Source organism: Camarhynchus parvulus, chromosome 12 (assembly GCF_901933205.1).
Source record: "Camarhynchus parvulus chromosome 12, STF_HiC, whole genome shotgun sequence".
NCBI lineage: Eukaryota > Metazoa > Chordata > Aves > Passeriformes > Thraupidae > Camarhynchus > Camarhynchus parvulus.
The window spans coordinates 11,801,365-12,954,364 of NC_044582.1; the positions used below are offsets into that span (position 1 = coordinate 11,801,365).

Sequence of the window (1,153,000 nt, forward strand, 5' to 3'; positions counted from 1 at the left end):
AGAGAATGGTGCTTTTCAAGTATGTTGACATCAGGGAATGTCTGGGTTCTTGTCAATGTAGACTCTTTGCCTTTAAGTAAATGCATTTGAGAATAGATTAGTTTGCAAGCACTTGAATTGATTTAATATGTGTTTACTCTTCAGATATTCACTGTGGCTGTTTACCTCTGCAAGATAAATATTTAAAATTGCATTTGAACCTCACATTAACATTTATGTTAGTGTCATTATAGTTTCCTTTTGTGAATGAGATTTACCTATCAGTCTTAAAGCTGTAATAAGAATGAGTCTATTTTTGTAATTTTCAGCTTCTAACAATAATCTGCCATAGGGTTGAATTAATTTTGTGGTATGCTTACTGCTCATTCATCATCAGAGTCAAAGCAATGAAGCAGTCATCAGGGAGAAAAGCATTGTTGTTTTGTGAGCAGTGCAGGATGACAAGCCTTGCAGTGGAAATCCACCTGCAGCACAGTGCAGCCACCTACTCCTAGGCAGTGAACATGTATCAGGAGACTGAACAAAGGGTCTCCAGGGCCAAAGTCATGACAGCTGAACAAGAAACTGGTTACAGGCATTCATTTCTTTCTGGAGCTTGTCACTAGAAGGGAAAGGACTCAGGTTATGGCCATAGCTTTCAGTTTCCAGTAACTCATTTGCCAGGAGCAGAGTGCAGAATTTCTCTGTTTCACCCATGGCTGCCCAAGGAGTGGTTTTGTCGTGGCTCTCATGTCTACCAGGTTTGTGTCAGTGACTTAGGAGTGAAGGGGGTTCCTTTGCTGTCTCTGTGTTTGCCGATGTCTGAAAATAGTGCCACTACATAAATGGCTTCTTCCCAAGAAGGAATTATCCCCCAGTTGCTGTTTTTCCAACTTTGCATTATGTTCAGGAGTCCATCTGATGGGAGCTGGGGCACTGCAGAGTTTAGTTTTTCCAGGTTCTCACTTACTGAACAAATCTGATATTCCCTTGTGTCCAGACTAGATTTTTATTTTTCCATTCTCGGAGGACTGATATGAATTCATATTTGGTTGGACTTAGGAGTTGATGGTAAAATGCTGACGTATAATTCAGAATTTCTCTACTTTGTGCAGTTTTCACAAGTGTTTCAGAACTTTTCCACTGCATAGGCAGTTAATAACATCATTATGAAAATTTTAGATTTCTCAGTTCATCTAGTGCTAAATTCTATCACGGGAGCAGCATGGTTGTGTAATGGCATGTGTTTCATTAGTGGGAAGTTTGTGGTTACAGAAATATTGTACTGAAAGTCAAATACCAAGGTATGCAGTCAAGGCCCTTCTGGTTTTGTAAAGGATAAAGACTTTCATCTTTCTTCCTAATTTCCCATTTAATAATGGAAAATTATTTAATGGATAACTGCATATACATTTTCCCCTCCCCTAAGAATTAAGAATGTAATTATGTAGCTGAGAAAGTCTGAGCATACAAAGAAGCAGATTCCAGCTAGAACACATTACAGGGCAGGCAGAGTCCTGGTGTGGCTGGAATTCAGTGCAGGATGTGGTCAGCTTCCAAATACTCCTTATTTGGGTTTGTACACTTTGATACACAAACTAAACAATATTCTTTTCTTCCCCCAGCACAGAGTACTTCTCTGGTGTCTTGTAAAGGATAGCAAGCAGTGATGGCAGAGATTTCTGTGCAAAATACTTCTGGTGTTGAGCTTTGTATTGCTTGTGTGATACAATCTAAATGTGCTGTTGTGCCTCTGCAACATGGATCAAACACTGCATCTTGAGTAAGGACAGATAACTGGTGCTCCCTCTTGGGAGATAGGAGATGGTTTAAGGCTGGACTTTAGGCATCAGAGAGATTACTTATATAAGCAGGTTTTATTTTTTTATTGCTCTTTTTCTGAAAGGCTATGGAAATGATACACCTTAATCAAAAAGCTAATTGCACACAGGTCTTTTAGGTACGAGATTAGCCCTGATTTTGCTGTATGTTTCTTACTTCATAAAAGACATAAGGTATTCAGAACAGTAGAGAAAGATCCATTTACGAGAAGAGATGCTGTTTGGACCACATAATATGATCTTGTTTGATCTTTATTTTGGAGTGTGAGATGAAACTTTTGCATGTGGCTGTTCCAGCACTGACTGCAGGACCGAGCTGACATAATTCCCCTTGCTGCTGCTTCTGGGGGAAGGGCTGCCTGTATGAGCAGGAACTTGTCAGTCAGTGTAGGTGGAGTTGGTAGGATCTGGCTCTGTGGCTGTCAGAAGCCTGGGCATTGTCCTGCCCATAATGTGCAGATGTCTCAGGTGACCCTCGGTTGACATTGCTGAGAGGGGTCTGGAGTTGGTCCATTAAATCTGTGCAAATGAATCTTAACAACTGACATGAAGACATTGCTCTGGAAAGCATCTGCACCCAGGCAGTGAGCAAGTCCAGGATGAGAGCACTGACAGGATCCAAGTCAAGCATTTGCTTCTGATATCACTGTGAGCAAAGCCAGAGCTGAACACTGCTGCACTGCTTGCCTGGGTTTGAACTAGAGGAAACAAACAGCAGGTGAAGTGCCAGCCACATTCCACTTCTGGGTTTTTAGTGACCTAAATCCTACTTTTTTTAAAATCCTACTTGTTAGGATTATTAAATCCTAACTTAAATCCTACTTGTCCATGTTGTCCTGCTTTACACATACAATTGTACTGGTAGGATGGTAAGGAAAGGGAAAATGAAGAAGTGAAGAGAGTTGTTACCTCCTGTAGCTGGTTTGCCTACTAGCTCAGGATGATGCTTCAGGGTAGATTGTTTGATATTTTGGTGATATTTGGAGAATGATGGGTAAAGTTTTGCAACCACAGAACAGGCCAGGAGCACTCTTGTCCTCCCTAGATGAGAAATAATCCTGGTCAGATCAAAATCAATTGCAGTAGATAGAGGTGAAGCAAATGTTACTATATCCACAAAATTTGCACTAATGGGCATTGTGGTCACAAATTCTGAATTATTTTTAGTCCTCAATTTCTTGAAAAACTAAAGCAGAATTGGTAAGAAATTCCAATGTCTTGCAGCGAATAAGCACTGAATTTTAATCCTCTACTGAGAGTATTCATTAAAGGTTTCTGTAAGCCAAGTACTTTGTAAAACAATTTTTTTTTTCATTTTATTGATTTACTCCCCAGATAGATAACATTTTGACTGCATCCAAAACTTGTTCAGAAAGAGTTACTATGTCTGAACTTAACTGTCTATATTTTTTGCTCATCTGTCTCGCAGAAAAATGTACATAAAAGTTAATTTTACAATATTATAATAATATTCATGGGATTGCTGTAGGGACTTTGAATAATACAAACTCTGCACGCTCTAGTTGCAGAATAGAAATATGGAAACTTCATGCAGAATATAAAAGTAACTTTGATTATTGATTTTAGCTACAAAGACCTGTAATGAAATAATTCTGTGGGCTGTTGTGAAAATGAATATAAAATCTAGCCCAATTATTCAGATATACAGCACTGAAGAATGTGGCTAAAGGGCTAAGAGAACAAATGGTACCAATTGGAGTGTACCAATATAATGTTAAAGACGATATCTCTGTCACATGGAGAAATGCTCTGACAAATAAAGTATTTTCATGGCGGTGTGTATTGGAAAAGAGTGCCAAATTAGATTGTGTTCTGACTCCACTGGTAATATATTTTATACTTTCTAGACCTTTGATTCCCAGCTGATGTACTATGTTCAGTGAGATGCTTTTAGCACTGACCTTTCAACAAATACAATTCCACTCAAATTCACATTACATGCAACAAAAACATGCATTTATTGCTATTAATTCTTTAAAAAGTGTATAGAGACTATGAAAGAGATTACTCTGGGTGGAATGAGAGAAATCATACAGACAAGGCTGGAGTGGTTGCTACTTTATGTCGCAAGATTTATTGCACTGTTCTCAACAGTGTATGTTAAACAAAATTAGTATTAGTGAATCAGTGGTGGCAGGCAAATGTGGCATAATTATGAACTGCAAATGGTAGCACAGTCCTTTGTTACTTATGCAGTTAAGTCATTAATAATAAAAGTCATATACTGAGATGTGGGCGCTGAAAGTACTTTAGGAAATTATAGAACATAATTACATTTCTCTGCTTTTGGGCACTTTTTTTCCTGCCTGATATGAATGTTCCATTAGCTTTAGCTCTTTACAGACCCTAAATATTTGTAGTGTTTTGATCCATAGCCAGGCCTTGTAAACTACAGTGGTCTAGATCCCCCATTCATGACAACTAGAGCAACTTCATGGATTTTCAGCATCTTTCCTATAGGACAGTAGGATAGGACTCTGTTGCTTTGTATCTGCTGAGTAACTGCCAGAAGGTTTGCCATTGAGCTGGAAAAAAATATTGAACTTTGTGGGTTTTGTCATTTCTGTGGAGTCCGTGGTGACTGTATGGGAAATGTTAATGCTCTGGGGAAGACCCACAGGACCAGGGTTTGTCATTTTGCATTTTCTTTCCTGAGCTGGAGATGGCAGAAGGTGACCTGGAGGGCTGCCTGGGGGAAGGTGTCCCTTGATGTAAGTCAACATGACAGGCTGGGGTTGCTCAGGCATGCTCTGTTTCCTGCCCTGGGGGTTTTTTGTGGGATTGTGTCCTTGCAGGGCAGGTGAGAGCCTCCCATGGCGCAGGCAGCCCGGCATTTCTCAGCCAGGTGACCATCCAACACGAGAGGGGTTTGGACTGTGGAGTGGGGAAGGGACTCAGCTGTGTGTGAGGAAATTGAGGTGCAGAGAGGAGCCCGAGGGAATGGTGGATGTGCAAACCTGGTGAGTGCCAGCTGTGGGAGGGTGACCTGTGAGAGCAGTGCTGCTCTGCCCTCGGTGCACCACTGGGGAGGCAGAACTGATAAACAAAAACCTCCTGTTACTGTCTGTGACAGCTGAACCTAGAGGTAGGAAGGGAGTGAGGAGATGAATAAAACCCCCAGGTTGTACTAAACAGCGACAAAACATTTTACAAGGGCCAAAAGTGCTTGGATGAGATGGAGATTACATAAAGTAAGGACACCCCATAGATATGTTTGTTGCTGAGTTGATGTGTGTCCCTGCAGGGAAGTTACCAAAGGGCTGGGTCAGCATGAACAATGTATGAGGAGGGGGAAGTCGCTGATCTGCTTGAACAAAGGCTCTCTTTGGGGCTCACTGCAGGCTCAGAATGACTTCTGACTGAAGGGCAATATCCTCACCTTAGTGAAGCCAGTGGCAAAACTCCTGTTTTTCCAGATGTCTCTCTAGATATCTAAACAACCAGAAAAAACGAACTTCAAGCTTCAGTTCTCTGCTGCAACCACAAGTTATTTTGTGAAGATCATCTGGTAGTGGTATTTTCTTCCTCCACCTGATATGCCCTCAGAGTCTACAAGCCTGCTAGAGAGAAGCTGCTTCAGGTGCTGGGCAAACTTCAGCCAGTTTTGGGCTGGTGGTGTGGAGCATGAGGACACAAGATGCCTTGATTTTTGGCTGAGTATTCCTGGCACATCTCTTTCATCCTGGTCATGCACAGTTGCACAGCTGAAATGTGGCCTTAAGAGGAATGCAGTGAGGAGCAGTTGCCATGTGAGAAAAACAGTAAGATCCACATGCTTTTTATTTTATTTTAATATATTTAAATTGTCAATGAAGATTTATTAACAGCAATAACTTAAGACTCAATTTCATATAGCTTTTCTCCTTGGCTCCATGAACTTTTCAGTCTGAACAGCTTTGTCCAGTCTGCAAAGCTATTTTCTTTTCTTCTGAGATCTGCTTTAAGTAAGGCTTATTTTGAACTAATTTAAAATTTCCTTACTGATTAGTTGACACAGTTTTATTAACTTACATTGAATGGGTTTTAAATGCAAATTGAACGGTTTAGCAAAATTACTAAACAGTCAAATTATATCAGAATTAGACTAGATAAATAAGGACAGTAAATGGATGGGAAGATCATTGCTTGCAAAATAATAAATTAACAGAGCATCAAAACCCACTTTGACTGTTGTGTAACAATTAGATAATGACAGTTTATTCAGGTAAAACCATTAGCTTATTCCAAAGTGCTTCTATGTGTTCTCCAATACAGGATGTGATTTGCTAGCACAGGGAGCTGAGGACAGCACATTAATCTGTCAGGATACAAACATGTGATAAAAAGTTAATTTGTTCACACAGAGATTCTTTACTCTTTCCTGCTGTTGTTTTGAACCAGGTTAATTTTCCAGGAGCTCTTAATTAGAACGGTGCCAAGAGTCTCCAAATCTTTAAACTGACCTTGGGAAATAGTACAAAATCCTTCATGTCTAGGCCTTGATCCTGCTTTCATGTCTCTTTTTATTTGGATTACTCTCCAAGTATAGAGGTCACTTGAAACTACAGGTCCCTTGTGACTGTGAGGATTGGAACTAATATATCCCATCACAGGGCATAATTAGACATGAAAGGCTACTTTAACTATGTGGAGGTTAGTCTAGGTTAACAAATGTGATTTAGGGAATGCTCAGTATAATGGGCAGATGCTAATGTCAAATAACATTTTTCAGATAACCTTAACACTGAAAAGTAATAAAAAAGTTTAATTGGTAGGTAGTTTTAAGGAACACCACTATAGTAGTGAAAAATATATACTGTGTGATGTTGTCCCTCTGTGCAGAGAGATAAAACAACACAGGTATTGACTAGAGCCTGCACACAAATGGAAGTAGTGATGCAACAATTTTCATTTGAAAATAAGATATTGAATATGCACAAAAAGACATCAATCTGCACTGAAGAAAGGTCTCTTAGCTTCTAATCAGAGATAATAGAATGGAATGCTTCGAAGTACTATTGAAATGAATAATTAAAACCCAGATCCTAAAGCCCCAGCATAGCTGGCAGTTATTTCCACTGATTGGGATGCTCACTGGATGGACTGCTCAGGTTGAGGATTAGCACAGTTATGGTCCTCTTACAGTGATGGGACATACAGTGTGTGTATGTGTAAGTATGTATATATAATACATATTTATAAATATACGTGTATGCAGATATTTTCCATCTTATGCTAGAAGAACAGATCTTTAGAACTCTGCAAAGCCAAAGTGTGCAAGACCTTTGAAAGCATTTGATCTGAGAACTTGTTGATGCTAATACCTGAATTACCAGACTGGAAAAGAGAGTCCTCTCAGTAAGCTTTGGAGTTCAGAAAACTGGGGCAGTACTGATCCATTTTCAGATATAACAGGAGATACAGCAAGGACTGCTATAAGGAAGCATTATGATGAGATTAATATTTTGCCATCTTTTACTTCATTGTAAAATAGAGTATAATAAAAGCTGCTCCTGTGAAAGAAGAATGCAAATGAGTTTGGAGTGCATTAGCACACTGCTTTGCATACCAGGGGGCTATAATATATATATGGATTGAATTCACCCCAAGATTTTTTGAGTGTACATAGGAATTGAACTACAGGACAGCCCAATTAAGTTGAGACCTAGGAGCACAGTAACTCTGTTGGAAGATTACATTTCTCTTCGCTAAACCTCAAAGACCAAAACAAAGAAACCCTTCCAAAGATATGCTGGTCATAGGGATAAAGTGCTTAAGCAAGGCATCCAATGTGCAAGCTTGAGATTAGCAGGCCTTCATCTTTGTCTGAAATGATTTCGTAGAGGGAATCCCAGCCCAGGGCAGGAGCTAGAAGTGCCGTGTGCCAGACTGGGGACAGGATTGTCATTAGCCCTGGTCCTTATCTGTGCTCGGCTGGTGGTGGCCAAGTCCAGGGGTCAGCCTTTCCCTTGGAATGTAAAGATTCCATTTTAATTAGGTTTAATCTTTTGCTACTGTAGATCCAGCTATATAATTATTTAAAAGGCAGAAAGTTTTTTTCTCAGTAATTAATGACAGGTTTGTTAGCTACCGTAACAGCCTGAGGCTTCACTTTCCTTGCGTAGTTCTGTAACTGTCCCATGATTACCTAATATAACAACCAGCCTCTATGGCATTATAAAATTATAATTGATGGTTTGTACCAGCAACACTTGGAGGAGTGAGACAGCAGTAGCGCTGGATGTATTTACTGTCACAGAGAAAGCAGCCTGGGGAGGAGAGAGCAGCTGCCTGTTGAGATTTCACTGCTCAGGAAGTGTTGAGAGTTACTAAGATCATCAGGGCTAACCAATTTTATGTCCAGTATTAGTCAGTGTTTCACTACACCTGAGAGATCACAGAGATCGTTCGAGCAGACAGAACACCCAGGCAGTAGTGGTAATAATAGAATCCTACACAAAAGCTTTCACCTTCTTTCTTCCTTTGTCTGCTCGGTAAGGGAATAGTGTTCCATTAGGTGTCCTGTGGATGTTCCTGTGGAGGACTTGCTGTCCTCCTAAATCATCATAATACCAGAGGTCAGATCCTTAACTGAAGCCTTCTCCTCCATCAGGTGTTAGAGAGTCTCTTGCGGGGTCTAATCGAAGCATCTCAGGTTTCTGAAATGTTAGAGAAATGCAGTTCATCTGTCAGAGCTCAGCAGTGAAGGTTACACTGCTGCAGCCCGCATGTCTTTGAACATTGTACCAGGTATTTGATGTCTTTACACCTTAGTCTAAGTTAGCTTTTTGAGTGCAGCTAAACTGGAGCCTGCTCCCCAGAGCTTGAAGCCTCTTCCTTCCACACTTGCTGGCAATACTAAAATGATGCCCAGACTTCCAGGAGCCTGTAATTAGCAGCTTTTTGCCCATTTCAAAATAAATGATAATTAATTCTTACATTTTAATATCTTACTTTGAGTGGCAGAAAGATCAAAGTTCTTTTGTGCTTGTGTCCAAGGATACCATGATAGAAGCAGCAGAAGGGCAATTTGTGGCTATGTACTCTTGAGGTTTTTTGTAAACCTTTGCACTGAAGGGCTTAAAGACTAAGATTATGTCAGTGCTTTCTGGGAATCCTAAGGCAGGGTAGGAGCTGACATCTCTGGAGATCAGAGATGGAATATCAAGAAAGGAAAGGAAGGGGAATAGGGCTGTCATCTCTCAAAGTTAATATAAAAAGCTCAGCCTGATATGACATCAATGACTTTTGTGTGGGGTTTTTTTAGTGTTGCTCCTCATCCCATGTTGCACAGGAAGCGTTGGGAGGAAGCTGGGTAGGGCTTTGCCAAGACACTGCACTGTCTGATGACAGAATTACACTTTCTGCTGGTCTTGTGAAGCCCTTGGCAATGACTTTACATTTGAAAGGAAAGAAGAAGAAAAAAATTCTGCCAAGACACCTTCTATAAATAGATCCTTTAGGTCTGTTTTTTTTTCATCTTCTCACTGGCAATATCTGATCTTATGTATGTTTGTAGATGTTTCATAAATGTGAAAAGCAAGAAAAAGTTAAAAGTTAAAACCCAGTGTTAATACTGTAATTCTGCAGTATGCCATGAGCATGTTTAAAGTGTCTTTGCCTACACAGTTGTGAAATTTGGGTTTAAGGGTCTGGTTGTGTAGACTACCAAAACTATCATGTATTTTCTGCTCTGTGTGGAGATCTGAGGTATCAGGTCTATGTTGCAAATACATTGGAGAGTTAAAAATGTATGGAATCCATGAAATGCTGTGATCTGTTGGTTACAATGGCAGAAGTTACTCTTTTGGCAGCCTGCTCTGTGACCCCTGAGGCACCGAGGAACTGGTGTAGCTGCACATTGCCTCATGCCATTAAGAGAATTAGAGAGAAGGTTTGAAAAGATGAAAATCCTGGGCCTTGGGAGGCTTTGCCATCTGCATTTTCCTCCTGCCTCTGCTGTGAGCTGGGATGCAGGTATATAGGCACAGCCAGTGGCCTGACCTTCCTCTGCTCACGGGCGCTGGAAATGAATGTGAATGACTCAGTGTCTGTCTGAGAGAACAAATCCCACTCCCACGGTTTCAGCTGGAAGTTATGCTTTTAAAAACTTGATGGCCCTTAAAGAGCAACTCCTTTCACATTTAAATTTTGCTACCCCATGCATCTTACTTTCAGGATGATTCAGGCTGCTTTAGGAGTAAATGAGGGGTGCGTGAGAACAAGCCATAAGAATTATGTTATCCTGATCTTTTGCTCCTGACAACCTTGCTGATGTGCAGTGAAATATAAAGGCTTTAGAGCATAATTCACTGTTAGATGTTAAAGAGAAAAAGTTCAGCTATTCATAAATTAATATTAAATCTCTTTTCTGCAGCCAGTGTAAGGCTGGTGATGACTCACTTGCCTGTACTTAGTAAAGAGCAATGCTCTCTAAAGAATCACATCCCATCGTTTCTGCTGACAGCTATTAAGAAAAATATTTAAAATACCTCTTAAAATTGTATATGTAATTCTTGGGAAGTGACATTACATTCTTTTCATTCAGTCATCACCCTGTGCTAGGACTGGAGTTTGTGACACACTAATTAGCTCTGATTTAGCACAACCATTATTTTTGGAGTTAATGGTTAGCAAACGTTGTCTAATATTATTATATAACCATTAATATGACTAAGGTAAAAAATGAGTTAAGTAAAAATGGGAGGAAAGTTAACATGGCAGTTTGGAAATACAAATAGGATTTTGAGTTTCCCAGCAGTAAGTCAAATAAAACAGCTGCACCATCCATCTTTAGAAAATAAAACATGAAGATGGACCATTTCTGATGTATTGAAAGGTTCAATTCAGGGTGAAATTCATTCATTTACAGATGGACAGCTCCAACTCTGTGCATGATGCATGCTTTGCATGGCCCCAGTCCTGGGTGTTCTGTAGGATGTAGGAGGGAGTTTTTGAGAGTTTGAACCCTGAAAGTCAATGCCTTCAGGGAAGGGAGTGTCTGCTCTGCCTCTCCTGAGGGGTCTGTTGGGCACTCTTCTGGCTTAGGACAACTTAAACACTACTGCCTATCACCCGACCAGTTTCTCCAGCCTCCATGGAGAAGGGCTGCTGAGTCCTGCTGGGGCTCCTGGGTGAAACAAAAACCTGTTTGAAGTCATGACTTTGATTTTCTTTCTTTTTCCTTTTGCTGCCCTGTGTTCCTGAGAGCTTCTGTGACAATGTTGTGATTTCTGCCCTTTCCTTCCTGCCTGCCTCCCTCCTGGGACTGGAGCAAGAAGAGGCAGAGGAGATATTTTCGGGACCCTGGATCACTATGGGCAGAACTGCCCATGGAGGCCAGAAGAAAAGGTCCTTACAGGGAGCCAAAAGACTGGTGCTAGGCAGGGAGGGCATAGGGAAAATTAGTACATAAAAACTGAATTGAGATCCCCCAAAATGGCTTTCTCTTTTTTCTTTATATGCAGAGAATTGTCTCAGACCTGAAGCCAGGACATGGGAGGTTTCTCTTTCCTATGTCCTTCACCTATACTGCACTTAAAGAGCAGAAAAGATCAGCCAGCCTGAGCCAAATACCCCCTGCCCCTCTCAGATCACCACAGCAAAGTAGGACAGCATGGAATAAAGGGGGCATTCCCACCAGGAAGATCCAATAATCCTTTGGGGGAAAAAAGGATTTAAAATGTTCTTTTAATAATAAGTTTTGGTGCATGCTTTGTTCTCTATTTATGAAGGATATTTTGCCTGCAGGGAAACTCTTTGCTTGTCTGAGTTTATCTAAGAAGATTAAACTCCAAAAGTTCATGACTAAAAAGCTCATCTGTGTTCATCTGTATTCCTCACCTTGAACCTGTAATCTGATGAGTGGTTTGGATACAAATATAGAGATGGGCTTTGACTTGGCTGAGCTAAGCTCAAGACTTATCTCCAACCAGCAGGAGGTGGAAGCAGTGCTGGGATGGTGTGTGTGGCAGCAGGAGCTGTGAGCTGTGTGTGTGCAGCACAGTGACGTTCTGCAGGGTTTGTCTCCCTGGCCCATGCACAGGAGGAGAGCAATGCTGGTGTAGCAGGACCCACTCAGGAAACCTTTGGTGGATACACTGAGAGTTCAGTGCAAGAAGATGGCAAAGGGATTTCTGAGAGCCACTGTCTCACATGCCTGATGTCAGCTCCCTGCCCCACCACCATTCTTGGGCTCTCTGGGTGTGGAACAAACATGGAACAGGGAATAAGAGTTATTGGCAAGGAGACAGCTGCATTTCTGGATTGGCAGTGCTGGTCAGGATGTGCTCCAGGCAGGGCTGCAGGATTGTCCCTGTGGGTTTCAGCCCAGCTCTGGTCCCCAGTGCCTCACTCCTGGGGCAGGGGGTTAATCCAGGCTGGCACCCACCCCTGCCTGTTCAGGGGCTTTGTTTTCCCTGTGGAATCCCTTGCTCCTGGTCTCTGAGTGCTCAGCTCTTACCTTTCCCTGAACCTGCCTTTTTGAGGACTCAGATGAGCAGAGGGAAGGAGAGAGGAAGAACCTTTACTTCTAAAATCTCCCTTTCCCACCATGCAGGTTCTTCACTGTGCAATGGTACAGACCTGAAAACCTGTGAGGCACAATTAATTACGTTAAAAATGTTACCCAGCATCAATTCCTAAGGGCTCTATGATCTAAAAGGAATATGTGTGTTCTGGGTTCCAGCAGTGATCTGATTTTCTGTGTAAATATTCAAACAGGTTTGTTAGAAAAAATTTATCTCTAAAAATACTGGTTAAATTTTGATTACTATGAAGCTTTACAAGGGATTTTGAGTTAACCACCCAAACTAATTAAGTGAAATTTTCCTAATTTGTTTATTATGTTAATGATCTGAATTAATTTATAGTAATTTAGCATGTATTACTAAAGATTTATTATGTTTCCCACCAAATGACTTAAGAGCTATAAATCCCATGGTTAACTGTAATTACTAGAGACATATTTATCGAAAGGGATAATTACATCTGATAAAAGTTCTTCAGTTAGGCTTAATTAAAACAGATTATTCCCCCATAAATGAAAGTAAATATGGTAATTACTGGATGGATATTCATACCAAAAATGAATATCTCAGTTCGTAATTTTCTAAAGGGGTGGGTAACTCAACTAAATAACTGATTGTTTCTCAATAAAGTGTAATTAACAAGCCCTAGGAAATGGATATTTTTATCGGAGTAAACATTTTGCTAGCTAATGACTAAAGAGTAGACACTACTCAGAAAAATCAACAAAAAATTAACTTTGATTTTTTGAGTGGACTGTTGCTGCTTTGAACTAATGAAAAGCATGCTAGGAAAATTATATTTTCTTACAATAAGACTGGTCCCAGAGTATCTAAGTAGCAGGACTGAGGAGAAACCACAACTTTTGCTGTTGATAATATGGATTATAGTTTCTTAGGCATACACCAAATTTACTGTGGTTTCTGATGTTAACAATTTATTTAATACACATCACTGCACATGAGGAGATTAGATTGTAAATGTGTTTTTTCATAATTTATTAGTACACTGTGTTAAAAGCACTTTCTTCAGGGCTGTCACTTGTAAATGAGATGCAAAAGAGGGGTGAGGGCTGAGAGTAGAAAAGAAGTAAACATGCAAAACCAGATCCTTTTCTTGTCTGAAATTACTTCTTAAAAACTCTTGGAGACATGGGGGAATAAGTGGGCTCTAACCCCTTGATTCACAGTTGCCTGGGTATAAATGGGAGGAAACAGAGACATTTAAACTCAGGTCATTGTCACAGAATGTGGCTTTCTGCCGAAGAGTTAGGACAGTGTTTTGGCTGGAGGAAGGACTGGTTTTCCCCATAGTACTTAAATTTCCCAGCATTATTAATATGCAATGTGAATTGGCTGCAATTTGGTGTGTCAGTGAGAGCTGCTGCTGCCTCCTGGGATTTGTGATTGGGGTGGGGCACAGTGAAGGACGTAACATTTTGGGACTGTGTATATGAAGTACTTCCAATTCTTGCAGCTTGTGAAAGGTTTTGTGGATGGAAATGGGGGGGTAAGCTCAGGGAGCTGAGGGCTCTGGCTGCCCAAGTCCTCTGGGAGCACAGCCCCAGGTCCAGCAGGAAAGTGTCCTGGGAAAATGCCTCTCATGGGCAGAGTGGCTGGGGAGGAGTGGGGCTTCACTGGGATGCGAAACTATGGAGTGCAAACTTGTTTCAGGTGTGTCTTGTTCATGTATCCAGAAGGTTTGGAGGGAACTGATGCTATTTTGGTGAAGAGTGTGCATGCTGAGAAATGAAGATTTTGATGGTGTGATGTATGCCATTTACGAATTTAGATGGAGTTCTCTCAGCAACTCAAAATAAAACAGGGACAGAAACTTAGAATATGTCAAAGCTCTCTTTCACAGGTGGCTGAAATCCTCTCTCCTCCTGCAGGCACTGCCAAACCCATGAGGGGGGCTCAGAGCTGTAATGTGGCCTGAGCCTCACCCCAGTGCAACTTCCTCATGTACTCTTCCCCAAGCAATCAAATGAAACATTTCACTTTGGCATTGCACAGCCACACTGCATCAAGAGAAACTCTTCAACCTGTTGTTACAAAGAAGCATTTCTCATGAAATAGGGTGACCTGAATTTCAAGGTTAAAAAAAATATAAATTAAATAATCCATATAGTGAAGCTAGGATTATTTTCTTTTGGTCAAATGAAATGCTCTGGATCAATCCAAAATGAATTTTACAGAAATCCCCCAACAAGTATTTCAGGTTGAGCAAGACAAGTCCCTTCCATCTCCTTAACATGTTTTTCATTGATCACTTCCACACAAACAGCACAGGGTGAAAGTCAAGACTGGGGTCAAGAGGCATACCTTGAAGTCCTAGGAAAAAAGGAAACAAACAGGTTAAGCTCATTCACTGAAAGGAGCTGATTTATACAGCTGCTGTTTAAGAACATATTTTGCAAAAATATTCCCTGTACACAGGAGGCGGGTAGGAATATTTGAAATCTCAGAGCAATTAAAGGTTTTTTTCCATTTTGAAATGAAATTAACTGAGGCAAAATATTAAATGAGACTAATATGCTGTATTCTTGGGAAATATAAATGCAGAGACCTTATGTTTATCTGCTTTTTAGACAATTAATGATATACATACCTGTAACAATTTGACATAAAGCTGACAGTCTGTGATAAACACAATTAATGGTAAAAAATGAAGAGATGCTTAATCCAAACCAAGTCAAAGCTCCAGCATACATTCATTATTACTTGCCACTCGAATTAGGAGCATTTCAGCAAGTCTGTGTAATATAGCACACCTTGTACAGCTTGAAAACCCTGAAAATGCAAATGGAAAGGTTTGTGCTTCTGCTTTTGTGTCTAGAAAAGAGTAAAAGGAAAGGGTTTGCTGCACTCATCTTTCATAACTTGTGGGAAATCATTTAAGAGGATATTTTTCAGGTAATATATCTTGATTTTGCTGTGGATTGCAGACCGTTGCAAGGAACTCGGGACCTTTTGAAATGCTGGATTTGAAGTTCCCTTCAGTGAATTCAGCTAGGGCACTCAAAATAGGACTTAAACTCCAGTTCTGTTGCAAAGGCTGTGGTATGACTCTCAAGACTGAACTATGCTTGTGTACTCTGGGTTTGCTATGCAATTTCATCATTGTCCTTAGAGATCATCAAGATTAGCAGCTTTTCCAGCAGGAATGCACTGTACCCTGCTCCTCCACATCACTCCTGGTCCTTGGGAGCTCAGTAGGCTTTGTTCTATGGTATTTTACTCCTGCCCACGTAAGAGAGGATTACTCTGGAAGTGACTTGTACAAAGTGAAGGAAAAATCACAAGCTGAAGGCACCAAACATGGCTGTGTCTCTCAAACGAGCCTGGTGATGCATTACAAAACAGAGACTGAAAAAGGCTGAACAATGGAGGTTGTGATTTCTCCAGAGCAAAGACAGAGCTGGTGCTTGCTGCATGAAGCAGCTCAAGAACCTGATTGTCATAGCTCAGTGTTGGTGGATCCTTGGAGTTTAATTTCAAATAAACCATAGTAGGGTCTGGTTCACTTTAACTTCTAAGGAAGAGTTTATATCTTCATTTTGTCAGGCTGTTTTCCATGTTTTCTCTGCTGTGTGACCTGAATGATGAGCACACACAAATGAATTTTATTTTCAAAATTGGAGGGATTTTGTGTATCATTCTTTTGTTTTTCCTGTCCTGAATGGCAAAGACAAGATATTTCAGGATGGTGAGCTGGAGACAATCAATGTGTGTGTATAGATATGCTTGTGTTTGCTCTGTCTTGACATTGAGTTTCATCTGCCATTTCATCACCCCATTGTTTTATGTGTGACATACTCAGAACCTGAATTGTCTGTGAGGTATCTGGAGCAGTTTGGTGTGTTCATTAGTGTTGGTTGCTGGAGGATTCCCATCAGTTTTCCTGTCACTGTGAATGCAGTGAGCAGATCCCATGGGACAGATGGCTCCTTCCTATGCTGAGTTTGCTGCCTCGGGCCCTGTTACTGGGCTCAGAACATCACCATGTCTCATCCCAGGACACCTGGAGCTCTTGAAGAGCTTTTCATGAGGAATATGACCCATATTTGGGTCAGCTTTTCTGAAGTGGAGGTAAAATCCCCATGGTCATTCATCCGGTCTATTTGTGAGCCAAGATGTTTCTCAGCAGCCATGTTGGTGCATTCTCACAGCATTGCATTTATTTAACTGCCTGCTAATTCTTTTCTTTGTTGCAATTTTAGCCAACCAGTCAGATTTAATAGACCTAGCTCTTTCACTCTTCTGAAAAGCCTGTTAAAAATTGCTGTAATTTTTTTTTCATTTCTTCCTGTCTTTAATGCTGAAGTGAAGGCAAACGATGGGGTACATGCCACTGTAAGTGCTTTGGCAATTTCATATCCAGCTCTATGTTGGTGCTGGTAACTTGTTACTAGTAATTTTATTCATTTATTCTGAAATGTCTCTTACTGACATTTCAGTTTGACACAATTTCTCAGACATATTTCCTGTGCAGAAGAGGGAAAAAAAATCCCCTGACAAAACCCCATAAAAATCCACTCTGATATCAGAACATTCTAAATCTCTTCCATCAAGAAATCTGATGCAAAAAATGTAGTTATGGCTGGATTTTTCTCCCTCCTTTTTTTGTTTTTAATTTTTGCGATGGTTTTATCTTCTTTCAGTCTTTCTTTACAGCTCAATTTCTTATCAGCTCTGCAAATTCTTTGGTAGGATTCCTTTTTGACTTGTGGATTGAAAAATTTTTTGCTGTTTACTTTTTGTGTCTTTGGCATTTCGATTTGTCTTTGCTCATTTGATGCGTTTTTGCCTGCATTTTTAAACTTCCTATCTAATGTTTCTGAGTTGAACTTTTAAACAAGGATCTCTTATTAGCCTGTTTTCTTTATTTTTTATCCTGTTGGACCACATCACCAATTTATTTGATTTTTTGAAAGAATAAGTAGCAAATATTTCTTTTGAGCAACTCCTATGGTTTACTAAATGGCTCCCATACCTCCTGTGAATGCCTTGCCTTTTTTCTGCAATTTTTTAGTTTCCTAATAATACCAATTTCCAGGCAGCTCTTGTTTTCAGATTTTAAGCAATCCTGCAGCTCTAATCTTCCTAAGGGCATCACTCACTTATGCTGTAAAGAATATTGCTGCTGATCCTGCTTCACATGTTCACCATTTCAGCTCAGAGGAATTTTCTAGAATAAATGCTTTCATCTCAAATATTTTTCTCAACCACATTGTTGGCTGTTTGCTCTCTCTTGTCTTGCCTCTGGGACAAGCAGCTTTTCTGGGGTCTCCAGCATCCTTGTAGGTTTAGTTTTGCCTCCTGCCCCTCTTGGTCTTGCTGATACCCCAACTCACCACCACTACCAATTCTTCAAGAGTTGTCTGATGTTCCCATACCCAGCTGCAGGACATATTTATTGCTTTTTATTAATTTAGTATAGTGTGCTTGTATCATTCCCATTTTACCAAAGAGTTTGGAATGTTTGAAACATGTCTTGGAGGGGAGAGCCAAAGGTGCACTGGCTGCTTCTTGTGTGGAGAAATCTGGGAGGTGTTTTCTTTAGAATTTTATTTAAAAGCAGACAAAGCTTGGGCTTTTATCTAAGAAAAGGAAGGAAAGCTCCTCTTTTCCTGAGCAACTCCACTTGTAAGCGAAAAGAGCTTACCCTAATCCCTGCAGCAAGTGGTGATGAAAACCAAGAAATCCAACAAGAAAAGGCCTTTTTCTGCAGCAGCACAAGAATCCTTGGGCCACGTAATTATTCCTTTCTTCAGCAGCTTAATTTACAAAATCTCTTGAATATTCTTGACCTATAGTCAAGAATAGGCACCTACTCATCCTCAGTATTACATTTCCTTATGGAATGCCCCATCCTCTGACAACAAAAGGGTCATTGTAAGAGAATTAATAGTGCCTGAAGGTTTAATAACCTCCAAGGGGAAAAACAGCTTGAAGACAATGATTGTTAAAAGCCGGAGCATTTTCTTTGATATATTACACCAGGCAAGAGTGGACTATGACTGTTATTGAGTTCCTGCTATATAGGAAGCAGCAATGAATTGATCTTGTGAGTTTATTTTTATTTTTCAGAAAATGTTTTAATTTCAGTGAGTGTGTTCCTTCCTGTTTGGTACAAAGAAAAGCTTTCTGAAACTTTCTTGGAAGTGTAAGTTAGAAAATGAGGGGAAGTTAGAACTTTAATTTATTTTTTGCAGTGTGTTGGTAATAAATCATAATATGGCATGCATAATGTTATCTTACAAAATATCCTTCTCCTTTTAATTGGGACTGCTTAATTCTTTAATTTCTCTGTGAGATATCAGAACTGATTTTATTTTGGGGAGGCTGTCCAGACAGGCCTGATTGATGTGAATATTTCTCTCATTTCAAGGCAATGCTTTGTGTTTGTGAAGTTGTTCTTTGCACACTTCATAAACTCTGCTAGCATGAAGTTGAATAATGACTTTTGAACAGAGTGTTTTGGGTTGTAATGCCAACAATCAGAGCAACTAATTTTTTTTAAATTTTTTTTTTGTGTGTGTGATTGTGGAAGCCATGGGATTGCCTCAGATGTGTGTGGAACCTCATAAGTCACTTCTGGCAACCTTGATCTTACTCAAGTTACACTAATCTGGTAATCTGGCTTCAGGACAGAAATCAATCTAAATGCAAATCTGATTTCTTTAAGCAGCGTTTCCCTCATTAATTCCTTCCTTCCCTTGCTTTTTGCACGCACACCTGCTCCTTTGCACACATGCAGGCAACAGTCTAGTACATGCAGCTAAAGAATGAGCCAATCAATCTCTGTGCCTGCAGGAAAACAGAGAGATTGTTTATTTCCATATGTAATTACTCCTTATTAAAGGAGCAACAGAACTTTTGACAGGACAAATTATTTTCTTGTGTAAGTAATAAGGGGAAGTGACAGGCACACATAGGGAATGAATGGGAACACAGCACAAATTCTTCAGTGGAGAGGTAGTTTTTGTGTGTGTTTTTGGTTTTTATTTTTCTACAGAGATATAGGTGATATTGCCAATGTTCAAAGGATAGAAAAGGGATATAGCATAACCCCCTATAAGCAAGAAAACTCTTCCATGTCATGGTGATAATACCATGGGGAAATCCTGCATAGCAAAATGAACAGAACAATCAGTTAATACCCACTCCAGGCTGGTAAATCCTGGAAAGCAGAGGGACAATCAAGCCTCTGTTGGTAGCCCTGAGATGGTCCAAGCTGGACAGGATCAAAGACAAAGTGTATGCATTTCCAGGAGTAGAAAGTCTACTGTAAATAGGGAATGCTCTCCCTGCGAGGACAGGAGCTGAAATAGTGAGAGGCTGCGTACAGGGAAATGCCTTCACTGCTCAGCAGCTGTGAGCAGAGGGAGGAGGCTTGGTGTCCTTACCAAAAATCTGACCAACAGAGCCAGGAGCTGAGCAAGGCATTCTTGTGTGTTCAGGTCATGTTCACTGAGCCTTTCCTCACCTCTGACCCAGAGATCCAGGGGTGCCAACCTGGTTTCTGTGTAAGAAAATGACTAACCCAACTGTGCAGAAATTGCAGCCAGATGAATGAGGACTTGAAACAACGAACCACTTTCCCCCTTATTTTTCTAAGAACCAAGAGGAGTGAAAATGTCAGTTTTGCTGAGGTGATTTAGGAGAAATCTTGAATTCTTTGTCTGACAAATAAGAAGCAACCTGAGATAAAGTCAGAGAGCAGGTAGGGAATGTGTAACAGAAGGCATTACAGAAATGCAGGAACAAACAATGATTTACTGAGGGCTGTTACAACAAAGTGACTTACCAATTCATAAATTCACTGTAAGCTTGCTTTTGTATTATCTCTGCTATCACCAGTCCTTAGAACTGATAAGGCACAGCACAAGTAATCTCCAGTCCTTTCAGTCTTTGTCACCTGAGTCTCAGAGTTCCCTTCTTTATGCTCAGGCCTGACTGTTCCCCTCCTGCAGATCTTGTTGCCTTTCTGCCCATTCTTGCAGCCCTGAGCTGAGCGCAGGAGAAGCAGGAGATGCCTGAAGCTGCTCCAGCATCTCAGTGTAGCCCCCAACTCTTCTCTCCTCCCCTGATGGCTCTGGCTGAGGGCAGCACCATGCACACAGCTGGGGACAGGCACATTTGCTCTCCAGATCATGCTGAAAGAGAAGTACTGCCAAGACAATGTCTTCCCTCTGATTTTACCTCTTAGGCCTTGCAAGCACTTCTGAGCCACAAAGTGCAGTGTGAACTTCCTTTACTGTTTCACACAACATCAATTTTTTAAAGCAGACCAATTACAGGAATGTTTACAGCATTTCTCCACGGCAGCTAACATTAAACATTTAAGAGCTCTCCTCATGAGCCAGGCTGGAATCCACCCCTGTACATGCTGGGGGGGTCACTGACCCATGGTGAAGGGGTCCTTCAGGAATCAGTGTAGAGCAAGCAGTAGGAGTGCAACTGGCTGGAAGCCCTGCCAGGAGCTGCAGCCTGCTGAGCAGGGGAGCCTTGGAATCCCATGCCCAGGACCCCCTGAGGATGCACAAGAGAGAGCAAAAATTCATTAAGAACCCAAGCCATGTTCAGGCTTCCTCCATGCTCTGCCTGGAATGACCATGGGCAATTGCTCAGCACAGCAGAACAGCAAGCAGCCTGCCATTGTGGGAGCTGTCTTGGGTGGCTGGGAATGAATGTGTCATGTGCTGGGGACTTCTGTATCTTTTTTTTTATGTGTTGGTCATGACAGAGAGTGGCTGTAATACGAGGCTTGCTGCATTATCCTGTAGAAAGGGGAGCAGTGCTGCTCAGTGTCCCTGTCATGGCTGGAAATGGAGAGGAGCTGCACCCATCCAGCACCTATGACACCTTAGACCCTTCCTGGGGAAAGTTTAGCACCTGAAATGCTGAGTCACCAGAGAAGGGAATGAGTTAGGGCCAAAGGAATGAAAGTCACATCTGCTTTGCTGTCCCTGGTGTCACCATGAATCTGCAGGCTAATTTATCTTCAAGCTTGTTGACCCACTTGGAGAATGCTCCCAGTGCAGCTGCACTGACCCAGGGCCAAGGAGAAGAGGGGCTGGGTAGGGGCTGTGTGCAGGTAGCCCCTGCTCAGCTCTGGGCTGCTGGGACAAGGATCTGAGCCAGAGCTCTCCAAGGTATTTATCTGATTCCCCCTGAACAGCAGGAGTGAGGCTACATCTGGGGAGAATCATTACTGAGGCACAGTTTGGCTTTTTCTTTGTGCAACCCCAAATCTGAGGGATGAGCACAGGACAGTGTTCAGCTCCCACCTATGTTAAAAGTGTTACACTGCTCTGGTTTCACAGACACTGAAATTATAAATCAACCCTTTTATAGCACCAAGCTGATTTTTTACACCGTGCCAAGACAAGTCTTTCTCTTAAATTCTCATGCTGCTTTTGAATAAGATGAATCTTTCCTGCTGTTTGCATGAGATGGCAAAAGCAAAGACATCATCACCTTTAATTCAGAACAGACAGGTTAAGTCATAGCTGAATTTTACACCAGTGCAATTTTATAAATTTCCATCCAATTACTGGAGATTTGTACCTGCTGAAATGGAAAAATGCCTGCTTGATGTGTAGATTAAGGCTTGGGAGCAAGGAGCACAGAAATGTGAAGCAGAAGCTGTTCCATGGGAAAGGAATAGAAATGAGAAAGAAGAAGAATTATCCTGCTTTAACCTAATGTTGTTAATCTGTATTGCCCATTATAATCTCGAGTGTCCTGCTTAGTGAAGTGTGCAATCTGTAGTGCTGCTTCCTGCACAAGCAGTGTATCTAATATAAAGGACTGGCTCAACATCCATCATAATAATTACTGTGTCATAATTTTCTGCCCTTCCTACCTCTGTTGCAAAGAGATAGAAGAGGCCTTTCAAGTGTTTGAGAATTTTTGCTAAAAATTCCTCAGTTCTTTTCTTAATATGGAAAATCTGTATTTCTGCCCTATTTATTTTGCAGGTTTGACCTGAAATAATGAAATATACTTCACTGGGGGATGTAGAAACTTAATTTGAATAGCTGAAACCATGTCTCTTTAATTTAATATCTGAATTTGCTCTGCTGCACTGGATGGGAGCACTAGGCATATTAGAGGTTTCATTTGAAAAATGCTTCCCCCAAAAAATCCTTAATTCAGTGATCCACAAGTTCAGAGACTGCTTGACTCTAAAATTATATATGAAGAGGTTGCACATGATCATTGCAGTTCAGAATAGTTAAAATCTGATCTCTCTTTAAGTGTTTTGTGTCAGACGAGATGAAGCAATGAGCACTACCCCATCTGTCAGACAGCGCCACTCAAAGCTGGAGTTTTGGGCCCAAACTCGTGCATGTGTGATTGCACCACCTTCTTGGCTTGGTATTTCAGTTTACATGGTTAATTCTCGTGGCTGTGAAGCAGAGCTTGGAAGTGTGGTGTGCCTGACAGCAGCCTGATCAGCCTGCCCAGGACCAGCAGCAGCTCCTGCCCAGCACAGCCCCCCAGTGCATCCCACCAGGCAAGGTCTGGGAGTAGCACCACGGCTGGGCAGGGCTGTCCATGGCTCTGCCCAGGGCTCTCTGCACTGACCCCCAGTGCATTGGTGCTCTGCTGTTTGTCTGTGTTGTTCTACAACAGCCCCCAGGAGCATTTTTAGTGTCACTGATAAGTGACGTTACTGATAAGTGATATTTGCTCTGCTTTCTCTGTTGTTTAGGGGCATCATCCCAATTAATGGGTGTTGTCACAGGAAAGACATTTCAGCCTGCACAACAATGACTTGTGTCTGTCTTTGGGGTGCCTTGGTGAAGCCCAGAACCAGCCCTGAGGCAGGACACAGGACAGTACATTCAAAAACTGCAGCAAAATTGAGTGATACCTTTTGGAGATTAAAAAGCCTTGCACTTTTACTTAAGTGCTTCAGTAAGGGAAGTCCACATAAAGGCTTTTATTACAGAAAAATATAATTCCTTCACTGAAAAGCAATAAAGATTTCTTTGTAAATGTACTGTAGTAAGTGTTACCGAAGAAAATACAAAGTCTCAGTTCCACAAAGGGATCCACTTGACAGAAAATGTAATTGAGCTCAGGACCTGAACTGACCTGTTCTGTACTCTAGTTGTGTGGTTGGTTTTGTTTATACATTTTGGCTTTATTTTTAATTATAGAAACATTTTCTGCCTCTAGGTGTTTTTAAAATTGCAGTGTTTTGATGTGTGGGTGCAGAAAAAACAAAGAATTGGTTTGGACTGTGGTTAGGGAACACAGCTAACACACTCAGCTGTTGAAAGAAAAAAAATAGTGGAGAGTGGTGTAAGCACCAAATCTTTCCATTAAGTCTGTGCAGTTTACTGACAATTTCTTCAGTTTTAAGAATTGTCTTTATTTTTTTTTTCTTTCTCTGTGTGCTGTTGTATGCAAGAGCTCTGGAAACAATGCCTGTGTACCCACCTTTGCACAAGTTTCCTTACCAAGGGCTGAGTATCTCATTTTTCTCTTAACTCCTTAAATATTGGGTGGTTATGTGGGGACCCTGTGCCTGTCCAGGCAGAATTCTGTCACTTCACAAAATGTGGTTTCTGCAAAACACATAAAAATAGTATTATCTTTCATGTCTCTCAGCTACACTAAACTTAACAAGTCAAAATAAAAAAAAAAAGACAGGAATGTGATGTTGAAATTGATGACATCTCTCTTAAAGATATAAAAACTGATAAGCCTGGATATGAGCCCTGAAGATCTCACTGTGGGATGAGCTGCCATCCCCCAACACCCCTGGGAGAGGTTTTTCTATCACAGATGAAAATTCAGCAACCTCTGTATCAAATGTTGAGCTCAGCTGCAGCTGTCATTAAGACTAAATTTTTGTACATCTGAATATTGAAAACCTTTTAAACTCACCTAATATTATTCTATTACTGGAACACATCTAACAGTAAATTGGAAAAAAAAATTGGTACCTTCTAAAAAATATGCCTTCCCCATCCATTTTCAGCTTCAGCATTATGTAAAGATGACAGTTATCAGCTATGTAGAAGAGCAGCTATATTAAATGTTAAATAACCTTTAACAGCACCAAATATTTAATCATAAAAATTAAATTGACAGTGGTGTGGTTCACCTAGTATCCCCTCAAAAGCCTGACAGCATCATTTCTCATCTATATTGATAAGTACAAGACATCCATAAAATTGTAGGCTCAGTAGCTGCCTATTTATGAGAGGCTATCTAAAACTCATTCATTGCAGGTAATATCAGTAAGTCAATTCAGCTTAGGCTGATAGCTCATAACTTTTCAGACTGTTGTATTTACTGAGCCATGGACTATCCTTTCTTCAAGTGTACTTGAAAAAAATGACTTGTGCTATAAGACTATTTCTTCTCAAAGTATAATTAAGTGCTTTAAAATGAACTGCAAAACTGCAAATTCAAAAGAGTATTAGACTTAGGTAATAATATAAAAAATATTGCTTTAATAATGCTTTGAAAATTGCACTGAGTATTGGCAGTATTCTTCTATCTGTAGTAACCCACTCAGAAAATCACCAGTGGGAGCTTGGTGCCAGGCAGGTTTCTCAGGGTGGCAGGAGCCCCTGTAACAGAGCTAATAAAGCTCCAGGTTTAAATGGAAGATATTCCTCACAGGGTGATGTAAATGACTGTGGGTGCAGAATCAGCTTTACAGGGAGCAGCAGCAGGGACAGACCACTCCATTTGGTGGATGTGAAAATTCCTGACCAAATTCAGGCCTCCCAAGCAGTGAAAGCACTGCTTTCTGTTGATGGTGTTGGCTGCCTGTACCAGCTGCTGATTTTTGTTGAAATGGGCTTGGACAGATTTTTTTTTTTATTTGCAGTTAGGGAATAGAATTAAAAGCCCATAGAAAAACTCCTATTGACTTTAATAATCTTTTCACTTAGGATAAGAGCTATATATAGTTTACCAATAAATAAACAGAATCAACAGGAGACTTGTAAACATTAGCAATTATTGAAGTGAGTCAAAATCACATATGCCCAGGAGTGAAGCTTGAAACCAAGGCAGAATTTGGGCAATGATGTTCCTAGCTGGGCCTCTCCCCTTTGCTCTCCTGTATTGCTTTTTCCCCTTGTTCCCCTGAATTTTCTGATGCTGAGGGTAAAACTAGAGAGAGGCTTTATTTCCCTTTCTGGTAGCAGTGGTCAGATTTGCTCAGCAATCACTTCTGTCCATAATTCAAGCGGTGAATTGCTGTTTTGGAGGACTTCAGGGTGGAGAATTGCATTTCCAAGCTGTTTCATTATTTTTAAATTTCTGTTTCACTGCTTTCTGGCTTCTGATGTTTAGACAGAATTACGTTTTAGTTGTGAAAACATTTCCCCTGGAGCCTGAGCTGCAGAGGAGGAGCTGCTTGTCCCTGCTTCATGTGCAGAGGGAGGGGAAGCTCCAGCTGTGGGGGCCAGGCTCTGTTTTGGGCTCTGTGAGTGGCAGAATGTGTGTCACAGCTGTCCCTGACACTTGAAGGGCTGATGAATTCCCTGACCCCAAGGAACTGAGAGCTGGGGCTGGGGACAAAAGTTCTTTACAAATATGGGCAAAATAGCAGGAGGTAGGAGAATACCTGAAAGAATTCTTGTGGTTCTGTCCAGAGCAGGAGGGGTGTGCAGTCTGGAAGAAGGGCACTAGTCTGCCCAGGAAATCTTAAGTAATTCAGATGTGAGAGCAGCAATCAGAAGTTGGAGCAGAGCTTTTAGCCAGGAAACTACAATCCATGAGTCTCCTTCAGAGACCTGTTGGACTGCACAGGAATGACTCACTTTTGCAAGAAGGAGAGGATTTGGAGTGTGGATGGGTTTTTGGGGTTGTTTTATTGTTTGTCCCTGGCACAGAGGTACTGGTGGCAGCAAACTTGTTCACAGAATTTCACAGAAAGTGTCTGAGAGCAGAGGTCACAGAATTTCACAGAAAGTGTCTAAGAGCAGAGGTATTCACAGCAGCACATCAGCCTTGGCTGGCTCAGCGTGTCTGGAGCCACAGCCTTGCCCTGACAGAGAAGAACCAGCAGTGTCTGACCTGCCAGGGATCAGTGCTGGTGCTCAGCTGTAGGGCTCTGTCAGCCTGACAAGTACCAGGAATGAATGGTGCCATTATCTGCCACATGCCATAAAATTCTAGCAGGAGCATTTGCCACCCCAACAAGCAGGGGAAAAAAAATGTCCTGGACTTGAAGGTAGAGGAAGGCAGACAAATTCATGAAGTTTGGATGGTCAGATATGTACAGGGACTGTGACAGCCTGGGCCAGAGCAGATTAAAGGTATTCTGTACACTGATTCCTTACTGGAAGTGGTCAGAGGGGAATATGAGGTTTCTGCTGGGAAAGTTCAATGTGAATTGGCTTCAGGTCAGGCAAATTTGACAAAGACATTTGATTCTTTCTGGCCATTGCACCATGGGCTGTCACAGGGTCCCTCAGCTGGAGCTGGAGCCCCCATAGGTGTCCCTTTGTCCCAAGATGTTGCTGTTCCTGGAGGGAGCCAGAGGGACTTGCTCTGTGTGGTACAGGAATCCACAGCAGGCAGAACCTGGGGCTGTGGAGCCCAAGAGGGGGAAGGGATTCCTACATCTGATATACTGTTTTGTCTTGATTGAGTACAAAATTGTGATTTCTGAAATTTTTCATAGTGCTGCTGCCTTCATTTGGAGTTAGAGTTGTGGCATGATGTAACTGCCACTGTATAATAAATTTGACTTCTCATATACAGCTCATCATGATCCCAAAGTGCTTTGCTGAAGAGGAAGGCTACTGATTCTATCCCCATTTTCCAGATGTAGAAATGATGACAAAGAGAGATGAATCGATTTACCCTGCAGATAAATTGATTTAGTGAGACTGAGTGAAATATGGTCACAGTCCCAGCCTCTCTGCAAACCTGAAAGCACAATGCACCAGAGGAGCAAGAGCCAGCCCTTTGCCCAACTCATCCACCAGACATTGATGTTTCTCTTTCTGTGGGGCAGGATGTCACCTGCTGACCCTGCTGGGCACACACACAGGTGTCTGTGCTGGGTCTGTGGCAGCTTTTCCTGGCTATTGCTGTACAACAGCATCCCCTCCTCAGAGCCTGCTGGCTCCTGTGCTCTGAGTGTAGGTTTTATATTTCAAAGCAAGCTGCCTTTGCAGGTGCCCTGTGTGGTGAGTGGTCAGCCCTGACAGCAGCGTGGAGCTCAGCCAGGGCGTGCTGCTGGTGCAGCTGCCCGAGTGCAAAGTGCTCAGGGATCTCTCCTGGTCCCGGGGCTGAAATCTTGTTTATGTCCTCTGAAAAGCAGGAGCTGTGGCAGCACCAACATGCCTGGTCAGGGTGAGCTCAGGCAGACCTGTGTCATCCAAATTGTCACACTGAGATCTGTCTTCATCTCCACGTTCAGAACAACATTTTCTGTCAGCAGGTCAGTGGAAGTGAGAGACACTTGGATTCAAAATGACTGAGTTTAGGAAAAAATACTGCTGCTGACACCTGTAGATGTGTTGAATGATAATGGGGAGCAGGAATGGGCTCAGTTCAGGGAGGGCTCCTCCAGGGCGGGGATGTTGGAGCTCCTGATTGTACCTGATGGTCTGGCAGGTGACTGTAACCCAAATATGTCACATTTTGTGTAAACATCCAAGCTTTGGGACATCAAAATATTTGCAACAGTGCTGTGCATGAGGTGAAGTATTTCCACACCCTGGAACTAATTATTTTTATTTGAGTCCTTCTACAGAGTTAACCTTGGTGCTGCTACTACTTCTGCAGCATGCATGTTCCAAACAGTAATAGGATTAATTGTTTTCTAAGCTGGTAGCACATCTCTTAACATATGCAGGAGGCAGGCAATAAATAACTAAAAGAAGCCCATGGAGCAGTGGCTCCCACTGAGGATTTTACTGAGCACATAGAGAAATTGATTCTGTTAAACTTCGCTTGCTGAAGTGGAAAGTTAAAGAAGAGAGGAAAATGCTAAGAAATAGAGTAGTGCACAAGACTGTCATCTTCATTTTAGGATTCTCTCTATAAAATATGCACATCAGAGGCTTGGAAAGGCTTCCTAAGGAAAAGGAGTTTTGGTACAATGTCTCAGGGGCAGAGGGAACCACAGCACATGATGCGCTGTTTAAGAGGCTGAGGGAAATGCTTTTTAAAAAATTGCTGTCTGTTCCAGGTTCTGGTTTAGGGTCCATGTGCAGTCTTTTCTCAGTTAACACTTCTGATGAAATCAGCAGGATGCCAAACGGAAAATGAAATGTCTGCAGGCTGTGAAATTTGGCCCTTGCTAGCCTGAGGCACTGACCTGGGGGCTGGCAGTGCTTGGGCAGATGGTTGTCCACACAGACACCTCATCATCTCCAGCAGAGCCCTGGCAATCTCTGGGAAAATCCCCTGACTTTTCACACAGGAGAGTGAGTGAGAGGACCAAAATGGTCCCTAATGGCCTGAAAATCAATTAATCAAAGAACTAATCGTTCAGTTGCTTCTTTCCAAGGGTGCTCCCTTCTCCTTTTCTAATGAGAGCTGTTATAAACAGGTTTATATCCAATATGTAGTTCATGTTCTTTGTGTGCCTCTTGACTCTCCAGAGGGGAGACCTCCACGAGGCACAAGCTTTGATGCATGGAGTGTGTGCCAGAATCGTGGCTGGGCATTTGCAGGTGTATTTTAAGGATTTTTACCAAATTAATCTCAATCTGAGCCATCCTAAATAGAGAGAAATATGTTGTTGTTAATTTTTTTCCTAGTGTGTTTTTAAAGTGGGCAATAATAGCAGTCATTCCCAGCTATGATATGTTCCTGGAGCTGCCAGAAGGGCTTTTCTGCTGAAATGAAAAGCACTGAAATGGAAGATCCCCTGCTGCAAACATGTGCATAATTTGCTGTGCTCCAGTGGCTGATCCCCTTGATTTCCTGGGCCCTGTTCCCAGCTCTGGGATGGAAGGAGCACCCTCTAAAGGTTCTCTTAAGGTTCTCTCTCTCTTCTCTTCTCTGAGGTACTGCCTTGCAGTTAGTGTGCCTAATTTGTAGCTTATCAGATGAAGGACAGGAACAGTCACAGAATTACAGAATATGCTGAGTTGGAAGGGACCCATCAGGATCATGAACTTCAACTCCTGGCCCTGCACAGGACCATCCCCAGGGATCCCCCCACATCCCTGAGAGCATTGTCCAAATGCTGCTTGAACTCTGTCCCACTTGGAGCTGGGACCACTTCCCTGAGGAGCCTGTCCAGTGCCCAACCACGCTCTGGGTGAAGAACCCTTGTCTATGATCTAACCTAAACCTCCACTGACACAAATCCAGCCATTCCCTCAAGTCCTGATGATCCTGCGAGTTGGCTACTCAGGCTTCAGCCTTGTTCACCCCTCCACTGCTACTGGCTGGGTGCCCTTGCTCAGGGCACGCCCCTGATCAGGATCCATGTGCCAGGGCTGGCTGCAGACAGAGCTGTGCCCTCAGTCAGTGTCCCTGTCCCTGCACAGGTGTCCCCAGGACAGCCCTGTGCCCTCTGCCAGTGTCCCTGTCCCTGCACAGGTGTCCCCAGGATAGCCCTGTGCCCTCAGTCAGTGTCCCTGTCCCTGCACAGGTGTCCCCAGGACAGCCCTGTGCCCTCTGCCAGTGTCCCTGTCCCTGCACAGGTGTCCCCAGGACAGCCCTGTGCCCTCTGCCAGTGTCCCTGTCCCTGCACAGGTGTCCCCAGGACAGCCTTGTGCCCTCTGCTCCTGAGGCAGCTCCTCCTGCCTGGGAGCCTCTGGCACGATCTGAGCCAGGGAAAGGGGCTCAGATGAGCATGGCCCAAGCCCAGGAGCTGCTCGTGGCTGCCAGGCCCAAACAGAGCCCCATGCAGCCAGCACAGGCAGGGCAGTGTGTCTGTGTGTCTGCCTGCACCCACCCATGCAGGCTGGCCCCTTCATCTCCCTGTGCCTCAGGTCTGTCAAGGAGGTCTAATAGCCCACTGCATCATGGAGGTAGCATGGGATAAAAACCCATTAATCAGTGCTCAGTGCTCAGACAGATGGGTTTCATTCCCAGAAGTACATCTACAGACCAGGATCACATAAAGCTAACATTAACACATTGGTATTTGGGATTTACATCAACAGGCCCCTGAAAGCACAGTGGGATGGTGGTGTAGAAGGGTTTCTGGGCTATTAAGTGTTTAATTTGGCAGATACAATTCAGTCACTAAATGATCTGCTCTCCTGAAGAGGCAAAATGGGAGGGTTTGCATTGCTTGGTGTGTAGCGCAGGAACAGGAAGGGTTACTGCTGAAAATAAATGGGGGTGTGTGTGGAAGGTCTCCTAAATGCAGAAAGCTTTGCCTGCTTTAATCTAAGATCTGGCTAATTTCTAGGAAAATCCTCCCCTTACTACAGAACATACTGGAAAATTGTGTCTCACATTGTAAAGGAAGAGATTTATCTTAGGAAGGTATTAAAAGCTTCTGTTCCCCAGTTGTCATCTGGGAAGATACAGTATTGATTGACCCTGGAGTTGGGTTTGATAGGTTGCATTGGTGATTACAGTATTGATTTGTTTCACATGCTGTGTTTGCTGTGTGCACAGCTCTCTTGCAGCAAAAATTAGTCTGACTTGCCACTTGCTGCATGTTTTTCAGGAGGGGAATCAGGCAGGATTCATTTTTCACCAGGCAGTCTCACAGAGTAATTAAGTGAAAGGAGGCTGGTGAGAATTCCTGAATTACCCAGGAAACACAGCAGTCAGAGTTTTGGTTTTTTTTTTTTTCAGGCATGTGCAAATAAAGAAATTTGCATTCTCCAAATATTTAAATCAAATACGGTATTTAAAGCGAAATGTGTAATTTTAAAAAGCACAGAAATATAATAACAGCTGCAAGCAGTTTCAAAGACTGCCTACCAGAGCTAAGGCAGGAAATCTGCAGAGCAGCTGCTGAGCTGCCCCTTGGAGCACAGTGAGGGAGGAAGAGGAGGTTGGCTGTAACTTCCCATGTCAATTCACACCCTGGCCTGGGAGTTGCAAGTGGCTTGTCCTGCCTTGTGTTGATCTGCCTTTATCAGCACTAGTGCCTGGGGCATGAAGAGCTGGTGTTTGATGCGGGGATGTGCAAAGGAGTTGGTCTGAACCCAGAGTGTTCTTTTCAAGTTGTGCCATGAATTCAAGTTGCCCATGGAATGCAGAATCCAAGTGAAGGCTCCACTGCTGGAAGGTGAGGGCCATGGGGTGATCACAGGGCTGGAGCACCACCCCTGTGGAGACAGCTTGAGAGAGCTGGGAGTGTCCAGCATGGAGAAGAGAAGGCTTCAGGGAGACCTTGTAGCACCTTCCAGTGCATAAAAGGGCTGCAAGAGAGCCAGAGAGGGACTTCTAAAAATGATATGGAGTAATAGGAGAAGGGGTAATGGCTTTGGTGATTTAAATTAGATATTAGGAAGAAATCATTGTGAGGGTGATGAGGCTGGAAGAGTTGTGAAGTTACCCAGGAAGGTTCTGGGTGCCCATTCCTGGAGCTGTTCAAAGCCAGGCTGGATGGGAGATCCGTGAGCAACGCTGAATGGCACTTCTGCCCAGGGCAGGGGGTTGGAACTGGATGATCTTCAGAAATCCCTTCTAACCCAAACCTTTCTATGACTTTATGATGATTCTGTGAAGGTCCTGAACATTGCCTGGAGGTCACCAGAGTTGTTTCTGCAGTGACAATTTGTGTCCTGGAAGGGAGGACTGCTGTCCCATGGCTGGGGTGGGCCCTGTGTCACTAAGTGACATCACAGGCTTCTGCAGAAGAGAAGTTTTACACATGAATTTTAAACTCAGGCTCTTAGTCATCCCATCTGCTATGATGCTAATTAAAAAAGTGTGAATTTCTAGGCCTACATGTGGAATTTGGGAAGAAATAAACATACTCAGAATGTGAGGCAGTTGCGTGGTGTTGCTGTTGCACTGAACCAAATTTTCATTGGTAGAGGAGACCATAATTAATTGCTATGCTAATTGTTATACTCCAGAGCACGTCTGGAGTCCTTGGGTTTTCTCCCACTGCAGAACTAAAGGTGAAAATGACTTATTCTCACTTGCTTGACTTTTTCCTGCCTGGAAATAATTAAGAAGAAGAAATGAGAGCCTCAGAGGTGAAAATCTCACTTTGAACAATGTAATGTAGAAAGAGGTAAAGAAAGTAGTAAAAGCAAGTGCTGCTTTTCAGTGCTTCAATTGCATGGTGTGTACATGGGTATGTAGGCATAATCTGAGGAGCTGGAAGACATTAAAAATGCCTAAAGTTTAACAAAATGAAGGAAAAACCACTTCATTTTCAAAGAACTTTCTCCCCTTTGACAGCTGACAAGATGAATGGGGCAGGATAATAATTTAGTTGTTAACTTTCATCACAAACATTTTCTATCCCTAAATTAAAACAATTGTGCCTTTTGTGCAGGGATTAGTCTTAAATTTAAAAAAATAATTTATAATTATCAGTCCATTGCAATGTAATTTGTGGACTTCAGTGTTCGAAGTATAATGATTTCTGTGAATTTTTCAAGGGGTTATACTGTAAATTTAAAATGAAGATTGTTAGCATCAATAAGGGGCCACTTTCCTCTCTGTTTTGCTAATTCCAGTCAGAAGCAGAGTGGGATTAAGCAGTCCCCTAATGCTGAAGGTGTTGCTGAAGGGTCATGAGCAATGTGCTTCTGTGCTAGATGGATCTGTACATGCTGGGAAATAGAACTCATTAGTGGTGTCTAGTTTTTCCTATGGAAATGTCTGTTTTTTAATAACAAATATTCTGCACTTTGCTGAAACAGTAGAACTGCAAATAGACATCTGAAATCTGGAGGTGTGTATTTGTCTGCAAAGATTGAGTGTTCTCAGATCATCTGGGGAAAAAAAAAACCCTCCAAACCAAAAAAAAAAACAGACTTGTGATTGGATACCTGAAAAAAAGAAAGACAAATTCATTAAAGAGGGAGGAACCATCACTGGGAATTTTAATGTCAAAGCCTCTACTTCTTTCTGAAAGAAATTTTGCTGAATGTCCTGAAATGCAGCATGGCTGAGACAGCAGTGTTGTCTCCTTGCAGGGAGCTCAGCATCTGAGTGAGGGCTCCCCTGGTGTCCAGTGGGGATGTGGATTAGGTCATGCTCACTTTTCCAGAGAGATTCTGTACTTCCCAGTGTCCATAAAAGAATCCTGCTCCCAAGATACAGATGCTCCCAGTGCAGGAGGTGTCTGTCTGCCTATACAGATTGTTTTCCTGTAGAAAACTTGTATAGAAGAAGGGAAATGGCTCACAATTTTAATATAAACTATCTGCTACAGCGTGGCCTTTGGGTACCTCAGTGCATCTCTGCTCTCAATATATTGACCATGTACACAGTTAGGTGTTCAGCCACACAGCTACCAGGAAAAATGCCCAATTTATGGACAGACACAGGTATTGCACCTTGCTGTCCCTGACAATGTGCTCCATAGGAGAGAGCTTTTCTTGTCCTGACAAAGGAGCTGGATTTTAATGAAGGTCACCCTTATGCAAGGGGAAACTGCTGTTCAGCATCACTCCAACCCAGAAATCAATTCATACTGCTGCTTTCCTGGGCACTGGCAACTTTGGCTTGAAATTCACTCTCCAAATCTTTCAATCAGACTTTCCTGATCATTCTAATACCTGAATATCTGCTGTGTCATGGCTGTGTGATCATTAAATTGGGGGGAAAAACTGCTAGTGCACGTGTGTTGACAAGCAATTTATTCCTTGCAGAATAGTGAAGCACTGAGCATCCATTCCGTGTCAGTTGGAGGGCACTGTGCTGTATTTGTTGCCATCATCATTATAAAGGTTACAAATGACCTACCTGGAGCTCAGCATATATCTTCTAGGAGGAGGTGTCAACACAAAGGTAATGGGGGTGAATTTAGACTACAGCTTTAGGTAGGCTTGCTGCTTTTCTCTCTAAGTCAATAGGTGTTGGTTGGAAACTGCACAAAAGGAAAGTAGTGGGAGCAAAGTCTCTGTCAGTAATCTCTCCTTGAGCATTTTTTGTTTGGAGGCTGATTGTTTGCCCTGCCCGATGCTGACAGTAGCTAAGTACAGTAAAAGTGATTTTTTTTTTAATTCAAGAATTTTTTTTTGGTCCAAATCATCATTTTTGTTGTTGTCATGAAGAAGTACATGGAAGGAATAATCAGGAGACCAGATGGCATTTTCAATAGTAGGCCTATTCAGATGTTTTCAAATCTCTAATTGGTCATTGGTTTTAAATGTTAATATGCTTCACTAGTAAATCATTTATATTCTCTTTTTTTTTTAATGTTTGCAAAGAATTATGAAATAATTAGATATATTACAAAGAATGGTATAAAAAAATCATCATTCAAGCAATGGTTCTGAGTAGTGTCTGTGAGCTCCAGCAAATCTGAATAGAATGATTGTCATTCCAACTGGTTAAAAAGTGACAGGCTGAGAAGAAATGCAGGGATGTATTTGGTGTTGCTATAAAGTGGCAAAACTATGGGTGAAACGACTCTGATTATCACCAGCAGAGAATGCAGTTTGATATCTGCCATCATATCCTTGCTTTGTATGATATTGCTTGCTTGGAGGAGAATCCATCTGGGGCAGCACAGCTCAAGGGAACTTGGACAAAAGACTTTGGGTCAAAATGAATCCATCTGAACTTTCAAAAGACTTGTGTGGTATTAGATGGTAGATGAAATGCTGTGATGTTTTTCCTCACTGAACATGCTGAGCTCAGTAGGAAGGCACAGTGAGAAGGCCAGTCAGGATGTACCCCTAAGAGGTGCTCCCTCGGTGTGTTACCTGATTATGTGGTGGCAGAGACCTGGTTCATCCTCATCTGAAATGTTACAGGTGCTGGAGGAGGAGGTGATGCACAGAGCAGGGCCTTGCTGAGATCTTTTCCTGCTGGAGAGAAAGTGGCAGACATGAAGCTGTGCTCCACTGGAAAGACAAAAGTGAGGAAGAAAAATAAACCAGCCAAAGGATGACAAGGGAAATCAATCTGACATCACTGAGGAAAATAGCTCAAAGTTGATGGTTTTTTTCCAGTAATATATTGGGGAAATTTTTGGTTAAATGCTGTCTCAGTACCATGCTGTAGATTCTGTAAAGAAACATTTAGTAATGTTTCTGTCTGTGGACATTACAAGACACAAAAGAAGGAATTAAAGAAACAGAGAAAAAAGGCCTTGGAGAAGGAGCAAGGACAGGTGCTATACCAAGGTACAGAGTGCAGCAGGGTCTGCCCATAACACTTCATTCTATGGATTGGTTGGCATGATAGTGTTTGATCAAAGGTTGGACTTAATCATCTTGGAGCTCTTTTCCAACCTTAATGATTCTATGATTCTGAGTCAAGTAAAACACCAAATGTCAAATTGGTAACTGTATGTTTAAAGCAGACACCCACATCCACATATGAATGTGGTGAGAAATCCCTGCAGTACCTCTGAGAAGGATGGTGGGTGCTGACATCACCCTGAACACAGCAGGTTAATGGAAATGGCATTAACACAGCTCTGGGGAGATGCAGCAGATCCAGGCTTAAGTTACAGTTTTCAGCTGAGAAAAAGTGGAGGGGAAGACCAGACAGGAGTTTGTCAAAACTTTCCTTGCCTGGGCTCTGTCTTTGAGTTTGATATGTGTGTCCATTACTGAGACCTCTGCCTGCTGGCTATTGCAGACATGTTTGGACAGCAAGGTCCTCAGTGGACTTTAGCAAAGCTCTGGCACTTGGTAGGCGCACAAGAGGGCAGTGCTTGGGCTGCACTCTTGGAGGGTGTAAGTGGTGGATGTGCAGTAAAGGGGAGATGGACAGCCAGGAGGTGCTGCCTACACAGCAATGAAAACAAATCTTTGTGAGCACTTGCATTTTTCAGCTTCTTTTTGTCATCAAGAAACCCTTGTCTTGTGCTGGCCACTGCAACCTCCAGTCAGTCACTGCCAAGGTGTATGGAGCACTTTGGTGTCCAGGCTGAACATTTCTACACATTTAAATGTTACTGAGTATGTGAGCCAACAACATAGTTGCCCTAAAGAAGCAGAAATATGTTGTATGTTCTTGTTAAAGCAGCTTGTTCAGAGACATTTGGATCCACAGGGGTTCTTTGCACTTTTCATGATGCGGTTGACAAAATAAGATCGAGCTATACTAAGAAACAGCACCAACTCTGAAAAAAACATCATCACTATATGTGAAGCACAGATGGTGCTTTTGGTACTTGGTATTATAGCTGTTTTTAAGTTTATTGGAGAAAAATATGGATTTTTAAATCTTACACCTGCATGCTGAGAGGAAGCATATGTAGAGACTCACTGAATCCCTTGGTGTATTCTGAGTGGATCGTTACATATTTGGAGATGGAGTTTTCTGTTCTCCCTCACCATGAGCGGTATTTAATTCTGCTGAAGTCAGTTAGGCACAGTGGAGGATGAAAAAGGCATTTGGTTTCTGTCCTGTGTAAGTGATCTGGTTGCAAAGACAAAAGGCACACCCCGTTTTTTTTTCTTTCCCATGCCCTGTGCATATCCTTGTGCATGCCTGCACACACCTGCACCCAAGTGTGCACAGCTTTATTTGATGCATCTTTGTACAGAGGTGTCAGCAGGGTAAACAGAGCAGCTTACAGGGATTAGATCAGAAGGACTCCTAAGAACAGCTTCTTTGCAAGAGTAGCAGATCAAAGCTTGTTGGATGTTTAAATACAACTTCATGCAAATATCAGGGAGTTACTGTCCCATCAGTGCCTCTGAGCCTTCTGTCAGTATTTGCCATGCTGCTGAGCCAGACTGGTACTTCGCCTCATTTTCTGCAATCATGTATGTTTTCCTTTGATGTATACCTTTGATATATATTTCTAGGGAAGCTGTGCCCCTAGTTTGTTGCTGGTGCTCTCAGGCACTTTTGGAATGACAATGTTGCTCTTTTTCCCATCCATTTTGTTGCTTTTCTTTGCCTGTTTCCATGTTTCTTTCCAAACCTTGGTGTGTTCTGGAATGTCCTTATGTTTCACAGAAGGGAAGCTCAGAGTTGTACTCTGCACCCCAAAAGTTAGATCATCTTAGGCAGGGCTTCACTTTTTGCATGCAGAGAGGTGTGTGCTTTTACACTGTAATTTAGGTGTGAAATTACCCCTTGGTCCAAGAGGCTGGATGGGTGTGCACACATAACTTTGTCAGGGTACTCTCTTCTGTCTCTCTACTCTTACCAGACTTCCTCTAGGATGCTTGGATAGCCAAGCTCACTCAGACCTGGGGTCAGCTCTCTGATCCACCAAAATCTTCTTGGGACTCCTTCTGTCTTTGCTCCCAGCTGGAGAATAAGTCACTTCTCTAACTCCTCGGGGTGCTGCAAAAATAAACTCCCTGAATCTCATGCCCTCTGTTGGGGAGAGCCCTGTGACTAGAGACAGAGTCACACAGGCAGGCTGCTCCCTGGAGTCCTGTCTGCATGGAAACTTCTTTCCTGTTCCTTGATAGTCTTGCTGTGATCATGCCAGATCATGCCTGTGAAGAAAACCTGTGATTCTCTCTCACAGCTGGTCCTCCTCGTCTGCAATGTGAAAGATGCATTTTGGAAACATGATTTTATTTTATTTTTCCTACATTAGGGAAAAAATTCTTAATTTGAGGCATAACAAATACTCTACTACCAAGATAATGGAAGAGAATGGAAGATTCTCCTTTCACCATCAAGTACCTGCTCCTTGTGAGATGTGTAGTTTTCAGTTTCCCTTTTCAAGAATGTTGTGGGGGTCCAAAGCAGATTTTTCATTTCAGTTTTTTACCTGTTTTGTGAGCTTAGATGTCTTTTTGACACCATGAACTAGAGGGCAGAAATATCAAATAGTAGCTCTTCCCCCATCTAGAATGTCACATTCTTTCCTCCTTGGGCTGTGAGATCTGCAGGCAGGGTGTTTGCCTAGCAAGTGCCATGTCAAGTCAAGGTTAAAACAGGATTATTTATTCCTTTTCCCAACTCAGGATCAAAGTACAGTGCACATTGTATGGAAATCACATTTGAAACAGCTGAGTTCAATTACCTTCTCAAATCATTGTCAGAAACATGCAGCTGCTTTTGAGGTGGAGGGTATTACAGTAAAACCTGACCTTGGACATACCACGGCCCTCTGATTTCAATGCATGGCTCTTCAGGCAGAATGTAAATCCTGCTGAGGGTCAGATCCAAGCTGCTGAGTAGCAGCATCAGTCAGTCATGGGCCAGACACTGCCAGCTAAGCAGACAACACGCCACTGGGATCTCAGAAAAAAGGCTTGTGCCAAGCATGCCTGGGTGTATTTGCTGCTGTATTTTGGCTTGCATGTTCTGGCCAGGATATATGCTGGGTATGGCAGTCCAGATTTGCTGATTCCCAAGCTCCTTGTGAGGGCAGTGGATATTTTCAAGCTCTGGGTGGCCCTGGCTGTGGTGCTGACATGGAGGGGAGCAGGACTGTGGGAGCCCTGCTGGCACTGCTCAAGAGGCATTGCTGCAGCGTCTGGGTTTAGATCTCAGCTCCAGAACTGCACTTCTCTATTTGTTCCTGCCAGTGACAACTTTTAAACTCCCCTGATGCCAGTTCCAAGTGGGTGGAGAGGTGGCAGAAGAACCTGCTTTGATTTAAGTGAGTGAGGGGGCAGTGCTACACTGTCTGCCTGATTATTTATCTCCCTAGTTACACACAGCACTTGCTTTCTCTGGAGTGATTCAAGCATATCATAACCTTTTGCTTTAGCTCTTTTATCATGCTGGTTTGCTGCTACAGTGTAGTCAGAAATCTGTCTGGGCCTCTGCAGAGCAGAGGATGTCATCTCATTTTATTGCACTTTGATGTGCCTCCCCCATGTTTTTTTAAAGTTTCCCGTTTATCAAGCAGAAGGTTCTAAGAGCTGCTCTGGATGCTTTTGGGCTGGGCAGAATAGGCTCTGTCAGTAGGAAAAGCCTCCCACCAATGTCATGTGGAGATAAATGGGAATGGGAGGTGCTCAGCAAGGCTTGCTGTGTCCTGGGGAGTGCTGTCTGTGAATGTAAAGAGCATCTCTCTGTGCTCAGGGATCCTCAGAGAGGTTTTAACCAAAACACCCATGGATTTCAGCATGAAGAGTAGCAGACTCCTGCTTTTTCTCCAGTCTCCTGCTAGGCAATGGATGCATTCACACATACAAATGCTGGAAGTGATGCATGTGAAATTTGAGCTCAGATTCTGGGCCAGAGGGAGTCCTGGAGTCACTTGCAATCTGAATTTTACATTGTTACAATGCAGCCCATTTACTTCTCTCCTTCTCAGGCACAATTACATTTCCATACCTGGTATCTTTTTACTCTCCAACACAATTTGCCATGTGCAGGAGATTGCCTCACTACCTCCTCTGAGTCTATTTGGAATTGCTTGAAGGAATGGGGAATTGTATCTCCTGGAAGGTCCTTTTTGGAGATGATGCTTAATGGGAGGGTATGATGTACAAAGTAAAGGAAAGAACATGTGGGTTAGGCTGTGGTTGAATTTTTGGGAATAATCCAAGAAAATAAAGAGGGGAGGGTCCCCTAAGTGTTTAACCAACAGGAATTGAGGCAGCATTTGTGTGTGTGTGGAGAGGAGCAGCCAGCAGAGGTTGTAAGCGCTCACACGGTGGGGCAATTCCACCCAGGGACAAAGTACCCAGAGCTGGAGTTTCACTGTAGCTCCCAAGCTGAGAGTTGAGAAGAGTTGTTTGCTCTCTCTTTGTGCATCTCAAACTTTAAGGAGAAGAATTGATTTAATTTCACCTCATCTGATCTTGATTAATGAAAAGTCATTTCTGCTGGTTGTGGGCAGAAAAAAAAATCTTTGACTATTTTGTAACTTTGCAGATATATGTAGGTGTCTGGCTGGAAATTCTATAATTCTAGAAATTATGACAAGGCATCCATAAAGATGAGGCTGAAACCCTATGAAGCAGCATTGTAGCTTAAAGGAGTGTTATTTAATACCTATTAATGGAACTGCTGAAGCATAAATACTTTCAGCTCAAACAGATTCTGTTAACTCCTTTGCGCTGGCAGTTTTGGAGTGGGATGGCAGGTGATTCACCACTGTCTGGCAGGCTGGCTGTCCCTCCTTTCAGTACCACAATTGGTGTCATGGGGATGAGAGCCAGGCTGCCAGGAGGAGGAGGAGGAATTCTAGGAGTCCATGGGCAGCCAGGAACATTTTACAGGCTCAGTCCTGGTGTCCCTGGGGCTGCAGAGGAACTGCACCTGCAGCTGTGATTGCAGCTCAGATCTTCCCAGAGCAGTCTTTGTTCATCATATTCTAGGGAAGGACTTCAGCCTTCCTGTGAGGGCTGCTGGGGATGTGGGCACTGCAGTCCCTGTCCTGGCTCCCCTTTGGCAGAGGGAGCAGAGCAGGATCACTGCTGTGCATGCACAGAGGCTGAATTTGTCCTGCTTCATGGCCAAACTTCCACAGGGCACCCCTGGGCTTTGCAAGGAGACTCTGGAGAGAGAGGTACCACCAAGGGGTGTTCCATATGGTGGAAATCAGGACCACTTGGGGTTCCTGAATCTTCTCACAGGTGTTTTGAAGATTGTAGAGCTAACAGTTCAGTCAGCTGTCTCAGTTAAGTGCCTCTGAAGTACTTTTGTTCTAGTTTCATTCTGTTTACTCATGGGTTCAAAGATCTGGAGCACAGCTCCTGCACAGCATGGGACCAGCATATATATGTCAATAACTGCTATTTAAAAGGAAGAACAGTGCATATTGGATAATTTGCATGCATATTGTTAAGTAGTTTTGGGGCACAAGGTTATCTTTTCATGTCATCCTTTGAAACACAGGATTAGAAGAAATATGTAAGTTGAATTTCCTAGACAATAACAAGACTCCAGAAGTTAAGACTTGAAGAACAATTGTTAACATGAAATTGATAATATATGAGAGTGAGAAATTTTATAATCCATTTTCTTCTGGGTTATGCCTCCACGAGGAAAGTAGTGAAATTGTTCTGGAGAATGCTTTAATTAAAATTGGTACAAAATCCCTGGGTGGACTCTAAGATGGGTTAAGTTTGCATTTTGCTGTGAAATGTGATCCTTTAGTATGCATAGACAGGGCACAGATTGCTAATTATAATAAGTGGCGTAGCTGCAGCAGATCAGGTTTCTGCCATGCAGTGTTGATGCCCAAGCTCATAAGGCATGCACCAAAATCTGTGCTCTGTCCTCTGCTGCCAAACCAGCCACTTGAATGTAGGAGTCACACTTCAATGATCTTTAAGAATCACTGAAATAAAAACAGTGACAAAGAGCAGCTAAAATATGTTCACCATGGAATTAGGGCTCGCTGTAGGACCAGACCTTCAGCTTTGTCAGTGGCAGCTCAGCAGAGTTTTCACATCACACTGCAGCCAAATGGGAACTTTGTTTATCTCTCACGTCTGTTCATTCACGCTTTTAATTAGTTACCAGCTCTCCTCATGGTGAGGGGTTGGTGCCTGATGTTTCTGAGGTTCTTATTAGAGTGTTCATGTTTATGCACATGAGTTCTTTTTATATTGGATTTCAAGCAGTCACAAGTCCTAGTAAGGTATTAAATGTCAGGTAAAGAAGAAATGTGACCCATTGATCAAGAGGTGCTGTCCCACCAGGCTATCCTGGCTCTGGGTCTGACTCAGAGGCAGGTGAGGATGTGCCCTGTTATACTGAAAAATGAGTATTTAGCAAAGCCTCAATACACAGAAGCACTCAGCAACTTCCACCTGCTCCCTCACTGCAGCAGTGCTGCAGCTGGGTCTGCCATCCCTCCACACCCATGGCAGAGGACAGGGCAGGACCAAAGAATGACAAACAAATTTAGAATTCACCTTGATATAATCAAGGAATGTATTTTAACTGAAGACTTGAGACAAAGATAAGGAACAAGCAAGACACAATCTATTTCCCCTTTAAACTTGTCTCCCACACGAGGGAGCAGATCTTCCCAAGATGTAAATCAGCACAGCTCCACTGGCTGGAGAAAACAGTTGTAATTTATCCTGCCTGAAGGTCTGCACAGAAAGTGCCTGAAGTTTCTTGCAATTCATTGGAAACTTGTGGCATTGAGAGCAGGCGTTTGACTCCACTGTCCTCTGAAGCAAGTGGCAGCACAGGCGACTTATAATTACAATTACTTGATAAATCTCCTTCAGAGAAACTGAGGAGCTTGGTAAGATGTTTGAGTCAGTGGTGGTGGATTCCACTCCTTGTGAGAAAGCTGTATTGCTGTGATTTCAATCTCAGCACAAAGGCACCGTGCAGCAACACTGTGGAAGAGGTTCCAGGGGTTCAGCCATACTATTTAAGTATTTTCAAGGATCATCTCTACCTTGTGGAGATCAGTGGGTACCCTTCCAGAGAGCACAAAAGCCTGGGAGAAACAAAAGGAACTTATTTCAAGCTTTTCTTGTGAAAACAATGTCTCTCCACAACACCTGACACCTCATGCAGCTGGTAAATACCATTCCCTATCAACTACCTAATCTTTTTTTTATGGGTATTTGGCCACCTACACTTGACCACCAAATTTCCACTCTGTTTGCCTCTGCTGACATTTATATAACAAAGAGCTTCTAACTGTTCATTTGTCAGCACAAGAAAGTTGAGCACAGGAGGAGACAAATATGATGGGCACCATAGAGCAGCGCTCAGAGCTCTGCTGCTGCCTGTGTATCCAGAATCTGTAATAGTCATGTTCAGCCCTTGCTCGGAAAGAAATGCTGCCAGGTGCTTGCAATGATTTAACTCTCTTGTTCCTGGACAAAAGTGGATGCTAACTCCTTTCTCTGCTGGATGTCTCATCATTGTTAAAGATTTTATGTCATATAATGGAAATACAGAGCTTTGGGCATGGTCTTTTCTGTGAGGCATACCTAGGGATCATTTGCATTCTCCTGTAATTAGTAATCAGTGAGCACAGGAATGGAGCTGGCAGTGTCTTCTTTCTCATCTTTCTGCCTCCAGTCCATGGGTAGGGATTTTTGAGCAGGAGAAAGCAAGAGGAGAAGGTCCTGCCTGGAAAGCTCAGATGTGAGCAGAGCTTTCTGGTCTTCTCCCTGTTCATCCTTCTGCTCTCCAGAGTCTGTTTCCCAGGCAGTGCATCCTGCTGGTTGCTGTGCTCCACTGGGAATGGTGTGTGTGGTCTTCAGCTGCTCTGCTGACGGGTCTGGGTGAAGCCTTGCATTAAGACTCACACAGGCCTGGTCCTCCTCTGTACCTGAGAGTCACACTGAGGAAAAGTGCAGTGTTAATTTCTCTCTTGATGTCTCCTAGCACTGGAATGTGGCTTTTGGTTGGAGTTCCTGCCAGCCTCAGGTAGCTAAAGAATTTAAGGTATTTGACCAAAGACTGCTGTCCCTTGGGATCAGAGCCGCCTGAGAGGGAGCTGACACTGGCTCCGACACTGAAGGATTCAGTCTTGATTTCAATATCTGCAGAATGGTGGCTCCTTCTGAGTTTCTAAATCTGGAAAGTGGTCAACAGGATTACCTTACTTTTTTCACTTGTGATAGAGAGCAAACTTCTATAATGATGCATCCATGCCTAATTAGAACTGATGTTTATCAAAGATGAATATAATTTGGCTAAGAGGTTTTTAGTGCAAAATACATAAGAAAAAAAAATACTGTCAACAATAACAAGGCCCCTGAACTGTCTTGAACTGTACAATTGAGATTCTCAAATACTGTCAAATCATCTCTGCATAAAGCTGAACTGCTGACATTTGTTTAATTACAATGTATTTAGGAGATGGAGCAACATTCCTAATTGCTTGTGCATGCTTGCATTACATCTTTTGTACAATATCTTTACTCAATTTGAATAAATTTCATTGAAATGGTGAGCAAATTATTTATTTTGCAAGAATTGGACACAGAGATTGCATTGTGCTTATGCCTTACATAGGATTTTGGAGTATTTGCTGCTCACCTTTATGTAGTAAAAAAATGTTGCTGAGAAGCTATCCTTCTGGTAAGAGAAGACCTGCAGAAACACCCTGAAATTGTGGTTGAGCTAAGATAATGCATTTCAGTAACCTCAAGGCTTCCCTCACTGTAGCAAATCAACTTGTCCAGGCACTAATGTTTGAAGGTTGTGTTAGGATTTCCTGTATTGTTTTCAGGGTGTTTTTCTGGTTATCCATGATTAAAAATTTAGCAGACTTGCCTAGCTGTGGGTTAGTGAAGTATGAACTTCTCTCATACAGCTTTTTTAGAAGCTGAGGTGTACTAAAAATTCTGTCTAGTTTCCCTGTGCTTCTGAAGCACAGGGAGGAAAGCCAGTCTTGTTTTGGAGTTTTTGGAGAATTCCAGTTTCCTAAGGGTGTGGTGTAGTGTCTCAGGTATGACAGGCAAAGTGAGACAGGTGTAAGTGAAGTGATTTCAGCATTGATCACTCTGCAAACCCTCAGGAAAGATGGGGAACGGGCGTGGAATCTGCTGGTGAGTGAGTGGCAGAGTGTGGCTGTGCCTCTGGGGGAAACAAAGACCAGAACAAGCAGTGAAAGCTAATCCATAAGATGATTCATGTGATAAGAACTTATCAGGATGATGAAGTATGTGAGGTCTGTGTGGTCTGTTGCAATTAAGGCTCTCTGAATCAGCACAGCAGATTGCACTTGTCGGTGTTCACGCCGCGCTCTGTGGCACACGTGTGTCAGAGCTACTGGCAGCCTGGAGGTTTCAGCAATAATCAATAACTTCCAATTGGCTGGCCCTAAGCAGTAGCACTTGGTGAGCCAGAATGCCTTCTAAATAATGAAAAGGGTTTGAAAATAGGCATCATAGGACCACAAGGTTTGTTCTTCAGGATCATGGCATTGTTGCATGTCTGGACAGTTTATCAGACTGTGCACATTGGATTTTACATACTTGTACCACTCTTCACGTTCCCTACTGGGAAGTCTTGCACATTTTAAGACATTTGCCATCAGACTGGAGGGAACAAACCCAAGGCCATTTCAGGCAGACCTCTGAGATGCTATAATTTGAAATTGCGGCTCAGAGCTGGGAAAGAGCAAAGAGTTTTGCAGTAAAATATTGATTCTGCAGAGAATTCTAAAAGCAGGGTTTGGAAACTGCAGCAGCTAAGAGGTTTTTTTTCCCAAAGAGCAATAAAGTAGTTGGAGTATCTGTGTAACTTTTGTGAGGAAAATCTGTCCCTGGAAGCTGCTGCAGTTGTCTTTGGATGAGTTATTGTCTCTTAGCAAGCTTTAGGGTGTTGTTGAGATCCTTCCTTGCAAGGCTGGAGGGATGAAGACAACAGTTTTAAAGATTGCACTGCAATCATCCTTACAAGACCTGGCACTGGGGAACAGGAGGGCAGTGACAGCCAGTGTTTTTTGGGTCCAGAACTGTTGTCCTTGTTTCCTATAATTTCAAACATAATGAGCATCTTAGAGTCAGGTAAGTTTTAAAAAGAGATGCTCTATTAAAAACAAATAGTCACTGCCAGCAGGGATGCAAGCTGGGACCACTAAAAGATGATCTGATGAGGATAGTAAACTGCAAATGGGATGTGGATTTCAGTCTAATAGTTTATCAACAGGAGCCTTCTGAAAAGCTCTTAAGTGTGCTGCCAAATCCAGATTCCAAAGCAAAGAAAGTAATACAAGTCCAATGTTGTTAGTGTCAGTGGTTTCTAATTAATTGTATGTTACCTGAAAAAAATCACTAGATAGTACAAAGCATTATTTAAGCCTTGCTTTGTGTCTGTCTATTCAGATGTTCCTCTGTTATAAATATATTTTCCTCCTCAAAGCCCTCAAGCTCTTGTAATGGACTATATGGGTTGCATTATTCTCTTCATACATCTAGGAGATACTTCTGCTGTTAAAAGAAAAATACAATTCCAAAAATGTGTATGTGTGCCTGGGTTTGTACATCCTGAAAGAAGAGAAAAACCTATAAGGAAAACAATAATCTCTTATGGTGCTCAAGCAATTATTTTGTCTGCCGTCTATTTTATTTTGAACTCCCTTTTAAGCAACCCTATAAGTTTTCTAGCACTGATGTCTACTCTTTGCTCATAATGTTTCCCTGCTGCCTAGTTAAAGTAAGGGGAAAAGAAGCCTCCTGTTCCATATGTTTATTGAGGGAATTTTTTGTGTGTGCAGTTGACATAAAATTGCATCCATTTGGCTCAGGATCCACAGTGTAATTCCATTAACAAAGCAGCTCTCTACCTTTTGTGTATGCTGTTATCCTTAAAGCCCATTCCTGTCATTGTGTCTCCCATAAAAAGAGAAGTTTTGCAGGTGATTTAGTTCAGTTCATTTCCACTCTGTTCTATTTTCTTTCTTTGTAGACCAAATAACTTTTCAGAAAACATTTGATAGAATCATTTTCATTTTTCCATTCAAGATAAAACTTGGACTGAGTAAAATGTAAAGTAAAATGCATTTATTCGGTCAAAATTTTCCCTTATATAAAGAATGAAGTTGGTTTTTTTTCTGCTTTATTTCACTGTGTTCGTCCCTCTACCTCTGAGGGCTGAGATACTTTTTCTGTAAAATGTGAGGAGCACGTGTGGCATTGTGTGCCATTCAGCACTGAGGGGCTCCCTGTGCATCCAAGGTGTATAAAGCTCTCGATTCAGCCTGAAATTGTGTCTTCTTCCAAAAGAAGAACAAAATGTGACCTAGCTCAAAACTTCTGAGACAGGAGCACAGTTTGCCTCGGTGCCTCACAATCAGCAGTTCTAAAGCCAGTGGCTGCTGCTCCTGGCTGAGATTGTTGAGCTTAGTGTGGTGGCCCTGTGTTGTTTCTTCACAAGGACATCCCTTAGGAAGCCCTCCAGAGCGTGGGATATCCAGACATTACATGTTCACAGTAAGTCATTCCTCCTGAGCAGATGTACCCCAGCAATGCTCTTACAAGGGCACTCCATAGGACTGTTGAGGGTTAAAAAATGGGACTGAGTTCTCCAATTCAATGCCTTGACCACAAACCCCAGAGTAAGGCAAGCTTGTTTGCCCTCTGGTTTACAAAAAGACTGTCAGGAGCAAGGCTGTTTATTGCCTGATGTACTGGTAAAAATGGTCTTGTGGCTTTCACATACTCTCCAGCCATCTGCCCACAGCCCTCTGGCATCTCTCTGCTGGCACAGGCCATCCTTTCTTCTTGTGCTTTCTACAGCACCTCACACAGTGAGGTCCCAGGCCATGGAAAAGCAAGAGGCATATAAACAACAGCAATAAGTGACCTCACTGAGCCTGCTTGCTTGTGCCTTCCATCATAAAATTTCTGTTTTTTTAGGAGAAAGGAAAAAACTGGAGGGAAACAAGGGGAGATTAAAAAAAAAAAAATTACTGCCCTGAAGTGTGGGCTGAGAATCTGCCTGAAATATGAAAGTATCTGCATGGAAGCATATGTAGACCTCTGGATGAGGCTCTTTAGTGTGATGAAAGCAGCTCACCAGCCCTCGTGAATTGCACACACACTTGTTTTTTCGAGTGAAACGAAATGAGTGGCTGCTTTTCCCCTCCAAGTTAAACATACTGCTGGGCTTGTGCTTCACTGCTGGCCCAGGAAGGTCATGGGAGACTTTCCTTGCTCACCCTTCCCATGTGCTGCTGTATTACTCACTCTGGCATGGTGGAGAGAGTGCCCCTTTTAGAAACTGCATCACTGGACATTTGCTAAGGCACATTGCCAGATTTAATAATTGATGGGCGGGAGAAGATCCTGCGTCCCTGTCTCCTGACCTCATGGAACATTGAAATATGGCAAATAACAATGCACACATGACCCCATGGAGGTGACTGGCGCAATTTTCCATTCTCTCCCTCTCTCTTCCCCTTTTCCTAACCTTTCCATACCCATTTTTTCTGTTCGGGATGTTTGTGCATCTCTTCACCTGGCTTTTAGAGTATAATTTCAGTTTTAGGTTATATTCATATTTCCAGGTACAAAATTAAGATAATGCTAAGTGTCATCACAGATAATGATATAATAGTAGATCCCTTTGTCTGAAATGTGCTTTTAGGTATTACCTTGGTCAGTAATTTAATTGAATTGGATAGTGACAACACACTGACATTGTTAAGGTTAATGACCCAATGATTTACAAGACAAGGCACATTTACCGGCAAATGGATTTTAGTAATTGTTCTACTGAACAATGAGTATAACAATTTGTACATTGATCCACAAAGTCCTACAGCAAAGCCTCTGTTCCTACTTTGCCAGTGCCCCTGCCCATAAATTCAGTGTTGCTCAGACAATGTTTTCTTGGCCCTGCTGCATTTTAACTGCATTGATCTGGATATCAAATTGTTTCCTTTGATGTGATCCCCAGCTTTTGTTGTCTGTGTGGGGCAGCGCTGGGTGTGGAGAATGGGAGAATGTGACCTGTCCAGGCAGGGCAGTGTTTGTCTTGGCTGGGCTGGCCCAAGAGTTTCTCCAGTCAGTGGTTCCATCTCTTTGACACATGCTTAATGTCTGTTTCAGTAAATTTGGAATGTTCCGTTTTCTCTTCCAAAATGCTGTGGAAGCCAAATGGAGTAGGAGAAATCTGGTTTAGTCAGAGCTATGACCTGTATTAAATAACTCTGTAATCTTTTGCAACACAAAGCAAAAGTGTTTGTTCTTCTAGAACTTCTGCTTAGAGCTTGCTCAAAATACTTTCTATTAATTTTTTGTTAGCTAAATTGCAGATTTCCTCTTTTTTTTTTTCTTGGTATATTTTGGTTTCTTGCTTTGAAACTGACAATGAATTAATTAACTTTTCTTCAATATTTTAAATACTACGACAAGAGTAACTTTACTGGAGCCTGGAATTTTGTGAATGTTTAAGACCAACTAGAAAAGGTCATAAGAAGTCTTCAGCCAGAGGCTTTAAGCTCCTTGATATTAATTGTCTGTATTGCTAATTAAAGATGATGATTGTAAAAGAGGTGTTTAACATCTTTATTAATTGACTGCTGGAAAATGCAGTATTTAATCATCATTGATCTGTTGTATGGCTCCATCACTGGCATTAGCTGAAACACAGAACTGAACACAGAAGTGTTTATTGAACATGGTTCTTTCTTAGAGTATTATTGACAATGTTATCATTTCCATAGTGGTAATGGACCAGTAGCTGTTGGTTAGATACTCTTTGGTACAACACAGTTTATAAACTTCATTTTATTGTCCTTAGTTTTATTGACCATTGATTTCTTCAGTTGTCTTTTTTCTTCCTTATTAATTTTGTGTCATTCCTGGCTTCTAGTGCACTGCTGCCAACTTTCTCTCTTTTGCATTTGACATTTATTGGCATTTTCCTCATTTTTAACTACTTTCACTCCCCCATCACGTCACAATGAGATGGTTTGCTCGAGGTATTATTGCAATTATCAGCCCTGTATTCTTCAATGCACTGCCTGTGGTAGACCCAAATAAGATTGTAAGGCTTCTGACCTTCAGCACAATATTCAGTAGTGCTTAGGTCTCAGGCCCCTCTCCGTTTGGTCCTAGCAATGTTTTCAAATAAGTAAATACCTCTGGTTCTAGCATCAATAGTAGAAAGAGAAAATGAAGAAGAAAATGTCACTTTATCCCATGATAGTGTGAACTAAATGGAAATAACTGGATTCTTTTGGTTTAAGGAACAATGTGCCTCTTTCAGTTATCCAGCACAGTGACAGTGGGGCTATGGTGCTGAGTTCTTTTACAGGTCCATCGTTTATTTATTTCTCTCAGTGGGCCCCCAGTCTGCAGTTCAGGAGATGGGAGGGTTGTAAAGGTTGAATGGGGATTATTTCCTTGTTTGCTAAACTGCTGTCTGTAATTTCAAACAGATCATAGAGACCTTTAGAGACACCCAAAGGAGTGGGAAGAATGCCACAGTGGAAAATACATTCTGTCCCTTTCAAACTGATACTTTTAGGTTTAGTCCTTAGTAAAATAAAGAAACAAATAGTATGAAAGAACCACCTGTAGATACCTTAAGAAAGTAACAGAGTGATGAATAAGGACTTTGGCCTTTTAAAGAACCACAGGATGTCATAGGGAGGTCAACGAAGACTTTGAAAAAATTTAAGACATTTAAACTGTGTTTACAAACTAGAAAAGGAAATTACACAAAAATAAACTTAAGAAAAGAATGAGCAGTGAAAAGAGAAGGTGGAAGGATATATTAACATGTGTGTCAAGTGTTTGGCTTACTTTGCTATAAGAAGCTGCAGTGTATGAAAACTCCAGCAGATTTCCTCATTCTCTGTGGCACAGGCAGGTGAAATATTCAATGAAGCCATCTATAACTTCTCTGATTGCATTTTAAACATTTATGTTTCTAGCCTCTATATCTAATAAACCTGAGACTTTAAATGGACCATGGGTTATTAAATCATATCTTTTCCATCAGTCTTGTCAGTGGAGGGGTACTGATAATATTAACACTGAATGGGACCCAGCCAGCCCTGCATTCCCCTTTGTGCTGAACCCTAGTCCTTCTGCCTTGATGGATGGTTATTTGGGATCTCCTGTTTCCAGGTGTTTTCATACAGAAATTATATGCTCATTAGTTTCCACTCTTGTTTTTCCAACAGTCTTACTGAAAAGCATGGGTTAAAGGCCTTACCCAGAGGTGCAAACAATAAACTGCACATATGGTCATTGCTATAATTACCTGCCCAAACTGTTATAAAAAGATGTGTTACCCTCTGAACCTTAGATTGAAGGGTATGGTGAGTGTTTTACAAAGCCTGGTTGTCAATCTAAAACTAAAAAATTGGAAAAAAAAAATTAAAAATGCTATAAACTAAAGGAAAGAATGAAAGGTGTATAATTTAATATAAATTTTCATAATTGATGGGCATTGAAGGAACACAGGAATAAGTACACAGATTCTTTTCAATTCAAAGTCTTCATACTAATTATCAGATTGCTATAAGCAAATATTTATCTTCACAGAATGGCAGGGAAATGAAAACTGGGCTAAGTGTTATGGCAACCATGTAAAAGAGGAACTTAATCAATGACATTAATTTACTTGCAGCTGGGTTGTTTACATTTCTTGCTCTCAAGCTATTTTAATGCAAAATTAGGCATAGCATAGAAGGTAAAGCAAGTTCAACTTGGTCCTAGGTCTGGATTGTGAGCGATCCTGCTGGTTTGCAGTGGCTCACCCTGGAGAGTCAAAGAAACTCAGCCCTTTTCTTCTTCTGGAACTCTGCATGAAATTTTTAGCCAATATGGACTGTCTTGTGAAGATTTGATATAACAATACACACGGTATTTTGGTTTTGCTCAAAGTGTGTGCAGGTTCCTTTTTGGCTCAGTGACAGTGCTGCTTTTCTCCTCCCTGGAGCACTCAGAGAGCACCACACAAGCCCAGGGATTGTTTTCAGCAGTGGGATATGGCAGAGAGGAGGCACTTGGATCTACATTTCTTTAAGGACTTTTTACCAAGTGTCAGGAAGGATGAAGTGACAAGGTCTCAGCGCAGCCTGGCCAGGGATGTATCAGGGGCTAATGACTAAATAGAAAAGTAGAATATCTGTGCAGAATGCAAGTCAGGAAAATAGCATAGAGGAGCAGAATGCTTGAGAAAGCTGCAGATGGAGAATAAATCCCCAGGTTTGGTCAGCAGAGATTTCAGAGAGGGTGATTTCAGGGGAGTTTGTGTTTGGTTTGGACAAGGAGAGAAGGAAGATAAGGTCAAATCTGAGAGTGTTGATACTCTGAGGCAGTCCCTGAAGGAGAAAGCAGAAAGGTCAGAGAGCAGCATCACCATTGGCTCTGCTTAGCAGGAAATGATGTGCCCATGGGATAAACGAGGCAGAGGCACTGTGGGGAGGGGGAAAAGGGAGGGAAGAAATGGTTTTGACATCTTTTGCCTTTTTGCTTCATAGAAATTGGTCAGCAAGAACAGGTGACTGCATGCAGTGCATGGGCTGGAGCTCTGCTGCTGGTGGTCTGTTGCGCAAAATGATGTTGCTGTTAATGCAGCTGTGTGTGCTGGTAGGAAACAGGCTGGAGAAGGATGCAGAGCAGCAAAGCAGCTTTGTGGACACAAAACTGCACTCAGGAGTGCAGAGAAGCCCTGGATTTTGTGCAAGTCTTACAATACCTGAGTGCAATGGGAGGGGTTGCTCTTGGAGTGTGCTGAGTTCTTCCTTCACAGACACAAACCAGCTTCATTCTTTCTGCTTGATAATTTTCTCTCTTTGCCCCAATAAGCAGTTCACTGTTTCAATTGCTGCTTTCCTGATCTTGTCAGCAAGCAGTGCAAATCAAGGTCTGCACTAGGTCGATTTTGAATTAATGAGTTTGACAAATGTTTTCATTTGAGAAGACATGCTGCCTCATTGGGCTTGACTTAGCAGGAAAACATCAGAGTGACAATGCTGGATTTAACTTTAGTTATCAACACTTTCAGCCTACATAGGTCCAAGTAATTGTCCTGTTCATAGGCTGACAGTTTAAAATAATGTATTCTGGAATGAGACTGCTTCCACAGAAGATGAAAAGCAGCCTAAGAGGGTTATCAACTGTTACTATCTCTGACAAGCAGGGTGAGCTAGATGTATGGATAAATTGCTATTGCTCCAGAGGTAATTCCTATTACCAAGAGACATATAAGAACCCCTAACAAGGCATTAATACAGTACAGCTACTAAAAAAGCTCATCTGTCCTACTGAAGCTTTGAACTAATGGCACATTCCAGGGTTTTCTTGATGCTGCACTGACAGGTGGTGATAGACCTTTAAATAAAATAAAAACCCTACTAGGCTTTTGGAAAGTCAGGCAATTGTGAGGATTTAAAAGCTAATCTTTAAGAAAATAAATAAATAAGCATCTTTATCTGTGATCTAAATACTGTTAGGAATGATGCTTCTGGAATCCTCTTTATTAAGAAACAAATGTCGTGCAGATGGGATCTTGGCAAAATAGGCAAATGCTGATAAAATTTTCTGTCTAGAGAAAAGATGTTTGGTTTTTATTTTTTTCCAGTAAGTATTCCTGGAATCAAATAAAGCAATTATTTAAATATGAATTGTTAAATTTCTTTTCCATCTGGAAGGTGGTACTAAATTACTGAGAAATGGAACTTCAATAGAACTTAAAGGAATTGAGCAGCTGCAGTGGGCTTGGTGCAAGGGGACTTCCATAGGAAGCCTCTTCCTCTTTGGACCCTTCATGCCATTAATTGGGTTACTTGTGTCAATGCAGTTTGCCAGAAAATTTTTAGGAGGGGTTGGCTCACTCATAGTTTAGTTCATCTATAAAAGAAATAGAGTAGAAATGTCTTTAGCAGCAGAAACTCTGTGCTTCTCTGGAGTCATGCAGAGGAATTGTAATTATATGTGCAGAAATGATGGGAAATTTTTCTGTTATTTTCCAGGAGAAGTTATGTAGGACTTTATTTACCTCACTTGTGCTTGTTCCCCAACATCACAGGCATTGTTTTCAGCAGTGCTCAGTGGGAGCAAGCAAACAAGGGATGGGAGCGTGCATGCTCCACACCAGCTGCAGTGATGGAAGTTAAATATTGATGGGCTAATTTCAAGTTGGAGTTGTGTGTGATAATAAGAGGGCTAAAGCTGAAGGAAAGATTGCTGCAGGCTGCTTGGTTGTTCCAGAGGGAACTGGGATTGAGAACTGCAAAGCTCTGCCAGGTAGGAGAGGGCAGTGCCGTGTTAACAGCAGAAACACGAGCTGGGAACCCCATGAAGGCTCAGAACAGGCACAGGAGGCTTGGGAAGGAAAGGGGAAAGAGGAGATTGTATAAATACAACAACAACAACAGCTCAAACAAAAGGGAAACTGTTCTAAAATGGGGAATAATGCTGAATAGCCATATGAGTAGAAAGTATGGAACCGCAGCTTTTGGGAGCAGTACTGTAGCTTTATCCAGTTGCTGAACCAGTCCCTTAATGTAAGGAAAAAACCTCCACATCAACTCATACACTCATGTCCCAGAAAAGAAAGCCTATTTAATTTGATTAGTGCTGGAGTCCTACTTTGCAGCAATTAGAATACAAAACTCTTTCTCTGCTCTAAACTGTCTGCCTTTCTGACACCCTTTATAACAAACGGACCTTATATGTTAATTGTGTGGTTATTTTGACATCTTTGCAAATGGCCTCGCTGTAGGTGAAGTCCTAGGGAAGAGAGGGGCTTTGGACACAAGCAGAGCTGATGCACCTGGTCCCCAGTGCATGAGGTAGTCCCAAACTGCAGAAGAATAGAAAAGGTAAATGGTAAAAATAACATCAGTAGACATCATAATTTTGCTTTCTTCCTTTTTTCCTTCTTTTAAACTTGAAATAAAAATGTAGAAGAGAGTAAAATCTGTGCTTTGGGGAGGAAGGGTCACTGCTGGCCAGGGCTGCTCACCTGGGAGGCTGAGCAGTGAGAAAACAGCTGGAAAGCTGAGAATGCTGGAGGTTTGAACCCATGTTCACCAAGACACAGATGTGCTCAGGCCATGGTGGTTAGAGAGGTGCCTTCCCCTTCGAATTAGAGCCTCCACACCAAAGAAATCAACTGCAAAGACTGGGAGGAAAGAAGGATGCCACACCAGTGCTTGCTCACATGCTGAATTGGGAGCTGGCAGAGGTGGGATGCATTTACCAAGGCTTAAAGAAAATGTGTTTGTTTTATTTGTGCATTTTTAATGTGGGGCTTGGATTGTAACATTTTGCAATGCAAGGCTTGGCCTTGTTTGTTACACACTGCCCAGATGGGCCTACTCAAGTATGTTTTCTGGCAAACACAAAAAAATCTGGGTCAGGTGTCAGGATCAGTGTTGATTTTAAATGGCTGTCATGGGGAACCAGGTATTGGAGAGGGGAAGGAGTGTGAATAGGTCAGCTACACCCTGCATTCTTCTTGGAAGCTGCTCCTTGTTAGCCTAGTGTTTATTCATGAGGAGACCAGCATTTCTAGGAGGCACAGGTTATAAATATTTAGCACCGTCAGCGGAGAAGGAAAATATTGTTGAAACAATGTCTTCATTTGTCAGAGAAAAAACAGGAACTAATTTTTTTGAGAGAGATCATAGTTAACTGCTCTCTGTGAACTGTTTCTCTAAAGATTTTGGACAGATGGATGCTCATGCAGCCAGAGGACTGAATGCCAATTGAGAGGAACACGCTTCCTTTTATAAAGCCAGGGAAATCATTCTGTCAGGCAGGATATAGGTACACAAATTAGGCAGGTATCAAAATTATATCTTGTCTTCAATGGCAACTGACTCTCAAAAAGAGACTTTGGACAGGAATAGCTAAAGATCTCACAGGCTGTAATTTAACTCTGACAGGAAGCTACAGTAGTAGTCACCTGCTAATAACAATGGCAGGCAGATTTGCCCTACTGCCCTTCAAATTCCCTTCTGTGCTGTCACTGAGAAATTCCAGCCTGCAATTCCTCTGCACAGAAACCTCCCACAGAATCCCTGAACCATCCATGAGAAGATAAGGGAATGGCTGCAGGGCTCTGCCACGTGGAAGAGGCTTCTTGGCCCACAAAAAAATCACCTTATTTCAAAGTAAATGCCAGGGTGGACTCTTTGAAGTGAAGTCTGCAATTGCCAAAATAAATGTTCGTGCAGAGAAGAGCATATAACATAAATACTGCAGATAGATGAGGGCAGAGGATGGGAGGCAGTGGTGAACACATGCTCATAATTGCTTTGGAGCAAGTCCAGGAGGATGCTGCTCATTGTCCCCAGCCTGATGCCTGCCTTGGTGCCCACCCAGGGGTGTCACAGTGCAGCCCTGAGCTACTGAGCCTCCTGCTTTGCTCTGAAGATTCCTACACCCTCTATAATCAAAAACATTGTTTTATTTCCAAAGGAAATGGGACTGACTTAAAAGCATAATAAATGAAAAAAATTCCTCAAAATGTTTTGAAGCCAAAAGCTTGATATTGAGTAATATCAAAAATTGTGATTGTAAGCATTTGCTTTCTTTCAAAATTCTCAGTTTCTTACTGGAAGATGAAAAGTCTGCTCAAAAACCATTTTGTACTTAGTATTCCTGGCCCTGGTTTTTGGCTTTTGACATTTGGAAGTAAAGTTGAAAGTCACTGATGAAAATTTAAGTTATTGCCCTCTAACTTTTGACAGCATTTTCCAAAGACCCTGCTAAGCCCAAAGTATTTTCTACACAGACTATTCTTTGAAATTCAGTCACTTTTCCTTTTTCTCATAAACATGTATGAGTCTGTGTCTGGCCTTTGGTAAAATAAGAGTAAGACGTATTCCCAGCTTAAATCTTCCTAACATCCAAATTTTGAACTAAGCTTCTGCTGCTGCTGAATTTAATCTACAGTGAATTATCAGAGTTCAGCTTCTAGTATAAAGTAGGTTTGACCTCTGGCTGTGCAGTTTTCTTTATTATCATTTTCATGTGTTTGTTCATGGACATTTTATTGTCCCAAAATTCTTGATGGTTGGATCAGGATCTCTCACCTTATTAGCAATGGTTGCTGGCAATTGAAAGATCTGAACGGCTTATTACTTTTCAATTAAATAAGTTTCCTTTTAATCTTTCTATTTTCTATATGAAATTTTCATCTTTCTGGAAAATACTGGAGCTGTAGGGAGTTTTGGAAATTGGTTGGAAGTTTGTGTTCTTGCATTGTCCTTTCTCTAACCTCTGCTGAACTGCTGTTTTGTAACTTTTAACAAGTACAGTAAATGACAAATGATATCCCTCGAGGTTTATTCATTCCTATTCTCATATACCACCATTTAACTTGACTGATTTCAGTCTTCAGCTCCCGGAAATGCTCCCCCACCTGATTCCTCCAGGGAAAAAGCCACCCTGCAGGACTTGTTCAGTGCCACAGTTCACAAGACAGGTCCCATTAGCAGGGCTGCAGGCACAGGTTAAGCAGGCAGTTCCCAAGGTGGGGAAATAAAATAGGGAAATCAAATGGTGGCTGTGGATGGGCATCTTTATGCTCAGCTGGGTTCCTGTGTCTGTCCCTGCCCTCTCCCTGCTTGGGTGAGGGCAGATCCCCCCTCTTGCAGCCCCTTTCTCAGATGCCTTCTCACTCCATCCCCTCTGTAGTAGAACCATCCCTTTGAGGATGATTTCCTGTGGTGCAACTGTGGCAACACAGAAAACTGGGAATAATGGAGCAGGAATTGGATTTTCCATGAGAAGGTGTGGAGTGGGACTGTTCCTGTGGCAGTTTTCCATCCTGACCAGGTCTCACCAGGCTCCCACAGCCACCATGCCTGCTGCACTCCTGCAGGAAGTTCTCCCCTCTTGCACTCCCCCAGTTCCTGATAAGCAGCACAGCTCCCACTGCACCCCTGGAACCGCCTCTAGTTTAAGGCCATAGTGGTAAAATTGCCTGCAGGATGCACAAAAAAAGATTGAGTTTGAAAGGAACCCTTTTGTAGCTGCAATGTCCTGGACCATAATAGGAGAATGTTTTATGGCCACTGCTGATGTGGGTTATATGGCTGCAGGATGGGAATTGTGCTTTTTTAAGAGGAGTGAGCCTTGCACTTCCATCTTTTTATAGACTGCCATGCTGCTTTGAAAAAAGCCCTTGCATCTTCAGTGGGATACACAAAGCAAATGTGAATTTTTTATCTTAGAGTTATATTGTTCAGTAGACCCTCTGTGATTTCTTGTTCTGTCACTCTTCAACCCCAGTGTTTGCAGTATTTCTGCAGTCACCCTGAGCATGCTCAGGGATGATTTGAAGGGAGCTGCTGGAGGGGTAATGTTTGCTTTGGAAGAAACGTGTATTTTCCAAATAAGTTTCTCTCCCTGGTTTTAAGACTTCTAAATAATTATTTTCTTTCACACCTACCCACCCACACACCCTCCACTCCCTGTAGCATTCCTGCTTGAATTTATTTTCTGTGAAAGATAGAGAGACTTTCCAGGTCCAAGAATATTGCCTTGGAAATTGGTACATTTGCAGTTAGGACTAAAGAGATTGTTGTGGCTTTTCAATACCTCATTCTCAGGAAAATTCTGTCCTTTGCAGAGATGGAGCTGCAGTGGCTCATTGTGCCACTATTCCCCTCTGTAGGGAAGGCTTCAGCTTCTGGAACCCATCCAGCCTAACCTTTGAAGCCTGGATTTGAAGGGAAGGTCCCAGCATGAGGCTGATGCCTGTCTCCAGACAGATTTCAGCCCCTCCTGTCTTTGCAGTAATCTGAGTTTCCCTGGTGTTCTGTGGGTCTGAGCGCAGGAAATCTTCCAGCAGCAATGCCACAACCATCTCTCTGCTCCCTGCCTTTCCAAACATAAGTTGTTCTCTTTTCACACTAAGAGGGAAAGAATTTAAGAACACACAGAGGAAACCAGAAGACAGATTCCTAGCAGGTGCCTCATCAGATAACCAAGATGCAGTAAGGTCTCTTTAATGAAAGCAGGAAAATACATTGAAAATACTTTTATCACCCCAACTGTTTCCTCTGAATGCAGGGATTGGCATGGTGGGAATTTGCCAAGAAGTGACTTTTCTTCACCATGTCTCACCCTGTATTCCTGAGAGGCAGCAGGCTACTGGATAATCCAAGTGCTTGAAAGACTGCTGGGATGGTCCAAAGGCTTTGAAAAGCTGTGCAAATGAGCAATGGCCTTCCATGCCCTCCTAAGAACATGTGATATAAAATCTCATAATGTATAAAACTATATTGAATTAATGGAAACTGTGATCATTGCTCCAATGTTTGTTCTTTAAAAGATGTTCAGAGAGCAATTTAAAAAAAATAATTTGTGCCTTAAAAATTTCACTTACCCGGTTAGTAAACTGAATCTTCTCTCACAGCAGAGAATAGAAAAAGGCATCAAAGATTGCATTGGAAATAGGATTAATTTTTTTAACTATGACTTGAATTAATAATTGAAACACCTTGAAGGAAGACGTGGCAGATTTTCCACCAGTGGGTTGTTCAAATCAATAGGGGATGTCTCCTAAAGACTCACAAAGTGAAATTCCAGTCCTTCTTCTGTTAGAAAGAAAATCAGAGAAAAAAAAATTAAGTTTCTCTTTTGTCCTTGGTTCTCTATAGGGTCTATAAGCATCTGCTTCCCCAGTCTGCATAAATTTCTGCAAAACAAAATATTGTACAATATTATAGTTCTGTGTTAACCCAATGATTCCAGAGTTTCAAAAGCATTTTCTTTAGTTCTTTGCATCTTCCCTACTTATGTATATTTTCCCCTTACACAATTCTTTTTATAACTATGTCTTTTATATCGTTCTTTTGTGCCCTTTCTACACTGTAATCATTTCTTCATCATCATTCTTTTGTTGCTATGTGATGTTCCATTTCCCATGTGTTTTTCTTTGCTGTAGCTGTTAGCATCATTTTAACTCTTCACTTTCTGCACTTGCCAGTGCTTTTTCAGTAAATATATATCAGCAAAAATAGACTGGGCTTTCTGAAATAACAAGAAGGATTTATTGGTAAATAGCGACTGAATTGCAATTGCACTTAGAGCTGCAAAGAACAACTGAGGTTACAGGAACAATTTAATTTGGTTTAACTTAGTCATTCCTTCCTGAAACAGCTGCTTTCCTCTCAAATGGCTGCAGTGCTCTGCTCCATCAGAATTAGAGAGGGAATTACTTGGGTCAGCTTAGACAAGGCTGGTGATGGCCCACTGGCACCAGGGCTTTGACTTTGCATTTCAAAATTCACTCTGTGAAATGTATTCAGCAAAATATGATGATATCAGGAGCTTATTACTTGGAAAAGCCAATGAACTGGTAAATTTTCAGCTGCATGGCTTGATCTGTGAGTTGCAACTGGGTTAAACCCCTTACTCCTGAGAAAGTTTTGGAAAAACTCAATTTGAATTTTCTAATCATTGAAGGATTTGCAGGGGAAGCAGCTCTCCTAGCAGGCTCTGGGTGGCTGCAGCTGTGGGGTGCTCACAGCCAGGACCTTTCACTGCACAGTCCTCAGCACATCTGGGATCACTATTTCCCTGCAGGGAGTCAGGGACTTCCATCACATCCCTTGCCAGTCCCACTGCAGCTATCCAGCCAAAGCTGATGGAACAGCCACAATGTACATTAATATGCAGCTTGCACATATTCCATCCCTACTTGTCTCCCTGGAACGGCCTCATTGTTTTCTACACCAGCTGGGAGCATGGAGCAGGCCAGACTTGCTCTGAGCTCTGTGCTTGTCCCCTCCTTGTCTGGAAAAGGATGCCACCCTGGTGCCTCACCGTTTCAGCTCTCTGCTCTCCACTCCTGAGTGCTCGCAAGGGTGTTCAATTTGCACAGGCCAGGTAGAGCTCTGGAAGGAATATAATCAGCTTCACACTAACTGCTTTACTGATGCCCACTTGGGCTAATGAATGCAAATATTGCAAAGCAGTGCTGGTGCACTTGGAAGATTGGTTGGAAAAACTGTGCCTTGGAAATGGAGTGCGGCATCCACCTGCCTTGCCAGCAGGAGCAGAGCATCAGCTGTGCTCAGGGGGTATCTGAGGCTTCTTGTGTCCTGCCAAGACATTGCAGGGACTGGAGAATTTTAGAAACCCTAAAACAGTTCTGTCATTGCAGCTCATTGGAAACACAGCCTAGCAAAGGCAGGGCTGAGGACATGAAGGAAGTGGAGCACTTGGGACAATCCCAAAGGGACCTGCACTGACCAGCAGTTCTGTGACAACAAAGAATCACACGGTCTGTGATGCTGAGAGGCATTTTATTATCTAATTATCAGCTGCTTTTCTAATTTGTATTATCTAATTTATCAGCTGTGTTTGGGAAAGGGCAGATCACACCCCACTCACCTATGGCAGACATTTTATTGTGACAAACAGCCCTGTCTTCAGCTCCTGCTGGGTCAGGAGGGGCCCTATTCAGAGTATTATTCGTTTCATTTAGTTGTTTAAAAGGGAACCTAAGCTCTTCTAACAGCATGGGTCATCCCTATTCAAACAGCACCTCTTTGACTTGCTAGTCCTTTTTTAACTCTCCCCCTGCAGGGCTTCCTTTTTCTTGGAGTCTTTTCTCCTAGTTTGCTTTTTCCAGGGCTTGCTTTTTATATGTGGGAGAGCAGCCCAGCAGATGCTGTTTTATAACTGGCTGTGGTCTGTCTCTTCAGCTAGTGAGTACTGCTGAGCTTCGTTCTTACTGTCACAGGGAGTCAATGCAAGCTTTGAGCAGTTGCTTTTGCTTGGAAAACAGAGAATATACCATGTTACTTTTACAAGCATGAAAACACTTCAGTGTTCCTCTATAATCCCCTCATCTTGCAGCCTGTCTTCTGTGTACAAAGACTGCATGTTCCTCACCAGAGTGGGTGACCTCAGACCTGTGTGTCTGCTTCTGATAATGAACCTTCACTTTGCTTGCTTAGTGTGAATTACCAGGGAATAATTGCCTGGTGATTGCTTGGTGGTGAAAGTGTCTGCTGTTGCAGGACTCCTTTAGCAAACTCTGACAGCACCGGAGCTGCAGTGCAAATCACTCCACTGCCACTGAGTTTCTTCCTGCACGTAAAATTTGTGAGTGCTCTGTGTTCTGCATTGCTCTGGTCTGTTAAAATAGTTGCAGAAGTGTGCTCTGGCTTTGTCCATCTCTCTAAGTCCATTCTTTCCATTCATTCATTCACAGAGAGGCTTCTGAAAAGTGCTGGATGTCAGACTCTCAGGTCAGGCCATATGTCTCAGACAGCTGCTTCATGCTCACCTTACAAAGGTCACAGTAGTTCTGAGCACTTCTCAACAACTTAATCAGTGTACACATGAGCCAGTGTGGGAAGCATTTGCATTTCATTGATGAGCAGGTTCTGGGAGTCACATGTGGCTCCTACTGTTATTTCTTTGTAAGTCAATTTTCTTTGTTTAAAAAATTATTTTACATTTCAGGTTCCTGGAAATGTTTGTTTGCAATAATTTCCCTCAAATACATTTTGTCCCAGCCCCAATTGTATTTCTTTTGTTCAGAAACATTGCTCAAAGTGAGGATGTGAACGCTGAGATAGAGCAGAGCAGCACAGAGAGAGGCTGAAGCTAACAGAGGGTCCCAGTGTATGGTCACAGCTAATGTACCAGAACAGGTCAAATTAGGCCTCCTTCTCTGTGTTTAAATACAACTTGCAATATTTCCCCACCATTTCAGGGCATTATTAGCACTTGCTGTAGAAAGTATTAAACAAGCGTTCTCCATTTATCCACATTAATGATTCAGTGCAAACTCCTGCCTTCCCATTAATATCCACTAACCTCATTCAGTGATAAAACTTGATTTAGTCTCCAAATTACCTCAGCACAAAATTTCTTGGAGCAGCAATGCCTAATAGTCCAGGGCTACGTGAGCTGTTGTGACAGCCAAATAACAACAGTGGCAGCATCTTTGTTGAGACTCGGCAGAAAAAATGAATCAATCCAGAACATAAAGAGAGACACAAATAAATTGCTAAATGGTATAATCCAATGATACCATACATCTCAGAAATGAGTGCCTCAAAAATCAATAAAAACTGAAAAGGGAAGAATTGCAGTTGTCTAGGTGCAGGTATGTCAAAGAAGGTGAAGGTGCCAGCAAGGCAAGTGCCAGGCTCTGGGAATGGCGAGGGAGATTGGCTCTGGAAAAGAGGGGACACACTGCCAGGGCACAGTGCAGCAAGGAAAAGGTGATACTGTCTGCACTGGAGGGGGTTGTGGATAGAATAGGAGAGGGAATTAAGTTCTCTGGGATTTGGTGGGCACCACTGATTTTGTATTTTGATGGCCTTCCTTCTCTTGGATGCAGAGGTGGGAGCAGCACAGGCTGCTCAGCTGGGCTGTTGTTGGAGATTTGATTGGATGGGAAGGGTGAGGTTGCTTGGGTTTGGGGCATCTCCAACTACAAAAATTCACGTTGCTGTGCCTTGGCTCCGGCTGTAGTGCTGTGGATCCTTTCCCTCCAGAGATGCTCCTTGGGCACTGCTTTAATGTGCCTGTGCTGGAGCTGGCATGGGGCTGGTGCTCAGTGTGAGCTTTGCATGATGCAGATGATGCTGGAGGTTGCTGCTTTATGGGCTTGCTGTGAAAAGCCTGACTTTCCTGCCTGGCACAATGCACTGACCCAGCTACCCAAGGAAAAGTTAATATAATGTGGATTTTGTGGTTCTCCCTTGACTGTTCTTCCCTAGACTTTGTTGTGGGCTGGTGGGTGCAGGTTTTGGTGCTGAGACTGCTGAGTGGTGGGTGCCTGGGATCCACCAGGCTTTGACTTTGTTCTGGTTGTGCATTTTTTAAAAAGCACCTTTACATTCCCAGTCTTTCTACAGAGCAGGAGCAGGTCCAGGCTGCTCTGCTTGCTAGCTCAGATCTGCTTTCTACCCTGCATGCTCCTCTTATTGCTCCCTTTGGAGTCTGCTGGCAACAGATCAAGCATGGCCTGTCCTCTTGGTCTGCAGCAGCCTGCTGTCTCCAAAGGTTTGGGAACAATAGGGCCCTTGCCTCACTCTGGTAGCCATTACTCTGTGTGTCCTGTTAGAGCTGCATGTATTATAAAAGAATCATGAAAAAAATAAAAGGAGAAAAAGGCAGAAATAAGCAGAAAAAGAAAAGCAAGGTAGACACATGGCAGTCATTTTCAAGGGAAGGAAGAGCCAAATAATCCAGGGAGTGACTTCAACAGTCTGAGCCCGGTGATCCTGCTGAATTGAGTCTGCTGTCTCCCCAATGGCATAATTTAAAATCATTTGCTGCAGTTTTAGGCAAGAATTATTAAATGAATATTAATCAGTCATTAAATTCTGTGAAACTGCTTCTTCATTCTGGGCTGAATGAGGCCATTTAGCTGAGGAGTATTCAGCATGTTAATGTCTCTGTGAGCAGGTTCCTTCCCCCAGTGCCAGCACTGCTTTCAGCCCTGCTAACAGGGGCAGTTTCTTGCACCAGGTGGGTGCCTCTGGGGCTGGACTCTGGCTATTTTTTCAATTCCTACAGGCAATGAATGAATGAATGAAACATCAGCCCTGTCTCAACTCCAAGTCCATCCCTACCTGCACTGAAACCAGCACATTCCCTTCTAATTAGGAAGGTTTGATTGAAATATTTTCCTTCTTCCCTTTCTGTACACCCCAATCCATTGTATAACTCACCTTCCTCCTGGTGCATTGAGATCCCAGTCGTGATTCTTGTGGCAGGAAAAAAAAATCTTTCCCAGTTGAGATATTGAGGGGGAAACTGCAGATACCTTAGTGGTGGCTGTATTTTTGCTGCCAAGACCCCAAAGCCATTGATCATGAAGGAGCCAATGTTAACAGTTGTTTGGAAAATAAACCCTTTAGAAGAAGAATATTTCTCTGGCATGACCTATGCCCTCTGCATGGGATCCACCCAGCACCAGGTCTGCTCTGTCCTTTTGCAGGAGGCAGAAAGTCACGTGAGTGGCACAGGGGGGTAGGGCTGGCTGTGACCCCACATTAACAGAATGACCACTGAAGACCTCTGACTTTTCCCTTTGCAACTTCTGTTGAGTTCTTGGCCCTGGAGAAACATGAGAAGCCTCAGCTATTTAGAGGACAGCACTGATTGAATGGTGACAACCAAATTCATCACCTTTCCAGAGTTTCTGTGATCCTCTAATTCTTCTTTTTATGTGCATAACATCTCCTTTTCCCACACTTAACATCAAAGTTAGGGCAGAAAGGGAAACCTTGGGTGAATTCTTCCAACCTTCATTCTCTCTCCAGGCTCTGGCAATTGTGGGTAAGCAGCAAATAGTAGTTAAAATGCAGTGAGGTGTGCAGGTCTAGAACAAGCTGTGGAAGAGCCTGATTGGAGAGATCATCACAGAACTCACCCAGTGCTCTCTGGTTATCTCAGGTGTGTGTTGGTGGTATGGGGTGGCTTGGTTTTTTTTCTTGCTCTTTTATAATAAGCAGGAGAAGGAACAAGGCTCAAAACTTTCTAGCATATGTCAAATGCATATGTGTGCATGTGAATTTTATCTAAGTGTAGAGTGGTGAGTTTTCACTAGCCTAATATTCCTGGCTCTCCAGGAATCTCCAAGTATTTTGCATGGAGAACTGTTGCCCTTGTAATTGTCTGCAGGTTATAAAAGGTAGAATGTTTATAGTATTTTTTTAAACTAAAGAAGTCTCTTTTTGGTATGTGTCACTGAGGGTTTTTTCTTCTTATCAGCCCTTGTTTTTAATGATACATAAGTGAATAAATGAGAAGGAAATCACTGAGCCCGTGCAGGCAAAAAAAAATTAACACATTCTCTTGCTCTTGTGCCTGAAAAATAATGAATCGTTAAATCTTGAAGTCACATTGACATTACCAATTGGGTTTGAAATCAGCTTGGACCTAAGAAGCTACAGAAAACCTGCCAAGTGACAAACAGCTACTGATGGTAATGTAAGAAATTGGAAACATCTATTAAACAGGTGCAGATTTCCATTTCCTAAAAGTTATTGGTTGGGGCAGTGCAGTGCTTCCCCTGCCTGGCACCTGCTCCAGGGGCAGTGGCCACAGGCAAAACCTGCTTAACTGGAACCATGACAATCAGTGAAAGCACCGTGGTTTCCTTTGCTCCTGGCTTTTCACCTTTATCTTGTTGCAGCAGCAGAAGGAATTGGTTCAGTATCAATTCATCTTTCGGTGGGGAAAGGGATTCAGGCGCCAGCTCTGAATGTGTGCTGAAGTTTGTGACAATGCTCAGCTTACTCCAGCTTGCACCAAGTGCTCTGTGGTGCTGCACAGGGCACTGACCAACCCTGTGGTCACCCCCTGGGCAAAGCAGACATTGTTTTTCGATTGTGCTTTCCAGCCAGGAACATGGAAGGGCTTCTTTCCAATTCACTCCTTGCTCTTGCCAAATTGCTGAGTACCAGCATTTCTTAGGGGCTCTGTTGAAGCTCAGCCTCTGATAGAGGGGTGCCTCATTCATTGGAGGGGGTGCTCCAAGCCAAGGGAGGGCTGTCATGTCTGTGTCTCTCATGCAGATGAGGTGGAGTTTTCACATGGTTTGAGTGTCCCTGTGCTCTGGTGTGGTTTCTGCTTGGTGCTGCTCAGTGCCACTGTGTGCCCTTCCCTGGGGCTCTTCAGCTCTGGGAATGTCCCATGGGCAGGTTCAAGGACAGCTGGCCTCAGTGCCTGCCAGGCAGGTATCTCAGGCATAGTTTTAGGAAAAACAGCTGGAATCCTCCTGGGTGAGGTGTTTGCATGAGATTCTGTGCATCACTTAAGTCAGCAAAGCAGAACCACACTGGGGCTGGATCTGCTGGAGGATGACTTCACTGCTGCGCCTTACATGCTGCATCCCCTGGGATGTCCTGCCCAGGTGTGAGCTCCTCCAGGGAGCCTATGGAACATGCTGCTCTGCAGGCTGCAGCTGTTTTGGCCTCCTCATGGCAGCCAACAGCTCCTCATGTGAGATAGTCCAGCCTGACCTGCTCTTTCTGGAAGCCGATTGCCAGGTTAGTTGTCCTTTTCTGCCCATTTGAGAGGGTAATGTGAGAAATGAGAACTGACAGTGCATTTTAAGTGCAAGCCCTGACAGAAATTGGGTATCCACACATCTTTGTGGAACAGTTCCAGCTCGGAGCAGAAAGAGGAGCTGTGCTGTAATACTGACCTGGCTCTTGGGCTCTGCTTCTCAGATGGAAATATACTGCACCAGAAAGTTAAGTCAGCAAAGCTTCTTATGACCCAAATTCTAAAGGGAAAACCTGAGGCAAATGATTGCTGGGAAAAGAGGTTCATCAAAGGCAGAGAAATACAATATTCTCTGCAAGAAAGCCTATGTAAAATATAAAAGAGGAAACATTTTGCTGATTCTGATCCCTGGGCAGTGGAGCATTAGCTGCCAGGCTCCAGCTCATGTGCTCCTGCTGTGCTGGAAGAATATTCCCTTGAGTGAAGCAATAAATGATCCCTTTTCAGAGGAGAGTGCTGTCTGGCCATATCCTGCTGGATCCTGGAATCCAGGTGCTGAAGTGTGTTGAAAGGCATTAAAAATACATTAAGTACTCTCCTTTATGCTCTTTTTCTCCACATAACTCCAATGGCTGTTGCAGAGATGCTGTGTGATACTAAATGCAATAAGAAATAGGAGAGGATACATGTGTGTAACTTTATTTTTTCTTCTAGAATTTAAAATTTACTCAAATTTCAAAATGGATTGACTTAGAAAAAATATGAGCAATGCCCTCACAACTTATGAGCGCAGGGTATAATATGTGCTCATAAGGTTTTAGGAAACATCTCTTGCTGCAAGGTCTTTGCTGAAGGCTGCCAGAACTTTTTTTTCTTTTCACTGATCTAGATATGATTTCATTTGTTTTCTTCCCTGACCTCTTCTTGCTGCCAATCCAATAATTGATCACTATTTTCCTTTCATTTTCACCGAGCTGCTTTGGCCTGGAGGGGGATGAATTTTCTCCATAGTCGCTGGTATGGGTTTGTGTTTTGGATCAGTGCTGGAAGCAGCGCTGGTAACTCAGGGATGGTTTTATTCCTGGGCAGAGCCTACACTGAGCCAAGACCTCTTCTGCTCCTCACCCCACCTGTGAGGAGCTGAGGAGTGAGAGGCTGGGGTTAAACCATGACAGGCCCTGAGGCAGCATCAGACATGACATTGTCCTGCTGGTTGCATCCTATTGAAGCTGTTTAAGCAGATGTGTTTTTGTGCTCATCCCAATGGCGTTTTCCCATCTGGTCCAACCTCTGACTTCAGATTTTTCTTCTTGCCCTTTTGTTGTGCTGGAGGACAGAAACAGGTGAATTATGGACTATGAGCTGTAGATACACTCATTTTTGGGGAAATTGGAAGACATTAACATTCTTTTAATGAACATTCCCCTCCCCCGCTTTCTTTTTAAATTATAAATAAGTCATTTTTAAATGAAAGCCAGGTTTTTCCCTAAATATTTTTCTTTTTGGTGAAGTGATGTTGGTCAGAGTAATTGGACTTTTCTTATGTAAAACTTCTTTGTAAATGCCACCCATTGTGTTTGTGCAGTATTTATGACTGACCGCTGTGTTTTCTGAGGACATTCTCTTGAACTCCTTTATCACCTTTGCTTATGCTGCACTAAGACACACAGGAGGGTGAAGGGCAGGAGTATTTATCAGGTTTTTCTTTATAACTTTGCAAGATTTATTGATTTAATACAAAAATAGGTTTTGATCATTATCTTTCTAAAGCAATTGAACTTGCTTTATTCTAGCTCGGGAATATGGCTTAAATTTACTTGTCTTTCTCATATCATACACCGTGTGTCTTCTGGTGCATGCTTTCAAGTTTTAAATTTTGATTTATTGTAATTTATTACCTGGAAGGTGTTCTTAAATTACTGCTTCAATAATATAATGTACTAAAAACTCTGTGGTTTTATCACATCATACCTGTATTTGACAGCAAATTGATCTGACAGTATTATTACATGTTTTTGACAGGCTTATTTGAGATCCTTAATTCCCAGTTCCCTCCTTGTTTCATTGCTGTAACATCACTGGCATAGCCTTGTGATCAATTATCCACTTAGGAAGACCCAAACGTCTGCCAGCTTGGTTTCCAGAAAGGTATTCGCTTCAACATCTGTTAAATATGTTCATTTTTTCACAGTTTAACAGATGATTTCCTGCCCTGTTCTTGCTGGTGAGTGTCACAGGGATGCTCTGACAGCCTTTCCTGAGACTCACCCTTTGGGCAGACCTGGTGGCAGTGGGAACCCTGCAAGGGACACAGAGATCTCTCCTCATGCAAGAATATAACTTTTTAAAAATGGAAACTGCAGAAATGGTCACTGCTCTGGCTTCTGGAGAAAGCAGCACAGGCTTGCTTGTATTTAGTTCTGACTATACTGAGTTTGGGAGAAGGTCCTGGTCCTCCTTGCAAACTGGGCTCCATGGTGTGGCCAATGTCCCTGGGGGTGATGCCTGGAGAGGCTACCTAGAACAGAGGCCAGACAGAGTTAGAGAATAAAGTGGGAATTTATTAAAGGCCTTCAATAGATACACCTTGGGCAGTGCAAAGCCTCACAAAGGCTACACCCAAGATGGACAATGGTCATGAGTTTTTCAGATATAAGTTTGGTCTATTTGCATATCAGGGGTTAATTCTCCAATTACAGCTTCAGGTAAGGACTCATCTTCCCCCCAGTTTGCTCCCTCCTGATTAACTTTTTTATAGTGTTCAGGGCCTGAGGCAGAGGGTGTCCTTGGTTCTCAGGCCCAGAAGGATTGTTTTGTCTGGCCAAAATGTGAAGAGAGCTTACTAACACTGTATGGAATTCAGTTATACACTAGAGCAGTACAGCATCTGAAAAATATAAAACCTAAAAATTTAAGGCATCAGAGGAAGGAGTTGAATTTTGTGGCAGTGAGATCTCTCTGCCTTAGGAATGAAGAGCCCCTGCAGCCACTGCCAGGGTGCCCACACCGAGTTATCTGCCTGGCCAGGCTGGGCTTGGTCTCTCCCTGCCTCTTGAGATGCTACCCAGCCCTCACTGGGGTGGAAGCTTGGATTAAAACTGAAATATCCGGGATGCCTGTTCTGGTGAAGCACAGGTGTGGCTTCAGCTCCAAGCTCTGCCCCCTTGCAGTCAATGTTGCACCAGGCTGCAGCACCTTGTGGTGTTGTCTCTCCACATGGATTACACAGGCAGGACTTTGTTGGCAAGGATGTGCTCATTGTTATTAATAATTCATTTCTAGAGTATGAAAATGTAAATTTTTCACAAATAGCTATCCTACAAAAGGGATAATAAGCTATTTTATCACTGCTAGGTACTCTCAGGGGCTATATAGCTATTTTGATAGTTGAACTTTTCTCCTGGTGTTTTTGCCTATGTCATTAATTTGCACAGATATCTTGGGTACAGGGTTATGCTCTTGTTCATGATGCTCACATTGCTGGATCATTATTATACACTTTTAATGTAATAAGGAAAAATCTTTCAGCCATAAAAGAAGAAAATCTTATGAAGTGAGTTGCCTTCCAGTGAGAAACATGCTGTTGGCAACATATTTAATGCAGCACCTAGAGAGTTTGATAATCACTGTGTGTCTGTGATATTAGCATTCACATTGCTTATGGCATTTGGATCAACAACAGGGAGAAAACTATCTTTTCTCAAACTAAAAGTTTAAAAACTTAGAGTTTTACTTTAAACAGTCAAATTGGGACCCTCTTGTTATGTTGCAGCACTCTCTGAGGTTTTTGAGCTCCATGTTGGCCTTGTAGCTCCTGAATCAGCGTGTGTGACATGGATTTGGATTTATACCCCAGAGATAAGCATGGCAAATGGCCAGGTGGATTAACAAATGGGGGAGCAAAGCCTCCAGAGGAGGAGTGCACCGAGTGTGTTCTGTAAAGAGGAGAGTGCTGTTTTAACAAACATGGGTGCTTCTCTACTGATGCAATGTCAGCACAGCCCTTGGCTGCGAAGTCATCTAGAGATCAGCTGTATCCAGGGCAAGCTGCTTTAAATAAAATGAGGATTTGACCCAAGAAACATGGTATGTTTTTTACCAGCCCTGCTGTGCTGAATTGGGTTGGATCAGTCAGTATTCCTCCTGGTAGCTAGTATGGAGCTGGGTTTTAGATTTGTGCTGGGAGGAGTGTTGGTAATTTGGGGCTGTTTGCTGGGCAGTGCTTACACAGAGTCAAGGCCTCTGCTGCTCCTCTCCCTACCCCCCCAGTGAGAAGGCTGGGGGTGCACAAGGAGCTGGGAGGGGACATAGCTGGAGCAGCTGATCCCAACTGACCCAAGGGATGTCCCAGCCCACAGGGCATCATGCTCAGCAGGTAGAGCAGGGGGTGTCAGGTTCAGAGCAATGGTGTTTGTCCTCCCTAATCACCATTTCCCATTTCTGCTTTCCTGGGGATGGATGAACACCTGCCTGACCACAGGAAGTGGGTAATGAGTGCCTTGTTTTTCTTTGCTCTTGCGAAGCTTTTGTTTGACCCATGAAACTGTCTTCATTTCTACACAAGAATTTTCTTTCACCCTTCTGATTCTCTCCCTGTCCCACTGAGGAGGAGAGAGTGAGCAGCTGTGTGGGGCTGAGCTCCTGGCTGGTGTTAAATCATGATACCTGTAAATGTGGAAGATGAAACACACTTTATTTTAGTTTGAAGCTAAAATCCAGCTTCACATCCTTAAGGGTCCTTCCATCAGATTGCATTTGCCTGCAGAGCCTGACTTGAAGTTTAGTGTGAAGAGAGTGGTGAGCACCACACACCCTGGTATAATGACATGTGACTTCAGCTTGTGCTTCTCTTTAGGGAATGACTAATGAGCCTTTGTCTCATAGAAGACATTAAAATACAATCACATTATGTAAGATCAGCTCTCACGACTGCTAAATTACAGAGTGGTAGGCAGTGGATTTTCTGCAGTAGATTCCAGTCAAACTCCTCCTGACACAAATGTATGTGATAATTCACTGTGTGGACAGAAATGTATTCACTATTGTATTTTACAAGGCAGATTTTTCTTATGTTTTTACAGGTTTTTCTAGCTCTTGTAAAGTCTCTAATGAAATTCCAGACTGGTAGTTGACTCATTAAACTTTCCCTCAATCCATCACTGTAAAACTGATTATCAAGATGTTGTCTTTTGGTGTTATCCATCTTGAGTGACTTTTTTTGGAGATTGATGCACATCCGTTCTTATGACTGGCTCAGATGATATCTGCTATTTATCTTGATCTCCTTTTATTTAGTGTTTTAACTTAGAAGGTTATACTGTCTTTCTTGATTGAATTTTAATGATGAGGTCTTGACTACAAGACAGACCTTCCACAGCTTTCAGACACATTTTACAAAATAGTGTCCTCAGGCTTTCCTTGCTGACACATTTCCAGATTGTCTTTTTCATGCAGTCCCAAATGGGGTTTGCTCTACTCTGTGTGTGCTTCTACTCAGGTGGATGTGCTGCAGTGGTACAGCCAGCTTTAAAGAAAATTTGGGATGTAGGGAATTACTCCACAGCAAAAACAATTATTTGCCAGATTTTCTGTGGCTGTTAATGGGTCTGCAAGGGGAAAATTCAAGTTAAAAGGAAAGTATGGTTCTGTCAGCAATATAATTGTAAATAGACCAACATGTCAGTGAAATGCCAGGTCAGTTGTGGCCAGTAAAGTCATGCTCTGGTTAAGCACAGACAAAACCAAGCAAGGAAAAGTGAGGAGAAAGAGAATAAGGGAGGAAAAAAGCTTTGGAATGGTACAGGCAAGCAGCATCAGACTCCAGTGGTGGGACAGTTTAGGGCACAGCTGAAGCCAGACCAGCTGGGGAATGTTTTGGAGGATGGTCTCTCAAAACCTGTTGAGGGGCAGGACAGAAAAGCTTGGCACTAGGGAATGGAAGTGGCTTGTCCCTTAGTGTGTTCTTCACCATGTTTATCTGACCTGTTACACACCCCTTTCAGGTCCATTCATTTTAAGGACCAATACTTGTATTTGAAAGGACTGAAATACAGTGTCTGTGTTACATGACTTCTGGACAATTTTACAGTTTTGTAATTGGAATAAAAAACTTTAAATTTTCCTTTTTTTTTTCTTTTTTATTTTTTCCCAGCAGTACCTTGCACCTTGGGTACCTTTTGTTAAGGATGGTGCTGTGGACTCCAGCCCTGGAATAAAGCTGTCACTCTCTTTCAGGAGAAACACACTGATGCAATCCTGGTGGCTGCCTAGTTCCAGCTGTTATGGGGTCAGACATCTGCCTTCAGTGCAGGGGAGCTGTGTCTAGCACACAGCAATCTTGGGAGGTGATGTTTTTGTGTACAACATTTATTCTCTTGCTGGGGTTTCCTGTTCATCCCTAGGGAATCAAACTACTCCATGGAGGGCTTGGGAAGTGGTCACTGCTTGTTTGTGCTATAGGGCACCATGAGGGGTGTATCTCCATAAATGGACCCTTCTGCATTCATTCAGGCTCGTTGCAGAGCTGTCACAATGGGCAGAAAATGAGGTGTGTTTAGGTCAGTAATCCACAAGCACTCAAAGCCTGTGCCCATGTTTGCCCCCTGCCCCCACTGGACACAGCTACACGTGCACTCATTTGTAATTTGCTTTCTTGGTGCTGTATTCAGAGCTTCTGCCTGTTCCCAGCTGTACTTCAGCACCCAACAGGGACTGTAAATCAGATGGTGCATTTTAATGTAGTGTAATAGATTTCTGGTGAAGAAAGAGCTTTCTTCTCTGTGCCTCCTTGGTGGAATTATTTGCATTTTTTCACTGTGTCTGCATGTGTGCCAGTAGTTCTGGAGATTAACCTTAATCTCTGATTGAAAGCAAAGCAAAGTGACATTAGCTTGTAAAATGGATTCTGTGAGAGATACATTTAATGATTTTCTTTTTTTTCCCCTCAGTAGTCAAAGGTAAACTGCTGCTAGGAATGTTATTGGACCCGGATTTCCTTCCTTTTCCTTTTTTTCCCCTTCCCTCTTAAAGGCTTTACCATTCAAAGACATGAAGTTTTAGAGAGCTTTTGGCTCTAATTCACAGATGGTGTGTAGTTCCCAAGTGCATCCTTTATGATAAGGAATCAGTTGTTTGAAAGTATTTTCTCAATAAGCAGGTTCAATTGATTCTCTGTGGCTGCTGCCTGAGCTGAGAAACTACTTCTTGTTGGAGATGAGGATGAAGAAAACATGTAACAGAGAAGCTGAGTACTTTATGACATCTGTTTGTCCAGAGACAGTAAGTTTCTTGGAAAGCCTCCTATCTTGCCAGGTCACACAATTATGTGGCTCTTTTGGGTGACTCATAAGTTCTAAATGTGTCTTTAGCTCTCAAATAAAGAATCGTATGATTTCTCCTGTTTTTTCTTCTTTCAATTGCTATGTGGGAAGATGTACAGCATCTTGCCCCTGTTAGCCTCCCTCCTTGGGGATGACTCCATCAGACCTCTGGGACAAACTCCAATTGGGCTATGATTAATTCCAGAACATTAGAACCAGCCTCTGCGGCACACAAGCTGTGCTCTGTTCTCATGGTGGTCATCCCTGCAGGGCAGCTGAGCACCAGATCTCAGCTCCTGCTTTTGCAGTGCCATGAGAGCAGGAGACAGATCTGATGGGTCAGAGGGATCCCCTGCCAGATGCAGATGTGCTCCAGAGCAGAGCCTCAGGCAGCCACTCTGCAAGCTACCACTAAATGCTAATTCCAGTGGAAGTTAGTTTTTCATAACTCTGCTGAAGAAATAAAGCTCAAGGCAATGTTTAATCTGTCAAATACTTAGTGGAGGACTGGTAGTTCATGTTTCTGTTATACTCTGGCAGTGCCAGCTACTGGCAAAAGGCATCTACAGCAGCAGAGGTGGGGAGGGGATGTTGTCACCAGGGCCTGTCCACTTCTGCTGTGTGCCACCAAAGCACTAAAGGGGAGGTTTAGTTTACTAACTAAGTAAACAACTAAGTCATTTACTTTACTTTGTTTAGTTCCTTTACATTAAAACCTGTTTGCAGGTCTAAATTGTCTTGGCAAAGGATTATCACTGACTAGCCAGAAAATTCTTCTCCTTGGAGGATACTGGCAGTGCCTTGTCCCAAGATGCGGCTCAGCCATGAAACTACTGAAACAATTTGGAGTTTTAGTTGCCTGATGATACTGACCCTATCATTGGGTAAATGCTTTTGGTGGCTGGAGTTGGTAGGACTGTGCTGTGTTTTTGTTCCCAGTGCTGTTTTTTTTGGGATGGTCCAGTTCTATGGACATCTGCAGCTCAGACTGCAGTCCACACTGCTCCAGTGGAATTGTCCTCTTACACTTACTCTGCTTTCCATATCTTGCTTTTCCAGCTGTTTTTTCAGTGGGCAGCTGTTTCTCCTTGGCTTACAACAATGTTCAGAACATGCAGAAATTCCACTTTAAGTTTTGCAGCCAGTCTGGTATCTGTATTTTATAATTTCCTCTTTTTATTGTGGCCTACTTCTAAATGTCATTGGAAACAGCCTTTAGTGCCTCTTTCCATAGCCTGTCCTTATAAAGATCTCCCATTAAATTTTGTGTCAGCTCAAGAGGAGGAAGGAACGTGGCCTTACCTTAGCCATGTGCAATAAACATTTGTTATGTGCCTGCTGCAGTTCACCTCCTTGGCCAGCCTGTGCTTTCCTTGGCTTTCCAGTTACTTAAATGAGTGTGGTTTGGGGACCTTGTGCTGCCCCATGCCTGTTACTGTCATGGTGAATTACACTGGTGCTGGAACATGCCCAGTGACAGCCTCTGACAGCCATCCTGGAGGTACCATTTGTCAGAGCCTGTGCTGATGTGTCTCAGGAAAGGGCCTGGCACTTGACAGAGCACTTGCCTCTCTCTCTCTCTCCAGCACAAAGGCTTTGGAGCTGTCTGTGCAGACTGTGGCAGTGCTAGCTCCTGCCTGCTTTTGGGCATATCTTCACTGCTGGAGTAAACATTTATTCATAGCATTCCTTGTAAAGATCTTCAACTTTTTAGGGAAAAGTCCTATTTTCTAAAGTTCTTTGAATGGTGAATTCATTGCTTTGGTTGTATTACCCTCTGTTTCCTTCCATCCTTCCTTCCATCCTGCCTTCCATCCTCCCTTTTTCAACTTTTTTCTCCTTCCTACTCCTCCTCTCCCCATTTAACTTCACTCTATCTAAAGAAGTTCAGTGAAAATTTTGTATCAACTGTTTAATATTGCTTCCAAGCTGACAGCATTAGAAAGCCCCTTCTGCCCTGCTCATCCCAATACTTTCAGGAGCCCCTGCACCCATGGTCAGTGTTGCAGACTGTGCAACCCCCATGAGCACAATCTCAGCTCCTTTCTGCTCAGCATCTGGGTGCAGCAAGTCCTGTGGTTTATTAGACACAATTAGGTGCAGAGAAACTTCAAGTGCTCCAACTTTCCCTAAACTCACAGTGTTGAGAGCGCTCTTGAAACTTCCCATGTGGGTCAGTTTGATCTTGAAGGAGGGAGATGAATGCTGTTCATCTGGGTTTGGTTCCCCTAAGGAATGGTTCACTGATCCATGCTGCAAACAGTCAGCCTGGCTGACTTCAGGGAGCAGAGTACAGATGGGAGCTGTGTTTCCCTTTCTCTGTAAGCCAAATGCCATTGATTGCCTTAGAACCAGAACATTTTCATTAGGCTAATTTTATTTCTCAGATTTTTGTCATTCACAGTGTTTATGAAAGAAAGACATTAATGGCCCTTGTTAAATAGTGCAGAGAAGAACTGGGAAAGCTTCCCAGGGTTTTGGTCTGATCCTTACTTTCTTGCATTATATCCTTGGGCTTTTGCATGGGTTGCTGTGGTAGCAGAGGCTGGGTTCTGGTGTCACCCACAGAGCCTGGCTGCAGGGCTCTGGTGCCCCCTCTGGGTCACCTCCCCTGCTTCCTTGTGTGCTGCAGCTGGGGAAGGTCTTCAGGGGACAGGAACACATGGATTTCCCCTTACAGGCACAGTGCAGACTGGGATGTTTGGGCTGTTGACATCAGTGGTCCTAGAGGGGTTCCCAAGGCAGTGCTGCCCTTCCCTGCTCTGATGCTGCTCTCTGCAAAGCCTGAAGCTCCAAGGCTGAGATCAAAGGGTGCCTCTGCTCCCAGCAGGAGTGGAGAGGCTGCCTGGGTCCTGTCCTGTCCTGCATGGAGCTTTGCACTGTCTGAAGGGGCAGGAAACCCTCAAGTTGCAGAGAAAGCAGGGCCTGGCCAGGGTCTGTCTGTGGGGTGTTTAATATCAAAGCCTGCTGGTGTTCCGGAAGACCAGGGGCTGTGCATGTCCAAGCCGTGTCTGAGACCCTGACTCTGGTCAGGACTGAAAGCTGAGGAAAACAAAACAGACTCCAGAAGGCAAAGCCTGTGTCCATGGGCTGGGGGCAGGAGGCCTGCCTGGCTGCTGCAGAGCCCCTGGTCCTACACCATGGGAATCCCTGCTGGCCCCAGTTTCTTTCCTACAGCATTTCACTCACCATCTGCCAGCAACTGCTTTCCTCAGCAGCTCTTCTCCCTCCCACCTCTTGCACCCACCAGCCCCAGAGGGAAGGCAGCCCCTTGGATGGCACCAGGGCATGGGGCATGGGGCTGGCTGCCATGGCAGGGTGCAATGGCAGTGACCACTGCTTGGATCCATCCCCTCTGCCCTTGGGCTTTGCAGCCAAGCAGAGGCGTAAAACCACAAAACAAACTAAATCTGTCAGAAACCCTGGTATTTGTGTTGTTTCCCTGAAGGCAGGGTGCCATAGCAGGCAGCTGGGCAGCAGCAGTCACTTTGGATAGAGGCTGTTCCTCTTCTAGGGGTCTGGATTTTATCATGTGCTTCTTATTCTGCAGGTTTCCTAGTCTAGATGTATTTACTACATGGTCTCTTGGCTAATTATTTCTAGCATGGCACTGATTGAGCTGTTAATAAAGTGTGAAGGTGCCTCGCAGGCACTTTTTGAGTCTTAAAGAAATGATCTACATCTAAATTGCAAATAGTAAAATTTCCTTACCCACCAATATTAAGGTGATAGCATCTCCACTATTGTAAAATTAATCAAACTTCTCCTGGTGACAGAAATGTTAATTTAAATTTTTCGTCACAATTACAGAGAGAGTTATTGCAGCCTCTGACTTGTAATTAATTTCTCTTTCTTTTCATCACTGTGTTACAGCCCTTTGTAATAGTGATAAATGGAGTATCTACCTGACCTTTTTTTTCTTATATAATATAAATTGGTTTTTGGTTTAAATAAAAATACTTCTGGTTAATCAGTGCTTTTCCATAAATAGGAGGATAGGAGAGAATAACTAGGGGTTGTTTCAAATAAGTATCTCTGCAGTTAGTATGGCATGCAGCAAGAGATGAGCAGGGACCAAATACAATGGTAGACACTGTTAGACACTGTCCCCATGTTATGTGTTGTCCCAGTGGAACCACATGTGCAGGAAACAGACAATGAGGAGAGATTTGCTGCTGCTGCTGCTGAGAAGGATTGAAAATAGGATTGGCAGAGGATAATGGAGCATCAAACCACTGGCATGAGCAAGAACTGGGAGAGGTTGAGGGATAATTGTCACAAGAAGAAAATGAATGGGTCAATCAGTCACATGTCTTAAGTATGTCAGCACCAGGAATACTGAGGAGGAATTTCAGGTCTTGTGTGTAACCAGTGTTATAATTTAAAAGCTGTAGCAGAGGCTTGGTAGAAAATGCCAATGGGTAGAGTCCTGACAGAAGAGTTACAACTCATTCAGGGAGGACTTGGCCATGGGGAGAGGCTGAGACTCAGACTGAAGTTATGGTGTGTCTGCTGCAAGGCTCCTGGTTGGGAACAGGAATTCTGTCAGGACACTCAGCTCTGGACCACCAAAGAGGTGGGGCAAATGACATCTGCTGAGCATCTGGCAGGTCAGCTCCCTGCTGGGCCGTGTCAGAGAAAGAGAAATATTGCCAAGTACTGGTGTGGCTTGGGAAAGGGGGGTTGACTATTCAAATGGATTTGTTTGAGGCTTCTCCAGGGATCTGGTGAACTGTTTTAGTAAAATCACCTGGGTATCACATGTCACAAGTGGCTGTGAGTCCAGCAGTTGATAGCATTAATCCCTAATTACAGGCTATCTCATCTGAATTACTCTATGACATTCAGTGATCTGTGTCACAGGGGAGAATAGAATAAATTATGAGAATACTGCCTCAGGCTGTAAAACCTCATAGATCAGTAAATATCAAATTTTGTGTGTATCTTTGATGAGCATTCACTTTTTAAATGCAGGTTTGAAACATGCTTCCTTTATGGTTAACTTTCCCACCTGTAAAATTTGTGTGCCTGTGCTGTGGTCTCTGGGTTTCACCCAGGCAAGTCTCCAGTTAGAGGCATTTGGCCACCAACCAATTTGCCAGGCAAACTACATTTTTCACTCAAATGTAGTTAATGACCCAAACGCAATGAAATGCTTGTTAGGGGTTGATTTAAACAATGTGGTCTAATGACAATGTTCTCTCCTTTCTGCCCACTCTCAATTACAATTCCACTTTATTTCAACTAGGCAAAAAGAAAACGAGCTTTTTAAACAAGGCTCAGGAACGTGTCTGTTGGCTGAAGGGAAGCGAGGAGGGGGGGACCATTTAGCTAGAGATTTTTACTTTCAAATTTCCTGACAAAAATTAATTAGAAGAATCATGTAATTACAATAAATGTGTCTCATTGGTCCCCAGTGGCTTGTTTCTAAACACTGAAGGATTATTTAGGCATTTGTGACAGCAACAAAAAGTAACAAATAAATGTAATGGGTTCTTTTTATATACAATAAAAATGACATAGAGTAGCTGCATGTTTTACTAATTTTGCTACAGGATCTTAAAGAGGTGGGATGTTGTGCAATTGGTTTAATTTTTGCTGGGTGTGCAGAGGTTGGATTTTGGGATGAGATGCTGACTGGTGTTCCTGCTGGTGTCCCACAGGTGACTTGGGAAGATGGGTACCTGAGCACCCAGAAATGTGGATATCTCCACTTGATGTGGTGCCAAAATTGCATGTTGGTCCCATGAGATGAGAGGAGTAAATATTCCCTGCAACTGAAGCTGAGATCAGTGGCTGCTGTGGCTTGGTTTTCATCATGCCTGTGATGAACTCTCTGTTACTGGTGAAAATGGCTAAACCCTTCCTGGGACACTTCTACCCCAAAGCTCAGTGAGACAGGAGTGGTGCACCTGTAGAGTTGGAGAATACTGGGATAAATCCACCACCGCTGCTCTTCTCTGCTTGTCACGGGGCTTGCATCTGCAGAAACCTGAGAATTGTGATGTGATTTAGCTTTATGAATGCCTTAAGTTTGGATCTTTGCACTTGTTCTTGTTTCACTGTCTTTCCAGGATAAGTGAAACTTGAAGGAAGAATCTCACTAATATATCATGCAAGTTGGATTCAACCAGGTATAAACATACAGATAAGGTGGACATGTATCATCTTAATACACCCCCTCTCCTTTTAAATTATTCTGCTTACAGGGCAGAGGTCTCTCTAGTCTGTCCTGTCCTACCCTGCTGAACATCTACAGCTTTGTCAGATAAATATGTGACTTTATCCTGGCTTGGATTCATCAAGCAGATGGTTGAGCTATGTGGAAAGATTCATGATCTGGACATGTCTCTTCTTTTTTTGTTTTCTATAGAACAGCCCTTACAGCAAAACTGGCCTGGCTTTGGGATATTGGTTAGGTGAGATGAATCCCACCCTCTAACAGGGTTTGGATCTTAAAGGTTGTACAGAAGAGCCATTGGTGGAGGCATATGAACACTGTAAATCTTTTTACTGCATGTACCAACCATAAAGAGAAGTGATCTTCAAATGACATCATCAACACAAAGGGCACTAGGAGAAGTTCCAGTTTATGACACAGTAAATCATCAAGCAGTCTAGTAATGAACATTGAGCCTGGACAGTTTTGCAAAGTGAGTTCCCACAGAGAATGGTATTGTGCATTGAAATGTGGGCTCCAAACCTGCTTAGCTAGTAGCACTTAAGCTGCTTTAGTGGGACCATTTTAGATTTCCACAGTCGACCAATCTTCCCAAATTGCTCAGTGTCTAATGTAATCCCAGATGTATTTACCATACTTCATTGTATTTATAGAGGTGACTAGGCCATGAAGACATGGCTTATTTCCAGGGACAAGAAGTCCAGGTTCTTCAGTGTATTTTCCTCTGAAAGCAATGCTGTGGTGCTCTTGGAGTGTGTGGTGAACACATTTGTCTTTGCTCAGTGACGATGGTTGATCATTAGCAAAATGTATTTGAGTATTTATGGTTACAGGCATATTGACCTTAATGCTCCACACAGCAGTGATGGGATCACTGCCAGCCACCATGGGGGAGCTGCCACGAGCACAGCTCTCCCTGAGCAGAGAAAATGCCTCCAAGCCATGGCAGCTGGGAAGGGCAGTATATGAGAGGAGCAAGTCCTTGGTTCAAGTGTGATAAACTGGCTGCTACAGCCCTGTTCTTTTCCTCTCCACTGGTTCCTGCCCTCACTTAGCACACAGGCTGTTAAACCACATGTTCCTCTGGGGCTCTTCTGCAGAGCTGCCTTGCAGCAAAGGGATTACACTAATCAGTACCAGTGTGAGGATGTGGCCCATGGACATGGTGATGCTGCCAGAACTTGTGCTTGAGGGGTGTTCTGCTCCAGCAGAACAGGAGCTCTGTCATGTCACTACCAGTGGATGCACATCTGCATATTCCTTTATTCTTGGAAGTGTCTAAAGTCAAGTTATGTTTGCAAAACAAATATATAATGTCCTGAAGCATAATTTATATTTTGCTGTAGGTTAGGGTGATTCCTGGCCAGGCAAAAAACAGACTTTTCTGTTGAGCAACATGACAGTCCTGTGACATAATGGATTACACACAGCTGGTTTTTCTCTGGCTTAGGAATTTTGTTTCATTATTACTGTATCTGTGAAATTCCTTAATATTCTTGAATCTGGACTCTGCTTACAGGCATATCAAATGATTCATACACTAGAATGAAATATGATATGGAGAGGAGCATGAATATGCTTTATTTGTGTGTAACTGCATATGTAATGGTGTATAAAGACTCAGGAGCAGCTACTTAGATGCAGTGTCTCTTCTGCTTTCTCATTCATCACTATCATTTGTAAGCTTCCTCTCCTAGCACTGATTCTCTTCTTCACCTCACTTTCCTGAAGTTCCTTCTAAACTAACAGCCTTATAGGCAGTTGACAGTGGTAATTAAATAAAATAGACTTCAAGGGGATGGCTGACGTGCCTTGTGTTCAGCTGCAGTGTTAACAAGGCTGGGCCTTTGGCATTGGATCGACAACCTCCACAGTAGTTTGTGGGACATACTGAACTCTCACTGACTTTTTAAGAAATTGAGAAGGCATTTAGTACAGGAAAGGGCTTTGGGGAGTGCTTTTCCTGGCCTGCTCTGGGATGAAATGGAAGCTCTTGAAAGGGAAATCTCAGAGGACAGAACACCAGTATTTACTCCCCAAGCCAGCCAAAGACACAGGAGTTAGAGGCATACAGAGGACAGATTTAAGATCTCACCCTATGCCTCAAATATCACTGGTTTACTCCTAAGTAGAATGTTAGCCTTATGGAAAAAAAGGCTGAGCTGAAAGTCTCACTTGTTATGGCTAAGTAGGGATGGATGATATGAAACACCTTGTCAGAGAGTGTAAGTTGGTCAATCACATTCCCTAACTGTATGTCCAATGGTATGAAATGTCAGTTTCCAATTGCCAATGCCCTTGAATCTTCTAAGTGTTATTTTGTTGGTGCAGATGCATCTTGCTTTACCTTAATGTTTTAGTGCATCTTCAGCAGCAGTGATTAGAAACTCTTTTGTGTTTTGTTAGTGCTTCTGTCCATCTTCAGCGAAATGTATCTTAATAAAACACTGCACAGTTTACAACCAAATCCAGTGCTCCTACAGGTTGCCATTTAGGTAACAGGGAATGCCCAGCTTGGCTGTATACATGTGGACCACTTGACTCTCTGTTACAGGCTCAGTCTGTGTCAGGTTTCTCTGGAGAGCAGTGTTGTGATTTAGTAACTGGTTTGCAGCTCCATGAATTACATCCAGGGAATTGTTCAAGAGGGATGATAACACAAATGGGTTACTTGGGTTAACTCAAGCCACTCTCTTGAGCACATTGGATCAATTTCCTAATGGATCAAAGTGGGTTTGTTTTGGAAAACTGCTGGCACATGTCTATGTGCACCACATAGACAAAACCAATTCTGGATTCTGTTCTGTTTTAGTCTGTTCACATTTCATCTATTTGAGACTTTTGAAGTTGATTGAAGCACTGGAGATTGTGCTAAATGGAGTTACTTGGAGCTGGTGAGTGAGTGGTCCAAGTGTTCGCTTCCTATCTCTTCAGTGTTGTGAAGTTTAAATTGTGGGGAATACTGGTGAAACAGAGTCCATAGCTTGAATTGTAACTTTTGCTGCCCTCTAGCCTGGTGATAACACCAAGCAATGGAAATGTTGCATCTGCAGTTGGATGTCTGGATATTTATCCTAAGCCTTTCTTCTTTAGGATCCTTTTTGTCCACTTGATTCATCAAGCTGGAGAACAGCCATAGCATAAATCCATAGTTTGCTATCAAATTAAGTTAAAGCAAAACCTCTCTTTATTGCATAAAATTCAGCATTTTTTTCATCCCTTTACTGAGGGGATTCATTCAAACCCTTTACTAAGTGCATCTTGCTTGTGTAAGCTCAAACATGCAGCTGAGACCTGTGGACACCCTGACATGTAGAAATGGAGCAGGGATAAAACCTATGGAATGTCATTGGTTTTACATGTTGGTTCATTTAAGTGCACAAGAATGGTGGGTGTTTTGTGCCCCAAAGAGATCTAAAATGTTGATATTATGGCACCCCAGTTAAACATAAATTTTTTTTTCTTGGATTTTGGTGCTGCATTGTTTCCATTTTTGTAGGTTTTTTTTAATATGCATAACTTGCTGAATTACTGTGAAGATTTTTTTTGTTTCCACTACTGGGATTTTTTTTGCCAGGTGAAAGAGGGGCTTATTAATGAGTGTGATATAAAGTTAAAATTGTTTATGTTTGTGGCCAAAACTTGCAGTTTTATGTGTAAAGTGGTTTGTGAGAATAAGTGTGGGTCTTAGCCAACCATACTGCTCCTCTGTCTAGGTTTGGTTTGTTGTGCAGACCCCTCACTCACTACCTGACACCAAAGAGAGGAGAAGCCATTAAAGGCTGCCCAGTCTCTGGCTATTTTGGGAAGACAGCTCTCCAAGTCTATTCCTCTCAAGAGTCAGGTATCAAAGGAAGTTGATAAAGTTGCTGGTGAACACTTTCTAGTCTTTTACTGTAATCACTGAAATGGGGGATACAAAGGAGGTGACATATCAGGGGCACTTTCATTTCAAGTGAAGTCTGGGGATGGAGGAGTGTCCTGCATTGATTTCTGTGCAGCTTCAAGAGTGCTGAGTGAAACTGGCTTACACATTCGATACGGCAAGCTACTCTTTTTTCCTTGTTATTTTTTTTGCATAACTAGTTTAGTTGACAGCAGACTGGTTTTGCTCCTTTGATCTCTGCTCGGTTTGACTGTATTTTCAATGACTACTTAGTATAAAAATAAAATGTGCAGGCCGCATCAAATAAACTAATTAAAGATTAGAATGAAAAAGTGTCAAAATCCGAGCCCTTGCTGAGGCAGATTAGTCAGTGCACATGAGACACAATCGAGTAACTAATGGGTTGCTGTAGTAACGGGGGAATCGATACCCTTCGGCTGCTCGGGGAGCTGACAGTAATTTCTGCTGGGTCATAGATTCTGGAAAATGAAGTGCCACCTACTACAGCACAAGTAATCTCTGTGGACTTTTTGACAACAGAGCATCCTAAAAAGTTTATATGAAAGAAAATGTTAATCCCTCAAGTCTGCTTGTTTACCTCTGCAGGGCTTATCTGATATTGCTACAGCCACAGACAATTAAGTTTAGCCTCCTATGTGGGTTCTTGATGGGTTAGCTCTGCAAACAAGCTTTTGGTTTTGCTTCCTGAGTGATGGGTTTGTAGGACATGGCAGTACCAGGATGCTGGACTGTGGGAAAGGGAACTTGGAAGAGTCCAGTCTGCTGTGCCAAATCAGCTCCTCTTACTTGAGGAAAACTCATACTCAAGGCAAGAGAAGTTCAGCTCGAGGAGGAATTGCACTTGGCTACTATAGGGTGGTTTGTAAGCCAACTGTAAAGCCAGGTTTGCCGTAAACTCTGTGCATTTGTGCCCTGCAACCTGGAATTTCCAAGATCTTTCCTTGTTTTCTCTGAATTGATTTCAAACCCTCCGGGCTGGGATCACTCTTATGTGTCTGGGCAGCACCTAGAGCCGTGTCAGCTGTGTACCCTGACTGCTGATGGGTGACAAAGTGGGACTCTGCAGTGGGACAGAGCACAGCTCTCCATCCAGGAGTGGGAGCTGCAAGTTCCCAGTGCAAGGACTTGAGAAGGAAACCAGCAATCCTCCGGCAGGATTTCGCAGCTGCAGACAGGGAGAGAAAGAGTCCTGCAAAGCACAAGGAGTTAATGTTAGCCAGAGAGCTATGGGGGGATAAGAAGTCATTCCGAACGTTTGGGGGGATGGCGGCGCTGGAGGGAAAGTAGGCCACTCCCTAATGAGGGGAGTGGTGGTGTTAATTGCGTCTGGAAATGGCCTGAGCTCCTGAAATTCATCTTCAGCACAAAACGATCAGGAAAGTAGGATCAGGCAATTAGGAAGGGGGGGGGGTGGGAACAATGTAAAAATAGCCAGGATAATTAACAGCAGAGAAGGGACCATCTAAAGTGCTGGCAAGCAGCGCAGAGAGGGCTCCTGCCCCTGCTGAGGCCCGGAGCAGTCACTGCACAGGGTGAGCAGGAGGCTCCAGCGCTGCCCTGCCCATGGCTCAGCTGTGCCAGGGCGGCCGGGACACTCCCCATGGCTCCAGCCTCGCTGGTGGCAGTGCTGCTGCCACCCCTGTGCTCCCAAATCCCTGGGGAATTGCTGGGCTGCGTGGGGGAGCGGCGCTGCGATGGAGCTGCCCGGGGTGCTGGAGAGCAGAGGCAGCCCTGACCCGTGCAGGTGAGCTGTGCTGGGGAAGGCTGAGCTGTTTTTGCTCCCTGCAGCCTCCTGGTGTCCTACAGAAACCTGTCAGGGTGCCTGTGTCCTGCTCGGCACCATGGGGACTGCTCCCCCTAAACCCTCTCCCTACTTTATGTGCAGTGGGGAAAAGCCCAGGGTTACTCTGATACTCACCCCAGCTCTGCAGCTGCTGCTGGCATCCGTGCTGGTTAATACATAATGTTGGTGAATAATAATACCTGACCCAGTAGAACAAGAAGTCTTTTATCAAACACATTCAAAGAAAAATGACAGCCCGTGTAGCATGTAATAGAATGGATGATAAATCGCAAAATGGGGAAAAACAATTGTTACTCCTGCTGGTACGAGTTCCCGTTCAGAAGGTCCATAAGTTATGTTTTTGATGACATAAATTTAATGAAGTTCTCTGGAAATGTTGACCAGAAGTCAATATACAACTCAGTCCTAAGAAGTTTCCTAATAATATCTCTGTTTGTTTTAGGTAATAGATCTGTTCACGTGTACCTCTCCTTCTAAGTGCTGTGATATGATACCATGATGAAGTTACAATATGGAGCTTGACTAAAACGGCATTATCAGAAATGTCACACCCTAACAAATTAGCAGTTGTGATGTTTGCCCTCTGGTTACAAAACCTTGTTCCTTTTGTCTTTTGCTATAACTTTATAATAACAAAGCCTGTGATGTAAATGTCTTCAGGGTATGTTTCCAGTAGCAAAGTGTGAAACTTGTTTCAGTGGGGATGTAGGGGGAGAACAGACTTCTTTAAAATTCAAGACAAAGGATTTTTTGCCTTGGGCATTCCAGTTGCAGCTGCTGTTGATACCCATATGTCTGGTTATGTAATCCACAATCTTTAAAATTGACAAACAAAACAAAAGATCCCCCCAGAAATGTAGTTACTAATTTATCTGGAGATTGATTTATGGTGGAGAGGTTGCGGATTTTAAATGAGTGAGATGCTTTTTGTGTTTACAGCTGTAGAGCCTGGGATCAAACAATAAAATGGAATAAGGGTTTGGATTTTCTTTTTTTTAACTGAAAATAGAAATTCGCAGGTCTTACTCCAAAGCCAGCACAAAGACCTCCATTGGGTCCTATGTTTTTCCTTCAACAGGGCATAGGAAGAACTGCAAATTTTAGAAGAAATATAGAAAAAACTCCCCCAGGCCTCAAAGCTGTGGCTGGTCCCAGCTCTGCTTGTGCTGTAGCAGGGCAAGGGGGAGCACCTGTCTCTGGCTCATCAAGGGAGGCAGATTCCTGAGATGCTGTCCCCAAACCTGTGCCAGTGATGGCAGGACAGGCATTGTCTCACTCTAAAATCCACCTGGCTCCAGTTCTCCTGCCCTTGTTGGACTGCTCTGTGCAGGTGGGAGAAGATCTTGATGGGGAACTTCTCCTCCCTGTCCTGTGGCAGTGTTCCCAAAGGAGTCAGTAAAGGCTCAGGAGCCAGCCTGGCTGTAAGAGCTTTGGGCAGGGACCTGTGTGCTGGGAGGTGCAGGCAGGACAGGAGAGGGTGTGAGCCCTGGGTGGGTACGCAGGAGCAGATGGGAAAAAGAGATGGTGGGCTGGGTGGGCATGATGAGCCATGATCAGCACATGCATGACTTTGTGTGCAAGCCAAGTGTGTAGGAGGGTTTGGGGCTGGGCTTCTCTGCAATGAGGTTTTGTTTTACCAAGCCAGCACGTTCATGGTTAATAATTTTTGCCATCACCCTTCCTGGGAATCAAAGAATGAGCTAATGTGCTCCTTAGGAGCAGTACCTCCCTTCATTTCAACAAAGGAAGCAGAGACAGTCTTTGGTTAAATATGACTAAGTGTTGCTTTTTATTTTTAAGATGCCACAGAGAAAACTTAGAGTGTAGAAGCCTAATCCATAATGGTGACACTTCACTTATCCAGGCAACTGGGAAGTGCTTAAATAGTGAAGCCTGTGGCTTAATTATTTACCTGTGGCTTAATTGGGTGTAATTCTACTGAAGAGTCTGTTTATTTTCCTATGGAGAGGCTCTAAGATGCCTCTAAATGAAAATGTTACTGGTCTCTACCTGTGTGCCCCTTGACTTCAGTAGCACAGAGCTCATTTAAACATGCAGAAACCTATAAAAACATGTTTTCTCTGGTGCAATCAGCCTATGTTTTCCTGTGGTTCTACAGCTGAGAATGTGTTCTGGGAGGTGAGAAACCCCTCCCATATTTCTGCACACATTGCTCTGCTCAAACCTGGTACAAGAGCTATTGCTTGGCAAGAGGGACTCCCCAGAGGGGAGAGAAAACATTGCAACCCCCTGGAACTGTCTCTGGAGTGATCCTACACTGGCACCTTCATCTGAGCCCAAAGATCTTAGGAACAAGAGTCTAGGTGGGCTTAGGGAGGCTCATGCTCTTCTGTTGTTGTACTCCCCATGCTTTTCATCCTCTGCAAATTCCATGTTGGTAATTTTTTCTGTCCCAGAGCTGGGAAGGATCCTTTTTGCAGGATCAGATACTCAAAAGTTTCTCTCCTATTAGTGTGTCTGTGGAGATTTGCTGTTTATATTCCAGGCACAAACCCCTGGTGAACAGAGGCAGACCAGGGGCTCTACCCTGGCCACTCATCCTTATTTAATGACCCGTTTGACTTCAGTGTGCTACTCCTGCATGCCTAAGAATAGTTTTCCTTTGTGAGAGGTTAGAGGATTGAATACCAGGGCTTTCCATTTGCATATCCTGGTTAGAGTCTAAACTGTTCCTTGCATCCAAGTGTGTGTGGAAAATCTCTTCCTCCTGTTCTGCCAATGTAAAGTCCTAGGAAAAGATTTTTATCTTGAATATCCATTTAATCCAAACTAAATGTGCTCATATACATTCTGGCTAGGTTTTCAATTCAGAAGGCTGATTTTTCTTCTCCCCATTCCCCCTCCTTTACACAGAGACTCATACCAGGAACTTCTTTTTGAATATCTGTAGGCAATTTCCTTGTAGTACTTGGACCTCCAATCTTCCTTGGACTTGTACAACAACAGAAGCTTTATATCATTGGTTTTTCACCCCAAAATGCTCAGTTTCTATTAACAGCTTTACAAAAGGGCAGTGTATTACTACGTGGTGATCCCAATGATAAATGAAGCACATTATATGTGAAGTAAAGGCTCTATTTATCCTTGTGCTTTTTTTTTCCAATTCCAGCAGGTTTAATGTGAGTAGCTTTTGATGACCTTCGTAACAAATCAGGAGTAAACCTCAGTGCATTCTCACAAAGGTAGACAGCATTGCAGACATTTTTTAAATTGAAATAACAAAAACAGCAACAAGCTCTATTAGTAGTATTTCATAATGCAAAAAAAGTTAATGCTCACTGAAAGCCAGGTGCCAGCACTGTTTGATTGTTTACCAACACAGTCATAAAGAAACAGAGTTATTAAAGGATCTGAAATCACTCAGTAATTCAGCTGCTGACGTTGATGGATGGAACTTGGCTGTTCCTCTTTGCTAAAGCTGCTGACTGGATAAATGTTTTATTCATGGAGCCCAGGGCAGGAAGGGATGCCAAAGGTTTAAGAATATTTTAAGAAACTCTTTGAGATGTCAAGCAAGTTAGCAGGTGTTGTTAAGCAAAGGAGCTGAAGTACTACATTTAAACATAACTGAGCTCTCAACATATACAACAACAATACATCAAAAGCCAGGATGCAATTCTTGTCTTGAGCAGTATATGGAATGATGAGTTGGGAATACAAGTCCTTTTATTTCCTGCACCTTTGTACCTTCAGTCATCTCACAGCCTTGTCTCTGTGAGCATTGTTATACCAAAGGGAATTTCACACATCACGCTGTGAATTTAGGCTTGGGAGCAAATAAATATTTAGATACTAAACCCTACAAGGTCACATATTTATATGAAAGACAAAATATGGTGACAATGTTCATGGAAACTGCAGCCAGGAACAAACACTTGGAGTCAGAATAAGTGGACTCTACCTGACTGCTCAGTGGGAGAAGTTGTTCCAAATGGTAGTTATCAAAAGGTTATTATCAAAATACAGGGTAATGAGGAATTTCCCTTTATCCTCTTCACCCTGCCTTCTCTTTGTCCCAGGGCAATGTCTGCCAGCAGCAAGCCTAGAACTTCTCACCTTTTGGTGGAGTTTTGCAGCAGTGAAGGACTGGCTTGTGATTTAAGTGACTCTTTTAAATGCCTTGATTTTTTTTTACAGGAATTCAGATCTGGATCCATTGTTGAATTTTGTAAAAATTATTTTAATTCAAGGATGTGTTTTGAATAAAGAATTTTAATGAAGAGATCCTTACCCCCACAATCTCCTGCATGGGCAAGTGTTTGAATATTTCATAATCAATATTAATAACTTCTTTTAAGTTGCTGCAGTCTCATAAGAACAGGACAGATGAGCTCTTGATGGAAGTGAACTGTCAGTCTGAACACTGTGACATTAGGAAATAGCTCCATTTCCAAGTCTAGCTGTGTGAAATGTCCTTTCTTGCCAAGGGAGCAGCAAAGGATAGTTTAAATGTGCCTTATTATGACATCTCATGGGTATAAAAATTGGGAAGGGTATTAAAAATGAATAATTAAAAGTGGAGACCGATAGATAATGGCAAATAAAAAGCAGGTAACTACTGCACTCCCACTGCCCTTTTGATTTGCAGAGATTCAGTGCTAAAGACCAAAAGCATATTTCTCATGGGCCCCAGCTAAAATTCAAATCCAATAGACTGACAGTGAAAAATACTGTCCAAAAAAAAAGCTGTCAAGTTGTATCAAAATAAGTCATAATATTACCTCCCTTTATCTGTCAAAGACATTGATTATTTTCAATAGAGGAGTCCTCTGACAGTTGTTGAAACTGAAAAATCCTGTGTTGGAACGTTTTGGTTGACACATGTCACTATTTCTTAAACAGATAAGTCAAATATGTTATTTTTGACTCTCTGTAGGAAAAAGTGTATTTGTGTAGTAGTTTGTGAAGGATAAATAATGTAGAAGGAAAGGAATATGCATTAGCACTGTATTTTCTCAGCTATTTTTATCAGTGGGTATTTTGTTGCATCTTTCAAAAACGTTCTTTGCATAAAATAATGTGTTCCTTTGGTGGCTGTGATACATTGCAGGGATTTTGTAAGGTGCCCTGAAGTAATTCAGATAATCAGTGAACCATATTGGTGCTATTCTTGGTTGCAGCTGTCAGTTCACTGTTGACTGGGCTGAACTTGTGTTTCCCACCAGCCACACATCCCTAGCAGTGATTCAGACATGAATGTCCTGCCAAATGCCCGCTCGCATTGCACATGGACAAACTGAGAAGGGCAAAATAAGGACTGCATCTGGGACTTGCTGCCAGTTTTTGGAGTGAAAGTGGGGCTGAGCCTCTTCCCAAACTCTTTCTGTGCCTGTCAGTTTACAGGTGTTGACTTTGCAATCCTGCAGGGTGTGTTTAGCAGAAAGGAAAGTCTGTTTTCCAGCTCAGTTCTTATGTTTGGAAACAGGGGCCTCTTTCCAGCTGAAACCTTAGCAAATGGAGAATGTTTCCAGTATGGTCCCACTGTTGAGTGGCAGAGCCATTGTGACTTGCTAGCAGCATCAAGAAGGTGAGAACTGGCTGAGGCAGCAGCCAGAGACAGAATAATACCCTGGTAGACAGTCTTTATTATTCATTAGCACATATTGTACTTCCTCCTAAATATAATTCAGCCTACACTTGTATCACATTAAGGTAACACTAAATCTTTCTGTAATTTGAAGGAAATACTACTCCCAGCTGTTGTTGCAGAAGTGAACTAAACAAAATCCGAAGAGGTGCTAAAGGAACAACCATAAAACTCCAACTGCATTTGGCACACATCTCCTTTGGTGCTGTTTATCACAGAAGTGGTTGGAAGAAAAACTCTACGTCTCTGAGCATGATGATTTTGTGCTCCTGGCATCTCACACCTTGGGAATTACTCTGCCAAAATGAAGCAAGCTCTCAGACTCCTCAGGTACTTGAGCACTTTGCTGGTGTGGGGGAGTGGGGTGATGAAGTGAGCAGTGAAGTTCCTGGAGCAGGTTGTTGTGAGGGACACAACAACCTGTAACAATAATTTGACTGCTGGTGAAAATGAGATGCACAGGGACTGAACTTCAAAGATGTCTGGGTGCCTAATTCTGTCTCAGTGTAACAGAAGTGGAGCCCTAAACTCCAGGGAAGAGCTGGCCTGTGCAGCCTGGCTCTGCCTGCACCAACTCAGCCTGAATGAAGGCCAGCATTTAAACAGCTTCTCTGCTGCTTGCTTGTCCTAAGAGCTGTAAGCTCTTGTCATTTTGGTTTGCATTTTTACAGCATTTAGTGGGATAAGGTCCTTACCCATGTGGCTGCTCAGGAGCTGTCAAGATGAATTACTATTAATGGTAACAATAATAAAAATAAACAAGTGTAAATAGGGATAGCGACAGGCTCAGAGTTCTGACAGGCCTGGAAAGCTTTGATCTTGTGTTGGTAGAGATCAGGATGTGCTGCCTCCCCAGATGACAGGCTTGGATAGAGGAAAGAAAAAAGAGCTGTAAACATTGCCTGTAAATTGTGCCTCCACCATCCTCCTCAGACTCCCTCCCCCATTAGCTCTGATGATTTACTAAGAGTGTGTGTCTAAGTACCAGCAAAAAACCAACTCTGAAATTAACCCCAGGAAACTTACAGTCTCACACCTGACCCCAGAAATGTGCTATGCTGATCATCCAAGTGGTAATAGATGGCTCAGTGTAAAACAGAGAAGTGTGCCATTAAAAGGGAAGCAGGGACTGAGCTGCTGAGTGGTGACAGCCATGACAAGACACAAACCAGTGTGGGGTTCTGACAGTGTGGGGTGTTCACAAGATAGAGAGGCAGAGAGAGGAGAAAGAAAAAAAGGGGTGTCTGTGCATATGGCCAAAAGGAATTTTAGCATAAGCCAGAAATGACAGTGTGTGGATGGGATGCCTGTTGGGGAGGGAAGCACCAGCCTTTGGGGGCTGGCACTGGCCAAAAACCCCCTGGAAAAAGGGAAGGTGCTGAAGGAATCTGACTGGCAGCAGGTGCTACCCATTGTCCATGGAAATGAACTGAGGACAGGGAAGGAGCCTAATTTACAGGGAAGTGGCAGACTGTAATTTTTGTCTGTGTGCAGATTTGGTTTCTGAGCAAATCAGATTTATGCTTCTTTCAGACAATTTTGCTAATAAGCCAATGTCTCAGAGCCCACAGCAGATGGGATTCTTTAGCTGAGGTAAAAACTATTGCTTTTGTCCTAAAAAGAAAGTTGCTATTTTTCCTTTCTAGAAAACTGATCTCTGGAAAATGTGATGATGTTTCCTCCCCATCAGAAACACAGCTTTTTAAAATAACACCCATCTATGCTTATGGACTCTTATCTAATATGCAGAAATTCTCATTAGAAGAAAGTTACTTGTGACAACTTAGTATGTCATATGCTGGGGAAAATATTTTTTAAAATAAATTCCTGCAATTAATAATATCCCAGAAGCCACTGCCAACAGCCTCAGCACTAACTGGTGATTTGTGGTGAGCTCTCCAGGTGTCTGAACAGCAAGATGCCTTCCTGCAGGAGGCTGCTGCCAAGAACTTGGGAATATTTCTGTGGTGGGAAGAGGGCTGTCTATCTGCTTCCATGCCCTGGGTCACTGACTTGATATCCAGGTGGAGACCAGGGAGGAGTGGAATTCCTCGGAGGTTGGTGTTGAGACCGCTGCTGTGCAATATTCCTGTTGGCTGTACCTATCCTACAAAGGCAGGCTGAGAGAGCTGGGGTTGTTCAGCCTGGAGAAGGTTTTGGGTACCCAAAGGGTCTATCAGGGAGTGAGGAGGACTTGTTACAAGGATGTGTAGTGGTAGGACAAGAGGAAATGCATTTAAACTGGGAGTAGGTTTATATTAGACATTAGGAAGAAGATCTTACTGTGAGGGTGGTGAGGCATTGGCACAGGTTGCTCAGAGAAACTCTGGATGCTCCATCCCTGGAGGTGTTCAAGACCAGACTGGATTGGTGGAAGGTGTCCCTGCCCATGGCAGGGGGTTTGGAAGTGGGTGATCTTTAAGCTGCCTTCCAACCCAAACTATTCTATGATGAAATCCTTGGACAGGGACATCCATATAGATGAGAAACTGCTGAAGATTCCTGTCGCTTCTCTTCTTCCCCCTGTAAATGTTCAAAAACTTGATTCACTCTAAAGTAATTCAGCTTCTTTTTTTTTTTGACAGAAAAGCATCCACTCTATAGGAAGTTCCTGATGGATGGCAGCAAGCATGAATATATCATTATAAAAAGACATTCTGAATTCAAAACCCTTATGTAGTCTGAATTTCACTGAGGGGTATTTCTTTACACAGGCTACAGAAGTGTGTGGTACAAGGGGTGGTGAAACCTTTCCTGACATTGTTTTGTTTAAATCCCTTTGAAGACTGTCATGTTCACCTTTCCTTGAAAATTGTGTTACAGCAGCCAGAGGAGGAGGGTTTGTTTGGCTTGGTGATGTGCATGTGAATGCACCCTGGGAAGTGACAGAGGCTTTACTACTTCCCTCTTTGTAGACTTGTGGTGCGGGTACAGAAAGTCAAGGCTTGAGATTTTAAAATACTTTAAAAATAAATTAGGTTTTTATTTATGTTATGATACATGCATTCTTTCGAAAATCATGTCTCTGTGGAGAGCTTCAGTAATTACATATACAGACATTTGTATGGCAGGCACTCCTTGAGCTTGTACTCAGTATTTTATGATAATCTGAAAAAGTAAGGAGCAAATTGCTGGAATTGGATGCTCCAAAATTTAATCAAATCTAAGTGTGACTAAGAATTTCCTTTGAATTTACCAAAGCTGTATTAATCAAAATACTGATAATAGAATGCAATGTGAGTAAAAGGAAGTTACTATTAATTGGATGGAACAGTTGATTGTCTAATGGGGTGAGCCTCAGAACAAAAAAATATCTCAAAGAACTCAATGGAAAACATCTGCTGAGGTCTGAGCAGTGATCAGGGAAGCATAAATATAAAATGGCATGACATTAATTTGTTGAATAGAGGACAACACTGAAAATATGACAGTGTTGTTCTAGAGATGGTGATGTGGCCTCACCTTGAGAAGCATGCTTGGTTTGGTTACCCTAATTAAAAAATGATAGAGCAGGAAATAGAAGAAGTTCAGTGAAGGGCAGCAAACCTAATCAGAAGCATAGAAAATACTTTGGAGGGAAGATTTGCATGCAGCAGAGACTGCAAAGGTTAAGTCTGTTTATTTTAGGCAGAACAATACAAGGGAAGTGCCACGGAGAGACAGGCTGTGATGGATATAAATAAAACACCAATACCATGGCTTTTTCCTCTCTTGGAGAAGAAAGAGAGACATAAAATTAAATTAGAAGTCAATGCATTGAGCAGCTTTGATAGGAAGCACTCTTAACCTAAGTTTTAATTAGCCTATGGGACTCATGGCCACAAGGTAGGATATTGAGACTGACAGACTGGCTTTGTTTGTAGGATTGGCAACATCACCTCCAGTTGGGTGGGAATGCAGCTCCATCCCCTGCACTTTGGGCTGAATGCTGCACACAGCTTATCCCCCAGGCATGCTGGTGTACAATTCTCCTTTATGGGGTTTTACAGGGCCTTTTGAAGCAGCTGGCACATGCTGGTCTCTAGGCCATTGCTTGACTCCAGGACTTTGAATTCTGTGTTAGTGACAAGGACTGGATAATAATTCCTGCATAAAAAAAAACAACTGCAGAAATTTGGATTGTTGTGGTTCCCCCCACCTCACCTTTTGGACTTCCCTGTAAGCTGACTGAGTACATCAGCTTTGAGGAGAGGTTTTGGCTTCCCATGGAAGGTGTCCATTTGCCCATTCTGGATCAATTTATTTTGCTTTCTTTGTCCTCTTAATAGCTTGCATCCCTTACAGTCTTTAATTATTGCACATTTTGGACTTTTTCACTCCAAACCAGCTGCCATCAATAAACTGGTCCAGTAATTATTTCTCTGGCTTCAGAAAATGGCTATCCTGAAGTCAGAGGCAGTAGGAACAGGTGGGCTGCAGAATGCCTGTTTGATTTGGTAAACAGCATTAAAAAATTGGCAGTGTGACTTCCTCCTGTAACAGACCACTTCTACAGCTTTTGTTGATCACATGCTACCTATTTTCCAATGCCACAGCATATCTTCTTTGCCATTGCAAGACATTTATTGCTTTTTTGGTTTTCTTTTGAAGATGTAGAAAGTTAAAAACATATGAAATACCCACGGGATGGAAATCCTTCAAATGTGCATTGGTGTTTGGTTGGGGAGAGCCCATTGGGAAAAGGGGAGGGTACAGATGGATTACAAAGTCAGAGCAGGCTGAGCCTGGGGTACAGCACCAGCACAGATGCTCTGCTCTGTACAGCTCCAATTCTGTGCCCAAAAATTGTGCTCTGAGGCACTTTGTGCTTGTAGGAGAGTTTAGCCTAATGCAGAGCTGGTGACTTGGCACACAGGAGTCCTGCAGTCTGTTCCTGGCGCTGCTCAGGCCCCCTGGGTGAGCTCAGGGAAGTCACTGCAGAAACCTCAGTTCTCTCCAGAATGGGGATTGAGAACCTCCAGTCCTACAGAAGGGCTCTGTGAGCTGCTGGGGAACAGTGAGACTAAATTTGGGGTGAGCTGGTTCCTGCTCCTCCTGAGGATGGGGCTGTGCATGGGCCATGTTGGGGTGCAGTCACCCCAGCAGCCCCCAATGCTGTGAGCTGCCAGCTGTCCTGCCCCTGACAGCATCACAGGGCAGCTTCAAATAACACATCTGGGCTTCTCTGTCCATCTCTTCTTCCTGTAGTCTCAGATTTTATCCCATGTAGCCCCCAACAGTCACATTTGGAAGTGCTGTTTTCCACCGAGGCTCTCCGTAACAAGGTCCTGCAGGAAGGGCTTTGTGAGGGGTTCAGGGGGGGCCATGGCTAATGAGAGAAACAGTCCTGTCCCTAAAAAACATCTAGGGGACTTCAGTTCCCTTGCTATCCTCTCCACATTGTCTGGAGAGCAAACTTCATCCCTTTGGGAGAGGAGGCAGCAGCTGCTCCTCCTGAGAGCACTGAGCAAAATTAATTCTCCACTGCAGGTCACAAAGGAGCAAGTAAATAGATTCCTCTATTATTGCCCCCAGGAGTGACTGAAAAGTGGTGACAGTGGATTTGTTCCTCCTGACACTACTTAGCATTAGGGCACATATGTGGGAATCCTGTGCCATAAAGGATAAGGAAGGGCGAGAGAAGCTCTTGGGGGCTCCCCCTGCCCCACAGAGGAGAGATTTGCTTCTTCCTAGCACTGTCATGTGGTGATTCTTCATCTTAAGAGCAAGCTGGATGACAAAAGCGGGCCCATACCAGCTTTGTATGAAACCTGGTGGATTTTAAACAGGAGAGAGCTGTGTCCCTGCACACACAGACATCTAAAGGTCCTGTTGTTGTGCTTCCCATGCTAGCAGGGCAGCTGCTAAAGCTCTGCAACATTTTTGGACAAAGAGTACAATGTGCCTGTGAGACTTTAAAAATGGATTAATAGAACATTGATTTAACTTACTGGCTTTTTGCAATGCCTTTGTTTCCAGGCAGTAAAAGTCTACTTGCCAGTTGTCCAGCCAGAAGCCAGTATCCATAAAAACCTGCCCCAGGCAGTTCGTGGAGGGCCTTAGTTAATTAAGATATGCATTATCATCTCTGCTTTGGGCTGCTTGTGAGAGAATGTAAAAAGCACAACTAGACAACTGTCTTTTCCTCCTGTTTTGAGACTCATTCTTGATCCCACTGTGATTGCCAGCAGCAGACAAGGAACACAGCCAGAAGAGTGAAAATTAATAGTGGTGACATCTGAAATCTCCATCCGTGAGCTTAAAAGCAATGCCTGCTTTAGATTGGGCCTTTATTTGCAGGGGGCAGCAGCTCATTCTCCTAGTATGAGTGCTGGAAAATGTAAAAATAGAGTGTGAAGACCCCTGCTGCCATTCTGCACAAGGCTTCAGACAGCACGTGGACTTCTTTGTGATCAAAAGGGATCTGTCCTGTTGTCTGTGTAACTGTGTCTGTTCAGGCATATGCATTCTATAGAGTGGCTGTTCTTAATAGTCAAAGGTAAAATGGTATCCTGAGGAGCTTCTCCTCAAGTACTATAGGTGTTGGGTTCTTGACACACAGTTTTAGTGAATGAGAAAGCAGCAGTGCTTTGTTCTCAGGCTCCATCTTCCCCTTTGCCACCTTTCTTCTCTCACAGGGACTCTGCTTCCCTCCCTCTGACTGACTTGCACTAGGGCATAAACCATCCTTGTCCTCCCCAGGGGGACTTCCCCTGCCTGCACACCTTTTCTGCTGCCTGCCCAAAACCTCAGAGTGCCCAGGAGAGCCCTGCTGTGCACGTTTTACATTCTTCATGTGTGGTGGTGTTTGCAGGGGTCCCAGGACAGGGGAAGAGATGAAAATCTTGACTCCATGTTTCAGAAGGCCGGTTTATTATTTTATGATATATATTAAAGGAAAATGATATATTAAAACTATACTAAAAGAATTGAAAAAAGGATTTCATCAGAAGGCTAGCAAGGAAAGGAATGGAATGGAATGATCATAAAATCTTCTGACTGACCAGAGTCCCAACACAGCTGGACCTGTGATTGGTCATCAAGTAGAAACAACTCGAATGGACCAATCAAAGATGCACCTGTTGCATTCCACAGCAGCAGATAATTATTGTTTTTCTTTTCCTCTGAGGCTTCTCAGCTTCTCAGGAGAAAACAATCCTGGCAAAAGGATTTTTCAGAAAATATGTCTGTGACATCCATGATGCAAAAGTGGTTGGGAGGCAGCTGGCCGGGGAATGCAGCAGGCTCCAAGCTCCAGCATATCAGGTGCACTCTTTGCTTTGGAGATGAATGTATCAGGAAAGGTCTGCTAGGGTATGGGCATGTGGTGCCAGTGAGATGTTCACTACCTCTTTCCTAGGCCATCAAAACTTGTCTGGTTTCTTCAGCCTGCTATGGTTGAGTTGTGTTTGACCTAAAAAGGGGTTAGGGAGGGCTCTGAAGGCATTCAGCAGCTTCCTGAGCCAGCTATTCCCCAGGGAGGAAGGAAAGCTCCTAAGCCCTAGATAAAACACTCATCACTTAGACAAATGTGCAGAGATCCTCAAATCCTCCCTAGAAATAGGAGATTGCAGTATTAAACATAATTATGAAATGTCTATAGAGCTGCAGCCACAGATGGAGCTTTATGAGTGGTTTGAAGTAATGCTGCACCAGCATCAATTATCCCCAGCAACTGCACAAAGATATTTTTAGGGTGATATTTTCATTTTACAGCAGCACTCGGTCACTTGCAGCCACCAGCCAGGTGCCACCTCACCATTTGCACCCCAAGCATGCAGTGATCTCAGCAAAGCCTGGCCTGTCCCGTTCTCTTGTCTCAATAATCAACAGCTCAGATGAACATTTTCCACTGTCTTGGCACCTCTGCTGTCAAAATTGCTGTGAATGAGGGAGCCTGCCTCTCTTTTCCTGCAGCTGTGAATATTAGCTACAGAGTAGCACTAAATCTTGTTTAAGCTACAGTAATTCCACCCAGTGATGAATGTCACTACCTGAATAATTTGGGTAATTTCCTGCAGCTCTAGTGTACTAGCAGAGAAATGAATGTTAATTTACTGCTAATTTAGTATACTAACCCTTAATTAGCAATGAGCAAGCTCTGAAATATTTGATTCTGAAAGCTCATCAAACTTTTACCAGAAAAAAAGAAATTCTCCCCTCCCAGCTGAACTCTTCACTCTATTTGAAGTTATTAGCAAAATGCTATGGGTGTGCCATTCATTACCTCTCACTAGGATATATGTGGCTGGGAACACCCCCATTTTCCACTCTTGCTGCAGAAATCTATTAAGGAGATTCTTGCTCTAATGCAATATATTCAGCTGTTGTAGGGTATTGCTGTGTGCAGAGATGCTGCAGCTTTACTGACAGGCAAGATTAATCATGGAATCATTCAGGTTGGAAAAGACCTTTAAGATCATTGAGTCCAGCTGTAAGCCTTACACTAATTGCACAGATTATCAATGACTGGTGTCTAAAGAGGTGAGAGAAGGGCTGAGTGTGCCTAATGGGCTGGGCTGGTGCTGCAGGAGCAGCACATGGCTCTGTGCAAAAGCTGGATGTGACATGACAAGATCATCTCCCACTTTTCTCTCTGGGCTGTTTTGCTCTTTTTCAGTCAGGTCTGGTATATCCTACTCAGTAGTTCTATAGATTTTAATTTTATTCTTTTTGTGTGACAGTTTGCAGAATAAGGCACAGCACAGGCTGAGGAGGGGCCTGTGTGAGCAGAGCAGGGCATCACAAGCAGCCCTGCCTGTGAGTGGAGTGTGTGCATGGGGATTGAGTGGTGGTGGAAGGTGGTGGGGCAGGAGGAGAAGGGACTTGGGAAAGGAAATGAAAGAAAGATGTGCATGTCAGCTGAACTGCTGAAGCCAAGCCAAGCACTGAGCTGGGCAATGGGCCAGCACATGACTTATCTGTGTTGTACTGGAGGATTTTTTTGTACTCTGTGTTGGTGCTGGAGGATTTTTGCAGAGGAAAGACTGAACTGTAAGGTGAATTTTGCTATTGCTGGAGATGAAGTCAAGCAAAGCCCCATAATGCTGGGGTGCTCTGCTAATTGTCCAGCAGAAGTTTCCCCTCCTGTGCAGGATTATTGGTGTGTCATCCAGCCCAAAAGCTCAGTAACGAGAGGAAAAGATTTCAATGGGGAAGAAAGACACTGTGTGCCTTTCCTGTCCCCAGAAAAGGTGGAACTGCCTCAGAGGGGAGAGAGGGTGGGAACTGCCCATGGTGTGGTTTTGTGCCCTGACTTGGGAACAGGTTACCCAGCACCCATCACTGCAACTTGATTTCCTACAGAAAAAAAAATGAACTTTCCTGTTTCAATCTTTGCAGATTTATCCTTCCAAAGTGCACTCTTGGTGTGGGCTGCTTTGATGTTTCTGCCTGGGACCCCAGGATTTACCTGACGTTTGTCAGTCCCCCTTGTTCTGCCTTCCCTTCTGCCTCTTAGGCTGTTTTTCTGGCCTCCATTGGTCACCTGGTTGAGTGACAAGGACTGAATTTCTAGTGCTAGGGATTATCAAAAATGTCCTCTGTAATCAGGGTTCACTGAACAGCTTCAGTCAAATCTTTCAGGAAGTTAATGGGAAGGTCTTCTGGAAATGACCAGCACTGGATATTCAGAGAAGTGGCCAGGGCAGATAAGCTCCAGTTTATCTGCTGTGTGCAAATTGAAGCCTGTCCAGCTGGGCCAGGACTGCTGCAGCTCCAGGTGGGCCAAAGACACCAAACTGCAGAATTTCACACCCTTGCCCAGTGCCTGGCAGCCCCTGGCAGCACACAGCTCCTTGCCCTGCATCCATAATGCCATGTTCCACATCCTCCCCACTGCCATGAGACCTACTCCAGCTTCCTTGAGAGGAATTCACAGTCAGACAAGTGCAGAAGAGCTGTGCTGAGAAAGGAGCCCTTTCTAAGCTGAGGGAAGCTGTTGGATGACAAGCTGATTTAAAATGTTGGCCAGCCCTCTCCTGACCATGTCCCTCTTCCCTTCCTTTGTTTCCCCCTGTGTTTGTTGCCCCTCCTCAGGTCTCACCAAATTTCTCTGCAGCTGATGAATAACACAGCAGAAAATCCAACACTTTTCTTCCTTGTGTAAATGCCGCCATTCATGCCAGAGGATACATTTCACGCCAAAGCTGACACCAGCACATGGATGACTCTCTTAGTCTCAGTCCTTCCTAGAAATGCATGTTCAGGGGCTGAGATAAACAAAAATTTATGCAAATTCCACATCTTCCTCACAGCAGTTCTCACCACTTTCTGTGCAGCTCATGTAGCTGTTTGGCAGGATAAACACCAAATGCCTGGTGTAATCCATCAGCATGGCAGGCGCACCTCTTCCATGCCATTTTTCTGAGATGTTCTCTGTCTTTAGGAGATCAGCATTGCTCCATTAGCTGCTCCTCTGCCCCTGCCAGGAGGAGTGGGGAACTGTTTTATTTGCATATTAGGAAAAACAGATGAAAAATGGCTGTGTGTGCCTTCCATTCAGCTTTATCTTTAAAACTTTTTTTGATTTGTTGAGCCTTTCCTTCACAGACTATAGTTTTCCCAAGGAAAATTTTTTCATTGCTAAATGAGCCATTCCACAAAATAGAGAAATGTTGCTAGACTCTGATCTTCTCTTGCACCTGTAGGCAGAAAATGACTGTGCTGTTCTTACACAGATGAGAAGGATACATTCTGCACCCTCCTTGGTGCTGCTGACCCTGTTGGAGAACCAAAAACCATCTCTGTGTGCCTCTTCTTGGGAGGGGCAGGTTCTACCCAGCTGTTCTTTACCAAGTCTGAGCTGGGAGAACTCCTTACTTACTCTTGTCTAGTTAGAGGCATGTAAGAGCAGAATCTGACACCAAAACTAGCACTTAAAATACATTATTTAAAGAAGTTTGCACTTCCATATTTATGTGATGGGTGTTTTACTGCTGGAACACTTTAATAAGGGCATACATATGATGCTTTTCTTATCTGCACTGTTTTATTTAGACTCAAAGGCTGAGACTCACCTAACCTGATGTAGTTGTGTTCATCTTAGTTTGGACATGCAGTTTCTACTACAGTCAGTGAGAGGAACCTGGTACTTTAGAGATGTCATTTGTCATCCAAAAAACAGATGTGTAAGAGCAGAGAGATGAATCCTAAAAGCACCTTTTCCACTCTGTTCATCACAAAGGACATTTTGGGTTCTGAACCTTGATGGGTCAAGTCTGCAGTAAGGTGAATTCTATCCCACACCAGAGTCTTCTGCAGAACTCTAGGAAAGAAAGGGCCCTGGTGGACTCAGGAAGAGAAAACTTGAGTTTAACATCTGAAAATTCTCGTGTGTGTGTGCTTTCTTAGTTGCTGTTTCATGTAACAGATATCTTTAGGATCTGTTTTACCACAGCCAAAGAGGGACCAGTAGTCAAGTTTATAGAGTGACAATTGCTAACCCTGGAAAAAGTCATTAAAGCAAAATTTAGAGCACAAGTTAGATAACCTGTGGGATGAGAAAAAGTCTAATGTGATGTTGTGGTCAGAAGTTAGAGAGCAGATAATTGTGTCTGTTAACAGAACTCTCAGTGAATTGGTGCTGCCCAAATATCTGTCACTGGGTGCAACCACATCCTGAGCTTGGAAAGCATGATGAGATGGAACAGCCCCAGAGGACCATGAGGGAGCTCATGGCCTGTTTTCATTTCCATTTAATTGAGAGAGTCTGGAAGATCACAGCCCTGGTAATGAAAACTCACTCACCATCTGTAAGTTCTTGTACAGGGAGCAAGGCCTTGCCAAATTGCCCTTGATCCAGCAGAAGGGAAGGCCAGCACTGGGTGGAGCATGGAACTGAGCACATCAGTGGTGGAAAGGAGCAGGGCTCTCAGTGGGTACAGCACACCCTGATGACACTGGCTCCTAACTCACTGCCAGTTTTATAATCAGGATGGGCTGTTTTTCCAAAAGAGCTGCTGTAGTTCAAAGAGGAATTAATTCAGGGGAGTTTGTGCTGTGCAGTAGGTCAATATAGCTGATCACAACAGACTCTGTGGGAAAAAGGACTTTGTCTCCATAAATCATGGCTGTGGTTTTATCCAAATGGTTTGGAAGCAGGCTCTTGTTTACTAAGCTGTAAAGTCTTTAAGCAGAAATTTAAATTTTCTTTCTGGAAGCTCTTTAAAATTGATTCCCACAGTAAACCCAGCTTCAGGAAATCCAGGAAAATGCCAGTTAATTAATTAAGGCGATTAACAAGTAAACTGGTGCTTCCTTTGACTGTGGGCAAGCAGTTGGTATTTTAGCAAACTTTTCCTCATAATAATAGTAATTCTTCTTCGGGCTGTCACACTGTCCTCTCCCACCTCCACCCTTTCCCAATTATGATTCTCTTCTTTTGATCATGGAAATGTTTTTTTAATTTTTTTTTATTAATCTAAAATGTGCTGCTTGGAGATGACATTTTGTGAAATGTTCATTTTAATTATACAGGGATGGTTATCACTGCAGGGATGTTGGCACTGGCTTTCGATGCAAAATCCTTCTTTTTGCTGATTATATTGAGAAAGCTCTGCGAGCCTTAGGCACCTGAAAATTGTAATGCATCATTGTTCACTACTGAGAGCGGCAGGGAGCAGAAATTAAAGCTGAAGTGGGAGGGCAGTGTGGTGGCATCTAGATCAGCAGTCCATGAGGACGCTGGGGAGGCTGGCATGCAGGTGTGCTGCTCCTGGGGACTGCTCCCTGTGCACACACCAGGGAACCAGGGTGATGGTAGTGCCCACCTGTAGAGGCCAGAGCCACGTGTCCCTCCTGCTTTGTTGGCTGCTAAAAGCGAGGGAGGAGTGGAGCCATGAAGGTTTTCCAGCTGGAGGAGCATGAACACTTCCCAGTGCAGCAACTGCAGAGCTCATGGCTGGCCATGGTTGTTCGGGCAGGGGTGTAGCCAGGTGCTTGGTGCTGCCATCAGCCCCCCTGGCAGTCCCTGGCAGAGATTTGCCTTGCCAGCAGCAGGCTGGCACAGAGCTCATGCTGGGTAAGGAGTTGCCCTCTCAAGTGCAGCATAGAGGTTTCCTCTTCAAAAGACACTCTCGTGGCAGTGGTGTTTACTCTGGGCCAGCCTGCTCCTTCCTGCATATCTAATACTTCTTGAGGCTTTTATCCATCTCAGTGGGACTGCCTGAACAGCAAAGTGCCTCTTGACACAGGTAGGGGTGGTGTGATCTAAGCAAGCAGCAGCAACTCCCTTCAGCTTACACCTTTCATGAGGAGACATGAAAACAAATGAGGCTGGAGCAGTTTTTCATGTGAGAGCTGCCCTGGGACCCAGGCAGGCAGCTGTGGCTCTCCCCCATCCCACTGGATCTAAAACATGGCCTGTGTTCATCCTAGACATGGCTTAAAAACATTATTGCAGCTCTGGGAGATCCCCCCTGTGTTTAGATAAATTTCCTTGGTGTCATTGCCTGGGTTTAGGTTTGGCCCAGGTACCCACATTAGCATTCCTGCTTTAGTGCCCAGCCTGTCTGATGGACGCCACAGCCATGAGGGTTCTCCTTACACCCTGCAAAAGGCTCACAGGGAACTGAGACCTGAACTTACCTGAACAAACCTGTGACTAATGGCAGGCCCTTCCCTAAGGACTCTATCTTAAATAGATTCCTCTTCAGATTATTAAAACTTCTGGTTTGCTGCTCTTGGTGAAGATAGAGCTGAGTAAATCGTGGATGTTTTGGATCTGTAGTTAAAATGAAAAATTGGAGAGATGGAATAAGCAGCCATAGTTGAGTGGCCAAAAAGAAATACTCTGTACTCTGAAAAAGTACTTAGGTTAGTTTTAGTGCTTTAATTTTTAAAACTGTCCTGTCTTTTAAAAATCCAGCTCAATATTTAATTTTAAAATGGCATTTTAAAAATTAATGGTGCTGACAGTTTGTTTCAATTTTTGGGGCAAGACGAAAGGAAAGAGAGTGACAGAAACAACTCATTACAAGTCTTTTTTGTCCTTTCATTTCTGCTCTTCAAGAAATTTAATATTCAGAAAAATTAATAGATCTCCACTGGAATAATAACATGAAATGAGGCCTGTCTGTCTAATGCCACCCCACTGTTTTACTACCATGGAAAAGAAATAATGAATTTCATTCATAAATGTAACAAGTGCCTGTAACTCCTTGGTATAAGCTACAGCTGTTGCATCAGGCCACACAGGCAAAGTCAGCTATTAACTGAGATAAGGCTGCACTAAAGGAAGGGCTCATTAGAAGATCAGCTGAAACTCCTTCATTATTAATGAAAACTACTTCTACATGTTAAAAGACTCCAAACATCTTTTAAAGAATGAAGCATATATCACTCGGAGAAGAAAGCTCACAAGTGAAAAGGTAACTCTAAACCCTTTTTGTCTTAACACAAAACCCTGTGGATTTCTTGTGCAATAGGATGTTTTGCCTGACATATATTAGAGCAGGAGGGGGGTGGGCAGTGAGGGAGCTGCCATCACACAGCAGTTCCAGCTGGGCTTGCAGGAGAAACAGATTTGGAGAAAGGTCCAGGATGGCAGAGTGCAGCTCCACAGACTTGAGCAGGAAGGGTAGGGGGAGATTACAGGATCCCTTTATACTCTAGGGGAGTGGGGGAAGAAGGGCTGGTGCAGTTCAGGGCCTCACCTCAAAGCCCCCGGTGTCAGTGGGAGCTGCAGAAGAAGGGCAGAGCTGCCTGACGGCCCTTTCCTCGTGCAGTGCCCTTTCCTGCAGCTCCACAGCTCCTACAATGCTGGTTTGTTATAACATGGAAAAGAACTATTAGCTAACTACCTGGAAAAGTAATTAACCTATTGTAGCACAAATCCTGGCTTTACTGTTAATCTCATTCAAGGATTCCTTCTGTCCTGTTTGGCCTGGAGCTTAACACCAGGAGCAGCATGAGCTGGAAGTGTTCAGCACCTTTGAGAAAGAGACCACATGCAGGGAGCCTGCATTAAGGGATGCTGGAAAATAATCCTCTGGCACATTAGCTCATGGCTGTGTGTGTTGGCAGAGATCAAGCCAGCAGTTCATGCTGAGCATCTGAATTCACAACAAAACCCAAATTCTGTAAAATAATGCTGGCTTTTTTAAATCCATATTTATTTCCTGCTTTCAGGTGCTTACCTAGGTATTGATCTGATCAATGTGAGTACCCTTTTGGACAAACAGGCTTCTTAAAATGCCTTAAAAGCTTCATTATTAGGATAATGGAACCAAAGTTAAAAACAAATCAAACAATGCACGTGTAAAAGGTTTCCCCCAGACAGCTTGAAAATAAATTGAAAACAAATTCAATTAAAATAACAATCAACCTTTTTGTTCCTTCAGTGGTATGATTTCTCTGAGGCAGGTATACAATGATAAGAGATTTCTTTGAAATGCTGAAGATAGCAAACCCATAGGCAAGCTATGACAGATCAAAGCAGTATTTGTGCTAAAGAACAGCCTGCTACTATTAAGTTTCAGGGCTGAAATGTTTCTTTTTTTTTTTTCCTTCTAATTTTTTTTCCTTTTCAGTCCCAGATGCTTTTGCATCTGTTACTGTTCTTTCCTCATGGCTTTTACTTCACTAAGCCAGACCCTAGATCTTGACCCAAAGGAAATGTCTTGTCAAAATTTCCTTTTACATGTAGCATTGTACTTTCTGTGTTCTATATGACCGGAAGTTTCCTTTTTCTCTGCTTACTTTGTTACCCTTGACCTGGGATTTCTGTGTGCCATTAATCTTTTACACCCCAGCTGTAGTGGGAATGGGGCTGTGCTTGGAGCAGTGTTGGGAAGCAGCATGGCCAGAGGCTGGCCTGTGCAGCAGGGACTGGTCCTGCCTGGCCCAGGATGCTGTGCCAGCAGTGCCAGCAGCACTGGGGCACTCCAAACAGACTGCCAGTTCCTGTCATGGTCCCCTTGAGGAGGTTTTGCTGTTGCACACAGAATGACAAGCGGGCTGAGGTTTTTGCTTCTCTGTTATTTGGCATGGTGCTTGTGACCCCACATCTGCAGCACTGTGTGCAAAGGTGAAAGTAATAAAGGCAGCTACTGATGAGCTGTTTTTTTTGCAAATGATTGTGCTGTGTTTGCTCAGAGCAGTAAGGACATCCAGTTATTTACTGTTTTGTATGTGCCACAAAGCACCTTGGCCTTGCAGGCATTCTGGAAAAAAAACCATTTTCTGTTTTAACCAAGACCTGGCACTGCAAGAACCATCCTTGTATTATCCATTGATTAGGTGCCCCTTGGGGTTGCCTGTGTAGTGTGTTCCTGTAAAATAGGAGCCTCTCAGCCAGGCTAGTGATGCTTTGAGTAAATTACAGTGCTGTCTGCAGAGATCATGTGATGCTGTTTGCCGGAGAAACTTGCTGGTTTTGTTCACGCTTTTTGTTGCAAATTTGCTGGATGGCTACTCTTCTCTGCAAAGTACCTTTTAGTCTTGAAGAAGCTGATGGGCTTTCTGTTTTGAAGATCCACTAAAATGAGGTATGAAATAGTCCTCTATTATCTAGTGTGTGTTGGGACATCATGTTCCCAGTGCTGTAACCAGAATGGGTTTGGATTGGTGTTCTGCACAGGTGAGTGTTCAGTTCCCTGTATTGTCAGTGCACTGGTAGGCAAGAAAATACCCATTGCACTCTTTTAGCAGAAGCAGAGGATTAGAGGGTTGAGGGCCATGTCCTCATCTCCTTGTTGCTGCAGAAATACAGCCTGGTCCAAGAGCACCATTTTAGACACTGCAGGAAAGTGCTAATTGGGACAGTCTTGGATGTCAAGGCAGAGCTCTGTAGTTTCATGAAAGCCAGGCAAGGAGTTGGTTTTGCAACACTGATTTCAGCAAGTATTTTTAATTATTTTGGAAAGCTGTTTCACATGCTAGCTCCCTGTAGTGGCTGGGTTCAGAGCTACCTCTGGTTGGGCTTGAAGGAGGGTGTCACAGAAGTGTGGTTGGGGTCAAAGGAAGAGCCTGTCTTGTTCTGAATGCAAAGTGTATTCCTTGCTATTCCAGGCACAGTCACTTCCACAATCACAGATTGTCTTCAGAGTCTTCAGAATTGATTTTTATGCCCACTAATTGCTGCCATGTCTGTTCCTTGGAAACCATGGGCAGTGAAGGCGCAGTTCATGGGCACTGGGCTAAGTACAGTTTATATTGGATGAGTTAATATCTGGAAGAATATTTGATTTTAAATAGCTGAAGAGGTCTTGCAAGGTTGCTTGCTACTTTGAAAAATACTATGGTTGCAGTTACTGTTCTGCAACTTTGCTGTTTCTTTCCTCTTCACTACATGATCCAATCAAACTGCAAATCAGCTGGCACCAATTGCATATTACTCCAGCTCTATGTTTTACTAGTTTTGCAGATGACTCCCAATAAAATGGGATTTTAAAGATAATTTTGGATGATGTTTCCTTCCTGTTGACTCTTGTCAGCAGGCCTGTCAGAATAAAAATATGAATTTGGGCTGGTGATGGATTTAGAACTGTGCTTGGATATGTCAGAGTCAGAATATGGCACTAGTAGGGTGAAAAAGGTCACTGTGCTGCATTCTTCTGCAAAAGCAGCCAAATCTGCAGAATGATCTAGAGTACCAGAATAAGTTCTGGTAATAGGAAGATCTTGGTAATTAAACTGGTTGTACTGGGTGAGAATCCAATGGGGATATTATATGGGTAAGATACATGGTGGGGCTATCTGGTGGTGATATCTGTTTTATGACTGCAAGGCAAAGGGAAGCAAAACAGGTATCAGGTTTATTCTCCTTTCAAACAAATTTAGTTTTTCCTAAGACTCTATTTCCACACCTTCTGGAATATTATGCTCCTTTCTGTGATTATCAAGCCTTTCCTTTTGAACATGCAGAACACAGATTTATATGAAATTGATGGGAGCACTTGTGATTAAGAGATAAACCCAGGCAAGCCAGCTCTTAACAGAGTCTTCTCTTTGGTTAACTCAAATCTTTGGACAAGTTTGAGATCTGAATCTCAATCTAAATTTCACAAATAACCTTTCCTTTTCAAGTGGCTGAGCCAATGTTCCAGGTCCTGCAAGCACTGGCTCTGAATATCAAAGCTTGACCCCATCTACAATGATGGAAAAGAATCAGTTTATCCTTCTCTAGAGTGTAGCCATTCCTGGGTGAAATGGCAGGAGGCTCTTTTTTAACAGCATAAAGCACAATTTTATGTGGAGAGCAAATTATTTCACAGCCTACTCTGAAAGTAATTAACAGAAACAGGGTGTAAACACTGGCTTCTGTGCTCTCTGAAGTAAACAAAATAAGAATTTATGCTATTGACCTTGTTAAGTAACTAACATTTTTCCTCCTCTGCAATAGCTTTTGCTTTCTCCCACAGTTCAACCCCCCCGAGCCCGAGGCCGCTTGCTACACCAAAATGTTCAATCCCACATTTGAATAAACGGAATAAATCCAGCCATACTGCTAAACATATGGTAAGTAATAGCATCATTAACAATAGCATAGTGCACATTTGACAAGTGAAGGGATTTGGCTGCTTTGTGCCAGAGGAGTGACAGCAGAGGAGCAGTCCTGGCTGCTCCTGCCATCCTGTCCTGTCCCTCCCTCTGACCCTGCCTTGACCTGCTTGAAAATTTGAAAAGCCGCCCATCTTCTTACCAGGGCCTTGGCTCTTATCTTACACTGTCAGCTGTGAGGCTCCATTTCACCTTAAGTATTGCTGTTTATTCTGCACAGGTGGAGATGGGAGTGTGGAGAGGAACAAATAAAGCCCTAAGCATCTGGTCAGGGTGATTGCTCCAGGGGATGCCTTGGCCCTGGCTGTCCATCCATCCCTGAGCACTTCTTGTGGCATTCAGACCGACTGTGACACTCCAGGGAAACCAGAAATTCCAGCTACTGCAGCATGGTCAGGAGCAGAGGGAACTGGTGTGTTCTCAGCCCTGAACTAAGGGACTGGCAGCCTGGGCCATGGGGGGGGATTGTTGGAGTGTTAATTTTGAACCTGTTCAGGAAAAAGCACATCACTTCCTTGTACCCTCCCTGGCCTCTCCTGGAAGCACAGGGGCTGTTGTGGCAGTACACCCCAGAGGATGTGCACAAGATGCTGCCTCTCTTCTGCCAGCAGTGCTGCTGGTGGCACCCTGCTTCAGGATGCAGCCTTGCTCACGGTTTTGTGGGGTGCTTTGGCCCCCAGAACCTCAGCTGTCAGGATGGGTTGGCAGCCACTCTCTGTTGGCTTGCTCCTGTTCTTGCTGCAGTCACTGGTAGCGCCCCATGGCCCCTGCCTTCCCTGCTGCCCTTTCCTGCCCTGCTCCATCTTTGCTTCTCCTCCAAGATGCCCTTGACTTGCTGTCTCTCATTTTCCCTTCTCTCCTTATCAGATTTGAAGTCCATAAATGCATCAATGCCAATCCCTGCCCATCTCAGAGCTGTAGACCCAGGAAGTTACCTCAGTTCTTGCAGAAAGACCAGGCTGCTGCCTTCTGCCCCTCCAAGGGCAGCTGACATTGGCAGCTGTCCCTGCCCATCACCCTGGGCCTCAGCAGCAGATGCCTTGTGCATTTGTTTCAGAAATGGTTTTATTTTGTACCTCCATGCTGTTGCTAGTCTGGTGCCTCATGAAAACACCCACAGCCGTGTAAAACTTTTCTCTTTTTGATAGCCAGCTTTGCTAATTCTTTTAGACTCCTACCCCTGGAAACAGCAGATGGCTTCTGACCAAAAAGTCACTCCATCAATATAATGCTTAATGCTAGGGGATAAGACTGCTGCTTTACTATGCATCCTGGGTGCATAAACCCAGCTCACTTCATCATCTCTGAGCTCCCTTCACTTGCCACCTGTTATCCTGCTCCTGTGGATCAGTGTGCTCCCAGGGAATAATCTCATTTTCCCAGTGGTGAGGTGGGCAGGGCTCACTGCTCACCTGCAGCTGAGCTGGCTCAAGGTGCCCAGCAGAGGCTTCTGCAAATGCTTCCTGCTGCAAGAGGTTCTTCCCAAAACTTTGTCTGGCAATATTCATGTCCCAAACTTCTGAGTTTAAAACCATCCCTGAGTGTTACAGATCAGTCACCAGGTCACCCAGTCCCTCTGTTTTGGTACTGCTCTCAAACTCTGCTGGCTGCTGAGGTAATAAAACACCTCCAGAAATTACATTCTTTTGCTTCTTTATTTTCCGCAGAACATTTTTTTCTATAAATCAACATCACGTTGCAGCATTTGCAATCCAGATGTTGGTGCTTTTTGTTAATGAAAAAGGACCCTGAAATTAATTGACTGTAAGGTGATGATATGTTAAAATGTAAAAACAAAGCCAAGAAGTCAGTCCTGTATTTTGCATTGGCTGAGCTCTTAGAAATGCAGGAAGAGAATAAAGCACAGTAAAAAAGAGAAGTTAAATGCAAATGTCTATTTTTTTTACTTGAATCATGGAATATGCTCTGAATAATAATCAAGACCAAGACTTTTTTTTTGTTAAATAAGAGGTTTTAAACAGATTGTTTCAATGCAAAGCCATGCTATGTTGCAGGGGAAAGACACCATTTTCTTCATCTAACTTACACTTATTTCTGAAGGAGTATGGGTGTGTAGGGGCAGAGTAAGATACCACCCACGAGCACTGGAAGGGGCATTTGGATGTGCCTCAGGTCATTTTTGTCTATGCAATTTACTGTGTATATGTATGACAAACCAGAACAGAGAGCAGGTAGTGGAAGAGACTGCCTAGTAATAGTTGAGAACTATCGATGCTGTGGGCTGAAAGTAAAAACAAGATTTACGTGCCAGCAACAAACAATACTTTACCAAAGGGAGGTTTTTGCAGAGGGCTTGTGATTCTCAGCAAGGAAACTGTGGGAACCTGGAATGCACCTGGGCATCCTCAGCAAAGGTGTGTGAGCTCACACGGGAGGTGGTGCAGGAGTGTTTGGGAAGGATGAGGAGTGCAAGGAGAGTTTGTGTGCAGCCTCTGTGCATCCCAGCGCTGCCCAGGGCACCGCGCCCGTCCCGGGGGATGCGCCCCGATGGACGGAGTGCCCGATGCCGGGGTCACAGCCTCGGATTTGTGGCTGGCACTGAGTGTTCCCTCAGCCCCCACCCTGCCCTTGTCCTGGAGCGGGAGCCCAGCAGATGGAGCAGTGTTCCTGCGCTCAGGGATGCGGGGCTGGATGCGCCTCATTGCGGGGAGCGGGGCCGGAGCAGCGCTGTCAAAGTCAGTGAGGTTGAGCTGATCGGCTCCTGTGCATCTATAAAATACAGAATGAAAGCTTCGGGGTAAAAAAAATACATGTTAAATTCCCACTTTCGGCGAGGGGAGTGCTCTGTGATATATACATCGATTAACATAAGAGTTTGTATAGAAATACATTGTAATTTCCAAACTTTATATACTCTACTGTAGATTGTTTTTACCTGAGCTCTAATTTACAGTTGAAACTTAGACAAGGGCATAACAGAACAATCCTTTTGATCACATTGGTATTTTTTGATAACGATATACTTTATTATTTTTTATAAAACACTAGTAGCTGCTGTTAGCAGTATTCCCACAGCAGCAGCCATGAGTTCTGGCACAAACAAGAACAGAGAAGCCTTCTCCATCTCTTTTTTTCTTAATAAATAATTGAAGGAGAAAATGAGAAAAATATGGTGTAGGATCCAAACAATAAACAAAAACCAGGGTCAGAAAGCAGGGCACATGCTTTCTTCTCCTTTAAACCTAACTACCCATATTTTTTTTCTTACTGTGACAGAGAAATGTACTCAGCTCTTTTTGTAGTGAATTGTATCTTCAAAAAATATTTTTATATATGGCAGTGCTGAGCAGCGTAACAGGTCTAATGGCATATTTTCATCTGTGTTACTGAGACAGCTCTCCTGCCACGCAAAGCACAGCCCTGCTCCAATTATGAACTCATGGCTGTGCCTGCCCTGAACTACCTGCTGCTCATCAGAATGGTTGTTGCACCCAGGTAAGTTTGGAATAAAAGAGGTCAGCATTTGGCTCCTGCAAGCTAATGGGAATCTAGCCCTTTGTAGATTTTCTCATCTCTCTCTTAACGTCACTGTTGGGGCAGTAACACCATCAGTGCCTTGCTGTGTCTGTGCACCTCCTTCCTTCCCAGGCTTCCTTGCTCCAGTGCATGTCCTTTGGACATTTCCTAATTTTCCCCTCTGACACTGCACTGTTGAGATGTCCCTCTGCAGAGCCTTGCTGTCAGTTTGTCTCTGGGTACAAGATACCCAGGCTTCAGTGTTAATTCTGCTGCATTTCAAAAGCATTGGAAGTTTTCAGTTGCAAAGCAGACCTAACAGGAATGTAAAAGTTTCTTCTGAATGTAGGTATTTCACATTAGCAAGGCACATCTGTTTGGCAGGCTTCCCTCCATTTCAGGAGGGCTAAATTTGGCTTCTTTTCAACCATCCTACCTGGTTACACAAGGTAAGCAGTAGAACTGAGCTTTGGATTGTTGTGTTAACCATCCTGTATGCATTTCATTTGCCTGGTGTCTGTATCTCTAGTTTGTGCCTGTAGCAGGGAAAAAAACCAACAAACCAGTGGCCCTTATCATATAATTTCAACTCCCTTTAAAAACTAATGGGAACTGCTACAAAATCTTAGCTAACAAATAGATTTAAACTTCAGTTTGACCTCCTTAGCCAAGGAAAACAAAAGCTGAGAAGGGATTAGTTTTCTGTGAGCACATCAAGGGGCAAAAGCCCAAGCGGGTGGGGAAGAGCACTTTCAGCTGAGGATAATACTTGCAGGAGAACAAAGAGGGCTAGATTTGTCCTGAATTAATTTAGAATGCCAGAAGCTCCTTCATGTCTGGTCAGGGCAATTCCGGGACAATGGCTCAGTAGGAACATCAGGCAAAACCCAAAGCTGCCTTTTTAAAGGAGGATCCTCAGGGTGTGAAAGGGATTATGGGGGTGAGTCCTGCAGAAGCCCAGACTCACTGCCCAAGGAGTCCTTCACAGTCCACTCGTGTTTATTCCTGTGTTAAAACCATTTAATGCTCCATTTGGAATTACTCTGAGGTATAGAAAAAAGCATTTCTTGTGGCTGCATTGCTTGGGAAGAGTTACTGCTGAGCTGGGAGGAGTTACCAGCAGCTCCCAGGCTCTTGAGCTCATGTTTCTGCTGCCTCTGGTTCAGCCCACTGCCTGCTCTGAGCCCTTTCTTGCCTTTCCATTGAATAATTCCGACTTTGAGAGCCACTCTGTACTCTGTCCTTGCCTCCCTCTCTGGAAATCTTACCCTACAAACTCATGCACCCCCCAGCTGCCTGTGATCTTCCCAGGAGCCATGGTCTGTATCTTTCATCTTCAGGGGACTCATTTGGACCCACAGCTCTGTTCTTTAGCAGCTGCTCCTCCTCTGAGTCTCCCCCAGTGCAAGCAAATGCTGCACACCTGGAATGCCTCGATTTCCTTCTTCCCCTTGTGCTCTGCATCTCCTGTCCCTGTGTGAGAATATCTGACACCTGCTCTCAGCAGGGTTCTGTGGACATTGGAGCCATCTGAATGTACCTGGTGGAGCATTTTGACATGGTGCGTGCTTGGGTCAGTGTTGCTTTGCTGAATGCAGCCCTAGCACTCAGTTATTGAGTGCTCTGTTTGAAGTTGGGTACAGGGAAGGAACTTAAATTAGTGGAATTGTGGGTGTGATGGATGCATTTTCTGGGAGAGAAGGTCCAATTAGAGTATCAGATGTTTCTCTGAGTATCTGTCTTAGATATTTTATCAACTTTGCCAGCAGTTGGAAGCCATGAAAGCAGATGAGGCTTGGTTCAGAGCAGTTCTCTGTAGGATTTCTGTGAAAGTGATGCTTCTCCCATGGTTTTCCAGTGTAGCTGTTGTGTCTGAATCTGCCTGTGAGAGTCTGTGGGTCAGCAGTAGCCTGGGACAGACCCATGGGACACCAGCCCATGGAGCAGTGGTGCCATTCTGCAGGGTAAAGCGGGCTGTTGTGCAGTCAGGCACTGCAGCAATTCTGCATGCAGGGCAGCAATGTATTCCAGCTTTGTGCTGCTGAAATGGGGGGCCAATCTATCTGATCCATCTGCTGTCAAATTAATGTCCAAAGCTGCCTTTTGAATTCAGGTCTTTCACAAGGAGCAGCCTGAGTGACAGCTACGGGAAGAATACAGAGACATGAATTTCCTGCACTATAACTCTTGGAGACTAAAATAGTTGGTATTCATAGTTCAGCTTAGCTTTGGCAAGATGCTCTGAAATCATAAGTTACACAAAGGAGAAACCATGTGTGCTCACATACAGTAGATCTTTTTTTATTGTTATTGTACTAACTCTTCATTTCTAAGTAGCTGCATGCCAGGTGCATGCCATTTCCCACCCACTTTACAACAGAATTTTAAATTATGAAAACATTTTTCGTTTGAACTTTGGCTAAAGGACATCTAAAGCTCCATGAGTATTGCTGGTCTCCTAGAGACAGAGTCAATAAAGTTCTGGCACTTTGCAAGTACCACAAGGTAATATTTTACTTCATTATGAAGTTTGTGCACCTTGCATTAATAGTACTAATACCTCAGAGAAACAAAGGAACCTTTTTAGCATTTCATTTGCATAAGGGCTGAGTTTTTTACCTGTTGAATAGGTACCCTGGGGGTCCTTTGATTTGCTGTGGAGCTCTGTAGGGCATGGAAATAGCACAGGAATCAGTAGCATCAGTGGAGTTTGGGCACTTTCTGGCTTGTCAGAGTGGTGCCACTCAAACCCCATTAACTTGTCCCCTGCAGCTTAAGTGGCTTTGTGGGTTTTTTGTAGTGCTGCTGATTAGCCAACCATTAAGTGCAGAGAGAAACCCCTGATTTCAAGGCAGGCTGTGGACAAAAGTGCATTTGGGAGCAGGGTGCTGTGAGCCCTGGTGCCCTGAGCCCCCAGACTGGATGGGCATTCAGCAGGTGAAAAAAAAAAGTGTTTTGTGGGCCTGTCTTAGAGCAAATGAGGACCAGGGAGGGAGTTTCTCCATCATGCCAGGCAGCACAGCAAGTGAGTGAGCCCTGGAGCCAGGAGCCATTTAGCAGAGCAGCTCTCAGTGCAAGATCCCAGCCAGGATGATGTTGATGGCATGGGCAAGTTCCTCAGCTCTCATCGGGGCTGTCCAGTAGGAAATATGAATTTTTGTTGGAAATATGAATCTCAAAACACTATTCTATTGCGTGGTGCAATAAGCTAATCAGAAACCACTTGCATTAACAACTATTCCAGCATGGAAACGGTGGGCACAATTTGTTCATGTGCAAAAAAGATTTCCCATAAATTTGTTCAAGAATATTTGCTACATAAAGGAATGAAATATCTGAATAATTAATTTTTAGTATTACATGTATAATTTGACACTTGCAAATCTAAAAAAAAGAGGAATGTGTTGTGTGACATCAAGGGGAAGTAATGAAAATTAAGTAGATACATACATTTAAAGAGGGTTAGTTAAACTGCATTTAACCTGAGTGTGAACAATCATTCAGAATTAGCAAACTCTTCATTTGCTGTAATTTACTTTGAAAGTGGATGAAGGCAAATTGAATTAAGGCCTCTTTCATTTTAAATAGATGCATCTACATAGTGATGCAATTAAACTAATATGTTCTGAGTGTTGATTTGAATAGCAGATCCAGACCAATGAAAAGAGCTGTGGGGCACTTTGAAGAATTCTATTAAGATGGGCATTGGAAAGTATTCCTGCAGAGATGCAGGAAAATGTCCTTGGAACAGGTTCCCCCTGTTCTGAGCCATGTAAGGACTCTTGGACATCATCTGCAAAACCTTTCCAAGCAACTTGTGCCCCTCAAGCTGTGGATCCTCTGAGCTGTTTGAGCTGTCTGGCTCTGGGCTCCTTTCCTCAGTGAGGAGAACACAGCAGTGTCTGGTCACAGGGCTGTGACTTCAGGAACAAATGGAAACTCAGAGAAGGTGGTTGGTAAGAGTTATTTCAAACTTTCGCTGAATTTTGAATGACTGAATATGTAAAGTGTTTATTGTTGTCCTTCTCTGGTTCCAGAGCACAGAGTAAATGTTTGCTTCTTTTAGCCAAACTTTGTATTCCAGCCTGAGAAGGAGCACACAGGTGCAGTGTCTGTACTGCTCTAGACTGATAGATTCTTCTTTTCCCCCCCAAAGACTACACTTGTCTTAATTTCCTCTCAATTACACTCAGGCATTAACTAATGCTGACTAACTATGGCCCAAAATAATTATTGCTATCTGTTCTCTTTGTAAATATAACTCCAGCGTTGAGCTAGAAGAATAATGGCATATTTACAGAAGGCAGCTAATTAAATTGAGCTTCAATTGCTTTCAGTTTGCCAGAAGGAGCCATTTTCACAGCAAAAAATGTGTGCAAGCCTGCATGCTTACCAGGAACAACTTGGTATAACATAATTCAGAGTTCCCAAGACAAAAATTCAGTTCAAGACAAATTTACACTGGCAATAAAAATCTCATTAAGGAAGATATGAGGATCTCTCTACTATACCACGACAGTTAAAAGAGGTTATCCTTTTTTCAGTTTATTTAAGGAACAGTATATATTTCATTGTTCCAGAGCAGCTGTAATTGCAAGTGTCTTTCAAACACTGCTTGCAGTGATGCATTTGTCTTATGATTGTAACTTCAGAACCAGCCTGTTGATGCATCTTCATCAGGACAGGAGAAAATGCTGAAGTTTCCAAATTCTCCAATGCTCTGCTTCAATTTTTCCCTATTTTCCAACCCTAAGTCCTGAAAAGTCTCTCTCCCTGCTATTATTCAGCCACCTGGAAAAACTTCCAGTGGTCACGACTTGTCTCCAAGTGTTTGCACTCTTTTTTGTTCCTTTGAGATGTTTAGCAAAAACCATTCATGATAATTACAAAGCAGCAGTCCTTTTGCAAATCAGAGTTTGAAAGAACCATTCTTGCTGAAGCCTGTTGTTAACAGTCTCCAGGGCCTTTTCTGTTCTGCAGAAACAAGGGGATTGTTTCAGAGTAGTTTTTTCCTCTACAACAAAGATTGTGTTCCCCTTGTCTCAGTGTTCAGATGCAGAAGTCTGGCCCACTGATTGTTATTTACAGTTTTCCTTGCTATAGTTCACTGTATTGCTGGATGGAAAGCTAATTTTCTTCTTCTGTCTGCACATCATTCCTCAATTTGTTTTTATCTGTTGGAAATAACAATTTGGCAGACATCAGCACTTTTCCCATGTTTAATTAATTCATTTAATTTTGTGGCAAATGAGAATAATGGGGCTTAATTTTGCTATTTATGTATTGATTGATAAGTATGGAGTTCACAGGAGATTTGGATTTACAAACCAAAATTAAGTGACCTCTCCATGAGGATGATTTGGCACATGTCCTTCACTCAGTGCATGGAAGTGGAGATGGCACAGAAGCAAATGTGGCTCTGTTCAGGTTACAGGGAGATGAAATGTGAAAATTTGTCATGTAAAACTCTTCTCATATGAATAGAAATTAGTACCAAGTGGGAAACACAACTTGCTGGCCAAAGACTGCTCTGACCAGCTCCTGATACAGTAGTGCTTTCCTTTATTGAACAGGAGCTGGGCACTGATGTGCCTCAGAGGGCCAGGGAGCACAGGGAATTCAGATAAATGGATTGTAGGGAGTGTCTGAGCTGAGGATAACTGGTTTTAATTTTTTTTTCCTGTTTATGAACCATGGAAGACTTCTGTGCAATTTAGCAAGTTTCATGTTTTTTTTCCTGTCTGTAGTATTGCATTTGTAATATTTTTGGTCTACCTTGCCTAGTTTGAGAGTCAATTCTTTGTGGAGGGATTTGGAAAGGATTTGTCATTGGAAGGATGTAACAGAGGCAGTCCTGGCTTCCTTTGGATGGAAAACAACACCACAAGACTTGCAGCAGCATTTGGTGGCTGGAGTTTGTCCCTGGTGATCCAGGACCTGGTGGGATGGAGATGTGGTAATGAGCCCTCGCCATCCTGCCCCTGCTGGTGAGTTGGCTTGGAAGAAATGTGGAGTTTTGTTTGCACATTGAGCAAACATGGGCTGAGCTGCACCTTCCTCTCAGGTGAGTTTGCAGGGCTGGTTTGGCCTCCTTGGCTGCTGCTGGCCCCACACAGATGGGCATTTGGGCTCTGGGATGAGACACACTGGGCTCAGAACCCAGCAAGAGAGAGGAGCTTTTGTTACCCCCTGCCAGAAGCACTGCATATATTGAGGGATTGGGAAAAGCTACGCGAGTTTCTTTGAATTTAACCTCAAAATCTAATTTCAAAGGTAACCGCTTTCAAATTTCCAACTGTCTTTAAGTCTTAGTATTGAAAGCCCCTTGCATTCCCCCAGTGGCAATGCTCAGCAGCCCTTGAAATTATTTCCAGCATGTATTTTAAGTTTCCAAAGAAGAAAGCACAGGGAAAAAATAAAAAATCTAGATTCTCCTCAGTGATGTTGCATCAATACTTGGCTGATCTGTGTAATGTGAAGCACAGCAGAGCAGAGCTGAGCTACCAGGAGCTCGCTAACGAGAGGATTAGATGTGCCTGCAGATGGGCTGGCATAACTTAAGCAAGAGAGCAAACGTGGAGTAAAGTCAAACTTGGGCTCTGGGTGAAGGTGATACAGCTTTTCCTCTGAAGAGCATCTGCTGCAAAAGCAGCAGGCAGGAAAGCAAAGCAAAAGCAATTGTTTGGCCAGGGCTTAAAGAGCATTCTGCACTAAGTGCAGCTTTGCTCTATTTTTTTTTTTACTATTACTAATTGTATTTATGTTCCTGACCAGCCCTAGTGCTCTGATGTTTAGATGTGATAGTCAAATCCAATCAAAATATACTCACTCTCTCAAGTAGGATCAGTTTAACAAATAACATCCTCTGAGGTGGGCTGGGGAACAGGGAAACCAAACTGACAGCAAAGAGTTTTCAAAGCCAAGAAATAACATAGCAGTGCCTCTTTGGTCTGGGGAAGGGTAGGGATGAGACCCCAGCCTGGGGATGGAGGGGGGGTAAGTGCTGGGGTCGCCCTGCTGCTCAGTATGGGGGTGGTCCTGAATTTCTTGGAGTTTCTTTGAGACTTCCTCACTGAATGCAGATGATTAAAAAAAAATGTGGCTGCTCCGGAGGGATCTTTGTCAATTATTTTGATAGTCTGCAGAGCAAATTGTTCAATCTCATACTTAAATGTTTATATTTAATATCCAGTTAAAATCTGTTACTGTTGAGATAGAAATTGTTGCCATGTCTCTGTAAAAGATGAACAAATTTTCCACCATTTTAAATACAGGACAGAAATGTTTGTAGTTTATTTCTGTATTTCCTGCATCATGTCTGGCAATTTTTCCATCCTCATCTATTATGAAATTTGCAATCTGGCTAGGGTTTAATATCATGCTATTATATTAAATTTCCATATTTGTATTATTCTACAAGTTTTAGAATTTACATTGATACCTTTAGGTTCCTTTTTCTTATTGTCTGCTCTTCCTTGCTGCTGATGTGTGTTCCTTGAGATCACAGCCATGACTTTACCATTTGTAATTGCATTTAAAAGCATTTTTACAGCTTTCATTTTAATTGGGTATATTTCCCTTATAAAGAAACCTTCTTTCATGGTTGAAAGGATTGTTTGTTTGTTTGTTTGTTTCTCTTGTCTCCTGTTTATTATTCACTCAGTTTGTTTGCCTGAAAAGCATTTTCAGTTTCTATTTTGCCTTGCTGGTTTCCTAGAGTACCAGCAGCCAGCATTAATGGTCAAGCAGGTATCTGCAGAGCAGAATGAAATGTGGCCACGATTACTAGCAGAGAATCCATGATGAATATTTAGCTTGGTGATTCATTCTCTTCGTCTGTTTTTTTATCCAGGGAGATTGACTGCTGAACCACCTCAGTTAAACCACTGTATTTTTTTTTTTCTGTTAGAAAGTTATCCGTTTCCCAAGTGTTTCCTGAAGTTGAGCCCCTGTGGTAATGTTACTTTTTCCTCATATCATGGTGGATGTATTTCAGTAGGTCTGGAGGGATCTCAGAGGGACAGCTCTCAATGCACCATGGTAGCATCCTATACTAACTGGGTCTTAAATTTAAAGAAAAGCCTCTAATTCTGTTTTCTTTATGTTTAGGAAGCAAATACAGCTGTTTTAGTCAGGACAGAGTAGGAATTACAGCCATGGCTGATAAAGAGGTAAAAGGTGGAAATTCAGTAAAGGACCAATAAAAGCTGTTGACTCAGGAAGGGCCAGGGGCTGAAATTAGCTGGATTACCCAGCTAAATAAATGATCTGGAAAATCCATCTGAATTAGCTCAAGCTGAGCCACGGTCTGATAAGTGGGCACATCACTCTCACAGGCTGGCAGGTAGGAGATGGACATTGGAGAGACCATCAGCCCTCCTGGAGGAAGGAGCAGAGGCTGAGGCTTCAAGCATCCAATTTTGCTATTTATGTATTGATAAATATACAAATGTGTATATTTATCAATACATAAATATACAAAATATACAAATATCTCGTGCTGAGGCTGAGGAGGGGGATGTGGGGGATCAGGGTTTGGCTGTGGGAGCAGAGCTGGCAGCTCAGTGCTGCTGTCTCCCTGCTCTGGCATCCCAGGACCTGCTCTCTGGAGCTCTGCAGGCTGGATGGAGCAGGGGAGGGTCAGCTCTGAGAGCTGGTGGTGGTAGAAATGAGAGGGGAAATCATCATTGCAAATAGCAGGTGAAAGCAGCTGAAATTAATTAGCACTGCAGTGTGAGGTGAAGGTGCAGAAAGCTGCACACAGTGCTGTGTGTAACTACCTGCTGATTGTCACAATCTCTTTGTTTGTCCACATTCCCTCAAGGCAAATGGTAGCCCCTTCACCTGAGGAGTTGGAGGAACAATTGTATTTTGTCCTCAGAGAGGAATTCTTGTTAACTTGAGCAAGTAAAACATCCATGCTGCTTATTCTATGCTTTTCATGCACTTGCTGGCTGTTAGTTTGCCACTTTACAAGTAAAGCCATGAAGAGATGACATTATTTTTGCTTTTCACCATTTTTCCTATAAATTTATTCTTCATGTCTCTGCAGAAACCAAGTTTCCCCCCTATTGTTCTTGTTATTGACATTATACATAGATAAAGCAATTTCAGAAAGTATTTCTCCTAGTTAGGCAGAGCAGAGTTCCAATATACCATGGGCACATCTGTCAACATGATGCCCCTGCCTGTCTTTATTTTCTCAGTTTGCTTGTGGTCCATTTAAAACTAGATTACGACTGATTGGTTTCTGCATTCAAACTGCTTTGAACAATGCTCCATCCATGGGCATATAAAACAAAACTGAGGCGACTGGAAAGCCTGAGGGATCAATTCCAAATATCACTCTGTAATAAAAACTGTATTTCCTTAATTTTTTTATTGATTCAGCACTCATTCTCCTGTAATATTAAAACTCAGTGACTGACATTGGTATCCCATAGAAGTAATTTAAATAGCAGTACCAGGGAAGAAAGCAGGCTTTGCTTTTGCAATGATTTTGCTCAAACTGGCACAGAGGAACTCCCTTGGATGGAGGGAATAGACTGGGCACCTTTTTCCTTTGAAATATGTTATTGGTATTTCTTGCAGCCCTGTCTATGCCTGTGAAGCCAACAGGATTCGTCCTGTTGGCACAGCTGGGTGCAGCCTTTGAAAGCAGGTAGGAATTTTTGGGTTGTAGGTGGGAACAGGTTATTTGTGTAGGGCAAAGGGCTGCTGTCTGTTCAAACAAGCCCCAGCCTGTTCTTCATGTAATTCATGATACAAAGCCAATGAAAAGAGCATTCCTGTGAAACTGAAGACATTTGGCTAATTAATAGTCACAAAAGGTGTGCATCTTACAGGTGGGAATTTCAAAGGACCTCATGAGGTTTGGATTCACAGAGCCAGTCAGTGAAGTGGGAGCTAGACCCGAGTCCTTCAAAATGCCTGGGAGTCCTTGCTTGCCTATGAAAAACAAGTTGGAGATTTTGTTATATGCTGTGAACCTCCAAGATCTGTAACACTGCACTGGTGAGAGGCGTTTCTCAGTCTCCACTGCCCCCAAGGTGCTTGCTGGGGAAAACAAGGTATTCCCAACTCTCCAGCTTGGGCTTTTGCTTCCTGTGGACACACACAAGTAAAGGATGCTGCTAAAACTGAAATAAACCTTGAAAGCAGATGTATGAGAGCTCCAGACGCTGCTGGATGGTTTCTCTGTCAAGACAGGTTAGTTACCAATCTGCTTTCATAAGAGTCCCAGAACCATAAAAATGACATGTCTGGAGTCTGTTTCTGGACTGGAAAAATTTTAATGGAAATAGTCTCCTGCAGGAAGTCCCCAAGTTCAGGCAGAGACAATATTTCATGTTGGGTTAGCATAAATCTCCAAGATATTTGTAGTTCACAATTTGGAAACAAAAAACAGGGAAAAGTTTGATCAAAGCTGTCCACTTGAGGTGTGCTAACCAGAATGATTCCCAGAAGCAAAACTGATTAATGGGCATGTTTGAAATAACCCAAACCCATTTGGTGGCAATTCATGAAAGAGGACTGACAAATTCATGACAAAGTGTTTGCTGGACTGGGTGCTAGGAGCAAAGCCAAAGGCCTTCTGGGAGATGAGGTCTAGTCCAAAATCAGCATCTCTGCACCCAAGAGGGGAAGTAACACCTGTTTGACACTGTTCCAATGCTCTGCAAACTGTGCTTGTTGTTGCCATCAGATGCCAATTAAGAGTGGAAAAAGCATGGCTCAGACCTTGACTGGGTGGCATGAACATCCCCCTGAGCTGTGCAGGGCCTGGGCATCTTTGCCTTGCTGCAGGACAGGTGGCAGTGAGCAGTGCCACACGCTCAGCTGGCACAGGGGCACACAGCCCACTCCACCTTCTGCCACACCAGGGAGGTCTCCCACCCTGGGCCCAGCCAGGGGGAGTGCCCTGCCCCATCCCTGCTCCCCAGAGTGGAAGGCAGCTTCCTCTGGACTTGCTGACTGAAGTCAGGCAGTGGTTTTGTTCTGGTGAGATGCTGAACGAATATTGAGTGTGCCTCTAAGATAAAGTCATTATTTAGGAGCTCATTAAAGTACTGGCCTTGAAAAAATTTCCCACCGCTAATATCCTCTTCCATCACTGTGTCAGGCACTGGAGCTGTTTAGAGAAAGTGCTCTGTGGCTCTCTCCCATCTCTTACCTGGGGGCCACCAGGACCAGGGCTGGGATAAAACTTTTTAAGCCTAGAGCTAAGAAAGGTGTTAACATGAGCAGTAAATTGCTAAGTAACCCTGGCAAAACCCCTCAGCACCTTCATTTCCAGAAAAGATCCTGAGGCTGTTTTCTCTCTACTCCTTCCCTCAGTGAGCTGGGGCACTGCTCTGTGCTGTGAAAGCAGAGTCCTCCCTCCTGCTTTTCTCCCCACTTTTCCTCCTCATGCTTCTGAAGTTCACCTCTTGCTGTACCTGCAGGTTTTGCAATAGGAAAGGGAGAAATCAGCCCTGCCATTCCCACATTTCTGTCCTGTGTGCTGGGAGAGAGTTGGAGCCCAGGGGACACCTCTGCCCTTGGGGTCACATCTGAGCCTGCAGCTTGGGAAGCAGCTTGGGGCTGTGTCCAGAGCTTGAAGGTAACTTCAGAAAGGTCAAGAATGAGTTGCTGAACTTCACTGTCAAGAAATCCTCCCTCACAGCCCCATTGTGGTTTCCTAGGTGGGCACTGGCAGTGTTATTGCTGTGTTGGCAGCTCCCAACTCACTGCAGTGGGGTTCAGGAGAACATCAAGTGTCCCTGCTGGAGAGCCTGTCCACAGCCCACCTTTCCTCCAGGCAGTGTGCAAAGGCCTGCTGGAGCTTAAATAAATACTAATTTGCAGTAAATACTAGTTTGCAGTAATGATATTTAATCTTTTTCAAACCATAATTTACAGTATCAGATTATTATCACAATCTTATCTGCAGTTCCTAATGCTTTATTGTTATCCCATTACAGGGAGTTCTGCTGCCAGTGCATATTGTCTATTTCTCTTACAAATGTTCTACAGAAACCTTATTAATTATTAGTCTCATAAAACACCTGTTAATGTTACCATTTTAATAAATCTCCTCCTTAATTAAATTAGGTTGTTCTGATAGTAATCCTCTAATGTCCACTGCCTTTCTGTTCTCATCACAGTCTGATTGTAGAGTGGGAAGCAGCATTCAATTATAATTGATGTAGGTCATAATTCAGAACCAAATTATAACATATAAAGCCATATGATCATTGAGGAATATAATAGATATGATACTAAAGTGTCATTTGGATTGATTAGTGCTGTTTCTAGAGCCTTGTTAGAGGTGAGAAAAAGCTTAATTCAAAAGGATCTTTTGTTTTGCTTTTCTTTTTCTCTCTTCTTGACTTGAATTTGTGTACTCTAGTTCCTCCCTTGATTGGCAGCATCTAGCTCAGCTGCTCTGGGACAGTGCTCATGACTGCTTTCCCACTCTTTCCCACTGGTGGTTCCGTTCTAAAGCTGAGCTTTTCTTATTATTTTGTAAAGGCAGACCACGTGACAATTTTATTTAATGATTTAATAAAACCTTTTCTCCTGAGATTAAATGCAAGAAATCTTGATGCTGATCTATTACTGCTGCTACCCAAGCATGAAAGTACAGTTATATATGATGCAGCCATGCTAAAGATACAAGAAAATACTTAGAAGTCTAGCAGAATGAAGACCTTACCCTAGCTGTAAGGTTGGCACCAGGAAGGTTCCCCACACTGGCTCCAGGACAGTCCCTCTCTGCTGGGGAATGTCCCAGGGAACCTGTCCTGGACCTTGCTGGTCTCACACTGCTCCTGTTTGCATGGCCGATCTGGGCGCCTCGCAGCCCTGACTGCTTCTTTCCAGTTTTCTGAGCAGAGCTGTGACAAGTTCTGTGGCATTAGTGGTGATCTCTTATCTTTCAGAAAACCCTGGGACAAAAAGAAGAACTTTCCCAGCACCACAGTCAGAACCTGAATCAGCTTTCCACACCTTTTCTGCTGCTGGGAAAAAACCTTGGTTTAGTTGCTCCACTGTCTGCCTCTCCTCTCATCACCCTCATTTTCCTTCCTCATGACACCTACAGTTTATTGCCCAAGAAAGCAATGTAGCAAAATGTTATCTGTGGTTTTAATTGATTTTTATGTAATTTAGAAGCTCAGGCCCTTTTCAGGGTCTTCCCCTTGCCCTGTGCACATCTGCTCCCTCCCTATACCAGTCCACCTGCTCTCCTGTGGGCTTCAGTATCCAGTCCCTTTGGATTTCACTGGCTGCTGTCCTCAGTAGGATATTTCTCTTCTTCTGGCCCTATTTCATGAGGTGGGTCCCATCTCTCCCCAGTTATCCTCATTTTTTCAAAGGGGATACCCATGGCTGCAATTTCTGAATCATTTTTGGATTAACCAAAGGATGTTGTAGCTACTTTGTATGTGATGTGATCCTTAAAAAAACTCCCTTTCATTCTTCCTTTTAAAACTGAAATACACACCAAAAAAATTTGGAGAGAAAAAGCTACAAGCTTCATTTAGATGATGCTGAAATGAAATACTTTACTTTTTAAAATGAAACATGTTGGTTTGTTTGGATTATTTGCCTTGTGTTTTCCAACAATGGAAGTGTTTTATGAATTTTTATTCCTCCTTTGCTTGTAGATTGCTGTAATTGTGTTATTTTGATTCTTTCCCCAGTATTGGCTTTGGTTTCTCATTTGCTCAGTTCCACATCCATCAGTTTTGAGGTTTCCATTCCTGCCCCACAGTATTTAAGATACGGATGCAGAAGGTGAGTACTGCAATCCCAAGTCATTCAAAACAAAAAATAAGTGGAAAGCCATGGAAAGGAGCTGTGGAATTTGGACTGTTAAGGCATAGGTGTGACACAAGTAACTTGAAAAGCCCCAGGAGCGAACAAAGGAGTTGGTTTGGTACCTCTGACCAAATTGCAATCACCCTCTGGCATTTTTCTGCAGCCTGAACTGCAGCCATTGCCTGCTGCAGGCCTGCAGGGATTTTTCAGAAGCAGATTCTGCAGCAGAGGCTTGCAGTGAGGCATTGGCTCCTGGAATCCATGGTGGATCTTCCTGTGGGAAAGAGATGGTGCCTCCTGCTCTGTCCCCTGCAGAAGAGCCCTCATTCACTTGTGCACAATGTGATAATTGAGAGGGAGTTTCCTGGAGCTGAATGCTGCCTGCCCGGGGTCAGCAGCTGCTCTTCCATCTTGCCTTCCTTTGACATCCCTGATGAAGCCCCAGCATGGAGCTGGAGCTGAGCTGATGAGCCTTTGTTGCTAAGAGACATCTCCTGGAAGAGCAGCACTCCTCAGCTTGTTGGGAGTGGATAACAAACTGGGAATTAAGGTAGTTGGAAAATACTTCTATACATTAACTACAAACAGGAAAATTATCCTGAAATATGGGGTATTCTGGTTGCTCTTGAGCCATGGAGGTGTTTTAGCCATGCAGAGGGTGGCAAAGCCCAGCATCTGCTGATTCCTGTCTCTGCTCTCTCGCATCACACAGAGACATGCAGAGACCATTAACAGGTCACTGTGGTGCTGCTCAGAGCTGTGTGGGGCCCAGCCTCACTGAACTTTGGTAGATGAAGCGTGTCTGCTGAGTTATAGTCCTACTAGAGAGAGATTCATTGCTCCTGCTCGGAGATAATGCATTTCAGGGTATCTTTTGGAATGTCACACATCTCTGCTGGGAGAGTGGAGGCAGGGCATGGAGTCACTCATCCCAAGCACACTGCACTTTGTGCCTCACCCTCCCCAAATAATTCTTTGGTCCATTTAACATCAAAAAAATCATGCCTGTGAGCCCTTTGCAGGCATGTCCTGTGAGCCCTTTGCAGGAAACAGCATGGGATTTGTGCCTGGTGAGGCCTCATCCTGCCCCCGAGGTGTTTTAGGGGCTTGGGAGAGATGTCTCCAAATGTTGGCACTGTGCTTCTTCTGGCAAGGGGGCCCACAGCACAGGTGACAGCATTGGCTCAGGGCAAGCTGGGCACAGTGCTCCTTCACGGCACAGCACAGAAAAGAGCACAGGGCTATGCCCAGCACAAGGCACAGGAGCACACAGGCACAGCACAAGGCACAGCATGGTACAGGGCACGCACAGCACAGGGGCACCTAGCACACATAGCACAAGGGGGCACACAGCAAGGGCTTTGCAGTGAAGCACCTCTCCCGTGTCCTGCACACTCTCTTGCTGCACATTAGCAGGATGTGGTGGAAAATTTATGTACAATTCCTCTGCCTTCAGATGGAACAGAAATGCCATTGTGCCAGAGAAGTGGGCTGCCACAGAGCTGAATGGCTCAAAGAATGGTCCCTATCAAGGCTGATAATCTTCCCTGGCGATAACACAGTGGATTATACAGCGATTGGATGTTGAGAGTAGCTGACCTTAATCTCCCTTAACTTTGGTTTTCTTTCCCATCTGATAATAATGGAGAAAGTACAACAAGTGCCACAGAAGATTACACACATCCTGCCACACTTTGCAGATGGCTGATACAAAAATCAGAGACAATGCTGAAATAATTAAAAAGCTCACAAAAAATGAAACAGTGCACTCAGCTCCTTTTGTGAGGCTGTGGCTAAGGAAACAGCCAGCCAGCCTGAAATGGACAATATAAATGTAAGTAGATCTTATTAAGATTCTGTGTGGCTGTTAAATCATCCTCAGCCGTTGCTTCCAGCTTAGCATCACTGCTAATGGTGAAGAGAGGAAGAGATTAGTTTAGGCTACTTTGAGACATCACAGATATATGTGGGAGGCATCCTCTGTTTCTTGAACTTGTATTTCACTGCCCTGCTATGTGACGAGCAGAGTGCCAAAAATACAGAAGAGTTGGCACATAAAATCCACGTCTACTCTGGCTGCTCTGTCAAGGCTAAAAAAAAAAGTCCTGAATGAGCCTTGGAGAGTCAACAAATCACTAAAATAGCAGCTAAAAGAGGAAGTTCAGCATGAGTTCAAGTCATTAAAATTCTCTCTAATGTATGCTCTCGCAGAGTGGGCTGAGCGTGATCCTGGGGAGGGGAAGGATGTGTGTGAGCTTGTAAGCAAGGGGAAAATGGACAAGGCTGATGCTGCTGACCTTCAGTGTGCAAGCCTGATCATTCCTGTTGTTTGAGATGGCTGGGTGGGAAGAAAAGGTCAGTGGAGCAGCCCTGAGCTGGAAATGGGGAGAAATGATCTTTAGCATGGCTTTCTTGGGCAAATCCCCACCTGTGTGCAGAGTGTGGCACATTTATGTCTTGGACTTTTGCTGGTACTTGCACAAGGTCTCAAGGGAAAGGCAACTAGGTAAGGGAATGGCTGTGGTGGAGTGTAAACACAGATTCTTCATTTAGGAAACACTCTTTCCTAATGGTAATATTTGGCTTAGGAGCAGACAAGGCCTATTAACTGTGAGTATGTTCTTTTTATGTTCTTCCACACAGGCAATGTGGGGAAAAATGGAGACTTACACCTGGATTGTCCATGTTAGCTGAATTTCTCATTGCCTCCAGAGGGAGTTCTGTTCAGGAAGTGCAAAGCAGGCCTGGTAAATATATTTCCATTTATTCAGTAGTCCTGAGATTGAAAACAATGGAGACTGGGCAAAAGAAATATCAGGGGTATCTCATATCCAAGCGTTGCTTCATTAAACATCTGAAAATGGCAATGAAAAAGCAGAGATTGCAGAATGAGATTACAAGGGAGCAGGATGATAACATGAAAGCCTCAGTCCTCTGCTTGTACAATACACAAGTGGTCAGAAAAATAAAGGCAGCAAACTATCTTACTATAGAATAGACAAGGATTTTCATAGCTGTTATTTGAGATGCATGGAAAGTAGAAAATGGCTTTACACCAGAGAGTCACTTGTTAACTTTGGATATGTGATATATGAATGTATAGCTGAGATAAAAAAATCATCTGGTTTCATCCTTCTTGTCAGGCAATATTTGCATTCAGAAACTCCCAATGTAACATTGAGCAGCTAAGGAATATATGACAGAATATTGCAAAGCTAACTGACATTGTGCAAAAGAAAATTAGTTTCCTTTTATTGCTAAAAGATTTGATCAGTCTTGGCCCTCTCAATAGGCAAAAAAAGGTGACAAATGCCTGTGCAGCTGCCTGAAGTCATTGCAGCTGCTGGAGGAAGGGTCCCTGGGGGCAGAGTGTCTCTGCCACAGGAGAGCAATGTGTGACAGCAGCATCTTGGGACCATGCTGTAAGAGGTCGAGTTTAAACCAATTGCCCACTATCCTTGCCAGTCCAGTGCTGGCATCATCCCTGGAGCAGAAATCCCCTACCTATGGCACGCTCATCCCCCTGCCCCTCTCTGCAAACTCCTGTGAGCTCTGGAAGCTGCATCACCTCGGGAGCAGAGGCAGGAGCAAGAGCTGGACCTGCTGGGGACCCTGGGGTGCAGGGACCTGCCCAAACCCTGCCTGTGTGTGGGTGACTTGTCCTTCAGCTCAGCTCAACCTCCCAGACCCAGCACTGCCCTGATGGTTCCTAAACCAGCTCTGCTGTGGTGGAGATTCTCCAAAAGCCTTTTCCAGCAGGGGAAAATTTGTAATGTAAATTCCTACTTGCGCACCAGTTTTTGGGGTTTTTTTTAAGATTTATTTTTCTGTGGGAACAAAGCAATATTTGTTTTGGCTTGTACTTCTTTATGTCATTAGGTCCTGAGGCAGCAATGAAGGCTGGAATTCCAGCTGTGTGATCTGCTGCCATCCATCCACCTCACATCCCTGCTACCAAACCTCCTGAGACAAAGCACCTCCTTAACCAAATTCCAGCCCGGCTCACTCTCTGGGAAAGAGCTGCCCCTGACCTCCTGCCATCCTTTTGTGTCCCCTGAGGGGCAGAGCTGCCAAACCAAAGGGAGCAGATGGGGCAGGAGGAGTCCAGCCAGCACTGGCAGCTCAGGTGTTTGGTCACCCAAGCCTCACCTGCTGCCCAGGTGGGCTGCTGCTAGTGCTGGGGCTTGTCTGCATCAGCTCCCATGTGCTCTTTGCTGGTTGTCAGCAAGGGCTTTGCCTTTTCATTTTCACTGTTTAAAGGGCCTTTTAAAATTAGCTTATTGATGATTTGTGTCTCTACAGCATTTCACAAGTTCCAGTGGTTTCCTGAACCCCTTTGGCTTTTGTGGTAATTCTGTAGTTCCAGTGATGGGGTTCTCCAGGAGCTGCCAGCCTTGCCAGGTCTCCCTGCTGGTGGCACCAGACTGAGGGCTCTGGGCACACGGTGGCACAGGGGGTGAGAGCAGGAAGGTGAAGATGAATATCTTGATTCTTGCATTACCATCCAGCCTAAAATCAGGCTGGGCAGTAGCAGATATCCCAGTGGCAGGGAAGCCTGCAGCCTCTGGAGTCCAGGTGCATTAGAGCCTGAAGGGAGCTGAGCTCCCTAATGAACACATGCCGTGGTTTTGAGCATTCTGCATCCTCTGCTGATTGTCTGCTCTCAGCCCTGGCTTCCAGCAGTGCTGGGCTTCCCCCTGCACACCAGCAGCAGCTCTTCCAAACTTCCCTGATTGTGTCTGTGCCTGTTGCTCGGTGCTTGAGTGATGAAATGGAAGGCAGCAAGAGTGACAAAGATTAAATGAGCAGCAAGAGGAACCTGAGCTGAATTTTGGGAGAGTAATTAGTGGTGCCAGTGGCTCCAAGCAGAATAAAGGGGTTTGCTTTCTGCTATTATCTGTGTGGCACTGGAGAAACACCAGGCAACTCCCTCCTGATTCTTCTCTAATTAAAAGGTTTTTATGTGGAAGGTTTGTAATGTATGAGGATGTGATAAATTAAACGTCACGAGTTCCCCACGCTGGGCTCCTGCTGCTGCAGGAAATAGATTCTGCATCTCACAGCCAGGCCAGGGAACAAACTGCTCCTTTCCCACTGCAAACAGGAGCTTGTGGCACTGCCAGCCTGGAGGCATCCTGCCAGGTTTGCTGGGCCTGGGGACAGTGGCCAGCGTGAGCCAACTGGCCATGGGGTGTAGGAGCCATCCCTTGGGAAAAGGCAGCAGAAAGGCTCTGAGTGTGGTAGAGCTCTGCTGGAATGAGTCCAGGAGGGGAAAGCAAAGGAATTGCCTTCTTCCAGCAGGGAGAAAGCAACAGTAGAGCTGCTTCAAGCAGTTGCTGCAGCCCCTGGGCTGCACTGGCCTCTTTCCCAGGACACAAGGTGGGAAATGCAGCTTTTCTGCCCAACTGCAACAGCTCTGGCTTCTTCCTGATGGCTTCTCCACCATGTCCCTTGTGGTGGGCTGGGGAGCTGGGAGGAGACTGGCAGCCCAGAGGGATAGAGCAGGAAGGAATTGCATCCATTTGCCTCCCCAGGGTGGGATTTCCCTGCTGGGACAGCTCCAGGGGCTGTGGCCTGGAGACACCACCCTCTGCTCCCAGCTGCCCTCCTGAGCCCTGGGAAAACAACCAGTGCCATGTCCTGGGGGACTCCCAAATTTGTCTGAAACAGGAGGTGCACTAAAGCAAAATGCATACAGACAAAAAAGGAAATGCTTCAAGATGATCCTAGAGGATTTTTTGGAAATTTCTCTGACACATCAATGCTTTTATACATTTTTAAAGGCTTGGTTAGATTGAAAGGGAGAAGGGAGGTTGTTTTCCTGTGGCTTGGAGTCAGTGTTTAAAAAATATAGCTCTAGGTGAAAAATAATGGCAACATAAAATTAAAATCTGCTCCTCAATGACAAAAGAATGCCAAAATGTAACTTTTCAGGTTTTAATACCAGGTTTTAAGCCTGACCAAAACAAGCCAAGAGTTCAGTATCACTTTGAAATACTTGGGTGAATCTGAATCTGTGTGCTCTAGAGAAAAAGCTTTCTTTCCAAAAAAGTTCATTAAGCTCTCCATAAGCATCACCTCCTGGCCTGTCATTGCAGTAGAAGGAATGGTTTGTTATTATCCTTCTGAAGGATTCTTTTTATTTTAGTAGGTAAAACTCATGCACAGTGTAAACACACCAAAAAGCACACACCCTATTGAATTTTCAGAGACAGGTATTTTAAATCTGGCCTTTTTCAAAACTGTAGGCATGCATTATTTACACTGGAGAATTATAATGTAACAAAGCTGTATTAGATTAAAATTGTTCCATAAAATATTGTGATTATAATTTTTTGTAGCTTGACTTAAGGTGAACAATTTATACAAAAATATGAATTATTTTCTGTTACAAAAAAATTATTCAGTGTGGGCTCTGTGCATTACAGTTATTAATCTTTCTATTTAAATGCAAATTTTTCCTTTCAACTGAGAGCTAAAGATACTTTTTATACAACTAATAAAACACAGCTCTGATCTTCTGATCCCTCATAAGGGAGATGGCTTTTTCTGCTGCGTTTGGGATGTCTGTGCTGGAGCACCATGTTCCTTTACAGCAAGGATGCTCTCTTCATAAATACATTGAGAGTTACCTGCTCAAAATGGAATTCTCATTTGTATAGCAGGGTGTGACTTGGACAATCCTCAGCTGTGTGGTTTTTGTGAAAAGGGGAAAGAGCTGAGAAGAGCAGTGACCTTTTGTGGCCATGTGCTGTTCCTGCAATCTAGGAGGGTCATTTATCCTTGGAAAATCTTGGTTTGCATCTGAGTGGGTTTGCTGCTGTGAGAAACCTGAAACTGGGGTTTCTTTGAGAGGCTGGAGCCAGCTCAGGTGGGAGCTGGTGGGGTGGCTCTGGCAGGGGACTCAGGGGGGCTGCTCAGAGGTTTTTCATTCTCCTGTGAAACAGTTGTTGAAGATCTGCCAGGCTTTACAGTCACCACAGTGTTTGTGCTGTTCAGAAACTGCAGAGAGGCTCATTTCACCCCCAGAATGCCAGATACCCCCAATACCACCACAAACCACAGTTTGCTGTGCAGAAGTGTCAGAGACTGTCTGAACAGTTCCCATTTGCAGGAGGGAGTGGAAGTTGCCCTGTTGGACCAGGAGAAGACTTCCAGTGTCTGATCCCTGGGAACTGCAATCAGCTGAGGTTTCTGCTTGCCACACGTGCCTGAATGTGACAAGAAGAGAGGTAACTCCTATCTGGCAGCTTGTGTCCTGGAGCAGAAATCAAAGTTGTTTATGTGATTTCATTTCCGGTAACAATTTCAGGCTAATTTCTGCCAATTTTTCATCTGACAAAGTGCTTCTATTACCCTGAGCAACTCCAAGGACAGCTTCCTTAATAATGTTTATGTTGTTCAAATTTAGTTTAGTATTAGCAAAGGAAGTGGAAAACAACTCTGCATCCCTATCTTTCATCCTTGCACGATCACAAACCTCCCAAGCAATGCTGTTTCCTGCCCGTGGAAAGCTTTCTGATGGTTTTCCAGGTTCTGCATGATCTGACAGAGTGTGCTGTCCCCTGGCCACCCCTTGGTCTCCCTTGTTAGTGGTGCTCTGACTCACCCTGGATGGGAGCTTGGCTGCTCCAGCTGCTGGAAATGTGGGTAATTGAAAAGGCTGAAGTAGTGAGTGCTGTTATAATTAACTGTCTGTATTAGGCATTTTACAGTTCTGACACCCTGCAAGAGTGGAAGTTTAATGAGAATGGAGAGAGCCTCAAAAGCAATCCATTTTCCCAGTAAAGATTGTAATGAAGGTGTGAAATGATGCACAGCTAACTAAACCTGTCTGTAATAGCCTCTCTGTTATAATGTAGTGATCTGACACTTTGGAAAAACAATACTGTGCATATGTATAAATCTATATCTATATCTATATCTATATCTATATCTATATCTATATCTATATCTATATCTATATCTATATCTATCATCTATCTATTTCTATCTATATCTAATCTATATCTATATCTATCTATATCTATCTATATCTATATCATCTATATAATCCATATCTGTATCTATCTATCTATATCTATCTATCTGTATCTACATCTATATCTCTATCTTTCCTTGCAGTGTTTCTGTAATGTATCATGCAGCTTGACTGGGTGTGCCACATGTAAGTCAGGCGCCAAAATGTTTAAAGAACTGATTGTTGACAAAAAAATGCTCCTTTGCTGTGTAAAGATGAATGCAGCCCAAGGAAAGTCCCAGAAGATGTCCCAGAGAGGGCATTCATGTGGAGCACAAGGGGCTGTGAATGCCAGGGCCAGCTGTGACACAGCACAAAGGACTTCTGTGACCCATTTGCACCAGCACAGCCTCCTCACTACACTCCTGTCATGAATTCCTTGGGATTTGCCCTGGAGGGGCAGGAAGAGCAAATAGTTTTCTCACTATTTCTTCAGAAGAGGCTCAGTCTGACTATCAGTTTAAAATCCAACAGCAGCAGTAAGCAGAGTGCACTTTCCCCAGCAAACCCCTGTAGTCTCCACTGTCATTGCATCTCTGCATTAGCAAGGGATGCCTCAGATTCAGGAATGAGGATGGCACACACCACGTGGCTTCTGGTGGCACTTGGGAGTCAGTGGCTCTCTCAGGTTGTTTTTGGAAATGGATGCTTTCCTCTGGGATCTTGTCTCTCCAGATTTCATCTTCACAGGTTTTTGTGTCCCCCCCTGCAGGGTTTCAGTCTCAGCTGGTGAGGAGCCCTCTGCACACCCAGACTGTGGTGCATGGTCAGGAGGTCATTTCTGCCCACAGACTGGCCCAGAGCTGTCCCCAGCATGAGCACTGAGGGCTGCTGCAGATGTATTGCACTCACAGGCAGGTTTCTTTTTGGGTGGGTAAGTTTGTTTCTTTGTTTGCCTGGGAGCTGTTGTCACCATTGTCATCTTTGCTCTGAGGCACCTCAGCATCCTCACCTGGTGGGAGCAGGGGGCTGCTGCCACCTCTGTGTTCCCAGCCAGGCTGAGGGGGCTGGGGGCCAGGTCTCTGGGAGCTCACAGGTCAGATATTTGCCATGCTGGACCCTAAGTGCAGACAGGCATGAAGGGCTGCTTCCACTCTGTGCAGCTCTTGCTCCAGTTTGATCCCAAAAAGCTTTCCCCAGCTGACCTGAATTACCTTCTCCTTTTTAAAATATGTAATTTCTATGACTGATATAAATGTCAAGCACATAGATGAAGAACAAAAATAGAGATAAACACCTTGTAAATTGTAATCATTATGTAAATACCTGAACCCATAAATTTCAATAATTACTTTTACTTTCTTTTTTTTTCTCTCCTTGCATGAATGTGGCTGAGCTTTCTCATAGCTGATTGTAGGATAGAGCCTTGATTGCTGCACTACATGAGTTTTGTGTGTGGCATATGGTGAGGTCTCATGAAACATAATCGTGGAGCACTAATGTTCAGCTCTCCTGTGGGGAGTATCACATCCTGAAGGGTGACTCCTTTCAGTAACACCAAGATCCTATAGGAAAAGAGCTTCTTTTAAAGCTCTCAGCCATATGATTTATGGTAAATAACACTTGTATTCACATATTATGTGTTTCTGCTCTTGAGGTTTGCCCTTGTTGGTGCTCAAATTTGTTTTTGTTTAGCATGTCACAGGACTTGGAGCAATACAGTTTTGCCAAAATGCGTGGGAAGGCTATGTAAACACCATCCAAGCTTTCTATACTCTCTGCATCCTCTCCAGTATGTTTAAATGTTCCAGCTATGCAGCTGAAGTACACCCACTAATACAAGTTAATACAGAGACATGGTTATATAACGGAAGCACTTTAACGAGATTTTTATGAAGAGAACAAGAGGATCCCCTGAGATATTGTTGTACAAATAACAAAAGACAGAAGCTCAATTAGTGAAAGCATGGAAGTGAAAAGTTGAGACAAAAATAATGTAGAGTAAAATTCAGTAGGTATATTAGTTTGCAAAGTATACTTTCTTATACATTAAAGGGCTGCATTGAGGAGTGAATTACCTGCTTTCCCTGTGACAGGTTTCTAAACTGAGGTTGTCAGAATTTTTTTGCAGTGTTCTGACTCAAGATAAGAAAAGTCAATTCCTTAATTTTACTGGATGGAGGTGTCACTTTGAAACTTCCATTTACTTTTTTCATTACAGGAGAGCTGAAGTTGTCCAGAATAATTTTTTCCCCATTTTTTGTTCCCCAGAGACTCCAGCAATAACCAGTGATGGTTTTTATAAATTCCATATTATTTAAAATTAATATTTTCCAAACAGCAATATATAGAAGCACGAGCCTCAACAGTTGGCCAGCAAGTAAAGTAAGAAAGGATTTGGTTTACAGAAATAAATCCAATCCTTATTCTTTTTCCTTAGAAGCCGACAGTGTGTTTCCAGCAAGGTGAGACTACATAACAAAATGTTGCACTCTGGCCCATGCCTGCAGAGTTCTTTGGTAATGTGACTTCTGAAGCCCTTTATGCCTTTCCTAGAACAAAGCCCTGGTTTCCTGTCTGATCTCCTAAGAGAGCCCAGGAGCCAGCAGGGCTGCCTGCAGCATGTGCAATGTGCAGTTTGCACTGAGCTCAGACACTCCACAGCCTGATTTCATGCAGCTTCACATGCTTTAATCCTGCTCCTATTCTCTCTCTGGGACTGCCAAGTGTCCATACCAGCCACTGGTCTCATGGGGAAAGTCCATTTGTGCAGAATCCTGGGAATAACCCTTGTAAAATACAGCTGCTAAGAAAAAAAAAAAAAAGAAATTATCAGTCAAAAGTGTTTCCCAGTTAGTTGGTTCAAAATGATTGGTTTTGGCAACCTTCTTCTGTCAGTCACTGCTCCTGTGTATTTACATAGGGCTTAGTGATGAAACTACTTGGAAATGTGTGAAATTATGTATTTCGCAACTTAAATCACCCTTCACCAGCTAAAAAGGAAATCCAAGGAGAATACTGACACTGGGAAAAACAGGGTTTGTAAGGGAACTTTTCCAGGGTGAAGCTGGATCTGTCAGGACCAGCTCCTGGTCTGGGGGAATGTGTGGGGCAATGAGATTCAATCCAGTTTTGTCGCATTGGCTGCAGCCTCCACCTCTGTATGCTGCTACCCTGGAAAGAGAAAAGACATTTTCAGAGCAAAGGTTGTCTGTGTAAAGCACCTTGGAAGAATGTATGAATGTGTCTTTTTCTGAAATGGCAGTTTGTTTCCATATTGCTTTTTTTTTTGGTTGTTGTTTTTATGTGGAATTAGAAATTATACAATTCATTTGACTCCTTAAGTCAGTGTGTTATTAAATGTTTCAGAACTTGAGCCACGACTTTGCCTGTCACTAAAAATGGGCAGCTCACTGTCCCCACTACAAAGATGCTGTGAGCCAGGGCTTGTTTTGATTAGGGTCAATATCAAATTTTAGGGGTTTTATTTTGAGGATGTTAGGGTCAGATTTGCATGCATGAAAACACAGTCCTATTCTGCTTCTGAGCAATGAAAATGCTGCTTCCCTGTGCAGGAGACCCAGAAATTTTCTTCCCAAAGGTGATGCACTGCCTGGCTGATGGCAGAAGTGAAGCAATATGAGCAGCACTGCTTGATTTAATAGCATGAGATCCTCACAATGTGTTTCAGTTTATAATATTCTGGAGATAAGAATCTTTAAATACTGAAGGAGCATGCAGTGTACAAGCATTGTATTGACATTTTTCTATGCTATCATAACCACAGATTCATCTGCTTGTCCTTATGTTAGCAATTTAATTTTAATCCAGGGCAATAATGAAAAAGTGCATTACTGGGGAAAAACAAACTCTTCATAGCCTGTGTTCCTGATATTTTTAGGGAATTGAATTGCATTTTCTGTTGACAATGCTAGGCTATCTTTAGGTCTTCTGTGAACATCCATGAGAAACAAAAATGTGTCTGCTAATGTATTGTCAGCCAGAGGAAAACAGACTGTTTGTAGCTCTTGTATTGGGGGGCGGATCTGGAGCCCCATCTGTGCCCTGTTGCACTTTTACTCTGCAATTTCCTGTGAGGAATTGGAGCAGCTTTGGGGGTGTGGGGAGGCACTTCTGGATGTGCTGAGGCTGAGCTGGGAGCCTGCCCTGCTCTCAGGTGTGCCTGCCAGCTCTGGATGGGGATGGAGCAGGGCTGGGCTGAGCTGCCCCAGCCTGGGGGGCAGATGAGGGTCAGGGTTGAGGAGCTCAGGCAGGGGTGGCTGTTTCTGCTCAAATGAGTTAAAATTCCCCACACCTCTGAGAGTGATTTTAGCTGACAACAGCAAGAGTCCATTCTGATGCTGAAAACCAGATCCTTTTTCTTTTTCTTCTTTTTTTTTTTCTTTTTCTGTTTTTAGGAGCAGTTTGGTGGTACAGGTCTGTGACAAACACTGGCTGTTCAGGCACAGGTTTACCTTGCCACAATACAACCCTAGCCACAGGTTTGTTAAAAACTGGGAGCAATCAAGTGCTCAAAAGTGCTGTAGATAATTTGGATTCCATTTTTTAATAATTTAATGTATTTTTATATAGAGAGATAGAGGACTCAAAAATCCTACAAGAAGGAGCACAATATGAGATTTATTTCCCAAAGCTGTTTTTTTTTTTCCTAAACTCTTGCCGAGAATCTTCAACTACAATTTTGAGCTTTATTAAAAAAATCCTAGGAGAAATGTGTACTATTCTTCATCAAACTACTTAGGACATATTCCTAAATAGTCACTCACACTCCCACACACACCTTTCCACAAGTGAGATAAATTGAGAATGTCACTATCTTTAATGTTAGAAGTATTTCCATCTTCCACTGCAAATATGCAGTGATGCATCTAGAATAGCACTGTCAGGGGAAGAAATCTTCACACCAACAGAATTTAGCTATTTGTGCTCTCTTTCTAGATGCACTTAGTGGTTTTTCCTCAATGGGATCATGTTGGCTGCAGGGAAATGGAGAAAGAAAATTGTTTCTTTAGATGTGAGCCTGTTCTGAGTCCTGCCCCTTGGCCAGTCTGGCAGCCTGCACCCAGTCCTGATTCCAGCCAGGCTGTGGGAGATGCTGAGTGCAGGCATTGCTGACACCCAGTCCTGATTCCAGCCAGGCTGTGGGAGATGCTGACTGCAGGGCATTGCTGACACCCAGCCCTGATTCCAGCCAGGCTGTGGGAGATGCTGACTGCAGGGCACTGCTGACACCCAGTCCTGAGCCCTGCCAGGCTGTAGGAGATGCTGAGTGCAGGCATTGCTGACACCCAGCCCTGATTCCAGCCAGGCTGTGGGAGATGCTGGGTGCAGGGCATTGCTGACACCCAGCCCTGATTCCAGCCAGTGTGGGAGAGTGAGTGAGGATTGCTGACACCCAGCCCTGATTCCAGCCAGGCTGTGGGAGATGCTGGGTGCAGGGCATTGCTGACACCCAGCCCTGATTCCAGCCAGGCTGTGGGAGATGCTGAGTGCAGGGCACTGCTGACACCCAGCCCTGATTCCAGCCAGGCTGTAGGAGATGCTGGGTGCAGGGCACTGCTGACACCCAGCCCTGATTCCAGCCAGGCTGTGGGAGATGCTGAGTGCAGGGCATTGCTGACACCCAGCCCTGATTCCAGCCAGGCTGTGGGAGATGCTGAGTGCAGGGCATTGCTGACACCCAGCCCTGATTCCAGCCAGGCTGTGGGAGATGCTGAGTGCAGGGCATTGCTGACACCCAGCCCTGAGCCCTGCCAGGCTGTGGGACATGCTGACTGCAGGGCACTGCTGACACCCAGTCCTGAGCCCTGCCAGGCTGTGGGAGATGCTGACTGCAGGCATTGCTGACAGCAAGGTGGGTGCAGGGAAATTGCTTTGACACGTGCTGGTGGGGCTGAGCCTGGCCTTCACCTCCTGGGTCTGCACAAAACTGCTGGCTCCACTGGGGAAGCAGATGGGAATGAGGACTTGAGAACTAATCTGTCTGTGCTTCTGCCTCTGTGACTAATTGCTCTGAAATTTGCACATGTAATAGCTTTCGCTTTTCCTAATACCTCTTACTAGGTTAGCATTTTAAAAAGATGTATTTTCTTGTCATTAACAGCACTAGATGCAAATGGGGAAGCAGATAGATATACATTGCTTATTAATTAAAATAGGAGCACAGATTTTGGGCAATGCAGTCAGGCTCCAAGGAGTACCTGATCCCCTGTCCAAGGCAGGGGATGCAGCAAGAAATGCACCCCCTGCACCACTCCTCTGTGGGGACTCACAAATTAGAAATTTCAAGGGCTGTTGAACACTGTGAATTTTCACTGGGGATCAGCACAAAGTTATTTGGCATGGGAGGTTCTGTAACTGTGATACATTGGGAAAGTTCATACTGTGCAATGGCCCTAAAACTCACCCATCCTCCTCTAGTATGCAGAGACCCAGTGCTCAGATGTATTTAATATAAAGCAGGTAGGAGATGAGCTGACTGGAGCAGTTTTTCTGTCTCTTGTTGCCTTTACATTATTCATCTTAGGATCATCTCCTGTGCTATTTATATTCAGCATAAATAATAATTAAACCAGGGGACAGAGGTGTGGTGTGAATGTGAAGGAAAACTCCATGTCCCTGATGGTGCAAAGTTGGAAAGTTAGCCAGGGCTGGGGGAGGCCTTAGTCTGAGGAAAGGTGGTGTGTTGGAAATGCTTGCTTCCTACAGGAAAGCATTAACATGCAAGCACTACTCTTAAGTGGCCAGAATGTAGTGATTAAAGTGCTCTTGCTGTGCGATCTTGGGCCTCTTGCCCTTTCTGTTCCTTAATTAATTTCCTCTATCGTTTATGTATCAATAAAAACAAATTACCTGCTTCATGGGAGGTGAGAGGGTTTATTCATTTATGTTTGCAAACAGTGTCGAGATCCAAGGAAGGAAGGAAGGAAGAGGCTGCAGAAGTGAGAGTGCTGTATTTAGTGCATGAATGATATATGACAAGGTTTTATTCCTTGGCAGTCTGATAATTTGACATAGCAGTCAGTCTTTTTCCTTTCTACTGTTTAACTTTCTTTTTCTGACATTGTTCTATAAGGCACTACTTTTGCCTCTAGTGTGATATGTAAATGAGTGGATGTATGGACACTCTGACTTTGGGTTGGTCACTACCTTTTTTTCAGCCTTCTTTCTTTCATGATAATTTATGGAGAAGGGCACTGCCCAGTGACTGTGGAGTCATCTGCCAGCAGGTCATGTATTTGCAAATAATGCTGGGATTAAAAATTGCTTCCATGTCCCACTTTCATGGAATAAACACAGATTTCTCTCCTGGAAAATGCTCTGTTTTTTGCTATTACTAACAGGGTAGCAGCTCTGGGGGTTCTCCTGCATGGGACAGAGGTGCACAGACAGGACAGTTCCAGCCAGACATGGAGAGCTGGTTCTTGTCTACTGACACAAATTGCTCGACAACTCAGATTTTTAATTTCTTCCTCAGAAAATAAACTGAATCAAGCTCTTACAGTCTACATGCAACAAAGCTCTGGCCAGATGCTGCCTGTGACAGTTTTGCTGCTGGAGTTGAGCAGAGGCTGATACATGTCCATGACAGAGAGAGCTGTGCTATCAATGGGTGCTCCTGGCACCTTCACTCCTGGTGAGTAATGCAAACAAACACAATGTTTCTTCCTATCTGTGCAAACCAGTCTCAGGATGGAAGCAACATGAAAAGCCAGCATCTCTTCTCTTGTAATGTCTAATAGCAACATCTAATTCTGGATTTTCAAAGCTCTTGCCTTAAGGTGCTGCTGTGATATGGAGTGTGTTTGTGCCCAGGCAGAGCCGGGAGAGCAGCTCAGTGCAGTTCTGTACGCAGAGAGCTCTGGGCTGGGCTCCCCTTGGAGTTCCTCAGCAGGCACTAAGGATGTGTCATCCTTTGAGTTATCTCTTACTTTTAACTCAGATTTCCTCCATGAAAGCTGTTTTGGTCTTGATTCCAAAACATTACACAGAATACTGCATTTCACAGCGTGCTCTGCCAGGGGAGCAGTGAGGAGATGAGAGCTGCCTTGAGGCTGTGCCTGCCTTCACCCCTCAAGTGTGCCCTGCCTTTTTCATCAGCAGTTTTCTTTGTGCCCCTCCCAAGTTTGCTCCTCCCAGGGATTTTAAGGAATGGCCACTGCCCTCTTGGACTGAGCTGTGTGGGAGAGGAAGCTCGAGTTGCTCTTGGGTGTTTGCAGCTTGCGCCTTAAATCTCTCCTTGCAGGAAGCTGCTCACACCATGTCCAATCTTGCACTGACCTGAAGTGTCCTGTTACCTTTCCCTCCTGAATGTGTAGGGTTTGTGTTTCTTTTGTGCTTGTGACCGAGGTTCACCCAGGGGCAGAAACCTTTGTGGGGCAGGGAGAAATGTTTTGCAGTGTGAGAGTGCCCCCAGCCCTCCCACAGCAGCCTCCCCTCATTTTTGGGGAAGATTTCCCAAAAATCAGGGTGGTCTCTCAGCCTGTGGCATTGAAACCCCCCTGGACAGTCTGGCTGAGGTGCAGCCCAGCTCCCCAAAGGCAGCAGGAGCCCTGCACTCCTCTGCCAGCTCTCAGGGCCAGGACCCTGGGCTCCTGCCCCCTAGCCCTGCAGAGCTGAGTCCTGCTGGTAATGGGTGCAAAGACCTCAGGCTGCTGAGGCCACGGTGCTGCTCCAGAAATGCTGAGCTAATTGCAGGAAAGGTGAAGCTCCAGCACAGCAGTGACTGATTCAGCCTCAGGCCCTACAGCTCATGGAAACCAAAGACCAGGCATGTGATTGCAGACCCTTAATCCAGCTGAAATGCCTGACCTCATTAGAAAGAAGTCACAAAACACGAAACTCCCTGGATTGCTCCTTGCTGTGTCCAGTGAAACAGTGGGAGCTCAGCTAAGCAGCCAGGTATTCCTCCCTCTCCTGCAGAGTGCTGTGTGTTTCTCTCTGCCTGGGAAACACTGGGAGATCCAGACTGAGCTCCTATAGGCTCATGGGGAGGAAAATTTATAACTTACTAATTAATACAAAGAGGTAAAATGATTGCATCCACAATGCTAAAGCTGATGCTGAGTGTGTAGGGTGAGGGAGAGTAAGGCAAACAAGAAAGTCACATGCAGTGTCTTATCAGGGGCCAGGAGAATTTTTAAGGGTTAGGGTTAGACTCTAATATAATAGGGAAGTTAATGCACTGCCAGTGCACAGTTGCAGCCTTCCAGCTCACAGTCTGGGATAGCCCCTGGCACAATCGTCCCTCCCCAGCACACCTGGTGCACTTCAGAGCAGGAGTTTGTGTTGCACGTAGATGGGATGGACTTTGCAGGTGGCAATGCTGTGCCTTTGCTCTCAATGCCTCTCAGCTTCCCCAGCACAGAGAAGCCCCTGCTGCTACCAGCAGACAGCTCCTACTCCAGCCTGTTTGGATGCTGAGGTCTCTTTGGATGCTGAGGTATTTGAAATTCATGTATGGGAAAGGGGGAGGAATACTGGCATTTCCATGCATGTAGCTTAGTTCTTTACAGTGGTTTTCTGCAACCCCTGAATCATGGATGAACATTCCTACAAGGCAGCTTGGTCTCTACAGAGGTCCCTCTGCAGTGGGGCAGGGTGCTGAGCACCAGCACTGAGGCTTTTCTCTCTCAGCTCAGCACAGGGAGGAGGTCCTGGCAGCGCAGGGTAATCCTCCCTCTTCCAGCTGGGCTGCAGGCAGGGGATGGAGGGCTGAGGGGTTTGGCTGGCATTTGTGGGCTGGGCATGACTGATGCTGCCCTGTCACTGACACAGCACCGCTGGCACCCAGCAGGGCCCTGGGGCAGCTCGGTGATTTGTCCTGGCCATTACCCTGGCATGATGCCACATGCCACGGGCTCCTGCTGGGGTGTGGCACTGTGGGGTGCTGCCTGCAGGGCTGCTGAGCCCTCTGGGGCAGCCTGGGCAGCCGCAGCTCCCCTCTGCAGTGCCCGTCTGAGGGGCTGGGCAGCGTGGATGGCAGCGCAGCAGGCGGTGACAGAGCATCCGCTGGAGAGTGATTGATTTCCTTGCTTAGGGCTCTGCTCAGCAAAGCTTTGGATCCGTGGGGCTTGAGCTTAATAAGAGTTGGGGAGATGAGGCTGTTACAGCAGCAAGGAAGCCATCAGCGCTTCAGGCTTTGCACAGCATGGCACTGAGGCATTTATTTAACCTGCTGCATGGCAGGAGCCCTTTGTCCTGCCACAGGTTCAGCCACGGCCAGAGTTTCAGGTGCTGCATGGAGAGAGCTCTGGGAAGATCAGGTTTGGAGGCTCTGGTCTCAACCCAAGCCTTACAGCAGCACTGCTGGGCAGATACAGACCCTCATTGCAGCAGTTTCTCAGTTGTGCTTCAACCTTTGCTTTGCTGCAGTGCACTGAAGGAGGGAGAGTTGTGTCATGGGCTTTGTGGAGGAGGAGGACAATCCTGAGAGTAGGATCCTGGGGTATTGGGGACAGGCAGAGGTGATACAGAGACTCCATCATCACAAGGCATGAAAAGACACTTTATTATTAGAAATCTACAGTTCTTATAGAAACAATGGTGGGCCTAAGACCTGATTGGCCTTTAGGAATCTTCTCTCACACTGTTGGTGAACTATGAATAGCACACACTGGAGAACCGTATCTATAAACAACAGGTACAGAAAGAGAGATAATTGTTTGAATTCTTCTCTCTAAGCTTCCCACAGCTTCTAAAATCCTGGGAGGATTATGTCTCTCTCTGTTCAGAGGATATGTAATTACTACAGCCCTGGGGCCACCTTGCCAGTCACCCTAAGCAATTTAGTAATTTGGGAGACCCTGTGAAATGCCTGTTAGCATGCCTCAACACTAGCTTGGACAGAGAGACCCAAGCAGAGTCACCCTGCAAACCTCTGGTGGGATTTGGCCCAAACTCCATTCTAGGCTTTGCTATGGGCCCTCTGGATCCAGGGTTCTTGTCTGTCCTGGTAGGAATTGCCAGGCCTAATCAAGCCTGTGCCTCTTGGCCTCTGAGAGAGGGAGATGCCCTGCTGGGAGCTGTGGAAGGGCCTGGGCAAGCAGCCAGGTGAAATCCCTGGGCAGCTGTCACTTCCTGGCAGCAGTGTTTGGCCTGGAGCATCAGCTTTGTCTCAAGCAAAAATCCTGTAAAGCACAGTCATAAAGCACAGAAATTGTTAGAAAATCTCCTGTTTAAAGCACTACCTAAGGAGAGCAGCTGCTCTTCCTTTCAGCTGACTTTCCTGCATGAAAGTTGGAGCCATCTCCCTCCTCCTCCAGACAGCCTTTGCCTGGCAGCAGTGGCTTTGATGGGGCTGCCTGGCTCTCCTGCATGTCTCTAGTCTACCAGGACATCCTTTAGTTTAATTTCCTCCTCTGTGCCCATTTACCACCAAATTTTCTGAGACTGCTTCTTGGCTGCAGCTGCCAATCTGCATATTACCTGGAAAACCAAACCAAACCAAAGCAAACCAAACTTCACCTCTATTAGGAGTAGCCAAGTTGTTAATACACACAGATCAGCTGGGGAGTGCATCACCTGAGGGCTCAGTAAGAGGAAGAACTTTGCTACTTAAGAAAGGGATGTAGAATTGTGGGGGTGAGCTGGAAGGCAGCTGGAAAAGAGACCTTCATCTGTAGGATGAACTATCTACCTGTGAGAAGTGTCTGCAGTCTGCCTAATCTGCTAATATCCCACTCATTGGGTGGGTAGGAGAAGAGAAAAATGAGTGGGAATAAATCAGAAAAGCTGGAAATGTAGGGTGTTATCTGCAAAGTGCAGGTGGAAGAAATGTGTTCTCTCTTAAAGACTTCCCACAGATTTAATTCCCCTGTGTCTTTTCTTTTAATGTCAGTGCTTAAAAATAGGACTGAAGAAGGAATATAACATTTTTGCTAGTGTTCAGCTGGCAGCTAGTTAGTGCTGGCTACTTATTGTATAGGCCAAATTGCTCAGATGAGACCTGCTTTATGGAGGTGCAAAATGGCTGCTGCTCCCAGGAAGCAGGAAAATTGGGAATCTTTTATCTTTTTTACTTCTTAGGTGGCACAGTGACCTGCAATGCCTTAGCTTAGCGTAATGAGTCTCTTGTATCTATGCTTACCCACCAGATAACAGCAGGTCAGCTGGGCTCCTGGTGGAGTTGGGGAGGCTTAAATAAGGACAAGCAATTCCTCTAATGATCTCTGCTGCCCTCCTGGGGGAGGCTCACCTAGGATAATGCCATCCCCTGCTGAGTGACCACTATCATCCTTTATTTCCAGATCTGCTTCTTGCACTTCTGTGGTTAAGAAGGATTTAAGACCATTAGCAGAAGGCAGTGCGCTGTCTGGGAGAGGTTTGGCCCTGTGATGTGCTTCCTTCTCAGTGCTGGTTGGAGCTCTGTGCTCCTGAAATACCCAAACACAGGTTTAGAAGCTCTGTGGGGAAGGACTCTGCATTTGGCAGCTGTTTGGTTTAGGTGCCTGCTGGAGCAGAGTCTGCCCATCACTTCTGAGGTGCTGGGCTGTGCTGGCTGGAGCCTGAACCTGCTGCTGCTGCTTTTGCTGTGCATCTGATTTTAAGTTCAAAAGTTACTGGTTTGAGGGAGTGGTGTAACTGACTGGGTGGTTTTGTGATGGACAAAGGGAGCAGGAGAGGAGCTGGGGTCCAGCAGTGGATGTGCAGCAAGCTGAGCCTGGGCTCAGACTCACTGGCTGAGCTGAGTGAGTGAAAGACAGGGAATATGGTGATGTGAGGGCAGGTGGAGAAAATGGGGACACTGTGTCTCTCAGGGGCTCCCACCCCTTCCTCCACCAGTGGGTGTTTTGGGTAAAGAATAAACTAAACTGAATGAAACTAACTTAACTAAACTGATTCTTCCAACCTGGTACCCTCCTTGGTGTGATGAGGACTGAGCTGCTCCCCTGTGCAGGAGTGTTCTCTGCAGTGACTGACTGGAGCTTGGTGACCCAAGGAAAGAGGTAACAGAGGAATAAATCCTCCATGGGTGGGAAGTGCTTCCCTGCAAGGACAGCCCCCTCCTGTCAAAACCTTTAGAGAAATAATTTGATTTTAATTTAAAATGCACTTAAGAACCCTCAGTGTGGCAAGATGGGATTCCTCTTTTCAGTTCCCTGCAAACCAGCTCTTCCTATCACATCCTGCTCCTTTCCTATAGCCAGCATGCCAGCACAGATATGCTGCAGAGCACAGATCCCAGCGGCTGTGGGAGAGGCAGACAGAGCTTGTCTACACAGCCCCTGCTGTCTGCAGTCTCCTCAGCCCAGTTCTGGGCCAGCCAGGCAGCTCTTTTCACTGGTAGCATCAGGACATGGCTTTTTCTCCTGCAGGCCAGGCACTGGCACACCCCATTGGCACAAGCAGCTGCTGGCACTGCCAGTTCAGGGGTGCATAAAAAACATTTGTGATGCCTCAAGAAAATATATCCCTCTTTCTGAAAACTATATGAGATGGAGCAGCACCTTCTGTTTAAGCTGCCTCCTGCCAGGCTTTTTAGCATTATTTATTAGCACTGGAGAAGAGCTCAGGAGCCAGCAGCACCTTCTCTTGGAGCCCTGTCCATGCTGTCCCTCCCCGTGGCACGCTGCCCGCTTGCTGAGTGTGTTTGCTTTGCTGTTCAGCTGTTTTAAGGCCCTGCTCACTAGCTAGGATTTGGAGAGATTAATAATGTCTGTTTTCTGTACAATGTCCTTGACAAGCCAGAAATTCACCCATTTGCTGTTCTGAGCAATTAAATGATGACATGGACATCCACCCCCATGCAAGCGGTTGGCAAAAGCGCCCTGTGCTGGAGCTGCAGAGCTCGGGGAGTGAATCTGTGCAGCCTGGCACACAACAGCCCTGCTGACTTCCCCAGCCCTCACTGCTTTGCTACTCAAACACAAACATCTAAACCCAGCACTGGCACTGCCAAGGCCAGCTGCTGCTGCTGGGTAATAAACCAGCACGTTGGGTTTGCTGCTGTCACTGGGAGCCTCGATGGATGGCAGGGCTTCTATATTGATCAGAAACTGGATGGGACCACAGGGAGCTGGTAAGGGAGGAAAACCATTCTAAATACACTGTAAGTGCCCCTTTGCAGGATTGGTGAGCAGGAAATGGTAATGTGTGTTTACAGGATGCACAGAAAAGCAAAAGCTGGTAAACTTGCTTGGGTTCCCCTTCCACAGAAGAAATTCTGCTTCAACAGAGATGGGGAAATACTTGCTCTAATAAATGTTCCTTTATTGCTGGGGTCTTATAGCAGAAAAGAATCTATATTCTTACACAGAAGTTTTGGGAAAATTGGCAAGTGTTTGAAAATATGAGGGGAAACAATAAACAAAAGAGAAAGATGGGGAGTTGGGGTTGGCAGAAGTGGAAACCTTTCCTGTTGGCTACCTCTTCCCTGAGGGCTAGTTTGCAAAAGGCATGAAATGAATGCTCTGCTCTTATTTCCTGCATAGCTGGGAAGGATTCACCAAGCCCAATGGCTGAAAGTGTCCAGCAGGGACAGGTTCCCCTCTCTGTAGCAGCCACAGCACCATGAACCATCTCCCCGAGTCACCTCTCACTGTGCCACACATTCCCATCCTCAGCAGCTGGTCTGGTTGGTGTGAGAGAGCAGAGCAGGTTCTGATCCCGTTTATCACTTTGTGGAGTGTTTGGAACTTCACTCCAAGGTTTTGTGTGGCTCTGGTGTACGTTTGAAATGCCTGGGAGAGTGGCTGAGACACTGATGCACAGATGTGCAATGAAAATATAAAAGCCTGTGCCGTCGTTTTAGGAACGTGTGCTGTTCCCCAGGTTTGCCAAACTCCTACAATAATCCTAACACCTGCAGCCTTCCTGCAAAACAGCCCTGGATGCTTTTTTTCCTGCTTGCTCAGTTCATTTCTGGCTGCCTGTCACCTGGGAGATGCCCTCTCCAGCACTGTGGTTATCGTTCCTGTAGCAGCTCCTGGGAGCAGGGGGGAGCTGGGGTTATTCCCTGCTTCCCTGGGGCATTCCATGATCCTGGATGAAGGACACAAGTGGCAGGCACAGCCAGGGATTAGCATGTAGAAATGTTGAATTTTAGGAAAGCCTAATATCTTTGAGACCCAACCCCTTGTAGAATTGTGAGTGAAATATTTGGAATGTTAAGGAAACAAGAAAGATGCTGGAATTTCTCAGTGTGAGGGGCTAGTGCTGGAAGGGCAATGAACTCATCTGCAAAGCCTGGTCTGTTTTATGTGATATCACCATCTGCTTGCTTCCCCTTTGTGTTTGTCCACCCAACACATTCAGTCAGAAATACAAGCAGCTTGGACAGGGGATGGTTTCCTTTGTGTTTGCAAAGCCTGGAGATCTTGGGCTTTGACACTAAAAGAGCCTGGGAGATCTGGTGGAGATAGAGCTGCCCCTGAACTGAAAGATTCTCCCTGAGCTTCATGAGCCAAACTCTCAGACCTTAGCAGCCTCAGACCTTTGCCATGCTGGGACTTTTGAGACTGGGTTGAAATGTCCCAGCATTTTCTGGGAGATCTCTTGTCCCACCCACACGTGGGTCTCCTGGGCCATCCACCAGGAGGCAGCTGCCCCAGATCCACGCTGTGCTCTGAGGTGTGCTTTCAGGATGTCTTGGCAGGCCTGAATACACAGGGCTGGGCTGTCTCCACAGGGCTGGAATGCTCTGGTGAGGACATGACCACTTCAGTGTGAGAGCCACCAGTTCAGCCCTGCTTGAGGAACTGGCCTTGAGAGATCTCCCCTCAGGCTTGGACCACCAACCACTTTTGCAAATGAGAGGGCTCTTTTTTTGTTATCCAATCCTGCTTTGTGGAGTATGAGTGATTTCTTATGCATGCAGAGGTTTGTGATGCAAGTCTGCATTATCCACCCTACTTTGTTACAAATGAATCATAAAATAAACTTAATGTAACAAAGCACACAAAAGCAGAGGGATATTTGGATTGGCTTGGCTTGATGTTTTCTTTCGTTTTTTCTTTCTTTTATTTTTTCAGTTTGGCAAGTACTCTAAGGTTTTTATCCAGCTTTGTTCCCTTCATGTTATCCCTTTAGTTTTACATGGATCACTCCAAAGTACAGAAGAATCAGGTAAAACAAAGAGAAACAGACAACACAGAGGTGAAAACAGACCAGGTATATCAGGGTGCATTCTTCCAACCAATGTTTTTTGAACCCATGTGGGGGTCTTCTTGACAAGGAAGCTTTATTGCTACAGTTGTGGGTGTTATTTTCAGGGGTTTCTTCTCTGCAGAATGCTTTGCTTTGACTGAAGAATATTGCCATGCAACACTTGGGCCACCAGCTATGGAAGGCCCTGGCATGAGGGGCTCTCCTAGGGCACATCCAGAGCCTCTGATGCTTCTGGTGGGCCCAAACTTTTATTTTGCTTATTGAGAAGCCTCTTAGGGGGCCACAGGAGGGGACTGTCTCCCTGGGTGAAGAGAAGCACAAATTAAAGCCACAAGAAAAAGGAATGGAGGATTGTTTTCAGGTCAAGTTTGCACTAGGAAAAATACTTGTGTTCCCTTGAAAATCAGAAACGCACTCTGGCAGTAGAGAGCCTGCTTTGGTGAGGCTTTCTTTCTGGCTACCTCAGCAGAACAAATATACTCTGTGCATCTCTCACTCCATGCACCAGGTAACAAGGCAATGAAACCATTTCCAGGTGACTTTTGATGCCTTTTAGCAGCAGCCTGCCTGCCAGGAGCATCGCTTCTCCCTGCTGAGAGCTGAAGTGCTCAGTGCCTGGGGTAGGCGCAGCTCTGCAGTGCTGGGCTGTGTCTGTGCTGTGTCTGTCCTCTGGGCAGTGCAAAGCCTTGCAATCATGTAGAAATGCAGTTTGGCAAGGGTGCTGAGGGCTCTCAGCTTGCTTGAGGCTTCAGGAGGTCTCAGTCCCAATCCTAAGCACTTGGAAAGCTGTGTGCTGGGGGCCAAGCTCATTGCCCTCAAAATGGGTGCCAAAGGCAGCATTGGTTTCAGAGGATGAGTGTGGTTATGTTTGCTGCTGCCTTGGATGCACCTGGGATCAAGCCTGGATAGGCTGGATCCAAGCCAGCCTTGGATCACCTGGAGATAAAGCCTGGCTCCAGCGTGTCCTGGGCGGCCACTTTGCAGGCAGAGCCTTGTCTGGTGAAGCTGAACCTTGAGGGTCCAACCCTCAGCAGGCAAGAACAGATGCAGTTGTTAGTGCTTGTGGAAAAGCTGGGCCATCAATTATGGATGGAGCGTGTGTACCCCCTGTTCCAGGGGACACGGAGCAGAAGGGCCTCTGCCTCTGTGCAAGATGTGTGCAGGCCCACAGTGAAATACAGCCACAGCTACATGTTCATGCTCAGGATCTGATTTTTGGCTGTCTTCCTGCATTTCTGTTTGCAGATGTGAGGGGGTTTTTTTGTGTGTGTGTGTGTTTTTTTCTTTTTTTAATTAGAAAAGAATTCCCGAGGAACAAAAAGCCCGAGAGCTCTGAGTGTAAGATCTGAAAGCTCTCCTAATCAGAAAGGAGGGGGGAATCATTTAGAAGCCAGCCAAATAAAACTCAGGTGCCTATTACAGAGCAAACAACCTTCCAGTCCCATTTGGAGTGGTCTCTTGCTTGCTGCAGAGAGAGCAGCATCTGTGTGAACCTTCCAGCACAGACACTGGAGAGTCACTTTTGTCCACATTGACCTAATGAGCAGGCCATTGGATTTGTTTTAATTATAATGGGACTTTGATTAGTCCTTCTCCGTGCATCACAGTGAAGTCATGAGACTTCTGGACAGCCTGCAATGGTTCTTGGCTGCAATACTGTGATTAGTGGATGGCTAATTGCACCCAAATACCACCCATTTAGAGTTGCTTAAAGAAAATTAAAGCCTGGGTAATCAGTGAAATAAGCCTTTTATGTACTCAGAGCAACGTAATATTTGTTTTTCGTTATTACCTAACAAGAAATACACCAAAACACATGGAAATTGTAAATTGTTTTATTGCTCAGGCAGTTGTTTGACAACTTGTGAAGCAGCCCTGAGGTCACACAGTCCTGCTGTCTGCAGATAAGCAGTGGCAGAGAGCAAGAGCACATTCACCAGGTGCCTGTGGCCACAGGAGAGGGAGGCAGGGACAAGCCCAGCTGGTGGAGAGGCTGCTGGAGCCCAGGCAGGCTGGGGGTGCCTGTGCTGCCCTGCAGAGTCCCAGCTCAGAGTGGGGATCATCAGGGGCATCTGGAGCTCAGCTGGGCTCACGTGTTGCGGTGTGATGTCGTGGTTTGCCTCAGATACCCCAGGTTCCTCTCTGATATTTCCCTGCCAGGTGTGTCAGCCATCTCTCCTTTCCCCTGGCCCCTCCCAGCACTGTCTGTCAGTCCTGGCATTCCAGAAGGGATTGGGCAGATCCAAAGGATGCCCCCTACCCCTGGGGGACATTGGGCCATCCAGGTGTCCTTTGTCCCTTGAGACCTCCCCTCCTGTACCTGGTTAGTGGCTCCCTACCCCCTCCCTGCCCCTCTCCCCGGGGTTATAAGGAACAGCAACCACATGGGCTGAGAGTTCTGTTGGGGCTGTTGCTGGATTCAGAGGCCTGTGGGCCAGAATGAAGCTCTGGATCCAAACCCTCCATCAGAACCGACTCCTTTCCTTCACCATCACCTTAAAGCTTCTCCACCAAGGTAAACCTGAGCCCCTGCAAGCCTGGACTTGTCCCCAAGCGCCCAGCTGCAGCATCCAGCCAGCCAAAGGTGTCTGTTGGGGTGAAAACACCACAGTGTCACTATGTGGTTCAGCAGCAAGGGCCAGACAAGCTCAGGCACGTCCTGTCTGGCAATATTGGTAAATATTCCAATACTCCTGGGCCCTGGTGCATGCTCTGAGTGGACAGTCAGGGGGCCCTGGGATTTTCCAGCTGCTTTTGTGGAGAGGGGAATCTGCCAGGCAGCCTCATTAACTGGGGATTTAGCAGGAAGTTACTTTTCCAGAGCTTGGTGTTGGTGGTTCTTTTGCCCCTCGTTTGGATGAGTCTGTGTGTGATGGAGCTCTGAGGCACAGGGGGATGCTGTGTGCCTGTCCAGCCAGGTTTTAACCACCCCTGTCTGTTTATGTGATTGGTGTTTGTGTCTGTATGTGATTTGTGTTTGTATCTATATGTGATTTGCTCCTTTCTCTTTTGTTTGAGTTTTTAAATTATTTCACTTACTGAGTTGATGCATTTGTATAGTTTTATAATCAGAAGTGTCTAATTACTAGAAAACCACATGAGAAAATTGGGCTTTTGTCCCAACATTCTTATGCTAATGTAGCAAAAATAATAATATTTAAACATCACTAACTCTAAAACACATTTAAATTGGGACCATTGAACTTCACCTCCTATTTGTGTCAAGGGCTCCAAAACATGTCTTTTCTAAAATACAAGTAGTAACATAAAAGCCTAAGGCTTCTAAAAAGTCATGTCTTGAAAAATAATCTGGATTTCAGCTGGAGGTAGCTAAAGATGCAGTGAACCTTTTAGCAATGAGCTAAGCAACCCTGAAAATTAGGTTTATAGTACTTGTATCAACAGCTTTGCTATAGAAGTTCAACCTCATTATCATGGCAACATTTTATAAATAAGTGGTGGAGCTGTTAGAGAGAAGCTGAAGTTGTGCAGTCCCACAGATGAGCTGGAAGTGGCTGGTGGCTGTCATTGTACCCATTTCTGGATTAACCAAATCGCTGTCACATCCACAGGGCACAGAAAGGGTCTTTGGGAAACAGTGTCATAGCTCAAAGGAAAAGCAGGAAGCCCAATCTGTAGACCAATAAGGTAGGCAAAACCTCTTTCCTTGTTGGCCCAAATTCATCCCAGGCTTGCACAGGTAATGTTTGATTAGCCTAATGAAGTGGGGAAAGACAGAGCAAACCTATTCCTCTTTCTGATTGCATTTTGGCTGGGAAGAAGTGTGTGAAGAGGCAGCATCGAGCCCCAGGTTTCCAAGGGGCTGCTTGGGTGACTCTTGCTCAGGGCTTGAATTCAAGAGCTCTGTTATTGATGTAAAATGAGCCATGCACCTGTCCAGTGGAGCTGCTGCCTGTGCCCACACTAGAAAACGATACAAGCTGGAGAGCAGGCAGGATGTGGAAGCCAGCCCAGCCTGGCAGCTGTGCTTTGGGCAGCTCCCAGCCCCCAGTGGGGATGGCAGAGGGGACACAGAGGGGCCACGCTCACCCCAGCCATGAGCAGATGCTCTTGTGCTGCCCTGCTCCTTTAGAGCAGCAAAGGGGACAGAGCAGGACACAGCTCTGCACTTCAGGGCTCTGGGGACACATGGTGACGTGCAGGAGCCCCAAGAGCCCACACCAACAGTTTCTCCTGCAAGATTTCCCCTTGCCTCTCCAGCCTTCAAAACCCAGGTGGTCCTGAGCTGGGTTTGAGCCTGTCATGGCCACTGGGTTTTTCTGCCTCTCACTTGGCCTCTGCCCTGGCTCTGCCAGAGGAGAAGGGAAGTCCTAAGAGAGGCAGCTGTGCTGGGGAGCAGGGACAGGGGAGCCTGGCTGTGCTCAGAGTCTGCTCACACAGGAGTTCCCCAGCTCCAAGTGAGTGTAATTGCAGAGACAAAGTAGGAGCAGCCTGAAAATCACAGGGATGGCAGAACATCCTGCCGAGGAGAAAAGGCCTTTCCGAGGTCCTGCTCCAGTGTCTGTGTGTGCTGTGTGATGTGTGAGCACTCAGCCACTCTGCTGCCAGGTAGAAATGAGAAATTTCAAGGGCTATTGAGCACTCTGTGAATTTTCACAGTGGCTCAGCGCAAAGTTATTTAGCACAGGTGTTTTGGTAATTGTGATGCATTGGGAAAATTCACGGTGCTCAATGGCCCTCAAACTTCCACCTGCTTGGTGTGGTGGTTAAGTATTAGTGCAGTGGATTACAGGATAAAATATGCAGGAGATACTTGCTGGCTGCAGGAGTTTTTTTAGTACTGGTTGGACTTGTTCTACGGTGGGTTTGTTCATCTGGTGTGTACTAGAGGACAGAAAGTTGGCTTGAAAAGTTGGATGTTTTACACCTGATGGATCTGCACCTCCTCATAGCCCAGGTGAGAGCTGGGGAGAGGAAATTGGTCTCTGGACCTCATCCTTGGCTGTGCTCAGCAGCAGCTCTGGAGATCCATTCTGGGGCTGCAAACACACAACCATGAGGCCTGGGAAAGGGGAGAGGGAAGGAGAGGGGCCTCTGCGCACACTTTTCTAAATGTGTGTAACTCTACAGGGGCTGCAAGTCCTTGTTGTCATCTTATCACATGGGTTCCATGCTGTTGTCTCCTTATCACAAAAGTTCCACACCTTCTTGGTGTTTCTCATGGGCAGCTCCTCAGAGCACTGACTCTTTCTTCTTCACACAGCAGCCAACTGACTCCAGTTCCCTTTTCAACCAGCCACCCCACCCTTTTATAGCACTCTTCTCACTGGGTACAGCTGTGGCCTGTTAAAGTCAGGCCTGCTCCTAATCTTTGATAATTGGCCCAGCTGCAACTCCTTAGGGGTAAGATTACTCTCTACAATATCTTTATTTTTTTATATTCTATGCCCCTACCCATCAGCAGCAGTGGTTGGGATGCTTGTGCTGCCTTTTATCCCAGTTCCCTTGGCACTGGGCAGCTGGGACACTGCTGGGTGCAGCCCAGTGGCTGTGCAGGCTCCCTCCAGGTGCTGTAAAAGCCACCAGAGGATCTGCTCAGTTCTGCTGCTGGAATCGTGTTTGGACCTGTGTGTTGCATAGCAACCCTAAATTATTAGAAGAGCCCTCAATAGGCTATTAATGCTACTTATGCATAAATACACTTGGTCTTGCTCGTTTATGAATTGTTTTTATGCTGTTTCTCAGCCAAGTGAAGGCTTTCATCTTCCTGAGCAGTGAAACTCAATCTGTTTCCAGAAGGCTGCTGGCTCCTGCTCAGTGGCACAGCAGCTGTACCTGGTCTTTTCTAGGGCAAGTTCCCTGGGTTTCATTATAAGCAAGACTTTCACTTGTTGCTTATTCCTCACTGCTGACCAGCCTTATCTCCCACTTGTGAAATGGATTTCCTGGCAAGCATCAGCAGAGGTTGTGTTTCAGGTGTGGGAGTTTCCTGTGTGAATCCTCATTCCCAGATAGAAAGCACTTGCAGCTCATCTGTCTTCACTTCTTCCAGGAAAAATCATCCCTGAAAGCAAGAGATGTATTTTGCCTTTTTCTCCTACACTTTGAAAACTGTCAGTACTAATTTAATTAGTTGATGCATAATCACAGGTTGTAATTTCCAAGTCTAATGTATTATAATATTGTTTGTACTGATTTGATGATGAAAGGCCTTGTCAGAGACTTTGTTTCTTTTCAAAAAGAAAAGGTATTTATAAACCTTAAAAAAAAGCCCAAAACAAAGACTTTGTTGTTATGCAAATGAAACATTCCAGATTAGGGAGGTTTATTTTACCTGAACAGGTATTTGCTCTGCAGCATGACCCTGTTTTGCACAGGGTGTTTCCTAGGGCTGCTCCCCTTGCACTGCTCCAGCTGAGGGTCCCCAGAGTGCTCAGTGCACTCAGGGGGGCTGTGGGACACATCACCAGTGGCTCGGGGTGTAAATCAGCGTGTCCAGGGGCAAAAGGCCCAGTTTGGAGGCTGAGGGAGCCCCGTGATGATGCAGAAGTGCTGGTGGCTGTGACCCTGCCTGGCAGAGAGGGGCTGTCCTGCCTGAGCTGATGGATCCTCCCCAGCTGCCCCTCTCAGGGACCACAGAGCCACCAGCAGCATTTTACCAGAGCCCACTTTATTCCTCCAATCTCCTAGCAAGGAACATCTCCACTTTGCATCAGGGCTGGGCTGAAGATCCAGCCAGGTGGAATGGGAGTAAGCAGCACAGAACAGGAGGCCCCTCTGCTCTGAGCAGGATACTGTGCAAACCCTTCTGTTTTGGGGGAATCTGCTTAATTTTGCCTATGGTGTCCTCCAAGAGATGTCCATGGCTGCAGGCTTTGTGTCTGTTCCCTGAAAAAGCAATATATTTCTCCACCTTCCTGCTGGAGCCTTCACTGCCAGATTTCTGCCACTGGGTGAATGACCGTGTGTGTCTGTCACCAGTTGCACAGTCTGTTATTTAAATTACAAAGCTCATTCTTTGCATCAGCTTATGCACAGCAAGTTAGCAATCTATGCATAAAGTCCCAGCAGGCAATGATTGTCTCCTAAGGAAGGCAGAAGGAAAGGCAGCCCACTGGATTGACAGAAATATCACTGAATTCAGATTTGCTCCTGGAACAATTTGGTTTTCTTTCGAAGAAAGTTGGCATTAACACGGTTGTGACTGAGCAGAGGTGAGCACAGTGTTGAAAATTAGGCTGCCAACACAATTACAATGTGGTGTAAAAAACCCCCGGTGTTATCAGCTTGTTTATGACCTCAGTAAAAAACAAACCCCAGACCTGAAAAATTATGCTAATTCTGCTTTGATTTACAGCAATGATAACCAGCAGTGTGCTGCCAGAGCTGCCTGATGTGTGTGCCCAAGGAACCTGCATGGATCTCAGGGGCTTTCTGCGATGTTTTTCCTTAATGGTTCATTAAGATTTGGGTTCTGGCTATCATAACTCCCACTCTGGGTATCTCCTCCTGCTGTGGGTGGTGTGAGCTCACTGACTCATCATTACTAGCAGGGTGAATGTGGGTGTGACCCAGGTGAGCTGGCAAAAAATTGTTATTTTCTTTAATTGCAAGCCATAGCGGGGCTGTTCTCTCCTTAGCTCAGGCAGTGGCCAGGCAGGGAAGCAGAGGGGACTGTTGTCGCCCATTTCTCCTCTGTGGTGTGGTTTCTGCAGGACACTGCCAAATTTAAGCTGTGCTGGCCTTTCCTCAAAGCCTTGAGCTGCTCTCAGACCAGTCCCCTGCCCCACCAACATCCCTGGGAGTGTGGTGGAGTCACCAAGAGCACCTCCACTCCACCAGAGGGGCTGAGCCACCTGGATCTTGGAGCTTTCTGTGGATAAAAAGGCTCTTATCACAGCCATCCCTATTTACACTTTCAGTTGTTAAACAGGAGTTAAAATTCAAAACTGACTGAGCCCTCCCAGACCTTTCCTAGGTGTCCTCCCAAGAGAGTTCTGAGGTGTGGCTGGTCAAGCTGTCAGGGACTGAGGTGTGTGTGCATCTCTTCTATGTCTGTGCACACAGGGGTGCTGCATGGGCAGGGGGGTGCCCTGGGGGCCCTGAGCTGTCCCTGGGAGCTCCAGGGAGGGCAGCCCAGGGCTCTGGGCTGGGGTTCAGTGGATCAGTCACCCAGCAGTGTCACCTCCTCCCAGCAAGCCTCCCCTGCATTCTTGCCTTGTGCTGAATTTGCAGTGCTGCCCTAAGCACAGCTCATGGTCACTTTCCTCTCTGGGGTTCAGCTGTGTTTGCTCTTGCTCAAATAAACCAGAGGAAGCAGCTCCTGCCCTGGAGCTCCTGTCCTGGAGATCCCCCAGTGCCCCTGGATGGGGAGCAGTGTCCCCTGGCCAGGCTGGTGCAGTGGAACCCACTCACCCCCTCCACACCCTGGGCAGTTCTGAGCACGTGGACAAGACCCCCATAATATGCTCTGAGTCATTTCAACCCCAGGAACAATTTGTGGATCGTGGTAATGCTCTGTCTCCTTGCAGCAAAACGATTTGGGAAAGGCTGCCCTTCACTCTCAGGCTTTCAATGACCTTTTTTTCCCTCTGACAGAAGGATAAAATAACAGAAATTAGTGTGATAACTTTTGTTGTTTGGGGGTTTATGATGCAATATCTATTGGCTGGTGTGAAATTTCCCCCTGCTGGGTGGAGCCCCTGTGTACTTTGCCAAGCAGTCTCTGAGCCATGGCCTTACAATGGCACATCTTAATCTAAAGAGTTTAGGCACAAAACAGTTATTATTTCTAAAGGAATACATGCTATTAAGTGCTATTAAACGTCTGTAGATATTATTATAACATTGGATGAAAGGCACTGGAAAAGGCTGAACTCTCACCTGCAAAGAGGCACATAATGCAAATCAAGAGAGCTGCATTTCTTTACCTCTTTATTGGCTCACAAACATGCAGCTTGTAGGAGTCCTTCAGGATACCCCCCCTTCACAACTCTATTTATTTCCAAACACCACTAAAGGAACAGTTTTTCCCTCAAGGTAATTGCATAACTTCCTTCTGTTTCACACTAAAAAGCACCATGCACATCAATGGACTGCAGAGCATGGTTAGATATCTCTTACCCCTCACTAATGATGTTCAGTAGATCAATCAGGGGGAGAGTAATTTATTTTTTTTTCTTCCTTATAGAGGATCTTGATCTTTCTCTGAGGGGAATGACCTTGACTTGATAATGCAGCTAAACTGGGAAAGCTGTTTTGCTATTCAAACTGAATTTAGACTAGCTAAATAAATAGCAGGCAAAAGAACAAATCTTTTCCCCTAAATAAATGTAAGATATTAAGACCTGGCTTTGTAATGATTACAGTCTAATACACAGCTTGCTGAGAGGTGGTATTTTGCCTGTGTCTTAACCCTGAATTTTCGATTCATCTCTGTGGAAATGCTTCCTTTTCACTATACATTTTGTGCATACAAAGAACAATTTAAAACTTACATGGTATGGTCAATCAGAGATACCTAACTGGCTCTTTGGAATACATGAATTGTGCTTTTTTTTTTTTTTTTTTGTTAATACAAACACAAAACAAGTCAGTGGCACCACATTAATCATTCAAGCCAATTGGAAAGTCTCCAAGCACCAGCTGAGTTAAAAAAAACCCCAACAACTAAACAAAAACCCCACTCACTTTGATAAGAGCCAACTGGGAATGAGATTCTTTTTTTTCCTTTAAGTTTCAAAAAGAACAACAACAAAAAAACAATTCGAAGAATTGGCAAGCAAACAAATTGAACTATCATGGCCGGTTGTAAGGGCCATGCTTTGGCTCTGGAGAAACAATTCATAAATATTCATTAGCCTGGGGAAACATGAAAAACAGGATTAGACTTGTTCGTGGGAGTTCATCTTTGGGGTCAATGCTGGGGTGAAAGAGCCAAGACAGGCAAATTGCAGTTTTATAACGTATTTCCCGGGACAGACAAGATCTGCAGCCTTCTCTCTTAAAAACAAAAGAAAAAAACAACCTCAAAAGACAGCAAAAAAGCCTTTTCAGTTCCTCACACAGCAGAGATGCTGTCTCAGCTCAGGCACACCCGCTGTGCTCCCCAGGTGCAGTTGGACAGCGCTGGCTCTGTGTCCCCAGGGGCTCTGTGTGGCCTGTCCCCAGTGCTGGCCTGTCCCCACAGGCCATGGCACTGCTGCCATGCTGTGTTGGACATGAGAGGAATGGTGGATTTGTCTTTACAAGCAATCTGTGGGTCTGCTGGTAGATAAAACTGGCACTGGGAGATAAAAGAAACAATGGGAAGGACTCCACTGATTGATGAATGGAAAAAGATATTTTGCTTTTACAAATAAACTTTAGGTTTGCTGAGAAATGAAATTAGACATTGAAAGATGAAAGAAACAATGGGGAAGAAAAACACCCTAAATTCCATAAGAATTAAAAATTAAAAGGGAGGGTTATAAATTAGAGGGGAATCTTTGGTGTCAGGCATTCTGGGAAGTCTGAACCTTTCAAGTACCTCAGCCAAGGGGGAAAGAGAGAAGGGAAATGTGGCTGGGAAATTGGGATAAAAAGAGAGGCTACATCCTCCAAAAATTAGAGGGATGCCAGGGGAATGCCCCATGGCCTCTCCCTTTATTCAAATAAAGTAAAAGGACTCCTCTGTCTCCTTTTTGGACATAAACCTCTGGTGTTTGTGCATTAATTTTCCTAACAGACACTTGTGAGGTTGCCTTATCCCATATTCATTGCTGGCATGAGGGATGCTCCCTGGGCTCAGTGCCTGGGGTGTGCTGTACAGAAATTGGGGTTTCACTGAAGGGAAAGGTCCCACGGTTCTGGAGTCACTCACAAAGTCCGTGCACAGCAGAGAGCTGGTGAGCCCAAAAGGCAGAGAGGATGGGAAGAGCCCACAGTGCTTCCAGGAGCCACCCCCAGCCTGCTGGGGGACAGAAAGCTGTGACCTCTGGCAGGATGGGCAGGAGCAGGAACATGTCCATATGGCACCTGTCCCTGCCAGAGGAGGAGCAGTGAGTCAGGGAAATGCAGCCAGGCCCAGATGAGAGCCCAGTACTGCAGGACTTGGAGCCTCTGCCTGCCTCTGCTTCCAGGGAAAGGCAGCTCTTCTGTTTGCTCCTGCATGCCTTGGTTGCCTGTTTGGAAGGTGACATTGGTACTGCCTGTTGCCAAATGTGTGTGTAACTCCTTAGCAAGTGCTCTCCACTGCCAGGATGGATGGCTGCGTGCTGCCACGAGACACACACTGGTGTTAGAGGCACCCCTGTGGAATCTGAGTGAGCCCTTGTGCTCCCAGGAAAAGGAAAATACAGCATGACTAGAAACAATGAACAATCAGCCCCTCCACTTTTCCCTCCATTGCAGAACACCAGGTTAATTGTGTTTTAATGCCTCTAAATTGGGATTTTAGTGACTTTATCCCTCATCTGTTCAGGACAGATACACCATTTGTGATTTCTACACTTAGAATCTTACAGTCCTGCAATCCTATCAGGTCTGTGTGTCAAGGCTTTGGTGGGAGGGGGGCTACAGGGGTGGCCTCTGTGAGAAGCTTCCAGAAGCTTCCCCAGTGTCTGATAGAGCCGAGGCAGAGCTGCCACTGGCCAAGGCTGAGCCCATCAGGGGTGGTGGAGGCTGGCAGTGCCTCTGGGATAACAAGTTTAATAAGGGCAGAGAAAACCAAACCCCTGCACGATTGCAGCTGGAGTGAGGGGGGAGCATCTGAGGCAAACAGCTCTGCAGACAGCAGGGCTGGGGAAGGAGGAGGGGAGGAGGTGCTCCAGGCACCAGAGCAGAGATTCCCAAGCTCCAGATATCCAGCCTAACACCCACCCAAGCACAACTTGAGGAAATTTCATCTTGTCTTGTTGCTTTTTGCTTGGGAGAAAAAACGAACCCCTGCCTGGTAACAGCCTCCTTTCAGAGAGGGATAAAATCTCCCTTGAGCCTCTTCTTCTCCAGACTAAAACCCCCCTGTTCCCTCAGTCGCCCCTCATCAGATTTGTGCTCCAGACCCTTCTATTGCACAGGAGTAGGATCCTTAAAACCTGGTAGCTGGGACAAGGTGTTGGAGCCTCTCTGCCATTGGACAAGCAGCTGGAATTGCAAAACATCTCCCAAAGTGTGGGTGAGGAGGTACAGTCTAAGAGTCTTGCCAGAAATTGCACCAGTTGTGTTGACAAATAGGGCAAGGATGAAACTGAATTTAGGAAAACAGTAGCTATTAATATTTTCTGCTTTGCTAGAAGTAAAAAAAAGGTGAAAGCAAATTGGTTGGTCTGCAGGATCCAGCTGTTAAAGAGCAGCTTTCCCAGTTCCTGTGGGAAATGCTTTGCCTTGTGGTACTTGGGATACTGTAATATTGCCTTGCATTTTTGTTCTATGTCTGCAGAGTAATTCCCTCCATCTTTGCAGTTACTTCTGTCATCTCTTGTGCCTTTTAATATTCCACAGTAACTCTCAGCAGAAGCACCAGAGGCTGAGGGGAAATTGGGCTTTCTCCACCAGAGCCTCTTTGTGCGGGGGTTTCTGTTTGCTGATTACTATCTTGAACAAGCAGAATCCTGACAAATGAAGGGGGGAGGGAAGGGGCTGCTCCCGTTGAGCTTTTGTACCTTTTCCAGGTTGTTTTCCTCTGCTTGCTGGGTTACAGAGATACAATCACAAAGCTTTAATACTCTTGCTTTGGGGTGAGGGATTTCTAGCTCTGCAAGGTGGATTTCACTGAGCCTGATGGTGTGGGCAGGCAGAGCTGCAGGACAGGCTGAGCAGGGCTCCAGCTCTTGCCCAGGGTGATTAGAGCTGATCACCTGCCGGGTGAGGATAACGCTGTAGGGAGGGACCAGTGCAATGCCAAACAACCCACTGCGCTGTTATTAGAGAGGATTTAAACAGCTCCTCTGCAGTGGGTCATTCTGAGTCTGGTTTTATCCCAGTCCAGGTGTCTCACAGGAGTTTGGGTACAACAGTTGTGGGAACAGCACCCTGACTCAGCCTGATGGGAGCTGCTGGTTTTGGAGGGCATACAACTGCTGTTTTCCCTTCATGCATGGTCAGGCATTCCCAGTTACAAACAGGGAGTCTGAGCCTCATCCCTCCCTGCTCTGTGCTTGCTTTAGTCTCTTGCTGTTTTCTTTTTCTTGCCCTGCATTGATACTTCCTTCACACTTCTGCTGGTCCTCCATCACCGGCAGCCGGGGCATTGCAACTGTCTATATTTTAACTTAAAGTGAGTGGCATCTTTTCTCCTGGCAACAAGCTGCTTTGCTTTCTTTGCCTCTCCTTCAATAAAAAGTGACAAGTGCTCCTTCACAGAGCAGCGCAATCAAAGGAGCTGCTCACAGAGAGCTGTCAGGAAGTCGTGCACTCTCTGCAAACTGTTTCACTGTGGGACCGCTTAAATAGAGTTCACATCCTTCCCATCTCTCTCCCTCTTGTGACAGTGCCTTGCACCCTTTCTGATGATATCACAGCTTATCTCATCGTGGCTTATCTGAATAATCAGTGCTGGGTTTTTGAAACCATCTCAGAGGGATTTTTGTGGCTCTGCAAAGCTCCACGATGTGGTGGATGCAGCTGAGAGCTGCACAGAGGGCTCTGCTCCCTGTTCTGTCACCAGCAGCCTGCTAATTGCTGGGTCAATGTACAAGGACGTTTCAGGATGCACTGATGTGCATCTTCAGCAGTGGTTCAGGCAATCACAGCCACTCTTTGGATGGAGGGTCTCATCTTGCTGAGTGCCAGCTCTGCCTAGCAGCAAGGGAGCCTCTCAGCAACGCTGCAAATCAATAATGTCTCTAGTTCTCCTCCAAATTCCCTGGAGTTTACCTCTCCCATCCTCACCTCCAGCAGTGTTCCTCAGCCCTGATGGGCATCTGTTCCCCACTGTCCCAGTGCCAAGCTCTTGCCAGTGTGTGTTGGAGGCACCTGGGTTGAAAATGCTGCTGTTCCTGGCCACAGGCTGCTGAGGATCTGTGTCACCCAGGGCAGCCCCACTCCCAAAGGCAGAGTTTGCCAGGCTCCTTTTGGGCTGCAAGGGCAGCCTTGGCAGGGTGGCAGAGGATTCAGCAGAGACCTTGGATGGTGGATATGGCTGTGCCCCTTTGCTCACCACTGTGGATAAAGCAGGGCACAGGTGGGGCATAAGCTTGACATTAAAGGCATAAATAAATCCACTCAGGGTAAGGCTGCCTTTTGCTACCTGGTCTAGCAATCAGGAAGGGGAAGGACTGCCACAGCTATGTGTGCTGGCACAAACCAGTTCCTGGTGTAGAGATGTTGGCAGGAGAGTTTGGCACTACTGCTGACACAGCCATGCAAGGATGGAGAGTTCAGGGATGGCTTTTTGACTCATTCTTAGATCTGAGTCCAGCTAATTCCTACTAAATTTAATTTTATTTGGACCAAGTGCATTTGAAGATGAGATTAGAGTTCAAGTTAGTCACAAAGTCTGCCACCTTCACATGAGCAGCCATTTCATTTTGGTCTGTGTTCCTAGAGATGACCCAATAGGTGCATTGGAATCCAGCATTTCTAGGAAGGCATTGCTCTCAATATTCCTTTGTTTTGTCTTGTTTTCTAATTTGTATCTACAGTATTGACACAGTTTAATCCCAGCTGGCAACTGAGAACCACACAATCCCTGGTTCACTCCCTGCCCTCCCAAGTGCAATGGGAAGGAGACCTGGATAAAGGTGAAACTCATGTGTTGAGATAAGAACAGTTTAATAATGCAAATAACTTTAATAGCAATATTAACAAGAATAATAACAACAACATGATGTTGTTGTTGTTATGAAAAGAAAATAGAGAATGGAATAAAAACCAGGATGATTTTATTCCAAGTGATTCAAAGGACAATCTCTCACCACCCAGAGATGGATGCTCAGCCTGTCCCCAGGCACCAATCAGTGGCTCCCCCCAGTTAATGTCCTGAGCACGTGGAACATCCCCTTGGCCAGGTGAGGACAGTCCCAGCCAGGCCCCTCCCAGCTCCTCATGTCCTTGCTCGCTGCCAGGACATGGCACTCTGAAAATTCCCTGCCTCAGAGCAAGCACTGCCTGGCCCCAGTTAAACATTGGGGTGTTATTGGTGTTATTCTCCTCCAAAATCCAAGCACAGCCCTGCACCAGCTACTGAGAAGATAATTGACTCTATACCAGCTGAAACCAGGACAAGTATGTTTCAGTGAGTTATTACCTTCATTGTTAGGTAATTTTTTTTATGCTGCTAATTTAAATGAATATTGCTTTATCGAGCATAGATGTACATTGGTGTGAGAAGTAGGAAGCTTAGAAAACTACTTTGCAAGGATTCTCCTTCTGCTGCTGTGCTAATGAAACTGAAATACTCTTCCTTGCAGTGGTCTGTGCAAGATAGCTGGACTTTTTACATTTTGTAATTAGTTTCTAGATGATTATCTATTAATATTTCATGCTTGATTCTATGCCAATGTCTGCTTTTGGCCAAGGTCTCTTCTGACCATCTTATTTTGCATATTAGTACTAAGCTTCTGAAGAAAACACTGCTTTTGCTGAAATCTGGGAGACTGCAGTTGCTGAGCAGACTGGGGTAGCAATTTGGGAACTGCAATAATTACTCCTTCGTTCCCAAAAGTCTGCTTATACAGCACATAAATGTGACCTAACCTTTAGGAATCCTCTGCAGCTCTGACACCTAATATCAAACTTACATTTTGCAACAGGACATAGAATGTATAATTTATGAGCTAGTGAAGTATCTTTAATTAAAACAGTATTTTCTAAATTTTGACTGAATTTAATTCTAATCTAACAGAAAGAAGCAATCCAAGCCCAGCTGAGGTTTTCCTTAAATACCACCCTTGTTATCTGCGAGACTTTGAATCAAGATAGATGGTTTTAATTTCCATGTTCTCAGTGTAACACTTGGGGTCAATGTTTGCATACTTATCATAGGCAGTTTACCACTGACAACCACTGTAATTGTTCAACTTTTCCTTGGTGAAGACCTGATTGACTATTATGCACTGTATTTATTTTGTCTCACACTAAAATATAGATGATTGATTATTCCATTATTCTATTGACCAAGGCTGTAACAAGGTGTGACAAATATGTGCCATTGCAGTCCATAACCAGCTGTGCAAGGTGGTGCAGTCAGGTAGGAGAATTTTAATGCACACAAATCTCTGGAAAGCCTTCGTAAACTTTCAGGACACTGCATTTAGAAGATGTTACCTGAATGAATGGTCTTCATTTCTGCTAGGTACTTGCTAAGGATGAAAAAAGAAAATAACAGGTCCTGATCTGAAAAGCTTAAAATATGATTGAGAGTCCATGGTAGTCAAGGGAAATTCTTCCAATGAGTTGCTGGGCTTTGGCAGGGTCCTGAGGGTAATCCTTCTGTTTACTTCACTGAGAGTTGTGTCAGCCCTGAAAAAAATCTCCATTTGTTAACTGCATTAAAATGTGCAGAGAAAGAAATGTCTTCTGTCACTGATGTGGCACATTAATGTGAACTATATGCACATACCAAGGGGAAAGAGAAAAATCCTGTATTTTAAAGCTCTTCATATGCAACTTGGTATTTGAAATACATAATTTAATTATCTTTGAACTACTTTGTTTCTTCTTAAAATAAATAGTATTTAATTTTCCTTTTAAATATCATGCATTGATGGACACAGCACTGGGGATTGTGGCAACAAAATGGTGTTGAACCAGCCACTGGAAATTAGTACTAATAAACAATGCATTTGCTACCAGTCTGTCATATTAATTAGTCTTCAGAATGTGTCAGTGCTTTTCATTTGTATTTAACATTGTCTGAGCTTACTGCCAATTAAATACAGTGTTGTTATCAACTCACACATGATTACATTGGATTAATATGGTTCTTTTCTTTGATCCACTATAATTAAAAATCAGAGTTGTGATTTTAAACAAGTGTAAAAATGCAATTAGTTTGTATATGCAGCTGCCTTTTCCTTCTAATATTCTTTAATAACATTCACCTCCAGTTAACAGCTGTGGAAACCCTGGGCCCTGTTTAGCAGCTCAGAGGAGACTGAAGCATTTTGGAAGTGCTGGAAGAAGCCCCATGCGTGTCCCTATCCTTGCCCTCTGTCCAGATGTTTTGGATGATGTTTTGGAGCAAGACCTGTGACCCTTCGGCCCCCAAATCCTCCATGAGAACTCATCAGAGGCAAGCTGAAAGAAAATATTGCCTTAAAATTCCACACTGTGTCCCTTGAAGTCTGATGGCTGCTCCATGCCTAAAGCCCGGGGATGCTCTGATGGTTGGGAGCACCACAGGGGGATGTGCTGTGCATCCTCCTTGTCCTGTCCCCAGCAGCCACAGAGCCCAGGGGCACATGGAGACATGGGCTGCTGTAAAAGGGGCCACTGTGACTGTTGAGGGGACGTGAACACCTGTGTGACAGCCCCACAATAACCAGTCTAGCCCAGAATAACCAGTCTACCCAGTCTTGGCTTTGGAGGCTCCGGTGTTTCACTGAGCTCGAATTTGGGACCTGCCACCCAGCAGGGGTAAGGACCAGACAAAATGCCACCACTCAAAGCAGAAGGACACTGTTTCCCATCACTTCCCCCTCCTCTGCTGCTGACAGACAGGGCTCAGGCAGCAGAAAGGCTGGAGGAGGCTGCTCCTCTGCTGGAGCAGATAGAAGTAATTAGTCAAATCACTGCGGCGCAGAGAGGGAAGCTGGCCCATCTCCTGTGCACCACAAATGACTCATGGCATAACAACTTCAGTAAAGGGGGATTTTTTTCCCTCATCTACTTCAAGCAGGGAAACAGAGAGATGAGCTTTTCAAAAGGCTATCAAGGCTTTTGTTTGAGAGCTTTGCCTTCTAGGTCTCCTAGGACCACTGAGCAAGTCATGACCTGAATAAATGTCATCAGCAGTCTCTCTGGGAGGCACGGACACCGAGAGCATTTCTGCCTTCTGAAGGAGCATAACCATGACCTGGTGAGCAGCTGGCAGATAGCTGGTGACTTGTTATCCACCAGCCTGATTAACCATTTATACCACTAAACCCCAGTTTGCTGGGTCCTGTGGGAATAGCCACCCCCTTGTCCGTACAGCCACGTGGGGAGGGCACAGCAAGGGCACTGCAGAAGCACTGCTGGCTGGAAGAACATTTTCCCAGCAAGCAGAAACAAAGAGAGACTTACTCTCTTGCTTTTTGCCTCCCTTCCCAGGCAGTGAGGAGCAGTCAGTGCCCTGCCTGCTGAAACTTGCTCAGTTCAGCTGAGTCTTGCCCACTGCTGTGCTCCATTGGCTGCCACTGTGAAGGGCACAGTCCTGCAAGAGACACAGTTTGCCTGTCCACCATCCTCTAAGCTCTCCCCAGTGCCCTTCCTCACCCATCCCCAAAGCAGAGGAGCAGCAAAGAATTAAGGCTGAACGAGCAGAAGGTAGTGAAACATGAGCCACGCCTTGCTGGCCCCTCAGAAAGGGACAGAGTTATGCTGAGGTAGTGCTCTTTGTGCACATATTGTGTAGTGTTCCAGTGAGATGAAACCTGAGGCTCCTGAATCAGCTGATATTTCTGGCAAATTGTTGACCTATTGCAGTTTATTCAGGATTTTTGTTGTCCTGGTAGAGTGACTCTAACAGTGACAGATTTGTCATTCTGTTTCTAACAAATATGCAGCTTTTGTGACTCTGAAACTTGTACCTTGAAGCATCCTGGATAATAATTGCTTCTGAGCTCCACAGTAACACTCTGTGTTTATAGGCAAGGAGAATAATTAATTTAACATTAATTAATAAGATTTAATATAGCCAGTGCTAGCTTGTGTCATAGAATAACTCATAGGGACAATTTTAATTTCACCTGACGTTGATATTGATGGTTTCTCTCCTGGGCTGGAACCAGAGGATGGAATTGCTGCACTCTGGGCAGTGAGAAGGGCAGCTCTGCTAACAAGAAGTGGCTGTGGGGAAAGGGTTCAGGAGGGCCACTTGTCACCTGGAGAACATTTAAAGGAGAAAGTAGCAAAATGGCCCTTTTTTTGGTTCACCTTGGGAAGGAACAACTGCAGAAGCAGTCTCCTTGCCTGGGTGTGATGCAGTGGGTTTGATGGATTAAATGCTGCTCTTTTAGAATTTCCCTGCTTTACTGTAGCATGAGCAAAAGGACATTTCTTATGTCACTTCAAAGAGGAGATGTGTCAAATCATAGAGCACCAGGCTGGAAGTGACCTCAAGGATCACCTGGTCCAACATTTCTTGGCAAAGGCAGTGTCAGACAAGATGGTCCATCACCCTGTCCTGCTGAATCTTGCAAGTGTCCAATGTCAGGGGATCCCCCACTTCCCTGCGGAGATTATTCCACTGGCTGATTGCTCCAACTGTGAGAAATTTTCTTCTTGTGTCTAGTTGGAATCTTCCCAGAAGTAATTTGTAGCCATTACCCCTCCCTTTTCCCTGGGACTCCTGTGAAAAGGGACTCTCTGTTTTCTTTGTAGCCACCCTCTAAATATTGGAGCGTGGCTATAAATGCTTTCCCCAAGGCTTGTTTGCTCGAGGCTGAACAAACCCAGCTCTCTCAGCCTTTCTTCCCAATCCTTGGCTCACCTCTGCAGCCTTTCTCTGGGCTCTCTCTGCCTGTGTACAGAATTCCAGGTGTGGGCCAGCTAGGGCTGGGTAAAGTGGGGCCATGACTGCTCTATCTCTGCTACTGATGCCCTTGGTGATGGCACCAGCCTGCTGCAGTGTCCCTTTGCTGCAGCCACGCTCTGCTCACTCACCTGAGCTCATAATGCAGTGACCAACCAATGCTGCCTTCTGCTTTGCCACCTGTTAAACCCAGCAAGAGGCTCTGATCAAATCCCTTCTCTGAGAGCTGCTAAAAGGCTTTTATTAGCAGTGAGATGCAGCCTGCAGGGACCTGTCACAGCGATGTTTTCCTGACAGGGGTCAGAGATCAAACAAACTTCCTCAGTGATCTACGTCCAAGTTGTCTTTTATATCCTTTCAATATCCTTTGGCCTCACATTTCATACCACATTAAGGTTTTTCCAAAATACTCATGTTTAAGATGAAACTCAGGCTAGAGCTTTTACTAGCCCAGAGGTGTGCCCTGGCAGTTTTGCACTTTCTTGGGGTGTTTTCCCTGAAGTCGGGCAGTGCATCCTTGGCAGCCATGGGCTGGATCTCCAGTGCGGCTCAGCCTGCATGAGTGAGGATGCTGCAGACAGCTGAGGTCTTGGGAATTGCTGATGAAACCAACTGCTCTGCCAGCAAACTATCCTGGGTCCCCCACTGGCTGTGTAATTAAAATGGGGACTGGGTGGGTGTGAAGTTAATGCTGTATACATAATGTATCTGTCCCAAGGTAAGCCTTCACATCTGCTCTCTGTAACCGTGTAAGTGCAGGGTATAATTGAGTGAGAAATTGTTTGAGTGGAGAGCAGAGCTGTCCACCAGCAGCTCAACCAGACCTCTCTGCAGGAAGCAGTGAGTCCAACCAGCCAGAGTTAGAGCTGGCATAAAAACAGGCTGGAGGTGCTCCTGGTTAAAAACATTCATGGCTTAGTTTTTAAATTTTTCTACTTTATTTTGTCATTGAGGACAAAGAGGAACTTCAGCCTGTAAATGCCACCAGTTCTCCATTTCACACTGACATTCCCAGGGGCAGCAGAACTGCCCATAAAGTGTCCGCCACCAAATGAAACTTGGAAAAAAAAATCTTCCAGGTTTCTGCACACCCCTGTCACTCTCAAATAAATTGTTACTTTACCCTTGCCTGCCCATCTCCCACTGCTGCTGGAGCTGGAGATGGTGACAAACTTTCCTCAACCACCGCTCCTCTTCTGGGTGTGGGAGAGCTGCTAATGACGGCAAAAACAGGGGGAAATACCTGTCCTGGCATTTTAGGAATGGAAGTGTCTGCAAGTGCATTTGTGGAGTCAGAAAGGCCCACCCAAAAGATTTGCAGCTGTAGACAAAATCTGAACTACCCACCCAGGCTTTTCTTCCCACCTCACCTACTTTTATTTTCTTTTTTGTTAAATGTCAGTTTGCTTGTCAGCCTCTGGCTGGGGTTTTCATGTTGTTCCCTCACTTCTTTCAGTAGGATCCCTTTGCCAGAGAAGGAGAGAAATGTCACAGCATGACAGCTCCTCTGTCCCAGCAGCCCCTGGCAGCAGCCAGCACACAGCACCTGGACAGACAGACAGACAGCACAGCTCCTGATGGGGGCAGCAGAACACAGAGGGTTAAGGGCACCTGTCACACCCAAAGGCAGCAGCACACGGATTTAAAAGTAAGGTGTGCAGATGTGGTGGCTGCACTTGGGTGGTTTCTCCTGGCACAAGTGGGGTGATACCAGATCCATCCTGGCCTCTTTTTCTGCCCCTCCATCACACCCCAGCACTGACTCCTCAATACCTGAGATGCATGATAATATTAGGTAATTTAATGGTTTATAGTATATGTATATCTAATCATATTTATTGCTTATTGTAATTCAATGTAGTATATTTATATAAATAAGTAAAGCATATAAATATATATGTCCCCATAAAGGTCCTTTAAAAGACCTTTATATACTTCTTTTATATTATATATTTAATATATATGTATATATTCTATACTATAATTAATGTAATATAATATAATATAAATGTATAGAAATGTATTTAGGGAGATGTTATACATGCGCATGCATGTATTTATAAAGACCTTTTGAAAGGTCTTTGTGTATATATATATATATGTATATATATGTACACAACCACCATATATAATATATATATGCACACATTTTAAACATTAAAAAGCATTGTAGTTTAGAAACATAAATATCTTTGTATATAAAACCTGAAAACATTCTCTGTCTATATGTAGTGAATATCAGCATTTTGCAGAGGCTGTGGCTCTGGTGCTGGCTCAGCTGTGCTCAGCAGTGCCCATCTCACCTGCCCAGAAGGTCTGGGGGAATTCCCCATCTCTGCTGCTGCTGCCCCCCTGTTCAGGGACCTGTGACTAAGTGCCCCAAACACCCTTGGCTGAGCTTGTGCCTGAGCATTTGTATTTGTTTCTCTGTCCCCTGATGCCACTCTATAAACAATGAGATTTCAATTCCCCCTCTGCCACCCCTCTGAGCATTTCCTGGCATCTGTCTGTGTTTAGCCTGACAAACAGGGAGTGTGCTGCAGTCCGTCCTGTGGGAGATGCACAGGTGTGCACACACCAAGGCTTGCTGTCTTGCCACTGTTAATTTTCCCCCTTGTTTTCCTGACAGTCAGTGTCTCAGCCTGGTCCAAAAGTGGCTCTGGAGGGGGGCTGGGGACAGGGCAGAGCCAGGTCCCTGCTGCAGGGCCAGCAGAGGTGGCTGGGCCTTTGGAGAGGACACCCAGGGGTGGAAAGGGATGCTTTGCTTCTCAGCTGCTGGATTTGACTAGAAATCTTCTGTTTAGTGTCTGTACCACGGATACTGATGGGATTTTTATCATCTGCAGGCTGGTCTACATCAGGAGAGGCTTGGGATTCAGTGTTCCCTTCCCTTCTGGTTGGGGGACTCAGTGGGGCTTGCAAGTGCTGCTGGAGTAAATTCAGGATGGGGCAGTACCTGGAAACTGAGCTGGGGCACACACACCTGGGCAGCTCAAGGCAGTGCAAACATTCCTGCCTACATGCAGCCAGCCAAAGCTGTTATGCTGATTTTCTGCTCCCTGGAAAGACTTTTCTTTTGGCCATTTTTTTGTTTATCTCTGGCTCAAAATTTCTGAAGTGCTTGACCACCCAAGGAGCTTTGCAACTCCACCATCTGCATTGTCACTCAGCAGGCAGGTCCCACCTGCTCCAGATCAGTTTAAAAGGAAAAAAAAAAAACATCTATGAAGGAACTGGAAGCAGAATTGGATGAAAAATATGTTATTAAAAAGAACAAGAATTAGCAGAATCTAAGCGGCATAATGAAAGAAGCTTTGGCAATAAAGCAAGCTGTGTGAATAGGTCAGGAAGGGAAGGATGAAGGGACGCATGCTGAGATTTAGACCTTGGGAAGACTTTCCAAATGCACAACTTCTACAAACACAGGGCATCAGGAGGACCAGGGAGAGCAGGCTGGAGGGAGAGCAGCTGGCTCAAAGCACAGGGCAGGAGTATATGGACAGGTTATGTGACCTCCTCCTCAAAGAGGGAAAATTCCTGGCTTTTGGATGAGAAGGAAGATTTGGAGGAAAACTGGAGGTTAAGAAAGATGTGCAGAAATGAAATCCCAAACACACGAGCCCATGCTGAGCTGGGTTTTATAGATTCTGTTCAACCAGCAGGAGCTTACAACAGGACATTTTGGGAGTATTTTATGTAAATAAAGTGTTTGCTGGGTTTATTGGGCACCTAAGGAGCAGGCTTGGGTTCCCAACAGCAGAGTGGGCAGTCTCTCCTGCAATTTTCAAGATGGGTGTTTGACTATTTTATAAGCTCAGGGGTGGCATTTTGTACAAGGAGTGTGCCTGATGTTGTGCAGGTATTTAAGAAGGGCTTGCTGGGCCCAGTACTGAGAGCTTGGTCACATTTTTCTGAGAGAAAGACCATTTATAGAGACATGAAGGCAAATGGGATAAAATGCAACATGATTTATCAAGCAAGATTAACCTGAAATCCCTAACTGATCTTGTAGATAAAGGAAATCCAACAGTTCCCCTCCTCCAGGATTTCAGTGAATCCCCTGCTTTTGTGCTCTGAATATCTAACAGTGTAAGTCATGCTGGAGAAGATGGGGATTAATTAAATAACTCAGAAATAGGTGAGGAATTGGCTAATAGGGCCCAGTAATGGTAAGAGAGTTTTTTCAAGGACGGGGCTGCAGCTTACTTGATCATTCTGTATTAAAGGCCTCAGCAGAGGAACGGGTGTTTGCTGAGGGAATCTGGTGGGGACAATGGCAAACACACAAGGAGCTTTGGGATATTTTAGTGAAAAGACCTGGAGGACCATGAACACACAGGAGCTCAAAACCAACTGGTAGAGCATGGTAAGAGGCACTCTACTGTCCCCACAGCCCCATGGCAAGAGGGAGCACACTCAGTCTATCCCCTGTGGTGCACCAAGGCTCTGAATTTCCTCGTGCCCTGTTCCATGCCTGTGCCTGGAGGCTTCTGCAGCTGATGCTGGATGCTGTCAGATGCAAAAAGCTGTGACATAATCCAGCAATGCTGGTGGTACCACGGCTGGCTCAGCACCCCCTTGTTCACAGCTACCAGGGAAACCTGTCACAGCCACGCTCTGGCTTTCTTGCTGTACTTCTCCCTGCTGTCACCCATCTCTCTGCATGCCTGATTTCTGACTAATGTAAATACACACCCCCTTCTTTAGCATAATTGAATACTAATTCCTTAATGTGTGTTATTTTCCACTGTATCTCCATTTCCCTGCGATCCGTCTTAAGAGTGCCAACAATTGCTATCACTGTTTGACTGCTGTGTGTATATAATTAGAGCAGTTGGCTCAGGTAATTTCTTTTTTTCTTCTTTCAGTTCCTTCCTCTGCTTTCCTCTAGTCTGCCTTTTGGGCTTTTTCTTCATTTCAGGCTTTTTGGAGGAAGTTTTCAAAGCAGGGTGTGTGGCTTTTAACTCTTCCACCCATTGGATTGGAGACCAGCTGCTGAACCCTCTAAAACCTCTGAGTTTGTTAAACTCTACTGAGCAGCTGACTCCTCTCATTCTGCATTTCTTAATCCCTAGGCTCTAAGTGGAACTTTGTAAATGATGTTTCTGCAAGTGAATTGCCTGATTGAAGAAATTGCCTGGCTGGTTTTATTCCCCCACCATTGCCAAGCATCTGCTGGTGTCCAGCTCACCCCCAGTGTGCCCAGGGAAGGTACATGCCAGGACCTGGATCTGCCCATCACCTCCAAGCCATCCTTGCTTCAACAACAGGGAAAGGAAAACATCCAGTGGCTGAGGGATTCATGTGGAGACACAAAGCAAACCCACTCTGGAGAAATTCCCACTCTCTCCCCATGTCAGAATTTGTCTTGAAAGATTTTCTTTCACAGGGAAGTACCTGTTTAATTACAGCTATTGCAAAGACAGTTAATAGCTGATGAACACAGCAGTATATTTTAATTGAATATATTGAGCACTCTGAACAAAAAGCACAGCTCTTGACCTTTCTCATGAGTGAAATGTTAGAACAAGCTTCTCTACATTCTGAGCCCATGGAGAGCAAGGAGGGGACCACCTACTGCTGTTAATGGAGCCACCCATGTAAATCCCTTTATGACAGCTCAACAATGGGCAGCTGAATGTGCAATTAGTTTCATTTCATACAGTTATTGTTCATGTTGGAGGGTGAAAAAGTGGGAGGGATGCTCTGGTTAAAGCAGAAAGCTCCAGGTTGCTGTCTTGGGCACTCCAGCCTCAGCCATCCCACAATAACACTTTTGTTAATGTCTGGAAGACTTTGGGTGGTTTAATGTTGGTGGTTACAGTTTGTCATTGCAGTGGGACAAATCTGTGAACTAACCACCCTCTCCTGCCCTCCAGGATCAGGACAAGACAAATCCAGATTTATTAAGGATGCCAGGAGCTGTTGCCCCAGTGCCCACCTGGGTGCAGGAGCTGCAGAGATATGGGACCCACACCCCTCCCTGTCTGCTCGCCCCAGCCAGCTTCATTATTGATTTCTAAGCCTGTGATTAAAGTTTGCTCGTGCTGTACCTTCCTGAATTGGCACTTGGGTCCTTACTCCAGCAAAATCTCCCATTGATCCGTGCTGGAGCTCAGGCTGAGTGAGCCCTCAGGGACCAGCTGTATATTTGCAGTGTGCTGCTCTTCAGACACATGACAATTTCAGCACAATTTAGGAACATTAGAACAGCATTACGAGTGTGTCTTTAGCTGGCCATAAATAGAAACCTTGACTTGTCTACAGTGGTTTGATATTCCAAGCTAGACAAGAACATTTAGTCCTGGCTTGCAAGCCATTTTATCACCAAAAAGAAATTTTGTAGGTTAGGAAAGTCAAGAGTTTATTCTTGCAAAACTTCAGCCTGTGTCTGTGAGCTGCAGTGAAACTGCATCTAATATTCAAGTGCAGCAAAAAAAGGAAAGGCTCTTTTTAAGGCTCATTAGTGATGGCAAAAAGATACAAAAAGACCAATGCCATTTTACACTTGTAAAAATACCCCTAGCAGATTCATGTTTTTTAATCTTCAGTACAAAAGCTCTGTAACTAAGGCATAAGTTCCCAATGACTAGCTAACCTTTTTTTCTATAGCCTCTGGCATTAAAACTCTCGGTGAAAAGACACTTTACAGCTACTTCGGGCAGTTCATTTTCTGTCAATCAGCTCTTAGGCTGGAAGTATAAAGGCAGCAATATGACAAGATTTCTATTTTAATATCTTTACTCTTGATAAGATAATCCTAGAGAAACGGTGGTGATCAAATATTTACAGGCAGTGCTCACTGACACAGTCTATTGTAAAATTAAATATATAAAATTATGTGGGGATAATGTTAATGTTGTGATAGAAGGACAAAAGGCAGCGTGCTCAAAATGAAGGTTGACTCTTCTTAATATATCCTCTGAGGCAGGACCAGTGCTGCTGGCATGGGGAACAGGAGAGCTGCTTTCATTTCACATTTTGTGACCTTTCTCTGCTTTTCAGTAGCTTGTTTGCTATTTAAACACATTTGCTTACTTAATGATCTTGATTTTTAAGTATGTATTTGTGTGTGTGTGCTGGGTGTCTCTCTGAGATGCACTGCATGGCTAATGGGGCCTGGCAGAGAGCAGGATTTGGCACTGAGCCACCCCCTTGGGAGCCCAGGTTTGGTGCCAGCCCAGGCTGGGGCTGTGCAGAGCAGAGGGCACAGCCTGGGGGCACAGGGGGGTCTGTGCCCACTCACTACATCAGTGAGGGTGAGCAGTTCCCTCTGGGGAGCTCTTCCTATTGCCCTGCAGACAGGCACGTGCCCCAGGACAGGTGGAAGTGCCCAAATTCCTGCTTTTATTGACCTTGAGACTGAGCAAATGCACTCAGGGAGAAACCTTTGCAAATATTTTTTTTTTTTTGTCTTCCCCTTCTCTCTCTGCATTCCTGGTGGGACATGAGGTGACCTGAAGGCCCTGTCCCTGCCCTGGCTGTCCCCAAGGAGCACTGGCAGCACCACAACACACCAAGGCTCCTCTACCACTGCTCCTTAATGGTGCTCCAGTGATGCTCAGCCAGAGCACAGGGAAAATGAAGTGCTGATTCAGGCTGAAAAGCCAGCGCTAGCTAATATGGGAAATTACTCCAGCAATCATCACTCTTTTCCTGTCACTATGGTGACAAAAGAAATGACAAAAGCCTGAGCAGAAAGATACAGTGACACAAGTGGAGAGGGACGGAGCAATTGCTTGGCAGCTGCAGGTGGGCCAGGACAGATCCAGGAGGGCACAGGCAGAACAGGAAACCTGTGCTGGAGCCATTGCTGCTGATGGATGCAGTTGTGTCCCACACAGGGTTTGCAATGTGACACAAGTTCTAAACCCATGTTTCACCAAGTGCCACAGCCAATGCAGCTACCACAGACCTAAAAAATATAACAACCTCAGTCCTACAAGGCTTTCATGCCACAGCTTCAATCCTAACGCACTAACCACTGATTTTTGCACCACCTCCCTTTGCAGGACCTGTTTGCCACCGGCCCTAGGGGGGTCTGCAGCCTCCTCCCCACAGTGCCAGGGCCTGAGCATCCTTAGAGGACAGAGAGGGACTCTGCTCTTCCCAGCCACAGCCATGTTCACCTGGGGCTTGGAAACAGGTGTCTGCAATGAATGGAAAGCACAGGGGGCATGCCTGCAGCCAGCCCAGGCTGTGAGGAGCAGCTGAAGGGACTCTGGCTGCTCAGCCCCTTGTCCCTGCAGCACTGCTGCCCAGGTTTTCCTGGGGCCCTTCCAGCATCCCCCATCTCACCATGCACAGAGACAAGATCACCAGCTCCCAGATGGCCAAACAGCAGGCTGCTGTGCTGCTCAAGGAGAGAAATCTCAGCAATATCTGCTCAAGAAACTCCAAAGAAGAAACTGGGCAGTTGCAGCAAAGTGTGCAGGTCCAAGGACAACTTGCTCAGGAGTCTCTGGTGGAGAAGGTGCCAGTGCATTGGTGCCAGTCCAAGCGCTGGGGGCCAGGAGGGGTCACCAGCAGATCAAACAGCATCCAATGTCTGTGCCACTTCAAACTGAATTTTTATTTTCTTGGAGTCAAAGGAGGAAAAAAGATGAGGAGCAATGGGAGAGCAGAAGAGGGTTCTGGAGAGAGAAGTGGGAAAAATCTGCATCCTGAAACACACCCTCTGCCCCACCTTATCTTTTTTCTTTCTTTTTTTTTTTCAGGAGGGAACAGTGTATTTTCCAGCCAGCTCTACTCATGAGTGATTGTGCAGAGCTGTGCTAATGGGCTCTGCCAAGCTGTGGTCACCCTACGGAGCTATTGGCAGGAGAGGTGGCAAGTTGGAAAGGACTACAAGGGAACTCTGCATGATATTTTTTGATGAGCTGATTATTCAGAAATTTCACAAGAGCTGAAATATATCACTCTGCTCTGAAACTCACAGCCCTGCCAACACACAGGACAGCTTACATGAGCAGCAGCATTTTCTCCTTCACAGAGCTGCTGGCCTGCACGTCAGGATGCAGGAATTGGACAAGGCTTTTCAGCAGCCATCGACCACAGTGACAGTGAGAGCTGGGGAGTGGATAGGAGGACACAGAAAGCTGGCATAGAAATTATTTTGGTACTTTCATGGCCGTCACTATGTGTGTATTTGAGCTTGAGAGTTTTTCATTAGCTCTGTGGGTACTGGGCATTTAGAATTTTATTGCTTTATGGCTGGGTATGAGATCACCCTGGATTCCACACGGATTCAGGTATTTTTATTTCAGGAGTGCTCAGTCCCTGGCCACATTTCAGGGTACTGTCGCATGCCAGGAGCTGACCTTGACTCCCCCCACTGCATCCAGGACCTGCTGTCTTGGCATCAGCCTGAGCCTGCAGCCCAGTCAGGCTCCCACAGAGCCAGCAGAACATCTTCCCTCCTCTCCAACATTACCTAAAACCCAAACACTGGCTTATTCGAGCACAGCATCAAAATAGAGCCTGATACCCGGATGTGTGCTGGGGGGGTTAGAAGCAGCATAGGTTTCTGAATTAACACACAAAGTCCTCAAGGAGCTGACACAGCCCATTCCCAGCTCGTGGATCTGTCAGCTCACACCCATTTTGGGCAGCCTGGGGTGGCATCAGGTGTCCCATGGAGAACCTGGAGCTGGTACATCTGCATCTGGAGCAAGAACAACGCTGAACTGCTGAAAGACAAATAACAAACGTCCCCATGCTGCACTCATGGCCTTTGCTGAAGGCACTGGAGCTGCCTGGCATGGCAGTGGATGTGTGCTCCCAATAACCCATCTGCTCTCCTGTGTGTGTCCTCAGACATCTCTTCTGCAAGTTCCAGGGCACTCAGGGGACACGTGGAGCTCCCAGCCTGCTCCTACAAGTCAGTGAAGAGAGCTGTGGCTGAACCATATCTGGTTTACTCATGGAAAAAGAGGCACACAGGCCTTGCAGCCCTCCAGAGGAACTGCTGCTTCAGGAAAAACTCTTAGGAATTGAAAAAATCTGGGAAATTTCCTTCTGTGTAAGGACAGGGAATGAGGGTCTGAGCTCTGTCCTGTTATGAAGCCACCCCACTGGGACCACTCCTCTTGTGCCACGTCCATCTGAGCCCCTGCCCTGGTGATCTTTTCCATGTTGCCTGCTTTGGGTGAGGGAGCTCAGCGCTGCAGCATTCCCCAGCCCAGTCATGACCCCCATGAGGGTGAGAGATGAAGGCTGAAAAGGACAAAGATGGTTACAAAGTTCATCAGTGTCTTCAGCACAGCATCTCCTCACATTTCCATCAATGGCACCTCTACCTACAGCTCCTTGCCTGTGGAAAATTAACTCTTTAAGAATATATGAATGATCCAGACAGCATCTTCAAGGTCCATATCTTAAAAAAAAAAACCATGAGGGTTTACTCCACATACTGCTGCAGGATGTCATGTACCTCATGATCTGCCTTTTCTAATCTCTCCTTATCTCTCCCTCCAATCCTTTCTCATGTCCCTCATCTATTGCAAATTCCCTTTTTAAGCTGGAGCGAAGCACATAAATATTTTCATGCTGCATAAAGAGGTTGTTTTGTGCATAATGTCACAGGAGGCCTTTTTTAAAACCAGGACCTTTAGTGCTGTGATAACAGGCTCCTCATTTACACAAATGAAATCTTGCATGGAGCTCAGCCCCCATGCAGAATGGCTGGCACAGAGCCTGCTCATCACAGGCTACAGAATTAATACAGAATATTCCATAATAAATAGGAAGCCACTGAGCAGCACGTTTGAAAATACCTTGCAAATGTAACTGATGCTGAGGTTTTTCTTTAGTGTTCCCCAGAAGCACAACCACTGTCTTCCTTCTCTGTGAAATCACAGCAACTTGAAATGCTGAAGTGCAAAAGGACAACCATTTATGTTGGCTCATTTGCCAGCATCTTTGACCATTCTGTCTGCTCACCTTACCTCCTCTGTTGCTTCTTGCTCCCTGACCTTCACTTCCTGTTTATTCAGCCCTTGCTGAGGGTCTAAAAAGTGCAGACTCCATCAAAATGGACTTTTCATTTACTCTGCACAGAAAAAGAAATAGTGTTACAATCTGTACAGTTTTTAAAAGGGCTAATGGAAGATACTGGGGGCCACACTCGGTCATGGTAAAGTCTTTGAATCAAAGTGGTTTTCAGGGGCAATATTTAAATACCATGACACTAAAAACTGGAATCAAACATCAGTGATTTTGCTGTAGTATTTCTATTTAAATCTGACAAGCATAAAGACTTCAAGCCAATGGATTGCATGGCTCTGCAGTAGAGAGCAGAGAGGGACTTGGTGAAAATGATGAGAACTCATCCATTGTGCATTTTCATAGTGCTCAGGTCAGGCTGTAACCCTCCAGGACAGACTATCATGGAGCACCTGAATTTGTTCTGAACATGATCACACTGTGCTGCCAGGCAGGCAAAGCTCCACCAGGCTCTGGTTTGGACCTGCTTGACCTTCTCAAGCCCTCAGGCAGGCTCTGCACCCATGGCCTCCCTCAGCACGACTCTTACTGAAAGACTTGGAGGCATTTTGTTTTTCATCCTGACTTTGTGGGACACAGAAAGCTTTGGTTGTTTGCTTCCCTGCAGTTCCAGAGGAGGATTATGGGCACTCTTTTAATGCAGATCTTACAGACTCATTTCTTCTCTCTTCCATCTGTTGTTTGACTTCTTTTCCTGCATTATGTGTTAGCGATCAACAGCTAACCCACGGTGGGTTTCTTCCTGTGCAAGGTTCTGAGCACATCATTTCTTGCCCAGGGATTGCTCCATGTGGGAGGCTCCCACTCGTTGTTTGTGGCTGGGAGCAGCCATTCATGCCAGCCTAACCTTAATGTGATCACTATCCCATGAGCAACTTCCCATATTGTTTTACAGAAGTGTTTTGTATCCCTTAAAACTCCTGAAGCCTTTTCATAATGCATTAAAAGAACAGAAAAAAGAAAGATCTCAGGAAGCTTAATATTTCTTCTTATAGAACTCACTGGAAGAAAAAGCAGCTTTCCAAGTTTATCTTGGCCAGTCTGTAACAAAGTCTGGGTTTGTATGAATTGCCACACTGCTAAAAGATCTAGTTTTTCTATGATAAAATAGCCTACATACAGTAACTGAATCAAAGAGCACAACATGGAGTAAACACTTTATAATGTACCTAAACACAGTAGCTACCTGATTTTCCTGGCACTTTATTTCTATTTAGGCCAAGGGACAATTTAAAAAGATTCATTCCCAAGTACACAATTCAGAAAAATATGAGTTACAATTCAGAGCAATATTTTGAACCAGTGCTGTTTAGTTGTCTTAGCTGGAATTCAACCTTGATGATATCCAAAGGTCCAATAAAATTTTTCATGGAAGAATCCCATATTTGTAGAACATAATAAAATTGTCAAGCTGCAGATCCAGGGCCACTGAGGACTGGAGAATGAGGTTTTTCTTTCTGGGGACTTTCTGGTGTCGTGGGATGTGTTCCAAACACTTTGTTACCTGAGAAGTATCAAACATAACAGATCATTACATATAATAGCAGCTTTGATCTTTGTTAGTAAGACAAAATGTGAGGCTGTTTATTACTAACGACTTAGGTGCTCATTAGTGTGTTCTGACAGGAGTCACTGACAGCAATAGGCAAAAGGAAATGTTCAGTGTGAAACCCCCACACAGCACATTGCAGCTCCTATTACAGCCCCTGCAGCAGAGGAAGGAGAAAAGCCTTGCACATAACTATTTTAAAATTATTGACCAAAGCAAGAAAGAGATTTGTCCGATTTCTTATCTGCTTTTTCAATAAACTGCACTTGCAAATAATAGTAATGCCTGCCTTTCACATCGTGCTTTTCATTCCTAACTCACAAAGCACCCTTGGACAGAGGTCAGGATCATTTTACAAAAAACAAACATGAAGTGAGGCCACCTCTCTGATGTCCCTGAGTAAGACAGCACAGTCCCCAGCTCTGCTGACCGCTCCTCATAGGAGCAAAGGATTAGAAAGGGCATCTTGTGTCATCAAATCCAGCTTCTTACTCTTCAAATCTATTTTGCTGTAATAGCCTCATGCAAGACTCTTTGGGGCTCATGATCTCTTATATAAGCTCCTACAAATGATCTTTCAAGACTATCATCTCTTGTTTATCCTCCTCCATCCTGACCATGTGGTGGGACTCTGCCTAATGCCAAGGAATTACACACCAGTGATTTGGGACCATCACCCAGAAAATGCCCCCACGCTGGAGAATGAATGGGGCATTTCTTGTCATGTCTGCTCCAATTTTATGCATCTCTTGGTGGTCCATCCTAGTAAAAAACCTGTAATAGGTGCCATGACAGATGTGAAGGTGTTCCTGAAGCAGAGAAATAGAAATGCTGAAGCTGTGGAAGCTGTGTGTGAAATCCCTGCACAAGCTCACGGCACAGGTGCTACTGCAGTGGTAGCTGGAGCCTTGCAGCAGCCCCAGGTGCTGACACAAGTGGGGCATTTGAGTTTATCCCTACAATACCTCTGCTTTTGTGTAGAGACTGACATCCTGGCACACAACAGAGCCTCAAGTATGCTCAGTCCAACATATTTCCAACTTCCATCACCCCCTTCCTTTCTCAAATAACTACTTACTGCAGGAGTTATTAATGCCTTTCCACCTACACAGCCTAGATACTGACACTCACACAAAGGCAGTGCTGAAGCTCTGAGGTCATGTTGAGCTGCTGCTTCCAATGTCTCTCTGGGCAGTTCTATTATGCAGCAGCTACAGCAACAGGATACTACCATACAAACCTTTGCTAATAATTGAGCATGGAATAGGCTTTTGGCTTGGCATCTTCAGTTTTGTACCTTCACTTCAGAGCATGTTTAGAGCTGGCTTCAATACTGGGGAAATTATCTCAGCTTATTAAACACAGAGCTGTTACCCAAGTGTTAGATGAGGGCACGGCCCCGAACTCGCTCCCGGGGCTGCGCGCGGGGCTCGGCTCTTGCTGCTGTTGTGGCTGCAATTCCCCAGCCACCCACTCCTTTGTTTGATTGTCTCTCTCACTGAAACATATGTTTCCCATTCCCACGGCATTTTGAGCAACAGTTTCCATTGTGAGCCCCTCCTGAGTGACAGTTCGATGGCAGCCTGTGAATCACTTGGCACGGATTTTGTGAATCTGCTTCAAGGAGGGTCTGGCTGCTCGGGAAGAGCATCCTCTGGCAGCTTTGGGGGCAAGAGATTGGCACCATTTTAGCACAGGTTTGGGTGTAAAAATACCCAGTCGCAGTTGATATCATCCTTATTTGAAGCTCAGCTCTGTCCTGCACCCCATGTCCTCAGACAAACGTCCACCACTCATGCTCAGCTTCCCCCATTTTCCTCTCAGACAATGTGACACACCAAGCCAACGATGAATCAAGAACTGATCCCACTGACAATATTTGATTTTGACAGGCAGCCCAGGTGGGCATTCAGGCTGCTGGATGTGCAGGTTAAGAGAACATTTGGCTGTCAGCTTCCTTCACCAACAGTAACACATTTGCTGCTTTGCATTTCTGCTGTACAATCGTGTCTGTGTCCCTGGCCCTGATGTTTCTACTGTAGCCATGATTACAGGATCCAAGCAGTGCTCTGTGGAATTCATGTACTGGACAGCTGAATTAAATGGCCACCTATAGGGAAATGAAATACCTTTGTATAATAATGTATAACTTTCAGGACAGTTCTACTTCCAGCCTCAAAACAGAGCCCTGGAATGGGTGTGAGGGGGACATCATTGCCTCCCTCAAGAGGATGACATTTCATTTATAACTCCAGCTAGCACTCCTGTAGTTCTGTTTTCATAAGAAATAATCACATGCTTCAACCAGAAAAATAATCAGCCTCAACAGTGAGGCTGCTGTGCATTAGCACAGCACATTTATTTGGGGAAGCCTTTTGCCCTGAGCTTTCCAGTCTGGGTGTCACTGCTGAGCAGTCACTGCACCACTTCTGGCTGTTTACTCTTGAAGAAGTAATGTAATTCCTGTATAAACCTTCTCCCTGCTGCAGAGTTGGAGAGTCTGGATATTTTACACTTAAAAAAATACCAGCAAGGGCAGATTATGTTTGTTGGATTTGTGTTGATAATTAATTTTCCTTGCATCCCATTGGAATGACAAAAACATTACTTTATATGTACTTACTGCAGAAAAAAGAGAATTTTGGGTGGAAAAGCACAGACCCTATGATCTGATCCATCTTCTCTTTGCTATTTCCAACTACTTAAAGCATAATATCACACTGAAATGCACACTTGGAGTGCTGCATTCTCTTCTGACAGATTTTTATGATATTTTTCAAGGTGACCTTCATAAAATGTGTTTCTTTTGAAGCTTATACTTCATTCTCAGGTCATAATAGTTTCACACAGGCAAGCAAACTGCCAGCTCCTGCTTTCTAATTAATGCTTCTTGGAGGCTTCTGAGTGGGGGATATAATTAATAGCACTTAAGTCTGGAGTGCAGAGAAATCTATAGCAGATTACTGGCATGTGTATTTACTTCAGGATTACACACAAACAGCTCCTAGACCATGCCCTCTGGAATTGCCCAGCCCTGGCACCACCTGGCTCTAACTCCAGTGTAAGCACTCAAAAGGATGCCCAGCTTTACCAAGTGAGGCTCTGAAAACAGTGAGGGTTTCTGCTTGCTGCAGCCTTGTCCCCGCTCCCATTTGCCATGGCACAGCCTGCTGTGCTCCTCAAAGCTGCCCAGTGTCTCTGCTTTGCCAACAGGCAGCACCAAGTGCAGAAAATACCTCTGACCATGCCTGTGGTGACCACCCAGGGGACAACCTGCTCTGGAAGTGCAGGCACAGCATCTTCTGGGGCAGGCTGTCCTCACTGCATCCCAGGTTCACCCTGTGGATCACAGACACAGCCATTTCTTTGTGGGTTTATGCAGTTTAAAGTACCAGAAATGATAGGAGGGTTTTTCTTACAGTAAAACAAGCAAAGATGGGTGTTGCAAGTCATTTTGTGTACTTGCCTAAATTTAAGGAAAGTGATGGCATTGCTCTGGGTTTCACTCTCATGCATGCAGCATGGATTGTCACACTCCAGAGGTGCTGGAGCAAAATCAGATGCAAGTCAAATTGCCAGTTTCAATTCCCCCCTGGCCAGCTGCTGCTATCAGGGGTAATTTCCCTGCTGAAGGCAATAGAACAGCATTTTTTCACACATGCAGAATCTTGGTGCAGAACAGGCAGCTGTGAGGCAGGATGAGTGCTCTCAAAGAATGAGTAGGGGGAAAAAGGAATAAAATTTATACCTTTTAGAAAAGCTGGAAAGACTATATTATCCAGAAACATTGCCAGACTGGGGACAAGGGGGAGATTTGACATCAGAAATCCTGCAAGACTGTGCAGGACACATTATTTGAAGGGATTTCCACAAGAATTTGGCATGTTGCAGGACACAAAATATTCAGGTGGTTAAGCAATTAAAAGCTATTGAATATTTGTAACTCCAAGCACTTGGCAACAGAATATCACTGTCAACTTTATGCAAAGGGACATTTTGACATTGTACTTAAGACTGACTACTTTTCTAATGGCATAAAAGTATTATTTCAGTTATGCACAAAATAGGAAAACTACTGAAACTTGTGCAGCCTGGTTCTTTCTTCAAAAATAACAACACAGAGTGAAGCTGCCTTTGAAGAGAAACATTTTTCACATACTATCTGAAGGTTAAAGTCTTTTAATCTTTAGCCTTTTTGCTGGCATGTGCAATTTAAAATGCTCAAAACAGACTATCAAAACACCCAGCTATACATAGCCAGAAAATTCAAAAGGCACATCTGAAAATAGGCTTGGAAATTAGGTGCTGTGTCAAATCCTGCTCTTTGAGTAGAGACCTTTTCCCCGTGCAGCCACCTCAAAAAGCAGCCAAGTTACCAAACACAGCTGACCAGAGGACAGAATGAGAAACAGCTCCCAAAGAGGCTGAAAAGAGGTAAAATCTTGGTGCTACTAACAAGAGAGTGACTAACTGGGGAAATTCTATATTAAATATCCTCCTTCCCTAGAAAGTTTTTCTTTCCTTTTCTTTCTCTCTTCCAGAGTCACGTGAAGTTCTCCTGAGCTCCAGCTCTGCAGACACAGTTCTGTGAGCAGAAGGAACAAGTCCTTCTAATGAGGTGGGATACAGTGGCATGGGGACACCCGGGGGAAGAGCGGAAACACAGGCAAAGCACAAATTCACTCGCTGATATTGCACACACAGATAAAATATTTAAAGATAAGCATTTTCTCAAGGGTGGAAACTTAGCAAGGCTACATGTGTTCATTTCCTTAAGCGAGTGGGTGGATATTTTGGGTCATCTGGGGACTGATGTAGAAGCACTTAACTGCAGTTAGTCAGCCAAGAGGGATCAGCAGCAGCAAATGAAGTAGGGAGAGAACTAAGAGCTGCTTGCCTTACTCAAGTATTAGTAGGAAAAAGTTACCTGCAAGTCCTTCTTGATTAGATAGTCTCCAAATACATGTAAAAGGTGCAACTGGACCTTGTCCAGTCATACAGGAGTTGTGGCAGGTGGAGAAGGACTTGTGGTAAGTGTAAGGGTAGCTGGAAAAGCCCTAAACCACAGCTCAGCCTGCCCAGCCCTAGCTAAGCTGGGCTTCTTTAAACAAAACAATGAGGTACAAAAGTAATGCATGAGGCCTTACAAATTGCTATTTATTGGCTGCAGAACACCCACATTCAGCTCTTTCTGACTTTCCCTCTGCTGCATGAAAAAGCCTCAAGTCAAGTGTCATTCAGGTAAACCCACAAATGGCAAAATAAATCCTTTGTAGGTGAAATACAACAATAGCTTCAAAGAAGGATGCATATAATCTTGTTAATTTGCCAGAAGTTTTCAATCTTCATTGCTTTAGAAGCAAGGTTAAGAGAGAAGACAAAGGCTGAGAAATGCAGAATGCATAGATACACCTTTATCTCAAGTTCCGAGCCTTAAACCTCAGAAGCAAAATAATGTTGGGGAGAAGAGATTGACAGTGATGCCTAATGTTGGGAATCAAGGGTTGGAAGGACTAGGCACTCTCATGATAATGATGCCAGGAAGATTTAATTTACCAGTTTGTTCTAGGAAAGGTAATGACCTTAATATCACGGGAAACGTATCAAGAGGTCATCCATGCAGACACACACTGACTCATTTTCATAATAAATGCAAATGGATGTCCAGCCACACCAATTTGCTTGCAGGAAAGGATTTATATCATCTATCCAGCTTGTGTTTAGTATCAGAAGAGATAAAGAACATTTTATTGATATATGGGGATTTAATTCCAACCCCTTTGAGAATCTCTAGGAAGAAATGCATTTCCAATTTATTTGAGGAGATCAAAAAAAATTCCCCCCAAAACCTACCAAATCAATAAAGGGAAACAATATCACACTGGAATAGGGATGTGCCATTTTCCCCTAAGTACTATTCATTGGTTGCTGGGCCATAGATGAAGCACCACATAATGCCTCTGTTAGAGAAGAGTGCTTACACATGCATTACCAAGGCTATGCTCTTCCTGCCTGAGTAATTCACATTTCAGCAGCATATTTCTGAGAAGGTGAAAAGTGGGTGTCTAAATGCAACTCCAGCAGCCACTGCAGAAATGTGACTGTGTAGCCCAAACCCTGCTGCTCCGAATCCTGTAGGTCCCAGCTGCTGGGGAGGAATTTCCCTCCCAGATGGGAATAAATGTGTTCCATGGCTTTTTCTGTGCACCCACAGAAGGAATGACACAGCTGCTTTGGCTGGAGAAGACAGGAACATGGTCACGATGCAAGAAAAAAAATGGAAGGGAAAATCTGATGAACTCCAAAAGGAGTCATCCAAAATGCCATCCAAGTGGCATTTGAATTTGCCATTTGAATGGCACAGGAGATGAGAGCTGCCACCTAAGTGTGCCACCCATACAATGTGTGGTTAACTCAGGATTTCTCAAGCCAGGCTGCAAGCAGTGAGTCACAGAGAAAGGAGGGTTATTTCTGGGATTTTGGTTCTTCAGAGGAAAAACATGAAACAGCCAGAAATGACAGAGAAGTGAGAGTGCTGGATGATGGCAAACAGCATATGGGGAGCAGGGGAGAGGGAGATTTCGCCTCCTTGCTGCAGTATTATATCCCAGCCTAACTCACATTGATCTCCGGGGGCCAGTTCATTTCTGCTGGAAGAACCTGGCTCCTGGGACTCCAGGTACAAAATGAAAAACTCTCAATTTCTAGAGCACCAATTTTAGTGTTTGCCAAGTGTTTTCTCTTTACTATTCCTCCCTGCAAATCTTTCTTTTTCTTTTAAGGTCAGTGGAAAATTTAGCAGAACAGGCAGTTTTCCAGCAGCTTGGTTTTGGTAGTTGAACTGATCAAATCATTTAATACTTGACAGGTGAGGTTAGTATATTTATGCCCTCTATAGTCTGAATTCTCATGCAATTTTGTATGTATAGGTTCATATGCATATGTGGTTGTACACAGACACACCAGTTTTAGAGTTTTAGCTCTGTGTAGAGATACCAGGGCTGTTTTCTGTCCTAAAAACAGAGGGAGGATATGTTAGGTTAAAGACTCCTCTTAAGTAAATGCTGATAATTCTCATTTCTAAATACACCATTATTTTTGCTGTCTGGAAACAAAATGCTCTAGGATGGTGTTGATTTGTTCAAGAATGAGCATGTCATTTCAGCCCCTGTTGGAGTGCTGTGACCTTTTGGAAACAACACAAAACTAAGAGCTTTGTTTTCTCTCCTTTCATTCTAGATATTTGCCCTGTTGTCTTCAAGAAGCCTCTGGAGGCTTGAGCAAAGGCTTGGGTGCTGCAGGAGTAAGTCAATGGTCAGATCATTACCTCTAGTTTTCCTGGAAATACTTCTTCAGAATTTCTGCTTCAGCTGCCATTTCCTCTTCTGTCCTCCACTTGTCAGGGGAATCATCTTTGTCGTGGCGCTGCAGCTTTTTGAGGGAGAAAAGAAAAAAAAAGTCAGTTTATTATTTTTTCAGTTTTAATGTCAAATTTAGGGCAATCAGTCTAACTCTTCCATGTGCCCTCAGGATGGATGGACCAGGTGATGAAGAGGAAGGGTGAAGGTTGCTGCTGGTTTAGAATGGTGACAGTGGCTGCATTTACCAGGACAGCACCAGGTGCCAGGGTGAGTGACAGGCAGGGACAGGCTCAGCTTTGTGGGCTGATGCTCAGACACTTTGTTGGTAATTGATGCAAAGCTGGCAGATAAATCAACAGGAAAACACTCAGGTCCTTTAAAGCACCCACCCCACCAGTGGAGTGAGCTGACCACCTTGTCACTATTCCCTGTGAATTTTTCTGTCTTTTCCTCTGCCCACCTTTCCTATCAAAGACCTATTGTGATAACAAGGCCCTGTTGCAATTGTTTCCCACCATCAGTTTATATTAATATTTTTTTCATTCTTTCTCTGCATGCAAGTTATCAATCCTTCCCTGCCATTGCTGAAAGCAGACACATCCCTGGTCTAGAAACAAAACCTGTTATTTTAAGCATAATTATATTTCATTGATTTCTTGGGGGAAAAAAAGTATAAGAAACATATAATTTTTGTGTCCAACTTGCACACTATGCCCATAAAAATTTGCTCTATCCCATATGCAAGAACTGTTACATGGTATTGTCCCAGACATGATAATTTCTTCCTTTGCCACTCAAGAAGAAGGGAGCAGCTGACAGCTTTGCTGCTTTCCTGAAGAGGGGAGCTCCACATTAGGGTAAATACTGGCACTTGAGTGACTATTTGTGCACATGTCCCTTCAAAGAACGCCTGACACTTGTCAAGTGAAGGCAGCATTTACACCAGACAGCAGAAACATTTACTTAACAGATCAAGTGTTGAGATTCCAGTGGTTCTCTAGGCTTAGAGCACAGCACAGACTGCATTAACAGCACCAGTGCTTCTAAGGAGCTTCATAATACCAACTTCCTGTTAATGTCCCCAAAAAAATTTTGAAAACTAATGAATTTACACCTCTATTTCAGGAAAAATTACAGTATAGAAGATGAAGTGGTGAAAAAACAAAGATGAAGCCATCATGAACCTCCAAGCAAAGTGCATTACTGGATATGGAATGTTTAGCAATAAACTAGGATTGTTAGCATACCTCCAACTCACAAACACTTTTATTTATGCTATGTTTCTCCTACTCTGAATTTTGCTACCAGCTAGAGTCCCATGTAGCTTTACACTCTGCAGCACAGATCTCCCCCTGCTCAGCAGATGAAGCTGCATTAGAAAACCATTTCCTTTCATGCCAATACAATGCAGTAGCTGTAGGCAAATTGAAGTGTATTACTGTTCGACTCAGAGAAGGCTAATCTTCATTGTTACATTAGTGCTAAGTATGTTATAAATCCATCTTGTAATGATGCCACAGAATGAGAAAGATTTAAAAGGCAGGGACTGGTGCAATGTACACACTGTCAGCACATGCCCTGGGTCCACAGCTCTGCTGTCACCCTCTGCTCACACCCACAGGGTGTGGAGGTACCACAGCTGACCTGGCAAGGAGTTATTGGAAAGGGTATCCATCATCCTGTACTTTCTGTGCACTGGGAATGCTCACACCTCACAAGAGAATGCACCAGGACAAGGCAGGTGGTGGTAAATCTGACTGAGGTGTGAGCTGTTCTCTGAAAAAAAGCAGAGTTTTGCTCCTTCAACCTAATGCTGGTGGGAGGTGCAGCAGGCAAAAGCTGGAAGGCAAGAGAGAGCTGCCCCTGCTCCTCAAGGTCTCCTTGTTTAACCCAGAATTGCTTTTAGTGACATGATTTGGCTACTGCTCTTCCTTGCTGTCTCATTTCTGCACAATCCAGGTGAGGCTGGCTCCATGTGGAGAATGGTAAAGTGGGGGTGTGACTGGCAGGTGGTGATTTTTTTTTCCCTGTTCAAGAAAACTGAAGTGAGTGGTAATAAGGAGGGTTAAACTGCAATGGCTGTTGTTGTTGTCTAAATTAAAACTGTGCAGTTACAGACCACAGTGACTTCTCAAAGCTGGCAAAGGTGAGGGTTTCTTCTGCTACATAGCTGCTAACCTTTAAAAATAATCAATCTTTGAGGTTAAAACAGATGTATGGAGAGCAGCAATGAATCCTGAAACTTGTCTGGAAGCCCAGTAGCCCTGGCTGCCAGTGCACAGCCCCCAGGACACAGAGCAGCCCAGCCTGGATGGGAGCTCAGTGCAGGCATCTTGAGCCCCTCTCACTGAAAAGGTGCCTCCACATTTTGTGAGCACACTGAGAATGTCAAACAACAGCCTGAGGTGTTAAATCACTGCCACAGTCAAGGTATTCATTGTTAACTGACTAACAGATGAGTATTTTTCAGTATAAAATTGCTACATCTACCCCCAAACAGGATCCCAGGACTACTCTGTGCTCAGAGCTCTTGCTGTGCCAGTCATTTCTGAGGTGCAATCCACAATTATCACCCCAGAGCCACTTAGCTTGTGATATGATCAAACTAACCCTGGAGGTATTGGGAAAACCACCTCTGGTGGCTTCCTACCCTTCTCTGCCACCACCACCCTGCAGCTCCAGCACAAGCCAAACCACAGGCAGAGCCACCTTGATGCAAAATAGTTAAATTTGGATAACCGTGCTGGATGAGGAGTCTGGAGGAGGCCAAGAAGTTGATAAGAGGACAGGAGCACCTTCTCTGTGAACACAGGCTGAGAAAATTGGGGCTGTTCAGCCTGAAGAAGAGCAGGTTGGATGGAGACCTCACAGCTCCTTTCAGTATTTGAAGGAAGCTCACAGGGAAAGGAGAGGGACTCTGCATTGGGAACTGTAGTGATAGCTCAAGGAGTAATGGGTACCAATTGAAATAGGGGAAATTTAGGTTGGATATTAGGAAGATCATTTTTATTGTGAGGGTGGTGAGATGCTGGCAGAGGTTTCCCAGGGAAGTTGTGGATGCCCCAACCCTGGCAGTGCTCAAAGCCACACTGGATAAGGCCTTGAGCAGCCTGGTCCAGTGGGAGCTGTCCCTGCCCATGGCAGAAGCAGCTGGGACTAGGTGATCTTTACAGTCTCTTTCAACCCCAACGTTCCATGGTGTTCTGGATGTTCTTGGCAGGTTCAAGATCAACAGCACCAACAAACAGGTGACAAAATAAAGGTTGCTGATCAAGCTCTAGCTCAGGGATTGCACATACTACAAATCCATGGAAGCTGAAAAGCACAATGCAGCTCCACCTGTGCACCTTCCTGCTCCTTCAAATCTCCAGGATCTGCTTGGGATCCCTAATGGTGACAAAGGAATTTGATCATGGATGGGTTTGGTCTCACCTGGTTATTTAATGTGTTCTTACATTTCAGCCACATTCAGTTCTCTCCATGAGGGCCTCTGTTAGCTAAAGCTACTTTCTTTTTTTTTTTACTTTATGTAAAATTTTACTTTATGTAAATCTTACTTTATGCAAAATGTTTTTGTTTGTTTTAATTAAGAGAGATTAAGACAGTCTCTGTAGTATTTTGGCTAAGTTGTAAAGCTGCTTTCAGGAGAGGAGAGCATAGATATTGCAGTTATAAATTGTACTGATTTAGAATTCAGGTGGGGAACAAACATAACAGTTGATACTTGTTTCTTAGGGATTTCTGTGCCTCAGAGTGTGTTCATGTTGACACACACACATCCAAGTCCCAGCTGTGAATCTTTGCAAACATCTGACTTGTATTGAAAGTTTGGATTAAGCTGAGGAAGCAACACTCTCTTGCACCTCAAGAACACTCCAAGGTTCTGCTCAACCTAAAGGGCAAAAAGGTGCCTCTATTTGCCAGATATCCGTTCATAAAAAATAGTGATTTATCCATCTTTCCTACTCCTGTCAGAGTAAAAGCTGGATAAATTGAGCTGACATCCTTATTCAGATATATCCAAACACAGACTAGCTTGAAGTTTGTGATAATTTCTGTACAACAATTCTACTTCTGCAAACTCAGAGCACACCAAGGCAAGGTGAGCCTATAAAACCTTTTCTGTAGGGCTCCAAATTAGTTACCATTTCAAAGCAGCTGATACTTGGCCTGTTTTCATAAGAGAAAAGTGATGCAAAAGCATTGCACCAGGTGGACAAAATGTTTTACTGCAAAACTCTGAAAGCCTCAAATTCTCTGAAACCAAACCTGTTTGTAGAGACTCTACAGGAGCGTTCTGAATCCTGAGCATCAACAGAAAGGTGAGCAACACCCTCAGCAGAGCTTGGCTAACTCCAAAAGGAGGGAACAGGATGAGAGAGCATGAGCAGCTCTTTTAGACAATCTCTAATATGCTAAATTTTTCTTTTAATATTCTGAACCAGCACTGGGACACACATTATTCAGGTCTCTAATCGCAGCTGCCCAGCAAATTACACACTGGATCTGCTCAACATTCCTCAAGCACCAAGGCTCGTGTTTATAACTCCAAACATCTTCTTGCCTTGCAGTACAAATAAATGCACTATTTCTAAGATATGCCCTTCTTCAAGCAGATCATTACTGATGTCTGACTTCTTGGGCTTCCTGATAAATTATCCTCTTCTTTCACCTCAAGCAGAAAATGCTCTTCCACTGATAATCTATGACTGTCAGTCTTGATTACATGTAAACAGTGGAGCTCTTTGAATATTTCTGCTTGTGAAAAGTGTTCATTTTCTCACTCATGTCTCCCAGTGTGAGATGCTGGCAGACCTGACAGCTGTGCTTTATGTTATTTTATTAAAGTTGCTAGTGCTGCAGGAAGGGCTATGTTTTTATCACTGCAATTCTTAAGGGAAACACAATATTGTTTTATAGCACATTCACATTGGGGGACCTCTCCTTTTTGCCCTTTGTGGCAGAGCCCAGAATTCTCAGCAGAGCAGACTATAGGGGACCTGGGTCTATGACTGGCTGTTGCTTGAAGTGATGTGTATATTTTTTTTCTGCTTATGCCATAACACCATCAGCAAAGCAACCTGTGTAAATACAGAGCACTAGCCAAAATTATTGGGAAAAAGCTTTTATGGTAGTTAGAACTATTCTCACTCCCCATGAATATTTATAGTTGATAGTTAAGAGTTTATAACCTCCAATGCATTTAACTAAAAGAAAAATTATAGTGATGGAGAGTAATTACACAAAACTGGAGCAACATAACAAAACTCAGCTGCTTCAGCAATTATAAAATATAGTATTATCAAAACCAGCAGCTACCAAAAAATAAAAAGAATGAATTTTTGCCAGTGGCTTGAATCAGAGATCAGGCATTACCCAGCTGCTGGTGTTCATTATTACCAGCACACCTTAGGATATCCAGGCATCTTTTCTATAGTTAAATCACACTGTGTTGAAATATTCAGAGTGATAGCTCAACATCAGATTAACACGTGAACCATGAGGAGGCTGAAAATCTAATTTCTTCTCACCAGTGGCAACCATTTCCAGAGGCTGGAGACAAACTTTATCCCAGGGCTGCTGCTACACCTTGCTTCCCCCAGCTCCCTCATGGCAGCAGAGTTGTGTGACCAAAACACTGCAGAGCCCACCCCTGCTCCTGTTCTTGCACTGCAGCTGTGGGGGAGCTTCCACCCCATGGGGAAAATCTCCTTTGGTGATAGTGGGAGCCTCCTGGTCCTGGTGATGGCTTTCAGCCACCTCAGCCTCCTCTGCTACTGCTTTTACAACTTAACTCCTGAATTGTTTCCTTTGCCCTGGTCTTGACCTCTTTGCTCTTTTCCCCCAGTGCTTTCTTTCCTTTCACTTCTCTTTGTATTTCACTTATAACCTCAGAGTAAGGCTTCATTTCCACCCCACTGCACAATGTGATTAAATGCAGCATTTACTGCTATTATCTGTACCTCCTGCTATGCTCCAGCCTTTCCTCACTCTCTGCTGCCTTGCTGAAAGGAGTGTGAGCTTTTTGGTGGGTGCCCTCCTCCGCCAGTCTGAGCCTCCTGCCTCCATCCCATTTGCCTTCAGCTGTGCCTCAAGTCCTGACTTGACTTGCAATGTAAAATGAAAGAATAATGGATGAAACACAGCAGTTTCACAAAGCAGCTTCTCAGGGATGCTGGAATCACATGCCCTTACACATCCTGTTCCACCTACCTGGGAAAAACCATGGGGGAAATCACTGCAGCAGCTCCCAGCCCTGGGCTTGTCTCCCAGCTGAGATCACCCCAGTTCTCCTCAGGGCCCAGGAAAGGCAAGAACAAGGCAGAGAACAAGCCCAGCAGGCTCCCCCTTGAGCACACAAAACACCCACCAGACTTTGTGTCAATGCAACACTGGAGGCCCCTCTGCCCCAGCAGCTGCTGTGGCATCAGGACCCCTTTCCAAGCCCCCTTCCCACTGCTCCCCCTCCCAGCCTCAGCAGCTCAGGCAGTTCAGAGCTTTCTGCATCTCTGGGCCCATCTCCATATTTAATTACAGCTACAAAACTGCTGTAATTTAATTGCTCTAATTTACAGTGAACACTGCAGAAAAAACCCACATCCTATAATTTTCTCATCTGCTGACTTTGCTTATGATTCTATATCATACAGATATCTGTGTTTGCATGAATCAGAAATCCCTGATTTTGGGGTGGGTTTTCATGCTGCATTAAATCTGAATTATTTAAGGAGATGGGAAAAAAGCTTAAATTATCTGCATTTTTATATGAGACAATTTTTAAAGTATGTACTGGAAAATCCTTCTCCAATTGTTTTACTGCTCCTGCATGAAATATGCTGCTACCTCACAGCTGCTGATATTGCTGCAAAGCACACATTCCACTGGAAACCTCAGTTTATCAAAAGTGTGGTTTAGAGAGTGGTGGTTCTTTAGCCTCCTGTCGACTCTTTGTCATAGTGACTGCAAATATTTTTTCAGTTTTATTGTTGTGCTTTGAGGAAAGACTTGAACCCCACACTTCACTTATGAATAACTGCACCCTATTTAGCACTTAGATGAAGAGAATGTTGTGAAAACACATAAAGGTTAAGTAAAACCCTTAAGCATACATGTTTAAGTGCTTAGCTAAAATAAACTCTGCAAACCACTGTTTCTAACAATTCTGATAAGAAAAAAAAAAGACTAAATATAAAAGGAATCTTAAGAAATTTGCTTTTGAAAATATAAAAGACAAGCAAGCCCACAAGCAGAACGACAGTTGCAAGGAAAACACGTTTACCATTCAGTGAAATATGTAGATTGCACTCTGAAGAGCTCAGATCTTGACAGACTTCCAGTTTGGCTCCAACTGAGATAAAATTCTTGGAAAGTGAGCACATCATAAAGAAGATACTTGAAGGAATATCCACTGGGGTAAGAAGTCTTGCCAAAGACTTGGGGAACTGCTATTTACAACCTGATTTGAATCCAGGCAAGAATCTATAAAAGTGTTTAGATACATTTTCACCATGCCCATTATCCTCCTAATTAGCAGATAATGTTAGAAACACCTCTGTAGTCTTCCTCACCTGGGAAGAGAAGGTGGATTTTTGTGGGGAGCCTTCTAATGGCCTTGGCTACAGAGGACTGTCTACACATGAGAAATGTGTCACACAGAGAGCTGGCTAAGAAATGGCAATGTCATCAGTGTGATAATGTTGGAGGAAACCTTATCCTGCGTGCACAGCCTGTCATGCAACATTACTCATTTGGAAAAAGGCTATTTTTAATCAAGGAAAAGCACTTTAATCAAGGATAGAGTCAGTGATTCAAAAATTTCATGCAGGTGCATGCATTACTTGACTGAAAGCTTCTTCCCAAGAGGTCAGAGCTGCAGAGAGATGTGCATGTCCCACTCCAAGAGCAGAGATAACCTCGAGGTGCCTGAATCAGGGTGATGTATTCTGGCTCCTGCTGCAGTGAGTTTCAAAGTCACAACTTCCCTCAGTAATCTTCTTAACTTTAGACAAATATTTGCCATACTCTCAATAAGATTCATGACATGCCAAGGAAAACACATGTGTGTTAAGGAGGTTGGTTTGGTTTATTTGCTTTCTTTGTCTTTTTCTGACAGCACAAAGGATATCAGCTGCAGGGGCTGTGGCATTGGCACAGAGCCAGTTCACCACCAAGGGGAATGGGAGCATGCCCTCATCTCCAGGGAGGAGTTCCACCTCTCTCACCACATCTCTGGGGTGTGCCCATAGTGCTCAGAGTGTATTTCTTCTTCTCTGGGGAATTTGCTTATTGCTGTTTAAAAAAATTCCTCACCCTCTGCAACATTCTGTGAAATGAAGATGAAAACATTCCATCAATGTGTTCTGGAGTAACTCATACTCTGAGTCACTCCCTCCACTGGCTGTAGGAGGATTTCAAGGAGACTTCAGGGTCTGAAATGACACTGTGGTGAAGCCCAGGGGCTTCACAGCCTGATTTTCTGTGTGCTTCTCAGGGGACCCCTCACTCACCAACAGACCTTCCCAGGGTGATCCTGCCTGCTCTGCTTTCCCAGGGCTCAGGATCACAACACTCCTGGATAAAGCTACATCCCCAGGTCAGCCTTTTCCCCCAGGCACCCCTCAAATACTTCTCTGGCTTTCAGCCTTGCAAGGCTACTTCACCACCTAGATTGCCTCCCTGGGATTTAGGCAGCCAATACCCTCTAGTAAGTAGGTAGTAAAATAGGTTGAAGAGTAAATTGCTCTCATTTAACATTCACTCAAAAAAATATGGCTGCATTTATTATGCAGCATATTGTTTTATATACTGTTTTGTTATAATAAGTCATGTTTAAAATGTCATGACATTTAAATCAACAGCAGTAAGAGGGAAATGCTGAAAAAGAGCAGGATGATGAAAAAGAATCTGAAAAATCCTGGTGAGTCATTATGGGCCAAACACCCTCATTACAGTAAAAACAGTCACAAAAGGCTTAAAACTCACCTCTGAGAACCCCACTGTAGAGAAACCCTCCCTGCCCAGGTCTCTGTGTCCTTGTGGTGTCCCCAGGTCTGTCACAGCTGGGTGGGGGCAGCTGGCTGTGGCCAAGGGATTTGGGCACCTGCTGCCAAGTCCTCCTGGTGTTCTGCATCCCCTTGCAGGTTCATCCTTTCTCTGTGCTGCCCTTGGCCCCTGAGCCACTGCAGCACTCTGGAAATCTCTTGGATTTCCACACACCTTGGACCTTGTTAATGCAACTTGGCTCCGTGAGAGCTGGGCTTCAATGTCTGTGCTGTCATACAAATGAACTTTACAAATAATATAAAAGACTACTTTAATGTGGCTTCCTGGCCTTTGAGGAGGCACAGAGCCTACCACATCTACTACTGATGAGCCACATGCACAATGGCAGATTTTCCCCAGAAGGATTTTTAATGTTAAAAAAGAAGAGTGTGGATCAAAGGAGCTACTCTGCTCCTGCAGGTTCACTGCTCCTCTTTTCCATCAGGTCTGGGCTCATATGCCAGCATCCCTCCCTGCTGCCTCCAGGGTCCCTCACCCCCCTCCAAGGGAAAAAACAACAACAACTTCAACAACAAAACAGATGGCAATGAAACGAAACATTAAACCCAAGCCCAATACCTGAGCTGTACCATGAATATTTCACTGAGGCATGGGGTAGAAAAGACAACAAAAATGACCTTTTCTACCATCTTAAGGGATTTCTGACCTTGTAATTGCTATAGACACATTGAAGAAACAAGAGAGAGACAAAGACTATTTGAAAGAAGTTGTGTATATTTTTAAAAACTAGTGTCTCAATGTTCCCATTACAACCTGCCAATATGAATGACATTTACTTTTGCTCTGAGAAATGAAAGAAACTCTAAAAGACAGACTGCATTAAGAATCTATTGATATTCCACTGACCTAGTGGGATAAGAACCAAACAAATTTTATCAAGGGCAAATGCCCCAGAGTCTGTAAATTCATTTCTTAAAGTAGCAGCAGGAAAAGGGAAGAAAATCTTCAATACCTGGAACAGTTTTTAGACCCAGTGGAGGCTCCCATGTCTCAGTGATCCTGTGGCAGTGGATAGTACCAGACCCAGATATGGGAGCAGAATTGGAGATTTCAGATGGCCAAGCCTCTGTTCCAGTTTATCCAGCCCATTAATATTGCTGTAAAACTTATGCAGGAAGTTGTCTTATTAAGGGGCATCACAGGAGGTTTTGCCCATGTAATTTTTTCCCTATTGTACAAACATCACAAAGATGTATTTGTGTTGCAGTGTTGGCCTTCTGCTGAAATCCTTCTTCTGGGGAATAAGCTGTACCCACATAATGCCCACACAGAAAAATAAAGATGGCATAATAGCCGTGGAATGGAATATTCTGAAATTAATTTAAGGGAAGGGACTGTGAATTTGTGAAGAATTAATTTTAGCTGGATAGACTGGCAGTTAATTAAGGCTGGTAGCTTCTAATGTAGAAAGGTGTTTTTGATGAAAATATATTGAAAATAATATTAAACTGCCTAGGAAAAAAACAGTTGCTATTGCCCATGCTAAACCCTCCCAGACATCCTATGTTTCTATGTAGAAATCATAAACTGATAGCATTTGCATAACAATTATTATTTAATATGTAGACTTCAGTATCATTGCTTTTGGACTGAATTAATATTAAAACCTCTGAGCACAGATATTTAAAAAATACTCATCTGAAAAGTCACAGGAACTTTTTTAGTTTGCAATATTTTTGCAAGTTCTGTTCTGGTGATGATACCCTGGCAGCAGATCACCACCTTCTCTTTGCATAATCCACAGGATATGCTCCAGAGCTACAGAAAATCCCACACTGTTTGGAGGGGGAGCACATCACCATGCAGGATGGAGGGTAGGAAAGGTACAAAGACAACCTAAAGCAACCCAAACACTCCCAATTTTCAGAGACAAAAAAGTAATTTTGTATGCTTTCAGCTCAATCAGTTTGTTCATGCCTTAGGAAACAACGAGATCAACGGAAATGAAAGCAGATACGGATAAAACACGTGGCTCTGCTGAGAAGAACTCGCACGTTGTTCCAGAAGCACAGTCAAAAACTTGTGGATTAAATGCTGAGAGAATGGATCATGCATGGACTTGCTTCATCTGAATTTACCAGACTAGGGCTTTGCAGGTTTCTCACTCCTCCTTCAGGAGGGAGTTGATTGGGGAATCAGTTGTACAGTCACAGACTTTGCGGAGAACTTGCAAAATAATTTTATTTATTTAGACACATTTTGAAGTTGCAATCTGAACTTCTTTCACAGGTCTGTTTTTACATTTCTCTCCTTTCTTTAGGTCTTTTTTACCTAAACTATCTTCTTCTTCAAGCAAAACTTTCTTCTTCAAGCGAAAGTTAAAATAAAAAAAGAGATCATGTTTTCAGTGTGTTTCAGGGTTTTCCTGTGCACATTCTGTGTGGTACAAAGGCACACAGGCTCTCCCCATTCATCCTGACCCATAATCATTATTAAACTTAATTGCAGAAGACACTGTATTCACAGCTTTATTTCTCATATGACATCTTGTGAATTGCTTTTAAGAAAAGCCATTTACACAACTTCTATATATATGTAAACTAGTACTCTAATGTCACATTCTTGTTTGCACATTCCCTTGTACTCCTGTCAGCTAGCCTTAATGCAAAAGCAAGTGGCCCTTCGTGTATTTCAGTTAGGAAACAGTAGCATGGATTTTCATAAAACAAAAGTTTGACTGATACTATGCAAAATCTGTTCCACTGAAAAATTGGCATCTTGCCCATCATCTTCCACAAAGTTCAGTATCTTTGTCGGTGCTCATCTACTTGACTTCTTAATTGTCTGTGTTCACTGGCTGTATCAAATGGAGTTTTCTTTTTTGCTTTTGCTCGCTGCATATTACATCTTTTAATCGGGATATATAATTACTTACCACAATCTGCCATGCCAGATTTTCTAAGCATTAGTCTAATTAACTTAAGCTTGATAATTATGTTTCAGATATCATAACAGTATGCACAGAACTTGCAGATTATGCTGTTGGTTTAGCTGTTTCTGGTAACACTTTTCTCCTATTCTTACTTTTTCCTTTTGCTTTTTCTCTTTCTGTACAGGGTGGGAGCACAAGCAGAAAGAGGGACAGTTTTTCTCTTTAAATGATTCTGAGGTTCTCCAAAAACAAAAGCTGTCTGTTTTAAATAGGAAGCCATCAAAAGTAAGTCAACACAAATGAGAATAGATCCATAATGCAAGGATTTCCTCTTTTTATAAGAATAAAAAATAAATATCTCACTGAAGAAAGAACTTTGAGCTTCTGATAGCGGAAATTGTGGAGGATTCTAGCACAAACCTACAGCATTTATGGGCTAATTATGAAAGCACTCAGACTTTCCACAGGTCTCCAGCCTGAGCCACTCTAATTATCTGCCTGTTGGCGACAGCCTGCCGCCAGGGAGGCAATAAATAAGAGATAACATGCATGGGACCTGGCACAGGCACCTCTCCAGCACAGAGAGATCATCCTTCACAGAGTGATGCAGCCCATCTGGGCAAATGAAATATGCAAGCCTGAGACCCCAGGTAAGAGTAAATAGATGCAGAGGACACTTATGTCACAGTCATAAATAAAGGAAAGAAAAAAAGAAAATCTGTGACAGGCTATGGGTTTGTATTCGGGTTTCTGGTGTAAATCAGCATTTCTCTTCATTCCTGACAGCTCACCTCGGTGTTCTGTGGAGAATATATCCTGCGTTATTTGATTTATCTAACTCCTGGCCGAGGGCATGGACACTGTGTCACCACATGAATGGCCTCTGCCCAGGGGACAGAGCCAGGCAGACCAAACCTCCTCTCCCTGCTTCCTTCCAGAGACCCTGGATCTGCCCTGCTGGCTGGAGTGCAACAGGTCCTGGTGGGTCACAAAGGCACCCAGACCACATTTGGGTACTCAGGCTGCAAACCCACTCATGTCTATGCCAAGAATTGCCATTTGTGGGAATTTTGGTGCAATGGTATATAAATGCTGTCAGGCCCACACAGAAACCACACCAAAGGCATTGCATTTGCTCTGGAGGTGTTGGTGAGGATTCAATCAGCTATGAAACACTGGAAGACTGCTCAGCAGCTCCTGTGTTTTACCAGACTTCATGGATAGAGACAGGACAGGCAGCCCTTGCTGAAGGTTCCCTCATTCAAACCCTTATTTTCAGATGATTGAAGGGCTGTCACCCTTGACAGAAAATGTTATCAGCAGTCAAGGAAGTAATAAGGGTGGCAAGTACATAAATAAGCATAGCATAAATCTGAATATTGGTAATTAGCATTTCATTCAATCAGATTAAAAGTGTTAGACCACTGTAGCAGCGATTCCTTATAGAAAGCTATTTAACATTCCAATTATCTCTAATGAATTAACCTCAAAGTATGGCTGAGGTGCAACACCCTAAGAATCCCTTTGCTCATCTACAGTCCACTTGCAACTAATTTCACTTCACAAGCCTACCTCAATTACCATTTTTCTGTATTTCACACATCAGTAACTGCAGTGCTGAAATGCGCACTCCTTTCCCAAATTTAATAGCTGAGATACTTTCATTTTTTTGATTCTACAAATGAAGGAAAATCATTTCCTGCTACTATCTCAAACCAATTAAAATTCTTTTAATATTGGCTTTGCATCTTTTCAATACACATATGAACCAAAAAGTCCTACATTTTCCACATAATAATTACTTGGAATTGATCTGCTATGCAGCAAACCAAAGACAAAGGGATTTACAATTAGCAAATTTTAAAGTTTAGTTTACATTTTTCATCTCTAGAGCTTTTAAACAATGCTTTTTCGTTGAAGGTTTTATATTAGGAAAGAAAACTCAATCGGTACAACTAAATTATTTTCATTTAAAAAGAAAAAAAATGGAAAAATACAGATTTATGGATAGGTCTGGAAGGAGAACACAGTGCTTTTTAGGCCACTGTGGAACTACAATTACACAAAAAGCTATTGCAAAATAAAGAAAACTTTTACCAGTACACCCTGTTGATGGTGTGGCACTGGTAGAAGGACAGATCTCTAACAGAGATCTCACAGTTATCAAATGCCTCTGAGACAGGGAAGCCACTGAGCAGCCTCAATAGCAGGGCAGCTGCTGGGCCTCATGGCCCTTCCCTTCTCCTTTCCTTGTTTTTCCTGGTAAATTTTATAAAAAGACAGTGTCATTTAATCCCATTCCCACTTTAATGGGGAAGCATGGTGAGGAAGCTCTTGCTCTGCATCATGGTTGTGGTAAAAGGAGCAGCATTTGTGAACAGATTACAAATCTGACGTTATTTTCCCTTTCACTCCGTGTTTGCAGCATTATTTTAGAATTAAGAAAAATGAACACACATGTAAGATAACAGCATCCACACAGCAATATGGCATAGCTGCTATTCCTCTTACAGGCATCCAATTTAATTTTATCATCAAATACCACACAGCACCAATTCCTGTGTTCTATTCCATACTGATTTTAACCTCAGTGTAGAGCTAAGCATTTTGTGCTGTGCATATCACCTAGAGCTCCCTGTGAAGAGGAGCACTGCCAGCAGAGTGTGGCAGTGGGGATGCAGTACAGGGCTCCCCATATCAGGAATGCTGGATTTTCCTTCCCAGCTGAAGCACCCACATGATACCTCAGAGCTTCATTGCCATTCCTTCTCTGAGCTGCTGAGCACTGCTATAATTAAGTTATGCAGATAAGACACAGGCATAATATAGCTTGCCCATATAGATACATGGAGTTTGTTTTGTATATTAATTTTTATAATAAATAGGGGCATGCATGGCCTATTTGGTTACATGAGCAAATCCGTGCCCTGAAAGATGATGTTCTCATTAAGAGAAGCTGCAAGCCCAAATCTTATCTGAAGTGCTGTTTACTTTGCTGGCAGAACAGCCAGCTTGCTGCCGAGCCTGTATCTTCCACTGTGCCACTCAAAGTGAGAGCATTCCATAATAAATTCTGAAAGCTTAAAAAAAAAAAGCCAGTAAGAGGAACACAAATATTAAAAATCAATAACTACTTAATTTAGCTAACATTATAAACTAATATTTTTAGATGGAGTAATTTTTTTTCTTATCACATTACCACAATAACATTCTTCTCTGGTGTTTTATCTACTCTCAGAGAATACTGAATATTGTAACATTTTGCCCTTACCTGAATTTTTACCAGCCCATGGTTTTTATTACATACAACACTTTGGAAAGTCTAAATAGTAGTTAAAAATAAACTCTCTGCTAACATTCTATTTCCACTTCATCCATTTATAACCAACACCACACTGCATTTATGCATGAATCTGTTCTTATGTCAAAACCTGTTTCAAGCCTGATTTTACTCATACTCTTTGTCAAGCGTCTCTGGGCTCCTGGAGCGGCTCCGATCCCCTCAGCCAAAGGGGATCCTTCTCCCTCTGGGGGGAAGCTCTTTACATGAAATGGGCACTTTTATCCCTGAGCAGGTGTTCAGGACCAAAGCTCTGTGTGGTGCTCCCCCTGAGCAAATGGAGCCTCCAGACTCCTTCCCACACTTTTTCCTGGCTTTGGTGCCCAGCCAGAGCCATCCTGCCTCCAAAAAAGCACTGGCAGGATTCTCAGCTGTCTTGGAGCCAGAGAGAGCCCACAGGGTAGCAATTCACTGCCTCCTATCACAGCCTACTGGCACTATCTGAGCTGATAATTTCATATTTATTTCCTTAAGAGTTTGCTGCAGATGACAGTGCCCAGAAACTGGAGACATTTCAGGAGACAGCCTTGAGAACATTAGGAAGGCTGTAAATTCTCTCCTAGGGATTATTTCAGTGGCACAGGTTGAGTAAAGAGTTTTGATCCTTTCAACTCATCTCTGGGGTTTTGGAACATCCATAAAAATTTGGATAAATCTGCTATGGAAAAAAAAATCCCAGTTCATACCTAAAGAGGCCCCTGAAAATTAACATTGAGAAGCATATCATGTTCATTCTTTACTAAAGGGAGTGAGAAAGGCTGACAATAAACTAAAGAAGGCAAAATAGTGTGTCAATTTGCAGTTTGTGATGTGAAGACAGACTTGTGCTGATTTTGGCACCAGTAGGAAAAGGAAAATCTCCAACTCATGTATATAGGATCCTAGGTAGGAAGGACATTCTCTCTAGACAAATTTGCCAGTAAATCTGAAGCTGATTCATATCCCCATTCAGCAGGGCATTTAAGTTTTCTTTCAATGCTTAAGAGCTGTTTGAACTCACTTAAGCTGATCACTTCTTAAATGCTAAAATGGGATTGCACTGAATACCAGTAGGCACATCTATAATTATAAAAACCCTTCTGAGCCTAACAAGCAGAGCTGGCTGTGTTACTCATTGTCCACATGTGAGAGTAAAGACTCCTGCTTTAATTAAAGTGATCAAGTGAAGACATCTGAATGCTCACAGAGAAAGAAATTAAGTCATCATGTGAGTCAGAAGATTGCATGTAGGGCTGGATTAACACTAGGGAAAAAATATGAGACATTAGATGTAATTCTTCATGAAAATATTATTTGCTGGTTCAAACCCAAACATTCTGACAAATTTTAGGAAAACAACATTTCCTTCATTGTTAATGTTTCTTCTCTTGCATCTTCAGAAGTTTCTCTTATTATCACTCTTCACCACTGTCATGTTTCAGTTGTTGCTAATGAACATTTGATCTTTTTTATTTTATTAAAAAATATAGGAAATATGCACTGTGCTTAAGGGGTAAAAAGAGCCCCAGCAAGGAATGACCACATCCTGCAGTGTTTACTCATGAGCATTTCAATAGCATGCCCTTTGACCTGCAGTGATAATTGGGGTCTGCAGGTCTTCCATAATTGTTTCCCTCAGCACAGGGAAATGCAAGGTTTAACACAACAGTCTGGAAAACTGTAACAATCACTGCTAATAAAAGCAGCACAGAAAGGGAGGAGCCTCCATTCATCCAAACAAGACAGCTTTGTATATAAACTCAATATTGTGATTAACACGGGATAAATTAGTGGATCATAATTGGCACAATTTACATTAATTACACAATTACATTAATTTTGTGAAAATTAAGGTGAATAACACTGACTAGTATTTCCATGCCACTTTGGAGCTTCAAAAGGCAGTGTGAGAACAAAAGGGGTGAAGCAGACTCCAGAGGAAGAGTGCTCCTTTCTGCTCCAGGTATTCAGTATCAGCCACAACTGCACTGAGGCCAGCTTATTTGTCAGACTATAGCTGCAGCTCTTGAAGGGGAGTCACCATCATCCTGACCATCCTTCCCTTCCTTTGTCTCTTTTTCCATTCTCTATTATGATTTTCTTTTTCTCTGAGTTTTATCTGATGCCCCAGCAGATGCTGTGCAGCACCCAGCACAAGGTCCTAATCCAGCAATGATGAGAGAACCATGAGGCCATCTGGGTTTTTCAATGCAGGAAGCAAGAACTGAGAACCACCAATTCCCAATCAAGTTCTGGTGTCCACAGTATTGTTTCTCCTTGTTTCAAAAAGCATGTTCCAGTTAAACCCCATGCTTCCCTTACCACTGATGTCAGAATGACATGTGGAGCTAATTCTCTGCATCTGTCTGGGAGAAAAGGTGTATTGCTTCCATTTCTATCTGCCACTGTTAAGCTGCCCTGCAAACTGAGATGAAGAATTCCTGCTGTTTCTGCATGCCTACTAAGCCCAATCTGCACAGCTCCTTTCTTTAAGGACACATTTTTAGCAGGCTGAGGGAAAGAAATGACACATTTGCGTATTTCCCCCAGCAAGCATTAGATCAGCCTTTGGCTGCCTTGGCAAGGAGTGAAATCATCCTGGGGCTGAGGGAAAGCAAACACAGCCCGTCCTGCCAGCAGCTCCCCCTGCTCACGTCCAACAGGAGGCCAGGGCATGTCTTGCTGTTGGTTATTCTGCATTATCCAGGATCAGCCCTGGAGCCAGCACGGCAACTCTGGATTTGCAGAGCTGTAATGGGGCTCTGACCTCATGTCACAGGAGAGCCAGGCCCCACTGGCAGCAGAATTTGACCCAAGCAGGGTCTGGTGCATTCTGCAGCATCCATTGGCTTCCCTGGAAGCTCGTTCCGTGCTTCAGTGCCAGCAGGGAAACAAAGCTCAAAAGGTCACGCAGAGAAAACATAAAAGGGAAATTGTTTCAAGGCACAAGGAGCTGCTTCAATTTTTTTGTTCAAGCTGGTCTATCAGTTTGATTTTCAGCAGAGCACTGTGCTTTACCACGCAGGCTCCCCTAACTAACCAGGCAGAAGTATGATCAGCTTTAAAGAAAATCCATGGATTTGTCTGCAGACAACTCAATATTTCACTGCATCAGGCCCTGTTCTCAAACTATTTCTTATTGATCAGAATACCTCAGGCTATTACCTTTATTAATTAAATCATAATTTTTTTTTCCTGGTGAGTATACAAGGAGATAAATGTCTCACAAATAAACTCAGAGCTTGCAGGCTGACTCATGTGGTGATTTAGAAGTCATTTATCTTTTTCTCTCCCCCTCAGCAAAAAGTAATCATTGTCACAATACTCTGCAAGGCTAATGTGGCTGTGAAATGTGCAACATAAAGAGATATTTTTCATTTCCAGTACAATTATACCAAGCTTTTATGTTGTACTAATTTGTAATTGCAATGCTAACAAGAGGATATGGATGGCTGCTAATCCATTTAAGCACAAACTACCACCCTGGTGAAGCAGGGCTGGATCTGACCCCATTGGCTGCAGCCAACACCTGCAGAGGCTGAATTTAGATTCAAGTTTCTCTGTTCTTCAAAAAAAACCTTGTTTGTATATGCCTGAATTTTCACTGCATCTTGAGCCAGGCCTGAGGTTATCAGGTGATGCTCTAAAGTTGAGACACAGCAGCTCCCTGAAGAACCTTCCCCCAGTGTTTTTCCCTGGCTGAATCACTGCAGAGCACTTTGATGGGAAACAAGTGCCTTTTACCCCACCAGCAGCCCCATAGCAAGCAGAGAAGTTGATCAGGTGCCTGCTAAGCATGAAAATATCACATTTCTTGGATCAAAGCTCTAAGCAAACTGTGGCTGCCCATTGACACCAAATACAGGGGTCAAGTAAGAGCAGAAACTCAGAAAGCAATGAAAACCAATTATTTTTGCACTTTTTGTTCTAAAAATTGAAGCTGTCTATTCTAGAATGTGTCAGGATATTCTTAGAAAGTGATATGTACACAGAAAGGGACAGAGCAAAACAAAGAATTAGGGGGAAAATGGTAAACTCTTGAGCAAAAGTCGGACTCTAGACTGGATCTTTTTTCCCCAGGCCTTTTTTCTCTGATATGGTTTTGCCCAAGTAAAGACAAACTAATGAGTCTTCAAGATTTGGCACATACATTTGAAAACAACATACTAAAGATTAGTTTCTTTTCTTTAGGATTTACTAATCTCTTAAAAATCTCAGCATTACATCCCACTGATGGTACCCATGGTTTTGGGCAGGCTGAACTAGTTTGGTCTAAGATAGTTTTGAATGAGACATTGCAAGTCAGCCCAACACAAGAAGAGCCACATTCTCCTAAGTTTGCAGTGATGCTCTACCAATTTGGAAGGGTGCTTTGCAGAAAGAGATTAAAAAAGGCAGCAAAGGCAATGATAACAGAAACATACTTTAAAATAAATGGCACATCAGAAACAGGGAAGCCTCTGATTTTTCATTCTGCAAGCAAGCAGCTGCCCGAGCGCCAGCCCACAGGTGGTTAAGGTTTATCTGCAGCTCCCTGGGGAGGAAAGTGGCTGTTGCTCCAACAACAGTAAGCCTCAGAGACCCTACTGACATTTTCCAGCTGGAAAGCAGGGCACACTGTTGGCAGCATGCACATGTGCACCACACACAAGTCCTTTGGCCTGGAGCACAGAGACCACGCTCTCCACAAATCCGCAGCCATCACACAGCTCAGCCTGCTCCATGCACTCTGAACCAGGCTGCTTCCATGGAAGCACCTCAGGGGAACTTCTGCAACATCCCATCCTGCTCTCCAGAGCTGTTTACTTACTGTTCCAAGTCAACATCTGATACAGACTAAAAGAATCATAAAGTGTTTAAAGAAATCAAGATCATGCATGTCCTGTGACAGCTTCACTGAGAAGCACTGATGCTGCACTGAGTGCTAGTTTGTCAACCTTTGCTACTTACACAATTCACAGCCAATTTAATTAAAAATATAACAGATCTGAAAGCTGCTAAAATGCTTGCAATGACTATCAGTCATTTGATAATGGTATGAAAGAGCCATTAGAAGTGAACTGTAAGCAAACTTTTTCAAGATTGAATAACAAGGGCATTACAGTTCCAGCCATTAATGTCATGCTTTAAAAAAATTAGCTGTCCATCTTGCCTTAAAAACGAAGCATTTTTATCTCCCACACATTTACAATCACAATATGCTTATAAAAGGTACAGTAAATTTCATAGTTATGAGCTGCACATTTTGCATTCTGAACACTGAAACAACCTCCACTGACTCACTTCATCGTTTGGTTGATTTAATACAAAAGCTCTTTCCTCCCCTTTTCTGCTTGTTGCTAAGATGAATACTCTGTGTTCATTAGTAATCAAATACAATGGCAAATGTAATATTGTTGCACAGATGAACTCTTTTTATTACCAACACTCTCATGTTTAAATTATTTCCTTTAAATAGTTGTCTCCTGTTATTCTAGTTCAGCTTATGAAGTTCAGACAAACAGCAGCTTGGACAAAGGATGCAAAATTGAATAAGTGAAGAAAAAACCTCAGAGAATCAACATATATTGGTTACACCATTAAAACAGTAATGTTTAGCCATACCCACAAGCCTTTGGGATTTCAGGAGAGTCCTGCGATGACCAGGAACAGGATTCTCTGAGCACAAATCATGCTCAACTGCTTTTGTCTCCTGAACACTTAAATACTGTTTGCCTTTGCTTTGGAGCATGGATTGGTCCCAGCAATCCTGCTCAGCCCTGCAGGGCCCCCTGCCAGAGGAAGGGACTCACGAGATCAAAATCCAGCATCCACAAGCTATGCAATCCTGAGGGTGTTGGAAAACCTCAGAGCTTTCAAAGGTTTGAAGGGGTGGAAACTTTCAGCCCCAGGAATGCACTACTGGGAGGTTAGAACAGCATTAGTGCTGTTATTTGACTGATGAGATTTCTGAAAATCAAATTTTGAATTTAATTCTCACTTGGACAAACAAAGCCACAGGTATTTGTTTTATGAGGTACATTTCTCAAATCTGTCTTAGAACTTGAGGAATTCAGATTACCTGCAAAGAGAGACAAGCAGGTTCAGAGTAGCTCAGGTGTTGTGCCAACAGCAAACTCTAGCACAGAAGTGCAGATATAAAAGGCAGCCTGCACTCCTGGGAGCCAGGACAGTCAGATGCAGAGCTCCCCTGGTGAAAGCTTCAATTTTCAAAATTGTCAAAAAGATGAACCAAAGAGAAGAAAGCAATGGCTTCCTTTGATCCCAGAGCTCCAAGAACAGAGATTTTTAACAACATTGCACTATATAAAAATATATATATGTACACACAAACACATGTACAAATATACATTTAAATATATTATATAAAAATATATATTAGTACATATTATACATATGAAAAACAAAAGTTAACAGACCTTGTCCTTGACCCCTATTCTTAAAGGTCTCAAGTTCTGTTTTGAAAGTCATTGTATACATCTTATCACTTAAAAATTTTCCTGTTTAAAACTAGCCCAAATGATTTGCTTTGTTGAAGTATTGCAAAGTTAGAGTATTTATATGTATAGCAGCAGATGCTGCTGTCTCTCTCACAATATAATACAACTTTACAACTTCTACTGCCTTTCATACCAACTGCATTCCCAGATGGACAGCATTAAATAGAAGGAAGAAGTGAATTCAGGCAATGCACAGTAGATGTGTGTATTGTGATGCACTGATGTAAAGTGCTGTCAAGACACTGTTTGATGAATAAATTAGGGCGCTGAGCAACAAGGCCAATAAAAGAGTGAGGAAAAAATATGAAAACAGAGGCATACACAGATGAGAAAATCTACTTAAGATAAAAAGACAAAAGTTGAAAAGATGAGGAGTTGATGAGGCAGAAAGAGACACAGAGGCTGCTCCAGATGGTAGAAACAACAGCAAAGGTTCCTAAGCAAGTGTGGCAAGAATATGTACAAAGGAGCATGGCGTGGTTGCAGTGCCTGCAAAAAGACAAGCAAAGGCTGCATGCACTGCTGAGAAGCATCGCTGCTTTTGGAAATAAGGAGGGACCCTGCAAATGCTGCAGCTTTTGCTCTCAGCATGGTCAGATTGCTTAAAGGCTCCTGATACTGTGGCTGTGAAAGGGTCCTTGAGGAGTCTCTATTCCCCCAATCAGGAAAGGGAGCATGCAATTACACACTCTGCCAGCCCCTGATTAACAACTGGCACACACAGAAATCTCCATGAGCCACACAAGGAGTACACATGCACACCAGGAATCACTTATCTACCACACAAACTCTGTATCAAGCTTGCCCAAATGCAAAGCTGACCTGACCTCCCAGCAGTTCACGCTGCACACATATGTCAGATTTGCCTTATGAGCTCCCTGTATTTTACATACAGCGTAAAGAAGTCAATCCCTAAATATACCCTGCTACCTGAGGAGTTTTTAGCACAGACTGAAATGATGCATGAGCATCACCATATTGTTTTATATTTTGAAAAGTCAAACATAACTTGCTACGCTACACTGTTTTAAAAATATTAATAAACAAACACTAAACAATCTCAAATTTAGCTCTCGGGCCTGAAGCTATGATACATGAGTGGCAAAGTGGCATAGATGTGTTGGCCAGAAATTACTCAGTTCTAACTAAGTGGCAAGAGTGCTACTTGAAATCACCAAGCATACGCATCCATGGATCCCTTTCACTCTCAAGTTGTCAGTGTGAGAACAGTGCTGAAAATAAACATCTCTCCCTTGACCTCCACTAACAAGTCTCCACAACCTTTAGGCTTTCAGACTAGCAAGGTCTAGTGCTCACACATAGCTCCCACAGTGGCATTTTCAAGCAGAGAACGACAGCAGTGACACATTTAAGCCTTGTTCTTTTCCATATCCAGCTTTGTTTCCTTGCCCATCATCTGCAGCCTGTGCCAGCCCACTCCTAGGAAGATCTGGGTGTATCAAAACAGGATTTAGCAACAGTGCTTGTACACGTAGTCTTGCTCACCTCAGAACACCCAAATGTAAAAATGCTGTGCTTAACATTCATCAGACAGGTCCAATAAAGCTGTAAATGAAAGGAAATTGAAGCAACTTTGTGGCCAGGAATAAAGTTAAATTAAGTAGCAAGTGTTTAAAAGATCAAGACCTAAACCCCAAGTTCCTACAACATGGAATCAGTCACTCTGGCACATCTGGGCATTCAGTGGCCAGAAATGAGCTTGATTCTTATGCAGGAACCCAGTAAATAACCTACAGGTAATTTAAAAGCCCTCAAGAGGGCACTCAGGAAAAGCCCAAGTCACTTACTGAATTACTGGTGGGACTGTGTACAGTGGCTAAGCATCCATCTCTGGTGGCAGCTGTGGAAGGCAGGGATGTAATCTGTCCAGTGTACCCAAACAAAACAGCATGCAAAGAACTGGCAGCAATATAGATTCACTTTTCTGGCTACCTCTTATTTTATGCTCAGATTTGAGGATGATGGGTGATTACAAAGGACTTGCATTACAAAAATAATCTATGATGTGCTACTGGCTCAAACTCATATGAACATGACAGGCCAGAATATGAAATGCAATGTGGATGGATTCACTGAAAAGCAACAAATCAAACCCAAATCATCATTCTTCATGTTGAAGATAAGACAGTGCTGTTTTATAAGAAATAGCCCTTGGAAAAAAGTTACATTGTTCATCTATAACCTACCTAACACAGACTGTAAATTAGCTGTAGTTAATTATTAACTCAGACACCATTAATCTGTTTTGCTTTTACTTTTCAAATAAAATTCTAATTAGTGGACCACTGGATTAACTAATTAATGGCACAGTGGTTTAAAGAGCATGTAAATGTCTTGCGTGTCCAATGCCTATGCAAGAGAAACACAAATGTCCCCAGGACCAGAAGAATTGTATGTTTTCATAATGAATTTAGGACATTGTCAGTCATGATCCTCTGCTTGGTACGCCATGCTGAGATCCAGCTGAGATCCCCAGACTGAGCAGGGGCTTGGGCTGTCAGAGCAGACCAGACCTGAACTCTTTGAAAAGGATTAGGTCCTCCTCGGAGTCATGGGCAGGAGCTCAGTGCAATCCCTGAGGAAACCACAGCAATCTCTGTCCAAGACCACAGAAAAAACAATTCTGTCAAAAATAGAAGCAAGATGCAAACAACCATGGCTAAAGCTCATGCGCAATTTGGTAAAAAGAAATCAGCCACCACTGTAGGGACCTAGGTGCATTTATTCAATCTGATTGAGCAGAAAGAGCATTATTAAAAGAATTAACACATCCCATCCTGAGATTTATTTGTATGGAACCAGCTTGTGGGTGAGATCATGTAAGAATTGATTTTTCTGCCCGACTTAAAAAGTAAGGTTATGGAGAGATGAAAAATCATTATTTCAGGTGCCCAGAAAGTCCTAAGCAAAACTAAATCATACCTAAAATTCACCCAGTGCATGTATATGTGTTATCAAGGGGTGGTAAAAGTTGCTGTAATGGATAAATTATTAAATACTTTTTTTAAACTTTATTTTTTAAAGTATATCACATATTTTGAAGACACTGGGACTAACATTAATTCATTTACTAACTAGGTTAATAAAAATTGCTGTAGCCAAGAGCTCTATTAAAAGTCCATAATGTTATCTTAATGGAGGAAAACTAATAGAGTTCTTTGGAAGTTTTCCATAAAATTAATATTGTAGAATTTCAGTGGATGTCTTAAATACTTTAAATAGGCATTTTTATTAACAGACTTAATAATAGAATTAAAACAAATTAAAATCATTACTTTCTCTAAGAGGAATTATTTACATTCCAAGCATCTTAATGGAATTTATTCTTGAAAGAATGTAGAAACAATGCTCATTATTCAACATTGTGAAGTGGGAATTGGCTATTTGGCATCCACACATAGAAGATCTGCCAATTTGCAACTACTGTAGCACTTAGTGGGAGTCTCTCTGTCTAAACCACTTTGCATGGCAGCAATCCAGGACCTCGACCTGCAATACAATCCACCTCCTTGTCAGGAGCCTTTCTTGTTGGAAAGTGTTAAACTCAGCCAGCAACCAAGCAACAAAAACATAGTAATTAAAAAAAAAAATTAGAAACCTGAGTAATACACAAGGCAAATAAATGAGAAAGTTATTGTATCAATTATCTGCTCATACCCTGTTTTCCCTGAGCTTTTCCCCTCTTACAAGTATCCCTTTGGTTTATCTCAGGTTATCCCATGTTCCTTATTTCTGTGGTCACCTGCTTATTGAAGGTCCGTGTACATTTTCAACTGACTGAAATCTTCCCAGTTCAATTGCACTTCCTACCTGCTAATAGGGTTAAAACACCCACCAGGCAATGCAGGTGAGCTCTGTGAGCCTTAGAGGGCTGTTGAGGTTGAAGGGCAGCATCCACAGTGCTGGAAATGACACATCCCACAAATCCAAGCACTGCACTGGAGGCAAGGTTTTGGCAAAGGGAGGGTGAAGGGAGAGCTGTGCAGCTGGAGGAAGCTCAGGGTCAGGGGCAAAGCTGGTCTGGTCACCATCCTTAGCTCCTGGTGGTGAGCAGAAAGCATTAATTATGATACAGCTAATGTGGCCAAAAGCAGCCATGCAGCCTGTGCCTGGAACTAAACCCCACAGAACCACAGAAAAACACTGCTTTGAACTCATGCAGGCATTTCTCAGGGAGTTCATGGAGAAAAGAGAAGCCCTGACCTGACAGAAGGGTACTGCGGCAAGTTTACCTTCCTGCTGAACTCAGTAGATTTCCAATTCTATTCCTAAATGAACAAACTCATGAGTTTCTGATGAAATCACTGCATTTAACATCCAAGTACTGTACAAAGGCAATTGATACTAATGTTTCTGGAGCTCTATTCACCTATGAACATTGTCACTGCACTTGGGTTAGAAGAGTCCATTTTCCTGACATGCCAGATTTGATTATAAAAGGCATCACCAGCACCAGTTTTGTACAGCAGGGTAACACATGCACAGGCCTTCCAAAGTGATCAGAAATTCATGTCCCACGCACACCTTCCTCACCTTCCCATCAGTCAGGAGCAAGGGGGAGGTGACCGTGAGAGCACAGCAACCACAGCCTGCAGGAGAGCCAGCACAGCCCCCAGGCTGGGCACCTTCAGTGGGAATTTTGAACAAGAGCACATCTCCTTTGTGCAAGGGGTGTCATCTGAGCACTGGCTGACTGCCATGAAAACAGGGCATTGTGCAGAAGTTATTTGTCACTGTGTAATCAGCAGAGATAACCAGACTTTGCTTCTCGTTATGGATGTTAGGCTGGAACAGACAGGGGTAGGAGGTGTAATATTGCATTGTAATTGCTCCTAACACTGGAACATTCTCCCCCCACTCTGAAATGACTTCCCAGAGAGTTAAAGCCTTTCCACAAAAATTGGCAGCATTGTGACATTCAGAGAACAGGCCAGAACACTGAAGCTATTTCAACCATTACATTACCAGACACATTAAAGGACCAGATCCAAAGGCCATAAAAGTTCCAGGAAACTTTGTGTAGTCTATAATGAGGTTTGTATCAGGCTCCAGGTCCCAATCAGCCTTCCCTAGTTTTGGTATTCATGTTTGCTAAAATTACAAAATGTCCTTTCATTCCAGAGAATCTTATCAGAAAATTGATCTCTTTATATATAAAGTCTTCAGCCAAGGTAAAGTCCTTTCAGGAGTTTTATGGTTTCCTATCATTCTTTTCAAAACCCTCTGGAAACTGGAAAATATGCTGATACTGTTTCCATGTTAAAAAAAATGGTTAAATAAAATAGAAATATAGTTCTCAAGTGTTTGCAAATATCCAGCATTTTATACTCTCTTTGGCAAAAATGGCAAAGGTTAACAGAAAACAGGTAAAAAAAAATCAGAATTAATTCAGAATGACACAATTATTTACAGAAGTACCTATCTGAAGATTATCTCATTACCTTACTTATAAGATCTACAACTGTGCTCTATGTATTTAAATTAAATTATCTAATGCAAATGTTATATATGAACAGCTCAGCAAGACACTGTATTGTATCAACACACCTTATTCTGTGTAAAAGCAGATTGCCAGTCCTGGGATTGTAAATGTGTCAGATAATAATTTTATTGCTTTGCAGGTAGCAGAACCCCCAGTGTTCTTTTTCCCAAATGGTGATTGAGTGATAGCTTTTAATATTGTCTAATGATCACAAACATGTGGAGTCTTGTGTTAACATCTGGTTTATGGGTAAAGTCACACACAAAACTACTCACAAAACAAATAACCCCCTGCCCTCCAAAAGGTAGAATTAATAGAACAAGAACATGTTCTTTTATTACTGAAGAAGAAGTAGCAGGGCATGCTGCAAACATTTATAGGTATGGTTTATGTAGTGCAACTAACTGAACAAATCACTTTGTTCAAAAAATTCTTAGAAGTCACAAGCTCTAAGGAGGGGAAAACAGTTTGTCAGGAACATTGGAGGAAGAAATAACCCCAGAACCAAATCTCATAATTCTGAGCATGGCAAACCTTTCATTGCAGACAAGGAGAGCTTTGCCTAAGGGCAGCCTTAGCCAGGAACACGTGATGTCCAGGCAAGCTCAAGAACTTTTGAAGGTAAAAATAAAAACCCCATGTCAGTTGTCCCATCCTTATGGCTCATTTTTTATCAGTGAACATCACATAACAAAGCCTCAAGGAATATTAGAAATCACCCTACTTGGTCACAGCTACTACAATTTTAGTTATAGATCTTCTACAAAAGTGTATTAAACAGGCTCTACTATGGACTTCCCAGTCTTATCACATTTATTTCAATATCCCAGATACTGCACTACCATACATTTGTCACTTACATGGTTTACTTTGTTCTAGCCCAATTCTTTTGCCTGGGTGGACTTTTTTTCACCAAGTACCCTGCTCTTTCCAGATGTGAGTTCACAGCCCAGAGCCCCATCATGGTATATGGCTTCCACAGAAATCACTTTGCCTCCAAGGCCTCTGCCCAGGGCTAGGAGTGCATGTGAACAAGCCCCTCACAGCTCCTTTCACAAACCTTAGGCCAACTTGCACCTCTTGTGGGGCCCTACTGGAGGGGACAGGAAATATCTCAGCCCTGGGAGAGCAGAAACTGCTGCACTGCAGAGATGCAGAGGATGTAGAGGAGTTTGCTGTGATTGTTTAAGGACTTTGTGGCCATTTTGCAGGCATTCATAGGGAACCATCTTGTGTTCAGAAGGCTTGGGAAAACCAGCCTGCAAATCTACTCTTAGTACTGAGATGCAGAGAATGAAATCCCCTGAGCAGAGAGTGTACACAGAGTTCATCACACACCCTCCCATGCACCAGAGGTCTCACCTCAGTAACTCTCACACCTGGGCTGCAGGTGCATTGCAAGGATCCACCAAAGCCAGTTTAAGCATCAGTGCAGACTTGGCTACACTTGGCAGGAAGGTACAGCTTCTCCCAGTCCTTTCAGACAAGTTTCAGAAGGGAAAAAAAAAAAAAAAAAAACAAACCAGTGTGAAGAATGCTCTGGGTAACACAGAGTGCAATCTTCAGCATCACTGAAGCTGCCACCACCCAGCAGGGCACAGCTGCTCTCCCACCCCAGCAGCCAACACCCCTTACTGTGCACTGGGCTCTGTGGAGGGTGGCTTTTTCAAAATCCAAAAATTCCATTGCTGAGACTTGGATGAGACTCAGAATCTCTGTCCTCTAGACCCTAACATATGCATACATTCCCTTTCACGCTCTCACCCCTGCAATTAATTGAAGAGTCATATATTTTAACAAACCGGTTAATTGAACATAGCTAAGTTGCAAAATTTAAGAAATTTGCCACATTTACATACATAGTAATGAGATCAATTACTTTCAGCTCATGTAGACATATTGAGAACTAATGAGGTACTTAAAACGTGTATGGAGAAAGTCTACTTTCTATTTCCATGCTGTAACTTAGAGCTTGTTAGGGATTTAGCTCTTTATCAGTTTGAGCTATGGCACTTACACTGATAGAAGGCCTGTTAGCTGTGGCTCCCCACTGCATTAAAAAGTCCTTTAATGCAGTTTTGTAGTGGCATACATCTCATTACAGTGCAAAAATGGGCAAACACTGAAGACCACGTTGTCGGAAAATACTTTGTCTGAGAACACAGCGAGCAGAAAGCTTATCCTTTGAAGGATAACATCCACCTCACTCATAATTTAGGTAAGTAATTCAGAGACCTTTATAATAAGAAATCCTTTATCATCATTTAAATCTATTGAAAAAGATCCACGAAGGTAAAGTGCCAAATTCTGGAACGGTTATCTTTATGGGTCGCTTATAACAACAAAACACTCTTTCTCCCAACACAAAACACAGTGGTAATTTATTTCTTCAAAGAGATTGCACTGAGAGAACATCTACAGCACAGTACACCTCATACACTGAGCTCTGGGTTATTACATAGGAAGCCAATTTTCAGGCAGTGGTTTCAACATCTGAGCACAGCCCTGGATACAGCTCCAGGCACATCCCAGGTTTCTCATTAAGTTGGACATGCAATGAAAATGTTGGAAGTTGTTTAAGGGTGAGGAGAAAATGGACACCAATATTATAAAGGTACAAGAAAAAACAGAAACAAGCAGAGAAACCTCTGACTCTGGCACGGAGAGTTACAGGTGAAGTGAGTCCAGGGGAGTCTCAGGGTGTCCCTGTGGCTGCACAAGTGTGCTGGCCAACCTACAGCAAAGCTTTAAACCTTGCCACCCAGCAGATGGAACCAGCTGCTTTTTTACCATAGTTCTGACCATTTTTTTCTGCCTATCAAACCCTCTAGACATTTTATTTCCCTGGCCCAGATATAAGATGACACCCTATGTATGTAATCGCCCTCAGCCATTGGGCTGAGGTCAGTACAATGCCTCTTCCCAGGGGACAGGGGCTCCTTATCCACAGGGGGAATACTACTGACACATATCTCAGTATCTCAGCCTGACTCCTGGGGTCACTCAGGTTATTAGGGACACATCTGCAGCATGACTGTGAACTTCAGGTCTCCAGGAGATGCACAGAACAGCTTTATCAATCTGAAGTCTCCCTTTCCCTTTTTCAGTTAAACTGTCTCAACAACTTAATTTTTCTCCTGCATTTGTTCTCATTTGAAATGCCCATTTACAACGTGACAACTTCCACCAGGATAGTACTCTTCAAATGCCAGGTGAATCCTGGGTGTGAGGCTGAGGGCAGGAGCCACAGGAATCATCTGCACTTTGAGCAGAGATTTGCAGATCCAACTTTCAGCTGCTGAAGAAAGGAGAGAAACCACTTACCCAGCCATGGCTGAGTGAAACACCCCCTCTAGAGCAGGAGAGCAGCAGCAAAACCAAAAGCAGCCCAAGGAGGAGGTAATCAGCTGTCTCAGGATGCAGCTGTGATCCATGGGGGTCACCTGCCTCCAGCACAAACTCCATCACTCAGCCTGGGTGCAAATGTGACCCTCTGGCACTAGAGGATCACAACACTGTTGTTGTGAGGCAGAAAGCAGCTTATCCCTGGCTCACTCCAGCTCTGGATGTGTCTGGGGCTGGTGCTCCCCAGCTGTGCCACAGCTGCCCCTGGCTCTCAGCACTCACCTCTGCCCCTACCAGGCCAAATCAGCTCTGTGGGATTTTGTGGGCTGAGAGCTGGGCAAAAGGCCTGGCTCCCAGTTCACTGTGAGAACTGGGAGCAGGTATGGGGGTCCACCAACCCCTGCTCCCCACAGGAGATGAAAACCTGCAGAGTGGAGGAGGAGATAGCCACGGGCTGTCTGGATCGTGGTTGTGGATTTCCTTACACTCAGAATGCACGTGCTCATGTGCATTATGTTCAGCCTGAATATACTGCTTTCTGTGCCACTGATCATACATTTGCTTGTCATTACAGTGCCTATAAGTAAATACAGAGAAATAAATAAGAATACTTAGCACTTTAAGCCCATTAAAGCATTGGCAAAGTTTCACATGAGATGGTCTTTAAAGCTTGATGTATGGCAATAAAATTAGTTCAGAAAGAGACAGCTGCATAAAAACAATGTATGCCTCCACATAAAACTGTGAAAAATATTTTGACTGGCACAGATTTTAAGGTAGGCTTATTTATTGGAGCTGTGCTTCAGTAATTTAGAAAATACAGAATGGGAAGAAGAGGAGCATGGGATGCTCGCAGAGGGGCAGTTCCAATGAGCACTCATTGCAGCTGAGTCTGAAATCACACCAGGAGTCTGAAATCACACTTTGATTTTGAAATAGCAAAGATTTGTACCCAGTGTTGGGCAATGACCACACTTTACAGAAAACTAAGAGCTAATGAAGTAAAATTAAAAATAAGTAGAGCGGTGGGTTGAAAATATTATCAAAAAATATAATATGAAAGGAATATCTGATAACTAAAGAGCAATTATGCTTTAAAAAATCTGGGATCATCAAGTTTGAATTAAAACTAATACATATTTTTTAAATTGTGCTTCTGGACTACATGTGTCAGAAAAAGCCCCATCAAATCTGTGTCTTTGATCCAGTTGCCACTAATAGAAAACATTTTCCCAGAGAGATACAAAAGAAAAACAGATTCATGAGAGCCTCTACTTCTTATTTATAGCTTTATGCAATTTTTATCTCATATCCTTCTTCCTGTCCTTTAATTGAAAAGCAAAATTTATACCTAAGAGCAACAGTGCAATGAGAGATGGTGCCTGCAGATTGGATTTGAGTCTCTAAAGTGAACAGAGTCACATGAATGATGCAGTGTTCTAGTTTTGCTGTGCTCTTTGCTATCTGTTAATGATATCGTGAGACAAAGACACAGGACCAGCAGCAGTAGGCTTAGGTAGCTCTTTCTTAGCCTGTTTTAAAGTGAGGACTGTGGTGGACTCAATTCACACAGGCCAAGGAAAAATAGGACATCCTACTCTTTGGAAAATGTAAAATGAGACAGAAAATTCCTATTTTTAAACAAATATTAAAGGTTTATTTCTTTTGACAAGAACTTGGGCTTAAGAAAATAGATTGCTTTGCCTTTTCATATCAGACAAAAAGTTTCAAATAGCCAGTGACAATTTGTACTGGTTTCCCACTTACGCCTGGACTACCACCGAGCCTGTCTCGCATGAGCAAGGTCCTATTCATGTATTCTCTTAGTTGTCATACAATGAATTCTCATTACCAGCTGAAGCCTGTGCAGCCACATTAAAGTCCATTTATGTTCTGATATGTACATAGGCATTAATTCAGATTATATCCCTCTAATTGCACAAATTAATTGCTCTCTGATGAATTTTACAACACCTCATTTCTGAGGGTTTCTCCTAAAAGTGGAGTGAAAAGGTCAACAACACGATCAAACACTACCCTGTTCAACATGCTTTGAAGATTATAATTATATCCAATTAGAAGGTTTTGCAATTATCACATACTGTAAGCTTTACATTCTAAGAACTAATAAGATCCTTTTGTATTTATTTACCCTGCAAATATGTGTGCATACAGCACCCAAATATGGTTTTTGATGGATTGGTTCAGCTCAGTGGGGACAATGGGATGTCACAGTTATTTGCTATTTTTCTCAGCCAAAGATCTTTTTGTGCCTGGGAGGTTACCCCCAGTGTCTGCAGCCTGACCAGGACTCTTGGGACAGAAAAGAATACAAATGAGCTGATATTTAATGTCACAACTATTACTAGTACTTTATGGCTGTGTGCAATTTTTTCATGGAAGCATGTTAATGTAAGGAGAAACTCCCCAGTTATTGGGTTCTCCACGGTGACCACTGTACACAGCCTCTAAGCAAAGGAGAGGCACGAAACCAATGCATTTCCCAGTCTGCCAGAAGGCACATTTTTGTCATTCAGAAGGGTACAGATAACAGATTAGTATTCCAGGTACTAGTTGATTTTCAGCTCTTCTCGGAAAGCTATGTATGCACTTGTACCCCAGAGAGCAATATAAGAGCAAGACTGTCAAACTTCATCTTTGCTGCAGACTAATTACAAAACCTAGGAGCCTAGTTTGCAAAACTGGGCTTCCTTTGCTGCCTCTCCGTGCTATTTTATGTAACTTAACAGTATGGGGTTGTTTTATTACAGTAACAGATATGCTCAGTCTCTGGGTCTCTTCAAAACAGCAAAACACACCAGTGCCAGCAGCAGCATCAGGAGGAAAAGCTGGCAACATGCTCAGCTTTCCTCAAATTAATTACCTGCTGAAATCACAACAACAATTAGTTTGTTGATTTGAATTTTACCCACAATAAAAACACAGAAAGAAGAAAAGATTACAAAAGCAAAAAGCAGTAATGGTGAAAGGGAGGTTTGGTTGTCATCTCTTGAGACAGGATCTCCCTCTAACGCTCCAACACAAACACACATGGCTGTGATTGAAAGCCCATGGCTCTCAGGAAGATTTGATTACTTTCCAAACACAAGAAGGAAGCATCATTCCTCAAAAACCTGTCTTCCACAGTATACCTGGGGCTTTCACATCACCATTAATTTAGGGTAGCAACTCTCAACACGGCCTGTCCCACGGCAGCTTCATATCCAACTTCATTTAGAGAATGGCTCGTCTCTGCTGGCTGAGGCTGCCCCAAACCTCCCAGAGAGCTAATGACTAATTTAATGAACAGATTTTAATATTCCTGAGCTGCCACCACATCAGCCTTTTTGCTGGACCGGATTCACACATTTCCTACAGAGCCATTTCTATATCTATTTGTACATACTCTGGCATGCTCTGTGCCAATTTTGCTCACTGTCTTGGTTGTAATATCTCTTTGGAGCACAAAGACCTCATTATAAATATCAATAACAATAAAAAGCCTTTTATCTCTCTAGACAAATTTTCTTTGAACCTAGATACATTTAGCATGTATGTGGGTTCCATATTTCAGCTTGAAGAATTACAAATGTATTTACTGAATGTTGGCAAAACTCTTCACATTGGTTTATATTCCTAACATGCACACCCAACAGAATGAAATCTCCTTTTGTGGAATCTTTCTTCTTCACCAGCAAGGGAAAGAGGAGTCAGGTCTCTCATCAGAATTGTTTCATTAAATCCTTCCTAATTCTACCAGAAAATTCAGGAAAAATGAAATTTCATCCATTGCTCGGCTTCAACAAACTGTGACAAAACTTCTAATTGAACTTGATATTTGAGAACTTCCCAAGTTGCCAAATTACTAAGAGAACCTATAAGTCAGGCAGGTTAAGAGAAGTCAAATAGTGAATAGCAAGAAGAGCAACAGATCCAACAGTATGTAAATTAGGAATTGTATTTAAGCCAACATATTGCATTATGCATGAAAAGGTGAGTAATAGCAAATAGTTTAAGACATCTGTCTACAGTTAATGAATCCTAAATAGCTTTATTAATGTAGGTCAAATTCCTTCTTCTTGTGGGAATTTGACATTTACTAATATGCCTCTCTGAATTATTCAAAGATATATTTCATATATATACAAAATTATATTGAGTATGCTCTTCACAAAGGCTGCATTATATTTGTATTAAAAACCTATAGGGACTACTTAATTTCTAATCCAGTAATCATTAAATAAATAATATTTAAATCATACTCTAATATATCTAAATCCACATGTTATACAGAAGTCTGCAAAATATTGTTTTATTTGTAGCCTGTAGCAGAATGTCATCACCCATCACAGAGCAGGTATTCAAATTCTGCTTTTTGTTCTTGTAAAACATAAACCTAGTATCAATTCCCATTGTGAGGAAAAACTGTGATTAGTAATTAAATTACAGTGCACTAAATTTACTTAACTTAAGTTCACCACCTGGGAAAATTCTATGCCTCTGGGCTTAACAATAACTCCTAATCTTGCTGCTGCCTGTACCTAATTTTTTAACTTGTATTATAATTTTCTTTATTGGAATTTCATTAAAAATGGTAATGTTATTACTCCTGTTAATGCTCCAAACCAACACCATAATCCTGAATTTTAATTAGTAATTATAATTAATCATTATTCATTAATGAAATGTTTAGTTGCTAATTGTCTTTGAGCACCCCAATCCCTAGGCTTATATGCATTTCACAACACATTTAATTTCTCACAGTTTCTGTTTAAGTGGAAGCATCAACCTGGCTCACATTTAACACTTTTGTGTGGTGCAGTACTTCTGGTCTTTTATCCCCTCCTTACAGGGTTCAAATGTAGGTTTGAACTCAGGTTCAGAGTCCTGATTGGTGTTCCATTAGGGAGAATGGTCTGACCACAAATCCCTCCAGCCCAGGACCTGTCTCCACGAGAGAGTGGAATTGGGTCCCAAGAAAAGCATAAAAGAGCAGGCTGAGCATATGTCGGTATTTCCCCAAACTCTCCTCCTACACTGTATTTCCTGCATCAGGCTTTTCTAAGTTGCTCACAAAAGCCTAGAAATAGTTAATAGTTATTACATGTAGAGACATGAATATAATGCATGAGACATGGTCCTAAATACAACAAAAGGAAGCCTTAGAGATGATGGTGATAATTATTTTTTGAAGCTGTGGAGCTGTGTAACAACTGGCTCCCTGATGAACAGATATATCGCTGCTAACACTAATATATTAACCTTTAATTTATAAATGGAACTCTGCATGGAGTGTAGCCAGTTTGATCTGCAAAAGGAGCTGTGAATCTTACAGGGAATGACTGATATTCTGTGTCACCACTTCCTGAGTTAAGGTTCACAGATTACTGACAGCCCATGCAGCCCTTGCTGGAAACCTGATCTGGCCCACAGAGACATAACACCCTTTGGGTATTTTAAATTTAGTGCTCCTTGATGAGCCTGAATGCTATCCCTAAGAAATTATGGGCACTGACAAATGGATGCTGGCCCAAAAGGCTGGAAAGCCAGAGTTGTGGGTTTATGCTGGCATTGAAGATTATGCTAAGCCAGTATTCAACTCCTTGGAAAGGCAAAATCAGAATTAATCTGAAGTTTTGGTGAAAATCTGATACTTACCCTTCTGCACGGATCTTATTCTAGGAGAAGTTCAACAACAGAAATAAATACATTTTAAACACATGTATTTTACAACAATAAAATAATATTCTCTTAAATTAAACAAGTTAAATATTTATCTGCTTGTCTTCTGAATCCACACAGATACACGCAGAGCATTCTTGGTTGGGGGCATATTTCTGTAATTTATGTTTTGCTTATTTTACTCTGTTATTCATCATTTGCAGTCTGTTAAAATGAAGTACAAATGACATTTTCTCCTTTTCAGAACATGATTTTAGATGTTTGATGGCTACCCATGAGAGGGTCACCAAAAGTGTCTAGAAATACGGAGGGATTTATATATAAAGAAGTGCTGGATGTTGAGACACACTGTGCTCAGGGAGGCACCTCGCTCAGCTTCAATTCCACTGGCACAAGTTGGAGTTGGAATATTTGTCTTAGGGATGAAAGTTTAGAACAGAAATCTCAGCCCCAATGCACTCAGGGACAAGAACTTTATGAAGTACAGAAAACAAAAACTAGACTTCCTACTGGTTCACCATCTGGACATTATCTAATTATTAATTAGGAGGTAGAGGACACGAAGGAAGCTCACTGTCTGCAAGGTGTGGTTTCCCCCCATGCATATCTGACAGCACTTCCAAACACATGATGTTAGCAGACAAGGGCATCTACTTGAGATTTACACCATATTTTCTTGGCTGTACAGAAAATAAACCTGCAGAAAGCCAAGAGCTGTGTCTGTGCTCTGGTGGCTGAAGGGTGACAGAAGAACATCGCTACTTGCTGCACCTCTAACAGCAACTGGGAAGCTGTGCTCTGTATAATGTTATGTTACTAATGTAGTACTTGATTCAGTGAGAGAAATCCTTAAAAGATAATTTTGAGGCAGATGGGGGATCAATAGTTTCCTGTACAGTCTGTACTCTCTATAGACCAAATAGTATTCATGCATCTGAAGTTTAGCAGATGGTGTTTTTGCATTAATTTTCCAAACTACCAACTGTAGGATACTCTGTTTTCAGAAAACCAGTTGCCTTAAGGCTTGAATTTTTTAAAGTATTTCAAATGTTTTCATGTGTTGTAGGCACACCTCTTTCTCAGGTTCTTTCTCCCAAAGGTGCCGTTCTGATTCTGGATCTCAAAAAACTGAATTGGCAACAGGCTCAGCCATGCAAGTTCACACCATGTTTGTAACAAACCATGGAATATGACAGCAGCATCTCTCTGCAGGGCATTTGCTCCTCTCTGCTGGACACAGAGCCATCCCCTCTGCCATTGCAGCACTTGGCTACTTACAAGGAAGGAAACCACACTGGTGGGTAGAAAGTACAATAGAACCATTCAACATTCTCACAAGATGCCAAGGACCATTTGCTTCTGTTTCAAATCAGTCCCCAAAGCCCACTCCACACTTGGAGCACCTGTTTTCATCTATCTGCATTTCTTTCCTGATTTAAATTATTTATGTAAACAAACAACCAAAAAAAGTTGAGGAATTATGAGAAGGCGTAGTGCCTTTGAATATTTTAAGGAGACCAAATTCTTTTTTGGCCAGCTGTTGCAAGCAACACTGTTGAAAATTTGACTAGAGATGTACATATATCAGAGCAGAAAAAGTTGCATAGAAGTCACCATGTCATGGATTTTGAGTTCCCAAAGAACCCCCCAAAACTGAGATGCCTTTGATCTACTCCAAAGGGGGAGTAAAAGAAAACTTCAAAGAAGAATGAAAATCCTGCTACTTTGCACCTGCTTTAGCTGCAGCCAGTGTGTATTATTTATCATCCTCACCTCACTCCTGCATTGCTCTAAGCATGCAGAAGTCATTCAATTTAGCTTTGCAGTTTGGTCAGCCTGCCAGGAAGGAGTAATCTCGCCTTCACCTTCCCCAGCCCTCTTCTGAACGCAAATATAGAGTGACTGCTAATTTGTTGATTTATACAAGGTTTAATCCACTAGAGTCATAAAATATTAAAGGAATCTTTCTTCAGTAAATTTACAGCTAAATAAAACTGTAGCTTTCAAGTCCTGCTAGAAATAAGAGTGGCATTTTATTTGCTTGAAATCCATTTTCTGATTCAGTGAGGTGGACTGACATGGGCAGCCTGCTTATTTAAACCACAGCATGTGCAGGATGCTTGGGTGGAGTCTTTCTGAGAAAGGAAATGTTTTTTATTATTTCACAGAATAATGCAGCTAATGCATTCATCTCATCTTTTATTGTTACTCCTAAAGAAGTGTAATGAAAGACAAGCTACTTTCTGCTACGATTGATTCAAAATAATTAAAAGAAAACCCCGCATTAGTGCAAGATGGAAGCTTGCCTGACATTGGTTGAAAATACATCCCTGAGCAATCTGGAAAAAACTTGAAATAAGATCTCTCCCTTCTCCTCCCAATTAACAACTAATGGAGTCAGCATCCATCTCAAGTTAAAAGTGAAGACAATGAAGGAAATACCAAAAAGACCAGATAAAGGTGATGAAGTTTCCTAGAGTGTATCTTCAAACACTGTTTCTATCAGTGCATGATTTTGCAACCAGCAGCAATCTGGGCAGCACATCATCAAGCCAAAAAAAAAAAATTGCCCCCTGTATATTTCAGATTGGAGGGATGTCAAAAAAGGCATATGAAAAATAATTTTATTTTACAACCATCAATTTAATCTCAAGTGTTACCCTGCCCATTTGTATTTCCATGTTTTCAGGCTATTTTGCTTTCCTGAGTATGTTACAGGAGGTCAAACAGAGCATTTTCATCTGTTAGTACCTTACACTGGAATTCCATTACACAGGGTTATACACAGCCCTGTTTAAAGGGAAAGAAATCAATATGGGGTTACATTTTCTTTTTTGCCTGACAGAGAATGGGGAAATGCCCCCTGGATTTCTGGATTTTAACGTCCCAATAACAAGTTGGACCATAGGATGCCACTTGGGAACTTCAGAAAGTCCCCTATATAAGTGTTCCGCATATTTTTTGCAAATTTTCTCCTGGAAATCTGCTTAGGCACTTGTTGTAAGTTCCTTCAGGCAACAAAATTTCTGGGTAATAGGCATTTATGGAGATTCAGTCCCTTACTTAAATGCCTAAAAATAAGATTAAAGAACAAGTAAAGTACCTATATTAGATTTGTTGAAACAGATTATTCAAGAGTATCTAAAAAATATTAGAGAATGAGCATTTAAATATGCAGTTTACCAATGGGAAAACTAACAGCTTCCATTTTAAATTATATTTATTCAACAGTCCATTTGTAAAAGTGATTTTCAATAAAATCTGATATTCATATTAGAAAAAAGTATCTTTGTAGCAATTATGATTTAGCTAAAAATCAGAATTGTTCCTTAGCAATGTTTGGAGGCCCTTACTGACAAAGTCACAAAATAATTAAACATTTAAATCTTTATGTGTGGTAGTGTGGCTTTGCTGATTTTCAGCCTACAAGGTGGAACACCCAGGACACCAAATTAACAAGCAATCTCCAATTTTTTTTTTCTATGCAATTTTCAGAGTCTATCAGTTTCTGAATCCCCAAACTTTGCAGCAGTATTGGGGCAGATCTATTCAAAGTAAATCTGTTTTGCTCAAGATAATCTCTTTGATAAAACAATACCACAACAGAAAACAAAACAAAAAAAAAAAAAAGGTCTTCTTTCTCTGAAGTTTTTTTTTGGCAAAGGGATTAAAAAATTACCATCTTTAGCTGCTCTTCTAATAGCAAGCCCACATCAGAAGGGATAATCTCCCTTGCCTCTTCAGCACAGAAACAAGAGCGTCTCCTTAAGGATACAGTGTGGTGGGTATAATCTGATTTACAGGGGAGATCACTGTACTCTGAGCTTTCAGAGCTTGCTGCAGGGGCAGGTAAAGTGCCTTTCCACACTTCTGCAGGCACAGGAAGCCCCAGCCCTGTCCCTGCTCGGCTGCAGCATTCCCAGGGAGGGTCCCAGGGCCCTGCTGAGCACAGGATCCCACATCCCTTGTTGTCTTATCACAGGGGTTCCATACTGTTGTCTCCTTATCACAAAAGTTTCACACCTTCTTGGTGTTTCTTGTGGGCAGCTGCTCACAGCACCGACTCTTTCTTCTTCACAAAGCAGCCACCTGACTCCAGTTCCCCTCTCACCCAGCCACCCCACCCTTTTTTAGCACTCTTCTCCTCACTGGTTACAGCTGTGGCCTGTTAAAGTCAGGCCTGTTCCTAATCCTTGCTAATTGGTCCAGCTGCAACTCCTTAGGGGTAAGGTTACTCTCTACACTATCTTTATTTTCTTATATTCTAACCCCCTACATCCCTCCCAGATTTAAGTCTTGCACTAGCCCTAATCTCATCCTCAGTGCCCATAGTGCTGGCTCCCCCTGAGGCTCCAGCCCCAGCTCTGCGTGCAGGGGATGGTGCCTTGCTCCATCCCACACTGCAGCTCTCCACACAGCTCTGCCACACAGCACAGAATTGCCAATACATATTTTCAGCACTGCTCAGCTCCTGAGGATCCTGAAATTCCTTAAAAATTTCAGGAATTCATTTGTCAATTGACATGTCCTCCATGCACCACATCTGCTATCGGTGCTTTCATTGTGCTTTTCATTCAAACTGGGATTTCTTTTTTCTCTCAAAGCCTTCCTCTCTTACCTCTGGAGTCACAGCTTGGTCTGACACCATTTCCATCATGCTGCCCATCACCTATTCACAAACAATATTGCAGCAAAGATTGTTGGAAAATCCAGCATTTGGGTGTTCTTGCAACAGAATTTATCCACCAAGAGAAAAACTTGATTTATATGTTGCAGGCTTTACACCTTCCATTCTGTTTTGGCATTGGCTTCATACATTTAATATTCATTCCTTTCACTCTTATCCTGGCAGTTGTAGAGTTTATAAATCCTAATCTGTCTCTCTGAGATGGCAAGGTTGTATTGCACCTTGTGTGATTCTCTGTCTCTCTCAAGATTTGTACCTTTTCTTTACTATTTGCAAAAACATGAGATTGGAGAAAAGCTTTAATGCAGGGCCAGGGATTAATCATGGTTATCAAAGCTCCTTTTTAAAATGGATAGCAGCACAGCATATACACAGAGACTGCACTTAAAATTGAAACTGCATCACAAAATTCCTTTTTCCATTTATATATAAATTATGCATCTAAACAGAAGTGTTAATAATTTATTAAGTTGCTCAGCTAAATTCAGATCTTAATTAGTCTTTAGAATATCTGCAAAGTAAAAATACGTTGATTAGAACATGTAAATTTATTATTTGCCTTTTCAGCTCTTAGCATCAAGTGAAAATTTGGGGTTGCTTTTTTTTAGGCATCCAAAGGGGTCTGGGGACACCTGAGGGTGATGGAGCACCTCAGCAGTGTTGTGGGTGGGCACACCAAAAGGTCAGCAGGGAATGAATCCCCTAAGCTGTGACAATGGTGACATTGTCCCCAATGTAACAGCTCAGCCAGGGGAGGCACTGGAGCCTGATCCTGCATCCCAGCAGGCACAGTCTAGTCCTGGATTCATTTTGCATTTTCATTTGGCTCAGCTGGACCAGGCTCTTTCTGCTCCCCCTGCGAGAGGGATTGTGGCTCTGGGAGCCTCAAGTCCATTTTCTGTTTTCCTCTTTGCAGTCAGTGCTGCAAGTTTTCCCCCCTTGGAAGCAGCTTCTCCCACAGCATCCAGAAATACATGTGGGGTTTTGTTTTGGTTTTTTTTTAACTTTGTACATCTAAGACATTTCTGTGGGCTTGTGAGCTGTGTTCTTCAGTACAAAGAAAGTCCTTCTTGGTGAACTGTAAGAGCTTTTGTCTCCCAGCCCTGCTTCACCCACTACTGGTACTGCTGCACTTTCAGAGATTAATTTTTCATCCAAAAGTAGCTTCCACTACTTTTTTCCCAAAAGTTTCAAAAAGGCACAACTATGGAAAGTTTCTAGTTACTGCTCTGCCAGTCTAAAGGTATATTTCATCTCTTTAATGCCTTTTTTCCCAAAATGTAAAAATTATAGAAACACCCCCCACATCCCTCCATAACCAACTTTGCGCCTCTGTTGAAGAATATGTATGTGTACACACAGAAATACATCTGGAGGTGAGGAAATGAGCTGCACTCATAGCGTGTGAGGATGAAGTTTTCTAAACTAAATTCTCTTTGACAGAAGTAGTCCTGCTTCAGAGAAAAAAATGTAACAGTAACTGTTAACACAAAGCTGTCAGGATTTCCATGCAAATTATGAAAGAAGAAGAGCAACCATTAGCATCCAAATGAGAGAAAACTGCCAGTCTTCATCATCTAGAGACAAACTTCTAAATTTGAAAATTTTGTTAGGAAGTTTCCAAACAACAAATACATGCCTTTGCCATCCACCTTAGTTCATAACGTCTAGCTTCATGAATAAACATTCTGAAGTCATGAGATACCAGTCATCCAGTGAGCAGGGTCCTGTGACTTTGCTGAGGTCTCACATTACAGTAAAATTCAGATGCAGTCTAACACTAGAGGACCTCAGCCCTCAGGAAAAAAAAAAAAAGAACATATCTTCTTGCAAATTACAGAAAAGATAGGATATCTGCCTCATCAAACAGCACAGAGATCCTAGAGGCTGAGTTATTGCAGTTAATGAGGCAGTCTCAGAGCAAGTACCCTAACCTAAGAGGTCAGAAATTGAAAATGAGCCTGTAATTTGCAAAGTTTTTAATTTAATGTTCCAATTTAAACCCCTCCCTTGCACATCTCTTGCAGGTCAGGGCACTTTGATCCCCTCAGAGGACAAACACGAGGCACCTCTGTTGTACATGAGCAGGTCCCTGGTGTGGCAGTGGCTGTGCCAGCCTGGCAGGGGAATCCTGGACCTGGGGAAACTCCACTGCAGGCACGTTCATTCAACAACCAGCGCTGTCCTTGCCAGGGCTGACAAATGTGCGACTGAAAGGTTCCCTCAGGAGCCTGCTTTGCTTCTTCTCCCAGGCTTATCGGAGGTGATTAACAAAAAAAGTGGGTTTTTTGTGGCTTTTTCCGCCCAGATTTAACCCTTTGCTTCCCTGACAGCTCTTGTTATCCAAGGGCCAGGAACTTCCCCCTGAGTCCAGTCACAAAGTCAGTGCCACAGAACAATCTTATACGAGCAGACAGCAGTTTGGGAATCAGTCTGTAGTTTGGGGGGCTCCTTTTCTCACTCTCCAAGGCTAAAGGGGCCCATCATGGCCACCCCAGCACTCTGCTGCTCAGGGTGACAAATGTGAATCCTCACCCAGACGGGAGTCACAGCCACGTGCAGGGCCAGGAGATCCAGCACATCCCCAGAACTGCTCCCACCCTTCGCAGCTCAATAAGGCATCACCTAATGCTAGAATTTGTATCAAATATCCTGCTTCAGAATTCCACCACATGTCCTGTCCTGCCCTTTCTTAAGAGGAATAGTGGATAACCCTCTCCTACTCACCCTCTCCATGTTGTCCTGCGATTTTTAGAGATATATTTCTTTCTTTTTCTCTTTTCCAGCCAGAGGACCTTGACCTGTTCACTCTGCCTTCCCAGGGAAGTAATGCAGATTCTCCTGAAGCTGTCTGGTTTAATGAATTTCACTGAAATTTCCCTAAATTCAAAAAATTCAGTGCTGTACTTTGCCGAAATATAATAAATGCCATATGCCCAAGAGGAAGTTCTGTTCATAGAAAACTGAGTTCTGGGAAGAAAAGGGAAAGAAGATTACAATGGATGCTAAATTTCAATATAGCAAAAATGTCTCTGGTTTCTTCTACAGTTTCCCATCTTTGTTGTGTGTCCCAACCACAGTGCAGTAATTCTCAGTTCTTCTACAGTTCAAATTAATATCTCAACCAGCCTTTTTTAATTAGTAAGAATATTTTTTTCAAAAACTATTACATCTTACAAGGTTACAGTGAACTTACCACTTGTGCAACTATCATCTCACCAAAGTAAATGCTCTGGCCAGAAACTATGCTTTAGCTAAAGACAGAATCTCATTTGCAATCCTGGTTTGGGATACAGCAGTTATATTTTAAAACACTTCTGAATAAAAATTCTTGCTAGATTTAGAATACGAAAAAAAATCATACACTTTTAAAATTAGTTTGGAGGGATGGAACAGCTAAGATTAAAATTCACATTGGCACATACCTATGACTGATTATAATTTACATGTCCAAGTTGTTTTAATAAATATGTAATGCTAAAGGAGGGATACTGTTGCTGGTCATTTAATTTTTATATATATTGAATAAGTTATTTAAATTATTTACTAAAATTTTTAGCAGCTCAGCTATATCTTGCTCACAAATTCTTTCAAATCCTAATCTTTTATAAGGAAAACTGGGTCTAAACATTCTGGAGACATCCACATAAAAATCAGGAACAGGAGGAGGTTTGAGGACAACAAGTCTGATTTGAGGCATCTAATTCAAGTGACATGTCCAGCACCCCTTCCCCTGCCATCAGGACAAGCTGAGGTCTCTGTGCCTGAGCAGGGCACATGCCCTTGCATGGATCAGTACAAATATAACACATCACTGAGCCCCGTGAAACACTCAGAGACAAATGAGAAACAAGCCTAAGGATGAAACTGAGCCCCTTCCTTATTTGGTCACTTGTTTTGTTAATTAATCTTTTGATTTGCAGCCCACAGGAAGCTTGGAGTGAGCACATCCCATCCAGGAGCGAGCCAACCTTGGAGCCAGATCCTCCAGGCAGGACCCTGGCCCCCTGCCACAGGAGTTTCTGCACCTTCAGAACTATTTCAGAAGCGCATTCAGAGAGCTCATTTTACCTTGGAGCACCATTGGGAGGTTACAATGCTGTTGACTTTGTTTGCTGGGAGAGTGGATTAATTGCCTTTGTTACCACCACTGAGGAATAAAAATTACTCTCACTGCAAGTATTTCCCCCAGACACCACCAAGTTATCTCACAATCTCTTAACTTTTTCCTTTACTGGTGGAAACATCATAATTTTCCACTAATTTATATATACCCATAGGTATTTTATATATATAAATATATATTTCAGACCTGTGACAGGTATCTTGTCCAAAATCTTGCAGCCCATCAGGGTTAGTAACAGGAGCTTTAAGCCATGGAAAACTACAAATCTCATTTTCACAGTAAAATATGGCTTTATTTCTAGCCTTGAAAGGCCATGAAATGATAGGCTATAAATTGCATGTTTTAATATCTATTTATAGGCACTTCTATGGTGCACATCTATGTATAAAAAAACTTTCTGATTTCTGAAGTTCTAAAATATACTACTGTCCTCGACTTTCAAGGTCTTTTTTGAGGAAGTCACAGATTAAAGGAGTCATGGTTTGCAAATGGCAGGGATCCATATGCCATGGATAAATGAATGCCAAAGTACCAAACTACTGCCCCAGAACTACATTCTGTTACAGACATTATCCACACCAGCAACATTTTCAGAGTAATTATCCCATGAATATCCAAGGAAGCATTTCCTGGCAGGCTGTGCCTCTGCATCTCCAGCAAACGCTGTTTGCTCCAGCTTTGTACACACAGCAGTGACCCAGGGTAGGGAGGGCTCCAGACAGCAACCAAAACACTGAGCAAACTTTCTCCCTGAAATCAATATTTGTGCTGTGCCTCAGGAGTGTCCCTTGGCCTGGGGATCATGCAAGGCAGAGTGGAGCTGGAGAAGCAGAAATTGTGTGGGTATTGTCAGGGTTGTGAGGAGCAGGCAGTTCCTTCAAGCCCCTTCTTGCAGCCCTGCTGCCCACAAAGAGCTTTCCCTGAGTCCCAAGGCTGCAGTACCTGGGATGAGCAATGTGGAGCCCTCCAGAGATGGAGCAACAGCCCAGCTGAGCTGCAAATTCCCACCTCCACTGCTGGGGCAACACCACCAGAAGCAATCCTGGAACAGAATCCAGAGAGCATTCCCAGAGAGCATTCCCCAGCTTCAGGGAGCCATGTCAGCCTTTGCAGAAAGGCTAAAAGCCACCAGGAATGAGGCTGGCTCTAATGCCAGCTAATGAGAGCTGGAGACTGGGCTTTTATCCCTCTTTGCCTCTCCAGGGGAGCTGTTCCAGGCCTGTGGCTGTGACCAAAGCAAGGGGCAGTGGCTGTGCTTGGCAGAACCAGGCACACCAGACAACAGATGCAGAGTAGATATCAGAACTTCAGATGACAGCTTTTCCCCCATTTTTTTAATGTTGACACAGGCCTGAGCAGAATGCTTAATGCTGGTACACACAGCTACCACAGCAGAAGATTTATGATTATTTTCATAACATAGGCCTTGTCAGGGATTTTTGATTTGATTTTGGTTGGATTATCTATTGCAATGCCAATAACATTTCACAGTTTTTAAGGATGCAATGCAGTCAAGGCTGGTGGAAGGCAGGGACAGACCCACTTAAATGCAATTTGTTAGCATCCTCGATTCTAGGAGCTGCTCCCCAGGGGCAGCAAAGTTTGAAATGCTCTACAAAGGAATTTCTTAATATTTTTTTTTCATAGACAACTACTTCCATTAATTATTTGAATAAGATTTAAGTGAGATGAAAGGCTATGCTCTGCCTTTGATGTGAACACATAACTATCATTAACATTTCATTATTATGGGAGCTGGGCACACGCAGTGGGGAGAATAGACCCCCTCTTATTTTAAGCTAAAGCTTTGTCTCTTTTCTCCACCATTTCTTTCACCTCTAATAACTAACCCAAGGCTGGAACAGCTGGACAGGTGCCTTAGTTGTGGTGACAGTCACAACACACCCTTGCAGTGATGGAAGCATTTGCCAGCCCCAGCACAGAGGTGGCAGAGTGACTCCCAATGGTTTCAGCTCTTGAGCAGCATTCCCGTGGTGTGGGGAATCACATTTTGCCTGGCTGACCCCTGCCCCACTGTATACCCCTTGCTGGAATGTTTAGGTATTAATTTGGCTGTTATTTTTCATTCTAGAAACACAAAAACATCCCCAAACTCAGGCTTTTTCCCTGGACACCTCTTTGTTAAAGTCAGGTACAAGCTGCCCCATCTGAACCTTAAGAAGCACTTATCCCCTGTGAAGACCTTACCCACAGGAGGATGTGGGACTGTGAACATGATAGGGAAACTTTCTGTATGAGAAAACAACTTCAGGAAAAATCTTTAGTTTAGAAAAAGGTACATTGCAGTGGTATAACTATGGCAATGCAAGAATTTTAATGCACTACTGCTGACAGACCTACAGGTGTGGACAGGCTTTGGATCTGAGACATACAGAAGGCTTTAGGGAAAAATTAAAGGGTATAAGCACTGGAAAAATGATACTAACTGCATAAGTAAGGCTACCAACTCAGGAGTTTAGTCAAGCCTTAAGCAAGATCCAGTTTCCTCCTAACAAAAATACATTTTCTCATTCCATATCTATTATCCTGCTTCAGATAAGGAGATTGTGCTTCTTTCACTGAAATACCATGTGAGCAAATTAATGAAGCTACCAGAAACTTAACTTTTTCATTTCCAGACTATATCATTTTAACTGTCCTGATTTTATGGTGCATTAATGTTGTTGTTGGCATTTATATGGCATATTAATTACATTCACTCAGTTATTTTCTCTGCTAAACTTAAAAGGTCATATCCTTTGTGTATACTTTTCTATATGGAAATTTGATTTCTTTAGCACACCAAATAGAAACTAAATCAAGGAAATAATGTATTTTCTGTGAAACGAGTAAATAGTATTCTGTGAAAGGACAGTTAATCTACAGGCTTGTTGTGAATGTGGGAGCAATGGAATAAATGTTTTATTCTATTTCCTGCAGGAGAGGAGCTGTGCAGCTCCTGTACACCTCACACATTCTGCCAGTGCCAAGAATGCTTATTCCTGAAAGAGAAAAAATGAGGGAGTTTATACAGCATTCTATGTGCATAGTTTAATGCACAGAATAGAAATACTTTCCTCAAGAAGATGGCAGCATAGAAGACATCTGATATACTACAGGCTATTAAGTTGTCACTACGTCTACCCTGTATATCTTCCCTTGAGTACAATTCTTGGATGTTTACCTTTAAAAAAAAAAAAAGGTTATATTTTACCCCAAAAAATTTCCTGCAAAAATGAAGATCAATGGGGTGAATGGAGAAGTGTAAATATCATCTAGTGGAAAAAGCAGTCAATGCATAAAAGTTTTTGACAACAGCTTGGGCAATACAATGACTTTGCTCAGAGATGAGGCCATTTCATCATGAAAAGTTTTTATACCAGGAAAATATTCATTGTGCTAAGGGCCTGCTATCTAGCATTGCTCACAGATTTCCTTTGTCCCACGAGCTGACATGTAGGGCACTACAATGAATTGCAATGATAATGTGCTTTTTGATTCTTAAATTTCAGAAGATGCATGAACAACAGTGCTCTGCTCCTGAGCTTGGGTTTATGTAAGGAGCAGAGCAGAGGCCCTGGGGTCTGGGCACTGGATCCTGGGAGGAATGACTCCCTGAAATCCACAGAAATGGTGTCTGAGGGAAGCAGGGTGCTGGCAGCTCCTATAGGGTGTCAGAGCTGTGAGCACAAACTCTGCCCAGCTCAGGGGATGTATGTGAGCCCCCATTCCTCCAGTCCAAAAATTGCTCTCATCTACATAGGGAGGCATTCCATCTCAGCCATCAAATGGACAAGAACATGAGAGAAATGCACAGGACAGCAGCAGCATGGCCAGGGGACAGTGTGTAGAGCTGTGATGGGACAGTGCAGGGCCAGGCTGCCTCTGCCTCCCTGCCCTTCCATTGGGATAATCCTGACATTTCCAGCCCCTCCAGGTCCCCTCCAGCCCCACCACAAACAAACAATGCTGCACCATAAACTGGTGACATCACAGAGGAATAACAGTGCTGAGGCTGTAGTGGAAGCTGAGCCTAAGAGCTAAATTACTGAGAGACCTGATTCACCAACTGCAACAAGATTTTGTATTATTTACCTCTCTGACTTGAGACAACATCTAATAGACATTTCTTCTGTCTGAAAACTGGCTGAATTTCCACCAGCCATAAAATATGAAACCAGTGCCTGGTGCTTTGCAAAAGACACTGTGCAGCTGCCACTTACAGCTATTCCTGCTACTGCACTTGTGCACTGCTCAGGGCAGCTGCTGGGTCTCACTGGCACATGCTCAGTACAAAAGCCATGGAGAGCTGCCCCAGAGCTGTTGGTTGGGTGGCCTTCCCCATCACACACTATTTTTCAGGCAGTTTCAGCACTCAGCACTGTCAGGGGTAGGTACTCATGGAAGGTTGTCTAAGGTTGGTGAATTAAGGTCTTTTAAGTTTTGCCCATTTTTTAGCACCCATCCTGCAAGGCACCAAATTGCATCTTTTCACCACAAAGATGGGGAAGTCAGGAGGGAAAAATTATTACCACAAACTTAGGTTTCCTTGTATCTGTTTTCCTTCTTATGACAGGCTGAGTAATTATTTTTTCTATTTCTGCTAAATAAAGAGACACTTAAGGCTGCAATTAAACCCCAATTATGAATTAGAAAAGGAAACAGAAAATAATGACATTTATACTAAATATATATGATATTTACTAAAACCTTGGCAAGCACACTGAGCTACATAATTCCTTCATCACCTTGGGCTTTTTAAATATATATCCTTCAGAGGGGGTGGTTCCATACTATCACAACAAATATCTTGAAGGGCAGGGAACTGCCAGCAGTGGCAACAGCAATATATGAAATTGCTTCTCAATTCTTCATATCTCCAGTATGCCAGCAACTGTAAATCCAGCAATGTAAAAGCAGCCTGAACCTGCTGGGCTCCAGTTGTGTTTATTGTAGTGTGGAATGGCCAGAAACCAGAAGGGAATATATAACCCAGTGACCACGCTTGTGCCAGGCTCCTCCACTTACGTAACTGAGGCTCTCAGAAAAATTTGGGCAAAACATGATTGCCTTTAATGGATCCATTTGCTCCTTTTCATTCATTCTGCACTGGGAATTTATGTTTTATATGAGGCTAGCTGTTCCTCCATGATGCAGGGATAGGGTAGGAGAAGTCCAAAGCCTTCTGTTGCTTGGACTGGGGTGTGTGACAGGAATTTTCAGGAGGTAGAACTCCCTCTGGGGCAATGCACCTCGTGTTGCTGGGTTGGCCCTGGTTTTACCCCACATTTTGGCTGTGGGGCAGCAACATGAGGACTGTCACACCCATTGGCTGCACCAGAAGCATCTCCCATTCTTTTCCAATTCATCCAGTCCTCATGCATCCTCCAAGGATGCTCCAGAGGATTATTACACAATTCCTTCCAGCTGAGAAAGAGGAGAAGCAGATGGCAGGAGATGTCAGGGAGAGAACAGCTTTCTCCTGGCTGCTAAAGCAGGGCTGTGACTTTCAGGGGAGATGGAAGACAGGAAGGGGGTGAGCTCTCCCAGCCCACAGAGCTCTGTCCCTCCCCTGGGGATGCACACCCTGGCCTGCCTGCAGCAGGTGTAGCTGGCTCTAAATGCACAGGCACTAACTAGGTCTGCAGGGCACAGGCTCATGCTCACACACATCTAGGATTGGGCTGGAGCCCTGTTGGATGCAATGGGACTTAAACACAAGAGCTCAAAGCTGCATCAGCCAAGAACAGCAGGCTCAGAGTCTTGCCCAGGCACTGACTCTGTCCTCAGGCAGTTCTGTCCAGAGCCACCACAGACCAGCCCCTGCTCTGAGCACAGCCAGCCAACCCCACATTGCAGCCTCCCAGGATTTCAACTTCCTCAAAGAAATAAATAAGAGATGATGAAATTAGAAAGGGCATTTCTCTTCACACTTCTGGTGGCTTATCATCATGAGAAACTTAAAATAAATTAATAATACTAGATTAGTACTATAATGGAAAAATTAATTCAATCTTCATTTTTTAAAAAAAATTCTTTTATGCTGTTGGTGCCACTGTGATATGAACAGTGCTGAAGCATGAATCCTGCCCTCCATGAAGCATAATTGCATGCTGTGTGCTAGCTATTCTATCCACACTGGAAATGCATCCTTAAAACATTTCAGCTTAAGCCTTGTCAGTGCTAATCCTAATGCCTGATGCTGAGATGTGTATTTTATTACTGTGTGTAAATGAAAATGGAAAACCTTCATGGAGGATTACAGGGAGTAATAATGACCTCCACAGCATTACAGCATGAAGATGTTCCCAGACACCAAATGGGATTCTGGGATAAAAGTGACATGTGTCTATATAACCTTGGCACACTCTCCTGCTACACATGTACCTACCAGCTGTGGGATTGTAAACATATGTCCTTTCTAGTGAACTGAATTTTCATTTATAAGGAGGCTACAAGCAAGGAGTGAGCAGGGAAGGTGGATTTTGGCTGAGGCAGCTAATGGGCTCCAGCTTCCCCCCAGCTGGGGAAAAGGCTGTTGCTGTTCTGTGCTGTCAGTGTGGACTGAGGGAGGGCAGAGAGTACAAAAAGAAATGGCAGGAGAATGAAAAAAAACAGAGGAGAACAAAGCTGGAGTGGGGTGGGGAGAGGTGGGGCAAAGGAAATAAAAGACGGTGAAGGAGGAGGAGAGGAAGCAGGAAAATGCTGGGGGTGGGGAATGCACCTCCCTGCTTTCATGTCCCACCTCTCCAAGGGGACAGTCCCTCCTGTGCAGTTTAGGGATGCTTTGGAGAGGAGCTGTGGCTGATCCAGCCTGGGCTGGGTCACTCCAGCGCAGTGCCTGGGATTGCTCCAAAAGAAGAGGAGGAAGCACATGTGGGGAAATGGAGACAGGGAAGCATGGAAAGAGGCAAGGCCTCTGGCATCTGTGCTCCCTAAAAACAGCCCTCACTGCCTTTTCCAACTGCAGTGAAATGGAAGTGAGATGCTTTGAAACCTCATTTTATTTGGCCCAGTTTTACTCTAATCTACCCTGGGGCCAGAAACACAGCTTTTCAATCTGCCAGAAAGTTGTTCTGCTGACCCTGAAATGTCAAACTGTTATAGGGGGCTGAATCCAAAATTGATTACTTCAGAGATCAGACAATAGCCAATTTTAGAGTGATTTTTTTTAAAGTCTTTCCTATGAATTAAAAAAGAAAAAGAAAGTGAGAGAGAGAGAAACAGCCACTTTTGAAATAAGAGCAAGTAACCACCAGCTTTCTGAGACACCAGCAGTGGTTCTTTGCAGAGGAGGGGAGGAAGCACAGACCAACCCAACATTTGCAGGAATGAGATCCCAGGATACAGCACACAAGGCAGGTGTTTAACCCAGCACTGGTACAAAAGCACTGCTCAGGGGTGGATGCATGCCTTGGCTGACCTGCCAGCCTGTTTCCATCATGAGCTCAGCCCTTGCAGACTTGCTGAGAGATGTGTGCCTTTTCCCTCCAGCCCACAGCAATTCCAGGGCTTTGGGACCCATCCTGTGAGATCCATGGCTGCAGGAGCCACTGCTGAGCTCACGGGGAGAGCCCATCCCTCTGCCAACACCCCTTATTCCAGCTCCCCTTGAGCAAGGAGAAATGCCCTCAGGAATCATTTCTGTTCCTGTCTCAGCTATTAGCCCATCACAAACACCGTAATCTCTGTGTTTATACTGTAGTAAACAAGTGCTCTTGCTAAATCTCAGCAATTATAAGTGCTTCATCCTTTTCTTTAGCCAGCCAGCAATAGAAATACATTTAATTAGTTAACACCCCCTGCCAATTACAACATCTGAGGAAAGTATTGCTGAGATCATTGGTCCTAATTATTTTAATATTCAGGAGAACCACTTTAACATAACAAGATAATTACTCATGGATAAGAGTTTATGAGAGCTGCAATCCTTTTCTTTATTTTCTACAATGCAAGTCTGGGCCTAGTTAAATTTCTGGACACATTTTCAATTTAAGATTAAAAATTGCAATTTGTGAGAAATCATCAAAGCGCCACATGCTGGAAGAAAAATAACTATATACAATCTCAAAAATGTTAACACTATAGTAAAATACATTATAGATACACCGTGTATTACATGCAATTAATAGTGGAATCTAAGGGAATTGGTTTGTTTCTGTTTAAAAAGATCTTTTCACATGTACTGAATAGATCAGCCACTCAGTTAGGAGAAAACCCCTGACTGCTCCTCATTTTAGACAAAACGTCAGTTGCCCTTCACTAATGCAGCCTGCATCCTTTTGTAGCCATAAGAATCCTCCTTGCCTGCTCCCAGTCAAGGGGAAAGCTGAGCTTTGCTGCACATCTGAGAAACCCTTGGCTCACATTTCTGCTGTTTGCAGTGTCACCATCAATGGAGGAGTTTTTCAGTTGAGAAAACGTTGGACTTAGTACCTGTTATATTTTAACACTCTATCATACCCAAAGAGATATCCCACAAGGATTTTTCACATGCCAAATCCCAGAAATATATGCATGTATTCATCAAAAAAGAGTTTGGCAGGGGCTGTTGAACAATAAACTGTGTGCTGTTCCTTTCATGCACATTCAGAAAAAGAAACCTTTCTTCCACATCCCTAAAGACAGCTTCAATATATAGGCAGTGAAAGATTTCAGCATTTCTGGTTCTGTATTTGTACCCATGGAAGTACAGCCTGTTCATAGTGGAAGCCCATTTTCAAAGGAAATTTTCCTTTAAGAAAGTAATTTGCCCATAAGTCTCACATTATGTATTTGCTTGGTCCCTTTACAATGCACTGGTGGGGAAAATGGGAAGATGAGAGATGAGCACCACCATTAAATGTCTCCATTTGCTCTGTGCATAAAGAAAGCACCTGGTGGCACAGCTCCTGCTTATGAGGACAGGCTGTACTGGCTTTTAGGTGATGCCTACCCAACCATTTAAAAATATACTCCAGAGATGAATAGCCAGGCACCAACTCAAAATTCAAGCTAATCATGAGTTCTGCTCCTTTCACTAATGCCACCATCAAACTTTAGAGCTAATCTTAGGTAAAAGAAGTTGGCTGTTAATTAGCTGTTTAAATCTTGAGAAGTATTTTAGAATTTGACAAAAAGAAAACTAAATGCCAGCACTACCCATTAATTTTATTCTATGATCAAAATAATTTAAATTTATTTACTAGAATATTTGCTAATTTTACAGCCAGCTACCAGAGCACACACAGAAAAACCCCTGTCCAAGTAAATATGTAGTAACAGAGAGGGAAAAGAAATCCACGTGATTTACTGAAGCAAACTTCGCCTTTAGCCCAACAAGTGTGCTTTAATTCAGTTGTAAGGATTATAAAAACAATGCATATCTAAACAGAGGTGATAAATTAGTGGAATTAATCCAAATAATAGGCAAATGTTAGGAGCAACATATGTAGAATGACTGCAAAGTTAGATTAATTTAAAATAAAACCCTGGAGTTATGTAAGCAATTACAAAAATTGCATTTAGCAGTAAAAGAGCAATTAAAACAAACAAAAAAATGCCCTAGCCCCAGACATTATGTGCTGGGGACAGGACAGGGCTCGTAGAGAACTTGGAGATGAGCTGGAAAAGCAACTGAACAGAAAGTTTGTCTGATTTTACTCTGTTATGGAATCAATGTGCTCGGATATGGCCTCATAATACACAGATGAAAGGCTCATTTCTCCCCACATGGGGCTCAGTAATCAGATATAGAAACAGCTATTTTTAATGAAGACCTGCAAAATCATAAAGGCTTAGATGTTGCTGGCTGGAGTAAAGCAATGGGAGGCAGACAAGGCAATTCACTAATCTGCCTGGTGGCACAAAACCAAGCCTGATCAACACATTTTTCACAGCAAATCACATTCCTTCAGTAAGGCTGGCCCAGAAAGGCAGCCATGCCAAGCCAGAGGGGAGCCTGGTGCCAACTGGCACACGCGTCCCTCAGGTGGGAGAGCCCAACTGCATTACACAGCCTGGTACATTAAAAGACAGAAAATACCTGCTGGATTTTTCACTCCATCATCCTGACAAAATGCTCCCATCGGTTCAACTCTTTTTTGCTTTTCCCATGTATCCAGCCCAGTCTATTTAAAATCTTTCCAACTGGGGTTATTCATTGGGAATGCAGGCAGCCATCCCAGTAATTGCAGCAAAAGTGAACATCTCTGACTTAACCCCTTATTTTCTGTGTACACACTCCATATCCTTTAAATCCAAATGTCCTGATATGCAAAGCCCTCAATGCTTTTTAAAATTGAGTACTATCTCCTTGTGGCAGAGAAGATTGACTTCTCTTTGCAGCACACTAGAATGCCAACCAAGGGCCACCACACCAAAGAAGAAAGCACCAAATTCCTAATAAAAATCTTAGTGGAATAAACAGTCTCAAAAAAAAATCAAATAAATAATTTCAAATGTGAAAAATTTGTGTATTTCCACACTAAGAAAATCCCTGATTAAGCTAATGTCCAAACCAAGCTGAAGTTTTGCATGAAAGGTCCTCCAGGGTCTCTGTGGCACCTACAGACACAATTTGTGCCCTGGGCACCTGAGATCTACCAGTGTCTCCCACCTGCTGTTATAACACTCTGATAACAACTTTGCAATATAGAAGTGCTGTCAGATTTCTGGCAAAACAAAGTCAGGCTGGCCCTGCCAGGATAGAAATGAAAGCAGGAGATCCTGGCAGAGCAAAGATAGAAGCAGAACTCCTATTCTGTGAAAAAAACCCCACAAAATCTAGAAAAAAACCTGGAAAAGTACCCCCCAAAATTAAAGACAAACAAACAAAAAACCAAACCCCAATTTTACAATAATTTCTGGCAATGAAAGTATATTCTGTGGGTTTGGTTTCGTGACAAGACAATTTGGCACTTACAGACAGATAATACCACACAGACATGGGCAGCCACTCAGCCCATGCTACTGAGTTGCGAGCCCATCACGAAGCAAAAAACCAAACAGAAGCTCCACAGTAGTTCCACAAAGCCCTATGTGATTCTTTGTGAATCCTGCCTAAGTTATGCCTCTCATGCCCACAACAACCTAAATCCAGCTCTCCCAATGGAAGGTTTGCTCAGCAGTGGAAAACTGGAGGTGGAGGCAGGAATCCATTACATCCTCATTTCAGCAGGGCCGTGAGTGCAATATTCCCATAATAAAGAAATTAAGAAACACAAGTAAGTTTCATAGAAATGTTAAGCACTATTAGCAAGAAGTCAGGGTATGGACTTCTCAGCCCAAGTGACCTCAGATCCATTAAAAACTAAACTCATGGCTGTGAGAGATGCAGGGCATTACAACACATCCATTAGCAAGGCCCAGTGAGCTGTGCTAAGTGGCTGTCGAGCTTGCAGTGAGCAAAACTCAATATCTGTCTATAACCTCATTGGAGTTCAGAGTTCTCCTCACCCACTTGGGTGAAAGTTTGGCTTTTGGACACCCTGTTCAGGCTTTTTCGGCTTCAGATTAAAACCTCTCTACTGATACTGGATGCCAGAAATAAAAAAATACAAACCTGCATACAAAAACATTGTTTTGATGATGGCCTATCTTACTGTTGGCAAGATGTACTGTTTTAACATCTGCTGCTGCTTCCTTGTCAGGTATCTATGAATAAGGCTGAGGATGTGTGAAGGAGGAAAAATCACAGAAATCATGCTACTTACAGCTTTGTACTGAAATGATATTTACCTTTCAACACTTGGTAAAACAAATAAAATAAAAAGGAGGTAATTTTAGTCCTAGAATACTGGTGATTAAATGAAACTCTGAAATTTATTTCACAGCCTTTACTGTGACATAAATGTTGGAGTAGCAGAAGCAGGGAGGGAGTGCAGTCAGCCAGGGACCCCAGCAAACTGAGCTGAAGTCAAAGAAGTGTGTTGTGGCTGATCTCACTTTGCTGCCTGGAAATGCCAGCAGGGATTCCCTGCCAGGCCCCCCAGCTCCCTCTCCCTTTTATCCTGTACAGACCCTCAAGGTGCAAAGGCGAGGAGAAACTCCAGCACAGCAGACATGGAACTGAACTGAGAAACTGAGAGGCACTGGATTTATTATGAGAGCAGTGTTTAATCTAAAGAAAACCCCCTGCAAATGCAGAGATCCCAGTAAGGAGCCTCCTTACTGGTTCTCTTCAGTCTCTGCGATTTTGATCTCTGTTCCCCGAGGTGGGCTGTGGCTCAGCTTTATGCATATCAAAACTGCCAGGCAGTGCTACTGCAGTTTTGGGTCATCACAGGATGGAGCCCTCACTCTAAGTCTGTAGCCCGGTTTTCCAGGCACCAGCAAGCAGTTATCCACAGCCATCAAAGGCACAGATGTTTACTAAACACCTTCTTTCTTGCTGCATCAGTGGTGCTGGTTTATTTTGGTTTGGGTTTAGTTTTCACAATAGTGAAATGAAATGCAAGGGTAATGAAAGCCTTCCTTAATGCAAATTAGAGGACAAACATATTTGTTCTGTGTAAACCCAAATAAGTTGGGCTGACTGAAAAATTCTATTTTAGAAACAGGTAAAACCTAAATGACTGAACAAAACTCCTAAGAGAGTCACAAGTTGCAATTTGCCAGCTCATAAAACACAGTCTGAGAAAACACTCTTCTGCAAGATCCAGCAGACCCCATGACCTGACAAAATTCAGTCGTCAAGCCCAGGAAATTCTTCTGTGTCAATGACAGCAAAAGAGAGATGCCAACAGCCCAAGAGTAGGAGTTCTGCCACTTAAGTGAAGAGGAAAGAGAGGGTTCTGCTGTGTTACATGTACTCAATGGAGAATTTTTAATTCAAGAGCCCAGCCTAATGCTGAGCAAGCTTAATAGATCTTCACACTGGTTTAAATAGGAATGGGATTGGACTCCAAGCAGCCTGTGTGAGCACATTGCTCACAACCACAGAGCAGGAGCTGGTGCTCTGCATTCCCACTGTCAGGCACTGAACACCCCCATATGCTATCTCCACCAAGAGTGTTAAGCACCTTCAGAGTTCAACATTAACTCCTGATACAGCCATAAATGAGATCCCAGCAATAATCTGCTCTTCTTCTTCTTCTTTTTTTTAATCTTGCTCTAATTATTAAGGAGCAAAACACTGATGAACAACACTGATTGCATATTCTAGAAAAAAAATACCACCCTCCAGCTGCTCTGCTGGTGAATCCCTTTCTTGCTGCTTGTTGGGATTTACTTTCAGCCCTTTGCATCTGAAACTAATTACTGCAACACCATCCTCAACATTAATTCCCTTCTCCTCTCTGGAATTGGAAGCAATATGATACATTCAAAGATAATTTTTCATTTCTCTTCCTAAAGGAAGGATCTCAGCTGTTCAATGAAGATAATGGTAAATGAGTCACCAATTTCAGAAGGTGAAACTTTCTGACATCCCTTTATCAGAAACCATTGTCTGAAATTTCAGCTGGTGATTTAGGAAACTTTTTTATATGAATGTCACCAAGACCTAGCGAAATCTGTCAGCTTTCTGTGTGATCCTAAAGACAAATTGCAGCAATATCTTGTCAACCAGCTCTGTTAAACTTACTTTGCTGTGTATTCTCCTTGCACCTGTTTCACTGTTAGCTTTTCTCTCACAAAACATTTTGCCCAAGTTTCTTCAGGAATACTTGCTGGAATTTTCATATTTTTCTTCATTTTTAATGAAGACCTTTTATTTTCAGTGAGAAGAAGCACTTACTAAGTGACCAGAGTTTCCAGGAAGTTGCAATTATGGTGCTGAAGTGTTCAATAGAAAGATTGTGCCATCAGGTCCAATATATCTGTGAGATGCCCTGTCAGAGCTGGTTTCAGGAAGTAAAGCCAGCCCTTACCCCTCTCCAGAGCCTACTCCTGTCACCTCATCACCCATCCCTATTCCTGTATCTGCTGCCCTGGGCCAGGCACCTGGGGAGTGGCTTTGTAAGAGGCACAGTCCAAGAGATACTGCTACAGAAAATGGGTACTTGTACATTTTCTGCTATTCAGTGGGATGCTGAAAATAAAAGGAAATGAAAAATCAGTAACTCATTCAATTCAACAAGCAGATGCAACTTTGCCCTTCTACATAGACTTCCCTATGCTAAATATTAATCATAACAATTAGACTTTCTAGAAGATGACATTGTGCTTTCTCAAACGGATGCAGAACACTAAGACTCATTCCTCGAGTTCTCTGACGCCTGAACTATTGCATTGCTATGCATAACATCAGAAGAATTAAACAATTCCAAGCTATACTGCTATGACCAAAATGACACAACTGAAGCAGTGCTCAGCTTCTATGTGTGCTCTCTGAATACAATCTGAGCCTTTGTTCACAGCATTACAACCTGACAATACACTACAAAGAAGTTAGAAAAGCAGCAACAAGATAAAACCAAACCCAGCTGAGAATCAGACCTCCCAAATCATTTAGTGAAGATGAGAGTGAAAAGCTGTATCATTTCAATTAAATTCTCATCCAAGTACTCTCAAGATCTATCTACTCTATTTTTAAGCTATCTGGTTGAAATGAAGAACTGTTTGACCCCTGGTTTTTTCATTATGTTGACTGAGAGCTTACATTTGGCACTGGCCATTTGAAATAATGCAGCCAGATTTTCACTGGATAAAACTGAAAAAAACCAATGGAATGAAAGAAAATTTCATGCAAGTCCTGAAATAAAGGCTATTTGTGTAGGGTTTATTCTGGCTTGGTCCTGAACTGAAACTTGAGTCAAACATACATCCTCTCTACAGGTTTATTTAGATTGGAAATTAAGAAAAATTTCTCCACTGAAAGTTTTGTCAAACACTGAACAGGCTGCCCAGGGAAGTGGTTGAGTCACCATCCCTGAAGGTTTGTAAAAGACGTGCAGGGGTGGCACTCAGGGACATGGTTTAGTGGTGGCTTGGCAGTGCTGGGTTCATGGTTGGATTTGAGGATCTTAGAAATCTTTTCCAACCTAAATGATTCTTTGTTTCTGTGATTTTGTGTCAGTGCTGCCATGTTCATTCCCTTGCATAGACAAGCCCTTATTAACGCCATGCACAGAGATGGCAAACAACTCTAAATCTCCAAAGGCAACATCCCACTCTTCTTCTTATCCCCTTCCCCATGTTTGTGGGCTGTCAGGTGAGTCACTGGCTCTTTGAGGTGACTCTATTTCATTAGGGGCTGTAATTTTCCCCTGTGTAGCCACTTGTGTTGTGAGCACAGTTTTCATGCCCACGCTTTGGAACAGGAGAGCTGCAGAGCCGACAGCCCAGCTGAGAAAAAGCTTTGAGTGTGAGGATTAGAAGAAATTTGCAATGTTGTTTTTGTAGCATTTTGTACTCCATTGTTGCCAGAGATAATGCCTTCCCTTTTACTTGCAAGATCTTTGTGTTCCTCACTATAATCAAGGAGAGGAAATCTGACTGTAAACCTCTTTGTTCTACATTATCATTTCATGTTGGTTTGGTGTGTTAATCAATGTGTCAGTAATGGCTGCAAAGAGAACTCATTCAATCTTCAAATGAAGAGAAATCTGAGCTTTCTAACACTGGCACATTTTCTAGTGGATAAGCTTTTTCACAGAGTAATTATTTCATTTTCCAGAAAGATTACTGATTACATCACATTGGAAAAAACTAAGAGAGGGGCCCTTTATCTTCCCCATGTTTCTGCAATTCTTGTACAAACTTATACTTGTTACCAGGAAAAATGACAAATTTGCCATCTGATCAAAATGTTAACAAGGTAAGTGTCAGTGAGATGGATCACTGACTGTCACTGCAAGCCAGAACATGAGGATACATTGATATTTCTCAATATATTCACTGCTTCCCCAATGTTCGCTAACAACATTTCTACTGCGAGTGTAATAAATCACACAGAAATAACAAGCTGCACAGGATCTCTAGGATATGATAGATTTGTCGTAATAGCAGCATTTGCAAGGTAGAAAACAATTGGTAATGATCTATAGAAAGACCTAATCAACTGTCATTTGCTATAATGTGGCAGACAAAGCAAAGATATGAAATCCATAACACTTCTTTAGCCACTGCCCTCCCCATACACATACACACGTGTCAATTGGGGAATAGGAAAAAGAATTAATGAGCTTTGGGGTCACAGAAGTAGAAAAGAAAGTTAATAGCATGCCCTGGATGCAATCATTAAATTATACACTGCTGAACAAGGCAAGGGATAATCACAGAAGCTGCACAGTCCTGTGACAGCAGTAAAGGCTTTTAGCAAGGCTGTGCCTCCTCCTTTGCTTTATTTCTTTTACATCTATTTCATTATTTTAAAAAGTACTTTCTGTCAAAATGGGGCTGGATAAGCAAAGGAAAAGCACCCTCTAAGTTCACAGAGGACTGAAGTCTGTATGTGCCAAGGCTTCTGCAGCACAGGAGACCAAAATCAAATGTCAGTTTTGCACTGGGCTGTGCCAGGTCCCAAAGTGGCTGCTGAGGCTTTAGTGCTCCTTTGCCTGCTCCCATGGGGGAGGGAACACCCACCTTCCAGAACACGTGCAGGATGATCACCTTCAGTTTTCTGAAAGTCTAACAGAACTGCCTTCCTGGGAGCTTAAGTGCTGCCTAGGGTTAAAGACTAAAGTAATGAATTTTAGATACTGAAATATCCTCTCTGCATCACATCCTCCATTGCCACCTGCCTACAATAACTTTCAGGTGAAGAACCAACACTCACCTAGAAACCCAGAAGCTTCCAGAAGGTTACACAAGCTGTTCTGTGGAGACTTTTCTTGCTAGCCACACCAGAAAAGGCTCTCTGGAAAACAAGGCAGTATAGAGCATGCAAGGGGAATCCTGGGTCTAAAATTTCAAAAGTAAAATTGTAAAATTCACTCAATTTTTATGAGGTTCAAATCAATCTTTTCCCTTTTTATTTTTGGTCTTATTTTGTTGTGTTGGTTTTTTGTGTATTTTATTCCCCAGAAAGATTGGTAGAAGAATAATGGCTGCTTTGTGCTACTTTGCTTACAAACCACATTTTGCTAAGTGAATGCATTTCTGAGAACACAGGAATTGCTGTGCTGCCTCAGCACAGCAGTGCTCTGCCCCAGCATCCTGCCTGGCAGCTGCTGCAGGAGAATGTGCAGAAAACCTCCTAGTGGGCAATTATGGGAAAACCTGTTCAGATCCAAAATTTTCTTCCAGCCCCTCTATCAGTCAATAAAATTGGCACATCTTGAAACGTGGAGGTTTTTCCCTTTGCAAGCATTTGTTTCAAGTCCTTCCCAATGTTCGGAACTTAGTATTTTTCCACATCAGAGAGCTTGCTAAAATCTACATTTTCAAAAGTCCTTATCTTCCAGCCTGTCACCAAGCAAAGCTGGACAGATTTTGGAAAGGACACAGCTCCTTGGTGAAATGGAACTGCTGAGTTCTTTTGCAGATCTGTCCTTAAAGGGTCACAACAGGAGCTGCTCTGTTTAGAGCAGTTCGAAAATCTTTCCTCAGTGGGAGGTGCTAAGCCTTCAGAAAGCTGGTGCTCAACACTTTTGATAATCTGGCCCCAAGTTAAATATCAGGGGCCAAATTAAGTGATTTAGAGGCAGAAATACCCTACTGACTGCAGTGGAAATTTCCACTTGCCAATGAATGGCTCAATAGGATTCTGGAATAATAGAGCCATGAAAAGTGGATAATACAACAAACAAACATCAAAGGGTAAGACTTTCCTTTTCAATCATGTCTGCCTGTGCTCTGCATAAAAGGACTGAAATATTCTGACATGAAAGGAGGAGAAGGAATGGTTAACTGCACAGCCATGCCCTTCCTTCTGAGATGAACACACAGCATTTCTTAGGAGCAGTGATTTCTTAATATTCATATGACATAGCTGGTAACAAGGATACATGTCTTACATGATATATAAGACACTAGTGGTACATGAACTGATCTCCTGGAATAGTTTCCTCTTCCTATCACAGAATCATAGAATGGTTTGGGTTGGAAAGGACCCTAAAATCATCTAGTCCAACTCCTCTGTCATGGGCAGGAGCACCTTCCACTAGATGAGTTTGTTCCAAGCCTCATCCAGTGTGGCTCTCAACAATTCCAGGGATGGAGAAATGCACCAAAGAGAAAACAGCCTTACATTTCTCCAGTTCTTTCCCACTCTGGGAGTGAAGCTTTGCCAGCCAAGTTTTTTGCTTAGGAACAAATTACTTCCTTCTCTGTCCCTTAGATATTTTCAACATTCAGCCACTTCCATGGTTTTTCCTCCATGATTTTGATCAAAGCAAAGCTTGCACAAAAGTATTTTATAATGCTTGTGGCATTTTTGACAAAGAATTTCGGGGAAACTTACTGGTATCTTAAATTAACTTGGCCACCATTGGGCTTGAATCTCAGGCCATTTCCCCACATTCCCATGGCAATTTTGGTTGTCCTTACTAGCATGATTAAGACTTCTGTCCTTCAGGTCTGATGGAATACCCCATTAACGAAGGTTTCTGCATGCTTAGAGGAAAAGGCTTGAGCATGAAGCTAAGGAGGGTAATTATGTTGTGGGCTGGATGGAAGTACATCATGTTTCCTTCATGGCTTCAGGTCTCTTCCAAAGCCCTGGACAGAATATTGGTATTTACAGCTCCTTCTAACACACCTGCAGGGGTACACAGGATTTTTGGGGCCATAGGAACATCCTGTTCAGAGAAGCTGAAGACATCATGCTGGGAGGACAGCAGGAAGGTATCAGAGTAGCTCTGATCAAGGAAGAAAACTGGGCACCAGACTGATTATCAGAACAAGGTTCTTTAGCAAGTGTTAATATCAGCTTTCTGTTGCAGAAATTATTTGTCTTGACAAAGCCATGAGGCAACAAAGAAGAGAATGAGACATGAAAGATACTGAACACTCCTTCCCCCAAAGGGAGAGAGCAAGGCAGAGGATAAACATTTTCATTTCACCAGAGGAAATCTGACTATCAAGATGTAATATGTTATAATAAATACCGTTCCATATAATTAAAAAAAAAACAACAACAAAAAAAGTGCCACAAAATGACTTGTGGACCAGCAGGAAACAAGACACTCTCCATGGAGAGTGGCAATTCAGAGAACACCCACCATGTGGCCCACCTTCCCTATTTCCCTCTAGAAACAGACCCATTTTACACATGGTGATTAAGGCACTAAAGAAAAAGTATTAACATGATTCACATGTAGAAAACAAGGTTATTAGAAGTAGGGATCATTTCAGCATATTGTTCTCCCTAATAAGCATAGCAATGAGTAATTGAGTTTCAGGCAATCTCCAAGGTGGTGCTTTGTAGAGAAAACGGAACTTGGCATGATGTCTACTTTCCCTTTAATTACATTGCCCTAATGAGCAACTTTCTTTACTCTCAGCAAATTTATTTCTTGAGAAGAAGCAACAGTAATAAACACGTTAAAAGGATCACCAGGTAGCACCTGAGAAGAAACATCAGCAGCTTAAAATGACAAGAAGTTGCTAAAAGTGGTGGAAAAACACCAGATTGTTCTCAGCTTCATTATGCTTATCACCCTTAAAAGCAAAGTAAAGGATGTCAGTGGAGCACATTACCTAACCTGGGAAGCGCCCTTGTTCTGCTGTTATTTCCCTTTTGCACATGTTCCTGAGAACAACCCAGAAACACAAAGTGCTGATACATCAATCCACAACGCCTCTGCTCACGCAGCAGCAGAGGGCAATTCTGCCTCATGCCCTTGTCCAAGATGAAAAGAGAAAATCACATGCCAATAACATCCTGCTGAGTGTCAATATTGCCACTGCAACCTGATACAGAGGATAAAGGGCTTGCTTTTCCAAAGTCTTTAAGGCATTCAGACATCTGACTCTTGTTGAAAGTCAGTGGCTGTTTTGATTATCTTTTTTTAGAAAACCACCTGAGAATCCACTTATGGCAAAGGACTCCCCGAATCTGCCTTTCTGGAGACAAAAAGCTGGGACATTTCATACATATGTTCATTCTTCTCATTTTTTCCCTAAGCATTTCCCTCCTGGTGTCCCAGGAGACACCATACCAGTGAAGATAGACCCCCTTTTCTACAGCTGGGTGAACATGTCTCCTCTTGTTAAAATACCTGAGGTGTTCACCTTCAGAGAGCAGCAATTGCTGCTGCTCACAGGCCTTGGCTGAATGAAGCCAGTGCACTGCCAGGTGACAATCTGACTTTTCAAATGCCAGTAGTATTATTCTTCAGGGGAAAAAAATTAAAAAAACAAACTCAGAAATGGAAGCAAAGCTCTTGAGAGTCATTCCAGTTTTCAATGTTGCTCAACACTGGGGAGCACATCCTGGAATATCTACCAGCTCCCTTAGGACCACACTTTCATACAGGGAAGCAAGGGCTTCATATGTTGTTTTACTCCATGTAGCTGTAGATGGGTGATCAATCCACCTTTTGCTTGTTCAGGGATTCATGGATGTATCTGCACTCAGCTGTTTTGCCCTGACTCACTCCAGAACTTCACAAGGTCCCTTCACCTCTCTGCATCAAACCTACAAGTACTGTTACTTAATGTACTCACAGAGGCAGGAGGAAACTTCATTTATATACATTAAAAAAATACTTGGAGGTCTTCAAAAAAGCCTCTTCAGATGTAAAAGTGTGAAAGAAATCTTCAAATAGAAAATCTGGAAGTGCCAATGGCAGCAGACACTGAAGACCTCAAGTGTTTATGCAGCTTTATGTATTGTTATTTCTTCAGAAGCCTGCCATGGAAATGGCAGGGGTATGGGAAGAAAGTATGTTAGCACTTATAGTCTACTCATAAATGCATTAAATGCAACTATTTTACTGAGAAAAAAGCCAGGAAGAGAGCAGAGGCCCATCTCCTAGGGAGCTAATCTCAATTACTGCTCCAAATCAAGCCTCAGCTGAAGAGAACCCTGCATATAGCTCGTGCTGTACTTGGCCTGGCAGTTGTGTGCATTTGCCCCTTCAGAGACACTCATGTAATGAATGAGAATAGATTTTTCCTTACAAAAAAAGAAAGAAAAAGGTCATCATTCAAAGAAAAGAGAAATTCTCCACCAGGCCTTCCATTAAAGCTCTATTTATTGCAAGACCTTCCCACTTCCACAGAGATTACAACCCCTAGAAGCAAGATACCAGTACACTGAAGTAATTTATGTAGCAAAAGGGAGACACAAGTGTTTAGCTGGATTTGCTTGTATGTTTACCACAAACATATGATCAATTTCTGCAATTAAAGGCAGGAGGGGATTCTTTGGCAACCTCATACACAATGCTCCAGTTATCTGGCCAAAGTGGGACAAAGGCTGCCTTACTTCCCTGTTACCCTGTTTTTTTGGAATACCTGTGCTTGGATAGTTATAATTGGGTTGTAACTCAGCCAAGTGGGATTTTGAAGCTTTTTTTCCTTGGACCAGTAAATGCCACTGCTTGATGTGGGCACCAGTTGTCACTTTCTCCAATTTGCAGGACACAAAAGCTGAAATGGGAAAAATGCTGCACTGTGCTACTTGAAACCCTTCCAGGGGCTCCCTGCAGCACGGGGAGGCACAGGCAGCCAGAAGTTGTAAGCTCACTTTGCTAGCTGCATCTCTTAGTTGTCAGAAAGATAAAAGTTTCCTGCACATGCAAAATAGCAGCATGAGCTGTTTTTGAAAACAGATCATACCTTTCTGGTAATTAATTGAATTTTGGAGATGTTTCACTTCTGGCCCCCAAGGAAACGCTGTTAGCTCCTCTCTTCTGAGCATCCTGTGTGTTTTAAAACACACACTTAACTCCACAGAGACTATTCCATCGGGGATTTCATTATGTTAAAACTCTCTGAGGAGATATCACCCAGTGTGCAGTTACAGCTCTTTACTCCCCCAGCCCCCACAGGTCCCTGTGGTTCAAAGCTGGGCATTTGGTCACCGTGGCACTGCTGGTCCCCACCTGCTCCTATGGCACCACAGAAACACTGAGCAAGGCTACAAACACTGTCTAATAAATCTGAGGGCTGGAGAACAGTAGGACAGAGGGGAGCAGATTCTCACATCATCAGGAGGGAAATAGGCTTTTAAAAAGCTAGTTGTGTCTGTGCACAACAATGAAGCTTTATGTCTATATAAACTGACAAGTCAGATTGTCCTCCTGGGCCCAATTCTCAACATCAGTGCCATTTGAGGCGATGGCTGCCTCCTGCCTCTGCAGCCAAATGGCTCTGTCTGCCAGCAAGGGCAGGCAAGATGATTAAAATAAGCATTAACAGAATGGTTGGTGATTAGCTTCTCCCTCTCTCTTTTTTTCTTTCTTTGCTTTCTCTTTTTTTTTTAACATATACTTTAGGCCCACCAAAGATTGCTAAAGCCTGTTCTTCATTAGCAGTGTACTTAATAAGTGTGAATTTAAAGTATTCATTTTCTTAAGGCCAAGGATTAAAGCAATTAAGGAAAACTGCTGCAACCTAGCACCAAAGTCAATCCTTAACATGGAAAAGAAACAATGGTGCTTAATGTATTTAAATAAAACCAAATTGTGCACAATTATGCTAACACTCTGTTAAACTAAATTCTCACTCTGCTGCAATGTATTATTAAAATTTCCTTTCTCAAAATGAAATAACACTTTCTTTGCCCCCAGTATGGCAGCAGGTCTGTGGTTACTTTGCACTGCTTTCCTGGCAAAACTACTGCAACAAAAGATAAAATCCATTCTCATTCCATCCTCATTTTACCATCAGCCTCTCTTCTCTTCTGGCCTTAATCCCTTGCCAGGTCTGCACTGGATTTTGTGTGATTTGGTTTGTGCTTACCAACTACCTCCTCCAATATCCTGAACCTTAACAAAAACAGGGGAGCATTTCATTTGAAGCTTAAGGCAGCATTTTAATTTGGCAAAGAAAAATCTGTCTTCAGAAAATGGCAGCTCCCTGATGGGTTTCTTTGCTGTCCATATCATCAATTCCAAAAAGATGAGCACCTAGGACACCAGTGGGGCATGTTCTCCCCACCAGAATGAGTTCAACCTACACAGCCTCCAAGGATAACCAGAGATCTGAAGACAGTTTTACCTCAGGGCTGGGAATACACAGCAAGTCTAAGCAAGTGACAGCATGATCAGGCCTCAGAGACCATGTTCACTTTAATCTTCTTATCAGCAAGTTGTCCTTGGCTGGAGGTTTTTTGTCACAAAGTCACTTGCCAATGAAGCACCATCAAGGGCACAGCAGAGCAAATACTCCATGAGCTCAACACAACAAACATCCTACGCAAGGAGCCAAGAGTTCCTTTGCAATGGTCACAAAAATTTGCTATATTTTTTATTTTTTCATCTACTATATTACAGATGAAATGTAAGTGGATCCTGGCAGCCAATGTCTTTTAACCTGGGAGGACAATGATTGTAAAACGCCCGAGGCAGGAAAGGGTAAGAAGCATCAAGAGCAGTGATGGAATGCAGAGAGACAGCCAAAGTAGAGGGCAATGAGGCTGATCCATGGTATGTAAAATGCCAAATGCACATTGCCTTCCAGACAAAGCCTAGGTGTAAAGGGCACATGTGTGATCATGAGGGATGGCTGCCTCAATTGGAAACCTTCAACCACTTCTAATTCCTTTCTATAGCTGAGATGTTTCCGTTTTTTTAGATCCTACAGAAGATCTTTCATAGGATCTAGAGAAATGAATGAAATGGCTCTTAATTAGATCATATTATGATATCCTGCTATCTTAAAGACCCTAGGATGTCTTCCAGTATTGATACTGGGCCTTACTGATAAATTTGTCAATTTTGCCTCATGTAGCTTGAGGACATGCAATAAGCTTGCAGGGCATGCCATCATTATCCAGGGGATTTCCAATCCTAATCAGACAAAATATTATGGTCCAGAAAGTAAATTATTCTGTTTAAAACAAAAGGAAATTCATCTGATGGGAAAAAACATTGTTTCAGGTTAACTAAAAATGGTTTTTTGTCCATCCATCTACGAGATCAAAACCACAATTATTGGCACAGTTCTAGGTTCTATTGCAATACTCCCAGCTGGAAATATTCACACACAGTTCACATGCCCTGCCCTGCTGGAGTCACTAAAATATCACATGATTCAGGAATCAACTGGGAAGGGCTCATGCTCCTTGGCTAGGAGAACCTCCTCTGATGCTTGCAGTCAGAAAAAGCAGCATTGGCAAGACCAGGGTAAAATCTGAAGCCTACTGGGAAGAATTTATTTGCTGCTGCATCAGGAGATTAGGAAATAAACTTGTACCTGGGAAAACCAGAGCTTTAAAAAACACCCTATAAAACTACTGAGATTCTGTGCTGCTTCTGTCCTTTTGTATGGTTTAACCATGCAGGGTGCAGAGAGAGCAGGGTCTGGCCCCAAGGGAGTTCAGACACAGCAGACTGATCTCCCAGCAGGCTACAATATGTTCCCAGAAGGTACAATATCATTCTGAGGCCAAGGAACAGCCTATTAGCTCTGCATGCCGTTAATTTTCATGAATAGTTCAATCTGATGCTCACAGGAGCTGTTGGGCATCTTTCCATTTTGTCTCACAGACCTGGATGAGGGCTTATTTATCTTTTTACTTCATTCCTTACCTTTAAGCCCTTTAAGCAGCTCAGTGCAGCTGTGCAGGTGTCCAGCCCTGTGCCAGGCTCAGTGCCCAGCAGCAGGCAGGATGCTGTCTGCAGCTCGGAGTGATGGCATGTCACAGGCAAAGCCATTCAGGGAGAATTAAACTTCAGGCTTGTTTGACTAAACTTCTGAATCCACAGTTCCCCTGTTTTGCCAGCCTGAAGAAACAGCCCAGCAGGTTCTTGACTCATATGCCAAAGTGCCTCCTTCATCCTTCCTGGAACTGGAAATGATTACTAATAGGTATTCGTGCTGAAATGATTTAGCATAACATGCTGAATGAGATCACTGAGTCAAAGTATCTTTTGCTAAGTGACTCTCTCACTGCTTGCCTGAATGCCAGGGGGGAAGGAGGATAGCATGAAGCGAATTCTTTTGCTGGCTTTTTACAAAATTTCATAAATTACTGAAGAACTCACAGTAGGAAGTTTCACTCAGGTTCATCAGAAGAGATCCACGATGCAGGTCTGGCAGGCAGAGGAGGATGGAGACACAGGGGTTTGGGTTAACCTCTCTCTTTCACACTTTCCCCTTTTTCAGTGCTTTCCAGTCTAGGCTGGGAACTGCAGACAGGCAGTGAAACGAGGAGGGCAGGAGAGCAAAGCTGGGGAGGGGCTGGCCACTCTTGGCCCTGTGTGCACAGCCCTGGATGTGCATTGCTGTGGCAGCTGCATTTGTTAGAGGAGGCTGCAGGCACCAAGTGAAACACAGAATTTGGGGAGGAACAGGGGTGTACACCACAAAACCCACCTCAGTATGCCAGGGATGCTCAGGGTTCCACTGAGAGGCCAGGCTGCCCTTACCCATCTGAGTCTGTCAGCCGCAGAATTAACTTATTGAGGTCAGCACTCATAACAGGAGTGCCGAGCTTTGATTGAGTCTTCCTTTCTGAGAGAGCCCCATTGTCTCTGGCCCAGTACAGCTATTACCTGCCAGCCTAAAGGATGATGAATGTTATTTATATTGCAGTAATGGCTAACCACTCAGTGGAGACCAGGGACAGGCTGTGCTATGGACTTTTCAAACACCCACTGAATGAGGGCTGCCCACAGATGCCTGGAAGTGCCAAGGCTTTTCAGGATAATGTTCTTGAATGTCTTGGACACGATGACCTCCAACAACTGCAGTACTTGTGCTGACTGCAACACTGGGGGCTGTTCTACAGTAAAGATGTTCTTTCATACCAGATTGTTATCAGTCACTGTGACATGCCCTTATAATAGCAAAGAACTCATCTACTTCAAAGCAAGCAACTACTCCATAAGAGGCTTTTAAGTTCCTTGATTAATAAATGTGAAATATAATCTCTTTCAAACCAAACAGAATATACTGAGGTATAAAGAGTTATTCTAAGAGCAGGTTTTCCTAATATTTAGCTGCTATTGTTCTGCTGTCCAAGAAATAAAGAATCAATGAATAAGAACTACTCAAGATGAAGATGAGAAAAGTAATCTAGCAATAGCAAAAGATGAAGAGCCTGATCCCATAAAAAATCCTGTAAGACCAATTTAACTTTGGCATGTGCACACTTGGCTTCAAATAATTGCAGAGAAATGTAAGAACTGATAAACTATAGCTTTAGCTTTCCACTACAGTGAGCCCAGAGAGTGGATAACTAACACTTCCCAGGCAATACCCTTCCAAGAAATAGCCCTGCAAAGATGCAGAGGAAATACATCTAAAATATTAAATGAAGATTTTTTTTTTACTATTAGTGATTCTCTTTGTATCTTGGAAAAATCACACAGTGACTTCTTTCACATGCACTGAGGTAAAAAAATCTAAAATATTAAGTGACACATTCTACCAAGGAGTGCCTTAGAGAAGGTGCTGTGAAATAAGTGTCAGACCCTGTTTTATTCCTTCTACAATTAATTTTCTACTACCACAGATCTAAAAATATATCCAGAAATCAGCAGGCATTTGTGTCCACCAGGTACCTGATTAAAATACAAGTGCTAAGAAACACCTTACCCTTAATTATACTTTTTACACTTAAAAACTGCTTTAGACAGGGCAGTGTCAGAGCTTCAGAGCCAAAAGCCTGAAGATCTCAGAACCCAGCCAACAGAGCAGGAACAACCTGATGTGCTTTCTTCTGCCTTTTCCATCAGATGAGTGGTCATTCCAAAACTGAATGGGAGAAATTAAGCACACAGTGAGAGACTGCAAGCACTTTCTGGCTGTCTCAATTCTAGAAGGCTCCTAAGAGGAGTGATGTCTCAGCATCTGGGCATTCCTTTCACTGTCAGGCACTAAGAGCAGTAGGGATTTATCAGCAATCTGCTGAGCATATACAGATGACAACTGCAGAACTTGGAAAGCTCAAAGGCACTTACAGATAGAAAGGGGTTTGCAAAAGACATGTTGAGCCAGAGCTGAGACCTGGAGCCTGTGAAAATTGCTCCCAATTGCTGTTAAACCTTTAGCTGTGGCAGCTAACTCAGGCACTGCAATATGCACAATTCATCCCCAGTGTGCTTTACAATTGCACAGAGTGTTTGAGGGAGGCTGATCAGCCTCCATGTCACATTTTACAAGGAAAAGGCCAATGGGATGATTTTAGAAGGTGGTCTTTGCTGCCTAAACGTCAACTCCATCTATCACTCAAATACGTGGAAATGAAGTGTTCATGAACGGGGTTTGGATTTTTAAAGTACAAATTTAATGAAAAATAGCTTTAAAGCTCTCTTCAGCTTCCATATCTCACCTAATGGTACCTTATCCCTTGTCGATTTCCAGCCTGTTGCCCCACCATGATCTACATATCTTCCTAAATCTTTTAAAGTATCTTCTTGTCAAAAGGATATGACTTGCTGACATCACACAGAGATGCATTATATCAAAATGTTTTTGCTGTACTGACATAAGCTCCAAATTATTTCCAAAGTCAGCTGTATTTTCAATAATTTGTCCCTTTTTCATTTTTCAAAATAGCTTTATTCACCTGTGATAGCAAATTTCTTAAGTCACTCCATCCTCAATCCAGACAGTGATAGAACTCAGCACCACACTTTTTATAGCAGCAAATGTGTTTTTGTTTCCCTGGCATTCTAAAAAATTTAAAACTTTCTTCGGCTACAGTCTGTACAAAAGTGTGTTAGCTCTGTGGTGTCAAGAATAGCTAGTTAGACTCTGAGGCTATACATTCTTCTGCTAAAAGATGCATTATCACATCTATGTCTAAATATTTATGGTTCCTGTTTGCTAAAAGCAACACCTACAATTGCTGTAATTGGAAATGACAAAATAAAAAATAAATTCTTCCCCAATTTGTCACCCTTTTGCATTTAACAACACTAAATATATAGTCTAGTTCATCAGAGTTTTGCCTATTTCTGTTTAGCTATAACAAGGGAGAAATAATTGTGTTAAAAAAGAAGCAAATGGAATTGCAAATATGACAGAAATGGAAAGAGATTTGATGGGTTGATGCAGCATCTGAAACCCCTTAACACATGTGAAAAGGAAAAGATCACAGAACCATACAATCATTCAGGTGGAAAACACCTGTAAGGTCACTGAATCCAACCATCAAGCCAGCACTGCCCAGCCCATCAGTAACCCAGGCCCCTGAGAGCCCCATCTACACATCCTTTAAATACCTCCAGGGATGGTGACTCCACCACTCCCTTGAACAGCCTCTTCCAGTGCCTGACAACCCCTTAACCCTGCTAACTTTTGTCTCATTCAACTGCTTTTAACCACTACACCAGCAAAGATTGCCAAAATTTACTTCCATTGGATCTCCTTGCTCAGCAGCCTCATTAAGCTTTTACCCTTACTAGTGGAGTTTTCAGGCACTACACTTCATATAACTTGTCAGTAATATGCTTTCTTCTCCATTTTTGCATATTTAAGTAATTGAAAAAGTTTAAAACACTCCACCATTTTTTTTGTGAGTGGGAACTTGTCATCATGTAGATATCACAAAGGAAAAAACACCAAAGCAGAAAATGTCACGATGTCTCTTACAAGCAGATGGTATTACAGTAGCACTGAACAAGTTTATATTAATTACTTTCAGGAAGAGAAGGAGATGTCATATTTCAGAAAGAGGATCCTACCAAACCCACGAAGAACAAGCCATAAATTTAACAATAGTGAGATTTTTTCATAGAATCATTATGACAGCTGTCAAACTGGGGAAAACTTTTTGTTAATGCCAGTAAAATTGTTCATTTAAACAAAAGCCAGTGATTCAGTCACACTGGAACAGCTCATGAGCCGAGCTCTGCTGCACAATCTGCACACATGCAGATATTCCATCTATATGCAGAGTTGCTCTTTAGTTTCCATCTTTGGGGCTACAATGTGATTTGTCCAGAGCTGAGCAGAGCCCTAGAAAAATCAGGCCAGAAGGCAGTTTGTGATTGAGCTGTAACAAGCTGCCTGTGTTTTCTCTGGTTGGAAGGGGGAGGTTTGGCACCCCAGGCGAGCAGCTGGTGCAGGACACCCTCCCTGCATGCCAGGCTGACCATGTGGTCACCCTTTTTCCCTGTGCCCTCAAAATAAGAGACCACAATTATTTGTAGAGATGCACTCTGTGTGCAGTGACAGACTGAAGTCCCAAAGGTGTCAACTGTATCCTCCCTCAGAGAAGGAGCTCACAAGGAAATCCCAGTATAGATCTTGCTGCTGTCACAGGATCTTTGGAAGCAATAAAAATGCAGAGATCCCACCCCTCCACCCATGGGAGGGTCTGGGCCATTTAAGCAATTTACTAACAGCAAAACCAACTCTGAAGAAGAGATGGAGTGTAACTCTTACCTCCTCGTAGACATCATCATTCCTGCTGAAGTCTCCAGCCCTCCTTGGCAGCACATGGACATGAACATGCTGAAAACGTGAAACAAAATAATGGTGATTATCAAGTTCATGACTTTCTTTTCTGAACTGTCAGCATTATTCTCAACACACACAAGTAACCGTGCACAGGCTCCCAGCATTATATTCAGAGGAAAAATACATTAACCTGTTCCATAACTGTATCTCAACTCTTTGGAGAATATAAAAGATGAAAAACATGAGAGAGCAGCCCTGGTGTATTATATGAGCTTCAGAGTGAAATGCCTGGAAGTTTAGGGGCTCTGTGGAATTATTCATAGTTGTCAGTCAGAGACATATTTAGGCACAGCTTTGAAATAACAATGTCCCTTGGAGCTGAGTGTTGTGGCTTTGGAACAGAGGGGAATAAGAAGGTGCTGGAGATGGGATGTGGGGGAGAACTCATGTGGGCAACTCAGGGCCCCCTTCTGGGGACAGAGCAGCTGCCACACCATGGACAGCACGTGGGCAGAAGGGCTGGCAGAAGAGGACAGTGCCTCTCACAAGGCTAAAAATACTTTAATGCTTCCTTTCCTCCCTGGAGGCTGTAGCCCAAATACAACAAACTCAAACCTGTGGGGCACAAGACTCATGCTGGGGACACCTGCAGGGACAGAGAGCCAGGTGACCCAAAACCTGTGAGGCACAAGGGTTATGAGCCCAGTTTGGCAGAGCCTGAAGTGCGTCCCTCTCCTGGTACAGGGCCATTGCCCACGGGGTAGCAGGGCTGAGCACTGAGCTGCACAAAGGCAGCTTTGGGTTACCCAGTTTGGGAAGGAGGTGAATGGTGATGTGTTTTCATCAAAAATGCTGATGAGATCTGAGGAATACAAACAAAATTATGGGCAAGAACACAAATACATGACTTGGCACCTTAGTGTTGTGCCATTACTATTACCTTTTTTTTCTGACACTCTGTTCATACCATAAAGGAAGGGTAATAAAAGGTCCTCAAGACCCAAACTCTACTGGGAAAAATACTTTTCTGCAGTAAGTTCAGCTACTAACAATATTGCAATGCATTCTTTTTTCTTTTTCTCTTTGTCTTTCACTCTTGAGTAAAGAAAAACAATAACTGAAAATAATTCTTCAGGGAAAAATACCCCAACACCTCAGTGAGGAGAGGCAGCAAATAATCTGAGTGATATATCACATTTATGCATCTTCAGATCTTTTTAGATGGTGCCTAAATCCTTTTTTAAAAATGACTGAAAATCAGAAACAGCACCAAATGGTTTGCAAAGAATTTAGATAGCTTGCAACTGATTCAATTTGATGAGGTAGAAATCAGCTGAAACTCCTGCACCTCATGGAAACATTCTCAAAACAAGGCTTAAGTCTATAATGAAATATGAAATCAAAAAAGGTTTTCTTAGGCTATTTGTAAGAAAATTCAAACACACCTATATTGTGTTAGCTTCTATCCATAATAACATTTGCTCAGTGAATAAAATGAAAACACAAGGATGTTTCAGTTAATGAAATATTCCAAATACCACACTATTTTTTTTCTCAGCTTTACCCTAGAGAAACCGAATATGTGATTTCTTATTGTTATCATTATCCACAGCTTTCAGTGTATTCAGACTAGAGATGAGGTGAATCTTGAGGGTCAGAAACTGTGTTTTTGAGTAATATATCAGTGATAGTGTTCTGATAGTGTATTATACTAATATATCATAAGAGCAAAAGTGCTCCTGTGATGTATTAGTGCAATGTATCATCTGAACATCACTGCTGGTATGATGTATTGCTCAAAATCACAAAGCAACTTTAAAGACAGTCTTCAGTAGCCCTAGGCCTGAAATTTCGCTTTTGAACAGACCTTCAAGAAAAATAAAAGTGTAGATTAAAGTTTGCAGGGATACTGTAAAATTTCACTGCTGTCTCACACCTGTTGTTCTCATTAGATTTTAAATTTATTCATAAGAACAGAGCCAGTTCATCTGCCAGTCTGTTTCCTTCTCTTTTGCTACAAGAAATTATAGTTTTGCTACAAGTATCAATTTGCAGGAATTTCTCTTGATGATACATAGAAAACCTAACATCAGCTATCAACAACCATATTCCCCAGACGTTTGGCCACCTTTGAGCATAATTTTTATCTCTGGTGCAGAATGCTCCAGGACACACACAGGAGAAGATCTGTGTATACCCGTGACAGAGGATTTGGAATATCAGAAAACACGCAGGGATGAGTCCAAAGCTCAGAGCAGAGATGCTGCACTGCAGATGCACAGACCAGCACAGCAGGTAATGAATGAGCCTAATGTGATCTTCTACCCAAAATGGGCTCTTATGATCAGTGTGGGGAAAAAAAAAAAAAGAATAAAAAGTGTTTATGACAGCATATGGGCCACTTGGCATCGGTGGGGATGTTCTCAGGGATTAGTCACCTTTACTACAGGCATTAGGTTCTCACACACTGCCAGGCTGCACAGCAGAACCCATCAACTGTATCACAGAACAAATGAATGTTCCCAAGGTTTGAAGTAACAACAATCAATTTAAAAGAGAGTAATTTTTTCCAGTCATCCATTGGGTTTGTTTGTTTGTTTGTTTTTTGGTTTTTTTCTTAATTCTGTGTATGGGAAATAAATAAATATCTGGATTCTCCCCACTGTTTGTATAACAGAAACAAACAGGATCAGCAGCAGTTTCTCATATATTTCCTTTCTCTTCAGTTTTAGCAAGAAATACAAGCAGTGCAGAGCTGTGGCTACCATGCAGTCAGAAACACTGAACAGGAGATTTCACACCTTCTCCAATCTGCCTTTCAGCTTCTGCCCTTCTCTACTCAGAGTGGCTGATACTTTGATTCATTAGGAGATCTTTAATTGATCATTTTTACTCCTTAGTACTATTTGTTACTGCTAAAGCCTCAATCCACCAAGGCACTTAAGCACCAGCTCCATTTCCAACCTATGAATTGGTTCAGTGGGAATATTCACATCCCAAATGTTTTGCTTATGTCTCAGTGTTTTGCATCCACTGCTGGCTACAGAGAGGTCTCCCTAAATGGCAGTAGCAAAAATAATTTCAAGGTGCCCACAAATTAAAGTTGTTTCCTTTCATTTGTTTTTCCAAGGAAGACAAAAACCTGCACATCCAAAAAAAACCATTTGCAATTGACTGAAATATGTCAGATGCAAACAAAACACTGGAATGCTTTTTTTTTTTTTAACCAAACAAATAGATTTAGGCAAACCTTCCATCAAAACACTGCCTGAACAGAAAACATCTAAACATTGACCAAAATTGTCAAAATAAAGCATTTTAATTTTTTCCCCAGTTATTGTGGGGAGCCTCATGCCTGGTGGGTGGCAGACAGCCCCATCACATTCCAGCAGGCTGTAATCAGTCACTGTTGATTGTATTTCATTTTTTTCCTAAAAAAATTGCTTTCCCCTCATTTTGCATGATTTTGATTAATAAGCAAGGAAAGCAACACACAACAGCCAAGACATTTACATTAATGGACCAATCAATATCACCCACATCAGGGCAGAAAAAATGCAGGCACACACTTGCATTGCTTAGGTCCATCTCCTACTCCTCAGGCACTGAGGGAAGAAGCAGGACACTGCCACAGTGTGTATGACAACAGTGACAATGTGAGGATGCAGCAGAAATCCCCAGGTGGGGGGGCACTGTGTGAGTTAAAGGTGCCTGAGCCTGGCTAGCTGCTTCTGAAACTGGGGGCAAGATTTCCAGTCAGGGATATTTAGAACAGCAGTAGCTGGAAGGAGGCTGTGGGAGCTGGATTTTATAGGACCTTCAAAATGAAAATTATTAGACTGACATTTTTCTAGGGTAGGGACTGCAGCTCTCCCTGCTTTGCAATGTAAATAAAATCTCAGTTTGAGAAACTTCTAATGGTGAGTGTTTACAGGTGAAGAGAAGTTTCTACAAGACCTTTATATCCAGAATGACAAGAGCATTAGAAAATTTACTGTAAGGAACAGATCTGTAGCACCATGGGGAACTAATGAGCCAGAGCCAGGGTGTGATGCCTCTGGCCTCCCAGTGCAGCAAGAGGATGCTCTGATGAGCTCCATGGCATTCCAGTCAGGACTGTGGGAGCACAGGGCTGCTCATGGGCACTCTGGAGCACGCTCATCCCACCACTGCCAAAGTCTGACTGCATCACAGGCATTTGTGGGATTACACCACTAAAGCTGCTCTCCAGTGAACCAGGACTGCAAAATGCCCAGAAAGTCTCAGCCAAAAGACCTGAAGCTTGTGTTGTTGGAGAAACAAGCATTCAGGTCAGGTGAGTTTTACTTCAGCACTCAAGGCCATGCAGGAAGCAATGTTCCTGGTTACAGATGGTTTTATACACTGAATTATGGTCAAATAACCAACATGTCACCACTGCACTGGATTTAAAGTGAAAATATCAGACAAAAATAGACACTGAAAGAGATTTCCCAGGTAGACCAGAACAATGAAGAGCAGATGACCCTGCCACACACCACTGGGGAGGACATGGGCGTTGCCTACAATAATTCATGGACATTATGTTGTGTTCACTCAGCTGCTGTCCTGGTTAGCAGAGCACTAGAGCTCAGCTTCCAGTTGAAAGGAAGATAATAGTCTGTCCATGAGCTGCTCAGAACCCAGGGTCTATTAGCAATAAATGTTCTTACAGCATGAACACATAAAAGCTGGCAAAGGGTCATGCAACCCTGAGGATGGGGGGCTGCCAAAATGCTGGCAGAGGAAGGGCTGTTCCCCACACATCTGCAAAAGCAGACCATGGCTGATCTCTGCCTTCATGCAGCAAAACCAGATGCTTTCAGCAGCTTCATCCTTCCCCTTGTTACTTTTCATTTTTTCTGCAGTCAAAGCTTGGCAGCTGTGGGTTTCCACGGTCTCAGGGCGCAGCAGGACAGGAAAACCCACGACCTGCTGTGGTTGTGGCCAGGCAGGAGGAAGGGCTGGAAGGGAATCAGCAGCTCCAGGCAGCAAGACCAGCTGGCCAGGAGACACTGACCAGCCAGTTCCCTGGGAAAAGGGATGGTGGCTCTCAGGTAAGAGCTCACTTGCTGCAAAGTGCCCTGTCCATTACAGAGACAGGGGCTTCCTATGGGAGGCTGTGATAACGCTTCTTCTAAACTACCAGATTAACTGTAGGAAGTCCAAACTAATAACCATTCTCCAAGTGAGACTGTTAGTGGGTGATAAAGAAAATCAGCCATAATACAGAGATAGCCACATGAAAAATAGGGCAATTTTGTCCTCTCTGTAAACTGGGCTTCCATGGAGCCCTTGTTTGCTATTCTTGATTAACTGCTCAATTGTCCCTGTTACAAAGTTATTCCATGGAAAGCCCTGCCTGTATATCCACAGCTCATTAGCAGGAAGCTCTCCCTCTGCTGCCCCTGAAAATCCAGTGTCACCAGCCACAGGCACAGCTGATACCACTGCTCTTTCTAGGCACTGAAAGCCCACTTCTAGGGGCCTTGACCTGCAAGTCCTGGCAGAGACATCTTCGTGGGAAAACAGGCTCTGTTCAGTGAGTATTTATGAGTTCTTGATGTTTTTCCAAGTCCTGAATTGGTTTGAGATGGAGAAACAAATTTAAAAATTTTGAAAAAGTCCTATCCAACATTAGGGGATAAAGAGTTTTGGACAACTAAAACACTCAATTTTAACAGCCTTTAAAATTATTGCCTGCATTAGTAGTGTTTTTTTTCCTCATTTAAGGAGTTCTAAATTAGTCAAAGACAGACCACTTTAACGGAGCTACTTTTTATAAAATAATAAAACATGACAGGAAACTGCTTGAAACCATTCCTTTCCTACGAAACTACCCCATTTCTAGGAATCAGTGCTTTCTTTTCCAGCTTTGCTAAAGCCTTGAGCATGAGGCTGCACAGGTGCAGGCCCTGGGCTTCTCCTCCCCAGCTGGCAGCTCTGCCGTGCTGGGGGTGAGGATTGCTCCAAATCTAGGGGGGCTGCATGGCCTGACACACCCCTGTAGCACCCCTGGCTCTGGTTTATTTATACACAAACCTGAGGTTTGCTTTTCTGCTGTCATGAGGAGCATAAGGACGTGGTACAGATGGAAAGGAGTGGCACAGACTGCCAGGCTGGAGAGCAGGATGTGCAGGGGAGCAGATTGATGCTTGCAAGGGAAGGACAGGGAAATCCATGCCTGTCTCAAAGCCCAGGGCAGCAGCAGGGGAAACAGCAGGGACAGATGTGAGGATGAGCTAGAAAAGCCAGTAGAAAACAGGAAGGGTTGAAGCTGTTGGTAGAATGAAGGCAGTGGTCAAAATTTTGTGACTCAAAAATGTTGCTCAGAAAGAGACTGCAAAGAAGGAAAACAAGAAACTGGAACAAGTCTTGGGAGAGAAGGTCACACAGGCTGTCCATGTGCTGCCAAGCTGGAGTGTGAGGGCTCTTTGTGTAAATCTGCATCACACTGTGCAGTACATGCGTCCTTAGGAGGAAAAATAAAGCCTTACAATGATCCCTACCAACACTTACACCATGGATTTGCCTCTGGAAGAGTAATTATCCAGATACTTGCTCAGCACAGAAAACAGGTACTTTGGAAAGCAACAAAATTAAGAGAATTTGCAAATGTCTCAGAAGCCAAACCAAGTGGGGGACTTGCAGCAGCGTACATCTTTAAACATGTAGGTTCAGAAATGTGCAGATTCAGCGTTCTCAATAAATAATGCATATGTCAACTGCTATGAAGTTTAAAGAAATGAGCTGTGGGTGAGCTAGAAAAGGGATGTAGACCTCATAAAAACAAGCACAGAAAGATTTTTTTAAACCACTTGATATCTGTAGTTAGAACTTCCACGGCTGAAGGCAGCTTTAGCACTTGCAAGAGAAGTGCCAACCCCTCCCCTTCAGCCCCAAACCCAAGAAAACTGGCACAATGATGAGAGTAATAAGCCTGCTGGTTGGAAGCGGTGATCCAAATGTACATCTCCTCGAACATCTCTTAAGAGATCCTCTGAAAGGCAGCAAATGGATAAACCAATTGGAAATAAAGGTTGATTAATTCTTTGAACTTGTATTTCCTGACTTCTAAGCTGCTCTGCAAGTCAAGGAATGAGGGTCCATGCGTGGTGGTGGGAAGGTCAGGCCAAGGACCATCACCTGCCTTTACTGATGGTCCATCCCCTCTACAGCACTCCCCTGGGCAGACCTGCAGGAGCAGCAATCATTACTCTGCAAAGACAACCCAAACCCTGGCAGTCCCCAGCCTTTATTACACATGGGAATGACCAGAGAAGGTGTCTCTGAAGTTACTTTGGAAGGTGGCACATGCTCAGGGGTAGCTGGAGAGCACCTGCCTTGAGGCCCTGTGCCTTCCATCAGGGTCACTTTGCCCAGGTATTTCTGTGCAAATTTGGCATTGCTGAGATGCAAATGAAAGCACAACTGCATTTTCTCCACCTCTAATCTTTACTTAAGTCTTGATAAATGCATATTGTTTGAATACTTGTGATATGTATAATTAGGGTTCTTTAATTCATGTTTCAATAAAATGTTCTATAATAAACATTTACTGCTCTGTGAATAAACATTTAAATGAAGCTCCTAATGGGGGTTACATGTTTCGAAGCAGTTCATGGCTTTGCTGAAGTCTCTGCCTATATTTAATGAGAGTAATTTCCATAATCTGTGCATTATTGCTTAAGCCTCCCTTTAGGAATATTTTACAAAGTAAAATTGTGTGAAATATTATCAGCTAAAAGAGAAAATGCTAAGAGGATTATCAAATTGTCCTGTTAAAGGGACAGCAGAAACTTTCATTTCCCCCCTGAGATGCCAACACTGTAATTATATAAAATGTGCTTACTAATCACCACACCGGTGTGTTTTTACTGGGTTTTTCCCTCAGAGACCCAGGCTAAATTAAAAGGATAGGAGACCCCTGAAAGGTCTGATATGAAGGGCAACATAAAGCTAATTTACTTTCTGATATTAATAAGAGGAAGGACCAAATCCCCCAGGCAAATCTTGTAGAGGTAAAGGAACATCCAGCTTGGTCAGGGCAGGCTGAGTTCTGCACAAAGCTGAGCACAGCTGCTCCCACCACGGGGCCCTGCAGCCCCACAATTAACACCCAGGGTCTCATCCCCATTTTGCTGAAACTCCCACCCATTTTCTCTCTGACTCCAGTAATAGCAGGACTCAGTCTCCCACATGAGATATAAAGCACACTAGGTCAAGGGAAAGATTATTGTTGGAATACAGAGGGTTTTCAATTCTCTGGAGCCTCTGCAAGAATACAAACACCTGTAAGGTATTTCTTCCATATGTCTGAGTACATTTGAGGAGAGCATAAAACTGAAATATATCTTCTCTGCTCTAGCAGGGAATAAGAGCATTATAGCAGCAATGGCCCACTCCCCCTTTAATGCAGGGAGTGGGGGAGAAGAAGAGAAAATAAATCAGGAATGGATGTGACAGGGGGAAGACAAGCCTTACATACCAGTTATTCTGAGAGGGAAATCATTATCTCTAATTTTTGTGGCTGTTTTGTAGTCCTTTTAGACAACTGCTGCAATCTCTTCTAGGATGATGACAAGGTTCCTGCAGAATGGAAATACTGTCTCTGTCTCCTCTTTCATTATTTAAAGATGTGTATTGGGTTTGTGGGGCCAGGTTTTGGTAGCAGGGGGCCACAGGGATGGCTTCTGTGAGGAGCTGCCAGACGCTTCCCCCATGTCCAGTGGAGCCAATTCCTGCAGCTCCAGGGTGGATCCACCACTGGCCAAGGCTGAGCCCATCAACAACAGGGGTGGGGCCTCTGGGAAAACAGATTTAAGGAGTGGAGAAAAGCCCTGTGCAAAAGCAACTACAGCCAGAGAGAGAAGTGAGAGAAACAGCCCTGCAGACCCCAAGGTCAGAGCAGGAGGGGCAGGAGCTGCTGCAGCCCCTGGTGCAAAACATGGAGAGGGAGCTGCATCCCTGCAGCCCATGGAGGATCACAGTGGGACAGAGGATGCCCAAAGAAGGCTGAGATCTCATGGGGAGCCCATGGTGGTGCAGGTTTTCTGGTCTCCTGTGGGAGGGCATCCCACACTAGAGCAGGGGAGCAGCATGAAGAGTCCTGTCCCTGTGGGGGAAAGGAGCAGCAGAGACAAGTATGATGAATTTACCACAGCCCCCATTCCCCATCCTCCTGTGCCACTGGAAGGGAGGAGGGAGGGAAAATCAGGAGTGCAGTCAAGCCCAGGAGAAGGGAGGGGTAGAGGGAAGGTGGGTTTAAGATTTGGTTTTATTTTTCATTACTCTACTGTGATTTGATTGGTAATAAATTAATTTCCCCAAGTCAGGTCTGTTTTGCTGATGACAGTAAATGGTGATTGATCTCTCCCCATCCTTATCTCTACCTACAAGCCTTTTGATGTATTTTCTCCCCCCTGTCCAGTTGAGGAAGGGGATTGACAGAGTGACTTTGGTGGGTACCTGGTGTCCAGCCAGGGTCAGCCCACGACAAGATGGAAGAGAGCTGCTGCTGCCCTGAGAAAGAAATGGTTTCTGATGATGGCAACGTGACCAAGTTCATAAGTTTCTGTGGAGGATGGAATGCATTCCAGCCATGCTGCCTCTCATCACAGAATCCATCAGTACTAAAGGAGATTTCCAAGGCTCTGTGTCAGTACTATATACCCTTAAGAATACATTTCCCAGGAACTAGCAAATATCTCAGTGCATACCTGTAGCACTCACTAGACTGTATTTAGTTCTTTATAATATTAAAATTATATATAGCAGCTCTGGGTTCCAAAACATGGGCTATTTCCCTGTTTTATTGCCAAATGTGCACATTCATCACTAAGGTTTAGTTGCTTCAGTTAAACCTTTTAAATGTAAATTATTTTCTGTTATAAAAAGCTGATTGTGGGAGTTTTAGTATTTCAAAGATGGTAATTTATGTGACTGGAACAAAATAAAACATTCAACAGAAACAGAATTTTACTTGATCAGAAACACTTTTATGTTTCAGTATAGTTTTCTTTTCATATTTTTCTCCTGCAGCAGTGGCCTCTGTCTTTCAATTAGCTTGAAACATAAGATCTTACATAAAACCATAATTTAATGCTATTTGCATATGCCTAATTCCACAACTTCTTTGCCTCTCATTTAAAGTATTTTTAAGGTGTCATGAGAACCAATGCCTGAAATCCATTGTGCAACCACCCAGGTGTTCACCCCTCAACAGTCCACAGAAGCCTCTGGGGTCATGGGAAATGGACCAGTCTCCAAAAACCCCTCAGCATTAAGTCTCCTCCCTTGTCACCTCAAACCATTTCAATGACAGTTAAAAATGAAGAGAGCAGATTTTCAGCCTGTAGCATATCACTACAGGTCAATCACACTTTTCTATAACTTACTTCCTCCACTCAGTGTTGAATTTGGGATACAAAAAAGCCTCCTTGAAAATCATCAGACTTCATAGGGCACCTAAACCATCACCCAAAGGGGACTGAAATCCCTGGAACAACTCCTTGGTTCCTGTTGGATCAGGCTTTGCAGAACACTGTGCTAGCAGCAGTGACACCTTTGAAGATTCTGACAACAGCCTTTACAGACCACTATCTTCCCCCAGGCTACCAATGCAAAAGTACTGCCCTTGATTTCCCAAGTAACTAGTATTTTTCTCACAATTTTTCATAATATCCAGCCCTGCTTCAGTTCTCTTTCTGCTCAAGCCAGTGGCAACACACTCATTAACTTCAGCTGAAGTCCTTTCTGGTTTGACTAAATCTGGCAAACAGATGGGCTAATAATGGCAGAGGATATATAGTAGTATGTCCACAGACTTCATCAAACTTCACCAATGGAGTGCAAATAAAATGCACTCCATTGCCTTTATTCACTGTGTAATATTTTCAAGTTAGTTTAGCAAATGTACCAATATCCCTCTCTCAAACATTTTATTACCACCTTAGGGTACTTTTGCAAACCCTTGTGTGGCAGGCAACATTGCACAGCTCTCACCTAGGTGTGGTGAATGGCTGCAAGGCCAACACTGATAAACACCCAGAAATGCATCTTCCATTGAGCACCTGCTAAAACAAGAACTCGATCATTTTAACTTACCAGTTTAATTAGAGAAATGTATTATTGATTCAATCTTTCTTCATATTCATGAGCGGGCTGGAGAGAAGAGTGAACTGTTCTGCCCAGTACACTTTCACCTTGATAAACATGAATTATCCTAATTGGGAGAGAAGTTATTTCAAAATTGTTTAAATCCACATATTCCTTTCAACAGGGAATTTTGGTGGATTTGTAACACAGGCTGGTGTTTGCCAGGAGGCCAGCTGAAACCACCAGACTTGCTGTCCTGGAGACCTTTCAACAGACACTTTGTCCAAATGGACTTTGACTGTGACAAGCAGGGCCATATGGGCAGGGGGGAGCAGAGGTGAGCAGTCTGTGATTAGTCCCTAAGTCATTTAACCTTCAGAATTACCATTCCACACACTCTGCCACCCAACAGGAGGCTGTACAAGCAGGTAAAAAGATAGATGTCTATTCTTAATGACTGTTTAGGAGACTGCTGAGCTCTGGTCTGTGCCCATGTTGGTTCAGTTCATTAATGCAATTAACCAACAATCAATCTTTTTAAATTAGTTACACAAAAACAGCTACAGCCAGATCAGCTGGCATGAAAGGTAGGTCACGGTCCATTTCTGCACGATTTAACATCCACACTGGAACAGAAGACAGGGCATGGAAGCATCAGAAACTGGAGCCAAATTCCTTTGAAGCCCCACAACTTAATTAAAGCGTGTAAAACTTGTGCATCTGCCTTGGTCTTGTTTGCATGGCCTTCTGTGCTTGCAGCTCAACACCTTGATGACATAGAAACTGCACGGAAAACAAGAGGGAGGGAAAGAGGCAGGAAGGAAACGGAAGGAAATGGAAGGAAATATTTAGTAATGAAGGAATTTAAATAAATTTAAACAGTATAACTTTATGTAGAAGTTGAAACTGTACTTTAACAAGTCTCATGATTCACCAGTGGCTGTTCACCGAATAAAATGAAAACAGAAGGAGCTGCAGTCAGTGTTATTGTCTGTTCCCTTTCCACAGACTAGGAAAAGACTAGCAAAGCAACCTGGATTTTCACTGAGCACATAGGTGACCTGCGAGGGGTTACAGCACAGCTGCACCACCAGCCTTGAATGCTGATCTGCTGCCCTGGGATCAGAGCTGAGAGCAGCTTGGAGCTCGGGCTCACAACCTCACTCGTTTCCCAGTTCTCCGGGGGCTGGGAAGGGATTTGCTTGGCCCAAACCCGGTGCAGCTCTCCAGGAGCGATGGCCGGGGGTTGCTGAGGTGACCGAGCCCGGCCCCTCCGGCGCTCCCAGCCCGGCGCTGCGGGGCTCGGTGCAACAGCAGCACTGCAGGGTTTGCCTCGGGCTGCAGAGAGCTGCCATTGCACAGACATGCCCTGCCTGCACCAGTCTGAGGGCTGGGCTCGGGAGGTGCTGCCCAGGACCCTCGGGCTGTGGCCGCCAGGCCGAGGAGCGGCCCCAGGCCCCTCATAGTATCGGGGCTCGGCCCGGCGGCTCCGGAGCAGCTGCGAGCTCGGTGTGGGCGCGCTGTCAGCCCCGTTTGACACTAATCGACAATTTCTTTCCCAACCCTTTAAGCTGAACCTGAACTAAACTGCTTTCAATTTCCCCAAAAGGCCAACTTTGCAACTTCGCCGTATGTTTGTCCATTAAGAGAGCATCTGGCTTCTTTTAATCCCTTGCACTAACGGAGTTGATCCGATTGCTTCCTCCGGAGACACGGCAACGCAGGCGCTGCTGCTGAATGACTGCCATGAAACCGCGATCCTCCTCCGAAATCCACCGTGAAACGGGTGGGCAAGAGGCTCCCTGCGATGCAGGAGAGCACAGCACTGCCTGGGCTGGGAGCCTGCACACGGCTGAGTGTCGGAACCCAGGCAAATCCTCTGGATGCCCTGGAGGGCTCGAACTCCTGCCTGGGGGGCTCAGAGACCTTGGCACAGAACCCAAGACCCCCGTGCCTTTGATTTAGCCCTTGGAAAAAACAATTACCAACCTTTATATGAAGAATTACAAGTCAAGAGAGTTTAAGTAGAATAATAGTTTGTAACAGGGTGAAAAATAGATTTCTGAGGTTTTTAGAATGGGGGCTCAGGGTCCCAAGATGGAGGAATTTGGGTGTGCCCTGTCCTTTTTCCTTCTTCTTCCTAGCCTCCATCTTCTGGGTGATGTTGGCATTTTTAGATTGGTTTAGAGTAGAAACTCACTGTCTAACATAGGTGATAGGTATTGTAAAGTTATTGTAAACAGTGTACAAGTCGTTTTTAGTATAAAATACAACACCGCCCCAAGGATGGGCAGTGTGCCTCAACCTGACCTGCCAGACAGACCTCGGTGGGTCAGAGAAAGAATTTTATAGATAAGAAACAATAAACAACCTTGAGAACAAGAATAGAAGAGTTCTGACTCCTCCTTTGACTGCCGGGCTGGGAAAGGAGACTTTCTAATGCATCTCGGGGTCACTCTGACCAGCAGAGATTCTGAGAGCTGAGCATTTTGCTCAGCTCCTTCCCTGTGCTTTGCCAGAGCAGCATTTGAAGGCAGCAGGATCAGACCCACAGCCTCCCCTTGGGTGAAGTGTGAAACACTCACCCGCTTTCCACTTCTGTGAAATCAGGCAACTTGGCTGGTGCAGCAGAAAAGGACTGGGAATTGGGGCAGATGGGGAAGGATGCCTGCTCAAGTTTCATTATGAAAGCTGTGTGTAAATTAGCATGACTGGAGGGGAAAAAAAGGCAATTCTAGAAGACCAAGGAGGAATATGCAACCTGTCATTTAACACTCCCCACCCTCTGCAGTGTTTCTGCCAGAAAACCACCAGAGCAGGTGCCTCCGGAAATGAAACTGAAGGAGACGTAAGTGAATTTAAAACTAATAACAGCAAGAAACTTTAATGAAACTCTCTCTGACTAGCTAGAGCTGCTTTTCTCATATAGGATTTTCTGGAGCTTTCATAACTCTGCACTCAAAAACCATTCTCAGAAGTTGCAGGCAGCATATTATCACTTTGTGCCTCTGTGAACACAAATGCACCTTTTCTGCAGCACACGTATAACAGCAAAATGTCAGGAGCCCATCACGGCAAACTCTTGATTCATTACCACAGTGATCTCTATTTTCTTGGCATATATGCAATTCTGTGTCATTGCTCTAAGATATAAATGCTGCTAATTGTAGTTTGGCTGCTTCTGTAGCTGGAGGACCAGGTTGCAGGAGCTGGGGGAGTGGAGATCTTGCCCCAGTAAAGCTCCCAGTTTGGTCTGGATCTGCCTCATCCCACACGCTGAGCAGGCAGCCTGAGCTATCCATGGTTTTTAGTATCCAACATTGCTGCCAGAGTCAAAAGCAAGCTGCAATGCACAAGGAATACAAAATAGGGACCTAGAGGGCAGGCAAAACTTTCATAAATTCAGTTCATCTACCAACATCGAAAGAATTAGTAATCAGAGAAAGAAAGCTACAGAAGTGTTAACATTAATTCTACTCTGCTAAAAGCCACGTGGTTAACACCATGACACCTTACCATTTACTGAGGGAGAGCTATTTATTTATGTAACCTATAGCTCACATTTAAATAATTAGTCTGCCTGATAAATTTTAGAACTTGCAATCTGTGTGCCATGTTTGCATAAGCACAGCATATTTAATGCAGGTACGATTGTTTAACACCTCCAGCATCACATTAAAGAGTTTCATGTAATTAGCAGAGTTGGGCACTCCAACTTTCAGGCCAGTTGCACATTAAAAAAAAAGGTGCTAGTTGTACAGTGTGAAGCTGCTGCTCCAGAAATGTAGTCTGCACTCCTAACAAGGGATGTTCAGAGAGCAATATGTGCTGCCTGGGAATAAGCAAATCAGGTCAGCTAAGACTGGACTTGATCCAAAGCTCCCCTCAAACCTTCTGTTATCTCTGAGAGTCTGAAGCTCCCCAGATCAGTCTGCAGTCTTTGGTTTTCTCTCAGCTCACCAGGAGCAAAGGCCTGAATTTTAGAGGTGCCAACTACTTGTTCCTCTCTCCAGCATCAGCAGCTCAATGCTTTCCTACAGCCAGGTGCCAGAACAGTGCCTGCAGACAGGCGTTTTTACATGAGGGCACATTTCTAGAAGGTGAAGGGTAATGCTTCTGGGGTGCTGCTCTGCATGCAGCAGTTCTGACTCTCTAATAAGCAGCAGCAGCTACAAAAGAAAACTCCTAATGAGCTCTATTTACTCCTCAGCAGAACAGTCCCTGCTTCCAGGAGGTGCATCAGGGGTAGGCTTGGTCTTTATTGCTATTATTTTGTTATAGTCAAGTAAGCAAAACCCCAGTTGTGTGAATCATATCATGGCAGTCTCTTGGCATCTCAGCAGATTAAGAATGCAATAAATACAAAACCTCACAGTTCAGGTTGTAAACATAAAAATAAAACTGAATTTTAGCTTCAGATTTAAACGCTGGAGGAACCTGAAGTGAAAGCCATGCTCACAGAGAGTGGATGCCATTGGCATTCCTACTACATAGGAATTTGCTAAACAACAGGAACAGAACTAGCCTCCATGTAAGAAGTTAGAGTGTGCAAAGGGACAACTAGCAAGCAAAGTGATATTCTGAAACTCAAATCACAAATCAATAAATTAGAAATGATCACTTAAGAGCTTTCGCTTGGGCATGGAATGTGAAAAGAAAGTAAAAATAAATCGGTTTATTTGCTTCTTAGGTAGCCATTGCTCTTTAAGCCAGATGATCAAACATCCAAATTTAAAGCCAAATTTCTAAACTCACTCAGCAATGAGCAGCAACTGACATCAACACGTCTTGTCAGATTTTCAAAGCACTTCAACATTCAGCACACTTCAAAGAAATTAGCCACCTGCATTATTGCCAATCAGTTCTGAAAACCCTGTTTCATCTGTGTTAAGCTCTCATGAAAACTTCTACCTATATTTTTTTTGCAAACGGTGTTTAGGCACTTCAGAAGCTATTCTTTGAATATTTTAGGGACACGTCAAGGCCCTTTTCACAGGGAATTATTTTCTAGTTCAATCTATCCAAAATTGTAAAGAAACTGGGATCAATCCCACTGTGTCTATTTATCAAAAATCCTCTATCATCACAGGACCTTCATCTCAGATAAGTAAAATGAAGACAAGCTTCAAGTCAAAAATAGCACTACACAGACTCCTCTGTTGGTAAGTCAGCTGCTGGGAACATTTACCTCTGTATTGTTCCAAACTGAGTCGAGCAAGCAAACCTTCTCTTGCTACTGCTGGAGAGAGGGAGCAAGACTAGATATTAAGAGAATCTTGGTAACTCTGGGAAAAGAAGTTCTTCCTGGGTGATAAGAATGTATTTTCCAAGGAGAACTGCCACAATCAACTCTTAGCAGGCGTGGGAAAGCAGCACATGGTGTATCCAGGGACATAAAATACTCTTGCACTGGCAGAAGGAGAGCATAAGAAGATAAGACAGGGATGAAGTATTCCATATTCTTAGTCATGAGAGAAGAAGAGGTCCATATTTGCAAGTCCAAGGAAGGAAGGTGCCTTTGGGGAAGCACCACACAAAATATGGCCAGGGAAAAAGAAGGACCTTCTTTCTCCATAAAGAAAATAAAAACTGCAATGAATTAAGTTACACCAAAATCCTCATCTAGCAAGAATTTTAAGGGAATGCTTTTCCCCCAAATTTTATGGGAAAAAACAGTTTAACAACTTGAAAATAACTTAAAGAAATTCTCTCCCCCATTTCTATGAGGAAAGAAACTCTCAATTTTGTACTTTTCCAAGCATGGAACCAGATCCTTGCCCTCTCCACAAGAGGGAAAAGCTGGGGAGATGCAGGACAGGCAGGACAGACAAATCTCTTCTTTGCCTCGTTAGAGAGGTTTTACCCAGAGAAGCAGGGAGTGCCCTGCCAAGGAAGGAGGACATGGAGTTGTTGCCTGGGATGGCAGCAGGATAATGAGCAAGGCTGAGACCCTCCAAGCAGGGGCAGTGAAACTGTGAAGTCCAGCAAGGAGGAGCATCTCAATGTCAGAAATCCTTCTTATGGCAAATCAAAGCAAGAATAAATATAATGGAGCAGGCTGGGAAATCATCATTTGTAATCTGCAGCTCAAAACCCAACCACCCAAGGGGGTATTCCAAAGCAGCTCCTGAAGCTGTTTGACAAAACCCCTCAATTTCTGAAATGCTAATCAGGGCAGAATTAGCTGATCAGGGAAATGCCACCATGGATGGGGACAGGAGGCCAGCAGCAGATTACAGGTTTAAATAGACTTGTTAACATCTGCTTAGGGTAAACTATAATTAAGAAATCTCCTTTCTTGTTTGGGGGTTTGAGGGTTTTGTTTGTTTGGGGTTTTGTCTCTGCTATTTTCAGCCTTTCCAGTTCTGACAATGAATTTCCTATCAAGACTCTGGGGAAGCAGAGCAGACTTCCAGCATTCACAATCAGCAGAAGCAGAAGATCATGGCAATGGAAAGGCATTTGAGTCCCAGAGTTGTTGCATTCTTTCAGAAGCTTTTCATCTTATGAATACAAATTATTAAAAAATTCTTTTTACTTGTGGGTTTACTTCTTTGGGCAGTTGCATCACTACACACCTAAATTTGCACAAGCAAACTGTTGCCCAGTTGTCCATACTCCTTCTGCCACTTCATTCAGTTAAAATCCAGTTAAAGAAATCAATTCCTTCCATGTGTGTAGTTAGAAGCAGGTGTCCAAACTACACAGCCCTCGATCACTTTTCCCCTTCAAAACTATGGAGTAAGTCAAGACTTATGAGTAGGATACAAGTCTTCATAGTGCCCAAATACATTTCAAAGGGAAGATTTAGAAAGACAGGTGTTTTTTTTTTACTATCCTGACCAGAGGACATGCATTGTTGATAGCCAGAAAGCACATCTTGGAGGGATAGTGGCTGATGACAGAAAAAGAGGACACAGGTTCACCCAGACAATGTAAACTAGTATTTGTTTTTGGTAGGTTAATGCAGACCTTTCTAAGTAATTTTTAGGGGCCTACTTTGGCTTTAGACTGTTGACCCCAGTAGGTGATTTCAGCACAAGGAATGGGATGGAGCTTTTCACAGGGAGCAGCTTGCTGGGACAGGAAGACATTATAACATGAGTATCTAAACATAAATTCCAGCCTTTTCCCTCCACTGAAATGAAAGCAGAACTCCAAAGGGTAGAGAAAAAACATATAATCCAGAGTAATTCTATAGGACCCATTGATTAAACTGGGCTGGCCAAAGCAAGGTATTTGAGTCTAAATTTAACTCCCTAAATGAGCTGGTTTGATTTTCCAAGGTGATGAATGCCTCCAGCTCCTGTCGACTTCAGGTGCCCACATTTGAAATGTTTGGCCTTTAGTCTTCAACTTGAACTAATTGAAGGATTTAACATTTCAAAGCTAAGGGGTTTTATCCAATCCAAAGTGCCATAAAGCTGCAGTTCCCAGGCATGAGAGATATGACACACGAACAACTCAAAGGCAAAGCAGGAGAGGAAAGATGATTATTCCCCAAAGTGCATACACTTGAAAGACAGGCTAATGAGTTCTTAAATGACATCATTTAATCCCAGTGCTTCTCAAATACAATGCTGGAGTTTTCCCAACCTCAGTCATTACAGACTGCAGAAGGAAATTTTGACTGTGCTTCCCCTGCCTGTTGAAATACAGCAAAAATGTGTTGCTCAGTTAAGTTCCCCCTGAGCTGCATAATAGATGAAATTAGCCAAAACCAGCCCTGCATCACAGCTAGGCAGGAAAGCAAGCCAGAAGGATCCTGTCCTCCCAAAGAGCAGAGACACATTTTCACAGAGATCCAGGGCCCACCAGCACTGGAACAGAGACCTGTCAAGAGCATTTCCAGGGGCCACAACATGCTTAGAGACATCTCCAGAGAGGGAAGACTGGTGCACATGATCCTACAGAGGATTAGGTCCTCAAGGTGCTCACACCAGGGATGAGCAGAATTTCAAGAAAGCCTTGTGAGCCATTTAGAACCCAGTTCAACAGCTGCAGGGCAGAGGTCTTCACCAGGGGCTGTTCCAAGGAGACTCTGCCTACCAAGATTCACACTGGCTTTGAACCAGCTTCACGTTGGAGAATTAAATTTTCATCAGTCTAAATGATGATAGCAATGCAGTATAGATGCTTAATTATCAGTTAAAACATTTAATCAAAAGCAAGAACAATGAAAATACTGTTTCAAGAAAGGTGTGGTATCATGCAAGGTTCAAGAGAGAGTTCTAACAGCAGACTGAGGTTAAGTGAGGCTTTCTGTGATATAGTCCTTGCTCTATCTGGTAGAGGCATTTCAGAAAGCACAGCAAATTGTGCATGAGGCTGCTTTATTTAAGGATAAATCCATGGATAAGGTAATCAAACAGCACTTTATAGAAGTGAGCCTATCCTTTTCTCTGCCACAATTTTGCACCACTGGGAAAGTCACCTCAGTCAGAACATCTCACTGTTGGTCACCTTCTGGGCATCCACATGAAATACACTGGACTGGTCTGCAGAAACCCTGAGCAATGACAAGTTTAACTGTAGTCTCTAAAAGCCATAAGCTGAATATGTCATTTAGGTTGCTAAGTATGCAAAAGAAATCAAGCTCTAAAGCTAAGTTGTCACCCAAAGAGAATGAGCATTACTTAAAGTATAAAATATGTGTATTAATGTTTCAGAGACATTCAGATACTCTGCTGAGAGGCTCTGTGTGAAAGCTCAGAGGACATTAATAACCTTGTATTCAGGGCAGAGTTTGGATGGCATCTGGAACTTCACACTGAACGATGCAGATAAAAATAAACACTTGATCTTGTCCACCCTGAGCACAGAATAAAGCAGCAGCTTGTGATTGAGTCTTTAAGACCATATCACATTCATCTTCCAAATTAAAGCTACACAGACAGCCTTAATTCTGCCTTTTCCTAATCCTTCAGAGTTTAATTTTACAGTTCTAACTTTCTTTAAATGTAGTAGTTTTTGCACATCAGTAATAATTCACCCATCTCTGGCAAGAACGATTTACATCCAGTATACTAGCACAGTAAATCCTAATGGAATGATTCCATGAATCATAACATAGCATTACATTTAATTGCTATATTCATTAAATTAGAACATTGGATCATTTTAAAATTAGAAATTTTGAGGTGCTATCAAGTAAGATTAAACTAATGAGATAAGATTTAATAGAATATGTAAGTTGTGTAAATAAGATTTTATGCTGTGCTCGATTCTAGCTCAATTTTAATTCGATTTAGGACATCAACATCAAACTTTCAGCCTTCAGATTTGTTTCAGTTAATCTCATGCTAGCTTTAAGAAGTTGAGTCTAATAACGATTGCATTGATATATATTGATTTCTTTTCCTGTTACATATTTTCTGAGCAACACCACAGAAATGATGGACAGGATTTGTTTAGTTGCTTATGATGGAGGGCTTATATGTAGAGCACAGGATTAATTTTGCAGAGATGTTTCTGAGGCATGTAATTGCAATTCTCACCTGTGTGCAAAGCTACTCTAGATGGAGGCTTCTCTGGTGACAGCAAGAGTAGAGAGAGAAAAGGTGGCTGCTGGTGTACATTTGTACAGAATAAACTCTATGTTTCTTACCTCTCTAAAACAGTGCTAATAAACACGTGCAATTAGTGAGGGGAACTCCAACAAGCACCATTTCAACAGCTCTGACAAGCTTTTGCCTCTCTTTTCTGAAAGTTCAACAGCTGTCCACCTTTTGTGAAAAACTGTTTAAAATAAAATGACCAGAAAGGAGAACACAGAAGCAGGGTGTTTCCATTATTTAGGGAGTTCTAACAGGCATCTGCAGGCTGTTGAAATTAGACCTGAGTTACATGGACAAGCAGTGTAACTGAAGAACACAGGAGCACCTGAGCAGCATGAAAACAAACAGTGCACGTTGAGCGACCCATTTGGGCAAGACACAGGAAAAGAGGGGGTCTCTGCAAAAGGGACTTGAAATGGTGTCTGGAAAAGGGCCTTGCAATAAGCCAAGTGGGAGCAATCTTTGACTGAATCCCTTTTGTAGTTGCAGGCAGAGACACTTGACACAGAACTTCAGAGGCATTAAACAAATGTTATCTCCAAGTCTGATGCACCAAGAAGGCATCAAACAGCAGCAAGAATCACGACTGAAAACACTCTCCAGATCATCAGCAGCACAATGGGAGCAGAACAGCACCATAAAGAGAAATAAATAGACAGTTTTGTAACTGAAATCAAAGCTGTATAGTTTGTTTTATGCTGATTTAGATTTTTGTAATTCACGTCAGAGAAAGGATGTGGCTTTTAGTAATGCTGAGCAATTGAAAGCAAGCTCAAGGACATATTCCTACTAAACCTCACTTGTTTATACACTCCTTGCAGGCACAGACTGAACAGCAGCATCCACAGCCGGGCCTGCTATCTTTGTAATGCAAAATTTGCTTTAGCACTTCCTGAGCTTTTTCACAGTGTTGAAATTGCACACTCCGATACAGACATTTGTAATTTCAGTAGATCCATCTGCACTTCTTAAGGACTGTTACCCAGTGCTCTCCACTTTTGATCCAACTATGCCATCTGTAAAGAGAAACAATCAAACAAACCAACCAAACCCTAATATTTTTCAATTCTCTGCCCTATTTATATAGCTTCAAAACATGGATGTGAAATCTGGACAAATCCAAGGACTCTAATACTGTTTCTTCCCCTGCATTCCTGGCATAGTACTGACAGAGAGGTAGAGGGTATTGGAAGAAATCTGAATGCTGATTAAAGTCTCCTCTCTTGCCTAATATATGTAGAACCATAACACATACACTTTGTTACTATAGTTTATCAACCCACTTACAGAACATAAGCCTTAGAAAATGCTCCTAGATTAGAAAGGAGAAAATACCTCCTGTCAGTCAGGACTAGAAAACCCCTCATCCTCCAGCTTTAGGTCTCTCTACAGCTTTTTGAAGACAAACAGGGGCTCACTGTTTGCCTGTCCAGAGAGTGGGATGCAGGCCAGGGTCCATCCAAGCACCAGGACCACAATTCAGAGACAACCCAGTCCAGGTTTCCAGGTTCATTAACTGGGGTTCACCACAGGGCTAACACACCCTCAGGGCTTCTGGGCCAGTGCTGCCTTGCATCCCCCTGAGCTGCAGCTCAGGCAGAGTCCCAGGTATGTTTTTTTCATTGGAAGAAGCTCTTAATAAAATAAAAACTCTTTTTGCATTTATACATAATTCAGCTATTATGTGAAGCTCTTCTAGATAAGAGCATGTGGAGAACACAGACAATAAGATTATTTGGGAACCTCTCTGCCATACAGATTATCTTGACATGGAAGAGATGCACATGCTTCTGATAAGAGTACACAGAAGGTCATACTGATATTGAAGGTTTGATAAGTCCCACAGTGCAGAGGTGTCACTTGGTTGCAGCATAAAACAAACTCATTTTTGTCTGCTAAACAGAAATTTACTTCTGTGAGACATTTCTATAGAACTCATGGCCACAGGATTCCCTTATTGTCGGTTACACTGATTACTGCATGAGAAGCAGCTATTAGCTAATGAGAAGATCTTTCTTTTATCTTTGAGGAAAAAAATTAATCACATTCCAAGTATTTCAGCACCGCTCAGTTCATTATTTCTGGTTGAAGTTCTTGTGTGTTTTGCTGAGGTTTCTAAGAAAGCCCAGGGTACACACTTTAGTTGTACAAGAAATGAACCATTAAACAAAACCAAAAAAGTTTATCCTAACTTTTTCATGGAGTTAACATTTATCCTTCTTGTATGCATTCCAGATAAGAATGTTATCTTGTTTGCTCTCTATTGTCTTTCTTCTGTTTGTGCAGATCTTCAAGGGTTGTATTTGCATAATCTACACTGAAGTAGCAGGAATACTTGATCTGTTTTGTGCAATATGAAAACATTTACATTTACAAATTTTCCATGTATTTTTTTTTAATACTGCTGGGTATTTCACATTCTTTCATAGAAATCTCTATGGTGGTGAGTTCTGCCTCACTAACATTCAGTTTAGTCTACTCTCCCAGTTTATGTAGAGGATTAATTTAAACAGAAATTGTTATTTAAAAGAGACCAACCTGCTGTTCATCCAGGCCACTCTAAAACTGAATACTACCTAACTCTACAACAGGACAATTTGTGGAATAAAGCAGCACTCACTGGAACTGTGGTAGGGTGAAATCCAGACGTTTATACTGCAGGTTTAAAGTGTGACTATTTATGATCAATCCAAGCAAAATGAAAAATATAAGTGCTTCATTTTCTGCAAAGTAAAACCACCTTCACCACAATCACAACTCAAATAATTTGCCACTTGGTACTTTCCATTCAGGTGTAGGTAGAAAGAACAAAATTACTCAGTCAAAGGTGGCAAAATTCAGTGCAGATTAAGAACTCTGTAAAAGTAAAGGAGGAAGATAATTACAATCTTTCCAGCACAGAACTATTCCGTGTATAGAACAGCTTTACCTAGTTTCAATCCACATATATTTTCATTTAAATACAGTCCTTTGCTAATTCTACCACTCTCTAAAGTTTACTGCAGGGAGCATGAAAAAGATGGTCTTTATGAACAGATGGTCTTTTCAAGGAAATGTAGTTACACTTAAATACAGACAAATGCACTGCAGACTAATGGTCCTGTTAGAATGCAAGTTCTGAAAAGGGAAAATATGGGACCACATAATATGCTAGCCCTTAATTACAGTTGTTTCTTTCCCCTTCTGAAGACAAACTAATCACTAATGAAGCTTAATTAGCAGTAAACAGGTACCAGTGTACAGTCATTCATGTACCAACAGATGTCTATTGATTGTATTTGACTGAATACAAATGTGAGTAGCTGTTGTTTAGGTATTATTAGTATTGGTTGGGAAATTGTAACACAACAGCTCCCTCCTCTATGACAAGTGGACAAATTCAGTCTGTCAAGCACAGCTGCATTCCTACCTGAAAGCATCAGTTTATACCCCAACACCTGGAGCAACCTCTTGTGTCCAGCATGCTTTCCACTGAGCCTGGCTACACTTGACAGCAGATGTGGAGAGATTTTACCAAGCCACAGCCCAAAAGAGCAAAATGCTTTTTTTTATATACTTCTGAGCATATACCTCCTAATATTTGCTGTTTTCTGCATTTTGGCAGAGATCCTGCAATTTTGTGAATGCTGCCTGGGCCAGCTATGTGCAATGCAGGAACAACTGGGACAGAAAAGTCTTTTGGGGTTTTTCTTTTTTATTTGTTTGGGATTTTTTTTTTTTGGTTAAGAATCTTCTCTGTTTCATATTTAACAGGGTTCATTTCCAAAGTTCATCAGACCTAAATCTATGAAAGGCCCCCCAGCTTCAGGGGGGTGCATGACTTCAGGAGAAGAGTATTTGGGCAGTAAACACTGTTAGCTGGGAAACACAATCACACCAGGGCAAAGAAACAAAGAAACCTTTAAATTGAGAAGAAATCCTAACCTTTAAACTTTATTGCTTTTTGTGTGTGCATGAGTTTGTTTTTTTGGAAGGCTCATTGAGCTCCCTGTCTGAAGTTTAGGGCAATGCCTTTCAATTCTCAACAGCCAGAATTCACTTCCAAGTCTACAAAGACGATAAGATAGAGGTATGGAAGATGAAGGCACCCTGAATTCTTATTTCTACTGAAAGTTTCCTGTTAAATATAACTTTTTTTGAAAACCATTTGAGTCAAAATAGCACACTTTTCCTTTTTTCACTCTAATGAGCATGGTGAACCTTTCACCTTCCAGAGAGAAGCCCTAAGGCCTTCCCTATGGGTCTGTGGAAAAGAGCAATGTATTTCAGTTGAAATCCTAAGTGATTGACCCAAAATTTGATCTTGCCTCTTGGGTACTGAAAATCCAAAATAATTCCACAAAGGAACAGAATTAGTCAGGCCTTAGTCTGGTGTTTTTCAGCATACACTGGCACCAGTTGTTCCTTTCTCTTTTAGCTTCAGCATTTAGTTTTAAATAAGACAGAAAGGACTTCTCTCAGTAGAGCTCTATGCTCACACCACAGATGCTCCGAATGCCTCACAATTTTATTTCTCTCCCTCAAAGAAAGCAACTTGAATCAGACAAATTGGACCAAAACCATGCAGATACCACATCAGAGTTCCTGTCCTGAAATGAAGTGGTGAACCAGTGTCTCATCCACAGCCATTTGGGACTCTGGTGTTAATTTCACACTCAGCTCCTCTCAAGCCTGAGTCAGGTGTGTTTGGCAGACATGGGGGTATCCAGCCTCCATGTCTGATCCCCACCCTCGTTTATTTGTTTAATGCTCCTGATACATCAAAATACTTATTGAATAGGTAAATATAAATATAAATATATATATATATATGCATGTCTATCCATTTGATAGCTTTTGATTACTTGTGAAAGTAGAAAGAAACCTCTTTAAAATGGTCAAGTCCCTGCCTGTCTAGTACCCAGAATGGCTTCTGTCCATGCTTCAAGAAACATCCCCAAACAAATAACATTACTGCTTTGCTGAGAATGCCCTTGATGTCTCTCTGCCTTGTTTCAACTATAACATGAAAGATCCTTCATGCAATAATGATCTTTTTCTTTGTAACACAAATATGCTCAGTAAACACAAAATGAATTTTCCAAGGAAAGAATTAATCTGGAAAGTCTGTTTCAAGTATTTCATCCTGCTGTAGGGCTAAGTAACTCCCATGCTTCTGTAACTAAGAAAAGTTTTCTGAAAATACGTATTTGTCCTGGCTTTATTTGTGTAGATACAATACCCTGAGCGCATAATCCTTCACCTTTTACTTCTGTGGCTGATCAGATATGGAATTTCCACTTGGCTCATTAGCTTTAGTGTAGGATGAAAACAGTAAAATACTGACTTACTTGAAGTCATCAAATGGGTCTCTGGCAGTTATTTTTGTGGAGACAAGAATGAACTCTATGGCAGCTTTTAAGGAAATAATCAGCATCAGATTCAGCCTATGCTGTAAATGCTGGAATTTTAATTGCAGAAATCAGACAAGGGGAGATAGGATGATGATATACACTCAAAAAAATATCCTTTTACTAAAAAATATACAATAACATCAACACTTTGACAATTGTCATAAGAGGAACTTAGTTTTATCTCCTATTTAAGAAAGTTGACAATATCTTTAGAATTTTCTTATTTCTAGCTAAAGAAACAGAACAGGACAAATTAAAAGAGATTATTTAAGAATCTCTAGTAAGTTTGCATACACTTCCCCTTGGATTTGACTTTGATTCACAAATACCATTATTTGCACTGTTCCTGAAATAGGTGACACGTAGTAGTCCTGCACAATTTGAGGTTTACAGATTCGAGACACATTTGTAACTGGTCCTGTAGCAGAGCCTCAGATCAAAGTGATGATTAAAATCTGAGTTCTGGTGGGAGTTCAATCACTTCAAAGCCTATAGATAGCAACATTAGCATCCAGCCATGCATAGTTTTAGTGTGTGGCTGGGATCAGAAGTCCTAGAGGGAAATGAGGCAGCCTTTCTGTGGAAGCAGATAACACTCACAATACTCAAAGGTTTAAATCTCAGCTACTGTCAAGCCCTTCTTGATGGTGAGGAGTCCTTTTGTGTTTATCTCAAGAACACGAGCATTTTAATTTTTTTTCCATTCCTAAAATAGTAACAACAGAATTTCCATATATGAGATTAAAAGCACTGCTGTTACCACACGAGTACAGTGCAATCTTTGCATCATTTGCAAGCAGACATCTGCTCTGTAAATTCCCCCCCACTATTTAAAAATCATCATTTTCTTCTGCAATACTTAAGAATGTTCCTATTGTATTCCTTTGTTGTCTCATTCAATAATACCTCTGCACATAAATGGTACTAACACAATCAGTTTACCTCTGCTATTATTTATTATTCATGCTGTGGGAGCACATAGAAACCCCAGCCATGGTGCCTTGATCTTATTTGTACTTGCTGAACATATACATCCTAAGAGACAAGTTACTGTCCTGAAGAAACATTTTATTTTCAGCCTAAACAGACAAGACAGTCAAAGGGTGGGAGAGGAAATAATGAGGGATGGTTGCCCACAGTCACACCACCAACCACTGACTTACAGGGGACAAGGAGCAAGCCACTGTGGAGTCCAGGAAAAGAGCCCTGGTCCATGGGAATGCTCCGCGAGTGGCACTGCCCTGCCTGCAGCCAGAGCTTTTATTCCATCACCCTTTCACAGACAGAACCCTTTCCTGGCACTCACCCAACCCCAGAGGCTTTTGCATTGGAGCCTTGCAGAAAAGTTCAGGATTCAGGAGCTCCGTGAGCCTGTACTGGCACAGCTGTGGATCAGCAGCACAAGTTCACCCTGAGAGATGCTCAGTTCCTCCAGCTGTCCTGCGTGTCGCACAATAACCCTGGGGGATCCCTCTTGGGATCCCCCACAGAGTTACTGCTGAAAGTTTGTCTGAACAGTGCCAAAAGTGCATTTATTCATGCCTGTCTCAGTGGCATAAGGAGCAATTACTGCTTATGGGGATTGAATGAAGAAGTCTGCAGTGATTAAAGAGCAGAGCATGGAGAACAGCTCGATCACCTTCACCCCTCCTGAAACACTCAGGCTCATTAGGCTCATCTGTTCATGCAGAACAATGTTAATTCACCCAAAAAAGGATTTTAGGAAAGGTGAAAGGTTACTACATGTCCCCAGAGCTTACATATGGCACTGATAAGCTGTATATGACAAAACCCCCCAAACTGCAAATGAGTGGAAAAGGGCCTTGCATCACAGTGTGGCTGGAGGTGAAACATCTGTCACATCCAGCTATCTGCAGAAGCAGAAAGCTCATTTATTAACCAACTCTCCACCCAGAGATTTCTGTGCACAAAAATATCAACTAGGTAAATGCTGTGAAACTGAATAGTTGCAGGTAAAAAGGCAGAGAGACAAACCCTCAGCAAAGCTACAAGGCTGAATTTCTGTCTCCTGCTCTTCCCAGATTAGATCCCAGCCCTCTGTTCTGTATAAACACCAACATCCTGGGCAGGTTACAAGTGAAGGAGAAATACCTCTCCTAATTTACATCCCACTCGCCCACATTTTAACCAGCCATCAGATTTTTCTTATGACCTTTTCCTGAGCTGCTTTTAAATGATAGCAGTGTATTTTGCCAAAGATGGGGCTCTGTTTTCTGACAGATGGAATAATTTTAATATATCATTTTACCTGCCTCACCAGGGAGCTCTGCAGCATAATTAAAACACAGGACAGATGAAAAGGCTTATAGCACAGCTACATCACTGCAACATAATGTTCACTTGAGCATCACTTACACCCTGCTGCTTCCCAAGGATGCAGCAGAGAGTGCAGTGCTTGCTGTGTGCCAGGCTCCTTGGGCTGGGACTCACTGGAGGGGAAAACAAATGTGGTAATTCTGCCCCGAAGCTGCTGAGCACCAGCTCAGCACCTAAACCTCTGTTGGACACTGCCAACCCAAAATAACACCCACATCAGACAGAGCAGTTCTATGAAAGCTATGAAAAAACGCTGTAAAGTTCTATGAAAGATAAATCAGGTGACAGGACCTCACAGTGGAGACTTTGCCTCATCCCCACAGCACTGACAAAGCAGTTTTATGACATGGCAAAGACAAACATAGAATGGCAAACTTTTTTGCTGAGCAAACAAAACAATATAAATTTGTAGGATCTTATTTTTTTTAATTAGCTGAGGACAGAAATTAGGTATAAAAGCTTTGGTGAAGTCAGCAAATCACCAGAAACGAGATAAGTGGATAAAGCTCATATGAAATAAGTGATTCAGATGGGCATTAAGTAGATGACATTAAGGTAAAAATCCAAAAAGTAAAAAATAGTGGAACACACAAAGACTCATTTATAAACTAACTCTCCACCCAGAGATTTCTGTGCATGACAGTTGCGCTTTACGGCGACTTTTACGACAGTCGCGCTTTACGGCAGTTTCACGACAGTCGCGATTTACGGCACCTTTTACGACAGTCGCGCTTTACGGCACCTTTTACGACAGTCGCGCTTTACGGCGGTTTTACGACAGTCGCGCTTTACGGAACCTTTTACGACAGTCGCGCTTTACGACCCTTTTTACGACAGTCGCGCTTTACGGCGGTTTTACGACAGTCGCGATTTACTGCACCTTTTACGACAGTCGCGCTTTACGGTAGTTTTACGACAGTCGCGCTTTACGACACCTTTTACGACAGTCGCGCTTTACCGCAGTTTTACGACGGTCGCGCTTTACCGCAGTTTTACGACAGTCGCGCTTTACGGCGGTTTTACGACAGTCGCGCTTTACCGCAGTTTTACGACACCGTTTACGACAGTCGCGCTTTACGGCGGTTTTACGACAGTCGCGCTTTACGGCGGTGTTACGACAGTCGCGATTTACGACACCTTTTACGACAGTCGCGCTTTACTGCACCTTTTACGACAGTCGCGCTTTACGGTACCTTTTACGACAGTCACGCTTTACGTCACCTTTCACGACAGTCGCGCTTTACGGTACCTTTTACGACAGTCACGCTTTACGTCACCTTTCACGACAGTCGCGCTTTACGGCACCTTTTACGACAGTCGTGCTTTACGACACGTTTTACGACAGTCGCGCTTTAGGGCAGTTTTACGACAGTCACGTTTTACGGCGGTTTTACGACAGTCGCGATTTACGACACCTTTTACGACAGTCGCGCTTTACGGCGGTTTTCACGACAGTCGCGCTTTACGGTACCTTTTACGGCAGTCGCGCTTTATGGCAGTTTTACGACAGTCGCTTTTACGGCATCTTTTACGACAGTCGCGCTTTACGGCGGTTTTACAACAGTCGCGCTTTACGGTACTTTTTACGACAGCAATATCCAGAGGAAGCAGAGGGAAAGGCTGGATTATTACTGCATGTTAGCAAATGAGGTTAACCATGTTGTCAAATATGTTTTCTGCTATGATTTTATTTTTAAATAATTCATGCTCTTTTTTACTTCCTTTTGCTAACAGGCTTATGGTTCCTGGTTTTATGTTTAGCAAAACCAAAAAGTATATTTTCTCCTGTAAAACTAAAAACATTCTGGTGTGGTTGGTTTTCTGACATGCATCATGACAATTCCCCTACAAAAAGCCTTTGAGACACTAGGAGAGAAATGCAACATTCAGGGACAGATTCCTGTTCAGCTATCTGCAAAAATCAGATCTCAGCAAACCTACAGAGCAACAGGATTTGTAATAAGCCCTTCTGGCCATAAACATAGTTTATTGTAACATAAATATGATAATGTGAGGAGTTCTTGGCTGTTGTATTTCCAGCTGTCTTTTCTTAATGAACTGTCCTTTAAATCCTGCCCTTCTCTTGCCAGTAAAAGTCAGTCTTCTCTTGGGTCACTTTCTACTCTTCGATTTTCTCTAAGTATATCTTTAGAAAATCTTTCATTTTCCTTGTCATTCCCTCTCCATGCTCTGTTGGATCCTTGGCTCCCTCCCTTTCCTGGGTAATGTCCCCGTGCAGAGCCTGTCCCACTCCCCCAGGGACAGACTGCAGCTCCTCCCTGCCCAGCCCAGAGCCACTGCCTGCCTCTCTGGGCCAGGGCATTGCCTGAGATCACAGTAAATATCATCTCCACCTACCCCAAAATCCTGTAAATATCTTCCCTTTGCTGGTTATTTTTAACATCCTGCTTCTCTCTTTTCATCCCTGCGTGAGTTCACTGTCTCTTCTTGATTTCACCAAACACTAAAGTTTTTTCTCTTGTGAGAGTCATCTCTATCACTTCCCTATTGCATTCTCTTCTGCTGTCAAATATTTTATTTTAAGATATAGACAACATTTGTATAATTGCAAGCATGATTATAAGACTTCTGCTATGACAGAGGCAATGACTGGCAATAATTTTGTTTTGCTTTTTAAGTAAAGGAAATGGATGTACTTATGCTTTTTAGTAAAGAATTAATTTCTGCCAACATTTTCAAACAGACAAAATTACATGAGCCAGGCACATAGAGAGTTCTGATAGGCAGAAGCTGAAATATCATCCATCTTCATCCACTGAAATTGTATTATAGAATATATTTATTCTGTGCTTAGAGGGTAACTCTGCATTATTTCCTTTACAAATGACAGATGTTCATTCCTCATTCTTGTTTTAGAGTAGAAATTACTGAAAAATACCACTGAACAGCAGAATTCAACCCCAGATTTTGCCCTCTAAAACCATAGTGTGGCTTTTATCCTCATTTGTTCTAAAAATACAGTAATCCACTGCTCTCTAGCAGTTGAGGGATGTGGGAACAGGCAATCTGTTGCAGCCAGTTCTGTGTCAGACTTGCTGGGTGGTAACAGAGCTGTCACCTGGGAGCAGCTGCAAGGTAAGCAAAACCACCCATCTCTTTACACTCAGCTGCTGTGTAGGGGAAAAAAAATGTCAGCACTGATCTGGTACTGCCTGATACTTTCCAGATATTATTTTGGCATTTATCACTAAATTTGGTGGCATAAAACCTGATACTCTCCTGTCAAGCTCTCTCCCTACTACACTGCAGAGTTACCAACTCAGCAGATGGACCTGTGTAGTTGCATAAAAAACCTGAATGCATTAAAGTGTGGTGCAGTGACCCTGGCTGGATGGCAGGTGCCCACCAAAGCCACTTATCACTAACTTTCCACAGCTGGGAAGCCTTGTGGGTCAAGATAAGGATGGGGGAAAATCAATCACCAATTATTGTTACAGGCAAAACAGACCTGGCTTGGAGAAACTGATTTAATTTATTGCAAATCAAATCAGAATAGAATAATGTGGGTCTCTCAGCGACACTACCCCTGGTGCTGATGGCCTCAGCTTTGGAGGGTTCCTCTTGGAAATGCTGGCATTGGCTCCATCAGACAGGGGGAAGTTTCTGGAAGCTTCTCTTGGGAGCCACCCCTGTAGCACCCCCACCCTGCCACAAAATCCAGTCCTATTAACCAAGCCCTTATGTGATTTGCAAGAGATACAAGACAAACAGAACCAGCAGTGTGTCACGATAAGAATACTCCCTCTGATCAAACAGCTTCCCCTTTTTATCTGAGATGCAGCAAAGAGGCAGCTCTGACTTCTCTCATCTTGAACACTGCTGGGCCTACAGAAGAAAGCTGAGGAGCATCAGTTAAACACTGCACCCACAGCACGCCTCAGCTAAATCATTTTTACAGAGGTGAGCACATGTAAATTCAGCAGAGGCTTTGCCTTGCAGGGTGAGCTGGGCTCTGGACTGCAGAGAGCCCTAATTGAATTCTGCTGGGAGTGTGTGTGAGTGCTCTCTGCCTACCTCTCGCTTGGGGTGCTAAACTTAAGCATCATTAAATTGACATAAATGCAACAGACTTCAAATAGGAAGATAAGCATTAGGCCTAGAACAAAATTCTGCAGCTATCTTGTCTGGACCCCTACCCCTGCAGGACTGCTTCCTGTGGTATGCACTGAAATGCTGTTTTACCTGCTCCTGGTGTACCCTTTTTTTCACTCTTGTATAACATCACCTTGTTAACATTCAAATGAAACAATATCCAAGGCCAATACTGACTGCATTAGCAGCACCCTGTCCCAAGACACCATCCTGTTTGGAGACATTTGTAAACCTAAACCTTGATATTCCAATTTTAATTAACAAAGAAAGCTTAATATGCAATTTTTTTTTCATCCGTCTGGCACTAAAGTTGCTGAGTTGCAGGAAGAGTTTGGGACTATTAGAAGAAAATTACCATATATTTCTCTCTCTGTGGTTCACCTGTCTGTTTCAAAAGTAAAGTGTGTTTGGAATTGAGAAAATAAATGCTATGCACATACTTTTGTGCATTCTTTCTACTAGTAGCATTAAGGCCATTTTATTCCTTTCCAGGTGTTTTCTCTGTTCTGTATCAGGCCTCAGCATTTTCCCCTGGTCTTGGTTTGGAAAGACAGGAGTCTGCTAAGGAAGACAGGAGCCTCCACTGAAATGGAGGATGTAAACCCTCCCCACCCCTCCGAATTGCTATAATTTTAAATTAAGGGGCTCTCAGGCAAAAATATGGGAGCAGGAAATAACAGTTCTTTAATAGGGAAGAAAAAAAAGAATAAAATAAACAATGCAGTCCACTAGAACAACACTGACAGAGTCAGAACCCAACCTGACACCCTGTGGGCCAGGGTGTTGGTGGCAGTCCGATTGAAAATGTGGCTGCAGTCCTCTGAAGTATCAGGTGTGGTTCTGTTGGAGCAAGGAGGTTCTGTAGAGAAGGATGTATTCTTTCCTCGGAAGATCCAGTGGAAGAAGAGGCAGCTGCTGTTCCTCTGGGGAATCCCATGGAGAAAAGCCGTGCTGGTGTTCCAGAATCTCAGAGTATATCGGGGCAGCAATGCTTGGCTCCTCCCTCTGGGCGGAGCATCTCACGATGGGATGTTACAGTTCTTATCAGTCATGCACTGATATTCAATAGCCTGTTATCAGCAGAGGTGTGAATGTGGTCACTCAAAGAGAGAGATAAGCCAAATTGCCCACTTGACAAAAGATAATCTGCCATACAGATGGTAATGGAAAACATCTTGCATGCAATCTTCAACATCCCCCATCAGATCTTAATGCACAAGAGGACAATAACCAAAGCAAACCAAAAAACTGCCATTATTGCCTTGTCCATAGCTTGACACAGGCTCAACTTCTCTGCTCCAATTTAAAGACCCTTTTGTGGTGAGATAGCTTAAAAGTAGAATATTCTTATGTTGCAATCTAGCACTTGTTCTCCTCAGTGATTTCTTTATCCTCTTGGGGGTATCTTCAGGGATTGTATATTGAGTTTTTAAATTAAACTCTCTCTGACTCTTTTCCTTCTGTTGCTTTTAAACTTGTTGGTGAAGGAAATGTTTTTGAGCTTTGCAGAGACTTCTGTAGTATGTCTTGCTTGTTAAAGCTACATCAAGTATCACATTAAAAAGAAATTCAAATCAACTGGAAACAACTTTATTTCTAACTGAAAGCAGAGATGGAAGAACATATCAGGAGCATGTTAGGAACTGCTCTTTTTCTGACTTGGTTTCATTAGATATCCCGGTGGAAATATAATATGGAACATATGTTCATAAATAAAGTGAACATCTGATTAATTCTGTTTCTATGCTTTTAATTGATCCATTTCTCAATACATAATGCACAAATTACCATATCTATGTTGCACAAATGAAGGAAAGCCCACATGAAACTCTAGGATATGCAGTGGAAGAGACTTCTGGGATTTTCTGGCACAAGGTAAGTTTTAACTAAGTTCAGACCCTTTCCTTGCTCCTTTCTGAAAGGCCTCCAGCACGTCCCATTTTCACACCAGCCCCCTGAAAGGCACCACCCTGTGACACCCTTCACACCAAAAGTGCCACCACACCCCCAGCCAGCCAAGCAATCCATCAGGGCCAATCTCTTGCTGTGGGACTGGCAATTGCCAGATGCTGCAGCAGAAGCTGAATATCTCTTAACAGCACATCTAATTATCTATATTATCCAGGGGAGAAAGAAGAGCTCTTTATATCTCCACATGGCAATCAATAGCTGCTGAACTTGGAGATATAATCCTTGACTTAACTATAATTTGTAACTTGTGCCATCACAGATGTCATGCTTCAAACAGAAGCTGCCCAACATCAGATCCAAACTTCTGAGATCATTACTGCAGCCACTGACAACAGCGGCAGGGTTTTCCTTCCCTGGTGAGAAGGGTGTGTCTGCACAGCTACCAGAGGCTGAGTGCTAATTGCCTTCCCTCCACAGCCATTACTGCAGGACCAGATAGCTCCTTCTTTAAAAGAAATCAGAGAAAAAAGGAAAAGAGAATTTCAGCTCAAGGAGGTTTTGTTTTTCATGTTCTTTCATGAAAATTGCTGTGCAGGAGAGCAAACCCACAAAACTATGGACTCCAAAGCTGTCAATAAAAGTCCAAGATTTCTAAGATGTCCTTGAGTACCAGGGAAATTTTCCCAAAATCGATTTATCTTATGTGAATTTCCTTGTTTATGTTGGTCCCCAACACATTATGATTATTTAAGTAACCCAGGATTAATTATTTCAGTCATGGTTTACAAACCAAATCAGTATGTTGTGAAAGAATGTAAAAGCAGGAATCTTTGTCTAAAAAAGCTAAAAGAGAAAAGGCTGCATATCTATGCCCACTCCAGAGTTTGCTGTAACCTAATAAAAAAGGACACAAACTGATGCAGCTTATTCCCCTGGAAACAGGAATTTAAATTTACATTCATTTAATCCGAACACTTCAAAAGGAACATCTTAGAGCAGAATAATATTCTCCAGTTCATATGGCAATTACTACAGGGTCATATTGTCCATTACTGTGGCTCTCCTCCTGCACTGAGTTTCCATTGCTTACTAATTACAGGAGTGCAGAATCAATTAAGAGAAAATAATGAAAGGGAATATATAATTTCCATAAATAAAAAGAGCCACTTTCTTTAGAAACATTACATAAGCAAATGAAGGAAAGCAGCTTTAATTTAACAGATGGCAATCCATTTGAGGACACTGCTCACCACTAATCCACACTTCCTAATTAAAGAATTCTGTCACTGTGAACCTTTATGTATGACTGTGTTATGATCTCTCCTGCCTAATCTGCTTTGAAGGGCTAATTAATACTAACCCACACTAGCCAATACAGACAGACCAAAGTAAAAAGAGAATTAGATATACATTATCTGGAAATAATGCTCTCTCTCTGAAAAACAGCTAAAGAACTTTATTGACCTAACTTATTTAACAAATGACACTTAAGTAATTCATTGACAAGGCAGAACACTGGCAGGACTAAAAGCCTATTAAATAATTTTTTCTAACAGACATCACACTGCATTGGCTGTAAATTCCTGGTGTAATTAATTAATTAAGACTTAAATATTTCAGTGATTAATTTCTATTAAAAATTCATAAAACATAATGACACTTAGGGAAAGAGATTATGGTTACTAGCATTTATTGACTGGGCTATAAAAAAAAACCCAATTTATTTAGAAAAAGAACTCTCCTAGTTCAGCCTCAGAACACCGAAAGCATTTATTGCAAACACTCTGAAAACAAAGTGCTGATATTGCTCATACTTCTGGTGCATTTTCATTTTTCATTTGAGGACTGCTTTTAGCAGATGTTATTTAGGGACACTTATACAACTCAACAGAAGCACACAGAATTTCCAAGTGGTCTGATCCCAAACCTACAGGGATTTGGCTTAAATGGTGCTGCACCTTGCCCAAATATCTCAGTGTTCCCTGCTGAACTCTTGTCACATCCAACCCAACCTGCAGACAGGATCCTGCCACCCTGTCCCACCTAATCTGAGCTCTGTGTCCCCCTGGATTACTTTTGAGCATCCTCCCTTCCCAGCTTCATACTTCAGGTACTCCTCCCAGTATAAACTAAATTCTGTCTGCAACAAATGGTAGAGTCCTTTTTCTTTTAACTTTTTTTTTGGTTTTACCACCTTGGAGCAAACTACTCAGCTCAGCCTTGCCATAAAAACAAAGACAATTTGTTTTTATCCCTTTCCTCACTAAAGCCCCAGTCACACCCAGAGGGACCTGGATTCCAGTGCACAGAAGCAGCAAAGCCACAGAGGCACACAGTGCCTACACAGAAACATTTCCCTCCCATCTGCAGGAGATACTCACAGTTTTTACAACCAGCAGGGGACACCAGATTACCCACACTGACCTCTGTTTTACAGCACATTAGATTCCTCCCAATTACCATTCCACTGAGATCTGCAGGTTTAGCCCAACCAGCTGACTTTGCAAGAACAGGGCTAACCTGTTCCATCCCACAGGAAGTTATAACAAGAAAAAGAAACTTAGAGGAGAATCAAAAGAAAATAATTTCCTGGCATTCCAAGCTTAGCTGTTATCAATGCATATTGCATTTCACTTTGTCTTCTACATAACTCTTAGCATATTCAGCGCCTCTGATGGAAATCAGCATGGTAGAATGACAACAAACATACCCAGGACTCTTCAACCCTCTTGGCTGTATCATTTCTATTTATCTGTTGTCTGCCTAAGTCCCTTTATTATAAACTCTTTCTTGAGGCTAAACATTAATGAGAGATATTGCAAACTCAAAGCTCAAGTTTTCTGCAAGCTCAATAGAATTTATAATCATTGCAAATGTTTTTTTATATAAAAAGCTAATATTTTTAATCTTTTTTGTTTTTTGAATCAAAAGCCTCTTTTATATTTGATGTATAAACTGTATTAGCATTTGTTCTCTATGAATATCAAATATTGGTGATAATTATTTGCATGTTAATGCTTATTAGTACATCCAACTGGATGGGAACAATAAATAGAAAAAAGTTTAAAGTGCAAAGCACTTCACATTCTATATTTCTGGAAAAGGATAGGAAGCTGTAATTACCAATGATTGCAGCCAAGCCCGTAATAATCAGAGTTAAATCTAAGGTGAATCTAATGTGAAAACCGTAAAGCAATTTAACATAAGGTAGAGGGTTAAATTAGTTTATTAAAATTGGTTAGAAAACAGAATAAGTTTAGTTTCTTTACATTTCTTCAGGTACAGCAATTTGAGTAATGTAAGCAGTTAAATAACCTGTAGCCCTCCTTAATTCTTTCAATAAAATTCTCCTGGTTTTATGCTTGGATGGCTTTGCTTGTTTATTTTAAAAGGAAAAAGATTATTTGGGGTCAAATTAGAGACCTGGTAAATGCAGGAGAATCTTGCTCAGCTTGTTTTTTGGGGTCGCTGTCCCTCCCTGTCCTTTCCTCTCAGTTTTTCTCCTCAGGGATGTTCTCTCTCTGCTCTCACAGGTCCCTGCAGGGTTTCTCCTCCTCCTTCAAGCCCAGGACCTTCCCACCCTGTGCCCATTGCCTGGCCAAAGGAGGGAGAGATGCCAAAGGGGTTCCCAGCAGCAGGAGGGGTGGCATCCAGCAGAGCTCTCACCACCCTGTCCCCTTCCATTTACAGGGAATTATCAGTCCTTTGGGACAAGTCCTGTGCCTTGGTGCCCAGGCTTAGACAAGGAGCCTGGCTCTGGATCCCACTGAGCTCTGGGGAGCAGCTGGTGCAGGGATCACCCCACATCCACCCCACAGAGACACCCCTGGTGCTTGTTCTGCCTGGGAAAGGGGGATCTCTGCTCAGGAAAAAGGGGATTTATCCCCTGCTGGTTGCTTAAACAAAAGCTGCTATGAGACAGTGAACACTTGGGCTGCACCCAGTGGGGTTTGGGCGCCAGTTCTTGGGGACACTGAAGAGTCTCAGCACAGCCCCAGTCAAACCCAGCTCCTTGGGCTGAGGCAGGACCTGACCCCACAGTGGCCTTGGCCCCAAGGCAGGGACACCAGCACCTACACTGTGACAAGATAACCTCCTCTTTCTGTGTGAAAGCCGAGTTTAATTGCAGTTTCATTCAAGATAATGACCTACATAATTTTCAATAATTGGATACAATTTATCTTTTCTTAATTAAAAAAATGGAAATTAGCAAAGGAATAGATACTGGAAAATGCTTCATTTGAAACCTCTTCATTAATTATCACGATGTCTAAACACCATTTTGAGAACTGCACTTACAGAAACAGAATCCAAATAATAATTTTTTCACTAGTCTGTTGAGTTTTATGTAATTCTCCAATTAAAAAACAGCACCTACTTCTAGGAGAGATCTGTTTTATTTGGGTATTGTTGGCTTCACTGCTAAAACGAGCACCAAATCCACATATACATTCTTGAACAGGTAGCACAACCACCATTATAAATGTGAATGTACACTCTGAACTCATTAAGTGAAGATGCTTAGAACTCAACTGACAGTCTAATAAATTGCTTGGATCTTCCCAGAATTTTTAGTGGGCTTTGTATCAACCACAGAATTCTTTAAATCCTTATTTTAAAATTAATTATTATAATTCACATCATGTTTTTTATAACTAGATCTGGCATCAGCATTTGATGGATGAAACAAAACAAGCCAGCCTTGCAGACGTTGGGTATCCCTGTAATGTGGTTGCATATGACAAGGGTTTATAAACTCAGTGTAACACACTATATTTACCAAGTCTCATTTTACATTTGTGGAGTTACTAAATTACTTTGACATATCCACAGTTTATGTTCTATCACTGAAGAATAACTACACAACAGATGGCAGTGTGTTTGCATAACAATTTTTTTGGGCAGGTCAATCTACAAGGTAGTTATAGGGATTGATATATATTGGTGAACATGGGGATTATTTTTTGCACTATCAATCAGTCAGTCAGTCAACAGAGTAATTTCTATATTGCAAAGGAGAGGTTTAGCAAATATATATCATTATGGACAATTCTTTAAAGAGCAAAACCATAGTACCAAGAGTTGAACCAGTAATGGAACATGATGCTTCTAGATAGAATCCTTTTCCTAAAGGACTTCAAACTTCCAAATCTTAAAAATAATATTAACAAAGAATGACTATAAAATCATACTGGGATTCATTTGGTGTATGAATAAATATCTATAGCTGTATCTACTGCACTCTTCAGCATTAAACAACAGATAATTATGGACTATGCCATGTTAAGTGAAGATAATATCTTGCAAATAGGGTAATAATTATAAAGGAAAGTTATGCTGCTCTGAGAGCCTCATTGTTTATTTATTAAAAACAAAAAAAAGAGCAAATCCTAACTAAAACTCTGAGTCCTTGATTCCTTGATAATACAGCCAAAGATATTTGAATCAAAAGTTGCATTTTCTCCTTACTTTTTAGTCTAAAGAGAATGAATTTGGTTGTCTTATGTCAGCCACCACTCTGCAATGCTACATAACCTGATGGCACTGATTAATCCATTGGGACTGCATGATCCTGGGTTAAGATGGAATGACTGGAGAGAGAGGGTAGAAAATCAGTCAACCTGCACTTCAGGATGTCTGGCTTTAATTTCCAGTCCTATCCTGGTGCTGTGGCCTAGATTCAACTATTTGCATGTCAGCAATTAGGACAGTGATTCATTCTCTTTAAGAATATAATACATGATGTCAAAGTGAGGAAGGGTTGTCACTTATAGTTGATATACATTGTAAGTGGATATACATTGTAAGGGCTTCTTTCTATTTTCTATTCTATTTCTATTTCTTTCTATTATCAACTTCTGCCTGTAAGAACTGAGGAGTGACATTCCAACTAATGTTCATCCAAGGAGACAATGTTGAGCTAATATTGATGACTTCATGTCGAAGCAGTGAAACAAAATAATGAAAGAGTTAACAAAGCACTGCTAGTGTGTGTTCTTTCAGGGAACAATAGAAACTTCTCATTAATTAGTGCATATTTTAAAAAAGAACATTTCTTTTGGCATCCTACTGCAATGTCTGGCTGCCATTGGGGAGGGCAGGGAACAGCTGTTTTCCATGAGAAATCCTAGCTCGTCTCTGTGGGTGAGTATTTCTATTTGTATGTATCCTGCTTAGTGCCAGACCACTAACTTTTAGTAATGCATGCTCTGTCTTTGAGGCACAAAAAGGGTGAGGTGGTGTAATCATTTGGAGGCTGAAAATTCACTGCTTGATGCCTCCTGTAGTAAATTTGACCCTGGAATATTAAGGGGTGTTAAATAAATTGGACAAAGAGGTGTTTGGGGAGTAAAAGTGCCAGACACACTGCCATGAATGAGCAATTAGATGTTCAGGAACCAGCTTATCACAAATTACATGCCTACAATATCTATTACTGTAATGACCTTGAGAGTTGCCTCATATTCTCCCTTAACCTAATGAGCATGCTGTGTATCATCAATTACGTCTGCAATTAAAATTATAATTTGTCTAACAAACTCTTCTTCACTTTCTGACAATTTTTAACAAACTCTGTTACATACCGTTAAAAGATAAATATTAATTTGCTGTTGTGCTCTATTTTTTTCCTTACGCTGTGGCTAATTTATTAAATCATATCACTACTCTCCATTATTTTATAAGTTTTCAGCAAAATTTATTGAAGTTTCAGTCCTGAATGTCATGGGATAATTACAACATTTAACAGCAATTTATCATTTCCCAATAGGGTTTACAACCTGTCTTTGCCTGCTCACTGAAATTTGTTTGCATGTTTCACTCAAGGGTTACTGCAAATATTCTGCCTTTCACTCCTGCACAGATATTCCCTGTTTTACTGGAGTGACCAGAAGATATTCTGCTGAATAGAGCTGACATCTGCTTGCCAGCCCAGACCTCCTGAGGTCAAGTCAACCCAACACCAGCAAAACACAGCCCTGCCCATTAAGGAACAGGATGTCATTCATTGCAATCTGCTGCTAATTATAGAGTCACCCAGGCAGGCTACTACAGAACAACTTCTTTTTGCTCCTGTATCCAGGTGTTCAACAAATAGAAAGATTCATATAGAAATTGAATATGCTAATCATAAGAAAATGGAAACACAAGGAAGAGGGGTTTTAAAAATGGGTCCATGCTTTTTATGTACTGAAGAAGCAAAGCAAACCCTTCCAGCTCTCAGGGAAGGACAATGTTGGTGTTTCCTATGTACAGCTTGTTCAAAGGGCCCCAAATCCTCATGCTGAGCCCTGAGAGTTTTGAGTGAATCCCTGTATCCCTAAGCCAGCCCTCCTCTCTCCAGGACCATCAGTGTTGCCATCTTATCACAGGGGTTCCTGCTGTTGTCTCCTTATCACAAAAGTTTCACACCTTCTTGGTGTTTCTTGAGGGCAGCTCCTTACAGCACTGACTCTTTCTTCTTCACAAAGCAGCCAACTGACTCCAGTTCCCTTCTCACCCAGCCACCCCACCCTTTTATAGCACTCTTCTCCTCATTGCTTACAGCTATGGCCTGGTAAAGTCAGGCCCATTCCTAATCTTTGATAATTGGCCCAGCTGCAACTCCTTAGGGGTAAGGTTACTCTCTACACAATCTTTATTTTCTTATATTCTATCCCCTTACACATCACCATGGGCAGAGCCAGGGTCCTGCCCGTGCAGCAGCCTCAGGCCAGGATGGGACACAGCCAGCCAAAGTCTCCAGGGCATCACACAAATAAAGCCCAGCTGGAAGAGTGCTCTGCCCAAACCTTTGGGCTCTCCTAAGCCCTGCCCCAGCCCAGGAGAGCACATTCCCAGCACAGTGGTGATTAAATCACATCAGGGCCATGCAGATGTGCAGAGTCCTAGAGTAGAAAAAGATCTTGTCCCTCCACCCCAGGCAAGCCCAGCAAACCCAAGCAAAATTTTTTCTTTCCTTCAAAAGCAAGGGACTGAACAGTGGGTATGTATTGAAAGAAATTCCTGAGCAGCAGCACCTGATCCAGACACAGAATAATTTATTTTAAAAATCCTAATCCTGAACTGCCAAGTTATCTACCAGGAATTTCTCTCCAGAAAAAGGCAGGCAGCTGTGCTGAACTGCATCCATAGATGTTGATTTCTTTTATGTGATCCAAAGCTGAGAAGAGACCAAACATCTCAACCTCTCTAAAGCTGATCAATGAGATGCAGGGTCTGCCCTGAAATGTGCTGCAAATTCCAGAGGCAGCCAGGGAGGCACCCCCTGAGCCCCAGGCAGAGGAATCTCACCCCAGCATTTGCTCACCAGGACAGCTCTGCTTTGGCACCAAGCATCTTTTATACAGAAGGGAATTAGCTGAAAGACTCATTTCCTGCTCCCATGATCTGCTCTTAAAGCTCCCAATTAAGTGAAAGTGTGTCAAACTGGAGAGCTTTATTTGCTCACTCTCCTTCTCCAACGCAGCCTTTCCCTGGACTTACACACAGTTAATGCTGTGAAATATTGATGCCTCTCCAGAAATGAGAAGTGATGGAGCTGTTAGTTATACAAAATGAATTAAGGTTCCCACAGAAATGAGTTTTGAATCCTTTTGATTTTGTTCCTTTGGAATGTGCTGCACCTGGATGGGCTCTGAAGGATGAGTGACTGCTGTGCAAGACTGCTGAAAGCAGAGGAAATGGGGGGAAAAAAAAGCCCCCTGAGGTACAGAAATACCCATGAGCCACTTCTTTCAATATGCAACAGACAATGAATAAACTACCCTATATTTTGTATTTATTTTTGTCAACAAAATCTAATCAAAGTCCATTTTTTTTAGAAACTCAATAGTTACATTAAATTAGATTACATAGAAAATTAAATCATAAATCCATGTAACTAGACCCTGCCTCTGTGTTGGTTGCTCCAAAACACAACTTTGCTCTCTTGAGCACCTCATTTAATTCTGGGAGGCTGAGCTTCCAAACTAGTTATGGATTTGATCATTTAATAACATGAAACAAGTAATTGTGTGGGGGAAAATTTATGATTTAATTAGGCCTTACTGGTAATCAATAGCAATCTATTAATTCATTAATTTGCATATCCCTTGTTTTTATGTGTGGCCACAAATTCTGTCAGCATTTTTTTTTAATTTATGAACTTTTTACCTTCACTGTGCTAAAGGAGGTGCTCAAACCATATGTGTTGAGCAGAGGGAACAACTGAGCAGTGGGAATGCCTGTCTGCCCTATAGAACTGACTGCAGGACAAGATTTAGTACTGAAAACAAAGATGAGAAATAAAACAACAGGGCCTATTCTTCCCAGGATCCATGCACAATTCTCATAATTGTTAATAAAAGATACTAAATGGATATGCACTGAGGGGAGTTTATTAGAACATAATAAATACCGGTATTTTCCTTCTTTATTTGTATTTTCTTTTTACTTTATAGTTATTATAACTGAACTTCTCCAGGTGAAGTGAAACATATTTAAAGAAAAAATAAAAAATGTTACATTGAATTATGCTTCATAGGTTATTTTCTCAAAATGCTATTTTTCATTCAGAATTACTAGATTTACACACATCACTAATAACTGGAGGCTTAAATTATACACTATATGATCAAAATATTACTATTGTAGGATCAAAAATGTTTGTAAAGGAATGGAAAAGCCCCATTGATTTATTTCACATGTTTTCACAGGTGAGTTGAACCATTTATACCAGAGAAAAATCTTGCCCCAGACACCAAGGCTGTGCTACTTACATCAGGCTCAGACAATCGAAGACAGGTTATAAATTCATATTTTGCTGGATCATAATTCTGAATTTAACTCAGGGTGGCCTCACCAAAATGCACAATTGAAAGAATGGCTTTTGTTGAGCACAGACATGACTTATTTGCAGGAAAAAAAGGATTGATTAAATGCAGTGTGAAGTGCTGCACTCCTCAGTCTGGGCAGGCTGACCACTCCCAAAAGATAAATTCTCTCCACCTGAGGTGCTGGAAGGCCAAGTGAGGAAATTAGTGATATTACTTTTTCTATACCTTCTCAATGAGGAATTAATAAAGCTAATTCACAGATCCATTTAAAAAAAAGTGTTACCTCTGGGCATTATCTTTACTTCAAATACTAAAAATTATAATTGAAATCTGAGAAACTCAACATTCATGAAATCAGAGGAATTATTCATCATTAGAGATTTAACATCTTTACAAATAAGATCAAGACAATCATTCACATGAGCACTTTCCATCTGGTCTAGTTTATTTTCTTTCTAGTTTATTTTCTTTCAGCCTCTCACAGAGAGAATTCCAATCACTGATGCCAGGCAGATGACGTGAAATGAAGATTTCATGGTAGCAATGAAGGTGGTATCTCACAAAAAGTATAATTTTCCTCACATTTTCTGTCAGTAATCTCAGTTAAGGAGACAGTGTAATTGTTGACAGATTAATTTTGGTTTTTTCCCCAATTTATGTCAATTGTGGCATCATTACTAAAATACCCAGAGATGCTTTTAATTTACAGAACTATCTATGCAATGATAATGATAATTTTTCTTTCCTTCAAAAGCAAGAGACTGAACAGTGGGTATGTATTGAAAGAAAATACTGAGCACCAACACCTGATTCAGACACAGAATAATTTATTTAAAAAATCCTAATCCTGAACTGCCAAGTTATCTATCAGGAATTTCTCTCCAGAAAAAACCAGGCAGCTGTGCTGAACTGCATCCATGGATGTTGATTTCTTTTATGTGATCCAAAGCTGAGAAGACACAAAACATCTCAACCTGATTTTAGCAGGTAACTGCCTACAAGTATGGAAGAATCAGGCTATGTTTTGTGACTGTTCCTTTCACTTTTTAAAGGCACATCTCCTAACATTTGGTATGTGTGTGTGTGCACAATCCACCTGGAGAGAGATCTGTGCCAAGGAGAAGGTTTGGGTGTTTCTCCCTGCAGGGAGTGCTGCACCTCACCTGCCTGGAAAAGCAGCACAGTGCAAGCACCAGAGGATTTCTCAGCAGCTGTCCCTGAAACTGCAAACCAGGCAGGCAGAGGGGAGTCCAGAGCTCCAAAACCCACCCTGGCTGAGACTGTGCCCTGGGGAGATGCAGCTGAGCTGCACTGCACAAGGGCAGGGTTTTACCCCATCCCTGCACACAAGGGAAAGGTCAGTGCAAAATGTGAGCACAGGAGCTGAGGATAAAGCTCCCTGAGTCTGGATTCTAAGGGCATATTTCAAATTCTTTCAAAGGACAGCTTAGCTTTATGCAGTGAGCAGAAACCCAGAATATAAGCAGCCTAAGTAGCACCCAAGCAGCTTCAGGAGAGATGGGGCAAATGAGGCTTGAGAGAAGGGTTTTGCTGTTTTGCAGGAAGCTCTTGGCTTGTCCAATGTCAGCATGAACTGAAACACACTGCAGTATCCTGAATTACTGGTTTTGGTTTTTTTTTTACAGCAGTAAAAATATTACCTACTTTTCACCCTGTCATCCTGTCTGGAGCTTGCTGAGCAAGTTTTATTCTATTATTTTAACCTTAGTTTTCCATTTCTAAATCACTTCAAGCAGAGACTTTTCTCTAAGAAAGAAAGTCCTGCATGGGCTAACATGGTGCTGCCAGAATAGACTAAAATGGGCTAGGTCAGATATTCCTGTATTTCAGATGTGCTTTCCACAGATTACAGAGCAGTGCAACCACTTTTATGTGGCACAGGAACACAGGGCTAGGAAAGGCCTCCACTCCCTTGATATTACATGCAAAAATGTTACATACACTCTTGCTTGGTTGACATTTTTAAGCAAACTCCTCCAAGCTGTGCAGGCTCTTTGGAAATTTGCAGGGGCAGCTTTAAGTACACACTTCTTTCATTTTCAGAAGAGGAGGTGACTTTCAGGGGAAAAAATATGGAGCCAACTTTTTCTTTCTTGTTGCACTGATAAGGCACCCAGGGCTCTAGTGGGTGGTTGCCTTTGTCTGGCCAAAATTGGGTCAGCACCGTGCACAAAGAACCCTGACCCTGCCCTGTCCCAGCATCCAGCCAGACACTGGAACACCAAAGTTTAGCTCAGATCAGTCAACTGAAAATTCCCTTGGGCAAGAACACCCAATAAACCCAACCACGAACAGTTTAAATGTGGGTTAATGCCTGCTTGTGGAAGGCACACATTGGCATGAGGCAGAAAAGTCTTTTCACATCCCTTCTAATCTGCGGTCAGTTTAGGAATAATTTTCCGTGGATCTTGGGAAAAGCAGTACCTGGGAGGTAAGAATGTAAAGACAAATGTGCAAAATCACATGAGATCAGAGCACAGTCACATCATGTTTCATTTTAAAGCATTATAATGATTTTTAGAAAGAGTTAGTCAGAAATCTATTTAACTGAAATTTAGCTTTACAACACCTGCTTAATAAACAATTTTCACCTACTACAAAACACAGAAAAACATGAAGCTGCACATCTGAATTAAACTGGAATAATTTTGCGCATTTCTTGGTGAGATACATTTTAGTTGAAAACAATGTTTTGTAACAAAATTGAAAAAGAAAGAAACAAAACGAACCCAAACATTCCCTCTTTGATGAAGAGTTTTATAAGATATGAGACTGACAAAGAGAAGTATTATGGATGAGATGGAGCTTGAAAAGAATTTCATACACTAACCACACAAAAATTAATCAGACAGCCTTGACTGTGCTATTAATGATTTTAGACCTGATGCATGGGATTTCAAGAGGTTTTACATTTCAAGTACAATACAGTATTTGTAGGACCTGTACTCAAGAGTGGCATTTGATTGATTGTACATACTCTGAGACAGAGAATGCTTTAAATGCAAAACATATTGCTGTAACAGGGGAACAAAGAAGTGAAAGATACTTTCTAATTAAAACAGAGGATTTTTGATCCGAATCTCAGTCATTGTGGGGCAAATAAAGAGCAGCATGTCATGGATTTCTCAACACCCCTCCCTCTATCGTTATTTTTGGTCAAAACATGCCAATTCAATACAACAGCATTTCCAAAGGAGGTTTTGTTATCACAAAGAAAAAGTTTTTGTTGTCAAATACTCAGTTATAACATTTTCATAGGAAAAAATTCTACACCATTTTGCTAGAAATACTTTTTCATTTTGAAATGTAACTCTGTTTATTGAACAAAAAAAAAAAAGACTGATTTGTTGTTGAAGGTTGCAGGCAAGATGTTTTGCATTACCATCTATATGGCAGATTACCTTGTCAAGTGGGCAGTTTGCCTTATCTCTCTCTTTGAATGACCACATTCACACCTCCCTCGGAGGGGACCTCTGCTGATAACAGGCTATTGAATATCAGTGCATGACTGATAAGAACTGTAACTTCCCACTGTGAGATGCTCCGCCCAGAGGGAGGAGCCAAGCATTGCTACCCCGATATACTCTGAGATTCTGGAACACCAGCACGGCTTTTCTCCACGGGATTCCCCAGAGGAACAGCAGCTGCCTCTTCCACTGGATCTTCCGAGGAAAGAATACATCCTTCTCTACAGATCCTCCTTGCTCCACACCTCCTTGAACCACACCTGATACTTCAGAGGACTGCAGCCACATTTTCAATCGGACTGCCACCAACACCCTGGCCCACAGGGTGTCAGGTTGGGTTCTGACTCTGTCAGTGTTGTTCTAGTGGACTGCATTGTTTATTTTATTCTTTTTTTTCTTCCCTATTAAAGAACTGTTATTTCCTGCTCCCATATTTTTGCCTGAGAGCCCCTTAATTTAAAATTATAGCAATTCGGAGGGGTGGGGAGGGTTTACATTCTCCATTTCAGGGGAGGCTCCTGCCTTCCTTAGCAGACTCCTGTCTTTCCAAACCAAGATATTTGTTCAAGATTCTTCTGTCATGAAAATTGCAAATATCTGAACATATACCAGGGGAAAAAAATAAAATAAGGATATTTAAAAATCTTCTGTCAAAGCAGGAGCAGGCTGTCCTGGAGCTGCAGAGGGGCAGAATGCAGAGCCCTGGCAGTGTTTAACCCTTTTGTGTGGGAATTGGTCAGGTCTCCCAAGGTGACCACTGGGTTGCACTTGGAGCAGCTGCTGGCACAGCCCCCGGGCTCTGCTGAGCCACGATGGCGCTGCTGGGGCTGGGACAGGCTGGGACAGGCACATCACCCTCCCAAGGACACTCCTGGCAGTGCTCACTCCCCTCCTGTCTCACAGAGCTGCAGACCCCATGGTCCAGCTCCCACCCACCAGACTTTGGGAGAGGAAAACCCCAGCGGCAGCTCTGGGGCTGAAGGGGAACGTGCCCAGCCAGGAGGGAGCTGGATGTGGCCAGCAGAGCTGCAGGACTTTTAATATCTGCATGCCAAAGCAATTTAAACAAGCATTTGAACCCACTTACTTGCTTATTATAGTTTAATTTAGACAGTGTCAATATCTGTGACTAGCTCTGGGGATATTTTTGGAATTAAACTACCTAAAGAGAACATTCATCTAAGAAATCCATATGGCAGGAAAGAAGGGTTGAACTGCTAGCATGGAATAGTAAAATGTTCCTTTTCATCACCATTCTTCAACTTAAATCTCTGGAAATTTCATTTACTATCCTCATTTATACTGGCCTATTTTTAACAATGCTTTCCTGGGTGATTTTTTTTGTTTGTTTGTTTGGTTAGGTTTTTTATATTTATAGTCTGTACAGACTATTCTGTGTTTGTACGGAGACAGAGGATTATATTGCTTTACAAGTCAGAGGTACGGCATGCCATGACATTCACTACTGGAAATTCAAAATAATCTAGATTCAGAACTATCATAATTCACTGCTAAAGAGAATCTTTCAAAAATTTCAGTCCCCATCCCTTCAGGGAACTTTACAACCCAGTATTTCTAGATCAGACTTCATTATCCAGGTCATCATTTCAATTTATCAGTGCCTTGGGGCCTTTGGTATTCACAGCTAGGATGGTGTTATGTCCATCAATCACTAGGCTGTTTCCACATTCCCACTTTTCTTTCATCTTCTTCAGTCTTCAAAACAATCTCTTGAACTTTCCATGGGTATATACTGGACACAGACACCTCTTACTTCTGTCAAATGTTACATGCTTGAAGTACAGGAACTGATCTGTACAAGTTATGGGGGCCAAAATAACTGTTTTCATTCTAGGCCCTGTAAATTATTATTTGTTTTAGGGAAAGGTTTACAGATTTACCAGTGCCTCTTAAATATAAGCCTGGCAAACAAAATAGCAATATGTTTTTTCTGGAAAGCTTATTGTTCAGTCAAAAACTAAATGCTACATGTTATGAACAGAAGTAAGGACCTGACAAAGCAAAGACTTATTAGGACTTATTTTGCATTATAGAAAACACAGGTCTGGCCAAATGACTGAAAGGAGATTTAGACCAACACAAGGCAGATTTTGAAAAAAATCCCTGAAGGAAAGGGCAGGAATTATTATTTAGAGTGAGTAGAAGACATAGAGCTGGCAAAAGACTTCAAGGAAAGGGGGGAGAAACTATCTGGATGATCCTGCTGCTTCTCTGTCTCTGTAAGGGGCAGTATAATCCTAGCTTTGAAAATATACATCACTAACCCCAAACCACCCCAAACTAAATATAGTACTGAAATAGAAAGAAAATTTTGAGCTCAAACCAGACATAGCAGCCCTGAGACTACTGAATTTGCTGTACCAATTAACTGTCCACAATATTACATAGTCTCCAACCAAATATTATTAGTGTGGTTCTCAGAGTAATTCAAAGACACTGCTGCACTTCCTCAAATCATTTTTGGATGTCTCACAAGCTTCCAAGAGAATTATCATTCTTAAGGGTAAAGCACAGGAGACAATTTGTTCACATGTTTCAGTACAATCTGGTTTTCAAAAATTTGTTGCTTCCATGTCTTTTTGTATCTGAGTTTTTAGATTTGTTTAAAGGTAAGAAAAATCTTCACATTTCTCAAACACCAGCTTTTTTTTTGTTCTTCTAAGAGAGCAACAGAGGGTTTCTAGTACTTCACTAAACCAGGGCTCACTTCTGTTGGTCTGCAGGGAAACAAGGCTGAGGCATCAAAAGCGTTGCAGTTAGTGAATTTAATCCTTCCAATGCAATTAGTCTGCAATGAGATCTGATTAAATTTAAAGACTCAAACCTCAAGTCCAGTACTTTGGGTCAAGACATAAATAGACAAAGAGGATGAAAGAGAAGTCTGCTGTGGGCTTAAATGAGCCCTGGGCTCCACAGCTCAGGTTAAGATTTCTGACGAAGGCAAGCCAGGTGGATTGATTTAACACAACATTAAAAAACATCTGGAAAAGAAAAATATGTACATCAAAAATAATCATGAGACAGTCTTCCCAGTGTAAAATAACCAGTGGAATGTGTGACATATAAAATAAGTTTCTGCACACATACCCACACTGCCACCCTCAGCTTTGCTTTCTCATTTATTTAGGGGAACCTGTAATTGGCAAACAGGCCCCTTTCTCATGGATAACAGAAGAGGTGCTGAGCTGCTGGAGACTTCACCACTGCTGCAAAATAGAGGATGTGTTCATACCTGTTTGTGCAATGGACACTTGCTGTGCAATATTATCTTGTCTCTACAGATAAATTAGTTGCTTCATGCTCCTGCCAGCTTGATTTGTTTAGCCTTTACAGAGTACAGAATCCATGGAGTTTCTTGTGATTGAATCTCACGTAAAAGGTAAACCTGAGAGCTTATTCTACACTAAGCTATACATCCACCCAGGCAGCCAGAGCATTTGCTGACTTGATGATGAAAAGAAGGCTATAAAACATACCAGGGAAATCTTGAAACGTCGCTCACTTGACATAGCAATAAGAGCCCTGCATTAAGATGCAGAGCTGATTTCCCTGATCCATGAAATTGCCTGGATATTTAAGGCATTCTCAAACAGAACCAGCATGAAACTCACCCTCCATTCCGGGCACAAGGACACCATGGGTTTTGTGTTCTCCAATGAAAAGAGAGCTCAAAATTGCAGAGATTAATAGTCTTTAAGGGAGTACCTAAACACAATTTCCTCCCTTTCTCAAATAATAAGAAATAAGTATTCAAAATCTCTTGAATGCTAAAAGAAGGTTTTGCTTGATGACACACTGTTCAGGTGCCTGGGATACTCAAGTTCTCTGTTGTGAGTGGTTCAAGAACCTCTCACAACAAAACAGTGTGCAATTCTGTGACCATCTCTGGAGAAGGACAATTGTTTCTCTCATAAACAGGTGACAGGGCTGGAACAGGTACAATAGGTGGAAAGCTATGAAAAATGTTATGAAGGAATATATTGCATTATTTTGCTGTCTGAGACTGGGGACATGGTTCAGAATTCCTTTCCATGCGTACATTTCCAGCTGCTAAAGGGTGGGAAAAGACCCATCTATGCTCACAAATATTGGTGAACTGAGGGTCAGGTGCAATTACTTCCAAAGACCCATCCAGTGAAAGCACACAGTAAAGGGGAATTTGCAAGGGCCATTGGCTGCCCTAGAACATTGACTGCAGGCTCTGCTGCCTTATATGCAAAGGAGGAACAGAGTACAGCAATAGTGAAACTACAGTTAGATCATGAGCAGCTTCCCATCAGGGAACTAGAAAGGCTTTAACACAAAATGCACACAGCAGCAGCTTTCACACCACCAAAAGGGACATGTAACACTGGCAGACAATCTTATCACTGATTTCTAGCCAAAATCACATGAAAAGGGTCTTCTCCTTCCAACCTGCTGCATACATTGCACATATAATTTTCAGCATCTCCATTGCTAAGACAGACATGAGACTCATATTCAGGTTCAAGATTTTTCTTGTACCTGGATTAGCATTTCTTCTTGTGGACAAAGAAGGAGAATTCCTTAATCTTTTTCAGACTAAATTTCTCAGTTTTTGTCTTCAGCTAGGCTGATAGCTCTTCCCATATTGTAGTAAAATTTTGCACTGAGCAATTGAAAAGTCAGTACTGCTCTGCTTCCTGTATTTCTGTTCTTCCATAACACATAGGGTATTTACTTATGTATTTACACAGGTATACAGAATTACAAAAAAATACTACTGGAAAAGACTCTTGAAACCATCTGGTATGTAACCCCATTCAAAGCAAAATCAGCTACACCTAATTAGCTCCTGAGATACGCTTGCCTACCCTACTTAAACAGTCTTCACAAACTCCCTTGGATATTTGTGATGTTTTGCTATTTTTACTTTTAGAATGTTTTCCTAATGTTTGGTCTGTTCCAGAAATTTTAATTAAAAGCTCTCTCAGAGGAGACTGGATTATTGTGGATTCTCATACATGAAAAGAAAACCCCAAATAAATCCACATCCAGAAACACGACACATTGAATTTAAGGTTCATAAATTATTTGTAGGTCACATAGGTGTTGTTTCAAGCTTTGTGATTCAGAAAAGTTTAAATGAAACCAGCTATTTATGTATCCACCCTATTGTTCACTTAAAAGAAGATCTTGATCACAGTAATTTCTTTCCTGATTGAAGTTTTGAAAGCTCTAAATTCTCTGAAGAAAATAGTTGTTGGCATTTTTGGATGATAAACATCCCAAAGCGATGATGATAAATTACAGTGTTGCCCAATGATGCAGAAAAGTAGAGAAATTTAAACTGATAACCTCTGATTTATGAATACACACTCATAATTGCAAAGTCTAGGGGTTCACAGTTGTAAGCATGGGTCATTTTCATCTCAGTGTTTATTAAAAGTGTGAGAAGGAGGCATGAAGGGTGGCTGCCATTTTGTAATGAACACTTAAAGCTCTTTGTTTCCAGTACAAACCCAAAGCAATACAGAACTTCCTGCCTTTTTAAGGCCTACATAAACATTTGTTACTGCTCACAGTCACATCTTTTTACATCTTTGCTCACTCATATAAATAATTCTTCTCACATATAACCATTCCTATATACCTTTTCTTAATAGAAAGAAAAACACTTGTCCAAATTATTAAAATAAATCCTCAGTTTTTCTTCATAAATCATACTGGCGATAATAAAATTTACTTCAAAAGTATTTTAACTTATTATTTCACCTATCAACAGACACTGCCAGTGAAACCCACCCAATGCACTCAAAATCATGAGTCAAGGAATCTGTTTTGTCACAGTACAGAAATAAATCATGTTAGATTCCTTCATCACATCCCAAGCTTCGTGATATTCTAATTTCTTCTCCTCTCTCCCTATTACCTCTCTGTTAAATATTCAAAGCAGGCAGCAAAAGGCAGAAGGAAAAATAAGGTCAATTCAGCAAATTGAAAAAAAAGTAAAATGTTCCTATCCACTATCATTTGGTTGTTGCAGTTATCTTAATCAACTCAAACAGGTTCTCTGAGACATCTAATTTGATTTTACAAAGTGCTAACCCATAGCTATATTTGACTTTCCTCTGATTCCAAATGTAAAAAATAGTCTTTATCTAACGTTGAGGCATATCATCTAACTACACATGCAATTGCATTTGCATTATGAGGCAGTGAAACATGGCTGGAGAGACATCTTGGATGTTATCTGTGTTATTACTCAAGTGGAGAATATAATCATAAATCCTTCTCCTCCCTTCCACCCTCCCACCTTTTTTTTTTTTTTTGGAAGTACACTTAAAATCTGGTTTTTAGCTTCACTGGGCCCATTACATTTGAACTTCAGTAACAAGAATGTGATTTGAATAGACTGAGAGAAAACATAGAATAGACAAAAGGTATATTTTCATAATGTGGTTCAGTTTAACTGTTCCTACAATTAGCTACAACTCATTAGGCAATAAACAGAAAAACAAAGAGATCCTGAATGGAAGGGCAATATTTTCTCCATAAAACAAACAAAAAACAAAACCAGATGCCTTTTTCATGAGGCTTTCCTTGCATAAATACACCCAGCAGCTTAGTAAAGATATTTTCTTGATTGAAAATTTTTGTCCAGGAAACAAATGTGTAAACATTAGCTTGTGCAATTTCAATAAAAAGTATTTACTGCTATTGTACAATTGGGATTTTTTGATCTCAAGGATAAAGTAACACTACAGCAATGCACTGCAGATGACGAGCTTTGATCTTTTATTAGTTCCTATAATTGTGTCTTAATTTGTATTCTGCATAATAAGCACTCACCTTCACTGTTTGTCCAGCTTCAGGGCCATCCTGTAAGCAAAGGGAAAAGTCTCAGGTTAGAGGATCTAACAAGGATCACACAGGATTTCAGAAATCTTACTCAATAATCATTTACATCAATTACACTGTCTGTTAAATTAGCATATTTTTCCTGCAGACCATTCAACACTAAGTCTTTGGACAAAGCTCCTTTCCATATAAGACCCCAGCAAAGAGGGAAACTATCTCATATCACAAAAACACAGTTTCTAGTTTTCATTTTTTCAGATTATGTTTTTCAATAGCTAGCAATAGATTTCTGATCCTTGTGAACATAAAATCACACATGGAAGCAAGAATTTAATCAAACTGTGCTTGCTTAAATTCTGATTCTAATGAATGGGCTTAGTCTCCTGGTTTGCTTTAAACAGAGTTCATTTTTGGTATAAAAACACCCAGCACAAACAACTGAAAGGTCAGAATTTATCATGTATTTACATGGCTACAGCTCTCTGCTGCATATAAATATCTGTGAGGAGGGATCACCTATCTCAAGTATGTGCAGTGGGTTGTGTGTGGAACAGGGGCTGTGGCTGCCTTCTCTAGAGGTCAACCCTGCCAACACTTCTTTGAAAGAGGAATATTTCCTGAAATACTCACAAACAAGCACAGCATTTGATAGTGTTTGCTGGCTTTATCCAAGGCTTTGCAGTAATTAATTAACCACACTTTCCCACTGGTTTCCTCCTTAGATTTCTCAATGGCAAATCTGGAAGACTGCAATGCAGTTATTTGGCTTCTTGTCTGTTATTGCTGTTATTTTGCATTTATTGCCCCTTAAAGTTCCTTTTGTGATTGGACTGGGGAAAACGGCTGAAAGCTTGATAAAACAAACCATTAAACCTTTCTTAGCTGCCTGGTTTACCAACCTGGATGGAAAAGGTGAGTGAAGTGCCACAGAAGTGTTTCTCCACCACGTTGCCGACCCTTTGTGCCGTACGGAACAGATCAGCCACTTCCTCGGGACACAGGTCACGGAAACGCTCCACCGGCCGCAGGGGACAAACAAGGACATCTGAGGGTGCCAGTGTCAAGGCTCAAACACAAATCTGAGTGGACCAGAACTGTGGGAACCCAGGATGTTCCTCTGGCTGCCCTGGAGGACTCGAGACCCTGTCAGGGGGCTCAGAGACCTCGGCACAGAGCCCAAGACCCCTGTGCCTTTGATTTAGCCCTTGGAAAAAACAATTACCAACCTTGTACAAAGAATTACAAGCAACAGAAGTTTAAGTAGAAGGATAGTGAATTTATCACAGAGTGGAAAAATAGATTTTTGGGGTTTTTAGAATGGAGGTTCAGGGGGCAAGATGGAGCGATCTGAGTATGTCCAGCCTTTCTCTTTCTTCTTGGCCTCCATCTTCTGCTATGATGTTGGCACTTTTAGATTGGTTTAGAGTAGAAGCTCACTGTCTAACAGAGATGATAGGTATTGGAAAGTTATTGTAAATATTGTACACGTAGTTTTGAGTATAAAAAGATAACACTGCCCTGGGGCAGGCAGAGTGCCTCTGACTGTCTTGCTGAGTGGACCTCGGCAGGCCCAGAGAAAGAATTTTATGGATAAGATACAATAAACTACCTTGAGACTGAGAAATGAAGAGCTCTGACTCCTTCTTCGACCACCAGGCTGGGAAAAGAGACTTTCTAATGTTTCTCGGGGTCACTCTGACCAGCTAGAGACCCTGAGAGATAACAGTGTCAATCCCCAGCCTGCAACCTGGTTCTGATCACCCTTGAATCCCCTGAGCTCTTCCTCTCTGGTGACACAGCAAGAGCATCAGAAACACAGGGCTAATTACAGGGAATTATATGATGCTGTGTTCAGAGTTCTTTTCCTCAAACCTCTCAGATATGGGCAAAATTAATAATGCTCTTGTACTATACTGAGACCTTTAAGGGAAAGCAAATTTTTCACAGACTCAAATTTACCATCTCAATGGAGAAATGCTGGTATTTATCTCCTGTGAAAGACATTTTCTTTTGTGATTAAAAATGGAGGAAAGCCAAAGAAATTTAAGAGGGTTTTGGATGTGTTGTCTGAGACAGCAGTTTACAATGCTTTTCCCCATATGTGATACATATTTTTGAAAATCTTGATCTGACACCTCTAATTTTAGGCACCTAAATATGACAAGCTGGCACTATGCTGATCGCAGCAGATCACTTATTTCTACACATTATTTACAATTCACAAGGAATGCTCACCTGTTGTAACTATAACGTGTTTTTAAAAATACATTAAGATAATTAAGACTATTTCCTTTAAAGCACAGTGTTCACAATCCTGTAAATATACTTTGATTTAATTCTACCTTGGTGACTGTGATTTGAGAGTCAGTGAAATGAAGCTATAAAGTTAGTAATGGAAGTACACAGATGCTGCTCACACTCATCTGATCTGCTGTGTTCACAGTAATTAATAATTGCTATGATTCCTCACTTGAAAGTCAATTATGCAACATTATTAATATGGTCCAGAATTCTTAGCAGAGCCTCAGTTGTGTAGATCCAAGCAAGTACTTGATTCTCATTTCAAATCCCTGCAGACAGGATTCTTTGCTGACTTACAGAATAGAATTTGCAGATTGAAGACCTTAAAGTAACCTTTAACACCACTTGAACTTTCATGACCAAAGGCTATGAAAATTATTTTTTCCAGTATTAAAATAAGTATTCAAAGGACTATTTGAAGAAAATTAAGTTCCATGCCATTGTATTACAGTCATCTTTATTTTTACTGCATCTTGAAGCCTGCAGGTGTTCAGGAATATTCTCTATAATCCAGGCAAGGTAACTAGGAGCTGCTCTGCAGTTAACAGGTTCACAAAAAGGTTACATCAACCTGATTGTCAAGAACCATGTGAGACATTTGAAATAAGGAGAGATTAATACATGTGAAAGATCAATTATTTCCATAAGCACAGAGACAACATGTTTACATTCACCAAGGTTATATTATAAGAATCACACTTATCATTCTGATAGGACAGAAAACCAGACATTTTCTCAAAGTAAAGATGTAGTGGCAGGTTTTGATCATTTTTCTAAATCCAGATGAGAACAGACAAGTCTGTAATGGATATTTGCTATAGTGGGAGCAGAATTGAGCAAGCTCTACCTGTAGCAGCTCCCAAGAGAACAGGAGAAGAATGGTCCCAGCTGTGGGTGCTAATCTGCTTTGAAAATCTGTCTCTCAGGGGTTTTTAGTACAGAATCAGCTATGCCACCCCTATTCTCCTTTTTGCTTGTTACAGCTTATGTTATTAACATTTAAGAAAGGAGAAAAATATATTTAGAAAGCAGATACTTGGAAACAAAACAATCCTGGCTGGATACAAAACCCCTCATTTTGTGGGGTTTTAGTTCTGCAATACTGCATCCCTTAGTAAATTACCAGGTATAGTAAACCCCTTGTAATTCAGTTGTGCCTTCCCAGTGCATTGTACAGAGCACATCCATAAACAATGCTATTGGCTAAACTTGGGGCCCAAGGGAAGAGCTGCAAAGTTGATTGGCAGACCTGATTTCCATACCAGGAATAAAGGAATGGAAAAACTAATAAATTTTACTCATAAGAAGGAAATCCATGTCAACACTAAAACAGGAAAAAGGACATTTGTTTAATCTGAGTTCGTTTTTCCAAAGGAGAGAAGGGAAGCTTGTACCCTTAGGGCATCTGATACTTAAGTAGATAATTATCCTTCTTCTGCAGCACTGCTTTATTATCATGGCTCAATGAACCATTTATAAATGAAGAATTTCCTCTCACTTACCTCTAGCAAAACTGCTGCTTACATTAAGACAAGTTTCCTTTTCTCCTTTCGAGTTTTCCCCAGCAGCGTCTCACCCTCTCAGACTCACACACGCCTCACCAGCAATTGTTTCTTCTCTACCTAGCTCAGGGCCACAGCCACAAGTTTTGAATTAATGCTGGTTCCTACACTCTGATGTTAGCACTGTACTGTTTGCCACTGCAATGGGTTGTGGAAAACACGAGGCAAACAGTTCTTGGGAAATCTTTTGTTTCCATGGCACATTGCAGAGGGAGTGATGGCTGGTTCTGGCCACGACAGGACGGGTTTTCTCTTAATTCTATCACTAATCTGCGCTGTCATTTTGCACTTTCCCTGTATCTCTCTTTGTCTCTCCTCTTCCATACATCATCTGTCTTATCTGCTTAGACAGCACTTGCCAGCTGGTGCAGTGGAGGTTTCTTATTAACCAAGAACATCTCTGCTCATGTGGGGCCACCAGTGCTCCTGCAGCACCTAATGCTGTCTCAAAAAGGACTTGCACTTCCTCCTTACATTACCAAAACTCATTTACAACTCAAACTAGATTTTAGCTATATTCCTGTCTTTGAATTTGATAAATAATTCAAAGGCACAATCATAGAATGGAGCATCTTCTCTGAACTTTCCATCATTTCAAAATAATTCTACAAAGAATAATGATAGAAATTCTGAATCAGAGCTCCATTAACATGAGAATGTAATTAGGACAACATTCAAGTTATATTTAACTATGAATATATTAAAAGGAAAATGTTAGAATGAATTCATGAATTCGAGGTCATTAGGAAAACAACCATCCACTGCAACTTTAAATCATAGTTTTTAACTAAAGTTTTTGATGCTAGGATAGTTTTTTATTTTATTCCTGGTTTGATTTTAAGCTGTACACCTGTTTTATTCACCTCAGAATTCTTACTAAGTTTAAAATTGGATTAACTGTTCATTGCTTTCTACAATAACCCACTGCAAACCCTGCTATGAAACCACTTCAGGTGACTGTGTATTAAAATGTGAGAGAAAGTGAGTCTGTGCTTATGTGTATGTGCAATTACTCCTCAGACAGAAGCATCTACTGCCATCTGAGATGCCTCAGGGCATCCAGCTGCCACTCCAGAAGGGCAGGAGTCTCCCATATGCCCTACACCAAAGCATCATAACTCAGGCGGGACCCCTGAGTCCTCCTGGGCTATCTGAAATGGCCACAGGTGCCTGTGTGTGTCCAAGAGCCCCCTTTAGTAGTGGCTCAGCAGGACAAGGTGCTGCCACCCAGCACAGACATGCTGCAGCACTGCTGGCAGCATTCTGCCTTCAGAAAGTTTGAACTTTAGCTTTCCTTTCTCTAAGCACTGTAATTAATATTTTTTTTTTTTGATTTCTTCATTCATTCTGAACTGCTACTGACTGATGAAGTTTCTATTTTTAAGCTTTGATGTGCACAGCTGTTATTTCCTTCAAGTTCTCTGAGTCAGTCCACATCACCAGAGCACATACAATTTAATATGTCAGCTTCTCCATTTTAGGGAGTGAAAAACCTTTACACCTTATTATAATCTATAACAACTCTTTCTCTCTCTAAATCTTGCAGAAGTCTCTCAATGGCCTTACTTCTCTCCCTAACACCTAAATATGCATACACAAATCAATCTGTGTTGGGAAAATCCCCCTTGGATTTGTGGATTGAAGGATGTGCTCACCCTGGGGATTTTGGGGCATGACTGAAAAGTGAGCACGTGCTAACTGCACGCTGGCTTTGAGCTGATGAGAGAGACAAGAATCAGATTCTAGAAGAAAATCAAATTCCTGGCCAGCATCTGCATGGTGACCACTTCAAATGTAATTTTCCTTCCACTAATACACACAGAGTGAAGGCTGAAATTCAAAGGCTCAGCAGTAATTTTTATTTGCTTTATATGGATTTTGACTTAGAAGCTTAAATTATTGTAATTGTGTATTTAAGGCCTAGGCCAAGTTCTCTGTTCACTTCAATGGGACTCCACTCAACCCCACAAAGTGCCTATTATAAATTTTCACACATAACTATCAAGGTACACACGTTATGTAGTTCTGAAATGGTGGAAAAATGGCCTTTGGGGGGGTCAAAAAAGAAAGAAAGCCAAAAAAAAGAAATCCCAAAGAGGTTAAAATTCCTTTTATGTGACAAGCTTTAGAGCTGAACACAGCTTTTTCCTGGTTAAGTCCATTAATTTGCTATATAGAAACATACTTTCAGTTTTGACTCTTGTTTTATTCCTGAATTTGAACTTCAAACAGAACAATTCAAAGCTTTAAAAAGGAAAAAATTAAAGGCTCTCCAGGTACTGACACTCTAACAATAGGAATAAAGTTCTTTTTTTTCTCTTTATATTTTTGAGGAACCACTTAAAAACATTAAAATTGACAGGTTTTCTTAATATGTGAGGCTTTAAAAGAACAAAATACAAGGGAAAAAAGGCAAAATATCTAAAAGTGAAAGGGTAATTGCTACTTTATGAAGCTCCTGGGTTTCACCAATATTGTTAGCTTTCTATACCATTTGTTATAAAATTTTTTAACTTAGGAAAATTATTTATTTTCACATAGTCAGGAATTCATAGCTCTCATTAGAATAGAAATATTTCCCTCTCACAAGAGGGAGTGCAAGAGTCAGCATCTAAAAAAACAACAGCAAACCAAAACAACAGCCAACCACATAACCAAACAGCAAACAACAGCAACCAAAACACCCCAAAATCTCCAAAATAAAATCTCTGAAAGTTTAAAGTAAAATCTCCAAAAGTTTAAGCAGTCTTAAATATCTATTTTTAGCATTCTAAATTTTTTTTATCTAAAAAGTGCTTTAGTTAATACTCAAAATTTTCCTTAATGATTTAATTTTGGGAAACACCTTGAAAACTACTTTTTCATTAATATTTTGGTTTTGACTAATTGGTTTTCATTAAAAAACTATCCCAAACTATAGAGAGCTAATATTCCTGCATGCATTTCATAAACTCAGGTAAGTGACTTAAAGCACAGCAGCCTGTGCTCTCCCTCCAGGCTGAAAGCACCCCAGTCACTCACAGAGCAGCCCCCAACAGGGATTTCCTCCTGCCTTGGAAATGGGGGCTGTGCTCATTTTAGGATTGATGCAGATTAGATACTGCCACCATCTCTTGGTACCAGCAGGAAGAGCTTGATGGAGATGGGAGATGTCCCTCAGGAGCTGCTCAGGGGCCAGCCCAGCCCTCACTGAGCAGGGAGGGCACTGCCTTGGGGTGGGTGCTGGGAGCTCTGTGCTGGGGCACTGCCTTGGGGTGGGTTCTTCCAGGGGCTGGAAGAACCAGCGGCAGAAAACTGTAATAAATGATTATTTCCAACTTTCACGCATCTGTAGGAAAGAACCCTTCTGCACACCCCTAGGCTGATGGGAATGCAGAAATAATGCGCCGTGGGGGGGCAGAGGGAGGGATTGTTCTCTTCTTACACTGTTTTACATGAATTTGCATCAAGAGCCCCAAGCAGAGAGAATCACACAGACAAAGCTTCAGGTATTAAAACCCACCACAATGTCCCCAGATTCAGCTGAGGAGTGTGGGCAGGGGTATTAAATTCATCATTGCATCTAAGCAGAAGTTTTCTTTGTTCAAAAGCTCTAATTGCTCAGAGAAAGAAGTCCCAGAGCTCTGAAAAAACACAGGAGAATGCATGACTAATAAAATTAATATAACTGAAAAACAACTGCCAGTCATTTATCTTTTTTCTGCCCTTGAACGATTCTTCAAATTTTGAAGGCTATGGGAGCAATTTCTCTGTGTGAGGAAAACAATAACGGTTTCACAGATGCTGCCTGTAGGAGGAGTTAAGAAGGAAGAGAACACTGAAACAGCACATGCACGTACACACAGAGGGCATCAAAAAAGCCTTTAGAAATTAATCAAATGCATATTTTGCTTCATTACAACAATATGTCAAGGCACCCATTCAGTTCCCAGTAAACCCACAGAATCAGGACATCCATAAACCTGTAGCAATGCAAAACCTGACATTTCTCCCAGCCCAGAACAAGCCTTATTCAGCAAGATGGAGGGACTGACTTTAGGGAGGAATTCTGTAGAGGTGTTTGGATGAAGAGTAAGTATCTCATAATAGGAAAACGTGAAGGAGAACTCTTTAATCGATTTTACATGTAGAACTGTATTTAAATATATGTTAGAGGAGTGCCTTGGTACAATATGGGAAATAGTAGTACATCACAGAGTTTGCTAGTTTGGGAAAAAAACAACTCTGAACAATAAAGATGATTAAGAACCAATGCAAATGCAATAAAGTTACAATAAAAACTTAAAAATTGCTTCAGACTATTAAACCCACATACAACTTTTTTAATATATTGCTCTGCCACATATTAGCATTAATAAAAAAAGCCATAAAGATAAGACAAATTATCTAAATAATTTGATCTTGACAAGGCAGCTCAGTACATGTTTACACTAATGCAGAAGATCAGATTTATGCAATATATCAGAGAACTAGTGGTTCCACTAGAACAAAGAGCAATCATTGCAAATCTTTGACATGGATCTCTCCACGCTATGAGAAGTACACTCTTTGAAGACCACATTGCAGCTTTTATACAGAGGGGTTTTTATTCTACTTGATCTTCTCACCCCACTGAAAGGACTTAAAATACCTTTTCATGTCAGTGAAACATGCAATAGTTCCAAGAAAAGAACAATAAACATTACTTTTAAAATTCAATACATCTAATTTAAATATAGATATGGCTTATTAATTTAAATATAAATATGGGTTATAGTCTGAATCTTGCTAGATAGAACAGCAAAGTACAAAGTCCTGCTACACAAAGTACAGTGACTCCACAAGACACAGGGCCACAGTGGGGAAATGTGAGATTCAGAACTGCTCACTTTTCATTTAAACAAGTCTTTCATATATTTGATATTCCCTTTAAATGCCTTTAGGGTATGTCAAGTAGGTCAACTAAAAGCTCAGTTCCTCATAGCAAGTGGTATTTTAGTGCAGGATTTGTCCTTTTCTGCTGGTTCCTGGCCTTGGGGACAGCCTCGGGCAGGAGCAGGTACCAAAGTGGAACCACAGTGAGAGCAGCTCAGTGAGTTTGTGGCTCAGAAACCACCTCTGATCCAAGTCCCATTTGGTGGAAATTTACTCAAGATCTAAACTTACATTTGTTACAGGAATCATGACCACATTCTTAGAGTCACACCAAGCTTCTGATCTTGGAAGGCCCAAAAGCAATAAATAACCAGGGACCAACACAGAAATGCAGAAATTCCAATATAAAGGATGTCATCTCTAACTGCTGTGATGCTCTGGGATCCTGTAAAGAAATCCTGCTGTACAGCAATCCATTCCAGCTAAAACTACATCTTCATTGCTCCAATTGATATATCTTTTTTCTAAATGGATGACAAAACTGGTCACAATTACATGAAGCTATCAATGCCCCTATAGCAACTATAAATGTACAAGACCACTGAAATAAACAGCCACACCCAAAGCTGACAGCAGAGACCAAACAACATTTGGGGTGCAACTGTCAAAAAGCAGGGTTTTGGCCTAAATACTGGAGTGATGGCATTTGTCATAGTAACTGATTTATTCATGCAAAGCTACTCAGCAGCTACAAGTCTTGTCCAAATGACCTGCACCACCAGAAAAATTCAATTTATCAAAATAACCCTGCTGGAATTACAACATTTTAACATGCCATTGCAATGCCTCATTTCAAACAGAGAAAGCGAGTTTGTGATCCAACCCCTCCACCTGAGAATATTGTGAGAAAATGCTTCAGCATTTGGTCTTAATTAAGGCTGCAGCACCATCATATTCAAAAACTAATGTGATCATTATGAAGCTATATTCTAGGTCATGATTCAGGAGCTATAATGAGGGAATAACTAATTACTAAATATTAGTTATGACAAATTTACTTTCTTGAAATTTATTGGGTGCCATATACCAGACAATAAGTTTTCCTGGAAACAAGATTTTACATAGTAGAAAGCTACCACATAATGTGGGAATTAAAGTTCTGTACAAATCATAAGTGTTATTGATATTTTTGTCTATGGCACTTGAAAGTACAATATTTTTTCTGTTTTGGGCATCTATGGTGGGTGACAATAGTAAATTAATCAGATTAAAAATTGATGAATCTCCCTGGGATTTCTCTCACCTAATTTTGAAGGCAAATTGGTTTGACCAGAGTAAACCAGTGGATCTGGAACTGTGAAAAGCCAGATCTTTATTGGCAGTGTTGAAGTCCTTTGCTACTTAGGAAATTTCATTTCATCCTCTTCTGTTTTCTCCAGAGTTAAGTCAAGGAAGGTCCTGTTAGACCTGGAGAAGATGATAACAGCTCTACTTTCTCCAAATAACTATCAATGCAGACGATTAAGAGCTTTCCATGTACTCTTTGTAGCTCTGCACCAACTTTATGCTGAGCAGCACAGAGAAAGACAAACCTATAGTAGCACGTGGCAGACCAACAGTGCCTTCATTCTGTAACCACTGAAGCATCAGCTGGAGCAATGCAGTACAAGATCAATTACCAGGGTATCACAGGGGACAACAAATATGTCTGGATAACCAAGGTTTCAGGTAATGAAGGTAATTTTGAATGTAATTTATAGATAATGAGAAACATGAATAACAGGGAGTTTTGGAAAACTGAATTGGGATAATTCAGGCTATCTTACACTAAGTATTCCTCAAAGAATATTGTAATGTATGCTGGGATTTTCAAAGTTTTTAAATAGATTAAACCACCTGATTCCCATTAATTTCTAGGATTGGTTTTCCACCTGGTTCTGTTAGAGCATTTAGAAAATTCTCCAATTAAAATCAATGGAGAGCTGTGTTTGCCTTAAACTGGAAGTGTTTATGGCATATTTTACACAGTTAGTTACTGAAATTGCATCTAAAGCAACAGGATAGGCTATGCTGTTCCAGGGAGCAATTCCATGAGAGTAGGAGGAGCCTAAATTACTACACCCCTTGCAGGTATGGCTTAGCCCTTTGTTAAAGCATCAGCATCTTTAGGAACAGTCAAAAAATGACAGAATCTTCTGTCTCCCTTGTGAAAGAGCCATTCACAACATATGCATGACAGAGGACAAACTATAATATCTCTGCTCTGCAATATCACATCTTTGATGTGATAAATGTCCCAGTGTATTTTCATCAGTTCCTTTGAATTTTAAAATTGCAAAGTCCATGATAATGGATGTGCATCTCTACTGCATTGGCCAATGCACTGTTGAAGTGGATGTAGTACAGAAATTGCTGTCCAAGAAAGAGAGTTGACTACTGGCTTTGTAAATGTAAAGTTCTTTGCTGTTTAGCAGGACTACTGAGGGCAGCCCTGCTAACACCCAAAGGAGTTCTGCAGCATTCGCCAGAGAAGCCCAGGTGCACACACACCCCCCTGTGTATCAGGAGACCCTTGCAAACATTAATAGCTGCATGACAAGGACACTGAAAGGGTAAACAAGGGAAAGCAAGTGAGGGCTGACAGAGGTACTTCAGAAGGAAAAGGGATAGAGCAATAGTCTCTTCTGTAGTTTATATCTCTGGGGATTAAAACCACGAGCGCAGCTAAGCAGGGAATCAGCCCTTACTCAGCTGCAGCAGAGAGAAAGGTGGGGTGGAAATATCAAAGACCCTGTGTAGCATTTAAGCAGAGACTAAGAGGCAGCTCAACATGAAAAGAAATTATTTTAAGCCACTATTCTTTAGCTACTTAATTTTGACAACTTATTTCATACCTGCTTTAACACAAAAAGCTTGGTGTCGATGAGAAGGTTCAAAGAGAGGGTGTGTGTCAGGACATAATGCTCCCAAAGGTGCATTTTTCTTCACCTGCCAGGGGAGTCAGTTTTGAGAAAGTCATACTTAAGGGCTGAGAAAATGTAAAACAGATGTGGAGTACATCTTCAACATGAAACTATCTGTACAAAGCACTCCTTTTAATACAAAATAAAACTCAAGCAGAGATGCTAAAACACAGCTTACAAAGCGCCCGAGACAATGAAAGCTGTAAAGGAGGGGGGAATCAGAAAGTAGGTCTCCTTCCTGTTTTTCACTTGCATAATAAGCTCTCTTGGATAAGGACAACAGGGCTCTGTGTCATGATTGCCTCTGTAGATGCTGTTCTAATGCTATTATTGTCATTAATGCACATTGTTCCCAGCTCTGCTGAATGGCTCCGCCATGCACGGTACATAAATTCATACTCTCATCCAGAACTCCTGCAATATTCAAGAACACGGGAATGAAGAAGACAAACTAGCAGCTTAACTGAATAACCTTATTTTGTGTGAGTGTCATCTGAAACCATTACTTTAATGTGATTATCTGTTTTTATTATTTCCTTTCTGAGGACTTGGAATAAAGACACAACCGAGACTCTCTTAGACACGGTCATTGGCATCATTACAGTCTTTCTACTGTCAGCAGCAGAGATCTGATCTGTAAATCAAGTTAGACTGTAAGGGCTACTGAAAAGCAAGCACTCTTTATCATCCTATTACATACCCAAGCTACTGCTTCCTCTGGCTCACTGAGAAAAACAGACTGTTTTAGTTCCTTTACATAACCAGAGGAGTTCTTAATGCACAGATTATTGACTTAGTGGAGTTTTATCATGTCCCAGTGTACCAGGGGATTTTTAATCCAGGACTTCTTTACATGATCTATTTTCATGGCTCTTTTTATTGTCACAGTCTGTCATTATAATGATTTGCAAATCCAGAACAGCGTATGCTTAGCTCTTTAACAGGTGCTCATGGAGGAGATGGGGGGGAAGGCATCTCCCCCCTCTCCTCTGCCCTCTGTAAGGGCCAAGCCCCATCACATGCAGCACAAAATCCCTTCAGGGCTTGTGCAGCAGGAGCTGGCGTGGCTTTCTGCCCACAGGAGCATTTCCACTCCCATCACTTCCATGAGTCCATCACCTCCAGGAAAGCAGCTGGGTGCAGATCCTCCTGTGCTGGTGTCAGCCACAACCAGCCTTTGTGGAGAGGCACAGAAATGCACACATTCTTGAGGAGCCAAGTCTAAAAATGGTCTCCTGCATGATATCAGTTTCTTGTAAAAGCCACTGATGTTTTCTTCCTAAGTTGATACTACTGAAAGCAGCCAAGGATGTTCATGCCTAGCACAGGGTCACTTCTGGGAAAAACAAATGCTCCAACACACAAGTAGCAAGGGGAGACCCTGAATGTCTTGTAGGTGTGAGATCAACAAAAAAATCAACCATACAAGGGGTGTGAAAGGATGTTTGCAGAGGTAAATTCTTCTGTGTATACGACTGTGGTTTCTGCTCTGCAGAGACTCAAACCTTTCTCTCCTCCCTTCTCCACTTTATTGCCAAGTTCCAGCTGGAAACACCCATATGAACCTCAATAATTGCATGTAGCTCCCTATAAGTGCTGTAGAGTGTGAGGTTTCCATTACTTTAGGCTGATGTCCATTAAGGGAAGCATCTGATTTTATGGCCCTTCAAACCTTACATCCTACCTCACTCTCAATAGTGGATATTTCCCTTTCCACTGCTGGAGATAGTGGGACAACCTGCAAGATCCCTGTGCACTCCAAATTAATGCCAGTCCTAAAAGTCTCACTGGAGCAAGAGCTGAGTAGCTGTTAGAGCTCCACAGCATTTCTACATATCCCCAAAGATTTGGGCTGTGATCTTTGGTTTGGAACTCTCTGTGTTACCATAATACGAGCTGATAACAGCAATATGTCACTGCACTTATTTCCAGTAGACAGTTCCCTGGAGGGAAGGAAAAAAAACGGTTTAAATCTGACATGCTATCAGTGTTAAAAGAGAAAGTAAATATATGCCAAAACCAAACAATTGAAACAAAAATCCAACAAAGATGACAGTATTCCAACTGCATCCTGGATGTGAGGGAGAAAATTGATGTTGAATTAGGTATCTGCATATGAATTTCCAGATTTCTGTGTTTCTTCCTTAAATTACAAGCACACAGCATATCTTGGGGGTTTATGATCACCATCAAAGCCATCTTGCTGAGAAATGTGAATTTCTTTCTCTTTCTGAAGGTCACAAAGTAGATATCCCATATCTAGGGGCTGAGAGAGCAGGAACATTTGGTATTCCTCCAAATGAAAGCATCTCCAGTATCATTTGTTCAGCCTCCCCTTGCTAAGCTGCTGGATGTGAATCACTCAGCAACCTCCCAACATGTCAGTGATGGCTGTGTGCAGCTGGAGAGCTCAGTCTTGCAAAAGTGATGCTCAGACTTGATGCTCTGGAAATTAAACATGTTCTCTACAGAGTCCCCTTGAATGTGGTGTCTGCATTTCACATGCAGCCCCATGCTGATCCTTACCACTGGTGTGAAAATCACTTGAGAATCATTTTTCCCTGGGCTTTACATTACTATCTTAGGATTCTTATCAGGCCACTCAGAAACTAGTGGCACAGTCATTACTGGCTGCTTGTCACTGATAGAGAATGGGAGACACAAGAGATGCCCAAGCATAAGCAAGCAAACTGCAGTATAACTAAAAAAGGCAGAAAACACTGCTTTTTTTTGGTTATTTATAGGAACTTCAAAGTTCTCCTCAGTTATAAATCATTCTGAGCTACCAGTCTGACTAAGGATGGCTGTGCTTTTGAAGGTGAAAGCTGGAAGATCAGACCTTGGGTGATAAAAAGAATGTTGGTTCCACTACAGACAAATTTGATTGCAGAGGAGATAAAATGGTCTCCAAGAATACGATAGATTAGGCTGAGATGTTTTTGCCATGCAACCAGTCATCAAGAGATAAAAGTGCTTCTACAGGGTAGATTTTCAGTAGGAGAAAATTAACCTCTCTTAAACCTTATTTCCCATCAGAAAGAGTAAATAAAATTTCCATTTGACTGCCACTTTCTTAGGACAGTTGATTAGAATGGAAAGCTAATGAATAAAACCCCCACCCTTTTAAACCAAACTTGAAAAAAAAGTTAAACCCATAGTGAAAAATTTTAAAATTTGCAGCCATGATGCCAGATTCAATTGTATTTGTACTGCTAATTTATATGTGCAAGATAAGCAAAGTTATGAATGGAGATGAGAAGCCAAAGAATTGTAAGAGACAAGGGAAATTGTTCTATAGCCAAACATGCTTAGACTGTCCTCAAAAGAGGAACCAACAAGCAATTTAACGTTGTTTCAGTGTCTTCTGTTCCAGAAGCAGACAGCACATCAGGCTGTGTATGAAAAAAAAAAAAGAGGAGTGGCTCATAAAACTTTCAGACAAACTATGTTTAGAAAAAAATTAAAAAAACAATAGCAGCAACAAAAAAAATCAGCCTTTTCCTGGAAGAAAAGGATTTGTATGCAAATATACCCCAACAGTTGTCACCAAAACTAAAGGATTTTGAAGTTAGAGAAGGATTTTTTGAATATAGTTTATCACTACTTTGATGAAATGAGATGCCAGCTGCAAGGTTGCTGCTGTCTCCTTTAATGGCAATTAGGAGGCTGGGAGATGGAGCTGTGGCTTGTGCTCACAGGCAGAGCTGGCAGCACACATGCAGCACAATTCTGACACCTAAACCTCCAGTGGCAGCAGCCAAGACATCAAGAGGCCCAAGCTTGGCAGTAAAACACTGCACTTACTGCAACCTCTGTGACCTGAGGTGCTACAAAATGCATGAAACACTCGGTATCACTTATAATAATTTAATGTTTTCCAGTGGGAGGAGGAATGGGGAACCACTGTTTGAATAAAGCTAAGAGCAAACTCTGCTGCTGAGAAAGAATGGTCGGACTCGTTTTGCTTTACACGCTTTCATTTCCTTCCTGTTTGTTCAGAACAGTGCGTTTGCCCTCGAGCAGTTTCACCCAGGCCTTCCAACCAGCAAGGACTGAGCAGGAAAGAAGCACCAGGAATTACATTTGGTAGCCATGCCTCCCTCCTCAAGGCCCAGGGAAGGGATGAGCGCTCCAGCACACTTTAAAGGTCAACAGGAGCAGACAGAGGTCAAAGCCATGGGGGCCACTTAGAGAATGCCTTGAGAGCAACTCTGTCTTACAGATTTTGGATTTGGAAACATTTGGTGACAAATGACACCTCTGCATTTTCATCTGCACTTACAGAAATACTAAAATAATGAAATCCTGCAATTACTCAAGCTTCCTCCTTGAGTTATTTTGCCCTCAAAAAGTAGTGGAACATTCAAAACCTTGCTCAGACTTAGAAAACTATCCCCACTTCCAGATGCTATCACCACTGCTGTGCAATAGTCAATTGCTGATTGATTTCCTTTAAACTTGTGTAAGCTATAGATATATAGATGTGTACGTGCATTGAAACTCATAGCATGTTTCCTTGTTCAGAATTCCAATATCAAAACATCTCCAATCTCCCCAAGTGTGCTCTAGGACAACCTACAGGACAAAAGGAAATCAGTTTCAACAAAGCAGAAGAGATTCCTAATGAACATCTGAAAATACAATTTTAAAAATTATTTTCTTGCCTTAACTCACATAGGCACACATTTGTGTTTTGGAGGATGACATTTCTGAGACTGCCACTGATCTATCACAAAACTTCCAAAATTTACCAACAACTAAAACTCTCTCTTGGAGATTTAGCTTATGTGACTGCATGTTCACACCTGCTACCTCTGTTTGCATGCTATAAACATTTTTCAGAAATAAAAGCCCTAATAGGTGAAGGCCAAAGTCATTAAACATAATTTTGAATACATCAGAGCACAAAATGTTCCCACGCTGGCAAGTGCTATGCAATAGAATAGATCTGCACATAATGGCAAGAAAAACATTGTGGAAGCAGATGTCAGGAAAATTATTTACCTTGATTCAGATTCTTCAAGGAGAAGGATTTAAAAATATTTTTCTGCAACATGGCTTAGCACTGATGGAGAAGAGGCTGGGCTGAGCAGCTGGGGCATTTGCAGCCCCATTCTCCCATTACTCCTGTGTGGGTGGGAGAGCATTGGGATCCCTTCCCCTGCCTGGGCACAACAAGGGGAGCCCCAGGCAGGGCTGGATGTGCTGCTGGCCCACAGGAGACCAAGCCCAGGGAGCAGAGCCAAGGGCAGGAGGGTGCAGCACGGTGGGACACAGCTCTCACCTTGGGTGTCTCACCTTGGGTATCCTCACAGGGCTCAGCGAGCTCACAGCACAAATCCAGCCACAGAAAAACCCACCAGAAATATCTAACATTCCACATTACGTTGCTTTCACCACAAAAATAGCTACATGCACAGCACAGGCTCCTCCAGAGCTGTCAAACAAGATTTGAAACCCAGTTCCTCTGGCATGGGATGCACAAATCTTCTGCAACAGCTATAGGAGATCTTGACTGACAGCAGGAGCAGCAAGTTGATATTGTTTGTTGTGCACTCAACACCACACAAAGCAGAAACAGTTTGGGGACTTCAGCTTTACAAAATAGTTTTACTGTTCAGTAATGCTAACCCTTGAGATGCTAAAAAAAAGAAAAGTAAAAGAAAAGCAAAAAAGTTTTCCAAAGTAACAACTTTTTTAGCTACTAGAATGCTTTAAAGCCCCCAAAAAAGTAAAGAAAGGAGCCTGGGATCCATACATCCTGCTGCACATAATCCCCAAACAGACTATGTGCAATAAGAAAAATATTATTACTTAATATTTTTGCCTTACATAATTCAGTACAGCACTGGATGTTGCTAAACCTTTTAACCCCTCATTTTTTTCCACTCTCCACAAAAACTGGTGACTTTTCTCTAAGGAAGTAAGATATACAAGTTAATAAGTTGAGTAGCATTTCATCCTCACATGATAAAAATTCATTAAAAATTCTTTAAAAAACCAACCAGGATGAATCCCAAACAGAAGAAAATCAGTAGTGCTGGAGCTTCCATAGAGGGCAACAGAGATGGCCTCACTTGGAACAGAGCCCTTCACTCAAAGGAAAAATCAAGGCTATCTATTGCATCTTGTACAAATGCACCATGGAATCCACAAAAAAAAGTAATTGTAACACTATGTCAGGCAATGTAAATATGCAGGTAGGTGTCCAATTACTTCAGCTTTAAAGATCAGTGTAGTCTTTCTCTTTATAAGCAGAGAGGGTGCACAGAGGTTTTGATACACACTCTTGATGTATTACCTTTGAAATCTGGCACTGCTGGGGACTGTTGTTGTTCAACCAAAGTGTATGTATGCAAAAGCTGGATCATTTTCATCATGCTGTGTGGTGTATAGCTGTGCTTTTCAGAGTAAATATCTATACTGCTGAAGAAAATGCCCTTTTTCTTTTGAAGTAGCAGAGTACAAACCTCAAAGGTTGATTTCTTTGCAAAGACTAAGGCCCTAATGATCATAAGCAACACACAATTACTGCAGCTCCAGAGTTACAGAGAATATATCCCAGGCAGGTCCTTGTCAATAGAGCTCACAGCACATTGCAGAGAATAAAGTTGGTATAAACTATTCATTCATATGTTACTTCATATTGAAAGATATATTGGTGACCTTCTCCAGCTTGACTGTTATAATAGTAATAAAACTGAATCCTGGAAGATTGCACTTGTGGTCAAAGTAGTAAAATATGACCTTATGCTATTCAACATTGACATTTATTATATCAATTCAAACACAAAAACTGCATTAAAATGATGTTAAGTGTCTGGATTTCAAGCAAAACAGCCGAGAAATTTGATGTGCCAATAAGATTTCTTCACCAGCTCACCATTTCACTTTTCACCATTTCAATACATGAGACACATCATTTACCAAATCTGGTAGTTTAGGCTCTTTAAATAAAAATCTGCTTGTATCTCAGCCACAGGAATCATGGCAGAGGTGACACCATGTAGTGAATCTGCAGTGCTCTCAATATGAAAACAAAAGTTAAATAAATCCCCAGAATCAGGAGTTCATCTTTGCTCTTTGAGTGGAAACACAAAGGGCTAAATGCAAAATGCTGACCACCTGGTTGCAACAAGAATGAAAATTTTCACAGTCATTTTTAATATCACAGCAGCACATCCATTTCAATCACAGAAAGAAAACCTAGTCTCAGGCCAGCAAGAAGATCGAGGATTCTGCAGCCCCACATACTCTGAACTCCCACTGCTTTCCCTAAAAATACAGGACAGAGAGCAGCATATCAGAGCAAAGATGTGCACTGCAGATCACAGAGCAGAATGAGGTCTAGAGCTATTTTGGGATACAGTAAAAGTTGAAGAATAGAGCTATCTGGCATTCTTTTTTATTTTTCTGATGCAGTTAGTGATGGTTGACAAGTAAATGTTTTTCAGGGTTACGAAACAATTACTAGTTAAAAATAAAATAAAAGAAAAATTGAGATTCCAGACTCAAAGTGATCTCAGATCAGTCAAAAATATGGGCATTTGAGCATTTATTTGGAGCCTGGTAATTCTGCACAGAGACCTGTCTCCTGCTATGAGCATCCTGACTGTTCTGTGCTGTGTTACACACACGGTGATTTTTAATGAGAAACTCAACAGCCATTTCAGAACAACAGACAGAAGCACATCAACCATTTTTTCTCAGAACAGAATCCTTACTTTTAGCCAGCCTAAATTTGAAAATATGCTTAATTCTCAGAATTTAATGAGAACATTAATGCCTCCCACCATGCTGGCAAGTTGCGAATTTTCAGACAGAAAGAGAAAAACATTGGATTTTTATAATCCAAGTTGCATAATCTGTCAAGAACAATGATTTGCGTCTGGCAAATGCTGATACGCATTTTTAGTAGAGCTAAGCAACATCAGCTCAGAGAAGAGAGCAAAATCCCCCTGCCTTTGGGCCAGGCACTGCAAAATGAAGCTTAAAAAAAAAAAGAAAAAAGAAAGGAAAAGTGGGCTTGTCATCAGGGTGGCAGACAACGACAGCTATTTCATTTCAGCTCCCTGGAATACAGACTTTCTGTTTTCAGGCTATGACTGACAGAGCTGCAGCTCCCCTGTAGTAAGGGTGACATCTCATTTGAACAGCAGCTTCACCCCAAGACATCCTCTAGGGTAGGAACTCCAGGCACCCTCCCTTCCCAGAACCTCCAGCTTTGCTGGAGTGTCTCAATGGCACATTTGTGCAGGAGATCTCCTGTTCTGCCCTGGCAGAAGCTGCTCCTGTGGTGCTCAGTGCCTACACAGATCCTTTTATTTGGTTCCCTTCCTCTCTAAGGGGTGCAACTGGGTCAGGCTTTTCCTTTTTTTCAACCTCCTTTTGGACACATTTCAGCAGGTTTCTCCTCATCCACCCAATATCCCTGCCTCCTCTTCACACAGTGTGCTCTTTTAACAAAGTGTGAGGCACAGCAGGCCCTCACACCTGGATATAAAAGCCTTCTTTCTTTGCTCTCTACCTCTTCTCCTACATTATTTGCATCCAACCACGATTCATTTCCTCTTATTTAAGAGGACAGAAATGTGACTAGTAAGGCATGTTATGAAGCAGAGTATTTCACAAAAAAATCTGCCAAGCCCTCCATGGCCAAACTAATTATAATTGTACTCTCTGCAGCTTGATGAAGCTAAATGGAGATCTACAAACTGCTTCAGTAAATAGAAAAACATGCAAGTGAAAGACATTCATTTGGAGAAATATGCATCCAGCATTGAGGCTTCAGGAGCAGCAGTTTATAGACCCAGTTACCACTACATGCATTTTAAAATTGAATGCCTCCTCAGTATTCATGAAGTGTACCACAGTTCAATAGTTGTTTTCATGAGTTGTGCCTTCATTAGGTGAACAACATTAAACACCTGGGATACTGTTCAAACTAGTCCTAAGGGGCAAATTTTCATGACAAATGAGCTGAGATAAATTTTACAACTGAAAAAAAAAATCTCATTTTTGCAATGGTAAATTTACTACTTGTTTCAAAGAAATAAAATAAAGCAACAAAGACACAAAGTTAATATTAATATTACTTCTACAAAATGCCACAGAAAAGATTTCAGTTTGCTCTGCACATAAGAACACTTTCAAATACCAGAAGGAGAGTAAATATTTATTGACACATGCTTTTGTTTCCCCTTTCAAGTTAATGGGGTTAATTCCCCACTATCTTTGCAACCTTCTGTATGTTCATTATCAGGACGACTTCTTATGTGTTTATGGCATAAGCATCTTAGAGATTTTGTTCAAATCTGTTTCTTTCTGTATTTCCTAAGGCCTGTAGCATGCTTATTTCAATCCTTACTTGGACAATGTACCCCTGGAGATGTTAAATGTACATTTCTCTGTGCCCTCTCCCTCACTTGTTCAGAGCTGAGCAAGAAGTGCCTCAGTGCACACACAGCAGGCTGGCTCTTCCACCCACAAGATTTGGGAATGCTCAAATAGAGCTCATTGCAAGGAATTCCTCTTGCCCTGCAGGCTGCCATGACTTCCCACAGTTCTGGCCATCCCCCTGCATGTGTGCGAATGCTTCATTCCCTCTGGTGCTGCTCTCAGGAGTGAGGAACAGTTTGTATTTGGGGTTTGCTTCTCTCTACTCGCAGCTGTCCCTGTCCCTTGACAGCTGACTGGACTGGAAAGGACTTGAAGCGACTCAGACTGGGGGTCTGACACTTCAGGACTTGATATCAGTCTGATACCAGTGCCATGGAGCCTGGCTGAGCTGTGCTGGGGCCTCGGGCCAGGCTGCTTCAGGCACCCTCAGTCCCACACCCTGCAGGGAAACACTGACATTGTCACCTTGTCACCATTGTCACCTACGTCCCCAGCTGGCACTTGGGCCAGAGGCAATAAGGACACAGAGATGCATTTACAGCTCCATTTTGTCCAGACACCAGGGGCAGAGAGAAGACATGGTGAGAAGGAAGATAGGACAGGAGAACCATGCTTCCACTCCTACAGCAGCTGGAATCCTGCACAGGAAGGTTCAGCCTGTGGTCCTTGCATTTTGTGTCTTCTTGCAAGCACTACAACAGCCACAAATAGGGAAAACCAGCTGCATTTTCAGATAATTCTAACCACAGTTATTATTTTCATAATCCTTTATTCTTGCTTCTTAAGTCACAATTTCCTCCCACATCAATGACACCATCACAGGAAGGTAATATGGTCCAGTTGAGTAATTTGTATAGATGCACAAACATCCCTCGCACAATAGAAGCTCTCAGAACATTTTCTTCTCTGCCTCTTTTTACTGTCTTTCTGGTTTATTTTACCCTAAACAATCCCTCTCTCAGGAGACCTTCCAGCTATCTTACAAGCAGGCACTGAGCCTTTCATACTTTAATAAAACATAAAAATTAAAGCAATGAATATTAGAAATATCCATCTTACTCAATTAGATGCTCCATAGTGGACTGTAAACCTTTGAATGTGGTTGACTAATCCCATTAGTCAAGCAATTTTCTCTACTGCTTCCAGGAGCACAGAGCTCACTAGAAAATACATTTAGAACCATGCCCACCCTTTAGATTAGATTAAGCTGCCTATAGAAGTCCAAAGTGTTTCCCTAAGGTTTAAGACCTATATATTAATCCCTGTATTTTTCACAATTCACTGGGTATGCACTGTTCCTAAAAATTACTACAGGCTTGGTTTCACTTAATGTTGACCTTCCTCCAAAGTACTAGATACAGTGGAATCACAGGCCAAGGGAACAAAGACTTTCTTTAAAGATTACTAAAATTATATTTTTCCTCATAGTGAGAAAGAATTCCTCCAAATTTAGTTCATTAACAAATTCAAGGAAGGCTTAAAAAGGAGCAGTCTGGCTTTGGGTTGCGTTTCAAAGACTCGTGGCCCTTGTTGTGCAGGAGTTGCAAACTGTGACCCAGCTCCTCTCTGCTGGTTCCCATTTACAAGGGCCTGTGCTTTATTGCTGTCAGTTCACACTTCCAGCCCTCCCTGAGAGAAAAGGGAGATGAGAAAGGATACTCAGAGCTTGACTCCTGCACCCAAACATCTCCCATGGTCACCAGGGAGCCTCTGGACGCATTCCCCTTCCTATCCCACCACTGAAGACCACTTCCCTCTCAAAGCTGGGGCTCAAAGTTCCAGGGAATGCTTGGATCTGAATCCATTTTTTTCTCTTGGTTTGAAGGCAGACAAGGCAGATGGTTCATTATCAACATCAGTTTGTTGGATTTTTTTTAGTCTGCACTGTAAAATCCCTTCAGGCCCCAAAAGCTAAACCTGAGGCAAGGTGTGAGGTCCTGCACAGATGAAGTAGGAAACAGTCCCTGCTCAGAAACCATGCAGGGGAGACTGGGGACATGAACACAGAAGGACAAGAAATAAAGCACATGTTCAAAACAGAGGTATGCAGCACTAGAATATAAATGCCATTTCCTAGGGAAAGTGTGCTAAACACCTTCCATAATCCAAATCAGCACAACAGTGCTGCAGATCACTAAAGAATCCAGCAGTGTTTGCTATGTGAACCCTCCTATCTGTATGGACTCATTTTAAGACAACATAAAAACAAATCAGTACCAAAGTTTAGTTATTTCCATCAGATAAAAATGCCAAAAACATGTTATGTCACTTTGTATTTTATGTCTAAACAAAGGATGTTAGACAAGCAGAAGGAAGATATTTGAAATCAGGAACTAGAAAGGCAAATTATTTTAATTTTAAAATGGTGGCATCTTGAAGAGTGTTTGAATGAAGGTTCATAAATTGGCTGGAATTAAAGCAGAACTTAGCTCAGAATATTCTTCATAGTTGAATTATTCAAACAATATGAGGCTACTGAGAAAACATTGTCTGAGCTAAACCCTAATTACAACAGTGCAAAACAAACCACTTTAACTAATAGAGCACATCTTTCAGTGATGTCGGTTCTGAAAAATGCTACTTTTTGTAATATGTGTGAACTCTAAATTTTTCAGGAAGCAGTAGACTAACAGTAAATATGTGGTTGGCACAGCTTCAGCACACAGATCACATACCCGAGATTTGAGAGCTCTCAGACAAGAAAATGCTTCAGTGAATACTTAAGTTTGAATAGTTACATATCAGCTGCCTTTGGAGTAACACCACAGTTACTCCCCACAAGCCCCCTGCATGACAGCACAGTGTAGCAGTCTCTGCTCCAGCAAAATTAAAAGCAGAGAGTGTTGGAAATCATGAATTTGGAAATTATGCCCTTGTTTAGGGCAGACATTGATCCTGCAATGTCTGCCCTGAACAAGGAGTTAAAGCTCCCTATTTTCATAAATGAAACATTCTCATAACTGATTACACAAGTGAGGACTCGTGCAGAAAAAGGATGGACTGCAGAAAATATGCCACATCATAGGTGTACAGGAAAATCAGCTGCACCATTTGCCCGAGAAAGGAAACAAACATGCATGAGCTTTTAATAATCTCCATGTGGTTTTTTAGCAGGAAATGCACTTAGAAACATGTTGGACTCCTTTTAATCAGAAGGCACCACTGAGGGTCCGGATCATGATGGATCCTGGTTGGAATGAGGTGGATGGATGGAGTTGGTATGAGAAATTCTGGACACTGAGAGAACAGAGTCCATAAGCCAGGCAGAACATGGCAGCCTCACCTTTTATCTGCTTAGCAGAGTTTGACATGTTAAGGGAGCCAGCACACGTAGAAGAGAGAATGCATTTCAGTCGGTGACATTTTCACTACAATATTCAGAGTTAAAAATGCATTAGCAGTAACTTTCCATCTATCAAAACCATGAGGCAGGAAGCAACACTTGCCTGGCAAAGTCTAAGAATGCTATTAAATGTGCTGGAGGCCAGACTCTGTCCTTTTTTATGATCCATTTGCATAAGTAGGACATTTTCACATAAGTCTACATGGCTTTAGGGCAGCATAACTTGCCACCTCTCTACCTGACTGCTACTTGCCTGACTACCAAGCATCGAGAGCTGACTAAACATGGTTTTTACAAAATTTTTATATCATGACCCATAAAATGTTTGCTCATTACCTGAGTTTTTATAATTTGTAAATAACAATAATTGCAAAACTGCCAGGGACACAAAGCTACCACACCTCAGCCGAATCACAGTAGCCATACAGCACGTTCTAGCAACCCTCAATGAATAGAAGGGACTTAACTTGTGCTCAAGGAAAGAATATGTTCAGCTATGAGGTCTAGAAAGCCCTTACATGCTGCTGTGTGTCCACCTCACCACAGTCTTGTCTTTGTTTTGCAAACCCATGAAGAACCCTGTCTGCCCTGCTCTTTTCCTGTTACACAAAGTGCAGATCACTTGCTGTACTGCCAGAGCAGCTCACACTTGCAGCACTGGAGCAAGCAATGCTCATGTTAGACCAGCAGAGAGCTGTGGATGAAGGGAAGTAAAATACCACTCCATGTGCCATCGTGTGTGGACTCTGCCCTGTGCAGAGATGCTGTGAAGTTTGTCACAAAATGCTAACAGCCAAAAGTACCCTGAAGTTGAACGATTAAACATGGCCCAGTGCTGCCCATAAGAGTGGCCAGGGCTTTTCTGGCTTGGCTGCCAGTGCTCCACATCAATTAGCTGCTGCTTCTCAGGGGTTCTGTGTTTATAGAATAAACACCCAAGTCCAGTATCCTGTGGTACACAGTGCACTCAGTTAACTTCCACCTGCATATTTAGCTCTCTACAGAAGACTTAAGAGACTTTCAGAGAAACTTCTTTGAAGAGGTGTAAGGTAGAAGCCAGCCACAGGCACGTTTGCTCCTGCTCTCTGTGGGAGGAAAGGAGGAGGACAGGCAAATACCCTCAGTGTCACTCCTCTCTCTGCTGCTCTAATGAACGTTCCTCACAGGCACCTTTCTGACAGAAAGCCTGCAGTTTCTTTACATAATGACTTCAGAATAAATTGCATGGGGATCAGAACAGAGGGAAAATTATAACTTGCAAGTACAGTTCCCCATCAAAGGCTTCTTAGTTACTCCCTTATTTGGCTCGTTCTCACCGCGCTCCTATGATACACAAACGTGTGCAGCGCCTTTACCACACCTGGGGGTTACTCTGGAGTAAAGCCACGTTTGTGTGGGCAGCATTTCAAGTAGCCAGGTGCCTAACTGTGAATAGAATAAAAACAGGTGTCCCTGCCATTTCCTCAGGGTCCCAAGAGTTAATCCTAAAGCCTGTTACGTGACACTGAATTTTAGACACTACTTGAAAGCAACTCTCAACTTCGGGAGTAGCTAAACTATCTTTTATTTCTTCTTTAGGTGTCCCTGTTGAGTGATATTCTCTAGGAATTGTTATGGGCTCCTAAGGATCTGGGCAAAGTAGGTTCTTCCCAGATAATGTTCTTGCAGGCACTGAGACAGTCAGGAGCTGCTGCAAGTGCTGCCCAGTAGCACTTGAAATGGCAAAGCTATTTCTGTTACTGAGGGCAGGGGAAGGGCCTGAGAGCAGTGGTTTAGAAACATTTCTAGCCCAGGCAGCTTCCTGCTGGTTCTCATGATGCTTAGAAAGAAACATTTCTGTTCTTTAATCCATCAGATGCTGCGGTGTGAACCGAGGGAAAATTCTCCTTGGGTCCTAAATATGAAGATATAAGAGTCTTAAACTTTCCCACTCATTCCATGCTACACCTTCTGCTCACTTCACCTAACTTTAGCCATCTAAATATTAGGATAGTTTAAATGTGTGTAAATCTAGTTTATAGCTATCTCTCAGGGGGAAAAGCAAGATTTCTCTAGAATGCAATTTTCCTGTCCTGTGGCAGCTATCTCAGGCAACCAGGATAAATTGCCTGCTGGAATCTGATTCTTTCCAGCCTGGATAGCTGCCAAAGACCAGTGCTGACCCATGTGAAAGCAAGGGCTGGGTACTACCGGGTGTGAGTGTGTGAGGGGATATTGTGCCCAGCAAGCAAATGGAGATTTCAGCCTGCCCCAGGAGGAGCAAGGGTATGAGGGGACTCTGCCTGGCTCAGGGCTTCATCCCAGGACTGCTTTCTGATCAAGGAAGAAAAGGCTGCCCCTGGCTCCTAAAAATCAACAGCCCCAGACCTGACAAACTCCAGACAAACGAGAAAGTCATCAATTCCTGTCTTCCACAAACTCTAGTGGGGCAACAGCTGACAGAAAGCCACCATTCTGCAGAAAGCAGAAATGGTGGCAGTGTCATGAACTTGTGCTGAATTACAGTCAAGTGTATTAGGACAGAGCCAGGCAGGCAGTGAGTGCTACAAAAAAAATCTGGGAGTAGGTCCTGATTTCTAACTCTTAGACAAGGCAGAGTGCCCAGGTGTGCTCAGTGTTAGCAAGTCATTCTCTTTGTTATTTGTCTCACCCTGGTCTGTGTATTCTGCAAAACTGAACAGTGAGAGTGCACTGCCTTCATCCCCACTACTGACAGAAACACCAGAATGACAAGTGAAGCCAACTTGAAGGATACATGGAAATCTTACAGCAGTATTATCAGCTTTATCAGCTTGAAATCAAATTTAAGACTGCTCAGCCAGTCCCATAAGAACCATTTGCTCCAAATTTACAGTGATAATCATCATCCTCTTTTCATTTCATCAGCATTATTAATTAAAATGTACATCAATCTCTCTGTTATTTTGTCATAAAAGCCAAGCTTACAACTTTTAAATAGTACCACAACATTAGATTTGCTCTACTCTTCTGGAAATCAAAGCCTTCAGAGTCTTATTAACAGTCAACATTAATGGTCAACTCTTAAAAAGCTTAGGAATATAAGCTACATGTTAAATGTAACAAATAAAAACAAATGCCTGACTTTTCCCTGACTACCACATTATTCTGCAAAATTTCAAGTTCCTAAATGGTAATCCCTGTTCAATCATTATCATGTAGAAGTGGATGAATAACACTACCAGGAAAACCTGTCCTTATCCTTCCCACATCACATTTCTACCAGTCTGAGCTCTGATTTACAACAAAATACCAAGCATTTAAAGTCCCATGAAATTTTGAGATAGTTCTAATTTTTCCTAATTATTTTGTCACAGATTGTAATTTAAAGTTTAGAAATAATTAAATTTAAAGCTTCCCCCCATATTAAAGTTACAAAATTTCCATAGACACCTAGCTATGTTTTTAATCACTGGGATATAAAGCTTCAGGGAGGGGGAGCAAAAGCAAGGAAGCAGAATGGCAGATATATTTGCAGGAACCACATACATGTCTAAATTGATAAATATATCTGCCTGCATAGGCATTTATCTAACAAAAAGAGAGATAAAACGGGCAAAAAGAAACAGCAATTGTAAATAACAGTCTCTCTTGCTCTTATTTCTTCCTAAAATTAATCAATTTGATTTCTGAGGTCTTGATCTACATTTTCTATTGTGGGCAATTTATTCCAAGCACAAGAAGTCAAAGCATCTACAAAACTTCAGTCTATTAACCTTGGGACTGGCAGCTTATTAAAAGTCATAGGTTGAGTATTCCAATTATCAGCCAAGGAGATAGAAAGAAACAAATTAAACATTGTGGCAAACAACAAGGGTCTTGAGGCCCACTGCAAGCAGTAAGATCTTGTTTTGTCTAGTGCCTATTATTTTGGAACAGAGTTCTCAAAGGGCTGGAGATTGAGAATATTGCGCTCTTATTCAGAGATTCTTGTATGTTTGTCTCTGTTATGTAAATCCCAGTACACACCAGGGATGTAAGCTATTAATAGAGATCACAAGGACTGAGAAAATGGCATATTTCTCTGCCTGTACTACTTTAGACTTTGATTTTCTGAACACTAATGCACATTAAAAAAACCAAACACAAACTTGCAGTGCCTGAAATGTGCAGGTGTCCATGCCAAGACAGGCTGTATTTCCTACCTCACATCTCACCTGCTCACAAAGTTGGTTTTTTTCATTTCTAACTGCAGACTTTTATACCATAGCATGGAAATTCTTGTTCTGGAAACCTGTCAGTTCTGTCAGGGTCATGTGTCAGACCTGTCAGGGTCATGTGTCAGACCATTGACCCTGTTTCATTAGCTTGATCAATTGCAAATATTAGCTATTTAATACCACATAAAGATCACAGTTAGATCATATGATGTCTGTTATGGGACAAAAATAAGTGTGCTTGAATATGTAAAAGAAAACTTCCAGGAGCTCTGTATTTTGCAGCATCCTGACTGCCTTTTTTAATACTTCCTATTCAAATCATCTACACAATTTTGTACGCACAATCATGCATTTATGCATGATTTGCTTTGCTTGTATCCAAACAGCTTACTGGTGGGACCACAAATGAAGCTGCTTCTGCTGAAAAACCAAGTGGCATGAAGAAACTGGAGCTCTTGTGCCAGCTTTGGCCCTTCACAGTGAATTTGTTAAGCTGATGCACTGTGGAAAGAGTGGCATTTTCCTTTCCATGGAAGGAAATCATATCTAAGACTAAGTATTTTTTATTCACCAGAGCTACTTAGAATTGCAATGTGTTTTTCCTTTTTTCCTACGCAGCATTAAATAGCAAGTTTGTTGGAAATGGTGCTACTACAAACAGGGATAAGATGCACTAGAGAGAAAATTCTGAGGTATGTTTATGCCCCTTAAGACCTGAACAGAAAATCTAAATCAGTCACTCACCTATTATCTACATTTTGTACTGATTTGCAGTGCACTATATTTCAGAAGCATTTATCCAAATTTCTGCTCAGGTATACAGTGGGTAATCACAATGCCAGACTGCGAAGAAAGAAATAGCCTTAAAATGAAATTGAGAATAGAATTTTCTGCAGAAGAAAACCTATTCTTACTAATTGGAAGTCAGAAATTACATCATACAAGCGTAGAGAGGCAGTTCCTGTTCCCCACTTGGAACAGTAGCCCCACAAAGTTAGGGAGAATTATTACACTGCATACAAATGAGCAGCGGAAAACATTTGTATTACTCCTGAAGTGTCACAATTAAAATGCAGGAGGGTATAACAACATATGAAGAGTGTTATAAATGCATAGTTCATCAGCACTTTGAAGATTTTTTTTTCTTTATATATCTCTTATTGCTATTCCTGATCTTCAGTTCTGGTATTAATTTCTTATAGCCAATCACATTGCTTAGTGACTCAGTGAGAAATGATGAATAGTTCTTAAAATAGCCAAAAATCCAAGAAAGCACAAATTTTCTTGCCTTACCACACCCTTAAAATATGAAAAAAGCTGGAAAAGGATTGTTCTGCAAAACAAATGGAGGAGAAGCCCCCTAATGTGGAACAGCCACACAGTACAACAGTAACAAAAGGAGTAATAAGATCAGAATGTCATCTCATAATATGATTCTCTACAGAAACAAAATACTTTATGAATAATAGAACATTCTCATTCAGAATTACAGTATCATTCTTTTGTATTTTTAACCTCTCTTCTTATGTGATAAGGAAGGTACCCTTGACTGCTTTGTACTTCTATCCTCTTGAAGCTGAAATGCACTGGCACATCCTCTGTGAGGCACAGAAGAGACTTCATTAGCAATTCCAGATCCAGGATGCTATGAACTGACATCTCTAGTGTGCATCTCCTTGTCACTTTACCCTGCCTTAGCACAAAGAGAAAAAAATTCCTGTCAAACACTCTTCTAGACACATGAGTCTCTAGATGGAAGAGAGTATTTTAAAACAGAATCCTCTACCCAGAAAAGGCAATGAGAAATGTGGTGAGTGATGCACAGGTACAATACTCCACATTGATTATGAATCTTCAAGCCCAGTGGCATTGCTCTGAAGGTTTCCTCTCTTCCATACAAATACTTAAAGTAGCTGCTTAAGTATAAAGAAATCTATCTACAGAGTAACAAGAATATTTATGAACAAATAAAACTTTGTGCAAACACTCAAGAGCAGAATTACACATTGGAGATGTCCACAACACCCAGGAAATCCATCACAATGGCCATTGAATAAGCTTCCAGTTCCCTAATTCTTTGTGTACAAAAAGAAGCAGTTATTTGTTTATTGAATATCCTTCACTCTGGTACAAAGACAACTTATGTTGCCTAATCAATTCCTTTGGCTTTAAAATATATAAATGGCCAGAACATAAACAGGAACCTGCTTCCTGTACCTCTTGGGCTTCTTTCCACACTGAGCAATGTTGAGAGTGGCCCACCTTGCCTTGGAAAACAATCCCCATGGACCTGCTCTACCTACATGTACAGACAACTGTCAGTCACAGGAGACAGAACAGTTCTGGCATTAAAATTATTTAAATATTTTAAAGAACTGGAAAACAAAATTTTCTCTTAAGGGAAAATTCTGGGAGTTCACCATTTGTTTTCACCTTGAATAGACAGAAATGAAAGCTCCCCACAAAAAATATTGAGATTTTGACACTGAGTGGGATAGTTTTTGCATTTTAAAATAAAAATACAAACTTGATGGAAAGCCTGAAAAACGTAATCAAGCCAGATGTTACATGTTCAGAACCCCATTTTTAAACATAAATGATTTGCAGTATGACATGGTAGAAAGATCTGTGCTTCTTAAATACCTTGGTCTGAAGATAAATCTATATATAGTCAAGTTTTTTGAATTAAAATGTTTAGATAAGGGCTAATACTAAACTTGTAACAGAATCTTTGCACTTCAGGTTTATATATTGCTTCTAACAGTTTCATCTAGAAGATAGATGGCACTTTGCATTCACAAAATACCATGCAAAGCATTAATCACATAATCTTCACTGTCTGCTCTGTAATACATATCAGAAAAAAACATTTCACAGAGAGAGAAACTGAGCAGCCAGACAGCTTGACCACAAGAAAAGCTGCCATTTATGCTTAAGACTTTCTAATTCCACTCTTGACCCAGCTTTATGCCCCTTCTGCACTGCCTGTGCTGTGCACAGCCTTCTCAGTAACACATCTGCAATTTCTCAGTACTTTCAGGCTCATTTCCAGGTAGTTTTGCTTATTCCAGAATAAAATACTTGAGAACAGAAGCTCAGCTAAGCAGAGCTGCCAGAAGGATGCTCTGCCCAGGCCAGGAGCAGCACAGCACCCACCTGCACAGCCAGCTAAACTACCCAGGTATTGCTTTCTGCCCAAATTACAGCCCAGGGCCAGGTTTTTAATACCTGTAGCCCAAGGAACTAGTTTGGAGCAACATTGCTGGGTGACCTTGGTCAAGCTTTACTGAGAAAAATGTTGCTCCAACTGGAATAGAGAACATGAGCTAAAGCCATGCAAAATAAAAACAAAAAGATCAAAGTGTAATTGTTGAGTTGATAATTATTATCCATGCAAACAAAAGCATTGACTTGAAAATATATAAAACTGTAAGAAATAAGAATCAAAAAAGCAAAAGACTGACCTCAGCAAGACTGAGGATCAGCCTCTTTGAAGAGAAAACAGAGATCAACACTTCCCTCCTGCCCAGCCCCAGAAGCTCTTTGGCATCTCCTTGGCAGTGATGATCATACTGTTAGCATAAAGCTAAATACAGCATGTCCATATCAATACATCTGTACCTTCATGAAGAGTTGAAAGACGTTTAGCTTGAGGTGAGAGAGCAAAGAAAGGCATTTCAGTAATGGATTTGAGGAGGTACAAAGAATGCACAAAGAATTCTACTTGGTAAGGCAGTGAGACTGCCATAGCAATAGGGGTCTGCAGCATAACATCTAAAACCAGTGTGATCTCAATCTCTTCAAATTCAGATGTGATTTAAAATGAAATTTATTTCATTACTGTTCTTGGCATAATAGTGAATACCTTTTGTGCCAAGACTTCAGATAAAGAGCTATAGTAAACAGGTTGGTCTTCCAGTCAAGAACAAGTGACAAGACATTTTCTTTTACACTTAGATGGGGGTTTCTCAAGACAGCACACACATTATCTAAACATCTTTTTAATTCTCTTTTCAAAAGCCAGAATGCAAACTTATAACACAGATTTGAACTTAAAGCCTAAGATGATGAATTTCTAGAACCAATTTCCATGACATTTAATTTCACTCCATATTTTGGGACTCTCTTTCAGCAAAATTAATCCATAGCTTATTACACTTCTCTGGTAGAAATATTGGGTACCAAGGCTGATTTCAAAGAGCTAGGGAATGACTGCACAAAAATGGGAAGAAGGCCAAAAAGCAATTAATTTTTGTTCTACCATTTCATTATATTTACACATACATGGAAATACAGAGCCAAACATCCTTCCAAGGTTTCCTTTAATCAGACTAAACAAGCAATGCTCAGCAGATGCCTAGTGGGCAGCAGTCAATGAAAAGTCGTGTTTTGGACTGAGGCTTTTCTGACTGCCCCAGATAATTTGATTTCTTTTGCCACACTGGTATTCCCAAAGTGGAATCCCTGCACACCTACATAAGGTGTCTTAACTACTGCTGGATTCTGACAGCCCAGACTGAGCTTTCTATTTAGTGCTTGACAACTGGTTTGGGTTTGGTTTGTTGTGATTTAGTTGTTTCTTGGTTGTTTTTTTTTTTTTTTTCTTCAAAATAGGGTATTTCCACCATTCTTACCATTTTCTGAGAGTTTTCCAAAGTCACTAGAAAGGTTTTCAGTGAATTGCCTGAGTTTCAGGCCAGGTCCTACAGAGCTTTTTTGACTAAAGAGTAGCACAGCTCCAAGCAACAGATGAAGAACAAGCAGTGATAGATTTCCTCTAGGGAATTGTACCTACTGATTTTAGGGGCAGGGGAGAGAATATATTAAATAGTTCCTGAAATTGTGTTACTTTATATGATCAAGCAGATAATGTGTCACAAAATGGGAGTATAAATAATATGCATATAACAAACAACAACTCAGCTGTTCATAATATCTCCCTGAAGCGAGACAGTGAAATCTGAATAACAAAGTTGTGCATATCATGTAAAATATAAATGAGACAAACTATTTTTAAAAAGTGCACTTCATATTTCAAAGGTTTATCTAAGTAACCCATTTCCTACTATGTACCTAATACTTCACTAACTGTAATGGCAGCAGCATAAACTAGACTGATTACACTTACAGAAGAGATGTTTCCAAGAAAAATTCCACCCAGTTTGGGTGCCAGCAGCTGACCATTTCAGTCGACTAAATAAGCAAAATCCAACTTTTGTCTAAATATTACAGAGGTCAAAATTTAAATAGCTTCAAACTACTTTTCTGAAAGTAGGAACTTTGTATGAAATACAGTTATATAATATTTTTATATGTGTTTTGGGGTTTTTGGATTGCCACTTCTAAGGACCGAAAGGGAATGAGTAATTCATTCAACTGTACTCACCATTAACTTTTGGTAACTCCCTGTTTGGAATTAAAACTATTGACTTCAGCAAAATTGACTACAGAAGAATTGTGAGTCAAATTTATATCATGAAAGCCATTTTGAGAAACAATTATGTAACTTATGGGGCTCATTTCAAGACATGTCAGACTCCTACATTTTGTAAAGTGCTGTGCCTAAGTTTTCTGGAAGACAGTGTCCAACCTTTCCTCTTCCAGGTTCCTCCAAATTTAATCAGTTTTGGTTTAATCTGAGACAGTATTTTTTTCCATTATAAAACCCAGTTTGATTATTCCACCTCTTGGAGTCCTACACTTTGGTGGCTTTTAAGTGTTTAAATCTTAATTGCTTTCAGGCAGACTTTAGAAAGAACTTAGGATAATCTCTCACTGATGGAAAACCTCTGCTCTGTTAAAAGGCCACCAAAGAATGCACCTTTTTCCTTTTGCACACAACTAATCAGCACAGAGAAACTGTGTTTAAGGAATTCCCATTCTTAGGAATATCCTTTTTGAACTTAGCTTCCCACTGGCATCTCCTGAGTGATAATTCATAGCTGCAGATACACTTCACAATACTGTCCTAAATAGTGTTAAATTGGTATTCTCTGCTCCACTGGGCAATCTATCTAGATGCGTAAAGAAAAATCAAGACAGTCACAATTATTTATGGTTGACAGACACTGGCAACATGAAATTGCACAATAACCCGTGGAAAGCTCTATACCTTGTTTGAACAATAAAAAGATGAAGTTTCACAGCAAATGGGTTATTATGATTAGAAAGAAATAATAACCACCCCAAGCCAAACAAGTATCTCAGCAATCAAGTGTCACTTAAATTGCTTGAATCATTTGACATATCTTTAGTGTGTAATACATATTAATAAAACAAATGAGGAATACCACTGAGATTTCAGAGGACAGCACTACAGTGCAGCTGGAGAAAAATCAACTTAAAATGAATTTAGATCATGGAATCGATATCTAGGGATTTACTAAGGATCACTGAATCCTTCATTATTGATCCATGAAAATACCATCCTTTTACTATGCAGGGCACAATTACTAGTTATTTTTACAAATTCAGACAATGAGAATCAACAAACTGTGTACTGATTAAAATTCAGTGCTGAATATATTACATAAGGAATTAAAGTCATCTCAAAAATGAGAGCATGTTACAAAATTCATAGGCTTCATGCTCTTAAGTGGAGATATGAAATGCATGCTTGCTTCCTTGTCATTTCAGTCTTTCTGGGAGCTTGATGCTAATTGGACCTCTACATCTTCTAACATAGAAGGAGAATTTAAAATGAAAATTATTCAAATAAACTCTAAAAAACCCCAAACACTATATTTTTCTACTTTATAAAGACAACTGGCTTGACTGTTTTCTGCTAAAACCTTGTAAATAGACTACATTGTATTTGTGTAGTTCAATCTTATTTTATCAGTGACTCACTGCATTACATACAAAGAACACTGCCACTCAAATTGTATTGCTAATAAATTATATCATGCTAGAATATGTTTTTTCTCTCAGTTTTGCACCTCACCCTCAGAAAATATTAAAGGGGGTACAAGAGGTACATGAGAAGATTTTTTTTTTTTTTTTGAAAACAGCACTAAACAAATGTTGTCCCCCATCAATAATCTTCATCTCCACAGAGCAACTTTCCAGTGCCAAAGTAAGTTCTGGTCTTGCATTCAGGTCTCCAATGCCCTGGCTGAAAAACCCAGGGAACAGTTGAGATAAATTCACCTAAAACCTTTCAAATCATGGAGGCTGCATTAATTAGCCACACTTTGAGAAAAATAGAATAAAAGATAATAATCTAAAAATCTACCACACATACAGGAATAACAACTGCTTTATAAAGACATAACCAACAGGTTTTAAACAGCAATCTTTCAGAATATCTAAACTGTTTGCTATCTATATCTCAAATAATAATTATTGCTATTTTATTCATATCAGAATCCCATAGGGATGTTTTAGCTGCACATTTTTGTGTCAGTGGGACCAGTGGACTGTGCTACAAGTTATGGTTAGCACAATTGCCTCAACCAGAAATAGAGCACACTTTTTATGTCAATTTTATATTTGTTTTCAAAAAGACTAAAAGAAATCTGTTGATATGTAGCAAATTTCAGACAAAATTGCATTGAGACCCATTACTGTGAAGTTTGTACAAACAAAAATATTTGCACCAGAAGTAGGCAATGAAAACAAAACCCAAACAACACAGGAACATCTACCCCATAATATTCTCAGCACAGTCATATATATAGGTTTTTGGTTTATAAATAGATGCAATTCCAGAGCATGCAGTCAGTCAAACAACAGAATGTGGCAGACAAAAAAAGGAGAAAAAAGGGAAACCTAATAAAAACAATCAAAAAACAACAACAAAACTTAGGGAAAAAAAAAAGAGAGAAAGAAAACAAAGTCTAAGAAGTCAGAACAAGTTTTGAATAGTGAAATTTTCTCACATCCTATTTGTTAGAGTAAAAAGAATTAGGAACATTTCAAGTGTGCAGAGTAATGTCATCCCACAACGTGGAAATCACATAAAATGAAAGTGCTTTATAGCTAATTATAAAAAATGGTAAATTAAATTAGGCAGTTAGGAGAGGCAAATACTCCCACTATCCTGCTAAAATATCATGCCTTATATGCAGAAATCAGCCTCCAATGCTTCTCAAATCTCACCTTGCAAGGCTCAGTTCCCAAAGGATGCCTCTAATACAGCCCTGCTTTACAGCTTTCTACTCAAATAAAAGAGCTGTTGCATTGCAAGTAAATTTAATTTCTAAAATTTCATTCCCTAGCACAATCCCTCTCTTTTAAACTTTGAAAGAAAGACAAAGAAAAAATAAATCATTTTGTGGAGGCAGTAAAACAATATAGTTTATAATTTTCCTTTTCCTGACCTTTGAATGTGTGCAGTTCTCTCTGAACTTACTCCAGCGAGCTGTGCAGTGGTTGGCATTTTTCAATTTGAAGCAGTAATGAAGGAGTGTAACTATGACTAATGTGCTGCACTTGCTTTGCTCTGTTCTGTCATTTCCTTCCATCCTGAACAGGATCTGCCCTGCATCTGAGCACAGCACACGGAGCCCTTTCAGCACTGCCTGTTCCTGCTGTAAACAACCTGCCCTGATACCCACCAAGGAAAATGGGCTGTGCTGCACTGAGACACGAGCAAACACAGGCACACCACAGGGACAGGCCACAGGAGCTGTTAACTTCTCCCATTTTTCTTCTGTATTGCTTTTCCATAATGCATCTTTAATGCATCACAAAAGGTGCAACGTTTTCCAAGTCAATTTTCTGGGGAGGTGAAGGGCTGAATCCTTAACCGAGTGAAAATGCAGAAACTTGGAAACCTGTGCCAGTGTATTCCAACAGAAGGCCCTCTTCAATAGCTGAATTATCCCTGTAATCTATATTTCTTTACTACAGAAGGTGAGTGTAGCAAATCACAGCACATAAGTTATTTCTGTTGGGTTCCTTCTGGAGATTTCTCCATATTGGTGCCAGCAGGGTATACTGGGAAAAATTGATAAATTTAATCATACATTATCATGCCAAATGAGACCTCTTCATAAAGGGTGGGCTAAAGGAAGTGAAATTACAGAAATATTTGAGTTTCTCTAACCAGAGAAGAGCCCCTTAACTAAGAACATTTTTCCCCACACAGTTGGAAAGCAATCCCTAGTTCAAGACTACTTTGTATGTTAGCTCCATATTCTCACTGAAATCAACTGCAAATGTATCTTACTAAATAAATATTTCTTAAATTCAAGATTATTAAATACACTGTGTTTCAAGGCAGAGCAAAAGCACTTTCATAATGATCTTGCCATCGAAATGTTTACTTTCCAAGCATTGACCTTAAATGCTATTAAACTCCAAAACAACAAAATCCAAGATTTTTCTTTGTATGATTACAAAGAATTCCCTTTAAATTATTAATGAAGAAATATTATTAAATAGTTAATGCTCATAAAATACTGTGAAAATGTTTTAAGGAAGAATTGAATTCCAAAGGAGAAATCCTCACTGTCTCCTCCACCTTGGGTAGTGTGACATTTACCACTTCCAACAAAATAAACTGGGAAAACTCTAACAGATGTCTAGAAATCATGCACTGCTTACTAATAAGTGAAACTTTATTTTTCCTGAGAAGTTTTGTGGAAGAGTTGAACACTGTCTATTAGTGTTACAAACCTCTCAAGAGAAACATGAATGAAATCTTGCAACTCATTAGAATTGCATCCTTTTCCCAAAGTATTTGGTCCATTTCTTTTGCCTGATAGTAAAGAAAAAGAGCAAGGTCCTTCCCTTAGACTGCAAGTCTTATCTGAATTTTTTATGTGATCTAACTGCTAAGTGTGTGCTCTGGAGGAGCTGCAGTCTCCTGATCTGCTCAGAGGAAGAAGCCCAGGCAACAAACCTGCTCTGTGTCCCTTGCTCTGGGCACCAGCCTCTCTACCCCACATTTCCCATCCCCAAATGCCTTGACCTTCAGCAGTGGGGTTTGATACACCTCAGCAAGGAACACTCTCAACATAAAAATTCACAGATATTCCACAGCAATTGGCAGGAGGAGAAGGGAGTGTTGGAGATAACATCACACTGAGAGAAAGGCTGGGGACAGGAGCAGCCACAGCCTCTGAGAGCTGCTGGGGCTGCTTGGCACATTTGGAATGTCAGGGATGTAAGGACAGGGTGTGTGCTCCATGCATTATTCCATTTATGATCAGACAGCTGCTCTGAAGAGTTTGCAGTTTAGGTTTCAGACTGCAAACAGGAGTAGGGGGAGATGCAAAGTGTGGATTGGAGAAGGACCTTTCTAAACTCCCTCATCACAAGTTCTGGTTTTGGGAAAAGCCAACACAAGTGCCTTGAGGGCTATAGCTAACCTGGAGAGTCTGAAGATCTAAAGAGAGATATTCAACACCCCTGGAGAATGGGAACATTCAGGCTTTCTGAGAAAACAGGTGTGTGAGTAGGCAAAATGCTGCAATAGCCCTTTTCTGAGAAAGGGATGCATCATCCCCCAAGCACTCAAAGCAACAGTAGCTCTCTAATTAGGACCATTAGAAAAGGAACAGACCATTCTCATTCCCTCTATGATTTCCCTTGAAATGTCACATAACTGAAAGAAATTTCTAAAACTGAAACCATCACCCCCATTAGGCAGGGCCCACAGGGTGCAGCTAACTGCTGTTTGCTCATTGGTGCTGCTTGTTTGGAAGGTGCTTTACATAGGTGACAATATTTGCATGGCTCTTGAAACCTCATTTTATCACAACTGGATTTCACACAGCACTGCATCTCCCACCTTCCTGCACACTGCCAAAAGAGAGCACCCTGCATTTTGCAGCAATATTGAATAAATATTTCTGAGCAGAGCAGACATTCTCTGGCCTTTCTGGTCAGAGCAGCTCTCCCAGCCACGTCAGCTCTTCAACCCACAGCAGCTGGGAACAGGAAAACTGTTTTATTTCAGCAGGGAGGATATTACAGTCTCTAATACTATTACCCAAAAGAGGTTTACTAGTGGGAATCAACATCTTGTCATATTTGCAGAGGCTTTTCTCATCCCCTATCTCATTTCCCTCTGGGCTCCCATTAAATTAATATATTAACCCAATGTTGTGCCAGTGGTACTGGAAATAACCTGTGAGTACAACCTATTAATGTTGTGGTGCATTGCAGGGAACCTTGCTGAGAGTGATGACCATAACAGCTGCCCTTCATTTGGGATACTTGTGGGGGATCACTGAGCTCACTTACAGACTCAGCAGGAAAAAAACTGCAACAGGTTCCAGCCCTGGGACACAGCTGTGCCTCCACACAAGCAAAAAAAAGTTTTCTGATCATTTGACTTATGTGTGTCACACATTTGGAAGACAGAAAGGTCAGAAACAGATTAAACAAAAAGCACAACCCAACACAGCTTCAGTGATCCTGAGACAAAAACTTTGGGGTAGTGGTGCCATGAGCAGCAAATTTTTTTTGGCTGATTCCTTCAGGATTTGATTCTTTTTTTTTTCTTCTCTGAGTAATCTGCAATAGATCAAAGGATCCAGTGGGTCAAGCACCAAACTTAGCTTCTAACTGAGATGACCCCTGGAGATCCTAAATTTAGGAAAAAAAGTTTGTCTCAAGACCACAAAACTGATTTGCTTATACACTCCATTTATATAGCAACTCCAGAGCACTGCATTTATCAGCAGAATTGTTGTATTTTCAGAAGTAACTGGCAAAAAATCCTTTAAATTTTGCTTTGGATGATGCAGATTGTGGATTTGGAAGTTCCAGAGTCTCCAATAATATTTTTAATTGCTTTTACTCTATAGAAAGTCTAAATGCTTCCAGGCTATTACCTTTATATATATATATATATATATGTAAAACTTGTTAATAATTATCCAATCTTAGTGAAAGAGCAGCATGGGACAGGCAGAGGGAAAGGAGAAGGTGTCTTGGCTAAAGAGCTGAGCAGAGGCACTGGAGAGCACATCACACCATCTCCTCATCCTTCAGCCTCCCTTGGGCTCTATGGGCAATTCCCAGCTCCACAGGGATGGGGCAACAGGACCTTCAATAATAACTGGGGACTTTGGAGGTTCTGCTCTAGTTTAGACAAAGTTTCCTCTCCATTTCAGCCAGGGCTGTAGATCAAACCTGAGGGTCCACACAGCATCTTACTTATCCATAATTTTATGATACATCTTTGAGTGTCTGCCTAACAGGCAGAAGAAAATATTTTACCATACTTTTTGAGCAGCAAAGCATGCTGTTTGTTCTCAGACTAAAATCCTTTATTATAATTTTTCCAACATTCTAAGTAGCCTGCCAGGAGATATTTAGAAGAATAATAAATCTTACTGGTGCCAGCGATGTGGGAGAAGGGCTCAGGACTAATGCAAAGATCTGTTTTATGAGTGTCATCTGTTCCTGTTCTGCCAAAGGAAGGATGGCATATTGAAATTACTCTGCTGTAGGCAAAAACAGCAAGGACAGCACATTATCCTCTGTTGGCACCCAGGGAGAAAAAAAAAGAAAAGAAAAACATGAAAAACACATTGATGCCATTGATGCCAGTACTGGGAAATACAGCAGATAATGTGGTGCAAGTTAAAATATTAAGGTGCTCAGTCACTGAAGCAGCAAAAATTCCAGGGAGTGGCATACTGTCAGGAGTGTCCATTGTGAGCCTGCTGGTCCTGCCTTTTTTACTTTTCTTCTTGTGGTAGGAAAGATTTTCAGCAGCATTACAGCAAATGAGCACAATATTATGTGAGCAGGAGAGTGGCAGGCACATGCTAATAAAACCAAAATGCCTCTCAACTCAATGTCTGCTAATGCAGGCAAAGGATCCTGGCACAGCTGAAGCAACCAACACGTATCAGCTGTCCACAGGAGGACATAATGAGCTTGGAGAGAATTATTGCAAAATTAAGGAGATCTTGCACATCTTGGCAAAGAAATCACAACGAGGGCAGCTATTTCTTCCATGCTATATGTAAGAACATCTAGAAGATGTGAGAATTTAAACCTGTAATGGGAAGGACAGAATAAAGTTGAGAACAGAGGAATTTTACTACTTCTGTTTATCAGGTTTTGGTCAGCGCGTACAACACCTCTATTAGTGATGTTCATTTACAACGAGCAGTCACACATCAGTGACCACTGAGCTCTTGAAAATTTCTTCTGCCTAGAGGGAGGATGCTGAAGGCTTTAGATAAAAATCTTAAATGACATCACTGGTAATGGGCTAGAGGAACCTAAGGAAGGAAATTCGTGAACATAGCAATCTTGAGGTATATATAGATCTATTGCAAAGAGAAAACACTGTTCTTGGTGTGTCTGGCCAGAAAACATAATTGACTTAAACTGCAGCACAAAGGGACCACTACAGAAAAGAAAATGTTTCTTTTGAGGGCTACCAAGTAGGGCTCAAGGGCAGATGTTTCCAAAGAGACTGAGGGATCTTGCATTGGTGCTAAAAGCATGGGTGACAAGTACTGGGACAGAGAACAGATTAAACAATACCTGAAATGTCTTTGGAATGGTTTTTATATAATTCTGGCACATGTTGCATTCATCATGATGGGGAAGCTGTAAGATTTGGAAAAGCCCTAGCAAATGGTTCCCATAGCAAGGTGAAGAATGCATCAGTTCTAGACAACAGCAGATGTTATGGAGGAGAACTAAAAGATGTTCCATTTTCCACTGAACAATTAAAACAATTCAGAGTCACTGGCTATAAAACAGAATTTGATGCAATGAGGTCAGATTGGTCTCATCATTGGGCACGTTGTGCACGCAGAGCTGCCAAGAGAGCCAATGAAGTTTTGCCAAGTACAGAGGATAAACTACAGACTGGCACTCCTGAGACTTCTCCATGATTTTATCTAGGATTTTGGTCTTCTATTCCCCTTCCACCCACCCCCAGAGACCCAGAAAGGCAGAAAAGAACAAACTGTTTTCTTCCAACTGCAAGATTTAGTACACATATTGACATGTTTTCCCAACTTCAAAAAGGTGTCATTTCAGTCTGTAGAACAGGGTTGGCTGGTTCTTAGGACAACTACATCAAGTGACCCATCAACAGCAGAAACTCATTTTCAAAGACATAGCTTTCAGCATGGCTTTCATCTCCCAAGGAAGAGAAGAAAGAGTTGTCTTTATTTAAAGATCTTAAACAGTGTCAATTACTTCTAAGATACATCCAGAAAGAATCTCTTCAAGCAGAAGCATGGACACACAAGTAATATTTCAAGTGAAAATGCATCCTGTTTCGCTCAAGAAACCCTGAAAGTTGGACAGCTCCATATTTTAATATAGTCCAGGGTGTGAAACCCCCCAGATTCACAGGCCACTTTTCCCTGCTCCAATGCTCCATTTTCACCACCATCCAGCTGCTTTTTTGTGCACCACAGAAACAGCACTGCAAGCGCTCCTCATACAAGCTCATTCAGAAAACAAAACAAAACCAAAGGCTGAAATACCAAGGCTTACCTGTAACAAAATAAGAAAAGGAAACAGCAAAGCATAGACAGGTGTCAGAAAGTTGCACTCTTAAAACAAAAAACTCTATTTTTTAGCATGACAAGGAAGTGATGCTTTCACAAATCAAAATGGGATCAAATCCTCAGGCAATGCACTGTAGAAAAGCAGGCACCCTCACTGAAGCATTCTCATTAAAACACCCTCCCTCTGCCAATGTAACATTAGGGGTTTTTTTGAAAAGAAAAAGGAAAATCAGCTTTCATTTTCAAGTGACCTTTTTAAAAAATCCTTCCTAAAAATATTAAAAGCATTGGTGAATAAAACAACTCTAATTTCTGTGCTGATAGAACCACGGGTTGATTACAAACCTTTGTGTTTCCTCCTGTATTAAGGCAGCATTGTGCAATCATTGCTGACCTGGGATGAAAAGAAACAAAACAAAAACATACAAGCATAAACTCACAGCTGTCATTATCCATGCAGGCTCACCAGGCAGAGGCTGGGGTATTAGCTGGAATTGTGCAAGGATGAGAGAGGAAGGGACTGTGATAGATGAGAAGATAATATCACACAATGTCACCCAGCAAATGGTGAGCACTCTGCAGCCCAACAGCCATGCTGATCTCCAGCAGCAACATAATTATATTTCAAATTAGTTTTCTGCAATGCAAAAGGGGAAATAAGAAAGATCATCTGATGTGATCATGATACAGAAAGAGACCTGAGTAATATATGAGGGTTTCTGGCCCATTATTATACACAGAAAATGAGGCTGTACAATTCCAGTTCATTTCTGAAGGTTCAAGGTCATCTTATTAGGAACAACATATTTACTGTGAGTCTGAAGAACCAGTATTGATTTGAATGTAAGTGCCTATGCTTGGTTTTAGGATCCCTCTTTTCCTGTGCTGTCCAAATGAGCCATGAAAGGGACCTCAGCTAAATCAGAAATGCCCAAGCATGGCTGGAACAGACCTTCTATCTCTGCTATTCTTTTGACACCGCTAACATGGAAGGATCAAATTTCCAGCTCAATGGTTTTCAGGAAGTACTGGAAACCAGCAAGAAGATATGGGAACGCCAGGATTAATATGCTGTAGCAAAAAGCTCAGCAGAGGCACAATCCAGGCCTGACATATCCATGTAATTCCAGGACCAGCCAAGTTTTGTGCTTTGTCTCATCCTCCCAAACAGAAACCTTGGGGAAAGCTAGGAATCAGTCTATATGGACAGAAATGTTTTGCCAGATAACAATGTCAAGACATGTATGCATGTAGAAAGCAGAAAGAAGAGAAACAACTTAAAGCTTTTAAGTGCTAACATCCCAAAAATTATGCACCAAGAACAGAACTGGTAATTTGCCCTGTGAGACCACAAACAGAGCCTTTGACTAAAGCCCTAACCAAGAAAGACTTGGCTTCACAGAGAAGTAGCCTTGTTATCTGCTGTCTAATGTGTCTGGAGAAATGGGTCACAGGGAGCTTTCTTTGTGCATAAACTTGATGGCTGCAAAGAAATCCAGTCTGGCTCATCAGCTTCCCCTCCCTGAGGAAATAGTCTGCTAGACTCCAGGTGCTGCCTACCTTCTCAGCAATTCTACTGATTTATGCCTCTAGCTAGTTTTAACCCAGGCACTGTGCTTAAGTACCTTACTAATGACAACTGCATGAGGTAAAGGAGAAAATATATTTTTACAAATAATTGCTTGTGTTTTTGTAGCAAATTGTTATGGATGCTAGTGCAGAAATGCACACAAATGCAAGTTACAAGGTGATGGTGCCTTTTAAAATGTAGGGGTTTTATCTACCAGGACCAGGCAAGCACTGAGGGTTCTACTGAGCTCATTGGCAACTCTGCTGCTTCCTATATGCCCTGGTCAGACCTGTGCTTGTGAATCCCATCACACAAACAAGCTTTGCAAAATAACAACACAAAGCTGGCAGCTCAGGGGCACCATGAGGCCAATGGGGGCAGAAGGCTTTATTTCATTTCATTTCTGAGGACATCATCCTGTCTCCTTTCTGCTTACATTCTTTTTCTATCTGCCCAGAACCTTTCTGTCCATTTATTCTGCATTCCTCCCCATCTATTTCTCTGCTGTCATCTGTCTGTTTTTTGTCCCACCCTCTCATTTTTCTGTCTCTTCTTTTAAAGAAGCAGTAATCAAGGGTAAAAAAGACAATAAAGAAAAAAAGGAAAAGGCATGGAAAAAATCTGAAGATTGCACCCACTCCAGTTTATAACTCATTTCTATGGCTCCCCCTGAATCCTGCAACATTTTCTAGCCACCAAGGAGTGACAGTAAAATACAACCCCTGACTATGGGGTGAGAAAAGCAAGTGGCACAGAAAACTTGGTAATTCTCATCTAAGGGCTCCAACCACCTATTGGCAGCAGGACTGCAGTGACAGAGTCTGTGATTTAGGATCCTTACCAGAATCTACACTGGTGTTAAACCAACTAATAAAGAGTTGCAACAGAGATGTGCTAATTATATTTTTCCACTTGAGTGTGTACTGAACATTGTAAACTATCATTTAGTGTCATTATTTTAATGATATATTATGTTGATAATACAATCTGGGTTAATTCCCAAAAGCAAAATCTAGGGGAAAAAATGCTTCTCTGATATTTTTAAAATGCAATTTCTTTTTAACCTTAAACCAGAAACTACTATAGACCCAGCTCTAGGAAAAGCATTAAGTTTCCATCAAAAGTAGCAACTATAATTATTAGGGACACAGTTGCCACAATTGTAATCTCTCTTATTTTAGTGGAGAAAAAAAACCCAAAAGATAAAATCATTATTTATATGGTAAGGCCCATAATTAAGTGCCTTCTATTAAGGGATGTCTCATCTTTTGCTGAGAGAGAGCAAACAGCACTGGATAGAAGGAGGAATTAGATGTATGCCTGCCCCAAAGGAACGAGGATATCAAAGTGCAACAAAGCGCAAACAAAACACATCATTCTAATCATTCATGTTCCCAATCATTTTAAGCAGTATAAGTCACTCCATTCTTTAAACAGCATTTATCTCCCCTAGCCTATTAGCCTGCAATTAGCAATAATCATTATCTCTGAAATTCCACCTGAATCAAGAGACAGGTCTTTTTTTAGACATTTAGGCAATACTCCAGCCCAACCCTGGGTGTGAAGGACAGCTCACACAGGTACTTGTTTACTATTTTATACCTCATTTCCAGGTATCCCTGGATGACTGCAGAAGCAAGGAGCCATTGGGGGCCTCCCTGACCATCAAGTATTTCACCAATTGTCCAAGGACAAGATGAAATGTTTCTTAGCCTGACTATCAAAACCACATTTTCTTCAGGCAAGTAGTTTTACCTTGGTCTTATGTATTTCTGGTTAATATCCTCATATCTCTCTATAAGAATTTAAAGATTGTATGTAAGATTTAAGCTTTTAACATGCTTGAAAGTCACCACAAAAAAAAACAACCAAACAAATAAACGTGTTAAAATTATATGTGTTTGAATGTCCTCTAGATCTATGTATAGTGCCAAGAGCCTGATGCTTTCTTCCCTAACACTCATCACATCAGAAAAAACCACCCTGAGTAACAAAGGGATCTGCTAGAACAGGCTATGCCAATAACAGAAATGAATGAAGTCTGAGATCTTTGGTATCTTCCTCTCCTTCCTGCAGAGGCAGCTGTGGGAGCACTGATCTGCTGCAGATTGGCAGAATAATCTCTCTGCTGAACCCCACACACCTTTTGTGCCAACTACTTGTTAACAGAGCCCAAACAGACTCATTCAGTGTTTATCAAACCACGGAAAAACAATGGTTTTCCCCAGAGAGAGGCAGAAGATTTCAAAGGATCACAAAGCACTGACATTAACCACGGCAGAGCTGGCAGAGCTCTCAGGGACAGAGAATGAGTCTTTGCTGCTGAAGCCACTAATCACTGGGTGCAGGTTCTTGTCCCCAGCCCTGGAGGAGCAGCTGCTCCCAGCAGTTATAGGCAGCCAAAACAGTTTGAAAAACAATGGATTTTAGAAATTCAATACATTGGAGAGTGATTAAGGCATTTTGCCATCACATCAAAGGCAGGGTTTGATTCTCACTTTGGACTGTCACGAGCTGACCAAAGCAAAAATAGACCCTCATCAAGGAGAGAGGCAATCCAAATCCCAAATCCCTTTGATTTATCCTGTGCTGTCCTATTTTTACCCAAAATCTACCCCAGCACAAGGAAGATGTGAGAACTTGCAGGTTACACAAGCCTGTGTTTTCACAGTGCTGCTGGGTGCTGTGATGGCTATAATTGTGATACACTGAGAATGTTTGCAGCCTTCTGCAGATCTCACACTCACACTTCTGCCCAACTGGTGTGATGTGCTTGTGTTATAACAGTTCAACATGTTGTAACCAAAAGCTGTTGAGAATGCTGGTTCAAAGGATTTCTCTCCAAGCATTGTCCTTTGCTTAGGTCTTAACATCTAGCAGTGAGTAGGGGATGGACACTGTGCTATTCACAGCCTGATTCCCTATTGTGGCACTGGGAAATCCATCTCATCTGTGTCTCAGCATCCTTGGTTGTCAGTCTGATACACAATACTCAGCTCAACAAGGCTTTGGAAATGAAGGACCTGGTGGGTGCCACCTTTCTACAGATAAATTGACTATGTAAATCAGGTGGAGGTTTATGACAGATTAGGTATTCCAGGAAAATTAACAGTCTTGGTGATCCTGGTCATACTGCAGAGCAGTCAGCTGTATTTTCCACCTATTTACTCATACATGAATAAAAATAAAATGTTTCCCAGCAGCTGCACTCAGACAGAACAGCAAACATTCTTAGCAGAAGATCCTGACTGTAGTGTCCAAACCATGCTGAGTCTGGAGAGGAGCTAACAACAAATGAAATCTCTCAAAGTGAGCCATTCGTTTCCGGCTCAAAACACTGCTGGACTCACATATGTTGCCTGGGGGATGAAGCAGGGGGATTTGTTTGAAATTCTCTTGATTTGTCTGAATTTTTTCTCCCCTCAGACTCTTTGACCCCTTGGGAAGCTTCTGCTCTGTCAGGCATGTAATCAAGCCCAAAGGGAAATCAAGTTGGCTCGCTTACACAGTCATTAGTGGTCCCTAAAAAGCTCAAGGGGCTCATGCTTTCTGACACTTGTAAGATAAACTGGGAAAGGGTTATAAAATAAAGGAAATAAAGACAGGACAGAAGTTGGAAGACTTGATTGAAAAGCTTTCAAAGAGGCACCCCACTTTTTGCAGCAAACCCAGCAGTCTCTGGTGAGATTCGTTGTAAGACAAGAGCCATGGGATGTGACCCATTAGTCCTTTGCAAAGTTTTTCCAGTGTGCACCACATGCATCACCTCAATGCTCCAGCTGCAGACAAGTCAGTGTCATTTTCTCACAAAACTGCTTCTCTGCAAAGTGCCAGGAGAACAGGCATAACCTATTAGAAAGGGCTGACAATAAATCCCTTATCTTTATTAAGATTCAAATCTTGCTCCACCCCACACTTATCAAATCTATTGATTTCAAAGTAAACAAAACCCTCTGTATAGATTGGCTGTACGTGAATGTTGGATTTAATCTAAGAGTGTAGGTACCACAATTTAAGCAATAGAAAATTGAACCATCACAACAGGCTAGGAAATCATATAGAAGAATCTGCATTCAATCAAAATGTATGCTGTGTATGTTATTTGCTATATTGTGTCCTTATAATTTTAACCCCTTATGAATCACACAGCTAAAGAACTGTGATACATTTGTACATGAAAATCTAGGAAAAAAAATAATGATGAGTTGATTCACGATTTGTTTTGGGAAAGAATTGTTATCCACTTGAAGCCATCATTGGAGAAATTGCTTTTCAAATCTATTACATCTCAGGCATACTAAGTACACTCTAATGAGTTCAAAAATGTGTAATGACACTGCTAATTCTATGGCCAGCTTCGAATCAAGACTTTTTCTTTTCTTCAAAGGAAAATAGGATTATTAAGTGCACTAGGAGAATTTCCTTAACATGATTGATAGGAAGAAAGAGTAATCACCTTTGAAGTGCCACTATGTATAATACCTCTCCAGTGTTCTCTTTCTCCTCCTGACACCCGTGAGTAATTGAAAGCAAAGAAGCTGCTTAGTGTGATCAATGAAGCCCAGATGACAGCCTGTTCTACAGCACCTACCAGCACTGCAGGGTGACAACAGCCTCATCTTTGATACTTTGGGGTTGACACAGGGCAGCACATTTTGAAGTGCCAGGCTCCAGTTTGGCAGGAATTGCAGTGCCACGATCGCTAATGACTTGTATTAGGTGCTCCCCTGTCAGCACCAGGGGCCTCTCACTCTGCAGGAAATAATGCTGGAAGCCAGGCTGGAAACTGGGCCAGGCACTGTTGGGTCTGGACTCAGTCTCACAAAACAGGATTCTGCTGCAGAGAAGCCTCAGGAGCCCAGGTTTGGGGCCGTTGGTGCCCCTGTCTGCAGCACAGCACGGATATCACCTGGGACATCACAGGGAAGCAGCTCTGGCAGCGCCACAGGGCAGGGCAGAGCAGCAGTGGGGACTGCCACAGCCCCCAGAGTGTCACAAACACACCAAGAGGCATTTTTCTGTTAGTCACAGATTCTGGGAATTGGCGAATTAAACAAAATTGCTGCACCAAAGTAGACTGTGGTTGACTCACCGCAGGTTTCTGAGGGAATAAATTATCTTAAAAAATACCTGTATGGATTGCTTCACATTCATCCATGTAACTCTGTTTTGGTATTAACAGCTTAGATATTTATAATGCATAAATTTACAACTATATAAGGAACTAGCAAGCACCTGTGTCTATTTTCCTGAGTTCTTTGCAAAACATCAGGCTGGTCTGAGCTAACTTCTCTGAGAAAAATTCCCATAAAAGATAACCTAAAAATCACCAAAATGTGTACAAATTTGGCTTCTATCCTGAGCACCAGGATAAAAAAAATCTGCAACATACAGAGCATCTCTAAAAACATTAAATGCAATTTTATTGATGTTTCAACAGCTCAGATGAGTTCTATTGTTTCACAGTCCTAGGCATTGAAATTGGAGGTGGTACACCAAGGTTAAATCACAGTAGTGACAGTTTCTTGTGTCAGACACCTGTCAAAGTGTAATAAGAAATCCGTGAAAAGAAATAAGATGCCAAAAGCACATCACAACAGGGTTTTTCATTTTCATACTTCATGATTCATAAGTCACAGAAACTGTATACGTATGAAAAGAGGGTGGCAGCTACACAGCAACACTTCCTGTTTGGCAGAAAATTAGACTGGGTTGAATGTAAAGACAGGTTTTACCCAGCCATGCTTAAGAAAGGCTGTGTAATCCCACCCTGGAATAATTTACACAGGGCACTGGGAAGGGGACAATTTGTGCTTCACCTGGCAGAGGAGCAGAGATGGCTGAAGTGTAGCCAAATCCACACCCCAGCTCAGCACCCCATAAATCCCTCAATAATAAGGGATTAATGAATTGTGGGCAGGATTTTAGGTAGGATTTGTCAATAGGATTTTAGATATCAGCAGAATTGTCAGCAGGATTTTAAGTAACACAGGTGCAATTTGCATCTAGACACCCCACACCTGCAGTGCCTGCAGATTCTCCATGGGCTCTCCCTCCCACCTATTTTCCATGGGCACACATCAGAAACCTAAGCTCCCTTTTCTTTACAAAAACCCCAGTGAGTGTCAGACACACTGACACAAAACAATGAAATCACTTCAGAAAAATCAAAGCCATCAAAACTGAGCCACACCAACAGATCAAAGAAAAAAAATCCTTGGTTAATGCATTTTATAGGAGACCTGTCAAAGGGACTGAGGAAAATGGAGCAATCACAAAGATGGACAGTTTCAAATCTGCACATGGGCCCACGGCCACAGGAAGGAAATAGGTGCACGGGTGTAGCACTGGCTCCTTTTTCTAAAAAGGGATATTTAAATACCTGTTCCTTGAAATTAAAGGGAAGACTTTCACACAGAGGGGCTGTCTAAATGTTATCTGTGTTATCAAATGATGCAGTCACAGAATAACTTAGGTACCATGCACACCTCTGAGCCTGCAATCCTGCTTAAACAAGTCCTAGCTTTACAGCAATAAGTAAATCTCAGTAAATCCTCTCTTCCCTCTTACATTACCTTTACTTACATGAGAAAACTAGTGGAAACAGTGGCCAAAACCATGCATACATTAAGGAGAGGCAATATCCATCTCTATGTAAAGATGTCTTTACTTTCAGAGCCTGGGCAGCTTTTTCTGGTTTGTTTTTAAATAGCCCTACTCTGCAATATAGGCCAGTGCTGCATTTGCCTGAAAGTCTGCTTCTTGAAGCTGATTTCTTTAAAACTGTGAATGATGCAGTCTGTTCTGAACTACCTATGCAGAGCTTTGGCAGTAACACTCCTACTAGCAGGAAGGGGAGTTTATAGCTGCAGCTTTGCAAGAAACAAATAACATTTTCCTGTGACTATTGATTGCCATCTATTTTTATGACACATCTGCGACTTTCAGTGACTTACACAAGTGTCCTGCATTAATAATATATCTGCTCCAGTTATTTATATATTTACTTGATAAATTAAAAAATACATACTAATAAAACAAGTGTAAGGTTCTCCAGAGAGGAAAATATTAAATGACTGCTTTTATATGAAAGGCCACAGAGCAACATCCACCAAGAGACCCATTTATTTTCTGTACACACACATGCAGGCATGTCACATATATCAGTGTATATACATGTCCCCTGCCTTGTCCTCCCTCCCCTTTAGGGGTGGTTCAGTGACCTGCATCCCCTCCCTTGCCAGAAGGGCCAGCAGCTGGGCTCAGCACCACCTGTCCCTTCAGGGGACCCAGAAGATGAGATCTGGGCCTTAGGCCTGACCTTTACCACAAGCAATGTGAAAGGGACAAAGTTACCAACAGTGGTCATTTCCCTGAAGCTCTTCGTGCCTTTGATATTAGCAGGCCTAGAGAGACCTGCCACAGAATAAATATTGCTATTTACTTTTTATTTTCCTGGCAATTTCTAAACAGCTAAAAAAAAGTTTAAAAAAAAGTCTCACTCAGCTGGATGTGTACACACACAAAGTCTGTGACTCTCCAAAGCTGTATTGTGCTGCTTCTCTAATGGCAGCTGCAAAGACAGAAATATCCTTTAATCAGAGTTATCTTAAAATCATCTGCCCATGCTCTGCACTTTATAATTATAACATACTAGCCAGAAGGAAATGTTAGATTAAGTAGTGCCAACAACATCTTTGAGCAGAGATTTATAGAGAAAGAGTCATTTTAAAGTGAAAGATATTCCAATCCATTCTGAAGAATCCTGCAGAACATGAGCAGAAGTGTAAAGAGAATAGCCAGAGCTGGTCATACAGACTGCTAATGTCAAAGATGATGAAAATACAAAGTTGTGTATTCCATTTCTAGAGGAAGAAAGATTCTGCCTCAGCCTGCCAGATAACCCTGGAAAAAATTCCATCTGCACCTCCCATTGCAGAGAGATTCCTTATCTCCCCCTCTCTGCTCATGTGGATTTCCCTTTTTAAAAAGTACTGTAAAATCTCCTGGCTGTTTTGAGCCTGTCTTTGTGAGGCTGGGGATCCACATAATGGGTTGTAATCTGCCAGGAAAGTCCCTTGATCCAGGTCACCAGCTCTGCCACCACACACAATGGGTGGCTTGCAGTGGAGAGCAGGAACCAGGGCAACATCAAGGACAGAAACCATTAAGCTGTGACTGAATGTGAAACCACAGCCCAGCTGAAATAAATGGGGCATATTTCCTGTAAAACCATGAAGCAAAAGAGTTCAGCAGCCAAGCTGCCAAGAGGAAAGAGCAGGAGTCAAAGGCACTGTAGCATTATATGTGTATCTGAGTTGGTTTATAACGCTTGTAAAACTGCCCACTTTTTTTCACCTCTAAAATCAGGCTCTTAAGAGAAGCCTACTCATACTGGGTGACCTCAATGGTCTATTAGGAAATGCTTTCATCCTGTGGAAATGCCCTTGTGTGCCCACTGGCCATGGAAAAAGCATTCTGGACTGAGGTGCTTTAACTCCACACCTGCTGCCAAACCAGATGAACCCTGAGCCCAAACATCCTCTTCCATATTCAGAGAGATGTTTCTGGTGATGCTATGGAAACCAGTGCTGTCCTCTACAGAGACTCAAAGCTGCATTTAATATGTTCTTTTACCAACTTTCCTTCTTTCAGTGTTAGGACCATTAGGAAAATGGATGCTGGCGGGCTTTGCTCTTGACCTCAGTTCAAGCTCCCTGTGTTTTTCTATTAAACCCAAACAAAGAGGTAAATGCTAAGGGTGGCTTACAAAACACTAAGGTCTGGGGAAACAGTGAGGAAAAATGCTTATATTATCACACTGCACTCCAGTTAATAGATGCTGCACTCAGTATGTTATAAATCTAGAAGTTTCAGTTTTAAATTCCAAGGCAAATCCTGTTCAGCCAACCCTTCCCTTCCCAGCCTTTAACAACTGTACCTCATCCTTAGTCCTTGATAGCACACAGCTATGCAAAACCAGCAGCTGCTGAAACTCAGTCACTGAGTCCTGTCTCAAAAAACAGGTATTTAACTCAGGACACTTCAAAGATGAATAACAGCAAAAGGAGCAGGGGTCAGTACTCCTCAGGTCCTTCAGTTTTAGCTCCTTGTTTTGAATTATATCTGCCTTTCTGATTGGATAAGGGTCTGCTGTTATTTGCTTAATTGTTTTACATAAATCTATTCCCTACAAACAGATTAAGGTGAGAAAATGGATCACACACCTACAACTTCTGAACAGACAGCACCTACTCGAGTATTATTTGCATGCATGCCACGCTGCACTGAAATCAAATGCATGTTCCATGGCATGTAAACTAAATCACTACAACAGAAGAAAAAAAAGGAGCTAATTAAAACACAAAGGTGAAAGACAAAATAAACAGAACAAGCAATGAGCCAGATGACAGCATTCTTTAGGTCATTGCAAGGAGGCTGCTCCTCCATAGTGCTTGGTAGAAGCACCCATCTCTGATAGAGAGATTTCTGTTGTTCTCTGTAAAGGCTTTTGCTTTTATTGGCACTAATCTCACTTTCCAAATGGACAATACATGGGTGAAATCCATTTTGGACCACTCATATAGCTTGTCTCAGTGAAAGTTACAGGCAGAATAGTCTCATGCTTCATCTTCCAGGAGTGCTGCTCACTGTTGCAACAGTTGGATTTTCTCTTTTGTTGCTGGGATAAATTGCTTTAAAATATTTCTGTTTTTACTGCAAACACAAGTCTTATTTTTTATTCTTCCTGATTGATAAGAAAAGCCTGAAAATGTATCTCAATGCACCCAAAATGTTCAGAAACTAAAACACAAACAATAGTAAGTCCAAGGTTAGTCTCTTTGCTCTGAATCTCCTTATTAAGTCATCTTTTAGAATTCTCAAAGGCAAGCCCATGCTTCCTAGAATCTGAAGGTTGTCATTCCCACTATTAAGCCCATGTAATAATGGTTTAATGGAAGCTCCCCTTTTGCAAAGGAATTTTCATGTTTGAGCTAAGGATGTTCTGTGACCAAGACAAGATGTTTCCCTACTTTACTTGAGTCCCAAACAACTTCAATGTACTCCATGTTCTTTCCTATCTCTAGGGCTATGCTCAGGAATTACAAACTGATTGTACAGGTAGGTGCCTCTAGAGCTTGGTACTTGTCTGTTCTCTCCTTTCCACAGGGTCACTGCAGCAGCCCTTTCCCAGCCCACAGTTGTGCCTGGCTCTGAGCACACGGAGCCTAAATCCCAGTTGGGGTCTGGGCTCTGTAGGGTGGGCACTGAGCCCAGCCAGCCCCCAGCCCACTCCTTTGCACATCAGCTGGGGGCTGGCTCAGGCTTTTTGCCTGTGCAGATGACTCACAGCCATCAGTGCACAATAAAAGCTCAGAGTTAAAAACACAGGAGTTCATCTTCCCTTGTGTTACCCATACGCCTGCAGCCAAACAGACAGACTAAAGAGAGTTTGTCTCTTAGCTCTTAAATATTTAATCCACACCTTCTACATGATATTCTAGCTTCTAGATACAATTTTGTAAATCACTGAACATCTGTAAGAAGTTACACTATTCTAGATTTTTTATATTTCCTTCTGTGGCACATCCACATAGGATGTGAAGGCTGATTAAGTTATGCCTTTACATATTCTGACAAAGTCTTCTAGCAGTGCTCAGGAATATTTCAGGCAAGAGAAAAACAGTACTGAAACACAGAAACCTGCCAATTCTCACCTTTGCAGATAATCTACCTCAAGTCCATCCTAAATACTAAATCCTTCAGAAGAAAAGATGCAGGATGTAATTGTACAAGAGAGGTATAGATAAGAAAGAAAAAAAAGTGGGTTTTTATCCCCCCCAAAAATTTTTGCTTCACTACAAATACATAATTGAAATGAAGTGTCTTTTTCAAAAGAAAAACATACTGACAAATTAAGTAAAATGCTAAAGGACCTTACCCTGAGGAAGCTGAGTCATCACTGGTGATGGCTTCCACCAGGACATTGCTGTGTCATTTTGTAAACGACATTTTGTTGTCACTGCATTTCATCACAGCTGAATAATAAGGGATTTATGAATTGTGGGCAGGATTTTAAGTAGGATTTGTCAGCAGGATTTTAGGTGTCAGTAGGATTTTAAGTAACACAGGTGCAATTTGCATCTAGACACCCAGAGAATGAAGGACAAATGTCCAGTTTTCCTTTGATGTAGTTAAGGTTCTTTGATAATGCAAAAATAGGACTGTGTCCTGAACAGTGCTTTTGCCTATAAAAGATGTGAAGAGACAGGATGATGCTTTGCTCGAGAATAAGGTATGGCTGAGTGCTTGACTGCTCAGAAACTTACAGTCATTTCTAGAATAGTCCTTTCCAGAAAAGAGTTACCTACCATTTTCTATTGTGAAAAAAATAGCTGCATTTTCCACTGCTGTTCACTAGAAATGAAGTCCCCTTGTTCCGCAGAATGAAAGACTAGGCACATGTAGAATTTTAATTTTTGTTTCTACTCTTTTATCTTTCTGTTTAATAGTAAATGCCCTGACTGCTAAATGAAACTAGAACCAGATGATCTTTAAGGTCTCTTGCAGCCCAAGACCTTCTATGATTCTATGAATATGTAACTAAGCTCCATTGGCAGAGTTGAAGAAACTTTTGCTAATCTTAGTAGTCAGGGTTTTTTTCCCACATTTATAACATCCTGTAATAGGTTTTCAGGATACGTTTGTTTATTAATTGAATCTGTCATACCAGGAACACAAAGAGCATTCAGATTAGGCCAGGCTGGATGGAGCTCTCAGCATCCTGGTCTAGTGGACAGTGTGCCTGCCCATGGCAGAGAGTTGCAACAAGGTCTTTAAGGCCCCTTCCAACCCAAACCATTCTATGATTCTATGATTCCATTTTACAAAAAGACAGAAAAGTCAATCTCACCTGCTGGCTATGGAAGGGAGAACAGAGTAATTCCCATTTCCACATGCTCTGTATCCATTAGACCACTTCAGGTCCCCCAGGTTTGCTGTCACACATTAAAGGAACTGCTCAGAAGCATTAAGGTACTAGAGAGCCAGTGAGTAACAGGATGGGTTCTAAGATAGGATTAAAAATTCCAGGTATAGGTTACTTGCACTTATTTCAGTTCTCCTAGAGGGGATCTACTGTCTCCAAGTCCTAAAATTAAAAAGTCAGCAAAAGGATGTGCTGAATCCCAGATGTTAATTGCACAGACTCACTGGATTAGAACTGCAGATAATTAATTGCCGAATTTTAATACAAGCTGAACTAAATGGATGATAAGATTTCCAGCAGGTAGTTCTGAGGTCCAGAAGGGGAAGATTCTTTCCTAAAATGTGAGAGCCCTAGAGGACCAAGTCATCTAAAATGTCTGATTTCAGGAAGTTAGAGAAGCTTGGGAGACTAGAAGAAGGGCAAATTGAGGATCTGTAATGCTTGAGTGCAGCAGCTCAAGAGAGCTTATGTGCTGCTAAATTCCTTTTGGTGAGAAGCAAGCAACTTTTCAGCTTTTAGAAACTGTGAGTAATTGTTAGCTAGGTTTCCTATAAGGTCTGTTATACACAAATGCTCTGTTAGATTTTATATTAAAAAAAACCCAAAACAAAAAACATGGAATTTACTGTTATGATACTGTAACCTCATCATCCCAGTTCTCAGGAATTCAGTTTATCAGTTAAAATTTAGAGTAAAATGACAGTAGAATTAAGGTATAAACCTTTTAAAGGGAAAAATATCTACCTTTATTAGGACATTTTTATCTGGGAAGTACATGAGGTTAAAACAACAAGACCAACACAGAGAGGAATTATTTTATCACTTGTGCAATAGAATACATGAGGGACTTCAGCTCTGATAAAAGCTATGCTGTACTTCATGTTGCCTGCTCATTAAAATCCAAATTGAAAAGGAACAGCAAAAGTAAATTATGGGACAGACTTTAAGACACACATAGATCAGGGAACTGATCCTCAGCCTCAAGTCCCCTGTTTGGTTTGTTAACCTCACCACTCTTTTTTAACTCCATGCACGGGAGCACTACCCCATCCCAAGTGGCCTTCCTGGTGTCTTCTCTGACACAGACAGAATAAAACCTTTTAATTTTTTTTCCTCTCCAGAAATGTGCCCTGGAGACTCTCAGGCTGAAATTCACGGGTGCCTGCCATGTGTTCCTAGGGTTTTATTAGGAACTATGACTGAGAGGTATAATTTGAAGCTATTCTTATATTGCTAAGGCCAGGTTTATTTTCCTGCAACAGGTGACCCAAGGAAAGTAATTTCCTGTTTGAGGAGACACCTAAATGACATTTAGCTGTGGGTATCAGAATAACATGCCCTATAATTAGATTTTTAAAATTCTGAGCTTATTTTGGCTGGTGCCTGATACCTTTTGAATTTCACTTCATCCTTTGCAGCTCCTTTTCAAGGAAGTTTCAGAGTGTCTGGTTTGAAGGTTCCTGACCTGGAGGTCATCTTTGATATCAGCCCAGCTTTTGATTATCAGTTTAGCTACATAACAAAAACTTCCACATCTGCAGAGGATAGTAAGTACAGGCACAACCAAGGCTGTCTCAGGAGGGTGCTAGGCTGTCATTCAGGCTTTCATTACATCTCAGCTGGATTATCAAAACACATTGTTCACATGCCTTCCAGACCAGGCGCTTCACAAACTGCAACACAGCAAAAATATTGAAGTTGGAGGGATAAGGAGCTGTCAGTGAGCACAACCCACTGCACCCATGCTGAGAGCTAAACAAGAACCTCAGGCAAGGCAGCAAACTGCAGTTCTTGTCTCCCAACCCACCTCTAATAATAGTTCTCCATACCTGCACCAGCAGCGAGCCCAAGAAATAGATCTGGCCCCTCTGGGTGTTATTTGGTTATTAATGACATGGCAGAGAGAGGTTCAGGACTTGCTGAGCACTGTGTAGTGCTCTGCACATCAGAACTCTGATTTCCCCTACCCCGGGAAAAAGCAGATTTGCCTTCACACCCTCCCAGAGCCCAGGGATTCTCCTGTCAAATTCAGCCAACAGACCCACTCTTCATCTGCTCAAACCTATTTATTTCACTAAAAGGAAAATATTCAAGACTGGCCAGGCTTTCTCAATTCTCCTAGAAATCACCCAATTCACCCATGTAAATCCCAGCTCTCTAGTTTTGAATGAGAATCATTTAAAAAAATTAATGTTTCAAATTTCACCACTTTGATATTGAATAGAACATTTTTTTTTTTAATGTGAGAAACTTTTCTAAGAAGATGCTTAACATATTACTCAGTTGCGGGGTTAAAGATTATATATCTGTATTAGCAGAGGGCTGCGGTGATTCCTCCCTCCAGTCAGCCTGGAAATACAACAAAGGGGTACCAAAGACTCTTGGAGAACAAAAATTAAGACAAGCCAACTATGACTGCCACCAGGACTGGTGTGTTAACAGAGTCATGAGAGCTAATCATGCAGAATGTACTTTAACAGAGAGTTTACTCTGAAGTGAGGCGAGTCATAACTCACTGAGCACAACACAACAACCTTGGGATACTGTTAAACATGGACTAAATATATTATTCATCTGCATGTATGCACAATGGTATCTCAGCATCTCTTCCATTTAAGTACTACCTCAGCTTTCATTGTATAGTTTGTTAATTCTGTGATTCTCCTACATGTGAAGGGCATTCAGAAGTTTCCTGTATTTCGTAATGTATTGGTATAATTACAAAATCTCATTAAGAAGGACTTTATTATTGATTTACTGGTTTTCTATTCATTAAATTTCACTGTAAAAAGGATTATTACTTTTAAAGTCAGCATGCTTAAACAGAAATGGAATTATCATAAGAGAAACAACATAAAATGGGGCTATTAATATTAAAGCAGCTATACTTTGAAGATTATTCATTTAATAAATCTTTGTGATATTAGCAAGATTGATGAGCAGTAGTACAAATGAGGGGAACATGGGAGAGATGATCATTTATTATCATTACAGAGATATAAAGTATGATTCAGTGTTTCATAATGGATGTTAAATTTGATTTAACATATGGCTGACTCATTCTCTGAAAACTATTCTTAAAGACATAAACTCATTGAAAAGTCAAATCCATTGTCTTAATAATACTCATGAATTATCTTTTGATAAGAAAATAAGTACCATGTCCTCAGACAAATCAGGCAGGCTGTGGCAGAGCTCTATGCCAGCAGTACAGAAAACACACCTGGAGACTCAAACAACACCTTGAGCATGCCCAGGCAGGTGAGAACTGACAATGAGCAAAAATGTCTCCTCCTTTTGCACACCCACAGAGCATTTGTGCTTTACATGCTGCCAAATACTGCTTTTACCTCTGCAAGGCAACAGCATTTCTGACTGTCAACAGAGGCAAGGTCTCCAAGTGATGTCACAGGAGATGCCCTGAAAATATGTTTAAACCCCATTCAGGAGTTATCTTGAAGTACTTGGTATGTACAGAGCAGGGCCTCTGAGATAGGACTGTTTATTTCTAAGATAAAACATTTGCACAATACAGATATTACAAACCCCATGCCAGTGCTGAGCAACAGAATTTTGTTACCCTGTTGGCATTATTTATTAATATAAAATTGAATAAAGTGCACAATTAATTGCCCGATCATGTAAGAATACTACTGTTTCAAATACCCTATCAAATTAAAATATACATTTGAGAAACAAGACAGTTTAAATGAAGGACTGGTATTTCTGCTAAATCAAGCCCTGATACCTGCTCAGAAAATGTCTATCTGAAAGAACTACTATCCAAATTAAATGTGGAGTCACAGAAAGTTCTGTGTCATGGTGATCTTTCTGCTTAGCAATCCTGGCCACAAAAACTTCTAAAAATTCCTTCTGTAGATCCATCATTATTGTGCCAGTGAATCCAGAGCAATCTAAATATCTTCTCCCCTATGCTGCCCCCACATGCACAGGGCACAGATGGGACTGAATGAGCACCATGTCCCTGGCACATTTAACAACTCTATTGTGTGCATTTTCCACAGAGGGCATTTCTGCTACCTCTTTCTTTGCCTTTAGTTACCTGCAATATTTCTTGTTTAATTAGGAAAATAATTGAATCAATGCCTCACCACCTCACTGTTCCTCTCCCCTGAGATGCAGCACTAACAGGATATATTCCTATATTTATTCATTCATCATCCTATTGTGATAGTCTAATCCTTGCTGCAATAGCAGCAGCACAGGTCCCAGCAGTATGGATTACTGGGATGTTCAGTGTTCTGGACTACCAGGTTCCTGCTTAGAAACCATCCTTACAAACACTCTGATGCTTTAATTTCCCACCTCCTCAGACTTTTACTTGTTTCTACACTCTGTCTTGTGCTATAACTAATCCAGCCCTGTGCTTTATGGAAAAGGATTGCTGAGCTGCTCCACTATCCCTTTATATAAAACAATTTATATGTCCAAAGGAAAGGCTTTGCCCTGTTCTAACAGAACACAGCCCCACCGTGGAGCCTGCTGCAGGATCTGGCCTTTAACAACTGACTTATTTCCTGTGCATAAATCTGCCCAAGTACCATCTCATCTGAGTGAAATGTGACAGACTTCAATGTACAGAAGAGTAACAGAGCCATAGACTCTTTATTCTTTTAATATTATAATAATGTAATCATCTGCTAAAATGCCCTGTTCACTATCTCTCCTCAGCCATTTGTTTATTTAGCAGGAATTGACTCTGCATATCAGCTTTGCATACATCTCAGACCTGTCATACTTTGCCTGCCTCACCTTTTCTCCATCTCTCATGAGAATTTACTTTCACTTATGTAGCACTGGGTAGATGCTAAATGCACTAAAGTAGTGTGAGAAGAATATTGTAACAGGATGAAAAGGTTTCAGAACAGTTTGTAATGGATGGATATGCAGATATTCTACTGAGGCAGAGATGATTTTTAATAGGAAAATTCTAGTCTCTACATAGGTTTTAACTCATTCTTCTTTCTAATTTTACAGACTGACAATGGACTAAAAAGCTCCCAGGAGAAAGTGAGCATACTGAAATGCAGGAGGTCTGGTAGAAAAATGAGCAATGGTGGTTAAGTGAAATCTTTTGACTACATATTCTCTTTTTGTTTGCTGCAGCGACTTTCTCTACTGCTGTAATTGACTTCTGCCTGTTTACAATTAAAGGATAACATTCATGTTAGAATATACAAGTGAAAAAGTGCTTTCTGCAGGTGATTAAATGTCACAGAAAGATAAGGATGCACTTTAGCTGTGAAAGCTTTAATTGCAAATGTACAGCAGCATTAGCAGTGCTGTCCCTCTTTCACTGTCCTCAGCAAACAACAGCTGAGAAAGGATGTTTGCATGCCCTTCTCATGCCTGTTGCATATCCACATGGAGGCAGGGAGAGGTTTTGCTAATTCTTTACTGGACTACCCATTGATTCTCATCCAGTGTAGTTTCTCACAGGTGAATAAACTACGCAGAGGTAAGTCCCTGAATATTCAGTAAAGTGCTGAGGAGATAGAATTAAGAAAAAAAAGCTTTAATTTCTTTTGCTTAGTTTGGAATTAATCCAAAATATGTCTCTTCTTATAATAACTTAGAAGGTATTTGGAAAAATATTATATTTTTATCAGACACAGATCCACATTGGGTAAATTAACCAGTGGTGAAATAGCAGATCAGACGCATATAAAAAGCAGTATTTTCCTAAGTGCATAAAAGTAGTAAACATAACCACAAAATTTGCACTACATGGCAAGTTATTGCTTATATAAAGATCCAAAACACAGTAATTATGCAAACTGTGCTTCAAGCACACTTTGTCCCAGCATCATTCCTTCCAGTACTGGACCAATCCCAGGTTATTATATCTGCACCACCATCTCTTTGTTAAAGTAAGCATGTTCTGCAAGGCTTGCAGTGTTTCACTGCACAAATCTGCCCCATCAGATACAGGTTCACCTTCTGCTTATTTGACTTCATTTTCTTCAGTTGTATTTAGTATAGTTGATTTAATTTCTTCCTTTCTTTCTTTTCCTTCCTTCCTCCATATGAAGAGAGTATCTAATACCAGAATTTTATCCTTTCAACTTCAATCTTATTCCATCTCTTTGAGCATCTCTATATGGAACAGGTGTTATATGAATATTTGAAGTGAAAAAGACTGGTTCATTATTGTGTTTGGAAATTCAAATAATGCTAATCTATCTTTGATGCACATCTTCTTTGGCCAAGTCATCACAGACTTCTTAATTAGCATTCTGTTCTTTTACATCCATTGTCACTTTCTTCTACTTCTTGTTGTGTCATACATCTTTTTCTATATCTATTTAACATATATTTAGGTCTAGACAGATATTTACATGAATTTCAAAATAACAACATTCATAATTTACTTTAAATTATCTGATTGTTTTTACAAGTTTTTGAGAAAGAAAACAAACCAAACAAGTTAGTAGGTGGAACACATCAAATACCAAGGATACCAAGTCTATTATTTTGATAACTGCTTTCTCCTATTGTCCCTTCAGTGGGGCCACCTTAACCTCCTGGCACACCCAGCCCTCAGCAGACTCAGGCACTCTTGATTTGTAGGACCCATTGTTTCTAAGGATACTCAGAGCTATCATTTTGGGTGAAGAGTTGAGCACATTTGCACCACTGTAAAGTACTACCAGACTATGAAAATGATCCCAGCCCCAAGACCATGAAGTACTGAGGTTTGAAAACACTAGACATACATATTGTTCATTGTGTCTTTTCCTTCTCATAGCCCTAGCTTCTAAAAAGTCTCTCCAAATAGGAGGTGAGGATGTAAATGAGAGAAAGCCTTTTTCATGCAGCACCATGTTTTATCTGCATCTTTTTATTCTCTCCCAGCCAAGCTTCAATGCCATGTAGATGACTTTCACAATATATGGCTTGTCTGTTCTTTTTTCTTCTTGGGCTCTGAACATGATGCTATTGTTGAGCCCTCAAAGGCTCTTTGTAGCCCAAAATAGCTGAACCAAAGCCTTTGCCTTATTCAGTCCTTTTACCCAGAACCTGATTCTTATTCTGTGGAGTAGTGATGAGTCTTTTAAACCCTGTGTGCTTTTGCAGGCATTTAAGGTTCAAAAGTCCCTCATGTCTAGCTAATCAATACTTTAGGAAGATCTTGTGTAATGCTCATTAAAGTCTAATGCACAGTATCTCTTCAGCTCCTCTGTGCTCCATGCTCAAAATACCCTGCAGCTTCTCTCCACCTAAATGGCCTTTGAGTTCCTCACACAGCTTGCTGAGGTGTTTTCCTGTCCATTTTTCAGTGATAGAGCTTAATATCTCAGATAAATCTTTTGTCCTGAATCCTCTCTCTCCTATTAGCAATCCTTCAAGGAGCGGTGAGGAGAACCAACTTCTCAAGTGTTAATTCCTGGAGCTGCTGCTGTGCTTTTTGCTCTACAGTGAAAAACCTGCAGGCTGCTGAGCACACAGCAGGGCAGCCTCACATATTCCAGTCCACACAGATAAATGGTTGGATGTCTTTGAATGAGTTGTTTTCTCCATCTTGCTCTTTGAACTCTCCTGTGGGCAAAGCTGATGGTGGCTACATTGCCTTCCCTTCTGTCTGCTGCCTCCAACACCAGACAAAGATTCCAGGCAATGCTAGCCCTAAGGAGGCTAAGTGTCATTTAACCTCTAATCAAGCCTTATCTCTTTGGGAGGGCTAGAATAAAGCTTATACCTTGCTTATTTACTATTTCTGGCCCATTTAAAGTCTTAAAGTTGTCCACACATCCAGATTCCAGCCATCTGCTTGAGGAAATATGTGCTGGATACCTGCTCAGGACCACAGTTCAGCCCAGACTAACTCCTCCTACCCTGAACCAGGAGCCTGAGCTGCCCACAACTGACCAAGGCTACTTAGCCAACGTTTCCTTCAGCAGTAATGAACCAGACAGACCTACCAGCAATAGCCACACTGGGGAGGAGGGGGAGGCTGCCACAGAGAAGCACTGTAGCACACAGGGGCTGCTTGGGCATCATTTGGCAGCTCACTGGCTCCTGACTGGAGTTACACAGCAACCCTTCACATTACCTGAGAGAAATATGAAATAGGACAGCAAAGAAACTCCCTTTTGGCTGTAAAGTCAACCAATCTTTTGTTTCACCATGCTGAGGTGACATTCAAATGAACATGCTATTTACATTTTCTCCTTCCTTCCTTTCTCCATAACTACATCTCTATTGATCAAATGAGATCATCTAAGTGAAAGTAAATAACACCAGAGAGAAAACTAAGACTTTTTGAAAACAAATTTATACCCTGCTAATTGAGAAGAAGAGCTTATATAAAGATTAAAGCAGTGGCTAATAGTTATTTAGACAAGTTAAGCCAGGATCTCTTAGTTTTATACACCAATATAGGTGATGCTCTCCTAGCTAAAAAGCCAGGAGAGTGTTTAACCTCAGCCTGTGTGCTCGTTTTATAATAACCTGGGATGTACAAAGTAACCTAAACTACAAGCTGCTGTCACTCTCATTTGTTGCTATGATGTTTAAAATAGCAGTTCAGAAGAGAAATCTATCTTTTGCCACCATATCTGGAAAGCACTGTAAAATGACCACCTGCCAATCTCCAATCAGAGCTCATGACCAGTGAAAATCTTGTCTGTATTACCAGCATAATTTTACATGCAATTGATTTTTTCAGAGTAGATTTTATAGAAATCAAACTGGAATATAATCAGGCAGGTAAGAGCTTCACAATGTAAGCCTGGATGCTTCTTGGTGTGTAAAGACACTTAATTAAAAGAATAGATGAGAACCACAGTTCAGAACCAAATGGGTCTATTTTCAGACAGAGTTCACATGCCACCCCACGAGCCTGGCAGAACCTCCACCCAACAAGGCAGGCTTGGATTTGGGAACATGAAATACCTAAATGCAATCTCTACTCCCACACACATCCAAAGCATTTCCCCAAAGACAGCAGAATTACCTCCATTCTACCTAATATGTTTTTGCATTCTCTTCTTCTGAAAGATATTAATAAACTGATGTGACAAATTCTCAGAGGGGAGAGACACAAAACAAAACTTGCTTTGCTAAAGATGCCTTACTGCCTTGAAATGCTCTGATTAAAGGCCCAAACCAACGCTGAAAGGAGGCAACCCCACCAAAAGGTCAATTGGAACCACACAGCAACATTGCTGGCCTTGGAACAGGACAGCTTTCCAATGGCAACACTACTAAAAGGAGACCCTACCAGACAGACACAGGCTAGTCAGAACTGGCCATTTCACTAAATTAAAACACAGTTCTGCTCTGGTCTTGATGCCTGGAGATGCTACTTTGAATAGAGGCTAAAAGATAAAAGCAGGTATTTATTGAAAAGCCTTCAAAGGATACACCTTGGGCAGTGCAGGAGTCTCATAGAGGCTGCACCCAAGATGAACAATGGTCACAGGTTTTTTGGACAGGTATAAGTTTGGTCTATTTGTGTATCAGATGTTAACTGTCCAATTACAGCTTCAAGTAATGATCTCACATTCCCCCAGTTTGCCCTCCTACTTCACTGTTTACATTTTTTGGGGCCTGAGAAAGTGAGGTGTCCTTGAGTTTCAGGCCTAGAGAGAAATTGTTTTGTCTGAATAAAATGGGAGAACAATAGCTGATAGGCTATGGAGTTTAGAATTATACACTAAAGCAGTACTGACCTGAAAAATATAAAAGTGAAAACTTGAGGCATCGGTCTGACTGGCATTTCCAGAGCAAATTTGCTCATCTTTCTGCAAACTCAACCTTAGGCCTTTGAAAGTCAAGTTGTGCTCTCTGGCTCCCACCGCAGAGGTGGCAGCGGGAGCAGCAAGATTCTCCTGACCAAATCCTGCCCTCAGTTACACCTGGGCAATCCTGGCTCTGGGAGTTTGACTGGAATACAAAGCAAGTACAAATGTGGGAAAGGCAGCACACGTGGCTCAGCATGTACACAAGAGTGGTTTGTTGACCAAGACATTCTGAGGTGATTTTTCTAACTTTAAATCAATTCTGTAACCAGCTATTTGTAGTAAGCAGAGGAAAAAACTGCTGCAGTTTGAAAAGAGAGTCTAAGTGAGGACTTTTAGATGAAGTCCATTCCAAGCTCCCAGCAACTCCTCTGGGAACATGTTTGAACACTTTTACTCGTGCCTGTGAACACGGGTAAAAGGCTCCATCAGTTTTTCCAGTGCCTGGCACAGGGGAGCTGTGCACAGCACTGATTTCCCTGTTTGCTGACACAGGAACAAATGGGATACTTTAATTTCTCTTTAGGCTTTTTTTCCATTTCAGAACATCTTAGTCATAAGACTCCTAGTGTTCCTGGGAAGCAACAGATGCCAATTGTTCAATTTATTTCCTCCTAAATTAGGTCTATCCATCCTACTGCAACCCAGTGTCAGGTTCAATGGGTACACCAAATCTGTGGCATGTATAGCAAGTTCTCAACCATTTTTGGTTTCAGTTTGGGAGAATAATGATGATTTCCCAAGCTAATGCTGAGGAAGGAAATGCTTAGACATGATTTTGTTTTCTTCTAGGAAATGAAACACACTAAAACCTACTAATTTCTGAGTGCTTCGGAAATAATTGCTCTTTTATTTAGATGATGCTTCTTGCTCTCAGTCTCAGGGAGGTAAATCCAAAGCAACTACTTGAAATCAGTAGAATAACCTCTTCAATTTGACCCTCATTTTCAGAAGCTTATATAAAAAATGCTCAACTAGCAAAAGCTACAAATTATAAATAACAATCAACTGCAATTTTAGTTTGACTGAGAGGAAAAAGTTACTCTAATTTTACCTTAAAGAATAAAAAATTGATCTTTTCCAAATAATGCCAAAAGTCAATAGAACTGTGCAGCAACAATTGCAGTTGGAGCAGCAAAACAATCATGGCCTCAGTCCTGGGCACAGACATGACCCTTTTAGAAAAGCAGAATCACCAGCATCCCACACAGCTCTGCAGGATGCACACTGCCCCAAATAACAGAGAGCTTCCTAACACCTTTCAGAGCAAGGAATTCTATTTTCTGTGACAGAAATGCTATCCTGTTACCAGCCAGGTGAACTAATCCCAGGCTCTCCTTTCAGTAGGATCCTGCCCATATCCATTTGTTTATTACAATGCTGAGCTTTTCCCTCACCTATTTCCACGACCTTCACATTTCTATGAGACAAGACTAAGTACTATCATCCTATCCAATTTCAGTTTTATTACTTTGATATTTTGTTGCTCAAAGCTGTCAAATTCAGTGTGATTCCACTCTTGCTGAAAGTATTAAGAATGTGATTATCACTGGGAGAAAAGTTTTGAACCATCTGCAAAAAATAGCAATAATAATGAAATAAGCTTTCCCAAAGATGCCATACATCACCTTTGTTTAATATTTTTGTCAGTTCCACTTAAAAAAATTAATGCCTTGGGAAAAAATAATTGAAAGTGTCTTCCTGGAGCACTGTAAGCACACCCTTGGGGTGTTTATTATTCTAACAATTTCCCATTTTAAAATACACAGGTACTAACAACTAACAAATTATTACATTTCCTTTAAATGAACTGAAACAACAAAGATAATTAACTAAGAACATAAGCCTGCTTTCCATATGGTAATACACATCCCAAGGGCAAAGCACTTCTCTTTTAAGAGATTCCCCACAGAATTCTTATTCACCTTGTAAGGGTAATTAACAACCTCAAAACACAACTGAACTTGCTTAATGTCACAATATTCTGCAATGCATTACTTTTTCATGATCTGTAAAAAGAGCACAGGACCTTGGAAAAATAGGGCATTCTTTTCTGTCATGGACAATGCTGATGTAAGTGACAGTATGATTTAAACTCTGAAAAGGTGGTTAGAGCATCATTTATATTGAACAACAATTTTGTGGGGAAAAAAGAAAGGAACATATTGGCTAAGAGGTATCTAATGTGTTAAAAATCAGGTTAGATAAGGCAAACTATACTTTTATTATAATTTTATTAGTGGAAGCAAACAAGACAGAATACTAATGCTTTCTTAGCATGCACAGTGCATATTAAAATTCAAAAGTATCTTGTCTACACTACAATTTTAAGCTTCAAAGGTGTACTAGGCAACAAGCTTATTGTTACTAAGAACAATACAAGGAAGAATGAGGTAAATGGAATGAAATGAAAACTCAAAACCTAAACCCAGGATAAGCACAGGGGAGCAGGAAAGGTAAAGAAACATCTTTGGACTGTCCAGATCTGGGTCCCCAACACAAGAATGACATGGACCTGTTGGAATGAGAAGAACTAAGCTGCTTACAGGGCTGAAGAACTTCTGCTGCGCAGGGAGGCTGAGAGCGCTGGGGCTGTTCATTCTGGAGAAGAGAAGGCTTTAGGGAAACCTAGAGGTCCCTTCTAGTACCTAAAAGGGCTCCAGAAGACCTGGAGAGGGACTTTCTACAAAGACATGTAGTGATAGGAGTCCTACAAAAGTGATAGGAGAAGGGGATATTGCTTTGAACAGAAGGAAGGTAGATTTGGATGAGATGTTAGGAAGGAATCCTTTCCCGTGAGGATGGCGAGGCACTGGCACAGGCTGCAGGCAGGCCATGCAGTGATGAGTAACCTAACTCTGGTTAGTGGTCAGGTTTTCATATTTTATTATATGGCTTCAGTGAGAGATTTGACACCTTACTAATGCTGCAGTGTGGAGCTGTTTAAATACAAGAACGTTTTACATGGGAGAAATCACTGAGCTGGAAGGAAGTGAATGATTGGCACGGGGCAGAAGCACTTTTTGCTTCAAGGCTCTGGCCTGTCGTTTGCTGGAAAATCTGTTTTATTAAATGCCATTCACACTTCCCAGATAAGTCACTGAGGGATATGCCAGATTCTTTCCCAAATAATGCTTGATACTCAGTGCTGATCACTGATGCGAACACAACATCTCTTTTGATGTTTCTAAACACTGACGTGCACACATCTCCCAACACACCAAATCTTTATGAGGCTAAAAGAGAGAAAGATATCAACCCTTTGTACAGAGAAAGGGCAGAGGAAGTTATGTTTATTTAAATACACATATCAGATGCTTAGAGCTCAGGAAAACCCAAAGTAGGTGCCACTTGCCCTGTGATTGTTTTTACTGCTACAGCAAGTTTTACTTAAGTGTAATTTCGGTCAATCAAGTAAATATTACCAGAGGACAGGATGCAAGAGGGTAATAAGGAGTGCTGATTCCACACTACCAGTGGTGTCCCAAAGGCCCTCAGTGTGTCTCCACTCCTGTAACATACCCCTCTCTAACCTGGCCGTACTGAGCAGGGTCATGGCCAAAGTTTGCAGGTGACTTGGAAGGCCAGAGGAGCAAAGAGAAGCTGACTTGGACAGACATTTGGCTATAGAAGCACATAAATGCATTTAGCTGAACTAAGGGCCCTTGTTTGACTCAGCTACTGTTTGTCAGATGTGACAGCTAAACACTGATATTGTCCACATCAGAGGCTACTTTTCATCTCTGCTGTACATGTCAAATAAAATGAACATATTCCAGTGACACCCAGCAATCAGGCAGATTATCAGCATGAAAATTCTACTCTATTCAGGGACTATACAGAATGTTTTTCTGCTTAGTCCACTTCAATCATACAAAACATATTACATAATTTCTTCAAAAAGCTTATGGGCTCAGATCTCCCTTAAAGAACACCAAAGTGTTCTTACACTGAAGTCCCCTAACTGATCATTTAACATACATAGTACCTACAGCAATAAATAAAGTAGATTTACTATTAAAGCTGTGAAAATCAAGGCTGTTACTACTGCAAGTCTATCCATCACCAGCACTTATTGCAAATAGCTTTTTCTGCAGCTTAGGCTTGTATAAAAATTTCTCCAATCAGGCACCACACAGATTCCAGAATGATATGCAATAGCACAGCTCTAGCACTTATCATGCTTTACAGCCTGGTTTAAAAAAATAATGTGTAAACACCACCAACTAAGCTTTGTTGAGTATTTTTTGTCTGTGTCATCTGCATTACTGTTTTGGTCTCCCTTTTTTTCCCCCTTTGTATCAAAACCAATGACAAACTGCATGCCCACACATTATTGAGAGGATTCACTACTAATATATTATACTGTTCTCCACAAAGGAGTGCACCATATTTGATAATAACCAGCAGCAGATCATTATAAATTATGTTTACAAATAGTAGAGGCAAGAAATAAACGTTCACAACACAAGCAAAGATGGCTTTACCTGAAGCACAGCTCAGATGATGAGGTGAAAGACCACTGATGTTTTCAAGATCAGTAAATGCAGTACATGGTCACACAAAGTATTAACTACCAGTTAATATCCAAGTGAAAATAATGTAACACCTGTGCTCAGCTGAAGGTTCTGATTCCTGACAGCTGCTCCATGGGATCTGCTATGGGATTTTGCTCATCTCCGGGTGAGCCCCAGTCCCCACTCACAAGGTCCCCTCCCAGCCCTCCTGCAGTGAGGGGGATGTGTGGCAGATGCATCTCCTGGCCTGGAATTTCCCATCCTGCACAATGGTATCACCTGTTTTGGGTACCAGCAGGTGCTAGAGCCCCCTCAAAATCTCCATAAGAGCACAGGCCACAGGCAGAGACATTAAGTTATTAGAGGATATCCAAAGGAGACCCATGAGGATATGGCTTCTGTTCTTGGTGCCTTTCAATGTTCATCCCTCCTGCACCCACAAGAGCTCTGAGCAGGGCCAGCACCTCCCACAGCCACTCCTCGCCCCTGAGGCTGCTCCAGCCCCACCACACAGCTGGACTCTGGGGAAGCTGAGCCTCCAGGTACAGCTGCAGTGAGACAGTCAGGGCCAATGAGCCCAGCCAGGGCAGCCCTACAACACCAAGATCTTACAGTCCCTCCAAACAAAGCTTTGTACCCACCTCAAACAGGTGATTAAAGGTAAAAGAACTTGGTCTTGAGGCAAGCTTTACTACAAGAACTGACAAACTCCAGCAGGTTCAACATTTTAACTGAAGCCTCACCTGCTTGTCTCTATTGCTCTTTCACAAAGCCAGACCTTATAAATGTGTTAGCAGTGTGATACCTCAGAACATCATAAAATATGTAAGAGGGTAGAGGATAGCAAAACAAATGGCCCCAGAAGTAGCAAGACCCTTGGCATTTCCTGACTTTGGGGCACCTTTTATTCCTACTGTTGCATTAGTGTTATTTTCCCAGTGTTTGATGCAGTATTAACTAGCATCATGTTTTGAGGAATAGAGTTGTAGAACACTGCCCAAAGGAAAGGGAAAATGCCTTGAAATGAAGTGTGTGATCACTTACAATGCCGAAAGCTTTTTAGCTACAGGCATTATTTCACAGCCAAGGTAAGCACTCTCTCCTAGGGGTACAACTACACAGCTGCTGTTTAGAAAGGAAACTGGGCTTCTCTTTCCAGTCCTTTTTACATTCACATGGATGAGAACTGATCTTCCAGCCCTGGAGGTAACAGGGCTGCCCCCAAACCAGGCCAGGAGCAGCCACAGAGGGGTTTTTCTCCAGGCAGCCCCTCCAGCCTCCTGCAGCACATTCCCTGCACAGCTGTAGGGAAACCCACAGAGCTGATGGACACACCTCAGCCAGGAGGCAGAGAGGGATATGAAATTCAGAGCTGCCATGATGGTGCTTTAAGGCAGCAAGGTGCCACAGGCAAATCACTGGAGTGAGGCCACTAAAACCAGGGGAGAGAAGAAAGATTCCTTCAACCATCCCAGTAACAACAAACCAGAGACCAGAACCCACCCAGGGCTGCAGACAAGCAGGCACAAGCACAATTCAGGGTTAAGCTTAAACCTCGGGGCAGAAAGCTGAGAGGGTGTGGGAAGAGGTCCTGGGACAACTGAGCACAATCAGAGCCCTGGAGATGGGCTGCACACGGTGCAGGAGCCTGGGCAGGTTCCTTCCTCCTCTGAAGGAAGTAGGAGGTGGCAATTTTGAGATCCCTCTGTTCAAATACATTGTTAGGTGTTAGGGCAAGGGTTGGACTCAATGATCTTGAAGGTTTCTTCCAACCTAGTCATTCTATGAATTCTGTGTGAAATACATTGTGAATTGCAGAGCTCAAACAAAACTCTTCTGTAAGCTCTTCCTTTGGGCTCTCCAAACCCACCCCAGTTTGTGGAAGGCACAGCATAAGTGAATACATGCAACCCCCTTCACCAGCTGGAGCACACAGTGAAAAAAAATGGCGAACATTTAAATTAAAGTAATTAAATGCATGTAGCATTCTCAGACTGAAAGTTTATTTAATTTCCTGTGTTCCTTATCCCTGGAAAAGAAATTAAGTTTCATCTCATGAAGACTTGAAAGCTGGACAATCTCTGGGAAAATTCTGCCTTTCAAGAACACTAGAAATTGGAAAAATATATTCTATGCAGCATAAATAAACCTTAGCCAACAAAGAGGCTGCCTTCAGCTATACATATATGAATGTGCAAGCATATAATTGATGCATACATTTATTAATGCAAGCTCAGAAGCTTTACACCTTGTAGTCTAGTTGACATATGATCTTTTTATTTTATTTTCCAATAGAAGAAAAAAGTAGTGCAGAAGTGATAAAACTCTTTGAGATTAAATTGGATTTTCCACTACAGAAAGCTGTTTGGAGACAGGTATTCCAACAGCTAGAGACAGTACAAAAAAATCTCTCAGAGCCTTAATGAGAGTGACAAGGGAAAAAAACTGTTTCTGCTCTTCTAGAATGTTACTCCAAATGCTGTTTTTGTCATAAAATACTTCTGCTTCTTTGCAGAAACTAATTTCTTGTTGTTATTACTTTGCAGTATTTAGCTGAAAGGTTGAACAAGAAAGCTGCATTATGTCAAAATGTCTTATGTGCTATTCAGCAAAATGTGACACCAGTTTTGAGTACAACACATAATAAACTCATTATGCACTGATTCAAAGATCTACACTCACTGTAATGAATATGAAATATTAGGGTTCCCCTCACAGAACTGAGGGTTGGGATTTTTAGGGAAGGTACCATAAGAAATATGGGATAGCAGTGGGTCTGGCTTGATAGACTGAGTTCTCTGCAGAAGTCCAGAACTTCCATCCCTTGTTTCCGTCCCTTGCTCCACACTGATCTCCTGGCTGGTCAGGTCCTCCTTCCCCACACCATTGGGGCTGCCAGCAGCCCACAAACCCTTCTCCATGGCTGGGGAACAGCTTGTCCCTCCTCCTCTCCTTCCTAGACAGAGACAGCTCACCATGTCCCAAACAACCTCACATCCCTTCTGTCTTTTCACCTGTATTCCTCTTCTCCTTCATATCTTTCCTCTTCAACTTCATATTTCTCTCTGCCACCAGCAAGGGTTTCTTACTCTCTCCCCAAAGACAATTCCTCATGCACACTTCCCAGCCCATGCCAGGATCCCTCAGCCCTTCACTCCACCACATCTCTGCATACACATGCACTCCCTTCCTCTTCAGGATGCTTGTTATCTCCTGTTCCTCTGTGGTGTCACACATCTTTCACTCCATTTATCTTTCATGCTCACAGTTCTTGGATAAAGACAAAAGAAAAACCACAAATCCCCAAACCATGTCACAAACTTCAGGACAAATGAAAAACTTCCTTTCCTTCTATTCCCAGATCTCTGCAGTCTAGTAAGAGATTGAAGTTTAGACAAATTGAAGATCCCATTGAAGTTGTGAAGTCCCTTACAACCTGAATTATTCTGTGATTCTATGTGAATTTGATCAGCACTGGAGCTGGCAAAAAAGGTAGTTGTGGCTCACAGGCAGCTGTGGTTGAAAAATGATATTAACATTTTTTTCAGCCAGATCAGACAGTTCCAATATTATTGCATATGCAGAAAAGTTCCTTGAACCAGGGAGGTTTCAGCTGAAACACACTCAGCTGAATGAAGCAGCTTAAACTTTTGTCATTTCACAACATAACTCTTAAGTCACACAGATCAAGGAAAACTTCAGGTCAAAAAATTGTGTGCAGTTTATGAGACTTTCCTGAAGTACAGAAGGAGAGCAGGTTGTTGGTGGCACTGCTAATGGAGCAGATAAAGGGAATCTGTCTTTCCAGGGAAAAGCATTTGTGGGCTGAGCTATCAGTTAAATCCAAATACTTCAAGTTTAATACTGAGGACTCGGAGAGTAAATACAGACTGGCTGGCTATGCAAGCTGCTAAAGAGGTTTGTTGTGTAATTCACCACAGAACCACACAAGCAAGTGCTGATACACTCGAAGTTGCAAACCCAGAATATATACATATTTTATATACACACACACACCATTTTTATGCAATGATTAGTCCCATAACAGACCAGTTTCTCCCAGCAGCACATTAAGCACCAAGATCAAAACTGTTGTTTGCTGCCCAATGCTCTTTACAGTAAACCCTCCCTGGATTTTTGTGGCTCAATCCATTACAAACTCTGCAAAAGGGACCTGTTTGTGTGGGACATCTCTTCACAAGCAACATCCCACTAGGATGGGCCATGCAAGGTTTGCATCCCAATGGAATTGAAACCAGACACCCCACACTGTCCATTGGTTCTACTTTGTGATTGGATCCAAGTGGCAAAAGAAACTTTTCCCAGTCAATTGCACAGCCAATCTTAATTTCAGAATTTTCCAACTCCACTTCAGTATGTGTTTCTAAAATAGTTTTGTGCACTATATAAATTACATAATGTTTAAAAAAAATTAGTTCAGGCTTTTGATGTTTGATAAAGTTGAATAGTTCAACAATTCAGCTACATTCAGGCACAGGTGGTTACCAACAACCAAAGCAACGCATGCATATCATTATTTATAGAAATCCATTGCTTTTTTGAGATATTTATGTTATTTACCCAAATTACCTCAACCACTTTTTTAAAAGGAATTATCATGAAAATTCAGAGAAACAACTTCAATTACTTTTGACTTCTGAGAGAAAGACTGACTTTCTGAAAACAGAAGAAACAGTTGGCAATAATTTATGGCAAATTTTCCCTTGACTTCTTGTCAGCTTACATTCAATAACCACTTTGAATAGAACTAACACATTATTCAGACCTGTTTTAGGCTTGTTAATCTTCAGTATTTCCTGACTTCTGAGTTGTTGTTATTATTACCATAAGATGGATGATAGCAATAAACAACTCTTTTGGAGGGTGTACTTTGGGTATTTCATTTCCCACTTTCAAATATCATTTATTTGTAGGTTTAAAGAAAAATGCTGATATTGAAATTAAAACCCATCTTTAAACTCAATTGAATTATTCTATAGTATATAGATACTGATCAGGAATTGATCTGATACAAGCTGAAATCAGTGGAAAGCTGGTTATTGGCCTTTAGGTCATGATCTCCAGAGAGTGAAAGGGATCTTAACAAAATTATAGTTAATTACCTATAGTGAGTCAACATCTCTGTATAGGTCTATAGCACACATTTTGCATATTTTAAGTGTGTGAAGCCTTTGTTGGAGGAAACACAAAAGGATTCCTTGAAGCATTTTTCTGCCCAAACAAAGAATGTCCATTATCTGGGCAGAAAGGAAGGTGCAGCAGCTGGAAGCAGTGAGGTACCACACACACCAGAGCATCATCTAAAAGGTTTTGGGAAAATTGTACTTCAGAGTAAGAACAAGAAGCACTTCTTGGAGACTGACTCAAGACTCAGAGATTGTCCCAGCTCTCCAAATTAATTAAAGCAGCAGAGGAAAACAGTCACGAGTGTGACTCCAAGAGAAACTGGGATTTCTGTGCACCTAAAACCTGATAGAAAAACCTACTCAGAAAAGTCAGCTCCAAAATCATGGAACAAGTAAACTCCTCTATTTGCAGGAATGTCATTCTGGGAAAAAAAGAAGAGTAGGCAAGGAATGAACAATTTGTGATCACTGAGCAGAAAATATGAGTCAGCATTCAGGGCTATTATTTGGGTAGAGAAGAGGAACTGAGCCATGATGGTTTGGACACAAGCGGAATGAACTGTACCCAGTAAGGAAGAGAAATACTGAGAAGAAATTTGTCAGGTAAATGTGAAAATAAGGGGCCTAAGACCCTTTCTACAAGAGCCATCCTTTGATAAACTCAGAACACAGTCACACACTGTCAGCAAACACTGAAGTTTCACCTGCTCTGCCACACTCTAACAACTAAAACAGGCTGCTTTGCTGAAGTATTTTCTACATGGTGAAAATGCATAAGATAGTAATGTATACACAAAGAATAGAACAAAAAATTTTTTACTTTTCATTTGTCTAAGTGGGTGAAGCTCTAAACACAGTAAATCAACTTGAATTTAGCCTGTGCTGTTATTAAATCCACCATTTATCATTTACCTTTATAGTTCTAGCTGGTCAATGAGATGCCCTCAGAATGTGGAACAGATATAATTTTTCAGGGAATTAGAGTGTAAGATACAGTTCATAGTAAATGTTCACAACCTGACATTTGGCATCAGTTTATTTTAATTTGCCACCAAAGGGAGGCCACCTAAAAATCTCCTTTCTTTAACTGAAACTTGTACCTATTGTAATCCAGCACAGAGCATGAATGGTCACTGTTAGGAACATAAATTTCCCTCTCCCTAAGTATTGTGCCTTATTTGCTAAAAACTTGCTTTTCCCACTGTTAGTCTGCCTAGTGCATACATTTGTTCAAATAATCCCACAGACAGTAAACATGCAAACAGGTATTTCACTTGGCTACATATGGAAGAAGACAGCAGCAGAAATTTTGGAGCACAGTATAACAGCTACAAGGGCAGTACAGTTAGATCCACAATATTATCACAAAAATGATAAATTGGAAAAATGTTTACTGCATTCACATTAAATTCTGGTAATTTTACTATTTTTTGTCAGTAACAATTAGTAACAAAGTTTAACAAATTTGTACTATGAGGGATTGGTACAGATGTAGATTATTTTTTTAAGGTCAATTTCAGGATATGAACTAAATGTTTCTTGATCATGAGATATTGGTATCTCTTGCTGTCATCACACATACAAAAAGAACCCAATAATTCCTTTTTTATAGCAAGCATGTGCAGGCTTAATATATTCTATGTAATAAACAGAATTTATAAGCTGTAGAAATAGCATTTTTAATTGTTGCCTAGTAACAGTTACAGTTTTGTAACTGACCTTCAGCTAAAAAAAGAGAAAATATAAAGAAGAAAAAAGACAAGAAGACAGTATTGCACTATTAAAAATATAAAATTATTTTTAAATTATTTTGCTACTATTTCTAAAGGTTCATTTAAACTTCTTCCTATAAAATGCCTGGAAGAGTTAAATAATTCCCCTGTTAAGCCATTTCCCACTTCACCATCCAAGCTCAGATTTTATGAAGTGTTGCTAAAATACGACACAGAGGATGAGTCTGTCACCTTGACAGCAAAAGTGTCCTGGTTTCTGATGGGATAAAGTTAATTTTCTTCCCAGTAGCTGGTACAGTGCTGTGCTTTGGATTTAAGATGAGAATAACATTGATAACTCAGGGATGTTGTGGTTATTGCTGGGCAGTGCCCACAGAGTCAAGGCCTCTGCTGCTCCCCATCCCATCCCATCCCATCCCATCCCATCCCATCCCATCCCATCCCATCCCATCCCATCCCATCCCATCCCATCCCATCCCATCCCATCCCAGCAGTGAGGAAGCTGGGGTGGGTCAGGGAGGTGGGAGGGGACCCAGCTGGGACAGCTGATCCCAAGTGATCCAAGGGATATCCCAGGTCACACAGTTCAGCATGCAGAGCTGGGGGCTGCTGCTCGGGAACTGACCAAGCATCAGTCAGTGGGTGCTGGGCAACTGAACTGTGCATCCCTTGTTTTGTATAGTCTAATTATTTTATCATCATCATCATCAATTATTATTATCATTATTATCATAATCATCATCATTTCCCTTTCCTGTCCTATTAAACTCTCTTTATCTCAATCCACAGATTTTATCTTTTTTCTTCTAGCTGTCTCCCCCATCTCACTGTTGGGGATAGGGTGAGGGGGGTGCTTGTGTGGTGTTGAGCTGCCTACCAGGTTGAACCCCAGTAAAAAGCCAAATTGAACTTTTTATGTCTGAGAATCTCCATAGAATAACATAAAGATTTACCTATGTGTGCTGTGTTTGCTAAATGCATATTAAGTTTTGTTTTCACTGTAAATCAAATATGTATAAAATTTGCACTCACTAAAAAAAAAGGATCAAGTTCTGGGGAAGTTCTTGCTTGTCAGAATCATCTCTGACATGCAACTCTGGCTGGAAATCCTCTTTTGTGAGACCAAACAAAATGCAGTCACATTTTATAAGCATAAACAATTTTACATATGGCACAATCTGACAAATACAAAATCCCAGACTACAGCTCCTCTTAGCTCCTCGACTATTCAGTTGTAAATATTCTATGATGTTAAAACATATAGCTCTATATACACAGTTAACAATTCTTTCCATGACTGCTGAGTATTTCAGCACTGAAACAGATCCTTCAACATTCAGAGGTAGCAAATCTAGGGACCATTTGCAGCAAGCCTACATACTGAAGAACAGATTTCTCCAAAAAAGGTATTTCCGAGGATTCAAGGTTAACCAGATATAGACCTAAAGGGCATTCCTTAAAGGGTTGCCTGTTTTCAGGTCAGTTCCCTTGTTTAGAAGGTTCAGCTCTAATTGAAGCAGTAAGTTAGCTGATTTTACACATTTGGATGGAAGAGGAAAATGGCTTTTGTGATGAGCATCTGCTGTTTTGTTAAAAATGTGGTTAAAGACATTAACAAAAGTGACATTACCAGCTGTTCGAATGTCAAACAGCTTAGTAAAACTGTTTTTTGTCAAATGACAACATATGACACCAAAATCAATTCCAAACCAATAACACTCTCTTAGTTGCAAAACAGGCTGCAATCTAGAAAAAAAAATGTTAATTAAAGTACAAATTATACTTTTTTCCTCTGGAAGAACAGAACGCCAGATTTGATGACAAAACTCAACCACTTTTCTAAATTCATAAAAGGCAGAATATAATTTACAATAAGTCCTGTGATGTATAAATAACACCTTATTCCCATAATACACCTGCAATAGCAATGGAACATGACAGGCTGCACCTTGCAGGGTAATTAAACATGCCCCTGGTGTTTCAAGTACGGCCTTTGGATTGTAGCTTACAAATCCCCTCCCTTTTGTGCTGCAGTCATCAGGCCAGCACTGCCTGGTGTGTGCTGCTGCTCCTCCACCCCACGCTCCTGTTTGCATCATTTATAATTAGCAGATTATTAGAAGGTGACACATTAGCAGCCTTGTCAGCCAGCATTCCTCCAAGGGAAAGATTATAGTCTTTGTGTGTTTGGGCCAATGGCTTTAATGTTCTCTAAAATATGACCTGGGAGGAAAGTAGCCATAAAATAAATTACTAAAATACACATTTCTACCTTAAAGTCAGGCTTCAAGCAAAAGTGGACAAATTTACCTTCAGTGCCTTAAGCAACCTGTTAAGATCAGATAAAATCCTAAATGCTGGTTGGCTCACACCTTATTTAAGGCTATACCCTGGATTTTTTAATTAGGAGAAAGATGCTTGGGAAGTATTTGGGGAAATGCTTTCCCCAAACATACGGAGAATTACATGAGTGGAGAGACTCAAGGTAAACTCAGTCCTCTGAGACAGCTTTGCTGCAAAAGGGATTGGTGGGCAAAGGAGGGAAACAGCTGTGCTTTCTTGTTAACTAAATAAAGGACAAATGCTTTAAATTGTGATCGATGTTTGCAGGCTCACAGCCCTTGAAAAACATGGAAGCTGGAATAGTGGCTCCCAGATGGAATTGCCAGTGGTGCTTTAGTGACCAAGGTACAGAATTCTGGCGACATGCATTGGACTCCATGCTTTTGAGCAGCTTGTTCAGGACACATCATGGCAGTTTTCATTTCTATATTAAACACAGCCCACTGAAACTCTGGTTTCTATTAAAAAAAAATATATTAATGTTATTTTCTATTTTGAACACCCAAACATATTTCAATACACATTTTTAGCTAGCTGCAGCAAAGAAAGAGGATATGTAACATGTTTGTTGCTGTCCCCTCACACCACAGCATATGGTAGGTGAGTTACAGGCACTTGTGTTGCTGCTGCAGCTCTTGAAAACTAAATTGTTACATTAGAACCTTAGGCATATGCTATTTTCAAGCTGTAAAATACCTGCTTCCTTAAACACACAGATGCCAATAATCCCCATATGTCTTGAGAAGATTTTGAGGCACTTTTAATAATTGATTAACTCTGTGAAATGCAAATTTGAAAATGTAATGAGAAGAAGAGGAAAAAAATTTCTCACGTTTGTCAAAATTAACTGAAGTGTTGAATCCAGCTCCCTTTGCAGGCTGAATTCATGTCCAGCACGTTGGACCAGGTCCTTTCAACCTTTTCATATACTCAGAGTTGCACTTCCCCTGATAGAGGCACCATTGATCTTTTCTATGGCCGATTAAGTCATTAATTAGAAAATTATGCATGTTGTAGAGGATGGGATGGGCCTGGTGCCCAGGAGAGGAGACACCATCAGGCAAAATGATCCTGCCTGAGGAAACAAAGAGGAAACCCATAAGTGGCAAGAGTGGGGGAAAACAAGCCAGGGAATAACAAAGACTGTGCTTGAGGAAAGAAGGAGACAGACTAAAACAAGAAGTAAATATCCAGTGGCAGTGTGTTGCCATCTTATCACAGGGGTTCCATGCTGTTGTCTCCTTATCACAAAAGTTTCACACCTTCTTGGTGTTTCTCATGGGCAGCTCCTCAGAGCACTGACTCTTTCTTCCTCACAAAGCAGCCACCTGACTCCAGCTCCCCTCTCACCCAGCCACCCCACTCTTTTATAGCACTCTTCTCCTCATTGCTTACAGCTGTGGCCTGGTAAAGTCAGGCCTGTTCCTATCTTTGATAATTGGCCCAGCTGCAACTCCTTTGGGGTAAGATCACTCTCTACACTATCTTTATTTTCTTATATTCTATGCCCCTACAGCAGTGGATGCTGATGAGGGAAGGAAGGCAACTCTTGCACCAGCACAGGAAGCTGAGGACAGCTGCCTTGGGTTCCCCTTCAAACAGCCCCAGCTGATCTCTTGGAAATTTCAGTAAAGGGGAGAATTGCCTGGTAGAAACCACAATTATCTGAAAGCAGTGTCTCTACAGACCTGTTTGCAAGGCCTCACTTACTTATAAGCAAATCATTATGTACAGTAAATATAGGGGACTGAACTCACACAGTGCAGCCATTAATCTAATGCTCCCACTGCATCCACCTTAGCAATAAGATGCTTTTATTTCCAGCCATCTGCAGAGCTATGGATTCTCCTCCCCTAACTTCTTGCTTCAGTTTGCTCTAAAACATCACACACACACAGACAAATCAAGACATACATATTCCACAGCAATTCATTAGGATTTCCTAGCTGCTATTATTATTGATTACTAATTGTTTGTCCCTGCTGCAAGCAGAATTTATATTCTGCATGTTAAAATGAGGCATTGCCCAGGAAACTAAGAAAAATGATGCAAAAGGCTGACAATACAGATCAAACACTCAAAACCAAACACGCAAAGACAGCAGCAGACTGATTGCTAAAGTGTAGGATTAATCTGTAAACTTAAAGCTTAACCACTTTGCATGGTTTTATCAGGACACAATCTAATAATAAAATACAGCAGCAGGCTACAATGCTCCTGAGTCTGCCATTTCTCCCCAGCTGTGCAGCAGCATGTTACACTGGTGAAAATTAGAAAGCAATGTAACCTCAGCTGACAGGTTTATTAAGACACAGAAGACATTACACAAGCCCCTTTGACATTATAATCACCAACTCAGTCAGGAGCAGAAACCTACTTGCTACCATTATTGGAAGTAATTGGTAAAAAGAAAAAAGTAGGAAAAAAGAGGAAAAGAGTAAGCAAACAGCCTTGTAAATGTCATGTTAATTATTTAGAATACAGGTGCTTTCAGGCACATAGAATGCATCCATCTGTACTTGGGTGGTTTTCAGTGATCAAAAGGAAAGACCCAGTGAAGGAGTCTACTCTGACCTTGCTCTCTTAGTTCAACTGCTCTTAGCGATGTTAAAAAACCAGTTTGTGCTCAAGGCTGCACCATTGCTACCAGTGCAAGTCCCAGTTTGCAAGGGCTTATATTTAAATTACAAAATTGCTCCAAGCTGAGACTTGGTCCACACAGCCACCACACAAGTCCTTTCTCTTTTTCCTCAGCCAAGCTGATTTAATTGAGTTGTCTAATATTGTTGCTTGTGTTAGGGAAGGAGAAAGATTTCATGGTTTTATGGCTTTTAGACTTACCTATACAGATATCAATGCTTGGATTGTTGTTAGAAAATATCAATCCAAGAGAGTAAAAATTTCTAGAAAACACTAAAGTAATCGTCAGTCCTTCACCAGTGGGACACCAGCTAGTGCAGGCAAGTAAAACCTTTTGTATCCCACATTTAAATCCCTGCTCATTGCCATTCTTCCCATGCCACCCCACTGCTGAAACCACCATGGCAGGCACCAAATGACAGAAAAGCACAATTGCTGCTTTTAGAGTTTGCAGTCAACATACAAAGACCAGAAAAAAAACCCAGGTCAAAGGAAAGTGCAAACTAAACTAAAGAAATTGAACTAAATTAAAATGAGACCTGAACTGTCTGCTGAGGAAAAATCTTTCCATTTTTTATTGGTTGTGCAGTCCTCTTAGAGCTTGGGTTGTCTGAAGAGTGGGGTGGAAGACTGTCTAGCTTTTAACCTTTTCTTTCCATCCTCCATTGTTTAAGAGATTCAAACCTTCGTCCAACTATTCCCACAGCTCTTGAAAACACTTCAAAACAAGACTAAGAGCTGCATTTTCAGGAGTGCTCAGACAGTGCTTTTCTCACTGTGATCTCTGTGTGAGCACACATGGAAATGCTGCCCAGAATATCCTTTTCTGAGGAGAACCAGACAGTAATTTAAACATTTTCAGTCTCAACACATGTTTGAACTTCTTTTGCTAATTTTTGTCCTGCTCCTCTGGGCAGGACCTCTCTTTCTCCCTGTGTCCTCAGAGAGCCTGGAGCTTCAGGCATGTCCTGGGTAGACCTTTTGAAAGTGCCTCTGGCTCAAACGAGTGTTTCCTTCTGCCCTCAGGCACAACACAGGTACCTGGCAGGCACTGCAAAGGACAAAAGCTTTCTTGTTAAGGGGCACAAAGTGAAGGTGCTCATAGTTGCAGACTCCTCCATGGATTTCTCTATGACCCAAACTGAGCTCACTTACAGCCCTGATCCAGAGAATGTATCAGAGAAAGTCATATACCAGAGAAATCAGACCTTACTAAGGGCAAATAATAGCTTGTGAGTTCATGAGCCCAGAGTTCCTCTGTTAACTTCAAAACAGGGGCCCCTTCAGCATGGCTGAAAGGAGATTTGAAAGTTCAGAGCAATGCACTCATTTAATCTACAAACTTTTCTGAAAAACAATAAATGCAAAGCTAAAAAGCATTCACTACACTGGATTTCCCAATTTCTACTAGACTGTGCCTCAAGGGTCCATTTAATACAAAGGAATTTCAAAAATACTTGAATATACAGCCTTTTGATACCAAGCAACCTCTGTAAGCATTAAATGTTCCATATACCTACAAATATCTCTCAAAGATGACATAAACACATGTGATGACATGACTCAGCTAGATTTACTTTAAGAAGAAACCATTTGAAGGCCTTAGATGCTCCCATCTGATAGACATGATAATGTTCACCAACCCTTGTGCCCTGGGGGGCTTAGTGGATGATTTAATAGGTATAGAAATGCTTGTGTTAGGAGAATCCTTTAATATATTTATTTTGCCTTTAGAGCTTTCTTCTGAAGAATTCTCTGTGAAGACCTCAGGAAAGGTCATATTGCTAGGAATTTTACACCTTGTACTGAGAGTTCTCCAGAGAGCTCCCTGTGCCAGCAGTGAATAAACATTCCTTAGTGCTGTTTGCTCCCACCTTCCCTCAGCAGCCTGTGAGGCAAGAGCAGAGCTCTGCTGTCCCTTGCAGGATACATGCCTTTCATTTTAATGACTGTGAGCTGAGACAAGATCTGCTTTTGTTTCCTCTCATTTCCAGCTGCCTTTTTCTTTTGTCAGAACTGACAACTTAGAGGACAATCAAAACACTTTAAGAAACCCTTTTTGACCTTACTGCCAGGAGTCTCACAAAATTAATGTTTACAGCTATTTATATGCATTGGGAAACCACTATTTCCCCTTTGAGTTTGCACCTTTCAAAATGTTTTTTCTAGCTCTCTGGACATCACCACACTCTGAGAACTTTTCACAAGCCATGATCTTTAATTTAAAAAACGCACCAGGACTGATGAGAAATTGATGTTTCTCAAATACCCAGTGAGAGACTCTCCAGTCACCATTCAATTGGTTGATTAATTCTACACAATTCCAAGCATAAAATGTTTTCCAAGCACACAGCTTCCAAACCCATCTGTATTGAACTGTATTTTCTGCTCCAAATCTAGATCAATGCCAGTCATTAATCCAGCAGTAGTTTCTATCCAAAACACAGAGGCATCCTCTTGTTTGTCTTCTTAGGAGTTACAACCCCACTGTATTAACCCTATCATTTGGAATGTTTTGCAGGCCCAGCTTATTTTCCCAAGAAAAGATTCTTTTTTAGTAGTAGTTGTACCTACTGACTATTCAGTTTAAAAAATCAACAATAAAATAGAATAAAAAAGAATAAAGCAAAATGATTGCACACATTATTCTGTTGCCAACTAAAGAAGTATTTGTGTTCAACTTCTGTACATCTGTACTCTTTAGCTTATCAGTACAATTGGACAAAGTCATTTGAAATTTAAAAGTCAGAAGGTGCTTCTTTAACAACTGCTACTTTTCTCTAAGAAAAAACTTGAGTTTGATCAGTTATGTTCTCTCATTCCTTTAAAAAATAAAAACTGAATTATGTTTTAAAGCTCCTAAGGAAGAGCACCACAACCCTGAAGAAATCAAATTAGGAAGACCAGCTTGATATGCTGGGAATCATCAAACAAACTCCAGCCCTTGGGTACTGCTTGAAGCTGTGCCAGGACATTCTGTAACACCAGGTAAAAGCATTGATGTGACCTAAAGAGAGAAAAACAGCTTAATCCATTGACCAGACCAATGCTGGACATCACCTTTCGACAGAAAGGGAAAAGGAATGCACAGATTTAATAAGGAACAGATGTCATTTTCTCTCTAGTAGGAAACTGGCATCAGGGAAACATTTGAAAAATTGTTAAATCAACTGTTGTGGCAGCTGAACATCCTTGAGTTTAGCCAATGTGATCTAAGCCCTCACAATGTGATTTGAAAATCCCAGAAAGCAACCTGGACTGGAAATTGCAGTGAGGGTAAAAACATAGCTTCTAGGTCTTTAAGTACCAGGTAGAGATTGTTCTTTGTGGCTGCTTCCTGCAGAGAAGGACCTGGAAATGTGGGGATTGTGAAAGGAAGCCCTGTCAATCAAATTTTACAATTATTTTTTCAGTGCTTTATTTTCACCCCAAAGCAATGCAATTCACCTCAGCAGGAAAAGTGCCTGAAAACCTTCAGAAATGCCAAAGACTGCTTGGGTACAAGAAAGGTAGGTAAGATGTCATGTGTGTGCGATTAGGCTGGTAGCCAGGGCAGCATCAATACAAGGTGAATGATGGTATGGATGTTGCTTTTTTATCCTTTTTTTTTTTCCCAGCAGTAGAGCCCCAAAAGAGCCTTTAGTGAGAAACACAGGTGGAGTAAAGACAGCCAGAATGATACACTATCAATGGATTGAAAAATAAAACTGGATTGATTTTATAGACATGCTTAGATTTCTAAGTAGCAAATTGCATCTTTATAATGCCTTTAATTTCAAGTGCTCTTCTGACTGTACACAGAAGAATCAGGATACCCTGAGGTAAAGTGCAACCAGGTCACTGACAGTACCTCTCACAGAGCTTCCAGACCTCACTGGGCAGGGCTGCAGATCTTCAGTACAAGGACCAAAAAACCCACTGTGTATAATCTTCACTGGGTATATTCTTGTGTGGGAAGCTAAGAAAAATATGGTAATTATAGTGCAGGAGGAGGAATATAGATAAAATAGAATGTAATCCTGAAACTTACAATTTACCCAGGATATCTCATTTTATACATTATGTTCAGTAGGCTTAGGAAGAAGAGCAATGCAATTTTCAGGAATTAGTGGAACTCAGGACATCCTCATTTACTCTACAAGACTGAAAGTCCTGGTCAATCTTTGATTCCTCAGCATTCTGCAACAGTTGTCACATGCGAAATGCAATTTCTGAGAAAACAAATGGTGAGGAAACCTAGGGATGCATTGAGCTGAAGGTGAAACCCAAGGGACATTTATTCCCTTTCCATCCTGCTGTCTCTAATGATACCCATGCATCCCTCCCATGGACTGGGCTCCACTAGGCTGCTGCTGAAAAGGATTTACAACATTCATCTGAACAGCAATATCACAGGATAATTGTTCCATTGGATTTTGGTTAAATATTTACCTGTACTTTGAAACCACAGCCTGAGCAGGAGCTTTCACAGACCGCTGAGTTCTCAGCAATTCTTTTAACTAGCAAGAACAGTGTGTGACACAAGGATTAGGATTTCTCTTTCCAACCTCCCCTAATGGTTGGGAAAAATCTTCCTGGTTGTCTCCTCAGCTTTTCTGCTGCACTCTCTCCAAGCAGCATTTGCACTTGTCAGAAAGCTGTGCTATTACTGTGCTCTCAAATTTTATCTTGCACAGCCAAAATGCTATGTTAGGCCTATCTGCAAATTTCAGCCCAGTGCACTGCAGCATGTTCATAAAACAGAAGTTCATACACACAAAGCCAACATTAATATGCAGCAGTTGAAAATGGATAATCTCAGTACACTGAATGCCAATGCTGTAAAACTGTGAGATACACTAAACTTGGATATACTGTCCTATTAAATCCAAAACTAATGTTACTTCAGTGGTGAAACAGAGCACTGGAATTACCAGAGCTGTGTTCCCAGTGTTACAGTGGGAATAATTACAGGGTATTGAATACATTATATAGGGAATTTGACAACGTGAAGCAATGATGTAACAAGGGAAGTGTTTCCATACAGTTTCTGCTCTTAATTCCTTTGGGTAGCAGTGACAGAAAAAATAAAGAGGGTAAGAGACAGAGAAAGAACACTAAACTCTTTCTAATCACCTTAAGTGTACATTAGAGAATCTGACTGCAACATTAGTGAAATTACACAGCATAGCTCAGATCAGAGGGACTGGATTTAATATACAGAAACCCTTTCACAGGCTGCACTGAGAGTAATATGGTAAGGAACATTGGGCTGGAAATTTGCAGGTTGAAAAAACACACTGTACAGTTTCATTAAAAGTTTGAGAGCAGCTGATATGCTCAGGAACAAATCTTTCAAGAAGCTGCAGCAGCAACACACAAACTACCACAGCCTTAAGCTGGTAGCAATTACACAACAGTTTAAATACAAAGCATGACTGGCCATGAGAGGGGTTACTATTTTCATAGATATTCTGGGAAGCCTATCTCAGAGACACCAGGACTAGTTTGGGATTTAAATTATTGGAAAATTCAAAGATGACCTTTGACAAAACCAGCCTAGAAAGAACAAAGCACTAGAAATTGCTCAAAGCAGAATAAGTGAACATGAAACCATGCTGACTTACACTGTAGTCCCAAGACCCAGACAGACACTTGACATGCCAGAAAAGAAGAAGCATCTGGGAAGGCAGATACCATACAGGAAAATGTGTGGTTTTGGGTAAGAGATGGGGAAATATCCATGTCACAAGCAAGAGGCCAACATATCAAGTCTGGCAAGGAGGATTTCCAAACTTACCATCACTCCTCTCCATAACTTTCACCTCTTTCCACAATTATCAATAGGATGAGAAGCACTGGATTTTCCACTGCACAGATGAGAGAAGAGACACACAAAAGGGTACAGCACAAAGGTAAATATGTGGAGAGAGGTGCAGAATGATGGGCAACAGATAGGAGCAGAACATCAGTAGAAGGAGAGTTTTGTAGGGAAAAGGAGGAATTACAAAGGCAAGTGTTCAAAGGAGCTGGAGGCTGTCACACAAGTAGAAAGAGTAGAAACACACAAAGAGCTGAAGAGGCAGCATTCATCTGGAATAAAAGCAGGCAATGAGGCATATAGCAGAGACACAAAGAGAAAAGAGGGGCTGCAAGAGGAAGAAGTGTTAGCACACTTTTCCTGTAGGGTGAAGAGGGTTCATGAGCATACATGAAGGTCTGCAGCAGATGCCAGACTGCTGAAACCAACATCTCCTTCTAATCCTTTGGTCCACATGAATTGACTTCTAAGACATGCTCTAAGGCTGTGCTGCAGTTTCAGGTTAAGGCTGTGAAATGAGGAGAGCTTTTCACTAAGATGGAGCAGTGTTTTATACCCTGTGGGAGGGTGTTGGTCGGCTGTGATGCACTGTGAGGTGTTTGCATTTACAGGAGTGCCAACAGCATAGACAGATGCTTTGTTAAACAAACTGTGGACATCTTATATGTCAAAGGTACATGAATGTGCCAACACAAGGCAAATACTACTGGTGTTTTTTCTAAGAGCAGAAAAAGCCCATTCACACAGACCAAATGTGGTTAAGGAAAATAAAGCTAAACTAGGCCAAGATTAAGACTGATACACTGCCTATTTAAGCACTTGCAGAATAAATGCTGAGCTTCATTCTCAAAGGGCAGTGCTCACACCCTGGGCACTCATCAGAGCTGGAATCCTGTATTTAATCCCCAGCTGGAAGAAGCCATTGACACAATCCATCTCTGTAACTCAGCAGCTTGCCTGTGTCTCACCCTTGGCTGAGAGCACGGCCCATCCAGCACACAGGCAGGGGAGCTGATGTCTCCTTTTTCTGTCAGTGAAACCAGTGCCCAGCTTCACTCTGCCAGGGTACCCAGAGCTAACATGGACATCCTCAGTCCTCCAAAGCAGGCTATGGGTAACTGGCATGAGCAGAGGTAAAGCTGCCCAAAGAACAGCTGCTGAATTGTTAGGAGCACAAGGATATACAGGCTGATTATTTGAAATAGGACTGTCAATAAACCCTTCTCAGAAAGGGTTAAAGATCCAGGAAGAACCCAGAGGGATGTGCACATCCATCCCTCCTTGTGAGCACAGAGGGGTCTCTGCTGAGAGGATGAGGACTGCAGCCAGAGCTCTGTGTCTTTCCTCACCTGTCTCAAACTCCAGAGCAGTTAATACATAACAAAGGCTCTCAAATAGGCAGCACTGCTACCTGAGAAAGGAAATTACTTCTGCCTACCCTCCTCCAGACCCCCTTCCTACACAGCTTGGGGAAGGGTCATGGGCCTGCACAGTCATCCACTATCTTCCCCAGAACAAAAATGCCTTGAGCAGCTGAGGGCTGGTGAGAGCACACACAGGCAGGGAACATCACAGAGCGTGATCTCCAAAAGTAACCGCGAGGAAAGATAAAGCATCAACTTAAGCAGATGTTGTCAGATCAAATCAGAAACACTGCTGCTCCCCAGCTGTGAGTTAATGTAGGTCAAGACACTCCATTCCTCTTTATGTGCTCTCCCACACTTGCTATGTAGATAAATGCAAAACAAACTGCACTCTAAAAACAGGATGAAAAGCAAAAAATATCACTCAGATTATGCCACGAGTAGGTAAACCAACAGGAAAGCAACAGCTCTCAGATTTGAGAGATGAGGTATATTCATATTGTTTATTTTTTCTGTTGTCAGGGTACAATTTAATTGCTCTTAGTTGACAGGTTAGAGAGAAATGCCACAGTGTGTCATGTACTCACCATAAATATAGATATATATGACCAATGCAAAGCTTTTCAGTGGAATTTACAGAGGTGATAAAAAGGGTCATACCAGAAATGCAGTGACCACATCAAATTACAAGGCCTCTCTTGATAGACCATGCACTCAGGTACATATAAATTAACTCACTCTGTGACAAACCAAACCTTTTCTAAAAGAAGCACAAGCCAAAATCAGCAGGAGAAGCTTAGCTGCAGTTGTGTTACACTGTTATCAGTTAAAGGTTTAATTAAAACTATATTAATTCTAATTTTTACCTAAAGATAAAAACTATTGTGACACCAGTTCAGGCCCACTGAAGGAAAATGGTGCCTAAAAATAAGATACATGTGGAGCTGTTTCTAATAAATAAAATATAAAAAAAATACAACCTCCTGCCTCTCACCAGCAATGGACTCATCATGAAGTGACTTCAAAGCTTTTGGTTTGCCCAAGTTAAGGACACATTTGCTCCTTTCTCATTTCCTCACCATTGCATGACTTGAGGAAACATAGGAAGAAGAGCTACAAGAGCTACAGGTTAGAGCAGAGAGTGACCAGGGCTATAAGAACTTCTGCTGGTTTGTAAATCATCACTGAAGCATCAGGTTATTCTGCTTAAAACCACCCTAATACGGGAACGTTTAAAATACTGGTATTTGGTAAGTCACATCTCCAGCACTTCAGTGTTGCTGAGCCTTTCCTCTACAGGCTTCTCTTTCCCCTGAGCCACGGCAGCAGCCTCTCTCTTGGGGCAATAACCTTGTTCAGAGTTTGAGAAGCTGCAGCCCAGCCTTAAGCTATGTCCCTTCAGGTGAGACTCAGTGAGGCACCCAGTTCTAACTCAGAGCAAAGGAAAACACTTCTGCTTGAATCAGCTTCAACTATTTAGGCCACCTTGCTGTGATTTGCACTGGAAGAGCCCAGGCTCTTATGATTCCCTTTCTGAGGAGAGCAGCAGCTCCCAGCTGTGGCTGTGATCTGCCCCAATGGGTATTTTCACATGATTTCACTTTTTCAGAAAAGAATGTGAATCCTTCCTCAGCTGTAACACAAAGACTGGGACAACTGGCTTCTCTTCAGGCAAGCTCAAGGGCAGTGTCTCAGCTGAAATTATTCCACCTGGACCCTGTTGTGATGCCATTTGTTGTATGACACCAGGATCAGTGTGGCTAATGATGGAGTGCAGGGAGGTTCTAGCATCACTAAGTGTGCCAAAATCTGTCTGGTTTTATTCCTGGCCAATCATTTCACCAATCTCTCACAAAGTGCAGTGGGAAACAAACAGATTTTCCTGACAAATTAATTGATGGAAGGGAAAACAACCCAGTTGAGCTTAAAATTGTCAGACTGGAAGCAGAAGCATTTAAATGGTGAAGAATTCTAACACTGTATGTGTAAAGAAACTGTAAAAAGCCTTGAAGAGAAAAATAAGGAGCCTCACAGCTGTCTTTTGCAAAATACAAAAGATTAGTGTTCGCTTACAAAGCATAAAACAGAATTTAAATGATGCACGCAGCATAAAAAGAAAAAAAGAAGTTCAGAAACCAGAGTCAGGCAGGGGGTTTGAAGTACTCTGCAAACAGCAGGAATAACTGAAAGCGATTTAACTGAGCTATTACCACAAAAAACAACAACTTACATCTTAGCATATTATTTTCCAGTTATACCAATTACACACAAATCCATTTTTGATGGTTAACAGGAGATGGTAAAAATATTCTATTATGGAATACACAAGCTACATTCTGAAGTTAAAAAACCTCACACATAACATAATTTTGTAATTTATTTTCAAGTAAATATCCCATGAATTTGAAATGCATAGCCTGGGCTGGAAGTTGACAGGTACTGTCAAATGATGAGGTACTAAAATTTTTAGTTTTGAATTTTAATCAAATTTTCTACCCTAAACATCAAACAGATTTTATGTCTAAAACACCATGTAAAAATGACACTCTTCCCTGGGAGATTTATGGCCTCAGAGCACAAACACAAAATCTGATCCTGCAAATGCTCCCACGCTGGCACTACCCCAACTCACACCACTGTGGGTTGGAGTGTTTATCTCAATTTCTGCAGAATTGGAGCCACAAACATGGGTCCATAACACAGCTATTATTCACTGCTGGACAGTGACAGTGTTGAATCCCTGGTCACAGGGACAGCAGCAGACAGCCCTCAATCACAAGCAGAGCCCTACTGAAAAGCCTTTCCCACATGCAGAGCCTTTAATCCCATTTATGAGTATAGCAACTGTTTAGTATAAAATGTGGAGAAGGGAAGTAACTCCCCCCGTACAATATGATGGATGTGACTAAGGGAGATATATGAAACTACCTTGCAGCAGGAAATAAGAGGGAAGGACAAATCTTGCCCAACAGATTCACATTCTTTCAGTAAGCATGGTTTCAGAAAGGCTTACCAAAACAAGGCATCAGAAAACAGACTTCAACTGGAAACAAGCTGCCAGAAGGAGCAAAAATTGAATAACCCTTTCAAACAGCATCATGAGAACAGGTTCATTGGGGATATGGAGTGGGAAGCAGAGGACAAAACCAGCTTTGGTTTTACTGATACAGCAACTCATCCCAAAATGAAAATATCTGGAATGGGCACCTCCTCAGCACTGGCCACTGACAGCCTTGGTCAATGGCAATACTGGAAGGTGCTGGTTCAGTCTGTCTCCACTCCTATGTGTATAAACCTTTCAACATTTCAGTATTTCAGGGTGTATCAGCACTACAGGTACCTCAGTTAGAAGAAATGCAGGCTGTGCTAATAGCAGGAATTCTTTAAAATGCAGGACCAAGGTGCCTTGAACTCCTGATTCCTGTTGTGCATCACCCTGCTCAGGACACAGGGCCCTGCTCACCTGACCTCCCCATGCCCACTGTTCTCTCTTCTTGTATGTAGGAAAGACTTTTATAATGACTGTGCTCACAGAACCTCCAAAGCTGCTTCAGCTGTGAAACAGGTGCTTGTAAAGATTTGTTTCTTGAGTTTAGCAACAGGTCCACCTGATGGACCTCAGCAGGAGGAGACTCACAGCCTTTGCCTTGCTTCCTGTGGCACTGCAGAGCAGCAGATTTTAGTGCAATGTGTTTCTTTCAAGCCATTCTCAGCACCCACACTCCCAGGAAAGATGCTGAGAAGTTGCAAAGCAGCACTGGACAGTAACGTTGCAGATGACAATCCAATTCCAATTTCAAGCCTCACAGGGTGCTATTACAAACAGCAGGGGAAAATTACAGGAGGTACTTTGGCACCTTTAACTTTTAATAGTCATTTTAATCAGATGATCTTGACATCATTTTCCTGCCTGTTTGGTAATCTTATTTGGAAAACGGAATGAACACAAGATCATTTTGCAACATACAATAACATTTATTTTTTCCAGTACCTGTTTTTCTGAGCTTTCTTCCAGGGGAATCTTATCATAAATCAGTATACTCTGAGTTGCTGGAATTGACTGTGTTGGCAGCTGGTGCTGATAGCTACAAATGTGAGTCACAGAACTGTAAATTAGAATATAGAGCATCAATGGATTTCTTTAGGCAGAGACTTTTTAATAGCATTAAAGGAGTGACTGTATTTATGGCTCAAGTGGTACCTTGAGCTCTTTTCCAGCTTAACTTGTAAAGTCACTTTAGTGGCAATGAGACTTCAGCAATTTTTCCCCTAAAATTTATGTTTACAAAAACAAGAGAATGAAAAAAAGCAAAAGAAAAAAAAGCAGTCATTTCTTACTGCCTCTTTTCCTCTTTTTGGGGAAGTGAAAAAAACAGAATAATCAAACCAAAGCCCTCTTAAAAACCCAGATGAGGGGTATTGCCATACAGGCTAGGATTTTTATGAAGATTAACATGACATCTTTGAGTCTGTGTCCCTTAGCACTTCAGCATAAAGATGATGAAACTATAAATAAAACTTCAGTGTACAGCTTTACCAATAAAAATACTTAGAACAAGTAACAGAGCTTTAGATGAAGTTGCAGTGCAAAATCCCAAGGATGATTTGACATCCCACACATTTGTCTCTCTGCCTTCTGGAGATATTGATGGGCCAAATGGTATGTTTTATATTTACCAATATTTTTGCCATGACAGCAGGACCTCAGAACCAGGTTCCCATGGGGTTTGTGTTTTTAAAAGCCCTAGAGAAATTTTTTTCTAGATATAAAGCTATTGAGAAAAACTTAATTAGAATTAATATCCTTTCCATGTATACTAAAATATATTTTCACACATTAGAAGTCAGAGGGGAAAAATCAAGCCAGATATTTAGATGACAAAAAATTAGAAAAAAAAACCCAAAAAACCAAAAACCAAAAAATAACCCCAAAAACCAACCAAACCAAACAAACCCAATTATTAAAACTGGCAGATCAGAAATAGTGGAAAAAAGGTTTCTCTTTAACAAAATTTAAATGTTACATTTCAGTCTAAAACTTAAAAATAATTAAATAAAGAAGTGCTAACTTTTAAGCAGATGGTTTGAAAGAAACCCTATTCTGAAAATGGAAAATATTTTATTTTAGAAACTGACAAAAGTAAATGTTTAAAATTATTTTGGTTTACATGCCAAAATGGAAACATTCACTAATTGTTGTTTGTGCCAAATGAAGCTCTGCTCCACTACATCTGTTCCAGGTAACCCAATTGTTTCTTTATTCACATCAATCAAAATGTGTGTTAAGAGTCTGCATTACAGCAGAACTGCCTGCTATGAATGCACAGAGATTTAGCTGGGATGTGTCATTATACAGCACAGTAATTCCAACTAATCCTCCCCAAAAACCTTGAAAAAACAGCAAGAAAAAAGAGTCAATTTTATTTGCTTGCTGAAAAAAGTCCCATCATTACATTAACTGACCTTAATCTTTATTTTTTTTAAAGATTGGATATTTTGAAGCTCAAAATACAGCTGGAATACGAGAACAGTAGAGTAACTTACTCTAATACAGATAAGGATTTCTCTACTCCTATACTGAGAGAAGTCTGAGTCAAGATTTTGTATTTATCCTCAATGTCCATTTAATGTAACTCAGGTGCTGCTTTGGGAATTCAGGCTTCCTAGGCTATCCTATTCCTTTGGAATTCCTTTCTGGAATTGCCTCATGGAAAAGCACAAGTACAGCTCTGGGTCCAACCTGCCAACCAGGGCGGCTGGAGCTCCAGTCAAGCAGATCAGTATTTGTTAGATGCCTTTGTTCTGTGATTGGACTTGTTCATATTAGACCTCTGAATTCCAGAAAAAAAAAAAGTGTAAATTCTGAATATAGGAACCAGTAAAATTGTTTCCACAGACCAGAATGTAGCAATATTTGTATCCATGTTGTTTTTCAAGTCATTGCTCCATCTGGATGACGGATAGCAAACCTAGCAGTAAGAAATCTTTTTTAAATTAATATTTGGGAATTTGGATATAACAAAGACTAGAAATGCTATCTTATATTCAGAACACTAAAATTTAAGGAAAACCAATTTATCAGATATAAATAAGATGTCTTTAATTATGTTAGCAGGGTTTTTTAGTTTAAAGTGTGCCTGAGACTTAATGATTCAGAGGTGATATTTAAATTGTGATTTCAACTCATTTCTCAACTTCCAAAAGTAAATCTTTTCCCTTTATTTCAGTTATGTGATCATTTTGGTCTATCTGCCCCAGAGCTCTTGATGCTGCTATTATTATTATTATTATTATTATTATTATTATTATTATTATTATTATTTTGTTCATAATTGCAGTCTGCAGGAAGCAATTAGATCCAAGACAAGGTCAAAGAAATGCTTTGCTGTCCCAGGGGCACCACGAGAAATGAAATGGTAGGAATTCTTAACCACTTCCCTGTTCTCTCTGTGTCTGTTTACAGATGATAAAATAAAGATTTGTCAGTCACTCACATACAGAAATCACAGCAGCAAATCCATAAGGGACAAAGCCTTTAATTCTGTCACTCTGGACTCACATTATTGCACATTTAGCCCTTGTTTCTTATGATTTGTAAAAGAAAGAAAGAAAGAAAGATGGATCAAATTATAGATATCGTGCAAAAAGATAATCAAAAGATGCTGAAGTTGTGCTAAAAGGCTGTCCTTTGAGAACTGAAGTGTGTAACTTTGTAATTAGACTTTGGATGAGAGGACTATCATGTCTTAGTCTATTGTTGTTCTTATCAGTGGTCTCTGGAGACTGTGGACAACATCCAGTAATGATTGCAGAATTTGATCATGTTTCTAAATTAATTGTGCTGTGGCCTTTTGGGAGCATGCAGTCATATCCAGTGCAGAGGAAGGGAATAATATTGTATCGTGCCAAATAACCCCAAATAGTCACTGTCCTCAGCCTGGGCTGTGATCTAAATCAACTCAATTTACATTACCAAGCTGAACATATTAATTTACATAATCAGGTCTAAGTACAGAAAATGTATGGAACTGCAGCACTAAAATAGATTTCTCATTCAGGATTTGCAGTCTGTTAGTGGTATTCAAATGACCTGAAGTTTTTAAAATTTCTATACAGTGTTAGCAAGACAAAGAAAGGGATTTACTTGGCTGAATAAGGTGGGGCTGGGAGAAAGATTGAAGAAAAGCAAACATTACAATTTTTATATTTTTTAAATTCCTACATGCCTGACATGTCAGCACCTAATGAACAGGCATCTCAACATCTGTGACAACTCCAAACAGGATTCTTACTAAGACCCAAGCTGCTGTGGACAACCCAAACACAAAAGCCACAAACATATGCAGTTCTTTAAGTAAAAAAGTAGGAAAGGACTTTAGAGATGTTGCAGTATTGAGCCATCCAAATGCTTATACCCATCAAAGCTTCACAGATTTCTAACTAAAGAACCAACTGCTACTTTCAGAAAAGAACTGAGGAAAAACGCCATAGATTGGCATTTAGCAGAATGTGTCCTTGGACACAAGATACTGTAACCTCATCATCCAAAAAGCCACCCAAAAGTCACACCAATATCCAGGCCAGTACAGCTGTGTTCCCCTGGCTGCAGGTGGTGGCAGAGGGACAGCAGTGGCTCAGATTCAAGGGCTGCTCTGCCTGAGGAGATGAATGGAGTGAGCACAAACCTGGGGTCCTTATCAGCCCCCCTGAAACTCTGGCTTTGGGCATTGCCCCCAGCACTGATCCGTGCATTTCCCTTGCAATTCCTAGAAATCCTGGGTTAGGACACTTCCCTCTGAGCTCACTGACTCACCCTTGCACAAAGGCCAGCACAGAAGTGTCACAGCTCCCTCCATCCTGTGCACAGAGTGCAGTTCTTAACCCATTTTTGTGCTGCAGAAGCTTTACCTGGGCTCCCTAGCTCTCACCAAGCGCTCAACAAATAAACTCATTTATTCCAAGTAGTACTTCAGAGCAGCTCTGAAATTCTTCTCCAGCAGAGCCTCTCTTGCTGAGCATGAACCCAGGGTGCAGCAGCTGCTTGGGCATTTGTGCATCAGCTGTGTGGGCCACATGTCCAGCCCAGGGCATCTGAGCCCTCCCAGTCAGCTCCTTGTCACTGCATTTCTGGGCTCCTTCTCATCTTAACTGCAGGGCACCCCAGGAGATGGTAACAATTGATTGCACTTCAAGTAATTTCTGGAAAAAACATGGCTCTTTAAAATGTGAGTGCTCTCATTCTGCAGTTTTTTCATTAGAGACAAAACAAAACCAAACAAAAAAAAAAGCCTCAAAAAAACCCCCAAACAAATAAAAAAACCCACCAACCAACCAACAACAAAATGCAGCCCCCTCTCTCCCCTTAAGAAATCCAAAAGAAAAAAAAATTACCCAGAAACAAAGTGAAAAAGAAATTTCCAGCCTCACCAATAAAAACTGATTCACTTAGAGAGTTTCTAACATTTCCATTCTGGTACTGCCTTTGAAAGCCAGTTTGAAACAACCCCTGCCTACCAAATTGCTGAGGAATTATTCTCAATTACAGCCCTCCATCTGTTAAAAAGTATAGTCACTGATCACTGCTGACCTCTCCTGTGACAGGTCAAATGGATGAAACATTCTGACAGCCACTCAGGGTTGAAGTTCCAGGGAGAAGCAGACAGAGAAAGAAGGAGAGAAATAAGGTTTCTTTGCTCAATTTTATTTAAGTCTTTTTTTTTTTTTTTTTTTTGTGAAGGTAAAACCACATTTGCTTTCTCTCTAGTGAATAAATTGCACATGGCAATGCAATTTTCTTTAAAGTCATTAGCCTAATGTTTTAATTTTGGTATCATTTGCAGAAATCTTCACCCAATCAATCACTCCAGCTTTTGTTTCCTAGTTCTGGACAGTTCTGCTGAGCAGCACAACTTTGCTCCCCTCTCTGTTCCAGCACCTATATAACTGGGTTGCATATAAATCTGATAGGATTCAGCAAAGTCACACTGCTGGGAGAGACCTGTTGCTGGGGACACCTTGCCAAGCTACAGAGAAATTCCTGAAAATACTCTTTCAAAGCAGATTTGGGTTAATTAAACTTGAATGCATGAAGAAAGTCTCCTTTAAGAACTGTGTGACATTTACCTGTGACTGCTCCCTCCAAGAAAAGGGTTTCTGTGATGGAAGAGACACTGACCTAATGAAAGGTAAACACAAATCAGTCTCACTGAATTCTGACTTAGCAAAGTCTATATACAACCACATCCACAAGGTAGGGCTGTTAATTAGGCCTGGGAACTACTTATAGAGCTGGGCTGCCACTTCTAAGGATTTAAAAAAGATTAAAAGGACTGAAGAAAGAAGTGTCCCCTCAGGAGCACTTCCAGCCCACATTTAGGTCAGCTCATGACTGATCCTTCAGCTGTACCAGATGTGTTTTATTAGAGAATGCTGTCTTCTGCTCCCAAATGAAATGCAGTTATTGAAGCTCACTGGAAAGAGCAAAACCTGGCTGGTGCAGCCTGGACAGGCCAAAGAAGACAGGAAATTTCAATTACTGTGGAAGTCTTACAGAAAGTGCTGATATTCACATTCATCAGCTACTCTGCTAATCTTTTGTACAACTAAAAAAAAAAAAAAAAGGAAAAGGAGGTCTAGAGCTATTAAATAATTTTTTCTTGAGATCATTGTCTTAAAAGGAGAAGAATAAAAACAAACAGAGAAGCTATAATTTCACAATGTCAAAATATGTAAAATGTGGGGATTTTTTTTAATTAAAACAAAAGCCAAAAAAAAACCCAGCCAAACCATCAGATATGACACATTTTTTCCCAGGTTAACCAGAGCTGTCCCTTCAAGTCCTACTAAATGATTTCCAGGTTAGGATGCATGTGTGATGAAGGAACTTGCTCAATGAAATCAGACTGATCTCAAAAGAAAATGTCATTCTAAAACAAAAATTCAAATTATTTCTTTATAACATGTCAAATCTAAGGAATATTTCCCTACAGCTGTGCATGCTAACCATAGAAACATGTTTCTCATTGACCATTTTAAGCAGCAGATAAGCTCTTTGTGTGAAAAAAACCCAAAAATCATAAATTCAGTTGCCTCTGTATCTTTGCTTAAAGTGGCATGAAACTATTTGGTTGTTGTTTCTCTCTTAACTAATTGTGGGACAAATTTTGGCTTTTGTTACTCACAGCTTAAGACAGGAGCAGCCCCATCTGAAGCTGGTCCTTGAGGGCTCTTTCTGCCTTATTCTTATATGCACATTACTCTCTTACACTTGCAGGCATTTTCTACATTTCTTTATTGACTATTATTGTTCTTTTCTGCAATCTCACTGGTATTTAATGTCCTTTGAGCACCAGAGCTGAGCATGGTATCCTAGCACTGGCCTCTCTGATGTGATGAGTGAGAAAGTAAAAGGCTTTGGAAATCATTTCAGCAGCTCCACTGAGAGCAAGACTGCTTCAAATTCATCAAAACAAGAGGTGCTGTGGTCATACAATCTGCAGTTTGTCCCCTGAAGTTAACAGGTTAATATTTTCAAACCGAATTCTAGATATCAATTCCCCAGAAAAGTGATTTTAAAAACATAACAAGGCCATTTCACTTGAAGTGAAATGCACATGTAGGGACAGGAGAGATCCCATGGCAGGTCTCCAACCCAGCAGTACCAGGGGAAGCCCAGGGAAGCCCTGGTGATTGAGTAGGTGATTGTTCTTGCATCCCCCTGAAATATTACAGATGCAGATCTCACTGCAAGGACAGGTGGGGGCTGAGGAGTCAATCTGAAGACCAAGATTTGGCACCAAAACATTGCACCTGAAGCCTTGGTGTTCTTCATTCCTACAGTGATTTGTATGCTCTCAGGAATGGGCAACTTGCCACTGCAGGTGATTTTCAGCTACATTCTGACCACAACTCCTTACAGACTTTATTGTTGAAGCCTGAAAGATGGACTTTTTTCCAGGTCTTGCATATTACTCGGCACTGCTGAAAGATTTCCACATCTCTCCCTAGAAAGCATGAGCAAAGCAACTACAGCACAGCCTCTGGCATGCTTCACAGCCCACCTTCAGCTGTTGAGATGCTGTCCTGCCCAAAGCTAGCAGCATATGACCTGCATTTCACCCAGTCCTTGACAATAAAAGACAATAATTACCTTGATCATAATTGCAATTCTAATAATCTGACAAGAGACACAGCTCAGAAGATACTCAGGAGAGCTTCATCAATTAAAGTCACCTCCTCAGTCACTATTGCAACCCATGCAAGGTCTGCAGCACTTTTCAGCTTTGCTATCTTGGGTGGTGATAAATACACTTTTATGGCTTTCCAGATGTTAGTGTACAAAGTCTCTTTCATTATTCATGCTCCATAAACCCATACGAAGAGCTGGGCACAGATCAAGCACATGGGAAACCTAATTCCAACTATCTCACCATATTTTAGATGTAATTTAGCAACAACATGCTCAGTGCCCTTATTTATGAAGGTTATCTGCCTTAGAAATATATAAAGCCTCTGCTTGTCCTTTTACAGGAGTTTTTCACTACTGAAGCTTGAAACACATCATGATAGCTTAAGTCACACAAACAGCTAGGGACACAACAAAGCCTGATTTAACTGACAATCTCTGCTTTGAAGGTAAAACTTCCCAAGCAGCTTAGATCCAGAAGTTGACCTGAAGGCTCATCTAACAACAGTTTGTGCTGTTAAACATGAAGGAGTCAAAGATTTACAGAGTCCAGGAAGGATCATGCAACCATGATTTCAGTCCTCTTTTTTAAAGGGATTTTTAGAGGTTTATTTTGCATTTTAAGAGACTGAGGATCTTAGTTTAAACCAGTTCTTAGCCACATTTTACCACATTACACCATGAGCCTTCAAAATGAAAAACCTGGCCTTTGCTAGTCCACTTAGAAATGCTACCAAAACATCTATTTTATACTGATGTTCACAAAGATGAAAATATTTCACAAACTAAAAATCTGTATTTACATTTTACATGTTAGCAGCATGGTCTCCTTTCTGCAGATGACTTCCAGCCTGTGGGATCAGAAATCCCCAAACCAGTATTGAGCCATAAGCAAAACAGCAGAGGAAAATTGAGGTTCAGATGAGTCTCCCTCCCTGAAAAGGTGTCAGTGAAAAGCAATGCCCCAAATTTTCCTGATTCCTCCTCAGGAGGGGCACATGTGAAGGCAGAGGGACACAAATCACAGTCCCAAGTGACACAGGGCATGAGGACTGCCCACCAAGCAAGGGACATTCTGAGAGAGCCAGAGAGCTTGGAAGGCAGGGACTGCACAAACCTGCCAAGATCCACAGGTGAGGTTTTCCTGTTTGTTTTCTCACTCTGGAAGATTCTGCAAATCAAACCAAAGGGCACAAGACTTTGGAGAGACTCAGAGAGCTCTAGTGGCAGAATATTCTTTCTTGCTTGATGAAGGGTGGGGACAACAGGAATTTCTCCATCTTAATTCATAGTGTCCCTTTTTCTCTGTGCAGAAATAAAGAGTGCAGGGAGTGTTCTCACTAGAAAATGAACCAAAATCCTAAACTGCATGTATTTGTATGTAGGTGGCTGCTACCTTTTTAAATCATAGTGTTTCTTTGCCAAGAGATCATTTATAACATATGTATCAAATCAACACTTCCACAGAGCCAACTGTGAAGGAAAAAAAAAAAGTTTTTCTCATTCCTTTAAGGGACACAACCAGAAAAAAATAATTGCAGCCTCTTTTCAGCACTAAGCACCCTTCCCATCCTCTCCTCATCCACAGGTTGGGCAGTCCAGCTCAAAGGTGAGTGCCCCACTCAACTTTCTTGACCCAAAAACTCAGAGCAGCAAATCCCCAGTGACAGCCAGTGTGATATCTGGCTCTTCATCCTCAGCTCTGAGTGTATAGAGGTGAATTCATGGTTCTGTCCTCCCTCTACTGCTGACCAAGCCCCTCTCCCAGGCAAGGGAAATTGGGATCAGGGCTCTCTGGGACACACCACTGTGCTCTGCACGCTGGGAAAGCATAACAAGGTCACTCACACCCCACAGGGAGGGCTGGATTTGCACCAACAAAACAAAAATCCGGTGTTACATGAAATAGCTCACTTTTCTTTTAAACTAAACCAAGGTAAATTGGCTTTAATTTACCCCAGACATTCTCCAGCACTCACCTTCCCTTGCAATACTCAGCTGCAGTAACGCTGAACTATCTTCTGATCACCTCAATTCAAACAACAATTCCTTGTTGGAAGTGATAAGCTTTGAGCTAAAAGTGATGAAAAGTTTAGATGGTTTCAAGGTTTGTTATTCTGAAAAGCTCTGAGCTTATGACAAACAGGAATTTCACAACTGATTCACTGGAATTAGGACCAAAACAAAAGTAAAGTGTAAGAAACTCTTGAAGAAAGCATGAAATGACTGTACATCCACATTTGTCATTCTATAAAATCAGTTCTGCTTCTAGGAAATCCTGCCTGCCCTTCCTGATGATGGATATAACAAGTGTGTAATTTGCCTCAGAGGCAAAACAGAAATTAAAAATGCATTAATTCATGCAAAATGAGATCTGGGATATATCTGTTTTGTTTTGTGCTATTATTAAAATAAGAAAGTTTAAACAAGAGGAAAATTTTATATGAAACATAATCCTTAAAGTCCCAGGGTCCACTACAATGCTTGGACAAAATTCAAATACATTTTATCCAAAATATGGCACCAGCTTCCATCAAAAAATTATATGTTCAGTCACAAATGGTTATTGTAAAATCTTTATTAACCTAAGTGCATATAAAAATTGTGAATTCTTAATACAAAGCAGTATTTGACTTTTAAATTTCATTTTAAGCTTGCCCCGTTCACTTGGAATGTGATTACAGAGTAAATTAAAAAGTAATCACATGTGAATTACATTTCCTCATGAATGTAATGACTTCAGGAGACTGATTAATGTTAAGCAGAGCCTGTCCTACCTCATGCATACCTTCCCAGGTGAGATGTGCAAGATAGCTGCCGTGAGTTGATTTAATTTCCTTTCTCTGGTAGTCCAGTGAGAAATGTTGAACAGAAACCAATTCAGCACGTTCATTAGATCTGTATATGTTCACTTCTTTTGTCCACCCAAGCACCACCTGCAAAATGCTCTCAGTGTCAGCTTATGATTGTGAGCAAGACCCCAGAGACTTGGCTCATCCTGTACCCGGCATCCCAGCCAGCAAAACTCTTTACATTTAGATAGAACAACTCAGCTGCTGCACAGAGCAACAGATACATATGTGTCAGCAAATTAAAGCCTGATGAAAAAGAATACCTTGTCAATAAATTGGGAAATAGGCCTGTCTAGGAAAATAGACACAGTAATATATATACACCCCTCTAAAAAGCTGCACATAGCTCAAAACATGTCTAAAACGTTTTCTTTAAGAATTATTTTAAAATGAATGTAGGTAATCCATTAAAAACCATTAAATTTATAGGAAGAAATTTATGATCTGTGAATAAAACAAATGGCACCAAATTCTGTCTTTAACTCAATAGCCACACCATAGTTTAGTTCAAAATTTTTTTCCTCAAGAATTATTTTTAATTTAAATAAGAAACAGAAAGGATATTAGCCTTATTCTCAGTTTGTTTGGATCAGTTCATCATTACATTTCATCTTATCCAGGGAAAGACTCGTATCCCTCTTGTATTCTTGACTTTAATTATAAATAGGAATCCACTTAATATCACAGCTCAAGTGAGTCACAAGAAATAAAGCCAAATTTTTGCACAAGTTTTTATGTTTCTATCAATGGTTTCAATTCAGAGAATCAGAATTCTGGACCCTTTTGTAAGAAAACATTCCACAAGTTACAGACAACCAGCAGGATGTTTAATGCACATGAAAAGAGATAAATGCAGAATGTCCCTGAAGCCAGGAAAGGAAAATCCATCCGAAGGAACCAACCCTACATGCTCAGCACTGGTCTCAAAGGGTGATACTGATGTTTTTCCAGTCTTAGATGCCTTGATGGGCAATAATGAAAATGAGATGAATATAGGGACACCAGCATTTACAAAACAAATCTCTCACTTAGTTTTCACCCAGACAGAAGAAAAATTAAATTTAAAAAGTATAGACCCAGCAATTATTTTAGCTGTATTAATTTTGCAGCTTAATTCAGCCTTGTAAATACTAAAGACAAAAGCATAGTCTAATTGTTCCGGAGCCAGTTCATCTCTGATGGCAGGAGGACTGTTCAGAATTCTAAGTGTGCTTTTTAGTGGCAGCATGAGAATAAATTCCAATATATTAACAAGGCTTTTTGCAATTATATATTCATATGTACATATATTCATTTTCATCACCTTATGTTGTCACTTTCCATTATCTCTGCATCCTCAGCAGTAAGACTTTGTTTCCCACTGATTTTCCTCTCCATCCCAAGCCTGCTCCATCTCCTCTTAGCAGTGGTCCCAACACAACGCAGCCCAGAGCTTCTCCTGCCTTTGCCATCCTGGTTTGATCCCAGGAGGAGCCACCCTCTCACAGCCTCATTTTTTGGCTGGCCTAGCTGCAATTCTCCTCCACCATCCAGCCATGTCCAAATAGATCACATTTTAGATAAAAAATGCTCCATTTAAAACTCCATCTCTATTCTGATGCAGCAACAAAAAATCCTCTGCAAACTGGACCGTCTCCTGGTAGGAAGAAAAATCCCTGCAAGTAATAATTTTTTTAAATCTATATGTGAAACTTCAAAATATCTAAATATCTTCCTAAAAAGAAAAGGTCACCTGTAGCAAGGGACAACATCACTATGTGAGTATTAACAGAGCTCTGTTTTCAAAGGGGAGCCTTTACATGTTGTGCAGTGTCACGCTCCTTTTTCAGCCTGTGGGATTATTGCTTTAAACTTTCCTCTTGACACCCAGCACTCCAGTTCCCTTCATGAGAAGGGCATTTAATCACCAAACACCATTTTTCACAAAGCATATGACGGTGCTCACCTCCTATCTGCTTCTTTTTATTTCATTGGACCTTAGTATCTCAAGAGAGTATTCATAAAGACAGCAAGAGACACTACTGCCCCAACTATCATTCTGTTTCTTGAATAGTAACTGGAAATTAATTGGCATTAATTCACTTGTTCAGAGTTGTACAGAAGATGTTGCTTGCAAACAGCAGCCATGGTTGACTGATTACAGATAGGCAATTAACTTGGAAAAAGGGTATTGTCAAATAAGAATCCAATATCATCTCAGTAGGTGTCACTGCAGTCAGAAGAACATGTCAGAAAATGAATGCTAAATATTTAGATGGCACTGGCATCACCTGTCCTGCTCAAAGGAAATATTCATTCTATTTACCTGGCCTCTTCCAGTTTTAAACATATCTTTAATCACAAAAATTCAATTCAGAGCTTAAGATGGTTGTTTGCTGTAATAAAGATCCAGAGGGCAAGCACAATATTTCTCTGCCCAGAATGAGCCTCCTGCAGCACACACTGCTTGTAATGACTATAACCATTGAGATATTTTTCTGCAAAATGTGTTTCCTGAATTATAAATGAAAATAAAATGAAACATCTAGCTTGACACAGGTTACTTCAGTATGCACCTACTGCCATTTTTCAGGGCAGGATGTTTTCACAAGCAATGCAGCGAAGGAGACAGAATGTTAGTGTGGATGTCAGGATGCCTGAGTCTATTCGAGCTCTGCCATTCATTTACCATCTTTGCCAAACAACATCTTACCTCTGCCCTGTCCTCCTGCCATATTTGCTTCCTGTACTTACCTAGCTTTCAGTGTTTTCTAAATCACTTCTTTTGTGTTTGTGCAGCCTGTAACCTGGTGGGTTCCAGCTTTGGTTTAGGTCAGAGAGCAAGGTTGCAGCTCTGATGGAGGGATGATGTCCTGTGCCACATTTTCCCACGCTGGCTCTGCCCCTCAGCACCAGCAAACTGGACACTGCCCACTTCAGACAACAGGGCTGGGGCCAGTCCTGTCTCCTACTGACCTATTGTTGCTCCTTCTTCACAGATTATATGATGTTCATAAAGCAAAAAAAGAAAAAAACCCTGATAAACTCAGCACTTCTCTACTATCAGCACCTAATCCACAAAACATAAATCTACCAGGATTTTAATATCAACTGATGTGGCACAGCTGAGATGGATCTGGGAGCTCAGGACAGTGCCCATATGCATTTTTACAGCCATATAATAGATTTTTTCTGTTACAAGTTAGGTACTGCATAACTAGCAGCATAATCAGCCACTGAAATGTGCCACTTAAGAAATCATGAGGCAGCCTAAGGAAAGCTTTTAGAATAGAAAACCCAAAATTTTATCAAGTGTTCTACTAACTGTTTCCCATTCAATTTTGAAAGGGACCAAAGCAGAGATAGAATTTTAGAACACGTATTTACAGGGGACACATTTCTGAAGCATCTCCTCTCAAATAAGGCAGTAGCACAAAGAAAGAGGAAAAAAACCCCAGCTCACATGAGGGTGTCATCACTTTCGGAGTTACCAGAAAGCACGAGCATTTCTAATACATAAATATTCTCCAGCTTACTTGACATTACTGCCTTCCTACTCAAGATCTGCCCAGCTTCCAGCACCATCCACTGCAGAAGGTTCCTCATGCCCCACAAAAACACAGATCAGATACAGTGAGCCCGAGAGCTGAGAGAGGCAACTTTTGCCTCCTGACAACTTCCAAAAAATCCCATCCCTGCTGTTCTTTTCCTTAAAGCTTGGAAACACAGGTTCAAGGCCAAAAGACCAAAGAGGCAGTGCTCCAGCTGATTCCATGGATTTGCAGCTTGGACATGCCAGAAGACAAATTATCCCAGAGGAGCTTTGTGAGGAAGCTGAATGAGCTAAAGGGATCCAGTGCTCCCCACCAAAGCCGTTCCTGCTATGGAGCTGCACACGTGGCTGTAACATGGCAGAGTGGCAATTAAAGTCCTCTAAACAAATCAGCTTGGACAGACCGCAAGGGATGGGCAAAACTGTTCAAAATCTGAACACACTTCACTCTGAGGAACTTGTTTGACTGTTACCAAGGGACAACAGGAAACCACTACACCTTTAATGGTCTATGCCCCATGTGTAGAACAAATGTATTCAGCAGTCAATATACTGAAGGGAAATTAAAAACAAAAACAAAACCAAACCAAAACAAACAAAAAAACCCAACAAAACAAAACAAAACAAAACAAAACAAAACAAAACACTCATTTACTCATTTTGGATGCAGGAAACCTAACTTCAAATCCCTTTGCTGTTTCTCTCAGTAGCTTGAACCTGGTTCCTGCCAAAGGAATGCCCTAAGCACTTAGTAACTTTGAAGTGCAGCAGATTACTTGCACTTGTGTTTTGTAAAATGTCTCAAAAGGCCTTTTCATTCCACTGAAAATGAAGCTGATTTCACAGTATCATGTTTTTATGCATCTTGGAACTGGAGTTTTCCTGCCAGCCATATTAACATTCTACATGTCTTCATTCAAGAATAAATGAAATTACCTCAATCTTCTCAAAAAACTTGAAGATAATTTGGGATTAATTTTCTCAATAGCCTTGATCTGAAATACTCAAATATGGTTTGATTCTTTAAAGTGTTAAGTAAATATTTCTTTAATAACTGAATTTATCTCAGCATTCTGCCTTTATCAGCTATTGCAAGAAGTTGAGGTACTACAGAAAATCAATCATTTTCAACAAAGAAGTAAAGACATCAGTTAAATCTCCAGTAGTTACAACAGAATAGTCAATTTAATGGATTGGTATTTTTTTCTGACTTTTGCAGTTAGGCCTCTGGCTTCATTCATGCTAAAGGGCAGCAATGAGAGACATAACAGTAATTGCTCCAAGTGGCACCACAACCTTTAGGCATCATTAAGAAATCCAGCCAGCATTTTGGAAGATAGAAATTATACCCTTACACTCTGTAATTTTTAAGACAATTGGCTGAAATACCAATTCACATCTTGTGTCCTTTGTCTTACCAATAAAATAAATAAATTATACTCTACTACTAAGGGTAATAGGAGGTACATTTTCCTTTTGACAGAGATATAAAACTGTCATTAATATGTTATAAGGGAAGATTATAGTCCTAAATGTAGCTATCCTTTCAACTTCTGACATGTCAAATTAATCTTTGCTTACACCATTACATGAACTAGACACAGGATGAAAATTCATGCCTCTGTAAAATGACACTGCAAGACCCCTGCAAGACTGAATTTCCACTGTTAAATGAGAACATGTACCCCATTGCTGCCATGAATCTTATGTGCAAGTCAGATATTTCTATGACAATTGACAACACAGCCTCCTAAAACTCTTAGCAAGGATACAGCAGTACAAGTGCTATCTTCACTGGCTGGATTTTATCTACAAAGTACAAATTACACATATAGTATATATTATGTATATTTATGGTCAGAGTTACTAATTCATGATTCAGATGGTTCATAATGGCACAGAACTTGGACTGCATTAAAAGCCACACAGCAGATTACAAATATGTTTGACTGCTCAAGACATAGACCTAATCATCACTTCTCAATGGGAATGGATTCAAAGCTGGACTGCCTAATTTTAGGATTAAAAATTAAATAAAGCCTAAGTTTAATAACAATCACAGTGTTTAAACAAAGATTGCCAGCTGACATCTCCTAGCGAAAAAGCTCAAATTAGTTCTGTCAGCTTCTTTTTGAACACTTATGTGTTACAGTGATAAGAGGGGTGGCAGATTTCTTTTAAAAGTCAACTGCAGCTGTGTTCAGAAGACCCAAGCAGAACATTGCATTATAGACTCAAAAGGAAAACAAATACAGGGATTGCTCAGCACAATTAATTTTCAGAGCTTCCAACCACAGCCATGCAACCCCAATTCTTCTGTAAACACATTGGAAATTACAGGGATTCAGGAAGAAAGTAAAGAAAGATGAAAGGATGATACTTCCTCACAAAAAGCTTCAAACAACTGCACTGCTGCACTAGGCCTTGCTTACTGTCAGAAACTTGGACTGTTCTGATTGGGGGCTCATTGGCAGCTCAACGAAAGTAAATAAAACTCCACTGTATCTCTCCAGCTTGTTTTTTTAAAATATCACATTTTCCATATAAGGAGAACATATAGTGTTATCAAACAAGGCTAAAAACCCCCAAGGTTTTAAGCCAGTGTGACTCCATCCAAAGGAGGATTGCGCCTCCTGGTTAAAAAGTGCACTGAGTACCCATAAATGCATTGCATCAAAAATCTGGGGGAGGTTTTTTAGTACTGAAGTTCTTGCTGCCATGGTCCTTTGACAGTCTTCAAGAGCATTTGTGCAGTGGGGCCAGTCCTGGGGACCCCCATGCAGCATCCAGGGTGTTCACAGAGGCACCCCCAGCTGGGAAGCCCTTAGGGACAAAGGGTTTGCACAACCTCCCATGTCCACAGCTGGCTGGACAGTCTGGGAGAAGCTCCTGAAATGAGTAACTCACAACAGCTCTTCATCAATTTCCTTTACTTTGTTCAGTACTCTTCACCTTACAGCAGCGCAGTTTATAAATCTCTTTCTCTGATTTTGGTATGGTTGATCTGATGTTCATCCAGAACTGCTGTGGACCCTTCCTCTAGAAACAGAAGCCTCTGTGAATAAAGCTCTTTGTGACTATTTCCATCTCACGTGCCTGGTTGTGAAGAAATGACACAAAGTAATCTCTTTAGATGGAAATGATGCAATTTAATTTTCTCCACACCTGACAGATCCAGAAAAATTTAAAAATTTCTGCTCACGTGATGAAAAACTCAAGGTAAGATTTGGTGTGTTGGAAAACACTGCACCTTAAATTGGTCCCTGACCTGGGTTTCAGTACTACATTTGAACAGTGAAATTCCTCACTTGGCTGGGAATGATGTGGCACACAGATATTTTCAAGAGAAACCTGACACAGCCTTCTACCAGACAGAAAGTTGGAGAGTACCCAGTGAGACAGGATATCTACAGAATCTACCATGTGTGCATCAGGAGGGCACACAGAAAAGCAGAGGTGTGTGCTGTCTATAAATACCTGCATGTATATCAACACACACGTGCAGAGGCTGCTAAATTATAGCTGCTAAAATTATACATTCAAAGAGTAGAGATTCCATCTGATCAATCATTCAGGACATATTTACCTTTAATCTGCATAAAGGACATGATGAGAAAGCCAAACATGTCCCTGTGAAGATATGCTAAATCAAAGAAATTCAGAGTGCTTTGGGCAAAACCCCATTATTATTAAATTAATCACATTCTTATAGGGAAAGTGATATAAATGTGTGCCATTGCTGGAAACCTGACCAATTTCTTTGATGTCTTGCCCAGCATGAAGTGAGCCAAGGATGCTCTGGAATCACAAAACATTATTTGTAAATTCACTTTTAAAAATTTGATATGAGCCTGGAGTGAAATTCAAAATCTGAAAGGGTATGGCAAAAGCCTGTTAATACCTAAATCTATTGAAATAAGAAGTTATCTAAAGTAGTAAGGGCATAGAAACTACAATCTTCACTTCTTTTAACTTGAACTGCTAGGGACCTTTCTCAGTTGGTCCTTTTCAGAGATTTTGAAGTGCCTTGGAAACTGAAATACTGCCTTAATGTTCTCTTATAAAAAAAATAAATAAAAGCCTTCCTTAGACATAGCAAAATCCAGCCATAAAACGACCTCCTGCACACCCACCCAGTGTGTTACATTGGAACTGGGGAAAGCCCAATGTTACAAAAACCTACAACACAGCACAGGAAGCTGCTGCATACTCTCTTGTTTAACTCCCCTTCCTCTCGCACACATCTGGCTCAGCTGGTGAGGCTATTCCACCACCAGATTTGCAGGATGCTAAAATGAAGCCAGCACATCCTCCTTATGCCTGGGCTGACCTACACAGTCTCTACACAGCATCACACCAATTTTAATCCATCCCAATTTCGTGCAATGGGCAGGTTGGGCAGCTAATGGAAACCAAAACTAGAGGGGGGTGTGGGTGTGTGTGCAAAAGAGGTTGACAGTGTACAATATAGACAAGATACACTAGAAATGAACATTATCAGTATCAATCTATGCCATGGATTACAAATATTAAAATAAGAAAGCAAAAATGTTTCACTCAGCAGAACTCAGCACTGGCTCCCACAATAAAATGTAACTAAATAAGGCCTCTTTGCCAAGTTTTGCAGAATTTTTGAATGGAGGCTGATGTCCAATTCCTGATGGACAATCAATCAGCATTATTTGGTTTTCACATTTTTCTTTGTCTAAACAAGTCCTGTTCCAATTACAAATATTGGCATTAGGCTCTGTCCCACTGAGTGATTTCAGTTATGGAGCGTGTGGTGTTCAGTGACCTTACAGTCAATATCTAAAAAAATGCAATGTGTTCTATGTTACACCACCACAGAAAAGAGAAAATCCCATTCTTAACATATTTGACAGAAAGGGAAGCAATCTTACTTCAGCTTCTTTCTTGTGTCCTAAACTTAGCAATGCAGCATCAGCAAACAACTTTGTTTCTCTGTGCCTTCATTAACCTTCCCTGTTAATGGTGTTTCACACTGCTGGGGCTATACATAGCCTCAGAACCATTATTAAACATGAATTTCATTTCATTCATGAGGTTATGCATGCTTCTGAAATCAGTGCAGGAAATCAGAAATGATAAAATGGGGAAAAAAATCTGAAGGTAAATAAATGCAAAATGTACTGCACAGAGGAAAATATTTTCTGTAATCTAATAGCACTCCTTTGGCTAGCAGGAGGAGAGTTTTCTCTATTAGTTTCTAATTGCTATATAAATACTTGCCCAGTGAATACTGGCACCAGCTTGTTTTGATTGTGAGGGTAAAAAAACTAGATAGAAATGTTCTATTAAAATGTGAAAGTGCAGTTAGCAAATTTTACTAAAAAATATAGCAGTTGTCTTTTTTCCTTTTTTTACACCTACTATGACTTTTTAAAAGATCTCACAATCTTCATGGAGTGAAGTCAGCCCTCATACTTGACAACTAAATACAGCTTACTACTACACATCAAGGCAACATGAAAATACATTTAAAAATACTGAATTTATAGAAGATTAAAAAATATTTGTTGAGAGGTTTTGGTAAATCTTATCCAACATGGCAGCAAAACAGACTACTAGCAGATGGCAATCTCTCTAGGAAAAATACAATTTCATCCACATGACTGTGTAAATTACCTGAAGACTATAGGTAATTTCATAGCATTACCTCCAAGAAAATAAGAGTAATCTTCACATATTGCTCCAGGGAGGGGTCCTGATATTAAGGGGATGATGATGACCTTGAAATATAAATGGCCAAGAAGAGATGAAAGGAAAATTACCTATAATTTTTGTTCTCAACCACTGGTAAATCTAAAGAATCCCTGGGTGAACTCCATGTCCTGTGTTTCTGGCAGAGGCAAAGCACACTGAGTTACTAAAGTATCTCCCTGGTGATGGATATCTGCTTATCCCATTACCATGTCCTTTACAGGAAATTTCAACCCATAAGTTTGTCTGTTCTGCTCACCAATATGCAGAAAGCTTGTTAGAGCAAAGGCACACTTCAATTGGGTTTCTCTGAGAAACTTAACCTTTTTATTTTCCTTGGGCAATACAGTTACTGTTTTAAGAAAACAGCTTTTGCCAAGAGCTCTCAACCACTAACTCATTGTAATTATTCCTTCCCTGAAGTAAAAAGGAATAGTTACAGTACTGTTCATTTTTCAACAGAAAGAACCGTGCGTTTTCTCTTTCTATCTGCTTGAATTCAGATCATAGAAAGACACATGGAAATGCCAAATTTGAGCTTTCTTTGGTCAGTGTTGTCCTTTCTTTCCTTCTGGTATTGTTATTATGCAATTTTTTGCCTTTTTTGCTCAAAATGGTGCTATCCTTAGAGACATTTGAAGGTGAAAGATGCACCCCAGCCAGTAGAAGGCATGGCATTCCTAGACCAACAGACAGGGTATTTTACATTCTTTTTATAGCCCCCAAGAGACTGAGTCCTCCTGTTCAGAGAGCAGTGAAAACATTAAATTCCAGTGCCAGCCCACTGCACTCACTGCCACAGAAGAAATCAGGAAGCAGAGACAGATGTAGAACCTGTTGAGGAGGTTAAAGAACACAGGTGAGTCCCTGTCACTCCATCATTATTTCAGCTAAAACAGAAAGTTCATTACCAAGCAAAGGCCACAGTAAGGGATGGACACAGCCCATTTTTTTTGAAGGTATGGGCAGAATGAGACCCATCCCTTCCCTGCAGATTTGGTAACACCTCGTGGAATCACAGGATGGTTTGGGTTGGAAGGGACCTTAAAGATCATCTCATTCCAGTTCCTGCCACCTTCCACTATCTCAGATTGCTCCTAGCCCCATGCAACCTGGCCTTGGAAACTTCCAGGGATGGGGCAGCCACCCCTATGCCCCAGTTTAACAGGAAGAGACACAGCAGAACCTTCCTGAAATGTGCCATGAGACACGGAAGGTTCAGTGCAACATTCAGGCAGTGTGTACAGAGCAGGCCAGAGGGTACAGGGAAGAATGTTGCATCTAAATAGCCAAATTACATATACTGTATTTCAGTAAAATTAATAACAAACTGAACTCAGAGGCACCTCATCTAAATTTGAAATGGAAATTTGCATCTGCCATGTTTATTTCATTATTATTTCATGAGGAGTCTGTGCTTGTTTATGAATTCTTAAAGTATATTTAAGCAATCAAGCATAATAGTGGTGTAATTATCTCAAACCTATTGCAGTTCCAGGACTTTATGAGGAATCTAAGTGCATTTCATGTAGCTAGCTCCTAAGGTGTCTCACTCATGAGTTTATTCCCTGCTGTGCCTCACTGAAAAGAAGAGGCACTGACAAGGGAAAAAAACCAAACCCATACCCTGTTACCAGAAAGGGGCAGGCAACACATCAGTCCTGTGAACTGACACCACTGCCATAAAGCACATCCACATCTGTCCCTGCAGCACCTGGAGCCTGTGGCAGAGATCTTACAAGGCAGTGGTTTTGTGTTTTTATTGGGTTCAAAGCTATCTCAGTGAGGCATTGCTGAAGCGGGCACCCGGACCTGGCAGCCAGCCTGCAATAGAGTTGCCACCTTTAGGGGAAAAGAATCCAGCTGGGGAGCTGGTATATAATGAAAATGATTGAAAAGTGGTTTTGCACTTAATAACACTGCTGCCATGGTGATCTCTTCCATTCTGCTGCTCTCTGGGTAGAAGGCACTTGCTTGTTCCCCTTCACATGTGATATTAGCTCTTTTTTTAAAAGAGACAGAGGTGGTAATGCTTGGCAGCTTGCAGATCAGCAGGGCTGCAAAAAGCAGAAAAACTCTGTTGGGCCAAAAGAAACAAGCACTGCCACAGACCAGCAAAGCCTTTCCCTTCCTTCCAAACTGAAGCACCATAGCTTGAAAATTAGCTTCTGCAAGCCAGAAATTCTTGTCCAGGCTTGCTACTACCAGGGCATGTTTCCAGCAGTTGTGGGGTACTTTTCCTGTGAAATCAAATAAGGACATAGGGTTTAGTTTTGGAGTAGGACTGAAACTGTCACCTTGTGCTGCAGCACAAATTATCTTTTGTCTCCTTAAAAGTGATTGAGCCAATGAACTCTTCCCATTCAGTAAAAGCAAACGGGATCAACATATCTAATTATTAATGATTTAAAGGGTGTGAAAATTGAGTTCCAGGACACATTTGTAAATCTTGCCACGAGGTCTACCTTAAACTGAGCTCCAGCAACTGCCACTGCTCTAAATTCTGGTACACACCTTTGAACTTTCAGTCCTGCAGTGGTACATTCAAGACAAATGGGAGGTGACAGCTAAGTAGTGACAGTTCTTTAGTATAAACCGAAATTCATTAGATGAACTTTCAAAGGGTCTATACAGTGTCTCACACTGAAAGAGCAGCTTTTCTACAGCCTGTTCCAGACATCCAAGAATATCTTGCTCCAAGACAAGTCTGGCTGCAGCAAAATTTTTCAGAATATTCTGAACTGATGCAATAACTGGATACACAGCCATTGACAAGGATTAGGAGGTTTCCTTTATGGTGATACTATAAAAGGATTAGTTCTATGGTTTTACAGTATAAATCCCTAAAGGCAGATTTTATTTTATTTTTTTTAATATATGAACTACAAAAATATCATAGTATTTCTTTGTGAGATATGAATTTACTGCAATTTTTAGAACACTCATCTTTATCTTTATTGCTGTATTTCAGTAGACAAACAATACTTCCCATGCTATCCTTACTTTTAGCTCCCCCTCTGTTTTATTAACTTGATCCTTTTCAGCCCTAGTTCAGGTGATATTTGATTAATTTGTGATCACTGCTTCTGGGCATCATGTTCTTAAAGATACAGTATTGTCCAGAGAATTATACATGGGAAATAACATCCTTTGTGCTTACCTTTATTATCCTTTCTCCTTGTTCAGTGCCCATTTTTCCTTCTGTGCCACAAATACTGTATCTTACTGTATCACTGTATTATCCTAGCCACAAAGCTTCGTTCTCTGGTAATTGAAAAATTCTTTATCCACAGCTATCACATTTACTGAGGTCAAAAACTATGAACATCTCCCATGTTTGAAGTGCATTAGATTACACGGGCAAGTAAGTATAGAGTTGTTTAAAAGAATCATGCAAAACTGCTTTTTAATCAGCAAAGACCCTTTAAAGTAGTTATCAGCACTGTACTATCAGGAACTGCTATTTAGATGCACCTACTAAAAGCACAAAGATTATTCAATCTTCTTTAACCTAAAATAAACTTGGGTTACACAACACCAAAACATGATGTATATACATAGTTTAGTCCATACACTAGAAGTAGCTGGGCTCATAATTTCTTTTCTATTAATATTGTAGAAATGAAACCATACAGCTTGTTCCTTTGAGACAGGGAAATCATAGAGATACTCTTGGATCCAATACTGCTGTATGTTAAAGGACTTATTAGAATTTAAATTACTATTGTGTATTGTTTTAATATGTCTTCACAGCATGCACCACAACAGCTCCTTTGCAGCTATTACACTGTACATTGGCTACATCAATTAACAGAAATGCACATTATATATTATTGACCTATTTAATAACTAATACATTTTTCCACAGTCTATTTTTTCTTCCTAATGTGCACTCAGAACACACAACATGAGTTAGTTCTGCTGAGAAAGTCACAGATCTGTGCGCTCACTCCAAGAACACCGTGCATAGAGACAGCTCTGACTCTAGTGACTCCCTTTGAAAATTGAACTCGGGAACACCCGGACACACCCGGAATCCCTGGGCACACCCTGGCACACTCATGCACACCCTTGCACACCCAGGCACACCCAGGCACGCTCTTGCACATTTGCACACACTGTTTTCTTTCCTTTTGCAACATCCAAATCCCAATTTTTAATAATAGGATATTAATACCAAGTTAGGGACAAAGCCTCAATAACCGGTACCAAGCAGCAAAGAGAAAAAAACTTTTGCAAGTTCAAATAACTTTATACATGTGAAAAATATTAGATCTAGGTCAACATGACAAGTGAGGTATATATGATGTGTAATATTACTCAATAAACAGACTGAAAAATATCTGAATGCCGTTCACTAAATCAAGACAAAGTGTTGAAATTTGCGTTCTTACAGATGACTGTTTCTAAAATCAATATTCTAACATTAAACTTCATATTTGTGACTGCCTCAGAAAGCAAAAAATAAAATCTTCAAAGCAGTGCTGAGAATTTAAATATTTAACTTTGACAGTCTGAAAAAAATGTCCAACCATTTTAAAGAATTTCAATTATGTAAATGAGAAGAGAGTTTATACATAACTGACAAAGTTAACTGTTTCTTTGGTGGCCTATTAGTATTGAAATGGCTAAACCAACATCTCTGCTACATTGATCATAGTGACTTATAACCATACAATGACTTAATGGTAAAATATCTTATCTATATATAATGCTACTGAATGCAAAAGCCTTTATGTATTTCCAGGTCTGAAATGAAGCATACATATGCAAAGAAAAAAAAAGGGGATAAAAGGAAAGCTTTTCTAAACTTTATGCAAAGGGCTAAGCAGCTCTGGTTGCTCACAATAAAATAAAATAGTTCCTATTTCAAGGCTTCTGATTTAAATTCGGTCTGTGCTGGAAATGACCAAAAGCTGCTTAAATGTGACATGGTCTGTGTGGAAAAAATCAGTGGCTTTGCAGGAGTGGATAAGGTCTGCACCTTGGAAAGTTTCCTCACCAGGCAGGAGGTCAGGGCCAGCTCCCTGGAGAGGCTCAGCTCTTTTCTGCAGGCTGTAACCCCTCCCAGGCACAGCTGGGGTGCCTGACACTCATGTTTTAGTGAACAAGTGTTTTACAGAAGTGCTTGGGCTCCAAACTTACTGCTCACCGTGGCTCTGAACTCACAAACCCAACTGGGTGAGGGTGAGAGACCACTCCAAGGTTCAGCACCAAGGCAAACTTTTTAGAGGTCTTGAGCAGTGATTTGAGTGCAGATGAGCTACACACAATCCTCTTTTGCCCTGTCCAGAGGACATCCTAGAGCCTGGATTTAATGTGGGTCGAGGAGAGTACAAAAAAAAGGATTGGGTTCATAATGCCTTCACAAATCCTTCTTTTTTTCCTTTCTCATTCCCCTCCTTTAATGTCTCCTTTCACGTTTCTTTTCTTCTTTCTCCCTTCATGCCCAAGCAGTGGTGCTGAATGCTAACAACCTGACCCAGCCAGTTAGTCACTTTGGAAAATTTCTTAGGGCATGAGCCATGTGATTTGCTCTTTGTATACCCTCCTAGATACCACAAGGTTGAATTCTTCATTGAAAGTAATGTTCTGGTACCCAATTTTCACAACCTGCCTACCTGATAGCAACCTCCTGATTCCATGTCTATTATGGCTTGGGTTCTCTTTAATGGAGCCTTTTTCATTTTCTCCTCACAAATGTGCTTCAATCTATCTTACATTTTAATTGAATCAAATTTAATTTAAACCAAATCAAAGGTCCTTTCAATACATCTACATAAGAAAGCACTTAATCTTAATAAACTACCATTTAAGATGGAAAGGGAATCTACAGCAGCAGTGAAATATATAGCAAATCAAAATTCTCTCTGTTCATATAAAGGAATGAAGCCAAAATAAGCTCACTCTACTGTTTAAACTGTGCTGCATGTAATGTGTAAGGAAGAGAAATGTGCTGCTAAAGTAATACACTGTGGCTGTGAACTATTCGGTGAAATCTGAAAAGAATCCCATTTCCCAAAGCAGCTTAGAAAATGACATTTGCTGGGACCCTGTATTAATGAGATGAAGATCCTCACCCCCTTCAGATTTTATTACATTTCAGAAGACATTTCAAAAAGTCAAATAATTTACTTTGCTTAGGTGAGGAGGAGTTAACCCTCTGGGATTCACTGTCTCTTCAGCTCTACAGTTGCCTAGCATATGAATTTTACTAGAGCTGTTAACTTTTATTTCCTGCAATGCATGGATATGAAATACTAACTGCTCCTCCTCCCTCCTCTCTGCCTTTGCACTGCCAAGTGTGTACAATTCTTCAAAACCAAACAGAGTATAGTCCTACATTAGCTGGCCCATGCATTCATATATTATTTACTACAATTTACATAAGAACTAGCTCACACCAAAGAAAGATTTGTGATCTTTCAACAGTAGTGAATAAGAGACATTAGTTTATGGGAGACAACTCAATTATCTTTCAAAGTTCTGCAATAAGATCATTAGATTTCTCCTTCACAAAAGCATTTCTACAGGTGCTTAGAGAATAAGAAAGCAGTGTTAGGTACAAATCCTTAAGTTAATGCACTTTCAAAACCTTAAAATAGAACATTGGTTCTGGAAAAATCTGTTTAAGTTTGTGGAGAGGCAGCTCCAGTGACACCTCAGATGGTTTTGTGAAGGGATCAGAGAGAAATCAGGCTCTTCCACAGCCTCTGCACTGAATTCTGGGTCACTTTATGATAATACAACACAATTAAAATGGTGTCATGTTGCTCTGAGTGAAGCCTTGGGCATAGCAATAGCAGCGCTTTTATTATCAGTGGTAAAAACACAAGAGAAGCCATGGAAGAGTCTAGATCAGTAAAAGCATGAATACAACACCTGCCCCACAGCCTCTGAAGAGACCCTGCTCTGGCTTACAGGGAAATATGAGAAATTTAGGGATTCTAGGGCACAGATGAGAGGACAATGCAAATCAGGCCACAATGAATTAAGAGTGTCCTCCACCCTCCACTTGTGGGGCACTGTTGTTGGTACAGAATGTCAAGGAAGAGCACTGATGATTACTGTGATTTAGCTGCTAGAAAAATGTCAGGATGCCAATAGCACATGGCTTTCCAGGGATAGTGGGAAGATTGAGGCACTTTCCTTTGTGGAGCAACATCCTCACATGAAAGAATTTCTCCCTAATATCTAATCTGAACCCCCTCTCAGTTTAAAACCATTCCCTCTTGCCTGTGTAAATAGTCTCTCTCTATTTTTCCCTCAAGTTCCCTTCAGGTACTGGAAGGACACAATCAGGTCTCCCTAAAGCCTTCTCTGTTCCAGACTGAACAATCCCAATTCCCTCAGCCTTTTCACATGGCAGAGGTGCTCCATCCCTCTGATCATTTTGGTGACCTCCTCTGAGCTTTCTCCAACAGCTCCATGTCCTCCCTGAGCTGGAAGCAGCTCTGCAGGTGGTGTCCCACCAAAGCAGGGCAGAGGGGCCTCCCCTCCCTAACCTGCTCTGCATGCAGCCCAGGATATGAGGTACATGTGCCTTTTGTGGTCTAACTGGTTTTAAATTTGACCAGGTACAATATATTACACATTGCTCATACATCAACCATCCTCTCTCTCTTCCTTGCCCTTTTTATTGTTGTATTAAAGATTAGTCTTTTCCTGGGAAGCTATCACTATGTTTGTTGAAGATATTTTTATGTGGCAGCTAGAAAGGAATTACTGTCTGGCATGCCCTGATAAGGTTACAGGTGAATACAAAAGTATAACTTTCCCTCTCTGTTTTGTTTTGCTTTCTTTCAATTCTTTCCATATCTCACTTATTTGAGGACTTGTGTGTTACAAGGAACACCAAAGACTGAATCAAGCATTTTAATATTAACTGTTTCCTGATAGGTATGGTATTTCTGAGATTATAAATTTTATGGAAACCTCCTACATGTGTGACCATCCACACATAGACTTAAATGCACTGATGGGTAAAAAACAGCCTTTCCTAATTCCCCTATAGCAATTTTTCATTTGAAGCACATTCCAGCTGAAGAGAGAAGGAGAATATGCATCAGTAGAGTCATTGCTGTTCCTAAACTCCCCATTCCTAAAGGTGCTGCTGACACTGCATGCTGTTAACTTCTCAATAGCTTTGATGCTTGGGCACACAAAAAGTAAATTGGGCACACGTTCTCCCAGGAGAAAACTCCACATTTATGTGTGGCTCAAACACCCAGCTAACATGTTCAGCAAAAAAAAAAGGAAGCTTCCTCCCTAGAAATATCTCTTCCCCAACACACACAGTACAAAGGAAAAATGTCTGTGGCACAACAACCACTCATGTTTCTCCATGGACCTGTCTTTCCTGTCTCCCCATCACCAAGCAGGAGGCTCAACACAGGATTATGAATGAAGCCTATTCAGAATGACATCAAAACAATTGCTTACTGCACCATTCCCTGAAACAACTGGACCTGAAGCTATTTGTTCTGATAGTTCTGACAAAAAAAAAAAAAGAATGGGTTATCTAAAGTGTTGAGGGTTGGCTCAAAAAAAAACAAGGGAGAGCAAGTTCTGAAAAATAAGTTTGAAAATCATACGGACAATATCTGATTGTATCTGTTCCTCTTTGCATTTCCAGCTGGAATTCAACTGTAACAATAAGGTAACACATAAATCTCTCCTTTTTTAAGTTTTAAAAGTGATCATGTTTGGGGTCAAATGAGACTTTATACAATGTACCTTCTACTGTCCTAGGGAAAGCACATAAAATATTACAAAGGAGACACAAGAAGATACTGCTTATGCTTTTTTAATGGCTGGCCCCCTTCTAACTGGAAATTACCTTTATTTAAGCAGTTTGAAATGATGAACTGAGGCTTAAAAATGCCAAGAGATCCTAAGAGAAAGATGAGTCTTCCTTTTATTCCTTCCTTTCAGATGATTTTTCCTACACTCTGCATTAGTTTCTAGCTGTACCCAGTATTTCTTATTGTAGTATTAACCACCTACCTTATTCACAAGAACAAAAGTTCCAATATCTCCCTGAAAGATAGTAAGTTTAAGGCTCCTTTTGTGACTTCTGATCAAAGTATAACAGGTATGGCAAAATTCTTCATTATGTGTCAGATACCAAATAAGAAGAAATACTTTAGAGATAAATAACATCCTATAAACTAGGTCAGTTTTTCCTCCTTAAGCTGAAAGGCTCCCTAGTACCTGTGAACCATCACATAAAAAATATATCCTTATTCTGCCTGACCAAGATGTGGATAAAGATTAAAATAAGCCAGGGAAGATTTGAGCCAGAGAAAGAGCAGGTATATTTAAAAGCTTTCATTTGCAGAGAGCTCTAATGGCTATGTCTGGCTTCACTTTAATCAGAAAGATGAAGAAGAGTTCATAGGCTCCCTTCAGCAGTGTGAGGACATTATGTGGCAGCTGTTTGTTCATACGGTAAATGTATAACACCATGTCCTGATTATTAAATATGTATTTGCAGGTTTACAGGAATATTCCTCTGTCAGACTTCAGCATACTTTATATTCAGGTGCAACAGCCATATCTTGTGTTAAGCAACTTCAGCATATTAAGCACACTTTGATTTTCCTTCCTTTATTCCATGATGCTTAAAAAATTGATTTTTAAGATTTTTATCAAGGAATTTTCTGGTTCTTTTGGGGGTGATTCTGTGCTGTCATGAGGATTCGTGATGGACTTTCATGCCTGGTTGTCATCCAGCATTTCTCTGCAGAGCTCATTTTTTATATACATTATCTTTTGAGAAATACTTAATTCTTTGTACTAGATTAATTGCAAATACAATTTACCTCTTTTTGACATTACTCTTTCTGTGCATCTTCCTGAACTATGGTTTCTTCTTCTTACATGTAAAAACTAATGACCAGGAGCTTGCTATACCTGATTACGTTGCATGATAATGAATTTCCTCCTTTAGTGTAACTTTATGTTACTATTCCAATTACATAGGCCTAGGGTATAGATTTCTGCTTGCATGCACAATTCCTTTCACCAAAGTTTAAATACAAATTGCCCAAAGCCTTCTTTAAAGAGATGTTGGTGTCATGCTCCAGCCTAGCAAACAAGCTCAAACCAAGCAATTTCTGTCTGAAGGGGCTACCATGGGTGTTAAGAGTTGGAGTCAATGATCCTTGTGGATCATTTCCAGTTTAGGATTTTCTGTGATCTATCCACTGCCTGTGTTACTCAAAAGCACAGCCTATCTTATCTTAAAGGTCCTTTCTAGTCTGAAAATCCAAGAATCAACTATTATTGCAGCATAGCCCTCTCCATCGTCCCCATTATAAAGGATGCTCCGCTGAGACAGAAGAGCCTGGAGGTTCTTGACATTGCTGGTCAAAAAACATTCCAGCAAATTATCCTGATCTATGGATGTAACAGAAGACTCACTGGAGTAGAATAATTTTCACAGTCCTATGTATACCCTGGGAAAAGAATGGGTATCGATTCTCATTTTCCTTATGGTTAACATGTATCAATTTCTCTAAAAATTAGATGTGAGTGTATACAAATTAAATGTGTAAGCAAAACCAGACTCACCCTTTCCCACATGGTAACCCCAAATGTAACAGCATTCTCAGTCTATTTGTCATCTCAGCCACAAGTGAGCTGAATCTGGCATCTGAACTCCTTTTTCAGTCAAGCAAACACCTATATAGGTCAAAGGAAAATTGCTTCTGTAAAGACTGTGAAAATTGAGCAAGGAACAGAGGAACTGGTATACAAGGAGCAGGATGCAGGATGCCACTAGGAGGTTGCACTGTTTAGCTCTCCATCTCCACTGTGCTCAGATCCCTCTTAGCAAAGGACACGGCTGCAGGAGCATAAAACACAGCCTGCACCCACTGCACTGCTGAAATGCAGCAGAAAGGGTCAAAGGCAGCTGAGGGAAGAGCATGTCTCATACACACACAAATGAAACACCGTGCCTCCCATCAAGGCAATGCAGCCAAATTAAAAGTGTGAACACCTTTTTCCCAGAAGTGTAGGTGTAGTGCATGACCCTTGCTGTTTGCTCCTTCAACAACATTAATAACTCAGTCACTAGCCTGACAAAACACCCATGTTGGAAACTTCAGGGGACGTGTCTATTTACCTGCCCAGTTCTGCTGGTCCCTTTTGGAACCTTCGATTGCTGTACCAGGGTTATCTGTGCTCCTTCAGGCAGAAGAGAGCCTAAAATGAACTTCTCTGGGTCCTTCTACCAAAATAAGGGAGTATAACCCTAATGCAATAATATTGCAGTTGAAATGTCTCTCCAGCTTGCACTTCATATGAATTCCAAAACTTTTTATTTATTGTATGTATAGGGCTGTAATTATATCTTGAAAGTAATTGTAAAAAGGACTTTCAGTTCCAAGATCTGGTAATAAAAGAGTGAGGAAAAAACATGAAGACCTTTTTAGACTTATTTTTCCCAAACATTAAAAACACTGAAAGGGAAACACTTCAGAATGAGTCATTTGTAACCTCACAATTGAAAAAATTATTTAAAAATCCCCCAAACTTGACAGCCTACAATCAAATAAATCAAATAGGAACAGGGCCCAGCCAGGAGCTTCTACCACATATTGACATCTAGAAAATGTGACCCTGGGAAGCCATCACTCTCCAACTACAATGACCTAAAATTATTTGGTAAACAACATGACTGTAATGTAAAGGTACAATAAACAGAGCAATATTAAAAATTCAGGAATGACTGCAGGGACTGTGGAAATTATTACTCTATGTTTTTTGTTTTATTCCAGTGCCAACAATATTTAGTCATCTTTCTTTCTTATTGTTATTTCTTGCATTCCTTTCAGAATACATTTGTTGTAATGCATTAGGTTAACCCTAACTAAACAGCCACTGAACATGTAACTTGAACATCAGCAGTCTTACAGCCCTGAGGAGCCTCAGCATGTAGGTTTTAAAGAAAAATACATAAGTAATAATCTATAGAATGTGCATTGATTGTACTCTATGGGGATTTTTATCCAAAAGTACAGACACAAACACTCATGCTGCTTTTTGGTATCAAGGGAAAACACTACATTCAGAGAAAATGCCTTCCTAAAGGCTAAATAACCTGCTCAGCCAAAACACACACCAAGATCCTACACAGACCCCACACTCTGAAGGTCACTGCTGCCCCAAACACCCTTTTTATTGTACAGGAACAGATTCCCAAGTTGCATTCCAACAAGGTAACTGAGGTACATATTCTCAGGCAAAGACTGAATAAACAAACCCCAAATGGTCACTTGACCAAGTGCTCCTTGTGGTGGAACTGCCAAGCTGAAGGACAAGAGAGGCAGCAGGTTCAGCCCCAGCAGCTGTTCCCAACCCCACAGCCTCACCAACACCAGAGAACCCACACTGCAGTGAAAATCAGCCCAGGTCAGCCAAGGACTGCAGTCAACAGGACCTGATCATACCCAGCTGAAAAGCTTGGAGACCAAAACGCTGCCACACTTTCCAAGCTACAGCCAACACAGCTTCAGGCTTATTCTGCTTTCTGCAATGACCATGGCACATTCACATTTTTGCTGTGGGAATGCTCAGAGTTTGGGCAATCAAAATCCACATGGATTAGGCTAAAGTACAGGACAAATTCTCATCAAGGACACAAGCACCTCAGTCCAGCATGCCCCTTAAAAAAACAGGGTAAATAGCAGCCTGTGACCTCCTGAGGGCCTAAACCACCAGTTTATGCATGCAAAGGGCATTTCACAGAAGTGCACATACATGGTGTTAGGTTCAAGTAGAAGAAATGCAGGAAATCTTGCAAGGAAAAGATGACAGAAATAATTTTTCTTGGTCACAGTTGATGCATCTTTTGTGTGCAACCTCTGTATCAGAGGGTCAGAGGACAATGCACTTTCAAGAAGACACAGAGAGTCTGGTTGAATTTCTAGTTATCCTTACCAATGCACTTCTTTTCATTTTTTTTTTCCAATTCTCTGTATTGTTATCCTTCAATAATGACCTTTCTAGTTTCAGAGGAAGACATGTGTTTCAAGTGGAAAACCAATTCCTTCCCTGGAGGTATATGGCAAGTGGAAAATCTTTTGGTAGATAAAAAAGGAGTGAGTGACTAACCTGCTCCCTGAATTCTGTTCTGTTAATTTTTCAACATGAGAAAAAAATCCAAGCATTGAACTTCACCTTTCTGTAATAAGCCACCCACATGTTGAGGTTCTTGAGCTTGGAAGTCACAAACTTCCAGGTGTGCAGAGTCACCCCAAAGGGCAATGTGAATTGATACCTCTGAACTGAGACTCTCCATCCTGGGTTTCATTTCTCTGTAGTTATGAGTAGGACTGGCCAGGAAATTCTATAAATTGCTCAACTCTCAAACTCTAGGTTTCTCATCCCAACCACAATGTAATCTCAATTTAAAATTATTATAATTTTCATATAAATATTCAGATTTTAATGAGTTGTATTTGTCTTAACATAAATTATTTTGAAACAGTTTAAATAAAAAAAAATTAATGTTGATTTAATAAGGCTTACTTACTTTTTGATTGATCAACAACAAACTAGCATGGAAAAACATTTGGACCATTTGAGACTATCAATATAATCAAATATCAAATAAGAGATTTTCTCCCAATGAAATTACTTTGTAGACAAAAAAATTCACACTGTTTCCAAATCTGGCCATATCAGTATTTATATATCAGGCCACTTCAGCATTGAGTTTTCAGATTTTTCCTGTAACTCATGTTTACCCTTCATGCACCTGGAATTTGTTTGGCTTTAATGGTCTTAATTATATTTTGTCAATAGTATTTCCACACAGTTCACTATATGTTCCTTCTATTGGTCAAAGGGATTCACACCTGCCCTTCACATCACTGCTACCCAGAAGTTTGACATCCTTGCCTTAAGTGAGCTTTTCTATAATTGCTCCAAAAATTATTTTAGGATATATAGGCTTCATGGATACTCGGAATTATTCAGCCATTTTTATTCCAAGAAATTAAAAAGTAAGCAATAGCTTAGACATAAAAGTTAACCACGGGTAAGGGATTATTTCAGCTGTACAAATTATTGTTGCTAACAGTACTTGACTGATTGATTTGCTCTATGTATGTCATAAAGAAGTAGCCTGTGCACTCACAGCAGCTATTAGTACAAACAAAACTACCAAAGGCATATTTGCTTTGACACATTCCCAGTATCATGACATTTTGATCTGAGCATGATGCTCATCAACCTAGCACAACAACCACCTTTTAAACTTAGTTGCAGTGTTTACACTTGGATATAATGAGACAGACATTGTAAATTAGACAACACACTAAGCCAATACAATAGTTTTAAAAACAACAAAGACACCACAAACATCTCATCAAAAGCCACAAAGAAAATTTAGGTGACATAGGCCTTTTCTTAGATAGCTTTATATTTTTAATTTAATTGAAATACTTTCATGCACTGGGAAAATGCTGCAGCCTTCTAGAAAGGATGAGTTATTAGCGACTGTAGATTGATCTGACTAAAGCCTTCATCATAAAAAATGTATAGCTTCATATAATTAAAAAATCCAAGCACTGTAAGTTGACTAAAATTCTGTGGACTTTTAAATAATTCAAATTTGTGTTTAGTTACAGCAGCTGTTTAATTAAAAGGTAGAAACTGCAACTAATCCACTATGGTTGAATGAAATATAATCTATAACAGAGTTTAATCCCCCTAAGACAGAGAACACTGATATGGATTCTAGAAGTCAGGGGCTCCATTTAATGAATCTCACAAAAGGGATCATAATACATCTGAGCCAGCTCATCTTTGTTTCTCTGATTATCCAAATAATGAATCATTTCCCAGCTTGGTGCTGAAATATAATTCCTGTTTTTTAATATTAAAAAGAAAGGTCTTTCACATGCATTATGTAAACTCCTCTGCTGGAATTTGTATTCAAAGCTTTACCCGAGTGATAAAATAGATGCATAAGGATAGAAGAAATGCAATTTTTGACTCTTAGACAACTACTTAATTGTTCATAATTAAAACATTTTGTAACAAAATTCTTGCATAAATGGCCTGGAAGAATTTTTTCAATGTAACAGTCAGCTAAGGAAACCGCTGCACACAGGGGGTCTCAGTTGCCTGCTCTCTCTCAGCTGCAATGATTCAGGCATGATTTTAACTTTATATCAATTCCCAGAAGGATACTTCAAGACAGGCGCAGAACAAAACATTTTTTCTTCACTTCTATATTTTTTAATTACAAAACAAAATGAACAAAGAAAAAAATCACCATGTTTTCCTCCTCAGATCCAGAGAGCATTCATTAGTTTGAGATGCCTGTAATCATTCTGAATTTTGTGGATGCCAAGGCAGAGGGGATATCAAAGCAGACAATGGTAGTCCTTAATTAGAGAGGCCAGGTGGCACACAGAGTCACAGCACAAATTCCCCTCCATATCCCCGCCAATGATTGAAAACTTGACCTCAGCAGCCATTCTTCAGGGGTGAAAAATAATACAGTCACCAGGTGGCCATCTCTTCAACATCGACAGCCATCTGCACCAAAATGTGCTAAATTATGTTTAGTTCTTTTTAATGCGAACCATTATCCATTAGAGTCACAGCAGGAAACCATGAGGTCCTGTTAATTGAAACTTCAACTGTGACTTAAACCTCTGTCCCAGACAGGAGACAGACACTTCACCTGCTGAGTCCTTCAGCCTAACATGGGCAACATTCTTCCTAAGTGTCTGATCAGATATAGAACAGTAAATGCCTGCTCTGCAAAACAGACCGGGATTTGGAGAAGAAATCATTCTGTGGAAGTGTTTTTTATAGGCTTCTCAGTGCTGTCTGTCAGACTAAAAACCAGTTTGATTTCGCACACCGCTGTTTATTTTACTAATGAGCTCACACAGTTGCACTAGTGATTTGTCAACAAGCAGCTTTTTAACCCCTTCCTAGGGATGCCCTGAGAAGATGAAATGCAATGTCAGCTACCAGTGCCAAGACCTGTACAGAAAGAGGGCTCTGCCTCTGCCAGGAGAACCCGAAACTTGTCCTAGTCTGTCTCCTATTAGTAGGCACAGATCTTGCTTCCTCATCTGCTCCTCGAGTATGGGGAGACTGAAAATGTACACCCAAACACAGACAGAGGGTGAACATATTGGGGGGAAAGAAACCCAGAAGCATTGGGAAAACGAGAGAAATTTTCACTCATCATGAAGATACTCCCTTCAATGCCCAATTTTCCCCAAGCATGTTGAGTGCTATATCCAGGGGAAGCTCAATGTGAACCAAGGTCCATCTTTACCAAGATCAGGGCCCTTGGCTGGCACGGCCTGACACTCAGCAATATTTCCCCTTTGTTGTTTTCACTGCACTTGAAAGAGATCCAGCAGTGCCAGAAATCACTGTGAGGAACAGCCATGAAAGACCACTTCAAGAACCTGGCAGAAGGCAAACTGCAAGGCAAGGAAGCATCTGATGGAGCTGGAAGCTTGGGACACACTGATCCAAGCCACTCTGTTTCTGGAGGCATGGGGACTGTGTGAATAAAAGGCACCTGTAACTCCTGAAAAGACTCAAATAAAAGGTCACAGGCCCCTCAGAGGTTTGTGAAGTGGTGGCATTGCTGCATCACTCATGATTTGTGCCCTTTGGGAGCTGAGCCAGTGCTCAGTGAAGTGTCTGCACTGTCACATCCCCAAGTGCCCAGGCAGTCCCTGGCATGGGCAGGCAGAGGGGGTCACAGCCAAGCGCAGACCTTCACTCAGAGATGTTGTTATTCAATCAAATATAATAGTAAAGACACAAAGTGCTATGACTCTGAGCCTGCACATTAACAGAATCTTGGTTCATCAATTTTTAAGTCCACATTTAGAGCTTCCTCCTAAAAGCCAAGAAGCGGCTACAATAGATCGTCTTGCAAAACACACTGGCATCTGTTCTCTTTCATTCCATGGTTATGGATAACCTTCATAAGCTGATTTGCTCATGACAATAAATTTATTTTCAGAAATTATACTCCTGATCTAATATGAAAAAATAAATAATTCAGAAGTTTCACATTATTACAGGGAATTATATTTAGGAGATCAACTAGGGATCTCTGTAATGAGAAACATTCACCTTGCTAGAGGAATGCTACTCTGCATTTAATCTTATAATATTCCCTTCAGGGTGTACAAGACAGCTTGCTGGAAAATATAATGACTCCTTAACTGTTTTCTGAAGAAAAAAAAAAAGAGTAAAGAAAACAGTGATATGGAAATGAGATCTACATTTCATTTGAAATTCCATATGCACTATTTTAAAGCCACCTTGTTTCAATATGGAGAAAATAAAAAATACTTTGATGGGTCTGTTATTTGGAAAAAGATATTAAAACCACAGAGAAACAAAAGGATGTGTGGTCATGGTAATATAAAGTTACTTGTATTTCACAAAAAGAAAAAAGCTGCTTCAGCTGTTTCTACTTTCTTATTTGTTATCAGAAAGAGAAAAGCTAGTTCACAAAGTTCCCATTGGCCAAGAAGTGAAAGCATCTGTTGGAGCCACGAGTGAGTTGGCAGGCACGTGCAGAGCACTGGTGCTGCAGCAGTGCAGCTCCACTGTCCCCAGCACAGCTCGGGCAGCAGCAGCAGCTCCTGCTGAGAGCTGGGGGAGCAGAGCAGGGCATGCCAGAGTGCAGCCACACCTGAGCACAGCTCAAAATAACCACTCTGCAACCAAGCATTGCTCTCTCCTGGCTGTCCCCTCCAACTGCTGCAATTTATGTCGGTCAGAAAAGGAAACTATCCACTTTTTCCAACTAAAACTAATGTTGGGTATCTGCTGCATTCAGGGTAATGAATATTGATGTTTGTAGCCATCTTCCAAATGAGGAAACTAAACAATACATACATAGTTTCCACCCGTCTGGAGTCTCCAAGAAAAATCATTAAATTGTCAGTATGGATGATCAGCTCTGAAGGAAAAATAAGTGTTATTGATGATGACAGCATGCTATTGTATCTCCGCATCATTATGCCAGAGGTGTACCTTTTCAAAGCATCCCATGAGAAGTAGACAGACAACACCAATAATTGCCTGTGGGATTGCTATTTAGATGCAACAGCCTGAAAAAACATGTCTAAATCTTCTAAATGTCTTCTTATTTTTTGTAAGCATGGTACATTCTGCCTTGAGTATTTCAAATTATTCAGTGTAATTAGAAATCTTCTCCCAATTAATTTTGTGGCAAAAAGGGAAATCTTGAAGACTAGAAAGAGATAATTTGAAAGATAACTTGGATACCTCAGAAAGTACAGTGACACACAGTCTACAATGGAAAAGAGTTCCAGGAACAGAGATCTCAAAAATTTCCATTTCAGTTTCCAACCATGTTATTATTACCCATCAAATGTCCGTAGACAACTGCCATCACAAAAATTATTGAGCTAAAAATTTCTACTGAGGCAATAATTTCAGGGTTTCAATACGAAACAAGGATTCTGACATAAATTAAGTCTTACTGCATTTTTTTCCTCTAATAAGTCTCAAAACTCAGGTATGGTATGCAAATAAGGTATAAGTATGCAATAACATGTAGTGTTGTTTGACACAGAATCAGGGTTCCAGTCCCTGTTATCACCAGATCTCACAACTGCAATGCAGGGACACTGATGCCTGCCAACTACTTCATTTTTATTTTTGTTCAGTTTTGAGAGTTTTCCATCAGACCTGACTTCATCAAAAACACTCAAAAATCATCTTCTGCTTCCATTTTAGCTGTTTGGAGAGAGGGTTTAGTACATGGGTATAAGGCATTGTAACCAGCATAGCAAGACATGGTGGGCACTCCATGTGAAAAGGGACACTGTGAATACAGAATATCCTCATGTAGTTCCATCCATAAGTAGCCACATGAATAAAACTTTTATGCACTGCAAATCCTGAGGCAAATTAGAAAATGTTCTTTACCATTATCCAGAAATCCTCATTTCTCTTCCCCTGGGAAATGAAGCTAAACTATTTGTTACAAGTGTTGGTGAACAGCATTCACTAGAAATATGTTAAAATGGCATGTATTACAATTAATTAGATTTCCAGAGGAGTAATGTGGTATTTGGATTTGACATTAAATCAATTCAAGCTTTACAGATACTCTTGACAACCCCACCCGTAAAATCAATAGTAAAACCTTGTATCCCTCAGAAAGGACAATGATATCCATGTGAAAATACAAATTTAAATAAAATTGGAATTGTCTGTAGCAGGTAGCTTTGGGATTATTCCAGCACTTGTACAGCATTTAACATGCCTTCTGAGATAATCATATTCCCAAGCACAATACAGAGGGCCTTTAAGCAGTAATTATGAATATTTTTTGTACGTTATCATGTACATGGCACTTTTTTCTTTTTCCTATGGTCAAAGGAAAGTTAAGAATTTTTGGGATTAGTTTAAGGTAAAATACTTATACTCTCTTTACATCTACTCTAACAAAGTAGCTTCACAAATCACACACTGATGGTGAGATTCTAAATTATCCTTATGAAATATAGGAATGATAATTCACTAGTAGGACCACAGGGAGGAGGAGGCAATATCCTTTGCATGAAACAAAACTTTACCTAAGGTGGCTTTTATTGTTGTCACAACTCATCTTCCAGTTTCTCATTATGTTAAATAACAATATCAAAGAAAAAGTGGGGTTTTTTCCCAAAAAGATACCATAGGCATCAGTCTAAGAACCAAGACCTGGCAGTGACAGAAGGAACTGGCAAGGCACTTTCACAATCACTGAAAATACTCAGGCTTGAAATGGGAAACAAAATGAAAGAGTCCTGAAGGATGCAGCTACCACAAAACAATTCTGAATCTCCCAGAGTGGAAGAATATAAATATTCATTGTGTTCAGCAGACAATAGCACATTGCATGCTCACTGCAAAATAGAGACACTTTAGTATATGTTGAGGCCTCATAACAATGGGATTTGCCAATTAAATCTGAGGGGTGTGATCATTTCTGTTGTGATATGGTGAATAACATGCTGAGAGAAGCTCAGATGAAAGGGGTTTGAATCATTGCAATATTCTGTTTCAGCCTTCTTTTATTTTTTTTTTCATCCTGTGTGAATATGAGAATGAAACGTGGTAGACAAGCCTGGGGAGACTAAAAGGAAGGTTATTTTGAGGTTGTTTTTCTTTACTTATGACAGCTAAATGTTAAACTAATACCAGCTACATCTACTTCTCTTTTAAAGCCTGTAAATTGCATCTAATTAATAGACCCTGATGAAGTAAGATACCTGTATTCCTTCAGATTTGGATCTAATGGAATTTTTCTGTTATGTGCACAGAAAATTAAAATCTTGGGACTGTGTTGTGCATACCTAAACAAATTCCCTTGGTTTCTTCCACCAAGTAAGTGTGAAGAACTGATGATGGCCACCCTGCCAGTGCTGTAATTTTTAATCTTTTCACTGCAAGCAGCAAAACCTCCTCACTGTGGCTCTCTGAGGCTGAGGGAGGTCCTAATGCAACCTGGCAGCATTTGCAGAGAGCAGCACAGAAGAGCTCAGCACGTCCTGCAGGGTTCATGGCCAATAATCCTCACAAGGAGGGCAGCAGGTTTTCTACCCCATCCTTTGAAAAGGCTGGGGCAGGTGAGGCCCTGAAGGGAAGGACCCAAGATTGTCACCACCCTCATAATTTACATTAACATAGAACGTGGGAAACAAGTCACAAGCCCCAGAGTGGGAGCAGTTCAGGGAGGATATAAAGCCCTCTTCCTACAAAACCTCATTATCCAGCAGAATACAGGGAACCCTAACAGAAACACACACAACAAAAACCTGCTGTCCAGCATCTCCACAGCTGTCTCTAGCTCCTAAACAACCTCTGCCAGTAACCAGTACATTTTTGTGCATATTCCATTGAAAATGAGATATTTGAGGAGTGTTTTGAAGGAGAATCGACATCATTTTATGGGAGTACATTGGGAGTCCTTCTGCCTGAGGGCACAGAAGAAGGTGCTGGCAGCAGTACTGAAAATGAGGTCCATGAGCACTGCATTCACTTTGGACCTCAACAGATCTGAGGGTCACATGTTCCCAGTATGGTCACTGCTACTGTTTAATTATTATTTATAGTATTACTGTTTAGCTGGCAGGCATAGATATTTAAAGGAATCTAAAGGGAAAATTCCTTCATGTATGTCTATATTTAAATCATGTTCCACATGTCTTGTATAAATCCTATCCCTATTAACGACAAGCACAGTACTTCAACCCTCAATAGGTTCTGTAAGACACTGGCTGTCATTTTAATATGACATACACTTATTTATCTAGAAAATAAAGCCATCAAAACCTAAAACACTACCTAAACCTTCCCAAAAGGTTTTGGTGTTAAATGGGTAGCTCTGTCTGGCGGATCATTTAACAGAACTGAAACAAATATTTCCTAATAACAATAACAATAATAATAATAAACTTTTTACCAGCTATCATGGCACCTTCTAATGTGACAACTAGCAGAGACTTTTCACTGAGCATGAAGTATCTTATTTCAGGTCATATCCTACAGTACATATTTTGATTGCTGCTCACCCTTATCACTATTAGGCAGATATCATGTAATCTTCATGCAGCAACATAAATTCTACCTATGTTCATTTTTCTTGGTAATCTTATTTACCATCTCCCAGTAGCCATCAGCTCCCAATGTACATACAGCTACATGCTAAACTTCATTTTGGTCTCTAAAAATTATTGTCACAATTTCCTTTGATTTCAGCAAGACTTGGATTTGGCCTAGGGAATTTATCCCATTTATTTGCAAAGCTTTTGCTAAATTTGTAAATCCCTGGAGAAATGTTCATATCGCAGGGAAGGAAATTTCTTAAATGTGACAGAGTTGATAAATTTCTCAAGCACAGAAAAGTTTGGAGGATGCAATTTCTATAGTCTGAGCAGTCATCTGGCACACTGGGTGACAGGAAACCGGTTAATCCAAAGGGCTTCCTAAGAATTTTTTTAAACAATTTCTCCTCCATCCTTTTAAATGTCCATACAACAACTGTCAGATTCTATATTAATATGCATTATAGGGGCAAAGATGTGAATAAGTTAAGCAATAAGTCTCCTTCCAGGCTCTTGCTGCTGATCCATAAGCCTTAGGATGTGTAGTATCATCATTTTGGGGGTCACACACTGAAGAGATTTCATTTTGCTTAGTTATCATAAGAACTTCATTGCTGCAAAATAATTCATAGCAGCTAGAAAAAATAAGCTCAGCAATCAGCTGAAACTTAGCTCTGGACTCTTCTTGTCAAGAGTAATCCAGAAAGAAGTAGAAGAATAAAAACGAGTAAACGGTGACAACAATTTTCATAAGCAAACTATGAACAGCTGCCCCAAGGTCAGTAACTAGAAAAATGATGTTAATGATCCTGCATTAGCTGGGTAACATGTTACTGCTAGAACAAATCAGCCCAGATTTGAGCCATTGTGTGGCTTGACATCAGTACCAATTAAGGTGGCAGATGATGTATAAAGAGCCTGGACAAAGGATATTATTATGTTACGAGCTATATTGATTTTTACAAGGCTTCCTTGATTGACTGACTGATACTATCAAGTAATTAGCTTTAATCTAGGGTTACAATGACCAAAAGAAATCCTGAATCAGGTTATATTAGATCTCTGATAGTATTCTACTGATATAGAAAAGTGTTTAAACAAGGCAGAACTCTGTTTTCCTTTGTAAAGTCAGTGTTACACAAATGATCTGTGCAGAACTTGGCCCACCCAGGAGGTGCCCAGGCTGCACAGATTCTGGTCACGTAGGCAGTGGTCAGAGAAGAATGAACAACCTGATAAGAGATCCTGATAAGCACAGGAGTTGTCTGTAATTAGTTTAACATTTTGGCACATCTGATTTTTTAAAAGTGTAGATGCAAAATAGTATGCCATTTCAACATGCTTTTTTGTTTGTTTGTTTTTGTCAATGATTCTAAAAGACAGCCACAGGGGATGGAGAGGGGGAAGAGGCCAAGATCACTTGTCCATTGTGGTCACTTCTCCCACTGACAAAGCCAGGGCACATCAAGAGCATTTACAAAGTGCAAGCTCATCACCCATAAGGAAAACCAGACTAACTTGGTGCAAGGAACCTGGTCCTAAAAGTGAGCTCCTCCAGTGGGTGCCTGACCCCAAATATCAAGCTAACACTTTGTTACCTGGAAGGAAATTCTTTGTGGGCAGGAGACCAGGTTACAGATATTTGCAATACTTCTCCTAGGAGAACTACCAGCAAAATGACCTGGTTTGGTCTTTATCAGCCCCAGCTCTACTCCTCCATTTTACATATACGGCTAATTTTAGATAGTCTATAAGAAACACTGCATGTTTTGATCTCAGAGCTCTCCAACAGACCTATTCATTTCCACACACATACTTGCCTTCCCACTATTGCACTTCCACACTTGGATTTCCTCAGTGTGATGGGTCACTCTGCTTTCTCAAATATCATCTCCCTCTCTTCACACATTTCCTCTCACCCTCCCATCCTCCTGAGCCCAAATAATTCAGCTCCATACTTTGGAAGGTCTTTACTTTCTCCCACTCATGTGGGAGAAAAAAGTTAAAAGTTAGCTTTTACATATATATATATATACACACACACACACACAGATACCCCCGGTTTTTCCATATCTTCCTCTACTTAAAGGCATCTAGTTAGGCTGCTTGCCTGTTCCAACTAATAAACCCAACAATTTGGGACTAAGACTGACAGGCAAATATTCCCCCTGAGTTTGTTTGCCCTGGCTTCACCATGCCCTCTGTGTGAGAAGCTACATGGGGCTGCAATCCTCCCAACACACTTGTTTGTGAAGCAGCTGTCAAACCTTCAACTGCATGCAAGTTGTAAATAATACCATTAAAATACCACTGGAGGTCCTGACATCAGATGTGCCATGATTTCCACAGCAGGCAGTGCCTCTGAACAAAAGCTCAGTATAGAGCTGAAGGCACCAATCTGTAAAAGAAACACATTTCTGCCACTGCGCTTGCCTCGCAGTATATCCAGCCTCACATACCATTCTCTTTCATCAGGATAGTTTTATTGTCATGGTATTTAAACAGTTTGAAAATTAGCAGTAGTGTGAGCAAATCACAGCACAACTTATCTCAGCAGAGCTTTTAATGTCAAGTCCTGCTCTTGGTCACTGGGTGGGGCAGGTGGTGGTATTGTTGAAACACAGTATGTTTTCTTATGAAATCTCTCTTTTCCCCCTTTTTATTGATTTGCAGACCTTTGTTCCCAGAGTGAATTCTCAGCTCCCTTCCTGGTGACACATTTTGTGCATTGATATTTATTGTGGGTTTGGCTATATATATGTATGCCCCAGGGCTTCAGCTCTTATCAAGCTAGAGATTCAGTGTCTCAAAGCTGCAGGTCCTGTTTTTTCTGGTTCAACACATCCTTGCTCTAGAAGTTTCTGGGTTTGCTTGTCTCCTGAGAATTTACAAACTAAGACAAAGTTCCGGAGCAAAGAGAAATGTCTGTATATGTGACAGCAAAAGAAAAAAGAAAAATCACAGCTGTTCTGATCAAACACTCTGCCAGCTCATTTGAAAACTGTACTAATTCAGACTGAAGCAGCATAAGCTGATGTGTGCAGGCAGATGTTTACAGCCCCCCTGGAGCCCAGAACAAAGCTCCCACCCCAAGGACCTGCTGGCAGCCAGGTGGCCTTTGGAGCCAGGGCCAAACCTTGGCTGAGCCTTACACAGTCCAGCCTGTGCCCCTGGGAGAGAGAATGGGAGGTGTCCATTCTTGTCAAAAAGAACATACTTGAGTTAAAAGTTGGCTGGCCACCAGTGGCTGCAAGTCTAGGGGGACTAATGACATATTTTCCTGTACAAGTAGCTTCTGTGAGTGCAAATTCCACAAAAAACCCTCAGTAATTGGGTTTGGGAAACTTGACCCCAGAGAAAATGAACTTATTTCTTTTTTTTTTTTTTTTGGAAGGAATTTGCATAACCTGCCATTGTTTTTAGGATGATAAAATGTATGTTTAAGGAAACAGTAATGTAGGCTGCTCCTTTCACTAATTTGGAAATGTCAAACTAGGGCTGGCTGGAATAATGTCACTGCTGTTGGAGATCAGGGAATGGGGAGGACAAGACAGAAGGCATTAGGCACACAAATAAGCACATGCAACAGAGATTTTTACATCTCTCATGAAATCATCTATTTTCACTTTGAAAATTGTCCAGCCGGTGACACAATTATCCCTTTTAATTTTTTTTTTTTTTAGGAAGTAGATGTGTGCTCTGGGACAGAGTTAAAAAGGACTTGGATTGGATCAAGGCTGCTGCCCCTTGGGGACAGTGCACAGTCAGAAATGGCTCCTATGCATTCTCAGGGATTTCTCCCCTTTTCTTGCTCAATACTTGTTTTTTGCTGAAGAGAGATAAAATCTCCACATAGCTTCCTACAATAACTGTCCTTTTTCTCCTGATGGGATAACAGTTAAGCTAATGGGATAACCCTAGGAAGCAAGAATTCCACAGAAGCAGACAGCACTACTTACCAAGCAGATTGCTCTGAAACAGAAATAATTCCACGTATTTCCCAGAACACCAGAAGCCTACATCCAAAGTACCAAAAAAACTAACCAAGTCCTGATCCCTGAAATAGTTTCAGCCTGAAAACGGAGATTGCAGAGAATCCATGAAATCTGAGAACATGCTGCCTTGGACTTTCTGTGGAGAATGTTCAGATAATTAATATAACACACAGCAATATAAACCTCAAGACACGGTTCTATTTATTGAAAATGAACATATTTTATACTCAGCAGCAGGAGAATATCACACGTTTCTCCCATTTGGAGAATGATAGCCAAATAATTCTTTCCTGGAGTGGAACCCTAGCCCCACTGAAATCAATAGCTGCATTATCAGAGCTTTACTATCACCTCAGTCTTTATGACTGCCAGTTCCTTGACCATTGAAACAAAATTGCAAAGAAAGAATGCTATTTCAAAGCATCTTTATTCACTCTAATATACAGGCATGTACCAAGTTTTTTACTATTATGACAGACCTGACATTTTTTTTTGGGGCCTATAAAAACATCCTTATTAGGCAAAGGGGGAAGGACAGGAAGGATAATGATAGCATAACAATGCTGCATGAGAGGGCAAAATGTATTCCAGTGTGTTTGGGGAGTGTTCTTTTATCTGCTTTGCTGGAAAGAGCTCTATCTTTGTGAAAGCCAATATTCAATAACTGTGGTTGTTCTTTTTCATTCTAAAACAACTAAGACAAACTATAGATAAAAAAGAAGATATTAGATTTGCTTTTAAATTCTGGTTGTTGGGCTGGCTGTGATTTTAGACACAGCTGTAATTCAACACCACTGCAGGAGTTCCCCACTCCCTCTGCCTGCCCCCTAAATGATTTATATGCAGGAACATAGACCAGGATGAGAAACAGCAGATGCCAGATAAAACCACACAAGCCACGTGCTCAGTAGCTGTGAAAGTACAAATGTAAAGGGAGATGCTGTGAATCACCAGCAGGAATTGCAGCTTGTCCAGCCCTGCCTGGGCTGGGTGCTGCAGTGCCCTGATGCCCAGTGGGGGCTGCCCACCAGTGCTCCTGGGATTTATGGCACTCTCATCCCAGCCATGCCAACCACAGGTCTCTATAAACAGTCTAAAGCCAAGACAGGTCTGATGCAAGCTACAGAAGTGACTACAATATAGAAGCTCCCAGGGACACTGTGTTTCTATAAGGCCAGAAATCCATGAACTACTTCAGTGTTTTTCTTTTTTCAGCTGCCATTGTCTCATTCCAGCAGTCAAGATTCACTTACAAAGTGCTTCTTTGAAGCCAAATGTTATTCCACAACATCTATTTTAAGAGCAGATACCAAAAAGTCAGCAGCATTTATAGCATCTTACAATGTCTTGAAATAGCACAAAGCCCTCTGAATAGAAGAGAAAACCAAATGTAATTCAAAATCTTACAGCCTGAGCAAGGACCAAAGGGCTTCCCCACATACCATGTGTGTAAATGAACACAGCTACCTTTGTTTCCAACTTCAGCTGGATCTGGTATGGATATACTTATAGCAAATATACCAGGAGAGTAATAGTCTTATTCTTTTCTTCATAAAGAAGGCTTAAAATTAAAAAGTCTTTTAGCAAATTAGAACTGAAATGGCTTTATTTAAGTAACAAAACGTGTTTTCCAGTGTTTCAAATAACACTATGAATCCAGTCAACATTAATAATAATGACAGCACCCATTCAAGGCAGCAATTAAATATTATCTCCTGGGTTTTAAGAGCCACTTACTTAACAGAAAGGGACTTTATATATGCACTGACACACAGATGGCACTTTAGTTCTAGGAAAAGAAACAAATTCAAATACTTACAAAACCACTCAGAACTGAAGTGGTAATTTTAGTATATTCCCAAGAGAACTGTCTGTATCTGAAGATCAATTATTTAGTTATGTGACTATCAGAACATGACAACATATAGCATTTACAGTAATAAAATAAAACCGGTGCCTCAACATCTTCACTGGAGGCCAGAGGAGGGTTTCAGATGGCAGCACTGTGTCCTGTGGCCCTACACCTCCCCTGGGACATGCTGAGTGCTGCCATGAGCACAGAGCGGGGTGATGATCCTCTGGGCATGCCCCAAGTCCAGCCTCACTTACTTTCACTCCTCAGAAGTGCAGGGTGCCTCAGAAACATGCAAAGAGAAGGTGAAGCATGGCTCCACAGGCCACACAGCAGTGAGGCAAGGGGAGATTGCCTCTGCATCAGCCACAGAAGAAGACTGAGAAATAATGAGGGATATGAGAGTTCTCAGCAGAACAGTCTAAGATCTGATGCAGCAGGCTGGTTCACATTTAATAATGTAAACTAAAGCCTTAGATTTGAAGTCTTTTACCATTCTCACCTACACCAGAATGGAGAGAGATGATGTAAAATTGACTTGAGGGACTTTAACAGCAGCCCATTACATTTTAATACTAAATACCCCTTGTCAATTATAAAAGGCAACCTATCCTCAACATGAAACCTGAATGGAGTATTTACATTTACTGTATAAACCTGTGCACTGGCAGAAATCACACATTTGTAATACAAATGCTTCCATTCCCATCTTTGGTTCAAATTCAGGAGTGACTGAAGGTTGTGACCATCTGGGGGCATTCACATGACCCCTGTTAAATTAACTCCCTGCTCCACTCCATGTTTTTATGGACAGCTGTCACAGCACAGTTGCAATCTCTTGCCATTTTGGCAGCTCCATGGCTAAGCAAGATTCATGGAAACTGGTTCTGGAATGAGAATAATGTGGGCCTGCTGTGCAGCTTGGTTTGGGCTGCACTGAGCTCCTCCTCTGGAACTGCTCATTCTCACCTCTAAAAGTGCTAAATCCACACCTGCACAGGCACAGCACAGACAGGTACAGAGGCAGTGGGAAAAAGCATTCTGCATGGCACAAAGAACAGGTTATGCTCTTTGAGAACTTGAAATATCACTTTTCTAAGAAAAAAATCAGCTCATTCACTGCTGGCAGATGTAGTGAGCTTTCAGACAGAATAAAATAATTTTGCGAATAAATACTTATTTACTCTGAGCTCAGGGTTTCTCTGCCAGAGCATCTGCAGAGCCACAATTAACTCAGCAGATGTAACTCTGCCTCCTCCACTGCCCAGCCTCACCACAGTGTCCCATTTGAGTTACCTGGGAGACATCAGAGAATCTGCAGTAAGAAAGCCAAGCAATTGGAAGCACCAAGTCTTTAATGGATCAGCACAGATGCACTCATTTGGTTTAATTTTCAGTTTAAGATAATAATTGTCAGTTCCAGAAAAGCAGAGAATAAAACTATAGTGGGAAGTCAGTGCTCACTGGAACTTTTAATATTTCTGCACATCCCTCTGCCAATTTACTGCTCAACATGGGCTACAAGGTATTAGGAGTGAAACATGCAGATTTTGAACTAAATAATGGAAATGTGATTGAGCCACGGTAAACCGAATGAGAGCAGGAGAGGATCTGGGAATATGCATATGCAATAAGGAATATTAAAAAGTTTCTTGGGCCCTGCAGTATGACAATGCACTCTGATGATCATCTTTATTAGATAGCACTAGATAAAGAGCCAATTCATTAAAAATTAATGGCACTGTACTGCCATCCATACATTATACATAGCCATAAAGTGGATGTGGACAGCTAAATGCTAAATCTGTTGGAAATAACTGCAAAGTGAAGTAGGAGAGTGTGTCATAAAATAGTAGGAACCATGCAATAAGAAGGCCATACAATAAAATGGGGAGAAAAGAAAGACAATCTCACTCTATGAGTCTGTAAAATCAAAAGAGATTAGAAAAACTACAGTAAACCAAACCTCTATTCTGAAACAGAAAAATTATTCTCAGAAAATGTACAACAGCAAATACAAGAAGCTTATTAAAGAGTGAAACTGGAGGATGGTAAATACAATGACAAATGGCAGAGAGATGTTTGATTGCAAAACAGCAGAGCTATTCATGAAAAGAAAACCATTTTATTGCATCTTTTGATGAAAGCTCAACAATGTGGGGCATTAATATCATTGAGGCAGAATCAGTAAAAGGTATGAAAACAGGCAAATAAACCTTTTTCATTTGATCACAAAATGGAAACCCAATTTACACAATGCTGTCTAATTAAATAAGATTCATTTTAGAGTAATTTAAAAACCCATTTCATTTCCTAAAATTCTTAAAGTTTTGATTACAAAATGAAGGCCTGTGACAAATTCCATGGTTTTGGACCAAAAGAGCTATTCAGAATACTCATGTGTGCTAGAATGATATTTCTAAAGTTTGTAGATAGCTTTAATGTGGACTTAAACTATCTCAAATAAGCCATCATTTGGTATGTTCAGCCCTAAAAAGATATGCCCTTAAGAACATTTACTATTCTACATATTTACATAGCAAGATACTTTCTGAAATTATTTTGCTAAATAATGATTCCTCACAGTGCATTGAGAAACAGTGTTTTCTCATGGTGATGATGAAGAGGAAGAAGTGGAACTTCAAAGAAAACCATTTAGCTCAAACACAGATGTATTTTCATAAACACTGTCTTAAATCCCAATATTCCCAGGACTTATTCACAAGGCATACTCAATTCTATGTTTCAAAATCAAATTTTAAAAGGAAAATTATATAGGGAATGTACCTGCTTACCCCTGAAACTAACAACCAGGTTTGGGAATGTAACACACACACATTGGTGCAATTTCAGAGCCTGCACAAAAGCTGCAGGAACTACAATAGTTAGCATGAGGCCACTTTTGAAACTTGACCTGGCTGGTGGATGGGAAGAGTGTAATTCATATTCAGAATGCCATTAAATACAGCTAAACCAGGCAAAGCTCTGTTCATTTCTACTACACTGAAATGAAATTCTGACCCTGAAGCTCCAGGAGCTCCCAGGCTGACAGTGACAGCAGGAACAACACGCTGTGTCATCCAGGGATGACAGGTGCTGGCATTTCTGAGCCTCTGTGAATGTCTGTGCCTCGTGTTTCCAGCACGTTCTTTGCTTTAATTGCCTTGTTGCACTGCAGCACAATTCTCTCTGAAAATGCACTGGTGCAGCTTTGTGGAGCTGGACTGCCTGGACTGAGCCTAAGCCATGGGTCCCACCCTTCTGCTGTTCAGACCTTTCCCTAATCCAGCTGCATGTTGCACATCTGGTTTTACAAAGTATTTATCATCAGAGTTAGTCTCTCTCACTTTGATATCTCAAACATAATTCTGCAGACTACTAACAACTTCTGATTTTAGCAGCTTCTAATGACAGCCCTTTAGAAGAAGCCAGACACAGACAAAGACAAGTACAAAGAGAGCTTGAAAGCAAGTTTGGAGTTTGGGGTAGGAAAGACCCCTCACCCTTATGGATCTGGAAAGCATCTATTCCATGCCTCAAAGATCCTTGTGGATTATAAATGTGAAAACTAAGAACAGAAAAGGAATTATTCACCACATTATTAAACATGACAAAAAGCTTCTGAATTGAAGCTTAAAACAGGCTATTTAAGATTCCAGCAATCCCTGGGACTTTGGCAACAAAAATGTTCAAAAGCCTTTTATAGTTGCTGTCAGATTTATGTAAAGCATCTGAGATTCCTGTGAACTTATTTATATAACAACCTAAAACTTGAAGCCAACTTGAAAGTCTTCCTATTCTAATTATTCAGTATTGGAGGTGCTGTACAAAAGATACTCAATGTTCTTTGTTAAACATATCCTAAAATGGTGGCCAGGAAAATCCAGACTTTAGGTGAACATTTTATGGGATGGCTGTTATTGTGGATGAGCTGCAGCATTTGATTAAAAAGTTACTTGGTGATTTGTTTTCTGTTCAGAGACATGGGGGAGATATCACTGTGTTCTACATTCCACCCACATTCTGCCCCAATAATCTCCCATCGTTATTTTTAGGAAAATAAAATAAAATAATAAAAAATAAATAAAAAATTAAAAATAAAGTAATAAAATAAAAAAGAAATAAAATAAAATAAAATAATAAAATAAAAAATAAAATAAAAGTTACCATCTCTTTTCAGAAATATACCACTAGAATACTTCCCAGAGTCAGGCTCAGGATGGACACAGGACATTATTGGGAACTGAGGCTCTGCTGACCTATCAGCAAGGCACTGTCACTCCCAACCATTTGCTTTCTATCCCACATGAACATTCTGCCATCACGCTGGGTCACACCTTCAGCTCCAAAATGGAGAGGGACATCAGCTGCAAATGCATCCAGCACCTCTCCAACAGCAGCCACACTGCAGGCAGGGGACACCTTGGGAACAGGAGTGGGACACGGCCCCACTGGGTCTGCAAGATGCAGCAAAAGCTGCTGTACAGTAAAACAACTCCCACCCCAAGAAGCCTTTCAAGCTTTATCCTTCAAGATCATTTGAATGTGAATTTTCCATTTCATCACCCTCTGTCCAAAAGCTCTCAATGCCATTTCCCTTTTCCCAGCTCCCAGTTCTCTTGTTTCACCATTTCACTATCTCAGTGAGGTCATTAATTCTCTGCTATTTCAGATACTCCCCTTCCCCCTTCATGTCAGCACTTCCCAACCACCCAGGCTGTGCATACTTTGAACACAGACCTGCTTGTCAAGCAAAGCTCTAATTGCCTCACATGTCTCTGTATTGATACTTCATCAGGGGTCTGCAGCTCCACACAACCAGGGTCTAAGAGGAAATAAATACAAATCTCAGAATATTAACATTCCATAGAGTCATTATTGTGCATTACAGACACAACAAAGGGGCATTTGCCTGTATCACCTGGGATGTGAATTATCTTTTACAAGCACAGTGAAACTGGTCAGATTGTTTTATCCCTACATGTCTCTAACCAATCAATGCCCAAATGAGGGAACCTACATAGAAATTAAGAATTTCTTCACTGAAAACATACAGTTCCACCTCATCCTTGTTTCTTTCATCACTATGCAGCAGTAAATACTAGCTTGTATTAATTATTCAAAGCAGGAGAAAATTTATAACCCAAATGTGACAAAAAGCAAACTACACAAGATCATAATTTCTTTCATTTATCATAATTTTGCCAAATCAGTCAAGAGCCAGAAATGTAGCTGCAGCACACCTGAAGAGAAATCCACACATGAACTAAGTACTACAAGCACTAAGGATGCCAACCTGTCTGGCTGAGGGTTTTGTTTGGTTGGTTTTGTGGTGTTCTATTTGGTTCATTGTGCTGATGAGCACAGTTTAACACCCATGCATTGTTATAAGTCAATATGAATTCTCTCTCTTCCTGTTTTTCTTTCTTACAGGATTATTCCATAGACATTCTGACTGTGGAATTTTTATGGATTAAGACAGAAGCCAGCAGCATTCTTTATTCACTGCTTTTTGGCATAAAACACCACTTTGATTGCTTTTCTTTTTTTCCTACTTAATCATGTTTTAGACAGACAGCATCCAGGTTTAACTCATCCCAGCTCAGTTTTCTCTTTTTCCCTTTAGCCATAAGAGTTACAGACAGGTTACAAAGAGCAAGAAAAAGGTAATTTAATATTTAGTTCAATGACGCCTGCGGAGGAATCTTGTGGACCTGTGCTGAGATCCCAATGAATCACCAGTGACTTACGATGCAAAACCAGTGACATAAAGGGGTAAAATGTCTATAAAGTCTTTAGGACTCCATTAGCTATTAGAAATAAAATATTAATATCTCTATTGTGAGCATTCTTAAGACATGAACAGTGAATTGCAAGCCCTGGGTCAGTCTTATCCAGTTTATGCCAGTACAGATCCCACTGAACATAAAGGTGGGAAATTCATCCACACAGGCAACACAACAAAAATGAGCACCCCTAATTTCTAATTTCCCTTGTGCTGCCTGGATCACTTGCATTAAGCAAAGTGAAGCTTCCACAGCTTCTGTTGTATTTATTTTATGGGCAGGTGTAAGAACAGTGCCAGCTGAAAGCTCTTTGGAGACAAAGCAAAACCCAGTGCCTTTTAGTTCTTCCAGGAGTTCCCATTACCCCAGGATCACTGCACATTCAAAGTGAACTGGAGCTTCTCTCACGGCCATACAACTTCCCTACAAAAACAGAAGCCCTGAGAAAACATCTGAAGAGAAACCAACAAGGCAGGGAACAAACATCTCACTCTTCCTTGCCAAAGACATCTTTTTTCCTTCTGACAGAGCAAATACCCGGCTGTACCCACTGCCAGAGACAGGCAGGCACGACCTCCCTAAGCAGACTGATCTGCACTATAAGTTTGCGCTTGCTTCTAAGCAGGGCTGCTTTCCTGCCTTTTGATCTGGACTTATTTACTTTGTGGGATTGTATGACACTAAGATGTCTAATAGGGTGCAGAGCCTTTCACCTGCAGGTCAGCGTGCTCAATTTCAGCCCAGTTGATGCAGCTCCATCTCGCACCACGCCCTGAGCTCCGCAGGGACCGCTGCAGCACCAGGGATGCTCCGAGCTCCGGCGGGGACGGGAGCGCTCAGCTCCTGCTGATGGAAAGTCGATCGTGCTGCACTGAGACAGGTGGAACACAGTGCTCTTGTCAGCTTTCTTCATCTTACATTAATCAAAGAAAACACGGGGCTGCCCCATTTGTTGCACAGAATCGCGGTGGCAGATGCACTTTCACAGAGCATGCCCGGGGCCTGAATCGCTTCTGCAGCCCGCAGGAATCTGCCCCCAGCACCCAGCCCATGGCACATCCAGCCAAAAGGATGCCGTGAATAGCCACAGAAAATACAGTCGTTCTCCAAAACACAATCCTGAATCCTCTACAAATATTAAGCTTTTGTTTTCCTCTTTTTTTTTTTTTTCCTATAGAAGGATAACAACGTATTTTGAAATAAACTGATGGCATCCAGCAGTTAGGGAAGAGTTACTTGCATCTATGCAATACTTAGACCAATCTTTTCCCAGGAAATAATGAGCTGAATTCTAACAATTCCAGCCTCAGGTAGAGTGGTGCAAGTCCCCTCATCTGCATTAAAGTGGATAACACATTTCTAAGTGTCTCCATCACTAATTTGGAAATATGCTGCAAGTGCCCAGGATCAACATTAACAAAGTTATGTAACACAGCTGAACTGTTCAGTAACACATAATGCCTCTTGGACTAGAAATCATTAGAATTAGCTAGAAAAACACCTTTTTTTCCCTAGAAGAAGCTTTAATGTTTCTGAGGGAAGACAAATAGGAAGAATTTCTCCATGGGAAATTTTTAACTCATCTAAAAAGCAGATGTGTTTACCTTTGACTGAGATCAAAGTCACATGATACTGTAAGTCAAAATTGCAATTCTGACTACAAAAAAGGATCTTATATGTCTTTTAATCTCAAAAACTGACATTAGACTACATTTGCAAGTCAAAATAAAGTTAGGTCAAAATCATAAAATCATAGAAACCTGGAATGGTTTGGGTTGGAAGGGACATTAAAGATCATCCAGCTCCAAACCCCTGCTATGGGCAGGGACACCTTCACTAGAATGTTCTCTTCTATTTATTATTAAAAGAAGCCTTTTGACCAAATAAATATTTTCTATTAAACAGAAAATTTGTTTTGACAATATCATATTTTTGCTTAGAAAATATCTCCCACAACTAATTCAGTCTGCTTTAAAACATGGGGGTGTTGTATGTGCCTGTTTCTTCAGGGAAGAGGTGTCTGCTCTTCATGGCTTTCAGTTTTGCTGCCTTCTTCTCTGTCACAGAATCCCTCTCTTGGAGATGCCAGCATTGAACCTCAAAGGGCAGCTGGCATTCAGCAGCCCAATGTTCCTCTATAACAAAGACATATGGCTGTGCATGCTGAAGTTTTGGCAGGATTTTACAGAAAAAAGGCTCTCAGCAACCAGAAATAAAAATTGTAAAGAAATTGATTCATAATTGCATCTTTAAGTGGAGATATGTACCAGAAACTATTATGTAACTACAGCCATCAGAAAATACAAAAATACATATACAACCCCTACCATTTTATCAATTCTAGGCCTGTGACTGTAATATTTAAGAGCTTTCTGCTCACTGATATATATTCTGCCAGCTGTCACATTGTATTTCTAAATTGTTAAAAAAAACCCCTTACCTATCAGCCCCAAAGGCATTCATTTTTCCCTGGACTTTATAAAAACTAGAATATGTTTCCGTGATATTTCTTTTACAATAGAAGGCCTGTTAAAAACAGCATCATGAATATTCTAGTTATGACAGATATGGAAGGACATAATATCCAGGAAACAGTTCTTTCTTAACATATTCATGAAGAGGTCCTTGTCAATCACAGCCAGTGAATTGAATAAAAAAATAATACTCGGAGTCTTAGGAGGATACAGCTGAGTTTTACATGCTGGAGATATAAAGACTGGGTTCCACTAACAAGATTCCTGGCCTGAAGTGCCTTTGTGAAATTATTCAGAAACCTGCCAATAACAATATTTCAGGCTGCAGAAATCTCCATGTGGGTCCGTGTGCTGCTGCCACAACTTAACGGAGTCTCCCAGCTGGTGCTTTAAAGGAACGATGTCTGCAATCGTCCATTCATCTTGGAGTTTCAAAACAATTTGCTTTATGGCCCTGCTTCTTTTGAACATTAAAAAGCTTACATCTTGAAATATTCAGGAAATAAGAAATAAACTGCCAAATGCCTCAAGCAGGAGAACAACTTACAAGGCTACTTATATATATATATTTTAAAGAATAAAAGCAATATTATTTCCTATTTATGCTGTGTTGCCGACTTGTTCAGCATAGATAATTAAACCAAATTTTATAATAAAATAGGTTTTTGCTGCCTTTGCTACTTTTAAAGCAGGTACAAAGCAAAATATTCAAAACATACTACTCGAAAATATACAATATAGAGCCAAACCTTACTGGATTTTTTACATAAATCAAAAGCTAATTCCAAATATTTTAATGTACGCAACACACAGTGGCAATCTAAAAAAAGTGCTAGTTGACTGATATTTTCAAGCCACATGTCACCTTCCCAAGAAACAGCCCTTCCTGAAATAACATTACAAGCCAATTTAAAAGGCTGTGTCCATTTTACTTCAAACATAATTACATGTCATCTAAATTTATTTTGTATCAAGAGAGTAAAAAACCCAAATCTAAGTAGCACAGGTGCCTATATGAATTAAAATCAGTGAAATAAACCCAAAACCACAATTACACCACACCCAGGGTTTCACTGCTGCCCACAACGTCCACAGCTGGCAAACAGCATTAGCAGAACTCCTGCAGCATTCCTTTGTGCCAGACTGCTTCCAGGACACTTAAAATATCACAGTGATTTGCCCAGGAAATACACACAGTTTCCTGCTTGAAGATACAAATCACCTCAATGCAAAACACTGGGGTAAATTTACAGCAGCTTTCAAATCCATAAATTGCATGTTTGAGATTAATCCATATATATGGCATTCCACAGCCTTGCTCCTTCATGGAGATGGAAAGAACTGTGCACTGCTGGACACCCCAGCCCACAAGGCAATATACAGTGCTGACAGCTTCATAGATTCATTGTTTGCATCCCCTTCACAGTGCATCTGATGCCAATTCAGCAGGATTTATTTCCAGAAGATAGGTATCCATGCCTAGATTCCAGGGGAAGGTGCTGAGATTTGCCAACTCTTACTGCAAAGACATCTTAAGGCTAACAAAATCACTGCATTCTTCTTTTTTTCTTTTTTAAACAGGAAACAAAAATAATGTAGAACAACATCACAGAACACATTGTAATGAAATCTGAAATATGGGTTACTGAAACCTTGAGGCACAATACCAAATTGCCAGGAGTCTCTTTCTGAAATGGAAATATCTCAGGCTTTTGTTTTCACCTACCTGTAGCAGAGTACACAGGATTGCAAACAGAAATACCCCAGCACATTTTGGACTCTGTGTGCAAGTACCAGTGATATGCCAGATCTGAAAAAAAGCCCCCAAACCTATAAATCTGTCTGGCTGTCAAGTATTAGGAATACCTACTACAGGTAATGTCTGGTACAACACCACATTTATTATGTGACTCACTCTTATGAAAACAATGACTACCTGAATAATAATAAAAACATTGCTGAATCAAACTGAGCACTGGCTTCAGAGCCTTCTCATGTTTTCACTAAAATAAACACACAGGTTTTCTGAGCTGTAGAGGTGAGATTTAATCACATTGGAAGATTAAACCTGTGCAAGTTCAGCATCGGTGTGAACCAACATGAGCACTGCAAGGACAAGGAGGAGCCACTGTTTGAAAACCACCAAAACAGATCTGAAATGCTAAAGGATGAATTTTGTGCACACAGCTCAGTGTTTCATTTTTCCCATCACTCCACCTTTGGTAAACTTGATTCATTAGTGTGTTAGTGTATTAATTGACAGTTGCTTCCTGTTGTAAGTGATTGCTTTCTAGTTCTATTAGGTACTGTCAAACAGCAGCACATGATTAATTACAAATAAACCAAGAACTTTGCTAACAATGGGCTGTTAAAAAACCTCCCACCTTCAGGAAAAGAATTCTGCTCCTCACATGGCCAGGATGCTTTCCAGAGCTCTATCTGCAGCATTTCACACACATTCAGCTGCACTGGCTCCTCATGAGATTTTAGCTGACATTCCAGGTTGATATAAATGTGCTACTTTTCCTTTTGTGCCTTACAGACTGACCCCTTAAACGCACAAAGTCATATCCCGGTGTTGGTCAGTACACAAAACATCTATCAAATGAGAAATTAGATTTTATGGAGGATAGCAAAAGGCTGCATATGAGACACTTTGCAGACCTCTGGCATGAAGACCAGGTCCAACAGACAACTATCCAAGCCCTGCAGCCTCACAAAGAATCTTCTGATCGATAGTGGGAAATTAAGAGACTTCATTTTGCTGTCAATATAATTAATATGAACACAACTTAAGTGATTATCTATGGTCTCCTAGCTCACCAGAAAGAAGTGGAAGTTTAAAGTGTTGCAATAGCACAGCTACAAAGGAGGATGGCTGGATGAAGACATCAGACAGGCTATTTATCACCCACCTCAGCACTAATGGCATGGGTTCATAATGATTAAGAAGATCCATTCTGTCCGAGGTTGAAGTTGAGGTGGTTTAACTCTCTCTCTCAAATCTGTTTGCAATGAAATTCCAGGGTTTTATACGAACAGGTCCTTGAATTGCAGACTGAGAAGAATCCCTTAATCAAAATCTTAACTGAAATTTCTTCTTAAAAGTTCAGACCAGCTGGCTGCCTAGTTCCTGCTACTGGGATGAACTACAAACTCTTTTAATCAGTCACAAAGTTTCCCACTGTCTATATTTCTTTTGGGTTTATCTGAAAATTAATTTCAGTAACTGACATTCCTGAAATTACAACTCCACAAGGTGAACCCTGTTGCTTTCTTTTGGAGCCCGTCAAAAAATTGAAATCACCTATACTGGAGTAGTTTGCACCACATAAACTTAAAATATTATATTTCCAGAGGAATAGTTACTGTTACTTGGAAAAGCAAAAATCCACAAGTAAAAGATTTCTTAATCAACTTCAATAACATTAACAGAAAATAATTATTACCTTGTGGAAAACAATTATTGTCTTTATACCATGTGGCCAAGATCAACATCACTTCCAGGGTAGCCAGAGACTGCAGAAATGGAAATCACAAAGTATTTATTTTAAAGCATGGAACACAGAGGAATAACACATATTCCTCTGACAGCTGTGGTGAGTAGCTCTGGTATGTTCATGGTTCACATTTTTGGAAAGGTTTTATATCGTCTCAAGAACCAACTCTTAAGAACTAATGGAATTTTAAGCAGATTTCCTCTGCCCACAAAAAAACCCCAACAAAGGTAGACTGTACATATACGAAAAAGATTATTTACCTTGGCCCATTATAAAATAGAAAACAGACGCAGTTAAGTGGACCCTTCAGCTGAAGCTGTTAAAATACAAACATCAATCATCATCATTCGAGGGTAGTCAGGAAAACAAGAGTAATGAAAATTGGTGCTTTGATCATTTCATTTAATTTTCTTTGTAAAAGAAAGCAACCACATGCACAGCCAAAATTTCAAAGTCAAAAGAAGTCATTTACCAAGACCCCCAGATTCTGAATTTGTAAGTGGCCATTATTTACACAGCCTCTTTTACTTTCTGGACATGTTTTTTTGTTTGTTTTAAGCAGTTTTATTTAAAAAGAAATCTACTTTGCATCTGCCAAAGATTGCAGAAACAGAGGGGCCTATATCTTTGTAACACACAAACAAAATTATTTATTTCAGCTAATATTAAGATGGAAAGATGAAATATTTCGTTGGTTGTATTTTTCACTTATAAACAAAATTAAATATTATTTACCAAAGTAGTAAGAAAAAATGATGGATACTAAATGTCACCTGCATAATCCTATATTCATCTCAGTAAGCCTCGCTCAAGTATTTACTAAAATGACAATGCCAGACAACAACATCCCTGGGATCAGTTTCATAACTATCCAAGTTGAAGTTAAAGAAGTGAATGAATCACTTGTAAAAGCTTTCCTTCTATCAAAATATCCCTCTTTTTTTCTGACAGGATATTCTCAACTAAGTAATGATTTATTGCCACAAAGTCCTAAGTACTCATCCAGAAAAACCTTATTCAGTTTTAAGAACATTGTCTGTTTACCAGAAACAATCTAAAAAATTTTATTATTAATATTCTGGAAAACACTCTACTTACACCTCTTCTTAATCCATTCTTCCATGTGCTTTTTCTAATTCACAGATTATCCTGCTTTTGGAATAATTCTCTCCAATCTCATCACACCGTCACACAGTGTCTCACTGCTGACCTACTTTGAGTCAGATACTAAGTCCAATAATGTTAATCAAACACCTTTCCTCTACGTAAAGTACAGCTTTTCTAGCATCTTCCCTTTTCTGAGTTGAGATCTTTAGTTACATTTCCTCATTGCTGCCTTGCTTCCATGCCTTCATGCTCAACCTCTCTCTGTAAAATCTCCAAAACCAGAGAAGATAAAGAGGGTGAGAGATTTTCTGCTGAGCAAAAGAAGTGGGGCTTGTGGGTTAAAACTAATTGAATTCCATTTGTCTTTGCAACATATTCCAAAAGTAACAGAAGAAGGTAGACGGTGATATTAAATTTCAGAAGGCACTTACTCAGCATAAGAAACCCCAGCTGAGGAGCCTGAATACCTGACAATGATCCAGATAGCTCTCACTGGCTACAAGTCATGGAAAACTGCTGTTTCCAAAAGTTACTTCAAGACAAGTACAATAAGATTCCATTTAAAAAAATCAGCATTCAAACAAGGAAATGGCCAGATACATATTTAGTTTGGCTGAAATCTTTCCTGACTAATGCTTAGGCATACAATGGAAGCCTCTGTAATCCTTTCACTTTATTTCATTTCATTTTATAATTACTTCATATTTTGTGTATAATCAATTTAAAAATAACTCACAAGTAGAATTTAAAGAAATCACATCTTTTTTTTCAAAATAACACGAAGAAATGAAGTCGCAGATATGGCAAATAATCAAATCACCATATTATATACTTGACAGAACTTTTCATAATTCTATTTCCCAAATCAGCTACAAAAGCTCACTTTGTGCTTTCTCAAGAACCATCAAGGACCAGAGAGTGAAAACATAAAGGACAAAGTATTGAATAAATGGAATGGAACAAGGCAGTGCATAGTGTGTGATGCAGAATCACCCCATCCCTTTACAGCTGACATTCCGTGCTGGCAGGGAGTGAGCACCTTCCACAGAAAGGGGCCAAACAAAACACTCTGCATTCCTGTGGGCTTTGAATCCAGCTTTGGATACAAACCCTCCAGGTCAAGCCCCCTCCTGGGACATTCTGTGAAGGACTTGTCCAGGTTGAGCTGGGAGCCCATGAAGTGCACAGAGCCAGAGTTAAACCTCCTGCACATGGGAGCACCTACACCTTTCCAAGGGCACTTAGGCTGAATTTCATGCAAATTAACACACATAACATACAGAGAATGCATGGAATGGCTACACAATTCACAGTGTAATTTTGGTGCTGTTACAGTAAGTTTGACCTGTTTTCACAAGTATAACATGGGGGGGTTACCTCCCTATTTTTTCTTTAGAACTATGCAAAGCAAAGATAAAAGTCTAAACAATCCCATCCCTTTGGAATCATGCATAGAAAAATGACATTTGCCACAAAGGATTTCATTTTGCCAAGACTCTAAAACACACAACAAGCAACATGACAGGAGAAAGAGCAAGAAAAAGCCAGAATGTTAGAAGAAAATATGCAATGCTGTTTAAGTGCTCCACTTGTAGAATAAGAGCTTCCTTCCATCAGTCGAACACATGCATCTGGAAATTCTTTAATTTACAAATGTCAACACCTGAATATAGAAATTTACAGGCATATTAGAACCTGCAAATAATTGCACAGTCAAAAAATTGTCCAGACAAACTACAGTGCACTTGACCCCACTGCTCATGTGACTCCTCAGGGAGTCCACTCAGTCTACAAAATCAGCAGAAAAGCAGTCAAGCCAAAGAACCTCAAGTCTCAACTATTTAGTTTCAGGATAGTTGCATTTGGCTGCAGTAGCACCAAGCTCAGCACAGGGAACTAAGTGAAACTTGTTTACTTAAACCACGGAGAGCAGGATCAGCAGTAAAATCAGTGTTTTCTAAGATCCCATGTTTAAAGCTATATGGAGTCTTAGAGGAACAAAACTAACCCTCATCACACAAAAAATGTATCATAAGATCTAAGCCACTCTAATGCCATAATGTAATTTTCCTCTATTTCCATTTCAACCAATCATGAGTACTTAGATATTTACCAGAGCACCCCATATTCCTCCATTAGAGCATTCACTTGCCTCTCTAAGGCAAGGACTGTGCTACTTAACAGTCTGATAAGTAGCATGAGCAGGGAGAGCACTGCATAAATAACAGGATAAATTCAGGGACATGTAAGGGACACTGGGCCCAAACAACCAGGTGTCTTCCCCAAAAATCTATTACCATTGTCAAAATCTGTGAGGTCAAGTTTCATAGGGCAGAGAATTCAAGGAGCAGATCTGTCTCTAGCATAACCTACACACTTTTCCTGAGATGGGGAATAGTCAGCAGTGCTCAGAGACACATCAGCTATCACCAGACTGGGGTACAGGAGATGGGCACAGGAAGGACATGCCCTGGAAGCACCTCCTTTGTGGCTGCTCTTCACTGAGAGGATGGGCCAAGGGAAGTCTGTGCTATTTTCTGAACAAATATTGTTGCTATTGTGAGCAAATATTCGGTACTATTTTCTGTGAGATTCCTTCATTTCAAGCTTTTGCCATGTTCTCCTTCCCAAGGAGCCCTTCAATGCCCTCTTGGGCATTGTAATGCAGGGGACTCCTGCACTGCCCTGTTACCTGATGGGTCATAGGGGTTTTGGGATTGGTGTCATTTGGGATCTTGCAGGCAGTACAGGAGATGCCCTCCCTCATCATGCTCACATGTGCTCACCTATTAGGAACAATTCCCAGGAAAACCCAGCAGCCTGTGCCCTCCATATTGTTGTGGGACCTTTCACACTTAGAGAAGCACCTACTGTGCCTGTACCTGCAAGAGACCATTAATCACATGAGCAAGCCACTTTTCCTATTATGCCATCCAAAGCAGAACTCCCATCCATCAGATGTATTATAGAACAAAAGGTTCCTTTAGATTGATTTCCATACTAAATACTAAAGTAAAGCTCAGCTTCAAGTTGTCCTGCAAATTCATGCTTTTGCTGTTTTACTGCACCATTTTCCTGGGATACACAAGGACTACAAATTAGGCACAGTAGAATCTGATAGAACAGTTTTCTCTTTTTAACTAGGCTTATTAAAAAACCCAAAACATCTGCCCCTCCCACACTCATGCCCAAAAAAATAAAAAACCCCAAGGAACCCTACCACAACCAAAAAATCCCAAACCCAACCCCTTGAGAAAACCCCAAACTGTTTGCTTCTGGAAATTTGACAGGGCTGGGTTAGACACCTGGGAAAAAACCCTCCCCCCAACATGTCCCCAAATTAATAGCATAATACTGGAATGGATTTTCCTGGAAATATTGTGGAGCTTCCATCACCAAAGATCTGTGGGGAAAAAGGATTAAACAAACATTTGAGAGGCAAAGCATCAGCATAAACCAACACAGGCTGGTACTGCCATGGGATGGCAGAGTGCACTGACTGCCTCTTGGGAGACTTCCAAGCCTATTTTCCTGTGATTCTAAATCGTGTTTGTGTGTGTTTTTCCCCACAAAATGCAAACCTACATAGCCCAAGAGAAAGGCTGTGTTTAGTTTGAAGTTACACAAGAAAGTGCATCTCTAGGGGGGTAGAAGTGGGAAAGGTTAAGAACTTCAAACACAACTAAAAGGATAGTAATATTTTCAACATTGGCTTGAATATGTTTCACATTGCTGGAAAACTCTCAGGTATAGAAATCATTTGTGAAAAAGCAGCTTGCTTATAGTTCACCCTGTACAGAAGATCCTGTATGTTAGAGGATGATTTTGACTTCGAGTTGTGTCTGTCAAAAACAGGCGGTTGAGCAAATAAACATGGGTTTGTTTCTTCAAGTGGTAGCATTTCTACTTCTCAGCGGATCAGCACTTCCAGTTATGAGCAATCTATGTGCACACAGAGGATTTCACCTCATATTGTCCAGGAGAGCCCCCCTGTGATGGCAGCTGATGCCCAGGACCCTGCACGTACTGCCCATGGCCTCCCCTCACCAGTGTTAAAATGGATGGAATTAAAGTCTGCTGGAATAGTTTCAAAAGTTTCTCTTTTGAAGCAAGGAGGGAGGTGTGACAGGAATTCTCTAAGAGTCAAGAGAGTATACAGGAGGACTTTGCATCTCTGCATTCAAGGTGTCTGTCAAAGCTTCCTACAGACCAGAGGGGACTTTTCTCCCTGCACTGCAGTTAGTGAAGCACACAGAGAGGTGACCCCAGCCTCCACAGACCAGTGTTTGTTCTGGGATAGCAATTCCAGGGTTGAAGTCTTTCAGGCTAGGAACAGTTTGAGTATAAGATATTATTCCTGTATGATTTCCAGAGCCAGAGACCTGTATAAATTAGACATGTCATGAAAAATCTGAATTATGTGTCGCATGGTGCAGCAGAGGGTAATATACAGACCTTTATTATGTAATAAAACAATTGTGTGCTGGGGTGATATTTATAGTATAATCCTGTATGTCTTCATAGCACTCTTTGGAAACATATAATTTAATACACACTGTATATTTTGTCTCTGTGTGTTTACATTTAAAGTAATGCAAACTTTATTCTCTAAAATCCCAGTAATATATCTGGAAAGGTTATTGCATGGCATACTGGTAAACACAACCATAAGCCATTCTCTGTTGAAAAAGACCACTTACTGCCTGTGACTCATTCTGCATATTTCTTTAATATTTTCCTTTTTAAATCTGAGCAAGCTTCTCAAATGCTTAATGAGTAGGCTCTAAGGCTTTAATTTTCAGCCAATCCTAACTTTATTACAAAAGTTTATCAAGCTATAAACACACTACTTCACTACGCTGTCATGTTTTTATAAAGTAGTTTATAAAAGGTGACATCTGGCAAAGAGGCAGATCTATAAAAATCATGCTGGTGGATGTAGTGTCATTTTTTCTGCCATCCTCCCAGAAAGAGTAATATTATTTTGACACACACATTCATCCCCACTGTCAAGCTTCTATTTTTATAGTTAGCTTACTGCACATATCCTTAAGCTATACAAAACCTTTGGGCTAATGTAAAGAATGACATTTCTGCATATTTATTATAACACTTATTTTAGGGGTTGACTTTGCCTGATAGGATTTTTCCAAGTACAATGTCATTTTCGTGACAATACACTTCGTTTGGAAACAATAAATAAAGATGCACGAGAAGTCATGAAAGGCCAAATATGCACGGACAAGTGTACAGCACCTCAGCTTGGCAAGCCCTACATTTGTCCTTCTTTAATATTTTATCAGATGTGTGAACTGTATTTTGGAGTTCAGCACAAACTTCAGTGCGCACAGTATAATGAAATCTCTCCAGGACATTATAAGTTTCAGCAGGGTATAATTTTAATACTGTGGAGGTTTTAGCTCTGACATGTTGGGATATAATTTCTTTCAAAGAGTTCATTTTTTTTCCCATGTTTGTGTTGGCTCAAGCACAGCCAGGATATAAGCAAGTGGAAGAGCACTGAAATCAGGAAGCTGATGAAGCACTTTTGTGATTTAATTACAGCAAATAACTGATTAATCTCTGCTGTGTCGTAGCTTATCTGCTAAAGTAGATGATATGAATCCCAACACACCACAGAAAGGTTGTTTCATTTGATTGTGCATAATGACTTGCTCTTTCTCAGACTTCCTCCAATACAACGGGTACCTTACTTTTTAAATGTGAAGTCTATCATTATTCACCTCTGTTGAATGCTAGACCTCTAAAATATTTAGCTTTAAACCACATGCACTATTCATGAAATGACTTTTCAGTGCCTTTTTCCAGTATTTATAAAAGCAACAAAAGTGTGCATTCACACAGCAACAAGCCCAAAAATTAGAATTATTTAACTGCTTTTGAACATGACACTGATGTAGACAAAACCAGAAATAGGAGTCTGTTCACAGTATCATTATTCTGCCATCAAAGGGTTCAATACTGGAAATTCCTGAGCCGAGATCATTATTGGCAGTTCACTAAATGATAATTTGGGTTAGAAGCAGCATTCTGCTCCTTAAACAGTGCACTGTCTTTGACATTACAGTGTATTTTTTAATGCTGAATTCAAACTACACAATACCACAGATCTGTTAAGAAACCAACATCACCCTCTGGATTGTTCTCTATAATTGTGGTACAGATCAAGACTTGTTTAACTTGATTGTTCCAATTCTAATATCTAGTTCTAATATCCCAATTCCACAGCTGCACATGAATAGTCAGATCTTTGCGTCTGTATCGTGCCCTTAAAAGCTTCAATTACAGAATCAGGGACTATTTTTCTCTCTAAATAATGTAACTTCAGTATGAGCCATAGGAGAGAAGGTCCTCAAGTGCACTAAGCCTGAGGATTTCTGACCCTAGGGGAAAAGTAAAGAAATAGGAAACCATTACAGGGGTGAAAGTAACAAAACCTTCCCATGAACCCATCCTCATATCTGCTGCTTTAATATCTTTTCATCTTTATATGCAATGGGTGGTCAAAAACAGGTCTTCAGAAATACCAGAATATATGCCTAATTGTGCTAAAATACATATATATTTACACGTTGCTGTGCCTTCTAATTTGCCAGGCTACCTTCACAAGGTGCAGTCAGGGCTAGGTTGTGCCTACAAACTCCCTTTGAGCACTGCATTATATTTAGTACAGAAATCACAACTTTAAAATGCTATTTTCGGTCTATGTTGCACATGTACTTATTGGGCACCTGCAGCAATCCACCCTTTGGAACTGTTCTGGCATGACTGAGAGAATCACCTCCTTTAAGCAAAAATCTCAAGCAGTGTCTCTATTTTCCAATACCATCAAATATAAACCAGCACATCCCATTTGGATGGTGATAAGGAAAAAGGAGCAGACACATATCAATGTGAAAACAACACAGAGGGCATTCTGGAGAGCCTAGACTGAAAAATACCCTGCTGAAGAGTCATGTAAACATAATGCACTGGGGATGCTCTTAAAAGATCTGACCTGGGTTTGATTAGTTTTGTGGTATTTTGCAAGGCCGTGCATTGGCCTGTCATGGTAATCAAGGGCTGGAAGTATTATTACCTGGAGTCAGCAATAATGAGAACGGAACTTCTAATTTCAAATTATAAGATAACACATTGATTAATAACCATGGGATGATTAGTCAATCTAAGACCTTAATGCACAATAGAGAAATTTATCCATTATCTGTTCAGTGTAGTTCTTCTTTCCTCTTGGTGACTTTAAAAACAACCAAGGAAAATTACTGTCCCTCAGTAAAGGCTTTTGAATTTCATATGCATTTAATTAGATAACTGCCAGCCCAAGGACAGGAACCAAGACAAATAGTTGTTCTTTTAAAATTAGAAGAATAGACTGTTCAATGAACAATATTGATGTTCTCTTGTACTGAGTTATACAGGAGTCTGCTACTACTTCCTTTAATTTATCTAACCATTTTTAAGATTTAATGAGTTTTTTAACAAGGTTTTAGTTACATATGCTAGTCGGTCATTTTAAAAAATGTTGTTAACAGCAACAGTACCTGCATAGATAAAAATACATACCTCACCACAATCTTCTTGGAATTAGGAATGAAAGTACAATTTACTTAGAAAAAAGGGCATTTGGGATTAAGAAGCCATCTTTATGTTAGTAGAAAAACAACAGTTAATTCTGTTTAATCTGTTTAATTGCTTCAATAGCTATAATAATAAAGATTAGCTGGCTGTGAAACACTTAACTATAAAAGAAAGGAGGATTTTTTTTTCCAATTTCTGGTACTGGGTGTTGTTTTCTGCTTTTGCAGGATGAGGGTAAAATGGAGGAAGGTTTCCTTTTGTGATCTTGTTTGAGTTTTGGTTTTGATTTTTTGTGAAGCTTTTTTTCTTCCAAAATTTTTGCAGCAACAGTCAGCTATCTCCTTCTTCCCTACTACATATTCACACAGTCTAAAGGCTGCCCAGCAGATGAAGCACAGTTTATTTATTACTAGGAGCACCCCTGACCTGTTCCACAGGGAGTTGTGACTTGACCGTCCTGAGTTTGGTACAAGAGCACTTGAATTTAAAAGGCCAATGACACCAATAAGAGAAAAAGATCTGCAACACCCTCCTGAACTGCCCCTTCCCAACACACCCCACTGCTGAGACAGGACTCCAGCTCCACTCTTGCTGTGGACTCACAAAACCTTCTTTATGACCAGAAGAAGCACAGAAGCCATGTCTGTGCTAAGCGCTGCCTTCCCCATCAGCCTGGCTTTCACTTAGAGCTTGCCAGACCTTGAGACCAGCCTGTGCCCACCTGGGCTCCCATGGAGGGGCACTGATCATCTCTGCAATATGATTTGGCCCCAAGCTTCCCCAGAGCTCCAGGCACAGACTTTCTGCCTCAAGGAGTTTAATTTTATTCAGTAATCACCTATCAGACACATTTGCCTCAAAGGAAACACTTCATGCCTTAAATACCAGACCTGAAATAATTTATTCCTGAAAGGGTTAAGCTCACAGTACATTTTACTTGGCAAGTAAAACAGTGTGCTCTCTGAATAATGGCACTCAGATACCCAGTGACAAAATATTTCCCTATCTTTTATACCATTTTGATAATTCACTGTGTGTATTACACACAATCAAGACATCCAGGTTTCAGAGGGATTCTGAGCACATCGCTCAGACTGACAGAGCAAGTATTCCAGACAATTGGCTCCCTGAGGGTCAAGACAGTGATGCTCAATCAGGATTCAAACGGGTCATAAACCCTTCATGGATCTCGCTCAAGTGGGTGGTGATGCCTCCCTGGGGCAGCTCATCCTTTTCTGCTACAGTAAAGCACTTGTCATTACAGACAAACTGCCCGTCAGTCTCAGGCACTCATTTAATCGAGACTTAGTGAGAACAGCAAATATTATCAGTGCCACAAAAGCCCTAAAGAGACAAATATATTAATCATAACTGCCGTGATGGTAATTTAAGACACTCTCAAAACTCTGCTGGTGGTCCTTATACTAAGACTGCTTTTTAATGTAGATTCAGATTTCCAAAACTGGGTGCTGAAATCAGGCACTGCCATTTGGGTTTAAGCTCTTCAAGACAAATGCACTGAGAAGAAAGGGGTGCCAGAGTACCCCCTGAGCACAGAAACTGGGAGTGTGGCAGAGCACTGAATGTTAGAAATCTTTCATTTAAAACCCAGGTCAGGGTTCCATGCCCAAATTAGGCACACTAAAGGAAACTGCCCTTCAAAAAGCTCAAAGTGCTTAGAATAGCCCGAAACATTTGCTTTTGCAACACTTCAGATAACCTGGCATATAACCAAGGCAGCTACAATAAACTACAAGCATGAAATGAAAACCCAACACAATCCTGGCAGCTTGGGACACAATGCTTTGATTGTACTGTTTTCATATCTAATTATGCTTCTATGCAAAAAAAAAAGAAAAAAAAAGAGAGAAAGGAAAAAACCTCACTGTTATACACTACAAAAGTGTTGTAATAATCTAATGCTAGGCTTGGCTGGCTCAATAAAATCTTCCACAAAAGATTTGCTCCCTTTCTCTACACCATCCTACAACCACACAATTCCACACTCATACAGTCCCAAAATTAATCTAGCTCAGATTCTCATTACTGCTATAAACAAATAAAGCTTTTATGTTCAGCTCATGTTTTGGAGTGAAGCTGTACACATGATAATTAATTTCTTGGGTTGATGTAACATACAGAATGAACTTCTTGCTCATTCAGCTGCACATATACAGGTGTACATTTGAGACTGGATTCTGTTTTTATCCACAGCAAAGGTGTCAGCCAATGTAACAGTGATGTCATGCCAGGAGGACAAAAAAAAGCCCCAGTGATATAAATCAAGTGTTCTTTTGCTACAACATAAAAAACTTACTGGAAAAGAAAAAAAAAACCAAAGCGGTTTCCAACTTTGCCTTTCCAGCTGGGTCTGATCCCTACACAATCCCGATCTCTGCCCTGCCTTGCAACTGCACTTCCCTCATTATCTGAGAGTTTTCTCTTGGCTTGCTGGGGAATTCCAGCGCAGACATACCCAGGTACACACAGGTGCAAGGCAATAAAGCAGGAAGCTCTGGCTCTGCACCTCCAGGATGCCCAGTCCACCTGCACAGCCCCAGACCCTCCGCAGTGCCCCAGCTCTGGGGCTCCATGGAGCACCTCTGGCTCCAGCTGTGCTTCCCACAGAAAACCATCATTCAACCAACCTCCTGAGGGATGGCTGGCAGTCCCATGAGCCCAAAACTGCTTTCACATCAGAGAGCTGTGTTTAGCACCCACCAGTCCCTTTCACACACACACATCCCTTGGAGGTTTCATCTTTTGTGTTTGGAAACAAGCAAGTTATTCCTATCACATTGCTTCCAAACCAAATTTCTCTCACCATGCATATTTATCAAGCAATTCAGGAATATATAAAATACATTTCTGCATAGCAGATGGATAAAATATATTCTATTAATGTAAAACTGTTTTAAGTTGAAAATCTTCTGAGTATATTCCAAAATATTAAAGCATAAATCATAGTATTTAGCAAGATAAACCAAAGCAGAAGCTGTATTTCAATAATGGGGGTTTACAAGATCCTTGTACTGTTTTCAGCACTAATACAGCAGCAGGATAAGGAGAAATGAGGCTCCCATGGCCATAGCTGTTATTATATAAGGTTCTTTATCCAAAACTCCATATAAGGTTATCCAAAACACTTCTCAAACTTAGAACCTGATCAATACCCATAACTAAATAGGCCTGGAAATCAATCTGTGTTTTCAATCCCCCATATTTTGTGAAAAAGAAATAAACTATTGCATGTGAAATAAGAAACACATAACCCCAAAGCAATCTGAAACCTTTTTACAATACTGAGCACAGATTAGTCTGAACAGATCCAGTGACCTTATTTGATAATAAATAATAATGTTATATACATAGTGACACCAGAAAGCTTTGAAAATAATATACAGTTAATCATAAACAACTAAAAATTTCATAAGCATTGGAAAAAATTACAATATTGGATATTAAATCTTGTCCAGCCAAGCATACAAACTTTGGATTGACTTACATCGTATTTGAGTAATCCCACTTACTGAAAAACAACTATTGATTAGAATAAATCTGAGCACATAATTCTCTTCGGTTCTAATCTGGAGCTTCAATTCCTAAACCAGTCCAGGGATGACCCTTAAAAATATAACCTTTTTAAAAAATATCTTCACCAAAATGCCGAAGAAATTAAAAACAATCAAACAAAAAAGCACTCAGTTTTGAAAAGAACTGTAATTGTCCGGTGATAAGAATCCTAGAAATATTGCAAAAGTTTAAGTTGGCCAAGAATCAATCAGGTATAATTTGGGCTCCCTTTTAGCAGAGGGATAAACTGGATAAACTCTTAAGGTCTCTTTGCAGCCCACAAATTTTGTGAAGTGATTTAGGATCTATAAAGACAAAATCCATCATATAAACATAAAAGGGCAAAATTCTGCTCTTTCTTTAGTGTGTGCTAGGCCCCAAACACAGAGGGAGACAAGAGCCTTCACTTCAAAAGCCTTAAAGGCTTTAGTGCAAAGCCCAGTGTCAGGATCAAAGGGAGGCCTGAGGTCCTGGATGGGATGGGGAGAGGGAAGCTCATCCTGCTGTGCCAGGCAGGCAACAAGGGACGTCCTTACTCCTGCTTCGTGTCACAGGAAGTGTAATCACCAATATTCTTGTAGATCAAAGCAAAAGCAACTTTTCAGCCGGATCCATGCTGGCTGAACACATCTGTGAACAACTGGAAAGGTGGGAAGCATGGGCTCATCCTTAATACTCCTGGAAAGGTCCAGAAGAATTCTGTATGTGAGACTACAGCCAGAACACAGAGCAATAGGGATCATCTCATTTTAAAATGACAAAGTCTTTTTCTACCCTGGGTTTTTCCTGATGCCTATTGTTTGTGATATGAAACAACAACGCTGGGTCTTTATTTTCCATGTATTGAAATTTCCATGTCCTGAAAATAAAGGAAATATGCTTGCTTGAGATTTTACTGAAAACCTAAGAATGAGCATGCACTTCCTGGTGTCCAGAATAGTAATCAGTAAATTTCTAGCTGCAAAGAAAAACAGCACAATAGATTTACAAGCGCCTTCTCAGAAACAAGTCAAACTTCTCCTGACTAATTACAATATTTTGGATTGATCCACACACAGCAGGATAGCGTTGTGTTGCAAAAACACAAGAAATAAGAATGCTTTAAAACATGAGCGCTAAAATTAATACAGGAATGAGGCAGCTGTTCAAAATTATGCATTTATTTAAACATGAGGTCTGTTACCTTGGTGTCTCCATTGTAACTCAACACTTTTAACACACATTTGCTTGGGATCAGCTCCTTCAGGCTCATTTTCGGAGTTCACAGCAATAGTCCTGTGCTACAGGAGGGCCTGGCACAGTGCAGCCCATTTAAGTGGCAGCCAATTCATCCCCCTCACCAACAAGTAGAGATGACAATTAGTGACAAACACAACCACAGTGTTTCCCTTGTTGGACCAGAGCAGCTCCTTCTGTCAGAGCAGTTGCACAGGCTCATCATGACTTGGTGTCTTCAATTAAGACTCTGACAAAAATGGGTGTGAAGGGCACTGAAAATTGCCATGAAAAGGCAAATTAATTAATGAAAACAGCACAATAGGGGTGAACACTGCTAATAAGTGCTGCTTAAACAGATCAGAATTCATTCTGATGGACGTTCCTTCTCTTTCAAACCGTTTCCTTTTGTGTCCATTGTGTTTCTGAGGGTGAACTAGACATGATGAAAAAATCACTAATGCAGTATCAGCAATTAGCTCAAGATTCACTTTGGAAATTGCCAAGTATTGAAGCAAGGGCAGAGAGAGAGGAAACAGTTACATTTGCAAACAAACAGCCTTTTACTACCCATCTCAAAGCCACCATGGCAACTGAACCTCACTTTTTCAGTAGCGCAGAACCATTTTTATCTTTACAAAGAACCACTCAATCACCAAAATAAAAGAGCCATCTCGGTGAACTGAACTTCTTGAACGCAACATTTAAGTGCATTTGTCTTCAGTATTAAGGACATATTCAAGATTTCTTCCATTTTGGATCATAAATACTTTTTCTTTTCTGCCTGCACTGTGGGGAACTGAGGATGGCTGGCACCCTTGTGACTTACAGGTTATATTTTCTGCTATTATCCTTATATTTGCTACCTGTATGAAAACTAAAAGTGGGCAGTCATTGCTACTCCATCAAATGAACCGTGGCTATGACTGCCTGGAAAGTTCTACTAATATCAGGGAAGGTGAATTTTCTATAGGATTTTTCCTGAAGCAGCTAACTAGAACAATATCATATGCTGGAACACGTCCATGTAAATCCTGAATTTTTCTATTTGAATTGAGCTTACTGTATTCTTCTTTGGTATGAAATATTCATGGCAAAAAGGAGAAACCTCTTTAGTGTGGGGTTAAGCTTTTAAATACTGTGAAGAGTTTTAAAATGTCATGGCAATGTAAAAGCAAGCAATATAAATATTATGAGTTTTCCTAAGTCAAATCTTTGGATTTTCTGATAGCAACAGATTACATTCAATATCATTTACACATTAAGGTTTATGCTTCAGGTAAATTCTACAAGTCTTTCTGAGTACAGAATTAGTGTGCTACTTCTTCCATTACAGAACCTCTTCCTCCTCAAGATCTTGTTTCCTGTAGGAACTGCACATGTGGAATAGCCAAGGAAAAGGCACCAGCACACGGAACTTAACTCACCACTTTTCCTTCCTGACACAGAATCATCTATAACAGTGAGGAGTTTCAATCCAGCACGGTGCTACTCACATTCCACTCACGAGTTTAAAAGGAGATCACTCAAATTCAGAACTAGAAACATTTCCTTCTGAAGCTCACACAATCCCTTTATTTGGGAGATTAAACCTCTGCCATTTGACAAAGTGACAAGAGGAGGAGCTCCCTTTAACCTGTGCCACTGCAGATCATTTTGCATTCACACTCTACCCCCTCCTTATCCTTCCCCCTGTTGCTGGAGTCCACACGGGACAGAATTATGTGTTAGTGGTTGTCCATTAACATATAAAAAAGAAGACTGGGTAAATAAGCTTCTTTTTCCCAGGCTGACCCCTGCCTCTGGCAGTGAGAAGATAAAAAGTTCAGCTGTCCAGTTACCACAGATAGAAATAATGCACATCCAGCAAGTCCTCAGCTCCTCACAAGTGACATCATGTGCTCATTTACAGCCTGAATTGATCTGCCTCTCCTTGCTTGCTGAAAAGCCCTGATAAGGTACAGAGGAGAAAAGAGGAATCCAGATTTTGTAATCAAGCTGTTTTGTACTTCAAATTAATATTTTCCTATTTGCTGTAATTTAAAGATGTTCAAATCAGTACATATTACCAAGCTGAACTGGTTATGCATAATTTTAATTCTTGCAATTTGTCACTTGTTTCCCAGACAATAATGTTATGTTGTTTCTAAACATGGATCACAGTGACTTTCTCACTTTATGGGTCCTGCAAATTGCTTTGTTTCACACAGCCATACTCTGTTATGTTTCAATTACAGTCACATTTTATAACTGACATTCTTAAAAGTATTATATGTTAATATATTAATTTAAGGAATGTCAGATGGAGTGTGTAGACTTAGCACAGAACATATTCTGACAGACCTGACAAAAACCATGAAAAATGTGTGCTTTCTATCATAATGATTATTTTTCAGATAACACCAGCTGTGCAACTATTAAACCAAGTGACTGCTTTCCCACATAACACCCAGTACCAGCATTCAATCATGAAAGAAATATAAATCTCCATGGGCTTTTTCCACATGCTTTAAATCAGCAGCAATCTGTGCATTTGTATCTGCACTAAAAGCATGGTAAAAACCAGCAATGTCTTCCAGCTGAAAACTCTTTGGTATTTTATTGAGAGAGACTATGATTGGGATATGTACTGTTGTGTTTATAGGGATGTAGTTGAGCTTTAATCTAAGTTCCAAGTTAAATATGACAAAATACACTAACCAAATAACTTGAGGAACTACAGGAATGATTAAATCTTTTATCTCATCCTCCCCATTATTTTATTATGGAAGCTTTGGATTCTTCATCAACGTCAGCTTAAAATTGTTCAAATCAAATGCATGATGAAAGGTATCATTCCCCTTATGAAACTCCAAGCTTTCAGAAGAATCTTTCCTTCTCCCCCTCCACTCAGTTCCCATAAGGTCCCACCTGGAGCACTGCATCCAGCTCTGGGGCCCCCAACACAAGAACAGGGACCTGTTGGAGAGGGGCCAGAGGAGGCCAGAGCACCTCTGCTCTGGAGTCAGACTGGGAGAGCTGGGGTTGTTCAGCCTGGAGAAAAGAGGGCTCTGGGGAGACCTTTCAGCACCTTACTCTACTTGAAGGGAGCCACAGGACAGGTATAGAGAGAGGCACTTTTTACATGGGAGTCATAGGGTGAGGGCCAATGGCTTTAAACTGAAAGAGGGTGGATTTACATCTGAGAGGAAGAAGAAATTCTCTCCTTGAGAATTTGGGGAGGCCCTGGCACAGACTGCCCACACAAGCTGCAGATGCTCCACCTCTGGAAATGCTCAAGGCCAGGTTGGACAGGGCTTGGAGCAACCTGATCTAGTGGAAGGTTCTCCACCCATGGTAGGGGTTGGAATTGGATGATCCTTAAAGGTGCCTTCCAGGCCAAACTAATCTGTGATTCTGTGATTCAGCTATTCTTGGGTATTACAAGATTCTGTCTACAAGCTGCATGTTCAAAGACTGCCTTTCTTGACAGCTTTGCAATTGGATAATGCCATCCTACATCACATGTTGCAAGAAAAAAACAATCCTGTGCCTAATTTCTGCCCTCCTCTATGGAGTTCAGATGGGTTTATGAAACACCTTTAATTGTGTTAAACACCTCTTAACGCCTCTTCTGTGTTCATTTCAGTCTCAGAATCACACATCATCTCTGTATCTCAGATCCTGAGGAAATGAAAAGGAAACACAGTCATTTTTTCTGGGTACACTATTTTAGATGTGGTGAGCTATGAAGGCTCCAAGGCAATATCCTTTTGAAATAAGGATGTTTTGAACTGGTCTGTGACCCCATAATGTTATAAATGGAATAGCTTAAAAATGTAATAATTACATTGAAATATCTGATTCAGAGTATGACACCAATTCTGAGGTTAAAACATGCATAAAATGCTCTATGTAGAAAGGTTATAAAGTAAAGAAAGAAAACATAGGTTTAGCTTGGTACTGCATGCACATGTAAGGCAAATAACTCTGGCTTGTGAGGAATATGGCTCATAAAAGATTGGATCACACTGACTGATAAGCAGTTGCTTAGGGCCAGGAAGAAAAGTAATCCACTTACATATCTGACACCTCACTAGAAAATCAGAAAATCTAAGTCAGCATAAACTTCGCAAAAATGGTAAAGCAAATGCTCTACTGAATCATCACATTTAGACAAAAAATTGAATCAAGCTGTGTCTAAAGCCAGTGGGTTTCAATGTCCCTATCCTTTAACTGGAGAGAACACAATACTTGTGACCTCCCTGTCAGGCACACAAAGCCCCAGATTTCAAGCCCTATAGATCTGCTGCTCTGTCTGCATTCTCTAACCTCCCAAACTCCACACAACTTCTCCACAGAGCCTTATAATGCTCTTTTCTGTCATTAGGGCTCACAATAAGACAAAAAATCCTATCAGAATTAATTTTATTTAAAAAAAAAAACAAAACCAAAACAACAAACAAAACCAACACAATAAAAAACACTTTTCTGAACCCAACCCAGCAATGGATGATTCTTTGTTTCTTAAGAGCAGAAAATCACATGAATAGCTGAAATTATCTTCATTGTGTTGACTGACCGATATGACCAGAAAGGCCTTGAGATCTTTGCTTTCATCCACCTGGTAAATTATCTCAGATGGGGGGAGATGTTCTATACTCTCATCTCTTTATTATTCATTATTGTTCTTAGCTTTATCAAATTGCTACTCTGGGATGTCTAAGAACGGGGATTTCCTTGTGGTTAGTGGACTTTAGTAGGCAGAGCAGTGCACTGTCAATCAGTCACAGCAAACATGATCTAAACAGCTGGATTATGCTCCTTGGGGTGACTCAACATGCAAATATTTTAATTTCAGTTCAAGCACAGCTATTATTTCAAAATCTTTTGGTTTTGATTTACTGGACTTAGAAACATCCCTCTTAAGCAGCTGTGGTTCCACAAACACAGCGTAACACTGAATTATTTACTTGTGCATCAGTGAATCTATGAAATAACATATTAGTATATAAAATTACAAAATGGAGTGAGTCTCCTTGGAAGTATCAGAGGGAGAAATGCTGGCAATCTTTAGCCATTTCTGTTTGGCCAAGAAAACAATGGGAGAGCAGCCCCTAGCAGGCTAAGCTGACCTGCTGTTATCTTCCCAGCCTGTGGATCCTCCCTACCTGTCAGGTCTTGTCAAAGGACAGCTCCAGGGAATTGTTTGTGGTGAATGTGCTGAGCAATGTTGTTCAAGCCCCTGCCACACATTTTGCACATACAGAGGAAACGCATCTAATACCAGTATCACCTGAACACAGGAGGTGCTAAAGGCTAAAATCACAAAGCTGCCAAAGGAAACTCGTGGTTGCTGTCAGGGAACAGCCCAGCAGTCAGTGGGTTCCTGGCAGAGGGGAGCTCTGGGGACTGCCCTGGAGGCTCTGCACTCTGTGGAAGCAGCTGAAAATTCAGTGGAAACAGCAACAGGGAACCAAGCATATCTTAGCCAAATGAATCAAGTTCAACCAAATGTCCCTTCTAATTCTCTTGGCTTGCATGCAAATCAAAGAAATTCACTATTATTGGGAGAATAATTTTCTTTTCACTTAAGCCATGAAGGTCTTGAGGCTGATCTTTAACCTTGACCAAATCTGCTGACCCTTTAGATCTTAGGTCTTTTGCTCTCACAGTCATTCATGGACTTTGCACTTTCTGATGGGATGATTTTCAGAGCAGGAGATAATCTCTTTCCAGATATTTAAATGTGATGAAATTCAAATATTTGGTTTGGACCATTACATTTCATCATGATATAAATAACAATATACATTTCCATGGTTAGTTTTTTTTAACATCCATTTTTAAAGAGGGATGCAGACAACCTAAGTTCAAATTTGAAAAAAATTAAAAAGCAGTGTATTATACAGTTTCTTAGTCCATGGTGCAGAATGATAAACATCTACAATGTCTGTGTGCACACACAGGCTTTTCTGTTCACATACAAACATTTCCATTTCTCTTTAACAGTAATAATAGCCTTTTTGAGGTATAGAATTACCATGGACATATTAGAGAAAGAGGCAGCAAAGCCTTTAGCAGCAGGTGGCATGCTAAAGGAGAGCAAAGTGCTTCTTGTTGCCAAATAAACACAGCAGCCATTATGCACTCAGCAGCCTCACCTACAGCTCTGAAAGTCAGTGCTGCTGCTTTATCAGAGTATTAAGTGATAGACAGGCTGTTAGCCAGAACTTCTTTATCTGCTCTTATTCTGAGTCCTGTGATGCTATCTTTCAAATTTATCTAAACTACCATGACAAACAAGCAGACAAGCTCTCAGTTTTCACTGGCACCTCAAGGAGCTTAATCCAGAGCTCTGCACTGCTTTTGCCTTACACAAGATAAGGAGTGTGGCTGGGTCATTGTCCCCCATGGCAGGCCAGGAACTCTGAAGTGCAATCTCTCATTCATCACATTTTTTATGACACCTGCTGTTATACACTCCCTATTTTGAGCACACCACAAGCACCAGGAATCAGGTTAACCAATAACTCTGGCTTGTGAGGAATATGGCTCATAAAAACCATAGGCTTTTCCATTTCCAAGGCTCTACTCTGCATCCCTGTGTTGAGTTGTTATCTCCTGGATTGTGGAATTCCTGATCAGTCAGTGGTGGCAGGAAACACCTGTGACAATATCACCCCTGGCACCATGCAAATAAAAATAAATCCCAGCTAGTACAGCAAGCACTGGGATATTGCACTGAATTTCCATATCTAACATAAGACCTCCACCAGGACATTGTGCCTGAAGTACATTATCCCATCTGGTGATTTTTCTGGATATGGGTTTCACCCTTCAACTCATATCCAGAGTAGTGGAGAATCTGGCTAAAACAGTTCTAGATAATGCCCATCAATCCATTTTTCTCATCTTATGAATGCTTAAGGGAAAGTGGAGCAGGATGCATTTTTTTTTCCCCTCATGAATTCCTTTGTCCAGGTTTGACACAGGGAATGACTTTTCCAGTCACAGGACCAGCAGGCTGAAAAGGGCAATATCATGGATTTCTCTTGCCAGCAGGTTTTACAGATTGGTTTAATGGGCTGGTAACAGAAGAGCTCCATTTTTCTAATGGGTGGAGTTCTCCTTCACAATCCTCTTTTACATGCAAAAACAAAGCCTTTTCTTCATATTTTTGATAGCAATTCAATCATATCTGTAGATCAGTAAATCACTAAAGCCACCTGAAAAATCTCTGGGGCTTCAAATTGTGTTATGCTTAACTTTCCTGCACAGAAATTACTTTATTAAGTGATTCAGTGCTCTGCACAGACCTCCACCTTCCAGAAAACTGGAGCTGTTGACTGCAATAGATTTTTCAGCAGAACAGTCAAACAACACAAGTGATTTGCAACATTGCAGGACCCAGTAATTCCCACTATTCATCTTTTCAGGAGAGCTATGAATCCAATGAAGATTTATAAGCAGAAAGTCACTTCATTCTCAAATAATGTACAACTGGCAGCAGAAGGCACCCAGGTTTAGCAGGCTCTGTTCATAACACACTGCATCACTTTGTGCCATGCACGCTGTAAACTCTGACCTAATTTGACACGACAGCTAAAATTTAAAGGACAACATTTCCCACTTCACTTCCAAATGGGAAACCTGCAATGTTCCAACAAAAGCTGGCCAGCAGGAGGAGGGCAGACAGGAAAGTGTCCATGGTCTGCCAACTCCAAATTACTGTTAAACAGTTCAGCATTTCTCTGGGGAAAAAAGCCAAAAACCTTAAAAGAGTAATTAATTGTCATTCAGGAAAGGTCCCTAATACAGTGTATTTTTTGTCTTTTAACCATACATTCCAGTTTATCAGCAAACATCAAATTTTTGTGCACACACCCCTATACTGATGGCAATTCTAAGTTAGTAGCTTTGAACTGAATCAGAAAAATATGGTCATTCTAAAACTCAAAGCAAAAAGTCCTCAGAAGTATCTTAGTATTTCCCAATAGTTTCAGGGCTTTTTTTTTCTTCCTGAGATGTTTGAATCTCTGATGTCTGGAGAGTAGGACACATCTCCATTATTAATGCATCTCCTGGGATAGTATCTTTGAAACTGTAGGATGTATGGTATTTAGACATAAATAAATAAAAATCTGAGTTTCATGGATTGCAGAAAAACAACTTAGGAATTCAGAGGTTCAGAAGAGTCAATTCAAGGAGCAAGCATCTCCTAACCAACCCAAACCTTCTGCATTGTGTGCTTAATCTGTATCTCAGTATCATAAATAATATCCTGAATGATTTCTTCTTTCAGGATATGCCCAGGACCTAACATCTCCATGCAGTACACAAGAAAACTATCAACCCTGTTTGAACTTCTTAACTTCACTTTACTTTCTCTCCACCAAAATGCAGAAGTTTTAGGATAACATTTCAATCTAATTTGCATCAACCTGAAATGCCACCTGAATTTGTATTTGCCTTTATTAAGTGCATTGTAGAAGGATGTTTGAAAAAAATTAAAATTCTGCTAGTCAAAAGCTTTAACCCAGAATTTGCAGCCTGCCCTGTATTTCAATTCCCAGACAAGAAGAGACTAGAGTTCAGAACAGTCAAAACCTAAGAAAAATGGCATTCAATCAAAGCAAACCCTAATCTTCTGTGCAATTCAGGATGGTAGACATTTAGAAAATGGGATAATTTTCCCAAATCATCCTAATGTGTGGAATACATGAAAATTGCCATTTTCCATCACCCCTATGCTTTCCCTGAATGAATGCCTGAGGCAATCATGTTAAAATGCTATTCCAAAAAAAAAAAAAGAAAAAAAGGAGTGGCAGTAGAAACATTCTTGCTGACAATGCTTGCCCTACACCTGCTCCAAAATTAGTAGGGATTGTAGAAGACCTCATAAAACATTAATAAAGTCAGCTTTGATCTTTAGTGGCAGGTACCTTCACAATTCTAGGGGAAGTGAACACTTGCTTGTGCCATCTGGCTTAAATCTTACTAAATCACTGGAAGCAGTGCAAAGGCACTATTTTCTCCAAAAGGGGATAAAATAATAATTTTTATAGTAACTCTCATTTCTTCAGTGAATTAATAACATTTCAAAGAGGACTTCTGACCCATCCTTTCAACCTAAATTTTCCAGTTATAATTACCTGATAAAATATTATGTAATTTCCATATGCGTGGTTAAACCTTGCCTTCTCATGACTAAGTCTGATTACATTCCAGAGCTGTAATTTACAGATTTTCTATATCCTTTGAGAATTAAAATATATTAAAAAATAAATCAAGTGATGTGAATCTCATTAGGGAATCATCTCTAGTAGTTCAAGCAAAGGTCTCATTTATAACTTATAAGCAGCTTGATTTTTTTATGCTGTTGGCACATCCCTAGAAGTTTTACAGTGACATTTGTTATTGATCTCTCAAGAACTCAAAGGAAACACCTCTTTTCATTTAGAAAATTCCTCATTTAGGATGGCAGGGGCAATAGCTTTATTTAATGGTTAAAAATTAACCCCTGCTATCCACCTTGAGTTATCACTGTAAGTGCTCATGTTAGAAATATTAAAAGTAAGAGTTTATCATAATGCTAACCCTTGCTGGTTAAAGAAATGATGTTATTTATAGCCATTCATATGTAGTGTATTCCCAAAAGTCTAGGTAGACACATCCACAGCCTTTCCCTCTCCCACTCAGCAGTGGGTCAAGCAGTTCCTGCCTTTCCTAAACCCACCCAGGCTGGGCCTGATCCTTAGTTGTCCTGCACATGCCACTTGATGGCCCTCAAGATGACCTGCTCCAGGACTTTTCCCATCATCAAGATCAGGCTGACAATTCCCTGGATCCTCCTTCCAGCCCTTCTTGTGTGATGTTTGCCAGCTTCCAGTTGGCTGGGACCTCCCCAGTTAGCCTGGACTGCTGGTAAGTGACCATGGAGAGTGGCTCAGTGAGCACTGAGCTGCGTGTGTCCAAGTGGTGCATGGAGCAGGTCACTGACCTTGGGTTAGGGGAGCTTCATTCTACTCCCTGTTCCAGCTCTGGGGGCTGGGTACCCACAGAACAATTGCTGTCAATTTGCTCTCAAAGACTGCAGCAAAGAAAGCACTAAGTATCTCAGCCTTTTCCTCACACTTTGTCATGATGTTTTGCCTCCCATCCAATAAATGATGGAGATTCTCCCAGAGCCTCCTTTAGTTGCTAACATATAGAAATATTTTTATTGCCTTTTAAGGCAGTAACATACTTAAGTTCTAGTTGGGCTTTGACCCTTTAAATTTTCTCCTTGTATAAACTTATGACACCCTTGTATACCTCCTGCATTGTTTGTTCCTTTTTCCTACATTCATAAACTCTCCTTTCCTTTTTTTTTTTTTTAGTTTTCCAGCCAAAGCTCTCAGTTCAGTTCAGCCAGGCTGGTCTCATTCCCTACTGGCTCCTCTTCCAGCACATAGGAACAGCCTGATCTTGTGCATCCAAGATTTCCTTCTTCAACAATGTCTACTGTCCCTGGACTTCTCTGCCCTTCAGGATCACCTCCCAAGGGACACTGCAAGCAGATTCAAAATTTATAAACTCTAGTGTATATAAATCATAGTTCAGGAAGTTCTCTGAAGCTCTTTGACTGAACCTAAACACAAAGATTCGCAGCTGCCTAGAGCCTGAAACATTCTGGTCATGAAACATTACCTCCCCAGCATGTGGTATGCCTATCAGCACAGAAGTGGTAAAAAAGAGCCAACTAACTTTATTTATTACATTTGTATTGCTTACAAAACCATTTACTTAATGGATGGATGTCATTAGCAGTCCAACCACAAAAAAAGAATACAATGATGTGTTACATGGGTTCATTAAAATAATATTTCAAAGCAATCATTAGAAGAAGAAGCTAAAGATCCAAGAGACAGTAAGTTATCTGCAAATAAATGAGGCAGAACAAACATGTTTTGAAGTTAAGAAACATGTTTACAAATATAGTGCCCCATAAAAAAAGCGGGCACGAAGCTTAGAGACTGCTGTTCATGCAACTTATTACACGAAGCAAAAAGGACAACTAGGTTTGAATCAAGGGCTCTCAAACCTTTGGTCAGTATGCTGTGCTCAGGAGAATGTGCCTGAACACAGAGAATGCAGAAGTTCAGTGAATAAAGCACAGTAAAGGGAAGGTTATGAGTAACAGTTCCTCAGACTAAAGACAGAAAACTACAGACATTGCCACCTCCTACTGTGTATTAAAAAAAAAACAAAAACAACAACAGCAACAACAAAAAAAAACACAATCAAAAAAGACTCCCCATACTATTGCAGAATCAAAGAACATGCTCATGCTCACAGGCTTCCATGGTGAAATAAAAGCATTTTCAGTACATCAGACAAAGGTTGTAAGGACTATGCTGCTGTGACAGCTAGGGAATCGTAAGTTTGCCTTACAGTAAATTAAGCCAAAGAAACATGAGTGAAGGTTCTGGAGCATGATACCCATTTACTGGAACAGCTATTAGCAGAAAAGCAGAAAACAGAAACAGGGGGGAAATAGGCTTGTTGAAGCATAAAGGTAAAAAAGGCCAATACTGAAATCATGCTGGACAAATGCAACCAAGACAGATTTATAGCATAAAAATTTTGGAGAAGGACAAAGCACAAAAGTATAAAACCCACTCAATTTTTAATATATTCCTCTTCTCTCTAAAAAGAGACAGTGATGGTGATGATTTTTGAACAAAATTTAGCCTAACTAGAGGGAAAAGAAATCCAGAAAATTAGCATAAAAGCTACCCTCATCTCATTACATATTAAATGCTCTACCTGATTTTCATTGTTTTTCTGAATGTATAAGTTTTTTAAAAATTGCTGTCAGGAAACTACAAGGACTAATAACCAGCTGCTTAGAATTGTCAGCACATTTAATTTTCTGGGCCACCTTCTATCTAATGAAATTAAGAAAGCTGTCTTCCAGACATCAAAGCACCCAGCAGCCGATGGCCTGAGAGGAGCTCCTGTTCCCCCCAAACCACCTGTGCCACAAATGTTTTGTTATGGGCCAGCAGCATCACAACTGTTTCTGCATCAAACAGGCAGCATGAGAGTATGATTTAATAAAGAGTAAACTGAAGGGGGGAGAAAAGAACATTATGGAAAGGAAGTAACAGCTCCCAAGTTAACGTTGCAATCAATTCCTATTACAAAGCTCTCTTTTAGCAGTTCTATAATGAGACCTAGATTGGAAAAGGTGCTGAGCTCAAAAATTGTCAGATTTATGCAAAAGCAGAAGGGAAAGATTAAACAGGCTTTAGTTCTAGCCTGTTAAAACATTGTCAGGTTTCAAAGACATCGATCATATTCCTTAGTCCCATTCTGACTTAAAAAAAATAAAATAAACCAAAACCTTTCTCTAGCACCCCTGAATCTTGCGGCTTTACCCAGTACTTAGCACTCCTTGGGCAGGCAAGCACTCACTGTACACCATGATAAGCAGCAGCAGTTAATAGGATGTCTATGTATTCTTGCCATGGATAGTTTGTATCATATCTGAGATACCTGGGAGCCTTACCATTTACTTTCTTCTGAGAGACAAAAAAAAACTTCTAAGAACTCAGCCAAAACCAAGGGAAAACCAAAGTAGGTTGACCTCAAGTTATCTTCTATGACCAGCTTCTTAAACTAGTATAGAATCATAAAAGACTCCCACAGCCTGGAAAGTTGTCTTTCCATTTTTGTATTAGCCAAAATGTCTGCTTAACCAAATAAAAATGTTATATCTATTTTTTCAGGGAAGCAGCAAGGGAAGAGGTTATAGCATTTTACATTGTACTTAAGTAAATCTAAATGACCAACATATATACAAGATAATATTAACTGGGCTAGAGAAAAGCAATGCTCATTTTTTAATTTATTGCCATACCCTTAAGTGTTTATTCAATATATCTCATTATTGGAAAACTTAGACTTGTTCAGTGTACCAGAATAGGAGCTGACAAAGAAATCTCAGCTGTTGTAATATCTCTGCCCTAAGGGATTGAGATGGGATAGGAAATGACAAAAGGAGGCAAGAACCTTTAAGCTAAAGGACAATGCAGGAAAAAAAGGTAAGTGTGAGATAAGACAATAAATTAGTAAGTGGTTATTTGTTTGGGTTTTTAGTATTAAAAAAAAAAAGGAAAAAAAAAATCAGCCAAGAACTGAACCCGTCTTAGCTAAGAGCAGAATGATGCAAGTGCCACCAGGTGATAGAAGTGTCGGCCAGGAGATGCTGTGGGTGAGGGCAGCTCCTGCCTGGGGCAAGGAAAGCCCTGCTCAGCACACCCAGCCTTGCATGCAGCTGCCCAAGGCTGCAGAGCTGATGTTCCTCATCTCAGAACAAGGGGGGCATCCTGGGTGCAAGTGGGCCCCAGCCTGTGCAGGAACACCCAAGAGTTTCTGCATAAATAAATCATGAAGAAGATAAAACAACAAAGTGACCCATTTTGATCATGTCATTTTCACTGAGTCTGCCCTCAGGCTAATGCAGATTAATCTTTTTCTCTGATTAACAACATCATTAAAGAAAATAAATAAAGTTCTCAAGAATGTGTGGAGTGTCACCACCTGCATATTTGCACAAATGTCATTTTCTGGAGTAAGCAAATCCAGGCCAGTGTGTAACACATGGCACATTGACCTCTGTGCTCATCTCTGCCAAAGCAAGGACTGAACACATTTGACAAAGGAGCTCTCAGACTGCAAAACACCATGAAAACCACATGAGGCAAGTCATAAATTTGTTAATTAGTTACAGGTTTATTGCAGGTGAAAAAATGAATATTTTTTTACATTAATTTCCCTGTCACCCAAATGATAAGCTAAAATTTAATAAGCTTCATATTGCAAATATACTACAGAATGTGAATTATTAAGAGGCACCTGTAACTTTTACTTGTGATGACAAATTCTAGAGGATTACTCATCACACATGAATCAGTCAACTTTTGCTCTTGAACTTTCAAGACCTACCTTACCCAAAGTATCTACAATCCTGCTACCCAGTGAGCTGTGAGGAGAAGCTGGTGACAATCACACATCACACAAAGCATTAGAAAAGTCTGAGTATGCCCTGAGATGACAGGATTAGTCCTGTCTGCAAGGGCCACCAAGCACTATGTCTATTTTTGTGCAGTGAATACCTAAGGAAGTATTTTACCAAGTATTAAAAAAAGTGCTGGGACCCACTTATATAAATGAATATATAATTAATTTTATAAGTTCTTCTATGGATCATGGGAATTGAGCAATCAGATGAGCTTGTCAAGAAAGGTGTATATCACTTTGATAGGATGCAGATTCTCACAAAATCAAATGCACTATTTTTTTTTTACTGCAGTTGTCACCCTGAAAAACTCATTAAACAGGCAAATATCCATTAAATACTAGATGGATCAACTGTATAAATATTGTGAAACAAATTTCAAAGTCTTTCCTATCAGAACCATTGCTGAAACCCAGGCATGACTGAAAACCCCCAACTTTCCCTGGGCAACCAAGATGAGGGCATTGAGGTAGTTAGGGGACCATGACAACTCACACCCTGAATTAACAGTGGTTCCAGCAGCTTTTACAGCTTCTCAAATTCTTTTACTTTCCCAAGGAACAGCCACTGCTATCATCCTGCCCTCTTTGACCAACACCCTAAATAGTTCAGCTTGTCTAAGGAAAAGGGGAAACAAGAAAGGAAGAAAATCCACCTCAGTTGCTCAGAAACTTTTTCCATAAAATCACCTCCAGTGTACTCCCTGCAAAGCCAGTGCTGAAGAACTAAACTAAACAGCTCCTAATTTATTGCTTCTTTCATTCAGTGAGTGCTTAGAAAATCCAATACTGAATTCATTAATAATATTAAAGCACTAAATTCTCTGCTAAAGTTTACAGTTTCAATCAACCACAATTCAACAATATTAAATTAGTGCAGCACAGCAGGTGAGAATTAAAAATTATGGTTACTAAACAAATAGGAAAACCCAAAAAAGGCTTTTATTGTTGTGACACATCTCTAATATGCTTCATAGCTGATTATTGGTACTGAAAAGATTAAAATTACTTAGTTATTTAAGAATGTGTTAGTCTAATATATATATATGTCTAATGCCTACTTAAGGAAAAGATTGTATTTTCAAAACTACTGATCAACAAGAAGTCTTGCACTGAGGTCCACAAAACCTTGGAGGCACTCAACATTAAATAAAAAAAACCAAATGTGGATAAACACAGCTGTATGGGAGTAAATACAATTTCAAGTAAAAAAAAAAATCTATCTTCAATATTTATTTTGATTTTTATTTCTTGGGGATGAGAACTGGATTAATTTCAGGAAGAAGGTTGAGAGTAAGTGATTAAAGTGAGGGCACATGAGAGTCTCTGTGATTTTCTGGCCAAAAAAAATTGTTCTTTCATTTGAAGGCATGGAAAGTAAAAGCACAGAAATATTAAGTTTCGATGGCTTGATTTTGTATCAAGTTTATGTAACATCTACAGGAAACCTCAACCCTCACAGACAGAAGAATCATCATCTTAAGAAAATCACTGTGATTGAGAAAAACCCACACCAGACAACAAGGGCAAACCCTTTACCCTCAGGGTAGGACTGCTCCAGGCAGCCTGATTTCACCAGTCTGGGCAGCTCCTGAAACTCAGTAACCTCTGCTGGAGAGATGCTGGAAGTCAGAGGAATTATCTGATTGTGAAGTAGTGAATTTCAGGGCAACAAAATCTTTCTACACAAACTGGCACCAACATAGTTCTGCCAGCATAGAAGAATGGGGACTCTTCTCTCACTGAAAAAATATTAATGAAATTTTCGAAGAATTCCAAAATTAAATAACAGATTCAGCATATGCCTGAAAGGATACAAAGTCCACAGCTAGAAATCAGTGTGCACAACTAGTCAAATTATTTCATCTTGGAAAGCAACTGAACAAATTTGTTGGAAGGTGACATGACAAATTCTGGAAAAGTGTCCTAAACAGTTTAGTCTTGTCTTCAATAGAAGCAATGATTTTGGGTTTAGTGTGAAATAATATTGTTTATGGGATTTTACCACCGAGTTTTGGAGAGATGTTTGAGCAGCAGAGAAAAGGGAAATGCTAAAATGTTGGAAGTGATCATTGTACAGTGTATGCAGCTGGATATTGAGTTATGGAAAACTGACACAGCAGTAACAACCATGATCACACAAAACTGTTTGAATTTAAAATGGAGGAAATCAGATATATCTTCAGTGGACAGAGTATCAGAGGAACTTGGTAAACTTCTTCAGCTCAGACAAAACCCAGTGATATGACATTTCCATGTGCCACAATCCATGGTATAAATGGATTTATCCTGGGCTGTACACAACACCACAACATGGATAAAGGCAACCAACTTCACCACCCTACGTGGGAAGTAACTGGAATTCAGCTGTGCTTATCTGAACAGAGTTTGTCTCATATGCTATTAAAAATCAGAGCATCACCATCAGTAAGACATGAGGACTGTGCCACTGCAGCAAACCAGAAGTGAAACACTCCATTTCCACTTCCAGGCTGTTCTGCTTGGCTGTGCATTGAACAGCAAAGATGAGAAGCACAAAGCAGCAGATCGTTGTCCTTGAGAGCTCTGACCCCCAAATGAAGCCAGGTTTGCTTGCTCCATCTTCCAGGGCAAGAACTGTTTGACTGGAGACAGTTTTCTTTAATTAAATTTATGTCACAGAAACATGGCTATTGCGTATTCAATCCAGACAAACTTCTGAACTGAAATTAGAGCTTTGTTATTTGGCAGCAAAACAGGCTTTGAGAAACACCAAGGAAGTTTATTTCAGGAGAGCAGACCCAGTAGCAAGAATGGACAGGGTGAAGTGTTTTTATAGCCAACACTTACATACTCAGGTAATACACACTCCAAGTGCTCAGTATTTGTAGCAAGTTTCATTTCTGCTTTACAGTTGAGAATGAAGAAGAAAAAGAACTTTACAGGCTGAAAGCACTCAACATGGACCTACTGTGCCTCTCCTTTACCAGGAGTGTAAAACCTCCCTGACAGGAGAGAAAGCTGAAGCATCTGGCCAAGCTTCCTTTCCCATATACCTTGTGATAGCTTTAGGCTCTGCATGAAACCTGGGGGTGACCTGGTGCCCCTGCTCAGTGACACCACCCAGCTGTGCCCCCAGTCAGGAAAAGCTCCTGGCCTCAGCTCTGCCTGTGCACAATACACACAATGAATAAAAGGTGTAAATAAAAAAATAAAAGCTCCCTGGCACAGCCCTCCAGGGTCCTCAGAGCTCTCCAACACTGAGAGACAGTCCCACAGGCCCACTGGGGGCTGGGAAGGAGGAAAGCTCCCATATTGCTGACTCCCAGAGACCCATCTCAAGGCATACAAAAAAATTAATTACTCCATGAGGTACACAGCTACAGCATCACTTGAAGGTACGTGACATTTTTGGATAGTTCCCAGGCATTTGTGGCCAACAGGTGCCTGGTAGTTGCACAATTTTCTAATTAGTTCATGTGCTGCACTTCAAAACTAATTACTGAAATGGCTGGATTATAATGTAGCAGGGAGTCATTCGTGTGCCACCTACCATTAAGGGGAGGGAAATTTTGTGAAGGTTAATTAGCATTTTTAAAGTACTTTGGAGATTAAAAGCTTTAACTATATGCCTAATAAAAGAAGTAAAGGTAATACCTTCTATTCAGTGGATTCCTTTTTGCATTGAAAGTGAATTACAAGGGTTGCTTTAAGTCCAAGAACATAAATTTTCATGTACAAGGAATTAAATCAACTCCCAACAGGATCAATCTGTTAGAGGGTGGAGACCTCCAGCAAGACACAAATCATCAGAGGTGACCATGGCATCCTGATGTGAGAGAGGCAGCTGCTGGTTCCCAGGTAGAGGTTGTGTGCCACTAAAAGTAGACATTTCCCTATAACATGCCCTTGAACAGGTCAAAAAAATCAAACCATTATGAACAGGTAGCTTTTTAATTAAAATAATTCACAGATATTCTCCTCTTGGGACACCTGCTGGCTGTTCTCTGCTCAGAAAACACCCACTGGTCTCTCCAAGAGGGGATCTATGTGCATCTGAATCTCAACTGAAGCTGCAGCCTCAGCACTTTTCACTCTTCTTGCCTACTGCCAAGATTTTCAGAGTGACAGAGGACATCAGAAACTTCCTTCATAAACACAAACTTATTTTCTTCAGACTTAGAGTTATATATAATAATATTTCATAAACTTATAATTGCTTTATGTGAGCTTGGAAGATATACAAATCATTATTAAGCATACATGTGTATTTTGTGTTAATTCTGCTTCTTCCCCACAGTAATGGGGAAAAAAAGAGTTCATTAATTACAAAAAATACGTTCCAGTTATTTGGATCACATGATTACTATTTATGCTGTAAATCTAAAATTGTCATTGACTTAGAAAGTTATTACTGTCTTCAACAGAAAGATTATTTTAGTGCTACAGATGGTTGTCGTTTTATAGGCCGTTTTAATGACTTGTTCTTATATAATCTGTCATGCATTATTTTGTTGTTGTTATAAACTTTTTAAGTTTCATGTCAATCCATTTTGATGTTTACTAAACAGATGGTGTTACAAAAAAAAGAAAAGGGAAAAGCATAATAATGACATTTAGTTCTCAAAAATACTCCAAAAGCTACACATTCATTTTGTCAAATATGAAATCCATGTCATTTGTTTAAAAAAAAAAAAACTTTGCACAGAAACAAAATTATGCATAAATTGTAAACTTAAACAGCTTAAAAAGCAGAGCACGAAATCAACTGAAAGAAGGTTTTTCTGAAAGGTTATTGAACTTCAAAAATGTTTGTCAATTAAGATATATAAAGAACCTATTTACTGTAGTTCCCAGCATTCCCTTTCCTTATCCAAAGCACCACTGTCAAATAACTGCAGTAATTGCTAAGTCATGTAGATAATTATTTAGTATACAGGTGTGACCCAGATGTGCTGCTTGAAATCTACTTGTGAGTTGTGGCCATTATGTAAGCACCTCAATTTGCAGAAAGTTTTGCTTTGTCATTGTGATCTTCATGATTCTTTTGTTTAATCAGCGCACTGTCATCAAATAGACACAAAGACTTGAAGAGCTGAGCACCACAGCAAACAAAATTACACCTAAATGAACTTAGAGCTCTGAATATTGTAAATTCTACATTGAAACAATAAAACTCTTCAATCTCAATTCACCAGTATGAGCTGAAAAAACTTTCCCTTCCCACCCACGACTTCTAAGATTTTGGAGAAATCCATCTCAAAATGTGAATATCATAAAGTGAAGCATTCTTAGACAAGGAAATTCCAGAGTTCAGGATCCCTTAGCTCTACACATTCTATTCCTGTACTGCAATACAGACTTCAGCTGTAGAATAACCTTTCTCCCAAATAATTCCTCCTAATTTCAAACTGTAAATAATAGCTGCTTGTGGAGTTCATCTGATTAATCTTCAGTTTCTAGCAAATATTAATGTGACTAAAAGGGAGTATATTCAGCTGATAATAACCAGTGGAACTAGAGCACTAACATCATAAAAACCAATTCCAGCTGATGAACCTAACCATGCTTTTAAATAACCAAGAAAGGTTCTCTATTCATTTTAAAACAGGAAAAAGAGGAAGAAAAATCAGAAAATTAAATGGTTTTTGTTCCAGGGATGCTCCTGTAGTAAGTTTTCCACAAGTTTAGGCGGTTTTATGTTTATGATAAAATATCATGAGTAAAATACAACTAATTGGCCTATGTTAATTGTGTTACCTCCTTACAGCATGCTGCAGTAGAAAAGGTATTATTCTGTATCTGCTTTCTTATCAAGCCAACAGATGTGTCCCAGCAGGAAGTTCCTTTGACAATATGTACTTAGCATGGTGATAATTCCTGCAAAATGTGGATTTCTCTTGACATAGGCAAAACACTATAAAGGAGGTAAAAAAAGCCATGATACAGATGGACTACTCTTGCTAAGGGAAGTTATTAAAATGTGCAAATTTGTGCAATTGTTTCTAAGAGGGAAAGACAGAGGTACTAAATTCCCATTGTCCTAACAAGAACAAGCATCTGTTAGTGCAGTAAGTGGCTCATTGGGCATGACATGGGCCTCAATGTTTATATTCCTGGTATGTAAACTGGGCAAAATTTATCTCTGGTGCAGCTCCATTTAAGTCCTTGGAATTCCACCAAGTCTACATCTGATTCAATGGTGATCATTAACAATAAGCTAAAAGAAGGGCTATTATCAAGTCTGATGTCATTGGCTTTCATCAGTCTTCTACAGGGAAAAATTAGAGTTGACTTGAACTCAGGATGACTTCAGGGTTTGTTAAAATATATTTGGATTAGTACAGTATCAATTTCTCATTAAACTGAACTCATTCAGGCAGTGATTGCAGAGAATAAAACTAAGTGTAAAACTTCCTACCTTCCTCAATAGTGTGTATATTTTTAAAGCACTGAAGACCCTCATTCATTAAAGAAGCACAACTCCAGCCATCTCTGAGTACAGTCATAAAAGTGACTGTATCTGTGGCTACAGGGGTATATTTAATGAATAACGTTTAGTGTCCTGAACAGACAAAACCAAGTTGCTCTAACAGACCCTGCTTTATCTCCATCTCTGGCTCCATTTGCATGCCTGTTGTGCCAGCCATTGGGCTTTAAATCAGTGCAATCAACTGTCCAGCAGGAAAAAATAAAACTACTTGAACCATCTTTTAACAAGATGAAAGGGCTGGACAAAAGACTTCTCAGGGCCAAGCTTTATGTTACATAAGTGATGACTTTCACTTCAAATAAGAGTGTCTGCAAACACACTTGTTTCAAAGCACACTCATTGTTGCTGTGCTCAATCTGGGCTATGCTGGATGCCACACACACAGTGCACTCCACTCTGGCCCACAGTGGAAGGCTAACAAGTCTCACATTCCCCTGTCTGCAGGCTGGAAGAGGCTGGATAAGTCACAGTCAAAGCAATACCAATGCTTTATCAGAACAGACACATCTTTAGGCTGCCATGTGTGAGAGTATCACCTGAAAGCAGCCAAGCAGCAGTCAAAAATCACAGCCCCAGCACCAGGCTGGATGTCTATGAGAAGTAACAGATTAATGTGTACTAAAACCTCATCACTCCCACAAAAGAGGCTGAAGAAGTGACCTTAAAGGATTTGTCTACAGGAAATTTCACCATGAACTTTTAGAACTATGTTTAAACAAAACAAAAAACCCCACAGGGTCTGCAGAGAAGTTGCTGCTGCCTGATGCAATTCATTACAATTTTACAGAAAGGTTAAACAAATTCTGCTGGTTGCTTGATTTAATTCTGTACCAAATATGAGACCACCTTGCTGTCTGTAATTTTCCATTATTATTTAGCAAATTCTCTCACAGGTCTGTCTATAAGTATTCCAGTTTTCCATGATTCTGTGACTTTCACAGCCAAATCCATTAACCACTTTGGGTTTTTTTTTTTCCCAAAGGCTGTACATAGAAGCATCACTTGGGGTCTGAAAGTTATCTTATTAGGAGAGGTTGAAAGCACACAGAAATTGCAAAAAAAATATGGTAGATAAAGCAAGGCGTGGATAAAACTTAAACCATCTTTATGAAAAAAGCTTATAGCATTTTTGCTACTCTAGCACTTCCATCAGTGAGAAAGGCTCTCCTCGTGCATCAGTCCAAAGGCATGATTTGAGGCATGATTTCAACTCCTCTTGCCCTTAATTTCAGTGCTCTCTCTTCCTCTCCCTGTTTTTGCACCTTTATTTTCAAATAGAATGAGGAGTGTGAATGCTTGAAGTACAGACTGTTCTCCAACACTCTGTCCCCTAGGAGATGCTGACACAGCTAAGGATCAGAATTCCATGGAAACTAGAAAACTTTTTCAAAGGGAACACCACAAGAACATTTTCAAAAACATTTTCCTTAATTTTCTTTTTGGAAATAGATTAATAACTTCACCTAAACTTTGCAATATTATCAATAAAAAAGTGCAAACATGATGAAACCATTCAGCCTAAGATCTAAAATGTGTTTGTATCAGACCTTAGCCCTGAAAATAAAATCTGGAAGATCTAAAAGCAAATGAAAACAAGACATTTGAATGGGATATCATGGGTTTGGATATCTCTGCATCAGTACCATGCATAAAAATGGCAATTTGTAATTTTAGAATAGTTTTGAATGCTATTTGCAAAGCTAGGAGCTATCATGTGAAGCTGGCCACAAATTTCTGTTTAATAAATATTGAGTTCCTACTCCATGTGGATTTTGCTACCTCAAAGCAATTTTAAAACACATCAATCAAATCTCTGTGAATCAGCAAAAGCAGATGCTGCTAACTGTTACAGGCAATATCACCTGAAGTTTCATTTTCTGCAGAGCTCAGTTAATGTAAAATGCATAGGAAGACCTTGGAGCAGAGACTGGATCCTGGGATTTCTGACTATAACTAATTTCCCCTAAATTCACCAATCTCTAGGTCATTGCATCAGTCTCTCCCTTCTCTCTCCCTGGTTGACTGAAGCTTGAAAATGTTCATAAATATATAAGCACATCCTCACGTTTTCTTTTCCTTTCCAAAAGGCATGGAATACCCTGAGAAGATGAAACATCCCTCTGCAGCGGCACAGAGCCTGTCCTGACCCACAAGAGATGAGGATGGACCACCATGACCAAGGGAGCCCTTCCTCATCTGCTGTGTGGAGGAGGCACCATCACTATCCCCTTTCCAGTCTGCTTTTCTAAGGGACATTCCTGGTTCAGCAGAACCACCCTCCAGAGGTTCTGCTCTCTGCCAGAAGCACTTTACCCCACACCTGAGATAATGGAAGTTCCTTCCCAGGGCAGGATGTAAACACCACTCACCCTTCTGAGTTCAGTGTGAATGAGCTCGGGTCACAGGGACAGTGGCTGCCCCATCCCACTCCCCACACATTTCACTGTAGGAGCCTGAACATTAACTCAGCATCAGCTCCAAAGGCCAATTCTGCCCTGGGACAGCTCAGCATCCCAAGGCCAAGTCACTCTGCAGATTTGGTCAATAGGGCACTGTAACAGCAGCAAATCTCCTTTCCTGCATGTTTTGAAGAACTATTATGGGAAAGAACTGGGTAGCCCCATGTAAAATGAATATGTAAATGAAATCTTCAGTGGCAGAAGTCTATTGTGCCTTTAAGGCACAGAATAACTATGGGCCACAAACCATCATTGGCTCACACACAGATCTCCCACTGCTGTCAGTGGGAATATCAGGCACAGACCAAGATCCCAATATGCCCCCGAGAGTCTTTATTCAAATAAGAAATTTAAATGACTGGGGAAGCTATAGGAAAAAACATCAAAACCAAATCCAACTGCTTTCAAAAAATGCTAAATGAAAATCATGGTTTGTACCAATTTTATCTCAAATTTCCTTTTGATTTCATGAAAACATAGGCTTAATGCTTCTAGCTTTTCTTACTCTCTCTCAGAAGCCACACTCTGACTGTTGAAATTATGAAGGATCCCTTTGAGAAAAGCAAAATTTTACTTTGGGCCAAGTGTCTGATTTTGCCTACAGTCAAATGTTACTTTTCTAACACTAAGAAAAATGTTCAATGACAGATTTGGCTCTTTTTCATATCAAATCAAGCTTACTAAATTTTATAAATCTTTAGCATTGTCACGAAGAATTTACCCTCCAGTGGGGGAAACCCAAAATAACCAACACAAAAAAACCCTAGGTAAACCAAAACAAAAGGAATCCCAGCACAAAAGGAATCACAGATAGATAAATCTCCTGTTAAAGCCAGTTTTGCATGTCACAGAATAATTTTACTTTCATCAAGGACAGTTTTGCCTGTCATGCAACGGGAGTTAAGCAATTTGCCAGCTATTCTAATAGGATAAAACCTTCTCCAATGTAGACTTGGGGACTACAAGCCAATCAATTAGACCTTAGTGGGGAATTACTGAGATAGTAATGAGCATTTGCTCTCTGCAAGGATGTCTTTATAAGTAGATGTGATATAGAAAATGCAAGCTAAGAGCGAACAAATGGCTCCATGTGCGTGTGTGTGTCTAAGTGAAACAAGGATAAACTTAAAGCTAATGGGTATTTAAGGAACTCCAGCTCTGAGTTGCCAAGACAAATCCACCCTATTCTTCAATAGCAGGTCAAGGAGTAGTTGTGGGAATTCAAAATCTCTGCACTAAATTACTGGAATCAATAGGAGTGAATGCAGACAGAGGGTAAGTACTGACCACAGCGGGCTCACTCCCAGCTAAGACTGAGCTCTACTAAATATTAACTTGAAATTACGCAAAGTGGGAGAAAATTCACTGTGAGTTTAATCAATGTGATCTATACCAGCAACTTCTCAGAAAATCTGTCATTATATTAAGATAAAGTTTATTGTTCCTTTATCTATAGTAGTACAGTGGGATTTGTATATATTAAATCTGACACTTTGAGGTAGAAAATATAAAAATCTTTCAAAAGAGCAATAGTTTAGTAAAAAAAGTGTTTTGCAAAATCACAGAATGAAATACAAAGGCTTAACCTGTTCAATTGACTGTTAAAATTATTTCCAGAATAGGAATTATATATATGATGGCTTTTATTAATCCTAAAAATGCATATACAGAAAAAATGGTCTCATGTTAGAAGTATTAATAAGGTCAAATAATCTCACACTAGTGGAAAAGCTCATATCCAAGCTTATATCAAAGATTTCCAAAATTCATAATCCATATTCTGAAACTAAAAATGTGACTTAGATTTCCCACAGTTTTGGTTTGCCCCATCCTTATCCTGTATTTTGTGCATCTCACAGAAGAGACCAAAGGTGACAGCACCCTTCCTCCCAATTTTCTACAGTCAGCCTTGCAGACCTGGAAACCACGAGTGTTATCTTTTACCCTGAGATCAATTTTTCCTTTCAATTTAGAAGTCAGAGGTTTTTTTCAGGCCAGAGTTTGAAGGAAAAGTGTTTTTCTCTGCAACAAGTGAACAGTACAGCAGGAAACCAGCAACTAAATGCCTGAACAGAACAAGTCAGAACTTAACATTTGTATTTATGAAAGTCACTATATGAAGGCAATTGCATCTGTTTATCAAGTTATTCCCATGTCAGCAAAAAGCTTGTGTGAATGTACAGCTAACCCGCTATGAAGCTGAAACATGAATTCTAGCATGAAGGAATATGGTTTGAAAAAATTATTTGAGAATAATTTTTTTCCTCAAAGTCTCATGCAAAAGACTATTTAGAAAAATAAGTACAGAGGGATGAGAAGTATGATATTTGGTCAAAATTTATCTAGAATAGTACAGACATTCAGATACCACTAATTGAGACAGAAGTAAGAGGTCATAAAATGTAGCAAAGACATGCCTAATGCATTCTTCTTGTTAAAGGACAACAGTTAGAAGAGAACTTTTCTCAATCCCTCTCCCCTCACCCATAGCATAAGAAGCCTGTAGATGACACGGTCTCAGAATTTTGGTACAGCAACTTCGTGGGAACAAAAAGCAGATAAGGTGTTTCTGAAGCTCACAGTGTAGGAATTTTTCTTCCCAACCTTTCCCAAGTACCACGTCAATCCGTAATGCTTTAGTAAGTGAATTGTTTCATTTTCCTTGCAGCATTTGATTTTCAGCACTGTTAGAGAAACAGGATAATGGACACGACAGACCAGTAGCATGATGCTGTAAAGCAATTCTTGCATTCCCAAGACACATTAAAAGGATCTGTTAGTTCTTCACTGAAGCAGTGAAAGCACAATTTGTTTATCAGACTTCACACTGCCATGACTGATTAACAATTAATACATACAAGAAAAATGAGACAACACTACACACTGAGCAGGGGAGATGTTTCTGATACCAGTTTGGCAACTCAGTATCATTCATTCCTATGAGGCAGTGAGAAATAAGATACTAATCATTTGGAATGAAGGACATTTTAACACCACATCCTCTTTTTAATAATGTTTACATTTAAATCCTGTAAGAAGAGGTTTTACTGTACTGGCCATGTGTGTCCAGGGGAACAGAACACTCAAAGGAAGGGCTGCCTCTCACCTGCACCCAACTCCCTCCAGGAACCCCAGCCCAGCTCCCATTTATTGCAATAGCCCCAGACCAGGCAGGATGGGGGCTGGGGAAGGGACAGCAGCCACCCTGGGCACAAACAAAACAGATCAAAAACCCCAAAAATGGTATGGGATAATAAACCATCCCCAAGACAACTTTGTAACGTACATTATCATTATTTTACTCTGTTGTATTATACAGAGTGTATTTCAAATGCAATAACAAAAATAATTTGGGGATTCTCAACAAGCTTCAATTTTTTCACATTGCCAAACTTTTGTAGTCAAAAAGAGTTGAACTCCAGCAGAAGATTAGGACACAGGGTGGCAAGTGAAAAAGAGAAGTGGCCATCTGTCTTTCTGTAAGCACTTACAATGAAGGGGAAAAAAAATTACATCCAAAATGTGAATGTAAAAATAGTTCAAAAATCTTCAGTTCTTCTTCTGAGGTTACTCACAAATATAAATCTGTATCACATCCCTAGACAAGGCTCTGAAAATGTTAAAGACTGACAGCCACCTCAGCAGCATCTGTTGTTTGAACTCTAAAAAAAATTAACCATACTTGGGACTCCTAGAACATTGTAAATGTTACATATCCAGTGATTCCATGAGCCTTGAACAAACCCCAGAGTACTGAGACTTCCTGGAAACTCCTGTCTTAGGCATCTCTAACATATATCAACTGCTTCTCTTGGATTATTTTTACATCTCTCAAATGCTCTCCTGAAACTGTAATAGTTCAATTACAGTCCTTAGTTCCACTCTGCAAAAGTAAAAACCGGGAGATACAAGATGCAAATAGGCTGCAACAACTATTTCAGCAACAGGAAATCTTCTTATGCAGAACACATTGTTGGAAAGTCCACATACTTTTCAAGAGGTGACCATGTCTTCACTCAAAATACATAAAGATACTTTCATTCAAAAGCAATAATAAAACCATCATGTTGAACCTTAAAGTATATGAGAGATCAAAGTACAATATCTCCATTACCATCAAATGTAAACAAGGTGAGACAGAACCACAAGTGACCTATCACTCACCTACCAGAACAAATTAATTACCCCTTGGCATAAGGATGATTTTACATACAGAGTCTGGCTCATAATGAGGTCTTTACTATGCAACCGTATTTCAAGTAATTGTCATCTTAAGTAAACATGTTTTAATTACTGTCACTTTTTTTCATTATTCATTCTCAAGCCTACAATACCTGTCAGGGCTTAATGGATTGTCATCTCCTGCTACTTTCCTGTGGTAACATATGTCCCCATTTATTTCACCAACACACTAATTAAAACACACAGAGTATGCAATGAATTTAAGGTAATTCTGATGGTGAGGGTATTGCAGTTGTCCATCCTAACAATCCTTCAGAGCTTTTATTTGCTTCTCTGAATACTTTCATGGTGCTTTGTAGCTGGAAATAACATTCTGTGTGGCTGTTGATAAAGTGACATTTGCCACAAGCACCATCACTTTGAAGAATATCCAAGGAGCAAAAAGGAAATCAATGCAATTTCCAGATAAAAACTTTAAATTTTCATTCAATTACATGGTACAGAATAGCATATTGAGAATAAATTCACCTAGTGGAGGGAGAAAAGGGTGCATTCTGGAAATAAATACTGCCACTTTTTCATATGTGAGCCTTAGTACCCTTACAATTAAACAATTTCATATAATTATGTAGAAGCTGCTTACTTGTATGTTGAGATGTGTTATTTATATTAACACCACTGAAAGTGGTCCATCAAGAACTTGAAGGCAAATTAACTCTGCCACTTGAGCATGCTCATAAAATGTTTACTATTTGTACTACAAATGAGGTATCTCAAATGTCCAAGTAGATGCCATATTCACACCAAACTATTGTTGAATCAACAGATCCAGCAGTCCTTCAGCAATTCCTAACAGAGCTTTCCCGGAGCTCTGAAGGGAAAACAAATACTGTGCTGTTCAATCCCATGTCAACCCTTTAACCTTTTATAGAAATAAAGCAATAATTTGCTAAAAGCACTTCATAACACACCTAAAATGGAAGTTAAAAATAAAATGTAAAAGAGAGAATATCAGGGGAAAGCAAAGGAAAAGAGAGGAAAAGATATAGGGGCCTGGCTTTTGTCTACTTTAACCCCACTGACTAGAGGGTTTGTACATCAGAGATGATACTGGATACATCCTGCTCTTGGAGCCATTAGTGGTGTTCAAAGGTAGTCATTGTATGTCCAGTGAATCACATTTGATTCATTTCCAACATCTCTGTTCTGAAGGAAGACAGTAAAACTGCAGTGTCTGCAGAAAATAAATGCACATGCCTTATTGGTAAAAAAATTATGATCAGCACTATAAAATGAAAGAATAATTTAATATTTGTAATCGCAAAAGAAACTCAGTGACTTGTTTCTGTAAGTCACATATACTTCTCATTTCCTTAACCTGACATACAGAGAATTGTCTGCTTGAAAGTTGAGTTTTGAAATTAGCATCTGTCTGTTTTTACTTATCAAACACAATCGCACTGGGCATGGCTGAAACTTTTATTGCTTTCCTGACAGACACCTGGAGCCAGTGCTGTCAGTGCTCCTCTTTGTTAGCAGTGAGGAAGTAAATGAGACGGACAGTTCTTCAGCAAAATGCTGAACAAAAAGCAGACTGAAGCCTTTTACAAGGACATCACCTTTTGCAATGCAGAAAGATTCTCCTTTTTTTACTTTCTAGCACTGTCATATTTAGCAGCCCACGTTCCCTCTTAGGCAGTTTTTCCCTGTGATGAACCTACATTGTGAAGGAGACTAAGCTAATCACCAAAAAGCAGACAGAGGAATTCAGGTCAGGTTGTGAAGGTGAGGGAAGGGGGAGACTGTGCCTGAGCAGGCATTAACAGGTCCTGGAACAGCATGGGCAGAAGCTGAAACCCTGCTGTACTTCTGAGGAGCACACACAAGATTCTTCTTCTGTTCCAGGGTCACTGGCACGTTGGTCAGTGCTCCCTCTTCAACTCCTGCTCTTTTTGGGACAACCAAGAATTACTCTGAGCAAGTTCTGTGGTAGTACAGGAAGCTAATAAAACATTCCTCTTTGTCCACCTGACACTGCAGAAACAGGACTGTGTTCATTCTGGATAAAAGTGCCCTGACAACACCCTCAGGCTGGCAGGCAGCTTTATGAGCTGGGGAGCTCAGAGTAATTTTGGTCCTGTTTGGATGCCCTTACTCAGTGTCAAACCCACTGTAGTGGTTTTTGGGATGATATTGCAAACATTCTGTAGCACCCCAGTAACTTTTAAATGGGTTCAGCCAAGTTCATGTGCTGGAGAGCTACTGCCAGCAATGTCCCAGCACAACACCTTGCTGCAGTATCATCACACCACAGAATTACACAGCAAAATGGCCAACAATGTTTTGAAGCTGTCCAGAGAAAGAGGAATTGATTCCTGACTATAGACTATTTCTAATCATTGCTGCCTCTCCCAGTGATAAGAAATATTTGCTTTTCTTCATCAGGAAGGAACAGTGGCTGCTGGAGCCATGGTGAATTATTTCTTTCATATCCTTGGAAACATATTATACAGCCTTAATTAAAAGAGATTTCCAAAAGAATAGCAAAACACTCCTAATGGAAAAAGGACATTCTGGCTTTCAATAGCAAGGAAAATAGAGTGCATTTGTTTACTTCCCTTGATATTTTATAAGCCAGGAAATGTTTTCTCTCCATATCTCACTTCCCAATGCTTTGATTTGGTCTATTCTGCAGTATTTCACTTCCAGCAGCAATCAGGGGTTGTAACAGGCCAGCTTTCTCTTACAACACTTTCATTTAGTTTCTGTACCTACATTTAATACATTACATTATTTAGAGAGGATAATAAAAAAAAAAAAATCAGGAAAATGGGTTCTCTATGGCCTCAGGATCCAGAAGGGTGGACATCAAGCTCCCTTTAGTAAAGAGACCAGAACTGATGACTCTAATCATACTGATTTCACTAAATTGGAAAACTCTAACAAGACCCTTGGGAAGCCTTTTAGAAGAGGAGGCAGAAACAAGGTTCAGAGTGGTGCAAGTTACACATCCCTAACTCACAGTGCTGTCAGATGATCCACATTCATATCTGGATTGGAAGGGAGCTAACAGAGTAAACTACAGTGCAAATAAACAAAGACATGTGGAACAGAAGAAGTTTCCAATTAGCAGTAACTACTCAAACAAGACTCCTTGACCAGCCTTGCATTAAGAGCAAGGAGAATATTTCTTCTTACAGTAAGTAAAAAATTCATGCAAACTTTTATTTGAGAAACTGAATTCAACTGAGCATAGGTTGAGACTCGGTGTCTAATATGGTTAAAAACCTGTTATTTCTAAACCAGCAAAGAATGCTATTACACAGAAATTAAAAACAAACAAAAAACCAAAAAACAAACCTATTTTAAATAGTTTTTCATACAATAGGTAAATAGGGTAGTAAGTAACTCTAGTAGCAAACATAAGACTTAATTTTCTTGTACTATTCCTATGATAGAGCGCAGGAGTAGAGCATGATTACATTCCTATCCCTGTCTAATTGTTATCTAGGCATTCCATAAACAAAGATGAAGCATCTCTTCACTTACTACACAAACAAAAAACGCAAATGAGAAAAGCCACATTCAGTGAGCAAACTGCTCCTTCTAGGAAAGCAAATCTATCAAATCTTGTATCATACTTCTCCAACTTGTTTGGAGACTTAGTATTCAGTAACTGCTCTTCACCAAAGCAAATCCATATAGAAATATCTTCCAGAATCTTATCAAATATCTCCTAAAGAGCATAAAAACTCCTAAGGAAATTTTAGCTTCATTTTTCTGGCTACAGCTGACTATGTTTCCACTGACTATTGAATAAAGGACAAATAAAATGAGCCAACTTGGGAAGGAATTCACACTTCAGGAGAAATATAGCTGATTCTCTTAAAGCCAAGATCCAACTCCCAGAATTTTTCATTTTTAACAAACAAGAAAATGTAACCCACTTGACACTTGGAATATGGTTTCCTGAAATCCATTCCAATTGCTGCAATTAAATGTGGCACATAAGCCAAGAACATGGAATTAGTTAGACTATATCTAACACACATTAACAAGTTTAACCTTAAAAAACATTAATAATAAATCATCCCTTCGTAAAGTCAAGATTGATGAGGTTAGATAATTTCTGCTGCTACTGTCCTTTCTTTAAAAATTGGGCACAGGTGGAATTCATTGCATTTTCTTTCCATTTTAAATGCTTTGAAGGATGTTGCCAGCAAAAGAAGCACACAAGTCATGCAGCCCAAATTTCTCAACATGGAAATTACATGTCTTGAATTTTCTCACCAGAGTACATGCAGAGTTTGAACTGACCACTAACCAGTGCTGATGGCAAAGAAAATTGTGTGGTTCCAGCAAAGTGTTACACAAACTGGAAAGCAAACACAGCATGGGAGCACCTTGATTCTGGCCTTTTCTGCTCTAATGAAATATTTGAGGCTATCTCCAAGAAAGATGGGCACAGTATTCCAAGTTCTCAGGAATGTAAGGCCCACCAAGTAAATAGCTCATGCTTAAAATATTTGCTCTGTGTGAGCAAAACGTCACAGCTCTTACATAACGTGTTTGGGACAAAGTTCTTCAAGCCATAGACTCCAGAATGGCTCATTGCGTTCTGCTATACTGACCCAGCAGTTGCAGAGAAAGGTACAACTACAGGATGTTCATCTGCATGTGCTGCAGAAAAACACCACCCACTGCTTGTGCTTACTACAAATACGCCACAACAACTGCAAACAGAGGTTTTTCAATCCTAGATCGGAAATGCCCTCTCTCCTTGTGAGGCTGTTCTCAAGAGCCAAGTGTTACTGTAGCAAAGACAAAGCTTATTTCATTTTTCTCCCCAGACAATTGCCATCAAACAGGGATTTCTGAAACATATTACAGCTTGTCTCGCAGACATCTGGAGCCAGGGCTGGCACAAACTCTGCTATTCAAAAGAAAAGTGAAAAAGACAGACAGCACTTCAAAATAAATCAATTGCATTTATTAGCTCCTTTTGCTGATGTTTTGGGGAAGGAAGGAAGGAAGGAAGAAAGAAAAGAGAGGAAGAGGTTTTCAGCATTAAAGGTCTTATTTTCTCTGCTATTTAAAACTCCTATTAGTTCTAGTCAGATCAATGGCATTATGCATTTTCCAATAATTTGTCTGAGATAAAACTAGAGCTATAAAAGCTTCAGGATTTACTAAGGACATCTATTTCCATTCCAAGAGCTAAATAAAACCAGGAAGAAAAATAGACCAATTTGAGCCCAACCTACTTGGGTTTATAGTTGAATTTTCACACGCTGAAACCAAGTGTGGCTCTCAAATTTGCCTTGAAGTCCAAAAGTCAGAACATTTGCTTGCACAGATTTAGGAGTATAATTTGAAAGAGTTCACACAGTGCTCCTTCAGAGCACAACTGGTATTCATGTTTTAGAAAATGTACTGCAGTAGCTGCAAGATGCTGGAAAGTGAGCCTTTTCCGCCTAATACCAAACTCTAAAGGTTTTACAAAATCTATACAGAATGGAGCATCTGAGGGAACAAATACAAAATCTTCTAATAAAATTTACAAAATCTTTTTAGACAGGAAGAATGGCCAGCATGCTCAAAGCTTCATATGGAAGGTTGAGGTATCTCATACTGTTTGTCAAACCCGAATGAAGTCTTCTAATCACTCTATTGGACAGCAAAATAAATGCAATAAGCTGCCAGAATACTGGAGCTTTCTGAGCTATCTGAAATTGCATCGTCTCATTTCTCCAAAAATACTTGTCGGCACAATTAAACACAGAAATAGAACAGCCAATTCATTAGATTCAGTTTTCCTTTACACTAACATAAACTGGGAGAGATGAAGTGAAATACACTGAGTTAATTCCCAATTTGTACTGATGACAATCAGAATCTGGCTTAAATATGATCATCTGCTAAAATACATGAACTATGAATTTCAAAACAAAACAAAGTCTCTTCCTACAGAAGGCAACTGTGAAAACAGATGTCTCTGCTGTAAGAATGTTCAGTTTGATGCTATTATAAGAATTATAAAAACCAAGATCCACGGAAGCTTCCTTCCTGTTGGAAAATATAATATGGTTCACTTCACTAAAACAAACAAAGTCTGGCATGTAAAAAAAACCAAACAAACCTACACTACTGTTGCAGTCATTAACAGTAGTTCCTACATTCCAAATTTCACTTGCTTTTCTCATAACCTGAACAGGGTCTCAAAATACTAAAATATTGTTTTTAAATATTTATGATTCTGCTTGGCTTCAAAAGCAAATCACTTAAAAGTGATTTGGTGGATGCGTGGGAGTGGAATGGGAAGGCGAATAAAAATACTATAAACTCATTTTTTGAGTACAAATAAGGAGAATGTGGTGCAGGGTCAGTGCTGCTGTGGGCATTGTAGTAACCATTGCAAGAGGCTGCACTCAGATAAAGCCATGTAGGAAAGAGCTTCTGAGGCTGCTGACACTGAGCTTGAGGCAGTCCCAAAAAACATTCTGAAACAAATCCTGCAGTGCCAAAGACCATGAGTGATAGAAACACACTGAGTAGCAAATAGTAAAAGAGTGGAGGCAACTTGATTCCTGCAACAGCTGTCAGCATCCTGTGCCTCTCTGCCAAATATAGTGGCTTTGAAATAGGCTCAGTAACACAGACTGAGCCACCTCCAACTTCCCCCCCATCAAGCTCTATGAATTCTCGTCTGGCTGAAGCACCACAACTATTTTTCCTATCCAATATTTATTTCAAGAATTGCTCTCCCAAAAGACTTTCCAAAATATGCTTTTATGTCTTTGTCTTGGCTTTGAAGCTGACACCTGTCAGATGCACACCAACATACAGACAGAAAACAAGAGCCTTTTTCTCAGCCCTGGTTTAATTGAAGAGAATTCCTTTCCAGAGTCTCAGGAGCAGCATCCTAACCAAGATACAGCCATTGCACTTTTCTCCTCTGCACCAAAAGCCAGAACACTTGCTGGTAACTAAGCCTGGGGTGTTCTCTGCTTCCAGTTCTGTCAGATATCAATATAACCAAGGCAGTGCAAAAGTTTTAGATTGGGCCAGACAAATCAACACACGCTCCTACCACAATTGATGGAGTGACTGGGTCTCAGTTTGCACAGAAACCTTTAGGAAAAAAATGTGAATCTTCAAATAGAACAAGTTTAGGAACTAAAATTTATTCTTTTCTGCAACAGATCCTGGTAGGAAAGAAGAAAGTGATTCTTGGACAGTTGATCTCTGCACCCATATCTATATATATAGATGGAGAAATCAATTCATACAGACAAACTTCATGGTTATACAGTGCTGCATCTGTTCAGTGAAACAACTGTCAATTTCTACTTTTATATAAATGAACTTGTACTTTTAATTTATCCTAGTACTAGTTTATACTTTGTTGCTCATTTGATTCATTAATAATACTGAGCAGCTCTGCTCAGTACCTCCAGAACAGAGTGGAAATAGTGGAAGACTCCTAAGGTTATTTGAATAATCTTGAAAAGTTTATATAGAAGCACTTTTAATGTGGAGCTTCTTGTGAATGTTCTGATTTCCTGGTAGAACTGGAATAATCAAAAATACATGTTGCAGAAATCCAGGGACACAAAAGAACTTCAGTTTCTATTCCTGGCACTGATAGACCAAGACATTATCCTTATGTACACTGCAGTGTGCATTTTGGGATCAGGGAATGGCAACCTGCTGCCACACATCCACATTTCTACTGTGTCCATTACATACTTCTCAGAAAGATATTAAAGTCAAATTAATGAAGTCAAAGTCCTTCTGGAGAAACTTGCAAAAGTCTGCAAAGCTCTGTCTTTGCCACTAAAAAGAATTTGAAGGTGATACAGCACAGCTATGCTGCCTTCTGCAGCTCTTTTATTCTATTGGCAAGTTAATCAGCAGCAAGGACTGGACATCAAAAACTACTTTCTGGAGCCTACATGACTACCAGTGATGTAACACACAGAGCCATCTCATTTCAGAGACCATTTATTTTCATGTATGAAATTAGATTAACAGAATACTCTGACTACTTACAAAAGTAATTTCACTATGCACTCACAAAAAGACAAAAATCACATAATACTCCCTGTTACTAAAGCGCTCTGAGAATAACAAAAATTTGAAGTGCAAAAAACCTAAAAACGGAAAAAAAATCACTTTAAAATAATTTAAAATTTGCTAAAGAGTCACAGACCTATGAAGTACTAAAACCTACTTTACTTAACAAAAGCATTTGTAGAAAAGACATTGCTGAAGGGGAAAAAACCATTCAAACAGTTTTCAGACATTTCCAGGAAGTGATTTATCTTTTGGAGCAAAGGTTAAAGGCTCAGAGGAACAGACAGGTTAATTTTGAATGGAGGAAAGGAGTCTAGACAGCCAGTAGTATATAAGTTGGCAAAACTAACATCAAGGGAGAAGTCCCAAGTTTTGACACCTATTTTTTTTTTTTTAATCCAGAGGAGAGACAAAGAGCTAAAATTTAATTTTGCTCTTTCTGAAAGTTAAAGGTGTCTTACTACCACAATGAAAGGAAGGTATCTTTATCCAGATGGCTTAAGATGGCAAACAGTTAAGCAGAACCATAATCCTCCCTAAGGTTACACAGGCCAATGCAGGAGAGATGAACAAGGTCTCAAAATTAATAAGAGCAAGGGGAAACCATCCAGAAGCTCTAGAAATTGTTACTTGCAATAATGGCACAGGTTAATATCATTCTTGTCATGAGACTCCATGCAATTTCCCAGAGGGTCCTTAAGATCACAGCACTATAAACCAGAATTTTTAAATAAAATTGGATAAGTCCTTAATAGGGGCTGATCACTTTTCATACTTTTGAGGATAGGGGAAATGAAATATCAAATACCCATGTATGTAATATGGCTACTTTGGATTATGGCTACTTTGCACATATATTAAAGAGCTTTCCCAAGGAATTTTACCATACTTTTTCATGTACATAACAGACAGGAATTGCACCCATTAGGGAAAACTACATGTCCTAAATAAAATAAAAACATATGGAAAGGATACAGCTAATTAAACTGCCAAGCACAACTCCATTCTGACAACCTTTTAGAAGAAAAATTACATGAGAAAAACACATGCCTGTTTCTGAAAAGGGAGCAGCAAGGCACAGGTTCTCTGGCCTCAGGGCTCTGACTCTGCTCCTCCATTACTGCACTGGGGATGCTTTCTCCCCATCCCCAGGTTACCAACTGGTCAATATTCCTCTCCTCATCTTCTCCAGACTCTGCTCACCTAAAAATCACAGTCTATGTGATCCTCCTTCTCTTCCTAGCACAATTTCTGATTATATTCAATTTTCCTCCTGCTTTCTCTGTAGCTGTGTGATATCTTCATCTCCCTCATTCTGAATTCCCATGTAGTTATTCTGGGCTTGTTTCTCACCTCACTTTTTGCTTTATATTATATCAATTCTGCTGAGCTTTTCCTGACTTGCCGGGCGATAACCTAAATCTCCCGAGCTCAGTGGGAACTGCCTGCCAAGCCTACTGGATCAGAATTTTACTTTTCATGTAAGGAAATATTGCAGAGGGTTTTCTAATTCCTGTGATCATTTCAGGGATCTATAATCAAAATCTCAGACTTTAAGTCCTGTATAAAGGAGAGCACCATAATCTCTCACACCAATCAAAAGACACATGTCAAACACTGCCAACAGTAGAAATATTGCTGTTTCTTCTGCCAGGAATGTTGATTACAACTTTGAATTATCCACTTGCTATAAACACACTTATTCTATGCATTATGCTAATTATTGGATACACAAGTCCATGCTATGTTGAAAAGTGAATAGCTGGAAACATTGCTATGAATTTGATCACAGAGATACAAAATGACCAGTATAAATAAAGTAGATTATAAAAGAGCTCTGGAGCAAAATAGCCACAGATACAACATTACACAGGTTTTGCCATTTAATGGCAAAACAGATCTAAAAGCCTCAGACTTGGTTAGAAGCACAGAATTGCAATATTCACAACATGACTCAGCCTTCATTTCTGCTTGAAGCATCTCTGATTAATCTAGTAAGAGGAAGGAAATTAAAGTTTGAGTTACTTTTTGCTTTTGGGCAAAAGTTGGAAAGAGATGTAAAGGGTACAGCAAATAAATTGAGGTAAGGTGATATTAAAAAAAATATGAAAACATAGGAAATTACTTTATATTCTGACACGACACACACAGAACATACTCGGCAGCACTGGATTCCCCTTCCCTGAACAATTTGATAGACCCAAAGTGAGCCCCAAGGGTGCTGCTAACAATCCTGTCAGCCAGCTCCAATGTGGCCTCACACCCCAAGCTGCCACTGCCCACTTTGTGGACAGAATGCTGGGAAAAACAGGCAGCTTAATGGTCAAGGTGGGAGCTTATAGAAAGGTCAAAGTGTTGAAGCTGCTACTCAGTGACAATGGATTGCAAAGCCTGGAATTCTTAAACATGCAAAATCACTTAATACCTAATAGGAAACTGCAAAGTTCTTATTGCAAAGAGGTCTTGGAAATGACATGCTGGAACTACAATTTCCTACCACTTTGACACAGTGCTCTATATGATCCTAGTTAAGCAGCAGTCTAAAATGGATTTCGTTACATTTTGGAAGGCAAACAGATATAAACATGGAGAAAAGTTCAACTACTCATTCAATTTAAGCAAAGAAATGCTTTCAAAGTAAAGGAACCTATTCATTAACAGCTTCCACTTTGGGAATTTCAGACTGATTCCTTATGCATTCTTGTTGCAAAGTCACCATTCTTTGATGTCACAGCACTGATGGAAGCCTCAGGAAAGTGCAATGCTGGATGTCACTACAAAGCATTCTGGGCTCCAACTGGCATTAGGTTCCCTAACCAGATTAGAGTGAGAGGCGGGTCACAGCAGATGCCCTGCCTCGGTTCATTACTCAACACCTGCTAAACTTGATTAACAGCCCCAGCTAATTAACTGTTAAGAGTAACTCATGCTGTAACAGATCCCAGAGGTCTGAAAGTTGACTTCATTTACATGCGTGTCTCCTCTCACAAGGTCTTAGTTAAGCATCACCAAAAATATCTTCCATAAAAAAGAAAGGGTCTAAACCTTTTATCCAAAATACCAGTGCCACTTGTTTATGATCTGTTTTCTAGTGTCAGATGTGTGCAGGGAAAGCCTTACAATGGGACTTAAAATACTCAAAACACACACCTGCCCTGCAATTTAAAACTGTTTCCAGAGAATGCGCAATAAACTAGAGCCATGTGCACTGAAGCAGCTGAAACAGATGTCATGGCAGCCAAACAAAAAATGTCCTAATTTCAAATTCAAAATTCTGTGCTTTGGCAAGCATGATTTCCCTAACATAAATCAAAAGAAGTGATATTTCTCAGTGCTGAGTGTAACAGAGATACATAACATAAATTCTGCTGTTAGCAAGGTAAACTTTGTATTTTTTGCAAACAGTGGGACACTATGCATTAAAATCACAGAAGCCACAACCTAAATAAGACTAAAGGTATAATGTTCCAGCAGCATTTTATACAAATGTACCTCATATGGAGGGGAGAGCTTTAGAACTCCATTATTGGTATCATTTAGGGGTACTAGGCCACAAAACTTCTAAAGACAAAACTTCTTGTCTCACTCTCATCAAAGAAGAAACTTCTGCATTTGACAAGGAATTTCTCAAACCATTTATGTGAACTTTAAGACATCACATGCAAAATTGATTTTAAAAAAATCAACCAAATCAGACATTGAGCAGCCAATTCACCTCGTAATGAGATATTTATTCCAACCAGCCACCATAATTCCTAAGCCTGAAACTGAAGACAAGTTCTGAAAAAACCTGAAAGTTGAATGATACTGTGCAAAAAATAAGGGAGAAGGGCAGGCAGAGTCTATCAGGACACAGTGAGAGTAAGTGGACCACAACTAAAGAGCTGAAAACATGCTTCTGTCTCAAAATATGTTTTTCTTTTCCCAGCAATATAAGTTGATCTAATGAAAGACTTCATTTCTTGCAACCATTACATTGCTTATGATTATTCCAGTATTCCTTTAGTCTCCTAAATGTCATATCCAATCATTTTTATTTCTTCTTACTCCTTTTATGTATTCTATCCCCTCTATACCACTGGAATCTACCCAGCCACAATCAGGACTGTCTGTTCTTCCTTTTTTCATGCCTTTTTCAGGCCATGAAATAACTGGTCAAAATAGACTATAATGAAGGATAAAACAATAAAGCTGCTACAGCCATACTTCATTTTGCTGTATTAAAGAAAAATATTTTCGTATTTTCTGAAATGATACATTTTTTAAACCAGCTAAACTGAACAGTTAAACAAAATTAATTTATTCTATAAATTCAAAATCGTTACTTGTATTTGATCTTTTTTCCACTTTGTTTTTTTATTTTTTTGGAAGAACTGCATATGCAAGGATATAACACAGGAAACAAAATAAATCACACTGCTACTATAAAGCCATATGTATTTGCATTTCTTCTAGACTTCCTAACAGCAGCCAATATTAAAGTCATCAAAATGTTTTTCTTTTCTTCAGACTGTCATTTTCAGCTTAATATTTATATTTTCCCCCTTTCCATAGTATATTATATATCCACATATTTACTAACAACTCTGAAATCACTTCTGTCCCTCAGCTATATCAGCACTCTGCTTGTTATCATTCTCGTCCCTTACAGGCAACGTCTTTACTCCAGCATATTTCTAATTTTCCCTTTCTTGTGTTCCATCAAGATACAGAATTGTGATTTAAAATTAAATTATTATTATATTAGTATATTAGCAATCTCAGTTACGGAAAATTTGCTGCTCCTTTCAAAACCCGAACACTTTTTTCCCGTGCTTACAGCTCACAGTGTAAAGGGAAGAAATATTTTACAGCTTGTCCGTAAACACAGATATTGCACAGATTCATTTCACACCTACAGCAAGATCTTTGTGACAGTGCAGGATGCTCCAAGACATGTGTTCCTTTCAGAAATAATGGATCATAGAAACATAAAAAGATGCAATTTCAAGCTCTAGTGGAAGAAGTGAAATTATCATGTCATCTGTCTAAATGTAATCTTTATTCCACGTCCTACCCCAGCTTCCCATTCAGACACCTGCAGGGACCAGCCTGACCAAGGGATCTGCAGCCCTTGTCTTCTTCATTTGCTACTTCAAAAAAAGCTGCCAAGCACCCAGTCATTATCTCTGATTCAGAATAATGGCAAACTCTTCTTTTTATTCTCATGTTTTTGAAAATAATAATTGTTGCACAGCAGGTATGTCTCCATAAATACACAAATGTGAAACAGCCCATGGTGGTAATACAGAAATAGAGAAAGTTCTTTTTCATCATTATTATGCCTCTGTAAGAGAAACATAAGGCAGCAATTTTATGGGCAATATTTAACTTGAATTCATATCAGAAACAAGCAAGAATTGGTTGTGCTAGAAAAGTTGACTTTTAATCCTGAATTTCATTTTTCCACATTAGCTGAAATAGACATATTTTGAATTTTTAAAAAAGAGAGAAGAAGAAATTTATATATTCCAGTAATGAAAAGGTTTTAAATTTTGCTTTTGATTAGGGAGCATGACAAGTTTATGCACTTGTAGATGTGACACAACAAAGGGAAAATGGCAAAAAGTAGAATATAGATGTTGCTTTCAAAGAAAGTAAAGACAAGGACCATGCTGATATAGTTGGAGGACAGAACTAGTGGAAAGAAAGCACAGTTCACTAGTAAATACATCTAATTATAAAGCAATAAAAAAAATTACAAGGATGATCTGAAACATGAATTCATATTGCCAAGATTTTTAATTTTCAGAAAAAGAACGCTCATTGCCTTCCACAGTTTTGAAAGTCATCATTCATGGAGCACCAGAGCTACCTGACTCATTTTGGCAGCCAGGGGAATGCTGGAAGCTTTTCACAGCTCATCTCACAGCAGCTTTGGGAATGCTGAAGCTCTACTGTAACCTATTGGACAGGCTGGTTCAGCCTTACAGGATATAGAAGAAAGAAAAAATGGTAGAAAAAATAGAATAAAATGGACTGCAAACACTGCTGAGGGAGGAAAAAAAAGGAACAAATACGAAAAGTGAAGAAGATGACCTGCTGCTCCCTGGCATCAGTCTCAGTCTTTGAAAAGACCCAGATGCCACTGGCACTGTGTATCCTCCATGTCATTTCTTCAAAGCTTGGGTTTCAGAGGGGCCAACAGGAGAGGACTTGCCAGCTAAGGAAAATCAAGTATGTTAATTTACCTGAGTGAAAATCATGTGCATATCAGGCACAGAAAATACACAAGGTATTAACCTGGCTATGAAATGTCAAACAGAGCTATTTAAAAAATAACCAAAAAATAACCAAACCCCTGTCTCAACACTGAAAAGAGGTAATGAAATAGAACTGCTCCATGAGGCAGAAGCAGCAGTTACCTACTGCAGAGCAGGCACAACCTGCCTCTAATGTCACTGGAGCAGCTAAGTGTTACAGGACAAGATAAATAAACATACCATTTGTTATACGCACATATGTTACAGAAAACAAAGGGTATTTCTCCTTTCTGTAGAAGATAGATAAGTTCTAAATGGGATCAAAGTCTGCCAGGGAAAATAGAGATTTTACTGAATGGATCATAGAGTTAGAAAAGTCATAGACTGAGAGCAAAGGTTACAAAACTGGGAAGACAATAAAAAGGAAAACTAGTTACAAAGGCATGAAGGAAAAAACAGGAGAATATGGTTACCCCATTGCAGTTATCCACAAAAGACAACCAAAATTAACAGCTAATTCACAGAACCCAGCCAGCTCACTTTAAACTTTCAGCACTTTTTCAGAGATGTACCTGCTCATCTCAATAGCATCCTCATTTTGCAGTTTCAATTCATATTCCCAAAGCAGCAAAAGAGCAATCAAACTCAAAAATAGAAAATATTCTCTTTTGCCCACAGGCATCCCCAGGACATGAAAACAAGGAACGTACTCGATACCTATCACAGTTTGTGCCTCCAGCCAATGGAACTGCTGCAAAAACGCAGGGAGGAGAAATGTCACCACTCATCAGTTGCCTTCTGCATGAAGAGGCTGCTTGTGCAGGCAGAGGCACTTTTTGGTTTATTTTGATTGTTTATCACTTCTGTTAAGGCTCAGGATGCATCAGCTTGCATGTGGCTTCTTGCCAGGCCCACGAGAGACTGACATGCAAACCACAAACACCTTCTGCTGCTCAGCGCCAAACACACAGAGTATGAGGAAGGAGTTTTCAATTCTTGTAGACACATTTCTTCACTGTGATGGATTTTAGGGTAAACTGGTAGGTTAAACAATTCCAGTCTGCAGCCACACATCAGATGCTGCACAGCTCTGGAGATTATCTCCAACACATCCAGCCCTGCACTGCAAAACATTCTACTTGTGACCAGCTCTCCTCTTCCACAGCCATTTTAACGGATGACAAAAATATCTCAAGCTAAATGGAAGCACATTATTTATACCTGCTGAGACTCTGGCTACTGATTTTACTTAAAATATAGTCTTAAAATGTACAAATTATTTGAAAGCTACAATGCATCATTTCCTGCTGCTGAACTCTAGTGCATAGAACAAACTGTTATTCTGTATTTAGTGTTCTATGTCTAATCTTGGATTTTTTTCCTTTGGCCCTAATCTTTTTACATAAAACTTACAATTTTCCCTATTTTATTTTTAGTTTTAAAAACTGCATCCATATTTTGTCATTTAGACTTTTATGAAGAGTAACGCACATGTGCATTTATCAAAAATATCAAAATAAAACATTTTCATTTATATGGGTAAGGGTGCATGAAGGCAAATGCCTTTCCCAGCTTGGTAAAGGTAAATTCACTCTTTTGGAAATGTAGTCTAATGATGATAAATGAAGATATAGAGAATGTTTTTCAAGCACACCAAGTGACTACACATCCTCATGCACTGAAGTCATTATTTTTTCCTTTCTTTTTCCTGATAGCAACAGATTTTATTATGGTCAATATACAAAATACACAAGTTTCACCCTTTTTTATTTTTAATGGCTTCAATACTGTCTGATACACAGCATTGAAAAAACAGTTTGGCACTGCTTCTGAAACCATCTTGGACTTTTAGTATTGCAGTGGATCCTTTGCAAGTCAGCTGGGTCACAAATCAGTTCATGACTCCACAAGAGGAATAGTAGCAATAAGTGGTTTTCTGGCTGAAAGTTAGAACTTTCAGCCGGAAAGTAGAAAAAGTAAGAAAAAAAGTAGAAAGTAAGAAAAAAAGTAGAAAGTAAGAAAAAAAAATCAAACACCAGGCAAACAACACACTGAAGAACCCCAAACTGCTTTTGATTAAGTTATTTCATTATTTATCTTGTTTTTCCCCAACAGACTGCAATGAACTGGCACAACATTTTCTCAGTTCAGCACAACATGGTTAATTCAATCTGACATCAAATATTTATTCTGGGTACCTATAAGAAAGGCAAAGAGAAAACAAGAACCTGCTTCAAAAGATTTGAAGGTAGAGCCAGTTCCCTTTTAATGGTACAGCTCCAACTTAAAATGTCCTTCCCTCAGCCCAGAAATCCACGTTCACTTGACTCTCTTTACTCCCTGGAGATGTATCACAGACCCCTTGGCTGGTGGAGTCCTGGCAGTCTCACAGTTCATGCTGCTCTACTACATTCTCTGGAGCCAGACTGCTACTCCAGGAGTCCTCCACAGAGTAAGAACTTACTCCTTCCCTCTCCTTAAATGATTACTTCAGTATGTTCAGCTGCACAGAACAGCTCTGGAAGGAAGCAAAGGTGCTGAAATAGTTCCAGCCTTTATCTAAGGAGGATTTCAGTTTAATCATGATTGTGCTTAGCCCAAGGAAGGGACTTGGGTTCCTCTTGCAGAGGTCTTGTAGAGCAATTCCCTGAAATGCTCTGCAGTGCTTGCAGATACTCAAAGTCCAAACTTATCCTGTAGGGATTTCCAATAAAAGTGTACACAATCTTATTAAAGCAAAAGAACTAAAATATTGCTTTATATAGATTTACTTAGTAGCAATGTTTTTTCTGCCATTATGGAAAAAGTTGGGAAGCTACAAGAGTTCATAAATATATTCACACACTGGAAAACAAGTAATGAGAAAAACACACATATTTACTTACACTGAGAAGCGCTAACTCAGAAAACACATAGAAGAAAAATGTTACTTTTTTGCATGTATCTTCTGAAGATAAATCAAGTTCTAGAAGTAGGAAACTAATTTCTGTCTTGCATCTATTCATTTGCTCAAATGAAGGCCCATTTAATAACTGGTTATTTTTAAAAGTAAAGTTTTTATGTGTGGTAGTTCAGCATTTTGGGCACTTAAAACATGAGGACTAAAAAATGCCTCTGACATATTTTTGCAAACACGGTAAAGACTTTCTCAAAATTCCTCATGACAAAGTCATTTTATTTAACTTGTCCTGTTTAAACCTCACAACGATCTGTTTCTTTGTACAATATAGTTCAAAAAGTTGTTTAATGTTATTGTGTTTTTATAGAAAGAAAATCCAAAGTTGTTTATATGGAAAACCAGAGCAGCAGATGAAATTTGTGACTAGCAATTTGTAAGAAATAAATGGAGATGCTCTTCTCAAAGACAATCACATCTGCAGAGAGTAAAAACAATCCTACCTCATTTAAGATTAAAAAAGCCACACAGAGTCACTTAGAACAGTGATTAGAACAGGGCTAGAAGATGCAATATGAGCATTCACCTCATTTATCATCTAAATTTCCTCCCAAACCCAGTTATTCCTTCAGTATTCCCACTATGGAGAGCAGTCAATTGCAAAAAATATTTGATTAATGCTCCATTTCTCTTACCAAATAAACACAACACAGACAGCAATCTCCTAATTGCAGCCTAACAAAACGGCCGCTAGAAGAGCCTTCTGGCCAGTCACTAAAAATAGGCAACACTGAGAAAAGGACAGAGGGAAGTGCAGAACTTTGGGGTTGACTGTCAATTACCTCTCATCTCTCTCAAAGCAATGAACTCTACATTTGATTTCCACAGTATCATGTTGTAACATCACCAGGTATTTTCATGACGCTCAAGATCAGCAATTTTACTTTAAACTTACTTTAAATAGTGTCTTAATTTTTGAATGCCCAGTATGATTTGTTTCCTGAAATTTTGGAATCAGAAAATACAATCAAAGTTTTAGATTTTCCATGTATTGTGATGAGTTAAATAACTAATATGCAGAGCAACAAGAGTATTAGAACTAATCCTCATTTAGAAATGGAAAAAACCAAGCACCAAAACCCTAAGTGATGAAATCTAAGATCTTGGAAGTGCACCCTAGAAACCAAGCACCATACTGATATTTTTCCCTTAATAAAATAATGCTGCAAATTTTCTGTACAGTGTTTTGAAAATTTACCATGCACATACACACTCACTCTCACAAATTCTTTTCCCTCCTTTCCACAGGCACGTGAACACAAAGCTTGCAGTGAAGCTCACAAAGGGCTACAGTGAAAGTTGGCAGAAGCCCTGCCAGGTGACTCTGGCTGCCTGCTTTGCCCATCCTGTGTAAAATATCACAGTGACTGCAGGAATTTTCTAAGGAATTAAAATCCTAAGCAAATCTTTACGGAAGATTGATTTACTGTCCAATATGCACTGACAAACTAGAATATGCCTTCTACAACAAAGAGGTTAAATCCAAGCTTTGTTGTTGTATAGACTCTTTTGCAAAATGGACTATTTGTATACATTCACCAATCAAATTATTTTATTCCACAGGTAAATATGATTCACATCCCAATTCTAAAGAAGCATGTACAATTACAATACTACACAACACATCCAGCAGAACTGTGCTTACAAAGATCTATCACTTTTTAACAAATTAATGGTTATGACATTAAGCCTATACTAAAATGCTCGACTCAGTCATGTTCCTCAAACTACCAATTTCCAGCTTTTACACTGTAATAAAATATTTAATTTTACAGTCCTGATACTTCACTGGAAATGCAGGCATTCTTTATACTGTAGTCCCTGAATTAATGGATCCAGACCTTTCCAGTCTCAAACCCAAAGGAACTGGCACTGCCCACCAACCCCATAGCAAAAAAAAAAAAAAAGATTTTAAAAGCATTAGGGCATTTCCTTTTCAACAAAGACCTGTTAAAAATGTGCTGCACTTCTGCATGTGGCGCATTATCCAGCTAAATCCCCTCTGAATGCCCAACACCTTTGTTTCCAAGCAGATGGCATGTAACCAACCTTTGAGGCTGTTTTGGTCAGTGGGCTTTATGGTGGATAACTTTCTTTTACCTTTTATAAAGGTTTGGTGACCTTTTCTTTGATTACCCTCCTGCACTTTAGGCATGAACAGTGGGAAGAAGGAGCTCACTGGGCATCTGCCAAAAATCCCTCTCCATTTGGATGTGCAATGAAGCCAGCTGGAGATTGCCATTCCAACACCCTCAGTCAAATAATTACATCACCACACAGCCTCCCTCTGTTGAGGTTTGATGCTTTCACAGCTCCTAGGGCTAAATTAAAGGATCAACTCTGCTCTTAAAAATCATCCCCAGGTTTATTTTGCCCATACATTTCTCATGAGATGCAACTGCTGGTACATTACCCCCACCGCACCTCTCATGGAGGAACTTCTTGGTTCTGCTGCCACTAAAAACTGCCCCAAACCATGGGGGAGAATTCAACTAAGTGGTCAGAGTACACTTTGCAGCACAAAAATATAAGCAGTTAAGCTTCTTCATCCTGTTAAGAGCTCAGAGACCAAGAGAAGAAGAGGTGAAGAAAGGAAAACAAAGAAGTGTGAAGACTTAGAAAAGGATTGAGCAAGGCAAAATCTGGTCAGATAGCCAAGTGACATGAGAGAAAAGGACAGAGACTATCTAAAGGGAATGGCATAGGAGGATTGTGCCCTATCTAGAAATAAACCCTGCATGTTGTGGTGCAATTATTGAATTTTCACAATAATGAATTGTCATAAATACAGATTTCCCATAGCTGCAAATAAAGGAAGATGTGAACTTTGCATGAAACAGAGCTCTGAAAAATAACGACTCAGATTGAGTTTCCCAAATTAGTTGATGTTAACGCTCACTGTTTCTCTATGAAGACAAATGAGCATAAAACCATCACATGGTTTCTCAGCAGAGTGTGAGCAGAGGTTCACTACTTCTGTGAAGTACCTACAATTTGATAAGTGTCACAGGAAAGTCCATAAAGCAAATGATACTGCAGATAGTCCTAGCACAGTGTATAAAAACCAGGGCCATATACTCAATCATGCAAGGAAGCAAAACTCTCAACAGCTGCTTGTGAAGCTTGCACCACTGTCTCTGCATACGGAAAGATGCAGAGATCTGAAAGCAAGAAATAGTTTGATGATTTAATTAGAGTTGGTTTTGTGTTGGGAACAAAAAACCTGTAAAAATTATTTTAATTCTGCTATTTCCTTACTCCTGGCTGACTTTGCAGTATCTGTCTTGTTCTAGGTTTTCTGTATTTAGAGAGACAGACAAGATTCAGTTATCTTGGAAGGATAGCACTCCTCTTCCTTGCAGTCCTCAATAGTTGTGTTTGGACTTCACACAGCATGACAAGCTGTGTCCAGCAAATAAGACATGTTATTTTTCTGGTAATAATAATGGCTTTACTTACTGAAGATGGAAAGGCCCCTATTATTAAAGTGATTTACAGAATGACAGATATTCTTCCATTGACTGCACTGGAACAAGTTTCCTGCTGTTCAGATTACAATTAAAGCTTTCAAGATTGACCTGGCAAAAAGGACTCTGTAGAGTTGTCATTTTGAGAAAACATTGTCATATTTAAATAAAACACTCTTAAATACAGGAATAATTTCTCAGAATGGCCCATTTGTCTATTAAAGATATTAAAGTATTACCTGCAAGGATATAATGTGAAATAGAAATAACCATGACAAGAATGGAAAATAAGTTGAAAACAAGCTCAGATATGTAAAAGTGGCTTGCAGCTGACCCTGAGGGAAGGCAGTTTGGGGATGTGGCATGTGCTTATCCAATATGTGCTGTCTGTGGCTGCAGAACTAACAAAGCCAGGGAATGCTGGTGCCTGTCAGCAAGCTTGTTGCTCCTGACATGCTTTTCAGGAAGCAACTGCTTTTTAGAGGAGCAGGTGGAGGGAGAGAAAAATATACCACTGGAACAATTCTATTTTAGACCTATTGTTAAAAATGATGTCATTGGTGTTACTTCAAAGAACAGAAACAGAAGGACAAGGGGGAGGGTGGAGGGAACAGGGAATGCATAGTCTGGATTTATTAATGCCCTGAAATGCTGTGTGAGGAGAAATTCCAGGAGCACCATATGCAGCATTCCGGTCGAAGTCTAGAGGAAAGGCTGTGGATATGGATACTCAGCATGAAGTGTAGAGAATAAAATATGTGCTTTTCACTTTTTTTCAAACTTGCCATGCCTCTTAGGAAATTTGTAAACCATCATGTTCTCTTCAGCCCCCACCCATCTGTAATGACCTGTCCCATTCTTTTAAACCATCACTGCTAGGCAACTCCTGTATTGATTGTTTCAGCCACTCTTCTGTATAAATGGATTATAAATGGATGTTTGTATTTTAAGAACTGATATAATAAAAATCAGGAAAAAGCTTATGAAACACTACCAGGGCAGCATGTTAGCCTTTATTACCTGTAAGACACAGCTGAAACCACATGCTCATAACTCTTCTCACCTTCCCCACAGCCATACAAGAAGGTTCTTGACAATATGAAGAGCCATGTCAATCTTACTCTGAGGTCAAAGGCCAAATATATTTGGAATAATCACACAAGAAGCTCTCTTTGGAAGCAGCAGAGAGGGACAGAGGTGCTTTCATGTGGTTGAATTTGTTTTTCAAGTGAATAATGAACTTCTCTAAGAAAGCACTAGGAGTACATATTTCATTAGGTACAGTTTGAAACAGTGTAAATTTACCGACAGCTCTCCCAAAAACCTCACCAAGACCTCATTCTATGCCAGGTAACACTGCTAAAAACAAGATCTTCTCTCAGAGAGCATTTTAAGATTTTTACAAAGTGCACTCTTGAAGTAGCTGTATGGTGTTTGTCTAACCCCAAAATTCTCTCTTTCTCCCCCTAATACATACAATATCAGCATCCTGAAGAATTTCTCTGTTGAAATACATAATTCCTGATGAGTAGCACCTCTGCACACAAATTTATCTTTGATTCTTTTGCCAGTGAGATATGGTTTCTGTTTGTGCAGAACAGAACACCACACACTGCCTGGATACAAGCTGCTGCTTAAGATAAGCTGACTGTAATTTCAGTATACAGTGGTATATTTCTTGCCCTAAAATAATCTGACTTTATAGCAGCTGGATGTATGCCAGTTTCTAATTGTTTGTCTTTAGACTGCTGGCTTTCTTCTAATTATTCTCTTCCTGGGATACTTGGCTTATCTACTCCTCATTTTGTGCTAAATATTCCTTATAAAGTTTTCCTAAGCTTTCTTGCCTTCTCATATGTCTAGTATGTTCACTATGAAATAAATTCTTTAATTATTCCAAGCCTGGCAGTGGAAACCTTTCCAAGTTTTAAAAGCCCATGCTATCTCATTTTTCTTCCTGTAGCCAATAGGCATTTCAGTGATTCCTTGGCATTTGAAAGCTGCCATCCTCTCTCATCTAACAAGTTGCTAGGACATTTTACAGTATGTTTACAAGGAATCTGGGAAGCCTTGTTTGTCCAGCAGTGTCTCTTGTCCACTTTGATACTGAGTTCTAGTAAATGAATTTGTCTTCCTGGCGCTTAAACAATGAACTGTCTTTCCATAAGCACTGGTTTGTCCCTACCTCTCAAGTCTGGTAGGAGAAAGTCATTTTCTTTCAGTTCTTGTCTCTATATGTGCAAAGCTCCATAAATAGAAAGGGCAGGGACAAATGGTATTGATTGTTCATACACACCACTATTAAAGGAACCATATGCAATTTGTGTATATTCTGCACTCTCATCCTTTTGGGGCAAGAACATGTTTTGGTCTGTTGTAATTAGTTTAATAGCACTCCTGATTTCCAGGTTGTGTCCCTAGGAGCCAAAGTATAACAAACAGACACTATTATTAAGCCTGGGAAAAGCATCAAGATTTTTTTAAATGTGATTACTCTGTTGGCTTGTGCTAGTTAATAATTGGGCATCATGCTCACCCTGTCCACTACATAAAAAACAAAGCAGACATCCCAAGAGGCCAATTATAGACAGACCTCTGGAGAGCTACCTGTGTTCTTGAAGGAATCAAACTACCTGGTATTAGATAACTTTTCTTCTCAATGCAAACTGCTACTGCTATTTTATGCACTTTTAAAAATAAAACCTTTGTATAAAAATTTCAAAATATCTCTCTGGCTTCCAGAATAAGCATGCATCTGCTTAAGAAATGAACTAATTTTATTCATTTTTTAAACCCAAAATATTTTTTGATTTGTCTATTAATTTAGACTAAAAATAGTCCCTTATTATGCTTCATGCATAATAAGGGAGAGTCTGTCTCAAAAAGGTTACATTTTAATGAGTGCATTTTTAAAAACATGGGCGGGAAGTGGAACAATTATTCTGCTCTCGTATACAGAAACAGAGACCCAGAGGCTTAGATTGTGCCTAATTAGCCCTCCTGCTGCTTTAGGCACACTCCATCATCCATGGAGAAACTGCCACTTCTTCCACAACATCATTTCAGAAAGTAATCTGAGTTCTTGGAGCTTTCTGTGGCTGTGATTATAGTGTCACTATTGCTGAAACAGAGAAAATAAGGGAGGAAGAGGCAAAAATCATTTCAGCACCAGATCTGGTCACTGAAAGACCAGAGACTTGACCTCGCATCCAGTAAGATTCAGTGCAGCTCTTTATCCTATTCTACATCTTGATTCAAAGCCCACTGAATTCAATGGTCAGACTCTCAGGAGCAACCAAGATTAAATCTTTTATTAAAAAACCTTGCAGTTACTCATTTCATATGATGAATCCAACTATAAGAAAGAGTGTCTTTAAATATCTTGAGATTTAAGGGCAGAACAGTAGTAATTAATCACAAACCTTCTGAATTATTATTCTAGGAATATAATTACTTTGAAAACATTTCTGCAAAAGGAAAAAATCTTAACTGATGGGGAAAAGCCCACATTTATATTTATAGCTCTCAAAATACACCCTTCTCATTTTTTAAACAGAGCAAATGAGAGCACAGCATAAACAATAAAATCCACACTAGATTATTTTGTAGATTTCAATAAAGAGTCCAATGGCAATTTCTATACTGTACTTCACTGCAAAAATTCATACTAACACATAAAAGTTCTGCAAAGTAATTAAAAACTAAAAGAATTAAAGAATGTATTCGTGTTAAAATAAAATCACTTCAACCCATATTCAGGCTCCTAAAAGTACTGAGAAAATCTGGGAGAAGTAGGTTACTCTAAATGTTTCCTGTTTGTTAGAATCAAAGAGACAGATCAGAAGGTATGGCAACTAGTGATGGCATGATCAAACCAGTTCAGAAAAGTAGCTGTAACTTACATAATTCCCACAAACTTCAAGAGGTTTCCTAAGTTTTGTGGTTTGAAAATAAACTCAAAGCAATTCCTCTAGGAAATGTTAGAATGGAATTAAACATAATTAGAGAGATTTTGACACTTTGCCCTCCAATGATCCAAATTACAGAAACAGAACTGTGTACATAATGATGTAATTACATGCGGTCATGGACAGTTTAATTACCACATGCCTGAGCAAACCTTTTTTTAAAAAAATTAGGGCACTGTTGGAATTTTCTTACTTCTATACCTGACTGATTTTAAGTACATTGATAGTGTAGTCCTAGATTACAATGCCAGTGTATAAAATTCATTCCCTTCTGACACACACAAACAAAAAGCACATACAATCTGTGGATTAAAAAGTGATTTGGCATTAAGTGATACTTCATGTTTCTATTTTTAGAAATATTGGCTGTGGTCGGACAGAACTACAAAAGGTTTTCATTAAAAATTGAAAATTACTTTGGTGAATATTAAATTGTTGGATAGTCAGCTACATCTTTAGTGCTTAAACACTGCTTAAAGCCTATCCTTAACTCTTACATTGCTGACAGAAAGTGTCACACATATGATGCACAAAGTGTGTGCCCCTGAGAACTGCACAGTACTGCAAAAAAAGCTGCCAAGCCCCATTTTGGCACCTGCTGATGCAATGCTGCTCATTGAATAACTACACTGGAAAGCCATTTGCATTAAAGAAAAACGTGCCTGAATCAATGGAGGGCTCCACACAGAGGAGGTTCTACTGGCAAGGCAGGGGTTGTTTCAACTGTACATCTATAAAAGACTCTAATTTGGATCACACTGTTAGAGGCAGGTAATAACAGTTTTCCCTAGAGATTTCCTGCATTTCAGTGGCCACATTATCTATAAATAAACTTGCCAACTTGTAGAGGGTTTTTTTAACCTTCTCATTAATAATTCTGCTGGATTATCCAAGCCCAGTGAGAAATACATTTCATAAAATTGCCTAATGTACATGGGAAGGGATGGCAAGGGATGACCTACATGACATTGTGAAGCTGGGAGGAAGCACTAAACTGCCTGTCCTTCATTATGATGAAATTCCAGTGGGGTTTGTGGTTGTCAATGGGAAACCAAAAGGGGGTCTTCAATTTTCCATTTAAAAGAAAGCATACACATAAATTCCTTAATACATCTCTACTCTTACACTCCTCACTAAAAAGATATCATGAGAAGCTTTGTTTCTCCTAAATATTTGGCAGCACTGGAAGCTACACTTAAATCTCCAGTATTTATTGCTCACCAATTAATTAGAATTCAGAGTCACGAATGCAAGTCCTTGCTCATCAAAATATCTGAAAATCTCACACAAACATCTTAAGAACCTACGGCTGCATTTAGCATTCTGCATTTCCAGCTACAAGTGATTTAAATTCTCCTCCTTTCATGATGAACATTTGCATCTTCACACAACCCTCCTCTGCCCCATGACCTCCACAGGCTGGACAGTGACTTTCCCCAGTCCTACATCTGCCAGCAAGAGGGCAGCCAAAGGAGCCATGTTAGAGCTGGGATGGAGAGTGGGTAGAGGGCAATTTAAACTCTAACCCAATAAGGACCTCTTTTATTTTATTCTAAGCTTGGCTTTGCCTCAAGCCAATTCTCATTATTAAATGAGATCGATTCATCATTCCATAAGTGGGAATATGCATTGCCAAAAGGGAAAGCACCCAACTTTGCTGACCAGTAAATTGCTCAGACTTTTACAGAGAAACAATTTTTCCTGGAAAAAACATTCATTTTCTGTTCTTGATTAAAACACAAAGACACCTTATACAACAATTGCTAAAGCCATGCCTCTATTAATATTAATTCCAAAAGCAAAATATCTTTGAGATTGAAAGGAAGGCAACTCTGCCCTGAGAAGCACCACATAAAATTAAAATTCAGACACCTTCCTCAATCTGGAATCACTTTAGACCTGCACAGTTGAGAGTCTGTTCAAGAACTCCTTTTCATACATATCATCAGTTTTTAACATTCCACTAATAATTTAATCTCTGCCCTGTATAGTAATTACCTTTAAATGTAATTAAAAAGTACAGTAGCACCTTGAAAATTCATCCTTGGGGGAAAAGCATCTCAAAATGGAGACTATAATTTTAAGAGGACGAGGATGGCAGCAGCCAGGCAGATGATGGAATAAGTGTTCCCACCCCCACGTGCACTCCTGCCACTTGTTATTGCTCTGCATTTCACTTGGCAGTTGCAGGCAATTCACTGGAGTTCCTGCAGGACATGTTGGAATAACCAGTGCTACATCACATGGAAATGCAGATGATAACTCATGTCAGCTCTACTGGGGCCTGCTTTTAAAACATACTTTAAGACAACACTAATTGCAGAGAAAACCCTATTTGCTTTAGATTTTATTTCCAAGGGTTCAGCTGTTTATCCCCCTGCAGATCCAAACATTTACTGTACTCTGAGAGTTCACCGTACTCTAGCAATTAAATTAATGGCTGCAGCAACAGCAAGAAATCCTTTAAACCCCTGTGGGCTTGTTCCTTTGATTAGACTAGATCAGTGAAGCTACAGCTATTTGCAGGCAGATTAGATAGGCTTGGGTTTTATTGCCATTTGCACTGGAGATTGAAAGGTCATGTTTGTTGACATCTTACCAAAACCATCTGTGAAAGTTTACTTTAAAAGTTATTCTTCAGGAAGATTTTTAATTTTTAAAGAGTACCATATGGATCTAAGAGGAAGGAATGACCTAACCAGGGCAATACAAAGCAGAGCATTCCACTTTTGCAGCGAGCAGCAGAACCTATCTGGCACCCATACATAATTGTCTCTTCTTTAAGAGCAAAGTTTGAACAAATTATGAAACATCAGGTACTATTAATATTAGGCTTTGGGGATGAATCACAAGGTAGTTCAAAATCTGCATCTCTCAGATCTTGTTTTGGCTGAAGGAAAGAGTGTCCTGTCTGCCATGCTATTTTTAAATGGATCATGCTTTTTCCCAGTATTTAAGAATGTTTATGATGATGTCACAGGTAACAACAAGCCTGACAGAGCATCTTACAAGTATTTTCATTCCTATTCTATTTGCAGTGTCAAATGCCAGACATTTTGGGATCAGAAAATATCTGCTCAGCCTTGTGGGAACAGCACTGCCATTCCTCAGCTTCTGAGACAAAAATGAAAGAATAGGAAAGGTACTGGCAGAGCTGGGAAGGGAATCCAGCCTTCTGCAGACCTTACTGCCAGCCCTAACAATGAGCTGATTGCTCTGTCCCAGGATTTGCCCCTTTGCAGGAACACAACAGTTGTGCCTGAACAGTAATGATGCTTTGAGGACGTCCCCACCAACAGCAAGATGACCCCAGCAGTCAAACAGAAATCTATAAAAAGTGAGTTCATCATATATTTGTACTGCTGTGAAACAGCAGTAAACTAATGGAGTTTTGATCAAAAATGTGTGGCTTTCCATACAATCAACCAAAACAACACTTTCCCTGAACCTGCTCATTCCAGACCCAGCACAACTCAGAGCTCAAACTACCAAACTGTTTGCTTGCTTTAAATTCAACACTAAAGTCAGTAATACTACTCAAAAAAAAAAAAGTTTAAAAAGAAAGTGCACTGTAATTTGCCATCACATTATGTACATCACCAAAATTTTTTATTTTCTTTCAGATTCCCATTAATATCTACACATTTCATCAAAATAAGTATTGCGATAGATGGGATTTCCTTCCCCCAAACAAGATTTCTGTAACTTGGTTTTACGAAGGATGGTAGATTTTGAGATATTCTGACTTTCTAATACTTATAATTTTTATAGTGAAATTTGTTTTAACACCTCCAGAGAAAAACACCAAAAACTAAACACTTATAAAATGTGCAAGATTTTGCCCTTTTTTACCATGCAAGCTTCACACCAATTTATTCTACTCCTACTGTACTGCCAGGATTAGGATTGCCTCGAGAAAACAAAACCTTTAATTAAACACTTATGAGAGGATAAAAAGAAATTATACTTTACTTTTTTTCTTAGCCATATTAAAATAGGTCTCTTAGGCCATTGCATTATAATTCTGCAATCCCACTAACTGCCTGTGCTGCTGGTGTGGAGCAGATGTCTTCAACCCTGCTCACAAAGGAAGTGCTTTCTGTATGGATTTATGGCTCCTAAGGAGATGAAAGGTTTGCACATTTAATTTTGAAGGATGCGACTTCACCTGAAATGTTCAGATTTAAGACTTCTTGCAAACAGTAAAAATTCATTCCTCCATCCCTGTTGCAACCCTGGAAATTCCAGTAATTTTTTCCTCTTTTAATTGATAGTATATGGAATTATGCTAGAACCAGCATTTAAAAAAAAAATTTAATAAAAAAAAAAAGAACAAACTCAAAAAGGATATCTGTGACTATTTCCCAGCAGTTTACAAAGTTATCTTTATTGGAATATATCCTATTTTCTTAAAACAACTTATAAAAATTCCTCAAATAAAAAAAATCTCTTCTTCAGTCAGTCAGCTCCTGAAAATTCTATTTTTGCTGCGTGTTTTATTGTTTAAAATTTTTGAGTGGTGTGGAGGGTTAGAGAAGACAGGAGACCAATACCACACATCTTCCTAAAAGGCACAAGATCAAAAAACTCTCTTGAAGTATCTTTCAAAACATCCAAAGGCAGAATTTCCAGACTGTTCCTTATGTGTTTCTCATTATCTTGGCTCCCCAAAAGAATGCCATGAACAGCCAGTGCTGAGTTGTTTTCAAGAAAATACACGTTACAAAATCAAGCACCAGTAGTTCTTCATTTCCACTTGATATTTTTCAAATATTTATATGACACTACAGAAATATGTTCTATAGTGAATCACAGAGGGTAATAAAACTGATTTTAAATGTCTCCCAATTTCAGAAACCATGAAGTTCTTTATGGGTTCTACACCTGCAGCTTTTCAGTTCAATACCTGTGCAGGAATCCAATGAGAACAAGCACGTAAGGAAACCACAAGGCAGCAAGAAATCTGGGCTGTGACTTACCTACCTCCTGATTTCATCACTCCTTCATTTCTTCACACCCTGCAGCACAACCTTTACTTGATCACAACTTTGCTAAGCAGCCTAAGGAAAGGTGACATTATTTCACATATAAGGCAGTAGCAACAAAAATAACTCCTAAACTTAATTTTTGTACATCTTTGCATGAGAGAAAGCAAGAAACCCACTGGGTAAAGTTCCTGTGTTAGTTTTCAAAAGAACAGCTGCCTTCTACCAGAGAATAAAAAATCTTTGCATTCAAGTGGAACACTCTAACTCTTCCCAAAAATCTCCACTACAGCTTCCAAGTTAAAATTACTTGATTCTCTAAACAATAAATTTCACAAAAGAGAAATGAAGAAATGTATCAACTCTATGGAATCTTTGATTTTTTAGTTGTATATTCCCTTTACACCATGCACTGGTAACAAAACAGGCAAGTTAATCATTCAGTCAACTGATATAATTCAATAAGCCACTGAACTTGAATTCTCATCTTGGGTAATAGCAATTTACCAGTTGCATGATTGGCACAGTTCTTTGGAGAGAATTCAATTATAAAAACGACATTTTATGTGCCTTTCTTTCTGGTTCCAACCTCTCATTTTGGGCTCTGTAATAAAAATTAATGCCAACCACAGAACCACAGGTTTATTTGGTTTTTCTTGTGCTTCACTGTCTTTAAACATGAGCCATATGCAACCCTCTAAACTCAGAGTGACCAAGGAAACATGGACTGGTAACTTGAGTTTATAAAATGTAAATATGTGTTCATTGAATTCTTGCATGTGCTCCAGAAAAAATGGCATTACTTACCAGCCAAAACCCTTGGATGCATTCCAGAAGTGAACCCATTCCTTCCTCCTTTTTTTTGTGTTAATCAAATTTTAAATCTTACCAGCTGCTCTTTCTTCCTCAGTTTGGAGTGTAAGGCTTTACCTTAAGCTGGAAAGGAAGTTCTCACACCTAGGAAAGCCCATTTCCCTTTATTTTGTAGTGACACAGCTTCCTAGAAAATTTATCAAAAGTATGACACCTGCCAGATGTTGCTTCTCAGTAGGAAGCCTTTCCAATTGCCTAGCAGATATGTTTCTCTTCCTCCCAGGGTTTTTTTCCAAATATTTCCTTTTTCCCCCCCCAATCTTATGGCACTAAAAATGCCTCAGTTATCTGCAAAATGTGAGAACTTGCATATTAAAATATTTCGGTACCCAGTCCTCTGAACGCTTGGGGTCCTATTATGTCATTGCAGTGGGAGGCAAATTTTTGTGATGTCTTTTGTCTCAGATTAGCCCTGGCTAATTTTTCTAATGCTCTTGAGTCTAGAGCATCTTTTCAGGTTTTACCACCAATTCAGGGAAAAGATGAACAGCATTTGAGTTCTGTAGCCTTCCTGCTTAAGGACATGAGAAAAATTACAGCCAAGTTTCACACAATTGATATTTTAATACGCTGGAAACGAGGTCCTCTCATTAGCCATTCAGGCACCGAGGGAGGTGCAATTAAAAGAAGGTTCTGGGGAGGGCAGTGAAAGGAGCAGGCAAACGGATGTGGCATGGCACTGAGGGCATGGCACAGCAAACAGGAAGGGTTGCAGTCATCCTCCTGCTAAGTGAGGTTTTTATTTTGTGTTGGGGTTTGATTGGTTGGTTGGTTTTGGGTTTCATTCTGCAATGGTCACCAAACAATCAAAAGTTATAGCCAGTAAAGTGTACCAACCCAAACAGGGCCTGCCAAAAAGGAGGCGTCTGTCCAAACCACTTCCTCTAAGGATTGTTTGAACCTGTCAATATTACCAGGGGCTGGTGAAAAAGCATCTCCCTGCAGTGCAAACAGGTGAACAATCTGTGATTCTGAGGTAATACTGAGGAAAATTTGTAGTTAACTGCAGTCAACACACTGGTTTTAAATTTAGGTTCCTAATTTTTCATATTTGAACTTACACAGTTCGTGCGCTCCTGCAGTATCACCTGGAGAAACATCCCTCTAGAAGGATGCACATGTTTTGACTCTTGTAAGATCACAGTTCATTGTTTTAATCCTTAAGCTGGGTGTGCTGAGTGAGGTCCATTTTTAACAATAACAGGCACACAATCTAGGATAAGAGTCTATGGACCCAGTCTTTAGTGAAAGCACTTCCCAGAGGAAAGATTATCAACTCTATTAAATGCTGTATGGTTTAACCACAGTGATTTTTGTTACCAAAAACGAGACTGTAAGAATAGATACAAAAATACACAAGCCTGCAGATATTAAAGCCCTATCATGGAACTATGCTCATAATAAAATAATATTTTATAGTATATTTATGGTCCCCAGTGGCCTGGAGCAGGGACTTCAGTCCCAACGACCTCACCTTGGCAAGTCCATCACTGGCCTTTACAAAGCCTTTGGAAGGTGCCAGGAAGTGGCACAATTTGGATCAAATTTGCAACCTGAAGAGTCTGTTTGCCCTGTGCCAACAGCAAACACAGATCACAGATCACACAGCAAACCACCATGGAAGAGAAGACTGGATCAAGCACAGCACAACAGCAGTTTTCCAAGAAGGATGCACAAGCTATCCTGAGCACAAGCCACAGCTTGACAAAACTTCAGAACCATCTTGAGAAGAAAGTATTTTTCACAGCTATTGCCACCAAATCAGACAGTGCAAGCGTGACCAGCCTGCCCTCACCCTGTCACCCAATGTGGCCTCACTGGGCACAGCCTCACTCAGGAACAGGCTGCAGACACTGCTCCAGCGTGACACGCACAAATGAAGAGACATTGTATAACACAGACTCTTGAAAGCACAAGGATTAAAGTACAGTGCTTCTGCCGACTGCAGAAGCATTTATTTCTAGTCCGTGGATGCCATTTGGGGAATATTCTTCTCATATAATCTTTTATTTTCAATTTAAATGAAGCAGCATTACCAGCATGTTAAAGAGTTCATCCATTAGAATTAAAAACTTTCTTATAATACTCTAATACTTTTTTCTTGATAACAGCTTTTTAAATTCTCTAACTGCATATTTGTATATATGTACATACACTCCCTATGTTTCCAACCCCTTATATTGAAGCACAGCACATAGATTTCTTTATTCCAATATTGGCAATTCATGGATTTCCAGTGTGTTTAATTCACCCCCACTGATAAAATTCTCCATGATATTCATTTCACACAGAGAGCCATCATATTTCATGCACTCCTTGAAACTCATTGCTAAAATCTGGGATTTTTTTGAAGCCTTTGTACATTTTGCATTAATAGAAAGTCCCAAACCCCTAAAGACATTAGTGTTCAAATGAATAGAAATGGCTTTTTGATCTTAAAATTGCAGCAATTATCATATCCCATAAATTGCAGGAAAATCAAGTGGCTTGAATAAACATTACTTACTTCCTCCCAAAAACTGGCATCTACCATTTGCCTCATTGAATGCTAAAGCATACAAGAGAAAAGTCCGCATTTATTCTTCATGTTAAATTAAGTAGATCAAGTTTCATTAGTAATATATGCATAATATTAAAAAAAACTCAGTTAAGTCTTGATTTTTCAGGAAAAGTAGATAAATCAGGATTAAGTCTAATTTGTTACCATCAATAAGACAAGTAAAAAATGCTGCACACTTTTTAGAATTGCAAAGCTCAGCGATGAAGTCCCTCAGGCCTTAATTTCCCAGATGTCAAAGACTCTTAGGAATTTCAATAATGATTATTAAGCATCTCATAGTACTTCTCCACAAGAATAGAACTCTTGTCCTATAATGTGGTGTTGGTTTTAACCCCTAAATTTTAAAAATACAAGGCATAACAGACTAGAAATACATAAATCGCACATCTTACTCTCAGGAACTTTGTGACAGTCAAGGCTTCTGCTGCTGCTTTTTTTTCTCTCCCTATTGTGTCTTATTAATCTCCAGCACATTACTTCTCATGACTTGATAAAAGTTTCCTTTCTATTTGAACGTTCCATAGCAATCCATCATTGTCTCAGGCAGAATGGGTATAAGTTATATCCTCTCCACAAAGAATAACCTCAGTGCCTCCTTTGATAGCAACATTCACGTTGATATCATCGTGACACTATTTATGACAGCAGTATCAGGGACAGAACAATGTTCTCCTCCATCATAATTGCTGAGGTGGAAGAAGTTACACAACAGAAATTAAGCTGAGTCAAAGTGCCAGGTACTCTCAAACCAGCAACAAATATAGACTGGTTTTGGCTTGATATCACTGCATTTTCTGGTCCAAACACAAAATTTGTTGGTCAAATCACATGACAAGTTTGTTTATTCACCATCTGTCAGCACCTCTAGGTAGTCACCTTCCAGAAGAGCATCTCTGCCTGCATTCTTGCTTTCCCAGATGTTGTGGTGATTTTTCCTACCTGTATCCTATCCATCAAAGCCATGTAACAACCTGCTGGAAGCGTACACAGCAATGTTGGACAAATTTTCCACAACCCCTTTTGTGATCTGCCGGGAGGCAGCAACAGATTAAGCACAATTCAACTTAATGACACTAAAACAAGCTGAAATGCTCAAAGACACACTCTGAGCATTATTAATTGTTTGGGAAGGCAAAAAACAACTTGGAGATTCTCATTCTTCTGGCTTCTGCTCTTCTGGAGACCCACTGCCCTTCCAATGTCTAGAAAGTGCATCTGTCTTTCATTAATGGACTTGAAGAAAGAGAAGGGAAAATAGGGATACTGCATGGGAGAACAAATCTCTTCCTTTCCTCCCACTGCAGAAGGAGTGATGTATAAGTTTTTCTCCCCTTCCCCACCAGTATTTACAGAGCACATGGGACAATGACCTTACAGCCTGTCCAGAAGAAATGCAAGGGCAGTAAGAGAGCTGTTTACAGACCTGAATGCGAAAAAGGAAGAGCACAAGGACATAGGAATAGAAATTCAATGCAGATGGCTAACTGGAGAAGTCTATCAGCAAAGGAAGGAAGTGAACACTTGCCCTTGAAGAAGTTCAAGAAAAAGTTGGTTTAAGCATCCATTAAAAAGATATACTAAAATAGTGTTTACTAACATAATATTTCTGATTTTTCAGAAATAAATGTTTTAATAATTGTCAGCTCTTGAATTGAAATTATATTTGTGTTAATACTTCAAATATTCTTTTATGTTCAAGAATAGAACAAACCCTTTTGATTGAATCAAAACAAAAATACTTGGAAAGTTTTCATTCTCTCCTCAGCAAAGAAAAAAATAAGAAGTAAAATATTGTTTCTACTCAACTGGCTTAAGCAGCACACATACTTATGGTTGTTAAGCTCACCACCCAACATTACTTTCTAAGATTTGATCAGGATTTTTGCTCGTTTTGTCTTAGTTCCTGACTTTTTCAGTCACCAGATTTCTCTACCTAGATATTTACTAGGTCTCTTTTCATCTTCTGGCTTTTCAGCCTTAGCTTCGCAAGCAGGGATACAGGGCATCAAAGGAACAGCTGAAGCACCAAAAATAAGCAAGCAAGAGAAGGCAGCACCCTATGTGACAGGCTCCCCAGTATTTTTATGCTTATGTTTCCACAACTTCAATTCAACTTATTGAACAAAAAAAAGATGATCAAACAATTACAAAATTTTACTTTCTGACACCAATATGGTTTGTTGATGAGAAAGAATTTTTTGAAGGCAAGCATAAATTTGATTGGCAAAAATGTGATTTCTGCTCAGCTAGTTTTTTAAGAGACTATAAAGAGTTAATTTAAATTAAAATTCAGTGTTTTAAGTTCTAAAGCTCAACATAAGTGAAAGGATTAGACATAAGACTTTCTAATATCAGTTCAATGTATCAAAGATAACGTGTATGGCAGGAAGCATTCTGGCACATCAAAGAGAAATAAGTTACAGACGTCTTTTGTAATATTTATCAGCTTCTCAATCTAACATACTTCATACACATGTATCTCTTGCACTATTTGGAAATCTTCATAATCCATCCTTTCCCTGATTAATATTCAGCATTGCAAACAGAAAGTTCATGGGATTCAGCCCCCCAGTCACATGAGCTTGGTTTGTCCCCCTGTGCTGTTCGTGCACTGCGCCAGGACCCTCCAGTGCTGCTGTGCTTGGTTCTCTCAGCATCCAAGGCAGCAAGCAAACCCAAACAGCTCAGAGAGCTGCAGGGTTGACCAGTTCCAAAGCAGCACAATCTAAACCTTTCCAGTGGAGCTGCTACACAACAAGCACCCACAACAACACCAGGAACAAATATATATACCACAGGCAGTGTAATATAGAACACTCAGTATATAACTCAAGCCCTGACTAACCCCGCTGGGCTCAGTGGGACTGGCTTGTTATTGTCTGTCAAGTGTGGGAATGTTTCATCCAGGGAAAAAGAAGCAAAAGGAAATATATCCAAGTAAGAATACAGCTGAGGGGGAAATCCTGTAACACCAAATCAGTTTTTTAGGCCAAGGCAGCTTCTTCTACATTCAGTTACACCCGAACTTTTTTATTTGTAACTTATATTTTATTTTTTAAAAATGTATCACTGACTACATAGATTCTCTAGTTATTTTAGTTTGCTACTTCTTACTGTAGGATAGTACATGTGACAACACTTCATCAAAAAAGCAACAAACACTCCTAGGCTATTTTTTAAAGTTCCTTCCTGTAGAACCCTATATCCAACTCCCCTACTGCCTTGCACAAGCCTGAAAATACTGCCAATGTTCCAACATCTCTTTTTTCAAACATCATTCACTCTCTTACCACGACTATGTGCAGTAATGCACATATAATCAAAAATAAATACTTTAACCTTAGCAAGGTGAGGCAGTATCTATCAGAGAGATGAAAAATATATGGAAGCATCTTTGGGGTGGTGTAGGTTCCCTTTATGAAATACAATGAGAGTGTTTGGGATTTGTTTTCATAAACTTTTAACTTCAAGCACTCAACTGAATTTTGACTAGATTTTTGCTTGTTGGAATATGAACCAAAAATGTTCTCTGTTAGTTTCTCATTAATTTCTCTTAGTTTATCTCACTAAACTACACTTTATTGCACTTAAAATAAGCAGTTAGGTAAACAATTCAGAGTCCAGCAGATTCTTATGGAGGTCACAGTGTGTCATACAAACACCTGCCAAACATATGCTTTGAGAGAAACTTTTAATTCTCAGTTTATTTATTGGTAATAGTACTGCAAAGGAGCTGGATAGAAAAGCAGCATAAAGTCTGTTGAGAGGTGACTTCAGGGTTGCCATGGAAATTGGTCTGTGAGCATTCCTCTGTGTGTATTTGAGTGTCAAGAAATTCTGCATTGGGCAAATTTAGCAGATAAGGAGTCCACTTTAGGCTGAAGAAGCTCAGAGAAAAAGCCTGCATTCCACAGCTAAATCATGCAAGGAAGCTGATGCTAGCAATGTCTTTAAATTTCTATGAGCATCTTACACCTATGAACAACTGATGTGTAAAGCCAAAAGCACAGTGTCACCCTCCCCCAGCCAGAGCAGCCCCTGGTTGATGCTGGCTCCCACCTCTGGCTGGGCTCTGTGTGCTCAGCACCCTCCGGAGCTCCGAGCGCTTGGATCGCTGATCAGGATCCCCTTAGAGTAACATTTCCTACAGCCTCAGCCCCAGGGCTAGTACAAGTGTAAAATGGAAAAACAAAAACTACTGCCTTTCAAAGAGCTGATGTGTAGAAAGCTCCTTAATGCAGAACTCTCTTACCATGCTTTTTGTTCCAGCCCTATAAACCAGCCCTTCTCTGTGCTGTAGTTCTGATTGAAGTATGAATTTAACTTTTACCCATGAGTTGAGATAAATAAGCACTGCCTTGCACATTAAAAGTAACAAGATTTGCTTCTAAACAAGTCAGAATATTTCTTATAGAAGAAAGTTTAAGCAGAAGATTTTCACACAGGGACACTGAGAGAAAGGCATTTTGCAAAGAACTGGAGTTTCCTCACCACCTTTCTGGCAATCTGCTATTTCTAAGCAAACCTTAACAACCTGATTTTGTTTAGAAACTTGTTTCCTGTAGAAAAACGACCTCATATTAAAATAGAAACATATTGCAAGAAGAGGTTGCTTAAAGTAATATTTCCTACAGGTGAATTGTTTAAATGAATTCTCACCTCATGATAAGTTTAAAATATTTCAACTTTATCCTTTTGGTTAATTATATTTAAATGATTCTAAAAACCAAAACATATTCCAGTTGAGAAAAACCTCATACTTTGTATGAAAGATGAAATTCATCAGCAGGAGATACTGTCATACTAGAGAAATTATATTGTCAAACTGCAGAAAATACATTTTCCTTTTGATCCACATATTGTATTTTCCTGAATGCATTTGAAATAAATCTAAGTTAACATTGTGGAAATAATCAGATTCAAACTTTTCATTCTGATTTATTTCCAACTACTTTTTAATTTTTTTTAATAATGAGAAATTTTTAGGTTATTATTACTATGTCCTACCAATTTCTCTTCCTGAACAGTATTAAAAAGCATTCTACAATGATTATCACAAGCTAAAGATATACCTTATTTTATAATTTGGGATATTTGCTCTTAATTCACATATAAGAAATGTCACTGAAGGCCTGACTATACTGGGCTGGTATTACAAATATAAAGGCTGTGTTCACTTGTGTGTGAGCACACACACCCCCATATACACTTTCTGCAAATACAGAATGGTGGTGGGGTGACCCTGGCTGAATACAAGGTGTCACCACAGTTGCTCTTCAGAAGTTAAAAGGAGGTTAAACCATAATTGTAACCATAATTGACAGGTCTGAGAATGTTCTCATGTTCAAGTTACAAGCATTGGAAGAACAGAAGTTTGTGACTGAAATGCTGACAAAACATTACGACCATTCTAAACACAATACTATAATTACATTCCTTGATTAACAGCTGGTTGGAAGAATTGCCACCCAGAACAAAACTCTGATTTCTAGCTGGGAACAGTCAATCAGAATTCCCAGATTATAGAAAACTCCTACAAGACACTATTATCTATACAGCCGCAGCCAGAAGGTGTCAAGGAATCAATTCATATAATATGCCAGCTTAATAAAATCTGCATGCAAAATTTATGAATACAGTAATATTCCCTTATATTGTAAAGTTATTAATGGTCAATTTAATGACTATCTACAGCTGAACTGCTTTGGTTCTGTATGATATTTTAATCATCCTTAGGCATTTATTTAAATGCATTTCATTTTATAGCCATCAGCTCCTCACAGATAAGACAGCCATTACATTCATATGGAGACATGCGAGGTAGCTACTAATTCTGTCTTTAAGCTGTTATTGATCCCTTAAAATTTACTACATCAGGAAAAGAACTACATGTGCCATTACAACAGTACTTGTTCTAGTGCCTAAACTAGACTAAAAAGATATTTATGAGAAGTACTCTATGTGTAATCATTCTACTATCTCTTTATGTTTACAGTGCACAGCCCCACACTGCTAGAAAAGCAACATTGCCTGAAGATGATGAAAAAACATGGAATTCAAATACCAGATTCAAATATAAGATGAAGCAGTGTTCTCCTTACTCCATATTTACATCAAAGCAACAGACTTCTTAAAAGCTTTTTTTAATTTTAATGAAGGCATTATTCAAAAGTTCGTTTTGTTGCTTCTATATAGAAATAGTCATGAATATAAATAGCTTTATAATAAGTATGTGAAATTTCTGCTTGGATCTATGGTCAGACAGGATGGAAAACTAAAGAAAGCAAGTCCTAGGAGACTGGAGATCTTCTTTATTATACAGGAAAACAGTATCTTTTAGATCAAACCTGATTGTTGATCCATTAAACTCGTTATAAGAGACCTGATAATCCCTACAAGCCAGCAGAAAAGACTGAGAATCCAAGACAGAACATAGCAGTCGTTTACAATCAATCTGCAAACTATGTGCTGAACAGAGTCCCTGACTCCAATAACAGCCATAAAAAATTGATGAGATGCAATTTTCCACCCTCCTATTTTTTGAGGCAACTAGTAATCATTAAATTAGGGCTTTTCTATTTGTTTGCTGTTTGTTTGTCCTGTATAGCCAAAGGAAAAGGAGCTGAGAGGCTCTACAAAGAGATCAAGGACACCAGATATGCATAATTAGCCCTCTTTCAAGTAAAATCTACAGCAAATGTATCCTCCTATGGAAAACCTCAGTCACCTGCACTGGAAAGGATAAAAGCCTAAATCTCATGTTTATTTTCCATATCATAACTCAATTTCTCTTTTCATCAGAGTTTGAGATAAATATAACCCTTACAGAATATAGATCTCCTCCTGTAACTGTTATGGCTCACAAAGCTATTTCTACTTCATATATCTTATGAATACAGGCAATTATAATTCATTAAAAAGCATTTTAATCCATTACAATTTTTCCCACGTCATCAAGCAAGATAACATATGCACAAGCACTGGACAAAAGCAACAAACTAAAAAGAGAATGGAATCAGCTAAATTATATTGTACTAGTGCTGCAGCTTCCTGAAAATAAAACACATGCCTGATCAACGATCAAAAAGGAGTATCTGAATATACAAATTCCACTCTCAGATATATTCTAAGCTATGTGATTACAATATTATATGCTTACAAAAATATTTCAAAGGCTTCAAGAGAAATGCAATTCTTAAATAGAAAGACATTCTTCATTTCTATTTTACTAATGATACAATAAACAAAGGGTTTCAAAAACAATGAAAACAGTTTAGGAACCCACCCAAACTCAAACTGATTTCATATGGATCTATGCCTCAGGGAATCAGTTTAGTGTAATTTCTCTACTGTCTAGTAAAAGGCAAACTCCTGTAAAATCTTCCTTTTGGGTCACCATTAGTATCTCTCCTCCACTCTGCTGCCTACTTACTTTTGACATACAATCTGCCCCTCTGCCAAATCTGGCAGGGAATTAACATTTCCAGCCTAAAGATAAAGTATAAAATGTAAATATTATCATGGTACAGACATGATAAATGTTCATATCCAAAATCCTTTATACTACTGTTCTCATGAATTTAGCCCAAACTGGCAAGCTCAGTTAGGAAAGACAGTTGAATCTATGAGAAAACAATTTATTGACCCCACATATACATAATTCCTTTTATTTAGAATAAATTATAAATATGTAACCAAAGACAGTAATATGTAATAATTTTTTATTTTTATTATGATTTCATACAGATTTAAAATTATGGTTTTGCTCTATAAATACAGCATCTGCTCCTAGAAAGTTCTACTCAAAGCTAGTTTTATTAAATGGCCTCATTTGAATAAGTAGAAAGACCTTAAATTAATAAGGACTATTCACACAAGTACACAAAGGTCAAATCAGCACCATTTTGACTGGTCTTATGTTTGTTTTATTCTGTTCTGTAAGCTAAGTGCAATAAAATAACAGAACATGATGATGAAAATCACAAAGGATTTTGTTTATGTTGTACACATGACTCGGTCAGCGCCCTTGGCTCTGGCCTGCAGCTTCTGGCACAGGGATTTTTCTTGTGGAACTGCTTTGCAAGCCAGGATCCTCTGTATTCAGAGGAGCAACACACTCTGTATATGCACAGCGTTCAACTTGGAAGCATCTGATAAACACTGTCCCCATTCTGCCACCAAGCCATGGCACTGCTGCAGCTGCAGCCCCTGGCACGCAAGGCACTGCCCACCCAGCTGCTGGGGGTGAACAGCTGGCCAACCCCAACAAAGTTTTGTAATTGTATTCCAGTCATTTAAAAAGGAAAAATATATGACAACAAGAACTTTTCTCTCATTGGCAGACTTTCCTAATCAGTACAAGGATATAACTCACCATCTTTTGCATATCCAAGGATAGGCTACTTTTCAACTCCCTGGTAATAATGCACACCTCAAATCACACACACTATGTTCAAGGTTCCCATTTCCTGCTTGAGCAGCCCTTTGACAACTTGTGAAGTGGGAGTTCTGGTGAGATTGAAAACCTGTTGACTGAGGTAGAAGCCCAGAGCAGCAAGGAGCAAAAGAATACTCAGAAGATTTTAACACCCTAAAAATAGGTACTGGAAATCACCTGGCCTTCTGTCAGCCCATTCAAGCACATTTACATCATACAGGCACTTAAGAGAAAATATCCTTCCACATAAATTCCCAAGCTACCAACTTCAGAGGGGTTTTATGACTTGCACATCATGAACAAAAAGTAAATTGGAGCATTAGGATTGTGATTTAGGTTTAATACACACATCAAGAAGCACTCCAAATTACTGTCAGTGTATCTACAGAGGGGGAAAAAGAGGGTAAAAAGAAGGGATGCTTCCTGCGAGGCTGTATGCAAGTTTAAAAATTACAAAATTCAACAGGGAAGTAAAATAAAAGCCAATTGTGCTAAATTCTATAGTTTGTGGTAAATCTGTAGGAGTACCTCACAAAGGCAGTAGCTTTAATATCTTTGGACAGCATGTGTTTATCTAGGCAGCTATAGAAATCAGGAGGGTGGTTAGTCTTAGCCATCTACAATGGTCAATCACATATTTTTAGGCACTTGAGTGTTCCAAGTCCATGGTACTTCCTGCCCCAAGCAATCAACTTCCTGAGCATTTAAGTGACAGAATAACACCTTGTTGTGATTTCAGTTTAAATTCTCTCAGAACAAAGGTCTGGGCTCCAAAGGTAGGCTCTGAGAAAAGAGGGTGAAATTGCAGCTCTACTGTAAACACTGCATGGCATTTTTCCTTTCTGCTGATCAAAAATATCAGCCAGAAGATAGTGGTTATTGATATACTTTTATGCTGCAAACACCTGTAATCTAAAGATGGCTTTAGTTTTTAGCAGAAGTTAAAACATTACCTGCAGTAGTTACTCTTGGACACTTAATACATGATGTGACCTACTGAAAGTACTTTACTGATATTACTGACATTTGTTTAACCTATAATATTAATTCTTTGTAGCTCAATAAATCTGAGTATCTTCCCCCTGTATCATCAAAAGACTGATACTGACAAAGAAAGTCAATCTGAGGCCCCCACAAAAATAATAGCTTTCTATTACATTTGCCATTTCACCTGAATAATTCCTGATAATCATGAATAATGATGTTATTTGACATTCTAATGATATCATGCTGTGCAACTTCAATCCATCAGTCACTGTCAGGAAGGTCAAATATTTGTATTCCATTACATTATGCAGAGTTCATTAAACAGTTAAATGACATTATACACCTTAATTATACTTCCAAATGAAACTAGCACATATCATTTAGATTTTAGAGTCTGTGTGATGCATCTCCATTTAAAAGAAGGATCATGATTTTGAATATTTGCTCGTGACAAAGAAATATATTGAAAATTCAAACACTAGTTCTGCAGCTCTAGCAAGTCCTGATGTGAAGATGAGTTCACTTGATACACCTAAAACCACCATGTTCTTCACACACCAAGTTTATCATATCTGCTGGTCCTATGGGTGACTTAGTGATCCTAACAAGGGCTCAAACACTGAGACATAACTGCCCCAGAAAACTGATTGCTGATTAAAGCTGTCTGGATCCAAAATGAGAATGTAGCACTTATGCAAGGAAATTTGTTATCAGTAATATTTTCCTCTTCTTGAAAGCAATGACTTAAAGTTTACCTCAACACAACTCAAAATCTGCTGCAGTGGATCAAAACCAACATCAGAAAAAGGAAAGAATCATATTCAGCTGTGGAGTTAAAAGAGTTCTATTTTATTATACCCAACTTTACAAAACACTACACTCAGCCCAGCTTATCAGTGTAAATACTTACTATCAAACTACTACAGGAAGTAATCTAAAAGACTTGCTTTGCATGAATACAACTTTTTTTTTTCTCCCATCAAAACAATTGTCAAAAAAAACAGTAAGAGGTTCTTAGACAACCATTAAGCAGCTATCAGTAGCTATTTATTGATTTAAGTGGACTCTTTAAGAAATTATAGTCCTTGTGACTTTATTAGGAATCCCCCTTCTACCACAACCTTCTAAATGAGACACATACACAATAGTCAAAGAAATGGAAAAATGAATACAAGGAAAAATATATTTAAAATTTACAAAAAATACAAGTAAGGACAAGACCTTTTTTGAATATTGTATTTTACCAGATTACAAAAGCCTTATTAAAATCCAACTTTCCTCTTTGCTACAGATTTGCTACTTCTGAAATTAGTCTCTGAGTCTAATATTAAAAGACAAAACCAGCCTTTTTATCAGATTGTCTTTAATTTATTACAGTATTTTATGTATGGGAAAAGAAGAAAATTCATTAGATTATAGCAGTTATGTTCTTCAGTTCCTCATCTAGTTTGAATCACTGATAGGAATGTGCTTTTAAGCAATCACAATCAACTCAGTCATTTATGAAACAGGAGAAGTTCAGCAAAACTCAAGAATCCTGTTGAATATGACCTGAGTAAATGACAGGGTTTCCCTCCACATATTAGTCCAGCCTCATGCATGGAGCAATGTACATCTGTTGGCATCCCTAACTTACATCTGAAACAACTAAACCAGCACAGCCATGGAATAAATGGAGACATTTTATTGAGTAAAGAGCTGCCATCATATACAACAAGCTGATCTAGAGTTTATTTATGTTTAATTATCTCTGCTTTCTGAAGAACTGGGAAAAAATATTGTTTCCCTTCACATTACCTATTCTTCACCGTTCTAAATCTCTGATAGCTACCAAAAGGTATTGGAGGGAACTGGGAATTAAGAGTCTACCAGTTTGAGTTATTCCCTACTGTTTCTCCAGCTGCATTAAAATTATTTTCCAGTAAAGAAGACATTTTTCCACTTATTGGGAACTACTTCCAAATGTCTTTCATTTGTGGTATTTTTATAGTCCGAAGTGATCTGAGCTAGACTGTCATCTGCAGAGTCAAACCTAATTAATTACTTCTCTACTTCCTTTGGTTAGTGCCAAATGCATCATCACATCCTTATTACCAAATACTGCAGAGTGGTGAAGACCAGGCCCTGGGATTCAGTGTCTAACAGAGCAGATTTAAAGCTCTAAAGAAAACAGCAGCCTGTGTCACATCCTCAGCATTCAGTGTGCCCAGAACTCCAGGAAGGAGGACAGAAAGATGATGACTGCTTTTTTTTCTTTCATATGGAATGGATATTTTAAACTCAATTTTCAACTGAATCTGCTTAGAAGCTTTTAGAATTAATGTAAGCCTCAACAATATAAAATAAAAAACATTTGAGGGCTAATATTTTTACATCAAAAGGAACAAAACAAGTAATATCATGAGGTGAATCATGGAAGGGAAATTAATCTTAAACCTTGCTGCTAACTGGGCAAATTGAATTGCTTTCAGTATATGCAGCACACTTATGCTTCCCTTTCCTTAACAAATAACAGACAATCCAGCAGTCACTACAGGTAATGATATTTAATTACTCAATGGGAATGGCACTTTCACAAGGTTTATCACTGTGTTGCATAGAATATGTGTTTATATTAAAATTAATTTTGGAAGTTTTCAGTTTCATTGTTTTACTGAACAAACAAGGCTGTCATGGAATATAATTAGGATGTCACAAAGGACCTTCTTAAACAGATATTCAGAATTCTGTGGCTCTGACAGCAGAGGCTTTGCAGAGTGCATCAGCTCAACTGACAACCAACAAAAATTAGATTCAAGAGTTGGAATAACATTAGTTTTAGATGAGTCTGCTGGCTTTCACTGCACTCCAATGCAAGGAACAAGGACAATGGGATAAGGAACTCACAGGGAAGTTCCTCAGCCCTGCAATAGAGGGACAGTTAAAGGTCTACTATCTCTCATGAGAAACACAAACACAATTTATACCTCCACACTGTTTCTCTTCCTCTTTTGTTCAGCATTTGTAGTGGCATTTTTAGTTTAAGAAAAAAAACGCTTATAAATACATCTTTTTAATGGTCACATGTTCCCAAAAATGTGAATTCCAACTGGGAAATATTCTCAAATTGCTTATGTGTCAGAGTATCTTACTCTAAAAGCTATCTTCTACCCCTTGTAGGTAGAAATGAACAATTTTGGTCAGTCTGTGACTACTGACAAACTGGTACAGTGTTAAGAATAACAAGTAAGCACATCTTGCTAAGAAGGACAAATATTGATCTTTTTAGAGTTAATGAAATTGCCCCTGCCTATGAGTGGAAACAATTATCAAAGGAGACCTGCAACATGCTCTCAGCAATGGCTTTGAAAAATCAAAGCCACCAAATACATATGGCAGAAAAAGCCTTAAATACCATTTAAAACCAAAATACAAATTAAAAACAGAACCAGATTAGATAAATCATGATTTTTCTCTCTTCAAACCTGCAGGGATAAAGAGCATGGATTTAGTAAATTACTGTTTTTTCTCTGCACACCTGAAGGGATAAGGAACACAGGAGGTGTCTGACAGGTGAGAACGCTGTCATCTCCTCACAAAATCACCAACTTGGGAAATAGTCTTTAGAAGTAAGAACCTATCCTTATGTCATGCAGTAAACGGGCACAACAAACACTGGAGATCTACAACAGTTGACAATTTTTCTTGCAAAGATTAAAAAGTTTAAAAAGGGAAGGAGAAGTAATAAGATGGGAGATAGTTATTGCTGCTGAATCCTCTGACAGATCAGATGACAATCTTGATTCAACTTTCATTATTTAAAAAGACAAATAGAGCATCTCTCTGTGCCTTTTCAATCGTGACAAAACACAGGTATCAAATCACATTATTTCCTTTACTGTGATATCTTGTAGGCAATATAAAATGATCCCCCATGGACAACATTTTAGCTGAGGTACAAAGTTAAATTCATTCAGGTACCATCAATGTGATGGTTAAAGATCAAGGGGGATCTGAGAAAAGACTCAAAGCTGGATTGCACATCACTCCCTTTCCCCTGCTCCCTCACCATGCCCCCATGTGGAATAAATAGAAGAATATCTCAAAAGCAGTAGATTTTTTGAATACATAGGTACAACAGCCATCTAACCATTGCACAGAAGAGGACCTTGCATTTTTACAGCTTGGTTAAAATAGTAATTATTTTACCCTTTCATTTAGTAGTGCCAGATTCTTTGTACCTGTTTCATATCAAAATACTCATAATTATGTGTGCTGGTATTTAAATTAGGAAGATCAAACCCCATTATATTTCCAAATAGATCCCATGTATAATTCTCTCAATTCTCACCTATGGCAGGTACATAAAAGCATCTGTTTAATTTGCACACAAAAATGCCCCGGTTTTAGCAGGCAGTTTTGCAAACTGTCTGCTAAACTGCAAGCACTGGACAGATACAAATGAGCAGATAAATCCATGGGCTTCTCAAACACCATGAAATGTAAAAAAACCAGTCCTCAACAAAAACAAAGAATCCACACCACACATCAGGGTTCTAGTAAAACAAGCAATGCTGCTGTGAATGCCAGATAAATGAACCAAATTTTTCTTGTTTAAGGATGAATAAATCCTGACCTGGACTCTTACTGGAGGTTTGGATTATGATTATCATTCATATGCAGAAAAAGAAAACTCATATTGACATTTTGTGTCCCTCCAGTTTAAAAACGGGTCAAACAAGCTTAAGATTTGTATATAAAGATTTAATAAATGTTATAAAAACTACTGTGTCCTTTCTTTTAACACCAAACTCTCATGTAAGAAGGATGTTTCTCCACATTAAAAGACATATATTCAATATCACGGGTATTTATAAATAAGTCAAAATTGATACTAGATGCATTTAATTTAATTTTGTTAAGGAACATGAGAGAAAAGGGAAAAATGCATTGTTTTCTAAGCAAAAATAGCCTCAGCAAAATATTATGTTAAGTCAGCAGTGCTTCATTAACATTGCTTTGTACAACTCTGCAATATTTTTGTGATGAACTTTCTCCAGGTCAAATTCAGATTTTTTTGAAAGACAAGCAAGTATAACTTATTTTATTAATATTGATAGGGCCATAGTAAGGAAACATTAATTGAGCAGAAATGTCATTAGTATGCTTCCACATGACTGGATACTAATTAAGTGGCTTGCTTTTTTTTTATCCTGAAAATCTTCTCACTACCTAAGAAGGGTGTCAATTCCATGTTTTGCATTCACTCAAAATGACTGTGGAAAAAAAAAAAACCACAGCCAAAAAAAAAAACTTTCTTGCAATACTCTGCTAGTTCTTCTGCTTCTTAGTGTAAGCAGCCATGTCTCAAGTAGCTCACTAAATTTTTTTAAGGAGAGTGTTTTGAAAAATACATTTATCCTATTTCAAAGTGCTTACAGACTTTTCACTCCCAGCATAATTTCCCTCCACCATAACAGCGCTATGCAAATTGAATTTAAAAGTTTGCCTTCATTTTGTCTTTAATTTGCACTACCTGGAGCTAAAGCAATTGGCAGGGGGAAGAACACACAATTTAATTTTGAAAATGTGCCAAAATTTTATACAGAACACTGAGACAGGAAGCAATTGGCTCTAAGAAGAAAGCATTAGATTGTTTGCAGTATTGCTAGTGGTGCTTGCACCAAACACTCAACAGGCAGGTAAAGCTTGGCACAGCTGCCCTGCTATGTCCTCATGATCAGGCAGTTAAAAACCCAAAACAGACTTTTTTTTCAGATGCAGGTCAAATTAATTGAATTTTGCCCTACAATTAATGCAATTCACAGAAGTTAAGTGTTAAAATGTACAGAAATACAATCACTAATATATGAGTTACTATATATGAGTTACGCATAATTTTAACAAATTCTAAATTAGCTATTAACAGATATTTAGAAATAGAGTAACTTTATGTTCCCTTTCAAGCTCCTGTCAGGAATATGAGGTTAAGAGGTCAACAAAACTGCTTTATTTATAATTCTCCCTATTACCAAAGTTAAATGATACCCCTTCAGAAATAAGATGCACCTCTCCTTTGAAAGCTTATCCAATTATCTTGGCTTCACTTCCTAACAGACCTTTTTCCCTTCCTTTTTATATCAGTCTTTCTTTTAAAGATGAAATTCCATTTTGAAGGCTTGAGAATGGAAAAAAATGTCACAGCTCATTGTTGTCCCACTAACAGTCCATATCAGTCATTGAGTGAGAGAAAAAGAGAGAAATTATTCTCAATTCCTCCATGTCAACCCAGATTCTATTATTATTCCTCCATACAGATATTAGCTTCTTATTAATCTTAAAGAGAAGTTCAATCTTGATTTCAAAGTACCAGATAATAACAAATGTTCCTCCAGCAATTTGTTTCAGTCACAAAATTTACTCTAAATATTAAAAAAAAAAAAAAAAAAAAAAAAAACAAACCTCTGCTCCTAGTTCAGGAATCCCCAGATTCAGATGTACAGCTATAGCTCTTATTAATGCCATTTTTAATCTAAGACTTTTATTCCTGGAAAATTTGTTCCCATATATATAAACCTGTTTCCCCTTCCCCTTTCTCTACTTCTCCCTTCTTCCCCTTGCTCTCCAAATCACACACCATTTTGAAATCAATAATGTCACCAGAAATATAATGCTTTCACAATTGGGCTCTAGGATTCTTCCCAGCCAGAAATGCCGTTTATTTACTGAGCCAGGTGCTCACTATATTTTTTCCTCACCTTTATCTTTGGTGTATGAAGGTAGTAAAGTGAATTAAATCCCAAATTAGTCAGGCTTTACCCCTAAAACATCATTAATGAAACTGAGCCTAAAAAAGTGTTCCTGCAATGTGTGCTCACAGTGCCTGGATTCTGGCAATGTTCATTTCTATGGCATAATTTAAATATATAGTCTATATCATATATTCTTTCTCTACAAGCAGGCAAATTCTACATGGGAGTGACAGAAAAGGAAATACTGAATGAAACAATGACACATTTTTAAAATATGTTCATAAATAGTTCCATTTTTACATACACATTGGAGCAAAATCACATATTCTGATACACAAAGTTCATCGGACCAGAAATGCTCATCAGACCAATAAAAAACCAGACCAACAAAAAGCAGAATTTCCAAATTTACGTACCTAAATTCATACTCATTGCACACAATTTCTAATTCTATGGAGCAAATAGTAACAGGCCACCTCAATACATTCCCAATTACCAACAGGAAAAGATCATTGAATCCTGAACTAAAAGCAACAGCTCTTAGGCAGCCTCTTAGAGGGATCACTCATCTGAATTCAGTACAATGTTACACTGGAGCATCAGAAGGAGAATATTCAACTTTTATTGTACAAGATGAACATTTTCTCAAGAGAGATCACTGAGAGATGCTGAGGTTTTCATGTTTTGATTAGAAGCAGTAGAAGCCGGCAGGTTACAAGGAGCAGCACAAGTAAAATACATTAGCAAATGAATAGCAGCCTGTGCACACTTGTGCAGCCTTAGAAACCCAGATATGGTATGAGTGATAAAGTGAAATACATCTGTATCCATGAATTATGCACTCCACTTCCTACTGTAGCCTCATTTTACAACAAAGCCTCCATTGTCTGCATGTTGATATCTAACTTTACTAAAGACAACTTACTAAAACATAATTTACCCAATTACCTGCTCAGAGAAGGTGCTTGACCCTCCGCTGAAGCTCTGCAAAGCAATTATGGTACCTTTTGGAATCACTGTACTTGATAATCTCACTTATCACTTCAAACCACAGAGAAAACATTCCCTGAACAAAAGAAGGAGCACAGGTGAGCACCTTTGGACACACAGGAGGTGGGAGACCCTGTAACGTGCACCCCTCTGGAGCAGCCAGAGGGGGAAAGCACAGCACTGGGTATGAGTTACCTGTGCTGTGCACTGGAGAGGAGGAAAACAGGGAGGGAAGGACTTCACCCTACCTAAAAACAATAGAAGCCAGAAGAGCTGAAGCCAAACAGACTTGAAGCCTTGCATCTCAAAACTCAAGCTATTTTACACATGTATGTGGAAGTCTAGTACTGTGTCAGAGCAAAGCAATTGTGCTCAAGATTTTCCTTTTTCCTTAAGTTGTGTTGGAAGAAATCTGTATTGGTGACTGGACTCTCTCCAGATCTCTGCACCTGCACTCATTGTGGGAATACAGTAAATTGGCTTTACCCTCAAAAGACTAACCCCTACACCACACAGTCTGAAGAGATATAGATCACTCTATGCTCTGGAGAAGCACTAGGATGGCACATCACAGTGGCCTGTTCCTTCATTCCAGGCAGCATTCCTGCTTATTTCCCATTTACATGGAATGCCCTTTACTTCCCTCTTGACTGCTGAAGGTTGTACTGGTTTTGGGCTGGGGTGGAGTTAATCTCCACAGGAGCTGCTCTGGGGCAGTTTGGGATTTGTGCTGGAAACAGCATTGACAACTCAGGGATGTTTGCAGGGTTGCTTGGCTGCTCCTCACCCCACCTTGTGGAGCTGGGACAAGGAGCTGGGAAGGGGACACAGCTGGAACAGCTGATCCCAAGTGACCCAAGGGGTATCCCAGACCATCAGGGGTCATGGTCAGCATATAGAGCTAAGGGAAGGAGAAGGAATCCAAAGAAGGTGTGGGAGAAAGAAGGAAGCGAAGGGGTGCTCAAACTGCTCCATGTGATGGGGCACTGCTCTCCTGGGGATGGCTGAACATCTGCCTGCCCATGGGAACCAGAGAATTAATTTCTTGGTTTGTTTTGCTCATGTCACAGAACCACAGAATTTCTAGGTTGGAAGAGACCTTTAAGATCATCGAGTCCAACCCATCTTCTAACACCTCAACTAGATCATGGCACCAAGTGCCAGATCCAGTCTTTTTTTAAACACATTGAGGGATGGTGACTCCACCACCTCCCTGGGTAGATGATTCCAGTATTTGATCACTCTTTCTGTGAAAAACTTCCTCCTTAATTCTCGCCTGTATCTCCCTTGGCACAGTTTGAGACTGTGTCCTCTTGTTCTGTCTGTTGTTGCCCGGAGAAAGAGACCGACGCCCAGCTCACCACAGCCACCCTTCAGGAACCTGAAGAGAGTGATAATGTGAGCAGCTTGTGCTTTACCTGTTAAATTGTCTCCATATCTAACACTATTTTCTTATTTTTATCCTTCCAATTCTCTCTCTCTTCCTGCTGCAGGGGAACAAGAAGGTGGCTGTGCGGTGATTACTGGTTTACCAGGGTTAAACCACAATAGAGGTCCTCAAAATATAAGGAGTACAAAATGGTTACTTGTGAAATGATGAAATATCTTCTCTAGAATGTAATTATGGTACATTAAGGAATATTAATGTACTTTCAACAGAAAAATACCATATATTAGGCTCTTCACAGCAAGAAGAGATAACAGATTAACACTGAATCACTGGATCTCCTCTTAGGAGTTGCAATAGGAAGCTCATGCCAGATGCCTCTCAAAAAATGTGTTCCTGAAGAAAACACATAGTTGTATTACACTGAATAGCACAAAATAGCCCAATATGCTGGAAATAATAAGCAATAAATGAAATTTCCAACTGACTTTCCAGCAAATCTATTCTCATTACAAATGGAGATTTTGCATGTATTGCATTACTTATGGTAATTGTGTGACATCTATTATGAATAACCATGTATTCCAATCATCTCTTTTAATTATATTCTGCTGTAAGAGCAAGTCATGCAATAGCTTGCCCGAACTTGGTTAACTGTGTGTATGCTGCATATCACTTTCTAATGGCTATATTGAGGACAAAAGGTGCACAAACTGTAACGGGAATGGCTTGTAACTGTCATCTCCTTCATTAGCCAGAAACTACTTAAATGAGTAAAAAACCCTGAACTTAAAGCCAGTTATATACTGAGGGAAAAAACTTGTTTGTACTCCTTTCTTTTCTGAAGTTCACAGTAATTGGAATTTGAATGCAAAGCTTGTGGTTATCTGCTACTGATGCAGAAACATAAATTTTCTATAGTGTCAAAAGTGCAACAGCAGCAAACACCTCCTTTATACTTGTTATCTACCGTCCATTTGTTTGTTTGGGTATTACTGATATTATAAAAAGGATAAAATTACAGGTTTGTTCAATAAGCACACCAATTACAAATTTGCTCTCTAGTAGACTAGAAAGTAACTACTGGACTAAAAGTATTCATTATTTACAGAATCATAGAATGGGTTAGGTTGGGAAAGACCTTGAAGTCCAACCCTTTAGTCAACACTGCCAAGGCCACCACAAACCTGTGTACCCAAGTGCCACATCTATACATCATTTAAATCCCCCCAGGGATGGCAACCCCTCCACTGCACTGGACAGCTGTGCCAGAGCTGAGCAGCCCTTTTGACAAATACATTTTTCCTAATGCCCAATTCCCCCCCCACCCCCAACAAGAACGTCAGGCCGCTACTTCTTGTTCCTTGGGAGAAGACACTGGTCTCCACCTTCCCTACAACCTCCCTTCAGGCAGTTGTAGAGAGTGATAAGATACACAGGACTTCACAGTTTTTGAACAAGAATGTCCATTATTGTGTTAAACCTCAAGGGAAATACTCATTTAACATTTCCTGAGTCCTGCCTTAGTTTCCCTGCCACTTTTCATACAAAAGTTTGCTACCACTTAATTTCATACCCTTCCACATTTCTTTGCTCTTCTGCTTTTTAACCTTGACTTCTTCCAACTCCTTAGATTGATGCTTTTCTCACTAAACATTTGTCCAGGTTTCTTGCTACTCTAAAATAAATTCTTTTACCAGGTATTTCTGTCACCCCAATGACAGAAACCTCAAACTAGATTCACTTCAGTTACTTTGAAACTAAAGTTGTAACATGCTTTGAAAATTGATAACGAGGGTAAACATGACAAAATGAGAGCCTTTCTGCATGTCCCTGGAGCTCATAAGGACAAGCAGTTCCACTTTTAGAAGACACACATTACTAACACACCTTCAGAACTGGACAGTGAGTGCCCCTGAAACACACAGAGCAGTAGAGAGGTTCATGCATAATGTGGTTCAAGCCATTTATAAGTTCCAATCAACAATGATGACAAACAGGTGAACAAAAGCCATTAGACAGAAATGGAATTGGAGTTTTTAGCTGAATTTTAATATTTGTTAGGAATGTAGTCAAGAAACTTAGTTGCATAAATCCAAACTATTATGACACTGCTTACAAGCCCGGAGATCTCAATACTCTCCACACAGTCAGGGTTGAAGGTTGGTTTAACACATGACTAATAAGAAACTGCTCACCCTCCACAGCCCCGGTAAGATGCAACAGGTTCCAGCCTAGGAGCTGCTGCCTCTTCCTTATGTGGCCTTACACAGCTTTTCTAAAACTCCTTCCAATGTAGGTTGTGCCACAGCCTGAGAATTCTTACCACTAATCTGCTGAATACTTGTGAGTGATTTAACTGGTAATTTATTCCATTTGCAAATAGGCAAGAAATACTTCGGACCATATTACTTTAATGTTTTTCCCCTTTCTATTTACAATACTGGCACAAAGGATTTAGAATGGGATTTTCATCAACATCAGTATATTAACACAACTATAACAATGCAAACAATTGTATATCCTTATGGTGAAGGACATCCTCTTTTAACAGTCAGCACCTTCCAAGCAAGACAAGATTTGAAGGGGGAGAAAGCATTTTTATCAGACCAAATGAGACAGTTGAACTCCATCCCCACAAATAAGTCATACAGACAAGCCTTTGTGCACAGAGCCCTGAATCTCTTATCTTCAGTAGCAGCATTTCTTAATGCGAGTCAAACACCATCCTTTTGTTTGTAGACTGCAAACAAAATGACTCCAGCCCTGAGATAATTAACTGGCCCCTCTATCACCAGCAAGTTCAAGTGGTTTGCATACACAGAGAGGATCAGTCATTCTTTGGGCTGTTGGAGGAGAGCCCTTTTCCCAGAAGGGAGCTGGAAATACAGCAAATCCTCTGTTGGCTTGGTGCTGCCAAGGGCACAGTCCCACTCATTGCCCTCTATACAACACAGCCTAATTTTGCTGAAAGTTATTAAGCATAGGAACTGTTTTTCTTACACTCATCTGTGCAATTAAACATTATAAGGCATTAATAGATCCTACTTGAGGGATCAGTAAGGAAGAACCATGGAACAGCTTTATTTGGGATCTGAGGTAAAAAATTCAGGAGTTTTCACCGATATGCAACAGCTTCAGATACATTCCTGATGAAGAGATATATTCTATACTTCCCCCCATTTTCAAATAAGATGCATCATTTATATCAGTTCTTCCCATTCAGGAGGCCTTTGCTGAACCAGCAAAGGAACTGCATCCTCCTCCTAATGCCCTCCTCTTCTGGAGTTATTATACATTTTGAAAAATTCACGTAAGTAGTCCAGGCCTTACTGTACCAAACAACATTGTGTCTCCATTGTGATTCCCTTGCATCTCCAGCCTCCTATTTAAATTACAAAGCCTTTACCAAACCCCTTTACTTTTAGCCCTTTGCTAAAGAGCTAAATGGAACATGATGGCTCCTTAACATTGTGCTAAACAAACTAATAATACTGGTAATGTATAGGAAGCTTCTGTAATGAGCACTAAAGAGTACTTTCCTACAAGATTAGATATCTCTCAAACAAGCTGTTGCAAACATGCAGTGTACATTATTAGAATATGTAGATATAAACATATATTCTGCGATATAACTGAATTTTATTTTCTTAATCTTAGTTTTATGGTAAATATTAACACTTAGTTAGGCTGAAACCCATAAAATTCATACTTACAGAGCATAAATATAGATATGATAAATGTGTAATGTACAAATAAAATCATAACAGCAATGCTGTAAGTTTATGAAGAATTAAAATTTCATGTACAAGATAAATACCATGGTTTTCAACCAAACGTGTGAGAGAATACTACTGTTCTTTCTAGTGTGCTATCTTCTGTGGAAACTCTGTCAGGTCTGTAACTAAATTAAAAGTACATTGAAAACATATTAAGCAACAATAATAATGCTAAAAGACCATTTCTTTTTAAGGAAAGCATTAGGAAAATATTTGTGGCACTACAGAACACATCAGTCTGAAGCGATACAGCCGTTGTGACAGCAGATGACAAGGAGCTCCCAGCCAGACAAACTGTGCAGCAGAGCAGATGCAGCTCTCACATTGCCTGACCCTGGATCCCATCCCACCCCTGCAGCAGACCAATTACAGTGCAGCTCGGGGTGTTAGCAGGCCTTTGAAGGGAGCATCTGGTTCAACTAATGTTTTCTCTGCTCATTAATAACAGGAACAAGCGGCAGGAACTCACAGAACGGCACACAGCCTCGGCAACAAATAATGACCATTATCTCCATGTAGTGATGAAGGTGCCAGCAAATATCATATGCTTTGGGGTTTTATTCATGGTCTATTCCCCACAATCAGAATACTTTCTGGTGGGAAAACTTAGATAACTATGAAAAGAGCAGTACAAAATAGACCAGCAAAATTCAGTATATAACAGTTAAACAGTCTTCCTTTTTTATTTCTGTTTTGTTGGGTTTTTTAGATGGAAAAGCCTTTTCATAATCAATCCCATATGAAAAACTGTTGCAAAGTGTTTATTCTAATTTATTACACACATACATGTGTCCTTAGTAAGGGAACCAAAGTGTCCACAAATTTTTATAAAATTACTTGGTCCCAATAACCCTCAGCTTGCTGTTCCCAGCTGGAAAGACTGTTCCTTTTAATAACCAATTCAATAAACTGCTGAAAAATGCTTTGTATAATATAGTATTGCCATAGATCTGCTGTTTGTCTCTGTCATTACACACTGCATTCAATCAATTTACAAATGTTGCTGTGTTCCTTTTGTGCTAGTTCTTATGGCACCCTGAACACAAATCTAAAGATCAATACCTTGTCTACTGATAAAAAAAATGGACATTACTAATGAATAATTTTATTTATAATAAAAAGTCCTAGTCTCCAAATGGATTCTGCTAATGTTGAAATTCATTTTTCATATTTAACACAAGATGAAAACAAGTACCCTGCACAACACCATAAGAAAGGCAGTGGTAAAAACCAGTTCATATTTATTGAAGATGGGAGTGAAACCATGTAAAGCTCTGGTGCAGGGCTAAGAAAAATCAATAAAATGGTAGGTCATTCACAAGGTATCTGTTACCATATTAAAGCACAAAAGGTCCATGTCAAAGAGCAGAATTTGTTTCAAACAGCACCACAGTTCTGCTCGATGGAAGCAGCAAGGTTCTGAATGAAGTAATTCAAGCAAGAAGCCAAGGAGAAGCTGAGCTCATGCTGCTTGCATGAGCTGATTCAGTTCGTCTTGTGCCTTTTGTGTGACAGAAACAATGCATTTGCTGACTATAGACACATCCCTGCACTGCTCCAGCTATTGAATAGCTGCCTCCTCCAAAACAACCACAGAGCTGTTCAAGGGAGCCACAAGTGACTGCTTTTCACAATCACCCTCTGCAAAGCAGCAAGCTGACAGAACAGAGAGGAAACAGGGACCCTTGTAAAAAAGGCAATGGGTACCTGTATAAATTTATCCCAGCAAGCTTCCAGAACACCCATCTACCTCCTCCCCACTCCCAGCTTACAGCCCAGATGTGCACTGAATACAGTATTTGTGTTCCCACCCAGACTCTTGGCTCTGCAACAATGCCAGAAAATCATCATAAAAGTACACTCCAAAATCCAGTATCTCATTAATCAACACTGTCCCCAGTGCCACGTGCCTTCTGCTCTGATATCAGACAAGAAGGCGGCAGCATCAGAGCAGATACAGACCCCTTATTATTACAAGTGACAACGTCTCCATACAGCCTGTGGTCCAACACCTTCGAGTCTTTCCCTGCCAGGTGACAGCAAAGGGACTGAATCTCCTGAGGGAAACACGCACTAATCCTGCACCCTGACCACCTGCAGCTCTCTTCTGTCTTCTTGTGCCAGAAGAGGTCAATGTTTCCTACTGTCCCACACATGTGCACGTTGTAGTTTGCACACTGAAGATTCCAGTTTAATGTTGGATATCCCTTACTCAACAATGAGTACCCAGCACCTTCCCATCCAAGAATCTGCAGTAATCACACAAAGGGATCCCAATACAAACTGAGTTCCTGAGTCTGTGAACTCGGTGCACCCATTGGGCAGAAGTCTAATGCTGGGACAAATGAGGCACCTCTGTCCAGGAACAGGAAAATCCTTTCATTACCATAAATACTATATTCTTACTCTACCTAATTTTGGACTGCTAGTACAATTTGCCTTTCAAATGTCAAGATAAATTCACAGGATTGGCAGATCAAAATAAACAAAACAAAGCTTTTAAACAAAACAAAACTTTGCAATGTGTTAAGTGAACAAGCCTGCTTTGGCATTGCTCGAGTCAAACTGAACTCCACAAGGCCATTGTGACAGACTTTTTCCCAGAGAATAGTTTTATTTTAAAACTATTACTGCAAATTCAGAATTCCAACCCTATGTTCCATTTCAAGATGGAATTTCAACATTACTAGTTAATTAAAGCCACCACCTGGAGTGATTTGGCTTTCAAACTGATTTCCTTTGTCTCTCTAATTCACATACATTAATATTTTATTTTCTACTGAAAAAAAAATGTCATATATGTGCCAAAGATAAGGCAGATAAAATTATTGCAATAAAACACAGAAAATACACTTCTTACTGCCAGGTCTCAAGATGAATGCTGCATTATACAGACACTTTAAAAGGCTTACAACTGCAAATTGCTCTATTTTACATACTGTATTCTAGCCTTTACATCAAGATCTCTCCTAATTTCTTCTCATTGTAATGAGAAAGGAAAAGGGTTGAGTTTTTATTACCTGAACATTTATTCAATGGAGAAACAAAGACTACATTATATATTACAACACAAGCTATTAAAACAATGTGACACTATAAAATACACTGCAAAACTCATTATGGGATAACAAAGCTAAACCCTGAGCAAATAAATGTATCTGCCAAAAGTCGGCAATAATTATACAACGAGAGTTTATAATCTTTAATTATTTAAGAAGAAAAGAAGCTTGTAATAATTAAGTTTTATAGGCTCCTTAACTTGTCATTACTAGGTGCTCACTAAACTTTAAAACAAGAACGCTTCATCTGAATACTCTAACAACAGATGCAATTGTTCACTTAACTGATTAATTTTAAAAAAAAGTCAAATATTGTTTTTAAAACCTGCACTCACAGAACAGATAAGATTTTATTTACTCTCTGATCCACACAATGCATACAGCAACTGCTCAGGCACTTACAGGCCCTGCATCACACAGTGATCAATGTGACACTGTCTTGATATAGCTTTGAAAATGGTTTTTGTTATGAGAAATCTGTAAATCACCTTGGATTTACATCTGGAATTTTAGAAACTCAAAGATCAGAAAAACTCTTCATTTAATTCATTAAAGTATATTGGTGAGACAGTAACACCTTTAAATTTTCTATGACGTCTGCGCATTTTTGCCATGCTTTGACTTCTGGTACACACAAACACCATTCAAAACAGGTGGAGAGAAAAATTCAATATTGAACAATTATAATCTACAGAACTGGTAGGAGGAAAGGAAGGCTCCATACTTCAGAGGAAAAATAATTTTGGGTTTAAAAATATATATTAAAATTCACTTGATTTTAAGTTATGAAAAAACCAACATAAAACTACAAAACTAACAAGAAAAACTTTCAATAAACTCCAGACAACTTCCTTTTTTCCCCCAACACATTCATTCTTTGCCTGAGCTCCTCCTAAAATTTTATCAGGAACATCTATGGAAGAAGAGATCAGTCTTAATTACTTCTGAAAAATTTTACTTCCAGCCACTAAAATCAGCACAAATTACAGAGCAGCAGAATTTTGACTGGAAAATAACACACTGCACAACACATTAAATAGGTACATTGAGCATCTTGTATAATCAAATTAGAATACTGTTTCAAACTCAAGAATTTTACTTACACCATGAGGCTTCATATTTTCATCGTGAAATGTGTGCACTATACAGATGGCTTATTTAATCCATTCCCACCTAAATTAATCAAAGCAATCTGTACCCCCCAAAAAAAAGTCTTCAAAGTCTTCATACAGGGTTCAACTGGTATTTGACAAATGGTATACATTTAGCCAGGAAAACTTGAAAATCCTACATAAAAGAGTTACCACATCAAAAAATAAGTGACATTATTAAAAGGGAAGTGGGATGTGTTATTTAGCATAATATGGAATTTAAACAGCACCACATCCAATAGACTTTAAAATGCTTTTAGTAGCACCTGGTTGTTTATATATCTTCTGTGGTGAAAAGGTCAATAGAATTTCACCTCGAAGGTCACAGTTGCTAAGCAACTGTTTTCAGCAGTTCTGCAACACTGATCAAGCATCTTCTGATCAAACATAACTGCCTGGATTTGGAATAAACCCATGTTGCATCCTACCTGCCCTTCCCAGGGAGCAGCAGCATGGGAAGGATACGTCCTGGCACCACCGGCCTGCGGTTCACCAGAGCAAAGCACAGCTCTGTCCTCAGGAACACCACCGAGGGCTTGATGAGGTGCTGCCCAAATCTCAGCATGGTCAGGGCTGATCTTCAGGGTCTGAAAGAGACAGTGGTTAAGATAATTGAGGGATTGACTCTGCCTTTCCAAGCAAAAGGAATGAAACCATCAAACTGCCTATGTAGCTTCTAGCAGAAAGTGCCTCCTGGGCTCATCAAAGCATTGGATGTCTTAGAATGGTTGTTACATCTTCCCTAAAATGATCATGTCTTTGAAGGAGTGGTGAAAAAGGCTTCTTTCCAAAGCAAAAAATTTACATATAATTTCTCAAAGTCTACTGTCATCATCTTGGCAGGGCTACAAAATTCTAGGGAATGGAATTTCTCCCTCCCATTTTTATTTGTCCTGTACTGTAAACATTTGGGTCATGTGTTCTTTGAAAAGCACAAATAGGATTTCACATTTTTTTCTGCCACAATGCAAATCAGTGCACACAGGATGTATGAAATAAACCACATTTTCTAAATCTCTCCATTAAATACCTCAACTGAAGAAATACTGGCAAATTAAAGAAAGTTTATTTAGCCATTTTCCATCCACACTTTCTAGCTTGAGCAACTGGAACGTGAAGATGATCACTGCCACATTTTCTCTTACAAAAAGTCAAAGAATTCCATTTTCATTCACTAAAATTTTCTCTCTTCGTGACAAGAATGAAAATCTCTCTTAAATAGCTACAGCACAGTCCCAACTGTGTCTATTTTAGGTCTTTAAGCCCTAGAGTATTTAAAGTATTTAATTCAATCAGAAATATCCAAGGTACTGCAGGGTGAGAAATGAAGAAATGACAAATTTCATGTGACAATACTTGAGACACATCGGAAGCATTATACTCACATTACCCAGCTTGAACCAAGTGACTAATCAGGAAATTCAGTTTCATATGTTGCCTGAGACAGGGAAATCTACTGCTACAACCACGGAGGGTCTTCTGTTGCAGTTCTTTCTGTGTACACTAAAGCCTAAACTTAGTTCTTAATCTAAGAGATTTATTCTGATTTATCATCCCACTTATGTCACAGCAGAGATGGCCACAATACACAGAACATCACCACACAATTTCAGAAAGCTTTAAGGTATCTTGTGCTGATGCTTGAAAAAATGACTATTAGGAACTTCAATCAATCTGCCTCATTTCTCTTAAGCAGTCCATCAGCAACCCCCCATGGGGGTTTTTCATTCCAATTAAAACATGCAAGAATGTTTTCACACAACTCAGCAAAGAGACATGGTTCTCTTTGCAATGAAGGAAATGCTTCTGACAAAGGAGAGAAACACATTCCATACCAGGACTACCCTCCAGTGATGAAATGGGAAGCTGGTGTCTCCAGAAGCTGGAAAATCAAATGTACCACCTGCCCTTGCATTTGGCAATGCTATGGACAAAAACCAAAGCACTACTGATGATTTCTTGTTCTGTCTTCCAGGGCACTGATAAATAAAGGTACTGTCCAGAGACAAGGGACAGAATTAAGCACAGAAACAAGGCTTCAAAATCACAAATGCTAAATGTAAAATATGATGATTGAAATTTGACTTAAGGAGGGAGAGAACCTGAGATTTGGTAATCAACTGGAGAAGTCCTCTGGCTGATTGCTGCCTTAAGCAAAAAACAGCAAAAAGTAGCAAAATAAGATTCGTGACATTAGGTTGCCTGTACTATGTTTTCATCATGCACCTACCACATGATATTTACTTACTTTACTACCTGTCTTTTTTTTTAATACTTGGAAAAATCAGTAAAGTAAAAGCACTAATTTCATACTTTCTTCGCAGTAGTTTGAAGAATCACATTACAGCTCAAGTGGCTTGATCCAGAATTATTAGAAAATTTTAAAAATCTCATGCATAGAATTAAAGCATGTATTAAAACCCTTTCTTTTTGTCTACTATGCAAAAATGTATCTGAATAATGTATTTCTATCTCTTGATTCAGACTAGATAAATATGCTTCAAACTAATGTGTCAGTTGTACTGTTGTGCTGTGTAATATTGCAGACTTCCCAGTGCTACTCTCTCCAATTCTGCAAAGGGATTATGGGAGACTTTTTCTTAAACAATTATTCATAATCTATTATATATTACTTCAGCTGCCTTCTGCCCTAGTGATCCTCTGTGTTTTTCTGCACAGTACAATCATCTGTGCTCAGAACCAACACAAATGCTAAAAAATGCACTAGGGAAATAAGTAATGGGTACAAGTGAAATATCCATGACTGTTCAGCAACACACTACAGCAAGGCTGGAATATTCCAGAGCGCTTCCAGGCAGGAAACTGCCACTGGCAGAGCAAGATTTTAGTCACCTGAACTCTACCACGTATTGCTTGCATGGTCTGTAAAGCAGCAGGAATCAATGAGCACAGGTGTGTGCACACAGGTCATGAGGTGCAGTGTGTGCACAAGGCTTCCCAATTCCCAGATTGGAATGACCACGCTAAGTCTGTTCCTCCAGGGATTTCCATTTTTCACATAAAGAGGAGGTCAGTGCCAGACAAACTAGAAACAACACATAATTGGTTAAAGACGTTTCCTCTTTTATGATGGTAGCCTTTCTAATCCCCAGTAATAAGCAGGACAATTACACAGTAATGTTAGAAAATGAAAGAAATCCATTTCTGATTAAATTTCAGCCCAGTTTAACACAGTTTCTATTCTGACTATTCAAATGAAAAGTGTATTTACTCTTCTTCATATTGCAGATATATATTACATTGCCTATTTCATCTGCCTCATTTTCCTAATTAAATTCCCTTCAAGCTGTGTTACTGCAGTTGTAGGTGGGAATACAGCATTAAAGGCTAACACAGCAAGTAGACTAATTTTACAGCCACAACAGACCTCAAATCTGTATAACCCATACTAGGAAAAGAAAAAGAAAAAAGAAGACACTGGAAATCTACATTACACCCTGAAAAAAGACTGTTAAAATTAAGAAAAATCATTACACCCTGAAAAAAGAGTGTTTGTAATTCCTTAAGTCTGATAACTTAGCACAGTCCTGGTATTCTGTTAGACCAGGAGACCAAACATCCTAAAGGCCTTGCAATTGGGGGCCAGAAAGCCCTACAATATCTAGGGAAACCAAGGTCCCCTCTAGAATACATCCTGTAAACTAAAATTAAGCCCATCTAGAAGGGAATACTTTGGGATAGGAAGATATCACACTGTTCATTCAAGCCTCTCGTTGAGGTATCTTTGTTGAATATGCTAATTTGCAAGGTCTATAAAAGTGTATGCAGATCTACCCTGAATGTGCATTTCAGCACATTCCACCTTGGCCAAATGTTGCACCACAATGATTCTTATTAAATACCAAAATAAAAACCCTTTATCCCTTAACTGTGCCTGGCTCTTAATTTTAGATCCAAGAAAAAGGCATCATAGGCACATGGCATTTCCCCAGTCTGTATAAGTACTACCCATATATTAAATGTTTTTTTGAGAGGAAATTTATACACATCTCACTTTTTCAGATTTATTCCGTTTGGGGGTTAGGGGCTTTGGTCTGCGCTTCAGTTTTTAAACAGCATAAGCTGTAGAATCATTTGTGTCAAATACACAGTGAGAACTCTGAACAGAAAATAAGTTCACTTCTGGGCAGAAGGTAAGTTCACCTACAAGCAGGTCCATAGGTCATCAAGATAAGTGTCTGCTTATTACAGGTCATAGTTAAAATCAGAGACCTGGAAAAGTGCTGGAAGTTTGCTGACTATAAGGAGTGATGACGGCAGTTCTTTAATGTTCTCTTCCTGCCACCACAGACCTCCCCACTGAATGCTTAATTGAGATGGTGTTGGTACTCCAAAATGCCTCTTTTTTTTCCTTATACAATTACTCCTCCTTAGAACAAGGTGTTGAGATCAGCACCTGCTGAGAACCAAGCTCAAGGCTTTTGCTGAGAATCCCCTGAGCACTGTTTTAGGAAAGCTGCACATCTGGTTGTAAAGGGAGAAGATGAGAATGCAAAATGGGCTGCTAACTTCAAATGTGTATATTAAAGGAAACCAATTACAATACCATTATCTCTCTGTGCTAATAGAAAGGACTGTTTTAGAAACACTCCCAGGAGTATTCTTAAATTTTAAAGTTTATTTTACCATATTAACACCACTTCTTCATGAATGTTGACAGTCCTGATTCCAATACTCAATTTCACTGTAAAAACACTGCAAATTTATGGGGCAAAACAAAACTTCCTCCTTTCTAATTTTCTTTAAGGTCTTACAAAAATACTAATTTTTTTTTTAAATTCATCAAGATACGAAAACTTGTGTTACACGCTGTAGTTAAGGGAACAAAGTACCTATATCCTTAAATTCCTATTTGGCATTGCTCCCTCTCAAAGGTTTGGTTATGGGGAAAGTGATAGTCCTACTTAGACACCTGAATTCTGCACAATATCCAAGTAATGTGCAATGAGGACCTGCACTGCAAGCCACCTTCCCTCTTTTCATGTTTTGGAATTTTTTACTTACTCTCTGTTCTCACTGCCACTTTGTAAGGATGAAATCCACACAAGTCAGAATATTATTTATTTAACTCAAGCACCTAGCAATAAATGTGCTTGTTGCTAGCAGCCAGGATTTGACATTTTCATCAAGAAATACCTAAAAAACACTAATAGAAAGAAATTGTTTTATTCTAAAATCACTTAGTTTTTCTACTGGCTCTATGTCCCTAGAACAGCTTTATCTCTCAGCACCCTTCACTCCCACTCTAGCACAAAATTTAACTACATATTTTGTGTTCTTCCAGTTCCAGAAAATGGCCTCTAATTAAAAACTGCTCTCCCTCTCAGTGAGCCAAAACATCACATACTATGCCATTTCTGTTCTGAAAAAGCCAAGAAGAATTACAAAACTAGAAAAGGTGCTCCTGTATCTTTGACAGCCATAGCCTAGATTCTCTCCATGAGGATGGTATTTAATGCTCTACACGATGTTGAAAGGAAAAGCTTGTGTGGATTATTTTTCATTTTCACCACCCACAGAAGCTACTGAACAGCAAGCCCATTAAATGTGATGCATGTAACCAATCCTGTGGCATTGACAAGGACCAATTCCTCCCATCACAGACAGATTATGATGGACTCAAATCCACTACACGTGGCTTCCCCTGCTTAATCTAGCAGGGAAGAAAACATCAAAATTATTACTGTTTAAATAGATAGCCATTTTCTTAGCATGGTCAATCAAGCTAAATTATCTACACTTACAATGAAAATAGACTGTGGCCTGTTGCATAGCACCTCAGCACCTTCCCATGTGTGATGCCACACATCCATCTGCAATCCCACAGCCTTTGCCTTGCAGCTCTGTTCCCTTTCCCCTGAGCTGCAGCAGCTTTTCCCAGTCCCTCTAGGGCAGGATTTTCCTTTCTGCTCTCACAGTCTCACCCCTGAAAATCCCAATATCGTTATTGCAATTGGTTTTCCTAGGGCATGCAACCATCATGAGAACTATCCCTTCTCCTGCCGGGCTGTGCCTTTTGGGTGGCAGCAGTGGGCCAAGGAGGAGACTACACAAAGCTCCCTGGGCAAGCAGCACAACCCCAGAGCTCAGCACAGGACATGGACAGCGTGATGAGCAGCAACCTGAGGGAGCTCTGAGCTCCTGAGAAAAACCAGACAGTTCCCAATTGTACTGGGTCTGACTGGGATGGGCTTTTATTCACAGGAGCCAGTATGGCTCTGCAGTTTGGTTTTGTAACAAACCAGTGCTGACAAGACACAAATATTTTGGCTATTGCTGTACAAGACTTTCTAATTTTCTCCATTCTGCCCATCACCAGTGAGCTGATGTACATCTTCACCTTTGGCTCGTGACAGGAAAGCTGCATTGCTCCCAAACCTGTCTCAAAATACTTTGTGCAACAAGTCCAGCTGTCCCATCAACTTATCTAAAGCAGAAAACACACAAAATTCAAACAAAGACTATAGCCCATTTAAAAGCTACAGGTCAAATACAATACTAGCATTCTCTTTTTTTGTGTACTAGCATACACATTTATTTCTGAAAATTATCCCTCTTCAGGCATTACACATGCTGTCTACTGCACCTGGTCAGGCTATGTGTGGGTACACATAGGCAACATGTACATAAGTCTGTCCTCAGTTTCCTCTTCCCCAATCTTCTGGTCCATCATCAAAACTAATTTTTTTAAGACTTTTCCCCACTCCCAAAATCCTCACAAGCACCCCAAAAAACAACTAAACAACTCAAACTTCAGATATCCAGAACACTGTTGACCAAGAATAATGCAGACACTTAGAAGAAGTGAGCAACCATGTAGCAACACTGTAAAGCAATTGCAACTTTGACAAGTTAATCAGCAAATGCAGAATCAAGCTAGACATCAAAGGCGATATAACATCCATAATACATGGAGAGGGCATAAATATTTTTAAATGATGTAGATGTAGTTGTCAAATTCATTTCTACAGCAAGCATTTTGGAATACAAATTAGGCCAACTTGGTTTTTTCTTATAATTCAGGTAAAGAGTGCAAAGTTATACACAATAAATGAAAAGGTTTGTAGAGGCAAAAGAGTTATATAACACATTAAACTTGTAGAAAAATGAGGGTTTAGAAGAGTCCTGAAAGCACTGAACAGGCTCGACATTCTTCAAGTGTCCATGTGTACTCTGTGTGCCTCAGAAGATGACTCACACCATTAAACCATGCTGAGAGAATCACACTGGCAGTGGAAGCCCTTGTTTGCCTCTCTGCTGAGGTAACAGCCAACTTCAAATATGAGGATTTGTTTCCAAACATCACTTTTTTGTTGTTTTTGTTGTTTTGACAACCTAGCTAGACCTGCAACTTTACTTTTTTAAAAAACCTTTTACAATTACAAGCATGAAATGAGACTGCTGTCTTGCATTATCCTGCAGTAGGTTTATGTCAATTTTATGCCAGAATGCACCACCTCAATGCATGACAATATTACAGAAGTTATCTTTCAAAGACTTGATCTAGAACTTCTCCCAATGTCTCTGCTCAAAAACTGTGCCCATTTTTCCTCATATTAGCAGCGGTTATCTAAGATTATACCTCCTTCTATCATTATTATCCAACAAAAATTCAACAGAAATTCAAAGACAAGTCTGATAATCATGAAACTCAAAATCCATGGACTATATCAATGATTTTAAGCAGGATGGTTCATGAAACAGGATAAAATCAATGAGAATCAACAATTCATTCTTAACAACTTTTACCAAAAGAACAAAATACATGCAAAACCACAAATATCCAATAAAATAAATTATGTTCACAGATCCTTCTTTAGTGTTAATCTTCTAGAGAGGGGAAGGGGGGGAAAAAGAAGCAAAACAAAACAGAGAAACACACATTAAATTTCAATTTTTTAACAACTTGCATGTACCACAGCTATTATCCTGATGCATGGAGAACTCAGGGGTTTGATTTTGCCTCTGCAAGTCATTCTGATGAACGAGACCTTTAGTGTTGTAATAACTGCTGTGAGTAATGGAACAACCAATGGCTTTTATTAAGAAGGAACACTGAATAATGTATTACCAACACTAAGATCAAGGGAAAATACATTTTTATTAGGGAAAAATATTCATATCAATCATGCCATTTTTTTAAGCAGAAAGGTGAAAGGCAGAAAAGGAAAAAATTAAGAAAATGCTTTACAGTATGCATTAAATGGCAGAAATTACACCATGAAAATCCTTTTTCCTAGTGTGGCTACCTAGGGCTACATTACATGGTAGAGGAGCAATAAAAAAATTGTGACATCTCTTGAGATATATAAATGGAAGGGAAACTCTACCCCAGCAAAATGAGGGATGGGGGAAGAAGCTCATTCCTTTTGAAGCTACAGACTAACAGAGCTGACATGATGGAACAACTAGAGGTGTTCTTTTGCTGAACCTTTCAATGGGAAAAAAAGGTGGCTTTAAAAATGGGGAGTGAAGAAAAAGCAGTTCTATCTTTTATTATTATTACTATTACTTATATTGCAAAACATAAAGTCACTTTACAGGCTTTAGAAATACACACCAAGCCTAAGCCTTCCCCTGAAGTGGCTTCCTATTTCCTCTCAGTGAATGCAATTTGGACATCTACAGTGTTGGACAGCAGAGATGGGGCAAAAAGAGCTGCAGAAGACAAGCCGCAGGGAGTTAAGTGAAAAGATGCAAGGAGTAAAGAAGTCCACTGGGAGAAGAGAATAATGGCTCTTCCCAAACCTTTATGGTGCTGTAAACCAAAGCACAATCAGAGAAAGATAGAGAGAGAGCACAGGGTGTGCTATGGCAAAAGGCTGCTCCACACAACTCAGAGCCAGCACAAGTCCAGGCAAAAAGAAGCAAGGTATGAGCCAGAAATGTTGGATGATGAGTTTCCAGATACAGTCCAGAATTTTATAATCTCTTCACTGAGAAATCAGCTACATCACTTCCAAAAGCTCTCCTGAATCAGTAAACACCTTTAAAGATTTATTTCTTGTATTTTATTCTTTTGTCCTTTTGCCCAAAATTTCATTCTGAATGCAAACTTATTATTATTAGACCATGGGTATTTGGTAATACTATGAATTTGAATTTATTATATTTAGAGCAATTCCTGTGAGACCTGAGTATCTCTGCAAGCATTTCAGCTTGCTAAATTAATAAATGTAACACAAACATTCAGAGGAAAATGCAGACACCATACTTAGTCTAAAAATTCCTCAGGCATATAAATGAAAATAGACATTTAATGAAAATTTATTGTCATATTTACATTTATATCTAGCTAATAAGACAAGATAGTGGGTCCTTCCCATTTACGTACAGCACATTTATGTTTATTTCTAGATATTGGAATCCTTAAGATAAATCCCATTAGTTCTCATTTCATCACTTTATATATGTGCTCACTCTCCAACATAAAACCACTTAAACCAGATTGTTCCATGAATGCTGGAACTAATGAAGCATCATTTCAAAGGATTTATGTCCACATCTTTCCCCCACCTCCTTTTGTCCCCCACAGAATGAGAGCTCTTTGCCACAGCCCTGAGGGCATCCCAGGCTGGTGATTCCAGTAGGGTTATCCTTGTGGAGAGCTGCCAGCCCAGGGCTGCACCCTGGGGAACAGCAGGAAGAAAAAGAGGCTCCCACAATGCAAAACAGGTCAAGGCCAAAAAATGAACTGTTAGGACTGCACAGACTAATTACAGAACTACCATGGTAAACATACTTATCCAATGTATAAAAAAAGAAGTGCTGCTCTAATGCTGAAATTTGACAGTTATTTTATTTTAAAGTTCATATTACACTCACAGGAAAAATGCAATCTGGTGTGACATGTTCTTACTATTTGTGGTTCATTTACACCAGTCAAATTGTGGACTGCACACAAAGAGCACTTTCTAGGTTTAACTTTCCCCCTCTGCACAAGTTTTTCCTCTGATTTTCCCCAAATGCTTTCTCTTTACTTACCCATGTTTGGAAAATGGCAAATACCATTCCTGCTTTCTGGTCACTTCCTTATCTTTCTCAAAGAAACCAGTGGCAGAAATCAGAGCTTTCTGGATTTTTGTACAGAGCACTATGAGGGTCCTTGCTGAAAAAGGTAATGTTGAATGATAGCTGGGCTGCAAATCAATTGAAAGAATAAGCAAATTTTGATAAAGGAACACTCACTGGCAAACCAGCATTAAAGCATGACAGGAATCTATTTACAGATTTTTGGTTAGATTAATCCTGAACACTATGACTCAAAAAAATGTAGGCAAATACAGGCAGTCTTACACGATGTTTTTGTGAGAAGTTTCATATCTGGTTGCAGAAAACACCGTTCTATTAAAATACAGCTACTTACTGAATATTACATTATGACTTCTTTTCATAAAATATTTTCTGCTGAGTGAAAGTGGTTTGCAGTTCCTGTTATGTAATACATACAGACATTAGATTTATTCCAGTAGGACACAAAGCCTGAGAAGTTTGGGGGTACATTTTCACCTCAAGTTGCTCTTCAAGAATCTTTCACCACTAGACAGGTGCGCTTAGCAAATTAATCACTGGAATCTATTAAACAGTTTTTTGCTTCACTGGGTTGCTTTCAGAATCAGGCCTTAAGTCCAGCATCTCCTTTGATTGATTTACAGAAGTAAGAGAAGTCAAAGATGATCTTGTCAATATTCTTAAAGTCAAATTTCAAAATCACTGATGGAATAAAGCATTTTCTCCACTGTAATACTAGAAGCAGAATTACAGAGAAACCAAAACTAAATGTGATAAAGAGCCTAAACCTATTTTCAATATGCTAGCCTGCATCATCCTTAGTAAAATATGAAGAAATGCTTTAAAAAAATTACATAAACATAGATAACATGGAAAATTTTAAAGTGCTCATTATTTTTACAAATGTATTATTTAAACTTTCTCATTTTACTATATCTGTACATCATTCTCCTGGTTGCTTTTTGTTTCATGATTGCCAAGTGTCCTGAAAAATATGCATTTTGATCTATCTGTAACTACCATAAGATTCTTCATGTTTTTTCCTTTTAGAAAACAATCTATATGATTATTTTTTAACCTAGACTCACCATGGAGAACTGCATGAGTCACATAATCAAGCCATAAACCAAGCAAATAGTTTTGTATGTTTCTGCTGTATTTCTGGCTTGCTTTCCTACACTGTATCACTTCAGGCATCAACAAAAAATGTTTTAGTGTTCCTGCTTTTAACTTTTCAAGATTAAAAAACATTTATGGTCACATGGTGGATTGGAATAGCTGAGAGTATTATGTTCTCATTTTTCTGTAAACTTGCTAACATTTTAAACAAGAACTGGGTGCCAGATGACTGTTCTGCAGCTAATTGGGGAAAAAATTTTTTTGTACAGTTTACTGAAAGGTCTTTGGAGCTCCTTGCCAGCCAGGGTTTCTAATAAGATACTCATGAGTAATTAGAAATCTATAGGCATGATTAAATCTTAATCTGCAATCTGCAGGATAAATGTTTAGGCTGAAGTATGGCAAACTGGCAGAGACCTCAACCAGGGACTCCTCTGTACCTCCAAGAATTTGTCAAAGCTGAAACTCTGCTTTATTTCTGAATTCCTCTGACACCCGTGGACAGTGAACTCATAAATTGGGCTGCCAGCTCAGTGCCACAGCCCTGCACCCACAGCCCTGACTGCCCCAGTACTGGCATATTTTATAGAAGGTAGGCATAAATGGTTTATTTCCAATGAAAACTTTGGACTACCATTGCACTTCTTAAATAATGGATGCAATTTATTATTTAAAAGGTGATTTGCACAATACACATGTACTACCCAAGCTGCCCAGTAGGAAATCACACTTAGTCAAGCAAAGTTCTCACTAACTTTCATTTTTTCCTCAATAGCAAGCAGTTGTTCTGTAAGTAATGCCACAGCAATACCATAAAGCTCTGGGAATAGCTGGCTCGCAGCAGTCTGGAACTGAATACAACTGTAAACAAAAGAGACTTTGAAACTACTGAAAAATTAATTTTCTTGTGTTGTTATAAGAGATGTTTTGGCTTCCCTGAGTGCACTTCATAGCTAGGAGAAAACTCTCCAACTCCATACACACAGGGTAGCCTCCCAGGTCCACAAAAGATAGGAACTTGGCATGAGGAATGTAGTCTAATGAGAAGCTTCGTAGGTTAACATTAAAAAGGTGTTTAAAGAAAGGGGTTCTCTAACTATCTACATAATTCTATCATACCAGCCACTATCCTGGTACTGTTCTTGATGAATGTAAGAAACATTTCACTTCTCTAATCATTGCCAGCTAAAGATTTCAAAGAGCTTTGGGAAACTTTAAAGAAATATGAATCTAACAGATAAGAAAACAAAGCAGAGATAGACTTTAAGGGGCACAAAATGATGCAGTGAAATCTTTTTTCCCTGGTCAAATTAATGCCACCAAAATTCTCAAAAATTAACAGAAAGACTCACAAATCACAGTGTTTAGCTGTGGTGCAAATCTATGCTGCTGCTTTTAAAGAGCTGTGAAGAACTAAGGGCTTAGTTTGAATTCTCTATGCTACTCTATAAGCATTCAGCAGGTCTAAAACAAAACCTAGCATAGAATAAACTGCCAGTGGAGAAAATGAATGCAAGGAAAATCATGAAAATGTACTCAGTATACAAAATGTGGACACAATACATAAAAATCACCAATTAAAGTTTTCCCAAATAGAGAAACAGTATTTTGCTAGACTTGCTCACAAATCTTCTGGTATGTAGAATATCTTCACAGAGATAAGAAATCTGAATATACAATGAAAATAAATGAAAGTACATTTGGAAAGATCCTCTTCATGTTTATCACAGAGAAGGCAATACCATCTTTGAGGCAATATGGTTTCTCAATTAATATTCATTCTCCAAATTAACTGGATCACAAATTCCAATATTCCAAATTAATCTTTCTCCATTGCAAAAATCAAATGACCAAATTGACAAGGATGAGAATTCAGATGGCTTGTGTAAAGCCAATTTACATGCAAGCATTAAGGTACAGTCTTTAGTAATAAAGTCATATTAGAGTTTTCAGAAAAGCCCAGTGCCTCATTTCTGCAGGTGTTTCACTGAAGTTCTGCCTGTTTCAGAGAAAGCTCTGAGGGCCTGTGTGATACTGCCCAAGATATCAAATACAAAATTTTCTTTAGTGATAAGTAGTGCCACGTAGATGTTCAGTTTGCAGCCTTGAGCTGCTGGGGAAGTTATCCAGCAACAAGAAGAACACACCTGATGCTGAAGTAGCAAGCAGTGTTTTCAGAACACCCTGTATGATCTGAAGAGCACTAAAATCCAATCTTATGTTCTAAAAGGTACACCCAAATTTGGTGAATTTTTCTGACCTTAATCTCTGTCTGTGAAACAGAGATAATACCACATCCCTCACTGGGGCTTTGTGCAGATAAATTTAATTTAAAACCTGTGTAGCACTTGGATACAGTAGTGATGAGCAGTACAGAAAAGCCTATGAGGAAATTAATAATTCTGACATCTGAGCAGGGTCTGAACAGTGTGCTGGAAATAAGGCTTAGGGCCACATATCAAAGACTCAGGATAAAACAACATCTCAAATAGCTGCTCATTAATTGAGCACTGTCTATCTTGTGCACCGAGCAAGGAAGAAGTTTTCTGGAAAATATTATGTGTTTGAGATAATTCTGATTACTTTATCAGAATGTATATGTGTAAGAGAAGTTTAATTTCTATTGCAATTCCAATCTTAACACTCTCTTCTTCTGCCCACTTGCTTTTGCATTCTTACTAATGCTCTCTTCATGAGGTCTACACATGTGACATTTATATTAAAAAGTATGAATTATAATCTCATTGTGAATCTCTGATTTCCATGCACAAGTGGTAATGAAAGAAATATTGGTTTAAAACAATTTCTTTAGAAAAATAAAATACCACGCTTGCCTAGGCTTGGTAAATTCAGCAGGGTTTCCACTGAATTTCCTCTTCAGTTGCTTGGAATGGTCCAAGTGTTCCTTCTGCTCACACTTACTGTGCACTGCCATTAGAAACTTGGGAAGGGAAACACATCAGGGCACTGTCCTTTTAATTTTAATCCAAGGCATCAAATTTTAATTCTCAACAACAAGAGCAGCTGACATGTTCCCCTTGCTAGTTCCTGTGGAAGTAAATCAGGCAGAAATTAAGTTAGAGCTGCACTTGGGAATGACAGGATAATAGAATCTCCCCAGCATGCTCTCCAGTGCCTTCTTCCATGTCAAAAAAACCAAAAATCCCCTCTGCACTTGCAGAAGTAGGTGATGGTGCTTTTCTGGTGACAATCTCCTGCTCCAGAGTGCACAAACACACTGAAGGCATGGATACCTCTGTGAGTGCCCTGGGAGAGCAGAGCCCTCCCAGACAGAGCCCTACACAAACAGCTCTGCCAAGGCAGCTGACTCCAGGAACATGGACAGCTCCCAGGCCTGACTTCATTCTGCTGACATCTAAGTTGCTCCTTGAAATCCAGAAGAGTTACACCCAGAAATAGAAGACCAGACCCAGACCCTGCAGCTCAAAAAGTTTTCCAGAACTCAAGTATTAAAATAGCATAATGTATTCAAACTCAAACTAATTTTGATAATACAAAATAATATGAAAAAATAATTTCCCAGACACTACTTGCACAAACCCTTAAGAAAATAATACTCCCATTTCATTAATATCATTTATGTATGATCAGTGCTCTTAAACATCCCCAAGAGAAGTAAAATCTGTTATATCCCAGCTAAAATATCTGTCTTCAGAGAGTAATTAGCAGACATTTTTTGTTCAAATCAACACCAAATTCATTTTACTTTGTGAACAAATCTTTCATAATATAACAAATATATAGGAATAAGAAGCCAGAAGGTTTTCTAACAAGAATATGCCATCTTCTCAAAAAGGCAACAGAAAGCCAACATATTTTAAATATTTAATTAGGACTCAAATCAAATTTACATAGTGATATGCCACATTCTCAGCTAGTGATGAAGACAAACATCTCTGTGTGTTATCAGTACTTGCAAGGGTAGTGATTTCTGTTTCACTTTGCTTACAGAAGGTCTCCAGAGATTTTCACACTGTTGAGCATCATTTCAGAAATTTTTTTAGCTTTTTATTTAACTAGTTCATTGTTGATATAAGTTGGGACGTTACTGTTTTAACAGCAAAATATTTGGTACTTGATCAAAGATTGAGATATGCCCTAAAATAATTGTATTTGTCTTTAGCAAATACTACAATTGAGTTTTGAACAAAACTGCTGATTGAAGCTGATGAAAGTTACTCCAGCTTGACATGAATTGACAGCATGATACCTAGCAAGGGATTTCCCTGGAAATTTTCTAATTTTCTTTCACTAATTTAGAAAAGATTTATTTAAAATCTGTGAGAATATACTGAAGTACTCTGGCTTCTTGAAATGTTAAAAAGTTATCCAGAAACTAGAAATCTTATAAATTATCTAAAATTTCCTAGCAAAAGGAAAGAAGAAAAAAACAAACAACCTATAATTTAATCACACAACTAATAAAATGGACATACATTTCTCACTTCCTGTGCTTTTTGAAAAAATCAAAAGGGGAAAATAATTCCAAAGAAAGCTTTCTCACTTTTTCTCTCTATTGAAATACTTAATTGCCAAGTAACCAAATTTCAGTAAACAGCAACAAATACACAAGCACACAAACACTGCTACAAAATCACTACGGAAATCCCCATGTGTTTCAAGGGCATGACTTGTAAAAACCTGAAAATATCAACCACAGAGGTCATTGCTTGTGAGCAAATTTGTGTTTTCCAATGCCAAAGTGGTATGAAATGAAAAACTTTCATCATTAATCTTTTAAAAAACTTACAGAGATAAATGAGCCAAAATAAAGTCATAAACAAAACCCCTTGCCTTCAAACTTGACTTAGGTATTTTCTCTTTCTGACAGCAATGTAAACAGCTAAACTGTGCATTTTCCTCTTCCCCCAGCATCAGAGGGTCAGAAAATTGAAGGTGAAGTGAGAAGGAGTAGCTCATTCTATTAGAACTCCTATGCTGTCTAGAAAATGTTGGCTGGAAGGGAGATCTACAAGTGTCAACTCCGACCTCAGGACAACAATGGGACTGTAGCAAACACTTGATCATTTCAACCATGGCTTTGGCCTGCTGAATCTCCAGGGATGGACATTCCACAACCAACCCCAGAAAAAATATTCTTCAATATGGAGGGGAAAAAACTGTAGATTATGAATGAACACTAAAGAAAACAATCCTTAGCTTTCCACTAAAAACATCACAAACCTTATGGGGCAACAGGTTCTTATGTTAGGTGTGTATTACCCCCTTCAGCTTGTTGGATGGAAAGAGAAATTCAACAGTCACACAGCAACTGTTCCAGTTCCACACAGATATTCCAAGCTGTGACTCACTTGTTTTAACCTTAAAGAATGAAATGTTGGGCCTTGCTCTTTTAAGGTTCAGGACTAATACTCAGTAATTCATTGTTTAACTGAGGAATGTGTACAGGTTGCCATGGCAATGGCTAATCCATATTCCTACAGCTGAATATTTTATTCAAAATTATTAGTTTTACAAAGGACTTTGATTTCCATCTCTTCAGAATGTGCAGCACAGGATACTGCAGCTCTAAATTTGCTCAGGTGCAGCCTCTAAGGTTGTGCCTGTGCCCTGGACATTTGCACTTTAAAAGCAGGCAAGGCGGCTTTGGGAGCTCACTGCATTCCTGATAACAGCTACTCTGTGGAATTAGCAATTTGGGATGAAGAATCTCAGATGAAGTCACAGGATCTCACAAGAAATCCCTGAAGCAATTGCATCCCTTGGAATGTGGTTTCAAACCCAAAGCAGTGTGGGGAGCAGCCTCATGCCCCCTGGTGAACACCTGTAGTTCTGTGCATGGGGAAAACAGTGCAGCGACCCCATTTTATAGGAGATTCACCTTCTGGAAGGAGGGATCCTGCTTTTGCCTACCTTGTGCCTACTCAGGTGAATAAGTGACTTTGTTTATTGGGCTGGGTAATTTATTTTTTATCCTACAATTTCTACATGTCCATAGAGAATGGCTTGGTAAATTTGAAACAAAGGTATTTATAGAGAGAAGAAATATGTGTGATGTATTCTTCAGAGCATCATCCTCTTGGGAGAATTCTGAAGACAAATCAGAGCATATCAGTAGTGTGTCATTTATTTTATGCACATTTGCTGCACACATACACATACGCCTACACCCACTGAACAAGAAAGGAAAACAAGGCAGTTCCATTGCACGGCTTGTCATTATTTCTGAGTTGGAGAGGAACCTCACTAACATTCCCCCAGGTATTTGAAATGCCCTTTGTCCTTCCCACACATTTATACTCCCCATCCCTACCGAACACACACACAGTCAAACATTACTGGCTGCAGAGGAAACAAGCCATGGCAGCAGGAGGCAGAGCTTTTACTTTCTCAAGTTCACCATGTAGAACTTACCCACCCCAGTGCAGGGTGTTCAAGAGAGCAGGATGGCAGAGGGATCTGGACTGAGCAATCCTCTATTCCACAAACAGATGTTGCTAATGCCTATGAACAATCAGCTCTTCCCCAGAAGCCACCCTGCCCCCCAACAAACCAAGGTATGGAATCTGACAGGACAAATATTGATTTCCCCAGAGGAATTAATTTTTCCAAACACAAGTGAAGTATTATCTCAAATCAGCAATCAAAGTGCAGCAGCAGTTTGCATTTAAAGACATTTAAAACTATTATACTGCAGTGCACCTAATATGTAAACACTCAGGAAAGCCTAAGTACAATATGTATTCACTTACAGACCTTGAGTGTACTACATGTAAGTGTTGCCACATTTAATTATTTCTAGATCAACACAGTTTTAAATTAATTTCTCATTGTATTGTGGTTTAATTTACTAAAGGCACAATCCAAAGCCTTTCCACAGGAAGGAAAAATTACCATAACACTTGAATTGACTCAAAAGATCTTCTCAGAAATGGTACTTATCACACCAATATTGTAGGTCCAGTCTTTGCAGTTGTTTAGTGCCCCTTCACTTACAGAAAAGTAATTTAGGTAAATTTTCCATAATTTCTTTTACTCTTTGAAACAATTTATAGCCTATATGCCCATTTCATCAGTCAGTGGTATGGATCTCGCAGACATGAGACTCATATTTGACCCATATTTAACTGACTTTAATAAAATCATGTCACCCGAACTTGAAGAGGAATAAAAAGAGGATTATAAATGGATATGCCTAATCCATTCAAGACCACTCCTATTATTTCATTCATCACATTATTTCATATCAAAATAATATGAAATAATATGAAAACTGGAAAATGTATTTCTTAAGTGGTGCATATACAGTACTCTTGACATTTCTCTGATGAATAAAGTACATCTACTATTAATCCCCTCCTAATTTATTCCATTAACTTATTGTCTATTTGAACAGTTTATTTGAACCACCTACTCAGGGCAAAGAGTGATTTCTGAAATCAAAGGTAACCCTAAGATGATACAAGTTAATTTTCTCTGTCATCTGATTAACTTCCAGCAGTTCATATACTTTTTTACTGTTACAGTGAGCACATTTTATGCTGCTTTATAGGAGACAAGTGTTCATATACAAGAGCAAAGCCAAACCAAAGCACAGTTTTTGCTTTTATAAGTATCAACTGGAGAAAAAAAAATCAAAAAATGTTCTAAATCCAAAAACTTGCTATCCTCAAATGTCCTTTTGTATCAAGATGATTAAGGAACTGTTTTTTCTCAGGCAAATATTCAAGTGAGGAGGGAGAATAATAGAATGATTATGTTTACCAAGCTTAAACTCACAATCTGTGGATGGTATTGTTTCAGTATTCAATCTATCAACTTCTACCTCAAAATCTCTATTCCAGATGAGAGCACTTGAACACTTCATCTAACAGATGTGTCCTCTTACAAAAAAATTTGTAGACTTCCAGATTGATCTACCAATCCTAGACTAAAAAAAATCAATTAATGTGATGGCTCAGTTCTTGGAAGAACATTTAGAACACATCACCTTCTTGCCTTTGCTTCCCCCTTCTTCAAAACTGTAAGGTCAAGGTGTACAAAATAAAACTCCCCACAATGCAAAAGAACAAACAAAGTGAAGTGACAGTAAACTAAGCCAAACTTCAATGAACTTTGCAATTATGGAAATCTGACTTTAAAAACTTGTGAATTGTTCACTATAGAAGTCAACAGAGAAAAAGTGATTTGGGTTGTATAATGTTGGGCACTGCTTAAGAACAAGTTCCATGCTCATGGATAGTCCTAACTCAAACAGAAATTAGGTAATATTGGATTTAAAAAAAAATCAAAATAATCAACATGATTTAGATCAGTTGTGAAAGGCACATAATGAATGAAAGAAAGTAAAGCCATTCCCAGCAATGCATATGAGTCAGGACTAAGCAATTGCATAACTGATCAAGGAAAAAAATATATTAAAAAATTGGGCAGCAGAGGACACTAAGAGATTTCATAAAGAACACAGAATTTATAACATGCTGCATATATGCATGGTTTGTGGCAAAAGTATTAAGAGAAGTAGTAATAGAGAAAAAAGACAAAACCATTCATGAAGTATTGGTCTTCAGGAAAAAGCGAGATGATGCCATTGCAGGGTGAGTGCTTTCTACAACAATAATTAGAGAGAAAAAGTTAATTAACAGTTGCTGAAATGAAATAAATCTGGATAATTTGCATCCCAAAACTTTGAGACAGCTAGCCAAGCAGCAAAAAAGAGTGTCACAAAGAGATTACATTGTTAAGCTTTAAAAAACAAACAAGCAAAACCAATATCCATAAATTGGGCAAGTCAGGCAAAATACTGGAATGGTTAATGTATGACTTTACTAATAAGCAAGTAAAATAAGGCAAAATTAATGCCATATGAGATGGATGTGTGGGAAATAAAGTTAGCTACCTGGAATTCACCTTTTTTTTTTTCTTTAAATGCATTAGAAAGCTTGACTGATAAAAAAAGGTACATCCTCAAAATTAGGGTACCCTTCAAAAGGGTACATTTTCAAAAAAACAGCACAGGACATTTTCATTAAGAACTAGAACTGTTCAACATGACATACATAAGACAACATTTTTTTAAACCACTAATACACACTAATAAATAACTGTAAATTAGAATAATCTGAGTTTAGATGAACGCTGCAGAATATGGCATTTAATTCCATACTAGCATCATTACTGGTATTTAAAAGGAAATTAAAATCATTGCAGATAAGGCTTTTGTATAATAGACTGAAGAATGGTCTGACGTAGAGTAGAACACAAATGTTCAGCAAGAAAATCATTTGACTGAGAAATCTGAGCAAAGAGAAGTGCTAAACATCAGGTTATCAAGGTCTGTTGCCATATTTGCATATCAAGAACATACACTGAGAATCAGGAGTTTAGAAGAGTTCTGGAGTCACTGGGATCAATGTCAGAGACTTTTCAGCAAAGGTTTAGCCTCATCACAGGACATGCACACAGGGAAGTCCCAAGCACACAAATGGATGCTGAATTACTTTCTGCACTTGGCACCAGAGCAGCCAGAGCTGGAATAAGACCTCATGTGAGGACTTAGAATTTTTTTAATCAGGCAGATACATCGGAGAATATTCAAGCAACACAAAAACAACAAATCAATTAGAAAACATACTTTGCCAAAGGGCACAGAACTCCATCTATCTCTCTTGTTGAAGGGAAGCTTGAGGAGTGTCTTGAGTGCAAAAGGAGCTACAAGACACGCAGAGCTTAGCAATTTAGAAACAAAAGGGTATAAAAGCTTCTATTGATGGAAAATGACAACTATTAAAAGATATGAGCTCAGGAAAAAAGTGCATGTTTTGTTTGGTGCATTTCACTTAAGGATAATTTATTATTGAACAAATTACCCAGGTCAGGATCTTTCAGCAAGAGTAATTTTTAACAAATAAGTTAGGATGGTCTGAAATATCTAATTCCAACATTAATTCATTTGGGAAAGTGGTATGGCTTTGTCCAGGGACAGTGGAAGGCACTCTAAGGTGACTACACGAGTGCCAGCCCCTCCAAACTAGAAATTAGTTCCTTTAAGGAATTTTACTGCTGCACATTGCAGGCTCACAAATATTGTGGTACTTTTTGTGTCATGATAATGATCATTGAGCAGTGTGGTAGGGGACCGAGTAAATGAGGTAATCTGTAATTAAAATTAAATGTAAGTTTAATTTCTATTATACCTTTGATTCTGTTATGAATTCTGGTCTAGTACTTATATAATAACCCACATTAATCAACATTATCTCTGTACCTTTTTTAAAACTTGGTATGCAGCCTCTTTTCAAAGTGCCAAAAAAGTCTGCCATCACAAGCAGAAAAAAAGTGATTTACATTTACTTTCAAAACATAACTTAAGGAGTTTAGGATGACAGTTGGAAAGCTGGTTGTCACTAATCACACATATGTTTCTGTTTGCAATTAGGTAGAAAACTAAGGTTTAAATTTACAGTAAACTAAGCACAATATTTTCATTTGCAAAAAGTAAACAAATATTTGGCTTTTTCTCTCTGCAGTCCCTTATTCCAAAATTGTTTAGCTTGAACTGGGCAAAGCTAAATCAAGAGAAAACACACAAGGCAGATGGTTAAATGTCTATATGGTCTGAAATTCCATCAACTTCCAGCTACCAGCTTACCACAAGGTACAACAGCTCGTAGCCAGTACCAGAAAAAGTAAGTAACCCTTGGTGAGTTCTATGAACCAGCACATGGAAAAGTGCTCTTTTGTGTCCAGTGGTCATTTTCAAGAAAGTTCCTCTGGCACTGGAACTTACTGCAATGTTCTGCTAGCACATTCTAACCACATCCTGCCTCCAGTTTGGATGAAAGGTGGATGCAGTTCTTACAGATCTGTATAAGCCAATGCATTCCAAGCTAAGTCTAACAACTATAAAAGGAAAAATCAAGTTTCACAAAAGAAAATTATCCTGCATACCAAGTCCAGCTAGTTTCACCAGAGAAGGAATTCTTCCAGCAAGAAAGACAGTTTTAAACAGAGGCTATTTGGCTATTTCTTCCAAATAACCAAACCCTTTTTGACAAACTGTAAAATTCAATTTAGAGGTTACGTATATGCGAGTAACTTCTCTGATTCCAGAAATGTAGCCATCTCTGGATAAGGTATGGCAGCTACACCACCAATCCAGAACTGCCAGAATCTTCAGCTAGCAGGGACGAGCAGTAACAGAGAGGCTTCTGGGCTCCAAACCCCTTCCAGGGGTAGCAGAAGTACCACTACTAAATCTCTGGCAAGAAAACACCACTTAGCAGACTGCAGATTTTTTTTATTATCTACATGTCTCTATTTTCACCTACCCACTGCTTTCAGCCTTAGGTTTTTGAGGGAAAAGTAAACATTTCTCTAGTGCACAGAGCCATCTCCATCAGAATGCTCTGTGAATCATTCTTTCTTTATGCTCCTTTCATTGGGATGTGGAGACAAGGAACTCATTTCTCAGCACTACAGCAAAACTAAAAAACCTCTAAAATCAGTAATGCTAGGCAGCAGCTCCAGCATGAAGAAAGAAAAAGAATTTGCCATGTAATTTCAAAAGCTGAAGAGATGGATTCATAAACAGAGGCCCAAGAATGCCAAATACCACTTCAGTGGTAAGAGGGGGCCAGGTGTCTCAGCCAGGAAAAAGCTTTGCCCGCATTCAGCAGGTGTAACAGCAGAGTCCTAACACAAACACACACACCCCCACAAAGCCCACACTCCTTCAGAATTTACAACTGTCCTTTATTAGCCTCCCACTCTAATGATTCCAGAGTCAGGATAAGAAAGGACCTTATTCACTGTGTCTCACTTTGCCTGAAGAGAGCCAGTTTAATGGTTACAGTGTTGTACAAATACCTCTGCTCAGGGCACCTCTTCATTTGTTTAAAAGCAGAAGTCTTGTTAAAATGCAACACACTTTTTACTACAGGAAAGAACATAAAAATAACTGCCTTAGCAGGAGGCCCTGTAGTCTTTAGGGATTGAAAAGCAAAGAAAAGAGCAACCCAGAAACCTCAGAGTCAGTATTGTGGCCTCTTGGAAAGAGGTTTAAAAGATCAAGAGCAAATAGATTAGCAGCCCTTTAGGCAAGGCTGGAGCCTTGATCTTATCTATGAAAAAGCAAGAACAAAAACCAGTAAGAAAGACTAAAGAGTAAGCTCTGTTTTAATTTAGATTTCTCCATCACTAAAAATTAGAAAGGTATAACATTCTTTAAGGGAGAAAATAAAATTCTAATTATTCAAATTTTAAAACTTAAATATATTCAACCTAAGCCCTGAATCCAGAACTGGAGTCTAGGATTTTTCAGTGAGAAAGAGGGGAAATCATTGATCTTAATATTCATCCCAGTGTGAGGGGAATACAGACCAACCACAGTAGTACTGAAAAGAAATGGCTCTTTAATTTTTAATGCAGTTGGGGGGTCATGTGCCCTGAGATGCACACACTTCTGGATTTTCTTACATCTGATATACTCACAGGTCACAGCAAATTCTCTAGAGACTGGCAACAGCTGATACTTAAAGACTTGGACCTAATGTTTTTCACACAATTACCAGCTCAGGGATATTAAAACACAACCACTGTGCAAAGCATTTCTTTGCATCTAAAGGGTAAAGGAGGTTTGCTTCCACTGTTAGAGGACATTGACACAAGACTGTTACTGCTTTACTTTTCCCCCTGAAGTTATGAAATGATGTGATAACGAATGCTGAGCAAGAAGGTACTAACACACCCGTGACACAAACAGAAACCCCATGGGGAATTCATAAGGGATAAGCCCAGGGAAGGAGGAAATTCACCCTGACACAAACTGGTTAAGAGTAAAGAGACAAACTGTGCTGGGTTGGGGGGGGCTATGCACATGATTTATTCTTTAATACCTTCTGCTGCAGTATTTTTGGGGCACATCAAAGAACAATATAGGATGATGTTGACAATCTCTCTCATATATAAAAATTTCATTATAGAGTGTTCAAGGCATCTCTCTGTACAAGAAACAGGAATTCAGAACAGTTGGCTTTTTTTCTGTCCTGAGGAAACCCCTCACCCTCATGGTGACTGTGTTGGGTTTGTGGGGCCAGGTTTTGCTAGCAGGGGGCTACAGGGGTGGCTTCTGTGAGAAGCTGCCAGAAGCTTCCCCCATGTCCAGTGGAGCCAATTCCTGCAGCTCCAGGATGGATCCACCACTGGCCAAGGCTGAGTCCATCAACAACAGGGGTGGGGCCTCTGGGAAAACAGATTGAGGAGGGGTGGGAAAGCCTGTCACTGAATACTCTTGCCAGAATTTGTTCTGAAGGCTGCAGATGTAAAACACAATGAAAATCAGATAAATGGGAAAAGAAGGAAGAAAAAAATAAAAAGGTCAGCATACTGCTGTCAGACCTGCAACTATTTTACATTCTAATAAATCTTTTAATGGTTCTTGTAAACACTTTTCCATTTCCTTCTGCAAAGTTCTCAGCACTAACTTTTACAGAGATGCCTTTACTCAATGTCTTCTCTTATAGAATCACAGTGAAACCAGTTTTATTTTTCGTCAGCAAGAAGTGCAGAGCTCCTTTCCCTCCTGTAGTTATATCAGCAGGATAGCCTGAGCTAACTGAGATGCACCCTCATAATTTCCATTTCCATTCAGCGTAAAACTCTTCCTTGTTTCCAGAGTTAAACTGGTGCACTCTGTCCTGTCTTAATTATGTGGCTGCCAAAAAAGTCTGCCTCAGGAATGATTGCACCCTGGAAAGCTAGCAGCACTACTGATGCACTTAGCACACAACATAGACTTCAGAATCTTCAGAAAGGATGGCACTGCATTTCTGGGCCTCAGGAAAAAACATGCACTCTCAGTTGTTTTTCATACACATGGATGAAATTGCAAAATCAGAATATGTAATAAAACCAAGAGATGAAATTATCCTCTCAGTCCTTCCACAAGCAAAATGAATTAGAGCTGTATTTCATTTTCAGAAGTAAATTTACTTAGAATTTGACCCAAAATTCATATGGAAGATAACCAGTACATGAGAGCTAGCCAGGAAAAGCTGCCAACAGTGCATCAAGAGTTTTAAACAGAGGCCACTACCTACCGCTGCTTTCTTTTCCAACCTAGAAAAAGAAACTGCTTACCAGATGCTGAAATCTTCAGCAAAGAATCTATCATTCTCTTCTCATTACTGCACTGCACATCAAAAGTGCCTTCCTTTGACTTCAGTGTAGTCAGATGACTACAGACTAGAAAGAGGAGAAACGGTCCCTATGTTTTATTAAACACTTTAAAAATTGATACAAAGAGTGCTCCAGTAACAAGAGTTGACAGCTTTGATTAACATAGCTACATTTCCTTCCTGCTCCTGCATCACAGCCATTGTAATTTAAAAAATAAATAAAACCTTCTTCATAAAGTGCAGGAAACTTCTGAAAACAGCTATTTGTAAAGTCAAAGCAAAGAGGAAATAAACCTAAAACCTTACTCCCCACAAGTCATGCTACATAAAGTGGAAGGGTCTATACCTAGGAAGAAGCCCCTGCCAGTATTGTCCAATTAACTCCCATTACATTAAGTTCTCAAACAAGTATCCAGAGTCACTGCATGGCATCCAGGCAGAAAAAGCAACGTGATCTCTGCCTCAGACCATCCCTGCAACAGACAGACTGGGGGTTCACAGAGAGAAGCGGAAGGGAACACAAAACTTTAAACACCACAGCTTATTTTCCTTCAGAGGCTACAGAGCATCCCCAATACACCCATGTGACACCAAACAAGGTTTCTCATGTGGTAACAGAATCATCTTGCCCTAACACCATTCAGGCCTATTTAAGTCACATTTTCTGTTGTAATTTTTCTTTTTTTTATTAAAGTAGGCAAGAGCAAACAGCTTTATAATCACATTACCTACTCTCAGTCAACTGTTTGCCAATGTAACACTATAGTATAGTGGTGTATATTAAAGTTCAAAAGTTGGACTCCAAAGCAAAACCTGTTGAGGAGAATTATTTATAACCTTTAAACCAAGCTGCAGGGAAAGAAGTGATAAGGGATTTTGGTTGACTGTTGGGGCAGTAGGGCACTAAATGAGACACCATAATTTAAATCCTTCAAATTTTTATTTTAACTTTTAAAATGTCTGTGTTTGACACAAATAAAATAACCAACCTCATGTATATACAAATATTGGCTGTGACAGCACTACTTGTGGAGTCTGAGTGCCAGGGCATGTACATGCCCCCATGCCCCCAGCACTGGAAATGTTCTGCTTTTGAGGACAGAAATTTCCTCTTTTACTTAGTGACAACTATTAGTAGTCAAATTCATTTTAGTAGGATTGCTTCCAGGTTCACCAACACACTGACTGCGTGCACCTAGAGAATTGTCTACTGTCTGCAGCATCCTGGCAGTACCAGAGCACAACCAAGATTTGATTTTCCAGGGCCCTTCTGGAAGTAATTTGGTAAAGAATAATTAACAATAAAAACTAGCACAGAAAATACAACAAAAGCTAATGCAAAAACTGAAAAGGCTAAGGGAGACCTACAAACTGCAGGGTATTTTAGATTTTATGCTCAAACTGACTTTGAGTCATGGAATTCTTTTAATTTATGCTTCTGCCTTTGATGTAGCTGTTAACTGAACGTGTCACTGACCTTGGGTGGATGACAGAGGTTATAATTTCCCAAGGATGAATTGCTCTTGAACAGTTCTTCATTATCAGGCAGGCCTATGATTTCTTTTAAAGACTACACATGCCTCTATTCTTCTGCTTTGTTTATTTTGATAAAGCAAGTCTATCTCATTACTAAGGAACATGCTAAAAATCTATTTTATTTCCAGCTTGTTGCATTCCAGAGTATAGATCATCTTCATGTGTTTTTTTGAAAGAGACTTGTATAAACATTAATGAGAATTACTGGATACTGAACATTTCAGAAAAGTCACAGGAACAGTAGGAGGTTTAGTCATAGAATTTTTAATTTTCTTTTTTTAAGTCTGGCCAAAAAGTAAAAGTATTAAGCAATCAAACCCAGCTTATTCCATGCCTAGAAAACTGTGGCAGACCTTATCAACCCTGTGATCTTTCATCACGAGGTAAAACTTATTTTTGATTCCAATTAGCCTCTGGATGCCTCAAAATAGGAAGAATGTCCCTGTGGAAATAGTGTCCTTTGCTCACAAAGGACAAGGGGACTTCCCAGTAATACCAATGCACATTTGTCACTTTATGATCCTCCTGGCACCACTGGTCTGTGAATAAAAAACACAGATCAAAAAAACCTACTTTTTCTCATCTTTTCTTCTTAGAATGGAATGTGCTTTTAGCCATCTCTATGATTTTACTCTTTCTTGCCCTTTCTTTAGCAATAACAAGGGAGGAATATCTTACATTAGTTTTCCAAATTTTAGTATGCAGGTTGCTCAATATTATATGCAAATACTTCATAATATATTTATATACTCCCCTTAAAGTTTGCCAGTCTCAAAGGGGTTGAGACAAAAGGTTCTTAGGAAACTGATGCCAAGTATTTCCAGTCCTTAGTATTCAAACTAGAACACTGTAAGGGAGAAAGATTTTTCCTGATGATCATTTTACTTAATGATCTTTACCCAAAGAGCTCTCCATGGACTCATCTCTTTCAAAGCAGAGCTCCCTGCATTCAAACCACTCCCCATTCCCAGTCTCTTAATCCTGGATCCACATTTCAGCACACCAGCCAGGAGACTGCCCTGCTACCAACCTCCACCAACCAGAACAAGCTCCTGCAATTCTGCACAAACTTCCAATTCTTCTAGTTTACTTCCCTTGCTGCGCGTTTTCACGTATCAGTAATTAGAAATAGCATGTCAAATCTGAATTCCTTAGTCATTGACAAGTGCTTTAAAGTCTGTACCTGCTCAGACATCCAAATCAAACTTCCTGAGCTGAAAAAGTTACTGCTTTTCAAACGGAAAGATTCTTATTTTATAAACTTGGAGGGTCATGGTCAATTGATGACTATCATAGAATACTACCTGAAAGTATGTACTTTATAAGACAGCACCTGAAACACAAATTGCTTGATGCTGCCTAGTGTAAGCAATAATCAAAAACACAAATAGCCAATTTATTTTAAAATTGCCATTACTTACACAGTAAACACAGCTCACTCTTTGTATATAAACATTTTCAACTGAAACTGCTCATACCGGACAGTAATTTTAGCAAGCTCTCCAATATAATTTGCTTGTCTTTTAATGAAATTTAACTGCTGGGAATAAGGAGCTACAAGCTGACCCCAGGTTGCCATAAAGCACAAGCCCTCACCCCTCTGCCTGCAGACTGAAGTTCAAGATGAGCTGCTCAGAGCTGATCCATTGCTTCCACTGAGGGAGCCAAATGTGGTTCCCAATAGAGGGACTGCAGTGACTCCTTAGCAACAATTCATTCTCACACTTGAGACTCTTTAAAGGATTCAGAATTTACAAACATGATGAAGAATTTCTGTTATAAACTCCTGACCCAGGAAGCTCTCTACCTTGATTATTGTTTGAGAAGAAAACTAAAAATGCCACTGCCTTGTCTATAGTAACAGGTGAAAGGAAGACAAAGGATACACAGTGGTGGTTCAAAACTCACCACCCCCAAGTACCAAATCAATGCACAGCAGGAAGTCCTTGCTATACTTTCAAAATATTCAGATAAAAATTTATTTTTCCAAACAAATAAAATAATTCAAGTTGAGGATCCTTATATTAGTATTTTGCAAATTGGGCTACATATGTTTTCAAATAAAATGGATTTCTTTAACTTCCCTCATTTTTCTGAGATAATGAGTTAAGAACACAGTTGTTAAAGTACATTGTGAATTAAATTTTGTAGACCTTCTATTTAACAGAGAAAAGAGACACTCTAATTTCAGAAAATGCTTTTGCTTCTAAAGTAGTTCAGAGTTATGATTCTGCTCAGCCCCCAGATGAACTGGATCACCTACTGCATCATCCAATTCCTTGTCTTCAGAAATATCAAAGTGCTACCAATGTTAGCAGGTTCCGGCAACACAAAAAACTTGGCCACTGTACTCACAGTGAAGTGCAAAAGTTGCATTAATGCAAAGATAAATTATGGACTCAGCATAAGGAGTGAGGGCACAAACATCAACAATATCAGCAAATAGGGATATCGGAACAAGTATGTTAACCCGTATTTCATAAATTCTTCATATTTTTGAGATATTTAAAAAATTCAATAGAACACTCTACGGCATTCTCAGAGAACTTTATGGATGCTGCATTTTAACCTGTTGGGTAAAATACTTTGGAAAACAAAGTGCAAGTTAAAAGATTTTACAGAATTCCAGAACATATACTTTCAGTAGTTACTATTATCCACATTGTAATATCAAATCCATTATCTGGAATTGAAGTTAAATCTCACATATCTACTGAGCAACCCAAGAAGAAATATCAGACTGTTTCAATACTGGAATACTTCAGTTAATAAATGTTTAATATTGATAATTTCTGGTTTGTCCGTTTCATATTTCTAATCGAAAGACTCATTTTTTCAGAATGGCCTTATGCAGGACTGCTTTGATGAAATTCAAAAGGCTCTTACTTTCTAAGTGGTCATCTCTATTTCCAGGACAAATCCTCAAAAATAAATTAGCAAAATTTCCTTTGATGTCTGCTGAAGGAAAATCAAGTTTTGTATGAGTAATTAGCACAGGACCAACAACAGAGGCCCTGAAACGGGTAGGTCCCCTGAAAAAGCCCTTTCTAAGCCCTCCAGAGGGCAGAACTGCCAGACTAGATGTCTTTCAACATTAAGCTTCATATTCCCTGGGAAACCAAGTGCAAAACAATCTTACAATGTTAATGAAATGCTGAGATAGAATAACAAGTAATCAGATGCAGCTAATATTAATCTTTCTCCTGTGGTTCCACTGCTCTGATGCAGCACTTCCCAATTCCTTTTTCTTAAATACAAACACTGATCTCTTTTTTGCAAAGTTAAAAATCAATATTGTGCAAGGACCCTGGGCCTAAGCAGTTAATACTTCAGCTAAAAATGAACAAACCTTCTGTCACACAGTGACACAGGCCCTCTGCACACAGTGGGGCTGTGTAAATATTTTATCATTCTTTCACCAAAGTGCAGGTGAAAATTTTACCCTACACTACAATCTGCTTGGAAATTAGGAAAATGATGCAACATAAAGAAACCTGCTCTTCTGGAAGCAAAACAATAAAATAAGAGAAAAATCTAACTTGCTTTGGGAAAGCTCTGATTTTACCAATTTGACTACAGAATCTCGGCATGTGGAAAAAACAGTTTACAGGGAGAATGCCACCAGGCAGCAGGGGATTGGCCTCATGTGCCATGAGAACAGCCACCCTGGAGGATGAAGACATGTTGTGCTTTTGCACATAGACTGTTTAGCTTGGGAAAAACAGACAGCTTGATGTTCCCAAAGAGAAGCAGAAGTCTCAGAAGAAGTAATCTAGGGGAAAAAAAAAAAGGCAAGATCCTGGCTGGAGAAATTATTCTGGAAGCAAGATCCTACCCATCAAACAGAGGCATAGATGTGAATGCCAGGGAATTCCCAGGGACTCAGACCAGGAATGCCCATGAGCACTAACTGCAGGCAGTGGCGCAACACAAACTGGCTGAACTTTCATCCCAACCTTCCCAGGGCAGCAGCAATGTCCCAGCTGGGAAGGGAAGCCAAAAACATTGAACACAGCAGGAAACAAGACTGATAAACCAGGAAGAAGGGTAAATCTCCAGTTTTGTTTTAGATTAAATTCCCAAATTAACTACAGACAATTTACCCTGGTTAATGCATGTACTGTGAGTCTGCAGCCACAGCAGATAAAAAGAAATTGCAGTTCTGTTTCCAGAGAAGCAGACATGAAGCCTAATAAGTCTAACTGTGACACTGAATTGAATCAACTTGCCGTTGACCAGTCAGTATCCGTTCTGTGATTCCCCTTAATGTCTGACTTTTCAAATCTTAGCAAAAAGATTTGCAGGTTCACATGGCTTAACAGAAAGTGTGCGTTTCAACAGCAACAATCCTCATTCTGCTTATTAGAGTAGAAAAAGCAGGGTGGAAAACCAAAGAAATTTCAGTTAAGTGAACAAAATCTTGAATCAAGTGAAGTACAACTTCAGCACAATTACATGGAAGAGTCTGTAAGAATCAAGAGAAAAGTGGGGGCAGAGGTTTCAGCATCTTATTCACCTCCCCCTCAAACACATACTTCTCATGTGAAGAAACTGAAATCCCCAGGCTACTGCAACTCTTCTCTAAAATGAAAAACAAAGAGTGATCAAGGAGCAAGTAATACAGACAAAGAATTAAAATATCTGATGTCATGTCTTGCTGACTCCATTGAGAGAGAGCCAGTATCAGAAGGAAACTGATGAGTGATGCTGAAGAAAGAACCATTGAGACCATGGGCTCATACCAGTGCTGCTGCATATTCCTCTTGATGGAAGATGTGAGGCATCCTGGGCATGGGCAGGACACATATCATTACTCTAAGCAAAACATTTATAGAGCAGCCAGCTAATAGCCTGCAGCAGTTTACACTATAACATTTCAGATAACTGCTGGATTCTTTTTGAAGTCACCAACCAAAAACATCACTTGGTAGAAAACAAAGCAAAGGAACAGCTTTAGACCAGAAAAGAAGTGATGGCATTTTCAAATAGCTGAAGAACAGGAAACAGTACCCAAGGCAAGTTGGGCTTGTCCCTTGAGTTGAAGCTGATGCACACCGAATTGTTCTCTTAGTTCCACTAACAGGTTATGTTGTTTTTTCTATACCCTTTTTTCTTAGCTATCAAAAGAGACCTGCAGAGATAAATACCTCAAACAACTGTGGTAAATACTAAAATTCCTCTATCCCTAGAAGCAGCCACAGCACAGAAACAAACTACACCTATTGAAGGCCAGGAGAGGCGGAGACTGAAAGTTTGATAGGATGCCACTGTTCAGTCCAGAGACAGCAGGGGAGGGAGAAATGCAGGTAGCCCAGATATGCACCATCTACCTTCAGGCAGCTCATGTTCAGGTATCAATGAAGAGACAGATGTGCAAGCAGCTGGATAATTTAGGTGCTCAGCTCCTTTGAGCAAACAGTTATTTAGATTAGAAGCTTATTGTCAGCACAATGTAGTTTTAAAAAATTAAGATACTGAACCACTTAGAGCTAAAAGATGAAAAGGAAATGTGCTTGTTGCACTTTCAGCCTTACTGGAGTTTACTAAAGATGATGATCAACATAGAATGCCAGCTAGTTTAATAAAAACAGGACAACAATAGGAATTTTGAGATTACACTGAAATGAATGCCTGCTCAAAGGCAAACAAAAACACATTCAAACACTTATTTTCAAATGACAGTCAACATAACTGAACTTCAGCCTTAAAAATTTAATAATTTTTCCCCACAGTTAGCAATAAGTATTACCTTGTCCACAAAGGAGATGTAATCAGTGCTACTTTCCCCTAACAAGATAACATCTGGCAATAACAATTATATTGATTATCTGATTCCAGCAACGTTTGCAGAACAAAGCCTCAGCCATGAATGCATAATTCCCACCTCTCTATCATGGTTTATTATGTAATAAGATATTGATTGAACTGGAGGAGGGAGCTTTCTGGGGCCAGTCTTTCAGGTGTATTTAACTAGCCCCGAGCTTCTTTTCCTAAAAACCATACAGTGACTGGGTAATTACACCTCATGCTATGTTTGCCAACTGACTGGGTTTTCAGGGCCCACTTACATTTGCTCCTCCTGCAAAAGTAGCCATAAAATACAGCCCACATGAGTAAACTGCTGAACTGCTGCAGTCAGAAACACCATGACCTTTTGACAGCAAAATTCTTTGCAAAAAAGACAAAGCATGAATGATCTTTGACAAATCACATTTTCAGACCTAATCTGTTTTATAGCTAGAAGGTAGATAAAACCATGCCTGTAGTGCATGAGAAAAAGCAACTTCCCATCATGTCCCCTCCACTTTCTTCTATTTGCCCATTACCAAAACCACTCAAACCTTCACTATCAGCTTAGTGCAGGAGCCTAAAGGGAGATGTTTGGGCCAAAATTTAGACAGCTTGGCACAAACCTCCTGGCATATCCCACTATGAGAAATTCTCCACAAAATAATTACAACCAATGTCAAAAAATACATCCAAAAGCAACAGAGGGTAATATGCAAACCATGTTTGTAATTAACCACTTGTTCTGAAAATACTAATATAATTTCATTTTGTAGATTCATTAATAGCAAATTAAACTCATTATTTATATTGCTGTACCATAGTTTGTGCTCTGTGCATTATGCAACTAAACAGCATTGATAAAACTACTACACTGCTATGCAGAATGTAATTAGAATTCCATTTTGCATATGCAATTGCTGCTGTACTATAATAAAGAATTAACTGATAAACAAGATTCAGGATACAAGCATTTGTCCTCTTTCCAATCATGATATTTTGTAATGAAATGGCATTGCTCAATTTAGCTCCTAAATATCTTAACAGAGAATAATGAACTTGAGATGTTCTGGAAAGCAGGCTAGGGAATGCTGTGCCGATAACAGCATTGTGTTCCCATGACAAGAATGAACTGGGAAAGTATATGACATTAAAAAAGTTCATTTTGTGATAAGAAAAACATTGTGCTTATGCTGTATTGAGTTTGTTCATTTTCCTTTTTGTACATGTGTCTTATTTCTAATGCATCATAGCTAAGTATTTGTGCTTTATTTCATCATTCTACAAAGTGGGGAAAAACAAGACTGAACTGTTCTGCAAAATGGTTAATTCCTGAATTCCTGCTTTCTATTCTTTTACTTGAGTCCAATACAGTTTTTCTGAGGGCACTAAATACGAGTACAAGAAAAACCCAAAAAAACCCCAAAACACACACAAAAAAAACCCCAACCAAACAAAGAAACAAAAACCCCAAAAACCAAAAACAACAAAACCCAAAACAACCACAAAAAAACACCCAGAACAGTCACTAATTTACTGCAATATAGTAAGAGATCACCTTCTGTTCTTGTGGTAGCAGCACTTTTTAAATAGGGTTCTCATTAAAACACCCAAGCACCATCATTCCCCAAATCTTACATGCAGGGGGCAGACTTGAGAATGTTCTCTCCCAAAGGATCAAAGTGGTTTTTAGAACTGAAGTTCACCAGTAACACACTGAGAAAAGCAATGCTGCCACTCTGCAAGTTCTTCTCATCCTGAAAACACTTTATAATATTAAGCTAGCATCATTATCCCTTCTTTATTGAACAAGGCACAAAAGGATAAGTAACATGGCAAATGTCTTAACAGTGAAAAAGCTGGAGACAGAATTTAGATATGACATCCTGTTCCTTATCCTCCTTGCAAGGCTACAGAGCTTCACATTTATCCTATAATTTACATGAAAATACAAAGCCTACTAGCATTAGAGTATCTTTGTGCCAAAGGAAAGTTAAAATGTATTAAAAATACCATGACAGCAGCCTGCAAAACCTTCTCTAAACCGCCTTCCAGTATATACCAGTGAGAACATCTCAAGCTGACCTGTAAAATTAATTCCTTGTTCTTTTCAGATGAATTCAGCTAGAACCAGAATTAGTGTTAATACGTTTTAACACAATTGCAATGCCCTATTTTATACTTCATTTGACAACAAATATGAGCAGCACATAAACCTCAAATATTGACTAGCTCCCAGCATAGGAGTGTGTAACATCCAAAATCTAAGTGTTGCTAAAATATTTTGGAAGGAAAACATGTATCAACCAAGTAAGTGGAAGAGCAGCTTTTCCTAGCCCTTTCATTTTGCATCGTCAGATTAATCCCTAGAGTAATTTCACTCATTAGAACGGGTTTGGCTGATTATGTTTGACCTAAGCTCTACTGCTAGCACATTAGTGCTTGTTGATTTGTTAATTAAAAGTGCAAGTCCATCAAGCTAGTCACAAAATGGAAATACTCTTCAGAAATAGTAGTCTGTATAGCTGCTAATTTCTCCATGCCTAAAGCCAGTTCAGTACACAGGAGAGCAAACTATAAAGGACATTTTTTGCTCTTTATGCAAAAGCAATGAGCAATGAGTAATAAAAGGTATCAATTATTCACATTGCTTGCCAGCAGTTCAGAATCTCAAGAAGCACAAAAAAAGCTATACTGCTTTTCAGTAAAGAGCAAAAATTATTTGGTGATATGCAGATATCTCTGTACAGAGAATTTGGCTAAATACATTTAGAACCAAGAAAAACAAACCCATCTTGATTCCTTTCTCTCAATTTGTTAATAATATGGGTCTTGTGCTGAAGTATAAATTCCAGAATTGAAAACTAAGATGAGAGAAGCCACTGAATAGCTCATACTTGGGATTACCAAGCCAAAATATATTGCCTTGCAAGAGTTTATGCTTCTGAAAATGTTGAGAAACCACACTTTGCCCTTTGCCTCCTTGACTTGAATCAGCTGTACTTGGGCACCAAGAGCTGAACACTTGAAAGAGAATTGCTTCCACAGTAGCAGGGCTTGTTGATGCTGGAAACATCATGGTGGATAGATATTGTATATATTGCACAAAGCTCCCTCTGGGTGTTGGGTTTTTTATTGGTTTGGGGGTTTTGGGGAGTGTGCTTTTTTGCAGGGGGAGGTTGTTGGGTTTTTTTGGTTGTTGCTTGTTTTTACTTTGTTTCCTTTAAGGGAAGAGGTAAGAAACAGTAACAAAAGGAACATGAAAATATGAAGTGTCAAAAATGCTTCAAAATGTTTCTTTATACTCAATGATTAAACCTTTGCACAGGAATACAGATTATGCATTTTAGAGTTAGTGTTTGTGTTAAAACAGTTAATGAGCAGAGAATAAAACCAGTGCTTTGTATTCAAGCTACTGCTTTTTGCATGGTCACCATATCCCAGTTTGTAAAAGCTGAGCAGAAAAGGCATATTGGCTTTCTCAGCTTTATAAAAGTAACCACTCTACCCATCAGGCATTTGATGAATTTGCTCATTACAGCTCTTCTTAACAGAGAAGACTCAACAAAAAACTGAGTTTTGTTTTTTTACTTTTCCCAAAGTCCTTAAATTATTACATTACAGTGGTTTAGAATATTGATATCACCATGCATTTTCTAAATAATTAAATACAAAGAATAGAAAGGGCTAGCTTTGCTTTATGGTATTTTCTTAATGAACTCAAGAGGGAAAAAAGGATATCAAGAGTTTATGAAGTGTTTAAACATAAAACCAAGGAATTATAGATAAAGTTCCAAGCCATTAATCCATTATATACTGAGAATTGGACAAGCCCAGTGAGATATCCTTTCCAGAAATGAATTGAGCAAAGCCATCAGCAAATAGTTAACACTCTGAACCTCTGAAACACTCCTTGATTCAATTCAAGCTGCAAACCTCTATGTTTAGAAGCTAATTTACACTAGAATCTGGAATTTAATCATCTCTTCTCATGCATTTGAAAAAGGATGACTTTACTTCACATAGTCTAAATTAACTTTGAAATTTTGCTACACATAGTAATATAATATCTAGTCAGATATGCTGATCTTACCTTGAAATAAATTAATTGCTTGATTCGTCCTCTTAATATTATCCTGATGTTGATAAAATTTCCCTAGGCAGCATTATGAGAGGCTCTGGTCTTTGTTTAAATAGGATGGAATATATATATAGATATACATATAAAATCACAAAAATCAGCAGGAGTGGGGAAAGAAACAGGTTTGTTAACAGGAGGTAGGAAGAGATGAAGGGAAAATAATTTTCTGTTTGATCCAAAGTTCACTGATTTCCAAATAAATAAATCAAAGGCCTTTGAAATAATTTTGTTTAAAAATTGTATTTGCAAAGTGAGGACATGGTTGAATTTTCCTTCTGCTGTTATTGTTCTTTTGAAGTCAATAAAACCTGGGCCATTATTTACATAACACTTACTGCAAGAAGACTACCAAAGTGATTAGCTATTTATTTCTAAAAGTGCTCTGAAGAATCCTCTGGAAGGGAAAATTCTGAGAAGTCTAGATGTTCAGGCAGTAAATAACATGGGAAGTTTATGATTTTCTTTTCCTCAAGGAACAAATTCTGCAATCAGCAACAAGAGAGAGAAAACCCATAATCAATATGAAGAGAGCCTTCCTATGCTTCAGACTGTATGAAGGCAGATGTGTTTTTTGATAAGAGTCCTCTAGCTCAGGAAGAAAAATGTCAAGTATTTGCTTGATCTAGCGGGTTTATTCTTGTTCACCATTTGAAGAGAACAGCAAGTTCTGTGATCCTTCTAAACCAAGGTCCTGACCTTCACAGAATCACAATGCAATCAGGCTGGCTCTTGAGAAAGTCAATCAGTGGGATGTTAGAATATGCAATTGTTAGTTAACACACTAAAGATTTAAACTGGTTTATTATCACCATGCTGAGCTCTACCAGTTCACAGGAGTTCATACCAAGAGATTTTCCACAGAACAGGATGTGGGAACAGCCATTTTTAGGGAGACTAAGAAATTTTCCAAAGGGAAACTCAATAGAAGGATATTTCACCAAAAGTGCCATTTATTTATTTACAGTCTATGCTATTTCTCATTTTTCATAACCCATTATTTACAACAGAATACAAAATGTTTTCTGTATTAAGTCCTCAGTGATATATAAACATACCCAACAAGAAAACAGTAACAATATCTGTAGACAGATTAAAATACCTAGTGTTGTAATCTTTCCCTATTTTTGGTTCTGAACATAAGCAAAGGTATGACCTTCTCTGCTTGGGGAAGCCTCAGTAGCTCTGCAGCCAGTCCCTGTGCACATCCACTCCAAGTTCCAGCACAGACAGCCAGGGCCAATCCCTGACAGGAGTAACACTCTGAGGTGATGACCAAACCTGCTGAAACTTTGTTCCTTGCTCAAAACATCGGGATTATCAGCACAAATCAGCTCCTGTGGCATTGCAGTGCCTTCTCTGAGCCCCCAGCACTCAGGCAGGCAGAGGAAGGAACTGAACAGTCCCTCAGGTGAAGCTGGAGCAGCAGCAGGCAGGAGGAATGTGCAGCACTTGGTGCCAGCCAACCATGAAGGCACGTGAGATCAACTGCACCTTCCATTTGAACAGAAAAGCTGGGTTTAACTACCTTTATTGTTACTAAAAACATCAGAATCTATAACTTTTATGCCATTGGCAAACTGACCTCTGTGGCTTTGTTGTAACTATTAATAATAAAGCAATGATAGTAAATTATGGGTGTTCATGCATAAAAGTCATTTTTCTGATTAAGTAATTCTAACTTAATTTGGAAACAAATATATTTCTGCCTTCAGGAAAAGAAAACTGAGAAATAAATCAAATAAGGAGATATCTGCTTTACTGTTTAAGGTGGGGGGAAAAGGGTTTTAATTTTTCAGGAAATATGTGTAACCAGCAAAGAAAGTTTCTTTTTTTCTATCATATCAAGAAGGATGAGAAAATATTAAAGTAATGGAGACATTAGACATTTATTATTAAAACAAACTGATATTGAAAGATGTGAATAATACACACAGAAGAAAAATAACAACAGCAAAACACAAAAATCAGAATAGAAATCCACTCTCTGACCTTGAGAGCCAGACTTCTGTTCACCCTAAAAGAAAAAGGAGCTGGAACACAGGTGTTTGTCTCAATCCCAAACAGGTTTATTCACTCCGTGATAGCAACAGTTGCCTTTAATCCAAATCCAAGACTAAACCATTCCTCAGCCAGAGCACATCTTTAACACTTGTAACATACTCCAGATCTCCTAACAAGATGTAATGCTGAGATGTACAGCCTGGTAACATTAAACACCTTTGGGCTGAGATTGAAATAGGATCAAGTTATTTGTATTAGATAAGGTTTTCTTCTCCAGCAAAACCAGCACACCACTTACAAGTATGACAAAGAGATGCTGCAGCACAAAGATATTGAAATAATCAACTGGAGGTATAAACAAGTAAATATTCCATTTTGTTTCGTTTCCAGAAGAAAAAATAAATTTTAATATCAGGCACAATATGCCTCCTGGATAAGGCTCTACACGTACAGAGAATTAGCCCAAAACTAGCTACTATATCAAAACTATAAAATAGTCAGCAGATAGGAAGAACAAGTGACCCTTAACCTTTGGTTTAACTGCATATTACACAAAACAAATTGGACAAGCAAAACAATTTGCTTTTCACAATTCACACAAGAAAATGCTATTTGCAGAAGGCTAAAAATGTTCTCCCAATACTGCATGGCATTTGGATTATCTATTATATCAAGAGGCAAAAAAATTAAACATCTTGAAAATCAGATCCACTTGTCATAGAAAGAAAGTTTGTGAGAAATAAAAGAGGCTCTAAACTGAAGTTCATCAAAAAAAAACCCAATGCAATTGGTCTAGTATCAAAATTCAAATGGGAAAAGAAATGCAAGATATAAAGGTTCTCAGACTGTTTCTTGTAAATTAGAAATATAACCTTTCATGGGTTCTTTGCTGAATATTTGTGTGCAGCAAGGACCAGAAATACAAGAACATCAATCTGCATCTAACAAAGGGTCTGTAAAGGATTGCTAGAAGTCCTACCTGTGAGCTGTGATTCCTTTTGAACAGAAAGATAAACGTGCTAAAGAAATGAAGAACTGGATTAAGCAAAGTCAGTATGGAAAACTCTGGAAGTTGTTAAGCCACAGGAAGAAAAAGAATCCTAGCAGGAATATTTTCAACTTAAATATTCTAAAAGGAAACAAAAGTGGGACAGGTACAGTCAAAGCATGAAACAGTTCTCTCAACAAAATTTCATAGTCAAAGCCTGTCATCATGTTCTTTGATTATCTCACCTCAGAAATATAATTTTTTTTTGCATAGGACTCAAGAAGCCGTGGGTCAGCTTCATTCCACATTTCCATCTGCCTGATATGCAAACAAAGCTGATACTGAATGTCACAGAATCATAGAGTGGTTTGGGTTAGAAAGGATTTGAAAGAGCATCGCTATCTCAGGAGACCTCTCCTCTGCAAGAGATCTCTTCAGGCAATACTGATAGGGTTTCATTCATTTACTTCTATTGAAACTGGTTTAGAAAATAGTGGAGTTTTGTCCTTAGAAGGCATAACAGCCATTCTTTGAAAATTCCATGGAAAAATCTAAGCTGCTCTCCATATCAATCAGAGTATCCTAAAAATATAATTAAAAAGGAGAGAAATTCCACTGCAACAGAAGCTTAGAGGCAAATCTCACTTTGCAAGGATTTTCTGATGTATACCTCCTGAGCACCACTTCAGAGTATCTGTGAAAGGTAAGACTACTTCAAACACACTTGTCCTTCTACTCCTTATCCCCACCCTCCTCCTCCCTGTCACAGTTCAGGCTCAGTTATGCCATGGCACTGTTCAACTCCCCTCCCTGGATCGAGCTAAACCTTGTCTTTGACACAGTTATTTACTGCAATTCTGCTGCTCCTCTGGGGCACAGCAGAAGTCAGACAGAATGTTTCACAGAGGCCTGAGCCCTGTATTTCACAAGTTCACAGGAAGCACAGAGCACTACCCTGTTTACTGGAGGACCAAAGAGAGCAGTGAGCCCATCCCTGAGCAGCTGACATTTCTGCTGAGACACCAGGCCACTGAACACCCACGGGATGGGACAGGATGGGATTGCCCCTTTCCTCCAACAGGAAAATTAATTTCCTGTTTTATTTATACCTCATCACTGTAACATAGTGCAACTCCAGACATGGAAATCACAGTAGGGAATAATGGGCATCTTCTGTCTTTACAGAAAGGCCCCCATTCCCCTTGTAACACGTGTAACTCTCATAAAACACAAGCACACTAACACAGCACATTAAACCCAGTGAACTGGAACATCCTTTATGAAGGCCAGTCCTGTTATCTCTTTGCTGAGCAGTAAATCAGCCCATTCTGCATGCACACACTCCCTCAGAGACAGGGTGGCACTCAGAGGTTAATGCAGCCTTCCTCAACTCCTGACATTGGGGGTACCATTGCACATGCCCCTTTATCCTTTTTTATGTTTGCATCCAGTTGAAGAATACCTGAGAACTAAGAGAGCCATCAAAGCCTCTCCTCACATGTGAATTCACAGAATTTCCAAGGTGTGATCACTGAATCCTGTCAAAACTTACACATGGAATGCCAGTTGCATCACTTTTTATTAATCACTTTGGTCCTTTAGCCCAAGGCCAGTATTTCTTTTGATCAATATAAATCTTTTCTGTCATCTTATTTTCGCTGTCACTCTGTGAAGTATTATGTTGCTGAGTCAAGATCCTCATTTATCCCTGGTACTGCAGTCCTGTTCTTCCTGACAGCTACCCTGTGAATATATCATTATCAATCTCCCTGATCCTCCCAGGTTTGTACATAAATTCACCTCTCAGGAATTGACTTCCATAAAGTCATAAGTCCCACCCCATTAAATGCTACTTGCTGCAACAGAGGCTTTACTTGAAAGCAGCACTACTGAGAGACGTGTTTGTTGTGTTCTGTGGTGAAGAAAAACATTCAGCAACAACAGGAGTAAAAACATGGACCCTGGAAGCTCCAGCTAATTTTTCACACCCACACAAAGTGCCAGTCAACCTAATATTTTGTGCAGTATCACCTCCCCCGTCACACTGAACACCCCTTTATACTTTCATAAAAATACTGATTAAACACATACAGGAAAAAAAATAGTTCTTAATTTTCCTTAAGCACACAGTTAGTAGAAAACAAGTACTTGTATGCACAACAGTGAGACCTTTGCATGCATACATCATGAAGCAGAATCCTTGCAATTTAAAACAGCTGAAAATTGAAGTATTTTTCCTCTGCACTGCTACCCAGTATCAAAATCCAGCATTTTTCATATCAGTTAACCAGAACTCCAGTCCCAAGTCAGGAGGAGGATAATGCACAGCCTTCAGAAACACTGCCATTACTGGCACAGATTCACTGCTGGAATAAACTGTAGTAATGCTGTAAGAGTATTCTCACTCTTCATAGTGCAACACATTTTTGACCAATTCAGAAAACACTTGAAAGTTGGGGTCTTTCTGGGCTTTTTTTCCTCCATCCTGCTTGTGTACACTCCAGAACATAACACATCAACTATAGTTATCACCCAGAGAAAATATAATGAGAATATTTAAATACTAGTACTAATTAAAACTTCTTTTCCTCTCATTCCTATTCACTTGTTAACACTATAACCTTTGCATTTTGTTCTCTGGGTAATAAGCCCATGTCCACAAACAGATACACACAGGTACTTCTGTCTGTATTTACACCAGTGTAAAACAAACTGAATTTTTTTTCCTCTCAACCATCCAGAAGCTGACAAAGTCTGTAACAGGAAACAATGTCCTACTCTTTATCATATCACCCCATAATAACAGGAAAACCAATTGGTCCTTACATGGAAACTGCCTGCCAGGTTTGGTAATTAAATCCAATATTTCCATTTCAAGCTACTCACATGCATCTCCAAACCCAGAAAAACTTTCAGAATTACCAATCTGATGTTAGACACCTTAGTTCTTGGTCTTAGCTCAGCCAAAAACACCATCACATTTGTTGGCAGGAGCAGCTAATTTTCAGTACCCTTTCCTACATCTATCCCTTCAATTTCCTAATTATATCTAATTTTTGAGCAGACAACTGCATTACCATAGCAAATAACAAGGATAATCAATCACATGCATAAGCAGACCAGAGAAGGATACGGACATCTATCCCTGTCCCTTGTGTGTGTGATTTTCACAGCTGCAGCCATTCAGGACTTCAGTAAAAAAAGGAGATCACAAGGATGCCCTCCCACAATCAACAGAGGTTTGGGGGGGGTGTTTTGGAGGGGTTTTGGTGGAGTTATTTTAAGAAAGAAACATTTTCAACATGAAATTGCTCAATTTACCAAACTTTCCCAATCTCATCAAAATGCCAATTTCTTTGTCACCAGATGTATCCTGCCAGTGTTCCCGCATAAAATCCCTTTGGATCCATATATGCCCAGACAACACTATTTAACATGGTAGCTACACTTGATCAGTATTTCAGAAGAGAAAAGAAATACTATAAACAATATCTATGGACAGCTTATTAATGGCAGAAAATCTCAACAAGCCACATTAGGATATAATTAACAACTTATGGCTAAAACAACAGGTAAGCAGATAGCTTCATTACTAAAAACATCTGTTAGGAAATGTTCTTGTTTACAGCAGCTACTTCTTTTTTAGGGGTTTAGCATTCTTCTTCTTAAAGCAATTTATCTTATTCTGCAAACAATGCCATATGAGTTTGGGGATTTTTTTTTTGTGTGTATGTTAACAGAAAATGATAAAACACTACTTCTGTCACCTTGTTCTCCTTCTTCTGAAAAAGTCTCCTTAGTCAGACAGCAGACAGGCCTGTCCCCCTCAAAAAGACCATTTGTATTTATTTATCCTGATAAAACAGAGAAGTGTGTGATAATTCTAGACAGAGACCAATTTGGATCTCATTATCTCCACACTTTTTTTCAGTTACTGCATTTTTCCAAGACTGTATGTACCTTGGCAAGGGATTATTCCTTTATTGTAACTGGACAATATTTTATGTCTTCTCATATGAACCATGCAACACAAATAATCTTCACTTATTGTATAATAATAACATAGGAGTGCACTGTCTGGTACACTTCATTGCCTAAATAGATTTAAAAGGTAGATTTTTGGTTTCTTTAGTCCAAAAAATTCTTAATTTCTGAACTAAAAAGCTTTTTCAGAACATCAAACCATTTCTTGTTTTATTGATGACTATGAAAGTAGGCAATGATCTTTAATGTTAGCTCTTTGTACCATTTATCTTCTGAAGCATTAACTGATTGAAAAAATGAATCTTATTTTCAAAAAGAAATCAAAAGCAAATACAGCATTTATTTTCTTCAACATTATGTATTATTAATAAAAACCTGCAGTAATTCAGCAGAATTATTATGGAGCTCTCCAGTAAAAACCTGTCATAGGGAGAAAATCATAAATAATAGACAGTCCATCAAGCCAGGTGAGCCTTCACTGTGCAGTGAAATGTACTCTGCAGCAGGTGTGGCTCAAAAGTCACTTTCTGGAGCACAAATGGATAAAAACATATATTTCTAAATCCTAATAGTTAATCATTCCAATTTTGTACTCTCTTCTGCAAAGGGAAGAGCTTAGAAGTCAGCTTTAGCTTATTTCTTCTAGCAGCTCTTGTGGTGAATGAAATTTCGACAAATAATAAATATTGAATGTTTGTTGAAATTTACAATCTTTGGAGATCATCATTAAAAGCTAGATTATTCTACTATTTATTATTTAAGGGGCATAATCAGTGAATGCCTTAACCGTGTTTAACATCTAAAATATGCAAGGATGCCAACAGAAAATAATTATGGATTTAAACAGGACCTATTTAACTATGACTAACCAAGACAGTTACAGGGTTAATAATTCAATGTTGCTCGAAAACCACTCTCTTATGATTGATTTATACAGACTGAAGTAGGCACATGTTTTATGCTACAGGTGGATGTGAGGTCATAAGAAACCACTTTACAGTCTTCCCAGAAGTGCAGTGTCAAAAAGGTCACCTGTGGTAAAGGATCTTTTGGATTAGTCTTTCAAATCAATGCATGAATTAAAGGCAATTTACATATAAATGGGCTAATACTCTGGCTTTGAAATTAGATGAATTTTTAAGAGATTTAAGAAACAGCAGAAAAGGTCAGTTAGGCATTAAGTATACATAATGCAATTTTTAAAAACTTTGTCTTGGCACTGCATGTTTCTGGTTTATTAATATTTTGTATTCATAGCCTGTTTTTCTCAGAAAGGTGCTGCCAGCTATTTGTGAGCAACTGCAAAAATAATCCATGCCAGAGGGAGCAGATTTCAGGTAAGTATAGTTTCAGACGGAGAGAGTGAAATTTTGTTAATATTAAAATATTCTGAAAGAATTTTTCTTTTTATAAGGGAAAACTAAGAAGCTGTAATCAAAATTAGTTAAGTGTATTATACGCTAGAAAATAAAATTTTAGGGATACTTCCCGTATGAAAGGCAGGAGTGAGGGTTGAGCACTGGAAGGGGGGAAGGGGTGGGAGAGGGAGAAAGGTGGGTTTAACATTTGGCTTTATTTCTCTTTACCTTGTTCTGACTTGATTGGTAATAAATTAAACTAATTTTCCCAAGTCAGGTCTCTTTTGCTGGAATGATAATTTGTGAGTGATCTCTTGATACATCAGCCTTTCATTCTATTGTCTCTCCCCTGTCCAGCTGAGCAGGGGGAATGAGGGAGAGGCTTTGGTACCTGACATCCAGCCAGGGTCAACCTGCCACAATCCTACAGTATTTAATAATTCTGGGTCATTAATATAGTACTGAAAAACCAGCATGTGTTACAGACATCACCAATGCTATTCTATGAAAAGATAGAAAATCATTTATAACAAAGTTCATAATCCTTCCGTGCAGCTAATTTAAAATATTACAGAATTCTAAAGAAAATATTATTATCTAATCAACCTTGCTGACAGTTTCCTTAGAAAGCCTGTTTTGTATCATGCTGCACAGTGCAAAACTGAATTTTGTGTGATAATTACTAAATTGCTCCCTTCCCTTGCAGGAAGGCAAAAGAAATCAACAGATGCTTGCAATGAGCCATGCAACAAAACAGAATCAAAATTGAGAAAATTTTAAAATTTGAGTCAATTTCAGAAGATAAACAATGAAGCTACAAATAGCATTCTGGGGCACATAAAAGGAATCATTTGAAGACTCTTTTTAGCCTCTTTTTATTATTTTTTTAATTCCCTTTTGAATGGTGAATTTATGCCTACAGAACCCAAAATAGCTTAAACCAATTACAGATTTACCTTGATGAATTTCCATTTTGTGCAGATACTTTCAAAGCAGGTGTATGATTTCATACAGCAATTCAGTTGCTAAAAAAGCCAGATTGCTTTTGGTCAGTAACTGACTTTTGCTAGTGCAGATTATGCCCATAAATGGGGTTACTTCTTTAGTTGTCTATTACCCAGAACCATTTTTTGAGTAAAAGCTATCCTGAAAAAAAAAGAACATTTAATCCTATTCTACTGTGGGTTAAAATGCAATGATTACTTATTTATACAATTTTGAATGGTTTCACGTATGAAGATGCTCTTAGGCAGAGGAACATTATCTGTTGCACAGATACAAGACTGAAAGCACATGTTGAACACCTACATTTTCAATCACTGTTTTATGACAATAATGCAGAAAATAATGATATAAACACATCACTCAATCACGTAGGTGCTGGAAGATCTGTGATCATAAAAAACTCCTCAGAGGAATGAGATCTAACCCTTAGAAAAATAAATTAACAGCAGATTTTGTAAAGTTACACAAGAATTTTGTAAGATAACAAAAGATATAGTTTATAAGGCTATAGAAAGTTGCGTCAAACATAACAACAAAGGGCATGAACTTAAGCTAAGGAAGGGTCATCTTCAAAGGGAATGCTGGAAGAAAGGTTTTACACAGCAAGTGGTTGCAATGGAAAATAAACCGCTATGACAACCTTTGCAACAAGTGATATAAACTTTAAAGGGTGACAAGCATGGGAGAGACAGTTATTGTGCAAATACAGAAAGAGGGAGAGAGAGCTGTCTGGCCTTTTCAAAACTAGACTTTGCATCCATCCGTCTTTAAATCACCAGCATTTCAGCCCTATCTGCTGCCTCAGAAGTTCACTAAAAAGAGAAAATTGACACCAAACTGAACAGAAGGATCTAACAAGAAGATTCTGACAGTTGAAATGGGTCTTAGAGATTCCATCTACAAATGTTATTGCCTGAACTTACTCATTTCAGTGAAGGAATAAATCTTGCCCTATCTATTTCAGAGCCTTCATTTCTCTTGTAACGAGTCTTCACTTTAACAAGTTTTGATTCAATCCCTTTGCGTTTTATAAACCAAACGCATAATCTTAAGTGACTACCCATTAAATATACACTCAAGTTACATATTAAAAAACCTTGAAAATTTATCTTCTGTCATCTGGATACCACTCTAAATCCCACATCTTCAAATGTCAGAAAAACCCCTTTTTAAAACCATGCTATGAAATATCAAGTTGAATACTACTTTTGAATACTACAGTTGAATATTACTTAAGTTCTGCTGCAGAATAGACAAGGGAAACTTTCATAAAGCAGACAAGCCTCTGGGGAAATCCAGGGTGCATTTGGAACTGTATTCTCAGGAAGGTTCAAAGAGGAGCTTGACGTCATCTTCATTACATATTCAAGGGCACACACAGCTTCAAAAGTAAAAAATAACTGATCATAAAAAAATCTCACAGAAACAAATATATATAATCAAATCAAGATGGCTCCAGATGCTCACTTCTTCAGTGAAGGGATCAATAAAACAGCTAAAAATTACAAGATTCCTTTTAAAATTAACTCCACTGTATTCTACCATATGCAAAACAGGAAAGAAGCTCCACTAACCACAGCCACCTGCTTGCTGAAGAGGGAAACTACCTCTGGAATTAACATTTTTTATTACCTGTGCTAACAGATTCTACTATGAGATTGATCTTGGCTTACCATCATTCAGCAATGTTGCTAATAAGAACAATTTTTATCATAATTACTGTGTTTTAGAAAGCATAAAGTTGAATAGTTCTTTAATGATTTTTGGGGACTTTTACCATAAAGAAAATATATTAGCTTACCAGATGCCAGATCATGCAATGAATCATTAACAAGGTGTTTTCTGAATACTTCCCAAATAAATACCAGCTGATTTGTTCTCAGGAAGCAGACAGTCACAAGCATCTCTTATCTGAGATACCAAACCAAAGTCAAACACATGTACTAAAATCTCTAATGTTCATTTATAACTTTTTTGTCTCAAAAGCAGCACACTATGTATGTGATCCTGCAAAGATTCAAAATAATACAATTATTTCCAGATTTAAAAAATATTATTAGTTTTGTATCAATTTTAAATTCATTTAAATGGAAGAAAAATATATACTACTCCAGGTGTACCCTGGTGATCTGATTATGAGGAACAGTACATTTCTTATCTGTCAAGACATCTTTGAAGATCAAGATGGTTGAAGAGAATCATGTCAATGGACTGCAAACTTTAGGCCACTGCATTTAAACAATCATCTCCACACACCCAAAACAGACTAAAACCAACATACTTGGCTGTCTGGTATTTTCTGTATATTTTAGGCAAGCCAATCCTGGTGCTCCCTGACTACCTGCTGCTGCTCATCTCACAGAGAAGCCCTGACCTTGCTCACCTCCAGTGTAAGGGCAGAGCTCACAGCCATCAGTGTCACTTTGCTGCACTCCAGGAAAACACATTTGAATTGTGCTTGCATCAGCCCCTTTCCAGAGAGAAATGGAATGGGGGCAAAAAACCAACCGCAACAAAATAAACTGCAGGGAAGAAAACCCCTCACTATTCTCAGCACTCCACTGTCTCTTTTTTTTCTTCTTTGAGGAACAAGCTGTCTCTAACAGACTCAGTCTGTTTTTTTCTGTCTCCTTCTGACTCTAATGGTAAAGCTGGGATGGGGAAGACACATCTATTTGTTCCTCTCTGTCACTAGAATGAAAATGTCTCCTGCTATTTGGTCAGCTTTGAGTAACCCCCTGCTGGACAAGACCTCACGTCACTGGAGAAAAGCAGAGGTCATGGCAGGAAAGCAAGAAAAAGATTTATCTTAAAAGTGTAAAACTTTAAATTTTATTTCCCAATTGCAAGTGACATGATTACAAAAGAAAAAAATTCTCTGACATAGATAAAGAAGTAGAAATTCCTCAAATAAAGCACAAAATTAAAGAGCAAATCCTTTTCCCTATCATCAAAAAGCAATAGTTACTTCCATAAAGAATTAATAATGACCACCCAAAGCTTTATACAAGAGAAGAGAGATGAATATCACATATATGATAGCTGCTGTTTAGCAGTGAATATATAAAACCAATTTACTAGGTATGTGTCTGCCAATACATCAGTTGCTAGACTTGTTCATTCCAGAGCTAAACTATTGCACAAGTAGCAATCTCAAAACATTTTTTACAGAATGCAAATTAACAATTAATGGAGACAGTGCTTTTCAAGTAATGGTTTTCCCATTACATATTTAATAATGGTGTTTTTTCATAAAATGACTGATGGTAATTCTTTGTCTTCATAAAAATACAAATGCACTTTCCTGCGGCATGTACATTTTCTGCCACTCAGTGAGTCAAAGTGCAAGCAAACAACCCTGCATGTGATCTAATTCATATTTTTACTTCTGGCAGGATAAACCCAGGTCAGATCTGCATTTGCCATTTTACTCTGCAAAGGTGATCAAAGAACTCAGGAGCTGCAAGGGTAGCCTGACACAAGGTTTTTCCTAACCTATTCATATTGAGAAGATTATTTGGTTTCTGATCCATTTGCATGCTCAACTAGCCTTGTATTTCTTATCTAACCTCGAAATTTGTTCAAATATCAGTTCTTTTTCAGCTGTTCTGTTTATGCCTAAGGAAAAAAAATAAGTTATTATAGTATTTTCCTTCTTTGCAATGATCACCTGCGTGCTAAATAACCTCAGTTCTTGGGAACTTGGAGGCTGAGAAGTACTCAAGAAATGATAAACCAAGTGAGACTCCTCTTCAACCAGATCACCCCTATATTAGCCAAGAAGTTTATTTTCAGAGTAGGAATAGATCACACTTCCCCCCACCTCCAAAACCTGTGACCAGGAATGATTAATTTGTGGTAAACCCAAGGCTTTGATACTTCGATACATTTTGTGCCACCCACATACTCTGTCTCACGCTTTCTTGGATAATTTCCATTGCACTCCACTGCAATTACCAAAACAAACCCACAGCCCTGTCAAAGAGGAGCAAGAACAAGAAAATTAAGCCTAACTGTACGAACCTTCAGTGTACTAATGTATAAACCTTCCCTTGCCAAACCAGAAGTATCACGGTAGTTCCTTATAAGAAGTGGAGATTTATAAGGTTTATAGTAAGATTTTTCTTTTAGCTTCAAAATCAGTGAGGTTTCCTCCCTGCAAAACTAACAGTTCAGTATTGAAAGGTTTGATTTCATTACATAACTTCACTGGGGAATTACTGTTACAGTTACCAGCTCACTTGCAGGGTCACTTGGGGTTCCATTATTGCTACATGCATTTCAATGGGAAAGACCGAAGGCTTCAATGTCTGGAGATATCCTGGCTTGATGAAACTTTAATTTCAGAATTCTCATAGGCACACCAGCTGCACAATTCAGCTCCCCATTAAATAACAGTAGCTTAGAGAAGAATTAGAAGATGCAGAAGGCTACAAGCAGGAAAGCAGAAGAGAGCAGGAGAACAACATATTTCAGCAGAAAGTCAATCCCTCTCCAGGGGTCAGGGTGTACAGCTGGGCACTCTATTTACCAATGCCAAGCCTCTTGGCTTCATAAAATTGGCTTTTGTGGTCGGATTAAAAATTTTTTGCAAGAGCTATAGAGGAATAAGCTCAATCAGAGATCACGAAATAACCATCACCACAGCTCTGCCTGCTGGGGATTGGACTGTCCAGCCTCATTTCACATTCAAAAGAGCCTTATATGCAGTTTGTCCTGAGTACCTAAAGCTGTTTCACATTACTGAGTCTGTAATAATCCTTATTTTCTTTGCAAAACATTCTGATTACCAATATTGTGCTCCCAGTTCAAAGACAAGGCATGTAGATTAAGGGACTCACGGAGGTCAGTGTTACATGATTTACCTGATTTGGGGTGGAGTTTTTTTCCCCCAAAGGTGTTTGCAATCACTGTTTAAGGACTCGGTGAATATGTGTCACATGGATTTTGGTATTCATTTCTTTGTTCATTGCTGCACAACCTTGCAAAGAAATCACTGATGGTCTTATTCTTGTTTCAGCAACCAGAGCAGAATGCTCATATGAGAAACACCTGCTTGCATCAGGAGGTTGCAGGAGGCCTCTTCTATGTATTATTCAGTCACCTGGAAGAAAACACAACTTGGAGGATGTCACTGGAGAGGGTCACAAAATTATTCAGTGGAGAAATTCAAGCACAAGTGTTTGTTGTGTGGGAAGAGGAGATGTACTCTCAATGGGAGCCTTACTGAATTCCTCAGAACAGAACAGTTCAGTTTGGGAGAACTCTATTGGTATTTGACTTTTTTTTGCCACAAAACCATCAAACCAAAATTAATTCAATAATCATTAATATTTAGAGCATCAATCATCTGCTATCTGTTGAAGAATTAGTTGCCAAATTGACAGTTTAGTAAAAAGTTGCATGATTGGAAATCATTACCACAAATATAACATATTTTATGATAAGCACCAAATAGGAATTCTGTCATAAAGCAGAATCTTGAAAAAAATAAATGTTTCTTTGGTGAAAAGCTTCAACATTACCTCTTTTCATTCAGGTTTTCTTTTAACCCTCACTCCAAATATTTTTTCATTAGATCTGCTTTAGAACAAGTCCCAGCTCTATCCATACAGATCACATAGCTACAGCTAATCAAAATTCTGACAGGGCTACATTAATTGACATGAACTTCCCAAACCTATACAGTAAAGCAATGCATGGTCTGAAGATTAGGAAAAGCAAAAATATTTCTCATTCTTGCACACTGCTAGGAGCTTGTTGTTAGAACCTATTTTAGCCACCCAAGGATTTTAGCTCCAAGCCTGAGAAAACAAAAAAGCCTATACCATATAGCTCAGTGCAGAGCATGATTAGAGTGATTTTGCAGTGTGTAAGGAAGGGACAATATGCCCCTATGCGTTTCACCATCAATTACACTGGTGTGCTCTAGGAGAATGGAGATTAACATTCCTGTCATGCACAAGATCTATGCAGCTGCCTCTTATTATTTGGTGAAGGTCATGAGTAAGGCCAAACCTATGACTGCATTCTAGCTAAGCAATTCAGCAGTCCCTTCTCCAAATGTGATTTGATAATGAGTTATTAGGAAATATGAGCCTGGGGTAAGAAATATGCCAGTGTTTAGGAGACAAGATTCTGCAACAATCCACAATTATTGCAAATTAGTGACATGAAGATTTCTCTCAGTGTAAGTAAAAAGCCACCATGAACAGAACTAACCTAATGTGGCATTTTGTCAGTCTGCAGAGAGTTTAAAAACACTGGAAAGTGCTCTAAGTAGTAGTTCTATTAAATTAATGGTATTTAATGATTCTATTAAACACCTCTATCCAGGTACCACTCTGTGCTTGCCAGTAACTTATCTATTGTTTAGTTGCCAACCATACAATTATTGTCATCCAATAAAACACTTTTGGTTTTATAGAAGTAACATAAGCCTCTATAAAGATGAAATATTTTGTTCCAGAAATGTAATTTTGTAAATTGGGATCAATTATTGAATCAGAAGAATAGAGAAAGTCATACTTTGTCTTCTATTCTTCCAAAGCATCATTCTCAGTGGTAAACAAAAAGTTAACAACAAAAAGCACAGCATTAGGTATTACAAGAAGTTAACATGGGAAAGAAAGGCTTGAAGGAAGGGAAAACTGATTGGTAGGGACATGGGATTTAAAAATATCTACCTTAAGGACTTCTAAAAGGGAAACTTGACTCTTAGTGACCACACTAGGATGGTCACTCTAGGACTGGTGCTAAAACCTTCCAGTCTTTAGCCTGCAAAAATACCCCTATTTTTGAGCCAAGCAATTTACCAGCATGAAGGTAACTCTAGAGGCCAATTTAGATAAATTTATTTATACATATATGAGTATAAGCACGAGTTTGCAAGCCAATACTTTGAAGAGACTGACAGAGGCAATGTTAACAAAAAGCTCACACATCTACTAATTAAGAAGCTTTATTCTTGAACATATTTCAGGTATGTTTTAGAACTACATCAATATTTCAGTAAATTGACCTTCCTTGACACCACACACATTCACTCCTCAGCATCTCTCTTAGAATCATTATTTAAGACTAAAGCAGAGAGACACATGAAAGATATTTTAAAATAACTGTCGAAGGTTATAGGCAGGATTTCAGCTCATTACATTAAAACTCCATCAGTTCCCAGTTCCAGGAAGGTTTATCCTGTGCTTTGACTTTAAGTTCCACCATTTTGACTCCTTGGGGTAAAGCACAAAGAATCTAAATCTCAAAACTATTGGCTCAGGTTTACAGGGCAGGAACATGGAGCAGCAAGAAACTTGATTATTTTGGTGGGCTTTTCATAACAACCTAATGCAGCAAATTAGTAATTATCATAAATTACCACATAGCTTTGAGGATGAAGAGAACTCAAAGAGAAATACAGGAAAATCAGAGCAGAAAGTATAAATTTTCTATATCTATCAGGAAGTTTTTATAGGGATTTGGCATTTGCAATGTTGAAGAGAGGAGGATACATTCCTTTATCAGGGTGTACGGGGGGAGGTTCCTGAATTTGTCCTCCTACTTGCCCACACTGGCTGTTTCCAGGTTCCACTTACAGGCCTTAAGCTCCCTGGATCAGAGAACTTCCTCCCTGTCGGTCTGTAATGCAGCTTTCAAATGGATTCCTGATTTGCAGCTTAATCACTCCTTACTAAAGTAATTCAATTTACAGGAATGTGGCTTGTCAAACCTTGAAAATGTGAAAAATGAAAATACATTGAGAAATTCAAATACTTGTAAAATTCTACCATTGTGTGGGAGTACCAGGAGCTTGGACCAATTTGAAAACACAGAATAGTCATTTGAAAACACAGAGAAGTTGTTTGAAAATTGAAATCCCTAATTTTCTAAAACCCATATGCACAAGCTTTTAAGTGGCAGTTGCTAAAAAAAAAAGTAATTTAAGAGCAGCTTCCACTAGAACAGACTTTGGGATGGATACTTTTTTTAACATCTACTGCTAGAGTTTGCTGACATTAGAACAATCCAAAACACAAAATCAAATGAGAAAAATCAAAGACCTAAAGTAGCAAGTAAATTTTGTAACATCGAGAGCTTCTAGTGACCTGCTTGAGATTTTTTAACTGGTATCTCATCAGTTAAATTCCAGACTCCTGGTAAATGGGACTCGCTGGAGTAACACTGTGCTGAGCCTACAGGAGAAAAATGCCAAGAGGATTTATGGGCACAGTGACTGTAATTTACATTCTGCAGAATTTAGTGTCTGCCACGTCTACTATATTGCTTGAAATCTTGTGTTTATCAGACATCTGGGGAAAATTTCAGACTGCTAGAAGATATAGAAATTTCAAAAACATTTGGAAGGACCTCATAACAATTTATTGCAATGCTTTGAGGTAAGGCCTATTATAACACAATGACTATATTTGGTCACTATGAAACCATCCTAAAATTCTGATTCTTGAAGATAATACAAAAACTTCAGGAACTGAATCTTTAGGGAATGCCATCAAGAGAGGAATATCAAAACACTTAAGTTTTGGGAAACAGTTTGTATCCAGAACCCTCACATCCAAAATGTAGAGATCCAAGGAGAAAAGCAAAAATCTGTTTTCAGCCTTAATCATTTTTCTAATCATAGAATCATGGAATGTTGTGGGTTGGAAGAGACCTTCAAAGATCATCTCATATCATCCCCTGCCATGGTCAGGGACACTTTCCCCTACCCCAGGTTGCTCCAAGCCCTGTCCAACCTGGCCTTGAACACTTCCAGGGATGGGGCAGCCACAGCTTCTCTGGGCACCCTGTGCCAGGGCCTCCCCACCTTCACAGGGAAGAAATTCTTCCTTATACCCAATCTAAAGCTACTCTCAGTTTGAATTCATTCCTCCTACTCCTGTTACTACATGCCCTTGTAAGTAGTCTCTTTCCATCTTTCTTGTAGGCTCTCTTCTTCCCCAGGATTTTCTAAAAAATCCTTTATGAGAAGATAAAGATTTCTTGAAATCATGGAAGAAAAGCTTGGGATTTGTTGCAATACTGAACAGTGCATTGTTTAAGGTACTCAGTTTGGGCTGAACTCTGCACAAATACTGAAGAATGCAGCAAATTTACAAAAACTCTTGAAACAAATGAGAGAGACAGTGAACTGGTCTGATCCTTGCCTTGACCATGGCACGTTTATTTTATATTTTTATCTGAAATTCTTGCATTTCAGAAGTTTCTCTAAAGAAAAGTCAACAACACAAAAGAGCCTATTGAATTTACCTCCTGATTCACAGCATTGATGTGTGAGGATGACAAAGCTTGGCCTGTGAAAACAACCAGCTTTCCTCTTTTTTAGAGCAAGGCAGGACTTAGCTTGTACTTCCCAGGTCATTATTTTCCAAAAAGGTAGGATATCAAACTGCAGCATTTTACAAGGAGACTGTACTTGGAGAAGAACTTTTTCTCCAAGAAGTAGACATATAACTAAAGGAGACAGTCATACTCATATCCTAAGGTTTGCTGCAAGTCCAAGTGCCAGAAAACAGAGTAAACCCAAGGAAAAGAAAAAACATGAAATATTTATCAACTTGAGACATATTCATGCCCCATTTCCTCATGCTTCCTCAGTTTTGGGGGAATGTCTTGCTTCTCATTTGAAAGGCCTGGAACTTCATTTATCCTCTTTAAAATAGTTCCTCTATCTACTATATCATTTTCAGAAAAAGAAAAAAAACATCACCACAAAAACAAACAAACTCACACAATACATCCCTGAGCATACACAGAGGATAAAGTTTCTCAACCACAACTTTGTAGGCTGAACTTTGAACCTGTAGCTCCCAGGAGTCCTTCTGAGTCTAATTCAGTACAATAAATACTTTCTGTACCTCAGCTAGCAGAGAGAAATGGGAATTTTCCAAAAAGATGAATGCTCAGAATTCTGACCAAATAAGGCAAAACTTCAGTGAGTCACTTTCTCCTGTACTTAGGGTGGCTTTCTTTAAGTCCAGAGTCATGTTTTAACAACACCTGGAAGTCTAATAGCTTGTATATCACCAGAAGAGAAACAAGGACTAGAATCAGCCAAAAGGAACCAGGCCATAGCCAAGCAAACCTTTAAGTTTCAATGACTATTTTCCCAAAGGCTACAAATGAAGTATCAAGTCAAGATTTGATTTGATAACTTCACAGACACATAGTTTATGTCACCATGTCATGCCACACCCACTACTGTAACCCCATTCCTGAAACTGCCTAATGGATTTTGACTTTCATGCTTCTTTTTTCTTCTCTAAGAGCATGTCCATGTCAACCAGAGATTTCAGACCATGGTTTGCTACACATGATAAAGCAGCAAACAAATTTCTGTCACAATGTGAAATCTAAGGCTATGCAGAATTCCCAAACTCTCAAATACTCTGATCAGCCAGGCCCCTGCCAGGGCAGGCAGCTGCTGACCTGATGGTTTTCAATTTCACTTGGGAATAAGCCATAAAATGTTCAGGAAAGAAGCACCTAGAAAGATCCACTGTATTTTTCGTGCTTATCTGGGGAGGTTTCTTCCCTGCCTACAATAATTTCAGGCAAAGGTTCATTATGCACAAGCATTCTAAGAACATGTAAAGGATTAACGACAGGTTGTTGGCAATGCCCTGATCACCTTCCTGCATGTCTACAAAAATCTTCAGATTGAGAGCTGCCTTAAGCATAGTAATTTTTAACCTTTTCCTTATTGACTTATAATAAAAATAAAATAAATTTAAAAATTTAAAACCCAAAATGACCAAAAAAGGGGCAGAAAATGTAGTGTTCTGCAATCCAAATTCATTAGCTAAATGGGAATACATAGCCAGGAACTGCAGATCTAGAATCAGTGAACTTGCAGTAACTTCAAAGCAGCCCAGATTTCTCCAAAAGGAATGCACCAGAAGAATGACATCTGAGGCTCTCAAGGTTAGACAGAAAATATAAGCACAGTGGAAAGTTCTTTTACCCAGCAGCTCTCTCCAACTTTCCTTCCAAAGCGTTGCTGCAACTTCAGTTCATCCCCCTGGCAGCCTGAGGCAGTGACCTGCTGTCAGCCAGGCATGGAATTCTCTTCAGTCCTGGAAGCAACTTCACCCAACTCAATAGCAGTTATTGACGGGTGGACACACAGCCCAGATGCCATTTTCAACTTGGTGAATTTTCAATATTTCAGAGAAAATATTAATAAAGGTTATCAGAGTCCTGACATTTGCTACTGGAAAGAGACTAAAATTTTTCAAGGGATAAATTAATCTGGTTTATAAACATTCACAGCAACAAAAGATGATGAAAATACTGACAAACTGAATACAGCACAGGTATCTTCCAGGCATCACATTCACCATGTATAGATTTTTAAATGCCTTAAATCCATAATTATGTTACAAATTATAATGGTGCTACACAGACAGGTAGGTACAAATCTCAAAGTCATGATTCAAAACTGCATCAAAACAATAATTGCTCCAGCAGAGACCACAGTAACATGTGCAAAAGAGAGGAATAGGCAGATTAAAATCTGTATGTGCATTAAAAGTCAGTAACATTAGATAAGCATTTATGACCTTAGATTTGAGCATGGATTAACAGTAAAGCAAACCCCATGTAACAAAATGTTACAAAAGAAAGCAGTCACTGTAAAATTCACAGTTTTGTCTTTTTGCCAGATGATAAAAATTATTCCCTGCATGGTAATGAGATTCTTCAAAGTTACCATACTGAATCATTTAATTTGTCTGAGTACTTCCAATGCCATTACACACTGCTCTAAGAATTTGAATTTTAGATTGAACTAATGAAGGGCAAGGTATTCCTTTACACACACTGTTAGAAGTCAACTTAATAGCCAGATGCAGCACAGCTTATAAAAACAAACAGCAACCCACTGCAATTTCATTTATCCAGGAAAATGATGGATGTATCTTTCACAAATATTGTCTGTACTTAAATATTTCAATTACATCCTCTTACATGCCCTCTGTGCGTAACAGTGCCTCAAAAGCTATAAGTCTGTTTATTTAAATTTAGTCTTTTCATTATGCAGGGTAGGCCTTCCAACTGTAAAGCCTAAAGTTTGATTGTAAAATGTTTATACGGAATTTGTGTGATCTTAAAATCTCTTACTCATCTTAAATTGATCTTATTATTCTTAAATTATTTATTGCATATTTAACAACCCTAAGCAGCTCAGGCATGGCTCAAATCATTCTACCTGGGCCTTGTGTTCCACTTAAAAAATTTACCAGTAATAGATGTGCAGAGGAAAGTCTAGGGAAATACTTGTATGTAATAAAATAAAGAATTTATTAATAGTTTAGTTCTTGTTACCTTTTGTTGCCAACTATAATAGCCCATTAATGACATTAATTATAGATCATGCGAGCACTCCTTACAAAACATAATGCCATAATGCCACCTTCAGTATTTCTTCTAATCAAGAGTTAATGCAAAGATTAATTTAGTGAGAACTACTCCATCTCTTTCTGGAGAAAGCTCACCTGTTAGATTTCAGTGGTCAGAAATAGTTCATCAGCAGAAGGAAATTCCCCATGGGGGGCTAACCACAAGATCCACAGGACTTGTACACCAAGAGTTTGAGATGCTCCTTTCCCTGGAGGGCCACAGGGAATACAGGACCTGATTATGAACCATAAAAGTAAAAAGGCAAGATCTAAACTACCTTCTGTCTCAAAAGCTGAAAATACTATTATTTTTGCAGCAGAGTAACTAAGGAACTCTCAGATCTGAAAGAAGTCTCTAAACCAGTGTGTTACTTTAAAAGTAAAATAAAAATTTTATATTATCAAAAATAAATGCTCTCAGCAGCCTTCATTACAATTTCAGCAAAGAAGATCTAGAGAAAAATATGCAGTGTTTTTTTCAGTGCTTACTCTGGAATAACTGCCACTGTTAAATTCAAGTAGAAAATTCAGGGTTTTAAGGATACCTCAGACAAGCAGAAACCTGACTTATCTATTGATAGCTCAGCCAGCTTCCCTAAATGGACTGCAAATAATTTACTGAAAGCTTTGTAAAACTCTAGATATTTTTCAGTGCAGTAAAAAGATAACAATCTTGAATTTCTTTTCCATGAGACGTTTCCACATCAGTGGAACTGTGCAGTAGTAGGCAAATAGGAGATGATACAGTACAGGTGATTGCACATAGCTTCAGAAAAGATACTGAGAATAAGTTTCTCTAAAAGTTATCCCAAAACCCACAGTCCTTTTACCGTCTTGGGAGTTTAGAGATTGTTTGGGATGTTTTTATGGGTTTTTTGGAAGGGCCTAGGGGGCCAAGGCTGGAAAGGAGAGAGGTGAATTAAATGCCTTTCATAGTGCAACAACAACAACCACTGCTAATTGCATTCCCTTGCAATTAACAGATATGGAATCAAAGATACAAATAAGGCACAAAGGGTTACTTACATTTTAGAAAATAGACCTAAATCTAGTCCTAAATAGACTCTTCCCAGCCTACCAACAAGAAGGTACCCCACAGTGATCCAACATGCTTAACTGCTGATGAAGAGGTCAAGTTTTATGAATCAAATGGATTTGTAACTGAAGCAAAAACTATTATTACATCCAAGAATTTGCATCCGAAAAAAAGGATTTCCGATGGTTCAGTCCACTGCTGGAAATACCTAAGCCTTACACAAGGCAATTTGCTGTAAAAGAACAAATCCATAAAGAACATCAATGAACTGAAGGTGTAGAAATACACAAATAGGTGAGACAAGAAAAATATAAACATGTACAAAGAGTGGAAAGAAATATATTAAGTCAATCAAAAACTAATCCAGTACATACAAAGACAGCAATGCAGCCAGAGTTAGGTAGCATCATGATTATTTTGAGGTCATATGTTCTTGTCTTCAGCATCTTACTAAAAAGTACAGGAATTCCCAGTCAAGTACAAGTCAAAGTAAAATTATATTCACTTGATAAATAATTATTTTTTAAATTACACAATTAATTTGGAGATTCTTGCCACATCACCTATTTGCCATTATTTTCATGCAAAGCTTCCCATTGAAAAGTCACTCATAGGAGTACAAGGGTGTCATTTGGGGACAAAAGCATGAAACAAATTTGTTGCACATATTAAGGACTGACTTTAGCTATTGCAAGTTCAAAAAGTTGGTATATTCCTGGAAGTCTGTTTGCTAATGAAGCAGATATGGATATACTTCTATTTGGTTTATTCATACATTATTTATTAACAGCTTCCAGACTCTTACAATAAAAGCTACAACCAATAATCTCAATGAAGCAGCTGTCATCAGCAGACAGCAGGAAGTCTGAGAAAACAGGCAATAACATCAAATCTTTTAAAACTCTCTTTTACCACCTTCCACAATTACCTTAAATAAAAATGATAGTGTCCCCAGTGAGTGCTCTAGGGCAGGCTTTATTTTTTCCTTTTCGCCTTTTCTCTTCTAATTCCCTTATTTAATGCCCAAAAAATTCCAAAGATCCCAAAGGACTTTGGAAGCCTGTATGTGCCAGTTCTCCCAGATCATTCTGACACCTAGAACATTCTATCCTACACAACATCCCTAAATACAGAAAGAACTAAGCCACTCCAAAGTGCAACATGCTCAAATCACATGAAAAAAGTACATGCCTGATAATTCTTTAAAGCTAACCCATTTGCCACGCACCCCTAAAACAAGCACACAACCTTCAAAAGAGGAAAGCCAGCATTCAAAACTCAAGTTTGCAAGACCTCTCAAAATGAAGAAAATTAGACCAACGTTGAGTATTTATAATGTTTATTAACCTTTATGTCCAAAGTCTTTTCTCTCAACTACCCCCTTTTATCTTAAATGACACTTTCTAAGCATTACTAGGCTTAGAAGTCTAGCTTAAAAAAGAACACAGATAGTTGATGTGTAAAGCTTGGTTTTGACCAGAATTCAAAATCATAAAATCTGTATATACATAAGGTCTGCAGTGGCCCTGCTATATCAGTCATTAGAAATAAGGTGAAATCACTGATCAAACTTCTCAGCAAAGACAATTTTTATGGGGAAATTTCTCTTTTCCCTAACAACACACTCTACATGTGATAGATAAACTGTAGCAGCAGCAGTACAGTCCTGGGTTGTAGTTATCTTAAGGATGATACTACAGCAAACTTTCTGCTACCCAGACCCACCAATAGAACAGTTTTCTAAGCTGAAATACCTTAACTAGTGCTGTAGTATTCACTTGATCCACCAATAAAAGCCATAGAACAGCTATATTTTACTGATATAAATCAGTGTTACAGGATAGTAATTCCTAAGGAAGAATAATTACACCAACGTGAGAACCTTCAGCGGCGTATCTGCATTCAGAGGAATCAAAGAAAGCTTTTTCCTAATATAAATATGCTGTCCTAAGAAAAGCAGAAGTTGTAAAAATGTGCATTTCAATCCAGTGGAAGCAATGTCTCCATTTAACAAGATGCTTCTCAAGGGAGTTGTTTATTTGTAACACAAAGCACTGCACTTCATGTTTCTATTATGTCACGTGTCATTTGTCTTTCTCTAAGAAATCTGTGTTGTCAATATCTATTTCATTGTTCAGTAAATTTTCATTGCACATGCCATGATGTCTACATTCTGTTATCGGCCTGGTATACATCAGTGCCCCACATCTCCTCTTTAGTTCAGGGAAATCTGGCTTTGAGAGGAAGAGCAGCAGTGGTCTGGATCCATTTCTCATACATGGGAATGACATCTGAACCATCTGAAACACCATAAATGAGAGCTTTGCAGAAACATTAACCTAAAAAGCATTCTCCATGTTTCTTTTGGGACAATAAAGAGGACCATCTAAAGAAAAAAAAGTTTCTAATTCTGCTTATTCGACTTCTCTCTGTATGACAGAGCAATATGGGACATCTGACACTGCCCTAGCTAAAACAAAACAACATAAAAATCATCTTTAGACTAACATATTTTTCAATACTATTCACAAGGTACCTGTCTCACAAAAGCTGAAAAGAACTATGCTAAAATGGTTTCTTGCCATAAAATTCTAAGCTAATTACTACTGTTTAGTATCTTTTGAATCGCCTTTTCACCATTTTTTTACAAACTCCACCTCTCCAAAGAATAAAATTCATCAAATCCTTACTGATAGTCTCTGGAGAGGAGTCTGGTTTTAAACAAATATATATGGTATGTATATAAACATATACAACTTGAAAACACCCTAGGTCCATCAGTTCTGCCAGTGACATTCCTGATCTCCATGTTATTATTATGTCAAAGTGAAGAGAATTCTATTCAGAGATATTCTGATGAAAACATAGGCATTATAAAAGACAAGAATTAATAATTTCTACCATTTTGAAGAATGTTTCAGATCAGTACACATTTACAAGCAATCAAATTTCAGGATATAATTTATATTCACATAGATATGGCTTTTGTCTTGCTTGATAAATACTTACTGTCTATAAACCCGATGCCTGTAAGAGCTGTATTCACTTACATTCTCCCATCCTGCCTGCAAGCCTGCTCCTATATAGTACTTAAAAAACCACATATTTTGTTCCTGTTGAATTAAGTAATAGCATTAACCTCCCCCATCTTTGTACTTCTATACAAAACAAGCCATGCAAAGCCATAGAGAGGAAAGGAACTGTTCCTCCAGGAAGTGCTTTAATGAAGTAGAAAAAGGCATAAACATCTCTGTATGCCTTGTGTGGAACATGGAGAGTCACACAAGGAAAAAATACAAGGAATTTGTTATGTGTCCTGTCAGAAAATGGCTGCTACATAAAAGCAAAACTTACTGCCCTAAGGGAATCCTACATTTTCTTTGCTGTTTTTTGTTTTCCATCTTGCTTTCCTGCTAGAGTTACACTTCCCAGCAAGGCAGAGTGTCAAGAAGCTTCAATGCACAGAGGAAGATCATCTGACAACAAAAAACATATCCTGACTGTCAGATGGAGTGTGTACATTGGAGAGAATTAACTGGGAAAAGCATCTGTCCAGAGATTGTGAAATTCTACTTAGAGGCAAATAAATCCTTCTCTCCAATTTAAAACATTTATTCCATTCTAACTACTTCTTGGTCTTCAGGTGCCTGCTTCAGATGAAGAAAGACACTTAAGAATCACAGAAACACACTCTCACTTAAATAGAAGACAGATGTGTGTTTGCTTCAAATTATTCACAAGCATTTGCTGTGAAACAGCGCTGCCTCTCCTGCCAGTTATCACTGGAAATTTTTTTAGCAGATTTTTTCAAGTTAGCCAACATAAGGAATGTGATGTTAGTGATGGGATAACAAGAACCACGGGTGAGGCAGCTGCACTGGTATCAGGGCAACAGCAAAGGACATTAAAGCTTTTATCACACAGTGCAAGATTAGGAAGGTCTAAAGTACTTTGGTGTGGTCACAAGAGAGACACAGCAGAGTTACTATCAGTTCATCTTCTCCTGAATAGCACCAGTGCAACAGGACTAACTCTAGCTGAAAGAAAAAGAAGTCAATGAAAGGAATATGGTTGAAACTATTTGACTATAATGATCAAAGTAGGATAGAAACAAGAGAATGGCAGTTCTGTATAGAAATAAAAGAAATCTGTATTTGCTATAGTTCAGGATTCCTTTTTTGTCAGCACTTTAAACAACATAGCAAAGGTTGAGACAATTCTGTTAACATTACTGGGAAAGCTACTAAAATTGTATGAGGTTTTAAATATAGCTTATATTTAATAGCCTGAACTGCAAGCCTGCACCACATCCGAATTTTCAGTGTATTTGGCCAAGCTAAAAATGAAACAAATGAATGGAAAAGTTATTCTTCATGTGGAAGCAGAAAAAACACACCAGCAATTCTCAATCTTGCCAAGTTTCTATCTCCAAATTCACAATATTCCTCATTTACTATCAATTCAATGAAAGTGCAGCTATTAAGACCTCAGGAACTTCATTCTTTTCTTAAATACTGAAGCTGTTTGATATGTTACCAAAATTGTTACAAAAGCAGATAGCTGCTGAAAATACTCTTCAAGACAAAATTATTGTTCAAGTGTTCACAGAACAGTTATCAAAACAATTATTTATTCTCATAAATAATAGAGAGAAAATAGTAATAGTAACTAGAGCAACCAGCAGACCAAAATCACTGAATTGTGTTATCAGATATGTGCAATTAACTCTTGCAGACTTCTGGACAGACCATCTTTTCTACTTAACTTTACTTGTACTCACTGTAGTGGAAATGATGGCTCCTATTCCTGCTGAGTTATGGACGTGGTCCAGGTAGCCTGAGTACAGTTCCCTAAGGCTGGATCCCAGCTCAAAGCAAGAGAAACACCTGGCACAAGAAGTGAAACACACAGGGTGTTCAGCACAACATTTCATTGGTGTACGAGCACCAACAGCCAGAGCAATGCCAGTCTTTCCCTTGGGATCTACCAGGACCTTCCCCACACTTTGCATTCATTGTACATTTTCTCCAGCACAGTAAGCAGTGTAGGACCTCAATCCATTCTTCTTTCTTCTGAACATTTTATCTGCTATTTTATGCTTTCTGTTGCTATAATAGAGAGCCTAAGTACAAGAAACACTTGTATTTGTATTGAGTATAATTAATCAAAATTTTGTGGGGGGATATAAAAACTTAAAGTAATGTTAGACAATACAGTAAAGATACTGCACGTAAAAACCCTGACTAATAATTGGGTGAAACTGACACAACAATCAAATGGAGATACTTTCCACAAACCAGAAGACAGATATGTTAAATTTCAAAATGCCACGATATCATAGTATCTCAATAAAATGCAGGCAGCTAAAACATCATAAATAAACCCTCACTGTCTTTCAATACTAAAAAAGGCAGTCAGAGTAACAGCCAAACCCCCATGGACAGATCAACCTTTAATCAACAAATAAAGCACATTTTTAGTGTCTTCTCTTCTTTGAGGAAATTCCTAAGCAATACCTGCTCTAAGTAAAATCTGGAAGGTAAGAAAATCCCCCCTAGCAGCGACATGAATGGGATGCTGCAGCCACCAAAACATTTTCTCTTAACCACAAACAGATTATAATTTACAGCGCAAGAGATTAAAAACCATTTTATTACTTCTCACTGCCATTCTGCCCTTACAGTGCTGTAATTATGACTGGTCAAGTAGATCGTTAATTTGCACACCTCAAATGCTGATTATCTGTATTCTGCAGACATCTACAAATACATACATCAAAGCTACTGGCTTCCACAGAATGTTAATCAGGGTTCATTGTTCTTACATTCTTTTTAGAGTTGAATCCTGGTGCATTAGGTCTATAAACAGGTCCACTTAGTCATTTTCTTACAAGCTATTCATGTAGAAACTAAAATGTTCTGTTCTCCCCAGAAGCTTATAATACATCACATGGATAATTGCATTTGAAAAGATTAAGCATGAAACACAAGAAACACTGATAAAATTCAAAGTACACCTGAGTCATCACAGGAGAAATACCATTATTTCTTAAAGAGCAGGTAGCACGGGGGTGGGGGGGGAGATAGAGAAAAACACAAAACAACACCAACAAAACAAAATTCAAGTTTCAAAGAGCAGAATCCTGTAAGCACTGAGAAAGCATATTAGCCTTCAAATTATACACACTGACCTGGGACACAGAGCATGCCATGAAGTATTAAACACAAACTACAGCAGAATTAGCCTCATATACACCCAACAAGGCATAAATCTTCACTAAAGTCTCCTAGAACACACAAAACCCTCACACAAATAAGGTATTGAGAGAAGACATTCTTCAGGCTCTGCTCTCCTGAAGCTAGAAATCTTTCCTAAAAATTAGAGTAAGTCCAAGTCTGTATCTCTAAATAGTGACAAACACTAAATCTGTTCAATCAAATGCAGTGTAACAGGAGACAGTTTTCTAAAATGTTAGTGAGTTTTGTGTATGCAATTGTTTCATATGAGCCACTGTATTTTGAAGAAATTACCTCTTTTCCAATCATGCTAACCATTATCTGTTTTGACACCCATTTAACTGGCAAGGATTCAACCACTTACTAAGTAATTCCATTTGCTATATATTAATAGTTTAAACAGTTTTTGCTGCCTCCTATCTGAGCACCCTCAGGATAACTTCCAGTGTTTTTCCCATTTACATTTGATTTAGAAAAAGTCACGACGAAACACATTGTCACTTCTGAAACTAATAACAAAGTGTCATTTGAAATGCTTCATTAAACTTGCAAAACATGCATTGCATCCTCTCTATTGAGCCAGTATCTATATTAAAGCCAGTAAATCCAATTTAAAACAATTTTAATCAAACTCAAGTGTTGAAGTTCTTAATATGGCAACTGACAATGTACAGAAGGCAAGGTGTACATTTCATTGTCAGACTAGTTCAAATAATTAATGAGATTTAAAATTAATTTTGGTATAGCAACATGCAATTTTTCCAACTACTACACTGACTCATTTAGTGGAAAATATTGCAGGCAAACATTTCCCAAGTCCAGTTCAGCAGTCATTGTTATCAGCAGAGACACTCTGACTCAATATTGGCTTCTCTGGAAGTATCCTGAAATCCAACTTGTCTGGATTATTAACAACCAGTAGGTGCCAGCCCCTACAGAAGGCAGAAACAACCTGATTTGATATATGAGAGACCAGGGTTCCACCTGTCCAAGAAGCCATTTTTTTCAAGTATATTCAACTTCCCCAGACCAGAGGGGTTTGCATCCTGTCTGACCTATGCTTGGTGATCTCCCCAAGCCCCTGGGCAGACACAGCTCAGTCTTAACCCCCTGTGTTCCACCAGTACTGAATTACAAATACCTTTTTTCAGAACACAGATACTGCTAAATGGGACTGTGGTGACTGGCTGTACCCCAGCACCGCCCTCTGTCTTTTTCAGTGTCACACACTGCAATGAGCTCCAGCTTCTCACTTTTGGGAAAGCTGAGGGCCAGGACTTGAGAATGAGAAGACATTGCCAACTCAGGTAATGGGTCTCTTCAAGGGTCACTGCTCTCCTGCCTATTTAAGCCTTCCTTGTAAGGCTTCTCTCCCAGGAAACCCAAATGCATGAGCCTTCTACATTGAAACAGTAAAAGTGCAACAGTCCTCTCTCTACTGTATTTGTTTCCCTGTTATTCACCATTTTCAGTAAGAATGCACAGACTAAACTAAGTAATGAATTAATAGATAATGTTAAGGACTTCAGACTCTTTCAAAAAACTGAAAAAAAAAGTTTATTTTTGAGATACCTTAATTAATCTTCCAAAAAAAAAAAGCCCATTCCCCAGCACACAGCACAGTTCAATTCTTTTCAGCTTGGTCAGAGTTATTCCTGTTTGGTTTTGTTATTCTCCAAACTATCACAAAAACATCACTCCAGGATCTAGCTATTGGCACTACAATATTTCAGCTTCCACTCTTGTTTTGTAGCTGAGCATGTTCCACAGTTAATTCAACAGTAGCAGTCAAGCAACTAATGCAAAAATGCAACTCCTGTTTTTCCTGTTAAAAGACACGAACGCCTACTTCTGCAACATTTACAGAAACTGCACCAGTCATTCTTATCCATTTTATGGAGCTTTTAAACATTGACTACATTAACTAATTAATTTGCCATTAACTAATTTATCTACTGACCAAAGAGAAAGAAACTGACACTGGGAAATGATTAGTTTGGAGGTTAAATTAATTAAAAACAGTACAGTAGTGACAGAATTTAATCTCATGCTTCTCATGAGAGCATGGAATCACTCACAACTGCAGCACTTTGTGATAAATCCATGGAGAGATTCTATGATGGGAGTGGAATTAATTTGTGTTACCCCTAAGAGTATATGTGCTCACTCAACAGTACCTGTATAAACAATATTACATACACACAAATTGAGCAAACCAAATGAACCTGTTGTTTGAGCTAGCACGTGATACAGGCCCTTGATTATCAAGATACAATAATTTGCACCAATAAAATTCAGGGGATCACAGGAGTGGTCAGAACAACCAGAACATTCTTTGCAGTTTGTCCTCAGCTGTGTGAATGCATGTGAGTAAAGAACCCAGCAATGCACAAGGGTAGTGAAGAGCCACTGAAAATACACACCAAGCACAAACCCCCACCCAAACCCAATCACTTCATCACCCTGGAAACTCACAAGTGCGACAGAAGAGGGATCTCTGGGCCTGAAGGAAGGGAGCAGTAATGAGATTTCCAAATCCTGTGGCAAAGAAACAATGGAGAGAAGCATGAGAAGATGGGAAGATAAGCTGCTCCAACCGCAGAGACTCGGGCTTCTGCAGCAACATGATTCCTGCACTCAACTCTTTTCTGGACCTTAATACAAAACATGAGCCTGAATACATGAGCCCCCACCAAAGCAAGGCTCTAAATATCCAAGAAACTGTTTTGAATGGAGGATTAAAGAAACACAGCTTGGAAGATTGTGTTTAGCTTGTTATTAGCTAAACACAGTCTTGTTATTAGACTTATTATTAGCTCTTCATAACAGCGTACTGGTGACAGAACTTGTCACCCCATTGAGGTGCAAGGTACACAATACTACAGCTCAAAGCAAGAGCTGCTTTTGCAGTTTATACACAGAGAATCCAAAAGGCTTCAATTTGAATCCCAAAAGAAGCAGTGACAATGTGGCTATGGCAGCAAAGTTTCCAGCACGCATTGTACAATTCTGCCCAGAAGCCAAGGTAAGTACTCACATTAAGCAGACCATCTGTAAAAGGGAGATCATATTTTGTCCTGCTTTTGGTATTATTGGCAAGGCATCTTCTATGTGTGAGCAGGAAGTTGCACTGCAGCTAATGACAAGAACGACATTCGCTAGGTGGTGGTGTCAAACAAATAATAGTCATGCCAAAAACTAAAGGAACTATCAAGACAAATCAATATAAAAAGAAATTACAATGCTTATGTAAAACATTATTGTCTATTCATTGAAAAATTACAAACCTCAAAATACAACTGATCTAGCAATACGGCCAAATTGTTATTGATTTGCATTAAGAATTTCTCCCTACTTGACATTTCTAGAATTTTTATATAATTGTATATTAAGGCTCATAGTGAGGATGAGACCTATTATAAATTCCACACATCTGCTGAGAAACGCCATTCTGAAATTAACTGTCTTGAAACTTATATTTAGAGCACATGAAAGTAATTCAATTTCCCAATATTAACTCCTCTTACATCAATACCAGAATTTAAGGCAGGTTGCCTTTTTGTTCATGTTGTAGAACAAAAACAAGAGTCTCTTTTCTGTAGGGCCACAAGAAACAAGTATTTTTTGCAAATCTTTTCAAGGAACAGATTCAACTGAGAAGGCTAACATTTGATAATGACTGAATAACTGTGACTTACATTCTAAATAAATGTAGGATGTCATCAAAACTTTTGAAGTTCAAGTCATGAAAATGCAATGATTAAATCTAAGTTTTTATTGCCATTAATATCATTAATTTTTTTTAATATAAGCAATTTAAGGCTGCTTTATTAAGTATTTTGGAATACAATACAGACTTCTAACATTCAAAATAGACTACTGACCTTAGGGATAGCTACTCAGCCCCACAGGTATAGCAACAATTAATTCAGGATGCAGGCCAGCATCTCTGAGAATGATACCTCTTTGTACAGACTCTGAGTATGCAAACACGTAAATTAGCCCAGAGAGACAGGTAAAGTAATGGGGGGATTCTGGAGAGTGTTACACACCATCATGATGGAGTTATCAAACACTAAGAGACTTGTTTCAAACAAAATTCATCACCATTATTTTAAAAAATTACGGTTATTTTCTCCTATGCTGCTATAATTTCCTTTTGAAATTAAAATTCCTGTGTGATACCAAATGCTATCTGACTATTTGACAGAATTTGAGACATACATTGCACATGCTGTTTTCCTCATTGAGCTTAACATGAGCCATCCTCAAAACTCAACAGTGATCTAGTGATACTGAAATGAACACCACAACTATTTTTTTTTGTGAGGGAATTTAAGCTTCACAAACCAGCAAGCTACTTCCTGATTACTCTAAGTCCTTATCACTAAATGAATTTATCATGTCTTTTGTCCTCTATTGTTAATCTCATACTTCCGCACAAGGAATTAATCAGAGCAATAAGCCAGTACCTCTGATATCTGATATCATTAATGACATTTCTTTATTAACAAGAAAAGAGACTATTTATCAAAGCTCCAGCTTCAGGTTTTACAAGCAGCTGACAGAAGAACTGTGGGTCCAGCTTCAGAAACAGAACCACACTGAAAGGACTCAAAAAAACATTTATTTTGATCATTACCTGATAATGTAATGATAATCTTCATCTGGACAATTCTAGACTCACACTACCATCTAGCTTGGCCACCTATTTGCCCTGTAATATTCCACCTGCTGTAGAACATTCAGGCTGTTGAAGCTGCAGCCCCCTGAGCAGGAAAACACTACTGTGAGAAGAGGACCCAACACACCCCAGCCAGCAGAGAGGACAAGGCCTGGGCAGACAGACCACAGCTTGGCAAGGGAGAAAACTTAAATTATCATCAAGAATAGAACAGACAAAAAACTGGGTTAAAGCAAACAATGAGGCATTCCAGGGATGGCAAAGCATAGAATTTTCTAAAGGAAAAAACTGCAGTGGGCTTTGCTAAGAATGTTGGGGTTTGTTTTATTAAAATCATCAGTATCTTTGGTTAGACAGGCTTTTTCTCCAAACTGCTTTTAACATAAAAAGTAAATCACAAAAGACCACAGAATGATTATTTCTTATAGCCCCCTCTGCAAACTACCCGAAGTTAAAACACAGAAAGAATTAAATATCATATGCTGTAAAATTCTTTTTATTTTTATCTGATACTTCACTTGATACTCAAGGAGAAAATTGTGTGCTATTTTGAAGATGCTCCTAAACTAAATTTCCTTGTTCAAATTAGAAACTTTGACATTTAAAATGAATTTTAATAGGGTAATAAACTCAGGATATTTCATAACTCCATCCAAGATATGAGGCATCTCTGACCCACTGACAGCTCAGACTGAATGAAAGTCATCATTAAACACTCATGAGGCAGCACACCAACAGACACTTTGGAGTGAGTTATTTGAGTGGTAATGACAAATATGAAGAAAAAAAAAAAGGCAGTTCAGCCTCTATTAGAACTATATTGTGATACTATAATTCCTAAACTCAGTACAGTTATATGAGATGTGTTTTAAACTGGCCCAAAGCAATCAATAATTCTGATTTCTGGGTGCAAACTGGCAATTAGGAACATTTACAAAATCTTCCTAGAAATCAGGGCAACGTATAAAAGAGGAAAAGACTTCTTATAAATCACACAGAAAAATAGAAAATACGAAAAGTTCTTATTACAAGAAATTCAACAGTTCCTTTTCTAAAAATTATAGAACTGCTATAAATCAAGTACAAGGGAAGTGTCCATGCATACTATACACCAGTGCAGCCTGGTTTAATTAGCACTGCAATAAAAAAAAGCCTTATAATCAATTTTTCTATAGGCAACAGCCAGCCCTGTTGCTTAGCATAGGAAAGTCTATCCCTTCATCTCCATTCCAAAAAAAATATTAAGTTACTACAGTTCCACTGATCTCTACCAGTAACGGAGGAAGAATCCTGAAACTACAAAATCTCACAAGTTGTCACTGATAAAATGAGACAGGTTGGTAGAGATTTACTTGGTTTAGAAACGGAATTAATTTTCTGCTTTATCAAAACTGGATTTAAGCAAGCAGTTACAATAGTTTTAATCAAACACTACAGCTTTATAACAAATTCAGAGCTTATCGTGCAATAAGATGGTGCAACAGTATCATTAAAAAAAAACCAGAAAAAATGAGGATCAAGGGAGTGAAAATATTCCAAGAGAAAAGACCTTCATTAGTACCACAAGTCTCCACTGCAAACAGGTTCAAAGCAACTGTACACCAAGTAAATCAATCTGATCTGTACCTTGCCCAGAATATCTATCAGTTTGCCATTCCTATTGCCATGCTTGGAAGGGAGACATGCACTCACTGCACAAAACACATCACATTTGATGAGACTTTTTAAAGGTCAGGATTTTATTTAAGAAAGTGATTCAGGGATGGTTACTGAGTTACTGGTCAAATGTAGAACTGATTCATTCCTGTATGCCATAATCCCCCTGATGAAAGCAAATATGGAATAATTTGCACCTGACTTTCTATGGAAGGGATATAACACACAGTGAATTAACTACAGTCAGAAAAAGCCTGGGATAACACAAGAAATAGAATACTTATTTCTGCAGGTATCAATAATGCAGTTATCACAAAAAATGTGTTACAAAATTGGTTCTTAAAAACTGAGATCCAAAACATAACTTGATAAAGGATTAAGCAAATCAATTGTCTGCAAAGCATTTCTAAATGCTTGCTCTGTGGGTGACCATGAAAGGGAATGTGTTCCCTAAATGCAGGCTTTTGACTGAAGTTCAAGCTGTGCATGTTTTCCAACAAATCTCATTTCATAGAGATCTAAGATAAAAGTCAGACTCTTAAATAACTAAATTCCAGGCTAAGTATCAAGAGAGGAACTTAAAGCCCTTACTGAGGCTTGAGAAGCAGGTAACCCCAGTGGGCCATGACATGACTTGTGCTTTGACTGCCTGTTAGCTGGAACTCTCCTCACTTCCACCTCAGAGGATTGGACAAGACTGAAACAGTAAAACTTACAAACAAGCAGATAATAAAACCACCATTAGGAAATGAATGGCTGCAATCCCCTGGCCAGCTGCAGATAAACAGTGACCGTACAGTTCCTCCCCTCAACACACAAACAGTGCATCCTCCAGGTGTCAAGGCAGGAATCATTTGGTCAAAAGTTGTACCTGAAATACCTGAATTAGCACCAATCATGCACCAGATTGCTTCTTCCAACTCCTCTAATTAAATCTGCTTATTCATTTTACAACAGAACAACAGATTCTGACAAAGCAGCAGCTGTCAGGATTCTTGAATTATTAAAAATTTTTGGTACACATTGATAACTGCATGTTCCCAAATTGCTTTTCAAGATACAAGACAGAAAGTGAGGTACATAGGAAAATACAAGTGTAAAAATACAAACATGTGCACAGAACCTGTGTGTGAGCAAGGAAGAAGCCACACCAGCAACAGTGAGGAATCCAGACTGCATCTCACAAAAAATATGACAACGCTGAAAGTAAATGTAAAGCATCTAAACAATTCTAAATTACTAAAATAGGCATATCTATATCTATATAAGTAAAAACATCACAAAGGATTAGATCCAAAAATCAGAATAACATTTTTCAGTTTGAATCAAATACTTGCATAAGCTTAGTTTGTAATTAAACACCTTCTAGCAAACCAGAAAATATCCAGCAGAGAACTATAAGGAGACATGATACTCATTTTGAAGGCAATATCAGAAAGAAATCTGGAGCACAGCACAGATGCTGGTGCGTTAACATGAATGCTAGTTCAGAGATTCAAAACCTTTATCAAACTTCACATCAGCTAAGTAAAATGAGTTTTTAATCAAAACTTACTTCTCAATTTTGCATATTTTAATTGAGTATAAACACTCTGCAGGTATCAATAGTGATAACACTACAGTGTAGCTGTTTCCTCAACATTTGACCAAGAAGTAGAATATTAAAAGCAACACATCTTAAAATGAATATCTAAAAATAACATTAAGAAGTTGTTCAACAGATGCCCTCACTGCTTGTGTACCATGAAAATTAATTTTTAAGCAAATGACATGAATTTTAAGAGCCAAGGAGCAGCAGAAGTGCTGCCCCATTCCTATTGCCCTGAACATAAAAAAATGACACAAGGGCCAGAACATTGGAACTACACTTGGGGAAAGTGTTTCAAAATAAAGAGAATTATTTGATTTACAAATTAGGACTATAATGTGCTTAGAAAACCAAAACAAATAGAGATGTATTCCTGAAATAAAGAGGGAAAGCTTTAAAATAAGAAAATCTGTGTATTTTGTTAAGAAAACAAAATTTGTATTCATAGATGTTAAAGTGGAAAAACAACCATTAAAGACATGAGCCCTGATAATTGTTCATGCCCAGTTTAACTACCTTTTTTAGTGGGTATTTAACTGAAAACTGAACCATGAACAAGGCAAAAAAATAGCATTACATACACACCCAGCATAATTCTACAATATCTGTCGCTTGTCTTGACTTACTAACCAGATCAGTGATTTCAAGCTCAGCATTCCAATTTTTTATTGTCAAAAATATCTGAATTTGAAGAACTGAGAAATAAGCTCACTTAAATGCTATTTTACAAACCATGCCTATAGATAAAATAGAATTTCCAGATTTTCAGAATTCACAACTTTTTTTTCTAGCACTGCCCTTTCTGTTTCTTGAAAAGACTCCATTAAAAGTTCTGTCAATTTAGGAAATTCTCATTTTGGCTAAAACATGCCTTTGCGGTGCTGCCTTATTATTATTAATTAGGAGAAGCAGCCTAATCAGTTTGGGAATTCTAAAGCTTTTATAAATACTTCAATTACTGGATTTTTTTTTTTTTAGTAAGCACTAAATAACAGAAATTGCACCTTTGCTCAGCTAAGCTGAATTATCTCTTTACCCCTCATGAGGGCAAAATAATTTCATCCAGTATTAGGCGAACTTCACTGAAAAAGCCAACAAAAAATAAAGATCTAGAGACCTTTTATGGTCTCAAATCATTCATTTGACACAAGGTTGAAAAAATTGGTTAGAAAAAGACTCCGATAGTTTTATAAATTAGGAAAGGAAGCTTGTGTTAAATTGTTATTGAAGGAATTAGACTTTAATGGCCAACCTATGCAATATACTCTATCAGCAGCAGACCCTGGCAACAAGAACATAATGGCAGGGGAATTCACTGCCTCATTCTGCTAATTGAAAGGATCCCACCTCACCAGGGTCACTCACTGCAAGCTGGAACAGCCACACTGTAAATTATCACTGCTTTGCAGCTGCCCCATGTGCTACCTGTAAAGGCAATGTAACCGAGCATGCTACGCTCTGGTGGTTAAAAATTAACTTTTTCCCAGTCTACATGGATTTTAGAAGCTTTAGAAACAGAAAAACTTAAGGTAAGTGGGTTTTTGCCTACATTTCAAAGTTATTTAGAAAATTAATACACTGTTCCAGGTATCATGGATATTGATATTCAGGTTAGACCTGGAGCTTTCTGGGAGGTGACAGGTTTGCAAGCAGGGATGTATTTACACAGCATCAACTCAATGTTCCAAACTTTCTTGTGCAATTTGCCTTTACTTACAGAAAGAATAACAGTGCAGTCAATAAAACAACATCAGCTACAAACCTGAGCCATACAACAAGGGGTAAGAGAAGAATCCTATTGCATATGTACTTCAATGTGTAATTTTAGGACACTCAACCCCCAAGATTTCCGCCCCATTCTTGAAAAAAACAGCATTCCAAATGTATATAACCAAAATATGTGACTGCTGGGAGTAAACTTTCAGTTAACTGTAGGTACTTTTCCACTGATAAAGATACATTCAGGATATGTATATACTGAAAATTCTACATTGCTGTTCTTGGCATGTAATTAGGGGCAAAGGAAAATGTGCAGGACTAGAATCTTAAGTGTTGGTTTAATAACCTTTATGCAGCTCATTTCTGAATGATTTTTTTCCTCTCTGGAGAGGCTTCTAATGTCAAACACTGGTATTAAGGTGAGTCATGGTTACAGAAGAGGCACAGAGAGGGCACATGACAAAATTATTAATTATGGGAAGGGAAGGAGGCAGAGAATTCTTTTTACTCCATAAATGTCCTTGTAAAACAGAATACTTAATACTGAAATCAAATCAGTTTCAGTAGTCAATAGCCACTAAAGTCTTACTGCTGCTGAAAACAGTTGGGGATTTAAGAATGCCATTTAAAAACTGTTGCAAATGTGATTTTTAGAAGGCATTGGAGATTTTTGAGAAAGCAAAAAGATTTACAATTTTTCAACTACGGTAACAGAAATTGGGTAATTATTCAATATATAAGATATCTAAGCTATCTATCACTATCCAAGCTAGTGAGCTAAACAGCTTTAATAGAGTAATTTAAAATATACTTTTTCATACTCCTGGCAGTTATTGTTCATTTTTCAGATTCCTTCTTTTCACATCAAATGGTAAGAATTGTACCAAGGCCAAGAGGAGAGGGGGTTAGCACTATTTTCTGCTAAACTGAAATCTAACAATTCTTATTCTAAGACCAAAAGGTTTATCTATAAATAATATCTTAAAGCAACAGGACAGGTAAAATTTGGGGTTGCTTGTTTGGGTTTGGGGTTTTTTTGAGGGAAAGGGAAAAAGAAAAAGAATTGTGGTTCTACTCTAATTCACTTTATCTTTAGTAGATTACCAGAGTTATGGAAACTTAATTTTTCCAACTATTTTCCAACAATTCCAACATAATTTTCCAGCAATTGTGCGAGCAGGCTTCATTAGGAATTGTATCTTTGAACTAACATTCTAATCATAATTTAACCAGGAATGTAGGAAAAAGCACAAAATTTTAACAGATCAAATATAATTTAAGCTTTCATAGTAAAATATTTTCATTAAAACCTTAAAAAAATCTGATGATTTTTTTGTCTAGGAAACATCTTTTCTGCATTATAAAAACTCTATTGTATCCTGCATTCAACTACTTAAATTTTTTTCCTGATACAATCCTACTTCTTACGCACATCAGAATAGTTCACTCTGCCAAGGAATTGCATTTATGAAAAATGCATGTTGTGAATGCCAAAGGCCACGTTTTTAGAATGAAAAAAAAATAAAAAATCCAATACATCCTTTAAAAGGTGACAAATAGTCTTTATGAAAGCCATTCTTGCTCTTTCCATTATGGAAAAAGAAATCACAGTGGGAATACTAAGCTCAGCATATATTTGGCAGCTCACTGACCAGACAGGCTATTAACTATATAAAGGGCTATTTCTGAACATTTTTTTTCCTTAAATAAAGTTTTGATTTTTCAATGATTGAAATGCAGTGATGAATGTAAGTGCAAGCTGCTTATTAGAAATAGTATCTCATCATCCCTGCACTCCATATTTTACCATATCTCCTATATCAAATGTATTTCTTCTTTAGGTTCCAGATCCCTTCAATCTAAAACTTCCTTCACATTCCTTAACATCTCTTGTTTCCAGGTATCCCTCTTTTATTTTCTACAGCTTCCCATCACCTGGCTATCTACTCTTCCACCATGTCTATGTTTAAAAACCTTTTCTTAGATCCTGAAGCCTCAGCAAGTCTCCTTCACTGCCTTTTTAGAGACAGAATCTGACAATCCAATAAGCCAGCTCTTCTTGTGTCTCCCTGCAGATGTAGTCAAGCTCCTCCTTTGTGTGACAGCAATCACCTCTGACCTTACCACCAGGAGACAGTTTCTTGTGGTTTGTTGGAGTTTCTTTCAATATAAATATATAACAAATATATAACAAATATATAACAAATATATAACAAATATATACAAATATAACAAATATATAACAAATATGAGAGTGAGAAAAGGTTTTTGTTTTTTAAACAGTGGAGCAAAAAAAGGGTTTGGTATTTATGATGAACCCTCTGCTACGAGTTGATAGCCAGCAACACTCAGATGGACTGGGCCTAAGGTGTTTCATTAATTATGCATATTACAGGGATGTGTCATATCAATAAATGAAACTTGAAAATTAAACAAAGCATCTCAAATTTAATATTCTGATAGCATTTTCCAATACTGAGTCATGTTTGACACCACTGGAAAAGGTTCACTGAACTGGAGATATGAACAGAAATTCAAAGTGACAGAACAAAGTATTGTATGTGGTCACTTATAAAAGTTTAACATTAAAAAAAAAAGTCAGCCCAGTTTGTCCAAGAGCACAAAACACAACCAATGTAAAACCTCAGTTAAGATATGAATTTTTAGGATTTTGTTGTTACTTAGCTTCCACTAATTTGGTTTTGAAGGAGTGGAGAAGATGGGGAGTTTTTCTGTATTTCACCAGATGAAATTTCATATACAAATTCTTTTTACTGCACTATCTCTTCCTGTTTTCTCCATCTGTATTCAAGCAGCCAAGGGACCCAATGAGAACTTTCACTGTAAACAGAAAGAACTGAAAAAATACTACATTCTTTATATTCTTTTCAGCCATCTGTCTCTCCACAGATGCAACAGAGCAAGAGCTTAAATGGACTCTACTCTGATAAATAATGTTACAACAAAACAATCTACAGGTACATTATTTTAACCTCTTCAGAGAAAATAAAATTCAATTCTTTCAAAGTTCATTTTTGTTTCCCTCCCATGACACCATAAACCAACACTGAATTAAGGTTTTGAAATAAAAAAGAAAAATAGTGTCAAAGTTGTATCCTAAAGCATTTTTTGCTGATCATGTAAATAATTTATTTTCTATAGTAGAACAGACAAATTAACAATGTGATATTTTCATTTGCTTTAAAAACAACCTAACTCATTCAGAAAGGACAGGGTGCGTGGAGCTAAGGCAGAAAGACTTGGGATTTGTGAAGATTTTACAAACAGTTAGTAAGCATATTTTTATAAACATTGTACATTCAGGGCAGATTTTTTCTGCTCGGAGCAATCATTTGAGCCTGGAGTTCTGCCTTCTGGTTTTGAGTGAGAATGCTCCTGACTCCTCAGGGAGATACTGACACCAACAACAGGACATGCACCTCTTGTCAAAGCAGCAGATAATGGGTGACTAAGAGTTACCCCAGAACAGCCAAATTCCTGAGCTCATTCAGAGGATGTAGCATTGTCTCCAAATGCCCAATGCAGCAGACAGCTCTGCACAGCCCTGCAGTCCAGGCTTTAGGAGAGCCAGGGATTAGGCAGAGCACACACACACAGCCCCCCTCAAGGCTTCCTTCTGTTGTAAGAACCTAAAGCAGTGCAGCTCAACTGCCTGCACCCTGCTAACCTCTAATTGAGATTCCCTAGCAGAGGTATAATTTAGATGAATGAGATCAAAGATTCACAATTTATTTCCAATGTCAAGGGAACTCAAAGGGTTTTACTAACTTATGTACATAGTGACCCATTATTTGAAAAGGATAAAAACTTTTCCTTTCTAAAAAATAATTATACCACTAAGCATTGCAATTATTAGATAAGCAGTACCTCAGCATAAATGCAATACATAAACAATCCTAAGGAAACAATCACCTTTCATAAATATAACCTTTTGTATTGGATACCATTAGAGAGCAGCCTCCTTTGGTTGGCTTGATTTGCAGAGGCAAAAAGGATGCAACTAGATGCTCCCTTCAACAAAGTATTTCCACTGAGTATGATTACTCTCCAAATCAATTCTCTTCAGAAGTGGATCTTTTAATTACTAATGAAAGTTAATTGGACCTCAAACACCACCCACAAGAAAAACAAGTTTCATTCAAAGTTTCTTCCATCTCAAATTTCCATAATATTGGGTTTTAGACACAAAACACATGACAACATCCATATTAAGTCTTCAAGATATTAGAAGAAAACCTTTTTCCCCATGACTTCCTTTCAAGGATCAGCTGTCACACTCTATGTGACTCTTCATATGAAATGATATTACACAAGTGATAACATATTTGAATTATAACAAAACCAATGGAAGGTTGTTATTCTATATTTTATTGCTTTCAATATTTCTTTAGCAATCATCATTGCAGTCTGTCTAAACAATTCTCTGTGCACTGACATTCACAAAAATGTGTTTTCATCAGGAAGTTAGACACTGTCATTAGGTTTCATGAAAAGCTATACTTTTCACTTCCTAGCCAATTTTTCACACCTCACTGCATCATAAGGATGTGAATGCAAGTTTTTACATCTGTCAGGTTTAGTTTTATTTACTTGAATACAAGCATTAATAACAGATTACTAGCAAACTGTAGAGAGATGATGAATTAGTTATGTTCTTATCATCCAACACTGGAACAGGACCAAGAAAGGAAGGTTCACCACATTCTCTGCTAAGAGAAAACCTATTGATCAGCCACAACAATCATTCACAAAGCCTGGGAAAGGCAGCGATTCAGGTCATTGGTCCAGAGCTGCTATTTTACATACCAAATCTGGCAATAGCTTTTGATTTCCTAGAACTGTTTGGTAAGAAACTTGTTTGATTGTCAGCAGCTGCAATAACTTGAGATACAAATAGAAGACATACTTAACCTGCTCTAAAGCCTAGTACTTTTCATATTCTTCTACTAGTTTCCACAAGTTCCAAATACAGTTTTTCACACCCTTTTAGATTCTTGTAGAAGTAGCTGTCTAAGCTGGAACCTTACAAACAAAGAAAAGTTGAGGAATTTTTATCATACACCTTAAGGTGAATTAAATACACATTTGTGCAAACAAAACACACAAAATGTCCTGTCCCAAATGAGGGTCTTCACCTCATAAGGCTCTATGAGGAAATAGATACTGAGTACCTGAGGATACTTGAATAAAACAAATCTGGCTCCAGCAGAAGTGGAAAAAAAGACATGTTTTAGCACAACGACCCCAGCTATTAATATACATATATGAATATGTATTTTAAAAGACTGTCAGTCATGACTATGATAAATAATAGCCTCTGAATTTTAGAGTTAGTTATACTAAACCCAAACTGTAGTTCCCTCACACACAGTTACATATAGAAAATATATATGTGTAATGCTCTTCATTAAGTAGAGCTATTTCTGCTTCAAAATCCATGTATTAATGCAAGGAAGCTGTCAGATAAGAAAAATGAAAAAAAAAGTGAGAAAATGTTATGAATAAATGTTATCTTAAGGTTCTCTAAGTCTCAACCAATTCTTCATCAATTGTCAGAGTGCAAGCAGCTTTGTAAGCTTCTCACAGAAAAGAGAAGTGTCCTCATTTATTCATGTCATTGGTGAGCTGTACTCCAGGGACAGCTGCAGTTAAGAATCCCCACGTTCAGCATCAAGAGTCATTGCTATGTATCCCAATTCCTAAAATGTTCAGAACAAAAAAAAAGGAAGATTTTGAGCCAATGAGAAAAATGGCATGACAAACTGAACATCAAAATCCTGAGAGCTATGGTTTTTTCCTCTACAGTTGCACTGCTTATTCTAATGGTCATTGGTTAAGCCTACACAGACAGCAATAAGGCAGATCAAACCTAACCACAAACATCTTAGACAAGCTTTTAAAAGCCTAAGACTAAATCACGTGAAAGATCAAAACATTACTAATTGCATTCTACTCATAGACTGAATAGGATCATGAGAAGAGTTTCCTTCTTTACACTTTATTTTTTAGTTCAGCCCTCCAGTCCAACCATCCCCACACACCACTGCTGGGATCTGCAGGACCACATTTATTCCAGAGAACTCCTGCTGGGATTGCAGCCCAGGTCCCTCTGTCTCTGACCTGCTCACTGCCTACTCAGCAGCCAAACACAGCAATCTGTGACAAAGAGCACAACCACTTCAAAGCCCTGCCACTCTTACCACTCTGCCTGTATCTATTTTTCTTAGCAGTTCACAAGAAAGAAATACTTTTCCAAGTGCCCCCATTTCCTCATCAGCCTTACACACAAATCACCTGACATGGAAGTGTTCATCACTACAGTTCACAGACTAAATACTATTGCATCTTTTTAAACAAACAGATCAAACATGACTCATTTTTCTTGCAAGTATTTTCACATACCCACCAGCACTTAACAACAGGCATTCCTAGAGCCAAGCACACAAAGTGGAAACTACAACTTGAAGCATCTTGTCAAAACTCAAGACAATCAGAAAAAACTATGCACATTGTCTTCACTACTTCATGACATTCATGTTATTCTGAATGCAAAGACAGCATATAACTGGGTTTGCTTCCTAATCTAAAGCAAACCAGCATGGTTTTGAATCAGTGGAGTCTGGTTCTTTTAATGGCATTCTAAATGCAAAAACCTACAAACAACAATTCAGAATTGCGAGTGCATAATCAGAGGCTCAACTGTTGCTACACGAAATCAAGTTTCTGTGATGTCACATTGTTTTCACAGATCCACTATGCCTTATGTCTGTACAACTTCAGGAACAACTTCAGCTTTAAAGCTAGGAATAAGACTAATTCCCCTTGCTATGCTCAAGCATATTTTTCCCTAGCAGGTCAATACCTTTTTACTCCTCTGTATCTTGGAGGGAAGAGGAAGGTGATGGGAAGAAAAAAAAAAAAAGAAAGAAAAGGAATCTTCAAGGACAGGCTGCCAAGAAGCTGAGAATCTCAAAGGCTACATTAATCAAGGAAAATCTATGCTTTCAACACTTCACAACTTTTGCACTAAAAAAAACCTCAAGAGAATGAAAAAAAAACACTCTTCCCAGGAATCTTGAAGCCTGTTAAAGCATCTTTGTAAGAACAAAAAATCTACAAGAAACAATATTCATAGATAAACCATTCTCCTTATATCACATTCACTGCAAGAAGAAAATAGTCTCTGGAAAAGTGACACAGTGGTCAACTGTCAAAATGAAATGTAATTTAGCATTAACAATAGGTAAGGATTGTTAGTCTAAGTGCTCAATAAAAACCAGGAAGACCTCCTTGAATAAAACGCTTTTAGCATAAGTTGTATCTAATAAAATTTTAGATCGTTCCCTCTGCAAAGAAAGAAGTACTACAGAATATCTTAATATCAATTTTAAAATATGAAAGTAACAAAAATTACCATTTGGATTTTCTTCTGAAAATTACAGTTTTCCTCTATCTTTCCATATATCTCCATAAAAGGTACTGGGCTTTTTCCAAAAGCAGATGAACTGTCCAAATGTTCACTTCTGTGCAGACAGCAACTGCTTTGTTTCAATCATGCAGATATTCATCACAAAAAGCTACTAACTGGACTCTGAAAGTAGTTTGTGAAATTTGCAATCATTATTTTTATTTTAATATTCTAAATCACCTTTCTTCAGCTAAATTATATAAGCACTGAAGCTTTTTAGAAAACATTACTGGAGCTGAAACAGCAGAAGCTGTTTACCAAGTCACTGGATCTCTCCTAAAAGGTCTCTGTTAGAAGCTACTTTTGGGAAATAATCAACCTTGAAGTAGTAGAAATGTTTTTGCAAAGCCTGGGGCATTCCACTGATTTAACCCCCATGACCTCACCCCAGCTTGGTGGAGGTGCCAGAAGGAGAAAACTTTAAAAGGCCAAGAAGCAATTATGAGTTTAATCCTGAGAAAGCAGAAAACAAGAGTGTGACTTAGAGAGCCAGGGCTGGAAGGAGTGAGCAAGGTTGCCTTAGCAAAGCTATTTACACTCAGAGCTAGAGAAGGAAGCACGAGTATTTTTCTGGAACCAGGGAACCTGTGCCTTGTATCAGGATTTTCTCCTGTCAGAACACAAAGCGCAGCCCATGGCCAACCCCTGAGTCAGGAGATGCAGCAATTGAGAGAGACAGACGATGCTGTATGCAAGCAAAGCCAGTTTATTACACTAATCACCAGAATTTAGAGTTCTCTTACTTCCACACAAAAGTTTCAACTTAGACCCCCTTGCCCCTGTTCCCTTAGCAACAATCTTTTCAGTTATCAAGTCCTTGTTAATATCCTCTTGCACCAGAGCAATCAGACACGATGTCTTCACTTCTTCTTCTTCCCTTGAGTTTATCTCTCCCACAGCTTCCACTGTACCAGGGCCAGGAGGTCTGTGGTGCTACCCAACTCAACTTCCGTAGCTGTCTGATCTCCTACATTTTCCCCCTTTCTGTTCTACAACTATTATTTGTTTTATTGGTTTATTAATCAATCTCTGAATACATTGAATCAAGCAAGGCAGGTATCACTATAATTAACAGCCTCCCTAATACACACATTCCCATCTTAATTAAATTTTTGACCCATCCAGTGATCCCCCAGTCTCCAAAAAGATTGTTTAGCCGATCAGCTCAATCTACTGTTTTTAATTTGGCTACATTATCTTTTAAAGCTTTAATATGTACAGGAATAGATTGTGAGTGATCAGAAACGTTCATCAAAATCTTCATGTCCATGTGCTAAAAGCAAAAACCCAATAGCAGCTCGATTCTGCAGTATAACATGTTGAATCAAATCAATATTGGTTAACAATCCTGTTAAAGCAAGTGAAGCAGCATTAGTTTGTTGAGCTAACCAGCAGTCTAGCTGGTTTAACAATCCCTGTCTTTCCAGACGCTACTCCTGGAGCAAAAAGGAGACAGCCCAACACTGTTGTAGTGACCAAAAGTCGAGGTTATCATCACAGTCAGGGCTAAACACGTGAGCACTGTGCGTCCCTCACCACAGAAATTTATGTTATAAAATCATGGATGTGTTGGGTGTCAACAGCGAGAGTCGCCCTAAAGTGCAGGGGCCTCCCTCAATATTTGATGGAACAGCAGCCCAAGCTCTGCTGATGGTAACGATAATGGAGCATTAGTAGAGTGAGAGATGTTGCTGGAAGTGTAATTACACCAGGCACTTTCATTCTTTAATATGGGTTAGCTCAGAGACACATCCCATGCTATAGATTGGCTGGTCCCAGAAGAATTAAATTTAACACAAGGTCCATTTTTACAGATCCCAAAAGTTCTAATTCCTGAGGCTCAAGGGCTGCACAAGGGAGATATGGGACCCATTGGTTCCACGTGTTGGCATTATTCTCAAAATGAAGAACATGAGCTGAGGGGGGATGTGGCCTTGTATCTAAAGGTAAACCAACAAGACAAGTAGTAAATGGGTTTTCAGGAGAGGCTGTAGCAAAGCATAAAGTATCTTGCCCTTTTAAATTGGCTAAAGTTATCCATACATTTGTTTTGGGCTGATTAACAGGCCAAGCAAAAGTAACAGGAGGAAGTACTAATACTAGAAAAGCCTTTGCTAGTGTATGCCAAATATTAGCTTGAAGCAATGGCGATAGAGGACTCCACATTGCTGCTGTGGGAGGAGCTAGAATTAACACTACAAAACTTATTAACAACAGCAAGCCATTGCTCACTTGATAACTCCTGATGTTCAGGCAAACCATACTGATGCCCACACACCAGCTGTTTAATTTGTATATTATTCCGAGTGCTCCTTAAAGGGTCACAATGCCGACAGTCAGCTCTTCTTCTATGAGATGCACAATACCAAAGGCACCCACACCTTTGACACTCACACAGAGTCCATGCTTGATGATGCCCTGTGTGACAGGTCAAGCAGGGAAAGGAAATTAACAGACCTGCAGAAAGCTCATGTTCAAAAGATGTTATGAACTGGCTGGGATCTGGGTGTTGCCAGTCTAGAGCAAGAAAAACGTCATCAAAAGGGAAGGGAGCACAGTACCGACCACCTCTGGACATATGATCGACTGGCTCCCCGAGGACGGAAGACTTGTCTTTTATGACTTTGACGTCTCTAGGAAACCCAAACCACCTCTTCAAAGACATTAATCCTTGTCTGTATTTTGATCAGCTGGTTGTTCGATGAAGGGCCTGATGTTCTTGACTGGAACCCAATGAGGACCAGTATCTGTGGAAACACAAGCATAACCAGTTCCCCATGTAACGAGGTGAAATGAGCCTATGATTTTCCCACTTTCTGGGTCTTTTACAAGGACTCGTGCTTTTTGCCCTAAGTCTAATAATTTCTTTAGAAGTAGAAAACTGCTTTATTATAGGGGGAGCTTTGCTATCAGCATAGCAATTTAAAAAGCTGAAAACAGACAGTGCTTTATGTAGCTGTTCCATTGGCATACATCCCTGCATTCCCCCTTCTGTTAAGCTAAAAGACACTTAAGAGTTGAATGAGCACATTCAATAATTGCTTGTTCTGTGGAGGAGTGAGGGATGCCAGTGATATGAGAGATTCCTCATAGGGTGAGAAAGGAGCAAAGTCGTTGAGAAGCGTAAGCAGGACCATTATCAGTTTGAATCTGTTGAGGAATCCCTAAAATTGCAAAAGCAGCCAGACGATAGCAACAAAAATCTTTGGCAGTTTCACCTGTGTGGCATGATGCAAATAATGCACCTGAAAAGGTGTCAATGGATGAGTGAAAACATATTTGTCTGATCTCCTACAAGGAGACAATGCTCCAGCTCAGAGCACCCCAAGTCCTGGTCAAGTTCAGGACTTCTGAAAGCTGAGAAGAAAATCCAATAACTTGAATATGGCTATCATTTTGCTTGAGAAACCCCCATAACACCGAAGTCACTGCTGCTCTGAAAAGCTGCAATGACTGTTTGAAAGAACTACCATGAGGACTGTCATTCTGCAGAGGTGTGTAGCTCCAGACTTGATATCTTTTACTTCTGTGCCTTAGGGTCACTTCCATTCAGGTGGAATTACGGTCACTTCTATTTTAGGTGGATTTCAAGAAGATTAAACCCTATTGACAACCATCCTGATTTTCATCTGAATTTGCACTATAATCCTCATACTTCCTAGGAAGGAAAAAAAGAATCAGTTATCCTCTATACACTGAGGATCAGGCACACATCATGAATAGTCCCCGAAATTAGATAATGTTCTGTTCCCTGCACCTTTAAATATTACTACATACTTAAAAAGTTAAATAGAGGTAGAAGCCAGATTAACAAAGGTGAGTTCACCTAGAGAGTCTATATTAATGAAGAGTTAATACCATAAATCTGTTGCACATGGAAGTGCGAACAAAATGTCAAGTCAAGAGAATGACTTCTCCTTCCTACAGGTGGATTCCACAGGTGCAAACATGCACAGCAGCTTTCTAAAATCCATGGCATTTTCAAAAACCTTTATGCACTAAACTACTCTGCTCCTTGAGTAAGTTTTACAAGAAAAACTGAAGTATCAGAGCTACAAAAACACACATTTCTCTACAAGTTCAAAGAAAACCGCTTTCACACTGCACTTTCTCACAAATGAAAAATGCTACATTACAAACCACTGCATAAGCAAAAAGAGCTCCCCAGGCCTTAGATAATATCAGAATCTATTATTGCAAGGGTCTTGATATTATTCCACACACACAAATTTGTTGTTTTTTTTTTTTTTATTTAGGGGCAAAATAAACAGCTGAGGCCATTACAAGCAGAAAACCACAGTCTTTTCTAAAGCAAGTTCATTTTGTCTGGGTTTTGATAACACCAGATGTTTTCTGATGCTGTACAAACAGAAGTTGTTGAAATTTATTGCTGTGAAAATCAGCTACCCTTCTAGAATACTTAATATGCAAAGATTCAACCTGTGTCTAAACATCCAATTAGAGTCCAACTTCTATTAGAAAATTGAAATATGTCAATTAGATTGAATCCTAGCATTATATTGGAGCTGAAAACAGAAATAAAATGCTGCTACTCTAAGACATTTTATTAAGAAACAAAAAAGAGGCAGAGTAAAAAAAATCTGTGTTTCATAGTAAATGCCTAGATTTACTCTTGGAATTTTATACCGAGGAAATGGAACTCAGAGCTTTACTGATTAAGACTTTCCTGGAAAACTGACTTAAGACCTGTGACTTCCAGGAAGGACAAAGAAAATCCAGAGCTAGACAGGAGATGATCTGTCCCAGTGAAAGGCTTACCAGGCATTCAATTGTTTTCTTACAACCTTAAGTATGAGAGGTGGGCAAAACACCAGAGTGAAGCCTTGTCCTCCTTATCTAAGCAATTATTTAATTTCCATCCCTTGGGAAAGCTTCTGCAGGGATCAATTCCCAGGTCTTCTGAAAGACACCTGAGTGGCAAAACACAACTACAACCACCTAGAACTACCATCCCCCTCCAAAAAAAGTACTCGGGGAACAAAAAAAAAAAGCAAGCCCTCTTACAAGTCATAATTCCACAATTTCTTCAGAGATAATAGATATCATATTGTATCTTCAAAGGTATCAGAGTGTGTGTGTGTATATAACAAAGTAATTCCTCTCTAGATCAGAGGCCCAAACACTCAAAAAGTAAGAGTCCAAAACATTTTCTGCACTGTGCTGAAGCAGTTGCCGCTTAGGGTAGCTTGCACATAATGGGTAATGACATGGCTGAGATACATTTTTAGCCAACTCCCCAAAAGTGAGCAACTCTAAAGAGGAAATTCAAATTGTGTCAAATCAATTAAATAAACCTCAAAGGCCAGGCCATATAATAGCACATGGGTACAATTATCATGTTCTTTCTACCATAGGAAGGCCCAATGCAAACCTGGGTTATCAGAGCCAGCAAAGTTTGTGTCAATGTACTGAAATACAAAACGGTCACCTTTAGTGAATTAAATTAAATGCACAATGAATCAGGCAGCTAAGTTGCACAGCCACTACAACTTGTTTAACTGTCCATTGTATGTAACAGTTAAGGGGAGACGGAATCTACACCTTCAGTAGCTCAGCAGAGCCCTGTCCTATTCCCCCTCCAAATGAAAACCTTTGTGAACTTCAGTTCCTTGTGACATCTATGATATTTTAGACTTTTGAACTAGATTAACTGGATGTGTATTTTCTAATAATTCTACCAATACACAATTCCTGGAAGTACTACAATAATTCTATTACCTGACACCATTAGACAGGTTCCCATGTTGAAATCCTCTAAAAGGTTTTCAGTCTTATCAACAAAAGGCTTGAGCATTACCCAGTAGCACTTCTAATTTTTGCACAAATGACCTAGACAGCACCACATCCTGAACTACAGCTTTCCTAAGAAACAGTCAACATAGGACAAAACAAAACTCTTCTGCATCATCATAAATAAGACTACCACTTATTCTGTTGCTAAAAGCCTTCATGTTTTAAATCTCTTCAGCAACTATTAAAAAGTTTCTATCTCTTCTCTAACTTTAATGATTTCTACATTGAAAAATAAATGATCCCATAGGTGTCAACAAGCAAAGTAGACCTTCATTTTGTTCTAAAAAGAAAGTGGCTGGGAAGGCATCTTTTGAAACAGAGCAGCACAGGTTGATGGGCAAGGACATGACTGAAATTGTACCCTTCCAGTCAGCACAAACAACTGCTATTTCAGTCCCCAGGGTTTTATGCATCATCCAGGTTAATTTTGATTGGAAGCTATTTGTCTTCTGAGGACACTGAAAACATTCCCACACAACTGTAGGAGTCACTCTGTCTCAGGGAAACAGTGCTTCCTGGAATTCTTGACATGCCAAGAAATCAGTTACTCCTATTGCTCCTTGCTGACAGCTCTTATTATCAATTCTGTCATTAACTCGGACTGAAATCCAATTCTGGCCAGCCCCTTGACAAGGCATTTAAGACAACCAAATATTTACAAAACCTCTTCTCATACTTTTTGTATCTGGGAAGTTGAATTCTTGTTGCTACTTTGTATTTTGTTGTTTTAATTTTTCTACTGGAAAGCTAAAACAAAATATTCCTCCTCGGAATTTTAATGCAGAGACTACAGTGGCATGGACATTTTGCATAAAGAATCTACATCCACCAAAACTGTATTACGTTGCTTTTTTTAGAGGTATGCTGAATATCAGCCTAGCTAAGAAATCTGCTGACACAATAGAAACTTTTACTATATTTCTGTACAAATGCACCAAGAAAAGTGCTTTTCACTTGCAGTTTTCAAGACCTTGAAGACTCTTCAACATAGCCTGGTGCACTTTCATGAATGAAACCCCTACAGCCATCTGTGAGTTCTGGAACTCTCAGAATGTCCTACTGGGATGGTGCTGTTGGTGCAAGAGATCAGTTCCTGTGTTTGATGAACATAACAGAAGTTGAGATAAAGGAACAGAATTATCATCATATATCTCAGATGGAAGCAAAGAATAAAAGGTAAAATTTTTCTAAATCATCTACATTCACACCTACACTTCTTTTACATTGTAAGTCTGTAGGAATAATCAAGACAATCCTCAAAATACTGGACAAAACCAAAATTATTTTACCACTGTCAGGAAGGAAGTCAGGAAGGAACAAGAGTCAAGAACTGAACTCATATTTGCTGAACTTAAATCAACTTCTTTTAACCCAAGCTTTCCTTTATTCTTCAGCACTACTGTGATATTTGCAGCTCCAGGACTAATTTAAAGATTTAAATAATCTTCATTTTCAAATAGGTGTCTGTCACATTCAATAAAAGAAATGTCTTCCAAAATGCAGGTTGAACTTAACCAAAAAAGAAATTTCCCTGCATTCAATTTAAAACCGTTCAGGAAAAAATTTATCAGAATTATAATGTGGGGGGAGGGGAATGAACCACCACCCCAAAAACCTTCCACTAACAGTATTGCTAATAGGCAAGACATCCTGCATGTCTTCTAACAAACCATATACATTTATAATGTGTGCGTGTATATATATATATGAAATAAGAAGACTTTCTCCTCCCTAACTATTTGCAAATAATGGAATGAAAGGAGAATCAAACCAGGAAATTCTCAGCTGCAATGAAAGAAAACTGAGGGACTGCGGGATAAGCACTTTTTTAATTTTGGGGTCTTGGGGAACAGTGATGTGAAAATAAGCAACCAGCAAAAAGCATAACTGAAATTTCCTCCAGGGAGAAGAGCTGCATAAATCTGTCCAAAAGATTGAGGAGCTGCTTGACTGCAGAAAGAAAATGGTACACAAGAGGATTCAGAGGTAATGTGACACACAGAATGCTTCCACCTGGCAGAGATATTGACTGATATCCATAATATAACTACACAGACTAACATGTGAAAAAAAAAAATACAGCAACTAGCAACAGACAAGTAGTTTCAAGATGCTTTAAGTATGAAAGACAGAATTTGGCAAGACAAAGACTAGGACTGATCAAGTCCACAGTTCTAAAATTGCTCAGGGAGATTGTCATAATATGGCAAAGGACTGTACAGTCTGAATTTGTACAATGGAGTCAGGACTTTCAACAAATGCTACTTGAAAGAAACAATTAGGGACTGGCATATGTCCCAAATCAATAAATGTAGGTAACTCTAAAACAGAGTATAACAGAGTCTAAGAGAATCTAAAATGCCAATAATTGAGTCCTGAACATAGCTGGTTTAGATGAGATACAGCTTTAGAAATTCTACACACTAAATGCCCTAGCACACATTTTAATCTATTATCACTTCTTCAATAAACTTCACACACAAGCATGCTCTTCTACCTTTGAGGAAAAAACCCAAACTGCTTCATCTTGGTATAGACTGAGCTGCCAGTGGTTGCTCAGGGACAGGCTGGGCACCAGTGGGTGCTCAACAATTGTACTGAGCATCACTTGTTTCTCTCCATTTTTAGACCTCACTGTCTCCTTTTCATCACAATTATTACTACTATTATTATTGTCACTGTTATTATCATAATCACTATTTTTTTTTTGCTTCCATTATTAAAGCATTCTTAACCCAGGAGTTTTATATTTTGTCTCCAGTTGATTCTCCTTCCCACTGTGGGAATGAAGGGGGAGTGTGAGTGAGGGGCTATGTGGTACTGACACACAAGCTGGGGTTAAACCATGACATGTATTAAAAACCAAAAATGTTATGTTCAACCCTCATTTTAAACAGCTTAACCTAAATTGTACTATAAAAAAGTCAGCATTTAAGTACAAGTTTGTTGAAGGCTAAGAATTCTCCTGTGGTAGGAAAAAAGCTTTATTATAAACTGATTCCCATTACATTAAAGGTATACTGTTCCTCGATGCAAGTACATCATCCATCATCTCTTAAGTGGTAAGCAAAATGTCTTTAAATCCAGAAAACATTTTAAAAATCCACAGAAAAAATCCAAAACAAAAAACATTCTAAAATATATATCTATTTTATATTTCTCCTCTCCCAATCAGTTAATAAATGCATTTTTTTGAAGCCCCTGGAGAACACCCAACTCTTATCATAGGATCCTTCCTGGGGCAGCCTGTCCCAGTACCTCACTCCTGTGAGGGTGATGAGATGCTGGAAAAGGCTGCTCAGAGAAGTTGGATGTTCTGCAAGATTGGATGGGGCACTGAACAACCAGATCCAGTGAAAGGTGCCCCTGCCCATGGCAGGCCTGCCGGAACAAGATGATCTTTCAAGTCCTTTGCAACCCAAGCCATTCTGAGGTGATATTTTCTATACCTCATCACATAAAGAGTATTCTTTATGCAGTAAGCATGGCCACAAAGGAGGAGGCCATGTGTCACCTGGTTCCAGGGTGAGCCAAGTCCTCCAGGGCATTGTCACACTGGGTGAGATCTCTTAACACTGAAAAGTTCTCAAGTCCAATAAGTCATTGATTCATTCAACTTACTTTTTCCTTCACTGGTGCTTTTAAGTTGTCCAAAGGCTACTTGGAGGTTTAATGACTATTTTTTTAATTTAAACCACTTGAGCACCAATGGTTGCTAAGGCAGCATTGGTTTATCAATATGCCACCTCAATATATTCACATGCAACTCTTTTTGCTCAATTTTGTGTGATTACAGGCAAGTCCCCTTGAAGAGAGCTGGAAGCAATCAAACCACCAGAAGCAATCAAGACCCAGAGTGATAAGTACAAAACGGAGCTAAAAAGCTTGTTCCCCCAAACTGGTCACCCTGCCCAAATGGGAACGGCTGCAAGACTTCCCACTGTGAAGCTGCAAAAGAGGGCAGATGAGGATGGTTCAGTCATCACTGTCAGCAGCAGCACATTTCGGTTGCAAATAAGGAAATAAAAAGGTTTAAGCAAAATAGAAAAATTCAAACATTTATGTGAATATTTCATCTTATGAAACACTTTCATTCCCTGCACTTCACTTTTTCTATACTTAAAAAAAGGAAAACCCCTGTACTTTTCATTTAATTCATACTTCAGTAAATTACTGCTCTAAAATATCTATTACTACATATTAAAAGACACTGAAACAACTGAATTTGGCCTCTATATCAAGGTTACAAGGAACATGAACCACAACCAGGAACTGAATTCCATTTTCAATGGCCCAGTTTTGATTCCAACGTTTTTTTAATCAAATTGCCTTTAAGGAGTCAATAGTATTTCACAGAATGAAACAAAAGTAGTGGTAAGGTCAGGATGACAGAACAACTACCAGGAACCAGCTCTGTCTACTCATCCTGTTCTTAAGAGATTGTGAACATGAGATCACATCCCATTTACAATAATCAAAATACTGTGTACTCTAGAGCAAGCCTAGTTGATTTTTTTCCCAAAAAAGAAGAGCATTTCAAACCATTTCAGATTGTATCCCTTCCCAAAATTATATTTGGCACAAAGTCTTTTTTTTCTTTTTCCTTATATCCCTTAGAAGAGAAAACAAGGATCCGGACAGACTATTTCTTTGTGTCATGTTTGCTGTGCTTCCAATGTAACTTTAATAAGCAATTAGAAGAAGGGAGACTTAAATGGAAATTTCAAGGACATAAGATAGAAATTCTGAAAATTTATGAACTCCACTGGCAACTTCTTCATAATTTCTTTAAGCAGGGTTAAAAGGAGCTAAATTGGTTGTGCAAATATGAAGCAAAACAAAACAGCAGCTTATTCTTGATTTGACACAGGATATTTGTAACAAATGAGAAACATTTACTATCCATGGATCATTAAATCCACAAAAATAATTTACATTAACCAAATTGTACACTCCAAGGAATATTTTTAACATCTGCCAGTATAATTTCTTAAACCACAATCTATATAATCCATTTGATTTTAATTTTTTTTCTGCTCATTAAGAATCTTGCATCTGGTACCTCGGGTATGCCAGAGAGGTCAAGATCTCTGGGAAAATGAAACACATTAGAGTATATACTTCAACTGTTTTTTCTTTCCAAATGAATTAGTTAATAATTAAGGTTTGAGTTGGATTTATTTTGCTTTGCTTTTGCAGGGAGGAGGTGGTGGTTGGGGGTGTGTGTGATTATTTTTCACAAAGCAACTCCAGAACATCCAACACACTTTCTGGTAATTGCATTCCAATGGCAAGACTGATTAATTTTAGAAGGTAGGTCACATTCAGTAAACTAAAGTTTCAGGAAAATATACTGTCTTATGAGTTCTCTAAAGCTAAAATACTTATTATAATTATAAACTGGAATACTAGATATATAATCTATTATTATATAAAGAAATTTAACAGATAAAAGGCCTCCATATTCACACACCTAGGTCATTTACAATGACCTCAAATTTAATTACTTTCATAGTTGTTTGGGTATTTTTCTGACGTGTGATTAGAATGACTTCATAAAGCTTTGTTGTTTCTGCTGGGTTTGGTTGCCATTGTTTTTTAAAGTGATCCCTGTAGCTAAGTGCTATAGAAGAAAGTCAAAGAATAGCAAACTCAATTCAAGGTCTGTCAACAACAAGCTCAGTGCAGATCAGCCCCAGGCCTCTCCAAACCCCCCACAACGAGATTCTAAGCAGAAACCAGCAAATGTTTTGGTGGGCTCTGATTACATCCATCAGATTATCTCACAAACACATTTCAGAGGAGGAGAGAGACAAGGACACCAAACAACTACAAACAAAAAAACTGAAAAATACAGTTTATATCCACATAAACACTTGAAACTTTAAACCCTGCCTTTGTTAAAGACATTAATCTGTTACTGAAGATCCAGTCCAGACTATTAACAAATATGGTACAAATCCAACACCCTGAAGGGCATTAGCAGGATCCAAAAGCTGTGAATCAATCCATTTATATTTGCACCAACTTTGGCTTTTTAAGCCACTCAGATACTTTTCTTGAAACAAAAAACAAAACTAAAAAAGACCAGAAATAAAGACTTCAACCAAATACTATAGCAGAGTAATAGTACAACCAAATTTTTTATATGACTATTTCTGTAAAATCAGATCAGAAAAAGAATTAGCACAAGTGTAGAAAATGAACTTTACATGTTTCACGGTAAATACAAGTTTCCAAGCACACTGAGATTTTATTTTAGCAACAACAAAACCTAAAATGACTGTAGGAAGCATAGATTTATTTTGAGCAAATTTATCACAATATTTGAAGCGCCACATAAAATATTCTATTTGCACTCAGCTGCCAATTCTGCAAGCACTTTCCTACTTGCTTTGGGTACCAAGCAGTTCCCCTGGGATGAGTCCATAAATGCTATCCTAGCAGCATCTCAGAAGGACCCTTCCCACCCTTATCCCTTTGCCTGTCACCACAGATTACTCTGCTCCCTCCACTGGCCTAACTGCAAGATTAACTTTGAAGTCTGTTTGAACATGTATTTGAAAATATAAAGGAGGGGAAAGAAAACATCTATCTTATGGTTGGGTGCTATATATATATATATATATATATATATATATATATATATATAAAAGATGGAATGAAGAAATAGAAATAATATCACATTTAAAGAAAAAGAAAAATATTTTTCAGAATCAGTAATGGCATGTTGTGCTTTGAAAAGACAAATTATCCCAGGGCCAAAATAGATTTCAATATGACTGTGTACTAATGAGTTCATTTACATATGTCTTCAAAATTGCATGTATCACAACTTAAGTAAAATTTAGTCCTAATAAAATTTGACTAAAAAAATTAATTTTCTTTTCTCAAAATAAATAATTAGTATATTCTATCACCAGTAATTCATTCCTTGCACAAAGGAACAGTAAAATTTAGAGCAGCATTTTGAGTCTTATGTTTTTCAATCAAGTTATGATCAAAGTATTTCCTGCCAATCAAAAGAAAGGCTATTATCATCAGTTATTTGAGTCAAAGTTTGGAGAATTTTCATCTTTACTTCAGACCAAGAACTTCAGCAATCACTGAAAAGACACTCTTTGCTATTTACTACTGTTCTCCAGGGGAAAAAGAAAAACCAAACCAGGAAAAAAACCCCACAATCCAGCACATTCAGAACAAGTCCAAGCATCACATCCTCTGAACTGCCAGAACTCAAGTTCAAGTCACAAGTTCTGACCTTCTCAGGTATGCAAAGTCTTATATCATGCTTATTATGTGAATACATTAAGTTGGGACATGCTGCAAATTCTGGGCAGAAGTGATCTCAAACCCCTGAGCAGTTAGTTGCTGAGCAGTTTCTCTAACTAAAACAAAAATATTTTATAAAACAAGTATCAAATCATAATAAAACTTTATGAGCCCGGTCTTAAAAATCTCACTTTCCTCGCTTTACAACAAAAATCAAGCCTGGAACATTAAAGTATGACAGCAACCTGTGTGTCTTAGTCATGCACAGCTCCCTTTACAGTCCCTGGAGGCAGTAGAGCCTGGTGAGCTGTGCTGGAGATGCTCAAAGTCACACTCTGCAGCAGCTACTCCCCCTCCTGAATGTGAAAGGAGCCAAGGACAATTAGTAAACTCTCCCAGGCTAAGCATTGTGCCTAGAAAGAGGCAGAAGTGTTAAAAGTCTTGATCAAAAGACATGACATGATAGATGAGAGTACCAAAACAGCCACATAGCAAAGTAAGAACAATTATAAGATAAACATAATTACAATCTTTTACCAAGACCCTGTAAGCACACAAGTTTTTTGCCTTTCCCCTTTGAGCCAGGGTTACAGAGAGGGAGAAGCAGCAAGGAATAGGAGATCCTCATTAAACAAACATTCTCAAACTACAGGATATGCAGGGATACACCCAGCTCTGTCAAAAAAAGAACCACAGCAAAAAAAAAAAATTACCTTAGCGCTAGCAAAAGCTACATTTATTTCATCTCCCTCCTTCAAAAAAACTTAGAAAATGTCATTGGTGAGGCAGCTTCTCATCAAGTCCATACAATTTCCCCTGCCATAATTAAATTATAGATTGGCTTACAAAAACAGTAAGTGTAGAACCATAAAAAGTTTACCATTTTGCATTTCATTAAATGCTCCAGTGTTGCAAAGATTTATGCATATACTCAGCTTGGTCCAGGTGAGGCATTCCACTATGAGGGCTGTTATGTTAAAGCAGCAGCAGGTATAAACCAACATTAATTTGAAGCTTATAGTTGTTATAATAGCTAGAAAAGGTTTTCACTTGTGTTTAACATCAGTTTTAGGCATGAAACACAATCTTATTAGCACAAAGTAACTCCCACGTTGAGCTACATGTGCTGCCAAAGCACAGGAATAACACCTTTGTGTTTGTTTTTACTTTCAAGTTTCTGTTCCTGATACACGGTTCTTATATTCCAACTATAAACATAAATAGGAGTCAGATGCTTCTCATCCCTGCTTTCCATTATTTAGTTCTAAATCCACATTTTTTTGTCCTCAGCTCTCAGAGAACCACATTGAAGTATTTAATGGAAAAGTGCAATGGAAAAGTGGAAAGCAGGGCTGTGGTGGAAAAAAAGGTTGAACACAGACACAAACACAAAAAGAGAAACCAACCTTTTGCTACAACTTCATTTTTCTCTTAAGTCAGCTAATAACATGCTCTGTCTCCTATATTACAGATTTCTGTACATTATACTCAAAGCAAGTCAGTGAAAAAAAATCTTCTACACATTTTTGCTCTTCATAAATTACTATCTTCAACAGCCATTTGATCAGGCACACCTTTAGCACTGTGGTCTGCCCTTACGTTGAACTAGGCTATTTTCCTAGTTATTCTTATAAAGACAAAAGGAAGTCAGTTTCCCTCCAAAATTTTCACCTGTCAAGATGTCTTTTTAGTAGATATTTTTATGCTTTTTTAAACCCTTCATAAAATCATTTCAGAATCACTAGACAGAACTAAAACAAACTTGAGTATTAATAAAACAATTCCATTTATTACATGCAAGACTTTTGAAGGGAAGAATTCTTATGCTCTTGACATGCCACAGGCATGTGTTAGAAATAAGATTGAATGAGAAAAGATAAAAACTTTCAGAGTCAGCATTAATCCATGGTCTCTTTTGATGCTCACTCCCTTGGCAGCAGGTATTAGCTTTCCCAAGCCCAAGTGCTCAGAGGAACTACATTACCACTATTACTAATTCTTATTTACCAACCAAAAGGCTTCAACATGTGGGAAAATATGGAAAGGCTCAAAACCTGTGAAAACCCTGAGGGTTGTAGCAAACATGGGGGAAAAGAAAACTCCCACACCCTGCCTGGAACTGTCAGTCCATAAATCCCAGCAAATTGTGACTGAAGGTATTTAACCTTCAGCAATTACAAAGAAATAAGAAATAAGTTACCAAGATCTACCAATAATAATAATGAACTCTTTCATTTCCAACTTTGACAAAACATTCAAACATATCTACACAAACCTGAAGTAAATTCCCAACAGCATCTAACTGAACTGGGACACAAAGTCATATTTTTGGGGCACAGACAACACCAACTCAATGATCAAAATATTTGAAGGCAATATTAAGAGAAAACATTGACTATAACAAACCTGACCCTGTTATTAGGCAATACACAGCCAATGAATATTGTCCTACCCACAGATGTACAGTGCTACCTGAATATCTATTTCCTCAACAGTGGCACCTTTTTTTTTTTTTGAGAATATCACACAAAATTTATTTCTGTTCAGGAATAAATCAACAGAAGAGACTGGACTTCCATTGACAGAAAATCTGGGTGCTACTCTCAGCAAGTTCTGTTCTCAGCATGGCCAGGTACTCAGAACAATTTTTTATGTAACTGGACAACATTTCTTTTACAGCGAAGAGCATTAGCTGCATGCAAAGGCAAGTGCAAATCATTAAGTCCCTTTGCCAGAGTATCCATATGTACAAAAAGTGAGAAATAAATGCTTTCAACAATGCAGTTTAAGACCAAGACTACAAATACTATGAAGTTAAACACTCTGGTGAAATGTATAACTTTATTCTTTGTTGTACAGTACAAATATTATTAGACAAATCTTGACATATGCCTTTGGCTGGCACTCTGCTTTCCTTTGCAACATGTTCTTGAAGTTCAGGAATTGTTTGGCTAAGAAATTCGTTTGTATTTATGTACAGCCACTTTTCATTGAGGCTCTTTGCCTTAAGGGTGCAATCATTTTGTGTTCAAGGAATAGTCTGACAAACACAGAAAGCTTTTACCTGCTATAAATTTAACATCCCTGTAACTGAACAGTTCGGTCTGCTCTCCCACACATCTGAGTGGCAGCAAGACTAAACATTCCCTGGTCAATCCACTTCTAACCAAGTCATTTTCTGCACAACACTAAGAGAAGGGAACTTGAAGGAAACATGAAAAAGTAACCTATGAGATGCAATACTGAGAAATCTCAACTTTAACACCAGCCATATTACAGCTGTGCCTACTTTGAGTCCCCAAGTAATTATATGTAATGAAGGACTAATGTGTTGGATGAACATTAATTAAATCAAACTCTCTTTCCTGGTTGGCATGTTGCATTATTTATATTATATTGCACTTACAGGCCATAGTGTCCTTATGGAAATTAGATACAAGTGAAGAGACAGATTTTTGCTGTCAGCACTAAGTAGACCACTGCCTTCAGAATAGTCTTGGAAATTTTCTCATTGCTTGGACAAAAAAAATAAAGAAAGAAACTGAGAGAAACTTCAGTTGGTGAGCTGCAAATACATGCTGGCCTGCAAACAAAATCAAGGAATGTGAAAGGAGGGATAATGAGGAGGAAGTACCAAAAGCCTCACTGAACATCTTATTTCTAAAAAAATATATATCTCTGAATGTATTAATGTAGATGTTAAAGATTTACTGCATTTGAAGATGCAAAAAATTAGTTTAAATTTAGCACTCACCTATGCATTATTGCAGTACCTTAGATGCAGCAATGCTCAAAGAAAAGATCCACAACTGCATGCCCTACATAGGTGGTGCATTACAAGTAATCAGCAACTATATGGAGACATTTATGTGGCATTTTAAAAAAAGGTTTATGCCCTAAAATAAAAACTTGAAAGAAATAACTATTTTAAAATCAGGCATTTTGGTGCATAAAGTCAAGTGCTGTTAATTAGGTGATGAATTCCATTCTTCTTCATTAAACAGAATTGCATTTAGCTGGGATTTACTAGATTAAACCTAAAGTCAAAACCAAAACTTCATTTTGAAAAGCTTCCTAAGCTTTTATAATAAAATTAATACTTTCCCAATCAAAACATATTTCAAATTTTCAAAGCATTTCACAAGCATTATGCCAGTTTTGTAAACTCAGGAACTATATTAAAACCAGCTGAAATGACCTGTCAGAGGATACATAAAGAGTCAACAGTGGGAGTGTGAAGAAGTTGCAGGTTTCTTAAGACCCAAGCATCAACACTTTTACAACCAGATTTGCATACTTGGGTAAAGAACCGGGGAAAATGAGGCTATAAATCAAGAAAAATCAAGCCCTCCCTCCTAAATTACTTTCTTCCCTACAACGCCAACAAAGCTATAGAGAAGGATTCTCCCAGAAATAAAGTTTTATAGCTTAAAACTAATAAGTTTCTCCAGCTGAATTTGTATGTTTCATTAATGAAAGTGAAAACAATTAACAGGAAACTAATTTTTATGGTTTTTTTTAAATTAAGTGTGGTGGCTATACAACTGAAATAATAGGAACGAACAGGTCACATGCCTGATGAACTTCTAAGGTTATTTGAAAAATGTCGTCCCCACACTTTTCAAATTATGTTATTTCTGTTAAACCAGATTAAGTGAAATTATAATGCTTCTATTATAAACTCAGACCAATAAGGAACATTAATTTTACTTGGTCCTTTGACATAAACTAGCACAAATTTGCATATTAAATAAACTTAATGCCAAGTCTACGCCTCTATTTACCTGGTTTAAATTTCTTTTAGATTAAATCCAGCTCAAACCCAACTCCATTCAGCTGGAATGTATAAAGGTAGAGTTAAAACTGATTTGGTCACTTCTACTCAATTTTGTGCATAGACAAAGCTTATGGTATATATGGTATATAATAAGCCAAACATTATTTGCAACGACAAATATTTTGGAAGCACAGCCTAATGGTTGAAGCATGAGATGACAAATCCATTTTTAAATAGAAACCAATTTTCATCACAGACCACTGAGTGACTCTGGGAAAGTTAATTAACCTCCCTGCAATCTGTGAAATTGGGATAATACCTGGCTTGCAGTGAGGTTTATTTCATTAATGCTTATGAAATGCTGGGAGATCTTTAGATGGACATAGTGTAGAAAGAGAAACAAGCTCAATATTTCAAACAGTAATTTGAAACATAATTCCTATTTGAAAACACACCTCGCTGTCAAGTAAAATGTCACTTCATAAGTAGTACTCAAGTGACTTTAGGTGCACTGAGACTATACTCCACACCATATCAAAAATCACAAGAAAAATAACAAAAAAGGCCACATATTATGTCTCCTCTTTCAGCTACATAGAGGATTATCACTATGCATTATAGAACTCAGATTCTCATCACAAGCAGCCACAAACATTGCAATCAACTTTGAAGAGCTACTCAGTCTGCCAGTTCACCAGAATCCCTAACACAAAAACCACTTCTGACTGCAAAGCTGTAAACTTCATTTCCAATGTAGCTCCACTGCAAATATTGAAATATTTCACTGTACTTATTATTATTTCACTCCCTGATTCTTATCTGCCTTCAAGAAAAGATTGCAACAGGAAGGAGTTCATTGCAAAACCTACAAGGTGAGAGATGTTACAACATTCAGCTTAAAGTAGCAGCCTACGAAGTACAACCTTTCTGTTTGTGAAATTCTTGTACATGTTCTTCCTAAAGAAAATTATGCTTCAGAGACAAGATTTCTATAGTAAGTACTTACATAACCCATATTGACTACACTGATGACCACATTTTTCCCCAAACACTGAAGCCAACAAGGAATTTCTAAAACTTACATATTCAACAGAAATTATCTCTGCTGTTTGCATTCTGGAAGTACCAATTCACAGCCTTTCCCACACACTGAAAACAACAACACAATGCTGCTGTGGCACAAGCAAAGTAATTACCACTCTCTAGGGCTTGATTACTCCTTTCTTGGTGTAGTGAAACAGTTTACAGAAAACTAATTTTCTTAGTGATTAAGGCACATTAATAAGGAACATATTCTTTCATAAGTCAAGAGTTACTGAATACCTAAATACAGCAGTGATTTATTATAAATGCATAATAATGATGTCTCAGCCAAAGACAATTGAACTGCAAAAATACATCATTAAGACTTGGGATTTTCTACCTCAACTCTCTTCTGCTGGAAAACTGTTTCCAGCAAATTAAATACTTGGCCTCCTCTTTTTCTTTTCCTCAGTAGTAAAAAACAACAAACTTAAACTCTTTGTTCAAAAGACGAGTATTCTGGGGATTTTGACTCATAAAAAGGAAAGTTTTTCAACTCAAAGGGGCTACCATTTAGTTGAAGGTCCAGCAGATAACATGAGTAACAGTGATAAGCAATCTATAACAGATAAGCAAATCCTGTGAACCACAGGTAGAGAGGAATTTTATACAATAAACTCAAGGGAATAAGGAATGCCTTGACATGATATAAAGGTAGAAAGAATTTTCTGAAAACAGCACTGTTAAAGGAAACTATAACCTTAGCTTGTTTCTTTGGGTATCTGTATTACAGCTTTAGAAAGTTATTTCAAGTTTCATGGAGTGTGTGCCACCTTTTACACTTCTCCCTCAGCTCTATGTTACAGCCTCAACTATCTCAAATCCAGAAAAAAGGCAAAATCCTTTGGGTTCAAACACATTTTTTCCCATGACATTTTACACAAGTTAAGATTACAATTTAGTAAGATATTAGGAGCAACTAACTACTCATTTTGATAACAATTACTGTAACTCTGGTGTAAGTTAGGGCAATTGCATTATCATAAAGCCAACTCAGGGGTATCATAGTAACTCTTAAGTAAACCTAAAAGTAATCTCATTTTCCTTAAAACATATGCATATTAAAAACTTGAGATTCATAAGTATAATAACCTCTTTCACTTTCACTGTACTCAACGATTTTCTTGTATACTAGACCATCATGTAAACACCTCTCAATATAAAAATTAAGATTCAAAACTCCAAAACCTGTTAATACTAGTAAATGAAGCATATGTTTAGCTACACAAAATATTCCTCTGCTAGAATTACCTTGCTGAAATAAGTGAAGATGTAACAAAAAAAGGGAATTTTGACATTTCATATTTTGTTGAATGCCATTGCTGCACAGGCAATCACTGTCTCTTACATATAAATTAACATCCTACCATCTGTCAAGTGTTCAGATAATCACAGGGTTTAATGTACAATATGGTTATTAGAATGTGACCTGACAAAAGAAAAAGAACACAACCTAATTTGGACTACAAAATCTACACTCTCACTGGCAAATGACAGTTCGACAAGCTATTATTCTGCATTTTGGCTTCTCCAGTAAAAGCAATTTTACGCATTTGTAATTCTATTAGTCATACAGTCAACTGCCTGTGGAAGATTACTTCAAACTATAAAATTTGCTTGGTCATTCAGGATTTTGAACCTATGTAAATGTTTGCACCATGAATAGAAATTTAATGATCTCTATATACACATACCTAAGAAGAAAATACGAGTCACTATGCAAAATAATCCTGTGATGCTATCACCAACTGTAACCACAGACTTTCTTCAAGAAATCATGCAAAAAGTCATTAAGCCCATTAAAGACTTATTTATCAACTGGCACTGGCTGTTCCAGAAGTAGATTGTACAGGACAGCTCTTTATCCAATCTGTTTCACATGCAAATGTGTCATCTGCTAATAAGCACCATCATTATTATCATGTATTACCTACATACTCTCTTTATGGCTTATTCTACTCCCAGTGCCTTGTTTTTGCCCAGGTAAACATTACTGACAGTTGTCTCTACTAAAGACCACTAAAAAGAATCCTATTACTAACACAAAACTACCAGGCCAGCCTCATCTGCCCATGGCTCCCATATTTTTCAATGACTCAGCTGCATTGCTAATGCTCCAATAAAATATATTGCCAAAGGAAATACTCTAATGATAACTTCAAAGGGTAAAACACACGCTCAGGAAAGGTGAAATCATGCCTTCAGAAAAAACAAACAAACCAACCATTTTAAGAAAGTGACACAAGAAAAACAAAGCACACACAGCAATAACAGAAGTTCAAAACAGTTTTACTACCTACAGAAATGAAGTTTTCCCTTTGGTAAATTTTGTTAAGATCTAGCTACACTACTCAAGGACCTGCCTCAACAATAAAGCATCACAATCTTGCTTTCTTGCCACGGGGCAAGAAAAATCAGCTCTCGGTTTATGCAAGGCCTGTCAGCATTTCAAAGTGTACCCCTACTTACAGCTACATAAAACAGGTCTTATCAGCCAGAGGTCTGCTACTTTGATTACCAGTTTCTTCCAAAAGGGAAATAAGGAAAAAATAAGGAGAAACCACAAGGAAAGAACATTTAGATTACTTAGTTCAGGTTCAGTTTTACACATAGTAAAATATTTTCCCTATTAAATGCCAGAAAATATCAGTTGTATAAGATAAACATCAAAAAGTAACATTTTTCAAAGTACCTAAGCCAATTATGTGAGCTTGGTCCTCCTTTTGAAAGATCACACAAGATAATTACCACAGGTCACCAAATTCTCACTGTATAATAATGCACATAGAGGAATTTATAAGACATGCTCAGCTGCATCATCCAAACCTGTAACCGCTTTGTGAAACCTGTTCCTCTGTACTGAAAAGGCTCCAAGACTGTTTTTCTGGGGAAGTTACTAAGATAGACAAAGGGGAGAACAATCATGACACAATCTAATGATTCTCTGGATGTCTGTAAGTGTAAGTTGAGGAAGTGCAGAGAAAAGCTCTACAAATATTTACCCAGGGAATAACTACAGACTAACCACCAAGCAGTAAATTCAGTATCTCTTACTGTTCATTGAATTCATGAGATAAAAAAGTGTCCACCTTATTCAAAGGCAAGTCTCTCCCCAAACTGGAACATAAACACTTCAGTCAGTTGGGTACATCTTTTTTCACCCTTAAATTTAAGCACTTGGGACATTACTCCTTCATAACAATAACCGATCATTCTAAGCAACTTCAGGCTTAAACTGGAAAGCAACGCACCTCAAAACCCAGACTATAAAAGTTAAAGAATTAGATAGAGTTGTACTTGCCCAGCTAAAGTTCTTAGTGCTGAACTCTTCAGGGCAGACTTGCTTACACTGAGACAAACACTGCAGCCAGTCTGCTCTACTGGCTACTAGTTACTGCCTCTTTATGTGACTGAAAGCAGATTTACACAACTACAGCTGCTACCTCACACCTGAAATCACACCTTTAATGCTGCACCTCACACTTCCAACTGAATGTTGTTGGTCAGCCTCAAGTAACCACACTGATGATTAACCTATGGAAAGGTTTGGTTTTAAAGATTCAGTACATCACCTTTAATTTTTTTTTTTCCATAGAAAAGAATATTTTCAGAGGAGGTTGATTGAGCTTTTGTGGGTTTAGGTCAATTTGCTAGTTCTTTAGCCTATAATATTCACCAGGGCATTTATATTGTAATGATTCACTCATCTCACCTGTCTTATATTGTCTTATGAGAATGGAATTGAATACATTAATAGCAGAATAATTAAATAATATGAAACACAAAGCAAGTTTTTTTACTGAAACATTTAAAGTAATTTCTCACTAGGCCAAGGTCAGACGAAGATGAAAATTAAAGTCCAATTGGCCCAATCAACCAAAATATAGCAGCTGACTTATAGCAGTATAGCAGCTGACTTAAAGTAGTATATTACAACTACCAAAACAAGTGGCAATGAGAACACACTTTTGTGTACTGTGTAAGAAAAACACTGTGGGTGAGGGGAAAAAAAAAAAACTTAAAAAAATACCTTTGATAATCAAAGGAGCTTCATACTTCTCTATCTCACAGAATATTCAGCGAATTACGTTTACTTCTCTATAATAATTTCATCCCTAACAAGATCAGAGAAAATGATTTATTCCACCCCCAGCCTTCCTACATTTGTACGTCATCCTAGGGGACACTGCCTTTCTGAACACTGAATTGCTTTTGGCCATCTGATATTACATTACTGCAGTCTTCTGCAGAAGGAGCCAGAAAAGAAAAAAAAAGAGGGGAAAAATAATTACATTAATGCTGGGAATCAAAGTTTATTGACTTTCCCTTGAGCTGTAATACCAAAAAGCTGATTACAGAAGTTGTCAACTTATTTAATGATACCACCAACTTCTCTCTGAACTCATCAAAATATCTTCTGAAAATTTTCTCAAAAGTTTTTCAAGTAGAGGAATACATTATTAACTCTATTTCATCTTACTGAAAATAACTGCATTTTGCCTCTGCTCCTTCCACCTCTTTGTGTCTACCAAAACACTAAAAACATCATCATTGTAATAAAAACTCCAGGATGCTCTGAACTGCATTCTCAAGCAATCCAACATCTCATTTTCGTATCCCAAGTACATCCTACTTACTCTAAAAAATCTAGGGAAAGGCTTGACTAGAATACAGCTCTAATAAAAATGAACTTTTCATCCCTACCCACGGCTTGCTCTGAGAACTCAAGCTCAAACATGGCACCCTGCAGCATGGACACTCCAGTGTACAGAGAATCTATAGGCCATTATGGGGTTTTAAATTTTCACTGACACTATCCCCTCCCAAGAAAGAGGGCTGCCCATACCTGTATTTGTTCCAGAAGTTCTCTTGAAGACTGTTAATGCTTCTTCCTTCTTTGGAGAGCAGATTTCTCTACCAACACTTTTCCTCCTAGACCAAGAGTGTCAACAGGAACATCTTCCTTTCCACACTTTTACAAAATGACTTTATTGTACAATGTGCATAGGGAAATACTTAATTAGGCAGCTGATAATGAGCAAAAATGACCAGAGCTGTCTTTTTCAGCTTTTCCATCGGGGTCAGCAGTGCAACAGAAGGTATCACTATAGCAAAAAATTGTCCTTATATAATTTACAATACTGCTTTTTCAAAACATACAGGGGAAAGCACAATACAACTGTTGTCAAGTTTTCTGAACATTAACAAAGCCAGGAAGTACTTAATTAGTTCAACAAAGCTGTAGCTTATCACATTCTCTTTCAATACAACTGTGAGCACGCCATGCAGAGTTTACAGTAAACCTCTTCTGAACAACATGCAATTAGAAGACCCATAAAATATAGTGAACAAAATATATTTCAAAGGAAAGACATAACTTCTTCAGAAGTCAATACTCCTTCAGCAAGATCTCCCTTAGTCAATCTGTTTCTTTAATTCACATGAAGGAGACAAATCAAGTTTGTTGGTTTCATTACCTGGTGATTGAACAAAGGTATTTATGCTCGAACACTCCTGCCAACACATGGTACACCTGCATGTCTGTAACAATTTAACATGGTTTAGTCACAGCAGGTAAAAGCCTTTCATGTTGCAGTGAATAGGCCCTTTGATACTCATCCGCAGTCAAACGCTGCATAGGAGATCACTCTGCAACAGAAAACTGCTGTGAAAGTTTGGCCTGAACACAAGACTGTTCAAGAACACTGTTCAAAAAGGATATCATGACATGACAGATCAGAAGAAACAGCTTTCAATAAAAGGCAAACAGGGCATGCTGCTTACCTTGTGCAAGGTGATTTGTTCAGTAGCATTAGAAGGGACAACATCAGACAGAGCCAACAACCCACGCAACTGAATTTGTGTCAGTGCTTCCCATGACAAGAACAATCTCTTACATTTAGGCATCTGTCAGTCCTGTGAGGGGAAGTTGAGATATACCCAGGGAGCAATACTCAGTAAATAGGACCAAGCTTCTGTACATTTTGAATGTACAATCTGGTTGGCTTAAATTAGCTTTTGTCAGGTAGGAAAAAAAATGAAAAAAAAAAATCAGTTTCTAAGTTAGAAGAGGGAAAAAAATGCATTCTACTACTCTCCAATTAAATTGGAATTCTGTACCCATCACTAAAATTTTACTCTTATAATGAGTCTTTAAACATATAAGAAATGGCCAAGTCCTTTTCAGGACCTTTCAGCATTGTCCAGGCTTGGAAGTCAGCAGAGATTTTCCTGGAAGAAATTCGGTTTGCGAAACTATTTAAACAGTGACAGCAACAATGCTTACTATTACTATAGCATTAACTACAGGGATCTACTGAAACAAATGTTTATAAAGTATTGACTTAGGTAGCATAAAACATAATAGGTTCAGATTACTGCTGTCTTATTCAACATCTCATTTTCACGATAACAAGAATAAGCAGCTTCACCTACCTGCAGGTTAACAGGGTTGCCCATTATTTTAAATTGTACTTGTGAATTATGGTAAGGATTTATGTTCCTCATGCAGAATATAGAATGCTGACATAGGAAAAAACAATCAATTGGCTATTGCAGCTTCTGTGTTCTAACCATTAGTACCAACACTTGAAAGGGCTAAAAGACTATGACATTTCATAACAGGAATATGGCCAAAAGTCATCCTCACTTTGTGGCACTGAACCCAAGTTTGAGTTTCTGTACAGTGAAGCCACTGCTGAACACTCACTGCAAGCACTCAGCTCAGCTCACCTGAGACAGCCACCAGGCACAGTATTCCAGGACAGCAGCTGGAACAAACAGGTTATTTTCCACCTTCCTTGCTCACATCATTTCTTTGAGAAGATTGGCAGAGATTCCGAGAAATTCTTTGAATAATTTGAAAATGAATAATAGACTGAGATACAAAAACGTGGTGTGGGATTAAAGATGCATTTCAGTAGCTCTTCTTCAGAAGTATTATCAATAAAGCAATAAATACATGCCAGTTTGGGATCTGCTTTTGCTCATAAGACAACTGAATAGCTTCAAACTTTAGTTTTGTGTTTACCCTGATTATGCTAAATCTTCTTGGTGATTTCACTACTCTGCAACTGCCTTTGAGTACCTTTAAATAAGAAATTCCCTAAAACTATATTTCAGTCTTACTGCTCTCACACAGAAGTGTGGGTTCCCTTTTTAGTAGTTAAACGTGTACGGTGAAGCCTTGGACATGTAGGTTTCATTCATGGATAATTTAAAGCATATTAAAAAAAAATCCTTCCACTTTCCTCGAGTACCTCATTAAATGCAAACCCTTCCAGTACAATATATATGCAGTATGCCGCACAAAGACAATGCTGTCTGCAGTGTCAAATAACACACACTAATCCAGACCAAGTTTTTTCATTACTGATATTCTTTTCTAAAAAGTTGTACCAAAAGCTTTAATTGAATGATTAAAGTTTAATCTTTTACCAACTATGATTAAGTAGAGTCCCTATAACTGTAATCAGAGCACCTTTTTGCCATTATTGCCCAGCAGCTACAGCTTCAAGAGCCACAGTACAGAGAGAATTCTGTTGCACATTACACTTTAACCAAGAGCATCAAGCAGAACATCAAGCATAATGCATTTTTCATGTTTAGCCCAGTGAACAAGCCTTTTTTCCAAGACTGAGAAGTTAGCCTTTAACAACAGCAACCCAAGGCAAAAGGATTATATGAAACATATCAGCATTTCCAACAGGCTTTAAAGCAATCTAATTAGGTAGCCACATGCTATGTTTTGTGAGAAAACTAGCAACCTAATAACTGGATTGTCATCAGAAACAAAATGCTAACAGTGAAATACTACATTTTCCTCCAGCATCTGCATCCTATAAAATCCTGTCAGTATCTCATTGGGCTGATACTCTGTCTACTAAATAGCTTAAAAAGTATCTGCCCTATTTTAGGCTTAGAACCACAATGAGAGGCATTCAGGTTTAAGCACAACCTTCCATAAGAAAAGGATTTAACACCTGTTAGATACAGAATTTAGATGCAGAATTTCAACTACAATGAAGTAAAATTTTGTGAAACTTTTATGATGAAACAAAATAAGATTCATTGATAGAACACAACATGTCAGTCATCCTCATTTAAAACTTGAGGAATATATTATCACAAAATTTGTGTTTGTAGATTTGCTAAGTCAATTACAGGTAGCAGTTTACAACACCACTAAACCAGTTTCAGAAAAGTGAACTTAACACATTACCCACAATTTACACCCTATGAATGTTAATTACTTTGTTTTGAACCTTACCCACTACTACTTCCCTTTCACTTCCTTTCTCAACCATTCATCTTACTGACATCCACAAAGCAAAAACACTGCAAATAGACAAATGTTCAATTAATGTAATGATTTAACTTACTGTACTGTGCTACAGTATTTTTTTTCCTTCTCCCAGCTTTCCAAGAACACTGTTTACAGTGTGAAAACCTACTTTCCCCTCAAGCACTCTATTTTAGGAGTGTTTTGTTCTTGTCCAAGTTATTTAAAACTATGTACTTGTTATCAATACAGAGCAAAGCTCTCATTGATGCCCTTTCTAATACTGCTATAGTTAACATATAAAACCTAAATGCAGCACTGCTTTGTTTCATCTGCTAAATAATGTGTCAGTGTTTGAACAATTTATCCTTAAACCAAGAGCTTCAGAGAAACAGCTGCTTAATAGTAAAAAAGATAAGTAAAATAAGTGTAAAAAATAAAAACTATTTAAATACAGTATATTATTATAATTCAATACAGAAGAAAAGTTCCTTTACTGTCTCATTTCTGAGAAAATATATCAGAGACAACAGAAAATACAGGGCTGATATCAATTCAAAATATGAAAGACAATCCTTGATTATCAGCATCACATCCAGTCCTTAATTTATTCCCCAGGTCTTAGTAAAAGAATAAAAAGATTTTTCTCCCCTTCCCAGGAAATAGATTAGGTAGGCATGACATTTTCCCACTTCACCGTTGCATGCGGTAATAAGCTTTCCTTTTGTAGCATTTATGAATTCAAACAGTGCTGGGGTTAAGCCGGAGCAAAGCAATTTGGCATGGTTGCATCTGCTTTTATCAGGGAAAGGAAAAGCAATCCATGAGGTCTGGACTGACCTTAAAGCACGAGTATTTATTTGGAGATTCTAAGGGCTTACCAACTGTGTTTGGTAAGAGGGAACTTAAATTCGATCACACTCCCACCCAATGTCACCTTAATTCAGGCAATCACCTTTCAGTTCTTCCACAGGGCCAATAATGTAATTGGTATTCTGGTACTACGAATATTCTCCTTAAAAAGGACACATTAACTACACACTCCCATTCTACCATGCTTCTTTCTACAGGACATAGCAGGTGTCCAAAGTTAGGGGCTTCCAAATTCAGATAACTTACTTTAAAAAATTAAATCTATGCTGGTCAATGCAATTACATTTTCAAAGTCTATCTAGATAACCCTCTGACGCCTCTGATATACAACGGTCCCAGAAAAATATTAAAGTCAATCATCTTACAAGTAAACAAATACTAGGGAAAACTGTCTTAAAAATCTCAGACATATGAAAGAGCTGGTTTGGAAAAAATGCATTCAGGGAATACACTTCTTCCTCTAGGAACTCAACACTCTTGTTTTATTTCAAGGCAACATTGCTCCAGCTCTTTCATGAAATCTGAGCAACTTTCAGTGCTTCCAACTCTCATGTCCACAATAAATTAAAAGAAATCCATTAGAAACAATTAGTGGGGGGCAAACATTTATTGCCTCTCAATGACAAAGATACTTGATCAAATTTAGATCCACTGCAATGCAAGCAGTAAGAAATGTGAATACATAGTCTGCTGCTTTGCAAATGGAACTTTTCCATCTTTCCACCTAATAAATAGTACTGTTATTGCCAGATTGTGATGTGCCAGTGATTAAGGTTTTATTATTCTTTTTTTTACTTTATTCATTCTTCCTCTATCTGGAAAATCTGAGACTATTTTAAAACTGACAGTACATAAAATTAATTCTCAATGACATAATAAGCAAGTCCAATATTTCATACATTCTAAGTACACCAGCATCGTATATCCAAATACAGAATGTGCAGATGTGGCACTCAGGGACATGGTTTAGTGGCAGTGCTTGGCTAATGGTGGGACTCAGTGATCTTAAAGGTCTTTCCAACCTAAACGATTCTAAATATACATGCCACATTATAAAAATGACCAACAAGAAAGAGAACTGTTGTAATTCTTAACTCCTCTGCTGATTACTTGAACTGCGCATAGAATTACAGAACGCAAGACCCTTCATTCCTTTCTTCTCTAAGTTCCATTCAGAGCTCCTGTTTTCTCTGTCTGGAGCCAGAAGAATATCAGCTCAAACACAAACATGCCCAGAGAATCAGGAATTCAAGCCACATGTTCTCACAAAGAGATAAATTGATTCAGTTCACCAGGGCTGCTCAGGGCTCAAAAGCAAAGCAATCAGGCTCTCAACAAGCCACAGAGATCACCATGTGCAATTCCATTACAGCCAAGGACAAGGTTCTGCAGTCCAGACTGGCTTCACTGCCATTTTCTGCTCACCCAGCCCCTGTGCTTAACATCCCACCAACACACAAAGGACAGACCTAAACTGCCTCTTCAATCCCAACAAAAGCTGCACAATTCTCTTAATTTGACATCAAACCCAGAGCAGTAGCCGATGCCAAGGGGCAAATCATAGCAGCTTGAGTTGAACTCAGAGCTAAAGGGGTGAGACAGCAGCTTTAGGACGGAGCTGGCTCATGTTCACCAGTTCACAACAAAGGTTTGGTGAGTTTCTATCCACATGACCAGAGCATCTAAGAAATGTGCTCATATGAGGGCAGAATTAGTCACCACCTCCTCTCCAGAGAATTTTCCTCCTGGCAGGATCTCTCCAAGGAAAAGCAAGTCTGACAATTAATGTGGGTAACAGCACCTGACAGCAGCTGTGCAGATGTGCCACCTAAAGGACTCAGGTACTGCAAGGGATCGAACAGACATTTTCAGTCGGTTCCCAAATAAAGAACAGGAGAAAGAACTGGGTGTGTGCATATGTGAGTATTAAATGGAAGCCAAATCTATCTAAATTAAAGATAATTATAAGGCGGCTATTTGATTCAAGATCACCTATAGCAGGAAACACCACAGTTACCACAATAACTTAAGGTAAAAAGAAGATTAGACAGGTACAAACAGCTGTAAACCTACAGAGTGCTGCTGCCACATACAGACCTACTCTTTCTAGCTTCCCTTAAATGTTTTCCTCTGAAAATACTTTTATTTATTAGAAATATTTGCTTGCTTCAATCTCTTTTTTATGTATTTTTTACCTATTAACAGCTCAACTGCCTATATATATTAAAAATTAATGTACCATGTCATAAAAGGCAAACATGATCAGAAAAAAAAGCAAATTCACACCACAGCATAGCACACATTTGTTTCTTCTGGGCTGTACAAATCTAGTATTTAACTGGTCTGTAAACAGTCGATCACAGCAATTTACAATTTATAAAAACAAAAAATCATATCAATTTAAATTTCATTGCATAATGTGACTTATCTTGAATTTCTATATTATGTTTTCTTTTATGTTGCAGGCTGCTTTAATTATCCCAGTTCAACTTTCTGAATGTGACAACAGAAAAAGGTGAAGATGAAGTGAAAAACAAAAATAAGAAGTTGCTGAAACAAATATAAGCTTATGGGATACCTTAATCTCAGCAAAATAGCTTATTGATGAAAACGGGTCTGTGTCAGGCTGCCTGTCTCTTTTTAGCAAAAAAGCCACCCTATTTCTACTTTAGCTATTAATCAAAGAACAATTATGTTATACCTTTATGAGCAAGTACAGAATGCTGAATTATCTTAAAAGACTAAAGTTATTGTGATATTATACACACAGATAACTATTATGCTCTACTAGCTAAATTTTAGGTATTTATCCACTCAATACACAGTGAAAATCCACAGTTATGCAGCCTTATCTATCTTAATTTCCTGCTTTCCACAGAAATCCTTGATGCACACTACTACATAAGCAAGCTTCATGGAAATTCAGAAGAACCATTAAAAAGTCACTTTCAATTTTCTTGGTTTTCCCACCTGGCATTATTAATCAAGGGAGCAGACGCAGGACCAGTACATTTATTTTTAAATACACTGGCATTAATCTTTGCAAACATAACTACACCAGCACAACTTAACCACTGTGAACAAAGCAGAAGTCAGCATTTATTCTCTAAGATTTGGAGACTCTCAGCATATCCACCTCCAGTATATCAACTTTCTTTACATTTTCCCTTTATCACTCACCCTTTTTTTTCTGACAGTGAAGCCAGGTGGCTAAAGAAGTTGTCCTGTCAGCTTTATCTTGAATCTCTGCATGCAGATCTGTAAATGTAACATAAAAGGTGTAAGGCAATGCTTGTCACTGCAATGTAAGAAATACACTTACCTGTAGAGTATCCTCTTTCTGTAATGTGAGACTACAAAGGGATAATAAATACATGTTTGGCCTATACATTAATAATCATATTTAATTGGTACAGCTACTACTGTATGGAAAAAGTCTGTACAAACAGATGTTGCTTTCCTCTACTGCTTTAATGACCCCACTGTTTGGTCACTAACACTGAACTCATCCAGCAGCCCTGTACATGGACAGGGGAGCCAAGGCTGGAGCAATTTTGGCCAATGCCAATTTGCCACAGAAGTTAAAAGGGACTGCCCTGCATGTCAGCAAGACAACTCAACACAGACAAAAGATCAACTTGCACAAACCCAAGTTAAATCTGGAAGACGATTAATAAACAGGTAGAACTAACTACCAAAGGAAGTGGGCACTGAATCCCCCTCAGTCTCTTCAAATGAAGAGAAGCTTTCCAGCAGATCCACTTCAGCCGAGCGTTACCAGCCTCCATCGAGGGAAATGAGAGACATTTACATTCCCCACTCAGGAGTTCAAAGGAAGAACTTCAATGATCTCTTCCGATCTGTACAACTATCAATCTCTACCTCATAACCCTTGGTACAATTTTTATCTAAGTTTAGCACAAAAAGAAACACAAATTTCTGCAAAACCAGAATTGTTTGAGTCTTTGCTTCAGTTTTCCTGGAAAAATTGATGGAGAATTACTTCTTGTCTGCACCTTGTCACTGCTGCCAAAACCTCCCACTTCTACCCTCTTCCCTCCTTTAATTTCAGAATTGCACCTAAATTATAATGATTCTTCAAATTATTTAGACTAGAAGAGCTGGCTACATAAGGAGTAAGATACCCATTCCAACAAAAACAGGTCAAGTGAAGGAACAAAGCTGCAGATCTTTTAGCTAGGAACTTCAGAATTAGGAAATAGCACCACAGATTTCAGGTGCTTTTGTCTTCACCACTGCTGAAAATATTTAGAGAGATTTTAAGTGTTCCTATATTATATATGCATGTTTTTATCAGCATGCATTTGGGTTATTCCCTCAGAAATCCCTCACTCTTGTCCACAGAAAATCCAATTAAGAGTTCTTACTGGGAAAAGAAAAACAATATACGAAATAGATTTTAGCCTTTATGTGTTACAGGTTTTGTGACAGAAGCAGCAGCTTTCTGCTGTTTAAAATGTGCCTGTTCACTTACATTTTACTTCTGAGCTTGTTTTGGATTTTCTTCATCTGTGACATTGCCAATGATTTATTCTGGTCAGAAATCACAGAATTTATTTCTGTTGAGCAAACCAGTGAGCTTTCTGAATGAATTATCATCACCTTCTTTCTTTTTTTTTTTTTACTTTTTTTTAAGGAGACCAAGAACTACTGGTTTTCCCAACTAACTGCACTCTGGAAAGTTCATTGCACACTCATTCTGGTTCCATGTCATGCTCTCAATGATTATTTAGTGCGTATGTGCTCTCTGTAATGACCAGATGAACAGAATTCAGCTGAACATCTTTAACTTTTTCCAACCTAGAACATTATGTCCCATTTCATTTTCATGAGACTTACTTCAAACTTTTGCAAAGCAGGTCAGGGTACAAACCTGACGTTTTTCTTTGGTTTTTTCCTTTCCATAGCTCTCTAAGCCACCCCCAGAGCTCATCAGATAGAATGAAATCAGTCGTTGTTGAGCTTTACAACAGTCATATTGATTGGTATCTCCCAAAGGCACATTGTCATCATTTTACCACTGATGGGGTTATGGGCAGACACACACTTTGACATTCCCCTTAGATGTGATAAATGCAATCCTCATTTTCTCAGATCTTGTGCAATTCACCACAAATCCATCGATCACAGAACGACCCTTTCTATTCCACTGAAGCTGCAGAATCCAAAGATATAAATATCTTCCTAATTCATACATTCACACTATACATTCCATAGTCCTATTTTTCATTAGATTGAGGTGATTCAGCTCATCATTTCCATGATGAAAATTCCAGCTGGTGTGTTCCTTTTGAATAATGTTGTACAGCATCACTCTGAATAAAACATTATTAACAGGTTTCTCCCTAACTATAATCTATCTCATTTCTGAATAACAGAAGGCATTCCTGACATGTATCACATGTGAATTATTTTGTTTGTGGACTGCCACAATCATTATTATAAAAAACAGAAACCACTTGGTAGTTGTTACTGGCTGAAGTTTTATCTGGAAATATTACTCTAGTAAAAACATTTTTAAAACTAGACATAACAGGCTAGAAAAATGTCTTCCAATGCTTAACATAGGAAAAAACACTAATCAGCATTTACTAAGAATTATGATTTGTGCACCCTTTGCCAATATTCTCAAAACAAGTAAAAATTGGTCATTGCAACAACAAAGCAGCCAAGTTAGTCACATATGAACTTCAAAGAGCAACCAGCCCAAAATCAGTGCCCTAACGTTGCTCCTATCACAGAACTACAAAGAGTGTAGAGATTATGGCAAGGTTTGGCCTAAGGTACAAAATTCTAGATGCACTATTTTGGGAAAATGTAATAAAATCTTGATAAAGGTTTGAACACTTCAAATGCTAAGTAAGTGCTTGTGATGAAAAAAAAGATGCCTGTCACTGCCCTACCAAATTATAAAACTCTTCTTAGTTTTGGGTCTTAAATATACAATTAAAAGTTTCCATCTCTCATTTCAGATAAGGAAATTGCAATTCTTCTTTGGAAATTAACTTTCCATCTAGTTCCTGTACATGTTTTTTTTTAATTATTATTTTTGAACCACATGTCATTTAATTATTAAATGTGGCTTACATTTGCATCTCTGGAAATAGTTTTTCTAATTCTCTCTTCTTCTACCATTTCATTTCATGTGAATGGGGTGTGAGCAGGTTGCTGACTATGCTGATAGGCAGGGAGCAGGGAGAAGTCCTCGCTCCACATTTCATTCAGATAACAGAAAGCTGCAAGCTGCTCAGTGTGACAGATGAGCTCTGTGAGCTAAAGCAACTTGTTCCGCCTGTCAGGCCGCAAGAGCCTACAGCAGCAAGATACAATTGTGATGACACCGCCATCGCCAAACTGGGTCAAACATACGGTCACTTTAAAACAGAATGTCACCCCTTCTTTCTACTTGAGGAATTTGATTCAGTGACAGTAAAAGCTGCTAGATACCATTAGCTTTATATCCAAGCTCAAAATGAAACTGTTTCTCTGACAGTATTTGAAGGATCCTCTTTGCCATTAAAGTTCGTAGGAATCACAAACTGTCAAATAATGTCACTGTTGCCCAGAGGGAGCGGGTGCTTTATGCGCACAACGCTCTCCATGTTGCACCAGGGGAGTGGGGCCTCTGGAGTTACAGCACCATTATGGTCTTTGTGAATTAAATGCATTAAAATCATCACAGACTTCTAAAAACAATTATAGAGATATAAAATGTTTTCTTTAATTGCAGGAATAAAAATAAAAGATGCCTGAACTCAAGCCTACATCTATTATTTTGATTTTTAGATCACCACCTAATGTAAAACTTTTTATTCTTAGTGAAATAAAATAATTAAATGAATGATAGTAAAAAATGTAAAGATAATGAAAAGTAATATTTAATAAATTGTTCAAATTATTTCCCTCAGTCTTGGAAGATTTACTCACACCATACTGTGATGCTGGAATACCCCATGCTATATTACAAGCATGTACTGTTCAAAGATGAAATTACTGTCGTATACAGGTCATACCACATGCTGGTTCTAGATAAGATTTGGAAAAGCAGATAATGACATGAAGATAGTTCTGGTCATACTCTGATATTTGATGATCAAAATCCTGTATGTATTAAATGATGTGTAAAGCCATCTTTTTAACAGAATTGCACTATGTATATGTTTCAGCACGGATACATTTAGTCCAAAAGTACTAGAAATGTAGAAGGAAACAGTAAAGGTCTGAGACATCCAAAAGTAATTTCCTTCTCAATATTTACCAATTTGTGTTGACAGTCTGAGTCAAGCTCAAATCATGGACTCAGGCCAAGTAAAAATTCCCAGCCTATTAGACTCCACAGTTTAATTTAGGTTTTTCAATACAGCATAATGAAGACATTTTAAATATTTCAGGTTTTGATGTATCTATTTTTCTGGTTTATGTTTCATACTTGCCTTTCTAGTTCAACACAAAAATTTTCAGGAAAAATATTTTCAAGAAAAACTTCTCATGGAGCCATACCATTAAGATGATTCATATTTTTGTGCAGTTAAAAACTTATATAATTCTTTAAAATAATTGTTGTTTACTTGCTTTGATTTCTAAATGTCTTTGATCTCATTCATTAATATTCATTAGACTTCTGATGTTGGACTAATGAGAATCTTACACATTTATGAGAAGTTATTTAAACAATGCTATCAATTTTTTTTCTGACTTATGTTTTTTCATCACCAACAACACTTAATTCTTTGTATTCTCCAGTTTTTTTCTTCAAACTTCCTGAAGACATGGTACATATTCTCCAAAACAAAAAGGAACTCAATAAATGCATAACAAATTCAGCCAATTTTGAGCATGGAACCCTAAGCAACAAGAGAAACACATGATATATATGGACAGAATGAATAATGCTCAAAGGAAGAATCCAGCCACAACTTTTCAGCCTCAGGAGTTTACAGGCACAAAAGCAGCAGTGCTGTCGCCAGAAGACAAGAGCAGCCACTGATATTTGCCATCCCAGGTGCACACACAACTGCAAGAACAGCAAGGCGCTTGTGTGCTTTGTATTTCAGAAAACATCAGCTGTGCTCAGATTGAGTTTCCATTGTTTGCAGTGCATATCCACAGGAATCTGAAAGGAAGAGCCCCAGAACGCTCCCAGAATCACCGGCATTGCACACACAGAATAAATGAGCAGCATCCAAGGGAACTGAAGCAATCCACCACAACATGGCAGCAAACAGATTCAATATGATATATCAAAATTAATACATATATTAATACATATATTAATAACATTAACATAAATATATACATATTAACGTATTTATTGAATATTAATGCGTATATTAATACATATATATATTCAGATAAAGCTATACCAGTTTGAAACCATCCAACAGAGAATTCTATCTAGGAAGTAACTCCTACACTGCAAGAGAAATAGCCATTATAAGCTTCCTAATGACAACAAAATAAATAAAATAAAATAAAATAAAATAAAATAAAATAAAATAAAATAAAATAAAATAAAATAAAATAAACGTGCAAATGCAGCAAAGTACATGATTATGCAGTGCCCACAATAGCACAGTCACATCATACACCAAATTTCCATACACAGAAAGCCACTGCTCTCGTCTCAGTATCCAATAATAACAAAAAAATTCAAGGACAAAGTATTCCTAATTCTAGGATTCCAAATTTATCTCACAGGATTCTTGGTACCTAATACCTCAGAATCTACTATCAACCCCAAACTTTTCAAAAGAGTTTCTTTTTTATATAAAAGACCTCCACTGTTTTAAAAACAGATGTTTTAGTACATGGAAGTATATGAAAATGAATGTGATTCTATATTGCAACACAGTTCTGGAAGAAAATAATAAAGTAAGTTTAGAAGCTCTAAGTAGCACCCAAGGTATTTATATAAGCCAGAATCCTGATTATGTGCAACATCAGCCCTTACATATAACTCCCAAAGTTAAGTATTATTAATCTTCCTCTAAAGAACAATATTTCCACCATTTCTTCCTTTCTGTTCTTCTCTATTCCCCTGCACTCAGATCCTGATACTCAGTCAGTACCCTCAAGCTCCCCTCTCAGAGATGTGCCATCACAGCATCCATCACACTGGGATGTTATCCCACCTATGCAAGTCTTCTAAAAACCAGCCATGCATCAGAATTACCGTGACATGTAAAATGTTAATATCACAATACTAGAAGGCAATTTTTTCCCCTGACACCTGAGAAAGTGAAAAACAGGATAACATATTATTTAACAGAAATTTTTCCAAGTAAGTCAAGTATACACAATGCTTGGAATTTTGGGGGTTTTTGTTATAAAATGTATTCTAAGTTCTAATTCAAATATCCTAAAATTCCCAATTTTATTTTTTTTTAATTTTTCTTAAATTACACTGTCAAGGCCTAACAGCTACAGCTTCAGTTGCAGCACTGGGAAGGCTACATCTCACAACAGGTATAAAACACTGAAGTTAATTAATGGAGTAGGATTCAAACAGCAAAACTGAGGAAAAGCTGGCACAGAAATCTTTCTCATTGAAAACACTTAGGTAAAGAGAAATGACAGTGCCTGTTACCAAAAATAATGAATCAGTGGAGGGAAGCTTACAAATTATACTAATTAGTGAGAGGCAAGCAAGAAAAATAAGAGCCTCAAAGCAGGAGCAGCATCTTGGCAAAACCCCAAGAAGCAAAGGCACCCAGTTGAGGCTCCACCATCTTCTGTGTCCTTCAAAGGAGGCACCCAGCAGCCCAATGTCTGCCCTATTAAATTAGAGCCAACCAGCCTGGGCAAATGCCTAACTTGCTAAAGCAATTTTTTCAACTTTTTTTTTGCATAAACTAAAAAGAAAACAGTGTGTTGCTACTGATGGCCAAGCCTGGTTACATCCACACAGACGGAAGCAACTGCAGGTTGAATACACACTGAACCAATCTTTGACAAGGTAGACAAGTGCTCTGCTTACATCAACATCTATTACTTACTTCTGAAAGCACCACAACTGCCCACATGAGACAGAATTGCTCACATGAGATTTACATTCTTCTGCACAGAAAAAGACTCAGAACAATTTTCTTAACCTCTCATGTAACTGCACAATTGGTCCATCCCTCCAGTAAAATGTGCATTAAAACACAGAATGTTGTTAAGTTCTAGTACTGTGTTCATTCAATCAGCACGTTCTGCCTCATTCAGATTTCACCTCCTGAAGTCAGAAAAGAAAATGTCAGAATGCTCTTGACAGGAAAATCTGATTTGGTTAAACAGCTCAAGACTTTTCAAGTGAATGTAAACTTTGAAAAATATACTCGTTTTTCAGTGAAAATCTTTATTATTGTTTTGAAAATTTCTTCATTCCTACAAGTATTATTGATTTTTTTTGTGTGTCAAACAACCCCAAATATTTCAACCATTCTAGAGACAGAACTGGAATGCAAGGGGGTTTATATAACAGCCTTTTTTAGGACAAATATTATTATATTGCAATGCAGTTCCTTTTGTATTTAATAGAAGCCCAATTCCTTACTAATTGTCACTGTTTCTGTGACTGAAAACTGCAATTAGTTACACTTCACAAGACACACACGAATCCTTTTGTGGTTAAATTATTCAGCCTGAACATTAATAGCAGGACTCATAAATTCTACAGGAATTGCATCACGATGCCTATTTTATTAAACCATTTGTGGTAAGAGACAGTTAAAGGCTGTGTATCCTTTAAATATATTGTCCTAGTTGAGAAAACAGTCTATCAGATGAATTAAAGAAGCCAAGAAACCAAAAACCAAGCAAGACTACTATTCAATTTGTACAAAAAGTACTTGATTTTTAAGATAACATAAAATGCCAAAAAAATGAAATGCATTACTAATACTGTCTTATTTTCAAATAGACTTCATAGTTACAAACAAGTTTCACAAGAAAAATAAAACTGACAGCAGAACAAAACCAACAAAGGAAAACAATTTTCATCAGTTCAAATGAAACTAACCAGGGCTACAAGCAGTAAAAATCCAACTTATTTAAATTCCAAAATGAATCTCTTCTCTTGACCTTTATAGAGCTCAAGATGCATACGTACACAGAATAAACAAAATAATTTGAAAGCAAATTCACTGAGTGTGCCTGACCTTTGAAACAGCACAGATAATTTTAATCAGATTTGCACAATGTTAGTCTGTCTCAGGTTCCTTGTAGTAACACAAAGATGACAAAACTACTTAGGGCAAGAAAAAGACAACATTTTACCAAAATAAAACCATCTCTAAATATTTTTTAAAATATCCCTAAGAAAATATCTTTTCTTTTCAGAAAGGATTCCTCTGAAATTCTACTCCCTCAATATCAGGCTAAGTTGCATAACCAGCTCTAGCCAGAAAAGCCCTTTCTGCCAGTTATGCATGTTTCTTCTCAGTTAAGATGAAGACTTGACATCAAAAGGAAAAAAAAAGTAATTTACACAAATATTTTAAAATTCAGGTTTTGTAGGAGTGACCTGTAGTTACCTCCTTGATCATCTAGCATGCAATGGCTGCTTAAAGCTTCTCAGTTCCATTGATTATCTTAGATTTTTCAGAGCTAATGACTAAAAAATATCAAGATCTGCAGCATAAACCTGACAAGCAGTGCTGACTAGTAAAAAAGCTCAAGTTACAAAGAGCAAAAGTTCTCAGAAATACACACCAATGAGCCTTAGCTGAAGTAGCTGGCAGCACCTTCCTTTGTGGAAGGACAGATGTTACACCAGGAGTTAAACCTCATATTTTATAGAATCCCCAAAGCAGGTCACTGCAAGTGCTTCTATTACTTGTGCCTGATGAAATGAGAGTTATTAGCATGAGGAGCCAAAAGCCCTGCTGAGGTTCACAATGTTCAACCTCCATCAAATTAGAACTTCCATGCCAACAGCAACAAGAGAATTCTGCCCAAGCTGGAAGAGATAGCATGAGAGTAAAATGCAACTAAATAAAGACACTTTAAAAGCTGAAGTTTGGCTTTGGTACTTTTGAGAAAAAGCAACAGTGATCAGGACAGAGATCTCCAGTAATTATTTGCCCAGCTGGGGGATGCAATATGACAACACAGCTTTGTCAAATAATGCACTTTATCTAACACCACCAATCTAAATTACTCCTGGCCTACTTGCTTTTAAAGCTTCACTTCTTAGCATTTACAAGGAGATGTTCAGTTTAATAAACCACTTAGAACAGCTGGAAAAGAAATGTAAAGCAAATACTATTAACTACATGAATTTATAAGTATTCATGGCTCACAAATGAATTCTCTATATTGGCTGTTTCCTTGTAGAATCTGTACTACCCTTGTAGTTCTTATGAGCAGCAAGATGAGCCAAATGTGTTTCTAAAGAATTTGGTCCCTTTATCCACACAGATCATTGTGAGCAAACCTGGTACTATTGGACATGGCCTCTGAGACAATAAGCAAGAGAACAGCATTCTGAAAACCAGCTTTGCTGAGAGCTAACACGTGTTGAGGTGGGATCATGAACAACACGGCTTTCCAGAACAGCATTCCTCCATTTGTGTGTCCCTGATTCATTCTCTGAAACTGCTGCAGGCCAGCCAACCCTTTCAGATTATGGCAACAATCACATTTCTCTTCTGCCACACTATTCTGGTCTTCTTCTCTCTCCTTTACTCACTGAGAATTTTACAGCTTGTCTGCAACAGCTATCTGATATCCTCATCTTTTCCTACTAAGGAGTTTAATTTATTCAGCTTATCAGGAAGCTGAGAAGGGAGCTGATCACTGTGTACAGACACTTGCTCAGTCTGTCAGTGTGAAGCATTCTGACCTTGCAAACAGAGTTACAGAGGCCCTGGCACCTGGAAATAAATCACAGAGTGCAGTGGGTGGTTCCTTACAATATTGGCAAATATTATTGATAACTGCATCATCCAGTCTCAATACACAGAGAACCCGTTACGATGTGTTACAATAACTATAAAACATTTAAGAAATAATGTGGAATGATTTTATCCTTTCTAATGCTGCCTTTGTATTCCTATTTTCAATATACAACGAATGCTCACACACAACCAAAAAGTAACATTACACTAGAAAAATAAAGGAAAAGCAGCTGCCAAATGGACTAGAACTTTTAGTTTCATATTTTCCTTTCAAATTTTTAAGCAATTTTCTACATCTTTAGACAAACAAACACCTTTAAAAAAACTCGTTTTCCTCAGAAAGTCATTTTTTTTTATTTGACCACTCCTATCAAAATACCTACACTAAAATGGTTTTGTCTAACCTTCGAGTACCTCAAATTGTATCCTGAGTAAATTCTTTGCACTGTTTAGCTTCAATATATCCAACCACTTCTTTCTTGATTCAAATGCTCTCATAGAACTTCAAACACTAATCCTGATTTTTATTACAAATTTGCAGATAAATAGCTTCCCACCCCACAACTACTTATTATCCCCCACTGAACAGTCGCACTGCTACAGTGGGAGTGCCAAGAATACTCTCTGTATTCTCCCTTTTCCAATTCAGTCCTTAGTAGGACAACTCATGATAGCTACACGTAGAAAAACTTCTTATATTTATAATATAAATATATTTAATAATATAAGTATTTTAAAACTACAGTTTTTAATAGGAAAATAATCTTACACCAGTGTATAATGCCAGCTGAACACTTTAGTTGACAATAGTTTGCAGCAACACACAAACAGGCACAGCAGTTTGACAATCAACACTTCCCCAAACAATAACATCACTGCAGTTTAAATCCAACTCCTACAAGGGTTTGCAGAGCAATGGAAGCTGAAGTCCTGGGTCCTAAAATTTTCTAGAAAAATATTAGATAGACCATACGGTCTTCATTTGAGCTCTATTTGTCTGCATTTTGGTTTTCTGATAATTATGTGAACCTAATCATATTTTTAAACAAGACTACACATTTTCTTCAGCAAAACATCTGCCTCATCAAAAATAAGACTTAAGAGACGCACAAAGCCCAGATTTAGGCAAGCTCCCTTCTGACCTTCCCTCCTCTCGTTCTAATATTGAATGTTTTAAAAACAAATATCACCTGAAAATTTCTCTGCAATGAACCAAATTCTGCTCTTCTGAAATAGGATTCATCACAACCATATAATTCTTAAATATTTAATAACACAATATTCACTAAAAAGAGACTGAAAGCCTGAAATCATTACATGTCACATCACAAGAAATAAAAAGGAGACATACATTTCTCTGCAAGTGCAGTTTCAAAGTCCTTTCACAGAAGGATCTAAAGACTGTCAGGTTGCTCTGCTACTGTATATTAAACAAGCAAGTAATGAAGCTATTGGTTTTGATTCATAAAAATGCCAAAAAGATCATGGATAAAGTATACAAAGTTAATGATTTTTTGGTTTTTTTCTTTTTGAAAAGGAAGTATCAGGAAGGTAGCAAAAGTCAGGTAAAGCATCAAAACAGTCAAAGTAGTGACAACAGAAAACAACAAAATCAAGCACCTTTTTATTTTAGTGACCATCTAGAAAAACATCACTGCATTAATGCTATTTAAAAGCTATTTCAAAATCCAAAGTCCCTATGAAACAGTTTACTTCCTACCAGTTTAAGGAATCATTATTTTGTTTTCACTAACAGAACACTGATGTTCATTCCTAATGCCAGCTAAATGCAAATTTGAGCCTCATGTGTTACCTACTGCTTTCGAACAGGCCTTCATTATCTCTCAGTTCCCAGTTAAGACTCGTGCACAAATCCAGCAAAACAGTTTAGAAGGTACTTAATTTTCAGTATTTGCATAATAACACTGAACAGGATAAATAATATGCATACTTAGTGCCAAGCATCAGCACTACGCCAATTTAAAGCCTTATTCTTTAACATTTCAGAAATAACTTTGAAAGCAAATTAAATGACATATATAAAGTATTCCAACAAGTCAGTATGCAATGACTTCTGAGCAACAAAACACCTGCCAAGGCCAATACCTACCAGACACATCTGATTTTTAGTGACTTAAGACCTTGCTAAATCTCTGCAAACATTAATGCTAAAAAACCCTTTATATTCAGAAGAATTGATACAAATGGTTTTGGCTCCTCATGCAGTAAGACAGAGCATTATTTTGATAAAGTAACAGGCATCACTGCAGTGCCAATACAGAAATTCTGTACTCTGAAGTAGTTACAAATGTGAAGCAGAAAAATGCAGCTGCTGTTATGTGTTACAATGCAAATCTGATGAGCTACACTGGGAATATTCCCAGTGTATTGCAGTGCAAATTGATGAGAGGAGAAGCACATAGTCTGAATAAAATAAAAAGATTTATTTAAATCTCACAATTAGGACATTTTCTGTAGTATTGTCCAAAAGATTAAAACCAGCTTTTTTCCCCAAGACCTCTTTGCAATTTTTCAAGTTTGCTACTAGAATAGCCACGCCGCTTCCAAGAGGAGAAGCACTCTATCAATTTGAAAAGTTCTATCCTCTTACTGTAACAATCTTCAGGGACCTATGCAAAGACCTGCTCCCCTCTGCAGGTACCCTCAGCCCTCCCACCCTGACACATCCCCCTCAGGGATTACAGTCCTAGGAACCTCCATTCTGGGGCCTTTTATAGCCTGGGATTCCCCCTCACAGTCCGAGCACTGGTGGAGGAGAGCTCTTTCAGCAATATTCCAGTCTGTTCCATGTAGGAATACAGTTAGCAGACTGTCTTGGAATTTAAGGGAAGGGAGGAGGAACTAGTCTTAATTAAGGTCTTCTGCAGAAAACCCTTTCAAGAGCTGAGTCACAGAGAGCACAAGTGAAATCTAATTGCACAGTCCCCAGGGACACTGCAGGGACACTGAGGCTGCTGGGTTAGGCACAATCAGGGCCAGATCCAACCCTTTCTAACAGGAATCATATTCAACTAATGCAAGTTCCCTTCTTACCAGTAAAGCTTTTTAAATGTTGATTATGAAGCTGCTTTTCCCATACAACCCATTTTATCCGTAGTTTGTGCGCACATTATTATGTGGAGAGGTAACTCCTTCACCACAAAAACTTAATGCAAAAGTGAATGGCTTCTTATTCTGACATTGACAGTTTACCACGGATACTCAGAATTATCCTGTAGCTTTAGGGACAATCATATTTCCCTCCCTGGTACCCAAAGACACCCAGCAGGCATTTTATCAGCAAAAAAACCCAAAGACTTGGTTAGGCCTTAAACAGAAATAAATAAATAAAAAGCAAACAAGCAAAGAAAAAAACACAATCACATATGCATTTGAACACTGCACTCGGAAAACATGAGTTGTAAACTGCAAGGATGCACAAGGAACACATTGCACCAAACATGTCTGAGAGTTTTATTTGATAAATTACTGGTGGAGTTGAGAAAGACAAGAAGAATGAATGTAATTTATTAAGACTTTCTTTAAAGCGTCCATCTCCCCCTAGAGCTTATGGAAATAACAAAGCAACAAAACGATGTAGCCCTGTAAGAATAACTTAAATCTAAGTGATAAAATATCTATAGGAAGGCAAAAAGGACACTTGAGATATTATTTTAATAAGGAGAAAATATGGATGATACTGGATCAACTGGATCAACTTAGACTGATGCACAAAATTAAACATTGCCTACACAGCACCAAAATACTTGAAAGTAACCAATTTGCATTTTGTAATCATTCTCCTGTTAGGATCTGAGCTAGAGAAGTCAACAACGCTTTTCTTGGAGACTTAATATATCAACATTTGGCCCTCCGTAGCAAGCATGGCCAATTTGTCTGAAGCTGTTTATTTACACACTAAAGACATTCTATACACAAATCAGCTGACAAAGTTGGAAAGTGACAATATTTTTAACCTTTGCAGAAATAGGCAAAATTATAATATAAATACATGTAATTGACATAATTGAATCTGCAGATTCTGGAGAAGAAAGAATGACTGACATGTATAAAACTGAGTAATTCAATTTTCTGCAAATTCACAAAAGGATTCATGTGACAGATGACAAAACGAATGAGAGGATTATACATTGTAACTACAAAAAGGCAAATCCTGTAAAGTACATACACAGTTGTAATATGCAAGACAAGTGGATAATCCCATGTTCAGTGTTAAGTTACATGAGTTGACCCATTGTTTCCAATAGCATCTCTATATCCTCCAATTTTCCCAGAATGTAAAAGTATTAATTGGTCACTAGCAAAGTCAGTGGAAACTGCAAACACACAGTTCAAAAGCTGTCAAACTAAAATACATCATTATGACTCCAGGCTTTGTGTAACTTATTCTTCTCATTGCACTCTAACACTGAGACATAAACCTTAACAAAGAAAACAAAATTATAACCTGAATAAAAGCATCTGAAAAATGGATTAAATGTTTAATAAATAAGTGAATGAAAACAAGTACACCTCACAGCTTTCACATATTGCTGCCTTATTTCTTCTAAGTTTTCTCAAAACTACAATGCCAATTAAATTAGCATTATTATAATAGTACATTTCAAAGAGATTGAATTAGAACTTACATAGAATTGTTATACTTGAAAAAGTAACAGTTCCCATTGAATGAAACTAGCAGCACCTCTGACAAAATGCCCCAAAAGGGGAAAAAAAGGAAATTAAGCTGAAAGAAATAAACAAAAGGTTTCATAGTAAGTGGTGAAATTGACAAGTAAACAAATTCAGCTTTTCCCGGCACTAAGGCAAACACAGGACAAAACCAGTGTGAGGTCTATAGACTAAAACTGCCACAACATTGCTGCCTCCACGGCTTTTTCCTTGGAACCAGCCTTAACCCTGGTAACAGGAGGGTGTAGGCTGCTTTTTCCAACTTTATCCAAACTCCAGCTTCACCCAAGTGCGAGCTGTCTGCACGGTTTCCGTGCACAGCTCGGTGGTTTTGTTGGTGCTGCCTCCTTGTCCCTCAGAGGGCTGTGCAGGAAGGGTTTCTATGGGCACGGGCGACGTGCCAGCTCCACCTAAGCTTGAATTTTTCAGCGCACCGAATGTAACTTTTAAAGATAGGAAAAGTATTCTCCTGTTGTTCAAAGACTTAAAATTATTCAGAATGTCTAAAACTGCATTTGAAAGGAAATGTGAATGTAGGTTTTGAAATATGGGGACCTGCTATTTATTGGAGATGAGACATCGTGTCCTGAGAAAAAAGACAAAACATTTAATGCCATTTTTCCATTAGACATTTCAGTGATTCAATTTAAAATTAACATCTTAGGACATGTTCTGTAATGTCTTATCTGAATCACTAACAGCCAACATTCAAAAATTAAGTACTTTAAAAACTGCTTACAGGTGGACATATTGTGCAATTGCTCCTTGAACTGAACTTTTTATTTTAGTCTTTTTAAGATTACGAAATCATGAAAGATTTTTAATCACACTACACCCTCAAAAAAAAAATTAAACCTGAAATAATTCTTTGTCTCAAAACTTTTAGCTGAAAATCCCTGAGCTCCATCCTATAGCCAAGAACAAGAGGACTATTTTAGGGAGGGGGTAGGGAGTGGGGTTTTTTCTTGTCCTTAATCTTGATTTTCTTAATTTCTGAAATGGGTTACTAGGAATCTGCAATATGAATCTATTCCTTGGACACATACTATCCTCAGAAAAACATAGCTACCTTTATCTAGTGTCGGGTATAGTCAGGCAGCCTACCCATGTTTAGCTAAAATCATTTAGGAGCTGGTATAAAAGCACTTGATCGATCACTTCGACAAAGCACATAAGGTTTCTGAAATGGTTTTAAGCGTTACTGCGTTACACAGAAATTTAAACTTCAGCGACTGCTCAGTCTCAGTGATCCGAGCATGGGTTGGCTGTAGCAATGACTGCCTTGCGTTCTGCTGAGCACAGGAATTAATGGAACTGCTATAACACACTATTTCTGCTGCTCACCGAGGGGCCCCAGCACCGCCACGAGGGGCATATAAAACAAATTTAATTAGCGCGAAACGTCCGCACGAGGGTATTTCAATAGACGGAGGGTAGAGACAGGAGGATGGTAGGGCCGTGAGGGGGCGGCGGGCGCGGAGGGCACGGGAGCGGCACCGCCTCAGGGAGTGGGCAGCGCTGCCCTCGGGCTCCCCGGCTGCACCCCGCTCCTCCCGCTGGAACGATCCGCAGCGGCGACAGGGACAAGGGGGTGAAATTAACACAAAATGGAGACTTACAGTCCCGCTGTGACACGCGTGCGCGGCCCCGCCTGTGGCGGCGCACGGCCGGGAGGCGGGGTCGCCGCGATCTCAGGGCCCGCTGGGACGGTGGCTGAGCGGCTGCGGCCGATTTTGCCGCCTATCGCCGATTTTCCTCATTATCGCCTATTTTCCTCCTTATCGCTTATTTTCCTCGTTGTCGCCGGTTTCCCCGCTTGTGGCGGGCACAGGAGGGTGGTGAGGCGAGCGGCTGCTTGGCCGCGGTGGCCGCCCCGCCGGTGCCAGCCCTCCCGGAGGTGAGGGGCACCCGGGGAGTGCAAGAGCGCCGTGCTCAGGGCCAGCCGGGCCCGAGGGGAGCCCGCAGGGAAAAGCCTCACTAATTAATTGTGTGGACGCTTCCCTTGGCAGTACGAGAGGCTCACACCATTACAAGTGGGGAAAGTGATGTTACAGTGAGTGCTGTGCTTGTGTTGCTGCCCTGCGTCTCTGGTGTAGACCCTGCTGGAGACAAGAGTTGGGATGATACCTTCTATTTTCACTCATCTTGCCTTGATTTTTAGTTCTGTGTAGCAACAGTGAGACTATCAGTCTGTGCTTCCGTGCAGGCAGTGATGTCCTTGCTGAATATCCTGCACAGACACGGATGTTGGTGCTCCTTCAGTTCAGTACTGGAGTCACAGGGCTCTCTGTAGCAGCAGCTCTTTCCAGAGCAGCACATCCAGCACCATCATCAGCTTCTGCCATTAAATATTTCTCCTTCCACTCTTTTCCTAAAGGAAAAAAGCGTGGTTAGTGCCTTGCTTTTGTTTAGTTGGACTGATTTTTTGGTGAAGGCAAGGTCTTACAGCAGAAAGCCGGGTTTCCAATGGGTGTTAGGTTTGTTGAGAGTTTTTTTTGTTTGGTACCGAAGAAAACTCTCACAGCTACTTTAGTGTATATCCACTGTCAGGGAGCGAAGTTGCTGAACATTACTGACAGTACTTCAAGCAATCAGAGATGCTGAGCTCAAGCCCAAACTTTGAACTTTATTTTATGTACTAAAGAACATGATGGATGTATTTGCTGGAGCCAGTACCACTAAGAATTAGTGCAAGGCACTTCTACTGCTGCATTAATGAACACTGCCACAAATAATGACCAATACTGCAGTTGTCATAGTTTATTCTGTAAACTCACATTGAAGATGTTGTCACCAACCCATGAATGTGGTATCAAGTGTCATTACTACTGAATGCCAGTAGAACACTAAGACTGCCTTTTGATGCCAGTGCTGTGCATTATGTCTCAGTGTCTGTACTTCCCATGCAGCAAAGTCCCTTGTCTAATCCCAAAAACCACTCTGTGCTGAAGTGACAGCATCAATTCCCCTGCTGTTACACATTTTGTCAGCCCTTTGTGACACTGCACAGCAACAGGTCCCTTGAGACATTTGTCTGCAAAGCTACCCTAGATACGTCCCTTTTACAATGTGTACACCTGTCTTCTAGGATTAAGCATTTGAGAATCCAATAGTGGCTGCTCTTCCTACATGCACTTGATCCTGAGAAATATCGTGACCCTCATTTTCTGTACAAAAGCAAACACAGTAGGACCAATTCCCTTACCTAGTAGAAGTGAAGTTTTTTGCTATCACAGGGTCACTTACTTTCTTAATGATCACTTTTCCCTTCCTGGCATGTTTTACTGTCATTAATTGTTAAGGAGACCATATCATTAGTAAAAGCAAAGACCATCAGACGTATATATGAACAATTTCACTGCCATTTGCAGATGGAAATCCATCCAAATCAAGGAATGCTGTGTGAGATGATGTGCCCATCACACCCTCATGAAAATACACTCCTTTTATGTGAGTTGTCTCTTGTTGACTCATCTTTTTATAAAAGATTCAAAAACATTTCCTCTTTTAAGGTCGACAAGAAAAGATAAAAATTTAAGACAGTTTTGTTGTGCCAAGCACATGCTCATGATACTGTGAAAACACTGTACTGAAATATATGCTGAGAAAGCAGACACTTCAGTAAAGCAGCACATCAGAAAATCTGCTTAAATATGTCACAAAGTTTTAAAACCAACAGAAAAACACCACCAACAATCCTGAATGTTATTCAACACTGTTGAAAACAAACTGCAAATTCTAATCTCTTTGAATAGCTCTAGCCATAATTCTCCACTTCTACCTCTGCAACCCCTGTCTTTAACCAGAGATTATGTATTAAGTAAATACTTCCAGCTGCTAAAATATGTGAGAGACACACAAAGAGGTGGGCTACTGCTACATCAGAAGCCTTGGCTTACCAAGAAAACAGCTTTAATATTCTATTATTAACAGGGAAATGTAATACATAAGCAGAAAGTGAAGTGTGTTTGTAGATAATCTGCTTCTAACATTCAGCTGAGCATGAAATCTCTTGAAGAAAAGCCTGATGGAGATCCCTGGAAAATATTCCTTTAGCTCACTGCTGCTTCTTTGTTTGATGGGGCAGTTCACTTTGTTCCTTTACACTGAGTTACTGTATACTAACACAGAAAGTATTTTTCCTTCCTCTAATCATAAGAGGAGCACAAGCTCTTAATATCTTGACTTTGCCAATTTCAAAGTTTCAGTAAGTCAGGTCTTTATAAAAGGTGTTTTACCTGCAAAATGATACATGAGAATCTCTCTTCCTCTGTGATGTATGGTAATTGTATTTATTTTTCAATTAATTCTGTGGTTTCCAATATGAAACTGTCTTAAAATGTATTAAAGTACAAGCCTTAGATCTGTGATGTTACATAGTATATATTTTCAATCAAACTTTCTATTATCTTTTGCCTCAGTATTTGTTGTGTATCCAAGAAGTAGGAATATAGAAGTTCTGAAGAAGTAAAAATGGTATAAGGAAATGAAAATCTGCAGTTTTGTCATAAAACAAGGTGATTCTTCTCATTGTCTCTTTCTGCTGGGTTGTGCAATTTAAAGTGTGTGTTTACTTCTTTTCTTTTGTGTGAATCCAAAACCTTCTGTGAGATCTCAGTGTGTGGCTGCCAGAAAATCAGCAAACTATCATAGGATTTTTTTTAAAGAAGTTTTCACTCCTTCCTTTAGCATTCAGTTCTAAAACTATCTTTTGTTGGTTTTATTTAGGTGGGATACAGAGATTGTAATGTGTGGGATTAGCACTGTTCTAAGGAGGCTTGGCCTTGGGCGTTCATGCACAGTTTCACTCTCATGACAACTTCTTTATTACTGATGCAGGCTTACTCTCACTAAGTATTTTCTTCAAGCCACAATGTATTGTCCATGGTCAACACATCAGCTACTTAAGACCAACTGGCTGTCCCTTCTAAATTGCTTTTAGTCATTTTTCCTCAAAAACCAGGAACAATATTCATGTATCTGGCAGAGATCATGTATCTCCTTCTGAGAAGCCAGTCATTAATTCCTCTCTGGTAGCTTGTCACCACCAGATGTCTGCTGAGATTACACCCTGTGTATTTCCCATAACTGTACCCACAAGGCATCCACAAGTGACTGAATTTTCAATAATAACACCACACTCTTTTTTGAACTCTCCTCTTCCCTACCTCAGCAGCTGCAGCTCACCACAGAACTGGAGTCACTCTTCGTGTTAAGTGTTGTACCTCTCTGTGGAGTGAAGGACTCTACAAACAGCACAAGAGTGTAAGATTGCTTTTACTTTCAGAATAAGTTTCAACACTCAGGGTTTTAGGAAGTGAGTTTTGCACAGACAGTAATGAGAAATGGTCTACATTCAAAACAGAAAAACATTTCCGGGTTTATACCAACAAGTACAGAGTGTTCTGTTCTCCCATAAGAAGCAGTGGCAGTGAAGCCTACCCCTGCCAATAATGAAGCACATCTAAAGGAGGACTCAAAGCTCTATCTCAGATGAGGAGTGGAGGCACATTTCCCTCCAGAAATCAGCACTCTCTGAACCTGCTCACCAGCTGTAGGTGCAATTAGCTGTGTCCAATTTACATTTGGAGCACAAGGGACCAGCTTTCACAGCAGCATGCTTAAAACAGCAAACACAACAAGCTGGGGTTTGTCAACACAATGCACAGTTTCTCTGTTCAATGGGAAACTTTACAAAATGCATGTGCAAGGTATAATTACAGCATGCCACAAATAAAATTTCAAAAGGATAATTGAAACAACACTCATATCTTGGAAAAATAAGCTGGTTAATTGTTGTAGGTTCACAGACTTGTCACAGCACACAATACAATTAATAAAATATAAACACCAATTTTCAAATCAACACAGCTTGATAATTTGAATTAAAATTTTAAGAACAGAAGAATAAACCCTAAAAAACACCGCACGTCTTTCTTTCATCTGTTTCCTTTTTCATGCCCTCTGTGGCCATTGAGTCTAGGAGGAAACCAGCCAATTTAGTCAGAAAACTTTGCAGCATAGCAGGGAGTTTCATTTGTCATCACATGCAATAGCAGCTGTCTCCATCAAGAATGAAGTTAATCAGTGCAGACTAAATAAATTAGGTAATTCTTTAGATTGTTAACATTGTACTTTTGAATGAAGTCCAATCTTTGTCTTCTGATGCTGGAAAACTTCTCTTTCAAGTAAATCAATTTTGTGGTTTGAAACTAAGGAGCAGTGAAATTCCTTAATGTATTTTTTACCCAAGTGTTTTTGGTAACTGAAGATATTCAGTTTACACAAGGGACACAAAGTGTTAAAATTTTAAAGGCAGAAAAGCAAACAGGTTCATACACAAAGACTTCAGTATTTACTTTACTCTTATGATCGCTTTTTCTAAAAACAACAGTAAATCTTTTCACTTTGTTTCAGGTTTTATTTTAATTCTTTCTGCAATGCTTGAAAAAAAAGATGGTATATGGTGCCTATTTAACTAAAGGAGCAACAAAAACCTTTAGAGCATTTTAATACAAAAAGAACTAAATCTTTATCACAAAAAGAAAAGCCAAACAAAAAACCAAACCAAAACAAAACAAAAAAAAACCCACCAAGCTTTCCTGTACAACAGAAAACTTATTTAACCTTAAAAATCTGCTAGGCAATTTTGTGAGGAACCAGAGCAACTAAAACACATATTACAATAATTAAATAATTAAATGTAAAAGATAAGGTTGAGCATCCCATATGTTACCTACAGAAGTTGTTAAACAATAGATGACAATATTAATGCGGATATTCATATTGTGATACTATCAAAGGCATACATCAAACTGGAGTATATTTTTGCAAAGTCAAGGGAAAATTGCTTTTGTTTTGGCACTTGGTTTGACACGTCATGTCCAAAGAAATTGTAAAACGTTTTCAAGATATACTGCGTATATTAAAGTATTGTGCTTTACTAGGAAGGAAGATGTAAAAGGCAGGAGAGTTGCAGGACAGACACAGCTCTTAAAGCAGCATAGGTAAGCATGGTTACAATCTTTGGTCTTTGGCAACCTAGGCCTAGTCTTACAGACAAGCTCAGGGTAAGAAATATGGTTCATATGGATTTACAGAACTTACCTAAAATTCAAAATTTTTTGCATGAAGGGGTTTCATTTTGAAAGCTTGAAATTATCTTTTTCTTCTGAAGATTTGATACGGTAAATTGATTTAGAGCTCTGTTTTATAGAGAAAAAGGGACTAAATTTCTCTTGTAAGCATCTCACTGGAAGTAACAAAACCAATCACAGGTTTGCTCAAATATATTTTAAATTGCTTGGTGGACTAATGTTGAAGGCTCAGTATAGCTATGGAGAAATGTTGCAAAAATTTCCATATGTCATTTGCACAATGTCATTTAAGGAACTTTTCTTTCTAAATCACATAAACTGATTTAAATCAGTTACTGTTTTTAATCACATTCTGCTGGCCTATCTTGTCCTTTGGATCCATAGATTACCCAAAGGAAATTTACCTTGAAAACAGGATGATAAAGTATTGACAAAAATGCAACTTATCCTTGACAATTCTTGTGCTTGTGAAAAACATTCAGTGGTTGAAACAGCTGTGCCAGCAGCTACTTTAATGCAGTTGCAATCTTGACTAGGCCACAGAAAACTCAGAAAGCTGAAGAGTTTCCACACTCCTGATAGCTTAAATATTTTGTGTTTTTCTTTTTATGCTCTCTTTTGAGTAGGTAAGGGATATTCCGATATTTTTAGATTTATTTTTGTTTGATTTCTCTGGAAAATGTTTTTTTCAGGGGGATAAGGGGGTTTGAAAGTGACTGCAGGTTTCATAAACTGTCTGCACCTACCTCTGTGAGCACCTGTACAGTCAGCAAAGGAGAGGAACAAGTTTTAAACTCTTCTAAAGTACTCTCTTATAGTAATTTTTATTGCAGCATATTCTGACCTTTTAAGTCATAAGGAAGTGATATTATTACAGTACTTTTGGTAAATGGGAGTCATCAAACCAGTGTTCCTCAAGATCATTCAGAACAGTTGCAAGGACAGTTGATCCTGGAGCTGCAGGTGGGGAAGGAGTGCACAGAGCAGCACAGTGTCTCCCTGGTCCTGTGCCATGCTGCCCATGTCAGATAAGGCACTGGGAGCAACTGACAACAGTGATCCTCCCCTTCTGACCTGCCAGGCTGTCTCTGTAAATCTCCTGTCTCTGCTAAGAGGGCAGAGTGAGTCTCCACACTGGAAATGCCAAATACCCAGTGCCAATTCAAACTTTGTGTGACTTCTGCAGGAGGAAGCTTCACATCAGATAGCACAGTTATGATTTGGACATTAAGAAACTTGGGTTTGTTGACATTTCTTAACCAATATAAATCACAAATATGACCTGGAAAATTCTTTATTTGTCAGCTGTAGCCAAACAGTTTTCTCAACCCTGTTCAGAATGTGTCAAAACTACTACTTTAAGCATTACCTGGATGTCCATATGCTTTTTGTTTGCTGACATTGGTTTAGGATCACACTAGTTCAGGTAATATGACTTCTTCTTCATATTTGGGAGTTTTAATAAAGCACATATGACCCTGTATTACATTTCTTTCAATAAGAAACTCAAGGAGTTTTGAATAGGTGTTCATTGACTAACAGAAGACCATGACCAGTTTTCTCTGGCATTAATCTGGGAACATAGTCTGCAAGTAGGAAGGCAGCACTAAAAGCAGGCATGGCCCTGTGCAAAGACTGACAAAAATTCACAGCACTCAGTCTCGCTGTCTCACAGTCTCAGAACAGTCTTGTCACTTCATTCTCAGCTGTACCACTCCTTTGGGGAAAGGAAGGCATTCCAAACTGGGCTTTCAGTAAAGTGCCACTACTGCTGGTTGGAGAGAGGGAGAATCTGAATGGGTCTGGGTTTATTCACAGTAAGTAACTGAAGGCTGCTCCTCTGCTTTCTCCTTCAGCAGTGTTCCATGGCTGTGGCTGCTGTGGGCTCCCTAGCAAGTGTTTAGAAGTGAGCTGAACCAGCTGAGACTAACCTTATAAAAATACAGGCTGCATGAATGAATCAAAAGCTATATTGCTAAATTCCAGGGAAAGACCAAGATATGTGAGGTTTCAAATTAGTCCTTTATATGCCTCCCAACTGGATTCATTATGAAACCGCTTGTCTTCTAGAGCATAATAATTCAATAGAGAAACACAAAGATTGTAAATTGTTTTGCTTTCATACCTTTTTTTTTTTTTAAATATTAGAGTACTGCAAAACTGTATTCCTATCACAAGAAACTTCTAAGCAAAGCAGAATTAGCATGAGAGGCAAATAGAGCAATACAGAGAAAAATGGTGCTACTCAAGAAACAGACAGTACTATTAAGATCCCTTAGTTGGCAAGACAGCAAGCCTGGACTGATTGCCAACAGGATGGCAACAAAAACGTTCAGATAAATTCCAGTCTCAGTCTCACAGACGTGAGGCCGCACAGGAACATTTAAATGCAATGTAGTATGCTTCCCTAAATAAGTGGTGGGAAAAAATCCCTTCATTTTATTAGAGGAGAATTTTATATTTGGTAGAGAATGACTATAAGCTATAGGCAGAATTTTAACCTAGATTGGCATTACACACACACACTGAGTAAGCAAAAAGGCTTGACTTAGCTGATATATTTTATGATTCCTGTAAGATAGGGAAGGATTGTCTGGCCCTCAGTCTCCAAAATATACTCTCTGCTTAAAAACAAAGCAGGATGCAGTTGGATCTAGTAACACCATAGCAGAATACAATGGGGAAGAGCATGTAGATAATAGGATATCTAGAAACTCAGTAAAAGACTATTCCATCTTGCAGCTGCAGTGTTTGAAAGAGTGCAACCCTATCCTTGGACACTGAGGTGAAATTATAACCATCTCATTGTGCTGAAAAAGAAGGTTGCCATGTTTTTTCCTAATGCCTTCGTTCTCAATTCTACCCTTTGTTATGATCTGTCTCCACAGGGAGCAGAATCTGGCTCTGGCTGCTCTAAAATTTTTATGCCATATTTAATAAATAGTTCTTGGTTTCAGTCTCTTTTCCATAAGACATCATTTGAATTTTAATATATTTAGCATAAAATGTAAAGCCTATCCCTGTGCAGGTATTTTTGCTATTACAAAACTGCAGACATTCCACTTGAATGCTATGGGGGATTATACCCGAAGAATACTAAGATATGTGAATATTTGTACATGACATCAACTTAAGCTGTGCAGAAAACAAATTTTACTAAATCAAACAGAATCTGATGAAAATTTTCAAGATTTAGAGTAAGTTCATATATTTGTACTGTTATTTCAGTAAAATAAGCCAGTGAAAAGGATACTACTGGACTCTGAGGGATAAATTTGACCTGAATTTTCATGTTAAATTCACATTCAGCTTCTTTGGACTTGTTTTGTACTTAGAATATGAAGAAGCCTTTTAAAGTATGTATTGCAACTCACTCTAGAAAATCACCTTTCTCTGACATATCCAACATGGTCTCCCATGAATTAGAAAAACCTGAATAATTTCATGCAGGAAGGAGATTTTCATAATTTTGTGCAAAATTGTGTTCAGTATCTCATGTAACAAGCTGTGCATAACACCTCAAGTGAAATGAAGGTTTTAACTTTGAAATCCATACTCTGTTTCTGTAATCAAACATGAATAGTATTAAATATCAGAGAATGGTTATCATAGTGAAATTTTCCACTTTCAAATAAACATAGAATAAATATGGTGCCTAGTGCAATTTTACTGCTTAGCATAAATTGTATCTGCTTTGTATTTAGTATTCAGTAAGATACAATATGAATCTGCAAGAGAAAGTTTGTAAGAAGTCAACTGCATCAGTTTCTTTCCTCTTTGCTTAGCAATGAGACATCTCACTTTCCAGAGGGAAATGGATGGATGTGAGGTGAAGAAATGATGGTCCAGAACCAGAGCACAGTATTTGATTTGAGGTTTAAAACATTATACTCTGAAAAAGAACCTGTGGCAGAGGAGCACCCAGTAGTGCAGGCACCATTTGGTTTCCACTCCTTCCGCTTATGGCAACAGAGAATCTCTGGCAGCTGCATGAAATTCAGCATTAATGCATTGCCATACTGGAGACAGTCATGGAGTCAAAGCTGCACAACAGTGGAAGAGTAGTGGGGATTCTGTTCATTTTTCATACATGTTTATTTGTTAATGGTGGGGGCCATATTGGTTGATTTACTTGAATAATGCTGCCATTTTGCAACAAGCCTTTAGTAAATATTTACGAATATTCATTTTCTATTTAGTTGGACCCAGTAATGTCTGTTTATTACTTTAATTGTTCTTGGTATGAACAGGCTTTTATATACTTAAGAAAGAAGACAAACAAATTGGAAAGTGTCCTGCTGGCACACCAGCATTTGGGAAAGGATAAAGGCAATACATCCTTAGACATTTATATTTATTTCCAAACTACAAACCAGCTAAGATATTTTATTCTGTGCAAACACTGGCAAGAGATCAATATAAACAAAATGATCCCCGATGAGCAGCTCCAGCTCATTGTTATGGCCATTTCTCCTGCAACTGCCTGTTTTAGCTATTGAACAATTGCTGGTATTTCTGACTTGAAAGTATCAGTTACTTTCCTGTGAAGAATCTCGGAAGCATGGACTAAGTGACAGTGGAAAATTGTATACTATCATGTTATAAATGATACAAAAAATTGTGGGGTTGAGGATAAATCTTTTATTCATAACTCTAATTTTCATGCTGTTGCATTTCTATTTATCAGCCTTCATTGCATGTCAGTTTTCACATTCATTCTTTTGGCACTACAGCTCCGAGCAGCTCTAGCCAGTAAGACAGATACTCAAGATCTCTATCTAAACTTTCATTTTCTAGAGCATAAGTTAAAACCAGATGGAATCTGAATTACAAAAATACAGTAATCTCAATCCATATTAATAACCTCTAAAACCTGACTTTTTTGAAATGTAGTCTGCATATTGTCCTTTTATGTAGTGTCTGAAGAGCTTGTTTTATTTGTCATTATTGATTCTGAATGAAATAATTAAGATAGTTTTACAATAAAAAAAAGCTACAGCTAGAGCCCTGATATTTACAACAAACTGTGGCTTTGGTGCAGTTAAAATAGTGTATTTTTTTCCACGCAAGCCTTAATTTCTAAGAAATTCAAAATTTCCATATCTGTTGAGTTGGCAATAAGAAACTGCACAAAGAACTTGAAAGAGTGAGTATTCTTGTTGTTGCTATAGAGAGACTTCTAATTGCACAGCATAAGAAAACAAATTCCTTAAAAACTCATGATGCAGCTCAAAGAACTGCTCACACCCAATAAATAAAAAGTCAGATGAGAAAAAGGTGTCTGTATTTCTAGACCAGCCTTAAGCACCAAGCCTGCAGCCACGCACTGTGCCATAGTCCCACCAAAGCTTTCAGCCACACTCACAAACGTGAATCAACATCAGCTGCATGTCCTGCAGAATTCCCTACAATTAGAAAACCTCCCCAGGCCCTAAATTTATATGATACTCCAAATATCTACATGATTCAAGTTTTGATTCTATGGAGTAATCATTGTTCAAAAACCACTTATGTACATACCCATACTGTGGGCGTAGTCATAGCCTAGCAATAGTAATTTTAGGCATTTTTGTTAGACATTATCCCAAACTTCAAACATAGCAACCTGCATCAAGTCATGTCAACAATAAAACTGAAGGACTGAAGTCCTTCCAGTTTTGAATTAGGGCTGCATAATGTCACAATTTAAGGATGTTTTTATTACTTAATGATAATTAAGAAAATATTGTTTCAGTTGTTCTTTGAAGAGTATTGTGGATGGAGCACTGCAGAAAAACACTTATGCAAATGGCACCGTGGCTATATCAGATATTTTTAAATAACACATTGTCCATAAATATTTTGATACTGTTGTTTGGAGGAGTCCCTCAAGTTGTTCATTAGCTCTAAAATAGGAACATCTTCATTCTACATGAATTTGTTCTTTGTGTGAAAACATTTCTTACCTGAAAAATATTGCCCAGTTCAGCAAGCTCTTAAGCAGAGGAATAATGTTACTGTGTTGCAACTTCTGCTAAAGGCATCAGTCTAGTGCTAACTTTAAAGTTAAAGCTGTGTACAAATGCAGAATCAAAGTAAAATCCTAACCCAGCTGAAGTCAATGGCAATATTCCCATAGGCTACAGTGATGCTAGTGTTTAATCACACAGTTTTCATATTCAAATACCTGCATCCAACAGCCCTCCCTAAACTGCTACTTCTAATACCACGATTTCAAATTAGCAAAAATGAACAGGCATTATTCTTCTATAGCTGCATATATGACAAATATATAAAGCACATATTTTAATACTTTTATGAGGCAGTTCTACAATAGAAAATCCCTTAGTCGTAAATATGGCAACACTGTCCATTTACAAACTGACAGAAGGCAAAGAACACAATAAATGAGAGGTAAAAATACAAGCAGCTACATCTGTAATACAGAAATATAGAAATAATAAGGATGGGAGAGGACAAAATAGAATTCAAGTTAATGGAGCAACCTGGGAGAAGACATGAAGAAAATAAATACACTATGGGTAAAAGAAAACAAATATCTCCTAAATCAAAAGGAAGGTCAACTGATACTGGCCAGAGAGAAAAAGGATTGCTCAACATTTACATTTTTTCCCTATATTTAATAGAAAAGAAAAGGAGATCATGGAGCTCAGTGAGATAAATATTAATGAGGTTTGGGAATATCTAGCAGCAGAATTAATAAAAAGCAAGTAAAAGAATATTTAGATAATTTAAATATTTATTATTCAGAAGATCTAAATCATATTCAACCAAAGGATCTTAAGGAACTGACTGAGATGGATCTGACAGACATCTTTGAGACCTCACCAAAAAAAGGTTAGGTACCAAAGGATTGAAGAGAGATAAATCCTAGGAAGCAGAAAAAAGGTAAAAACCAGAGAATTTCAAGCAAGCTCCAGGTTTTTTCTGCCATACAGGACGTGACAGTACATAATGTAACTAATAGTGTATAATTTAATGCACAGCAACATCAGAATACTCTTTTGAGGCTCTAAATTCTGTGTGTCTGTCCATCTCTGTCTACTTTGTTAGTGTCGTTCAGTCTTAGTCATTGCTGAATAAAATCAAAAGTTAATGGGTGTCAAAAATCTGAACCCAGATTAAGATTTGGAAGTAAACAGACTATTTGCACAATAAAATGGAATGTTTAGCTACAAATTTGTAGAAACTAAAAAGCTAAAGAACAAAGATTATAAAAATAAACAATCAAGAGGGGTACAAATAAAATTACTTAGAATTACACATTTGTTTTAAAGCACAGAAGTCCTGGTATGCAAAAGTTCATCCCCAGTATAACGCAGTAAGATGGAAAGCAATGCCAGTCCTCATACAGATGATACAAGATGTGACATAAGTCTGTCTGAATCACATGACCATGTGACAAGATCATGGATCAGTCACTCAGAGGTTAGTTAGTAAGATCACTATTCAAAATCTGTTATTGCACAGGTTTACAGCTGGGATGCAAATGGATTCCCATCTCGGGAGCTGCCACCACTATCTCCTATTCATCCCATGGACAAAATGTTCACTCCCTGTTTTAGAGACCATTGGGTGTTTGACACTGATTCCTATTGGAAGTTGTTCTGGTATGTTGCTCCTGCAATGGCCAAAATCTCCTAATTTGCAGCTACAAAAAATGCATTGCCAATGTGAAACTACCCATTACTGATAATACTTCTAATTTGAATGTCGGGTGTTTACCTCTCTTCGTTTTTGGCAGGCATTAAACAGAACCTTTCCCAGCCTTTGGTTTTTTGACTAGGCAAATGAAATTCTATACATTTTCTTTAATCACATTATTAATCCTCTTCTTTTAGGCTGTGATTCTCAGTCATATTCAAGATCAGGTCTTACATCACTGTCTAAATGCAATACTGTTTCCCATATCTTCCTGATGCATCCTAAGATGAAGTTTTCTCTTCTATTTTGCATTAGTCATTACAGTTGTCTTGTAGTGTCCCTTTGTAGACTTTCACCAATTAAAAGCAAAAATCCTCTTTTTCATCTCTGAACTCATGACTTTGCAGTATGCAATATTGAATGCCCTTCTATTTGTATTTCTGAGATCATCAAATCATCTAAGTTGACCCACATGTTATTCTAGTCCTCTTCTGCATTGATTATCTCTCCCAGTTTTCTGTTTTGAGGAAATTTCATTAACACATTTTCCTTTCTGTGTCATGCTCATTAATGAAAATATTAAATGAGTCTTTGAAGAACTCCATTAGCATGCTCTTTTCATTGCAATGCTTTCCCTTTAAATTGTTATCTCTCCTTTAGATACTTCCTTGCCTACTTTAGATTTCCTCTACTATTCCCCAACTTCTCTTGCTTAACTGGTAATTTCCCAAATGGTATTATATCAAAACCCTTTATGAAGTCCAGATGAATGAGACCTGCTTCATTTCCTTTGTCAAAAAATCAGTTACTTTATCTGAGAAAAAATATCAGATGCTGCTAAAGTTACATTTTGCTGGTGGTTTATTCTGCATTCTGATGAAACAGTGCTGTGTTCTCAATTTTTACAAAGACTATATGCTTCACTTATCCACTATCTGCATGTTTCTTAAATTTTCATGAGAATTTCTAGTATGCAGAGGCAATACTCATGCTCATCAGCTACATTAACACAATGGCTCTTTTGGAGCCATTACAGTTGATTGTGCCAATGGTCCATGGATTATATACTTTTCTAAGGTCTGGTGCACTTGCAAACAAAAGGATTTTTTCTTTGTGTTTCTGTTTCTTAAGAGACATTTTTTCTTCCTCCCCAAATCATCCTTTAATAGTCACGCAAAGCAGCCAAACAAAGGAAACCAAGCCACAAAAATTCTAGCTAAGATGATGTGATGAATACATTTAATCCTAGAGCAGAAAAGTAATTTCTGTATCTGATGCAGATTTTTTGTGGCTGCTTTTCTGTTGTGTGCTTCTGTAATACAGAAAGGCCCTGACCCACTCTGGGGATCATAAGCACACATGCAAATTCAGTCCCATTTTTAACCATGCATCCAAGAGAGAAACTGTTCCCTGAGAAGTGCAGGGAACAGTTGTGGTTTTGTCTCTTTCATATCAAATGTTGCCAGTTACCTCTGACTCTCCCCATTCGCAAATAAACAATTCTGAAGCAGATCCATGTTTGCTTCTGACCCTGGTAGCATTGGCCTCTGGATCAAGAAAACCCTGGAGACTCAAATCCTGTCTAACAATGCAAATTATTGAAGGTGTTTGGAAATTTTTTTGTCTTCCCTAAAGGTCATTTTCAGGCCATGCTCTAAAACTGGGACAAACCAGGAAGGGAATACAAAGGAATGATGCCATTAGACAGCTTTTCATGGTTGTCCTTTGGTTGTCCTTTCCTAATCCTAGTGACATCTGTGAGTGTGTCGGGGAAAAGGCCATTCTAGAGCCAGTTGAAAGTAATCCTGTGCTGAGTGGAAGGATTCAATTAGCATTAGCTGCACTGCTGTGTTGATTCATCTCAGTCGAAGCCTCCTCATTGTGCCCACCATTTAGACTCATTTCTTACCTAACCCCATCCTGGAGAAAACCAATTCATTTGCTGAACAGGGAGACCCTAACAAAGATTAAAGGGCAGTGTTACACTTTGTAGACTTGGTGTGGGCTGGGGTAAATTTTACTCCTTCCACACAATACAGAGCTCAGTGGGAACTCAGTCCACACTCACAGTTCATCCCAGGTTTAGTGCAGGCTGCACCTGCAGCATTAACTCTGCTCACTCTGTGCACAAGCCTGCTGCACATGGGGAACAGAGTATTCATGTAACTAAGGTCATTGGCCAGCAACAGGGACACAGGGAGCTTTAATAAAAACAAAACAAAGAACACGGAGGAATTCAGGTAGGGTTCATCATTCACAAACCCAAAAAATCCCAAACTCAATTCCAGCTTGATAAAAATACAGGTACTGAATCTGCAATGATGAGTCTGGAGATGATTAATTCAATCATAGAAGTTTCCTATAAAAAGCCCTGTTGTAAGTAGCTTAAAAGAGAAATTGTGGTTTAACAAAAGAGCTTTAACATCCTTGCAACTCACAGTTCATAGACTCCTCACCAAAGAGTGAAGGCTTTGTTTGGAACACGCCTGTGCCGAAGACCTCCTGTGTGACCACAGGAGTGTATCTCACTTCCCCTGTACCTTTGTTAGTTATCTATAAAATGGATAATATTATTCCTTTCTCAATCCTTTATCTCATCTGTTTGGATGTTAGTTTCTTTCAATAAAAATGTTGCCTCTCACAGCAAGCAAGAAAGAGTGTGGGCTCAGTAGTAATAACTCTGAGACCTAGACATTTTCTGACAAAGTAGAATGATTTCCTCTTTGTCTCCTTGCTCATCAGCCAGGAGTATCAGGATGTGCAACTCTTATGAGTCCATGGATATATAATGGAAGGCTGCATAGCTGGAGAACCACAGGGCATTCACAGTCTTTTACCAAGGGATATGAACTGTATTTGAATCAGGAGCAACTGACATTCAGGGTCTCCAACAATACGGGTAATTTGGACTTGTATAAGGAAGTAGGAAGTACCTATTAAAAAGAGAATTTGTGCAGAATACTGACCAGAAAAAGAATAGATAAGGGCTATTTTCAATAACTACCTGAAGTCATCATCCCAGTGAATTGGAAAAAAATACACACTTGCTGAAATGCATCCACAGGAAGAGGAAAATGCCAACACAGAAAATACTAATGAAAAGACATAATGTATAAAATCTAGTTCCACCTGCAGTATTGCAGTCAGCTTTGATTACCTTATCAGATATGGGATGCTATCACTCCTGGAAGGGCACAGTGCAGGAAGTCAGGGTAGTTCCTGCTTATGAGAGATGCTTTGATGCAGAGCAATTATGAGGCATTAGGCTTGTTTTCCCTGATAGGATTCAAGGACACTGTAATAGAATAGAACTCAAGGTGAGGCAGAGGTATTAAAGTTCCCTTTGTACTCAGCTAGAGACAAGCAGTCTCTTCTGAGAAGCACATAGCAAACGATCACAGTCCAAAGGAGGGGCTGAAGGGGGGAGCAGGAGAGCAACTTCCTCATTTCCACAGGAGTTGTCCCTCTCTTTTGGGGACCGAGGCTACTCTTTGGTCTCCCTTGGGCTGTGTAGCTCCATTGGCCACTCTACTGATGAAGGAAGCTCTAAGGGAGCATTAAAGTCACTCAAAGCAATTCCCATTATAGAAAGAGTACACTGTCAATATATAAGTTCTATAGTTTTATATTAATTTTTTTTGGTGGCTATATAGGAGCAAGACCAGGAGACAGAACTGTCACAGAGGCATTTAAAAACCAGGTTATGTGAGGAACAAATAAGAATTCTTTTCCTTTGCTAAGCAGATAAATTCTTCCTGTGCCTAATAAATAGGTTATAATAGGGGGAGTCTGCTAGTCTGAATGTAAAAATCTCACCAGTGGCCTCTTTTTGTCTATTTCTAACAGCCCTCAGCCCAAAAGATTTTTTTGTGCCATAATTTTCTATGCTAACAATTTTTAAATTTTATATTCCAGTCCTCCTTAGCCGTGTCCTCTCAAATATGTAACCATTAGAATTTCATGTGTTTGGTGATTGACATGAAGTTGGTAACAGTAAGAAAATATGTATTGCATCCTTGTAGACTTGTCAAGACTCTGGAATGAACATATGCTGTTAGGACTGATTTGTCTGGCAGTCCAAAACCACTGATTGTTGTGGCAGGCTCAGATTCAGCACTGAGTTACTTCACCACCCTTGCTCTGTCAAACCAGCAGAATTAGTAATTGAAGCCTCTTTGAAAAATACATTTCCAGGTTCATTTTTTAAGTTTCTGTGAAAAGAGTGTGGATACTTAAGTTTTATGGAATGAGAAGAGGTAGCACACTGGAGGACTGGATTTGCTGATCAGTGCCTTAGAATCCCACTTGCACAAATAAGTTAACTTTCACAGCTATAAAAGTCAGTATTGTTTTGTATGGTTTTAACAGACTTCAGGCCTTCATTGCTCATTAAGATTACTGCATTTTTAGTCATTGTTCTAATTAGAATATATTAAAAGTTCAATAATTTATAATTCATGTTCTATAGCATTGAATTGAAGGTGTTCCTCTTTTGTCAGCTTGTACAAGTGGAACTATTGGATTTATTCATACATGGCTTATGAAAAGCACAGAATTACGCTTTTTTACAGACCTAATTTTTCACCTGAGAGCAATTCAGTAAGAACAAGGTGTTCTAAAGTGCTTACACTGGCCTTAGACACCTCCTTAGAGGTGACTAAGAGAGAATTTAGACTCACACCACATTTAATCCTCAGAGTCACTTTTCAGTTACCACTTGGAGTCTATAACTGTAAAACTTGTCCAGCAATAATTGACCATGATCATAAACAGCCAAGAAACAATTGATCATGATCAGAAATTCCTTTTGCCACTGCTGAAGAGTTCAGAGTTTGTCTCAATTTTGCTGAAATATTTGAATGCACGAATTGGAGATGTGACAGATCCATACTGAGTGACTCGACCCTGCAAATTCCATCATGTTGTCCTCAAAACCCAATTATTGATTATTCTAAGAGAGAATACTAATCTCTTGAACTCATAGCACACTGCATGGAAAAAAAAAGATTATTAATTGAAAATTCAATATATTTGTATTTGGAGACAGGCTTAAAAAGTCACTGCAAATAAAATCTCTCTTTTCACTTTGTAAATGAGGAATCTTGGACTCTTTCTCCAATGACCTTATATTTTTGAAATAAATATATTAATTAAATAGAAATTATAGCAGTCAAAACTGAAATCAACTCTCAAAATCAACCACGCATCAGGAAAAGAGAAGGACGAAGATCTGTCTTAAAATCTGCTGAAGCTAAAATGAAATTTGAGTCTGTATTTTTCATATCCTTCCTGCTCTAACTGTTGATCACCAGATAGAAGGTAGTAGCAACACCACTGCTGCTTCTCACTCTATTTTGTGCAGAGGGATTTGAAACAGAGAGCCAGCCCGTGACATGTGCAATGTTCTGAGGGGGGGAAGTGTCAGAAGAGAATGGAGATTAAGAAATAATTTTTTCTCTCCTTGGCATTTACCATCAGTTACATTTGGCAGTGTCTTATTCAATAATGTAGATTTGGAAGATACCTAGTTATTCCCTGGCATTGGCATAGGGACACTGGTTATTTCCTCTGGTAGGGAGCAAGAAATTCCCATGCTAAGCCAAAAAAATACATATTGCATGCTGAGCCTAGGTCACCTTTGTGGAAGACTTATTAATTATTTAGTGTTCAGGGGGATTCTACCAGCTTCAGTTGTTCAGATGAATTTTTAATAAGTCACTATTAACATAAATGGAAAGTATAAATTGCTTGCATTATCCTCTATGCAGTGGTAGCAATGAGAGGCTTCTGCATTAAGGTCTAAGATGTGCTGTTTACCTAACAGGAACTGACATCTGAATGATCCCATTCTCCAGGGAATGGCTTGAAAAATAAAACCAAAATCTTTTCACCATGGAAGAGCTCTATTTTACTGTAGCCAAAAGCACCTGAAGCAGTTATCTGAAGAACTGAAAAGAAAAAGCAATACCTTAGTGATGTGCTCAGAAACTTACCTGGAGATGGAACTATGTTCAAAAAGAAAATTTATTTGAGCCAAAGCTCAACATCTGGCAAAAAACCAAATTTCTGTTAGGAGAATTTGTCTTTTCCTGAAGCATATTACTTACTGTATATATTTTTCTCAATACAATTTGTTGTTCTTGAAAGAAAGGTTTAAAGACCAAATTTGTAATTCAAGGATTCATTATCATTGAGACATTCCAGTATTTTCTGTTTTCCCAAGAAATCAGAAAACGTTTAATAGGTGTTTGCATTAAATTAGGTTGTCTTAATGCTTTTTATTTTTTAATGTTGCCAGGACAGTGAGTCAACCAAGCACTACACTTGATGTGCCTAGACCTTCAACCTAGTGCAGACAGAATGGTTTTAAATTCAGAAAAGACAACATTTACTTGAAGAAAAACTGGAAATGAAACTTTTTTATTAAATACTGTTTAAGACAGGTGGGGGAGACAGAGCTGCATTACAATGTTTTGGACACAGCTGTCCCAGGTCCCTCTGCTCTTGCAGGTGATTGGGTGCTCCCAGTTAACTCCACGACTTCTTAAGTCACCAAGGAAATTCTGTTCTCTTGTTGCATCTATTGTGAGATTTGCTTGGTTTCACCCTCCTCATCTTTGCAGTTTCTTTGCATGAGCTTCAAGCCATCATCTTCATTCTGTTTCTCTTCTGCTGGCCCCATGAAGCCTGGAATTGTTTCTGTCTCAGCACACTCAAAAGCTTCCCTGAGGAAGGAGCCCGTGCAACCTCTCTGCAAGACTCCACCCAGACAGGCTTCTTGAAAGAACATAAACACAGTTGTGAAGACATAAATAAAACAAATACCATCTGTCATACTAGCATTGCCCCATATGTGTAACCACCTTTTCTTAGTCTTTTCAACTGATTTTCCAACATACCCAAATACACATTTGGCTTATTAGAGCATTTTAGCACCTTATGGATGCTATTCCCAAACATTCTAAGTGCAGTCCATGCAAGTACCAAAATAATTCTGGATTTTTCTTGTCCAACTACAGTCATTTCAACTTCCTAGTCACTGTGCAGTTAAGCTCCTTTCATCTGAATTATCTGGGATTGTTTTAGTCCTTTCTGACTTTGTCTATTCCCTTACCCCTCACATGAGAGAGAAGTGAATGGGGCAAATTTACTTTGCACAATTTTCCTGAAATCAGCAGTGTTTCAGCATACATGACTTTTCTGAATTTCTTTTGCCTTGTTTCTACCAAATAAACTTTTTAAACTACTCTTAGTCCTTAACCTTATCAGTCTTCCTATCTTTGTAAAAGTCCTGTTATAAATGAGGTTAATTTTTTTTTTTTTGCTACAAAGGATCATTGACTGCTATTGAGTAGTATCAGAATCACAGATGCCAGAAGACAAAAGACAGAATCCCATTTGCACCAATAGTTTTCAAAGCCAGGGAGAATGCATGAAGGGTAAATTGGTGTCCCACCACTGTGCTGCAGTCCACGTGGGCAGAACTGTGAGGGAGATGAATCAGAAAATGAAACTGCTCAGTATTTCCCAGGTGTGATAACTACTGTAAAAGGCATCAAAATTCCTCAGAGTTGAGTAGTCATGATCTTATTTCGAGGCAAAAGATCTTGGTATGAAATACAGATCAAAAGGCAACTTGAAAACCTGTTGGTGGTGTTGCACAGAGGTTTACAAATTACTATGAAATACAGAAAACTGTCACTGCCGTAGACTACTTGTGAAGCCTTGGACAGATCATTTAATCTCATGGAGACCCAGAAGGCCTGACTAGAATGAAGATTCTGATTCTGCTTTTTCCTCTCTTTTGTCTGTCCTGCTATTTACAGTGCAAGTGTCTCTGCTGAGGAGTACAGTAGAGTCTCTCAGCAGTGCTGTAAAGCAAGTCCATGAATGAAGACAAAGGCTGTACTGTCCAACAGTGTGGATCCTAAGACATTAGAATTAGTCATGCTTAGATAGCATTCTTCTTATCATAATCTTATTAATGTGATAAACTCCTGATTCTCATGATGGAAGTGCAAGCGCAAAGGGTAACATGGCCTTTCTCTGTGTTTTGGCCCTCTGGGACCATAACTGACAGTTAATCAGCTTGAAGCTGTTTGACAGCTGTAACTCCAAGATGAACAGCAACGACAAATTAAATGTCCTGCCCTGGAAGGACAAGAAACCTCCTACTTAATTGGCCACAGGCAGAGAAAAGGTAGAGACTGTGAGGAAAAGAAGATCAACTGGATGATATTAAGGTAGAGGAGGCTTAACATTGCCCTTGTTTTTACCAATATCAATTGCTCTTAATGCCACAGTGATGCTGTATCGGTGTTAGACCAGCCAGGTGATCGAAAAGTGAAGCTCAGACTCCGTTGCCATAGGCAGGCACATGATCAGCAGAAGTGCCACCTTATTCCCAATTACCACTGAGCAGACACAAGATACTTCCCTTTCTGCCATCACTCATGTGGTTTTTCCTGTTGTATACTGATATGTTGTACTACTGGCACTAATTTCTCATTTATTATTGCAGCATTAGAACACATCATAACATCAGATCATAACTTGAGAGAATGTTTGTGTCTCTCTCAAGCACAGCCTTGGTGCTGTGTAGGGTGGGAGGGGAGGCAGAATGACAGTAAATAATAAATAAGGGAAATAAAAACATATTTGGAAGCATGTAAAATTTTGGTAAGGAATTTTTTTTTATAGCCATGGCTTTGGGGAAAATTACTTTTATGGCCAGCTTTTCAACAGGCTGCACAAATATTCCTGTAGTGTTTGCAGGTGCAACCATATGTATGCAAGGCATGACTGTCTAAAGAAAAAGCTTTCAGCAAGCTGAGAGAGTTTCTTTTTTATTCCTACTTACTTTTAAAACATAGGTCTTCTAGGAAAGAAATAACAACCTCCAGCTGAGCTCCTCAAGCTGTGTGGTTGGAAGAGTGAGAAAGGCTCAGCATCTTGGATCTTAAACTTCCCTGAGAAACCAGTACTGAGTTCTTATGAATGTCACATTGGGTGCAACTAGGTGCAGAAGATTGAAGAATCTGGCCTGAGCATCTAGATCATTCCATGTAACTTAGCTTTGGTTCCTCTTTCCTGCTCCTCACTCCCCAATTTACTTGCAGACATGGGCACACACATTCATGTGTGTATCCACACATGTGGAAGTTTATACTGGGACATGGATATGCACAGACACACCTACAGAGAGACACAGATACTGTGTACTTCAAAAAATGCAAATCTTTCCTATTTAATCATAACCTGCCTGCAAGCAATGTGTTTAATCGTGCTAGAAAAGATAGAAGTTGATAATTGTATTCAAATGAAGGAATTGAACAGAATTTAGAGGTTAGAAATCCTGAAGGCTGATTGCTAGTGTTGAGAGCATATATTTATAAGCAATTAATGGCATGCTTGGGGTTTTTTTTTCTCCTACACATTTTTTGCCAATGATAAAGTACACCCTGTATGGTATCAACCAGCTCTATTATCAAATAGAAAGAAATAGATGAAAGAAAATCACAAAATCCTGTAATACACTTATTCTCTGCCCACACACTACTATTCTCTCCTCCTTTTCTCAGTGGGCTGTAATTTCTCCTTACCATTTGAAAGAAAGCAGAATTATAAGAAAAGTTGTAAACATGTTAAAGAATTGGTCACAAAATGCTAATATATTGCATTCCTGTTGTGTCACCACCTGTATGTGGTGAATACCTACACACATGCAATAGCACTAATTATCAGGGACTGAACAAAGGTGGAGGAAAGCACTCTAATAATTCAGGACTGGACATGTGCACCATTAAGAAAGGACAGATAAGCAGGACAGGGTTGTTTTGGGGTTTTTTTGGGGGGGAGTGGTGGTTTAATATCTTACACTGAAATGAAATCCACAGTTTTTCCTCTTTTCTTTTTTGCCACACAGAAAACTATAAAGCTTCTCCCCATCTGTTGATTGGAAAAAATTTGGAAACAAGACTGTTTCTTGGAAAAGCAGGGTTTTCAAAAGCAAAAGTTTTCACAAGAATATACCACATTTTTGACAAGCCAAGTCTTATGTTCAGAAATATATGGGAAAGGGCAGAGGAGAGGAAAAAGACTGGGATTGATCTCAGAATATCCTGAAGGTAGAGTGCTTGCACAAATATGGGAGACCATTCCAAGACTTCATTTGAAGGAACAGTTAACTACTTCAATAATTATTCTACCATGAGAGACCCTTCTCCTTAGAGTCTGGTGTAGAGCCCTGTCTTGTGGCACAGGAATATTGACCTACTCCTAAATCTTCCTTTTGAGGGGATGAAGATTAATATAACTAAATATTGTATTAATCAAACTCAAGGACCACAATGACTTAAGGAAGAAAGCTGGGATTGAAAAGGATCTCAATAGATCATGTATTCCACTCCCCTGCACTGAGCACAGGAAATGGACTGGACTATAGAAGTTTGGAGCACACAAACAGGTGTGTGGTAACCCTCTTCTTTCTCTTTTTGGAAGAATAGTGTAACTTAGAGTAGAGAAAAAGAGCAAAAAAGGAAGATTGTTGTTTGCATTGACTCTCCAGAATTAATGTTCATGAAATTGAACTCATAGGTTTTTTCCCTTTGTTATCTTTAATTTCTCATTAGAACATCTGACAAAAGTATTTTACCAGAAATCCTGAGTGTGTCAAGAAGTGTACATGAATGACAGAATTATTGGTGTTTTCCATCCAAAAGCATCCATCAGCACCAGCGTTCTCTAGTCTTCCAATATGTAAAGGTCTACACTATTCCTGAAGTTCCCAGATCAGCACTGAGAAAAGACTTGTGAAACTAAAGCATCAGAAGACATCTGATCTCAAAAGGATCCTAATTTCTTCTTGTACCAAGTACCTTCCTTAGACATCTGGATTTAGTAGCCAGGTCTGTGTTTTGGCATTGAAGGTTGTGCTGGCCTCCATGTTCTCCCACTTTCTGCTTTACTTGTAGAAACATCAGGAAACCATCCAGCTGCAGAGCATTCCAGTGCTGGTGAGGCTTTTGTCCTACTCAGAAGCACAGACATCACTCAAGTTCTTCTCATCATTCATGTTGGATGGAGAAGTCCAAAGACACAGAAATCCCATGTCATCCCTTGCCTCCATGGGGCTAGTCCTAAAATTCCTGAAACCCATGTCCCCAGGAATTCTTAACCCATAGCAAAATACAGGTTCCTTCCTAGATGTGTGTTGCTGTGCTGTCATCTAGTGGCAAGGATGGATTGGATGTCATTCAGTGACAGTGGATGACAAGGCGTCCCTTTGCTGGACTAAATGTTCGATGTTGGAGAGTTCACAACTTCCTAAGTGCAGCCCCAAGGCAAAGGTCCCTGCCTTGGTTTGTGCTCTGCAGGAAATCACTGCAGAGAGCCTGTGGAACAGGCTGAGCAATGGACATCTGGTTGCAGACAACAGGCTGTACAACACCATAGCATCTCCTGCATGTCCTTCCTCTCCATGTCCTGCCATCCATCTTGGCTGTTAACTGTTTGCAAATACTTGAAGCTGAATTTCCAGCAGTGATTGATAGTTTCTTAACAAAAGCCATTCGGAGCAGTGTCAGCTAATGAAATGAGTCATTAAATCTATAATCATCTAAGCTCAAGAAGATACTTCTCTCAGCAAAAAAGTCCTTCCTCCTGCATTCATTTTTTAATTGACTCTTGGGGAAAAATGAAAAGTGCCACAATGCAGTTTTCCAGGAGAAACCAGACAAAACCAGCTTTCAGAATGACCCACATTTGGTTTGGTGTTTGGCAAGCTCGCTGATGTCAGCAGACAGACTTACTGACATCGATTTCTGAGGGCTTTCACTCAGATTGGGAATTTCATATGCCAGGTGATGTTACACTTGCTTGTGCTTAGTTTGGGTTGGCAACATTATTATAAACACATATAAACATTTACAGTCCTGAGTTTATTTTAAAACTTCAACTGCAATGCTTGGTTTTATGTTTTGCATTAATGTCTGTAAAATGATTATAAAATTATGTAGAAAGTAATAGCCCTTAACAATATAACTGGTCACAACATTTATAACACCTCTTTGGCATCACCTGCTGAACACTGCTGGGCTTGGCTGGATTAGGTAAAACAGTTGTAGCATATCCTTTGCTTAAAATGCTGATCCCAAAACCATTTTGATAGGAACGCTGGGAGCTGCTTTCCAGAACTTACCACCACAAAGGTGGGATCTTCATAGGTATCAGACTCTGGAAAGAAAGACTCAAGAAGCAATCAGCACTGCAAAGCACCATTGTCAAAGCAGTATTCTTGTATAAAATCTTCTTTCATCCCTGCTACATGAAGTTGACAAATATTCTTAAGATTCCTTTTCATGAGGAAGTTGAAACTTGTGTTTATATTTCTGTCTTACAGTACAAATTGTGCTCTATCTCTGAATTTAGAATGATTCCTCAATTCAACCAAGTACAATAAAAAGATACCTAAATCTCCAAGCAAAGAGAAGGATGTGCTGACGTTCTTTAATGACAAGGGACATTTGAGCACATTCTTAAATAACTTGCCTCTCTGAAGACTTCAGTAGATTCTCAAAGGAGTAAAAGAACGATGCTCTATTTGCAGCCTTTCTTGTTTTGTCCAAGTCCCAGATCTCTATCCCTATAGTAAAGAAAAATATTAATGAAGGTAAGAAACTTTTTTTTTCCAAATTATTATAATTAGTCAGAGGCAGCAAATTAATGATATTTTGCATTGGAGTATGATAGGACATTTCTTTATATATTCCAGAAGAGGTTTGGTTTATTTTTGGCTCAGAATTTCATTTTCCTTGGGTGGTCTATAGAAACAAAATTGCATCTTTTTAATTAAGAAATTGAATGACAAGCTGTAACAAGGTCAATCAGGTTGAAATAGATGCATGCTTATTATAATGTAACCGTTTCTTCTATTGACTTATAATATCTTGATATAGTAAATTTTATACATAAATAAAGTGTTAAAAAAATTGAAGGTTTAGGTCAAATACAATGAGTGAAAGTGTATGTGCTTGTATAAAAAAAGGAGGACTTGGCCTTCACACAGAAATAGAAAAAATACCAACTCTTTCTTAGGAACAGCTAAGAATGATTTAACAAGTATACATCAAAAAAATAAAAGTGGAGAAGATGTCTCAAGCATTCCAGTGTCACCTTGAAACAGTTGGTCAGGGCGTTTTGGACAATGACACTTGAAATAAAATTGGGATAAAAGTAGTATGTGGAGAAAGATGAGAGCTGTACCATTTACTGGCTTGGTAACTAAAATGCTATTTCACCACTGCATGTTGCTTTTCATGAATGACCATTTGCACACATTTTACCCTTTTAGCAGCCATGCTTTATATGCTCCCATTTCTTTGAGAGGAGGCCCTTTGTGTCTGTTCACATATCTAAGCCATGCCCAAGGTCTGTTGCTCACAATCCCTACACAAACAGTCAGAGATTGGCAGTTCTGACACTGGATGGAGGAATGTCTTGTGAACCCTTATTTTCCTTCCCTTGTAAATTTGTAATCTCCTCTTTGGAGTGACAAAAGGCAAAAAGCCGCCAAGATATCTTGAGTTTGACTTGATTGTTTCTCCATTTGCTTACTTGTGGGAATAAAAGCATAATCATTCCATATAATGTCATAATCCTCTCTCAGCCTCCTACTTGCATATTTATTTCTATTTGTCTAAGCATGGAAAAAGGCCCATAAAATTTTATCCTTGCTGATGATCCTTTTGTATTGATAATCCTTGTTTTGACTTAGTCCTTTCTGAAGATGCTCTTAAAATGCAGATCACAGATAATGTTGCTTGCTGTATGAGGCAGCTTTCAAGTTTTCTTTCCATTTTACCTCTTTCTGAGCATACAGGAGATTTTTTTTTCCAATTCTTTTCAGTTCCAGAGCAGACATTAAAACTTCTTTTCTTTATAAACATATTCAGTTTGGGCTTTGCAAACTTTCGGTCTTTGTCCTACAAGAACATCACCACAGAACTGTTCATGTAATCTATGCATTTTGGTACTGTTGAGCTCATATAATGGATCTCTTAAAATGTACTCATGATGAGGATGGATTATTTTTAGTACTTGGAAGAAAAAATTATATATATATATATGTGTGTGTATGTGTGTGAAAATACTGTCTACTTCACATAGATGAATTTGGTTAAATTCCAAGAAAATTGAATTTTCGTATATATAGTTTCCTTTATTAGATGAGTGTGCATTCCTACACCCACAGAGAATCTGTACAAATTCATCTTAGTTCCTTGGGTGTGCAAACAATACCAAAAAATAGTCAAAGTTAGCATATTCTATATAAAACACATTTGCATCTGCTACGCACAACTTCCTACGCTCTTCATCTTTAATTTAGCAATGGCTGGATGATGAAGTCATCGAGCCTTAGGAATGTGCTCAGGTCAGGGTCTGAAGCTTTATACTTCATCCAAATACCATTTGGTTTGGCCCCTTTTACTGAGATGCAATCTATCGTGCTGCAGAAGATTTAAGTGAGCACCCTCAATAAATCAAGCTGAAATGAATTTTCCACTATGAATTATGTTGCAGACAGCTGCAAAAGCTACATGACTGGCTTTTTTTTTTTTTGTAAGTTTGAGGCCAAATTGGGAGATTAAGGATGGAGCTAAGGTTTGTGGCTGTAGAAAGGAATCCAAAAAGATTTTGCATGCATTAATATCTCTGATGAGAACTGAATCTACACAAATACTTTGTTTCACTGCCTTTGACAATAGCTACAGGAAAGACTCTTCTGTCTCAGCCTATGATTTGTGCATACTTAATGCAAGTCTGTCTTTGTAAGTAACAAGGCTTTTTACTTCAGCAATCGATCTGGGCTGGTTCCATAGCCAGAGTTAATTCTGGTCCATGCCACCATGAGGGCTGTGCTGGGGGTGACTGAGATTCTGAGATTGCTCTGAAAGGCTGATGAAAATGTGGAGCAAAAAATTTTACTCCGAGTAATTAAGTGTAGCAGTATTGACTTTTTGAAAGTTATTGTAAGCTACCACAGCCAAGGAAATGGCTCCAACTTTCCATCACGTTGTTTTTATTTTGCAGTGGCCTCCATGACTTTCAGCAGCCTCTTTTCAGGCACTGGAGGGAGATGACAGCATCCAGCATTTCTTATGGAAGCATTTCAAGTTAGACAGTGACAATGTCTCCCAGTGTATTAAAGAGCCCAGCTTAAACAAATGACCAATTTGTCCTGGAGAGTTCTGAGAAAAGGACACAGCTTCTGGGTGGAATTCTTTAGAATGCTAATTCCTTCTGGAGTTTTCTCCATCTTTCCTGGCAAATCAGGAGGCCGTAAGTAGGGATTTCCATTGCTGCAGCAAGAAAAGAGTAAAAAAGGATTCCAGCTCTTGGTATCAAAGTAACCCAGCACGGGTGGTGTGCTCACTGCCAGATACTCAGAGCTCTACACCATCAACTGGAAGGGACAAATCATTAATGTAGGAACCTTGTATCATGCCAACATACTCAAGGCTATAAACAGGGTAATGAGTTGTGCCCCCTTTAAATTTGCAACACAAAATCCCAAGTGAGGAAACTATTTAAGTTTGGAACATAGAGGTGTGTGCTGAAGATAAAGAGGGCATAGCATTAGACACACAAATAATTTGAACATTTCCCCCTTGGACATGGAAACTTATCCATTCTCTCAGTGATTATGTCTGGGGGTTGGTTGGGGTTTTTTCCAAGCACATATTGAAATACAGGTCACTGTATCAGGTACCCAGGTTGTGAACACAGAATTGGATGAGGAAAAAGAAACCCACAAACATCTGAGAAGTGGATCAGCTATTGTTTGTCTATTGCAATGAAGTCACGTATTTCAACATCAGTCAAAATTTGCATTTTTCTGGGTTGTAGCAGACAACCATTTAGTAAGTATTTGCCAGCAAGTGTGTCTTGCTAAAGCAAGATTCCTGTATTAATTTAATGGGAATGTAATTGTGTAGTAAAATACATAATCTGAAGTAACCTACTATGACATTTACACTTGATTACCATATCAATGCATGCTGATACCTTTGCATTACAGATATCTTTGGAGGTGTTCTTTGAAAAGTGCACAGACTTAATGCAGTGTGCTGTATTTCAAGCATAGAAGTCTCCACTAGGAACGAGTTAGGGTGGTAAATGGCTCTGCAGTGCTTCAGCACCTTAACTGGGTGCTGAAAAAAACTACTTTTTTCCTTTCTTAAACAAAGAACACAGATAATAATTGTTGTTTCTTGCTACTCATGTCACAGACACCAGAGAGGAGTGCTGGAGCAGGTAGCCAGGTTGTTCTGTGTTCCACCTGCTTGTAAGTGCATTATGACCTTGTAGCATGTATATATTTTTTAATATTCTTATGCTTTATGTCATGAGATTCATAGTAAGAAAAACACAGCAGGCAATGTGCAGATGCCTAGGGAATGCTTTTCATTAACCTAGAACACCAGAAATAAAGTTAAATTAGACTAAAATATTTCCTGAAGTGCCTTGTAATCATTATTTTGGGGAAAAATTTCATTAAGAGACGTTTCACATCAAATACTTTTAGACAGTCATCAGAGAAGATATCATTTTCCATGTTTCCTGTAAACTATACATTTTGTCCTTCATCTTAGTATTGCCCAGAGGTACCTCTAGATATCTTCAAATTAGTCAATTCACTTTAATTAAATAAATTATTTTACCTCAGCAGAACAATTCTCTGAATATAGTGATATTTCCTGTTCTCTTTTTCCAAATTAATAGTTGTTTTGCAAGCAAAAATGCAGTATGTAATGGTGGGATGGAACTTGTGCAAAAAATATTTGCATTACATATCCTGTTCTATAAAGAACAACTTCAGATGGTGGTAAAAGGCTGAGATGATGAACAGAGTGTCTTTAGGAGTGAGTCTGCATCAGAAGCCCTGTGACTTGCCTGTTTCCTACACTAAGCCAGTGACACGAGCTTTTTTTTTCTTTACAATTATTAGAGTACCCAGACATTCCATGTGAAAATCAGGACCCCATGGTTTCATGGTACATGGTAAAGCCTCGACCCTAAAGAACTTAAAGCCTAAGTAAATGAGATATAGAAAGCTTAAAACAGAATACAGTAGAAAGAAGTGCACAAAGCTGAGCAGGGAACACAGTCCCTGAGTCCCAGTCCAGGGACCTTGCCTCCAGACATAATTCCTTTCCTTTGTATAAGTCCAATGATAACTTGCCCCCCTCTTGAAATTAAACACTTCCATTACTGAGGCAGACAACTCTCCTGATATCTTGTAACATTAGGAAAAGGTTACTTTTAATGTTTTCTGAACTAGAACATGACAAGGAACAACCTGAAAGAATGAAAGGCAAAGTTGAAACCAATAGTTGAAAGGTGAGAATTACATAAAATCACCTAAAACTAATTCCAAAAATTCAGGAGTTGTTTCTTGCTTATTAGACAATTTCTGAAAATTATCATCTTTGCGATAAAAAGCGGGGCAGTCAGCGACCTGTAATCTTACGATGCCTGAGCAAGGGTATTTTCCAGTGCACACAAGGACTCCTGTGTCCACAAGGAGGGACAAATGCCCTCTCTGTTCTGCACCAGGGCAGCCCCAGCAGGGCAGGAAGCCAGGCTGCAGCCCAGCTCTCACTTGGTACAGCCCCTCCACATCCAATGACCTCACGCAATTCAGGATGTGTGAAACAGCTGCCTGGGCAACAGAAGAGGAAGATCTCGCCACGGATGTGGTTTGGGGTTTAGATGCAGCCCTGGAGGAAACTTTCTGCTACCCTCTTATCTGTTGGGTGTTGGCTTTTTGGTTATAAATATGACCACAGAGGGGAAGCCTGGGCTGCCTGTACCTGTCTGAGTGCTGCTGAGTCATTCCCCAGCTTCCATCTATGCACAGGGGTAAGGAGACAGAGCCTGATGGTTTTGTTTCTTTGAGGATTAAGAAGTCCTGTGCTAAGGAAATTTGTAACCTCCTAATAAAAATGTGGCTGTTGCAGTTAAACACAAGAAAAATTAGTCTTTCTGCACCAAAGGAAAAGCAGCATATCCACACACATAACCATGTTCATGTCAGCATTGTTTAATGTACGAGTTTTGTGTATATGTGGCTACATTTACTGATAAAACATAAATGCATTAATCAGAGTTTGTGCAATATTACACTAAGTAATGATGCACTAATCTGTTATCAAAGTTGGGCTTTTATGATATTCAAAATCAAACTATAGGAAAGCTGTTGAGTTATACCCATGTCATGGATCTTTGCCAGCCCTCACCTGTCCAGCTCACTCAGGCTTGCAAGCCTCAAAGAATCCATTAGCTCCATGAAAAATGAACCTAAACTAAACAACAAATAACGAGATGCAGTATCTTGGTCAACATTAACGTCTTCAGACAGATGATACCAAGGCAAAAGGATGTGCTGTGACAAGAGCTTATGTTATTTCATTGGTTTTGTGCTGAAACAACTAAACTTCAGCAATCTGAAATAGACAGACTAACAGAAATCTCTTGGGAGAACCTCTAGCAGCACTTTATTGGAAACAAGAGACAGATCTTTACTTTCCATTTTATCCACAGGTCCTTATTCATCTTTTTCACCTGAATCTATTTCTTAGGAAATAGTGGCCTTTTTTCATCTCATCTGTGACCTCACCAGCTTCTTAGCACATTAACATCGTTTCAGATTTAATATGATTTTCACTTGAGGTTATCTGATTTCTTCCCCCTAGTCAGAGAAAAGAAGGACTTGCTTGCATGCTCACAGTAACATCACAGAGAAAAGTATTTGGCAGTGCAATCAGCAGTTATTAACCTTTGGGCATAACTCTGAAAACCAAAAATTCCTTTCTGATTTGTGTTCTGTTAAGTTACAAATATAACACTTGCAGCAGATGATTTTCTGTCAGAGAAGCAATAGATCGAACAGTGGGCATGCTATGGTGCTGGAGGTTAGGATTTTTCCTTTTAATTTTTTTCCTTCTTTCAGGGACTTTTGTCCTGTTTGTTGCCTAAGAGATGATAACAGCTGGTGCTTAAGAGAGACAAAAGAAGTGGCCAAGGTGGGGGAAAGGGGTGCAGCTGCTTGCAGCATCTAAGTGGGAGCTTTTCTCTTGGGAAGGGCAGAGATGTCCCTGTCTGTCCCTTGGCAGACACCTGTCCCTTAAACTAGGACATATGGTTAGCTTTTAGCTTAAATTAAAATGGAAAAGAAGTTAGAAAATCAGGACAGCATAAGAAGAACTTGGTGTTGTCTTTTAATGGTAATGGTAAAATAATCTGTGGAAGTGATGTTTAGAGTATAGACAATGTGAATTTCAATGTAGTTGAAATACACAACCTTGTGATAGCACTTTTTGAAGAACCACGTCATCTTGCAGTTTTTTTCTGTTTCAGGAAAGGGAACCTCAGATATAGAAAACTAATATTTTAATCTGATTACTCTCAGAAAGCAGATGATTCAAATCATGACAAAGCCTAAGCAATGGGAACAGAAGGTGGCGGGGGGAATATTAAGCAAAGTGTGGAGCACACAATGCTTCAATCTTATGGTATCAAAAAAGCTCCTTGTTTCTCAGAAGCACTGACAAATTTAGTACTTGGTCTTCTGAAGGAAATTACTGAGGAGCAAGAGAAGATTTGCAGATAGTAAGGCAGCACCTTCTGCTTTCATGGGGGGAGCAGGAGGATGGTGCTGCTGCCATATCCAGCCTGCCCTGTCCTCTGCTGTGGCATCAGAAGGAGCTGTGGCTCAGTGTGGTGCTGGGGTGAGCAAAACAGAGATGTCTCACAGCCAAAGCCTGGCAATTTTGACAGCAATGATTGTCTGCTACTCAAGATACTTGGGTTATTTTTGCCCAAGCCCAATCTGGATGGTGCTGTGAGCACCACTGGATACCAGAATAAAACAGAGTGAAACTGGAAGGTAGATCTGTGGGCCAAGATAGTAGTCAAAGATCAAAGAAATGAAAGCAAATTTACATCTTTGAGAGGGAAAGCAGTAATCTCTGAACAGGAGCTTAGCAATTCAGACACATTTGGAAAGCAGTGGAAGAGATGCACATACAAAAACAGACACCAGCACACAAATCCAACATGAGATAACTCTGCATCAGATCAAGGTGTAAGAATATAGACAAATACAGAATAATGTATTCAGCAGAGGTGTTTGGAGGAGAATTATAGAAATCATCAAGGGATGCTGAGACTTGTCTAAGGATTAAAATGATGAAACAAACTTATGAGAGCATTCACAGAGCTGCAGTTCCAGCACTGACTTCCAGTAGGCAAATTTTGATCTATCACGTAAGATTTAAGAATCATGTAAGAATTAAAAGTGAAAATTAAAAAGGGGAAGGTTCAAGGTTGCCAATATGTCAGAGTAGCAGGGGAGAAACAGGAGGAAAATGTGAGTTGCCTACATCTCTCATAAGCAAAGGCAGTTCTCACTGATGTCTAGAGAAGTAGCTTGCACATAACTGAAGGCAGAGCGTGCCCAGGAGTCATCCTCTGAGGCTGTCAGCTAAGCACCTTTCAAAAGCATTAAATACACATGCTATGATATATCCCTAGCTGCATGAAGCCCCTTAGCAAGACCCAAATGACAGATTCTGGGAATGCTTTGCAAGATCAAAATCTAGACTGCTATGTCTCCATTTTTTTTTCCCATTTGGAGATGAATCCAATGGTGAAAATCACTTCCAAAACACTTAAATTGGGAGAACTGAATTCTCAGATCTGTATTAATAACAAGGGTCTCCCTGAGCAAACCAAACTAACATTGCCTGGTTTTCTGTGGAGTATGCTCAGATTGCCTCTGTGTAGTTCCCAATATCTAATAGGCATGAGATGTAATAGAAGATTTTCCTCCTAAGCAGAAACATCAGGATCACCTTTTTCTACTCACTGCCTACAGACTGTGCAGAAAAGTCTTAAAGACCTCCATCCCTGTGCCAATTCCCATAGCTGCATGATGCCAGGAAAGCAATCTGAAACATTTCTTCACTATGTTTTGGACATCACAGTCCTGTGTGCTGGTCAATGGCTTTCCAGTGCACATCTTGCAGTGGTCCCACATTAAGTCACCACATCTCCAGAGCTGCTGTTATTTTAAGAGTTTAAGCACTAAATGTTTAAAAATTAAATTTTCAGTGTGATGACCTAGGAATCATTCTAGGATATCAAGAAAAATATATTAATTGAGAGAAATCTTCAACATCACTACAGAATTTACAGGGCTGTTTCCTCTTTTTGGTTTTTTATATGTTCATTTCTTCCTCTGTTTTAGTTTTCTAAGTGTTTTCATTGATTTCTTTTTCATTTTCAGCACAAACTGAACACAGTTAATCAGTAGATACAAAATGCATCCGGCAACATTGCCAGTAGTCCAACATAAGTGGATTCAATTGCTGAATTGTCGTAAGATTAGACCTAAGCCACAGTATAAGCTTCATTGATCCAAGCCCAGCAAGATGTCCATTCAATAATATGTGTTTTAGCAAGGTTTTCCACTTGTAAAAACTTCCTGCAATTTAGTATCATTCAATATGCACCATAAACACGGTGGATCAAATCTCGTATCAGTTTAAAGAACATCCCACTCCTTAGGAGGGAAGCAGGGCAGCTGGGTGTGTTGTGTAAGCAGAGACACACAGGGAGTGAAGTTCACTGTCAGAAGAGGCTCATCTGTGGAAAACGGACACTGGGCTTCCTGACAAGCTCTGGGAGGACAGGGGATGAAAGCAGGAATGAAGTGCTGGTGTTGATAAAGCCGTGGGCTCAGTAAAGCTGTTGTTGTCACCAGCTGAGTGGCTCTTACATGGAAGGGGAGAGATCACCAAGAGCTGCCTGGCTCTGGTCGCTGCGCAGTCCCACCCCTGTGGTAGCTGAGAATCCCTGAGTGCTGTGTGTCCCTTCACACTGTCCTGCAGTGGGACACTGCTGCTGCCATGCTGTGCCCATGGAGCTCTGGGAAAGGACTGGTCCTGCCTTGGCTCCCCACCTCTTGACAAGAACATGAGATTTCAGTGGGAAGCAGGGTCTAATACCACAACGGGGTAAATAATGTGGGATCCCAAATTGCTCTGGGGTGAGGAAAACAGGGCTGTGGGACACCAAACAGTGTTGCCAATATCACTGACACTTACCTGTGCATATTAAGGGTCTGTATAGCCTTCAGCATGGATACTGATTCTCTTGGGACCATCCCTAACCCTCGGCTGATGTACCTGCCGAGGGTTAGGGTTACGCCTAGGGTTAGGGTCTTTAAAGCAGAAAGCCACGAGCTCCAGGCACACTGCAGCTCCAGCCCTCACTCTGCCCTTCACCCCTCCCACCCCGCTCCCTGCTCCATCCATTTTTTCACCCACCGCCCACGTGTGAGTCCCCTCCAGCAGCACATGGGAGCCTGAACCCTTGGAGGACAGTGCAGCTCTCGCATTTTTATGTTCCAATTGGGAATTTACAGCATATATATATATGTTATTCTTGGTGTTGCTTGAGGAATGAGTCATTCTTATTTCCACTGAGAATTGCCCCCAACTACTTTAGTTCCATGTAAGGAACTGTGTTATTTTGCTTAATTACATAAAGATTTCAGATCACTAGGATTTCATGTTATTAACATAAACATCAAATGATTTAAGCGAGTTCATAGAATACCTCAGTGAAAAAAATCAAAACAAGTGCCTTAGAGGAACTGCTTCTTAAGTTCTGAAAGAGTAGGCAAATGGAAAAAAATAAGTTAGTCAAGAATTTTTCTCACAGGAAAACTAATAAAGAGAAAGGCAGGGATATCTTCCTTTCCAGGTGAAGCCTCCTGTGGCTAATCTTTCACATTTTTATTTAGCCTAAAACCCCACCCTGCAAAAACATAAACAGATCTTTAAATTTATGATCTTGAGAAGTCTACCCACATGAGCTTTTGCAGGATCAAGACCTGAGAGAATGATTTCTGTTCATAAAGCACTTTTAAAGTTTTATGTGCCAAATTTTGAGAACAATCTATTTTCACCCACCCACTCTGACCTTATTTGCTCAGCAGGCACTATTTCTAGACCTGCCAGAAACCTCAACATGGCTGTACATTTTGCTGTCTACTCTTGAGGAGATAAGGCCAGTGTTTTCAAATGCTTTATGCACTTAGGCAGCTGCTTGAATGGTTCCTCACAGACGTGCTGGGCACAGGGTTTTTCAGCGAATGCAGATTCAGGGAAGCCCTGCATAGGTCTATTAATTCCATGATTACAGTCGTGGGACAGATTTCCTTTGAATGCAAAGTATGGCTTGCCAAGAATCAAAGTGGGAAAAATGGCCTTAGATAAACTTTAGTAGAGCAGAAACACATGAAGATCTCATCAGAGGGTGTCTGGTTCCCCCTCCCTGTCCTGTCTCCAGGAGAACCAGGTGGCTTTTGTCACAGCAAAAATCAATCACACTTCTCTCTGTTCCCACCTAGTCACTGTGTGTGAAATAAACCCTATTTCTAGGGTTTAAGTAGGATAATGGGGGAAAATGTAGTTTGCTTCAGCCTATGGATAATACACAAGGTAATAATCTAGATTTAAGGAAAAGATCCTAAATATATGCTTGTCCAAAACTTCCTACTTTTTCTAGGAGTTCCAAGTGTGTGAGGCAAGACACTGGCCTCACACCTCCCTAAACTCTACTGTAGTACTTGAAAGGCATCAGTTAATCATAGACTCATAGAATATCCTGAGTTGGAAGGGACCCACAAGGATTATCAAAGTGCAGCTCCTGGTCCTGCACAGGGCATCCCAACAATCCCACCATGGGCCTGAGAGCATTGTCCAAGTGTTCCATGAGCTCTGGAAGGATTTGTGCTGTGAGCACTGTTCTGGGGAGCCTGTTCCCGTGCCTGACAACTCCCTGGGTGAAAAAGCTTTTCCTGATATCTCACCTGAACCTTCCTTGACACACAGCTTTGTCTTCAGTACTTTGTGCTCTACTATGCAGTATCTTGAGCTTCACACCAGAAAAGTTTCTAAAATATAATTTTGCACTTTATGGTCAAAGAGTGAGAAGTGAGTAACTCCATAAGTGGTAATGGAATTTACAGGAATGTTCCTTCATCCATGATTGCTTTCTTCTCTTCTTCTCCTGAAAGGTGCATTCACTGTACAAACTGGTAGATGAGTAAGACTGACAGTATTTGGTTTGAAATTCATCCTAGTAACTAGTTATTAAAGATAACAGCTTGTCTGAGCTTTTTAATATAAGAAAGCCTTCCTAAAATCCGACTCTGGTAAGCATAATAGTTTCCCTTGCCTTTTAAATTCAGGGGCTCAACATTGTCTTCAGTGGTAATTCACTTCAAATGGGACACAACCAAAGCCTCTGGTTAAATGAACTGTCACATTAGTAACATTCAGCTCTTGATGTTTCCTTTCTATGGATCACAAATGCCAAATTAAAAACTAAATTTTGATCATGTAGTCTGTGGGATTATTCCTACAAGTAATCCCTACAGAATTTAGCACATTTCTGGGACATACTGGCAGTTACCATGACATATCTATGACACATCATATTTTGAAAATATCCTTTGTAGATCTTGATAGAGTCACTGGATACAGTGTGGAAAAGGATATCTTGGGACAATTCACTAAGCCTTTTGTTGCTGAAGCACAGGTTAGGAAATCCAGGACATGCTGCACAGCACACAGCATGACTACAGGATAGATCACACCAGGCTCACATTTTACAGATCAATCCCAGTTGTACTGTAAAATTTTACAAGGCGCAGGCAGACCCTCTGTGGTGCCCATCCATCCAAATTCATACTTTGGCAATGTGGACACTCAGTCTGGTTTGGGTGAGATGAAATAGCTGCAAGAAAACACAGAATGTGGATAACTGAGTCAAGTTAAATTTTCTCCCATTGGTTCCTCCTGCAGAAAGTGGGAGTGTTTGGGCTACAGCTAAAAGATGAAAAGAGAAGCTCAGAGGATTAGACAAGCTCAGTTTCAAATTCCTGGCTATCTAATTCACCAGCCCAAATTAATTTAAATATTTTAAAACCTGATTTTAAAGTAATATAAAATATTTATAGATTGTAATTACAATTGACAGAGTTGGTTAGTTCAGACAAAAGTATCAACAGACTGGAGTGGGGAGAAAACACCTCCTCTGGGGGTGTATAGCTTGATAAATATTGATATTGAAAACCCAGAAGCCTTTCCTTTGCAACTCCTGGGAACAGATTATTTCCCAGGTGCATCCCACTGTAGGGATTGGGCATTCCTTTAATGTGTGAGTAGCTCAGCAGAAGGTGCTGTGCTAGAAATCTCAATGCAGTGACAATCCCTCTGCAGGGCACACAGAATGAGCTGCTCTGGGAGGACTCTCAGCTCTCACATGCTGCCAGCCCAGCCCTGGGGGAGCCTGTGGTTCCCATGGGGAGCCAGCAGCACAGAGCTGCTCGGGGCTGGCAGTGGGGATGGGAGGGCTGCTGAATCCACATGAGTCAGGGAATGGCCTGAATGGGGGGGAATCCTCATGAATCAGTGAATCAGGGCTGGCCTGATGTCACACTGCACTGCTCTGAGCCTTGGCATGGGTTGGATTGGGAGGGAGCTTCCCTACTTAAGGCATTTACACCAGGAAGACAAAGAGGACAGTATTGGTCCCTTCATCCCTCAGCTATGAAATACAGATATTTTCAAACAGGGACTTAATCTGTAGGAACCACTGCTTGCAACTTGTCCAAAGAAAATCTACACCTCTCTTGGTGTAATTGAGCAAGAAATACACAGTGTGGGCTCTGACTTTGATGTCTTGCTGGATGAAACTTAAAAGCTATGATGGCTTAGAAGCAAGCATCAACACCATGAGTTTTCAAAATGAAAAGGCATCATTCAGAAAAGCAGAGATCAAACTCCAAACACCCTTAGATACCTCTGATAACTCACTTGTGAAATGGACATCTGCTGCTACTGAGACTCTGCTGGATGCCCAACAATTCAGAACTCCGCTGAAAGCTTGTACCATAAAGGTGGGAGCAGTGGCCAAAGTCCCATCAGCAACAACAAATAGTTGCCCAAACATTACATGATAGGCACCATTATAAGAGCATGGAAAAGAGGAATGGCTTTAGTGGAGATATAAATAATGCAGACTGGCACGAACACATAGGCTGTGTGAGCTGAGAGAGGCTGCCTTTCTGGACAAAACAGAAGTTATTTGCAAAAGGGCAGAGGACTATGGATTATAAAGTAAGTGTTGAAAAGCTGGTACTCCATAAATATGGTAAGAGTAGTTTATCTGCAAGAGGATTCAAAGACCAAAGAGAATTTCACATGCTTAGATGAATGTATTCCTGAAATTCTGCTACTCAGCTCTGCCTTCCTTCACTGCAAAAATTGAAAGCAGAGATTTGATTTATTTATCAATAAATCCACAGTCTAATTGAACATACAGAAAAAAAATAGTGCCTGAGGATAGTTAAAGAAATATTAAACTACCCCCCAGTGTTTGCTGAATCTGCCACTTTTGTCCCAGCAAATGTCTGTGTTGGGACACCCATGTGTGGGGAAAGAGCCTTCTCAGTGTGGGGGAGGAATCTGCAGGAGCCACTCTCTTGCTTTCCTCTGTTGCTGCCTCTCCACATCCCCTGGGCTCCATGCTGGGGATCCTCAGTCTCAATCCATGGGCTGTGTGGGGCTAGACAAGAACATGGAAATGCTGGCCAGGATGTTCAGTGACCCTTGGTGTGCTCCTTTCAGCTCCAAATGAGTTCTTGGTCACACAACTCTGACTGGACTTTGCAAAAGCAGAGAGAAGAAAAAAAAAAAAAGAGAACCACAGCTTCCCCTCTCTTCCAGGAGATACAATACAGAGTCTTAAAGGGTGGGTAGAAGAATAGTTATTGCTACTTCCCAATTCTGCCTTCCCCACCTTCAGCATCCTCCTTCTTTAAGTCCTGTACTTCTGTTAAAACACAGCTGGATTTGGAATAATCAGAATGAGCAAAAAGATACTGATTTGTTTTACTCACCTCTGATCTTGCAATGCTAAGAACCACCTTCTCAAGTTCCTTTTTGCATTTTTTTGTTGATTGATTGTATGTCTGTTTTTTATTAAAATTTGTGTTTGAGTGCAACAAAAGTGCAACTACAGCATTTCAGGAGCTGAGGAAGTAGGGCTGACAAGGAGCTTAGAGGATGTTTAGTGTAGCCCACCTCTGCTGGGGAATGTGGATCAAATATATCCAACAAGGCTGACAGCTCTTTTATCTAATCTGGTTTTTAAGACTCCAAGTAATAGAGATTCTACAGACACTCCAGCAGCCTGTTCCAGTGTTTACCTAGGTTTATAGTTAGAAAGATAACCCAAATCTCCTTTCTTGGAAATTAAAGCAATATTTCTTGTCCTAACCTCAGAGGACAATGGATTAGTACCTCCTTTTAGTGGCTTCTTATGTGCTGGAAGTCAGTTATCAAACCCTCCTCAATTGTGTACAGGAAACAAACTCAGTTTCTCCAACCTTTTCTCCTAGTTTATAGGTTTCTATTTATTCCTGTTCCTGTCCAGTGGGACTGAACCTTTTATTTAAAAATATGGTCCTTAAACCACAATCTGAGTAAACTGGTAAACCTCCAAGACTTCTGAGCACAGCAGTGATGATGTTTGTCATGTTACAAGCAGCACTACTGGTAGTACATTTTGCAAGATTTGCTTTCTTATGAGTACATCTCACTTCTCATTTACTGTGGATGTTATCACCTTCAGATCTTCCAGGCTTCTCCTGCCTTTTTGGTGTGCAGAGATTTGGCTTCTCCTGCCCAGATATAGGTCTTTTTATTTCACTTGAGTGAATGTGACCCAGTTAAATTGGAATAATTTCCCTGGTTTACCAAGAGCACTAGTTCTAATTGTGGTGCTCTTGTATTTCCAGTTCCTTCCAAAATGCTGTCATCTACAAATTTTACAATATCCAATTCATTTTTTCCAGTTATAACCTGCTTAAAGTTAGGCTAAGAAATACATGGTTTCTCGAGAGTTCCTTTTTCCATTTTCTTGAAAGCAGGTACTATATCTGTCCTCCTCTGGTTTTCTGGGACTTGACCTATCCTCCACAAGTTCTGAGAGAGGATAACTAATAATTATGAAATTGCACTGGTTAATTCCTTAACCACTTTTGGGGAACAGGTCTTGCTGTCTACAATAAATGTAACTTAACTAAATGTTCTGTAATTCTTTCTCTATTCTAGTTCACACTCCTTTGCCCTGTTGAAACAAAATTATCAAATTAAAATTAACCTTTTTTGAGGAAAGACTCAAGTATAGCATTTAATGAGTGATCAAAATTGTCACCACAACTTCTTGGCCCCTTTCCCTTTTCAAAGAAAATCCCACAAAGCTTTTGAGAGGCAGAATTAGCAAAAAGTAAAGTAAGAAAATAACAAAAGCTGTTATGGCAACGTGAACTCTTTCCTGTTCATCTCTTTGTGTTGTTTGCTAGACTTCCCTCTTTGTTCTAATTAATTGACAAACTCCTGCTACAATCATTCATTTCTGAAAACTTATTTATTTTGCCTCACAACATTTATTTGCACAGCACTACTGTTGTGTACAAAGACTACTCTTTAATGGAGTTCAGAACACCCTTGCACAGCATGTAATTCTGTTCAGTCCAAAGAATACAATACACTGTATACTGAGTCTGTAACTTCAATTAATCTTATTTGGTTTTACTCTGCTTGATTACTCTTTATGTGCTTTCTTAAAATCATGTGATTTCTACTTTTTATTTTGACTATTTTAATTAGTTGCTTCCACACAATATTTACAAGGATATTCCCCAGCTCTTTTCAAAGCAGTTTGCATTAACTAACTGGAATAGGTTTGCTTTTGCAATAACAAAATTAAAAGAATACAATCTTTTTAGATCTCAAGTATGTATTTAAATAAAAATGAATTAAAACCTGTAACTCCATACTTGAAAATTTGAGACAGCAGATAAAATGCTGGCATAGTTTCAGCATGTCTGGATGTGAACATACCCCTTGTGGAGGTGTGTTTTAGAGGCTATCTGGGCTGCAGCCACACAAAGCACAGCAGGAAGATACATCTGTGTATTCCTGGAGAACAAACCCAGATGACTATTGGCAGTGCTGATCTGAACCTCCACCCAGGTTTGATCTTCAGAGCTGCCTTACAGACAGTAACAGGAAATAAACCTGCAGGACTTTAAGGGCAGCAAGCATCACCTGCAGTAAGACTGAGCTCGGTAACCCTGGCAGAGGACATCAGTACCATTGATGTCAGTACCACTGACATCAGAACCATTGATGGTGCAGCCAGTCCTGGGCCCTGCTGGAGCAGCACCCAGCCTGATCTGTCTGGGGCAGGGGGAAATAATGAAAGTTGGCCTTGCAGAGCCTCCAGCAGCTCCTGGCACTCAGTCAGGCACTCAAGTCAGCTGCTCTGAGCGCCCCAAGCAGGCAGGATAGGCTGTGCTAACGTGTGTGCTCCCAGGGCAGGCCAGGCTCAGGCACAGCTCCAGAGCCCAGCACAGGCTGAGGATCAGGGCCAGGTGCTGCCCTGGAGCTGCCCCAGCCCTTGGCAGAGCCTTCGACCTCCAGCTGACACAGAGCCAACACCGAAGGCTCTGGAGGGAGTGCAGCTGCTGGGAATGCCATCCAGACTCTGCTGGCCAAAGGAATGCACCTCCTGTACTCTGACTGTGCTGGGTATTTCCCCGAGGCCAGCAGGAGTCCCAAGGGGAACAGCCATGAAGCTGTGGTTTGGATCTTATCATTGTTATTTAAGTGACTGGTTAAGCCGGAGTCTGTCAGCGATAGATAGAAATAACACCTGCCTGATCTGAAAACAGGAGCCTCAGTGACTTTGCCATGCACTGCAGATAAGCAATATCTTGCCTGGTCACAGATGCCCGTGTTAACACTGCTATTGCTGCCAGTGTCTGAGAGGGCAGCTGCCTCCATCTGCACATCCAACAGATGCACAGATGCCACTGGTACCTCTGCTTGCTAGATAAAGCCAGCCAGCAATATCAGCAGACCCCAAGCCAGCTTTATATAACCAGCATGGGCACTGGTGACATGTGAGGGCACGAAGAGCTGCTCTCACAGACTGACTGTGACACTGTCAAGTGCTCAGTTGAGGGTGGGGATGGCTGCTGCCAAATATTTCACTTGCAGAAAGAGAGCCAAGTTATTTATCTTGTTTTATTTACAGTAATAGGGGACTGTTGAACAGCATGTAAGTGCACTACAATAAAATCGATAGAGAATATTAAAAGCAGAAATAAAGATCAGCCAATATAAGGAAACTACTAACGTGAATGAAAGGATCTAAGAGGAGGGAACACTCAACAGCTCAGGAAAACCAACCCACCAAAACAAAAGAGAATGATTCCCACGTTTGATTAGATAAATCCTCAGCCTTTCACAAAATATCCTTGACATGATGGTTTCTCTGAAGCCTCCAAAAGAATTTTTCTCAGAGTACTTGAAAAATGTTCATAATCAAGGACCTGAAAATCCATAATCTCTGCTTGGTCTGATCTCAGGTGACTAATTCCAGAAACTGATTTACCTGCACTGACACTGCAGGACTGGAACCAAAAGAGAGCATTTAACAATTCAGAAGTCAGTCTGTCCATTCTAAGGTCAACATGAGTTTTGCCATTGGTCTTAAAATAGTGGCAGAAATTCTTGCCCCATGTAGAGGGATGCTGGATTACTTTCCCTTCAGATATAATCAATAGATGGCTGGTACTCTAAGCATGACTAAAAGGTTTCTCTTTGGTAAATATACTCAGATTTTGAGACAAAGTTTAATGGCCAAAGCTCAAGTCTGACTGCAAAAGCTGTTTTCTGGATCACTGACCCAAGTAAGTCCAGTTTCTGAATGATCTATGTGATAATGTACCAAAAATTGTTTTAATAAAAAAAAGTTGTGTTTCCTGTCAAGGCGATTTTTGATTTTGGCTGCTTTAACTGGGCTTTGAATGAGATCTCACAGACAGCTGCCCATTAGTGGAGGTTACAGCCAAAGCCACCAGTGTCCTTTGCTGAAAGCCCCAGCAGCCGTTGCCTGAGCCCCTCGGGTTGTTTGTGGGGGCTGCATTAAAGCAGCTCCCTCAGCTTTGCTGCTGTCATTGCATTAGAGACAGCACCTGGCTTCTTTCTAACCAAAGACTATGGAAAATAGGGAGAACAATATGAAGAAGAAAATTAGTAAGCAAGATGAAATCTTTTACCTTAGAGTGTATTTGATCTACACCAATCCTTTTGTTTGGAGCTATGGTCCCCTTGAAAGTTTCTGAGCTTTTCTCACAGGTAGAAATTTTGAACTATGATTGTTCGATAGTGGCTGGTTTTTAACTGTTATTTCCTTCATTCTTTTCTGGACAGAATGTTTTAAAATGAATGATTTGATGGTTCCATTCTTTACTTTTCAATTTTTCTATTTCACTATTATTAATTTGTCTTGTTCTGCTGCTTTTCATTTTTTTTCCCCTCTGGTAAAGTTAAAGGACAGAATGAAATATTAAAAAGAACGATGCCAATCACTTGGGTGGTAACTAAAGGGTTACAGATATTTTCAGTTGCATATTCCAGCTCCACAGATCCCAAATTATTGTCCAAGTAATTGTATTGAAAGTGGTTCACATTCATATTCATAACTGCTAGGCCCCAAAAAACCCAGAGAGTAATGAAAAATACTGTGTTCATTTCTCATACTGAGAGTGGCCTCTGCAGAGAATGAGAGGTAGGAGGGGGTTCAATGAGGAAATAATAAAAATCAGCTTCAGAAAGTTTTTATTAACGCTGTAAATAAATATTTTCATAGAAGAGAGAAAGTTTAAAAATATGAACACACAAACACACTTGTGCATTTAACAGAATGCTTTGATTCCATATTGTAGTTCAGCTAAAAATTCTATGGCACAGAAAGCAGTAATTATTTCAGCTTTGCATATTGTAAACCTGGTCACTGTCATTCTTTCTTTGCCTCCACATGCCTCAATGCCATTTTCTACAATCGTGGGGAGATTGCCTTGGCTCTCCCTCAGCTGGCTCAGCTAATGCAATTCACAGGCCTTCAAATGTAAGCTTGTAAACTATTTAGTTCTTTTTCTCTCTAACAGCTTGTCTATTAACAGCTCATTGAATGGAGGAGGGAGAAGAAGCTAGTGAGACCTCTCTTGGTATTGTTCAGCAGTGACCCCGGCTCTCTCGCATTGGTGGCCAGTGCTCACTGAACAGCGTTTGTCAGGACGCGTTGTTTTGCCGGATAATGGTGCATTGTGTGAGCAGCCGTCTGGATTAGTAGCAGGTAACAATAAGCCAGGAAAGTAAGTCTCCTGTGTGAGATGTTAAGGTCGTAAGAACGATGTATAAAAATCCAAGGGAATGTTCGTTAGGATGGCCTGAGCACTGCAAGAAAACCTGTGCCATGTTGCGAGAGCTCTGTCCGAACTTCCCACCCTCTGTGCCCTGCTCAGGATCCTCATCAACGCTGTGTCCTCCAGCCTTGGGATGGACTTGGGAGTGAGGATGGTTCAGGTGCAGGATTTGGAGGCTGTGTGTGCACTGTTCATGGCCTGTGCTTACTGAAGGTGGGTTTGTAGGATCATTAAATCCTGGGCCAGGAGCATCAGAGCCCGTGCCCACTCTTCCTGCAGCTATCGGGTGGAAGGCTGTGCAATCCTTGCAGTGAGAAATGTGATGATGGGGTTGATGATGGGGCCTGGCTCCGGCTCCGCCGCTGCTGCTCCACAGCCGCTGTGAGATTCCGTGTCGTCCTGTCACCTACGAGCCTGCCACACCCTCTGCGTTCCCGATGGATTACACAAAATCGCTAGTGTTTTATTACTGATGGCTGAGATTTCTTTAACTTTTCTTAGTGTTCTACATGGCAGCACCACGCAAGCTGGCGGCTCAGCGTTCAGTAAAGAGAATCATGCTCGGCACAGATTTCTCCCCCTAAAAAAAACCCCGACCCACCATACTCACAGACCGTTCTGTTACAGAAACACCGCGTTTCCAGCTTTGTTTTTTTGCTGTGCTAAGTGTTGCAGATCTCGTGTTATCTCCCAGACAGACTGACAAGGCGGCAGCACGCAGAAATCAGGTTTGCAGGAGTGATTTATGAGCGCGAACCCGGCCGTGCGCGCATTGCGACTCCCCCGTGTGGCTCGAAGCCGCCTCGGGCTCAGCCCCGGGCTGGGGCTGCCCGCCAGCTCCGGCAGCAAAAACGCGGCCCGGGGAACACCCCCGTGCTCACGAGTGACCGTCGGCTTGCAATTAATATTGACCCCGAGAGAATAATGTCATTCTGTTGTGTTTCTGCTTCAGGGAAGAAAAAAAAAAAAAAAAAGTAATATTTTACTAACTGTGATGCCGTGGGAAGAATTATGAGGTCTCATATTCTTTTGCTATGAATTAGTCTTAACAATTTAATTCTCAGTTTCCTTTTTCCCCAACAATGTGTCTTAAGATGATACCTTTAATAGATGCTAATATCTATTTGGACATCATTAGTTATTTTTAAAGTGGTATTATAAATTTGCGTGGACTAAAACAACAGTTCAATGTTCTAAACACATGTTAGTTGTACTGCTCTTCAGGTCACTTATTATAAACATTCCCCCTTTTTGGCTTAGCTAGGAAAGCCTAGTTTTCAGTCCAGAACTGAGTTTTTTACACAAAACCACACACATACACAAAAATTAGTTTCTACTACTATCTTTTGTATGTCTTATGTATATTTTCTTGGGCATGGGCCAGAGGAAGCAATTGTCTTTTTCCAAATTAAACGGTTTGACTCTGTTCCATGCTACACTGTCTCAAATTACCTGTCAGCTGCATGAAGAGAGGTTAGACTTACACCGGCATAGACAAAGGTAGAATTGGGCCCAGTGTTTATTGTGTTTATTAAAGTGTTTACTGTTTTCAGAAATTTGGCATCCTCTTCTTCCATTCATCTGAAATCAACAAAAAGAGATGCTGAAATTCTAAAATGTTTAAAACCCTCCAACACTGTAGCTGTGAGCAGGACTCATTGTAACCACCAGACCTTGATGGCACAAAGATATGCATCGTGAACATGAAATCTGGGGAGAAAAGATAAGCCTTGCCACACTCCCACAGCAGCAAAACACTGTAGAACATAACAACTGCATTTTTGTGGTATTTGGTCACATCCCTCCTTGCACTGGCAAAACTTTGACTTGGACCCAAGTAGCTGCAATTCCAGGAAAGGGAATGCCCAGTGGAGTTGTGCCCAGCTGCAGTGGATCTGTATTTGATGACAATTGAAAAGATGAATGAAAATCATTTCGGTTGCATTAGGGATGTAAGCTGTCAGGGATTTGGATTACTGCTTATTCAACGTTTTGGATGGCGTCTTTATGCTTCCAAGAAATCCTTTTTAGTCCAGGCATCAAGAGGAGACAGGATGAACTCCAAGCAAGAAACTGGAGCTTGCAGACAAGTAGCTCATGCTCCTGACACTGGAGAATAAGGGAATGGAAAGTAAAACAGAGAAAACAAAGGAGACTTTGTGGGTGTGCTGTACTGCCAAACCTCAGTGGCCTGGATACATTGTTGTTGTTTATCTATCTCCATCGGTGCTTATGGGTATGTATTGATCTGAATAACTCATGTCTGAGGGGTCACTGGGGCATCTGATTTTATCCCTTTCTTTGGGAGGTTTATTAATATTGACACTTCTTCATTTAATTGGGGCACTGGCTATGGAATCCTTTTTTAATGGAATCATATTAGCTAATGTACTGCCTGTCCACACTCAAATCCAGAGTGCTTTACACAAGTCTATATTTGAGTAACTGCTAATGTTTTAAGAAAAAAAGTACTCAAGCACCAAAAAACACAGATATCTGAAACCAGAGAGGAATAGCAAAAACAGAGCTATGCTGTAGTCTGCAAGCTGCATCTCTCTGTTGAAACACAGGGACCCAAAATAAAGTAACAGTTACTTTTCCTGTCCCTCACAAGTGTTATTTCTTTCCTTGTTGTGTCAAGGCCATTCCTCCCCACACCCTCCCACCAGGGGCTGCATTAGTTTCTGGAATGTAATTATTCACATCTGTACAAGCTCTTGTAAGACATTACCAACTAAAAAAGATACCCAGAACATACACGTTTGCACATCATCCTATTCCTGCAGTCAAAGAGAGTGTATCTGAGTGAACATGGGTATGGCAAACGTTGCTCTTTAACTTTCTCTTCTTTCCTTAAACAGATTGGGAGTCTGCTTCTACCATTTATAGAACAGATTTTTGTTTCTTGAAAGTGCTCTCCTGGGATTGACTAGGAAAGTGTTTTTTGCAGTCTGCTTGATTGGTCTTCATTGTGGAGCAATTTCGGGGGCCTGGCTTTGGACACCATTTGCAATGGGTTTACAGCAGAAGGTCACACGTTGTAACAGAGTCATTACTGCCTCTCCCCTTGGGAGCACAGCACACCTGTGTCTTTACCCTTCACCAGTAGCTTCTGACACATCTTTTTGACATCTGTGCAGGAGGACAGGGACATATCACACTAACTTCTTTGGCAGAAATCAGCAGTGGACTGAAAGAGGGGAAAGGAAGAGCAGAAATTCCACCTTCTATGAATTTATTAATTCTCACCAATTTTGTTTGTGGTTTTAACGATGTTTTGCTTGTAATGCATGAGGCCTTTAAAAGAGTAGGTATCTAATTATGATACGGGCTTTGTGGAGTCTGGGAAGACAAGGGGGCTGGAATGTGGACATGAAGATTGCTCATGCTAACTGTGTCTGTAACATGCCTGGATCCAGCACACCACACCCCTGCTGCTCCTTACAGCAGCTTATATTCAGCCTGAGTTCACACTGCCTGCAAACCCTGCCCGTCCTTGAATAAACTTCACTGTGTAGGAAACCCAGCAGTTGCAGTTATCTCCCTGGCAAGCTGCACGAGAGTGGAAAAACATCGAGCATGGATAGAGCCTTCTCACTCTAAGCATTTCTGCTTCTCTGCAACTGAGGATCCCAAGACTTTCATTGAACCCAAGCAGTATTGAAACCTACAAACTATATTTGCACCAATAATGGAAGACCCTAAGTCTATTGTCTCGTTTAGTTTCTGCCTTAAATTCTGCCGAGGCAGTAATTCCACCGAGTCACAGACACGGTCACAGACAAGCAAGACAGAAAACTGGGTCTCTCATCTCATCCCTCAGCTCTGGTCATGAACATGCTCTGCTCGCTGCCACACTGATGATAGATTTTTCTATTCTTCTCTTAACAGGAGAGGATTTGTGAATTACACACACACTCAGGGCCCTAGCGAGGTCGAGGTCGTACCATGGGACTCTGAACTGCAGCTGCTTTTGAAAGAGAAACTCGCTGCTGATCAGTCCAACCCTCCGCACACACTTCTACAAACACAGCCATTTTGGGGCCGTTTCGGGAGACAAAAGAACTGTTTGACTTCAAGGTTAATTCGAAGTTTTCAAGTAGGCATCTCAGCATGTGACCAGTGTCTGTTCTGAGTGATTTAGCCTAAGGCTACCCTAAGGTGGTGGCTCCTTTTTTAGAACACAAGAAAATAAATGTATTGGTCTTCCAAAGAAGCTTTGTGCAAACCCTGTGGGACACTTCCCAGCCAGGACATCTTGGAGTGTCTCTCAAGTCAGTGCTCGTTCCTGTCATGCTGGTTGAGCTGTAGAAGTGCAGCCTGTAGCACTTGCAGCAATCTCTGACCCACAGCCTGTGTCTTAGCCAGAGTTTGCATCACCCATGAACGTTTTTCATACCTTTCGCTTTACCTGCACCTCTGAGTTCATTTATTTTTATGTCTTCGTAAATCAAACAACACAGCTCATTGCTATGATTATACTGAAATAAAGCCCCCTCTTTTATCACAGCACTTTGCTTGCCCTCCACCGCTGGTTCTCAGCAGGTTCTCAGATGCCTTGTTAAGACCTTCAAAGCCTCACAGCATACTCTGAGAAGAATGCATCTGTCCTGAGGCTTCGAGAAACTAATTCTGCAATAGTATAATTTATGAAACTCAGCATCCTTTTTTTCCTTTCCATGCAAAGCTGAACAGGAACCAGGGCTGCTGAGTTAATCTGGAAGTTTATACGTCACATTACTTATAATCTGAACTGTAGCTGCTTCTTCATACTTCATGTTGAATTATCCTTCAGGGCTAGATCCTCACCTGGTCTTTTCCCCACAGATGAACCATTCCAGTGAGTCTGGCTGTAAATAAAGGAAAATTCATCCCTTTCTTTCTAGACACAAAAACAAGTGTAACTTGGTGTATCTGACTTTTTTTCTTTGATTTTTATTTCTCCAATCCTTTACATAGTCATTATAGATGTTAAGAAGCCTGTTTTGGAAATGATTAATGATATTAATAATTTTCTAATTCAATAAAACCTTTCATCTTTAAACTCCTAGCAATATTTTCTGCTTTCTTCAGCTTTTCACTAATTCAAACATACAACAAATACAACTCTTTCTTTCAGTTTTCTATTATTTCTCATGTCTGATCAAATAAATTAACAGACTTTCATTTCTTTCCCAGGAGTCATACCCATATGTTGGTGAAGACAGCATAAAAATATTACTTGTTCAAACAGGAGGGGGGAAAAGAAGGATAAAAGTTATCTTTTATTCACTGTTCCAAGCAAACTGCTGGTCCCATTCCTCTCACCTTGGCATCACCTGCTTTGCTAACCATAAATATTGCAAGGTTTGCAGAGCACCCATTGGTCTGGTTTAGCTGCACTGGGTTATAATGTCCCCTCTCAATCCCTTCAATAGAGCAGCAGTTATTTTAATCACACCAGCCACAGTACTTCAGTGGCTGGGAAGAATCAGCTGTCCTGTCAGATGTGGCTGCTCCACAGCCAGGCAGCCCCAGCCCAGCAGAGCAGCATCCTGCTAATGCACTTTGCTGTGTTTGGGCAGTTAAAGATCCGTCTGCAGGCCAATTTGTACCTGTGCATTGTTGATAGACAGCGTGCCTCGGGCACAGAGATACTGCATGCAGGAAATGGATTCTCATTTAACCGTGTTTAATTTTGTTCTCTGCATCTCCATCATCCATCTTTCCATTTCTCTGCCCATCCAAATTGCTAATGCGAAACAAAGCTACTTCAGCCACCAGAGCTCCTAAACTGATGTGTGACGATGCAATGATTGATTTCCCACTCCAGGAAAAGTGGGTCATTGTACATGTTGTACCACAGCAGGCTGAACCAAGCTGGTCATGCTGACATTGGGTTTTTACAGATTTGTTTTAAGAAGTTCAGACCTGAGGTGACTTCTGTGAATATCCAGCCCGAACACCTCTGGTTTTTGATGGGAGCTCTGCCATTCTAAAATCTTCCTTAGCAGCTTAGAGAGATCTGAAGTCATCTGTGCTCCTCAGTAGACAGAATTCAGAACTCTGATTATGCATTTTATATCTTACTTTCATGTTTGCGCCAAGAATGGAAAATGCAAAACTCCTCCAATTCCAAGATATGGGTCCAGTTTCAGGTTTGTCATTTTCCAGGAGAGAAAACCCTAAACTAATTTAAAAATATGTTTTAAATATAAAAGTGGTGCAATTAACAGCTTTTGCAAAGGATTTTGAATTAGTGAGAAAAACACTAATTCAAACTGCTCTTTGAAAAAAACCCCACTGCTTGTACTCTTCTTTTGTGATATTGCAATAGTGTGTAATAACTTTTCTCATGTAATGAGACTTGTTGAAACCCACTTTTAGATTGAAACACCTTAAGATTGCCTCTTGTAATACCAGGGAGACAGCACTTGAAGAGGCAAGTCTCAGTATTGGTGTAGAACCTGCCTCTCTATCTGCTGAAATAGAACAGCAAAGTTGCAATCAATTGCTGAAAGGGGAATATTTTACAAGTTTTTCTGAACAGCCCAATAAGTAACTGAGCCCAGATGTCACGGCAGAATCCAAAAGGTCAAGGCAGGTGGGGATTTGATTTTGATTTTCGTAGGAACAAAAAACATCTAGAAAATTTAGCTCTTAAAATTGTATCGTTGTTTTTTATAAGAGTTGAAACCATTTCCCAGTTCTGGGAAATGATTTAATAGACAAGTTGGATGAGATCTTTCTCCAGGGCCTATAAATTTTTGCCTTGCTTTAGACAAATCTTTACACAAGTACCTTCTCTAATTTTTGCACCCCCCAACAGGTAGTGTCCTCAAGGGCAGAGAATATCTAATCAGGTCCTTAAATCCTTACACTAGAAAAATCCCTACTGGGATGAGCAGTTTTGGCCAATAAGGACTGCACTTTTAACTTCCAACTGTGATTTTTGGCAATCATGACCTGGGCATGTGGAGGGGAAGTCAAAGGAAAGGCTACAAATATGTCCTGATGAGGGGCCCTTTGGATGCAGCATAATCCACTGTCTTGGCACCTTGTGATGAGTGGGGTAAACCTGGATGGACACAAAACCACTTGCAGACAGTGCTAATTACCTGAGGGCGCTGCTCTAGCGACCCCTGAGCTGAGGAAGGGGCAGAGAAAATCACTGCCATTCCACAAATGACTTCTGAATTTTCCTACTCTGTTCCTCCTCCTGCCGACCATCTCCTCTGCTCTGGAAACACCACAAACATGGAAGGTTTGCAGGTAAGCAAAGAGGAGCAGAGCAATTGACAGAGCCAGGGCTGAGCGCACTTCTCGCCAATAAACCTGGCCAAGCCCTTTCCTTTCTGAAACAGAATCCCTAGAATGGATGTAATTAACAAAGAAACAGACAAAAACCACCACTGAATGAAATTTAAGCATCAGCAGACCACAGCACAGCCAGGAAATACCAAGTACAAGCAACCATCCCTTCATCCTGAATTCACACCATTTTCTGCTTCTGTTTCCTGTGCAAAATTATCACTCATTCAGAAACTGCTGCCGGGGGGGGATGCAGGGGGGTGGATGCAGAGCGGCTTGGGACAGCCTTCATCTGACTTTGCAGAAACACCAAACAATTATCTCATTTTGAGGTGGCTCTCTGGAAATATGTAGTATAATGCACAATACTGGGGGAAAAATAGCAGTTTTGTGGGATGCTTCCAGCAATAGCCAGAATGATGAGTATTACTGGGGGAGGAAAAATCTATGTGATTCTAGGGGGAGTGGGGGTGGAGGTGTCTTTTGCAGCACCCAAAAAGATATGTACCGCTGGAGAAGAACAAAATCTGTATGATTTCCACGAGGATTTCTGGAAATACCCGGCACAGCACTGAACTGTGTTATTCTGTGGGGGACAGATTCCAAGGGGATGGGAAACCGCGTGGGTTTGGGGCGGGGAGAGGGGCCGGACCCCTCTGACAGCACCCCGAGTGATGCACACAAGTAGCGGGGGGCCCACGAAGGACAGAGCCCCCTCCCAGCACGCACCGAGGGGCGGCAGAACGAGACACGGAACTCCCGGCAGACCCCGCCGGGGGGAGAGCGCGGAGCCCGAAACTGCAAACGGCGAATTTCCGCGGCTCGGTGACACACCGGCCCCAAACCCCGCCGCTGCCGGCGGCGTCCTCCACAGATACACGCACACAGGCGGCAGCGGGAGCGTGCACGGGAGCGGGAGCGTGTACACGAGCGCGCCCCCGCCCCGCCGCCGCGGCTGCTTTAAGGGCGGCGGGGGCGCGCCGCCGGGGCGCCCGGCGCGCCGCCGCCTCTCCTCGCCTCGCCTCGCCGCCGCGCCGCGCTCTCTCCCTCTCTCTCCCTCGCCCCGCTTTAAAGTCTCCGCCAGGATCCGGGCTCGCCCGCCACTTCCTGTACGGCAGGATGGAGCGCGCCGGGGCCCCGGCTGACCGCCGCCCGCCCGCCCGTGCGCGGAGGCGGCTGTGAGCGCCCCGTCCGTCCGCGGCATGCGCGCCCCGCCGCTGCTGCCCGCCTGAGCCGCGCCGCCCCGCGCCCGCCGAGCCGCGCGGGGGGTCCCCGCGCCCCGCCGGCGCTCCACTCTGTTCTCCCCCTGCCCCGCGCTTGGGGGGATTTTTTTTTTTCCCCCGTAGAGGAGGCGAGCAGGAGCCCCCCGCTTTCTCCCGCAGGAACAGGGGTGCGGGGAGAAACTTATTTTCAACAAGTTTTTTTTTTGCCCCCTTCCCCCCCTTTTTTTTTCCTCCCCTGTGTGTTAATTATTTTAGCCCCTTTCCCCTTTCGATGTGCGGCTTTGGACATGCGGAGGCTACTGCAACCGTGTTGGTGGATCTTTTTCTTGAAAATCACCAGCTCCGTGCTCCATGATGTGGTGTGCTTCCCCGGTGAGTGAGCGCCGCGGCTGGGGGGGCTCTCGGTGCCTCGTCCACACGTGTCCGCGACCCCCGTGGGGAGCCGGCGGGGCGCCCCGCGGGCGCGGGGGATCGCGGGGGCCCCTTTGCCGGGGCGGCCCCAGCGCTGGGTCTCCTCCCGCTCCGCAGCACTCTCCCGGCTGCGGGCAGCGCTGCCCGCGAGTGGGGCCGTGAGCGGAGCACGGGCTGGGCTCCGCGCTGCCGGCGCGGTGTCCCCGCTCTCCGGTGCATTGCAGCGCCCGGCGGCGCGGGGCGGGCGCGGGTCCTTGCGCGCTGCTCTTCTTTCGTGGGGCTGCCTGGAGCTCCCTTTGTGCTGCGGGACCGCCGCTCGCCGCCCCGAAAGGCAGCGTGACTCCGCGCTCCGACCCCGCGCCGCAGCCCCCCGGTTCCCCCGCCAGAAACTTCGCGCTGCGCGGGGTCCCTGCCCTCCCCACCCCACTCGTGTCCGCGGTGGGGGTCTCGCCGTGCCGCGTGCTGACCTTGGCAGCGCGGGGGCTGTCCCGCGGGGCTGCGCGCCCGCTCCGCACCGGGGCTGGAGCTGTGCAGCCGCCACCGCGCGCCCGCGGCAGAGGGGGTCCGCGGGCGGGGGGCACTCGCCGACCACCGTACAGTTCTCCCCCCACTTCGAGCCCCACGGCCGGTGCCTGCGTATCGCTTCTCGCCCCGTGTCGAACGGCGGGGCTCGCGTGTTTCGGGGCCGGGTGTGCTCTCTCCCTCCCCGCACCCCGCGCTGGGACGCGCGGCCCCGGCCCGGGGGAACTCGCGGGGCTCGGGCTCCCTCCCGCCGCCTCCGCAGTGCCCGCGCCGCCCGCCAGGGGCGCTGTGGGGCCGCCGGCGCCCCGCGGGACGCGCGCCCCTCCGCCGGCGCGCAGCGCGAGCCCCGCCCGGCGCGCCCCCCGGCCCGCGCGCGCTCCCGCCGGGAGCCCCGAGCGCCCCGGGGAGGGCCGGGAGCCCCGAGGGATCGCGGGGTTCAATTTGCCCGGGGCTGCCTCCCTCCCGGCGGGGATGGGGCTCCGGGGGCAGCGCGAGCCCCTGTTCCAGGGATCTGCCCCCACCGCGGCTTCTCCCGTCCTTGCCGTGGGCTCCGGAGGCTGCCCTGCCTGTTGGCCCCGGCCAGGTGTGCAGGAGTCTAATGAAATAATTAAATTCTGGAGGTTCTATAGGAACTTTCACTTATGCGTTCTCATTTTTTTCCATTAAAAAAAAAATTCTTCCTGGAATACCCTAACACCAAATGCAGAGCTAAGCAGATAGACCCATCCCATTCCTTCCAGCAGCTTCTCACATGGTAAAATGATTTGAAGCAAAAAGAAACTAAGTTGGGGAGAGGGTTAATACCTCTGCAGCTTTTGACGAAACATTTATCTTCTTTGTATTGATTTCTTCTCAATTTCAGCCTTTGGAGTGATGCCTTTCTCTCTGGTTCTGATATATATTGTATAGTAATTACATCTAGAAGGCAGGCTCCAGGAATGCTGCAGGAAAACAAGCCCCGATGTTGGTTTAATATGACAGTATTGTATGACTTGCTGATTCAGATCAGCGGCGTTTGAACCAGATAATATTTGCATTATGGTTCGAATATGAAGATGGATGCAAGCAGAGGGTAGCAGGACGCTTGCAGAGTGTTGGTAAACTCTTTAATGCCAGAAGCCATAAAACAGCTGTGTAATGCTCGGGAATGTTTCAGGGCTCTTCGTTGCTAAAGGTTTGCCTGGAAAGCAAACTATTTTCCAGAAAGGCTTTTATGCCTTTAGTTTTTGCACAGAGCTACCATGTTAGACCTCGGTGCCTGCTCGCTCCCTCTGAAGAGCAGCGGTACCTGGTGCGCAGCGAGGGCTGCGAGTGAAACATCCTGAGAAACGGGAGCCTCCCACTCTGATCCCGCACATCAGAGATGCCCGAGGCAGGGAAGCTGCAGGGAGGATCTCTGTGGGCTATTACAGGACACTGGTGCTGACAACATCCAATGGCAAATCATCGGAATTTGTGCTGGCAGGGAATCCCGGCCAAATATTAACCATTTAGTATCTACCACGAATGCTTCTGTACCTTTTCATAGCATTTTCTAGAGAGGATTAAAGAAGTAAGGTATTTGTCAGCTTGGTTTTAATTTGTAAGCATCCTTCTGTTTCATGTCTAGCTCCCTTTAAATGGAAGAGAGGTCACTACTTGTTTTCTCCCCTGCAAATCACTTTACTTTGTGAGGAAACATAAAGGCTATTCTTTTCTTTGTTCTGTAACAATAAATGAACCGTGTAGAAAATAAGTCTTTGCAGAATTTCTTTGTTAGTAGTGTTGTAACAGGGTTTCACTGTTTAAGTAGGTATTTTTGTTGTTGTTCCTTTGGTTGCAGTAAGAGGAAGGAGTCACTCTGGCAAAAAAATATGTGGGTAAGGTTTTCCTCTTTCTGAACTGTTCAGTGCATTTCTCTGTGGGCTTGTCACTGGTAATTGCATTGGTTAATAAATCAAACCAGGACAAGGTAAGAGAGGTTGTTTCCATGGGGTCTGTTTGCTCATTAATCTAAATTCACAGTACCAAACATCAGTAAGACATAAATATTAGCATTAAGGCGATATTCTTACTATCTGATTTCTTGGTGCTTTGCCAAGACAGAATAAATATTTTTTTGTGAAGTAAAAGGTACACATTTGTGCAGTTCTTAGCTCTTCTTTGACATTCCTGTCGTCTAAGGAATGACAATTGCTACCATTATCTTAGGCTAGATGCATAAATAACAGTAATTTTCTTGAGTCTGGATTAGCTCTTTGGTAATGAATCAAATTGTTGCTAACCTGGTAACTGCCTAAATGGGGTTTTGGATTCTGAATCTTTCACAGATCTGAGCTGAGAGTTAATTTTGCATGTAACTGTCTTCTGCTTGGAGGAAAAATTATACTGGGAGCTGTGCCTTATGAACTAAGTAAATACTACTTCAGAGATTTCTAAAGGTACAGAGAGGACTGGCTTTGTCTAGTGAAGGTTTTACAGAGGAAGGTGCATTGTGCACGTAGAGAAATACGGAATGTACAGGAGAGGGCCCTCCAAGACTTTATTTAGTCCTGTGGCTTTTATGAAGATGACACTTCGTACATTTTAATTATCCCTTCTTTTCAGTGCTGTTTCAAAATACGTTACAGGAAGTTGCTAATGGAGTCCTTGCAGATAAAGAGAGTCAAGTGAGCCTTCCCAGGCTGCAAGAGCTGAGCTTGTGATTTGCTTTTTGGGGGGAAACTCCAGGGAGATCTTTGCTGTCCCTTAGCAGGCCTGTGGTTAACGGGGCCTGGACCCAGCTTGCAAAAGTCCTCAAGTGGTCACAGGAGCTGTCTGTGCTAGCAGCCAGAGGAAGAGCTTCCTAAATTTGGGAGGGTGGAAGAGGCATCACAGAAGGAAGGGATTTTAATACATTCAAAAAACCAGAAAGGAACACAATTTGAGGGTAACTGGAATTCCTTCACTGATACTGCAATACCTACAAAGCCTGTATCCAGGCTGGGGATGTTGCTCTGCTTGGAAGAACAAGGAGGATTTTTTGCTTGTGTTTATGAGTTAGGATTTCTTTTATTGCTCTCGTATCCCCTATACCCTTTCTTTTTTGTCTAGGAAAGGAGGATGTGAGGGTTTCTGATCCTGTTCAGAAAAGGGGTCTCTTAGAGCAGAGATGGACTTCTGTGAGTCAAGCAGAGATGTCATGTCCTCCACCCATCCCACCTGCATCCACACTGGAAACCTTTGTGGAACAAATAGATCCTGCTTGGTACCATAAAAAATCCCTGGAAATCACCTATTGATTCAGCAGGGTGATGGTTTCATTCCCAGTTTCTGGGTCTCTGCAGGGCCAAGTGTTGGCTGCACTGTTATCAAGTTCTGTAAGTTTAATAGTTGGAATTTGTTTCCAATTACAGAAAAGACAGCTAACAGCTCTATCCATCTTATAATCAGTGCTCAAGGACTAACATACTTACACTTTTCTGAAATAAATGTTATTAAAGTTGACTCTAATTTAAATGTTCAACTTTCATGGTTAAATTAAAGAATGACTTCAAACTATTAATCTCAACTGTCCTTGGAAAAAAGTGCTAATCATTTGGTTGCTGCTTTTTAGCAGCCAAATGAACATGTGGCATGATGTGCTCTGAAGCCTAAGGGTCTAGTAATAACACTGTACTTTAGCTAATATATAACTTTAATCAGAGAAATTACAAAAAAATGAGCCCAATTTCTGTTTGCCCAAGTTATTGTGCTTCCATTTTTATAGAGTTGCTCCTGTGTGTTGATGAAATTGTAGTTATTTATGTTTATGTGCCATGCTACTTCCAGTTTAATTCTAAACAACAATTCTTAAATATTTTAGGAAGTGAAGCTTGTCAGACAAATGTTTTTAAAAATATGGAGTCATCTGAGGATTTAGCTATGCACCATGTGGGTTAATTTATGGTTTATGTATTCCTTCTGAGGACTGCTTGCTGCTTTAGGTGTCTAAATATCTTCATCAAGTTTTTCTTTCTTCATGAGGTAAACTCAAGTCAGTGTTTCCTCCAAAGGAAAATTGTGGATCTGCATTTTCTTGCACAGGTTGATGGGAACATAACTTCACAGATTGCCAGGAACAGCCCAGTTCCACCAGGGAGTATCAGTTTTGTGATCACATGCATGGGTTGGAAGCAAAGCAGAGAAGGAAGATGTGCACTAATGCTCCCTTTCATCCTGAGCAGAAGAGCCTGAGGTGTGGCCAGCTGGAGGTGCCCAGCTAGAGAATAACTTTTGATGAAAGCAGCTAATTTTCACATTTGTGTGTCCATAAACCTTTAGAGGAAAAAGAAAAGCACAGAAAAATGATCCTTGAGTGCTGTTAATTTTTCCATTCCTCAGAATCTTGCCCTGATGATCATGTTATCTGTTTTGCAGGGTACAGATTACTTGCCCCAGGGCAAGTCACTTCGGTTTCTTCCTTTCAGTGCTGCTAACAGGTCCTCCAGTGCTCTAAGATGATCTCAGCCCACTTCACTGAGGACAAGTGTGCTCTTGAATGAATCTGGGCTGCACTGCATTTCAATGTGCACTCATCTTCTTGAGGCACAGCTGCCAGGACACAGCAGATTCCAGCTTTATGCCTTGAGCTGTCACATATTTGTGGCCTAAGCAGAATCTCTTCCCACCCTGAAAGTGAACAGATGAATTAGGGAGCAGATTGCAAGCACAGCAATGATGCTGCTGAGATACTCCATGGATATTGCTGTTCTTGTCTCATTTTTCCTTTCCCCTGATATTACTGCTGGGAAGCTGGAGGAAGCAGTGGTGGGAATAAACTCCCTGCTTTGGAGGAGGAGGAGTGACGGCACAGGGCAGTAAGGGAGCTCAGGAGTTCATGCAGTCACTGTGTTTTGCTACACTGAATGGCTCACTTTACAGCAATTTGAATTAGTATTCAAGTGAACTATGGTTGAAGTAAAACAGTTACTGTATGGCCTTTTGCTTTTTTTTTTCATGTGGTTTTATTATGCATCTCCAAGTTTGCTTGGGAGTTGAAGTACTAGTGTTCTTAATTATCAAGTCATTTGAATAATGATGAACAATTTTCTAGAACTTAAAACATGTCTGCATCATGCACCTGCCAGCAGTACTGGCACATAAAATCTCAATTGATGTGGCTGTTGCAGTTTTTCCATGCATAAATTCTGCAGTGGTGCCTGAGAGATGTTTATCCTGTCCAGTGCCTGCTTTGAGGGACTTTGCATTCATAGTGTGGGGCCTTTCTAAAGAAAATCTAGGTGTTTTGAGACTTGGATGCTTAGCTTAGGAAAGCTCCTTTGAAAAATCCTTTTCTCTGCTTGCAGCAATGTAATGAATGAAACCTTGAGCCCTGAAGAGCTGCAGTGGTATTTAGGAGCAAAATGCAGGATGTTATTTGGTCTTGTGGCAGCTGCTTTGTTCTTTTTTTGAAATAAAATGTGCCTGTCTCTCTGACAGAGTGCTGTTAAAAGTTCTGTTGGGAGACAATTTATTCTGCTGACAGAAAAGGAAAGCTATCTGATAACTTCTCACAGGCAAAGTGAAGGGCTGTTCAGTTTTCCCGCACCTCACTCTTTCCATCTTCTGTCCTTGCAGGAGGCTTGCAGGAGACCTAGGAAATGCTGTAATACCTGCTTTAACCAAAGCAGCCCTTGCCCTTTTCTTGCTCCTATAAAAGTATCTACTTGGATTATTGTTTTTTAACAGTCTCAAGTCTTAGACCTGGAGTTCCTTGGGGAGGTGTCAGGCTGGGTGATGACCAGTGTTGGTTGTCCCAGAGTGGGAGAGGACTTCAGTGTAAGAAGAGGTGAACCCTGAATAAGCAGGATATGAGGGTAATGTTATGCCAATGCACTGTAAATTTTCCACTGCAGAGGTAAATAAAAACATTTTTGTCCTGGCCCATGTTGATGGTCCTCAGCTGAAAGCAAATGACTTTGTTTTGGTCTGTACATTTCTTTGGAACAAGAATGTCCCTGAGTAGCTCCCATCACTGAGAACCACTCTCTGCCTTTGTGTCAGTTTGGTGTGCTCAGAAATGCTTCCCTGAATAATCTGTTTTCCCTTTCCCCACCTCCCCCCTCCCTTCTGGAATTTACAAGAATTTGGTTTGTATCTCAGTGAAGTTTGTGATGCACGCCTCAAAATAAATAGGTTTTGACAGAGAGTTTTTTAGGGCAAGTTTAGTGAATTTTTTTTTCTTAGACATATGTTCCTATTAAACCTCTGTTTAGTGGCTTCAGTGTCCAGCCATCCCTCCCCATTCCTAACTCCCTGGAAACAATAAAGATGCCTAGCAACTTTCAAATAACTAAGTGCAGATCTACATTGCTATCAAAATTGAGTTCAAAGATTAATTTTTTTATAGACTTTCATTGACATTTAGATTACTAAGGGGCTTTTAGACTTCTGGAGATTATGGTAAAGATTTACTGCGGTCAGAGTAGAAATGGGGATTGTGCAGCATGTCTGTCCCTTAAACATTGCATCCAGTCACTGGATGGGCAGAGAGAACCAGCTGAAAGTCTCTTCTTGTTGGCCTCCATTCTACTTGTAGGTAGTTGGCTTATTATTGTTACAGTGCAGTAGCTTGTGTATTTTGTATTTAAATCCGTGCTTGAAATGCAACCAGAATTTGCCTGTTGACAGCAGTTGCATCATATTTTAATTGGTGAGAAGTGCTAATGGAGTGTTCAGGTTCTAAAATTAGTTGTTTATTTTTCCTTCTTTGCCCAAGGGTTTTGCATCAGATTATATGGTTTCTGTGTAACTGTTTGTGTTCTGAAGTGACACCTTTGTACAGTTTTAGCTATTTAAGTAAGTGTTAAAAGTTTGTGCTCAGTGACAGCAGTTTCAGAAACTGTGACTTTTTAAATTGTTTCTTACTACATTGTTTATGCATTGCAAAGCGCTTCCCTCCTGTTTACTGTGAATTAATTCATTGTTATAATTGCAAGCTGGGGGTGCAAAATGTGCAAGTTCTGTTAATTTCTTCTCTTGGTGCAATGGCAGAGCCTCAGCTGCTGCACACCATCATGGCACGACTGCTGCTGCTGTGGCAGCTTTCACCAGGTGAGGATTTGTGCCATAACCCTCATCATGACATTATTCTGAAATACAACTGTGCTTGTTATTGTAAATATTCCCTTCGGGTGGCCTTGTGTCAGAGGGGTGCTGTTTTAATACTGTCTTTACACTTCTCTCAAAATTTTTCTTTTACTGTGTGGTGAAATGCAAACCCACCTCCTAGTATGAGTCTGATTGTGGTGAAGCAGAGATGTCCAATCTGTCCATTAAAATTCTGGCTTTCTGGAGGATGCTTTATCATATGTATCAGTCCTTGGAATTGTTGTCAGTTGTCTCCTTTAAATCAATTCTTTGTTTGGTGCCCATTTTGAAATTATCCCAGACTTCTTTCTATGAGTAGTTACCAAAATAAATAAGCCACCAAAAAAAGCGGTGCTTGAATTACTGAATATCAACCTATAAATATACAACTACTTTAACAACTGTCTCTTATCTGTTTCACTTTTCTCTACTCGTTTAAGAGCCCTCTGTTATTTTGTTACCATGAGAGTACTTCCACATTAGGATAAAACCATGTTACAATGTCCTGATTAACCCGGTGACCTGAACCTCACAAACCCTTTGTCATGAGATTTTATCCAGTCCTGGAACAATGTTTTGTCAGAATATTTTTTTTTAGCTTCTTCTCTAGGTTTTTTCTTTTTCTTTAGAAAGGTGCACACCAGAACTGAACACTGGACTTGTTCATATTATCTATGTGCAATGCTATTGCCCTTTCTGTTTGTCCAGGGATTTTCAGTGCCCTATTTTTCTGGCACAGCAAGGAAGCTCATGTTGATTGTTTGCCTAGTATGACTTCTAGATCATTACTGGAGTCAGTGCTGAACAAAACACTCTGCAGTTCAGTGGATGTGGCCTGGATCACTGATTCTTAGGGTTTCTAACTTTATTTTCATAAGCTCTTCAAATTCATTTTCTCTCCCCTTTTTTTATTTTTTTTTTATGTGGCTTGAATGCTGTTATAATGGGAATTTGAGAAATAGAAAGAAAATCTTAAGTCCTCTGCAGTCTGAGTGCTCAGATAATTTCTTCTGGTTCTGTTTGTTTCCTTTTTAAGCCCAGCAGTTTTTAAGGGAGTAGCAATCCGTGCATCCTCTAACAGTCCAGGTGATGTGGAGCTATCTAAAGAGGGTAACTCAGGCTTTGACTTCTGTCAGACATTGAAGGTTTCACACAGCTCCAGAACCTTCCCCGTGACCTTCTGGCCACACTTACCACCCTGGAGTGATGACCTGGCTGTGGATAAGAGATGAGCTCCATCAGACACCTGGAGTGGGCACTGCCGTGTGATGCAATCCCAGGGAGGCACTGCATTCCCAGGAACGTGGGGGAGGCTTTGCCAGCCATACCCTCACCCTGTTACTGTTAATGGTAACAGTAGTAACAGTAATGGTAACAGGAGTCGTTTTCTTTGGTAGAAAGTGCTTCTTTTCCTCCTCTGCTGAAAGTGGGTGGAGGGACTGGATATTGAGCTGTTTGCAAGAAGTTTGTGCGGCAGAGCAATAGATTGAACTGGAGGGGATCCAAGGCAACTTGGGAGGACTCTGGGACCTTTGTAAGCCATGTCTGTCGTGCCAGCAGATGCCCTTAGGGGTCCCAATGTCTTGCAGTGCTGAGTATGAGCGCTTCACACAGACAGTGAAGAAGAGGAGGTGTGTGTTCTCCAGGGAGCTTTTTCTTTTGGCTTTTTTTTTTGTTTGTTTGTTTGTTTCGATTTTTTTTCCCCTTTAATGGCTTGAATTCCTTTTGGACACACCTGTCTTACCAGACCACGCTCACGCTTGAGAATAAAGGAGCCTTTCCTCAGTGTTATCTGCGGTTCTCTGACCAAGGGGGTGCTACAATTGCACCTTTTAGATCTGCTCTGTTACTGTGACCCTGTGTCCTTTAGGGTGGCTGTGGGTACACAGTTTGGGGTAAGTGGGGTGGGGCTGTGGCCCAGCCTCACCCCCAGTGAGCTACAGCTGTGAGCAGCATTGCCAGCAACGAGCCATGGAGTGCCCAGGGCACTGAGCAACCACCAAAGGGAGCAGAGGGCACACGGGTGCAGTGCATTAACCATGAGGGTATAAAAGGTTGGGCTAAAGAGCAAGAAGGGCAGATGCAGCCTCCTGAAGTGGTGTAACTCTGTGTGGGCAGATACCTGAAGCCTTCTGATGAGGTATGGTGTTACTCTGTTTGGGGGAATGCTTAAAGCTTTCTGAAATTGTGTGGCGTGTATATTGTGACCAGCTCAGCTGTGATAGGTGGCCTCCCTTGGATGCTTTTAGCTTTTTACCTCTGAAGTTGTCATAGCTGCTGTCACAGTTTCCCTTTGCTGTGGAATTTAGTTCATGGACTTCCCCGATGTCTTTGATTTGGTGTTTACAGAGAGATGACACAGAGTGAAGCTTCATGGAAATCAAAAGGAAAGGAAAAGAAGTTACTTGAAATCTAGCAAACAAACTTTGACACTAAATGGTGAAATAATTTCAGGTGCTGCACCAGCCTATTTTTGTGGCATTGCAACTGTGTTTTTCCTCTATTAAGTGGTTTAGGGTTTTTGGCCCATGTGGAGACCCATGTAAAATGCAAGATGAAAGAGACACATAAAAAAATCTCATATAAAATGGATAAAATACAGCATGAACTGGAGAAAAAGTTCCATGTTGATACCAAAAGTTGATATCATGTATCAAATGGTGAAAAAACAGTCCCTTGTCCCTGAGCTGATGTTATCTGGGAAGTGCCTGGGATATGCAAAGGTACGTGAAACAGTGGAGAGATATTTATGATTAAAGGAGAGAGGGAGACCTGCCTTCCAAATATAGGAGCCTTCACAAAAACCACTGAAAAGACCTGATGTGTACCTACCAGGTAATGCTGGCTCAAGTTCTGGTGTGCTGAAAGGATCATAAATCATCCTTGATTGATCCTGATGCTCTGGTGTGCTTCAGGCAGGCCCTGGCAGTGCATGCTGTCTGGAGAGCAGAGAAGAGTGACCAGGCAGTTTGCCAGGAAGGTTTTAATTAGCCTTTAACGTGCTGGGCTGGATGGCCATCACGAAAAGTCCCTTCTAGTGCTGCTCAGTGCTGCACACACTGTGCCTGTGCACCCTGAGCCTGCCCTGTGCCTGTGCTGGCTCTGGAGGATGGAGTGCGGTGGGTCAGAGCTGCTGCAGCCTGGAGGAGCAGCTCCTGGGCAGGGATGGTGCTGATTCTGGGACCTGCTGGAGCGTGAAGCCTGTGAGTAATGGCAATGGGAACGTATTTCAATTTGTAACCCATTCTCCTGTATCAAGATTGGACTACTCCTATTCTGTTCCACATGTGCATCACTTGGGGAAACATGCTGATAGTACTAAACATTTAATTGCTTCTCTTGATTTTATTTGTAAATTAGAATCTAGAGGATCTGTAAGGAAAAAAAAAACCCAGAGCTTAATTGGACAACATTTTAGAGTTGCTGAAGAAAAGAGAACGCAGCTCTGAAGCTTTTGGAGCCGAGACAAATGCAAACTTATTTATTGATCCATATGTATGATATCATATTTTAACTACTGTCTAAACTGGAGGTCATCTCTATACTTGATTGCTTAAGAATCTGTCTATCTTATCACATCTTGTACTCATTTATAGTTGTTTCCATTTCTGGCTTTGTTGGAGAGACAGCTAGTGTTTCAACCTAAATTAAAATCAATAAGAAGCAATTTCGTTTGTTTTTTAACTACTAGAGCAGACTTTTTTTTTTTAAGTGAGTCTCTGTATGTTCAACTAAGTCACTTGGTTCTTTCCATCAAGATAATTGCCAGGCCTCATTAATTCCTAATTTTTGCATATGTAGGAATTGGTTTATTTTCCAATGTACCTAACAAAATGTCAAATATGATTTAAAAATAAGCGCTTGCTCCAAGTCATCACTGAGAAATAAATGCAGTAAAAAAAATCCTTGGCGGTTAGAAGTAGTTTAAAAATATCTTGGGGGCTGTAGTGAATGCTGAGACCCTGGAGTCCTGCACTGGCAAGGTAGCTCAGGCTTTCCCTGGCACATCTGGGCAGTGATCTGCAGGGATGACTTCCAGTGGAAAAAGCAGAGTCTGGGTCTCTGTGCTTTCAGTCTTTGGCTAGGATATTTCTGCATTATGCCAATTCATGTAAGAAGCTGTTGTGTCGTCAGCTGGCTTTTACCCCACAGCCAGCAGATTGCCAGCAATAACAATTACCCTGAGTCAAATTCAACATGGAATTCACACTGCAGCAGTGCTGGGGCTTCCCAGGTAAGGCAGTGGTGAGCCATCATGTAATATTAGAGAAAATTCCTGAAGGCAGTGCTGTGATGAAATGTCCAAAAGAGGAAGTGTTGCTGCTCTTGGGAGTTGATCTCAGGGTGACAAGGAAATCATCCTTGGTGGTTTGCTAGGAAAGTAAATGCCTGTATTTTTATCAGGTGGTTCTTTGGGTTGCTGTGATCTTGCTCAATGCTTCTTGTAATTTAAGAAATGTTGAAGAATTCCTGGAATGCTTAATTCTGAATACAAGAGCCTTTTGCTTGGTCTAAATCTCACTTCCTGTTTGACCTTCCTTTGAAGTGCCTAAGTGTTATGAGATACCTGTTACTTTAATTTCTTGGGTTCATTTTTCTCTCACCTTTTCTTTTCCTTCTGCTTGCTTTGATTCAGATACGTTCATGAGTTAAGGAAGGGGGCAAACCAAGGGCAAACAAAGGCAGATCTGGCTCCCCTGGTAATCAAAGCAAGAGACTGTTCTCTTAAGTTGACAGCTAAAGTAGTGTTTTGTAGGAACAAAACATAATTAGTAACTAGATGACATGATGAAGAGCACATTTCCTTCACCCTTGGAGGCAGCATAGGAGTTGTCTTTGAATTTCTTGAATTTGGTAACAAAACAGCAAATTAGTTAACGAGTAACTTAAAACCACACAGCAATTCCTGTTTATGTGCCAAGAAACCAGCTGTGCTTAAAATCCATAAGCACACCTGGGACCCAGGGATGTAAGGTAAAAGTGACTTGTCCACACACCAGTGACACCTACCTTAAGTGAGTCCCAAGCCATGGCTCAGTGTAGGGAGCAATACATCACAGCACAAACAGATGCTCTGACAAAAAGGTAATTAATACTTCATGTCAAGCACTATCTGCATGTACTGTTTTCCCTATTTCATGCTATTAAGCAGTGTGACCTTTTCTCTTTCAACAATTGGTTTCCAAGGTGAAAACCAACTTAGGAAGAAAATGAACTTTTTTCATTGGCTCTGTGGAGTCTTATAATTTCACAGTAGTCTTGATTACACCTTCACATTCTCCTGTTGACTTTGAAGCCAGAATTTTAAGTGTCCAAATAAAAACTGGTAACCCCTGTTAATTATGCACCAGGGTTGAAGTGGTGGAGAAAGGCCACATTACATAGAAACTGTGTAGTTGGTTACACAGGACTATTGGTTTTGGTCTTGAAACAAGTCCCCCTTCAGGCAGTGGAGATTTCTACCTTGAGTGTGATGGCGCAACTTCAGATGAAATCTGACTGGTGAATGATTTATTGCAATGTTGACAAGAAAAAAACTTATCTACCACAGGCTACGTTGATAGAGGACAATGATATTTCATTGCAGTTTCTTCCCTGAAAAGCTACAGTGGCATTGATGTTTGATAGTTTATATGTTGCTTCATCAGTTTGGGCAGCTCGTGTCATGGAAGGGAAATGTGTGGAGATTGCTTGTTTTCAAACACTGATGCCTATGGACACATTTTTTGCAATGAGGGAAAGCAGTGAAGAAACAAGCTATTTGGACAATCATGTTCACAGCCAGATTTCTCCCTTTTTCTGTCTAGGCTCTGTTTTGCCAGCTATATATTTTCTTTAGTGTTTCAAGAAAAAAGCAGTAGAAACAGTGGTAACAGAGTCTGTGTAAAATACACACTGGTGTTCTAAAATCAGTTTAACATGTATTTTAATCTAAACTTCAGCTGTGTTTTTCTTTGCCACTCCTTTCCTGGTTCCTCTCTGTTTGGTGCCATCCCAGGAGTATTTGTGAGGCCCAGAATTCTCACTGTGGAATATGGGAGAATTCTGCAAGTGACAATTATAAGGAAATTGCATGGCAGAATATACCAGATCATAGGTGCTTTGCTCAAGCATAAACAAGTTGAGAGGACCTGATGATAATTTTGTGGAAAAAAGACTGAAGCCTACCATGATTGGGAGATTTTGTATTGGAAGACGTTAAACAGGATAGTTTCTGGTGTCCTGGTTTGAACCTTACTGTGAAGAAAGCACACCTTGAAGAGTGATGGGCTGTGTTGGCCCTGAAGGTCTCAGTGTCTCCTGGTGTTCCCATATCCCTGAGAAGGGCACCAATGGACTGGGCTGGAGCTATTCTTTGAGATGATGAAGCTGAACAAACATGCTAAAAATATCTTCTTAAGTTGGGTTGTGTGTAAGCAGCACTTCTCAGAGGACAGTCTGCATTTCCATCAGTTCCAGAGTGTTGAACCTGGGTTGAATTGCTCTAGCTGTTATTTCTGGGGTTGGATCTGACAGCTGCAGAACAGCAGAATGTGGTCCCCCATCCTTGCAGTGAAGACCAGTGTGAACACATCACACCTGTGACTGGCAAGCTGCACTCCTCTGCTCTCTGCTGACCACAGTCGTTCCTGTTTAGAAGCAATTACATTTAATTAAACTTGCACTATTTGGACCATGTTCTTCACAGTATACTCATAAAACAGAGTCTGTTCTGGCTCTTTATGCTCCTGTGTCTTGTGTGTTTGGATGAGAAGCTCTGAGTGGGTGGCTGTGCTTTCTCCCTCCCAGACTCTGGCTCAGCAGGGTGCTGGCAATGTCTTTGGTGGTGCTTTTGAGACCTGCTGCACAAGGATGAGCAGGTGTGTGCCCAGGTACATGCAGCCCAGGCTGACTGACCCAGGATGGCTCCTCACTCTTGTGGCAAGGGAGGAGGCCAATTTTCTGTGCTGCAGCTTGTTGTGCTTAGCTCAGCTGAGCTATCAAATAGCCAGCCCTCCTCCTGGTTTAATCTGTGTGAAGGCAGCGAGAGAGCAGCCAGGCCTTCTTGCCCTGGCAGTTGTACCTGCAGGTGTCAGCCTGCCTGGTTTCTCTGCTTGGGAAGCACAAGGAGGAGTTTGTGCTGCACAGCAACAGACTGAGCTGAGTGGATCCAAGGTAGCTTGGGAGGACTTGGTATCTTTGTAGGCAATGTTTATTGTGCCAGCAGATGTCCTTATGAGTACCCAATGTCCATATGAGTACCCTGACAGTGAAGAAGAGGTAGTGTGTATTCTCTAGGGAATCTTTTTTTTTTTTTTTAATGGCTTGAATTTCTTTTGGACACACCTGTCTTATCAGACCAAGCTACACTTGAGAATAAAGAAGCCTTTCCTCAGTGTTATCTGAAGTTCTCTGACCAAGGGGATGCTACAGCTGCACCTTCATCCCTTTCAGCTTCTCTAAGGTTGGCTGCAGCATGAATCTGGTTTGCTCTGGAGGTTCATAATCATGGAATCAGCATTGATACTGAGCTGGTGGAATTTTTCAAAGAGGACAAATAGCAGTAGTCTTTCCATTTCTCTTTAATCAGATCACCTCTTCTGAGACAGGCTGTGAGCTGGTAAACTGATATGCAGTGCCTGAGACAGATCAAAAATGATACAGCTGCGAATTACTGATTAGTTTCTGAAAAAGCAGTTCTTTGTGGTTTGTAAAATAAATTGTCTCTGTGTGATGGCATTGGGATGCTGTTGATCATGCAATAACCATCTTCACAAGGCTGAGTTTTCATTTAAAAAGGCATCATTGTCTGTTAAATATTTGGGCATTCAAATTCCTGAGCTGATCAACTCTTTGAAATGCATTATCTCGAAGTGCTGCCACAAGTAAAGAATGGCATGCTCAGGTGAAAGGGTTTGTCTGTTTCATAGATTGGAGAGATATGCTCAGTGAAAATGAACATCCTCCCAAGGTTAAATTAGCCATTTAAAGCTCCTCCAATTACAATCTTGGATAGAAGATTGTTTTTTTTTTTTTTTTTTACATGGATAAGAGTTAGCAGAGGACAAATGACATAATTGAAGGGGGAGACAGAGACTTCATACGTGCTTTCTTCTGAAAGAGTGAGAGGGAATAGACAACGCCAGGGAACTGCCTCAGATCTTAGTCCTTTCTGGTTGCTTTTCTCTCAAGCAGTTTTTGCAGGTTGGGAAAGAAAGAAGAGTAAGTGTTTGTGTCAAAATGTCCTGTGACTTCTCCCTGGTGTGCAGTGTGGGGCTTGATGCTATCTGGGCTTTTTTGTAAAATGTGACTCTCATATTGGGATATACAAATAGTCTACTTTTGCTCACAAATAGCACAGCAGAATGTATTAGCTGGTGAGCTGAACTGACATATTCCTTTGTGCACAAATTATAACAACTTAAATGAAAATTACACTCATAGAAAGAGAATGCACTCTCTTTAAATTAGATAAGGAGATTATGACAGAAAAAGATCATTGAATAAAGGAGGTTTTAAACTAGCCACTGAAATAAATGCATGACTTCAAACTTTGTCCTGCCAGAATTTATTAATAAAACACAATGAGGCATTTGGAATACAATGAAGAACCTCTTCCTTTGAAGGTTACAGTGTAATTTGTGTAATTGTGTTTGTATAATTTGACTTCAAGAACTGTCCTTGTAATTTGGTAAACTGCAGATCTTGCTGCAATCTGCTGCATTTTTCTTGTACCTCACATTGACACATCTAATTGCCTCATAAGTATATACTCTGTTTAAAGCCATTGCACTGCCCTCTGGACCTTGAAAAATTCATCTTCTGGTGTGTAATGATAATCTGTGTGTGGATCTTATCTGTGCAGCATCTGGCCACCTTTGCTTGCTCCCTTGCTGAGCACACACAGCTAATTGCCATCCTGAATAACCTCGGTTTACGACCACACAGCTGAGGAGAGCTTTACTGGATGATGCCTTAATTTCTCCCAGCTGCAGAATGCCTTCACTTGGCAGAGGAGCACAGAGTCACAGGAATCTTCTTGGAGTTGATCCTTGCTGAGAAATCCCCCTTCATTGTGTGTGTGTGGGGCAGAGTTTCAGCTGGTCCTGTGTGAGTGGCTTTGGGCAAGGCAGTGATTGGTGTTGGTAGGATGTGTGTGTAATTCTGAATATATTATTCTAATGACACTCTTATTAAGTGGGTTTTAAACTCTTGGGTTTCCTCAAGGTGTAGACTTTGAAAAAAGTTGCCATTTTGTTGCTGAATTGCTTTGAAATCAACAGACACTGTAGGCAAACAATTCCCGTTCGGAGCATTAATGCTTTGGGTTTCTTCACTTGGAGAGTCTGAGTTTGCTCTTGGCTGATGAAGCAGGGAGAAATTTTAAATCTGGGGTAAAAGTTCAAAACACTGCTGAGGGAGATAAAACCAAATTGGATAAGAGATGCCTGTGGGAGAGTTGAGGGCATAGAGTCGTGTTGAGGAGTTGAGTCACTGAACTCTGAGTGCAGGCAAAGCTAATTCAGAGCTGGGGTTTTGTTGTGTTACAGTAATTTCTCCAATGGCTTTACACAGCAGGGCCTGAAGAAATGGCTGTTGTCAAAACCACTGGAAACTTAACATGTCTTTGAATCTTAAAATTACAGTGGTTTTTTTCCTAATTATTTAGGAAAGACACCTCTTCACATATGTATTGATTCTTAAATGAATGGTATGAGACTTGAAAAGAAATTGTGTAATTTACAACTTATTTCTGCGTCCTTGGATTGAAATATGTGTAGAGTTCAGAGCAGAAGATGTTGAGTGAAGTTATACAAGCTTAATAAAAATAAACCTATACATGACTTTGCATAAATGGAGGAAAAATCAAAGGACTAACGAATTTGCATAGATAACATTTGAATTGTTAATTCATATTGCACTTCATTGCAAGGATGTAATTTTTAATTAAGAATAAAATGTGGTAGATATTTTAAATGGGAAATGATTATAATTGCAGATGGAAATTGAGGTAATGAGAACTGGTTTAATTAATTGTTAACATTTTTCTATTTCATTTTTTTTAAGGCTTGTGGTCTGTGGACATGGCATTTGTTTTGTAGATATGTGTATTTAAACATATAATGATTAAGGCATGAAATCTTGGCAGCAAACACAGTTTTGGTCTTAAGTTGTATGTGTCGCTTGAAAGTCTCTGGGTGGATGGACATTGGGGAATCTTGAATCAGGCTGATTGTGATGTTTGTAGGATTGGTATGAAACTGAGGTATAAAAACTATTTCCAAAACATCCTTTTAAAGCCACAATTATCTTTCACTGTGGATTTCACAGATGATACAAATACTTCACTGGAGAAATTGAGGTCGTGTTTGTCCCCAGTAACCTTTGCCTTTGAAGTTCCCCATTGATGAATATGACAGCATTGACCTGAACTGAACTCCCCAAGACTTTGTGTGTGGCTCTGCTGTGCTCAGTCTGTGATTTCCTGCCATGGCCCTTCAGGAAGCTGTGGGCAGCTCTTGGAAGAGCTGAGCAGATCCTGCCTGCTGGGGAGGGAAGGGAACCTGAGTGAGCAGCTCCCGACATCAAAAACCCTCCGTGTGTGGGGGAGGCTTCCTGCGGCTCTGCAGAGCGGTGTGCAGGCAGGGAAGGGAAGAGGATGGTGCTGCTGGAGGCAGAGAAACTCCAGGTGTGTGCTGGAGCAGCCCTGCTGCTGCTGTGCTGTGCCAGGCGCGTTTCACTCAGCCTGCTCTGGGCACCACTGGGTGCTCCCACTGCTGGAGAAGGTCCTTGGGCCCCATGTGCACACCAGACTGTGGCACTTTATCACTCCTTCTTGTCAAGGTCTCTGAAGATTTTCACCCTTTGTTTTAGGGAAATGCAGCATGAAAACTTACAGAACAACCATTTCCTATTCAGACAGCTGTGACACTGAGGTAAAGAAAAATACTTGAGCAGATTCCTTAGAAGAGAGGTACTTCTGCCGTTTGAAAACTTGGTAAACTTATTTATCAAGCTTAGAGCTCTGCGTTCAAAAAGGATTTTGAAGTGAACAAAATTAGTGTTGCCACTTATGTTAAGAAGCACATATGAAGTCTCTGTCATCTTTGGTTGCAGAGGGACTTGGAGAAAACTACAATTAGCACTAATTGGTGTGCTGTCTGAATCTTCTGTCTGTTGGTGTGAGAATGGACCCTTGAAATGATTGGCAGGAACTACCTGCCTGCTCTAATTCCCTCAAGAGCTGTTCTGTTGCACTGCAGCCCATCACAAATGAAATGAGTGTTTACCAGAAGCAGCCAGCTAACACGTGCCTGAATTATCCATGCAGCACAGATGCTGAAATTCAGTGCCAGTTAGTGAATGTGCTGGGTACTGGTACCTGTAATAATGATGGAATACATTTTTTTTCCTGACAAGTCTGGAGTTTTGACTCCTGCAGACATCATTGTTCTGTGATGCTCCACAGAATGGGTGGAAGGGGTTTGGCACACCAAGCAATTGTTTCACCTTTTCAGTATGTGGGGGTGTTTTTTTAAATTTTGTATTTTTTGCCATGTCACTTGGAAAGCAGCATTGCACCTGAAATTTGGCCTGTTACCCATATTGGTCATGGGAAAAAATTTGCCAAATTAGATAAAAACTACATATGTAGAAAGACATATCCCTGCCTGGTTTTGGGTAAATATAATAGAAACCTAAACTAATATTCACTAAAATGATAAAAGAATTTACTTGAATGGCCATGTAGTAGGGTTTTTTTCCCCATCTGAAGTGTGCAACCAGAGATATGAAGTATGTTAATGTCACTAGGGTAATACACAGCTGATAGCAGTGCAGTCATTTGCATTTCTTCCCCTTTCCTTGTGTTTCTTTTTTTCCCCCTGAAGCACATGTGTTGGGAATTGAAAATGCAGCTTGCCTATTTTACACTGGCAGTAATCTTTCAATTTTTTAATGTAAAAAATGAGTCCACAAACATGAGCAGCTACTGATGTATGGGGCTATTGATGGAAATTGAATTTGCAAAGGGAAAATGGGATTTGGTTGTAGTCTGAAATGATAATGATGTAGCCCAAATGGATTTGTAATGGTCATTCATTCATTTTTTTCTGCAATTCTGTGGTTTGACAAAACATTTATGCAGGTGACTGTGAAAGTAGTCCAGGTTCACTCTGTGTGGGAGTAACTAGCTAATGGCAAGTAAAAGTATGCAAAGTCTGAGCTTGAGCCTGTGCCCACAGACTTCAATAGTGGAAGGATGTGATGCTGTGATTTATTTTACTGAGAGAGGAAAAGTGGTTGGGGTAGTGCTTCTTTGAGATCTAAGAAATAATGGGAGCAAAACGTACCTTGACATAATTCTTAAAAATGTATGGGTTTGTAGGATCAACCTAGTGAGTGCTTTATGCAGCACAGCAAATGTATGAGAGACTTTGCTCTGTGTCTGGATAAGCACAGACCTGGCCCTGAAGAATTTCCAGTCCAGCTGTGCTTAAACTGCTGTGCATTCCATGGAGCTGCTGGGTTCCTGGAAGCTGTACCTGTGTGACAATCCCCACCAGCCTATAGTTTGCATTTGGAGCTGCCAGTGGACTGCAGAATTTTTATTTTTTTTTATGTCCTGGGTGTAGTTTTATGTGCCTTATGATAACATCTGTATTGTTCTGAATTCAGTGGAGCTCTGTCTTCCCTCCTGTGAAAGCAAAAGAATGACATGCCAGTGTTCATATGGTCAGAATAAACTGGTGGTGACAGGAAAATGATAATTTAATGGTGTGGATGGATTTTTGGCTTTGTTTTCTTCTTGTTCCTATTTTTTCTTTCTTTTTATAGACCAGTGAACGTCACACTTGTAAACTGCCTTCCATTTTAACCAGAGTATAGTCCTTGTTAAACGTTGTATAATTTAAAAGTATGAATAGAAGTAATTATGGAGTATGGGAAAAAGTGCTTCTGGCTTCATAAATATATCCCTTTTTATAAATTCTTTCCATTTAAAATCATTGCAGCCAGTGGTTGAGATGCAGAGGCCCATGTGTGCATGCCCATGCAATGGACTCTGATGGGCTCCCTGCTTCCTTCCAGTGCAGAACATTCTGTGGATCTGCTCTGCAGCTGCAGGGACAGAAAGGGAGCACGTGGGGAAAGCAGGGCACTGATGCACCTGTAGTTAACATTGCCTCTGTTTCATCCTGCCACTGACTAAAGCTGGAGCTTTCTGGCCCAGAGCTTGGCTTTAATGCTCTGGAGCCCTGGTGGGGCTGTGCTGGGGGGAGCTGGGCTGGAGCTGCAGGAAACCACCCATTGTGAGCAGGATCCCTCAAGTATTTCCTGCAATGTAACTTCAGCTGCTTTCGCTATGGGCCTTACTGCCTTTGTATTTTTGAATTTTTTTTTTTTTTTGTAACCACTCCATGAATGGTCCTGATGCAGAAAAGCCTCTAAGCATCATAAATCTGTTTATTTTAATTGGCTTTGCTATCCTGAGGAGCTCAGGGCAGAGCTAGGTTGCTCAGAGGGCTGTGGGTGGGGTTTGGTTTGTTTAAATTTCAGTATTTGGAAGCTGCTGGTTTGTTTTAGAGCCAAGCAGGCTGGGTTGGTTGGCCATCCCATTTGGGTGAACAGTTTGGGGCAGAGACTGCTCCCCTGTCAGCCTCTGCAGACCCTCCCAGAGCCTGGAGTACTGCAGCACTATAAATAGCATTAAGGGACAGCACTTCTCCCTGTCTCCTTCCTCTGTGAATGACAGCAGCTTCTTTTTCTTGTTGTTGTTTTTCATAATTTGGGATTGGCTGCTAAACAGGCTGATTTCTTCCCATGGCACAGTAATTGATGTTTCTGAAGCAGAGGTGTGAGACTACCCAGACTGTGATATCACAGAATGGGTGAGGTTGAAAGATTTGCACCTTTGACAAAATTAATCTCAGAGGGAGGTGATGCCCTAAAAAGTCATTCTGCAGTTTCACCCTGGTGCAGTGAGTGCTGTGGAAGGCCAGGTGCCAGCAGCTGTGGGGTGTAGCTGACACAGGGTTTGTGGGGTCCCTTCAGCAGCAGCAGAGTTGCAGGCACTGATGGATGCCCTGAGAACTCACAGGTAAAACCAGCCTGCGGGCAGCCTGTGTGACATTTTGAGTTGGTGCTCAAGACACAGACAAATAAACATGGGTAGAACCGTTGTGTTGTTGACTTTGGAGCAGGAGCTCTTAGCCAGTGTAGGAGAGACTCCTTCACACTGTTCAGTTTCATGCTCTGTGCCCAGCTGGGTGTGTGAGGCTGCAGCCATCAGTACTTTCGGTTTAATGCTGTGCTCTTTTTATAACAACTCAACAGCCCATTTTTACTTCTTGGCTTTAACTCAGGAACATGCTTAAACATGAACTAAACTCTTGAATTCTTTAAATGTATTATTGAATTGGAGCCAAAATGGTGGAAGTGAGAAGTTTTTCACTAAACAAATAAATTACCGGGGTTTTTGTTTTGTTTGTTTGTTTTTCAAAAACTGTAAGTAAATTTTTTCTAAAGCCATCTAGGTGATTTATTGCTTGGTGTTTCCCTTTTAATTTGCAAAATGCTCATGTGTTGCTCTTACAACTTGCTGCATGTACAGCTCAAATGTCCTTTCCTGCAAAGGCAAGGAAATTGGTGCATTAGTGCATACAAATTTCCTTGGGTCCAAGTCCTGTGAGGTCTCTGAGTGAGGTTGGTTTCTCTCCTGTCTCCTGCAGTTCTGTAGAGGCCCACACTGCTGCAGCTCTATTATGAAATGTTTTGCTGATACTGTATTGGTAAGATGTAATTGTCAAATGTAGCCCAGTAATATTTCAGTTGATCAATGGGAGTATTTTTTATAGTGTATCTACGTATGTGCAGATGTTTGATTTGAATACTTTCATTCAGTGACCTCAGGTTTCAGTTGTTTTACTGGAAGTACCAAGTATTTTTTGTCTTTTCCTTGCTTAGCACCCACACAAAACATTATGTTCATGAAACATTTATGGTAGCAATCCATTAAGAGGAAGATGAAGATTTTCCTCTGAAGAGAATCTGCAAAATGTCTTGCCCTGTTTGCCAGCTGTTTTGTATGCATTATTGCTGCCTCCCACTGCAGGTTGAGAAGGTCCCTGTGATGTAATGCAATGGTAGCTTTGTGTGCAAAGCTGCCTGGAAGCAATCTGAGTCAACAGGAAAGCAGCATCTTCTTAAAGCTGGGGACATATTAGTTTTGTGATCTCGGGTATGAGGGAGATAGAAAGGGCAAGGGTTTACTGCGGAGTCTCTTAAAGGCATGTAGAGTTCCTGAAGTAGTAATAAATGGCAGATTGAAATTGATCTCAGTGAGACTTGCGGTGTTAACCAGTGTTACAGAAGTAAATGACTTCAGGTTTTTGGCCGCTTCATTGAATGGATCATGTTGTGTCATGGTGTCAAGAAACAGCTTTACCTGGAAATTTCAGCTGTTTCTGGGCCTTTCTGGAGTGCCTCTAGAACAGTCAGCTAAATGTAATGAATGATTGAATGACTATTTGTGCATATAAACACACACACATCATCCTAATAGAAGAGATAATGTTCTTGAAGACAGGATTAAGGATTCACAGGAGCATTAAAAGCAGAAATATTTTTTTCTAAGTGAAGGGGAGATGAGTATTTATTATTAAAATGTTAAAATAATAATGAATACTGCTAGGAAGTGGTAGAAGAAAAACTGTCTGGTTCAGCTGGTGCAGATGAGCAGCTTTAAAGCCACAATGTGCAGTGAATCACCTCCTTCAAGTGACACAATTGCCTGGTGTCCTGCTGCCAGTGATGATCCTGTTGGCTTGGGTACCAGAGAACAAAGGGACAGATGTATTTATGTGTGCTCTTCTACAGTGGAGGCCAACTGACTTTGTGGCTGCTAGATGGACATGGTGATGAGCTGAGATAAGCAGCTCTTTGAATACAGAGCCTTGATCAGATTTGCCATCAGCCTAAACAGGCACATTTCTGCTGAAATCAGGGGGGTTGTGCCTGGTTTCACTGCTTCACTCTGGCAGTGCTTTGCTTTGGGTGTGCGGGAATTGGCTGTCTTAGTGGGGACATTCTTGGTGCTCTCTGATGCTGAAAGACAACTCAATTGCACTGTGGGCTCCTGTGAACCCATATACCCTGAAATAGCTACATGGAGAAGGGAAGGTTGTAAGAAATGAACATGGGGGATTTTTATAAACTGTGTTTTCAGATTACTTTGTTTTTACTTTCTTATGTATGTATGGTCCATATGAAAAAAATCTAATAGTCATCCCCAGCACTATTGTTACCCCAATAATGGGGCAATATTTACCCTATTAATATTACCCCAATAATAAGGTAATATTTACTACATTATCTCTTTCCTGCACTTGAGTTTTTCACAGGAAGGCTCAGAGGTTTAATCTACTTGTCCTGGCAATCTTTCAGAGAACTCTAATGAAAGCTTTTTTTAAAAAACTATGATATACTAAGTGTAGGTTATGTGTTTTGCTAGGCTCTATAGTTTCCAGAAGAAATAATTTCAATTTTGTCAGTTCCCAAGTGCTTAAAATGTCCAACATCTGATAGGGAAGTGCTTGGCTTTCTGGGGAAGGATAGAACTTAGTGTATTATAGTCCATGGATGAATAAAGCTATTCTATTTTTGTTCTGCTGCATTGGTGTTAAATTCATGAAATGCAAATCTGAAGTGTATGTACTGTGCATATTTGCCTTACCCCTGGAAAAGAATAGCAGTTTATTACTAAGCACAGGACCATTTTTCAAGGTGTCGGTTTGCATTCCTTTTGCTTACTAATGAACTATGGAAATTGGTTACTAATGAGCTATAGAAATGGAGATTCTGCCTTCTCCCAAGAATGAAAGTGTTCTCCACACAGTAGGTAAAAGACTTGTTATAGGTTGTGGAGAATACAAGCTGTTCAATATATTGCTTTCATGTTGTAGAGGGTCAAAACACCACCAGCTCCCAACTTCGCTGTCACTGCCTGCAGTTTTCTTCTAATAACTCTGAAAAGTTTCTTCATTATCAATGCAAAAATCCTCAGCACTTTAGTAAGCAGATTCTTGTAAATAGAAGTAATAAGCCAAGAGATACTGGATCAAAATGGAACCTGTGCCGTTAGGGTTTTCTTGGAAATGCTGTGTTTCTAAAACACTGGCTGCTTTACCTCAGTCCTTGTGTGCTGTGTGACACCTGAGAACACAGGTACTCCAATGTCTGGTCCCTTTCTTTGAGTGCTTGAGTACAAAAACTAGAAAGACAAGATCTGTGGAGTCTGTCAGAGGTAAAATGTAGATTTTTCCAGCTACTTGCAGATCTGCTGGAGATGAAACTCTCAGCTTTGAAAAGAGATCAGGCAAGAGCACCTCCACCTGTGTATGTGAATTTCAAGTCTCATGAGCTTGAAGCCGGTAAGTTTATGTACAAATAAATTGTTAACCCACCTTAGAGATATTGAGTGTGTGTTTGTATACACTCATGCATGCAGTAATACACAAAGGCTTTGGAAGGATTGTTATTTCTATACTCAAAGAGCCACGATGTATTTGGTGATTAGGAAGAAACTAAATGCAAACAGAAATAGATGGAAACCACTTCAAATGCCTTGTTGTGCACACTTCAAAAACAAACATTCTTTCCAGAGGAATGTCAATGTATGTTTTTTCAAAAGAAAATTCCTGGTTAGAGGGATGACCAAGCATAAATAAAAAAGGAGAAACTTACAAGAAAAAAATAAAAACAAGTCAGCAGCAGTAAAACTACTCATAAGGGAAGGTAATTGTCAGTTAAGAAGAACTGGACAACTGATTTACATTTAATAAGAAGAAATATTTTGAATTCATTGAGACAAACCAAATATGAAATGTTACGAGGGAGAATGGTAAATTTGCCAATATTCAGTCATCTATATGGTCCTAAATGAATGTCTGTTTTGCAGTAAGAGGGGAACCAGCTGCTGTGTTTCCATGTTGCAAAAATAATGGACATGACTTTTCTCCAGTACATTTTAAGACACTGAGAAAAAGGAGGTGATTAGAGAACAATCCTTGCTTTCAGGTGGCTGAAATATGGATGATAGTGATGCCCTGAGATCCATTCCAGGCAAAATAAGGAAAAGTGGATGTGGTAAGCAGTAAAGAATATGAATAGAAGGCAGTAATATAATTCCTGCAGACCATTGCTGTTCTAGGGGAGCCAGTCAGGCTTCCTGCTGTGGAGCTGCATGTTTGACTGAAACACAGTGATGGGACTCTCCAATTTCTGCAAGACATTTGATTCATTTCCATGTAACAAACTGGAAAAGAAGGCGGGGTAGGAGGGGAGCAATAGCTAAAATGGGGCAAATTCAGTTTGAAATAAAGCAAGAACACTTAGTCCATGTATCCCTGCTGGATCGTAACATTTGGATGCTGTCCTGGGGCAGCAGGATCAGATTCTTTCCCTAGAAACGGGAATTAACAGGTTCCTTTTGCCCTGTCCATGAGCAGAAAGAGTCATGCAAGAGGAAGCCAGGGCCAGTGTGAGCACCGTGGGTTTGTTTGTTTTGCCAGCACAATACTGTCAAAGCTTTATTGAATGAGCTGACTTCAAGCTGTTGATATAGTTCAGACCTTGGCAGCTCTCTAATCTCCTTGAAGCTTTGGTGTTTGATTGCATTGGTTTGCCCTGCAAATAGTCAACTGTGTAAGTTATCTCAAAGTGAGAATATATTCTGAGCCTGTGTTTGTAATGGACAAGGTTCACAGGAGTGCAGAGACCTTGTAAAGCTCATGAGCTTGTTCTTGAATATGCAGTGAAATATCGAGTCCTGCTTCCTGAAACCTATCAAACCATGTGGTTACAAGAATCCTTTGGACACTTAGCTTTAATTATTTAATGGTTTGTGAAATTACTGTCTGCCTCTTGTTGTCAGGTCACTGCTTTGTTTGATGGTGGTATTGCATGGTGGTACTCCATTGGCTTTAGGTAAAACAACATTTTTTGTCGTTGTTAGAGGAGAGAGAGATGAGATACAGGATGTGTGTTTATGTTTTGGGGTTTTTTTTTAATTAACTGGTTGAATTTTGTTGCATTCTTTCACAGGCAGGGCAATGTGTTCAGGGAAACAAGTGCATGTAGTCTGTTCCTCATTGATAAAATATTTGCTTTCAACTGCAAGCTAGCTGAGGTACAATGTGACTTCTGCAGTTCAGGCTCTGTAAATAGTTTCTTTCTGAATGCCCCCTCCTAGGGCATTATATCTTCTTTTGGGTTCCAATTTGACAAATCTGTGCTTAGTGTAGAATAGCATTTCTGAGACTGAGATTCTGGGTAAAAAATGTATTTTCTGCTTTTTGACACTACAAAAAAAGTGTATATTTTAAGAAATGCAGCTTTTTATTCCAGGTGCTTCTGTTCCAGTCTGGTGCGGGGCACAGTTGTTCAAACTGCTGTGCTTAAGAGTGGGGGAATTAACTAATGGAAAGGTGTGGGAGGATGTCTGCTTCCAAAAGTCTAAATGGAGGGTGCCGTTAAATTTGTGGCTGTTTCTCAATCTGCTGTAATAGGTCATAAAAGCTGCTGATCAATAGTACAAGCAGGTGATTAGCAGTTTTAGCTCTCTACACTTCCTTTAATTTGGTTGATGCAGTGTGCTGAAAATAGGATGCAGGACAAGGGTAGTGGTGGAATGAATGAGGGAACGGAAAAACAACATTTGGAGTATTTTTGTGAACTGAAAGTAGCACAAAAGGCATGTAAATTGTCAGATTGGAACTTGTTGCATTTTTATAACAAAAAAAATAATCACTTGGTTACTGAGGATCATTGGATTTGCCAAGATCAGTCGATGTACCATTAAAAGAAATATTCACTGTTTGAAGAAAGTGATTCATTGCGCCAGATTGTATAAAGGAATCATTATCCCATTGATGACATTTTCACCAAACACCAAGGATTTAAGTTCCTCCTTCATGCCACCTGATAGTGCCCTTAGAAATTTCTTCTTTTCAAGCACTGTGTATGTGTGTCAAAATTCAACTGGAAAGGTCATAAAAATTAATTGAAAAGAAGCAGTAATGTGAGGTCTGTCAAGAGGGAGCTTTCTAAATTGCAGCACAACTTGAAGCAGCATTGGATTGCCCTGCTAGAATATTTTTCTACAGATGTAGAACCCAAAGATAGTTTAGACTGTGGTGGTGCATTCTTCAGTGCTCCTGTTCCACTTTTGCAGTAACTTTGGCATAAATATTTTAAATATATATAGAATTCATCTAAAGACTCTGGTGCCATGCAAATACAGCGGGTTAAAAAGCCCCTTTTGTCCAGATTGCTTTAATGTTGCCTCTTGAATGTTTCAGTTTGCAGCCTTAAAATAGCTTTCAAATATAGCTTTTGGAATGGAATACACAAATAAATGCACTCTTCCTTTCCCAGAGAGGCAGGAAGGGTGTGTGTGAGTTTAACTATTTCATAATTCTTTCTCACATGAGTTACTGACACAGAACAGTACTTCCCCCCTGCCCTATGCAGGAGTTGGAAGAAACACTTCTTGGTGGAACACGTGGTTGTATCCTGAAGAGATTAAAGAATAAGTTCAAAACTCCTGTTTTCCCCCCAAGGAAGTAGGAGTTCAAATTACCACTGGAAGTTTGGCAACTATAGAAATGCAGTAAGCCCTCAGGAAAGTTCTTATATATTATTAACCTGTTTCAGAATTGCAGTCCTGTCCTTACCTCTGAGGCCATTCCTTCAGCAGCCTGGGAGGCAAATGTGCCGACCCTCCTGCTTGAATGGCTTTTCTCTCATGGCATTTTCAATACTTAAATCCCTGGAAGTTAAATGGTTTTCAGAATGTGTGAATTTCTGCTGCATAAAAATAAACTAAGCAAACATAAAATGTTTATTTCAGTTTTGTAACCACGATTTATCTGGTAACTTTCTCCTTTTTTACCTTTCTCTCTTCTTTCCGAATGTTCCAGTTTGTTATTACAAACAATTTAAATTCCCTTCCCTCCTAATAATCTCTTGCTTGCACATACAAGATAACAGCCACATATATGGTTTTGCTGGATTGCTAAATTGACAAAGCACCAGAATAAACAGCAGTGTGTTGCAAGAAGAATTAGCTGGTGTTTAACCTTTTTTTAAAATTTATTCGGGTTCTTTTGCTCTGCCTGGCTCTAGTGAAAGCAGCTCAGTTGCTGCAGATCCTTTGGTGGCATGCACACCCATTACACCAAGGCAGCAGGGTGAATGCTGGGTGTAACCAAGAGAGCCTAGAGCCAGAACATTTGCAGGAGTTTTTCGGCAGCCATCCAGGAGGAACCTGTTCAGTAATCTGTAAATGTGTAATCCTTTTAATGTGTCAACTTTGTTAGAACACATTAGTGTCAAATGTTAAGTGTAATATCTTAGTCTGTGAAGCATATTGCTGAAACAAAATTAAACTGGAAATATAATGTGATGATGGTGGGAGGAAAAAAAAAAAACTTTGTGGGATTGTTTGGAGATGGATCTGGATTAGCTTTGTTAGCTGTTCTCCATCACCCTCCAAATGGAAGTGGTATTACATTTCCATGAGTGTTTGTCCTTTACCCTCTTGGTGGCTGCAGGAGGCCTTGTCTGGTGTGAGCGACCTTTGCATTGCCAGAAGTTACTGTATTGGGTTTTCTTGTTCATCTGTTAATTCATATTTAAGTGTGTTCTGATCTATTACCAATAGAAATGTGACTGCTTTATGGTGGTGCTTTGTTGCTCAAGGCTTCACTTAAAGGAATGTCCTTTTCCAGTGGGGTGCAAGGAAGCTTGAGGGGCTCAAGCTGTTACAGCTCTTTTGAACTCTGTGCTTTCAGCTTTGTGTGGCTTTTGGAAGCGAAAAAGAAATGTTCTTCTCGGTGTGCAGACCTTTCCTTCCTCTGTAATTTTAAACCCATTTCCTCCCCTTTTCTCCATGAACAATCCAAAGTGCGGAACTTTTTTTTTTATTTTGGTTTTATTTCCCCCCTTGGCTGCAGGGTGGGGCTGGGAATGTGGATGATAAGCTCAGCCCAAGAGGGGCAGCCAGGGGCCAGAGCCACCTGCGTCACCAGTGTCCTGTGCTGCTCCTGGACTCGGCTCCTTCTGCCCCTTCCCTCATTTATTGAGGTACCCAACTCTGGGTTGAGTTTTTGGCAGCTTTTGTACAGGTTGGGGATAGCTGTCCTGCACCATGGCATCCTCCAAGCTGCTTGTGTCTCCCCAGTGAACTGAGGAGGGGTTAGATGGACACAGAATCTTTAAAATCAGAAGGGTTTAATATAAATCAAAGCTTGCTTGGATTTAAGTAGCGCGTTGGGTTGAGCCTCTTTAATGCTGCATAACTCAGCTCTGGGCAGACACTGTAAATCTCCAACTTGCTTCAACTGCCTTGTGCAGCTCTTAAAACATCCCAACATTTTCTCTTAAACTTATCAGTGCTTTGACATTAAATATTTCAAGAGGGTTTTGTTGAACAGAGTGTAGCTTTTTTTGCGTGTTCTTCTTAAAGGTTACTTCTTGTTGGAATGAAATCGAAGGTTGGGAGTTCTTGGCAGATGTTATGATTAAATCTGACTGGTTGTAGGCTCCTTCCTCCCCCAGCTCCCAAATGTAACATTTGGGATGATGAATAGCAGAATTTATAAGTGATTTTGGTAGCTCTAATTGTTCAGGTTTTGTGTGTGTGTGCACAAATAAACTCATTTCCTGTGAGCAAAAGCTGCAAAGCTGATGGTTTTCTCTGGCTTGTAACTGTCTTTAGCATGTCCATAAGTCCCCTTCATGTGGGAGTGTCCTGGTAGTTGTGAATAAATAGTTTAATAATTTAATACATGACTTCAGTAGGCTCAGCTGGAGAGAAATCACATGAAGGACTGGATGTGTGTAAAGTCTTGTCTTCTCTATATATATATGTGGTGGGTGAATTCTATGCACTTACACCTTTCAGCTAGACTTTGCTCCTTTTAAGTGCAGGAACTAGATATTACTAAATGTCACCTTTGAAACAGTGCTCATTTCTATTTATTCTCCAGTGAAATGGGCTGCTATCAGGCTAATGTTGACCTAGATGTCTAATATGTGCCTGTTTTGCTTCTGGCTCTTCAGTCTGTATAAACATTGTTAAATAAAGCTCTATTGAAACCCTGAGTACTCCACCAACTGCTAATACGTTTGATCATCTTTCATGTATTTGTATACATCCAAAATTTGCAGGATATTGTGGAGAAATATATTTTTCTTCTCTAGGCTTTTAAATTTAATTTTAGGTTTTAGTAGCAGTGCTGTGTAATGAAAATTCCCCTGTGTCTGAGCCCTAGAAATTAGCCTTATTAATATACTTAAAAACAAGACTTTATGAAGTTTTGCATGTGTGTATAAAGCTTATACATTCAGATGGGTGAAAACTGGGTTCTTCTTCCAAGGGAAGTCCAGGACTTTCAGTTTCTCAAAATTGGTCAGACTCTTCATTAATAACATTTAAACCTACATAGACTTAAAGGCCTCAAATACATTGTATGTTTTGTTTTGTTTTTTTAATTCCTGGGCTTTTAAGACCTCTTTTCAAAGATAATTGCACTTCTTTTGTGTGATACAAAATCCTACCAGTGTCACTCATGTGAGTGCAGTGTTTTGGGTGGTCCAAGGTGATCACAGAAAATAGCAATGTGTTTTTTCCTTCATGAAGTCCCTGACCTCTTCCTCCTGCCACTCCAGCCAGGGAGGTGAGCAGGTACCCCATCATGTTTTTCATTGGTTTGGTCTCATGTAGAACCAGTAAAGCTGTTTGCAGCCACTGCAGGCAGTTCCTAATGCCAGCAGAGGTTTCTTGGGTGAGCTCTGTGGAGAAGAAACCTTTAGCTATGTTCTATTAACAATACTATACTCTTGCAGTAAAAGCAATTATTTGGGGCAGAAGTCCATTATTTCTGGACCAGTTTCATTTAAAGTTACTTGTTCACCTTTGAACTGCTGTTCATTGCCTGGTGGCTTTACAAAGGAGCAGCTAAGGCTTACTGCAACTTAAAAATCAATTAAAAAAAATCCTGCATCTCCATTTGTGACCTCAAAGTGGAGAAGGCAGGCAGATGCCAGATTGATTCAATTTTCTTCTTGGATAAATATTGATACTGAAATATGCTTTATGAAAAATCTGGTGAAATTCCTAGCAATAATGTCTACCAGCAATAGATTGTTAGTGCCCTGACCTAGCAGAAGATAAAGTATTATTAACATATTATTTACATAGGAAAAATTAGCTGGCTGGGTACAGCAGATTCCAGTGCTGTCTCTTTGCCTGGAGCACTGCAGAGGCTGCTAATGTGACTCAAATTCTGCTGCTGCCACAGTTCTGGGTCTGACAGTCCGAGCTGAGCAGGATGTTTGCAGTGTCACAATGACAGTAGACTCAACATTACTTTGTCTTTTTTTGTACAGCTACAGTCTATATTTAGTGATCTTGAATCCTAGTTAGCAAGCGATATTGTTTAAAAGAAAAAAAAAAGGAAAAGCTCTGTTCAACAACTGGGATAGGTCCTGGCCTCTCAGTGCTTTCCTGAGCTCTAGAGTGAGGCAGGTACAGCTGAGCAGGGTCAGGGCTGGTAATCCTTGTTTCAGAGTTTGAAATAGCAAACAAAAGCCCCTGAGTGATGAAGCAGGATTCCCAGCTGGGGTTGAACATACTGTCACTTTTCCTTCTTACTCAATATTTGTTTAGCTTCTAATTTCAATGGTTCTAGGAAAGTAGTATATTATTTTTAGTTATTAAGTGTGAGGTGGAAACTGCAACATAAAGAGGAGATTTTGTTATTGCCTTCAGTAGCTTTGTTTCTTGGTGCTGTGTTAAAGTCTGTAAAGAAGCGGACAGTCTCTGCTGATGGGCACAAATTTCCCCTGTGTTGCTGCACCTGTGAAGCCTCCAAGGAAGCTGCCATTTTAGTGAGCCAAACCCCTCTGATTCTTGTTGGAAGTATGGCCAGAACCTTCCTATGTTAATGCTGCTTGAAATGGCTGTGTTCTTCAGATGCAAAGGATGTGCTTGTGGGAACATCTGGCTGACTGTTTAGAAGGTGCCAGTGATCCAAGAGCTTGAATGAGATGTCCTTTTGGGTAAATCTGTGCTCATTATTACTTTAATATTAATAGAATGAGACAATGCATGAAATCCTGGCTCCAGCCTCCTGGATGGCAGAATGCCCACTGGTTTCTGTATGCCTGGGCTTTTTTCCTTCCATGTCTTGGTTGCCATGACTTCTTTTTATTCTGTCGATGATGCTGCAATGAGCTGTTCAAGGAAAGGAGAAAGCAAGCAAATTCACATAATTTAGGCTGTCACCCAGCAGTCATCCTGCATGGCAGCTGGGGGAATGTGACACTTGAGTGTTCATGTACCTTGAAGGTGAGCTGGGGCCCAGAGACCTCTCCAGGAGTGTGCTCAGTCAGTGTTCATCCCCAGAGTTCTGTCATTCTCACTTCCCTCCTGCCTCTGCCACTGCAAATTAGAAATTACTCTGCTGAAGTTAAAGGAACTAAATCAATGTTAAGTGAGAAGAGATTTAAAATTGGGCCTCTTGATTTTGAACTAATAAAAATAACAAAACCAAAGTGTGCTTTGGGGTTTTTTTTTAACACAGTTTTTTGAAAAAATAACAGTTCTGGCATTTGCAACTGAGAAGTTTTCCTGTTAAAGCTAACAACAGGCTTAACTTCACCTCCCTCAGATATCAAGTATTGTCAAAACTGAAGGTCAGAGATCAGTGACATTTACAATAGAGAGTACATAGAGTCTGTATTAATGACAAAATATGCTCTATCCTTTTTTGTTCTTGTGGGCACATGTGAGAAGTATTTGGCCTCAGTGAAAACTGCTGCAGTGCAAAGCCAAATAGTTTCAAGTCTTTGCTTTCATCTGTTATTCAGTTAACACACTTTTGTCTAGGTTTCCTGGGCTTTCTACTATTGTGTGATTTTTGAATGTACTTATTTTGCTGCAAGTGAATGTAAGCTGTCTCAAAACAAAAATGCATAACCTTTTATTAACTTCTAACCATTGAAAATAATGCAAGATGCCAGGGTAATTTGACCTCTGACTTCCCTTGGAGCACAGAATTTGGAACCTGCACCTCTTGCTGCTTTGTTCTTTATTATTTGCTCTTTGCTTTTTATTTGTGTGGCAAGTTTGCACATCTAAGCTCTGCTTTTTGCTGTAAACTATATTGAAATACCAGAACCAGCATTTTAAAAGTTCACAGGGATTCAGCAGTTGAAAGTTTCTTTGTGTGTGGAGCATGGTGGCAATCACTCAATGGTAGCATTTACTCTAATGATGCAGACAAATTGTGCTTGCTCTTCTCTCTGTATATACATTTATATTTCTTCCCTGCTGTGCACAATTTTAGCGCCTGATTTATCAGCCTCAATTACAGTGGTAGAGCTTGATCTCTTTTCCTACATCACTTCTGTATGCAGCCAGATGGGTGCATTGGCTGCCATGTTTTTTAAAAACCAAAAACACTCAGCAGCCCATCTGGAATCTCGGTTGGCGTTGGGTAAAGCCAGCACCGAGCAGAGATTCCAGATAAGTGCCAGCAGCAACACATTTCTCACTTAAAAGAAAAAAAAAAAAAGCTTCATTTTCTTTCAGTTCTTGAGCTGCTGCTTAAGCTGGAATGAAAAACTGTGTTAGGTCCAAAAATACAAAAGCATTGCAATGTTAGATATGCTTTCTAAAAATTCAGGGGCTGCTCTACAAATGTGCTGCAAATCCAGCAGCTTTTTGAAGAGGCTGCAGTTGTGCTGCGCTAAAATCTGGATTGCAGAATGTGCAGGAATTTGCACTGAGCTCTGGTGGAGTGAGTGCCTGTACCACTGAGAATGAACCTGGGTAGTGTGGGCTTCCATGTGGAATATGTTAGCACAGCTGGGAATCTGCTTACAGCTTTGGGTAGCTTCCCCAAAGTGAAAATGATTAAAAGTGAGGGGGAGTATGCTTGAAAAGTCTGACCATTTAGCTAGAGAAGCAGTTGTTCAGTATGGAGCTGGAAATATCTTTCTGCTTCCCAAGTTACTGACAGCATATGCACAGATTTTTTTTTAAGGTGATATAATAAGCAGTGCTCAATGGGAAGTAAGAATGTAGTGGGAAACCAACAAAAATCCCCCCACCAGCAATATCTTGCATGTGGAGTAGATACCCTGTCTATCTTGGACTCTGCCTGTGTGCTAGGAAGAACAAAAAGGATGCCTTGACTTCTTAATGATTTTTTTAAATATAAATACTCTTTGATTGTAATTAATTTCTGCAAAAAAACCCCCAACATTTAGCAATAGTGGGAGAAGTTCCAGGACCAAGTTTTGAATTTCTTTCTCCATGTTTTGCTCTTACTTTTAATATGAAATACAATGGGAAGCTCTATTTTGTAGATCAGTGGAGAAAACCTGACCCACCTGAGAAGGAACTCTGCCATGCAAGAGGGAAAGCAAGGAAATTCCTCCCATCCAAAGTGCCATTACTGTAGTTGTGTTTTTGTATCTCAACAGACTACTTCAACATGATTTTGGAGGGAAAGAGATGATGGAGAAATTTAGATCAGTAAATAGCTGTATCAAGAATTCAGATTTGTGAGTGTAGTTCTATCTTTAAACAAACAAAAAAGCTAAACCCAAAAGCCCAATAAGAGTGAGGATTTTGTTTCCTTCTTAAAACTTGAGCCTTAATTCTAAGTTGTTCCAGCTTTGTATCCAGTTTTTCAACAAGGAGTGTAAATCTGTGAATATGTATTTTTTGGGTACATTGCAAAGCCTTATTATCATGTGCATGGGATTTTTAAGTTGTTTCCATTTTCATCCATGATGAAGTATTCAGAGACTGGGTGCTAACACAAGAGCCATAATAAAGTTAGATTTATTTACATGCAAGTGCCAGGGTGTAAGATTCAAGTTAATTCATACTGTTTTGCTGCATAAACTTCTTTCCATCTATCCTCTTTATGAAGCAAGCGTATTTTTGTTTCTTTAGCCTGGAAATTTCTGTCTTTCAGATCTAGAGAAGAGATGGAGCAAGCTTCATCTGTGCAGATGGAGCACTGCTGAAGCAGTGTTATACACCCCTCTGCTTGTGTTAATGATTTTGATTTTTGGAGCAATGGCTTTTGCTATATCCACTCTGAATTTTCCCTTGGCTGTCCTCTTACACACTTCTCACTGGAAATGCTTGCATCTAAGTGAAATGCAATGGTAAATACTGAACAAATAGCATGTAAGCTGGCTGTGTGGGTTACACTGCTGTGTTTAGTGGAGTGGCTGGTGGGGATGAGCTGGGGAAGCCCTGCTGTGCCATGGGGCTCCTTGGTCAGCAGTGGCTGACCCTGGCAGGTCAAGGAACAGCCCTCCCCTGAGTGCTTCCTTGCCTTTCATTTTCCCTCTCGTGTAAAAAGGCACAACACTGATCAAAGTGATGCCTCCCACTTCAGGGAGGCACTGGTTACAGGTGGAGTGCTGGATTTCTGTGTGGAAAGGAGGCTTTGATCCATGGGGAATTGAGATGCTCTGGGCAGAGCTGGGTTGTGCTGTCCTCAGTCCCTGCTTTAGGAAGTGCTGTCACTTTAGCAGGCTGATGTGAGATGTGGCAACCCAAAAGTTCTGGTGTCTGTGATCTGTGAAATAGGCTGGGCTCCTGGGTCAATTTGTGGTACAAGTGGTTGCTGCCTGGTTATTGCAAACAAAGTTAAGCTTGGAAGGTTTTGGGCTGAACTTTTGAAACCTGTCTGGCTTGCTACCAAAGGATGCCACTGACATTAGATGGTTCCTTACCCTCAAAATCTTTTATTGTTATTGTCAATGCTGTAGTTTAAAACAGTACTACAAAATGCTGTTATATTTTTGTCTAACAGTCCAATATTTATTTACAGTTGAGGTACTCTGTTTTGTTTAATGTTCTTTATACTCTGTCCATTTAGAGTGGTATTTGTAGAATATATTTATAGAAACATTTTTACTGTCTATTATGGCATGGCAGTATCCTGATTAAGTTCTCATTGGGCTTTGGCCCTTCTAATTTTCTCCCTGCATAACCTCCTGATATCCTTGCATACATCCTGAGTTGCCTGCCCCGACTTCCAAAGGTCATAAGCTTTCCTTTCCACCCTGGATTCCAGCCAGAGCTCTGTTCAGCCAGGTCAGTGGTCTTCCCTGCTGACTTCTCTTTTGGCATTTGAGAACTGGCTGGGGCTGCAGGAGCACAAATAGGGCCAGAATCTTCCAACTTGTGTTTTGAATTTTCCAGATTGTGTTTCTTTAGAACTTGAATTAATGTGAGCAGTGAGAAAATGCAAAAGCTTTAGCATAATGATGTGTGGGTGTGGTGCCAGGAACTGTTATTTCCCTTGAGAATATTTGTCATTCTTTGAATAGGATCAGAAATAGATTTGAGTGCTTACTACTATGAGTGTTTCTTCTTGGTATTTATCTTATTCTTTTGTTAGGTGCTGTTCACCTTAATGTTTCCTCCTCCTCCCAATGCCTCTTACCCCTTCTGTATGTTTAGTCTCCAGCTTGTCCTGTCTTCCTTGTGGGTTATGACTTGTCTTGGCCAGGAACCAGTGAATTCCTGGAAGGGAAGTGGTGTCTCTTGCTGTTCCTCCTGCACCTTGCAGGGCCCTGAGCTTGGGAGGTATTGCTCTAATGCAGTGGTAAAGATTCTTGACAGCTCCTCTCGTGTGTTTCTCATCTTCTCAAGATGATTCTAACTTAAAACCAGACAAAAAAGCCCCCCAAAGCAGCTCCATACACTAAAAATAGAATATAGCCCCTGCCCCCCACATCCTTGCTGAACAGGATGCCATAGTTACCTCTGGCTTCAGCATCCCAAGAGCTCCCAGTCTCATCTGGGAGCCTTTGTTGGAACCTCTGGAACCTTCTCATCACCTGGGCTTCCTTAGGTGCTGCTAGCAGAAGGGGAATTTGACTCCCAGTTTATTTTGGTTGGAAGGAAAAAGGAGAGTGGCTGCTCTCAAATTTATTTTAATCTGCTCTAGAAATTAAACTTAACCCATGTATGTGGTTTAATCAGAATTCTGGGCAGAATTCTGCTATAAACACAGATATGCACGTGGTGCCTCTTCAGATCTTGTAGGGTATTTGAGGTGACCCCTCAGGGTCAGCAAACCTGACACCTGTGGGATACCCAGGTCCTTCTGCTGCAAAAGCACCACCTAAAACCCTGGTGGGTCACCTTGGAGCATCCTGGTGGTGTATGCAGGAGGAACTACATGGTTCCATGTGGGTTTTGCCCACATGTGCTTTCTGGATTGTGTGCTGATGGACACAGGGAATGTCTTCATCTGTACATGAGAATGAACCTGCCACAGCTCAGGTACCACATAAGCAAAATTGAATCTCCTCATCCATAGCTCACTTTTATTGACTTTGGTACTGATAGCAGTACATCATAAATGGGAACAGCATCTCATATCAAGCCAGCTTTCTTTTCTGCTGCTCAGTTGATGGGATCTGGGTGGCAGCAGGCCTCTACCTCAAGGCATAATTTTCCCTAATTCAGGAAGTACTGTCAATATCCATGTTTTTACTGGCCTTTTCTGTTTACATGGGCGCTTGTTTCTTGCCTGTGGCAGGCTGCTCTGAGAATTTTCTTCAGTATCTGTACTTTCAGTGTTCCTTTCAAGTTTTTTGTTTGCTTGTTTTTTTTATTATGAGGAAGGAATACTCTTTGTACTTTATTTCTGGCAGGATTGTTAAAATGTGAGCTTAATTTTTTTGCTGGTAGGGTGTTTATTGCTCTCTGCCATGGTAGAGCTCCTTGTTCTTCGCTATAACTCACTGCTTTTATTTCAGTGTCCCAAAGGAATTTAGAATATGCAGCCGTTAATCATGTCCTATTTTTCTATGCAATTATAATTTTTCAGCTTGTCAGATTTTTTTGTGTGTGTGTACATTCCCAATCCGCTTTTTTGTTGGTATTTTGCAAGAGGGAGTGCGTGTGTGTATTTCCATTTGGCTGTAGGAATTTACAGAGACCTGTAAGAGGCTGGTTTGCATATCTGGAATTGGAATGACTCCTTGCATCAGTACAATTTGTTATCTGTAGAAAACCTGGAGTGGTGGTGACAACTGCCATCCTGTGTGGCCAGGATAATGTGCCTTTGTTCAGCATAGTTCCCTGTCTCTGCCCAGTAATTAGTAGATGGAAGAACACTTGTACACCATGTTTATTTAAATGTAAAAGCTTGCAAGGATCGATAGACAGACTTCAGCACAGAGGTCACATGTGCAGTACCCAGCAGATGTAGCCATCTCCTGTAGCATGAGGATGCCAGTAAATAAGCACAAATCCCTGAGAAAATGATGCTGTGTTTGAGGGGATGTGTGTTATCTCCTTTTATCAGCCTCTGAGCTGCTGCTGTTGTGCTCTCTACATGGGATTAGTAATAGTGGGATTAGTAATAACATATTATAACTAGGCAGAGGGAGGGGAGATGCCACATTGTGGAGCTGCAGAGTGCCTCCAGGAGTTACTCTGATTGGGAAGAGCTCAGCTGTTTGGGCTATGTTTGGTGTGGGAATTTTATTGAGGACAGAAAGGACAGCTGTTGCTATTGACAATTGTAATAAAAATCATAATAGGCTCATTTTAAATGGCCAATATTTATTTCTTCACCCTTTTTCCCTTCTATGAGATGCTGTATTTTCAATTTCTGCTTTCCCCAATGATTTGGGGAGGGAAGAGGTTGTTTCTTAAAGCTTTGTTCTTGTCCCCTTTGCTCTTCACCTTAACCTTCAGGCAATTTCTTCAATTCACAACTAAATCAATGGTAGCTGAGGCTATCATCTCTGTGCAGATTTGTAGAAGTCTCTGTTCACTGCTAAACTTCTGCTTTTCGATCTTGCATATTGGCTTGTTTCTGTAAAATGCCTACAAATATCTTCTCAGAACAAGCAGAGTGTTCCAGAAACGTCAGCATCTCATTTGGGGCAGGACCACAGCAGACAGGTTATTCTGAGTTTTCTCCATTTCTCCAGGGTGTTTTCTTGTTCAGGCATTTTCCTGCTAACCCGTTCTGATTAATATATATTAAATAAATCTGTCTTCTCAGTCCTAGTCATTACTCCTGTTGGTCCAGCCAAAACACTTGTTCTAACCCACTTGTTCATGCAATTCCTTTCTAGAAATCCCATGTAAACTTCACATCCAGTTACTGTGTCTGATGGATACTTTTTGTCAGTTGTGAAAGCCATACACAGCTGTGGCCCTCTCCGTTTAGCATCACTTGCTGGGCTTGCCGAGGTCCCTTGTCAGTTCTGCTGTGCTCTCTGCTTGTCAGATATTTCATGATGCATCTTTGTGCTGCCTTCTCTGTGACTCTCTGTATGTTAATTTCTGACCTCCCTGCTTTCATCTGCACGGGTCTCTGTCCTGTGTGCTCAGTCCCTCCTGAGGACCTGTGTGTGCCATGCTGCTCAGTGAACTGAGCTGACAGACATACAAATTGCTGACTGTTCCCTGAATCAAGGTTCAGGAAAGTGCTTGGCATCTATATTTGCTGGCAGCACCCACAAAGCAATAATACTTGAAGTGGAAATCAGTCTGACTTCTTGGTACAACCTCTCCACTTGTAACTCCTGGCATGGATGGCTGAATCATCTCTGTCTAAATAGACAGTACTGTGAACAGATGGTAAATAATTTACGAAAAGTGAAGCTATGAGCAGCCCTAAGATTGAACTTTGTGTCATGTCTTTCTTACTGTCAGAGATGAAGGCTTGCAGATCTGAATCACAGCAGACTATACTCCATTTATAAGATGAATTTTAAATCATTCAGGAGTAAATGAGACAAAGCTGGATTTCTTGATTTAGGCTAATAACAGGCAATGATCCCCCAGAACAAAGGGCTGTGAAGGCACTGAAAAGCATTGCCAGAAATTCATCTTCTGCCTCTACCCACAAGCACTGGTCTAAAGTAATGCTGAAGCCACTTGTCATTTTCACTTCAGCTGTTCCAGTGACACGTTCAAACCCAGCACTAGATGCTGTGTCACAAAGTTCCTTCGTGTTTGAAAAAATAACATTAACTGTGAATTCAGAAAGATACTGCAGGAGGAATAAATTCAGAATTTGGGAAGTAAGGGGCCATGTTGGTAACTGTGTGTTACCTCTGTAAACACAAGATGACTTTGATAAAACCCTTTAATGTCCAGGATCACAGCATCTGCTTCAAGAGGTGGGTGCAGGGCTAAATTACAAGCCTCTTCCTGGTTGTAATAAGGGACTGAAAGTACTAAATTATGTTATTCCTGAGTTTATTACAGGTAAACTTGTAATCATGTGGTTTTGGTTGGTGTGTGGTGTGTACAACCCTCCATGCCCCCCAGTTTACATAATTCTGATTCTCTCTAAACTGTTCTAGGGGAAACACAGAGTATTAGGGCTTGTTTGACATCATACATCAATATGTAGAGCACAGATGATCTTTCAGTCCTCATGTGATTGTTTTGAAAGCAGAACCCAGGTAAAATTGAAGGGCTGCCCTGGCAGTCAGCAGTGCATGTTCGTGCATTCCCCACTGGGAGCTGCATTGTCTCAGTGCCACATTCCCAGTTCCAGAACTGGTACCAGCTCTTGCTGGCAGAAGGTGTTGTGAGCCAGCATAACAGATCTTGGGGAAAAATAATGGAAAGCAAAGTGGTACTCCTGTGTTTTTGATCAGTCGAGTCTGCCCAGATGTTTTGTGTCTCCCACAGCAGTTAAGGTATTGGCTGGGAGTAGCTGCCCAGTTGCTCCCTGCAGCAATTGTCTGTCAGAGGATGTGCTGCCTGAGGATGCCTGAGCTCCTCTACATAAAAATGAGTGTATGGCTGCTGCAGTCAGTAAGCTGAATATTGACTTGTGTGGCTTGAAGTAGTCACTGCTCCCTTGAATAATTCCCTGTTCTGGAAGAGACCATGACTGACCTTTGGAGGATTCTGCCACTGCTTTTCTCCTGATGTGGACCCTTTTTTCCAGCAAAGATCTGATTTTTGGCAATGCCTCTGGATTTGTTGACAAGAACCCGTGCTTAGTCAGCGCCTTGTAGCACAACCTGCCAAGTGTAGCCATGCTTTGTATCAATACCTGCAGCTGCCCCAGGTGATTTGCTGACTTTGGGGTGTATGTAAATAGGGAGTGTGTAACCCCTTGAACAAGTGCTTTTTTATTTACACAGCCACAGCACTCCAGAGAAAAAATAGCTGGTAATGTTTGCTAGGAGTCCAAATGGTATCTGACATACTGTAGTCAGTGTTTAGCTCTGAGATGTCATCACAGAAGGGAGTTTTATGGTGATTGATATGTGAAAAGTCTGAGATTCAGCTGTGGATTATACACTTTTTTTTTTAGATTGTTTCATAAATATTCTTTTAACTTTTTAATTAAAAAAAATAAATTAGTGGTGAGGCTGTTCCACACTAGTAACACCAGTTCACTGGTTGTGAAGATAGACAGATTTCAGCTAAACTGATAAGTAGAAATTTTGTTTGGAAGTGATAATGTAGACATTTTATCACAGCAATGGGTAATTTTATTTTTTTCATTTTGGTACAACCTGGATGCTTGCTCCTGCACAGAGTGAAAAAGAGTGTAGTTCTGCCAAATAAGTAGTTACATGACTCATTACAGGGATCCTTAATTTTCCTTATTAATTTTTTAGGAGTAATTTGTGAAATCTATTAAGCATGGTAGCCCCGATGAAAACAGTGTGATCTGAAAATCACAAAAATTCTCAGAATTATTTTTAAGATGAGTGCTATCCTGTGCTAAAAATATGTTGTGCTCCTGCAATCATTTTGTAGCTGGATTCACTCCATCACACAAGCTCTTTATCTGAAATTGCTATAAGCCATAACATAAAGCTTTTTACTTGCTCACATCTAATTGAGGGAATATTTATTTGGTGCATATTAAATTCAAACTGGCCTACTTCTGAAGGAATATTTATTACTTTAAATCTCAGTGCTTTGAAGACAGAAGTTTTAGAATGACTCTTAGTCATATGACAAAGTAAATTAGAAGTTTGTATTTCAGTTCCTGTAATATTTGAAAGGGAATAGTGTAGTGTTTGACAGATAGGTATAGTAAATCATGATTTGTTGACAAAATTAAACTGTAAATGAAAACTTAACTTTTATTGTGCACATTTTGAAACAGTTTCCAGGATATGTATGGAACTCCATAGGCAAATCTGGTGTGTTATAGCTCAGAGCTTATAATGCAGGAACGTCTATCCTGGCTTTTACAGCTTTTCATGCATTATGGATACATTGGAAAACAGGGGCGTGTTCCCTTCCCTGCTGTTGGCTTGGGGAAGCAGCATGGCTAGAAATCCCAGTGTCTTTTTATAAACTCTTGGGTTTTGTGCAGATGGAGCAATGTCAAGCACCGAAGCTGTGTCTCAAATATTTATTAAACACAAGCCAACCTGTTAGCTCTCTCTTTGTCCCTGAAGTTCTGCTGGTGATCCTTGAGCAGATCCTGGAGCACAGGACCTGGCTTCTTCCATGGGGGATTTTCCTGCCATCACAGCCACCTGTCTCCTCCTCTGCAGCAGCAGCACTGAGTGTATTTTGAGAGAAAGCCATCTTCCAGTCAACTCTGCTCTCTTGCTGATGAGAAGGATCAAACTTCCATGCTGAAAATCAGCAGTAATGAACAGCAATTACTGGGGAGAGTCAGCTGTAGTTATGTGCAGCACATGTTTAAAAATAGGTGAGAGAAGTAGTTGGTTGATAAGTTACATCATGTGGCAAAGCTTTGATGCTGCACATCTTACACAGTTGTGTTGTACTGAGCTGCTTGTGCCCTGCTCAGGGCTGTGCTCAGGACTCAGAGCTCTTTGCTCTCTGATTGCAGCTCCCTTCCCCACAGGTAGGAACTTTTAGCCCTAAATGTGCTGAACCCCAAACAGTGTATTTGGGATGCTGCTCATTCATGGTGGAATGGGCTTGGATGGAGGTTTGGTGCAGTTATGTGAGGAGTTATGTTTGAGATAGATCGCTTGTTAATATTTTCCCTAATTTTTTCTTTTATTTGCTTGTGGTGTTTTTAAAAACGGCTACAGTCTGAAATAGGTTCTTTGCTGCTGTGGAAGTTCTGAAAAAGGAATTTTTTTTCAGTAATCTGGACAGAGCTCAGGCTTCAGTGTGAAAACTAATTATCTTATCTAGGCATGTCATATGTGTGCTGCTCTGTGTATTTTTTCATGAAGATTTGTACTTCTCTTTTCTGTGATGTGCACATAATGTCTGAGGTGTTGTGAAGTCCAAGCAAGTTACAGATATGTGATATCAGCTACCATCTTGGAGTGGGATGTTGCCTCTTTGAACCTGCCCAGGTCCTGCTGAGAACAATACTCTCAGCTCCTTTTGTTCAAAATTAAATGAAAGCTCTTTCATTTAATTTTGAACAAAAGAAGCTGAGGGTATTTTAAAGAACAGAAATCAAAGACAACTCTTGACCCACTTAGGAGCTAACACAGACCAAGGAAAAGATGACACTGAGAACCTGCTTAGACTATCCAAAGTCTTGACCTTGTGTCAAAGAGCTCTAGAGTATCTAGTACAGGCTCACATCATGCTCTGAATGTCCCCTAAATTATTTAGAGGTCATTAATATTTGTTGGACATATTTGAGACTGATTTTAAATATAAATGTAATGATTGAAAATGCAGTGGGAAATAGGATATGAAACTCAAGTGAAGGTTACAGTACATGAAGGCCAGTTTGGGGTAGAAGGGGTGCAACAAAAACACGAGAAAAACTGGACACATATGAGAGTCTGTAGCAGTTTTTGTGCCAGCCTGTTTAAACATTTTCTTCCTGGGATATGTTGTATATTTTTCTTCCTCTGGTTTGGTATTCTTGAATTTCACACTGCAGTGGTTCAGCTTACAGGCTACTAAAGCAGAGCCTCGCATCTTGCAATGAACCATCAAGAAGATTTTTCTAAAATGCTGAAAACCATATGCTTTCAGAAGTAGCCTATCACAAGTAACTGGAAGGTGAAAGCCATACAATATGTTCTGCATCTTTAACTATGTAATCACAGCAGAAATAGCTCTGCTGGTAAAACAGATATCCCAGCAACAAATTCAAGGAGCCATTGGTTTTTTTGCTATTTATTTTAAAGTCATAGTTGAATTCAGCCTCAGACTATTATGGAAAAGGGAGCAGTAATATGGCTCAGTGATCTCTGCAGGTGGGGAGAATAACTGAAAGTAGCCAGAGAAATGCTAGTGAACCAGCCTGAGCTGCTGAATAAGTGAAGGAAGAATCACCCTCTGAATGTTGTTTATAGCAGTATCAGTTTTTTGCTACACGTTTTTATTTAGTTTATCAGAACAGGGGATGGATTTCTCTTTTCTGAGTAAACATTGGCCATAACTAAATGGGAAGCAAGCATGAGAAGAGTAGACATACTGTGGAAATACAGAAGTAATATTTGGCTGACAGGCTTAAGAGAAAAAACCCATTGATATTCCTGAGACAGTTACAGACTTCAGATGCTGAATGCATGGAGTTCACTGACCTTGTGCTTTAATTACTGACTATCTTTTAGCCCTATCAGTGGTTACAGCCAACTGCCCTCCAGTAGGAAGTTGTGCTCAGCTCTTGTTACATCCCACTTGTTAAGGAGCTTTGTTTTCACTTTGTTGGATCGTGATGCTTCTTGTATGTCTGGGTCCTTAGCATTAGCTGTGAAGTCAAAAGTTTCATAAATAAAAATAATAAAAGCTTATTTTGGTTCCAAATAAGCATCAGTCACTGCTAGAGACAGTATGGGACTTAGAAATGTGGGTGTGTTCCTGGAGCAGTGTGAAGCAGAATGGGATTGGGGATTGAAGTCATGCGAGTGGAAACTCTCGAATATTCTGCCAACAGTAGCTTGGATTTTTAACATAATGTCACTTGCACAGAAGTTGCTTCTCCAAGTTACAGGAGGTATTTGAGGTGAAGGGAATGAGGGAATGCTAGACTGGATGTTACACCAGTTCTATAGCACACTGATCTTAACCTTTTTATAAAAAAATTAGTCACTGGAAGATCTGCTCAGGGCATGGGTCAGATATTCCTTTGAGAAAACTGTGAGATTAGAAAGACCCCCAGTACCATGGCTTGCTTCTCATGGAACAGCACTGTTTTTCAAAATTGCCTCAGTCAAGGACTGGGTGTGTTTGCAGATGAATGTGAGCTCAGGCTCTGCTTCCAGCGGCTGTGGCTGCTCTGAGCTCTGACAGGTAGCTAGCTGTGGCTGTGAGTTAACACAGTGGATTATTGGCTAAAGCGAGGAAATCCAGTTTGGCTGCACAGGCTCTGGTCCAGGCAAGCTTGGATCTGCCTGCAGAAGACTGTGAACAGCCCGTGGGGAAGAGCAGACTTCCCTGCTGCTTCCTCATCTCCTTTTCTGACAGCTGCTGCCTGTGCCGAGCGCTGCGTGACAAAACTCAGCAACAACCCAGCAGGTCCTGCCAGGACAGCACACGTGGCTGTGCAGAGAGAAACAGCTCAGAAAGCTGCATCCTGGCACCTCTTAACATTCAGAGTCAGTCTGCACTAGGAACAGGCAGGTTGTGAGATCTTGACCCTCCTAGGAGTAAGTGGAGCTCCAGAAATCTAGCTGTCTTCAGTGGGATTATTTGTGATGTAAGGTAGTGTGTAACACAAGTAAGGGATATCACAATCTGTTGCCTTAAATTAGCAATCTGTTACAAAGATGAAATTAAAATCAAGGTCAAATTTCCTTTTTCCCATGCATGTATTTGGCTGATACGCAAGTCACCAAGAGTTCTGTGTGCGACTCAAGATACAATTTGGCCCTAAATTAATTTCATTACTCAAGCTGAAACTCAAACATGGTGTGAATGAGACATCTGCTAGTCTGCTGATTCATGTCTAAAGAGAAATGTCATAAAGGATTTTTAGAATGCAATGTTTCATATGAGGCAGCTGCACTGACGCTGCAGATCAATCTGTTTCAAATGAAGTCTTAAACAATAAACCCTTCTGTGAACCTTTTTGCTGTGAATGTCTTGGAAAATGCAGAGAAATTCATGTGCAGCAGTGAAAATGAGGAATGTAATGAAAAAAGAAGGCATCTTCCCACTGATGTTGGAGCATCAAGTAAATTATCCCTGTAACCTAACTCCCCTTAAATCCTCTTGGTGTGTTCTACTTTGCCTCCTTGAAGAGGAGGACTTGAGTTAGGTGTGGCAGCACACAGTTGTAAAACGTAATGTGTTCAGGAAATATTAGCTTAAAATTAATTTCTTATTGTTTTAGCTGACTAATCACAGTTTGATTTGGGGTTGGAGGGGACCTCTAGAGATGATCTAGCCCAAATCCTCTGCCAAAGCAGGTCCATCTAGAGCAGGTTGCAGAGGATCTCATCCAGGATTTTGCATATCCAGAGAAGACTACCCACTGTCTCTGGGCAGCCTGTTCCAGTGCTCTGATCTGCCTTTTCCCTTCAGTTTTGTCATATCTATTTTGTATTGGTACTTTTTTCTTGTTGGAATTGTATTTGCTCCTATTGAATACTCACATAATCACAAACCTTCACTAATGGTGACAAAATGTTATTTATTTATGTTTATTTGTTTTTTTATTGGCTTTTATAGCATCTGTTTCCTTTGGCATGTGAGCTTCCCTGCTACTAAAACAGGGATTTCAAGAACGTGAGCTGAAACTGTAGTGAGGTTGCATTTAAAACTCCTTTTAATTTTTTTTTTGTTTTGTTTTTGTGGTTTTTTTTGTTTGTTTTTATGGGAGCCTGGGTGTGCAGGGATGGCAGGGGTAGGTAACATGCCTCTTCCAGTGAGAATAAACAGTAGGAACACAAGAATGTCAGAGCAATAACAATCCTGTTTTCATGCAAATTTCCCAGGAGTAATAGAGGCATATTGTAGATGACACATTAAGAGGCTTGTCTTTAAATAGAATTTTTTTTCCAAATCTTCCTGGGGGCACCAGTGACTGTTCAATGCAACACTAATGGATGCATTCTCCTGGTAGAATAACAAGGATTTGGAGACGCTAAACTTGCCTGCTGCCAGATTGTGTACAACTGTTTTTCCTCTAAAAATGTACCTGGATTGAGGCCTTGCTGTCTCATAGCAAGGGAAAATCCACCCAATGCCCTCTTCCAGCAGGACTTCTCCTGCGTGCATTTTGGAGATTGTGAGGAACTCGTGCAGGAAGAGCAGCTGCTCACACTGATTTGAATCAGGAGAAGTACATTCTGAGGGTGGGAAGGGTCTCCTGAGCATGGCTCATGGTGATGGAGACATGCTGAAGAGCCTGTACAATAATGCAGTTCTGGAACCCACAGGTGCTGTCCACTGGATCAGTTCTGCTCCAGGAGAACAGCTCATAGCTCCCAGGAGTTCATGCAGCGATGGAAGTGAGAAGAAAATGCAACTTTTGCCTTATTTTGAAGAGTGATCTATGTTTCCTCTCCTCCTTCCCAAAGGAATTTCCGTTCTTGCTCCGTATGATTAGTCACATAATTCCAAAATATTTCACCATTTATCTGGTCATCTTTCTTTTTCTCTTTGGCCTTGCTTTCCTTTTATGCCTTTCAAAATCAGGAAATTTGAAGGGTGTCTCACCACTTATTGAAGAGGACACTGCAAATCAGTTTGGGCACTAAAACTCACCCTTTCACTCATCTCTGATTTCCTCTGTGTTGTCATTGCATTTCCTCTGTGTTGTCATTGCATTTCCTGTGTGCTGTGTGCTCTCTGATCCGACTGTGGCAAGACTGCGTGGAATAGCATTTTAGCATCAGCAGGGTTTCACTGGTTGTGATGATTTGGCACAATTTCCATCTGTGTTATGCACGATTTCCAGGTCTCTTTATGTCAGAGGTACAAGATGTGTTTTGTGTTTTGACAGCTGTGTGTTGTTTGTCTTTTAATTTACTTACTGGGATGAAGTCCTCAGCTTGTCTGGATGAAGGTGGCAACAGTCAGCAATCACAGATTGGTGCAGTGGTGTTCCAAGGACATGAAATATTTCAAGCCTATCAAATATGTTTTGTGCCTCTCCAGGTTAGGTCTTTTGTTAATTTCTTTCCCCTGAAGCTCTTGTTATATCTATTTTGTATTGGTGCTTTTTTCTTGTTGGAATTGTATTTGCTCCTATTGCTCCCCACTTCTGCTTAGTTTAAATACTCATTTTAGCAGAACCTGAAATTGAGTTCTTTCCTCTTGCCAGTTTTCTGCCCGTGGCAAATTATCCAAGCACCAGACAATTGAGCCTTTTTCTGATCCAATGAATATTTAAATATTTTATGCAAATATTTGCTATATATTATTTGAGAGCAAGTGAGCAAACAAGAATATCTCCATATGCTGATTCCTAGTATAGTTTGCTGGTAGTGGGGGAACAGGAGCTCCAGCACATGCTTCTGCAAGTTGTTGTTAGGCAGAATGAGTAGCTTTGATGTGGGGTTGCCCTTAGAATATCCTGTAGCTGTGTAGTGTAAGGACATGTGGTGAGTAGGAGATCCAGATCTGCCAGAAAGGAGGTTTCAACCTGCTTGTCTGCAGGTGAATGTTGTAATTACTTACCGAAATTTAAGTTCATGAGCAATTTTTGTTCCTCAAAACTGTATTTTTGGGTTTTTTTCAATTCTTGGAGGGAGGAGGAGGAGTGATTCTTTTTTTTTGTACTGAAAAGGACTATTTTGGATCTTAGCTTATGCTACTACAGTCACCTATACTTCTGAGGCTATCCTTACTTCTGCAGAAAGCCTGGAAGAGTTGGGCAGTGCTAACACAAATCCCCAAAAAACTGAAATGCTGCAATACACTCCAAGGATTCATTTTTAAGAACACGAAAATTAGAATGGGCCATATATGAGAATTGAAATGATATTGCTTATTTCGTGACTTGGCATCTCTGAAATGCTAGAGCAACCTGTAAAGAGTCATATGCCATTTCAGCCATTGATTTCTTTGCCATAAACCCCTTCTCTCCGAAGTACAAGTAGCAAGAGGAAATAAAAGCAACTAAATTTATTAGAAGTGGCTAATCTTTTATATTTTGTTTTATATTCATAGCTGATGTGCAAGTACCAATTAATGTTGCTGCTCTGTGTTGCAGTAGGTAGGTGTGTTTAAATGTCAGTCTCCTGTCATGCAACCACCTGTGGCTATTACTGAACTGTTAACTTAGAGTGAACAGAAAGGCTTCTGAGGAAAAAGTAACAGAGCAAGGTTCTTGTGTGTGTGGGATTTTGTTTACCTTGTTCTTCACAGAACTCTGAGAAACCTGGTGAGGGAGAGGGCATGGCAGAGCGCACTGCCAGGGGCTCCCTGTCCTGGAAAATATCTTGGTTGTATAAGAAGGTTGCTTGTCTGTGTTGCCAATCAGAGTTATTCTGCACTGAATAATAGGGTAGAGCCTTCTGATGTTTTTCACTCGAATCTTGGACTTGCAGGATTGAAACCTGTTATTTTACTGTCTACTAATTCTTGCTGTTAATATGGTAAACAATGCAGACTTTTTTCAGCAAATAAGCACGTATCTCCATGAACACAAGTCTGGCAATCACTTTGCCTAGCAGAGTTGCAGGAAACAATAAAACACACCAGTAGGAATATCACTTACTGCATACCATGGAATTCAACTCTGGCTCAGACTCACCCCTCACTGAAGGAAGGTGCTGATACCTTTGTATAGTTTCTATATTATCTCCTGTTGTATAAAAATAGACCTGAAGAAAACTTGCTCTCCTGAAGACCAGTTATTTATCTTGGCTGAACCTAACAGCAATTCTGATTTGTTCTGCCAAGATGGGGGTGGGAAAAAAAGACACAACAAAAACTCTTCCCCAAACAAGTATCTAATTTAGTAGATTTGTTTAAGCTGAAAGAGGCATCAGAGCTGGCAGGTTTTGAAATGCTGTCTTTTCCAGCTTAATGAAGCATTTTCTTTTAAAGCTAATTATTTCCCAGTCCCAAGTTAAACCCCACCTTCAGTCAAAACCAGAATTCTGACAACACGCTTGTATGGAGCTGGAGCAGCTGCCATGGTCAAGGGCTTGGGATTTTTTTTCCTTTATTTTCCCTTCTGAAAGGTAGAGAAGGTAACCCAGAACATTCAAACCCATTAAGAAGCAAGACTCTCTAAACAGTAGTCAATTGTGTTGATAAACCATCTTAGTTTTTCAGAGGATAATCAGGAGGGCTTCTCTATGGAAGGGGGGAAGCATTGGATTTCTGTTTTCAGCTCTTTTTCTGGTTGTCTAGTACAGTTGTTTGACCTTAATGAGATAATTAAAAGGAGAAGTTTTAGTAATCTGACAAAAGTCAAGAACTTTTGAGCATCTCTAAAGGTGGAGCAACTTAGCATCAGATGGCAGAGCTGCTTCATTCAAATTAAAAAGAAAAACTTTCATTAACAGAAGTCTGAAGAATTTTTAGGTCAATGCTTTTAGGAAAACTTGTTTTACTAGTAAATTTTAAGAACAGTTCACTGAGATTGCTTTAGAATGCCTTTAGCACTCTTATACAACAGTATTATAGAAACAGTTTTGAGATATATTATTATTCAGCAGTATATGATATAATCTTAAAAAGTAATTGATAAAATGGCTCTGCAAATAAGAAAGCTTCATTTTCCCCTCTCTGCCTTGAAGCTGTTGTTGCCTGCAATCCATGTCAGTGTGGGAACTGGGCTGTGAACAGTGCAGTGACACAGAGCAAGAACAGGGTAAGTGACACTGCAGCTCACTTTAGTCCTGCCTTTGTATCACCATTGGATGATCTGCTGTATCAGAAACACCTTCCTAGAGCAGCAGAGAGTTCTGAAGCTCCCAGGTTTGCTGCTTTGCCTTTTTTAATTCGTGCCTTATTATTTAGAGAGACCTCCCTCCAACAGCACCAAGCGCCTGGGTTTGTGCAGTGTCTCAGAGCTTTGGGGCTCAGTCAGGAGGGGAAAGCTCAGCCTGGGCCACCTTTGGGGTGAAGATTCAGCTCAGGCAAGATCCTGAGCTGAACATTGTGACGGTGGTAACAAGGGTGCTTGGGTGAAGGAAGAGACAAGATCTTTGACTCCGTTACAGAAGGCTTGATTTATTATGTTATGATATATACATATACTATACTATACTATACTAAAAAGAAAAAGGAAGGAGAGTTTCCAGAAGCTGCTAAGCTAAGAAAAGTAAAGAATGATAACACACAAGCTGGCCTTGACAGACTCCCAGAGCTAGCTCTGCTGTGACTGGTCACTGAACTAAAACATCCACACCAGCACCTATCACAGATCTACCTGTTGCATTCCACAGCAGCAGACAATCTATTGTTTACATCTTGTTGCTGAAACTCTCAGCTTCAGCAGGAAAAATCCTGAAAGAGGATTTTTCATAAAAGAAATGTCTGTGACAGAACATGGCACTTCAGACAGGAGGCTCTGCACTTCCAAGGCTGCTCCAGCTCCTCCCTGAGCCAGCAGCTTGGGGAGCTTTGTGCTCTGTGCTGCTGGTTAAATTAGCCCGGGAAACCACGGCACTGAGGGGAGGTTTTGAAGTGAATTTCAACATAAATTGAACATTAAAGATAAATAGATGTTTAAGCAAGCCCAAGGTGTGCTGGAGCAGTCACACAGGATGCACTCAGCAGTGGCTCAGGGTCAATCCTCTCCCCAAGTGGGGGATGAAGCAGAGGTGCCTTTGTGGGACAGTATAGTTTATTACCCAGTAGGTGCAATTTAAAAAGATCTGAGGGAGAGATGGCAGATGCATGGAGAACTGATGTCCAAGTAAGGTCAGTTCTATTTAGATGCCCTGGTATATTTGTGTTTTGAAATGTCTTTTTGAGAAGGAGCAGTCTTAAAAGGAAGAGCAAAGCCTTGCCAAACAACATTCTGTTTGATTTTACATCAAACCCTTAAGACAGGATAATATTCACTCCAGGGAGGAAGAACAGCTAAATAAACATGTAGGAACTTAAAAGGTACTGGGGTTTGGAGTAATCAGTGTGCAGTGTCCAGTGATGTCTACTGAAATTTCATAAAACAGCTCTGTGAATTCAGTCAGTGGAGTTTAACCTGCACTGTAATTACAGGTTTTGCAGAGGCAGTTGCCTCTCATAGGTTTGTATCAAAGTTTGTTGAGCCTGTGGTTTTTTGGGTTTTTTTTCAGTGACACATGATTCTGCCTTTTCTAAGTCATCAGTCTTAACCCCCAGCCAATATTACCAAACCCTTTCAGCAGGCCCCTCAAGTCTTTACCTTCTCCACTGCTTTGGTGACCTAAACTGAGCTCTTACATAACTGCACGATGTGGTCTTCTGTGCCTTCCCCCTCTGGCATCTTCACCTCTTACCTTTGCTGCTAAAGTAGAGAAGCAGCTCCTTGAGAGGGCACCAGGGTGTCTCTGTGGCTGTGCAAGACTGAGCCTGCTGGATTTCTGGTCATGGTCAGGGCCTGTGAGCTGTGATTTATTTTTTTAAGAACGTGCTTTATTCACTAATGAAATAACTAATAGGAAAAAAAATCCTGATGGAATGAAAACGAGTGGCAAAGAATTAGAAAAATACCACTAGGAGAGCGACAGATGATCCTTCTGTGGTTTTCCTTGCCAATTTAATATTTCATAGTAGACAGTTTGGGGTTTTTTCCCCATGATGCAGAATTCTTGGCAGCCATATAATGGAGTGTTAATTTTTAATAGCCCTTTTTTTTTTTTTTTTTTTTTTTTTGTTTGTTTTTTGTTTTTGGGGTTTTTAAAAATGTTCATGTAGGATTAGCCTCTATGGCTGCTTGTTGTGTGTTGGTGAGTTTTTTTCTAATTCATATGCAACCTAACTTATGCTGAGAGGGACTCTCAAATATAAAGAACCTTCCCCTCCCTGCTCATCACTGGTAAATCCTTGTTTAGTGCCGTAGGTCTCTGGCTCAGTAAAAGCCAGAGTGGGTTTTGCTCCTCTCCTGTGGTCCCTCTGGTCAGTGCTGCTCTCTGCCACTCTGAGGGAAGGTCTGCAGTGCCAGCAGCCAGTGGTGAGCAGCACAGAGCAAAGCTCTCCATCTTTGCTAGGAGCCACCAGCAGGAATCCCACACACTTCTCTTCTCCCTGCACCCCCTAGGTACAGCTCATTTTCTGCTGCTTCTGTGCTCGGTTTTATTGACCACACGGTGCTGCTCCTTCTTTCCAGTCATGGGGACAAGTTTGGGCCACCCTTGGTGCCAGAATTGTTGCACAGCCTCCTGGGACGCCCCTGGTGTGGTGTTTATGATTCCACACCACGCCTTCAGAGCAGAGCCATCCACAGGAGATGAACAGGACACAGGGAGTGCAGGGAGGAGGCTGTTCCAGGGCTTAAGGACCTACTGTGGCTTGGCTCCTTTGTACTGGTTATTCCAATTTTTGTGACATTTAATCAGAAACCTGGGGCACTGCTTCCCTGAGAGCCCTGGTTCCTGGTGACACAGGATTATACAAGAAGCCTGTCTGGGTTTTCTGTATTCATGTGCGAGTTGTTTGCCTGTTAGTGCAGACAGAATCCTTGGTCCTTAGAGAAAAACTTCAAAAATGTCACCCAATCAGGTTCTAAACCCAAAGCAAAGATTAAAAAACTAATGTAGTATTTCTGTACAAAACACCCAACAAGGAAGAAAATCCCTCTGCAGCTCTTAAGCTGTTTGTGAGCAGTCTGGGCTATGGTGCACTCTGGGAAGTGAATGTGGAGAAGAACTTGCAGATTAGCATCCTGTGTTGCTTTACCCCTTTTCTGAGAAGAAACAAGATGAGGGAAAAATAACAAGTCTTCGAGGAGGAATTGTTCTTGAGGAGGGTATTGTGGATATCTTAAAAAGAACAATCCTCTGCAAACAGCTGCTGCTCCTCTTTTAATTTTTAAGTAGCTTTAAAATCAGGAGCTTGATAGTGGGCAGGGCAGCATCTTTGCCTACTTCTAGCTCAGAAAGGAATATTTAGTCGTGTAGAAAGGGTTGATGAAAGCAGATTCCCTTTGCAAAGATGATTGTCACAGTAGCTTAAATTGTCTGTCAAGCATCATAATGGAGTTTTACTACTGTAGGAAAACAAAAGCAAAAGATAAGCTTAACTCAGTGAAACAAAGGAGAACAAAGGAGGGAGAACAGCAAAGAGCCTCGCTGATGACAGGAGAGCACAATGATTTCCCTGCAAGTAACAACTCCTAAAATTAGGTTAATACACTGAACAGCTGCAGAGGCTGTACCAGGGCTAACACAGTGCAGTAACAAGGGTGGGCAAACAGGTTTGTGGGCTCCAGAGCAAAGCCTGCTCTCCAGGGAGGGGCTCTGAAGGAGCATCATCTAAGGCCACGTGCCCATCCAAAAGTTTTGTAGGGCAGAGAAGGAAAGAAATTCCCAAGTGGGAGGAATGATGAAGTGATGAGGATGTGGCCCAAGACAATTGCTGACAGTTCCTTGCCATCCTTGTTCCCCTGGTGGAACACTTGGATAATCTTGCCCTTCTTCTGTTTTCAGTTGTACTGGAGGCATGACTTAGGCCGAAAGATTATTTGAGAGATGGTGCCTGGGTGAGGCAGTGGGAAATATTTGCCTTTGAGTTAAGCAGTTATGAGGCAGTGGCACTGTCAGGAAGCCAGAGCTCACTATCAGTCTTAAAATGTCATGTATAGTTTCTGCCTACACCTTGCAGTCTCTGTGGCTTCCTATTTTGCTTGCATTCCTAAAATTGTTTATAAATATTCATTATTGAATGTGAAATCAAGGAGTGAATATCAACCAGGTGAATAGTTCCCAGTCTGTAAGACATACTGTCTATTGGGATGTGGCAAGCAGTCTTGGTTCCCAAAAATTCAGCTCTGATCCTGCATATGCTAAGACATTTAGGCTTTCTGTAGTGAGTATTTGTGTGTCTAGACTTAAACATAGGACATGAATCTGTTGTGTTGCACTGTTATGCTGAAATATGGGAAGACTTGCCAGGACTGTACTGCAGTTCTTCATGAAACACCCCTGGATCTTCACTTTCCCTATGAAAATGGAAAATACGTGGTACAAAGCCTTAAAAGACTAAAAACAGCTTGACCAGGCTAGTTCTCCTTTTTAAATGTTGTGTTTGTGGTGGGGTTTTTTTGTTGCTTTATTTTGAAATTTGCATATCTTTACATATGTATTGAAAGTGTGTGACAGATGTTCACCCCGAGCTCTCCTCACCCATGGCAGTGGGTCAGTGAGTCAGTGGTGATGCTGCAGGTAGGGGAATGGATGGTTGGACCTCCTGTTTAGAGCTGTAGAATTCATTTATCTCTCTCCTTGAAAACAGATCCCTAACGTGCTCTCCAGAGCTGTCATGGTCAGCTGCTGGTTCTGCCTGAAGGACAGAGATAAAAGGGTTGCTCAGGTGGCTCCTCCATGCAGAGAGGCACCAGGAAGAGCTGCAGGGCCTGAGTGGCCCAGGCTGCTTTTGGGAGACTTGTGTGAGCAGCTTTACTCCAGCCATTTGTCATTCATGTGCATTTTCAGTGTGAGTTAATAACCAGCTGATACCTGTGCTGCAGTTACTGTGCCTTGCTGGTAATTTGGCAGGTATACATCAAATTTGCTCTACAGTAGGCTAATACCCTTTAGAGATAAAGGAAAGGCAATTTTTACAGATATTGACATCAGTGTCTTGCTTGGGTGTTGGACGCAACCTGGCTAGATAATGCGTGAGATTGATCAGAGGTTACTTATCAGTGTTTTTTTCAGAAATGTGTGGGATAATGCACTGAGCATGGCTCAGAAAAGGTCTGTCCTGGCACCAGCTCAGTTTAACATTTCTGTATTCGTAATGACTTGGATGATGCAGAAGGGAGTGTCCTTATTAAGCTGGCAGATGATGTGAAGCTGGGCTGGGCTGTAAATACGTCACATAAATAATCTTTTCTTTAAAAAATGGATGTGATTCATTGAAGAGAAATGTAGAACAATGGCTTGGATTTGTGCAGCAGGCTTCCAGAAAAAGATCTGGAGCTGTGGTGTGTCACAAGCTGAACGTGAGTCAGCAATGCCATTGCTGCAAGAGCACTTTGCAGAGAAATGGAAACTCCTGGTTGTGAGGAGCAGCCATCACATCACATTGGCTGTGCTGCCTGCAGGTCCCCTGGTGTCATCCTGGTGTCATCCTGCTGTTCATGAGACCCGTGGGAATTCTCTGTGCCTGCTTTGGGGCACTGGGCTTCAAGGGACTGAGTGGACTTGACTTGAGGCTGGTTACCCTGAAGAAGGTTGCCAGGAGCTGTGGTTGTAGGCTTCAAGAGAGAAATCTCTTCTCTCTATTCCTGGTGCAAGAAACTTAATCAAGTGGAAAAGCTGAACAGCAAGGCTGGGAGGATTTGGGAAGATAGTTTGAGAGGCTGTGGGGTGTGTTTGAGAGCCTCTAGGAACAGGCAGGTGGGGTCTGTTGGGTTTAGGGAGAGCTTTGCTGCCCTGTTTCCTATGGATTCCAGCCGTGCTGGGTCCCAGCCTTCCTGTGGAGGAAAAAGGCACCATCAGCAGCTCTGGCTGTGCTGTGAACCCCAGGCAAGGGCTCACTTAGCCTTGGAGCTCAAGCAGGATGTGCAGTTGTGAGCAAACTGAGATGGGGAGGAATGTGCTCTGTTTATCTCTATCCATACTTCTGCACAGCCCCAGTACAAGTAGTTGTGTGGAAAGGCTTTGTAAAATCCCCATGTCTGTTTGCTCCTGCTGTTGTGCATATCCAGGGATGTCTTGGTGACTGTACCTGTGTGCTGGGGATTGTGTTTACATCTGTGATTTCTCTGAGGGTCACCTTTTGGCTTGACAACTTGTCATGGCTGGCATTGATGCTACAAAGCTGTAGGGGGCTCTTCTCTGTGCAGGAAATACAGACAGGAGTCAATCACAAACCTGCTCAGAGCATGGTTTGCAGCCTTTCTGATGTGGAGGCAGTGCATGTTCCCTCTGCTGCTGCCTCCTGTTCCCCTGTGCTGGCACCATGAGATGTTTACAGGCCCCCAGAGTGACCCCAGTCAATGAAATGAGCTCAGCCAACCATTAAAGAAAACTGTTATTTTGCTGAAGGCTTTTTTTGGCTTAAATGTGGTTCCACACTTGAACCCACAGACAGCTGCACCAGCCCAAGTGGGTTTTTTGAGCAGGGAGAGGAATGAATGGAATGGGAGAGCTTGGAGAACGCCTGAACTTTTTCTTGTGCCAGGAAAGCATGCCTTGCTAGAGCCCAAAGGCTCTCACACCCAGAGCAAATGGCTCCAATCCAACTGCTTTGGAATCTGTGGACTTCAGGTGTGCCCCTGAGGCTGTTGCACCATGCAGGTGTAGTGGCTGGCAAGTAGCAAGCATGTAATTTGAATTCTGTCGCCTATGTAAGCATTAAATTACATGCTGTTAGAGTTTTGAAGGAAGGTATTTAAAGCCATCTAAACTTTAATAGAAACAAGATTTCAATTATTCTTGTAATGAGAAGGATGAAAGTTTTCTAGTTTATCTAGAAAAAGCCCTGTTCTTTAATGAACCTCCGTAATTAGAAATGCACTAGTCTATAACTGAATTTCTAATGAATAATCTATGGATTTAGCAGCTTCTGTCTTGCCCTTTATAAAAAGTTCCCAGTAAGCTGCATAGTTCCCTCTGTGCAACTCACAGAGCATGTTACTGTCTTGCCATATGGTTGCTTTCCTCCAGCAATGAATAGGACTGCAAAGGCCCCTGAATCTTTGGGGACTGGGTATTTGCTTGTGGTCTTGTCAGAACATGCAGCATTCTGAAAGGCAATTTCTCACATTTGTGTCCACTGAATAACAAGTTGACCAAAAAACACGGTAGTAGAACTTAAACAGACCAATTTGGTTTATACAATAAAAAAAAACCAAAAAACCAAACCAGAATTGCTGTATAATTTCAAGTTTCTCAGGTCACATTGAAGAACTAGTTTTTATGGCTGGGTGCATGTTGCATGGATGCATGTAATCAGTTTCTTGGCAAGTGTATTTACAAGGACATTGTTTACAGTCATTTTTTTCCTTGCATTATTTAAAAATTAATATGACCCCACACAAGTAAACTTGAAGAAATCAACTAATGTTTGTAGAGATGTAGTAAGGGATGGAGGAGAAAGATTATGGAAACAATAGTCAAAGGTCCCTATTTAAAAAAGGGAAAAAGATTGCATACCTCTGGATTGAAGTTGCACCTTTAACCCAGCTACATGAGCACTGAAGCATTTGAAGAATATTTCAGATCCTTTCCACACAGGTTTTTTCCAGAGATGAAAACTATAGGCACCTTTTAAGAACAGTCTTTGTCTGAATAATCTCTTCCTTGTGCTTCTGGAGCCTACTTACATGACATTGGGAAATGGCTTTGCATGATTTCCCCTCCCTCATGGCTCTCATTGTGTCACAGCAGGAGCAGCTGTGCTCTGAGAGCCCCTGAGCATTCAGGGCTGGGAGCTGCCCTGTGGTGGAGCATCACCAATGCTGCCATACCCAGCTCACTGGGATTTTGTTTTGTTTTGTAGGGATGTCCAGGAAGTGTCTGACAGGTGGATCTGACCAGGGCTCAGTGGGAGAAGTCTTGTGTTCTTGTGCAGCATGGGCTGCTCTTGAGGAAGGAGATGTCTCAAGGATGAAAATACAGCTCAGTTGCTTTAATGGAAATCTGAGAAGCTGGGCTTGTTCATGGCTTTTGGGCAGCTCTGAATCAGCCTCTCGCTTTAGAACCATTTAGGCTGTAAACTTGTGGAAGGTGGAACATGTTCCCTTCTGCATATATAATGTGCCTAGTGAAAAGGAACCTTTTTCTGCATGTCTCTAAGATAATACTAAGGATATCTTTTTGGCTGGAGTTTAGTCCTGCCAGGTGAAGTGGCATGTGGGAAAGATGAATTGTGTCTTCTGCACAGAAATCTGTCCAGCACTGGGGACACCATGGGTTAACAAAGCTGACACTGAGCAAGTCAGGAGGTGTTTTAGTGCACCAATATTCTGGTGATTTGAGGGCTTGCTTACCTGCCCAGCCCTTAGGAGATTGTTCAAACATAATTCTTTTCAGTCTATCGGGAAAGGGAGGCAGAGGGAGGATGATGGCAACTAATCCTCTTGTGGTGCTGGAGATGCTGACTTTATTAAACCTGCTAGGTTGCAGTGGGTCTGCCTGGAAACTGGCTTAGGACAGGGGATTACAGAGCTTGAACCCACTGTCAGATGTGGAGTTGCAATGCAGGGCCTTGCATCAACTCCTGCTTAAGGTCAAGGCAGCTTTGTGTGCAAACCTTGATTCCAGGATGCCTCCTAAGCACCTGGGGAAAAGTTCTCCCCACACCTCCAGCTTATCTCTGAAAGGTCAGCATCTGTGTTTTTTCCCTTCTTCCTCCATTGCCCTGCACCCTGGAATGGAAACAAGAGTGTGTCACATTCAGCTGTGCCCTGTGAACATCAGGTAGTTTTGAGCAGATGCAAAGGATGCCAGGGAAATTTCCCTCTGCAAACCTGTTGAATCTACATCAGAAAATTTGGCCAGGGATTTTATTGCAGCAAATATAGCTGTCACTCTGTTGTTGCTGGTGAAGATGCTTATATGATCTGACAATGTTAATGAGTGGGTAACATCAGCTGAGTGTAAAAAGCTCTTGCACAGGAAGAATATATTAAATTTCATGGTTATGGCCACGTTTTGCCTTCTTAGCTAACCTGATGAGGAAAGAAAATTATTTATTGTGGAGTAACCCAAATGAATTTGGAGCAGTTGATCTTTCCCATTAGATGTCTTCAGGTAATCCCTGGGCTGGAAGTAACTGGAATGCTGTGGTGCTTCAAGAAAAGTCAGTGTGTTTATAATTATATCTGGTGCAAGAATATCAAACAGCAAACCAGTGGATAGGAGCTGTACTTTTATTTTGGGCTTTTTGGCATGTGAGTGGTGGGGAGGTGTCAGCCCCCTTCTATGGTGGCTAATTACATTTCCCACATGACATTTCTCTCTCCTTGACATATCCCATCATTCGCATCAGTGATGATTGTCACCAGCCCCCCCGGCATCTCCTGTGCTTGCTTGAAATATGAAGCCATTTGTTTAGGGGAAAAAAACTCCCAGGGTTTTTTTCCGCTGTCCTAATTTTCTCATCAACTTACTTGAGATATTCTGCGAAGGTTTTATTCTCATAAATAAGCCTATTCTCCAGATAGGCTTTTTACAGATGTCCCAGCCCAGTTAGGTACCTTGGTTTCCATGTGTTTGTTACCTGCAAGAGGAGTGTGTTTGACATGGTATTCTTGTAAATAGAAAAACATTTATATTCCATACTTAATAGAATACAGCTGTTCTGTGTATTGAGTCTGAGCTGGTGAAGCTTTGTTTAAGAAGGCATTCTCTGCATGTCTGAGTGTCCAAACAGAAATATTCTGTGTACATAATGTATTAAAAAATGACACCAGCTTCTTGTCTTCTAGAGGACAAGAAGGTTTTTATCATTTTAAAGGCCACTCAAGGAAATGAAACAATACAGTTCTAGTGATTTATTTATGCTGCTGCTGCTGTTGTACCAATATCCCATTTAAATGGTCTTATTCCAGAACAAGACTCCAGACTGGAGGTAACAGCAATTGCAGTAGCTATTCCAGGAGCTGTTGTAATGGAAATTAATGCAGTGCAGCTTCTTGGGAAGATGCTGAGCTTTAGGCCTGGTACAGGGTAACCCTTTTGCCTACACTTCCACAAGTAAAGTCCCATTGGAATGGGATCAATGCTGTGACTTGGAGGAGAGCGCTGCCTGCTTTTTGTGACTTCAGTATGAACATTGCTAAAAGCTGCTCAGAATCTCTGACTTTGTTTTTATTAATGAAAATAATTTCCCTATGATGTTGCCAAACTATGTTGAAAAGTTGTTTCCCCTTTACTGAGGCACTGCTGTGCCAGCAGATGTCCAGTTTCTGCCTCTCTAATTGCCTTTTAAACTCTTCTTCATTAACTAACTCCCACCTTCTTAAATATTCCAGGATACGTGAATCTTCATGGGTTTTTTTTACCTTAGAAGTCAGGACTGAAACCTGGCCAAGCAATGGAACGTTAAATTTAGAGCTGGGAAAGGGTTCCCTGTGCTTCTTACAGAAATGCATTTAATGTTTATGTGTGACCTGAAAAAGGGACAGGGAACATTGCAGAATTGTTTAGGCTGAGCTTGAGGAGCAGTGGAAGGGGGTTCAGGGGTAGCTGGGAGGGAGGGCAGAAGGGTGGTGGGTGCAGCACAGGAGGAGTTAAACCCAAGGCTGAACCTCGCTGACTCCTGATCATCAGGAGTCTCATGGTGGCACAAGACTTGGACATTAGGTGAGCTGCTCAGTCCAACGTGGCACTGAATTCTTGATGGCAATTATTGATTCAGGCCTCAGAAACTGGCATATATATTGGATTTTAAGGTGATACGTTGGGCTATCAGAGAGGAGCAGTTTTGGCTCTCTGCCTTGACAAGTGGATTCAGTCATAAGACCAGCAATTGGAAGACTTTAGGTTTGAATGGATCTAACGGGCTGGGGCAATTAGGGTGGTGCTCTTGGGGAGGGTGAGTTTGTCTGAGTAGGGAAAAACGCTTTGGAGGCTAGAAAAGCAAAAAAAAAAAAAAAAGAAAGAAAAAGCAGAACTTAGTCATTCTAGTCTTTGCCTCTTGCCAAAGGCACTGCTGAAAAATACAGGAAAGGAAGATGAGGGAATGCCTCATATATGTGGGTATGCACATATATATATGTATAAAATACATAGAAATATTTTTATTTAGGGGACAGCAGAGGGAGTTTGAAAGGTTGTTACTCTTGGAAGCACATAACACATGTCATCTCTTGAATTGGTAAATTGATACCGGGTGAGCTCCCATATATCTCTCAAGATCTTGCTCCTGAAAAAGTCTGTCAGCCTTCTTCTCTTGTACTGACATGTATGATATGTGACATGCTGCATATCCACCTTAATCTTTTTTATTCCTAGTTAAACAGAAGTGTTCCAAATATGCTCTTTGTCTGACCTTGGGCTCATGTTCCCAAAGGATCTGTGCAGCTAATCAGAACTGGCCCTGCACGGTGGTCAGTGCCTGATGCTGTATCAGGGCAGTATGCTTTGAACACTTATTCTAAAAGTGAGTTACAGTTAACCTGGAATGTTGCAAGTACCAGGACAGCAAAGTTGCCCTGGCTGTGATAAATTGGTGGCCTCAGGGACTCAAGATTTAGTTAACGAAAAACTCCGTGTTGCTTTCTGCTGTTTCCCTCAACTGACACTGAATGCCAAATCCTTCAAGACTTTGAAGAGGGGCCTGGGAAGTCTGGTATGTGGAAAGGCAGAAGGGCTGGAGGTATGGAGGGAACCCCCAGCTGCACTTGCAGTCTGTGACATTTTACATAATAAGGCACAGCACTGAAATACCATTCAACAGTAATGCAGTAAACTTTGACTGAGGTATAGGGTTTGGGGAATTCTGCTCCTAATGGTCTAAATCTGTAGATTCAGTTGGGGTTATTCTGTTTCAGAATAGAACAAACTATGGTCTGTTCCTCTGTTGCTTTAGAGCTTTGCATATTGGAGCACTCAGGATAAATCATGTTGATGTCAGTGGCAAAGCTCCTGCTTCTTTTGATGGTGTCAGGTTTTATCCATCACAAATTGCTGAACATTTTAGAATCCAGTCAGATGTAATCAAAACATAAATGCAAATCGGTATCATCTCATAATGTAGCAAATACAGGGGGAGTCTCTTTCTCGTGGTGGTGTGAAAGACACATCTGTGCATATTTTTAACACACCTATGCTGTGATGAACAGATTTGGATACTATGTCATTATGATCACAGGGGAGAGACATTTCTTTGTCAGTGACTGATTGCTTCTGCTCAGCTCTCGTTCCTTCATCGTACGGAGTCTGGGGATTATGATGGACAAGGCAGAAAAAATTATGTAGCTCTTTGCTGTGATTTCAGATGCTGGTGACCTTCTCTCCACCACTGGGATGTCAGATTCACAGTGAATGGTGAGAGGCAGTGGGGTTTCATTCCTTGAGAGAAGGGAGTAAAAGTACCTGTGCATTATCGGGGAGTTAACTGTGATGATAAAATTACTAAGTGCTGATTTCAGTTCTGTATGGATCTCCTTAAATCACTGTTATACTGGATAGGGTTTTGAGATAGTTTCTCAAAATATTTGAGGTAATTTCTTAAAATACAAGGAATATTTTCAGAAGCTTAATCTGTTTTATCACAATGCTTTCCGGAGAAAAACTTCTCAGAACGTGATGTGCTGATGGTGGGATTTAGGTTCTTTACTTGGTACAATCAGTCAATTCACTAATTAAACTCTTCTTGAACCTTTAGGAAAATCGTAAGTTAAACAGAACTGCTATTTTAAAATTCAGCCTTTAAAAACATTGAGGGGGAAGACTACCTCTTCCAAGTTATCTGAGTCAGTGTGGAAACCTTTGTTATCCAATGTGATTCATGTTAGGGAATGCAGCTTGTGAATCAGAAATGGGGCTAGGGTGTTAAAGAGGGAGGGGAACTATCCTATTTTATCTCCCAAGCAAGAATTTTAACTTGAAAGCTAGCTCTTTTCTCTGCTTCCCTGCTAATATAATGGGACATAGCAGTGGAGGAGAAGTATGAAAAAGCCAGTTGGCAGAGTTGTAGGCAAGTTGGACAGTGATGAGATAGTTTTGGAAATGGTTGTGTGAAGTTGCATAAGAAAATGGGATCAGCCTGTTCCTTCAGCATGGACCAGTGTGCCTGGATGGGTTGTGAGGAGGAGTGCAGGTGGGGTGTGCAGGCACTTTGGGATAAAATGAGCTATATATTTGTGGCCTTCTATTTAGGAAGCTTTGATTAACAGCTCTCTGTGAGGTTTCACAGTCTGCTCAGCATTTCTGTCACCAAGTATTGTGGGAATGAGGAGAATGTTCCTGCTGTTAAGGCAGTCATAAAAGAATGTGTAAAGTAAGTATTCCTGGTAACATGGTGAGTCTCCTCACCTGTGGTTTTGAATTCAATTTCTCCATGAATGTGTATGGTGGTCAAAGCACAGACATCTGTTAAGACTTTTGAGAAAGAGCTAATACATCATGCTGACACCTGTTACAGTGTGACATGAAATTCCTTTCATGCTGTATCACCATGACTAAAGGTGTTCCCTTCCTTTGTAGTGGCATTTGGAAGTTAACCTGGAGATAGGAGCTTATGTCTCCTTCCTGTTATGTAAATTCCAAGTGCTGCTGGGGGGCTTTTAATAGTTAACTGCTTCCATTTCAACGTACTAAGCTGCAGGGTGTCCCTTAGGCAAATGCAAATTATCCTAATAATAAATTTTTAAGATATTTCATAAGAGTGTACCTACACCAGCAAGATGGAGAATGGGGAGGAGGAGAAGAAGGAAGGCAGTGGGGTTTTGGCTGGGCTTCTAATGAAACTGGTGTAATTGAATATGTGCTAAATGAGAGCAGCATCTAATGAGAGTAGATGAGCAGAATGACAATTGAGAATATGTACTTCAAACTTAAAACCAGCAATGAGGGCAGTAAACATACCTGGTGTTAGGTAGCCAGATAACAGAAAGTTTAAGACTTAATAAAAATGAGCAATGTTCTTTCTTCAGGAACACAAAAAAGATTCCTGTAGCATTGTATCATGTCCTTTCTTTGTCCTTAATCAGCTGCAGCAGAGGCCTGGAGTTCAATACATATCGACTTAAAGCATATGCTGAAGTCTGAACTACTTGGGTTTCAAAACTTCGATTGTCAGGAGCAGCATACTAATCTTGGTTAAGTTATCTGTTCTTTTAAAGTTAATTCTGCAGTGTAGTCACACTTTTAATTCTAGCATATTAAACTTTGAGCTGTTTAAAAATCCATGCATCCCTAGCACTGAGCAGCCTGTTGGAAGAGCAAGCATATAACTTATTACAGAGCTCTGATTGCCTTGGGAGCTGCATTGCCTGTGTCCATTAATCTCAGTAACATTATATACACATAATATATTGATAAAATGTTAATGACCTAACTTAATGCCAATAAAAGCTGGAAATGAGGGTGTAGGAGTTCAAAGTGTAGCACTCTTTAGCCTTCAGTCATTCTGGTTGGTTTATTTGTTTGCTTACTGATTAGTTTTTTAAAACCTCTCCCTTCCCCCCCGTGTTGCCAGCAGACTGTCCACCAAAAGCACAGGTTGTGCCCAGATTCTAAACTAGCTATTCACACATCAGAGGATGAGAAATGTCCTCAGACTGCACAAACATTTTGATATTCTGCTCTCCTTTGCCAGCCCGTGCAGCTCTTTGGGCACGTTCTGTGCGCGGTGCTCGTTGCGCCGGTGCCTCCGCCAAGAGCTGCTGCCTGGCTGGCACCTGAGCCTCAGCTGTCTCCTGACATGCCAATCACTTAGTCCTGACTTCAAAGGCAGCTGGTGGAGTAACAGGCCTGCCGCTGTGAGGAGGAGCATCCCAAGTGGAATGGTCTGGTTTGGAGCCTCTCAGAGTAAAACCAGCAGCAAACGCTTCTCAGTTGCTGCTGAGCCAAGCTTTGCTGCTGGTGTTGCTGCAGCACTGGGAAACCTGATGGATTTCTTCAGTCGCTGGAACACCGGGAAAAATGCAGCCAGGGTAAGGTATTAAGGCTTCCAAGTATTTCAATTAAAACTTAAGTCTGAACTCTGCAACGGATGGAATGGACGGAAGAGAAACAGAGCAACAAAAATCAATATGGAAAGTAATTCATGCTAATGACATTTAACAGCCCTGCCCTGCAGTGTGTGATTGTCTGGGGAGGAGGATAGTGTGTTGGCTATTCAAGGCTCACATAATGTGTGATGTGGAGAATGTGTGCTGGAGGGCATCAGTATAAATCTCATAACATATTTTGAATTTTCTGCCCTCCTAATTAAATCAAATGAAGCTTATGGTGATCCTCATAGGCTATTTCTTGAGAAGAGGGAAAAATAAACTGAGTCTAGTCTGTATGTTGAAGGTTAATTCTAATAAATCAGAAAGCAAAGATCTTGTAATAGGAAAGTGTTTTCTGCACTCACCCAATTAAATGTTAGAAGCTGGATAATGGAATAATTGTAGTTAGTCAATTGCTACAAAGTCATAATAGCTTCAGTACAACTAAGACTCCAAGGCAGTAAAATGCCAGTGGTAAAATAATAAAACCATTATTTCAATAATAATCTCAAGTTAATTAGAATAAGGCAGTGCAATGTATTTTTAATATTAGACAAAAACAATTAGCATAGTACTTAGTAACAACAATATCCTTATTATCTGAAAGACAAAATAGGATTAATACAGCAGTAAAGCATTGAAATCATATGTCAACAAAAGAACACAGAGGGAAAATGACTTTTTAAATAGCCCGAGCCCCAGCACAAGTAATGGAAACTTCCACATCCAAGGAAAGGCAAATTTGATTGTAGCAGATGTATGGATGAGTTTCTTAATACAAGTATGGTGTTTCCCCTGTGCCAAATGTTTATCTGTGTGGCTTCTTCACAAAAAGTCTTGAGTATGTTCTGATTATTCCTCCCTCTTCTTATTCCTGACAAGATTGAGACATGATATATTCCCACATGCCTGCCTGAGTACAAAATAACTAAAAGCTAAGGCTAGAGGGATTATTTAAATTATGATTTGACCTCCTGCAGAGCACAGACAGAGGATTCTGCCCTGTTACTCCCATGTTATCAGGCTGACATTTGAAGCAGTTCTGTGTTGTAGGTGCCCCCAAGTTTGAGGAGTCTCTTACAGCTTGTGTCAGTCAGTACTGTGACCCTGTCACTTCTTAATAGGGTGAAAAACTGCAGTAGATTGTGTTGCAGTTGCCCTGGTGGAGATCTGGAAGGCTGAGAAAACATTAAGCATTCACACCAAGCCTCAGACAAGGGCTGTAGCCAGCCTTCCATGGGGACGTGTGAACACAGGCTTTCTTTGCAGGGAACAGTCGAGAACAAAATGCTGGGTTTTGTTCTTAAAGCCTTTTTAGTTGCTTTCAAGATGATTTCCTGAATGTTGTGGCACTTTCACTTTGGTGCTTTTAGGTCCTTGTTACATGTTCATGTTTTGAGGTGGAGCAGACACTCCTGCTCAGCCTTACCTGCGCCTTTACTCCTGAGGAAAATGAGGTATTCCTTCTCCAAGAGGGAAAAACCAGTTCAAGTCCTCTAAGCCTCACTGTCTTCCTCCTTCTGGGCTGCAGAAGGGGGACCTGGGCTGAGTTGGAAATGGTGACCTAAATGGGAAAAGTCTTGTGGGTTGTGGTGTAGAGAAGGGATGGGGAAGGGGCTTAGGGAAAATGAGAACCTGCAGCTGCTGGAGCCTCCTCACTGTGCAGTAGATCAGGGGTGATGGATGCCAGTGAGCTAGGCACAGTTCTTTGAAAAGAAGTTCTTCCTTGGAAACCTTGATCGTTTTGCTCTCTGTGTGTGTTTTACTCAGAAATACATATGCTTGTGTTCTGGCAGATGCCTCATTAGTAACCAGTAGAAGAAAGGCTCTTTTTTTTGGAGCAATTTATCTTTTCAGAGAAATACCAAGAACTTCTGCACAGCTACCAATATCTGCATTATAATATCTGCCACGTTGCAATAATATTTTGTAATTTAAGTCCAAGGACGTAAATTCAGGAACTGCAGTATAGTCAATAAACTAAAAAAATTGCTTGGTGTGGATAATTATGGCACTCAACTTGCATTACATCTTAACCTACACGAGACCCTGCTGACTTGACAATGTTAGTTACTTCCTTTTCTTGTAATGCATGTTATGCTGCTTTGGTCTAGCATAGTGGCCAAAAAGAAGGCAATGGATCTGTTCCACTGTGTCCAGTCCTATTTTACAAGCCAGCTGTTTGATAACCACTCTGTTTTACAGGACAGCTATTGATAACCACCAACTAGTTTGTATTCCTGGAAAAATCCAGGAGATGCACTGTAGGAAGAGATGCTCTCAAAGCATAACTTCAGTTTCTTAGAATTGGCTGCTAGCATTTTCTTCCTTTTTGTTACCAGTTAAATTTTTGCTGTGACTTGTGTATTCCCCTTGGGTTTTAGCACTGGGAATAATGCCTGACATTTTGTTGGGGAGCACAGGATGGTGGAGAAGGCTAGGAAAGTTCCCTATTTCCAGTTGTGGAAGTTTCTGGTTTGATCTAGATAAAATAAGAATCTTAATGAGATGTGTCCTCTGATTAATTTGTAGCATTTTGCCTCCTGTTAATTATAACCTGCTGCCTGGGCAATAGGTAAGAGAGGGTGAAGTCTCCCATAGAATCAAGCATTTGAAAGAATCAAAAATATATAAGCTAATTTCCACAAACCCATCTCAAAAGAAAGAGACATTTCCCCAAGGCCCTTTACACAATGGGAAGGCTCCTATTTTCTGCAACATCCTCATGTCTGTGTGGTGTTTGAGATTTTCATGATCTGTCAGCTGCTGCAGACATATGGCTCCAATTGATTTGTCCTGACAATAACAGTTACCAGCACTCATTTCTCCACACCAAGAATGAGGCACATCTGTTATAAATTTGTTGGCTGTCAAGGACCAGTAAAGGCCTATCTGAAGAACATCCTTTTCTTTGTACTTCTCCCACCCTCCCCATCCCCTCTGAAGGGTGGTTGTGGCCTGCTGTCCAAGAGTGGCTCTACTTAAAGGTCATTTCCATGGAATGGTGTACATCATGAGCATTGATTTTTATCAAGAATATATTGCTGTGAATAATTTCTAAGCACACTTTCTCATTTCATTCTGGGAATTTTTAGTTATTCAGAAAGGGGTTTGGAATCTGGTTTGGTTTCTACTCAGATGGTGATTTTGCCCCTCTAGTCCCATTTCAGGCTATAGGTGATTATTTTAGTGTGTACATTTGTCTTTGAATGCATAAAAACATTTGTTTTATTTTGAGTCTGGGCTAGAAGATTTCTGCAAGCTATAGTGGGAGCTAATAGAAGTGAAAAAAAAGCATAATCTTTTGCAATATGGCAAACATACATAGAAATGGTTCTCCAGGGTAATGTTACTCCTCTGCCACCCAAATCCCTTTGTTTTGTGTGCATCATCTGTGGGTCTCTTCTGTAGTTGAATGCCTGGGTGAGCCTTGTGCAGCCTGTGAAATTCTTTTATCACCTTGGGTTTAACTTTGAAGGACAAATTGGTGCAACTGCCTGGATGGAATATTCCACTGGCACTCAGGTCTGATCCTGCATTTTAGTTCTGCTTTGACTGATGGCTATCAGATGATACCAGGTAATGATTTGTCTTCTCTGCACCTCTGTTTTTCCTGCCAGTGCTGACTGTCTTTGCCAAATGCTGTGGTATCTCACATTGTGCAGGACTGTGTAAGAGCAGTTTTACCCAGCTGTGGGAGCTCCATGATGTGGTGGGAGCCAGGGAAGGGGACTTTCCACAGTAGGCTCTAATGTGTTCCTGCTGCTCTCATTCCCCAGAATCAGAAAATACAGATATCTAACAGGTATGGGAGGTTTATCTCTGTTGGCACTGCAAGCAATGCATTCCTGCCTTCCAGGTGGAAGGGTCAAGGATGGACAGGCACTGCAGATATTTTGCTTCTTCTCTGACTGGCACAACTCATTTGAGGATGATTTCTGTTCCTTTGCTCTGTCCTTCACCTGCCCTAGGGGTGGCTGTGATAACACAGAGCACTAGCATCTCCTTGTTACCTTCCCCTTCAGCAGGAGGAATGTGCACCTTGGCTTAGGACCTTTACCCTCAGACTACGCAGAGATGCAAGTTTTGGCTTTACAGGTATATATGAGGCTTAATGAAGTTTAGTTTTGACTTTTCATTGCGTTTGCATAAAAATGATAAAGTTTCCTTTCCTGCCTCATTCAATAGCACAAGCTGGGATTCATAACACTGCAAGGGAAATATTAATTTAAAAGAAAAATCCTTTTCCTCCATTTTAAATTAAATTTCAAATGAAGAAAGACATCTCTAGTCCTCCCATGGTAATCTTTCTTTTGTTTTTAATACAACGTATTATAACGTCATAAATAGAAATGTAATCTTATTAAAAGGCGTGCAGCAAGTGCTACTTTATTAAAATTTTTTTAAAAATAATCACTTACCAAGTTGAAATATTAATGTAGCTGGCTGGAAATTGCAGATTTTTTTACTAGGGCATAGTCATCTTTTAAAAAGCAAATTAAAGTAGATATATTTTCAAGAAGTGAAATTTCCGATAGTGACAGCTTTTTATTAGCATATTCTGGCACCACTGTATAGTTTTAATTTTTTTTTAAAGCACTAATATTTATTCATATGTAAAGTTAAAAAAAATCAAAATATTTTTCAGCCCCCTCTTCCCCCTCCATTCTGCAGTGTCTATAAGTGGAGCACAAACAAAATTATCTTAAATCTCAATTTGAATGTCACTTGGCTTTTGTACAGTATAAATAAACTTACACCAACCCAGGGCCCTTGCCTGTGAATGACATAAAGAGTGTGTAACACCTTCTCACTTACCTAATTCTAAGGGGCAGAAATGCAGAGTCTGCTGAATATCCCAGCTGCCGCGGACCTCAGTGGCAATTAAGAACTTGCAGCTCTTTCAAGGATTTCTTCTTTCCTGACTTGATATATTCCTTACTGTGACCTGAAAAGCACCTTTTTTTCTTTTTCCTTTCCTTACTTATACTGAAAATAATGAATAGTTATTGATCACATGTTGCTTAATGGGCTCTAATAAATTTACACTTAAAATAAGATTCTCCAGTGGAGTGTTTCCAGCTAAATCAGGGACTAGTTCCTCTGCATTAACCCCACTCTGCTTCAATAGAGTGGCCAAAAATTGCAAAAGCAGCCTCCTGCTCAGTGGCTTTTTTTGTTAATGTAGCATTTAGACTTAGAGAGTGGGTTCCTGGTAAGAAAGTGCCATTGCAAGTCGTGCCTGGTCCCTGGTCCCACGGGCACCCATCCATGTGGTGTGCACATTGCTGTGGCTGCTTGCTTTGCCCTGTGTTTGGGTGCTCTCCTCCTTGCCATGTCCCCAGGGTGCCCTGGCAGAGCTGCTCTGCATTCCTGGCTCCTGTCACTGCTCTCCTGCTCCAGCTGCCTGGAGCCAGGGCAGACTGCTGTGTTCCTGTCCCAAAACATTTTCTTTCTGTGAGAAGTGCCATGCTCTTGCTGACCTGTCAGACCTGCCCACCTGAACATGGTCTGCCAGCCAGACCAGCCTGAGTCTGAGAATTTTGTGTTCTTCCTGTGTAGCATCCCTCAGAAATGCTCCTGCTGCTCCATTCCCTCTCCACACAGCTCCCAGGATTCTGTCCACAGCAGGGTCTGTGCTGGTCTTGTATTCAGAAAGCTGATGGGATGATTTGTTTCCAAGCCTGTTTCTTTGAGTCTGGGACTGGTTTTCTCTATAGCACCAGCCACCTTCACCTTCCCTGTGGCTCAGTCTTGTCCCTGATTCCTTCTCCCTGAGGCTGGCTCTGCCCTTGCTGCTGCTCAGTTTGGAGCTCATACTCTTTTCTGTGTATGCTGTGGCATTTTTTTGTTGTTGTTTGGTTGGGTTTTTTTGGGTGTGGGGTTTTTTTTTGGTTTTTTTTTGGTGAATGTTTTGGACTTCCCAAATCCTAGTATCCATCTTAATAGGATAATGACTTGAGCCATCTCAGTTGGAAGCTAAGCTTCTTGCAGTTTCTTGGTATCTCACCAGATCTGCTTAAACTAACTTCTTATCTCGTGTTTGTATCTTTTATTTCCCATCAGGGCAGTGCAGTAAACAGAAGGATACAGCCCATGTGAGCGAAGATGATATTTGTATATGCTGTGTTAAGATGGATCATATCAGTTGCCAAGTGTGCTCTATGTCAGTCTTTCTATTCCTGCACCTTTAAACTGAACCACATACAGTAGATGCTATTTTCTAATCAATGTTGCATTTTTTTATTTCAAGTCCTGTGTTCAAACAGGATTTGGTTGTCAGTTGGCAAGTAGCTTGGGTGTGTGGATGCCTCTTTGTAATGCATCAGTTTGTTCATCAGAGAAAATTACAATGTCAGGAGTCCTCTTCCTCCCCCTCCCTGAAATTTTGATGCATGTTTTGCAGAAGTCATGAAAGGATTTAAATCCAAAGCTGAAAAGCCTGACTGGAACTGATTGCTTTGAGCTTCTTGTTTACAAAATATAAATTGGGGGTTAAGAAAAGAAAGACAACAAGAGGTTTTCTTATGAATAGACTTACTTCTGATTTCTCTAGTGAAGACTGTGGTTTGCATGGAGAATGTAAAAAAGAATAGCAATAAAAGTATATTTAATGGTGAGCAGCTTTTTTTTTTGAGGAAAACTCATTTTTTGATCGTCTGTGCAGTATTGATAGAAGTTTTTTGTAGTTGTAAGATGCAGCTTTGCTGATCCCTGCCATGGATAGAAGGAGGAATGTTGTCAATGCAAACACTGATATATTGTGGATATTTAATGCATTTGTTATTTAAAAAGTAATTTCCTTATTTTAATGTATTTTTAAATTGCTTAGAGTAAGAGAGGATATCTGTTTTGATATGAATATCTCCTTTTTGTTGACAAACTAGAACACAGAATATCGCCACGAATAAATCTTTTTAAGTATTGCATAAAAGGGTCAATCTGTTTTTCAACATCGACACTGGCTACCTGGGAGATGGAATATTCTTACAGTTCATAGTGAAAGCATAAAAGGAACATAAAATACAGAAATAACAACTGTGGAACACATGTGCACTCTTTGAAATTAACTCGCCCGGGGGGGAGTTATTTTCTAGAGTAATTAAACTTTCTGTGGGTATTGAGGACCATTCTGGGGCTTTCTGAGTCAAGTGGGGACTAAGTACAAAGCTGTATTGTAATTAAATAGCCAAGTAATCTGCCTGGGAAGTGAGAACCTGCAGCAGTCAACAACCTTGTTTCCTGCAGGTGGGCTGAAGTCTTCACGTGGATTCTCATGATCCTTACAAAAACAATTATATTTGTCAGGCTGCAGGCTGTACACCAGATTTCTCTGGCCTTTCAAGGCACAGCGCTTTTGTTGTGTTTTTTCAGTAATGGAAGTGCTTGTAATGACTGCAGGATTAGTAGCACTGGGGGTGGGAGCAGAGTTCTGTGCCTGAGCCTCCCTGGGAAGGGATGCTCTGGGAAGGCAGAGCTTGGCCATGGAGTGGGCAGCTCCTGGCTGGTTTCACTCTCTGGAAGGAATTCTCAGGAACCCCAGCCAGCCCTGACTCTGCAGACACTGGGGGGACACTCTCGTGCCCCAAGAGCACTGAAGGCAGCCAGGCTGGTCCCTGTGGGAATCTACAAAATCAGAGGGTTTTGGGAAAGCTGCAAAACGCAGGCTTCAGAGGCAGCAGGACTGTGATTAGAGCTAAGCAGCAGCCATGAGATTGGTCAGCAGGAAAATTATTTAAAAAGTAGAAGAGCAAGGAGAACTAGAACAATGGTCTGTGTATTAACGCTTGTCTAGAATAACTCTAAGCTATAGATAAGTTTATCTAGCAAGATATTAGGAAGTTTGAAGCTTAATAATGGAGCTCTGTGCATTGTGTTTTAAGGCTTACAAGCAGGCATTGTATTTGAATTAAGCAAGCATTGTTTTAACCAAAGGTACGTGTGCTTATAGTGGTTGGATAGAACTACTGTCAATGTGCTTTGGCTTTCTGTGATTAGTCAAAAAACTTATAAAGTAAGGTGTAACATGAAGTTCTTTGTCTGCTGCCTAAGATGTGAGCTGGTGACATCTTCCCATTGTCATAACCATGTAATGAGGCTGATGCTGGAAAATACAACAGCTCAAGGCACGTTCCCAGCAGTCCCATCCCGTTTGTGATTTGTACAGAGCCCCGGCTGGCGATGGGTGCCCCTTTGCAGCAGAAGAGACACCAGAGACATCGGGAGAGGATAAAAGGGCTGACTCTTAGGGGTTAATCCAAGGTTTTATTCGGAGCTCAGGGAGCCCCTACACCTCAGGGGGCTCCTGCTGACAGCCCCAGGAGATGTGCCAAGGTTACATTTAAAGGGAGGTGGAAACCTAAAGCAGATAACATTTTACTGACCAATAAGAAAAATTAAGGTACGGATGCTGGGAAATGAACATTTAGGTCAGCATATGGAGAAACACTTGGGGGGCTGACCCCTGGCCTCTGGCTAATCACTCGGTGTCCTGGATGGAAAGTTCTAGATGGAGGATGGGATGCTGAGTGACTGACACAGAGCCAGGGTGGGGATGTGGGGATGATCTCAGCAGAGGAAAGGGATCACACAGGTGAAGGGAGGGGGTACAATCTGGGGTAAACCATTTGGGAAAAACACGGGGATACAAAAACAAAGCTATTGCAAAGTATAAAAACACACCACACCACAGCCATGCCAGAGCAGAGGCGTCTCCTGCTGGTCTCTGAGGCTGCTGGGCAATGCTGTGTGCCCCTCTCTGCTGCTCCCTGTGCTCTGCTCTCAGCCACAGCTGATCTACAGTGGCAGTCAAGCAAAGCCTGTGTTGTTTGCAGCACTTGTGTGCACTGAGCCCCTCCTCTCAAACCTGCCCCTTGCTTACTTAAATCGTGGTGTTCAGCTGAGCTCCCCTGGGCCTGGCAGAAGGTGAAAGCATCCCTTTGTTCCCTACTGAGCTCTTCACCTCCTCCTCTTTCACTCTTGTGCTGTGAGAGCACTTCTTGCCTGAAGATCACCATTTCTGAGTGCTCTAAAATCTAGCTCTTTATGAGGCTTGTTATGAAAATTGATGTATGAAACAAGGAGGTGGAGGGTGGAGTGAGGCACTGGAGACTGGAGAGGGTGACAAGGAGCACACTAGGACATGGCCAGGCAGGGCTGAGCAGCCTGGGTTGAGGCTGCCCCAGCCAGCACAGAATAGGGCACAAGGTTGATATTCAAGGTGCTTTGATCCATTTAACGTGCCTTGTGTCATCCCCTGTTGTCCCTCCCCGCCATGCCCCAGGTCTTGGAATTTTTTGCTAAAAATGAATTTTACTTTTTTTTTTTGAGTAATAGGCCTCAAACAGCATGTGGCACTGCAGTGACAGGCTTGCCAAAAACTGTCTAAAACTGACTTATTGCTTCCAGTATCTCTGTGCATGTGGCCCAGGATAGCAATTGTCTTTTTCTGCAGTGGTATTGCAGCATGAACTTTCATCTAATTCATTATCCACCCTAATACTCAAGTCTTTCTGCGTTACTGCTTTCTAAACAGCACTCTCTCACTTCATTCCTGCACTGATTATTATTTCTCCCCCACTGCATAGCCCTCCATTTATCTTCAGTGGAATGTCTCACTTACATCAGCCCATTTCACTGAGCTTGCCAGGCTGCTGAATATTTTTGAGCCATTCTTGCTGGCTTCTCCTCCTCTTGGTTTAGCATCATTTACATTTATGGAGTGTGGGGTTGGCTTTGTCCTCCAGATGGGCTGAGTTGGTTGGACAGGGAGGAACAGTGACCCTGTGCCCTTTCAGCCTGTGCTGCATCCCACCACTGCATCATCATCATCATTGCAAAGTGAGCACCACTGCTGGTAATTTTGGTCTGTTTACTTCATCTGAGCCCTGTTACTGCTTTTGTTTGTTTGTTTTTGGTTATGTGGGGTTATGTGTGTGTGTGTTTCTTTGTTTTTATTTGGTTTGGTTTTTTTGTTCTTGTTCTCGCTGCCAAAGGCCTTAATGCTCTTGCTCCTGGTACTATGAGGTCCTGTGTCCAGATCTTTATTGAATTCTCTGGAGACAAATGACCAATGAACCAAGTATTAATTTGGGATTCTAAACAGCACCAGACCCTCCTGCTGGGAAATTTCCAGAAAAAAGTCTTGCCTGGGTGAAAACACGAATGGGAAACTGAAAAGCCAAGATGGAAGTTTGATTCAGTTCACAGATCAGCTCTTTAGTATTTAGTGTCTTCTCCCTTTGAACAGTGCAACTTATTTGGAAGGAAAGGAGGAGAGAGTTCTCAGAGTGGTGGGTCATGTTTTTGGGGCTTGTATCCCAGACTAACAACTTGTTCAGTCAGCACAAAAAAATTCTCTATTTATGTCAGTTTCCACTTTAGATTTATATTTTGGGAAATAAGTGTGGATGAAACCCTTTGCTACAAAATCTGTATGCAGTGCAAGCTGTCAGCATTAAAAAAAAAAGATGAAAAACCTTGTTTTGTGGATCATAAGCCAAATTAAATACATTTTTACACAAATGAAAATGAATGTTTGCCTGCTTGGTTCTACTCAGCTTTTAAGTTTGATCCCAAAATAATTTTTGTGGATCTGGCTGGAATTGCTGTCACATGCTGGAGGTACAAAATCTGGCTACCTGGGCACTACTGATCTGTTTCAGCACAGAATGGTACAAATCTCAAGTTATTTCTGCTCAGTCCAGGGGAGCATGCACATTTATGCTCTTCCATCTTTCCCCCAGGAGATTGTGCAGCTGTAGGTGGTGAGACCTGACTGCAAACTGAGAGGAAGACATCTCACAGTGGGACTAGAGCATTTCTCCTTTCTTTTCTTAAATAGTTCTTTATTGAGCTTTCCACCTTCAGCATTAATTTGAGAGCCAAATAACCAGGAAGAGATTGATGTGGCCTCACTTTATTTCCCACAGTCGATAAATTGTTAAATGGGCCAAAGGACACAGGTTAAAAAAATCATTTTGTATAAAGAAGGAGGGATTTTTATTAGATGATAAGCCCCTTTCTGTGAAAACTTGATAGTGGGGCATGTTTGATCTCATGTCATGCAGCGGAGCAGCTCTGTTGGTTTCATAAAGAGCCTCAGTGGGACTGAAATCAGCACTGTGCCCTGCATTTTCTGCTGGATGAGTGCTGGGTGTGCTGCTCCTTCAGAGTGGAGGAGGGTGAATTTAGGCTGAATTTGGGGGATGCCTTGGAGTGAGGACTGTGAGCCCACAGAGCAGGGAGTGCAGAGGGGAAGCTCTTGCACAACAGCAGTTGTCCTCTGGTGACTGCATAAGTTTAGCAAAAACCCAGGTTTGTAGGTAGATGTTTGTCTCTACTGATGGAATCCAAAGGGGCTTTTAATGGGATGAGAAATGAAATTATGGGTTGCCAACAAGGAGGCAGGAATATGTCTGGAAAGATGGCAGTGGGTGGACAGGAGTCATGCACAAAGCAGGTCTGTGTCCCACAGTCCTTGCTATGGTTCTTTGGATGAATCTAAGATTTTTTTTACCAGGATATTTCCTGCACTTGGGGGAATCCATTTTGAAGATGTAATAAGGCTGCACTACCACAAATGCTGGCAGTCGATGCAAGCAAATTATTTCTGGAGCAGAGCGGTGGAACTGCTGATTTTGCATAAGTTTGTGTGTTTTTGTGAGTACTGCTGGATTTAGTGAAATGATAATGGTATGATTCTGCATTAAGCAAGGCACTGGAAGTACAAAATACTCCATTAAGGTCATGTTTATTTGCTGTTCAGAGGGTGCTCTTTTAGCACCGTGCGTGCTGCAGCACCTGATTGTGTGAGAATAAGAGTGAGATGGGTGGTTCCAGCCACAGCATTTTCTGTTGCAAAATCCTTCAAGTTTGGGCGCTTTCAATAAGGCAAGAAGTGAAATAAAGCTCCCTTTTGCCATTGTTAATGCAGTTAATCCAGTACAAACTCTGTTATACGTGTGTGGTTTATACATTTCCCAGATAAACCATGCCATGAGTGAAGAGGTCAAAGCAGCCCCTTCTCAGAGTGCCTGGGCTTGTGGGTTCAAGTCTCTCCTGCACAAATATACTGAGCTGCCTCTGGATTCCAGCTTGTTCAATCTTGGCTTCAAGCTTTTCTTTGTGGAAACAGTGCAGAGGTGTTGGAGCTGGCTGTGTGAGCAGTGACTTTACCCCAATATTTGGGTTTTTATTGCCTTGGCTCACTCTGCCTAAGCTACCTGAGGTACTGGAGAATTGAGTTTACCTGTTTTCTCCCAAGTACCTGCTGTGATTCTGTCAGACAGAGCATCAGCTTCCCTGTGGAGGTCAGCCTTGCATATGAACCTCTGCTCTGAAGTTTTATTTCTGTGTTTGCATCACTCATTACTACAAATAAAATTCAGAGGTGACAGGACCTTTATGAAGTGCAGTGGGGAGAGAAGATGAACAAGGACGAGGATTCCTCCTTTTAAGAAATGCAGATAATGATGGTTAACAGGAGTCTGAGGGACTGTGAAGGATGCACAGACCAAGAGTTTTCAAGGTTGCAGAGTTTTCAGGTGCTCCCAATTATTCTTCTGTCTGACTGCCAAAATCGGAGGTGTCTAAAAGGACTCCAGTTTTTAGAATATAATGTGCTTTAGTCTTCTTTAAGGTATCTCAGCTCAGATGCCTAGAGTACCAGTCTGTTTGAAAACTTTGCCTTAAAGGTAAAAGGAGTGTATTTCTGTATTCTCCGGGAAGTGTCAGAGAACAGTTTGGTGGAATAAGGGTTTTACAAACAGCTGGTTTTGAGGTGTCTGCAGTGCCCAGAGTTGGGGGATGAGTGTGCCTGGGACGCTCAGGCTTCATTTCTTCAGCTGTGGCAGTGAGACATGAACAACAGATCCTCCTTCCTGAAGGAGTGCTGCAGTTGTCTGGGCTATTTTTTCTGCACTTTCTTCACGGGGGAAAAATACCAGACTGGTTTGTTTGGTTGTTTTTTCATTACATGTAGCTCACACACGGGTAGATGGGAGCTCATGTTCCGCAGACTAAGAACCCTTAGTCTCAGGGTATTCTGCAAGTTCTCTGGCAGAAGCTTTGCTGCAGGGCACCATCCTCTTGGCAGGGGTGATGTTGCAGTTGGTTTATTTTGTGTGGCTTTGTCTTGAGGTGGAAGTTGATGGCACTGTTTGTTATCTGGCTGACTGCTTACTCTGAGCGCAAGTGCTGCAGGTGATGCTGGTTGACATCAGTGGTCCAAATTTACCAGCTATGTCACATCTTGCACAGCTGATGCCAGCTAAGTGTAAGCCATGAAAAGGCAAAATCAAGCCCTTTCTAATCATCCAGCAGCATCTGTCTCTTCCTGGCCTCCCAAGCTTCATTTTCTGTGTCCCCTTAATGGAGCATCATTAATGCAACTTGAAGTTGCCTCACTGTCTTGCTAATGAGCTTTGCTCATCTGGGTTATGAAGCCAGGCAGGCTGAGAGCAGGAGCTGTGGGAACTCCTGGCTGAGGAGACTGGTTTGCTTCTCCTTGGGAGGGCACCTGCTCTGGGACAGAGGGGCTGATGGCACCACAATATAGTGTGTGCCCAGGGCATCAGAGACTTCCTTGTTGCCCTTAAACTCCATCCCTTGTAATACAAGGAAGAGTCTGTGCTGCAAATCTCTTTTTCATTGCTTGTCCAGCTCTGCTGCTCTGGGACTTTTTGCATTGTGTTGATACATTGGAGTATTACAAACTGCACTGCATTTAACTCATGGCATTGAACACAACAGGTTAGCAAGGGGCACACTTAGTGACTGCTGTATTCATGTTTGGGATAAGGGCTTTTAATTCTGCCAGTTAATTTAATCCCCATAGTTTGACAGCATGTTCCTTGGACTGTTTTTCATCTTCAAATTGCATTCTGCTGGTTAGTTCCTGGAGAGGCCTGCTGTGCTCTGCATTTATGTTCTTGTTCTTAGGATTTGTGCTGTTACCACATCATCCATCAGACACGTGAACTGCAGAGAATGAATGAATGGTGGGAAAAGTCTCTGTGTCAGTTTTACCAATGGACCTGTGGGTTCCATTGCACAGGAATTAAGGGGCTGTCTGGGTCACTGTCATCTGGGAAAGGGACATATGTCTCTTGGCAGATGTAGCATCTGGGTATCTGTTATTTCACTTAAGTTGTGACGAACTCATCATTTTTAACTCCCATATTTCATTAATGGAAAGCTGTGAAAATTGGCTGTGTGTTCACAGGAGAACAGATTCTGGCTTTTATCTGATAATGGGAAGAAATCTCTGCAGCATTATCAAGGGATGAAGTTGCATTCAGAATATAATTTGTTGATGCTGACCACTATATGTTATTGTAACTTCCATCCCTCTTTGGCAAGACGTAAAATAATCTGCAAAATATGGAGATCCATGTCTGTGAAGTCTGTTTAAAAGTAATGCACTATCAAAATGGATTGGCTGTGCCTGAAATATTTCTGGATTTATTTGCTGTCAAAAGGTGGTAAAATATTTAAGGCAAATAGCCTAGTTGTGTTTAGAAATTTTACCATGAAAGAGCCTAGGGAGATGAATTTAAGTATTATTTATACTAATTGTGCAAAATATTTTAATTGCCCAATATTATACATTTATTATCTATCAGTTTCCTCCCTCTCCTTTTCTTCTTTCCTTCTGGCTCATTTGGCAACATTTATCCTAAGAAATTGCCCGGAAGCCTGAACTCATTTCAGCAGAGTGTGTGTTACAGTGCATAGCATTGCAATGTCTCCAGCTTACCTGCTTCCCTTTAGCACAGTCCAATTAAAACACAGTGAAGGCACCTAGATAAAGGTGCTGCTTGTTGCTGGAGAGGCTTGCATGAAGCTTTAGGCTTGCAGATGGGTGTCTTGGATCACTCATCTCTTTATCTCCATTTAAGAGATGGTATAAAAGCCCTTCAAGTAATGTCTCTGTGCTTTCATGCCTTTTTAAAATGCTGTGCTGTGCAGTCTTCAAGAAAAGAATGGTTTTCTTAGTTTTGAAAAGTTGGTTTTCTGCAGGCATTGATTTGATACAGAACTAATTGCTAGAATACCTTATGATTTAGTGCTTTTTTTGTTGCACACTAACAAGATCTTTTCTTTAACTTCCCTGCTTGAAGTGTTCTCATAGTGGGACACTACTCCAGACTCCAATAGACAAGGCTCTGTCTCCAAAGGCTGGCTTGTAGCTCTGTGTTGAGCTACTCAGTTAAGGAGTTCATGCACATTAGGGACTAGGAATAAAACTGTGATTCAGCTGCTGCTGTAGTCCACGGTGGCAAGTCAGAATGATTATGACATGGACAATGTGTGTACGTTTGAATTCGTCCCATTTTAATCCAAAACCAGATTTGTGTGCAATGCTTGTCTTCAAAGAAAGCTTAAAAGAATGTGAGTGTGGCACACAATCTAGTTAATCTACCATTATAAGTAATGATTTCGCCATTCAGACATAATGTATCGATCTTAAAGGATTTTTCTTTCATAGCTGATGGCTTGATACCATTTAAACACTAATGCCAAGGGTATAATCTCTCTGAATAGTGTAATAGCTTTATATTTAAGGTAGATTGGGGATAAAATTTTGTGTTTTCACGTGAGCTATGAATACCAGTAAGGTACTCAGGCAGGAATTACCTTATCGTACCTTTGAGGGCACTTATCAAATAATTTTTATTGGAAAGTTAATCTGTTGAGTCAGAGTGAATGGAGAGCTGCTCAGGATGCTGAGTGTAGCCAGCATTGCTTTTGCTGTCTGCAGATCTGTGGCCCGGGCTGATTCATTTAGCACATCATCGAAAATCATGTAGCATTCAGTGCTGCTTAAAATGATACGAAATGGTGTGTAAGGGATTTCTCCATGTTGGCTTTGAAGGATCCTCTCCTCCTGGCAGGGCTGCAGGGCCCAGCACAGCTCCACAGGCTGTGGGTTACACCCAGCACACACTGACAGCCAGGGGAGCTGCTCAGGGTTTAATTTCACACCTGTGCATCTGAGTGTGCAATCTCTCCCTTTCTCTTTTAATCCTGTTTCTGCAAGCCTCAGACCATATATTATGGTGTTCATTTCCCCTCTGCAATCAGCACTGGCTTGATGGGACAAAGGAAACTTGCAAGGCAAGGGTTTCTGCTGTGCCTTCTCTTCATCTCTCCCTCCTGCTCTGTGTCCCTCTAGTCCACCCCTCTAATTTGGCTGCTCCATGTTGAGCCTTCCTGGAGCATGTTCCTACCCCTCCTATTGTCCTGATTTCCACTTCCCCAACCTTTGCAGGGCTCCAAGAAGAGAGGAGCCTCTCCTGTTTGCTCCCTGTCAGAGCAGCCTGTCTAATTGCTGGCTTTTCTCCAGCATCCAGCTCTGCAAGAGCAGAGCAGGAAACCACTTGGCTGCTCCCTGTTCTGGAGCTGTTAACTGTCTCCCAGCTGAAAAAAGACTTTTGGAATCCTGTAGTGATTGGTGCTTATATAACCTAAATATTTTTTGAAAAACTTAAACTTTTCATTGGTGTCAGGTTGTTTTGATCAGAAGATAAATCCCTCCACCTCCCCTCCCAAATGTGGAAAAAGTAGTGATTCTACCTGAAACATAAGATTGTTTTGCTGTATGAAGCACTTCCTTTTTTGAAAGAACTCGATTTGAATGCTTTGGCTCTTCCAGACTTTTATCTGAAAAGCCACTGTATGCTGTGTTCTGTACCTTGGACCCCTTGAGGATGAGAGAGTCACTGACCCCAATTAACACTGAAGAACAGAAGCACCATGAGACTGAGTCTGGTTTTCTGATGACTTTGCCACTGTGAGATATGGCCAACAATATCTGTTTGTTCACTAGCACAACAATACTCGTGTTTTCTTGTGTTCCTGTGGCCTCATGAAGAAATGCCTGGTTGTACTGGCTGAGGGAGGAAGGAGATGCTGTAGCATGATTTTTGTAAGAGCCAGACCATTACCTTTGCAGTTCACAGCATGGCCAGAGATCCTGAGCCATCATCCTTTTCCCAGAGTTTCTGCAGGTACCCAATAAGTGCATATCTTCTCTAAATTGCTGATGACTACTGAATTACTGCATGTTTATAAGAGGATTATTATTGAAAATAATGTTGGGCTATCTAGCAGTGGTGCAGGATTTTATTTAGAACAGGATGTTTCTTTCTCAGTTTGTTTCTTTTTCAGTCCTACAGAAGCTATTTAGCAACCAGCAAGTCTCTTCCCCTAGTTCTCTTGAAAAGTACTTGAGCTCCCTCCTGGTTTGTAACATCTTTTATGGTGGAAATAAATTGTTGTACAGCATGTCTCTTCATCTTTTATAAATACAGATAGGTGCACAAATCTATTAAGTATCTATGCAGAAAACTAAAACTGCATATTTTCATAAGAATATCAGGTTTATAATTGCATGAATAAGATGCTGACGGAAGCAAATGTTCAATTTCACATTAAAGTTAGGCATTCATAAAGGCTTGGATTTGCATAATTAAATTTTCTGCACAGAAGACACTGAAAATCAGTGGCATGATTCATGGCCATACCATGGTTACTGTGAGGCTTCTTGATGGCTCCAGCTACAAGTACAGAGGTGTTTACAACCCAAGATGTTTTGCACTGACTCAGACCCCCTGTACCTTCAACAAATATAGATTTTTTTAGACTCAGTGCCTTTCTTTGGATGTACAGGCACACAGGAGGGCTCGCTGAGCAGGAGCACCTTGCTCTTTGGAGGAAGCAGTGTCCAATCTTCCTCCTGCCTGAAAGGTTCAGACTTTTTCAACAAGAAAACTCCCACAGTTACTTGCCTTCTCTGTAGAGGATGCTCAGGAGAAAGCTGCTGTCTTTCATTTTGTAACAAGGAGAAGCTTTAGGTGTAGTTGTCAGCACATGTGATTTTTAAGTGAATTAAGTTGGCCATTTTTTTTCTGATAGCCTTTCCAGCCATCTGCCTAGGCTATTTCATTGTTCTCTTCCCTGGGCTTTTCATGGCCTCTTATCTTTATTCAGTTTTGTGGTTTTTTGCCAAGAATGTTTGGGTCTCCACATCCCACACCCGTTCTTTCCTGCTGAAATGAGTGCCTGTTAACTCCCAACCACGTAGACATAGAAATAAAAAGCAAAAAAAAAAAAAAAAAGACTGAAGTAAGATGTTTAATTTAGTATTTTTAGAGAGGAAAACAAAGTATGTGAGGTCGTGTTGCCTACAAATCCTGGTAGCAATGATGTGTTCCAGTGTTTCTTGTTCGCAGCCTAGGGTGAATTTAACATTTAGAAAGTTGCCAAGGAATCTGGAAAACTCATTCAAATGGCACAATTAGTACCTTTGCTTGCACAAGAGATGATTTGGCAGAGGCAGACCTGTACTGCCTTTCCTGAAATTGCACGACTTTTCCTACCACTTCAGGGCTCCAAAACGTGCAGAAATCCTCATTGCAGAGGGAAGGTTGTACCCAGAGCTGGGTAGCACTCATGGATAACCTGGGGCACAGCAGGCTCTGCTGCTGTGCTGCAAGAGCCTCCCAGAAGCCTTTCCAAAGGGAAAGAAAGGCAAATTCTGAGTTACTGGTGCATGATGTTCAATAAAGTCCTGTTCCAAGCTTCTCTCCAGCCCAGCTGTAATTGGCTTGGGAATAGAAGGGAATGCAGCACTTGCTGACTGCATATGGGCAGCAGTGCTTCATGGGGTTTTCTGAAGCTTTCATTTGAATAATTCAGCTAGTTTCTTACTGATCAAATAAGCGGTTTGGGAGAAGTTGGGCTTAAATTTCCATAAAGCTATTTGGTGCATACTTGTTCCTCACATTCCATGTCTATGGATCTAAGGTGGTTTTTGTTTGTGTGCATTTATTATGGTGCTCTGAAAAATGTAGTTGAATTTATTACAGACTTTCCACTGACATTTGTGAATTTACACACCTCCACTTTGGTTCAATCAGATGCATAGAAACAACAAGCCCAATGTGCACATAAAAAGCCCAAATACCCCACATCATCATGGAATCAATTCATTCCTTGACAAAAGAAAAAATAAAAATTGTTGGAGGTATAAAAGAAAAAGTCCTGGGATGGAATGTAGGTGGGTAGGGGTAGGATGTGGGGTTTTGTTCTGGTTCACTTGAGTTTAACACCTTGTAGCTTGTGGAGTTTTACAAAGATTTCTCCATTCCTGTTCTCTCCCTTTCCTGCTGTAAGTCATTGGTATGGCACAGTGGGTGTTTTGACAGACAGTTTGGTAGTCATTGGCAAAGTAAACTTATCTTCTGGGTCTAAAGAGAGAAAGTTTGGTCACAGGTCAAGGCTCTTATTGTTTGTTTGTGTACATCAGAATTTCCTTATGGAAATTACTGGAGTTGCACAGGCATCCAGTCCAGAATAATGGTGAGCCAGTGAGTCCTGGCTTCTCCTTTGGATGGGGGAGGTTTCAGCCTGTTAAACTCTTTTAAGCAATCCCTGGTTTGTAGCCTCTGCTCAATAAAGATTGAAGCTTCACTCTGCAAACTCCAGGGAGCCAATACCACTTTCTTAACAATTCCTGCTTCTTTTCTTGCAGCTCTGACTGAAGGTTATGTGGGCTCTCTGCATGAGAACAGACATGGGAGTTCTGTGCAGATCCGCAGGAGAAAGGCTTCAGGGGACCCTTACTGGGCTTACTCGGGTGAGTGACTTCTCCAGAGCACTAAAACATCAAATGGCTCCAGAATCAAATTGTTTACTTGCTTTTTATTACAGCTGTGCTCAGTTTAAATTAGTTTTACAGTGTATTTTCGTTCTTCTGCCTTCCTTGCAAATTCCCCCTGTACACATGCCTGCCTTCTTGCATTTCTGCCATTTACCTGCAGAATTTGCCTTATTATTCTCCTCATCCTTTCAGTCTTGTTTTTATTTCTTGACATACCCTTGGTCAGGCATACTCCCAAACTTTTCTTTCTTTTCTGGTCTAATCAGTAAATTCCCAAGCTCACCATTTGCTTACCATTTTCTGCCTTCTAGGAAGACTGTAAGCATTCATATATATATATATATATATATATATATATATATATATATATATATCTATCTCCAGAGGGAAAAAAAAAACAAAAAACCACAAACCAAAAAAACAACACAAGTTTTACAATTAATTGTTTCTGTGCGTGTATTTTTGTGATAGTCTATAATGACAACAATGAGACTTTTCAGTGCATCAAGCCAGGATGTGTGGTGCTGAAAAGATGGGATACTGGAAGGGTATTTTAATGTTTGTCCCACTGCTTTTATAAAGTCTTATGGAAGAGCTCGTGTACCTGCACAAGTTTGAAATACCACAAATAAAAATACACTTCAGAATGATGTGCTGGTTGAATGGTTTGCTGGTTGCTGTGTTCTAGAAATGGTGTTAATAGCTGTGTTAACTCTGTGGAAGATATCCAATATCTAAAAAGTTTTTATGAAGATTTCAAGCATTTTATTGAACTTGTGTGTGCTTTTCTGGAAGATCTGAGATACACTTCAGACATTTGTTGCTTGTCCAAGAGGGTTGTTGTGCAGGGCTAGTTTTAGCTGAAGGAAAAATACTGCTTTCTAAGAGGTCTGAATGCTGATATAAATATGCAACTGTTACTTTTTGACTGCCAACATCCCTCTTTTATTCAGACACTTTATTTCATTGGGAATGAATGATTATAGGTAAGTGTAGAGGTTTTTTCCATCAATATACACAAGTTGTCTCTATTAGATGTCAAAATGCAATCTATCTCATTTGCAAATAGGGTCAGGCAAGTAAAATAAATCTGAACATTTCAGTAATGTAGGACAAATGACCACTTTTGATTTTCAGCCAGTTCAGCCTCTCTTATCTGATGCCATTTTGCTCATATTTGCTCACTGAGGGGACCAGAGATTATGAAAATGCTGAGCTTCTGTGTTTAGGTTGAAAGTGGGAATAAATGGTGGGTGGCAGAGCCCAGATACCAGAGAGATGTTTGTTCCTAGCTGAGCACAGTGAGGAGGATGATCATGTTATCTGTTTCTTTCTCCTTGCTTCCTCATTCCCCAGAATATTTCCCAGGAACCCTGAGCAGGGCTTGGCTGAGCACTTCATGTACTGAAGTTTGTCCTGTGGGTAGGGTTTTGGACATGCCTAGGAAGTTTGCATCAAATGAGCCTACAGAGAGGGGAAACTTCACTCTGCAGGAAGCAATTAGCCCGTGCCAGTGGTTTCCAAGCTCTTTTACAGACATTATCTGGTAGGCTGCTTCCCTCCCCTATCCTCAGATGGTCAGGCCAGCTCCCCTCCAGTTACTTGTACAACAGCTGCTGGCCCAGCCCCAGCAATTATGGGCAGGGAAGGAGGCTCTGCTGGGCTGAGGCTCTGCTGGTGAGGCTGGAGTTTCCTCTAAGGGACTTTGCCAAAGGGAGTAAACAAGACCAGTAAAGCCCTGACAGCCACCAGTGGCAGCTCCTGCTGAGCCCCAGCAGACCATGTGTGTTGGGCTGAGCTAGGGCTTTCTGTTGATATCAGTTGAGTAGAACTGATTTACAGCAACATAGGTCTCTCCTTTTTATGGCTGTGCCTGCCTGCTTGTAGAGCTTTTGTATTTTTGGGCTTAAGATTTCTGTAGTAAATCCTGAATTGGGGGTGGAGAGGTCCAAAAGCAGGTGGCCAGTTGTGGTTTTCCTGCTTGGGGGTGGGAAAAGGGCACAGCCATGTTGCAGAGAGCCCTCAAATATCCATCTTCCACAGGATGTATCTGTCCTACAATGTGCTTTTAGATTATTTCCTCTGTAGCCTTTAGGAAACCCTTCTGCTGCTCTCAGCTCTTGTGGAAGGTGAGTGGTCTAGGGGCTGGTGTGAGCTCTGGAGATCAGGAATTTTCCAGTGTTATGAGTGATCTATAGCATTACCCTGTGCTGCCTGGTCATATTGATTCTCTCAGGCTCAAGAGTTTAGAGAGGAGAAATTTCATTCATTGATCAGGTGTTGAACAACCCTCAGGTACCCACATCCCTAAAGGTGCCTGTGGATGCGAACTCCAGTTGTGCACAGAGCTGCACCACACTTCTCCTTTCACAGGCAAGGAAAAGATTTTAAGCTTTGTAAAATAACCCTGTCTACAGACACAATTCTGACTATAACATTTATTCTAGTTCAGAAATCAAACTTGCAAAAGTAAAGACTAGATAATTAAATGAAAAAGGCCCATTTTGAATGGGTTCTGTCAAAAAGACAGCAGGAAACACAGTCAGCCCTTTACAAGAAACTTCATTAAGTCTCTGCTAGCAGCTCTTTAAACCAAACTCAGAAGTGAGCAAACGCTGAAAACAGAAGACTAGCTTGTCTTTAAATAGGAACAGCAAAACTGAACAGAGACTGACATCTCCTAGATGTTCTTTTTAGGGTTTTTAAGAAGCTCAAATGACATTTCCAGGGGGAATTCTCGGCACATGTGTATTCATGTATGTTTTGGCAAAGTATTTATTGTGTTATTTATAGTATTATTCTAAGTTTTGACATGGTTGTGTCTTAGAGTTTGTCAAAGACTTCCTAAACTGGGACTGGCCACATTACTTGTAGTACAGCAGAAATGTGGAATAGGCACAGCACAGTCACAAGGAGCAGATGTGGATCCTGAATGTGTTTTACTGCAGTCTTTGCTTTTCCAACTCGTCTTTTCTGTTAGGCTGACCACTGAATGGACAGGTTTGAAATTATTTTTAGCACATCTTTATACTTGCCACAGAACTCAGTATGTTTCTAGTACCCATCATAGTGACAGATAGTAGCAGTTCAGGTGCTTTTTCATCAGTGTGACGTATTTTTGTTAATACGTAAACTGGTTTTTAAACAAAAAAAACAAAGCAATACTTGAAACAAACGCCCACAGAACTATGCTACTGAAACATCTACTAGATTCAGGGCTTTCTGACTGACCCACCCTTGTGTAGCGTATGCTTCTTCACAGAGCATAATATTCCAGACCTTTAAAGATGCCTCTCAGTGTCAAGTGTTGCATCTGTCAGTGCTCAGAACACTTTGCTGGTAATCTGAGCAGATCCTAGTTTGCCTTGCAGTAGCCCAAAAAATGAGTAGCTTCAGGGTCAGGGCCTTAGGAGGAGATTACAGTGTGAGGTGCTGATGCAGATGGTTGTACCTTAAGTGATGGTAGGCCTGGAGGACCTGTATCTACTCATACCTGTTCTTTTGAAAAGCTGCTGTGCAAAATTAATGTGACAGTCATCGCATGAGATTGTGGAAAACCAGAAGTAGGAAGGGGCTTACCCAAATCAGGAAACTCCTTTTTGAGTCTTCAGGTAAAAGATAATTATTCCCAGTGTTAATTTTTGTGATTAATGGGATGGGATGGGTCTGCCCTGTTCTGGGGCAGGATGCTGTAGATGATGCTGCTTTTGTCACTGGAGTTTCCCAGCTGAGCTGGGGTGCTGGCACTGGCAGGGCTGGTGTGCCCTCCTCCCCTGATGACTGTTCTGCTGATCAGCTTCAGTGTTGTGAGCTGACTCATTCAAGAAATACTCTTCTGAGTAATCAAAACCATTTGGGCTTCTCAGAGAACAAAAAAACAGAGGTTGGCTGAGGATGTAGATGTGTTCTTTTTAGATGTTTATCTAAGTGTGGCTTTGTAAAAAGAATCCTGTGTAAAAAAACTCATACAGTTGTTTTTTTCCTTTAATCTTATGGTGCATTCAAGGCATCTCTTTCCTCTTTTTACCTTTAGTCTCTCCTATTCTATGTGAAATTATTTGCACCACTTATGATGCTTCTGTTATTTGTGCGTGTCCTTACTGATGTTTTTTCTGTCTAAAATGTTGAATCCTTTCTCTCCAAGATTCTGTGCAGCTGCTGTGAACATTAGAAGTTAATAGAAGAAAAATAGGCTTTAAAAAAAGAAAAAAGTAGTAGAGATGACCCTGAGAGTGGGGAAAGGTGTCCATTAAGAACAGGAACTTTGGCCATGCTGTCAAGCTAGTGGACACTATCTGTGTGTGAATGCTTTGTCCTACAACACTTAGGCACTTATTGCTGTCCTTTAAGATGCTATTATTTAAAATATAACCGGTGGTGAATGTAAGAATTGAGTGTTCTTCTCAAAAGCAATTGCTGGCATTAAAACAGGAATGATGGGTAATGGTTATTTCCTGAAAGAACAGCAAATGGTGTTAACTGTGATGGAATGTAACTCGGCCATATCCTTTGTAAATGTGTGAATTTCTCTCTTTGCTTAGATTGTTCTCATTAAATAAGCTGCTAATGTGAATTGGACAGGAAATAATCAGCACATAGTAAGGAAAGCATCAAGACTTATTGAACTGAGAGGTAACTAATGGGCTATTTGCTGTGGTCAGTATTTCACTCCTTCAGTCCCTCAGAATAATAAATCTTGGTATTGACCAAAACTCTGGCACACCATGTGTTCAGTTATCATTCCTCTGTAAAAGTACTCATCTCCCTTAAATGTAGGATAGTCAAAATGGGGAGGTTCTGGCTCTCTTACTTTCTCACTTTTTTGAGCTGACTTTCTAAAGAGGAGCTAAGCTGAGAGAAGTAGGAAAACCATTCTCATTAATATCTGATCAGTAAACTGAGCTTTGAATATTTTTATCTGCATTCATCAGAGATGAATAGTAGTCTTCAGTGAACCCTGCTGGAACCAGCTGCAAGGCATTCGTTTCCATATGTATCTTGTTAGTGGAACAGTTGTTCCAGAAATCAATGCTACACTCTTTCATAAGGGGAGCACAGGAAACCATAGCTGGAGAGTTTGCTGCTACTGTCTGAGCATGAGCCCTCATTTTGAACGTGCACAGCTAAAGCAACTGCTGTGTGTTTTCCCAGATAAACAGGAATTACCATCTGTATATTTTGATTGTTTGTATTCTGATGTTTCTGGTTCATAAAGCTTCATGTCCATGACGCTGTACAGATGTGCATGAGGCACATCTGTGCCTGCAGAATCTGCATCTAAATGTGCACATACCCAGAGCACGTCAAGGAGAGTTCCTTTTATCTTTCCTTAGCTACCCTGCCCCTGTGAAGGAACCAGTACCAAATACTATCTGTTGTTTCTGTTCTGAGAATGAAGCAACGAGGTGTCACAATCCTTTCCCAGAGAGCAGGATACATCTTCCTAACCACAGCTTGAATCAGGAGCTCACAATCAGCTTGTGTTGAGTATTTACCATCAGCAGTTCCCTGAGGAGAGCCAGCCTTGCCAGGAGCAGCCCAAGTAGTCTCTATCATTTTTTCTGATCCATACTGCTGGGGAGCACTGCCCTGATTGAGAGTCTTGTCATTTACTTTGTTTGTCTATTGGCAAGTTTCTAAATAATCTGCTAAGGAAACCTCAGATAGTAATTTAGTTTCTACTTAGACACAGACACGATTTCATTATTGAATACCATTAATACTGTTTACTCTCTCTCTTGCCACCTTTTCTTGTGTGCCATGCTAACAGTTTATTCCAAGTACTGTCATAGTCAATCCTGGTATATCCAGTCTATACTGAAATGCTTGGTTGGATTTTTAAAAGTTGGATTCAGATATGGTGAAATTCCCTTTTTTCCTTTTTTTTTTTTGGCAAGGTTCTCACTAGAATTTGATTGGTTTTCATGCTTAAGCGCATTAAAGCAAATCTCTGATTTTTGAGTGTTGTGAATTTTTTCTTTTACTGTTTCTTACCAGATAGGCCATGGTAGACGAACAGCTTTGAGAGGCTGAAATAGGAGATGTGCAAGGAACCAGTCCCCTCAACTTTCACTCTTTCATGAATTATTTTCCCTAGCACAGCGCAGAAGTATAAAATAACAGCAACAGATGATGGGTGAAATCTTCAGAGCCTCAGATACAGTTGTTCCAGCAGTGCATCACAAGCATTTTTACTTTGCACTGCTGCAATCCCAACTGTGGTGACCTCCCCTCACACGAAGGAGCACAAAGAGCTGCTTTAGCTGGGGAGGGGAGACCTCTCACTTCTTTAAATGTACTGTGCTTTTTGTTGCATTTTCTTTCAATGTGAACACTGGGACATTTGTGGAAAACCTCTGGAATTACAACAACCAGTGCGCTGTTTCAAAGGACTGAGAATGTGCTAAAGTGCAGCAAAAAAAGTTGTCAATTTAGTTGATCTCTAGGCACTGAAATAAGCAACAGGGCAAAATATTTTAAGTTCTTCAGACATAAGAACATGTGAAATGCATATATTTTAAGCAGGCAAAAGAAAGATGGATTATTTGGGTAGCAGCTGTGCTACAGACTCAGCAAATGGACTGGAGAATACTCAGAAAGTTTGAGTCTGCTGTTTTTGAGGTCCTTGAATGATTGCAGTGATATATTGAATTTCCAATCTTGATTTCATATGTAACTGAACACATATAGGAGAATAACAGTGAGGAAAAAAGTATGTGAACAGCAAGGATACTTGAGTGAGAAACAAAGCAAGCACGGAAGCTCTGAATAGCCTTGTAGTGTGTGGTTAAAAAAAAAAAAAGTAGCTTGGCACAAACATTATTGCAATAGTCCAAGCATGAAATAATCAAGGAATGAATGAGAATTCTAGTTGCAGGATATAAGCAGAGTCTTTGTATGAAATGGCTGAGCCAGGCCAGCACTGCAGTCTATGCAGTAGATGTAGAATTATTTCCATTATTTTTGTTATGTCAGATGGCTTCTTTCTGTCTTTCCAGTCACTGCTCAGAAGATAATCTTTTTTTTCAGTATCCCTGCCCCAGGAATTGCCCCATCTCTCCTCTTTCCTAAGAAGTGTCTCCATCTTGCAGAATGTGGTATTGCAGATTTAGGGTTTTTAATCATTGTGACCCTTGACGAGCAGCCCCTGGCTGCAGAAGGAGCAGATCAGCCACGCTGGGCTCCCTTCAGGGGAGGAGTGAGAGGGGCAGGGCTGGGCAGGGCTGCCCTGGGATGCAGGTGCCACGTGTTCGTTCTGTGTCAAAAGGCACACGTCTGCTGGAGAAAGGAGTCCCATGCAGATCCTGTGGGAGTGCAGAATGAGTGTTTAGCAGCTGCAGGAGCTCTGATTCTTACAGGGGCTCTGAGCTGGAGGTGCTTGCAGGTGGGGCCTGAGGGACAGGACAGTGTGAGTGACTCCAGCATGCACCCCACAGCAGAGAGGGAAATTCAGTGCCAGTCCCAGGGCTGTGCTGTCTCTGAGGCCACGCATCCCACCTTATCAGGTGCTGATTGGAGACACCTTGGTTGCCTGGGAGACTGCCTCCTTTGGGGAGACCATGTTGGTAGCACAGCTGTTGTGAAGCTCCTGAGCTAACAGAAGGTCTTCTGGAGGTGATCAGGCTATGGAGCTTAATTCTTCCTTCATCAGTAAACCTGATTTCTCCCTGTGCTGGTGCTTTGTTGAAGCTCTTAGTCTGTTTGATGCTTTCGGTTCTTTCCAGTGGGTTTGAGGAAGATCACATGCTTTTCCTATTCAATACCCAGAACATCTGGCTTTAAGTTACAAAGTTTTTTTTAAAGACTGTATGTGCCCAAAGAGTTGGATGGGCACACTTTTAACTTGTCAAATTAAATAAATATGAAATCCTGCAATGGAGTGCGGAGCTGTGCATATAAATTACATCCTTAAGCAGCACTTGAGTGATTTTCTGGAAATGTTTTCAACTCTCCTCTGAACTTTCAAGGGTCATCTCTGTAGCCTTTCTGTCTGAGGGAAGCTATTGGCACTGGAATGATTTATTGAAGAGGTATGTTGCTCTGCAGTGTAAAAATAATGTCAAGCCTCACTGAGAACCTGAGTATCAAGCTTCTGTTTTTGTAAAGCTGGGAAAGCAAGTGGGTTTAATTCAACTGAACCCTGAATTAATGTTTCATAAGTGTATGTTCCCACCCAATCCCATCTCTTTACACTGCCCAGTTGTGAGAGGAGTGGGATGATAATATTTTCAGGATAATTAGTGAGAGAAGTGGTTTCATTTGTGAAGCATTAGGAACACTTTGTCCCTGTTCCAGACATAGAAAGATTGGCACTTGACCTGCCATAGTAAGGGCTGGTGGGTGCTGCTTACTCATGGAGCCCCTGTGCTTGACCTCTCAGTAGGGTGAGATACATTTGAAGCACACAACTCCTTTAAAAATATCTAACACTTGGCCAGCAGTAACTCTTCCACCAGAGGAGTCTTTGCTGCCATGAGTATTAGACCTTCCCTCTTCCTCCATCTCCATCCTGCCTGTTTTCTTGCAAGCAGTACCTGCCAGGTGTAACCTAAGCCAGTCTGTTGTGGCCATGGCTGAAGTAAACCCTGTCCCCCGCATCCCTGGGTGAATGCAGCGTCACTCCACGTTTTCTCTGTAGGGTTCCAGCCCTGCAGGCACGTACACAGCTGCACAGCCCTCCTTAGCACAGCTGCTGAGAGGGAAGCTCACGCTGTGAGCACAGCTGTGGAGACCAGGAGGGCGCAGGGAGGCTGGGTGCCATGGCTCATCACCCCAGAGTGCCTGAACTGAGCTCTCTGATGCTGGCCCGTGCTGCTTTTTTTAGCTTGATGTAAATTAAAGCATTCGGGTCAGCATCTAAGGTGTGCTGCTGGAAGAAAGTGGAGGAGGAGCTGTTCCACGTGGGGTTCTTGATTTCTGACTCTCTTGAGAGGTTTTCTGAGCTGTCTGGGTGTATAAATTTCCTCAGAAATGAACAAAAGAGGAACAGTCCCTGCAGCTGAATGCCTGAAGGTGATGAGTGTTGGCATGTGATGACAGTTTCTGTTGCTTTCCTTACCTGGAATAGTGAAACAAATGTTTCCTATGTGTCCAGGCTCCCCATAATACACTCACAGCTAGAACTGAGGTGACAAAAGTCCCTTAAATGTTGATCATTTGCTTTTGCTCTGTGCTGGGTTGGACCTCCCAGGGCCCCTCTGCTGTATTTCACATCATCTGGTCCTTGAGCCCTGGGGCCCATCCTGTGTGTCAAGCTCCTGGACAAACAAACCACTGAATAGATGGGCTCGGAATGAAGAAGAGAAAGTGGTGTGATTTGCTTTGTGTTTGTGTGAATGTATTTCCCAAGTACAGAAATAAGCTTTACCCAGAGGTAGCACAGCAGTGAAGTCACGGAGAGTTGAGATCACTTCATGTTCAGTTTTACATGCTGTCTTTTGCTCCTGAGCCGTGGTGGTGTGGCTCAGGCTGCTGCTGGAGCCTTCTGTGGCCCCTTGGGGTATGAAAATTAATTTTACATGCCAGATGCTAGTCTGCTCCTACCCAGAGGTGATGTGAACTTTTCAGACAGATTCCAACTTGGAAGCTTCTGTGGCACTTCAGATCGTGTTTTTAATTTATATTTCTGTTGCTGGAGACATGAAATTGAGACCACTTATCTTCATGATACACGATTAGCCTATGCTGATCTCTGAGGAAGGGGATCTGCTCTGTGAAGGTGTTTGCAGAGAACTGGATGTGACTTTTGTAAAGAAGGGCTCAGTGCACGTAGCTCAGTTACTGCTTATGTTGCACAAGGGCTCCCCAGATGCCTGAGGGACATAATTGCTCTCAGTGCAAACACAGAAAAGTTACCTCTACCTTAAATTTGTGCAAGTCATCTGAGAGGTGGCTTGGTGTTAAATGCATGGATGGCTGAAGCAGAGTGCAGTGAGGTGAAGACTATGAGTTGGGGAAGGCACTAAGAGCTTCCTTTTCTCTGCTAAAACACAGAGTTGTGCAGCTCTGTGAACAGTTAAGTGCTTCATATTCCTGTGAAAAGTCTCCAGTGCCTAAGAAGCTCTGAGCTTATTTCATGGCCTCCAGTTGTGCTGTGTGCCACTGTTCCCTGTGTTGGTGCTTGTGCATCACTAAACCAGTGGCTGTGATGTATCTGTAAGGTCACCCCTCAGTTTGGGTCAGAGTTACCCTGCAAATTTGAGTTTGTGGTGGGAGGGAAGGGGAGTTGGTAGCCCAGATGCAGTAGAAGGCTCAGATACATAAGCCTGTTTCTTCAGGAAATTAGGCTAATCCACGATGGGCCCCTATTCAAAATGGCCAGTGCTCCCAAGTAGCTTTTCAGAACGCGAGCCAGTAAAGTTCTACTTCTGTGAGTGTGGCAGATGGGTTCTGAAGGCTGAAAAATGTCTGGGTGGTTCAAGTGATCAAAATATTAGTCATAATTCTATCCTGTTGTGCTAAGTGAAGTATAACTGTTCAAAGGAAATAGTCCAAGTGCAGCCTTTCCATTTGATGCCCTGATCAGACGTGCCAATGGAGGAGGTCTGCACAGGAACCCTTGGAAGAGGGATTTGTAGGCAACCATCTGTTTGGTGTTAGCAGAAGACCTTAAATGAGGGAAGGTGTTGTGGTGTGGCACCTGAACTCATCATTCAGCATTGCATCTTATGATTTCAGTATGAACAGGAGTACAGAGTATGGTAAACATTTTCAGCTTTTCCCCCCCAAAGTACTATTGGAAACTGTAATAAAAAGTAACTACTGGGAAAGTAGTTTTGCTGAGTTATGCTATTTCTGAAAATGCATAATGCTCCATAGGCTTTTAAGTGATACTGGGCATATTTAACATTCTTTGATGTTAATTTCCTGGCATATGGACATCTCTACTTATTAAAATAAATAAGTACTTTCAAATTTAATGAAATGATGGAGGAAATGGCCTTTTTTCACATTCACGTCCGCTTCACTGGATAATTTAATGTTTTAAAATGTAAGTTCATATTAAAGTTTAAAATTCAAGTATTGGTTTTTGAAATTCTGTAATAAAAAGGTTTTGCTGTGGGAGAGCCGTATGAATTACTGAGCATGATAACACGATTAGCAGAGTCTAGCTGGTGATTTCTCTGGTACAAAATGCGAACTGTAAATCTTCCCAGTAGGACCTACATCTCTGGTCTGCTGGTGGGAATTTCTGGTACTGATGACTGTTCCATTCCTGGGGCATTGCTCTGCAGCCTGGCAGACTTGCCAGCTGCCTGTATTCCAGAGTGTGAAGGTACAGCTGTGGAAAAGGTCTCCTACATCATTGACCTTTCCCTCCCCTCACACACACATTTTTTACTCTCTCTTGGAGCCGACACTTCAAGCTTCCTGGGGCAGAGATGAGCACTTGTTAATATTGGCTCCCAAAAAGATCTTGCAGTTTTCTTTTGCACTAAACATGTATATTTGCTTCCAATGTCTTTGCATCTAATGGGAATTATTTTCTTTATAGGTGTTGCTGTGTTATTATTAAGTACAGGAGACGCTCTTTGATCCTCTCTCCTGTACTGAGGGAGAGCAAGAATTCCCTGGAGAATAAGTAATGTTCAATGTAATTGACTGGATATACATATTTGAGTCCTAAATATTTAATGGAAATCATCGTGTTTGAATGTAGCAATGTGCAGCTGATGGAAGTTTGCTCTGTGTCTTGCATGTCTTGAGAGACTGCTCACGTGCTGTGTTGAAGCCAAGGGTGGCTTTATTTCATTTCAAGGCAGACTAGAAACTGAAGAACTTATTTTCAGGAGAAAAATGGCAAGAGACCCAAATGAAAAACCTACTCAGCTGAAGCAGAGGTGACAAAGTTCACTGTGATTATATTGATTTTAAATTACTGTGTACAGCTGGGACCAGCCTGTGTCTAGTCCTGCTCATGATGAGAAGAAGAAAAGAAAAAAGCATGAATACTCTCCCCTCTGCTTCCAAATATTTTGTTACCGGTATGAAAATCCGAGAGCAGTCTTGTCCTCCTGACATTCCCAACAGGCAAAATAAAGGTGTTCCAGCATCCTCAGTGGAGCTGAAAGGGGATAAGAGGCACAGTGAGATCAAAACCTGTTTTTTCTCCCTCAGCAGCCTACCCCTGTGCCCTGGCTCCTGAAGGGAGGACCACTCTGTGCCCTGTTCAGTGTGTAACAGATGCCTCCAGTCTGTGTGTGCCCCCAGCTCTGCCAGAGATGACGTTAATAGGAAACAGAGCATGTCTTGAGTTTGATGCACTTTTGGTGAAAAGTACTGCAACTGCCTATGCCACAAATTAAAACTGAGCTGGAATTAATAGCAATTAACAGCATCTATATTCATCTGCTAGAAGTTTTACAGAAGAGTCATTACTATTTAACTTTATGTAGTTTGCATCTGTTTCACTGTCAACGAGAAAATTATCCAGTCATTTAGAGTTAACCATTTATTTTAGACCAGTCATGTGTTTTACTATCTAATGTGTCTTTGGGGAACAAGAATTTAGAGCAAATAAAGCTAATTGTGGTGAAAAATGGATATATTATTATCAATGGTATATATATTATTGTACTGAAACTCTTAGTTGCCACATGACTGAAGGAGCACAGGGGTCTGTCCTGTACCCGCAGTAAATCCAGGGCAATTCTGATGGGACATGTTGACCCTCCTTGTTTGGTGTGATGGAGAGAACGCCTGAGGCACTTGGGTAGGGAAGAGGACTATTTCTGTTCCTTCCCCATGGTTTTTCAGCAGTCTGCCATGGTGTGCATTCCTGGGCCTGTGCCAAGCAGAGATGCGGCCTCCAAGTGCGACTTTATTACTTCAGTTGTAGATGATTAATTTTGTACCAAACCGTATGGGCCTGATTAACCCAGAACACTGCAATAATGCTGTTTTAAAGATCTTTAGTGCATCCATTACTTCTGTTTCCAGTCTGCTTTTTCACTAGAAAAAAACCTCTTGTTTCTTACCATTGCATTTTGAAGTAGGGTCTGGTGCGTAAAAATCACACTGAGCTGACAGTGGCTTGTTATGTTTAACATTCTTTTCATTGAGGGAATGTCCAAGATGTCCTTATTTGTAGCACCTTTGTAAGGCCAGAGGTTATTGCTCCCTCCACCACTGTAAGGGAGAAGAGAAAACCATTGTCTATCCTGAGGCATCCAGGGGATTCAGGAAGCAGAGAGTGGGGTCCAAACCAGGGTTTGTAGATGTGCTTCATCCATTTCAAGACACAGCTCACTCTGTGTATGGTAGCCTGGTCTGAGCCATGTGTTTTTGTCTGACTGGAAGGCTCCAGCTCTCTGGAGCAGGTTATTCTTGCAGTGCAGGAGGGTGCTGCCTGCCTGTGAGTGTTGGGTCTGTGTGAGTGGAAGACTTGGGGTGGTTCTGCAGGCAAGGCAGGATGCTTTTGCATTCACAACTGTCTCAGCCTTTTTAATGAGGTGTTTCAATATCTTTGGGGTGTGATTGTTGGTTTTATATGTTTTCAATTTTAAGCTCAAAAATATTTTGTAGCTCCGCTGTAGAAGTGCAGGTTAAATAATCTATCCATATTTTGCAAGTCACTGAACTTTAATACCTTTATCTAAAAGCATTTTTGGGGCACTGCTTGGCTCTTAGAAACCTGCTGTGTTTGTTAAATCACTCTCTAGGTTTTGTATAGTTGAAGCCTTTAGAAAATAAAAATAACAATCTTCTATTGTCCCTGGAAAAGCCTTGTACCCTTATCAACATTCTCCGGCTTGGCTGGGGAAAGCAAATCCACCCCCTCATGCCAATGGCCATGTATGGACACAGCCTTGTATCATTTCTGTGGGACTGTGACTTCTGTGACCTCTTGCTGGTGGAGAATTTGCCTGAATAAATCCTATGGTAATGTGCTGCTGGCAGAATCTACCCACACTGGGGGAGCAGTGATGCTGTGGAGCAGGGAGCAGCCATTCAGACTCTTGCACTTGGTAGAAGAGACCTTTTCTGCCAAATCTGGAAGAAGAAAAACAGTGTTTGTGGGAATCACTTGTGTTTCCCAGCTGTGGCAGTTCTGCTTTCTGCTTCTCTTCAGCCCAAGTCAGTCCAGCTGAAGCTGGAGGTGATTATCTCATGGGTCTCATTATCTCTTCTCATCACTCCTCAATTTTCTTGCCTTCACACATCTTTCTTCCTTCCATCCATAGCAAGACAGAGCTCTCCAGCCAGTTACACTGCCCAGTCTCTCCCACAAACACTTTTTGAATAATTGTGCCCTGTCTCCACAGGACTTGCTTTCACAAAAGGATCTATTGCTGACTTTTTTAGACTCCAGATCACATTATCTTGATGCATACACGTTGTCTCCCTAAATGAAAGGGAAATTACTTTTAATCAATGAAAATATAAAGGCCATTCCTGTATGGTTTTTAACCCAAAGTGCTGGAAACAATCTGACTGTGACCTGCCAGCCAGTGCTTCTGAGAGGTGTTCCTCAAGCAAGCTGCATGCCCAGGGGACAGGAAAAGCTTGGTTCTTAAAATAAACCAGTTCCTAAAAATCAGGTTTTGGCTCCCTGGAAGCCTATATTTTTGCAGCCACCTGTCCTGGCTGCTTCCTGGTGTGATTTAAACCTGTGCAATCTGCCACTGTATGCTGCTAGGGATTGCTGTACAGGAGGCTGGGCTGCAGACCACGTCAGGATGTGCTCTAGGAGTATTTCACTGCCTCCTCTGTGTGGAGGTGGGCAAAAACCCAAACCTCTGAGTTGAAACTCCACATGGTTTGTACGAAGCTGTTAAGGCTGTAGACTTCAATGGCAGAGAGATTGAACTGTCAGGAACTGGGTCCATCTTCTCTGACAAAAAGGAGAGATAAAGGAAAAAGCACTTCCCGCAGGCAACTTCCATAAGTGGAATTTTACTACACGCAGATCTCCAGACAAGGATTTTGATTCATGAGATAACAGTTACCTTTAAAATAGTGAAGGTTGGATTCAGGAGAAGGCTGCTGTTAGATTAATGAGTGTTGATGGGGTTGACACAGGTATGATGTAGAACTGCTGCAGTGGATGGAAGTCATGGACAGAGCCAGTGGAAGCACATTGGGTTAGCTGTGTGCTCACATTATCTCTTGGGGCACAGGGGACTCGTGAACAAACCTGTGTGAATGTGGAATGAGGTTTTCTGTGTTTGATGCTCTGATTAAGAACTAAATACCTCATCCTTTTATATATCTAGGAAATGCATTATCAATTATTTTAAATGAAGTTCCTCCTTTGATAGTTTCTCTCCTTATATTCAGTCATTCCTGTTGGTTTTTTTTTACTGAATATGTATCTTAAAGCAAAGCCAACTGATGGAAAAGAGGAATATATATTCCACAGCATTAAAATAGATTGAGAGTTTTGTCTTCAATGGCTTAAGAAGGCAATTTCAAGACCTTGCAGTATAAATAAATTCTGCAGACTTAAAACTTTTTCTTTGCTTGTTCAGTTCAAAATGATACCAGTATCTCCTACAGAAATTGATAATACAGAGAAAATGGACTTCATTTTCAGGGAGATGAATTAGGATGAAAAAATGCTACTGGAAGGGGGAATTTGGGAGAAATCTTAATAGAAATCTCCAATTAGTTGAATGGCTGGTTATCTGTGACAAGACATAATATTTACTAGAGACTGCAAAAGCTGCATGTATGCTTAGAAAAATGTAAAATAATATTCAAGTTCTTGTACTGTGGTTTGTAATATGTGGGTGATCTTTGCAAGGCTTTATGGCTTAAATAAGTTTTTGAGAAAATATTGGGAGAAACATATTAGCGGATTATAAGATTATGAAAAGGACTGTGTTAGGATACCCTGTTAAAATCTTTGTCAAACAGCCAGTTTATTACACTTGGCTCTAATTTGATAAGCAAGGCCAGCAGAATGGGGATCTTTTATTTTTGTCAGTAAAGGCAGTTCTATAAAATAAGGAGAAAGAAAATCTGTGCCTTTCAGCACATAAATAAAAAGTGGAACTAACTGAAAGCTAGATGGTAAATGCTATGAAGTGTGAACTCCTAAACTCTTTTCATCAAATACTTCGAGTTTAAAAAAAATAATATATAAATCCCACTGGAAGTAATTTTATGAAAATCAGAAATCCTATTCTTACTCCTGGAGATGTTTTCAGTCTTGCAGTGATTAGTCATACGTGTGAGGATCGGGTGAAGTGTCATTAGCTTGTTTTTAATTGCAAGGGATTTTATGACATAGGATGTCTATATGAGACTGCCAGTGCAGAAGAGAGAAACAAGATAACTCTTGAAACTGAGTGCTACGTGTGAAGGGAGCTGCTTTGTCCATCTCTGACAGTTTTCCAAGTAATCTGCAAATCATGTGTTGGTTTTCAGCAACATTTCCTCCTGTCCGTATTGCAGTGCCATATTAATTTGGTGGTTTGTGTGTTTCTACATCTTGGGTTTTGTTTTTCAGTAGAAGTGGAGCCCCATGGTGGCTTCCATTCTGCTGTCTTGATGATGATAATGTTTTCAGTGGTGAAAATGCAGGACATCCAGGCCTTTGAACTGATGTGGAGTAAAACTGGGAGATGGAAATAAGCCCAAACTGCATCTCCTTTCATTGTTGAGGTTTATTTCCCTGCTGAATTTTGAATGTGCCTACTTCCCACAGCAGCTGGGATGTGAGTGTCCTGGGAGATGCTTCTGCAAAGGCCTCAGGTCACTGCCTAAATCATTGCATCAGCTGTACAAACCCAAAGATGGGGGGGAAAGGGGTGAGAATTATTTTTATGGGTTTTTTTCCCAGTCAGAGAAGAAAAGAAGAGGTTGTTGACATGATGGCCAATGACTAATTATCACCTGTTGCTCCCACAAGAGCTGAACAGGGGATTAGCATTCCCTGTGCTCCCCCTGCTACTCCTGCCCTAAATTGGAATTTTTTTCAAACCATGTTTCAGATGGAAATGCAACAGTCTGGCATGAATGAACCCCGATATAGATCTGTCTAAGCTCCTTTCTCACTTCAAACTCAGTGATAGTTAAGACAGGATTATAAAGAAGCAAGAAAATTCAGCTCAGAAGTCTTGAAATCAAAGCAGCTCAGTAAAACGAACGTATTCTCAAACCTTTGTGCCAATTAACATTGGGCTGTGACAGCAGAGTCTCTTTTACCTCATAAAAATTCTCACTTGTGCTTATTTGGGTGGGTGGATTTAAGCAGGGGAACCTATAAGGCTTACTTTTGATTAGCTTTGCCCAGGCACTGGGTCAGATCAAGCACTACTTGGCAGCTGGATTTTTATCACTTCAAAGAAGAAAATATTTAGCATGATATAGAGATTAGATGCCCATGCTGGTGCTGGTAACTGTGCCGAGGACACCTTTTTCCAGCCAAATACACGTCCCAGATGAGACATTTCTTGCCACCCATCAGAAGCATTTAAATTTGAAAAAATTTCTACAGATTTTCGTTCAAATCCTACCTACAGGGAATCAATTCCAGAGCTCAATTTTTTGCAGTCACTTAAACAATCATGAAATTTGATTCATATCAGTTATTCTGTAGAACTGTACCTGGTGATTATGAATTACACTGCATATATCCTCTTAATATAAATGTCAGGACGCTGACATCCAACTGTGCATGAAATAAATAAGTATAAATACTGTTGTAATCTTCTTCAAGCTTATTTAAATATTTATTCAACCCAAGTAACATCATTACTTATACAGTAGGTGTTTTTATAGTGGACCTTTTCCCTTTTAAAATTCAATTAATCATGGTATGGTGTAATTATTTTTTTTTATTTTATTCATTCCAGGGAGAGAAATAATTGGCTGCTTTTGCAAGACGTAGCTGCTTTAAAGGAAAAAAAAAATCCAAAATCAAATAAGAACATTTTCCAACTACCTAGGATCCCCTGAGAGTAATTACGTTACAATATACAGAGTTCACTCCATGCACAGCTGAAACGTGGTCAGCCAATTCCACAGTGAAATGAAAGAACCATTTAACAATGCTTAAGAACAGCACAGAACAGATCAGTACATGGAGTGAGGAATATTAAACTTCACTAAAAGTTTTAGGCGTTTAGAATGTCATTACTAAAATGGAAATTGTCAGGCTCCTGGGATTAATACCTCTGTACTTACAAAAATTGCTGTAATGTCAATGACCACAAGTAGTCATGACCTTGGTTCTATTTGGAGGGATTTTAAAGGTCTCCCATTGACCTTAAAAACCTAATTTCCAACATTTTAGGTAAGCCCATTATTGCAAAGATAGGAACACAGAAGGATCCATGCTGGAGCAGCAATTAGGTGCCTGAGTTCGGTGTTACTGCCCAGCTGTGGCCAGTGGTTGTGCTGGTGAATGTTTTATGAAAGAGGAGCAGTTGCTACCTGGCTGCAAATCGCCCGTGTGCTGCTGCTTTGTGCAGTGCTGGGGCTGCCGGTGGAGTTTACAGAGAGAAGGAGCTGTTGCCATGGGAATTTTGAAAGCTGTCATTGTTTCCCCCTTTGCCAGCAATTGTGGAGAAACAGGAGTCACTGGAGCAGATTCTTCCTGGGGTGGAGCTGCTCAGCCGTGCCGAGATGCCTGGCAGATGTGGAGGCTGGGACAAGCAGGGGGAGGCTCCTTTTCCCTGGCAGAGCTCACAAGTGACAGGGCACATTTGGAAATTCATGAGTGCCGGGGTTATTGGGCAATCTTGTTCTTTTCCCAGGGCTTGTGCTTCTCCAGCAGTCTCCAGGAGGAGGTTTTCAAAGGAGTTCTCTATTGCTATAGAAATAGGAAAATGTGAAAATGAAAAACTCTTTTGTAAAGGTCAGCCTGAGCAGGGTGCTGGGTTGACATTTATGTCTTTCAGAAGTTCCTCTGAGTTGTTGCTTTGTTACACATGATGAAGAAACTTACTTAGAGGGCACTAGGCAATTTTGGTTTATTGTTTTGTTTACTTGTAATTTTTTTTTTGGTTCTAGCACCTGTTCAATACCTCTCTGGGCAATACTATTATAGGCAGCTGCTCTTGTGGTGCAAACCCAGATTTCCTGGCAAAATTCTCTTTCAGTCTAACACTTCACAAGCTTTTCCCAAGCCAGAGATGAATGCTCTTGGAAAGTCTGCTAAGATTCTTTAGCCTGCTATTTTCTGTGCTGTCTAAGAATTTAATCCAATAACCATTTCTAGTGGCTGTGTCAGACTTTTGGATCAGATCCAAAGCATGCCAAAAAAAAGAGGTTGAGATGTGTATGAGAAACATTCTTCTGTGGCAACAGGATATTGGAGCTATGTTTGAGTGTATCCTCCTATTTTCTTGTGTTTCTTACATCTGCTCAGATAAGTTTGGGTCTATTCCCCTAATTTCTTGTGTGGCCCTTAGCTCAAAAGAGATGAAAAGAGAACACTACTTTTTTCCCCTTGCCTGTCACATTTGGTCTCCTAAGAAAGTAATGGTTTGACTTCTCCCTTTGTGCTCCCACTTTTCACCTTTTTCCCTTTCACTTTTTTTCCAGTTTGCTCACTGCCACTAGACAGGTAGTGTAGTGAGGCATGGAAGTGATTCCCCAGTATTTTTATTTAAAGCCTGCAAACTTCTTGCAGGTCTTTATGAACCTATTTATCAGGCTGCAAATGGATATCATCACCAAGCTGTTTGCTATATGGTTGATACCTGGCTCTTATCCCATTTTCTGTGACTTTGTGGCTGGATGGAAGTTTTGGGCTTGCTATCAACACATCCTACATGTGAATTCAGAAACCAAAAAGAAATCTGAACCTGTATTTCCTTATGCTGCTGTCTTCTTATCTACAAAGTATTTGTGGCAATGAAGTTAAGCAGATGAAGAGCCTTATCTTTCATTAATCCACGAGAAAAGACAGAGCTGTGCTTATGAAAACTTTTGCTCTGTCCCACACGTGCCTTGGTGAGGAAATCAGTGCCTCATCTGCTAATTTTATTCATGTACATAGTTGCCCATTTACTTTCTCCCAAGTGAAAGATGACTTCTTCATTGAGGGTTGATTTCCCTCAGTTATCAGAGCACAGAATAAAGCAGCTGTTTGTATTGATTTCTTTTACACTGTAAGGATCGTTTAGGATGCAGGAGACCAAAAACTTCACACGCACCACAAGAAATCATGTGAGTCTAATGATGCCACTGAACAGACAGTGTTTTTCTTGGCATAAATTAAGACCCCTCAGAAAAAAATTATAAAAATTGAAAGAAGCTGTGTTTTCTGAGGATGATGAAACAAAGGAGTGAATTGAGGAAGACAGTTTATTGGCTTTAAGAGCTGATAAATCTTCAGCTGAGTAAGAAATTTATGCTACCATACACTGAAGTTCAAGAATTGCTGTTTTCTCAGTTGAGATGAAGTTCCTCTGTTTATACAGAAGCATTAAGTGGAAGATGATTTTTTAGTCTAGATTCTTGTAGTTCCAGGGCATTGACTTTTGACTCTTGAGAGAAGACATTGCAGAGGAGGCAGTGTCTCAATTGAAAGAGCTTTTCAGAAAGCAGGTAGGAAGAATTAATATTTCTAATACAGACACACAAAATACATGTTAAAAAGGTTGATTAAAGTGGCTACCCACATAAACGTGACAGCTAGAGCTCTGTTGTGCCTACAGCCTGAATTTTTAATGGGAAATCCCTTTCTTGAGTTCAAGTTCTCTTTTTTTGTAGGTGTAATTGAGTGATGTTTCCATTGGTTTTGGTTCCCCACTTCACTGGGCTGCCTAGGATTTCAAGAGGTTTCCCATTGCTGTCACAGGCAGCACCTTCTTTACAAGACAGTCCTCAAAATCTCTTTTCTTAGCCTGTCATTCAGAGCAAAGTTAGACTGATTGAGGGATTTCTTTTTAATAGTAACATCCCAGAATCCCATCCCTTATCCTTCTGGCATCAATTAGCTCTCTGTTAACTAGGGGGTGCTGTTACTTGCAGCACATCTTAAGAACTTGTAAAAAGATAATTGTTAACCTAAATGCCAATAGGACTTTAGCAAAGGCTTGTTTAGAGCTCAAAGGTTTTAGCAGCAATCAATTTGATAAAATATTGGCTTCTGTTCCCATGTGGAGATATTTCAGTCCTTTCAGGCACTGTTTGTTGAATGGAGGGAAATAGTCGTCAGATCTATGGTCAGTAGAAGATGCTGACCAAGCCATAAGCAATTGTGGCTTGTTCCCTGTAGTTTGCGTGTTTGAATCCTTTTCATTCTGGAAGTGAAACAGAAGCAAAAATTTTGTGTAAATCTCTCTTGGTGTTCAGCTGCTCATCAGAGCATTCTGTGCCACATGTTTCAATTCAAGAGCATACAATTCAATTCAAGAGCATACAATTTTATTTTATTTTTTTACTAAGGTTTCACTGTTTAACCCCTTGACAGGTGAAGGTGCTGGCTGTATTCAGCATGTTTTAAAACCTGGCAAAAAGAGTCTCTAATTGACACCTGAATGTTGGTGCACACCTCCTGCACAGCCTGTTAGGGATGGCTCCACGCTGCCGTGACAGCCTGCTGTTATTATACAATTATCTGCAGTGGCCTGCACAGCTAGGAGGCCTTGGGAAGCCAAGGGGGTGTGTGTCTGTATTTAAGTGCTCTATTGTCACAGCCCCTGCATTAAGTGGTGATGCTGCTGCTCCTTTCCCCTTTAACCCTCGCGTTACAGCTGAACACTTCCCTGCTGCTCTCTGCAAGCAGCTGGCATTGCTCCAGGGGGGTCTGACGTTGCTTTCACTTTTTCATTTTAAATTCACGTGTTGTAGTTTGAAAGATAAAATACCCAGCTCTAGCTAACTGCCAAAAGAGTGTATCACTTGCTGCAAGAAATCACTTGTCTACCTTTTCATTTGCCCTAGGTGAGAAGTGAGAATGCTGAGATGTGGTTCCAGGCTGGGGACTTGCTAGAAGATTTGAGGGAAGCAAACTGAAGGAGAAGGCTTTTCTCAGCTTCCTATTCTTCCTTCAGATTGCCAGTAACATCTTGGGAAATAGTTTCCTTTAATCTTTCCCTTTTGCACTTAGTGGAGTTTGTTCTTTTGTTTGGGACTCGCTCCTGAGAGCAGCAGTATCCACACATTGGGGGTTTTCCAGTGAGGAGGAGTGAAATGGTCATGGAGCCCGTATTTCTGTGTTTGGCAGCACAGCTGAGCTTTCTGACCCACAGCCAGGGATCAGGAGGAGGAAGGAAGCACAGGAACGAATCACTCACCTGACACTTCTCTCTGCTTGACTACTCAGGGTCAGGCTATGACCGCAGGCTGCAGAGTCCTTCCAGATTTTTAATAGCACAAACACATTTTTGCAAATTCTACTAATACATCATAGTTTGTTTTGACTAAAACATTGTCAGGAAAATTTACCATCATAGTGTCTATTTCTGTGATGTGACAGAGAAGAGTTGGGTAGTTTGAAAATGAATGAATTTAAAATTGGATATTTGAAGGTCAGAACTTCTAGTGATAACTCAGCTAATGTAATATTCATACCTTGGTCTAAAATAGTGCTGTATATCAATATGTTGTCCCTGTCTGCCATGATTATCTAGGGTAGAAAGACATTTGTGTACTGACAAATATCTAAGGGAGAAAGAGACAGGGTGTTATACTAACAGTGTGCAGGAAAATTCAGGAGTGAGCGAGGTAGTACCTGGAAGAATTGGCCACAAACCATTTGTCTCTTCTGACTAAAGCAAACTGTATTGTGTATGCATTAACCACTGTCAATACTTGCCACAGTAGAATTACCTGGGCCATCCTTCAGCTGGTTCTGTGTTCCAGATTAATGACTTGGTTTTTTAAAAAGCACTAAACTGGGAAGGGGGAAAATATCTGATGTGCTTCTAGCAAGCCCAGTTCTCAAATCAACAATGTGGCCTAGGAACTGAAAATTATTCCTGCCTCTCCAATAGAGATGGACAAAATCATACAGGATGCATGAGATATGGATACACTAACACCAAACACCAGCCTAATACAGGTCAGCATTCAGTCTGTCCCAGGTCTGAGAAGCAAAAGTTCATGCAGGGATGTCTTTTTTAATTTTTGACATTTTCAAGTTTTACAAGGTTTGTGCTGGAAAGGATTTCTTGGACACTGCTTCACTGCCTGCTATCTCCCACTCTCATCTCAGATTGCCTGGCTAGGGAATTTTTCAATGCGTTCAAAATCTTGGTTGTCCTTTGTCATCCCACAGTAAAATAAGTGATATATTTCATGAATTGTTATCCATTGCTTGACTAAGAATGATCTGCCTCCTTGGCTTTAAGAAAAGGAGCATACCCTGCCCTACAGAGGCATAAAATGAGACTACAGGACAGGGTCAGTTTGGATCCATGATTTCCAGACAGAGGATGAGGAGGAACTGCATTTACTTGGAGAAGAATATCAAAAAAACAGCATTTATCTACAAACCCCAGTGAATTGCTGAAAGAGTAGACTTACCCTGAATTAATTATAAACACTCAGCCTGCAGCTGGGCAAATGAACCTTCTGTGTGCATTTACACTGTTCTGCTCCAAAAAGAGCTCATGGTCCTTTGCTCAGTATCACAAGCAAAGGTCTGAACTGCAGAGCTGAAATCTCTTGGGAGAGAAATTGAATGTTTTGCTGAGTTGGGTGTGGTGGGATCAGGATTTGATATCCCTCTCTTGATGTGCTTCTAAATATTCAGGGCAAAAATTGAACTTGTGCTAAAGGTTTTCTTTGTTTTGTGTTGGATGTTTGGTTTTCTGTTTGTTTTTAGTGAACTTGAGGTTTCTTTAAAATCCAGTCTCTATGTACCATTCTTCCAGGTATATTGCCAACCACATTAGTGAGGTCATTGCCAGGCTGGAAACATGACACCTCTGCTATCTACAAGAAAGGGTAGAGTCTGTAAGAGCCAATCCACTCCCTGAATAGATGATTTATTTTTCCTGACTTTCAAAAGAACACTTTTTACATGAACATATGACAGAGGATCTTCTGCAAAGGAGGAGAGGCAGTTGCATGCAAAATGAGAACTGGAAAAAAAATATCTTCAAACATGTTAGACAAACCAATTTATAAATACAAGTGTTCTTCCTCTGTTGCTGTTACCAGTTTTCTCAAGAGTCAAGAAAATTAATCAAAAGTAAGCCTCCTTAAGAGGATATTTAAATAGATATAGATTTTTTTAAAATGCACTTTGTATTTTGCACAGTTTTCTGGTTTATAAGCCCTTTTAACTCCTGAAATGGGAGAAAACTCATTGTGATACTTGACAGGTGGTTGCAATAATGATCAAATGCCTATGACCTGTGCAGCAAAGGAGGGGATGGGTATGCTTTCATACCATCACCAACAGCACTATGGAGTATTTGTATGAATATTTTGGAAAAAAATATTTTAATGTGCTGTGTTTTAGGTAATATAGTCCTTTCTTTTTGAAAAGGTTGCAGTCAGTTACTTTAAAAACAATGTTTAAATTTATAATCATCTCTAGAGGTTTATCTTCTGATTTTATAGAAACAGACCTCTCTGTCTTAAAAGCTTGTTTCTTATGCAACAAAGACAGAATTCATATAAAAACAACAGATTTTTAAAAGTGTAGTTTGCAAATTCTGGTGGCCAACAGAGAAAGAAGAAATCAGACACTTTCCCCCAGGTTGTCTGGGTTACCAGGGTATCCTGTCCACCCTTTTACTCCAAGCCATGGGAGAGCTGTGTATGTGATTTTGGGTGGCTTGATGTTCTCTTGCCTTGGTTGGAAGCTCAGGCTGAAGCTGTTGTCATCTCCCTGTTTGTTCACTTGGTCTTGAATGGTTCCCAGATGTGCATCCAGGGCTTGGGAAGTTGTACCAATGACTAAAATGTGAGGGTCATCATACTCAAGGCAAGGAAAATGGGTCCCATAGAGAGCCCCTGTCTGCCCTGTGACAACAGGAGATGCTAACTCCAGCCCAACAGGGAAAAGTTCACTGCAAGAAAGAAACCCTTAGAATAAGGACATTTATTTTCCCACTTGCTGTGAGGAATGAGAGCTCAAGCTCCATCTTCCAGTGGGATCTGTGTGATGTGGCCCTGTTGGAAGGAGCTCAGCAGAGTCCCCCCTGTGTGACCAGCCTGGGGGTGCTCTCCCAGAGCCTTTCTGGTGCTCCAGAGGGGATCCCACAGCCCTGGAGACTCCCACAGGCAGAGAAGCACGTCCCCCCCACCCCAGCACTCCTCCCATGCCAAATGCCATCCCCTCCCTGCAGTGCAGGCTCCGTGTCCTGGCCCTGTGACTGGGCTGCTGCACCTGGGGGGCAGGTGGGAGCCCCCCCAGGCTGGCACTGTGTGTGACATGCTAAAAACTTTGGCTGATGCTTTTCCTCTCTGTCACCAACCCAGGTACGCGTAAATAAATAAATAACTAAACAAGCAACTCGAAAACAATTTTCTGAATTTATTGTTGGCAGTTGCATTAGAGAGAGTGTAGCAAAGTGGTAGATAATACTTTTAAACTCCTAATGGATTTTCAGAAAAGTTCATTCTGTTTTTTTAACTGCAGGCTGGGAAGTCTCTGCTGCAGAATGTATTTGAGAGCCATGAGAAAGAACAGATAATTTTCTTTCACATAAAGCTTTAATGTTTTCTTTTTCCTGAAGTAAATAACACCTTGCTGAGCCGTCTTTAAGTACGCCAATTTCTCCCTGGAAAGGAGATTGCAAAGGTGTTAATTACAGTGAGCAAACTAGTTATTAATGGTATTTTTACATTCTTGTCATCTATTGGTGGCTAAAGGAGGATGGGGGGACGAGGTGCTACATTTGTAATTCAGGTTCCTTTCTGCCAGCAGGAAAAGGGTAGTGAGAACAGAGAGGGGTTTAAATTATTCTGTAAGGGTTAAAGGAGCTGACATTTGGGCATGGATGGCTGGTTCATGGAAGCTCTGAGGAGTTTGCCTTTACTGCATTTCACTTTAGTGATCTGTGAACTAAAGTGTCCCCAAGTAGGATGTGACACAGCAACCTGTGACTCGCTCATTAAAGGCTCCTATTAGGGCCTGTCTGGAGCTCTCTAATGCCAGCTCACTGAGGCCATGGAGCAGAACAGCCCCTCTGGAGCTCCTGCCATCCCCGATGGCAATGCCTCCAGCTCTGGCTCATGGGCACTGTGTGCAGCTCTGCTGTCCTCTGGGGCTGCTCAACTCCGCTCTTGTGATTGATACAATGGGCCTAAGTTGGTTAATGATATTTTTACCAGAAATAATCATCAGATGGCAATACAGCCATGAGCTGATAGGTGTTACTGTAGCAGAGTAATGCTGTATATGTAATTATAATCTCCTGACAGTGAAGTATGGCCAAAATAGTTCTCTGAAGGGCTTACCTGTATATTTACTTTATATTGCTGCTACATAGAACTTTGGTTTTCCCCAATCTTGAGTGCTCTGTGTGGTTCTAGTATTTGCACCTCAAGAAAGGCATGGCACTTACTAAAAGAACCCACCTGTGTTAAAGGGAATGCACTGTGTAACATTCCTCACTCACTTTTGTGCACTTCCCAAACAGCTCCTTCAGCTGCTGCTGCAGCAGAGAGGAGAGCAGGCTGGCTGGGCATCTCTCTGAGCCACCAGGACACCCCCTCTGTCCCCACAGCCCTTACACAGTGTTGTGCTGGAACATGGTCACAGCAAAACTTGACCAAAGCCAAATGAGGCCAAACAGCAGGGAGTAACTTATACTTGAACATCAGGCTGCTTTGATCATCTGTGTCATCTCAGTGTTTTTGAAGATACAGTTGTTTGGTCAGCAAATGTGAGTGGCAGTGTCGTTTCATGCTGACAGAGCACAGAATACAGGCTGCTCTACTGAGAGGCTTTTTTGGGGAACAGGTGTGACAGAACATGGGTACAATCAGTTATTCACTCAGAACAAATATATATGGCACTGTCTCTAACAGAAAGTGGTTCTGTGGAGAGATGTGCTGTAAGGAATTCTATTATATTACACAGAGATTAAATGTGAATATAGATATGTTTTGAGGAGGGTTGTTTGGGTTTATTTTGGGTGTTTTTTTTTTTTTGTTTGTTTTGTTTTGTTTGGGTTTTTTTTTTGTGTGTGTGTGTGTGGCTATTTTCCTGGATAGCAGCACGGATTGTAGCATTTCTGAGTTAGCAGGAACAAGGAGAATCCCTTACATGCAAATGTGAAGCTTCAATTGCATTACATCTCTGCTGTAGGTGTATATAAACTGTGCATGTATGAGGAAATCTCTCCAAATTGCTGCATATTCAACAACTCCTCAGCCCACAGGTAGTTGCTGGTAGTGAAGGAACAGCAAAGCTCAAAGCTGTTGTTGCAAGAGGAGCTCTGGAAGTGTTGAACCTGCCCTGGGCAGGACGGGGTGAGCCCCTGGAGCTGTGTGGGGCACAGGCATCAGGGCTGGTGCTCTTACTGGCAGAAGGTTTGACAGGTGGAGAGTAAATTGGGGACTTCAAATATGTATAGAAAGGGATTTTGAAGACTGTGGTCCTTAGTCTTAATTTCTAGGTTTGAATAAGAAACATAGTGAAGATGTATGTTGTATTTCAGTATTTGAGAAAATTGTGTTGGTTCAAGATCAGGGTCAGCCATTTACTTTTTCTACTGTTTTTTTCTTGTCTCCCCTAATCCCTCAGAGTTTTGATGTTTTCTCAGTATATTTTTGATGTTTTGTCAGCGTATTTTTTTCCCAGCTGCAGCTATTCTGGTTTGGCCCTGTCTGTGTGCCTTAGCATGTGTATTGTTTATTCCTGTGCTGCTGTTATTGAATGGTCATTGGTTTTGATCCCTCTTATTTTCTTAAAAATAGTTATTGCTTTGATAGTTATTGTTTGGTGTTAGTTAGTTAGAGGTTGTTTAGCTTTAGGTCTTCTTCAGAGACTGTGGGTCAAACCCTGAGCTGGGTAAAATCAATGTAATCAATAGAGCACTGCTGATGCACATCAGCACAGATGAGCCCTTGTGTAACATCAGCTCAGCAGAATCCTACTCAAACCTTTCCTTTATTTCCTAGTTCAGCTTTTGGAAGGCTTTATGGTCACAAACCACTTGTTTTCTTTCTGCAAATCCTGTGGTTTTCAAAGCATAGAGCAAACAGTACTCAATTAAGAACAATAGCTTTCCATCAGGCATGTCAGAAATGTACCCTTTTTTTTTCTGTACAAATAACCTGAAGCTTGGAATTTTAAGAGGAAGAATTGTAATCTTTTCCCCAATGACTGAATGTGTTAGTTCATAATTCCCATATTTCAGGCATTTGCCATATCATGTCACCTTCAAACAGCAGTATCTCTCTTTATGCAGAGGACAATTAAGAAAATACCTGATGCCTTTTTGCCTTTGCCTTGGCAGTAAATCCCATATACATGTGTGGGAGCAAGGAGAGCCAGCAGTACTTGGCCAGCCAATTTCTCAGGACATCAACCAGCAAATGTTCCTTTTGCAATTGGTGTTCCACAGCCCAGAATTTAAACCCACAGCTTTAAATACATGACCCAGCCACCACTAAAGAGGCAGCAGAAGGCTACCAGTGGAGCCCAACAGTGGTGACTTTCTGGCTCCTTCTCTAGCCTTTATATATGCTGCCTCTGTGTGTCAGGAGACAGTAATACATCTTCCCAAAATAGATGGCTGCAGGATGTGCTGGTAAATTGGTTGACTGACAACAATGAGCAAAATCATCAAGAGATGGTTGTAACCAGTGTCCCTTATCCTGTCCTGGAGCATCTTCATGGGCAGTTAAGACTCCAGCAATTTTCAGTGAATTTCAGAGATGTGGCTTCTTTTTAAAAATGTCCATTGTCTGCAAAGGAAGCTGTTAGGGTAGAAAGGGAAGATCTTTCAAAATATGACAGTAATTATTATTTGTTCTTGATGAAAAGCCTCTCCACTGCTGGGTGGGTACCCTGCATGGTTCCTATGCATAGCACACCCACTACCTGTCCCCGTTTCAAAATAGGAAAGGCTTAAAACAAAGAAGGGAAGAGCACTGATTGCCAGGAAATTGCAGCACAAAATGAAGGAACGGCAGAAGAAAATTCTGTTACAAACAGGCCTCCCTTCCTGACCTGAGCTGCAGAGAGTTACAGGTCACAGCACAGAATGCAGTCCTTCATCTGGATGCTGCTGGGGCAGGCTGGAGGGGAGTTTAGCAGGTTTCTTCTGGTGGAGGTCATATGCCAGATGAGGTGAACTTGGCACGGAAGAAGCGAAAAAGCCAAGTTTGAGATGTGAGAGATAGAGACAACATCATATTAAATATTTGTTTTGCCTCAGTAAACTCGGAGCTTCCACCTTTGCAATATCCTCCAAAGTCTTTGTGAGAAGCAGGGCCATTATTTTCCCAAAGCACTTGTGCTTTTGAGCACGTCTTCCTAGGCTTTTCACATGCAGATGGAAATCTGGGCAGAAGAGTTGCTTCTCCTTTACATGACCTCGCCTTCTGCCTCAACCTGGCCTGTTGTCAAGTTTCCACAACACTTTTTAGAAATCCTGCATTTTCTCCTGGTTTTTCATGGTCAAGGCTATGTTGTCACCAGTGACAGAGCACCATTACACCATTTACTTGATAGCCTGAAAAATGAGAGTAAGCTCATCATTTATAGAATGCAGACCAACAGTTGTACAGAACTCAAGGCAACATTTTCTTGAATGTTGAAGAAAATGTTGTATTTATTGGAGGCAGCTGGTAACTCCTTCCCAAGCTCTGAAATCTTAAGACTATTTTGTAATTGAACATCTAATATGTAAATAATAATTAAGTGTTTAAATACCTTCGTTAATGTAACTGGGGTTTTTTCCTGTTTTGGAACATTTTCCTTTGCCTTGGTTCAACTCTGAGCTTTGGTTTTAAGTGGTGCCACATTAAAGAAATTTCTCAGCTTTAGAGAAACCACATCTTCCAATCTGAAAAACAGTATCCTAGCTTGTATTTCAGATCTATCTTTGAAGATACCCTTGATGTAATTCATCAATACCTTTAAGGAAATAGAAAGGAGACTGCTCTCAGTTAATTACAGAAAAAAATATCATTACCTAATCATATACACATAGGAAAATTTCAGAGCTTTCACTGTGATTAATCATACAATGTGTAATACTTGGCAATTAGTCTAGACTGACTTTAAAGAGTTCTATGTCACAAATTTTAGGCACAAAAAAACACCACTTGGTTGTATTTTAGTTGTCTAATACTTTAAAAAATAGATTTGTTTACTTCTTTTAAAATACTCTTTAGAGCTCTTTTGAGTGCCTGAGTGTGTGTTACAGACCTGCCAAGGTTCTTCCTGCAGTTACACATTCACTTGTTAATGACTTTGTCTTAATCAATACTTTCTCAAATGGAGATGCTCAGATATTTCAAGAGTCACCTTAAAAGACCTCTGGCAGATAAATAATTAAACGACCTGCTGGCTGCCTTCCTGCATGCAGAGAACTTCTGGTAGAGGCCTAATTGTTTGATTTCAAAAATCAAAACCTGCCAACCCCTTGGAAAAAAAGGCAGTTTTAGCTGTTTGAAGAATCTCACTGCTTTTAACAGGTCATTGTAGTGATGAGCTGCAGAGTGAAAGAAGAAATACTTTTGTTCATTAAATTTTGTAGCTTGCAGAAGAGAAGTAGAACGAAGGGGGGGGGGGAGTGTTGAAAACTAGTACATAAAATCTCATCTTTTCAGGTTGCTAACTAAGAGCTTGATCCTGGAGTTGCTCAAGTGTCAGTTGTGTTGAGAGCATTATACATCTGCTTGAATAATGAGACAATGGAAATCTGAATCCCTTCCCTTTACTGCCCTGGCATTAACTTCATTAAGTTCAGTGGTAATAGGGGAGTCTGAGCACTGGGGCTGGTTGTCTCTCTCCTTTATGTCCTTCTGACCAGTGGAGCCTCTGCTCTGACTGTTTTGAGCTTGACAGAAATAGCTTTGACATGGTGACAGGACGTGTGCTAAGTTGCACAAATGTGCATATTAATTTGGTAATAAAACAAGTTAGTATTTGTCACTGCTGCTTATTAGATTGATGTATTATCTATCTAGACAGTACCCTGCATCGTTTGGAGGCAGTGCTCAAGCTGCCAGCACAGAGAAGGGGTGGAAACTGGGGTCTCAACCTCTTCATCTTCAGGAGAAAACACTTGCCAAAACTACTCTGTTAGTAGCCTTTCTGCATTCAGTGCGTCCTGTTTGTAAATCATTGCAGGCTTAAACACCCCAGAGGGTAGATGGGGAATTTAATTACGTTATGTTAATTATGTTACGCATATTGGATTGAATATTAAAGTGGACTGTCGGATTCTTTGGAAAATGTGGTGACTGGTTCCTTGAGGAAGGAAGATGTGCAAATCCAGATTATTAGTTTTTAGGCAAGCAACATCTGATGTACTTTTGACTTGAGGATTGTGTGAATAAAGTTTCCTGCTGCTTCAAGAGTGTTCTGAATGCCAAAGGGCTCTGCTGACACTGGTAGGGACCTGTGAAAACTGGGGCTGTGCTCATGTTGGTGACACATCTTCAGTGCCATGGCAGAACCCTTCCATGAGTGGGGCTTGTGGGAAGTCAGGTCCTTGGCCTTGCTGGGATGCAAATAAGCCATGTTTAGGAGTCACTGGTGAGCTGTGGAATTCAGTGGGATCAGCACAGCTGTGCTTAGCTTGAGCAGGGGGGAGTCAGTGCAGATAAATATGTGTTAGAGAGCATCTTTTGTGCAGATTAAGTTTTAATTTTGGTTACCTCTTTTTAGCTTCTTCATTTATGTGTGTTTGTATCACTTCTAATGTGGTACAAATATTGATTTTGCTTTACACTGAAGATCAAAATAAAAGTGTCTCAAGGAACTAAAAGAATAATTTAGCATAATATCTGGAACTACGGACTTCAACAATCTGTTAAAAAAAGGAATGTAAAAGATTATATCATGCTGAGTTTTCAGGGTCATCGTGGTTCATGAGTAAGGTTTTTTTAAGATCATCAAGATCTTAAAATTAGGAAGAATGCAACTCTTCGTATTTTTGGATCATGATTCATGTGTTATAATATATACAGTGTGTGGTCCTCCTTCCTCTGATCTATCCCCTTTTCTGTCTACCTCAAAAATGGTGTGAGGATGCTTTTTCTGTTCAGCTCCCAACTATTAAGTTTGTCAGATAAACTGCATTTTTATTTAACTGGTCTAGAGCTTGATGTGTTGAGCTCCCTGCAGTTATCAAGAAAGCCTCTTGGTTATAACAGCACAATATATACCTTGTTATTTATAAACTTGAGGAGGTTGAAAAACCTCAAGTCCAGCCATACTCGGCATCTTTAAAGCTCTTTTTTCAAACATTTTTGCCATTAGCAAGAAAGCAGTCACATCAGACCTTTCCTTCTTCCCTGGTCAAGATAATTGTACTTCAGACAGAGCTGAGGCTTGAACAGGGGAAAAGCTTTTGCAGTCTCCTGTCCACTTTTCTGCTGCAGTTTGATTCTGTGGAAAAGCTCCCAGATCCTTCAGTGATGAGATGCAACAGCAAAGCTCATGACAGGGATAAGGGTAATAAATGTTACTTTATTCTGCCCCTTTTGACAGAGAGGAATGGCACTTAATGTTTAAATCACAAAGGTTCACTTTGCACGAGCTTGATTTTGAACCCTGCCTTCTGTGTTATGCAGAAATGTAGTTGCTGTTCAGTGAAAATGGTTTTGTATGTACGAGTTGCATTCTATGCACCCTCTAAAGCTTCCCAAAGCATTTTGTTTGTTCAAAATTCAGCAAATAACGCTTACAAGATCACCCTCTGAACATGCCTTAGGGAGCTTCATACTTAAAGCTGATGTCAGGGTTGTTTCACACCCTTTCAATCTGACATTTGATATTCATGACATATTTGTCACTTGACAACTGCTTGTCATTGCTTGTAGGAGGAAATGTTTTCTGTCAGGACATGGCTGAAACACCAAGCTTTTTTCCTATTCCCCTCTGTGATGGGCCTGCAGATGAGTATTTTTCCCTAAACCTTGGAATTCTGCCCTCAGAGATGCTCACTTTGAGGCTGCAGTGTGCTCTGCTGCAGGACAAGTCAAAGCAGAGGCACAGGGAGCCCTCACTCTGTTTCCTGATGATCTTCACTGCTGCTTGGGATGAAGTCTCTTGTGTTCTCTTCTTCTGAGATAATTTAGATAGCACTGGGGTCTCCTGCCATGTCCTCAGCTTGTCTGTTCCCTTAGGTACTCATGGAAATAGAGGAATCTTTGCTGACCTGATAATCCCATAATGAAGGTGAAAAATGCCTGAAAATGTTCCTCCTTCTGGTATCTTGCTCTTCTCTCCAGTGAGGCTGGAAGTATTCAGATTCAGGCAGTTCCCTCAGCCCTAATCCTTGAAAGCCCAGTCAGGAGATTGGTGTTAAAACCCATACTATTGAGAGGAAAGAAGAAAAATAGTGCTCTGCTTTTTTCTTTTGAGCTTTTCTTTAATTCTTTTTGGGTGGCATTTACTTAGCTTTTCTGTAAAACCTGGAAGGATTGACTTTTATTTCCCCTGCCCCATTTTCTGACTGGAATAAGATTCTCCTGTAACCATCCCCGATGCAGGCACATAGATGGCAACTGAATTTCCAAAATGTGGAAGGCATGACCTTCCTGAGTTTCATTTGCCTGTCACAAGCTTGAAGAGGAGTTACCAGAAGTCTCCATCTCCTCTGAAGCAGTCAGGCACAAAAAACCACCACTTGGTTGTATTTTAGTTGTCTAATACTTTAAAAAGTAGATTTGTTTACTTATTTTAGAATAAGTGAACTCAGGCTGCTGTCCTGAGGTTGGGTGCCCTCAGACCAAACCCTGTGGGGAAGCTCCACTGCACAATTCCCCTGGTGAGCTCCTCTGTGGCTGCAGCCCCAGGAGGAGGGAGAGGTGAGTGGTGTGTCAATTGAGGGCTGGGCTGGGCTGGGCTGTCAGTCTGCTCCATTTCTCTCTCTAAGGCTGCAGGGGTCTGGCTGCACCTCCCATCACTGTGCGAGCTCTGCAGGCCACGATGTCCAGCGATGCTCCAGTGAAAACAGTCAGGTCTAGCAGGCTCTGGCTCTGTGGTTTTCTGGTAGATGCCCCACTCAGGGGCAGGCATTCAGACCATTTTTCCTCTTTCTAAGCAGATTTTTGTCTTTCTTTGGAAGCCTTCCAGGAGAAAATGCAAATAGAGTAATGATGGAGAGCATGTAACACTGATTAGTTTTATTCTGGAAATGCCATACACATGATCTCAGCTAATCATGCTATATATATATTTATAAAAAAATTATACTGTTTTTCAGTAGGGAGAAGGGGTTCTTCCTCTAGAAAATCAATTTTTAATTCCTTATTCTTACTGAAAAGGTGGCATACAGTCACAGATTTAATTAAAGGTATAGCAGGCTTTGCCAATGAAGGGAAGCAGAATTGTACTTTGGTTACTTTTCAAAATGGCAGAGGCTTAAAAGCAAAACTAAAAAGCCTTTCCCACAATGTGTTAACACATTTTGACCATTATTACAGCTCACGTTTGTTGTTGTTTTGCTTGTGCTGATAAGAGAATATCATTATACAGAAAATCAGATTGAACAGTTTCCAGTCATTGCTGGCTTGGTGCTTTAGATCTTTCTCTGCTTCTCTGTGTAACTTTAATTAAGCATTAGGTCAATCTTGGAGGGGGCAAAGCCTTTCAGAAAGTAATATGTAGGGAATGGTAGAATAGTATTTCTTTCATTTCAGCAAAGGTTTCATTTGTTGTCAGGGCAAGAGATGCATAAAACTAATTACAAGACTGCCAGGAAGAACATATCTTCTTGTTATGATAACAGAACTTTGTTTACCTGACCTTCCAATTAGTCAAATGTGGATTCTTGTTTGTATCCTGACTGCCTGATCTCTGTGGATTCAGCTGGTTCAGGTATAGATGCACTTCAAAAAAAACCAGAAGAGCAACCCCCTCAAAGCTGATTTCCTTCATCTCCCACCCCAGCTTGTGGAAACAAATAAGATTTCAGCGTGATATTAATGAACAGTAACAGAGTCAGAATAATTGGTACCCTCCTGGTTGTGATTAGGATTCAGGGGAGTTACTTAACAACCACTGTTTCTTAAATATGAATTCTGATTAATAACAGAGATCTTTTTGTCTCATCTACTGTGCCTATAACTAACAGACTTTGCAGCTGCAGTACTTCAAAATTATATATTTCTTTTTATGCACTATCATGTCTTGAATTGTAATAATCTCAGGAAGTTTTTAACAGCATATGTCTGTGTGACCCTTGGTTTTAATTTTTTGTAAAATTTTTCATTTGTTTATTTACTTGTGCCTTTATGATTAAGGATCACGCTGGTGCTGTTTAAATCCTCTTGTAAGAGATACTGAGATAAAGGTTCTTGGTTACCTCTGGCAATAAACATGCTTTGAGAGTGGCTGTTATGTAAACACAAGGATGCTGTAAGTGATTTCATTGTACTCACTGAGTAATTAGACACGAACTGTTAATGCCACAAAAGTATCTTAGGAAATAAACTTCATTGTGGGAGGGGGTTTGTGTTTGTTTGTTTTTGTTTTATGGAGGCCTCACAGCTCAGGAAGAGCTTTGGCAGCAGCCCTGGCCATGTGTGCTGCATTAATCCCAAGCTGGCTGCCACATCCATTGCTCCCCTTGCTGTCACAGTTTGGTGCATGTCAGTCTTCATTAACTGACTATTTTAGGAATCTCCAGCCATTCCCAGGCTACAGCTCATTAAGAGCATTCTAGTGAGAGGAGGGCAGCAGGTCAGATGCTATTTTATGAAGTGCAGTTATGTGTCCAGCAAGCCTCCGGCTGCTGCTCCAACGTGTTGTGCTGCTCTGCAAATCTGCGTGGAGCCAGGGGAATGAAAGGCACTGTCAGTGCTTTTCATCTGCCCCTTTATTCCTGGGACGTCCTGGGGTGTTGGACAGAGCAAGGAGCTGCAGCAGATTTGGCTGTTCAGCAGACTTGTCGGTGGTCTGGAGGGCCAGAGCTGTTCCTGTGCCTTGGCTTTTTAGAATTACCTTTGAAAGGGTTTGAGGGAAAAGTGCAGCATGGAAAATGGATGTTTCAGGAGTTTGCAGCAGTATAGTAAAATTTGCTGTAAAAGGAGCAAAGCAGTGGATTTTTCATGCCTTTTGAACTTGCTAACAGGTTTTCATATAAATTTAAAAATTTTCTCACTGATGTCAGCAGCAGATATTTCAGAACTTACTAGGTCAGTTACAAGCAAGAAGCACTTACTTAATAATAAAGTATTAATATTTATGGGGATTGCATATTTATTCAGGGATCTCAAATTGTGTTACAGATTAAACGAATTACTGCATACGTCACAGGTTGAGGTACAGAGAAGTTAAATCAAATACAAATCATCCAGGCTTGGAGCCGGTGAGGTTCTTCAGGGAGTGCAATATTTTTTTTCTACAGGCTGAGCATTTGCAAGTGCCTTGCAGAATCAGGTTCAGAGAGTCATTGGCAAGGCTGGGAATTGAGTGTTGCAGTCCTGTCTCTAACCAGCAGACCATACTTCTGCACCTTACTTCATCAAACAGCAAATCCCACTCCAGATTCAACCTGGTTCTGTTAGGTAGTTTTTATTTCTAAAAAGGACTGGAAATGAAAGACTCACTCACACAAATCATGTAGAGATGACTCAGATAGCAAACTTTTTAAATCCTCAGGCCTCTTTTTTTAAATAAAAAGAAAAAGGAAAGAAATCTGTGAACGAACTCCAAAGGAGTATCAAGAGACTTGGGCTGAAAGGAAAGTGTGTGAGCCATTCAGAGTACCATTAAAAGCTGGTATTATGCCAACTTGTGGTCCAGCACTGTTCTTCAGTGTAATTTATTTTACTCCTAAAACAAACCAGCCCCACTAATGGCAAACAAAGAAAGCTTCTTTCATCCAGGTTTTGATTGTTGAATGAAAGGATTTTGGAGTAAGCAAACCTAAAACCCACTTAAATTTCATGGCATGTGCCTTCACCCAGGATTTTTTTGTGTGTCTCTGTTAACTTTTCCACTCTGTGCTTGTGTTGCTGTGACTGTGTCATTCAGATCAGAGTAAGAGCCCAGAACCTAATCCCAGTGTATCATCCGTGCCTCACCTGGGCATTCTGGCCATGGCTTGTCAAGGGGATGAATTGGCTCACCCTCGATGGTGTGAATAAAAGAGTATTTGTGGTGATTGCAAATCCCATTGAACTAAGGGGCTTGCTAAGTCAAAGCAGGTATTTGGAAGGATTTCTCTGCATTGGGGCACGAAGGAATCAGTCCTCTCAGCTTTGCCTATGTTGAGAACTAAAAATTGAGTGAAATGAATAAATGTAATTCAATTAGGATTCGTGTTTAACAGTTTATTTTAAAGCAGAATGCCACCAAGATGTTGAAACTCTTGAAAATAAATGGATTTGTAAAAGAAGTGTGAAAGCTCAGAAACTTTGCAAGACCCTGAGGGTGCAGAAATTGGGTATGAAATTAGTATTTTGGAGTCCATAAACATCCTGTGGCTGTGCTGCCCAGCAATATCCTGAAAGATAATTGAAGTTTTCTAGAACACTATTCTTTTGATCCAGAAAATCAACAAAATTCGTATGGATGTTTCAACTTCCCTCTTTTAGCAAAGATCTGAAAACCAAGTAAATACACTCATTAAAGAAGGTTTGTGCAGGAGTATGTCTACAATTACTTTGGGGGGGTGAAAAAGCAGCCTGTTCAGAGGAATTTTAAGCAAGGTACAGGTTAAAGTAATTTCAAATTCTGCGTAAGTGTGTCGCTTTCTATGCGTGCTGCTGGCATTGTTTGGTCTTTCGTACCCATGTAATTTACTCCCACACAAAAGCCATTTAGGCTGCTCTTTGCCCTTTGGGAGTGGTTTAAAATGATCTTAATGTAAATGAGAGCCCTACCCTGAGGTCCAGGCTGCTCCCTGCATCTCACTGCCTGAGGTTACTGCAGTTACTGCACTCAGTGTGATAGCAGAGTGGGGATCAGGGCTGCAGCTCTGACCCCCAAACTGCACCTCTGAGAGCTTTCCAAAAAGAAACTCTCTGAACAGCCTCTCATTACTTCTGCAAATCATTTTTTTTAAGCAAGTGAAAGGAAGATCCTTTGTAGCCTCCAAGGAATCTTTCCAGGGTCCAACCACACAAGAAATATAAATCAGGCATTTACAAGAAAGGAGACAGTTCAGATGAGAGACCCTGAAAGCTGCTCTGCATTGTCTGAGTGCTATTAGGGCTGGGCCCTGAGATTTGTTTCTCTTAAATAATGAGGAGGAATTTTTTACACTTTAGAAGTTTTTTGGTTTGGTTTTGTTATGTTTTGTTTTACTTGTCCCTAGCTTTCAGGTGTCAAGGAGATTTGATGGTCTTTTTTTTTTTTTTTTTTTTTTTTTGGAGTCTTCAATCTCCTGACAGGTAAAACCTTTTCTGGGTGACTGGTCACATAAAAAAATAGTTTAGCCCCTGTTCTTGTTGCTTTTCCCCTGATGTTTGTACAGCTCGATTTAGGAAAGGCAGGTGGGGAGAGGCATTTCAAGAACAAGAAATAATTTGTGATCTTACTTGCAGTAATATGTATGTCCTAGAAAATGCCAAGTTTTGACTTTTCTTACCAGTGGATGCAGAGCCAAGTTTCTCAGCTAAGGACCTGAACTGGAGAGAGCAGCACCCTGCTACTTGTACCTGGACTAGGCAGGCAGATCTTGTGGAAAACCAGAGCTTCCTGAAGTTTAGTTCTTGTTGAAGGAATCAAAGTTTCTATTGGAGAATTTTCAGTGTATGTTTCCATTACCTACCCAGGGCCCACTGGTTTGGGGGGTTTGTTTTGGGGTACAAAGTAATGAATTTGTCACTGTGATATACTCAATCTTGTTATATTTCCAATCTGTGGAGCTACTCCTGGCTTCTGCTCTTTTGCTGGTGTGGTTTGACCCTGCAGCAAAGGGATGGCTGCATTGGTAACAACAGCTCCTCTTGCAGCTGGATCCACATTTTCCTTTTGCCTTCCAGTTTATCTGACTGGATGTTCTACAGTGCATCCACACTGCTTCAGAAAAGCAAAGGAACGTGCTGGGGAAAAGGGGTCAGGTGAGAGATCCCAGCCAAGTGGGGAGCTGGGTGGGTTTTGTGGTTGGGTTCTGCTGTCAGCATCTCAGGCAGGGAGCTGGGAGAGTGTTGACAGCATCTGTGCTGGCCTGGGAAGCTGCCCCAGGAGCTGTTCCCAATGCAGGCATCCCTTTGTGCAGGACACAGCACACTGGATACAGACTCTCAGACTCCTCAAAGTCTGGTGCTTTAAAGCTGAATCTTGCAATCATTTCCTTCTTGGCACTAAGGTCCAGCTTTCAGGGCTGAAAATGGAGCTGGAAGCCTCCATATTTTGGGCAAATGTTCTTGGAACCTCATGTTACAGCACCATTTTCAGAGAGGTGCAGAAGGGAACCTGGGAGAAAAAAAATATAATAGAAAGTCTTTCTACAGAAGTCTTTCTAAAATAAACCCCAAAACATATTTGTGAGACCAAACCAGTTTTGAACACTTATGTACATACACACACATACTGCTGTAGCAGTATATCTAACATGTATGTTCTGCACATAAACAGAAAATTATATAGCTACCAGAATGTTTTGCAATTGTACATTGTTTTTCAAATTTCTGTATCATTTCCACATAGAACTAGAAAAATATAAACCTATCAGAAAGTAAGCAGCTCTGGTTTTCTTTGTGTTAGGAATTTTTTTTTATAGAGCTTGCTTTGCCTTTAGCTGCAAAGCCTGAAATTTAAATTGCTGCAGGCTTCCTTGATTTCCATGGTTGAAATAAATGCTCTGTATCATTTTGCTATTCATGTCATTACTCCCTGTAATCACCACACTCATCCCAGCACACTGTGGAGTGTGCTCAGCTGAATATCTCTGACTTTCAGGAGGCTTCCTGGCTGGCTGTTGTTTGTTTCTGAAGCTGCACAATGACATACTCTGTTGGGCTAATTTGATAGTTTGCATTCCAGTTGCTGTGAGTTACGACTTGTGTTTTCTGTTTGCCATGTAAATGAAGAATTGAAATTTACAGGGAATCGTTTGCTTCTGTGGTCTCTTCACCTGAATTTGCAGATTGTGATTAACGATCCAAGTTTGGTGAAAGTTCAGAACTTTCACCCTTTTCCCCTCCCTCCCCACCTCTGTAAAAGTTAATTGCTGCTGCTGCTGCATATTCAGCAGGGAGCTGGGATGGAAATGCTGGAGAGTTAATTTCCTGCTGAACATGGGAGCACATCACTGCTTGGACTCTCTTCCTGTGATCAGATTCATGCACTCAAGCGTTCATGTCCTTGATTCATGGGGTGACCAGTTAATTTCCCGTGTGTGTGGCTGGAGCTGCTCCTCCTGAGCAGGGTGAGCTGTCCCTGGAGCAAACAGCAGTGCAGGGCTGGGAGCCAGCAGAGGCTGCAGCATCAGGCTCAGTGCTGCTTAAAGTACAAGCAGTATTGTGAAAATGGACACATGCAATTAGGTATTAAAGTACAAGCAGTATTATTGAAATGGGCACATGCAATTAGGTGTTAAAGTACAAGCAGTATTGTGGAAATGGGCACATGCAATTAGGTATGTTGGTGAGAGAAAACAATTTTATCCCAAACGCTTCTGAACATCCGTCAGGTTTTTAGCGCGGTTTGATAAAGTTACTGCCCACCAACCCCTTGACTCCTGCATTGCCACAAAAGGCTCAGCTTGTGGCACAGATAGCAGAAACTCAGCAAGGCGAGGTGTTCAGAGGTCAGTATAGCTGGTAGATTTGTGAATTAAATTGGTGTAATTGCAGGGGAGTGTCCCTCTTTGTGCCCCTGCAAGAGAGAGAAGGCACAAGGCAATGCAGATGCTTCCCTGTGCTTGATGCTGGACAAAGGTTGGAAAGTAGAGAATGTATTTTATTATATTAACTTTCTGTGGCTGTGATTTACTTCACAAACAAGGTCTCAAAAGTCCCTTTATTTTTCTAGGATCACTTGGGAGGTAGAATGTTTCTCAGGGTGATGAGAAGTCAGTCTTGTGTGGCTTTTGCAGGTGTTCACATTGTGAGAGTTAGGACAAATCTGTCTGTCCCCCATGTCAGAGCGACTCAGCACCTGCTTACCAGGTTTGAACTAACAGTAAAACCTTTCATACTCCAAAGAAATTATATTTTATTTCAAAGATCAAACTGTACTGGCAGGATCTGCCCGTCTGGAAGGGGTAGGAGGGAAAGGAAACCATATGTGGATGTTGTTTGCTTTTTTGAAATGACTTTTATAGCAATTGCTGAGGACTGACATCTTCAGAGTTTCCTGACCAGAGGTTGGCTGACTAATTACTGTTTCTATTACAATCCTGAGATGCACATTGTGAGAGATGAGAGAGGTAAAAATAAAAGCAAATGTGCTTGGATCCTGTTTGTTTTCTAGTAGATGAGACAAATGTCTTTGTGCTCTGCTTGCCATAATCAAACAAATGGTTTTAAAAATACGTGTGTGGGTAGATACACACACACACACACACACACACACACACACACATATATATATATGTATATCCATACTTGAGTTTATAGGTTTAATCCAGAGAGGTGGCGGGGTCTTTATCACAGAAGCCAATTTTAAATAATTATATTTAAAGAGTAACACAGGGGAAGTCATGCACAGCCACGGAGCAGAAAGGCTCAGTGTGTATTGTAGCTGTGTAATAGCTATTATTTATCACAAATGTGCTGTCTGTTTGTTCACACAGAGTAATGAATGACCTTTCTGTTTCCACAGCTAGACCTGTGTAGACTTCAGCTGATGGGGGTGTAGTGCAGGAGCTATTTATCATGCTTCACTTATACTGATCGCTGGTTTAAGCTGTACCACCAGGGTAATGTGTTGGACTTGCATTATGGTTTTAAAAAGTAGCTTTTATAGGGTTAACAGCTAAGAAAAGCAGCTACTTTGTGTCCCTGTTATAATTCAAAATTAACTTTGCTGAAATTTGAATGAAATTACTGCCAATATTGTCATAAGCAAATTTTTCAGCCAAGGACTTGTTTACTGTGTCTTGGAAATGCAGAGCCTGATTTGGTGTTTTCCTTTTTTTCCTTTTTTGTGGGATTCCTTTGTAAAGCTTCAGTTTCTTACATTGATAAATGGGGTAGAATATATGAATGAGAACAAGGTAACTCAGGAGAGGTAGTGCATACACATTTTAGTGCAGAAAAGGTATATTTAGGTATATAATGTAATAGGTATATATTATTTTAGTGCAGAAGAGGTATATATAGGAAGCTACATTTTTAGCTCCTCATACTGCTCAGAAATTAATAATGCAAAGAACAAAAAAGGCTGTGTTTAGGAGAGCAGGAGAGGGGTTAAGATGGGGTGGGAGGGTGAAGTGACTGAACCATCCTCAGGAACAATCAAGGTCTTCTGTTTTATTCTTGCAGGTTGCCCCAGTTAGTTATATTTTACTGATGCAATCCTTGGATGTCAGAAGTCAGTCTTTTCCCATGTGGCATGTTAAAAAGCAAAATGCATTATTAATGCTTGAGGTGGGACCTCTGCAACTGTGGTATAAAGCGTTAAATGACATTAATTTAGACAATAATACTATCATCACACTGCTTTACAAGCCAATAACCCAGCTCTTGTTCCCCCTTGTAGTTTATCTCAAGGAGGGAAGTGGATTATTGCCTTATAAAACAGGCACAATGGTGTAGGTGCTGTTCTGCTGCTATTACTGCAAATGTTTCAGGAATACTGAACAAGAGAGGTGGCTGAACAGAAGTGGAGAGAGGTGGAAGACTGCAGCACTCGCCCTGTGATGTGAGCTGAAAACTACAGAATGCATTCGCATGTGTAAAGCCACAATGAGGAATATCTTCCTGATATGTTCCAGTGTGGGAACATGGCCCAGGAGTCACTCACATTTCTTTTTACACAAACCATTGGATGGGAGAGAGACTCAGAGAATTTTGGCCTCCAGGCCAGGCCTGCAGTTGCAGCATCACGTTTGGTCCAGGCTGAATTTGTGCACAGTTAGAGCAGATACTAACTTTGTGCTACTTGCCTATTGGCAAAGCTCTATCACCCAGCTTGTTCCTGATCAGATTTTGTTATTCTAAATAACATTTACAGCCATGATCCAGCAAATTCCAGACTCTGCAGGGTATTTCTGAAGGACAGTATGAGGCTGAGACCAGAAAATTCAGCACTTGAGGTGATGCAGGGAGCCTTGGTTTTGGGGATGCAAAGGAAAGCTGGTGGGCTCTTACCCTTGGACCTTGTTCTGGGATTTGGAGAGCTGGGTAGGTGCTGCTGTAGCTCCTGCTGCTGAAGGGAGGATGTGCATGGTTCATTCTCCAGAGGGGGAAATTCACTTTTCAAGGTACAAACCACTTTTCTGTTGTCTGGCAGATGAGCACTATGTGGTTTGGCACAAAATACCTTGTAGCAGTGCTTTTCGTGTGTGAAATTAATGGTCTCTCTTCTCATTTGATCTTGAACTCCTTTTCAGTAAAAGCTTTTCAATAAAAACCTTTACAGTATTCAGTAAGATAAGTGGTAAGACAGCAGCATTCGATTATTTAACCTTCCCTGTTATTTGGAACATGGTCGTGTCCCCTGACATTGGTTAATTACTCTGAAAATTACCTCGGTTATCCAAAACCTCAACTCTCCACACACATCCTGTGTCTCTGTGACATTCACACGCCCAAGGTTGTTCTGTATTAGCATAAACATCTGACCAGCTCCCAGAAACTAAACAGGGAGGTTTTGGCTCTCATTACATTTATGTGTATTTCTGCCAATCTCAACATGTCTGCTGCTTTATATTCATCCTTTTAAACTAGTGATTTTTGTATTATACTTATAGCTACCCTGTGTTACATATTGCAGAAGATCATAGTATTATAATGTCCCCACCTGAATTTTCACCCCATCTACCAGTGAGCCCTCTTTAATTCATTTGTCAAAAAAAAAAAATCCTAATTATTTTCCATTTACAGTATTTAAAGTTAAATTGTATTACTGCTAATACCTGGAAGAAATGTCCAGGAAAGCTAGATAAGAATGAGAAACTTAAAATTGTTTGTATTTTTGGAGCGTGTTTTAAACATTCTTACTTTTCTTTTGAGTAACTGTTATTTGAAAATAATTTTTGCCTTGTTTTTCAGTAAAAGCATTGGATAATGTTACTAGTCTCTATTTTCAACATTGCTATGGTTGTGTTTTCAAAACCACTGCAAACAGTTCAATGACATTTTGAATTGATGTCTAGGAAGTGTTTCCCTTATTACACCATTCCATTTAATTGTGAGTCAAAAAGAAATAGGGAATTAAGAAGAAACAGGAATACAATGGTATTGCTAGGTTTTGTCTGAAAAATGTTGTGCATATTGCAGTTTATCAAAACATAGCTCAGGGTATCTGAGGTGGTTTGCATGAAGCAAAATATTTGACTTGCTTTTTAGATCCCATCAGAAATTACTCTAGAGAAAGTAACGTGCAAGATTTGTGGGAGAACATAAAGCATTATATTGATGGATCTGAGGGTGTGGGAGGATGGAGAGGTAATTTGGAGTGATAAAGACTGAAAATTTTATTTTCAAATCTCAGTATGATTGGAATGAGTGCTTTATTTCTTTCCCCATAAGTAATTATAACAGGAAAAATACTTATGTGCCAGGAGGGAGCCGTGCTGCTGGTGGTTTGGCTTATTGGAATGTTTGGGGTTTAGTGATTCTGTTGCCTGCTCACACCCAAGCCACTCACTGCTAGAGGTGCCTCTTCTGGTGAAGGTCACACCCTATGTGTGCAATTACACTTTGAATAATGTATCTTGATTGTTAAATGCATCTTGATTGTTATTTTTCTCCTACTGGCATAAATAATGAACTGGTAATCTATAAATTTGTTGACTTAACAGCAGTTAATAAGTGTTTTATGTGGATGAATTGGGTTGTCCTACAAGTGATGCTTAGATATGTAAGTGGGTATGGAAGTGGGTTTGTTTCAAATGAATTAAAGAACATGGGGCTGTTATGTTCCTGCTTGGTTTTTGTTTGGTTTTTTTTTTTCTTTGTAATACTTTTGTAAATAAGCTGAATTCTCTGGAAATACATGTGCATTATAAACAGGGCAAGCTGCTCAGTAGATTTAGAACTGTACTTTGACATTCTTGATCATAGTTATTTAAAAAATAGTTTGAAATCAAGGGAGCTTTTAAACAAGGAAATTAACTTATATTCAAGTTGTATAATTTAGCAGGCAGGGTGGTGTTACCACCCTTGTCAGAATACAGAGAACATAAATACCACTGGATCTTCAGAAAGTTGTCCCTGCTCACTGCCACATTCCTCTCCCTCCTGTCTCACAGCCGGGTGGCAGAGGAGAAGTTCTGGAGTGGTTGCAGAGGGTGGAAACCACAGCTCTCACTGTTCTGGCTTGAGGGCGATTGCCCAGACACCCTCCCTGCAGGTGGAGATGACAGCTGGAGGCAAGGCAGCCCCTCTGCTCTCCTGCCAGGGCTGCCCCAGAGCTGAGGAGGGAGCAGCACTGGTCCTTGGGGCTGTGCCTGGCAGCAGCGCTCGCGTCTGTGTGCAGCAGCCAAGGCACGAACCACAGCTCTGGGCTGCTGGCCCATGCTGCCATTTCCTCCTGAGCAAGCTGAGGGACAGTGCAATAACATCCTCAGCCTTGCAGAAGGACAGCAGTCAGAGCACAGCTCTGAACTTGGCACTGTGGTGTTTGGGAGCGAGGATGTTCCAGTCCTCTGCCTGCTGCAGATCAAAGAACCTCCTCTTCCTCCTCCTCGCTCCTTCCTGAGCTGAGCTCAGGAGTTCAGGTACTATTGCTGAACAAAAGGACAGTGAACATTACACATGTCATGTTTTTTGCTACTCCCACTTGGTCTGTGCAGTGAAATGTGAGAAGGTGGTGGGGATGGTTAGTTATTTCACAAAGCCAGGAGAATAGATGAAGAACAAAGTCAATTCCTGCTGTGGTTCTCTGTGGGAAATATCACTTATAAGCAGCTTAGTCTTGGTCCTAAGAACCATTGAATGGGATCTGTTACCACAGTAGAATCAGAAAGGATTCCATTACTGAAAGCAAGTACCTTTGTTGTATCTGACAGCAATGCAATGAAGTTGCTATGTGAGAATTAAAATAACAAAACATGATAGTTTCTACCACCTAGTAAAAACACCATGGAAAAAGGTAGTCTCCTAAGATGAGTAATATATTATGTTTTGGTTTTCTGCTTTTCTCTAAATCAACTACAATTTAAAAAATTCTTCATCTTTCTGAGTAGGTGGTATCTATTAATATTTTAATTGAGGCGAGCTTTTAACTTGAATCAACAATATTGTTACTAGCTAAAAATGCCTGATGGAGCACCTAAGGTCCAGGAAGAGGATTTCTATTCCCTCAGCTTCTGTGCTTTTCTTTACAGTGACTCCAGGATGCCCACTCTCAGCTTTCAGATGAGGAACCATTAGATGGGCTAATGGGGCATCGAGATAACCTGAGGCAATGTAGTAGGGAACAGCCTCTCTCTTAACATCTTATTAGAACTCCCTCAAGTATAACAGGAGGGTAGAGGTAATTAAGCTAAAAATGCAAATAAACACGATGTGACCATTTTTATGCCAAGTGACCAGCTAAAAATAAATATCTGCATGGTATAAGTTGTTTCCATGGAGCAGGGTAAATACCAGTTCACTGCTTGTGGCAGGGTCGTGATCTCCTGCTGTGGCCCAGATTAAAAGGTGAAGATTCACAATATTTATCTTTTCAGAAAGTGTCTGGGGTCCTGTTAGAGGAAAGAGAAAAAGATGGACAATTTGGTAGGTTGCTCAAGTCATCTTCCCATATTGGGCCAACTGCAGCAGAAGGGGGACAGCCATTATCAGTGCTGGCCCTGTGAGGACAGTAAAAATGAATTTATGGCTCTACTCCAGTTCTTAATAGAGCAACTTGTTCTAATTGTGCCTCTTTGTAGGCTCTACAGAGGAGAAATGTTTGGCAGAACATTGAGGATTAGCTACTATTATGCCACTGAAAATCCCTGACTCTGAGGAGAGCATGAGGAGCACGTTCAAGGCAAGACTGTCTTGCAACAGCTTGTCTCCCAAGCTCAGCATCACTTGAGAGAGAAATCAGTCCCTCAGTTTTCACAGGCAATATGGCATTCTCCTTAAACCTGGTCCTCCATACACCAGTGGAAGTTTTGCCACTGGCATCCATGGTTCTGGAGTTAAAGAGCTGTCATTTTAGTCATCACAAAGCTGCTGATGCTGGTGAATGAAATCACTTTGGAAGCCCATCACAAAAATGACCTCATACATTCCCCCTCTTTGTAAAATCCTTGTCTTCTCCTTGGGTCTCTAAGGATTACAGTGCTGATGGTGAGCTAGTTTCTTACTGCATTGGTTTTGAACAGGAACAGTCTTCCTCATAGCTCAGCCCTTTCCTGAGCAATTGAAAGAGCTGTGCAATTTTTCCTGCACTCATGCTTTCTCTCAAGCATGCCAACTTGTGATTTGGGCAAGTTGTGTTTACATTAAATTTCATTCTCTCAGGAGGTTTTTCATTCAGCAACTGTCTAGCACAAGTTCACAGTAGAAATTTGCTTGATGCCGAGTGCCCTTTCCTCATGTTGGCTTCAAAATGACTTATGGGTACTAAGCTTCTTGCAGGGTCATGTGCCATCATTTATTTTACACAACAGTCTGTTTTACATAATAAGATTTACAACATCAAAGACAGCAAGAATGTTCTTTTTAAGAAAGAGAGTGTGAACCCCTTACATGCTTAGGAAAAACATTATTTCCTGTATGTATTTTTCACATACTGCAATGCCTGCCATTTAACAGTGTCTAGGGATTTAAATGAAAGCTGACAACAGAAATATCCTAGACATACCTCTTTTTTAAATACCTTTAACTTCTTTTAGCTGCCTGTCTTCTGGCTTTGCTTTGTCACAACAAAAGCCAAAATCTTAGAACTAGTTTGTTTACAGGATTTCCAGGGTACTCTAAATACCTTCTGTGCCTAGTGGAACCTCAATAAAGATGTATGAGAGCGCTGTCAAATATGCACCAAGGAGAAGAGCTCTGGCATTGTGGGTTTTTCCCTCTCAGTGAAACACTGCCATTGACTTGAAATCAGGCAGAACCTGGCCCTTTCCTTTATAGCTTTTGCCCAAGGAAGGAGCCATGGAGCAGAGACTGTGCTTCACTGATCTTATGGGTCCTGCAGAAAGGGCAGGGGCACCCAGGGATGTCTTTGGAGGGCAGAGACCTGCCCTGCATCGCCCCTGTGAGCAGAGACCTTGTTCAGTCTGTTTGTTCAGATAAGCCTTTCTTGCACAGCAGTGCAGAGGAGGTTGAAACAAATCAAGGACTATGAGTAAGATACTTGCTGGTGAAGTGATTAAATACACCAAGTGTTAGATCCTTCTCTCATTCCCAAAAGGAAGACAGTGACATACAAAGGGTGGAATAGGTGGACTTGTAACCTGTAATGTCTGTGGATCAGGGGGTCAGGAGGAACCACTACACAATGCAGGGTTTTTAATAGGTTGTTTAAAGAGCTGGTTTGGTGAGTACTAGGAGTGAGGGGTTAAAGTTAAGTGCAGAAACCAGACAAGTTGATTAAACAAAAAAATTACCAATATATTGCTCTCTAAAAATTTCAGACTTCCCATTCACTGGAGTCCTTTAAAGTCCTTTGCTGCTTCAGTGTCCTCTATCCTGCTTCTCATAACCTTGTGAAATGGGCTGGCTCTGCAACCTGAACAGACTTTCTGGCAGCTGCAGTACCCCAGAACTGTGCATTTTGGGATTTTGTAGCAAAAAGAGATCCATGACAAGAAATACCTTAATATTTTTTTCTTCCTTTCCTAATTTTAGACCATTTTAGTGTAAGAAACCACTTATTCCTTCTATATCGTGCATAGTTGTAGGGTTAACTAATTTTGTTAAGATCTAGAATGTGCTTTTAAATATCCTCTGGAGAAAAATTTTGCCATGGCAGGCAATGAAGATGATGAACTAATCAGTTGTCTTTGTCACCGGTTTTATGATTCATTTTTTATGGTGCTCTGTCTTTATGAAATCATATGAAATGTATGAAATTGTCCTTGTTTGCAAGACTCTTTTAAAATGTTTTGGAATTCTTATTTGCGAGCCGCGTTTCAGCTATAAATACATTGGCAGATTAGAATTTCATTGCTGCAGTTTTTCCCTAACTGCCTCAAGCACAATCTTCATGCAAATGGAATAATCCCTTTGCTCTGCAGTCTCTAGGTCAGAACTGGAAGAATGCTTGCAGGGCCCTGAGTGCCTTTAGCTGGCTCCTGGAGAGGAGCAGACAGACACTCACTGGAACAGCTCGTGACATATGTTTGGCAGCAAAAGCACCCCCGATTCCACCTTCCAGATTATACTTCTCAGCTATGGCTGGCCCTCTTCCTGGGCACTCATTAGCTTTTCTTTTAGTCATTTTACACCCAACAGAGGTTGTCTCCTTCTGCTGAGATTTTCCTGTTATCTTTTTTTTTTTTGTAGTGCAGAAGATATGATCTCTCCTGAGCAGTGGTGGGAACGTGCTGGGGTTCCCTTTGGATGAAAGGGTGGCTGGCAGGAAGCAAGTGCATTTATTCTTAGCAAAGAGGGACGTGTGAGCTGGGGGGAGCAGCTCAGGAGAAGTCTGATGTGTGTCAGGAGTCTTCCTTGGCATAGGTGCAGCCTCAGGTCTGCCTGCTGCTGTGGAAGTCAGGACTGTGTCACCCCTCTGTCTCAGACACCCATGCAGACAGACCCAGCCTTTTGTGCTTGAGCAGCAGATTTCTCTAGGTCCAGCTGGGTGCTGGCCCCTTTCCCAGCTTGGGGTCATCTCCCATTCCCAGCTGCAGCATCCTATTTTTCTGCAGAGCAGGACCAGGATGATGAAAACCACTCAGGGCATTTAAAACCAGAGAACAAATAGCAACAAGAGAAACCTCAGAATGCAGAGAGGTGACTGGCTGAGGTAATTTAAAATAAAAAATGGCTCTTGTCTAGCAGCTCCTTTATAACACATAGTTACTGTCTGGAATATCTCAGGAAACCATTTTGTATTCTGCTAGTGTAAACCTAGATAGCAGATTTATCTATAAAGATTAGGAGTTATTTGGGAAAGTTTCATTTCATTGTTGTATTAAAACCAGAACATTCCTGTCTCTTTGTCATCTAACTGTTTTATATATTAAACTAATTACTTTAGTGAGGCTAAGTTAAACAATTATTAGTCAGGCTGCGTATTTGAGTCTCCTTATGGCATCAAGATAAAAATCCAGTCATCCCACATTACAAGCTCTTCCCTTCTCTTCCCTCAACTCCCCCAAAAAAGGTTTAGGTTATTTGGTTGTTTGTATTCTTTGAAGAATACGAAGGTTTTGCACTTCAGACAAGCCCATTTCCTTTTTTAATGGGAAAAGCTCCAAGCACTGCTTTTCAAAGAGAAGGAAAAAGATTATTTTTGCAGGCTTCTGTTGAGCAGTTTTAGACAACACCCTTTAACAGGAAAGCATGGATTGTCCTAAATTTCTTCAAGGTGGAGACAGATAACCTTCCTGTTTTAAATTACTTGCCACAATTAATGGTTTGAGATGATGATAGTAATGTATAAGTTATTTTATCCTTTTACCCTTTCTATATGAATGAGTTTAGTGCACTGTGCCACTTGAAGTTTTGTTTTTTTTAACAAAGAAGGGCAAAGACACCAACTCCTCCTTCAAAAACATCTAAAGGAATGGGCCCAAGAGCAGACCCAGTGTTGAGAAAAATGGATTTATGCATAGGTTAAAAGAAGGCCAGATCTTCAGTTAGAGATGATTGCCCAGGCCCTTAAGGACAGAAGTGATGGAATTAAAGGGACAAATATTTAGTTGTGCTGCACAAAAATGTTTTGAACTTTCTCACGAATCTTTTCATTTTGTATCTGCTGATGAGTGCACGTCCTAAAACTATTTCAGGAATGCAAACTAAACATAACCACAAGTTTACAAAATACCACAGCATTTCTGCATGTGGAATCATGCAGTGTGGTCTGGGAAAGGATACAAATGTCTAACTAATTTCTAAACCCTTTAGTTTAAGGAGTAGTAAGTACTAAGTACATGTAGGGCACACTGATACACGGGGTATCCACATGGTATTGCAAGGGCAGAGGATCTTGTATTTCTTCTTGCTGTTCTGGCTTTTCAGAGCTGTGGATGATTAAACAGGGATAGAGACTAAAATTTCCATCTTTGCCCCAATATGATGATAAATAATTTTGTGACACCTTTTTCATAGTCCTATAGTAGAACAATGTGATTCAGCACTTGACCAAATTCCCAGTATCTGCCAGTTTGGCAATTTTAATCACAGTGATGAAGCATGAGGTCAAGATTGCAAGACATGCAGAGAGTGATTTGAAGATAAAAGTGCTGTTATTGAAAATTTTCAGGATTTCAGACTTAGAGGAAGTTGTTTTGTTTTATCAAGCAGAGACTGTTAGCTATATGGGCCAAGGCATCCAGAAAGTTCTTACTAAGAACTAGTTCTGGGGGAAGTGAGCTTCGCCTCCAGCGTGTCCTTGGTTATCGTATTCCATGGATGATTCATCAAGGAAAGTTCCTGCTTTCGGTTAGTTTAAAAAAGAAAATTAAACCTCCCAGCATCACCCCCATTAAAATGTGTTACATGATGTTCAGATATGCATGTTTTTAAAAAGAGCATATAATTTTTTTCCTGATTTCTGGTTTTCCAGAACCTAATGCTAACCTCCTTTCTTTCCTTTTCTTCTCTTGTTTATTTGAACGATGAGCGTGAAGCAGAAAATAGCTTTCTGGCAGTAAAGGCTCTCTGGCATTGGAAAGTATTTGATGGTTAAGTTAAGAATGAAAAATATTGGGTTGGAATATGTGGTGGTTGAGCTGCCCTGCTGGCTGGGCACCTTCCCGGATGGCCAGACGTGTCTTGCTGCCACAGATTTATAATGTGGCATTTCTGCAGAAGGGGGAAGAAAATACTCTGTGTAAATGGGGAAGGGAGAGGCTTTGAAAAAGAGAAGCTGTTTTTGCTTTGGGTTTTAGATGCTTTCTGAAGTCATCATTCATTTCTTGCCTAAAAAACACCACCACTGAATAAAGGAGCGATGCCTTGCATGGCACTTCTCCTGCAGAGCTCCCTGCTGTACCAGAGCTTTCCTCTTGCGTGTTTGGAGAGTGTCTGGCCCAAGGAAGCCCAGTGCTAATGGAGCCATATAGGGCACAGGACATTAATAATATTAATGCCAAGCTCCCACAGCTGTGTTATGTTTCCTGTGCTGTGGAATTACCCTCTTAGCCAGATAAGTGCCTGCTTTCCACTTTCCATTCCCTGCAAAAGTGAGATTCGTTTCACTGCTCAGTAGCTCAGAGAGAGACTTTGAACATGAATTTCTCCTGCAATTGCCACAGTGGGACAGCCCCTGCATACCAGTGTAATTTGCATTGCTGTCTGAGGACACTTCCACGCTTTAAGCACTTCAGGAGCCACCAAAGCAATTTATGCACTGGGCAGCCAAGTGTGCTCTTTGCTGTACCCTGCTGTGCAGATCTCCCTACAAAGCAGAAACCCTGCGTACTGCCCCACCTTTCTCCTTCAGCCTCCTCCCCAGCTACACCTCACCCTGGGAACAGCTTTCAACCCAGAGCTGTCTGCAGAAATGCCCTTTGCTGCTGCAGCAATCTCACCCTCCTTGGGCAGCAGCTGGGGGTGTGGGGAGCAGGGAGAGTGTTTGGTCCTCTCTGTCATGATGAGTTTAGTGCACACTGGGAGCTGGTGCTGAAATGTGCTGGTGAAATGCCAGTGAAAAGGTGCTGGTGATGACCTTGCACTCCCACACAGGCAGCCTGACCCAGAACATTTCCCATGGAATAAACTTGTACTTAATTTCAAGTGCCAGTGTAGAAACCCACCATCTCTTTGTTACTAAACACACAGCTAATCCCACTGCAATCTTGTTCCGTGTTTTGGACTGAGTGCAGCTTTTTTAACCTGAAACTGACTTTGGTGAAGAACATCCTTCTGCATCAGGCTGTTTGCAGAGCTATGGCTGAGCAGCCAGAGGAAAAAAGAACGTGGTGTTCCCCATGATAACTGCAGTGCCAACAGGAGCACTGCTAGGGACCAAGGTACTGTGGGGCAGATGACAGCATGTGATTGGTTTGGTAGGAGAAAAGTAAATTTAGCAAAAGGAAAATAAAAGTAAAGGTAACAATGGTTTACATGGAAATAGTGTCTTCTTATTGCATGATACTTGCTATTTTATAGCAATAGAAGCCAAGCTAGTGCTTAAAGCATGGATAGCATGATTTATATTCAGGGGCCTAGCAACTGGTACTGTTTTAGGAAGAAAAGGCATATGCTTTTAATATGTTCAAATGTGTCTTTGGCAGCATAATGGTTTTAAAATACTATTGCTCTTCACTCTCTGTGTACTTCTCCCATATCTTGTTTCCCAAATTCCACAAGATCCAGCCATCTGGCCTTCTCATTATCTTGGCCCATTGTATATTGTTAGTCTACTCTTCTCTGAAGAAGGGGAGATGAAGAAATGCATTATTAAATTCAATGTAGTTATTAATTCCCTATTTGGAGTTAGATTTTAGTTTAGTTTGTATTTCTTTACGTGTTTCTTGGTCCTGCATGGTTGTACTGTGTTAGTGCCTGGGGATGGTTGCTGGCTAAGTGTGGAGGAGAGTCTGGTGCGTTGATTTTTGCTTGCTGGCTAAACTTGGGCGGGTTTTAACCCTTTGTGCAGTAGGGACACGTGGCTTGTGCTCAGATTCAGCAGCTGCCAGCCTTGGGGTAGGTGTCTGTGTGCAGCCACCTGATCACTTTCAGGAGCTGTGAAGGAAGTGCCCAGAAACTTCCCTTGTGACTCCTCTCTGCAGGGACAAAGCAGGGACAGCAAGTGCCTGTGCTGGAGGCTGTGTGACCCTCCTTTAGTGCAGGGAAGGGGAGCAATGGCTGTGATTTAAACCCTTCAGAGCAGAGATGGGTCCTGGACCGAGCCCTCTGGGTTGATCCAGGTGGTGGATCAAGAAATATCAATATCATCTTACCAAGAAATCCAGAAGTCTACTCTGCTTTATTGAATGCGAATGTCTGGAAAATTCAGGGGTTTTAGAATCTGCTTGTGGGCTGGGTTGGATGAGAGCATCAGAGCAGGAGTCAGGGCAGAGCCATTCCTATCTCTGAGCATCTGAGCTCTGTTTAGCATCAACTGGAAGGGGCCCTGTGTCCTCAAGGAAGCACAGGAGTCAAGGACTGGGAGAAGTTAGCAAAATCCATTGATATTAATCCATATTAACCTTTGAACACCTCATGTTTTCTGAATGCAGTTTTTTAAATGGCAGCAGACAGCGGTAAATGATCTTGTTTAATATCTCTAGCTCCAGTGAATGTGAAACATTAGTATGAAATCTCTTATTGTTATAATAAATATCTGGTTTAGCCTGATAAGAGGTGAGATGGTTCATAAAATGCTGGATGAGTAAGCCTAAAGAATCTTAATTGAATCTTCTTTCTTACAATGTCAGAGTAGTCAAAAACAGAGGTCTGGGGAATTGTGGTAAAAGGCTGCTTTGGCATTTCCTCACTGGGGAGCTGGGTGATGATGAACCTGTTTCCTGTCCCCATGAAACCAGCTGAAGACAAGTCACTCCTAACAGCAAATGAGGCATTTTCATCTAAACCTTTACCGTATGAAAATGTGTGTCTATGAGTTGGGAGGCACGTAGCTTAATTTCATAGGTCAAATAAGGATGTGAGGCTGAATTTAACCATACTGTCTGAAGTAGCAGGAAATGTGTTTCTTAATGTCACCATTTTTCCTTTTCTTCTAGGAACTGTTACATTGCATAGGGAACATTTAGCAGCTGTGTCTCTGAATCCCTGTTGTTTACTGATGTGACCTTTTATAGCGTTCAAATGTGGTGGGGATTTTTTTTTCCCCACATAAAATGAAGCTTAAATTTAAATTTCCTTTACCATTCACACTGGCATGGCTTTGTCTTACACAAGCTGAGCAAGTATCCGTGCCTCAAATGAGTAATCTGCTGGAGCTAGTAATATGAGAAAAGGCTCTGAAAAAGGTTAGTACATGCTACATTCAAATATCCATATTGCATATACAAGACCTTTGGTTTAGGTGACAAAGCAAGAAGATAAAAGCACAAAAAAATTATAATTTATAAACCCTAAGCACTTGAAAGGAGGTTAACAGATAGTTAAGGGGATCATAAATCTTATGCCTAGGTAGTAAATACCCACATTATACTCACCAAATACAAAGAAATGCTTGTTTCTTTGCATAGGTCTGAGCTCTGACCTATAGATTTGTGAGAGTTCTTGGAAGTTACTTCTTATTTTATGTCGTGATGTTACTATTTCCTGCCATGCTGCAGCTTTCTCATCATCTGGGAAGAATCATGTCAAGTTGTCAAACAGACTAATTGGTTTAATATTTTGCAATTCTTTCACTTGAAAACTGATTCTTAGCTGGTGATAAAATCACTTTTGTTTTAAATGTTAGTGCCTTTGACAGCTAGAAGTATTAGATACTTTGATAGGATTTTCAGAATTGCCTGTGGGTTTTGGACATTTAATTCACATTAATTTCAGAGAGGTTCTTTACTTCCCTCGGGACACTTTCAAAATCTCAGCCTTTGTAAACCTTCTGGAAATGGCTGGCTTTAAAATCTTTTCATTTTCAACTTAGTGGCAAATCTGTTTCTCACCCAGTTTCTACAGCTATAAATGGAAGGTGGGGCTTTTTCTTGGAGCACTGGGTGAGGGAGGCAGCCAAAACAAGCAGAAATAGGATCATAGTGACAAACCTGCCTGAGATCCTGACGCCTCTCTGGGAGGGAGCTCTGTTTGCTTTTGCAGCCCTTTGGGCAGAGTGCACATCCTCTCCTCAACATGAACTGCTTCCCACCAGAGCTGGAGGGAGGAGGGAGAGGTTTTAGAGGCACAGAAGCCACCCAGAGAGGGCTGCTGTGGTTCCACTGCTGTGCTGCACCTCCCCATCTCCCCGTGCAGGGAGGATGCAGAAATTCCTGGTGGTCTTGCTAAGACGTGGTGGTGGAAGAACAGGGGTAGAGCTCAGTTCCCTTGATTTGTTATGTTTTGTATGTTGGAGCACAAGCCCCTCATAGAAGGACACTCAGCTGGAAGGCTGCAGCTCTCAGGAAAAAAGTCTGGTATTTGCTGCAAAACCTCCCCTACGGTTTAGTCTGGAACGTAAAGCTTGAGGAGCTCAGCAAATTCTGGGTTGAAACTGGTGAGTGAATTCAGAGGCAGACAATATGGCCTGTGAAATCTGGGCTGGTAACTGTGAGGAAGCAGAATGTGTAAAACAATGGGGCTGGGAGCACAGAGCCAGCTGCGCAGCCTTGGGCGAGCCTGCGAGTTGAGACACACGTGATGAAAGCAGCCTGGTCCAGCAGGGAAATTCTGCCTGAAAACTTCACTCCTGCCCTGAAATCATCAGCCTTCATCTCTAGATTGCTGACATTTCTTGGCTTAACAGTTTGACTTGTCAGTAGCAAAAGACAATGTGAGAAAAAACATCTTGCAATTCATGTTGTTCCTTTGCATTCCTCCAAAATGGCTGCTGGGCAAGGGAGAGAAAATCTTTTTCCAAAGTTTTAGAAACAGAAGCACAGCAGAGTGGCCCTGGGTCATGCTGTGTAGTCTGGCTGTGTTCAGCCTTAGCACTGATCCTCCAGGAGTTGCTCTGGAATGCCTGAAGCTCCTGAATGTTTTCCTAAATGGGCCTTTCCCTCATCACACGGAAGGGTGTGGAGACAGGAGTGACCTTTGAAGCTGTGTAGGGGTTGCAAAAAATACATTGCTGTTGATCAGAGACATTGTTGTAAAAATACAGAGCTTCCAGTGGTGCTGTCTTTGTTTTTCTGACTTGCATTTGTCTGCTGGTAATAAAGTCCTGTCCTTTGTCTTCAAAAGCACCAGAGAGATGTGCAGCATGAAAAGAGTGATCCTGAGGCCACCAAAGAGCCCCATTTTTTGTTGTTGTTTATACCAAAGTATTATGTTATACTATTGGCAAAGTAATTTTCAGCTCCAAGTGAGACAAGATCAGTCACAGTGGTTTTCACAAGATTGATGTGAAGAGCTAGAGTGGTGCTAATTAATCAGAGATGGGGAGAGCGTGTGCCTGCATACTCAATTAGTGTAACATTTCCTAAATTGGAACGGAGCTCTGCCATACAGGAATACTACAGCAAAGCCTGGAGGGTGCAGGGATGCAATTCATAATGAACACCTGAACTTGTGACTTGAATTCTTGCACCCCCAGACGCCCCTGAGTGCTGAGCCCAGAGTGGTTTTCTGTGGTAGGAGCTGCAGTGCTGGGAATCACCAAAAATGCTGGAAAGGCAGCATTTCCTTTGATTTAGATGATGTTATATAACTAGGCTCCTTAATTATATTTTTGCCTAAACAGAAAGAAGACTGGGTGTTTGTTACAGTAAATCGTCTTTGACATAAACAATACTTAGTTACGGCTGCTTCTCACTGTTCTTTGAAATCCAGTCTCTTTTAAGAAAAACTGCAGGTTGTGAGAGCTGCTGCAATGCTATAAATAACAACAAAGTGGTAGTTCCAGATTTGTTTCAATACTGCACATGGAAGCTTAAAAATGAAAACTGCTCTTTAATGTAAAAAAAGCATAGATTGTAAGACAGAATACTTCCTGTGCTTGATATCTAAATCAATTTCACCCTTAACCTCTAGTATTTGTATTTGTTTGTTCTTAAGTTACAGCAAAGGTACTTTTTTTCCCTATAGGTAGAAAAACCAGTAAACCATTGTGACCTAAAGTAGCAGAAGATTTTTGTTAAGTCTTTGAAAATAAACTGATTTAGTGGCATAGCAGCTTTAATTTTATCCAGATTTGTAGTTTACATCAGGCACAGCTGTTGAGTAAACCTGCAGAATGAATTAGAAATGGATTAATGAAGCTCTAAGACAAATACATCAGAATATTTTAAACAGTTCTCAAGGAAACAGTTTTATTTAATTTTAGTCATGTAATGGCTTTATACCCTGAGCAAAATAAAGTAAAACAATAGACCCAAATTGTAAATTGACAGCCAATGTGTAATTTTCCACAGGCTTTTGAAGTATGCAAAATCATATAATTATTTTTTGACTAGTGATATTGGTTCATAGGGTTTATGAAGAAAAGGAGCCCTCCCTAACAAGTCTGGTTTGTGGCAGCTGGCCTGATACCTCCTACACCATTCCTCTGTCTGTAAAACCAGAGGGAACAGCCCAATTCCACTTGTAGAAAGTTCCAGTTTCCATCTGGAGGAAGTTCATTGGTTTGATCCAGCAGCAGAATCCTAAGTTGCTTTTCCTCTCCCAGACTCATTTCAGGCCACGTTCAGTGCCATGCAGTGTGGATGAACTGTGTCTGATATCTTTGATCTCTAAAGTCATGAGCAGGTCACTGATGTTTGATTCCTGAAGGGAAAGCACTCAGTTCAGCAGAGGGGGAGAGGAAGGTGATATCTGCTGATAGACTTATTCCATTTGAGAAATCCTTCAGCTGCTCGTGTGCCTTCTTGAAATCTCTGCCTTGTTTCTGCTGAAGCAGGCCTTGAAAACAGGAATTTCTCCCAGGTTTACTGGTGGAACCTGGGCACCAGTTTCTCTCTCACTCTGTGGGTTGTTGTGGCTCTGATCATGTGTCACTCCTGGAGCATGGCTGACGCAACAGGAGCTGCCAAGCAAATTCAAGAAAACGTCAGCAGGTTTATTGGTCTTAATCATCCTGCTGCAGTTAAACTGCTGCAAATCTCTTATAATTCAGAATATCCTCCTTTTTGCAGCTTGGCTGAAGTGTTACTACTCAAGAGTTTAATTTGGCAGGAGGAAGACTGTACCTGTGTGGAAGGAGTGTTGGCCTCCCACTGACAGACAATTTTGCAGTTGCTCTGGAGGATGACTGTTGAAGCTGGCTGGAGATGGATTTCTTCTTTGTTCTGCTTATTTGTGGCTTGGTTTTGTATGCTTGCTTTGCAGTTGAGCCTGTTCCTGTAAGAAGTTGAGAAGGGATCAGGAATGCTTAACAAAAGAGCAGGTACTTGGGAATATGGATAGAACAGTGTTTGTAAAAAATAATTATCCTTGCCTTACATCAAGGCAGACAAGGTATGTTCTTCACCTTACCAAACATAGGTCAAACTGAGCTTAGCTCACTCTTGAGAGATGAGAAAAGCCTGTGCATGTAGATAAATTCTAATGCTGTGGAACAAATCCTCTGGTTGATGTTCCAGAGTAGATTGTTATTCTAAAACTGCTGCTGAAATTAGAGAGTAGATACAGGAGTCTGTCTTGGCCCACCCTTTCTTCAAAATTGGTTCAATTCTGAATTGCTCAGAATTTCATGACCTTTGGCCATTGAGCATGGCTTGTCTGGCTCAGGGTGATCAGCTCCATGCCCTGCAGAATCATCTGGAGCAGCATATGCTTTTTTTTTTCTCATTGCAGTGACTTGGCTGTGCTTAAAGTCAGTGTGAGTAAAGAGAAATAAAATTCAAGTCAATAAAATGTAATAAATAGCATCCCTGATACAGGTACAAAATGATACTGCTGTACCTCAGTCATGCAGTTGTGCAACAGAAAATGCAACTTAAACAAAATCCTGATTTTTGACAATTTGGAGTATGTTTTTCCCATTTCACTGTGACTTGATGGTTTAGTCTAAAAAAGCTCCTATTCTGTCTCTTAGACTGTAATTTGTCAGCCTTTGTTCCTGCTGCTTTGAGTCCTGTAATCAATCCCAATTATCTCCATGTCTCTGCAACTGATTTCAAAGGATGGTCTCATGCCATACCTAAAGCCACTGGGGTTACCAATTAGAAAAAATATTGCTGAGTGGGTTAATGTATTAGCAACCTTTGTTCAAAATATTTTTGTGAAGATAATGTGAGTTATTAAATGGCTGAACAGGGATGCACCTTTTGTTATTTAATGCAGCTGACTGAAAATTGAGATGGGTCTTCTAATTGCATGGACAAACATCCCTGGAAGCTGTTTCTGTTGAAGCCATTGTTCTTTGATCAAAAGGAGTTTGTGGCAGGGATTGTTGTTTTTTATGATATGGGAAATGTGAATTGTATGAAATGCGTTACCTTAATGTCATTTGTTATGTATCCATGTTTTCAAACTTTTCAGACTGAAACATGATCCCACAGTAGGCTATAATCATAGGGTTGTTTGGGGTTTTTTTTTCTTTGTATGGGAGTTTCTTATCTTTTTCTCACTGGTTTAATTTTAGCCCTGGCACTAGCTATGCCATTCTGATGTTTTCAGTGGCTTGTGTGAAACGGGGGGATTTAGCCCTGTTTCTGAAGGAGCAGGCAATAACTTCTCATGAACACAGCTCTTCAGGAAGGAAACACGTCAGGCCTTTGGATCCGTAAGAGGAGGAAGGAAAACCAACATGCTAAAGTCTCACAAATAAAAAATACACTAAATCATGGACCATTGGCCTGAGCATTTCACATGTTCCCAAGTTCTGATGCCATCTTTTCAGGAGCAGCTGTGTCAGGGTTCTGGATGCTCCTTTTGCTGATGGATGCACTGAAGGATGGCCAAGCATGGAGGAACTTCGGAGCAGTTTGCAAAGTTCCCTTTCATGTACAACATGAGCTAATTCGTGTTCAGCAGAGCTGAGTGTCCCTTCCCAGCTCCTTTCAGGCTCAGGGAGCCAGTTGCTGTTAAGGATCATTTGTGAATCCCCTGAGCTAATGAGCCACCTTGTGATCCAGCATTAACCAACCTGGACACGTGAGCTGTCTGCCTGATGGAATGAATGCTTGGGTCCTGAATCAATGGTTGTATCTGGAATTTTCATTCTCGGTTTACCAGCTGGTCAGCAGCTTGACTGAAAGGCACAAATTAAAATCTAAAGAGAGCCTTAAAGGAGGGCCAAGCCGATGGAGATCAGTGTGGAGACTGGTGAAGGGCGTAGAAAGACATGATACAACTTGTACTGCTGCCCTCAGGCTGCATCTGTTATTGGAAATAAAACTTGGGGTTATCATTATTGTCACTTGTCAGAATGTATGAGCTGACAGAAAGCCATGCTGGTGTCTCTAAACATTTTCATGGTAATGCATCTGCTGTTTCTGCATTAGGACACATCTCTGTGCTGCAACTTGAGCTGTAACACAGAACTGAACTCATGAGGAATTGTGTGTAGCCACACCCCTGTTGAACATCGTGCATTTGCTGTTATCACAGGTGGATTGTATGCCAGGCCAGCCGTACATTAAATTTCTGCCCTCTGTCTGTTTGCAAATAGCATGACTGTGCCTATTGAGTAATATTATGGATATTTTATTGACAGTAGCTTTCTCATAACCTTATACCTAGGGCTATGTGTGTGAGTGGCTTATCAGTGGCTGTATATCCACAAAATAAATTAAACACAGATATTTATAACAAAATTACTTTTAAAGCAAAGCAGTGAAGTGCTTATTTTAAAATAAGCAAAGTATTTTAAAACTACTATGGTTCCCTTTTATTTTGCAAGTGAATTAGTATAATTATATGTTTTAATTACTAAAATAAAAAGACAAACTGCAAAGAGTGTTTTTATTCCATTAATGAACTCTGCTAAAGTGCTGAGTCTTTAAATGCATTCTCCTAAGCAGGAAAGGATGAGGTTAAAATTAAGAAAGCAGGCAAGACATGGGATGTCGTTGAAAAGAGGTTGAATTGCAAGCTAAGACACAACAGTCCTTGGATAGGAGTTCTGCACAGTGTGTACATGTACACTGACAATCTAATTAGGAGTGCTTTAAAAAATGGCTTTTTATGCAAATTGCTGTTTACAAAATGTTTATTACATAAATTCTCTTCTGCTTTTGATTAGTGTGTGGATGTAAAAACCTTATTTTATGTCTTTTTATAACTGTATATAGAAACAACCAAAACCTAAAAGAATTCTGCAGTTTGTATAATAAAATAGTCCTGATGGTCTTAATTTGATCGGTGATTAAAAACAAAGTTAACTTGGTACTTGATTGAGATGTAAAGATGTTGGTAATTCAATGTTTCCCTCTCCAGAACAGTAAAGTTTTGGAGGTTTGGTTTATGTTGGCATTTCACAGTCATTCCATCCACACAGATTTGTGTTTACTGTGAGTTATTCAGGAAGCTGTGTAAGTTTTTAAAGCTCTTGAGGGGGGTCTTGGCTTTCTGGACTAGATGGTTGGGAGTGGATGTGTAGTGAATTCTACAGAACTGGGTGGGACTGGATGCCAATATCTTCCTATTCATGTAAATTCCAGGGGTGCTGCTGGTGTTGGATAGTCTGAGTCCCTGTGGAGGACAGGCATAGAAATCTCTCCAATATTTGCAATGCCAAGAAGTCCTTGCTGATGTTTGTCCTTGGCATAAGCACAGGCTGACCTGGCAGACGTTTGGGAACTGCCCTGGCTGCCAGGTGAAGCTGATTTCTGCCCAGCCCATGTGCTGGATGCGCTCCAGGAGCTCTCAGAGTCTCCTGGTCACCCACTGAGCCAGGAGCCTGCGTGGCTGACAAATTGACTTCTGCCCTATTGAAATGAAAACCAAATAAATAATTGCCTCAGGGTGACTGTGTATTGTAATATTAGTAATAAATCCATGGTAAATTACATTTATAAGGAAGCAGGGAGGCGCCATGTATCTCTGGCAATTTATATACACAAACTGCCAAGTTGCTGAGCTAATGGTAATTTGTGGGAGGTTATCAACCTTGGTCTGCAAGATAATTTAGATTAGACCTTGTATGATTGCAGTGCATTCACATGGAGCTGGGGAAACAATAAAAATATTAATAAAGGAATTAAAAATGGAAATGCTTATGGGAAAGAAAAGGCCCCATGCATCACTGAATAAATCTTGTCCCTTATAGGCTGATTTATTTCTCTGTTCTCATTCTATTCTAAGATAATTTCTAGAGTTTGCTAGCCTGTGCTCATCACTAGGGTTTTTCAACACTTTCAGGTAGTCCATTAAGTAGCATGTTCATCAGATCATTATATCCTGTCACTGAGGAGAGGATTAAATAGTGATACTGGATGTATTAATCTGAGAAACTGTGCTTCAGTTGCAGCAGGCTGGAGAATAAATGGAGATGAGTTTTATTGGCATATGGCCTTGATAGAATATTGGTTCTTTACCTAAATTTGGGGGTTTTGCCTTTTTAAAAAATAAAATTTGACAATCCACATACTTATAAGGAGAATTACCTGTCTCTTAGTAGGAATTATCAAATTATATGTAATAGTTAAATAAAAAATGTTAGAACCTGTCTCTCCTGTCAAGGAGAAAAAAAAGTCATCATTATTTAAAAAACACCGTGCAAGTAAGCAGTCAATCTCCAAGGAAGAGGTGAGGAATAGAAAAATTACTGAAATATATTGAGATATGAATACATCTGCTGTAGGGGAAAACAAACCAGAAAATTCCATCTCCTGCTAGTTAAAAAGGAAAAAACTCCATCTGCCAGCACCTGAGATTGGAGGGAACACAAATGAACATTGACTAAAGTTATGATAAAATATTAAAGAAATATTTTAAGCTATTCCCATGCAGCATTCACACTTCACTGCTAGTATGTGCACGGGGACACAGACGACCCTGGATTATGTCAGCTTGCTGGAGCAAGATGGAAAACTCAGAAGTTACGTAAGGATTTTCAAACACAAATACTGCATCCTGGCAGGAAAACCAACTGTTGGGAATGGTGACATATAAAGAGTTAGATAAATTTTTAATTCACTAAATTCATTACTTTTTTGAAGGCTTTTGACTACATAATTGAAAGTTTTCCAGAGCGGTGGTGTTATGCAATCTTTGCCTTTTTAAAAATATAACAAAAATTTTAGGAAACCAGCCTGTTAAAGATACTTGTCTTCAAGTTACACATTTTTAATTTGTATTTATTTTAGAAGCAATAATTTAAAACCTTAGTGGGGAGAAACTAGCAAAACCAGTGTATTCAGCTGAGAGAGATTTGTGGCCAGAGTTTTCCTGGTGATATTGATAAGAGCAGGTTTGTAAGAGGAGCCAAGGGGTCTGAAATGCACATCCTGGGAGGGCTGCTGGAGCAGCAGGGGCATCTGCAAAGGCTTTGCACCTGCTTGGATGTGGCTGTTGCAGAACTGAAAAGGTACAAGTTTGAAACAGGAGATTGTCCCATAGTGTAACAGGCTGAATGCTGGCTCTGTAATTCCTGATGCTCCTGTAGCAGAGCCAGCCTGGGAGGGGAGGCAGGAGCACACTCACTGTCCCTGCTCGGTTCTCAGCACCTGGAGTTATCAGAAATGCAGGAGCTGGGGTTTGGCAGGAGGTGTTGGGAAGGAAAGCTAAAGTTAATGTGGAATGTTGGAATGGCACCATGGGGGAATGCAGGGAATGAATGGGATGGCATTTATTGGGAGCATTGTGTGTGCCTGCTCTGCAGCAGAAACAACAATATAGAAAGAACAGAGCAAAGTGCAAGCTTAGGAAGTGCATTCCTTCAGTGCCTTGCTCTGCTACCTCCGTCTTTTATTTGTTTAAAGGAACTTATAATTCATTTATCTTCTGGTTTTACTGCAACAATTAGCTCAGCCCCTCTGTTCTCTCCAAGGGTGCTTGTGATGAGCAGTTAATTAGGAAATTACTTTATAACAGATTTTAAAATGCAGTTTGTTGATTGACCAATGACAACATACAGATGATTACCTCTAACTCTTTCTGATTTATCTTGTTTTACAGTGAGCTACATTTAATAATACCATCCTTGCTTTGCCTCCAGTCCTCTAGAGATTTGTTTCAGTCATCATGACTTGCAGATACAGCTTATTTGTGCCCTGATTCACACCCATCAGCCCCAGAGAGGTCACACCTTTCACATTTATTTTTTCCATTTTAAGCAAAACAATATGTTGATAGAGAATATGAAAATGAAACACTGCAGAATTTGTGTGTGAAGGCTGCCCTTGGGAACAAGGGCTTTGCCTCTCAGCTTCTGCAGAGTTTTCCTCAAGGGAACATTGCTGCCTCTAGATGATAGAGACAACTTTCCTCCTGCCAGGTGATCCAGTTTGGCTGAAAACTTGAAAAGCTGCTTTGGACCAATTTACAACCTGAAGCACAGAGCAGGTTGTTTAATTGCTCAGGCTGATGGTTCTGTCCTAACAAAAATCTTTGCACCTGCTGGCTTCTGAATGTCATGGATGGGAAAAGCAGGGTTAGGAGTGTTCAACACATTGCAGTTTGACAAGTTTCATGAAAACCAAAGGCAGGGTAGAGAAGCACAGCTCTGTTGATGCCTTTCCCTCAAAGGCAGGGTGCTGCAGGGACTGTGCTTTCATCAGACATCAGCAAATCCCTGGGGAAGCAGCTGCTGTGAGTGCCGGGACTGTGGAATGGGGGAACCTTAAATCACATTACACACACTGTTAGATGCTGCTGGAGATAAGCACAAGATGCAAAATCCATCACAAATCCCAAGTTTCATTACTTTGGTACCCAGCTTCCCATCCTGCGTGCATGAGCGTGTTCCTGTGAGATGTTAAACACATTTTCCTGCAGAAGAGTGATCACTTGTCTTTAGTCTCCCCAGGCCCTTATGGGGATTTAGAGGGTTTTAGGTTGCATAATCAAACCCCTTCCAAGTAGACATTAGTGGAGAGGAAGTGGGAAATCATCCTGTGATGAGTTTTACTGCTGAAATTTCAGAAGTGCTCCTGCCTGCGTGTGCCAAGTGAGGAAAGCTCCCTCTATTTACATGCATTGTCTCTGGGCAGCAGTGACAGAGATAACTGACCACTGGGGTTTCTGGGAAAGAAAAGGGCACTATCAGGGAAGATACTGGAAAAATAAATTAGAGTACTAAATGAGCAAATATTTTACTGTCATTACTTCAGCATTTCTAGGGAAAGAGATAACATTAATTGCCTATCAGAGAAATGGTGGAGGATTATGACAAATGGATATATGGGAGACAGGATGAACAGTCAGATATGGGAGAAATAAGGCAAAACAAATAATAATAATTTGTGGATGTGTGTCAGAAATAGTTGAAAATGTTAAAAAAAAATTAATTAATCTTGTATGTGTGAGCATGCACATGAATTTTTTTATTGGATTAGCAGGGACATCTTTCAGAATTATGAAATACAAGCTGTATTCTCCAATACTGAGAGCTCTTATAATTGCCAGAAGTACAGTAAATGTCCCTATCATTCTCTGGGTTTAATCTCAGCATAATTAGCTCCTTGCACAATAGAGTGTTTAATTTGAATGGCTGCCAAGGCTCATTAAGTGAGAGAAGTAGTTCCTGAGATCTCTGTTGTTAAAATTGGGATTCTCATATGAGAGAATTTTCACTGGAGGTGTCACAGGGTTCTTTTTGATATTCCAGTAATAATTTTAGGCAGGAAACTAAATATTTAAAGAGATACTGCTGTATCTTTCGATCAGATGCCATGAGTTGGACTTCACACCCTTCTCAGAAATGGATCTGTGTTCTAGCATATTTTTCAGAGCAAACTGGTACAAAACCAGTGTGTAATCAGCACAGCCATCAGCAGGGAAAGAGAATATTTTTCTAGGAGGAAATAAGGAGGAGAATCAGTTTTGCGTGTGTTAATTGCAAAACAAAGATTCTTCTTAGTTTGGAGAATAGGAACCCTTACAGTGAATATGACTGTGATTTATTTATAAGAATGAAATCCTTTCATTAAGTGTTTTCAATTGTATTTTCCTTGACTCTGATTATCTCTGTTCTGCTTCCCTGAGTTGCTTTGCCACTGCAAAAAACTATTTCCAATGCCTGCAGTGGGACTCTGGTGCTGACTGAAGGCAGTTGTGTTCCTCCTGTTACCTGACAATTACCTGTGACTCATTCATGCTGTCACCCAAATTATAGCACTGCTACACTGCATTATTGTGATGGATCTCATATTTCTGGGGTTTTTCAGGTTAGAATACTAACAGTGCTACTTCGTGTCACCTCTAGACTGATTGAAACTGGATGTCAAAGGCTGTAACAAAACTTTGGGGAAAATATCAAAAGCCAGCTGGTGTTTTTGTGGAGTTAGAGGGGATTCTGTGCACTCACATGCTGGTTTACACCTTTGGGACCTTGTCTGTGTTGCCTTTTGCTTAAGGAGTATGACAGCTATGTAAATACAAGCTGATGTGAAGAAAAAAAGCCTCTCAAAAACCAGCTGACATGTCTGTGGACCCTGTTCTTTTTATCTGAGTTTGGATATTTTGTTCTTTCAGAAATCTGATTTTTCTTTAGTAACAGAGCAGACAGTGTATTTCTCTACCATGTACTTTGTGATAGACTTGGGACAGTAGAAATTCTGTGATAAAAAAAGAGAGGTCTGAAGAATCAGACCTCTCAAGAAAAGATTTCTTTAACTGTGTTCATTACTGACAGTGCCAAAGTCTGGAATTTCAGAAAGCTGTAGCAGATGTCTTTATGTACCTATCCTGCATTTGTTGGTAGTGATTTGTGCTTCCTATCCCTTGAGATTTCACAGCACTAGCCCAAAACTACTGGACGTGGTTTCCATTTAAATTACCTGAAAGATACAGTAAGGTTACTCTTGGAGTCCATCATGATTTATGGGTATGTGAAATAATGAAAAAGATTTCTGTGGATCATGTTTCTTCAGCTGTGGCATGATACCTGAATGAGATTCTCAAATGCTTTTTCACAGTACTTAGTTTGCCCATCTGGAAAGATCCACTCTTTTCTCTTTTTGAGACAGTCTGGGAGAAGTGCATAGACATTAACTTAAAATATTGAATTCTCTTCTTGAGGCTCTGGTTTGGAGCTGCCTCATCTCTGTTTCTAGTCTTCTATGATCCCTGTGTTATGTTTTTTTAATATTGCTGGCTCTGTGAGGCAAGAACTTTCTCTTCCTCTGTTTGCAGAGGACACGATGGGACTCTGTGCTCAGCTGGGCTCTAAATTCTAGTAGGGTATCAACATAATCAGTACAAGCTTCAGACTGCAGAGGATGTGGAGGATGAATTATTTGCTTATTTAAGAAAAGCCTAAAGAGCTTAGATGGCAAAATTTGCATGAATTATACATTGCCTCAGAGGGGCTCTTTAAATTTTCTGCTTATTCCTGTGCAGGTGATAGAGCTTTGGATGTCACTATTTTTAGTGTGTGATCCCATTGCACCACAGTTAAATGTGTCTCAGCTTCATAGCTTTTCATAGGAAAATACCAAAATGGCCATAGAGGTCTGTTTAGCCCAATATTTTGTGGGTTTTGGAGCTCAGTAAGCTGGGCTGCTGATGAGGGCAAAAGGGGAAGGCAAAATGTTTGGAGCTGCCCTGCCAGGAGTGATGCTCTGGGCTGAGGGGCCTCTTCAGCCTCAGCTTGTATCTGTGTAATTGCTTTAAATAGCCCTTGACTGGATTTTCTCTAATGTTTTTGCCTGATTGATTTCTTGCACCATTTAAATATTTTTGGCCTCTGCAATGTCCTGTGCCAAAGGAAGGAGCATCCACTTGAAGCTCTGGAGCTCTTGGCACAAAGTGTGAGCTCTGCTTCTGTGTTCATCTCCTTCATGCCACTCATGATTTTTAGACTGATGGTAGACTCCTCTCTGTCCATCCTGAATCATCTCTTTTTCAGGCTTGGATTTTTGGTTTTTTGAAACAGAAGCCATTGCATGGCCATGCTCATCCTTCATGCCTTTCCTGATGACTTTTTTGGAGATGAGCAAGCAGAAATGCTGTCAGTATTCAGAAGGAGAGTTCCTAAGGTGGCTGTGATGGTGTTTCACTCTTCTCTAATTCTTTAATAGCAATTCCTTGGGTTGTGTTTGCCTTCAGAGCCTCGTGCAGCATGGAGGTGACACAGAGAGAACTGCCAGCCTAAGTGATTACTCCAAAGTCTTCCCTGAATATTAACAGCTAATTTCAAGTCCATCATTGTATATATAATTAGCTTTGATTCTGCATTGATTGTCATTGAATTTCATCTGCTATTTATTGAGCAGTGCTGTGAGATCCTTGTACACCTCTTTGAAATAATTTTTGGTACGTGACAGGAGTCAAGAGCTGCTGGTTAACAGACTTTTATTTTTAACTTAATCACAGAAAACTTTTAAATGTTTTTTCCTAGATAAATTAAGATCTGTCTGGAGTGGGAATCCCTTCAGTGTCAATTTCCTTCTATGGAAAACCTGCCCAATTATTACAACAGTTTCTTTCCTTTTTTAAAACAGGGTTGCATCAACTTAACATGCTATGTGAACATGTTTTATTTTGATGTTTTAGTTCTACCTAATGTTAGCTCTTTTATGTAAAAGTAGGTTGTATTGTTGCAAATTAAGTAAAGTAGGAACATGTTTAAGTTCACCCTTGTTTATAACCTGTCAGGGTGTATGTACCAGTTTAATGCAGATGGATTAGAATTTAAGTTGGTACCCTAGGATGTGAGAAAACTTTGCAGTAATGAGCTTATGTGGAGCTGACATTTAAATTTAAAATGTTCAAAAAAAGTCGATAAAATTTGTTTTAAAATAATTTGGGGCCTTAAGGCTGCTGTTTAATCTATAAAATTACCACTCTGAATTTATATCCTCTGAGTTTTTCTGAGTCACTGAATTCAGTTAAATATTTCAGCATTTAATAAAGCCCTACCATATATCAGAAGCTGTCATTTAGGGATGTCTTTCTCCTCATCAAATAATTAAAATCAATGAACTACAGCAGCCAATTTTAAAGTCAGGAGAACGACAGTGGTTCTATGTTGTTATTTTAAAAACAAGACCTAATTAAAATAGCCAGTGATACAGAGATGCTGAAAATCTTCAGCTCTTCCTGCTCACAGGCTCTGACTAAGAGCTGACTGTAGAGTGAAAGCTGACTGGATCTAAAAATGTTGGGGAGGGAAATGAAAGGTCCGCAGAGGAATTGCAGAAGGAAATTGCAAAGTCTGAAGTCTTTGTAAGTTGAGTGTGAAGAAAATACAGCTTTCATCCTTCCAGCTATCCTCCTGCAGTCTGTGGAAGTGTAAAACTGAGTTTCTTTAATTCAGTCCTGTTTGGTACATGTCTTTAGAAGAAGTGATGCCCAAGGGTGGGGGTCAAAGAATGACACAAGAACTGATTGTCCCATGTCCCCACCTCCAGTGGATATCCTGGCAAAGAAGACTCATTTAAGCAGGGAAGGAAACCCTTTTCTAGTAGCTTGGATTTAGGCATATTTTTAATTGCCACCATAGAGTTGTTGGAAAACACGAGAAGGTAAATGCAGCTCCAGGAGGAAATCAAAGTTTGGATTTGCAGGCCTTTTGCTCCACAGCTCCTTGTGGGAAACACTTCTGGCTGCCTACAGGCAAATAAAAAATGTCAGGATCGTGTGATAAATTGCACTTGTGCCATAAATGTTGGTGTATTATATTGCAGTAGGGCTTATTTTGGGTTATAAGTATTTTATATTTGGGGGTTTTCATGTTTAGTTAGGAGAAGCTGCCTGCAGCACTGCAGAGGTATGAAAACCCCAAGGTGTAGGCAGAACTGCTCTTGCCAGCACAGTTCTTTTTAATCATATTGTGTGTTCCTTTTGCATCTTTGTAGAAAGCAAACAGAGCTTAATGTGACCAGGGTATTCTAGCAGAAAAACAGAAGTGGGACTGCTGATAGTCTGTGAGGAGAATTTTGTCTTTTGCTAGAAATGTTCTTCAAACCAATGCTGTGACCGTTCCTCCATTAGCCCAGCGAGACAACACGAAATATAATATTGATTGGACATAAAAGGGAAAGCATGGCCACAGTCCTGCAGTTCTGGGCAGACAAATCCTGCTGTTCCTAGTGCTAATGGCTAAATTATGACCTCAGCCCTGTCAGCCCAAATGTGGCCCTGCAGGAATTAATAATGCAGTTGGAACAGAGCTATATTTTGCCTTTCATCTCCATTAGGTCTGGAGGTTGACAGTAGAGTAGGAATTGGCAGTTTGCCTCAGACTACAGAGATGGCCAAAAGTATGAAAATAAGATCTTGTTGTTCACTCAAACAAATGTCAGCCACAGGCTACCGAATCTTATCATACTTGTTTTGCTTGTGAAATATTGTTGAAACGGCAGTGATTACTCATCCACTTCTTTATTTCCATTCATATTTTATCTATATCCTTCCCAAAGGAGGAGGGGAGTTAGTTTATGCTTAATTAAGTGTAAATAAGTGATTGCCTGTTTCTTTTTTTTTTTTTCCTGAGTTTTATGGGCTTTTATGTCTTTATTTACATGTCTGCCTTTGGTCTGTGCTAGAAGACTGATCTACCGAAGGTCTGGCCTCTTTTAAATAAGTGAAAGCTTGATCAAAGAACTGATCCATCCACACATGCAGTTCCTGGGTGCTAAGTAAACTAATGAAGTGCTGTGTGTGCCCTGCCAATAGAAGGTGAAATATGCTTCGTATTTCCCTAATATTACTCTTGGAGCTTTGCAGCTGGAACTAAACTGCCACTTTTCTTGTAAATTGAGTTGTAAAGTGCTTGTGCCAAAATGACAAGGAGTTGCTTGAGAAGTTGGATGAATGGAAGGCTGCCTTTGGCCAAATTACTGGGCACCCAAGTTTAAGTGCATTGTGAGGGTGAAGAATGTATCTGTTGTGTTCTCCGGGTAATGTGGACTGTGTTGGCCATGAGCCACTGAACTCCACAAGGGATTGTGTAGGGTTGAGATTTATAGAGGAATTGGAGTCTGAAAAGAGGTTGACAGAGAAGGTACAGCAGAAATTGGAGACCTCTTCACTGCTCTTTTCTGACACTTTTTAATCATTTTGTTTCTGGCAAAGAAATTGTGAATTCTTAAGGGTGCAGTCGTGGAGAAATATGGGAAACAGACACAGGCTGCTTGGCTGTAGATGCATCCTGAAAGAACTAATGTGGTATTAAATACAAAGTCTTTTTATCTTCTTACTGATTATCCCAAATAGTATTAAAATAAGGAAAAAAATACCATTTAAAAATTCCTTTAACTTTCTATTCTCTAACTATTTACATCCAAATTCTTCACAGTAATTTTTTGTGAGGTTTTGGGTTTAGGGTTTTTTGGGTTTTGTTGGCTTTTTTCTGATGTTTGTTTTGTTCTGTATCTGGAAGTTTAGCACCTGACTCCTGCACTTTGTCTAGATTTACTGCATAAGTATTTTCATCTCTTTCACTAAAAGCAGTGCACTTATGTGAAGATCTTGATCCCTGTGTTTTGCAACCTCTCACTTCTGAATAGCCAAGTGACTGTACAGGAATGCAGCTTTTCTTTTTAATACAAAAGTAGTTTCCTGGCCTTTGGCTTGAAAAAATAAATGCAGTGTAATTTTAAATTATGTCTTTTGGTAGTCTCACAATAATATTCTTTGTGTGTTTGCTTTGATGGAAAGTCTGTATAGTTGTACAGGCTATTGCTGCATATAGTGGGAGAAATTTAACACTAATGCTCCAGCATTTAAAAATGGTAATTTCTGCTGTTGAGGGTTTTTGGAAGTGAAGGCTAACACAAATGGCTTTAATGGGGATTTTTTTTTTTTGTGTTACTAACAAGTACCATTGTGTATATATATATACATATATATATATATATTTCAGATATTTCCTGCCTGTCATGCTGCAAGTTTTCCTGCTGCACAGGTTGTGGCAGATCCTTTGGGTTGTTGTGGCCTCTGAGTTCCCTGCAGCATCACAATCCTTCCAGAGCAGCTTTTGCACAGACAATTCCTTTGTGCATTCCCTGGATGGCACATAGTAATGGGGAATGTGGCAGTTTTTCTCTTGTGAAATCACTGGGGAATTGGGTGCTTGCCGTTAAGTTGGGAAATTGCCATGTCCTGGGTTTTGTGTCAAGCAGCAAGGAGCTGCCAGTAGATAGAGCTGAGCTGATTAATGCCATTGTCAATGACATAAATTTTTATTTCTGTTCTTCTTACGCGTCTATGGGCTTAGGTCAGATCAAGGTTAAATCTCTTCCGTGCAATATCTTGGGCATATCAGAGTTTGAAACTGTTACTACAGAGCCAACTACAGTAACTGCAGCTGACTGCATTTTGGTTGAGTGTTACCATATACTATTGCAAGTACCTTTTTTTCTGAGGTTCAGCTTTAGATGCTCTTCGTAGGTTCTTGTTTCAATCCCTTGGTTTTGGAGAAGCCCTGATGACTGATATAGATGTGTCTTGGGTAACCTGGGTGGGGCTGGAGCTAATTTCCTCTGTGGGAAATGAGGCTGAGGCAGTTTGATCACAGCTGGCTCTGAGCATCCTCCCTGCATTCTCCCTGCCTGTGCAGGACAGGTGGAGATTGGGTCCAGTGAGCAGTTTTCCACTCCACAGCATGGCGGAACTGCTGCCTAATTACTACAGCACTAACAAGACTGGGAATAGTTGGCATTCCGAGGTGGAAGATACCATATTTGTGTGAAGTATCTGTTGGTGCAATTTTATTTTTTTAACAGCATCATTCCTTAATTCTAAACACTATTGTGCCTCTGTGGTGCAAACAGGTAGTTTTGTGTCCATTTATGTGTTTGTTTGAAAAAGACTTGTATATGGTGATGGGATGGAAAAGCGTTATAGTGTGCCAGGTTCTGCTTACCACACACAAACCCAATCATGAGAAAGTAAAACCAGGTCATGAGTCTTTGGAAAAGTCATATTCTTTGGGACATGAGAGGTTCTGTCCTGCCAGGCATGTGAAGCAAATGGCAAAGCAAATAATTTTTCTTTTACTAAGACCTCATGTTGCTGCAATATACATTTGTGTTTTTAAATTTATTTTTTAAGGCATTGCACTTTCCTGACCTTTCTATGCAACATTACTCTGTGCAAGCAGGTGCTGGAAAGAGAAGTGTTTTGTGTGGTTATCTGTCTGTTATCACTGTGATTATGAACAGAGAGCTCAGCCCAATTAAAGAGAAAGGGAATAACGTGGGTCAAGATTATAGCACACAACACTTCTTAATTTGTGTACGTAGTGGTTTAGTCTCCTGCTTGCTGAATATGATTCTAAATGGTTTCATTATTGTAAAAGAAAGCTATGACACATTATCCTGTGCTGTTTAAGTTACTGGGCTGTGCTGCTGCTTAGCCTATGTCAATTAAAGTTTATTACAATATCTGTGTCCAGTGTTCTTAGCTGTTTTGTCTAAGGCAGCACAATTTACTTTTCTCCAACCTTAGGACAGAATTCATAACTTGATTCAAAAACTAGAGAAAATAGATTGCATTCATTCTATGTTAAAATTTCTCAGTTGTGTTCATACAGAAACATTATAGGACTTAGTTTTATAGTTCATAATGTGTTAAATGGATTTATGGGTTAATGCTGATTAATAGCCAAACAGAAGGTGTAAGAGGGCAATTAAAAGTCAAATTTTATGTGTTCAAAAACTATGTTGCCAGTTTCCCAACAAAAGAGTGTAACAGATGTTTTCCCATTCAGACTTGAATCGTGATAGGTGACAAATCATTATCAACAACTGTTGATTAAGAGCATTTAATACTATAGGGACATGGTGATGTAGAGGTGAAGAACTGTTCACTGAAGACAAATCCGTATCTGCTTAAAATTGAAAAGCTATCATCTGAGTTATTAGGACTGTTTTCTTCCCTTTTTTCCCTTCTTTTCTTCCTTTCTCTCCCCCTCTCCCCTCTTTTTTTATTTTTCTTCCCAGAAAAAGCATGTGTGTTCATTTGGATGAATTACCAGCACTGGAAAATGTTACATAGTCATCTGATCTTGGCATGTTTGGTAAAATGGAATGTTCCATTCAACTTCCCACATCATCCCCAAGTCTTTTATATTTTCAAGTTATCATGTGAACATGAAAAATAATGAAAACTTTGTTGTATATTTTGCTCCTTTTTGTAGATGTTAACTGTAAAGTATTTTAAATGGCTTTTTCTTGATTTCTGATGCAGGGATGTGACTCATCACCTATTTTCTTAATTTTGAGACAGTGCAAATAAATAACGATCAGTGACTAATTTGTAAATGGAACCACAGTGCACAACCTTGCATTTTCTCAATGAAAGCCTTTGGCCTAGAAAGCCTAGACTGTATTTCAGGAGCTGACTTGGCTGTGGTAGCGCATTAACATGTTTCCTTGTTGATAGAAAACCACACACAGCACTCTGCTACAATTTGAGTTTTGGACTCTGTGACATTTACAGTTCTTGCTGATGTTGGGATATGCAGCAAAGTAGAGGGAGTAGCTGAGGAGTGCTCTGTGAGAAATGCTGTAGCTCAGGGAATTCATTAGGCTGGTTTTGATCATCTTCAGTTATTGAAGAAAAAAGTGTATTTTATTTTTAAAACTTCTTTTAAAAAGGAGCTTTATAAAATTATTGCGGTTTATGAAGCATTGGCTTACTATTATGCTGAACTTCTCATGTCTTAGTTACGTGTTTTTGCTTGTATAAGGCATTTAAGAGAGCAATATATGACTGGGTTGATGCCTATAAATTCAAATAAATCCTCAACTGAACTATTTAGGGGCAATAGACACAGCCTGTTGGGGGAAGCGGGACTTCATTACATTTCTGAATGCATTTAGATACGTTCAAACAATGTTTAAAGTTTTGTTTAAACGGATAGATGCTGGAATATCTCTGAGTCAAAGCAGCAATTAGGGCAGATAGACTGTGTGGAAAGAGATGTGAATCCCTGCAGATTCAGATAAAATCCAATTTTATGACCCCATATACTGCTGTACAACTTTCTGACCTTGTGCAGATGAAAAATGATGCCAGAAGATTAATTCTGCTGCTCTGGCTTTGGTTCCCACACGCACTGGATGTGGGACACGGGGAATTTCAGCCTGTGCAAAGCCAGGCAGGTGCAGAGCTGTTCCTGGGGCTGGCAGAGCCCCTGTGAGCCTGGCTGTGCCCCTTGACTCTGGCTGCAGTCCCTAGGCACGGACTGTTCTTGCACTCAGAGGGGTCTGAATGCTTTCCTGCCATGTATCCAAGCTCTTCAGCTGGGTGTCTTTGTTGGGATGAGTAATGGAACGTGACAGTGGGGAGAGAGGGAAGTGGCTTTGGTCTCCTTTTCTTTTGATGCTGATGAAGTCCAGGGTGCCTTACATGCTTTTGTGCCTAAGAAATCAGGAGTTGGGGGGTCTGGGGTGTAATCTCAGTAAAAACAGTACTGAATTTTTTGTGTGTGTGCTTTGAGAACCTGGCAGGAAATACTTTATTGAAGGACAGGAGCAGGTGAGAAATGAGGACAGGAGTCATTCCTTTTTTTCCACTTGTCTAACACCTACAATTTCTAACCCTTTATAACCTTTGAGGTTGCCTTTCAGAGCCCATAGAGACATTATGCTGATGAAACAGCACTCTTCTCAGGCTGCAAATTTTCAAGTGAAACAGTAAAATCCATGTTTCAGTTTTTAAGGGCAAAGTGTACGTGCAGATGTGTAGTACATTCCTGCAGAGTTCCTGCAGCTGTCTGAGGCAGCAGAACGTGGATGTGTGTTCTTGGCCTCTCTCACATGTGAGAGTAATTCAGTGTCCAGACTGAAGGGAGCCCTGCAGCCCCAATACCCTGCAGCAGCTCTGACTGCCTCAACAGAGGTGCACTGTGGATGGCTGTTTCTCATTCATAAAGAGCCAGTGTGCTATTAAAGCAAATATTGAATTAATATTTGTCTTCTTCTGGTGTCTAGACATTAACCTGATGTTCACATCCTGCTAGAGTAATACTAACTTCCCAATTTAGGAGAGTGAATCCTGCCCAGGTCTTCTAAAGAGCAAGGTTTGTGGCTAACTCCCTGCCCATAAACCACTGTGAAATGCTGGGGAGGCAGATGTTGCTGTGGTTGGAATGAATTGGCTGGAGACTCTGCCCAGGCTGCTCCTTGAAGAGCTGTTGGCCAGCTGTGCCTGCTTATTTGTGCCTTAGTTGCCAAATGTTATTCCACTGAGGTTGACTGGGTGATTGGCATGTCAGATTCACACAGGGAAAAAATAGATCTTTCATCTTGACCTAAGGGGCTGTCTGAGTCCTTAATGAAAGGAAATTGCTTCTGCCTTAGTGGAGAGGAAAGTAAAAGCTTTTGGGTCTAGCATCATCTCACAGCAAGAATTCAGAAATCCTGCTTCAGCATCCCTTAATTGAGCCTTTAGAGTTTCCTCCTGAAGCGCTTACCTGGAAGAGTTAAATTAATCACCAAGTCCTTGTGCTGTAGCTGCTCTCCTGTTGTTTTTCTTGTGCTGGGAGATGATTAGTTGCCTGGACAAGCTTGGCATCTTGAAATCTGAGACTGTCTCTTGGCATTTTTTAGTGCTTCAAAATCTTGGTTAACATTTAGTGTGCACTATTAAATATTACTATACCCCAGTGTTCTAAAAATTGATAAACTCGTTAAGAGAAATGCAGGGCAGGTGAGCTTTTGAATACTGGCTTCTCAGAAACATGAAATATAATTTTATATATAGTGGAGACTGTGTTTTTCACTTGGTAAAACTGACTGTGAATGATTTTGTTGACATACCTGTTTAACTGTAACTCTGTTAGTAATGCATCTTCTTGGGAGCTGAAGTTAACATTTTAATTAAGTGGCTTTTAACTGGCCCAAAGGGCAAAGCTGCACTCCAAATGTTTGCTTAAAGAATATACATCCTCCTCTCTTTTATAGTTAAGAAATTCCGGAAAGCAACAGTTAGGAATACACTGCTGAAGTTTTACTTTTATATACCTATTTGTTATTTTGTTCCTATCCATCATACTAAAACTCAGTACAACAAGTACTAAATTAGCTAGTTCTGAAAAAATGTTATTTCTTTCTCAAAATATTGAATAAGCTTCTTCTATAGTTATATTTGAATGTTAAGAATTTGGCTATGAAATATTTGCCCACTGTTATCAGCACTGTACTAACATCTTTGGGGTTTGGGGTTTTTTTAAGTTGGTTTTCATCTCAAAATTGCTTTCTTTTTTTGAAGATGTGAGCTGAATATCCAGTTAGCTTCAATGATGTTAATATTTCATTTCTTAGAGGTGAAATTTTTGGAAAGTTCTTTTTTCAGCAGATTGCATTAGTATACATTACAATTATCCTATTTGCTAATAGTTACAAAAGTGATGAATTCTGTGCATGGTTTTGAGTAACTGAGGTATCAAGGCATGTGCCATTGTTGTTTTCCCTCAGTAAAAGCACTTAAATTTTATACATTTCCATATATCTTGTTATGACAGATCAAAGTGAGACTGTGATCCCAGAAATGCAAATAATGTCTTTCAGCCTTGCCTGAATCAGAGCAGTTTCAGATCTACCAGCTCCTGCATTGCTCATCTTGTGGCACTGAGCTGATTTCCCAGAAAGTAAATATCTGTCAGAAATAGCCAAGTGTGGAGGGAAGGACATCACTAACCCAGCCTGTGTGGGTCTCCTCCCATGGTTTGTCCATCCCTGGGATCCTCTGCTGTGGGTCTGTGTAAAGCAGTGCTCACTATTCTTTTAGTAATAAATTAAATTTGGAGCTTTCCAGTTATTGAGACCACTCCAGGCTGTAGCAAGGGGTACAGCACAGACACAGCTCCCTTCCTTTCCCTTTCCCCCCTTGCATTTTGTGACATATTCTAAAGTCCAGAAGGTCATAACTACTTTTAGACCAATCTTCCAAAGCACCAGGGAAAGTGTGAGCTAAAAATGGGAGCTTTTAAATCTGCATATTGTACCAATATTCCTTTTTTTAATGTAGCATAGGAGGTCTAGTTCTTCTAGTCCATGTGCCTGGAAGCACAAACTAATAAATACTACAGATTTATAAATTATAGGTTTCTCAGATGTGTTTTTTGAGTTAGTCAAGCATCAGTATTAATTTTTGTGTTCTCCATAAGTGCACAGACATATATTTATGCAGACAGTCAGAGCTACATGGGATATCAACCTTGCTATTTATCCTACAGAGAGATGGCCCTTCTCTGACTTCTCCTTTACTACCACAGCCCAGCACTGAGTGCTGAGCATCGATCACAGAGAGCAAATAGGAATAAATTATGTTTTATGGGGTTAAATGGACCGTAATGAAAAGTCTGTTGATATAGCATATATTTATTATAATTAATCTACCTAAAAATGAATGATACTGATATAAAAATTATTGTAGCAATGTCAGTGTGACTGGAATATTAAATTCCTTTTGAGGTCATCCCGGGCGGGGATGGAATAGTTGTGTGTGTATTCACAAGGTCTGATGAGGATTTTTGTATTTGTGGAGTTATTCATTAGGGAACTCAGCAGGAGCTGCCCAACATTTTTGTAGTAAGGCTTCTGTGATTTCTGCAACATTTCAATCCTCAAGATGATGTGTAGAGAAAGCTCACAAGGAAATGTGCCAGATAATTTAATTGCTCTGGTAGGCAAGAGTCACTCGTTCTGTAAGGGTTCAGATGCTTTGAATACATTTTATTTTTCATCCAACATCTTCAAGTAACTTTATGGTTCCAAGTTTCTTAGGTAGCGGTATCTTAATTTTAAAATACGCTCTGCTGTTCTCCCTTTCACTCTTTTCAATAGGATTTATAGGTGATAGGAGCCTCTGGAAGGGAGACATGTGTTTGCCAAATTCCAGGTTCCTCCTGACCCAGGAGTCGCACTAATGGCCACCAGGAACCGTGCACTTAGCAGAAGAGCAAACTAATTTGATTTTGTGTGCTGTAAAAATGCAAACCAAGCGTAATGATAATAATGCAAAGTGTAGCAGAAATATTGTATTACACTAACCCTTTGACCCAGGGGCATTTAACTCTCCAATATTTATGTATTAATGTTCTTCGAGAGGTTTCCTTCAGTATTGGAAAGCGATGTGTTCAGGGGATGAATCTGTGAACATTTTCATCTTAAGTTAGAATAAATGTTTACAGCAGAATTTCATGCTGCTTCTGACTACCTACCAGCTAGTGATTATATTTATTGGTGCTATTGTACAACTAACAAAATAAATGTTTAATTTTGGTTTTTTGTTTGAGTTTTTTAAAATTATTTGTCTGTAAAGCAAATTGATATTTCATAGACATCTTTTTCTTGCTTCCAGTTTTTTAATTAAAATGTAATTACCAATTCAGATTTAGGAGTCTGTCATCTTTTAGCATTGGTTTTTCTTTATTAAACTGTAACCACAAATGTCATATAAGAACAAAACAATTGCCCTGTAATTTCAGATTATGGATTTTTGTCATTATGATTGACTTGAATATACAATATTTGAATATATATGAGATATGAAGATACTTGGATGTTTGTGTTTTCTTTTAAAACAGCGCATAAAACACTAAAGATAATTTTCATTGTTTTGTTCATACCCTTTACATTAAATCAAGACTAGAAGCTTTAGAGACAAATAAACATTCTTTTTTACTGCTCAACAAATCATCCTAGATTTGTGAAGTTCTGAATCACTGCAGAAGCTGGTAGAGCATACAGTCAGAACGACTTCTGCAATGCAGAACATAATGGAGGTTCTTGAACAAAATGCATAAAGATGTGGGAGTCACATGTTGATCTGATTTTTCTTAGAGTTATGTTTAACTAAGCTCTCAGTCACTTTATCATTTATTCAATACACATTGTTTATTAGCATTGGTTTTGCAGTTACTCTGTGTCTGTATGCTCTTACAGTTTGTCTTGGTGTTAAATTTTTTCTTAGCATGTGCACAGCCATCTTCATAAAAGATAACCTTAGCACATTTGATCCCCAACAATATTTAACAGAAGGGCTTCTTCAGAACTCAGGATGTGAGTGCACAAGGAAATGCCCAGGTGAAGTCATCTCTGGCTTTATTTACTGCCCCTAGAGCAACCATGGGGTGTGTTTGGGAAGCAGCTGGGGAGAACTCTGTGCTTCTCACTTGGCCTCTGAGAATACTGTAAGGCTGGCAGCTGATGTTTTCATCGCTGACTCACTTTGTCAGTGTTTTCATAGAATCAAATCATCAAATGGCCTCGATTGGAAGGGACCTTAAAGCTCATCTCATTCCAACCCCCTGCCATGGGCAGGGACACCTTCTACTTAGGCCAGGTTGCTCTAATCCCTGTCCAACCTGGCCTTGGACACTTCCAGGGATGGGGCAGCCACAGCTTCTTCATTTTCTGTGTCCCTGCCCAAGACGTATTTTGGCTAGGCTGCTGTCTGACCTGTTGCTGCCTGCTGCAAGCCCTTGGTTCTGCCATAGCCAATTTGGGCACATACTGTAGAGAAACTGCTCACTTGAAGCATTGCTGCTGCTTTTGCTGCAGGTTTTGCTGTTACCTGGGGAATACACTCTCTTTTGGAGACTTAATAATTGAGTAAACAAATAAACCCCCCTTGCAGCATCCAGAGAAGAGGAGTGTGTGGAAGGGCACAGGGCAGTTTCTTCTACCCAAGCTTTGTGTTATTACCTGCTGAATGTACTTTTGGAATGGAATATGTTGCATGCAAAAAATTGACTGTCCTCTAATGGTCTGATAATAAGCAGAGTCCTAAGGGTAGCTTATTCATATAGTGTAACAAGTTAATCTTGTTAGTGTGAGTTTTATCCAGCTTCATAATCACTGAATTTGGTCATTTCCTCTTGGATGCTCTTCTTCCTCCTGTTCTGTGCATGGTCTGCAATTCCCTGTCCTATGCTTAAGTTGAAGGTAGAGGATTCTGAACAGCTGTAGCCCCTTTCTGCACAATTCACAGCTGCAAAATTCTGCAGGAGGAATTCAGGATTCCAAAAATGGGCTCTGCCCTGTCACCTTCTAATGACATGCAGGATAAGAAAATTTTTTTTTTTTTTGCAGTGTAGAGGTGTCTAGTCCTTATGGCCAAATAGAAGATGGTGCCTTGTGCCTGTCCTAGGATGCTCTGTGCAGAGAGCAGCTCCAGAGCCTGACATAGGGCAGGGAGCTTGGTGCCTTCCCCTCTGCTCAGGCTGTAGCCACCTTCAAACCCCATTCTTGGACCTTTTTTTTTTAAGCGGAAGTAAAGAGAAGCAATGAAATGTTATTGAAAGTGTTAGCTTTTTTTGCATTATCACAGTGGAAGATAGGTATGAAGAAGATCAGACCAAGCAGCCAGGCCATGATTCTTAATTGCAATGCTTGGCTCTTCATCTTCATTTTAAAAAGGTAGATTGATCCATTAAAATGTACATTTTAAATTTTACCAAGAGTGCTAGTTGCAATTAAAGAGCCACTGAAGGTCAGTGGTAAAAGGCTTGGGAGGTTGGGAGCCTGAGAAAGTTGAGATTACAGCTTCCTGCAGCAAAGCTGTGGCCATTTAAAAGGAGTGTAAGTAAAAATGTATTCTTGGCGGGCCTCTTTCAAGCCAGGCTGTTGGATTTTCTCTGGGGAACTCATTATCTCCTGAGTGTGCTCATCTCTACGTGGGCTTTGCTTTTTGACACTGGGCTGGGTCTGGGGCTGCTGCCTCACGGTGCTCAGCCAGCCTGTGAAGGGTTGCACGGGCTGTACACAGTTTTGGCAGCATCTTCTCTTACTCCTGCTCATCCTACAGGAACCTGTGGCTGTGACAGTGCTCAGGCAGCAGTGAAGAGTGAGCTCCCAGCTGGGAGCTGTAATAACTGTTGTCAGGAGCATCCCAGAAGAGGGAAGAGAGATGGATTCTGTTTGTTTGTATCTTTATTTCTGTGGGGAGGGGCAAGCAGTGAAAGCCTTTTTTAAAATATCATCATTTCCTCCTTTAATTTTCCCCCAGCATTTTAAACGAGCAAACAGAAATAAGTAAAAGATGGCTGGCTGCCCTCAGGGGTATATTGTGTTAATGTCCCTCATTGGGCCACTGCAGCTACAGAGGAGCTCTGTTTGGGAAGATAATTAGTGTTTTCAGTTGTGGTTACATCTACAGCAGCGAGGACCTATAATCCCTGTGCTGTCCTATGCAGCTTGCTCCTTGGAGGAGAGGCTTTTGTGTGATAAACAGCAATAATATCAATCTGTAGATAATCTAGCCCCCTTTGCTCTGTTCCCCCTGAGGAAAAAAAAAAGCAGCAGTAGCTGCATGTCATCTGCATTTCTTTTAAAAGACAAAACAATGATCTTGAACAAACACAGCGGAAAAGAAAAGGCTGCGCTGCCTCCCCTTATTTTTCTGTTGCCCTCAGCATTTCCAAAGAGCAAGAGAATTTCTTGATGATTGGTTTGAGAACCTGGAGAATTGTGCTGAAATCCTGATTAATGCACAAGTTTTTCAAGCCTCTCTAGTGCTTTCAGTGTGAAAGGAAATGGCATTTGCAAGAGAAAGAATAATTGTTTAAATAGCAATGTCAAATTTCATATTTATCTTATTTTCACTGCCTTCATGATTCAGGTGAATGCTTGAAGCTTGCAGTCCTTGATTTAAAGTGTACTCTGAGCTTTATGTGAAAAATGAGCAGCTGAGGCATTCTTTCCTTTTTATATTTTGGTGAAGGAAGAAGTGGCCTTAATTCTGTAATTCTGTGATTGTTTTTAGGGAAAGGAAATTAATTTTGAGCAAGAAAACTGAACCTACCAGGAACCCATTAGAAAGTGCATGGGATAGCACTGTCACTATTTTAATTTAGCATTCTATACCCTAACATCTGTATCTAGGGGAACAATAGAGGAAATCTTATGCAATGACATTGAACTGCAGCCAATTCCGTTTGCATTTACTGCCCCTAGCTGAATAGCAAAAAATAATTGCAGCCAATTCCTGAATTAATGTTCCTGTGCCTCTCTGGATTAGAAAATATGTGGGAAAATAAAATACAGTAAACTGCTCATCTACTGGAGTTAATTCTAATAAATCCAGAAGCCAAATAGCAAAGTCAAGTTAAGGCAGAAGCTTTTAATAAATACTTCTGTTCAGTAAATCAGATGATGTATTCATATGAGATGTTGGTGATTTAAGTATGTACCATCACACTGACAAGTAGGCATGATATTGGACAGAAGGTATTAAAATCCATCATTTTTATATCAGCGGGGGCAGATAACTTGGATACAAGCGTTCCTGCAGAGCTGAGGAGTTGATTTCCACTAAGGATGAATGCTGCTAAACTGTTTTGAAGGAGATGCAGACCCAGCTGGGAGCCAAGATGTGAGACACTTATCTTCTATGCTGAGGCTTTTCTCTCTCAGCTCCTTGGGACTGGAGGTTCAGTGTTTCAGGAACAGAGTTTGGTGACCACAACTAAGGTGTAAAATTTCTTATCTTGTAAGTGTGTCGTGGTTTGATGCTGGCCCAATGCCAGGCACCCACGACAGACATTCACTCACCCTCCTCTGTCACAGCTGGGCAGAGGAGACAAAAATTTAATGAAGGCTTCGTGAGTTGAGATAAGGACTGGGAGAAAACACTCCAAGGGCAAAACAGGCTCAAGTTAGAGGTACAAAGTGAATTTATTACTAACAAAGTCAGAGGAGGATAATGAGAAGTAAAATAAGCCCTTAAAGCACCTTTTCTTCACCTAACCCTCCCCTCCTTCCCAATGACAGTGCAGGGAGACAGGGCATGGGGGTTTGGTCAGTTCATCACTGAGGTTTTCTTTTGCTGCTCCAGGAGAGGAGTCCTTCCCCTGCTGTGCCCTGAGCCCCTTCTAGGGGCACACAGCCCTCCCAAAACTGCTGCAGTGTGGGTCACCGTTCCACGGGGTGCCGTCCTCCAAGGACAGGCTGCCCCAGCCTGGCAGGGCCCTCTCTCTCCACCTGGGGTCTCCCACTGGATCCCAGCCTCCTCAGGCATCCACCCACTCCAGCATGGGCAGCTGCCCCACGGGCTGTGGGTGGATCTCTGCATCCCCATGGATCCCCACGAGCTGTGGGTGGATCTCTGCATCCCCATGGATCCCCATGGGCTGTGGGTGGATCTCTGCATCCCCCATGGATCTCTGCATCCCTGTGGATCCCCCGGGGCTGTAGGGCTCGCTCCCCCCCCATGGGTGGGTATCTCACCATGGCTCCCCAGAGCTGTGGGTGTCTCGCTCCCTGTCCTGGCTGTGTCACCTCCCCATCTTTATCCACTGCGCTGTGGTGTCTCCATGCTTGTTCTGCCCTCACTACTGCCTGTGTGTCTCCATTTACCTCACCTCCTCCTCTTCTCTGGCTAGGAAAAAACTGTCTATGTCCTTTGTTGTGATTTTCTTCTCAAATCTGTTATCACAGAGGTGTTGCCAGCCTCTGTAACTGGCCCAGTTTTGGCCAGCAGCATGTCCATCCTCAGGGACTGGTTCTGCTGGGCATGGTGGCAGCTTCCAGCAGCTTCTCACAGAAGCCACCTCTGTGCCCCCCCACTACCAAAAACCAGGCTGTGCAAAACCAACACAAAGTGCCACAATAGGCACTGCTGTTTGATTCTGGACTTTAATTGCAAATAGCCTCAAGTCCTCTAAAATTCTCTAGTCCCAAGAGAATTCTGGATAGCCTCTTCCAATGACTGTAGGAGAATAATAATGTTATATTAAAAGTTATGAACAGGAGTCATGGATTACTTATTTTTTCTTTCATTCCATTTTGCGAACTGTTGGTATAAACTGAGACATAAATTCAGAAGAGCTTTACTTTCTCTTCCTTGCTAATACAGTGATATAGTTTCAATACATTTTACAGTGAAATGTATGTAGAAAACCACTTTATACATAATTACTAAAAATAATTGTCTTTTGAACTGTGCAGTGTGTACAGGGCTAAGCATGAACACAGGAGTCCTTCACTTGCATGTGTAATTCCTGCTGCTGTAGTTGCACCAGCATAAAACCTAAAGCTTTAAATCTCTGTCTCTTCCTGTCCCTTAAATCTTTGTGAATAGATGTGACATTCTTACCCTGATGACAAAAGTACAGACTCAAGTTGGTTAAATATTTTAAAGCTTGTGGTTAGATCAATATTTCACAGCGCTGTGCAGCGTACGTAGGATGTCACCCGCACTTAGTCTCTCTGAAAGGCAGCAATTAGAGCGATCCGGACTTTAAAGGTGTGTTCAGAAAAATCATCATCTAATCAGGTGTGCTGCCTGGCAGTGGTTGCTTCTAGGTCAGAGCATTAGTTAATGCTCAGTGGGCACACTGCAGCTGTTGGAACAATGTGAATTTGGTTGGTGGAGACATGCCAAGCAAGACATGCGTCTCCTTATTATGCTGCAGGAACTGGAGCTTTCAAGAAGCCTTCTGCCCTGCAGTGGCTCAGATCATTGCATTGCTATGTCATGCTGAATAATTTGCAGCATTTAGCACTTAAATTGGCTCATTGCAGACAATCCAATTAGAATAAAGTCTATTATCATTTTGGAACCTTGGGATGAAATAGTGTTTAAGTGATGAGCCGCCTGCGCTTCCCGTAGTTCCTCAGCCTCGCGGGCCTGTGTGCTGTGCTGAGGTGATGGAGGGGTGCTCCTGCTCAGCCTCTGCTTGCAAGCTGAGCTTTCATCTGAAGATGTATTGCAAACCTACAGTCTCAAAAAGGGTTTGAGATGCTTCACCTTTTTGTCTGTTCATATGTAAAACTTTCCAAGCATTTTTCTTCTCGTCAAGGCAGACAAATTAAAATGTTGATGCTGTGATATGAGCCTGATGCTCCGTGGCTGATGAAATTTGGTGTGGCTGCTAGCTGGGCGAAGTTTCCCATCCCAGGCTTTGGAAGCCACATATTCTGCTGTGAATTTTGCTGTTCATCTTTTGTTCAGACTCTGGAAGCCAGCAGAGACCAAGTTGAAAGAGATGTAGTCAGATGTGTATGCAAATTCACAAAAGCACCCAAAATGACGTAGGCATTTAAATTCCTAGTTGGAAACAGCACCTGAGCTGCAGAGGTGCAATTTATGTCCCAATTAGGTATGTTTATAGATATGTTCATCATTAGATATGTTCAACTTTTGGGTTGTGTGATGGGCCTTTAGTGTCTCTCTGCTTTAGGACATGGGGTTTTGGTTGTATTTATTGGTGACAAATTGACTATAAGTGTTTTTTCCCCTTCCTCTCCCCAGCTTGTACCCAGCCACATGCATTCCTCTTGTGCCAGTTTTTGAGCTATGTAATGAGCTGATCTGGGAGCTGTCCCAGGTTAAAAATAACTCTTTTCTTCATTAAACTTCAGCAGAAGCTGATGTAGCTAATGCATTCAGATGTTTTTGCTTTTATTCAGTATAAAAACTGTAATAAGGTAGATGGAAAACCGAATATGAGCAAGTGTCTATGCTGAAGTGTTGCATATAAGCTAAAAGACTGACAAGAGAATAATACATGGATATTGCATTTTAATACTAATATTGGTTCCTAATGCTTAGATAAGTCTCTCAGCACTCAGGATGCTTTAGCAAGGGGAGATAAGGGCCAAATCCATTAGCTCTGGTGAGATTTGGATCTGCTTACCTTTGGATTTCATGAAATTGGGTGCTTACATCCTGAGCAGCCGTTGTGCTGGTTGAATGCAGCTGTGCAGGGCACGAGCACATGGAGAAGCAGAGCAGGGAAATCAGCACTGAGAACATTTTTCAAGCTGGGAGATCAGATGTGTGTTCTGTGTATCGTTCATCTTGTTGAAAGGTTTTTATTTATGTACCTTAGGTCTGACTGTGTATGTAAACATACATGCATATAACATTTTCTCAGCCCTGAAAGATGTAGCCTGGGAGAGATTTTTGTGGTGCTTTGTATTTAGGCCTTTGCTTTGTTCCTCAGTGACATAAATTTGTCCACAGAATAACAGTAAGCACATTAATCTTTTATCCAAGAAGGTATTCCATGCATAGTGTTTGGCATGCAGTAGCTGCCTATTACCAAAACCACTCTGATAATAAAATTCTTCTATTAAAAAGAAAAAAAAAGAAAAGCCAAATGTAAGTATTTATGCAAGATACTTCTATACTGTGACATATCGAAAAGGAGTGTTTTAATATACTAGTTAAAAAGATGCCAACTCAACAAGTTAGAGTACCCCTGAACCTTGTAATTTAAGCAGCTCAAGATCTGTGGCCAGAGATGGCTGGTTGATATGGACAAACTAACTTTGCTGCAGAAGATGGACTTGTTTTCTTGCCTAGTCTCATGGTACATGTGGTACCTGAGATGAAATGTGTAAGCTTTTAAACCTTAAATCCCTAAGTGTAGCAGAAACATGCCTCCTATCCTCTGTTGGTCCGTCAGTTGCAAAGGAGTGGTCCATTACATGCAAAAGCTTTTTTGTTCCTGGGAAGATTTAAAAATATAATTATCTAAGAATCACAGTTTTGTGGTGCACCTGAGCCAACTCAAGATTTCATTACCCCTGGAAAACACTGTTCTGTCCTTGGCCACTGCCACGTGCTGCTGCATCTCCAGGGCTCTGCTCATCTGACCCATTTGTAGTCTCTTTAGGAAGAATTCACCCCAGGAAGAAAAGGAGTAGCACCAGGTCCCTGTGGGATCAGCCCAGCAGCCAGGGCAGTTATGGGGTGGTAGGTGCATAAAGGAGAAATGTCCCATGCTTTGAGCAGCACCTTTGAGCTTTGAGCAGCAGTCCCTGGAGGACAGCTCCACCACAGGGCTGTGCCTCACCCTCAGGCATTACTGCCCCATGTCTGGGTATTTTGTTGTGGCTGATGTTTCATCACTGTGCTGGGAACCCTGTGGCGTTAAAGGTTTGTGTTCACAGTGTGAATATTTGCTTTGTGTTTCAGTCAGAATAATGCTTTGAGAGGAGCAGGCAGGACCAAGGAGCAGCATTTCTGTAGCACGGCCTTTTCTGCTCTCCTGACTGTAGCACAACTCCATGAAAGGTGGTTGGATTGCATGAACAGTAGTTTCAAAATAAATTTAGCACCTGCTGCTCTCTTCCCTGCTCACCAGTGTTGGCCAAGCAGAGTGTGGCTGGTCAGTACTGGTTCCATCCTGGAGCTGCAGGAGGCTTCTGCTGAGGTGGTGCTTTGTGGCTGCTTTTAATACTCCCATTGGTGAGAAAAGAAAACACTACATGTCTTCTGGGTACACACTGCTGTAAAATGCAGGAAAGAAGTGAAGTTTGAGTTGATTAAAAAGCCTCTTTGTTTATTCAACAGTGATTAGCTTCAGAGCAGTGGTTGGGTTTTGTTTTTAATTTGTACGTGCAGAGTCTCTCGTAGAATAGCCAATTAACGAAAACATACAAAATGAACACTTCTTTTTAACTGTCCTAAAAATAGAGGTTTAGATTGGAAATGTTATCTCAACTTTAACTAAACAGTAGTGTAAGCCATAATAATGTGGTAGTAGTTGAAGTTGACACAGCAGGTAGTGAATCTTCAATTGGATATGAACTTTATTATCCAACGTATAGCTTCAGCTTGAGTCTGTCTCTTGTTGTCACAAGAGTAGCATTTGCATAATTAAATAAATGATCTTAAAACTGTCTGCCCCTGTGTGGCTGTGAAATACAACGCTTCTTTCTGTCAGTGCTCAAGCTCATATTCATGGATTATTGGAAAATGCATCGCAGAAAATTAACATCAAACGTTTGGTCTTTTATGAAAGGATATCCTGAACCAACAGCCTTGGTTTTGTTTCTCATCTCGGCTAATTGATCTTGGAGCAACTCTTCATTAAAGAGAAGAACTGAAAGGGGTATTTTGAGGGCCTTTTTGCACTGGCTAAAATTTAAAAAATGACATGTCATGGTAAGGAAGACTGAAGGCATTAGGTAGTTTTGTAAGGTGGAGAGGTTGATACGCTTGTGTTACCTTTTTTAATTTACTTTCAGTTTTTCATAAAGCAGATTATGCTGAGACTCATAGCATTAACATCAAAAGGCATTTCAAGGGTGTAGCTTTCTCTGTCTTCCTGTGTGGGCTTTCTTTTATTATTTATTTTTATCCTGTTGTTGCTAGGGACTACATTTTCCTTTTTTAATTGAAAAATTCAGTGCAACCCATGCACTGGTGTGTTCCCACTGCAATGGCCACGGAGATCATCAGCCTGCCATAGCTGTGCTCCAGAAGTGTTGGGGCTTTGGGTCAGGATACAAACCTATCATTTTAATCCTACAAGTCACCACTTTAGTCCCATGTTTCATCCAAAGCATTGTGAGAAGCAGAATAGTATCATCCTGCCATTTTTAAAAATCTGGTTTCTTTTTGTTGTAGTGCTGACTATGATCAGTTGTAATGAGGTGTTACCTCAGGGCTGTCACTGTCAGTGTGTCCTCCTTGCCTGGGAGTTCCTTGGGTCTGTCTCCTGCAGCTGGTGGAGAGAGCTGTGCTCTGGAGGTTTAATTGCTAATGAGGCTGGCAAAACACAGGCATGAAAATGTTCCCACTTGGGAGTGGGAACATCTAAGATTGGGAAGGAGACTGGGATTAAATCTGGTACCTCACTTTGAGATACCTGGTGTACAAGCAAATCCATGCTATGATTTTTCCTACTGGCTGGAGACACCACTCAGGTCGTGGCACACAGCAAAGGAGCTGGCTGGTGAAGGAGTGTCAGTGGCATTGATATTCTCCTTCTGCCTCATCCAGCACCCACTAAATCCATGGAAGACATGCAGCAGGGGCTTGTGACACTTGAGAATTGTTACACAGGCACTGGCACTCCTCAAGGAGGAAAAAAGAAAATAGAAAGAAACATTGCTAAAATGCCATATATATGTTTCCAGGCTTTGTGTTTCTGTAAAGGTGTCAACTGCACCATGGTATTTTTCAGACATAATAGAATGTCATAGTTATGCCAGAAATTTGATTTCCACTATAATGAAAGCCAGTGTACATCCATGTACACATTTTAAACTATTTTTGCCTTTATGCTTTTCTTGTTTAACCTGACATTTGTGATTACTTTATCTTGGTGCCTAAATATGTCAGGTGTTTATAGTGCATAGATTCCCCCCACCCTTTCTTTTAATAGCACTAATTCTGTGTGAACGTTCAGTTTCTTGAAGGTTTTTCTCCATTGTAAGACAATGTTCTGTTAAAAAAGGGGAAAAAAATGAAATACTGCTATGTGGCTTGTGAAATGAGGACAACTGATTTATAGTAACAGTCCATTCCTTTTTTTAAATCCATTCATTGAATTCAGCTTGTTCATCCTGAATTTATTTCCCAAGACATAGAGCAAACATTTAGTTGAAAAGTGAGTAGCTTATTCCATTTCCATATGTTTTTAATTGTCCAGTTCCTCTGAGAAAAGGCCATTAACTGAACTAAATTACAGTTTGGATGTGAATTTTTCAGCATGGATCTCTGCCCAAAAGGTGATAAATTAGATGCTAAGCTGTCTTTGATAGTGACCTGAGAGATTAACACAAAACTGTTTTGAAAACAGAAGGAAAGATTTGTTAGCCAGTCAGTGACTGTCAGGTTCAGGCATCATAAATTCCTGCAGTACTTGCTTTTTTTGAAGTGAATGACGATAAATAGGAAAATTTCAAGCAAACTTAACCCTTTGGCATCCCCATAAATTTTGAAATTAAACTTGAGCAGCAGTGATCTTGGAATTGGAGTCAGACAAAAGCCCTGCAGTGAACTACTGTTTGCTGTTTGGATTTTTGGTACCTTTGGTGCTGGAGCATGTAAAGAGCTGATGGGAACCTGTAAAGAACACAAGAGCTGTAATCCTGGGGTGGGCTTCAGGTTACAAATAAAGCAACAACAGCAGACAACCAAACAATTAAATCTCAGGGCTTCTGTGGCTTTAGTTCCTGTGTTTTGATTTTATACAACAACACAAGTAAGAGAGAGGTGTGTTTTTCCTCCACCACTTTTAACAGCCCTCGAGTTAAATGAAAAATGTTTAGAGTGTTTTGTGCAGCTGTGTTTGGTACATTAAATGCACAGACATGCTGGCTGTATTGACCTGAAAAAGGAGAAGATATGCATTCCTGTAATTTTAGCTGCTTTGTGGTCATTAGGAAAATGTCATCATTTTTATGCTTACAGCTGCTATTTGGAGATGACCTTTGGTGAATGCTCCCAGTCCCCCTCATCCCATTAATTTGTGTTGTTGGGTAAGGCAGGGCTTTGCTGCAACCTGGCCCAGGCTCAGTTCGTCTGCCTGGTGTCAGTGGAGAGTCTGCTGTGGTCACTGCAGGACTCTAACTCCTACTTCTCTCACCCAGCTGTGCTTTAAGAGATGCTTGCTAAAAGGGTATCTGTAGGTGGATCTTGCTTCCAGGATTTGACTGAGAAGAAACTCAGTTCTGAAAGACCCTTGTTCTCCTCTGTGAAACATTTTCCCTCTTAAATGTCTCCTCCCTCAAGGGATTTAAAGAGAGCCTGGGCATGACATTGGAGTGGATAATCTTTGCAGCTGCCTTTTTCAGCAAACCTCTGGGGAGAAGGGGGTGAAACAAATGTCTGGGAAGCCAGAAGACAGGATATTTCTTCAGACAAGTTGAGAAATAATCAGGGGCTATGGGAGCTTCTCGGGATGAGAATGAAAAGGAACAGATGGATTCTGGAGATTACACAGTGGGATTTAGTGGCCATGTCAACATGTAGGGTAGGGGGAGGATGTTTAGTTTTAAGAAGTTTTCTGATTGCTTTTATTTTAAGGCAGCCCTAAAAGTAGTGACAAGGCTGATGCTGTGTGATCCTTGGTGCTGCCAGTCGCTGATGAGGTTTTGACTTGGTCTCAAAAAAATATAGAAGTAGTTAAAAGAGGTGAGCTGCCAGTGAGGAAAAGATACCTCCTATAAAAACACTGAACTTGCTAGGACAGCTGGAAACTCACATTTGTATCTTTTGTTTCCATTGGGAGATGGCTGGCATTCAAAGCTTGCACCTTTCTTCCAAGTCCTTTTTTTCGGGACTTACATTGTTAAAATCCCTGGATTTGTACTTCAGTGTCTTGGTCAGGTGTGAGAGCAGCAGGTCTGGAGCAGTGTCCCTCTCAACAGGCAGGTTAATTCAAGTCAAATGCCACCTTATCTGCTAAAATGAAAGAAAGAGCCCACACTTTTCTGATACTTGATCAGGACAGTTATAACACGTTCCTTTGTGAGGCACTTTTTTGTGATGACATGTTCTTTTATTCTTAAATAGTTAACTTGCTTCTGCAACAGAAAGATGATAAAAAGCACCAACTAGCTAGATTATTTCTGGTCTCCCCAGAAGAATTGAAAATGTTGTATTTTAAGACAGTTTTTTTAAAAATAAGTTTAAGCTGTAGTATGGAGACATAACTATCAAACATTAAATATCACTATTTTTGGGCTGTCAGCAAAGACATGAAGGACATGAGGGCACACATTTATCCTCTCCTCTTCCTGATGACCCTATTCAATACAGTTGTGGGATTCCTACATTTTTTTTCTACTTATTTTTAGACGTGGTTATTCTTTTGTTTCTTGTTGCTTGGCAAAGCCACTTGAATGAGGCAAATCTCTGCAGAAAAATGATTGTAATTACATAGAAGCAAGTGCCTACAGGGTGATGCTAAGAAATGATTTGAAATGCTTGCAAAATAGTTTGAATTGATTGGCTGGATTGGTAAGTTACTCTAAAAGCATAATGAAGAGCAAATGTAAATAAAATAGAAAACACTATTCTCCAAGGGCAGGTAGCACTGATGTCCATTCTGCTCAAAATGGACTGTAAAAGGCTTGTAGCTTTTTGTATAAATCATGCTCCCTTCAGCTCTGTGAAAGCTTTCAGTGGAGCTTTTGAATCTTAAACAGGCAAAGCAGTCATAGCAGGTGTAGCCTTTTTTCTTTCCTTCTCCTTCCATGGGGCACATTACAGTGACCAGATGCAGTAGCAGAGCCTGGGCAGGGAGCTGCAATCCCCACTGCCCCTGTCACCACTGTGACCCATTTTGTTATGTAGCTCATTCTTGTACTTTTCTAATGACCCATCTTCTGTGTTGCTGAATGTCATTTTCAATCTGCAGGAGCTGCCTTCTGGGTTTTCTGTGTTTATTTCCATTGAGAACGTCATATAATAGATACAATTCATTGTGAATTTCAGCTCCCCACAAGACAACAGCTGGATTCAGTGCTGAATATGTTTATCAGGTTGGCTTTTGTAGCAGTATTGGTCAAAATTTTGTGTAGGAACAATGAAATGTTTAGATTGAGACTTAAATCCCAACTTTGGTACTAGACACTTCAACCTTGCAAGTCTGCATTTGTAGCTTGATTTTTTTTTTTAATGAACTGATAGCATTTTCTGCTAAATAACTGATTTGAGACCAGTTTGGTCACGTGGCTGACAACTGTGTGTGGAATTGACTTTTGTGACACTAGTGGCTTTGAATGAGTGAGTGTTCCCCCTCTGAGCCTCCTTGCATATTTATTAGCAGTTCCTAAAACCATTGCAATTACTGATTAAACACATTTTTCATCTTTACAAACTGCTGGTGCTCCTAAGAAGCTTTCAGGCAGTGTAATGAAAGAAAAAAGTCCTTTATTGCAGTTTGAGGAAGACCAGATTCTTTGCAGCAAGTACTTAATGATAACCCGGAGGACACCAGCATTTTGTCCTGCTCACTATCCCATGCTGGTTTCCTGTTTAAATCAAGATTAATTTTGATGCAATGTCTATTACAGTGTTCTGTTTCCTTCTCTGGACAGTTAAGTTTATATGAACTACTTATCCATGTCCTTACAGGTACTGTTAGCTTCTTATGTTTTAGATTTGGCTTGATTTTTATGGTGGATTTGGAAACAGCTGTGAATTTCACTGGGATTGTCATCATCATTCTTATTTTACAAATATTGAGGAGAAGAAACGAGCTCCACTGTAGTGCACAGATTGTGGAATCTTTGATTTGGAACTACAATGTTTGGAACAAACTTCTGACCTCAGTTTTGCATTGTGGTTTTCTTTTGCTTTTGTAATTGATACATAATTTTGATCTGAAGGGTTGAAATGCCTTGATTCAAAACGTTAAAATCAATTGATTCTACTTGTGCAGAGAGAGAGAGAGAAGCTTTATTCCTTCTGCAGCCTCCCCTTGACTACTTCCAATGAAGCCATCTGCCAAATTCATCTCAGCTGGTGAACACTTAGCCCCCAGACGTGCTGTCTGGGCAGATGTGCAGGGGCCAGCTGTTTGCAGCTGTGCAGAGCCTGTCCTGCCAGTGGGGTGGAGACCAGCCCTGCTTTCCCTTCATCTCTAGGGACGAGTCATGGTGCTGGTATTGATGTGTGGTGGTCTTTGTAGTTTGGGGCCTGTCTGATGAGACTGGTCTGGGGTCCAAGAGCTGCCAGGATGGAGGAGATGAACTGAGGCCTGTTCCTTGTACGTTAGAAGAGGGGCCTGTTCACTCAGGCAGCCTTAGCTTGGAATTACCTTCCCCTGGTGCCTTGTCACCTGGTGTCTGCTGGCATTTGGGAGACCATGGTAGGCTCATCTGTCACCTGTGCTGTTGCTCACTGGGCCGATTGCAGAGATTGTGATAAACTTAATCTAGGGTGGAAAGTCTATTTCCCCTGACATTGCTCAATAAACCGTATATAATCTTGTGTACAGGCCTGCAGACCACGTGGGATAATGCATTTACAAATCCCTAAATAGATGGCCTTAAATGTCATGAGCACTTTTTATATACATGGAGGCTGTAGCCATGGACCTCTTTCAATGCAGTCATTTTCTGCTGCTCTTTGTGTGAAACCCACCTCATTTCACTTCTCACGTCTGCTCTTGGATGGCACAGTCAGAAGTGATGTAGCCCAGAAATACATTGACTCAAAGTGTGCCTCAGTCGTGCTTTGCTGCCTCCCCCTCGGATTCCCAGAGTTGTGGGGGCTGATTTGCTGATCCCTGTATGGGTGGATGGTGGCTTCATCAGAGGGATCTCTGCCAGCAGCCCAGGAGCCACTGTGTCATCAGCTGGGGTGTGAGAGGAGCCTCCCCTGAGGTCACATCTGCTGGCATTGCCCCTCTTAGGGTCCAGTCAGGCAGCAGGGCTGGAGGGAGGGTGCACAGGTTTCCCACATCTTGTTGGGGAAACCTTGGTGGTGTTGAATTCCTGCCTCTGTAGAAACAAGGGTGGCAGTGAAGGTGATGGTGTTTTGTAGGAAGAGACAGAACGTGTTCACAACAGCCCATGGGGACAGACAATGCTGGGGAGAACGGACAAGTTACCACAATATATTTGTATACCAAGGAACTGTCTTAATGTCATCTCTGCCATGTTGCGTGACTTTGTTTCAGAAGCTTCTCCTTTTTCTAGTTGCTTTCTAAATGCATAAAGCAGGAATGTTTGCAAACCAAGTGCTTGCAGTTTGCGCAGATCCATCTCACACATTAAGCATTCGCCAGGACCGCTGACACATGGCTCTCCAAGCAGCCAGCTGGCCACTGCCATATATAAAAGTTTTGGCAAAACTGTAGAAACAGATTTCGCTTGGGAGAGAAAGATGTGCTGGCTTGAATACGTCTGATGAACAAGGTGGAGTCACCGACAGAAACCCCAGCACTCCTGTCCCCACCTCTCCCTCCTTCCTTGCATCTCGAGCCTTTTTGAGAGGTGCTATAGTTGTTTTAGTAACTCCTCCATGCATACAAATGTTTACATGTACAAGCTTGGGGTGTGTTTGCTTTCCAGCACTAAGGCTATATGAGGTTTTCTGAAGATCTAAGGTTTAATACTATGTGGTAGTGCAGCCTTTGTTCTTGTAGAACAATGAAGGAAAGGCAGAAATTATCTTCAACAAGAAAAAAAAAACCTAACTATCGAAGGGACTGCTAGTGTCAAATTATGGGACTATTTTATGTGAGCCCCAGAAACTACAAAAAGGCAGCCTGACACATTGGACTGTGTGCTTTTCTTCTGCTATGAACCTGCAGCTCGTGGAGGCAGAAGTGGTTCATACCAGGGTGTACTTGAGCAGTTACTGTTTGGGAAAGTGTAAACTAAAAATAGATATCACTTGTTTCTGGATGAGGATTTCTTTCTCTTGTCCTACCAACATGTGCAAGCACGGGCTGTATTGTTTTCAGGTAACCTTTTTTTCCTTGGGAACACAGAGTGTTCATCTCAGAAGGTTCTTGAGGAGAATTCCTCATGACATTTATGTTGTGAAAAGGGGCCTTATTGCCCACCTTAAAAGTCGTGACAGTACTGTGCTACCTCTGTGAGACTGAAAAATATAAACACTAGTATGTGTGAGACAGTCATCACTGGAGAATAAGCTGAAAGATTGGAAAGCTGAGATGAAAATGGAGCTCCCAAAGGAGTAACAAAACCTCCTTGGCTCCTTGTCTGGGGCAGATGTGTTTTGGGTACAGCAGGGAGGTAAAAGCAGGACTTGGGGGTGTGGTGCTTTACCCTGTGTAACTCAAATGAACAGAGAAGAATCCCCACAGGATCACAGATTCATTCCTCCTGAACTTCAGCATCTCCCCCATTCTTGATGATGCCTCCTTCCCCACCAAAACAGACTCCATCCCCTCAGACCTCTATTCTGGAATTACACATCATCTTCTGCATTCCTGTGTCACAAGTGTTCCTTCCCAGCTTTGAAAGACTCCCTTTCTGCCACAGTCTTCTGCCTCTGTTCCTAGTTGTCTACCAGCTGTGCAGTCTGTCCTTGCTGGTCCAGCACCCAAGACATTTTCTTCCTTTTTCCTTTAAAGAGAAGGACATCATTGCTGCCCTAAGAGCAGTGCTGCTCCTGCAGCTTCTCCCTGTGGGGGGAATCTTAAACTGGAGTCTTCAGCCAGGCTGGAGACCTTGGCTGACCACTGGCAGGGAGCTTTAGTGGGGCTCTGCTGGCTCAGCTGTGATGGCAGACTGCCACTTGAATTACCTGGGCTCAAAATGTTGAGGAAATTTATTCAGTTTCAATTAATCTGCAGAAATACCTTAGGAGCTTATGTGAGAATCAGAATCTGTTGTAAAAGGATTTCACATGGTGAGACTCTTGATGCAATAAAGTGTCAGAAATCCTTCCCTGTTACTAAAGAATGTAGATGCCTGTGTGAAATTGGAAGAGCAGGAGACCTGGACAGTGGCTCTGTCATATCAGTCCTCACAGGACTGCAAGGAGGGAGAAATGGGGCCACCTTCTCTGACTGTACCCAGACATCAAATCAACTCCTCTGGGTTACTTTGCTACCCTCTGAGTATATTTCCGGGAATTCAGAACCCAAATTCGGGTGTAATAGAGTTTAGGGACAGGAAGCTTGACTGGGTGTGGGATCAGTTTCATCTTGATTCCCCAACAGTATGTTAATATTTTACTCTAGTGAATATTTAAGTAGCCTGGTGATTATTTCTAAGGAAATGAGATCAAACTATTGGTAATGGTGGTGAGGAACAGAAAGGCAGTGTGCCAGAGTAATTTGTTTCAGGCTGTTTTTTATTGGAAATCACAATTATATGTGTTTCTCTGTAAAGCATGCAGGGAACTTTGCAGCTAGTGATAGTTTTTCACTTGTTACTTATTTTAGATCTTGTAATTTGTGTGTTGCTTGGATGCCCTTATTGATACTGAGTTACCACAGTAGAAACCAGTGCATTTTTGGTGTTTTGGGATGAGGGGAAAGGCTCTGGCTGTTTTGTAGCTGGTTGGAGAAGTCTGGCGTTGGGTCAATGGGAACAAGGAGTGCAGCACCCTCGGAGTGCAGCACGTGTAGTCTCCTACTCTGCTTTCTTTCTATAATCCCTGACTTTACTGGATGTTTTCCATGGGATTTTTGTTTCCTTCTTTTTTTAAACATTAAGGCTGTTTAAAATGAATCCGTTGTAATCCATGTAGCAAAGCTGTGTAAGTTCCTCATAATGCCTGTTGGGTTGTTTTTTGAATGAAAATCCCTAATCTGTTATCTGTCTCTGTCTTTAGAATAATTTTTTGTAGCTGGGATTATCTCCTCCCTGGGTAGTTATGTCATAGTTCATTTTTGAGTCAGTGGCCAAGCAGCAAAATAAGGGAGAGGGGGTTGGAGATGGGAAAAGCACTGGATCAGCCCTGAAAGAAGAATAGCATTTATTCATGCTGAAATGTAAACAGGCCAAAAATTTTTCAGCTAAACAAAGCATTTCTTTGAAGCATGTTCTTAATTCTTTTTCAAAATATGACTCTACTGCAAAATACAGTTTTTCTTCAGAATAGAAAAATAAAATATTCATTTTGCAGCTGATCAAAGTGAACATGTGAACTTGTCAAATGACTTTTTTTTAGCTGAAAATACTCCCCATATTAGACTAGATTAATTCAGATTCAGACTGGCCTTTTTAAACAAACCCCATAGACTCACTTGTGTGTATCCATGGCAAATCCTGCTACCTTTGTCTCCTCATGAAAATAACATTTAAAATGGAAGAAAGAAGTTCAAATTGAATGGTACAGTGTGGGATAGAGGGATTCAGCAATCCCATGTTTCTAATTGCAGATCAGGAGGAGGTGGTTTTGGTAGCAGGGTGGAAATATTACAGTGAAAGGGAGCCATCTGTTCCTCTTTTAGCAGGAGGGTTGCAAGAAATGCCTGAAATAAGGCATCAGTCACTGTCTGCCAGTGGGTGATGGAGGCCGTGGTTGGTGATGAGAACCAGCCCTGGCAGAACAGCTCTGCAGAATTTGTTGGAATTTCTTCCACCTCTGAACCTGTCTCTGCACTGAGGGCAGGGAGTAACAGCACCATGTTTAGGAAAGGCTCATGTACAGGAGGAAATTGTTCTATTAATTGCCATTGAGGTTTCAAAAACCGTATACCACCTTGATCCAGGGAGCCAGGTGGTATTCAGTAATCTTAGACTGCCCTGGAGAGCTGTCTCAAAGAACAGAAGCCATATAATTAGATATAATTAGATTTCTAGATAACTATTTTCCCCTTTCTTTTTGGTTGTGCTACAAGCCCAGTAAAAGTTTTATAGGCTTCATAAACCTGACTGGCACATACCTTTCCCCCAGCCTGAAGGATCACTGTGTATTACAGTGCTGGGCAGTGATCAATGGTACAATAACAGCATTCACAAAAGGCTTGAGACCCAAAAGATGCACTAATGAGAGAGCACATTTTGCATCTTGAATATGAATTATTCTCCTGCAGCCTGAGTGCTTGCATCATGTCAGACACCAGAACTGAGGACTGAGGGAAAACTTTCACTGTAAAAACTTCTTTCGAGGATGTTTTCAGTGTAGTGGGATTGCACTGTCAGTGGGTGAATTGGTATCAGGCCTTGTTCAGTCCCCAGTTTGAGTGTTTTGCAAAACTTTTGGAAGCTGACTTTCCAAAAAATCCCTTCACTGTGGATACTTGAAGGTAGGAACTGTCATCTGTGATCTTTGAGCAGCGTTGTCTAGCTGGGGCTAGATCCAAACTCTCTGTGTGTACCCATAGTAATAACCCTTTTCACAGGACAGGCCCCTCTTCTGAACAACAACAGGTATGTGGAATGGCACTGGTTGAATTTTGGGAAATTTCTTCCAAGATGTCAAATTGTGCACCAGGGATAATCCAACAACTGGCAGTGGCACGGTAAATGATGGAATAGTCAGACTTTGAATCCTGTCTTGTGCTGATATATTTATTTGCAACTTTAAGAGAAGATTCTTACCAGAAGAAAGTTATTTTAAAATGCCATGAAAATGTTTGAGTAATTGTCAAGATAAGAATTGCCTTTGTTGCAAGCAAATGATGTTGCAAAACATTTTTGCAAAGGATTTTGAACACCTTAGCTAGCAGGTTGTTTCAACCTTATCTTATTTCATACGAGGAGGGACAGTTTCACAGACATCTTGTGGGTGTTATTTTGTTTTGATTTGTTTGTTTTAATTGAAGTGCTACATACTGCCTCTTTTTTTTTTTCCTTGCCGAAAAATATTAAACTAAATGTTGAGAATAACACACAAGCTGCTCATTTCGCAAAACTCTGTGGCTGAAAAAGATTCTCAAAAGTGAGCTTATTTCTATTTATGGAAAATACCAATTGTCCTTTGGTATTTGAATATCAAATCTGAAGGAAGCTTAAAGCTTGCTTTCAGCATATTGCTGTCTTCTGGGCAGCAAGCTGTTATCAGCATAGGTATTTCCTCTTTAGATCCTGTGGTCTTGCATGTACTGTGCAGTCCTTGGAGAGCAAAATGAGGAGTTAGCAGAGTTGTTTGATGCCTCTGCCATCTGCTCTAATTTTCACTTTTCTGCTTCTTTTGTTTCCCCCTCTTTTTAATACATTTGGGTTTAAAAATGACAACCAAGAGAAAAAGACATTTTTAATGGGTAGTTACAATTATACCTGGAGATCTCCCTGCTGTTAACTCCGCAGTGTGTTTGGGACAGACTTCCATGTATCACCTCTTTCTGGTTTTGTCCCTCAATGGATTTCCCTATTGAACTGCACATCTTTTTCACTTTGCTGGTGAACTGTTTCTCCTAAAGACATTCACTTGGATTAATGGTCCAACCCATCCTGATGCTCACAGGAGATATTTTGCAGGTTTTATGGTGGTCGAAGATAGTTTGTCTGCTAAAAGGTAGATGCAGAGTAAATGGCTTTCTGTATATTTTTACCTTTCGTTTATTTCCAGCAGCTTTGCTGATATGGAAAGCTTGCAAAAATATATTTGTGGCTTTGAACAGGCTTGGTGTATATCTAAAATTTAAACAATTTTCTAAACATGTGCCAGGAATGATTGTGAAAACACCAAATTTGCCTGGATCCTTCAGAGAGCTGTTAAGAAAATACTTTGTCTCCAAAACTAGGAATTAATTTGGTTTGGAATCTTCTTAGCCCTGTTTGGCTTATGTGATAAGATGTATATACATTTAAAAGAGGCCTATATAATGCTTGCATACATGCACAATAGCAGCACATGCACATAAACGTTTACAGTGTGCATTAAACTTCTGATTGATTTAGGCTTCAGAGAGAAGCCCGGGCTATGGATTTTTCGAAAGCTTGTCACAGTAGTATTTCTCCTTTTGTGTGGGAGGAAATAGCCACTGTAAAAGCAGGACTCCACTGGAATAATTAAAAGCAATTAGGTCAGTATGTTTATAAGTAGTCTAACAAAGTGTCTACTGAAAAATAATCAGTGAAATTCTGGTAGTTCTGCAGGGGAACCTGTGAGGAGAATGAATACACAGGGGAGCTCCAGTCAGCGAGATGTGCAGTCCTCTAGCACTTAGCAAATCAGCTGACAAAGGGAGCTTTGAAAAGAAAATCAATTTAGGCAAAAGAACGCATTTATCAGAGCTTGATTAATGATGCAGAGATATCACTGGGAAAACAAAGGTTTTCACCCAGCTGTTTCAGAGTGCTGGCTGTGCCCAGGACAGCTCTGTGTGTGTCAGGGTCTGTCTGTCCTGCAGCACGGGACATGCACAGAGCACCCTCAGCCACCTGCCCAGGTTTGGGCTGTGCACCCTTGGGGATCCAAGGGTTTGCATGAGGAGTCCATGAATGGTATGTAAGCAAAACCCCAATTATCTGTGGTTTAAATCTGCACTTACTGGGCTGTGCACCCACCTTGGGAGGTGTTTGCAGAGTACAGCTCAAACAGACTGCAGCTCCCCTGCCTTACGGCCTTTGCAGCAGGAGGGAAATCAGAAGCTGCAGGATGAGACAGGCAGCCCATATAGGAGATCCTGTGTATGTTTGTATGTTTATGTCATTTTTTCAGTTCCTCATTAGTCTTCAAACTGTGGTGGGTTTTGTTTGCTTTGTTTTTGTTTTTTTAAACCTGGTTCTCAAGAGTTTTGTGACCCCAGGAGTTTGCTATTGTTGCAAGGAAATGATGCTCCCTTTTTTTTTATGAGCAGTAAATGTTAAATAAATTGAATTTTAATGTTTACTATGGTCCCAAAGGAAGGTAAAACCATTACCTAATGACCATAATGATGAACAGATTTTATTTAAATTTGGAATAATATTTGATCTGCTATGCTATTAATGTTGATCCTGTTAAAAAAAACACACTCTATAAATATAAAGGAGTAAGTGTGATTAATGCAAGGAATATGAAGTTGAAAGTGATATAATCTGTTTGAACTGGAATTTACTTCTGTGCAAGTCTAGATGCTGAATCTATTCTGTTTGTAAAAGCAGAATAGCAATTACCCTGCATTTATCTCTTCCTTTGGAATATTCTTCCCTTAAGTTTATCTGGGTGATAGAAAGGGATTAGTAATTATCACAGAATGATCTTCCAGGATTTAAAATTCACAGTTTTGTGCATCAGAGGTTTGGGGTTTTTTCATTGAAGGGATTTCAAAATCTACATCAAAAATATTTTAATGATGTTTAAGGTGTATATATGTATGCCTTTTCATATATGATCTCAGAGGAAATCTCCAACATTTCATTTTTCTTGAAAATTGTTTTTAATAGATAAAAATGTATGTGAGGTTTATAAAACAGAAAAGCCAACTACTTGTGTGGTGTCAGTTCCCAAAAACTGCTCACAGAGATCTTGTTCACATGAGTTTCAGGGTTCCAAAAAACATATTTATGTAATTCTTCTCGGGGTCGGCTGCTTGTTTTCTGCCCCCGAGGTGAGTTGGGTGGTCTAGGGAGCGACTCCAGGCTCTGAAGAATGAGACTGGACTCTTTGTTGTTCGGTTTTCAGGTTGTTTATTAAGTTTTATTTACAAAATTTTCTCTCTGGCAGACAGAGGTCTGACTAGTAAGGCAGCTACGACGCTCTTTGCTTGTTTTTAAGGTTGCGCCGTCTCTTATACTACAAATTACGTATATCATATTTACTTTTACTTTCTAATACTTATTACTCATGTTAGACAGTGCACTTATATTCTAAACTAATCTCTAAGTGCTAACATCACAGCAGAAGATGAAGGCTAAGAAGAAGAAGGAGAAAGGCTGGACACACTCAGTTCTCTCTATTTTGCTTCTTGAACCCCCATACCAAAAAACTCAAAATCTTCTTTTCTAGCTTGTGATAATTTCACTATTATTCTACTTAAACTGTTGTGGCTTGCTGATCTTCATATAAGGTTGGTAATTTGCTCCATGGGTCATAATCAAAACCACAGGTGTCTTGGGCTCTGTGACAGGGTCTCTGAGACCCCTAGCAGGGGTCCTGGTGTCTTGGACAGCCAGAGGTGTGTCTTGGGTCTCGACAATTCTGTGTAGGACAGAGCCCTGGGCCATGCCTGTGAGGTTACTCTGGTTACAGATGCTGCAGAAAAACAAGAGTGCTGCACATCTGGGCTTGGTGCTCCAGCACTTAGAAGACCCTCCCTGATCCCTTGGGCTCAGAATGCTGGAATGGTGCCAATCTCACCTGCTCACACAAAGTGAGGATTTGCAGCAGACCCTCTGTGCTGAAATCTCATTTAAATCTTTTTGTGTGGTGCTTGGGGCTGGATGCACCTTTCACTGCTGGTGAAGGCTTCCCTGGTGAGGGAGTGAGAACAAGAAAACTGGGTCATAGGGGCCTTCCAGGGTCCCTGTTAACATCTGGAATTGGACATGGAAGGAAATTGCAAGCCCATAGAGGCTCTAGAGAACAGCTGGAGCATGTTTCCCATAGTTAAAGGGTTCATTATCTTGAAATACAATCACATTAAATAAAAACTGGCCTAAAATCTTTTATTGTTTCTAACCTTGGCTGTCCTGCCATTATTTGTTTTACAGCCATGATTTATGAGAGAATGAGGTGATATCACCAAATTGGTTGTACTTCATATGGGTGCTGCAGATCCCAGCCAGATGCTGATGATAAATCCAAAGAAATTTTCCTTTTATCTTTTTTAGCATTTGTGAACCTGGGTGGTTGGGGCACTCTGTTAAAGCTTGATGTCCTTGTGACATTGGTGAAGGAAGCTCTTGGCTCTGAGATGAGGCTGCAGTGATTCCCCACAGCCTTGGAAGTCTGCAAGGGAGGACTGACCTGCGCCTGATTGTGCCTTCCAGACTCCAAAGCATGAGGCTGTTTACCACTTGAAGATGTCTTGTGCCATGTGAATCTGGCAAGAAAGCCCTGTTAGCATGGAAACATGGACCCCTTCATCCTGAGCTTTCGTGGGGCTTCTTATGTTGAATTTCAGGATGAAGCCTTTCCTAGCTCAGCACTTTTATTTTATTTGTGTATCAATTAAGAAGCTACCTCTTAAGAGACTCTTTAAATATCCCAATGAAGAAGTACTGACTGCTTATGAGGGTCGAAAATGTTGCAGTCTCTAATGTCACCAACATGTCCTGGAACTCCTACAGGCACTGGGAATCCCTTTAGGGTCTGTGTTGGACAGGCAGCCACAGGAGCAGAGATTCTGTTCTCTGTAAATGTTTGCATGTGTTAACCTGGCAAAGAAAGCTCAGGACATCCAGCTGTAAGGACTGTGTGTTAAAAACTGAATTAATGTATTGTCATACAGATTTCCATTAGAATGGAAAAACAAACAGCCAGATCTCTAATGTCTTTTCTTTACTGTGCACATGGAATAGCAATTATTTTATGAAGATAGTACGTGGTAAATATTTATAAATAAAACAGACAAACAGTGAGACGACAGTGAATAACTAACTATAATATTGGAGTCCTGCTTCAGAATAATGTACAATTGCATTCCTCACTATCATGAAGTTCCTTCTTAATTTCACAGAAAGTTATACAGTTGTCAGTGTTCAGTTCCAGTGGGGTGACAATGGATATGTTCTGGCTAAATTTTTGTTTAATATCAAGGTGGTATTCTTGTTCTAGGCATAAAAGCAAGTAATCTCGAAATACCGATCTTTTTTGGGTATAGTAATTACTGCTTCTTCACCAACTGGAAGAGCAATTAAGCCCCAACTAATGACCAGTTTTCTACACTGTAGCTATTATGCTATATCTTAATAATAGTTATCTCATCAAATAGCTTTCTTCCTTTGGAAAAGAAGTGTCTAAATTCATTACACATTTTACAGCTACTGGTCAGAAGAGCTTAATCCTTTTATCTTTTGAGGCAATTTTAGTTTCTTTCTGTTCTCAGATGCATCTGGTTCTATTTAGATTTTTTACCCTCTTTAATTTGTCTTCTCTGGCCACCTTAGAAAATAAACCTGCTTTACTTGCAGGGCTGGAGTTTGGACTTTCATCTGAAATAATGACTTAATGCCAGGCAAGGGAGATGCCCTGCTCTGAGGGCAGATGCCTGTAAAGTGTGAATTTCATTTTTGCCTTTTAATCTAACCAATTTTGAGAACTGGCTGTTGGTGAGTTGGGGGTTTTTGGCATTCCTTTTTCTAACAATTTAAACTACCATATTTTGAAACATCTAAGCAGTAGCTACCAAAGTAGAAAGGGACCCTGCACTGTGTGGTTTGGTGGGGAGCAGCTTGGAATAAAAAGGGGCCCATAGGGATGAGGCAGCACTGCCAGGTCTGGGAGTTTTATTGTTGCTCTCACAGCATTTGGTGTTTTTCTTTAAACCACAGCAGCTGGAGTCTTCTAATGAGAGGCAAATTCATCAGCTTCCGTGTAAAAAGGCAGCAGTGGTTGTGGGAGACGAGCTTGAATGTCTGTTCCAGTATTGCTGACTGGGGGAAAAAAGGTCACATAAAAAGCCCCCCCAGAATGCTTTGGACATATTTTTGTAAATAAATATAATCTTTCAGAAATTAAATGCATAGTAGGATTAGGAATGCTGTAAACAGAGAGGCAAGTTCTCCATCCCCCCGAGGTGGTCCCTTTCTCTTCCCAGTGTGTTGCTGCTGCCCCTTTGCAGGACCATGGCTCTGTGTGACATATGGGCAGAGAGGAAAAGCCCCTGCAGGGGTAGTTTTAACACACCATATTTTTATTTTTTTTAGGTTGATGTGTTTCTTTGTTTGTTTGTTTTTATTTTAGAAGCAAACACATCTTCTCATATGGGTTGAGAAAAATCAATCCTAATGATTTGTTAAACTACATTGCCAGAATCATAGTCAGGGCTAAATCAAGGTAGAGATACGAGAGAAATTGAAGTAAGTCCTATGGTTACTTTTCCTGTTAAAAATTCTTAACAGTTTAGAGCTGAATTTGTAGAAGCATTATTAAATAAACTCTGGCTGTGGCATGTTTGCTTTAGGACCTTGTTTAGCAAAGCACTTTAGTAAATACATAATGTGAAGCCCATGAATGATATTATATCTGTGCAATGGATAGAACACACAAGTGAGTGCTCAGTGTCCAAGATATGAGGAGCCCTTGAACTGGAACTATTCACACAATTGAAGTTAAACATTTGCTGAAAAGACATTGGATTATTCAGCTATTTAAAGTAAAGCATGTGCTTAAGTACTTTGCTGAATCAGAGCCTATAAAAAGAAATGTTCAGAAAAACATGTGAATGCTGAAAATGGAAACTAATGTCTAGTTAGCTGATATTGTGTGGCTACACAAGTGAGCTAAAGCTGGGTGTGAGACCGCTGTTGGCTGGGTTGGCTCTGTGCATCTCCCATCCAAGCTCCAGGCTGTGAGCTTTACTCAGGAGTGTTTGTGCTGGCTGCCTGGGGTAAGTAAAACAGAAGTCTATTCTAGGGCAATAAATCCACTGCTTAGTTTGCAAGTCATCATACCAGGAGCATTATGCTACATGATATGCGTGCTATAAAATGCAGGGCTTCTCTGAACCACTTAATCGAGGCATAAACTGGAGCTGTGAGGTAAACTCTGGAGGCTGAGTGTGAGTAATGATCAATAAGATGTGTCTCAATAACTCTTAAATTAATAAACTTCTACTACTGATTTACTAGCTTCTCTGTGTTAGTGGAGTTATAAGTGGTTACATCCAGAATTTACTTCGGAATAAGCCCTGCTTGCTTTTTTGCTGCTGTGAGAACCTGAAAAGACCAGTGAGACCAGAAGTAAAAGACAGCTAGTATGAGTCACTGATAGTTAAAAAGAGACGTAAAAGCATTGGTGCAACCACTATTACAGAGTTTAACTATTTGCATGAGCTTCTGTCCCTTAGAAAATCATCTCCTCCCAAAGATGTGCACCTGGGTATGTTTCTGAGAGCAGGGACTTGTACAGGACATCACAACTGAGGAAGAAACAGAGTGCTGTATGTACTTTTAAAGCAGGCATTGAAAAAGGCTTGGAAAAGATACAAATAAATCCTATTTTACCAGAAAAAAGAAATACACCACCACCTTTTTATTGTTAGATAGTATGAAGTTTATAGGTGTCATCTAGAGTGTAGGTGTCACCCCCATTCTGAGATAAATAGCAATCCTTGGATTTTCATTTGCTTATAAAGACAATGGAAGTGGCTCCAAGCCAAGCACTGAAAGGTGTTTGGCCCTTGGACACCTGAGTGGATCCATGTGTATTAGCCCAGCTCCTGGTATTGATGGGTTTGGTTTCTTCTGTTATTTCCCCTGGATTAGATTCTTTTTTTGTATTTGTCAATAAAGTTAGGTACTCTGGAGTACTGCCAGGATCAGTTGCTCAAAGGTAGTGAGACTGAACAAAACAAATCAGGGGAGAGTGAAAAAAGATTGTAATGTGTGTGTGCTTCCAGATTTTCCTCTGAAACCACATACCCTGGAAAGTTTCTAGTTTAAAATGCTGAACAAAATTCATTCTCATGAGACCAAGACTTCAGTCTCTTGAGTCCACCAACTATGGCCTTGATAAAGTCATTAAATCTCTTAAGACATGCTTTATAATCAGGAAGGTTGTGTTTAATTCTATATTTTGGTCCTTGTTCCCAAATACTGCTGCTGTGATTACCTTAAAATACTTTGAATACTTCTAACTTCTTCCAATACATTTGTACTGCAAAGAAATTCCAGTCATGGATTGAAATCTATTTTGTGTTTTACTTTGAGCAAAATAAAACCAGAAAGTCTGTCTGCTCCTCAAAAGGCTCCTCCTGGATTCAGTGTAAGGTCACAGATACCACAGGAATACCAACAAGTGCAACAGTGCATTGCTCAGCACGGTAGGAATTGATCTTGTCCCCACAGTGAGCCAGTCAGTATCTGGATTTTTGTAGATGAAACAAATAACGTTGACCTGAAGGAAGAAAAGAACATTTTTGAATATTTGTGTGTGGTACTTTGGCTGGATTTGTTGATCTTTTTCCCCCACACTTTGCTTTTTAGATACTGAAAGTCCATTGACAAATTCCATCAGAGCTGAAAGAAGGAATCCAGGCTTTTAGAGGATATCTGTGATTCAGAGGAGACAGGATTCCTTTACACATTTCTGATCCAAGAAATATCCTCTAATTAGGGCAGTGGAGGGCTCTGTTTGGGTCTATTCAGTGTTATTATTGAATTCCCAGCCTGGCTGACTTCTCTGAATGATAATTCTGGGCAGTGAGTGACCTTCCCTCTGGAGAAAAGTTATCCTGCACACCTGCCTTTACTGATGAAGACCCTCTGCAGGTGTCTGGATTGAGAAGTGTGCATCTCCATCAAGGGAAGATGCTGTGCCCTGAAGATCACCTGGAGGGCAAACAAGGACAAGACTGGACACCTGCTGGGCTGGTGTAAGATGTAAGCTGCAGATTGAAATTTGGAGAGCAATTAAACATGGCAACAACCTTTAGAAAACAAAACCAAAAATGACTACTCAAGACTTGAGTTCTTCAGTACTCAGTACCTTTCTGAACAAGGTGAAAACTGTTTTTAAGGCTCTCAGAGGTGGCTTTATGAAGTGTAGTGACTCATGCTTGTCATGTCAGTATGTGTTATCCAACTGTTTATTCTGGCATGAAAACCTGTTAGTTTTCACTGATACTGTAAGAGTGGAAAACCAAACAAAACCTGAGATTCCTCCCCCTGGAACAGACCAAGCTTCAGCAATCTTTTGGAAATATTACAAGGCTTTCCTTGATTAAGTGAACTGTTTATAGACCTGGGTAACTATCCAGGATGCCAGAGGTTAAGTGAGATAATTTATTTTTGATGAAAATCCAGAAAAACAAAATCTGGTTTCAATTCTGTGCGTTAACATGCCAGTTAAGCAACTGGAAATACTGTTCAAGGAACATCTAGTTCATAAATGAATAAGGATTTCAGGCCTGGAGTAGAGAATCTGTACAAACTGTGCAGCAAAGGCTGCTCTGTTGGAGTGTGTGGTTTTGCATAACAGGTGAACTGAAAATGATGGGTATGACAGGAGCTATATTTAAATGAGCTGAGTTGAAAGCAGTGCAAGAATAGAGGAAAATGATATACACAAATCACAGTGAATTCTGTCCTCTGCAGATTTCTTTTGTCCCAAGCAAAAATTGCTGTGATGGAACATGAGGAACTAACTTTTGTGACCGAATGAGCCGAAACAACAGTCTGAGATTGGCAAAGGTACATGCCTTGTGGCATGTGAAGAGGAAAGAAACAAATGTCTTCTGCAAAAAACTGAGGAAAAGAACAGTTTCATTTTCCAGAGCTTCAGAAGGAATTTAAAGGATTTTTTTCCTTATGTACAAGAACACTTCAAGATCACAATTTCCAGTGTTTTAGGTCAATACAGTCATTGAATTTCTGAAAGGTCAAAGTTGGAATGAAAACTACTGTGAATGGGTCTTTCCACAACCAAGTTTCTGGGGTTTTGTCAAGTATTTTTGCATATTTTTTGTAGTTTCAGCTACTATTGTCTTAAAGGAAGGACCAGGAGAGTGTAGAGCAAATGATGTTTTGTACACCACTGACTGGACTGCAGCAGTGTGGTGTGAGGATCTCATGCTTCCCAACCTCTGGTACTAGAAAAATACTGTGGTGTGATAAAAATCATCATTTAGGGTAGCTTCAAATCAGAAGAGAGCTCCAGAGGGCTGCAATATCTTTATATTCCCAAGGGAAAGTCCTGGTGTTATCAAACTCAGTGCCAATCTTGTCACATCAGTGACACCAGTCTGCACTGGGGTTAGCCCATCATCCCCACACTGCCTCTGTCCTAAGTCGCCATCTCTTTGTTCCTTAACCTTAAATACAGCAGTAATTTTACTCCAGTTTTACTTCTTGACATTACTGAAATGACTTAAATATTTCAAGTCATGTTCCTCAGTGGACTCATTAGGTGGGGCATACAATAAATTTCATTTTTTTATTTAGGGAGTTTTCACTGCCATTTCTCTAGGCTTAAAAGCACTCATGCTTTAAATAGCAATTTACCTTTTTTTATTTTGCTGTAAAAATTGAAATGCACTGGTTTCCCATACTTCCAGACACTTGTAATCTCAGCTATGCTGCATTGAATTGAATCTCATATTTGCATTGTTTAGTTCCCCACCCCCCATTTTCTTTTATACCATGTGAATCCTGTGTCTGTCCTTGTTACATCAGGCTTCCACAAGAGACAATCAGGTTGATCTCCAAGCTCATTCTTTCAGTGAGCATCTACTGCTTACCAGGTTTCTTTCCCCCCTAAAGAAATTTCCTACGTGTTAAGCAAAAATGGTAAAAATGATAATTTTTTTTTGTTACCTCTCAAGAAGCTCCTGCTGGGATGGGCAGTGTGCTGTCTGTTAGCATTGTAACAGAAAGAGCTGCATTTTTCCTTAAAAGAGCTTTGTTATGAAGTTCATTTGACTGAAAATATTTTGCATGCTTAACTACCTGCTCGTGAATTTTTCTATGCCAAGTAACGTGTCAGGAGCTAGCAGAGCATAGTAAGTTAATTACTTGTGTGCATACTGTGAAGGAAAAGCAAACAGCAAGGCACCGGTGATAGGAAGAATGAGACTTCATTTCAGTCACCAGAGACTGTGTTGTTAATGAATCCACTCAATCAGCAGGGAATTGGTAATGTAGATAAGCCCAGGTATGGCTGTGTACCGATAGGAAGATTAGTCCCTCAACCAAAACATTGTTTTTAGTGAGAGTTTGCTAATATTGAATAGTTTCTCAGAAGCACCGGTGAGATAAAGTAACAGCCTGAATAATTATGGCTGTCTCGAAAAGACATGATGACGCTGATGATCTTCTAATGTGCTCTGCAGACACCATATAAATCCAATATCTTACAGATTTCACAGTGAAGTGATACACTCCAGATTCCATTTTATGGTGTGTGTCACCACGGGCTGCCCAAACGCTGCTGTGACTGCAGAGCACAGGGAGCTGTTCAGAGCTGCTGCTGCCTTCCCCACACTGGACAGGGAGGGCTGTGGGGACACCTGCCTTGCTTCCAAGCATCCTTGGTGGCAGCAAGTGAAGATGCTCCCATGGGAGGCTGTGGGAGCTGCAGGCAGTGAGGTGGAGAAACAGGTGATGCCCTTACATTGCCCTGGGGAAAACTCATCCTGGGAACACCTGCATCCCAAAGCCTGCAAGCTGCGCTCTGGGGTGACTGTCCCTAAATGAACGGTTCATGTGGTGCTGGAGGAAAGAACTTTTATCCCACCTAGGCTATCTTTTGTTATTTTTATTTAACTTAGTGGTTAAATGTGCACCACAGGTACTGTGGAAGTGAATCTCCTGCCGTGCTCACCCTGACTCCACCCATCACAGCAGTTCCTCACTGCCAGCTCTCTGCAGCAGCTGGTTTTCCCCCAGAGCAGCTGCTCAGGTGTTTGTGTGCATTTCCCTGCAAATGGTAGTGCTGACAAAAGGGAAGGGGTCTGGGGCAAGAGGGGGCTGCTGCCAGTGCCCTCCTCCAGCACTGATGGGTCACTACCTAAAACTCATCTGGAGAGAAGGGGTATGAGCAAATAAGATCCACATTAGGAATATTAGGTCCCTTTCATGACTTTGATTTGTTGGGTTTTTTGGCTTTGTTTGTTTTTTGGGTTTTTTTTTTTTTGGGGGTGGGTTTGTTTATTCATTTTATCCTAACTCTGGACTTTCCTAATGGAAAACTAAAGCTGGTTTGGAGCAGTTTAAGCCATGTAGTGTAACATACTGGAAATGACAGATATAGAACAAAAATGAGAGAACCGGTGGTAAATGTTCTCTGTCAGCCACAGAAGCAGTGCCTTCTGATGGAGTACCTCAGGCTGGACACTAGGGCTGCTTATTGTCTTCCTATTCATTCCTCTTAAATTAATGGTAGAAACATAGACTGAATGTTAATAGAAGTCGAGGGCAGGGTTCATGATGTGTCATTAAGTAAAAGCTAGCAATCTCCCAGCAGCTCTCCTGGGAGCTATTTTGCTGGTGCATATTAGTGACAGGGACAGCTGGATTGAGAAGGCTGTTGGAACAGAGATGCCATTAAGAACTTAGTTGGGCAAAAGTTGATTTTCACCTAAAAAAGCAATATCACAGCAAAGGCTGTATTTGTCGAGATTTGATGAGTGACTTTGGGGACTGTAGTGTTTTCTGTGATGTGATTAAAACAATGAGGTCCTAATCTGGTGGCTGTCTCTGGTCAGGTTAGGATCAACAAGGGGTTTTGAAAAGCTGAGGGTGACATGTTTCAACAACAGATAATTTTATCTTCCTGGCTTTATTTTTTAAATTCACCCTCTGCTTAGGACACTTCTGTTTTTTGTAAACCTCAGCCAAAGCAACAAGTGAAAATCATTTTTGTAGTAGGTTTCTTTTGAAAAGATGAGTACTTTCACCAGTGCCTCTGGATAAGCTTTATTGATATCAGCCCTCTCTCCCTTTATTCCCTTTCTATATTGCTCTGTGCTCTCTGTGGGTGTTTTATTAACTTGCATCCTGCAAAAATTCAATAAAAATATACAGTTTTTTCCTGTCTTTCTTCCTCCTTTTCTTTTTTTTTTTCATGCTGGCTTTCAGAGACTGAGCTCTGGGGAGGGCTTCTTTGGTTAGTTACGAGGAACAGATGGGAATCAAGAAAAGGTACTTGCTGTTCCTGTACCCACCCAAATTGGAGGTAATTAAGTTACAGTGATGCATCATTTATGTTAGTAGTTTCTTTGGTGAGATCAAGTCTATTAAGGGTACATGTGAGAAGTAATAGGACTCAAGTCTGTGGTGCTTTGAGAAATAACTGGAACTGGATTTTTTCTAAATGTGTTTGCAGGTACCCTGGCACCAAGATCTGTAGTGGGACAGTTGAGTCTTGCACAGCTTTTTATCTCGATAGCTCTCTTGAAGTTTTGAGCAATCCTTGCAGCTGCTCTGATGAGACAGCTGAACTTCTCCCTTTAGAAAGGAAGGGAGTGAAATGGAGCATATAGCTCCTGGTGGTAGGAAGGAGATGAGAAGCAAGATGGGAATTTTAGATTTCCTGACGTAAATGCCACGGTGTATTACTGTCAGCATCATTCAGCATTCATGTCTGAGCCCCTGGGCCGGTTCAGCAGCATGGGAGCGTTGATGCCTCAGCAGGGTTTCAGTCAAGCCCTCAAACAACCCATGATCTCTGGTTCAAAAACCACAAGCGAGTTCCTGAGCCCATCATGTCTGTCCTTGCACATTTTCTCCTTGCCTCGCTACCCCTGCAGCCTGAGGTGTGTCTCCCACTGTTTCAGCTCAGCAAATGCTCTCAGGGCTGCTCCCCAGTTTCAGCTCCAGATCCTGGGGGACTTTCACCTGCAGTGCGTGGTAAGATCACAGGCACAGAGTGGCAGGCTGGCTGCTTGTCTTCCTGGCTTTTGCCTGCTCTGGGTGTTGGCAATGGTTGCTGTAATTAGCACTGAGCCAAATTCAGGTCCTCTCGCTTCCTTTTCTTTCAACAAAGTCTCGCTGAAGCCCCCAAAGCCTCCATCTGCATCCAGCAACTCTTGGGTGGGAAAGTTTCTCGCCCATTTTCTTCCTCTTGTTTGCTCAGATTTATTTTCTCAGAGCTTTTTTCATGCTGTGCTTTCTCCTTGGAGTAGCACAGATGGAACCATGGTTTACATCAACATTCTATGAGCTTGTGCTTTTTCATATGTTTAATTCTGTGAAATGCCAGATTCATTTCTTGTTTTATCTTTGCTTTCTGCAAGAAATGATGGTTTTTTTCTTTCTCATGGGAAGGTTGATCACCTTTCTGGTATGTTAGAGCCAGCTCTGGAAGATGGCCTTGGAGAAGAAAGCATGAAGCAAGGTGTTACAGAGAAGGGGAGGTTAGCCCGGGGGGATGCATCTGTTCAACTTTGAGATGTTTTATATTGTGTTTGTCTTACATTGTTCAGTTTAAGCTTTTTGAGGCAGTAGCTGTGTGCTGGTGAGGTTTGGAAGAATGGAACCCCTCTTCCTTCAGCTGCATTGGGGCACAGAGCAATATAAATTTCCCTCCTGTCAAGGGCCATCATCATCCAGCTATTACCCTGTAAATGAAAAAAGGATAGTTGAAAAGAGAGACCCTTCTCCAGAGAAATTTGGCCTGGATGTGACCTGTCCAATGCACCCATTACTAAAATCTGTGTCTTCCTCCCAACAACATAAAGTGCTCTCACTCAGCTACTGCATTGATTTGCAATACATCTTCATTCTGTAATTTCCAATAGGATTTATACTTTTCAAAATTACATTTAGGAAAAAATCTATTTTTATGTCTGTCTCTAGTCTTCATAAGGCTTTACTGAACTAGTATAAGAATAGAAGAAAGGTAATTTACGATGCCTTCATATAAATTAATCTCCTGTTTTTTCCTTATATTGTAAGTTATCACCTCGTTTATTATATGCAGCTCAGGGTGAGCAGTTTTAAAAGGCCTCTGATGGTTATGAAATGAATGGTGTGAGATGTCAGATAAATTTATTAAAAATGTAGAAAATGATAAAAAACAGAGGATGTAGATATACATTGTCTCAGTCACTTGCCACCAGCAGGCCCTTTCAATACCACAATTTATCCTCCCACTCAGTGAGTTCTGCATATAATTTTATTGATATTGTTGTGCTCTGTGCTCAGTATAAATAATTTTGAAATATTAGTTGTTAAATTCAACAGGTCATTAGGCAAGTCTATCTAGAGTTTATTGTGTGAGACACCCCTGAAAAAGCCCCAAACTATTTTGCCATCACAGCTAAACTTAGTACCATTTTCACTTTTGTGTGGTGGTAAATTATTCAGCTCACAAATGCTAAAACTTGAAATGTTCATGGAAAAAGCTTGTTTTAGTAATTACACTTACTCCACTTTTTTGTGAGCTTCCTGCAACATTTGTCCTAAGGTCCTGGTGTTTCCTAATGTTGGATATTTATCATACATTTTGCCACTGGCAGGTTGATAGGTACAGTGGGAGCTTCATACAAGATTCAAGGCAGCTTCATACTTTTTTGAGGATAAAAATTGGGATGCAGAAAGTCTGTATATGGGGGGGGATATAAAAAAACCCCACTGCATTTGTGACTGTGTAATAGAGACAGTTCACTAAGGAATATAAAGGTTGAAAACACATTCACAACTTCTCCAAAGGTAAGTGAAGGTTAGGAAGTTTAATTAAAAATCCAGCAATAACTGTAGCATCTGTGGATATGAAAATTTAAGGAGAACATGCATGGCACTCTGTCTTTCAGTTTAAAAGCTGCAGACATTATAGGATAGTTTATATTTAGGAGCATGATTTAAAGCCTTTCTTTGTGATTGCCACATCCTGGCAGTCTGACAGTATCACTGACACGATCAGATTTGAAGATCAGCTTTCCTTCCACAGCCCCATGGCTGGGCAGTGCTGGAGCTCTGGTGGCATTGGTGCTTCTGTGCTGTTGCTGCTGGTGGCTCAAAGGTTACTTAAATCCAGCCCCTTTTTGTTCCATCTTCCTGGATTCTGTGCTTGTTCCAGCAAATACTGGTTAAGATACGCCTTATCGGAGATTGTTGTTGGGGAAAGTTTCTTTCAGATTTTTTGGCTTCTCAGAAAACTGTCCCTGGTTATTTACACCTCTCCCAAGCCTTGCACACCTTCACTGTACTGAGCTTGCAGATTGCTTGGACCTGTTTGTGTCTCAGCAAGCTCTTCAGGATCCTGCCCTTGCTATTCAGTCTCATTTTTCAAGCAGTAATTGGAATTTTCTGCAGGCACGAGTGTCTCATGTTAAACAGAGTGATGACAGAGAATAATAAAATGAAAAGCCCTTTTCCCCCAGGGCAGGAAATCTTTGTTCAAAGCAGCACTGTGAACTCTTAACTACAGGCTCTCCTTCTCCATCCCTTTGATTTTGGTATGCCATCACTTTAGAGCAAGACAGTATAATTTCAGCAACTTTTCCCCCTAATATAATGATTTAACAACGTGGCTGCTTTCTCTGCAATGGGAAGACTTCTGAAAGATGCTACTGATTTTTATCAAGGCTTTCAGGGATTTTTATACCTTTACCTCTGCAGCCTCATGCTAAATCAATCAGCAAGAGATATGTCATTCAAATAATTCTTTTTGGCCTTGTATCTAAGTGCAGCCTTTAGGCTTCATCCTACAGATTTCACTTTATTTCTGCTTCCCATGAGGGGACTGCAGGTGAGAGGAGAGGGTAAAGGGAGGCTGATTTTTCAGCCAGTCTGGATCTGCAGTACTGCCTTGCTTCCTGTCACTATTTACGTGGCTTAAGAACCTTCCTGGACTTACTGATGCAGCTCCTTTTAAATGGCAAACAGTGATGATGAGATCTTCTGGCATCAAGTAACAGTTTCAGGTTTTTGGTTCCAAATAACAGAGAGGAGCCCTGGGACTGAGATTTCCGAAGGATCTTAAAATGCTTCACTTCTGTAGTGAATTTCACTGATATTTGTTTGTTTAAAACAATTTTTGGCTGTTTGAAAATCCAGCCTGCTATTGAAGTTCATTACTTTGTAGCCGAGCAAGGGCACCTCTTCCTTGTTCTTCCTCTGTGTGGAAGAAAGGAACTGATTTTGTTTGCTGATGGTGACATTTCAGTGTTTCTTGAGATTTGGCTCGTGATGGAGCAGTTCAAGTAGGGCAGAGACTTGGAGGCAGAGATTCAGATCTGCAGTGTTGCTCAGCTAAATGCTGGAATGCTTGGGCCAGGTCATAGCTGCCAGTCCCTGAAAGGGAACCATCTCCATTTATCCAGAGCCTGTAAAATTTACAGAGGTTCTTACCTGCTGTGATCCTTGAGGTCTGTAGGCTGCCCCCCAGAGCTGTGCAAGCAAAGGCTGGGACCTCTGTTTTCATTTGAAGAGGAAATACTAATTTGTTCTGTCCATCCCTAATAACTGGTTGGATTTTGTGCTAAGAGAAACATGGAATTTTCTCCCATATTGAGAGGATGGGATAGGATGTCTCCATGAAATGATCAAGCTAATTGCAGAAATGAGGGGATTTGATTGCTTTGCAATCATTATTACCATTTTCATTCAAAAATGAAAAGTAAAGAGGCATTGAGTTTGTCTGAGGTAATTATGTTAAAAAAAGGACTCAAGAACAAATAATAAAAAAATCTCCAAAATTAAAGCCTCTAAAGTAGTTCTTTCCATGTCAGGCCTGAGATTTAAAATCACATTTTTGTAAAAATGTTTAGAAAACAAGTGAAATTAAAAAAAAAGTTTATACTTCTACATCTTTACAAATGAATGAGGAAAATCATATGACTCAAAATTGGCTAATTTTTATTAAACTATATCTGTGTAAAGGTATATGTGTTACAGACCAATTTATATCAGAGTGGCTGATCCATTAATTAAAAGTTATGCAAAATCAAGGAAATGCCAATGTTTTTAATAACAGATGTTTTAAACAAACACCTTCTCTGTGTGAGAAAAACAAATATATTTGATTTTTCTTTAAGTGGAAGTTTTTATACAAGCTTTAATTAGATTTTGGCAGAATACATTACTTTAATGGTTTTTCATTAATGAAGACTGCTCATTTCTTGGTACAGTAAAAAGAAGAAAAAAGTAATCTTGGATTATATTTAAGGAGCAGACAGTGTATTAAAAAACTATTAAAGTTACTGCAGTCATTGACAGAATGATTTTGCATGAGAAAAGAATCTAGGAAGCATCAGGTAATTTCAGACAAGGATGGGTGATAACACCTCTGGCATGAAGTGTGGGTTGAAATGTGTGTGAGACCCCAGGTGCTGCTGAGCTCCCTGACCCCAGCTCTCCTTCCAGCCTTGGGAGCCCTTTGGTCCCTGATTTCAGCAGAGGAGAGTTCGAGTCCACAGAGACCTGGCTGCCACCCCAGCACACCCTGCTCTTGCATTTGGCTGATCTGGGCTGCGTCCAGCCCTCCTGCCCCAGTGGATCTGAGGTGGATCCAGCCCTCCTGCCCCCACTGTTGGACCCAAACCCATGGTTCCATGGCTTCCTTTTCAGTTCCTGCAGATACCAAACACGATCAGTTATCATTCTTTCTGTGCTGCCTCTGCATCAAATATTCGAGCTCTAGGATGAGGCTGCTTGGTGTTTACCTTTGCCTGCAGGTTGTCCCACCATCTCAGTGGAAATGTGTGTTATTTGTTAACACAGGTGTGGGCTCTTAACTTGGCTTCTGAAAACCGAATTATTAATCGGCCCTAAAAGGCCAACTCAAATTCATTTGAAATTTTATTTGATTTAAGTCACCATGCTTACTGTTGGAAAAATGAAATACAAATAGCCATAAGTTCCTGTGTTTCAGATGGGTAAATGTCACACACAGAATTACAGGATTTCTTTTTTTAACTAGGTTTAAGTGAAACAGAGTCTTTATTTAGTGTCATGTTTTTATTTAAAAGCATTTATTTAAAGTTCTAAAAAACAAAGAATTCAATAAAGCAAGACAGGTGTAACTGCAAATGATTAATGATATAATTCTCAGTACTTTATAAAGTGTCTAACGCTGAAGAGATTTATACAGTGCAGAATGGCAATTGTGCTTTGATGGAAGGAATAGGTAATCAATATCTGCAAGCTTGGAAAAAGTGTTCTATTTCCTCCTCTAATGATATAGGGCTTTTTTGCAAAGCAAGGATGTCTGGAGCATGAGACACTTGGAAGAAGAATTAATTTGAAATCTGTAGTGGAAGATCAGTTTTAATTGAAAGTGCACTTGAATGTCCATGGAAAAAAAACAGGCAGTTGGGCCTGGATCCTTCTGATGGCCACCTGGGAATTTGTGAATCACACTGCACTATTCTTGATTACATTTTATAGTTGTTGAGGGCCTTTTTTTTTCCTGGGTAGGAGCTATAATTTATTTAGTTTTGTTTCAAGCTCAGAAGTTTTTCTCTCCCCTCCCAGGCCTGCCTTCCCCTTTCTGTGGTCATTGTTAAAGCTGGAGCAGCCCCAGTTCTGCACGGCTGGGACTGGAGGTGTTGGGGTTGTGGCCCCTATACCTGTCTCAAGCTGCAGCCATTATGGTGCAGGTCACATTGCATGTAGTCATTTACATATCAAAAACCTGTGAAAGAAATTAATGGCAAGCCCGGGCATTTATAAAATCCTGGGCTGATTTTAACTAGCAGGTCTTGAAGCTCTAAATCAGAGCTTAGCCTTATGGCTGTAATTTCTGCTATCAGGACTTGGAGTCACAGCACCAGCACTAAGTTGAGGTTTTGAATTGCTGAGAGAGTTTCATTGCATTAGATTTTTTTTTCTTTAATAATTCAGCGCGAGTATGGAAACATTTTATGCATGGAAACTTACCCTGTCACATGAAGAAAGCAGATACTGCTAGGCTTTATTTTGTTAGATTATAGATGTACAAGCAGGTGAAGCTACTGTGTTTATCAAAAGCGATTTATTGCTATTTAATTAATTCAAGCAAGTTAATTTCAGAAAAAAAAAAGAAGACTTGTTTTTTTAAAATGAAACAAAGCCTTCAAAAGTCTGTGAAACACCACATTTCATCAAGAGTCAGTTCAGGTACCTAAGTCAGTTGAGGTTTTAATTCAGCGTGGTGTTTTGTTTGTTTACCCTTATGGCTTGTTTTATTCATTTTGACAAGGCAGTTTTCACTGCCAGTAGGTTGAGAACTGGCTATACTCTAAATAAATAAATAAATAAATAATTGTGACAAGATGCATGGAAGAAACCCTACAGTCTCTGTTAAAATAAATCTGCCTACTTAAAAAAAAGGAAAAAAATTCCTCATTGACACCAGAATACTTACAAAAGAAAATTGGAGTGCACAGTTCCTTTTGAATGCGCAGCTGAAACCACTGCGATAGCCTCTGTGGGCAGAGTGCTTTTGAAAAGCTCACCCCTTGTTTATAATAAAGCCAGAAAACGAGAGCTGGCGGGTTTGATTATGTGTAGTGCTAGATATTTAAAGCAAATTCCCAAATTTCATGGGGTAGATGCAAGGTTATATGTAAAGTAAATCTGAATTTCCAATTAACTCACTACAGACCAATTACTAAGAGCATCCTGATTGGAGAAAAATAGCTGTGCTTGAGTGGAAGACATTTGGTTTCCACTATGTAGGGGTTTTAATAATTCTGTTCTCCTTGGTTGTGGTACATTGGGAAATAGCTGAAAGCAGCTCTTGCTGACAATATAAGTTGAACCCCGAGATAAACAAAACTGATTTTTGACCTGGGCAGATGATATAAATGATTTTTAAATGATATTGCAATTTTGCCTAATTGTACTTGAAAGTAAAATTTTCTTATTGTCATTTGGGTACCAGACAGCATTTGTGTGTGATGAGTATAGCAAAATCTTGCTATTGATTAAGTGTCCTGCATCAGCTCACAAGAAGAGAGCACTAATGCACTTTGCAACTAGACAGATTAAAACCCAGAGGCCAGAGAAACTGGCCTTCCCAACTGCTGGGTTTGGATGGCACTAATTAAATATACATATGCTGCTCAGATGCAAGGGTAATAAATGCACATTGGTGCCTCATTTCCTGCTGGCTGCCCACTGAACAGACCTGCTGACTGTGTGGTTCAGAGGTGTGATATAGGTGTGACATCAGGACTCTCAGGAGAGCAAAGTTCAGCTCTGGGTTGTAACTTGGTTTTAGCACTTGAGCTTGGGCAAGTTGCTTCCCTTCTCAGCCATCAACTTCCCTGTCTTTACAGGAGAATAATGTAGCTGATTCCTGCTGTAAAGCACTTAAAGAGCTGCGAGCAACAAGTGCTTTACAAGAAATCTATGCTGTCATTTCAGGAGCTTAAACCACTGTTTGCACTCATAGGAAGATAAGCTCTCAGTCTCTGTTAATACAACTTAAAGGTTGGAGAGGCGGGTCATAAGAAAAATTTGAAATTCATTTTAGATCCTCCTAAGAGTGATGCTGAGGGTCCCTGGTGTTCTAGTACATCTTGGGCTGGTATGTGGTGTGGATGACAAGGTCTTTGCCTTGGACCTTTCATTTTTCCATATTATTTTAGTTGAAAACTCATGTAAGAATAGCAACAAAATAAATTTACTGTGAGATTATTGTCCTGTTTACTTCTTCCAGAGTATTTTTTTCCATTGTTGTTTTCTTCAAATTTACTAACATACATATAATTTAATTCTTTCTTTTATTATTTTCTGGCTTCAAAACCTCCAAAAGATCATTAATAAAGATCATATTATCTAAGCATAGTATTGCAAGAACACAAGTTAATGTGTGTCTGTTACATTATTTGTCCATACTGAAAGGATCAACTATACAGTAATATATTAAGGCTGGAGCTTTAGGGAAGTTCCTGGAGCAACGTGGTAATTGATAACATATGCACAGGAGGAGCTTGGGAACTGCAGAAAGTTTTATAGAATAGTTGTTTTTTAAAAAAGGCCATTGTTCATTACTGCCAGAGGCAAAGTTGGAACACAGCACAAAGCCAAAGGATTTCAGTCTCCTCATAAGTTAAAAAGTCTTAACCTCTTTCAAACATGGGAATTGTAACTGTGATGGAGTTACCTGGGGAGCTTAAGTGCTTCATCCTCACACTTAAGGGTTCTCCAGCGCTGTGGAGCCACTGGGTTGGTGACATTGGTGTTTTTTCACAGGTACCTATGGTCCTGAGCACTGGGTGACATCCAGTGAGAAGTGTGGGGGGTCTCACCAGTCCCCCATAGACATCATCGACCACCTGGCCCATGTTGGAGATGAGTATCAAGAGCTGCAGCTGGATGGTTTTGACAATGAGTCTTCAAACAAGACTTGGATGAAAAACACAGGAAAAACAGGTATGTTCTCTTCTGCTTGTCTCCATACCCTGACTGCAGTCAATTAAATATTCAAGCCATGTTCCACCCTCCTCCTTTATCATTGTTTTGTTGTTTGGGTTGTTTGTCTTTTTTTTTTTAATGTAATTTTTCAGTAGGAGCCACCTACCTCTGCCTCTGCATTCTCTGCAGAGCTAGTTCTACAGATTGATTTTAAGGGATTCTTTTAAGGGCTGCTTTTTTTGGTGGTTCTTTTTTTTGTTCTCAGTCTAAACTAATTCTCTTGGTAGTCAGTTATTCCTCAGAATAAAAGGCAATGTAAGAGTTTCAAGGTGTAACCTTGAATTATCAGCTTTGGGAGGCTGTAACACCTAATCCAAAAGAATGCTGAGATGTAGGGCTCAGGGGGAAGGAGAGAGGAAGTCTTAGAAATTGGAAGATTTTAGAGAAGAAAGAGCAATAACTGCTCAGAGTAGTGGGGTCTTATTAATGTTTTTCTGGTATGATTATAGCACAGTGTTCTTCACTGAAGTGAATCCTTTTCTGCTCTGTCTGTTCTGGCTTTTAGAGAAAAAAGAGCAGACATGAGTACTGCTTATTTTTACCAAAACAGTTCAACGAAAGGTCAAGGTTGATTTATATGCAAAGCTGCATGCATTTGATTACTCTTTAATTCTAAAAACGTAAAAAGCAGAAATTATAAGGCCACCCTCTTCATTTGACAAGGTCAAGTATTTTTAGGGAATTGGATTAAACCACTAATTAATTCAATTTTATTTATTGGAAGTATATTTTTATCTTTATTAGCATCTGACATGCATCTCTATAGTGCTCTCTGTGCCATGTCCCCTGTCACAGGTGGGCTAGCTGGACCCAGGGCATGTACCTGCTCTGGAGTTGGTGGCTCAGCTGTGTACACAGTGTGACACCCATCAACTCCAGGCACTTCACATCTGAGCCATGGCCTGGAGTCCAGCAAGTGCCTCAGATCCAGCTCCAGCAGTTCAGGATCTTAGCAGCAGTTATTGCCCCTCAGATGAAATGGAGTGGCAGACTGTAGCTTGTTTTCCTTCACTACAAAGCAAATCCAGTTAACATAAACCACCACCAAGCATAGCTGGGGGTTTTGCTGCATTACTTGGGGTTTTTTCCCAGATTCACTGAGAAGTGCTCCTGCTTGCTTTGTAATCCTGACTTGGTTGCCCGTGGTAGCAGCATGAGGTTCAGGCAAGGTGGAATGCTATGGAAATTTGGTGCTTAATTAATCTACTCATGTTATGCACCCTGCCCTTTATGGTCAGAGAGGCTGTTTGTGGTAATCAGCAATAAATGTAATTAAAAAGACCTGAAAAAAGTGATGGTGCTATTCTTCTAAGAAGTATGTTAATGCTGTCCTTTACATGTAACAGTAACATTGCTGCACATACAGTAAGAAACCATGTTAGAATCATAGAATCATTTAGGTTAGAAAAGACATCTAAGAACATTGATTCCAGCCATTAACCCAACACTGCCAAAGATGCCACTAAACCATGTCCCTTAGTGCCACATCTACCCATTTTTTAAATACCTACAGGGATGGTGACTCCAGCACTTCCCTGGGCAGCCTCTTCCACTGCTTGCCAACCCTTTTGAAATTCTTTCTAGTATTCAATCTAAACCTCCCCTGGCAACACTGGAGGCCATTTCTTATTGTCCTGTCACTTGTTATCTGGGAGAAGAGACTGACCCCCACCTGGCTGCAACCTCATTTCAAGGAGTTGTAGAGACCAAGAAGATCCCCCCTGAGCCTCCTTTTGTCCAGGCTGAGCCCCCCCCACCTCCCTCAGCAGTTCCTTATCAAACTTGTGCTCCAGACCCATTCCTAGCTCTGTTGCCTTCTCTGAACACACTCTAGCCTCTCAATGTCCTTCTTGTAGTGAGGGGCCCAGAAGTGAGCCCAGTGCCAAGGGGACAGTCACTGCCCAGGTCTGCTGGCCACACTGTTGCTGGTACAAGCCAGAACCTTGTTCTATTGAACTGAAAAGTGTCAGCAGATTTTCTGGTCTTGGCACAGTTGGCAGTGAAAGCTGAAGCTTCAGTCTTCTCTGCTGGGTGATTTTAGCACTGCTGCTATATTTGATTTCCTCACCCATTGGGGTATGGATTTTTGCTGACAAGTTATTGCTTCTCAGAGCAACAGTAACTGTCACTTTTCCTGGTAACTTATGGCCTTTTACTGGTAAAGTGAAGACTCTTTTTTGCCTTGCTGTCAGCCCTGATTTCTTCTGCTGAGCTCCTAACTCCTCCCTTGTTTTATCAAGTCCCATTCCTTTTCTTGGTTTTCTGACCTTTTGAAGAAACTTGCCTGGCATTAATTTTTAAGGTGGTAAGTGGCAGAGCAGCAAACCAAATAGGATGTTTTGGCTTGTGGGTAGAAGATAGAGGCCGACTGTGCCATAAATCCCGATGCATTTTGGCAGCAGAGTCTTGGAGCAGATGGCCACACAAGACCTTCATATTGCAGACTGACAGAGACAGTAAACTAAATAACTGTTTAAGAAATGGTGATGGATGTAGAGGGCATTTCTCAGCAATTAATGTCTGGTTTAAAGAGACAGGGGTCCCTGGGAAAGCTAAAGGCCCTTAACCTTAATGATCATTAACTGGCAGGAAAAATGCTGCTTGGGTTATTGTATGGCTGTAGGACCTAGTAATTTTTTTTTAAATGATTGAACAATGAATTATTTTTAAGCTCTGAAAGGTAATTCTGTTTAGATTTGTTCTGCTCTTTCTTGTTTGTGTTCCCCTCTCTACCAGGTAAAGAGCAGACAATGTAGAGAAAAGAGTGTTTCGTTCAGAAAATATCAGTGGATTTTATAGGTCTCTGTCTTGACTAGAAGTGCTTTTGTGCACAATTACATTGGCAAAGGCACTAACATGGGTTCAATTTCTTCACTAGAGTAGCTGACCATAGTATTGAGTGATAGAGATCACTTGGAGGATATACACATTTCGTAGTTGTATTTGCATTAGTTGTGTTCATACAAAACTAAAATGAGGAGAATTCTGCTTAGAAAAACTTACTAAAATTTCTGCCAGAAATGTTGTTTAGTATCCTATGTAATATGCATCATTCTGCTTGGTCCTCACCATTAGAGCTGCTCTGCTAGGGCAGGGGAAGAGCTGCTTTGAGTCCAGGTTTATTCCTGCTCTCACAGAGGTGATGGGCATTCAACACCAGCCCTGAACCTGAAAATGACATCACACAATTGTGGTCTGGGTGGCTGCACCCCACTTTCTTTCGGTTTTTATCTCAATTATATAGTATTTTAAATTAGTGGGCTTTGGGGGTTGATTCCTTGCACTCTACAGAAATCCTGGGATAAAAGCAGTGGCTCCCAAAGTCCAGTAAAGTGATATTTGGTTGTTTTAGTCCTGAGTACCTGGGGTCACAGAAAAAGGAGGGAAGTTCCTGGCAGTAAGGGGATGCTGCTTAGCTGGGAAGGCGGTGGGAACATGTGTCATACAGCTCAGCAGTGTAAGAAATACTGTAAAATGAACAATTAGATGAACATTCCAGATTGTACATCCTCCTAATTATCCTTTTTAATTATTCATCTAAAACAAGTAAAATGACCCCTGACAGAGCCATAAATTATTTGGGAACTATCAAATATTTATTAGATGCAACTGAATCTCCACAGAGGTTTTTAACAGATACATGCAAATCTGCTTTGCTGAATTCCTCATCTCCTACAATTTCATCTATAGAATTTGTAACTAACTGATTGCATGAGACTTTTTCACCATTTAAAATACTGCTGAGCTCATTGAGAATTTTTTAAGGGAAGTAGAGAGCAGTGGTGCTTTCAGTCACTCATGTTTCAGGGAATTGGTGTAAGCAGACAGTGACTACCAGCAGTTCCCTGACTGACACAGGCACTATCCTATAGCCACTTCTGCACCACCCATCCTCCTCCACAAAGCATGCAAAGGGAGTGCAGAAAGAAGCAGAAATCATGGAAGAAAACAGCCCTGTGATTTTGCTGGCGCAGTTTAGAAACATCTGAACATCTCATGCAATTTAACATTAAGATGGTTTTGACACAAACCATTTAAAGTTGAGCTGTGTGGAAAAATTGCACCTGAGATGATGCTGCTGTAGGCCCCTGTCAGGGGAGGGCACAAAGCCTGGCCTGCAGCATTGAGTCACCAGCAGAGAAATAACTTTTATTTCACAAGTAGCTTTCTTTTGTTTTTTTTTCCAGCGGTGAATAAAATCCTCCTTCTTACATAACAAAATTGGATTTATATTAATGTTCCTGTTGTGATGACAGAGTTGGCTTAAGAACACAGAGAAATCCTTGTGGGTTTTGCTATTTTCATTAAAAAAGAAAAAAACAAATTTCCAAAATCAACCCCAAAACCTAAATTCTAGGATTCTAGGCACAGCAAGCACTGGTCTGCAATGACAGAAACAACATTCAAATTTTAGTTCTGTTTTTGTGAAGGATGAGAAGAAATAATTTTGTGGGGAGCAGTTTTTAGGAATGGTATGTATTAAAACCAGGAGATGCTGGAAAGAAAGGGGATATTGTAGTGAGAGTAGCAGAAAGGAATTTTTTGAAAGCTGGAATCAGTTCTTGGTTGGACCACAGGCCTCCCCTGGCAACATGTACCAGCTTCCACCATATGATTCTGCCCTCTGTTTGGACCTACGGCTTTTATTGTTACATAAAATACAAAGGCCTTTGGAAGTGAAAAGGGAATACAAAGAAGATCTTTCTGACCCTCATTGAATCCCGTAATAATAATATCAGAGTTACTGTAATAAAACACAGTTTTGGGACATGAGGATGTCTCATGACTGGGTCTCCAAAATGTTATTGTGACTCTCCCTATTTTACAGAGGGGAGGAGCAGGGAGGCTTAGGAAAGAACCCAGCATGTCCAGCAGTAGAGGTGGGACAGGGCACAGAGTCCCCACCAACAAAAAAGAGGAAATCCAAAAAACAGGAGACCCATTCTTTTCTTGTCATCTACAGACCTTGAGAGGTTTATAAGGGCAGGGACCATGGTCAGCCATTACCCTCTGGAACCACATTAAACAGGTTTTGATGTAGTTTCCATTTAAATTTTAATCAAAGTCCAATAAGGAGGGCAAAATGTCCTTGAGAAATTTGGACTTTGGGGTTTTCTGTAGTCTGTGTAACTTCATATTCGCTTCCAGAATTAGCCAACATTACTTGCAGACCGGATTTTTAACAATCCCGATAAAGAGGAAAATGATGAGCCAACATTTTACATGCATTAGGAGAAGTATTCTGATATAATGAGCAAAAAAGTGTTTCAGAAGAACTATGCTGAGTTTCTTTCTTGTTCTGTGTGTGCAGTTGCTATCCTGTTGAAGGACGATTATTTTGTCAGTGGTGCCGGGTTACCAGGCAGATTCAAGGCAGAGAAAGTGGAGTTTCACTGGGGCCAAAGCAACGGATCGGCTGGCTCTGAACACAGCATCAACGGCAAGAGATTCCCCGTTGAGGTGAGTGGAGAGACATGTGCTTGTGTTCTCAGAGAAAACAAAATCAGAAGGTACTGCTGTAGTCCGGGGCACATGTGAACTAGGGCAGTGTTTCTCTCAGTGAATGTATCACTTTGCAGGCTCTTCCGGCCCTCACAGCACTCTATCCATCATCTCTCATGTGCTTCTGCAATGTCAGCTCCAAGCTCTGCTTTGCTGGCCTTGCCAGCTCTCATGTCCCATGGGTTGAGTTGCAAACAGCCACTTTTCTCGTTTGTCCCATAAGCTTTCCATGTGTGGGAGGATCTGCTTACAAATATCTGCTGAGTGACCTCGTTGTCCTCCAAACTTTTCCTTTCCCATGACGCTTTCAAAGAAATAGCAGCAGTTTGGGAGCCATCGTGCTGAGACCACTGTCTGTCAGCAGAATTGCCTTCTTGCCCACACACAGGACCTGACCTCTGCCTGGGTTCAGCTGCTGTCCCCTGCCTGGCATTAACAGGACCTCTCCATAGATCCATGCAAACACCTCTGTGTTTGCTCTGCCTGTGCTGGAGCCAGCTGGGCCCGAGCCAGCCCCAGCCAAGAGCGGCCCAGCTATCCCAGGAGTGAGGCCTGGCCTCGGGCACAGCGCCCTGAGAACACAGCCCTGCTCCAAGCCAGGGCCAGGCACCTGTGTGAGTGACTGTGGGGACATGCCTTCAGATGGGCTCAGAGACAGGGCCAGGCACCTATGTGCATTGACTGTGGGGATATGGCTTCAGATGGGCTCAGGGCCAGGCACCTGAGTGCAGTGAGTGCAGGGATGTGCCTTTGGAGGGCCCTGAGTGCAGGCACTCTCAGGGAGCTGGGTGCTCTTGGGTCTTGGTTTGTGAGCAATAGCCCCAGGTTGCTCTTTCGTCACTGCAGTGTTTTCTGTGTCAACAGAATTTGTTGATAGTTTTCACTCGATACCCAAGGTTTTGCATGGTGAGATAAACAAGAGGTTATCTGGGATTACCTTTGCCTGTGAGTAAGCAGATATGCAGTTCCCAAGTGGATCCTGAGCAGGTTGCAGGGAGCTGCGCTTGCTTTCCCAGAAAATTCATGGGTGAGCACAAGTGGTGGTCTTGGGACTTGATTCACCCCCCAGCTTGCCATAATTCATCACACGAGGTTTTAGCCAAGTCACGTTTATCAGGAGCTGGGAGGAGGCTTCCAAAGCTCAAAGGGAGGTTGTCATAGACTGGTGCATTATCAAAACCTCCAATTTTCATCTGCATGTTCAAACTGCCCCATCACACAAGAATTAGAAGCTGTTTTTTGTATCCCAATTGTGTACCTGTATGTTAGATTTTCTGAGAGGCAGAGATTTTATTTTTGTCTTCTTTTTAATGAGCTTTTCCATTATCATCTCCTTGATGTAGCTGTGCTTTCTCACAAGGGGCCACCCCTGAGCAGATGGAGCAAAAGCTCAAACACTGTCATGCTGCCCTGTCTGTCTCAGTTGGCAGTACTGGTGTTTGTAAACCTCAGGATGATGCACTCAGGAAATCTATAGAGCAAATCAACTCCTCTTCTGAAATTTGGGGAGTGGAGGGGGTGAGAAAGCCTGGGCCTTCTTGTTTGTGTCAAAAATAGTATTTCTACTTCAGAAAAGCTTTCTTAGGATTCCAAGGCTATTTGATGGTGGCTTGATGAATGGAAGCTCTTGTACTGTGGAAATGAGCATATTTCTAAGAAATCATTTTCTTATGTTGTAAATGTTCTTAATTTCAGTTGTTTAGAATATTAACTTGAAAACTGGGGGGAGACTGCTGGATCGGATAGGTTTAGTGTTAATCCTAATGATTTCTAAGTGATTTGTGTTTGTTGCAATGACATGCACCTCTGGCCTTCCTTGATATGATGACATTAGCGGAATTCCCACAGCCATTCCCTTACTTTTTTTTTTTAAGGAAGAACAGTTTCCAAATCAAGCCTTTCCCTATTGTGATGCTATCTACTTCCTACACAAGAATTCTGATTTTCAATCATGTGGTGCAAAGGATTTCTGTGGGTGGATTTTGGAGGGTCCAATATGTCTAAGGTGATAAAATTGAGTCCTTATTGATGATAGATGCAAAATCTGTCTAAATAGTTGGGATTAGACTTCTCAAACAGTAACTGTACATGTATTCTCAGTGGGGCTTTTCATTTGTAATGCTAATTGTGGTGCAGCTTGCAACTGTCTGATGCAACCCCAATTGCCTGATGCTGGGAGGTCTGTGCCAAAAGCACACTATTTCATTTGAGAAGTAGCATTTCTAGGGAGGCTGTGGAATGGATAAACCAAAATTCTATCCTACAGAAAGCAAAGCCTAAACCATTCTGATTCTTCTGAGCCCATGGACACAGGAAAAGCTTACAGCATTGTGCAGGTTTTGACATTCCAGGTCTGCAGCAGTTAGAGTGGCAATGCAGCTGAAAGGAAATGTTTTCTGAGTCTTTATTTTGCAACCAGATGTGGACTATGCAAAACCCATTAGTTCCAAAGCACATCCCAAGGGAACACAGATAGATCAGCTTCATCCATAGAATGAGATCTGTGCACATTAAGTTTAGAAGTTTTTTCCTCTGGGAAACAAAGCGCTTGCTGGTAGTCTTTTTTCTTGAAGAGGATACAGAAACTAATTAGAAATGTCAGATCTAATACAGAGCATTATTGTTTGACCATGTTGTTTGGTCTTTATTATTACAACTAATGTGTCAGATGGTAAGGCTGTCTACGTTAATTGGTTTCCTTCATTGAAGCCCATCTGGATCATATTTTTTTATGATTTATATGTTAAATTAGTTAGTAAGATATATGAGAACATCCTTTTGTTTCCTGCTTTAAAGGCATGTTGGATCAAAGGCGTATTATCTTGCAGTACTTTAATGTAGCATATTGTGACTTCTTTTTAAACTATGGCACATGTAATGGTATTCTTTCGCTATGTGGTCTTGATTGCTTATTTATTGATTAGATTTTCCTTAGTGATACTTGATCTTTATGAAGCCATTATGAGTTTGGCTTTCTCTGAAGCAGCATTCATGATCAGAGATGTCCATGTGCTTCAAACTTCCACGTACATCCAAATTGATACCAGGCCTGGCCAGCATTCACTAGAAACTTCTTTTTCGCCTCTTTCTTGCCACTTTGCAAGCAATATCTGGGTGAGGCCAGGAAGTAGTGCTGTGATGCTGCATTAAAGTGATACCATTAATGTATTGCTGTGTGAGTGGAGTGTGAATCCTAATGAGGACATGGGCTCTGTGCCAGTTTAGAAAAAGGCTCTCTCTTTTTTTTTTTTTCTTAGAGTTAAAAGTTTTTAATGTTGCATTTTCTAAATTTTAATGAATTGCTGACTCCTTTGTATTTTGTTATTGTTCTTCTCCACTATAATTCCTCAGGTTATTTTTTTCTTTCTGAAACCGCAGCAATATAAGTGGACGTGCAAATGCTAGAAACCACTTAAGTGGAAAAGTGACAAAATTAAAATAAAGAAGATGAGCTTCCCTCAGGCCAGGAGAGAACCCGGGTTTCCCTCATTAGAGCCAAGAGGAGTAATTGCAGCACTTTAATCTCCCGTGCCACCAAACTGGTTCCCAGCAGCAGGCAGGGCTCACTGTGCTGGCTGGCTGCTCCGAGGGAAACCCAATGCTTAATATTTCATAGCAGGTGAGGAGCTGACATGGCAGTGCTCTGTGTGCTGCTGGAGTGAGGTACCACCATCCCAGCATAACCACGGGGTTATTTTTTAAATTTTTTCTTAGCTGCCTCGTAGTAATTTTTATGCAAAATGCCGCTTATTTCTGTGAAGAGCAGAAATCAGAAGAGTGATTTTAATCATGGCTGTGTTAATTTGATGTGAGCTTTGGCTGTTTATGAGCGTTCTCTTTAATGGTGCTAATTGTCAGTTATAATGTGAACACCATTATACAGTACTATACAGTAATTTATTTACTAAATGAGTATCTTATTCCAAGGACCATACTGCAATATGCCATAGAGACCTCATCCTTTTACTCTTACATGAGCAAACTTGCATGTTTAGGCTAAATTGCTTCTGAAAGAGCAATGTGATTTTATACCCACAAGTACCAACATGCACATTTTTGGAAATCTCAAGTTCTTTTCCATTAATTTAGAAAAAAACAACCAAAACCATAACAAAAAAAAAAAAAGGCAAAAAAAAAGCCAACTCACAACCAAACAAAACAACCAACCAAACAAAACAACCAAAGAAACCACCACCCTCACAAACCATCCTGGCAGAAAATGAAGAGCTGACAGCCTCTTATGTCAATTAACATGCTTTTACATTATGTTTATCTATTCACCTTATTAAATTATTATTACAAAACAATCATTTGCATTAACAATTCTTGCTGCTCTTCAAGTGTGTTTATTAGAAGACTTTCCAGGTTCAAATGGGGTCTTTGTTCTTGCTACTTCTTTGATTTTCTTCCTTCTCTCTTTGAATCTACATACTGACATCTGTGTGGTCTAGATCTACAATTAGTTGCTCTAATTTGAATGCTCAGATAACCTTGCCAGAGTTTATCATTGTGTACTGTTCTACCTCTCATTATATTACTTAAATTCTGATAGTTTTTATTATCACAGGCTGATGACAATCAGTGTCATAAAAGTAGAAGACATGAGTGGTATTCAGTGCACAAAAACCTTTACTACTAAGAATAATAAGAATAGAATAAACTAAGATTAGTTACTCAGTTTACTAGGTTGGGTGGTTTTTTTGTTTTATCCTGAATATTAAGACTTTCTATCACACCTGGAATCACCTACAGTATACATCCAACCTTCTGTCCACCTATGAATGGCAGGGAATATTTACTTTGTAATGTTAGAAATGGGACCATTTCTGTTCTGTAATTTTACTGTTGGTGCAGCTGTGAGTCTGTTTAGATTTGCACACACTTTGTGACATTTAAATGATGAACATACCACAGCATGTTCTCTTCCTATACAAGAGAGAACTAACACCCTGTATTGCAGCTGGGTTTATTATTTCTGGCATCCAGCATATCTGGTAATTGTAATTTTGCAAAGATCTCTGGTGCTGATTTCAAGCACAAGTAAAGATTAATTATGAAACAGGGAGCCAGTGTTGGGTTTATTTCCTTATATTTTGTTTACTTGTTGCTCTTCAAATTTCCATACCTCCATCTGGCAGGATGTAGCAAAGTAGAAGTCAAAAAATTATAGGGGGACCTAAAGAGGACCATTGGGAATATATCACAGTGAGATACTATGACTGTCTGAAGTAATTTTAGTGCAATATTCTCTCCAAGGACCAAATCCATACCTATAAAGGGATACTTAGAGCTCCCAGCAACTTTGATGGGAGATGTGCTGGTGGAACTCTGGTTGAGGATCTGGCTCCATGCTCATGCTGTCTGTGCTGTAGAGTGTCCAGGGAATTTAGCATGCTCTGCTTATTCCATCTGCATTTCTTACAGCACCTCTTACTTAATCATTCAGACAAGGAAATGGCTTGGGGATTTTCACATTTAATTTCATTTTCTTCAAAATGACACTTAGCATGGGGGGTTTTTTGGTTTTCTTACAGTCTTCTCTCTCCCCTTTCCCTACAGTCTTCAAGGGTCCAGATAGCCATAAAATACTCTAAACATACAATGTGCTAAAAAGCCACATCTGTGTCTCAGTCTTATCTAAAAAGCCAAATCTACATCTCTGTCTTATCTCCAGTAAAGTAAGATTTTATTCCAAGTCTCTAGCCTTTACTCCTTTTTGCTCTTCACTGCTTTTAAATCTTGTTCAAGTTTCTCATTGTCAGGAAAGCAGTGTGTCATCATTTTGAAAACATAAAATGGATGGATATATTGAACACATGGCTGAGTTTCTGTCTTGTTTCACTGTGAGTAGTGGAAATTAAACACCATCTTATCACCGTCTGGTTTACTGTTTTATTTTCCTTAGTGTAGCTGCTGCACTGCCTCCTCTCAGTTGTCTTTAGTGTCTCCCATATACTGACAGAAGAGTCAGTTGAGACTTTAATTAATGACTTTATTGTAATCAAGGTTCCATTTTAGTGCAGAATGCTCCATCTTATAGTAGTGAAATATTTAGTCTCCATCTGGCTGATCTTTTCTGTGAATGTCCCATGATAATTAAGAAGAAACAGGAGAGGATGGTCTGAAATTAAATATGTTTAGTGGAGGGGTTAGTGTATCCTGGGACTGTTCGTGTAGAGACTCGGACAAAATTTAAGAACAGAACAGCAGTTTGGTTTTATGGCTGCATCTTCCTGCTGTCTGCCAGGCCCCAGTAATTTCTAGACTGAATTACAAATGTTATAAATGCATCCGGAGTTTTATTTTGAAGTAACTATCCAGTAGCATGAATCAGAGATAACCCTTTTCATTGTGGCTGGGAATGTCCTGCTTTCCCCAAAGGATTTTGACTGACTTGTTGAAAAGGTCAGAGGCAGTAGCACTACACTGCAATTACAGTATGTTAATGATGAGCTAAGAGTTCTACATTCTTCTTAACATAAGTCCCTGATTTTCTACATGATTAATTGGAATCTGAAAAGACTGACAAGGAGAAGGAGGATCAGATGGGGTGAAAATAAGAGATAAGAGGCTGACAGCCAGCTCTTGTTGTAAAGGAGAGTTATTTTGAATAGGAGAAAAAATCAATACAAAGGTTGGAGGATTTTACAGAGTTGTAAGAGCTACTTTAATGAAAGGTAGCAGATTCAATAGGATTGTTACTTGAAATGTAGGATTGTCTGAGTCAGAAAAATGGGACTGTCTCTCCCCAGCTGTAAACGTGAGCTCCGCATGCTGAGCTTCCTGTGTACTTAGTCCACTGGATTTACTGGCATTTGCTCTGGGCACTCAGTATGATGAAAAAAGGGGGAAAAATATGTAGGGGAGCTTACTAAATTCTGTTCTTCTGGAAAAGTTACTTGATTTTGGGAGGAGAAGGAAGAGGACAGCAGGTGGTAGCTCTTTCTGCTGCTTCAGCGTGTTAGGTATCTGCCATGTGAGTATCTAGCAGTCTCCCTCAAGGAAAAGGGGTTCATTATGAGGAGGTGGCTTCATTTGGCCCTGACTGTAATGAACAGCCAGGACTTTGGTCGACTTGAAAGGATGTTTAGCATGAACTGTTCTCTTACACATTCATGTCAGCATCCTTTCCCCAGCAGTGATGGTGAGAGGTGGGTGCAGGTAGGGAGGCTGTGCACCCAGGTTAGAGGTGAGTTGAGGAGTCAGCTGAACCTCAACATCAAACACGCCTTGGACAGAAGCACTTAGTGTGGGTAGAAAAGGGGGCTTCAGCAGTGCTGCAGAAGAAACTTGCTCCTGCAACTATTAAATGGGTTGTTTAATTACTCTCAGTAGAGATGGCAACTTCAGTCTCAAACAGGGAGCCAAGTTTTTGAGAATTGCTCGTAGCTTTTGAAGTTTGGGGACTTAAATGCCAGAAGGCAATTTTGTCAGCTTGCAGTGCATGGCCATGAAGCATGTGAGGCTTGCAGGGATGGGAGCTGCAGATTCCTCAGGTGTGTCTGGGCTATGGGCTCTGAGCCCTAGAACAGGTGCACACTCTGTGCTGTGCCAGGCTGGCTGCCATCAGGGTCCTGGCATGTTGGTTAGGAACGTGTGAGGATTGATAAGTGCTCAGCACAGCCCCTTTCTATTGGGCAAGTCCAACAGTCTTTGGGATGTCTTCCCCTGGAGATGTGTGACCTTCATGATTATCCCAATAGGCTCTCTGGAAATAACAAAGAGGGATAATACTTAGGGGTGTGAAGGACAAAAGAAACATTGCACAAATATGTTGCAACAAAACCTTAATGTGGTTAATGGGCTGGTTGGTAGCTGTCAGAAAGGATTTCCTGTGGAAGCCATTTCGCTGGGACTCAAGCAATCAGAATAGATTTCACTAATGTTAATCATGATTTAAAGCAGCAAGCAAGAAATTATTTAAATTTTCTATTATACTGGTGCTTTACTGATTGCATTTTACTTCTTTTGGGTTTTGTTTGGGGTTTTTTTCCTGAAGAATTCTAAACAGTTGCTATAATTTTGTGCCAAGAGAATAAATTACGTAGACATGTTTTTTGCTGTGAAAAAATTCAGTACATTTATTCAGACACTTCTTTTTTGTCATTTTATCACGTGTTAAAGAACTGCATTTTAAGGGATGACTACCAAAAGCTAGTGTAAACCAGAAAGGGAGATGTATCTTCTTGTCTGGTTATCTGTGTATCCAGAAAGGTTTTTCATTAGAACTGATTTTCCAGTGCAGGTCACCAAAAGGCTTTTTAATTCTAAGGGGGAGCAGGCTGTGAAATATATTCATTGTGGACTTTGCTAATCAGTAGTACCATAGTTACCTTCTTGCCCTTCCACCTGAATCCCTTAGAAGTTTCTTATATTGAATCTAAAAGTTCTTTGGGATAAAGAATATCTCTTTGGTGGTTTTGTGCAGCACCTACCCCAGAGGAATTCCTGCACTGGGGTGCAGCAATCTGAGCTTAATCCTTGTTATTTTCCCAGTTCAATGACACTGTATTTCCTGACAGGATGGGAGGGGTAACTAAAGTAGAAAAAGATCTAAAATACAGCTAGAATTTACTGTCTGGTGGAAATGAAATAAAAATCAAGTAGCTGAAAACAAGGAAAAAAATGTATGTGTTTGCTCATGCTTTGAGACACTCATCTTTCCATACAGAAAAAATAAATTGGTGAAAATTGTTGTATCCCTGAATATGTGTTCTCTTGCTTCCTGTTTCTCTATGTGGCTTAATAAGAAACATTCTTTCTTCCCTAAATAGTTGAGCTTTCCATCACATTCTATGAAAGGCCCGTAATGCCCTTTTCTGTCAATGTCCCATCTAGGCTGTCTGCATAAGGGGCTTTGCTTTATCCTCTGGATTCAGAGAGGAGGCAAAGTGGGTATTTCCAGGAAATGCCTCCATCTACTCTCAGTGTTCACTGCCTTAGTTGGCATATTCCACAAAGACACTTGGCTATTGTTGGTCATTGACCAGTCAGTAAGGTTTTCTTAATAAAACATAGCTCTGATCTACACATGTGTAAGAAATTCAAATTTAGGCTTCCCACTGGAGCTAGAAATACCATTACCATTAGTTTGTTAATGGTTTCTTCAAGCACAGAAAATGGCACCTGGTCTGCCAAAAGAGCATTAGTTTCTTCAGATGGGATTGTTAATTGTCCAGGAAAAGAAGATTGAGAGTGTTTCCCTACTAAATTAGGGATGAATCATTCTTCTCTGGGACTGGGGGCAGATTTGACTTTTTTACAGACTCTTGAGGACCAAATGTAGGGTGGAGAAGCAAATTTGCTCACCCCAAGTGGTGAATGTAATTTGAGAAATAAAAATATGCATTAGTACAACATCTCTCACACATTTGTTATGAAAGGGAGAGAGAAATCGTAGAGATTTGATAGTGCCATAAATGGATGAAATGTCTTTAATTTTGTAATTTTTGCCCTTACATACATTTTTACTGCTTTCTATGTTTTGAAGTTCAGAACTGCAATAGTGTTTGTGTTCGCTCTTTACCTTAACCAGATCACTGTAAGGGTGATTTTAGTTAATTTTTATATCTACATAAAGTCCTTTCATTCCTTCATGGCAGTAGTGCCTACAAATAAGAAAAATTCAATACTCAATGCCTGCATGCAGTGCTCAAGGGGTTTTCAAAGAGTAGAAGGTTTAGCTTTTTTAAATGCAAAACTACCCTCAGATGAGTATTCAAAATTGCAAAATTCATTTGAAAAGAAGAGGAAAGCCTCTTTTTCTTCATTTCTCATCAACTGTGGTTGAGTGGGGAATTCTGTGCTCCTTGCTCTGTGGTTTGTGTCCTCCCAGGGCAGGCTAGTGCTCTTGAGGGAGAGGGTGGCTAGCTGGGAGTTGAGTGACACATTTGATCCTGAGGTGGCATGTTCCAGACAGGATGATAATATCTCTTAAGAAAAAAAAATTGTCATTACATCCAGTTCAAAATAGGAGATGGGCAATAACGGGACAATTTTGAAAAAGATTCATTTGAAATTCTTTGCTTGAGAGCTCTTTTTCTGTTTGGGAGGCAGGAATGTGAGCACTCACTTAATGAGCTACATTCAAAAGATAAAATTTCAAGAGAGTAAAAGTAAAACTGAGTATTTCCTGAACATAAATTGAGTCACCCATCCTCAAATCCATAGTTACGTTCTTCTCTTCAACCTCATCTAATATTCCCCTTGCTTGCTGTTTAACTAGGAAAAATGCAAATACCTGAAGCAGAGACCTTTGTACACGCCAGTCACTGATGTTAAAGCATGAGCTCTTTACTCAGTGATGCTGGAAGCTACAGGCTGTTGTTGCTGGAATACCATTTCTGAAAGCCTGGTAGCCCTCCCACTGAACCATATGGTGATTTATCAGACAGTTTAGCAGTAGCAAGACCAAGACCCAAGCTGGTCAAGTCTGAAAATGCATATTCCTTATGTTGCTCCTGATAAAATGTTTCTGTTCTGTTCCTTTCGTAGCATTGTGAATGCGTGCGTTGAGCTGTGCGTCCCCTGGAAGGGAATTGCTGCATTTCCAGGGTATGGGATTACAGTGTTACAAGTTGGTCCTTCAAGAAACTGAAATCATCAGTTTCTGGATTCTTGCAGCTCAAATGGCTGTTGTATTGGTCCATTTTAGAGAAAAGAAATATGAAATATATGAAAGCTCAGATGCAGCTCTCATGAGACGATGTCAGAGGAAATTAATGTTTTCTGTAGAAAAAGAGCAAGCTCTCATTTCAAAGAAAGCTTCCTAGCAAACTGTTTTGGTTTGCTTAACACTTGCCACACATGATCTGTGACATAATATTGCTGCATTATTAGCAGAGTTAGTTCAGATATTTTCCCATCATACTTAAGTGAGGCAGCAGTGGAAAGCATGCTGGTAATGCTACAAGGAATAATTTGGCAGCAGTCAGAAGCTGGAACTGAAAAAAAGGCAGTAGGAGAGAAATAATTAGTAAGGATAATTGTCAGGCCTTGACATCCTGGTGTGTCTTTCTAGCAGTGAATGGATTCACCTGACACCCAGAGATAGCCATCTGATAATGGCACTCATAAAATCAATACATCAATACTTTATCCTTGAAACAATATTTAAAGTCTGTTCTTAGATTCATTTCTTTACTTCTATAAAGTTATAGCAATCTGGGATTTGAGATAATGCATTAATTACAGCCTTATTGGACCTTCTTCATTTGCTGTATTTTAATGCATCTATGGTGATTGCTGAAGAAAGATGCCTAGTGAGCTTAATCTGCTTATGCTTTAAAAAGAAAGGATGCTGAGAAGATTAAAATGGGGCCTCATACTGAACAGGTTTAAGAGTTCGCAGTGCTCACAGTGGCAGGGAGTTTTATACAAGAATTATTTCAAATTTAGAGCTTCCCTGATGCTGGCTCTGCTGACCTCATGGAGAGGGGAGGAGCAGGAGCTGGGCACAGCTGAGATTTTTCTTTTGTAGATTGAGATTGTGCACAGGCTGTAATAATGTCAAATTGTTGCTGGGTTAAACATGATGCTGCTTCTTTCTGTTAATGTTTCCTGCTGGTCCACATCTTTTCTCATTGCAGAGAACTATTTGTGGGATTGTAATGTGCATCCCAGGACCCAGAAATAGTGTGTGCATGGTTGAAATAATGCCCATGCAAATAATACTGTAGATAAGTATTACAAGAGATTTAGGTCTGCTTCTCTTAGTGTACTTATCAGATTTCCCCAACTGCATGTGTGTTGGATGGATTGAAATGGACTGGAATTTTTATTTTTGATGACGTCTGCTGTGAAGGACAGGAGACGCTCAACAGGACAACATCCCTTCCCTGACTGCACCACATATATGTGCCATCTCTAGCAAGGCAGAAGCTTCTGTTGAAAGCAACCTATTTATCTAACAACATCAACAAAAAATCATTTCTATGATAAAGGCTGTAAAGATCAGTGGCTGCCCTCTGTGTGCCTGAGAGGAATTATTTGTACCTCTGCCTTCTATTATTGACGGGCGCTTCATTGCAGGGCCGTTGCTGTCCCCGCTGTGCCACCACTGGCTTCACTGGCAGGTGGAAAATCCAGCACTTTCATAACCAGTGGGTTTTCTTCGTTTTAAGAAGATTATGGCATGAAAGATGGAAGAGGAGATCAGAACTGGCAGGAAGCTGTGATTTGAATAGGACCTTCAATTTGACACATGTTATGTCCTTAAGAGAGGAGTCAGTTCCTGGTTTTGTTGACAGGTGTGGCGACAGCTTTGAGGGATGACAGGCACTTCGCTGAATCACTAAATTGATCTGATAATCAGTAACTGAGTTTGCTAAGAGCAGGTACTACGTGCGTTCTTTGGGGCTTGGTTAACTTAGTGACAGCCTGTTTTAAATATGCTAGGAGGCCGTAGTTTATTTTTCCTTTCTTTTCTGAGCAGAACCCCACTTAGAGCCAAATAAAAGAAGCCATTTCTCCTCTTTGGCTCTAAAACCAACCTGGAGATAACCAGACCTTGCTTTTACAAAGAAGATCTCCATTTTCTCCAGATAGTAGTGACCATCATCAGCCACAAGTGTTTGTCCTCTCAATGTGGCTACAGCCTTTCACCTCCCCTGCCTTCCCTAGACAGAGGGCATCAGCTTTGCAGCGGCCTTTGACTTGCTTGGAGCCTTGATAGCAGCCTTGCTCCCATTTCCAGCTGCTCATTCCCAGCTAGCCTGGTAACCCATGGACTTTTTCTCCTTTGGAGCACAAAGAGGAGGTTATTCCTTTCCTTGGTGGCATGGTGGCCCTGCCCCATGCTAGAAGGGCAGGCAGGTGCCATGTCTTGAGGTGCAGACAGCAGTGACCGGAGGGGATCTCCCTCAGCTGTAACCTTTGGGCTGTCTATGAGCTCATGGCTGGATTTGCAGTTGCCTCCCCATTAGTTCTGCTATTTATCAAGTGGAAACTTGACACAGGGCAGGTTTGTCAAATTAAAATGTTCTGCCTCCAGCATCAGGCATATGGATTAGAGTTTATGTTGGTTTGTACCGGAGCTATTCAGAAGGGAGTTTTGCTTCAGGAGTTTTCCAAAGGCAATAGAATTTGTAAAACTTCAATATGGATTTGTTTTATGATGCCCCAGCAATGTCTGTATAGTTTACTTGGGTTCAGATAAAAACCATTTGTGGTCAAGGTAAATATTACAAATCAGAGATTTTTTTTTCTTATGTGCATTCATAGTTGTCCTTTCTTCTTAAGACATAAATTGAATTTGTGTTCTTCATACCATGATGTCTAAACGATTTCCTCTTCAACAAAGAGTACGTAACAAAGGTTAAAAATTATTTTTGCAATCCAAGCATTTAAGTATACATTACTATCTGTTTTAAGGATGGATAATCAATGTAAAAAATGATACTTCCGTGTATTCCTAATAGGTCACTGTGTAAATATCCATAATGGAATCGATCCCCTAGGTTATGGCAACCATTAGTACAGAAGGGGTTTCACAATTAATGTATCAGACATTTGTCTTTCCTACTTACATGCAAAATGATTATTTATTGATTATTTTCAATCCAGGTTAATGATGTTGAAGAGGTTTCAGTATCTCAATTTAAAGTACTTAAAGTGCGCTTCAACAGAAATATTATATGCCTTTCAAGAAGTTGCAACTAATATCTGATAAGTGATTTTCTTCTGCATTCTCTCTCATTTATATATACATACATATATATAATTCATAAAATAAGGATGTTTGCACACCTAGAAAATGTCAGTGCCATGTAATTGAATGGTCATGTGAAATGATTGTATTTTCCCTGTTACCTGAGAAGCATGTGTAAAACCAAACTGCATGGTGAAAGACTTGCTTGCATAAAACTCTTTGGCAATAACAGTGAGCAGAGGGAAGTATATTAAGAATGTGTAATAAGTGACTTAGGATCCTGTGTCCCATTTGGAAAGGGACCTGGCACATGGCTCTGGATAGTTTCAGGTCAATACATGGTGGCTTCCTCAGTTTCCAAAAGTCAAGCCCACAAGCATCAAAGTACTTGTCAGTCCAGGAAGAGCTTGTTCTTTGCTCCTAGCCCCATTGGTTTGTGTCTGTGTAAATACCCTGCTGTCTTGTAGAAGGAGGTCTCTAAAAAGAGAAAGATGTCTGCCAGGCAGCCTGTCCAACGACAGTCAGAAGGGACGAAGGACTGGCCAGTTGAGGGAAGGACAGTCTGTTTTTTCTATTAAAAATGGTGGACATTTTCTTCCTCTGATGCACGATTCCAAAGAAACCAAGATCCAGAAAGTAAGTCCGTTTCAGTTCAGAAGGACGTTGAGCTGATGTGTTTGCCTCCACTTGCCCATGCACACAGGCAGGGGTGGAGGCTCAGTGGCAGCTTGGGGAGGTGGTGGCCTCACTGCAGAGCTGTGGATGTGGCGGGAATTCCCTGCTCCATTCTCAGGCAGAGCTGCATGTGGGCTCTGAGCCTAGGGCTGACATCTGCTTTGCAGTGAAACTCTGCACTGGAAGCTGACATCCACCCTCTGTGCTGCTTTAAATTCATATTCTCCTTGGAAAAAGAAATCTAATATTTCAGTGAAGATTTTATTTTTTTATTATTATTTTTTTATTTGTGACTCTTCTAGTCATTTTCCTGATTAAGTGTCAGCCCTTTTTCAATGAGTTTAAGCCTACTGACAGTAGACTGACTTTTCTTAATTATCTTTTCCAGACCCCTTTAAATTAGTCCCCCAGGGGTCTGTGAACCTCATATTGAAAATGACAGCTTTTATATTTCCTTACTAAATACATACAAAGAGTTGTCCAGGGATGCTGACACACATAAGATTGTTAATTCCCCCTGGAAAACAAAAGAATCTGATTTTAAGTGGCAATATATCTGAGAGACTGGGGCACAGTATGGAGGGAGAGGAGAATGGCCATCACATGTGGCCATGGCTTTGTCCATGCTGGAAAGAGTGTGGGAGGGGAAAAACCATTTGAAGCCACTGAACTCATGCATAAATGTATAGCTTTCAAATAGCTAATTTTTTATGTCATAAAAGAAAACTGGCTAGGGCTGGTTCCTTCTTTATAGCCCTGTCATAAAATCTGAAAAATGAGGTTTATAATTTATGGTCTGAAACCACCTTAACTATTGCAATACAAACAGCATCACTGTGCTGCAGTTTATTTCTAAAATGCCTCCGGTGAAAATATTGCAGTGCCATAATTAACTAATACCAAGATCCTGTTTGCTTCGCTTTCTCTGCTTTCCCCAGAATTATGCAGTTAGTATAAATCCTCAAGGCTTGGAAGATGGCTTCAGAATAATCTTACATCACCATGTCAGTTAAGACAATCACTAATAGTGTTTCTGTGGCTCATAGAGTCTGTCCCATCGCTGGTTGCATTTATAAGGAGTGAGTTACATAGTTTTTATCTGTGTCTATATGTGCATGCATGCGTCTGTGTCTACAAAAAAAAAAAAAGGAAGTAAAAAGAAGTGCAGAGGAGAACAGCGTGCCTGCTGTCTCCTAATTACTTTGTTTTTTGATATCTCAGCAACATTGATCTTTCAAAATGATCTCTTGCTGGTGGCATCAGTTTTATGGTGGAAAATATTCCTGAAATTCTGGCAATGATAAACTAATTACAGCCTATACATTTTTAATGATTTAATCTCCTGTCATATTCCTAGAGAGAAGTGATCCTGATTCCAAACAAATCTCCCATGCATGACCAAACACTCATCACAAAATGTATGGTTTTCATTAAACCCGGTTGTTAATAAAGGCTTAGGATTGTTTTGTTAAAATGGGGAGAGGTTGGGGAGTAAAAGCATGCTGAAAGATTGCTGTAATAATGCTGCAGTAAGCTCTTTGAATCACACAGAGTTCCCAGCAACATTCCACCGCCATGTGCCTCCCATTACAGAGAGCTCCTGACCATGTGTAATGCTGGAACCACCAGTGGCAGAGGGGTTCCCATGGGTGGTGCTTAGAAAGGTGCATTCATATTCCTTGGTCTGTGCCAGGAATCCAGGTTTGTGTCACTCACCCCCATCTCTGTTAGTGTCTAGGTTTAAGGATGATGATTAGTCCAGCAGTGGGTCAAAAAAACAGCTTCAAGAGATGCCCTTTTTTAAGGGTCTCTCTTTATTGAGGTCTCTGCTCTGTGCCTTGCTGTTACACAAGTGCACTTTATACCCTTGTGCCACTTTGGCTCAGTGCTGTGTGTCTTGGTGAGGATCTGCTTTTAAACTTTGCATAAAGACTAAAAGAAATGCACCTTGGCCTCTGACTGGGGTCAAGGGTGTTGCTGCAACGGGGGAACATAAAGTGATCATCTCCTTTACATCTGCTGGAGGGACTGGATCTGAAATGCCCTTCAGCAGCAGCTCCTGTAATTTAGCATCAGATCCAGAAGTAAAAGAGGGTCGTGGTTCTCTTGAGAGCACAGATGTAAGAGGTGTTGGAAAGATGACAGAGAAAAACAATTTAGAAATTTCTTTTACCTATGGGAGAAATGTCAAGTGCTTTCAGTGAGCTGTAAACATTCCTGCCATTTTTGCTCCCTTTCCCAGAGAGCTCTTTTGTTGATTTTAATGACTCCAATCTTTGGGAAGTCTGAAGATAAGAACAGCATTTAGAGAAGGCATTTAAAGCAAATTTTGGTATACCTGCACTGATTGTGTGTGTGGTGGTGCACTGGTAACAATCTGAGTCAGATGCACACACATTCACACAGCTAATAAAAAACAGGGCCTAGAATTACTCAGCCTAGAGAAGGGAACATGGGGAGGGTGAATTAAGGTTCCTGTGAACTTTTTGTGGATTTCCTGGCAGTGTGACGATGAAACTATTATTATGAACTAGAACTCCAATTTTATTAATGTTCTGAAGTATGGAAGGAAGCAACAAATCTGATTTAAGAGAAGACATTTGTCTTGGCAGTGTGATTTACTCCAGGGTTGTAAATTTGACATGATGGAGACTAAAATGTACTGAAACTTAAATTTCTCCCATATCTCACTCAAAGTCAAATGATTTAAATAGCAGAATATGAGAAATGACATGTATCCTTGGATGCAAATATATTTTTGGTGCTGAAGATTTTAATTTCACGTCTGAGGAAATTTATCAATTTGACAATGAAACTTTTAGGAAAACAAAGGTCAGAATTTCCAGGCATGGTACAGGGATGCCATGACAACTGCATCACTGTCTCCTGCAGTGAAGGTTTCCTGCCTGGTAACCTCCTGTAATGGGTCCAATAATGATAAAACAGGTACTATGGAAGGTGAAATCTGCTTTGCTGACACAGATCCTGCTAATGCTCCTGCCCTGCCATGCACACCATGCTTCTCTCTGGCACTGTGCCTGCCCTGTCTCCTGTGCTGTACAGACGTGTCCAGGACAAAATACTATGACATTTTAAAGTACAAGGTGTTAGCAAACCCAGGCATAGCTGGAGTGGGGGACTGAGTGAGTGTTGCAGGCAAAGGGCCCCCAGCACAATCCAGCATTGCTCCTGCCTGCTCTCGATTTGGGGGGAATTCATTGCTGGGATTTTGTCCTCTTAGGACCAGCTTGGGTAGATGGACCAAACCTTGGTCCCTGCTTTGGACTCTTCACTGTGGTTTTCCCCTCTGTTCAGTAATGCTTGCACTACTCTGAGGGTCACCAAACCCTTGGGATCCAGATTTACCCTCTGAAGGGATCCTGTCCTTCCACTGAGGATGAAGGGAAGTAATGGTGTTACTCCACTCCTCACTTTCATACATGTCAGAGGTGCCTGAAGTTTATTTTCAGGCTTTGACCTTTTGGTAGTCAGCAGAGAGATGCTTATCCCCTGATGAACATAAACTTAACCCAATGGCTATAAGATCAATCTCTCAGAGCTCTAATCCTCCTATTCATTTCCTGAGTAATGCCTTTTTAAAATCTCCATATTCTGGAAGTAAAAACCAGAGCTTAATATTTTTTTTACTATTTTTTAAGATAAACCGGTAACTTTTATGGCCTTACTCTGTGATTCCATGAAATGGGATTAATTTCTTAGCAGCAGTGGACCTGCTCTGTCAGTTCAATAAAAGTAATGTGGACAATTTCAGTCTATTACTTTTAAATTAACTCAGCCCATATGACTCTTCCTAATACACTGCCACCTTGTGAAAAACAGGGTTGCATTTTATTGATTCATGTGATAGATGAGAATATTAAGTGTTCCCTGGCAAACAGCACCCCAAACAACACGAGGCTCTTAGGCATGCCAGGACTGGGGAACTAATTATGCTGAGACAGAAGAGGTTATTTTACTCATATGCTGTAAAATGGAAAAAATATTAAAGTAACTTTATAGCTTAAAAAAGAAAAAAACCCAGCACTTCTCCTTCATCTCCCCCACAGCCTGGCTGTTATGTTTTTTCTTGCCATATTTTCAGTCAGTTTCTGAAAATGCAGAATTGAAGAAGGTCATTGGGGAGGGAATAAGAAAGAAACTGAAGCAGGGAAAAGCTCAAATCAGTGAAGGTACAAGGAAATGAAAAGAGGTCCTTGTAACATAGCACACCTGATGTGTATGTAGTAGCCTTGCTTCCACAAAGTCAGAGAGATGAACAGGTATTGCCCCTTCAGAGATCCAAACTTTTCAAAAAGTTGCTTGTTAAATTTTTACTTGGTGAAAAATGAAGTCTGAAAAAGCTGGTGTGGTGATCCTTTGAGGACATTCTAGAATAATTGTAATAATGCATTAAAATGTCACTAGGGGAAATGATTAATTGGAATTGCCTTCATTTTTCTCCTCCATTTGCTCGCATTCCTGTCCTTAGTTCCTCATACAAAAAATAAAAATAGTAACATCCAGTGCTAGCACTATATATACAGTCTTTTCTTACTGCACAGTGGCATACATGAAGCCTTGCTACTGACACTCGTGGAGTTGCATGTCTACTACTCCAATTGCTTTATTCATGTTTTGGCTTTCAGCATAAAAGCTAAAACACTGAAAACCACTGTAAAATTCTGGTCATGGCAATGACATTTACCATTCTTTAACAAAAAATATGGTGGGTTGTTTGCTGGCTGTGTTGGTTTGTTCTTTCCACAGCAGAGAACCTGATTTTCAGTTATTTTTCTCTCTTGTGCTCATTTCACAAGGACTATACCCAAGCCAGCACACTGTGCAAAGCAAAGATCAGTGGTAGAGGTGACTTTTGTTCTCTAGGCTCTAAAACACAAGCAAAGTGGGAGTAAATGGCAGACAGATGTAACAGGAGCAAGAGAAACTGAGAGCAGGAAGTTTATTTTCATGAACTCTTGCCTGTGCCTGGTGGTTCACTCCTCCAAATGATGAGCTTTAAAATAGGCTGCTGGGCCAGCATCCGAAACTTGACCTTGTGTGGGTGCACTTTCCCTCTGTGTGTTTTCCTACATAAATACTATGTGGTATTCAGGATGGGAATCTCATCCAGGTTTTTTTTTTTAAGTGTTTTTTTATTTCGTCGAAAGAACTCAAGGAGAGGAAAAAGGCAGCATGACAAATAAGTAAAATAAGTAATCTGATTGTTGCTTTAGGTATGTTTCTGCTCATTTTAGTTTGTTGTCATTCAGTTTGATTCACTGAACTGATTCAATTTTAATGGTTCACTTATGCATGCAACTACCTGGAAAAAAAGATTAAAAAATGCCCCTAAAGCAAATCTTACTGAAATTCTGGTCAAAAAAGGATCATAAATAAGCAGAAGTAAGAGCAAAATCTAAAACAATACGGCACACGTCAAGTAAAAGGAAAGTACAATATGTGAAGTGCAGAAAATAAACATGAGCTACAAAATAGAAGTTAAAAAATAGTACCTAAGGTAAAAAAATCAAATTCAATATGTTTTACAATTACACAGGAGAATGAGTTTCTTCAACCTTTAGATTCTTTCTTTATTCAGTTAATTTAAAGACAACAAGGCTGGAAGGGTATCTCTTCCAAGGCACCAGCAGTTTCGTAGAGCCCTTGCTGAACGCTGGAAAATTTAGCAAGGAAGAAAATTGCATATACTAAGAATATAACATGATGAATATGTTGTGTCACATACATACCATCTGTGAGTTATTCTGATAGACAGAACAGCTTGTCTGCCAAACCCTAAAGCATGGCTTTGATTATTGCATACATTGTAAAATAATAATCTTGGGGACTTTGGGTGAATGGAATTATGACCTTGAGTTTGTACTGTAAAGGTCATGCCATCGAGGTCTGTAAGGGTAACTCTCTAACGCTGTAATTAGGTCTTTTGCTAATGGGTGCTGTAGAACAATTTTCACAAATGAGGCTGCCAGCAGTTACCAAGGAGAGCAGAAAAACTTCAGGACATAACTCCTAGGGAACAGGGAGGGTTGTCCTAGGGATGGGGTGTTTTTTCCTGCAGTGGTTGTAAAAGAAGATGTGTTGTATCCAGCTCTTCATTCTGAGAGAGAGTAATGCAAAGGGGAGTTTTGAACTTTGAGGGGTTGCAGCCAATCAAGGAGAGGTAGCCTGTGCATAATACTTTATTTACCTGCACAGCTCTGTAAATCCTCTGTTTTTGTGGTGGTCACAGTGTTCCCCACTTTTTGGCCCCATTGCAGGTGCTTACACAGTGGGAGAATGATCCACAACTCAGAGATTTGGTCCTTGCTATTCTGTTTTTTACTACTGTTGAAAGTTAATTTCATATGCTATCATTTACTTAAAGTTGTTAAATGGTAGCCTGAGTTTTAAAAAACCCTCATTTTTGTGCAATAACATGATTCAGCTGCGATGGCTGCTGCAGTAAATGTCTTATAAAAGAGGTCCCTTCCTGAGCTATAGTGCCCATAAATATTAGCTTTATTTTTATAAGTAGTTGCTTTTTCAGCAGCAAAGTAGCTGTAACCATAAAAATACTTAATAAGAAATGCTTTCTCAGTTGCTGTTTATATGTTTAAACATTTAAAAGAACCATTTTGTATTTCCTGAATAGCCCTCAATATTAAATGTAAGTTCTATGCAATTGTTTTTCTGTAGTTTGGGGATTTTCTGCCAAATTACTCTGAGCATAAGGCTTCCTATTTTTTCCCCTTTTCTTTTTTCTTGTATTTTGAAACTGTTGAGCTGATCTGAGTGTTAAAGATCTAGATTTTGAGAATGAAGTAACTTAAAGGAGGCTTCATGCACATCCTCTCTGAGCAATCTGTTCTAACACAGACATCACCAAGTGAAATCGAGGCCATTTCAAAACATTTACTCACTGTTCCTAATTGGTACCTGTTCTGAGTCACCCTGACTCGCTGTTGTGGTTTGAAAATCACATTTTTTCCCTGTCGTTCCCCCTTTCCCACGTTGCATGAAAATAATAGAGAAAACCAGTTCAAGCTGCTAATTATATGGAGTGACATACGAAAGGTTCGGGTGTTTTAGGTGCTTTTCTCCAGCAAGAGGGAACAACAAAAATCCTGGCATGTCAAATCCCTCTTTCCTTTCTTAGTTGTTCCATGAGTGAAAAATCTCAGCACCTTTCTGATGCTCTTTGATAGGTATAAAAAGCTGCAAGCCTTGCTCGTGCCTCTCTGGAAGCAGAGCAGAATCCCGTTAAATGATTTGTGACTCATCCACTAGCACTTCTCCATATTTAAGAGCTACTCAAGCCAGAAGAAACCTTTTAAGTGTAGCAGACTTCAGAGTGAGTAAAGGCAGCCTTAGTGAGCTCTGTCATTTGAGTCCAGTCCCAGAGTGTCTTGTGCTTTGCTGGAAAAAAAAGGAAATGCTCTGACTGAATTCTCTGAAAAATTATGTCCCACCCTGTTCTGTGAGAACCTCTGTAAGCTTTTGCAGAGAGAGAAGGAAATTACTCCTAAAAGTTTCATTCTGTGTGTTGGAATCGTTTATTTTGGAGTCTGCATTGAAAGGGAATAAAAATGGTCAACAGCGAGGAACTTATCACTTGATAACCAGAAGGCACAGTGAAACTGCAAAACTCATTTCCATTGTCTGTTTGATTTGATCCTATAAAAATCGTGACAATGAACATAAGCAAGCATAATATATTCTTTCATTATGCTTCTATATTTATTTTGTGTAATAGGCAGAAAAATAAGCATGTCACCAGCAGTTGCCCTTTTTGAGAATATTATTGTTGATTGAAACATTTTGAATCAATGTTATTGTTGACTGAAACCTTTTAAAAGCTGTGTATAGATAGTGAATTTTCACTTCAGAGGCTTCTGTTTTTACATATTCGTGTTTTAAATCTACATTATTTTCATCAAAGGTTGTGATATTTTCTGAATAATACTATTGAAAAAAAACTTTTCTGGGTTTCCTTCAGGCACCCAGGGAAAGTCAGTAGCTGTGCTGAACAAGAGATGTGATTAGAAAAAAAATAATTTGTGCTGTGCAATTAGGTTTCATTTGCACAACACCCAAAAGACCAGCACATAAAACCTATGGTTGCTTACGTTTTTCATGGTGAGTTTTATAGGATCACATCAAATAGTGTGAATGTAGGTTTTGTGGTTTCCATATTCTCCCCCTGATTTCTGTGCAGGGTGCAGTAATTGCCATAAATTCTGCAGAGAATTTGTGATCAGCTGTATTTCCTTTTGTAACAAGGGGACCCACCTTGAGTGTATTTGCCAGCAGTAAGTGTTGGTAGCAGCTTTTCCTTAGGGGAAAAGTTGTTCCTGAACAGGAGACCAACTCTTAAAATAAATAAGCAGAATAAGTAAGTGCAGAAAAGGAGCATTAGGGTCATATGGCATAAACCAATATGAAATATGCTACAGCTGTACCTCTCCAAATATCTTTTAGATGCTGCCTTGGCCACAGTATGGTGCAAATGAAAATAGTGGAGAAGGTTTTACATATTCCAGTTGCTTCATCATGGGAACTGTGAATTTCCACAGATCCAGTTAAAGTTAGAGCTGGTTACAGCGGACACCAGTTCTGTGGAAGACCATGTGTTAGGAGAAAATGTTCTAGTCCAGAGTCAAAAATCTTTCTGAAACTATGTCTTAAAATATGCACTCATCTCCAGAATAGCAGATGCTCTACACTCCAGATGCAGTGTATGGGAAGAAGTCTGCATTTTTTTGGTTGCTGCTAAAATAATGTGTATTGCATTTCAGATTGGAGACACTTTGCAGTTCAGGAAGAAGTTCCCCAGATGGAAGGATGTGAATTATTTATGCAATGTTTATCTCAGGGTTTACTTCCCATCACAACCAATTAAGGCTATTTCATTGCATTAAAACTAACATTTTCACATTGGGGAAATCATTTATCTAAGGAAAGCTTGTATATAGTATCCACTACTTAAAAGCTTGAAAGCTTCCATCAATCATATAGTCTCAAATTCATTTAAAAATGTACAAGATGGGAAAGTAAAGATATTTTCCTATGTTAGGTCTTGCCAAAATGAATTATAATTAATTGAAATTTAAGAAGATATTATATTCATGTTTTTCTTCCTACTCAGTAGGAAGCAATGGCATTCAGTAGTCCCCTATCACCTCAGTGTTGCAGTCACTGGACAAGTCTCAGCCCATTTTAATCTGTATACCTAGAGCAGAGAAGAAGCCTTTGCTTCCACGCAATTATCTTAAGACTTTTCTTGAATAAGCAAAGATTGAGATCAAGCCTTACAGAAACAGAATGTATTATGAAATAAAATTGTCTGCTTGGTCTGTAACTCTGCATTTAAAGTGGCTGTATTTGTGTGGCAGTGAACAATTTGCTGTAATTCTTGTCTTTGTTCCTGTCCTGCTGCCAGAGTCCGTGTGAGACTTGGGCAAAGTGTACCAACAGATAACTGTGATAGCCAAGGCATTAAACTGAAAGGTCAGCTTATTATTAATTTTAGAACTGTTTTCCAGTTGAGGTACAGCCAGGACTCACCAAGGTTTCTGCAGATCAGATAAGAAGGGCTTCTGTATAGACCTGCTCCAAATGAATAGCATCAGTCTTGGGGGAGGGAGAAAGAGAGCCCATTACTGTCACTTGACAACTTCATTTCAGTCCTTGCCCCCAATAATTAGAACTCTTAGGAAAGCCAGATTGTGGAATCTGGGGGGTTATGGTCTGGTCAAACAAATCACGGCTTTTTTAAAATCTTAGACAGTCAAGGAGGCCAATCTGTGAAATATGCTAGGAAAATAAAGACAAAAATAACCAAAATATCAGGCATAGAGCTTTATCTGGGTGTGTGATGAGTTGGAAATTACAGAAAATGCTGTGGCTAACTTTCTTGGTGGCACTTTTTGAGGTGTGGATCAACAGTATCACAGAAGGAATGTTAAAATAGTGATTTTTTTTCTTGTGGCAAGTGGTATTCTTGCATAATCTCCATCCTCTCTGGGGACAGGCATTAACAAAGGTCTTTGGAAGTCATTCAAGGCTAGTTTGTGAACAGCTAAAATTTCTTAGTTTTTAAGTAGACTGTAGTGTTCTGACGATCAGTTAGTGCAATTTTATGCATTTTAGGGAAAATAAACTTTGGTTTTCACAGCATCCTGCTGAAAACAAATCGATTGCTTCCCCAAGCTTGTGGGCATATATGTGTGTTTATTTATGTGGAAGCCCGGAATCTTTTAAAAACATGTACATGTAACTATATCTTGGTGAGACGTGACATGCGTGTGATAAAGGGCATCTAAAAATGGGCGCAATTTCTTTGTATCATGGATTTAGTAAAATGCCTGACATTATTGCCATGGAGGCAAGTTCATCCTTATTGATGCCTTGCTGCTGTTAACATGGGAAAGAGCAAGATAATAGTGATTGCAAACTCAGATCTGTATGTGGCTGCAATCAGGTTGTGATATGGAAGGAAGGAGGAGGAAGTCTCCCCTAAGTTGGCTCCAGTAGTTTATGTTATGCTATACATTGGGTCTTTGAACCACCTTCCCCCAGAAATGTTTGCATGCCTAGATAGCCCAGAGACAATCCAAGGAACTCTTGCCTTTTTGTTAAGGTTCTTTGAGCTCAAAATACTGTGCAGAAGTCCTGTGGTTTGCTGGCTGCTGTGCTTGTAGCATCTTTTGAACCAGGCTTCATGTTTGTCAGGCTGGACCCTGTACAAACACCAAGCAAGGAGGCTGCTCCAGGTCTGAGCAGTGTACGCATGGGTGGCTTCAAAGTGAGCCTCCTGCAGCGAGGGCTCCCTCTCACTGACCTTTGATTTGATTCTCAGCATCCCACTTCTGAGATTTCTCCCCGCCTAGCACAGGACTGTTTTAGCTTGTTTTGTCTGTGTGAGTAGATAAAAAAGGAGTATCTACCTGATACAATTAAGAACATGTACCTAAACTTACTGATTGGGCTGTGTTGCTCTGCTGTAACTCATCTGGCACTTGTCAGGTTGCACTGGCCAAATGCTTTATATTCTGAAAAGGTAATTTAATAGAGACAGAATTCAGTATATCTATCCATGAATACTCCTGAGTTTGTCTAGAAGATTAAATTTGATATCACATACTTATAGATAGCATGATTTTTTTTGGTCTAGAGAACATTAATGTTACCAGGTTTTGAACATCTACAGATGGGAGCATGACTTCCTGAGGAATGATGTGTAGATACAGAAATCCTGGATCTGAAATTTCACAGAGGGTCCTGAATTCAGAATAATAAAGTCACTATAATTATTGAGGACATGGACTTCCTTCATATCATGTCTGACTGAGCCATCACTAATTGAATCCTAAAAGATAGCATCAAAGGAGAGCTCCTCTGTACAAACTCACAGCAGAATACACCAGAGCTCTGTCCCAGCAGGTCTAGATACTTCTTGTGTGTAAAATTCTGAAAATTACTTTATGCATTTATTAAATCTCAGTTTTGGGATAAGAAGACAGAGGAAGTTGCTGCTTCTGTTTCTCTTTAGGACTTAGTGAAACCGAAGCAAGGTGTAATCCAGCTGTTCAGAGTTGGACCTTTCACAGGTCAAGGTGATGGCCACTGTCAGGTCCAGGACACATTTCCATCGTGTGGTGACCATGTGCTCTGGAGTGACCACATCCCTCCATATTCTCTCCCTGTAGTGGCCACAGAAGTGCAGAAGTGTTTGTGATTGGACCTCACATATATGCTTTTTTCCCCCAAGTTTTCAGACCTTCCTTCTTTTCCACAAAAGGATTTAGCAGAACAGCCACATGGCTTTATTTAGTATCCAGCTGTGCTTCAATTGTCAGTGAGATACTATGGAAAATGTATCAGATACTGAACTCAAAGTGATATATATATATATATATATATATATATATATGTGTGTGTGTGTGTGTCTTAAAATGCTGTGGGTTATTGCACACATAAAGATATCTTGCTGTCCTTACTTTTGGAGCTTTTTTTAAATGTAAAGCTCCCAGTCATGGCTTAAAATTTGCCATTTCCATATTAGTCTTTCTCTTTTTTAATGGTAACTTTTTCTGTTGAGGAGGAAAGTACAATGGAAATTTTTGGCCAGCAAGTTTTCAAATCTTTCATCTTGTTTTCAGTCATCATTCAAAGTGGAATTAAGAAAAGGAGCATTTCATGATGCTCTGATAATAGATGATGAAACTACTTGATAGTTGGTGGGTACAAATTGGCTTTTTCAGTAATTTTAACTTTTGCTTTCTGTTTTAAGGAGATGGCCTCTATTGTTGATGGCTGTTTTTGAAATTATATCAAGATGTTGTGCACTAGCATGAAGGTAAAAACAATCTGACATGGTTTGCTTTGGAGAGCTCATCATCTCTAAAGGCTTTGGAGCACCCCTGAGACATGAAAGAATGTCAGGATGAGGAGACAATTATTTTTATGCATTTTTCTTCCATGTTTTTACTCTTGACCATGAAAAGACAACCTTTTCTATAGAGCAGCATGCTGAATCACTCTATTCATAGACCTCCGGTGACCAGAGAATGCACATTTCTTTCCTCAGACTCTTTTATTAGTGATAAGTAATATGCAAGTGGGAGGAGTTTTAGGAAAAGCATCTTAAGGGATCATGAATAAAGACCAATGTTTTATTTGAACAAGAGGTCTGCATTTGCCTGATATTCTAGAGCTTTGTGTGTTATATAAAAGCAGGTTTGTCTGAAAACTCTCTGTAGTCATGCCTTGATTCACTGAAGGTTTGGACTGAATACTCTTTCTATTCTCTATTTTTTTGCTCAGCAGTTCTTCCCTGGAATGACAGAGGGATGTTCTGGGGGGACAGAACAATTGTTCCTTGCCAGGCTATCTGTAAGAATTTTGACGTTCTGAGGAGTTCCCACTCAGCTATCCCATCCAGTCATTCTTCCTCTGATATGTTTTGCTAAGACAGCTTTCCTTGTGAATCTGAGTGCTAATTTTGCTCATAAGGAGTCTTTGCTGATGTCTTGAACAAATTTGCATACCCTGCTTTATTAGAGCAAACAGGGGGGGCTACTTCCTAATTTTCTAAGGAATTCTCTTTGAAGACAAACTAACAGGTGAGGGAAAATGTCCTATTCCTCATCCACATGAAAACTAAAATGGAGTGTCAGATATTTATCACCATCTTTTTTTATGTTTCTGAGAGATTTAATAGTGCCCAGAATAATAGCTACGTGCTGTTTAAACTGAGGCATTATTTAGCAATTGGTGCTGTCTCAAGAGGATAATTACTCAGAAGTATCTATTTGAAAATTCATCTACTGCTAGTTGTATAAATGTCTACAGTGCCTGAAGTATTTAAATACTGAGAGGCTTTATGATTAAAGTTAGCATATTACAATATTAAACAGAGTGGTGGATTTCTATTAATATTATGTGTGCTTAGATTCAAATGCTGGTGTTCTCTCAGTGACTCAGGGGAATCTGCACCTACTGATAGCATTCCCACTGAGCTATCAGAAAGAAAGAGGGTACATTGTGTGACCTATAACATCCCCAGGTGCAGAAATGAGTGCTCTCAAGTTGAAAAAGGCCCAGGTTATCTGTGTACGGATTGCTGAGTTTGGAGGGGCTGTGACAGCCCCTGAAGTGTCTGCTGCCCATGCTGGGCATGGTGATGAAGTGCTTTGTGAAGGAGGACAGGGAGTGTCTTCAGTATTTGATCCATACTTGTGAAACTAATGGAGTCTCTCTTTAACTTTGCTACTTAACTGCAAAGGCACTTGAATGTGTGTCTTTGAGTAGTTGAGACCCCAGGTGAGCAGCTGGGATTTGATCATATTGGTCAATGCACTCTAAAATTATTATAAAGGTCTGACACCATCATATGCAGACACACACACAAAGCAGGATCATATAAATCTCATTTTCTAGTTTAACTGGGTTAGAAGACTCTGACTTTGTACATAGAGTAATGAACATTAAATTAGTTATTGCCTCTCAAGGAAGTGTTCCTGGAGTCCTTACAGAGAGCTGTCTGAACATGTGAGCACAGTGCTCAGCAGCAGCAAAAATGCAAAGAGTAAAATTCAAAAATATTAGGAAATTAGTGCATGGGAAAATCTTTACTCTGTGGTACATATGAATTGAGTGGTTCTGACTGCCCATCCTAAAAAATCCTGGGTATGTCCAAAAAAATAGGAGGCCTTCAGTGACAAGAAAAAAAGATAAATAGTTGTTGTGACATCTCGGCTTGGAAAAGGTGACTCTGGGTACATGATTACACAAGGCTGTGAAATTTCAACAAAGTTAAATAAATGTTACTTGCTATGCTTCCCAGTGTGGCTAAGGTTCTGAGTCCAGTGAGACAGAAGGTGCACAACAGAGCCCTTTTCCAGTGGTGTATCCAAGTGCATGAATTGTGGAGCCCCTTGGGAAATGAGTTTCTAGCAGTCAGCTGTAAATACAGGTTGGAAAGAGGATTTAAAAGAGCTCTGGGCACACCAGTCAAGGATGGTCCTTGTGCAGCTTCCAGGTCACAAAGGCCTCTGAGGCTTGCTGGAAGCTGCAGAGGTATAGCAAAGGGAACGGTTGCTCTTTGTCCATGTCTTGATTTACTTTCTGTTAGTGCCTGAGACATGACACAGAGCCTGATGCACCTGTAGCTGTAATCAAGTGTTTTGTGAGGGCTCTCCAGAGCTGTATTGCTGCAGCCTGGAGTATTAGACAATATCCATGGCCACACTGCTCTGCACAAGTTCTGTGTGGAGCATTTTTAAGAAGCTCAGCAGAAAGAGGGCACCTTGAAATCATCTAAAATCCATCAAAATACCTTCCAAGCTGGAAATGGAGCTGGAAATTAGCAGATCAAGCTGGTGTTTTGTAAAAGATTGATGCACATAATTGATAGATATGCTGGTGCCACCCGTAGCCCTTGGCTGCCAGGCTGTGTGAATGGAGATCTTGGGAGTGAAAGGGACAGATGATAATTGGTAAAGGGAAGGAGATGAACTGAAATACTTGAAGTTTACAATCTCCTGGGATGTCAGGACCCAGCTGGTAAGGCCAACCCAGCAACCACTGGCTGTTCAAGGAAGCCAGTCATGATCCTGAATGTGTTTTGAACTACTCAGTGTAGCAGCGCTACCAGAAGCTACCAGAGCTGCCACCGATTTCAGCGAAGTCTTAACAGCCCTTTGGTGTGAGAGATAGGCATGCTGTCTTTTCTTTCTGTCTCCTTTCCTTTCCCCCATCTCTGTTGTTCTCCTTCCTATCTCTTTCCTCCGTCTGTTCAGCACGAGCCTGGCACAGGGAGCCCAGACACACTCCCTTTCACAGCGCTGCTGTGATCCCATGCCTGGCAAGGCAGGGAAGAGCTGTGTCCTGTGCCACCTGGCAGGAGTTACCAGGTGTTGAAGTGGCTGATAACAGCCATTTTCATTGCCTGCTTTCCACGGTAATGAAGTTGCACGTATCAGTCGCAGAAGCTGAGTTATCTGGCTGTGCACTTCTTTTCTTTTTGCTGTTACATGTATTTTCCTGCAGAAATTAGAACTGGACTCCAGACCTAGATGTAGCCTGTCTCACCTGTTTTTCTGAAGGAGAATATTTTCCACCACATTTAATACCATCCATATATTGTTTTTGTAAGAAAAACCCATTTGCTTACAGAGGTGGGGATAAGGCATAGATGACTCTAGAAGACTCAATTGTTTATATTTGAAATTCTTTATATTTTTTTTGTACTGTTCTCAACTTTTCTCCTATATCTTCAATTAAAAGTTGTAAAGATGTTTAAATCATTAGTGTTGCCATGGAGCTGAGCAGCCTGGGTCTGTGCTCTGAACTCAAACCAAGTTTGACTGCTCAGCCTTACAGACAGGGTCATGTTAACACCTTAACCTACGGCTCTTCATACTCTGTTTTACTGACACGAGTGAGCCAAGATGTTGGATGCTTTTTCCCCAGGAGTCACAGTCCCTGCTGCTGGAGGGCAGGCTGAGGCTCTGGGTCACTGGTGAATACTGGTATGTGAACAAGGTAACTCAACTCTCTCAAGATCAAGCAGGTGACATTACAGCTGTTGGATTCAGGTCACATTCACCACCTTTTCTCTACAGCTAGAGAGGAGATGCGTGTATTGGTTAAGTGGATGTGGAGATTAATGAGTAAACACAGGCTTTCTTATGTAGGGCTCTAATTACAAACCTGCAATATTTCTGTCATAAATTGACCTAGCAGTCTTCTCTTAGTGAAGTGTTAGCATTAGCTGCTGACAGCCTTTGGAGAGTGTGTGTGTTTGACAGGGGATGCTGTGGAAGGAAACGAGAATGTTGGATTAAAGAATGAAGCTAGCCAAGGTGGAGGAGGAAAGCTGAGCAAAAACTGGAGGACATGAACCCTCTTTCAGGGACAGCAGACCCTTGCAGCAATCACTGCTGCTCCTGAGGCCTTGACATGAGAGTCAGGAGGTGGTGCCTGGACCTAGTTTAGGAGAAGAAATACTGCAGTGGGAGTATGACCTTTGGAATCTGCTGGGGCAGGATGTTTTGTGCATCTGGTGAGGTTCTTTTCCTGAAATGCCCCCAGTAACAAACACACATACTAGTGATGTTTGCTTGTTGAGCAAGGAAATTGTTGTTTTTCTTAGAACTGAACATTTTTGAATAATTCTCTGGCTATGCACTCTTAGGTGACTGATTATGATCAAGGCTGTATGGTTAGAGCACATTTGCACCATTTCTTGTTACTGTGTTTTGTTGACTTTCAAATTCTCTTTGAGATACCTTTCTGGGTTTAATCTCTTTTCAATATTTGAGTGCAGCATATGCTCACTTTTTTTCTAAACCTTCACTACAATAATAGGAAAGTTTAAAATTTAAATTAGGGTTTTAACTTTAATTCTGTTTCTTGAGCCATGATGCATGTTTAATAGATGGTGGTATATTTGAAAGACCTGTTTGGCAAAATCTTGCTTACCAATATTGAGATTTATGCAAATAGTTTTATCTCAGATTTGTGACTCATCATACATCTTGTTATAAAAAGGTTAAATAAAAGAAATGCAACTTTTACAGAACATAGGCTATAAACAGACTCTTGAATGAAACAGTGATTTCTAGGTTAATATTTGAATTTTTAACTTCAGTGCCACATTTTTAATATATTTCAGGTTCCTTGATCCAAAGCTTACTTTATATTCTGAAGGCGTGCAGTTGCTGTAATCTCAAGAGAAGATAAGCATGACATCTGGTTCACACCTGTGGTTTTAGGGATAAGAGCATAGCTGCTTTATGTATTATTCAGGGCACTCTGTTGAAACTGCAAGGAATTTGCCTCTTTGAGGCCCTTTGTCAAAAGGTTTTTGTACTTGTCTAAAGTAAACATGAAATATAGAAGTCTTCTCTCAGTAGGTATTGAGTAGACTATTTATTCCAACCTGCCTGCTGCCAGGAGGGAAATCAGTTATGCGGGTTAATTATCAGATTTATGATAAAGACTTTACTGGTGCAACTCCCATATTTCAAAAGTTCCACTGAGACATTTTGTGCTGTGACAGAGCAACACCAGGAGAGGTGAAAGCACCAGTAGCACATACTGGTGTGGATTTGTGTGGCAGGTGGTACCTGCCCAACCTCTGGGCAGCTTGGGGCAGCTCTCCCTGCTGTGTGATGGGAGAGGCTGCACCAGTTTGGAGTGTTCCCAGTTCCCATTTGTGTTGGCTGGTGCAATCCAAGTATCTGCTGCTGGTGGTGAGAGGAGTGGCATGAGCAAGAATTGAATTGGTTGGGCACCTTTACAGCCAGAGACACCAAGATTCTGGAGAGAAGGCAGCAGCTGTCACACTGAGAACCAGAACTTCTCTGGTGTCCATTACACAGGTGAATTGTTTGAGTGTGAGATGCTGAGGCAGAAGAGATGCTTTCAGAAATACACAGGTGTGAGCCAGACTGGAAATGTGACTCTTGGGCATGCAAATCATTTCTATGATTAAAATACAGTCAAGGGAAGGGATGAAACTGGCCCAAAGCCTGGTTGATCAGGGACACAACTGGACATGCCTCCCACCAGGAATGGGTTCTGAAAGCTCTACCAAACCAAAGCCTGTGAAATTTGGACTCAAATGCCAATCTGATGGCGCTGTTGTGTTCTTTGGGACTCCAGAGAAGTTCGGTGTTCTTTTTTTTCAACATCAATGGGCCTGTAAGAAATTGGAAGTGTTAAAGCTGAGAGGTTGTTTTAGTCACTTTATATAAGGTGATGCCACAAGTGAGCAGCACATCAGATGCACCAGGGGAGTCTCAACATGGTGTCTGCAGACAGGTAGAGCAAGGGAGGGGGTGAGAATCAGAGCTGTGTTTCTGTTTCATAGGCATGGAAGAATAACTTTGACATTTAGCAAAGGACCATTACAGAATGTGTTTGCAAATGGGTTTGCAGCTGTGACAGTGGACAAGGGCTTAACTTTAAAAGGCTACACAATTTCCAGCACTTTACTTTTGTATCAGTTTTGCTGCTTGCCTGAATATTTTGCTTCTTGCTGTGCTGAAGTCTAGTTCTTTTTGATTTGTTAGTGTAAATCTAGAATCATGTCCTTAACACATTGGCACCATTAAGATGGCACTTAGCTACTCTGTGTATGTGTGTCTGTCACTTAAGAAAAGAAGTTCACAAGTTTCTTAACACTGCACTCCAGATGTGTACAGACTTCACTTTCTGCTTGGTAAAAGAGTCAGAGGGTAAGAGTAGAGAAACCTAGAAAATTAGAGGCAGACTACAGTGCTACTGCATGTAAGGTTTTCCAACACTGGGGAATTTGGGTAGGCAGCCCATGGTGGGGAAGGATTTCAATTTGAGGTATTTTCAGGAGATCCTGAGTTTTAGAAAGGATATAGTGTACTCACTTCTTGCATATTAAAGCCTTTTGGGAATCTTGAAGTAAAACACCCACATTAAGCAGCTGCGTTGGAAAAATCCCTCATGTTCCAATGGGACAGCTGTGACAGAACCAGTGCTGTCCCTGCAGCACAGGCTGTCACACATCCCTCCAGTCATCTGCAAGTTTCTCTGCACTGAGAACAGTGCTGAGCACTCTGTTTGCTCTGCCTTTGGCATTATGATGAGGGTCTAGATAGAGGTGTATTCTGCAAAATATGAGAAAACCCATTATTATTTTTACCCTCCAAGTGAGCTCTTGTCCTGGCCTGGTTCTGCTCTAAATGTCCATCTACTTCACAGCTGATAAATAAAAATAACTCTGCCAGTGTACAGCCTGGAGGATTTCACATCCCCTCAGAGATAGGAATGGCCTTTCGCCCAGCAAAATGCTGCTGAAAACGTGCCCCATCTGCTGCATAGCCTTGAATCCAGAGTGAAACTATAAATACCTCAGAATTTGTTCTGAGGCATTTGGAAGTTCATTAAACCTCTTGGAAGACCTTGCCTTCTCTCACTGAAAAAGAAAAAAAGAAAGAAGACAAACCCATCATCAAGAAAAAAGACCACACACAGAGGACATTTTGAATTCCACAGTGCAAAAAGAGGAATCTGTGCTAAGACATGAGCTCTCAGAGGAATGAATACTTCTGCTAGTGTATCTTAGAACTGAATGGGATGTGAAATTGTGTTAATCACACATGCTAGGAAAAATAGCCTTTTGTGGCATTTATTCTTCAAGTGCAGCTCCTTTGTTTTTCCTGATGAGTGCTGGAGTATTTTTGGAAGGAAATCCCAGTTCTCTCCATTCTGGCAGCACTTCTTGGTGTTTAAGAAAGTAAATGGATTCCTGAAAGATGATCTGAAGTATGGGCAGTTTGGATATTTTGAAGTTTAAAACTCTTCAGTAGTGATGTTTTTACTTTTAGGAAGGCCATGGGAAGCAGATGAAGAAGATATCTAAAACAGCCACTTTTGGGTGGACTTCAGAGCTATTCTGTTCATACAGTTAGTCCATCCAGCTTGTTTTTGGTTGCTGTGTCATTTTGTGCTTAGCCACTTTCTCAATTGCCCATTTCAGATTTTCAGCCATGACAGCAGCTAAGTATTGCTTCTACTTTTTCCATTTGTGCAGTTTTAGGAAGCCACGTTTGCCTCGGTGTTGTGTGCTCCTGCTATCTTACTTGGAATATGCCCCCATTAGACAAAGCCACTGTGAGTGAGACTCAGAGCTACTCAATAAATACACAAAAAAGTCTCTGATAGAGGAGGTAAAGACCAGTGAAAGACACCAGGAGCCTCCCAGAGCCTGGGAAGATGCCCCTGGGTGTGTGGGTGCACTGTCCTGCATCAGTTGTGTACACTGAATTTCTGCAACATCTGCTTGTAAAAGGGATGTGACCCACATGGCATAGAATGGTTTGGGTTGGAAGGGGCCTAAAAGATCACCTGATACCAACTCCCTGCCATGTGCAGGGAAATCCACTAGATCAGCTTATCCAGATCTGTCCAGGCTGGCCTTGAACACCTCAGGGATAGAGCACAAGCAACTCTCATGACGCCTTCTCCTGTCAGTTATGAGCTGGTTGAAGTTGGTACCAGTATTGAGGAGGCAATAGACACCGTGAGGTACCTGTGTGACTCTTCCTAACTGAAATATCAAGCAAATGAACAGCAACCTCGAAGTTTTTTCCTCCAACAACACTCCATGTGGCACTTAAATATCACATGGTTTTCAACTGTGTGTCATTCTTCCCATTAATTTCAAAATTCTCAAACTTTTTTCATAAAACTCCCACTTAAAGAAGGGATAGGCAATGACCACATGAGGAACTGGGGCCCAGAAAAGGGCAGTGATCAATGCAAGATAGCAGAAACTCTCTAATAGCCTTTGCAGCCCAAGGGCTCATAAGTTACCACTTCTCAAGTTACCAAAAGGCCTGATATTTAATAAATATTCCTACTTTTACACCCCCCCCCAAAAAAAACCCCAAAAACCCCAGAATATAGAACTATTTCTCTCTCTCCTTGTTTTCAGGGGCATCTTAATCTTTTCAGAAAGGAAAGAACTTTGCATTTTCTAAGTTTTTCTTCCAGGCATGAAGGCAAGAGCCACAGTGCTTTTAAAATTGCAGTGAAGGTTCTCCTGAAATCACATCATTCTGGTTCCTTGGACTTGAAGTGAAATACCATTTGTCAGGAATCCTCTGATGGAAGGGTAGAAATGAGCAATACTGTGTGGGGCAATCTTTTAGCCTTTTTTTATTTTTACCTCCTCTCCTTGGATCTCTTCCATCCCTTGGACATGTGGTTCACATCCCTTTCACAAGCTGACTGAGCACCCTATTGCACCAGTTACCACCCACGTTTCCAGAAAAAGAGCCTCCTAAATTTGTGTGTCTAACAAGATGCTGTGATATATCTGGATACACAGGTATAATTACCACAGGAGGAAGGCATTTTGAGCACGTTTAGGAGATGAGAAAGAAAGGTTCAAAAAAGCCTCCTGCTCGTTTTGCTTCAGTTCTTGCTTATGTCTCAGTATTAAAGTGTTAATGTTATAATCTCCTGTGTTTGGAAGGAGGTCAAATATGAAACAACACTTGTAACACAGAGGAAGGAGGATCAGAAACAAGAGACATTGCACTGGGAGGTAATAACCACTGCTTTATAAATCAAGGGTCTTGTGCATTGTGAAAGAGAAGACTTACTGCTGATTTTTTTGTTGGTTTTGAATGATTTATAGCATTTCACTTGTGGTGGAGTGTTGCAATCTATGTTGTCATGGAAATTCTATTGAATTTATAGTTCCATTTATCCAAAACGATTTTCCAGACTTCATTTCATGGTGAATCATATGGCTGTTACTCGGAGTACAAAGCAATTGCGAAAAAGTTTCACGTTATGGAAAGCATAAACACTGACACCGTTATTTTCATATTAGGGTAATACAAATGAATGCAACATGCAGCTTCTTAGCATCAAATGGGCCTTCCTTGTGTAATGACTCACAGTGTACCCACGAGATGGATTTTCATGTTAGGGATGGGAGCAGGCCTGAGGGGTGTTTATTTCTGGCAGTAGAAATCAGGGAAGTTTCTGTCTTGGCAAAGTCCTTCTCTCTTAACATTCAGGACTTAAGACACTGAGTGATGTGGGTGTGATCCAGCAATGCATGGGAGCCCAGAGTGATCCCAGGAGTGCTGGGTTTCCTCCCTGTTCTACTGCACTGTCACTGGATCACTCACAAGTTTAAATGCTGTGCAGACTTATGGGCAGAAAGTGCAACAGCTACCACCCTTCAGGTTGAAAAATACTTGAAATTGCTTTGTCTCAATTTATAGCATAGGTACACCTCCTGCATTGTTTGGAGACAGCAAAGCAAAAATTTGTGCTTACTGTTAAAGAAGATGAAAGGGAAATTTACCATACTTCTGAGGGATATGAATGTCTAAATTGAGTTAAATTCCGGTACTTCACTTGCATGATCTTGCTCTTCCTGTGTTTCAGCTCCTTTCATTTTTTTCAGCCTAGCATTGTATTCATTATCAAGTTGCAATTACATTGGGACAAAGTCCCTGTCTGACTCTTTGTTTTGCAATTTTACCCAGCACACTTTTAGGCACTGTAGAATACCAAGTTATGACATTCAAAATACATCTCTCTACCTGCCTAACTATAGTTAAAAATTCACTGATGAATAATAGACTAGGCAGGAAAAACATGCCATTATCTGCTCCTGCTCAACTTTATCTTTTCAAAAGAATGCAATATACTCTGTGTTATTACATCAAGCTCTGGTAGGAGAACTGGAAAACATCACGATTCACTCTCCCCCTGCCTTTCCTAAGCAGATTTTGAATATGTTATAAATGATAAGTTTCATGGATTTTTTAAAGAGAATATAATGAGAAATCAAACATTAAGACTTTATTGCCCCAGTGTACATCTCACACTCCAGTAAACACACAGACTGCAGGACAGTTATTTTGAATTTTTAGTGCTGCAGTGAAGATTACATTATGTCTGTAGAAAATCTTTGTTCTAGCCAAATGGATCACATCATCCAGTTCACTGGAAATCTATGCACATATTTAAAGCAAAAGTAAGTTACATGCAAGCTTTCAATTAAGAAAAATCACGTATGATTCATAATCTTAGCAGAGAATTTAATTTTTGTGCAAAAGGTTTTAAATCCAGTTGTAAAAGTGTCTGAGAATAATTTATTCTTACAATGTAAGCAGCAAAGACACTAATTAAGAATTAGTATATTCAATGCCTAACTCCATCATTTAAAGCAAACATTTCAAAATTTTTGTTTCACCACTCTACAAAGAGTTGCAGTTTACCTATGCTGCCTGGGTGTTGTGCCCTTCTGAAAATACTCTCAGTCTCCAAAGCAGTACATAACAATCCACATCACTGCTCCCTCTCTGTTCTGCTGCCTAATTCATAAAAAATTTGTCTGGTCTATAAAACCTTTTATTTTTTATGCTTTTTTACCATGCTTTAAATTACACTGTAGTCCTTGGATTGCTGGAAGGGAATGAGCAGAAAGATAATTCTGATGATCCTTTCCCTTGCACCAGAATTCCTGGTTCTATTGAATATTCTGTACTCCACATCTGTGACAGCACAATGAGCCTTTGTTCATTTTTTAATCTAAAGAGAAATCTGCTGTAGGAGGTTGCACAGGGTGATAGCAGCCCAATTTAAAAGTCTCAATTATTTATTTTTAAAATACTTGGCATCTGTCTAAGGAAAATGTACTTGCTTGGTTCCCAGTCTCTTAGAATTGCTTTGAACTCACTCACATCTTCTGGGATCTATCAAATGCTCATTGTGGCTTTTCTCTCATAAGTGCTGAATGAGTTTGGCCATGACAGTCTGTATTGGATGTAAACTTTCTGTCTTTGTAGTGGGGTAATGACAGCAAAGAGATGTCATGAACGGGAATGGTGATTTCTGTCTGGATGCCTCTCGTGCCAAGCAGAGAAACAGAGCCTTTTATTTGTGGATGGGTGGTGAGGGGAGGCCATTCATGGAAGCAGGCTCAGCTCTTGCAAGCCAGTGACTTTTCATAATGAGGGTTTAGTCATTCAGAGGCAATTGCACTTAATAAAATCAGAACTGGTCTCTGGTGGGCAGTATTTCTCAGTAATACACACGTTTTGGACAGCCTGTCCTTACAACATCAGCATGGTGGCAGCCCAGTTTGGCATCAAAGTCTAAGCACAGACATTTTGCCAAGTCTGGGTAACACCAGATTTCTGTAGAGGCTGAAAGAACACGGTTGAAGAAAGGTGTTCCTGCAGGGAGTAGGATGTCCTGAGGAGGAGGCAATTTCCTGCCCCTAGGGCATGGTGGAGGGGTAGGAGCTCGGAGGCAAAGGCTCTCCAGGCTGGAAAATCACCCACCTGTTGGATGTGCAGGGTGTATTCACTTGTCTAAGTGTTGTAGGCTGGGTATAGACAGATCTGGAGTGCTTGGATACTGTAATGGTTGGCCAGTGGATCTTCCTGGACAGCAGAGACTAGAAAACATGACATGTTTTCTCAGGGTGACTGGTGATTATCTCCTAGGTTATGGCAGAGTGAGGGCTTTCTCCCTAATCCTCTGTTTTAAGGCACTTATAACAGTCTGAAGATTTTGCCCTCAGAGATATTTTTTCAGGCTTAAATCTGTGCTGTACAGCAAATCTTTCTCAAGTTTGAAAACAATTCTTTTATAGCTTGAAGAGTGTCAAAGCATGAGGTTTTCCCATTAAATGCAAGCTCTTGCCCTCTCCCTGCCTTGGTAAAACTCTGTAGCTGCAGTAGTATTAGTGTTAGCTTTTCAGGATGGAGAGTGTCTTCCTGCAGGAAAAGTACCTTTGTTTCAGTAGGGATGGTTTGTCTCAGCTTGGCTTTACCAAAATACTGAACATTTCAAGTTGCTTGGACACACATGGTTTTTATGATACCTCCTTACCAGGTAAATGCAATTTTACTGCCGTGTTGCCCGTCAGAGGTTAAGGAAGCCCATGTAAGCCTTTCCCAGCCTTGTTAGCTGTAATGGGGCTAGATGTGAAAGCCTTGTAAATCTCGTCTGTTGTGCCATAGAGAACAGGACACTCATGCCCTCCTGGCCCTGTGCCACGGGGAAGACTCTGTGGAGCACAGTCAGCAGGGAGGTGTGGAGCAGAGTTCTGACTGCACACAGGTACTGTCACTCTACATGGGCATTTCAGGCTTTACTGCAGGATTCTCAGCCTTTAAATTTTGTAATTTTGTTGCGGAAACACATGCAGAAATGTGCAAAAATGCTGTTGTATGGGGCTGAAATCAGTCAGTGCCATAAATCAGGTTGGTTGTGTAGGCTTGGGTGATTCTCCATTCTGCATTGCACAAATAGCATATTATAATACCAATCCAAATTTTCTTCAGCTTAAAAACCTCTTTGTTGCATTCTGTGCTGCTGCTTTTTACATCCCAGGCAGAGACAGAAGTCATTTATATGCAAAGTGCCCCATATATTGTATACACTAATTATATAATAAGGAGTAATAATGAAAATTTTCTAGCATGTTTAGGCCACTTAAGTATGCGGTGAAATTAATTTTACAGTTAACTGTCTTATTCCCACTTTGTACATAAAGAACCTTATCCCACCCATAGAAAATATTAAATTAACTATCTACTGATAAATTCATTCAATATTATGTATATTATGAATAAAAGAACAAAAATACATTGGATACATTTGCATTTTATTGTAAATTGGGGAAAACTGATGAGGCTGTATTATGGAAGAGAACAATATGTGATCAATATAATTAGAAAATTGCCATAATGCTAATGCTCAGCTGTGTCCAGGTGTGGTTTTATGAGCAACCTGAACCATGAGGCTTTGAGGGTGTAACTTTACTGTCTTTTTACCATTGTTTTTGCAGGGGGTGTGTGTGTAAATTATATAATAGCAATTCCTCAGACATTGTATTCCTAAAATGTTCCTTCTAGCTGCATGAGCACATAAGGAAGATACTGCATGACAGATGACAATAATTTTTCATACAGGACAGTTCCCCTTGACGTGATGGATGCAGAGAGAGCAGCCATGCTCCCTGGAAAAACACCAGGGAGCAGTGGTAAAATGCTCCAATGTGTATGGTAATCAAGGCAGAGTGTGGTTCTTGATTAGGCTGTGAGATTAAACTGCTAAGACGAGGGATCTGAATGAAAAACTCTTTTACCAAAGCCCTTTGCACTGGTATGCAAGACTGCATTGTAAAAATTAATTTCCTTAAAATGCCGTGAGCAAAATTGATCCAAAATGATTTTGGCATATGCTGAACTCACTCAGTGATGCTTTTCTTCATAAAATCTTGTGAGGAATATATTGTGAAATGTTTTATAAAAGGTATAGATAATTTTAGACTTTATTTTAAAGAGGAGCAAAATGTAGTTTGTGAGTGTTTTGTCAGGTTTGGTCTGTGCTGGCTAAACCGAAGTTTAAGCAATTTTCCTGAAACAAACTGTTTTTAATTTCTACATCAATGAATGGCTGTACCTTGCTCTGCATTTGTTCAATGCACAAGTTTTCAGAATTTGGAGGCACTGCCACCTTTGTGAGATACTGTCAGCGTCTGTGTGTGTGCTGTGAGTATGCTGGGAATAGGAAGGCCAAAGAAGGGGAAGAAAATTGCTTTCAAATTTTATGAAGCTGGTGTGAGTGCCAATTTTTTTTCATTTCTTTGTGGGCTATTTAGAGTGTGGTCTTCCTTCTGCTGAAAAAAGTACCTCTACCTCTGAATGCTCTGACCTTCGTGTTGGCCTTTTCCCTATGTGGTGATGTTTTTTTAACTCTATGATACTGGCAAAGCACCTATCCACTGCAGACAGTATATACAGTCAGAAGCCTGGGGATCAGTAAAAGTGAGTAGGAATGTATCTGTGCAAGATAAAAGGGTATAATCTCTCTTGGCATATACAAAATATAGGGAAAATAATGCATTTGTGAATATAGTAGGATGTGTCGCGCAGCACTATTTTGGAAAAACCAAAACAAGAAAATAATGGCTGTTAGAGAGGGATTAACCCTAGGGGTTTCTTTTGGAATGGAGGGGTTGAACAACTACTGGGGAAGCAGCAGTGTGTTCAGAGAACTGGCAGAAGTGGAAGCTCAGCTGCTGTGGGAAGTGGAACAAGAACCATACTGGAAATTGAGAGCACGAGCACCCACAGGCCTGGGTAGGCTGCCCTTACTCATGGCATGTGTGCAGTGGAGTGGGACTGTTTACCAGCAGAAGGCATAGAGGAAGCTGTTCTTCATCCTCCTCTATTTGTGTAACTCCAACACTTGCTAGTTTGGGGTAATCATTGTGCTCACCTGCTCTTACTTGGGGTTTGTGTAATTATTCATATTTATTATTCATTAAAAAATGACATCAATACATCTGGTTTTTTCTCATGCTTTTTGCAGAGTACTAACGCTTTGGAAATAAAAGTCATGAAATTTAACTGAAGACAGGGAGAAGTGTGACCTTAACTGATAGACCTGAATATCAGAGGCTCATAAAAATGCATTGCTATGGAGACAGACTTTTATCTTACAAATTACTTTAGGAGTAAAGGAATAACTCTAAACATCGAAATCCTTTTCGAAATTCTCTATGGATTTTGAGATAAATATGTTTAGCACATTTAGCAGAGCAGGAGATGAGCCTTCAGTGTGCAAAGAAATGAAGAGATGCTGGCAGAAAGCACAAAGCTTAACATCTGAACAGACTGGCCATACTGTTTACCTTTGGATTTGGTATTAAAATGCATTGCACCAACTCTGTTCCCTGCTTACTGTCCCAACAGGGCAGTCATGCTATCAATCAAGATGCTGGTTAAACAATTGTTCAGCAGAATTCCTTTATCTCAGGTTCATAACACTGGGTTTACATACAATGTGAATGCATTACATCATGTGAAAGCTGTATGAATCAACGCTAATGTGATTCTGTTGTTGGTTTTAATTTTTGCAGATGCAGATTTACTTCTACAATCCTGATGACTTTGACAGTTTTGGAACAGCAGTTCTAGAAAACAGAGTGGTAGGAGCCATGGCTGTGTTTTTTCAAGTAAGTTAAAACAAAGACTATATCCATAAACCAAAGCGTTCACTGAGTACTATCTAATTCATTGAATTATTTCAAGCTTAATGGATGCATCTGTTTTCTTGTTCCCACCTGTCTAAATGAAAGATATTTCATATTGTCTATGTGTGATTTAAAATGTAAATAAGTATATTTAAAAACATAATGAAAAATTTTGCCTGGATTGTTCTGACTTTATAGCTACTCTACAGATGCAGACTGGAGAACACATTTATCATGGAACTTCCTTTGCTGCAGAAGCACATTGCTGCAGTCCCTGGAATACTAACAAACCAACACCAACTGGTTTTGTTTAGGGAAAACTTAAAATTCAAATGTAGCTTGAGAGAAAATTAATCAATATGTTTCATCAATCTTATCTGTAGCAGCTTCTTCTAAATTGTCATAGTAGCAAGTTCTTGAACAGACCAGATTTCCAAATGAGTGAATTTATGCATCCACTTGTTTGAAATGCATCCTGAGAGATGCAGATCTGGGGCTGCTGGGTGAGCTCATTTGTGGTTCCACACACTCCAAATGTGTAGCATGTGGCAGGGACCACTGCTGGTGATGGGAGTGTGACCTGTGGCAGTGGCGTTCAGCAGTGTGAGCCCCTTGTCACCTCACATCAGAAACGGGGTCTCACCTTTCTGACTTGAGGGTGAATTGAAGAGAGGGAGCTGGAGCCACTGCACACCACCAGGCTGTCACAGGCAGAGAAGTAGCTAATGAAGTTTTGAGATGTCTTGGGGTCTTGCTTTTCAGAAGAGAGGAAAGACAGGAGGGAAGAGCAAGGAAAATGCTGATCCTTTGTGAGGTTTCACACTAGTTTTTACTGAGGAAGAAAGTGATCTTGCTGTTATCTTTGTGAAGCCAGATAAAAAGGAATATGCAAGTACTCATATGTAAATGCCTCCCTTTTTCTTATGATGTTAGAGTGACAAGCCTGACTCTGCTGCTCAAATTAAGTAAGGTTGTCTTTTTGCATGACACTGATTTTGATCAAATGCTTTGATAAGGAGGAAAGGACAGATCCTTGTATTGCATAAATTGCTGTAACTCTGCTGACATCAGGATAGTGGAAGGAGGCATGTTAAATTCATCACTATTGGATTCTGAGCAGTTCTGTGGCATTTCATATTAGGGCAAAGTTGGTGGAGCTGTGATAATTTACAGTGGCATGGCATGATGATGATTCCCCAGACTTCTTAATCCCAATGTACTACAGGAAGCTTTGGGCAAGTTGAATTTGGCCATACAAGACAGAAGTTTAGAAGCAGAGCAGCCAAAGGCTGGTTCATACCACAGTGAAGCATCGTGGGTTTGGTGTGTGTGCCGTGTCAGAAGGAGCGTGGGTTTGTGCCATGGTGTGCGCCACATGTTGTGGCATCATCTGTCTGGTAATTTAACTGCTAAATTACCCTGATGGACTTCACATCAGCCATGTGAAGCACTGCCCCATGTCACATCACTGTATTCCCTAAATCCTTTTTTTTTAACAGGATCTTAAAATTGTGGTGGGGCTGTGTTTGTTATTCCTCACCTGCAAAGTCCTGCACTTAGTGCAAGTCTCTCTGCCCAATTCCAAGGGAGCCATTAAAATAACTTAAAATAGTGTGTTATGCTGTTAAAAACCCCATATTTGATTGTCAGAGACCTCAGGCTTTTCAAGACCCCAACTGAGTGTTGTAGTCTCCTCAGGGAAGCAGAAATCTACACTACTCATCATTTCCAGCCCTGCTGGCTGTAGGACATGAGGCTGTAAAATCTGGATGATGGTGTAGCTGGGCTCCTCTGCTCTGGGACCTGTGAAATCTGAGGCCATTACTGATGAGCAGCCTCTGATCTTTTCCAGAGTGGGGTCGAGGTAATTCTTTGGCAACGTGACCCAGGGATGACCTGTTTTGTGGCTGCAGGGAAATTATTTGGGGGTTTTGGCATATTTTCCTTTTCTTTTGGGTTGAAATGAGAAATCAGCGCTGTGTTGTGAAACTCATGAGTGTATCGGGTTTTCCTTCTGGGCAGCTTTGCTCCAAGACAGAGAACAGTTTAGGAAGATTTGTAAAGCCCAGAGGCCCCATTCTAGAAGGGCACAGGTGCTGAATTCTGGCACCTGTAAATAAACTTTAGGGACACCAGTGTGACAGCTGCTCTTTTGGCCATCATGAGGATTTTCCAGAACTAGTCCCATAGGGCTTGAATTGTTGTACACAGGATTATTAATGGATAATGATGATTCTTTTGCAGATCCCTACTGTGTTTGACCAAGGTGCTGTTTTAGCCCCCTCGGCTACATATCATGTGCTGGGCTTGTTGGTCTATGACTTGGGAAAACGTTTTTCTTGAGAAATACTTGGTGTTCCCTGAGCCTTGCTCCCCAGGACTCCATGCAGATAAACTTGCCATGGCTAGTGTTTCATGCAGCTAATTTAAAGCTATCTTTTAAAATTGATTCCTAGTGACTTTTGAATGAAATGTCCCTAAGATGTCCATGGTCACATTTTGATTTGCAACTTATGTTGTTCAAGTACTACAGCTTTCTATTTTCCAGAGCTTTGGTCCCATCTTGAGCTCATTTACCTAGAACACAGCTTTTAAAATGGTAGTAAGAGAGGTCATACTGTTTTTTACAAATGCATTGGAAAGCTGTATCATGCATGCTTTCCTATGTAAATATTTTTACATAAATTATTGGATACATTTGCCATTAAAGACTTGGATTTTTGCTAATGTGGTAATGCTGTGTTGGAATGAATGTGCACAACACTGGCTGAGTTTATAGTCTGGCAGGTGTTTTTTGTTTGACTGATGTTCATAAATGTTCCTTTGAAAATCAGTTCTCCAGTGAGTGAACATTATACTGAACTATATAATTATTGGTGAAACATTAAATAATTAAGTACCCTCTTTCTTCCTTTTTAAATAATTTAACTTGGACTATACAAGAATTTTCCTTATTGAATTCATTAATTCAGGGCAATTTCCAGGTAAAGTACATTGGTTCTGAACTTGGATAATTGAAGCACTTGGAATTTTGCTGTAATTAAAGCTGTGCTTTTCTCATTACTTTCATTTTAAGCTCTGTTGATAAATGCTGTTTCTGTTTGTGTGCTGCTGGTTAGTTGATCTGGCAAAAAAAATTACAAAACTAAGAAACAATTCTTCCAAATACAAGCTGCTGTAACTGTTCATCTCTGTATCTCATTGTGGATAGACACAGGGAGGGTCTCACACAAAATAGCACTGTGGGCACTCTATAGCAGGTGTTGTCAATTTGCAAATGAGATGAGCTGGCCTGAAATCTCTAGCTGGATTTTCTTTGTTGTTAAAGAGAACTCAGTTGTAATTTTAGCAAAAATCAAAATCCCCTGGAGACAAAGGAGAGAATGCCATGACTAACGAGACCTTGCCTTCGACAGGGTTTTGAGGAGGACACATTCTGGCCGTTCCTTTCAGTGTTGCAGTGATTTGGTGTTTCTCAGAGGGAAGCTGGTAGTGATGGGAGATGTTCAAATTGACAAGTCCATCACCTCCTGCTGCCAGCACCCTCTTGGCTGGCTGGAAAGGCTCCTGTATTTTCAGGAAGGGTAGTGATGGACCCAGCTGAGGGGCCCTGTTTTGTGGCAATCCTAAATGAGCCTCTGGCTGCACGTTGGTTCCACAAGCTGCTGGAACGCTTGTAGCAGGTCCCAGCCCAGCCAGGCACCTCAGGCTTGATTTAAATGATCCTAAGTTGAATAGTTGGTGCTCGTGTTTCATTTCAGCCCACGTAAGATTCAGCTTGGAGTTAATGATGTTCTGGCTCTGGGCCCTGGTTAATTGTCAGGCTGAGCTAGCTTTGAAGCAAACCAGGGGTGGAAGGCAAGGCCCAGGTCTCTCATGGTTCCTGAGTCATCCGTTCATCATACATGTAATACATATTTATAAGTCACATTTAAAATGAGTAGTTACTTGGATTAAATGCATTCAGACATATTGCACAGCTCTGTTTTAACCATCTAACAATATAATTCATTGCATACTTCACTACTTGCTTTATTAAAGCCAAACTTGAAAGTGTTCAAAACAAACATATTGCTTTTGCATTTGAAATATTCATCTTTTAGTCCTGCAGTAGATTCATTATGGCAGAGAATACTTCATTCCTTGATTACTGCTGTGAAAAGGCACAATACTGATTCCCTAAGCACTCATCAACTATTCGATAGCTCGGAAATTCAGGAGGAGGTGATGGAATTCTTGTTCCTACTGGGAGGGCACATAAATCTATTTTATATTTGCAGAGAAAACCGTCAGTGATTAGTTACTGTGTCTCAGGTACTCAAACAAATCATCTCTAAAGAAATTAAGTAAAAATGAATTTTAAAATAACTTTTAGCAATGCTTTCATCATTAAAATTAGCTCCATAATGATGAGTGATGTTGATACCTCGATCACTCAAGAGCTTCAGCAGTGCAGAGCTAGATTTTTAAAGGTAATTAGGTACTTGGCAGCAAATGTGCAACTAGCAGTATTTTTAAAAGCACATGGAATAAAAATCAAGAGTTTACATGTCTTTAGCTGAGTTGCCTTCCAATGCAGACATGTCTTTGTAAGTTTGTTGAAAAAACTACTCTGTATCCTTTTTAACTTTTAGAGCTACATGTGTATTATTTGCATATAAATGTCTTTATATTTAGTAGTTACTCATGTATCCAGGGATGTGTTCTTCAGTAAAATGCATGTTTGTGGCCTTGCTGTTTGTGAGATTTTTTTGGTAGTAGTTCTTGGTCTGCATCATCAGTGTGATCAATCACTCACTTTTCACAGGGGCCTAAATGAGCTGAACACAGAATAAATTGGAGGAACACCATCAAAGCTATTGAATATTTGCCAAAAATATGCTTTTTAAATGTATGTTTCTCAAACAACATAATTCAGCTTTTAACTTCCCTTGGAAGCCTTTTGTTTCCTGTTCTTCCCTTTCATTAACAGTTTCATGTGTTTGCCACCTTAACAAAACAGATTCAGTGAATAAATGATTTAAATACGGTGATTGTTGAGAAAACCACATCCAGTAGGAGACAGGGTCCCTCCTATGTCCCCATCTCAATTCCTGGAAATTCCTTGATTCTGCCTCTCTTTTATTCTAATGCTTTTTGAAAGTCTGAGCAAAATTAATTTGATTTAGACAATGAGAATGGAGAGAGGTGTGCACTTCTCTTGGAACATTATATCCACCCACATGAAGCATAATCAGTACTCCAGTGTTTAGGCAATATCTTAAAGGTGATTTGCAAGAGTGAAAATAACACATGGCATCATTAACATGCACAGCATCATCTAGAGTCATTGAGAGACTTTTCATTTATTTTAATAGACTTCAGATAGATGTAAAGAACTTAAAATTGAATTACGGTATTAATTCTTTTAATGGTTACATTAGAACCCATGGGGTTTTATTAATAGTAGCTCATGAATAATAAAACTGTTGGTATTGATTAGCAGTGTTATTTAGTATCAGTACAGGTGTATTTTTATTATCTTCATACCATGAAGATAAGTACATCTTCTTATTCAGTAGCTGTATACCAATAACTCTCCAAGTAAGTGAAGACAAGCAAAACATTTTGAAATGTATTTTTCTTCATTAAGTCCAGTTTTGCATCATTTTGAAATGTTGCAGTTGTTTGAAAACAGTAGTTGTTACTGATAAAAGCACTACTAGGGCCTTTAAATGGTTTTAAAATAGCATTGAGCTACAAAGTAGCTACCCTGACACATAAAGACACAGCCAGAGCAGGAGGATGTGGCCACTGCAGCACCATTTTTCTGAGCACATTTTTCTGAGAAACACCTTGTACAATTCATGCCAGGGGATATAGTGACACAGGAAGCATCTCTGGAGCAGAAAAACATTCTCCTCATTTTCCCCAAATAAGTGGAGACAAAATTGCCAAAAATGATTTTGCATCATGGAGAATTTAAATACAAAATTTTGAGAGTTTCTTAAGGTCTGTTGGATTTGAGTAGAGTTCAGTATATCAACAGACAAGCCTCCAGAGGTGTTTTTAGCCAAAATATGTAAGTTTGGGTGCCTAATAACAAGTGCTCATGCTGATCAAGTTCCTCTGAAACCATTTTGATTGGAGGAGGGTTTGGGTAGAAGACAAAAATACATGGAAACAGTTTCTAAAAAAATCGATTCTACCCTTTCCATTAAAGAAAACAATTTTTTTAAACTAAGCTCAAAATTCTGATTTTTTATTTCAACTTATGTTGAAAGTTTCTTAGGGAAATATGAATATTTTATGTAAAATAAGAAAGGAAAAGGAGAACAGATGGGGAATAACTCTGAGAGTAAACTGGAGATATATCTATATATCTCCAGTTTTGGTGCTTATTAAATTTCCAGTGCTTAACAATGAGACTTTCTTCTGATCCATACCTCTGCCCAGATAAGTCATGTTTCAAATGACGTTTAATAGTAAAACTACTATTTACAACAGAGTTTTTTGTTTTGTTTTTAAATTAAGGTTTCTTTTAGTAATGTTCTTCATCCTTTATTTTGGTACATAAATGAGAAGTCTGACTCTTGAGAGCACTAGGCAAACAATCCCTGATGAAGTCTTGAGTTTAGTAGAGAAGCTTCAAAAGGTTTTTAGTTGTGTGGGGCGATGCAGTTGTGAGAAGGGCAGAGCTGCATCCCTTGCTCAAACAGGAGGGCACATAAGAGGTGAGGAAGGGGCAGATGCAGGTGTGAGCCCTGAGACCTGAGTGTGGGCAATTTGGGGAGCACAGGGAGCTGGAAGGGGTCTGTGAGGCCAGCAGTGTTCATCACTCAGTGCTGCTGGACTCAAGAAACTCACTTTGTAAGTGAGCTGAATTGCACTGAATTGCACTGGCCTTTTCACCTGTGGGGGTTTTTTGTACCAGATATGCTTCAGTTCTCCAAACTTCCAGTGGATTGACAGCAGCACTGGGGCACACCTTTGCTGCTGGGTTACTGTGCAGAGCCTGGGATTCCCTGGTGTCACATCCCATGCAAACAGGAGCAGAGTTTCTGTGCAGGGTGCTGTGGGTTCCGGCTCTCGCTCACATGGCTGCACACTTGTCATGGCTTGTCATGAGAAGGAGCTCATGTGGCTGAATCTGTGAGTGTGAAGAGCAGAGGTGTTCACACAGCAGCCTGAACATCCTGAGCAAGCCTGCTTGGAGGAATGAGGCACAAATGTGTGAGCGAAAGGGGGGCTGGGTTTGGAGGCACAGACTGACAGGGCGGCTGAAACAGATCGTTCTTGGAAGCAAACACATCGTTCCACTTCTGCTTGCCTGTGTTCTGCCAAGAGGCATTTGCAGTCTCTAGATCATGATGGCTGCAACCTGCTGTGTTGAAACTTTCTATCCACAGGCTGACTGTGCAGTGTAGAAGGGTAATTTACCTTATGTGCACTTATCTTCTTCAGAGCCCAAGCGATCATCTTCCTTTCCCTTGTTCTCCTCATTCTGTGAACTTGTTCGTGGTATTTTCCACTAAGGCAAAAAGTCTGATGACCTCCAAAATGTAATACTTTCAATTAAAGCATTTTGTTAGATTGAGTTTTAAAGGATATGGGCAGTACTGAAAGCGATGCCATGCAGTTCTTTTTACAGTTCAGAGCAAAATACCAGAACGCACAGAGAGTCTTTGGCTTTTATTTTGTTTTTAATCTCAGACATACCTACGGAAATGAATTTCCAAAGCATCTAAAAAATCTAATGGAAGGTAAAAATTAGAATTAGATCCTTTTTTTTTCTCAAATGCACTGTCAATGCTTTCTTAACTACAAAGTCTGAGACCAGAACTCACAACTTGCGCTGTCTCTGGCTTGGATGCAGCAGCAAAGAGGGGGGATAACAGTGGGGATGGGTTACCAAGTGACTTCTGCTTTTTGTCATAAATCACAGTCCTTTGGTCCAATTTATTTAATGGAAAAATCACAATTATTGATGTTAGGAAGGAACTGCAAACATTCTTGTTGTTTAGAGGACTTGGACTCCAAAGTTCTGCAATGCTGCAAATACAAAAAATGCACATTTTATGGGGTCTGTCCTCAAGGTCTTGGGCTATCAGTCATAACCATTAATGAGAGTTGATTATATGTGTTGCATGGGAGTAGATCTCTGTGCTCTTCGGGTTTAATGTTCATTTGAATGTTAGGATCACTGTCTTTCAGTTTATAGCATTGTAAATATTTTTGACCTGCAGTTTTTTTGCTTTCTGAAGGATTCTTAATTGATTAATGTATTGAGATTAATCCCAAGCAGGATGCCATTATTAACTTGCTTCATTAAATTACATACCAACCTGTTAGCATTAATTCTCATAACTGTCCCCTTACATTTTAGTGGTTTTATTTTAATTACTTGCCTTAAGAACTTGATCAGCATGCATTTTTGTATTCTTTTCTTCCCTTTCCTTTCTCTCACCCTTGATGTTCAGAAGTGGAATCAGGTTAGGAATATTTATAGTGCCTAATATCAGCTTCTTAAACAGTAATTTACTTCCCTGTAATTTAAAAATATCCGGGTAAAAAAAACAAGCAAAAAACAAAACCAAGCTATTTTGTAGCCGTGCCATAAAAATTTTTACATTTATTGAATATGTCTTGTGGAGTTTTCATTACTAGATTCCTGAAAATGACACTTAGATGTGTAATATGTAAAAATTACAGTTGTCAGCCTATAATCTCACCCCTTCTGTGGTTCAGGAAGATTGAGACTCAGGAAGTTTACTGATTATAACCATTAGACTAAAATACAAATTAGTTCCCTAACTACAGTAGTAGTTTGTGCATTTTGGTCTCTGTTGTGCATTGTTGGTGCATCACTTGGTCATTTTGTCAGACATCACAAAGCAAACCTAGAGCTGGGGCAGCATGGAGGGACCCCCAGCCTTGCTGCAGGCTCCATCGCTGCTGTAGGGAAGGGACAGCAGCCCCTCTTTGTGTCTCAGAGCACTGAAAAGCCATCAAATGTGGCTTGTTTGTGGCTTTGTGATACCAACAATTGCTTCATGCCTGCCCTTTTTACACATCCCAAATCCAGCGCATTCTTACTTGACCTTTTCTTTAAGAAAGACAGAGAAAAGCTCTAAATAAAGAATCTATTTTTTGCTAAGGTTTTGGAAAGTTTTGCTAAAATTGACCTTAGTTACAGAATCACAGGAGATGTAAAGATATAATTCATCTCCTTTCCTCTCCTCTCTCCCAAACAGAACAGTTACCTCTGGGAAGTCCCTTTTTTCTCCCAGTTTTTAGACATCCAGCCTGGATTCCAGGAAGATAGTTTTTTTGCTTGTCTGCCCACCTCATTTTAAAATTTATTTAAAAAAAATTTAACAGGCTCTGTATTCATCTAGCTCTCTGACCCATGTGTCTCCCAGAGGGTTATAATAACAAATGTATTACATGTGATTTACATTTGTGAGATGTAGATGGAGAAATCTAACATTGCAGCCAGGAAACTCCAGTTCTCCAGTCATAGTTTCCCAGTTCTGCAGGATTTTGAACAGGATTTGTGTAACCCTTAGAAAAGTTACACCTGTTTTTTGCTCTCAGTGTCTTCCATGAAACTGCAAAGTCTTCCTATGTCTCTGGTTACCAGTTAGTGTTATGGCACATTTTAAGCAAAGGTGAGCAGAGGATCTATTCATAAATGATTGTCTAGTTTCACTTCGTGCCATAAAAGAGAGATTGGTTGTAAAGTCTGAATATATAAAATAGATGGGTAAAATTGGGGCTTCCTTTCCCTTTAGATCTTCTGGCTCAGATGAAAAAGTTATTAAATACAAGCTGTTCTGCCTGAAGAATTATTACTGTAGTTCTCAGCTATAACAGCAACACGTTTCTCCTTGTATTGGCAAGAATAAACAATACAAGCTTCAGACAGAATTTCCTGGGTAGCATACCAAATGTTCTGGAAAACCTTCTCGGACAGCAGGTGATACATTTTTAATACAAATAAAACATAATTCTTTAGTCTCTTTCCAGTTTGATCCCTAAGGTGGAAAAAGTATACAGACTATGCATAATTGATGTATTTGTTTGAAGTGTTTAGCTGGATACTCCATTCACAAAGCCTCTTTTTGTTAATAGGTTGCTGTGAGATGTAAGAATCACCCTTTGTACAAATAAATGGAACGTGTCATTTTTGGTACAGGCACTGAGGTGGTTGCACAGTCATCCTGACTGTGTCTTTGTGCTGCCCACAACGTTCAGCCTTAGTCAAATCACAGAGCAGGTCTGGCTGAAATGTCAGTATTTTCCCAGATCAGAAGTGATGGGAAAGCATGAAAGCATGCAAGGAGAGAAGAGGATGGTTGGGAGCTCTCAGGGTCACGTGGATTGGTGTCAGGTTGGCATGTCCATGTAAGCACCACCCTGGCTGTTACCAGTGAATGTGTGGTTTCTTGTGCAATTCTTAAACATTAAACACGATGCAGAGCAAGCACACAGAAAAATATCCCTGAGTAATTTAATTATCATCTGTCTTAAATTACTATAAATCCAATGTTAAAGGTTACTGCCAGAGGGTTGAGTTGTTGCTGGGTTTTGTCATCTGTAGTTTCTGTGCTGCAGGATGACTGTGGGAGAGATGATTATTGAGGGCATTCTGAGCCCATGGTTTTCATTCCAGAGGTCAGAAAAAATGCAATGAAAGTAAATCATAATCTAGTCTGTTCCCTTCTTGATGTCTTCGTACAGATGTAGACATTTGTATGTATAACTGATGGTTTAGCTGATAATGCTGATGGCAGATCACCCCCAAAATAATTCTGCATGGCAGCTTGCCCAGAGCAATCCTGGTACCTGATGTTTTACCTCCTATGAATCTAAATCAGAAATCTTCAGGTTTATAGGATGGAGTTGAGGGTGTGTAAACCTGGGAACTGTTTTACAGCATAACTTTATAGTAGCTTTCAGGGGTATCTTCTATATCTGGGATTCACTGAAAAGCACGCTAATTTGACTAAGGTGATGAGTTCCAAATGAGCTCAGTGGTCCTGGTTCAAGTAATTTAAAGCTCCCTTTGTTTAAAGTTCAGGTGTGCTGGTATCAGTTTCCAGAACAAAACCAGCACAGAAGCTGGGATGTGTTCTTATGCTCTGCTGGAGATGGGTGAAAGTCAAGAATGCCAATCACCATCTTATTCTATGCAGAAAAGTGAAACCTGTTAAATAAATTGCTTAAATCTGTTCAGCACCTCTGAACAGTGAGTTTTGGTGGTGCAGGATTTTTCCTGTGAGCTTATGGTGTTTGCAACTGCTTCACAGCTCTGAGGAGCCAAGGAAAAGCTGTCTGGCTGACACCATCAGAACAGTATTTAGCTGCTGATTGTAACTGTACCATTTCTGTGCATCAAAAATGCATTGAAATGTGGTCATTATCAAGTCTAAAGAGACTTTCTGCAAGAGGGTATTGGTTTTGCAACATCTCTGCTGTATCAAATGAAGCCTAACTGGAGATTTGGCAAAGTGTTCTTTATGAGTAAAGTAAAATGATGTACCACATTAGAAAGGAGCGTGGTTATTAGAAAGCTCAGTCTTGCTCCTGATGAAATGGATTTTTTTCACCGTAAAATTCATCTTTACTTGCTGCAAGAATATTGCTAAAAGAGATTAACTTTGGATCTCAGTGTATTTTATAGTGTGTCTCATGTTATTTTAAGGCTGTAAATATATTAGCTGATCTGTAAGCTTCACTTAAGTTACTGCTTTCTGGGTTTTGGAAGAAATAGGATCATGGTTATGCAGGAACCATGAAGATTGAATTAAATCACCCCTTTTGATATTTATTTTCCCTTGGGAACATGATATCAGATCAATATTTAAAAACAGCTTTATGGGTAAGTGTTGATTAGAAAGCAAAGCTCCATAACCTTAACAGCTAAGCTAGCAATTTTTTGGTGCATTTTATCTGTGGTTTGTACGGCATTATCCATATGCCTGTGTAAAAAGTAAAAAATAATTTTATTATTTTCTTACTCCTTCCTCCCTCCTGCCTACCTTGCTACCTGGCAAACCTACTTTATCATATCTAGATCCTATAAAAATATCCAACATAATTTGAAATGCTCTTGTGTGAAACATGATTAGACTGCATCAATCACTTTTCAAAGATTTTTTTCCTCATCATTTTGTATTCTAAACTGCTAAAATCACACTCTTTTATATCCTCCTGCATTTCATGGGAGGCATGAACAGACAGATAGTTCCCCATCTCGGGTGAACCAGTCTTATTAAGTACTCTCCCAAAGTGCATACCAGTCAAATTAAGCTTTAGGTTAACGTTTTGGAATGCTCTCTTCTTGCCAACTCATTACTAGTGATATGGCAAAGCAAACTGTTGCCTTCTGCTATTCCAGATATCTACAGAGATTTATTACATTTCAGATAATAAGCTTACCTTCCTAATAGCACACAGCCCACCCCACCTTATGGCTTGACTTGCCTCTGCTCATAACTTCAGCAGAGAATTAAAGGCCAGAAGAAAAGCTGGCTTTTAAACCTGTCTGGGTAAAGCTGTTTGGGGGTCCTTGAGTTGGGGATGGGAACATCCATCATTTTGGAGTCTGAACTCAGTCATTATCTAGACCAGCTCTGCACTACCCCTCAGGCTGGAACTGATCCCTCTCTGTGGACAGATGGTGGTGGGAGAGGAGGGTGATGCCCGGGCTGGTGGCACCACCTCAGTGTGCTGCACGGCCATATGGGCACTCAGGTTTTAGAGAAACTTGGTCTGTGCATGCAGTACAGCTGGCTGCTACCACACCTGTCTAATAGAGTTGTTGAAAGACTGTCTAAATTCATGCTGAGCTGTGGAGATTATCTCTGTCAGCTGTTCTTGTGTCAGAAGCAATTTTTTTAAAATGCTGTATTTGTGTCCTAAGTGCCCAGCCTGTGTCTGCCTTTTAGAAAGTGCCCTCTTCCTTCCTTCATCACTGCTTGCATTGCATCTGAGACATACAACTGAGACATATAGTGTCTTAACCCTAAAAAGATGAGATTTTTAAATGCCTTTGTTATCATGCCATATCTATTTGCTGCCCCCCTTAAAATCTGAGTGTAAAGAGAGCAGCAAGTGCAGGTGCATCCAGTGTGCTGGATGGTACAAACCAGACTCCAGGGAACATGGGATGCTCCAGCATGAAGCTTTTGGGCTGTGGTGTTGCTCTGGAAAGCCTCTCATCCTCACAGCAGCCAGCAGTGCAGTGCTCCTGGTGTGCTTGTTCCAGCTGGGCTGGAATTCTGACTCTGTTGGGTCTCAGGCACTTTGGGCACAACTGGCTGGGCAGCCTGGCAGTGAAGATGTCCCTCAGTGCCAGCCCTCTGTGGATTGCCTTCACAGAGCTTGGCTCTTTAGCTCCCTCCATAACAATCAGGCTTTTGGCAGGGAAAAACCTGATGCAGGATGTGGTGTCAGTTGCAGGGGATTGTATGAGGGTGGTGACATCAAGAGACCATGCAGCATGGTGGATCTTAAGAAGAGAGATAAGAGACTTTTCTAGAGGTCAACACCAGAACTGGGGCTGTGGCAATGCATGAGCCAGGAGCCTGGATGGTCCAGCTGACCTGTCACAGCACTGGGGATCAGATCATAACCATTGCTCATGAGCTGTGGACACCCAGGAGTTACAGTGCTGGGTGTGAGAAGAAGGAAAAAATAATAAGGAAATGTAAGGAAACACCTCAAATTGATAGCCAGGTTTTCTGGCAAGCAGATTCAGAGAGGAGGAGAAGAGATGGAAGAATCTTCCTGAGAGCATTCCTATGTACATTCACCTGCAGGAAGCATCTTCACTCTTCTGGGTCAGGCTAGACTTGTTCAAAGAGCACCTTTTGTTCTAACTCTGTTTTAAGTTTTGTTTTAAATCCTGTTCAGTTGTATTTTACTTCTTCTCTCATAACTTTCCCTGAGATTTTTTAGATTTTGTCAATTTTGAAGTTATACCCTGTGTAGGAGGAGGGCTTCCTGACCAGAGACAGAGCTTGAAAATGCCCTCCATAGATAGGTCACGCTCCACAGGAGCACAGGAAAGCTGTAAGAAGCCCATGGAGCAGAGGCATGAAGGCTAGAGAATCCTGAGGAGTTCTGTGGCTTTAAGATTATCACCTACTCACAGTGATTGAATAGCATTCACTTTGCCACTGCTGAAATGTAGAACATCTTGAAACAAGCACACGTGTCATGTTAGTTTTTGTATTTCTTTGTATTTCAAGAGGAAGAAACTGCTGCCACAAACTGAATGTTTGCCAGGTTTTTAATGCACTTGTGTTCTAAGTGCTGTTTTTCTGCACAAAACTTGCCCATTTGTTCTAAACATGAGCCATGATACTTGTTTAAATGTTTTTTTAAGGAACTGAGTGAGTTGTTGGGTCATGCTAACCAAGAGAAAAATAAACGTCTTGACATATAATCCTCACTGTTTCTGTCTAGTGTTACCAGGTGAAACAGTGGGGTTGAGTTGTTCTTCTGTTGCTGCAGGAACTTGAGCAGTTTAGAAGCAGCTGAGAGAAAAAATAAATGCAGGCCACATCCTGCCACTCTTAATTCAGTGGGTTGAAGAAGATGGAGATGGACTCCCTCATTTCTGTCCCGTGCTTCTGGGAGTTCTGCTGCTGTGACTGCCCAGGGACAGCTCTGTGGCTGGCTCTTGGTGCATCCACACTTCACTCCCACTGATTCTGGAGCCCCTGGCAGTTCTGCAGCTGGTACCCTTGGCACCCTGTCTGCTGGCACCCAGGCTTCCCCTGGACAAGCCCACTCACCATCCTCAGCAGCCAAAGCTACTTCTTTCTCCTGCCTCCATAAAGGACATCTCAGGGGGTGGAAGAGCAGAGGAACTTCCTTGGGGAGGCAGGAGGTGGAGAGGAAAAGGTGGGAGAGTTGTGGAAGGATGCTCAAGGGGGTATGTGGAGGGGAGGATGCTGTAACATTTGAGGAGACAGAAACTTCTCACTGGATGGAAAGAGACAGTGAGGAGGATGTGGCAGGTGTGTGATGGAAGAGGGAGGCTACTCAGACATGAAAGTGGAGTCAGAAGTGAGGAAACTCTGAGGATGAGTAGATGCTTTCTGCCTTAGGTACTGTAAGCACCAAACTGTGCATGTTCATAGCATTTTGCAAAGCTGCACATACCTGCAAGAACTATATGACACTGAAAATTTACAAAAATATAAGTAAAGAGGGAAGAACTTACTTGAAAGAAAAGTACAAATTCAAGACTGCATTGTAGTTGTCCTTTTATGCTGGAAGGTATTGATGAACAGCACTGGTTTAACATTGGGTTCTTGTGCCACAAAGTGCTTGGAAGCCTGAGAGCCCACCCAACCCATGGCTGCTGCATTAAAAATGGGGAATTTGCTGTAGCAAAAATTGCTGCTGCAGTTTTAGGAGGCTGTGTACACCAACCTCCTTAGAAATGAGGTAAAAGGAGTGGCAAACAACCTGTGCTGGAATTTGATTTTTCAAAGCAGAAGATTAAGGAGGAAAAAAAAAATCTTCCCTGCAATAATTTGTTTTCACTGGATTTCTAATTTAATTGTGAACTGAGGTGTGGTTGTCATTAGGGAAGTGACTGTGTAACTTAATTGACATTTCTGCATCCTCTGTGCTTGTGACTCATAGAAGCTGGCTCGAGTCATCTCTGCTGCCTGGCTGGAGGGAGCCCAGGGCTGTGATGGGAGAGAAAAAGACAGGACTTTTCTTGTAGAATGAATGAAAGATGCTGGGAAGCTGAGACGATTCCTTTTCCTTATTTTAAAGGAAAGATTGATGTGACCTCTCTCACCAAAATCCTTTGTGTTGGCTAGAAATGAGAAAAGGCTGGAAATCTCTGCTGCATCCTAGGCAAGCTTAGCTGGAGCAATTAAATTAAACCCCTGCAAAATGCTGGAGTTCCAGATGTCCATCTGAGCTGCTCCTTTTCAGCCTTTGCATTTTGCCCAGGAAATTTTCCTGTTTAGCCAATAGATTTCACTGCTTTATTTTCATTAAAAAAAAAAAAAAAGAGCTGGAGATACTTTTTTCTCACTTGCACAGTTTTGTACCAAATTCAAGCAAGGAGCAGAAGAAAATGAGAGCTAACTTCCATTTGTGGTTTCACAGTTTTGAGTTTAGCCTCTCCAAATGTGTGAAGCTGTACATCAAGGAGTGGGTGGCTGTAGTGCTTGTTATATTTTTTCATTACACCATTTCATTTTCCTCCCTACTTAGGTCAAAATGGTTATTTTTACCTAAAAACTGTAAATTGAGCAAATTGAGAAAACTCTTAAAAGAGACCTAACTTTTTTTTTGGCCCCTTTTTTTTTTTTTTTTTTTTTTAACTCAGAGGATGAGAACAGTTTATACCTGATGGCAGTTTTTATAAAATAGCCTCCATCCTGATAAAATGTTACCCCCTGGTGTGTCATTTTTCCAGCTGAACTGCTGGTAGGATTGAGAGATCTTGCACACTGCTGCTTAAATAAATAGACTACATGCTCTATGAAGAAATCATATTATTTTCTCAAAGGAGAACAAGTAGGCTCAGTGCACTGAAATTGCTTTAAATAAACTTGCAGCTACTGTAGCCCTTTTTTGCGCAGCTGCAGATGGCAAAGTCTATCAATCAAGCTTTCCCAGCTTTGAGAAGCTGCCACTGAAGCTGCCTCTCCTCTGTGTTGCAATTACATTTTTGTCTTTTACAGAACTTTGTATCTGAGATATTCTATTGCTCTAATCAGATTGTGGTTTTGGGCTGAACATATCCTTTGTTTTTCCTTAGATATATGTGTATTAAGATCATTCAGTAATTTGTTAATTGAATGTGCTATTCACTTGCAGTAAATTAGCTGAATTTGTGCACAAATGCTTTGGGGAAATTAATTAATTTAGCAGTGGAATAAGTCAAAGTTTGGGCAGAAGAGTGCCTTACAAAAAGAAAGGAAAATACATTGTCTTTTGTTTCTTACCATGCTGCAGGTTGCAAATCTTGTGATAGTGAATGGAGGAAATGCTTGGAGAGGGAGCTACAGAGTTTTCCTCAGCCTGCTGCTCCAATCAGCCACTGCCAGCAGGTTACAATGCACGATCAATGTTCCTCTCTGCTAACAAAGGAACTCAGTGTGCACAAACACAGAGCACTCTGAGCTGACTTATTAAGCAGACTTAACTCTTCCTCCAAGTTTTATGGTCTTGCTTTTTTTTTTTTGAGACAGTCTCTTGTGTCAGGATGTTGCACCAACACACAGATTCTGTTCAATGTTCTCCTGTGGTAGCCAGTGCTTTGCTCTTTTTGTGACACTGGTATTTTAACCAACCTGTGGTGTAAAAGTGACTATTTATGCTCCTTGTGTTTTCAAGCATCCCTGCTGGACATAATGAAAGGGGAAGTTGCTGATCTATAACCTACTTTGTCCCATCCTAGTCCCAGAATGTCTGCAGCTCAGGTGCAGAGGCAGCAGGTACCAAGTGATGCAGGGGCTGAGTTAAAGGCTGTGAGGAGCAGTGGTTGCAAACGGCTTCATTGCACTCAACCAAAGATGAGAGACAGCCAGAACACCTGACCCCAAAGTCAGTTCAATGGCTTTTAAAACCATTGTGGCCTTCAAAAAAGTAAAGGCAAAAGTGCAGCTTCCTCTTTGGCACTGCTAGTTAATATACCCTGCTAGTAGCTATCCTCCAATGCTGTAGTGAAATATGAAGTTCATACATCACTAGCAAGCTTTCAGTCAGAATGATGTATTATTCAAAGTGGAATTAGCTAGAAGGATCAATGCACACCCATTACTCTATTTAAAATAATCATTGGAAGACTCATTAACTTTTTTTCTCTTCTCTTGAAACAACACAGTGAATGAGACATTTAGGAACACCCCCTCCTCCAGCATATGCACCTCTATGACTTTAGAATATTTTCATTCATAGCAGGATTATTAACACCTGAAGGCCAAAACCCAAATTTAACTCAACAGAGTTTGCCTTCAAATCCCTAAACCTGAAACCAGTTGCCGTAGGCAAAGACAAAATCAGCTCTAATGCACATTAAAAAAAAAAATCAAAGGCCATGGTAGTATCTGTGTGAAACAGTGCATGTGCCACCTTAAAGTTCAGTGTCATGTCTTGCCTGGGTACCTGTTATTCTCTCTGATTTTACACACGAGTAGAAAATTGAAGTATTAAGGGGGCTGTTTCCATTTCTTGTTTTCTCTTACAAATATATTTTGCAGGATACTTACTTTGGGCAGTCCATTCATTACACAGCAAATGCCTTCTGCCTCCCTGCTCACCTCTGTCAGGCTGCAGGCTTTTGGCCAGATTTGTCCTTTTGCATCAGCTCATATGGGAGATGTGCAATTATAGCTTATATGGGGGAGATGGAAGAAAATATCATCTGTGGAGGAGCAGGAATATATCATTCTTGGATCATTTGGTGCTTGCGAAGGTGAAAAACTTAAAGCACCAAATCTAGCTTATCATTATGTTGGGAGCTCTGTAGGCATTTTCTTGGCTTCATAGATAGCGCAGTGTGCTATTGTGTCAACCAGTATCCCTTCTCACCCATCAGCTCTCCTGGAAAGCTCCAGATAAATATTTCCTGCTTTATTTCAAAGCAAAGCACATGTAAACTTTTCTTATCTGTTCATCCGCATTCCAGATCCAGTGAAATCTTTCACTTCCTTTTATTCAGTAATGTTTAAGAAACTAGATATTTATCCACAATCAGATTTTACAATGTGGACTTCAAAAGGGAGAGGAGCAAGAGGTGGGACAATGGAGTTAGTGCAGAGCAGAAGGGTGTGGACCACAAAGCCAGGATCCTTTCCAAGTGCTGCAGACTGATGCAGGTTAAAGCATCGTTGTTCAGAAGGATTAGGAGTAGGGCTGCCCAAGCTGATAGCTGGCCCTGAAATTATTTGGCCCTGAAGACATGGATTTGAAGGTTTTCAAAAGCAATATCCCTAGTGCTTTCCCTTTAGTGAGAAAAGAATGTTTCTTTTGATGGTGATTATCTTGGATTCTTTAAATCCTGTTGCTGTGATGTTAAAATACGTATTGTGTGGCACAGTGTTCACATTAAATAGGATTCTTCTAATTTCTGTTCTAACTAACTGAAAATCAGGTCCTTTCCCACAGAGACTGGAGACTGGCATCTGTCCAACATCACTGAGCTGATAGAAGAATAAATTGTTTAGCCATGTTGATTGTCCTGAAACCCTACAGGACAGTTTAATCTCTGCAACCTAGTTAATTCATAATAGTTTTCTTTTTCTTCTTAGCTGTTTGTACAGAGTGCTTGGAGCTTAGGTTTCTGGCTGGTGAGTTGTATATCTTAACTGCAGGCTGTATGGGAGCTGAAGGCACACAGTTGGGGGAATATTACCCCTGACTTTCAGTGTTGTAATTGAAAGTAGAGTTTGACACATTGGCATCTCTCTGTGTCAGCCATTGTCACTGGCTTCAGCTGCCACGGTTAAGTATGTAGTCATTCATCCTTGGCAGCCAGCGTCCTTTGCAGCATGAGAGGATGGTCTCTGGATGTTAATGCTCAGCACTCTGGGAGCAGCTGGCTATATCGAATTCAAGGCATGCAGATTTTCTTGGCCATTTTACTTAGCAGATGGGTAAGGCTTGATAGATGGAAGATTTAGTTTCCAAGTCAAGGGCCAAATGTTGCAGTGGGAGAGAAAAGTAAATTATACCACTATTCAGAGGGGAAAGGCTCAGGTACTGTATCACAAAATTGTTGCCATTCATTTTCCTCTGCCTTGCACAAAATGCATGTCATTTCACCTTTCAATATAGCCGACTGTGGCATTCTCCTTCACTTTGAGATGCTTTGCAATACTGTCTGTGAGCCCATTTAATGAGCTTGAAAGCAGTTGCTGCAAATTTATGACAGTTTAATGTCTAAATGCCAGATATTTTTTAAGGTGGAAATGAAAGAGAAATTTGTATTTTGTATCAACCCAAACAGGTGAGTTTTCTTCAGTTCTTTTTTCCCCACACCCTTTTCTTCCAACATATTTTTAAAAGGAAAGTGTATTCCTTACTCCTGATCTGTTGATTAATATTCACCTACTTCTCACAAGGTAGCTGGTACCAGTGATCATTAGAGAGCCTTGTGATGCTCCCTCCAGACCTCCTTGGTTGGTGGGAGGATAATCTGGGTTTCAGAGAGGCTGCCTGGAGCTTTGGGCAATGAGGGTGTCTGGTCCTTTGGACAGGGGTCTTCGAGTTAAGGTCTGATGTTGCTGTTTGGCCCCTCTAGCTGCCTCAGTGTGTATTTGGGTGTTTTCTTGTTTTTATTTGTTGGTGTTTCTAAAATAAGCACGGTAAGATCAGTATGTTTGCCTGAGATCTTTTTTGCAGCTTTATAGAACTGTTTCCAGCAGAAAGACAGGTCATGGATTACTTACATGACTTTAGCATATGGCTTTAATTATACAGCATGTGGTATAAATTTTAACACTTTACGAGTCTGCTGAGTTTTGATAAATCAGGGTCTTCAGGAGGTTCTGAGTTTGTCCTATAAAACAATCAGATGAACAGAGAGCTTTGGCTGCTCTGCAATGAGTGATAGAAAATGAGAACAGGTTGGTGTTTTTTAACTCATGAGGGAAAGCTGCAGCACAGGGGGTAGAACTTTGCCCAGTAAAGTTTATTTTCACTTGCTGTGGCTTGGTGACTCAACTAGCATGGCTGAGGTGCTCTGGTCTGTCCTCTGCTCACATTCCTGCTCTGCTCAGTCACTGAAACTCTCCTCTTTGGAGTATTAATGTTGTCCTGAGAAGGGGCTGAGCTCCCTGGCCTGCCTTCAAGGGTACAGCTGTAGCAGCAGCACTTTGAACACAGGGACAACACATTGTGCTGCTGAGAGGTGTTAACAGCGCTGTCAATAGAGCTCATGGCTGATCAGCCTTGTTCACTGAAGAAGGAATAATTTCCCAGTCCCTCCATCAGATGCAGGATCTGTAAGTAAATGTAGCCTGTCTAGAGTAGGATTTCCACCATGCCTTCATGTGAAGAACATATCTGATTTATGACTGCAGAATGGGGTCACTTGTGCCTTGCCTTTTCCCATATTGCAAATATTTGTCTTGTTCATTGCATTAACATCAAGCCACTCTTTCTATTCAGAATGGCATGTGCACCAGGTACTGAAGTCACCCAAAGGGTACAATAAACAAGAGATTTTGCTTCTTCATGTCATGTTCATCCCATATTTACCCTATGGCGAGAGCTCTGTTAGCACAGGAAACTGCTTAATGATATCTCTGTGTTTGTTTTTCCATTGTGCTTAGCATGACAGTTACCTATTTATTTCTGCTGAAGAGGATTACAGGAATTTTTCAATTATAAATGATGCACACAAGAATTATTTCATCTGTTTACTGCAGACCTATAGAGTGTTAGTCAGTTTTGAGCAAAAACATCTTGTACAGGAAGCAACATTTGTAGTAGTGGTGCTGTGGGTATTTTAGGGCAATTTCAGGATGCTTTTCCATCTGTCTGTTAATACTCACTCTGTAGGCTTGTGTTTGTGCCTGGAATTCCTTGTCATTCTTGGTGTTTCTTCTGGTAAGTTCTTGAAGGAGTAGGGGGAAAACTCACAGCTCTTCACTCACAAGAAAAGGTTTGCCAGCTTAGACAGGCATGTGTTGGGTGAAGCCAAGGTGCCCAGATCCAGTTACAGATGTGTGATCTTTCTCTAAGGTACCAGCAGAAATGTGGAATGTAATAATTCCAATCTGAATAATTCATTGCTGTTGTCCTTCAGGATATGTTCATAAGATAAAAAAATACAGGTCTGGAAGAACACATATTATATAACAAAGGAAGTAAAAAACAGTTTGTAGGAGGATATAAGCTCAAGCTTCATGGCATGGAATCATAAAGCAGGTCAGAAGGACACTTCTTATTCTGGAGATTTTTTTCCTTTCACTTTTTTTAAAATATTTTTTTTCTTCCCTTCCTTTCTTTTAAGTATCAGCTGTTATCAGAGACAGGATTCTTGTAGGGGTGAATCTCTGATCTCAACCAGTGTGGTAGCTGCAGGCCAGTTAAACCAGAGATGTGCAGCAATAGAACTTGACATTTTGGATTTTAGAAACCTGATTTCCTCTGTGAACACAGGCAGAAAAAGGATACAAAGAAGTGAAAAAAAATAGATGAAAATCAAGGTGGGTTTTTTGGGTTGTTTAAGAATTTGAAGAAGGAAAAGATGTAAGAAAACTTTTGTTCTGAAGTCTGAAGCCATGTACAAAATGAGAAACCTTTTGGTCACTTTTCTAATGGTCTTGCCAAGATCCTGAAACAGTTGTACTGAGGTGTGAGAGAACTGTGTGAATGTAAAGTAAGAGGAAGGAAAGCATCTGGAAGGAAAATAAAGCTATATCCCATGCAGGTCTGAACTGACATCTCTGCAAGTGGCACTTGTTTGAATATGATTTTTAAAGAAACATGAGATCCTGTTCCCCATACCCGTGGAGAAAACAAGATTACAGATGCATGGAGCATTTGCCTTCCAGCCTCCATAGAAATCCTGTGCCTGTTGGGTTTGTGCTGTTGAGGAGCACAGCACATTGCAGAATGTGCTATCAAAGGGGCTGCATGGCTGGATCTATACAGCCACCCCACCTCAGATTAAAGGGGCACTGCCAGGGCTGAGGTTAAGGATTGATCTACTTTGACACAAAATCCCAAAAGGAAGAGTTCTAACCTTTATGATCCTTTCTGTCTATTTGCTTTTTTCAAACTGATTGCAGCTGTCACCAGAAATAAAACCAAAGTAAACAGAATAAAACTCTTTACCACTTATAGTTAGGCAGCAATAAATAAAACATTGTTTAAGTCCAGAGTAATATTTTCTTATGTTCCTGTCCTTAAATGCTAGTAGCATTTTAATGATTTTTTTTTCAATGGTGCCTGTGTTTAGAGAAACCTGGATAAATGGAAAAGATGCAAGAATGTGTCACACAACAGGCCCTGTATTTTTAGTGTTTCTTTTTGATTTGTCAGATGTCAGAAAGAACCTACAAAGTGGGTAATTTGGTCCACTGTCCTGTGATTATTATTTATACTGGATCCAAAGTGTACAGAGCACCCCTTTGGGGATATAAAAGTTCATGCTTCAAAGAGCTTGCAGCCTTCAGGGTAATGGTGTTATGTCCAGTAACATCTGAGCTGTATATATTTCAAAGCTGCTTTTGCTGCTTTGATAATTTTATTGCATTTCTTGCCCTAGATGATCATTGCAAGTTCTGGAGTACTGTGATGAGAGAGGATTTTCAATTTCCATTTACAACACCAAACCATTTTGTCTCTAGAGAAGTGCATGAGAATGTGTCCTGAACACAGCAGAGTAGTTCATAGGGCAAATGAACAGAAAAAGAAAAGTGGTTTGTTTTGGTTTATCTCAATGCAGTTGGCTGAGAAGATAATTAGGTTTCTAAGAATCCTAATTAGTTATGGAGAGGAAGGACAGGGTGAGAGGCACTTGTGCTTATGAAGCTTGGGCAGTGGATTCCAATTTTCTTGTCAGGCTATTAAATTTGTGATATTTTTACAGCACATTTTTGGATGTGCTGTGGTCAATGATGTCCTCCTCCTAAGAGCAGCTCCAGGCTGGTTCTGCCCTTCATAGATCAGTGTGTTCCCTGCTGGGCACAGAGTCCTTTTTCAGGGTTTTCTTCTTTTGTTTCCACTCCTTTCCAAATACATTAATACACGGCCATAATGTGATTAAACTCTGTTTTTCCTCATGGCATTGAGGTAATCAGCAGGCAGTAAAATACAGGGCAGCTCTTTTGTATGGGATGTGTTGCCCATTAGGAGCTGCCCATCCAGAAATTATCAACACTGCTCAGGTTCTGAAGCTGGTGGGGAAAAGAAGGAAGAATGTGCCCCATGAGTAAGATACATGGCAGTATTTATCTCCCAAAAGTAAATTGGCAAGTGTCTTAAATAGTGGAAGATGTCCACAGAAATTGTGAGTTATTCCTACAATACCTCTGAAGAGGCAAAAGGTTAAAAAAAATTGCATTACTGGTTGTGAATTCCTTGTCTGTGTGCAAGTAAGTGACTGAAATGATGGGTTTAATCTGGAAGTTGTGGAGCTCAACAGGGTTAATCCTTCCTGCTGCTTTTCCCTCCTCTCTCTGGTGGTGGATCTCACTGTTGTAGAGGACGTGGGCAATTTCTGAGTGATAGAGGGAATGTTCCAGGTTTTGGTCTAGCAGTGCAGACAATTACATTGTCCAAAACTGATTATTTTTTTCTAGATCCTCTCACAGAGCTCTTTTGCCTTTCCTTTGTCCAAGTGACACTAAATTAAATAAATTTAAAAATATGAATAGTAATGGGATGCCAAGGCCAAACTCCATTAGGGCTGAAAGGGATCCAGCTTCCCTGACTGCAGTGGCAGCACCAGATTTATGGCCTTGTTGGTAAGGAATGAACTGCTCTGAGATGACTTCTGTTTATCGCAGCAGTTCTTCTCTATGAGAGCAGGAGCAGATGGAGAAAAATCAGCTTTGTGTTTTTAGGCTTTGCAAGGCTGATAATTGGTTAATGCTTTAAAGAATGCAGAGGACACTTTTTGTTTTTATTTAACCTTCCTCACTTTATTTTGTGACACCATGTACCTTAGGCATTTGGTGAAGATCCATTGTAAATGTGAGAACTGAGCAGCTTGTTAGGTAACATCTTTTTTTTTTTTTTCTCTCGTTAGAAGATTAAACTGAAACTGTTCTGCCTAATGCCAGAGTAGATGTAACCAATCCTGTATCCTTTGCATGTAGGTCAGTCAGAGGGACAATTCAGCACTGGATCCCATTATCCATGGGTTGAAGGGCGTTGTACATCATGGTAAGTAGCTGCTTAAACTTTCTGCTTGTTGGGAAGGGGAGAGGGGCAGAAATATTGTCCTTAAGGGTTCAGGTCACCCCTGGAAGGACACAGTGAGCCCACACATTCCTCATTCACTGATGTTTAAGGGCATCACAGGCATTATTTGATAGGTAAAGATCAGAGTCATTTGTTACCTGAGAATGGTTTGGGGTGAACAGTAAACAATTTGTTTCTTTTCAGTCAGTGCTCCAGAATGCATAAGTTATCAATCACAACCTGCTGCAATCTATCATTCATATTAGAACTTCGAAGGCAGCCTGGATGCTTCACTCTGTTATTTATCTTCTGTTTGCTCTAAAAATACACCTCTCTGAAGTTTCTATTTGTAAATAAATTATTTGTCTTTCAAATTTAGGGAACTGATAATGAAACAGAAAATTAACTATCTATGAAAATTAATTAAACTTTGCAGCAGATGAACATCTTTCTAATGCTGGCATAAATACGACCATTCAGCTGTTCTGATGCATATACCTATTATCCTTGAACTTATAGCAGGTACTAAAATAAATATTAATATATTTTATACTTTTATAACCAGTTTTTTACTTGGGAATTTTCCTGAAGCCTTACCACAGGTAATGCATCATCAGCAATGACATCAAGATGCTCCAGTTCCCAAAGTACTCTTGTCAGGTTTTAAAATAATGATTTGTAAAGTTTTAATAATCTCATTGTAATTCAAAAGGCATCTGCTGGAATGGTGCTCAGTACAATAATAAATCTCTGTGCCATCTATAGTGCTGTGATAAAACATCTTTGTACCTTTTCTGAGGATTGTCTTTAGACATTAGGTAGTGCTGTAGAGCTTAACAGACATTTTTTTCTCTTGACTGCAAACCTAAAACTAGTTGACAGTGTTAGATTAAAACAAATAGGATCTTGGATTAATTGTTCTCCTTTCAGAATCTTTTAACTTTGCAAGTGGGAAGGCAAATAAATCCAAACACAGTGAAAAATGGGTTAAAAGATAACATGCCATAAAGTCCTTCATTTAGAGAATTTTCCTTAGGTTTTCTGCTTATAAATTGCAGTGTTCTGCCGTGAAATAAAAACAACACACTGAGCTGAAAAACTGGTGTGGTTTTCCACAAAAATAGAAGTTATTACTTCGCTCCTGCTGGATAACAAAACAGGCCAGCAAAAGCAAAGCTGGGATGCGTTAGGCTGCAAGGTTTTTTTTCAATGTCTGTGTAATTTGACACTGCAGCCAAGCTGCCATTTAACTGGACTGGGATCTCTTTCTAGTTTTGTTCTTTACCTGCTTTCTATTCCAAGACTCCAACCCCCTTGCAAGCACACAGTGTCTTGGCCACCTCATCAGGTTTTTCTGCTCCCTGTCTTGCTCCTCCCAGACAGAACAGCCACTCGTGGATAATCACACCAATGTCTCCTCAGAGGATTCTTCCATTCCCAAAATTAATTGTTTGGGTAGGATGTGACTCGTCCCCAGGCTGTGATTCCCTGACCACACAATGATCAGTCCATCTCTGTGCTGTTTTACCCACAGCAAAATCTGGGTGGATAAAAGGGGTTTATTTTTGTTTTGCACACAATGCACAGAAGTCTGCTGGTGTTTCAAGTAAAGGAAATCACTTGATATATTTCAATAGCTTGTTTCCTTTTCAAAACATTAAGGGAGAAAAAGAGGAAAATCATGCTTTCCTTCCTGTTTCAAAGGCTCTGATTAAAAGCCTTTTCTAAGGTTCTTTCGGTGGTTACAGTAAAGGAATTTCCTCCTGCAAAGCAGTTGTTGAAAGAGATCATTCTCTTTAACTTAAATATTGATAGAACACTTCAGTGAAGAATTCTCATATTATCTCTCTTTTAATGTTATTATATAGAATAATAGTAAAGATGTGAGGGTTTTATTCCAGATTCTTACATTTCTTTTCTTGATGTGGTTTACTTACATCTTACATGAGCACAGTTTTATGAATTTATCTGAAAAGCTTCTTCCTGCTTTCCATTTGCCTTGCATTCAGCTGAGACCCTAAGGCAACAAGGACTTTTTGACTGAAACACAGTGAAAAACTCTTGTGGCTTTTGAATAGAGCGGTTGGATCAAGCAGGAATCCAACAAAAGAAGGCAAAATTGAAACCTTAAGTTTCTTTGCATTTTATAACATTTCCATTACCATGTTGGTTTTAGGTGGTTGTCACGATACGAAGGCACATACGTATAATGTAAAATTCAGAATATTTGCAAGCATTGAGGTTTTCTTGTCCTTTTCCCTCCATCTGGCAGAGCACGTTTCCTGGGCTGTGCTGCACACTCACTCACTCCTTCCTCACACTCATTCAGTTCTCAGCATGGGAATGCCACACCCACACAAACCATCATCATCCTCATTTTGTCATTTACTAGGAGGCCTGACCCTGTATGGGGACTCCCACGCTGGCCTGTCCCCACAGTGGTGACAGATCTGGTAACACTCAGGTGATACACAGATGATATTCATAAATGATGAGATTGTTTGGTTGGGGTTTTTTTTTTTTTGGTATCCTTTTTCTTTTTTTCTGTGAAGTTCTTGTATTCTTACATTGCCCTTCCAGGGGTATGCAGACATTTCCAAAGTCATAAGTACTTTCTGTAGAAGTGAAAGCAATTTTTGCTTGATATTTCATCAGGGATTTGAATTACTTACTAATTTGATGGAACATAAATAATTGTGCCCTTCACAGTGTCACCAGCTTAGTAACAATGATAGAGAAACATACACATAAAAATCAATACAGGCTTAGTTGCTACTTAGTTGATTTTGTTTCCTCATCTCCAGGCATAATTTTGTAGAATCTTAATGCTGACATTAAACTTAATTTTACACGAGCAACCATATAAAGTTTCTTAGCTGGAAGGGAAATCATGGTATACTAAACTGCCAGATGATGTCTGGATCTATGATAATGCTTTGGGGTCTGCCCCATGTTCTTGCTGCTGAACAGGTTGTTCCCACACCTCTCCCCAGCTCCTGCATCTGCCCTCCAAGAGCAGGATCACCAAGAAGGCTCTTACAGGAGCTGTCAAATGCTTGTTGCTGATTTTGAAATTGCTCTTGGTTTTGTGCTCTGCCAAGGATTTGTCACACCTCCTGCCAGCCAGGTGCCTGCTCTTCTCACTGCTGCCTTCCCTGCCCCAGGGCCCATGGGGAGCCACGGAGCCCAGCCAGCACTGACAGCTGGGAGTGGGCAGCCCTCCCTGGGGAAGGGATGGGGTACGAGCAGGTGGGCTTGGGATTTTCTGGGGCTGGCTTGCTTTTTCAGCTCTAAATGCTGGGGCTCTCTTTTAGCTCCTCTGCAAATGCTCATCTCATCATGAAAGCTGGTGGGAAGGGTCTTCAGCAATGCTGGTGCTGGCAGGATGAATGATGCAGGTTGTTCATGTTGAAGTTGGATCACAGGTTAAAAAGCCACTGGTGCCTGTCTGTGAGTGCAGCACGCATGGGGCACTCTTGGTGCTGCACATCTGACTCCTCTGCCCATTTTGCTGCCCAGGTGCTCAGCTGGGTGCCCTGCCCTGAGCCCCTCTCTGCTCCTCATCCTTCTTTGTGATGCTGAGGATTGCAGGGCAGGAAGGAGCTGCTCTTGTGCAAGGGCTGAGGAGGCTGCTGAGGTCTCAGAGGGAATGATTGTGCCCTTGTGGGAATAGGGACTGAAATACCAGGTTATGTGGTATACAGTCGATTTGCATTAAAATGGCTATGAAAGCTTTTGCCTGCCACACATTCCAGCGAGGTCTCAGAGGAGCACCTGGCAGGATGGAGCTATTGCACAGAAACATTGCTTTTCCCACCTTTGCTTTCTTTGATTTGCCCTTTTTGGTACTGTTTTGTGTGTAAGCCTCTTAGAGGAGCCTTTTCCTTGTTTTTACCAGTGCCTGGAAGGCATTAAAATGAGCCTTCTTCCCTGATGTCAGTCCTGGGGTGGCACCCAGTGCTGGAGGCTGTGTGACATTCACGTTTTCCCAGCCTGGCATGCTGCTCTGCACAGGACCACAATCCTGTTTTACTGTGCAAGCAAAGTGGGACAGCAGCCCACACTACCCCAGGCCCTGGAAAAGATTTCAGGGTGATGGAAACCGTGTTTTTGTCACTCTGTCCTGTTCTCTGTGGCTGTCGTCAAGAATCTACACTGATCAGCAGAAAATTATTATTAGAGCACAAATAAATTACCACAGCAGAAAAGGCTCAATGTCACAAAAATGGGGCTCTTATTACCTTCCTTGTCAAAAGTGAGCTCTGAAAATCAAAGTGCTTCCAGATCAAAAGCTTAGGTACAAAGTGAATCAATGGCATCTGTTGCTTGTTTGTGAACATGAGGTGGGATGAGAGGAGGAGAGGAACCTTGGTTTATTTAAAAAGGAGGTTGGAAAAAATCTTAAAAAGCTGTAACTGGAACCCAGCATGGAGCAGAGTAGTCTTGGATCTCCCTTGAGATTGGCCAGAAGTGGTCAGGCAAGGGATTACTAAAATTTCTGGTCTTGATGGGGAGAACTTAACCAAAATACAATGAAACAACTGCTTTAATAATTAAAAAGGATAGAGAATAAATATGTTGCACATCTCTCCAGTTGTCCTAGGTGAAAAATCAGTGAATAACCTGTTAAAATAAATCAGCACTAAAAAAGAAGCAATCTAGACAGTGTTAGTTACCCTGTGGATCTATCACACCAGAATGCATAATAACAAGAAAACACCATTAGCACCATGACACGTTTTTTCTTTTGTTTTGAACTTCAACCATAACACCGCCTGACAAGCTGTTTGCCTCCTACACCAAATATCATGGGGTTGTAGAGGAGGGTGAGGGAGAGGGGTGAAGGTGAGATGTGATACCATGGGACCTCATCTTTGAAAGGAAAACTTTGAAGAAAGCAGCAGCTCAATTTGGAACAAGGAAGGACCATCAAAGGGAGAGCAACACCGTACATTAAGCTCAGAGGGAAATGTGGAGGAGCATTTCTTTTTCCTCAGGGATGAGCTGGATATATTCTTTTGTTTTCTGATCTGTTCTTGTGTTCACAGTCAGAGTAGCCCTGTGAAAAGGGCCAGGACACGATTGCTGTGGAGCAAAGGGGAGGAGGAGGGAAGTGGGAAATGAAGATGAGAGCAGAGGTGATAAGTTCACACCTTTATATAGGGCAGCTCTGTGCATAGCTGCAGGGGTCTGTATCATTTAAAGGAATAAATGGTGGAAGTGTTGGAAATCTCTGGTCCTTCACCTGTCTACTCTGCAGAAAACAGTGCTGGTCATGGCTGAGTAAAGACCAGCAAGCTGACAGAGAATTAAATATTGCACAGAAAAACTAACTCAAACTAACATAAAAGATTGCAGTTGTAAAAGTTAGGAATTAAAGCTGGTGTTAAATGTGAACAAATCATCTACAGGGAGTAGGAGTTGGGTGCTATGCTGGTGGCTTTTGGGGCTATTCACTGAGAAATGAGGAGTAGAGAAGTCTGAGAGCATGTGGTTTTGCTCTGGCTCTGCAGGAGCAGATGTGAACAATCCATGTTCCTCTGGGCACTTCTGCTTCACTTCAGCCTGTGCCAGGGTCCAGCTTTGCCAGGGACCCTCCTCCCCTCTAAACTTTGTCATCATTTCTTTTTCCTCTTATGGCTGGTGCTTATTCTGTACTTCTTAGTTTCCTTGCCTGTCCAGCCTCATGTACCTCTGCCTCAGATCAGGTTTTGTGAAACCTGGAAAAGTCTCATCCCAGTCTAGAATGCCAACAGCTGCTTTGCATCAGCACTGCTTAAGCATGAAAGGTTCAGAATAACATTTTCCTTCTTTAAAGAGTTAAGACCTCTTTTCTGCAGCTAAGCCTTTTCCTCCTAAGCTGTTTTAAGAAAGGGAGTGAGAAAAATTAAGTCTGAGACCATCACATGGCATGAAAATGGTTTTTTGTGAATAAGAGTCTTGCCTTTTTTATTCCTTCCTCCTGGTTTTTTGTTCCCCTCAGTGGTTGTCTCAGATTAAATTAGTCTGCAGGACTGTGTTATTATCTCGCTCCCCTCCTCCCTGCCATGCTGTGCTTGCTGTGTCCTTACAGATCCTTACATTGCTCAGCAGAGGCTCTTTAAAAAAAAAAATTAAATAAAAATGAGAAAAATAATTGCACAATAAATGACAAGAATTACCCTGAATACAGAGAACTGTCAGATACTGCTCTTCCTGCAGGATTTACACAGCAAGCATTCATCTGATGATCCTTTCAGTTAAAGTAATATATAACATTTGTAATCTCATCTTTAAAATCAGCCCCACGAGTCTGGTCCTTGGCTGTGCTTTGCTGCCTGCTTTATCTGGGAAGTTCTGGCTCAGTGGGTGTGCAACATGGTGTCCTTTTGATTATTTGTGTGTGTTTGCTTTTTAGAAGTTTGGATGCAGAAGCTTTAGAATGTTTTGGCTCATTGTGAAAATGAAATTGGCAATAACATTGTTTAATAAATTTGGGAGACTTTCAAAGCTCTTCATATTGGTATTGCAGATTTCAGTTATTCAAAGTGTAGCTGGGTACCTATCAGGCACTGCACATACGTTAATTTTGGAAATAAGATATTGTTTTAAGATTTTGTTTTCAATGCAAGCCAAGTTCCTGTTTTCTTACAGAAAATCATGATGAAAGTCCCAAAGCATTCCATGAGATATAAATGGACTTGGCATATAGCTATTTTCTTGTGATGTCCAATCCAAGTTCCTGTTAGATTTAAAAGAGTTTTGATCACAGATAGTTGTGTGCTGTTTACCTGCGTATCTCAAGAAGCCTCTTACTCTAGGGATTTGGTTAAAATTCAGGTCTATCTTTTTCCACTGATTTACAGACTGTATTTTTAGCAAGTCAATCCTCGAAGGCAAAATGTTCAACCGATGGCTCTTTCAAAATAATATTTGTTGGCATCAGCTTCTGAAAACTGCAGTAGTTGGTGGAGATCCACTGCTGGTATCTGGTTTAAGATCTGATTTTTTCCTCTGCTCTGTAAACTATTGTGCACAATTTAGTATTAGTTCACACCTAGTGGTGATGACTTGACAAAGAATGTAAATAGGTCAGGCTTTTAAAGCATGTCTGCAGTTGCTCTGCCTTTGGGTCAGGTTGTGCAGAAAATGCCTCTTTGTCCCATGCAAAATGCTGGGGAGATTTCTCAGCCCAAACAAAGAATATGCTGGGTGTGACTTTTCACGTTGCTGTTGAGAGACACAGACCAAGAGGCAGATGTGAATGGTGTAGTAGAAGGTCAAATATGTTACCAGCTGGCTCAGTTAATTGTTTTTTGTGAATGTAAGAGTTGAAATACAATATTGTCCTTTCATACTGTGGAACACTTAGTATTTTAAATGCCACATTCATTGTCTTAGTGGTCAACAATGAATCTGTGGTGCTTGCTATTTTTACCTTTGAGGTGTTAGAGTGAACAAGTTTTTCCAAGCATTGGTGCTGTAAACAAAGCATTGCTGTTTGTTACCTGTGGGTAAAACTGCATTAGTGGGGAGATGTTTTGGATACTGCTCTTTGCTGCATCACTTGGGAGCACTGGTGGCAGCAGCAAGTTATTGTTCTTTCCAAAGGGAATGCTCAGTATTTTGAGGGCCTGTCTTCAGGGTCGGGATCTCTGGGGCTCTGCTTTCCTGATTGTTTATATTTCTGTTTGGGTGCTCAGATGGGAGGAGGACAAGGAGCAGCAGAAGAGAGCATTGCAGGGCTCTGGTTTACATGTGAGAGTGAGTAGGTGGCTCATGGGTCAGTTTGGCAGCATTGATCTCAGTGATTCACAGGTGTTTGCAGGTGAACACATTTGCTTTGCTGTCTTTTACTGCTTTTGTCTGCCAGTTATTTCCTAGTACTGTCAGCAAATGCTGTCTCATCAGTCATGTAGTTTCCAGCCTTTTCCACTTTCTTCCTCCTGAAACTCCTCACTCCACTCACTCTCTTCCCAGCCTCCTGGACACAGTTCATGCCCATCCCAGGCACTGTAAATGGGAAGCAGGAGCTGATTATAAAAGACAGTGAAGAAAAGCTTGTTATTATTTCGAACCTTGTTCTTTTTCATTTAGTAGGAACTATATATACATACACACATGGGCATGTGTGTGTATATATATATGTATATGTATATATTAAAAATATTTCTATGATAATCAGTGAATGCTCTTGCTTAGCCTGGAAATTATTCTCCTTACAGTTTTACCAACAACAATAACTGACTTAATGTTGAAATCTTTGAAATTATATGACTTCAAAATGCCATTTTCAAAACTGTCTCAAGGTCTTAGGAACTTTAATTTCATGGCATTTACTGTTTCAATATGCTCTTGAAGGATATGGCAGGCAGGCACTGGAGTTTCAAAGTCCCTTTTTCTTTAAGCTTCATGTGAAGATCTTTGTGACTCTTGATTTCTAAAACTCTGCACCATGCATCTAGATGGCAAGCGATACAAAAGAATGATATGTTTTCAAAAGTGTTACATTTTTAAAGCATAATCAATTGATTATCATCTATTTTAGTAGTCATTTTAATCCAATTATATGTATTTTTTCATTTTAATCTTTGGCATTCATTAATAAAAACTTAGAGCGTTGCTTGTAGCCATGAAAAATTAGATCGAGTACGCCCTGCCCTACTTAAACTGTGTATTAGCAAAGCTACTTTTTCCTTGAGAAATATTCTTTTTCACAGCTGAGTATGACTTCCCAAGTGCTTAGGAAAAAACCCTCCCTAATTGATAACCAAAAATTAATCATAGTCGGATACTTCCAGTTTGCATTCAAATAAGGTATTTCTCTGTCTAAATAAGCTTCCTTTACTTGATTATTCATATTGTAGTTCAAAATGTTTAAAAATGAAAGACAGAGTTGGATGAAATGTAGACTACTTAATACAGTGTGTATTTAATATAAAAGTTATGCATTATTCATTTTTGCAATTTGAATAACTTTGAATTTAGCATCCCTGTTCTTCATCTTTTCCTTTGATGAACAATTAATTATTAAAATATAATATTGTCAGCATATGGCACAAAAATCCTTGAAAGTGTAAAATGTGCTTCCTTCTCCTGCCATCCTTTGATAAAGGGATACCATATCTGTGGTTTTGCAAAGCCTTTATCCAGCATCTTAAGTGATTCCATCATTGTAATTAAAAGATTACAAAAGTTAGAAATAGTTAAATTGTTAATTTTAACTGCAAAAATTTTTTTTAAATTCAAGAGGAAAACACTTTTCAAAATGTGCCTCTGCCTCTCAACTCTTTCATGTGCAGTCACTGGCAGTTAATGCAGGGGATGTATTCAGACACTCTTTGGGATTCATCTTGGCCCACTGTATGCTGAGTGCTGATACAGAGAGACAGCTCTGAAATAGAAATCCAGTGTCAGGGTTTGTGTAGTACATTTGGAAATCAAGTCCTGTGACTGAGTTTCTAGTTTTTCTAACCAAGATTTTCTGCATAAAAATGAGCCAATCAAATTACATGCGACCTTTTGCTGTAATTATGACTTCTTGATTAGAATCTCTTTGAACTTTGGCCAATCACATATATTTTAGTATTTATTATTTAAGCACACTTTTTCTCACAGAGGTATGCTATGATGAGGAAAAAATGTGGATTGTTATTTGTTTATTTCCTTTTTGGAGATGTAGATGTGGTCAAAATCTACTTTGATTAGAAGGAAAGAAATTGTTCACCAAGAGTTTGCAGTAGTGCCTTGACTTTAATAGAATTACTCATATTTTGGAATGCTAAAAGCTATGAAAACATCACAGACCTGTTGATATTGTGCAGAAAATAGAAGATTCATGAAGTGTATGTATCATTGGTGTCGTGCAGCAGCAGTGGAGTTAAGTCCTCCAACTATCAGACTGCTGCTAAGAGGTTTAGGCAACTCCTGATTTGATCAAGACTTATAGAAGACTGTGGGATGCTGTGGAAGTGAATTCTGCAGACTTCATCCTATTTGGAAGACGTGTGTGTCAATCACCAGCCCACCTGCTTCTCCCTTCTGTTGGGGCGGGAGGGGGTGGTGGTGGGTTTGCTCAGCAGCTCTGGTGAGACAGAAAAAAGAGTTCCCTCAGCCCAAGTGTGGGCTCCTGTTTGAGGCATGCAGGATACTGTAAGTAAGGAATAGAGATGTCCAGGAGAGCCCCTCATGTCAGCCTGCCCGAGGCAGTGAGCACCTTTGCACTGAGGCTGAGAGGGCGCTTCAGCCTCTGAGTCAACATGAATTGCAGAGGATAAATGCTCAGGGATGGCAGGGAAATTGCCTTGCCTGCAGCTGTTCCATCCTTTTGTTTGTTTCTTTTTCTTCACTGGTGTTAAATATTACCAGCTTGTCACTGTTACTTGTAGGTGAATGCTTCCAGTGCTTAGGTCTGCATTTCAGGCCGTCCAAGGAGATTCTCAGAGAAAAAAAGGTTTGTCCCCAGACTGCTGGACCCTGGGAATCTCTTTCTTGGTTTTGGGAGAAGGGGCAGCAGTTCTGCCTGTGAGACCTATGTGTGGTGCAGTGCTGGCTGTGTCTGGCAGCACCCTGGCAGTGCCAGCGTGGGTGGGTGCAGAGAGGCCTGAGCAAGCACTGCTTGGATGTTGCTTTGAGCACCACGTTGAGCTTCAGCAGTGTCCTGTGTCCCTGCTCCTCAGCCCAGCTGCCTGGCAGCTCCCAGAGAAGTTTGGCTGAGCAGCATGGCTCTGCCTCCTCCATCTCAGCAATCCACTGAGGTTTTGACTCTGCTGCTGGCAGAGATGGGACAGATGCACTGCCTGGTGTGCTCTGGTCAGGCAGCAGCAAGCAGGACCACTGGGCCTGGCTGTGTCCCACTGGGCTCTGTCCTGCTGCCATCAGGCTGGAGAGCCACATACTGAGTGCTGGAACCACTGACTACAGCATTATTTCTGTACTGACATAAACCAGTGGGGTAGCAAGTGCACTTCACACCTGCACACGTTCAGATTAGGAGGGTGTGTGTTTGGGATGGGGCTGACTAACATTTTGGCTGCTCTTTTAATAAACCACACGTCAGCCCTTACAGAGGGTTTCCATTTTGCATTACATATATGATAAAATATGTTGTTGCCATTACACCTTGTTAGGCTGCCTAGCGATGTGATGTCTGTTTTAAAGACACATTAAAAAAAAGTGTAATCCTGCTTGTCAATCTTCCCTGCAGAGAAGGAGACCTTTCTGGATCCCTTTGTGCTGAGGGAACTTCTGCCAACGTCTCTGGGGAGCTACTACCGCTACACAGGTTCCCTGACTACTCCTCCCTGCAGTGAGATCGTGGAGTGGATCGTGTTTAGGAAGCCTGTGCCCATTTCTTACCACCAGGTATGTTTGTTTTGTCAGTGAAGCCCACCCCTTAATTTGCCCTCCTTAAGACAGTGTTTTCAGAACCCACCAGTTTAATTTGGAGAACACAAATGTTTCTGTTGACAAAAAAGGAAGTGTCGGTGATTTTTTTTTATTCTCTTAAGTAATATTGTTTCTGAACAGGAGCCATCAGTCTTGAGAAGACAGTACAACATGAAACTCAGTTTCCTTTCAGTGATTTATTTCGTATTGTTTTTGTTAAGATTAAATTAAGCTATGGTGTAAATAGTTACATAGAGTTCCCTTTTATTCTTTTTAATTGAAACTTTCTTTTCAAAGTAAAGTGAGTGATTTCAGTTCTGCTCAGATTTAGTAATTTGAACTAATTACATTAGAAAAGACATCTTTCCATTAATTCTCCATGCTTAACTGTTTTTATAACACAGTAAAGCTGCCATTATGTGCTCAGCGAGCTGGTGCACAAATCTTTAAAATTAGCACATAGCAGCTTTTAATGTAAATAGACACAATGTCTGGAGTTTGAAGAATTATCCTGATAAAGCAATGTCTAGATGAAGTCAAATGTTTGACAGTTCAGTGTATTTTGACATTGTAAGACTGTGATCTTTAGAAAGCCAACCTGCTGGACTTAGTCTTGCCTCTTATTCATCTGTTATAATCCACTGAAAAAAATGTTTTTACATTACTAATTCTGTCAAGTGCACATGAACAGTTCAGTGGGTGATCCTGACAGATGTTGTGCTCAGAGGTTTCAGAAGTACAGAAGACACTTGCCATACCCTTCCTCCAGGCTTTTTTTCCTGTTTTCTAGATCTCAATGCTTCTTCCATAGATTCTTTCATCTTTTTTTTGACAGTCTGTGTTCAAAATCAGTTGCAGTGCTTCAGCTGAGGCCCTCCAGAGGCTGAGGCACACATCAGGATTCATGCCTCAGCCCCTCATCCTGGTGTTATTTTGCCTGTTTCACAAAAGAGTGACGGTGCTGCCTGTGTTCAGCTCCTGGTCAGCAGGAACCCTTTTGCTGGAGGCTTTCCCTGGAGCTCTCTGGCAGTGCTGAGCACACTGTGCCCCCAGGCAGCCCCCAGTTCTGGCTGGAGCCTGGGACTCTGCACATGGTCCTGTTTGAATCAGACCCTTTGTTTTTTTCAGGCTATTTCTCTGATTGTTGGGATCATTTTGAATTCTGTCCTTGACTGCAGGATACTTGCAATCCCTTGTAGCTTTTCACTACATCAATAAGTTTACTGTTTATTATTTGGTGGCTGCAAGGCCTGGCCCATGCTCAGTTTTATACCCTGTGTGCACATCACAGGTGGGTCATGACTTCTTTTTTCTTTTTTAACAAATGCAAATAAAGTGGTAAATATCAATTTCAGCTGTCGGTATAAAGGTACTTTATCCTGGCATAGCTCCTTTCCTGTGCTGTACAGAAGTAACTGTTCCAAGTCAGGCCTTTAAAATTTGGCATTGTGCTGCTCTGTGCATGTGCATGTGCTTGAAGGGCTGGGAATTCTGTGTGCAGACAGACTTTCATTGATACTACCACACATGTGGAATAAATAATAGCACTCCCCCCTCCCCAGTAGCTCTAGATGTGTGTGTTTCAAGAGCCTGCCACCCTGCCACTGCTTTGATTATTATTTGTTCCTCTAACACAAACAGTGTAACATAATCCATTGCCATAGTTTAACCTTCTTTATCACAAACCCCGTGAAGCAGCCTGTAATCCCAGGGGATGACAGTGATACTGTTTAAGCTTTGTTGCTGTTCCAATTAAATTCCTGCTTTTGTGCAAAATACCTTGCTGGGAAAAGGACAGTAGTGAAGTGGTCCATTTGTGGAGGCTTCTCTATTTTATTTGCAGTCCTCCATCATCATCATCTTCCCTGATAATTAGACAACAAACCAGGACAAGCTGTGTCACCCTGTGGCTGCATTGTAAAGCTAAGTGCATTCAATGACCCAAAGCATGGCATTATCTCTCGTAATGCATACCTCAGAGTAGCTCATTGTGCTCACAACAGTTTCAGTATTTTTAATTGCCATTTGTATATCCAACCCTTAGAAAACTACACATCAGGCTTTAATGGTTTGTAATTGCATGACTCAGAGTTTTAGATCAGGTTTCCCTGTATCTACAATAGTCTTACAAGAGCTTTTAATTTCTTCTTCTGAACAGGAGCTCTTGTACTCCTTGAAGAGCATGAATGTAGCTCCTTGACTGCAGATCTTAGAATATTTTTTTTCCTGGCAGCTATAGATAAATTAATTTCTCATTTATCATAGATAATATTTTTATAGTGAAAGTGAGGTTGAAATGGCTTCAACACATAAAAAGTGGAAGGTTAAAAAATCATGTTTGAATTGGCAGTTGTTACAATGCAATTATACCTCCCCAAGGTAGCATGGCAGAAGAAAATATTTTAAAAGTTCTCTCTGAAAGTTTAAAAATTCAATTAATGTCACAGATGTCTAAGCCTAGAGACTTGACTTCAGAACAGGAGTTACTACCCAAGTTCTTGAGCTTTTATGAAGTTACCTTAAGCCCTGTTAGGTGGCTTCATCAAAACTGCTTCCAGCGCATGAAGTGCAAAAGGTATGTAAATAAGCACAAGAGTTTTGATCTGTGCTTTTATCAGAAGGGTGTAGTAGGATCATCTGTTGTGGGGGTTCTTTTTAAGACAAAAGTGTAAGTCAGTCCTTTCACCCCTTTTTTAATCCATCCTCCTATGCTTTTGAGGGGGTCCTGCTAATAATTAGGAAATGGTTTTTGAAATTTTTCAAGATGTTTCTTTGAATGAATCAGAAACAGAATTGTGTTGAGAACCTGGGAATAAGGCGTTCATATAAGATCCAGGGGGAAAAAAAAGGACAATTCAAATCCCAGCATCCATACCTGCAAGCCTGGAAGCAGCACCTGAGCTCTGGAAGTGGCGCCTGAGCTCCCTGCCTGTGATGGGAGCTGGTCATTGGTGGTCACCCCTCCCCGCTCATCCCCTGCTGTCCCTCTGCTGAAGGGGCTCAGATTACTGGTTTGAGAGGAAATTAAAGAATGGTAGTGGGTGCCTCATGGGTCAGTGGATGATGCTCAACTGCTCTGTTACACACTTCTTTGATTATTTTTATCAGCTTTATCAACTGAGGCTGCCATGATAATTTTTCCAGTTTTAAGATTTGGGGCTCACATGCTTCTCCAGAGCTTTTAGAGCAGACACACTTATTGAAAAGTGTGTAAGTTTCAATGATTAAGCTATCATTAAGCCATGAATGTTACTCAAGTCCCTTTTTGAATTCCTGGGCTGGATTCTGTGCTCCCAAAATCCATACTAACTATATGTGTAACTGATGTGATGGAAACAATATCAGGACTGCTTCCTTCTCTGCTCTGTCCTGCTCAGTCTTTCCAGCAGTGACATAACTAATTCTAGTTTTTGTCCTGAATGATAACAAGGTAACAGTAAATGCTGTTCCTACCTTGAGAGCTGGGAGAAAAACATTAGCTGAAAATATTTTCTCCTTAGTTTGCTAGAATTTTTTTTCTAAGAAACACTAAGATACGAAGCAACAGAAAAGTTTTCCAATTACAGTCCTTTCTTACAGGTTAATACGTTTTCTTATAAATAGCTCAGATCTGAATCCAACAGAAGAACTTATTCCCAGAGGAGTATATGCTAGCTGTGCCTAAAAATGCTGCACGAGCTGTCTGTGAAGCTTAGCCTGGCAGCTAAACTTGGTAAGGTATTCAGAGATAAGGAAGTATTGCCTTATCCAGGAGAAAGCTCTCGGTGTGGAATGACCTGGAAGCACTTTCTGATGCAATGCTGTGAAACAAAGCAGTGCCAGCGGTGAGGAGGGTTTGGCAAGGCTGTGTCACTCACAAAGGGATCTTAAGGGCAAATGTTTCTTTGCCAATGACAGATGTGCACAGGTTCTAGAAGGCCTTCTCCCATGTTGGGCAGGATAAGGTCTGTGCTGAGATAAGGTGGTTGGCAATAATTTCAGTGGGCAGTCTGACTTCCCATGTGCTTTTATCAGTCTTGGCATCAACGTTTTACTTCCTTCCATTTTGCTGTCTTATCAGCCACCCGGATTTCACCACATTGTTTTTCTAATTAGCATCTCTTCTCTCCCCTGCCATGATGGCTGCCATCAGCTGGAGGCATTTTACTCCATCTTCACCACTGAGCAGCAGGACCATGTCAAGTCTGTGGAGTACCTGAGGAATAACTTCCGACCAGAGCAAAGGCTGAACAACAGGAAGGTATCCAAGTCTGCTGTGAAGGATGCTTGGAACCAAGATATGACAGACATCTTGGAAAATCCACTCGGCACAGAAGCTTCCAAAGGTAGATTATGCTTTAGAATTTTACACCTGACTAATAGGAGAATTTTTTTCTGTCTACTTTGTTATCAAATGGTATTAAGAACAGCTGTGAGCTATCAAAGAAATAATGCAGGTTGTGCAGGCATTCCTTGTTGGTAAGTGTCAATAAATTAACTAATTCTGCTTATGCTGCAGATACCTGTAGAACTCGCTGTCACAAGGTGCCATGACAATACAGCCTTAGAATATGTGGGTCTCAGAGCCACAAAATATGAATCTCAAACTGGCAATGTCCCTGGTTCTGCCAGCTGGCTGTAGGGCCGTGGAGATACCAGACAAAAAGGGAAAACCAAAGGGCCAAGGTCAGAGGTAAAATTTCAGCCACATTAGCACTGAGGCACTGGGTGTTTGAATGAAAATAGAGTGTCCAGATGTGGTTATGGGATTCATTTCTCCAGTAACAAGACTTCTGAAAAACTGCCAACCTTTTAATTCAACGTTTGTATCAGTCTGTTTGTAATGGTGACAGGAGGAAAATAATCTCTTCCTTTTAGGCAGGTGATTTTCTAATGTCATGCTGAAGTGTTTCATGTGCCTTTTTGCAGAGCAGCTGGTGCTTGCTTCTGTCAGACACCAGATAATGAGCTGGAGGGAGGTTCCTGTCGCACTGGCACAGGCAGCCCTGGCTAGAGGAGCACATCAGAAATTCTGAGAGAAATGTGTTCTGGATAAAATAAGACTAGAAATAAATATCATTTACTACTTTTATTTGCCTCTATTTTACTGACTGGTGTTATTTATAGGTAGGGAAAATCACATGTACTTTCCAGTCTTCAGTCTTGCGAAGTGCTTGGTGCTTAACCAGTAGAGGTAAAGAAGAGAGGGGCAGTTTGCCAGAAGGAAACAGCTAAACAGATTTACAAGCTTCCCTTTTTTACCTGGCATTTTCACCTGGCCAGGCACAGAAAGTGCAGATTTTAGAGGATGTGAATCATGAAAACAGCTGCGTTCAGCAACCTCACCTTCCCAAGAGAGTGCTGGGAGAGTGTATTTCTCAGGGCTCATTATTCTCTGAGCGTGCTTATTTATATATATATATATATATATAATATACACGTACACAAACCTCATGTACCAGGCAGCCTTGGGACAGAGAATTTACATCAGAAGTGAGAAGGAGATCTTGGGAATGAAGAAACTCTGCTGCGCTCGGATGCTCTGGCCTGTAGTTTTCAATCAGTGTTGTAACAGCAACATGTGTCAGTAATTTCTTCAGTTATATCCTCTGTACGTATTATTTACCCAGAACAGTGATGAAAGTTAATGAGTTACATTATGCTAAAAGTGACAAAACTGACTCATTTTTATTTTGAGTGCAGCCAAGGTACCTCTGATATAACATTCAAGGAGATTTAACTGCTTTGGCCGCATGCCTGCATATTCCTCACCTCACTGGATTGTTTGTAAGATTATAAAGAATCTTGGGGTGATTTTCACCACCAGTAAATGACTGAAACCTACAATTTTGTTAGAGCATTACAAACACTAAGGCCTGTAGTTAATGGGGGTGATCTTAATTTGGAGCTGTCAAGACCAAAGGAGCACCTTGAATAACCAGAAAGATTCACCATGATTTTGATCTTTAGGAACCAAGCACATGTGGCTTAGTTGTCATAAGTGAGCCAATCCACAGGAGCAAGGGACTATCACTACCATTAGTCCATGTTTGTGTGGTTTGGTTCTTGGGAACTGGTTTTCTGAGCAGGTTCTCTATGGGTCCTTGCTATTGTGTTCAAGTACCTTAATGCTCTGTATTTATGTCTGCCTGGGAATTTGAATTTGGGAAATGCATTTCCCATGGTCTGACAACATTCAGCATGCCATTTAATGGTAGGGATGAGGCTGGAGTTGCTGATTTCTTCCTCCCCTCAGCTTTTGCTCTAGGAGGCTCTTGGCTGGGCAATAGGCTGTTGGGTTGTTTTGTACCAGCTCTGTTAGCTTGTCACTTTCTGGGTTGTGTGCACACCAGGGGACACTGAAAATAGCTGCATTTTTTTCATGAACTTACAATAAATAGGTTGGCGCAGTGTTGCTAACACAAAATGTAGTATATCCTCCAAAGGTTACAGGGATGAGATGTAGCTGTTCCAGAAATATAGCAACCTGGATGGTTCTGGCCCCTTTTTTGACAAAGGTGAGCAGTGATGATGTACCCGGTCCACTGCACATTCTGAACTACTGACATATAAATAAAATGAGTTGAAGTCATAATACTTGAGTGAAAGCAAAACCTGTTGTTTATTCAGCTAGTGAATATAGTATCACTTTATACAGTGTCATTCATGCAAAAGGACTGAGGAACAGAGTGCATGAAGTGCTTTCCAGCCAGACAGTCTTGCATAGAAGAATGTAAAGTTAGCATTACAAATTTCTTTTATGCAGATTCTTCTGCATACCTCCTGGTTGTACCTCAGTGCTTTCCACATTGCATTAGGCAATGTGACCAATGGCTGTCACATGGTGACTCCTGTCTGCCCTCCCTGTTCCTGATTTGTGTGTTGTAGGAAAGGCATGGTCACGAAAATGTGTCTTTTACTTGCTGCAAGGTGATATGGTTTGTGATGGTCTTCAGCTCTGCAGGGGAAGTTCGGGTATGTTTGTCGGTGTGAATTTTTGCAATTTGTTTCCTCTGTCACACTCTATTAAGTCTGTGGGCAGTACTGCTAATCTGGAAAACAGTGTAGCATTCATTATGTAAGCCTTTCTTATTTTGGAGGAAAATGTGCCCAGAACAATTTGCATAATGTTCAGAATGATTTTCAGAATTCCCTGGTGAATAGGGAATTTCAGATCAACACAAAGCAGTGGTCCATTGGCAAATGTGCCATCCTGAACCGTTTGGGACCAAAGAACTCTCAGCTATTTCTCTCAGCTATTAAAGCTATCTCAGGTCACAGAACTGTGACCAGTAGCATAACCTGCAGATACACTGGAGGAAAACTTCCTCACTCTGTACCAGTCCTCTGAGAATTTCCTTAGCAAAGCCCCAGAAGTGGTGGCATTTGGTCAACAAAAGGTCTGGGAAAGGCTGTTTTAGGTCAGTGCTCTTGGATCCAGTTTGTTAACCATTGTGAACATTACCAGCCTTTTGCTTTGCAGTTACTCTGCTCTCTCTTCTCTTGTTTTAATTCAAAAGAGGCAATGAAGAGAGGGGCATTGTTTTCAATCATCAGAATACAAGATGGTGAAATACTTCAGCTAATTTGAAATAGGACCAATTTTTCACTTACAAGTGAAAACTCCAGACTTTCTTTTGTGTCAGAGTTTAACAAGAAGAGTTTTCCTTTATTCCATTATCTTATTGCTTCCTCCTATTGGCAAAAGCTGATTTAAAACAGTTCTCTTGAGGACTGCTTGTATGCCTGGAATAAAAGCATATGCATAAGACCTTTGCTGAATCAGAGCCCATGAGCTGAGCTTAATTTTTAAGTTGACCCTGGAGCTATTTCAAAAAACCATGCAGATGATGTTTAAAGATCTTATTTCTGAAATCCACCATCCAGGTTAAATACTGTTCAGCTATGTAATTGTAGCAACTGGTGGGTTCATAATAAACCTTTGTACAGTGATACTTTTTAAGAAGTTGAGACTTTCAGAGATGCAAACTATACAGAAGATCATGCTGTTAAATGAGGCATCATTTAACAAGAGGGCTCACCCATGTTACAATACTAATTTATGTAATGTTTTGAAAAGTTGTAAGTTCTCTGTACAGACATTCTAAGCCAAGAATGCATTTGTAAAGCATTAATCAGATTCTGTAATTATCAGTGCCTGTGGTGGTGTCTGACTTTTTGGACAAGACAATCTCTGTTAAAATTGCTTCCTTTCTTCTCTGGCCTGTCCTCTGTGGCTCAGGACTGTGTTGCTCTGTCACATCATATATTGTGCTCCTGCAGCTCCTGGGCTGCTTTCAAGCAGCTCTGGTGGAGGGATTGCTAATTATTTATTGCTTTAATAGTGTACATTGCTCTTCAGGGACAAACAGAATTCTTACATAAAGGTCCATCCAGTTCAAGGATCTGGATCTGCAGGGGATTCTCACTACTGTCACATGTTGTCCCATCAAGCAGAGCTGTATTTACAAAACATTACCTGCTTTAGTAAAGGTGTGGGCATGGAAACTCAGGAGGAAAAGGTGTTTCATTTCCTTGTTTCAGGAAGTGCCCCATGTGCAACAATACTTGCCCATTTTATTTTCTTGCTGATTACATCAAATGTTGTTTCTTAATGTTTTTTTTTAACACTCAAAGAAACCCTTTAACCTTTCTACTCATTAAATGTGCTTCATGCCTTACAACACTTAAATAAGCATCCCATGTGAGGGGCTCTTGACATCAGAGTTTTCTTTCACAGATGCCTGATTACTTTCCCAAAGGTGTCTGATTACTCTTTGCTGGAGTCTCAAACGATGCTGTTTCCCATCAGTGGGATTTCGCCTCAGAGTACCATCTGTAATTATGATTCTAGACTAAGTTAAATAATGAACAGTCATAAATTCACTCCAGTAAAACTTAGCTTTGGACTCTAAATTAACAGCTGGGACATTTCTCTAGTACTGTGCAGGTGATCATTTTCCTTACTGGTTTTTGTTATGTGGTGGTAATTCACAGTTTGGAAGCCCTTTTAACTTAATGCCACTGAAACATGGATAGAAGATATTTGGATTTTCCTCCCTGCAAGACTTGTGCTGGAAGCATGGCTCAGGGAGGGGCCTCAGCCAAAGGTACTGCACTGCTCAAACAAAGCAGTTTAGTTCTTATTCACCATTTCAAGGCTCTCAATGTCAGAAATGAGGAAAAGGTGTCGCCTTTCTGCAGAACCTTGGAGTGCACCTCCCATGCAGCAGCATCCAAAGGTGCAGAGATGCAGTGCACTGACATCAACACTTTGCAAATAGTCTAGAGCATTGGCAGCAGTGTTTCTGAATGAGAACAAGTTATTTGTCTCATTTATAGCCTCTGTTATTACTCCCAGTAATTTGGTTTTGCTTTCTAAATGCCCATGTTTTATGAAAACTGTCTCAAAACAACTTTGCAGCCTCTTCATGCCCTCAGGTTCTCTCTGGGAGTCCAGAAGGAGTCTTAGGCAGAGAAGTTCTACTCTTGCAGAATGTCATTTTTATGTTTTAGTCAAACCTAAATTACTGAAAATGCTCCATAGTAATATGTAACATACCCAAAACAACAACAAAGTGAAGGTGAATTTTAAATGATTCATTCTTGAAAATGTAACTCTGGATGGCTAAAGCAAAATTTAGCTATTTATTTTCTTTAAATATCGCAGGGGGAATGGAAATAAACAAGAACCTTTTAAAGTTAGTTTACAGTATGTTTACCATTAGCATTGATTCTTTTTGTCCTTTGAAAGAATCTTGGAAGATTTCTCCATGGATTAATAACTCCTTCCTCATTTTCTTGGACAACTGGGCTTTTCCTATTTGCTTTTTGATTTCATTTTACTACGGAAGTTATCATTTCCCAATTCTATTCCCATTTAATCAGGTCAGCACCCTACTAGGTGTGGTGCAAATGAATTCATGTCTCATCATTAGAACTTCTGTTGGTGTAGCAGCCTGGCTTGGAGGAAAAGGTCACACTGGAGGGTGGTGACACTGTCCTGCTCATTGCTTGTCCTGCATCTTTGTACTGCAGACCTGTCTGTCTGCCACTGCCTTATTGCTCCAAGTAAAGGTGCAAGAGCCTCTTTTTGAGCCTCAAGTGGCTGCTGAATGCACATTTTAGGCAGAAATCAATGTGTTCGTTCTGCATATTTCATCCCTTCCACCTCAACCCTGTCTTGCTCTGCAGCACTGGCTGGGTCCTTGTGTATGTCTTGGAGAGTGTCCTGCAAAAGCAGCAAAGGACAGGCTTCTGCCTTCCAGACAGTTTCAGGTCAGGTGGAACACAAAGCTTTTCATTTAAAAAAATGACCCATTTTGAGGGGAAATCAGATGCAAAAAGATGTGGTACTTAACCTTGACATAGACCTCATGCTTCCCCTGCAATGGCTCTGTTCTGTGGGGTTCTGTTTTGCACCTGTAGTAACTTCTGTGTGGTTTTAATGTGAGAAGTGTGTGTGTCTGGACCTGAATGTAGTGACCAATGTATCAAGAGATTTATTAATAAGCAGTAAGTTACTGCTTACACTTCTTCAGAGATTACAAAGGGTCCAAACCAACAGAGCAAGAGGAATTCAGTGTGAGAGTGTAGGTGAGGTTTGGGTTCACAGCTGCCACTAAAGCTGGAAGAGCTGAGCTTGATGATTTATTCCATTTACACCTGGAGGGAATTCCTTTCTGCACTGCTTACCTGCTGGCCCAGCTGTTCAGCCCACAGAAGTACTAATTTTAGTTTGAACCACGAGTCCCTGCAGCTCATCCTTTAAAAAGCTTCCAGAAACTATGAAAGGAAAGCTGCTTTCCTAATCTGATTTTGGGCATCCCACAGGCATTTATTGGGAGGCTCTACCAGCCCTATTGCTGTATCCTTGCTTGCTCCCCAGGCCAAACAGCCCTCACCAGAACATTGGAAAGGTCAGCTTGGCTAACAGAGCAATATGTGTCCTTCTGGCAGGAATTCCTTCCTTCTCCCCATTGATGCTGTTTGTGCCACTGAATGTGATCACACATGTGGCACAAACACACTGTGTAAATAAGGGCACAGGTGTACATTTGAAACACAAGTCACCCTCTGTGTGCACACATGGATGTGTGCAATACAAACACAAAACTTGCAGGGCAGGTCCTTGTTGGACATCAGTTTAGCCCAGCATGGCATCTGATGGTCCATGCCTTTCAGTAAAACAGGATGTGTTGCTGTTGCTGGAAATTTAGGTGCTGCAAAGCCATACAGGTATTAATCCAAATGCTGGTTGTGTGTACACCTTGGGAAATGGGCCAGCAACAGAGGGGCAAACCCCAGCTTGTCCAGATGCCCTCAGTCAGAGGGACCCATGTGCCCATTTGCTCATGAGGTTATTTCACAGGGCTCATAAAACAAGTGTGGGGTCTGTGCCTCACACCTCAACAGCCCTGTCTGTTTGAGGCATAGTGGAAGGTAAGAGCAGGGAAGATAAATAGTCTGTCTCCTAGCTACATTCTGCCTGTGGATTGAAGTAGATCAACACAAATATTTGTGTGTACAGCATGCTCCGGAGCCTGCCAATGCCTGCTGGCAAAGTGCAGGCAAAGGTAAAGGAAAAATGTGTGCTACTCTTTAAAGCAATTATCCTTATGTATTAATAATGTCATTTATAAGCACTCTGAGAAGTCAACAATATACACTAAAGCAAAGCTGAAAAACTGCAAACATTTAGTAAAAGAAGAGGGAAAATGTTATAAGTATGCCTCTTAGCACTTTCTGATATATTAAAGCCTGTGTTGTCTGTGCATATGATCTTCATAGTTTATTTGTTATCCTTTGGGAGCACAGCCCTTGCTGAACTCTGGGATTGAATCTGACAGCCCAAAGCATGCTCCTGTTTATTATGGATTGGTGTCTCTTCCTGAGCACCTCCACTGAGTTACACAAGTTCAATGTAGCTGAATCTGCCTCTGTATCACTTCCCCTACCATGGCACTGAAAGCAAGTATGTTTTCTCATTGCAGCACAACCCATATTTTTGCATTTCAGCGTTTATTTGAAGTTTTGAGGATCTAATAATGAGAAGGAATACATATGTGTGTGTATACAGGTGTAGATGTAGTTGAAAGTATTTTCCTTCCCTTTTCTGTTGGTGGCATTGCTTTTCTCTTGTCTGCAGTTGGGTTCCTGGAGGTGACCGGGCTGAATGAACTTGGTGCAGTGTTTGGCAATAGCACAGGCACTGACCACAGCTTGCAGGCACTCTGAAATCATCTGGGATGCCTGTGGCTGAGTTGGGTGTCATTACAGCAGCAAGTGGTGCATCTGTCCTTCAGGACTGGCCCTTCCAGCTCCTTCCCAGGGCGGGGGCAGAGGGGAAGGAAACACCCTCTCTCCCCCAAGAACTTGGCCACCAAATTGTTTGCCCCTGTGGTGAAGAAAGACATGAAACCCCTATACTGATCTCTCGATTCCTCTTCTACTGAGCATGGGGGAAGAAATGCCCCAACTACTTCCTTTGTGTTCCTGCTTTGTAAGGAGACACTGTTCCCTGCCACTTATCCTGTGGAATGAATGGTGAGGCCTCTCTCACCTTACAGCCAGGAGCTGCCTTCCAGAGCAAGACAAGACCCTTGTCCCTGTCTTTTAGTTACCACTGAGCAGCTCTGAGCCAGTAAAATACTGTGGGCGCATTCTGGTGCTGATGTTTCCCCTTCCATGTATGAATTGCCTTAGAAGATGCCCATGTCACCACAAGGGATTCAGGATCTCACTGTCACGTTGCTTTTCTGTGCTGAAAATTGTCAGGGCTTCAGCACACAACGTGTATCCCACGGCACCAAGGAGAGGAACAGCAGTTTTGCATTGCTGAGACATTCAGCAGGAGGTAGAGAGTGGGATTTTTCAAAGCAGGGCATAGCACAGCTAGAAATAACTGCCTTTAAAGTGGTGACATTTTTATGCATGGACAAGCTAACTTAGAACATTTTTAGAGGATTTTATAAATCCCGCTGAGCCCAGTGCAACTAGATTCATCATATGAAGACCTGCTTTACAGGGAGAAAGTGTACAAGCCATAACTGAATACACATTTCTTGCACTCTCACAAAGTTTCCCTAAATAGGTCTTTTCATAACCACAGGTAGCATATGCAAAAAGAGTGATGAAACCCAGAAAGTTTGGCTGGTGTTGCATTTCTATCTTTGAAAGAGAAATACGGGGCTGCTTTTAAGGAACAATATTAATTTTTAAAAGCTGTAATATTCTCTTACATGCCATTTCTGCATTCATGGATGTGTCTTAGTATCAGCAATTAATTTTTGCAAAGCAACAAGCCCCCTTTTTTGTCTTTTAGCTCACTGAAATGGAGCTGCCAGGAGCTTTTGGATTAAGCTTTATCAGGCTTTCAGTTAGGAAAGCCTCGTGGAGGTTACGTAGCCAAATACAACATACAAATCAAATTATGGGAGAGATGAATGCAGAGTTGTTAAATTAATTTTGTTTGTTCCAGCCCACTGGAATGTTTTTAACATGAAGAAAATCATTCTCTGCTGTATGGCTGGCCTGCCCAGTGCTTATGGTGTATCAGCATGCAGCATTCGTCTGCCAGTGGCAAACAGGTTTTGTCCAGGCTTGAGTGAGCCCTGGAAGGTGAGGCTGGCCAAGATGCTGGATTCCTCCTGCCTTCCCCAGTGGGCTGATCTGCAGAGAAAAGCCTGGGTCAAGCTGCTGGGCAGCCCCACACATGGGCAGCAGCTGGGAGAGCCCCTGAGGCTGCCTGAGTTGGGTCAGAGGGGCTTCCTCCAGATGTACCTGTGCTATTCTGCCTCTTCAGGGCTTTTCCAGAAGGCAGGAGCTGGTTTGTTTGCCAGGTTCTCCCAGTTCAGGTCATCCCTGACAGGAAGGTGAGGGTGTTTTTTCCCTCCAGGAGGTCCAGGGCATGTCTGTGCCTGCAGTGGGGCATGACCATGGTACTGCAAAGGCTCTTGCCTGTTCAGTGCCTCTGAGATGTGGCTTGGTTGTCCCAGCTCGGGGTTTCTGTCTCCACAAGTCTTGGCATGGGGCTGCTAGCCCAGGACACAGTGGCTTTGGTGTCCTGCCAGACCTGTGAGGTATCTGCTCAGGATTGCACACACCACAGAAAGGCATCCTGAAAGCCCCCACAATATTTTAATATCCCTCAGGAGCTGAATTTTAAACAGAGCATTAGTAATATTTTTTCTAAAATTAGCTGAGATGCTATTTCAGTATGGAATAATGCTGATTGTTAGTTTTGGGTCTTATTTTTTTCTCAAGAAATCATCAATTCACAGGCTTTTCTTTCTTTTTTTTTCTTATTAAGCTTGGTTTTGTTAAAAAAAAAAAAAAAAGCTTGTATTTCTCTTTAGTGTGTCCTGATTAAACTTCCCCTTCCCTGTCCCAACCTCTTCCTGCATTTCTCTCTTCTTCAGCTGCACATTTTGCAAAATCAGTAGAGGTCCTTTAGCCTGTGATTCTTTTAATCTTTGAAAAATCCAAGGCACAGAGAGTATTGAAAGAAAAATTAGATCTCTGGGAAATGCCAGTTGTTTTATAGATGGCCAAATCATTGGACTTTTTTTCCTTGCCTTTCAGACATTCACTATGTTATTATGTATCACTTTAATTAAATCATCAAATTGAATTATTGGATCAAATGTTTCTTTATTCCATTGTGTCCTAAGCAGGTTTAGTTAAATTAATAAAATCATATGTTTCATTTTATTTAAAAAAATTCTTTTTTGCCCATTCATAAGCTGTTTAAAAAAAAAAGCAGTTGGACAGAAAAGGTTGGTTAATACTAAATTACTCCAGGATTTTCAGATAGTGCTCTGTGCCTTGGAGTAAATTGAGCCAAGTCATAATAAGTCATGAAAATTTTGTAATATTTACTGAGAAATCAGAATATTGTAAATTCAGCCTGATTTTAGCTGGCTGTGAATGAGGCTTGTCCTCAGGGAAGTCATCAGAGTCACTCAGGTGATTCAAAGTGCTCATGACCTGCTTGGATCAGGGGGCAGGGGCAGGAAGGGTCTCCTGGCTCTGAGTCTCTCTTTATCCTTGGGAAATCCCCACTTCTCTGGCTGTTCCAAATGCCATCCAGGCTGGCTACAGGGGGTGGCACAGAGCTGGGGACGTGGCAGCCCCCTCTCCCTGGGGTGGCTTGGGGTCCTTGTATGGAAAGCAGCTGGCCAGACACCACTCAGAGGGCTGCTGCAATTAAAGTGGATCTCTCTGTCTCTCAGGAAGGTTACCTGCTTGAATTATTTCTAAAACAATTTGATGCATGATTACTTTAAATATATAAATCTCTGCATGTCCTCCTGGAGGACAAGGACTGGGTAAGAGTTTTGGGTCTGGGTAGTGCTTCACCCTGGCTCTGTCTCTGATGGGATTTGATTAGGTGGAGCAGTAAAGGCTGGCCTGGCATTTTGAAGTGTAATTCTGTGATGACAAAGGGCGTCAAAGAGGGCAGTTATGATTTATTGGTGCAGTTATCAATAAACAGTGATGTCAGGGAGAATTGATCTGACCATCTCAGCGGAAAGAGGTGAGCATGGAGAGGCATACTAAGGACCAGGGAGTTCTGTAATTAGTGATAGCAGAGGTGGATTTTGGCTGTCCCATCTCATCCAGGTCCTTGCCACCTTCATGCTGTGCTTTGGGAGGGCCAGGAGGGAGCCAGAGGGAAGCCATGGTGTGGCTTCTGACTTTGTGGCACTGACAGCAGAATGTTGCTTTGATCCCTTCAGCTTGGTGCAAATAGAAACTCACATACATTTATCCAATGCTTTCAGATACTTTAGGGTTTGTTTGTTTTGCTGGATCATCCTTCTGGGTTGAGCAGAAGGATCTACTGCAGAACTGCAGGATTGTCACCGCTCATGGCAAGAGCAAATATCAAGGATATTTCCTGCCCAAGCATATTTCTGTAATTCATGTTGTCTTGTTCAGCTAGCTACAAAATGTGAGTTATAACTGCACAAATGCATTTGACAGATGTTTTTCTATTGTACTGGTAATACTGGTGTTTAAAGCATTTAATCATTTTTATTTAAGAACTGTAGCTATTTCAGTAATATAACAGCAGTGCTGCTTGGCCAACCTGCAAGTCCAGGCATAGGAATGGACATATTTCCCCTTCAGTGCTGCCAGGACTCTTTAGAAGTGAAATAATGGCCAAATATACATGCAGTCACATACCTGCAGAGTGCAAACAAGCTCAATGTGTTGGCTTTAAGAGGAAAAGTCATACTGGGAAAAATAATTCTGCAAACAGTGTCACCCTGATGGGCTGGGTGACACTTTGCCAGAAGAGACCAGCTCCTGTGCCACGGCACATGTGCTTAGGTATCATTGCAAGTGATTTTCTTTGATTCTGGGTTTATACTGAGAAAGAGAACGTGGGACTCTGCCCTGAATTGGGTATTTTAAATGTGATTTTTAAAGCTTGGGGAAAAAAATCTAAACTCTTTATAGCTGGGAAGGGGATGATGCAGTTTTCCCACAGCATGTGAGTGCCATCTAGTGTTGTGCATCCCCAGCCGGACCTTTCCATGGCAACTCCTTGAAAAGAGTTTCCTCAGTGCTGCCAGGGGACTGTGCACACCCCTCTCCTCCAGGGACCGGGCTCATCTGTGCCTGGGCTTGGTCTGCCCTGCAGAATTCTGGGTTTGGCACTGCTGGAAGCAGAAGCCATGGTTTTTTCCCAGAGGTTAGGCTGTCCCTGTGCTGATGTCCCCACTGACTTAAGCGTGGCTGAGAAGTGATTTGTGCCTCCAGGCTGCAGGCAGGGTTAGGAAGGCAGGGCTGCCTGGGGGTTTCTCTGCCTGCTCAGAGGAGATGGCCAAGGCCGTCAAAGAGCCACTCCTCCCTGTGCTGGTGAGATGTTACTGACAAGCTGTTGAGCATCTTTGAAGAAAGATATATAGGAAGAGGAATATAAAATAACTGTAAAAATGTACTGGGTTAACAAGAGAACATTTACTGACCCAATAGTGCCACATTTTCAGAGGTTTCAGCTCTTTCCAGGGCCGGCAGAGCACATTGGGGTATTTACCCCGTTACAGCAGGAGGGGTGGAGATGAGGGAAGCTGGGGGTCAGATCCACTGTTTTTCTTAATATTCCAGTGCAGAGCTCTTCAGTCACCAAGTTGAAGAGTAGGTGCAAATGTCAGGACTGAGAATTAAGTGGAGAGCTAAGCAACCTGCCTGCAGAGAATGGATTCTCTCATTCACTTTACTCAGGAGAGCAGAAAGCAGCTGCAGGTGGTATTAAATCCCATTGGTCTCAGTGGATTGCAGTCTAAGCTGTTACTGTAGGCCAGGGCATTAAAGAGAAAACCTAGCTCTTAGAGTGAGGCACTGTTCATTCTGTTTGTTTTCTCTCAGTTATTTAGAAGAGCTTCATATTTTCTCCTTCTCTTTTTCAGCTTGTAGCACTCCTCCAGTCAACATGAAAGTGCAGCCTGTGAACAGGACAGCACTGCTGGTAACCTGGAACCAACCAGAAACCATTTACCACCCTCCAATCATGAACTACATGATCTCATACAGCTGGACTAAAAATGAAGATGAAAAGGAGAAGACTTTCACCAAGGATAGTGACAAGGACCTGGTAAAAGCACAGCATCAACCCCAGACATATGTATCAAGCTGCCCTTTATTGTTATTTTCTTAGTACAAGGGGGTAGAGGAGGAAAGCAGTTGTTCCCTTATAGGCAGGGTAATGTTTGGCCCATGATGAATTGCTATTTAAATGTTCAGATTAGCTGAACGTTGCCTTACAGGCTACCCAAACACTGGAGTGTGAATTTATAGTTTATGTGAGTGCATGAAGGACTGAATCTGCAGACACTTTTTCATGCAGTGTTGCTGAGAAGCAGCTGGCTCGGGGAATGGTGAGGCTCTGAATACCTTTTGGCTTGAGTTCAACTTACAGATTTTCACATTAAAAGTCTGATCCCCCAAAATCTGTTCCTGGGCTCAGACTTTTCACTGTGCATAGCCCCTTGTAGGGTTTGGAGCAGTTTCTGGCAGTAAGTGCTGCCAGAGGCAGGAGTTGCGTAGTCAGGGCTTGAAGATTATTTTGGAGTGGCCCTGTACAAGCACTGCCTACATCTGGCAGTGTGAGAAAAAGAGAGAAGAGCAAGACAGTTCCAGCACAGATGGAAACACTGCTCTATCTCCTCCATTTAGGATTTCATCTGCTTGTCATTCTTGTCTAAGTGGAAGCAAGTATTGTACTGGTCCTTAACATTCTCTGCATATAAAACCAGAGTGACATATTCAGGTTTGAAAGGCCTCCATTTATTGTTAATCAAAGAAAGCCTCTAGAATAATGAAATCAGTAATTGTATATGCACATGAAAAATGCAGCAGCACAGTGTTATTCCTAATGACTGTTACCATATTTTTTTTCAAATACACAGTCCTCTGGGCCCATTCAATCAGTTATACAATAATACTCCTCTTATTCCCTTAGATGAAGCTTCTTTTACTTCATTTCCATTTATATTTCCAATTTCCCCACTAGACATTGTTATCTGGGTCACATTAGGGAACGATCTGCCTCATGAAATCAGAAAGGAATCCATTGAAAGGCACCCAAGGTTATGATGTATTGTAACCTCTCTCTTGTCATAATTTCACACTCTTAAGGGAGAATTTTTTAATCAGGTATAAGGAGGAAAGCCTTAATCAGCAAAAAATGAGGTGGGCACCATGAAAGCACCCTGTTTTATGTAAAAGAAATAATTACAAGTGCAAGGGATGTGATGGAGTGATAGCTTGGAAATAAATTGCAGTGAGACCTTGTGCTGTTCAGCAGAGCTTTGGGTTAAGAAAGCAATGACATCTTAGTCTATTTTAGGGGGCAAGAGAAGAGGAAACCCATTTTCAGAGAAAAGTGCAGATTGTTTTCAGTGCTCTGGCAGATACAGCTGGGCTGTCCCATCTTGAGTCAGAGCTAGACAGTGTTTTGCTGTAGAGATAAAAAGTATTTCAAGTGACTCATGTAGCTCCTCCTGTGAACTGATGTGATTGTGGAAGCTCTCAGGTCTAGGAGGAAGCAGGGATATCCCAGCCCAGGATGCTCAGCCATCATGTTGCACAGCACACCAGCATCAAATTGCCTTAGCCAGTTTGTTGCAAAATAGTCAGTCTGAATATCCAGTGACTTTTCTGGGCTTATCCTGTGTTTGGGTCATGGATCTCCACCTAAAAAAAATCTTATTATAATTGCTGTAAAAGGTAAAGACTTGAGATTTAAGTTTTTCTGAGGAGACCAGAGACATTGAGGCATGAAGACTGTTATGAGAATAGATGTGGGATTTGTTCATTTCTTTCTCATGGGCAGAGTCAAAGTGTCTGGGTGCATCCCTTCAGCCTTGCCCTCCCCAGGGAGCCACTGAATATTTCTGTGTAGAAATATAGCTTGTCTTACATGCCATGAATGTTCTATGTTAGCACAATGCTTTATATATTTCAAACTGATCTTGGACAGTACTATGGGGGTAAAAAACTGAATAATATCTATTTTTTTTAAACAGAAGGCCATCATTAGCCATGTCTCACCTGACATCCTTTATCTGTTCAGAGTTCAAGCAGTTTGCCGAAATGAAATGCGTAGTGACTTTAGCCAGACTATGCTCTTTCAAGGTAAAAAAACCACATACAAATTTTTACATTGAACTGTTCTCTGTTTGTTTAATATTTTCTTTGCAGAATGCAATGTGGTGTGAAGTTATTTCAGAAGATATTTGAATGGATGTAGACAATGCTAATTTCATATTGTGGCCGGTGATTTGATCTGAATCTCATTTCCAGTGAGGCGGGTTTGCCTACACCTCTCACTGTCAGGTTTTGTCAGGGTTTGGGAGAATTTAGAGCTTTTCTTGGTACTAGTTTTCTGAAACAAATTCATCAGAGACTGCTTATGCATCAGAGGCACAGCTCTAACAGAATGTGAGTCTGATCGGTGTCTGTTTTATGTAAAGAGGAAAGGAGATCAGTCCTACCTTGACAACCTCATGTGGAGACATCCAGGTTTTACCATGCACGCAACCTCAGTGATTTCCAAAACGTACATATTTAAAGAAAATCAAAAGAACTAGATGATAAGCTGTCCTTTGTCGTAGATTTCCTTTTAAGTTTATTGGAGAAATCTGGTAAAGCTGAGATTTGGTAGAAGAACTTGATTATTTTAAAGTTTTTTTAAGTGCTAAAGTTTTGCTCCTTCCTGGGAATTTATTATGACATTTTTTATTAAGTAGGGCAAATTTTGCCTCCAATGAGAGCATTCCCTCCCACTCCAGCTTATAGATGCACAAACCTCAAAATGGGTAATGGAAGAAAAAATGAGCAGAGAGTTAAAAGTTTAAATCCTTAGGATGAAGCAAAGAGTTGTCACTTGGATCTGATGTTGTATATGGAACAAAATAATAGGGGCATTTTTCAGTGTCATTTTCAGAAAGGATGGGGGTTTTGATCCTGCTTTGCTAGCACTTGGTGTCTGAGGGATGTCAAGCTATGGACATGGTTTAGTTCTGTTGTGGTGGCAGAGAGAGCAGCATCAGACAAGTGTCCTGTCCAAGTCACAACTCATGTGGAGCTCCGTTCTTGGTACCTCAGCACGGTGTTTTGGGCTTCACTTTTAAGTGCCACGCAGAAGTTAAAAACTGATGTATTGTTTATCTTTTACTAGATGGTGGAATGGAAAATTCTTTTAAGTTTGACTACAGTAACTGTTTAATCACAGTTAGGAGTAAATCATTACTGGCAGCTCTGTAGGAGATCCTTTGGATACTCTAGCCCAGTATTCAATGCAGTGACGGTGATACACACATCTGCAGTGGGAGCAGATTATGTGATTCCTCCTACAAGTCCCCAAAAAGGAGCTGCTGTTCTAATCTCTGGCTGTACCCAATATCTACCCTAGAAAATTAATCCACTTGATCTTTCAAAACATTTATCAGAGGTTGATGGTTGTCGTAGTTCAGATATATAGCAACAAATAATGATAATATGATAAGGACAGAAAAAAACTATTATCATCAAGCTACTCTTGCTTCCTCTGTAAGTCAGGATATTTCATCCAGCTTGGGGTTGAAGGAGAGAATTTTTTTTCAGTATTTTTCAGTAAGAATTTGTCAGAAGAATTTGTCAGTAAGCTGGCATTGCCAGGCCTGAGTAATTAAAGACCAGCAAGTCTGTGTTTAGACACAAGTGCAGAGTGAGTGAGTAATGCCCAAAGACCTGAGTTGCCTTTGCTCCAGGCTGAGCCCTGTACCTGTATTCTGCAGCCCCATGCTGAGCAGTGGTTTAGCAGTTGTTCCTCTGCCTCCTCCCCTGCCCTGACGCTCTGCTCTTCTTCCCTCCCCAGCTAACACCACTCGAATTTTCGAGGGGACCCGAATTGTGAAGACAGGAGTGGTAAGTGATGGATTTAGGGAACGGGGATTTGGGGACATTTCCCACCAGGTGGCAGCACGATGTTGGAAATCTGCAGCTTTCCTGGGGAAGGGGTGTCCAGACCTGTCACAGAAGGGTTTATAGCATCAAATGCAGTTCCACTATGAAATGGTTTTCTAGCTTCATGCTCTGAGAGGCTTTGACCACTGGAGAATCAAATGTTAAAAAGTTTTCCTCAATCTGTATTCAACCCATTTAGAGGGGATTTGTAAAATATTAATGATGACTGTGGAAATAAATTTAATTTCTTTTATGAACTGTATGAGCAGAAGTATATGCAACAGAAATAAGGCCTCACACACAGCATTTTTGCTCTTCGGTGCTTTAAGGATACCTATTACTGTGTGAATAAAGCCTGAACAATATCTTTGTTTTATTTTAATTCAGGTGAGACTGTACCAAGTCACTCAGGCCAACTTTTGTGTTCCAGATTCAGAAATGTTGGTACATTTACATTAAAAGTGGAATACACTGTTTCAGTTTTGAAACCATCTTATTAGTTTATTTAATAAAAATAAACTATCCATAACCTAAATTTCTTGGCATCCATTGTACTGAGTTTTTCAGTCAGATTTATGGGCTGAATTCATACTATTGAATTTACTCTAAGTACATTGCTTCTGATTTTATTCTGATCCAGTTTGATATACTCCCTAGCAAGGAAATAACATACACAAAGCTTGCATTTGAATGATTTATGTTTGTTTAATGATGTATAGAGGTATTCTAGATACATAAAATCTGCTGTCAAATTTTAATACTCAGTCCAGCTTTGAGACTGTTCATGCCAGCAAAAAGCAAATCTCACAGTGCCTTAGGGATTCAGATTGATAAGTATCTGAAAGTTAAGATGCTTATTTAAAGTTTTGGCTCAAAATCTCTAAAGCACAGGTTTTCATCTGAGATCTCAGGTTTTCTGTGATTGCAGCTGGTCAAAAATAATGTGAGAAAGCAGCCTTGCTTGGTTTGCTGCAGCATTTCAACTACACGGCTTGACTGAACCCGGGAATTGCAGAGAGATGCAGAAACACTTTAAAGTTACAAGTTTCAGTTTCCAAAATAAACATTTTACATTTTTTTCAATGTTCAGCAGCACCTATTTAACCCTTTTTTGTCCTCATGTGGTGCGTACCTTTCCGGCTAATGGTCCTCCTGCTGATGAATTCAGAAATGTGAGACATTTTTCAGTAATTCAGAGAGGGAGAATGGTCAGGCTGTCCGGAGGAACTGCTGACACAGCTCTTCCACAGAATTATTCCTTGTCTTTAGACAGTTCACTTCAGTCTCTTTTTCCACATGTAATTCAGGACTAGTTCTTTATGAACAAACCAAGGTTTGGTTCTTTACATGTGTACTAAGGGGTTTTATTTACAGCAGAGCACACACGTGTGCAGGACCCTCATGCATGCAGTGGGTTGACATAAGAATAATATTGGCAGGGTGCAGAGGATGCAAAGTCCATAGTTCATCACCTTCACTTTTCTCAGTGAAGCGGGCGCTGGCAGTCCTGCCTTTCATTCACTGGTGCTGGCCAGGGAGAGTCCTGTGGATGTGGAAAACATGGGTGTCACAGTCTGAAGGTCCTGGCAGACATGGTGGCAGCTTGCTGAAGCTGAAGGTCCTGGCAGACGTGGTGGCTTCTGATGCTCTCCGAGTCTTTCAGGAGTGCCTAGCTGTCCATGCTGCAGTTCTTTTCTAACAAGAGCAATGCCTCACAGCAATACCAGTCCTTATGAGAATAATCCTGATGGATAAATTAAGGAAATAAAAATAGTATCCTTTGAGGGCCTCACAATGTGCGTGGGAAGAGCCAGAGTTCCTTGTCAGAGCAGCCCCACCAGCCATGGATGCTCACGTTGGCAGCCATTATTTTGGGACAGCCGTTATGTAACACTGTATTTTTAAACTCCTGTCTTCTGAGGATTAAAGCACTGTGAGTAATGCAGCTGAACTCATTAAATTCCTTTACATTCTTCTCACCCCAAGAGGAAACGTTACTCACAAGTCAGTAGTGATGTGGGAGGAGAAGGTCTTGATGTAAAATAAAGATAAGGATAAAGAGGGTTTTAATGATGATCTGGTGAAGGCAGGGAGGTTTCCTCTCTTTGTGGTTTGCTGGTAGCTCTGTGGTGTGTTCTGTCCCGGCTCAGCCTTTCATCCACCTGGTGTTGGATCTCTGGTTTTAGGAGACTAGCATGTGTATGAAAAGGGAGGGAAAAGCAAGAGAATGACCCCAAGTAGTATGTTGGGCCCCTGCTGATGCTTTCTGCTGTGTTTTCTTCCCCTGTGCTGCCGATGACCTCCTCAAGCCCACAGCATCTCCTGCCTCCTCAGCAGACATGGCTCCCATCAGCTCTGGCTCCTCCACCTGGACCTCCTCGGGGCTCCCCTTCTCCTTTGTGTCCATGGCCACAGGCATGGGCCCTTCCTCCAGCGGCAGCCAGGCCACCGTGGCCTCTGTGGTGACCAGCACCTTGCTGGCAGGGCTGGGCTTCAGCGGCGGGGGCATCTCCTCCTTCCCCAGCAGCGTGTGGCCCACGCGGCTGCCCGCGGCCGCCGCCCCCAGCAAGCAGGCCGGCCGCACCGTGGTGGCCACCACCGAGGCCGCCGCCGCCGCCTCCCCCGGGCCCGAGCGGGACTCGGGGCTCACCAAGGATGGCGAGGGAGCCGAGGAGGGGGAGAAGGATGAAAAGAGTGAAAGCGAGGACGGGGAGCGGGAGCACGAGGAAGAGGAAGAAAAGGATGCTGAAAAGAAGGAGAAGAGCAGGGCGACGGCGGCCTCGGAGGCACGCATGAGCACAGAGCCCAGTGTGGCCGCGGCTTCCCCCAACAGGACTGCTGAGGAAGAAGGAAATAAAACCCTACCGGGAGAAGTGCCAAAGCAAAACGTTGCCCCCACGGCTGGAGGTGCCGAGAAGGAGAGCTCTGCCGAAGCCGACACTCAGCCCCAGCTGCTCCCTTCCACCCAAGTGCCACCAGCGTTCACTGATGAACTGTACCTGGACAAGATCCCAAGAAGACCAGAGACAACAAGAAATCCTCCTCCAAAGATGGACAGGTTACCAGAGGAACACCCCTCAGATAACAAATTCATCACCATTAACCCAGGTGAGTGATCTTCAGGGAAACCATTTTTACCACGTAAGTGTTGGAAAACAACACAATCCAAATTCCTTACTGATTTCCAGTAGATAGAGCGTTTTTGTGGTGTCCGGCTACGTCTGATTGGCAGGTTGTCACAGGACCCAACCCCACAAGTTGTTACTGGGAGGAGCAGAGTGGATAGGAATATCCTTTTATTGGGACGGATTCATGGTCCTTGTAGCTTATTGGAAGAGAAAATCTGGACAAATTTTCACTCCCAATATGCTACATCAAGAACTTTGTTGAAAAGAAAAAGGGAGAGGAATACAATGAATTATAGCTGTGAAATTAATTTGGAAGAGCAGCTGCTGTGCTGAACTGGCATTTCATAGGAAGTTTGGTATATGTGCTTCTAGGTAATTTAGTTTATCTGCAGGATTCTCCCTGACTGGGCTTTGAGATATTCTCCCAAATCAAGGATCATTGCTGGTTAATTTCTCAACACAAAACCTACATGTTCTGATCTTCCAAAACAAGGCACCTTCTGAGGAAGAAAAAAAAAAATCTTAGCCAGGCAGAGTTCACATATTTTCTATTTGTCCTGAAGAGAATTGCCAGTGCTCCTGTACACTCCAACTCTTGATGTATGTACCAGCTCCACAGTGTGTGCACAGCAAATAGAACCTCTTGGAAACCTGCCCAGGAGATCTGCATGTGCACCAAGCCTGGTGTGCTCAGGGTTTGCTGCACAGGCCTCTGCAAGCTCATGGTCCCTCATGGTGCTCCCACGGAATGTCCACACGTGTTCCTGCTTGGGGAGCTCCGGGCACTGGTGAGGAAAACTGCAGGAGGCACATGGAGCACATGCATGGGGGGTTATTTTAGATTTATTTATTTAGATTTAGCTTGATATATTTATTGGACAGGTTTGTATGAGTTATTATCTGTATTACCACAGCATTTATGAGATAGTGCACTTTTTTGATTGTTGTTTCTGGGGTTTTTTTACTACTATTGTTTGTTTTGCTAATCTGTAGAGTGTTTTATAATTTTTGTTTTCCATCAAAGCTGCTCTAAACTAGTGTGGAAAAGCCTTGCATATTTATTTTTCCCTACATTGATAAACACAAAAAATGCAGATATTGTGCATTCAGCTATAGCTCAGAACCAATTTAAAAAACAAATCTAAATCCAATCTTTAATAGCATTTGTTACAGAAATGCTGACCAGTCTGTAATGCTGTGAATCATAACTGTTCTGTCAGAGATCAGATTAACAATGCAGAAGCTGAAAAACCTGCAACAGGTTGTGCTGATTTTTTTTTTTTAAATACACTGCTGTTTTTCTTACTCCTCAGCTGGAAACCCTCAGAGGCCAATACTCCCACTGAATATGGTTTGAGAGCCTGTCAGGCAGTTTTCAACCTGCTACTTGCCCTGATCACCTTTGGGTTAGGAAGGAGGCCTCTTGGGAGTGCTACCCTGTGAGAGACACTTGGGAATGCAGGAGAAGGAGCTTTGCTCCACGCTGGATCTAGGTTACCAAAGACACAGGCTGGTGAATTAGACTAGTACAAAGCCTAAGACTAGTTGCTTCAGCTTAATTGTTTTCCCCAGTAACACGGAAATTTGCAATTCATACAGACAGACCTGACCTAACTCATGCCAGGAGTTGAGTTCAGTGAAACTCCAGCCATAGCAAGACCTCTTCCTGTAAGAAAGGGCCTTAAAGGTTTTCCATAACAAGGTAAGCCTGAAATCAAGACAAGTGAAGCCAAGGGGGCACTGCCAGAATTGTCTGAAAGGATTCCTGAGCAGCAGCACAGCTAAGACTGTTAAGGCCACTTCCAAAGTAAGCAGAAAGCATCTCTGCAGTTTACTCTGTCCCAATGTGAGGGCAGAAACATTTTTGGATGTATCTTTTCTTCTGGCATCTTTTCTGCATCTTTTAAAAGCAGGTTTTAAAAGCTGTCAAGGTTTCAAAAATGTTTTTGTGAGTGGAAAGTTTAATCATTTTAAAGAGTAGAAAATTGTTTCATAACAATGTACATTTGTAAAATTAATTATATAGCATCAAATTAGCAGTTGTAAGGAGATAACTGAAGAGGGAAGTACTCATGAGTGTGCATGATTAGAGAACAGGGAACTCATGAGAAATTACAGGGAAAGTGCGAGGCCAATTAGTGCAGCAAGGCTCATTTTCTTTCAGTGCTTACTTCACACGTACATACACCAAACACCTCTCCTGAGGCCATGTCATTACTTTCCAAATGGCACTGGCCTCTTTCTGACTGTGGTATTGGCCAATGCTAATGATTGTCTTCTGTCACTGAATGCTTGCTTGCATTCTTCTCTTTCATTTCCCTGATCATCCTTTTCTCTGTTTTGGTGCTCACATTAGACTAATTGTACTTTTGGGCTGCAACTGTTACACACACAGCTGCTCAGCATTGTCCATGTCTCCGAAAACCTGAAAATCAGAAAAACAGCAATTAAAATTATACTCTTACAAAAGAGGGAGGGGAAAGAAAAAAAAAAAAAGAAAATAAGCAAAGGAAAAAGATGAAATGCAGGATGATTCAGTTTAATCAGGCTAAAGCAGATACTATCCCACAGATTTTTTGTTGATTGTACCAGACAATTAAATAGGTCTTTTTTTTTTTTTATTGGAGTTAACAAGTAGGCTGTTGTAAGCAAAGTAATAGCTGTGGGGTAGGGGCAAAAGCCTGAGTGGTGAGCTGGCACTGAGGACAGAGAGATGGGTTTGACTCCTCATCCAAATTTCGGCCAGGTCCTCCCATTCCTCAGTGCTCACCCACCTCTGCTGAGTTCCTCCCATGAGAGGGGAGTTTAGAGACAGAGAGATCTTGATGTGCAGGGTTAAATTTCAAGCCTGATGTATGCATTTAACAAAGACTGAATATTGGATTTTAGAGCAGTCTTTGCCAGGTCTGAGGTTACAAAAGCCTTTTAGGGATTACCTCATTAGCATAATTAAACATCTGTGTAATTCTTCTCCATCTGCAGCAAGGATTATTAAGCTGTATTTTCATGTGGCACTTCAGCCATTTTCACACAGAATCACAGTGTGTATAAAGTTGGGAAGGACCACTGGAGTCAGCCAGTCCAGTCTCCTTGCTTTAGAAGGGTTCCCTATAGCACTTTAATCAGGATGATGTCCAGACAGCTTTTAAATATCTTCAGAGATGTACATGGTAGCTTACAAGAGCAAACAGCAGAATGGCTTGAAAGTAAAAGAATTGAATTATTTAATGCCTGCAAACTATGAATTTCAGATATAGGATTAAATATGATTGGCATCTGTTACAAAGCAGTGAAAAGCCATGCTTAGTAGTGCACGGCCTGTAAGCCTGAATACTGCAGGAGTGCCTTGAAGAAATAGGGGGTAACAGCTGCACCATGGTACAAGCTTGTATCAAAGGTAATACTTCTTTAAAAAACATAGGTTTGCCTTTTCATCATTTAATAATATGGCCAATATTATTTTCCATAATTAATATCTTTGTATGAATTCATAACTTCATTTACTCAAGGGAAAGATGAGCAAGCTGACTTTCTCTTAGGAGACCCTGTGGTCTGAGGCAGTTCAGCAGCAGGGCTTTTCTTTGGTTAATGGTATCTGAAATGGTACAGCAAACAGAACTTTGTCCTGGCAGTTTGTGCAGTGGCAAGGAATGATAAAAGTAGATAGGTTATATAGTACAGCTATGGTTGCTTATTATAGCAAGCAGTGTTACTTAAGGGAAATAAACATGTTTCTTTTCTCAGGAACCGTTTTCCAGGAATACACAGAAAAAAAGCACATTTCACAAACTCTAGAATGCCTCTTTCTTACCTTGACCTTTATGCAAGAATTGCACTGCCAGAGCCTCCCTGGCTGCCTGATGCCATCCAGTACTCCCTGTGCCAGTACTCCAGTGCGTGGGTGGAACTGCTGAATGGGAGGTTCACAGAAGTTATGGACTTTTCCAGATGCAGGAGTGGATTTAGTAGTGCCAGGGCTTGTATCGTGTGGGACCTCCTGAAACAGATATGCTGTAATAATTTTTATTCCTTCCTACTGGGATGAATTCCAAGCCAGTAAAAGGCAAACTGAATTAATTCAACGAAGGCATATGCCACTAGAAACTGTTTACATTTCTTAGCAAAAATGGAGTTTCCTAGTCCGTTTTTTAAGCTTTCCCCGTCCCCTGCCAAGTACAGCTTATGGTGGGCACTGTTACAAGGATATGCTGTTGACACTACCAGGGCTTGACATTCTTGCTTTGGAGAAGAATGAAATGGTGACTATTTTTTTATTTCATCCTGGTTTGTTATATGGGAGAACAGGAAACTGTAGGGGCCCAGATCTGTCTTTTTGTGTGTGTGTGTGTTTTCATTTCGTCTTTTTCCAGCACGCTGGCTTTTCTTAGGCTATTTTGCCATGACACTCAAGACAGACACCAGCTCTCCAGCTGCACTGCTCTACCTCTGGCCCCAGCTGCCATTCTTGTACAAGTTTTATTTGCACTGCTTTGTTTAAGCTCTCACAACGCATTACTTAAACAGTGGAAAACACCTTAGACATTTTCTTCAAAGCCAGCACAGGAACTGTGTCTTTTCTTCTGAAGCACATCACTGCTTGGGCATTCCCAACTGGAATTTCAGCCATCAGCGTTAGGGAATGGCAGTTGCTGTTCTGGCACTCAGCATACTGAGCACTTTCTTCTCCTCACATCTGTGGTACAGGGAGTTGGCAGGGGCACATTTGTGTGTTCTCCACACTACACTGACTAAGAGGAGCATCATGAGCACTGCAGAATTTAACAGTGTGCATTGGGACTCCAGCCCATGCTGTGCTTACAATGGAATTGAATTTTCTTCCCATGCAAACAGAAACATATGGTTTTGTGTTGAAAGATGTGGAGGTGAAGCTAAACAGAATATTGTCATTGGAGAGAACTGAAACAACACCCTAATGGATATAAGGTGGTGGGACTATTTGGCTCTCCTACAAAATTTAATTTCATCACATGGTTTTTTGATTTGTCCCTTTTCTATTCTGATTAGCAACGCCTCACAGGCTTACTTTTTTTCTTGCTCTTAAATGATTTGAAATGCACTGGTAATAACCGATGCCACAAGACTTAGCATTTCGTAAGTTTGGCAAATACAGAGACTAAGCCTTTGCTCTAATTTGGGGGTTGCTCTTTTCCTTATTCTTTGCTAGTCAAGGAATTCAAAGACGTTCAATCAAAGTGCACGTTCACTTCCCCCAAACATCCTTCTGATTAGCACATCATTTAGGCTGCTTGCTAAAGGGCATTACCTCTATCAGCCTAGTTCTCAAAACCAGGAAGATTTCTTGCTGGGCTTGCAGCAGCCTGCAGCCTTGCTCTGTTTTCAGCAGTCAGGCAAAAGCATTTACAATTAACCTTTACTTCCACGTTAGTTGAATTTTACTCCTGCCTATGGAGGAGTGTAATCTAAATGCTATTAAAATAGAGTATGACTTCATGTTATGTGACATCTGGTGACTTCCAATTATCTGTGTTTTGCCTGCCTATGGTGAAAAGGCAATTATGTTCTGGTAGGATTTGCAGCAGTTTCAGAAGCTATGATAATACAATACTGAATGAGGGCGAGGAAGCATGTTGGTAAGGAAAGACTCACACAGGCTTAAAAGTAGAAGTCAAGTGTGCATGTTTCAATCCTCCTTGAAATCTGAAGCTGTTTGTACTAATCCTTTCCCATTATGTCCTGTTGACAGGTATTGATCAACCACGGCCTGTTTGTTAGGAAACATGAATAAGATATGGAATCTGCTTCTGCATTTTTCTTTTATCATTCTGTCTAACCAATTTATTCATCAAGTCTACATGAATTTGCACAAATTAGATGTCTTTTGAAATACACTGGTGCAGTGTCTATGCTCATTGGCTCCAGTACTTGCAGAACTTGTAGATATTAATCTTATATATGATGCAATAATTTTAGTGAGATGTCATGCAAAAAGTGAAGCGGAGTTAACTTAGCCAGATCTCAGGGCATTGACAAACTTTAATTTTGTTCAAAAGCTGTGGCATAATGATTTCTTCTGTCAGTTACAACACATCCTATCCATTCATTCATCCACCCATCTTGACAATCCATATGCTGAAAAGTGCTTTCGTATGCAGTAACCCACCAGATTGTGACAATTCTGCAAATGATGTGACATGACACCCAACATGTTGAGGATTTTTTATTTTAAGATAGTTATCAAAAATTTTATTTCTAAAGCTAAGTATTACACAGAGCTTTGCAAACAGAGCTGTCCTGCACTGTTGAGAAACAGAGTACATTTATCTGCAAACACTGGTGACAGAGCACAGCATTGGCTCAGTGGGATGCTCTACATCTGATAATAGGTGCTTGCACGAAAGAGTCCTAAAAGTGTCTAAGAGACCGTAATTACAGGCAGTAGTAAAATCCTAGCCATATGTGGCAATAAACACCATACTTCTGTGCTCTCATGTCTCAGACTGAAGACAAATGGAGTCCCACCCTGCAGTTAGAGATCTCTGCTCTGTTTACTCATAGCCTGTAAAAGGGATAAGCTATTTGTTTTGTTTACACATTTTTCCATACAGTAATTCTTTTTTCCACCGAGTGATTGGTTTTGTTATGTGTTTAACACACAGCTGGCAAGAACAGCTCCAGCATGGCCACGAGACCTTCTCCTGGTAAAATGGAATGGATCATCCCACTCATAGTGGTCTCAGCGCTGACCTTCGTGTGCCTCATTCTTCTCATCGCTGTGCTTGTCTACTGGAGGTGAGCCTGTTTCCTTATCAATGGAAACTGATTAGGATTTGAAACACATTCCAGATGGTGTTTTTAATGTTGTCCTCTGTTTTGTTATTTTATCAGAAGTTACGGTGATAGATGCATTAGATAGTTCTCTGGGTGCTAGAACAGCTTTGTTGTCTTTCCAGCTATTCAGTTGTCTTAAATACTGATTTTTATGTCATGAAAATGAGCTTGATACAGTTCTACCAATGGTAGAGCCAGCTGTAATGGTGACAAATATTTTCAAAATTAGTCCCTCTAAAGTAGCTCTAAAAAATTATCTTTGTCTCAGCCTTCAGGAAGGGTGATTGTGGGAGAAAATCCCAGTTAGACTGGCCTTGCTTTCATGGATGTCTTTGCCACAAACCTCCTGTGTGATCTTATGCAGTACTTTCCTTCCTTTGACTGTACTTCAAGAAAGTGGGGTAAGCTTGTTTCAAATTCCACAGCAATGCTCTCTAGCATTGGTGAAGAGTTCAGAAGTGCAGCCTGAAAGGTCTTGAAAGTAAAGATTGCCTCTTACAAAGAGACACTGTCATTCACACCAGTGGGCATTGGCTCAGTGGTAGAGACCAGGATTAGCATCAACAAATCCTTCTCCATTTGATTTAGAGTAAACAAAACCTGCAGCACCTGCTCATGTCAAAATCAGAACCCAGAGGCCCCTCATTTGTCTGGAAGTTAACATTAACCAGGGATAAGCCACCTACAAGGTATTTAGGAATGATTTCAAAATCTGATTAGCTGGGATAAAGTAGCTTTGATGGGAAATACCAGCCCATTGATCATTATATTTACAGAAGCCATTACAAAGGTACCAAGCTATTTTTCAGTACACATTTTGCTGACAATTAGTTGACCCAGTTGTTGAGGCTGAGAACATTTGAAAGAATTAGTAAGTAGATGGCAATAGTCTTGTGAAAATAATTTCTATTAAAATTTGTAATTAACATCATTGCAGTAAGATGGTGAATGAAAATTGCATTGGTATATGCACAAAAGCTGGAATAGGAAAGGTTCTAAAGATCCCATTGTATTATGCTGTTTTTGAATATATATTGTCTTTATCTAAAGTACTAAACTTGGTCACATTCACAGGCAAGTCCTGGAAGGATATGGTATATCTCAAAACACTGGGATAAAGGATTAGTAGTATTTATCTAGTGTTGATACAAAATGCTCTTTTAAGGCAGAAAGATTTTGAAATACAATGCTAACAGCTATTATCTAGAAGAATGTTGGTACTATCATTGTTTGCAAAACATTTCCATTTCTTTGCAATTTCACTAGTGGTGCAGGAGAGATAACTGTAAAATTTGTGTTTTAATTTACTCAAAGAGTAACAATACCGTTCCTGAAAAGATATTAAAGTTGGTGGAGATTAAAAATTATTATAGACATGAAAATTATGTCATGTAGCAGTCAAAGTTTTTTGATAAATATGAAGCAAGACATAAAGTAACAAACTTGAGGACATATGTACTGCCTTCTAATAATCTGGGTCTAGGTCTGAAGATTTTTAACAAATACAAAGAGTGTATTAAAAATACACATGTGTTTTACGATAAATCAACAAGCAAGTAGATCACAAATCATTCCCAGTAACATTTCACATTGTGCAGACCACGTCATTGAAGCTGCAGCACAGCATTTCATATGCAGTGTGATTGCTTTTCCTCAGGAAAAAAAAATGTTTACCTCTGTGAGTGTTTTAAAGTAAGGAAAAAAAGAGCTTTTGAAGCACTGCAGACTCTAATTCAGAAGTTTGAAAGGAGCAGTAATTTGAATTTTCAGGAAAAAATACTTAGCTTAAGATGTAATGGGCAACATATGGAATAATTTGCTGAATAATACCATCAAAGCAAATGGCATGAAAACGAGTTTGAGACAGATATTTCAGAAAGGGAAACATGGTATTGAAGTGCACAGCAGAGGATCACTTGTGATGAAAGGATAACCCTCAAGGGGACAGGCGTGCTAGACCAAGGGGTCTTTTCTTGCACAGCAGTACTTTGTTTTGGTGTTAGAAAAAAAGCATTATAAATCAAAACCCAGAGAACTAGAAGAAGCAGAAGAGACATAGTTGCTCTTGGCAATGCATTGTGAGGGTAAAACAAAATTTATTTTTGTTTTTGCTTTTTTGAGCATTTGTGGAATTAGATGATTTGAGACCAGTAGTGACATAAGTGGAACAATGAAGCAGAGCCTTCTGCTTGTTTCCATCTCATCAGTGCCCCATTATCCAAAATAAGGAGTTAGTTAGAGAAGTTGCTTGGGAAGGTTTGGCAGAGCATTAATTTTGTTTGGTCTCTTTGTGGCTCATTCCACGATATAGCAAAGAAATAAGTTTCGTGAAGAAGACTTCTTGTAAGGAATCTTCATTTTCTGTTCCCCTTATTTGAAAAGGAGATTGTCATTGTTTGATGAAGATTTCCTTTTTCCATCTGTTGAGCTTCCATGCTGTGTTTTAGAGACTTCTTGTAACTGAATATATTTGGAAATGATCTGTGCCATTTCTGAAGAAGACTCGCTTATTTGCAGAGGTAATTTGCTGCTCTCAGTTTCTTTTTCATGTGGATCCTGGACAAATGGTGAAAGAATATGACTAATGTTGAAGAGGAAGGGTCACTTCCATCTTTTTCGTGTGGTGGCCATCTCAATAATGAAAAGGGATGGGAACTTGCAGGCAAGCAGAGCTCTGAATTACCTTTCTACTAAAGTTTCCTGGATTCAGTACTTTAAATGGCACTGCTGCACAAAGAGGCCTGTGTGATTTTAAGTTGGTAGAGTGGAAGATAAACTAGGTCAGCATAATGAAGCTGCAAAAATTGTGCTGCCTTTTATCCCAGAAAAATGAGGAGAGCACAATCACAGGGTGACCACGAGCCACGACATCCGCTGTGGGCTGTTGCTAGTTGGGCTCCCAGGGCAGGAGGGACAATGATTCTGCACTTTCAGTTTGCTTCTGTGCATCTTTGATTCCTCTCGAGGAAAGGCTGGCCTGACTGATCCTTGAGCTGTCATGGGCATGATGAAGGGGACTGTTGCTCCCAGGACCTTTAGTGCTTAAATTGATTTCTTTTAGCACCAAGTTGAGAATTTGAGTCTTAGCAGACAGAAAAGGTGAGGAGACCAGATCCTTGTTTTACTCACCATATGGATTCACCATTCACTTTTGCATTGGAACAATGGTGCTTCTTCTTCTGCTTTCTTTCCTCATACTGGTTCCTGAAATTGTGTGCTGTAGGGACAGCAACTGACTGTTTCTGAAAACTGTACCCTGGGATTTAAGGACTGGAGCACTGCTTGCTCATCTAGAGCCCATTAAAACGTGGGCGTCATGAGGTGCTGTTTCCCAAACACTTTATTTTTGCATTTCTGGGCATTTGTTTTGCATCTGTGATTTTATACCCAGACTCAGTATCATGAGATCCATCTGCAGATCTTCAAGGTCAGTTTAAAATCTGACTTGGATTGTCTGCAGTCTTTGCCACTGTTACTCTCACAGCCTTTGCTACGAGCCCCGAGAACTGCAGGGTGTGTTTGGTAGTGACCTCCAAACTATTTAGGGATTGAGTGTGACTTCAGCTTTTTTGCAGCAAGATGAGTTCCTATAGTATGCTGAACTGTAATATGGCTTGAAACATGTCTTTTCTAGAACTTCCACTATATTCTGTAGCAAATTGAACTAGTCCTGAGTATTGACCCTTAGGGGTAAACCCAGGGTTAGTGTCACTTTCATCTCCACACAGGTGCAGGAGAGTCAGGAAATCAAATGAAATATTTTGATACACAGCAAGTTCTGTCATTTGGGAGGAAAATAACATATTTTTGGAGAGTGTTGTAACCTTCCACTGTTTGTTTTTCATTCTGATTTTTAATCTAAACACTACAGTTCTATAGACTGTGGTTTCAAAGGGAAAAAATAAGCAGAGAATATTAAGAAGCAATTAAGATTTCAGAGTTTAGCCAACAGCAACTTTTAAATGAGAACTAAATTATAGCCATTTCTCATTTTCAGCTAAGAGGAAAAAATTCATTCATGACTATAGCTGGAGAGTTTTCTTTTTCTTTCTTTTGAACAGATACCATAATTCACCTTGAATTATTGCCACAATCAACATCAGGATCCCAAAGACAAAGTGGGAATATTGTACTGCATTTCTTATTAAATCAAGCTGTTTATACAGTGCTAATAGGTTTACTTTCGGGGGGATTTTTGGAACAACACAGCTGCTGCCTTTCAAAGAGCAAGCAAGCTTGCACTGCTTGTTTTATAGCAGTGTGTGTATATGAGACAGCTTGGGAAAAAGATGTCTTTAATTTTCCTTAGGCAAAACCCTCTAGAATTTAGTAGACAGAGAGAGTTTTCTTAAGTTTTTGTTAAGCATCCTGTCAAATTGAACTGAATCATTGGGACAAGTCCTGTGACAGAGCCTTGTACTTCTCTGGCAGTGCCTTTCTGTGCAGGAGAAATCACCCTGAGCACCAGGAGATGTGCTCTTTGTTCTGACTCAGTCATTGATTTCTGTGGGACCTCAGGCCTAGTCACTTACGGGTTGAGAGTGTTGTTGTTGAACTCAGTGGCAAAGATCTCACTGGGAGCAAGTTCAGGTGTTCAATATTTCAGCATCTGAGTTCTGACACTGGTGGAATAGCAATGGAGTTTGGTCAGCTGTATTTATAAATCAACTTGTAATATAGCAACTAAAGCTGCAATATAAAGAACCCTCATATTTACCATGTCTAATAACCATGCCTCAGACAACTACCTTTTGGTGTTAAATTCTGGGGAGCTTGCACAGCTGCTTAGCTAAGAGAGTGTTAAAATTTAATTGGGAGAAAAAAAAACTTCTGCCTGTACCAGGTTGTAAAAAGTGCTGAAATTGTTATTTGAACCTATCTCTAGGTTCTATTTTATGAGTACACAATGTGTTGTTCATCTACTGTACTGATTAGAAAAGGAACATTGCAAATTTACAGACCATTGTAAAATTGTTTGCTTACAATGATAAAAGCTTCTTTCAGCTTACTCTAAAATGTTTGTGATTCTTCTCATTTTCTCATCCATGGAGGATCTTGAGTGGTAACACTTTCTGAGACCCCGGGTGTTAATTTTAAGAATGCCTCAGATGCAGTTGCATGAGTATTTATTTCAGCAGCAGCAGTTCAGGCAGGGCCCTCTGTTCCTGCCCTTGTTCTGCCCTCTGTGATCCCACTGCAAATGTTTGTACAACCATGTGAGGAGCTGGATTGCAAAATAATCCATGTTTTTTAAAAAAAAACTTTTAAAAAAATGAGATGGAGTTTTCATGTCCTGATTTAAACCAGATTAGCTCCCAGTCTGGTTCATGTAGTAACAGGGCAGAGCTGTACCAGCATAACTGAAGGAGCAGCACAGGGCAGGAATGAGAAGGATGGATGGGGATGCTCACCCCAGCATTGTCCTCAGTGATGCCTGAGGACCACATCCAGGCACCTGTGCTCATCTTGGCAATGGCAGTGCCCCAGAGCTTGTGTCACCACAGGCACTGAGGAGAATTGACAAGGACAAGAGACTTCCCTTCTCCCTGGAGACAGGCAACTCCCCAGGGAGACAAGGATAACTGTGGAGGTGAGTGGCATACCTGAAACTTCTTGCAGCTTCCATCTCTTTTTTTAGTGCCCAGCTGTGCCTTGCTCATACTGAACAAGACCTGCCTTTGTTTTCCTCTGGGAATGGCCACATTTAGTCTCATATGTTGAGGGATGGGGATGGAGCAGATCACTGCCTGGTCAATGGGATGCAACCTAGCCTGATCTGGAGTCCTCTGATCTGCTCTCAATCCAGGCAATGCAGGAAAAGCGCTTCAGCTCTTATTGCAGAAGATCCAGGTTGTGTGAGATTTTGTCAGTGTCAGAGAGGTAAAGGTACTGAATCTTAGGCCCTTCTGTGTTTAATACCTCAAAATGCTGCTCATTTTCATTAAAAGGGAGCAGGCCTGTGGTCAGCTCCCTCTTATCCCACTCTGGAACCTGACCTCATCTTCTCTGCTGACATCAGGCCCTCACTTTCAAGCCAGATGCTCAGGACAGCCACTGGTTGCTTGTTCTGGCTGTTGGGACCATACTTTCAGCACTCATCATTCTTCCTTTATGAGGAAAATCAATGTGAAAACTTCTCTGACAGCATCTGTGCTGTTACATCCAGGAGGACAGAGCCTGGGGCAAGAGCTCCAGGTACAGCCCAAGACCAAACTTGAGTGTGTCACTGCTGCCCTTCATGGTGCTGGCTTAGGGGTTTTATTGTCCCCTCCTGCAGGGGAGCTGAGCCCAGTGGTCCCAAGGCGTGGGCCCGGGGCTGGGGCTGGGACAGGGGCCAGGATGGTGGGAGACGGAGCGGGCCCAGTGGTCCCAAGGATGGTGGGACATGGGCTGGGGAGCTGAGCCCAGTGGTCCCAAGGATGGTGGGACACGGGGCTGGGGAGCTGAGCCCAGTGGTCCCAAGGATGGTGGGACATGGGCTGGGGAGCTGAGCCCAGTGGTCTCAAGGATGGTGGGACATGGGCTGGCTCCATGTGGGAAGGGCTGAGGCAGAGGAGCCCAGGACCTGCACCTGCAACCATTCCTCCCCAACTTCTTGTTCCATGACCATTTCCCAAAAGGCTACTTTAGGGCCTTTCAGAAATCAGGGGAGTTGTCAGTTGTTATGGTAACAGATCCCCTGCTGCTGAATTGGCCCCAGGTGCCCATTTGGGCTTTTGAACAGACTAACTCAGGCTCATTAGACAAAAAAGAGAGACAGATTTGCAGATGGAAAGTTGCTTTTTAAGCATGCTGGATGATCTTTTAAGAGCTTGACTGTGGAAAGGGGCATGTTCTCTCATTATCTGCCTGTTACTTTTAGTCTCTTTTAATTAACACTAAGTTTAATTTTTTGCCACCAAACAGAATTCTGCAAGATCCCATTTCCTTTCTGGTGAGGCCAACAGTGGCCTGCCGCTTTACAAACCAACCTATTTTCTCTTGAGAAATGAAACAGGTTTTTGCTAAGCTTAAATGGAGATCAGTGGTGATTTCCAGAACTATCAGGATATTGACAAAGCTCAGAAAATAGTATTTTTAATTCTAATTATAGAGCATCAGGACCAAAATCAATAAGCACATTCCAACCCAGAAATGTCCCATTTCAAGGAAATAGGACTGTCTAAGATTTTGCTTCAGACCTGAGCCATCCTGCTGGTGTTAACAGAGGGATTCCTGAATAACTTTTGCCAGCTACAACAGACTTTGCCATTGTAAATTTAAGTCCACATGACTGAGGGACCTGTATCATCTTAAATAGGTTCTCAGGAGTATGTAATTGCAGTATCAAATTTCTTCTTGCCAGATATTTGAAGCCAGCTTCTTCCTGTGTCCCATATGGCCAGCCTTCATCTGAATTTCATGAATCAGTGTTCTCCTCTCAGCTGTCCTGTAAATAAAAAGCAAATACAGTTTTATAGCAGCCTGATGTATCTCCAGGTGTAAATAAGAGAGGACTCTGGGTTTTTTTACGTGATTCACCTTTTCTGCAAGGAAGATTGTTTGGGGCAGGCAGAGCTGTTAGCAGACAGTGGAGGCAAGTGCTTGAGTCCATGGAGGGGGTCTGCAAGGAATCCATCATCTTCTGCACCCATCATGCTGCAGATGTGAGGGGCCTTTGGCTTAAATTACAGCAAGAGGGAAATTTCAGTTGGACATTAGAAACAGGAAATGATAGGAAGGACAATGAAGTGGTGTTCTATAGAATTTCCATCATTTCTAGGTTTCAGACAAGGCTATGCAGCTCCAGTGAGGATGCACCACAGGAGTCTGGTCCCTCACAGGAGCTTGCAGGCCTGTTCTCCACGGTTCTGCAGTGCCAGCTTTAAAGCACACGTGGAAGTGAGAAAAGAGGAGGGATAGTACATGTGATATATTGCCCTGTAAATCACAGGGTAGAAGCCTGCCTGTCACTCTTAAACTGAAGCTTATGGGTCAGTTGTGTGAACATCTTCCTGCAGGCACTTCTATGGACGTGGCCACTGAACTCAGTGGGACCCTAGATGTGCATCCCCTTTATTTTGAAAGATAATGTCAAGCATGCAATCATGAGTCACAGAACAGGACAATATGTGCTTTGGGTGTGGAAGACTAAAATTCAAAATATCATGTTGGTGACCTTGAAAACTCTCAAACACAAAAAGTATAATTTTTATTTTTAATTTGCTGTATGATGTGTCCCATAAGAGCTGAGACATTCATGCTGTAGTTTGCCCATAGGCCATCCTAAGGGGGTGAAGCTTATGCAAAAGTCTTGGCAGCAAGTTGGAGAACTGCTGTTGACACCTTTCCTCAGTGCGTTGTTTAGAGGTGTAGCAGAATTTCCTCAACATTTCCAAAAATACCTTCTTCTGCACAGAGAGCAAAGGAGAACGGTCAAGGGCAGCTGAGGTCAGGCAAGGAGGGATCTGCACAGCTGCAATCGATCTTACTGCTTTGTCTCTGTGGAACTAATTAAATGGATTAATTGCAGAGATATTTTTTTCTCTGGAAATGCTTTCCCCAGTGCTGTTGTAATAGTGAGGTCTGGGGAAAAAAGAGCAAGATTTTATCTGCGCAGTTACTGGTTTAATAGTTTTAACAAATATTTTTTAAATATCAAAAATTCTTTTAAATATCAAAATAGTCTTATTAATCTCCATTAAGAACAGGTTTTTAAGTGCTCAGAAATAATACGCCATGAGGAGTGTGGGTTTTCTCATAACTGCAGTGGTAGTGGATGCCAGGTACCACTGGCATCTCCTACTCATTTGCTGGGTCTGTTGTAAGTTACTGTAGAGGAAACTCTTATACAGCTTTAAAATTTTTGAACTCTGACTTTTAAAGCTGTGAGATATTTTAAAAGAGAAACAAATTTCACAATTTTTGTGAAATTACATCACTTTATAAAAGAAGGCTCTATTAAGAAATTGATGCACTCTTTTTCTATTCCCCTTCCCAGCTCTAAGAAACAATTTGCATCCTCATTGTCAGTTAGTCTGCTGCTAGTTAATTTCTTTTCTATAATATTCTTAGTTTGCAAGAGTATGTGTTAAAGTGCATGCAGGTATCTCTGGAGTAGATTCACTCTCATAAACTGGCAGGTTCAGAGCTAGAGTAATGTCTCAGACAAACTGTGAATGAAATATCCTATAATACAGCTAGATGCACCCTGAGGGAACAGTATACCTCTGCTGTGAAACTGTGAATTAACCACAGCAACCAGATAAATTATATTTTTTCTCTCTCCTTGTAACCATAAAATATAGCTATTGAAAGGCCCTCTCCTGTCCTCAGTCCCATGGCAGCATTTGGACTAACATTAGCACCAGCTATTTCACAGCAGGACATAGTCTGAGTGTAAAATTATAGGGTAAGAATATTAAATCAATTTGGCAACCATAGCTGCTTGGATAAATACTGGGAACCAGCAAACTAGTAAAACAATAACAAGCAGGGGTGAACTTCATTTTACTGTTCTTAAAACCTGTGCAATTTGGGGAAAAACAAGACTTTGGAATGCGCAACACGTTGTGCTGCTGTTACAAATGTTGCAAGTACAGGAATTCATTCAGTTTATTGTAGAATGCTGAGTTGGTTGGTTTAAAAGAAAACAGTTCCTCTATTGCTATAAACAGCATGTGTTTTACTCTATTGACTTACAGGTTAAAATCCATTTGAGTTCCAAGTTTTAAGCTGAAACAGGCGTAGGCGGCATGCCTGGGTCTTGATTGGTGGGTTGTTTCATATTTTGGAAACCCTGTCTTTTCCAAGAAAGAGCAAAACCTTTTTGAATTGTCCTACAAATATAAAGTAGCAGAAATGAGCCAAATTTGAATTGTAAAAATATTGTGAATGTTAAAAAAAAGTAAAATAAAGACAGTCCTTATTAATTACAAATGTTCTGTTCCCTGAAAGTTCAAAATTGTTTTATGTTTCTGATCAAATTATCAGTTAAATGGATGGATTTCTGTGCAGTGATTCACTCTCCACAGGCATTTTTTAACCACCATCAGAAGGTTTCCAGTCAGTGCTGGTAAAATTCCTTGCATTTTGTAGGAACCACATCATCATTAAAAATCATCATCATTTACTCTCTCCAGAGTCTTAAAAGTTTCCTAACTTTCAGTGCTCATCTGTAACAGTGACTGGTATTGCAGACTTAAGTGAAAGCTGGGAAGAGCCAGTGCTCATGCCTGCCTTATTATTTCAGTTTATTTTGTTGGGTTTTGTTTTGCTTTTTAATAAAAGCTTGGGACATAAACGTACCAAAATGGTAAGTTTCTGCCCATTTATACAGCTCCTTATTTTTGAAGCATTCAAGTGTGCTGTTTCAATCAGGGAGTAAATGGGTTTGCTTTGCAGGCTCAGAAGAGCAAATTGCAAATGCTGGTTTAGTCAGTTAAGGCTGAATCTGGGCTTTATCCACAGAACCAACATTTATACAACAGCAAAAAAATATTCTCCTGGCCTAGATATCATTGCAGGCTTCATACGCATATGAATGAATGAATATAATATTTCCTCACTTTAAGAAACAAGCCTTTTAACTTAAAAGTGCTTTTCCTGCGACCTGCTTATTTTCCAGCAGGCTTTTCTCTAAGTCTTGTGTGACAGAAGTCATGTTTTCTGCTAACACCTTGTCTCCCTACAACTGTACAATTGTCCTGTGTCCTTGTACTGTTTTTGGGGACGTGGAGGGGAAGGGAGAGAATGATGAACAGCTTTTCAAGCACCAAGGACATTTCCTAGGTTTACATTTGCCACAGTTATTCTGCGCATGTTTATGGTATGGAGTGGTTTCTAACCTTTATATTTATTAGCAGTAATTCCTTATTAGAAAAAAAAAGAATAATATTTAATAATTAAAGCACACCATTTGCATGCACAAATCACCATAGTTTGACTTGGGTTCTATTTAATACTGAATCTATCTAGGCAAAGCAATTGTATCTCTGTGGAGATCAATCCTAAAGAATAAAAGAGATGAAAGGATTTTTTAAATAATTTGAGCAAAGAAAAGATTGTCTTCTTTTTCCTGAGACTATGGAAATAAAGTTTCTGCTTTCTAAAGGAAAATATAGTAATTAGGAAATTTGCAAATGGAAATTAGCCTCTGTTGGTCTTTGTCTTTATTTATATCATTAAATGCAGTCTTTAATTAGCATATATATTATTCATGTTTCAATATAATCTATTTTATAAGTCCAGGTTCAAATATAAAAATCAAAATGGGCTTGATGCACCCTATTGTTCACATGCAAAGCAGTTAACATAGATGTAAAGATATGAGATGAATTGAAACATCCATATTTCATAAGGATGCAGTCTACGTTTTCTGAAATTATGGCTTGAACTCTTATTTTTAACTTTTTCTCATTTGCATACATATTGCTCCCTGTTTAAATGATGTGTTAATTCTATTCATTAGACTTCACTGGATGCTTCTGACTCTCCTGATAATCAAGCACAGGTCCCTGGAAAGCAAATTATGGACTTTCATGTTGCAAAACCCATTGTAAACGTGACATTTATCACTGCAAAGCCAACTCCTGTGGAGCACTTGGCTGCAGTCAGGAGGGCAGAAGCCTTTTTCTTCTGCTTATGGCAATGATTGTCATCTGTGGATAAGGAGCTGGCACCAGGTCCCCAATGGCTCTTCAGAAATGGTCGGGCACTTCACAACTGCTCCAGTCTCAATGGTAAAAATGCCAGTTCAGTTCTTTGAGGGAAGAATTTGACTCAGGTCCTCACACAAACAGCTTCAAGAAAATGGATGGTGAGGAATTTTCTGCTCCATATAATGGGATGGTAGAGACCAGGATGGGGGGACCTGACCTAGATGGGCTCTGTACTGTCTGAAGTGTATTTGGCTGTCAGAGCCAGAGCCTGTGGCTGGGGCTTTGCTGTGCTTCCAAAATATGGTTTTACTTCAAAATCTGGAAGAAGAAAGCCCTGAAAGCAAAGCACAAAGGTGACAGCAGTACAACAGGAGTCCTTTCTCCTTTCTCTGGTTTATTGAGCCATACCCTGTTGTGAACATGGGAAGAATCTGTGGGAAGAAACGGGCCAGTGAAATAGTGTTGGAGTTAGGTGCCTGTGTTACATATTGATTTCCAAGGCCCTGTCAATTCATCTCTTTAATTCTAGGTGTAAAAGCATTGTTATCCCAGTGGCAAACCCAAGGTGATCATTTTGGAAGGTTTTATGCTGATGGGGTGAGCCCTCAGTGGTGCCACGTAGGGAGTTGCCATGTGTGATCTGATTAATAAAAGAAGTTGATGTGAAGAAGAAATATTTATATTGACGTCTCTGTGAGGAAATCCTTGACATCTTTAAAAGCCCATAAGTATAGTTTCCCTCTGTTTTTTTACAGAGCCTGGACCTTTTCAAAGGCAGTGCTGATGTGCTGCAGGGAATTAGTCGAGGTCTTTGTGATAGCAGAAGGTGAGAGTTCAGTGTGTGGTTTTGTTAGCCACAGAGCTGCAGAGAACCAGTCCCCTGTTCTATAGCTTAAAGGTTCAGGTGGAGACTACTAGAAAGAGACCTGTTGTCCCTGCAGCTTGGTTTTATTCAAAGTGCAGAGAATAAGAGAGCAGAAGAGATCACTGCATTTGATGCACATTCTCAGCTGCTGCTTCATCTCCCTGTGTCTGGCTGTGTAATCTCACTCTCAGGATCTTTCTGCATGAGGAAACAGCAGGGCATGGCTGAGCACAGGAGAAATGATCCCATTTCACCAAGCTGCAGCTGGGCCCATGGGGCAATGAAAAATCTGTGTGTTAGTGAGTTGCAGTGCTGTCTGTAGGGTCTGAGCTTGCACTTGGATCCTCTCTTTCCTTACCAATGCTTCCTTGTGCCAAAACTGTGCAAGAGAATCTCTGAGCTTTACACCAGCATTCATGAAACACTTAAACCCATCTGCAGCCTTCTTCTCTTTCATTCTCTGGGCAGTGAGTGTTGAGTCCAGTGGAGCTTCTGCACTGTAAAGGTGGGACAGGCTGTGCTAATTTCCTGTGTGATGACCACAGAAGAGGATTCTGAAGAAAAGGGTCTTTAACCTTAGCCCATGGTTTAAGGTTGTCCACAGTTCTCAATGTTGTGATTTGGGTTTTGTTTGTGTTTTATAAATGTGGAAAGTAGGCCGCTCACCTCTTTGGGGAAATGAGGCAGGGGATAAGCATTCCCCTTCCATCCTTTTTCCAGAGTTTTTTCCCTTGGTGTGCCAAGTACAGCAACTTCCCATCCCAGAGAGAGATGTACTGGCAACCTCACTCTATTGTTCTGGTGACTGGATTAACATTGATGTTGTCCTTGCTCTCCAGCAATCTTGTTGTATTTACTGAGCCTTCTGCAGAGAAGGAGTTAAATACATATGGGTTGAATGCTTTCTGTTGCAACTCATGTTCTGTCTTGACCTTCTTGGCTTCACATATTTTCCCCTTTTAAAGTTACTAGCTGTGTCTGAGATCTTAACATCAGTGGGTCATTTTGTGAAATTAATATTAATGAGATGGCTGCTGATTGCATTGTGTGGGTAGAAACAAATGTTTTTATAATAAATGGAATTTAATATTAATTGAGTGGTTTGGAGTTAAAGCAGGATATAAAGTGATAAGCTCATGGCACAGCAAAATGCCCTTTGCAGGAATCCAATTAGAAGCGGGAGCAGCAAATTCTATGCAAACTTGCTATGATCACACAGAGGCAATACAAGAATGGAGCATAATTTGGAACCTGGGACCTGTCCCCTTGAATGTCTCATAATATCCATGAATCAACATTTAGTTACTATGTGGTGCCAAGTCTACATTATTCAGCTTTTTCCTGACAATGCTGCATCCCATTGCTCCAGACCTCCCTCTCCAGAGGGAGACAGTGTGTTTTGCAATAAAGGACACATCAATTAATGCACAGTCCTGCTACATATCTGCAGGAGAAAAATGACTCATTTGTTAGCCTGCTGAAAGTACTTTGCACTGAAAATCTTCTGCTGATGTAACAAGCTTTTGCCTGATCACTTGAAGCTGTTACCTTTGCCATTTCCTCAATGAGGATGATCAAGAGTTGTCCCCTTTCCAAACTGCAGTGTTTATTTGTGATTTGGAAAAATAGAAGGTTTGCTGAGATGTGCTGTAGATAAATGGCTAAGTTCTGCCTCAAGAAACCAAGTGCAATTATCAGATAGATCTTGTGTTATAAAGAGTGATGTAAAGTATTCATTGAGTTTGAATTGTTCAAAAATATATTCTCTAAATATTATGTATTGTTTTCATCTGGCAGATGGAGTTGCAGAAGCTGCTATAGCAAGAGTTTGTTTGTGGCATTTCAGACAACCTGGGTATTGTGTGAAATTGGCTTAGCAAGCCTCTAAAAGGAGGGTGCAGAATGTAAAGTGAGGGTGTAGGAGTGATAGCCAGGGCAGTGCTTCCAGGCTGATAGAGAAGCATGTGGGGAAAAAAAAACACAACAAGGAGCAAGTCAATTTATCCATTCTGTCAAAATGGCTGTGATCAGCCAGGAGGCAAATGAATAAACGGATCAACAAGTATTTCACACTTGTGTGTTCTCGACAGGAAATCACAGATCTGAAACCAAATGTCTGGGACAAAACTACCAGAAATAGTGGCAAAATACTCTGCTGTTTAGTCTGCATTTTCAACGTTTTTAGCTCACAAAAGTCCTTGAATTAAAGCACTAGAATAAAGCAGGAACTTGTTACTACATTTCCCAGATATGAGCAGAGATGAAAATATTTGGGGTGGGTCTAACAGCTGGAGCTCATTCCCCACTGGAATCTCCCTTTGCTGCACACCTGGATGTGTCTGGCTGGCCATGGTGATGGCTCCTGTCTTTTCTTCCCCCAAGCTCACAGTCTGATAGCAGCCAAAGCACCACCAAAGATCACATCAGAGCACAGAAATGAAATGCATGAATACAGCAGGAGGAAAATGATGTGGATTGCTAGAGGTGCCAGAGCTGAACAGCTCACCTGGGAGCAGACATCTACAATGTTCCTCCAGGACACTGTGTCTGCCAGAGCAGCCACAGCCCTTCATGAGCTTCAAGAAAGGGAAATGCAGAGCCAAGAGCTTGTGTTTAATTACATATCTGCTTCTGAGCAAGTGCCTTGTGCATCCAGGCACATTTCTTCATACCTCAAGAAACACATTTTTCCTAAGATGTGAACTGCAGTTCTTGTGGGGCTTTTGTCTCCTTTTCCCCAGTCCCACATTTATCAACACTGAAAGGTTATCAAGTTTAATGTTTAGAAGTAGTGCAAATAAAGAGAACAGTCCATAAATAGAAAATATATTAAACTGTATCTGGTGTTAAGGGCTCTAATAATTAGAGGTTCACACAGGTTGAGTGAATTTCTCCTGTTTTGCTTATCTGCAGTGAACTTTTGTCCTGAATCAAAATGTTCTGCTCCTGTGGTTAGTAGCTCTTTCTACACAGTGATCAAGACAACGGGAGAGCAATGTTTTATTTGCCTGAGTGTGTGCTTAGTGCAAAAGAGTTTGTCATGAGGATAAAACTCATTTCTAGTTTTCTGTTTCTAATTTTCAAAATAATTGCAACTTTTTTTTTTTAATGGAAAATCTCTTCTATGTCTGTTATTTTATGATTTTTTTAATTCTTGGCTCTTCTGTGTAATTAGAAGCCTGTTAATAGACATTGTAGTAACTTTTCTGACACACTTCGTACTTTGAATCCTTTTTGGCATTATCTTGGTGTTTGTTTATGTTGTTGTTGATGATGCTATTTATTTTGTAGAAATGTTCTCACAGAAAATACAGTGATTTAAGACAGATGCTACTGGGAGATTCCTGCTGATGTGGGGACTTTTCATTGTGATATGTTAACTGATGTGGGTCTGTGGTGGCTGGTGAAGGGAGCCCAGTGGGGTTGTTCACACCATGCTGGCTGCCTGATTTAACCAGAAACCCCTCAGCAGATGCTACTGTGCAGCGCAGCTCTGTTAGTGCAGAGCAGCCCAGCACACAAGGAGTGCTGGAGCAGTGGAAGCTCTCAGCACCTGCATGGCTCCCTGGTGTCAGGGAGAGGTCCCTGGGTCTCACTGGGGTGTCTCTCTAGAGTGAGGTTGGGATGAATTCCTCATACTGCAGCACAATACACAGCATGCTAACTCTCAGTGGTCTGGTTCAGTGGTTGGCAGTGTACTGCCCCATATTTGTGTTTCCTTGTCACATTTGTTAACCTTTGAATGCAAGAAACTCTTTAAAGCGATTCCTCAGATGCACACTCCAAGCTTCCCCAGAGCTCTCCACTCAGGCCCTGATTAGCATCAGTGACTGCAAGAAGCAAATCTCCAAATGGGTTGATTGATAGTGAGATTAATGATCCTCAAGATTTCTGTCCAGGTTTATTATTGGGAGGCTTACAAATCTTTGCTTTCAGCGAGATGGGTGGGGAGGAAGAAGCATCTGGCTGCCAGCCAGTCTGTCTGTATTAGTGTGATGAGGTGATGGACGTAGCCCTGTTAGAGCACCAGCACTAGGCAGTGTATTTTCAGTGTTCCTATTATCTACCAGGTACTAAATGATTTGCTCTGCTCTTGGTGCCAGCTGCTCTTTTCTTTTCCTTTGTGCTGTGCTTCCAAAGGTGTAATGCCATTCCTAATTGTGTTTTAAACAGAGTTAACAGAGAGACCATGAAATTTTTAAAGTAGCTATTTCTTGTTGAAGTGACCAGTGAAAAAAGCCCACTCTCCAAATACTCAGTGATCGAGAGAGAAAGGAAATAATCACTCTTTTAATATTTACCTTGGCCCCAGTTAAGCTAAACATGAATTATGTCCAGCAGTGTTGGGAATTCTTCCTAGTTCTCCCATGCAGTTTTAGTCCAGGTGCACATGGACACATGTGTTGAGAAAGATGAAGCTTCCCACTGAGTATTTCATTACATTTAACAAACTGGCATTTCTGCCTGAAGATGGGCAGGGACATCAAAACTGAGGAACAAGCTGTGCATAAATTTTTACAAGACTTTTGTGTTAGATTCCAGCCTGAGCCTTGGGATACCTAACATATCTGTCAGTTGAATGTCCCGATGTCCCATTTGGAGGAAGAAAAGAATATTTTTTGTAAAGGCAATAGCAGAGCTCTTCTGTTTTGAGAGTAATTAGGTGGGAGTAATTAGGGACATTTCTGTGAATATTCCAAGAGAGACTGCTGTCTCTCTATTTCTGTTTCCTAGGTTGGATCATCTCTGTTTTGGTTCTCTTATAACACTGTGTCCAATCCAGAGGAATTACACTTTGCATTTAAAATTACTTGCATTTTAATGTCCCAGCATGTGACCCTGCTTTTATTCATTCTTTTCCTAAGATTCATCATCCCAAAAGGAATCCATGTCCTGAAATGATAATATCAAGTATACCAAATTTTGAGATCTTGGAGATGCTACTAAAAGCGCCTCTCTAGTAAGAGGCAATCTTCATTGATTGCTGTGGCTCTTGTGATTATGGAACAGCTCTTCGCTTGCTTAAATACAGCTTGCTTTTGTGAGAAAGTTTTAAGGCTCCTTTTTAATATTACATGATGTTTTGGGCATTGGAAGCACACATTTTATAGGAAGTGCCTGAGGTATTATTTGATTGGAAAAGGCATGTCTTTGTTTCCCTCTGTAATTTTCTAGCCTTTGTTATGAATGTTGCATTACATAAATACTTGGCTCAGGGAGAAGAAAATTAATATGGTCAGGCTTTCCTTTGGTTTTTAAAGCTGTGCCTAATGTTAAACCATTTTAAGATACCACCCAGAGGTATGTCTACCCGATTTTTGCCTGAAGACATGAAAGTTCTCAGTGGTAATACAGATAACCAAGGAGCTTGTTCTCTTGCAGTAGAAAATACTGATGAGTAAACCCATTCAGTCATCTGTAAAATTGCTGAGTGCATCCAAGGCAGATGTTGTGGGTATTGATTAAAGCGGGAGCGGAAGGTTTGGTGCCTCTGGCCCTGTCAGAGGTCACCAGGAGAGTAATTAGCTACCAAGTGTCACAGGGCCAAGTGTCATCACAAATAAGGTTTCACCATTGCCTTTGCTGTTCTCCAGGGACACCAGGGTGATGGGACAAGGAAGCGTGGAAAACGTTTGTGCTGAGTTAAACTAAGACTTAACCACATGATTTGCAATTAAAGAGCTTTCTGAGTGCATTTCTGCACTGGCCACCTGGGTGCTCTCTGGTTGTGCAGCTGATGAAGGGGGAGGACATGCAGGCAGCCCATCTGGGGGTGTTGTCATTTCTTAACTGTTTAATTATTTGAATGCCCTTCTGAAAATAATGATGTCTCACATAATACCTGAATTCAGTACTGTATGTTATATAAATGAGTGTCTGGGCCCTGGTGCAGGGTAGGATCTCAGAGGATTGGGAGAAGAGGATTTTTAATTTTGTGGAGAGCTGTGTAGTCAGCTGGCAAATTCAGGCCATAAATATTAAATTAGCTGTCATTTTGTGTCAGAAATCCCTAGTCTTGTTTGCAGATCAATTTTTCAACTGGACAATTTTACTAGTGGTGCATTCTTCAGCACAAATGCTGCCTCAAAGTTTTGTCCACCTTCTTTTTTTTCTCTTTCCATCTGCTTTTTCCTAGCCTTTTTCCTGTGTTTATTTCCCTACAATACTACAAAATATTGTGGTTGGACAGGTGCTTAGCATTTGGAGACTTTTGTGGATCTGTGTGGGTCAACTCCCTAATGTGAAAAAGCACTTCTCCTTGCCCAGAGGAAGTCCCCTGAAAGAGAGAGTCTACTTTGCACTCTTCTGTCTAGGATAACATGGCAAGGGCATGTATGCCATGCATTTCTGAAACTACCCATTACCATCCAGACCTCTGCAGGAACCATATCTGAGTGATGCTTAACACTGCTCAAGAATATTTCAGGCAGAAACTGCTTTGTGGGGAGAAGGCAAATGGTCTTCAGGAGGGATCTGCTGGAAAATCAGCATTATTGTAGGGAAATTTTCCTCCTTTATCAGCTTTCCTTTATTCTCCTGGTTTTTATGCATCCTCCAGCAGCTCCAGTTTGGTCAGCATTCAGTGCCTTACTGCTCCAGCATGGCACAGGTTCTTTTGTAACTTGGCTTTTGAATTCTGGTCATTAAGTATTAAGACCTGTGAAGGAAAATAACTGTAGAAAATTAGGGCAGTATAAGCTGTTTTCTGGCCAAAAATAATAAATGCAGATGTCTCTCTGATACAATGAATGTAATATCACTGCTCCATGCTGGTCACTTATTCATATTCATAAGATCAGCTTTTTTCGTGTGGTTTTCTCTCCTCTTTTTCTTCTTAACGCTTGAGTCAGTTTTATTGCTCATAAAAACCAGTGACTGATGACCCCAGCTAGAGCAGTGCAGACTGCAGACAGCTGTTGTCCAGGCTCCCATCCACTGCTCTGCTGGTGACATGGTCATGATTTGCAGCACTTCTGTTGTTCTGAAGTCTGTGCTCTTTTCTGAGGAGTCATTGCCAATTCTGACAGTGACAAATGCTTGCCAAGGAATAGTGAAGCTAGTTTAAAGTGCAAAGCCATGTGTTACTAGTACACTTGACTGCATACATCCTCTGGTTTTGGTGCCAGCAGAAACCAATCTTAATTGTGTCTCCTGAAAAACATGCAAAACAGTTCAATGGGAATCTGAAGCAGCTTTTCTTCTATTGAAAGTGGGAATGAATGTGCAGAGGTAGTGAAAGGGGGTCGTTTCCTGTCTTTACATCCTTGTTTAGGAGTTAGCTGCAGACACCCCGTGATGGAGGGGCATGGGGAATGAATGCCTGTATCCAGGTTGCATTTGGTAAAGACTAAGCCATGTCCTGTGCAGCCTGGTTTAGAGGTCCCTTACAGATCCTAGTCTGACTCCTATTCCATCTTTCCTGTTCTTCCCACCAGCTAGAAACTCTGTGTAAAGGTAGGATGGCTGCAGGGACTATTGGCCTCTGTTAACAAATACAGATTCTGCAGAGGTTCTGTCTAAGAGGCTGTTTCTGGATGAAGGGTGCCTGAAGGACAAGATTTGCCCTGCTCTGACAGTAGTGAATAGGCCTGCAGGACCCTTTCAAGCATCTGCCCCCAAACTGGTGATGCTTTAGCAGGTAATGACCCAGGAAGAGAGCCTAGAGCTCCTAGATGCTGGTACAAAAATAAAGTAATATAAATCTGGCTGGCCTTGGAGAGGGAATGCACACTGCTCCAGCCAACATCAACACCTGGGAGAAGGACAAATGAACAAGGAGCAATGAATGTGCTGGTAGCTTCAGTGTGAGGCAGGGCATGGTTCTTGGGTGTCCCCAGAATGTCCCCAGAATTCCCCTTTGGCTTTTTCCTGTCTTCAGCCACTGCCCTGGTGGCTCCAGCCAGCCACTCCATAGACAATTTCTTGTTCCTCACCACAATCCTGGCTCCTCCTCTCCCTGCCCTGGCTGCTCCAGAGTTCACAGATCCTGCCTGTCATCACAGATCAGAGGATGCTGCCTGTGCTAGCCCCAGTATGGAGGAGTAAAGGCCAGGCAGTGCCCTTGGAGCAATTCCCAGCACTCCCATTGTCTGTGGCTGAGCTGTGTCTACATTAACTCTGAGGCACCACCTTCTACACAAAAATGAAATGCATCCATACTTTCAGGCCATTATGTGACCTAGTTCTCCCTCTTGTTTTTAGAGGAATATAAAGGAGAAGCTGCTTGAGCTTTAGTAACTAATAATCAAGGAAACCTGTTTGGAGTGTCAAAATCTCACAAGGCATTTCTTCTTATAGAGAAGTGAATCTGGTATTTTGTTCAGCAGAGATGCAACAAGCTTTTAACCCAGCTAATCAGGGCCATCGTTTGGCATATTTTTATGCTTTCATCTTAGTAATAAGGTGCTGCTTCTCTGGACTTTGCATCCTGTTAGTTTGCTTTAGTAACTCACAGCCAGTATCTCTGCAAAAAGATTCTGGGCAGGGGGATGTTCTTCCTCACATTGTCTTTGCATTCCAGACCTGCTGCTTCTCTGGGGAGATGCTAATCTTGCAGTGTTTTACTTCTGCATTTGGGTCCATATGTGACAACTGTGTGTCTGATCACCACAATCTCACACAGTTATTGTACCCCAGGGAAAGAGAGCCACAAAAACATATGGGGCTAGAGAAATTGGTGTGCTTCACTGCTCACGGGCATGTTTCAGAGACAACAGACTCTTTGGTATTTCACAGAAAAGATATGGCTCCCCAAAACCTTTTAGAAGTGAATCAAGGTTGTGATTTGTTTTTCTCAACCAGTGCTGCAGAAATGCAATAATTATTCTAAAGTTAGTGTTTCAGTTATTAAGATTTTAATAATCATTTATGCCATGACAAATCCCAGTTGTGCATTCACTATGGACTGCTTCTATTAGGAAAAAAGGCCCATTATTATTTTCTGCTGATAGTGCTGATTTCCTGAGCAAATGGGCGCAGATATGCAAACAGCTGCCCGTGTATACACACTGGGGTTAAAAGTTACAGACTGTTGTTCTTATGTGAAAGTAGGTGTAGATTTGCACTTTGTCTAGCCCTGCATCCACTCCCCTCTCTCCTCTCTCCAGTGGCTCGAAAGAAGCAATTTCCTGCTCTCATCCTTTTCCTTTATCCAGCCCTCCCCATATACACACTCAGATTTACTGCAGCCTCTTGTAGCCTTAGCAACTGCTGCCACTTAAGGTTTGTATCTGGAGGAAAAGGTAATGGGGAGGGGAAATGCCAAGGGATAGAAAGGAGCATCCCAAACTGGAGGAGGAGGCAAATACTGAATTGTCTGAAATGCCTCTCAGTAGCCTGGATGGCAGCTATCAGTGTTTGTTGCTATAAACCAGACATGAGTTTCCAAAAGGCTTCACTTGGGGCCAGGTGTTGTCTTACTCAGGAAGAATGGACATTATCCAAACTGCAGTCATCTGCCTGGCACCCTGAGATGTGTTCCCCCCTGGAGCTGCACAGAGGAAAGATGCCAGAATGGGGAATAGTAGAACTTGCTGGAAAATTCATTCAGCAAATTTGTTAAACCCATAAAAGATCTTTTAAAGATCTGACACACAGAAGGGGTCACTGGGACAGGGATGCGATGGCCTATGTGCAGTGAGCTCAGTTGTAGAGGCTAAACTTAAAATATTTACAGCTATTATGAACAAGTGGAGGGGAAAAAAAAGTTTGAGAAACACGTCTTCACATAACATGCCAGTAACCAGTGTTGTAAAGTAATGAAAGTGCTGCATTGCATATGTACATTAGACAAGAGTGTGATGTTTGTGACTTGAGAAAGCCTTTAGTCAAAGCCTAAGGTCTTTGCAAAGCAGCTGCAGAAAGTCTTCCAGGACTAAAATGTAGAATTTTTAATTACATTAATGATTGTAGCAAACTTTACTATGTGAAATTTTTAATTCAATACATTGTTAATCCAATATTGTGCTCAGCAGAGTTGTGCTGGGGTGGGAATTCAGCTATTGCCATCATGGACCTTAAAATATTGCACAGTGTGATTATCTGACACATTTACATGTTTTGAGGCTATTAAGAAAAAGCCATCTTATGACTGTGTATAAAAACCTTAATGCCAGCTTTTCAGAGCCTCTGAGAGTATAAAATAACAAATTAACCAAAAAAATTGCTTTTCTTCAATATCATCAGCTTAAAAAAATCCTGTAAATCCCTGCATAAAGGTCTGTCTTTTTATCAAACACCTTTTTAAGGCCTTCATTACCAGGAGAAGCCATTCAAGGATTTCTGTAGTATTGACTCAAGGGAAAGAGCCCCAAATACATCAAAATCAGGAACATTTTGCCTGTTTCATATTCATAGTTTCTTCTTTATGTGTGACTGATTTATTCCACTGCGTGCCCCCAGGGTGTTCATTGTCCAAAATAAAGGCTGCCAAAAAAAAATGAGAACAGGGAGCAAGTGCTGAGGCGGGGGGAGTTCAACCCATGGTTTTAAATGCTGTGAGACTGCTGCACATCCTGCATCCTCGTGTGTAAACTCACCTTATGCTGTTTCTTAACAAAAGTATACTCACTAAATATATAAGTTCAGCAGAATGCAAGCCATCATGCCTGAAAATAGAAAGCTGCTCCCAGACAGTGACTCCATGCTGTGAAATCCACTCTCCCCTGCTTCTGTATTGTCTTAAGTTGTACTTGTGCTGCCATAGCTTTGCCTGCATTACAAAGCACTGTGCCTGTGCACTAGGAAGTACAGATGCATGGAAAGCAAGCATCTGTGACAATTTTAGATCCTGGCTTCACCTAAGGGAGTGGTTTGGTTTTCAGTGACTTTTTTTCTTCCTGACATGTACGGATGTTGGAAACAAAGGCACCACAAATGACTTTGCTCTGATGTTGGGCTCTGCATGGAGAGCACAAAGCCTGAGTTGCAGAGCAGCAAACTGCAGGAACTGCAAGGCAGCAGCCTGGAAGCCACATGTGCAAATCTGTTTGAGCAAGGGAACCTGCAACTTGCCAAAAGCACAGTTCACCAGGCCCCCACAAACTTTGCCCAGGTGTTGAGGAGCAGTTGAAGGGTGACAGTGAGGGGGATCTTTCTGCACTGGGGAGCTTTTGTTTAGTGCCTCGACAGATGAGAGCAGACCCTTCTCCTGCCACAATAGCTGCTCACACCAAGCAAGGCTCATTAAATATTCAGTTCCAGCCTCAAGCAGCTCATTAAGTCAGCAATGAGCAGTGACGCTGGCGTTGGAAAACCCTGCCTCAGTTAACATCACCATGCAGAGTCTCCCTGGATCTCTTGATGTTATTCTACTCAGTACCTTTTCTGTGATGACCAGCTTGTGCTCTCTGCTTTGCATTAAATACAGGTAAAAAAAGAGTCAGGTGGATTTAAGTTCTGCTCTTCATTGTAGGCCTTTTTAGAGAGGAGTCCTGGGGCCCAAGGGAAGTGTCTATTGGATTTTTGTGTACCAGCATATGTAATACAAGTTTGCAGGAGGAGGATGGGATGAAGGTTATATGGCATTAGTGTTAAAAAGCAAACAAACAAAAAACCTTAATGTTTGAAAGATAACTTTCATAGCAGAACATCATGATATGAAGCAGTTACAGATGCTGTGGTGGTTGTTACACAGCAGAAACTTTTATAGTAAGTGTATTTTCCCTGGAAATTGAGTATTCTAGGTGGATTTGAGCTTGAATTGTATGCTGAATGTGTTTCTTGTGTGCAGAATTACTTTCTGAATGATGTATTTGAAACCTGTTTTGCAGCCACTAACTTTTATTATTATAATTTCATATTCTATAGTACTTAGCAATAATGTATACTGGTATTTATGATGGGTGGATGTCAGATGTCAGTGAATTAGAGCACATCAGAATCTGGAATAAGAATTGTAATTGTAGAAAACAAACATATGTTTTTGTGTATCAGTGTTTTAAAGTTATAACATCTGAAATACGGAACAGAAATGGAGAAACAGAACATGTGCAAAAGTTTTTTCAGAGAGCAGTTTTTCACACCCTGAATCTATTTTTTTTTCTTTTTTCTTTAACAGAAAGTGTTTTCAGACTGCTCATTTCTATGTGGAGGACAGCAGTTCCCCCCGTGTGGTCCCCAATGAAAGTATTCCCATTATACCTATTCCAGGTAAGACTGCCTTAATCTCCTGTGTTTGTGTGCTACTTGGAGTCTGGATTCATTACATAAAGAAGGGAAGGTTGTGCTTGTGATAAATCATGGGGTTTTGGTAGAAATTTGTTCTATCGGTGCTACTTCATTTAATTTAATGTGCTTTGTAATGGGGCTCCGAGTGCCAATGCTGTATTTTTCCGTAGACACGTCTCCCACTTAGTTTTAATAGAAATTTCAGAATAACCTTTGCAAAATGTCAAAAACATGAGTAACAAGTCTTGAAAACACTGAGGCATTGCATCCAGGGTGAAACCAGCTGCTTCAGCAGGGCAGGTTGCAGAGCAGGGATATTCAGTTCCACTGTTCTCTTGAGACTGGGGGCCTTGCCCCCACTTTCACCGTGTGTAGAGGTGGAATCTGGGGCTCTCAGAAAGGACAGTGAGACACAGGGATAAGCAAACAATCTCAAAGTCCAAAGCCATCTGTTAATTTGGTATTAATAAAGTTTCCAAAGGTCAAATTCTCCTCTCAGCTATACTGAGAGTGATGCTGGAAGCAGTGTATAGTGCTATTCTCTCTTCATGAGGCATTTCCCTGGGGAATTATTAAGTGCAGGATGCAGCTGCCATGAAGCTATGATGACAGAGAGCAGCTTGGTGTTACCATGGCCTTTGCAGCCGCTGCCTTGTTTGATGATGGTCAGGCTTACAGGCAGAATTAAGGTACCAAAAATGTTATATTGACCTCAGTCTGTCAAAGGCTTGTGCTTGTTTCCTGAAGGTGTTTCAAGTTTCCTTGTCATATTCTGTATCTGCATCATCGATCTGGGTTTCAGTCTGTAGCTAATTAGGTTTATTTTACACAATAACATTCAGAGCCTTTTCTGAGGCACTGAAGAAACTTGCTTCCTAGCAAAGTGAAATAGTCCAGTTATATTTTCCTTTATTTTATTCAGTAGACATGTGTGACTTATTTCTAGAAAGAGTCTTTCAAAGTACCCATGGGAACTAGTAGAAAAGGTCAGCTATTACATTCCTGCAGAAAGTGTTAGGCAGTTTGCCTTGCAGTCTGATGCTGTACCACTGAAAATAAAGAAAATGTGCTATTGTCCCCTCTCCTTTCTGCTGGAAACTAAAATGCATGTCCTGGCTACCTCACGTCCTTAGCAAGAAGTCATCCTTCTCCTTTAGGGTAAAGGAGGTGACAGGTTTTAATCTTAGACCACCAGTGATTATTTTTCACAGAAAACTTAAATAGCTGGAGAACCCCATTCTTCCTACTCTGAAACCAAGAGGAACAAATGCCTGTTGGGGCTGCTTGTGGCAGTCAGTTCAATGGCCCCACCATGCCTGCTCTCCTGTGGTACCTCCCTGGACCTTGTGGGGAAGTGCAGGCTGGGCTGAGCTGGACTCTGGCACAGCATAAACCCAGGGGATTATGTCTACAAGGCACTGGAAGGAGACAAATTCTCCCTTCAGACAAAAACCCCTTTGGCCAATGTGTAGTATTTTTACTGTAATTGAGACAATTTTTTTCTTAGACATAAGAAACCAGCAGAAAGCTCCATCTTCTCATGCTGCAGTGTGTGTTGTTGAGACAGGGGTTCTTCCCTGTTGCACAGAGATGTTTTGATGACCAGTCCATTAAGACTGGAGTGCATTCATATGAATTGTAGTGTAGGCTGAGGAAATTCCATTAAAACCATGCAGGCAGCAGGTACTGTCAGGGCAGCATGTGCACCAGTGCTTCTCCAGCAGCCCTTCTGGCACACAGCAAAAAGTGACTGGGAACAGAACAAGGTCTTTTGGGGACATTTCCCATGACTAGAGTAAACCAGGCTGTGAGACCACAGCAGCTTTGTGAGGTACATGATGCCACTGTCACTGCAGTGCTGCCTGTGGTGTGCTCAGACTCAGAAATGCTCACCCCTTATAGGGGACACTGCAGATTAAGGCATCCCCTGAGCACATGCTGCAGGACACCTTGAGCAGCTTTGTAGTTAAAAATCTGCAAGGATTGCTGATGATCCTCAAGGGACATCAAGAACTGGGCCTTAGAAAGAGGTTTAGGCTAGTTGGTTGCAAAAGTGAATCCAACCCTTGAATTCCCAATCTAATGACAACATTTTTGTGGATAAAATGGATATAGAGAAACACCTGCATACAGACATCCAAATGGAGGGGCCTTAATCTGAAGTTGAACGATGCCCAGAAAACCTTAAAAGAGAATGAACTGGTGAACCTCAAAAGAGAATGAAGTGGTGAATTTGAACATCTTGACACTGACATTAAAGCTGTTTAGGCCACCAAAAGCCAAATTCCCCAATGTAAGTGCCTCCCTCTGCATGTATTATTGCCTGTACAGGGATAATAATACATGGATACTTTCAGCCATAAGACTCAAGTTAGTAGAGAAAAATTCCAGCTCTGTTGGCTTTTTCCAAATATGGGAGATACTGCCTTGAAAGATCTGGAAGCTCTCAGAGGCATTTTCCTTGTTTGGAGCTGTAGAAGTGGGCTGGTTTCCCCCATATACCTGTTGCTCCATGACAGTCTTCCCTGACGTCAGCTGCTGCTCCCACATAGACAGCCCACTGAAATGCCTTAAGAACATGAAATGACAAAATTCTCCTTTAAACTGATGGCAACTGATGAAATTATAAGCCTCTGAACTTTTCCTCTGGAAGCTGCCGCAGGGGGTGAGAAAGTCTTACTTGCCATGTTGATACTAGAAGCAAAATGTAAGTGGCATTTTCACAGAAAGGAGCTTTTAAAAATAACCTTGTTAGATTGTGAAACCCTGTCTTTACAAGAGGAATTTGCCTAGGTCCCTCTGGGACTGTGCCTCTACCTCCTACAGTTCAGTGGACCAACCTCCACCCTTGGTGAAGAGCAAGCAGCCACACTGATGGCAATTAGAGCAGCAGAGTGGATGAAGATGTCCAGCGGGTTTGCCAAGACCCATCTCGGCACACAGTGAGCTTCTGGGCAGAGGGAACTGAGTGGGTCTGGGTTGGCTGGTCCTGGCCCAGGTGTGCCTGGGAGGCAGGCACAGTGAGGTCCTGACACAGCTTGAGGTTTCAGAAGGGCACTGGTGTTTCTGTGTGCCACTGCTCTGCTCCGTGACGTGTTGGCACAATCACAAGTAGTGTTTGTGTTGATTTCTGCACAATGGCCTGCTCTTGGTTATGCAAACCCTCTGTTTTCTCAGTGCAACTTTTCAGGTGTGACATCTAAAAATCTTCTTGCAGAGGAATCATTTTATCCATTTTCTATTTCACTTCCCTTGGCTATATACTTAATTATTGTGCAGGAAGCCACATCACCCATAGGTGTGTGCCTATCTGCAAATTCTCCCTGAGATCCAAATCATTTTCCTTATTCATAATTATCTGCACTGCTTGATCTAGAGAAACACAGGACAAAGGAGTTGTCATTATCTGAGTCACCCTCTAGATATTACATCTGAGGTTTTAATCTCAGCTCACATAAGCCTTGCACCTAATAGTTTTGCATCTGTAATCAATGGCAGATTTCTGAAAACTCCCCTGCCATTCTGCCTAACCAAATTAATTCTCTGTGTCTTCTCCCTTTGTCTCCATGCTCAGGTAATTTTAGCATACACATCATCTTTGCCTGGATCTCTTCTCTAAAACATTTGCTCTTGGCAGGATCTCGTTTGGCAAAGCTGCTCCTGCTTCTGTTTGTTTGGTCTTCCTATTGCTGGGTCACTCTCTGACTGACTTTCTGGACCTTTCTGGACTTGATCCTTTCCAGTAGAGTCAGGAAAGTAACAACAACAGCAGCATCATACCTGCAGACCTGTGTGTTTTGCAACCATGAAGCCAAAATGCATCCATCCCTTTGCAGTTCTCCTTTCTTCTCCTAGCAAGACCTGCTCCCCAACAGCACTGCAGAAGTGCAGCTCTGTGCAACGTAGATGATACCAAACAGTGACAAGAATAAAAATTCCACTTCTGACCTCCTCCTCTCCTTTGTGTCAGAGTTTTCCTGCTCTTGGGTGGAGCATTGTTCTGGGTCTTGCTGTGACTTTACTGCTCCCTTGCCCAGCCCATGGGCACAATGGATGTTGTGGCACTGATGTCTGTGGGACTTGAGGTGAGATCAGTACAGACCTACTTGAGGCTTGACCTGATGGGAAAGCTCAAAACTCTGTGTAGTTTTGATCACAGTCCAGAGAAGCACAGATCATAAAGAACAAAACAGCTGGCCAATGCAGCTCATACATTTACCGTATTTTCCAGAAGTATTTAATGTCTTATATTTTCAGTATAAGTAAAATTTCTCAAGAGGTGATGCCAATCATTTCAGCTGTGTCTAGACTACAAGACTTAAGAAACATTTCCCAGTTATCAGATCATGGTATGGTCAGTTTTAGGTTTAAATGACAGTAAAATAATTTTTTAACTAGTCATGGAATTTATTAATAATGTATTTTTTAAAACTACAAAATCTGGTGGAGAAATACTCATGGTTCTCCAAGAATGTCTCCATATGGGGGTACAAGTCCAGGAAATAGAGGAATAGCAATGAAAAGGTGCTTTACCACCTCACACCCACCAGGGTGTGAAGGCCAGGGCACTCATGACCCTCTTTCATTCCCTCTATCTCTTCATGGCTACAAGGAGTCCCATCATGAGTCCATCTTATTAATTCTTAGCTCTTCAATAACTTGAATAGTGCCTTGAACCTTTCCTGACAAATGCCAGGGGTCAGACTTGATGTGTTTTTTACAGGCTCAGCTGCTGTGTTCTGGTAGCATCCACCCTTTGACAAACTGTTTCTCTTAAGAGACACTAATGAGTATCTCATTTGACAAGGAAACTGCAGGTTCCCAGCACAGGTAACTTACTGTTTTCTGCTAAGATGTGGCTGTCTCAAGTTGCATCCCCAGAGCTGAAGAGCAGAGCCCAGGATAGACAGTGCCAGTGCACTGAGCACAGTGAGCCTTGGGAGGAACAGGAACTGCAGCCGAGGGCTCCTTTCTCAAGGGCACGAAGCTCTTCCCTGAGCACAGAGGTGGTGCTCTTCAGCTGCTTAAGACTATTTCTGCTCTCTGCTCCCTGTGGATTTATGTTCCAGCACCATATTGTGAATTGTACCTATCTTCAGCTTCAATTAAATTCATGAGTGCAATATGGCAAACACAGCCGTCCTGTGAAGCCAAGAAAACATCAAGGTATTTTAGGGAACATCCACCCTCCTTTTACTCTGCTACCAGCCCTGCTCGTGCAGTAGTACACCGTAGAATTTATGGTATGATGTCTAGTTGTGGTTCTTCTAGTGGAGGCTTCAGGTGTTGGCTACAGTACAAAAGAATGTGTTTTTATGGTGGCCATGTGAAATGCAGATAGATCCTTTTCTGAGAGCTGTTACACCAGGAGGCAGAGCCCTGGAGTTGGATCTTCATGAGCTCAAATGTAAGGCTTGTGTGTAATTGAGGGCAGGACTAGGACCTGAGGATGGAAATGTGTAAGATTAAAATTGTGTTCCTTAGCTGGCAATACCAAGTAAGATCATGTTTAATATCTGGGCTAAGGAAAAATTCACATTATTTCATTCTCTTGGACTGAAATTGGCTTTTTACTTAAAGGCAAGAAGTATATTGCTATTACATTTATAATTAATGATAACCTAATCTTTGTACAAGCAGATTTAAAGTGAGCTCTTATTTTGACACGTATAAAATTTTATCATTAACATCTTTATATTCCTGAGTGACACATGGCTAATAGCATTGTAGTAGATTAAGTCTTGAAGCAAGAGAGATGAATGTAGCTTCAGAATTGCACAGGTGGCTTTTCATATTATGCTTTTTCATATGTCTTCCCTTTATCAGAAGCCTGCCCTTGTGTTCATTTGACTTGATTATAACAAATAGATAACAATTATCTTGCTGAAAGGACTCCTGTTTTTCTTTCAGCATGCCCATCTTTCTAGGACTTTCAAATGTGTTCAAAATGCTTTCCATGCCTTTTCACTTTGAAAGGTGTTTTTTATTAAAAATAATATTTCATAAACACACGATTACAAAGAAGTGAGCAATAATGAGGAATAGTGCTCACAGTAATCAACTCTTAATGAGTTCTTATTCATCTTAATTCATTTTAATTTATAATTTATCTTAATTATTGAGGTCAGTGACTTCAGGAGGATGCTACCCTTAAGAGATATTCAGCAGATATTTTGATGTCCTAGAATGAAATCTATTGAATAGTCTTTATAGTATTTATGGAGATTTGATCTCCACAGAAGGCAGACACCTTCTCAATACTGAGGCTTTTTAATGACTTTGTTTTATCATAAATTAATTGATACTAACATTATACAAATAAAACTGTTATTATATTTCTGGAAATTTTTATACAGCAAGTAAATGCAATCAGTCAGAAAGATTAATTATTGCAATTGAAATACAATGGCTTTAGTTGCATTCTTATTTTAAATAGTTATGCAGGGAAAACCAGTATACTGCAGAATTAAAGGCTCTGACAATATAAATGTATAATTCAACTGCATGAAATCTGAAATTATTTGAAGAAAGCTGAGCCCTGCCCTGCTTTATGTGTGGAATTACTCATAAAGTCCAGTATTTGGGTGACTTAGGGCAGGGGCTGGCTATTTCTGTCTGCTCAGCCATTTCAAATTCAATCTGTGCCAAAATTTGAGTAGCATGTGAAGTTTCAAGCCCTTTTAAGTATGTGCACTTTGGAGTGGATGCTCAATCTGCAGGTTTATATCAATTTGTCTATGCTTTTCTTTAGAGGTGGACAATTGAGTTGATGGGAATTTTTAATAACCTCTGCTGGGGCAGAATTTTTGCCCCAGGGTGTGCTGTTCATCCGGGCAGTATTCTATATGCTCAGCCACTCTTGTAGAGACAGAATATCACACTCCACATGCTTATTCCTGCTGCCACAGCTCTGGCAGCCTTCACTCTGGTATGTATTGTAGCTTATCCAATGGCTCTTAGATTCCATTTTAAGTAAAATGCATCCTAAATTTTGATGCTAGGTATTTCAGCTGCTTGCAGAATTTTTCCATCCTGCCTTGTAAGAAGTAAAAAACCCATGAAACTTCACTGAAGGTAGTTAACAATAAATAAATATCTTTTAAAAAATGATTGCATTCAATGTTCTTCCTAGAAATGGAGAGCAAGAGAGTGAAAGATGAAGTAGCATCCCAGGGTTGAGTGTTGCTGAGAACAGAAAGCTGCTTGTTTGCTATGGATATGGGAAAGTATTTTTCATATATGTTATTTTTCAGTGAGTTAAGAGATCAAATCCAGTCCTGTTACAATCCCACTGGTGGATATTTTGGGATTTTTCTGCAGAAAATGAGAACTGCAAGTACACACTGTTCATAGTGGATTCTCTATGTTCAGGATCAATGTCCCTCACCATGTCACTGGTTTAATGATCATCATAAGCCAAGTTAGGTTTGTGCTGCCTTCAGAAAGAGAAGTTTCTCTGTCACTTCACTATTCTTCATCCTAATGAGTAGGATCAACCCAGCTACCCTACCAACAACTAATTCTTCCCCTTCCCCAGAAATCAATCAATCCTTTCTTACAGTCATCAGCCAGCTCAGCAGGTGGATTCAGATCACTGCTCAGCCCCCCAGGCAGGGACAGGGCAGTGGGAGAATCCCTTCATTCTGTGAAGAGCACACTGAGGACTGATGGAGGTGCTGCTGGGATGCAGGGATGGCACAGAGCGTTCAGTGGCTGCTGTGGGAGCAGATGGACCAAGGCATGTGACAGCCATGGCACATGAATCCAGGTGGCTTAGTAAATGAGACACTGAAGTGCAGGGACTCACAAACCAACCAAATAAGCTTTCACATTAAGAATAAGATGCAGGGAGTATATTGGATTTAGGAGGCTGGCTAAGGTAATAGCTGAAGACCAGAAAGCCTTTACAGGCAGAACAAAAGACATGGACAATTTTCTTACCAAGACTATTTCATGTTTCAAACATCTGGTGTTCAGAAACACCAAAACTCTATCTAAATAAAGGTAATATGAGGAAGCACTTTGGTTTTGACCTTCTTCATTAATTCCTGACCCAAACCCATCTATTCTAATACAATGCCACTAAACTATCCGGTGAGCTCTCAGACTATAAATGAATCAAAATGAATCTGAGACCCTATTATGTGGAAATGTCATTTCTGATAGGATATCCTATTTTTCTTTGAAAATTGGCCCCTATTGCTTTAACATTACAAAGGCAGCTTATTAAGTGGGAGCTATGGGAAAATCCTTCCTGGTAGGATTACTAATTATCCAAACTTAAAATGTAACCCTGTTCCCAACCTTATTGCTTCTATGTGCTTTGGGCTTCTTTTGAAGGTGTCTGTCTTATAAAGGAATGTGTTAAATATTCTGCATTTGCAATTGCCATTTCTTTAAAAAGGAGGTGTTAGAGAAGGTTTTCCTCTACAGTCATTTTTTTAAACAAACATGATTTTCTTCTTGGCATTGTCTCTTTGTGGCAGGAAATGAGCTGCCTTGTGCTCCCCTTTGGGTTTATTTGATACTCCTCTCAGGTGCTTGGCTTGGGCCAGCAAGTCAAGATGGGAACTCCACCAATATATTAAATATTTAGCACAGAAATTAAACATACCCTGCCACATGTCAGTAGTATCTGATTATAAAAAATATTACTAAAATATTGCCCATCTAAGTATACTACTTTCTCTGTGTAACACAAAGGGTTAGTACATTATTATGGTGCCAGATTCAGCTCATATTTCACAGTGAAGTAAATCCAGAATCACTTTATTGACACTGATAAAACAGATGGCTAAACCCAAGCTAGACAGAAATGTAATTATATCTGCAGTGTTAGAGGTGAAGGTATGTTATTAAAACACCTCCCTCTTCTCTTTGAATAATGTGTAGGTCTTTCATAATGTAAGGATTGCACTGACAATATCAAATGTCACTCCAGCTTCTTGATGGGAAAAAGTATACAGTGCAAAAGTGAATATGCACAGAACAATGGGGAGCTGCTAATTAGCCATTACAGGATTCTATTAATCTCTTCAATCAACTAAAAGAATTACAGTCATTTAAGTCTGTTTGCTGTAAGATGGAAAGAAGGCTTAACCAAAGCCTGTGGGCTGACGATAGCTAAAGGAAAATCAGGTTCTGTGCATCTAGCTACATCTGTTGGTTCTCCTGGAGAAGGTCACAGCCATCTCCAGATGACACCAGCTCAGGCCATTCCAGAGTGCTGGGTGTGTTAGCACACATTCTGCCAGAGGCCTGGCAACCTGCCCATGGCCAAGCATACCTGTAGCCGCTAAAGTGATTTGTGTTCCTGGGTGGGAGTTTGGAGTTGGAGGTTATGAATAGAAAATTCCAGCCCAGATTGCTTCAGCATTTCCTTTTTCACTGGTTCATGTGATAGGCTCTATCTCCTGTGCAGCTGCTTTCCTGTGGCCATCAGCTGGAGCAAGTGGCTGTGCAGGGAGGACCAGCCACATCCCACCACCCTGTAGGTTGCCCATCCCCTCAGGGCTGTGCCTGTCCCTGTCACAGACCATGCTGGACCATGTTACCCCACCAGTTTGAAAGCTGGAAACCTTAAACTGTTTTTTAAGTTTCTAATGTTCACAGTCCTGATTTTAATCTTTCTGAAGTGTAATAATTATATTTGCTCCAGCGTGGTTTTCCTGAGATGATGGGCACCTTCATTTCCCTCTGACCCAGTGAGCTCATATGTCAACAATACTTCCTCTTTAATTATTTAATGTGTAATTGTTACCCATGTCATCAAATATGGTGAGGAGCTGCATTGGGTTAAGGCTTCTGGAGGGAGTTAGAATGAAAATGCAGAAGAGGAAAAAGGGAGGAGCAGCACTAAAGGACAGTTAACAAGAGAGAAATGAAGTAGCAGTGGGGATAAAGGTGGAGACATACTGCCACCATGCAGTGATGATGATAAAAAGAAAACTAACCACACTTTGCCACGGGTTTCTGGTGCAGACCCATCCTTGAAATTGGTGGGAATTCAATGGACTGGAGAGCATGTTATCTCTAATGTATTTTTTGGCTCAGAGATCACAATTAAAGTTAAATTCTGCCTTCTGCAAAATTAGCTTGGACACACCGGTCTGCTGCAGCCAATCCTTTACCTTGGTTGGTCTCAGTTGAGCTAAAACTCTGCAAGGAAAAAACCCAAATTATAACTGTGGAGCTTCTCTTGTGGGATTAAATGCAATTGCTATCATAGCAGAAGCTATTTTCAAGGAAATCTAGGATGTATGCATTACTTTTCAGAAGAGAAAATACTGTTTTACAGGTTCTTTCTATAGATTTCTACGATTCCTATAGATCATTCTATTCAAATGTCTTGGCTGTGAAAATATTGGTATAAATGCTATGAGATTATGATATTCCAAATATTATATAGAATAAATGTTACCACTTAAATATTTTTAAATGCCAGCATTTCTGCAGGCTGCAGCATTTTGCTAAGAAGAGCATACATTTGTCAAATGTTTTGAATTCTGTATTATTCAGTAAATGAGCATGTGGTTAATTAAAGTAGCATTACTATACTGTGAGGTGACCAGATTGCAAACATATCTTTAACAATTGGCCCTTGTAAATAAAAGAGAGCTGATTAAGATCTGAAAATGTCAATAGATGCAAACAGCCACCTTAGAGCATTACCTTATAAAATAAAAGGAGAGAAGTAATGACATGGTCAATATTAACTGCCATCAGCTGGAAAGAAATCAGATTGTCAGGGATCTATAAAATTCTTGCCAAAGTAGAACCTCATTTACACATACAGATCTTCATACCCTTTGCTAAGAAAAGCGTATGTGACAGCTTAGAGGTTTTAGCTGCCAAAGATCTTTCACTCTGAATACAGTAAATGTCACATCTATTTATTTATCGTTAAATTTTGCTAAGTATCTGTAGAAATATTTGGATTTTTTCTATCATAATGTAGATGTTTAGAAGGAAAAGAATCCAGATTATAATGCAGCTGTAGCACCAAACCATATGTCTGCTAAATGGGAGCAAAAATACACCACTGAATTACTGGGAGTAAACATAACCTAGATGCTATCTTCAGAAGAATATTAAATGGATTATATAAATACAGGGTATTGCCATAAAATCACACAATCAGACAATAGTAGCCATCAGGCAATAGATTATTTCATATGCTGAAAGTAATCACAGTTGTATAGCAATTTGCATTTTCTAAATGCCAGACTGAAAATATTAACTGGTAAATCTTGGCAAGCACAGTTTTTCTACCAACTGCAGTGGTGGTCATAACAATATCCAGGCCTTTTTTGGGAGCTAAATAGAGGAATAAGGCAGCCATCCTACACCCCAGCTTTATTAGAATCTGCCTGGAGTCCCAGGTGCTCAAAACAGTCTTGTTTGTCTTCAGTTTGAGTCTTCAGCTTCCTTCTTTTAAGAAGACATATAAGGGTGATTTACTGGTATATTGGGTGGCACTGTGCTGTGCTGTGCAAGAGCAAATGGTCCAGTGGGATACTCAATAATATTCAGTGTTGTGAATAATGTCTGGCATGAGAGAGAACTCAAATCAGAGTGGCTGTTGTGTTTGCCTGCTCTTTTGCTTAGAAGCAGTTTCATAAGTCCATTTGGATTCTACATTATTGTGTGAAAGGGAAAAAAGTTAATAATTTTAATAAGAAAGGCCTGTGTGTTTGCTCAGTCTGGTAAAACTTACTGGGAGTAATTGTCAACTGTATTTTCACATTTGGGGTCTCTTCTTTTTATATAATGTGCAAGGAGAGGAGGTTTCTTCATCCCATCCATGGCCATCTTCAAACTGAGCAAGAACTGATTATCCTTGAACTTAAATTGTTTGTAAATCAGCATCCCATGGAACAGACTCTCAGTATTTATAATTGTAGTGCTTAGAACTGGAAATACAATGAAATGTTTACCTCAAAACTGGCCAGAGTTATCAAGATTTCTTATTACTGCATGCTGAACTAGCTCTGCCCCTGGGAACTCTGATCTCAATGATATCGAGTGAAGACTTCCTCTCCTCAAGTTTTATGTATGAAACAAAGAGCAGCTCTGAGTATCTCTTTTTTTTTTCTACAGATGATATGGAAGCAATTCCAGTCAAGCAGTTTGTTAAACACATCAGTGAGCTGTATTCTAATAACCAGCATGGGTTCTCAGAAGACTTTGAGGTACGATTTAATGACCCACCTATAAAATGTTGTTTTCCTAAAGTTAATTGTGTATTAATAATTGGGGACCATGTGACATCTGTGTGAGGCTGTCATGTCAGGTAAATGCAGTGTTCAAATGTATCAGAAGAAACAGGATGATACCAATTTTCTACCAGCTATGAGCAGTGTGGGACTGGGCATTTACAGATGCTTCCTAACCACCACAGATTTGGTGCCTTTAAGGGGGAGCCCTCCTAAGTTTTTCTTAAATAGGAAAAGCTGCCTGCAAGCCCCCAGGAACAACATGAAGATAAAAACAGTCATTTTTAACTCGAGGGTTTTCTTACAACTATTTTACTCTTCTTGCTCCAGAATTTGCTTCTCTTGGTCATCTGAAAAGTCATATATCCCCTGAGTGAAACAGTGCTTGCAATGAACAAAATAGTAGAATTTGGTATTTGATGAAAACCCAAACTGTGAGTTAGTTCCTTGAGCCCTTGTTCATGCCCTGTTTGGACAGGAGAGACTGCTATTGAAGCCATTTATTATTTTGTTCCAGTAAAACCAAGGAGAAAGGATTTGAGGTTTTCTTGGTGGCATTTACCTAATGTGACTATTTTTGAATTTGCATCTTGTTACCTGTGTAAAACAGATTCTGACCTATAAATATGCTGTCATTTGGAGATAATTCCAACAGAGTGAAAGTAGTTTTTTACCTCTGGGTTACCAAACTCATATTATGCAAGCATGGTAAACATCCTGCAGCGTAAGACAGCAGAGTCAGACTTTTCCTTCACTCAGTCTAATCAGTCACTGCTAAACATTTGGAAGTACTGAGAAACAGGAGAATCCCCAGGAAGCCACATGGAGTTGCACTTCTGGCTTCTCCATGAGCAAAAGAAAGTGTCTTTGCCTGCTGCCTGTGAACCAGAGCAGCAGCTCTGCTTACAAACAAGGCACTGAACCAAAATAGGTGGCCTTATATCTACAGCTTCTTTGCTTACTGCGCTGTAAAGACAAGATTGTATGCAGGAATTGTTTTTAATGGGATCATTTAAAACGTTTATTGTTGCTGTTTGGTTACTGTCTATAAAGAGTGTCTGCTTTGTCTGATGCCAAAAAAGCGTTGTGTAAGTTAGAAACATTTTGTATTCATGAGGAAGGCAAATGTGTAAGGTGTTAAAGTGATTTAGTTCAATTGACTGCTGGCTGGATGGCTGAGCAGGAATATTGAGGCATTTAACAATGTTGATGGTATTCAGGACAAACATTTATTCTCCAGAGAGTAGAATTTGATCAGGATGATCAAATGCGACTCACTCTTCTCAATTATTTATGAATTGTGACCCCAGTGCTATTCATCACAGCTGGGTTTTACACCATTTAATTATTCAAAATAATCAGCAACACATCTGTAAACTTGGTCTGGCTTTAAGCAAGCTTTGCTTCAGCTGTCACAGAATCACTGCTATTAACAAATGTTGGACACCTTCTGCCTGTGTTTTAGCAAAGAAAAACACTGCTCTAATAGCCTTATTTTCTCCCTTCCTCCTGGAGTTCCCTGCTGTGAGTGCTGTGCTGTGGCAGCTAGTTGGAGAGAGGTTTGGCCAATTAGGCCCATTCTGGGGAGCACAGGGTCCCCTCCAAAGGGAAGTTAAACTCCTGTGACTGCACTGCGTGCACCAAATTCTGTTCTCCATACTCACTTAAAACTTGGAGCGTCTCCTTTGAAGTCAGGATAGTTACTCCAGATTTATTTCTCCGTAGCTGAGGTCTCAGCTTCCTAAATGTAAATGAAATCTCCTGCTGGAGTAAGGAGTAGCAATAGGAAAAAGGTGATCTCTGTTTGGGATGAACCACCCAGCTCCCCTTCATTGCTGGTGTTCTGCCCTGCTGAGGCCTCATGGGCCTGATTTGAAACCCAGGATTTTTCACAGAACCTATATGTAAAATGTTTCTCAAGTGCCCAAAGTGACTGAGAGGTCAGAGCCCCAGCTGGGAGAGTGGCTGAGGGACAGTGGAACCCAAGGTTACATTTATTCAGTAGCTGTTGGAGTGGCTGCAGTGCAGCTTCTCACTCATGGATCCTGTCAGATCCATGGTCCGTGTGCTGGAGTTGCATCTGCCAGCTATGAGAAAGACTTAGCTAATGTTTTATGGAGAAATAATAAGATTCCAGCTAAAACAGAAAATCCAGGGTGGTAGCCTTAGGTGGAAAGTACCACAGCCATATTGTGTTTTCATGACTGTGGAACTTTTGAAAAGAGGTGATGGATTCTGCAGTCATACAAAAAAATACAGCTTTTTACAGCTAACAGGGGAAGAAAAGAGGATGGTGGGGAGATGCTGAAATAATGAGATCAATACTGCAGAATAAATAAATCCTCCCAAAGGCAGCCACTGCATGGGATTTTGTTTAAAAAAGAAAGAAATTGATCAAAAATCTCCTCAGAAATTTCTGTGGCAGGAGGTTTAAGGTAGAAGCTGCAAAAGGAAAGACTAAGCTAGGCACACACATACACTACCCAGTGTGGAAGGTGACCATCCTCCGCTTGTTTGTTGCTAGATTTTGGTGTCACTTCCTGTGTTTTTGGCAGCTTATTTAGGGCTCTCTTAGGTTAGTTTTTACAGGAAGAAGATTCCCTTAAAAGTAAATTGTGTGAATACTCCCTCCTCCTCTTAAATTGAGCTGTAATTACAGCTAAATATTTTGTGAATGTGCTTAGGAAGCATTTTATGTGCAGAGGAAAAAAGGACTTTGAACTCACAAATCTTCCCTTGGAAAGTACATCTGAAATGAACCCTTATCCCCTTTGGGTAATCGTAGTGCAAGTAGCCAGCTTTATTGTCTGATGATAGCTGGGCTTTCTTGTATATAGAGAATTTTAAAGATTTCCTTTGAGTCCTCTGAATTTTCAATTTTTGATATAAATTGGAAATACAGGACTCAATTTAATATTGAACAACAAATAGCTTTTTAAAATAAAGGTCCTGCATCAGTAGTGCTGGGCTCTGACATAACTCTTTGTATTCAGCCTTGGAGTTTGTTCAGTAGTAGACTAAAAATGTTCAGGGAAGGTTTTTGCTTGCTCTCAGGTAGCTCCAGCACTGTCTTGCTATGGTGTACAGGATGAGGTACCACATTTTTACAGGAGCACTGGGGCAGGGTTTGAGGGCAAGACTGAACAGAGACTGAAAGGCTTCCCGAGCCAGAGATTATATCTATTCCTTGTCTAGCCAGAGATTTTCGTGGCATCATTACATTTAACATTAAGTCTTTGATAGACCTTTCTTCATAAATTTCTAACTGTCTCTTGAACCCTTTTAGGCTTCTGGTGTCCAAAGCATCCCATGGCAATGAATTCTACGATTTGTTCCACAAGAAAAGACTTCCTTTTGTTTTTAATTCATATTGAATAACTTCTCTTGGTGCCTCCTACTTTTGGCATTACAAAGTGCATCCCTGTTTACTCACATGATTCTGTCTGCCTTTATGTTCCCCCTTAATAATGCATTTTCAAATCTGAAGAAATCTAAATTATTCACTTTGTTTTTTGGGGGAAGCCACTCCAGACTTGCAATGAATTGTGCCTTCTGTACCTTTTTATCTTCCTTTACCATAACCCTGTCAAGATGGGAGGACCACAGCTGTGCACAGAATATGGCAGGTGGATTTAATGCAGAGTTCAGTGACGTTTTCAGTTTTCTATTACTTTTCTCCTTCCTAACATAGTATTTGGTTTTTAACAACTACTGAGCACTCAGCTGACACCTCCAGAAAACTATTGAGTGTGACCCCAAGGCCTCATCACTGTATGGCAATAGCAAATTGGGAACCTGTCAGCATGTATGTATAGTTAGGGTTGTTTTTCTTCAAGTACATCACTTTGCATTTATCAACATGGAATTTCATTTGCCATTTTGTCACTCGGCCACTCAGTGCTGTGACATTGTTCAGCTTCCCTTCACAAATAGCTTTCATTCTAATTATCCTGAATAATTTGGTATTGTAAACACACTTTGTCTCCTCTGCAGTCCACTTATGAATAGGTGAGGTCCCAAAAGGTCCCACCAGTGAAAGTTGAACACTGGAAATTCCTGGGCAGGTGAGTCCCACCTCTACCCTGGTAGTGCACAAATGAGAGTTTTCTTTTTGCTCCAAAACCAGAATAGATTTTTAAGTAATATTTTCTGAGAGGCCTTTTCACACATTTTGGAAATTGATATGCTGCTCTCTTTTAGGCAGCCTGTAGACTTCTTCAGGGACCTCTCCCCAAGGTGTTGAAGGCATTCACTAGCTCTGCTCCTCAACTGTGGAGTCTTGTAGTTTGCCCCACAGAGAAGTCAGATATAGTGGGCTGCCTAAAACCCCTTCTGGATCTCAATTTAAAAACTGATGTCACATTTGTCATCCTCTATTCTCCTGATAGCCTGACTATATAGGACATGTGCCCTCCAAATTCCTGTATCAAAAAGAGTGTGAAGTGCCACCTCCCACAGCAGAGCTTTTCACTCCCTCCCCCTGGCCGTTACTGGAATAACACAGTAAGTTTTTTTGAGTAATCATGTCCTTTTGCTCTAAGAAAGGAACACTAAGCCAAGAAATCACCTTCCATCCCCAAAGCTAACTGTGAATTTTTACAGTTTAATGCAGCATTTGGATTTTTGAGATGAGGGAGTTTAACTTCCCTCCTCTGTAATTCTGGAGAGGGCTGGTCAGTGCTGCTGCAGGAGCAGTTGGAGAGGGGAATGCAATCTCTGCAGACCTCTCCTGCCTGTGGCCGTGTGAGCACAATGATTCATTGCCAATTTGGAGTCTGAACAGGCTCGCTGAACTCAGAGGCAGGCTGTCTAGCTCCCTCATCACATAAATTGAAAATATCTTTATACTCCAGTGGCACCTTCTTCTAAATGGCCTGAAATGTAAGAAAATAACATAAATCTATATTTCTAGCCATGTGGCAGGGATTTGCTAATGTTATTCTCATGGTTGCTGCTGCTCAGGGCAGGGGTCACTGGCTCTTTTTAACTGGGGACCTCAGAGCGTTAGCAATGGGTTGCATTGAAAACAGATAATGCTGCACTTCGGACACATCTTGAGATACTAAAAACCCAGTGTAGTTATCCTGGCATCCCTTACAGATTAGACACAGCTCACACCAGGCACATGCTTATAGCTGCATCTATACCAAGGAATGTGGCAGCAGAAAGATGCCATTTCAAAAGCGTGCTGCTAGCAGGCAATACTGCATTGGGAATGTTTTATAACCTGGCCCAAAATTTGCCTTAATTAGAGGTATTGTCATCCTTTGCATTGCTGTACTGAAACCAGAGGGAAGCAGCACTGTGAAGCTGGAGGAGGAAGGATTGCTGCAGAACAGGGCCTTCCTGGAGTTCTCAATTCTTATCTCAGTGCTTCACCTACCCTGAGAAATTGGCCTTGTGAATTGAGAGGTGAAGAGAAGCAGTAAAAGAAGTTCAGATATCTGGGGTTTCTATCACTAACCACAGCACCACAGCCATTCCCAAGGATTGTGCCTGGAAGCCCCCCTTGGATGAGCCATTGGCTGGGCAATGCAAGGTTTTGGTCAGACTCTGACACCTCTGCCCCAACATCCTTTCTTCTCTCATGCATTTTACAGGAGTTTTTAGCTATCTATTGATGTTATTCCTGTGTTGAGTCCTTTTGGTTTGTTTATTTTCACCTCTTTCTAGGCTGTCCCCAAGTCACCTCTCTCTCGAGTGCTGTTGGGGAGTTTATACCAGTGCTAAATTATTACAGAAATCTACACTGTTCCTGGGGGATATCTTCAAATACTATCTGCAGTCTCTGTTGGTATGCTGTCTTCATGTTTGCTGTGATAAAACAAACAGAAAGAGCACTACCACAGAATTCTTGTAATTTGGGATTAAAATAATAGATCAAAACTGATATTGGGGGTGGATGCTTCCATGCTGAAAAATACCAGTGTTAATATCAAAACACAGCTATGGATCTTCTCAGGTTTAGTTGCTCAGATTAGGATCCTTTTTTGTTGTGACTCCTCATTGCTATTCATAGGCTTTCACAGTTCAGCCCCTGCCAGGACATCAGCCTCAAGTAATGGGAAACAGCAGCAGCAGCAGTGCTTTGTAAGGCCAAATCAAGAGACCGAGTTCCTGCTCAGCCACTGTAGCAAAAAATCCTGCTCAGAACCCTATACTGCCAGCAAGACACTGGAGCAGTTTGATTTTACACTTAAATGGAAATTCTTTGAAGTTTAGAAGAAACTAATCTGTAACTTGTTTCAGAAAGGCAATTAAAATGGGTCGTTAAACCTGGGTGTATCAAATTCCAATTAGCATTAGCATGGACAATATAATTAAAAGGTAAATTAGCCATAATAGCATAGACTAGAACACTTCTTACAGTAACTAACAGTCAATTGAAACCATGTACTTTGGTTTCTAGGGTTGTCAATGATTAAGTTGAAAGGACAGAATAAAGCCTGTATCCATTCATCCTGGGACAGTAATGTGTTCTGGGAAGTTAAACATGAGGAGCAGCAGTGTGCAAGCCAGCCATCATTAAAAGCAGTGGAGGAGACTAAGCAGGACTAAGGAAAGCCAAAGGAAATATTCTAGAGATGAAAAAGTGTATGGATGAATTATGAACATGGTGATACAAACACTATGGGTCCTACTCCAAGGTGCCAGTAAGAGTTTTGTGCCTGCTGGGAGAGGACTTTGTTTAGGCTGAGCTGCAGTGAGCAGCCCTGACCTGGTGACCTGCCTGCAAACGTGGGTTTTAGTAGTAATGCAATCATGGTGATGTTTTCAGTGCAACTGAAGGACTTGGTAGCCAGTAAGGTTTAGAAATCCCAGGGTGTTCATTGCATAAGCAACAGAAAATGCTGGGAAAGTAAATATGTGATACACATAAATGTGGTAAAATGGCATAATTAAGATGGGGACTTTTGGAGACTTTCTCCAGGGTGTTATTTATTAACACTGGGGTGTCCTCTTCTGCCAAGGGGTAAATAATACTCTGAACAGAGGCACAGATAACAGACTGCAACTAGTCTTGTCTCCTTGCAGCCTTCTGTGCACTGATGAAAGGCAGGCACCTCAGCTTTAATAACAGAGGAAATGGAAGTTATGCCTTACTGGCTGGTGGGGGGAGCCTGTGGTTTAGTATTTTGCTGTTAGGATTGGGAGAGATGAGCCTCAGAGGGTAGGAGAGAGTGGACACCCACCCTCTGCTCTCAACCCCATCTGGGTTCTGGCACAGCCAAACCCAGGCCAGGGTGGAGCTGGAGGATGTGCTCAGTCCCCTTCTCATTGGCAGCTTCAGGGTCCCAAAGCCTTGGCTGTGTCCTGGACTGGAGGGGAGGGCTGAAGACTTTACAAATGCAAAAATAGCTGAGGTATATTGGCAAGGAGGAAGCGTTCCTGTAACAGTCTCCTTTTGCTATGCTTCTGCATTGCGTAGATATAGGAATCCACCATTACAACAGCTTTCCAGAGTATTAAAAACCATTTAGAATGCTGTGTGTTAAGAAAAGCCATTTTCAGATCATCAGCTCTCACAGCATCAGACCTCCTTTTCCACTGCTGTGTTTTTCACCATCTTAGCTTAATCTTCCTCTTCTATTAACGTTATATTGGCCAGCTGGGAACATGTACAGCTGAGGAAACAGTCACCATCAACATAAAAAGGTTAATTAAAATGATTAACCTCCCCAACAATTCCCTTATGGAAAAATCCTATAGAATTTAATAGAAAATGATACATTTACTATGTAGTATTTAAACTGTCAGAGAAAATTCCTTAGCAGGGAGGTAATTCCCTATTAAATTCTATAACTTCTCAGAGTATTCTCCACAGAATCTTATTGGATTAATCTGTATTAAATTCTACAGCATTTGGCATAAATTTTTCAACGCCAATAACTTCTAAAAAGAATTTTATAGTGATGCAGGGGTGTAGGGTTTGATGTGAGGCTTTTCAGAAGCAGGCAGGGTATTTTTTGGGAGCGACCAGTAACAGTACAGCAGTGATGTTGTATGATTTCTAAATTAAAATATAGGTAAAACAAAATTACATTAAATCAACCTAACGTGTAAATATCGCTGCTCTTCCAGCCATGACTTAGGCTGAACTGATCCTGCCTATTGTGTTATCTGAAATCCCTTGCTTACTGGAGCTGACAGACAGAATTAGGGGAAGAGCACACTTTAATACGGGTTTTTTTATTTGATGGAAGTGGAACTATGAAAATTCCATTAGGGCCAGCTGAGAGTTTTGCTTGATTCGTCTTTGTCTTTGCTCAGCTCATCTCCTTGAGCACAGTATGTTTCTCCCTGTGGAGGGTTGGGAAGAGAGAGAGAAGCAATTGTTATTTGAGAGTGTCACAGGGATATAAAAGCTATAAAATGTACAAGGTTTTAGTATACTTTGCACTTTTAAAATGTAAATGTTGGGGAAGATATCAAAATTGCTATGCAAGTCCTTGGTGAAATGTCTGCATAATGCTGAACTCCTACATCTGCTGTTTGTATAGCATTTCTTGTGATAATTTTTCTCTGTCACTTAGCTCGTGATCTTTGTAGCAGCTGTGAGCTCCTAATGACTTTGCCTCTTAGGTTCTATACTGTTATTTTTAAAGTCTGAAGTACAAAGTAATTTGGCACTTCCTCACATATCCTGGGGGGAAATTGGTTCTGTTTGGTGCAATTTCTGAGAGTCACAAAAGATTTGAATAAATATAATTTCTTCCACAACTTCGTAAACTTCAAATTTTAATATTTTTTTCAAAAAGATGTCTTTAAATGAAGAATATTTATGCTAGTGATAAAAGGAGTGTTCTCTTTTTCAGGAGGATTATGGTGAAACAGATACTAAAAAGGTGTATCTTGGAGATGAAAAGACTTCTGAGTGCTTCAGTTTGTAGGGCAGTCTCTGAAGGGTGTAGCTCTCTAGGGGAATGGCTGCTTCCGTTTAGAGTCAAAAAAAGACCCTCCATTGCCCCATTTCAACAGCTCTGTATTCTGTTGTTGAACAGAGCAAGGGGTGGGTTAAGAACCTAAAAATTCCAAGGGAATTGGGTATTTAACCTACAGCCCCAGCTAGACAGACATCTGCATCTCTGGCTTCATGAGCACCCTGGTCTCTGCTTTGTAAATGTACGTGGATGCAACCTTCTCTTCACTGGATCAGGGCTGTTAATCAGCATCCAGGCAGTGATATTTAAAGCCCTCATTGTTATCTTCTGAGATCTCTTTTATTTATGTTTCACAAAAGGCATCTCTCTGCAGAGAACTAGCAAAAGGTCAGTGCCAAACTTAAATGTCAGAAACCCCATTTTGAGAGGTTATAAGCAGATAAGTTGTCCAGCAATCAAAAGTCTTCTGTTGAAATGTTTTTTGTTCTTAGTTTGTTACACTGCACTGCATCTGAGGGACCCTATCTTGCTCCCCAAGGAGGGACAGAGTGGGGCACGGCAGGAGATGCAGAAGGTGATGTCCTGGTGGTCAGAGGGGACAGCTGGCTCTCAGGATGCTCGTCTGTCCCCAAGCCTGTGGAGAGGAGCGTGACCAGGGACAGCTGACACAGCTCAGTGTGAGACCACAACATACAGCACAATGCTGAAAGACACTGTGTTTTACCCAGCAACTAAAATACTGATGCTTTGAACATGGTTTCCGTGAGCTGTTGCAAAAGGAGAGAAAGCTCAGGGTTTTTTGGACTGACAAATTTCCCATGTGAATACTCTTTCTGCCTAGGAAGTGCAGCGCTGTACGGCTGACATGAACATCACTGCAGAGCATTCCAACCACCCCGACAACAAGCACAAGAACAGATACATCAACATCCTGGCCTGTAAGTAAGCACTGGCCTAAGCACAATGAATAACCCAAAGGTCACTCTCCTCTTACAGTGTGCATGTGTGACTGGGACAGGCAGGTGGCCCAGGGTACATTATTACACAGGGTGTAATAAACATGTGTGGCTGGGAGATCCTTTCCCCGTTAAAGACAGTGAATGTTTTGACTTCTCTGGGGCCAGGATTTTACTCCAGCTTTTGTTTTGAAATGTTTCACAGCTTGAATGTCCAAGCATAGTTGTAGAAGTTTGGTATAAAATTTTGCAGAGGAATAACTGGGATAAATGGATGATCAGAGCTCTCCTGCCTGCTAATGCCTGAAAACTGGCCTAGGGGAAGTGCATGGAGGAGCAAAGAGTTTTACTGATGATTCCTGGGATTACCTTACAGTCCCAAAGGTGCTAAATCTTACAGAGTGTATCTGCTGTATTTCAAACTGCTTTAGCTCTGTGTAGGATTTGGACAAATAGTGATCTTTGTAGCACAGAGCAGGCTTTGCCTGTATCCCTCTGAGAACTGCAAATCTGGACTCTGCTCTAGAATGCAAATTCTGGGATGAAAGTGCAGTAACTTTTTCCCCGTTATTCTCTTTTGTGGAATGGATGGCAGATGCAACTATCACTGTGGTTTAGGGACAGACATGGAGAGCCCACTGTTAAAAAGTTCACAATGTTCATAAACATTGCAGTAAATCTTGAATGCTTTTGACGGCATAGGAAGGAAATACACATCCCTAACAGATTTTCAGTAGTAATCAAGGTACTGGCTGAGGACTAATTCCCAGACCTGTGAAAGACTTGCTGTGTGGCCTTGGGCAAAGGCATTCATTGAGCTTGTCCCAGCTCTGATTTTAGACATAGAAGTCTCATCTCTCTAGGTACAAAGATATGACATTTAAGGAGGATTGAAGCAGGCATTTCAGTCCTCCACATTATCACTGGAGGATCCTCTCTCTCCATTGGTGCTCAAGGAAGGCAAATGAAACCAGTCTTTATGCTTGAAGTTGTCTCACATGTCTCATCTCTGCATGAGTTGGAAGCACCACACAGCCTAGGAGCAGGACTATGATATTTTCCTGCTTTAAGGTGGAGTCAAGCATTTGAGTGAAACAAAAAGAGGAGCTAAAGATCACGGCCTCAAGTCTGTCCTCATGGTGTGATGATGGTGGTGAAGGAGTGAGGACATTGACTCAGCTCCCAGAGCCAGCAGAGCTGTCTGAGCCCAGCACTGAGGGGAGGATAATGAGCTGAGCCAAGCAGAGGCAGCGTTTCACAGCCCTGTGGGGTGCCTTGGCTCTTTGAATCTCACTACCCTGAGTGATGTAGATGATTCTAGAAATTGTGCTCCTGAGGCTCCAGTGCCCTTTAAAGAGAAGCTGTCGCAGCATGAACCACATACTTTAAGGGATGTGAAGGCTGAAAACCTGCACATGAGCAGATGACCAAGAACAGATACTCCCATCTCCCTCTTGACTCCAGTCCAAGGCCAATCTCTTCTGTGTATTAGTAAGGGCAGCCCTGATACCCAGGAAATGCAGTTCTGCAGCATGTTTCCCTAATGTTCCTCTGCTCTGTTTTTTATCCTGCAGATGATCACAGCAGGGTGAAGCTAAGGCCTTTACCAGGGAAAGATTCTAAGCACAGTGACTACATTAATGCTAATTATGTCGATGTAAGTTGTTTTAATGGTTTTTATCTGCTCTACCTTTGAATCCTTCCACAGGAAGGAAGTATTGTCACTTGTGATGTGATTGTATTTTCCAACTTCACCTGATAACTTTGCTACAAATTCCTCACTATTCTGAATTTAAAAAGCACCTTTCTTGTTACCTGTAAAATATTAACTTTTCTGCCATGATACTGCTTTCATCTCACTTGGCATTATGGTTTTCTTTGAAGGGTTACAACAAAGCAAAAGCCTACATTGCTACCCAGGGACCTTTAAAGTCTACCTTTGAAGATTTCTGGAGGATGATTTGGGAACAAAATACAGGAATCATTGTCATGATCACGAACCTTGTTGAAAAAGGAAGAGTAAGAGATTTTCTCGTTTATTAGCAGTTGCTCCTTAGCACTTCCCCAGATCACCTGGGCAGAATTTGTTTTAAATGGCTTGGGGTGATATGTACTGATGCATAACACATAAGTAACTCAACACAGGGACACATCCTATTGTATTTGCAGGGTGCCCGACAAAGGAAGGAATGAGGAATCTGACTCCATGTTCTCAGAAGGCTCATTTATTATTTTATGATACTATTATATGTTAAAGAATGCTATACTAAACTATACTAAAAAATACAGAAAGGATACTTACACGATGCTAAAACGATAATAATGAAAACTCATGACTCTCTCCAGAGTCCCGACACAGCTTGGCAGTGATTGGCCAATGAGTGAAAACAACTCACACTAGAAACCAATGAAACAATCACCTGTGGTAAACAATCTCCAAACACATTCCGCATGTGAGCAAAACAGAGAAGAAGCAAATGAGATAAAATTGTTTTCCTTTTTCTCTGAGCCTTCTCAGCTTCCCAGGAGAAAAATCCTGGGCGAAGGGATTTTTCAGAAAATATGAATGCCACAACATCCTGAGCCATGATTTTTTTCAAAAAGCTCTAGTCACAAATACAAACCAGCAGCTCAGGCCCTTACCCAACTCACCCACCTGTGTCTGTGTTCAGAGGAAGTGTGATCAGTACTGGCCCACGGAGAACAGCGAGGAGTACGGCAACATCATTGTCACGCTCAAGAGCACAAACGTCCACGCCTGCTACACCGTGCGCCGCTTCACCGTCAGGAACACCAAGATGAAAAAGGTGAGCCAAGCCCCCACTGCCCCTATCCAGGCCTCCTCTGGCTTGGGTAGGATGCAAGGCATACCAGAGCAAAACTCAGCGTTTGCATAGGCAGCCTGGAAAGGCAGGTGGGTGGGAAATAAGTGTGTAAAGACAGGATTACAAGGAACCTGTTGCTAAGTTCAGCCTGTATTTCTTTTTCTCAAGTGCACTGCAGCTTTGGTGTCCTTGTAATTGCTGTTATTACCTCTTCCCACGTGTATTTTTCCTCAAACTCTGTCTCCACCCGTCAGCAGGCAGAGCTGCAGGTTTCTTCTGTCAGAGTCCATCACTTTCTCAGCTGAGCAAGCCAGAAGGACTGACGATATTTTTATGTTTCTTTTCCCTCCTCTCTCTCTTGTCTCTGCCCACCGTGGTACCCAGGGTCAGAAGGGGAACCCCAAAGGGCGGCAGAACGAGAGGACTGTCATTCAGTACCACTACACCCAGTGGCCTGACATGGGCGTGCCTGAGTACGCCCTGCCCGTGCTCACCTTCGTCAGGAGATCCTCGGCAGCCAGAGCCCCGGACATGGGACCAGTGGTGGTGCACTGCAGGTATGGGGGCTGTGACAAACCACCCAAGGCAAGCTAGGGCACAGTGTGTGCCCTTCTGTGCCACCTAACACAAACACTGCAGGTTACTAACACAGCAGCAGTGTGTCAGCCCCTGGGGTGCAGGTAGATACAAGCTTTACTTTGCCTACATCTTAAAACAGGTCCAAAGCAAAAGCTTCCCAGCTGATACAGGGTTTTGCTATAGCCATGATACTGAACTGCACTGGAATTGGAAAGCTCCTTGGTCAAAGCTTTTTCATAGCCTGCCAGTTCAGTGCATGGACAGGGCAGGATCACCTCTGCTGGGAACCAACAGTGTGGATACATGGACACCTGGGAATGCAATTGCCAATGAACCACACTCACCCTCACCAGCACTTGCAGTCACAGCAATAGATCAGTCAATATACTGGTTCAGGAATGTGGTGTTCATCACTGTGTATGAGGGGGCTGCACAGCACTGTATCAAAGAGGAGAGGATGTTGGGGGTTACAGCTCCTTCCTCAGCAGAAATGGAGAATCTCTGAAGAGCTCCCATCTCTCTAGGGCCCAGGACTGCCTTTGTTCACTGTAAGGAGTTCTGGCTCCACAGGATTAGCTCCCTTTTATACCTTCCCAAAGTGCTGGCATCACTTTCATTTCCAGCTCTACTGGAAATGTGCAGCTTGAGTTTACCTCAAGGCTGAAGGCAGCCAGAGCCATCTCACAGCCTGGAGTGACCTTGGCAATCCAGCATAGCAGCAGCTTGGCAAAGGGTGGATCTCTGTATGGCTTCATCCAGCCAACACTAGTAACTGCAGCAGTGGAAACAGGAGCCAAGTGTGAACAGCCAGAGTGTGACACCCAGGACCAGAGCAGCCTTATCCTCATGCTGCTGGCACAGATGTGATGGCTTGTATTGTGTTCAGCCTCCTCTTGAAGCCCAGAAATACCCACAGAATGGTGGAATCGTATACCTGTTAATATTTCCAGAAGCCCAAAATATTTTGCTGGGAAACTTTAATGGTTGAAGCTAGGAGGAAAATGGAAGCCTGTGAACAGGAATATGTGAATATATGCTTAGTTCTGTTCTAGCTACTTCTGCATTTGCTTTCATCTGGCTGTATTTCATGGGTTTCTCTTATGTTCTCTGTAGTGCTGGTGTTGGCAGAACTGGTACCTACATTGTGATAGACAGTATGCTGCAGCAGATAAAAGACAAAAGCACAGTTAATGTCCTGGGTTTCCTGAAACATATCAGGACGCAGCGCAACTACCTCGTCCAGACAGAGGTAAAAAATGCACTGGGGTTGAATTCAAAGCCTTGTTCATTTTTGCATTGTAATCAAAAAGAGAGTAGATTTTTCCAATTACTTCCCTGTAAAAATTGATTATATTACTGATATTTTTCTGCACTGGAATATCTCTCTCTTTTTAGACCAGAAACTTCAGATTTTGGTTTTGACTTATTCAGAGTTGTATGTGCTACATTTATAAATATTTATTCTGGATTTGGCAGTATTTGCATGAGTGGCTTGTTTTGCACACCCTTTCCTATAGTGTGCACTGCTCCTCAGACAAAGACATCCATTTAGGTTATTCCAAATGTCCACCTGACATGCTGATGTTTTTCTAGGAGCAGTACATTTTTATTCATGATGCCTTGTTGGAAGCCATCCTTGGGAAGGAGACTGAAGTGTCTGCAAACCAGCTGCACAGTTATGTTAACAGCATCCTCATTCCTGGCATAGGGGGGAAGACACGGCTAGAAAAGCAGTTCAAGGTAAGCCTAAATCACTGCCATCCAGAGGCACCTAATGCTCCTACCCTCTTTTATATGGCCTGTCTTCATTGTTCATTGTCATGGCTGAGGAACCAAACCAGAAAACTTGATCAGCACAGCACATCTTGAGAGGTTCAGTCCTATACAGTCCTAGCTGCACTGCTGGAAATCAGTGCTCATGCTCTTCAGCCAGAGGTGAGAAGAGGGACAGGGGCACTGTTTGGGATTGTGCTGCTGGTCTCCCTGTCCCCAAGGGAGCTTGGATGTTCCCAAGTCTGTGGTTAGCTTGGCTGGAAGTCTTTCCCCAAACTGTGGCTCTCATGCATACAAATATGGGGAAAAACAAAAGATGAGGTTCTTTGCACAACCTACTATTTCATCAGTGTAGATAAGGAATTACAAATGTTTTAAGACCAGGAAACAATATGCCTTTCTCATTGCTAATCATCATGCTTGTTGTGTTTCCTGCTATGTCATAGCTGCTTTCTTCTTGGCCAAAGTAGTTTCTTTTTCCCAGATCTCTTATTTGAAACCTGAGATTTTCTGCCTGCACTTTATTTGAATACATTGTAAAATATTTTTTGAGAGTTTGTATCATAAGGAGACACATGACATCTGTTTTCACAGCTAAACTCACTCAGTTAATAACTACCCAGTAAGTACCCAAGGAACTGAAGCTGTTAAATTACACCAGGTGCGATGCTATTCAAAATGAATCTGAATTCACTTGTAGGAATCTCAGTATTTCTCCATCACTCAAGACATTCCAGATGCTTAATTACTAAATTAAAGGAACGAGTTCAAGAGCATGCACGCCCACAGAAAATGCAGGAGGAGGCAAAGATTTGTTATTTTAAAAAGTGTTGCACTTTTACAAACAATTCTAAATTATATGTATAAATTATATGTTTTCTGATGACTTGTGCCAAAGTTTAAAAACCCTAAGTGCCATTTTCAGAAATTACTTTCTCTGACAACATCGCACAGTTATTTAGAATCCCCATAACTTCTAATGGGGCTTATGCCAGTGCACAGATGAGTTGAGTGCTATCTTGTTTAGAGTGCATTTCAAACTGGGATGTGACCAGCAACAATTATGAGAGCTTTCTCTTGCTTCTGTTGCTGCCACAGAGCTGGCAGAAAATAACTTGTGCTCATGCCCCAGTAGAGCAACTTACATCCAACCATGTTAAAGTGACACTGAGTATCAAGGTGTGAGTGCAGGAGATGTGAAAGCCACCTTTGCTCTCTTTGCTCTGGCAGAGTTTCCCCATATACTGGGGGAGTATTCAAATACAAATCTGCCTTTGTGCCTCCAGGCAGCCCAGAATGAACATGGCAGACCAGAGAATGTAGCCCATGGCCTAAGATCTCAGATGTGTGGTGGGTTCCCCAAAGGCCTGGCAGAAAAAGACATTCTTCAGGAATGACCTGGTTATTATTTTGGGGAAAAAAATAAAATACAATATTAAAGTTTTGTTGCTCTATTTTGCTAGCTTTTATTCCTCAAGACCTGCTTCTGACTAAACATACCTGAAATTCTGTGAAATATATTCTCAAAGATAATGAAACGTAGTGTTCTGTGAAAATACATTTTGATGGAACTTCATGTGCAGGATGTTGCAAAGCTGAGAGCTACAGAGATCTTTTTATCTATTAAACATGTTATATGAAAAGGATGATTTCCATTGGAAACTTGAGTACTTTAAACAAGTTTTAACAATGCAGTTTATTCTTCTACTAATGCATCTTTGCAAGAGTTGGCAAAGAAACCTCCTCTCTTCATTTAGAGCGCTCTGAGGGCTGACTTACTACTTTATTCTCTTTCAGCTGGTTACACAGTGTAATGCAAAATACGTAGAATGCTTCAGTGCTCAGAAAGACTGCAACAAAGAGAAGAACAGGAACTCATCAGTTGTGCCATGTAAGATCACATCTTTGGTTTGATTACTGCCTAGCATAACTTTTTGTACCGAATTCTCCCGGTGTTTCGCATGAAAAGACGTAGCCACTAGGAAGGGGAAATGTAATCTTTTGTTCAGCCCAAGCTGTCTTGTCTTTCAGTATTACCCTGATGAAACTGAACAAAAGGAAATAGTTGCAGTGTCAGCCAGATTTACTGTCCAAGTGAAATGTTAATTTGAAGTGCTTAAGAATTTGAATAATTAGGTAGGGGATAAATCTATGGAATACTGAGAGATTACTTTGATACCAGCTCCCAGCTCTGGTGAGATCTCCCAGAGTGATTGGCACCAGTTGTTTGTAATTCAGCTACTGCACTCGGTTTCTCTGTGTGAGCCACCCCAGATTTAAGGGTGTTTAGTGCCTGAGGACACAGTTTCACAGTCATTAAAATGGAATCTGTGTGTGGCTGTCAAGCAATATGAACTTGCACCAGACCAAGCATGGGCACAATGTCATCCCCATCACGTAACCCAGAGTACAGGGCACAGAGGACAGATGATAGCCGAGCTAGCACAGACTAATAGTGGCACAGATATGCTCCATCATGAAGTTTGTTAATAAAAAGGGAAGTCATCAGAATACATCTTAAAAACAGATGGGAACACACTAGAAATAGACTGTGTGATTTGGCCCTTTGTGTCATGCAGCTGCACTGATCTCAGTTTGCCTTTTGTGGGCTGTCAGAGGGTTTGAGGGTGATGTTGAACCCAACCCTCAAACACAGGGAAGCATGGATCTGCAGAAGAGCACCAGCTTCTGGGAGGTTCCCTGTTAGGGAAGATGTTTGCCTCTGGAGGTTCTCTCACCCTGTGAAAGATGGCAGTGCTGCAGAGTGGTAGGGAAAACAAAATAAATCAGCTGGGTTTGTGTGCTGCTGGAGACAAATGGAACACTACACACAAGAATTACCCGAAATCCCCTGTTATCACTGCATATACTGTTATTTGGTAATTCAGCCTGCTGTGAAAATCTTTGCTATAGTAAAATTTGATTCCTGAAATTACTTTGTCCTTGTGGGAATATTGTGCAACATTCTCTTTTATATCCTGTGTTAGCAGGCAATGCTTTAATGCAGTTAAAGTGCTGGCCTGCTCCTGTGGGAGATGGGAGCTGCACACTGTTTGCTTTGTTAACGGCTGAGAAATTCTTACTTTCTGCATTGTGCCATGATCAGACTTTGATCTTTTTTTTTTTCCTGTGTTGTTGTTTGTTTTTTTTTTTAATGTTATAGCTGAGCGTGCTAGAGTGGGCTTGGCACCACTGCCTGGAATGAAGGGAACAGATTACATTAATGCCTCTTATATCATGGTGAGGAAGCCAACACCTAATTACAAAGTAAAATCAATTCTAAGGTGCTAAATACCAGATGCCTATAATTGTCTTAATTCTGTATGTAATGGCTGTGTATTAACAGATGAGATTTTAACACCTTCCCCATAATGTAAAGCTATTAACCGTGTTTTATTAAAGATTCTTGCCTAAAAAAATTAATTACAAGATGCATTTAGATGGAATCTGTATTTCTGTGAGATACAGTCAAATAGATACTGGGATTTAAAGTAAATTAAAGCAGTAGGGACTCTGTAGAATTGAAATGGAGTTAAAAAAATATAGTCTGTGTGAAAATATTGTGGTGTAATATGAAATAGGGCCATTACATGTCCCCAGAAATTAAATCAATGCTTTAAAAGTATGGGAGGCAGTAAGTAACTGTGTGTTTGTTTTGCTGCCAAAGGGCTACTACAGGAGTAACGAGTTCATCATAACCCAACATCCACTGCCACATACAACTAAAGATTTCTGGCGAATGATCTGGGACCACAATGCACAGATCATTGTCATGCTGCCAGACAACCAGAGCCTGGTGAGTTTTCTGTGTCTCTCCCTGTGTGGTGCCACTGTCACAGCCCAGCTGGGCACTGCACAGGGTCACTCAGTTGCCTGCTGGGGCTGTTTTGTGGCTGAAAGCATAGCAAATTTTTGAGCCACCTACTCAACCTTTGCCATAAGCTGGTTACAAAAAGATAAGTTCAATGATGTAGGGGCTGTTCTTTTGCTGTTGCCTTTGCACTCACCCATGGACATCCAGGGCTGGAGGGAGCCCAGTGCTCACAGATAGCACAGCACTCCTGTCAGCATCTGCAAGGCTCCTGAGGGCTGCCTGGCAGGATGCAAGCACTGAGGATATGGAGAGGCTGGGGTTATGGATAAGGACTTTGAGAGGAGCAGAAATGCAAGGTAGGGACAGGAGGATAATTGCTGTGAGTTTAAGCCTCAGGCCGTGCAAGAATATGAGTGCAAGGCTGCACATGCCATTTTTTAATGAAAGTAAAAAGCAAACAAGTATGTTAATTTAAGTGGAAATAATGAGTCAGACAGAGAGATAGAATAAGGAGACACAGGTGAAGTGCTAATCACTACTTCCAGATTTACTAGCACGTCTCAAGAGGGCATGCTGAAAAGGATTAGGAACTAATCGGTTCGTTTCTTCATGCACGCATCACTGAGGTGAATAGACAATTGTAGCTGAAAGTGGAAGAGAAACCACCTTCATTACAGCAGGAAAATAGCAGTCATGAGGGGCTACTAAAGAGGCAGCAGTCAATATGCTGCTTGTGTGTGGGGATGAAAGGGAGGGCAGCGCTGCAAAGAGTGCTCAGAGACATTCGATCAGATCAGAAAGCGCTTATGAAATGAAAGTATTTCAGGTGGAAATGAGGCTGATCTTCTCTTCACATGTACGTGAAATAGCTCTGCAGAACCACAGTGATCAAAGGGTAAAGGTGGAATGCTGGGCTCAGCCACAATGCTTTCACCTTCACCATTCCCAGGGTGGAGGTGGCCAGGAAGGCAGTGGCACCTGGCCTTGGCTCAGTGGTCAGTGTGGGATGTGTGGCTGGCAAGAAGGGGTGGCACAGGATTCAGGCAGCACCAAGGTGCGGCATGTGCAGTGCCAAAGGACAAGACAATAATGGAAGGTACCTGTACCCACAGAAATACACTTGGTTTAAGAGAGATGTCCAAGGCCATGGCTGCATGACATCAGTTCACAGTTCATGTTTGCTCATGAGTGGGAGATGGGATGTCCAAAGACATGGGTTGGCTCTGTGCATGTGGCCAGGGCAACTTCTGTGCTCATGCTTTGAAGCTAGGAGAAGAAACAGACTTTGCATGTAGGTGGTGACAGACCATAATTTCCTTTCTCTGCAGCAGATTACGAATTCACAGTTATTTTTAAAAGAAGGGCTTTGACAGCTGTTTTAAGGAACAGCTTTGACTTACATCCTGCCAGTCAGGCTACTTCAGCATGAACTTCTTCCAGCCTTCCCAGTCTTACTGAGGTTTTACAGTGTCCCTTCAGTCGAGGTGTTTTGCTGGAGAACTTGCATTAAGTTTAGCCAGTGTTTTTTTCAAGGCTAAGAATATTTGGGTTTTTCTCTTCCACTTCACTCCTCTGCTCACTCCTAAAAAGTCAAGCCCTACATAAGTATCCATCAATCTTCTACCTAGGCCTGATCCACAGACCTAGAGTTTTGAATTAGACCACAATAAACACAAATTAAAAACAACAAGTCATTAATTTTTAAAGGTCAATGAGTTTTTTCTAAACAAATATCTAACTTTCAAACAAAACTGTGTAGGCAGGAGGTCATAAAGCTGGGCATACAATACAAAGGTTAAGTATGAGTGAGCTAAGATAACCATTTCCCTGTGAAACCAATTAAAAAGCAGATGTTACCTGTTTGAACACACAAAGGGAGGATCTGGCAGGTTTACTGCCTACTCTAATAGTAAATTTGGTTTAGACAGAAGTGTTTTTTAAAGGTCAGTTCCTGATCATCTCTATTTATCAAAGCAATTTTTTGATCCACTGGATTTTTCAGTTACACCAAGGTATCTGAAAGGCTGCAGTAGTGTGTTCTTTCATTTCTCCAGGCAGAAGATGAGTTTGTGTACTGGCCAAGTCGTGAGGAATCCATGAACTGTGAGGCCTTTACTGTGACCCTTATCAGCAAAGACAGACTGTGCCTCTCTAATGAAGAGCAAATTATCATCCATGACTTTATCCTTGAAGCTACCCAGGTAAACCTTCAAATGTGGGTCTTAGCTTTTGACCAAAATTATACTGATGCTATTTATATACAGAAGAGAGAGTTCAGAAAATTTTTGAAAAGGATTTACTTGTAAATGCATGTGGATGCATGTTGCTCTTGGGGGAAAGGTATTTTCATTGGCTCCTTCTCCCTCTCACATCTTCTACTGCCAGGTAGATTCCTGTAACTAGTAAGGCTAGTATTAGTATTAACTGTCTGTCTTGCTTGAAAGTGAAGACGTGATTTTACCAAGGTGTATGGTCTTATTTCTGCTTACAAAATTCAGCATTTATAGTTAAATTGTTTGGGAATCTTAAGTAATCATAAAAATGTAAGCATGATTCTTTTGAACTATAAAGCTGCTTCTGGTTTGTTATCTGGATTGCAGCTGGACTTTGCTGCAAGACATTCATTTGCAAGCCATTTTAAATTTGACTTGCTTGCTCTAGTTTGACTTTTGAGCCATAAGGACTCTGAGAGAGGTTTGATATGAGCCCTGAATTCAAATACAAAATCTTTTTTTGATTAAACATTCTGTCAAACTTGCATTATTTTAGGGTGCTCACTGTTACAGAGCTGCTGGAGCTGTGTGTCCTCTGTCTATGTAAACTGTTTGGAAGAGGAAAGTTTCCCTCCAGTTTGCAGTGAGGCTCTTTGCTCTCTGTCCCTGGGGTGCATGGCTGTGAAGGGAGCTCATGCCAGGCTGGTTTGTCATTGCAGGATGACTACGTGCTGGAAGTCCGCCACTTTCAGTGTCCCAAATGGCCAAACCCTGACGCTCCCATAAGCAGTACCTTTGAACTTATCAATGTAATCAAGGAAGAGGCCTTAACAAGGGATGGCCCCACCATAGTTCATGATGAGTAAGTAATCACTTTTCTTCCATTTATGTGCAGATTGTACACTCAGCTGAAAGACACTTGTTAGGACTGATGTCTATTTCTGCATGGAGTACGTGGGGTTTAATAGTCCAGGAGTAGGTGGGGTTTAGTAGTCCAGGGAACAGATTAGGAATATATAAACTTCCAAGGATGAGTTTTCAGTGGGCATCTGAGGCCAAATACATTTTGCTTAGTGTATTTTTTGTGTTGGTTATAATCTTATGTTCTTCTGCTCCTGGAAATATCCCAAGCAAATCCTACAACCTGTTTCAGAACCCAGCAGAGCTTTGATTTAGATAAGGCTCTAAGCAGCCTAATGTGGGCTGATGGAAACAAGTTTGAAAACAGCCCAGGCTTCTGTCTAACAGCTCAGGTTTCATGTGCCATGTAAGACAGAACAAGCGTGGCTCAGCTGTGTCTCATGATGAGCAGCAGAAATATCTTGTGACAAAGGGCCCAGGTCTTCTAAAAGCAGATTTATTCTTCCTCCTTTTGCTTCCCAAAAAATATTCCAAGGGGCCCATACAGTGCCAAGTGGGAGGGAGGGGGCCCACTGACTCCAGGCCAGCATGCCCCAACACCTGCCTCTTTTGTAGCACATGGTTGAGCATTGTCTCACCAGCTATGCTTGAACACCCAGTTATAAAGAGTGCTAAATACTGCATTGCATATTATTACTTGCACACATTATGGAGCTGCAGAATACCATTACAGTGAGGCAGGAGCCTGGGTCTGACCTGCTTTTCTTGGAGGGAAAGAGTACTTTCTGGAGTCATTCTGTGCTTAAAATCCCAAGGAAGCCCAACTTCTGACAGTCCTCATGTTGTCCCAAGAGCGAGCACCAAGCCAGCACAAACTCCTGCTCCACCTGCAGCACCCCTGCATTGCAGCCTGTTTGACTTTGCCACAAAACAATATTAGGAAGGTCTTGGGAATCTTTGAAACAGCCTCACTGCCACGTTCTGGTGTGTCAGTGGTCAGAGCAGGCACTGTGCTGGTGTCCCAGGAGGACATTGATACCCACTGGTGCTGCCAGAGCTTCCCCTGCACATCCATCCAGGTGTTGCTGCTGCAGCAGGTTTTTCCCAGCTGATTCCTGCAAATGGTGCCCTGGGCTGCAGCAAGTAGTTTTTCTCCCACCACCTCCTCCTGTCTTGCTTATGCAGACTTAAAGCTCTGTTGCCTTTCACCAGCACTGATTAATTCCAGGCTGGTTTTAATATTCATGCTTTGGGTAGTCTGAACTGAAGTTTTGCTGCTCTTGCAGTATTTAAGATTATGTTTTACAAAATTAGAAACATTATTGATTTGGGCATTTCATTGCTAGATGAAAAAAGAAAATCAAAATTGCATTCCAAGCAATGCTGAGTCATTCTTTCTGTACATTGCTTTTTTGGTTTATTTGTCATATTCAATGATTTTATCTTTACGCCTAATACATAATGTGGATTCTACTTTTAATTGGAGTCTAAGGAAATGTAGCTGAAAATGAAAATTTCCCTTTGCTACATGCAACAACTATATCACATAATCTACTAATAATTACAACTGCAGATTAATTCCAAATATATGAACTTGCAGATAACTAAATTTATGTGGTATTTAGGAAGTACATGGTGGGATGAACTTGATAACATTTTTAAAAGTTCAGAAATTCCAACTCGAGACAGTTGTCAAGATTTTTAAATGTAACTGCCCAAGTGTAGGCAACTACATAAAGATCTGCTGCATAATTTTCTGCAAGAAAAGTCTTCAGATTGTTGGGATCTGGAAATTACCAGCCCAAGTGAAAATTATGCTATTACACCTTCAGAAGGATTTAGTGGTGTCCTGTCAAGTCCATGCACTGTGCACTTTGTCCACTGTCCCTGTAGATGAGTCACAGCCATCTGTTTGATGCTGCTGCTTCTCCTCTAGACCTTACATCCAATAGAGCACATCCACTGTGATCCGAGTTCTGTTTCCCATTTCCAGGTAAACTGAGCTTGAGTTTGCAAAAATCATATAAAATTAAGTCAGCAGATGTCTTGATTTCTATGGGAATGCTGTACAAATCCTAGTGGTAATTTTGCAATACAAGATGGTATTGCAGCATTTGCTGATTATTTCAGTTTTCATATAAAGCTCTCCAAGTGGCTTAGGGAGCAGGTCAGCACTGATGACCCCATTTACCAATGGGAACATTTAAACACAGATTTTGTCAAAGTCACAGAGGAGACCCATAGCACAGCCAGGACAGAATTTCAGTCTCCTGAGTACCAGGAGAGCAGAGTGGAGGTTCCTCAGAAGCCATTGTGTATGGTCCTTCATGCTGTGCCTCACACTTGCACCTACAGCCTGAGCACACCCCAGGCTTGCAGCAGCGAGGTTTCTACCTGACCAGTATCTCAAGGATATCTGAAGGACTGATGTGTGCTCCTGATGAATAACTGCTGCTTGGGATTTTATTACATGACAACACAGCTCAACTCTTCAAAATCTGTAATGTCTCCTGGGTGCCTGGCTCAGGGATGTTGCCTTTACTGATGAATCAGACCTAGGCAGGACTTTGAGATGTGCCCCAATTATTTGTAAGCACCACAGAGCTGTGTTAGTTTTCTGCAATTGTCAGATGTGGAGGAAGAGGCAGAGTCTCATTTCTTTCTAATCACTCATGTTTTGCTTGAGCTCCCACTAATGAATTTAAAATACACTCCACTGTAATGCAGATGCTGTCAGCCCATGTGGTGTGGGAGAACTGATTTCAGTGTTACGGTCTCCAGGCTGGGTATTTTGGAATGGTTCATGTTCTGCTGCTGATACAGTTCTGTGTTTAATAGTGCAGATAACCTGAGATTACTGGTGTACCATCAAATTTCTTCTATGAATTAAAATGACAAAAAATTAGCCACTATAAAAGAAGCATTTAGTAAATACAAAGAGGAACTACAGTAATGAAATAAGATTATAACAACACTCTCATGACTCTATGTCAGTGCCCTGGTGTGTTTCTGAGTAACTCTTCATTGGTGTGGTTTTCCAGGTATGGAGCTGTGTCAGCAGGAACTCTCTGTGCCCTTACCACTCTGTCTCAGCAGCTGGAGAATGAAAATGCTGTCGATGTGTTCCAGGTGGCAAAGATGATAAATCTCATGCGGCCTGGAGTATTTACAGACATTGTAAGTCTTTTTGAATGGACTATAAATAGATGGTTTACAAGGTTTTCATCTGAGACCAAAAGCATGAACTAAAACATGCATTGTGTATGTTATCAAGCCCTACAGCATCTGCTACCAAGCAGAATTTGCATTTGAACTTTTTTTGTGTAGTTGTCATTTTTTTTAACCTCAAAGCCACACTCTAAGTCTCTGATTTGCACTTAAACTTATTTCTCATACTTTGGAGGGGAGCATCATACAGGCAAGTCCTAGCACAGAAGGACCTTTCAGCTTGTCACCGTCTGCCTGCCAGCCCTGTGAGCTAAGCTGTGCTCTTTAGATCTGGCACGTTGTGGTCTGAAGGGATGCTCAGGGCAGGTGAAGCTGCAGGGAGATGAGGCTCTTCCCTGAGTGTCCAGCAAGAGCAGCCCCTTCCCACAGTGTACAAGGTTCTGCCACCCAGGGAGTGAGCTGTGGCCTCAGGTTTTGTTCCACCCTCCTGAAGTGTTTAACAGTATATCAAAAATTATAAATCCACTCAAAACTGGAGTTTGGGTTGACAAAGTTAAACTGGATGAACAGAGGTAATTGCTCTAAGTCTATTTCTTTGCTATGTGTTTGCTTCTGGTAATGAATGCCCATGACCTTCCCTGGAAATGCCAAATTAAAGTGCCACTCATTTATGTGCACTCAAAGGATTGAAATAAGTTGTTCTTTCTTTTCCAGGAACAGTACCAGTTTCTTTATAAGGCAATGCTAAGCTTGGTCAGCACTAAGGAAAATGGAAATGGTCCCATGACACTGGACAAAAATGGTGCTGTGATGGCCAGTGACGAATCTGATCCTGCAGAAAGCATGGAGTCTCTTGTCTAATTGGAAACCTGAAAAGGCACTTAATTTGTAGAACTTCTGAAGACTGAGTGAACTTTTTTGAGGCCTTTTTTGCCAGACTCTAGGTTATACAATAACCCAATTACTTTTTTACACTGATAAAAGTTTTGATATTTATTTTTTGCCATTTTATGTCTTAATGGTATCCTACTGAGCATTTGCACCTCTGTTTATTTCACACAGTGAAACGCAATTTTATCTAGTTTGCACTATATGATCAGTGTTACTGCCTATAATATCCTAATACAAGACAAGCCCTGATGTGACATTCCATGACAACAAACATATGCTTTTTCTGTTTTGTTTAAATGCAGTGAAGTTTTGCTAACTACAGTGACCCTGGAATCTTAAATCTTGAATGCTAGGCCAGATGGATTCTTTCTACAACAGATACTGTACCCCTTCATACCATATTTATTATTTAGTGATCATGTCAAAGTTTTGGTAGCGGTGTTCTGCATTCCAGTGGAGTGGATGAGCAGTGTTCATCCTTTCTTGACAAAATGTGGCAGGTGATTATTAGCTACAGTGAAGGTCCAACAGCCTCGTGGAGCTGAAACAATTATTTCTGTATTGTTTCAAATTGCTGTGTTGTACACTTACAGGCCTGAGACTTGCTTCACATGGAATATATGAATTACATACAAGATAATTATAAATTAGATGCAATTCATATGTGGGATGCAGTGATAAGTTTTGAACTTACAGTTTCAAAGTTTCCCCATGTATTCAGGAAAATGTTGATTTTGGTTTTTAACAAGCCCTGTGATGGGAAGGTATTTTGGTTTTATTTTCATCGGAGCCAATACAGTGAGAAATCTACAACAACCCAAAATCAGACCAGTTTTCAGATATATTAAAGGTAGCAATATTTTACATTACTAAGCTATTCAATATTTTAAACACATCTAATTTCCTTACTATTTCTTGAATATGACCTCACACCTAATGGTATGTTACATGATGACAGGCGTTTCTTAATTTCATAACTGTTAGATGCCATTTTTACAGGTGTGTAATTTTCATACTTTAGTGCTAAAACATAAAGTACTGATCCATATTTACTGGTGAAGCAAACTAATAAAAAAACTACCTATAAAGTTACATTCTCCCTCTTTTTATTTGCCAGACTAATTCTTTAGCAAAACCTTAGTTTATTGTGTTTTCCCTCCCTTGTCAATAGAATGGTTTCCCCCAGATTATGTCAGTAATTATTGTTTGGAGCATTTAAGTTTACATCCTCACTGGCTCCCTCTTCCTTTGTATTTGGTTTCAATTCAATAAGGTCAGTCCCTGTTTAACAAAAGTAGTAAGCACATGCTTAATTCTCCAGAAAAGTAAAATTTGTTGTGTCCTTCATGGCTTGGCTGAGTAGGGAGGGGTTATTGAATCTGCCTGCAAAAGAAAATATGTGATTTCAGCCATCCTGACCCTTGGTGTACTATCCCTTATACGTGGCATTAATTTCTTCTAAACTACAGAAAACATGCATTGTAATTTTTTCAGGCCTTGTCAAAATACTACAACTTTTTTTTTCATTTAAGTGTAAACCTATTAATTTCTACCAATCCAGTCTTGCTGAAATCCAGACATTTGGCATGGTTCTGTTTATTTTCACTCACAAGGAAGCTGAAAGCAAACTGCTTAAAAGGATATTGAGAGTAGATATGTTGGTTCAGAACCTCTTAAGGTGCAAACTGACACAGCCTCACTGAGAGCACAGGAGCTGTGCTAACATTTGTGTGTGCTAACATTTGGCCTTTTATCTTAATAAGGGAAAGATTCAAAGTATTCGAGGATTCATCAACACCTTTGACACAGTCACCTTTTACTTCTCAGTTTGTTGAATCCCTCCATCCAAGCAATCCCAATAATTGCTAATACCAAACAATTTAATAAGCCCATGGTTTCAGTAAGGCAGTCCCATGCCCAGCAACAGCTAGTCCAAATAAAATATCAGCAGAATGTTTCAAAAGATTGTAGTTTGCATCCCCGTTGCATTGCATGGAGGTGGGAGTCAGTAGGAGCTAGGATGGCCCTCCAGTCACTACACCCCAGTAACAGAATGGTTTAAGTAAGTTCTCAAGTGCTGCTCCCAGCAAGGGCTGGAAGGTTTTGCTGAGTGGTTTTCTGGCCAGCCTGCATCAGCCTCAGAGGCTGCTGAGCCCCCCTGTGCCCCCAGTCCTGAACCTGGAGCCAGCCAATGCCAGCTGGTGCACAAAGGGACTCATGAGTTGGATCAGTTCAATTTAGAAGTATTTTAAGATCCCATGGAGATGTAGGGAGAAGTTAGAAATTCAAACCTTGACAACTAAGTGACACAAAGATTACTGCAGGCATCAAAAGGTTGGATTTGTTCAGTACTTTCAGGTGATTACTTTTCATTTCAGTGGCATGATGGAAGATAACTGTGGTTTGTGACACACTGCCTGAATACCCTTGGTTTAATCCCTTACCTTCTCACAAGTTTTAAGCATCAATGAATGAAGGCTGCGGGGGTTGAACTTTGGTAGATGCTTTGGAAATCCATGCATTTGCATTTTCCAACACCTGAAATACTTGTTTGGGGTTTAATCCATGGGGAAATTATATACCCTGATGTTCTATGAGTTCTCCATGGATTATTTTGTAAGGGAGCTCCAGCTGTAAGTTAAGTGCTGTGCTGACAGCCAGGTAGCCAATAGATAGTAGTGATGCATGAGGCTTGAAGGGGTGAAGCTAGAAATTGCTTGTGAAGGTCAGGATTAGGCACACAAAAGAGCCAAATCTATCCTCCTGTAAGCAGCTGCAGTTCTGCTCTCTTACACAGGTTTGCACCCTTTCCTTGGGACTGAGTGCAGGAGGAGCAATGTCTGCTCAGAGATGGGCACTGATAAACTCTCCTGATGCTCCCACGAGTGTCCAGCCCAAGTCCTGCTCTGCAAATCACCACCTCTTGCTTTTGGGACCCCAACCCCTCGGCTGTACCCAGCTCCTGCCATTCAGTCAGGATGTCTTTCAAGCATCAAAGGTTCCCAAGCAGTGTGCAGGTCTGCAAATTAAGAGGACCTGAGAAAATTCCTATATCAGAATGTGGTCCTCAGCACCAGCCCTGAGAAATAAGGAGCAGAAGGACTGAAGCACACACATGTCTGCATTTAGAAAATCCTATTTCTCCATGTCTTACGTGTGTCCTGTGCCCGCAGACCGTGTGAAAGACGTGAACTGTGTCTTGAGACCATAAGAGCAGCCAAGCTTTCCAAGTGGGAATGCTTGGAAAGCTTCTGTGTCATCTGAACATCTGAAATAGGTGGCAGGCTCAGAATCATCGTCCAAACACTCTTGTGTGTGAGCTTGGCTTTGGTAGGAAGGTCTGGGGGAGCCACTGGGACCACTCAGACCACTGAGTCCTCTGCAGGATCAGTGTCTAAAGAACATTCATTTTAAACAGCATTTGTCCTTAGTATTTCAGTGTCTGTTTCCAAATGCTAATTTAGAAACAGGGAAAAGAAAAATCCAAACCCCTTAAACTTGTCCTTGTAAATGACTGTTTCTGTACTGTGGGTGTGCTCTAGGTTAGTGGAGTCATTTACAGGATCTGCAAAATTTCACTTGTGTTTCCAGTTTCTGACTGCTCAAATTGCTTGAACACAGGAACATTAGGAGAAGAATCTTTATGATACAGCACAACTGCCTTCTCATTAATCTTTTTTAAAGCTGATGTATTTTATTTAAAAGCTAAAAAGTATAGATATGGATTCTACCAAAGATACATGCTACTAATTCTCAGCAAAACAACACCAACTTAATTTAAAAAAAACTGTAGTTGTCTTGAAGATTTAGCAGTCTTTCTCAAATTCATGTCTTTTGACATCAGATCTTTTGTTCCGAAGTTTATGTTCAAATGGTGCCAGTGAACTTTTATATGAAGGGAAAATGCCTATTTGTTAATCTACTGCATTGCTTTTCTTCTTTTTCTTTTTCTCTCTTTTTTTTCAGATGTAATTCACTGTTACCCTTTGCTCTTCTTCTCCTTGTTGCCATTCTAACAATGTGAACTGCATTGGCTTCACTTATCAAAGGAGAAGAAATGCAAAAATAAGGAAAGAGAGGAACTGTAATAAAGAGATTTGGCCTCTACTTTGTCTTAGCTGTTAAACTGTTTTTAGTGTTTTTGTTAACTATTTGCAAAGGGAAGCATTTTCTACAGAGGATAATTAATTTCAAGAAAAATGTCTTGAGTTTTAAGAATAAACGTCTCCAAAAGAGGAGATAGTCAATTTTATACAATGTCACAACTCTCCAACATTTGGGGTAGTGACTTTTTTGTTTTGTTGGAACACTTGAGACTAGCAAGCAGCCATTGTTTCTAAAGACCGAAGCATTCGTGTGTACTCCTGTTTTCTTTTCCTTCATTTTTAAAATAGCAATGTCATTAAAACTGTAAATATTTTGTTGCTTAGATAAGCATCTTCTGGGAACTTTGTATCTATGGTATATAATCATAGAATTTTATATTTTCATATAAAGCTAATTTTTTTCTAGTTTCACCTCCTTCCTAGTTCTGTGGTGGTTATGTGAATACAAACCTTCTGTGTTTCAAGGTAGTGAGATGCCATCATCACACTCCAAAAAAGATTTCCACACATGTCATTTCTTTGGGGCAGTGATTGTGAAAGTTGGATTTTTTTTTTGTTTGGATTCCATTGTCAGTGTGTGCAACAGGATTTAGACTTAGCCAGTCACTAGATACGTTTGTCTCATTGATCCATTCAGAAGAAAAATAAAAATGTGGTGATTGGTTTGGGGAAAGGGTGGGAGGGAGTATTTTGAGGGAGAATTTTTGTTCATTTTTGGTTTTTGTTTGGGGGCTTTTTGTAACTTGAAGAATCTTCTTTTTGTTATGTTAAACTATATCAAATCATTCTATTATAGTGTTATTTAATATGTAAATTGTATTGCTATACATAAAATAAAGTATGGTTTTTGATGTATTTATGGACTTCTTACTTATTTGCATAGAGTACACACAAGGAACAGATGCAGGAGTCAGTATTTCATTGTCCCAGGCATGCAGGAATGATGAGATCCAAGGCCTGCTTTAATTAGATCTCAAATTTCCAAGCAGTACTCAGCTGGGAACTGCCACTGACAGTGGAGTTCACTGTTCCCTTCTTAATTGTCTCCAGCTGTTAGAGAGCTGCCAGTAAATAACTCCATCCCTTTCCACCAATGCTCCTCCCCAGGCAACTGTGACCCATCAAAATCCCTTTTGGACAGGGGACTGTCTCCATTCTGAACAGGACCTCAGATCCTGAGCTTTCTTGCCAGTTCCTTTGACATTTCCTTCCTTCCATCTATTTCTGCCTTACCAGCCTGGAGGAGCAGGGATTTCCCCCAAGCCAGCAGCACCCTGTGATTTACTGTGATGAATGGCATTGCTCACTAACCCAGCGCTGTGGCAGGAAAAGCAAAGTACTCATTCCCATCTCAGACAGACTGGGGGGACACAGATGTCCCAAATCCTAGAGAATGCACCAAAAATCCCCCATGGAATGTGTTAGTAGTCACAGCTCCTTGCTGCTCCAGCCAGGAGCTGTCACTGAGGTGGACACACGTGATGCCATCAATGCTCGTGCTGTTTTGCAACAGAACCTTGGCAGCTCCAACACCACCTCCCATTCTGGTTCTGTGCTCAGGGCTGTGTTACCTATTTTGTTGTGCCTGGGGGGAAGCCACTCAGGTTTGTGCACAGATTTTTGTTGCAATTGGCTTCTGGCAGCACCTTCAGAAACACAGCAGCACTCAGCCTCCAGAGCAGCACCTGCACAGGGACAAAAACATCAATAAGTCAAACTGCTTGTTGATGTAAAATTGCTGATTAAAATCAATACACTACATCTGCTGCCTTCTGTGCTGCTGCATTCTCACCTGTAAGATCTGTGTTCTGGTTGACTGGGTGGAAGAGGGATCCTGGAACACTGGGTGGGGACTGTGATCAGCAGGACACTGCACAGCAGCCTGATGACCCTTGCCAAGCCCCCCACCTTGTAGGGTGCTCCCTCCAGCCCCTGATCTGGGGTGCTGCCTCCTGGATGAGCAGCAGGGAGCTGCTTCCCAGCCTGCCACACCTGCTCTAGGGGATGCTCCAGCCCTCCAGTGCCCTCTATAACTTTTCCAGGCCAGAAGCAGGCACCCAGGGGAAACTTCCTCTACCCAGCTTGGCTGCTTCACCTCCATGGAGAAGATGGCAGCCCCTGTATGCACAGGTAGGTGGGTACACAACACTTCACACTAACAATATGGGAAAAGAGTTGTGTAAATCCTGCTTGTCTGGGAAGTGCCTGAAGGATGGAGAGGGTGGCAAGCTGACCATGAGCCAACCCCATGGGCTGCAAAGTGCAGGTCTGGTGGGCCTGCACTGGGACCAGGTAAAGACACCTCCCAGTCTGCTCACAGCAGGGTTAAAACCGTCTCATTTTGGGAAGGAAGAACCATACAAACAAAAAAATGTAGCCCCACTGAAGACAGACAAAAGGAGAGCAATGGGGATGGTCAGTGAGCAGGAAATTTGAGCCAAGACAGGATGAACTGGGGCATTGTCTAGTGAAATGATGGAAGGGAGAGGGCCTGGAAGAGGCAGGAGCAGAGAGGCTGTGAGGCTTGTCTCCTGAATCACCACTCCTGAAGGAAGGCTGTAACTGTGCCTGCATCTTTGATAGATATGACGAAAACCAGAGTTTGACAAGCCACAAGGAAGGTAAGGGTCAGCCATGGAACAAAAAAACAGCTCTGTAACAGCTACAGAAATCAGAACCACCCAAGGCAGCTCCTTAAATGAAAAAAACAGCATTTTCACTAGACAGCAGCACCTCTGAGGTGAGGGCCCAGCTGCTGCCAGCCAGGTCGTCATTGCACAGACAACAAACAGGGCAGAGGTCCCTGCACTGCCAAAGTCATGCAGCATTTGCTCCAGGAGGATCTTGCTCCTCCTGAGACATCCTGGTGAGCAACAGAGGCAGGAGTGGAGGGCAAGAGAAAAGACAAAACCTTGGAGAAAGTACTTGGGTTATATGCTTGGGAATGAGGCCTGGCTGAGACCTGTATCAAGTGGAAAGATGTAGTAAGTAGTTCATTAATACTTTGGCAACAGAGATATGATTTACCAGCACTTCCCACTACTAACAATATGCCTGAATTAATTGGTGGTATCAGGAGATCCCAACATCTTCTGTAATAAATAGCTAACAAGTTTAGCCTGTAAGGCTTCCAGAGGCTGCTAGCAGTCATTTTAAGCAGGCACAAATAATAAAAAATACCAGCATTTTTATTAAGTGGATTCAATTGCCAGAAGGTTTATTTTCAAGACCTTTTACAACATAAAAATAATTTTGATCAATGACTTGGTCCCAGTCCTATTACTTAGCCACTTGAAGCCCCACAAAGTGCTTCCTGCACTGACATGACATCCCCACCTGCTGGCAGCCACCTTATTGATCACTGGTGACTTCTGCTCCCCTTTGCTGCCAATCAATGGTTTTGATGTCTGTCTGACTTTGTAATGCTTTAAGAAGCAACACTCACAAAGCAATCTTTCCTGACACTGTGTTCAATCAATCTGGCAGTCACTGGGCTTGCTTTTCTTTTCTAAAGTTGTTATCTTCTGTATGTCTGAAATCCTTGTTTAGGAGTCAAGCCTGCTTCATTCGTGTTTTGTGCTATGGTTTTGAATTTTGAAAAGATTCTGCAATTCAGTTCCATGTCTGTTATGGGAGCTGTTTCAAATATTTCACATTTCCCTGTCTCTGTGTCTCTGAGCCATGCTTTCTGCACAGCTCATCATTTCTGTCACTCCCCAGTTCCAGCCCTGTTGGTCCTGTGTTCCGTATCACAGGATATCCTTGCACTACATCTAATCATAAATACTTCGTTCCTTTGTCTAAGGAGCTGCTGAAAGAGAGAGTTTTTTGGGTCAACATCAGAAGAAAGGCAGAAGGTATGTGTCTTTTGCCTTGGGAGAAGGCTTTATTGGCTGGAAGCCCGAGGCTCAATATAGGGAACATGGCAGAGCCCCCCATCATCTGTTTCACTGGGGTTTTTGTTCTAAAATGATGCCCTGTCTGCAAGATGAGAGCAGCAGACTCTGACTGCTCAGGCAGGGAGTGAGACACTGAAGCAACAGTGGGAACCTGCAAATAAAGCCCAAATAATAAATCTAGTACAGACTCTTTAAAAATATTTTCACATCAGGATAGAGAAACAGTGACTTCTCAGCCATGCATCACAAAGACCCCCGGTCTCCTAAGAGGAGGTTCTCTCAGTCAGTCTGGAGTCCTGAGATGCTGCAGGTCCCTTCCATGAGAGAGAAGGCTGTGATCCTTCCAGTTCCTTGCTGAGAAGGAAAAGCAAAGGGAGAGCTGATGAGCTTGATTTCAGGTTAAAATGAGATCTTTATGTTTCTCTCAGC

The 1,153,000-nt window shown here is 40.8% G+C and overlaps 2 protein-coding genes across 4 annotated transcripts; one reads left to right on the top strand and one right to left on the bottom strand.

The window, feature by feature from the left end:
• Positions 1–182,982: 182,982 nt before the first annotated feature.
• On the bottom strand, positions 182,983–703,047 carry FHIT (fragile histidine triad diadenosine triphosphatase). Of its 3 annotated transcripts, XM_030956938.1 has the most exons (9): positions 702,911–703,047; positions 686,878–686,955; positions 640,937–640,999; positions 573,132–573,253; positions 320,828–320,973; positions 319,920–319,949; positions 265,342–265,410; positions 190,841–190,944; positions 182,983–183,468 (listed from the first exon to the last, which is right to left on the bottom strand). In XM_030956938.1, exons 4-8 carry the CDS (start codon positions 573,229–573,231, stop codon positions 190,843–190,845), a joined length of 447 nt encoding a protein of 148 aa, XP_030812798.1. In that variant the 5' UTR covers positions 573,232–573,253; positions 640,937–640,999; positions 686,878–686,955; positions 702,911–703,047; the 3' UTR covers positions 182,983–183,468; positions 190,841–190,842. The 3 variants fall into 3 exon arrangements, with proteins under 3 accessions (XP_030812798.1, XP_030812797.1, XP_030812799.1); XM_030956937.1 differs by lacking the exon at positions 640,937–640,999; XM_030956939.1 differs by lacking the exons at positions 640,937–640,999; positions 686,878–686,955; positions 702,911–703,047 and adding an exon at positions 658,163–658,244.
• Positions 703,048–756,877: 53,830 nt separating this feature from the next.
• Positions 756,878–1,149,341, top strand: PTPRG (protein tyrosine phosphatase receptor type G). Its single transcript, XM_030957087.1, has 29 exons — positions 756,878–757,336; positions 843,227–843,331; positions 965,977–966,156; positions 971,510–971,658; positions 1,013,976–1,014,071; positions 1,038,890–1,038,956; positions 1,050,160–1,050,317; positions 1,054,474–1,054,666; positions 1,067,741–1,067,925; positions 1,069,859–1,069,967; positions 1,071,691–1,071,740; positions 1,074,089–1,074,887; positions 1,081,546–1,081,678; positions 1,106,280–1,106,371; positions 1,118,489–1,118,580; positions 1,128,328–1,128,424; positions 1,130,017–1,130,099; positions 1,130,327–1,130,461; positions 1,131,115–1,131,249; positions 1,131,652–1,131,824; positions 1,132,960–1,133,095; positions 1,133,440–1,133,586; positions 1,135,417–1,135,510; positions 1,136,783–1,136,859; positions 1,137,287–1,137,415; positions 1,139,488–1,139,634; positions 1,140,366–1,140,508; positions 1,143,549–1,143,684; positions 1,144,390–1,149,341. Exons 1-29 carry the CDS (start codon positions 757,252–757,254, stop codon positions 1,144,534–1,144,536), a joined length of 4,272 nt encoding a protein of 1,423 aa, XP_030812947.1. The 5' UTR covers positions 756,878–757,251; the 3' UTR covers positions 1,144,537–1,149,341.
• Positions 1,149,342–1,153,000: the final 3,659 nt, after the last annotated feature.

Bases quoted from the DNA above. Each gene is read 5' to 3' on its own strand.
- FHIT (XM_030956937.1), bottom strand. From the start codon at position 573,231: ATGCTGAGATTTGGGCAGCACCTCATCAAGCCCTCGGTGGTGTTCCTG. The intron at 320,974-573,131 runs GTATCCTTCCCA...TGGCACCCTCAG, and splicing joins CAGGCCGGTGGTGCCAGGAC to ATGTCCTTGTTTGTCCCCTG. The intron at 319,950-320,827 runs GTTGGTAAACCA...CTTTGCTTACAG, and splicing joins CACTCACCTTTTCCATCCAG to GATGGCCCTGAAGCTGGACA.
- PTPRG (XM_030957087.1), top strand. From the start codon at position 757,252: ATGCGGAGGCTACTGCAACCGTGTTGGTGGATCTTTTTCTTGAAAATC. The intron at 1,130,462-1,131,114 runs GTAAGAGATTTT...GTCTGTGTTCAG, and splicing joins ACCTTGTTGAAAAAGGAAGA to AGGAAGTGTGATCAGTACTG. The intron at 1,135,511-1,136,782 runs GTAAGATCACAT...TTAATGTTATAG, and splicing joins GAACTCATCAGTTGTGCCAT to CTGAGCGTGCTAGAGTGGGC.